Genomic DNA, 1,049,741 nt, shown 5'->3' with positions numbered 1-1,049,741 from the left:
ACACTACCTGAACCAGTTTTAGCCGCACATTAGATACATTCTGTGTTGCTTTTGATCTTATTCCCAGTGCCAAACAACTTCAGTTTCATTACTCTTTTCTGTCCATCCTTTACAGCTCCTAAAGAAGAGGTCTTTGGTTCTGGAAGCTCAATATTCAAGATGATCACTTTTAATTTTATAAACTGTTGTATTGTTTTGGTATATGAATTTTTCCTAATTAACTACCTGTTGGCTTGTTTTAGATTGTATTATTTCTACTTCCTTGTAGCTACTTTACATTTCACAGAACTGCTATTATAATACTTGCTGATTTTTCCAGCAGGGAGATCTAATTCAGTGATAAAGTTCCCCTTTTATGCAAGCCATGAGTATTCAATGAAATTAAAGTCAGTGTTTTGCAAAACATAATTATTGTGGACAGTGACTGGTAACAGAAAATTTCAGCAAACTATTGAAATATTAAATACAGAGTATTGCCATTGAATTCAATCTCCAAAGAACAGTGACAGTGTGAAATACCCTCTGATATTGTCAGTCTGTTTCTTTTAATACGAGCATGGGAACCACTTTTTATCAGCAAATTTAAATTTTTAGATGTACTTTTAATGTTTGAGCAGTTATTAATGCATGATTGTTCTCATAACTCTTGTTTCCACTTCACGGTTGGTTTAATACTGTATAAGCACCACCAGAAATGTAAGAAATGTACAGAACTATGCATTTCATCATTGCTAGTAATGTACATACAAATGCTGTCTTTGATCATATTTTCTTCTTTTATGTCAGATATGATGATGTTGAATATTGTGATAGTTCAATAAATAAATAACATTAATTGCAATAAAATATTCCCTTGCTGTCTTAGACTAACCACATTTCTTGTGGCAGCAGTATTAACAGTATGACCTAACACATCTGAAGTCAATACGAGAGGGCGCACATAATCTGCATAAGAAACTACAGTCCCTGTAGATAAACTCTCCAGCACTTCCCAACAATTGAAAATATATTTGTGACAGACTTAAAACAAAGAATGGAGGCAGTATTTGTAAGTACATTATCGGAATGTATTAGGCTGATGCTCTTAAGACTTCGTGAGTAACATTAAGTTTTTGCATTATTTGACAGTGCTCAAAATTCATTAATTTTAATACAATACTGAAACAGTGTCATTAATTTGAACATATATACAGTCAGTTATTAACTGTCTCTTTGGATGTTATTGAAATAGTACGGAGAAAGAAAGCTAAAACTGTTCTTTGTCCACATTGTTGACAGTGGCCCCACTGTTTTCTCTTCTGTTTCATTTGAGATTTTTGTTGCTCAAGAGTTGAATTTTCTCCTAAACGAGACTGGTATGTGCAATAGTTATTCTATACTCACAGTAAATTTGTGTAGAAAGGGGTAACTTAATTGTAGCGTGTAGTTGGCCCATTTACTGATGCTATGCAATGAATGACATAATTTTTTTGTGCCATACGACTGATTGCAGGATTCCATTTGTATTTTATCTAGCATTAAGCTTGTAAATACTCTTTACTCCTTTTTATCAGTTTTTATTACTTTTTTAAAGTTATAAACTCATTTACTCATCCTTGTAAGTCCTATCAATGTGGGAATACAGCAAGAAAGGGATACAACAACAAAAATTTAATTTATTGTTCTCCAGTTAAGAAATACCACAGAGAATTGACCAAATTTGTTACACTTTATACTTTACTTTTATTTTGATTATTGCTATCTTTAAAAGTAGTAAGATGTTTTTGTTGCTGTTTATATTGTCATTCTGTTGTTAATGGTGTTGCTATATTATAAAAATAATAATATTCAAATCTTCAGTTATTTAGTTCACAGGGAGAATGTTTGTCAATCACTAAGTGCCATCATAAGAGTTAAAGTGACTTATCTGCTTTTATTATACAAGTAACATTTTTGTTTTTAACTATGTTGTCTTTTGGAATTTTTCTACCTTTTTTGCTACTGTTTATTACTGTTAAGAAATTGTTACCACAGAAATAAGAAAATGAAAGTGTATCAACTTGTGGCTGTTATTTTTTTATTTTTGTTTATATTATTATTGAGAGAGTAAGAGAATGTCATATTGTGTTGAATACTATCATTGCAGCATACACGAATATCTCTGTCCTGAGGAAATGTTTTGACTGCAATTCAGTGGTGACATGTGACGTGAATGACTGCCTCACATGTGGAATTTTTCTGCAATATTGTCTAATGTGAAGTAAGTGAAATATGTTGAATTTAAAAGCCAAGGTTACAGAATTCCATTATGTATGGTCTAGTCAGTAATGAGAATGAAGAAAGAACTGTTTGTGTACTCAATATTATTGTGATAAGATCTATTATAGTACTAAAATTATGTATAAATACACAAGTACACATGTCTATAATTATATAAAGGCTGTAATAATCTATAATATTGCATATTCACTGTGTAATAAACTGCGATATAGTTTCACTCTTTACAGTTACAGATGTGGCATCTCCAGGCACAATAAAATGCTAACATAATGGTTTATAAAATTGTAGCACTATAAAGTAACAATGCATTTATTGTAGTTGTGGTCATATTTAATACCCGAGAATGTGCAATGTAATTTATATATTATGTAATTGTATACATATGTAACACAGTTTACAGGATTTCAGTATTTACCAGTAACACCAACAGTAGAATCTGTAAATGTGAATGTCAAGTTTCTCGTGCAAACATCTGATTACTCTAAAAATGTATTTAATGCTTCTGCCTGTAAAGTGCAATTTTGTTGTGGAACAAGTGTTTTGTAATGTGATATTTCATACTGTGCAATATGTGATGTTATGCAGCACAAGGAAGTTTGCTTCCCCATTGTTGTGAATTAGTCTGAAGTTCGTGCTATAGATGTTTGTATGTATTTTATTCATCTGACACCCCATGCAATTACAAACTCCATATAACTTGTGAAATTTTGTAGCAGCCTTTTGTTTGATGACTGTGAGAATCTAAGTTGGCCGTGATGCAATCTTTAAATGAAACGAATTTTTGCCCCTTTATCGGTGCGTGTAATGTTTTGAACATCACAAGACAGATTTTGATTTGAACCTGGGATCTTACCTTTATGACTGGGTTAGCATTTGCAGTGTTTCCAGTAATATGCTTGTAAACCTTTACCACCTTCTTCTGTGCGTTTCAGATTGTTATTTTGTAAGCAACGAAAAAAAGGGTGAGACGACCACTCACCTGATAGCTGAAGAGATAAGTGGACAATAGACGCATAAATAGTAAAGATGACCGCTTTCTTACAGTTTTCACGTGTTTCTTTCCTTTGTGAATTTGAAGTGTAGAGAGAAATGTGAGTAGGTTTAAGATTGTGGAGAAGTGATGGGGGGAGGAATGAGATAGGGAAGGGGAATTAGGGGCATTCCACACACAAGAATGAGATCTGGGCTTCAGGAAAGGATGTTGGGCCACATGTTGTTGTTGTTGGTGGTGGTGGTGGTGGTGGTGGTGGTGGTGATTTACAGTCCAGTGACTGGTTTGTTCACGGCACTTGTCTATCGGTGCAAGCCTCTCCGTCTCTCCGTAACTATTTCAGCCTACATCCATTTGAACCTGCCTACTGTAATGAATCATTGGTCACCCTCTACAATTTATAATCCCCACACTTCGCTTCATTACCATATGAACTATTGCTCAGTGCTCCTAACAACCCACCCCATAACTCTCTCTTCTCCACAGTTTGAGTCAGCACCTCTTCATTAGTCACACAGTCTGACCACCAAATCTTCAGTACCCTTCTGTAACATAACATTTCAGAAGCTTCTACACTCTCTCATCTGAACTGCTTAGTGTAAAAAAAAAAAAAAATTACTTCCAGAAAAGACTCACTCACACTTCAATTTATGTTTGCTATAAAAATTCTTCTTCTCCCTCAAGCATTAAACTAGTTGGTCCATTGCAGTTTCTTGATCCATCCTCCTCCTCTTGGGTCTGCCAGTATTTCTTCTTTTTTAAAAGATGTACTATAGCAGTTGTTTTAGAATTTATTCATTGCCCACTAAATCTTCATTTTTTCCATTCTTTCCTGTATTACTTAACCTTTTCATTTAAGTTGTAAAATCTCATTCTTCCTGATGGACTTTTTCTTCCTTTCTTTAAAAAAATAAAGAAAAAAGTCTACACATGTTCTAAAAGTGTGTCGGTCATTCTCACTACCGTATAGTCCACAGTGAACTCCATAATTTTATAAAATCTTAGCGTGATGTTTTTCCTAATTTTCGCCTGGGCACTCTTTTGATGGTACCACTCACCATGCTGAATCTCCCAGTCTTTCTTCCAATATTCACTTTGCTAAGATATGATGTGTCACAGCCTGAGAAACTGAATGCGTTAACTCGTTCAGTAGTTTTGTTTCTAAAGCGAATTAACATCTTAAGGTTTACAAGCCACTGACTCGTTTTATTTGTTGGTGTACCTAAATTGTGTCACTTTGCTATTTTATATAGCTCATATAATGCTTTCTGTAACTCACCTTCATTCTCTGCAACTAGAATCTGGTTGTCAGCAAACAAAAATGTTTCGATAAATTTTTTTCCCTTGAAACTGCCCTATATAGTAATTCCATATTCCATTCCCTCACAGCATCATATAAAAATAAATTAAAAAGTATCCGTGAAATACAGCACTCGTGTGATATTTCCAGATTCTAGCTTTACAACTGTATGTTCCTCTATACATACATCAGATAAAGTCAACCACATGTAGTGTTAGTTTTCTTTTTCAGGAAAGTTTTTCTTGCTATTGACCGTTTGCATTTTATATTTGCTGTATTTTTGGTGTCATCAGTAAATTTTGCTGTTGAAATAGTGAAGCTTGTCTGCTACTGTTAGTGTCTGCCTTCCTAATCTACTTCAATCAATCAGCATCACGTAATTTAATTTGCCTGCAGTCCATCACTGTCATTTTACCTCTGTTGGTTTTCATCTTATATCCTCCAATTCAAGACAACACACATTCCATTTATGTGGCCTTTCAAGTCAGTTTCCATCTCTGACAAAATTTCAGTGTCATCACCAAACTTTAAAGTATTTCACCCAATAGTGCTGAGACACTTTTTATGTTTAAGTTTCCTCCTCTGGAGAAGAAAAAGAATTAAAGAGTGAAAACTTCAGCTAGTAGTTGTGTGTGTGTGTGTGTGTGTGTGTGTGTGTGTTTTCTACTTTGCATCATACTTTACCCGCAATTTGACTAGTTGTCTGTTTGACAAATAATTTTTATATTCATTTCATAGTTTTGTGTTTTACATTGAGGTGAGGATATAAACTGAGTGATTAATTCCTTCTATTTGTGTGTTATACAGTAGACCATAGCAAGGGGCCATGTGAGCATAGCAGACAATTATCTCCGTGTCATTTATGTTTAATGTACAAGCATGTGTGAGTGATGTGTCTAGTCTTGTTAGTACAGCAGTGCAGAAAGAGACAGGAAATGTGCAATTTCATTTTCTCTACATCAGAAATTTGAAACTGAGAGTTCCTCACTAGAGTAAAAGCCGACTTTGCACAAGCTGTATATGAGAAGGTAAATATGATATTTTGATGTAAGCACGTCATGTGGAGCAGTCTGGCAGATGTAATTTTTTGCCCAGGTGCTTCTAGTGCTGCGGTTGTGATAAGAGATGCCTTTGCGTGGTTCCACTGTCGAGTAGTTGGATCATTTGCTGTTACACTTTTGTTTGCTTCTTAACTACTGTGATTTTGTGGCAGCATTCACAAATGATATTATATAAGGTTGTTGTGCAGTAGGTTGCAGCATTGTTTTAGCATATTCGTCACCGAACTGATATAGACAGACATGACGTGTTTTTTTTTTTTTTCTTATAAAAAGGTGTAAATAAAATATGAATAGTGTGTTAAATGAAGGAAAAAGTACATGTGATAGTAAATTTATTTGTACATGGGATGGACAGGAGGTTTGTCATTCTGTGATAAGTGTTAATTCTCAGTACTCTCTAATATATTAATTTGCAGCTAACAGAATGAATAACTGCCAGTGACAGGAAGAAGGTATCAGGCTGATTTTGTGAGCTAAAAGTTGTGAAAACAATTGATGCTTGCACATCTACAATTTTCTCATCAAACTGATCAATTGTTTTTTAAATATGCTGTTATGTTTTGCTGTGGCAGTTCATTTATATCTATAGTTAATAACAGATGACATTTCATGCAGTCCTTGAGGTGTAAATATGTCACTGACCTGTATGCATTCATTCAGGATTTTAAAATGGACCGTGGCTTCGAAAATGTTAAGTCACTATGCACAGTGTCATATCGAGCGTGCCACTGTGTACGAATCGCACTGTACTTTTTGGAATGCAATAGTCTTATGTCCATTAAACATCCAGTTTTGAAACTCTTCATTTACTTAACTGCAGATGAATAACAAAAAATTGCAAAGTTTAATAAATTAAGACAATTTATAGCTATTACCTGGAACAAATCTGCTCCTTTTTTCCTTCTTCCAGTTGCCTGCCTCTCTACAAAGTTGCAAGTAATGTCAGGCTAAAAATGACTAGGGCTGTTTTTAATGTGAATAAGGAATTGTTGATTTGGGAGGAGGGACTTTACTACTGCTCCTCCTCTCATTCTCTTCTCATGAAATCTTTTTCATTCTTCTGTAACCATTCTTACATCCCCGAGTCGTAGCTCTGTCCACAGTCCGTAGATCAATTTCTCCATTTTATTACATTACCTTCCATAGGTCATTTTCATCAATAGCATTGGTGCACTCGATGCATTAGATATCGAGCCATTTAAGTGGTGAATCTATGCTAACTGCTGCTCCAGCCACACCTTTTTCTGTTAAGTAAAATGGTACAGTTATTTTAATACCAAGTGTGGCTACCTTTAAAAAGCAATGTAAAGGATTATAAATTCCAATGTAATGATGATTTGTCTGAGCAATTATCAAAGGCATAATACATAATAATAATAATAATAATAATAATAATAATCTAGTGGCTTAATAATTTAGACTGCATTTCATAAATAGTTCCCTTCACTTACTAGGTAATCCATTATGTTAAGACCAGAGGGCCAGTCAGAAAGTAACAATTATTTTTTCTGTCTCTCGAAGTAAATAATAAAAGTATATGCAGGTTTAAAATTTGTCCCAATTCGTTCAACCTTTTTGTGTACCTAACGGTGAGTGACTACTGTATCAGTTCACAAGTACTGCCACAGTGGTGTTTACAAAATGGCTGACCACGGTGTGCAGTTAAAACACCTTCATGTAATTAAAAATTTTACTGTGTTCAAGAAAAAAAATCAAGATTTCCTTACCTGTGTGATTGTTGAATAAATTCTGCCTTGTAATATACAATATATCTATTTTGAATCTCCCCTCAAAATTGCAGCCATTCATCATGCATAAACATTCGTATTACTCTAGATACCACTTATTGACATCTTATCTCCTGTATTATCAGAAAAAGTGAGCACAATTCAACTGTTTTTACCTGACAATTGTCACGCATACTGTTAGCAGTCACTTAGCTGTACGAATGACTGTCCTGTTTTGCTGTGACAAATAACAGTTCCCCTCGTAAAAGTCCATAACGGTACATGCATCCTGTGTTAAGCCTCCATAAACACTCTGCAAGTCTTTACAGGTGTAACTGGCCATTGTTTTTTGCAGTAGTGAATCCTATCACAATATGCCTTTTCAACATTCGGTCTGTGTCGGGCATTTTGAACAACACTGCAGTGGTGGCATTTGCGAGCTGATCGAGTAGTTGTTAACCCGGAGGTGTAAAAGGATGTTTAAGGGGAATACAGTTATAAATATTCTTTCATTGTGCAGGAGAGAGAGAGAAAATGCGAGGTATTATATTACGACTGCCCCCCCAATACAAACCAAAGTTTGTCACAGTTAATTTCTTACAGCACATTCCACCACAATATTACAGTTCGTGGCAAGATTTTACTGAGCACTATACCTTCTCTGTTACCTCATTTTTGAGCCACTCAAAATACTCTTAAATTCTGTTTCTTGTTGACAAGAGTAAAGAAGTGAATGTGAGAATTTTTTAACTCGGCCTGGCTTTGAGGCTAGTAGCCTTCTTCCTGCCACTGCAATGGTAAACTGTGATTACAATTACATTGTGTGCTACATTACTGTTTTTTATTGTGTACTAAGCTTCTGAGATTAGCATTCCATGACCAGTGTGGTGACATTAGTGGTGGAGAGCTCTCTCCACACATGTACATAAACTACACTTGTATTGTGATATGGTGTGATAGATTTGTATACTTGTAGGTTATATATCTGCTTAACTTTTTGTACGTAAGAAAAATGTGCTGCCAGTTTTGTTTTTATAACACCAGTTTACCTGTTTTCTGCAATATTTATTAGTAATGTTACAAAATATGTAAAATTGTGTAACAATGTGCAATACCTGTAACTGCTTTGTATAAGTGACTGTAAATAAAACAAGCTTTAGTGCTTTAAATAAGCCTTTCTCTGTTAAGTAGTTGAAACACATACACTGTGTGATCAAAAGTATCCGTACATCCTCAAAAACATATGTTTTTCATATTAGGTGCATTGTGCTGCCACCTACTGCCAGGTACTCCATATCAGTGACCTCAGTAGTCATTAGAGATCATGAGAGAGCAGAATGGGGCATCCTCAGAACACACGGACACTTCGAATGTGGTCAAGTGATTGAGTGCGACTTGTGTCATACGTCTGTATGCGGGATTTCCACACTCCTAAACATCCCTAGCTCCACTGTTTCCGATGTGATAGTAAAGTGGAAACGTGAAGGGACACGTACAGCACAAAAGCACACAGGCTGACCTCGTCTGTTGACTGACAGACCACCGACAGTTGGAGATGTCGTAATGGGTAATGGACAGACATCTACCCAGACCATCACACAGGAATTCCAAACTGCATCAGGATCCACTGCAATTACTATGACAGTTAGGTGGGAGGTGAGAAAACCTGGACTTCACAGTTGAGCAGCTGCTCATGAACCACACATCATGCTGGTAAATGCCAAATCACACCTGTTTGGTTCAAGGAGCACAAACATTGGACAATTGAACAGTGGAAAAATGTTGTGGAGTGACGAATCACGGTACACAATGTGGTGATGCAATGGCAGGGTGTGGGTATGCCGGATCCCTGGTAAACGTCATCTGCCAGTGTGTGAGGTGCCAAAAGTAAAATTCGGAGGCAGTGGTGTTATAGTGTGGTCGTGTTTTTTTGGTGGAGGGGGCTTGCACCCCTTGTTGTTTTGCATGGCAGTATCACAGCACAGACCTACATTGATGTTTTAAGCACCTTCTCGCTTCCCACTGTCAAAGAGCAGTTCAGGGATGGCGATTGCATCTTTCAACACAATCGAGTACCTGTTCGTAATGCACGGCCTGTGGCGGAGTGGTTACATGACAATAACAGCCCTGTAATGAACTGGCCTGCACAGAGTCCTGACCTGAATCCTACAGAACACCTTTCGGATATTTTGGAACACTGACTTCGTGCCAGGCCTCACCGACCGACTTCGATACCTCTCCTCAGTGCAGCACTACGTGAAGAATGGGCTGTCATTCCGCAAGAAACCTTCCAGCACCTGATTGAATGTATGCCTGCGAGAGTGGGAGCTGTCAACAAGGCTAAGGGTGGGCCAACACCATATTGAATTCCAGCATTACCGATGGAGGGCGCCACGAACTTTTAAGTCATTTTCAGCCAGGTGTCCTGATACTTTTGATCACATAGTGTATGCGCAGTTTACAACAGCCAAATTACACTATCATTTCAGTATGCCTCTTGTTATCGTAACACAGCTTCCAATTAAAACTGTTGCACTTGAAATCCATCAACTTATTCCATTTCATACCCCTACAGTTTGTTAGACCCAGGTATTTGCATGATGACATAGCCTCAGTTGTAGGTAAAGCATGTAGTAGTGTTCAGCTTATTGACAGAAAGCTGGGAAAATACATCTGTCTTCAGATGAGAGTCACTTACAAAATATTTGTATGGCCCATCATAGAATATTGGTCAAGTGTGTTGGACTGACTGATATCAGTTAGTACTATCAGGGTATATTGAACATATACAGAGAGAGGCAGCATGAATGGTTGCAGATATGTTTGGTTCATGGGAAAGCATTGCAGTATAACATTATTTTTTAATTTTTTTAGTAAAACCCCAAATATAATAACACGAGATAGTCTCATTTTGTTGTCGTGCCATGGTGAAAAGTACAGGGTGTCAATAATTAAAGTTCTAGTTTCGAAATGCTGTAGAGGAGGAACTGCTATTTGGAATGACATTAAATTTGAACAGCATACTATTGAAGCTGTGAGAAACATCATGGAACAAAAAAAATGAATGAAAATTTTACCAGATGGTGGTGCTGTAAGCATCTTGACATAAATGGAGTGGGCTACAAATGACAGATGAATTGCAATGTGATGGCTACGGTTTAAGTTGCATGTTACACCATCCGTGCTGTTCAGTGTGCACGGCTCCAAAAGTTTGGCAGTCAACAGTTGTGGCAACGTTAGTTAGGTAAGCCAATCCACTGTGGCAAGGTTATACCACATTGGATGGGAAAATTTTTTTTTTTTTTTTTTTTTTTTTTTTTTTTTTTTTTTTTTTTTTTTTTTTTTACTGGAGCCATAAAACAGAAAAAAACAAAAACAATGGTTTCACACTGTTATGAGACTGGCACAAGACATGTTCAGTATGATGTTCACTGTTTTCTGCCACAAGTTGAAATCAAGAAACAGCACGTGCCACAACAGATCGGAGTGTCTCAGGGGTCAAGTTCAGAATGTGTTGCACAATGTATGCTTTCAGTTCAGCTACATTTGTAATTGGAGCAATGGAGACATCATCTTCCAGATAACCCTTTGCTTAAAAATGATCCTACCCTCATATCCAGCCAGTGAAGGGTCGGAATGACGTTGATGTGCAAAAGACACTCTTAGCACTCCCAATGACGTTACAAATAATGGGACTCGCAGGACTCGTCTCCTCAAAAAAATACGTCAACGTGTACTACAGTCACCTTTCAAGAATGAAGTGGTACCAGTTGATGTGTGTGAATTTCCTGTTAGCCATATTCTGCAATTCTGTGTACTGATCTGTTCTCGGAAACGGAAATGGGCTTCGTTTGTTCACTGAATGTTCGATCCTCATTCATTGTCCATTTCTGTGCGATCAAGAAATTCCAGAGCAAATGTTTGTCTTGCTGGTTGGTCAACAGGAAGCAACTTCTGAATGGGTGATTTTGTACGGATAGCAATGCAGGATGTTGCGTAGGATTTCGTGCACTGTGCTTGTGAGCACGTCTGGTGTTCGGACGATTTTCCGTGCACTGCACATCTGCACACCACACTCGACCCCCTCCTGCTATGCCGTGGTCACATCTACAAGAGACTTCAGACAACTGATTTCCTCCTCCTGCCACATTGCTCTTCGAAAGAGCCTGTCAACCGAATTTTAGAATCATTTTCTTCAGACATCAGACCAATGGCTTTTTTCACACCCTTGAGTGTCCAGAACTGCAGGGCTACTGCCACGCAGTCACCATTGTTGTAAAAGAGCTTTACCAGCAGCATGTGATACTTCAAGGGCTGCACGGCTGTTGGTGTGCATATTGTAATGCTTTCAGTGCCATATAGGTCAAATTTTCATTACATTTTTTGTTCCATTGCCTTTCCCCCTGTGCCAATAGCATGCTGTTCAAATTTTCTGTCATTCTCAGCCGTAGATCCCTTTTTACAGCATTTTGAAACGGGAACTGTAATTATCAACACCCTGTACGTAAGCAGAGACAAAAGACCCAGAGAAGTAGAATAATAATTTTATAAGTAGCAAAAAAGAAATAATATCTTTGTTTTTTTTGGGTAGATAAACGGAATAATGTCTATTTGAGCTTATCTTATTGTTTTGTTGAATGTCGCCCACATTAAACACGAGTTATATCTACTGTTATCTGAAATGAATAATAAACCATTTTGAGATTAATTGTGTTGGAAAATTTATTCAAAATTACCTTTCATAAAATTTAATGGGAGAAATAACAAAGTAATGTTAAATGTGGCTGTCTTTAAAATGGAACAGTATTGCGAAGCAAATGCCGAGGGTCTGGGACAGTGTAACTAAGGAGTATATCAAAATAAAGATGCCAGAAAGACTAATACACAGGGATGTGGGTTTAAATTCAAATAACGCTCAGTTATTAAAAGCTCGCCAACTGCCACATCTCTCAGAGACAGAAAACACTGAGGGGATATGCATTTCATGGAGTATCGATGGGTGCTCTGTAAAATGAGAGAGCATAAAAGGTTGCAACAGACGTCAGGAATCAGAAATCGGCTATAAACAGTGGTGAGGCTGAAAGTGACTCACAGACTGGCCAGAGTGGAGGCAGCGAGTACAGACCTCACAGCACCTGAAGAAGATGGCTGAATCGGTTGTCAAAACTTTGAGCAGGAAATGGAAACAACAACTTGGCTGAACACCCGGAAGCTAAGGTCACTATTAATCAGTCTCACCTAGGATATCTGAGAGTTATATTTAAATGCATAATGCAATATGAGATGTGATCACAAATGTTTACTAAATGTTTTGAATGTCAGGTATCTTCCATTCTCTGCACTGTATTACAACAGCATTACTTTAATTTCATACAACAACCCCCCCCCCCCCCCCCTCCACACACACACACACACACACACACACACACACACACACACACACTCTCCTCTCTCTCTCTCTCTCTCTCTCCCTCCCTCCCTCCCTCTCTCTCCCCCCCCCCTCTCTCTTCCCCCGTCCCTCTCTCTCTCTCTCTCTCTCTCTCTCTCTCTCTCTGTGTGTGTGTGTAACACATCCTGTAACACCGCACTGTCAGTCCTACTTACTTCTCTACCTCTGAGGTAAGCAGACAGCTTTGCTCACAAGGCAAGGTCATGATGTGTTGTCACATAAATTATGTTTGTTCATACCACAATTAATAGACAAACAAAACATACACACACCATAAAAGTTGTAGCTGCTATGGACTGTTAGAACAGGAGATATCAGTTGTCAAAGGTGTGATGAGAATACTGTATGAATGATTCATTACACAAATAGATTATTTGAGACAAATAGTCAATAATATAACATGAAACACACTATAACAGAGTTTACGTACTTGAGTACACTATCGGAGACAAAAAATATGCAAGGCAGTAGTAACAGCACAGTCAACACATAGACAGTTCGCAGTTTGCACACTTGATGAAAGCATTGGAAATACACAAACAATTGAAAGGATATGAAATGGTCTCTATGTCGTATGTTAATGTCATTGACAGAAGATACCATAATTGTATCTGTGATAAATTCCACAAAAGTTTTGCACATACTGAAGAAGAAAACGTCTTCCAGTTGCACAGTACCTTCAGGAACTCTAGAGTTTGTGGCGTTCGCTGTGTTATTCAGTGGTTTGGTATTTAACTAATTTGTAAATGAAAATGATAATCTTATTGTGTTACAGTGAGTAATTACTAAATAATTTTTTCTCCTGTCTAAAGATTTGGTCAAGTCGCTAAAGAACTCCAAGTTAACGTTGTGTTAAAGTGTTGTCTGTAAGTTGTGTAAGTGCCACTAAATCACAGTTCATACAACAGATTCTATACAACTATTGATTATGATGGAAACACTTATCTTCAGCAAAATGATCATTAAAACCACCGAATATCAGCCACGCACAACACTGACGTATGTTACGCAAAACAATATTCTTAGCAACTCGTGCGTAATTAATTTTGGCTCCATACATCAGCAAGAAAAGTTTGTTATATGGATCGTGCTATGAGCACCGTTTTTTAAAGAACCAATCTGATTCGAATTATTTTCATTAAAATGAGTACGGGACCACCGGTGCACATTTATTTTTACACATTTTTATTGCCTTCGGCATTTATGTCTACAGAGTTGCATAATTTGAATTTGCCGCTAAGATAATTGTTAAGATGGCGGCAGACAATTGATAGAGACTTTCTATTGTTAGAGTAACTTTCCTTTTAACAGGATAAGTATTTGAAATGCTTATTAAACTTTACTTTCATATTGTGCACTATTTAGACTAATTTTCATCAAGCAAACGTTTGATTTTTTCCTAAGAAACACGAGATAAAAATGCGATACAAATCGCTATCATCAATGGCTGCGCTCCTTGCAGCGGAAAGAAATAATTAACACAGATAATGCTTATTGAGAGAGGAATTAAAGTTACACATAATTATTCACTCATATTTATAATAATAATGAACTCTATTCTCAAGTAATAATTAACAAATAATTACAATTTCTTAACAGACCTCAGTTTGATATGCGTCTCGCGTCCACAACCTACAAAAGCCAACCAACAAAAGGTAAAAACAAAGGAAGACAAACCCAGATCATAAAAGGAATTTACAATTATCATTGTCTTTGTATGATACACTTCGATATGTCCAATTACATCATAAAATATTATATAAATAATTAATATTTATCACCATTTTCACTGTTTCTTCATGTCGGATAGATAATGTTTATAACTGTTAGAGGCATAATTTCCTCTCGTCGCAATGTAGCTAAAATTTATCTTGTGGATGTTACAAGTTGTATAGTTAGACATCTCTATTGGCTTCCAAATCCCTCCTCATCCTATTAGCAGATTTTCTAGCAAATGCCTTGATGTTCGGTACATTTATATTCACATTTGCAGGAAAATGGCTTGTGGGCTGTGGTACAAGGTCATACAAATGGGGTAGGAGTGTACCATCCATCACAATCCCAGGCAATTAACATATAATAGTGTGCGGTTGCGGCCACGGATCCATCCGCACCAGACATATGCACGCTTCCCTTCAACAAGAATCTGTCCAGATTGTAACTTTTTATCAAATCTCAATTTGCGGGCGTTAATTACTTGATCTGGTGACACATGTTTTTCCTCAATGAGAGACCTGATTTTTCTCATAAACTGATAAACTTTTTGTTGAATATCTGTATCCCATTCAAACAACTGCTTGCTAACTTTGAGGGTTATTTTGTGACCGACAGTCTTATTCTTACGTTTAAATTTCTTTACCCGAGTGTTGGAAGCTTTGAACTGCAGGTAAATGAGAGAGTCAGTTCTTTATTTCCAGTGCCCAAAGTCTCAATGTGCAGTCATGTATTATTGCATTTTCCTGTCACTCTGCTGTAAAATGATCACATAATTCACAATTTAACGTATCCTTTACAATTTTTGGGTAATTCACAAATGATGATGTTTTACCCTGTTTTCAAAGTTTTGTAACACAGTCTTGCTCTTTATTTTCCTTTTCTTTGCCAAACTGTGGCAATTTTCAGGTGCATTGTCACACCGATTGCTAATACGGGATGACAAAGACAAGGAGGATCAACATTTTCAACTTTTTCCCTCAGTTATTTTGTCCATATCTTGTACCCATTGGCCAGATATCCTTCTGCAAACTTTGTTTGTCTTCTTTCAGATGAAGGCTGATAAGATGAACTGCTGCTTTCCTGGAAATCTGTCACTGGTAAAATTGCTTCATCCCTCACTCCTGTGCCAATATCATTTTTTTGATCTGATGCCTCTTCATCTATTAAAAGCATAGTAACCTATGCTATTACAGTAGCCTCTTCTGTCAACTGTTGCTTTATTTGCTTATAAATAATACACTCTTCTCCTGTGGGTTACGACGGTGCTGGGCACTAAGCTCTGTAGCTTGAATAATTATCTCGAACCCCCACGTGCTATGGTACGAAAATATGTATATATTTGTTACACTCAGCTTAATTGAGCGGCCCAGAGATGTGGCTGGTCTCAATGTTTGACTACGTTTTCCGTCACAGGGTGGCAGCTCAACCCTGTCGCAAACTCAATTTTTAAGCTAAAATGAAATATAAAAAAACAATGCAGGCAGGTATTGTGGTGAAATTTAAAATATTGAGTCACTCTCGTTGATTTATAATTTGAACAAGTAGTTTATTTCTATTTTTCCATGAACAGCCTTCAATATACTGACTAAACACTTAAAATACAGCCTGAGGGGCTTTTACACAAAGGCAGCCCTTAATAACTGGTACTATAACACTTCACTATAAAACTCCTATGTCACAATCACGGCACTCGAAAGTCTGTTCACTATTCACAAGATACACTCTTGTCTGCTCTCCTAAACCACTATATTGTACTCAACTGCCAATCTTACATCTGTCTGTGAGCTGTTTTCGAGACCATTTGCCGTTTCAGTTGAAAGCGCCCGTGTGCAAGTGCAGATGTAGCTCAGTGTTCTAAACACAAATCCCTTTAATGTTAAAACTGACCAGGATGTTGTAATGGGACACTTTTTTCTAACATAATCTTTCTTTTATAGAAGTAGCCAATACGAGGATTAATCCCGAATCTGGTACAGGTGAACATTCTCAGCTGCTTCACTGAAAGCATTTCATTTGATTTTGTATACGATTTATAATATTTCAGGCTAAACTGTATAAAAAGAAATTAATTTGTTAGCACTGTCTACGTACAGTTAAAATTACTCTTCTCTTAAAAATATTTGAAATTATAAAGTATCCGGTATATTTAAAATTCATATTATTAATTGCACAATCTAATGCTAATTATTAAATTATTTCTGGATTCATTTGTAAAATAATGTTATATCTTGCTGATGATCCTTTTTTGTCACAAAAGTTTGTAAACTCTTTGGAATATTGTGAGTACTGCAGAATGAGAGTAGTAGTGGGTATGCCTGTGATGGAGACAGACTTTTTTTTATGATCAACACTAACAATGTAATTTGGAATATTAAGTGGAAATTGTAAAGATGGTGTGATATTGAAAAATGTAACAAAAAATAAAATTCAAGAAATATACAGGCAAATCTTCACGAGTTATTTAGTCATCAGGAACCCACAATGTTAAATCAACATTTCAGCCACGAGAATGTACCCCTAGACACAAAAACTGCAGCCATTAACAAGAACAGAAAATGAAGGAAAGGAAAAAGTTTTTCTTTTGTAAATCTTACGCCTCTCAAAGCTTTTGAAACTAATGAAGACACTAAGAAAAATTTAATAGTGATATGTGGGAGGGTAAGATTACAATGTCCACATTTGTTTCCTCAGGTAGTTTTTCCATGTTTAGATAACAGGTTGCATAAGTGCTACAATATTCCAAGTAACATATGTTTTTTCAATTATGAAACTAAATAAATCATGCTGAGGTGGCAACTTGAGGGTGAAAATCTGTGAAATTGTCTGCATCTGTCTGTATAGTAACACTGAAATTTTGTTTTGTTTGTGATCTATGTCGTTAAGAAACATGAAATATAAAACTGAATCTTATGAGGTGTGACTACATCAGCATTTAAATGTGGCACGCTCGCAGTTTCTCCCTCGTCAAGCCCGGCCGACGTGTCATAGTGGTGGGAGAAGTGTGCGCCCGGGTCGAGTGCTACGGCGCTCGTGCCGGGGCACGGCCCGTGGGCTGAATTCTTGGCCACACCTGCTATAGAGAAATGAGGAACTGAGATGATAGCGTGATGGGAAGTGGAGAGGTGACATCACAATACATGCTGGAGTGACAAGCATACAGCTGGAGACTGGAATGCACTGGGAAGTCTGCAGGAGGTCTCTATGCGGTAATGGGTGTCAAACTGCTGATGACAATGAACATATTTTCAGAACTTTTTTGTGAACAGTCAGTCAGCATCCACTTCCAAATTGGAGAACCAGAAACGATTTCCTTCCCATTGCCAGTCTACATTTTATATCCTCTCTACTTCGACCATCATCAGTTATTTTGCTCCCTAAATAGCAAAACTCCTTTACTACTTTAAGTGCCTCATTTCCTAGTCTAATTCCCTCTGCATCACCCGACTTAATTAGACTACATTCCATTATCCTTGTTTTGCTTTTGTTGATGTTCATCTTATATCCTCCTTTCAAGACACTGTCCATTCCATTCAACTGCTCTTCCAAGTCCTTTGCTGTCTCTGACAGAATTACAATGTCATCGGCGAACCTCAAAGTTTTTACTTCTTCTCCATGAATTTTAATACCTACTCTGAATTTTTCTTTCGTTTCCTTTACTTCTTGCTCAATATACAGATTGAATAACATCGGGGAGAGGCTACAACCCTGTCTCCCTCCTTTCCCAACCACTGCTTCCCTTTCATGCCCCTCGACTCTTAGAACTGCCATCTGGTTTCTGTACAAATTGTAAATAGCCTTTCACTCCCTGTATTTTACCCCTGCCGCCTTCAGAATTTGAAAGAGAGTATTCCAGTTAACATTGTCAAAAGCTTTCTCTAAGCCTACAAATGCTATAAACGTAGGTTTGGCTTTTCTTAATCTTTCTTCCAAGATAAGTCGTAAGGTCAGTATTGCCTCACGTGTTCCAACATTTCTATGGAATCCAAACTGATCTTCCCCGAGGTCTGCCTCTACCAGTCTCTCCATTCGTCCGTAAAGATCTCGCGTTAGTATTTTGCAGCCGTAACTTATTAAACTGATAGTTCGGTAATTTTCACATCTGTCAACACCTGCTTTCTTTGGGATTGGAATTATTATATTCTTATTGAAGTCTGAGGGTATTTCGCCTGTCTCATACATCGTGCTCACCAGATGGTAGAGTTTTGTCATGACTGGCTCTCCCGAGGCCATCAGTAGTTCTAATGGAATGTTGTCTACTCCGGGGGCCTTGTTTCGACTCAGGTCTTTCAGTGCTCTGTCAAACTCTTCACGCAGTATCTTATCTCCCATTTCGTCTTCATCTACATCCTCTTCCATTTCCATAATATTGTCCTCAAGTACATCGCCCTTGTATAGACCCTCTATATACTCCTTCCACCTTTCTGCCTTCACTTCTTTGCTTAGAACTGGGTTGCCATCTGAGCTCTTGATATTCATACAAGTGGTTCTCTTCTCTCCAAAGGTCTCTTTAATTTTCCTGTAGGCAGTATCTACCTTACCCCTAGTGAGACAAGCCTCTACATCTTTACATTTGTCCTCTAGCCATCCCTGCTTAGCCATTTTGCACTTCCTGTCGATTTCATTTTTGAGACGTTTGTATTCCTTTTTGCCTGCCTCATTTAATGCATTTTTATATTTTCTCCTTTCATCAAATAAATTCAATATTTCTTCTGTTACCCAAGGATTTCTATTAGCCCTCGTCTTTTTACCTACTTGATCCTCTGCTGCCTTCACTACTTCATCCCTCAGAGCTGCCCATTCTTCTTCTATTGTATTTCTTTCCCCCATTCCTGTCAATTGTTCCCTTATGCTCTCCCTGAATCTCTGTACAACCTCTGGTTTAGTCAGTTTATCCAGGTCCCATCTCCTTAAATTCCCACCTTTTTGCAGTTTCTTCAGTTTCAATCTGCAGTTCATAACCAATAGATTGTGGTTAGAATCCACATCTGCCCCTGGAAATGTCTTACAATTTAAAACCTGGTTCCTAAATCTCTGTCTTACCATTATATAATCTATCTGATACCTTTTAGTATCTCCAGGATTCTTCCAGGTATACAACCTTCTTTTATGATTCTTGAATCAAGTGTTAGCTATGATTAATTTATGCTCTGTGCAAAATTCTACAAGGCGGCTTCCTCTTTCATTTCTTCCCCCCAATCCATATTCACCTACTATGTTTCCTTCTCTCCCTTTTCCTACTGACGAATTCCAGTCACCCATGACTATTAAATTTTCGTCTCCCTTCACTACCTGAATAATTTCTTTTATCTCATCATACATTTCATCTATTTCTTCATCATCTGCAGAGCTAGTTGGCATATACACTTGTACTACTGTAGTAGGCATGGGCTTTGTGTCTATCTTGGCCACAATAATGCGTTCACTCTGCTGTTTGTAGTAGCTAACCCGCACTCCTATTTTTTTTATTCATTATTAACCCTACTCCTGCATTACCCCTATTTGATTTTGTATTTATAACCCTGTAATCACCTAACCAAAAGTCTTGTTCCTCCTGCCACCGAACTTCACTAATTCCCACTATATCTAACTTTAACCTATCCATTTCCATTTTAAATTTTCTAACCTACCTGCCCGATTAAGGGATCTGACATTCCACGCTCCAATCCGTAGAATGCCAGTTTTCTTTCTCCTGATAACGACGTCCTCTTGAGGAGTCCCCGCCTGGAGATCCGAATGGGGGACTATTTTACCTCCGGAATATTTTACCCAAGAGGACGCCATCATCATTTAACCATACAGTAAAGCTGCATGCCCTCGGGAAAAATTACGGCTGTAGTTTCCCCTTGCTTTCAGCCGTTCGCAGTACCAGAACAGCAAGGCCGTTTTCGTTATTTTTACAAGGCCAGATCAGTCAATCATCCAGACTGTTGCCCCTGCAACTACTGAAAAGGCTGCTGCCCCTCTTCAGGAACCACATGTTTGTCTGGCCTCTCAACAGATACCCCTCCGTTGTGGTTGCACCTACGGTATGGCCATCTGTATCACTGAGGCACACAAGCCTCCCCACCAACGGCAAGGTCCATGGTTCATGGGGGGGTCATAACACATCTGAAATGTAACGTCCACTGTTCAAAGTGCTGTCAATGCGAACAAGAGGTGACCGAGATGGGTAACCAATGGCACCCCATACCATCATGCCAGGTGATACGACAGTATGGCGATGATGAATACACGTTTCCAATGTGCGTTCACCGTGATGTCACCATACATGGATGCGACCATCGTGACACTGTATACAGAACCTGTATTCATCCAAAAAAATTACGTTTTGCCATTCGTGCACCCAGGATCGTCGTCGAGTACACCATCGCAGGTGCTCCTGTCTGTGATGGAGCGTCAAGGGTAACCACAGCCACAGTCTCTGAGCTGATAGTCCGTGCTGCTGCAAACGTTGTTGAACTGTTTGTGCAGATTGTTGTTGTCTTGGAAACGTCCCCATCTGTTGACTCGGGGATCGAGACGTGGCTGCACGATCTGTTACAGCCGTTCGGATAAGATGCCTGTCATCTCGACTGCTAGTGATATGAGGCCAGTGGGATCCAGCACTGTGTTCCGTAATACCTCCCTGAACCCACAGATTCCATATTCTGCTAACAGTCATTGGATCTCGACCAATGCAAGCAGCAATGTCGCGATATGATAAACCGCAATCGCGATAGGCTACAACCCGACCTTTATCAAAGTGGGAAACATGATGGTACGCATTTCTCCTGCTTACATGAGACAGCACAACATTTCACCAAGCAACGCCGGTCAACTGCTGTTTGTGTATGAGAAATCGGTTGGAAACTTTCCTCATGTCAACACGTTGTAGGTGTCGCCACTGGCGCCAACCTTGTGTGAATGCTCTGAAAAGCTAATCATTTGCATATCACAGCATCTTCTTCCTGTCAATTAAATTTCGCATCTGTGGCATGTCATCTTCATGGTATAGCAATTTTAATGCCCAGTAGTGTATTTGACATAAATTTCAACTCGATACATCTCCCTGTTTGTGAGAAAATGGGTTGTTGACAGACAGAAAAAATAGATACTATAATGGCTTCATTTTTACTGCCTGTGGTATGGTACCCTAAAAAGTAAGTAAACTTGTTTATTATTTCAAAAGTAATCATCACAACTTTTAATATGTTTACCCTACTTTGAGATAACACACTCAGTGCCTTCTCGGATTGCGATTGCATCCAGGCACGCACCACTTCATCTCAAACAAATCAACAGCTGTAAAAGTCTTTCTTCGAGGCCCCAAAAATATGGAAATTGCGTGGGGAGAAATTGGGACTGTGTGGTGGAGGGTTTCCCAATGAAACTTCTGCAAAGTAGTCAAAACAACAGTTATATCACCTCTGCGAAAGTCATGATGACCTTTTTTCTTTGCGTTCAGGAGTCTACTACTCATTGACTACCTGGAACATGGCAGCACAATTTACACACTTTGCAAAACTGGGAGCATGCCAACAAGTTCAAACGTCCAGGAATGTTGACGGACGGCATAATTCTGTTCTGTCTGCAGCTCGTGGTCTAGGGGCTTAATGTTGCTGCCTCAGGATCACGGGGTCCTGGGTTCAATTCCTGATCGGGTTGAGGATTTTCTCTGCCTTTGTGTTGTCCTCATCATTTCATCATCAGCATCATTTGTAAGAGTGGCTAGAATGGATTGTGAAAAGAAAATGGACTGTGTAAAAATTGGGACTTCCTACGGGTGCTGATGACGGTGCAGTTGAGTGCCCCACAAACTAAATATCATCATCATCATCATCATCATCATCATCATCCTGTTGCAGGATGATGCCCACCCATGTTGTTGACTTTGTTTTGACTGTGCTGCAGACATTTCACTAGGAAGCCTTTACACATCCTCCATACAGTCCCAGTTTCTTCGTGCGCAACTTCCAGAGTTTCAGAGCCCTGAAGAAAGACGAGTATGGCTGCCAACTTGTTTTGGAGGAAGAGGTGTGTGGCCAGGTACAATCATGGTGCTGCAGGCAGCTACAAACATTTAACCGTGGAAGCACTCACTATCTTGTCTTCCAATGGAATAAATGTAGTAACAATAATGGTGATTGCTTTTGAAATAATAAACAGTTTACTTACTTTTTCTCCATCCATCTCATTTTCATTTTGCTGCGCTTTGTTTGTACAAGGGTCATTCAACAAGTAAGTTTCCCAACCATCTTGGCGAGAGGAGGTCCTTTTGGCCAGGTTGCAGATTGGGCATTGCCGGTTTAGCCACTGCTACCTGCTATCCGGTGCCCCCGCCCCGCAGTGCCCTTGTGGTCATGCATTGACAGTGCGCCATGTTTTATTGTCGTGTCCCCATTTTAATCAATCCAGAGTTGTCCTGTCTCTGCCATCTACCTTACAGGAAATTTTAGCTATTGACGCTCGAGCAGCTGCTTGTGTTCTGTGTTTTATTACTTTGACGAACTTATCCAAAGACATCTAACTCTTTTAATTATTTTATCTGTGTCTTTGTGAGAACTTTCTGGTGTTCCCCCCCCCCCCCCCCCCCTCCCAAGTTTTACCAGATTATATGTGCACTTACATTTGTGACTGGGCGCTAATGACCTCAGTAGTTGAGTGCCCAAAAAAAAGTAAGTTTGTCAATTTTATAAAAAGACATTACGTGCAATCTATCATGCTGAAATAATTTTATTGACATTGTACAATGTTACTGTTACTTTTCTATGTAGTCACCATATTTTTCCAAGCATTTTCAGTTATGTGACACAAGTTTTTCCAAACCTGTGTTTGTAACCAGCCGACTTGATAAAGTCACACCAACAATGAACAGCTGGTTTAAGTGCTTACCTCGGAGACAATATTTGAGTTACGGGAATACATAAAAATCACTCAGGGGCAATATATGGTGAATACGGACAGCGCAGTATACTGATACCTCTTCTATAGTCTTCTTCTTGTTTCTTGTTTATACCGACTTCTTGAGATCTCTTGTGAAGAGACGTGATACAACACATTCAGTAGTGTCATGGGAAAATCAATGAAGTTACACAACAGTTAGTAATTTAACTTTTGAAACCGCCGGTTTATTCGTATTTCTGGAAATAAAATCACTCTCATACTCTCATGCGGTCGGCAAATTTCGTGCAACAGTTCGTATGTGTAATGGAACTTATTACGTCACAAATCGTTCTAATCAATCAATTAATCTGCATTACAGTGTTGTTAAGCAATGTGATCGACAAGGTGATATGTGTCTCAATGAAAACGGAACCTTGATATTTTGAATAAACTTTCGTTTCATTTTTGTCAAAATCAGCACTCGACTCAAAATTAATTTACAACCTTGTGCATTAAGTCCAAGCGCATTTGCAACTATTGTACGCGATTCACTGGACAGCTCAATTGTGCACTAGCGTGTAACGTATTTCAAATCGAGTGCGCAAGTTTCAGTTTTCCCTAATGGGCTAAACGACTCTTTTGTAATAACGTGATTAGTCTATCTCACATAAAGTCTAAATGAAACTGGATTTGTCTCCATTCAAGTCAAAATCACAAAAAATAAAATTTGTCATTCAGGTCAGTGAAGTGTACACGAGCACTTTTTGCACTCTAAGTGATAACTCGTCTCAGTGTAAAAGCTGCACATAAATTCAAACTTTTTCATGCACACAAAATTCAACACACCTTTATATTAAACAGATAAATTATGACCTGCAATTACTAATTAACATTTCCCATTCTGAATAAACTTCAATAACTTGTATTTCATAATCAATAAAATTTTATTGCCTGAAAGAAACTATTAGTTTGCTAATACGGATTCAGATTACAGTCAACTCTTGTCTAGACGATGACATCACGAATTGCTACTTGCTTGGAATGAATGAAATACCTGCACTGAAAAATACTGTCCGTTGAGTAATTAACTGACTTTTATAGCAAATTTGGTACCCCTTGCATCACTACAGTGGGAAAACTTTCCGGCCGAATCTTTGCACCACGATGGAAGAGAATTTTGTGAGACAAAAGTCTGGGACATTTTCTCTTAACGGCAGCTTGCAGATACCTCAACATGTTACACTACCTCTCTGCATTCACTGCGGTGTTTTGAGGCACGTAGTGGATGGGAACACCCCCTGACAGTCCCACAAGATGGTTGGCATAACTGTCCCCACTGAATGTGTGACCTTTGTCTTTTTTTGCAGCCCTTTCACCAATCTTCTTCCATATTGTGCTCTGACATTTTGTCTCAGCAATTAAATGATGGACCTCCATCTTCTCCCCATTTTAACCCTTAACTCACGAGGTGCAGTCTCTCCAACCGCGTGAAAATTTTTTAACTCACTCTCCGAGGCCAGTTGTGGTGGAATGCTTCTATACTCTCCCCAAGCTTATGATGTTTTGTTGTTGGTTGCATTATTGCCTTTGTGTTTATTGTTGACGTGTCTTATTGATATGTGTTGGAGACCACACCTTGTGAACTATGTATCTGTTTTCTTCAGTATGGTTCCATATAGCTCAAAACATGTTGGCACAAATATGTCATTTTTAACTTTCCCAAGTTTGATGAAATTGTTATTCAGTCTATGGCAGAAAGTGTCAGTGACGTAGAGCAAGAAATAGACGAAAAAGATGACTATTTTACATTAGCCAGTGATCACAGTTCTGCTATCGAACTAGAGTATCATTCAGAAGAAGAACTTCAGGAAAGTTCTGATGGAGATCTGTCTGTCTCTTCAATGAAATACTTAAACTGTCTGTTGAAATTGAATGTGTTCTGAGTGGTGATAAGAAAAATGTAGCTACCAGCAATGAATGTCAATTTGACAGACTTTCTTTTTGTACCTACCGGGTGGAATTTTTATGTACAAATTTAAACCCTGGAATTTAGTTTTATTTGGAAATTTATGTGCTGCAGAGATTGTATAATTTTCCAGAATGTAAAATTCAGTACTCTGACAGTCTATTTATGTGTACTATTTAACAGAACCACACAAAATTATATACTTTTGTGTATAAATAGCAAAATGCTGCAGGATTTGTTTAGTGCAACAAAATAAACTAGAAGCATTTAAACAACACTTAAATAATTGTAAAAATAAATGTTATACTGCATAAATTAAAAATTTCAAACAATTTTTTCCTTGAATCTTGGTTTAAACACAGGGGTCCAAGAGGCCCCATCTCATGGTATACATTACAGCAAAGTCACCTCACGAGTTAAGGGTTAATTCTCACACAGCCTTCACCACAGACGGAGACTAACTCTCGGCGGATATTGACAGAAGATAGTTAATTTCCAGTAAAAAAAATTAATCACAGAGCATGGCTCACAAGCAGGCACACTTTTTAGTGGTAACTCTGTCCTAACTGGAAGCAAACAGGCAAGATGCTGGGTACCCATCGTAAGCTGCTGTGAGCATCATCGACGCTTACCAGTTAAATTCTCCAACCTTCAGCCCCAGAGAGTAGGCTGACAGTGTTAAATTTCTTAGATTACAACTTGATAATAAATTCAGTTGGGGAGGGAATAGCATAGAATTGTTGAAGTGCCTAAAGAAGTCTGTATTTGCAATGTTACTGATGTCAAATTTAGGAGATATAAATTTAAAAAAGTTGCACACTGTACTTACTTTCATTCTATTATGTCATATGGGATCATACTTTGGGGTAACTTGCCAAACCAAGCAAAAGGTTTTAGAGTGCAAAAATGTATAATAAGACTCATTTGCAGTGTAAATTCAACAGTATCATGTAGAAACTGGTTCAAGGAATTGGGCATTCTAACCACTCCTCCACAGTATGTTTTTTCCTTAAGGAAATTTGTTGCAATTAATATGTCTCTGTTTCCAACCAATAGCTCAATAGATAGTATCAATACTAGCAATACGAACGATCTATATAAAGACCTAAGATCACTGAGGTTGGTCCAAAAAAGGTACACATATTTTCAATAAATTTCCAGCAACCATGAAAAACTTGGTTTCAGATAACGCACAGTTTAAAAACGAGTTTGTAAGACTTTCTGTAGGCAATTCCTTCTACTCTATAGATGAATATCTTACTAGGAACTGTTAGACCAGCTTACGTAAAAATGTCTGTTAGACTCCAGTTTGACAGCACTTGGTCACAAGAATCAAGATTAGCTATTTTGTCTATGATAAATGTATTAAAAGTGCATAACTATGTTTCATACTGACATTTTATTAACTCCCTAAATATTAGCAGTTCCAGTTTACTGTAACGTATTCACAGACAGTGTGTTTGAAAAAGAGCTCTCTAGTTTTAATGTGTCCTAGAATCTGTACAAAGTGACATACATTATTCTAGTTTGTGGTGTTTGATTCATCAACTCTCCAAGATTGGCTCCCCCACAGTTGGAAGGTCTGCTTGACCTTGAGATGGCACCAGTGCTGTTTATTGGCTCCGTTCCCTCAGTTCAGTCCAGGTGTGTGTGCAGTGCAGTGCTGAGGAACTCAGCAACAATGTGTACTCCGCAACAGAAAGTGCAGTGTGTTATTTGGATTGTGAAAACTGAGAGGCGGGAAAGGGGCTTGTGTTTTTTCAACAAGATGGCACCCCACCTCATTACAGTAACCATGTGTGTGCCGCTCTTGACACTCACTTTCCAGGAAGGTGAAAAGGCAGGGCTGGCCCAATACCTTGGCCACCACGAAGCCCAGACTTAACCCTACTGGACTGTTTCTTTTGGGGCCACATAAAAAATGTTGTGTACAGTGAAAAGATCAGAGACATCAATCAATCATTTACGGGGAGAATTGTCGCAGCGGTTGGGACAGTTACGCCTGAAATGTTGGTGAATATGTGGTGAGAAGTGGAGTATTGTCTCAATGTGTGCAGGGTAACAAATGGATGCCACGTTGAAATTTACTAACATTAAATAAAACTTGAAGGAATTCTCATTCATGATATGTACTCATTGATGTAATTTTTCATTAATTTCCTCATTAAATTTATACTTCAAACTGTTGTTGTTGTTGTTGTTGTTGTGGTCTTCAGTCCTGAGACTGGTTTGATGCAGCTCTCCATGCCACTCTATCCTGTGCAAACTTCTTCATTTCCAAGTAACTATTGCACCCTACATCCTTCTGAATCTGCTTGGTGTATTCATCTCTTGGTCTCCCTCTAAGATTTTTACCCTCCACGCTGCCCTCCAATACTAAATTGGTGATCCCTCGATGTCTCAGAACATGTCCCATCAGCCGGTCCCTTCTTCTAGTCAAGTTGTGCCACAAACTCCTCTTCTCCCCAATTCTATTCAGTACCTCCTCATTAATTATGTGATCTACCCATCCAATCTTCAGCATTCTTCTGTAGCACCACATTTCAAAAGCTTCTATTCTCTTCTTGTCCAAGCTATTTATCGTCCATGTTTCACTTCCATACATGGCTACACTCCACACAAATACTTTCAGAAACGACTTCCTGACACTTAAATCTATACTCGATGTTAACAAATTTCTCTTCTTCGGAACACTTTCCTTGCCACTGCCTCTCTACTTCGACCATCATCAGTTATTTTGCTCCCCAAATAGCAAAACACCTTTACTACTTTAAGTGCCTCATTTCCTAATCTAATTCCCTCAGCATCACCCGACTTAATTAGACTACATTCCATTATCCTTGTTTTGCTTTTGTTGATGTTCATCTTATATCCTCCCTTCAAGACACTGTCCATTCAATTCAACTGCTCTTCCAAGTCCTTTGCTGTCTCTAACAGAATTACAATGTCAATGGCAAACCTCAAACTTTTTATTTCTTCTCCATGGATTTTAATACCTACACCAAATCTTTCTTTTGTTTCCTTTACTGCTTGCTCAATATACAGATTGAATAACATCGGGGATAGGCTACAACCCTGTCTCACTCCCTTCCCAACCGCTGCATCCCTTTCATGCCCCTTGACTCTTTATAATTGCCATCTGGTTTCTGTACAAATTGTAAATAGCCTCTCGCTCCCTGTATTTTACCCCTGCCAACTTTAGAATTTGAAAGAGAGTGATCCAGTCAACATTGTCAAAAGCTTACTTAAAACTAGAGAGTTCTTTTTCAAACACCCTGTATTTTGACAGTCTCCTGAGAAATGATCAGGGAAGTGAATATTATATTCAAATGTTCTATGTTTTTATGTTATACTTTCTGACATGTTTCACACCCACGAAAATCATCTCATCTTTGAGTCTACAGAAGGAAAACTGAGACTAATCTAATAATGAGCACAGTTTATTTTCCAGGACATAAAATAGGGAAACTTATTTATTGGATGATCCTGGTATCATTGAGTTGTCACATATGCTGATGATCTCTCACAAGTATTTCTGCAATACTTGTCAGTGGAAATAAACCACATCACAGATGACAATGCTGGGTATGTCAGAACATTTGTAGAGATGGATCTAGATATAGAATGAGTTATTTTGTGAAGTATTTAATACCGCAAATACAGTGGAAAATCCAGGATGGAATGTAACAATATTATGAGAAGGAAAGTTGCTACTCACCATATAGCGGAGATGCTGAGTTGCAGGTAGGCACAACAAAAAGATTTTCACACTTAAGGCTTTCAGCCAACGGCCTTCATCAACAATAGACACACACACACACACACACACACACACACACACACACACACACTCACGCAAATGCGTTTGCGTGTCTAATACGAAAAAGGACATCAAAATTCAATGCAGGGTAAATAATGACAGAATAATTAAACAAATCTTTGACTTACTAAACAATTACAAATCCAGAAATCCAAAGACTGAGAGAAGTAGCAAGAAATATAAAAAATGTGGGAGCTGACTTTGACACTATAAGAACCAAAATTCTTTTTTAAAGAAGTGACAGAAAAAAACCAAACCTGGAAGAAAATAGACACAAAATAAAGAAAAACATTCTTGAAGAATGAAAGAAGTGTGGGCCCAATGGAAACTGCAGTTGAGAACAAAAAAGTAGAATAGATATTGATTTATCGTACCCTCCAGAAAGATTATTCAAAATTAAAACAAAAAAGTTGAGATACAGCTAATGTGTTGATTGGTGTGATGATTATAGGGACCAAACTACTAGGTCATCAGTCCCTTTTTCCTACACGGGTCTACTCGACTATAGATCAGAGATACCCTACCACACAAAACCCAGGGGAAGGAGGTCTGCGAAAGGTCAAAAATGGTGAGACATGGACAAAAAGAAGAAGGGGAGACAAAAGAAGAAAGGCACGAAAGGTGCCCAATCTAGAAAGCAGCGGGAGGCAGACTGCACTGAGGGGACTTATTCTCCAGCCCCCAACACTTACCAAAGGCACACCACTCACAAATTTCCTAGAAAAGACTAGCAACATGAACATGGCAAGAGAAGCACACAGAGCCAAACGTGAACAGAGGGTGGAAGAGTGAAATAGCAGGTGGAGTGAGGATCGGGCTGGACCACCGACCCCGGGCAGTTGCAGCACACTCTGGTCATAGGAGGCAACAGAGTGTTCTCCCAACCCCTCAAAGGAGGGATAAGGTTAAGCGGTCCTCCCTTAAAGAGAGTGGTGGAAGCCCCCTTCACAAATAAAGCATAAAAATAAGTCAGCCACTGAGGCATCGTCTCCCAACATCGGCAATAGTGAATCAGGGAGATTATGAGTCTCCTGCAGAGCGGCTAGGATGGGACAGTCCTGCTAAAAATGGACCACTGTCAAACGGGAGTCGCAACAGTGGTGGGGTGGGTCCTTGCGACAGAGGAGATGACCACGAGACAGCCAGGTACGGCCATTGTGGAGCTGGAAAAGGACAGCCCCAGTCCTTGTGAGAGTCCTGTATGGAGGACCTTCACAGATTCACAGTCTTCTTCATCACCCCTAGTTTGTTTGGTGCAGTCAGAATGAGCCAATCGGTGTTCCCGATTCCCAAAACTTGACGGCATAATATCGATCGGACATCTGTTCCCAGAATAGCTATCTCGAGAGTCTGTTTGGCCAGGCTATTAGCGAGTCCATTCCTCGGCATATCGACATGGCCCAGAGTCCAGACAAAGGTCACCGAGCGTCCACACTGTTCGAGAGCATACAGGAAATCCCGGACGGTGGCGATCGAAGAATGACGAGGGTAGTACTGGTCGACGGCTCGCAAAGTGCTCGAGGAGTCACTGCACGTAAAAAAGGACCTGTCCACCAGTGCAGGAACAGATATGCTGAAGAGCACGACAGATGGCTACCAATGCCGCAGTGAAGACACTACAGCCATCCGGCAAGAGATCCAGTTCAATATGTCTCGTGTGAATATAAGCAAAGCCCACACGACGAGAAGCCGTCGAGCCATCGGTGTAGACTACTACTGAATCCTGGGATATGCCAAGACTGCAAAAAAATTGGTGGAAGAGGGCCTCGGGAGGGGCCGAGTCTTTCGGAGTTTGTGACACGTCGAGACAAAGCTGTGGCCGACGGTCGCACTACGGAGGTGTACGTGAGTGAGGCTGAAGGAGAGGTGGAAGAGGAAACGACTGGAGTTCAGAGAGGAAGGACCAGATGCGGATTGGGATGGTGATCCCTGATGTGGGCCACCATAGCACAAAACAGATTTCTGTGTTTGGAAAGAGGAGACAGTAGATCCAATACTTAGGGGAGCTGCGAATGTGGGTAGCATCATTGACAAGCTGTTGCTGAGGATGCACCCTGGAGGTGTACGCGAGCTGATCGACAATGGTAGGACCCCATCCTCCACAAGAAAGCTGTTTACAGCGTTAGTTCGAAAGGCTCCTGTCTCAAGTTGAAACCTGTAGTGACGTCTCAGATTCAGTATTTGAAATGCTGAGGGTGGTGCTGAACCGTATACCAGACTCCAATAATCAAGACGGGATTGTATCGGGGCTTTGTAACACTGCAGAAAGGTAGTGCGGTCTGCTCTCCAGATGGTGTTAACTCAGGCAGCCAAGTGTATTAAGGTGCAGCCAGCACTGTTGCTATGCTGGTGAAGGTGAGGAACCCACATCAACTGAGAATCGACGATTAGTCCTAACGAGCAATAAATCTCCACCACATTGAATAGTTACCGAGGTAAAGCTCTGGTTGTGGGCGAACGGTATGATGTCGACAGAAGTGCACGACACGAGTCTCGGCAGCTGAAAACTGAAAGTCACTGGCGAGGACCCGAGCCTGTGCCTTTTGTACGCTGACTTGCAGTCGACGTTCAGTGACACCCACACTAGAGGAGCAGTAGTAGAGGCAAAAGTCGTCGGTATACAAGGAGGGTGCTACTGAGGACCTCACAGCTGCTGCTACACCACAAATAGTTACTAGAAAGAAAGACACTCACTACAGAGCTTGCAGGACTCCATTCTCTTGGATATGGGGGGTACTGTGGGAGTAGCACCAACTCAGACCTGAAAAGTACTGTGTGACAGGAAGTTCTGGATAAAAATCGATACCCCATTCGTGTAAGGTAGCGAGAATGTGGTGTCACCGTGTGGTGTCGTAAGTCTTTTGCAGGTCGAAGAAGACAGTTAGAAGGTGTTGACATCAGGCAAAAGCTGTTTGGATGGCAGACTCCGGGTAAACCAGGTTATCTACATCTACATCTACATTGATACTCCGCAAGCCACCCAACGGTGTGTGGCGGAGGGCACTTTACGTGCCACTGTCATTACCTCCCTTTCCTGTTCCAGTCGCGTATGGTTCGCGGGAAGAACGACTGTCTGAAAGCCTCCGTGCGCGCTCTAATCTCTCTAATTTTACATTCGTGATCTCCTCGGGAAGTATAAGTAGGGGGAAGCAATATATTCGATACCTCATCCAGAAACGCACCCTCTCGAAACCTGGCGAGCAAGCTACACCGCGATGCAGAGCGCCTCTCTTACAGAGTCTGCCACTTGAGTTTATTAAACATCTCCGTAACGCTATCACGGTTACCAAACAACCCAGTGACGAAACGCGCCGCTCTTCTTTGGATCTTCTCTATCTCCTCTGTCAACCCGACCTGGTACGGATCCCACACTGATGAGCAATACTCAAGTATAGGTCGAACGAGTGTTTTGTAAGCCACCTCCTTTGTTGATGGACTACATTTTCTAAGCACTCTCCCAATGAATCTCAACCTGGTACCCGCCTTACCAACAATTAATTTTATATGATCATTCCACTTCAAATCGTTCCGTACGCATACTCCCAGATATTTTACAGAAGTAACTGCTACCAGTGTTTGTTCCGCTATCATATAATCATACAATAAAGGATCCTTCTTTCTATGTATTCGCAATACATTACATTTGTCTATGTTAAGGGTCAGTTGCCACTCCCTGCACCAAGTGCCTATCCGCTGCAGATCTTCCTGCATTTCGCTACAATTTTCTAATGCAGCAACTTCTCTGTATACTACAGCATCATCCGCGAAAAGCCGCATGGAACTTCCGACACTAGTAGTGGAATGGCCTTGTTGGAAACCACCCTAGGTTGGAGCCAGAAGAGCCCGAGACTAAAGGAGCCAACACAGTCACTGGTTCACAGTGCGTTCAAGCGACGTACAGAGGACACTGATGAGACCGATAAGGTGATAACTGTCGATCTCGGTTTCAGTGCTGGGACAACGATGTTTTCTTGCCATTTCAATGGGAACTCGCCCTCACTCCAGATGTGGCTGAAGGTGGCAAGAATATGACGTTGACAATAGGCGCTTGAGCATTTGGGTGTGGGTCTAGTCCACCCCTGGGGCTGTATCGGGGCAATGGGCTACAACACTGATGACCACTGACTGAATGGAACATTATATGGCTCCAGTTGACATATAGTAAATGACAATTGCTTTTGCCCCACAAGTTGTTTTAGGAGACGATAATTCTCAGTCACAGAGGCTCGAGCATAATGCAGAGCAAAATGTTCAGCAAATGGATCTGGGTCAGTGTACCATTCAGGGTAATATCAGGTACACCTGCAGGAGTCTGGTGTCTGTAGAGACGACTGATCTTTACCCGAGCCTGCATAGAGGAGGTTTGTAGCTCAACAGTTGAAACATACCGTTCCCAGCATCCTTGTTCCCATTGTTTTATTAGATGGGAGGCCTGGGAACAAAGCTGTTTAAAGGCAAGGAGGTGCTCCACGGATGGATGCTGCTTATGTTGATGGAGAGCCCACCTACAATCTCTAATGGCCTCTGTGACTTTTGATGACAAACCAGCTATTGTATTCTGTCAAGGTGGACCGGAGTAACAGGGGATTGCCAAATCAGCTGCTGAAAGAATGGCTGTAGTTGTATTCTGGACTGCCTCACCAATATCTCCACGCAGCAGGGAGCAAATGGCGACAGCAGAGGTGAAAGCACCCCTGTCAACACTGCCGAGAGCCCATCTGGGGTGGCATCCAGTGGAGTGACGCCGAGGAGGGACAGGAAGGTCAGGAAAAGGTCACTGCCACGCAAGTCATTGCGGGCTCTCCAATGGATCAATGGGAGAAGGCAAGGGCTGCAAATGGAAAGGTCAATGGGTGAGAAAGTTCCTTGCGCCACACTGAAGTATATAGCGGTACTATTATTCGAGAGGCAAAGGTCAAGTTGTGCCAGTAAGTTTTCGTGACCTGTGACTGTGGTTGCACCCCATGAAGTGTTATGGGTGTTGAAATCACCCAAGATTAGGAAAGGGGGGGGGGGGGGGGGGAGCTGAGAAACCAATCCAAGCAGTATGTTCTGAGAAACTCCACAATCAGCAGGGAGGTAAAAATTCCTTAGGGTAATATCCTGAAATGCCCTTACCCAAACAGCCACAGTCTCCAAAGGTGTATTAAGAAGCACAAATTCACCCTATAGAGTACCCAAGACATATGTACAAACTCTGCCTGACACCCTGTCATATGTAGCACAGTTCTTAGAATATCCTGGATATCCACGAAGGCCAAGGGCCCGTTTTGCTGGAAACCAAGTCTCCAGACAGGCAATACAGAAAGCAGGGGAACTGCTTAAAAGATCTCGTAGCTTAGCCAGGTGGTGGAAAAAACCGCTGCAGTTCCACTGGAGAATAATGTTGTCGACATATTGTAAGGCTACGAAGGGACCGAGGAGGCAGGTTATGCTTTAGGGTCACCTGCTGCCACTGGTCGAGGGATTACGGCATCAATACACGTAGGTCCGGGTTCTGTTGTACGATGCAAACTGGGGCCTCAGGGGCTGATGGAATCTCTGCCTCAGCCAAAGAAGTGGAACAGGCAGGATCTGGAGGTGTGGGGGCCACTGGAATGTCCTCCTTCTTGGAGGACTTTTTCTTATCTTTCCTCTCCTTAGAGGATTCTCTGAATCAGTTTCAGGTAAAGATGATCACAAGGCCCTACAACCAGCAGCCTCTGGCTCCTTCATCCACTGGCTGGTGCCCAGTTGTAGACTGGCAGAAACCTTGGAAGGAAATGTCCTGAGGGACTCCTTCCTGTTGAGAGAATCCAGAGGAAGGTGATTTGTCTCCAGCTAGGGGATAGGGACCAAAGTAGGTGTGGGGGAAGCAGCAAGAGGGGGGCCTCCAACCATCAGGAGGGCAGGCACGGTTGAGTGGCCCTGATGGCCCACATTGTAGCTGAACACATGACACTATTTTAGATGCTGGGTGCAAACACTTGTTGTTCTTCTTTTTCTCTTGATAAGTTATTTTGTTCAGTGTCTTCTATTGTTGTATTTTTTTTTCTCTCTCTCTCCGGAAAACAGGACAATCTGGTGAGTGAGGATAACAGTGCTTTCCACAGTTGGCACAGATGGGGGAGGGCCACAAGGAGCATTCACATACGTCCACAATCTTTGCAGATGGGGCTAGTGGTGCAATGAGAAGACATGTGAAATTTCCTGGCAGATTAAAACTGTGTGCCGGACCGAGACTCAAACTCGGGACCTTTGCCTTTCGCGGGCACCTTCCTCTGGATTCTCTCACCAGGAAGGAGTCCCTCAGGACATTTCCTTCCAAGGTTTCTGCCAGTCTACAACTGGGCACCAGCCAGTGGATGAAGGAGCCAGAGGCTGCTGGTCGTAGGGCCTTGTGACCATCTTTACCTGAAACTGATTCAGAGAATCCTCTACCATCTGAGCTACCGAAGCACGACTCACGCCCAGCCCTCACAGCTTTACTTCTGCCAATATCTCAGTAACTCAGTTGGTAGAGAACTTGCCCGCGAAAGGCAAAGGTCCCGAGTTCGAGTCTCGGTCGGGCACACAGTTTTAATCTGCCAGGAAGTTTCGTATCAGCGCACACTCCGCTGCAGAGTGAAAATCTCATTCTGAGAAGACACGTGCCCGAATTTCAAACACTCAAATCAACTCAGAGGGGGGAAAACATATGGTTCCACATTGCATCTGTATACCATCACCTCGACCTTTCAGGCAACGAATCGCCCTCAAAGGCCAAGATGAAGGCAGGCCAAGATGAAGGCACCTGTGGTGACCCTATTATTGTTTGGCCCCTATGTACGTGATGAAAAAAGTGTACACCCCCATCACTCTAAGTTGACACATAGCTCGTCATAAGACTGCAAGAGCAGGTCTCAGTCAAAAATGATGCCCTGAACCATGTTTAAACTATCATGAGGAGTGACAGTCACCAGTATGTCACTCAGCTTATTACAAGTGAGTACCACCCACGAATGGGCCGGGGGTGCTGTTTGGATCAAAACTGACCCACTTTCCATTTTAGAGATAGCTGCCATTTCCCCAAACTTGCTTCTAAGTTCTCCACAAAGAATAAGGACTTCGTGGCCAAGAAGGAATACCCGTCAGTCCGTGTGCAAACTAAGTATTGGGGGGACTATTTCTCTGCTTGCCACTTGGCATTGCATTCTTCCCACAGCGTAGCTAGAGAAGGAAACATTTTTGGATCGTATCTCTGTGCATTAAAAGAGTGTTGTCCTTTCAGAGAGACTGCTGGGCCCATATGACCACCAACAGGCAATAACTTCATTTGCGGCTCGTCTGCAACCACTTTGAACAGGGGCTCTCCCCGTGGGCACCACACAGCCTCAGCAATGGCTGCCAGACAAGCAACCTGTTGCTCAGAGTCCCCGTGATCCAGTCACGATGGACACGTACTCCTTGTCATACAAGTGGAGCTTTTAGCTCAGGCACCAACAGAGCGATCCCTACGTTGTCAGGGGCTACCATCGTGCACGTACTTGACGCCCCCCCCCCCCCCCTCTGCAATGAGATGGCTACCGTGCCGGATTCTGGGTGTATTACCGTATTAAAGGGAAGGGTGCATAGACGGAAAGGCAGAAAAGTGGAGCATACACTACACTGAGTGACCTTTGCTGCACATCTGCACTTCCAGAAAATTTTGAAATTTGGTGGCAGGTCAAACCCAACAATGTGTTTTTTTTTAATAAAAAGTTGTAAAAAACACCAAAAGTGGAAACTCGAGTCCCAATCGTAAACCTGGTCCGAACAGGGTCTGCACCGAGAAAATCATCCAATGGAGAGGCAGAAGAGGAAAAGGAGAGTGGAAGTATAAGCTTGCAGCAGAGAAAGGAAGTAATGATGCAAAGGCTGGGGATCGGTGGTAACCGAGCACATACTCACACGAGAGTTAGAAGCCCCCTGGGGGGAGCTAGTGTGTCAAACCAAGATTTGCTGGAAATATTTACAACCTGTAAATCATTGTCTTCTTAAAATAATGTGAATATTACATTAACTTTATTTAACAAAGATGCGTACATGTTACTGCATATACTGAAAAATAAATAAAGTCATTTTCCATATTATGTGATGGGTGTTTGTTTAAATCATTATTTTTCTGTGTTACTACAGGTATTCAGTTTTCTTTGTTTTGCCCATTTAAAGAGAGTGTTTCAACTTGTTAGCTCACTACAATCACTTTCTTTCTTCTTCTCTTCCCAAAATCTCTTCACGAATTCACCATGTTGTTTCTTGCATTCCTCCACTGTTTTCCAATGGCCGTTTCAGCTCTGTCTGCAAACGTGGGATCTACAACTTTGAGTCTATAGTTTTTGTGTTCTCTTGTGGTACTTGGTGAGATGCTCATTTTTTCTGCTAATTTTCTTGTAATCTTTTACTTTTTTTGAATTTATTATACTAAGCAGTTTTTTAGTTAACCTAGCATTGTCCATTCTACAGATGTGATCACAGAGCTTCAAGCATCTTCAGCAAGGGTGATCCCGTAAGTATCCGGCCTGACCGACAGATGGCAATCGTTGTTGAAAAATATCTCTGGATTAGAAAGTATATGATCTATGAAGCATATGTTTCAAGTTAGAAGATGCCATATTGTTTAGTATTTGTTTGGCAGCCATCAGTAGTGAACACTGTGAGTGAACTTGTGAAAATCGAGAAAATTGGTCATCATTGTGTGATACAAGTTTTTTTAAGGCTTCAGGGCAACCAATATTAAAGCTGAGCTAGATTCTACTTTGGGAGAGTCTGCCCCTTTGTTGACAACAGTAAAATATTGGGTAGCTGAGTACAAACAAGGCCGTACGAACTGCCAAGACAAGCATTGCAGTGGTTGACCAAATGAGGTGGGGCTCCAGAATTAGTGAAGAAAATCCACAAAGTGGTACTGGATGATCATCGACTGAAGGTGCCTGAGCTAGCAGACATAGTAGGCATTTCAAAACGTGCAGTACATCACATATTATCTGAAAATTTGGACATGAGAAAACTGTGTGCAAGGTTTGTGTCGCAATTGCTCATACTCGAGCAAAAACTGTATCATCTAGATGTTTCAACTGAGTGTTCAGCAAAATTTCGCAGCAACAAAGCTGATTTTTTTGTGTCATTTCATAACCCTGGATGAAACGTAGGTCCACCACTTCACTCCCAAGACAAAAGAACAATCAAAACAATGGACACAAGTTGGAGAACAGACTCCAAAAAAAGCGAAGACCATTTCATCTACAGGCAAGGTTATGGCATCGGTTTTTTGGGATGCGAGTGGGATAACTTTCATTGACTACCTTGAAAAAGGTAAAACTATCACCAGCGAGTGTTATATGAACTTATTGCAACATCTGGGTGAAGAAATCAAGCATAAAAGGCCACATTCGGACTAGAAGAAAGTGTTGTTTCTTCAGGACAATGCACCTGCTCACAAGTCCATTATTGCAATGGCCAAAATTAATGAATTAAATTTTCAATTGCTGCCTCATGTACTATCGGATTATTTTTTGTTCCCAAACTTGAAAAAATGGCCCGGTGGTTGAAGATTTTCAAGGAATGAAGACGTGATGTCTGCAGTTAATGGCTATTTTGAGGAGTCGGACAATTCTCATTATAAAAAGGTTGGGTTGGTTTGTGGGATTAAAGGGACCAGACTTATAAAAAGGGCTCTGAACTTATTGAACATCGCTGGGAAAAGTGTATACAGCTGACAGGATATTATGTTGAGAAATAAATAATACTTTTTTCCACAATTTTTGTACTTTCTTTGTTGGTCGCGTACTTACGTGTAGTGCATCAGTGAACTTGTCTGTTGCTGTGTATAGGTCTATGTAGCATATAACTTTTGTATTAAGTGGTTATAAATTTTACTGAATATCTTTCATCCCTCCTTTTCAACTTCATGAATTCTGAGTGATCTTTTAGAGATGTAGTTCCTGAGGTGTAATGCTTTCATGATGAAGTTGTTGTATTATGGGATATTACTTGCTTATTGTGGTGATTCTGTGATATGCTATATGCTTTATTGAGTTAGGTAGTTCTTTCTAAATTGAGTCCATAAGATACTATAATTTTTCTGAGATAAGAAACTGTTCCACATTTTGTTTGTTGTGTAGATATTCTGATATATTTTTTTGTAAATTTTCCATCAAATTAGTCTTTTTCATGGGGTATTTGGAGGACTGTATTTGATGCTATCTCGTGTAACTTCTCTACAGCATACTCGTTTTTTTTTTCATCAGCCTTAGTGAAGATAGATAGATCATCAGTAAAAACTAGGCACTTCACTTTGATTCTCTTTACCAATGTTTATTCTCTCGATTTATCTCCCCTACGCTCCGACTTTGTCCGACACTATGTTGAACAGAAATCGGGAGAAGCCATCTTCTTACTGAAATCCTGAAGATACTACAAAATGCTCAGATATTTAACCAAGAAACTTCATTTCAGGTCTTGTGTCTATGAGAGTCTGGCAGATTACTTCTCTAGTCTTCCTGTCTACTCTGAGCTCTTCTGCAGCGTCCAAAATGTTCTGTCTGTCAACAGAGTCACACACATTCCCAGAAGTCTCCAAAGGTGGTGGTACTTCTAGGTATCCTTTTATAAAGTGTGCTCAAAACACAATATACCTTTCCTGAAGCCTGTTTAACACTTGTCAGTCAAATGATCCGTTTGCTGTTCCGCTCTGTTTAAGTGTGTGTTTAATACCACCTTGTACATAACTGTCTCTATAATCATTTTCATTCAATGTATCATATATTTCTCGCATGCCTTTGAAATTGTTTCAGCTTTCCATATTTCTGATAAGAGTGCATAAATTCATGTTATGAGGTGACCTCCCATTTTGACATTTCTGCAGTAATGCCATTCTCCCTTGAACTATTCCAGCAATAATTTCACTAATTTCATCAATGGACAGTCTAGAAACAGAAGAAAAATTAACAGCAGTAGAATCGGAATTATCATTACAATAAATGTATGTTTACATATTACTACACTCAGAAAACTTTGTCAGAAAATGGAGAAATAAAAATAAGAAGTTATAACTCTGCACAGATAACACTCAGAACCTTAAAATTTTTTTGTGTGGTATATTTTGAAGCAGATCTCAAAGCACAAGCGCACATCGTATATTTTGCAGACACAACTAATTCGAGCACTCCTCCTCAGACACACGAGGTTATTTTGGCGTCCTAAACACCTGGAGACCTACACTACACTATGCGATCAAACGTATCTGGATACCTGGCTGAAAATTACTTACAAGTTCTTGGCACCCTCGATCGGTAATGCTGGAATTCAATACGATGTTGGCCCACCCTTAGCCTTGGTAACAGCCCACTCTCGCAGGACATTGAATTGGGAGCTGGAAGGTTTCTTGGAGAACGGTAGCCTATTCTTCTGGAGTGCTGCACTAATGAGAGGTATCGATGTCGGTCGGTGAAGCCTAGCATGAAGTCGCCGTTCCATAGGATTCAGTTCAGGACTCTGTGCAGGCCAGTCCATTACAAGGACGTTATTGTTGTGTAACCACTCTGCCGTAGGCCGTGCATTGTGAACAGGTGCTCGATCGTGTTGACAGATGCAATCGCCATCCCCGAATTGCAGTTCAACGGTGGGAAGCGAGAAGGTGTTTAATACATCAGTCATAGTGCCATGCAAAACAACAAGGTTGCAAGCGCCCTCCATGAAAAACACAGCCACACCATAACACCACCGCCTCCGAATTTTACTGGCGGCACTACACACGCTGGCAGATGACGTTCACCAGGCATACGCCATACCCACGCCCTGCCATTGGATCGCCACGAAGTGTACTGTGATTCGTTACTTCACACAACATTTTTCCACTATTCAATTGTCCAATTTTTACACTCCTTATACCGAGCAAGGTGTCGTTTGGCATTTACCAGCATTACGTGTGGCTTATGAGCAGCCACTTGACCACCTCCTCCCTAACTGTCATAGTACTTGCAGTGGATTCTGAAGCAATTTGGAATTCCTGTGCGATGGTCTGAATAGATGTCTGCCTATTACACATTACGACCCTCTTTGATTGTCGGCGGTCTCTCTGTCAGTCAACAGACGAGGTTGGCCTGTACGTGTCCCTTCACATTTCCACTTCACATCACATCAGAAACAGTGGATCTGGGGATGTTTAGGAGTGTGAAAATCTCGTGTACAGACGTATGACACAAGTGACACCCAATTATCTGACGACACTTGAAGTCCGCGAGTTCTGCGGATTTCACGATGTCTAATGACTACTGAGGTCGCTGATATGGAGTACCTGGCAACAGGTGCCAGCACAATGCAGCTAATATGAAACACGTTTGTTTTTGGGGGTGTCCGGATACTTTTGATCACATAGTGTAAGCGGACACCCGTATGTAATGTGGAATCGGCCACTAAATGACACAAGAGGCACATCTGCCAAAGTATTGTGTTATCAGTAAAGAAGCAGAAACAACAGAATGGGTCAATCAGGAGAGCTCACTGCCTTTTAATGTGTGCTATTCATTGAGTAATAAATTCATAAGGGATATTTCAGCCCTGTGAAAAAAGACCAGACAGACCTCACATACTGACAGGCGGGGAATGCCGAGCATTGTGGAGGACAGTTGTAAAAATGCCATATGAAATCGGCATAAGGCGTCGCTCACGAGTTCCAAAGTGCTGCCAGCAGTCCAGCTCACACAGCCACTGAGAGTTAAACATATGGGGTATGACAGTCGCTCTTGTAAGCCACCCATTTCTGTAGTCAGTGCTAAGAAAATCTCGAGGTAGTGTAAAGTAAAGAGAAAGCTTTTGACAATGTTAACTGGAATACTCTCTTTCAAATTCTGAAGGTGGCAGGGGTAAAATACAGGGAGCGAAAGGCTATTTACAATTTGTACAGAAACCAGATGGCAGTTAATTTTGTGCGACATGAGCGAACACCGCTGGCAAAAGATGCTGAGCGTTCAGTGAACTATTTGTCTTCATATCTGTGTATTACCTTCATTCTCACTCTAAATATCGAGAGAGTCTCAGGATGCTCAAGGAAAATTCTGAATGAGTAAAATTTTGCAACATATATACACTGCAAATAATTTGTCTCTTTATTGGTTGCTGCCACTGTCAATTATGCAAAGCCTTACAATTTTTTTCTTTTACTTTTTTTTAACATTCAGGGAGGCGCACATCTACAGTCCATGCTTCCAAGTCTTCTCTTTCCTACTAACCTAGCCTTTTTTGTCTTGCCAACTGCACGGGAATTATTCTCTTAAACAACAAAGCAATGGCAAACTTAATCTGCACCTAGCCATATGAATGTTATATATTTTGTGTGGTAATGAGATATTTAGGAAATAAATCATACACAAATGTGATTAAGATTTGCACAATGTTTTATTTTTTTAACAAACAAAATTAAAATTACAACAGTGCGCATACTCAAGTCAGTCACACTTTGCAGTGCTGTAAATATTTGGTTCAGCTATGTGAGCTACTGCATACTGAGAAACAATATAATTAAAATCACAAATGGGGAAAGAAAATTCATCTTCAGATAAAAATATAATTCTGTATAATCTTTTTTGATGTACAATTTGGTTACGTAATACACACATTTTGGTTCACACTATAATTTCTACTGTCCTTAGAATAATTTGCATAACAGTAGATTACTTTAAGTCACTTAACTGTGCCAAAATGAACGTAACAATTATCTCCGAGGAATCCATAGTTACATTTATTAAAAACAATAACAATTCATTCAATGTCAAATATGACAATGCAAACACAGTTCAAAAGTGTTTTTCAGAAATACATTATTTGTTTAACAGAGTTCTTAAGATTAATCAACAATTAATACAAAAATTTTGTTTCACTATTTTCTTTTACATATTTTACATTTTGGGCTATTTTATATTGAGGATCCTTCTATGAGAAATATTATTAGTTTGCATGTAACTGTAATAACCGGATAGCAAGGAAAAATGTCCAGGTTCACTGCCAAGAGCTGCTGACAAAATGTAGAATGCCTATGTTTGTGATGTTAACGCTGGCTGTTTATATAATATTACTGAGAGTACTGTTTGGCACATTTTTACGATTGATGATGCAGTCTTTTACTATTTGAGGACAGTGACAAACTCACAGATTTTATTATTTGGCAACATTGATTATATGGTCTACTGTGATGATGTAAATTTTGTTACGAATCTGATGATTGTCTGTGGACTGAAACTGGTCGGTCGATAAAGAAATTTTAAGAGCAGCTCTCATTGGTAAATTGTGGCATTTTTCAAATGTTTACAAGCTGTGGGACACAACCTTCTCATAATATATTTGGGTAGCACGGGTTACTGACATGTAAGTTTCTGAGATCAACATTTTTAACTTTAATGTGGGAAGAGTTAAAACAATTGGGTGTGTGGTTTTACTAATTCAGTTCCACACATTGCTATTCTGTGTCAAAATAATATGATACTTCTCAATGATATGAATATAACAGAAGGAAACGCTCCACGTGGGAAAAATATATATAAAAACAAATATGCTGTAACACACCAAACGAGAAAGCATTGGTTTAAATGATGACTAACTGAAAACCTCAGCTGCTGACAGGTGTTGTTGATATACCTCGATGTGGACAGCTGAAAATGTGTGCCCCGACCAGGACACGAACCCAGGATCTCCTGCTTACATGGCAGATGCTCTATCCATCTGAGCCACCGAGGACACAGATGAATAGCGCGACTGCAGGGACTTATCCCTTGCACACTTCCTGTCAGCAGCTGAGGTTTTCAGTTAGTCATCATTTATTCCAGGGAAAAGCTGCACGGTCATCAACAGTAACTGTTCTTTCGAGAACAAGTTAGTGTCTTCGTATATAAGCGTTGGTTTGTTGATAGAGACAATAAAAAACACACAAACACACACACAGAAGTTCAAGCTTTCGCAACAGCTCATATGTAAATCATGTCTGCCTGTGACAGTATACGTGCAGATGGATATGTATGTGTGTGTGTGTGTGTGTGTGTGCGCGCGCGCGCGCGCGCTGCGCGCGCGCGCTCACACACACACACACACACACACACACACACACACACACACACACCTGTCCTTTTTTTCCCCCTAAAGCAAGTCTTTCTGCTCCCGGGATTGGAATGACTCCTTACCCTCTCCCTTAAAACCCACATCCTTTCGTCTTTCCCTCTCCATCCCTCTTTCCTGATGAAGCAACCTTGGGTTGTGAAAGCTTGAAATTTTGTTTGTGTGTGTACTTCTATTTTCAAGTACAATACCAGAGCAGATTAAAGCTTACAGTTTGCAACAACACACAGTCCAAAATAATTAATATATATGTATTAATACCAGTTACAGGTACAATATGACTTTTACAAAGAGAGACACTGGCAAGGCTGTTTTACATTAGAATTCGAACAGCTCTTTTCTGCCCACTTTAGTTGGGATCACCAGCTATTATATGCACAGAAAAATATAAGTAACACAAATGTGTTATTTTGCTGACATTAGCAAGCGGAGATGAAAGAGGCTATTAACATGTTTACAGCCATCTCTCACAGACATACTTTAAGTTGGCACAGGAGAGGACGATAAAACAAAGGAAAATACCAAGAGATGAAACGTTACAAAATTTCAGTACCTGTTATTGTATCCCCCCCTTCCCTCATAAAAAAACCGACAATGGCATGTTGGAATCACTACAGTCAATTTGTGTCCATGATGTTCTTGGAATCATGTTCTCTTCTATGCTATGGAGCAATCATGATACACATCCAACAACAAACAGGAGAAATTTGTCACCACATGATCTTTCATATAACAAGGAAATTTGACGACGACAGTGAAGGACACTGGAACTTGATGTATGAAACTTGAAGAATATAAAACTTTGATCACAAATATTTTCTTCTTTTTGGCCACTTTTGGTCTACACAATCATCACCAGATATGTCTGTGATCCTAAACATTTAAAAAGTCAACCAGACAAAATTATTAATGAAGAAATTGGTCTATAAAACAGAAACTTACTTGACGCCTTCTGCTAAATTCTGCTAATGCCCAATCATAATTTGTTTACGTAATAAATGCCCCTTCTCACCTTATATTTTACAATTTTTAATTTTACTTTAAACGTCCACATAATTTTTATTTCTTCCTATTTATGAACTTTGTTCTACTACACACACATAGTCACAGTTATTTGAAATTATTAGCTTTACTCTTTGGCCAAAGTAATATCTAAGTAAATTTTGCACCTTATGAAAATGTTAAGCTGTCAAATTAACAAGAAAGCATATGTGTGAACCAAAACAAACAGAACACATATATTTAAAGACCATGTCGTATTAATGCATATGGCACATTTTTATACGGTAGGTAATTATATTTTTAATAAGTTACATTCGTATCATCATGTTTCTATTTGTGGAGGTAATGTAGTGTGCTCTCTTTTATACAGAAAGTCATTTGAAAATGTCCTAGAAAGCAGAGACTCATTATGTAACAATAAAATAAATACAGTAGAAGTGGAAAAACATCACCTTCTTATAATCTATAAAACACGAACAAACTTGTAACCAAGATAGGCATTGTCAAAAGGCAAAATTTTTTTGAAAACATTATCAGTGATCTTATATTAATATGATAATTAAAAACCAGTCCTGATCGCAAATTTATTTTAATCGAAGTGACCGGTTTCAATCTTTAAGGATCATCTCCAGAATTGCAGGTGGACTTCCACGGAGCACTGATCCACGTTGTGGACTGTTTTTTAATTATCATTAACAAAAGGTGTAAAAACATAACATGTAAAACTAAGGCAAACACAATTCACTCTTCTTGTAAGTTACAATCTGCTGAATTCGTGATCAAAGGCTGTTTTACACCGTACAAGTTCTTTCGCACAATACAATAACAACAAATGAGAAATAATGTTGATAAAGTGCATCTAAAGGAAAATTCACTTGAGAAAACTATCTGGTTACGAGACAGATTTCCTTGGCAGTAGCTACATCTGGAACGTGAAATTTTTAGTACTGCCAATTACAAACTACCCTAGCTTTTGGGAACCATTAGTTCCCTCCCATGGGAGGAAAAAGGGATATGTTGGGGAAGTTCCAAAAAAGACTGGGAGGCTCGAAAGTCCGGGATAAAACAGCTCCTCTCATCTTTACTATGGGAGGGTCCCTCTAATAGTAGTAGTCATAGATAAATACATAATTATTTCTTATATCTATGCCACTGATGGACAAAGATCGACTGACGGCGAAGACCATTAACACTGAAGGTTCAGATGCTCTACCTCAAACAGTGGAAACTGCGCCAGAAGCTCACATCGGCAGATTCTATCTTGAGGATGAATGGGGGGTGGGGACACACATTGAGTGCCATAGGGGCCGTACTATTCCCTCTTGTTTATAACGTACATAAATGATCTTCCAATGACCGACACCTTAATCTAAATAAAGGAAAATGTTAATGGTAATGTACAGGCTTTCTGTTAAAACTGACAACAAGAAACAAAATGCTGTGTTGCCCCGTTTTCTTTCACACACTCGGTTTCCACTATGATAGCAGGGCAAGTAAATCAGTACACAGATTGCTTCCCCTAATACATATTCTTTCTCCTTACATAGAATTTCTAACAAAAGTTGCATATACAGCAATGTGTTGCTTTGCTTTCTTCCTCACAGTTGATTTTAAGAAAACAGAAAATTTGTGATTATGGCTTATTGGCTTATGATTAGAATACCTTCCCATCAAAAGATCATAGCTATGCAAAACAGCCTCACTAAAGCTACTGTCCTCACACATCAGCAGGAGATGTCTCTTTCATACCCTGTAAGATGATGATACCATTCCTTTTAAGCGACTTCAATTACCAATCAAGGTTCCACATGCAACAACAATAAACAAGGCTTAAAGTGAGGGCGAGAGAGCATGGGTGTCGGGGAGGGGTGGAGAGCGGCTGGAGAGCGGCTGGAGAGAGGGTGGAGAGAGGGTGGAGAGAGGGTGGGAGTCTAGGGCACGCAGTCAGATAGCAGCCAACACATGAGATCAGTACATTCCGTGAAAATCTGCGGGGGTCACTCTTCTACTGCCACACAGTGAGGATTTGGGCATCGGCAGGGGGCGGCTGCACCAGTGCGGAGGGTCCTGTGAGAGGGCATATAAGGTAGAGGCACGTCATACGCAAGAGTTCAGTTAGTCTCAAGACAGTCGGACTCTGCGTACATCGAGCCTGGTACTGGGACTTACAATACACTGTGGCCCCGCTGCTCGCTACCTAGTCCTACGTAAATCCCGTATGGCGACTTCGTAATCTGCTGAGACAAATTTTTACCTTTGAGCGTTCACTCTGACGAACATTAAAGGTCGTTAATTGAGCACTGCACTGTTTTTCATATTTCCTCGACAGAGTTCCATAGTCCCAAAAACATTCAATTAACCGACAGTTAATCGGACGGACCTTTTCCTACATACTGTTGAGCAACATCTAGGTCACTTGACGAATGTGACACACATATTTTTACAGTGTCAGGTGTGGAGTCTAAAGTGGATTAGTAGCTGTCAATTTGCAGTTTTACCATGCAGTACCTGCAAGCTACAAATTACTGGAATAGGTGAGCATTCCTTTTGAAATATCCGATCAACTCGGCCCGATATTGAGGAAAAAGACGGAATGTTTTTACAATCCTTTATGCTCAAACAATACAGTTCACGGGCTGGCAGCCGGTGTAGAGTGAAAGACAGAGTTAGTAGAAGAAGCTGGAATGAGCACTGCAGACAGACAGCATCTGTGGCCTACGCAATCATCCCAGAAAGCAGCAACAACACCTGACACGGCGAGTGAAACGGTAGCAGTCACATCCACCACAGAGATAGTCGTTCATGTGATGACACTGACATCCAAGAGTGTTGTGAATGTAGTAAATGTTTTTACTTTGTGTCGCCTCACCAGTCTACAGGTGGAAAGCAGCCACAGGAAGACGCAGTCCCCGCGCGGACGGCGCAGCGAGCAGAAGTGCCGAGGACGGTGACGCGCCGAAACGAGACCTCCGACCACCGAAGAGTCTCCCGCACAGCCCGACGGGTGACTACGCAATCTTGTCGTGTTATCCCCACCTACCATTCAAAAGTTGTGGGTAAAGCAAAAGTGTCGTGCCCACAACGTAGTGTCTCTCCCCTAAGTGTAGGGCAGACGCATACCGGGGCCTGTGGCACTGCCCAGTAACCCGCGTATGGCAGATTAGGCCGACTCGGGGCGTGGAAACTTATAACGGTGGCAACAGAGCGCTCCCGAGATGGACTCCCACACGCGACCACACAGAGACCAGACCTGACTCTACAAACGACCACCGTGTACTCCGACAAGGCTAGACTGCCCACCCCCTCCAACCGTCATCGACCCCCTACCCCTCCTCCTCTGCCAGGTCCCCGCAACCGGGCCCGTCGATCGAGAGCAGGGGCCGGCGGCTCCGACTCGAAGACCTGAGAACCGTTACGTATGAAGTATGAAGTATGAATCCTGACGAAACATCGACAGAGAGGAAGCTAACTGTCTTCATAAACCAGTACTTCAAACAGGAAATGAAAGATGCCATCGAGGACCTAAAGGTTAGACGAGGAGGTGTCACCCTCATCAAAATTGCAAAGCCAGGAGAAGAAACGCATCTGCAGAAACTATTTAGGCTCCATCTACACTCTGACAACTCTGTCCACGAGAGCCAAGAGACAGACAATCAAGTGCTAGGAATACCCACACCAAAATGATCCGAGTAATAACGAGGGACCGAGAGACCCTCTACAGAATACTGACTGAAAGGGTCGTCATCGACTACTCGAGAAAAGAAACCGAACCATCAAATTTCCCCCCACCACAACCCGCCCAGTGTGGTCTACGCTTATCCTTCGAGCATCACACCAAAAACTGTGAGAACAAGCCAAGATGCCCCCAGTGCAGTGGAGACCACCCCGTCACCCAGTGCAACAGCCTTGGCGCAGAAAAATGTGCCAACTGCGAAGGTCCCCACTCAGGTCTCTCCTACCACTGCCCACTGCAATCCGAGGAGGCTCCGAAGCCAGAGCTTCGAGCCCCCATCGAGCCGATCGACGAGCCGGCGCAGATCGCAGTGGAGGACATCAGGCAGGAGGTGGTGCTGAAAGCAGACTTCCTGAGGGTCCTACCTAGCCAGCACCCTTATCAACATGTTTCAGGATAGAAAAGAAGAAATCATAAAAACTATTAACCAGGTCGCCTTTCAAGCCCTGGAAAAACCAATAAAAGCTACACAGACAGGGTGCAGGTTACACATCACAGTTAAAGACCAGTGGCACCTGCAAACAAGATTACTCAACACACACAATGACACACTCAACAGACCACTAGGAGAAACACAAAATAGGACTCCCGACGACACCCATCACACACTCCACCCACCGACCAGAAGTTAAAACAGCAGAACAGCAACACTTCAAAGACTAAAACATGGACAACATCGTTCAAACTCACACAAACTTGCTCTTCGTAAATGTGAGGGGAGTTGTAAACAGACAAACAGTGTTCACGCACACATTCATAAATGAATGGCTGAAAGAGGGGCGGGACTGCAATATCCCGAAATAGAACTGTTTTCGTAGAGATAGGGCTGACGGTTGGGGAGGTGTAGCTCTCTACATCCTAAACACGATACCCGCCACCGAAATCCCCCTTCCCCCAGCATTCCAAAACCTAGAGGCGATAATGGTTAAAATCAGGGGATCTAACAGACGAACGATCACAGTGGCATGCTTACACAAACCCCCCCGACAGTCCCCTCCCACACCAATCCCTACAAACCTTGGACAAATTCATCCTCCTAGCCGACCTCAACGCCAGACAGGATAGAGACCCAAAACTGACGCACACCCTTTGACATCCTAGCGACGCAACCACTAGACCGTGTAATGGATCTGGGAGATGTGTTATTTTCTACCGGATCTGTCGATACCAAATCTTATGAGGGAGGTTGTAAATGTTTTCTTATATTTTTGTCAGATTTTTTTTTTTTTTTTTTTTTTTTTTTTTTGGTGAATTGTAATTTGCCTTATTTTATGCTAATTTGCTTATATGTTTGAGAGTGACAGCATATTGATTAATATTAGTAGATGTGAAGAAGAACATCAAAGAGACTGGTTACAAGTGGAAGCTTGTGTGTTGTGTAAAATGTCTTTGACGCTGGAGTCGTCTTTGACCGTAGTCAGTCAGCAGTGAACGCTCGGTGTGTGTTGACGGTGGAACAATGTGCAGGTCGCCATCATAATAATTTGCTAGTGAACAGGAAAAATGAATTATGTTACTACTTTTTTTATATAAACTTCAAGAAGAAACCACATTCGAAGAAATGGTATTTGAAGCACCAAAAATGAGGCAAACACATTGAACCATGTCATTTCTGCAGCCGACGAAACTGCAATGTGGAATCATACTTTCACTAGATGACTGAAGCCAACACAAAAAGACAAATATCGTCTTGTAAACATTTCACGCAATAGGTACTGTCACGAAATATACTAAATACAGTATATAAAAAATAGTGAGCATATTTTAACTGCCTGGCCATCTATGGATACACCTTCATAGGGCACAACGGACAGTCAGCCCCTGACCGCATCCTGTTTAGCCCCACACTGACGGACACCATGACCTCCGCAAAGATTGATAATCCAATTACGAGCAACCACCTACCACTCACCTTCTCCACAGAGGCACTCAACCCCCCAGACCCTCCTCCCACTAAACGCACCATCCGTAACTACTCAAATGCTAACTGGGAAAGGTACGGTGAAGTCCTCACAGGCCACCTAAACTTCCCAGTAAGCATCACTGACGATAACGACCTACTGTTAGTGACCAGACTCCTTGAAGACGCAATCAAACGAGCCACCGACGAGGCAATCCCGACTAAAACCATAAATAACTGGAGACCAACCATTGCCCGTGAAGCCCTATAGTTAATCCAACAAAAGAAAGAGAGATAAGACATACCGACAACCCAGATCTAAGACGACTATGGAACAGACTAAACAACAGAGTCTAAAACATAATACCCACATACAAACACAGTGGTACGACACCTGCAAACAACTAGACTACAGGAGTGGAGGCAAATTCTGGGAAAAATTCACGACTGTAACAGGACGACGACGAACAACTGAACTCATTCTAATAACAAACAACGACCTGACAACAGACAAACGTGAAAATGCCACCATCTTCAAACAGGTACTGCAGGAGGTCTATTCCTTTCCCAACGACAATCTCTTTGACGAAGTCCACAGACGAACGGTCGAATTACAACTGAATCGACTACTTACTACTGCAACAGTGGACACAGAGGACGAACAAACCCTGACCAAAGAAATAATTTGCCACCGAAACAGTCGAAGCCATCCACACAGGACATAACTCTGCTCCCGGACAAGACGAAATCCGACGACTACACCTACAGAAAGCCAGCCCCAGTGGACAGAGAGCATCCGACGTGCCGCACATTCCAAAACATCTACCGCCAACAGTATGCAACAGGTATGGTCGTAGCACGCAAACGGGTCCGTAACAGCCCCGTCACAGGAGAAGCGGGTGCAGTCGGTGTGTTAGCTGCTGTTGCCATGAACCCACGAGAGCCGGTGGACTGAGTCAAAGTAGTGTCATGCGCATACTGCATCGTCACCACTTTCACCCGTTTCGTGTGTCGCTACATCAACAATTACATGGTGATGACTTTAATCATCGAGTGCAATTCTGTCGATGGGCATTAACAGAGAATGCATTTCAGTTCTACCTGTTTACCGATGAAGCGGGTTTCACAAACGACGGGGCAGTGAATCTACGGAACGTGCATTACTGGTCCGTGGACAATCCTCGCTGGCTCAGACAGGTAGAGCGACAGCGACCGTGGACTGTAAATGTATGGTGCGGAATCATTGGCGACCACCTCATTGGTCCTCACTTCGTTGCAGGGGCACAAACAGCTGCAACATACATCGTGTTTCTACAGAATGATCTGCCAACGTTGCTCGAAAATGTCCCACTGGAAATGCGTCGACGTATGTGGTATCAGCATGATGGTGCACCTGCACATTCCGCAATTAACGCTAGGCTGACCCTAGACAGGATGTTCAACGGGCGTTTCATAGGATGTGGAGGACGCATAAATTGGCCAGCCCGTTCTCCTGATCTTACACCTCTGGACTTCTTTCTGTGGGGTACGTTAAAGGAGAATGTGTACTGTGATGTGCCTACAACCCCAGAGGATATGAAACAATGTATTGTGGCAGCCTGCGGCGACATTACACCAGATGTACTGCGGCGTGTACGACGTTCATTACGCCAGAGATTGCAATTGTGTGCAGCAAATGATGGCCACCACATTTAACATCTATTGGCCTGACATGTCGGGACACACTATTCCACTCTGTAATTGAAAACGGAAACCACGTGTGTACATGTACCTCACCCCTCATGGTAATGTGCGTCAGTGAAAAAGACGAATAAAAAGGTGTTAGCATGTGGACGTAATGTGCTGTGCCAGTCTCTTCTGTACCTAAGGTCCATCACCGTTCCCTTTGGATCCCTACGTAATTCGGTGCTCTCCGATACACACGATCAAACAGCGGAGGAGTGGTACTCAAGCGTCAACTTTAGGTTACAATATCTCCAGATGTAATTAACATTTTTACAATGCAACAAGCGGCACTGATTACGTATTTGTTTATATGTTCAGACGTGCTAACAAAACTAACGGGGTTCCATTTAAAAAAAAAAGTAGGTTTGTGGTAAAAAACATACTTCCGTGCATTTTTTTATGGCTTGTATTAACCAATTACACTAGCCCCTCTCCTCACGTTCGGTCTGTTGAATCGATTCATCAGTATTTGATGTGGTTTACGAAATATATCCAGCGGTAATGTTAGGTGGCTCACCCTGTATATATATAGTGCCCAGATATGTCTGAAAGTTATTGACCGATTTACTTCAAATTTTTATATGATACTGTAATGAACATTCACATGGACATAGGCTATATATTACAGTAACATATATGAAGAAGAGGGAGAGAGAGGGAGGGAGGGAGGGAGAGAGGAGGGGGGGGGGGGGAGAGAGAGAGAGAGAGAGAGAGAGAGAGAGAGAGAGAGAGAGAGAGAGAGAGAGAGAGAGACTTTTATAAATGTCTATTGAATGTTAACAAAAAAATAGTATGAATCTCATATTTTACCAAAATGATAATGCTTATCCTATATTTCACCAAAATGATAATGCTTAGCACAAGTGCAAGCAAATGAAATTAAAAAAGCAAAAATTGTATTGTACACCATCGGCCAAAAAAGAGCAGTCACCAAGCTCTAGAAAGGGCCACTCTCCACTTATGGGAGGGAATGAAATGTGCTACAAAAAAAATAAAAAATTTTAAAAAATTTAAAAAAACTGCAATGCCATGCAAGACGGACGTACGTGCCGAGTGCTACGCCACGCCGCTAGCTGAAGCGACAGTGCCGACTCCTGTGGACAGGGCTGCATCCCTGCACGCACAAAGGGTAGAGTCGAGTACGTCGGTGGCACACCCGCGTGCCACTGATAGTACGCCTCCCCTAAGGAATGACACTAGTATGTGTGAAAACCCCAGTGCTTCCGCGTCATACAGAGAGAGTGCCGTTACCGCAGTGTCGTGTGCTACCTCTACCGTGATGCAAACATCTGCAGATAAGCCGCATCCAGGCGACGCATCCACGTCAAGTGAAGCCGACACAGCCCTTCAGCTGCTTTTGGGAATGCTACCTCAAGCCCTGGCCACACCACTTCCGGATAGTGACGAGGAGGAGGCCGTGGAGCACGACGCGCTGCAGCAAAAGCCATCCACCTCAAGGAAACACGTCACGACCAGTGTTCAGTCGACAAATACAGGAGGGAAAGCAACACTCCGCCGCTTCCTTCCGAGCAAAACTGCAGGTGCTCCCGCACCAACACAACCGACAAAGACGGCTTTATCGCCGCAAGGAAAACTGCGAAGGCTGTGCTCACGAAGGACACGGACATCGAACGGCCCGAGGCGCAACAGCATCGCAAACCGCCGCCAATTGTGATTAAATTTGGCGAACATTTTAGAGAACCACAAAATGCCATCAGCCTTTGGCAAAGACAATTATACAGTGCGCGTGTCTGGTGATGAACTGTTCCAAGTGTGCACAAAAACAACAGAGGACAATCAAAAAGTGTCTCAATTGGTGCAGGACAAAAAGTGGTCACACTACACGTTTAGCTCCTTAAGGACGAAGCTGTAGTGTTTCGGCATTTACCGCGTACCATCCAGCCTTCAGAAGCAAAGGAGGATCTAGAGAATACGGGCTCCATTGTTGACGAGGTCGTCAAAATGCGTCCTTTTCGAACATGCGGTGGTGGCCCGCTTATGCTGGTAATAGCTAGCAACACGACCCATAACAGGCAGCTCTTCAGCTTGGCAAAAACAGGCAATGTGGAAGTGAAAGCTGAAGAACTGCGCAAAAAGGCAGCCTACGAACAATGCTACCGCAACCTGGAACCTGGTCACGTCAGGAAGTACTACTGCGTGAAGCGTGGCGAGCAACACTCGACAGTCCTGTACGCTTAAAGGGGTGCCACACAAAGACTTCACACCGAAATGCAAACCCTGCCAAGGCAAACACGTGGCAAGTTACTGTGGCTGCCCAGTACACCTCGACTTCGCTGATCACGCGCGCAGGAACACAAAGGCAGAATTCCTGCCAGCGCACCACCCAGCCCCGGAAGAAGAGGAACGAGAGGAGAGGTGGCCGCCGGGGCAGGGCAATGACTGCAAAAGCGCGCCAAGTCGCAGACAACGCGGCACCCCACCCTGCAGCGACTCAGAGCGAAGTGGACCAATCAGCGTGAGCCGTGCCAACTCCGTGCAGAGGACCGACCACCGGCAGCCACTCCAAATCTGGCAAGCCCCGAGGACTTCCCGGAGCGAAGATGGCGGCATCCCGCAGCGCCCCGCCATACTGTCGGCGCCCGTCAAGACGGCGCCCGAGCAGAGGCCAGCACGATCGACGCGCGCCACGTTGTCGGCGGCAACGCTGGCAATGATGACCGCGTGGAACGGATGCTCAGCTGCATGGGGAAGATGACGCAGCAGATGTCAGAGCTCCTGGCCGTGGTGCGGAAAGTTGCATCCGCCATCCAACCGTGCAATCTCCACCGTGCCCGAAGCTCTGAGGGGTATAAAAGCCTGTGTTTTCAACGCCGAGGGGCTCCAGGCGAATTCTGACAACTCATAAGGGACAAAACATAGACGTATGTCTCGTCACCGAAACGTGTCTTAAGCCTGGCATCCGAGTAGGCGTAGGAAACTACGAATGCTACAGGGATGACAGGCCAACACATGGAGGCAGCACAGCTGTATATGTACGGAGGACACTACGGCACCACCGCGTCCAAATACCTGAATTGGCAACAACAGAAGCAACTGCCGTATCAGTAGAGACGGCACACGGCACCGTAACGTTAGTCGCTGTCTACAGACCACTTAGAGGAGCACTCTGACTGGGCGACTGCAACAAGTTGCTCTCTCTCCCTGACAAAGTCATACTGAGGGGAGACTTCAACGCAAACAGCAAACAGCAGGACGACCAACACAAGCGGACGTCGTCTGCTCCGTGTCGCAGAATGCCACGAAGCAGTCGTCATCAGCCCTCGTGATCCGACAATCTATTCCACAAAACCGGTGCCTCCTGGATATCATGATCATAAAGAGTGCCCGCCTGCACGTCACAGCCGGTACGTGGCCGAAGATATCCTCCGACCACGTACCGGTCATATTTGACCTCGACGCCGATGCTCTCCCAAGACAGCGGAGAGGTCTCGACCTACGTAACATCAGCTGGGACGAGTTCTGCAATGCCGTCACCGAATCCCTTGAAGCCACACCGGACGCGGTGGAACACGGAGCAGACGCAGCACTACAGCACGTCAGACAGTCGATAGTTGACACTGCGACTGCGGCTACGCCGGTCAGAGACGCCGACAACATCGACTGCCGGCCACACCCTCTGCCACGACATACCCGAGAGGCTATCACGCAGAAGAACCGCTTACAGCGCGAGTGGCAAAGGACGAGGAACCCAGCCGCAAAACGAGAGCTCAACATAACGGGCGGCCACATCAAGGCCGACGTAGACGAACACCGCAACCAGGAGTGGGCGCGCAAAACAGAACAGCTAAACATCGAAGACGGCTCGGCCTTAAGAGCTGTAAAAGGCTACCTACGTCACATGCAAAAACTTCCGCCGCTTCAAGTGGGAGCTGAATTCGTGAACGAGCCGAACACAAAGGCAGAAGCCCTAGTGGACGCGTTCGCCACAAATTTCACACCGGTCAATGACCCAGTAGACACTGCCCACATCCAGCTGGTAGACGAGCGCCTCCCCGTCTTCCTCGACGCAGGAAATGACAAACCAGAAGACGCCATCGCGCCGATCTTCTCTGACGAAGTCAAGCTACAACTTCACCGCCTAAATGGGAAAAAAGCAGGCAGACCTGATGACATCACGAACCTAATGCTCAAGCAGCTACCGGACACGGCAGACGACGTCCTCGTGTCCATCTTCAATCAGGTGCTGCTCAGCAAGCAGTTCCCATCGTGCTGGAAGCATGCTGAAGTGGTAGCCCTCCCCAAGCTAGGGAAGGACGTCAGAAGGGCAAAGAACTATAGGCCAATCAGCCTGCTTCCGGCACTGTCGAAGGTTTTTGAACGCCTGTATCTGGTCCGCCTGTGGGCGCACATCGAGGTGGAAGAGCTCCTGCCAAAAGAGCAGTTTGGATTCAGGAGTAAACACGCCATGACGCATCAGGTGCTGTGCTTAACAGAGGATGCATTCGGTGCCATCTAACAACGTGAGTATTTCAGTGCTCTTTCACTCGACGTGTCGCGTGCTTTTAACTCCGTGTGGCATCGGGGCCTCCTGTTCAAACTACTTGACCTGGGCGTCCCGGTGTCGCACGTGAAGTTCTTACAGAGCTACGTCGAGGGCAGAATGTTCCACGTCAGAGCCGACAGTGGAATTTCCACGGAGCGTCGTATACTCGCTGGTGTACCTCAAGGCTCGGTCGTTGGGCCGACGCTCTACTCTCTGTACACAGCCGACCCACCTCGCACGGCCCACAGCCATCTACAGCCGCAGGAGATGCGTCGAGGTGCTGCAGCGTGAACTCCAGACGGCCACTGACGCCCTCACAGGCTGGGCAGAAAATGGCGTCTTGCTTACAATGGCGAGAAGTACCAAGCAATTATCATAGTGACGAAGCATTACAAGGACGACACACCTAGTCTCAGTCCGAGGTGTCCCGGTCCCGTGGAACGGAACCGCAAAATACCTGGGCGTCACATTGGACCGCCACCTCACCCGGTGGCCACACGTCGAGAACATCAGGGGCAAAGCATTGTGCAGACTAAGACTGCTCTATCCACTGCTAAACCCCACAATGACGCTGCCTACCCACGTCGGCCTCACACTAAAGTCCGTTATTTGACCTCTCCTCGAATAAGCGGCAGTAGTGTGGGGCAACACGGCACACACAGATCTGGAGCAGCTACAAATCCGGCAAAACAGGACGCTCTGGTTGGCTCTCCACCTCCCTCGGGATTTCCCCCACGGAGGACACGCACGTGGTCGCTGACATCGCTCCGCTACGCAGGAGGTTCGAGGAAGCAGCCACAAATTTCTACAACAAAGCGGGGGCGTCAAGTAACCTGCTTTTCAGGAGCCTAGGACAACGTCCACAATGGTGATGCACACTTTGCTGGCCTGACCTGCACCAAGCACCTGCACGTAGCACCAAGACACACCTGCTGCAGGGGGGAAAAAAACGCAGCAAGCATCGTCATCTATTACGTCCACGAAGCAGGGCAACCTAGAAAACCAGAAGCTTAACACTAACAAGAATCGAAAAGGACAGTCAAGTCCTACATTCTGAAGACAAGGTAGAGAAAGTCTAGCAGTACTTCAGCCACACTACAGTAGTGTCCACTTGGGAAGTACACTACACCATCACGCGAAGTGAACCTGTAATACTCAGTCTCGTGCTGGCGGCCGAAGCGTACGCATCACCTGCCCGCACCGAGACGCTCCCGACTGTGACGGTGTCTCTCTAGAGACGCAGTGCAGAATTGTCGTGTTCACTCCAGTAGGGTATAGGTGGAGCTAGGGCGAACGTAGGGAAAAGCGAATTATTCAGGAATAGCCTGAATTGGTTAGTGTTAGGGATTCTCACAGCCAGGGCCCCTGCTGTGGCGGGACGGGGAAAAATGGATCCTGGGTGCAAAGGTCACGGTGGAGAACTACGAACCGCGTGATGGACCCCCACAGTGAAAAAATTGTCAGAGGCTGCACCATACAGTGAAATACTGTAAGCTACTACCAAGGTGTGTCAAATGCGCCGGCCCTCATCCGTCGGCGTCGTGCTCAGTGCCACTAACTGAAGCCTGTACACGTGTACTCTGCGGCCAGAAGGGCCATCCGGCAAACTTTCGAGGGTGCCCTGAATTCTAGCGAGCTCTGAGACTGCACAGGACGTCAGTCAACCTCCGAGGAATGCGACAAAATCGACCGACACTGGTAGCAGACCCTCCACCACCGACCGACATGTGGGAGAACTACCCACCGCTCCGCCAAAGACCAGCCACGCGAGCCGCACAGTGGCGCCGCCAAACGAACCGGCCCCCACCACCGACACAAGAAGAAACTGCCACAGGCAGCATCGGCGACGCCGTCAAACAAATAACGTCACTAGAGCCTGAAACTCTGTTAAAAATCAAAACTACAGCGACAAAAATCCAAAGCGTGACAGACCCTTTCAGCAAGATAATCGCTCTCGCACAAGAAATAATGTCTCTGTTCGAGTGAAGCGTGGCCCACTGCAATACAACACGAGATATCGAGGCAGCCATTTGGAATGCAAATGGACTGACGGAAAAGAAAATAGAAATCGAGCAATTCATCACAGAGCACAATGTGGACATCCTGCTGGTCAATGAAACCCACTTGCGCCGAGATGAAACATTTAAACACTGAAACGTGCACGGATACCGCACCGACCGTCAACTGAGGAGAGGAAGCGGGACGGCGGTCTAAGTGGGTCGATCCCTAATACTCACAAAGAGGAACTCCGACTCCGAAACAGCCCGGAAGCAACGGCAACAACCGTTAGAACGAACACCGGGAACATTACGTTCATTGCAGCATACCTTCCACCACACGCCAAACTCCATAGACACGACACGGAAACAACATTAAGACTCGCACCGACAGTGCTCATCGGCGGAGACTTAAACTCAAAGGACGTGACACGGAACTCCCGATCGACTAACAGAAATGGGAACACACTGCTCGCCCTCGCAGAAGATCTCCACTTTGATGTCCATGGACCTGAGGACCCAACACACATCCAATTCTTTAGTCGTAACAATCCAGATGTGTTGGACATCGTACTTACCAAAGACGTTCCAACGGAAATAGAGCTCACCACCATCAACGACCTATCGTCCGACCACCTGCCAGTCCTCATCGCACTAAGAAGAATCCAACTCTCGGACCAGCAATGGACCACCAAAAAGATAGACTGGGAAGCCTACAGGTGGATACTCACTAACAGTGTCAGACCAATTCTGTCATTAAACACGAAAGAGGAGGTGTCCACAGCGGTAGACTATGTAACGGATAAAATCCAAACAGCCATACGGAAGGCGACTACCACACAACACGGAGCTGCCGCCCCTTCTCCAAGAACCCAAACACCAGAAGAATAGATACAGCCGCCGGTGGCAACAGTTCCGTAACCCAGAAGACAGGAGAGAGGCTAACAGATTACAGCGGGAACTATGAGCCCGGCTACAAGATTGGAGAAGGGAGCGGTGGGAAGACAAAATGGACCAGTTCCACCTTCAGCAAAAACAGGAGTGGGACCTGGTCAAAGCGATCCACCGCCCAAAGGACCCGAAAAGAGCAATCAGGACAAACCGAGGCCTCACATATGAACCTCTCGAAACAGCGGAGAAATTTGCGGAAGCATTCGAACATCAGAACACGCTCCCACAATACAACCTCACTGAGGCAGAGACGCAGGAAGTAGCGGAAACAACCCGTATTGTGGAGGAGTTCCTACCCTGACCACCCGAATCTCACCCACTGCTCACCACACCCACAGAGGTGAAAAATATAATCGAGAGAAGAAAAGGAACATCAGCACCCGGAATGGACCACATCACTAACCGACATCTGAAGGAAATGCCTAGAAAACCGCTCGTGCTACTCACAAGAATCTTCAATATTTTTCGTAAGGATTCTTTTTCTGACCAAATTGTGCCAGCCTGTTCCACACACCCAAGATCTCACAAAAAAGCATTTTTTCACTCTGCTGTTCATAGAGCAATCTCTACCCCTTTGTCCTCTGAAAACTTAAAAGCCGAATTGAATCTAATTAAAACCATTGCAGTTAATAATGGTTACAAACCAAATATAGTAGATGATGTCTTCAGACAGAAAACCAATAACAGAATTACCACCCTTGGGACCACTATTGACGAGCCTAGCGATTTGAAGAAATACTTCTCTTTACCGTATGTAGGGCCAATAACCTACAGATTGCAACGTCTCCTTAAAAATAAATATGGCTGCAACATAGTTTTCTCTACCAACAACTCTCTCAAAAATAATCTTATCCATAATTTAAAACCAAGATGGTTGCCTCTGCAAAACTCAGGCGCTTATAAAATCACCTGTGACACTTGCTCAGCTTATTATACACGACAGACTGGACGAGCTTTTTCGATTAGATACAAAGAGCATCTATTAGGGAAAAAAGGTATGAACGTACATAATTCGTTATTCGCTGACCACCTTCTTATCACAGGACACAAACCTAAAGATGTTCATGATATTAGTATCTTACATACGGAAAAGAAAGGCTTCAGACTTGATATTCTTGAACAGTTGGAAATTTTCAAACATTTTTCCCGTAATAACCATCTAATCCTCAATGAGCAATTACAATTACGTGATAAAAATTTCTTTGATGGTGTAAAGCCCTTGCTTAAAATCACTTAACGCGGAATATTGCTATTATGCTTCCGTACTGTAGCCTTAAATATTGTTCTCTCTCTCCCTGTTTTACAGTATAATATTTTGTTCAACTTTCGATCCGTTACATACTATCTGACAAAATGTAGTAAGCACATTACGTGTACTCCTGTTCCAATGCTTCTGATAGCTGTTGTCACTGTAAATTACAAGCATTCAATACTAGATGGCGCGATACAAGGTGCCGACTTGCTAACATCGACGGCGCGCGCGCCTGTCAGTCTGATGCTGCTTACAGTGGCGGCTGCACACGCGACCCTTAGCGGCGTGTGTTAATCAAGTTGTCCATTCCTAGGAAAATTTTATAATGTACAAATATATTTTTATCTTTAACATGAGCACTGTTGCTCTAAACCATTTCATAACTATTTACTCTATGTAAGTATGCTTTCTTTGTCTACTGTACCGTAGCAGTTAGCTATGATGCGATTTTATTACATATGTTTAATTTAATAATTTTTATATTATTCCAAAACTCTGTTATAGTTAATGTAAATTTTTTTTACTTCTGATGAAGGCTGCCTTAGAGCAGTTGAAACCTAGGTAAAGTTGAAAATTTTTTACCTGTGCAACCGAAGAGCTGTATTTTCAAGTAATATTATAAACTTCAACAGTTGTCCGCTACTAAAGTTTGTCCCGAGACAGTGGAAAACCTCCCGGATAATCCCCATACAAAAACCAGGGAAGGACCCCCAGGAGGCAACCAGCCACAGACCAATAAGTCTGCTGAGCACCCCCAGCAAAATACCCGAAAGAGTAGCACTCAAACGTATTGAACAAGCCCCCATAACAGACGGAACAATTCGCGCAGAACAATTCGCATTCGAAAGGAAACTATCTGAAGAAATGCAGGTAGTCAGAGTGGTGGAGCACGTCGCAAGCAATTTCAACACGTCACGCCACACGGCCGCTGCGTTCTTAGATTGGGACAAGGCATACGATCGAGTGTGGCACGAGAAACTAAGCCACAAACTGGCCACACAAACATCAATTCCTGACTGCTACGTCCATCTCGTAAAGGATTATCTGACGGACCGGCAAATAACGGTAGTGGTGGAAGGAAAACTGTCGAGCACCAAGAGACTCGCAGCCAGTATCCCCCAAGGATCGGTGTTGTCCCCCACCCTATTCAACGTATTCATCAACGATCTCCCGCTCGAAAACAATGTCCACCTGGCACAGTATGCGGACGACACGGCCCCGTTTACTAGCGGCCGACAACACTTCACCAATGTAAACCGCCTGCAACGACAGATGAACAAGATCGTAGCCGGGTGCCGAGAGAACGAAGTAGTGCCCAACGCAGAAAAGACCACTGTGGTCTATTTCTGCAAAAAGAGACCACGACTAGAAGAAATAGAAGTTCTGGGCCACAGAATCCCACGGGCTCCGGCAGTTAAGTACTTGGGGGTAGAACTGGACCATGGCCTTTTCTTCCACCATCACATTCGACATAAAAAACAGAAATGCACACAAATGGTGAAAGCACTAATACCTTTCTTCATCGGCGAAGAGTTAAATCGAGAAACAAAAATCCGTTTATACAAAGCTACAGTCCTGCCAGCCCTTCTTTATGGTAGCACTGGATGGGGGATAGCCTCCAAGACTCAATTAAAATCCCCGCAAGCAGTTCAGAACAAAATCCTATGATGGACCCTTGGCCCCGCCCCCCCTCCCCCCTCACCAGGGAAAGCATTCGAGTGCTTCTCGCAGCCACCAACATGGACACACTAAAAACTGCCATTAAGAATAAGGCCAAGAAACTATTCAACAAAATAGACAGCCTAAGAGACACCCTCCCGCAACTGCAAGATTTGGGAGTCGCCCAACCCCGACCTGGACATCGCTTCAAGGTCCCAATGTGCCTGAGAAACGAAATAGATTAGGCACCCATTAAGAGATGTCCATCACCTAATATAGAAAAAGAAATTTAGTATTGTATAATGATTGGACACCAAATAAGGTCGGCTAAGGGCCCCTGAGGCCCAAGAACACCAGTCCCTTCACATGTAAATAATTATTGTAAAACCCTTACCTTACAAATGTACACGGCGAGTCGCACAAGCGACGGGCCAGCAGACACACACACACATGGAAAAAAAAAAAAAAAACTATAACACTATACATCACATCGGAGCAGTAACTGCTGCGCACAAGCAAACCCATTTGTGACGTTCTGCGCATTGACATCACGGAGGAACAGCTCTTGGGGCGCGCGAGGTGTATGTTTGAGCTTTGTGTTGTCGTGGTTTGCGCGTGTTGTGTTTCGTGTGTGTTGTCGTTTCCGTTTGGTTATCTTTGTGCAGCGAGTGTTTTTCCAAAGTATTTGAGTGTGTGGAAGCAATGTCAGGTTGTGTTGTTGTTGGCTGTGATTCTCACAATCGCAATACAAAAGGGACTGAAATAGTGTTGCATTGCTTCCCCAAGTGAAGAAAGTCTGCAAAAGGTTTGGCTTTCAAAATGCTTTAGGAAAGATCCTGTGAACGTAGGAAACGCAAGAATATGCTGTCGCCATTTCAAGGAAACGGGCTATATCCGGGACTTACGTTCAGAACTGTTAAATTTACCGCAGAAACTAATCCTTAAGAGTGAAGCGTATCCGTCTTGCAATTTGCCTTGTGGTAGTAGCGCCAGTGATAACACACCGATTGCAATAGAAGAAAGGAAAGAACGTTTTAACAAACGTGAAATTCGTAGAAGAAGCCTAGAGACTTTAAAGAAGCTCTCACCACTGAATAGGAATGTTGACAAGTGTACATTTACAGATGAAGTTCTTTGTAGTGATCCACATAAAGTCACTTTACAGAATTCTGTAGCATCACTACAGAGGAGAAATGCTCACCTAAGGAACATGTGCATGAAATTGCAAGCATGTAATAAAGATTTTAGAGGTCAGCTGTCCTCAATGAAACGGCATCTACATGAAGAAGAATTTAATAAAAAGGAACTTGTGCCTCGTGAAACTAATCGAATACCGGGCAAAATATTTTCACCCAATCAAGTTAGAAGTTTGTTGGACGGGTCAAATCGGGTTCGATGGGGCAAAGAGGACATTTGTAAGTTTATTACTTTACGTGCTATTTCGCAGAAGAGTTACAATTTCCTCAGAGAACAACTCGGGTATCCTCTACCTGCAGTGTCAATCTTGCGTTCTCGAATAAACCGCAGTTTCAGTTGCCAACCAGGAATTTTGAAGGATGTTTTAGTGATGATGAAAATGCAGGCAGCAACACTGACTGACAGGGAACGTATTTGTGTTTTGTCATTTGATGAAATGAACATTGACAGTATAATTTGTTACGATCAGCAAGATGACAGGATTCTTGGACCTCACAGCAATGTCCTCGTTGTCATGGTCCGAGACTTGTTTGCAACGTGGAAGCAGCCTATCTATTTCAATTTTGATGTTCAGATGACATCAGCACTTTTGAACGAAGTAATTGTTTCCCTGGCCAGCATTTGCTACAATGTGTGGCTGCAGTAGCAGATACGGATGCAAAGAATAGTTCTGTCTGGAAGGAGCCGGCGTTACTCATGAAAACACTTGTTTTCCACACCCGTGTGATTCTCTGAGACGTGTGTGGGTGTTTGCTGACGTTCTTCATTTGCTCAAACTCTTAAGGAACCACTTGCTGGATCAAGGAATAATGTTGGAAAACAACGCTGCGACAAAAACTGTATTCGAGAAACTGTTAGTTTTGGACAGTGGCAAGATGAAAATATGTCCTAAGTTATCTCAGCAACACATTACAGTGAAGGGCAGAGAGCGACAGTGAGTACGCTCAGCAGCTATCAAATACAACTGCACAGGCGATTCAGTATTTGATGCCTGAAGGAGGACACGCCAGTGATTTCATACAAACGGTGGATGAGACTTTCGATGTACTTAATTCAAGGACAAAAGGAAGTAATAAATCACTAGCCTGTGGATTTGGTGTCAATTTTCAAGCCCAAGCCTACGTAAATTTTATAAGTGTTGTGAGAAGATGCGTGTTGGCACCTCAAAGCATCTCTTACCATTTCAGAAAGGATTTTTGAAAACTGTTCGGTCAGCATCTCATCAACAAAAATGAGGCAAAGTTTGCTATGCAGTCTTTCAGGGAGACTTTGGGAAAGTTTATGGACATTAAAGTGTTCGTAATAAGCATTAATACCAATGAGACATGATCTCATCAAAACATCATGTGCAAACGTAGAAACAGAAGCAACTAACCGAAAGTTTGGGAAAATATGGAAGCTTTTCAGCAGTGTAACATACATTAATACGAGGGGAGTTCAATAAGTAATGCAACACATTTTTTTTCTCGGCCAATTTTGGTTGAAAAATCGGAAATTTCTTGTGGAATATTTTCAAACATTCCCGCTTCGTCTCGTACAGTTTCATTGACTTCCGACAGGTGGCAGCACTGTACGGAGCTGTTAAAATGGCGTCTGTAACGGATGTGCGTTGCAAACAACGGGCAGTGATCGAGTTTCTTTTGGCGGAAAACCAGGGCATCTCAGATATTCATAGGCGCTTGCAGAATGTCTACAGTGATCTGGCAGTGGACAAAAGCACGGTGAGTCGTTGGGCAAAGCGTGTGTCATCATCGCCGCAAGGTCGAGCAAGACTGACTGATCTCCCGCGTGCGGGCCGGCCGTGCACAGCTGTGACTCCTGCAATGGCGGAGCGTGCGAACACACTCGTTCGAGATGATCGACGGCTCACCATCAAACAACTCAGTGCTCAACTTGACATCTCTATTGGTAGCGCTGTCACAATTGTTCACCAGTCAGGATATTCAAAGGTTTGTTCCCGCTGGGTCCCTCGTTGTCTAACCGAACACCATAAAGAGCAAAGGAGAACCATCTGTGTGGAATTGCTTGCTCGTCATGTGGCTGACGGTGACAATTTCTTGTCAAAGATTGTTACAGGCGATGAAACATGGGTTCATCACTTCGAACCTGAAACAAAACGGCAATCAATGGGGTGGCGCCACACCCACTCCCCCACCAAGAAAAAGTTTAAAGCCATACCCTCAGCCGGTAAAGTCACGGTTACAGTCTTCTGGGACGCTGAAGGGGTTATTCTGTTCGATGTCCTTCCCCATGGTCAAACGATCAACTCTGAAGTGTGTTGTGCTACTCTTCAGAAATTGGAGAAACGATTTCAGCGTGTTCGTAGGCACAAAAATCAGAACGAACTTCTCCTTCTTCATGACAACGCAAGACCTCACACAAGTCTTCGCACCCGAGAGGAGCTCACAAAACTTCAGTGGACTGTTCTTCCTCATGCACCCTACAGCCCCGATCTCGCACCGTCGGATTTCCACATGTTTGGCCCAATGAAGGACGCAATCCGTGGGAGGCACTACGCGGATGATGAAGAAGTTACTGATGCAGTACGACGTTGGCTCCGACATCGACCAGTGGAATGGTACCGTGCAGGCATACAGGCCCTCATTTCAAGGTGGCGTAAGGCCGTAGCATTGAATGGAGATTACGTTGAAAAATAGTGTTGTGTAGCTAAAAGATTGGGGAATAACCTGGTGTATTTCAATGCTGATTAAAACAACCCCTGTTTCAGAAAAAAATGTGTTGCATTACTTATTGAACTGCCCTCGTAAGTTTCAATGTGAATATTAATGTTTATGTAAAATGTCAAGTAATATTGTAATAGAATTGAAATATAACAAATGTTGAAACTGTTGTAAGATGTTTAAAATTGTAACTGTGCGGCTGGTCCATATGTAGGCAATGTGTTAGGATATGTCGAATGCAAAACCTCGGGTGAATACCCGGTCTGTCAGGAAGCGGTAAAAGGTGGATGGCAGGCGAGCGCGGGAAAACGCGCGTGAGCACTGCACGGCACAACGGGCTCAGTAGTAGTTGCAGTTTGGCACTGGTTTGAGCAACATCCTCTGGAGCGAGGAGGCTCTCCTGGAAGACACAGTTTCACTGAGCCTCGGGTATGCCGTTCCAACGCCCACACAGCAGCATGGCAAAATTCCATAGGCACTAAATGCAAAAGTATTGCGACGCTAAGAAGAATTAAAGTGCCGATACGTCAAGAGCCATAGCTGTGGTTGCATGTGTGCTCTGTGCCTCGCCATTTTGCCGCCCGCCAACCGCCGCATCGATACTAGCAGGTTGAAACTTTCAGTACTGTATTTGTATGGATCAGAGAGTGAATTGTGTTTGTTTGGTGCAATAATAACCTAAATTTTACCAGAACTTTTCCATCATTTAACTATCCTCACAATCAATGTAGACATGGTCCTTTCCAAACATTGTGCAATCCGAGTGTCCCGAAATGATAATTAAAAATTGTGTTAATAATAATTATTTGCAGAACTAGCTATATTAGAATGGTGTTTAAAGAAATGTTTTGTTAATGAAGCAGTAAATGAATAGCGAAGGTCTAACGAAGTCGAAATACAACTTTAGTATTGATATAGTAATGAAGTTTATAATTTCGAGACAGATTTAAAGGCATTTAAATGAGCAGTAAATAAAATGAAAAGAGTAGTACCTTATATACTGGAAATCTTGAATGAATAATAAATTCAGTAATCATTTTTTTAAATACAGCGATCATAACAGTTTCAGGGTCCCCCCTTCATTCATTTGAATTCTGAAGTGTTCTAAATTAGTTTGACCAGTAGAAGTTAAAGTCAATATAAAAGTCAAAATTTATCAGTGTTCTATCTTTATCGAAACTGACACTTTGTGTGTGGTATGAAAGTACAATTTCTAGGGTAACCTATGCCCAATTTTAATCAGATTAATAGACAGTATAAAGTTTTGTAGTAAACATTATAGTGTAGTGTTATGTATTAATGATTTTTCCATATCAGTACAGAACGTGAAACTATCAGTTCAACAGATTTTCTGGTTCTAAAATTCTACTATATTACGCAGTGTTATGTGCTGTTTTGCATGAATATATAACAACTTGTACAGGGAAGAAACTCAGTTAATGCTAGTTAGGCTGGCGACCATATTATTGTCACATTGGTAGCATCTTCTGGTTTGCTTTAGATCCATCCTGATGTGTGATTGCATTTCGAACTTAATTGACGGATCATTGTTATTACAGAGTGGATGTAAGTCTGATTTGCCACCATTCAGGTACATGCGGTCGATATCTATGCGAAAATCCTTTCTCAGAAGTTGAATCCTGCTCATTTACCACAGCACAGGCTTTAACGAGTACTGTGTCAGGGATTACAGTATATGTTCGAGAAGACATCAAAAACTGTTGCTTAAAGATCATTAATTAACTAGGGAAAGAATGCTTTCCCCTCGTATCAACATGTGATAAATACAATTCTGGTAATCTCGAGGTTTTCCTGGAAGCACTGGATAGTGTATTGGGGAAGCTAAGCAAGGGTGACAATACAGTAAATATTATAATGTTAGGAGACTACACACTAAGCGACAGCCAAGAATGCAAAGGTTTACAAGACTGCATACGATCCTATGATATTAAAGATGTACTTGGTCATGTGCCCACTACAATAACTGAGGCAAGCAGCAGTTCCATAGATCATGTAATGACCAATTATGAAAACATTGTGTCGGCACAGACTGTAAACGGGCACATAGCTGATCATCTAGGACAATTATTAGTGATTGGTTGTCTTAATAAACTTAAACAAAACAAAAAATATGAGAATAGAAGATTATTTTCTGAATACATCACCACCTTGCCAAAGAAAACTTTGGGTCAAGAATCTTGGGAATGAGTTTATAGAGAAAGGGGAGTTGACAGCAAATGGGAAGTATTTGTAAAAATTTTAACTAGACATATAGATATTACTATCCCGGCAAAGATGATCAATGTAAACAAAAATAAACCACCAGTAGTCAAACTTGTGAAACTGGATAAAAAAACGAAAAGACTCAAAGAAGGAATGGAGTATATGTATAAGCTACACAGAGAAACCAGTCTCGATTTATACAGGGTGTTACAAAAAGGTACGGGCAAACTTTCAGGAAACATTCCTCACACACAAATAAAGAAAAGAAGTTATGTGGACATGTGTCCGGAAACGCTTAATTTCCATGTTAGAGCTCATTTTAGTTTCATCAGTATGTACTGTACTTCCTCGATTCACCGCCAGTTGGCCCAATTGAAGGAAGGAATGTTGACTTCGGTGCTTGTGTTGACATGCGACTCATTGCTCTACAGTACTAGCATCAATCACATCAGTACGTAGCATCGACAGGTTAGTGTTCATCACGAACGTGGTTTTGCAGTCAGTGCAATGTTTACAAATGCGGAGTTGGCAGATGCCCATTTGATATACGGATTAGCACGGGGCAATAGCCGTGGCACGGTACGTTTGTATCCAGATTTCCAGAACGAAGGTGTTCCGACATGAAGACGTTCGAAGCAATTGATCGGCGTCTTAGGGAGCACGGAACATTCCAGCCTACGACTCGCAACTGGGGAAGACCTAGAACGACGAGGACACCTGCAATGGACGACGCAATTCTTCGTGCAGTTGACGATAACCCTAATGTCAGCGTCAGAGAAGTTGCTGCTGTACAAGGTAACGTTGACCACGGAGAGTGCTACGGGAGAACCAGTTGTTTCCGTACCGTGTACAGCGTGTGCAGGCACTATCAGAAGCCGATTGGACTCCACGGGTACACTTCTGCGAATGGTTCGTCCAACAATTTGTCAATCCTCATTTCAGTGCAAATGTTCTCTTTACGGATGAGGCTTCATTCCGACGTGTTCAAATTGTAAATTTTCACAATCAACACGTGTGGGCTGACGAGAATCCGAACGCAATTGTGCAATCATGTCATCAACACAGATTTTCTGTGAACATTTGGCCGGGCATTGTTGGTGATGTCTCGATTGGGCCCCACGTTCTTCCACCTATGCTCAATGGAGCAAGTTATTGTGATTTCACACAGGATACTCTACCTGTGCTACTAGAACATGTGCCTTTACAAGTACGCACAGCATGTGGTTCATGCACGATGGAGCTCCTGCACATTTCAGTCGAAGTGTTCGTAAGCTTCTCAACAACAGATTCGGTGACCGATGGATTGGTAGAGGCGGACCAATTCCGTGGCCTCGACGATCTCCTGACCTCAACCCTCTTGACTTTCATTTATGGGGGCATTTGAAAGCTCTCGTCTACGCAACCCCGGTACCAAATGTAGAGATTCTTCATGCTCGTATTGTGGACGGCTGTGATACAATACGCCATTCTCCAGGGCTGCATCAGCGCATCAGGGATTCCATGCGAAGGAGGGTGGATGCACGTATCCTCGCTAACGGAGGACAATTTGAACATTTCCTCTAACAAAGTGTTTGAAGTCATGCTGGTACGTTCTGTTGCTGTGTGTTGCCATTCCACGATTAATGTGATCTGAAGAGAAGTAATAAAATGAGTTCTAACATGGAAAGTAAGCGTTTCCGGACACATGTCCACATAACATATTTTCTTTCCTTGTGTGTGAGGAATGTTTCCTGAAAGTTTGGCCGTACCTTTTTGTAACACCCTGTATAAAGAGGCTTACAAAAAATATAAATGAGTATCGCAAGGAAGTAAGGAGAAGGAAAGGAGAACATATTAGCAAACAGACCAGAAATTCTGATTGTGTCTCAAAGTCGTGCGGGCATTAGTTAACGATATGAGGAACACTGATTCAAAAACTAAAATTAATAATATACAGTTAAGTATATATAATGATAATTTTTCTGATCCTTATATAGTTAGCAATATATTTAATGATTATTTTATAAATGCTATTGAAATGATACTTGCATGAAACAGGAGAGGCAGTTTAAATATGATAAGGAAAAGGAACGGGACTCTTGTAAGCTACCTACAGTAACCATCAAGGACGTAACACAGCTAATTGACAGTCTAAAAAATAAAAGATTAGCTGGATGGGATGAATTTTCTCCTTTTCTATTGAAAAAATGCAAGGGTGAGTTAGCCCCAGACCATTAGTCCATCTAATAAATTGTGTACTGGAAGGAGGTGTGTTTCCGAAGAAACTGAAAGTTGCTATAGTTAAACCTTTACATAAAAAATGGGAAAGAAAGCAACCACAGAATTACAGACCAGTTGCCTTAACCTCAGTGTTTGGTAAATTAATTGAAGAAATAATGCTAGAAATCTTAATCGAGCACTATAATAGGAATAACTCAATAGGAGATTTCCAACATGGCTTTAAAAGTGGTCGGAGCACCATATCTGCAGCAGTACAGTTTGTACACTGTCTGATGGAGAAAATAAATGAGGGTCACAAAACGGCAGGAGTGTTTTTAGATCCTTCCAAAGCGCTTGACAGAGTCCATCATGGCGCTCTTTTAAGTAAACTTGCTTATAATGGTGTCAGTGGGAAACTGTTGCTTTTAATAGCATCTTACCTTAAAGATAGACAACAATGCACAGAAGTTGGAGAGGTAATCGAAAAAAGAAAACCAAAGATAAGAAATATAATTTTGGTGTGCCACAAGGCTCTAGCTTGGACCCCTTCTTGTTTATTTGCTACGTGCTACGTGAATGATTTCCCAAAAGTATTAGACACCAGCCATCGTATTACTATGTATGCTGATGACACCTCTGGGGTTTGCTGGGCACGAAGTAATGATGGCCTAAATTCAGTGGTACAGAATTTTGTTGAAAAAGCCCAAACACATTTTGAAAAAAAAAACCTGAGGGTCAATATTAACAAAACTAATTTAGTTTATTTTAAGACAAGTGGCTCAAATAAAAATACTGTTGTCAATGAGGACATTCAGGAAAATACCTGTTCAGAATGTAAATTTCTGGGGATATATGAGGCACTGAGAGCACAAGCGGACTAACCCACACGTTTTGTGAATTTGAGGTATTGACATGTTGTGATAACAGTATACGAGTATTATGCAATGCATGTTGATCTGTTTGTTTATCTGAAGGTTTGTCTAATGTAGCAACGTAAACATTGCTGTTGCACTCAACCGCCGATAGATACCGTTGAGAGCAGGAGTGGACTATGCGTCATAGTCCATTTGTGCTCTATGCTCTCCGTCCACTGCCATTGCGCGTGACGCCGGCGAACGAAAGACTTGTGTATTTAGTGTGGAACAACGTATTGGACCAGTGACCACGTGGACGTGTATTTCAGTTGATCAGCATGGCAGCCCCTGCGAAAAGCGTGGAGGAGCAATTGGAAGGTTAGTTTGTATTGTGTTCCATTCCTTTTTTGCGGATAACATTGTCGATTGTACACTAACGCGTTCATATGCAAACACGTCTAGATGTACCGTATCTCGAATGGTGACTTTGTTCAGAAAATGCAGGTTGTTTTCCATACGAAAACAGAATGACATACAAACAATACTTTATGTATTGCTATTTTGTGTAATCAAGTAACGATCACTTGTAATGTTATGTGTACAACAATGTTTTACCGCCCGCCGAGTTGTGTTGAGCAATTGCTTCGCCTGTGGATACCAATGCACACGTTGACCATTACTGTAGTGTAGTTAATATTACATTGAGGGATGGATATTGTTATTACAGAGATGTTTGCGTCCGATGGGGAAGTGCCGGGAGACGCGAGAGCGAGCACGGCTGCAGCAACAACTGTTCCAGAGGACGTGCCAGAGACGAACGACGATGCCGTGGTACGGAGCCGAGGAAAGAAGCGCCTTAGAAACGAAGATAAATGGCTTCGTAACGTTAGGAAAGAACGGAGAGCTCTAGGTCAAGAGTATGTAAACCGTAAGGGTAACCTTGTACCTCGAAAGGAATTGCGGAAAATCAGCGAGTGTACGTGCCGGTATGAGTGCCACAAACACATCAACGAAGAACAGCAGGAACAAGTGTTCAATGAGTTTTATAATTTAGGCAGCCACGATCTGCAGTCGGCTTTCCTGTTTACCATGATTAAAGTCGTTGATAAAGCACGGTCTTACGTAGGTCAGCAACATTCACGTAGGGAGAAGACGAGATTGTATTACTTGCTCAATTCAAATGGGTCTGAAACGAGGGTGTGCAAAAGATTCTTTCAGAATACTTTAGCCGTATCTGCTGGAAGAATCGATAGGGTACTCAAGAATAAAGGGGAAAAAGCCACCCCTCCTCGTGATGGTAGAGGTAAAGGTGAACCTGGTAATAAAACACCTCGCCACAAAGTTGATGTAGTAAAACGTTTCATAGAAAAATTCCCGGCGTATGAAAGCCATTATGCGTATCATAAAAATAACGGTAGAAAGTATTTAGGACCAGATTTAAATTTATCAGTCATGTATTCACTGTACTGTGCAGAGGAGCAAATGCCCGTTTCTCATTTTATTTTCCGCAAAATTTTTTACGAAAACTTCAATTTGTCATTTCATCCACCAGTGTCCGACTCTTGTCGAACATGTGATGCTTTGCAGGTAAAAATAACAGCTGCCGATAATGATAAGGAGAGGACGGAGTTAATTGCAGAACGTGAATTCCATCAGCAAAAAGCTGAGTATGCACGGGCAGGTTTACATAGTGATACATTGCTTAGCAAATCAGATGGTAACGTTACAGTGATAACATTTGATTTGATGAAAACTTTGCCTACACCGATCATCTCAACTGGAGTTTGCTATTACAAACATCAGTTGTGGACATATTGCTTTGGCATCCACAATATGCACAATGATGATGTATACATGTTTCTGTGGCATGAATCCATTGCGTCGAGAGGGCCACAAGAAATTGGTTCTTGTTTGCTGTACTTCATACGCAATTTTGTCAGGACTGAAAAACTAATTATGTACTCTGATCAGTGCGGAGGCCAGAATAGAAACATAAAGGTTGCTGTACTGTGCCAATACATTGTCAACAGCTCAGAGTTCTCTGTGAAGGAAATAGACCATAAATTTTTAGTTAGCGGACACTCGTACCTGCCCTGTGATCAGGATTTTGGCTTAGTTCAGAAACGAAAAAAGTATTTTCCTAATATTTACCGTCCTAAACACTGGAATGATGTGGTAGTGAGTGCCAGAAAAAGGAATCCATTCAAGGTAATTAATATGAATGCGGAATGTTTCTTTTCAACAAAACAACTCGAAAGAAACATCACGAATCGAAAAATGTCTTCTGGCAATTGTAAAGTACAATGGTTGAACATACAGTGGCTGCGGTATGAAGCAACCAACAGATTCAAAATATTGTATAAATACTCGAACCAAAACCAAGAGCCATTGCAGGAAATTGATGTGGCCAAACGAACATCCATATGCATCAGCAATCTCGAACTGCTTTATCCTAATGGAAATGTAATTACAGAGGCAAAAAAGAAGGATCTGCTAAGTTTGCTTCCGTATGTACCTCCACTTCATCATGATTTCTACAAAACTTTACAAACGTCATCAAATGCTGTAGAAACATTGCCTGTGGATGATTTTGAAATGTAACACAATGCGTAACATTACAGAAACCAATGTAAAATGGTACATGTAATGTGTACAATGTATACTAGTAATGAATACTATTGTCACATGCATCAGCGTACTAACGGACCTGTCATTGAGAATGTTCAACTACTTGGAGCGAAAATGGACTAAGCCACAACAAAACTGCTAATATTCTACTATATAGTACTTTTGTAATTTATCTATGTCAAAATATTGTTCAATAAAACCACAGTTACATCATATGCATGTTACAAGGCTGCAATGTATCACAAACATACATTATTTGTGGGCCCGTATTATGAGACCTGTTTCCTCCATATTGACTTCTCCGGGGTTAGTCCGCTTGTGCTCTCAGTGCCTCATATATAGATGACAGACTTTCGTGGAATCAGCAAATAGATCATGTCTGTGGTAAAATAACATCTAGTCTGTATTTACTAAGGAGATTAGTTCAATATCTAGATATTGAAGCAATAAAAATAGTGTATCTATCTTATGAAATTGTATTGTGGGGTGGGAGTAGCCAATACAATATAAGAAGGTTATTTGTATTGCAGAAAAGAGTAATAAGCACTATGGCAAAAGTAAGACCCAGAACTTCATGCAAAAACCTGTTTATTAATTTTAATATTATGACTATCTATGAAGTATATATGTTTCAATCAATATTATCAGTGAAAAAAGACAAAAAAGTGACAAACAGGAATATGGAAATCCATGATTACGATACAAGACACAAATCAGACTTTCATATGGTGAGCAGTAGATTTGAAAGGGGCAATATTTTATAATTCTCTGCCAAACAACCTGAAACAGCTTTCTGGTAGAATTTTTGAAAATGAGTTAAAAAATTGGCTTATATTGAAGTGCCCACACAGTGTGGTGCTGACATGATTTGACCTCAGGAATGCTATGTTAAATATACTTAAATGATCTTTTACTTAACAGCATGTAATCTACGTACACTCCTGGAAATTGAAATAAGAACACCGTGAATTCATTGTCCCAGGAAGGGGAAACTTTATTGACACATTCCTGGGGTCAGATAGATCACATAATCACACTGACAGAACCACAGGCACATAGACACAGGCAACAGAGCATGCACAATGTCGGCACTAGTACAGTGTATATCCACCTTTCGCAGCAATGCAGGCTGCTATTCTCCCATGGAGACGATCGTAGAGATGCTGGATGTAGTCCTGTGGAACGGCTGGCCATGCCATTTCCACCTGGCGCCTCAGTTGAACCAGCGTTCGTGCTGGACGTGCAGACCGCGTGAGACGACGCTTCATCCAGTCCCAAACATGCTCAATGGGGGACAGATCCGGAGATCTTGCTGGCCAGGGTAGTTGACTTACACCTTCTAGAGCACGTTGGGTGGCACGGGATACATGCGGACGTGCATTGTCCTGTTGGAACAGCAAGTTCCCTTGCCGGTCTAGGAATGGTAGAACGATGGGTTCGATGACGGTTTGGATGTACCGTGCACTATTCAGTGTCCCCTCGACGATCACCAGTGGTATACGGCCAGTGTAGGAGATCGCTCTCCACACCATGATGCCGGGTGTTGGCCCTGTGTGCCTCGGTCGTATGCAGTCCTGATTGTGGCACTCACCTGCACGGCGCCAAACACGCATACGACCATCATTGGCACCAAGGCAGAAGCGACTCTCATCGCTGAAGACGACACGTCTCCATTCGTCCCTCCATTCACGCCTGTCGCGACACCACTGGAGGCGGGCTGCACGATGTTGGGGCGTGAGCGGAAGACGGCCTAACGGTGTGCGGGACCGTAGCCCAGCTTCATGGAGACGGTTGCGAATGGTCCTCGCCGATACCCCAGGAGCAACAGTGTCCCTAATTTGCTGGGAAGTGGCGGTGCGGTCCCCTACAGCACTGCGTAGGATCCTACGGTCTTGGTGTGCATCCGTGCGTCGCTGCGGTCCGGTCCCAGGTCGACGGGCACGTGCACCTTCCGCCGACCACTGGCGACAACATCGATGTATTGTGGAGACCTCACGCCCCACGTGTTGTGCAATTCGGCGGTACGTCCACCCGGCCTCCCGCATGCCCACTATACGCCCTCGCTCAAAGTCCGTCAACTGCACATACGGTTCACGTCCACGCTGTCGCGGCATGCTACCAGTGTTAAAGACTGCGATGGAGCTCCGTATGCCACGGCAAACTGGCTGACACTGACGGCGGCGGTGCACAAATGCTGCGCAGCTAGCGCCATTCGACGGCCAACACCGCGGTTCCTGGTGTGTCCGCTGCGCCGTGCGTGTGATCATTGCTTGTACAGCCCTCTCGCAGTGTCCGGAGCAAGTATGGTGGGTCTGACACACCGGTGTCAATGTATTCTTTTTTCCATTTCCAGGAGTGTATATTGTGTATCAATAATCTAAATGTAATTACTGTAACATTGCCCAAGCATGTTAAATACATGTTTCAAGCTGTAAGATAAATAAATAAATAAAAGACATGGATACGGAAGGTATCAGGATCTCTAGTACTAGAAAGAGGGAAATGCATAAGGAAGCGAAAACCAACCATGATACTGAATTTATCAGGTACAAAATCAAATACAAAAAAATATTTGATCGGGCAGTTAAACAAGCAAAACAAATGGCGAACAGTAAATATACAGCTAATGCCTCAAATAAATCAAAAGCAGTATGGCAGGTTGTCAAGAAAGAAACAGGTACTGAAGAAACAAAACATTTTAATTACAAACTAGAAATTGGTGGGAATACTGTTACTAACACTCGGCACATCCGTGAAGAATTTAATAAGTACTTCATAACCACAAACAAAATTCATAACTTCTTGCTTCCACAAATAAGACCTGATGCAGTACTGCAGGAATCAAGAGAGTTTAAATTTACCGCAGTATCAATGTCAGGAAGTAGCTAACATCATACAATCCCTAAAAAATCTTAAATCTGTGGGCTGGGATGAAATTCCAACAAATATCATAAAGGCAGGAAGTGGCAGCATTGCACCTCAACTCTGTAAAACAATAAACCAATCATTTGATGAGGGCTGCTTTCCACACAGACAAAAATATGCTGAAGTTTGTCCAATCTACCAAAAGGGAAAACAAGATGATTTAGTAAATTTCCGCCCAGTGTCTATACTGCCAGTTTTCTCTAAAATAGTTAACGAATAGTGTGTAATCAATTAGAGAAGTACCAAGAAGGTAATATTATTCTCAATAACCAATATGCTACAGGAAAGACAAAACACTTTACAAGCCGTAAATGAACTAATCTCTAAAGTAAGTAAATGCCTCGACAACAAACAAAGTGTATCTGGTATTTTTCTCAAAAGCATTTGACAGAGTAAATCATATGCTACTGCTCCAAAAATTGGTATCTATATCTTCAATGGAATATATATAAGATGGTTTTCATCTTATCTCAAAAACAGACACCAAAGGGTGGTGATACATCAAAAGGGAGAGAAAACTTGCTCTAGCTGGAAAGAAATACAAGCAGGAGTGCCCCAGGGCTCGATATTAGGACCACTTCTGTTCTTATATTACATAAATGACATGACTAGCAAAGTAAATACAGATACAATACTTTACGCAGATGACTCATCTGCTGTAGTCTGCTGCAAAAACACTGAAGAATTAGTATGGACCACGAAACAAAACTCTAGAAGAACTTTAACAATGGATAAAAAATAGTGCTATGAAATTAAATCTTGAAAAAACATAAATCATACACTTCAGGACCAAACAAACTGATGTGTGTATCGCACATAGAATATTCGGGTAAAGAATTGACCACAGTTGATCCTGTAAAATTTCTTGGGATAACTTTAAATAAAAACTTGCAATGGACCAATCATGTGGACAGTTTACTGAAGAGATTAAATAGTTTAGTTTATGCAATGAGGGTACTACACAAAGTAACGGATTCAACAGCGAAGAAAATTGTATACTACGCTTATTTCATAACATTTATAAGATATGGAATAGTTTTTGGGGTGCTGAAAAGACAAACCTCCTTCGAATCTTCAAACTACAAAAAATAAAAATAAAAATTTAAAGAATCAGAGCAATGACAGGAACTAATAGTAGACATTCATGCAAACCACTATTCAAAAGCCTGGACTTCATGACAATCCCTTCCATCTTCATATATGAAATACTTCTCTTTGAACAGAAAAACTCTGCATCTGTTTCAAGGAAACACATTCACACATGCCTATGAAACTAGATATAAATTGAAAGACATGCTACCTTGTCACAGGCTCACATTATATGAAAATACTCCATATTACATGGCTCTGAAGATCAGAAATAAGATATGGTCAATATTTGGGGAAGCCACATTGGAAACCACTGGCACATACCTAAAAAGCAAATGTTGTTATAGTCTAGGAAAATTTCTAAATGAATAAAAAGCAAATGTTATAGTTTAGAAGAATTTATAAATAGGAATAGGGAGTAAGGATTCAAGTACAAATGGTATACTTTCGAAGCCGTACAGATACAAAGTATATACCTTCACTGTATATTCATGTTTATATATAGAATCATAGTTTGAATGGCGGTTTGTATTCCGCTCAGTACATCCATACTTAATATCGGTGTATGAAGTCTATGGTAATGATTCGATGAGTTACGAAAAGATTTAAAATATAATGTTGTAGTTTTATTATAATAAGCAATGTATGTATTATGTATTTCCTGTAGTATATGAAATACGTACCAACTTAGGTTAAAGACTGACGAGTCGCCAACGTTCTCATTCGAATGATTGTGCAAAACCTGTTATGTGACAATAAAGTATCTTATCTTATCTTAAAGAGCACAATTGTGACATTTCTGCTACAGAATCGACTAAGTTAAGTATAACAGTTATTTGTATATACAGAAGCCCAAATGGGGACATAACTACTTTCCTTAAAATTCTTGAGAGGACATTTAACAGTGTGGTGACTTTAACACAGATTTCAACAAGCACTCAAAACACAGATAAAATCTTGAGGCCCTATTAAAGTTTTACACACACAACCATTAAACCCCCTACCAGTCACCAAATCATCTAGCAATACAACTGATCAGATACTAATAATACAGGTAAATATTTTTACAAAACTGGAAATATGAATACAGGTTTCAGTGATCATTATGCACAAGTTACTGAATTCGCAATAGAGACAACTGGCAATAGTGAACCACAAACAACAAGAAAGGGTAGAGATTTTAGCAATCAAACATAGAACATTTCAGACACCTATTGGGATAAAACATGGAATGACATATACAACTGTGATGGCACATGTAAAAAAATTGACTTGTCTGTGGGAATATTTTCACATTATTTCAATATTTCTTTTCCAATTAAAAACCAAAAGTTCAAAACTAGCAAAATAAATTTTTCTTGGCTGATAACAGGCATTAAAATCTCTTGTGCTGAAAAGAAGAGACTTTATCAGATTCCAAAAACACGAAATGTTACCGAAGAATTTCTGGTGTATTTCAAGAATTGTAAGACAGTGCTTCACAAAGTCATAAAAGAAGCTACGAATATGGCAAATGTTCACCACATAATAATGGCCAGGAACAAAATGAAAGCCATGTGGAAAATAATAAAACAGCAAGTAGGAAATGAGTCCCCAAAATGTAAACCTTGAGATAGACCGAGAAGGCAAACAAATTAGAAGTGCAGAAGTACCCAGTGCCTTTAATACATATTTTTCAAATATTAGTGAAAAATTACTCTGTGGTACAAAATCTAACAGAAATACTACCCAATCAACAGACAAATCTAAATAGAAACCCTAACTCTCTATTGCTGCCCCTAACTAACCCCAAAGAAATTGTACTATCAGTAAGTTATGAGCAAAATTTTCTACAGGCATGGATGAGATTTCGGATTATGTCTTTAAAAATGCAAGTGACTTCACTGCAGTACTATCAGCCCATCTTTTCAACAGTTCATTCACAACAGGAATCTTTCCTTCCTGCTTACAGATTGTGAAACTCAAGCCACTGTTCAAAATGGATAGGAAAGAAGACATAGCCAATTATTACAGAGCTAATGCTTCACCATCTGTATTTTCGAAAATACTAGAAAAAGTTTTTCATAAGCGGTTGTTAGATTTTCTAGAAAAGTACGTGTTATCGACAGTCCAACATGGTTTCTGGAACAGCCAATCAACAGACAGTCAACTTGACAGTAAGGACCATTTACTATGCTGATATACATTCTGTTCTGAAGTACGGGATCACTTTGTGGGATAACTTGCCATCCTGCCTAAAACGCTTCGGGATGCAAAAAAGGATAGTGAGAATCATGGCTCTAATAAAAAAGAACAAACCCTCCAGATCAATATTTGAAAGGATGGGGATTCTTCTCTTCTACATATTTGCACTTTTGAAATTGCAATATTTAGTAAGAAATATCCAATAACACTTCCAAGTGTCCTCTTCAAAAATTAAAATCTTAACACATAACACAAGACAGAAAACTGACTTTTACATGTTGCAAATAAAAACCAGTTTGTGCCAAAAAGAACATTACACTTTGAGTGCCTAAGAAAGTTAATGTTATGTGTAGAAGCCACATTATTCATCACTTACAAAAATATTATGTAAATGTGACTACTTGTAGCACACAAGGCCTGTAATCATTAATATTTGTTTATCCACATTTTCAATTGTAATTTTCTAGCCAAAGCTGTTTAATTATAAGTCAAAGATGGAAAAATGTATTCAATATTGCAAACATGTAGATATATCTCCCTTGACCTGTCCAATATCTGACGTCCTGTACTGTACATTTAAGATTTATTGGATAAAATAAATACAATACATCATCTGCATATGATCATCAGTAAAATGACTTAGTAAGAAAACTGTTACTGGCTCCAATCCAGCACTAAACTGTTGCAGGAGCTTACGGGCAAACGGAAATGAGAACGGTACTATTACGGCGATTACAAGACTGGGAATGTGCAGTGGATATAATATTTCTTCGTACCACGAATGAAGAATTTCCGTGGTGTCAAAGGTATGTCTCCTGTTACTGCAAACATACTTCATAGTTTCTACTGTTCCTGCAGAATGGCAACTGCAGCATCAATGGGGAACTTTGTTACCAAAATTTTTGTTGTCGTTGCTTGCTTTGTAGGTTTTAACGCTCTGATTTCTGTTTTTATATGTTTTTGTGTTGATTTTGTGTTCAAGATGTGCAGAGAAGAAACACTTTGAGTGAATGATTTACTAAGCCTTCAAAGAATCTGTAGATAACGCAAAGAAAGTACCTGATAATGATTCTCATTATATAATGTCTGAAAACAGTGGTAATATTATATTTGACTGCAGTTAAGTGGCTGCACATGCTTACTGTATTATTTTTGTGGATTGTGATGTTACGAATGATTCTCCTGTACGTCGGGAAATGAATCTGAGCATGCTTCATCTTCTACACTTATTCAAAGTAAAAAATGTGTAAAGGTAGACGCAGACAAAATTCCTGACATAGATGTGTACCCAGGCTTCTGGGGCCTGAAACAGAATGTAGTGTTTGATAAATCAAGTGATCTGCTAGATTTATTCTTTCATTTCTGTGACAGTGCCTTAATAACAGCCACAAAGGAACACAAAGAATGCTACAAAAGGCAAGAAATTGCAGAGCTGCCTAATTTTAGGTTCAATCAATGGTAGACAGTAACAACAGCAGAACTAACAGAACACTACAGCTAACAAACTTTTATTTGTCTCACCGCAGACTTCTAGTACTCAGCCACACACAATTGATATCATCAAAGTGTACGGGCCTGAAAATGACGTTGACTCAAGTCCAAACTAGTAGCCAAATAAATATGATATCTTAAGTACAGCTGGAGAAGTTTCATTTTCAATAAAAAGAAAATTATACCAGTTGATGCCCCACGATCATCCAATTTAAAAACGGATGTACGAAGAACAAACTTGTAAGACAACTGCTAACACTGATAAATATAGCCATAACAATGAAGGTCTTTCTCATCTAATAGAATGGAATGGACTGCCACAACACTGCACAATTATTTCGAATGGTGGCATTTACATACGCCATCACCGTCAATGGAATGAAACAGGACAGGACACCAAAGTCGGTGCTTCTTGGGAACGAACCTGGCAGAGAGAGGTGGAGGAAGTGGGGAGGTGGGGTGGGGTGCAGATTCATCATCTGCTATCATCTGAAATTACCCTATTTTCACTGCTGTCACATATGTAATAGTAGTGCATTTCGTGCTTTTGTGTCATTTTAGCCTTTACGTTACAATTTGTTTATGTGATAACCCAAATATTTCATGATAACTTGGTTATTTGTTTCTGCTGAGTGTTCTTTGCCAAGAAAGGCCAGTTATCTGAAAGTGAAAAATGATTTAGGTTTCAAAATACTTTGAGAGAGAAAAAAAAAAGCCTACAATGTATGTAAATAAGAACAAACTGATAACACCATTTCTGTTACACAGTCTTTCTTAGCAGTGAACATGTCAGCTTTATTGAATCAAAAAGAGAGAATTTTTTGTGCTGTCTGGCATAAAAAATAAAAATACCCACAACAAATAAGGTAAACAGGCTCTAGTCTTGCTTTATAAATATTGTCTGATGTGTTTGTATGTATATATTTTCAATAGCAAATAAATGTCAATGTCTTTAATGACTGGCCAATAGTTTTCCTGTTGTTCCACTTATCAGCAATTTACCAAACAATCTTTATCAAGGGCATCCATTATGAAGTGTGTTTCATTCATTAATAAACTTCATCATTGTATTTCCTTAATTCTGATACCTTGTCCTGATGTTTGGCATCACATACAGTATCTCGTAATCTCACTTTCACCATCAGGTATCGGGTGAACGAAAGTGCTGTTCAACTGATGTTCCACTTACTGTAACCACACTGACATTTGACGGTGACTGCCTGCCACTCCGTTCTGTTTACGCCTTCTGTGAATCTTACTTTAATCTGGAATTTCTGTCGAACTGTAAATGTGGGCCAGAAGTGTAGGAACTCAGGAATTAGACATACAGGCCATCTACCATTTATTTGAAGTGAATATTTGATAAACAGTATGACAATGCATGCTAAAAAGCACAGCTTACATTCTCTATAAAGGCACGAAAAAACAGAATCGACAAAATGTGTGGAGCAAAATATCAACTATACTGCGAAAGTTAGACAGTCACATAAACATCAATATGTGCTACTAACAATATAAATGAAATTACTGATGATGGCAAAACGTTGACATATTTTTGAGTGAGCTAAATGAGGTGAATTTGTGTTTGTCCAAAACAGGACCATATTTCAATAAAACATGGGACAAAAAGGAAGCTTCAATTACAAGATGAATATTTGAGACAATTAAAAAGTAACAGCACCCACTCAACTTTTGCAGACCGTTTATCTCACAGAATTACCAGCCAAGGAAAGAATCAGGTCTAGATGGAGTGTTCCCAGAATTTATCATCCACTTTGGCAAAAATGGAAGGGCATGCCTACAAAGATTCTTTACAGACTGCACGTGCTTTTCCTTGTGTAACCATACAATTGCCCCCACACTGTACGGCAACATGCAATGGGGGTGCACAGTGTTTTGTATACACTCTTACAGCTTAAATTTAAATTTTGGCGAAAGGTGGACAATGACCTTTATTTGTCGGCCTATTTTTCTTTGTATATTGGGTTGGAGATGTCAGCTTGTCTTGCTTACACTGTATCTTACAGGAAATACATAACTTACATACAGAATGATAATTCATTAAGTATTTACACGAGAGCGCTGCAAGAGCAGCCACTTGTCCTTTTGGCAACATTGCCAGTCTCTACGCATACGCACAAAATGTATTTCTTGGCTGTGCAAGAGCTGTTAATGCTCCACGTATTATTGTGTACAGTCGTTCGCGCTTCCACTCACGCTTTTAGTGTCATTTTCACACTGAGTGCCGTACTATCCGTCGAATAATTTGCTGTGGCATTGTTTTCCATTGTGAGTGTGGTGCATGTGCGTTAACTCTTCAAGAACTGATGTTGTGGCAGATAATTCACCTTCGATACTGCCTGGGAAGAAATCATCTTCATTGTATCCATATTTTCAGTGGAGCGAATACTGCACATCAATACCCGACATCGAGGTAAGTGATGCTTGCACAATTGTAGTTTATCAGACGTTGTGTAGTATAACATTGATCTAACACAGACAGATTCAAACTGTAATGAAGCACTGACAGTTTTCGATTATGATTTCAATTATTTTCCTATTGTGAAGCTCAATTCTTTGTTTTAGTTTGAGAAATATTTTTGAGTGTCTCTTCAAGTGTTTATTTCTTTTGTAGTGTTAATTAATGACCCTAGGGGGAGCCTGTAACCCCTTAGAGGGTACGTCCCCAGGTGGGGGATAGGGGAATGCCTCCCAGATATGGGTGGTAGGAGGGAAATCAAACACCTCCCACGTACCAACAGGAAAACTGCCATCCTGCAGTCAGGTGTTGGCTCATCGAGGACTAGGCCCACAGCTTAAAACTGTGGATCGGGTCAGACCCTCGTGACAGACCGGCCGATACACTTCCGTCATATCATCACCGCTCACTGTCGAAAAAGGAATGGAAAAGGCTAGGGTGTCCCCTGCAGACGACGTGCGTCATCCGCGCCCGAATGGCATGCGAAATGAGTGAGGGTTACAGACTTTTTCAGACTGAGGTTAGCTAAGCAAGTGAGCTCTAGTAACAAAATTTGCCACTCTATGACAGGAAGAGCATGCAAAGTAGTGGAAGCATTAAAAAATGTGCAAAATTGACATCTGCACAGTGCAGGAGACCAGGTAGAGTGGAGCAAAATCACGATATATTGGTGATGGATATAAAATCATTTATAATGGCAGCCCAAAATCAGTCAAAGGAGCTGGGATAATTGTTAGCTTGAAATTTTGGGACTATGTAGCAAAAGTAGAGCAATTCGACGACTGTTCGATGAAGTTGTTTTGCCTACGGACAAGAGGAACATCCATATATTCTCATGTTACACTCCAGAAATAGGCTGCACGCAAGAGACAAAAGATGACTTCCGGATGTTGCTTGATGATAAGATCTTAGAAGTGCCATCTGAAGATACTTTCAACATATCTGGTGATTTCAATAGTCACGTTGGTTCAAATTCAGATGGATACAGATGCCACGGTAGTAATGCGGCTGGACATAGAAATGTATATGGGGAGAGAATACTGTACTTTGCAGAAACACACAAACTAGTCAGCACAAACACTTACTTCAAGAAGAGGATGTTCCACCTTTGGACTTACTACAGTGGTAACAACAGGAGCCACGTAGGTTTCATTCTTGTACAGTGACGAGACCTAACTACATTTTGGATGCAAAAGCAATTCCATACCAAACAGTTGCTACACAACACCGTCTGCTAGTTGTTAAATTACACATCAAACCTCCAAATCAAAGGAAGAGAGAATGCAAAGACCCAGTACATACTAAATGGTGGCGACTCAAAGAAGCAGAAAGAGACATTATTTCACCCATCACTCTTCCCCCTACTACTGACGTACGGAAACACGGGCTGTCAAGAAAAACCGCGTCATAACAGCAGCCCAGGAAAAATTCGGCACCACAAAACTAGGCAGACGTAAAATTGATCGCCAAACATCGCTCTGGACTGAGGAGGTGAATAAAGCTAGCTGTGCATTTTAACACTTTGAAGGGCAGGCAAAACTGTAACTAACTACATACGTAGACTGTTTCAATGGGCAGTGGTCACTGAGGCTAACCACATAATATTTTCCCCTTTACTGCTCAGGGGCCAGTAGTGTCTCTGCCAACCATCTAATTGTTGCCTAAAATGCCGCTAGATGGCAGTGCAGGTCTTCTGCGCGAATTTTTGCCGCGTCTTCAGAACAATAGTTCATGCTTCTTCATTGTTAGCACTGTTCTTGGAAGCGGCGTGCAGTATTCTCTGTAGCTCTTCTTTATACGACTATTTTTTGTAAGTAATTGCTTATATTTATGTGTTGAACACATATAAATCTATGTGTAATGTAACCTTAAATTGAAATAGAATTTTCCGTGTTTTACAGACAAATTTCTGTGTGGTTAGCACTGCTAACCACTGCCCTTTTGCTCCATCCACTATATTTTCTTCGTCTCCATCGAATATGTCTAGCCAAAAAGGAATAACTGAGGACAAATGTTATCGAATTTTATTTGAAGAAATATCTTCTAGTGACAGCAGTGTTGACAGTAATGGCAGTGATGGAAATGACCCCAAATTCACGACAAGCTGTGCAAGTTCTAGTCTTGTGTGCAGTCATGTGGTTCTAAATTTAACCAGTTGTCTTCATGGAAAGAATCATATTTTCATGGACAATTATTTTACATCATACGATCTGTTCAAGGACCTAAAATACAATGGTGCGTACGCTTGTGGAACAACAAATCCAAGAAGGAAAAACATGCCAAAACTCAAGGAGGAAAAGGAACTGGAAAAAGGGGAATTCTATTACAAAATAAGCAATGATGGCATAATAATCTATAGATGGAAAGATAACAGGGCAGTCAACTTGATTTCAAATGTCATTCACCATCAGATGTGTCCACAATAACTCGAATAATGAAAGATGGAACAATAACCAATATCACTTGTCCAATTGTATTGTAAGACTACAATTCCAGTACGAACTATATGGATAATTTTAATCGACTAAAATCAGACTATGCTATTGACAAAAAAAAGCAAGAAATGGTGGATGAGATTGTTTCTTCACTTTTTAGACTGCAGTGTGACAAACACATTCATTATACACAAAGAAATCGAAATGGATCAGTTATCCAATAAAGACTTCCGTCAAGAGTTGTACAAAATCTTGTTGGCTCCAAAAATAGTTTCAGTGGCAGCTAATTTTGCTTCTGTATCCCAAAGTAGTTTAGCAACCCAGATCAAATAACACAAACCCTACGTAGATGAAAGTACTCGCCACGAAAGCAGTAAACAACAAGCAATTCACTTATCATGTAGAAGATGCGCAGTTTGCAGTTCAAAGAAAAATCCAGTGCGAACAGTGTGGATGTATTCAGTGTGCAAAGTACCTTTGTATCTGAGAACAGGCAAGAACTGTTTCAAGAGATACCAAGAAAATTAAAATTAGTTATTTCAAAGTTCAACCACCAAATATTGAATTTGTATACTGTAATGGGGTGGTGGTTACCTGTAGTGACCACATTTAATGTTAATATTTTGTTGTTGTTTAAGTGAATTTTTACAAACTCAATATATAAAATATGTCAAGACAATAAAACAAACGTGTTACAAGTAAAGAAATTTGAAATTTGCAAATAATTTTTCTTGGCCCACTAGGGTAAATTTTAGTGGTGTTTAGCTGCCCCTCAAAGAGTTAAAAAGCAGCTATACCAACAGTTCCTTGCCTCTAAGACAGATGAAAACTGGAAGGATTACCATGAAGCTAGGAATGCAGCAAAGAGGGCAGTTGCAGCAGCCAAATCAGCCCACTTCAGCGAAGTCTGCAATAAACCAGGAACGCCTACTGGAGAATGAGAAATTTATCAACTGGCGAAGCAGTGCAATAAACAAACTGCAGACATTGAAAAATGTCAATGATGAATAAGACAAACTTATCGCTGACAGAAAGAAAGTAGCAGAGTGATGGAGCAAATACTTTGAGGAAGTTTGCAATGAGGAGTTCCCACAAGCTCCGATTCCAGTGTTAACTCCATTACAGGGTCCCATTGCACCAGTCACCAAGCATGAGGTTGTCGGAGTATTACACAAAATGAAAAATGGAAAGGTGGAGATCAAAACACTGGGGTTCAGCTGAATGGTTGACAGATTACCTTAATAAGATCATCGAGGAGGGAAAGATTCCAGCTGACTGGACATGTAGTGCAACAGTTCCAATTTGGAAGCAGAAGAGAAGTCCAGCCAAATGTAACAACTAGCATCCAATACGCATTCTGCTACACACCGCGAAAGTATTCGAGCACGTCATCGATAAAAGGATCCGACAAATTATCAGTCACTCCATCAAACAATGTGGATTCGTGAAGGGCTGTGGGGTGACAGATGCTACCCGTACAGCTCGCCTGCTTATCGAAAAGGACCTCGAGAAGTCGAAACGTCTACACTTTGCCTTTCTCGACCTCGAAAAGGCCTTTGACCGAGTGGCACACGAGTTAATTTGGCTCGCCCTGCGAGAGTGTGGAGTACCTGAAGATCTCGTTAGGTGGGTCAGACTGCTCTACCAGAACCCGACGATCCGGATAGTCAGTTGCCGGACTGTCTGAGACTTCCCTATTTGCTTGAGAGCTGATCGTGGATGTGCTCTCTCACCGCTCCTATTATCACTGTCACAGATACCGTCACAAGAAACCTGCAGAAAACCTCACCCTGGACGTTACTGTATGCTGATGTGTTACTGGCCAGTGAAGATAAGAATGATTTACAACTTCAATTACAAGCCTGGAACGACCGCCTCGCTCATGTAGGACTACAGCTCAATGTGTTGAACACATATTACCTTTCCTCAGATTTAAATGGCTCTGTAACCATCAGAATCAATGTTTTGAAAAATCGGAGAAAGTGCAGTGTCAAACGACCGTAGGTCATGAAATCAGCCTGAGAAAGCACCACAATATCAAAACTGTAAGTTACCACACAGAAAATGTGATATATACTCATTTCCGTTTGTAATTGCATAATAAACATAAAAATAAAAATTACATTAGAAATTGTAGATTGTGCAGCAGAACAGCTAATAAAATAAATGTCCAATAGCATCATGTAAGGTATGTAAGTCATTGCATACATCCACTCTTTTTACTAATTAACCTACAAATAGAACTTTGACATAATGTTACAAACAACACACAGTGCATCAAGTCATTACTACATATCTCAACTGTGAACTATGAACAAATAATGTATAATATTTTACAACAATTACACAGCTCTACAAAATAAAATTTTTTTTTCGTTGCCAGGGAAGTTTGAACGAAAATGGGATATTGTTATGATACTCATTCCGAGTATATTTGTACTTTTTCCAAATTGGCTCTGGTTTTTGAGATATAGGTTATTTGTGGAAATGAGAGTTTCATGTGGATAATATCGACTGCAGGGTCCATATATGGTGTAATGTATTTGCTACCTGTTTTTTAATTAGTGATATTGTACTATCTTTATTAAACAATTGTGCTCAGGGAGTGCATCTGTGTGGTTGAGGATTACATCATGCAAACATCACACTGTCAGCATGTGTTCAGTCCTGTTGTGCGGTGTGTGTGTTGAAGATATTGAGGGCTGTGCAGATTTGAATTCGGCGGTACTCGACATTCATTTGTTGGCCGAGGTAATCCCCGCAACAGCCGCTAGGTAGCGTTCAGTGTAAACAAGAAAAATGGCGATGGTCGAACGTCACACACATGTGCAGTGCAGCTTCAAGGAGATAGAACCTTTTCATCGTGACGTAGCAAATAAGAGGTGAGTATTCATTTCACACAAAACAATTAATGATGTTTGTTGGATGTGATTGACATGCAAATACAAGAAAGTATTTGTGCAATTTTGTTTTAGGAAAACACGAGCTCTTCACGCCGTCTTTGCGTGAACCATCCAGATGAGTTCTGCTACATTTGTGGTGAATACGTTATTCAAAAGAACAGGAAGAATATCACTCCTTTTGTGAAGGAAGCGTATCTGGCATATTTCGGAATTAAACTTGGAGATCAAGACAAGGCGTGGGCACCCCATAAAGTTTGTAAATGCTGTGTGGAGTGCTTACGGCAGTGGACAAAACGAAAAAGGAAAAGCTTAAACTTCGGAGTGCCTATGGTATGGCGAGAGCAGAAGAACCATACAGATGATTGCTATTTTTGCATTGTTAATGTGAAAGGTTTTAATAGGTTCAAAAAACGAAAGTGGGAATATCCCGATTTGGAGTCGGCAAGAAGACCAGTGGTGCACAGCAACGATGTTCCTGTACCAACCTTCACAACATTACCCATGCTAACATCATCAGATGATGTGCACGGCGAGGAATGTACAAGTAGTGGTTCGGAATACGAAGGACGTGAGACACAACCCCAGCAGTTCGACCAGAAGGAGCTCAGTGACTTGATACGAGAACTCAATCTTTCAAAGCAAGCATCAGAACTCTTAGCATCCAGGCTTAAGGAAAAGAACTGTCTTCATCCAAGTGTTAAAATAACAGCTTGCCGGACGAGAGAAGAAAACCTTCTTCCATACTTCAACCAAGAAGAGGTTATAGGGTATTGCAGCAATATACCTGGACTTTTACTTGAATTGGGGCTGCCGGAATATAGACCAGAGGACTGGCGTCTCTTCATAGACAGTTCCACTAGAAGTTTAAAATGTGTTCTCCTACACAATGGCAATCGTTACGCATCTATTCCAATTGCCCACTCAACAAAACTTTGTGAAGCATATGCTAACATCAAGATGGTTCTGCAGAAAATTCAGTATATGCAGCACCAGTGGTTGATTTGTGTTGATTTGAAAATGGTGAACTTCTTGCTTGGACAACAAAGTGGATACACAAAGCACCCATGTTTTATCTGCATGTGGGATAGTAGGGCAAAGCACGAACATTGGAAGCAGAAAACATGGCCTCCAAGGGAACATATGGCTGTTGGTGAAGCAAACATCATTAATGAACCTCTGGTTAGTAGGGACAAGATTGTTCTTCCACCATTACATATTAAGTTAGGACTAATGAAGCAATTCACCAAAGCTTTAGACAGAAATGGTAATTGCTTCACATACATCTGCAATACGTTCCCTGGACTCAGTAGCGAAAAACTTAAGGCAGGAATATTTGATGGTCCTCAAATTCGCAGGCTCATCAACGATACCAATTTTACAAGCGTCATGACTGTGACTGAAGCATCGGCCTGGAACAGTTTTGTCGCTGTTGTAAAATGTTTTTTGGGCAATCATAAAGCTCCCAATTACGAGGAACTGGTCAAAAACATGCTCACTAACTTTCAAAACTTAGGAGCTAACATGAGCATAAAATTGCACTTCCTTCACAGCCACTTGGATCGATTTCCTCGTAATCTAGGTGATTTCAGTGAGGAACAAGGAGAGCGGTTCCATCAAGATATGAAAGGAATAGAGGAAAGATATAAAGGAAGATGGGACAGGCATATGATGGCAGATTATTGCTGGAATCTGCAACATGACTGTTCTGAAGAGACCTATAAAAGGAAAGCGTGCAGGAAGCAGTTCGTCATGGACGGAAAATGATATACTTATAGAGAAACTTTTCAATTATGTTTTATACGTGGACAAATGCCTATCAGGTTTTCATAGAAGCTATTTATAAAGATTATTTTCTTTTTTCATTGTAGTTTGTAGTGCTCGAGTTCAGTATTAGCAATTTTTTCTAATTTTTTGAATAAATCATGCATTATCTCAAAAACTAGAGCCAAACTGCATAAATGGTTGCTATATTCGTCCTCAGCACCACTAACCCATCCTAAAGCCACTCAAATATCCTTGGCAAGAAAATGAGTGTTGACCAGTGTTATTTATTCCCAATTGTAAATATCATGTACCAAAAGTTTCACTAAATGTTAATATGTAACAACAATTTTACAGTTAGAAAATAAAAAATAATCCACTGAGGATCTATACAAGAAGTGCTGAAACTTGTCCGAGTCAAACAGAACAGAAAGAAAGGTGTCTCGCATAAGACAAAATTCCTCGTCCGTTTTTCGTCGCAAGCAAGGACGTAACAAGAAGAACTGCAACACCAGAAGACTATTATTTCTATGCCGAGCCAGGTATTTCCTTCGCAGCTGTTCAACATATTCCAACACAACCGTCAAACTTCAAAAACCCATACTCCACATACAAAGTATGTTTGGCTTATAAAACAGTACCTAACTACACTGCTGGCCACCGTAAATGCAACACCCTGAAGGAAGCATCCGAATCAAGTGAAATTTACACCATGAGTTTGCAGCGATGAGATATGCAACTGATTAGAATTTCAGCGCAGACGCACATCACGCGCGCCTGTGGCTCCACCTCATAGCGCCATTTAAGGCCTGGCGATTTCGACGAGTGTACGTTCGGCACGTGTGTTTACCTTGTGGTTGTTTCACAAGACGATCAGTTGGATCGCTCAGTGACATCCCGAACCATAGCACAGCACATTGCGTCTGTAACGCATCATCCAGTGTCTGCGCGTACCATTCGACGCCGTTTACAGCAGAGTGGTCTGTCCACAAGACGCAGAACCACAGACATCTCCGTCGCCAATGGTGTGACGACAGACAGATGTGGACGGCAGAATGGAATGACGTTGTCTTTACTGACGAGGCACGCTTCTGTCTGCAGAACCACGATGGTCGGATTCGAGTGTGGAGACACCGTGGAGAGAGGATGCTGGACAGCTGCATTATGCACCGCCACACTGGTCTTTCACCGGGTATTATGGTATGGGGCGGTATTGGATATTGCTCTCGCACGCCTCTAGTACGCATTGCCAGTACTTTAAATAGCCGGCGCTACATATCCGATGTGCTGGAGCCAGTTGTCCTTCCTTACCTTCAGGGCTCGGCCACAGCCATATTTCAACAGGATAATGCGCGACCACATGTGGCACGCATTGTCCAAAGGTTCTTCGTCAATAACCAGATTGAATTGCTTCCCTGGCCAGCTCGCTCTCAGGATCTTTCGCCGATAGAAAACATGTGGTCCATGGTTGCTCAACGAGTGACCCAGATTACATCCCCAGCTGCCACACCAGGTGATCTATGGCAACGTGTGGAAGCTGCTTGGGCTGCTGTACCCCAGGAACACATCCAACGTCTCTTTGTCTCAATGCCGAGACGTGTGGCAGCGGCGATCTCCAACAATGGCGGCTACTCTGGCTAGTGATTCTGGCAGGAACCACATGTCACAGACGTCTGTAAACGTAATCATTTGATACTTGGTCAACATGTTATCTACAAAATAAATTTTGTTGTGCTACCTGTTGTCTTTCTTGGTGTTGCATTTACGGTGGCCAGCAGTGTATGTAACCATAACTGTAAACAACATGTCATCAGCAGCACAGCAGACAAAATGTAAGGCTCAAATCAGGTGGATAAAGCAAGAAATCTGACTCTGTATTCCAAAAAACAGGCTCTGAATATTGAACTATACAGACTGCATATAGAACTAGCAAATCACATAAAGTAGCCTACATTTTTTGATGAATTAAAGTACAGGACTAGGACATACGCAGATACCATAATAGGCAGAAAACAGACAATCCAACAAAAGAAACTCACCAAAATGACAAACCACACAAACACCTAGCAATCCCACCACCAATACAACAAACACACCTTTCACAAAAGACTGATTAATCTAACAGACTGATTTGCTCCATTATAAATGGACACAAAATGGATTTACTTGAACTGGAGATATATTCACATTACAGAAAATGTGAAGATAAAATATTAAATGAAAAACATGAAAGTTAATCAGTGAATTTCTTCAGATGTTTCGATAATATACTTAAATAAAAATAGTAAAACATAGAAATAAGCACAATTGTAAAATAAATATAAGTAATTTATGAGCCAAATTGTTAAGATAAATAACCTCTGTACAAAAACATATAATCTCTGGGAGACCTATGTTATCTCTGTGGACTACCTGTAAGAAGATCTTTGTAACTGTTTTGTTTACATACGATATTTTCTGTGTGTAAAGTGTACAACAAGTTGCGTGTGATGTTTAATGTGTGTGAGACTCTGCGCAAATGGACCATTAGAAAACTGTAAGTACAAATTCTTCCAAATTTCGCCACTAACTTCACAAAAAGAATTGATACCCAACTAAAAATTCACGTGTTTCTTATATATTTCAGTAAAAGTCAACGAAATGAAGCAGATTCACACACACTGACAACATCAAAAGAAATGGCTTAATACACACAAAAAACGCACTCGAAAATGGGAATTACTTCTCGAAACGCGCCGTGCGAAAAGTAAAATAAAGAAAAATCGTGAGTAGTAGCAGAAGATTTATTTATTAATAATTATCTGAACAAGAAAGCAGCCTACTTGAAAAAGGTCCCAAACATAATATAAACACAATGGTATCGCATAGGACAGCAGAAAAAAATCATAACAGAAACCGATCACATCAAAGCAACAAGAAAAACTAAACACACCTGAATTCAATGCAAATCTAACAAGAGAACTACTTGCTGAGGAAATAAGAAAGATAATCAAAGAGAACAAAATCACCATAAAAGAAAATGAAAGCACTGCTGAAGAAAAAACCTACGGAAAACTACAGAACAAATTAACACAAGAAAATGCCACCATCACAAAGACCGACAAGGGAAATTCAATAGCAGTTACAAACAAACAGGAATACATTGACAAAACATCAGAATTTATCCAAAGCAACGACATCACAGAATTAAGAAATGGTCCAAATCTGATACCACAGTAAATTACAAAAAATCCTGAAAAACACAGAAAATTTTCACAGAAACCCAAATTAAAAGAATGATACAGAAAAATCCCAAGGCCCCCACCCTAAAATCATTGCCTAAAGTTCACAAACCCGGAATACCTATATATCCATTGATAAACTTTACCAAAGCACGAACATACTACTTAGCCATATAAACACGCGCGCGCACTGCTACAGACAATATAAAAATACATTGAAAACAGAAGTCTAAAGAACACAAGTGACTTAACAGAAAAAATAAGAAATGAAAACATACCAAACACAGCAACATTGGTTTCATCTGATATAATTTCAATGTACACACAGATCCCAACAGAAGAAACCATCAACATAATAGAAAGAAACCTCCAACTGCAAGGAAACATACCCACAAGTAACATACAAAAAATATTAGCCCTACTCAGGCTCATCACAGAACAAAACTACTTCACATTCAACAACAGATTTCACTCTCAACAAGATGGACTACCCATGGGATCCCCAAACAGTGGCCTCCTAGCTGACCTTTTTTTCAGTCAGATAGAAAAACAAATCTTTGACAAAATAGTAATACCAAAACAGTACAAAATAATATATTGGTACAGATACATAGATGACATAATTTGATTAATCAATGAACCACAGCTTCACATAAAAGAAATTCATGACAACACAAACTCCATCCACCCACAAATACAATTCACCACTGAAACAAAAACAAATGAAAAACTTAAGTTTCTTAGATCTCACAATACACAAGAGGAACAACAAACATGAATTCACAATCCACAGAAAACCATTGCAGTCTACCTGAGAGCCCATGGCCCACCGAACGTTGACTGGGGTGAGGAAGCACGCTTCTGACGTTTGAGCTAAGTACAGCTATTGACATGGTGCACACGTACCATTTATTTTACATTTTATGCGAGTCTTTCACACTTTTGGGCGTTCCGTATTAATGTTGGACCACGCCTCTTTAGGCAGTTTGTAGTTTCAGAGCGTTCCAAAGAAGGCGTGGTTATCCGTGCCAAAACCTAGGTCAACATCTAGTTTCTATTTGCAATCAAGGCGGATTCTTTGTAATCATTAAATTGTTCACGATTGCTGATGCGCTGCAATGTTAAAAGTTCTCATGCTAAAAAAGCATTTTATTGGTATTGTGACAGATGGTGCATTGGCAATGCTCGCACCTTAGGAAGGCATAGCCTCCCTACTGTGTAGTCACTTATGTAAGGATTTAACTGTCAAGCAATGTATGAACCTCAAAACGGAAAACTTTGAGTTATTGTGATCGTTTCGTAGCTTCTGTTACTGCTAATAACTAGACACCAGTGCCTACGAGCTTTAATTTGTATGCTAAAGCACTGAAGATGATCATTATGTAAACGAAAATCGATTTTGCTGTTAATAAATCATCAAAATTATGGCCAATGCTGACCTTCCTTCTAATTTTATTTTTCATATGGTCATTGTGCACACGGCCCTCTAAGGAGTCGCCAGTCAATAAAATGGAACTAGCTGTCCACGATGTTACAAATGATGTAGCAGATGTATACCATATACAGGAGTTTTTAAGATTCAGTGTATACTGTGTTTTCTCTCAGCCCCAAAAATGAGACACTCCTTCAGGGCATTTCACAAGAATTACCCTCACAGATATTAAAACTGGGCCATATTTTTCACGTACATTGTGTTGCTTTCTCATTTCACGCTGTTTCTCATTTGATGCTGTTCTCGGAAGTCACAGTTATTTTGTCAGTCTTTTCGAGACTGTGTCAGTACAGTCTAGTGGTTCAAGTGTTGAGGAATGGCGCAAACGATTACTCGAGGGGCACGAGTCACTGGAAGATTATGCTCATCCCGGACAGGTTCATCGTATCATCGCACCAGAAACGGTTGCAGAAGTGAATGCTTTAGTCTCGGACAACCGCCGAAACACCGTAGACGAGATCCGTCTGTTACTGGGTATTAGTCTGGGCACCTTCCACACCGTAATGCATCGACACTTTAACTTTCAAAAAACCTGTGCGCAGTGGATTCCCCACCAACTGACCACTGAACAGCGCAATACTCTAACGGCGCTGTCTCCGAGTCATCTGCAACGTTATCACAAGGAAGAATACGGCTTTCCGTTGCGTATTGTGACAGGTGACGAAACATGGTGTCACCATTTTGAAGCAAGAGTCAGAGCAAGCAGTGAAAGACGTGACTTCATCACCTCCCTTGAAATCAAAGGTCACACACAACAGTTCTAGTAAGGTTGCGATGTCCTTTTTTGACCACAAGGGCCCACTGCTTGTCAAGTTCCTGGAACAGGGAACCACCATCAATGTACAGCATTATCAAGCCACTTTACATAACCTCAGATGAGCCATCGAGTTGAAACACTGAGGCACGTTGTCCAACGGTATTATCCTCCTGCACGATAATGCCCGCCCACACGAGGCCAATGCGGTGAAAATGACATTGCAGCAGTTTCGATGGGAAACTGCTGAAACTTCCACCGTACAGTCCTGACCTTTCACCGTGTGATTTTCATGTGTCTGGACATCTGAAACAAGCTACTCGTGGACATCGATTCGCAATAGACGAGGAAATGTGTGACTGGGTCCAGGCCTGCATCCGACAGCAGCCTACTAGCTTATTCGAGGATAGAATCGACCGGCCAGTGTCGCAATGGGATAAATGTGCCAACAGTTCTGGCGCCTATTTTTGTGTATGTATACTGTGTATTAGAACTACTGACAGCCTTGGGAGAGCCAGTCCTGACAAAACTCTACCATCTGGTGAGCAAGATGTATGAGACAGGCGAAATACCCTCAGACTTCAAGAAGAATATAATAATTCCAATCCCAAAGAAAGTAGGTGTTGACAGATGTGAAAATTACCGAACTATCAGTTTAATAAGTCACAGCTGCAAAATACTAACGCCAATTCTTTACAGACGAATGGAAAAACTGATAGAAGCCGACCTCGGGGAAGATCAGGTTGGATTCTGTAGAAATGTTGGAACACGTGAGGCAATACTGACCCTACGACTTATCTTAGAAGAAAGATTAAGGAAAGACAAACCTACGTTTCTAGCATTTGTAGACTTAGAGAAAGCATTTGACAATGTTGATTTGAATACTCTCTTTCAAATTCTGAAGGTGGCCAGTTCTGTACACCGAACAGAGTCATACCGACAACTGATGTAGCATATGAACACGGCTCAGTTAACAGGGTAGATTTCTCCAAATTTTTGGGTGTTCACACTGATGACAACTTGAATTCGAAGAAGCATATTACTGAGCTTCTCAAACAACTAAGTTCAGTTTCTTTTGTTCTTCTTCGTATAATCGCTAGTCTCGGTAATAAACAGATCATTCTCCTTACGTACTTTGCATATTTCCACTCAATAATGTCTTATGGAATAGTTTTCTGGGGTAAACCACCACTTAGACAAAGTATTGGCTGCACAAAAGAGAGCAGCGAGAATAATTAGTGGTGTTCACTTAAGGACGCCATGCAGGCAACTTTTCAAGGAGTTAGGTATTTGAACTGCGCCATCGGAGTACATAATATAGTCGCTAATGAAATTTGTTACAAATAATCCATCTCAATTCGCGAAGAACAGTGATGTTCATATGTACAACACTAGAGGAAAAAATGACCTTTCCTATCCATTATTGAAGCTGTCAGCTGCTCAAAATGGAGTACATTATTCAGCAACAAAAATCTTCTATCATTTGCCCAAAAAAAAAAAAAAAAAAAAAAAAGTGCCTGGCAGGTAGCAGATCAAGTTTTAAATCTAGCTTAAAATCATTTCTTTTGGACAATTCCTTCAACTCCATGCACGAGTTACTGTTTCAAAAAAAGATTGTACAGTAAAAACCCAATTAACCGTCACTCTTTAAACCGTCAGTTTCTGTTAACCGTCACTGCTGTAACAACATAATAATACTGTAATAACAGAATGCTCTAAGGTGCAGTGACGCATTCGCTTTGTTTATTTACTCTATTTTAGTGGGAAGTGAATGTACCCGCCCGCCGTAGAATGGTACATAAAATATGACCTTCAGTTGACGTGCTAACGCATCTCCCCCTTTTCTTGTCTTCTCACTTGTGAGTCAACAATTACCACTGGATCGGTTTCCAGTTGTGGCGAGAAGACTGTAATTGTCGCAGTATATCTAGTGGGCTGTGCCGTGTTACGTGTTTTCCACTTGAATAAGCTTTATTTGACTAATATTTTACACTACCGTATTTAGTGCAGGTGCGTGTGATACAGTGACTTGATAAAATGTCTGAAAAACGAAAATGTGTTGTTTTAGGACTTCATAAAAAACTTGAAATTATAAAACACTTAATAAAGGGCGAAACTGCGACAAGTGTAGTGCTGAGTTATGGTACTGGAAGAACAACAGTTAACAATATAAAACGTGATGCTGATAAAATAGAACTACATGTGTCAACAATGCAAAGCATGGATGGAGGTGTGTGAACAAGAAAGACAATGAAACCTGCAAAATATGATGAATTGGACACTGCAATGTACCGATGGTTTATACAATCGAGAAGTCAGGGGATTCCACTTTCAGGGCCTATAATAATAGCTAAGGCTGTTAAAATGAACAACAAACTTGACGGTGACTCGTCTTTTAAAACAAGTATCCGATGGCTCGACAAGTTTAAATTTCGTCATGGCATTCGCCAAGTTGATATCAGTGGAGAAAAACTCAGCACGAATAGCTATGTAATTTCTGAGTTCCGGGAACAATTAAAAAAAAAAAAAAAAAAAAAAATGACTGAATTGAATCTTGTTAGGGAGCAAGTTTACAATTGTGAGGAAACTGGACTTCATTGGATGGCTTTACCACAAAAGACATTAGCATCACTCTCTGAAAAAGCTGCTCCAGGTTTCAAAGTACAAAAAGATCGCATCACTGCTATGGTTTGTGCAACAGCGACCGGCTATCATACGCTACCCCTACTTGTGATTGGGAAATCAAGAAAACCTCGTGCATTCAAGAATTTGAATTTGAATGCTCTCCCTGCACAATACTACGCCCACAAAAGTGCTTGGATGGATCAATCAATTTTTTTCTGACTGGTTTCACAAACAATTTGTACCTCAAGTTAGAGCACATTTGGCTGAAAAAAAGTTGCCACAGAAAGCGTTATTGCTATTAGACAATGCCCCAACGCACCCTACTTGTGAAATGAAAAGTGATGACGGCAAAATAACATGTCCCTTCCTTCCAGCAAACACAACTTCACTTATACAGCCCACGGATCAGGGAATCATCGAAAACATGAAACGTCATTATAGACAATTATTTATCGAAAGTTTGCTCTCATCTGATGAATCGACACCTGTAAAACAGTTTTCGAGGTCTTACAGTATTAAAGATGCCATTTTCAATGTTGCCAGTGCATGGAGTGATTTGTCAGTGTAAAATCTCAAGCACGGCTGGAATAAACTTTGGCCTCAACCTAGAGGTGAAGAATCGGAGGAAACTGAGTGTGTGACAGTTGACGAGATGGTCAATTTGTGCAATAATTTACAAATCAGCACAAATTTGACATCAGAAGAAGTATCAGAGTGGTTAGAGTGTGACAAAGTGGACGGGGGTTTTCAAATTTTGAGTGATGACAAAACTGTTGCCAGCATAAGTGCCACCAAAGAAGAAGAAGAAGAAGAAGAAGAAGAAGAAGAAGAAGAAGAAGAAGGGGCTGATGAAGACGAGTGTTCAAACCATGAAGAAAAACAAACTGATAGCCATTCAGAGGCCAAAACAATGCTGTCCAAGTGTATAGAATGGTTTGAAAGTCAAGAAGAGGCTGATGCAACGCAGGCACTACTGCTCCGAAAAATATGAAATATTGCCGCGGTGAAAGCTCGAACATCAAAAAGGCAGAAGCAATTGACTGAGTATTTCCAAGCTAGATAAACTATTTCACCTGTAAGTTTATAGTACAGTACAGTACAGTACTGTACATTAGGTATTTTGCAACTTTTGTAGCTACTGTACGGATGTTTTTATCAAGTAATAAATAGTTTTATTTGCTATTACAATAGTGTTTAATTTGTTTTCGCTCCGAAATATTATTATATTACTGTGAGAGTGATGTGTGTCTATACATAAAATAATTGATTGACGTTATGTTTTGGAGGAATACAGTGTTTCTGTTATCCGTCTATTCGCTCAACTGTCACGACCACGGTCCCGAAGATGACGGTTAATCGAGTTTCCACTGTACCTCTAAATGTAGTTGCATGTGTAGAACTAAAAATTTCAGTAATATTAATATTAGCACTATTCATGTGTGTACATGTATCTTGTAACCTGACCTGTTCCACAACATAACGATAAAATAATCGGGAAAATGATCTACAGAACATGACATAACTAAAACTAAAACCAAACTGAATACTTAATGCCACATACCTCCAATAAACCTACCAACAAACTGTCAGATCCCTGACATGCAGAACCAGTGATGTATTTCATTCCAAAGATGGACAAACAAGTTATTAAGGAGGTGGTCATGTTTTGTCCCATCAGTGTATACTAGTGTGATTAAGCAGGTAAGTGAACCAGCCATCATTATACAAAGTAATTTTTTTAACACAACATAAATTATACAAACAGAGCTGGCATTATAACTTCTCTTGTTCTGTTAAAAAAGTTACTTTGTTTTCTAGTTATTTCAACCAATCCTGTCTGTAAGACATTCACTAATTACTCAAATGTGTTGACAGTAATTCCAGTGTATCCAAATAATTTTGTGAGTTATCTCAGTTGAGAATGTAAATTCTCAGTGAAGGGCTCTCTCCTATATATTTGACTCAAATGTTTCTCTCAAAATTATGTTTTGTATAGTATGTTACACGGAGTAAGTTATGTGTAGAAATAGAAAGAACACTATAATAGGAACCAACCAAATAAAGCAGTGCAGTTGTTAAGAGATTGATCTCATATTTGGGACGACGGAGTTTGCTCCGTCCAAGCATCCAGCGGAGAGGTGGGGTTACGTGTCTAACTCACTATACCTATGCCGCAGGACAAAGCAACTTTCTCCATCATACAATTTAATATTATCAGGTAACAATGATCATAAGTAGCATACTCATTCCAAAACAGAGTAACTGCCATCCACCCTACTCCACCCAATACTGAGAAAAACAGGACTATCCACAAGTGGCAAGAAACTAGGAACCCAGCCACAAAGTGTGTCAAAACATATCTTCTGGTAAACCTTGCGGGATGTAAGGTCATGGTCCATGAAACTCTTCAGCTCCTAACGTTTCGTCCAGTGCTTCGCTGGACATCTTCAGAGGGGTGTTTCTCCTCCGGTGAGTCTTGCCGACTGACGGGTCGGACGTCTGAGAGCGACTTATGTATCGTAGAAAGTGGGCGTGACCAGAGTTACACGTGATATGCAGAGATAACCTTTGTCAGAGATAAAACTTAACTATCGATCGTAACTATCGTGTCAAAACAGCCCGCAGTGTTATATCGAGGCAGCACCACACTACCGATCGACGTGAAAAACGACAGATATCCTGACGCAGTGTGAGAAGCGCATGCGTCCCTTCCCTCCCACTCTGAGTGAGAAACGGCTTCGCCAGTGATACAGATGCCTGGGCAAATGCCCCACCAACAGTGTCACCACCAGAGACAATCCCTCCGTTTCCGCCCACATACGGACGGCAACAGACCGCCTGCCGAGATCCTCACGACGGGGGCAGACGACACTGTCGAACTCGTGTCGGCAGAAGATGTATCGCTCGTGCCGTACCCGGTGATCGCGACGGGGTATTTACGACAGCAGAATAGCCCCGAATGCGGCGTCTGACACCGGCATCGGGGTGCTGCAAGGGCACCACAGCTTTCGTCAGTAACTCGCCACTAGCAACCGGCCGTCTGCATCTGCACTGCAACAGTCGTCAAAACCCAGTTCACAATTGCCAGCTTTCAGACTTTGATCCCGGATGTTGCCACTGTGTTTTTAGCGACTTCTGCTTCAGACTGCAATTTGTACATTTTTGGCAACTGTTAATATCCTTGTTCATTTCTCTGTCTGTGACCCAACAATGTAATTCTGTTCTCTCTCATAGTGGAACTAATTTAGTGCATTCTTATTGTGCATTTACGAGTTCCATAAATTCAGCCTACACTGATACATGGAGCAGCAGAATAAACAGACATTTATTAACCCTTTCCACTCCAATGTCGAGTGCCACTCGACACTGCGAAATTTGTTTTCCGCTCCGATGTCGATCCTCATTCGACACGACTTTTCGAAGCTCTCAGACGTATTTTGAGTCTACTAGGCATTATTGCTCCAGTGTGCTGCCATCTAGGAGAACTAGTGTTAACTCTGTGTCTAATAGTAGCAGCTGTGTTACGTCAAAGTTTGTAATTATTACGTTCCAAGTCCACGTGCTCAAAATGGCTAGTTCTTCACGTACAGTCCTTTCTGAGGAAGAGATTTTTAGATCTTTTAGAGCAATCTCTAAGTGAAAAAGAGAGTGAAAATGATTTTGATTATGATAGTGATTCATTACAAAACAATTCGAGTGACAATGACGAAGAAAACAGTGACAGTGTGCGTGTTTCTAGTGATTCAGCAGAGGATTCGTGACGACACTGACACTGACTTCACAGATTTTCCTTTTGACAAATCAAAGTGTGGTTTTATAACAGAAAGTTGTTCTGTTCCATCATCGCCTGTCGGATTCTTTCAATTAATTTTTACGGGTAACCTATTTCAACAAATAGCAGACGAAACGAATAGGTATGCTACATCAAAAATACATAAAGTGACACCACTTCCACAACATTCTGCACGGTGGGACTGGAGAAATGTTACCACGGAAGAAATGAAACGCTTCCATGGTGTGCTATTGAAAATGGCATTACAAAAGTGTAAGAACTTGTAGGACTTTTTTTCAAGTGAATGGTTACAATCATCCAACTTCTTTCCAGACTGTTTTGGTCGCCGACGATTTATGCAAATTTTCTGGGCACTTCACGTTTCTAATCCGGCGAGTGCTACACGTGTCAACAGTCAGGTTCAGTCACGTCTGAGTAAAGTGACAAATGTACTGAATTACTTGTCTGGCACGTTTGTCGAAATTTATCGACCTTATCAGTACTTAGCTGCTGACGAATCTACGGTATCGTTCAAGGGTTGTGTATTATTCAAAATGTACAATCCTCAAAAACTAACAAAATGGAGACTCAGAGTTTATGTAATTTCGGATTCATCAAATGATTATATCTGCAGTTTGATACCCTATTTTGGCGCTGTAACAACTGAGTCATTGATTTGTCCATACTTGAATTTTTCTGAGAGAATAGTTCTTCAGCTGCTGGCTAATATCAGAAATGCTACAGGGCAATCAGGGTATCATTTGTGCACAGACCGTTTTTTGCAAGTGATGCATTAGCTGATGAGCTGTCTAAACAGAACACGCATCTCACAGGAACGATTCAGGCCAATCTCAAAAACCTTTCAGCTGCAATCGAGAAAGAAGCTCTCTGTCTAAGGAAGCATGAAATAAAATGCCTCCGCAACAACAAAGTGGTGGGTCTGGCACGGCAAGATAAATGAACAGTTCTCATGCTTTCTAAAAAAGCCAATAACTCAGTGTCACTTATAGAAAGGAGAAACAGAAAAGAAAGGGAAGAAATAAAGAAACCAAATGTGATTATTGATTATACTTCAAAGACGGGTGGAGTTGATCGACCTGACCATTTTATTTCCAGTTACGGTTTTCTAATGAAAAGTCTCAAGCGGTGGCGAAAACTATACTACTGGCTGTCGGAGGTAGGACTTGTAAACAGCTATTTACTATACAAGAACCACTGTGAGAAAAACAACTTGACAATACCATCTCACAAAGCATTCCGTAAAAGTGTTATAAGAGGATTAGTTGCCGAAGAAAGAACTCGAGGACAGACACGAGGACGTCGTTCAACTTCTGACGACGAGGAACGCTTGAATGGAAAGTTGCACATTATCAACAAGCATAAGGATTGTGCAGTGTGCTCAGACAGAAAAAAGAGAGGTGGCAGGCGTGAAACTGTGTATTACTGCGAAACATGCTCACGAAACCCAGCTCTCCACCCTGAAGAGTGTTCAAAAAATACCACAGAATGGAAAGTTTTGTACTGTAAAAGCTTACGTAAATATATGAATGAAAGCACACATTTATTTCGGAAAAACGGGTACAGTGGAACACAGATTGGCAGGGCCTTCAAGAGGAGACAGGCTGACAAATTTCAGGAAGAGGAAGAGGAAGTTAACAAGAGACTCGCCTTTCTTCCATATTTGGGGCCCACATCAGCCAAAATCGGGAGGCTATTAAGAAAATTGAACATAAATACCGTCTTCCGACCACCGCCGAAGACGAAAGAGCTGCTGGGCTCAGCTAAAGACCCACTCAAACTAAACACACCTGGTATATACAGCATTGCCTGCAAATGTGGTGTGCAGTACGTTGGTCAAACGCAGCGCTGCATCTCTAAAAGGTGCGAGGAACACATCAGGCATGTTCGACTTGGACAGATAGAGAAATCTGCTATAGCTGAACATAGCATCAAAGAAAACCACACCTTTGATTTCGAAAACACCAGGGTGCTGTGCCGAGCCGGGAGCTATTGGGATAGCATCATTAAAGAATCGATAGAAATACGGGTCCACGAGAATCTTGTGAACAGGGACGAAGGCTATCAACTGAGTGCGGCCTGGAATCCAGCATTAGCCGCAATACGCCAGGAACGCAACAAGAACCGTCCAGCTCACGAGACGCGATCAGAATGCTCTGACGGAGACACGAACGGCGCACCCGCTTCCCCCTCCACCCTGCCCGCCGGCTCCGCTGGACCCAGTCTCCCGCGGCCAGGTGGTGGGGGGCACACCGCAGGTATAAAGGGACCAGCATCCGCAAAGTCTCGGCACTTCGCCAGAAGGTGATGAGTATGTCACTCGTCGAAACGTCGCAGTTTGAAGACATCGCCACCCGGCTGGAAGCCCGAGAACTCTTCGCCAGCACACATTTTGTTTTAATGTATACTCCAATTGTTGGCCAGCGGCCACATTGTTTCCACAAAGAGATCCGCACAAATGTCTGTGGTGCACAGCCGCCCAGGCGGCAGCGATTTAAATAAGAGCACGCGGAGCCGCCCTGTGTCTGCCTTACGGAGTGCAAAGTGTTAAACCACTAGTACTCAGCAACGAGTGGGGGTAATAACCTCGAGTGCTCGTTGGCAGATAACTTGGACAATGCAGTCTGAGTCACTACAGAGTGTTTGAGTGTAGAGCATCACGTGTTTGCAGTTCGACATCTTTTCCGTCAAAAATTTAATGTCGGACATCGAGATGCAATCCCAGATCATTGGAAAGGGTATGCAGTTCTATCAAGACATCGTAGTTATGACTGCAGAGAAATTCTCATCTGCAACTTTGTACTGCTTCAAAATTAAGGTTTAATTATCACACTGAACATGAAAATGTAGAACAAAATTCAATTTAATATATAATTCTATTTCTACTTGCTGGGTGAAATGCATGACAACTACGATAACAGAGGGCAGCAATAGCAAATTACACACTAAATTTATTGACTTCCAAACAAAAAATGAACACGATGGATTCCTTCAAAGCGTCATGGAAGTTGGGTGGATGAAACCAAAAGGATAGTCATATGTTTACTGGTAATCATGGTCTAAAGGTAAGATTCAGGATTGTAAAATTGCCTTTCAAAGTATTTTGGTGTCAGCAGTGACTGAATGAGATGTCTGTGCAATTTACTGAAAGAAGGTAAACCTCCACGAGAAAAGAAGGGAAAATGTCCTCGTTAAAATGCAAAACCAGTGGATTTAACAGTGCAAATAAAAATTTCAGCTATTTCCAATCAAGAAAGCACACCATACCAATGAAGAATGGAATTATCTTCAACCTAAATTTAACACGAAGATTATGTGGCCGATTTTCTTAAACATTAAACCATATATCCATATTATCTACCAATTTTTATTTGAAACATTTCCACGGACTTTAAATCAAAATTTGGGAAACCACAAATGGACATGTGATGCCTATAAGAAGAGGTCACTGTAAAAATTGAAAACACGTTTCTCAATGATATTGCTAAAAGGGCAGTAATAGCTGAGTTAATAGTGCACAAGAGTCACGCTGATAAATTCTTCAAAAAATTACGCAGAGTTAAAGAGAAAACTGAAACAGATTCTACCATTGCAGGCCTCTTGTTTGATTTTATGCAGAAGCTGCAACTGCCTTAGATATCAAGACAGACATGTTTTACTTGTGTTTTCTTACAGTAAGTGTCTTTAATGTACGTTATTTCCAGAATGAAAAGCCAAGTCTTACCTCTTTTATGAAGAAATAGTACAAATAAACCCCAATGAAGTCTTAATTTCTTTTTAATTTTGGTTATACAAATGAAAATGTTGGACATATGAAACTCTGACTCGCGTGTAGGCCAATGGCGAGGTTTTGCTTAATGCTTGTAGTACTTGGAATATTTCAGTTCATCACCCATTACTTTCCAATAAGAGGCCATTTTTGCCTTTAGTGTGATAAAGATTTTAGCACGGTAAAAAGGAAAATTAGGAAGATGGATAGGATATATTTGCTGAATGAATATGCAGAATTAATGACAGAGTCCAGCACACAGATGATTTTGAAATGAAAATACCATAAACAGAAGAGATGTTAAATTTTAAGGAATGGTGGCCAAAGTTCTACCAAAAGATTGCCATTCCATTGAAACTCAAGGTAGGGCTACACAAAGTCATAAACAGCACTTTCGTGTAACAATTCGTGCGTTTCTGCTATTCACACAAAACTTGACCGAGCCCTGTGTGTTAGGTATATGAAAATTGTGAGCCTGTAAATGAGAAGAAATTGCACAACCTAAGGTAATTTCTACCATTTCTTCCAGAAGAAGAGATCATCCAAAACTTCTACTCTGGCACATGCAACTGGCCAACATGTGTCAAAGAATGAAGCACGTGTGGAGCACAATGACAAAGAGAATGGAAAACAGGAGTGATTTGTTTGATTTTAGTCCATATCAGCAATAAAGAAAATGAGAAGAGTTGGGAAATATTCGCCTGGAAACTAGAGCAGGATAGCAAAAGGGAACCAAAAACTGCTATATGGGTTTGCTTTTGTTCTACAATATTACTTTTATTGTAAACCGGTTATCGGCTTACAAGGCCATCTTCAGCGTAGCGCGCGTACCTCCGCATATGTCGCGATTGCGGTTGCTGCTGCTGTCTTAGCAAGCTATCGGTAGTTTTTTCCAGTGTAATGTATACTTAAGTGAGGTGTGCCGGAGCTAATTTACAGTCACTTGACGGACTCCACGCTGCACGAGACCACATTGTTTGCTGTTCCAGTCGACGTCATCGTCATCTACACTACATTACAAGGTACGAGTGACAGTGATTCGGAAACTTTTAGTGACGGTAACATTTCAACTTTAAGTGAGTCAAATGATGACAATTATATATTAGCTAACGTAACTCGTTACCTAATTCCAGCAGACAACTCCAAATCCGAATTGGTTACGTAGCAGAAACTTAAACGACAAACACTTACCTCTTGAAGAGCTGTTTAGTGACTTACCAATTCCACTGCATGCAGATGACAAGCAAGGCATCATCAAAGACTTGTCTTTCATAAACAAACCTAGAGTATTGTGTAGCAAACCAACATATCGACAGTGGGTAGAAAAACAACTTAATACTTGTGTTCACAAAATAGATACATACGAAAGTGAAACGATCAGAAATTACACAAATTCCTCACAGACACCACTTCACTATCCAGGTGTAACACAAAATATGATGAATCTTCCTCACGTAACAGCTACTAAAATGGACACAATGGAATTAGAATCTAATTTTGAATGGGATTTAGCAAAGTATAGAAATTTTGATATAAACTTGTACACTGATTCCATCATAAAATCATGTATAGGACATAGTGGACGTTGGTTACGACCGCGTCAAATAACAGCTGTGTGTCAAAATTGTTATCTAAATGAAATATCCTCAAATGATTGTACAAGTATTGAAATAGCATCTCATGCTCATATAAATCAGTTTACATATGCAGCAAACAAATTTTTAGCACCACCTTTGCGACAAAAATATGATCATTTCTTTCAAGAATTAACAAAAAAAAAAAAAAAAAACCTTTTTTCAGAACTCTATATTATTCCAAAGACTATATGTGGTGTAATATACGTCTAAAAGCAATGTTCTCATGGAGAGTAGAAAATATATTAACTAAAGATATAACTCTAGCTACCACACAAGGTTCTAAAATTTGTATGTAATATTTGCAGATGACTGGGTGTTCTCCAATCGATCCTGATTCGCAAGATCTCTTCTCTGACAATGAGGAAGAAATCAACAAACCCGGACCTTGTACTGCGATCACAAATGCTCCTAAAAAACGGAAGCCCGTCACAGAAGAAATTGATTTGGAGAATATTCCATCTGCACAACAACCTAAAAAGGTAAAATTTAATGAAAAATGGACAACCGAATTCAAAAATTTTATAATAAGCCTACTCATGGAAATATGTATAGGTCTTGATAAAACTGCACTTCAAGAAAAGTTCCAAACATTTGTTCTAACTTTACCAAAAAACTTCAAGTCAACATTCTGGTTCATTTATCATGTTTTGATGACAGATTCAGACAAACAATTAATGAATGCTGTAATGCGAAATCAAGCCTTTCTTTTACGCAGCATGTATTCGATGGAGATTCCTTCCAAAGAAATCAAACAAGCTTTATTAGCTTTGCAAAATCACTTTTCAACAGCATTCCATGACGAGACAGATTACGGTACATCTGCTTTGAAGACGCCGCCAGGCCGCATGTCCACAAATGTAACAGAGCCTACGGAACATGTCGATGCCTCTACGGGCGACAATTCGTGGCTCAATTGGGAAGACCCAAGTTTGTCACGGTTGCAAAAGGAAGTGACACCGAAAAAAGAACAAATCTCTTCCTCTATCTCAGTAATAAACACAAAGCAGAACACGCAATATACTTGGAGAGAGGAATTAACGAAACCGTTTCACTTCACATTACAGCTGCACAATGCGACGAAAATGGCGAAATGAACCAAACAGAGACAACGGACAGCAAAAATACGGGACATTCGGACGTATTGCAATCCGAACGACCCGACGGACACACTCGGCCGAGCAATCAAACAAATAGTCTCGCACTCCCAAACGACATTACAGCATTTATTAACCACAAACAACGAGAACGTGGAAGTCGTAGAAAAAGTTTTCAAGAATTGGTACAGTTAATTTGTGAAAACTTGTGTTGTCCATTGAATAAAATCCAATTTACCAATATATGGTTGAATGAACCTACCTTATGTACTCTTAGTGAGATTCGGTTAATATGCTATACAGGTTTTTGAAAAGTAAAAGATCTGACAGAGAAGACATAAAAGCAATTGAAACAGAGGATGGGGATATTATCAGGAACATGGAAGGTATCAGAGAAGAGATGAAGAATTACTTTGAAATCTTACTGAATGGGGGAGGTGCACTAGAAAGCGACACCGAAGTCACTGAATTAGAGGAGGAGCAATCTCTTGGTTAGAAACTGAGAATTCACTGAAACAGATGAAAAGTGGGAAGGCGGCTGGAGTAGATGAGCTGACAGCTGCCGTAACTTTCCTACATTCAGAATGCATCCAGCAGTGGTAGTGTGTCATCTGTGAAGTGTTAAACCTTGTGCTGCAATACAAAATCCCACCACTTCTGAGGTGTGTTCTGTGATTAGGTTTTTGTTGGCATAAAACTAAAAACAAATTGAAATCTATTGCGAACTTGGAGATGTGTACAGCAAAGGAATAATGAGCAAAAGGTGAGCGAGGCAATGGTGCACCAATTTTTAAAATGGCAGTACCAATGCTCACGACGAGGACTGCAGTGGCAGGCCTAGACTTGTGACTCGCCAACTGACAATTACAATCGACAACAAAATTCGTGAAAATCGTCTATTGACGGTTACAGAACTTTTGTAACATTTTCCTCAAGTTTCACGGAGTTTGGTGCACAAAACTGTAACAGAAAAGCTCGGTTATCACAAATTTGCGCTAGGGGTGTTCCCAAAATCCTAATGGAAGACCACAAAAAGCAAAGACTGGGTTCAGCACCAACCTTCCTCAAAGATTACGAGAAGAATAATAACAAAGTTATGAATCTCATCGTAATTGGGGAAGAGACTCGGGTGAAGCATCTCAATTGCAAATAAAAAATACGGTCGAAGGAATGGGGAGACAAAAATCCTCCCAAGAAACTGAGAAAGTGTTTGCAAAAACTGTCATCAAGAAAGCTCACGGCCCTACGGGAGCGATTGTTGTCAATTTTCTCAAACGTGGCACAACAATCAACTCTGAGAGGTATTCTCAAATACTGATGAAGTTAAGGCGGATGATTTAAAACAACCTTCACGCAAAAATTTTCTTTTCACACATCAACGCATATCCACATACGGCCAATCGTACCCGAGAGCTCCGACCTGCTTTTGGATAGGACGTGTTTGACAGTCCACCATACAACCCAGATTTGGCAAACTGCGACTACCACCTCTTCCAGCAACAAAGACACGGTTCACTACAGAGTGCTTCGATACTGATGCCGAACTGCACGTTGTTATAAACCAGTTGTTGCAGTCGCAAGCAGCAGATTTCTACACAAACAGAATTGAAAAACTTGAGTCACGGTATGATAAGTGCCTCAGTTTGAATGGTGATTATGTAGAAAAAAATAGCTTAACAGTATAACAATAAAATGTGTATAATACGATTTGGCTTTTCCATATTATTAATTTTTTATTTCAAGACATCCTTAAGGATAGACCATGTACCTGCGCAACATGTACATCGAATACACGACACAGGCGAGAAAGCACAAGGTAATAGTGTAGTAGAATCAATTAGTTAACAGACTCGTAAACATATGTCACAAACTGACACACAGCGGCATGTCATTCTGAAAACACGGTAATTGCAATTTGAGATCAGACGATTCAACTTCAATAAATTTACAATGTACTGACACGACACATTCAGACATCGATTAGATGCGTCAGAAGTGACGGTGTCGAGAAAAGGGGAGTGTGCGCATGTAGGTGCCTAGCGGGGGCAGTCAGCTCGGTGACAGGTTGCAAGGATACAAATACGTTGCTTAATATTTCATGGGTTTTGTGGAACATCAGAAGCTTTAGCAGATACAACTGAGTAATCATTCATAACTAAGTTAACACTCTCAATGCCAATCGGACAGATTCTATGGGCCGCACACCGTTCTGAAAGAGCCCAGCCCGTACATTCTACGAGAGAGTATTTTATTGATTAAAAAGTGCACTGCACGGTGTTTTCACACTGCTGACTGCTGATATATGGTGTTTACACTGTTAGTTAATAGTTGCACAAATAGATGATATGAATGTGCATCTCGTTATCACCATATTTCATTTGTTACAATTCATCGTTTTTGTCTGCGAATAGAGCAAATTATTGGTATTCTGCATAAAAGAAATGGTGTGCCACGAAGAAACTGCTGATTTAATGAATTCTGGAGACATGTCGATGATCTGGATAGTGAAGACAATGATCTGGATGACACAAATGCACTTGAAGATACATTTTTCAGTGAAATTCTACAATAATGCATATTTACAGTGTTTAGCAAATCGGAAAAACCAACCTTACACGTTTACAAAATTCATAGTTTTTATGCCTTTTCCCTTTTTTAGTCGAAGAATCAGTTGAAAGTAGTTCATCAGAAAGCAACAGTGGTGATAATAACATTGTATGTAGTGCTCCTATTCTTTCTGTGGCAGAAATTGGTGAATAGAGTGAATGTGACATTCCTCCTCCTTTGTATTAGTTTCAAGCAGACTCTGAACTAAATGTCAAACTACCCTAGCTTGGATCTCAAGTTAAGGTTCACAAAGATGGAAATCCAGTTTGTCAGATTGTGAACAATATGTCATCACCACACTATAAATTAAATAAGTTTCTTAACAATAAACGTAAATCATTTTACACATTCGATAATTATTTTGGGGGTCAGAAACAGTTCAGAGCAAGCAAATACAATCAAGGATATACATATACCAAATATGCCACATTAGCATCCTTGGATGTAAAAAACCTTTACAGTAATATCCCAGTAAAAGAGACTATTGACATTATTAGATGTACTCTCCTATCCCATAACAAGATTAGTACTGTGGAGTGTACAGAACTAACTGAATTTCTAGAATTTGTCTTAGCTTACAACTTTTTTTTTTTTACCTTCAATGACAAAACTTATTATCAAAAAGGTAGGCTTGGAATGGGAAAGAGTCTGGCTGGTACTTTAGCAGATATTTTCGTGAACAATTGACAACGTAAATTTTTTGCCAAGATCCACAGCTAAAAGATAAAATGATTTATTGTAAATGGCATGTTGATCACATTTTATTACTGACAGAAGGCGACACCAGTGAGGTCAATGCATTTGCTCAAGCAATAGGTAGCATGCACCCAAAAATAACTTTTACTACTGAAGTTGAAGAAGAGGGCTCCATTAACCACCTTGACCTTACTATTAGGAAAGTCTACAACAAACATAAGTTTTCCATTTTTAGAAAACCTACTTGTACAGATATTATCATCAATGCCAGTTCATGCCATCCTCCCTGACACACAAAGGCGTTTTTCATCTCCATGGTTCACTGGTTCCTTTGTCTACCTTTGGATGAAAGAGAAATACTTACAGAACCAAGAATTTTAAATCAGATTGTGGTGGCTAACGGCTTTTCTGTAAATGACATCACACGCCCCTACAGAAGGCTCAAGAAACGTATAAAAAACAGCGTGCGCGTACACACACACACACACACACACACACACACACAGAACCAGTAAAGACAGAATGAAAACCATTCCTATGAAATTTAACAGCAAAATGTCCCTGTAAATACAAAAATGTTTTAGGAAATCTGATATCACATGTGGCTTTCAGGTTACCAACACCCTAAAACTGCAAATAAAACATAACTGAAAAGAATGTATGACGAATTTGATGGCTCTGGAGTATACAGGATTGCTTGCAGTAACTGTGACAAACATCACATCGGTCAAACGGACCGCTCTTTTAACTTAACGTTTAAAGAACATTCACAGTAACGGAACAAAACTGCTTTGGGACACATTTATCTGAAACTGGTCATTCTACAGGGGGCATTAAGAACAGTATGCGTATTCCCCACAGAGTGGAAAAAGGCCGTGCTCTTAATTTGTTAGAGGAGCTTGAAATTTATAAAGCAAAAAAGAACGAACCAATAAAACTGATTAACTGGCAGAGTGATTTCAGGTCCAATGCCTACTCTGTTTTGTTTGACAGTGATATACTTTAATCACTGAACGCCTCTGTCATATATCGTTTGTTGATAGTTTCAGCTAGTACAGAGTGGCTTACATATTTAATTCATTTTCGTTCATTGTACACATAACTCTAGTATTTTCTTGTTCCTTTTCTGTTTATATAATATACTTCATTAACTAGATAACCTCAGTCACACAATGGTATGTGGTTTTATCAATCTCCTCTTGCAACAGCACGCTGCAGGGTACGAGGGGCCCACATTCCTCTAACCACTTCTCGCCTATGCGTAATTCTGACGTTAGCGCTAACAGAGGGCGCTGATATGTGCGGCAGTTTTTTTTTTTTTCATTGTGGCTTCTTTAGCTATTGTTTTATAGTTTTATATTATTCTGTGCACTATGAGAGCTGTTTATTATTTATGTCATTATCTATAATATTTGCACTCAAGCATATGTCAATTACTGTCTCTTAACCAACTCTCTCTTTTTAACAATCTAGCTTTTGTCATGTTCCATTTCATCGCTTTTTATTACTGTAATGCCTCTTATACCTAATAAGCCCATTACAGACTTTACCGATTGCATCCCCCTTTATTTTACATTGTTCAATTAATCATTGAAGACTATATGTACGACTACATTAGCAACATCTGGTGAACTTGCAACACAAACATCTAGTGACTAATGTACGGCAGTTTGTTTTGAACAGTAGTGCTGCTGACAAGATGACTCTTGCATATGCTGTTATTTATATATATTTGACGATGCCACTAAGACTGCAGTACATTAGGACATGTTTTTATAAGACAGGTATGCCTCTTCATGCTTAAAGCGCACAAATGTATATGTATGTCAGTAGTACTTTTCATTATCGTCTATTTTATTGTTTTAAGCTGTAGACAATCTGCTACTGTATTTATGTTTTCCCGTATTTTGCTGCAGATCTGAAGATCATCATTATAGACCGAAACCGGTAGGCCGAGACAAAAATTTGTGACCGTAAACTTAAAGGCAATTTATTCTAAATGTAGGCATCCAAGAGCTTACTGTATCAATGGTTTCAGTAGTCTATTACTTATTGCTTCTGTATATATTTTTTAGGACCACAGCATTGTGCTGTATGCACTTTATAACTGACACATGCCAATAATGCGATAGGCATAACCTTCTGAAGGAGGGCACTAAGTGCCCAAAACTAGTAAAGAAATTAAATTTCTTCTATGCAACTGGTTGCTTATTATTTCATTATAATACCAGCAAACACAACTCCAAGATATTTTCATGAACACTGATCCCTCAAGTTCGATGCTCGAGTGTTTTGTTATATTCATAACTGATGATGACAAAATGGCTGAAGTCACAAAAAGCATCACGAACAATTCAAAGAAAGCAGAGCAAAAGTGAACTGAAACCTCATTCCGTACTCAGTTCCCAGAAGACAGTTCCTCTTGCCGAGATTAGACGCTTCTCGGCATCATGTTTCATACGAGCATGTCACATATACCAAAATTATCATATCACTGCAGCACTAATAACGTGGTTAGTTGTAATTTTTATCTGCAAATAACGAGTCATTTAAGTTTCATGCAGATATTGTCATGTCTTCATATTGCTGATAACTATGACCAAAAGGAGCCAGGAGAAGACGACTCGCACCCACTTTTCAAAGCACTTCCTTATTGCAATAACTGGAGACAGTTGACATGTTCAAACTTATCGCTCTTCTGAAAAACTGACTACTAATGAAGGTATTTGCCCATTTTCTGACCGTGTCAGTTTTTGTTATTTATGTGCAGAATAAACCACAAATATGAAGTGAAGCTATATACACTTGCTGAAGCTCTCAGTGCGTATGTTGTAAACTTCGAAGTTCATGCTGGAAAATGCAACAACGAAAATTCGTCATAAGATGTTTATACGAGGGTGCTGTTTAGTAGCAATTGTTTGAACAAAGGACATACTGTTTATTTAGATAGATTCTATTCTAGTCCAGAACTCTTTTGAGTAGTTATCTTGCTAAGGTCCTGGTGCCATAGGGGCTGTAAATGAAAAAGGAAAGTAAAACACCTACAGATTTGATTGGAGCTAAACTGAAGAAAGTTGAAATGACAAACGAAAAGGAAATGTCTTGGCAATGAAGTGGAAGGACAAAAGAGATGTATGTTCACAGTCCACAAAGCATGTAGCCACTTTTGGATCATACACAAAAAGGAATGGAGTTTAAGTAATGAAGCCACTTCAAATCCTTAGATTATAATTTGAAAAAGGCTGGAGTGGATCTTTGAGACCAGCAACTGCAGTATAGTGTGTTCTGGAACAGAAATGTAAAATGGTGGTGGAAGCTGTCTTTTCATTTTCTCTAAATGCATTTTGCTTTCATTTCAGACCAAGAAAATGACAGTAACTGATTTCATTACCAATCTTGCTACACAGATGGCTCAAGATCATGTGCCAACAGCTCCGAATAATCAAAACAGGCCTGCAGGCAGACTGACAGACATTTCCTGCAACATTTACCATCCACAAGAAAAAAAAAATTCCTGTGGTTTATGTAATACCTCTTCATGGTCCGCACGGAAGAGGCTTTCCTGAAGACCCAACAGCTGCTTCCCCTGGCCTGGTATAGGTTTATAGATGACATCTTTGTGGTCTGGACTCATGGTGAAGAAACACTCCTTAATTTCCTGCATAACCCCAACTCCTTTTCGAATCTGAATTTCACCTGGTCCTTCTCCAAAACCCAAGCCACCTTCCTGGATGTTGACCTTCATCTTGTTGAAGCTCACATCCACACCCCTGTCGACATCAAATCCACAAACAACCCACAGTACCTTCACTTTCATAGCTGCCATCCATTCCAGATCAAACGCTCCCTTCCCTACAGCATAGGCATTCGTGGCAAACGTATCTGCTCCAGTGACGAATCCCTAAACAATTACACCAATAACCTGACCAGTGCTTTCCTCTCCCGCAACTATCCTGCAGACCTTGTCCACAAACAGATCTCCCGAGCAATACATTCCTCCCCGTCCAACAACAATCTTCCTACCCCCAGACCACACAGAAGCATCCCCCTCGTCACCCAATATTATCCTGGCCTTGAATACATCAACAAATTACTCCGCCAGGGATATGACTTTCTCAGGTCAAGCCCTGAAATGAGATCATCCCTTGACAATATTCTCCCCACACCACCCAGAGTTGCCTTTCGTCGCCCCCTAACCTCCGTAACATCCTTGTCAAACCCTACAATATTCGCAGACCACCTTCTCTACCCAACGGTTCCCACCCCTGTAAGCGACCCCACAGCCCCACTACTGGCAAAACATACACAATTCAAGACAGGGCCACATGTGAAACAACATATGTCATTTATCAGCTCACATGCCTGCACTGCACAGCCTTGTACATCGGTATGACGACAACTAAACTGGCTGAGCACATGAACGGACACAGACGAACTGTCCGCCTAGGAGATGTCCGATACCCAGTAGCAGAGCATGCCCTCCAGCATAATTCTAGGGACCTAGGAACCTGCTACACCGTATGTGCCATTTGGCTTCTCCCACCCGACACCAGTCCCTCAGAACTGCGAAGATGGGAACGTGCACTCCAACACATCCTTTCATCCTGCCATCCCCCTGGACTGAACCTACATTAACCAACCTCACTCCCATTTACTCTTCAATCTTCTCTTCTTTCCCTTTCCTCTTTAGCCATTCACTCATCTTTTCATTCTACATAGTTCTGTTTATCTTTATACTACATACCTCTTTACTTCTGTATGCATACTCTTTGGTTTGAAGCTGGTACAGTACTTACAGTAGATTACCTTTGGCTTCCCTCTGACACCCATGCCTCCATCTTTGCTACCCTCCCTGTTTATCTTTCCCCTGTTGCTTCATAACCTGGGCTGTGAGTAACTGAATCCACTTTCCCTTCTTCCCCTTTCTTCCCCTCTCCCCTCCCTGACGAAGGAACAAAGTTCCGAAAATAGGATACGTAAATTTTCTGTTCTGTTTTGTGTATCTATCGGCTGTACTGAGCTGAGGTAAGTACTGGCCAGCCCCTCTATCTCTTTGTTAGTATTTGTAGCTATATACGTGTTTGTTTGTGTACATAGCTTAATAATGCATGTTATAAGAAGCAATCTGATGTGAAAACCACAAGGCAGTGCACTCACAAGCACTGCATCTAGCTACACTTGGTCCACAACATAATGTTTCTGTAACACCTCCATCTGAAGACGAGCCTGCAGTGGCTCGAAAACATGTTCGTGGCTGAATAAATTGTAAAAAAGCGACCGGTTGCATATTTATTACCAAATAATTGGCAGTTTGTGTCATACTCGTTCTTAAAAATCAAAGAAAGGAAGTGGGAAAGCAACTCGCAAGTAGACACATTATCAGTGTGTGGGGTTGTGTGTCGAACCCCGTTTTTACCCCTCAAGCCGGGCCCGAGCATGTACTCGCGTCCTGCGAATGTCCGCACCGGCAGCATCCCGACCACGTACTCGCCAGTTGCAGTCTCGGAGGTAAAACTAGAGAGCCTGTATACAGAGAGAGTGGCCACAGGTGAAGTTGCCCGGATTGGTTGATTAGCCTTGGCACTATTTTTGTGCCAAACGTCTCTCGCGCTTCCTACGTTCGCCGTGCTTTTGAGTTGAATTGAAGTTCAGAGGACTTTTGGAAACGGTTAAAAGGTATTTGAATTATTGTGCATGCATGTTCAATTTAGTTTTATATCGTTTTTAGTACGTAATTAGCGTTTGCGATCTTAAATACGAGTTGAAACAATGAAGCGTTTTGTGATGAAGTCGGTAGGCCTACATGTTTGAAGTAAACATGTTAGTAATTGTACAGTATTGTTTTTGACATCTGTAATTCATTCTGCAGATGTTCGTAAACGATGCCACGTTGTAGTGCATTGGGTTGTTCCATTAGAGGCGAAGGTGGGTTTCGCATGTCAGCATTTCCACGCAATGAAGAAAAATGAAAGCAGTGGGCAGTCACAGTCAACAGGGCTGACATAAATCAAACAGGAGCCTTGTGGAAACCAACCAAGTACTCTTATCTATGCTAAGTAAGTCGTTTTTGCTTTTTACTACATATAAAACAACTTGCAATATACATAGTTAAATTTGAAAACAGACCTGTCAATTGTCTGTGTGAAAATTATTATAACACAATATTCTTATAAACATAGAATTAAAATGGGATTGTGTAACTCGTGTCTAAGAATTTTGTTAAGCTGCAGACATCATAATTACATCCTTCAGTGTCGTAAGGTGTTTTTTTTTTTTAACAGTACTGTATCGACGATTTCCACGAATGTCATTTGATTTCTCGGCCACTGTTAGTAATTCCATGTAATCTGATTGTAGTTTTATAATTATTTCATTAATGCTGTTAGGCCAGGAAATTTCCCAGATTTCGGATTTCTGTCTTCATTTATTTATTTCTTTCTTTCTTTCTTTCTTTCTTTCTTTCTTTCTTTCTTTCTTTCTTTCTTTCTTTCTGTAGTGGCCTTATCACGTAAACACGTTATTCAAATAGTGTATCAAGTAATGACAATTATGTTCTTTTCCTTACAGAAACATTTCACTGATGACCAGTGGGAGAAAGTCAGGGTGAATGGCAAAAGAAAACTTAGGTCAACTGCCACACCAACCATTTTTCCCCACACAGCACCAAAGACAAAAAGAAGAAAACTGACACTACATCATCAACAGCAGTCTACTTCCGAAAATGAGTGCAGTAGCCCTTCAGTGGAATTAGTTGCAAAATTCCAGCAGCAGTGTGAAGAAGAGCCCATGTGTAGTGTGGACGAGCTTAGGGTTAAATTAAAGGAGCTAGAAGAATATATTCAGGCACAGCAAAGACAAATATCAGCTCTTAAGCAGGTCAGTGACCTTACTTTAAAGAATATCCATCTAAAAAAGAAACTTGGCAATATGTGTACCACTGTTCCACAAAAATCAGAAACATTATTTAATGTCAATCAAATGAACTCTTTACACCAGAAAAAAAGTTAAGTGGACAGCTTGTAGTGTGAAAAAGGCCCTTGAGGTGAAATTTGCATGTGGTGGCAAAGTATTTGACTTTTTAATCACTTCTGGTTTTCCATTTCCATCTCCATCTCAGCGCACACTACGAAGAAGGCTTCAAGATTTAAACTTCAGTTCAGGTATTCTTGACCAAGCATTTTCCCTTTTAAAGGAAAAGGTTCAGACTATGAGGGAGAAAGAATGTGACTGTGTCTTACTGCTTGATGAAATGTCAATTACTCCAAGCATGGAATTTGATGTGGGGACAGGTGAATTTACAGGTAATGTTACACTTCACTTCAGTGTCATGAAGGTGTGGCCACACATGCTTGAGTTTTTCTTTTGGGTGGTATCACTTCCAAATGGAAACAGGTAGTGGCTCATCACTTTACTGGAAGTAGTATAAATGAAAACGTTGTGTGTGACATTATTTTACAAATCATTAAGTGTAGTGAAAATATAGGACTACGTGTACATTGTGTGACATCAGATATGGGTGCTGCAAATCAAAGTATGTGGAGACAATTTGGAATTGGGTCTGGAAAAAACTGTAATTCAGAATTATGTTGTAAACCCTGAAGATCCATCAAGAAAAATATATTTCATTGCATATGTGCCACACCATTACCATGTGTAAAGGAATCATTAATATCAATGCTAAAATTAAGTCTACATCCGATTATTCCTTTACACATGGTAATGGTTGGCTTACAGTAGGTATTGTACGAGGTGGTACAGGAGTTCCTAAAGTTCCTGGCCTTGAAAGTTTTGTAGACAGAGACATTATTGCCTACCATACCTATCATATAGGAGAACTTGCAAATAAAGACTTTGGTAAATCTGTGTATATGTCACCTTCTGCACTGACTTTCTACACTCGTAATAAGAGAAAAATATCTGTAAACGAGTCTGTATTTATTTGGATTAAAGGTAAAGGAGTATGTCTCTGTCTACAAACCTTTCAAGGCCAGGAACGTTAGGAACTCCTGTACCACCTCGTACAATAGCTACTGTAAGCCAACCATTACCATGTTTAAAGGAATCATTAATATCAATGCTAAAATTAAGTCTACATCCGACAAATACACAGGGGCCGTCGACAAGTGCAGTAGCAGCAGTGTTCTTCACAGTATTCTTCTTCTTGTCTGCGGCGGATGTGGAGAATTCTATGTTTTCAATTGTTTTATAGACTGTTTGACTGTTAGCGCACAGCGGACGGGAGCACCTAGTACGGCTAGTGCTCCCGTCCGGGATAACGCGCCCGCTGGAACTGTGAAATATTCTAAGTCCGAATCAAGGTAACTCGCTATCGCGCTTCTATAAAAGCGAGCGAGCTCCGCGTAGCGGATTACTCGCGCTGCTGCTGCTGCACAGGCAACTGCATTGAACGCTGCCAAGATGCCATACAGAAGATACCGACGTCGTTCCAGGCAAACAGTCTATAAAACAATTGAAAACATAGAATTCTCCACATCCGCCGCAGACAAGAAGAAGAATACTGTGAAGAACACTGCTGCTACTGCACTTGTCGACGGCCCCTGTGTATTTGTCAGATGTAGACTTAATTTTAGCATTGATATTAATGATTCCTTTACACATGGTAATGGTTGGCTTACAGTAGGTATTGTACGAGGTGGTACAGGAGTTCCTAACGTTCCTGGCCTTGAAAGTTTTGTAGACAGAGACATTATTGCCTACCATACCTATCATATAGGAGAACTTGCAAATAAAGACTTTGGTAAATCTGTGTATGTGTCACCTTCTGCATTGACTTTGTACACTCGTAATAAGAGAAAAATATCTGTAAACGAGTCTGTATTTATTTGGATTAAAGGTAAAGGAGTATGTGAATATGTAAAATTTGTTGGAGACTGTACTTTGTATTTTCATAAATAAAGTGATCTGTAGCGTAGCTGAGAACCGGACAAGGGTACATCTAGAATCTGTCGGCATAGAGTATGTAACAGCATGTCACGTCAGCACACTGAGCATACGACCTTTGACCCCGCGCCGATAAGGCCGAGCGACGTAATCTTGGCAGCGCGCCAGCGGGGGACTTAGCGCACATCAGTGTCTTTAATTACTGAATATATATGCAGTTGTGATGTAAATGTACGATTTCTGGGTAATATCATAGTCAGTGGGCGGCCGATCAGGCATCCTCTACCCAATTACCATCTTTTCTTTGACATAGTGTAAATGATGTGGTGCAGTAGCTTGAAGATCAGCTTATGTGTAAAGGTGTGCTAAAAAAAAAAAAAAAAAAACACACACACACACACACACACACATATAAATATTTTCAATTTTTTCATTTGTTTAAGTCCTGTATACCATTGACCTTTTTGACATAGTGTATTTGATGTGGTGCACTAGTTCGAAGATCAACTTTTGTGTATAGGTGTGCTAACACACACACTCTTGTAAATATATTTTACTTTTCTTGGTTAGTTTAAGTCATGTGTATAGTGCACCGATTGACATAGTGTATGGTATCAGATGTGGTGCACTTGCTTGTAGACCTGCTTTTGTGTGGAGCTGTGCTGATATACCCTCCTCTAAATACTGCGTGTTACAAATAGGTATGGCCAAACTTTCAGGAAACATTCCTCTTACACAAATAAAGAAAAGATGTTATGTGGACATGTGTCCGGAAACGCTTAATTTCCATGTTAGAGCTCATTTTAGTTTCATCAGTATGTACTGTACTTCCTCGATTCACCACCAGTTGGCCCAATTGAAGGAAGGTAATGTTGACTTCGGTGCTTGTGTTGACATGTGACTCATTGCTCTACAGTACTAGCATCGAGCACATCAGTACATAGCATCAACAGGTTAGTGTTCATCACGAACGTGGTTTTGCAGTCAGTGCAATGTTTACAAATGCGGAGTTCGCAGGCGCCCATTTGATGTTTGGATTAGCACGGGGCAATAGCTGTGGCGCGGTACGTCCGTATCGAGACAGATTTCCAGAACGAAGGTGTCCCCACAGGAAGACATTCGAAGCAATCGATCGGCATCTTAGGGAGCACGGAACATTCCAGCCTACGACTCGCGACTGGGGAAGACCTAGAACGACGAGGACACCTGCAATGGACGAGGCAATTCTTAGTGCAGTTGACAATAACCCTAATGTCAGCGTCAGAGAAGTTGCTGCTGTACGAGGTAACGTTGACCACGTCACTGTACGGAGAGTGCTTCGTTCGAACCAGTTGTTTCTGTACCGTGTACAGCGTGTGCAGGCACTATCAGCAGCCAATTGGCCTCCACGGGTACACTTCTGCGAACGGTTCATCCGACAGTGTGTCAATCCTCATTTCAGTGCAAATGTTCTCTTTACGGATGAGGCTTCAGTCCAACGTGATCAAATTGTAAATTTTCACAATCGACACGTGTGGGCTGATGAGAATCCGCACGCAATTGTGCGGTCACATCATCAACACAGATTTTCTGTGAACCTTTGGGCAGGCATTGTCGGTGATGTCTCGACTGGGCCCCATGTTCTTCCACCTACGCTCAATGGAGCACGTTATCGTGATTTCGTACGGGATACTCTACCTGTGCTCCTAGAACACGTGCCTTTACAAGTACGACACAACATGTGGTTTGTGCACGATGGAGCTCATGCACATTTCAGTCGAAGTGTTCATACGCTTCTCAACAACAGATATGGTGACCGCCAGATTGGTAGAGGCGGACCAATTCTGTGGCCTCCACGCTCTCCTGACCTCAACCCTCTTGACTTTCATTTATGGGGCATTTGAAAGCTCTCGTCTACTCAACCCCGGTACCAAATGTAGAGACTCTTCATGCTCGTATTGTGGACGGCTGTGATACAATACGCCATTCTCCAGGACTGCATCAGCGCATCAGGGGTTCCATGCGACGGAGGGTGGATGCACGTATCCTCGCTAACGGAGAACATTTTGAACATTTCCTGTAACAAAGTGTTTGAAGTCACGCTGGTACGTTCTGTTGCTGTGTGTTTCCATTCCACGATTAATGTGATTTGAAGAGAAGTAATAAAATGAGCTCTAACATGGAAAGTAAGCGTTTCCAGACACATGTCCACATAACATATTTTCTTTCTTTGTGTGTGAGGAATGTTTCCTAAAAGTTTCGCTGTACCTTTTTGTAACACCCTGTATATCATGTGCCTTATTGACACATACTGGTGTGTGGCACTGTATCTTGTAAACCACCTGTTGTACAAACATTTTTTAATAGTATACACACATGTAAACAGTACCCCTCTGGTTTTTGGTAATATTATGTGTAGTTTAAGCCCTTTATATCATTCATCTTTTTGACATACTGTTACTGGTATGGTGCACAAACTTGACATGAGCTTTTGTGTATATGCGTTAACATATATTCACATTTTTTATTTTTTGTTGTGTAGGTCATGATATGTACTCTTATGTGGTGCACTAGCTTGTAAATTATCTTTTGTACAAAAGTGTGGTAATAACATACTTGATTACTGTAGCACTTTGTTTTGTGGTAATGTGTTGAATTTTGGAAATTTTTAATGACCATATTGCACAGAAATTTCTGACACTCATTTGTGTTTGGGGCAGTAGCATATGAATCACATTTTGTTGATAGACTACAGTTGTTTAATCCTGATTTTTATAGAATTTTATAGACATTATTTCATACGGGTACTGTTAATTATGTGTTAATTGAAAATAAATTTAAGTTGTATCCAATAAATCTATTTTCTCTTATTTCCTGCATTGTTACTGATGTGTGTCATGCTATATATAATTTTGTTACAACAAAGTGACAAATTTGAGCCATTCTGTGTTCTTAATACTTCTAAGATTCATGTAATGTTTACAGGATTTTTTGTTGCCTCGGGAAACACTATTGCTGGACAGCACAATTAAGTATTTCAGGAAGTGCTCCATCACACACTATTTATTGGTGGAAGGACTTTTCTTTCTGGTGACAGGGAACTTTCCTCATCTGCTTTTTCTCCATGATGTGGGCCTATGGCCCAATGAAACTAATATATTTCAGTGCTTATGGAAAATGCCATGTGGCTAGCATATTATTTAAAAGACAAGGAGAGAGAGACGACTAAAATTCCAGGCCATCCTTAAGGTATTCAGTGCATTGATTGGTTGCTGGCTGCAACTCATTACTGATATATTAACTTGAAACTTGACATTTCATATTTGTGAGAAACAGAGGTTCCAAATATCTACTGTATTAGAAACAAGAATATTTTGAATTTGGTAATCTTCGGCAAAATTTGTAACTTCTTGTTGCAGTCTGAAATGCCTAGTCAGGAAGGAATGTGTAACTCTTGTACAGGTACAACTTTCTTAATGGTATATATTACCCAAAATATTTATTTAGTTACACCTATAAAAAATGTTTGGTTCTTCACTTTTCTCAGAGAACTATGATTTTAAGGTGTCCATTTTTTAAATATTTTTAGTCACGCAAAACAGGTAGGCCTACTACAATTTACTGCATTTTTAAGCTCTTATTTCTTTAACAGTTCGTGCATACTGGTAGCATCACAAGCTTTTCTGAAGCCAATATCTGACAGTCCTTGCTGGAAATGGAAAGTTCCTGTAATCGTCGTGCCAAGCTCATTCGACTTTATATTATTTATGCAAGAAGTTCCACAGAAATAGAAAAGAAATTTCTTTCTGCAGATACCCTGAAAACCAGTCAGATTGTAGGGAAGCTTGTTGAGCCTCTTTTCAACTGAGGCCATACATTCTGGATGGACAATTATTATAACCGCATACTTTTGTGCCACTTTTTGAAGGAAAGGGGTACGAATGTAGCTGGCACACTTCGACTGAATACGAAGAATGTACCTGATGTCTCGAGACGTGCAAAACTGATGAAAGGTGAACTCGTAGCATATCATTCACACAACGTAATGGTACTGAAATGGATGAATAAAATTCAGGTTGCCTTTATTTCTACATTTCATAATGATGCAGTTGTTACGGCAACCAAAAGGGGCAACGAGGTAAGAGAGCCTCATGCATAAAAGAGTACAACAGTTTTATGGGCGGTGTAGATTTGCAGGATCAGAAACTACAACCTTTTCTCACGAAAAGGAAGAAAGGTGTAAAGTGGTATATGAAAATGTTTAGAAGGCTGATGAATGTTGCGGTGCACAACGCTTTTATTGTTTACAATGCTAGTGAAAAAACAACAGAAGAGATGCGTATAAATTTCAGACTTCTGCTCACAACACAATAGCTGGAAAATCACGGGAAGAATGTAACTTCACTTCGATGTGGGCGACCTTCAAAAACTTCTGTGCCCGAAAGGCTCACAGCAAGGCATTTTATTGAGAAGCCTACAAAGAGATGTGCAGTTTGCTGCAAGAAGACGGGGAAACAGAAGGAAACATCATTCTGATGCGAGGACTGTGGTGTAGGACTTTGTTTTGAAGATTGTTTCAAAATATACCACACTCAAAATTCATTTTAAGTGACAATGTATGTTTTAATCATAATAAATATGTATTGATACTAATTCCTGAAATGTTCATAACACCTGAACAAGTAATTCCCATCCTAGAGCAATTTCACTGAAACGCAGCATTCTGGGGCCAGCCGGCCATATAAACTACTGCCACTAGGCTAGGCAAGCGCCTGGAAACTACCGGCTTGAAGGGTTAAAACAGTCCGTACCAAAAAGCAGGCCGATTCCATGTCGAAAGTGCTATTGTATTTAAATTTGATATTCAACACTGATCATTATGTATTTATATATTTAATATTTTTTTTTTTTTTTTTTTTTTTTTGTCAACATAGATCTAAGAATGTAGAAGTAAGAAAAGAGATGAGTGATGACAAAAATCTGCCGGACGAGACGTTATAGTGAAACGACCGAGTTGTTATCCGAGTTGCACACTTAGTTTGAGTTGTAGCCTGGCCAATAAAATAGATTGTGCCCAGAGTACATAGCCTGTTGTTCTACATAGTAAAAGTAGCTGCACAGGAAGACAATTGGAGGTTCCATCTCTGTCCGGTATAAGGTAAAAAGCATAATTTGAGACGGGAGAAACCGTCACAGGACCGCATAGCGGCTGGCACGGGTAGAACGGTTGCTCGAGTGTCTGATCGGCTGCATTAAGGAATCGTTTACAAAGTTGCAGAGATGTTTAAAGTCAGTGATGTTGCGAGTTACACTAAAGTGTGTACTGGATACAGCCAATGAACTAGACAATGTAAATGTTGGGAAATTACTAGTATTTTGTTGACTAATCTACATCCGTGTTGCGATGCACCTCTTCGGGTTCAACTCTTGCTCTTTTGCCTCGGAGGAATGTGCATTTAGGCTAATTTAAAATTTGACCGACAAACTAATAAAGAATATAAATGATCTTGCATGTCATCTATGTCTTTTTACGAACAGGTCTACTTCAAATGAAATTTTTGAGACTTTCAGCAAGACATTACTGACCTACACTTTGTAATGGAACGGACTACCGAAACTTCCGATACCACCGGCTGACGAGGTGTGCGGTGCCGTCAATCAACTTGAAGGAGCAAGTGAACTTTAAGTACGTTAACATACACTGAAATATTATTATTCTGTTACAAAACTGTTAATATGAGGACAATCATGAGGTATATTGCCACAGAACTATATTATAGACACTTTTCATTTTTCATACTATGTTTTTCATATATGTACACGTGCGATGTGTAAAATATCTATAAACAACCAAGGTTGGCGGTACTGCATAGTTCGTAAGCTCTGTAAACAGGAGCCGGTTGCTGGCGGGTGTAGAGACAATGGGCAGTTGGTGTTGAGACGTCTCGTAATACGGTTGCTTTGAGAAGGTCAAGGATAGAGGGAACGAAATGATGCATTGGAAAAGCTGTTACATTGAAAATTACTGAATATCGTGACGATCAGCATTTATAAAATAAAAGTTGGAAGTTTAAATATGTGACAGTTCTTACACAGCAGAATACACACCTTGGACCTCAAATTGATTTAACAAACAGCGGATGGCAAGATTCATCACCGGACTACGAGTGTGCAACAACGACCAATAAAGGTAAGAAAGTTATATTACTCTAAATTCAGACTGTCACGATACCTTTCTTTCTCCACGTCTTTAACCCTGTACGTACTCTGTTGTCAGAGTGAACAGCGGGACGGGGACTTGTGGTCCACTTGGCACACCAGGGAGACCACACAGGTTTAAAATGATAATTTGTAGCTTAATATACTACTACTGATAATAATTAATATTTGTCCCCCAGAGAAAGAGGTGCATTACAACTTACAGAGTACAGGTGACTACAGCAGTGCACAACACTTCTAAAGAGCCAGAGAATTCAGTGCTCTTACCTGTCTCATCACCGATAGCAAGTTTAGTAACTTTGCTGTTCAATCCAGTGTATCACAACGCATTATCATCCTTAAACCTTCCCCAACATACCAGTCTTTCCTTCTTGGCAGTGCTAAATATTTCACCTTCTGAAGGGAAGTTTTGGTCAGCATTTCTGCCTATACTGACACAGTGAATTTTCCTTTTTAAACTAACACTAATAAAATAACAACAGTCTCTAAAGAACAAAACAAAAGTATTACACGCACAAGGAACTACTGACAGCAGTAATACAAACAAATTATATACACAGTACTCCGATTCACAAATCTCGCTACGAGATCGAAGGACACGGAATACAGAAAAGTTAAATAGCTGCGTTCACGAGAAATACCCTCGATCCCGGCACACGTCCGTTAGGACCTCTCAAACCTGATTCCGAGGCACACCTTGCCCGTGGTCGACAGCTCCGACCGGTACAGGTAAGAGACGGGCGCGACGGCGCGGATGCGGCGCAAGTGCTCGTCGCCCACCCACCAGCGACCGAGCAGGCACAGCTCGCGCAGCTGCGGCAGCACCCGCACCGCCGCGTCCAGCCGGTCCCCGACCGCCTGCACGTCGTCGCACTTCAGCGTCAGAGAGCGCAGCCGCGGCAGCGCGCATGCGAACTCGTCGCACGGCGACAGGTGCAGCGAGACGAGCCCGCGGCACTGCGGCAGGAAAGACAGGTCGTGCGCCTTGCAGCCGCAGTGCACCGCCGCATCCGGTCGGCGCAGTCGCTCGTTCAGACACGCCGCCATCTCGCTGAAGTCTTCGAAGGACAGCTTGCGGTCCAGCCGCAGGGTCCGCAACCTCGGCAGCCGGCAGAGTTGGGCCAGGCCTGCAACGCACACCACAATACTTAACGTACCTAAGACAGAAGCATTACTGCTTTGCTATGACACTGAACATGTTTATTATTATTATTATTATTCTTTCTTTTCTCAGACGTTATGTCTGGTCAAAAATGGACAGTGACACGGACCTTGATCAAGTGTGACTTCCTTTTAACTGTACGGTATATGTTATATTGCATTTAGGAACTTTCGGGTAATTGAACATGTATCAATAATTACAGACTTCTGTAGTTGTATATATAAGTTTGGATGTAGCTGTATTGCGTTGATGTACTGGTGGATATTGTGTGGTATGACTCCTGTTGTTGATAGTATAATTGGTATAATGTCAACTTTATCCTGATGCCACATGTCCTTGACTTCCTCAGCCAGTTGGATGTATTTTTCAATTTTTTGTTTTCAATTGTTTGTTTTCTTCTGTATATTTGTTGTATTGGGTATGGATATTTTGATTAGTTGTGTTAATTTCTTCTTTTTATTGGTGAGTATGATGTCAGGTTTGTTATGAGGTGATGTTTTATCTGTTATAATGGTTCTGTTCCAGTATAATTTGTATTCATCATTCTCCAGTACATTTTGTTGTGCATACTTGTATGTTGGAACGTGTTGTTTTATTACTTTATGTCGTATGGCAAGTTGCTGATGTATTATTTTTGCTACATTGTCATGTCTTCTGGGGTATTCTGTATTTGCTAGTATTGTACATCCACTTGTGATGTGATCTACTGTTTCTATTTGTTGTTTGCAAAGTCTGCATTTATCTGTTGTGGTATTGGGATCTTTAATAATATGCTTGCTGTAGTATCTGGTGTTTATTGTTTGATCCTGTATTGCAATCACGAATCCTTCCGTCTCACTGTATAAATTGCCTTTTCTTAGCCGTGTGTTGGATGCGTCTTGATCGATGTGTGGCTGTGTTAGATGATACGCGTGCTTGCCATGTAGTGTTTTCTTTTTCCAATTTACTTTCTTCGTATCTGTTGATGTTATGTGATCTAAATGGTTGTAGAAGTAGTTATGAAATTGCAGTGGTGTAGCCGATTTATATGAGTGATTGCTTTGTGTATTTTGCTAGTTTCTGCTTGTTCTAGAAAGAATTTTCTTAAATTGTCTACCTGTCCATAACGTAGGTTTTTTATGTCGATAGATCTCCTTCCTCCTTCCTTCCTGCGTAATGTGAATCTTTCTGTTGCTGAATGTATGTGATGTATTCTATATTTGTGGCAGTGTGATCGCGTAGGTGTATTGAGTGCTTCTAGGTCTGTGTTACTCCATTTCACTACTCCAAATGAGTAGGTCAATATTGGTATAGCATAAGTATTTATAGCTTTTGTCTTGTTTCTTGCTGTCAATTCTGTTTTCAGTATTTTTGTTAGTCTTTGTCTATATTTTTCTTTTAGTTGTTCTTTAATATTTGTATTATCTATTCCTATTTTTTGTCTGTGTCCTAGATATTTATAGGCATCTGTTTTTTCCACCGCTTCTATGCAGTCGCTGTGGTTATCCAATATGTAGTCATCTTGTTTAGTGTGTTTTCCCTTGACTATGCTCTTTTTCTTACATTTGTCTGTTCCAGAAGCCATATTGATATCATTGCTGCATCTTTCTGTTATCTTTAGTAATTGGCTGAGTTGTTGATTTGTTGCTGCCAGTAGTTTTAGATCATCCATGTATAGCAAATGTGTGATTTTGTGTTGGTATGTTCCAGTAATATTGTATCCATAATTTGTATTATTTAGCATGTTGGATAGTGGGCTCCGAGCAAGGCAGAACCAGAAAGGACTTAATGAGTCTCCTTGGTATATTCCACACTTAATCTGTATTGGCTGTGATGTGATAGTATTTGAATTTGTTTGAATATTAAGTGTGGTTTTCCAATTTTTCATTACTATGTTTAGGAACTGTATCAATTTAGGATCTACTTTGTATATTTCCAATATTTGTAGTAACCATGAGTGGGGTACAGTATCAAAAGCTTTTTGGTAATCAACGTATGTGTAGTGTAGCGATCTTTGTTTAGTTTTAGCTTGATATGTCACCTCTGCATCTATTATCAGTTGCTCTTTACATCCTCGTGCTCCTTTGCAACAGCCTTTTTGTTCTTCATTTATAATTTTGTTCTGTGTTGTATGTGTCATTAATGGCTGAAGTTAATATTTTGTATATTGTTGGTAGGCATGTTATGGGGCGATATTTATCTGGGTTTGTTGTGTCTGCTTGATCTTTAGGTTTCAGATAAGTTATTCCATGTGTAAGTGTATCAGGGAATGTGTATGGGTCTGCAATGTAACTGTTGAATAATTTAGTTAAATGTGAATGTGTTGAGGTGAACTTCTTTAGCCAGAAATTTGCTATTTTATCTTTTCCAGGGGCTTTCCAATTGTGAGTAGTATTAATTGCTTGGGTGACTTCATGTTGCAAAATTATCACTTCAGGCATTTGTGGTATCATCTTGTATGCGTCTGTTCCTGCTTGTATCCACCATGCATGCCTTTTATGCTGTACCGGGTTTGACCATATGTTGCTCCAGAAGTGTTCCATGTCTGTTATGTTTGGTGGATTGTCTATTTTAATGTGTGTGTTATCTATTGTCTGGTAAAATTCCTTTTGGTTTGTGTTGAATGTTTGGTTTTGTTTCCTTCTATTTTCACTTTTTTTGTATCTTCTAAGTCGTTTGGCCAATGCTTGTAATTTCTGCTTCTTTTCGTCTAATTGCTCTATCGCTTCTTGTTGCGAGATTTTACCTAACCTTTTTCGTTCTTTGTCTGACATTTCATTTCTTATAAATTGCGTTATCTGTCCGATGTCTTTTCTCAGTTTTTCTATTCTGATCTGTAGCCTGTGTTGCCATGCTGGTTTTGTGGGTTTCTTCTGTGTGTGTGTTGGTTCTGATCTCTGCCTAGTGTGTATATTTAGTGTAGTGAGTGCTCCTATATAAACCAGTAGTTGTAACTCTTCCATAGTTGTATTTTCATTTATTTTGTTGTGTATGATTGTGTTGATAGTTGTTGTTGTTGTTGTTGTTGTTGTTTCGACTTGTGGGTTATTTGGTGGTCTATGCAAGAATGGTCTAATGTCTGTATTGGTGTCTTTGTATTCTATATATGTCAGCTGAAATTTTACTTCTATATATAAAATGTGTGTCACTTCGTGTTCTATTTGTGCTTGTTCTGGTGGCTGTCTTAAAATTTCGTTTCCCTCTGACTGTTTAATTGATGCGTGTTGTTCTTTGTTTGTTTGCTCTGGGATGTTCGAGTCCATTACTGTATTTTCTTCTTCTTCTGATTGCACATTATTTTGTTCCAGTATTTGTTGTACTTGTTGTTTGATGTTTTCTAATTCTGACTGGGGTATCCTGTTATTTTTTATTATTACACGGATCTGATCAGCTAGTCATTGTTCTGTTAAAAATTTTAATTCTGGGTATCTGGTTGTGTATACTTGTGACCTGTATCCAGTTGTGTTGGTTCCTAAGTTTGTTGCTTGGTAATAACAGAACATGAGGTGTCGATTAACTTCATCTGACCATCTCATCCTCTGTCTTTGTTTTCCTTCTAGGGTGGTTGCAGGAAGCATATCCTGTAAAACACCTCTATTTGGATTTAAATCATTTTCCATGTGGCTAGCAGTGTCGTTACCATTGTGGACGGGCATAGGGTTCAAGCGTCGTCCCCGACCATGACAGCACTTGTCCGAGGCTTCATTAGTTCTGTCCTGAACCAACTAATCACACTAAAAGGGGGGTTAGCCCTATTAGTGGCTTGTTCTTTTCGTCGCCTTTTACGACTGGCAGAACATACCAGAGGTCTGTTCTTTTCCCAGGCCTCCACGGGTTTTATTATTATTATTATTATTATTATTATTATTATTATTATTATTATTATTATTTCGAGGATACAATCATAGCCGGGTAAATTTAATCAAAAAGTTAATTTTGGTAATTGTTAATTCGTTACTGGAAAAGTCAACTTCGTCAAGCATCAGAGTGTTACTTTACATGAGATATATCGGAAATAAAAATGTTTCCGAAATTTCCTGGCAGATTAAAACTGTGTGCCAGACCGAGACTCGAACTCGGGACCTTTGCCTTTCGCGGGCAAGTGCTCTACCATCTGAGCTACCGAAGCACGACTCACGCCCGGTACTCACAGCTTTATTTCTGCCAGTACCTCGTCTCCTACCTTCCAAACTTTACAGAAGCTCTCCTGTGAACCTTGCAGAACTAGCACTCCTGAAAGAAAGGATATTGCAGAGACATGGCTTAGCCACAGCCTGGGGGGTGTTTCCAGAATGAGATTTTCACTCTGCAGCGGAGTGTGCGCTGATATGAAACTTCCTGGCAGATTAAAACTGTGTGCCCGACCGAGACTCGAACTCGGGACCTAGCTCAGTTGGTAGGGCACTTGCCCGCGAAAGGCAAAGGTCCCGAGTTCTAGTCTCATTCCAGCACACAGTTTTAATCTGCCAGGAAGTTTCGTATCAGCGCACACTCCACTGCAGAGTGAAAATGTCATTCTAAAAATGTTTTCATAAAAAAAAAAAAAAAAAAAAAAAATAAAATAAAAAAAAAGTTTAATCATTTAGTTTCATAATTATTTTGTTATCAACATTAAATCACACGAGAATCAAAATACAGGATAATCGGAGAATATCTCTCACAATGTGCATATTTCCACTCAAGAACATCAACACATATGAGAGCGAGGCTTGTTTAGAAGACAAAAACAAAAATGTTCGCCTGGAGCACTTCTGGGCAAAGGGGTTTAAAGTTTTCATCAGCTTCTCTAACAATTTCGATTCGACCACATGTATGGAATTTATGTTTGCAATGAACAGTTTACTATGGACCACTCCACACTAGCTGAGACACACCACAGACAACTGATGCAGTTTACAATCCTAAAGTATTTGTTCTCCTGAACCGGATACAAAATTCTTGTACTCACTTAAATGTGTCCACGGATTTTCATCTCTTGTGAAGATAGAACAAGTGCCACAATTTACCTTCCACAGTCAAACCGCTAACAAAAAGTAGTACTTAATGTGAAGGAACAACATTCAACATCTGATCACATTAATCACACACACTCCAGCTTAGCCAGTTGCTTACATATCCTGAACTTGTGAGGAAACAAATTCCGCGGGCGGTGCAACGTCATTTTTGTCGTAGACAGTAGGTACCTAATTAATCTTAACGGACATGAAGAAAGTTAATGAAAGTTAAAGAGTATGTTTATGTTTGTTAAAATCAACTTAATCCTTAATATGTTACTGGAAATGAATTTGTGAGAATGGCCTGTGTTCTACTGAGAATGATCGCACTGGCAAACGACAGCAGTCTCTCCCACGAACATTTTATGTAGTGGGAACACCACAATACACGATCTGTGCAGACGGTGCATACGCAGTCACATAACACAGCAGGGGCAAGATGCGGCAAGGTGAGCGGTAAAACTTGCTAGATGTGGACGTTTACCGGTATGCCTCGGTGGCGCCCCCCGGACACGTTATTACACGTGCAAAAAAAGTTGACAGTCGGTGCGGTGGCTGATGGGAGAGACTGTAAAAGCATTTCTCATTTACAGTTGCTCCCATCAGCCACCACACCGAGTGTCAACTTTGTTTGCGCAACTATTACAAACACCTCAGAGAAAACAGACATAATACTGTGTAAATGCTCAAGACAAGCCTTAGATCTTAAATCGTGTTCAATGTGGCCAGACATATTAACTAATGTGTGTGAGTTTACGAGTTGCTAATATTTGGGTCCGTCTTCACAACTTATGTTAGATAGTTGGAACAATACAGAAGATTACCACTGAAGACGTGTTTGTCATTCAGTATCTGGAAGCTGTCAGAGGCACTTTTACAGCATCACTCTGCCTGGACACAGAGTCGAGAGGAACAAGTTAGCACACAGCCGCAGTACAGAGTAGCTGTGCCAAGACAACAAAACTAAAAGGCAACTGTATTCGAAACAGAACAACAGAGGGTAGCCCAGACCACACCACACGGAGATCCACCGTACAGTGTTCCCTGCTCATGGTGTTACTGCTAAAGACACCACACACACACACACACACACACACACACACACACACACACAATTTTTCCCTGTATAATTTACATCATCAAAAACACTCTGGAACCGCAACTTTGAGAATACCAAGGAAGAATTTTCACACGAAGCTGCCCAATACAAGTCCTCAGCCTGAAACTAATAATGGAATAATACATGTACAGAAATAAACAGCTTTTTACTTCATTCATAGATTTCAAAACAGCATATCATAGAATCTATACTTTAAAAAAATTTAAAAGGCGTAAGATATATGGTCTTCATCCCAAATTGATACAAATCATCTAACTAAATTTAACAGACACAAATTCCAAGGTAAAGTTCATGAAAGAAATTTAAAAGCTTTTACAATAAAAACCTGTCTTACATAAGGTGATGGATTATCCCCACTGCTTTTCATCTCTCATCTCCCCCCCCCCCCCCTCCCCCCAAATGCGCACATACTCGTGCCCCACCTGTGAACACGCACACCAAAAATCAAAATTGGAGCGAAACCATCAATAAGAACAAAGTTCTGGGGGTTAGTGGATGATAAACTCTCTTAGCTCTTGACATGTTAGAAGTTCCTGCCCACATCACCAATATCAAAAAAATTGCATTAAAAAACAAGATTCAAGTATCAACGGTCCTTCGCGAAAACTGAGGACGTGCTCACGAAACCCCTTGTGTATAAGTAAAGTCTTCATAATCAATCGAAAGATGTACACAGGTCTTTAATTCGAAAAATCTTGGCGAAATCAAAGCATAACATAAGTGAGAAAGAAACGTGGATAAACAAAACCAATGAAATGAAAAAAGCTCAAGTCACACACGGTCAATGTATAATATGAAATGCTGTCGACAGAGACTAAGCTCCAACACTGTAAAGCCATAACTCTCCTGAAAGCCACTTGTGACTACAAAACACTGCTCCAAATTACAAATTAAGGAAGAACTGATCAGCTCCTCAAAACTGAAAGAAGAATCATTGTGACTTGCATAAATAATAAACACCAGGTCAAAGGAGTCTGGAGAATCTTACCCAATGAAATTTTCTATCAAGAAATTGACCCAATCGCCAGCACAATGAAGAAGAAAAGAATCTCTCATTTCTTTCTCAACCTGTGACTGCACTGAAACAGTATTTTACAACTCGTGACGAGAGATCTTAGAAAGACGACAGAGGACAATGGATCTGAGAAATTCAGCAAGACCTTAAAGTAGCTGGAATCCATATAACAGATGAAGAGAACAAAGATAAAATTAATACTCTTCTTACAAATCATAAATGACACATAGGAGGGCTACAGAGGCTTCATAGGAAATGAGAAAATTACAGTCTGAAAGAATGAAAAGGTACGGGTGGGCAACAACCGAACACTATAAAACCTACATCACAATCACTACTCTGCAACTCACAATTTAGTGCTGGGAAGAGGTACGTCAAACCACCTCCACCCTATTGCTCTATCATTTCACACACTAACAGCGTGTGTGAAAAATGAAACTCTGATTTTTATTACAATGATAATTTCTCCCTATGTAGATGGGTGCCAAGAAATATTTTCACATTCAGAAAAAGAAAGAACTGAAATTTCATGAAAAGATCTCACCACAATGATCAAACCACTGTTTTTATGATTGCTACACTACTTGCGTATCATATCCACGACACACTCTCCCATATCTCACGATAATACAAAATGAGCTGCCCTTTGAAAAAGTTCAATGTCCTGCTTAAATCCTATATGATATAGATCCCACACTGCACAGCAATTCTCCAAAAGAGAACAGACACGAGTAGTGAAGGCAGTAGAGACTTGTGGCATCTTTTAAGTGTTCTGCCAATGAAACACCTGTTTTCGTATCACTTTCCCCACGGCGCTATCTATAGTTCCAATTTAAGTTACTTGCAATTGTAGTAGCAAAGTATTTAGTTGAATCTACAGCCTTCAGATCTGTGTGATTTATTGAGTAGCCAAATTTTAGCAGATTCCTTTTAGCACTGGTGGATGACGTCATGCGTTTGTTATTTATGTTCAATTGCCACTTTTTGGACAGTAAAGATATCTCATCTAAATCATTTTGAAATTGGTTTTGATCATCTGATGACTTCATGAGATGGTAACTGATAGTATCATTGGCAAAAAAAATCTAAGAGCACTGCTCAGGTCGTCTCCTAAATCATTTATACACAGTAGAAACAGACAGGGCCTATGACATAAACTAGGGGAATGCCGGTTATCACTTCTGTTTTACCTGACGACTTTCCGCTGACAGCATTCATTACTTTAAGTAAATAAAGACCTAGTCGTGTCTGACCGTGATGTTAGTTTCTCAATTTGTGTGACTATCTGTCAATAAATCATTTTCTTCGAGGCAATTCATAAAGTTCGAACACAGTATGTGTTCCAAAATTCTACTGCAAATTGATGGCTGTGACACGGGTCTGTAATTCAGTGGATTACTTCTATTTCATTTGTTGAACACCATTATGACCTGTGCAACTTTCCAGTCTTTAGGTAAGGATCTTCCATTGAGGGAGCATTGTATATGACTGCTAAGTACGGAGCTATTGGATTAGCGTACTCTGAAAGGAATCTGACTGGTATACAGTACAGATCAGAGGCCTTGCCTTTAGTAAATGATTTAAGCTGCTTCACTACACCAAGGATATCTATTTCTATGTTACTCATGTTGCCAGCTGTTCTGGATTGGAATTCTGGAGTACTTACTTCATTTTCTCTGGAGAAGGAATTTTGGAAAACTGTGTTTACTAACTCCAGTTTAGTGCACTGTCAACAGTAACATTATCACTGCTATCGGACAGTGAAGGTATTGACCGTGTCTTACTGCTGATTACACTACTGGCCATTAAAATTGCTACACCACAAAGATGACATGCTACAGACACGAAATTTAACCGACAGGATGAAGATGCTGTGATATGCAAAGATTACTTTTCAGAGCATTCACACAAGGTTGGCGCCGGTGGCGACACCTACAGCGTGCTGACACGAGGAAAGTTTCCAACCAATTTCTCACACACAAACACCAGTTGACCGGTGTTGCCTGGTGAAACATTGTTGTGATGCCTCGTGTAAGGAGGAGAAATGTGTACCATCATGTTTACAACTTTGATAAAGGTCGTGATTGCGGTTTACCATAATGCGACATTGCTGCTGGCATCGGTCGAGATCCAATGACTGTAAGCAGAATGTGGAAACGGTGGGTTCAGGAGGGTAATACGGAACCCCGTGCTGGATCCCAACGGCCTTGTATTACTAGCAGTCGAGATGACAGGCATCTCATCTGCACGGCAGTAATGGATCATGCAGCCACGTCTCGATCCCCGAGTCTACAGATGGGGACGTTTGCAAGACAGCAACCATCTGCATGAACAGTTCGACGACGTTTGCAGCAGCACGGACTATCAGCTCAGAGACCGTGGCTGCAGTTACCCTTGACACTGCATCACAGACAGGAGCACCTGCAATGGTATACTCAACGAGAAAGCTGGGTGCATGAACGGCAAAACGTCATTTTTTCGGATGAATCCAGGATCTCTTTACAGCATCATGATGGTCGCATCCGTGTTTGGTGACATCATGGTGAACACACATTGGAAGCGTGTATTCATCACCGCCATACTGGCGTATCACCCGGCTTGATGGTATGGGGTGCCATTGGTTACACATCTCTGTCACCTCTAGTTCGCATTGACGGCACTTTGAACAGTTGACGTTACATTTCAGGTGTGTTACGACCTGTGGCTCTACCCTTCATTTGATCCCTGCGAAACTCTACATTTCAGCAGGATAATGCACGACTGAGTGCTGTAGGTCCTGTGCAGGCTTTTCTGGATACAGAAAATGTTTGACTGCTGCCCTGGCCAGCACACTCTCCAGATCTCTCACCAATTGAAAACGTCTGGTAAATGGTGGCCGAGCAACTGGCTCGTCACAATACGCCAGTCACTACTCTCGATGAACTGTGGTATCGTGTTGAAGCTGCATGGGCAGCTGTACCTGTGCACACCATCCGAGCTCTGTTTGACCCAATGCCCAGGCATATCGAGGCCGTTATTACGGCCAGAGGTGGTGGTCCTGGGTACTGATTTGTCAGGATCTATGCACCCAAATTGCGTGAAAATGTAATCACATGTCAGTTCTAGTATAATATATCTGTCCAATGAAAACCCGTTTATCATCTGCATTTCTCCTTGGTGTAGCAATTTTACTGGCCAGTAGTGTAGTTTGCACGTGACCAAAGTCACATGAAATTTTCTGCTGATTTTGAGATAGAATTTATATTAAAAAAAAAATATTTTTTTTAATTAATGAAAACATCCTATAATGAAAGACATTACACACACACACACACACACACACACACACACACACAGATCACTTTTAAAGCTGAAAATAATGATAATGAGTTACAAAAATTTTAAAGATCACCAATAATAAAATCCTGAGTATACTCATACACTGACATTGGCTAAAATATCTTGAGCCCTGAAGCCCTAAAAATGTATTTCACAACTGTTTACTGTGAGCATAAATCTTGGAGGAGCTGACTGGAGGACAGTGAATGTATTTGTCTCGTACCACTGGCAAGCACTTGTCACATGACTGACTTTCAGTTGCTAATGAAGTAACATCAAATTCTTTTTCATTTTCTGAGCCACTAAATTCAATGTCAAGGTCAGGATAACTAGTCATATTTTTTTGAAAGCACTGCTTAAACAACAATACAGGGGACACTCGGAAAGTGTGCGTTTTGTTGTCTAATATCCAAAGCTGCACACAGTAAAGACAATATCTAGTGAAAATCACCTCAATCAAAACATGACAGCCAGGCTAAAATGTAGGACCCGATGCCCTCTAGCAGCCGAACACTTAACTATCAGTGCTAAACTGATATAAGCAGGTGTTTTTTTTTTGTTTTTTTTTTTTTTTTTTAAAAAAAAGTTCTGCTCTTAAGTTGCCCGAGTATAATTGTGATTTTAAGTTTCTGTGAAAATAATAAAAACGAGATAACTCAAGGTTTTATGTTATGGGGTTAAAGTTGACAATAAAGGTTTATACTTATCGTGAAGGGTAGACAGAGTGAAACTGAATTCCAGTGACAAAAGTTTGGAAGGTGTTCATGGATATTTTTGGAGAATTTTGGTACACTGGACTTGCTGGCTTTGTAGAGTAAATTTACAATTTGTTTCATTTTTTAGCAAAAAAATATTTGTCTTTGTACTGCACGAAAACATCTGTACAACAGCGCAAGTGCTTACAGTGTGTGCCTCGTTTGGAAACAGATCTGTTCTATTCACTTACCGTACTCGCTGTTGACAATACTAATGTTAAATTCACCCTCTGCCCTGAGGCTCGCAAGGTTTGGAACAGTAATATAATGTGTGTGTCAGATGTTCTATATTGATATATAGAAATATTTTTTCTATTTTTTATTGAGCCTCCTAATTTTGTAAATGATTAATTTGTTTTAATTTTAGGCAATTCTTTGCAAGTTTCATGTGAATTTTTAACCATTAATGTATAATTACTGGTCGATGCATATGATTTACCAATAAATCCCCAACCCTGATTCTTTCAGGAGTTGAATTTCCTTGTATAAAACAACTCCAGACATCTGATTACTTCACAAATGAGTGTGTGTGCTCAGATATTTTAAGTTACGCACAAAAACCTTTATGGTTAGAGACGCAAAGCCTTAAATATGTTGGTATTATTTGTTTTCACTCCAGGAGTCTAGTTTGGGTAATTTAGGCTCCATTTTACGCAAAGTTAAGTTTTTCATGCATCTCAATGTTTATGACATATCTCCAGAAGTGTGTGTGGTACAATGATATAATTTTGCAGATACATTCAATGGTATATGAGGATACTGTCCACAAAATGTCTTGCAAATAGAGTTTGTTTTAACTGAGTGATAAAAGTTGTGCTTGATGCTGAAGCTTTAGAGCGTGAACAGTGAAAAAGTAGTAAGTGAGAAACATTTTTTATTTTGTAAGGGTGTCAGCGAGAAAAGTTCCAAAAATGTTTTGAATTGCATGTAAGGTCTGTTTTGCAAGTCACTAGTGCCCTAATTCTCAAATACCTGACAAATATAGTCCAGGTAGCTTGCGCGCCTTGAGCTACTCTGCCTCCACATATACTGGTTTCTAATCTAAATACCTGACCTAGTGTGTGAAATCTTTAACACAAGATTATACTCTTCAATAGCACAAGTAATGAAACACTGAAGAAGGGAAACCAGAGAACTCGTCTGCTTTCAGTAGGTGCAAAGGTGTCAAAGGAAAAGGTGGACAGCACAGCGTGTACCGAGCCAGTACAATTAGTAGAGTCGCAGCAAGATGACGACACACTGAGCTCTGAGGTTCGTTGTAAGATGTTATGCTAAACAGGAGGAACTAATACTTAGTGCAATAAAAGTGGTACTGGGAGCTAACAAAGCAAAGAAGCTAAATGAAACAGGTCAACTGCCCCAATTTAATCCTCACAACACTGAAAAGGTGAATGAAATAAGTATTTGTGTCACTGGTGTTGAGAAACGGCTGATATCAATTAAATTGAACAACTCTCCAGGCCCTGATGAAATTCCTGTCAAATTCTATACCGAATTTGTGGCCGAGTTAGCCCCTCTTCTAACTGTAATCTGTCGTAGATCCCTCTTCTTGGAAAAATGCACAGGTCGCACCCGTCTACAACAAGGGTGGTAGAAGTGATCCACAAAACTACCATCCAACATCCTTGACATCGATTTGCTATAGAATCTTAGAACATAGTCTGAGGTCAAACATAATGAGGTATTTTGAACAGGATGACCTCCTCAAAGACTACCAGCATAGTTTTCAAAAACATTTATCGTTTGAAACCCATCTCTCACTTTTCTCATATAACATACTGGAAGTGTGGTGTTCAGTTGTGCACAGGTGGCATTCACAAGTGTTCGCTGATGATCCGCAGGGTGTCAGTTTTAGAGTCAACTGTCAAATGTTTCAGCGTTACCTTCGCTGAGAGAGAGAGTGCACTCGCTTTGCCACAATGTGTAAACTCTTGTCGTAGTCATTTACTGTGGTTTGTTTTTTTGCAATAATGGAGTGCCTGGGTAGAAGTGTACCGGGTGATCAAAAAGTCAGTGTACAAATTGACACACACGCTTGGAATGACATGGGGTTTTATTAGAACCAAAAAAATACAAAAGTTCAAAAAATGTCCGACAGATGGTGCTTCATCTGATCAGAATAGCAATAATTAGCAGAACAAAGTAAGAGAAAGCAAAGATGATGTTCTTTACAGGAAATGCTCAATATGTCCACCATCATTCCTCAACAATAGCTGTAGTCGAGGAATAATGTTGCGAACAGCACTGTAAAGCATGTCTGGAGTTATGGTGAGGCATTGGCGTCAGATGTTGTCTTTCGGCATCCTAGAGATGTCGGTCGATCATGATACACTTGCGACTTCAGGTAACCCCAAAGCCAATAATCGCTCGGTATGAGGTCTGGGGACCTGAGAGGCCAAGTGTGACGAAAGTGTCAGCTGAGTGCACAATCGTCACCAAACGATGTGCGCAAGAGATCTTTCACGCATCTAGCAATATGGGGTGGAGCGCCATCCTGCATAAACATCGTACGTTTCAGCAGGTGTTTATCAGCCAGGCTGGGGATGATGTGATTCTGTAACATATTGGCGTACCTCTCACCTGTCACGGTAACAGTTACAAAACCAGAATCACGCATTTCCTCAAAGAAAAAAGGCCCGATAACGGTAGATGTAGTAAATCCAACCCATACCGTGACTTTCTTGTCATGCAATGGAGTTTCCACGACAGTTCTAGGATTTTCAGTAGCCCAAATTCTGAGTTGTGGGCGTTGACAGACCCTCGGAGCGCGAAATGAGCTTTGTCGGTCCACAACATGTTACTCAACCAATCGTCATCTTCCGCCATCTTTTGAAACGCCCACACCGCAAATGCCGTCCGCTTCACTAAATCACCAGGTAAAAGTTCACGATGCCGATGGATTTTGTACGGATAGCATTGGAGGGTACGCCTAAGTGCCAACCAAACAGTAGTGTACGGAAAGCCGGTGCGACGTGCGACTGCACGAGCGCAGACTTCCCCGTGCACAGACGAACCCGCTACAGTCTCCATTTCTTCCTGAACCGACTCAGCAGCATTACGCCTCGTGCTCGGTCGGCCACTACGAGGTCTGTCGTCTAAACAACCCGTGGCTTCGAAGTTCGAAATCATTCTCACCACAGCTGCATTTGTCAACAGACCTTTACCCATTCAAATCCCCTTCCTATGGCAATAGGATCGTAACGCTGAACTAGCGCATTCCCCATTCTGATAATACAGCTTCACTAAAAGCGCCTTTTCAGGTAACATCAACATGTTGCGACTGCTGGCGCATCTGATTCTCTCTCTCATTTCAGCTCCTTTTATACACGATTGTCATGCGCAGTCACTGACGTTTTGCTGTCCAGTGCCATCTGTCGGACATTTTGTGAACTTTTTTCCTTTTCTGTTTCTAATAAAACCCTATGTCATTCCAAGCACGTGTGTCAATTTTTACCTCTCTATCTACATTATTCCGTGGTTTATTAAGTTTTCAAATTTATACTGGCTTTTTGATCACCCAGTACTTCTGTTGATAGAAGTATGCAGATCCCACAGGTGCTTGTCGGATCCTAAAGATCCAAATTGCCAATATGCTGACGGTGCCAATACAGCTAGTTAAGTTGTTCCGTGTAATTTCTATAAGCGAAATAAATGTCATCAAAATAAACACATAATGCAGATTAATGTAAAATAAAAATACACTAAAGACCTGGCCATTCTCATAGCCTACATCGACAGTATCTGTCTTAATGTCACAGTTTAGCTACTACTTTATGAAATATTAATGCAGGAACAGAATACGAAGTCTGTTCAAAAAATTGCCCACTAAATTTTTCTATGCTTACGATTTACTTATTGTGCACAGTCTCCTTCAAAATACACCACTCCCAATGCTATCTCCACATTCAGAAGCAGTCTCGGTACGCCTAAGTCCGCAAGGGCCGGGTTTGGAGAGTACAGAGGATGAGGCAGCACAACGTTTTCATTTTTTCTGCAATAGTCACGCACCAACAGGGATGAAGGACGGATGCACGAGTGCGTTATTGTGATGCAAGAGCTGTGAATCGTCTTGCCACATTTCAGGCTGTTTCCTTCTCACATTTTCTTGCAGAATGTTACATTCTTCTGCAATCTCTCAGGCAGGCAGTCTTCAATTGGGGCACACAATTTCGATGACGTTCCCGATACGAACACTGTCGGTAGATGTCGAAGTGTGTCCTGAACGAGGGTCATCTCTAACTTCTGTCTGGTATTTTTAAACTGTGTGAAGCATTCACAACACCGATTACAGCTTAAGCACTCATCACTGTATGCTTCCGGCATCATTTAGTGTGTCTCTGTAAAGATTTTAATGATTTTCATGCAAAATTTAATACAGATACGTTTCTCCTCTAACTCTGCCATCTCACAAGCCACAAAAGGTGCAACAACATTCTACCAAATACGGCACTGAACAATAACTAACAGACATTCAGCAATGAAACTTCTCTCAGTTACACATTAAACACAGGCACGTGCAAGGATACCAACCTCATTTCGCTCAAACACACCATTGGCGTGAAATTACAAATGTTCCAGAATTTTTTGAACACCCCACGTAAGTGAAAATTGTTTTCCCCGACAAAGATGTGCCTGATCGTTTGTATATTTTTATATTACATTTCTCATTTTTAGTATCTGTATCTCCCTCGCATTTACCTTTGTACAATCCTTGAGTGTTTTGCATATCATATTACATACGTACAGAATTATTTGGGAAACACATGCAGTTGACACACGAAACAGATACTCAAGTCTAGTGTGTCACTTGTTGCTACAAGTTGCAGTGTTAGTACTTCCCTGACTTGCCAAAAGGCATCATCGACAATTTTCGTCTCCCTTTGAAATCTTTGCCTCAGTCACATCTAAGAGAGGGTGAAAATCATCCCTCAACATGCAGGTGAAGTTTCAGAATAAAGCAAGCAATGTTGCAGTTGCAAATCACTGATCAGAGCCAAAATAAGCACATCTTTCACGCCTGTGCATAAATTCAGACATTCGCATTTATGTGTGTCAGCACTGTTGTACTTTCATGACCAAAAGTGTGTTCGCTACACAAAATAAACTGGTTGTATGTGTCTTTCCTCCGTCACACTGTATTGAATATAGATTAAGCAACTTTTCTGCAACAATGTTTTAGAAACAAAAAACAAAACACACTGTATGATTTATCTTCTGTTTCCTTATTTGCAGGCACGAGTCTATGATGGCATGCACAACCAAATCCCGTGTGCAATGCTTGCAAATGCGCATTCGCCTGTGATCACTCATTTTAGCTTCTGTGTGAAGAGGGCTTAAAACAGTACCGTATTTACTCGAATTTAAGCCACACTCTAATCTAATCCGCACCTGAAAAATGAGACTCGAAATCGAGGAAAAAAAATTTTCCCGAATCTAAGCCGCACCTGAAATCTGAGACTCGAAATTCAAGGGGAGAGAAAAGTTTTAGGCCGCACTTCCAAATCGAAACAAACTTGGTACAATGTAATATGAGACACAATTTAGGTTGAATGAATGACGATACAGCTGTAGTAGTTTGGTTCGAGTCGTAAGCTTAGCAGTTAAGCTTTACCAGGTAGCCGTTGTTATGCGTCAGGCGCTCCATCCGTATTTATACGGGTACCCTTCCTTTTTCATGTGCTTCGTCTGGTTTGAATTGATTGCTTATTTTTCTTTGATCTGACAAGTGCAGTTCTTTTTGTTATAGGTGTTTCCGTCACTCAAAGCTGAAAATGCATTACTGTACTGTGCCATGCATCGTTTGTCGCATTCTGAAAATGAGGGTTTACGGCCTGTCGCCGCTCACGGCATGGCTTGCTTTTGTGCACGCTACCGCCACTTACAATTAAAAAAAAAACAAAGAGAGGAATCGTCTCATTAGCGAAACAATGGCATGATACTGCTATTCGTTGCTACTTACACTGCTGCTTTCTTTGATAATGATCAACAAGAATCAAATAATGAAGTGCGTATGATAGAAGATGTTCTGAACGAGAATTTAGCGAAATTTTTTTCCGTTTGAAAATCTTTGCAGACGCCTCTTTAGTACATTACATTGTGCACAGAAATTAGAGTCATCTTAGATTTAAAAATCTAGTCAATTGCCGTGCTTCATTTCTGACTTATCACTATTAGGCATAAGAATAATACGAATATAAACATGACATGGTATGTATATTCTTCCGCTTCTGCTGTTGTCTCACTCTAGTTTCGTAGTTTATTAGGCGGACAGGATTTAAATGAGATAGCAGCAAACACGAAAGAATAAATGGCAAAATGTTTATATTCGTATTATTCTTATGGTGAAGAGAATACTGCATGTGATTCACAATTCATAAAAGTTCCTATTAGCAACCATTTCTTCTTCAGAAAGCAGAGTTGGCCATATTGACAAATATCCCAAACAGTCTTGCCAGTCGGATTTTCGTAGTACATTGAAATGCTGCTACGTTCGAAGAGGAACAATACGGAATTTGTATTTACTTCATTAGATAATGTATGAAAATGCAGTGGTCGAAACTCGGGACGGAGAAGAAAAAGCTCGTCTTCCACCTTTTTATTATTTATTTACTGACGCAGAGGTTTTGGTGCCAGTATTTGTCTTTGTGCCTGTGAAGCATGCCTGCGTAGCGCTACGTATATTCGACGACAGAAGTTAGTTGTGGCGGCACCTACCAACATTTTTCAGAACTTCCGCTTACTTTGCACTCGATTCTAAGCCGCAGGCAATTTTTTGGATTACAAAAACAGGAAAAAAGTGCGGCTTAGATTCGAGTAAATACGGTATTCTGTGATTGCATTCCTTATCACAAAAGGTGAGGCACCAAAAATCACATTCACAGAAGGCTGAAGGAAGTGTGCAGAGATGTTACAGTGGATGTAAGCACCGTCAGACGACGGTTTCGCCGTGGTAGAGAACCTGAAGGGCAAACACCAAGGCCGATATAACACGGAGGGGCTTGCGGACGATGAAGTGACTTCACACGACATCTAGAGGACGTGCTTCCTCATTTTTTGCAAACTAGGTGAACAGACTCTATCCACTAACAACCCCCTCAAGAAATCTAAAGCACATCTTCAGCGAATTTGACCGGCAAAAGTTAAGGTGGATGATGTTCTTTTGCAAGACAATGCAGAACCACACGAATTGCTAATAACAGCTTGATAAGCTTCAGGCACCAATATCAAACTGTCGATGTTCTAAATAAAGGAAAGAAATAAAATTAATAAGCATTCAATTAGCAAAGTTTTCAACATGGCTGCATGGTCAGTGGCCATTTACAAAGTAAAATTCAAGCAATAACAGTCCTCGGTCGCAAAAATTAAGTCTTTTGACCTGGTTTCAGCACTACTATGAGTGCCTTCATCAGAAGTAAAACATTCAAGCTGACCTATAACCTAAGTACAAAAATTATGGTTTTTTTTTTTTTGGGGGGGTATAAATGTAAGTACTGACTGACAGTACAAGAAAGAAACAGTACTTAAATGTCAGGTATAAAATAAATATCAAGCAATACACCTTTAGTCACAAAATTTTTGAAGTAGAACAGATGGAAGGCAAGACGCTACAGTCTCCTCACACATGTCAAGTTACAAGTAGCATCAGATTGAAGCGCCCACGTTAGCAATTGCGGGCAGGTGAACATTACACCAAGAGTGCCATCTAGTAACCGCAAATACAAACTGCTTACTGAACATTCAAAATATAGACAGACAAATACTATGATGAACATTATTTAGTACATGAAGAAAAGGCAATATTTTATCTGATGTCAGCAGACATGGTAACATTTTGTCTACATAAGAGCTTAGAAGTACAGTTTAAAGGCTGAAAATGCCATTATAGAATTACAGAGGGGGCTGAATGACTCAGCGTGTAGAAAAACGATACAACACGAAATGATTTTGTGTTCCCTCGTGCAGTTACCGAAATGTTTTTTCTACCTAAGTCGACTCATAATTGGTGTTCTTTTGCAAGACAATGCAGAACCACACACCAGGTAGTTCAACACCGGCAAAACTGAAAAAATTCACGGGGAAACCTTGACGTCACCTCGCAGCCGCCAAAGAAGTGCAGACTTCAATAAATTCTGTGCACTAAAGTGCGTGTCAATTATGACAGCGGCCGAGTTTAGGTTCGTTCTGCGCATCTGATGTCACAAAACACAGTCAGCCAATGAACAGAGAACAACATTGCCAGAGCTCAACTGCAGTGCAGAGAACGGACGAATGTCTTCAGTTTTAGAAATGTTCAGTCATAAATAAAGTAACTGAATGAAAGCAATGTCTTGATAGCAGAATTTCTTTTATAGAAAGTTTTGAAAAAGCATTCTTTATACCAGTTGCTTCATAGTCTATTATTTAATTAAACCAAACTAGCAATAAGCCTCCTAATTCAGGCGATACCAAGGAAAGTTGTTTGTATCATTCTCACTAACCGCTTTTTCGCAATAAAGAACAGCGGAAATTGTTTATTTCCTATTGTACTTTGACGAAACGTGAGTAATTCATAGTCATACCAACAGTGTTTGTCAGTATTTTGCATCCTAGTCTAAAGTCCTCCATGAACAAAATTTAGTGAAGAGCTGCATTAGCGTAATGGTTAAAGTGTTTGGCTGCAAGGCGAAACGTTCTGAGTTCAAATCTTGGTAAATGCTTAATATTTTCTTTATTTAAAAACAATATCTAAGTGTCTTACATCATGAATTTTATTCGTTTGAATGTAATTTTTTGAAATTTCTAGTGGCGACTGAAATCAACCATACAGAAAGTATACGCTATGGACTTTTACTTCTGCAAACTCTTCAAAATTTCATGCAGTGGTTTACTACATTTAATGCTGCACAACAACTGCGTTGAACATCGAAACAAAATTCAGTCGTTTATGGGGGGAAGGTAACAGTCAAGAAGATGTGTAAAAATAAAATTTTTGGGCCAAATAGTTTTTGTGAAATTGAATGATAAGTGTGTCAAAGCAGTCTGAACACCATGTGTCTGCACAGGCGAGCAGTGCAGTGGTGACAAAATCGTGCACAGTGCGGAATGCGGGGAGCACGTCTCTGTAGCAGCGAAAGGCTTAATGCGGCCGTGGTGGCTTTACTTCATTAACTGCGCGCTCCTCCCTAAACGTAAATTTCCTTGGCGCGTGCAACTGGCAACGCAGCAATCTCCCACGTCTGGGCGGGAATGCACGAACCGCCAAGATAAAAGAATTGAACTATAGTGGCTGAGAAAGCAAGACCACAATTTCTACTGCACACGTATATGTGCTCTCATTTCAAGGTGGAAAAAAACTGTCGACAAAATGAAACTGTGAATGTTATAGCTGGTATCCCTTGTATATGGCATTTACTTTTGTTGTAAAGAAAAAAAAATATTTGGTACTGCTTTCTGACTGACTCTCATACAACACAGCATACAATAGCTATACTTCATACTGTACTGGCAACTAGGTAATGCTGGAACAGCCAAAAATACACGACTACCGAACCGAGCCTTTCAACACCTAACTTTTACCGATTCGGCGCTAAAGAGCTGTCGCAGACACGCCATATACGAGACAGAAGGAAGGGAGGTTACCTACCGCCCGTGGCCGTCAGCCGATCCGCGGGGCAGCCTTCGAGGACGAGAGTTTCGAGCAGAGGGCAGTGATCGCAGAGCACCCCCAGAGTCGCGTCGTCCACCACAGTACCGCACTGCGAGAGCGCGCGGAACGACGTGAGGCGGCGGAAGGGCGCGACGAGCAGCAGCCGGTGCACCAGGCGCAGGTGGTGCTCCAGGTGGCCGGGACCCGCCACCGTCAGCTCTGTGAGGTCCGGCGACAGCCGCTCCACCACCTCCGCCAGTGTCGGCCGGAACGCCACCCACGCCAGTGGGGAGAGCGACACGAGGATCTCGCCCCGCGACATCGTCACGCCCGTGCCGTGGCACAGCTCCAGCGACAGGCTGTGGAAGCCGTGCGCCAGCTTCGTGATCTCGAACGCCTCCTTCAGCCTGTTCTCGCCTTTGCCCCGGTACCGTAAGTTCCTCCACAGGCGGCTACTGTGCGTCACGCTCTGCCACCGCCTACTCACTCGGGAGCAAGTGACGATGTCAGAAAATGGTAAGTAAGTGAACACCTCCAGCAAAAGCTCCTCGGGAAGCTCTTCTATGCTAGTAGGTGCCATCAGGTTACCTGAAATTACGGATCGTTTTAAAAGACGAAAATACTCTGATATACTTCAAACCAAAATTTATCGTTTGAACTTAAATCCCTACATATTATGAAAATAGACATATATACGGACGTGTGTGTGTTCGACAGTTCCCCCTAAAGCGTGGACAGATTTCAATCTAACTCTGTACATGTACCACTTACTGTTTGGAAAGAATCACTGTGGGACTGACAACCGTCAGCCTATAAAAGGGGTGGGGGTGAAAAAATGAGTGCAGCCCACGACAAACGAATATCCAGACTTAAGTCGTGCAGTATTTAACAATGTGAGCACTTCGTAACTTGCAATAAACTTCCTTTACCGAATTTTTTCTAGCTGACAACTGCCAAAAAATGATAAAAAGAAAAAAGTCTCTCAGTTACTACATTTTTGCTGTTCACGAGGCATTACGGCTTTTACTTATTTACTCCTACCTGTGTTTGTGACTGTGACACATTTTGCAGATAGTATTCACATACACAACTGAATGTACCTGCAAAATTCTACCATTACACGACACACAGTACAGGATATACAGCATCATAAACAATAACATACACAAAAAACTGCAGCATCATGCATGAAAATGAAACTGCAGGGTGAAATTCGTTAGATTAGATTAGCACTTGTTCCATAGATCATGAATACGACACTTCGTAATTATGTGGAATGTGTCAAGTTAATAAAAGGTGTCTATACAAGACATTACATTACACAAAATATTACATGACACTTAATATTTTTATTTTTATTTATGTTCATTATTTATTTATTTATTTATTTAGTGGGGTTGGGGAAATTACCCATTTACTATATCCAAAAATTCATCTAATGAGTAGAAGGAGTTGCCATAAGAAATTCTTTTAATTTCCTTTTAAATGCTATATGGCTATCTGTCAGACTTTTGATGCTATTAGGTAAGTTATCAAAGACTTTTGTGGCAGCATAATTTACCCCCTTCTGAGCCAAAGTTAGATTTAACCCTGAGTAGTGAAGATCATCCTTTCTCCTAGTGTTGTAGCCATGTACACTGCTATTACTTTTGAATTCGTTCAGATTGTTAATAACAAATTTCATAAGTGAATATATATATTGTGGGCTACAGTGAAGATCGCTGGCTCTTTAAATAAGAGTGTGCAAGATGATCTTGGATGAGCTCCAGCAATTATTCTGATTACACGCTTTTGTGCAATGAACACTCTTTTACTCAATGATGAGTTACCCCAGAATATGATGCCATACGAAAGCAGAGAATGAAAATAGGCGTAGTAAGCTAATTTACTGAGATGTATATCGCCAAAATTTGCAATGACTTTAATAGCATAAGTAGCTGAACTCAAACATTTCAGCAGATCCTCAGTGTGTTTTTTTCCAGTTCAACCCCTCATCAATGCATACACCTAGAAATTTTGAATATTCTACCTTAGCTACCGATTTCTGATCGAAGTCTATATTTATTAATGGTGTCATTCCATTTACTGTGTGGAACTGTATATACTGTGTTTTGTCAAAGTTTAATGAGAGCCCATTTACAGAGAACCACTTAATGAGTTTCTGAAAACCATCGTTTACAATTTCACCAGTTAATTCTCGTCTGGCGGGTGTGATAGCTATACTTGTATCATTGGCAAAAATTACCAGCTTTGCATCTTCGTGAATATAGAATGGCAAGTCATTAATATACCAGGTGATCAAAAAGTCAGACTGATAGGGGGCGGGGGTGGGGGCGGGAGCACAGACAGACAGCAGGGAGATGAACTAATAGATGTCAAGAATAAATATCCAGGAAAGCTGGTTACTTAACTAGTTAGTATACAAATAACCTAGGAGTAAAAGATACCATTCACGAAATATAAGACAGTATTGGGTCTTCGAGACAGGTGGTGGCGCGAGAAAGGGTTGGGGTGGGGTAGCTGGTAGCTCAGACACCGTGTTATATGCCCTCCAGGAAAATGATCACACTTTAAGTTATTCTCGGGATTGAGAGCTGGCTGAAGCCTGCAGTAGAAAGCTCCGAGATAATTAGCGATTCGTGGAAAGTATATCAAAAAGACAGATTAACATCATAGTAGGGGTAGTGTTCACTGCATCTGACAAAACTATTGTGTATTGTTTGCATGTCCAGGTGGACTGCAGTTAATTGTTTTATTTATTTTCTTGTATCAGCAAACTGATTCCACTGTGAAAAAAGAAGTAAAGAAATATCCAGAGCATGCAATATTGGTTGTGATTTTTATCTTCCAGGTATACAATGGGACTTCTAAAGATTCACTGCACAGGTTACAGACTGACAGGCTTGTGAAATGCTATTGAATGTGTTTTCCGAAAACTGTTGAGCAACTAGTTCAATAGCACATAACCAATGGCATTTTATACCCTGTAACTACAAACACACCTGATCTTTCAACAGCATCAGTATAGGGACAGGGATTAGCGACCATGATATCATAATGACTACCGTATTTACTCGAATCTAAGCCGCACTTTTTTTCCGATTTTTGCAATAAAAAAAACCGCCTGTGGCTTAGAATCGAGTGCAAAGTTCTGAAATATGTTGGTAGGTGCCGCCGTAACTAACTTCTGCCGTCGAATATATGCACCGCTACACATGCATGCTTTGGAGCCACAGATAAATACTGGCGCCGAAACCGTCTGCATCAGTAAATAAATTAAAAGAAAAGGTAGAAGAATGTAAACATTATGCCATGTATTCTTTTGTGTTTGCTACTATCTCATTTAAATCCTGTCTGCCTCACAAATTATGAAACTAGGGTGAGACAACAGCAAACGCGGAAGAATATACGTATCATGTCATGTTTATATTCATATTATTCTTACGCTCAACAGTGATACGGTCAGAAATGAAGCACAGCAACTGACTAGATTTTTAAATCTAAGATGACTAATTTCTGTGCGGAATGTAAAGTACTAAAGAGGCATCTGCAAAGATTTTCAAATGGAGAAAAATTTTCGCTAAACTCTCGTTCAGAACATCATCTATCATACACACTATTATTTGGTTCTTGTTGATTATCATCAAAGAAAGCAGCAGTGTGAGTAACAACAAATAGCAGTCTATTGCCATTGTTTTGCTAACAAGACAATTCCTCTCCTTTTTAATTCTAAGTGGCAGTAGTGCGCACAAAAGCAAGCCATGCTGCAAGCGGCGACAGGTCGTAAACACTCATTACCAAAATGCGACAAAAAATGCATGACACAATACAATAATGCATTTTCAGCTTAGAGTAACGCAAACACCTATAACAAAGAGAACGGCACTTATCATATCAAAGCAAAATAAGCAATTGATCCAAACCACACGAAGCACCTGAAAAAGGAAGGGTACCCATATCAATACGGACGGAGCGCCTGGCACATATCAATAGCTACTTGGTAAAGCTTAACTGTTAAGATTACAACTCGAACCAAACTACTGTAGCTTTATCTTCATCCATTCGACCTAAATTATGTCTCATGTTACAATGGACCAACTTTGTTTCGACTTGGAGGCGTGGCCTAAAACTTTTCTCTTCCCTTGAATTTCGAGTCAAATTTCAGGTGCGGCTTAGATTCGGGAAATTTTTTTTCCCTTGACTTCGAGTCTCATTTTTCAGGTGCGGTTTAGATTCGAGTGCGGCTTAGATTTGAGTAAATACGGTATGTTTAATAAACCAATCAAGAAGGCAAGCAGAGTATTTCTGCTAGAAAGGCTAGATACACAACTGTCCCACTTAGGTGATGAATTGATATCAGGCTCATTTCATATCAAGTGTCCTAGGGCTCCCAGTGCGACAACCTCCAATTTTGATGAAATTTATACAGTATGTACCTGAGAGACCTGCATTAACTTCTGCAAAATTTCAGGTTCACCTGTAATTTGATTGAGGCACTAGAGCCATTTTCAGGTTCACCTGTAATTTGATTGAGGCACTAGATCCATTTTCCTGAAGACCACTTTTTCAGAGACTGGAAAGTCGTGAAGAAATCTTCAATTTTGGCATGGCACTGTTCTTAATTTAAAAGAGTTAGCCCCTTGCTTCTGGGCACAGTGGTACAACTTTTTGTGCTCAACACACAAATTATGCAAGTAAAGTTCAGAAAGCAATGCTTTTGGCATAATGTCAGTTCAAAGTGGGTAACAAATCATGTCATGACAAATTTACCCCACTGTTTAATAAGTATTGTCTGTATGGCTGCTAGACATTTCACAAATTAGGGCCTAGCTTGTGGGTTTAATTACTGTGCTACAATCCTGTAAATCTGCTAAAAATGTGAATGTAACAAATTATACCTGTGTTCTAACTCAGGTATCTCAAAATGGACACCTACCACATTACATTCATAAACACCAACCAACAGAGCATGTTTCATTCTATTAGAAATACTTATTTCCATTTTGGGATTTCTGTGGGATAAGGTGCAAAAATTTTGCCTAAACTCTCCTGCGGGAGAGCTCCTGTAAAGTTTGGAAGGTAGAAGACAAGATACTAGCAGAAGTGAAGCTGTGAGGACAGGGCATCAGTCGTGCTTCGGTAGCTCAGATGGCAGAGCACTTGCCCACGAAACGCAAAGGTCCCGAGTTCGAGTCTCAGGCGGGCACACAGTTTTAATCTGCCACGAAGTTTTAAAAACACACGCACTGCAACTGTACCGTTGGAGGCAATCACTGATTATGCAGTAGCCTTTTAGTTCTTCATTATCACTGTAGTGAATGAGAAATGGATGCAACATAGCTTGGCTATTTTTCAAACGAAATCCTTGAACTGGATCTTTGACGATATAGTAATAATTTTCAGCAAAATACATTAATGTAATCAAATCTCCTGCTTTGAGACATTCTTTAGTCAACTGCAAATTCAATCTCTGATACTTTGCAATGCAGTGGTGAGTGGAAAGGGCCAAAAGCTTTGAAACTTAATTCCTCAGTGTATGTTTCAAGCAAAATTTTTCTGGTTTCAAGTGCATCTCTGTCAGTGTGAATCCACTATTTAAACGGAATTGGATCCTCAGGATTAATATCTGCAAAAACACTTTTCAAAATTCCTTTAGAGCTTCTGTTCCTGGACATCCATCACAGTGATGAAGTATGCTATCCTCCCCCCTCCTCCGAATTACAGAAAATTTTGCTCAGTAAAATTTTATAATCTTCTTTTACTGGACTGTGTGCCAACATTAGTTTCACATTCTGTTGTATTGTGCAGATACAAACTGAATGTGAACTAGCTGCACCTACAGTTGCACAACTATGGCCTTAATTCACAAAACTTGGAAAATCCAATTCCGGTCTATTTTTATTGTGGTAAGCAATGAACATTTCTTTTAAGATGCTCAGCAAAAAGGACTTTCAGTTTTGAACCTTTTCTCCACCTATCCAAACAGTAATACAGTCCTTTCTATCTGGACAAATCCGGCTAAATTCTTCATCACAAAAATATCCTGTGACACTTGCCTTCACCGCCTCAGAAAGCTCTTTCCCACATTTACCTTTGCCTGTGCCAGTATTCCCCATTCAGCTTTTAACTTTCAAGCCTTTCTTAGCATTCTTTCTGGAATACAAAGTACCTCCATAGTCTTTTTGATATACCAGCTTTGGGGAGCTAAGGTCAAAATTTGAATTTTCTTATATGATTTGATACATGTATTTTCTCTTTCAATTCTTGGATCAGCTGGCTGCATGGTTGCTCCAGTTCAATGCTACAATTTTCTTAATAATAGCAACTTCCATTTTTTGTATTTTTTGCTTTGCATAGCCTTTTGTATCCCTTCCATCAACTCACTGGAATTTTAATGGTGATATTCCAACACTGTTAAGCCTGCAATCAAATTGTGAGGAACATTAGTCTCATCATCTTCATCTGATTGAGGTGTAACTTCCATTTGAGCATATTCGTTGTATCAAACTCTTTTCTATGGTTGGGCACATTTTTTGGCCTGGTTTAATATCAGATGCAGTTATCCTTTTTAAATGGTCTGCTGTTTCCACTTTTTCGTCCAGTATGGTTTTTCTTACCAAAAGAGCTGCAGCATGATCTTTGCAAAAATTCAAACCTTTGTTGAAGTAAAGCTTCACAATGGAAGCATAGCTACACATTTTGAATAGTGCCTAAACCACTCCATCAAGTAAGCAATTTTTGTAGTTCTAATGATAGTTCCTTTACAGTTTTCAGTCCTTTTAAAGCACTGTAAGTCATTAGATGGTACGGGGAATCATCATTTCTATATTTGCATGCATTTACTTTATCTCGTTTCTCCAATTTAATAACAGCTTGATGAGCTTTAGATGCTAACATCAAACTGTCAAGTCCTAAATAAAGGAAAGAAATAAAATTAATAAGCATTCAATCAGTAGAGTTTAAAACATGGCTGTGTGGTCAAGGACTGTTTACAAAGTAAAATTGAAGCAATAACAGCCCTCGGCCGCTAAAATTAAGTCTTTTGACCTGGTTTCGGGACTACTATGAGTGCCTTCATCAGAAGTAAAACATTCAAACTGGCCTATAACTTAAGTTCAAAAATTATGGGATTTTTTTATATAAGTGTAAGTACTGACTAACAGTACAAGAAAGAAACAGTACTTACATGTCACATATAAAATAAATATCAAGCAATACACCTTTAGTCACAAAATTTTTGAAGTAGAACAGATGCAAGGCAAGCCGCTACAGTCTCCTCACACATGTCAAGTTACAGGTAGCATTAGACAGACGCCCACGTTAGCAATTGGGGGCAGGTGAAAATTACACCGAGAGTGCCATCAAGTAACTGCAAATACGAACTGGCTACTGAACATTCAAAATATAGACAGATAAATACTATGATGAACATTATTTAGTACATGAAGTAAAAGGCAACACTTTATCTGACAGCAGCAGACATGGTAACATTTTGTCTACATAAGAGCTTAGAAGTACAGTTTAAAGGCTGAAAATGCCATTATAGACTCACAAAGGGGGCTGAATGACTCAGCATGTAGAAAAACGATATAACATGAAATGATTTTGTGTTCCCTCATGCAGTTACCGAAATGTTTTTTCTTTCTACGTCGACTCGTAATTTTTTGTTTATTAAATGGGTTCTATTGGCTGCATTTCATGTTTTATCATGTTTCTACACGCTGAGTCATTCAGCCTCCTTTGTAATTCTATAATGACGTGAAAACTGTACTTCTAAGCTCTTATCTATACAAAACGTTACCGTGTCTGCTGCTATCAGATAAAATATTGCCTTTTACTTCTTGTACTAAATAATGTTCATCATAATATTCATCTGTCTATATTTTGAATGTAAAGTAGCCAGTTTATATTTACGGCTACTAGATGGCACTCTTGGTGTAATGTTCATCTGTCCGCAATTGCCAACATAGGTGTCTCAGTCTGTTGCTACCTGTGGCTTGACACGTGTGAGCAGCCCATAGTGGCTTGCCTTACGTGTATTCTTTTTCAAAATTTTGTGACTAAAGATTTATCGCTTGATATTTATTTTACACATGACTTGTAAGTAATGTTTCTTTGTTGTACTGTTAGTCAGTAACATCGTGTTCTGCCTTACGGCAGGTCTTGTCATGGGGGAAGCCTCGTCACAGAAGTCCACCGCACGAATGTCTAGGGAAGGGGTTCCAGTGGTGGTTTCCCATTGCCTTCCACTGACGACGATGAAATGATAATGAGGACAACACAACACCAAATCCCTGAGTGGAGAAAATACCCGACCCAGCTGGGAATAAAACCCGGGCCCCTTGGCGTGACAGACTGCTGCACTGACCACTCACCTATTGAGGCGGACACTGTTAGTCAGTATTTACACTTACATAAAAAAAAAATTTCCCATAATTATTGTACTTATGTTATAGACCAGTTTGAATGATTTACTTCTGGTGAAGGCACTCACAATAGTGCTGAAACCAGGCCAAAAGACTTAATTTTTGCGAATGAGGGCTGTTAATGCTTTAATTTTCATTCAATTAGTATTCACAAAAAGAGTTGTGGATCAGTTTTTAGTACAATTAAATGTAGCAATGAACCTATCATAAACAGGTTTAAATTTTTATTAATCACCACATAAACAGCAGAATGAATATTTAAACAATGAATACTTAATCAACAAAATTTCATTTTCTAGGACAAATTTTCGCACCTTACCTAAAGAAACAGAAAAAGGAAATACGGATACCTAATAGAATGAAATGCATTCAACTGACTGTTATTAATGAATGTAATAGAGTGGGGTACCCATTCTGAGGCACGCGACTTTGAACACTGGTATAATGTGGTATATTCACAGGATGGTAGCACAGTAATTAAACATGCAAACTAGGCCCTAATTTGTGAAATACCTAACAGCCAGACAGACAATAGTTTGGTGACAGACCAGGTCCATAGTGCCCTTTCCTCATTATTTATGCTCTTGTTAAAATGTTGTTGTTGTTGTGGTCTTCAGTCCTGAGACTGGTTTGATGCAGCTCTCCATGCTACTCTATCCTGTGCAAGCTTTTTCATCTCCCAGTACCTACTGCAACCTACATCCTTCTGAATCTGCTTAGTGTATTCATCTCTTGGTCTCCCTCTACGATTTTTACCCTCCACGCTGCCCTCCAATACTAAATTGGTGATCCCTTGATGCCTCAGAACATGTCCTACCAACCGATCCCTTCTTCTGGTCAAGTTGTGCCACAAACTTCTCTTCTCCCCAATCCTATTCAACACTTCCTCATTAGTTATGTGATCTACCCATCTAATCTTCAGCATTCTTCTGTAGCACCACATTTCGAAAGCTTCTATTCTCTTCTTGTCCAAACTATTTATCGTCCATGTTTCACTTCCATACATGGCTACACTCCATACAAATACTTTCAGAAATGACTTCCTGACACTTAAATCAATACTGGATGTTAACAAATTTCTCTTCTTCAGAAACGCTTTCCTTGCCATTGCCAGCCTACATTTTATATCCTCTCTACTTCGACCATCATCAGTTATTTTGCTCCCCAAATAGCAAAACTCCTTTACTACTTTAAGTGCCTCATTTCCTAATCTGATTCCCTCAGCATCACCCGACTTAATTAGGCTACATTCCATTATCCTTGTTTTGCTTTTGTTGATGTTCATCTTATATCCTCCTTTCAAGACACTGTCCATTCCATTCAACTGCTCTTCCAAGTCCTTTGCTGTCTCTGACAGAATTACAATGTCATCGGCGAACCTCAAAGTTTTTATTTCTTCTCCATGAATTTTAATACCTACTCCGAATTTTTCTTTTGTTTCCTTTACTGCTTGCTCAATATACAGATTGAACAACATCGGGGAGAGGCTACAACCCTGTCTTACTCCCTTCCCAACCACTGCTTCCCTTTCATGTCCCTCGATTCTTATAACTGCCATCTGGTTTCTGTGCAAATTGTAAATAGCCTTTCGCTCCCTGTATCTTACCCCTGCCACCTTTAGAATTTGAAAGAGAGTATTCCAGTCAACATTGTCAAAAGCTTTCTCTAAGTCTACAAATGCTAGAAACGTAGGTTTGCCTTTCCTTAATCTTTCTTCTAAGACAAGTCGTGAGGTCAGTATTGCCTCACGTGTTCCAGTGTTTCTACGGAATCCAAACTGATCTTCCCCGAGGTTGGCTTCTACTAGTTTTTCCATTCGTCTGTAAAGAATTCGTGTTAGTATTTTGCAGCTGTGACTTATTAAGCTGATAGTTCGGTAATTTTCACATCTGTCAACACCTGCTTTCTTTGGGATTGGAATTATTATATTCTTTTTGAAGTCTGAGGGTATTTCGCCTGTCTCATACATCTTCCTCACCAGATGGTAGAGTTTTGTCATGACTGGCTCTCCCACGGCCGTCAGTAGTTCCAATGGAATATTGTCTACTCCGGGGGCTTTGTTTCGACTCAGGTCTTTCAGTGCTCTGTCAAACTCTTCACGCAGTATCATATCTCCCATTTCATCTTCATCTACATCCTCTTCCATTTCCATAATATTGTCCTCAAGTACATCGCCCTTGTATAGACCCTCTATATACTCCTTCCACCTTTCTGCTTTCCCTTCTTTGCTTAGAACTGGGTTTCCATCTGAGCTCTTGATATTCATACAAGTCGTTCTCTTATCTCCAAAGGTCTCTTTAATTTTCCTGTAGGCGGTATCTATCTTACCCCTAGTGAGATAGGCCTCTACATCCTTACATTTGTCCTCTAGCCATCCCTGCTTAGCCATTTTGCACTTCCTGTCGATCTCATTTTTGAGAAGTTTGTATTCCTTTTTGCCTGTTTCACTTACTGCATTTTTATATTTTCTCCTTTCATCAATTAAATTCAATATTTCTTCTGTTACCCAAGGATTTCTACTAGCCCTCGTCTTTTTACCTACTTGATCCTCTGCTGCCTTCACTACTTCATCCCTCAAAGCTACCCATTCTTCTTCTACTGTATTTATTTCCCCCATTCCTGTCAATTGCTCCCTTATGCTCTCCCTGAATCTCTGTACAACCTCTGGTTCTTTCAGTTTATCCAGGTCCCATCTCCTTAAATTCCCACCTTTTTGCAGTTTCTTCAGTTTTAATCTACAGGTCATAGCCAATAGATTGTGGTCAGAGTCCACATCTGCCCCTGGAAATGTCTTACAATTTAAAACCTGGTTCCTAAATCTCTGTCTTACCATTATATAATCTATCTGATACCTTTTAGTATCTCCAGGGTTCTTCCATGTATACAACCTTCTTTCATGATTCTTAAACCAAGTGTTAGTTATGATTATGTTGTGCTCTGTGCAAAATTCTACCAGGCGGCTTCCTCTTTCATTTCTGTCCCCCAATCCATATTCACCTACTATGTTTCCTTCTCTCCCTTTTCCTACACTCGAATTCCAGTCACCCATGACTATTAAATTTTCGTCTCCCTTCACAATCTGAATAATTTCTTTTATTTCATCATACATTTCTTCAATTTCTTCGTCATCTGCAGAGCTAGTTGGCATATAAACTTGTACTACTGTAGTAGGTGTGGGCTTCGTATCTATCTTGGCCACAATAATGCGTTCACTATGCTGTTTGTAGTAGCTTACCCGCATTCCTATTTTCCTATTCATTATTAAACCTACTCCTGCATTACCCCTATTTGATTTTGTGTTTATAACCCTGTAGTCACCTGACCAGAAGTCTTGTTCCTCCTGCCACCGAACTTCACTAATTCCCACAATATCTAACTTCAACCTATCCATTTCCATTTTCAAATTTCCTAACCTACCTGCCCGATTAAGGGATCTGACATTCCACGCTCCGATCCGTAGAACGCCAGTTTTCTTTCTCCTGGTAACGACATCCTCTTGAGTAGTCCCCGCCCGGAGATCCGAATGGGGGATTATTTTACCTCCGGAATATTTTACCCAAGAGGACGCCATCATCATGTAATCATACAGTAAAGCTGCATGCCCTCGGGAAAAAATATGGGACAAATTTGTCACGACACGATTTGTTGCCACTGTGAACTGAGATTATGTCAAAAGCATTCCTTTCTGAACTTTACTTGCATCATTTAGGTGTCGAGCACAAAATAATGTACCACTATGCCGAGAAGCAAGATTAGAAACAGTGACACGTCGAACTTGAAGTTTTCTTCGTGACCTTTCGGTCTGCAAAAAAGTGGTCTTCACAAAAATGGCTCCAGTACCTCAACCAAGTTACATGTGAACCTGAAACATTGCAGAAGTTCATGCACGTCTCCGAGGTACATACTGTATAAATTTCATCAAAATTGAAGATGGCTGAACTGGGCGCACATTCTAAACTAGGGCACTTGACACGGAATGACTCGTCATTTAGTTTTAGTATTATGGACACAGAGGAATTATGGGCAAAGTTTAAATGGAATGTTAATCGTGCACTGGTTAAGTATCTGCCAAGCAAGTGGGTTACAGATGGTAAACACCTGTAGTAGTTTAGTTACGAAATTCGGAAAAGAAAATATGCAAATGACAGGCTCACGATATTAAAGTTCGTGCATTCATAAAAAGTTCAATGCGCAAAGCTTACAACTATCACCTTTGTACCTGGGCAAAAGATCTTGCTGGGAACCTGAGAAAATTCTGGTCCTCTGCGAAATAGCTAAGTGGCTGCAAGGCGTGTACCCTGTCACTTGGGCAGTCTCGTCTGGCAGTAGAAGAAAGCAAAAGGAAAGATAAGGTTTTAAATTTCACGTTTAAGAAATCGTTTACGCAAGAGAATCATACAACCATACTGTCATCTGACAATCACACAGACACCCGTGTTGACAACACAGTAATAGGTATCCTTAGTGTAGAGAAGCAACTGAAAGAGTTGAAAAAGTAAGTTACCACCTCTGGATGGAATTCCAACCTGGTTTTACAAAGAGTACTCTACACCACTGGCCCCTTTCTGAGATTACAGACTCTCTCACCCAGTACAAAGTCCCACGAGACTGGAAAAAAAAAGTGACAGGTGACTCCTGTATATAAAAAGGGTAAAAGAATGTACCCATAAAATTACAGACCACTACCCCCTACATTGGTTTGCTGCAGAATTCTTAAACATATTCTCAGTTTGAATATAATAAATTTCCTGGAGACAGAAAAGCTCCTGTCTACGAATCGGCATAGCTTTAAAAAGCATCACTCGAGTGAAACTCAGTTTGCCCTTTTCTCACATGATAACCTGTAAACTACGGATAAAATTCAGCAGGCAGATTTCATATTCATATACTTCTGAAAAGTGTTAGACACAGTACCCCACTGCAGACTGTAATGAGGGTACGATCATACAGAATAGGTTCCCAGATATGCGAGTGGTTTGAAGGCTTCTTAAGTACTAAAACCCAGTACGTCATCCTCAATGGCGAGTGTTAATCTGAGACTAAGATACTGTCAGAGAAGCGTGATGGTACTACTATTATTTTCTATACACAAAAATGATGTGGTAGACAGGGTGAGCAGCAATCTGTGGTTGTTTGCAGACGTTGCCGTAGATACGGAAGCTGTCGTCACTGATCGACTGTAGGACAACACGGGATGACTTGACAAAATTTCTAGTTGATGCGATGAAAGACTGCTAGCTCCAAATGTAGAAAAAGTTAATGGAAATGAGTACGAAAAACAAACACCTAATGTTCTAATACAGCATTAGCAGTATGCTGCTCGACAGTCTCGTCAATTAAATATCTGTGTGTAATGTTGCAAAATGATAGGATACGGAATGACGACATACGGATTGTAGTAGCAAAGGCAATTGGTAGGCCTCTGTTTATTTGGAGAATTTTAGGAAAATGTGGTTCACCTGTAAAGGACAGCGCATATAGTACACTAGTACAACCCATTCTCCAGTACTACTCACGTGTTTGGAATCGACGCCTGGTCGGATTAAAGGAAGACATCAAAGCAAGTCCGACGCAGGCTGCTAGATTTGTTGCAGGTAAGTTCAAACGTACGGAGATGTTTCGGGAACTCAAATGGGAATCCTCGGAGGGAAAGTGACACGCAACATTATTTTTGAGGAACACTATTTAGAAAATTTAGAGGACTGTCATCTGAAGTTGATTCTGCTGCTGGCACCATACATTCTGCGTAAGGATCACAAAAGATAAGATACAAGAAATTATGGCTCGTGCAGAGGCTAGTAGTGGTACAGGGCACTCTCTGCCATGCACTGTATGGTGGAGCTTGTGGAGTATATAAGTGGATGTAGATACACCAGCTCTGTTTGCAACTCCTAAACAGCATTTTATGTGGCTACGACCAGTGATAAGGTATCCACAGGAACAAATGGCTGTCGCCAAATTGCAACTGTCGATTACGACGGTACGGTTTTGAGGGCACACGAAGACAAGGTCTTTGGCACCCGTAAACTATAGCCGAGAACAGAAAGTACCACTCAGGGGCACAAAATGGAGCCGAGCACACACGCAAGTTCAGTGCCTGGTTCACATCCCGTGACATCTGGACCCCCACCCCTCCATTCCAGCACTAACTTTTCTGGACTACACAGATGGTACATATAATTGTAACAGATCTTTTGCTCCCGTAATCCACTCTGCCTCAATCTCTGCCAGTCCACGGCGCCCACACCCTCCAACCAACATCTCTCTCTCTCTCTCTCTCTCTCTCTCTCTCTCTCTCTCTCTCTCTCTCTCTCTCCCCTGTCATCCCTACCCCTTTACAGTACCGTCGGCACGAGCTGCACAAACTCACCTCCTCTGGTGCCCGTGTGTCGCAGTGCCTATCCCGTGTACCCACTGCCTCCCTCAGAGTCCTGACCCCTCCTCCTGCTTCCCGCCTCTCGCTCCCTCTGTACACCCTGGCTGACACAACACCTCACCGTGGTCTACCTGCTGAACTGCATTACTGGGACTGCATGTACAGCCAGCACAGTCAACTCGTTAACAAATTCAGCCAAAAGCAGGGAGAGGCGATTTTTAAAAATGTCCACATATACTCTCTTGATATTTATAAAAGGTTTCGGTATAACTGAGGCAAAAATATTGATATTTTGATATATCTGTCGATAAATATTTACAGGAATTTTAAAATACTGATTGAAGTCACAGAAATGATCAACAAACATTTAAAAATTGATAAATATTTTACTACATCCAACATTAACCACAAAAAGACACACATTGTACAAAAAAACATCACTTATTTACAAAAAAATTAATAAAAACAATAATCATCACAGAGAGACATTAAAAGAACTCGTTCCCCCGTACCAGCTTTCTTCTGCGATTTGGTAAAAGCAAGATTGCTAAGGATGCCACTATTTTAGATAAAACAGAAGAGGCTTGGCATACTATGTATTTTTGAACACTTTCTGACAAAACAGAAGTGAAATGACGACTGAACATTTCAGACAACAAAGTCCATTTTTCATTACACACCAGTGCATGTGTGATCTTTGTGCCAAGTGTAGTTTACTTTTACAGCGCATCTATCTTTTCTTTATGCAGGCACTCAGGGGGTAAGACAAGTGCACATTCTGTCCTGTATTTGTGAGCAGGGTACGGTAATTTCCACGATTCTCACACAGTGCTGTCACCAAATGCGTGCATTTTGTGCCTTCTACCTATCGTATGCAATGGTAGAAATGACACGTGGAAGTAACAAGCTATCACGGATATGGAGTACAGATACATTCATGTTCATATTCAGAACTGGTACTCATTTGTACGAGGGTGGTTTGTAAAGTTCTCGGAATTGTCACAAGAAGTCAGTGCTAACTCAACGAGTTGTTCACATGATATTCACTGGACTGTTGCCTGTAAACGCATGCCACATCAGTGCTCTTGGAAGAGAGCTGTGGTGGTGACTTAACTCTGCTGTTGTTCCCGTGTAGTGATTTGCGAAGATGAAAAAAATTGAGATTCGAGTAATGATTAAGTGCTTCGTAAAGAAAGGCATGAAAGCAAAGGACATTCGTGCTGATTTCCAAAACACACTGCTCCTTCATATTCAGCTGTTGGCAAGTGCCCAAATGAATTTAAATTTGGTCAGGAGAGCTCAGATGATGATCCGCATAGCGGTCATCCAAAGTGTGTCACTACTCCAGAAATCATTGCAAAAGTTCACAAAACAATCACGGAGGATTGCCGGATTGAAAGTGCGTGAAATTGCTCATGCCTGTCAGCATTTTAACTGAAGAATTAGAAATGAAAACATTACCTGTGAGACAGGTGTCTCGACTCGTGATGCTGGATCAAACCTGTACGAGAATGGACATATTGGAACAATGTTTGGCACATTTTAGGAGAAACAAACACGATTTTTTGCACCAGTTGTGACCACAGATGAAACTTGGGTGCACTACTATACCACAGACACACAACAACAGTCAAAGCAGTGGAAAAATGCTGATTCTCTCCCACCAAAGAAAGCAAAGACAATTCCATTGGCGGGAAAGGTCGTGGCATCAGTGTTCTGGAATGTGAAGGGGATTCTGTTTGTAGATTATCTCCCCACTGGACAGACAATTACTGGAGAATGCCATGCTAACATCCTGGACAAATTGCAAAAAAAGATATGCGAAAAAAGGCCAGATTTAGCAAACAAGAAAGTCATCTTCCATCAAGACAATGTGCACCCGCACAAATGTGCCTTCACCATGGCAAAATTACATGAACTAAGGTAAGAATTGTTGCCACACACGCTTTATTTACCTCATATGGGTCTGTCAGACTTCCATCTCTTCCCAAAACTGAAAATTTGTCTTGGTAGACAAAGGTTCAATTCAAACAAAGAATTGATAGCCGGAGTTGACAACTATTTTGCAGGCCTGGAGGTAACTCATTGTCGAAATGGGATCATGGCACTGAAACATTGATGGGCCAAGTGCATTAATCTACAAGGAGACTACACTGAAAAATAAAAAAGTTTCAGTGATGTAAGTACTTCTTTTCTATTACGATCCAAGAATTTTTCAAACCACCCTCGTAGTACTGAATATGAAATCAAATTAAGCCCATAGTAAGACATTTACTGTCAGACTGCAAAGATTGGTAATTGCTGGGTGGACTTTAAAACTGCCGACGAGAACTATAGTGCCAACCAATCGAGAAAAGATCGACAATAAAATTATTGCTTCTGATATTCAGTATTAAATATTGATCAATCGATATGTCAATAATTTACATATTGACGATATATATCAATACTATTCTGCAGAGATATTGATATTCTGATACAATGATATTTTTTGCCCATCCCCAGCCAAACGCCAACCAGTTTTCATTCTTTCTCCTGTGCCTAAAGTTAAATTGATGTCATCCCAATGACTGTTTAAACAAAAAGAACTGTTACATCTTCATCTGTGATCTGAAAACCACTGGGAAGGGACTGGCAGAACATCATCATCATTGTACCCCTTATTATGGTTTCTTCCTATTTCACCTGTGTAAGATGAGCAGGAAGAATGACTGCTAAAGTGACTTCGGGCATCCTGCAATTATCAAATCTTGACTTTACAATCCCTAGGAGACTGGGGGTTGGAGTAGGTTTCTGGGTTGTTGTACATATCTGGGTCCCCTACTTAATACTTTTACTTGTTTTTTATTAAATTATGTAATTAGAAAACAAATTGTCTTGGGGAAAATAGTGACTTATGTTGATAAATTAAAAAGATGTGGAATTAACTCTTGACACATTGCATCTCTGCTTCCATCTTGGGATCTACAAACAATGTATGTTCAATGATTTTTCTGCTGTTTCACTAGTACAATTGGCTGACATTCTCAGGCAAACAAGAGGCTACAAAAGCCTATACAAGTTTGTACTTAAGTCTTTGTGTAACATGACATCACCACCTCTTTCACCTAAATGAGCTGTGCTGGACTGTATTTTAGATCTGAATATTGTTCATTAATTGAAAATCAGATTCAGAAGGATGTAGGATGCAGTAGGTACTGGGAGATGAAGAAACTTGCACAGGATAGAGTAGCATGGAGAGCTGCATCAAACCAGTCTCTGGACTGAAGACCACAACAATAACAACAATTCAAAATCTGTAATAAACATAATAAAGTGATTCAGATGAAGGACTTTCTAAGCCACAATGACTTTTCAGACACTGTATGACATCTTCAGCTTTAAAAGGGTCTAGACAAGTTCTTAGATCTGCTCTCTTAAACCCCACGTTAAAAACAGCAATGTTTTGGGTACAGCCTTTGTCAGAAAACGAGAGCGCACACACGTTCACACAATCACTCGTGCACAACTCACGTACACGTGACTGCCGTCTCCGGCTGCAGCATCAACAGTCTCTTGAGAATCAGAGCCAAACAAACCACTTCCCACTGCCTCTCGTTGGCAGCCGCTAGGCTAGTGGCAAGAAATGGTGGCAGCACTGGCTGCCAGCTGAGGGGAGTGGTGGGAAGGGGAGAAGCAGTAAGAATGAGAGAGTAGGGAAGCGGCACATAGACTGAGGTGCACCCAGCCAGCGACGATGAGAGGCATTCAGCAAACAAACCATTTCATCTACCGAGACTAAAATGAAGTATTTCCCGTTTTTTTCTTTTCGAAGTTCCAATACATTTAAAAGTCCCTCATTTCCAGGACTTATGGCAAGCCTGGTGAACACCAGTAACCAAGGTAACAAATCACAATAACTAGGTCAATAAAAGTATTCTAGTGCTTTCAATATTAAAAACAAATGTAATCAACCCATATCTTCTGCCAAAGTAAGTCATTAGATCCAGCTATTCTCACTGGGTACAGCATACTGTCCTTCAACTGACAACAACCTATGTCAACAAAGTGCCAAAATCAGTTCACGACACAGGTGCCACCGACAACCTAAGTGCATTTTACCCAAAAGAATTTTCATTTTTACGTATATTAATTTCCCAGGTTCTTGGATAATTTATAGAATATAACATAGCACAAACTCAGTCTAAAACAGGCACGAATTGCAGTAAATTACAAGCTATGTTCAACACAGGACACTTTTCAGTTGCTCACTTAAAGGCTATCCACACAGATGGGATTGCAGTCTGAAGAGCTGGTGAGGGTATTCCAGCATTGTAAAGGCACTCCTTCACAGGTTGGCTATGCTTTCTGTCAACAACAACTTGATCGCAATTCTCAAGTCCATAGACAGAACCAACAAGCAACAGGAAGTTGAGTAATGAAAGCGGGGGGGGGGGGGGGGGGGGGGGCCAACAACAACTTTATTTTCCTGACAACAGGCAGAAACAACTGAAAGAGGCAGCATTCCTCACATTTACATGACCTCATAGCCATAATCTGTAGAGCCTGAGTTTATAACTGTAATGCTACGTCAAACACTGGTAGTGGTCGTTGCACACTTTCTATTCTTTAAGTTATGCTAAAGCAACACATTAAGCATTAAGACGATATCTTCATGATCTGGATGCAGGGCCAAGACATCCAGTCTCCATTTCTTCACTATCTCAACACCTTCTCCCCCATCCGCTTCACCTGTTCTCAATCCATCATGCCACTTTCTTACATATTGACCACCACCTCTCTGATGGCTCTGTACACACAACATTAAACTCACCAAACACAAAAAGTACCTGCATTTCAACAGCTGTCGTCCCTTTCACATTAAAAATTTCTCCCACCTTGGCCACCTGGGTATGGGGTACCTGCAGTGACAAGAACTCTCTTGCTAAGTACGCTAAGGGTTTCACCGATGCCTTCACAGACAAGTTCTACTCAGAGACCTAGTCCGCAAACAGGTCTCTCGTGTTATTTCCCTTCACACCCCGAATCCTCCCACCTCCCCCAATGACCAGCCATAAAATAGTGCCCCCAGTCAATCGAAACCACCCCAGACTGGAACAACTATAATATCACATCGTTTGCCAGGACTTTCATTACCCATCACTGAGCACTGAAATGAGGTACATCCTACCAGAGATCCTTTCCACACCTCCTAAAGTGGTGTTTCATCACTCACCCAATCTACACAACATCCTAGTTCATCTCTATGCCACTCCCAATCCCAACCCCAACCCCTTGTCACAAGTATCATATTCCTGTGGAAGGCCTGCCATGGTTGCCACAAGTTTCCCCAAGTGAAATTCCCTAATATTTCCCTGCCTTCCAGTCAAGTTTTAGCATTTTTCCCTGACAAATTTTGAGATCTCAAGGGTAAGTTCAGGCATAAGTTGAGAAACTGTCTTTGCAGCTGCGGTACAAGAAACATTAGGACAAATGAGGAAAAATCTAAAAAACTTGCAAGCAGATGGTGTTTCCTGATGTGAGAAAAATTCTTACGTACTAACATCAACATCTTTTGTAATGAACCGTTTTTAGAGGGAGACAGTAAGAAAAAAGGTATGAGTCTCATCAAGACCACTGATGTTATTTAATTTCAATAAAATGAAACACATTTGGTGACAAAAATACGCATTTCATTGGAGTCGCACAGCAGATTTAAAATCCCTTCACCGATTTCAAAAATAACCTCAGAAAAGAGTGTTTAAAAGGGGGAAGAATTGTGTAAACAAACACTGTAGGTGGCTGCAAATAAAATGTTGATTCTACTATGTTTATTATTGTCGGTTATTACCCACTGTGTTATATCTATTACTATTTTATCGGTATTTTGTGATTTCTCTTTTGAGAAATATATGAGCACACAGCGTACAAACCGCCAACTACTGACACAATTTTCTTCTTTTTGTCCATACTTTGTGACATATAAACTATTTTTGAAGAGCCATAATGTACAAGAGCAAATAAAATGTCTATAAAACACCACACTGCACAATGAACTTGCGGTGAAACAATCCCAATTGCTGAAATCCATTGCCCATGGCCTCTGGCCTGCTGAGGAGTACTGCACTCCTGGGTCCATGGATAAACCACGAAAATCCGCTGCATTACGCCATACACAAACAGATCCAGCCTGCGGGCTGAATGGTGAGACTAGGCACATGGGCAGGGCCTGCACATTAGTGAGAACCGAATGACTTCAGATTGGCATGCCCAAACCATTACAGATAACCACAGAAGCAGCCAGCGGTTTTAGCCCGTTGCGGAAATCCAATCGAGTGGTCAGCTACTCACAAGCCACAGACAGCATGTCGATGAAATGACACCACAGTGATCAATCCACACAATAGGTAAGTTGTTCAAATTCTCTGAGAATCAATAATAATGAGGACAGGTAGCAACTCACCATAAAGGTGAATGCTGAGCTGCAGATAGGCATGTAGAAAAGACAATCACACTCTCACAACTAAATTTTTGGCCATAGCTTTAGTAAGAAAACAAGAGTGCACTCACACATTCACACAATCACTCAGACACAACTCGTGCACACATGACCGCCGTCTGCGGCTGCTGCATCTACAGTCTCTGAGAATCAGGTCCAGAGAAACCACTCCTCATGCCTTCCTGCCTCTCACTGGCAGCTACTAGGCTAGAGGCAAGAAATGGTGGCAGCACTGACTGCAAGTTAAGGGTGATGTTAGGAAGGGGAAAAGCAGTATTACTGAAGTAGTAGGGAAGCAGCGAACGTACTCAGCTGCACCCAGCTAGTGACGATGCTGACACCTCAGTAAAAAACCATATCATCTACAGAGAGAAAAACAAGATCTTTCCAGTTTTTTTCCAAATTTCCCTGGTATTTCCCCAATTTCCTTGACAAATTTGAAATTTCCTGATTTCCACAACCTGTCGCAATCATGCCCACCTGCAAGACCTGGCCAAAACACCCACCAAGCACTTCCTTTTCCAGTCCTGTTACAGGCTTACCCTATCCCATCAGGGGTAGGGCCACCTGTGAAAACAGCTGCGTCATTTACCAGTTCTGCTGCAACCATTGCACAGCTTTGTATATTGATATGACAATCAGCTATCCACTAGGATTAACGACCACCATCAAACTGCGGTCAAGGGCTCAGTAGACCACCCTGTGGCACAACACGCAGCTGGACACAATGCGTCCGATTTCAATGGCTGCTTACTACCCGAGCCATCTGCTCCTGTAATTATCCCAGCCTCAATCTACAGTAACATACTGTTTCCATACCCTCCACCTAACAGTTTCCTCCGTCTCTGTTCTATCACCTCCATTCTCGTCTCCCACCCTCTACTGTAGCCATCTGCCTACACACCCACCCATCTTTTCACACTCCTCTCCTTTTTCACACTGTTTTCCCCACCTCCCTGCCCCACAAATTCATGGCCCTGCATCTGTTGGCATTCTAGTCCCTGCACCCTCTGTCAGACAGCGCTCCTCTCTCTCCTTATCCAGATGCTGCTATCACTTCCACTTCCCCTCCAGATTGCTGCTTTCAATCCACACGATAGTGGCATTCTGGCCCCAGCTGCCGGAGTTGGCAGTAATGTTTGCCTTTCTCCTTTCTGATGAAGGCTGTGGCTAAAATTTCATGGTAAGTGTCTTTTTTACTAGAAATCTATCTTTTCCTACGTTGTTAAGCATTAAAGTAAGAAAGTTCTTATTAGTACTATATTAAAACAATTTATGTATGTTATTCTTATTAAAACCTAGGTAACTGTAGTAAATTAAAAGTGGGAGTGGCAGCAAATTATGTTTGATGAAGGGAACAGACAAGGAGAAAGTAAGAAACTGTTCTGATCTTCCCAAGCTGATCTCTTCTCCCCCCATCCGCCACCTGCATGCCTGAGAATCTGTCCGTGAATCCCTGTATGCTACAGTTAAAGAGTAACATTTCAGTGATCAGTTAATTTTATTTCTAAATACTCATATAAGGACAATATTATTGAAAGGATAGATTGCTGCTCGCCAATAGCGAAGATGTTGAGTCACAGATAGACACAACAAAAAGACTGCCAAACAAGTAAGCTTTGGGCCAAAAATGCCTTCATCACAATTAAACAAAACAAACACACCCGCCCACACATATGACTACAGTCCCTGGCAACCGGAGACTGCGGCTATGTGTGTGAGAGTTGTGTTCACGTGAGCAAGTGAGTGGTGTCCAATTCCGACGAAGACCTTTTTGTCTGAAAACTTACTCGTTTGACAGTTTGTTGTGCCTACACATGACTTAACATCTCCACTACATGGCGAGTAGCAATCTATCATTTTTAGAATATTGCCATTATTCCAGTGTGTATTTTCCAATACTCATATGAAGTAATGAGATACTAGAAGTAGCAGGTGAATTTTGCTATTTGGGCCATAAAAAAGCTGTTGATGGCTGAAAGAGACAGGATATAAAATGCAGACTGGCAATAGCAAGAAAAACATTTTTGAAAAAGAGGTTTATGTTAACTTTTAATACAATTTTGTGTGTTAGGAAGCTTGTCTGGAGTGTAGCCGCAATGTAAGTGAAAAGTGGATGGCAATATGGAAATTTCCAATTATGCCTGCATGGTTTGACTAATGATATGATAGCAGACACCCCTCAAATGAAACAGAAAAATAACACACAGGGAATCCTCGAGAATGTTGTTGTTGTGGTCTTCAGTCCTGAGACTGGTTTGACGCAGCTCTCCATGCTACTCTATCCTGTGCAAGCTTCTTCATCTCCCAGTACCTACTGCAACCTATATCCTCCTGAATCTGTTTAGTGCATTCATCGCTTGGTCTCCCTCTACGATTTTTATCCTCCACGCTGCCCTCCAATACTAAATTGGTAATCCCTTTATGGCTCAGAACATGTCCTACCAACTGATTCCTTCTTCTAGTCAAGTTGTGCCACAAGCTCCTCTTCTCCCCAATTCTATTCAATACATCCTCATTAGTTATGTGATCTACCCATCTAATCTTCGGCATTCTTCTGTAGCACCACATTTTGAAAGCTTCTATTCTCTTCTTGTGCAAACTATTTATCGTTCATGTTTCACTTCCATACATGGCTACACTCCATGCAAATACTTTCAGAAACGACTTCCTGACACTTAAATCCATACTCGATGTTAACAAATTTCTCTTCTTCAGAAACGCTTTCCTTGCCATTGCAAATCTACATTTTATATCCTCTCTACTTCGACCACATCAGTTATTTTGCTCCGCAAATAGCAAAACTCATTTACTACTGTAAGTGTCTTTATTTCCTAACATAATTCCCGTAGCATCACCCAATTTAATTCGACTACATTCCATTATCCTCGTTTTGCTTTTGCTGATGTTCATCCTATACCCTCCTTTCAAGACACTGTCCACTCCATTCAGCTGCTCTTCCAGGTCCTTTGCTGTCTCTGAACGAATTATAATGTCGTCGGCGAACCTCAAAGTTTCTATTTCTTCTCCATGGATTTTAATTCCTACTCAGAATTTTTCTTTTGTTTCCTTTACTGCTTGCTCAATATACAGATTGAATAACATCGGGGACAGGCTACAACCCTGTCTCACTCCCTTCTCAACCAGTGCTTCCCTTTCATGGCCCCTCGACTCTTATAACTGCCATCCTTGAGAATATACCAAACAAAACATATTTTTAAAAAACATATAATTTGAATATAATATTTAAGTTGATATATACAGCTCAAATAATGTTACAATCCCCCTCACAAACACAAGCATGAAAACCAATACCCCAAGGTTCATTTGACCTATATTCCTCAAATGAAGCCCACAATACCAAGTACCAATAACTAGCAGAACCACAAGTTACGTACTATTAACTCTCGAGTCGATGTGTCCACGTATAAAGTGCACCAACCACAAATAATATTATCTTGTACTGTTCCACTGTTGTTTTACAACTGGAAGCCCATACCTACTCCTTCGTTACTGCTCCAGCTGACAGTGAGAAGTTGTGTTGTCATACATCTACGTGAGTAGCAGTAATACAAAGTAAACAGTGAGCTGACTGAGAAAAAAATTTAGAATCCATGCAAGAAAATAACCCAGATTCCAAGCTAGCAGCACAATCCCACAATGAGGCAACTGTCTGAGAGATAATCAGTAATCGATTAAGCGTTTGGCAGATGCAAGCATGCTGTTTAATGCCTGGGGGAGGGGGGGCTATTACACTCTCAGGCAACACTTGTACGTGGCAACAGAGTGATACACTGAAGGTTTATTTCATTACTGTTTCATAAACAGTTATTTAGCTCTTATAAGTTTATTTTACTGTTGTTTAATTAAACTAAGATGAAACTGTCATTTTGCTCATAAATGTTTACCTTAGTAACAAAGACAGCTATTCTTTGCACACATATAAATTACGCCACCTGCCTGCTTGCGTTACAAAAATCGGCATGCCCGTTCAAGGGTGAATAATGTTCTGTCATCTGTGACAAATCTGTATTTTTTAATTGCTGTCCAATGCATTTCAGAGCTACAACTGCATTGTCATGGATTGTACGGCTATAATGGGTATTACATCTGCCTTGGTTTCTCTCCAAACAGCAGTAGAATGACAAAAGTGTTAGATTTTTAGCAGACACTGTACTCAGGGGGGATTCCTAACAAAATGCGGGTCACTGGGAGCATCCGATTCCACCTGTCTGCTTTGACTTACGATTTAATGGCGTTGCGGTGTGTGACTTAACTATGGTGCCATGTTTTTGAGTTGATTTGTGTTTGTAGATGTTGCATTGTTTTATCTGATGGCATGTTCTGTTAGTGGAAGTTGATGTATCGAGTTTAATGTGGGGTACTGGTTACCAATGGGGTAACGTGGGTTTATATAAGTCAGGGCAGACAGTGCTGTAACATAGATCTGAAAGTGTCTGCTTTGTTTACCATGAGTTGTTGCTTTTTTCCCTTTTTTGTGTGTTTGACGTTTTTGTTAGGTCTGACTACTCTGATGTTCATGTGTGTGTGTGTGTGTGTGTGTGTGTGTGTGTGTGTGGTGTGATGGCTTTATTCTATAGTAGTCGTGATGGTTTGTCTGTTCTATATTTATGGTATTCTGGTTGTTTTAATCGATCTTGTAAATATGGAGGCGGTGTTTTGTGAGTTATGCAACTGTGTGAAGTTTGTGATTGTGATTTTTTTATTAATGCTTCACCAGTAGGTATCTAGAGCTGCATATCAGCTATACAGGTCAAGGGAAATGTCCGATGCCACTTTTCAAAGTGGTAGGTGTTGGCTTGGAGGGCTTCCTTTGAGCTATGTAGGTCAACGAAAATGTCTGATTCTGCTTTTTAGAATAGCAGATGTTGCTTTTTGGTACCTTGGGCTTTGTATGAGCTGTGTAGGACAAGTGAAGTGTGCAATTACTGTTGGTTTTGTGACTAGCGTTATGTTGTAAGTTGACCTTTTTGTTGATAACATTTGTTTTGGGATGTCGCAGTGTTTCGTTTTGTTATATACTTAGCTTGTTTCCGCCCTAAACCCCCTATTTCCCGCAGTTTTCCCATTAGTTTTATTTAATTGCTTGAGTGAGGCCTTTTTTGTCTTTTTTTATTTTTGTTCACAATAGTTGGCACGCATATGTAGTGACAGCTGTTGCCATTTTGTAGAAACTGGAAGTAGGCATTTCCACCATGGTGACATCATGAGGCAAAGCAGATGGGTGGAATCAGACACTTCCCTTATGCCAAAAATGCTAGGTTGCCTTTACTATTACTCCCCATTTACATAATAGTAAATATAGTATTCCATCATATCACTGTAACATGGGTTATACAAACAGAATTTGTGTCATGTAATACAATCATAAATATGTTAAATAGTTTGAAAATGTAAGGGCAAATGTGGAAGTTTTTCGCCAATGCAAAGCCAAACATTATGTGATGAAATACACTTACTGGTAACATGTTACTACAATTTCTCACATTCCTTTACCATTTACTCATTGATTCCACCTAGGATATAGTTTATCTCAGTCAATTTAACAACATGGTAATTAACAGGTCAAAGCAGAAGGGTGGAATCTGACACTTCCGTTGACAAGAAAATCAAGCAAAGAAAAAGATAGAAGCTTTCGAAATGTGGAGCTACAGAAAAATGCTTAAGCTTACATAGGTACATCAAATAACAACAAGACGAGATCTACAAACACAACCGACGCTAACACCCTTATGCCATGGGTCAAAGCAGACGGGTGGAATCGGATGCTTCCGTTGAACCTCAGTGGGTTGAAAACTGATTTAGGTTGAAGTAGTTATGCAGAGATGTGGCTTGCACAATATAGGCTCGCATGGAGGGCAGCATCAAAGCAGTCTTCAGACTGAAGACAACAACAAACCATTGTTAGTTTTTTGTTGGTCATGTACATCAATTCCTCATATTTTGAAAATCGGTCACACATCATTACTACAATGCAAACTGATCTTCCATAATCTCAAATGGAAGCAGTGCTTTTGGTAAGTCGTCATTCTGTAACTTTTAACATCAAAAGTATTTCTGGTACACTGTGCCTTTTCTAAAGGACATCAATTTCTGAGACATACAGAACTGAAGCAAGATTAAGCGACTTTTCTTAGCTCTTGCAATTTAAACCTCTTGGCGCATTTCGCGCTTAGTGATTTCGTGACAAAACGCCTAAAATGTCAAACAACAAGTCACGTCAGAAAATAAATTTCAATATAATCGTTTCTGAATACTATTGCAATATTGATATAAATCATCACATTATCCTTTTTGCCAAGATTATGGCAGCAGCACCTTGTTGTCAATGCTCTAAAAACGGCCTCCCAATATCAAGGCGGAAACTCATCATCGAAACTGACCAATAAATTATAGACAGACTACATCCCCTGCGAGGTGCTGGATTTTATCTCAAATGTCTCAGTAATGCTAAAATTTATTTAACTGTATCTGTAATAACTGTACGGCATGGATACATGTCGTTTCGTTGTAACCGCAGTAATGTTTCAAACGTGTTTATTTTGGTATGTTTCTTTGCACTAAAATTTTAAACGGAACATCAACATTTGAATCACAGATCAAGTCTACGTTTGATCCACACAAACATTTTGAGTTACAAATAAGAAACTGCGTAGTAAATGCAGGAAACAAGTATTGCATAACGCACAACTAACCGGCGAGTATATAAATACATCCTACATCAACTACAATATATGCGAGGCGGTCATTAATACGTAATACCTTGTGCCTACAATAATAACATAATATAAGGATACGGTGTCCTAAATTCAGTAACAGAGGTTGTACTTTGGGAATAGTGGTTCGAAATGAACTACTACTACTACTACTACTACTACTACATGTAATATCTCAAAAACTGCCAGCCCGTGGTATAAGGGATTTATTTATTCTGAGCCACTTCTCAATTATAACGCATTAAAGCAAAGCATAATATAAAAAACTCCGCTTCCTTACTTGTGGACCTCCTCAACCGCTAACTCAAACTACACATGTGACTAGGACACCAACAAAATTTCGTGAAAGAAAAAAAATCCTTTTTTAAGTCCTAGAAAAATACTTCAAATGGAAAACTCAAGAATTTCAGTGATGACAACCTTTTTTTTTACCAACGTAACTGATTATACCACTGGCATACAAAAAGGAAAACAAATGAAATATAGAACTTACCACTACGTTTAATTACAACCTGACTGGAATTCCTTCAATATTCCCGTGTCTATATTTTGGACAAGTGAGAAATTAAATAGAAACAGGGCATTCACATTCCAACAACACGGTGTACCAATGTTCTTGTCCAGTGCCTAATATTCAGTATTCACTATTCACATTCACAAACAACTCATAAACAAACGTATTCAGAGATCACGCCACACATCACACTAGCAAATGTATTCTGTGGCAAAGCAAAGCTCCTTCATCGAAATATATTAATTTTAAAGCTAATTATGATATCTTTAGATAAATGTAAGATTATTCTGTAAAATTCCAAAACACTGTACAGGTTTCATACCAAAAGTCACACCAAATAAAAAAACCAAAAAGATAGACAACTTAAACAGCTGTTTTCCAGGCGCCATATTTAAATGGGCTAACAAATCCGCCGTGGGCCCAGACGTAAACATGACAGCGAAAAGCGGTATCGTCTTCCGGAAGATGTGTCTAGGCGCAAATTGAGAAATGTATAGCACGTGTGACGTGACTCGATACTACAGCGCGACACGCACATGCCACACGAATCGCGCGGATCCGGCGCATATTGCGACGCGTAAACCATTCTTCGGACGCGCCGACTGGCGACGCTCTGCGCTGACACAACCGAAGCGCGCGCAACCAGTTATCTTTCTCAAACGATTTTACAGAAACTATTCTCTGAAAATATATGATTTTTGCCTTACTTGTAGCGCTATATGTCAGCTTCGTGGCGAAGTGCCCATCACCTCGCTAATGACCATTATTATTGTGATGACTTTAGTAAGACACTACTCAAAACTCAAAAAGTCTGTAACGAAAATTAGGGGACGCTATCAGTTTGCGTTTGGTGCGTATTACACCATATGTTGCTGCGTATGAAATTTAGCTAACATGCTGAATTTTTGTTTAGACTTGGTAGGAGGTATCTATCTGCCTCCGATCTCGAGCAAATGGATCCTATGTAGCGCGCTCACTTTCGATCTCACGCCCGCGAGAATGAAATACTCGCAACATCTCTCATATCTCCTAAACCGCTCGAGACATCGAAACGAAAGTTTGGCGAATTATGGCACACAAGGAGGAGACTGTTTTGCCAATTCTTAAACACAGGGAATTTTCTTACCTATGGCGAAATATCAGTACTTATACTTCCCTTTTTATTTATTTCACTCCAGTGACTGTAATTTTTTAAGAGTTATCTACAGCTAGCGAAACAAGAGCTTCCTAGTATGAAAATAAATATGAAATTTCTTCTTTTATGTTACTGCAAACCGACACTATGAGGTTTTTCGTAAGCTATTGAGCTCTGTGATTGCCAATTACTTGTTTAATGAGGCACTCCGTTTCGGAATTCTGTCTCAGTAGCTGCTGTGAGATGAGTTTAGCAAATTACACTGCGACAAAGGAAGAACAATTAAACCAGTCACCAAGAGAAATGTGGCTGTTACTCATAAACGGTGATGCTTCTTCGAATGAGGAAAGGTTAACAACTCACACAAAAATAGATTGCCAATTCTGTTGGAATTTTGGTGGAATCCCTGTAACCCATCGTATTTTTAACACTGAGCGGCTGGAATGGAAACTTACCAAAGGATTTTATTCCTTCTCTTGATCAGAGCAGTATTAAAACAATGACGAGCGTTCCTTCAATTGGAATGATAGGCACATGCCAGATACTGGTTACTCACCTATGGCTTGCCAAACTGACAATGTGTGATCGCGAATAAAATAGTTGTTATTGAGAAAAATAAACACTTGATCTGTCGCACAACACAATGGTCAGTGTATTGTCAGCAGCGGAGGATAATGTGTGCGACAGGAATGCACAAGCTAGCCATGTGTGCCTTGTGAGTTGGAGTTCGAAAAACATTGTCATGAAAGTAGATCTGTCTCTGTCAGCAGAACATTTCAAAAAAATAAATATATCGAATCATAACACTCTTTTAGGATATTCCTACTTTCGTAATAATACCGACCATTTTCTTCATTTGTGTAGCCTGTCGTATAATTATTTTATTAATCCTGATAATGTGCATGGAACAATTGAACTGCTCTTTCTCATCACGGCGAACCGATTAAAACATTGTTATTTGTGACTGCTTTACGACTGTTTCTAGCTGGCAGTGGAAATGTGATGATCACATGCTTGTAGTACAGTGTGTCGTATTACATTATTACGTCCATATCAGAATAATCACAGTGAGACTTCCATACTTCAGATCTTGGACGCTTTTTACCACAAGCACAAAGGGCTCACATCTGTGGAGATTATTCCTTTCTAAATTTTTGTACCAGATCATACAGATGCGCCAGCATACTAGGCAGCGAGAAGATAAACTTGTTTTACTTTCCTGCCTCGATTCTTAATCACATGATTTTGTAGTATTCCTTGCTTCCTTATTAACTACCCCCTGTCCCTTCTTGCGATCTGAAAACGTCGCGGAGGCATATGGTGTAATTCCAGCGGCCAATGGCTCATCAGTTACTGAAGTATACATTTTTCTTGACAGAAGAAAAACAAAACTATGCAGGTATAAATAACAGAAAAGTATAACGTGGTAACGAAGAAAGCTGGAGCGTTTAAATGGCGAAAAACGAAACACTACCCAATGGCAATAAAATTCAGTACACAGTAAGGCAAAATTTAGCGTATGGGAAATACTACCACTGCTGATATGCGCCGTTCCGATGTGAGCACATGGCCGGGCTATTTTTCCGCTCCCCGCCTCAAATTTCCCACGGTGCTAGCGAGGCAAGCGCGACGCGCGGCGCGAGAAACTGTGCCTCAACCACAACGCCGCGCGACATGGCGCAGACGCGTGTCGCGTCCCAGTCGCGTCGCGTCGCAATTTGCGCCGCGGTCCCATTTGAACCTGTTAGGCTAGGCGCAAATAGAGACGCGTATAGCGCGTGTGGCGCGACGCAGCGCAGCGCCCGTTTTGGTAGCTTCACAGGTCAAATGGGACCGCGGAAACTGCGACGCGACGCGACTGGGACGCGACACGCGCCTGCGCCAGGTCGCGCGGCGTTGTGGTTGAGGCACAGTTTCTCGCGCCACGCGTCGCGCTTGCCTCGCTAGCACCGTGGGAAATTTGAGGCGGGGAGCGGAAAAGTAGCCCGGCCATGTGCTCACATCGGAACGGCGCATATCAGCAGTGGTAGTATTTCCCATACGCTAAATTTTGCCTTACTGTGTACTGAATTTTATTGCCATTGTGTAGTGCTTCGTTTTTCGCCATTTAAACGCTCCAGCTTTCTTCGTTACAACGTTATACTTTTCTGTTATTTATACCTGCATAGTTTTGTTTTTCTTCTGTCAAGAAAAATGTATACTTCAGTAACTGATGAGCCATTGGCCGCTGGAATTACACCATATGCCTCCGCGATGTTTTCAGATCGCAAGAAGGGACAGGGGGTAGTTAATAAGGAAGCAAGGAATATTATAAAATCATGTCATTAAGAATCAAGGCAGGAAAGTATAGCAAGTTTATCTTCTCGCTGCCTAGTAAGCTAGCGTATCTGTACGATCTGTTACAAAAATTGAGAAAGGGATAATCTCCATAGGTGTGATCCTTTTGTGCTTCTGGTAAAAAGCGTCCAAGAGCTGAAGTATAGAAGTTTCACTGTTATTACTCTGATATGGACGTAATAATGTAATACGACACACTGTACTACATGCATGTGAACAATATATTTCCACTACAAGCTAGAAACAGTCGAAAAGCAGTCACAAATAACAATGTTTTAATCGGTTTGCCGTGATGAGAAAAAGCATTTCAATTGTTGCATGGACATTATCAGCATTAATAAACTAATTATACAACAAGAGGCTACACAAATAAACAAAATGGTCGGTATTATTACGAAAGTAGGAATATCCTAAACGAGTGTTAGGATTAGATATATTCAATTTGTTGAAATGTGCTGCTGACAAAGGCAGATCTACTTTCATGACAATGTTTTTGAACTCCATCTCACAAGGCACACATGGCTAACTTGTGCATTCCTGTTGGGCGCATTATCCTTCGCTGCTGACAATACACTGACCATTGTGTTGTGCGACCAATTGTTTATTTTTCTCAATAACAACTATTTTATTCGCAATCACACATTGTCAGCTTGGCAAGCCCTAGGTAAATAAACAGTATCTGGCATGTGCCTATCATTCCGCCTGAAGGAACGCTCGTCATTATTTTAATACTGCTCAGATCAAGAGAAGGAATAAAATCCTTTGGTAAGTTTCCATTCCAGTCGTTCAGTGTTAAAAATACGATGAGTTACAAGGATTCCGCCAAAATTCCAACGCAATTGGCAATCTATTTTTGTGTGAGTTGTTAATCTTTTCTCATGCGAAGAAGCATCACCGTTTGTGAGTAACGGCCATATTTCTCTTGGTGACTGGTTTAATTGTACTTTCTTTCTCACAGTGTAATTTGCCAAACTCATCTCTTACAGCAGCTATTGCGACAGAATTCCGAAACGGAGTGCCTCATTAAACAAGTAACTGGCAATTACAGAGCTGAATAGCTCACGAAAAACCTTGTAGTATCGGTTTGCAGTAACATAAAAGAAGAAATTTCATGTTTATTTTCATACTAGGAAGCTCTTGTTTCGCTAGCTGTCGATAACTCTTATAAACTTACAGTCACTGGAGTGAAATAAATAAAAAGGGAAGTATAAGTAGTGATATATCGCCATAGATAAGAAAGTTCCGTGTGTTTAATAATTGGGAAAACACTCTCCTCCTTGTGTGCTATCATTAGCCAATCTTTCGTTTCGGTATCTCGAGCGGTTTAGGAGATACAAGAGATGTTGCGAGTATTTCATTCTCGCGGGCATGAGATCGGAAGTGAGCGCACTACACGGGATCCATTTTCTCGAGATCGGAGGCAGATAGAGACCTCCTCCCAAATCTAAACAAAAGTTCAGCATGTTAGCTAAATTTCATACGCAGCAACATACGGTGTAACACGCACCAAACGCAAAATCATAGCGACCCCTAATTTTCGTCGCAAACTTTTTGAGTTTTGGGTAGTGTCTTACTAAAATGTGTACATCACATTAAGAATGGCCATAAGCGAGATGAAGGGCACTTCGCCACGAAGCTGACATATAACGCTACAAGTAAGGCAAAAAGCAAATATTTTCAGAGAATAGTTTCTGTAAAATCGTTTGAAGAAGATAACAGTTTGCGCGCGCTTCGGTTCTGTCAGCGCAGAACGTCGCCAGCCGGCGCGTGCGAGGTGTGGTGTACGCGTCGCAATATGCGCTGCACCCGTGCAGCACGTGCGTGTCGCGCTGTAGTCTAGTGTCACGTCACGCGTGCTGTAAGTGTCTCAATTTGTGACGTGACACGACACTACAGGCCGGTTCCCACTAGAGCGCGGCAGCGCGTCGTGCGGCAACGGGAGCGGCAAGCGTTTTCCGCTTTGACGCGGCGGCTCGCGGAATTGGCGTTCCCATCTGGAAGCGGCAGCCGCTACCGGTAGCCAATGGACAGCCACTGAGGTGCGGGGTGGGAACCACTGAAACGCCCGGTGCGTTTGATTAACTGTATCTTACACCTACATGAAGGAAGGACGAAGTTGGGTGAAGACATACCAATTTTTCATTTTCTGTGCAATGTACTCTTTCACATATTTCATTATTCATGTTTTCTCATTTCACCATAAACAGATTTCATAACTACCGTTCATGATTGTTCACTATCTCCTAACACATTGAAACAATGTACGACCAAAGAGATTATTCAAATAGTTAAGCGAGACAAAAATTTAAAATGTGATACTTTAGCAGGTACAAAAAACAGTAAGAACACAAAGGCTTTGGGGAATGGATGAAAGTGGAAGCCACCTGATAGAATTTCGCACAGAACATACTGTAATCATCGCCAGCATCTTGCTTAAGAATCATGAAAGAATAATACATATTTGGAACAAAGTTTTCGAAACCAGATTTTAAATTATAAGACATTTCCCGGTGCAGACGCTAACCTACAATAATTTATTGTTTACGAGCTACAGTTTACAACTAAAGAGACAGTAAACGGTAGCAAATTAAGGAAATGGAACTTGAATAAGTCAAGACCCACAGTTTTTCGGTAATCTTAAAGTTACCGTAATGCAACTACTGACTGAAACAAAGGAAGCAATCCGCTAGAATACGAATGGATATTTTTGAGAGAAGAAGTGGTGAATGCAGCAGAGTATGTGAACGGGAAGAAGGTACAGTAAAAATCATTAGATAAAACGTGATATATTAAATTTGACAAGAGGGAACAATATAAAAATGCAGCAAACAAAGTAGGCCATGGGAAATAGAAATGTCTAAACATGACGTTGACAGAAAGTCCAAAATTGCAACGCGATTTTGCACTTGGAAAACATAGGGGAATGAAAATGAGAAAGAACAAAGAAAACTTTGCTCAAAGGAGAAGCAACTGTCAAGAACTCATTTGGCAAAGCCAGAACTAAGAAAATGAGAGAAGGCTAGAAAGTGGAAGGAATATGTAGAGAGGAGAGGGGGAGGGGTTGTACAAACTAACATAAGCACAATGTTAGATTCCTGTGAGATGTCTGAACACGCAAGGCAATACTGATCCTACCACTTAGCTAAGTACACACACTGAAGAACTGCGAAACTGTGTTTATAGCATTTGCATGTTTAGAGAAAGGTTTTGACAATCTTAATTAAAACATTCTTTGAAGCTCTGGAGATGTCATCGATAAAACACAGGGCCACAAGATTATCTACAACTTGTACAGAAACCAAACTGCATTTCTAAGACGTCAGTGACTTGAAAGGGAAGCAGTAACTGAGAAGGCAGAAGTAGAGAGGATATAAAATGAAGACTGTGAATAGCAAGAAAAGCGTTCTGGAAAAGAAAATTTGTTAATATCGAATATAAATTCTAATGATTGGGTACTATTTTACAGAGGTATTTGTGTGGAGTGCACTATTTGTGTGGAGTGCAGCTTTGTATGTAAGTGAAACATGGGCGATGAACACTTCTGTCAAAAAGACAATGGACGCTTTCAAAACGTGGTGATCAATAAGAATGCTGAAGATTAGATATGAGGATCGTGTAACTAAAGAAGAGGTACGGAATTAAATAGAGGAGGAAGAGGAAATTCCGGCACAGCTTTGACTACAAGAGGGGTAAGTTGACAGGACATATTATGATGCGTCAAAGAGTGAGGACAAAGGGCTTGCGTGATAGTAATCTGACAATAATCATCTGTTGAAATGCTATTCTACTATTTTATCTATTAATGTAAGCAGTGAATTTACTCTTCCATGCACTCCTCCACAAAACATTTAAACCAAAACTGAAATCAGCTGAACACCAAATCTTTCAACCACTGTCTGACAACTACTGCATTCACTTTCAACTTTCTGTAACTATCACTGGCTAGCCACACACACATACAGATATAAGGAGAACGGAAATAAACAAACATTAGTTTTCAGCATATAATTCTTTAGGTTGGCAACATGTACATAAACAAACCAAACAGGAAGGGACATGAGGTGAACACACTGTAGTTCCGACTTCAAACCAGTGTTTTTGGTAAAATGTCTACAGCTGTTGACAGAAGAAAAAAGAGCGGACACGAAAATGTGGCTCAAATGGCTCTGAGTATTATGCGACAACCTCTGAGGTCATCAGTCGCCTAGAACTTCGAACTAATTAAACCTAAGGACATCACACACATCCATGCCCGAGGCAGGATTCGAACATGCGATCATAGCGGTCACTCGGTTCCAGACTGTAGCGCCTAGAACCGCACGGCCACTCCGACCGGCACAAAAATGTGCTTACGTTCCATAATATATGTTTCAGTTCAACCTCCAGCATGTGACCAGGTGAGGGAAAACGCAGACGTCCACCAAAAACTCGATTCACTGTAAGTAATCAGTTATTCACGTAAAAAAAGATGTGAACAGTTTTATAATCTTCATGTATCACATATCAAAACAAAACTGAATCATTCTAGATTCCACCGAAGATGCCTTAAAGTAAAAGGCGAAAAGCATCTTGAACCAATAGAGTACACTGGATAAAGAAAAAAACGTTTGTTACTTACCAAAGGAAATAATCAATAGCTGTAGATACTTAGCAAATTACATCTTATGACATACCAGCAAAATTAGTTTCGGTTTAACATCTCATTCCACATTCTATTAAATGCTGTTTAAATAAATTCATCTATCCCTTCTGAAAAACTGTGGTTACTTTCATATCTTGGTAGATAAACAGATTTTGGATATTTATCATGCGACGAAATACATGACTTTTTACAAGTTATCGTTTGCAAAAAAACGCTTTTCGATTTCTTGAACCGTTTACGAAATTTGCGGTTGATACAACCACATGGTTTACGACGAGCAGGACGAAGCATCGGTCGCGTCGCGAGCAACCCCCACGCGGTCGCCGCACAGCCCGTCCGCCGACATATCATTCAATATCTCGAGAACAGTGATAGCTATCGTTCTGCTCTCAGCTTTAAAAACAATTTCGATATGTTGACTAAATTTCATACGCAATAATGTATTACCTAAAATGAACTGTTCGCAAAGTCCACGCAATGCGTTTTTACCTCTGCACCCTCATTAAAATTTCGTGTAAAGGTTTACGTAAATGCGATACAGCAAGTTACCACGACGAATATCGAAAATAAATTCGGTCCTTTATCGAGAGAAGACATGCCCAAGAATCAAATTTTTGTACCGAATAGTTTCCTTGGAATCGGATGATAAGTATTTCGTAACTGCCGCCGCGTGCGCGCCAGCGCTTCGGCGAAAGTTCGTGTGGCCCGGGGTGCCGTACCTGACGTCACGCTCAGCGCGTTCTGTGATTGGCGGCGCGCACCTGGAGCGCGGCACGCGGCAGCGGAAGCGGTTCGACATGGTCAAACCGCGACGCAGAGCCCGCCGCGCCTTGCCGCTGACGCCGTTTCCATGGCAACCACTCCGCTGACGCGCGGTTTTGACGCGCGGCAGCCCTAGTGGGAACCGGCCTGTACAGCGCGACACGCACGTGCCGCACGGGTCGCGCGGGTGCAGCGCATATTGCGACGCGTACACCATACTTTCGCACGCGCCGACTGGCGACGCTCTGCGCTGACTGAACCGAAGCGCGCGCAACCTCTAATCTTTCTCAAACGATTTTACAGAAACTATTCTCTGAAAATATATGATTTTTGCCTTACTAGTAGCGTTATATGTCAGCTTCGTGACGAAGTGCCCACCACCTCGCTAATGACCATTCTTACTGTGATGTACACATTTTAGTAAGACACTACGCAAAACTGAAAAAGTTTGCAACGAAAATTAGGGGTCGCTATGATTTTGCGTTTGGTGCATGTTACACCATATGTTGCTGCGTATGAAATTTAGCTAACATGAATTTTTCTTTAGACTTGTGAGGAGGTCTCTATCTGCCTCCGATCTCGAGAAAATGAATCCCATGTAGCGCGCTCACTTCCGATCTCACGCCCGTGAGAATGAAATACTCGCAACATCTCTCGTATCTCCTAAACCGCTCGAGACATCGAAACGAAAGTTTGGCGAATGACAGCACACAAGGAGGAGAGTGTTTTGCCAATTATTAAACACACGGAACTTTCTTATCTATGGCGATATATCACTACTTGTTTTTTTTATTTATTTCACTCCAGTGACTGTAATTTTTTAAAAAGTTATCGACAGTTAGCGAAACAAGAGCTTCCTAGTATGAAATTAAACATGAAATTTCTTCTTTTATGTTACTGCAAACCGATACTATGAGGTTTTTCGTAAGCTATTGACCTCTGTAATTGCCAATTACTTGTTTAATGAGGTACTCCGTTTCGGAATTCTGTCTCAATAGCTGCTGTGAGATGAGTTGGCAAATTAGATTGTGACAAAGGAAGTACAATTAAACCAGTCACCAAGAGAAATGTGGCCGTTACTCACAAATGGTTCAAAATGGCTCTGAGCACTATGGGACTTAACATCTGAGGTCATCAGTCCCATGGAACTCAGAACTAATTAAACCTAACTAACCTAAGGACATCACACACATTAGCCCGAGGCAGGATTCGAACCTGCGACCGTAGCGGTCGCGCGGTTCCGGACTGAAGCGCCTAGAACTCACAAATGGTGATGCTTCTTCGAATGAGAAAAGGTTAACAAATCACACATAAACAGATTGGCAATTCTGTTGGAATTTTGGTGGAATCCCCGTAACCCATCGTATTTTTAACACTGAACGACTGGAATGGAAACTTACCAAAGGATTTTATTCCTTCTCTTGATCTGAGCAGTATTAAAATAATGACGAGCATTCCTTCAGGCAGAATAACAGGCACATGCCAGATACTGTTTACTCACCTAGGGCTTGCCAAACTGACAATGCGTGATCGCGAGTAAAATAGTTGTTATTGAGAAAAATAAACAATTGATCTGTCGCACAACACAATGGTGAGTGTATTTTCAGCAGCGAAGGGTAACACGCGCGACAGGAATGCACAAGCTAGCCATGTGTGCCTTGTGAGATGGAGTTCGAAAAACATTGTCATGAAAGTAGATCTGCTTTTGTCAGCAGTACATTTCAACAAATTAAATATATCTAATCATAACACTCTTTTAGGATATTCCTACTTCCGTAATGATACCGACCATTTTCTTCATTTGTGTAGCCTGTTGTTATATAATTAGTCTATTAACGCTGATAATGTCCATGCAACAATTGAACTGCTCTTTCTCATCACGGCGAACGAATTAAAACATTGTTATTTGTGACTGCTTTTCGACTGTTTCTAGCTTGCAGTGGAAATATGTTGTTCACATGCATGTAGTACAGTGTGTCGTATTACATTGTTACATCCATATCAGAGTAACCACAGTGAAACTTCTATACTTCAGATCTTGGACGCTTTTTACCACAAGCACAAAGGGATCACACCTGTGGAAATTGTCCCTTTCTTAATTTTTGTAACAGTTCGTACAGATACACTAGCTCACTAGGCAGCGAGAATATAACCTTGCTTTCCTGCCTTGATTCTTAATCACATGATTTTGTAATATTCCTTGCTTCCTTATTAACTACCCCCTGTCCCTTCTTGCGATCTGAAAACATCGCGGAGGCATATGGTGTAATTCCAGCGGCCAATGGCTCATCAGTTACTGAAGTATACATTTTTCTTGACAGAAGAAAAACAAAACTATGCAGGTATAAATAACAGAAAAGTATAACGTGGTAACGAAGAAAGCTGGAGCGTTTAAATGGCGAAAAACGAAACACTATCCAAAGACAATAAAATTCAGTACACAGTAAGGCAAAATTTATCGTATTGGCAATACTACCACAGCTGACATGCGCCGTTCCTATGTGAACATATGGCCGGGCTACTTTTCGACTCCCCGCCTCAAATTTCCCACGGTGCTAGCGACGCAAGCGCGACACGCGGCGCGAGAAACTGTGCCGCAACCACAACGCCGCGCGACCTGGCGCAGACGCGTGTCGCGTCCCAGTCGCGTCGCGTCGCAGTTTGCGCGGTCCCATTTGACCTGTGATGTTACAAAAACGCGCGCTGCGCTGCGTCGCGCCACACGCGCTATACGCGTCCCAATTTGCGCCTAGCCTTACACGTACGTAGCGTTTCGAAAACTCGCGGGTTTTGTTCGGCTCTTCGACATGTGAACTAGTGACTTACGTTGGTACCGTCGCAATGACCAATCTTAGCGTTTTTAAAGCACTATGGAGTTTAACAATAAAAGTAACTGCAAAACATGCACTTAAGTATCTTCTAGGGTGCAGTCAAGCGTAACAACAGGAAGTGATAAACAAATAAAAGATCGCAATCATGATTCTGTGTAATTTTCGAGCTCTCGATCGTCCGTCGATTTGGTGAGGTCTGATGACACTATTGCCAAGACAGGTCTTGCCGCTGCAAGTCGTTCTGGCAATAAAAATTACAGTCGCTTTATTACGATATGTTTCGTTTGCTCAGCATTTAATTATTGATGAATCATCTTGATTGTCTCATTTGAATGCTGCCGTCATGTTTCCAGACTGATCAAAATTTGGTACTGGTAATATTATTCTAATATGTGACAAAACGAATTTAAATAAAATGTTATATGGTGTTCAGTGAAGTATTACTTTTTGGAGGACAACATTTTGTCTTTGTTAGCTTTACTTAAAAATCAGCACAAAAATGTTTATTTGGGACGTCACTCGATAGTCCGAACAAGCTCGATACTGTATCGAACACTGCAGCATATCGAGAAATCTCGAGCCTGCTCGAAAGCGAGTAGCATTTATCCAGCCCTAATTACCAACTCAGGTGAGCGCGTCACATCGTGGAGTATTTGCTCCGAAATCCTGGCCAAAAAGGCAAGCAAAAATTTAAGTTTGCCCAAAAATGCTAGAAAACGCACTTGGTAATAACTGATTAATTGGTGGTTCGATGAATAAATTTTCAGGAGCTTGGCACATATCTAGGAACTCCTAACCTCGTTTGAAGATCGGCTTTTTCTGACTGACGACGCGTTTCTAGATTAAGTTGTCAGTTTGAATCTCAATTTTTTGTGACTTTACTAAATGAGGATTCGAATTTGAAACAGGTTCGCGTATTACAGGAAGGTAACAGCTTCTTTTTCAACTTATGTATTAATTTAAATACCTTTATCATAACCTTACAACAACATTTCAAAGTTCAGTTAAGCAAGATTTTGGATCGTCTGCCATTTTCATAAGCGTATTTAAAGGTGTGTCGCGTCTTGTCACGCCATTTCTAAATTACAGTCGCAATTGGTGTAGCATTGCGAACCCGTTTCAGAAATAAGAAACTGCGCAAACTTGCACCATTTTTATTTATAATTTTTTAAATGACACGAAACTTTCTTATTTTCCCAGTACTTCCACGTGTGTTGACGTAAAAAATCTAATCTGCATAACTGGTGACAGCATAGAAAGCATTAAATATAACTACGTTTATAGCTGCAGAAGAGATACGGTTTTAATTTTACTGCCATACGTTACTGTTGTGTGTGCTGTGACGGCTGCCATTGAGAAATTGATTTAATAAGAGCGTTTCTGGTTTTCATTTCTTTTTATTTTTGAGTGCAATCTTTGGTAAGTTAACACATTCTTAATATTTTGAAAATTATCTTTGTGTCGTGTGCATATTATAACAGAACCCTATTAAAGTTCATTTTTGTCAGTAATCAATGTGGATTGTATTTTGATAATATCATATCTGAGGTGACCTTAGCAATATTTAAACGTTTTATTTTTTAGCCACCCTTCGTGCAAAATATGTTACAATTTTTCCTACGTTTTGCAGGTCAACATTGTTTCGTTTTTCAACCTTTGATACTGGAAGAAGAATTTTGGAGACTCGCTTTATTCCATCTCGTTAAGGCATCTCCAGGCAGATCAATTGTTGAGAAACTTCAGCTTGTGGAAAACAGAGTCGCTGATATAACGAAGTACCCAGAAGTTGAGAGAACTTCACTCAGTCGTTCATTCCGGTATTTCAAAACGAATTTTAAAAAGAAATGGCTGTATGCAAACAGAAAAGAGGAAAAGTTCCTGCAGAAGAATCGTGATTGGTTGGGAATAAACGAAAGAGTACCTGTGCTTTCTTTCACTGCTGTAGGCCCAGGCCGCCCTCAGAAAGATTTCAGTGAGTCAAGTGAAAGGAGAAAACGCAGGAAAACTGAAGTCCTGTGACAATATTCATCTCATGATGAGCTGGCGTTTGCTGCAACTACACCACTGGCCATTAAAACTGCTACACCACGAAGATGTGCTACAGACGCGACAGGAAGAAGATGCTGTGATATGCAAATGATTAGCTTTTCAGAGCATTCACACAAGGTTGTCGCCGGTGGCGACACCTACAACGTGTTGACATGAGGAAAGCTTCCAACCGATTTCTCATACACAAACAGCAGTTGACCGGCGTTCCCTGGTGAAACGTTGTTGTGATGCCTCGTGTAAGGAGGAGAAATGCGTAACATCACGTTTCTGACTTTGATAAAGGTCGGATTGTAGCCTATCGCGATTGCGGTTGCGATTTATCGTATCGCGACATTGCTGCTCGCGTTCGTCGAGATCCAATGATTGTTAGCAGAATATGGAATCGGTGGGTTCAGGAGGGTAATAGGGAACGCCGTGCTGGATCCCAACGGCCTCGTATCATTAGCAGTCGAGATGACAGGCATCTTACCCACATGGCTGTAACGGATCGTGCAGCCACGTCTCGATTCCTGAGTCAACAGATGGGGACGTTTGCAAGACAACAAACGTCTGTACGGGCAGTTCGACGACGTTTGCAGCAGCACGGACTAACAGCTCGGAGACCGTGGCTGCGGTTACCCTTGACGCGGCATCACAGACAGGAGCGCCTGCGATGGTGTACTCGACGACGAACCTGGGTGCATGAGTGGCAAAACGTCATTTTTTCGGATGAATCCAGGTTCTGTTTACAGCATCATGCTGGTCGCATCCGCGTTTGGCGTCATCGCGGTGAACGCACATTGGAAGCGTTCATTCATCATCGCTATACTGGCGTATCACCTGGCGTGACGGTATGGGGTGCCATTGGTTACACGTTTCGGTCACCTCTTGTTCGCATTGACGGCACTTTGAACAATGGACGTTACATTTCAGATGTGTTACGACCCATGGCTCTACCCTTCATTCGATCTCTGCGAACCCTACATTTCAGCAGGATAATGCACGACCGCATGTTGCCGGTACTGTAAATGGCCTTTCTGGATACAGAAAATGTTCGACTGCTGCCCTGGCCACATATTCTCCAGACCCCTCACCAACTGAAAACGTCTGGTCAATGGTGGCCGAGCAACTGTCTCGTGACAATACGCCAGTCACTACTCTTGATGAACTGTGGTATCGTGCTGAAGCTGCATGGGCAGCTGTACCTGTACACGCCATCCAAACTCTGTTTGATTCAGTGCCCTGGTGTATCAAGATCGTTATTACGGCCAGAGGCGGTTGTTCTGATTTCTCAGGATCTATGCACCCAAATTGCGTGAAAATGTAATCACATGTCAGTTCTAGTATAATATATTTGTCCAATGAATACCCATTTATCATCTGCATTTCTTCTGGTGTAGCAATTTTGATGGCCAGTAGTGTATAAGTCACAGAACTGCTGGAAACCCTGATGTGGCTGATATGATGAAAAAAATAACAGAAACTCCAACAAGGGCAACAAAAATAAAGCAAAAGCTTTCAATGTCTGAAAAGAAGAAGATAATAAAACATACTCCTGAGGATGCATTGGCAATTTTTAGTAATGCAGAGCTGGCAAGGAAGCAATATGAAGTCATCCATAGTGGAAACAAGGCTGCATACTTGTGCTATTCATTACTAAGAAAAGCGAAAACGCAATGCTATCCTAAAGAAGACTCAATTACTATAAATGAAACATCAGCAGATGTCAAGTTGCAAGGATTTTTAGATCACACCACATTAAGATTGTGTAAGAATTTAGAAGTCTTGCAGGTCATAGATTTAGAAGAAAAGCACAGCTTAGAGTTAATGTCAAAATGGGGTTGTGATGGCTTTCAGCAATCTCAATTTAAACAAAAATTTCATAATATAAGTGACAGTGATGTTAATATATTTCTGAGTTCCTTTGTAATCATTAAATTATTTACCAATGTTAATGAAAAAAAGAGAACATTGTGGCAAAATCCAAACCCTTTCTCTACAAGATTCTGTAGGCCAATCCGCATCTGCTTTGCGCATGAAACATCAGATGTTACAAACGAAGAAATAAAATACATACAGGGACAAATAAACATGTTGAACAAAACGATGTAGCAATTACTTAAGGACTGCTAAAGATTAAACACACTTTGTTACTGACAATGGCTGACAGAAAAATCTGCAATGCTGCAACAGGCAATACATCAACAATGAGATGCTATATCTGTGGGCTCACTTCAAAAGATTTAAGTAATCTAGATAAAAGCTTACTGGAAAAACGGGATACTTTGAAATTTGGTTTGTCTAATTTGCACAAACGGATACTTGAGTTATCATATAGACTTCCAGTTCGAAAGTGGCAAGCAAGAAGGGAAGAAGACAAAATAATTGTATTAACCACAAAGAAAAACTTTCAAAGAAAATCCAAAGAAGAATTAGGACTACATGTTGATGTTCCAAATCCAAGCTTTGGGAATACGAATGACGGAAACACCGCTAGACGCTCCTTTTCAGATCCAGAAACTTCCACGAAAATTACTGGAGTAGATTTACAACTGCCTAATTAAAAAGTTGAAAGTAATATTGGAAGCAGTGACCAGTGGGTTTCACACTGATGAGAGCAAATTCCAAGCATATGCATATGAAACAGCAAAACTGTATGTCGAAATTTACAGTTGGCACCCAGTGACGCCAATAATGCGTAAACTTTTAATTCATGGGGTCACTGTAATAAAAGAGACGATAGTACCAATTGTTCAGCTCTCAGAAGAAGCTGCTGAAACTAGAAATAAACGCTTTCAACAATACCACACAAATTACTCTAGAAAGTGCAGTAGTGTTTTAAAACAGGATACTTCTTAGTAGCGGACCTTATATCAGCGGCTCTAGAAAATGGTCAATAAAAAGAAGCAAGCGTTATTGTAACATCTTCTTTTTCTAGACAAGTCTGATGGCTGCCCTCATGATGAACAAGAAGAAAGAGATGAACAAGAAAGATCTGGAGAAGATGACAGAGATTTTAGTTTAGAAGAATCAGACTAAAATTGTTGATATATATGTATATTTGACCAAACGAATAAAGTTGTACATATTTCTATCTGAACTGCATTTTATTTGAAAGTATATATAAATTCATCATCATATCCTCATCAAAAAAATGTTAACGCAAATTTAAATGTTACATTTAGTTTTTAAATAAATGTAAATGAGTAAATACATATATTTAGGTATGTTTAAAGTAAAACAGGTCGATTTACTATTAAAATTATGATAACAGTCAATAGCAGATGATGTACTGAAAGAATTTTGGCCTGGATTTCGATACAAATACTCCACTGTGCGTTGTGTGAATGACAAACAAACTGAATAACTGAAATTTGATTTACGAGTTAGATATATTTAAAGAACATAACAGTGTGCACCTATATGTCCAACAATTTGCAAATTTGATTTGAAACAAACGTTCATGTTGTCCAGACAACACAGTTAATGACAACAGTAATGCCGGTAGTTTGATCTATTAGATAATGTGCATAATTAATTTGTATTATTGGAACGAGTCAAACTGATTGATTGAAGTCCTCAGCCTTTACATATACATACATATCCTGCAAATCAAGTGCATGGCATGTTATACTTCCTGTTCCATCTGTGTATGCAATGTGGAAAGAATCACTCATTAAATATCCATCTTCGCAATGTATTAGTCTATTTTTTTTCTTTGGGGTCAATAAGAGAGCGATACCTAGGTGCTGTAGCATATCTGCCGAGTCTTCACATAATGCTTTCCCAAAATAAATGAAGTGTATATTCAAGTGTGTGGCATTCTGAGACTCTCCACATCTGATCAAACCGACCCATGACCATTCGTACTGTCCATTTCATGTATATTCAGAATTGCTGTTACCTTATTTTGTATGAGACCTACACTCTTGATAAATATTCTAAGATGGGGCCCACAGGCGTACAAATGAACCTGTGGCTGAGTGCATATGATCATTCCATTTTACGTTGCTACAAATTGTAAAACTCAGTTATTTGTATGATCTGACTTATTCCGTTTTGACTCATTGATATTCTAGTCACAGGATATTACCTAACTGCATTCTGTGAATCTTAACACTACTTTGAAATATAGCTGAGGTCTGACTGCATTTTTCCGCAGCATTTTCTAGAAAAGTGTCTGGTAGGTCACTTGAAATGCACATCAACAGGAAGGCTTCTTGGCACACTTCTGTGGTGCACACCTGAAGTTACTTCAGTATGTGTCGAAGTTTAATCCAGGATAACATGCAGTGTCCTTCCTGCCAAAAATCCTCTATCCAGTTACACTTTTTACTTGATATCCTATATGCTTGTACATTTATTCTGCACCTGCATACATACTCTGCAAGCCACTGCATTGTGCGTGGCAGAAAATATCTCTTACTACTGACAGTCATTTACTTTCCTGAACTAAAAGCAAATAAACATGTGGTACAAAGTCAAATGCTTTTCTTGAAAGACGAGAAAGTGCCTAGATTCAGAGCTTCCAAGATGTCATGTAAAAGGTATGGGCTAATGTGGTAGTCCGCCACGTCACCGAAATGTCAGTCGTTGTATCAGATTTGTAGCGCAGCCTAATATTTAGATAAGTTTCAAATGTAGTAAAACCAACAAATGTGATTGGGACATATACTTTGTGTCAAAAGTATCCGGACACCTGGCTGAAAATGACTTACAAGTTCGTGGTGCCCTCCAACAGTAATGTTGGTATTCAATGTGTTGTTGGCCCACTCTTAGCCTTGATGACAGCTTCCACACTCGCAGGCATACGTTCAATCAGGTGCTGGAAAGCTATTTGGGGAATGGCAGCCAAATTCTTCAAGGAGTGCTGCACTGAGGAGAGTTATCGATGTCGGTCGGTGAGGCCTGGCACGAAGTCGGCGTTCCAAAACATCCCAAAGGTGTTCTATAGGATCCAGGTCAGGACTGTGTCCAGGCCAGTCCATTACAGGGATGTTACAGTCGTGTAACCACTCCGCCACAGGCCGTGCAATATGAACATGTGATCGATTGTGTTGAAAGATGTAATCGCCACCCCCGAATTGCTATTCAACAATGGGAAGCAAGAAGGTGCTTAAAACATCAATGTAGGCCTGTGCTGTGAAAGTGCCACGCAAAACAGCAAGAGGTGCAAGCCCCCTCAACGAAAAACACGACCACACCGTAACACCACCGCCTCTAAATTTTACTGCTGGCACTACACATGCTGGCAGATGTTCACCGGGCATTCGCCATACTCACACTCTGCCATCGGACCACCACATTGTGCACCGGGATTTGTCACTCCAAACAACATTTTCCCACAGTTCAATTGTCCAATGTTTACGCTCCTTACACCGAGCGAGGCGTCGTCTGGCATTTACTGTCGTGATGTGTGGCTTATGAGCAGCCATTCGACCGTGAAATCCAAGTTTTCTCACCTCCTACCTAACTGTCACAGTACTTGCAGTGGATCCCGACGCAGTTTGGAATTCCTATGTGATGTTCTGGATAGGTGTCTGCCTAGTACACATTACCACCCTCTTCAACAGTCTGCAGTCGCTGTCAGTCAACAGACGATCTCGGCCTGTGTGCTTTTGTGCTGTATGTGTCCCTTCACGTTTACACTTCACTATGGCGTCGGAAACTGTGGCCCTCGGGATGTTTATAGTCTGGGAGACGAGTCTTTGGTATTGACAGCTTGGTAGCGTCTTTCCGTTGCCTAGCGACCGCAGGCAGGCAGCTAATGACGGCCTGACTTTGAGCGGGTAGCAAGGGCCACGTTGCCGCTCTGAAACCCGGTCGCGCGCGCTTATGAAACTTAACTTACCAGTGTCTCGCGTGCAGGCGGTGCGGTCGTTCGTCGTTTGTCTGAAGTTGAATTCGCAGTTTATTTCGTTTTTGTTGCTTTTAGTGTTTCTTTGTTTATGTTTCGTGGTAAACAATGTCTAGTGCGGCGGGTAGTACCAGCCCAACACAAGAAGTGAAACGGAGGAAGAAAAGTGTGCTACACACCCAGGCCCGTGAATTCGTGTGCTCTGTGAGGGATTACTTTGAGAAAGAAAAGGACAAAGGTGGGCCCTTAATTCCTGTTGTTCAGGTTGTGAAGAGAACTGCAGCAGCATTGAAAATAAGTAAGAACACTGTTGTAAAGATAGGGAAAGAACAGTATAGTGTAGATTGTGACGGGAGTGGCACAACAAAGCTGCACACACCAGGAAAGAAGCGACCGAGAAGTAAGCAGGTGACAGCTTTGGACGATTTTCAGAAAGACGCTATTCGTCGTCATATATACAGCTATTATAAGAGAAGGGAACATCCCACTCTATCTAAATTACTGGTGTCGTTTCAGAAAGACGATCTTTTTAAAGACAGCAAATTTTCATTGCATACAGTGTTGAAAGACATAGGCTTCAGCTATTCACTGTTTAACGGACGCAAAATATTAATGGAAAGGACAGATGTAGTTGCATGGCGGTGCAGATTTCTGCGCAGGATCGTGGGTGTGGAATTCGAAAGTATAGTGTGGTTAGATGAAACTTGGGTCAATGCCAGCCATTCTTTACGTAGAGGCTGGAATGATGGAACGCCCGAGGGGACAATGGCAGTCCCTGTTGGCAAAGGAGGCCGTATTATTGTCTTGCATGCAGGAACATCGAAAGGTTTTGTGCCGAACTGCTTTAAAATGTTTCGGTCAAAAAAGACGGGAGATTACCATGAAGAAATGAACAGTGTAGTATTTGAAGAATGGTTCGAGACATCGCTTATGACGAATCTGACAAGTCCATCAGTGATTGTTATGGACAATGCGCCTTATCATTCCGTTGTTCACGATAAGGCACCAACCTTGGCAACAAAAAAAGAGGATATCATTCAGTGGTTGAAACGGCGAAAAGTAGATTTCAGAGAAGATTTAAGGAAGGCGGAACTGCTCGAAATTGTGGCACAAAAGAAACCCCAATTTCCAACATATGTAATTGACGAGATTGCTAAAAGGCACGGGCATGAAATCGTTCGGCTTCCTCCATACCACTGCCACTTCAATGCAATTGAAGGAGTGTGGGCGCAGATAAAAAATTACATTGCTGCAAACAATAAAAAATTCACGATCTCTGAAGTGGAAACTCTCCTTCCAGCAGCTATCAATAAAGTGACAAGCGAGACGTGGGCTAAAATTGTAAACAGCACTGCAAGTGCCATCAGAGAGGCGGCCAAAACCGAAGGGGCTGTGGAAGAATGCATCGAAAATTTAATTATACATCTGGGAGAGAGCAGTGATGTTCGAGTAGTGCTGAGGAAGACAATGTCAAATCAGATTCTGACAGTGATGTGAGTGGTGTTTTTCCATTACAGTAACTACAACATATTCAGGAATGTAAGGAGGGAGTTTGCTATCGATCTACAACCAGATCATCATATTGTGAGTACTTTCTTCAGATTATAACTCTTGATACACTGACCAATTATTCTGTAGCTTGTAGTAGAACAAATTAATAATGCTAATACTTAACAATGGAAACCAAAACTGCTAATGTTCAACAACTTGCGAAAATAGTTTTCATTTCAGTTGTGAAGTTTAACAAATAACTTTATTATGTTTCAGCATCTTAGATACTTGTGCTAAATAGCTCCTATCAGTTTTCGAGTTAATATATTTCAAGCATCAACTTTAAATAAATTCACGCGTACCAATACGACTTGTGTTTTGTCTCGCTTTTATTTCCGCTGCTAGAGAATGTGTGTAGCAGACAGGGCGCCGCGTGCTGTGAGCCACGTTCGGCAACAGCGCCGTCTGCCCGCCGGAACTGTCACTACCAATCACTCGTCTCACGGACTTATGGAGATGTGGAAATCTGGCGTACAGATGTATGACACAAGTGACACCCAGTCACCTGACCACGTTCAAAGTCCGTGAGTTCCTCAGAGCGCCCCATTCTGCTCTCTCACGATGTCTAACGACTATTGAGGTCGCTGATACGGAGTACCTGGCGGTAGGTGGCAGCACCATGTACCTAATATGAAAAGCGTATGGTTTTGGGGGTGTCCGAATACTTCTGATCACATAGTGTAAATGTTTTAAGAGATGGACCCAAAATGTAGTCTGATCATGGCTGCATCATATTTAACGCACTTTTCGTTATAAAACTTAAAAAAGATAAATTCAGAAACCTGTATCAGAAAGGGGACAAGTACCTGATGAGTATTTTGATGCATACTATGTATACATATTGTACATAGACTACAAAAAATGCAAGAGGGATCCACTAACCTTCTCTTCACATGGCATACAAAAGCGCTGCATGACTGATAGCAGACACATGTTTTAAAAAGAAAACAGCTGCCATTCTTAGGTTGTTGTTGTTGTTGTGGTCTTCAGTCCTGAGACTGGTTTGATGCAGCTCTCCATGCTACTCTATCCTGTGCAAGCTTTTTCATCTCCCAGTACCTACTGCAACCTACATCCTTCTGAATCTGCTTAGTGTATTCATCTCTTGGTCTCCCTCTACGATTTTTACCCTCCATGCTGCCCTCCAATACTAAATTGGTGATCCCTTGATGCCTCAGAACATGTCCTACCAACCGATCCCTTCTTCTGGTCAAGTTGTGCCACAAACTTCTCTTCTCCCCAATCCTATTCAATACTTCCTCATTAGTTATGTGATCTACCCATCTAATCTTCAGCATTCTTCTGTAGCACCACATTTCGAAAGCTTCTATTCTCTTCTTGTCTAAACTATTTATCGTCCACGTTTCACTTCCATACATGGCTACACTCATACAAGTACTTTCAGAAATGACTTCCTGACACTTAAATCTATACTCGATGTTAACAAATTTCTCTTCTTCAGAAACGATTTCCTTGCCATTGCCAGTCTACATTTTATATCCTCTCTACTTCGACCATCATCAGTTATTTTACTCCCTAAACAGCAAAACTCCTTTACTACTTTAAGTGTCTCATTTCCTAATCTAATCCCCTCAGCATCACCCGATTTAATTTGACTACATTCCATTATCCTCGTTTTGCTTTTGTTGATGTTCATCTTATATCCTCCTTTCAAGACACTGTCCATTCCGTTCAACTGCTCTTCCAAGTCCTTTGCTGTCTCTGACAGAATTACAATGTCATCGGCGAACCTCAAAGTTTTTACTTCTTCTCCGAATTTTTCTTTTGTTTCCTTTACTGCTTGCTCAATATACAGATTGAATAACATCGGGGAGAGGCTACAATCCTGTCTCACTCCTTTCCCAACCACTGCTTCCCTTTCACGCCCCTCGACTCTTATAACTGCCATCTGGTTTCTGTACAAATTGCAAATAGCCTTTCGCTCCCTGTGTTTTACCCCTGCCACCTTCAGAATTTGAAAGAGAGTATTCCAGTTAACGTTGTCAAAAGCTTTCTCTAAGTCTACAAATGCTAGAAATGTAGGTTTGCCTTTTCTTAATCTTTCTTCTAAGATAAGTCGTAAGGTTAGTATTGCATCGCGTGTTCCAACATTTTTACGGAATCCAAACTGATCTTCCCCGAGGTCCGCTTCCCCCAGTTTTTCCATTCTTCTGTATTGAATTCGCGTTAGTATTTAGTAGCCGTGACTTATTAAACTGATAGTTCGGTAATTTTCACATCTGTCAACACCTGCTTTCTTTGGGATTGGAATTATTATATTCTTCTTGAAGGCTGAGGGTATTTCGCCTGTCTCATACATCTTGCTCACCAGATGGTAGAGTTTTGTCATGACTGGCTCTCCCAAGGCCATTAGTAGTTCTAATGGGATGTTGTCTACTCCCGGGGCCTTGTTTCGACTCAGGTCTTTCAGTGCTCTGTCAAACTCTACACGCAGTATCTTATCTCCCATTTCATCTTCGTCTACATCCTCTTCCATTTCCATAATATTGTCCTCAAGTACATCGCCTTTGTATAAACCCTCTATATACTCCTTCCACCTTTCTGCCTTCCCTTCTTTGCTTAGAACTGGGTTGCCATCTGAGCTCTTGATATTCATACAAGTGGTTCTCTTCTCTCCAAAGGTCTCTTTAATTTTCCTGTAGGCAATATATATCTTACCCCTAGTGAGACAAGCCTCTACATCCTTACATTTGTCCTCTAGCCATCCCTGCTTAGCCATTATGCACTTCCTGTTGATCTCATTTTTGAGACGTTTGTATTCCTTTTTGCCTGCTTTATTTACTGCATTTTTATATTTTCTCCTTTCATCAATTAAATTCAATAATACTTCTGTTACCCAAGGATTTCTATTAGCCCTCGTCTTTTTACCTACTTGATCCTCTGCTGCCTTCACTACTTCATCCCTCAAAGCTACCCATTCTTCTTCTACTGTATTTCTTTCCCCCATTCATGTCAATTGTTCCCTTATGCTCTCCCTGAAACTCTCTACAACCTCTGGTTCTTTCAATTTATCCAGGTCCCATCTCCTTAAATTCCCGCCTTTTTGCAGTTTCTTCAGTTTCAATCTGCAGTTCATAACCAATAGATTGTGGTCAGAATCCACATCTGCCCCTGGAAATGTCTTACAATTTAAAACCTGGTTCCTAAATCTCTGTCTTACCATTATGTATTCTATCTGATACCTTTTAGTATCTCCAGGATTATTCCAGGTATACAACCTTCTTTCATGATTCTTGAACCAAGTGTTAGCTATGATTAAGTTATGCTCTGTGCAAAATTCTACAAGGCGGCTTCCTCTTTCATTTCTTCCCCCCAATCCATATTCACCTACTATGTTTCCTTCTCTCCCTTTTCCTACTGACGAATTCCAGTCACCCATGACTATTAAATTTTCGTCTCCCTTCACTACCTGAATAATTTCTTTTATCTCGTCATACATTTCATCAATTTCTTCATCATCTGCAGAGCTAGTTGGCATATAAACTTGTACTACTGTAGTAGGCATGGGCTTTGTGTCTATCTTGGCCACAATAATGCGTTCACTATGCTGTTTGTAGTAGCTAACCTGCACTCCTATTTTTGTATTCATTATTAAACCTACTCCTGCATTACCCCTATTTGATTTTGTATTTATAACCCTGTAATCACCTGACCAAAAGTCTTGTTCCTCCTGCCACCGAACTTCACTAATTCGCACTATATCTAACTTTAACCTATCCATTTCCCTTTTTAAATTTTCTAACCTACCTGCCCGATTAAGGGATCTGACATTCCATGCTCCGATCCGTAGAATGCCAGTTTTCTTTCTCCTGATAACGACGTCCTCTTGAGTAGTCCCCACCCGGAGATCCGAATGGGGGGCTATTTTACCTCCGGAATATTTTACCCAAGAGGACGCCGTCATCATTTAATCATACAGTAAAGCTGCATGTCCTCGGGAAAAATTACGGCTGTAGTTTCCCCTTGCTTTCAGCCGTTCGCAGTACCAGCACAGCAAGGCCGTTTTGGTTAATGTTACAAGGCCAGATCAGTCACTCATCCAGACTGTTGCCCCTGCAACTACTGAAAAGGCTGGTGCCCCTCTTCAGGAACCACATGTTTGTCTGGCCTCTCAACAGATACCCCTCCGTTGTGGTTGCACCTACGGTATGGCCATCTGTATCGCTGAGGCACGCAAGCCTCCCCACCAACGGCAAGGTCCATGGTTCATGGGGTAAGAGCTATGTCATATGTTAAAATATTTGTTGTACTTAGACCATATATATGCAGTATCAATACTGAAATTCTGATAATAAAAACATCTGGCAAAATGTACAGCAAGTGGGTAACGTTATGCATTAAACTATAAGGTTTCGCCATATAAAAAAAATGATAAGGAATATCTTTTATTAAAAGTTGTATATAATTGTTAAACATTAATAGTCACATTAGCTGTTGGCAAACGCTGTACCTGAAGACCGATGGCATCGTGCTTTGGTCTTCAAAGTCGTTTACTTGTGAAACTGCCAGAATTTCACACTGCATTGCTGTTCTATACAGCTAAAGCAATCGGTCCTAGCGTCAGGCGGCGAGTCAACTCACAAAAATAAGTTTCTGAATATATACCACAGTAAATTATCATTAAAGTTTGTTGCGTGCATTAAGTGTATGTGGCTGTGTATTTCTGCGCTTACATATTCCTCTAGTAGCTCCAACAAACAGCCTTTCAGTGCTGTGTGAAGTATTTCTATACTCCATTCACCGAAACAAGAGACGTACTGTAAACACGGCAAGGCACGTGACCACTGCGCTGCCGTCGAGGGGTGTACAAGGCAGGGGTGTCAGGAATTTAAAAAATGAATGTCGTGTTTTTTATAATTTGGCACCTGAACATGATAAAATGATCCGAGAACTACCTTCCGACACATTTTTTTTACATTACATTAAAATTTATTGTCACTGAAGAAGAGAAATATTTAAGCTTTCAGGAAAAGTTGTTTTTTCGCGTTACTCTATATTCATCACGCCATATGTCCTAAACTGTGTGTCACACAGCAAAATATTTTTATAATTGCCTTCAGTACTATATGTTGATGACGTCCGCAAATTTGCTGCGCAATAGAGTCAGTAATAGTGAAGTAATAAATTAAAATCTCACGTCTGATGCAGAACGTTTACGAAATCATCATCCAAAATACAGGGTGATTCAAAAAGAATACCACAACTTTAGGAATTTAAAACTCTGCAACGACAGAAGGCAGAGCTAAGCACTATCTGTCGGCGAATTAAGGGAGCTATAAAGTTTCATTTAGTTGTACATTTGTTCGCTTGAGGCGCTGTTGACTAGGCGTCAGCGTCAGTTGATGCTAAGATGGCGACCACTCAACAGAAAGCTTTTTGTGTTATTGAGTACGGCAGAAGTGAATCGACGACAGTTGTTCAGCGTGCATTTCGAACGAAGTATGGTGTTAAACCTACATCTACATCTACATTTATACTCCGCAAGCCACCCAACGGTGTGTGGCGGAGGGCACTTTATGTGCCACTGTCATTATCTCCCTTTCCTGTTCCAGTCGCGTATGGTTCGCGGGAAGAACGACTTTCTGAAAGCCTCCGTGCGCGCTCTAATCTCTCTAATTTTACATTCGTGATCTCCTCGGGAGGTATAAGTAGGGGGAAGCAATATATTCGATACCTCATCCAGAAACGCACCCTCTCGAAACCTGGCGAGCAAGCTACACCGCGATGCAGAGCGCCTCTCTTGCAGAGTCTGCCACTTGAGTTTATTAAACATCTCCGTAACGCTGTCACGGTTACCAAATAACCCTGTGGCGAAACGCGCCGCTCTTCCTTGGATCTTCTCTATCTCCTCTGTCAACCCGACCTGGTACGGATCCCACACTGATGAGCAATACTCAAGTATAGGTCGAACGAGTGTTTTGTAAGCCACCTCTTTTGTTGATGGACTTCATTTTCTGAGGACTCCCCCAATGAATCTCAACCTGGCACCCGCCTTACCAACAATGAATTTTATATGATCATTCCACTTCAAATCATTCCGCACGCATACTCCCAGATATTTTACAGAAGTAACTGCTACCAGTGTTTGTTCCGCTATCATATAATCATACAATAAAGGATCCTTCTTTCTATGTATTCGCAATACATTACATTTGTCTATGTTAAGGGTCAGTTGCCACTCCCTGCACCAAGTGCCTATCCGCTGCAGATCTTCCTGCATTTCGCTACAATTTTCTAATGCTGCAACTTCTCTGTATACTACAGCATCATCCGCGAAAAACCGCATGGAACTTCCGACACTATCTACTAGGTCATTTATATATATTGCGAAAAGCAATGGTCCCATAACACTCCCCTGTGGCACGCCAGAGGTTACTTTAACGTCTGTAGACGTCTCTTCATTGATAACAACATGGTGTGTTCTGTTTGCTAAAAACTCTTCAATCCAGCCACACAGCTGGTCTGATATTCCGTAGGCTCTTACTTTGTTTATCAGGCGACAGTGCGGAACTGTATCGAACGCCTTCCGGAAGTCAAGAAAAATAGCATCTACCTGGGAGCCTGTATCTAATATTTTCTGGGTCTCATGAACAAATAAAGCGAGTTGGGTCTCACACGATCGCTGTTTCCGGGATCCATGTTGATTCCTACATAGTAGATTCTGGGTTTCAAAAACGACATGATACTCGAGCAAAAAACATGTTCTAAAATTCTACAACAGATCGACGTCAGAGATATAGGTCTATAGTTTTGCGCATCTGCTCGACGACCCCTCTTGAAGACTGGGACTATCTGTGCTCTTTTCCAATCGTTTGGAACCCTCCGTTCCTCTAGAGACTTGCGGTACACGGCTGTTAGAAGGGGGGCAAGTTCTTTCGCGTACTCTGTGTAGAATCGAATTGGTATCCCGTCAGGTCCAGTGGACTTTCCTCTATTGAGTGATTCCAGTTGCTTTTCTATTCCTTGGACACTTATTTCGATGTCAGCCATTTTTTGTTTGTGCAAGGATTTAGAGAAGGAACTGCAGTGCGGTCTTCCTCTGTGAAACAGCTTTGGAACAAGGTGTTTAGTATTTCAGCTTTACGCGTGTCATCCTCTGTTTCAATGCCATCATCATCCCGTAGTGTCTGGATATGCTGTTTCGAGCCACTTACTGATTTAACGTAAGACCAGAACTTCCTAGCATTTCCTGTCAAGTCGGTACATAGAATTTTACTTTCGAATTCACTGAACGCTTCACGCATAGCCCTCCTTACGCTAACTTTGACATCTTTTAGCTTCTGTTTGTCTGAGAGGTTTTAGCTGCGTTTAAACTTGGAGTGGAGCTCTCTTTGCTTTCGCAGTAGTTTCCTAACTTTGTTGTTGTACCACGGTGGGTTTTTCCCGTCCCTCACAGTTTTACTCGGCACGTACCTGTCTAAAACGCATTTTACGATTGCCTTGAACTTTTTCCATAAACACTCAACATTGTCAGTGTCGGAACAGAAATTTTCGTTTTGATCTGTTAGGTAGTCTGAAATCTGCCTTCTATTACTCTTGCTAAACAGATAAACATTCCTCCCTTTTTTTATATTCCTATTAACTTCCATATTCAGGGATGCTGCAACGGCCTTATGATCACTGATTCCCTGTTCTGTACATACAGAGTCGAAAAGTTCGGGTCTGTTTGTTATCAGTAGGTCCAAGATGTTATCTCCACGTGTCGGTTCTCTGTTTAATTGCTTGAGGTAATTTTCGGATAGTGCATTCAGTATAATGTCACTCGATGCTCTGTCCCTACCACCCTTCCTAAACATCTGAGTGTCCAGTTACCTCCTGATAGGTGGTGTATTAAACGTTGGTATAAACAGTTTACAGAGAATGGGTGTTTGTGCAAAGGGAAAAGTTCTGGACGGCCGAGAACGAAGGTGCTACTGTAACTGGACTACAGTATCTGGAGATGTTAGAGAATTGGCTGTTCCCTCAGCTCGAACAAGAAGCACAACAATTCATATTTCAGCAGGATGGAGCGCCACCACATTGGCACTTATCTGTCCGTAACTACCTGAGCGTCAACTACCCGAGGCGATGGATCGGCCGCCAGGCAGCCCGTGACAGAGCACTTCATCACTGGCCTCCAAGAAGCCCTGACCTTAACCCCTGCGATTTTTTCTTATGGGGGTATGTTAAGGATATGGTGTTTCGGCCACGTCTCGCAGCCACCATTGATGATTTGAAACGAGAAATAACAGCAGCTATCCAAACTGTTACGCCTGATATGCTACAGAGAGTGTGGAACGAGTTGGAGCATCGGGTTGATATTGCTTGAGTGTCTGGAGGGGGCCATATTGAACATCTCTGAACTTGTTTTTGAGTGAAAAAAAAAGCTTTTTAAATACTCTTTGTAATGAAGTGTAACAGAAGATTATATTATGTTTCTTTCATTAAATACACATTTTTAAAGTTGTGGTATTCTTTTTGAATCACCCTGTATAGTACGCGACAAACTTTTCCCCTTTAAATTTTTTTGTGTGGGTGTAAGCGAGAAAAGTTTCAGAAAGATTTGAATTTAATTTTGTAGTTCGTCCAAATGCGATGGGTGCAACAGTTTGTCCTTTATGAGTGGAAACTCAAATGTGGAAATTAGACTGCATTATAGAGGAGAGAGAGGAGCGGTTTGTTATAAACCTCAATGAAAACAGTTGAATTTCGACAGAATGAACCTTGTTTCGTCCTTTATCATTGTTATTATTACTGGTATTTTTATTAAAATTAACAATTAATTGTGTTTGAATGGAGCGTTTTGTTAACAACCTGAATGAAAATAAATCTGCTTCGACAGAATGAACTCAGTTTAACATTATTTTAACGTTATTGTTAAATTTATTTCGTACATTGTTGCCCAAGTTTCTCACGGTCCACTGTGAAGCCCGGCAGCCAGCCGCAAAGCGTGCGCCAAGGATTTTCCACACCGCTACGTATCACGTGAACACCGAATGCTTTCTCTGGAACCGAGCATAGTCGCTCACGTGACACTGTTTATGTCTCATCCCAGCTCTCGGTGAATAGGACTGTAGGTTGTTTTGGATGTCATTCTCTGTACATGCCTCAGCCTCCAAGTGCAAACTCTTGTTATATTTATAGGTACGTTTCTGAAAGGGAAGTGCAAAATTCCTTCCTGCCTGGCCAGCATGTTGCTTGTCACAGTCTTCACAGATGAGTCGTTCGCAGCTCATGGTCGTGCGGTAGCGTTCTCGCTTCCCACGCCCGGGTTCGATTCCCGGTGGGGTCAGGGATTTTCTCTGCCTCGTGATGACTGGGTGTTGTGTGATGTCCTTAGGTTAGTTAGGTTTAAGTTGTTCTAAGCTCTAGGGGACTGATGACCATAGATGTTAAGTCCCATAGTTCTCAGAGCCACAGCTGAGTCTGTGCAATGTACACCCCAGTGGTGTTCCTAATCTGAAAATGTAACTTCACCTTACATTTTTAGTTCTATTTTGCGTATGGATTTCAGCTTACTTTCCCCTCACTTTTATACAGTAACATTTAATCCCTTTGTGTATAATTCTGTCTGCTTGCTGTACTTTGTGAAATGTTTTTACACAGGGTCCAAGTAGATTATTTTAACACAAAGGTTGCCATCATGTCACTTCATGGTGGGCATTTGCATTTCTTTGCAGTACAATTTGTCTTATTTTCATTGGCTTCTAGAGAAATTATAATCTGAATTACTGCTGTGTATGAGAAACAAAATAGTGTCTCTTCTGTTTAGGAGAGGGTAATAACATTTAAATAATTTGAGTCCTGTTCTTCTTTGCAATACATTTTTTTCAGTTCTTTAATTCACATTGTTTATCATGGTCACCACTACACCTGTAGTGCTTTTCTACTTTAATGCTTGGTTCATTTTCTTTCCAGTAAATAGTTAAATTTCTTTTTGTTATAACTGCTTCAATTTACTCAAGATACATATATGAGTAATCACATTCTGGTGTCAGAGTCTCCACTTGAGGTATGTAGCTGAATTTACTGATTTATATTCCTCTATGACAGACTCTTTTTTTAAAATTTGTACTGTCTATTAAGGTCTTCACTTGAGCAGTAGAGCTCTTGCACAACTTTTGATTTTTCTTTTCTATGTATGTATATCTTTTCTTCTTGTCAAAATCTTTTCATTTCCTTTTGAAAAGAATGTGTATTCGAACCGTGTATTGCAGTTTTCCCTTGTGGGTGTTTTTTTTTTCCTAAGATCTGTTTACGGTACATTATTTTTTAATTCATAATGTAACTTTTAATGCTACCTGTAGCTGATTCATTTTATTTCCAAGAAATGTTCACTGTATGTGAGTGATCATACCTCTGCATGTACGCATGCACTCCTAAAGCCATCTTACACCCCCCCCCCCCCCCCCGCCCATTTAGAGCGCAAATGCTTCATGAAATGAATGACGATTGCGAAGCCTTCATATGAGGTCGAATCTCACCCAATTTTCCTTTATGGCCCTATAACAAGATACAGGCAGGAGGACGCAATATATTGGTTCGCTCTTCTCAGAATGTACACTCTCAGAATTTTAACAGTAAACCACACCTGATGCAGTCAGGCAGAACGTTTCTTGCAGCATCTGCCACTGTAGTTGGCTGAGCACTCCATGACGCTCTTGTGTTTGCTAAACGGTAACGAAACCCTAAGAGCAACAATGAAATATACTCATAACTTCATTGGAAAATAGACATAGCTCTGGGTATCTTCTCTCTCCAACAAATGGTTTTACCTACCACCTAGAAACAATCAAGATAGTAGTTGGAAGAAAACACAGGTAAAACCCATCTACAAGAAGGATAGTGGAAATGATGCACAAAACAACAGTCCAATATCTTTGACATCTCTGTGTCATAGACTTCTAGAACATAATTAACAGTATGACCTCCATGCCCACCAGCATGGATTCCAAAAACATTGAGCATATGGAAACCAACTCTCACGTTTCACACATCACATACTGAAAACATTGGATCAAGGCAGCTTAAGTTGTAAGATGTTGCGGTCTCCTGACCTTCATTGCTTACATATTCCGCCCTCACAATCATATTCCGCACATCAAGACGCTTCATTCGAACCCAAACTCGATAACATAAAGTCAACGTTGTATGAATTGATGTAAACGATATGCAAATGACTAATAAATCGCAAGTGCGCACCGTGGTTGAAATACTCGAGGCTGGCATACACACATACATTCCACACACGACGGTCAAAGGATCTTTTAGTTCGAGAGAGGCAACCGCACGTCAGGAGGCTCTTTTTTACTCCGAGGATACGGGCAATTTTTTTTATAACATTCATCTTCTTAGGGTCGGGCATAATTCCGTTCGGCGTAATAATGTGTCCGAGAAACTTTATTTGATTCTTGGCGAATTTTGACTTCGTCAGATTCAGTGTCACTCCATACTCTGAGAATTTAATTAACACTTCCTCTAACAAATCGAGATGCTCCACCCTCGTCGTAGTCGCGATCAAAAGGTCGTCTACATACAAAGTAATTTTGCCGAGGAGATCTCGTCCTAGTACGGTATCTAATGCGGAAATAAACAGTCCTCCGCTGATGTTTAAGCCGAATGGTATAACCGTGAATTGATAGCTTCTCTCAAGAATGATAAAAGCAGTTTACTTCCGTGATTCAGGTGATATTCTCGTCTGCCAGTAGGAACTCCCCATATCCAGATATGTCAAAAAGTGGGCACCATTAAACTTGTGAATAAGTTCTTCCACATTCTCGGGTCTCGTTTGTACTGGAATAAAATTTTGTTAATTTCCCTAGCGTCAAAAACTAGTCTTACATCACCATTCGATTTTGACAACCAAGAGAGGGCTTGAATATTGAGAATTAGAGGGTTCTATTATCTATTGTACCCCACTCTAACATCTTAGTGTTTTCTTTTTTCATTGCCTCTCTCTTAGACCACGGAATAGAGTACGAAGTGCGACAAAAGGCTTCATGAGGATGGGTTTGAAAATCAAACTCGAACTTTTTGATGATTCCTGGACGTCTACTAAATACTGTTGCATAATTAGTTAGCAAACATAGTAAGTCTTCCCTCTGATCTGACGTCAGATATTCGGAGTCAAAGATTTTGTCTCGTATTGTGTCTTGATCTCTCTCTTCTTCAGAAGATTCGATAAAATAAATTTCATTTGCTGAATCGCACTTAACACCAATATAGCTAACCATGAGCTTTATACAACATCGCTCTGGGACTAGTTGCCCCTTCATCATAGGAATTGTCATAATCTCGCTTCCAGGGTTCAAAGTACACGTCCCTTCTAACAAATTAATTACCGCTCCGGCTCTACACAAAAAATCAAGACCCCCCAAACACAGGGTACGGCCATTTTCGAAACAATCAGGAAGGTTCAAAATGGTTCAAATGGCACTGAGCAGTATGGGACTTAAAACAATCTTGCGACATTACGCTAATCTTTGCGGCTGTGTCGATCAAGATCTCAATATCGATACCATTTACTACTGCTTGCACGGCCTTTATTAGAAATATTCGGCACATCTTCACTCAACTCTTCCCTTAAGTCGAAATCATCATTATATCTCAATACATCTACCGAAAAATGATGACTGCCCTCCTTTTCATCCCTGGTCATCCTAGGAAGGCTTTTGGACACCATTTTTAGTTTTAACATTTCGCTGGATGTCTTCATCGGTGGTTCATGAATCTCCACTATACGAATATTGTGTTCAGAGTTCGTTATTGGTTTGTCATTCAGTGGTATCCAAGGTTACTAAATAATAAGGTTGGGCAGTAAGCGCTCTGCTCTGCCATTGGTTGGCCCAGTGGCAGCGTGGAAGCAAGCGCTCACAAGCAGACGACACGGCATGCGCGTTTACGTCAAGTTTTTGGCGGAAGTTTTTGTTTGTACCAGAAATGAGATGTCTAAACTGCTTTTCTGCTGCTAAAATATTACAGTTAAAACTGATGAGTTATATTCTTTCGCAGCTTATGCCTCACACATCGGTAAAATGTCAGATCACAACCACACTGACACACACTTGAAATTCGAAACCTCGACTCAAATAAATCAGAAACTATTGATTTAATCGCATTGAAATGAATTTACTTACGAGCTCGAAGTTGCACACACTTGTTTGTAAGAACAGCATTCCTTCTTTCTAAAGCCGCTATAGTATTCATCAAAGTAACTTTATCTGTGTCTGAAAAAAAACTGTCATCTGTACATGTGCTCTTATTATGATGTTTCTTATTTGGTGACAGCTTTTCCAGAGTTTCCAGAGATTTCTTATGTATTTCTCGTTTCTTATACCGTTTGGTTCTGTCTTCTGTTGCGGGTGACACATTGACAGTCGCACTACTGCACGGCAAATTGCACGAAGGAACTGCATCTGGCTGGAGCATTCTTTTTCGGGGCAAATTAAGCAAATCAGACCGTAAATCCCTTAAGTAATCTGTTTCTGCGAAATGGCGAGAACATATTCTTGCATGCGCAACATTTACACTGTCTTTCCTACAACATTTCGACAACCATAGTTTTTGTAATGTTTCATTACGCGGGAAACTGTGATACATTACGTCAGTTCCCTTTGTGATCCAGTTGTAGGAAAAACAGGCCTTTACAGCACAGCCTGGCATTGTAAAAATTAATTTTCTCACTCACTTGTAGATTCTCCAATAAGAATTTCACAGGACGAACCATAAACTATAGAGCTGGCGAACACAATGTTGATTCCGCTGTCCACTATCGCTAACTATTTCAGTTCCGAATCAAATATCAATTACAGCAAAAACCGTGAACACTCCCGAATTCCGAATGTTTCCGCTGTTGACTGAGTACCTCAGAAGAAAGAACTCAATCAAAATACTCCTTCAAACACAAAACAACACAAGAAAAACAATCACACACAATTCGAACTGTGTACTGTTTGTCACAGCTGCTTCCACCGTGACGTCATGCGCACAACTGAGAAAACACGTTGCTTTCTGCGCCCCCCTGAGTGGTATCGGTCCTTGTGGTGCTGGGGCATTACCTTGCGGATAATCTACCCACCGTTGTGTCCTATCAGGGTCTTTTTCCAGATATCTATCATGTCTGCATTTACGATTAGGCTTTCCCGTGCTGACGTAATTTACGCGATTACCATTATCCCAACAAGTTTTCTTAGTATAATAAGCATCGCGTTTATATTGATCTCTGATTGAACAATCGCAAACCGAATCAACCACGTAAACAAGCAGCAGTTGGCATTCTCCGGTTCGGTTTTATTCCGCTCAGCTCGTAAGGCCCCGTCCCGGTTTGTCTGCAGGAAAGTTTGTTTCTAGATGTGACGACGATTCCCCTGGCAGAGGCATCACGTACAATATGCACGCATTCAAAAATCAACTTATAATTCATTCATAAATCAGCTTAGAATGTGTTCAAAAACCAGCAGGGGTGCGTTTTAAAATCATATGAACAATCGATAGACCAACGTGCGCTGGATGCTAGGTGCTTTGTGAAAAAGGAATTTTTTCCTCAAGAATATGAATTTGTCCCCCCCCCCCCCCGAAATTGCCACCCGGTTCAGATACCCCGGTTTGCCCTCACCCCCCACTAGATCCGGGCCAGATGCTCACGTGTGAATCTGAGCTTGGGCGCGCCAGTAAAATTTTTCCGGGTACCCCTTGTGGCTGGTTGCTGCTACTGCTGCTTACACCGCCAACAGCCACATTTCTGTAGCCAGAGGCGGGAAAAGGTGCTAAAAAGCCTTTGACACATTCTGCTGTTGGCAGACGCTTGTACGAGCACTTTGTTATTTTATATGGCGCATTTCCTTTGCAACTTCAGTTTTATTTTCGTTTTTTTTTTCTCTCGTTCATGTTTTAACGCTGCAGTATTATTCTGCAGCAGTGGTATACAGTAATATCCTTTACTTAGAGTATCGGTTCTTACCAGTCAAAATTACAAAAAATTAACTGAAAACTTAATCAACGAAAAATTCTCGTAATTCTAAAAAATTCCCGTAATTCTAAAAAATTCCCGTAATTCTAAAAAATTCCCGTAATCCTAAAAAATTCCCGAAATTCTAAAAAATTTCCGGAATTCTAAAAAATTGCCGGAATTCTAAAAAATTGCCAGAATTATAAAAAATTCCCGAAATTCTAAAAAATTCCCGAAATTCTAAAAAATTCCCGAAATTCTAAAAAATTCCCGGAATTCTAAAAAATTGCCGGAATTCTAAAAAATTGCCAGAATTATAAAAAATTCCCGGAATTCTAAAAAATTCCCGGAATTCTAAAAAATTCCGGGGTTTTCCCGGTTTTCTCCCAGATGAAACATTTCCCGGGTTATTCCTAGATCTCCCGGTTGTCCTGGGTCGTAGACATCCTTTATAAGGAAAAGAACAATAATAGACAAAATGCTTGGAATAATTGTGGGAACTGTTCTAATGGGAGAAAAAACAATGGTAAACCTATGAACGGAAATTATTCATTTAACGGTCATCTGAATGATGACAAAGGTAATAACAATAGACAGGCTCGGGGAAACGGTTCACCTCAATACAGGAGAAAATGAAGATATGAGGAAATCGACAGTCAATGCCAGACGCCCGGCCACAGAGGAAGAATATGTTTGCAATGTCCTGGTATCCGAGACAGCATAATCAGAATAATACAGGAATATAATCTAACAATAGCAATAGCAATAATAGGAACAAACATGGTCAAGCAGGTACTTCAAACAACCCGGCTTGGCAGACTCAGAATCAAAGTGTGAGAATAGTTGATGTGACAAATGACAATTGTCCTACATCAACCGATTCGACAAACTACAGACGGCTGCAATTAGCTCTCCGTAGTCGGCCATGGGACCGAGGGCGAGCTCAAAAGAGTAAGGAGAAACACGATGTAGTAAATGTGTTAAGATCTAACGATGGTGTCGGAATGAAGAAGGAACCTTTATCTGAGAATAAGAGATATAAATAAGGAGATAATGAGTTGATACAGGCTGTGGTTCAGGCTAAAGTTCTTAGTATACCTGTCAATATGTCCGCCCCTGGTAGCCGAGTGGTCAGCATGACGGAATGTCATACCCAACGGCCCAGGTTCGATTCTCGACTGGGTCGGCGATTTTCTCGGCTCAGGGACTGGATATTGTATTGTCCTTATCACTGTCATTTCATCCCCATCGACACGCAAGTTGCTGAAGTGGCATCAACTCGAAAGACTCGCACCAGGCGAATGGTCAACCCGACAGGAGGCCCTAGCCACACGGCATTTCCATTACCTGTCAATATCGTGACTGATACAGGAGCTACACAGTTAATGGTTCAAATGGCTCTGAGCACTATGGGACTTGACTTCTGAGGTCATCAGTCTTAGTACTACTTAAACCTGACTAACCTAAGGACATCACAAACATCCACACCTGAGGCAGGATTCAAACCTGCAACCGTAGAAGTCGTGCGGTTCCAGACTGAAGCTCCTAGAACCACTCTGCCAAACACGGCCGGCTTACAGTTAATGTGATGAGTTATGATTTCTATAGGAAATTGTGCCAACTGCATAAAGTGCCAGTGTTCCCAGTTCGGAATTGCAAAGTGTCAAGTGCCATTGGTGCCTGAGGACAGGTAGTGCAGAGCCAGGTACAGATGGACGTATTTATGGGAAATGGAGCATCCAATTGCACGTTCCTAGTCGTAAAGGGGTAGATAGTCGCCTGTATTCTGAGTTGGGAGTTTCTGAGAGAAATGAATGCCTATATGGACCTCCCTAAGGGATCTGTAGTTTAGAGAATGGAGGAGTAAGAGCGAAACTGGAATTACTGCGCACTAAAGCTATACATGGCAAGTATCGTCAGAATGTTAAAGTGAAGTGTAACCTGCCAAAAATACTACAGATACAGCAGTGTTTCGGGGGGCTAGGTTATAGTCATCATGGTGGAGAATTGAACTTCCTGGCAGAGTAACACTGTGCCGGACCGAGACTCGAACTCGGGACCTTTGCCTTTCGCGGACAAGTGCTCTACCAACTGAGCTACCCGAGCACGACTCACGCCCCGTCCTCACAGCTTTACTTCTGCCAGTACCTCGTCTCCTACCTTCCAAACTTAACGGAAGCTCTCCTGCGAACCTTGCAGAACTAGCACTCCTGAAAGAAAGGAGTCGTGCTCGGGTAGCTCAGTCGGTAGAGCACGTGCCCGCGAAAGGCAAAGGTCCCGAGTTCGAGTCTCGGTCCGGCACACAGTCTTAATCTGCCAGGAAGTTTCGTGTCAGCGCACACTCCGCTGCAGAGTGAAAATCTCATTCTGGATGGTGGAGAATGTTAGCACCTCAGAGTCCTGTCAGTCAATAACAGATAAAGTAGAGGAATCCACATATCTGACACGAGAGCAACCATTACAATTATCTCAGCTATTGAAGCAACACATAGAGGTATTCTCAGCGAGACCAGGGGTCATCAGAGGTTATACGTGTAACATTGATGCGATACCACACAAAACATTTTGTAATGCTAATTACTCTGTTCTGTGGTCGGAGGAACAGGCAGTGAAACTAGAGGTACGTAAGATGCTAGACTGGAGAATAATTGAACCATCAGTGTCACCTTACAGCAGTTCGATACTTGCAGCTACAAAAGATAGCGAAAAACTACCGTAGTTATTTTCTAATTAATCCTGAGAATAAGAAACCAGTGGGTTAATACCCATATAAGGACATTAATAATTTTTATAAATAATGTGTGTGTGTGTGTGTGTGTGTGTGTGTGTGTTGACATCAGGAAAGTTTCCAACCGATTTCTCATACACAAACAGCAGTTGACTGGCGTTGCCTGGTGAAACGTTGTTGTGATGCCTCGTGGAAGGAGGAGAAATGCGTACCATCACGTTTCCTACATTTATAAAGGTCTGATTGTAGCCTATCGCAATTGCAGTTTATTGTATCGTGACATTGCTGCTCGCGTTGGTCGAGATCCAATGACTGTTAGCAGAATATGGAATCGGTAGGTTCAGGAGGGTAATACCGAATGTCGTGCTGGATCCCAAGGGCCTCATATCACTAGAAGTCAAGATGATAGGCATCTTATCCAAATGGCTTTAACGGATCGTAAGCCAAGTCTAGATTGCTGAGTCAACAGATGGAACGTTTTCAAGACAACAACCATCTGCACGAAAAGTTTGACGACGTTTGCGGCAGCAGCAGCAGGGACTATCAGCTCGGAGACCGTGGCTGCAGTTACCCCTGACGCTGAATCAGAGACAGGAGTAGCTATGATGGTGTACTCGACGACAAACCTGGGAGCACAAATGGCAAAACGTCATTTTTTCGGATGAATCCAGGTTTTGTTTACACCTTCATGATGGTCGCATCCGTGTTTGGGGACACCGTAGTTGAACACACATTGGAAGCATGTATTTGTCATCGCCATACTGGCGTATCACCCAGCGTGATGGTATGGGGTGCCACTGGTTACACGTCCGTCTCACCTCTTGTTTGCATTGACGGCACTTTGAACAGTGGACGTTACATTTCAGATGTGTTACGACCCGTGGCTCTACCCTTTATTTGATCCCTGCGAAACCCTACATTTCAGCAGGATAATGCACGACCGCTTGATGCGAGTCCTATAACGGCCTTTCTGGATACAGAAAATGTTCTACTGCTACCCTGGCCAGCACATTCTCTACATCTCTCAGCAATTGAAAACATCTGGTCAATGGTGGCCGAGCAACTGGCTCGTCACAACACGCCAGTCACTAGTCTTGATGAACCGTGGTATCATGTTGAAGCTGCATGGGCAGCTGTACCTGTACATGCCATCCAATCTCTGTTTGAGTCAATGCCCAGGCGTATCAAGGCCATTATTACGGCCAGAGGTGGTTGTTTGGGGTACTGATTTCTCAGAATCTATGCGCCCAAATTGCGTGAAAATGTAATCACCTGTCAGTTCTAGTATAATATATTTGTCCAATGAATACCCGTTTATCATCTGCATTTCTTCTTGGTGTAGCAATTTTTAAAAAAAAAAAAAAAAAAAAAAAAAAAAAAAAAAAAAAAAAAAAAAAAAAGGTATGTGGGAGGGGGGGGGGGAGGGGGGGCGTGTCTAATTGGCTAAGCATATGGAGCAGCAAGGTACTAATGCTACCAATACCTAGTGTAGATTGTAATGAGGTATAATGTGCACTTGAGTACATTGTGTATTTTGTCATGTAAATAAAGTGTTAAAGTATTAATGAACGATTTAATGTGCCACAAGAGACTGTAAAGAACAGTGACTGTGTGTGCATAGACCTGAATGAACATTGTGTCAATACACTGGATTCAGTGTGACCAAAAATAAAGTAATTCACAGGAACTATAGTGTAATAAGGAGTGTTCATAAAACAATATAAACGGTACGATGCCAGAGACGTTGGTTTTCCTACAGTGTATAAAAGTTAAATGTAGTGAATAGTTTACAGACCGTGGCAAACTAATAAGTGGATTTCAGACAAGGACGTTATTTAACACAGTCTAAGCACAGCTGATCAAAACGGAAGTCAGAAAATCTATAATCCGAGGGGATGAAGTCAACAATGGGAATCCGCCTGCGCAAGCAAACAGAACAGCCGATCTGCGCAAGCGTGTCCGAAGGTACCTGTTTGTGACTTTATAGACATTGTGGTGTGTAACAGAACTCTGGGGCACAGCAACTGTATGAAGCTAATGTTAACGTGTGACAAACTGTGAATTTTAACCGAGTCTTACAGCAATACAAAACTGAAATATAAACTTCAACAAGAGTGTGATAAACTGTACTGGAACAGCAGTGTCATGCAGTGGACTTCGAGTATATTAATGAGTGAAAGATTAATTCATACGCAAAATGACAGGAACTGGTGCCGATTGAAGACAATAAAACAGGACGAATAATCACGCGTTTTTCTCATCCGCAGGAATAAACATCTATTTATTTATAATGAACTTATGCTGCTGTCCTTGCATATCATGAAATTTTGCTGTGGAGCGGTGACAGAGAACAACTGTGAGGACGGTAGAAGACGACACACGTCCAGTACACAGTGTGTGCGGGTCGTCGCTGTCGCACGTCAGCTGATCGCTCACCTCGGTGACGTTACAATCTGCAGTACGCGCTGTCGGGGGCACAATCCGGCATCCACTCCCTTACCAATTCACCAGCTTACCACAGAAGAAAATTAACGACGAACACTTTAATTTTTGTAAAAAATATTGACGACAGACCGAATTGAAATTATTTGTATCTATAATTATGTATTTAAATGTTGAATAAAAGTACAATCTTTATAGCTCTGCCCCAATTTTCCCTACATTTCCCAGTGACTTTTACCCAAATGGGAGAGCATAAAACAAATTATTAAAAGGAAATATAGTAAAAAAGACTGCACTCAACTTTAGAGTAAAATTCATCCATGTGCAAGAACTACAAGGAAGTAACTGTATTATTCTAATTATTGAAATCACATGTGTCTGCGGTCACCTGTTCAGATGCAGGCATACTTCAAACTTATTAATATAATTATCTGTTGTCACCTGTTTGGATGCAGACAAATTCAATCAATAATAACAATAATAATAATAAAACAAATCACATAAATCTGTCGTCACCTGTTTGGATGCAGACAAACTTAAAATATATTAATACCATGATTAGATCAAATATGTCTATCATCACCTGTTTGGACACAGACATTATCAACGGAAATATGCTATCGTGGAATGCCATTTGCGACACTGTATGTAACTACGCAAATGGCATTCCAGGGGGCTTTTATAGCATAGCCTCCGGTAAAAGATGAGTATAAATACGTCAATATGCAACAATAAAGAAGCTTGATCTGCGCTTTCAGAATCGAAATAATCATGATATTTGTCCATTTTGTATAAAAAGAATGAGCGTTTTTTGTTTCACTGTCTTCTCGATTCTGACGTTCTAGCTGACAGACGCTTAATGTTCACTGTCTGTAATTCATACAATTATATGTAGCAATATTAATTTGTTTTATATATACATATATGAAACTACTGGTTATAAAATGTGTTTTTGTCAGTAGTGAGTACCTTTCCTGAATAAGATTTAGTTATATAATAATTAAATGTTGCCCTGGACATTTTTGTGTAGGCTCATTATTGTAGTGACGCTATTAATGATAAAAATGATATAAGCTCTTTTAATAGTCATTTCATGCTAAAAGTGTTAAAAAGAATAATCTCAATAAATGGAAAATGGTGTCTTTTAATATTTTCCATTTCATATCAGGCCAAAGGTACAGTTTTTTATTAACTGGAATTTATAGAAATGCTTACACTGCCATTGCACATAGACAGCTATCCTGGAGCATCAAGCCTCACAGAAAAAAAAAATCAAGCATTGTGTTTAATGGATTATCGCGCAATATTAAAGAAAGATTTTTAATCCATTGTGAGTAAGACAGATGTCTTCATGATGGGATACGTATGATATTTCTGGTGATAGCGCCCTGAGAAAATTTAGCCATGGCTTTTAACAAACATAAAAGAGTATTTTCAAAACCATTTCATACAGTAGGAATAACATTGAATGAATTAACAGCATTTTCAAAAAGTTACGCGATACAGTGCACATCAACAGTTTTCAGCACGCCCAGCTAAAACTGCATACACACATGTACATTTGTTGTATTAAGCAAGGGTGAGAAGTGTGTTCCTTACAAGGAACATAGCCTTACCACAGAAATCACGACGTTATAGCCAAGTTGTCGTTTTAACTGATTTCATTGTATGAAAATTCACCAAAATCCGTAAAGTCATTTGAAACATACAGATAATATGGCATCTCTCAACGTTCTTATACGTACACAACTGAAACATTAACATTTCCTGAAATATTAGAACCACTTGAAAATTAATGTGATAAAAATTGTGCTTCTTATTACCAAATGTGATCTGTATCTTATATGTAATTATTATGCTAACTGAAATTTAAAAAAGAATAATTTTGTAAAAACTGGTAAGTGTATAGCTGTTACTCTTAATTTCATCTACATCTGAAGCAGTGATAACCTTTTAGTGTAGAGATCTGTGGAAGAAATTTAATAAAAAATAGTCTGATAGTACATTTGAATTGCACTACATAGTGGTAACAAGTAATCCCTCATGTACCAATAGGAAAAAGTGTCTTCTGTGGAAACCATTTGTCGTACTGCACTTATGTTCTTGTCTTCGAATTTAACCAGGCATAGAGCATCAAATAACTCAAAATTCACTCTAGCAGATTAACAGTATCATCTGCTGATCTCTTCAATTGTCTGAAATATGAAACCATTGAAGTTCAAATATTTTCATAAATTACTCATAATGGTGGTTTGTATGCTACAGAATTCAATGCTGTACAAATTTAATGATATTTATATTAAAATTCTCTGTGTGCAAAACAAATTATTTACATGGGGAAAACTAATGTGGTAATTACAAATGAAAGAAAGGTAAGAAAATGAGTGAGAAGCATTGTCAATCACTGAACTACTCGAATGTCAGTTGTGAGTCCTGATCATTGTCCATTCTGGACTCTATGCAAGGTAGAGGTATTTCTGTGTATAACGTAAAACTGTGCAAAAGTGGTAACATTTCCATGGCAGAATTTTTGTTGAATCACAAGAGGAAAACAAATTTTAAGCATAAAAAAAAGGCTGACATGTTTCACTTGTAAGAGCAATGTTAAAAGAATGCAGAACCAAAAGACCACTCACACCAAGGAAATATTTCCTATGCATATGAACCATTGAGAACAATGACTGATGATGGAAAAAAAGACAAATTCCAATAAGCAGAAAATAATTAACTTCTCTTAGTGAGAAAATATTGAACTATTGTAACTGCTCCTCTTAGCCAAGTTCCGTTTTTAAATACGGGAGTTGACAGTAAGACCACGAGACAATTGCAGACTGGTTTAATCCACCAGCAAGAAACAAAGAGGGTAAGGGAGGTTATAGCAGCCAGTTACAAAGGTTTCATATAAACAAGTCTCTATTATTAATATAATTTTCTATTTATTTTACCACAACAAAAACATTTGACACTTCAGTGATGATACATACATAATGAATTAATTACAATAATGATACATAATTATAATCATAGAAACAGTCTGATAATTTGTAATGTATATGCATGTTATTTACAACAAAGAATGAAAACAAAAAAGTTCAACATGTTACACAGGGCTGTGACGAGATGACACAGCTTACAGAATCAGCAAAGGAACAAGAAGATGAGTGACTTAAGAACGATCTAGCAAGGTACAGACAGTTTCAGAGCATCTCAACAAAACTTTAGCCACATCACAACATCCCCATTGGGTAATCACAGCTCAAGTGAGCTAACATATGTGTATATAAAAAAAATCTAGTTCCACACACATGTGGGTGGGAGATGGTGAAACAGAAGGTCACTGGAGAAGTGGAATAGACAACGAGAAGAAAGAATAAGCTAAAAAACATTAACTCTTTCAGAACTATGTGCCAGAACATTCAGCTATAAACTGACACACCAGTTTACCAATAAATATAGGAAGTTAAATATACATGACAAAGTGTAGATATTCCTTTGAATTTTTTTTTTTTTTGTACAGCGTTGACAGAAACGTGAAGAGGAAATGCCCCACATGACACCAAGAGGAAAATTGCATGACCGTAACATGTGCATCTCGTCACAAGAGAAAATTATATATGACTAGCACAAGACTTGCGCCGACTGGCTCTGGAGCAAAAGGGGGAAAAAAATGGCCATCATAAGAGGCCACGGACTGAACAGTAAACTGAAGGCACCGACCATTTTTGATCAGGTGAGTGCTTCCGGGAAACACACCATCCTATTGTTTACAGAGTACATTTAGTTCCAAATGTAAAACAATTTGTTTCAATAAAGAGCTAAAAGTGCTCTTCAACATTGTTTTCTATGAAGATCCGAAATCGTTTAAAACTTGAGAGAATTAGCACGTCTGCACAGCTTCAATGCTGCACCTGTACCACTTCAGTGCTCTCCCTTCTTTTCCATTAAAGACAAAGAACATACAATTAATTTTAGACATAAATAACAAAAGCCACTTCCACAGTCATAAAATGCCCCTGATTAATAACAAACATTAATACGTAATGTGGATAATAATATCATAAACAAACCCCATGGAATAAATATGTAATTTTCTCCATTAGCATTGATTACACACTTTAACAACAAAAAACCCAAACATGATAGCATACATGAATACAGAAATCATCAGAATACAATGAAAAGTAATCCCATTGTTACATAAATGACCCTTTCTTTCCAATACAACATATTTTGATTTGATTATATATTTACGTTTTTCTTTAAAAAGTAATGACTGTTTAGAGCATGAAACATCCATATAACAAGTGACAGGTATCTCCTTCAAAAGAACAATAAGGGAATTTTCTAGTCCTCCCTGCTTTAAGTAGAAAAACGTTTAGCATCTCCAAGTTGGTTTTTTTAAATCCCAGCATTTTCAATACAAATGTCCTTTACATAACATATCAAAAATATAAGTCACACACACGAGGCAAAAATAATATCTGCTTTCTCGTCCTAAAACTGCAACAAATTATTTTACGCCCACTGCTTCACCCGAGAAGAAAAAACTGATGGGTTCCCCTCTCTTTTCTGTTAACTGTGTGTGTATTATCTTGAAATTATTTCACCTTCTACAACTCCAATAAAACACACACAAACACGAAAGAATACTTTTGTGTCTATGAACACAGTGATGCCATTTTGTGAAATGCAGTCTTCATTTTTAGATATCACTGCCATTTACAACACTCACTGTTATCATTCCTAAAACAAAAATATGAAAAGTAATTGGTCCCACATTACTAAAACAAAGCAGATTAAGTGGAATGGGTGACTGTACCAGAAATTAAATAAGCTGTTCGAAGACGAGGCTTCCCCTTTTGCTAGCAACCAAACACTTTAGTACGGTGCACCCCTAACGATCAACTGACGAGCGGAACGAATGCAATAAAGGCACATTTCCGACACGAGGGAAACTACGGAGTGCCTTATGCACCCTTATTCCTTTCACGGTATTCACTTCATCCGTTCCACGTAAAAATGCCCTCGAGTTTTCGTTTACTGAGCACACAAAGCACTCCACAGCACAGTACAGCCTACGAAGTTGTCCTTCCTCGACAAACGTACTAATAATTCTGAACGGTCGAGGAAAGGTGGGCACACTGTCGTCACCGTAATTCCCGATTTCTCCAAACAACAAATGTGTCCCACTACTGAAAATCTCTTTCAGAACAACAGAAAATGCTCTATCAAAATCCCTTCACGTGTCCTGAACATTTTGTCACTTGAGAAAAATGACAGAAACTTTTACACTGCTCCAGCTTCTTTTACAAAGAATGAGGGCAAAATTCGTCACATTTGAAAGCTGCCAGATTTCTTAACACATTCAGTCTCTCTTCCAGCCTTGAAAACTAAAGAGTTCCACAAAAAAAGGAAAAAAAAATACATACATACATACACACAACAAAGATACTGCACGTATATCACACAGCAGCCTAAACACACTCACAAACGTATCACCACCGTGCAGTTCGATACACCCAACACCGAACACTCTTCCGATTGTCGGAACTGACAGACTAATGTTGTGCAGTGCATTTTCTGCTCTCAGTGGCACAACCTCCGGGTCTCTGTGTTTGTCCCAGCACAGGAGGCACCAGGCTCGACTGACACCTAGGCTTTCGGGCGCGGCACTGTCATCTCTGTCTACTGCATTCGGTATTTCAGCATCTGACGTCTCTCACTTGCACTATCGTCCTCTTAACACAGAGGGAGGCCTCTGCAATGCAGTAAGTTCCCACGCTGTTCTGTCACATATCTCCGAGGAAGCTGCAGCGGCGGACTGCTCAACTCTCGCACTCGGCAACATTCTAAAAAATGAAGATCACAAAAAATGAAATAAACTATCCATTTCTAATGACAACAAAAGGAATTAAAATCATAAAATATGTATAGGTGCTGTAGGAATGCACAGTCTCACAGCAAAATAAACTACTGAAACTTTTTCGAGCCTCCAGCCGTGTCAATTTATTCGAAGCTCTTTTTTGTGACAGTTCCAGTATGGCAGTTTTTATTAATGTTTGATGTGAACTCTCAGAATGCCTCCGAGAGATTAAATCTGTGCTTCTGAAAGATTGTCGTTTCCATTCTACACGCAATATTCTGACAACCGTGTCACCTTTCTTCTGGCGTTTTAAGTTTTGTCGTTAGGTGTCCTCGCTGCCTGGAATAACAGATCGGCCAAGTCGGTTGTCAAAGTATTGCATACAAAATGGAAACGACAACTCAGAAAAACATCGGGAAGTCAAAATATTGCGTATAAAATGGTAACGACAACTCGGCAAAACATCTGGAAGCACCCTATTAATGTGTATTATGTTGATATGATGAAAACAGAATAGAAATTTTAAAAAATGTAACTAAAATATTGTCACAAGAAATTACATTACTTATGAATGTATTTGTACCAAAAATAAACCACAGAATTCTCCCTGACCAGAAATCGTCAACTAGACTACTGCACTATTTGCGATATTGACTGACGACAGAAAAACTGAAATTTAAAAAAAATGTAACTAAAATATTGTCACAAGAAATTACTTTACTTATGAATGTATTTGCACCAAAAATAAACCACAGAATTCTCCCTGACCAGAAATCGTCAACTAGACTACTGCACTATTTGCAATATTGATTGATGACAGAAAAACTGATGACAGCAGGTTAAGTACAAACAATACTCAGTCAAAGGCTTCACAGACCACAGAGTACAAGGCTTCAACAACAAGGACGATCAGTGTGATACTGACACACTTTAAATTAATATCTGACCGGGATGAAGAGCCTGCAATATTGGCGAATGACAGTACCTTTTGCAAACTTCCCATTAGCCCATCAGCTGCATTTAACACCACGTATTTGGCCCCACGAGACGTATTACCTAAATCATTGTCTTCTTTTAAATTTTCTATTTGTGGGGATCCACAACCTCCAGATGTTTAATAAAAAAATAAAAATGCGATTTTTACATTACAGCCTGCTACGGACTACGTTTACATTTATATTGTCTTCTTTGACTCACTCTTACTACCTCCACGCACAATGCTAGCCGCTGTTGTCAGCATAGCAGCCATCGAGTAAACACCTGTGGACTCGCTCAGCTCTTCACCTTCCACACAAGCCCAGGTTCCTCTCGCGCTACGTACGGCACGACGATTTAGTCGGCGCTAGCCAACCCGGCTCTGCCTACATATGTGGAACTCCTCCGAGGAGGAAAGGGGTTTATCTACAGAACAGGCAGGCTCCGAAGGAGGAAGATCGGAAGTCGTCGAGAGAGACGACAGGTGCACGCAGACAGAAGGAACCCCGGGGTGGGTCGGTCGGTCGATTTGGGGAAGAGTGGATCAAACAGTGAGGTCATCGCTTCCATCAGATTAGGGAAGGGTGGGGAAGGGAGTCGGCCGTGCACTTTCGAAGGAACCATTCCGACAGTTGCCCGAAGCAATTTTGGGAAATCACGGCTAACCTAAATCGGGATGGCCAGATGTGGATTCGAACAGTCGAGTCAGTGTGCTAACCACTGCACCATCTCACTCCGTGAACCCGCGCTCGTCTGGGAAGTGGGGAGTCGAACGACTGTGCAGGTGTTTACTCGATGCGAGCTATACTGACAAGAGTAGTTAACTTCGTGTACGCAGAAAGTAAGAGGCACGGTGACTCGAAGGAAACAGCAGTGCACGTAATGTGTCTCAAATGGCCAGATATGTGCAGTGTTAAATGCAGCTGCAGAGCTAATGGGAAGTTTGCAAAAGGTACTGACATTTGCCAATAGAGTAGGCTCATCACCTCTGTCAAACATTAACGTACGGTGTGTCGGTATCGTACTGCTCGTCCTCGTGGTTAAAGCCTAGTCTTCTGCAGTTTGTGAAGCCTCCGACTTAAGAGACTAAATGGTGGCTCAGATGAGTTGTGTTAAAGAAATTCACGAGGAGAGGGTCATCACAGTGTCAGTCGTCTCCTCGTTCACTAATTACATCGATAGAAGCCACACGAGGACTGTGTAGCCGAGACGTACTGTTGAAGCTATTTGTCTTCTAAACACTTATTGCTAGTCTCTGATACTAAACTGTGTCAGGTGTAAGAGCTGAAACTGTCTCATGTTTACGTGAAGTGAGACAGATGGAAAATGTATATTGTCGGACAAGATGTGTGACAGACCGATCGTCAAGACCGTCTGTAATTGTATCAAAACTAATGCTAGTACGGACATTGAAATCATCTGCTTACTGTTGAGTCTTGTACAGTCTTAAACCAAATTTGTATATTCAGTTGCAGATTCTATCACGTATTCTCGTACGCTTAAAAATTTAGTAATCGATTTGGTTATGTTCATTCTGCCGTGTGATTAAGTCAAGAAAGGAGGCAGTTGATGGGAGGATGGACAGATGGATAGATTGACTGATGGAGTTACAGGGACCACACTAAGAGGTCATCAATCCCTCAATCCATTGTGTGTCAAACTGTAAATAGTTCCCAGAGAAGAAGGACACAAAAGACAAATCCCAATGGCCTCGATTGTATTTGAGAACTGAAAAAGCCTCGAGACTGAAGTGAGCAGAAGTGAGAGAAGGGTAAAATGGTGAAGGTGGGAGAGTTTACACGCCTACAAAGCAAGCTGGAGTCCCTCGGGACACGTCACAGAACTGGAGAGGCGCCTTCTGCTTCTGACCAGTGCTTTGACATCCTCCATTGCCACAAGAAAACTACAAATATAATGTCAGGAAAGAGAACAATGTCTAAATGTCTGTTGACCAACAACAGGTGTAAAAGAATAAGAAAAACTAAAAACTCGGGAAGGGCAGGAGTCAGGCCAGACCGCTGAGCAAGGGTAGCCCCAAGCCCTTCGGGTAGGGCGACGGGGCACCAGTCCGATCCCTCGAGCGGCTGCCAGATAAGAGAGAAAAAAAAAAAAAAAACACTTTCACAGAAAAAATGCAAAACCAAATTGGCCACTACAGTGTCGCCTGCTAGCACCAGATGTAACATGTAAGCAAGTTTAAGGTTTTGCTATGAGGTGGTCAAATCAGAGCAATCCAGTAGGATGTGGGCCACTGCGAGACTGGCACCTCACCGGCAGTGGGACAGATCCTCACGTCTGAGGACGCAATCACTGACTCGGCCGAGTGTGGCCAGTGTGAAGCCAAAAGAGACAGTAGATTCCCTGCGAGAAGCACGGTGGGAAGGCTGCCACACAGTTGTGGTGTCCTTCAGCATTCGGAGGAACAGAGGCACACCGATCCACATTCTGAGCCTCTGAAAGCTGTCGGCGTACAGTTGGCCAGAAGTCCGGTTGTGGCCTCCGTCTCCAAAGTTGACATCTAGGCAGCCAACTCGGCCTACCGGTCGGCACGTTTGTTCCCCAAGATCCCAATGTGACCGGGACTCCACACACAGCCCGCGTGACGGAGGTCGTACGTGAGATCCCAGACAGTTGTAAGCAACGGTCACAGGCTATCGCTGCTCGACAGCCCGAAGACTACTCGAGGAGTCACTGCCGATTAAGTGCGAGAATGGACACGGTCGAGGGCTAGTCCACTGTATATGTTCGACAGGGAGTGTATCTCGCAAATTTGTAGGCCAAGCCAGTTCGTCTGTCAACAGTAGAGCCGTCAGTGTCTACCGTTCCGAGCCTGGAAATGCGCCTGTGACATCCAGGCACAGGTGCTGAAGGACCGTAGGACCTGTCGAGTCATTCAGTCCGAAAGAGACATCGAGGTAGATCCGAGTACGGAGTATACTCCTTAGGTACACACACAACTTCTCACTGACAAGTGGTGACACTTGAGAAAGATGGAGTTCGGAATACATACTATTCGAACAGAGATCGCGATTCCAGACCTGCCGTGTGAGGTGGATCCCCCTAAATGGGGAAAAGTACGTGGTACTTCAGATGCTCAGGGGAGCAACTAATGTGGATTGCACAAATGAGCAGCAGTTGTCAATGCGCTATATGTAGGGCAGGGATGCCTGCCTCTACGAGTAGGCCCTTCAGAAGGCCGATCCAAAAGGCACCTGTCACAAGTTGGACCCCACAACGGTGTATCTGATACAGCATCCGCAAAAGGCGGTGCCGAGACTTACATCAGGCACCGTATTCGAGGCACGACACGATCCAACCTAGGTAGGGTTGCAAAAGTGTAGAGCGGTCTGTATCCCAGCTGATGTTACTGACACACGAGACGGCAAAGAGTACGAAGGTGCGACCCGCACATCTGTTTAAGTTGACAAACGTGAGAAAGCCACGTAAACCAGGTACCAAAAACACCCATCCCAGGAAACAATACGACTCCATCACATCGACCATTCGGTCCTCTAGGTAGAGTTCTGGCCGGGGAAGGACAGAACGACGGTGACAGAAGTGCACGACACGTGTCTCGGTGGCCGAATGCAGGAAGGTGTGCGTGAGAGCCCAGGACTGTGCATTTTGTACAGCACCCTGCGGTCGGCATTATGCGACATCCACAGTTCAGGAGCAACAGTAGGTGCAAAAGTCATCAGCATGCGAGGAAGGTGACACTGCAGCCTCACAGCTGCAGATAAGAGCATCGGTAGCCACTCGGAAAAGGGGAACACTCGATGCAGAGCCTCGTGAGACCCCATTCACTAGTACACAGGGAATACTGTGGGAAGTACCAACTCGAACCCAGAAAGTACCGCGAGAGAAGAAGGTTCGGACAAAAATTGGAAGATGGCACCGAAGGCCCCACTCGTGGAGGGTGGCGAGGATGTGGTGGTGTCAAACGGTGTCTTAAGCCGTACACGAATCAAAAAAGACAGCTCTAAGATGTCGATGCCGGGCAAAAGCTGACCGAATAGCAGACTCCTGGCAGACCAAACTGTCAGCATTACAACCGCACTGAGACGGAGCCGAGATAGCCCGAAACTCGAGACACAGCTGTCGGCTCACTGCACATTCGAGCAACTTGCGGGGAACATTAGTGAGACTAACTGGGCAATAGATGTTCATCCTGAGGGTCTCTTTACCCGCTTTCAGTAGTGGGACACACACAAAAGGTGTCACAGCTCAGCCAAGTGACAGAAAAAACCACTACAATTCCACCGGAGGATCACAATATCAGTACCCAGTAGGGACGTGAAGAGACCAAGGAGGCACGTCGTGCCTCAGTGCTGCCTGCTACCACTGGTTGTGAAGATACACCGTCGATACAAGTGTGTTTCAAAACAGTACGCTTGGGGGAGGATCCGAGCCCACAGGGGCCACCAAGAATGCTGCCTCAGATACTGAGGTGGAACACGTGTGGCCTGGCGGCACAGGGGCAGTCGAATCTGCCTGTTTTTGGAGGACTAAGTCTTTTCATTCTTGTCCCTGGATGAATCACAGATCTGTGAAGGCTCATCTGCCACCGATTCTGGGACAGAGGAGGAACGTGAACCTGCAGCCTGTGGCTACTTCAGTCACTGAGTGGCATCCAATTGCAGGTCAACAGATTCCCCGGAAAGGAGTATACAGAGGGACGATACCTTCTCGGTACGGGATGCCGCAGTTGGGTATAGCTTCTCCAGCCGGGGGTCAGACACCGAGATACCCAGCAGACGGGATATCGATGCCGCCAGAAGAGGGTGTGCGGGAAGCAGTTTGGGGAGGGCACCGACCACCAGGGCAGCGGGTGCAGTCTGGCGGTCCCAGGGGCTCCACGTAGCAGACACGGAGGGCCACGGTACAGTAACTAAAGAGTACGATGTCGTCACAGTAGTAGCGTACGTCACTGCCGTACGTGTAGAAAGTAGGCGACCGTACGTCTTCTCGGCCTCTAGATACGTGAGGGCAGGTGAGTCTCGTATTCTCAGATTTTCTTTTCTCGTCTGAAAATGGTCATTCTGGTAAAGAAGGGCATGGTGCTCTCCACAGCTGATACAGGTGGAAGGATGGGCACAAGGAACATTCCTGTGCAACTAGCAGCCACAACTTTCACAGACAGTGTCCAAATCTCAACGTATTTGTAGCACTGCACAACAGGAGGAACATACGGCTCGACATCACGACGAAACACCGTCGCCTCGACCGTCTCTGGTAACGAGTCACCTTCACAGGCTGAGATGAAGACTCTGGCATCCACTACACACTGTTGTCTTTCGGTCCCCACTGGACACGCCTGTAAAAGGATACCTCAGTGGAATATGACTTTTACGGGGCGTTATACTGGCGAGCAGTACCTGTGACTGAGCATGAAAGGCCATTTTATGTTGAACAGAGCCATTTTAATTTTTGAAATTGCTGCCACTTCCCCAAACTTGCCCTCAAGATGTTCAATTGAGAACAAAGGCTCTCTAGTCGAAAAGGAAGTTCCGTGCAGCTTATCGCGAATGATGCTATAGTATACAGAGAAGTTGCAGCATTAGGAAATTGCAGCGAAATGCAGGAAGATCTGCAGCGGATCGGCACTTGGTGCAGGGACTGGCAACTGACCCTTATCATACACAAATGTAATGTATTGGGAATACATAGAAAGAAGGATCCTTTATTGTATGATTATATGACGGTGGAACAAACGCTGGTAGCAGTTACATCTGTAAATATCTGGAAGTATGCATATGGAACGATTTGAAGAGGAATGATCATATAAAATTAATTGTTGGTAAGGCGGGTGCCAGGTTGAGATTCATTGGGTGATTCCTAAGAAAATTTAGTCCATCAACAAAGGAGGTGGCTTACAAAACACTCGTTCGACCTCTACTTGAGTATTGCTCATCAGTGTGGCATCCGTACCAGGTCAGGTTGACAGACTAGATAGAGAAGATCCAAAGAAGAGCGGCGCGTTTCGTCACAGAGTTATTTGATAAGAGTGATAGCGTTACGGAGATGTTTAGCAAACTCGAGTCGCAGACTCTGCAACAGAGGCGCTCTGCATCGCGGTGTAGCTCGCTGTCCAGGTTTCGAGAGGGTGCGTTTCTGGATGAGGTATCGAATATGTTGCTTCCCCCTACTTATACCTCCCGAGGAGATCACGAATGTAAAATTAGAGATTCGAACGCGCAAGGAGGCTTTCCGGCAGTCGTTCTTCCCACGAACAGTACACAACTGGAACAGGAAAGGGAGGTAATGACAGTGGCACATGAAGTGCCCTCCGCCACACACCGTCGGGTGGCTTGCGGAGTATAAATGTAGATGTAGAAGTAGAAGTAGATGAATCCTCGTCTATCTGAGAACAACCCAAGTATTGGGGGGAATATTTCTCGCCTTCTCTATGAGCCCTACACTCCTCCATTTGCACAGCCAGGAAAAAGAGCATTTGGGGGTCATACCTCTCTACATTTTAATATGTCTTAGCTCCAGAAAAAGACTGCTGGGGTTGCTCAGCCACCAGCAAAAGAAAACTTAACTGACTTCACCAGCATATCTTCTGTCACAGTACCACCCACTCCAAAGGGCCCCACAGATGCTACCCAGCTATGGCAACGCTTACCTGGCCAGTAAATCGCTGCCCAGAGGCCCCGTACCCCAGCCACGACGGGCACATACTGCTCGGCTCGAATGGGGAGTTTCCAGCTTTGGTACCCCTGCGTCGTCAGGAGGCTACCAATTACTTGACGACACTCCTCAGACCCCCCCCCCCCCCCCCCACCCACCAATGGTCACCACACTGGATTTTGCTGTAGTACCGTTGCAAGAAAGAAGGGTGCAAAGAGATAAAGGAACAAACGTGGAAAATAGGCCAGGCTGTGTGACACTCCCTACACTATCTACATTTCTGTAGAAATTTAGAAAAGTAGCAAGTCAAACACAAGACTACCATACAGTTAATATCGAAAAGTTGTACAAGGCTGGAAAGTAAGAAAATGAGTGTACAAAACACAAACCAGATCCGAGCACCATCGGCACCGGGAAGACTATCCACTGGAAAGTTAGAGAGAGAAAAAAGAACAGCAGAAAGATCAACTTGCAGCACACAAAGGGAAGAAACACTGCAAGGCTCGGGGCTCCGTGTTGGCCAGGCCCGTACTAACAGAAGATATGCGAGACCCACGGGTGGAGGGTGTCGATTACAGGTTCACATCAGATTAAGGTAATTGAAATTTCTAAGAACGAACAATATGTGAAAGCCTTGCACCAAACATTCAAATTTTAAGATGCAAGATCTTTTATTTTTACTATCAGTAATACGGTTTTTTAAATACTGCTGTCCTTAGGGAAACAATTTCACCAGAAGTGGTTATGCTGTATCGGATAATTGTACCGAGTATTGGTGTTAGGTTATCAGTGACGAAGTATGGTGTGACTTAGTAATTTTAAAGTAAATGTTTGAAGTGTTAACATCATCCCTTCTCAATTGGTCCTGCCATCCTTTTCCACTGCAACCCGGTTACCTGTAACACTGTCACCTCCGATTTCATCCTGAAGTGAAAGAACAGACTAATAATGCAGTTGATACAGATATTTGTGAGGCCTCCAAAGCAAAATGTCAATCCTTACACTCACTCACAGCACGAGAGGGAGGTTACAAATTGTACAGATAACTGATGTGCCGTGTACCTGGGTCTGCTTCCCGAGGTTTCCAGTGCCGCCAAAACCCCTGATGGCGGCCATCAGCTGCTCATGCGGGTTCTGCGCCGGCGCGGGTGCGGACGCAGAAGGGGCCACCCCCGCGCCCACCTTGGGCTTAGCGACGAGCGTGATGCCCTTTCTGGGTTCCGGCGCTCCGGCCCCGGGCACCCGGAAGCCCTTGACGACAGGCAGAGGGAAGCCCTTGGGTGCGGCGGACACTGTCACCGGTGCCTGCTTCGCCGTAGGACTCACGAGGCCATTTTGTGACACCAGACCTGTAACGAGCCGAGTGACCGATCTGCTGAAAAACTAAATGTGAGACAGCTGAAAATAAACATAGCAGTTACAAATGGCTGTAACTTTAGTGCAAAGTAATATACCTACAGGAATTATAGAGAATGTAGGACAAAGTTCAAAATTTCTGTCACTGTGCAGGTACAGTGAATCTGAAGCTGGGACGTGCACTGTTATGCACGTGTGTAAAGTTCTACGTCACGGAGAGCGTTCTGGGTGCTAGAATTTAGCAATTTTCATTATATCCACACACTGCAGATGAAATTTCACCGACGATAAAATCAAATGCCGTCAATATTCCCATATACTATAGGTTGTTTGAAGGAACAGGGTGTTTGTGCAATATATACCACGTTGGGAAAATATATCTAAAAACAAAGATAATGTAACTTACCAAACAAAAGCATTGGTATGTTGATAGAGACACTAACAAACACAAACACACACACAAAATTCAAGCTTTCGCAACCAACGGTTGCTTCATCAGGAAAGAGGGAACGAGAGGGAAAGACGAAAGGATGTGGGTTTTAAGGGAGAGTGTAAGGAGTCATTCCAATCCCAGGAGCGGATAGACATACCTTAGGGGGAAAAAGGGACAGGTATAGAGGCGGCACAATGCAGATCTGTCCGCACTGTCTTCCGGCATTGGTATTTGTGTTTATATTTTCATTTTTTTTATTTACTTTTTCCTACCTTCCTTCAAAACTATTATTACACTGAAACAAGTTATTCAGAAAGGAACAATGACAATAATGGTCAACATAGCAGTACATTCAAGATGATGTACAATCAAAACGTAGAAAGAAAATGTGATTAATTTAAACAATGGAAAACACAGGATGGAGTAATGGCAACATCATGAAAAGGATAGATTGCTACACATCATATAGTGGAAATGTTGAGCCACAGGGAGGCACAAAAAAAGACTGCTAAACAAGTAAACTTCAGCAAAGCAGCCTTCTGAATTGCAACCTCCTCCCCCCCCCCCTCCCTCCCCCCCCCCCCCCCCCTCTCTCTCTCTCTCTCTCTCTCTCTCTCTCTCTCTCTCTCTCTCTCTCTCTCTCTCACACACTCGTGCGTGTGCGTTCGCGACTCGCACACATTTGACCACTGTCTGTGTGTGTGTGTGTGTGTGTGTGTGTGTGTGTGTGTGTGTGTGTGTGTGTAGGTGGGAGGGGGGGTCTAATTCCGAAGGCTGTTTGGTTGAAGTTTACTTGTTTAGCAGTCTTTTTTTGTGCCTCCCTGTGGCTCAACATTTCCACTATATGGTGTGTAGCATCTATCATTTTCGTATTATTTCTGTCATTAAAGTAACTCTTATTTTTACGTTGGAGAGGATGAGGACTATAATGAGTCAAGTCAGTCATAATGTCCGGTGTGTTACGGATCTGGGAGATGGGTTATTTTCTACTGGATTTGTCGATACCAAATCTAATGAGGGAGGTTGTAAATGTTTTCTTATATTTTTATCAGAATATTTTTTGTGAATTGTAATTTGCCTTATTTTATGCTAATTTGCTTATATGTTCGAGAGTGACAGCATATAGATTAGTAGATGTGACGAATAATATTAAAGAGACTGGTTACAAGTGGAAGCTTGTGTGTTGTGTGAAATGTCTTTAACACTGGAATCGTCCTCGACCGTAGTCAGTCGGCAGTGAATACTCTGTGTACGACTGTGGAACAATGTACAGGTCCCCGTTATAATAATTTGCAAGTGACCAGAAAAATTAGTTATTCTACTACTGTTTTATATAAACATCAAGAAGAAAGAATATTCGGAAAAATGGTATTTGAAGCACCAAAAATGAGGCAAACGCATCGAACCGGGACATTTCTGCAGCCGACGAAACGGCATTATGGAATCGTACTTCCACTAGACGACTGAAGCCAACACAAAAAAGTCAAATATCATCTTATAAACATCAACGGGAAAGTGAGTACTGTCACGAAATATGCTGAATTCAAGAATATAAAAATAGTGAGCATATTTGAGGTGCAAGCGGCAGCCACCTCCCCAGAGGAGTGCTCACCTGCCGAGGAGCCGATCCTGGTGTCGTCCGAGCTGTCCGAGCGCCCCAGCTGGCTGGCCCTGCTGGCGGAGACGAGGCTGGCAAAGCTGCCCGTCCGGTGAACTGGGCCGACGGGGTCCGCCGATACGGACGCGGACGCTGCATCCGAGGCCGTCACCAGCTCCGAGACGGGTCGCCGTGCCACTCTGCTCACCCCCGAGTTCCGCCTCTGTGAAGCGAATGCGGCACTTAGTGACTCGGGCCCTCTACTCGACACGGGCGTGTGTTCGTTTGCCTTTTGATGACAGTGGGTGAATTGTTACCATTACACCTTACCCGGTGTACCGGTATGAAATGAGCGTTAAGATACAAATGTGTCGATAGGGAACATTTGTTGTGAACGAGCCTTAATTTGTTTTTTGTTTTGTCGGTATGACATCTGTCAAAGATATTTAGTATACATCAAGTCATGGAACAAACAACATCATACGTTTTCATAGTGTAAACAATGTCGAATTTTGTACCAGAAAGTAATGACCTGCGGAACGCATTAATTTTTTGTTTTAATTTGAAGAAAAGTGCTAGAGAGTTGCATCGAATGCTTGTCGAGGCATACGGTGACCGTGCTCTATCAGAAGCAACGTGCAAAAGACGGTTTCAACGGATCAGAAATAATGATTTTGATGTAAAAAATGAAGAATGTGGAAGTCCACCAAAAAAGTTCGAAGATGCCGAATTGCAAGCAATATTGGATTAAGATGATACTTTGAGTCAGAAGCAAATGGCAGCAATGCTAAATGTTGCACAACAAACAATTTCTGACCGTTTGAAAGCTATGGGAAAGATCCAAAAGTGTGGAAAATGGGTACCACACAAATTGAATGAAAGACAGATGGAAAACTGAAAAACCATTTGTCAAATTTTGCTTCAAAGACACGAAAGAAAATAAATTTTGCATCGAATTGTTACTGACGATGAAAAATGGATTTATTTCAACAATCCTAAACGGGAAATATCGTGAGTTAATCCGGGACAACCGCCAACATCGACTGCAAAACCAGATCGATTCGGCACGAAGACAGTGCTCTGTGTTTGGTGGGATCAGAAACGTGTGGTGTATCTTGAGCTTCTAAAACCCAGTGAAACTGTGAATACTAATTGCTACAGACAACAAATGATCAATCTGAACTGTGCATTGATCGAAAAAAGACCAGAATGGGCCAGAAGACACGGCAAGGTAATTTTTTTTACACGAGAATGCACCTGCACGTACAGCAAAACTGGTTCAGGATACAATCAAAACACTTGGCTGGGAGCTACTACCCCACCCCCCATTTGTTTTCATCAATGGGAAACACATCGGCTGAGGAACACTTCGATTCTTACGAAGAAGTTGAAAATTGGGTGTCTGATTGTTTTGCTTCAAAAGACGAACATTTCTATTGGCGTGGTGCCCACAAATTGCCAGAAAGGTGGTCAAAATGTATATAAAGCAATGGTCAGTACTTTGAATAAAATGTTTTTACTTTTCAATTCAAAATTAGTGTTTCATTTTCACAAAAAAAAACAAAAAAAACGCTAATTTCATACAGGTACACCTGGTAAATGAACATAAAATGTGGCTGTGATAACAGTAGTTCGACACTACGAGTATCTAGAACCCACCTGCACGACGGTGTTGTCGCCGAGGACGGAGAACCTCTTGGCGAGCGAGCTGACGCCGACAAACCTCTCCTCCTCTTCCGCACTGCCGACCTGTCCGTTCCTGTCCACCTGCTGCAACGCCGACTTCTTGAGCTCGACAGCTCGCACCACGGGCACCACTCGCTCGTCCCCGTTCACCGTCACGCTCGTCGTGCCCTGCCTCACGAAGGGAGCCGCCGTCGTGTGCGAGATGATGCGCATCGTCAGGGCGGCACCGTCCCGTCGTGCGGCCGCGGGGTCCGACCTGTCGGCCGGATGGGGATTGGTCAGTGATTTGACAGCAACCGGTAAAGGCAACGAGTTCTGAGGGTAATCCCAAAAGTAAGGTCTCCTATTTTTTTTTTTATAAGTACATAGACCTGTTTATTTCTACAATGGTTTACATTTAGCTATTTTTCGACATAATCACCATTTCTGTCAATATATTTTTGTAGCCGCTGTGGCAGATTTTGTATGCTTATGTCATACCAGCTCGCCGCCATGCCGTTCGGAAAGTTATGAACCTCTTCTTTCACCTTGTAGTTTGAGCTGAATCGCTGGGACCACAACTAACGCTGACAGGTTCTGTGAGACTCTGAAAAAACTCAAACGGGCAATTCAGAACAGGACAAGAGGAACGTTGAAGGACGTACCCATTCTCCATGACAATGCTAGCCCACACATAGCTTGGCAAACCGTTGCTCTCCTGAAACACTTTCAGTGGAACATAATCACCCACCCACACTATAGTCCTGACTTGGCGCCCAGTGACTATCGCCTCTTCCCTAGGTTAAAAGAACATTTGGCCGGAAAGCTATTCAGCTCCGACAACGAGGTGAAAGAAGAGGTTCGTAACTTTCCGAACAGCATGGCGGCAAGCTGGTATGATATGGGCGTACAAAAACTGCCACAGGATCTCCAAAAATGCATTGACAGAAAGTGAGATTGTGTCAAAAATAGTTAAATGTTCAAGCCGTAAACTGATGTTAACCATTGTAGAAATAAATAGGTCTATGTACTTATAAAAAAATAGGAGACCTTACTTTTGGGATTACCCTCGTATTTACAGTCGGATTATCTGGTCCTGTTGTATGGAACACATGCCCAATAATTTTTTACAGTAGCTATGAGTAAACACAGGGAGTCAAAAGTTACCTACAACTTGCACTGAAACCACAACACTGCAGTCGTAGGGGTTTTAAAAGGGATACAGCAGTTCAGATGAGATTGAGATAGGATTGCAGCCTATCCCCAACATTATTCCATCTCTGCACTGAGCATGCAGTAAAGGAAAAAAATGGAGAAAGCGATTTTAAGTTCATGGGGAAGAAATCAGAACTTTGAGGTCTGCTCATAGTAATACATGCAGTTAACGTGGAAGATATGTACTTTCACCCTGGGCATACTGTATTTTTGCCTGGGGAAAAAGTGTATGTGTGTGTGTTCTGTAATACTCAAATGTGCAGTATACTTGATGTTGCATCAAAGATATTTCCAAAACACATTGCTTTTATGCTGGATTATGTTTCGTAAAGTGCCAGGAAGTTCTTTGCCAGTGTATAAAACCTTTACTACTTAAAGGACTGATAAATTTTACAGCTCCTATGAAAATTGTATTGTCAGTTAACGGAGAAGATATTTACTTTCACCCTGGGCATACTGTATTTTTGCCTGGGGAAAAAGAGTGTGTGTGTGTGTGTGTGTGTGTGTGTGTGTGTGTGTGCTGTAGAATTTATCAGTTCTTTAAATAGTAAAGGTTTTATACACTGGCAAATAACTTCCTGGCACTTTACGAAACAAAATCCAGCAAAAAAAGCAATGTGTTTTGGAAATATCTTTGATGCAACATCAAGTATACTGCACATTTGAGTATTACAGAACACAAATTTCACCAAACAAAGCACAGCAGCTTTTGCAGCACTGAAATAGAGACTGCATTGTGTGATGTGCTGTTTGCCAGCCAATCACAGCTCACATCAGATGATCTCACAGTCAATGACAGCAGATATTCACAGCATGTGACATGTAATGCAGTCATTGTTTAAGAAGTGGGAACAGACAAATATGAAAAGTTAATGCTTTAAATTAATATAGATACAGCATAGCTTTGATAAAAAACTAAGATTTCGCATATAATATTGGTGGTCAAAAATTTTTTGACATTCCTCCCTCCCCCTCCCCCTCCCCCCTGAATTTTTGTCACTCACAATGGATGTATTTCATTCAAAAGGTGGACCAGCACACTACTAAGTGAGTGGTTCTAATATTTCAGTGTATCAAAATAATTTTATTTGGCAAAGAGACTGCACGGCACACGCACATAAAATACAACACATCCAAAAGATCCTCCAGTCAGTCACTTTGGTAAAGAATTCTATGATGAATAGTATAACACTCAGATTTCCATAGACGACAAACACACAAGTGCAGTGAGAATTAGAATACGACAAATCTTCAGGATTAGATCCAGTAACTCTTATTACCGTCAATGTTGCCTCCATGTGATTCCGTATCAATTTGACCGGGAAAAATGCGTTTTCTCATCCGCAATCTCACGTTCTGTTGAAACTTAAGTAACCGTGGCAGTTTTGGCTTTTCATCTCTCCCTGTTTCCATTTTACAGCACTTCAAAGTTTAAATGTTTTGGCATTTTTAACAGTGTGATGACACAAAATGACAGTACTTAACATTTTATTTCTGAAGCGTCTGTAAATCAGACACACTGTGACCTAATTGAACATTTTGGGAACTTCAGACACTTCATGCAAGTGTAAGTTTCCAGAACTTTAAGCCACTAGATTGTTTAGTGAACTTGGAAGCAAAGAGTGCCAGTAACAATGTGGAGTCCACTTCAAAATAATATTCATTGGCTTCTTGTGTAGGCGAGGACAATTTGATACCATCTAGATACATAGCTTGTAAGCATTTCATTCTGTGGTACTGGTGTAATCAGTCACTTACATACAACAGCAGATGATGATACCGTCGGATCTGTGCAATCTTCAGGACTTTCGCTGTAATTCCACAGCCGCAAGTGATAGGATACTTGTTCAATAGCAGTTTGCAATGCACTTGCTGTTGCTAAACCTTCTAAAGCATCAGCTTTTAGGGGAGTCATGAGTGCTTTACAGAAAATATGTTACTGTTATAGATTATGCGTAAGCAGAAATGTTCAACAAAATTAATTATGAAGGTTGCCCAGAAGGTGCATTTTTTTCTTCTTCAGCAGTTCTTTATTGAACATAATGAGAATTACACACACACACACACACACACACACACACACACACACACACACACACACACGAAGGAATCGTGTTTTATCTACACACCCTATTTTTCCATATAATCTCCATTCCATTCTCTGGCCTTCCTCCAGTGGGAAACAACGGTGTGTATGCCCTGTTGGTACAAATCCTTGTTCTGATAGCGGAGCCAGTGCTTCACTGTGTGAATCACCTCCTCATGGTCCTCAAAATGTCTTCCACGAATGGCATCCATGAATAGCATCCTTTAATGGCCCAAACAAGTGGAAGTCCGAGGGGGCTACGTCAGGTGTGACAGCCGTGGACAGGTCTTTCCGCCACTGCAAACTGTGGAGTTTTGCCGAACTGCTTTACGATGACCTCACCCTCTGTGCCCAGCGACTAACTGTACTTCTGTCAAAAGCCGATGTTCCATAGACTTTGCACAAACATTTGTGAATATTCCCCACAGTTTCTTCCTCTGCAATGAGAAATTCAATGACGGTATGTTGCTCGTAACGTACATCACGTACAGATGCCATTTTGAAATTGTCCTGCAGCTACGCTCTCTGTCGCAAGTGACGGAAACTTGGCCCGGTCATTCAGCAGACTTCATGTAATACGTATGTAACACTTCACATTCGTAGCATTGTTGTTGGCTCAGAAAAAAAAAAATGCAGTGCATTATTTTCTGAGCAACCCCCGTATTTTGACATTTTTTGCATACATTTGGTTGATTTTGTTTATTTTATGAGTTTAAGCACTTTCAGTTTTGTCAAAATTATATTCTTGAGGTCCTTTGAAAATTTCAGTAGTTTACTTTACGCTCTAAAGGCAAAATTAAAAACTACTATGTGTTACAAAAACAAGAAGAAACAAAGGAGCAAAAACCTTTTTAATTTCATTTTCTGAAGTAACTGTGCCCTTCCCCTTTATATTTGATGTAACGAAGCACCATTTCTTTTTTTACAAAACAAAATACGAAAATTTAAGTATGCATTTCTTCACGTCTTGATTGTTTTACTAGCATGTATTAGGGGGATTTTCTTCCAGTCCATTTACCACAGAGTACAGAACCACCATATTTCACACAGTTTATTTATCATACAAATGGTAGTTTACTTTTAAAACATTAGCAAATGTCTTTTAAATCACCACAATGTTAAAAATTGCAGGACCTCCTAAGCGGAAGTGCCGTAAAATGGTAAGAGAGAGGTTAAAAGCTGAAATTTGGTACAGTTAATTTTCCTTGTAAGAACTACTGGTTTCTTTGGTAATCTGATACAGTGAATCACACACCTCAGTCACCACCGCTTTCTTGAATTTTCGAGGCATTGTGCACCTTTTCCTGATGGTGGCATTATCTCACTACTGATGTCAACAATGCCCAAGCCTTACCAGTCACATGCATGTATGTTAGTGGGAAGTTGTCACGTGAGATTTTTATTAGGCAGTCGCACGCAACTGCATCACATGTAAACTGTCTGAAGAACACGCTAAAGAGTCGACTGCAAATTTCGAGGTATTCGTCAGTCAGTAGGGTAAAAGTAATGTACGATTCAATTTATTTGCTGAAATATGCACGGGCTTAGTTGAGAAACTAGAGGAAAGAAACAGCGTCGTGGTTGTCGTTAAGAAAATTCAGTTAGGGGAACATATTGAAATTTGAACAAATATTATACAGCTTCTGTGAACATTGAGAAACTGGTAAATTAATGTAGAAATGAGTACGAAATGAGACTAACAGTTAATACCGGAGGGGATAAACCTAAGCATTGTTATGGAATGTGTAACATGTCAAACAGATATTAAAACAGAGAAATGTAGCAGAGAGTAATGTAGAAATAGACAGTTTGCCACTCACCGTAAAGATGATACGTCAAGTTGCAGACAGGCACAAACAGCATACATTCACAGAAGCAAGCACACACTACTGCCAACTCCAGCAGACCAGCTTGGACCAGAATGCAACTGTCATTTGAAATGGAAGCAAAAATCTGGAGGGGTGGTGAAGGGGGAGAAATAGCAGAGTCCGGGTGGGGCACAGAGTTGGGGGAGGGCGGAGGAATGCTTTCAGAGTGCACAGGGATTAGACTGCAAACAGGCACAGCGTCAGGCAGCTGTGAGGCAGAGAGTTGGGGGAAAAAGGGGGCGAGAAAGGAGAAAAATGGGGAAAGATGGACAGGTGCACTGGCAGAGAGTGGACCACAAAGAGAGTGGGAGGTGAGGGTGAGGAAGAGGTGATAGGACATAGGGAGTGGAAACTATTGGGTGCAAAGTATTGGGACAGTATGTTATCCTCTGCCAATGCATCCCCCCCTCTTTCCCTGCTCCTTCTTTCCTTGCTCTGTTTTCCCCAACACCCTGCCCGACAACCTCCTGACATTGCACCTGTTTGTGGCAAAAACTTGTGTGTAAGTGTCTTTCAATTGTGCCTGTCTGCAGCTTAACATGTCATCTTTATGGTAAGTATCTTTTCCTAGCTTGTTGACATTCCAACCTGGAGTTTACATTGCTTAAAATGAGTAATATTGGTTTGTACTGTTATTATTTCAAAATGACATTTTTCCAATTCATGACTGAGGAACTTTAGTATTTGAAAATTATAAGAGGGCAACACGGTCAAGTTTACTTAGTAACGAAATGTTCTCACCGTAGAGCTCCCGTACTCGAGTCTGATAGCCACAAAATTAATTGGGTAAGTATGTGGAGGAGCTTTAAAACTCCATAGGAAGAACAAATATGCCAAGTTTCTATATTAAAAAACTAAAAACCCACCTCGATTGCGAAAAAAGCACCTAGTGTTAAGTGTTAACCCAGGTTTCGGCATAGATAACTAAACCTTCTTCAGAACAACAATAAAACCCACAAGTGCTTAAGAACATCTTTGTCAATGGTTAAAAGAACACTGAAACTATACATTTATAAACGAAAAAGAAAAGGAAAACACTAACAGTTCATAGTAGAAAGTCAAAACCACTACTTTACTTAATGATGTACGCTTCACCTCACACCGGCCTATGTTCGATGGCCCGCGACCCGCAATAAACTGCAGCTACAAATGGTCAAAACACTTAACACTAGGTGCTTTTTTCACAATCGAGGCGAGTTTTTAGTATTTTAATATATTAACCAACGACTGCTGATGCACTGCGATGTTGAAGGTTCTTATGTCAAGTTTCACCTAAATCCCAGGCGGTCCAGAAGACTCGATACGGAATGAATATCACATTCAGAGGACAAAGGCACGATACAAACATCCGAGACGGCAACACGCCCGAGACAGATTACGCGTCCCAGTCTAGAGGTACTCGCCTATCCTCTGTACGAAATGACACCCTCACCTCTGCACCCCAGAGGGAGCGGGCTGCGACTTCAGCTGCACGGCGCGTATCCTGGGCTCCGCAGTCGATATCCTGATCACCGTGGGCTCCACCTTGGCGGCAGCTGGCGGCGCAGGTGCAGGTGCCGGCTCGACACTCCTGATGTGCACGTTCTGTCCGGAAGGCACTGCCGTCACCGGTTCCGGCTTTTTCTCCGGTACCGCGCCGTCGAGCGTGGGAGCTTTGGCGATGTCGGCAGTAGCATCTGCACTCGCAGTCTGAGGTTCTTGTGAGGTTTGTTGTGCCTGCAACAATCCACTACGATGCAGTAGCTGCCAACACACACACACACACACACACACACACACACACACACAAAACATTTGTGAAAGCTTTTTGAACTGAAGCGGCCAAATTTGCTACAATTAATTTTTTACACATCACACTACAGAACAAAACTGAATCTGTACGGGAATCAAAGTGTCCTCGCTAACACCCGATTCTACAAAGGATATGCTCCGTATAGGGAAGAAAATTATTCTCAACAACTACCCTGACTTTACATGTAAGCCAAACTTGTTGTTTTCTCTTGTCAGCATAAGCGTGGTGAGACTGTGGGAAAACTTCTGCGCAGGTTGGATAAAATGGAGAAGAGCCAGTGACAAGCCAACAGAGTGAGTACACCCCAGTAATGATACGAACAAATGAAAACAATCAGTTCAGTCGGTTATAGCTTCACACGATGGCTGGATCATTCATTCATTCATTCATTCTTTTGACTGAAACCAGTCAGTGTGAGCTACTCAATGAAAAAATTCAATTCATTTGTTTTTAGTTTCACATATCCATAGGATTATTATCCATTCATTTCTTTCGAGTGGACTCACTCTGGGAACAACTGAATGAAAACAGTCAAAGGAGTCTAGCCCATTCCGTTCTGAACAGAAATATTTGACTGTTTTGCCACTGTTAAATTACTTCTGTCAAGCGTGCTCTGTTACCACCTGTCGTCACTGTTATTGCCATTTAGTAATTTGCTTTATATTGAGTCCTAATAAGTAGCTTTTAATACAGGTTTTCATCCACACTCACAAACAGGTGTTTTCTCGACACATCCGTCACCCGGCGCGATTCGGTCGAGTTTCACGCAGGGCCCACATCAGAGTGTCGAGACCGCCGAGACGTACAGCAGCAATACACGGGAATAGCAATGATGCAATACTAGCAGATTCGTGTGTTGCCGGTGGTCTAATGCTACAGAGCCTTCGATTCATTACAAACAATGAAGTGTTTAGTTCAAAAATGGGGAAAGCGAGAAGTACTTCGGTTTGGAGGACTGCCTCTCATCTCCCTGCAGTTATCCGAGATATGTCACCAAGTCGAGAAGTGCTGCGTCACACGACAATACTCACCACGCGAGTGGTACCGCAACTTCTTTCCGAGCGAGTTCTAGTTTCGCGTAATGCACCTCGCTCGAGCAACGCGTCTACGTGGAGAGGTTCCGAGGAGAACGAATGTCGACACACCGCATTTGACACCGTCATACAAGCCCGGTTTGGCTAAAGTCTAGATCGGGGCCAGAAGCAGTCACGGCAGTGCTTATCCAGCTCAGAGGTTAGCAACGTATCACCTTTGTGCAGCTGATGGGACAATTCTTTGGCATCACCAATGAGAGTTGAGAAGAGAGACAATATATATCTAGCATCAAAATTAAAACCATTAACTTATCTGCTGTTTTTCAGTGTGTTAGCGAGTTTCATGAGAAATATTTTTTGATTGTGGCACTGAGTGCTATAAAGTGAGACCGATGTTGGTGCATGTCTCACAGATTAATTGCAGAGACACAAAAGTATAAAATATTGTAGTGAAATAAATACACAACTGATTTATGTGAGCACACTGCGTAAGTGGATCAATGTTTTTTACTTAAATCGTGGGAGAGAGCAGGCAGATCAATTTTCGTTCATAACAGAGGTGCACATTAGATATATTAATATAACATTGGCCCACCTACCTCCTCCCACGATTTAATTAATAAACAGTGCTCCACCTACCCCCTCCCACGATATAATTAAAATACACAGATCCACTTACTTAATGTGCTTCACAGATTGACTGTGTAGCAACACAGTGCAGAGAAATACATCACTGCTTTCTCAAATATACCACAGGTTCAGATGATGTCCTCGGTTTGCAGATATGGGCGGAGTTTAAACAGATGTCACTCAAACAAGGAAAAATTAAATTTCTAATCCTCATTTACAGCAATTTTGCACCATTTCTTCCAAATGTATTACTTCAAAATACATCATGTGCCTGCAGCTCTCTCACTGGCTGCACAACACAAACAGTTGACACGTCACCTTTCGTTCACATCACACCTCGCGGCAAGTGCTGACAACATTTCTGCACAAAACCTAAGTACACCACTGGCCCTATACTAAACTTTTACTCCTCGGTCAGCTCGTGACGGTACCGGATACCTACAGGTACACAATAGTCACCTCCAGTTTGTGCAGGGGGTAATCTGGACACGTGTCAAATTCGGCAGCTCTGTGCTGTGTCACAGGTGTTTCAGAGGCACCTTTCAACAAGGTATCACAAGATCGCACCTCACCCGTGCCACCCCGACCGTCACTTCGACTGGCACGTCCTCCATCCTCCAGGACCCTCACCGTACGGATACGTCCGTTCACGGGTTGCCGACAGTCTGGCACGCCACACTCACCAACCGCCACAGCTGACGTACTCTGGAACGGGTTCGAAGCGGCACACGACGAAGGACCTGCGTGTGCCACCCGAGCTAAGTACGATTCGGTGCTCGGCCAGGTCAGAAAACTCGTCGCTGCCAGAGGTGACAGCTCCGTGCGTTAAGGTTTACACCCAGCATACCCCTGCACCGCCAACAAATTCCATCGCTTATTCTTCTTACTGCGCTTAAAATATTGTTACTCGTCTCTCTCGCCAGTGTCGCAGCTTCGACAGTTCCCCGCGTACCTGTGAAAATACGGTACCCCCGGAATGTGCCGGGTCAGAACGGCAAAGAGATCGGACGACCGCCAGCTGCCGCCTCACCTGGGTGTGAGCGCCGCCCACGCGGTAGTCGCTGTCCACCTTGAGCGAGACGGCCCGGTCGCGCGGCCGCTCGCCCCAAGAGGCGAAGCTGATTGCCGGCGGCCGGTATGGCTGCGGCTGCGGCTTAGTGCCGACTTCCGTGACCCGAGCCTCTCCCGCCGTCTTCCGCGAGTCCTCCGGCGGCCGCTCCGACCGCGGTACTGCTGCCGAGGCGTCTGCCGTCGCACCTGATCCTTCACTGCTGCTACTGAAACCAAAAATCATTTTCCGTTATTTTTTTAATGCCGTAGCTTTGAAGCTATCCTGAGTGAAAGTGAAGAAGAATTAAATGATCTGCTGAACGGAATGAACAGTGTAATGAGTACACAGTACGGTTTGAGAGTAAATCGGAGAAAGACGAAGGTAATGAGAAGTAGTAGAAATGAGAACAGCGAGAAACTTAACATCAGGATTGGTGGTCACGAAGTCAATGAAGTTAAGGAATTCTGCTACCTAGGCAGTAAAATAACCAATGACGGTCGGAGCAAGGAGGACTTCAAAAGCAGACTCGCTATGGCAAAAAAGGCATTTCTGGCCAAGAGAAGTCTACTAATATCAAATACCGGCCTTAATTTGAGGAAGAAATTTCTGAGGATGTACATCTGGAGTACAGCATTGTATGGTAGTGAAACACGGACTGTGGGAAAACCGGAACAGAAGAGAATCGAAGCATTTGAGATATGGTGCTATAGACGAATGTTGAAAATTAGGTGGACTGATAAGGTAAGGAATGAGGAGGTTCTACGCAGAATCGGAGAGGAGGAATATGTGGAAAACACTGATAAGGAGAAGGGACAGGATGGTAGGACATCTGCTAAGACATGAGGGAATGACTTCCATGGTACTATAGGGAGCTGTAGAGGGCAAAAACTGTGGAGGAAGACAGAGATTGGAATACGTCAAGCAAATAATTGAGGACGTAGGTTGCAAGTGCTACTCTGAGATGAAGAGGTTAGCACAGGAAAGGAATTTGTGGCGGGCCGCATCAAACCAGTCAGTAGAGTGATGGGGGGTGGGGGGGGGGGGGGGGGAAGCAAGCTTTGAAGCTGCAGCTACAAATTATCAAGAAACTACAGTCTTTGTTACAGTGCTGTTTTAAAAAAGACATGCAGCCCCAATATAGTGGGTGATCAATAAGTCTGTACAAATTTGAAGACTAAATAAATCACGGAATAATGTAGATAGAGAGGTACAAATTGACACACGTGCTTGGAATGACGTGGGGTTTTATGGGAACCAAGAAAATACAAAAGTTCAAAAATGTCTGACAGATGGCACTTCATCTGATCAGAATAGCAGTAATTAGCATAATACAGTAAGACAAAGCAAAGATGATGTTCTTTACAGGAATTGCTCAATATCCAGAATGAGATTTTCACTCTGCAGCGGAGTGTGCACTGATATGAAACTTCCTGGCAGATTAAAATTGTGTGCCCGACCGAGACTCGAACTCGGGACCTTTGCCTTTTGCGGGCAAGTGCTCTACCAACTGAGCTACCGAAGCATGACTCATGCCCGGTGCTCACAGCTTTACTTCTGCCAGCAGGAGAGCTTCTGTAAAGTTTGGAACGTAGGAGACGAGGTACTGGCAGAAGTAAAGCTGTGAGTACCGGGCGTGAGTCGTGCTTCGGTAGCTCAGTTGGTAGAGCACTTGCCCGCGAAAGGCAAAGGTCCCGAGTTCGAGTCTCGGTCGGGCACACAGTTTCAATGCTCAAAATGTCCACTGTCATTCCTCAACAATAGCTGTAGTTGAGGAATAATGTTGTGAACAGCACTGTAAAGCATGTCCGGAGTTACAGTGAGGCATTGGAATCTGATGTTGTCTTTCGGCATCCCTAGAGATGTCGGTCAATCACGATACACTTGCGGCTTCAGGTAACCCCAAAGCCAATAATCGCACAGACTGAGGCCTGGGGACCTGGGAGGCCGAGCGTGACGAAAGTGGCGGCTGAGCACACAATCATTACCAAACGACGCGCGCAACAGATCTTTCACGCGTCTAGCAGTATGGAGTGGAGCGCCACCTTGCATAAACATCGTACATTCCAGCAGGTGTTTATCAGCGAGGCTGGGGATGGTGCGATTCTGTAACATATCGGCGTACCTCTCACCAGTCACAGTAGCAGCTACTGATGTTTTGCTGTCCAGCGCCATCTGTCGGAAATTTTGTGACTCTGTATGTGTGTCAATATATAATATTTTTTTTTAATAAAACCCCATGTCATTCCAAGCATGTGTGTCAATTTTTACCTCTCTATCTACATTATTCCGTGGTTTATTAAGTTTTCAAATTTATACTGACTTTTTGATCACTCGGTACTTCTACTAATCTTTATACACCGTATTAATGTATAATAACAGAGAATTTCTGGCCAATACTTACAGTCACGGAGTTGAAATGTTTAGTGCTGCAGACACACACACACACACACACACACACACACACACACACACACACACGTAGAAGTATTTGACACAATCACAGCTTTCAGAACTAATAGCTCCCTCCTCAAGGAGGAAACAGGAATAAATTTGGGACAGTTACAAATTAAGAGCACGTTACTCACACCCCACCTATCACACGGACAAGTGTAGACTACGAATTGATCTTCCTGATAATTCAAATAGTAAGTAAATTAGAACGATACATTTTATCAGCTGACAGAAACAAAGATTTTTTAAATATATAAATTAGGGCAACACAACAGAAAATTAACTAAGTCCATGAGCAGTATGCACACTGAAAAAAATTGTGTGCGAGCGTGTGGGAGAGGGGGGGGGGGCAACCCCACACACAGTAATTTTTCCATCCACCCCCACCCCCCCCCCCCAGCCTCTCCTCTTCACGTGCACGTGCACACACACGCACACGCACGCGCGAGCGATGGTCAATAGTCCTCTCAACATCCCCAAATACAAAGGCAATTCAGGAATATTTTCTGAGTATTTTGGTACAAGGGATTCCTGAAGGGATTCATGCAGCTAAATATCTGTACTGCACTGAAAATACCTGCACAGCAGTGCAAATGTCAATGGTATGTGCTGTGTGTGTCCTACATCACAGTCCTTTTGATTGTGTCTAAGTTCTGTTTCACTACTGTGTGTTTCATGTTGTACATTTTGGTGACTGCACATTACAGCCTTTTACATGCTCCGAAGGTGCAGAGAGCTCCAAGTTACCTGTGTTGAAGCATGATGCGGACATGAGACTTCACAGATAATGGAAGCATGCAGACATCTAAATCATACTTCCTTTCTCCTGGAAACTCCTACTTGCTGTACTTACAATGTCTCGGTATACGTCATATTCGAAACTCCACTTAGGCATATACTAACAGCCCCTCACACAGTTGCACATGCCATGATGTATGCTGAGAAAAACGGCAACAGAAGAAGCACAGAAAATATGCTGCTAAGAGTGATAACAGTTCTTAAAAACATGCACCAACGTACAATAATTAAGGTAGTATGAAAGTATCCACAGAAACTGTATTTCAAAAAATGAGAAGTAAAAATGTAATAATGTGTTACAGTGACTCAACAATTCCCATATTACTGTTTCTCTCTGCAAACACGGACCAAATCAAAGAGTTCCACGAGAAAGTTACTATAACGTACTCCTGTCAGTCACGTACCACAGTGGTAGATCCTTTGTCCACTGGGAGAATGATGGAGTCGTCAGCTTTTAAGGAACGCTTAGTCTGTAGTTCTGGAGAGGATAGATTAGGGTTACGTTGTAGGGACCTGAGGAAGAATTTAAAGCAATGCTGGATGTGAGGAATTCTTGGAAGGCTTGCAAGGAGTGATATTCAGATACGGTAAAATTGGGATCACGGTCAGAACTTTGTCTCAGTAATGAAAAAGGTTTTGGTACTTATTTCAACAACTGTACGATTGGGTGGTGGATGGAGTTGTCCCATTGCCACCATAAATTGGTGATAGAAAAGCAAGGAGTATCAGTTATTTATTGCATCATTGTCATTATCAAACCCAGAGCGAGAATCAGCACAATAAAAAAACCAGTCAAAGTTGCAAATTTCACTATTTTTTTATTGAATCAATAACTAGTTTCGGGCCGGGACCCATTTTCAATACAGATAATCAGTATTCTCAGTAACTGTTTGTGTGCACATTTGTGACACAGTTTTGGCATTTTCAGAAATACCAATTTGACTATTTGTTACAATGATCTGAAAATGGGTACCAGCCAAAAACTAGTCATCAAGTAAATTAAAAAAAAAGTTAAACTTGCAATTTTGGCCAGTTTTTTTGTTGTACTGATTAACAGAAGTAGCTGACCTACAATTATTCCACCACGCTGGAAATTCGTATCGAGCAAGAAGTTAAAAATCTCAGTTACTTGTTTTTTAGACTATGAACCACATTGTCTGATCTAATCCTTATTTTCTGTAGTTCTTTGCTCCTTCAATGAATGCGTGTGCTTTGCTACGCTTATATCTATCTTATTATACTGTTAATATAATAGAAGGAAACATTCCACGTGGGAAAAATTATATATAAAAACAAAGATGAGGTGACTTACCGAACGAAAGTGCTGGCAGGTCGATAGACACACATCATTATACTGTTATTTATTTGCTATCACTGTGCTAGCAACTTAAAAACTAATTCTTATATACCCTGTTATTGCTGGATAACTTTCATTTACGAGAGAATGGAAAACTATCGGTTGTTATGTAGAGGGAGGCTGCTGTTGTAACAATGCTGTTTTAGTATATCCGACCTAACTCGACATGACGTGAACTGTCAAGTGCAACATTTCACCGGCACAAGTACAGTAGCTCGCTCCATTTCCACAGAAATAAACCAAATAAATAATACTTGTAAATAATAGATTTCAGCTATCAGTCATCCTTTGGAATTTTTATTGGCAGATCTAGATTTCAGCTAGAAACTAGCAGCTGTAATGTCTGGCTTTACATGCATTGATAAAAAATGATAGTGGTATGGCTGTGACGGATCGTGCAGCCACGTCTCGATCCTCGAGTCAACAGATGGGGACGTCTGTAAGACGACAACCATCTGCACGAACAGTTCGACGACATTTGCCTGGCATTACATGCATTGATCAAAAATGATAGTGGAATGTAATATGTAAACCATATGAGATAAGCCATTAATTGCAACTTTTTTATGACATCATCTAACTATGTACCTGTTGTATTCTCAGCATTGAGAATGGCTAGTTTCTAGCTGAAATCTAGATCTGCCAATAAAAATTTCAAAGGACGACTGATAGCTGAAATCTATTGTTTACAAGTAAAAATAACAGTCGCTGAGTGCAACAGCCTCTGAATGGAGGGTAACCTAATAAACAAAATAATAATTATACGACTACTCTAAAACAAGCCACTAGTCACTTAACCAAAAACTTTTGGTGGTGTAGTTCGGGTCTGTCCCGTATACATTTAGCAATGCAAGATTTAGTCTGGGAGAAGCGACGTACGAATCGGCTCTTATCAGAATGCAGATTTCGTAGTCCCACAAACAGGGCTCTCTGCAAATCTCGTCTCTCTCGTAACGTCTCATGACGCAGTGGATACTTTCCTCACACTCTCGAGCTGAGTAAACGAACTTGTTACGAGGAGGAGTCCGATTATCGCTCTAATCTGCCTGCAGCGAGCAACTGGCAGGTTGTGGTCTACGCTACTCACCTGGACAGCTCCCGCTCTGGTGCCGTCTTCAGCTGGGGTAGTATGCTGCGCAGCACCTGCAACAACAAACGTGAACTGTGAGGATTGCCAGGAAAAAACGCTAGAGCTCTTCTGTCTAATGTGAAGCAGTCAGGAAACTCTTCACGCAAACCTACCCCTCCCTCTCTCTGCCACCTTTTATTGACACTTAAAAGACAGAAGTAAATTTTTCAAACTTAATAAATATTCCTCTACTTCCCACACTGATAAATAATATGAAACTGCAGCCTATACCAAATAGGAATCGTCTGGGCTTCCAGAAGCGAGTGAACTTCAGTACGGCAACTCCGAGTAAGAGCATTCTGTCCGAACCGAGTAAAGCCGAATGTTGCCGACCACCGAGTAGGAAGTTCTCCGAATTATCACGAGAATGGTTGAACTGACATCATTAACTGAGGAGTCTTCCACCACAAATCCTACAAAGGAGGGGACACACGGCACTCACAAACAGCGCACAACAGTGACAGGATCGCATCTGAATTGTCCGATAAGAGGAACAATTCCTAAACCATCTATCTACACCTAACCTGTAATTGAAAAGATGTTTCCAAAACACTGGGGATTTTAACTACTCCGTGTGAACACATTTACCAGTCAGTTGTACATATCAAAAATAATAATAGTAATTACTGCACAAACAGCTCTGTCCATGACAGAGCTAGTAGACTAAACTTGCACTTACAAAGAAAAAATGAACATAAAACTCAAAACAGGATTTTCTATGAAGAAGTAAAGTGTACAATGAATTACCAAAAGAGATTAAAGAAATTGCAAAAACACACTTATTTAAAAAGGCAGCTAAAAAGTGCCTGTTATGCAATACATTTTGCACACTGAAGGATTACTAAGATAAAACATAGTAGGGGTTTGGTTAAAAAAAGTTACACAAATAAATAATAATAATAAAAATTATAAAACATCCAACATTCCACATAACACCTTCACGCTAAGTATTGTACACGAGGAGTAAATCTAATGATTGTGCCTAACTAGAAGTCTGTAACTGTACGTGTATTCGAATTAGCTTATTTTAAATTGGTCTAACTTTTAAATACTTTGACATGTCCTATATTCTTGTAATAAGATATCTACGGATGAAGAAAGCTACTGCTACTGTTACTACTCTGCAAACCACTGTGCACAGCAGAGGGTACGTCCCACTGTACCAGTTATTGGGGTTTCTTCCCATTACATTCACATATGGAGCACAGGAAGAATGACTGTCTAAACGTCCCTGTGCACGCTGAATTATTCTGATCATATTTTCACGGTTCCTATCTGAGTGATATGTAGGAGATTATAGTATATTCCTAATGTCACCATTTAAAGCCGGCCACTCACAACATCCAGTCCATATTCTAGCTCTACCCATACTTGGAGCAACATGGATATGTTGGATTTTGTGAGAAATTCCAAAGGTGCCCACCCAGTTGGCCGTGTGGTCTAACGGACGGCTTTCAAGGCGGGAAGGAGCGCCTGGTCCCCGGCACGAATCCGCCCGGTGGATTTGTGTCGAGGTCCGGTGAGCCGGCCAGTCCGTGGATGGTCTTTAGGCGGTTTTCCATCTGCCTCGGCAAATGCAGACTGATTCCCCTTATTCCGCCTCAGTTACACTATGTCGGCGATTGCTGCGCAAACAAGTTCTCCACGTACGCGTACACCACCATTACTCTACCAAGCAAACATAGGGGTTACAATCGTCCGGTGTGAGACGTTCCCTGGAGGTCGACCGGGGGCCGAACTGCACAATAACCCTGGGTTCGGTGTGGGGCGGCGGAGGGGTGAAGTGGACTGCGGTAGTCGTCGTGGGGTTGTGGACCACTGCGGCTGCGGCGGGGACTGAGCCTCTCCATCGTTTCTAGGTCCCCAGTTAACATAACATAACATAACATACCTCCAAAGGTACAAAAACTCCGAGTGATAGTGTCACATAAGCCAAACATTGTGTATACCTTAACTAGTTTGGATGCTATAATACATTTAAGCTGTATTTGTACCTTTTGGGACACACTGTATACAGGGAGATTCACAAAAATATACAAATATTTTAATATGTTATTCTACAAGTAAAACTAAAGAAAAGAGTTCATATAAACATAGCTCCACAAATGTTTAGTTACGGAGTTACGGCTGATAAAAGTTTTTGCCTTAAATTTAACAACTTCACTAATATGAAGCCATTGCAAAACTGTACGAGGTTAAAGTAAAGCATGACTTCCATTTATTCTGTTGTTATTGACCTGGTGAATCTAACAAAACATGTCCCAGACATCCAGAGAAGCAAATTTGAAAGGCCTCCCTATTTTATAAATAATCTACAAACTACAACAGTTACTATATAGTTTCACTTAAATACACTAATGTTATTATGTTCTTTCACTGAACAATACAGAAAAATAACTCGTTTCAAGATTAGGAAACAACTGAAACAACTCACTAAGGGTTGTCAACAATGACATAAATGTTTCTACATTCTTAATGAAAAGTAAACAAATTTACTTGTATAATAATCTTTGCTTCTCTGGATGTTCTGGAAAACTACTACACATACAGGTCTGGGACACGTTTTATTAGATTCAACAGACCAACAACAACAAAATAAGCGGAAATTTTGCTTTACTTTAACCTCGTTCAGTTTTGCAATGGCTTCATATTAGCGAAGTTGCTAAATTTGAGGAAAAATCTTTTATTTGCTGTAACTCCGTAACTAAACATTTGCAGACCTATGTTTATATGTTTTTCTTTATTTTTACTTGAAGAACAACATATTAAAATATTTGCATATCTTCATGAATCACCCTGTATACTGTTATCATGAGAGGAAGAGGGGGGGGGGGGGGGTCAATAAAAATTACAACTGAAAATTGGTTCGCAAGTACTGGAAGGTTGAGAAATGCAAGCCTAAATCATAGCTAAAGCAGGTGACAGACTTTGGTTCATTGGTAGAATACCCGGGAAATGCAAACAGTCCACAAACAAGACTGCTTACAAATCACTCGTGCGGTCCATCCTAGAATGTGGCTCACGAGTGTTTGACCCGTACCAAATACGACTAACAGAGGGTACTGAATGTATAGAAAGAAAGGTGGCACAAATGGTCACAGGTCTGTTTGACATGCACAAGGCAGTGACTGAGGTACTGAGGAAACTGAACACGCAGACACAAATTCTACTGATTAAGCCTGCTTATAAAGTTGCAAAAATCGGTTTTAAATGACGAATCTAGGAATATAATAGAGCCCTCGTGTGCAACTACCACAGGATTTGTGAGAACAAGCTTAGGCCGATTACAGCATTCACAATGGACATTTAAACTGCTTTTCTCCCTTAAGTCAATATGTGAATGGAATTATAAGAAGCTCTACCGTACTTACTCGACTCTAAGCCGCACTTTTTTTCCGGTTTTTTTAATCCAAAAATCCGCCTGCGGCTTAGAATCGAGTGCAAAGTAAGCGGAAGTTCTGAAAAATGTTGGTAGGTGCCGCCACAAATGACTTCTGCCATCGAATATATGTAGCGCTGCATAGGCATGCTTTGCAGCACAAAGATAAATACTGGCGCAAAAATCTCCGCGTCAGTAAATAAATTAAAAAAAAAAAGGGTGGAAGACAAGCCTTCTTCTCCGCCCCGAGTTTCGACCACTGCATTTTATACATTATCCAACGAAGTAAATACAAATTCCGTATCGTTCATCTTCGAATGTAGCAGCATTTCAATGTAGTACGAAAATCCGACTGACAAGACTGTTTGGGATGTTTGTCAATATGGCCAACACTACGTTCTGAATTTATTCCTACCTGTGAGAAGAGATGGTTGCTAATAGGAACTTTTATGAATTGTGAATCACATACAGTATTCTCTTCGCCATAAGAATAATACGAATATAAACATTTTGCCGTGTATTCTTTCGTGTTTGCTGCTATCTCATTTAAATCCTATCTGCCGAATAAACTACGAAACTAGGGTGAGACAACAGCAAACGCGGAAGAATATACATATCATGTCATGTTTATATTCGTATTATTCTTATACCTAATAGTGATACAGGCAGAAATGAAGCACGACAATTGACTAGATTTTTAAATCTAAGATGACTAATTTATGTGCAGAATGTAATGTACTAAAGAGGCGTCTGCAAAGATTTTCAAACGGAGAAAAATTTTCGCTAAACTCTCGTTCAGGACGTCTTCTATCAAAAGCAATATATTATTTGGTTCTTGTTGATCATTATCAAAGTAAGCAGCAGTGTAAGTAACAACAAATAGCAGTCTCTTGCCATTGTTTTGCTAATGAAACAATTCCTCTCTTTTTTAATTGTAAGCGGTGGTAGCGCGCACGAAAACAAGCCATGCCGCGAGCAGGGACAGGCTAACAACACTCATTATCAGAATGCGACAAACAATTCATGACACAGTACAGTAATGCATTTTCAGCTTAGAGTGACGCAAACACCTATAACAAACAGAATGGCACTTACCAGATCAAAGCAAAATAAGCAATTAATTCAAACCAGACAAAGCACGTGAAAAAGGAAAGGTACCTGTATATGTATGGACGGAGCGCGTGACGCATAGCAATGGCTACCTAGTAAAGCTGAACTGCTAAGCTTACGACTCGAGCCTACTGTAGCTGTATCGTCATTCATTCGACCTAAATTGTGTCTCATATTATAATGGACCAACTTTGTTTCGATTTGGAGGTGCGGCCTAAAACTTTTCTCTCCCCTTGAATTTCGAGTCTCAAATTTCAGGTGCGGCTTAGATTCGGGAAAATTTTTTTTTCTTGATTTCGAGTCTAATTTTTCAGGTGCGGCTTAGATTCGAGTGCGGCTTAGATTCGAGTAAATACGGTAATTACTGGTAGCATGGCAAGTACCCACTGCCATGCTCTTCACAGTGGTTTGCAAACTATCAATGAAGATGTATGTGTGCATGGGGGGGGAGGAGGAGGGTGGGCGTGCGCCTGTGTTGTTTTGGTAACTACATACTGAGAGGCTTGGAGTGAGTGAGTGCTGCCACTGAAACACATGCTGCCCCCCACCCCTCCCCCCCCCGCCCCCCCCGCCCAGTGACTAACAAGGGGATTTGTTGCTTTAATGTTACCATCTGGATGGACAGATCTCAGCTGAGTACCACACGCTCTCTTTTGAGGTGGCCCGGTGGAGAGGTTTGGAGTAAGTCCAGAATGCGGTCACACAGTCTGGTAATTAGGATTTGTTCCACTCCAACCGTCCTCTTTGAGCCACCAAATGAAAATTGTTACACAAGCGAGAATTTAAAAAAACATACAGACTAAACGAGGAACAAATATTTTCCGCACCTGCACCGATTGCAGCTGAGACGAGCCACTGTCCTCCTCATTGGTAGACTCCGCAGCACCTGCAAACGGAAGACACAGAACGTTCACAAATGAAGTTAGCAGCAAAAATTTCATTCCTGAAAGGAAAGAAGGCTAACAGGTACAAGAGATATTGTTCTATAGTAGGTGTGTCCTACCCACAGCCCGCATGTGGCCCGAAGCAAGTATCAACGCACCCCAAGAAGTCAGTATCTGTCATCACACAACTGGTAAAAATAATAATAATATAATTCCATCAAATTCCATTTGTGTAGTTATGATAAATTGAATATTTTCAATCTGAAATTCCCACCACACAATGCCATTCTCTCATTGGTCCATCCCATATATATATCTCTCTCTCTCTCTCTCTCTCTCTCTCTCTCTCTCTCTCTCTCTCCCCCCCCCTCCCCCCCCCCCTTCCCAAGTGCTTATTGCTAACATTAAGTATATTATGTGCAGCTCAAAAACACTTTTCTTCTTACAGTGTGGTCCAGGTAAGCTCAGAGGTTGGTCACTCCCATTCTAGATAGTCATCCAGTTCCAGCAACTGTTGCTGTGTCTGCATTACCAACAGTGTTACAAGTGACGGGTTAAATGTACACAGTCGGAAGAAAGTTTAATGGCAACAGAATCTTAGGCTAGTCCTATGTGACCAGTTCTTCGGTCAGCTGATGTTACTCGGCTACCAAAATCTGTATGCATCGAACCATTGTAAATTTGGGGAGAAATGCACACTGGCGTGACCAATTTACGAATCGGTTGGGTGTGGAATATGGATGATGGGGGAAGGCAGAAGTGAAATGCTTGGAAGCATTTGACATGCAGCATTGTAGGATAATGTTGAAGATCAGATGAACTGATTGAGTAAGAAATAAGGGCACCTTATAGACTGACCCTCTTAAATTTCTCCACGGTTTTGATGTGGTCTTTAGTTCGAACACGGTTTGATGGACCTCTCCCCACTATCCTATGCAAGCCTCTTCATCTCCGAATAACAACTGCAGCCTACATCCAATTGAAACTGATTACTGACTTCTCTCATTCTCCCTCTGCTACTTTTAACCCCCACGCTTCCCTCCAACCGACAATTCCTCAATGTCTCAGAATGTCTCCTACCGACCGACCCTTTCTTTTAATCAAGTTATGTCCCAAATTTCCTTTATCCCCATTTCTACTGGGTACCATCTCATTATTTACATGATCTACCCGTCTAATCTTCGGCATTCTTCTGTGGCAGCACATTTCAAAAGCTTCTATTCTCATCCGAACTGCTTATTGCCATTCCACTTCCATACAAGGCTATTCTCCAGACAAATGCCTTCAGGACAGGCTTCCTAAAGCTTCAACTATGGCATACCAGGGGGCAAGGGGGCCGTGCCCCCTCCCTTCCTCCAGCTCTCAGGGAAAGCGAAAAAACATTATGTAATCAAGTGTTTTTCCTTCAAGAAAATCATTGAAAAGTCATTATTACGTAGGTTTTTAACAGGTTTGGAACTGGAACTTTTTCATGACAGTTTACAAGTCACCATTTGTATATCAAAATATTAAAAATAATTCACCCCCCCCCCCCCCCTCCCTGGTTTGTTGCCCCCAACTTCTACAAACTATCATATGGGCACTCTTGCATTTCAACTTACATTTCACATTAACAAATTCCTCTTGTTCAGAATGCTTGTTTTCCATCCCACGATTTAATCTGACTACTTTCGATTACCCTTGTTTCACTTTCTTTAGTGCTCCTACTATATCCTCCTAGATACTGGCAATTGCATTCAACTGTTCTTCCAAGTTATTTGCTGTCTCTGACAGAATTACATCATCACTAGCAAATCTCAAAGTTCTTATTCCTCCTCCCTGAACTTTTAACTCCTTCTCCAAAGTTTTCATTGGTTTCCTTTACAGCCTGCCTCAACGTACAGATTAAACAACATAGGAAACAGGCTAAAGTGCCCTTCAATTCTTATAAGTGCTGTCTGCTTTTTGTACAATTGGTATCTAACGTTTCATTCCCTGTATTTTACCCCTGCTACCTTCAGAATTTATTCCAGTCAAACTTCTCAAAAGCTTTCTCTAAGTCTATAATAGCTATAAACATAAGTATGCCGTTCTTTACCATATCTTCTAAGATTATTCGTAGGGTCAGTATAGTCTTGTATGTTTCAAAATTGCTCCGCAACCCAAACCAAACTTCCCCAAGGTCTGCTTCCACCAGATTTTTTTTTTTTGTTCTGTAAATAATTAATGCCAGTATTTTGAAAGCATGACAAAGTGATAGCTCAATAATATTCACACCCGTTAGCACGTGCTTCTTTTCAAACTGGAATTATTGTATTCTTCTCCAAGTCTGAGGGTACTTCCCCCATTTCACATTGGACACCAGGTAGAAAAGTTCTGTCATAGCTGACTCTCTTACAGATATCAGTAATTCTGAGGAAATGTCGTCTACTCGAGGGGCATTGTTTCAGCTAACTTGTTTACCTGTCTTTTCATCATGCCTAACTGCGACTCAACATCTCCGCTATGTCGTAAGTAGCAATCTATTGTCAATACTCCTAAAGAAACAGATGTCCTTCACTGATCTTCAAATGCTGCATCTATAAAGAAAATTGGAGATGGCCAATCTCTAGAGATACAGAATAGTCGGGCACAGATTACAAAATGAGTCATCGTCAAAAATCAGTCCGAGGGATGGTAAAGAGAATGCGTTGTAAACACAATCCTAGATACTAGTGTAGAAGATGTGTCATAATTATGTGGGGCACAGTACTGGTGCTGGGTAGGAGTGCAGAATCTGGAAACCCAGGCGAAGGCAAGGAGAATCTGGGAAACTGGGTAGATATGGAGAATTTGGGAACCCGTACAGATGTGCGGCAGCTCTACATCTTCCTAGGAACGGAGAACACCGGCATCCCGGCAGGTGCGGAAAATCTGGGATCCTCTGGTACGTATCGAGGATCTCGGGAACCCGGGTAGGTGCGAGAGTGCCGTACCTCTGGCGCGTGCTTCTTCCCGCGCAGCTACGTCCTGCAGCGCGGCGTACACATTCGAGACAGACCGCTTCACCCCCGGAGCAAGAGACCCGCCGCGCTGCTGCTCTGCGTGGCTGCCTCGCCGAGAAGATCCGGCAGAGGAGCTGCAGGCGGAGCCGGAGCCGCCGACAGAGTTCGACCTCGACACCTGCGAGGGCCGCCTCTCGCCACCGGCGCCCGCGACCGACGACAGCGCCGTTACCGCGGACACGCGGCTGTCTGCCGCATCCTCCGCTTCTGCGAATATCTTGTCCGGGTCGATCTCTCTGAAAATGGAAATGCCCGACATGAATATCGGTCGGTTTCTACAGCTTTTAACCTACCTCAAACAGTCACTCAAAAAATCCTACCTTTCCTTGCAAGTGGCTGGATGTTAAAAAAGCTCTGGGAATCTCCAGGAACTGAAAATCCACTTATAATAATTTACTGATATTTTATTTGAGTGGTTCAGTTATAAAACTCTCTTCTCCAGTTTTTGTGCGAAACAAGTTAAGATACTGTCAGCTTTGCAGAAATAATTTTGTCTGTATTAATAGCATTTTCCAAAATTGTAGCTACACCACACTGCCTCAGGTCTGAAGCTTCACAGTTGTTGTTAACTTACTTTTTTATTCTAATATTTGGAACAAAATGCACATTATTAGTTTTCACTAGTCAGTAGCTAACGCAAAGTCACACGATTGGTAATTTTTATCTGGGCTGTAGCCCTTGAGTAATACGTCTTCCTGAGTATTAGTCCAATTTTCTTAAGATAGACAATACGTCTCATCTAAATAGCAGCTACAAAGTGAAACATGGAAGTGAATTGTGTACTGAAGAGTGTAGTAAAACCTTTGAGATCAGTGAGCTGCATCCACATATTAGAGGGAAACTGAATTCAGTTAAAGAAGAAAAAGACAATGACCTTTACGTAAGTAACAAAACTCTTTCATTACATATTTATGTCAAGAACTGTACATTATCCCAACAACAACTTTTTTTCTGTACGTCTATTAAAATTACACATCTAGAAAGTTGCCAGAGTATTTACAAGCACAACTACATACAGGACAAGGAAAGCTGGACTGATTGAAATAAAGAGGCAATTTTTCTATACATTTTTCTCATTACTGCACAAATTGCAAGAACTGGCAAACAACAGTTCTACATCCAGCCTCCCATCATGCATAGGGTATCAACATCAGTTTCGATTTATTACTAAGTATCGGAAAATGTAGCATCTACTTTTGGCAAAATTCGTATCTATTTTTGGCAAAATTTGCATATCTCACTCTCTCTCAAGTGATTAGATGCACTAATTTAAAAGTGATTAGATGCACTAATTTAAAATGTTGCCACACTACACGAGTGAAGACAAACATAGCCTTAGCTCTTTGAAACTGACAGTTAGAAAAAGTGCTGAATGGGAACTTTTTGACTGGAATGTCTGCTTTTGCAAAAACTCCAATACCTTTTTCTTCCAAAATGTTGTTTTTTGTCTTCACTTGGCTGTATTTAAGCTTTCAAAAACGAGTTTCTGTGTAGAAGTGACAGCATTTTCCCACTGGTGAACTGAATGCATTCATAGCTGTGGGACCCACACTCGACAATACACAGATAGAACTGACAAGACTGCTGAAGTAGAACCGTATGTATGGTAACTATATTTTGACGTTCTGGGAAGAATTTCAGCAGTCAAAAAACATTACAGATTTTGTTTTCCAACTGCTATACTGCAGAGTGCAAGCTCTTTAGGTTACACTGGCAGATGGTCGCAAGCGTAAACAAACTAGAATTTTGAATGCCGGGGGTACAGGAGTGGTACGGGGAACAGAGTCCCACCTCTCCCCCTCACAGAGCAGCGGCCTACTGCAGAACTGGCACGCCGCCGCAGGGCGATCTCTTCTGGTGCTGTAAGGTAGGTACTCCAAATCTGTGACAGACCAGAATCGGTTGCACTTCTTTCAAATTAGAAAAGAAAACAACAAGCAATGCACAACACAACACATTAAGAGACAGTTACCACGCAATTACCTGCCAAAGTTATCACAGTATTGTTAACGCCGCACAGAATTAGCCGTGTGGTCTAAGGCACTGCAGTCGTGGACTGTGCGGATGGTCGTGGCGGAGGTTCGAGTCCTCCCTCGGGCGTGGGTGTGTGTGTAATGATAATTAGATGGACACCCTAGCTGCAAACAGGCGTCGATATACTTCATTGGAGACATGTTGTAAAGAGTATAATGGGCAAACATCTATTAGGCGCACTACGAATGTAGTGGTGTGGACACGTCGGGAAATGTGGGTCTCACGGGGAGCGTGCAAGGGATAAGTCCCTGCAGGCTCACTATTCTGTGTGCCATCAGTGGCTCAGATGGATAGTGTGTCTGCCACGTAAGCAGGAGATCCCGGGTTCGAATCCCGGTCGGGGCAAACATTTTTGACATGTCATCAATGAAGTATATCAACGCCTGTTTGCAGCTAGGGTGTCCATCTAATCATCATTTCATTCTAGTAAAGCTGCGTAGTCATCGACGGTAACTGTTCTTTCGGAAACAGATACTACCGTCATATATGGGTGTGTGTGTTTGTCCTTAGGATAATTTAGGTTAAGTAGTGTGTACGCTTAGGGACTGATGACAGCAGTTAAGTCCCATAAGATTTCACACACATTTGAACATTTCAGTATTGTTAAGGACGTAGTTCTCACCCAACCTCTAGCGATACTTGTTGCAACCAAAGTTCAAAACTTTCACCACCTAATTTGCTACGTTAAAAATGTGCACATGATATAATCCTTTGAGCTTTAGCTATGAAACGTACCTATTTCTTTGTTATAAAGCGCTAGGTTCCACTGCTGAGTACTAGGTCGCATTATGCAGAGTGTGTCTCGATCAGACCATTCGTTCCATCCACAATCGGCACGACAGCAGATCACTGAGCACATTGATATGTTACCACACACATAAATTTTTATGTTCCAAACAGGTTCTTATGAATATCATCTTCCCAAATTGGTCTTCACCAGATGATGTACATCTCCATCTATACTCTGCAAACCATAATGATGTACACGGCAGAGCGTATGTACCATTGTACCACTTATTAGGGATTCTTCATGTTCTATTCACTTATGGAGAGCGGGGAGAATGATCGATCGAATGCCTCTGTGCCTCCAGTAATTATTCTAATCTTATTCTCACAATCCCTATGTGAGCGATACGTAGGGGATTGCAATATATTCCTCGAGTCAACATTTAAAGCCCGTTCTGGGAAATTCATTAGTATCCTTTCTCTGGTTACTTTATGTCTATCTTCAAGAGACTTTCAGTTCAGTTCCTTCAGTATCTCTGCAATGCTCTCCCGTGGATCAAACAAACCTGTGACCATTCGTGCTGCCCTTCTCTGTATACATTCAATGTCCTATTTGGAACAGGTCTCACACTTGAGCAAAATTCTAGAACCAGTCACACGAGTGACTTGTAAGCAATCTCCTTTGTAGACTGATTGCACTTACCGAATACTCTACCGCCAAACCAAAGTCTATCACCTGCTTTACCCATGACTGAGCCTATGTGATCATTCCATTTCATATACACACAATGTTATAGCCACATATTTGTATGAGTCAACTGATTCCAGCAGTGACTCACTGATGATATAGTCATAGGACACATTCTGAACATTTAAAGCAAGTTGCCAATCTCTGCACCACTTTGAAACCTTATCAAGATCCGACTGAATATTTATACAGCTTATTTCAGACAATACTTCATTAGCAACAACTGCATCATCTGCAAACATTCTGTGAACAACAAGGGTCCCAGCACACTGGGGCACACCCAAAGTTACTACAACATCTCATAATGACTCTCTCTCTCTCTCTCTCTCTCTCTCTCTCTCTCTCTCTCTCTCTCTCTCCCCAAGATAACACGCTGTGTCCTCAATCGAGTTACAAATTTCACTCGATACCCTCTTACGATCAAACTTTTGACAGTAAGCGTATACGGGGTACTGACTCAAATGCTTTTTGGAAATCAAGACGTACTCCATCCACCTGACTGCCTTGATCCAAGGATTTCAGTATGCCATACGTACAATACCAGTAATTGAAAACTGGTTACATTTTAGATATTTATATGCAGGACATAAAGCTTTTTCAAACTATATCCGATAAAATAGTTCATCTGGCTACAGCTCTCGATGAAATATGACCTATTAAGTAATTTCCCGTTTTTGCATTTTGAGGCATAATTCACACCTGTTTCCCCATTTACTTTAAAAGGTGAATTTTTCAGGTCCCTATTTATTATCATGTGAATATCACACGATCTCATGATGCCTTTTCTCGCTGCAACCTAAGTGTGCACTTTAGACAGGTTTTTCTGCTGACCGTTGTCCCACCTATATCTCAGTTCTCGCTCAGAACAAATACCGACGGTGACGAGGTCAGCTCGAGTGCAGTTGCTGGCTAAATGCGTCAGCTGGTAAGGAGGCTGCAGCATAAGCTAAATGTACCATAATAAGCATATGGAACTGTCATTTATGTCTCGGGACAGATATTCCTATGAAGTGGCAGCAAACGTGAAGGTACATACAGCACAACGTTTACTTCTCTGTCGCCAGGATGGCTATTCGAAGTTGGGGGAGGGGAGGGGGAAGAGATCAATAATAATAATAATTTCCTGGGGATTCAAGGTACGAGGATGAAGATGGTGTCAAAAAGCTCTTAAACTAATGGTGAGCGAGGGGCTGGGGGAAGGGTCATATCGTACCACAATAATGGCTTTCCTTCCCTCAGAGCCGAGCTAGACTAATCACAATTTTCTACCATTGATAACATATATGACACAATATTTGTATACAGTGCGGGCAGAAAATAACTAGGTTCTGAAATTGACATATAACCTTTTATCTTTATTTGAAATTAATGCATTATGTACACTGTCATCTGAGTATAACTGCATATGTTTAAACTCCATTAAATTTTCATTTAGCCACCTGTAGTGTTAACCCATCTCCTCAAAAGAACCGGAATGGTATCCACACCTTTCTGGAGGAAGTTGTGTGGGATGTTCATAAGAACTTCCCAAATCTGTGATTCCAATTTGTTCAATGTGTGACGTTTTATTTTGTACACCACCTCTTTTGCATAGCCCCATAAAAGAAAGCCACAGGTCTTCAGATTTTGACTTCTTACAGGTCATTCACAAGGTCCACAATTTCCCAGCCAACATCCTGAAAACTTCTCATCCAACCAATTCCGCACAACATTCCCAAAGTAAGGTGGTGTGCCATCTTGTACGAAGATAATGTAGTTGCTGTTTTCCCATTCAGATACTGTGGGCCAAATGTAATTCTGAAGCATCTGAAGATATCATTGCCTGTTTACTCTGTCATGCAGGAGATATGGGCCAATTATATCTGTAGCCATTATTCTACAGGACACAGTCACTTTTGGACGAGAATGCATCTTCTCCACCGTAACTACACGATCTTGTGCAGTGCCTACGAGGCATGAAAACTCACTATCCTATTTAATGTTCTGTTCCAATATTATTCCACCAATATTAGAAACTTAACACCCATCCGATAATATCTAGTTACTTCCCACCCACCCTGTAATTAACCCACTCTGAAGTACTAAGTATTTTAAAATTTGTGACTTTATAAAAAGTGCATAAAATTAAACACCACTCCTACGCTAAAAGTATGGAATTCTACGAGATTTTATTTTATGAAATTCCCAAAATTCCCCGAGATTTCTGGGATTTTTCCAGGTAAAATCTAATTACCTGAGGATTCCAGGTTTTCAAAATAATTGCCATCCTGATCACACTTACAGAAAACAGAGTATATATTCCAATTACAGTTACCTTAAAATTGGCGTGTCACTGGGCACAGTGGTAGGGCCCGGATGTCAGCTATTTCTCGGGCTCTACGTGCTCACCGCATTCCCCACTCTGCGAACGTGAGCGGCAGAGCCCCGCCAATTGATACCGCCTACACTCTTCGGAATGGGAACAGGCGGGCAGGCCGCGAGACTGGTAGTGGAGGGGAAGGAGCACCAAATGCACACCGATTTTTGCTTCGGAGCACTCTAAAAGGGCCAAAGTATACATGCTGCTGAAGTTAGTCTTTGGTAAATTTTTCTGTTTCTGCACAGAAATATTGAAAATAAAGTGTCCGATTCGCAATACTGATCAAACAATCCTAAGCAAACTATTTTGTTAAAGGCTTCAATTCTTTTGCAACTTACAGCCTCAAGTTGTAGCTCGCCTTTAGTGATCGTAGGTATTGTGAAGTTTTTGTTCCGGGGACTTAATGTCTCACGTTACTGTAAAGGAAATGCAGCCATCTCACCGGTATAGTTTTCCTCTAAGAAAAATACTCTCTCGTCATAATTTGGTCATAAAATTTATAGCTCTTATTTTATTACAGCACTTTTATCAATGTAATAAGCTGCATTGTTATTTTTAATCACACATCTATGTATGTAAAAACCTGAGAATCTACAAATTTAGTTCTTGTAAAAGTAGAAAGACTGATAAACAACACTACAAACGAAGTTCGTCTTCAGATCGGTACTATGTTGTAAGACACACGAAGGTACTAATAACAAAACCACGAAAAAATTACTGTGTAGCAGAAAATAACACAGAACACCTTATTATTTCATTAAATTTTGACAACACTAGTGAAACTGCGTTACTCGTAACTGGCTCGTTTCCATTAGTGGTATAGTGTGTTATCAAAAATTCAGTTTTTTTCACCTCTTACAATTTCCTCTGCCACTCGACACGTGTGCAACCGAATGCTCGTCTTATTGCTATTATTCACCTGTAACATACGACTGTGGCTCATTTGTCCACCGCCGTCACTACGGCAGCACTGGCCCCCACCGCTGCCCTCTCCACAACCTAACAGCACGTTTGCTCAGCCAGTAAGTAGACGACCTGTTTCTTTTTCATTGAGTGCGCAGCTATTGACCGCACGAGCACGCGGCACACTGTGTTTGAGCTGGCAACTCTGCTGCCCACCAATGCCAATTGCAAACTAATTTTAATTGCAGTATAGCGTACCTACACCCAGTCGGACCAGTTCCACTGACAATCCTCAAATGCACGATGTAAACCTTTAAAGCAGCAAACGACACTCCACGGGAGAGTACGAAAAGGTGAAACGCTGGTGGCCGACCGAACACTTTTGAACAGGGAAGGTCATTTTACGTGCCGCGACCCTCACCTCTGGTAGGTGGTGATGGTGAAGTTGACCAGCGGCCCCGCGACCTCCACCGTCCTCCGCCTCTGCGCCCTCTGCTGCCGGTCCGACTCTGCCCGGGTACCCTCGTCCTTCGACGCCTTCCCGTCGCCGACGCCGAGCTCCCCGGAAGGTCTCCTCCGAGAAGGAACTTCTCCCGATTCGACGGACAGGTCGCTCGAACTCTCGGAGCCCTTCTCCGACTCGGTCGACGTCCCGTAGCTGGAAGCGGAGCTCCTCCTCGCTACTTTCACGACTTCCGCACCGACCGGACTCGTTTCCGGAGTGGCGCCGCCTTCGGAACTCTGAAAATGAACGTCAAAATGTTATTTCGCGAGTACGTCGAGACTGGAGTGACACTTTTAGCACGGACACAAAATTTCCAGAAAAATGCCAGTTAATATCTACTCGTGACATCATTCTCCTACCAGAAAGTTTGCACAGTATCCAGGTCCGTATTATGAACACAAAAGAAAGAGAAATGATCACTGCCACGTGTTTGATTGACAGCTCACTTTTCAGCTTCAATCGTGTTTTAATATCAATATCTAACTGGCACTCCAACACATATTCTTACCTTTTACTTGAGACATTCTTACTTGTACTTCGGAAACAAAAAAATTAAACCTACCAGTTGCCTGCCATTATCTTATTTCTGTCTTCTAAGTCCCCATTTATGTCATTCTAGATAGTCTTCTCAATATTCATTTACATCATTCTAGCCAGCAGTTCTTATCGTTAGGTTATTCATTATAAAATTATATATTAGCATACCTTAAGCGTTCTTTTAGTGATCACCTGAACCTCTTATAAGTGTTAGAACGCTGTAGTCAGTATTCTAATATTGATTTTAACACATCATAGCTTACACTTACGGTTAACTACCTCTCTTATTCTTACCCCTTAAGCATGACACTATCAACATTCTACAATAACTTCAAGGCAATACACATCCAAAAGGAATAACTTGTCATTATCAACTCTAAATAAAAATGGGGGATTTTCAACAGTTATGTTTCAAACTTTTGAGGAACATTCCTGTTAGAGGAAGCACAATGCATGCATGCTCATGTGTCCCCACGAGACGGTCTTAAATAAAGCATTGTACAGCCAACTTATACAAAACTATACAAATGTAAATAATTAACAGTTCTATGGAAACAATTCCCTCTAAATCAAATTAGTCATTATAGTATAGCAGCCATTTTCTACACGTTGATTTTAAATTCTCGTATGTCGTACTTTACTTTTGCATTTGTAATCTTAGAGATATTTCACAGATCTCTAAATGAATTAACCTCCTCGGCTAGCAATTCCAATGACATTTTCCCAGTGCCGTCGAAAAGTGTACCTCGAGATACTCCCTCAGGATACGCCCGTAGACTAACGTACCTGCGGCCAGACTCCTCCGATCTGCCACAATGGATCTTCATTTTTGTTTCTTCTTCTTCTTCTTCTTCTTCTTCATTCTCCAAAAATATTTGAATTTTTCTTTGTTCGTAACATACAATTTAAAATTAAATTTCCTTAAAATGAAGAAATCCAAAACAGCTGTTGAACCAATAATATTTTATTGTTTACATCAGGCATGCAACAGCTTTCTTCGCATCACGTGTCACACGTCTTCAGCTGCTTCCGTTTTTCCCCATCAGTGCAGCCTGACAAGCAAGATGGTGGTTCATGTCTGGATCCTAGTGTGTCTCTCATATTGTGAGGTCATTTTCCTCTTTTTAATACTTATTAGTTTTTTTTTTTTTTTTTTGCTAACTTCTTAGGTTTCCTATTTTATAAAGCGGGTCATGGAACGTTTGTTCCACATACAACATACAGAGAAGACAACCTTAGTTTGTTTACACTTTTTGCGAGTAACGCCCAGTCATCAGTCGGCCATTAATTTTTCCATTTTTGAATGACTGCTTATCCGCAACTGAACATACAATGGCTGTTCAGAAAGTAAGCCGGCTTTTCAAATTGTGCAGGCAACATACATTTGATTATTAATCTTTTTTTTTGTTATGTTGGTACACATCCTGAACGTATGTTCACAGGCTCAAACGTATAGCATACTTCATTTGTTATTGACAGATACAAAGGTTAGACATGTTTTAGTGTGCTCGGTGATTTTCGATTATTATAAATAAAAAAAATTTAAAAAATCAAGCAAAGAATTTGCATCAAATTGTGTGTGGAAAATTGAAATCAAGGACTCTAAAACATTTGAAATGTTGACAGTGGCATACGGTGAGTCTGTTCTAAGCAAAAAAAAAAAAAAAAGTAAATGTTTACAAGTGGTACAAGCTCCTCCAAGATGGCTGAAAAGATGCCAATGACGAACCTCAGTCTGGACGCCCCAGCACATCAACAACAGGTAATAACGACAAAGCTGTGAAGAAAATTGTTTTGGCAATTTGTCAAACTACTGTAAGAGAAGTTGCTGGTAATGTTGGCATATCGGTCGGCTCGTGTCACGCAATTTTATCAGATGTTTTGGGCACGAGGCACGGGTCAGCAAAGTTTGTTCCGAAACGTCTCAATTTTGATCAGAAGAACCGTCATACGAGCATCAGTCAGGAGCTCTCGAATGACGTCAATGACAAACCCGATTTGCTCGAAAGGGTCATAACTGGCTACGAAACATGGGTTTACAGTTATGATGTCAAACCCAGTCGTCCCAATGGAAGCATTCCGGACAGCCAAAACCGAGAAAAGCACGATAAGTTCAGTCAAATGTCAAAGTTTTGCTCACTGTATGCTTCAATTACCGTGGCATAGTGCACCATGAATTTTTGCCTCAAGGTCGTACGGTCAATAAGGAGTATTACCTTGACATTATGCACTGTTTGTGAGAAGCAATATGAAAAAAACAGGGAATAACAATTCGTGGCTTTTGCATCACGACAGTGCATCTGCTCGTTCATCGTTGCTTGCAAGAGATTTTTTTGCCAGAAACAACATGACAATCATGCCTCAGCCACCATATTCACCGAATGTGGCCCGCTGCGACTTTTTCCTGGTCCCAAAACTGAAGAGACCTATGAAAGAACGAAGATTTTCAATGACTGAGGATATAAAAGCCGCATCACTGGAAGTAATCAAGGCTGCACCAGAAAGTGCTTATGAGAAGTGCTTCGAGGATTGAAAGAAGCATTGGTGCAAGTGTATTGTATCTGAGGGGGATTACTTTGAAGGGGACAACATGAGTATTGATAAATAAATAATTTTTTTTTATAAAAATAAAAAGTCAACTTACTTTTTGAACACACCTCAACTGTTTACATAGCTAAATGTCTGCCAGAAGTTGGGATTATATTATTCTGAAACTGGCTGTAAACAATAAAACATTACTAGCTCAAGAAAGGTTGCGGTTTTCTTCATTTTGTGAAAATGGAAATGTTCAGTCGTGGTTGCCCTACGTATAGAACCTTTTGTTAAACTTAAACGTGCAACAGAACCTCACTCTTCTCCTTTTATCACTAATTCTCTCTGTTACTGTAAAGTTATGACTACATAATTTTAAACCAAGATAAACATTCCACATAAATCTACATCAAATTCTAAACAGCAGCAGAATTCCTCCCCATAACCCTTAAATTGTTTATAAAATATTTCCACCAGTCAAGTTGTAATTTTGAATACTTCCACATAGGTTGTTTATATGCACACTAGAGCAGTGGGGGTCTGGGGAGGGGGGGGGGGGGATGCCAATGTAAAAATCTGTTGTTCTCCCTCTTGCAACATACTTAGTTTCTTTGGAAGAGCAGAGATGCAAATCATCTGCTAAGTAAATTAGTTATTAACAGATGACAATATGTTTAGCCATTTTAGGACAAGTGTTTTTAGGGAGGGAGGGTGGATGGGTGGGGGAGATTAATATTTAATGTCCCACCCACAACAATGTCATTAGAGAAAGAGCACAAGGTAGAAAATAGGCTGTGCCCTTTCAAAGCAAACATCCCAGCATTTGCCTGAATCAATTTAGGGAAATCGTGGAGAAAACCCAAATCTGGACGGCTGGATGTGGGTTTGAACCATCATCCTTCCAAATGCAAGTCCAGTGTGCTACCCACTGAGCGACCCTGTTCAGTAAGGTATTTTCAGTCCACATGAACACTATTCTCAGTAAATGACAATTTAATTTACTTTCGTTTTTACCACTTCCTTTTTGAGCCTTCTGCTTAAAATACTGAGTTTTTCTTCCAAAATATAGGGAAATAATAATAATAATAATAATAATTATTATTATTATTATTATTATAATATTACTACTACTACTACTACTACTATTATTTTACATGACGTTCATAATTGTTACATTTGGTTTTAATGGCAACATACATACAAATACTGTGGTTCTGTTCTTAAGTGGCTTAACTACAAACTCCAAAATTCATTATCCATCACATCCTAAGAAGCACATTTTTTTCTCTCCTAAGTCACTTATTAGAATGTAAATATGCAGCCATACGCTAAAGAAACAGGCTTTGGGAGTGAAAATCAAGCAAGCAGATTATTTAAAATTTGTGCTTCCTGATAATGTTCATTTCTGGAGCTGAACTGCTTTGGGTACAGGCTCTTCAATTTTTACCTTCAAGTGTTTTCATTTTTTCAATGCTTTATACACCTGTTTATGTATTCTGTAGTTCATTGAATTCAGAGAAATTTTATTTGGGTAAGTTAGTAACAATGAAAAATGAGGCAAGTAACAAAAGTCTCCACATTTCCTCTACGTAGGATCACCCTCGATATCTGACGATCAACTAATGCACAGACCGATACATTGAGCTATTATGGAGGTTAATTTTCTTCAGTTTCACTCACTCACTCTCTCTCTCACTCTCTCTCTCTCTCTCTCTCTCTCTCTCTCTCTCTCTCTCTCTCCCCGTCTAATTCCTTCTCTGCTATTATAACTGCTGGGTAACTGCCAGCCAGCGGGCCACTGTTTCCTGGTAACATTTATTACCCACTTACCTTGACAACTTCGGCAACAACCACAGGTCGCTCTACACCAGAAGAGTTCCTTCTCACTACCTCCAATTCCGCAGCACCGTTGCTGCCGCCCTCCACATTCTGACGTTCCTCTGGTGGCCTCGAACCAGAGCCGACAGCAATCAGGTCCTCAAACCTGAAAAAGAGCCAAAAACACTCTTTTCAGCAAGAATAATTCGTCAGCTAATGAAGTAAGAGGGGGTCCTGAGAAAATTAATTTTAGAGATACAAACACAGGAATTTAATTTTAATCTAATGGCACAAAAAAAAAAAAAAAGACGATCGAAGTGTAAAATCAATGCGTTTAATTCTAGACCGAAGACTCGTAGGGTGAGCAGACTAGATATCTTATTATGTCTTACAATATCACCCCTAGCAATATTATGAGAAGTAAAGTTGGCCTATCAGCGACTCAGCATCCCCACTATATGGTGAGTAGCAACTTTCCTTCTCACGATATTGTTACATTCCACCTTGGATTTTCCACTGTTTGAATACCATACCTAGACTGTTTTCACAATTTTGTCACCCAGAATCCTGTCACAGTGCTACACGTTTTGCCTCCAACAGGCAATTCTGTCTCACAATTTCACAGTTATCTCGACTGGCTTTTCTTACATTATAAAACCACCTGCCCCGTAATGCCGCCTCGAGAGTTTGCGGGACTCACCCTTCCAGAGTGTCGATGGTCTCCGTGAGGTACGCCGGCATCCCCACATTGGCAGAGTGCGGGTCGTGGTGGTGGTGGTCGTCGTGGTGGAGATGGTGACGGTGGTCGTGGTGGTGCTCGTCGGCAGTGTGCCGGTGCCGGTGCAGGTGCCCCGCGTGGTGGTGGTTCAGCAGGCTGTGGCTGTGGTTCTCCTGCGACACGGACGAGTCTTCCCCGACGTCCGGCACGTCCGACGTGCCGTCCTCCGCAGGTCCGTCGTCAGTGTCCTGCGAATTGAGGTGTCCCGGGAATAACTCCACCCTACGAGTGCAGACTGCATTTTCCACACTTCGTACTTTTCCACGTGAGCTCGTAAACGAGTATGTAAAAAACACACGCGTATTCCAATGCAACACCGTGGCAAAATTTTGACGCATTGAGTCAAAAACTTTCAGAGAACTGCAATTAGGAACAGTTACTGTTTCTATGCAAGTACAAGCATAGGTGTCCCTTTCTACAAAATCACAAATATAAAAACGTTCTTCAGAGATTGCTTCAAAATTCTGACAACACTGCATTCAATTACGTGTTTTTTTATATACCGACTGGAATGCCATCTGGTACATATGTAATATGCACATAATGATAGGGGAAACGTTACAATAATGAAAATGTGGGCACGTTTTCAGGTACTAAATATATCAGGTACATCACTGTTACCAAAAATCTCAAAATGTACCTTTCTAATTTTCTTCAAATTTTTACACGCCACTGTAATAAATGTTTAGACACATACAGACACTATACTTCTTAATATATAATTATGTATATAAAACATAAAGTCTTGAGACACTGTTAGCAAACGGGAAAGTTGTATTTATGGCTTATTCGCTTATGATTAGAATACTACTACAGAATCTGAATTTGCAATAACAATAAACAGGGCACCAGCTCAGAGAGAGGGTGGGAGGGGAGATGGACAGAGAGATGGGACAAAATGGACAAATGAACAGGAAGGAGGAGATGGACATATGAAGATGATGATGATGATGATGATGATGATGATGATGACGATTGGTTTAAGGGTCACTCAACTGCGGGGTCATCAGTGTCCGTATATAGTCTCAATTTTTACACCGTCCAATTTTTTTCACCATTTAATCTAGCCACTGTCATGAAAGATAATGATGAAAACAACACAAACATCCAGTCCCCGAGCAGAGAAAATCCCCAACTCAGACGGGAATTGAACCTGGGACCCCGTGATCCAGGGGCAGCAATGCTAGCCACTAGACCACGAGCTGTGGACGAGATGGACAGAGAGAGGGGAGAGGAGATTAGGACGTATCTCCAATACCAATGCGTATTAGAAACGTATGATTTCTCTTTTCTTTCTTTTCCATTTAAGCAGATTGACTCTCAGAAAAGTGTGGCCAGGTACAGATAGTTCTAAAATGTATTTTCTTTCATTTTCTTGAACAAGGCACCTGAAGGAACAAACATTGTTTGCTTTTACAATGACACACCTTCGATCAAACGGAAGACACAACAGCTCTCTGAAGCAGGGTATTTTCTCAGACAGACTGAAGTATGCCATTGTTAAACCACTGCATAAAAAAGGGGATACGTCTGATGTCAACAACTACCGCCCAATCTCTCTTCTGACTGCCTTATCCAAAATTCTTGAAAAAGTAATGTACTGTAGAGTAGCTTCACACCTTTGTAAAAATTAAGTTTTAGCAAAATGTCAGTTAGGTTTCCAGAAGGGTTTTTCAACAGAAAATGCAATATATACTTTCACTAATGAAATATTAAATGCTCTGAGTAAAGAGTGCAGAAAGTTGAAATAAGCAGTTCACATAATATCCAAAAAACTGGTGATTTCTCAAACTGGGGAACAATCTAGAATGGGGTGCCGCAAGGTTCGGTCTTGGGTCCTCTGCTGTTCTTAATATATATTAATGACTTGCCACTCTATATTCACGAAGATGCAAAGCAGCTACTTTTTGCCGATGATACAAGTATAGCTATCATACCCGACAGACAAGAATTAACTGGTAAAATTGTAAACGATGTTTTTCAGAAAATCATTAAGTGGTTCTCTGCAAATGGGCTCTTATTAAACTTTGACAATACACAGTATATACAGTTCCACACAGTAAATGGAATGACACCATTAATAAATATAGACTTCGATCAGAAATCGGTAGCTAAGGTAGATTATTCAAAATTTCTAGGTGTTGCATTGATGAGGGGTTGAACTGGAAAAAACACACTAGGATGTGCTGAAACGTTTGAGTTCAGCTACTTATGCTATTAGGGTCATTGCAAATTTTGGCGATATACATCTGAGTAAATTAGCTGCTGCTGTTGTGGTCTTCAGTCCTGAGACTGCCCAGTATCTACTGCAACCTACATCCTTCTGAATCTGCTTAGTATATTCATCTCTTGGTCTCCCTCTATGATTTTTACCGTCCACGCTGCCCTCCAATACTAAATTGGTGATCCCTTGATGCCTCAGAACATGTCCTACCAACCGATCCCTTCTTCTCGTCAAGTTGTGCCATAAACTCCTCTTCTCCCCAGTTCTATTCAATACCTCCTCATTAGTTATGTGATCTACCCATCTAATCTTCAGCATTCTATTTTCATTCTCTGCTTTCGTTTGGCATTGTATTCTGGGGCAACTCATCATTGAGTAAAAGAGTGTTCATTGCACAAAAGTGTGTAATCACGATAATTGCTGGAGCTCATCCAAGATCATCCTGCAGACCCTTATTTAAAGAGCCTCACAATATATATATTCACTTATGAAATTTGTTATTAACAAACCGAACGAATTCAAAAGTAATAGCAGTGTACATGGCTACAACACTAGGAGAAAGGATGATCTTCACTACTCAAGGTTAAATCTAACATTGGCTAAGAAGGGGGTAAATTATGCTGCCACAACAGTCTTTGGTCACTTACCTAATAACATCAAAAGTCTGACAGATAACTATATAGCATTTAAAATGAAATTAAAAGAATTTCTTAATGGCAAACCCTTCTACTCATTAGATGAATTTTTTGGACATAGTAAGTGGGTAATTTCCCCAACCCCCATATATATATATAATAGAGGGAAACATTCCACGTGGGAAACATATATCTAAAAACAAAGATGATGTGACTTACCAAACGAAAGTGCTGGCAGGTTGATAGACACACAAACAAACACAAACATACACACATGTTTGTGTGTCTATCGACCTGCCAGCACTTTCGTTTGGTAAGTCTTATCATCATTGCCTTTACAAATGTCTGCTTGTGTCTGTGTATGTGCGGATGGATATGTGTGTGCGTGCGAGTGTATACCTATCCTTTTTTCCCCCCTAAGGTAAGTCTTTCTGCTCCCGGGATTGGAATGACTCCTTACCCTCTCCCTTAAAACCCACATCCTTTCATTTTTCCCTCTCCTTCCCTCTTTCCCGACGAACCAACCATTGGTTGCGAAAGCTTGAATTTTGTGTGTATGTATGTGTTTGTTTGTGTATATATCGACCCTGCCAGCACTTACGTATGGTAAGTCACATCATCTTTGTTTTTAGAAGGAAACATTCCACATGGGAAAAAATATATCTAAAAACAAAGATGATGTGACTTACCAAACGAAAGCGCTGGCACGTCGATAGACACACAAACAAACACAAACATACACACAAAATTCAAGCTTTCGCAACAAACTGTTGCCTCATCAGGAAAGAGTGAAGGAGAGGGAAAGACGAAAGGATGTGGGTTTTAAGGGAGAGGGTAAGGAGTCATTCCAATCCCGGGAGCGGAAAGACTTACCTTAGGGGGAAAAAAGGACGGGTATACACTCGCACACACACACATATCCATCCACACATACACAGACACAAGCAGACATATTCAAAGACAAATATGTCGGCTTGTGTCTGTGTATGTGTGGATGGATATGTGTGTGTGTGTGTGTGTGTGTGTGTGTGTGTGTGTGTGTGTGTGTGTGTGTGTGCGCTCGCGAGTGTATACCCGTCCTTTTTCCCCCCTAAGGTAAGTCTTTCCGCTCCCGGGATTGGAATGACTCCTTACCCTCTCCCTTAAAACCCACATCCTTTTGTCTTTCCCTCTCCTTCCCTCTTTCCTGATGAAGCAACTTTGGGCTGCGAAAGCTTGAATTTTGTGTGTGTGTTTGTGTTTGTTTGTGTGTCTATCAACATACCAACGCTTTCGTTTGGTAAGTTACATCATCTTTGTTTTTAGGTTCATGTAATATTTTGTTTGATGTAATATCTTGTATAGACACCATTTATTAACCTGACACATTCCACACCATTACGAAGTGCCGTATTCATAATCTATGGAACAAGTACTAATCTAATCGGCGACGATAAGTAGTCGGCTCCGTTTGGGTACACTCATCAGACGCTGCCCACCGCAGCGGAGGGGGGCCAACTCACCTTGAGAACCGCGTCCGCATCCGCCGCCGGGCCCTGGATGAGTTGCGGCTGTGGCTGCGGCAGCAGTAGGCGCGCCTTAGCGTCCAGCACGCCCTGCAGCTGCCGCTCCGTGCCCGTCAGTGCCCGCTGCCGGTCAGCCACCTCTTCCTCCGGCTCCTGCGCATTACTGCCGTCCGTCGTCTGGCCGGAATACCTCAGTTCGGTGGCCGCAGTCGGCTCCCCGGAGCTGTCGGACTTCTCTTTCGCCACGGACGAATCCGCCACTGCGAGCAAATGCGAGATCTCGGCACAACTGTGTGACGTAGCGAGTGGATTCTTTCCAGCTGTTATGCTTTTCTTCCCACAAAAATGATTTCTTTCACAAATGTCTTCAACAATGTTACTTTTGCGACATGGGTACAGTACCAAAAGTCTAAATCTACATCTACATAAATTTTCCACAATCCAACTTACCGTGCAAGGTGCAGGGTACTACATGCCACTAATAGTAATTCCCTTTCCGGCTCCATTCGCAAACAGAATGAGGGAAGAACAACTGTATCCGCCTCCGTACGAGTCCAAAGTGCTCGTGCCCTTCCTTCATGGACCTTGCATGCAATTCAAATCGCGGGACACAATCATTCTGCAGTCAGCTTCAGATGTAGGCTCTCTAAATTTTCTCAACAGTGCTCCTCGAAAAGAAAGTCTTCTCACTTCCAGGGATTCCCATTTGAGATCCCGAAGCATCTCCGTAACAGTTGCATACTTTCTGTACCTACCAGTAACAAATATAGCAGCCCAACTCTGAATTGCTTCTATGTCTTCTTTCAATCTGTCCTGGTGCGGATTCCAAACACTCGAGCAGCACTCAAGAATAGGTCGCACAAGCACCCCATATGAGGCCTCCTGTACAGATGAAACACACTTTCCCAAAAGTCTCCTAATAAACTAAAATTGACCATTCGTCTACCCTACCACAATCCTCAAGCGCTCGTCGCATTTCGTATCGCCTCGCAACGTTACCCCCAGATAGTCAAACGACACGACTGTGTCTAACAGGACACTACCAATGCTGTATTTCAACATTAAGAATTTGTTTCTCCTGTTCATCCACATCAACTTACATTTTTCTACATTTAAAAATCACTGTTATTCATAACACCAGCTAGAAATTTTCTCCAAGTCATCTTTCATCTCCCTACAGCCACTCAACTTCAGCACCTACGTACACCACAGCATCGTCAGCAAACAACTGAAGATTGCTGCCCATCCCATCCATCAGTTTCTTTATGTATACAGAGAATAATAGCGATCCTATTACACTTTCTGGGGCACTCCGGATGGTACCCTCATCTCTGACGGACATTCACCGCCGAGGGCAACATACTGGGTTTACAGCTTAGGAAGTCTTCGAGCCACTTCCATAATTGTGAACATACTCCATATGCTCATACTTCCATTAACAGCCCGCCATGGGGCACCGTGTCAAGTGCTTTCCGGGAATCTAGAAATATGTAATAGCTAATAGTAACTCGAGACTTGGCCAACTTAACTTTATTATACATTACATTCACTCAGTTAATCAGAATTCATTAATGTGGAAAATTTATCTAAAAACCATGCTGATTATAACTGTCAGCGATTTCAGATTTTGATGTCTTTTGTTCAAACGTAAACACACATCCCATTATGAGATTTTCACTCTGCAGCGGAGTGTGCGCTGATATGAAACTTCCTGGCAGATTAAAACTGTGTGCCAGACCGAGACTCTAACTCTGAATCTTTTCCTTTCACGAGCAAGTGCTCTACCATCTGAGCTGCAAGGACGGGGTGTGAATCGTGCTCGGGTAGCTCAGATGGTAGAGCACTTGCCTGCGAAAGGCAAAGGTCCCGAGTTCGAGTCTCGGTCTGGCACACAGTTTTAATCTGCCAGGAAGTTACATATCCCATTACTAACTTTCAGATAAAGTAGATAAAAAATATGTATAAATAATTGAAGCATTTATACAGCTAATGCTAGAAATACGTTAGCAACTTTTGCACTCATTTAGTTACTGAAATAAAATATTGGCAAATCAGACAGCGTAAGTCAATAGCAATTATTGTTGTATCTAAAAGTTCACATTTAGAATAACTTTCATTTGCTCAGAAACATAAATCTAAGTGCAATTTGTAAAAAAGACAGCAAGTAACGATAGTTGGATGTGTCGCTAATTATTGTAATCTTGTAAAAGAGAGGCTGCCAGGAGTTATTTAAGCCCGTCTGCAGCAGGTTACAAAACACAAATTACAACTCACTCAGTGTATCGAGTTTTATGTAAATTTCGCATCCAGGAAATGCTTCAGTAATTCGGTGCTTGTCTTTAATGATGTACTGTGAACTTGTACTTAATATAATAAACTGTGTAAACTGTGTTATTTGCAAATTATGCTTACTGTGCACAATGTTTACATTACGGTATGACTGCCTACTTGGAAGGACAGTGTAATTAGCATAAGCGTTACGATTTACTTGCCACACGTTCACTGTTGTAAATCAGTACACCTCTGTTAGGTTACTGCACTCTAACAATCGTCCTCATTACAGGGTGTCAATTGAGGGTAGTATGCGGCTTACATTTTATACGGGCATAAATTATAGTAAATGAGTCTCGATCTGTCCACTAACTGTATATTATTTAATATGAAAGTGCAATTAAAATGTTTTGGACTTTAAACCTGGTGTAGACGTTATCTGAAACAGCACATTTTTGACAATCATTTTTCAGGCCGATTCGACTGTAGCACAGCTACTGGAGGCAGGTAAACAGGGTAATGTTACAACTGGTTTTTTTTTCTTCTGTTGCATAGTGAGCTTCCAATTACCCAGGCCTACAACACTAAAAGAAAGGATGATCATTACTATTCTGGGTTAAATCTCACTTTGGCACAGAAAGGGGTGAGTCATGCTGCCACAAAAATCTTTTGTCACTTGGCAAATAGTACTAAAAATCTGACAGACAGCCAACCAACATTTAAAAGCAAACTAAAAAGAATTTCTGAATGCCAACTCCTTCTACTCAATAGAGGAATTCTTAAATATGAAGTAGTAACTGTAAAAATAAAAAAATAACTGTAAAATTAAAAATATAAAAATTAAAATATTAAAAAAGTAAAAAAAAAGAAAAGAAGAAAAAATTAATTATTTTGTGCAAAGAAAACTGATGTTAAACTGATACGTTCCACATCATTACAAAATGTTGTATTCATGATCTATGGAACAAGGATTAATGTATGTATGTATGTATGTATGTACACTACTGGCCATTAAAATTGCTACCCCACGAAGATGATGTGCTACAGACGCGATATTTAACCAACAGGAAGAAGATGGTATGATATGCAAATGATTAGCTTTTCAGAGCATTCACACAAGGCTGGCGCCAGTGGCGACACCTACAACGGGCTGACATGAGCGAAGTTTCCAACTGATTTCTCATCACTAACAGCAGTTGACCAATGTTGCCTGGTGAAATGTTATGGAGGCTCGTGTAAGGAGGAGAAATGCGTACCATCACGTTTCCGACTTTGATAAAGGTCGGATTGTAGCCTATCGCGATTGCGGTTTATCGTATCGCGACATTGCTGCTTGTTTCGGTCGAGATCCAATGACTGTTAGCAGAATACGGAATCGGTGGGTTCAGGAGGGTAATACGGAATGCCGTGCTGGATCCCAACAGCCTCGTATCACTAGCATTCGAGATGACAGGCATCTTATCCGCACGGCTGTATCGGATCGTGCAGCCACATCTCGATCCCTGAGTCAACAGATGGGGACGTTTGCAAGACGACAACCATCTGCAAGAGCAGATCGATGATGTTTGCAGCAGCACGGACTATCACCTCGGACACCATCGCTGCGGTTACCCTTGACGCTGCATCACAGACAGGAGTGCCTGCGATGGTGTACTCAACAACGAACCTGGGTGCACAAATGGCAAAATGTCATTTTTTTAGACGGATCCAGGTTCTGTTTACAGCATCGTGATGGTCGCATCCGTGTTTGGCGACATCACGGTGAATGCACATTGGAAGCGTGTATTCATCAACACCATACTGGCATATCACCCGGCGTGATGGCATGGTGTGCCATTGGTTACACGTCTCTGTCACCTCTTGTTCGCATTGACAGCACTTTGAAGAGTGGACGTTACATTTCAGATGTGTTACGACCCATGGCTCTACCCTTCATTCGATCCCTGCGAAACCCTACATTTCAGCAGGATAATCCACGACCGCATTTTGCAGGTCCTGTACGGGCATTTCTGGATACGGAAAATGTTCGACTGCTGCCCTGGCCAGCACAATCTCCAGATCTCTCACCAATTGAAAATGTTTGGTCAATGGTGGTAGAGCAACTGGCCGTCACAATACGGCAGTCACTACTCTTGATGAACTGTGGTATCGTGTGGAGGCTACATGGGCAGCTGTACCTGTACACGCCATCCAAGCTCCGTTTGACTCAATACCCAGGCGTATCAAGGCCAGAGGTGGTTGTTCTGGGTACCGATTTCTCAGGATCTATGCGTCCAAATTGCGTGAAAATGTAATCACATGTCAGTTCTAGTATAATATATTTGTCCAATGAATACCCGTTTATCACCTGCACTCCTCCTTGGTGTAGCCATTTTAATGGCCAGTAGCGTATGTGGCACATTTCATTACAGGATTGTTTAGTCAGTGGGATTGTTACAGAGATGCTCAACAAACTCCAGTGACAGACATTAAAAGAGAGGCCTTGTGCATCACAGTGGTTCACTATTGACATTTCAAGACGGTACTTTCTGGGAAAAGTTGAACAACATATTACTTTTTCATGTGTGTAACACGTTGTTATTACGTATTTCACTTCTTCCTGTTAAACCGATGAAAGATCATCGATGAGAAAGTTATTTAGGTAAGTAGTGTAAAGAAAGAATTTCCGCCTGTGCACAATCATTTTTAATCTACGAACAGAAGTGAGGACCAAAATGTGAGTGCAGACGATCGACAAAACGTGACAGTGACTGAGCACTTCCACCTGCTATGGAGGGGTCACTTACAATTTGGCGTCACGACTCTGACGTGTTACAGAAGGCGCAGACCGAGAGGGGCTGACGACGAAAGCTACGGAGTGTTCTGTAATTTGTCACTCACTTCTGTGATAACATTCTGTCATAAGCTCGGATACGTAAAAGTAGTCCGATAGTGATCTGTAACTGTTTTACGGGAAGTAAAATACAGAAAAGTTTATTAAGGGTTGTTACACAATTTTGTAGCTAATCGCTGCACATGTGAACACTCTTACAGCCCTCGACCCTCTGCAGAGGGAGATAAAGTTACACGGTACGACGAATGGCACTGCATAGCAGGTCCACAGCATCAATAAGAGAAGAGAAATGTAAGAAAATAATCAAGGTAAATGTTATCACAAAAAGCATCAGAATGACAGATCATTAGTAAAGGTTTTAGCTCTCTTACAACCCACAACTTGACTTTCAAACACTTCATTCCCACAAATAACTTGGAAAGGGACCACCATGAAAAAGTTCTAGAAATCAGAGACAATACAGTGGTTTACCAACAATCATCCTCCCTTCATGCCATTCGTGGATGGAAAGTGGTGGGGGTGGCGGAATGGAGGCGGGGGTGGCGGAATGGAGGCGGGGGTGGCGGAATGGAGGCGGGGGTGGCGGAATGGAGGCGGGGGTGGCGGAATGGAGGCGGGGGTGGCGGAATGGAGGTGGGGGTGGCGGAATGGGGGCGGGGGTGGCGGAATGGGGGCGGGGGTGGCGGAATGGGGGCGGGGGTGGCGGAATGGGGGCGGGGGTGGAGGTGGGGGTGGTGGAATGGGGGTGGGGGTGGTGGAGTGGGGGTGGTGGAATGGGGGTGGGGGTGGTGGAATGGGGGTGGGGGTGGGGGTGGGGGTGGTGGAATGGGGGTGCGGGTGGTGGTGGGGAGGATTGGTTAGTAGCACCAGAAGCAACCTATACCACAAGCTTGCAGAGTAAGATGCAGATGCACATTTTCCTAACAACTGAATTATTCCTAATGTATCCATACAATATATGGTCAGATCACAGCAAGCATCGATTTTTGAGATCCGTGCAACTTGTGGAGTCACAGTGTGGGCAACAAACCTACGACCACCTGCGAAACAGAATGTCAGAAAAAACGAACTCCTTCTTACCGAACTCACGGCTGTCGTACAGAGGGTTGGCTTTGCTGCGCACCTCCCCTTCCTCGTAAGACCACGGCGTCGGTGGCGGAGTCTTCGCCGAATCCCTGAATGCCGAGGGTGGAGCCGGGATCTCGTAGTGCCAGTCCTCGGCGTCCGCCACCACTGCGGGCGGGTCTGGCGACGGGGGCAGCTGCGGCGGAAGGTTGGCAGCCCTGAGGCTCTTCGGACACTGAGGGAAGACAACCATCATTACTTCACAGTCTGGCACAGTGCAATTAAATTGACAGTGTGATAAATGGTGTGGAGTGAAATGTAACTGCCTCAGCTCTGTTACAAGGTGTACAACTTTGCTTCCACCATTTTTTCCCTGACATTTGAGGCTTTAATGAAATTGGGCGTGCCTCTCGCTGTATTGCGGCCATTTGTCTTAACACTATGCTCAAATGCATTAATTTCGTTCGATAACAAGCACCTGTCATCGTTTGACTCGGTTTTAACACCTATCAGTACACGATGCCGAGCTGATCCCACCAAATGCAGAGCATGAACATTCAGTTTGGCAGCATGGCCGGGATACCCCCCAAGACTTTTTGCGTTTAGGGTTATCGTAACGAACCCATTTTTCGTACCCGGTCACAATGTGATACAGAAATCGCTTCTGTTTTTACCTCTGAAGCAACTGTTGACAAAAACAAACGCCGTTCGACGTCTCTCGGTTTCAACTCACACGGGACCCAAGTACCTTCTTTCTGAATCGTGCCCATAGCCTTGAGACGTTTTGAAATGGCTTACTGTGTCACTCCCACTAATCGTGCCAATTCTTCTCTAGTTTGACGTGAGTCTTCACTCGGCAATTTCTCCAATTCTGCATCTTCCAAAACTTTCTCTCTTCCACCACTATGCCAGTCTACAACATTAAAATCACCGTTCTTGTAGCGCTGAAACCACTCACGACACGTTCTTTCACTAATAGTGTTGCTACCATATGTACTCGAGAGCACTGTATGAGACTCTGCTGTTTCCTTCATATTGAAACATAACAGCAACACCTACCGCTAATGACGAGAATTAGGCTTGTAAACTGACATTTTCAATTGACAACAACTGTATGATGCAGACACAAATCAACTAAGGTTTGAATGAAGTTATGTTGACCGAGGTCCAAGCTAACTGCCAGACGTCTGCGATCTGTTTCTTTTGACTGCTACTTACCGTTGTCGCCACCTATCAGCAAACAGTGGAAGCGAAGTTGTACACTTTTTATAATGTAGTAAGTGATAAAAACAAAAAGGGAATATCCAAAACATAACTGCCAATACCAAGTAGCACTGGAGAACATGTTCTGCAAACTAGTATACAACTCGATAAAAATGTACATTTCACATTTGTTATTTATCCCAACAGTTGTTATTTTATCTGTCTTGCACAAATATTTCTCAGTTTTGATTATTTTTCAGTGTTCACTCTTTTATCTATAACTTCGAACTCGTAACTGGATAAACTAACAATGTCAACCAGTAATAATCATGTATGGAGCAGTGCACTGTGCACGTCACTTAAACCTCAGTTTTACAAAAATATCTACTGTAAAAAAATACAGCAATAGAAGTTTGCGTTCATGTGGCTCAATAAAGCCCTTAGTTAGTAAACAGATTATTAAATTATAAGAAATGAAAGATGACTACAGAAATGTTTGTAATTTCATCAGTTAAAAAGTCATGTAATCTGTAATACAAAGACTGTTGTAAAATTGCTGGTATTACACAAATTTAATTATATTTTAAGTTTTAACAAAGAAGGGACTTAAATTCATAATCAGAATGTTATAAAAGTTATTGCAGCTGGGACCATGTGTTCAGTTAAATTAGGTACTGGTTTGTTTGCAGTTCAGTATGAATTTTTCAAGTCAACACTTGTGTCAAAGTAGCAGGCTGTAAAAAATAGTTGTAACTGTGTTGCACTAACAAGAAAACATAAGAAAGAAACAAAGAGGAAGTTGTAAGGAAAGCATGTTTGGTTATTTTGAGATAGGAACACATGACCAGTTAATGCTGCATCCAGTTTTGTAACAATGTCCACTTGATCACTGGCTCACGCTGAACTATTTCAGGTTATCTTGCTAAGAAAAGCATCCACTGAGTGAATTTGTGAAAATATCAGAAGTATAATATTGCTTTGATGATGTAGGATTACATTAAGATGCTCAGTACACATAATTTTTTTTTCATTTAGTGCTCATCTTTGTGGGTCACTGGCACTGCTATATGCTCTAGAGCAGGTGGTCAACACTTTTTGACTACAGACTGATGATTTTGCAATTAGATTTTGTGATTAAGAAGAGTAAAAATGTCACGTAAAATACACAATGGAATGGTACTTCACTGTTCTAAGCTAAGTATGAAAGACAATTGTGTAATTAATCTTAGATAAAAATATTACATAATTTTTCAGAAGTTTCTTATACAATTGTCCAATTCTGATTAAATTACTTGTAACCTAACATTCAACAAAATAAAATAATATATTAATTGCTGAGACTGATCTACTGCTCAATGTTAAATTCTGAATTCAGGGAAAATCAAACAATGGAAAAGCGAGGTTGAAATATCACCAATATTAGAAACAGAACAACGGAAAATCCAGGATTGAACAATGGCAATATTATGAAAAGGATATACACTCCTGGAAATGGAAAAAAGAACACATTGACACCGGTGTGTCAGACCCACCATACTTGCTCCGGACACTGCGAGAGGGCTGTACAAGCAATGATCACACGCACGGCACAGCGGACACACCAGGAACCGCGGTGTTGGCCGTCGAATGGCGCTAGCTGCGCAGCATTTGTGCATCGCCGCCGTCAGTGTCAGCCAGTTTGCCGTGGCATACGGAGCTCCATCGCAGTCTTTAACACTGGTAGCATGCCGCGACAGCGTGGACGTGAACCGTATGTGCAGTTGACGGACTTTGAGCGAGGGCGTATAGTGGGCATGCGGGAGGCCGGGTGGACGTACCGCCGAATTGCTCAACACGTGGGGCGTGAGCTCTCCACAGTACATCGATGTTGTCGCCAGTGGTCGGCGGAAGGTGCACGTGCCCGTCGACCTGGGACCGGACCGCAGCGACGCACGGATTCACGCCAAGACCGTAGGATCCTACGCAGTGCCGTAGGGGATCGCACCGCCACTTCCCAGCAAATTATGGACACTGTTGCTCCTGGGGTATCGGCGAGGACCATTCGCAACCGTCTCCATGAAGCTGGGCTACGGTCCCGCACACCGTTAGGCCGTCTTCCGCTCACGCCCCAACATCGTGCAGCCCGCCTCCAGTGGTGTCGCGACAGGCGTGAATGGAGGGACGAATGCAGACGTGTCGTCTTCAGCGATGAGAGTCGCTTCTGCCATGGTGCCAATGATGGTCGTATGCGTGTTTGGCGCCGTGCAGGTGAGCGCCACAATCAGGACTGCATACGACCGAGGCACACAGGGCCAACACCCGGCATCATGGTGTGGGGAGCGATCTCCTACACTGGCCGTACACCACTGGTGATCGTCGAGGGGACACTGAATAGTGCACGGTACATCCAAACCGTCATCGAACCCATCGTTCTACCATTCCTAGACCGGCAAGGGAACTTGCTGTTCCAACAGGACAATGCACGTCCGCATGTATCCCGTGCCACCCAACGTGCTCTAGAAGGTGTAAGTCAACTACCCTGGCCAGCAAGATCTCCGGATCTGTCCCCCATTGAGCATGTTTGGGACTGGATGAAGCGTCGTCTCACGCGGTCTGCACGTCCAGCACGAACGCTGGTCCAACTGAGGCGCCAGGTGGAAATGGCATGGCAAGCCGTTCCACAGGACTACATCCAGCATCTCTACGATCGTCTCCATGGGAGAATAGCAGCCTGCATTGCTGCGAAAGGTGGATATACACTGTACTAGTGCCGACATTGTGCATGCTCTGTTGCCTGTGTCTATGTGCCTGTGGTTCTGTCAGTGTGATCATGTGATGTATCTGACCCCAGGAATGTGTCATTAAAGTTTCCCCTTCCTGGGACAATGAATTCACGGTGTTCTTATTTCAATTTCCAGGAGTGTAGATTGCTGCTCGCATATACTAGAGATGTCGAGTGACACATAGGAATAACAAGAAAAGTCTAAGACAAATAAATTTTGGACTGTGATTAACATTTGATGAGAGATCTTGAGCTGATCAGCAGGTCATTGTGGGTGGTGATAAATCAGTCAAACTAAGTGAGAACTCATCACAAAACCACAAGTTAACAATACGGCGGATCTCCGACGGTGAGGTACCGAGTTCGATCGAGAAATCGCAGGTAAGGTACATTCCGAGACGTAAGTCAACAAAATAACAAAGGGCAGGAGCACCACACTTGCCGGAGGGTCGAAGGTGCTGTAGTCCGCAGCAGGATTCTCCTCAGCTTCTGCAGTGGCCGCGGCAAGGTCCTCAGCCAAGATGGCCGCCTCCAACTCAGCGGCGGCACTCGCGAAAGCCCGTGCCACCTCCTCGGCCGCGTCGTCGTTGCCGATGCCTTCGTCCACAGCCGTATCGTCCTCATCCGGTGCGGTCGAGCTGTGCTTCGAGCTCACCGACCCTGTGGAGCCCAGATTACTCGGGTTGATTCCTCAGAAATAACCACGTACAGAAGAAACAGTGTTAATTACTTTCAAAGGAGGGAAAATGGCATAGCTGCCGTCACTATCCACGATCCACACGGTGCAGTACAGCTCGGGTCATTGTCGACCCGTCGGCTACTGAATAGGCAAACGCAAATTAGGCGCACCTCGAAAAAGTGACACCAGCTGTCTGCCGTGACCAGTCGGTGCTGCAATATTTCTATTCTATCTTAGCAATCTCACATCTTTTAAGTTAATTTGCACTTTACTGCTGTATGTCTTTAATTACGCTTCATCATCACATGTCAACCATCTCATTTATAATATGTACCTTCTCCAATACTCTTCCCTTATTTCATGTTTATTCAGTTGTTGAGTCTCCTACCATCTTCAGTTACAAGTTTAATGTCATAATAATAATAATAATAATAATAATAATAATAATAACCTTTCTTTGTTACAATAAATTTAATCAAGTAAGTGTAAGAACTATTGTGCCCCCTAGAAGATTTGATGTTTACTTCTGTCTTAATCAGTGCTCTTTCTACCAACTGTAGACATGAAGATAAGTGCTCCAGCAATCAAAACCAGTCTTCCTTGTCTAAATTTGTAACCATTAAGAAAAGTGTGTGTGTTTGTTCGTAACACACACAAATCTACAGTTTTATTCCAATCTTGATGAAATTTTGCACACTCTACTTGCAAAACAAAAGGAAGATCACTGCCTACACAACATTTCATAATCTGGCTTGAAACATATACGTACATATTATACAAAGGGGAAAGGTTGTTACCAAAAATCTCTAAAAGTTCTTGGCAAATGCATTTCGGATTCCTACAGCCAAGAAAAAAACGAAAAATTAAATGCGTAACATGTGAAATATATTATGGTAAACTGACCACAATTTCTATTTGCAAGAATGAATTACAGCAGCAATACCCATCTTGGAGATAGTGCCATCAGAGGCCACTAGATTGTCGGACAAGCAAAAGCTCGAAAATTTGACAGAAAGACAATTGCACATTCTTGTGTATCGATCAGATGCTGTTGTTACATTTGACATACGCTCTAGAGGATACTGCAGTCCTTGTTTCACAGTCCGAGTACCAACCTGGCACAAATTTTCATAGTCGTCATTCCACATTTCACTGTCCTAAATGTTTGCATAGCATGTTTCTGAGGCAGAACATGGGAATCAGCCCAGCATTCACCCATTGGGATGGGGAAAACCACCTAAAAACCACATCCTGGCTGGCCAGCACGCCGATCCCCCATCATTAATCCACCGGGCAGATCTGATCGGGAGCCGGCGTTCCTCTTTGTCTCCGATGCGGTCTTACTAACATGCACAGTTACCGGGGCGGGTAATGCTTTCAACTACTTGTATTTTGCAAAAAGACCATGATGGTGACATCAGGAATATTTGAGCTCATGTTGAATCTTACCAACAATTTTTCTTCCCGCAGACCATTCAAGACTGAAACCAAAAGGGGGGAAAGTCACTTTAGTATACAAAGTACCCTCCACCGTACAACATATGGTGACTTGAGCAGTACAAATTTAGATGGAGAAGTGTCACTGGTTGCATGTGACAATACACACTGTCTTCTAGATCCTCATATGCAAGTTCCCTTTTCTCCATTCATTTTCTTGTGAACTTTAATTTTCACAGGCAGTATCAGGTGATTTGAGTTCTATTAATGTGATGGCCAGTAAATACTGTAACTGCAGAAGTGTGTATTTACTGCTGTAGGTTACAACACTATAGAATTTTGTCAATCTTGCATATGGCTGTCAAAAATTATTTTACTTTTTATGTACAGTGATTTTTATGTATTTTTAATATTTCTCATCTTAAAGCAGAAATCTCAACAGCAAATATCCACAGAAGTACGCGTACAGTAGCTATTTCAAATTCAGAGTGTGTACAAAGAGTGTCCAAATCACATGCTATGAAAGTACAAATATAAAATTGTGAGAAACATCATGTGGTGTTTACTGAATTTGCTAACACGGACCACAAACTGTTCATAGAACATCAGAAATCGTGATAAATCTACACTTGTCACTGCCGATGGTTTACATCACAATCACATAGAAAGGAAAATTACATCTTCATTATTTTTAAAAGCAACTCTTTTTTTTTACGTACCTTATGTAAGTATAAAAATCTATGCCCTGCCTTTATACTAAACCCACGGAACCATATAATAAGTTTAAAGAACAAATAATGTGGTAACAGCATTTTAGTTACGGTCACAGCTTTTATTAACTTCTTAAGACTCAACTTCCCTGCAATATGAGTGCTGGAAATATAGAGATCCATATGTCAGTAAACAGTAGTAAGTTGCACAACTTGCCATTTATTTTATGACTGTGACTTTCAAAACTGCAAACTTCCAAACTGTTCTCAAAAATACGAAGTGGAGAGCAAAGGGGACAGCCTATATGTCAATTTTGATTTATTAGCCTCTGTCAAGGCTACAAGAAACACTTTGACACCTCCCAAATTAATCAGAATTATCAGCTCCTAGTACAGCTGCTGTTTCAAGTCTCTTACATCCCTATTACCTAGTTTAATTTTCAGAGGATTTTCGGCTTTTGGCATTATACCATTACCGATATCTTTCAGAAAATATCTTTCTTCTCTAGCACACACTATGAATGTTTTTCAATAATAAACCTGGTGATCTCATTCCCGTACGTTTGATAAATCTGAAATACTCACTAGGGCAAAATTTCGTTCAGTTTATTTCCCATCCAATAATATATTGTCACAGTAACTACTTACATGTATAGGCACAAGAGGCAGACAGTATTTTAATCAGTCAACATGGACCCCAGACCTAGGGTGATAAAATCCCGAGAACAATAAATTTAAAAAGAATGAAAGCAGGATAGAAAAAAGAAACACAAGTGCAATACAATAAAATTAAAACAGCGAAAACTGTGCAATGTGATATTTAATGAACACCAGACTGATTCACTCTCCTTCCAACCTAATCAAAACTGAAAATCTGGAATGAATTTTTCAGTCTGCAGTGCTGTGCGCAACGATTTGAAACTTCCTGGCAGATTATAACTGTGTGTCAAACAAGGAATCGAACTTGGGACTTTTGCATTTGCAGCAGCAAGTGTTCTACTGACAGTTTTCCAAAGATGATCCACAATCCACCTTCATACCTTTACTTCCACGAGTACCTCACCTCCTATCTTCACAGAAATTCTCCTGTCCACCCTGCGAAAAAAACAATATTGCAGAGACGTGGCTTAGCCACAGTCTACCAAATTGTTTCTGGATGCTAAGCAATGTCTCTGCAACAACCATTCTTCCAGGAGATGCAGTTCCCCAATGGATGCAGGAGAACATCTGTGGAGTTCGGAAAGTAGGAATTCGAGATACTGAAGAAGTACAGCTGTGAGGGTGGGGTGTGAGTCACGCTCTGATAACTCAGTTAGCACAGCACTTGCTGGCAAATGTCAAAGATTCCAGGTTCGAGTCCCTATCTGGTAGTCCAACAGGTGGTTTTAATCTACCGACAAGTTTCAAAACCTAAAATATCTACCATTAGCCATTTATCACACAAACAGCCCAAAAAAACACAATTAACCATTTCTCAGTCATACTAGCTCTGATTTTGCTCCAGAGCTGAAATACCAGGCAAATACTAATAGACAACAAGAAAATGAATGTAAATTTTCTGCCAATAGTGCACTCATAACAAACTCACAACCAGAAACATTACAATTACTAAAATTTTTGAAGTTATTAAGCAGTGGTCAAATAGATTTTTGCAGGTAAACCTAATGCTTTCTTCCACACAATTGTTTGTTGCAAATTGAACTGAAATTTGGTAGTGCAAAATGCAAACTCGTGACATCACTTGTTTGATGGAATTTGATTAGAAATTAACAGTACATTTAAATGACTTGTTCTGTTTCTGTAGCCGACTCGTCACCACATCTGACACTCGTGTGGAGGATCCGTGTTCTATTCCCAGTACTGTCACGGAATTTTCCTCAGTGGGACTTAAATGGGTTGCACTCTATTTCAAGATGCCAATTTAAGAGCTACTCGAATAAGAAGTTGTGACTACCAGGTCTGAAAAGTTGACAATGGCCTGGAGAGCAATGTGCTCACCACATGCTCCTCTGTACAACATCCACACTGCAGACAATGACATTACTGCTGGCTGACATCACGTGCTCTTTAGGGGCCAATTGCGGAGTTCCGTTTAGATTTTTTATAAACAATCCAATGGATAATGTCTGATACTAAATGAGGCTGTTGGCCACGGTGTTGTTGTGCAAGGTGTGACCTAATAGTAATGGGAATTTTTGTTTTTCTTCAAGAATCTTTATTTTATTCCTCAAAATAACTTTGTCTCATTGAGGTGCTCCCCCGCCCCCCCCCCCCCCCTATCCCCCTTAGATGCAACACATTTATGCCAGTGCTTTTTCCAATTTCAGAAGGACTTCTGGAACTCACTTTTCTTTATACTGTTCAGCTCCTTCAAGATTCTACTTTTGCCTTGTCAATGGTGACATCCTTTCACAGTTCCCTTCCGCCTCAGGAATAGATGTAAGTCACAAGGAGTCCCATCCAGCCAATACGGTAGCTGAGGCAATATAACAGTTTCGTTTTATGCCAAAAAATCACAACCTACTATTCCGGTGTGAGCATGAGCATTATAGTGATGCGAGTTCCACGAATGGTTTTGCAACAATTCTGGTCATTTTCTTTGAATTCCTTCCAGAAAATGGCACTTAACTTCCTGATAGTATTTCTTATTGACTGCAACACAGAGAACCATGGAAAAAAAATCATTTTCCCCACAGTTCTCTTTGTGTTGCCCACATACACTTGCCCTCAACTACACATTATCACGCATACTCCCGACACTTGTAGTGGACGATGAGCATTCTTTACCTTGCTCGTGTGTTTATATGAGGTGTGATCAAAAAGTAACACGGATTTTTTAATTTCGTGGTCTTTATATATCAGATTTTCAATCTTTTGTTAACTTCTTGGTACACATGTTCCTGACATATGTTTCCATTTGTAGCTGTTTTGAGTATGTGGTTTACTGTTGACAGTTGAAAATATTATACGTGTGTATTATGTGAAGGTGACTGTCAAAGAGGAGCAATGGGTAGATCTGCTGCAGAGGATTGTGCTTGGCAGCCGGGAAACCACAAAATTCAACCCGCAACATCCAGGCCCTGGAAATTGTACGCACATTTCACTAGGCTGTACGCAGAGGCTGCAGGGCTCCCCAAGCACGACAATAATTTTATTTAGAAAGGTCAAGTGCAGCGCCTCAATATGAGAATGTAGCAGCAATGAACAACAAAAATCTGACAAATTTCTGTTTCTAAATTCACCTGCGTCGCATCTGTAACTTGCGCACTTTTGAAAAGTGCACACCAGAGTTGCTTTGAAGTTTTGCAGATGGTGAAACAGTACCAGGTAGTTTGTTTGTGTGGTGTGTGGCGGGGGGGGGGGGGGGGGGGGGGGGGGGGGGGGGGGAGGGGGGGGGGTGTTTACATCACATATAAGCTATGTCTCTTCGCAGCAGCGAGCCTCGTGTGTCCTGCCTTGTGGGGGCACTGAAGGTTGGCGGCAATTCATGTCTCGCCTGCACGTTTTCTGTGGACCAGCAGTGACAGGGTGGGGTAGTAGTGATGTGTACATATTGCAGCTGTTAGCTCTGTTATTGTCTAGTTGCTGCGTCAGCCGAGTGTAGTGAAAATGCTTACTATTGCAGAGAATGCGTTTATAGTGGAAGAGGTTTTCCGTGCAGCAGGAAACTTTATGAAGCCCGTGAGGCAGCAATTTAGATTGAATTTTCCTGCTTCGAGGTGTCTGCATTGTCACACTGTAAGTGATTTAATCCGCAAATTCGAGACGACAGGTTCAATTTGCAATACACCACAAACTGTTAGGCTCACCATACTAACAGAACGGAAGCTAGTCAACATTTCAGACATTGCATTGCGAAGTCCGACAAAATCGGTGAGGAGATTATTGCAAGTAAGTAGAGTCTGTCATACGCCAGCACATCAGGCAGTAATCAAAAAATTGGTCACGTAGCCGTATAAAATCCCACGGTGGAAGAGGCGATGCGACACGGAGCGTTGTCACCGTCCAACACTTACTTGTCCAGTTTAATTCGATTCACCCTTTTCCTGGGCCTTTCAAGGGCATCTCTGTAAAACACATGTTCAACACTTTGTCCTGGTGGAACAAATTATTTATACGTAATTCCTTACTGTCAAAAAAGGAAATCTGCATTGTTTTGATCTTTGATTTGCTCATTCGAGCTTCTTTCGGTCGAGAACGTGCCACTTTCTCTCAAGATCGTACTCAAAAATACAGAATTCGTCACCTGTGATGGCACAGCCGAACCATTCGCGGTCACTGGCAATCCTCTCAAGAAGATCAACACACACATTTCTTCAACTGCCCTCCTGCTCGGCAGTGAGGTTTCTCGGCACCATTTTGACACAAATATTTGCTTAAAATTTGATTCGCCGTTAAAGTGCAAGTTTAACAGGTCACCCATCACCCTCGTCGTCAAACATTGACCCGATCTCACAAGAGTACACACACATTCGACATTTTCAAAGGTCTCCTCGATTGAGATTCATCTTCATTGTATCCTCAACCTTCCAAAAACAATTTGTGGCAGTGAAAAACTTTTGCTCTTGCCAAGCGATGTTCTCCATAGGCCCGTTTCAACTTTACAAGGGTACACTCACAAATTTCCCAAGTTTAACACAAAACTTGACTGCATAACAGTTGCTCTAACTTCCGCTGTTCCATTTTCATCCTTATGACAAAAAACACAACTTCACTGGTGACGCTCTTGAGAGTCACGTGACGGCTTCACAGAGTTAAAATTCTGAGCATCTGGAACGGTTGAACAAACCAGTCTATACCAGTGGAACAATACGGCATTACCAGATTGCATGTTGCGATATCGGACTCGTTACTTTTCTCATACATCTCATAATTGTGACACACTGTCAACAATTTTGCGTAATTTGTCGGTATATAGACAAAAAGCCATTACTGTGAGATAGTTGAGAGCAGACAACTGGAGATGCATAGTGTGGTCTGAAGAGACTCAATTTTGCCTCTTTTCAACTGATGCATTTAACCTACGGTGTATGTGTGTGTGTGTGTGTGTGTGTGTGTGTGTGTGTGTGTGTGTGTGTAGGATGTACTTGAGGCCAGAGGTGGTTCTGTGACAATTTGGGGGCATTTTCCATACCTCAACTGGAGCTAATTTGTTCAGGTTGCAGTGAACGCGAAGCAAAATGTTTATTTCAACATTCTCAGTGACTGAGTGCTGCAGTTTCTTCTACACCTTCATGACGATTAGACTGAATACTCCTGTCTTCCTAAATGACAACAGCAATGTTCAACAGGTCTGTACGGGTACATTCCCAGTTCGGCAAACACTTGAGTACATTATCGTACCTTGCCCCCCCACTCTTAAACCCGCTGAAACTGTTAGCAAGCTACTCAGAACAGTTGGTGAAACATAGCATGTGACATGCGTGTGGTTTTGTAGAGCATTATGTTCTAATCATCAGAGTGCTTCTTCAGCAAGACATGGCATATACACTACTGGCCATTAAAATTGTTACACCACAAAGATGACGTGCTACAGGCGAAAATTTAACCGACAGGAAGAAGATGCTGTGATATGCAAATGATTAGCTTTTCAGCGCATTCACAGAAGGTTGGCGCCGGTGGCGACACCTACAACGTGCTGACATGAGGAAAGTTTCCAACCGAGAGAAATGCGTACCATCACGTTTCCGACTTTGATAAAGGTCAGATTGTAGCCTATCACGATTGCGGATTATTGTATCGCAACATTGCTGCTCTCATTGGTTGAGGTCCAATGACTGTTAGCAGAATATAGAATCGGTGGGTTCAGGAGGGTAATACGGAACGCCGTGCTGGATCCCGACGGCCTCTTATCACTAGCATTCGAGATGACAGGCATCTTATCCACATGGCTGTAACAGATCGTGCAGCTACATCTCGATCCCTGAGTCAACAGATGGGGACGTTTGCAAGACAACAATCATCTGCACGAACAGTTCGACGATGTTTGTAGCAGCACGGACTATCAGCTCGGAGACCGTGGCTGCGGTTACCCTTGACGCTGCATCACAGACAGGAGTGCCTGCGATGGTGTACTCGACGACGAACCTGGGTGCACGAATGGCAAAATGTCATTTTTTCGGATGAATCCATGTTCTGTTTACAGAATCATGTTGGTCGCATCCGTGTTTGGTGACATCGCGGTGAACGCACATTGGAAGCGTGAATTCGTCATCTGGCGTATCACCCGTCATGGTGGTATGGGGTGTGATTGATTACAAGTTTCGGTCACCTCTTGTTCGCATTGACGGCACTTTAAACAGTGGACATTACATTTCATTTCAGATGTGTTACGACCCCTGGCTCTACCCTGTGAAACCCTACATTTCAGCAGGATAATGCACGACTGCATGTTGCAGGTCCTGTGCGGGCCTTTCTGGATACAGAAAATGTTTGACTGCTGTCCTGGCCAGCACATTCTCCAGATCTCTCACCAATTGAAAACGTCTGGTCAATGGTGGCCGAGCAACTGGCTCATCACAATACCCCAGTCACTACTCTTGATGAACTGTGGTATCGTGTTGAAGCTGCATGGGCAGCTGTACCTGTACTCGCCCTCCGAGCTCTGTTTGACTTAATGCCCAGGCGTATCGAGGCCATTATTACGGCTAGTGGTGGTTGTTCTGGGTACTGATTTCTCAGGATCTATGCACCCAAATTGCGTGAAAATGTAATCACATGTCAGGTCTAGTTAATATATTTGTCCAATGAATACCCGTTTATCATCTGCATTTCTTCTTGGTGTAGCAATTGTAATGGTCAGTAGCGTACAAAGAAACTTATGGGTATTCTTGCTTCTCCCTCTTGTTCCTTGTGTGACACCACTAGCGAGGTTAAAATTATGGTACACAGTATTAGCATCACGTTTCCAGTGGCGTTTAATTTTTAATAGGTGAGCCTACATTCCCCATTCCTCCATACACCTAATACCTCCTTCTCTGAGAATTTCACAACGAAATCAACTGCGCGCAAGTTAAATTTTGGCAGGCGCCACAGACTGCTTCTGATGGGTGATGTGTGCCATTAATACACTGGGGAGGGGGGGGGGGGGGGCGGGGGGGTGTCAGGGGGCACAGATTGTGTTCATATTTGCACTGGTGATGCCACTGCTCCCATTGGAGTGTCAACAATTCGGAGGAAGTTCCACATTACCTGACTCTTCACCTTACAGTTACAACTGCTGTCCCAGTTGAAGCTCTTCTTACACATTTTAATTTCTACACCCTCTTAAGTGTGTTAACATTCGAATCAATTTCTGTACAAAAGATAAGAACCAAAAATCGTGGCCCTCTGAACGCATCCGAAATACTCGGGAGAATGCAGCACTTGGCAGAATCGTCGGTATCTCCATGCAGAATCAGCACTTACCGGCATAGGCATTCATCAAAAACAGTTAACCTTCCAATTATTACCACGGCATTACTACGATGCGAATTTGCACTCCTTGGCATTAAGGGGTTAACAACAGAAGTGCAGTACGTACACACACAAAACAAAATTTTAGTTTTATCAAACACTATCCTGTGTCTATCTGTTAAGCTGTGTACCGCAACTGCCGATTCCTCGAGTTCACAATCGATAAGGTGGTGTCGACATTCTGCACAACAGGCAGTAACAGTACATAAAGAATTATCGCAAGCCACCTATAGGCTACAGAAGTCCGCCACAGCAGCAGCCTCGACAGCCTGTCACTCCCGAGGAAGACGACGGTGGCAGTTGCCAAAAACTCGACGTTTTACCCAGATCTTATGCGCCGAGAAAACTGACAATGTTTTACGTACGCATATTGTCGGGAGGAAGTCTGTTCTCTGAAGTCAAGTACAGCAAATCAGCTGCTTAGCTTCCCTCTCGGCACAGAACCTGCAATAGAACTGACGGTCGCCACCTGCACTAACTTTTTACCTCATTCTGAAATTTTACTTTGCTTAGCAGTGCAGTGCAGGTCTCGGCCACATTTCCCCCTGAAGGCATACTCCACACACGGGGGTGAAACATGGGCTTCAACAAAAAAATCTGTAGGACACAGCTCAAAACCTCAAAAACTTTTAGCGGTTATACACGCCGCAAGAAGAGCAGAGAGCAAGTTAGTATGTTAGTAAGGAGAGTGAGTTAGTGCTAGGTGCAGACTGTTAGAGTGGGCGAACCTCTTCCCAGGAGCGCATGCAGGTTCTCAGAGTTGGGCCAGCGGCCCAGGCGGCCGCCGACGCGCTCCTCCCCGTCCTCCAAGTCGACGAACTCCTCCTCGGGCACGGCAGCCTCCCGGTCGAAGAGCGACTCCTCCACGCCGAGCAGCCCGTCGTCCGCGTCCGCACCGTCATCGGCGCAGCCGGTTCCGACACTGCTGGTCTCCGACGACATGGCCAGCAGGGACGAGCCGGCACCAAACGTGCGGCCCACGCTGCCGTAGATGCCCAGGCTGCTCCCCGAGCCGGTGCGAGACAGCGGGGGCGGGACCGCGCCGTCGCCGTCGACGTCGTCCGCCGGGTCGGCGAGTGGAGGCGCGTCTGCGCCGTCGACCTTGCCGGGGAGTTTCTTCCGGGGCAGTGGGACGGGAGGCGCCGTGTCCTTACCTTTGGGAGCTACGGGGGAACGGTGAGTGGGAAGGAAAAGCGGAGTCAGTTAGCAAAGCGCGAGCCACCTTTAGCCTAGTCGGTGTTTTTGTGCCGTACGGCATCGGGTCACAGTCGGAAACGGGTTTCTCCGACAAGGAGAAGTCCGCAGTGGTGGGATCGACTTTTTGAAACTGTCTATACGGTGATGTAGATCGAGGTTCCAGGTATCGCACCTTGCAGCCGTTTGCCCTGGCGGACCCACATTTGCGAGTAATCGACAAAAAGAGTTTCTGAATTTCGCACGCTGCTCTACAGCTTTAATGAAGAAGCATTATGTAGATTAGTTGCATAGTGTAATGATTATAACATGAGCGTGGTATGCAAGAGGTTTTGGGTTTTAATCTCATGAAGTCCTTCGAAATTTTTTGTTTTTAAAATTTTCTCAACATAAGTTTGATAATAATTTGATTCAATTAATTGGTTTAAAATTTTTTTATTTCTCTTCCTTCATCACATCATTTTAATCACCATATTAATTTTTCCAATTGCTTTCATTTTTCTGCCCAACAATTCTGTTTCTACATAATCTTTCTGAATGTTCTTGTTTTAATTACCTCCTTGTATCAACACAAATTCAATTTCTTCCATTTCATCATACATTATTTTAACCATGTTATTGCATTCATTATTTATATTCCTCATTTTGCTTGAATTTCATTTTACTTGTAATCCCTTCATTCATTTAGAACTTCATCAGTGTTATTTTATCCCTAGTGTAACATGCATTCATGTTTCAAATGTTTGTATGACGATTAGTATCCAACAAAATGAATTATTTTTTTTACAAAAATAGCATTTCTGAAGCAACTGCACAATCAATATAAATGGATTATTTTGTTGTTTGTTTTTTAACTGATAAATTGGCACTTTTGAAAGTTTAAATATTATGACAGATAAATGAACATAATGAAATTCACAAGCACAAAGCTTCCAGCTGGAAAAAATTATAGGAAGCAAAAAGAATTTAAAAAAGTTAGTACAGTAATTAAAATGATGCAACAAAGGAATAGAAATAAAAAAAACTATATTCAAACTGATTAACTGAATAAAAACAATGATCAAAGTCATTTCAGAAAAGATTTAAAAATAAAAACTTTCAAAGCCCTTGGTGAGAACTCTTAACCTTACACACAAGAGGCCAATACTACATCCATTACGCTATGTGACCAGTCTGTATAATATTTCATTTTTTAATGTTACAGATTATCATGTAAAATTAAGAAATTTTTTTTTGTCTATTACGTGCAAACGAGGACCTGTGAGGGCGAATGGCTGCAGGGTGCAATACCTGGAACCTCAACCTACAATACCACACAGACGATTTCAAAAAATTAATCCCACCTCTGCGGACATCTTGTGAGAATAAAAAGCAGCAGTTCAAATGGCAATTTATTTTCGATCCACTGGAGGTCACCGGTTCCAGTAATATTACCATCACCAGACGTACTGCATATCACACAAGGAGTCAGTGCTGCTGAGAGATATAGGTTACAGCAATGAGCAGTTAGTGACTGGTACCTCTCTGTAGTACACAGACACTCTTTGGGTAGTCTGCAGCCTCGGTCCGGTCATCAGTATTTTAACTGAAACAGGTGGTCTCCAATAGAACAAAAATTAACTGGTATTTGAACTGTTACTTTTTTCCCTCACGTCAAGTTCCAACACATTGCAATTTTTTGTGCCCAACAGATCGTCTCCTAATGCTGCAGACATCATCAGAGGCTGTAACTGTGCATTTAATCAATTTTGAAGCTCGAACGAGCTCAAGAAGCCAAACTGTTAATACGCTAACTGTACAATGGCCAGGTCACGACATCGTCCGACTACTCCCACAACAGATCGCGAACTCGTGCCGATCTGTGTTACGGAGCGCATACTACAGAAGAGTTGGTGCCGGTCGCTTTATTTAGCACGAAGGCCCACGACTTCCCCGATTTCAATCTTCCCTCTTTTCTTTTAAAGATTTTTTTTGTGGTTTTGAATTTGTATGGTCCCTCTGTACATCCTATCACAGTAACGACTGGACTTCAAATCACAGCATCACAGAGATGGATTTGGTGATCCCTGGTCCTAGCAGACAATCTGTTACTGCAAATTTATCCATGTTCGCCAGACATTTGTTCTTGTTTTCTCTAAGGAAGTTCCCAAAGCTTCTTTCTTTTGTAAAATTGGTCACATCAGTCCAACAATCTGTGAGCCCCATCACTTGTAGACAGAGCTCGATTATTTAAGAACTGCTTCCAGAGAAAACGGCTATGCCGCCACAGGAATAAATAGAAGAACTGGAGCTTCTAGTGAGAAAAAAACAAAAGAGAAAGTCATCCACTCACTCCTGAAAGGATCAGCAGACACAGTGGTGACCCATTTTCAATTAACAACAATAAAGTTTTAATTCTTTAATACCCGCTGCTTGCCACAGCAAGAGCACTGTAACTGCCTTGCACACATGGTCAAGAGTACATAGTAACTACTAAAAAAAGCATTAAGATCTGGATTAAAGAAAATAAGAATTGTCGTCTGGGTAACACAGATGAATTGCCAGTAGCGGATCTTTGACTGTGGAAAGAAAATCGCCAAATTCGTTTCTCTGATGCTGTAGTCGCATAAAGGTCCAGTCATTACTATGCTAGGATATTAGAAAGCCTACAGAAATTCAAAAACATAAAAAAATGTTAATAGAAAATAAAGAGGACTGAAATTAGAGAAGTTGTGGGGCTTAGCACCATACCTTCCACATTCACGAGCTCCGTAACACGTGTTGCCGAGACTCCGTGATCTCCAGTGGCGGTCGGACGAAGTTCAAACCTGATCGTTGAACAGCTGCAGATTCGCAGTTCGGCTTGCTAGCTGACAAGACGACCACACGGCTACAGCATTTTTGTGATTTTTTTTTTTTTTTTTTTATTTATGGTACGTGAGATTTACAACTCAAAATCAACATCCTAAAGCAGTTCGATGCAACACTCAAAAATTGTTGAGATATTCATCTTTGCAGTTTTCCAATGAACTTTAAATTTAATTCCCTAAAATAAAGGTGATTTTCATGACAGGAGAGTGGCTCACTCAGTACCGTTGGAGAATGGTAGTCAGGTGAACAATGCACTGGTGTCTCGACTCTCACTACGGTCTTTTTTCCATTCAAACCTAATTCCTAAAACATTTAAATATAAAATTCATCAAATATTGGCTAAATTAACACACATCTATTTAATTTTATGAAAAATGCATGCCTTTTTTTCTAATTTCATATCATGCACAAAATTTCAGTTTTCATTGCAAACATAACTTCTTAATTATCAATATTTTATAAAATATTATTAATATATTTATAATGTTTTTTGTTCAGACAATTTTTATTAATATTCTTTCATATAATATTGATTAAGAGTTTATATTTCCAATGAAAACTGTAATTTTGCGTGTAATATGTAATTAGAAACAAGACAACACACATTTTTCATAATGATGATGATTAGATGTATGTTAATTAGCATATATTTGATGTATTTTATATTGAATGATTTAAGTATTTGAAACGAAAAATAAAATAAAATAAAGAAAAAGAAAGACCATTGTGATATTCTAAACAACTATCCTTTCATTGCACACTTACCATTCTCCAATGCTACTGTGAGAGCTATCATGACAATCACCTTCATTTTAGGGAATTCATGTTCCTCAAAAAACATGTAAGTCAATTTTCTCAAGAATTTTTGAGAGTTCCATTGAAAGGCTTTGGGAGAGTGATATTTTAGTTCAGAAATTCGTGTACGATTAACATAAAAAATTGCAAAAATACAGTAACTAGATGGTCTCCAGGTGAGTCTTTATAACCTCTGATGATGTTGCAGTTTTAGGAGAAGGAATGTTAGACACACAATGCCCATACAACAAAAAAACACCGAGGATGAATTATATTAGCAGTGTTATGAGGTACACCAGGAAGGACTACACAGCTTGGCTAGCTACTGAACAAACAGGACAGCACAGACAAACAGGTTGGAAAGTAAGGTCCTACCAACTATTTTGCCCAGTTTATCCCCACTACAAGGTTGGCTTTACCAATGGTACTATATAATGGGAGCCACTTTAAGGAGAATAATCTATGAAACAAATGAGTACTGGCGATAATACAGTGTAAAATACATTCGGATCTCAACTACTATTTTTGGTGTATCAATTAATGTATAATATACAGCACAGAGCAGGTATTTGACTGGCCAGGTAACAATTTCCGCTGATCTCCACATTTTTCAAACAATACGAAGGCACAATTAGTTTCCTAAGACTGGATGCTACACCCTAAGGAAGCATTTAAGGATGATTTCGTCTTCCAGCCCCAACATTTTATCCTCGAGTAAGTTAGTATGTTTCTTCATCACTTAACTAGTTTTACAACCGAACAGCTTCATGGAATAATAAATTGGTTTAATCTTTGCTAAGGTACAAATTTTATGCAACAGTATCATCAACACTAATCGAAATTACTTTTCTTCATTGGATCATATGAAAAGGCGAATGTTCTCTCAAAATATAAACTAAAAACCACTTTTTAGTGTATTAACTTTTTTTTGAGTGCACACGGTGGAGTAGGGTGTACCTGATACAGGTCAGCACAGGGGAGGAAGATAATATTCTCGTGTCTGACAAGAACAAGTATTCAAAATATGCAAGAGCCTGCCAAATACAGAGTTATGAACCGAAAAATTTCTTGCCACATACATTAAGAATTTATAGTATCTTTCTAGAATATGTTTCGAAACAAAAGTAGACATCTGCTGGCGAAAAAGTTTATTTTGACTGAGACATACCAAGCAGCAAAATATTAAGCATTATTTTGGAAAAGGACTTTTGCTTAAATTCCTTAAAGCTGAACTTTTAGTAATTCCTGAATTACCGTCATAATAATTACTTTACTCTGACTGCATAATGTCACAAATAGTGTTACATTACATTGTACGGAACTTTCTATACATGTCATCTGATATAGCTTCTTTGAGTTACACCAGTGATACCTGATGCACAATGACTTGTACAATTTAACTAACTGAATTATAGAAAATCCATCTACTGATCTTTTCAAGACTGTCGTTGCACAAGCAAAGGATTTAGAATTCATTTCAGATCAATGAAACAGTTATGATGTCTTCTTTATTCGATTTCCTTTCACCTAAGACCACTGAGCACCACGGGTTCACTGGATTGCAATTTCCACTGCTCTGAAAAGTGTTCACCCACAAAAATTGGCTGGCTGAAATTACTGATCAACCAGACAATTTCTGGGTGCCAGGAAAATTGGTGGAATAGCTTGCATTAGCAGGTTATAATTTTTTGCACAAATCTTCAGCATTAATGACGTAACAAACACGATAACCATTTCATCAAACAATTACATTTCCTCAGCTAACAACTACACAAGTTTATCTGCTCAGGTATGGAAAATAATGTGGGATTAGCTTCCAGAGACTAAACAATCTCTCTTGTATCTCTGTGTGTGTGTGTGTGTGTGTGTGTGTGTGTGTGTGTGTGTGTGGGTGGAGGGGGGGAGGGGGCGTACACGTGCATGAACCCCTTAACTTAAAACCCCAAGTTATCTTGTTTCTGTCATTTTGACAAAAACTTAAAACCCCGAGTATACTAGGGCAACTTAAGAAAAGCCCTTTCAAAAATATAGAACCTCACTTATTTCTGATTCAGCACCGACAGTTGGGTGTTTAGCCGCTAGAGGACATCTGGTACTGCATTTGTAGGATGGCCGTCTCATTTTGGCCAAGTTGGTTGCCACTAGCTATCGTCTTTATGTGGGCAGCTTTCGATGCTCAACAACAAAATGCACACTTTCGTACTCTCTCCTGTATTACTGTTCACAATGCTTTGAGTAAATGACAGCTATAGTGATTCTGAGTTTGACACTGAATTTAGCGGCTCAGAAAGTGAAGAACAATATACTGTTACTTGACTAGAGACTGGGAGTTACGACAGTTGGCCTGTTGGGTGATAAGTGCTAGCCAGTGGTACGAAATAAATACATCCTCTGGCTCCAGCCAGCTCCTCCGAGATTTATTTCCACAGCAAACTGTTGTTAAATACATTTGTAGAGTTCATAGCTACACAGAAACTTAAGTCATTTTCTAAGTTTCAATATATTTTAGTCAAAGTTCAGAGCACGAGTATTGTCGGTGATGCTCAAAATTGTGTAACTCATTATTTTGAGCTTTAAAAGCTGTCCTAATATAACTACATGCAATGTCATTCATTATGGGATGTTTATCATTACTTTTTTTTTTTAAAAAAAATTATTATTTTTTGGAACATAATTTTTTTTAAAAAAATCATTAAGTTATGGGGTTAAATTAACTTAACTTAGCTAAGTTTCCACGTAAAAATATGTTGTGTAACAGCTATTGACAAAACAACTCGTGCTCTTTCACTCTTTGCAAAAGCAATGACCTACGTTATATCCCTAGTACGGTCAATAGTTTCCTTTGATATTTCTGGAATGCTACTTGCAACAGATGGCATACTAGTTTCCATTAATGTCTTGTCTACTGCTTATTTAAAAAAAGACACAGCCTGAGCCTAATAAGCTGTTTCTGCAATATCCAACAACCACTGATATGATAAAGAAGTGACTGGACTGCTTTAGGAGTTAAATAGAAAGGTTACTACTTTCCGATTTCATGAGTTCTGAAACTCGTTTTCTGTTGGCGTCATAATACAGGGCTATTACAAATGATTGAAGCGATTTCATAAATTCACTGTAGCTCCATTCATTGACATATGGTCACGACACACTACAGATGCGTAGAAAAACTCAAAAAGGTTTGTTCGGCTGAAGCCGCACTTCAGGTTTCTGCCGTCAGAGCGCTCGAGAGCGCAGTGAGACAAAATGGCGACAGGAGCCGAGAAAGCGTATGTCGTGCTTGAAATGCCCTCACATCAGTCAGTCATAACAGTGCAACGACACTTCAGGACGAAGTTCAACAAAGATCCACCAACTGCTAACTCCATTCGGCGATGGTATGCGCAGTTTAAAGCTTCTGGATGCCTCTGTAAGGGGAAATCGACGGGTCGGCCTGCAGTGAGCGAAGAAACGGTTGAACGCGTGCAGGCAAGTTTCACGCGTGGCCCGCGGAAGTCGACGAATAAAGCAAGCAGGGAGCTAAACGTACCACAGCCGACAGTTTGGAAAATCTTACGGAAAAGGCTAAAGCAGAAGCCTTACCGTTTACAATTGCTACAAGCCCTGACACCCCATGACAAAGTCAAATGCTTTGAATTTTCGGCGCGGTTGCAACAGCTCACGGAAGAGGATGCGTTCAGTGCAAAACTTGTTTTCAGTGATGAAGCAACATTTTTTCTTAATGGTGAAGTGAACAGACACAATGTGCGAATCTGGGCGGTAGAGAATCCTCACGCATTCGTGCAGCAAATTCGCAATTCACCAAAAGTTAACGTGTTTTGTGCAATGTCACGGTTTAAAGTTTACGGCCCCTTTTTCTTCTGCGAAAAAAACGTTACAGGACACGTGTACCTGGACATGCTGGAAAATTGGCTCATGCCACAACTGGAGACCGACAGCGCCAACTTCATCTTTCAACAGGATGGTGGTCCACCGCACTTCCATCATGATGTTCGGCATTTCTTAAACGGGAGATTGGAAAACCGATGGATCGGTCGTGGTGGAGATCACGATCAGCAATTCATGTCACGGCCTCCACGCTCTCCCGACTTAACCCCATGCGATTTCTTTCTGTGGGGTTATGTGAAAGATTCAGTGTTTAAACCTCCTCTACCAAGAAACGTGCCAGAACTGTGAGCTCGCATCAACGATGCTTTCGAACTCATTGACGGGGACATGCTGCGCCTAGTGTGGGAGGAACTCGATTATCGGCTTGATGTCTGCCGAATCACTAAAGGGGCACATATCGAACATTTGTGAATGCCTAAAAATCTTTTTGAGTTTTTGTATGTGTGTGCAAAGCATTGCGAAAATATCTCAAATAACAAAGTTATTGTAGAGCTGTGAAATCGCTTCAATCATTTGTAATAACGCTGTATAACTACATGTAATGTCATTCATTATGGGATGTTTATCATTAATTTTTTTTTTAAATTATTATTTTTTGGAACATAATTTTTTTTTTTAAAAAGTCGTTAAGTTATGGGGTTAAATTAACTTAGCTAAGTTTCCATGTAAAAATATGTTGTGCAACAGCTATTGACAAAACAACTTTTGCTCTTTCACTCTTTGCAAAAGCAATGACCTATGTTATATCCTTAGTACAGTGAATAGTTTCCTTTGATATTTCTGGAATGCTACTTGCAACAGATGGCATACTAGTTTCCATTAATGTCTTGTCTACTGCTTATTTAAAAAAAGACACAGCCTGAGCCTAATAAGCTGTTTCTGCAATATCCAACAACCACCGATATGATAAAGAAGTGACTGAACTGCTTTAGGAGTTAAATAGAAAGGTTACTACGTTTCGATTTCATGAGTTCTGAAACTCATTTTCTGTTGGCGTCATAATGCATTCAGATGCAAAGGTACATTCTCACTGCTAGAATCCGTGGAAAGTACAGCAGTCAACAACTGAAAAATCAGCTGGAAAACAGATGAGCCTTGTTAAGACACTTCTATAACTCACTTCTACATGCAAATTAGTGTATGTGGTCAAATGTGAAGTGGAACTACAATTTATCAACTATAGGTTCACTTTTGAAAATCATAGCAGTACCCAACTGGGATAAAACTACCACATCAATGTTGGATAGTAACACTGTGACGTAACCAGATCTTGGAAGTTTTTGAGATTATAGTTTTCTGGGCATTATACTGTGGTTTGATGCAAGCTTTTGTGCACGACGTGTTGTTTGCTAGCACAGGAGACATCCTCAGAGGCTACGAAGACTAATGAGGGCACGGAGAGTACAGAACAGCAGACCAGCTGTACGACTGGATCGAAGAGTTTCTAGGAAACAGAACTCGGCATGTCACTCTCAGAAAGAGACAAATATTAAACATGAAATCAATTTCAGGTGTAGCCCAAAGGAGTGTTATTGGACCATTGCTTTCCACTATACATATTAATGTAAATTGCACGAGGCTTTTCACGAACAATGCTGCTGTACACAAAAGCTAGCAACTGTAAGCAAATGAAGGAACACCTACAAAGTATTGACACTTCGTGCAAGGCTTTGAAATTGATACTCCATGTAAACAAATGCAACGTAGGAGAGACATCGCATACATAATTCACAAGTTGGTATTACTGCAGATTGTTTGATGCTACAACCTCGAAAATTACATCAGATGTAGTTGGAATTTGGGGGGGAAGCCCATGTTTTTGTTTTTTCACTATGTACTGTAACACAAAATTGTCAAGAGGTAGAAACGGACTGTGACTCTTGAAGACCAGAGGTTGTATTTCAAGATCAAAACTTTACACGGCAAAAACCTGACAGAAATCTACAGTGTATCGAGTAAAGTTTGTGGCAAGTCTACAGTGGACTGTAGTAGAGTTTCATGTTGAGTTAATCATTTTCGTGCTAGTCATATAAGCACAGATGATATTTCAAAACCCGGTAAGCCAAAAACATCGACAGATGAACAAAATGTGAAACTTGAGGCAGATGCTCATGAAGAAGATCTCAGTGTGACTCACGAGGAACTCTCTGAAACCACAGAATGCCCACTGCATCAGTATTCTGTGACCTGACAAACAATTTGAAGAAGAGAAAAATTTCTGCGAGATGGGTCCCACACTGTTTGACTGCTGAAGAGAAGCAGAAACACCGTTGATCAGAGACTCTGAACCAGACTTGAAGTCACAGTCGAACAAGTGGAGAGGTTCAGATTCTCCACATCCAAAAAAATTCTGACATGCCCAAATCTCGAACGAATAACGATTTTTTCTTGTGATTACCAAGGATTTGTCACGACAAGAGTCCCATACAGAGCAAGTGTCACAGCAGTGTATTATCGTAACTTCAGGTGAAACCTGCACAGAAAAATGCACAAAACCCGAATCTGTTGCTCGAGGCTGAGCCAACCATTCTTCACAAAAATGCTCGCCCGTTATTGGGAATGTCTTAGTCCAGAAACTGCGCAAATACGGACGGGAAGTGTTGTCGCATCCTCCCTACAGCGCAGACACGAGTCCACCAGAGATCGACTCATTCCCAGAAGGGGAAAAAACCTAAGCACGGACATTGTCATATTTGTCCGGAAGAGATTTCTACCACCATCACCCCAGCCGTACGACAGATGAACAGAAGTGGTGTCCTGGACGGAATAATAGAGCTTCCGAGATGTTGAGATTCAGTCATAGAGAAGCAGAGAGACTATACTGAAGGACTGTAAAAAGATTTTTGGAAATAAAAGCTTGTAAGTAAAAAAAATTAATGTGCATTATTTATTAAATGTCCCTCGTATTGTGTACGTATAGGCAGAAGGACCCACTGCAGAGCAATTACACAATTGCAGAACAATCACTAGAAGCAGTCAAATCCATAAATTACCTATAACAATGAAAACAATAAATTACTATAAAATTGGATAGATAAAAATCTGAGACTGTCACGATTGGCAAGCTTTCGGAGCCAGTGGCTCCTCCTTCAGGCAGAAGGATTGTAGGGGAAGGAGAAATGGTGAAGGAAAAGGACTAGAGAGGTGTAAAAAAAGACGTAGATCTCGGGAAAGTCACCCTGAACCACAGGTCAGGGGAGAATTACCGTACGGAATGAGCAGCTATACCTAGGCGTATCCATACAGACTGACAAACTGGAATAACCACATAAAAATAAACTCAGGTAAGGCATATGCCAGATGGATTCACTAAAAGAATTCTCAGGAAATTATAATCCGCCCATCGAAGGAAGCAACTTACAAAACACTTGTTCAACCAGTACTTTAACACTGTTCATCAGCCTGGCATGGGTAACAGATAGGACCGATAGCAGAAACAGAAGAGATCCAAAGAAGAGCAGCGTGTTTCATTACAGGTGCAATTGCTAAGTGCAAAAGCTGGGCCTTCTGATTCACAGTATTCTCAACCGTTACAATTCCGTGAGTGTACATTCCTAGGAAAGTCAACCAATATTTTGCTTCCTCCTCCATACATCTTACAAAAAGACCACAGGGGTAAACTTGGAGAGATTCAAACTCACACTGAGGCTCAACAGAAATCTTTCTTCCTCCGAACCATTTACGACTGGAAGAGGAAAAGAGGGAAACAAACAGCTGTACACAAAGTATCCTCCATGACACACTGTAAGGTAGCTTGTGGGTAGACAAGTAGATGTAGACTTTCTTAGTTGTTTTTCAACATCAAACAATCTCAATAAGTGAAACTACCGGCAAATTGTGCACCGGGACGAGGGAACTGCCAAATTCGATTCTGCGATACCGTCGTTTTATCGAGGTCTAACCGTTAGTGTGCTAGGATAGGCAGAGACGCTGTGGTAACTCAAACTCACAAAAATAAGTTTAACAAAAAGGAAGGAGGACTGAAATTAGATAATTTATAGGGCTCAATACTAAAAAAAGCAAACAGTGCCAACTTTGTGACAGAGGACACTGAGGCTCTGCGATTTCCGGCAACGACGATATCACTACTCGACCGCTGGGTGGATATGCGTAAACAGTTTGGCTTGCTGTGTTAGTCTCATTCTGAAAATCAAATAACAGACTCTACTTTGCCGATTTAGAGGCACAGAAACGTGCCTTAAATCTTGGTTCAGTGCCCACAAAAATAAAACTATCAAGAATGTGAAGGCCTGCATTGTAAGACTTCCAAATGATCACTCGGTCTTCCTCCCACATAAAACCAATTTATAAAGACTGGTAACTTGAGAAATGTCACTACACTGCATTTGGATAAACACTCAGTCCAAAAAATTAATGAAAACAAATTGAAAAACTGGTACAATGTGCAAAGTGTAATTCTACAAAAAATTCACTAATAAACTTGATTACCAGCATTTAGAGTTCCAGGAAGTGCCACACCTCCTTAAACTTCTGTGCATAGAGATACTGGGGCTCGTACATACAAGCAATTATTCCTCACCCATACTTGTTTTGCAAGTGGGACATGAAAAAGCTGCATAGGTACTGTACAGAACACAGCAAAGGAAACTTTGACTGTTGACAGTCATTGTCTTTCCTGTCCCACTCCCAAAAGGAGTGTGGGGGAAATTTTGTGTGTGTGTGTGTGTGTGTGTGTATGTGTGTGTGTGTGTGTGTGTGTGTGTGTGTGTGTGTGAGAGACACACACGAGGAGATGCGCCGCATAAAACATACGTAAATACATATGTATATGGATGTGGGATGCAGGTTTACTTGTTATCTGTGTCAAGCTACTTTTCTTTTGAGGACAATGCCTTTAAAGTCAAATAGGAAAGTTATAACACGTTTCTGCATTTCCACAGGGAGGATAAAACAATATTTCTGGTCATATACATCTGTTTGCATTTCTGCACAAGCTATTACCTAAGAATCTCTCAACGTCGGGTTGTCTGTATCTCTGAATAGTTATTTTCATTTGACACAAGTGGGGATTAAGCCCTCAACTGCCTAACAGTTAATTTCAGGACTGTACTGTCAATTTTTTCAAAAAAAGAATGAAGAAACAAAGAGTATTTACCATTCTTCTTCAGCTTCCTCCTCCTAAGCTTAAGCATTTTAAATGAAACTGGCAAACAAAACAAGCAAAAGGCGTCTAGTTTTGTCGCATCCTTTGTTGCGAGGGCTCAACAGATGCTACCAGAAGTCACTTCACAGCACAGGTCAGATTAGTCAACACCGAGAGAGAGTCGTGCAACAGCGTTATCGTGCAGACCGAGCACTTTACCGGCCGGGAGATGTATACACAGAAAAGCTCTTGAGGAGCCGGGCTGTTATCTTATCTCACCGGAGCCTGGAATCTCAGACAATTCATTTGGGTCGCATTAAGAAACACGGCACTTATTCTTATCTCACTATTGCTCTTGTTGTGTATTAAACAGATTGCTGTTCTATCACCACTATAATATCTCTTTCCCCTCCTACCACCCCACCCCCACTCGAACAACATGTCATCCACCTGTATCTACATTTCCTTGAATTAGATTTCAGTGACTGACAAGATTATAATGAACAACATGTAGCCATGTTTTCATAGAGAAAACATATCTTATTTGTCAACCTAATGACATGCTCCACATCATAACAATTTTTTCACAAAAAATCACTGTACCAAACTGAGGAGAAAATGAAAATTCTCGAAACACGTCACAGTTGTTAATAAAATCACGATTGATGCAGGTAGTCGTTTCAATTCATCCTGAGGAAATTATGAATTTTGCTTTGAAAGTCACCATAGCTACGAAGTGCTACATACTCCTAGTAAAACTAAAATATCAAAAAATTATCATAACAGTTCAGCACTAGGGAAGGTCTGAACAATCCTATCAACATTACAAAATTTTCTGAAACGACAATACTTCTGTCATTGGCTGTAATTATTGTTTATTTTCCTTTACTGGCCTACTACGGCCACTGTGGCATTATCAAGCCAAAATTCATCAACAATAGAAAATTAACTATAATTACATTTGATGGCAGACAAGTTGTCGTTTCAGAAGTTTCGTAAAGCTCTGGTACCTCCCTGAAGGAAGGTAATCAATTGGATAGTAATTTGTTTTCCCTAATTTGTATTTCGGGGAAATATTTAGATCCACTTATAAATTACAGTTTGGATATTTCACTAACAAAAGGATACAATTACAGAAAATTACTGATCAAAGGAACAAACAAACATTACACAAACTCGGCATGCCTCTCCAATATCTCGTCCAGTTGTTGCAAAAACATGTTCCACGATTCTGCCGATTCGCCACGGTTGAGACGTACGTCAGGTGGTGGCGGAGTGAATATGCTGACCTTGGTGGCAACCGCAGTCCCGACAGCACCCGAAGGGCACGAGACCGGGGGAGCAGTCGACGGCAGAGGCGGCGGGGGCGGCGACGGGCTAGACTCCTGCGTCGAAGCTCCAGTCCCTTTCTCCTGTACGGATCCACAAGGATCCACACTCCCCGTTACTCTGGCCGACCCCTCTACCCTCACCGCTCTGTGTGGAGATTTGCTCCTAGGTTTCGCAGACCAACCGTCATCCCGCCCGAAACGCAGCGACTCCCCCGTACCGTCCGGCGAGTCGAGACTGGCATCTGACGCACCGTCACCATCAGACGTGTCTCCGGCTGTCGCAATTCCGAATGCCTCACTCTGCATCAGCTTCTGGTTGAACGACTCCCTCTTGGCCAAATGTTGATTAAAGGATTCCCTCAAGCTCTTCTGTGGGTCCTTCCCAATCGCCGATTCGGGAGACTTCAAACCGAGCCCCGCACTCGTAGCCGTGCTCCGGACACCTTCGACACTCGTTACCGGCTTCCCGCTTCCGAGAGCCACAGGACGACAGTACCGACTCAGCACTTCCACTTTGCCGTCCCTCTCCGAAGTTCTACGGATCCGACTCACCTCCGTCGGCTCGTCGAAGCTCGAGTCACTGAACGAGCTGCTTATGAACTTCATTAAGGCACCTGCTCTGCCCGTATTTTTCGCAGCAGCATTCCTCTCAATTTTAATCACGGGAGGGTTCACCGTGGGAGCTACTCGCTTCAAGTTTCGTGCAGCCGTATCGCTCTCGTCTTCGGTACAAGATTCGCTAAGAGACGAACGTGCCATTTTCTCCAGCACATTACCTCTACCTGAACTGTCCACACAGGGAGTTCTCTCGGCTGAACTTTCTATGCCTGACCTCGCAAACTTTCCAACTTCGCCTTCGAGGGATTTCATTTGCTCGAGACGTACATTATTTACCTCAGTTCCCGTGGGAGACACACAGTACGGGATGCCTCCCTCCTCAAAAGAACTACTCTGCTCGTGCTCCAGTGGGGCAATTTTCCCGTTACCGTCTTTATTCCGGTTTCGAGTAAGAGCTCGAGGGGGTAACCCTTCGGCCGTACCGGTCCCCGGATGCAGATCGCGATCTCTGCCCGCACTCGTAGCACTCCTGTCCGACGAGACGCTGTCCAGCGAGCCACCTACTCGCCGGAGCTTACCCTCCGCAGATTGCCGTGACGTCGCAGATTCGAGAGATCCCTTCTGTGTCAAGGACCAATCGAATGTGAACTTCCCGGTAGGTGTCGACACCAGGGAGGAGCCGGTAGATTCACTCGAGATGCTGTCGAAGGAATACTTTCTGCCGTCCTGAAGGACACCGATTCCGACGTCAGGGGCTCGCTCTATCGCCGGAGCTTTTTCTATTGCCGGAGCTTTCTGCGGAGCCTTAGCTCTCCATCCCTCCTTACCCAGTTTGAGACCGAAGAAATTTTTCAACCCTCTCTTTAACGGGCTTTTAGACGGGGACTTCTCCGAACGACTGCTCCCCGCGATTGCCAACGACTGCCCAGAAGAATTTGTACCCGGCCGGTCGGCAAATTCAGTGCCGGAGGTAGCGGTCGGCGACTTCGGACCGGTGACGGGAGAGGAGGGCGAGGCGAGTGCTAAGCTCGGGGTGGACGCAACGCGTACGGAGCTCCTACCGCAGCTCGCGGGAGTCGTGGACGCAAAACTCTTCGACAGCTGTGAAGTTTGACAGGAAGCGACTAGGTCGGCAGGGGGGCTACTTGTGTGGTTTTCTATTTCTGTGGTAAGGTCCGGTCTCCTACAGGAGCTGTTCCCAGTCGTGAAAGGTCTAGGACAGTCAAAGTTTTTGGGTCTCACTGGTTTCCCAGCTACAGCTGCAAAAAGGAAAAAATACTCCTGCTGAAGATTCACTGACTTACCTGTGTAGTCATCACACTGCCTGCCACTACCTTTAACTGACACTCCTAGTTAACACGCAACTGTTTCGCACTCAGCCAGGGACAAAATTTCCACTGTGAAACTGTGACAAAACAAGACATCTAGACATCAAATGTTCTTCGTACGTGCTCGGATCAAAATTTGCCATTTTTTACTTCTTTGTTGTCAATGTAACACAGTTCTGACCTGATGTTTCTACATTATTCCTACAATCCAAAACGAACTGTTTGTACTGAACGTGGGGCTACAGTTTTCCAAAAACAGCATACAAAATAAAATTATTTATTACTCACATGGTAATTTTTTTTCTCCTTACACTATAATAGGGTATGATGTGAATGAAAAACATTACAGCCAAAACATTTTTACTGTTCTTGCTGAAGCACAGTTACACTGTGCCTATTTGAGCCATCCATTCAATAATCTGAAATTGTGTTAAAAATGTTTTGCTTGATGAAAATAAGACATACTATGGTTGAGAACAAGCAACAGCTTGTCTAACTTTTTCACCTTTAGTTAGTACAGCACAGTACGGCACGATAAACTTCCTGGAAGATTAAAGCCACTTATCAGACTGGGACTCTTCAAACTCGACCTGCTATTTTGTGGGTGATGTTCCTGATGACTGAGCCATCTGGGGATGACTGACTACCCACACAGCCTGTAGCTAAAAACTCTCTCTACAACTTCTTTTCTGTAGGAGTGCTAGTCCAGCAAGATGTGCAGGAGAATGCCTGCAATGTTCAGAAAGTAAAAGAGGAGGTTAAGGGCAGCAGTGAAACTGTGAGGGAAGGTCACGAGTTGGGGCCAGAAAGCAGTAGATACCAGGATCCGCGTCAAATTCTGGAAGGTGTTCGGTGCGTTTCCCTGCTGTCGCCTAATGGACAAAATACAAGCATACGGATCCAAACTGTGTCACTGGACTGAAGAGTTTCTACAAACAGAACACAACGTGTCATTTGTAATGACGTGCAAGTAGACGTGCAGAGGATCAATACTTGATGTAGGGATTGGCAAGTGACGCTCAATGTAAACAAATGTAATATACTACACATAAATAGACAAAGACAGCCATTATTGTACAATTACACAGCTGCAAGAGCCATCACGGGAAGCAATCACGCCAATAAAATATCTGAGTGTATGCATAAAGAGTGATTTAAAGTGGGATGATCACATAAAACCAATTGCAGGTAAGGCAGGTGCCAGACAGAATCACTGGAAAAATCACCAGGAAGTGAAGTCTGTCCACAAAGCAAGTAGCCCACACCAGTCCCATTTGTCCTATCTCGAATAGGGGAAGGTGGGATACAGTGCAACATGCAGCTCAGTGTAACATTTCAATTTGCAATTTTGTAACACAGCCGCAAGCCTCGAGCAATTACACGCAACAATTGAGGTTTCTTTTACTACTCCAGATAGTAAAAAACAAACACAAAAGAAAGGGGCCACATATTTACTCAACGATCAGTTAGCTTCACAAGTCAATACTGCCAGTAAAAACTTAGTGTGTCCAACTGTTATATCATTTTATTATGAGAGAGAAATAGAAGTCAGTGATAGGACAAAGTTTTTACCAGAATTGGCCTTCAGAATTTTTTCATGAGTATTAAATGTGTGTACTTGGACTTCAAATAAATGAGTGAGCACTCAGCAGTTGAGGAGAAAGAAAGCATAAAAAGGATTAGTAGTAAAACTGTTTCCAATTTACTGTATTATGTGTGTAACGATCCACTTCTCGTTACGGTGTTTTGGCCCACCCGAGGTGCTCCTTTACATTGTATTTTAAGCCACAATTGTTGCCTGGAAATTGAGGCAGTGGGTGAAGGGGAGGGGGGTCAGTGAGGAGGTCGGGGCAAGAGGAGGCATTTGCATCCTGCTGAAATAAGGAGTAGAGTTTTTATTCATTCATTTAGTGGGTAACCGTCAGTTCTGTAGGATATAATAGTTTCTTCGTCTCACCTATAAAATTTAATTCTGATACGATGACATGCCTCCAAACTTACCAGCTCGTTTCTATAAAACAAATGGTGATTTTAAAGCCTGTCATACAGTGTCGAAAAGAATGCATCAGAGCAGTTGACACACACATTGCCTCCACGTTCATTGATGATAACGGAATGTTTAAAGATTAGCACACGAAAGGAGAATACGATATTCCAGTGCCCGTGTTTTTCTGAAATGTGATGCAACGTTCCTTACGAGACACAAGCATGTTCAAAGAAGCAGGCACTGCAGCAACTACAGGCATTATGAAATATACGAAATGGATTTGCAGTGGCAAATACGGACAACTGTCCACTGTACAATGGCATAACGGTGTCAAAAATTTTTGCCAGACGGTGACTCCAAGCCAGATTTCCCACTTATCGCAAGCTACGTAACGCTATCCGAGCACATTTCACAGTCAGACCCAAACTTCCGTATGTCGTCAACCGCGCATCTACAACCTGTACTCGTACATTCCTTATGTATTTTACAGGGTACAAATTATAAATGAAATTTTACTTTCAATTAAAATGTCTCCCCTGCACAGGAATACACATATTGAAGGACAAGTGCAGGTTGTAGACGCACAGTAGACGGCATACGGTTGCTCGGGTCTGGCCTCGGAGCGTGTTCAGATAGCCAAGTTCGGGGTGAGCACTCGCGATAAGTGGGAGGCCCGGGTTGGCGTAAATTTTCAGAGACTGTTGTCCACAATCACAACTGTGATAACATTTCATGTACAAAAGATGCTTCAGCGAGTTCCTTTCTTCGAAGGTCGACTAAGTGTTCATTTTTACAGAGAGTGAAGAGTGTGTCCTGTTGCTATTTACTTCTGTATATATAAAAATTATTTACTGGAAGAATATTGATATATAGATGATATATATAGATTGATATATAGATGATGTAACTTACCAAACGAAAGTTGACGCGCACGCGTACACACCTCCATCCGCACATATACAGACACAAGCAGACACATATCTACACAGGATATATGTCTGCTTGTGTCTGTATATGTGCGGATGGATATGAGTGCGCACGCACGAGCGAGCGAGTGTATACCTGTCCCTCTTTCCCCCTAAGGTAAGTCTTTCCACTCCCGGGATTGGAATGACTCCTTACCCTCTCCCTTAAAACCCACATCCTTTCATCTTTCCCTGTCCTTCCCTCTTTCCTGATGAAGCAACGGTGGGTTGCGAATGCTTGAATTTTGTGCTTGCGTTTGTGTTTGTTAGTGTCTCTATCAACATACCGACGCTTTCGTTTGGTAAGTTACATCATCTTTTTTTTTTAGATATATTTTTCCCACGTGGGAAGTGGAATGTTTCCCTACTTCTTGAAACTTTGGAGGAAGGAGGGAATAAAAACAAGCAGCATAGGGTAATTTACACCTTGTGCAGAAACCAGACTCCAATTATAAGAGCCAAAGGATGCAAATAAGAAGTTTTAGTAGAGGTGGGAGTGAGACATGGTTGTGGCCTATCCCCAGTGTTATTCAATTCATACACAGAACTTGCAGTAATGGAAACAAAGAAGAAATCTGTAAAGCAAATTTTCTCAGTGATATTAATTCTCTCAAGAGACTGTAAAGGATTTGACAGATCAGTTCATCAGTTGATGAAGAAGAACAACAACAGTGAAATGAGGGTAATGTAAAGTAGTCAAATCCAGCAATGCTTAGGAAAATGATCAGTTCTGCTATTTGGTCGGCGAAGTAACTTACAACTGCTGAAGGAGAGAGAACACAAAATCCAGACAGGCAACATCGAGAAAATTATTTCTAAAAAGCGAAATTTATGAACACTATACATTTGAGTGCTAGGAAGCTTTTTTCTGAAGGAAGCTGTGTGGAATGTAGCCTCGTATGGAAGTGAAACTCGGATGATGATGAGATCAGGCAAAAAAGTAGAAGCTTGCAAAATGTCATGCTATTGATTAAGTGGGTGGATCTGATAACTAATGAGAACCTTGTGACTAGAAGTTGAGAGAGAGAGAGAGAGAGAGAGAGAGAGAGAGAGAGAGAGAGAGAGAGAGAGGGTGGGGGGGGGGGGGGGGGGGAGGGCGGGGGATTAATTTATGGCACAATGTGAGGCATCCAGGAACCATCAATTTTGTAAGGGAGGGAAGGAGAGACAGGGTCGCAGAAATTTTAGACAAGGACCAAAACTTGACTAGAGCATGTAACTTCAAAAAACTGAAGTAGGTTGCAGTAAATATTTACAGATTAAGTGAATTGCACAGGACAACATAGTGCAGAACATTGCGTCGAACTAGTCCTCAGACTAAAAACTATGACGACGATGACTGAACAAATTCTTGGAATATTCGTGAATGTAGCTAATCCAATGAAGAATATATTTCACTTGCTACAAATGTATTTCATTACGCTGCTACAAAATTTACTGGAAGTATAAGCTGTCAAGGAAGCAGTCAGATTCCCACAAAATGAATTTTCTGCTAATTCCGTGAAGCATTTATAGAGTGGAAAAAAGCATTGAAAATCATTTTTCCCTGACTAAATTTTTCATCAGAAAAGTTGAAATGAATTATTGGTAATTGCAACAGCATGCGCAAACGAAAACTGAGTGCAGTCCCAATAAGATTCTTCAGACCCTCAAATTTCCTAATTAAAATCCATAGCATGTCTGTATCTTCATCTTACAAATCGTTATCAGATAATATTTCAGACAATTAAATAAACAGCATGTCACTGAGGATGACAACTGCACCAAAACGTGCTCAGCAGAATAGAAAGTATAAGCCGCCGTGTTTCGAAAAGACTGATATTTTTAAACAACATATTGTGTGTGTGTGTGTGTGTGTGTGTGTGTGTGTGTGTGTGTGTGTGTGTGTGTACGTGTGTGTACGTACACTGTTTTAATTGGTACGAGTTCAGCTACAGAATTCTGCCCTCTGTTTAAATGTCTATCAATGACTCCGCCATATGTTTTCATTCACCACACAATTTTTACAGTTTTTAATCACACAACAACTGTGTTAAATAAAATTGTTACACACACACATTTATCGAGTAATCAGTTTCAAATTATGAAACTTTCAAGGTGTCCAACATTACAGTAACATGGTAATATTAAGGATAACTAACAAAGCAGTTAGCACATTTCTAAAGTATAGAATTTTTGTGTGGTTTGTCTACAAAAACACACAGGTATAGAATGAAAATTAGAATACTCAAATGGACAGTCCTGAAATAAAAATTGTTAAAAGTTTAACATCAAACAACACTAGTAACTTTTAATATCAGACAAAAGATACTCAGAGTCACAATACAATGTTTCAGAAAGCAGTACAAAAACAATATAAAGCAAATTAAGACACTTGATGAAAGAGTGGAGAAAAAATTAATAAAAAGGACAAGTTTCAAAATTAAATGAACTACTACTGAAAATTATTTACAGTGGTCTAAGAAAAACATCTTTCAGCGGTTCTGACCTCTTTCAGGCTATGCGAAACCATTTGAACTGGTGAATACCTTTAAGGCCCTCTTTCCTTACATGCAGAATGCTGAGGGGTTTGTTGTAATGCACAAGTCATTTATATTAAGTGAATGCATGTTTCAATATTAACAGTGTCTGTGAATTGTACCTACACCCAAATTATGTTAATTCAAGAATACTGTGAAGATTTTGTCATTTCTTTACAAAGATTGTCCTTTTGCACTTTTTTTAATCGAAATACATTTGACTATCTTTTGTTTCTTTATAAACATTAGGGTTGAGGATTACTGAAATGTATTTAATGTAACTTATTTGGTGAAAAGAGTTTTTCATCACGACAACCGTCTTTGACTTGTAAGCTGGATCTCTTGTCGTTCTGATATACGGTATACTCTCGATTATCCACACTAGTCGGAGAGGAGATCCACAAATATCTGAAAAACACGAATAATCGAGATACTATCAGACGTGTATTCTTTGTTCAAAAGTTTATCCAACTTCTGTGTAAAAGTACTGTTGGCCTGTTTATTTCTTTAGATAGTCTGTGATGTCGGTCTACTTTCAACAGGAACTGACACTCTGTCTCGCATCAATTCTAATTTTTTGTGCCGCAATTATGTCATCGTACTGAAACCACCTCCGGCTCGTAAAATCTCGACAAGCACCGACACATCGCAATGCAGTACAATGGCTGACAAGGTCACTATCTTCGTGCCCACTTTCACTTCCACTGTCGTCTCCTCCGTTCTGTCGTCGTGCATCGGTCACAATTTCAGTACCGCTCACATACCGGAAGCCGGGTTCACAAGCTTCGCTCTTCAGCCACTTGCTCATATTTTCTTCGTCGACATCTTCAAATACATTTAACCCCATTGCCAGATTCAATATTTCTCCAGTTGTTATTTCTTCATCACTTAAACCTTGAAAAACCCCTTTCTTCTATACCTGGAAGAATTTTCCTCCACGATCGAGCTAGCATATATGGCTAGATTTCCTGCCACGTATCAGAAATCCTGTGTATGGCACCTGGAATTGTCAACTTCTTCCGGAATGTTACCAAATCACTTGATCAAACAGAATTCTCAGTAGACCAGCCCAGTAGCACCAATTCACCAATGCAACTAGATCTTGCTCCATGGGCCATGTAATGGCAGTCACATTAGGAGCCAAAAACTAAGTTACTAAGGTACTAGAAGCCTCTCACTGCGATGCTGATGGGGCATTATTAAGCAATAAAACAGCCTTCTACGGCAGCCTTTCTCTTGCAGATATCACCAAACTCATGGTACAAAATGAGTGTGGAGCCAGTTTTTGAGAATTTCATTATCCATCCATGCTCATTTTTGGTTGTAATAATGCAGCTGCAATATCCTTGGATGCTGCCCCCCCCCCCCCCCTCCCGCCCCTCCACCACACCAATCACAAGTAATTTCACTTTGTGGCTCCTAGATGGTTTAGTAGTGCACAAAATTGTAATGCTTTCTTTAGGCAACTTATATTCAAAGCATGAACTTTGCTCTTAAAAGCAAAGGTTCTGGTTGGTAGACATTTCCAATACAGACCACTTTGATGTGCATCATAAATTTTAGTCTGGTGTGAAATTATCTCTTTCCACCAACTTCTGGAACTCTTCCCAGAAAAAAAATTAGCTGCCACAACATTTGAACTAAGCCACTCTCCATGCACAGTAAGTCTGCAAATCCTGTGACAATGTTTGAATCTGGTTAGCCATCCAGATGAGGCATTAAATTCTCTCTCTAATTCTAGAGCTCCGAGAAAATAATTAGCTTTTTCAGCACACCACGCACGAAACAATGACCGCCTGCTCATTTTCGGATAAAGAATCACAAAAGTGCAGCATCTAATTCATCATATGTAGGTCTTTTCATGCCTTTTTTTTATGCAGATGTTCCAGAAATGAAATCTGGTTTTCCTGACAAAATCCTACATTTTCTGCTTTTCCTTTTTAATGTCCCAAACAGCCTGCATTCCAATACCATAACCAACACTGATTTTTGCAGCAGTTCGTCTCCCCATCCTCCATCTCAAATCTTTCAATTACTTCTAATTTTTGTTTTAATGTCATGTTTCTCCATCATCTCTCTTACAAATTTCTTGTAACTTGCATTACTAACACGTACCAATTAACATCAGACAACATGGAATAAGCTAGCTGAGAACAATGGAAATGGCGCTCTGTTGTGATGTGATGGTCATTCGAACAACAGAAATGGCACTTATTGTCATGCGGCGGGTTGTTTTTTATACACTCCTGGAAATGGAAAAAAGAACACATTGACACCGGTGTGTCAGACCCACCATACTTGCTCCGGACACTGCGAGAGGGCTGTACAAGCAATGATCACACGGACGGCACAGCGGACACACCAGGAACCGCGGTGTTGGCCGTCGAATGGCGCTAGCTGCGCAGCATTTGTGCACCGCCGCCGTCAGTGTCAGCCAGCTTGCCGTGGCATACGGAGCTCCATCGCAGTCTTTAACACTGGTAGCATGCCGCGACAGCGTGGACGTGAACCGTATGTGCAGTTGACGGACTTTGAGCGAGGGCGTATAGTGGGCATGCGGGAGGCCGGGTGGACGTACCGCCGAATTGCTCAACACGTGGGGCGTGAGGTCTCCACAGTACATCGATGTTATCGCCAGTGGTCGGCGGAAGGTGCACGTGCCCGTCGACCTGGGACCGGACCGCAGCGACGCACGGATGCACGCCAAGACCGTAGGATCCTATGCAGTGCCGTAGGGGACCGCACCGCCACTTCCCAGCAAATTAGGGACACTGTTGCTCCTGGGGTATCGGCGAGGACCATTCGCAACCGTCTCCATGAAGCTGGGCTACGGTCCCGCACACCGTTAGGCCGTCTTCCGCTCACGCCCCAACATCGTGCAGCCCGCCTCCAGTGGTGTCGCGACAGGCGTGAATGGAGGGACGAATGGAGACGTGTCATCTTCAGCGATGAGAGTCGCTTCTGCCTTGGTGCCAATGATGGTCGTATGCGTGTTTGGCGCCGTGCAGGTGAGCGCCACAATCAGGACTGCATACGACCGAGGCACACAGGGCCAACACCCGGCATCATGGTGTGGAGAGCGATCTCCTACACTGGCCGTACACCACTGGTGATCGACGAGGGGACGCTGAATAGTGCACGGTACATCCAAACCGTCATCGAACCCATCGTTCTACCATTCCTAGACCGGCAAGGGAACTTGCTGTTCCAACAGGACAATGCACGTCCGCATGTATCCCGTGCCACCCAACGTGCTCTAGAAGGTGTAAGTCAACTACCCTGCCCAGCAAGATCTCCGGATCTGTCCCCCATTGAGCATGTTTGGGACTGGATGAAGCGTCGTCTCACGCGGTCTGCACGTCCAGCACGAACGCTGGTCCAACTGAGGCGCCAGGTGGAAATGGCATGGCAAGCCGTTCCACAGGACTACATCCAGCATCTCTACGATCGTCTCCATGGGAGAATAGCAGCCTGCATTGCTGCGAAAGGTGGATATACACTGTACTAGTGCCGACATTGTGCATGCTCTGTTGCCTGTGTCTATGTGCCTGTGGTTCTGTCAGTGTGATCATGTGATGTATCTGACCCCAGGAATGTGTCAATAAAGTTTCCCCTTCCTGGGACAATGAATTCACAGTGTTCTTATTTCAATTTCCAGGAGTGTATATCCCCGCCAACCCTCCCTCGACTAATTCTTCTTCTTATTTTAATGCACAAATAATCTCCAAAGCAGGTAATCTGTACACGAATAATTGAGAGTACAATGTATTTGAGAAATTCAGTATTAATCTGAAAATACAAAATAAAAAAGTGAAAGTCAGAAACCAACATCTGATTTAATAATTTGCTTGAAATTAACTAGAACCATAAAGTCCTTTTAGGAAACAGGAATCCTACATGCAACTGTGCTGACAAAAAACATTACCGATTGACAATCAACACGAGACAACTAGAAGTTCATTTACTATGACATCGATACATGGACAATTTAACTTTCTCAAGGTGTGAGTAGTGGCCTACAAATGACATCACAACATACCCTTGTAAGGTTTGCTAAGTAAAATAAATGTTTTTTTTATTTTTTATTTTTTTTATCACAATTGGACGTAATAAAGTAAGAGGAGATTGTGAACTTGCACTGAAATGCTATACTCTTTTACATATTCAAGAACACAAGTTTGACTTTTGTGCACACTGCCTTTGAAATGCTTCTATTTTAAACAGCCAGAATATTACGACCACCAACCTACTATCAACATAAACCAGTCCAGGTGATAGCAGTGTCATCACATGGGAAAAATGACTGCTAGTCAGAAACAGGCACAGCGCATGTAGTATCAGTGTGTGTGTGTGTGTGTGTGTGTGTGTGTGTGTGTGTGTGTGTGTGTGTTTTGTCCATGTATAGACTGAGCAAAGCACGTGGTCTATCCAAGTTTGACCGAGGGCAGACTGCGGTGTCCAAGACGCTCTGAAAAAACATTACCGAAACTGCACGACTTGAGTGGTCGAGGAGTGCTGTGGTGAGTGTCTGTAACATGTGGCAAAACAGATGTGAAACCACATCTACCGTATTTACTCGAATCTAAGCCACACTTTTTTTCCGGTTTCTGTAATCCAAAAAACTGCCTGCGGCTTAGAATCGAGTGCAAAGCAAGCGGAAGTTCTGAAAAATGTTGGTAGGTGCCGCCACAACTAACTTCTGCCGTCGAATATATGTAGCGCTACACAAGCATGCTTTGTGGGCACAAAGATAAATACTGGCGCCAAAACCTTTTTTTTTTCTCCGCCCCGAGTTTCGGCCACTGCATTTTCATACATTATCCAACGAAGTAAATACAAATTCTGTATTGTTCATCTTCGAATGTAGCAGACTTTCAATGTACTGCAAAAATCCGACTGGCAAGACTGTTAGGGATGTTTGTCAATATGGCTAAGTCTATGGTCAGTTTTTTCCTACCTGTGAGAAGAGATGGTTGCGAATAGGAACTTTTATGAATTGTGAATCACATGCAGTATTCTCTTCACCATAAGAATAATACGAATATAAACATTTTGCCATTTATTCTTTCGTGTTTGCTGCTATCTCATTTAAATCCTGTCCGCCTAATAAACTACGAAACTAGAGTGAGACAACAGCAGAAGCGGAAGAATATACATATCATGTCATGTTTATATTCGTATTATTCTTATGCCTAATAGTGATAAGTCAGAAATGAAGCACGGCAATTGACTAGATTTTTAAATCTAAGATGACTCTAATTTCTGTGCACAATGTAATGTACTAAAGAGGCATCTGCAAAGATTTTCAAACGGAAAAAAATTTCGCTAAATTCTCGTTCAGAACATCTTCTATCATACGCAGTTTATTATTTGATTCTTGTTGATCATTATCAAAGAAAGCAGCAGTGTAAGTAGCAACGAATAGCAGTCTCATGCCATTGTTTCGCTAATGAGACGATTCCTCTCTCTTTTTAATCGTACGCGGCGGTAGCGTGCACAAAAGCAAGCCATGCCGCGAGCGGCGACAGGCCGTAAACACGCACTGTCAGAATGCCACAAACAATGCATGACACAGTACAGTAATGCATTTTCAGCTTAGAGTGATGTAAACACCTATAACAAAGAAAACGGCACTTATCAGATCAAAGCAAAATAAGCAATCGATTCAAACCAGACAAAGCACGTGAAAAAGGAAGGGTACCCGTATAAATACGGACGGAGCGCCTGACGCATAGCAATGGCTACCCGGTAAAGCTTAACTGCTAAGCTTACGACTCGAACCAAACTACTGTAGCTGTATCGTCTTTCATACGACCTAAATTGTGTCTCATATTACAATGGACCAACTTTGTTTCGATTTGGAGGTGCGGCCTAAAACTTTTTTCTCTCCTCGAATTTCGAGTCTCAAATTTCAGGTGCGGCTTAGATTCGGGAAATACTTTTTTCCTTCACTTCGAGTCTCATTTTTCAGGTGCGGCTTAAGATTCGAGTAAATACGGTAGCCGTCTCGGGGCCAGGTCACCGCCCCCCATTCCTGACGTCAGATGTCATATGTCGATCAGACTGGTGAAACAGGACAGGTGTCAAATGTGGTGGAACTAACATCGGACTTTAATGCCGGTCAGAGTAAAAGTGTGTGTGAACACACCGTGCAACGAAATCTCCTAACGGTGGGTCTCAACTGTCAACACACGTGTTATTGTTAACACCACAACATCGGCAACTACGACCGAAATGGGGACGTGACCGTCGGCAACGGACGTTTGTGCACTGGCCGAGATGTCGCACAGTCTAACAAACCCCAATACCTGCTTCACCGTGCCGACGGGAGAGTGCAAATCTGTCGTCTTCCGAGGGAACAGCTCCTCGACAACTGTGCTGTGGTACGGAGACCAGCTGGCAGTGGCTCCATTACGCTCTGGGGAACAGTCACGTGGGCGTCCGTGGGTGCGGTGGAGTTCGTACGAGGTGCCACGACGGCCGAGGAGTATCTTACACCGGTTCAGACCACGTACAGCCCTTCGTGACGATTACATTTCCCGTCGGCAGCGGCATTTTTCACAACGTAATGTGCCGTGTCCCGAGGCAAGAACCACAACGGTGCGGTTCGAGGAACACAGTGGTGAATTCAAATCGATGTGCCGGCCCTCCCAACTCGCCAGATCTGAACCCGATCGAACACACCCGGGACACGATCGAACACGACGCCGGAGCTCGTCAATCCCCTCCCCACAACTCGCAGGCATTAGGTGATTTGTGTGTGCAGACGTGATGCGAACTCCCTCCAGTGACCTACAGAAGTCTCACTGCTTCCGTGCAACGTGGCACGGAGACTGTTATCCTTGCCAAAGGTAGGTGGTCATAATGTCCTGGCTAATCAGTGGGTATTTTCCAAGCTTTTGATGCCGTGGCAGTTTCACTCGGGAGACAACTCGTACGTACCTGGAGGAGATGCCAGCGGCTGCACCTGTACGGCCACCACGTCCGGCTGCGGTCGCGACTGTCCGTCCGTACGCCGGTCCCTGGCCGCCGCGGACGCCCCGTCGCGGCTCCTCGACGGGCGCACTGCCGGAGCGGGCACGGGCGCGCGCTCGCGCTCCTCGACGGCGGGACCGCGCCCGGCGGTGGCGGCGGCCGTGTCTTCGCTGCCCGAGGACGACGTGGAGGTGACGCTGTCGCCGCGCGACGGCAGGCGGCGCTGCAGTTTCGCGTACAGGTCCGCCTTCTCGGCCGTCAATTCCGCGCTCGACCTCTGCTGCTGCTGGTGGTGCTTCACCTGAGCGACACAAACAGTACCGGGACCTTTTATTAACTTCTTGTAAAAATAATTGAAGACTAAAAATATTTTACGGTACAAACAAATGTTGGAATGCCTGTACAGAACAACAGTAGTACGGGAAGGACCAGTTCCCACTCACCATGTACTCGCCTCCTCTATGTAGTGAGTAGCAATTCCTCCTTTTCATACGGTTTTTGCGGTACCAGTTGTTTTAGTAATTCTCAAACTATATCCCTTTACTATTTACACACTTTTGCACACGTTCAAATGTATGCAGGGGACATATTCTCCACTACGATGTCGGTACCTCAGAAATGTAGTTTCAGATGGGTTCGATAGTTTCTCAGGGTAATAAAGCTCGCTGTTCACACATTTCTTGCCGAGCGTAAGGAAACGAAGAAGTTGTCAGGCAATATATCGAGCGAATATGAGTAACAAGTCATTAATGTTACATACTAGAGTCACTCCAAATTTCTTATTTAAAAAAGCACTGTGTGGCACCTTCAGATGACAAGGCATTCATTATCAAGGAAGATGATAAAAATCAAAGCTATAATAACTTTTTTCTTTACCGGTTTGACTTATTCATTTATCTTCTCCTCCCTAAAACCTTTGTTCTCGTTCCTTTTCGTGTTCCATTTGCCTCTCATTCACATCATTCTCATTTTTCTGTTCTAATTGTCAATTGTACTATTCACCCCCCCCCCCCCCACCCCCACCCCCTCTCTCTCTCTCTCTCTCTCTCTCTCTCTCTCTCTCTCTCTCTCTCTCTGACCACATTTATAAGTCCTTAGAATGTGTGGTATCATGCGATTCCTTATTCCCTTACCACTACAATAACCACAAGTATACCTTAATTGTGCCCACCTAGTAACTTTTCCTCCTTTGGCACACCTCAATTTGTCTCTGGACCAACAACAATTATTTGCCATTGACATTATTAATAAATGTGTAAGAGCAGAAAAAATACGTATAATATTAGAAATTAGAGTTTAGTGCAAAATGTAAGCAGACAGTGTTCTATGAAAGTCATAAGATTCCTGGTTTCACATTAGCATTATATGCAATACATTGTGCTCATGTGATACTCCTATTTTACAAACAACAATCAGTGTTTAAGTGTTTCAGTACAAAACAAAAAGACCTTGACTGCAAATAATAGTAAAGGACAGTCAATGAGAAAAGAGTTATTGCATGAAAAACATGTTAGGTGCTGTGCTTTCATTCACATTACTTAATGGCACAATAAACCAGGAAATGGCAGCTCTACCTTTAACTTCAGATTCTCCCTAACGGCAACTCTATCAGGATGTCTGCATGTGAACAGTAGTAGATGCCAGAAAAATAATTGCCACTAGCAGCTCAGTCAATGAAGACCTGAAAAGGTCAATTAGAGGGGGGATGGGGGAGAAGGTGGGAGGGGGGAATCAGTACAGAGTCAAATTTTTGCACAGTGCTACAGGGAATGTCCTGTCCTAAACAACATTCTAAAAATCCTGATCAGCAGGGTTTGAGCAGGTTTAAAGATCATTTTTTTGTTTCTCTCTAATACCTCAAAAACCACAGGTTCAAGTGTAAATGTTTCACGGTATTCAATTAAACTATATTAAATTTCCGACAAAAAAAAAAAAAGGTTCTATTGCTTTCTCTCTATGACTGATAGTTTCTGAGTTCGGAAGACACAAATATTGCACATTATTAAAAATATTGTTCTAATGGTATAAAATTAATGTTTATCTTTCAATGACGTGGGTTAAAAACAAATATTAAATGTGTGTATCACATGTAACTGCAGTGCAACCATATTAAGGGATAAATTGTGTTCCGGGGTGTAACAGGGTGAAGTGGGGAGATGTGTGGGGTAGAAGTGCAAGGGAAAGTAGGTCATCTGATTGTGTTTGCACACTTCCCTCGTAGATCTGCAAAATGAAGGTCAAGCACATGACTCCACACTGTCTACCGCAAGAAGCAACTACACGGTTTTTTACAAAGTTACAGGCCTTCTGCAGAACACCTTACGAATCACTGGCAATGCAATGTGCAGACTTGACTGGGAGTGTGTGCGCATCAACACTATGTGGAACACCAATGTAAGTTACTAATGACACTAATGCAGGTAATCCAAATGGACAGCACCTATATAAATCTCTGCACACTGTTGTACACTGCCAAAGGAGAACTATTCTGTATAGCAGCTGTGATGTACTTCTGGGAAAGACAACTTCCCCCACCATGAGGGCTGTTCACTTTTCAGTTTACAGACAGACTACACCTCCCCAGATTTCCTGTCCACTTCTCTTCTGTGAGCAGGCAAAACATCTTCACCAAGCTCATGTTTATATAGTGAAGCTATTTACAGTTAATTAAATTATTACTTACTCATAGTTGTTAAGTGGGCTACTAAATAAAATTCATTCCTGCGTGTTTAACTTGTAAGTGTGATATTGTCAGTAGCCTGAATGGTGTCAGTGAGAAAGATACCGGATTGGTAAACGTGGTACCTCATTGCCATCTATCATCCGAATGTGTGCACATTTTCTTTTCTGATGAAGACTTTGACCAAAAACTAAGTGTGTATGGTCTTTTCATTTGGTCTCTTGGCAAATGTTCAAATGTGTGTGAATTCCTAAGAGACCAAACTGCTTAGGTCATCGGTCCTTAAACTTAAAAAAATACTTAAACTAACTTACGCTAAGGACAACACACACACCCATGCCCGAGGGAGGACTCGAACCTCCAGCGGGAGAGTGGCCGCGCAGTCCGTGACGTGACGCCTCAAACCGCACGGCTACTCCGCACGGCCATCTCTCTGCAACTTCACGTTTCATCTTCACGGTCAGTAGCAATCTATCCTTTTCGTAGTATTGTAGTCTTCAATTATTTGTCGGATATATTTCACTCTGTCTTCACTTGCAACTTCTGCCATCCACGTCTCCCTCTACTACCGTGCAAATTATTCTTTTCTCTTTTCACACATGTCCCATCGTCACAACTGCTTTTCTGTTTAGTATTTTCCACATGTCCTTCCTTGCCAATTCTGCGCACAATACCTCCTCTAATCTGTACGTGCACTCAGCAAGTGAATCTGCAATTTATGGTACAGCGTACCTTGTACCACTGAAAGACATTCCCAACCCTGTTCCACACAGAACTGAAGTGTGAGAAATAATTACCTGTAGACATCTGTAACACCGTAATCTCGCTTATTTTGTCCTTTTAGGATCTCACAAGAGACAAACGTCAGAGGTAGTGTAAATCTCCTGCAATATGTCACAAATGCTTGTACTCTAAGTTTCAAAAGTTTTTCAGTAAACATTCTTTGGTCCTTCCAAAACTTCCAACATAAGCCCACAGAACTTTTCTGGAACACTGACACACTGACGAAATGACTAGTGACAAATCTAGCAAAGCATCACTGAACTACTCCAGTGTCTTCCTGTACTCTCCTGGTACGGATCTTTAACATCCAAACAGTATTCAATAACAGTTTTCACAAGCACTTTGTATAGGCTCACCTCTAAAGGTGCACAACACTTCGTTACAACTCCAACCCCCCACCCAATAAACTGTAGTCACCCATTCTCATTTCCTACAACTGTCCGTACGTGCTCGTCTGCACGGTGGTGCACATTTCTGTGAAGGATCACTGGTGTGACATTTGAAAGTCTTACGCCGGACAGGGAAATTCAGGTAAGCAGAAGACAGAATAGGCTATATACCAATCACCACACCCCAAGTACTTTGATTGTCAACACACTGATAAATTATTCTGTTGCTCATTGCGGAACAAGTTAATAACGCAAATACTTAACAATGAAAATAAAAACTGAAAATGTTCAACAATACTGTGAAAATACCCCCTCTCTCCCACCCCTCTCCCTTCTCTTACCTCACCCCTTCTCCCTCTCCCTTCTCTTACCTCTCCCCTTCTCCCTCTCACTTCTCCCTCTCTCCTTCTCCTCTCCCATTCTCCCTCTCACTTCTCTCTCTCCTCTCCACCTTTTGGCTTTCTCTCCTTATTGCCCCTCGGTTTCCCCTCTCCCTCTCTGTGCATCTTTTGGTGTACCTGTGTCGTCTTTTCATCTCCTTGTGTGGCCAAGGTCTGTCTAAAGACCTGCCTCTTTCCTGCTACCCCCTCCTTGTACCCTTCCCTATCTCACTCCTGCTCCATCAGCTCAGGCAACTGTTTCTAGTAATCGACTGTCAAAAATTAGCATTGCCGTGGCTGTGGGAGAGTCCCTATGGGTGCCTGTGGAGTTATGGGTGTGAATGCGTGTACCTTTGCCACAAAAAAAGAGCTACATTCAAAAGCAGGTGTAAGTGATGTTATCAATTACATTCATGTGTGCTCCAGCCATCAATCTCCAGTAAGTGAGTGGTTCCCCTCTCCCTTATTTTACATATTTTAGAAAATAAATTTTGGCTTACAACTATAACCTGCATGCCGCCTCTCCCCCCCCCCTCCCCCTCCCCCTTCCACCACTAACACATGAGTCGTAGCATCTGGAGTGCAGTATGCCGCATCTGGCAACAATGCTGCCAGGTTGTGTGAGCTATTAATACCAATCACCTGTCGCTTGGACTACGAGTCTTTGGTGACAATGTTGTTAACAGATGGTTTATATAACTCAGTAAGGCATGTGTCTCATCTGTGGTGTTCATTTCATGCAAATGATATTCGGTTGGTGCATTAGCAGCTTACACTAGTAATGATATTGCCTCAACTTACATAGTGGACAATATAAAGCAAAATTCACCAGAGAAAAGTATCCAATGTTCAGTAGCATCTTATATTAAAAGGCTCTATTCTCTTCGCATGGGAATTGTTCATCACCTACGTTTCACTCCCATGTAAGGGTACTGTAGCGGGACTTTGAATTTTGCCAGGCTACACTCGTTCCCTCAGATATAAATTATACCGCCACAGCTGTAAGAGCGCTCGACGGCAGAGAAAATATTTATAAAAAAATGAAGGTACAAAAATTGTGACCCTTGTTGTTTTCTACTCGCTCTTGTCTCTTGAGAGCGGAAGCTTAACTTCACTTATTCAATAGCCTCGGTACGATTTAGACGTAAAAACTTATTTGTTTGTCTCGGTCTGATTAAGACGTAAAAACTTATTGATGTGCAGACATATTGTATTGCGGAAGCTTGTATGAAATTTGGAGGATGGAAGCAGCCGTGAAATACATTGCATTCAATATCGAGATGGTATTCATTCATAGACATTAGTAATTCCTGGACGATGAAATTTACTGCAAGATTTTGGAGCAGCTACGACTTTTTCATGCAGAAATGAAGCAAGAGATTGTCGGAGAACAAGACCTGGACGCCGCACGAGAGAAGACATATTAACTCGGTAATGAATTAACTCTTATCTACGCCACTTACCCCTGTTAATCACATTTTGTTATTCTCTGTTCTCTTTCAAATAATTTTTGTAGTAGAACTCGGTTTGACTTCTGCTCAGAAACGCCACAAGGACCACCCCGACAATAGCTTTTCTGAATCACGAAGTCCGATTTGCATTTCATTCTTTCCCTTTTTCAAGGTCATTAACGATTTTAAAACCCCTTTTTATTCACCATTTGTTCCCGCATTTTGAACCTTTTCTTTTCTTCTCTTATTCTTTTTTATTAACCATTACAGTACACTCCACGGAAACACTTTCAGATAAGATTGACTACTAAGTACATTTCTACTCAACATTAATAAATTTCTCTCTCTCAGTAGTCCATTTCTTGCTACTCCAAGTATGCATATTATAGTCTCATTACTTCATATGTCATGTTACTTTGCTGCCAAAAATATCAAGACTCATCTACTATTTTTAGGGTCTCATTTTCTAAGCTAATTGCTTCAAGACTGTCAGATTTTATTTCTTTTCCTTCCATATTCTCATTCCGGTTTTCACATCTACATGACCACGCAATTCCATTAAGTGCCTGCAGAGTGCGCATCACACCACCTACAACCTGTTTCTCTACCGTTCCACTCACGAACGGTTCACAGGAAAAACGAACACTTTCTGTGAAAGTGTCCGACTTCTCTTACTTTATTACGATAATCATTTCTCCCTATGTAGATCAATCTCAACATAATATTTCCACATATGGATAAGAAAGTTGGTGATTGGAACTTCACAATAATGTCTCACCACAACATGAAATGCCTTTGTTTTGATGACTGGCACCCTACCTGGTGAGAATCTCATACCATTCAGCAATACTCCAGAAGAAAACAGACAAACATAGTGTAGGCAGTCCTCTAGAAGACCTGCTGCATCTTTTAAGTGTTCTGCCAACAGAACACAGTCTTTAGCTTGCCTTCCCCACAACAGTTTTTATACAACTGTTTCAATTTATTGTCATTTTATCTGTTTTCCATCTCTTCCTTTAGTTGCTCCAAATTCATTGAGGTATGTGCTGTCTATGCAGTTAGTTTGTTGCCATACGTGTTTCGCTTCATTTATTTGGGAAGCATCATCAGTGGCCTGAAATACATGTTTCTTTTTATATGTACAATAAACGCATTATGTGATAGATATAATATGCTGCTGTATTACATTATGTATTGCTTTTCTCTTGCTTTTTAGGTTAGAAGCAACTTCTGTAGCATAAGTTCCATATTGTGGATGTATTGTTCGGTGTTACTTATGAGTTCCAGTGCTGCTACCACATATGTGTGATCCTGGAGACGCATTCGTTGGTGTACATACTCCAGCTAGCTGAATCTGGCGTTGTTCGTACACATTTGCCGCATCACATGTTTCACTTGTTGTTTGTTTGTTTGTTTATTTATGTGTGTGTGTGTGTGTGTGTGTGTGTGTGTGTGTGTGTAATTTGATGTGTGCAAATGATTTTTTTTCTTCCATTTAGTTGTTCAGTATTATATTTCCTAGGTATGTTGTTGGATCAACAGCCTTTACACATGTGTGATTTTTCATGTAAGCAAAATCTAATGGAATCCTTTTACTTCTTGTGGAGCACCTCACTCTTTTCTTTCTTTAGAGTCAACTGCCACTTATTGCACCATTACAGATATCATGCCTAAATCATTTGAAAACATTGAAAAATGAAACCATGTGACAGCAGTAAGTGTTTGACACCACTGCTCAGGCACAACACATACTGGATGTTTCATTTTTCAATGTTTTGTGTTTGATTAAGCCAGTATAAGGGCATGAAGTACCATTTTCTGGTGTTTGAAAGTCAGTTGTGGAATCTTTTCGGGTTAATTTTTTTGGAAGTACACTTAATTTTTACACCTAATAATTCTCACGAAATTTTCCATATACCCCAGGCACATTAGATAGGGTTCACGTCTGGAGAACATACTGGCCACTCTAGTCAAGCGATGTCGTTATCCTGAAGGAAGCCATTCACAAAATGTGCACGATGGGGTCGCGAATTGTCGTCCACGAAGACGAATGCCTCACCAATATGCTGCCGATATGGTTCCACTACCGGTCGGAGGATGGCATTCACGTATCGTACAGCCGTTACAGCACCTTCCGTGACCAACAGCAGTGTACATTGGCCCCACATAATGCCACACCAAAACAGCAGGGAACCTCCACCTTGCTGCACTTGCTGGACAGCACGTCTAAGGCATTCAGCCTGACCGGGTTGCCTCCAAACACGTCTCCGATGATAGTACGGTTTAAGGCATACGCGACAATCATCGGTGAAGAGAACGTGATGCCAATCCTGAGGGGTCCATTCGGCAAGTTGTCGGGTGCATCTGTACCGTGCTGCACGGTGCTGTGGTTGCGAAGATGGACCTCGCCAAGGACACGGAGAGTGAAGTTGCGCATCATGCGGCCTACTGTGTACAGTTTGAGTCTTAACACAACGTCCTGTGGCTGCACGAAAAGCATTATTCAACACGGTGGCGCCATCACGGTTTCTCCGAGCCATAAACCGTAGGTAGCTGTCATCCACTGCAGTAGTAGTCCTCGGACGGCCTGAGCGAGACATGTCATTGACAGTTCCCGTCTGTCTGTATCTCCTCCATGTCTGAACAACATCCCTTTGGTTCACTACGAGAAGCCTGGACACTTCCACTGTCGAGAGCCCTTCCTGGTATGCAGACGCAGACGCAATCGGTTGCAGTATTGACCGTCTAGGTACCAGCCGTGTACCTCCTTCCTGGTGGAAGAACGACTGGAACTGATCGGCTGTCGGACCCCCTCCGTCTAATTGGTTGTTTACGTCTTTAGTGAGTTTAGTGATTTCTCTGAACAATCAAAGGGACTGTGTGTGTGATACAATATCCACTGTGAACGTGTATCTTCAGGAGTTCTGGGGACTGGGGTGATGCAAAATTTTTCACGATGCGTGTGTTTTAAGACAGCACAGTGTTTACCACGCTGTTGACAGTCATCTGAAATTTTTTTTTATCTATCTGTAGTAAGTGCGACACTAACCCCAGTTTCAGAACTCGGCCGCCTCTCCGGGCTCGGCGCTTCCTTCTCCTCCTCGATTCTGGCCGACCGGCGGGCGTCCGAGTTCTCGGTGGGGGCCGTAGGACGCGGCAATGTCCGGCTCTCGGCAGTCGCGTCCACAGCGGGAGGTTCCGCCGGGGACGGTGTGGGAGTGGCTGCAGACCTGTCCGGCGACACAGCCCGAGGTCCCGCAGGGGTCGCCACTACTGGCGGTGGGGGTGGAGCCGCCTTCTTCTTACGAGGTCCTCGCCCTGCTCGGTGACAGAATTTTTCAGAGTTAAGCACACAACTGACTGTTCCATACAGAGAAGCCTACAAAAGTTATATCCAGCAGAAACAGATGTCAACGAGACTACAAGGAAAAAAAAGAAAATCTTTGTTTAAAATTTCAGTCTACACTTTGTTTCCTAAAACTGGTAAGCAGGAAAGAGAGACAATATTAAAGGAACAATCAAAGTTGCTTCATCTTTCTTCTTCTTACGTCTGACTATTCAGACATAAATTAAAATCCATCAGCCAAGGTTTCTGCCTGCAGGTGACAGGTAATCTCAGAAATTACACGACGGATTTTGATATAGTTCCTACTGATGAATAGACCGATTCACGAGGAAGGCTTGTGCATATAATTTACAATTACACTGAGGTGAAGAATATCAGTGGATACAAAATGCACATAGACAGATGGCAGTAGTACCACTTACCCAAGGTATGAAAGGAGAGTGCATTTTCACAGCTGACAATTTTATGTGCGTGATTCAAGTAAACACGTTTCTGACATCGTTATGGCCACACGACAGGAATTAACAGGCACGGAACATTCCATTTCAGAAATCATTTGGAAATTCAAAATTTCGAGATTCACAGTGTCGAGAATGTGTAGAGGTTAGCAATTTTCAGGCATTACATCTCACCACAAATAAGGCAGTGGCTCACAACCTTCACTTAACAACAAGTTGTGTTTCAATAGATTTGTCAGTGCTAACAGCCAAGTAACAATGTGTGAAATTACCACGGAAATCAATGTGGGATGTACGACGAACATACCCGCTAGGACACTGCAGTGAAATTTGGCGGCAATGGGATGTGGCAGGAGACAACCGATGCCTTAGCTAATGGCATAACATCGCATGCAGTGTGTCTCCTGGGCTCGTGACTGTATCGGTCGGACCCTAGAGGAATGGAAAACTGTGGCCCGATCAGACAAGTTGGTAAAAGCTGACGGTACGTTTCGAGTGTGGCACAGACAACACAATGCCACGGAGCCTAGTTGCCAACAACGCACTGTGGAAGCTGGTGGTGGCTTTATAATGCTGTGGGCTGTGTTTACACGGAACGGAGCGGGTCCTCGGGCCCAACTGAACCGAACATTGACTGGAAATGGTTACGTTTGGCTACCTGGAGACAATTTGCAGCCATTCCCGGACTTCACGTTCCCGAACAATGACGGAACTTTTGCAGATGACAATGCGCCAACTCACCGGGCCGTCGCTTCGAGGAATATTCTCGACAATTCAGGCGAACGATTTGGCCACCCGGATCGCCAGCCACAAGTCCCGTGCGACATTTATTGGGGATAATAACGAGGTAAGTTCGTGCACAAAATCCTGCCCTTGCAACATTTTCACAATTACGGATGACAGTAGAGGCAGCACGGCTCGATATTTCTGCAGGGGACAAGCGACGACTTGTCGAGTCCACGTACCGTCGATTTCCTGCACTACATTTGGCAAAAGGAGGTCCGACACAATATTAGGAGGGATCCCGCGACCTTCGTCACCTCGGCGTACGTCACGAGAATAGGGTGAACTACGACGAATTAAAGCCCCAAACACGGGGGAAACGGTGCCGTCACTATCTAACATACGGTCCACCAGCCCCCACACTTTCGAGGAGTGCACGAATAATATCAGGATTACAAATACGGGTGCAAGAGATTACTCGAAGAATGAACAACGTAAGTACGGCACCTGTGGAAGACAGCGAGGACGTAGACGTGCTGTGCTCGCCGTGCACCGTTCTGCCGGGCACGCCGGTCACCAGGTTGGACACGGACCTGGACAGTGGCACCGAGTTGCCAACAGTCGCGCCGGTCCTCTTCGGTAGGGCTGCCGATGTGCCTGTAGCCGGTGGCAGTTTGCTTCTTCGTGGCAGGGTGCTGGAAGCAGAGAGACAGATAGAGAATTATAAGAGAGTACCTAAGAATACAAGCGGATTATACGGTTCACAGATCATCCGCACACAAGTGTGGGTGTTATGCTTTAATTTGGAACAGGTAGACACTATGAATATAAATTTCTGGTTGCAAAGACGTAGGTGATGAAAGCATTCACAAGTGGTTAAATAGCAATATCTGTGAACCACTATTTCAGCACCCGAATGATGCTGGCGAAGTGAACCTAGTGTTTTTGGTAGAGGAAGAAAGCCTATGTGAGAGTGTACCCAGCATAGTTCCTTAGAAATAAAAGTGTGGAATCAGGGAAAGACTTTACTGCCCAGCCTGAACAGCTAGGACACACTTGAATATGTTAGAAGCTTGTCAAAAGGATGCAGACAGCACTTTGATGGTCGTATAGTTACATGGGTGAAGGGAGCTCTTCTAATGTATTTGTCTGCATTCTGATTGGTGGAACTGAGGCTGTAGTTAGTTGCAGAATACTGTAATATTACTAAAAAGCTTACAACTTAACTCTGAAATGGTGAAAGTATCCACAGTATTAAATTTGTTGTAAGTTATACTCATCTCACAGTAAAAATGGCTCAAGTACTGGTATAGAGGCGAAGAAGACAGCGTAAGTCTACAGACACAATCCAAGATTGCCAAAAAATAAAATTATATAATGGAAGGAAACATTCCACGTGGGAAAAATTATATATAAAAACAAAGATGAGGTGACTTACCGAACAAAAGCGCTGGCAGGTCGATAGACACACAAACATACACACAAAATTCAAGCTTTCGCAACAAACTGTTGCCTCATCAGGAAAGAGGGAAGGAGAGGGGAAGACGAAAGGAAGTGGGTTTTAAGGGAGAGGGTAAGGAGTCATTCCAATCCCGGGAGCGGAAAGACTTACCTTAGGGGGAAAAAAGGACGGGTATACACTCGCACACACACACACACACATATCCATCCACACATATACAGACACAAGCAGACATAGTTGAAGACCATGTCAATGAGTCTGCTTGTGTCTGTATGTGTGGATGGATATGTGTGTGTGTGCGCGCGCGCGCGCGCGAGTGTATACCCGTCCTTTTTTCCCCCTAAGGTAAGTCTTTCCGCTCCCGGGATTGGAATGACTCCTTACCCTCTCCCTTAAAACCCACATCCTTTCGTCTTTCCCTCTCCTTCCCTCTTTCCTGATGAGGCAACAGTTTGTTGCGAAACCTTGAATTTTGTGTGTCTGTCGACCTGCCAGCACTTTCATTTGGTAATTCACATCATCTATATATATATATATATATACAAACACACACACACACACACACACACACACACACACACACACACACACACACACACACACACACACACACACACACACACACACACACAGAGAGAGAGAGAGAGAGAGAGAGAGAGAGAGAGAGAGAGAGAGAGAGAGAGAGAGAGAGAGAGAGAGCGCTTGACATACGTAAAATATGTTCAGACAAGCTGTTACTAAAAAAGTGTACAATGGGGAAAAGAAAAGGCAGATGACACAACCACTACTGATGAATAACATTTTAAATTAGTACACCCAAGTACTACTTTAGGAATAAAATGAAATATTTAGACATCAATATATCCGCCCTACTTTATGTCCCTATTTATTTCGAATGAAACTAATAGGTGTTTTATTACTTCCTCAAAAGCATATTTTAGAATCACCACCCGTCCCATACACATACACCGACCGTCACGTCCTCGACGAAAACAGAGTGCGACAGTAGTGGAGTTGTGGCCCAACTTCCGTGGTGCGCGTTTTGTGCAGCGGCAATGCCGTGGCTGCACAATGGAATTTAGAGTGTTCAGCTGAAATAATTAAAAATTCTTCCCACGTAAGCTTTGCATACTGTATCAGTGTCAGCAGTTCAGTATTGCCAATTTATTTGAGAGTGACAATTCCAAAACTACACGTCATCTCACGAGAACAACTACTGGCCGCATCTTGACGGTTACAAGACAAGCGATGTTTAGAGGACAACTACCTGAGCGAAAATTCAAATTGAGAGACACACACATAATCAGTCTGACCAAATTTCACAAGCAGAGATACTTTTCTGGCTGATATCGTACTGCCAAATTTCGAACAGCCGCAGCACAATCGGTCATATTTATGCTCGTAAAAGTAACTAATAACACCACTAAAATTGATAAACACCCAACTGCAAAAGCTGTGTCGCACATCTTAACTCATTTGGCATATTCCAAGAGTGGATTTCCAGTGTTTGTACTTCCGACATTTTAATTGAGTGACCAACATTTCAACAATAGGTTTTAGTACGTTTCAGCCGATTACATAGCTGGAGTGCCACTAAATGACTCAATGATTATGTCAATTGTTAAGAGTTGTCCATTTGTTACGAAGAGTGCAGCCCAAAGTTACAGTGCTCGACAGACAATATATCTCATTCTGGAAACATCCCCCAGGCTGTGGCTAAGCCATGTCTCCGCAACATCCTTTCTTCCAGGAGTGCTAGTTCTGCAAGGTTCGCCGGAGAGCTTCTGTAAAGTTTGGAAGGTAGGAGATGAGATACTGGCAGAAGTACAGCTGTGAGGACGGGGCGTGAGGCGTGCTCGGGTAGCTCAGTCGGTAGAGCACTTGCCCACGAAAGGCAAAGGTCCCGAGTTCGAGTCTCGGTCCGGCACACAGTTTTAATCTGCCAGGAAGTTTGAGATATATTTGGATTGTACGAGATCAAGTTGGCTCTCCCTGTGTGATTGCGTCCCCAACGGAGTGAAGAATGAACAGTATTTTGTTTTCTACCTGTAACTGGCAGTGAGAGTGACCAGACGACAACTGTCGCACAGAGCTCGAATTCCAAAACCACTCACCGGTGACACAAATGCCCCTAAGAGGAAAACCTGGTGGCAAAGCCATAAAATCTGGACTGGAGTAACGAAAGAGTCATCTGGTCAGGAGTTAGTCTCGTTTCATACTGTTTCTAACTTCTGGCCGAGTATACGTCACGAGCGAAACGTGGCAGGGTTTCGGTGACGATTTGGGCAGCTGTATTGTGGTACACCTCGAGCCCGACAGTCTACAAACTCTAATTACTGCCGAGGATCACGTGATCGTGCAGTCCTAAGATAGCTAGCCCACATTTCTGTGTTTGTGTGGCTTTGTGCAACATTCAAAGTAAGAACGACCATTTATCCCAGGAACTTTTACCCCCGGCACATTACACCACAATAAGTGTTTCCCAGAGCTGATAACAGGACACCTGCCCATTTTGCCTGTAGCAGGACCTCGAACTGGCACCACAAATCACTTCACAGGAAGACTGTCCGTATTTTATTCGTACGGAAAGAGGGAGAATTCCATTCAGACACTTTTCCTCTGTGCATCAAAAAAACTAATTTTTTGAGGTTTGCATTTGTCATCTGTGACAGTTAATCATGAAGTTTTAATTATCACTCAGAAAAAATAAAGTAACGTATTTAGTGTTTCCTTTGCAAGTACATGCCCCTAGCTGTGATATACAATGAAACCCTAGTGGCATGTGGCAGTTTTGCGGCTCGGGACTTTCAATGTGTACTGCTGCTGCGAACTTGTGCAAAAAAAAAAAAAATAAAATAAAATAAAAATAGAATAAAATAAAATAAAAATAAAAAATGCAATTATATTTGTAGTACAACTTTACAGCTACCCGTGTAAAATGCTCATATTCCTCCAATTTCTTGTGCCTAGTAAGTAGTGACCAAATCTGTTGCAGTTTTCATCTGAAGAGATGTCAGAAACAGTGTAACATCTGACTCTAACAGAGGAAAATGGTGTGGGAGAGCAGTCACCTGTTGCTAGTCGGAGGTGGCATCTCCCGGGCGGCAATCGTCTTGTCGCCGGGGTGCGTGTCGGGGCCGTCACTCAGCACGGACGCCTCGTGGTAGCCGGAGCTGTCGGAGGACGTCCGCGAGTGGGTCACCGTGGGGGCAGTCCCGTCGTGGTGTGACACGACCTGCAATGTAATGAGATTGCCCAAATCGAATTCTCTCTGCAAAATCGAGTACATATTTAATTGCAAAACTTTCTCTGTTAGCTGCACACAATTTTATGAAATTCTCCTGAAGTTACACAGAGACAAAAGAGTTGGCCAGTATTTAACTTCAGCAGTAAAAATATATAGCATTGCCAACAAAAACAGCACATAGAACATAGAAATCCTAGCTTTTGAAAATAAATATTCTTTCTAGATGGATGCACTGGCATGGTGATAGGTTTGGGATGGATGGAAAGGATGAGCAGCTCGCTTGGAGTGTAGGGGGGGGGGGGGGGGGGGAAGAAGAGAGAGAGAGAGAGAGAGAGAGAGAGAGAGAGAGAGAGAGAGAGAGAAGAGAGAGAGAGAGGGGGAAGAGAAAGAGAGAGAGAGAGAGAGAGAGAGAGAGAGAGAGAGAGAGAGAGAGAGAGAGTCCTTTCAAAAAAAAAACGTGTCCTTTCAAAAAAAAACGTGTCCTTTCAAAAAAAAAAAAAAAAAAAACGTGTCCTTTCAAAAAAAAAAAAAAAAAAAACGTGTCCTTTCAAAAAAAAAAAAAAAAACGTGTCCTTTCAAAAAAAAAAACGTGTCCTTTCAAAAAAAAAAACAAACGTGTCCTTTCAAAAAAAAAAACAAACGTGTCCTTTCAAATAAAAAAAACGTGTCCTTTCAAAAAAAAAAAACAAACGTGTCCTTTCAAAAAAAAACAAACAAACGTGTCCTTTCAAAAAAAAAAAACAAACGTGTCCTTTCAAAAAAAAAAAAAACAAACGTGTCCTTTCAAAAAAAAAAAAAAACAAACGTGTCCTTTCAAAAAAAAAAAAAAAAAAAAAACGTGTCCTTTCAAAAAAAAAAAAAAACGTGTCCTTTCAAAAAAAAAAAAACGTGTCCTTTCAAAAAAAAAAAAACGTGTCCTTTCAAAAAAAAACAAACGTGTCCTTTCAAAAAAAAAAAAAAAAAAAAACAAACGTGTCCTTTCAAAAAAAAAAAAAAAAAACAAACGTGTCCTTTCAAAAAAAAAAAAAAAAAAACGTGTCCTTTCAAAAAAAAACGTGTCCTTTCAATAAAAAACAAACGTGTCCTTTCAATAAAAAACAAACGTGTCCTTTCAATAAAAAACAAACGTGTCCTTTCAATAAAAAACAAACGTGTCCTTTCAATAAAAAACAAACGTGTCCTTTCAATAAAAAACAAACGTGTCCTTTCAATAAAAAACAAACGTGTCCTTTCAATAAAAAACAAACGTGTCATCAACATACAAACGTGTCATCAACATACAAACGTGTCATCAACATACAAACGTGTCATCAACATACAAACGTGTCATCAACATACAAACGTGTCATCAACATACAAACGTGTCATCAACATACAAACGTGTCATCAACATACAAACGTGTCATCAACATACAAACGTGTCATCAACATACAAACGTGTCATCAACATACGAACGTGTCATCAACAAACGAACGTGTCATTAAAGAAAACATATCATAAAAAAACAAACATATTATAAAAAACTAATTTCATACACAACAAAATGTTATTTGTTACTAAAAGCCCTACATTAGCAGAGTACATTAACTTTACGGAAGTTGCTCTAGCCTACAGAATACGGGAGAGGTTCAGCGCTGCTCACCTGCTTGGAACTGGCTTTACTGATCACCACTGCAGAGTCCCGCTTATCGGCACTGTCGGTGGTGACGGCAGGCGGAGGTGGGGCCGGCCGCCTCTTCCTGGCGGGAGCGCGCGGCGGGGGCGCGGCGGGAGCCGAGTCTGGAGAGCTGGACCTGCCGCCCAGGCTGCCCGACGACACGCTGCCCGTGATGGCACTCACCTCGGTCCCCGTCTGTGAGGAAGGGCGGGGCTAGCTCACTACGGGGGATAAGCAGCAGGAGCGGGCCGTCTAACACACTACGTTACATTGCCACATACAGGGGAACACTTCGTGGCGCTGAACTAAAATGCTTCTGCAAGCCGTACTGTTTAATACCCAGCAACAACTTAAGACTGACTACAGCTTTTTGGTGGAAGTTACATACGTGTCGGTACAGGTGTACTTAACATTAGAAACTAGCTTCAGGTTCCAGGAGAGAATGCCATACGAGGGGCGTTTGAAAAGTCCTTGCAAAAATAAAAACTACTTGCGTGTTTGGGGTAAACCTATTTTATTTTTCAACATAGTCTCCTTTCAGACTTGTGCACTTCATCCAACACTGTTCTAATTTGTTGATCCCTTCCGAATAATAGGAACTGTCCAAGTCTGCAAAATAGCTATTAGTTGCTGCAATCACCTTCTCATTTGAATAAAATCTTTGTCCCTACAGCCATTTCTTCAAATTGGGGAACAAATAGTAGTCCGAGGGATTCAAGTCTGGAGAATAGGCGGGGTGTGGGGGTGTGAAACGAGTTGAAATCCCATTTCCATTAATTTTGCGAGCACAACTGCTGAGGTGTGTGCTGGTGCATTGTCTTGATGAAAAAAAAAAGACTTCTTTGCGGTCCAATCGCAGGCGTTTTTCTTGCAGCTCGGTTTTCAAATGGTCCAATAATGATGAATAATATGCACCTGTAATAGTTTTACCCTTTCCCAGATAGTCGATGAGCATTATCCCTCGCAAATCCAAAAAGACAGTCGTCAAAACCTTTCTGGCCGAAGGAATGGTCTTCGTCTTTTTTGGTGCAGATTCTCCCTCGGTAACCCATTCTTTACATTGTTGTTTGGTCCCAGGACTTTAGTAATGTATCCATGTTTCATCCACAGGGACGAAATGACGTTTAAAGTCCTGCGGATTCTTCCTGAACAACTGCAGACAGTCCTTGCAACACATCACACGATTCCGTTTTTGGTCAAGTGTGAGCAATCGCGGAACCCACCTTGCGGATAGCTTTCTCACGTCCAAATGTTTTTGCAAAATATTATGTACCTGTTCATTAGAGATGCCCACAGCACTAGCAATCTCACGCACCTTAACTCTTCTGTCATCCATCACCATATCAGTCATAACCTCCACAGGGCGTCCAGAACGTTCAGCATGACTTGTGCCCATATGGCCACTACGAAAATTTTGAAACCACTTATGAACTGTTCTAATCGAAGGTGCAGAGTCACCGTAATGTTTATCAAGCTTCTCTTTAGGCTCCTGAGGCATTTTACCTTTCATAAAGTAATGTTTAATCACCACACGAAATTTTTTATCATCCATTTTTTGACAGTCACTCGACTTAATTCAGACGAATGCCGAACACAAAGAAACAGACCAATATGGCTGAAACTTGGTGTGCATCCGCTCGATACGTGCTGGTGGTGCCATCTCTCGTACTTTGCACGGACTTTTAAAACGCACGTCGTACCACAGTCTAACATAACAGTCGCAACACTCACTGCTGTAAGTTGTTGCCGTTTGACAGATGGAGCGACACTAGCGCTCCAAGCGGCAGGTAAGGTGAACGTCAGACGCGTCGTAAGCATAATGTTTGTTTGCATCCATTTCCTACGTAATTTCCCAATTATTCGAGTTATTTTCTTGCCTCCAAGAGTTTGTTTAGCATCAGAAGGCATATATGTTTCTATTAATGATTCTAAAATAAGCGCAAGTATGGACAAAAACCATGAATAGAGTGGCAAGCCACAACACATTCGTGAAGAAACACTTGTGACATTGGACAGAATTGCAGCTTACCACGTTGATATCAAAAGAATATAAACACACAGATTCACATGTAAGAAGCACAGGCATGTACCTCTACATACAAAAGCGATCGACAGCTCGTTTATCGTTCTGTAGGCCTACCGTGTGTGTCATTGTCGCCTGTTGCCACAAGTACGACCTTAATCTTTATATTATTCTAAGTGGGTCAAGCAACTGCCAAATAGTGGCAGAAATATGCTGAAAACATTATAATGAGCTGATTACATTACATTTCACGAAAAACCAAATATTTGAATAATTTTCAAACAATCTGTCTGTAGGCACTTTCCTTGTCCCGCAATAGTTTCGCTCGATCTGCACAATCTGACACTTCACACGCTTTTGTAAGACACGGACAGCTGCACTTAATCTAACCACTTTATCGTCAAAGCACGTCTGTGGTGACGATTCGCACGAATCTGGCACTGATACATGGAGAGCTGAACTGGCTGCTTCTGTGTCATAGGACTGTTTTACAGCTTTAGATTGACTGTCGAATCTTTGTGGCAGTTTCCTCTTCATCGTCAGTAGAAGTGGCTTATTTGGGATGTCAAACAGTGTGGGTACTGCATTCCACACGAGTTTGTTATTGTCTGCGTTCATGAACTGGTTTTCTTCGAAATGTAGCGGGCAAAACCTAATATTATTATACAGTAAACTGGGTCTTTCTTCATAAGGTTTTCTCGTCTGCTATTAACTAGCCATTTTCTGCTCCTAAAACGAAACATTTATCATTTATACACATATAGTTTGCAAGTGAATCCTTACGGTACAGTTTAGTAGCATGATGGTATATACCTCTCAGGATCCTTAGGAAACCTAAAAAGAGACAGCTATGGTGTCTTCTTCCTGTTGTTGCTGCAATTTATTGCGCTACAAACGCTCCCGATGGTAAAAATCGTTGTATAAATCAAAATAAACAATCACTATTTGCTTTCACGAACGCGCCGAACTCAGTTCAACCTACCGGCCGCTTGGGGCGCTGCTGGCGCTGTAGCCAACAAAATCGTGGCGAAGTGTCGCGACTGTTATGTTAGACTGTGCCTCGTACATTGACAGAACTCTTACCATTCAACAAGCGATTGTTTCAAATTCACAATGTACTTCAAAATTTTACTCCCTGGGCTATAAGAAAGTTTCCCGTCTGTTAAACAGGAATCTCACGACCAACAAATTGGCTTCCCAGTGCACACAGAGGCAGGTACGTTCCACGTGCCTGTTACGTTCCAATATGTCACAGTGCTCAGAAACTGTCTTAAGGCAACGAGATCCACTGGGTGGTGCCTGGACCTCATATTTTCTCGTTGTGCATTACTCCACACCCACAGAGCAGTTGGCAATGGCAACATTATTCCAGTTTTCCTCTCAGAGAGGTTTAGAAATACGAGAGGGGAACCCAAAAGAAGCCGGACTCCGAGGGCGGTGCCACTCGTACACATAGTGCAGGGTTCTCACGCTAGATGGTATTAGTCGAGACCTTCATGAAACAGCTGTGCAGACGGCGTCAGTGTAGTAGAGATGTGCAAACTGAAACACGTAACTGTTTCGAAACAAATGAAACGGTACAATGTAATGTTCCGATACGCTGTTTCGAAACAGTGAAACAGTTTGTGTTTTGTAATCTAATAAACCTACACATTTTATCATCTTGAATGTCTACTGTATAAGTATGTCCATATAAACACAAATGAGGTGCGAGAGCGCTAATCATATCGCAGAAAGTATGAAACTATCAGTTAGGCGTCTTGGCAGTTTCGTATATCATGCAGCAAATGCGCTGCTTTCGTGTCGTGTGACTTTCATACATTTCATTTGGCTGAGGACAGCCATAGCTGAAGACAGAAGAACCACCACGAACGGAACTGGAGGTGGGAGCAAACTGCAGAAACTACGGATAAGCTACCGGGATTCCCACATTATGTTAGTATGGGTAATATACCCATCCTGCTAATTTCCATCCACACAAAGGGAATCATTTTGGATAATAGGCACAGTGACTATAGACTCACAAATAACGCCAAATAATTCGAATAAATAACAAAATATAACAGAAAAAAATTTTGTCTTGCAAGGTGTTTCGAACCGTTACTATAAATTCGCCATGCTTCCCAGCACTTCCCGTTCACCATTACACTATCAGTGATATGTCACACAGATTTCTTGCAATTATACAACTATCACTATCAGTGATATGTCAAACAGATTTCTTGCAATTATACCTACATCAAATATATGTGTATGTCTAATAACTGTCACTCTACGCCTTTTTTTTATTCAAAATGTTGTAGGCTTACTTGCGTTTCTTAATATGATTACTGAACATGAACAGAGAAGCGTATGTTATAAAAAAAGTGTAGTTTAACTGAATGATTTTTACATATTTATTATTTTGATTTATGCGTTGTTTTATTGTTTGGTTAGTGTTTATAAAGCAGATGTTACGCCATTTCGGAATAGGACAGTCAGCTAGAAACGGAGCTTTATTTTCGGATATCTTAAGCTTCATGCTATTGCTTGTCAAAAAGATTTCGACACTCTTTAAAGTGTTTCATGAAGTGGTATGTTGTGTTTCAGTACCTGTGCCGAGCCCGAATCTCGTCCGACACAGAGCGGAATGAAACATCGCTGTTTCGATACAATTAGTCCGTTCTAAGCACAGGTGGACTGAAACAACCTTATTTTGAAACAACGATTCAGTTTCTGTGTCTGGCTCGAGATCGAATCTGGTCCGGTTATCCGAGACAGGGGCGGAATGAAACACCACTGTTTCGAAACAGTGAAGCACAGCCGTTCCGAAACACTGAAACAGTTCCACGTATCGATACACTGTATCGAAACATAGAAACAGTGGCCAAGTCTACAGTGTAGAGCTTAACGTGCAAGTGTCGTATTGGGTTTCTCTGACTGTTGGCGGCTACCTCTGCGAAGTCGTTATGGCAACTTTAAAAGAACAAAGAGTGTGTGTGAAATTTTGTTTCCTGCTTAAAAAAACTGCAACGGAGACGGACCAAATGTTTCAGGAAGCTTTCCAGGAGGACGCTATGAGCCGCACACAGGTTTTCGAGTGGTTTGGGCGCTTTAAACGTGCTGAGATGTGTGTTGAAGACCAAACTCGTTCTGGACGCCCTTCGATATCGCGAAACGAGGAGACCATCGAAAAGGTCCGCCAAAAGATCAACTAGGATCGTCCCCAAACGATCGACCAAATTTCTGCAGAGACAGGAATCAGTTGGAGCTCGTGCCAGCGGATTTTGAGTGAGTATTTGCACACGAGACGTGTTGCTGCTAAATTTGTTCCGCTCCTTCTCACACAGGAACAAAAAAGCATCCGCACGAATGTGTGTCAGGACTTTTAAAACAGGGACTGCACGTGATCCGAACTTCTTGAAGAAAGTCATTACAGGGGATGAGAGTTGGTGTTACGGGTATGACCCAGAAACCGAGCAAGCGTCAAGCCAGTGGAGGACTCCCAACTCTCCCAGACCAAAAAAAGCCAGGCAAGTGAGGTCAAATGTGAAGACGATGATCATTGTCTTTTTTTATGTTCGTGGAATTGTGTATCGGGAATTCGTACCCCCTGGCCAGACTGTTAACCGGTACTTTCACTTGTATGTTTTAAGGCGTCTGCGAGAGGATGTGAGGATGAAACGGCCGGAACTTTGGCGATCAGGTGACAGGTTTCTGCATCACGACAACACTCCAGCACACACGGCCTTACGAGTGACCCACTATTTGCCATCTCGGAGGTGGTCTGTCGTGCCCCACGCTCCGTATTCGCCGGACCTAGCCCCGTGCGACTTTTTCCTATTTCCGCGAATGAAAAAAAAAAAAAAACTCGAAAAGGGGAGTGTTATGACGACGTGGAGGCGGTAAAAACAGCTTCGCAAATGGCACTGGACAATATCAAACTTCAAAGAGTTCCAAACATGCTTCTAACAGTGGGAAAAAGCGACTTCACAAGTGCATCGCATGTAATGGAGAGTATTTTGAAGGTGACTGAAGTAATTTTGTAAAAAAGGTTCATCAATAAATTTTTTTATAACAACAATCCGGTTTCTTTTGGGTCCCCCCTCGCAAGACATCACAGGATGTACGGATCAAGCCTCCTCACTGGCTTGTCAGTGTCAACAATTTCTGAATGAGCTCTTTATGCAGTGTGCAAAAACAGACCCAAGAACAGGAAATGTACAGTCGTGGACAAAACGAGCGAGACCCCTCGCCTTTTCGTTATGCTGATCCGCACAGCTTTAAAGTCTGCTACACAGCATAACAGGCAAGGCGACGAAGTGCTACCAACATACTATGCACAGGCGTGAAATTGACAGGCTATCCGAACTTTGTCAGACTGTTTTCAATCTTGTGTATGACTATGCTGATTAGTGTGTTAAACACAACACGTAAATATAAGATGTAAATGAAAGAAGAAACGCTAGTTACTATGAACTGTACTAATAAAAATGAATTTCAGTTTCTCGAGACAACATAACTGTTTTAGTAAGAGGAAGTACCTCAGGTCGTTACCAATTAGCGAAATATTATGCGGCTGCGAAACGGTCTGTGTCAACGTTCAGACCAGGCATACTGCATTACCGTTGCTGACCTATCATGAAAATGTGCAACTTTTGCAATGCATGAAGATTCATAACGAAATTCAGTCAAAAATCATTCAATGCCACACGTAAGTCAATTCAGTTATTGACTGAAGCGGAAAAAGTAATCAGTAAGAAGTATGAAATTCTACAACACCTTCATATTTACATCCACAGGACGCCGGTAAAGAATGAAGATAGCAATAAAACGTATTGGGGGCGCGAGAATTTCTTACAATTGCTTTACTGCCAGTCTATTTGCCTCCATCGAGATTAGAACCGAAAACAAACCAGACCTCCCTTGCAGTAGCAAACACCTTTCACTACTCTAGCAGACAACCCACGCAAACAGCCCTCTATTATTACCCCAGACTTGAATAATCCGGCAATTTCGCAATGAAAATGGCAAAATGATCTTCAGTTTCCGTTGCACAGAGCTTTCTGGACTCAGAAACAAGCATTTTCTACCTTGATGTCACCGCTTATGTGACAATCATTCGGGATGTTTATCGAAATGACAAAATACTGTTGTTAGCGAGTAGGATAATTCTGCTGCCAAACGTATTCTACAGTGTTTCGATCTCTCCATTAGACTCGCCACAGCCAGAAAACGTTCATTAGCCGAAGTGTTTCTTAAGCTACCTGGCAATGGGAATATTCGCACTTCTAAAACGCGGTGGCATTAATAGTGTGATCTGAATTACCACGTGCATAGGCAAATGGATTTTATTTGCATTACTGTAAACGTGATACGGATCGAAAGCATAGCTACGAGTAATATGCTGATGTATCGACTGCGACTAGAACATTTCCAATAAAGAGTAGAGGGGCTTATTTATGCGGCCCTCATCTTCAGTAACTGTCGTAGCTATTATCGTTGTTAGGATTTCGTCACCTAAATCGGTAAAAATGGAACCCTACTAGTCTCACTTTCTTGACCGTCTGTCTGTCTACCCAGCCCTTAAAACCCGTTTTGCTAATTAGTAACGATTTTGGGTACTTTGTCTTAGTAAAACAGTTATGTTATCTCGATAAGCTGAAATTTATATTTTTATTAGTACATTTCATATTGATTAGCGTTTCTTCCTTCATTTGTATCTTATATTTACGTGTTGTGTTTAACTCACTAATCAGCATTAATATAGTCATAATCGTGATTGAAAACAGTCTGAGAAAATTCGGATAGTTTGTCAATTTCACGCCTGTGCATGGTATGTTGGTGGCACTTCGTCGCCTTCCCTGTTATGCTGTGTAGCAGACTTTAAAGCTGTGCGGATCAGCATAACGAAAAGGCGAGGGGTCTCGCTCGTTTTGTCCACGACTGTACAACATGGGAGGTTATAATTGCTTATTTATTGATGTAGCTACATTAGGATGATTGGACCATCTTCAACCAAATCATCATTGGCTCTCCCTTCCCCCCCCCCCCCCCCTCTCCATGTACCACTAAACAAGACTATTTCAAAAAGTTTAAGCCAGTTTTCAAGTTTGTACATGGACCCGACACAGCACCTTTAAGTCGAGATGCCTACTTTGCTGAACAGCAGCAGTAGCCTACATGTTTACAGCCTCCGGGGGCCCACCTGGCGGACTGTGGGGGGCGGCGGCGGCGGCGCGACGTGTCCGCGCTGCTGCTTGGCGCGGCGCCGCCTCCGCTCCTGCTCCTTCTGCAGGGCCAGCGCGTCCGCACCGCTGGCGTCGCGCGCCATCACGCACACCTCCGTCAGCCCGTAGTCGCCCAGAGTCAGCTCCGGTCGCAGTCTCTCCTCCAGGTTTACTGCAACAAATCACGAGTGGGGTTCACTCTTCAGGAGGCTTATGCAAACCATTGAACCCATATGTGTACAGGGGAAATTGAGAAAAAGAGCTGCTTTCTTGCTTGTTTGGTAGTGACACACATAATTACTTCTGCTCTGAAGGGAAGGTATACAAAGAAATCTGTTCTACAACCGCGGCACCCTACTATGGCTACATGTAGGAAACCTTCCTAGCCTCCCGAAACCCCAAACACCTGGTGTGGCTCGGGTTTCATTGTGATATCTTTATGATCTGGACTCTTGCCAAATGCACTCTATTCTCATTCCCTCAGCATCTTCTCCCCCACCCACTTCAGCTCGTACTATTCAACGCAGTGTGCCACCTTCCTGGATATTGACCACCTCCTCTCCGATGGCTCCATCCACACCTTCGTCCACATTACGCTGACCAACCAGCAATAATTGTGCGTTTACACAGTCGCTATTCCTTCCACATCAAAAAATTCCTCCCAGCAGCCTTGCCACCTGGGAAGTGAGTATCTGCAGTGACAATAACTCCCTTTCCCCGTATGCTGAAGGTCTCACTGAGGCCTTCACAGAGTGGTACTAACCATCAGACATAGCCCGCATACAGATTTACCATGCAATTTCCCCTCACATACGCAGTCCTCCCAAGAACCGACCGCAAAGGAGTGCGGCCCCCCTCCCCCTTTCATCACACAATTCCACCCCCGGCTGGAATAACTGAACTACATCCTTCGTCAGACTTTCGATTACCTATCGTCGTGGAAGAGGATGTAAATGAAGATGAAATGGTAGATACAACACCGAGTGAAGAGTTTGACAGAGCACTGACAGACCTGAGTCGAAACAAGGCCCCGGGAGTAGACAACATTCCATTAGAACTACTCACAGCCTTGGGAGGGCCAGTCCTGACAAAACTCCACCATCTGGTGAGCAAGATGTATGAGACAGGCGAAATATCCTCAGACTTCAATAAGAATATAATAATTCCAATCCAAAAGAAAGCAGGTGTTGACAGATGTGGAAATTATCGAACTATCAGTTTAATAAGCCACGGCTGCAAAATACTAACGCGAATTCTTTACAGACGAATGGAAAAACTGGTAGAAGCCGACCTCGGGGAAGATCAGTTCGGATTCCGTAGAAATATTGGAACACGTGAGGCAATACTGACCCTATGACTTATCTTAGAAACTAGGTTAAGGAAAGGCAATCCTACGTTTCTGGCATTTGTAAACTTAGAGAAAGCTTCTGACAATGTTGACTGGAATACTCTCTTTCAAATTCTAAAGGTCGCAGGGGTCAAATACAGGGAGCGAAAGGCTATCTACAATTTGTACAGAAACCAGACGGCAGTTATAAGAGTCGAGGGACATGAAAGGGAAGCAGTGGTTGGGAAGGGAGTAAGACAGGGTTGTAGTCTCTCCCCGATGTAATTCAATCTGTATATTGAGCAAGCAGTGAAGGAAACAAAAGAAAAATTCGGAGTAGGTATTAAAATCCATGGAGAAGAAATACACTGTTATTCTGTCAGACAGCAAAGGACTTGGAAGAGCAGTTGAATGGCATGGACAGTGTCTTGAAAGGAGGATATAAGATGAACATCGACAAAAGCAAACCGAGGATAATGGAATGTAGTCTAGTTAACTCGGGTGATGCTCAGGGAATTAGATTAGGAAATGAGACACTTAAAGTAGTAAAGGAGTTTTGCTATTTGGGGAGCAAAATAACTGATGATGGTCGAAGTATAGAGGATGTAAAATGTAGACTGGCAATGGCAAGGAAAGCGTTTATGAAGAAGAGAAATTTGTTAACATCCAGTATAGATTTAAGTGTCAGGAACTCCTTTCTGAAAGTATTTGTTTGCAGTGTAGCCATGTATGGAAGTGAAACAAGGACGATAAATAGTTTGGACTCGAAGAGAATAGAAGCTTTCGAAATGTGGTGCTACAGAAGAATGCTGAAGATTAGATGGGTAGATCGCATAACTAATGAGGAGGTACTGAATAGAATTGGGGAGGAGTTTGTGGCACAAGTTGACTAGAAGAAGGGATCGGTAGGTAGGACATGTTCTGAGGCATCAAGGGATCACCAATTTAGTATTGGAGGGCAGCGTGGAGGGTAAAAATCGTAGAGGGAGACCAAGAGATGAATACACTAAGCAGATTCAGAAGGATGTAGGTTGCAGTAGGTACTGGGAGATGATGAAGCTTGCACAGGATAGAGTAGCATGGAGAGCTGCATCGAACCAGACTCAGGACTGAAGACCACAACAACAACAACAACAACAACAACAACAACAACATCGTCGTGCCCTCAAATTAAAGATATCCTATTCGACATCCTTCCCACCCCTCCTTAAGTGGTGTTCCGTCACCCGCCTAAACTTGAAAACATCCTTTCCGAGACTGATGTCTGAAGTACTCCTCTGTAATACTGACAAGGGGCAGATTGAGTCAATAATTAAATCACTGAAGACTAAGGACTCTCATGGATGTGATAGAGTGCCTAGCAGAACACTAAAGTACTGTGCTGCACATGTTAGCCCTATATTTAGCCATATTTGTAATTTTACCTTTAGGAATGGTCACTTTCCTGAACGATTAAAGTACTAAATAGTAAAGCCACTTTATAAAAAGGAAGAAGATAATGTAGATAATTTCAGACCTATTTATACGCCATCAGTGTTTGCTAAAGTTATTGAAAAGGCTGTTTATGTAAGAATGACTGATCATTTTATGTCACATTATTTGCTATGAACGCTTTAGAAGTGGTTTAACAAGTGAAAATGCTGTATTCTCTTTTCTCTGTGAGGTACTGGATGGATTAAACAATAGGTTTCGAACACTAGGCATATTTTCTGATACTACGACGTTTGATTGTGTTGATCATAAAATATTGCTCCAGAATTTGGACCATTACAGAATATGGGGAGTAGATCACAACTGGTTCACCTCTTACTTTAACAACAGACAGCAAAAGATCATTATTCACAGTGTTGAGAATGGCTATAATGGGGGTCTTGAGTGGGGTATTGTCAAATGGGTGGGGGGAGGGGGGGGGGGGGAGCGAGTGCCCGAGCTATCAGTGTTGGGGTCACTCCTGGTCCTTAGTTGTATAAATGAAATGCACTCTAGTGTTACAGGTAATCCTAAAATATCTCTGTCTGCTGACAACACTACTTTGGTAGTAAAGGATGTTGTGTGCAATATTGGCTCTCTTCCAAATAGTGCAGTTCATGAGGTAAGTCCATGGCTTGTAGAAAATAAAATGCTAAATCATAACAAGACTCGGTTTTTACAGTTTCTAACACACAACTCAACAAAAGCCGACGTTTTAATTTCACAGAATAGGCATATGATTATTGAAACTGAAGAGTTCTAATTTCTAGGTGTTCAGATTGATAGCAAACTGTTGTGGAAAGCCCACGTTCAGGATCTTGTTCAAAGACTTAATGCTGCCATTTTTACTATTCGATTGGTATCTGAAGTAAGCGACCGTTCGACACAAAAATTTGTCTACATTGCTTATTTTCATTCACTTACGTCATACAGTATTTTATTTTGGGGTAACTCTTCCCATTCTCAAAGGATATCTTTGGCTCAGAAACGGACAGTTCCGGGAATTAGTGGTGTAAGTTCGCGAAGTAAGCTACTTTTCTTGATTTCATTTACGACAACTGTATGAAACCACAAGTCATCCTACGCGCTGTCAATTTCGTAGAAAGAATAAATTTATAATACTTTGTCGCAACTTGCTGGCAGTAACAAAATATTCGCAATTATTACTACAGGTACCATTTTTACCTAACAGTATGTCACTTCCCCGGTCTTTTACTTCTTAAATGACGTCTGTCTGATTTCTTTAAAAGCTTTTGAAATAGTCAATAGAATTGGGAGTATTCATGCAATTCCTTCTTGCGCTGTCATGAAATTTTTATGCCTGTTGCGTTCCATTTTAACATTATTCTGTAATTGTTTGAAAATGCAACTCTTACACAATGCTGGTAATGCATTTTAACTGTATTTGGTAAATCTTTAGATCAGCAACGTAACTGAATGTATAACATCTCGAAATATTCGTTTAATCACGTACCTTGTACCTTACTTCAGTCTGCTTGCCTCTTAAAGTCAAATGTAAGTCTATTATTAAACTGTAATATCATCTGTGCAAGGAATGTACATTTGATGGCCTTAAGAGAATATTAAAAGTGTTTAGTGTACTGTAACGTTAAAACGGGCAATTTCGACGTGGGATTCAAAATGGCGGATTGTTCAGCTTGTAGTATGGGTACATCAGTTACGTATTTGACGCGTAAAACTTCTCTTGCCGTTTTTCTCGAAATTGCGAAAGTAGTGCACCTTACTATTTGCACATTATTTTGATTTAATGGCCTGGTCTCCCATTGCAAGTATTTATTTTTTTATTTACTCGTCTGGAGCCGTACGACCCAATTGAGGAACAAATCACCAAGGTCACGGAACACGTCAGTACATGAAATTACAACATAAAAGTAATAACAGATAAATAAAATACAACTTAAAACATGGCTGACTTTTTCCAGATAAATAAAATGTTTATGAACCCAAGAAAGTCGAGTCATAAGTTTAAAGTTAACGCAATCAACAATATGACATAGGAATCAGCTTCATTCTTCAAGAAACTCCTCGACAGAATAGAAGTAACCCATGAGGGAACTCTTCGGTTTCGATTTGAAAGCGCGTGGATTACTGCTAAGAACGTTACGTCGTGTTATGTAAACATAGTCTGCAACAAGATTAAAATAAACATACTTCTTACATGTATAATTTCATTATCACCGCTCTGTAAGCATATCTATTTCTAAAACAAAACAAAAAAATTTTTTTTATTTACATCACACATACAGTTGCTTGACTTTGGTGTCCAATCTTTGGGCCTTGAATTCACAAGCCACGTTTTACGCCGATCTATATTTGAAGCAAACCGGTAAAATTGTAGCGACCATGTCTGTTATTTGAGCAGTTTGGAGCTGCACACCGAACCACTAGACGAAAAGAACGCTGATTCACTACCATACGCAACGCGAAGCATAGAACACTGTCCTCGGATTGGGATTCAATATGGCGGATTGTTCAGCTCGGTATACCCAGAGCTTTAGATGCACCTGTGCGAAGGTGCTGGCGGGAAGAAGTCGCTGTGGGCGAAATTTAGCTATTTCAGAAAAAAAAGGGGGGGTTAGGGTTTGTTCTTAGCAAGAGGGTTGTGGATGAGGCCTACGGTTCGAGTCCTACAAACACTTATTTTTTAATCTATAGTTTTTCGTCACTGGTTACATTATTTAATTTGTGTGACATTTGAGAGGTAATATAATGAAAAGAACCATGCGCATTTTCATGAGGTTGTAGTAGAACTGGATATAGCGTGTGGTTAGGTCCTCCCATCCGGTAGACCGGTCGCCTGGTGGAATTCTTTAGAGTTGACGCCATTTAGGCGACTTGCGCTTCGATGGGGATGAGATGATGATGAAGAGAAGACAACACCCAGTCCCTGAGCAGAGAAAACATCCGACCCAGCCGGGAATCGAACACGGACCCCTTGGCATGACAGTCTGTCGCACTGGCGACTCAGCTATCGGGGCGGACATGAGGTTGTAGTGAATTTGTCTATTTAGTCCACATCAAACGTCGATAAATAATGATGGGAATGACGTTATTCATTAGTATAGTAAGACACAATGTGCCAGACTCCAAGATTAATGTTGTCGTCGGATGTGCTTTCGGTATCACATGTTGCAGGATGGTATTTGTCATACCGACAAGGAGAACATAAACGGTGACGCCATCTACTACATCGAATGAATGCAGTTTTCCCGCACTTACAGGGAAAGTTGATTGTTTCTAAGGGAAAACACACGTTGACAATTCGAAAAACTTCTCTTCCTTCTGATAGTATAGATTAAAAATTAACATTCAACGGGAGTCGAACCGTCTCCTCTCAATCGATCAAGACACACACAGCTCAATCGCTAATCACTTGACAGCCACCAACTCTAATGTCCAGCGCCTAGTCAGAGATAAATGTTACATACTAGACGCGTAAAACTTTTCTCGCGATTTTCTCGGAATTGCCAGAGTAGTGCTCGTTACTACACTGAAGAGCCAAAGAGACTGGTATCGCCAGACACTTGTCTTATACAGGCGTTGCCGACTGCAGCGCCGTATTCTGCCTGTTAACACATCTGTGTATTTGAATACGCATGCCTTTTGAGTTTCTGTGGCACTTCAGTGTCGATAGTTACATAATAGTCGCGTGAAACTTCTCTTGCGATTTTATAGGAATTACTAGAGTAGTGCACCTTACTACTTGCACATTATGTTGTGTTAATGGCCTATCAAAGGTGTATAAGGTGAGCCGTAGTTGTGTCCGGCTCTTCGAAAAGCGCGCCAGGCGGAGTGTTTTCGCTTCGCGTCCAGTGTTTGCGGTGGCGCTTTCGGTTTGGCGCGCTGTTTGGATCGCTACCGCCCTCTGGCGTTGAAACCACTGGCAGCGGTTGGCTCTGACGAGCATAAGGAAGTGCGACGTGTTCCCGGCGCTGGGGTGGAGTGTGAGAAGTTGAGTAGTTTTTCAAGTTCTAGTGAAGTGAATGAGTTTCTTCACCAGTGGTTTTGTTCGGGTCGTCCCAACACAGCTTCCGTTTGCCGGTCCGCGGGAATGTGGTAATTGCTTCTTGGTCGGGCCGTTTGATTCACACCTCGATTGGGTGATTTAGGGTCGGTGTCGAGGGTCTCTGTGGTTCAGAGTCTGTGCAGGCACCGCCCTTGCTACATCTTCTGGTTTTGGGTATTTCGGGGATGTGGTGGCTTGTAATGCAAGTTTTGCGGCTGATCTGCTGTGGCCCTGTAGACCAACAGTGACTATTGCGACTATTGTGATTTGGGCCCCTTTACACGTGTCACTCTCTCACCGAGCTAAGGAAATTTTTTTTGGAGGAACTGCCTTTAATGTGAAGGTTTGTCTATGGCTTATTCACATTTATCTTGTGCAAATATAAATTATGTAACTGGCGAGAGACAACTATTTTTGCTTAGTAGAAGCTAGCTACTGAAAGTTGTTTCTTTATTTTTCCTTTTTTTTTATTGCTCCCTTATTGATACAACAAGTTTAAAATAATCTTATTGTTAACGTCAAACATTGCAATTTCCTTTACATAGAGCTATTTTAAGATAGTTTTTCCCTGTTGTCATATATATATATATATATATATATATATATATATATATATATATATATATATATATGTGTGTGTGTGTGTGTGTGTGTGTGTGTGTGTGTGTGTGTGTGTGTGTGTGTGAAGTTAAAAACTCATTATTGGCAACTCGTTAATGTTATGCCTCGTAATCTTCTTTTTATAATGAAAATTGTCAAGCTATTTGAAATTGTTTTGAAATTATTTTCTTTAAAGAAATGCCAGACTTAAAAATTTATTACTGAGAAAACCTTTTAAAATAAAAGATAACCTTATCAATGCGCGTTTTTTCACCAGCACCTCCTGGCCCCTACTTCCACGATAGCGTTTTTGGAATAAAATGTGTACTTAAGTTGTTGTTTGTTAATCGCCCTAGTTGACGGTTCACAAGGTTTGAAGCATGTCTGTGACCCCAATGTGGTGGCCTCCCCCTGTTAGTTCGGGCCGCAGTTTGACGACCAGGACTGATGGTTAGTAGAAGAGCTATCCCAGCGGTGGCTACTTACTGGGGTGGCGCAGCTCGTACTTGCTGGGGTCCAGCTTCTTCTCGTCGCAGGCCATCTTGAGCACCGCGGCCAGGCCCATCTGCGGAGTCACCCGGGACACGAGCAGCTGGTTGCGCGGCAGGTGCACCTGCAACACACACGTGTCCCTCATATGCGACACTAGAGCCGAGTCGGCCCACACATCCAAGCTTACGTTCCCGTACACGATCAAACTTAGTTGTCAAATTCGCTCTCATCTATCCACGGAGATCTTAAACGAGCCCGTACACGATCCAATAACTTCGGAAATTTAACTTTCCGAGCAGACGCTGTTCATCTAGGCTCTATTTTGACACTAGTGGGAATGGCTACAAATGCAGCAACGCATTTCTGGCACTGGTACTGTGTTTAAAGAACAAGAACAGGCAGAACAAGAACAGGCAGAAGAAGAAGAAGAAAAGCTGTTGACCCAGGGAATCATTTAAAATGAGAGAGAAATATAGAGGGTGTTTCAAAAAGAACGGCCTGATTTCGAAACTACATAGCTATTGAAAAAAAAAATAGTAAACATGGGATGGATTGCAAAACATTAACAAAATTTTTTAAGTTTTAGCTGTGCTATTACAAATGCTTTACACGTCCAGCGGCACGAACAATATCTAGACGACAGCTAAATACGTGTTAAATTTCACACAATTTACCTGCTTTAAAAAAACTTTTTGCGTCTCTTATTCTGTTCTTCACTTAACCTGTATCACGAGATACACTACATGATCCCAAGTATCCGGATACCTGGCTGAAAATGACTTACAAGTTCGTGGCGACCTCCATCGCTAATGCTGGAATTCAATATGGTGCAGCCCCACATAGTCCTGATGACAGCTTCCGGTCTCGCAGGCATACGTTCAATCAGGTGCTGGAAAGTTTCTTGGGGAATGGCAGCCCATTCTTCACGGAGTGTTGCACTAAGGAGAGATATCGATGTCGGTCGGTGAGGCCTGGCACCAAGTCGGCGTTCCAAAACATCCCAAACGTGTTTTGTAGGATCCAGGTCAGGACTCTGTGCAGGCCAGTCCATTACAGGGATGTTATTGTCGTGTAACCACTCCGCCGCAGGCCGTACATTATGAACAGGCGCTCGATCGTGTTGTTCTTCAATAGTGGGAAGCAAGAAGGTGCTTAAAACATGAATGTAGGCCTGTGCTGTGATAGTGCCACGCAAAACAACAAGGGGTGCAAGCCCCCTCCATGAAAAAACACGACCACACCATAACACCACCACCTCCTAATTTTACTGTTGGCACTACACACTCTGGCAGATGACATTCACCGGGCATTCGCCAAACGCACACCCTGCCATCGGATCGCACATTGTGTACCGTGATTCGTCACTCCACAGAACGTTTTTACACTGTTTGATCGTCCAATGTTTACAGTTCTTACACCGAGCGAGGCGTCGTTTGGCATTTACCGGCGTGATGTGTGGCTTATGAGCAGCCGCTCGACCGTGAAATGCAAGTTCTCTCACCTCCAGCCTGCCACAGTACTTGCAGCGGATCCTGATGCAGTTTGGAATTCCTGTCTGCTATTGCCCACTACGACGCTCTTCAACTGTCGGCGGCCTCTGTCAGCCAACAGACGAGGTCAGCCTGTACGGTTTTGTGCTGTACGTGTTGCTTCACGTTTCCACTTCACTGTCACATCGGAAACAGTGGACCTAGGGACGTTTAGGAGTGTGGAAATGTCGCGTACAGACGTATGACGCAAGTGACACCTGACCACCTCACCACGTTCGCTTCCGTGAGTTCCGCGGAGCGCCCCATTCTGCTCTCTCACGATGCCTAATGGCTACTGAGGTCTCTGATATCGAGTACCTGGCAGCACAATGCACCTAATATGAAAACCGTATCTTTTGGGGGTGTCCAGATACTTGTGATCACATAGTGGATACCGCTGCAAAACAAGCTACACTTTTACCATTCTGGTAATTCCAAGTGCTATATTGTTTTTATATTTGATCGCAGTTGTCACAGATGTATGAATTCACAATACAGTGATGTAAACTGTAATAAAACTTTATTACACATGTGGTGTAAAACGTCAAACGCAAACAACGTTCGCTATCTTGTCCAATTTTCCGTCAGTGAAATTTCCTCTCAAACACATCAAACACTCTAAAATGTTTGGCAAACTTACTGATGTTAGAGAAATTGTTTGGTCGTGTAAAGGGGACTTAAGTACTATGCTGCCGATGAATACGGCAAGTGTGTGTACTTTCATCTACAGCAAGAACGAACAAAACACTAAAAAGGTTTAATATACACCTTTATGTTAGACTGAAGCAGAATTAAAGGACTGTTAGATTAAATATTTCTGTATGCAAACACGTAAGTACTCCATCTAAACCACCTGTGGGCAACCGGCGATTTCAATCCGGTTCGCAAAAGTAGTCAGAGAGAGAGAGAGAGAGAGAGAGAGAGAGAGAGAGAGAGAGACTGACCTGGAGGCGGAAGGTGTGCTGGAAGGGCAGCTGGTTCGGGTGCTCCTGGAGCGCGGGGGCGGCTCCAGCGGCGGCGCCGGCGCCCTTGGGCAGGACGCGCACGCTCCAGGCCTCCAGCAGCCCTATGGGCGTGGAGGGCTTGTAGGGCAGCGCGCCCTTCTCGCCCAGCGGCTGCAGGCTGTGTCCGCCGGGCGACAGCCGGTGCGACGTGCACAGCTGCACCAGCAAGTCCATCATAGGCGTCCTGCACACAGCCGAGGAAGCAGCAAAATGGTCAGTACGGGAAGCACAACCGACTACAACTAAATCAGCAGTACACCTATAGTGTTACTCCTGCGAAAGGATTTTTATTTTGTGACAGTGAATATGTGTAATGGAAAGCTATCGGATAGTACGAGGGTCACTCCATAAGAAATGCACACTACTTATGTAAAAATACAGTTTTCATTCTGTATGTCTGAAAGTCTTACAGTGTGCAGATAAATCCTTCCCGCCTGTTTTCAAACTTAGTTCAACCTGTTCCCGTGAGCGGCGCCGTCACAGCACGTCTTCAAGATGGCTGCTATACTTGACGTTCGTCAGAAGCAACGTGCTGTCACAGAATTCCTGTGCTGTGAAAATGAGACAGTGGGAAACATCCACAAGAGGTTGAAAAAGGTTTACAGAGATGCAACTGTCGATCACAGTACAGTTACGTGATGAAAGCGGGCACGGCAATATTGAGGATTGTCCTCGCAGCGGCAGGCCTCGTACTGCCCACACTCCAGACAATGTGCAGAGAGTTAACGAATTGGTGACTGCTGGCAGACGCGTCACAGTGAAGGAATTGTCACGCTACGTTGGGATAGGGGAGGGAAGTGTTTGCAGAATACTGAAAGTGTTGGCGTTAAAAAAAGGTTTGTGCCAGGTGCGTTCCCAGGATGTTGACAGTGGCTCACAAAGAAACAAGGAAAACGGTATGCAGCGAACTTTTGGAACAGTACGAGAATGGTGGACATGAATTTCTTGGAAGAATTGTGACAGGTGATGAAACATGGCTGCATCATTTTTCACCAGAGACGAAGAGGCAATCAATGGAGTGGCATCGTGCAAATTCATCCAAAAAAACAAAAAAATTGAAAACCACACCTTCTGCTGGAAAAGTTATGGCTACGGTATTTTTCGATTCCGAAGGATTCTTGCTTGTGGACGTCGTGCCAAGTGGAACCAGCATAAATTCTGATGCGTATGTGACGACACTGAAGAAACTTCGAGCTCGACTGAGTCGTGTTCGACCACATCGCCAAAAAGCAGGATGTTTTGCTGTTGCACGACAATGCACGGCCATATGTCAGTCAAAAAACCGAACTCGGATGGACAACACTGAAACACCCCCCTTACAGTCCTGACCTGGCTCCATGTCATCGCTTTGGGAAACTGAAAGACTCTCTTCGTGGAACAAGGTTTGAGGATGACGACTCCCTTGTGCACGCTGCCAAACAGTGGCTCCAACAGGTTGGTCCAGAATTTTACCATGCGGGTGTAGAGGCGCTGCTTCCGAGATGGCGCAAGGCAGTTGAGAGGGATGGAAATTAAGTGGAGAAATGAAAATATTGTTCCTAAAGGATGTATCTACACAGTGTAAAACTTTCAAACATGTAGAACAAAAGATGGCTTTTAAAAGTGACCCTCGTATTAAGTCTCAGGAAAGACTCCGATTGAGAGGAAACAACAGCAAAACAAACAGGAATCGAACCCAGGTTCTATTAGTAATAAAATAAACTGTAATTACGTACACTGAAGAGCCAAAGAAACTTTTAGGCTTGCCTAATACGGCGTAGGGCCCCTGCGAGTACGCTGAAGCGCCGCATCACGATGTGGCATGGACTCGACTAATATCTCAAGTAGTGCTGGAGGGAACTGACACCATGAATCCTGCAGGGCTGTCCATAAATCCGTATGAGCACGAGGGCGTGGAGATCTCTTCTGAGCAGCATATTGTAAGGCGTCCCAGATACGTTCAATGATGTTCATGTCTGGAGTTTCTGGTGGCCAGCGGAAGTGCTTAAACTCAGAAGAGTGTTCCTGGAACCACTCTATACCAGTTATGGAGGTGTGGGGTGTCGCATTGCCCTGCTGGAATTTCCCAAATCCGTCGGAATCCACAATGGACACGAATGGATGCAGATGATCAGACAGGATGCTTACGTACGTGTCGCCTGTCAGAGCTGTAGCTAGACGTATCAGGGATCCCAAATCACTGCAACAGCGCAGGCCCCACACCATTACAAAGCCTCCACCAGCTCAAACAGTCCTCTGCTGACGTGCAGGCTGCATGGTTTCATGAGGTTGTCTCAGTACCCGTACACGTCCATCCGCTCGATACAACTTGAAACGAAACTCGTCCAACCAGGCAACACGTTTCCAGTCATCAACAGTCCAATGTGGGTGTTGATGGGCCCAGGCGAGGAGTAATGCTTTGTGTCGTGCAGTCATTGAGGGTACTTCGAAAGCCCAAATCGGTGATGTTGCGTAGGCTGACACTTGTCGATGGCCCACCATTGAAATCTGCAGCAATTTGCGGAAGGGTTGCACTTCTGTCACGTTGAACGATTCTCTTCAGACATCGTTGCTCCCCTTCCTGCAGTATCTTTTCCCGGCCGCAGCGATTCCGGAGATGTGATGTTTTACCCGATCCCTGATATTCAAGGTAAATTGTTGAAATGGTCGTACGGGAAAAATCCCCGTTTCATCCCTACCACGGAGATGCTGTGTCCCACCGCTCGTTCGGAAGGACGACGGTTCAATCCCGCGTCCGGCCATCCTGATTTAGGTTTTCCGTGATTTCCCTAAATCACTCCAGGCAAATGCCGGGATGGTTCCTCTGAAAGGGCACGGCCGACTTCCTTCCCCATCCTTTCCTATTCCGATGAGACCGATGACCACGCTGTCTGGTCTCCTTCCCCAAACCAACCAACCAACCCACCGCTCGTGCGCCGACTATAACAGCACGTTCAAACTCACTCACATCTTGATAACCTGCCATTGCAGTAGCAGTAACTAATCTAACAGCTGCGCAACACACTTGTTATCTTATATAGGCATTGCCGACCACAGCGCCGCATTCTGGCTGTTTTTATATCTGTATTTGAATACACATGCCTATACCCTCAGCAGTTTCTTTGGCGCTTCAGTGTCGAAGAAAACGGTCACCGAAGTTGTAAGATTTACTAACATGACTTTCTATTTTGCTGACAAGATATAAAGCAGTAGCGCAGTTTAGCGAATATTGTACCAGTTATTTGACGTAAAACACACTGGAGGAGTATTAATATGTTTAGGCAATAACTAGCTGCCAATATCTATCTGTGCGTTGTTGTAAGAAGCTAATGATCGTTACAGGTAACTGACCACCAACGGTGGAACACTACCAATTTGGACAAAGGGTCCTTTGTCACTTTAATTATATGAAATTACTGTTACTGAAATAGTTATGAAGTAATTATATCTTTTGTACTGATGAACTGTATTCTTAAGGAACATTCATTTCCTTATACTATTTAGCTCATATGGGGCATGTGATACCTGAATCTATTATAGTCCGAACAGTCGTAGCTATTTCCTTAGGGTAGTAGACGCTGTAAGAATGAAAGCCGTACTTCCAGAGTAAATTAATTGTAATGTGGAATCTAAATCTTGCTCAAATATCAGCATAGGAACCCAGAAACTAGACTATCAGTTGACTCTGCCTTAAGTTGAACATTTAGTCACAACACAATATTAGAAAACACTGTTAATTACATAACACGTGAAATTATAAACACTGGTATTTCACTAATAAGAATCATTAAAGTGAATATTTTAAAACTTCTCTTAATAATTATACTTTGATGAAATTTATAACTATCCTTTACTGAAAAATACGTGGAGAACTCCAGAACTTATGCTCACTAAATGTTTATGTACTTTACAACTCCACAAAGTTTATTAACTTGTATAAAGGAAGCAAACGCTCAGTTAAATAGCGTACTCGGAAATATCGTAGCACTTGCGGTAGAACGCTGTATAGGCAAATGACTAAGAATACATACGGGTGTTCATTACAGAGTTTAAAGAACGCAAACTTATTAGAGATAAATAAACCACATAACCGGTCCGCGCAGTTACACACTACTCGACTGGTAATTTGAGATCAAGGCGGTGGCGATGTCGGTCTCCTGTGCTATTCAAAAAAGGCGGCGAAAGTAGCCATAACTCTTCCTGTGTAACAAACTCTGCAAATCCTATTCTTCATAGTGTCGGATTTTCGTAGTACAGAGCCAGGCAAAGTATGCCATCAACAATAAGCCAAATTACGTGCAAAAAAAATGGTTCAAATGGCTCTGAGCACTATGGGACTTAACATCTGAGGTCATCAGTCCCCTAGAACTTAGAACTACTTAAACCTAACTAACCTAAGGACAGCACACAACACCCAGCCATCACGAGGCAGAGAAAATCCCCGACCCCGCCGCGAATCGAACCCGGGAACCCGGGCGTGGGAAGCGAGAACGCTACCGCACGACCACGAGATGCGGGCAAATTACGTGCACGTCCGAGGTATGTTATACAGGGTGTTACAAAAAGGTACGGCCAAACTTTCAGGAAACATTCCTCACACACAAAGAAAGAACATATGTTATGTGGACATATGTCCGGAATCGATTAATTTCCATGTTAGAGCTCATTTTAGTTTCGTCAGTATGTACTGTACTTCCTCGATTCAAATGTAAATTTTCACAATCAACATGTGGGCTGACGAGAATCCGCACGCAATTGTGCAATCACGTCATCAACACAGATTTTCTGTGAACGTTTGGGCAGGCATTGTTGGTGATGTCTCGATTGGGCCCCATGTTCTTCCACCTAATGGAGCACGTTATCATGATTTCATACGGGATACTCTACCTGTGCTGCTAGAACATGTGCCTTTACAAGTACGACACAACATGTGGTTCATGCACGATGGAGTTCCTGCACATTTCAGTCGAAGTGTTCGTACGCTTCTCAACAACAGATTCGGTGACCGACGGATTGGTAGAGGCGACCAATTCCGTGGCCTCCACGCTCTCCTGACCTCAACCCTCTCGACTTTCATTTATGGGGGCATTTGAAAGCTCTCGTCTACGCAACCCCGGTACCAAATGTAGAGACTCTTCGTGCTCGTATTGTGGACGGCTGTGATACAATACTCCACTCTCCAGGGCTGCATCAGCGCATCAGGGATTCCATGCGATGGAGGGTGGAAGCATGTATCCTCGCTAACGGAGGACATTTTGAACATTTCCTGTAACAAAGTGTTTGAAGTCGCGCCGGTACGTTCTATTGCTGTGTGTTTCCATTCCATGATTAATGTGACTTGAAGAGAAGCAATAAAATGAGCTCTAACACGGAAAGTAAGCATTTCCGGACACATGTCCACATAACATATTTTCTTTCTTTGAGTGTGAGGAATGTTTCCTGAAAGTTTGGTCTACCTTTTTGTAACACCCTGTATAATCTTGCAATTCTTCTCGCCCCGTTCGGTTCACAAGATGGTCACGCTTTGGTAGCCACAGACCGAATCATGGCCCACAGGAGCTTTGCAGTTCGACCGCCATTTCCACCTTTTCTAGTCCCGCTTAGCCAATTCCGTTGCGGAGGGACTTTCCTCCAAGCTTTACATGATTACAAATTTACTTTCCCTATGCATGGAACAGTATTGCAAGGAAAATTTTAACTTTTCCATTCTCTTACAGTATACTACTTTTGAAATTACATCAATAGATGAATTACGATTACACAAAAAAAAATCAAATGGCTCTGAGCACTATGGGACTTAACATCTGAGGTCATCAGTCCCCTAGAACTTAGAACTACTTAAACCTAACTACCCTAAGGACATCACACACATCCATGCCCGAGGCAGGATTCGAACCTGCGACCGTAGCAGTCGCGCGGTTCCGGACTGAAGCGCCTAGAACCGCTTGGCCACCGCGGCCGGCCCAACGATTACATAAATTATCATAAATAATGAATAAAACATTTACATAGACGATACGTCCAAGAGTGTGATCATACATAAGTCACATTGAGTAAAAACAAGCAAGTTACATGAGACACATGTAAGCATTATCGATAACAGTGCTACAAACTCACTATCGTCTGAAAGGGACACTAATTCTTAGGCAACCAAACTTATAAGCAAGAATACTGTCGGCGTTGTCATTAAAAAAGTACTGATCACTTTTCCCGTTTTTTGTAACAACGCAATAACACAAATCGATGGAAATTTTACACACTACATTTTCTCCTTTTTTATAACAGGTTTACTTAAAAACGAAAACTTCTAGCGCTGCTGCTATGGGTAAGTGATTTTTTCTTTTTCCTCGGGTTTAGAAAAAAAGCACTTTCTATAATCCAAACAAAAAATACCGAAAAATACCGGTTATCCAGAGCTAAAATACCGGTATCGGTTTTAACAGGTCGGTTTCTTCCACCCTGGGACGGACGGGAAGATGTCCACGAAGAACCGCGGATCAAGCCGAACATCAGTGATAGATTTGGTCAGAGCTGTGGACGAAAAACGAAAAAAAGACTCTTGAATATTGGCGGTTCACAATTTCCACTGGGATTTCCGCATGTGGGCAGAACAAGTTCGTGGAGAAAATAGTCTCTGAGAAACCGCAATTTCGAAAATTTTTCGCACGTTGGTGCCCCAAGCTGCTTACTGAGAAATATAAAATGGAAAGAATAGCTTGTGCTCTTGAGTTTTTGGACCGATGTCGTAAGGAAGATAATGTTGAGAGAAAACTGTCATTAGGGACAAGACGTGGATTTCTAACATGACCCCCGAATCTAAACGTTAGTCAATGGTATGGCGTCAGACGTCACCAGTCACATTCAAGACCAAGGTTATGGCAACCATGTTTTCGGAGAGACACGGAGTATCGTTAATCGATTTCATGCAGCATAGGACGACAAAAACACAGCCGCTTACTGCGCTACTGTGGCAGCAATACAAAATAAGCGACGGGGCCTTCTGACGTCTGGAGTTTTTTGTTGTTGGAAGACAATGCCAGACCCCCATTCTGCAGTTCACACCTGAAATCTCATCAGATCTTTTGGACGGGAACAGACTGTCCATGCACCGTAGAGTCCAGACTTGGCGCCGAGCGATTTTCACTTGTTCCGCTACCCAAACGAGTTTCTCGGCGGCAAGCGCTTCGCAACAGATGGCGAGCTGAAAGAAGCAATCTTCAACTGTTCATCCTCACAGTGGCACACTTAGGGACTCTCAAGCGTCTAGAGCGATATGACAAGTGTTTAAACAAATATGGAAACCATGCGGAAAAATAGAGGAACTGCTAAGGAATTATTTTTAAAAAAATCCATAGTGGTTCATCTTGTATAAGGAATCGGACCTTACTTTCCGAATAATTCTCGTGATACGTTCCAAACGCTGATGATTACCACATTTCTCTGTCAAAGTTGATATGTCAAATATTTATGTCAAGGAAATTTGATGGTGTAACAGGAAACTTTGTCAAATCTCGCCTGTCGTCAGGCCTCGCCGTAGATTTGATCGTTAAAGTTGTTCGTCTTCTGTTCACTGCAATGTCAAATATAACCGGTTGGAGCGCTGGCGTCGCTACAGCTACCATATTTAACGTCTCTGTAGTGTGCTTGTAAACATGGCTTTGAATTTGGTGTGTTCCTTCGATCTAAAAGTTGCTTCGACTAGGGGGGGGGGGGGCGCAAGGGGCACAATGCATTCTATTAATTGTGTGTTGATGAGTGGGTGAAATATGCTGCAGGCGATATATGTCCACAATCAGCTACAGCCATCTACCTCTAGATATGCAAACATCCAGGCAGCGTTTCAGTAAGCCGGAGTAGAGGATGTGGTCACACACTAAAATAAGAAATTCTTTCTTAGCTTTCCGTTCTACTTTGTTTTTGAACTCTGGATACCACAAGTAAAAAAGCGCTTCATCTGTTCCGTACTTTTTATTAATTTTGTAGTTCAGGGAACACTAATTCCATTAATTAAATTATTCAAAATTAAAATTAGTTCTTATTGCCTATGTAATGTACTAAATATTTATTTGCCTTTACATATTCCCCCTTCAAAGCTTTATAAATCGCTTCGTACGTGTCTGGAATTATTTTGATAATGTGCAATGTGATAGAGCAGCTCTCTCCAGTATCAAGATATCCCAGTACCACAGTTTGTATGTATTCTGCAGTTCTAGCATTTCTGAAGAGAGTATTATGTTTTGTAATATGAGCCACTTTCCTGAGCAAATACTGAAATACACTCTCATCGATTCTTAAGTAATTTATATATGGCTGACCACTTGCAGCTCTCATAACAAATTTTGCTGAATGCTTTTACTATCTCGACGTAATACCTATGGCTTCATCCAAATGTGTTTCCTTTTTTCCGACGCTTTTCTTCCAAATACTATACACAATACAGTTGTGGTACTAACTGCAGCCCATAACAACAAGCTGTTATGCGCCGTGTTGAAACTTAACAAAATTATGACAAGCACCACGTCAAAGATCTTTGCCAAAGACATTTGACGATATTTCTTCATACCACAATATAACATAACAGTCGCGACACTTCGCCTCGTTTTTGTTGCCTGCCGCGTCAGCAGCGCCCCAAGCGGCCAGTAAGTTAAACTGCGAATTCGGCGCGATCGTGAAAGCGAGTAGTGATTGTTTATTTTGATTTCTACAATGGTTTTTACAAGCGGGAGCGTTTGTAGCGCAATAAATTGCAGCAACAACAGGAAGAAGGCACCACAGCTGTCTTTTATTTAGGTTTCCTAAGGATCCTGAGAGGTATATACCATCATATTACTAAACTGTATCGTCAGGATTCACTTGCAAACTTCATGTGTACTAATGATTAATATTTCGTTTTAGGAGAAGAAAATGGCTAATTAATAGCAGACGAGAAGCCCTTACGAAAAAAGACTCAGTTCACCTATATAATAATATTCGGTTTTGTTCGCTACATTTCGAACAAAACCAGTTCATGAACGCAAACAATAATAAACTCGTGTGGGATGCAGTACCCACACTGTTTGACACCCCAAATAAGCTACCTCGAGTGACGATGAAGAGGAAACTGCCACAAAGATTCGACAATCCATCTGAAGCTGTAAAACAGTCCTATGGCAAGGGAGCAGCCAGTTCAGCTCTCCATGTATCAGTGCCAGATTCGTGTGAATCGTCAACACAGACCTGCTTGGACGATGAAGTGGTTAGATTGAGTGCAGTTATTCGTGTCTTACAAAAGTGTAATGTTTGGTATGTATTTCATTCACTTCTGTTTGTTAGTCAATTTTCCTTGCTTCATTCGTGTGATGACATTATTTTGTTAGCACCTTGTTCACTGACAGATTGATTGAAAATTATTCAAATGTTTGGTTTTGCGTGAAATGTAACGTAATCAGTTCATTATAATGTTTTCAACATATTTCTCCCACTATTTGGCAGTTGCGTGTCCCACTTAGAATAATATAAGATGGTCGTACTTGTGGCAACAGGCGACAATGACAAATATTGTAGGCCTACAGAACGATAAATGAGCTGTCGATCGCTTTAGCATGTAGAGGTACATGTCTGTGCTTCTTACGTGTGAATCTGTGTGTTTATATTCTTTTGATATCAACTTGGTAAGCTGCAATTCTATTCAACGTCACAAGTGACTCTTCACGACTGTGTTGTAGGTTGCCACTCGATTCATGGTTTTTGTCCATACTTGCGCGTATTTTAGAATCATTTTTAGAAACATATATGCTTTCTGATACTACACAAACTCTTGGAGGCAAGAAAATAACTCAATTATTTCGTACATTACGTAGGAAATGAATGTAAAACAAACTATGCTTACGACCCGTCTGATGATCACCTTACTCGCCGCTTGGGGAGCTAGCTAGTTTCGCTCCATTTGTCAAACGGTAACAGCTTTTGCAGCAGTGAGTGTCGCGACTGTTATATTAGACTGTTATCATACTTCTTTGTCAAAGAAATATGATGGTGTAATACGGGCCGAAGTGCTGATGGCTAGGGAGACGGGTGTGAACCAGCGTCGACCTGCTTGTGCCGTGGCATTTGCACAAGCCGAGCCGACAGTCCATGAAATGCAAATGGCTCCGTTCTAGCTGCGGTGATTACACGCAGCCATTTAACCAGCCCGTTTTGACTGCACGCATTAGGCGGGCCCGTGTTCACCGACCCAGATGTCTCGCTAGTAGCGGTTTGTGTGAGGAGAGAAAGACTAGTCTGTACTAGTCCTAGTGCAGTATGTACCAGTCCCGTGAGACCAGTTTTCAGTATGACAATCTCTCACGGTTACCCTACGAGTCTACCGTTTCTGTTTATTAAATTTCACTAGTTTTGAGAAATGTAAGAGTAATGGTATTACAACGGCAGTGCTTTGGAAACCTTCTGGTCGCTTTGGCGCGCCTGGGAGATGCAGTACTTCGGCTGCGCTAGTCAATGTATTTCGGGCGTTCTGAAGGGACGGGCATGTCGTAATCTATGTCGGAAGTTGTCAGAAAGTTACCATACTATTAAGAAAGTGTTATAGAAGACAGTGTAGAAAGTGATATTTTAAAATACAACGAAGCAGGACACATTAATGAAAGGTGTCGCCTACCATCCTTGTCAGTACTACAGGTTTTGCTCTCTGTAGATACAGAGACTAACTTGGGCAAGTGGTATTCCATTAAAAGCACAATCACAGATTCAAGTTCGATAAGACATCATAGCGGCCTCCGCCGAAGAAGATCCCACGACCGACGAGCTGTCTTCTGAGCTGGGGACACAACCTTGGCAGATTGGTGGAAAGAACAATTAGGGACTCTTGTTCCATCTCTACCGATCTCTTGAGCTTCCTGATCTGACCTACAACACGACAACGTATAATTTTATAACTGGCTGGTCCCTCCATCGTAACAACTAGTGGTGAATTGCGGTTTATGTAGGAGTGTCCGAATACATCTACATCCATACCCAGAGTACCTCTATCAGTTCTCCCTTCCATTCCAGTCTCGTATTGTTCGTGAAAAGAAAGATAGTCGATATGCCTCTGTGTGGGCTCTAATCTCTCTGATTTTATCCTCATGGTCTCTTCGCGAGATATACGTAGGAGGGAGCAATATACTGCTTGACTCTACGGTGAAGGTGTGTTCTCGAAACTTCAACAAAAGCCCGTACCGACCTACTGAGCGTCTCTCTTGTAGAGTCTTCCACTGGAGTTTATCTATCATCTCCGTAACGCTTTCGCGATTACTAAATGATCCTGTAACGAAGCGCGCTGCTCTCCGTTGGATCTCTATATCTTCTATCAACCCTATCTGGTACGGATCCCACACTGGTAAGCAGTATTCAAGCAGTGGGCGAACAAGTGTACTGTAACCTACTTACTTTGTTTCGGACTGCATTTTCTTAGGATTCTTTCAATGAATCTGGCATATGCTTCACCGACATTTAATTTTATATGGTCATTCCATTTTAAATCACTCCGAATGCCTACTCCCAGAATTAATTGCTTCCAGTTGCTGACCTGCTATTTTGTAGCTAAATGATAAAGGATCTTTCTTTCTATGTATTCGCAGCACATTACACTTGTCTACATTGAGAGTCAATTGCCATTCCCTGCACCATGCGTCAATTCGTTGCAGATCCCCCTGCATTTCGGTACAATTTTCCATTGTTACAACCTCTCGATATACTACAGCATCATCCGCAAAAAGCCTCAGTGAACTTCGGATGTTATCCACAAGGTCATTTACATGTATTGTGAATAGCAACGGTCGCACGACGCTCCCCTGCGGCACACCTGAAATCATTCTCACTTCGGAAGACTTCTCTCTCCATTGAGAATGACATGCTGCGGTCTGTTATCTAGAAACTCTTCAGTCCAATCACACAATTGGTCTGATAGTCCATATGCTCTTACTTTGTACATTAAACGACTGTGGGGAACTGTATCGAACGCCTTGCGGAAGTCAAGAAACACGGCATCTACCTGGGAACCCGTGTCTATGGCCCTCTGAGTCTCGTGGACGAAGAGCGCGAGCTGAGTTTCACACGATCTTCTTTTTCGATACCCATACAGAGTAGATTTCTAGTCTCCAGGAAAGTCATTATACTCCAACATAATACGTGTTCCAAAATTCTACAACTGATCGACGTTAGAGATATAGGTCTATAGTTCTGCAAGCTTTTGATTATATTGCGTAAATTAACAGTACAACACTGGCGTACATTTTCCTTGTACTTCCATTGCTTATTTTAAACGCTAGCAAGTTGACGAGTTGCGTTAGAGAGGAGACGAAGTCAAGTTTGTGTTACGTTTCTCATAACATCATATTTACTGGAATGGCGTACTGTGCCACGTTTTCGAAAAGGTCTCGAGGAGAGGGAGATTACCAAATAAAATACAGTGAGCTGTTTAAAAAAGATAGACTGCTCTTCATATCTTCGTAAAGGAAAAAGTTCCAATAACGGTATCTAAGCTGATTGATGTCACCTTTGTAGTTAATCCTTTACTTGGTATATTTCTTATGTTACTTCTGGACAAAACTTAATTCGTGATGGCAAGATAAATTGGGCAATGTGTGTACCACTACTAAGAGAAAAGTCGGATGAACAGTGCACGGGTTGTTCATTCGGCAAAACTTTTCGGCAAGCAGCAGCACTCGTGAACGCGAGTAAGAGTGGAGCTGCGGCTGGACACTCAGTGCTGGTTACCCACTCCGATCACACTGCGGTCGTACGTGCAAGAATGGCCAGCGAATCTTGGCAGAGAGTCACGGTAGTGAAGACAGACTTCGTGCCAAGTTGGTCTCCCTCCTCTACACTCACTCCCCGCCCCCCTCCCCCCCCTTCTCTCTCTCTCTCTCTCTCTCTCTCTCTCTCTGCGGGCACGCGTTCGTCCGCAACGATTACGCTCAAAGAATAGCAAGTAACCACCTCGTGTTCGCAATAGAGATTCTGACCTCTGAGCACACTTGGTTGTGCAGGGCTTGGTAAGTCGCTTCAAATCAGAAGGTTGGAGTTGTGTCACATCTCACAAAGCCACTGCTAAAAGCAGCACTGCATTTCACTCACGTACGATTCCTACTTGCCGTAAAACTTGGAACACTTGTAGGTTTACACTGTGCTCGCGGATGCCGACTTTTCCAGACCTACGTTAAGGGGATACGGAATCACCTATCCCCGCAATGTTAATATATGCCTACTATAGGGAACATTTTCTCACAAACTACTGGAGACAGAGAGGTAAAAATTTTACTGTATGTGCATTCATATGTTACAACAATACTGAAACAACAGTTTATTGTCAAAGTATTTTCTTACAGAGATATTGTACATTTATTTTTAAGTAAATTTTTTCCATCGCTTTTTACTAGACTATCACCCCTAAGTCTTTTGTAAATCAAGTAATTAAAAAATCGTTGTTTCAGTATGTAATAGGGACCTATGTCACTACGTCATAAAAATTTCAGACTTCTAGGTTGACCAGTACCTGAGATAATGTTCCTAGATGAAGTAAAAAGTAAACTTACGGGAAACGGAGAAAGAAGATTAAAACATTCCTGATCCGTAGCTAATACCCCCTTCACAGTCTTCATAATCATCTTCAAGTCTTCTTTTGGCACCCCTCTGCACCTGTCTTGCTTTTTTCACTAATGTCTTGATTATATTATCAGCATGCCTTAGTCTGTGCTGATCTAAAAAGAACATAGCACGTACCGTACGGGAACCAACACACATACCCAACTTTTGAAGGACCTGGCATTTAGTTATATTTCCAAGATTGAAGGTTGCCACAGCATCATACACACCAAAATGTAGTGTATTAATTCCGACAAACACTGTTTTTGGGAGACGATGCCATATCACACTATTCAAGCACTCGTTGGGGTTCTGCGTTTTTCCGTGAAGACATTTCATCAGAAGACTTCTGTCAGCCAGATCTCTGAAAATGGGCTTTATTTCTGCCATGATGGCTGATGGTAGACTGTGGTGGTGAATGTATTTCTCTCCTGTTGTTAGTCCCCTATTGTATTTACACCAGCTGTTTTCACCTTTGGGGCACAAACCATGTTGTGGATGCTCATCCGTGGATGCGGTGTGGAAATATAAAGCCCATATAGCTCTCCTCATTTCTTCAAGATTGCCTGTATTTTGCCTGATTGCAAGGCCATAGCAGTTCTGAATGTGGTCTATTATGGAATCAGTCAATCTTCCTCTGCCATCCAAGGTTTTCCCATCATCTAGTTTTTTCCCTTTCATAACTGATTTTAACCTTCTCAGCCTGGCACCCATTCTCTTCTGCACATGTCCTATACATTCAAGTTTGCTTATATTTACACTGTTCCCATATGGTTTGCTTTCCAAAACTTCTTTGAATGCTTTAGAGTCACCATCTCCCAGATATTTGACATAGCGAACATTATACCACTGTGAAGAGCGATGAAAAATTTTCTTCACCCCAGCAACCTCCATGCCACCACTACTACCATAATAATTAGCAATACAGTCATCACTGTGTTCATTTTTCAGCCTGCCTGTGCACCTACAGTATTTAGACATTATTGCAACATCAATAACCTTGCCAGTATCAACACTAGTTGCTGTTACAACACCATTGTTGGAGGTGTGGCCCCTTTTCTGCCACGTGCCATCAAACGCCACTGTGAGGTCACGACTGCCGTCATTTTCTTCCACTGCTTCTTCCACAGCAACCTGCATTGACTTCTGTGCTACATCTTCAACTGCAGATCCTAGTACATAATTGTAAGCTTCAAACTTTGAAGGTGCACTTGGAAGATTTAGAACACCACATAGCATATCACCAGCTGCTTTGCCCTTACCAATTGCTCGCAATCTATAAACTAACCTAATATTTACACTATAAAGTTCAGTTTTCTTGTATCCATTATTTACAGTTACTGAAACCGAACTTGGAAACTTACAGCTGTATTTACAAACACTGCATATTAAATTAAACTGGGCAGCCAGGCCAACATGGGATTCTACTTTCAGAGAAACGTTTCCATGACATTTTTTGCAGCACAAACTGTTTTCAAGAGCTTCACACAATATATTCGTATCAATGAGTTCAAAAACTTCATTCCCTCTATCAAGTAAATTATATTTCTCTTCCAAATCTCTTAGTTTTTTATGAGAAGCACTGTTTTCATTTGGTGTAAGTTCGTTCGGCAAATCAGTAATAAGTGGATTCACATTTTCCAACAGTGATGATGATGAACTGCTTTGCTTTGCTAATGAATCATTATTTCTTTTCTTTTGCCAGTTCACACGCTTTTTAAATACTTTTGCTTTAGCTCTAGGCATTTTCACTGCGAAAAATGAAGCACTAAATACGAAATAACTCAACAACAACTACTTTCTTATATCACACTGTTTACAAAACAGTCCCGCCACAAAGTCAAAGAGTAACTTGAGGAAACCAGAGAGAAACATTTTCGGGCAACTAGTGTATAAATAGTCGCTGGAAACCGGGATATTTGAATTCATGTCACTTTAAAGGTACTGCCAAAAAGTTCATGGTCAGCCACGAGAGACGTGTATAACTAAAGCGCAATACCCGATCTCACAAATATATAAAAATAAAATAGTTATAATTGTAGTAGAGCTATGTATGATACGTCATTTTAAAGAGGAAACATGGCAGAATATAATACGCCAATAAAAAAAAATTCGATTTTTTAACCCAAAATCCGATTCCGTATCCCCTTAAGGACTAGCTTGTTTCCCGCAACCACCACGAGAACCCCAACTCGCGATTTCCACAGATGACGTGCTGAAAGCCATGGATCAGGCAGTTGGGCAGGTACAGTACTTCTCGATTTCCGAAAAGCCTCCGAGTCAGTACCACACCTACGCTTGTTACCTCAAGTACAATCATATGGAGTATCAGACGTAATATGTGACAGGATTGAGGATTTCTCGGTATGGAGGACGCAGTATGTCATCTTGGATGCAGAGCCATCGACAGATGACTTCGTGTGTGCCCCCAGGGAAGTTTATTAGGTCCCCTGCTATTCATCTGTACTACTACACATATAAAGACAGGTCGCAGTTTAATGTTGCTGCCAAAAATCTGTAATAGTTCTTGACCGATTTACTTCCAATTTTTCACAATACCGTAATAAATGTTCGGGCAGCCGCAGGCTACATAATCTTTATTATATGTATGGTTCGTAACTACACACACACACACACACACACACACACACACACACACACACGTAAGGGAGAAACGTTGTTCACAAAAATCTCGCAAAGTTCTTGACCAATTTAATTGAAATTTTCACACGATGATCTAATAACATTTCGGACACACACACACACACACACACACACACACACACACACACACACACACACACACACACACACACACACACAGGAGTCCTACCTGTTCACAGACTAAAACCGAGACGAACTGTCACTAAAGCTACTATCCTCATGGATTCAGCAGCTGGAGATGTCTTTCCTGTCCCCTTGTATTATTGACACCAACCAATTTACCCACTCATTTTCAGTGACTTCATTTCCCAATCCAGGTTTCGTAGGTTTCGTTTGCAACAAGAAACACTGTTCAGGATCAGGGAGAGAGAGAGAGACAGAGACAGAGAGAGAGAGAGAGAGAGAGAGAGAGAGAGAGAGAGTGGTGAAGAGGAGATGAACAAAGAGAGGTGAGGAGGAAATTACAATGTACATACAATTCCCGTACATATTCAAAAATTGTGGGGCTCGACAGTCAACAATGGTAAGGGACAATCTGCGAGAAACAGAGATATTAATTGTAAAATGTTAGAGATGGCATGTTTCATTCATATTAGTAAAAAGTTTCACGAAAAACCGATAGATGGCACCACTTCGTCAACTTTCAGATTTTCGCTGTTGGCAGCTTTTTCGATTCGTGTGCAAATAAACAATGGCAAGTACCTAAAACATGGCGGCAAGTGGGAGTGAAGTGTCCAAGGTTCGTGTGAAAAACAAGCTTTTCAGTTAGTTTTTTTTTTTTTTAACGAGTGTATGTGTGACCTGGATACTTATGACTGATAAAGACCCGGAGTACGTTCCTGAAGATAAAGCACTTCCAGACTTGTTGATGATCGGGTAAATATGAATACTTATTTCTGGAAGTAAACAGTGTTAAGTTGCGTCCCTTAACATTATTAACATGAATTTACGTGATGCCAGTAATGTTAAGGGCTATCCTGAACACTACTTACTTGCCACAGTAAGAAATCCAGATTAGTTTTCTATGAAGTATTATGGTATCTTTAAATGTAGCTGTATGTTAATACATAGCCTTCTAACAGCAATCGGTACTAAGTTACGGATCTGTTGTTATGGAGTTTCTCTATTCCTCATGCTTCTTTTTTCAATTTTTTTTCCCTAGAGAAGGTGTGTGGGAGAACTTCAATGTATATGTTACATAATGAAAACTACAGTGGATGTGTAGCTTCAGGCGTTTTATTATTCAAGTACTGAGAAAACAATGTTTTAAGAAAAGTAATAATATTAAGTAAATGCACAGAGAATAAAATGTTTTCGTGTAAAAAATGTTCAGTAAGTGTGTTGAGACTACCAATGTTTCGAGTAAATAATGTTAAGTACGTGTTCCTGAAAGTTTGAAAAATTTTCTTCGAATTGATATTACATACTAAAAATATGCAACTACTGATGCTGTGTAATAAAGCAATGCTGTAGCATGAAAAGAATGATTTTGTATGTATTTCAGATACCTGATTTATGAAATTTTCATTAAAATATTTGTGGTGCGTTTTCTAAGCACTACTGATTTATCCCTCACCATTTTTACTGCCGTGCCCTTCAATGGCTAAGGTTCGCTAGTGTCTAATATTAACGACCTTGCCGACAATATTAAAGCAGCCTCACGCTTTTCACAAATGATGCATGAATTGCTGCCTGAAAGAAGCTGCACAAATATTCAGTCCGACCTTGAGGAGACTTCAGAAGTGCCGCAACGATTGGTAAATTGCTATTGATGTACACAAATGGAAAATTATGAACTTCAAAAAGCGAGAAGAGATCAGCGAATATTGGAATCGCTCGTCTCGCGGAAATATCAGAGTACAACACTTTTAGGGCCATGAAGTGGGGTGATTACACACATTAATTCGTGGGCAAAGCAGGTGCCAGACTTCGGTTTATTGGTTGAATACTGGGAAAATACAATCAGTGTACAGAGAAAATTGCTTACAAAACACTCGTGTGACCCTTTCTAGATTATTTGTGAAGTGTGTGGGACTGATAACAAATAGGACTGATAGCAAATATTGGATGAATATGCTATACAAGGAAGTACAGCCCAGGGCAGTACACCTGAAGTGCAGTAACTCCCGTTAGTAACTCGAAAACAAATTTCATACATATGTTCATATGAACCTTTTTTTTATCATGGTCTAAGGAACGTGTCGTCAAATACCTTGTATCAGTGTGAGGCAGAAAGATGTTAACATTAAATGGGTGTTACCGTTTTTGCTTTTTCGAAGATTATACCATGGCGTCCCAACATTCCACTGAGGAACGAAGAAAGATTACTGCCCGGATGGCGGTCGTTCAGCCCCAAGCATCGTACAAGAAAAATTGAGGTCTGGACCGTACAGAATGCATCATCACGTCTGAGCACTAGTAGGATCTACAAGAACTCTGTAGGGATGGGGTCCATTCAAGATGACTGCATGGGAAACAGCGGTAGAAAGACATCGTCCGAAATGAACAGAGTATCATCCTCGTCCAGAGACAGGTGGCAGCCCGCCAAAACCAAGTCCTCGTGCAGACTTTCTCTGGAGCATTTCATTTCTCAAAGCTCATGGTTAGAAGTTTGTACCATGATTCAGCCAGCTGACAAACACGTGTGAGTGTTGCACAAATCATCTTGGGAGTGCTGCACATGGAGCCTGACATTCTGTTCTAGTTTTCTGACGAAGCAACATTCCACGTCAGTGGCCGTGGGAACCAGCACAAACGTGTCATCTGGGCGACTGAGTACCCCCTAGAAGTTCCGAAGCACATGCGAGGTTGCCCCCAAAGTGAACTTTCGGTGTGAGGTGAGCAAATCTGGGGCGACTGGACGCTTCTACACTCCTGGAAATTGAAATAAAAACACCGTGAATTCATTGTCCCAGGAAGGGGAAACTTTATTGACACATTCCTGGGGTCAGATACATCACATGATCACACTGACAGAACCACAGGCACATAGACACAGGCAACAGAGCATGCACAATGTCGGCACTAGTACAGTGTATATCCACCTTTCGCAGCAATGCAGGCTGCTATTCTCCCGTGGAGACGATCGTAGAGATGCTGGATGTAGTCCTGTGGAACGGCTTGCCATGCCATTTCCACCTGGCGCCTCAGTTGGACCAGCATTCGTGCTGGACGTGCAGACCGCGTGAGACGACGCTTCATCCAGTCCCAAACATGCTCAATGGGGGACAGATCCGGAGATCTTGCTGGCCAGGGTAGTTGACTTACACCTTCTAGAGCACGTTGGGTGGCACGGGATACATGCGGACGTGCATTGTCCTGTTGGAACAGCAAGTTCCCTTGCCGGTCTAGGAATGGTAGAACGATGGGTTCGATGACGGTTTGGATGTACCGTGCACTATTCAGTGTCCCCTTGACGATCACCAGTGGTGTACGGCCAGTGTAGGAGATCGCTCCCCACACCATGATGCCGGGTGTTGGCCCTGTGTGCCTCGGTCGTATGCAGTCCTGATTGTGGCGCTCACCTGCACGGCGCCAAACACGCATACGACCATCATTGGCACCAAGGCAGAAGCGACTCTCATCGCTTAAGACGACACGTCTCCATTCGTCCCTCCATTCACGCCTGTCGCGACACCACTGGAGGCGGGCTGCACGATGTTGGGGCGTGAGCGGAAGACGGCCTAACGGTGTGCGGGACCGTAGCCCAGCTTCATGGAGACGGTTGCGAATGGTCCTCGCCGATACCCCAGGAGCAACAGTGTCCCTAATTTGCTGGGAAGTGGCGGTGCGGTCCCCTACGGCACTGCGTAGGATCCTACGGTCTTGGCGTGCATCCGTGCGTCGCTGCGGTCCGGTCCCAGGTCGACGGGCACGTGCACCTTCCGCCGACCACTGGCGACAACATCGATGTACTGTGGAGACCTCACGCCCCACGTGTTGAGCAATTCGGCGGTACGTCCACCCGGCCTCCCGCATGCCCACTATACGCCCTCGCTCAAAGTCCGTCAACTGCACATACGGTTCACGTCCACGCTGTCGCGGCATGCTACCAGTGTTAAAGACTGCGATGGAGCTCCGTATGCCACGGCAAACTGGCTGACACTGACGGCGGCGGTGCACAAATGCTGCGCAGCTAGCGCCATTCGACGGCCAACACCGCGGTTCCTGGTGTGTCCGCTGTGCCGTGCGTGTGATCATTGCTTGTACAGCCCTCTCGCAGTGTCCGGAGCAAGTATGGTGGGTCTGACACACCGGTGTCAATGTGTTCTTTTTTCCATTTCCAGGAGTGTATTTTGAAAAACAGACCGCCACGGGAGAGAATTACCCTGCCGTGCTCAAGCACGTTTGTAGAGGGGAACGCACCACTCGCCATTGTCCAGCGAGGCTACTGTCAGCATTACGGCCCTGTCCATTACAGTCCCACAGTTCAGTTCAGTACAGCCTGCGGGACACGTTCGGTAAACGCTGGGCATTGGTAGAGGTGGTCCTCTCCAACGGCCAGCACGTTCACCCGACCTGACATAATGCGACTATTGCCTGTGGGACACGGTCGAGGATCGTGGGCGTTACCGTCAACAGTGGACATACTCAGTAACCACATCTATGCCTCATCATTTCACGTGATAAAACACGCATGTAATATAACATCATCTTGCATGACCCTGCATACAGGGCGATTTTTTCCGCCGTGTACTAACTCTAGGGATCGATCGATGAGAGGATACGGAACAAAAAAGTTTAATGATGTCTGGAAATGTATGGTTTCCATGCTAGAGGCATTTTATTCAACCATATTTTGTTGTAGGAACTGCGGTATAATACGAGCTGTACCACGCAGCCAGAATTACAGTACGCATGGTTTCCTCCTAGAGGATGGTATTGATCCTCATATGTCATACCCTAGCACCCTCTCCTGCAATAGTAATTGGTAATTGTTGTGTCCGATTCTCTTCCCTTGCTCACTTACCTTGTACTGGATGTCTTACGGCATTGGACACAATGGTTACGTACTGCAATCAAGGGCTTGCTGACATTATGTTTACATACGGTAACGCAAATGGCAAAAGGCGGAGGGCATCAAGGTTGTATCAGGACACCTATCCCCACCGACAACAATCACAGCAGTCAATGTTTCAAATAGTGTTTCGCCGTTTGTGTGAGGCAAGGTCGTTTCAGGAAGCAGGAAATCTTGACGTATGGGTACACGAAATGTTCGGACACCAGACCTGGAGTAAAATGGGATGAACACTGTGGAAGATGACCGCCGTGTGTTCAGCCCTTACTAGCGACAGGCTTTGGACATCGGTAGCAGTTTCGTCACTGGTTTCCTCGTCAGGTAACCACGATTTCCTATTCGCAGATGAAACCACCTTTACGCGGAGTGTACCTTCAGCTTTAACAGCAGTCATCTGTGGCAAAGTATGCAGAACCCCGATGGTATGGTGACAACGAATCATAAACATCGGTGCAGCCGGAATGTGTGGGACAGGATAATTGGCGACCGTATTTTGGGACCAGTCTTCCTTCCACGTCACCTAATAGGCCAGAACTATCGGCGTTTCTCGTGGCGTGAATTTGCCTCCCCTGCTGGAAGAACTGCAATTCACGATTCAAAGGCTTATGTGGCTCCTACACTTCGCCAGACTCATCTCAATCGCGTCTTCACCGGTCTACGGATCGGATGAGAGCGCCTCGTTACAATGGCCTGCTCGTGCACCGGGACTCAACCCGTGCTGTTTCCGGTTATGGGGCCTTCTCAAAAGTATCGTGTATGCAGGGCCCATTCCAGGTGTGGAGACACTGGAGCAGAGCACTCGTGCTGACTCTGACACTGTTCGGATGCAGCCTGGCCGATGTGAACGTACGGCGCGTGCACGCATGCGTTGTGGCACAAGGAAACCACTTCCAACGCATACTGTTGGTTGGTTGGTTGGCTGGTGTTTAAGGGACCAGACAGCAAGGTCATCAGTCCCTTGTTTCAAATGAGGTCCATTCTGATAGTGTGACATCTCAGAAATTTCAGAACAATACAAGGGAAAAGGCTAAAAAATGTAAAAGAGCAGTCATGTTGTCAATGGCAAAAACAAAATGAGGTAAGTCAGCAAGAGAGCGAACCCAACGCTATGCTGAAGCAGCAGACGCAAGAGTAAAGGGGGGGGGGGGGGGGGGTCGGGAATCTCCAAACACGGCTTACAGTTGGAGATACCCCAACACTCACCGCCCTGCCCCAACACCAGAGAGAGATTAAAAACCTTAAAACTGAGAATAAAAACCACTTTTCCGGAGGAAACCGAGAACCAGGGAGACCATCCGGGAATCGTCAGCCAACATCAAAGGTAAAGTGCAGGGGAGTCTGCACTTAGCACGCAGACCCAAAAGAAGGGGGCATTCAACAAAAATGTGGGCTACAGACTGGAAGGCTCCACAAACACATACTGTTACCGTGGCTGGACGGTACAGTGCATATAAGACCGCAGTCTCTCTAACCAATGTATGATTGAATAAATGCTATCAAGCATCGAACCCATGCATTTCCCGACCTAAGTTTATTAGACCTCTTAATGTCCCGTATCCATTCCATTAGAACTACTGACAGCCTTGGGAGAGCCAGACCTAACAAAACTCTACCATCTGGTGAGCGAGATGTATGAGACAGGCGAAATACCCTCAGACTTCAATAAGAATATAATAATTCCAATCCAAAAGAAAGCAGGTGTTGACAGATGTGGAAATTATCGAACTATCAGTTTAATAAGCCACGGCTGCAAAATACTAACGCGAATTCTTTACAGACGAATGGAAAAACTGGTAGAAGCCGACCTCGGGGAAGATCAGTTCGGATTCCGTAGAAATATTGGAACACGTGAGGCAATACTGACCCTATGACTTATCTTAGAAACTAGGTTAAGGAAAGGCAATCCTACGTTTCTGGCATTTGTAAACTTAGAGAAAGCTTCTGACAATGTTGACTGGAATACTCTCTTTCGAATTCTGAAGGTGGCAGGGGTTAAATACAGGGAGCGGAAGGCTATTTACAAATTGTACAGAAACCAGATGGCAGTTATAAGAATTGAGGGACATGAAAGGGAAGCAGTGGTTGGGAAGGGAGTGAGTCAGGGTTATAGCCTCTCCCCGATGTTATTCAATCTGTATATTGAGCAAGCAGTAAAGGAAACAAAAGAAAAATTCAGACATGTAATTAAAATCCATGGAGAAGAAATAAAAACTTCGAGGTTCGCCGATGACATTTTAATTCTGTCAGAGACAGCAAAGGACTGGGAAGAGCAGCTGAACGGAATGGACAGTGTCTTGAAAGGAAGATATAAGATGAACGTCAACAAAAGCAAAACGAGGATAATGGAATGTAGTCGAATTAAATCGGGTGATGCTGAGGGAATTAGATTAGGAAATGAGACAAAGTAGTAAAGGAGTTTTGCTATTTGGGGAGCAAAATAACTGATGATGGTCGAAGTAGAGAGGATATAATATGAGACTGGCAATGGCAAGGAAAGCGTTTCTGAACAAGAGAAATTTGTTAACATGGAGTATAGATTTGAATGTCAGGAAGTCGTTTCTGAAAGTATTTGTATAGAGTGTGGCCATATATGGAAGTGAAACGTGGACGATAAATAGTTTAGAGAAGAAGAGAGTAGAAGCTTTCGAAATGTGGTGCTACAGAAGAATGCTGAAGATTAGATGGGTAAATCACACAACTAATGAGGAGGTATTGAATAGGAGTGGGGAGAAGAGAAATTTGTGGCACAACTTGACTAGAAGAAGGGACCGGTTGGTTGGACATGGTGTGAGGCATCAAGGGATCACCAATTTAGTAATGGAGGGCAGCGTGGAGGGTAAAAATCGTAGAGGGAGACCAAGAGATGAATACACTAAGCAGATTCAGAAGGATGTAGGCTGCAGTAGGTACTGGGAGATGAAGAAGCTTGCACAGGGTAGAGTAGCACGGAGAGCTGCAGCAAACCTGTCTCAGTACTGAAGACCACAACAACATGACCTCATCGATCAATCCCTGCAGTTTGTACACGGTCGAAAAAGTCACCCGGCAATTGTGTGCTGGTACAACTAAACCACATGGGGATTGTTGCCAGGAAGAGCTTGCCGTAGACATTTAGAGGGAGACGGACATCTTCTGCAGCGTCCCCTTTAAACCACTGTCGGCTAAGCCGTGTAGCGGCGGCCCCCTTTGACAGTGACAATGGGCGGGTTACGTATGCTAACGCGCGCGCCGCACAATGGCCCATTATAACCGCATCGGCGGCGCACATTACAGGCGGCTGGCCTTGTGGACAGACGACATGTGTAAACACGGGACCTCGGAGAGTAAACACTTTGTACAAGTCTTCGTAATGCATCTGCGGTTTCTCACAATGACAATTACATGTCATGTGGAAGCTTCCCTCGTCACTTCCGACACAATCCTTCTGGGGTAGCGACACGAAGAAAGAGCGATACTTCCTGCTACCTAGTACTATCATCTCGATCCTTAAGCACTTGAATTGGTAAGAACTTTGCTACGCAGACAATCATTCACAGCAAGCACAGAAATATTCGTTTCGTAAACAAAAAACCCCTTTTGTTCCTGCAATGTATTTTATTTCTTCCCGGTGCGATTCGCCTTTGATTTTAAGGCATCTTCAGCGGAATCTTAGGGTGATGCAGTTTTGTTTCGATATGCTATATTTGTAGAATATAAAATAGTTCGCGTCTTGTTTATTTTATGTAAATATGTGATTACTTACAGCTATTCGCGTATTTTGGTTGGCATCTGCTTTCCCTCACGTCTGGTCAGAAACACGCCGTCGCACTGTAACTTCACTTACGAAAGCACGTTTTCATGTTGCGAATATCTTTCTCCTCAATTTTCATATTCCTTGAGCTAATTGTAGAGGAGCACTATTGCTCTCCTTGACTAATTTTAGATATTTTGCCGAAAATTGTGATTTAAAGTCGTAACTAACGTGTGTACACTTTCTCTCTCCCTGTTTTGTTTTGTTTACATAAATGTCACCAACCTAAACGAAGTATATGCTGAAAACTAACGTCTGTTCGTGAGTCTGTATATATATGTATTCGTAACATGGGAAATTTGTTTATGTTTCGTAACTGATCTTATTGAACGACCTTCAGCACGTGACCAGATGACAGGAAACGCAAATACCAAATAACGCGAAGAACTGTAAGTAACCATTTATTTACGTTAAAAGCAAGATGTGAACTGTTTTATAATCTACAAATAGCGTATATCAAAACGAAACAGTATCACACTACATTCCACTGAAAATGCCTTAAGGTAAAAGGTGAAATGGATCTGGAAGAAATAAGATACATTGCGGTTTTGATTTTGAAAACGAATACTTAAATTGCGTACCCTTCCTAACCGATTAACCCTGCTCAAAATTCAATGCCCCTGTTGCAAGTGGTCTCTCAAAACGGCTTCCAGAGGCAATGAAAAGATTGTTTTTCTGTATTTCATACAATTACGGATCAAAATCACAAATTTGAAGTGGTGTCACAAACTACTCATTAAGATAATATTTCCTTCATGTGGAGCCACTGATATATAAAACTTAATGGAAAGATATATGGAAGATAATTACAGGATGTAAATTTCCGCCTCAGGCCAATACAACTTGAATATACACAATAAAAGTACAGATAACAGAAAAGTAGTGCAAAAATGTCATTAACGTATAGATAACATAATTTGTTTTCTTTCTAACATGTCAAAAATCATCTACACATATATATCTTCGGTTAATAAACCTGATGCTTCGTAAATAAAAGTAAGAAAATTTTTGTGATATGTTGATTTCCTGTCGACTTGAAACGATTTCATTTATCCTCTAAATATGCCTCTTTAAAAATCAATACGTTTTGTCATTCGATAAATGTAAATGCCGTGTGGCTAGGGCCGGCCTCCCGGCCGGTAGACCGCCCGCCTGCTGCGAGTCTTTCGAGTTGACGCCACCTCAGCGACTTGCGTATGGATGGGGATGAAATCATAATGATAAGGTTCATCTGGTGACTAGGAATTGACTCTACGCGTTTTATCTTTTATTTTCGGAAAGAAAAATGACAAGGTGCTGTATGGCGGAGGATCCACTGTGCTGATCTTTAGAGCGTCCAGACACTCAGTTGGGTACTTGTGACATATTCGATGATTTGTTGTCCTCATAAAAAATACTTTTTTACGAATTTTTTCAAAAGTTTGCTGTAAATTGATTTTTTTTTGTATCAGTCGGCAGTAATGGTACGTCTATCTTGTAATGCCATAGCAATAATACACTCCTGGAAATTGAAATAAGAACACCGTGAATTCATTGTCCCAGGAAGGGGAAACTTTATTGACACATTCCTGGGGTCAGAGACATCACATTATCACACTGACAGAACCACAGGCACATAGACACAGGCAACAGAGCATGCACAATGTCGGCACTAGTACAGTGTATATCCACCTTTCGCAGCAATGCAGGCTGCTATTCTCCCATGGAGACGATCGTAGAGATGCTGGATGTAGTCCTGTGGAACGGCTTGCCATGCCATTTCCACCTGGCACCTCAGTTGGACCAGCGTTCGTGCTGGACGTGCAGACCGCGTGAGACGACGCTTCATGAAGTCCCAAACATGCTCAATGGGGGACAGATCCGGAGATCTTGCTGGCCAGGGTAGTTGACTTACACCTTCTAGAGCACGTTGGGTGGCACGGGATACATGCGGACGTGCATTGTCCTGTTGGAACAGCAAGTTCCCTTGCCGGTCTAGGAATGGTAGAACGATGGGTTCGATGACGGTTTGGATGTACCGTGCACTATTCAGTGTCCCCTCGACGATCACCAGTGGTGTACGGCCAGTGTAGGAGATCGCTCCCCACACCATGATGCCGGGTGTTGGCCCTGTGTGCCTCGGTCGTATGCAGTCCTGATTGTGACGCTCACCTGCACGGCGCCAAACACGCATACGACCATCATTGGCACCAAGGCAGAAGCGACTCTCATCGCTGAAGACGACACGTCTCCATTCGTCCCTCCATTCACGCCTGTCGCGACACCACTGGAGGCGGGCTGCACAATGTTGGGGCGTGAGCGGAAGACGGCCTAACGGTGTGCGGGACCGTAGCCCAGCTTCATGGAGACGGTTGCGAATGGTCCTCGCCGATACCCCAGGAGCAACAGTGTCCCTAATTTGCTGGGAAGTGGCGGTGCGGTCCCCTACGGCACTGCGTAGGATCCTACGGTCTTGGCGTGCATCCGTGCGTCGCTGCGGTCCGGTCCCAGGTCGACGGGCACGTGCACCTTCCGCCGACCACTGGCGACAACATCGATGTACTGTGGAGACCTCACGCCCCACGTGTTGAGCAATTCGGCGGTACGTCCACCCGGCCTCCCGCATGCCCACTATACGCCCTCGCTCAAAGTCCGTCAACTGCACATACGGTTCACGTCCACGCTGTCGCGGCATGCTACCAGTGTTAAAGACTGCGATGGAGCTCCGTATGCCACGGCAAACTGGCTGACACTGACGGCGGCGGTGCACAAATGCTGCGCAGCTAGCGCCATTCGACGGCCAACACCGCGGTTCCTGGTGTGTCCGCTGTGCCGTGCGTGTGATCATTGCTTGTACAGCCCTCTCGCAGTGTCCGGAGCAAGTATGGTGGGTCTGACACACCGGTGTCAATGTGTTCTTTTTTCCATTTGCAGGAGTGTATGACCAGTTCAGAAAAAAAAAAAAAATTTGAGCAACCATCTTCGTACCGGCTCTGCCATTTCGTCGGACCTTTTAATGCTTGGGTTCACTTCGTGAGACCCTCTGAGCGAACTGAGATCTTTTCAGGATGATAACAAATCCATGATTGACGACAAGCAACATTATTTGAAGTGACGCCTCGAATTTTTTATTTTTCTGAAGTTTTTCATCGGAAGTATATTTGGAATCTACTGACAACAAAGTTGTCTCACGCCGCCGGCCGGATTAGACGAACGGTTCTAGGCGCTACAGTCTGGAGCCGCGCGAGCGCTACGGCCACAGGTTCGAATCCTGCCTCGGGCATGGATGTGTGTGATGTCCTTAGGTTAGTTCGGTTTAAGTAGTTCTAAGTTCTAGGGGACCGATGACCTCAGAAGTTAAGTCCCATAGTGCTCAGAGCCATTTGCACCATTTGCCTCACGTCTGTTGATATAAAATGTTTTGTATTTCATTCATACCAGTGCCCAATATCGCGGGAATAAATTCACAAGTTGTTCGTCGCTCAACTGCAAGCAGTCCTGGAGAAGCAGCAATATTCTGATCAGCAATAACAGTTCCTGGGTGCCCTTCACGAAATTCATCGCTAAGAAGACCACGCTCGTTTTCGAATTTGCTGTAGAAGGTTGCCTTGAATGATTCATCATGGGAAATTGCTTTTCTCAGCCCATCTCCACATCGTTTAGTCGTTAATGAGGATTCAAAATCGTAGGAAGTCATAGCCAGCGAACAGCTTATCTCGTCGCGTTCTTTTTTACTTCACGCAGTCTTTAAATGATGGTAAACTATTAGAGTCAATCCAACAAACTACTCTCCACTCACAACACGCAACGCGTGAAGCAGTAGCTGTGAAATACAATCAAATTTCGTTTGTTTTTATAATCGTGGCATCCTAAGAATTTGCCCAGTCTTCCTAGTACAGCGTCACGGTGAAGCGGCCACGCACACCCAGAGGATCCGTCAGTAAGGCATTCCCTGCAGATCGACATCTGTTGACTGAGGTCGCGAAAAAACAGAGGCACATCTTTATAAAGGTTGTCATTACAGCAGCCTCTCTTTTGACAAAATTACTGAAATGGAGTGTATCCACAGGCGACCGCAACGGGGGTAAAAATGATATAATTTCAGAGTTTTAGATGAAAATGATACACAAATGTGTGTTTAGTTTATACTAAAGTATTAGTATTTCCGTACCTAACTACTGCACCTGAGAAACAATGAATTGATCTCTCTTAATCGCGTAAGATACATTAAGCTTTATGTAATTCTTGTGAAATTTAGTTCTTGGGGCAATACACGTTCTTAAATTAGGTGCATCAGTTATATCGAAAGCAGCTGTTGTAGAATATAGCCGCCATCCCCCAGCTCTCTTGGAAAAATTTCTGCGGACGCCAATGACACATTCCCGCCGTTCCCCATTCGACCCGCGAAACTGAAAGGTGAATATTTAGCGGCGTTAAATGAACAGATATAGCAAAGACGCAGAGGAAGGAAGAGTCGTAGTGACGTAGTATTTTTCGCAGCTCATTAGGGAGTTACCCGCGCGCAGCTAAGGACTGGCAGATGGATGTTAACCGTTAGCGAGAGGAGAGGCGGCGCTTTTGAAGCGGCAGGATGTCACCACGCACCGGCGGCTGCGTGTCCAGCGAGTCGGCTGGAGCGGACTTTCTCCAGTGCGTGTGTGTGGAAAGCGCCGGCTGCGCCCAGAGCAGGTGTCCAAACCCTGGAAGCGCCTGGTCGCGAAGTCAGGCGCGCACCTGCCTCAAACAGGACCACTGTCCTAATCATGGCCGTACACAGTCGGGCGAGGTAATGGGTGGGCAAAAAATGTCGATATATCAAAGTATCGATATTTTCGCAATGTTGTTGTTGTCTTCAGTCCTGAGACTGGTTTGATGCAGCTCTCCATGCTACTCTTTCCTGTGCAAGCTTCTTCATCTCCCAGTACTTACTGCAACCTACATCCTTCTGTATCTGTCTAGTGTATTCATCTCTTGGTCTCCCTCTACGATTTTTACCCTCCACGCTGCCCTCCAATACTAAATTGGTAATCCCTTGATGCCTCAGAATATGCCCTACCAACCGATCCCTTCTTCTAGTCAAGATTCGCCACAAATTTCTCTTCTCTCCAATTCTGTTCAATACCTCCTCATTAGTTATGTGATCTACCCATCTAATCTTCAGCATTCTTCTGTAGCACCACATTTCGCAAGCTGTTATCCTCTTCTTGTCCAAACTATTTATCGTCCACGTTTCACTTCCATACATGGCCACACTCTATACAAATACTTTCAGAAACGACTTCCTGACACTTAAATCTATGCTTGGTGTTAACAAATTTCTCTTCTTCAGAAACACTTTCCTTGCCATTGACAGTCTACATTCTATATCCTCTCTACTTCGACCATCCTCAGTTATTTTGCTACCCAAATAGCAAAATTCCTTTACTACTTTAAGTGCCTTATTTCCTAATCTATTTCCCTCAGCACCATCCGACTTAATTCCACTACATTCTATTATCCTCGTTTTACTTTTGTTGGTGTTCATCTTATATCCTCCTTTCGAGACACTGTCCATTCCGTTCAACTGCTCTTCCAAGTCCTTTGCTGTCTCTGACAGAATAACAAAGATTTTATTTCTTGTCCATGGATCTTAATACCTACTCCGAATGTTTCTTTTGTTTCCTTTACTGCTTGCTCAATATACAGATTGAATAACATCGGGGAGAGGCTACAACTCTGTCTCACTCCCTCCCCAACCACTGCTTCCCTTTCATGTCCCTCGACTCTTATAACTGCCATCCGGTTTCTGTACAAATTGCAAATAACCTTCCGCTCCCTGTACTTGACCCTTGCCACCTTCAGAATTTGAAAGAGAGCATTCCAGTCAACATTGTCAAAAGCTTTCTCTATTTCTACCAATGCTAGAAACGTAGGTTTGCCTTTCCTTAAGCTATACTACTAGCTATCAAAATTGCTACACCACGAAGATGACGTGCTACGCAAATGATTAGCTTTTCAGAGCATTCACTCAAGGTTGGCGACACCTACAACGTGCTGACATGAGGAAAGTTTCCAACCGATTTCTCATACACAAACAGCAGTTGAACGGCGTTGCCTGGTGAAACGTTGTTGTGATGCCTCGTGTAAGGAGGAGAAATGCGTACCATCACGTCTCCGACTTTGATAAAGGTCGCATTGTAGCCTATCGTGATGGCGGTTTATCGTATCGCGACATTGCTGCTCTCGTTGGTCGATATCCAATGACTGTTAGCAGAATATGGAATCGGTGGGTTCAGGGCGGTAATATGGAACGCTGTGCTGGATCCCAACGGCCTCGTATCACTAGCAGTCGAGATGACAGGCATCTTATCCGCACGGCTGTAACGGATCGTGCAGCCACGTCTCGATCCCTGAGTCAACAGATGGGGACGTTTGTAAGACAACAACCATCTGCACGAACAGTTCGACGATGTTTGCAGCAGCACGGACTATCAGCTCGGAGACCGTGGCTGCGGTTACCCTTGACGCTGCATCACAGACAGGAGCGCCTGCGATGGTGTACTCGACGACGAACCCGGGTGCACGAATGGCAAACCTTCATTTTTTTCGGACGAATCCAGGTTCAGTCTACTGTATCCTGATGGTCGCATCCGTGTCTGACGACATCGCGGTGAACGCACATTGGAAGCGTGTACTCGTTTTCGCCATACTGACATATCACCCGGCGTGATGGTATGGCGTGCCATTGGTTAAACGTCTTTACCACCTCTTGTTCGCATTGGCGGTACTTGAACGGTGGACGTTACATTTCAGATGTGTTACGACCCGTGGCTCTACCCTCCATTCGATCCCTGCGAAACCCTACATTTCAGCAGGATAATGCACGATCGCATGTTGCAGGTCCTGTACGGGCCTTTCTGGATACAGAAAATGTTTGACTGCTGCCCTGGCCAGCACATTCTCCAGATCTCTAACCAATCAAAAACGTCTGGCCAATGGTGGCCGAGCAACTGGCTCGTCACAATACGGCAGTCACTACTCTTGATGAACTGTGGTATCGTGTTGAAGCTGCATGGACAGCTGTACCTGTACACACGATCCGAGCTCTGACTCAATGCACAGGCGTATCATGGCGGTTATTACGGCCAGAGGTGGTTGTTCTGGGAACTGATTTCTCAGGATCTATGCACCCAAATTCCGTGAAAATGTAATCACATGTCAGTTCTAGTATAATATATTTGTGCAATGAATAGCTGTTTATCACCTGCATTTCTTCTTGGTGTAGCAATTTTAATGACCAGTAGTGTATTTCCTTTTCGCTAACGTAAATTCTCTTTCTGAGTACGTAACGTACTGCCCCATGTGGTTTAGAATCCAACCGGGCTTGATCGCTTTTTCTTCTCCCCGATACGAGTGAAAGCCCTCCGCGAGATTACAGCCGGAAAAGGAGCAAACAGAGAAATCGCACAGCGGCGCCACTTCCCAGCGAGAGCTCAACGCCGGCCGATTCCATAGCGGCGACAGGCCAGCTTTCATCGCACACACTCCACCCTGCCATTACGCCGACAGCGCGCCGATTACGTCACGGCCGCTGCAGTCAGTCTGCCTCAAAGGCGCATGCGCAGTCCGCCCTATCGTCTCTGCCTTAATTGTAACCTCTCTGACTGGCTGCGCTCCGTCCATTGTTTTCTAACGAGGCGGCACACGTCGATTCCGTCACTCGCAGTGCACCAGAGATTGTGTCACAGAGAGAAAGTGAAGCGCGGCTATTGGGAGCACGTTGCATTACTAACAGGCTATCACAATCCCCGAACACTTCTACCGCACCCATATTCAGGAAACCACTATGAAGCAGGGATGGCAGTTATCGCTGAAACAGCCGGTTTTCAGTTATTTTTCTTTTTTTAACATTAGTTTAACCCGTGTTAAAACCACGCAAAATAACAGGTTTCTGTAACAACCCGTTCTCATGTTTTTATTCCCACTATTTCCTATACTAACGTAAAAAGCTAACATAGATTGAAAGATTTTGACACAGTGTTTTGAGATACGCAGAATCAAAATATTAAATTAGTCTAATAAAAGAAACCTTTGTCTGTCCGCCATTCGCAGCTTTTCTCTAAAGGTGACTAGTGGTAAAAAAAAAGAAAAAAGAAAAAAAAGAAAAAGAAACACCAGTATCCTCCTACTGATTCAAATCTTTTAAAACTTCGCAGATACATCGGGTTGTATTTATTTATTTTATTTTACACATCTAGTTCCGTAGCACCAAACTGAGAAGCAAATCTCCAAGATCATTGAACGTGTAAGTAAACGATATTACAACATAAAGCTAATAACAGATAAAATAAAATGTTTATGAACCTAAAGAAAGACAAGATATAATTTTATGTAAACGCAGTCAACATTGTAACACAAGAATTAGCTTAATTTTTCAAGGAACTCCTCGACAAACCAGAAGGAATGACCCATGAGGAAAGGCTTCAGTTTCTATTTTTAAGCGCGTGGGTTACTGCTAAGATTTCTTATAATAACATGTGTCATAAGCGAATGAAAGTAAGCAAAATAGACTAATTTTCGTGTCGAAGTATTACTTACTTCAGATATCGTTCGAATAGTAGAAATGGCAGCATTATGTCTTTGAACAAGATCCTGAGGATCATACATACCACAATTTGGGCGTCACGAGTAGTCCGTGCTAAAGGGTGAAAACTGAGGGTGAGTAAGTGTTTTTCGTGTTAATTTGCAGTTTTCAAGGGCTACAAGCATATAAAGGGATATTATGCAGACCAGGCGCAACCGATCAGAGAGTGAATTGTTCGTCCAGGGATTGGGTGTTTCTGTTCTCGTCGGCGCGCAACTCGCTTTACCTGTGTTTCAGCCTGTGTGATTGTTGCATTTCATATTCTTACGAACTGTGTCACCATCGGTTTTTATGAGTTGACATATTCCAGTTGTAATTCATTGATACTGTAGCCATAGCATACTACATTATTTTGATTTTGTGATGCGTACGACTGAACATTTCTGCCCATTTCCAGTGCGGTGTAGCCGCCTTTCTGGCGATAATAACTGTCGAAAAAAAAAAAATTAAAGCAAAACTCCTCACGAATATTACTCTTCAAGAAGTTGGCTGAAATAAAATTTCTTGAAGTTGGAAGGTTGTAACTCAAGAGTTTTCTATAAATGTTAGTGTTAACTTCTTTTCGTTGCTCCACTGCAGTGGGTTCTTCCTGTAAACTTTTTGAAGCGAAAATGGGCCACTGACCCCCTGGCGCGATTTCTCGTGGGTCTCATATAGGACAATCTGGTCATTGTTACATTTAGTAATTCTAAATCTACATTTTCATTTATACTCCGCAATCCACCCAACGGTGTCTGGCGGAGGGCACTTTATACGTGCCACTGTCATTACCTTCCTTTCCTATTCCAGTCGCGGGAAGAACGACTGTCGGAAAGCGTCCGTGCGCGCTCGAATCTCTCTAATTTTACATTCGTGATCTCCTCTGGAGGTATAAGTAGGGGGAAGCAATATATTCGATACCTCATCCAGAAACGCACCCTCTCGAAACCTGGACAGCAAGCTACACCGCGATGCAGAGCGCCTCTCTTGCAGAGTCTGCCACTCGAGTTTACTAAACACTCCGTAACGCTATCACGGTTACCAAATAACCCTGTGACGAAACGCGCCGCTCTTCTTTGGATCTTCTCTATCTCCTCCGTCAACCCGACCTGGTACGGATCCCACACTAATGAGCAATACTCGAGCATAGGTCGAACCAGTGTTTTGTAAGCCACGTCCTTTGTTGATGGTCTACATTTTTTAAGGACTCTCCCAATGAATCTCAACCTGGCACCCGCCTTACCAACAGTTAATTTTATATGATCATTCCACTTAAAATCGTTCCGTACGCATACTCCAAGATGTTTTACAGAAGTAACTGCTACCAGTGTTTGTTCCGCTATCATATAATCATACAATAAAGGATCCTTCTTTCTATGTATTCGCAATACATTACATTTGTCTATGTTAAGGGTCAGTTGCCACTCCCTGCACCAAGTGCCTATCCGCTGCAGATCTTCCTGCATTTCGCTGCAATTTTCTAATGCTGTGTATACTACAGTTGTTAGTTACAATCACACAAGTTCTTGAAAATTACAGAAAATGTGATCATTCGCTGAAACTACATTATCCCAAGTATTCCCACCATGTTTCCTGCTTCAAATATGTGTACATTATTTTTAGTGTAGACGGAATTTCAGTAGATAATCCAGCAGCCCGAATAGACAATGTTTACATTCTCAATTTGATTTGCTATTGTGAAGTACAGTAATTAAAAAGTGAATAGATGTCAGTATGTTAAACAATAGTAAAGGAAGTTGACAGTATGACAAAGAGTTGTTAAGGTACACTGTGTGATCAAAGGTATCCGGCCACTTGGCTGAAAGTGACTTACAAGTTCGTGGCGCCCTCCATCAGCAATGCTGGAATTCAGTATGTTGATGGCCCACCCTTAGCCTTGATGACAGCTTCCACTCTCACAGACATACATTCAATCAGGTGCTGGAAGGTTTCTTGGGGAATGGCAGCCCATTCTTCACGGAGTGCTGAACTGAGGAGAGGTATCGATGTCGGTCGGTGAGGCCTGGCACGAAGTCGGCGTTCCAAAACATTCCAGAGGTGTTCTATAGTATTCGGGTCAGGACTTTGTGCAGGCCAGTCCATTACAGGGATGTTATTGTCGTGTTGAAAGATGGAATCGCCGTCCCCGAATTACTCTTCAACAGTGGGAAGCAAGAAGGTGCTTAAAACATTCCGTGATCCATGGCTCGGAGGACGTCATGTGACAAAAGTGCTGGATGAGTTTCACATTACGGATGTTTTCGGACCCATACTGATTGGCATGGAAGAGGTCATTCTGTTGGGTATTTCTGATTACGTCCAAGCTAAGAATATGTTCTTGGAATCTACAAGAAATGAACGTCAATGAGACGGACACACACACACACACACACACACACACACACACACACACACACACAGAGTAGCAGGTAGCAGAGGAGAAGCGAAGCCACGTAACCGCCAGTTTTGCTGGCGCCAGGGAACTGTCTCACCGGCTTGGGCCGGCTTTCACCCGCATTTCGTCAGCTTCACCGACTTACGCCAGTGCTGCTGCGATTCAAATCTCCTCTTTCTTCCCTGTGCCCCGCGGTCGTCTAAAAAACAAATACCGGGTGATCAAAAAGTCAGTATAAATTTGAAAACTTAATAAACCACGGAATAATGCAGATAGAGCAGTAAAAATTGACACACATGCTTGGAATGACGTGGGGTTTTATTAGAACCAGCCCACATTGCTAGACGCTTGAAAGATCTCTTGGGCGCCTCGTTTGGTGATAATCGTGTGCTCAGCCGCCACTTTCGTCATGCTTGGCCTCCCAGGTCCCCAGACCTCAGTCCGTGCGATTATTGGCTTTGGGGTTAACTGAAGTCGCAAAGGTATCTTGATCGACCGACATCTCTAGGGATGCCGAAAGACAACATCCGACGTCAATCCCTCACCATAGCTCCGGACATGCTTTACAGTGCTGTTCACAACATTATTGCTCGACTACAGCTATTGTTGAGGAATGATGGTAGACATATTGAGCATTTCCTGTAAAGAACATCATCTTTGCTTTGTCTTACTTTGTTATGCTAATTATTGCTATTCTGATCAGATGAAGCTCCATCTGTCGGACATTTTTTTGAACTTTTGTATTTTTTTGGTTCTAATAAAACCCCATGTCATTCCAAGCATGTGTGTCAATTTGTACCTATCTATCTACATTATTCTGTGATTCATTCAGTTTTCAAATTTATACTGACTTTTTGGCCACCCGGTGCTATGCCTCCAAGAGTCCCCACAATGCGTTGTTATCAGTTCGGTTTTAGGGAAGGTAAATGCACCGGAGTGGCATTTCTGACCTTACATCCGATAGTGGATGCAAGGCCTTATGCAAAATCATAGGATTTACCCACCTGGAACAGCGTGGAGGCTGCCGTAAGTTTTTATTTCTGCCGAAGTTAGGCATACAGTGTACCAAAAAGAAGAATGAAAGATCAAGAGACGAGATTTCACACTGAAAATGTTTGGAATTGTTCACGTCTACTGTTCAACCCACCTTTCGAATAAGTGATGAATAGAAAAGCTGACGAAAGAAATTTTTAGCTTTTGCTACGATGCGGCATCGAGAGAACGCTAGAATGAAAACTGGTGCCAGACTAGGATTCGAACCCGCTTTCCGCGGGCGGTCGCTTGAACCGCTTCTGCTATCCGAACACCTCTGCCGTCTGTCCCAAATCGCCACATGCCGCACACAGTTTTATTATTCCTCTTCGCTCACAGCCCTGTTGTACTGCCGCGAGAGGTCGGGCGTTATTGTGTATCTGCACTGAAAGACTACATCGGGATGTGGAGACTTCAGGGGCTAGAGGGTTTGTTTTGCTGAGGACCGCGGCACGGGAAGACACAGGTTATAGTACAGCCATGCTCCACTCGCGAACACTGCATGGTCTAACAAGGCCATAGAAGAAGCATGCCCTAACGCAATGTACATCTGAGCTGGAGTCTGGCGGTTTTGTTAACTCTGCCTTTTCAGTTCTTGTGATCCCCCCTCCACAGCAACTTTCGTTCCCTAACACACATTTCTCTATTTCACACCCTTACAGGCTGAATTTTCTAACTGATTTCTAACCGAGAAGCCAGATACATATTTTCATAAATGTAGCAAGCTTTAAAAATGCTTTAGCAGTTCTGTAGTAACGATTTATTATAAAAGAAACTTTCACCGGGAACTTCATCTTAGGAGTTGAATTTCCACAAATGCTGAGCCGGCCGCGGTGGTCTCGCGGTTCTAGGCGCTCAGTCCGGAACCGTGCGACTGCTACGGTCGCAGGTTCGAATCCTGCCTCGGGCATGGATGTGTGTGATGCCCTTAGGTTAGTTAGGTTTAAGTAGTTCTAAGTTCTAGGGGACTGATGACCACAGATGTTAAGTCCCATACTGCTCAGAGCCATTTTTGAACAAATGCTGAAACACGTATTATTTTTATTTCTGCCAGAGAAACCATATGCCAAATTTAGTATGTCTAGCTTCGAAATTCCCTTAATGGCGACAAAACTTTCACCCATATTTCAGTCCCTCAGGGGAGGAATTTCGAAAAATCGCTTCTTAAACGATGCCTACAGTGTAAGATCCACACAGTCTCCAAATTTCAACTTTCTATCATTGGCGGTTTGAGCGGAGAGATGAAGAGTCAATCAGCCAGGACATCAAGATAAAGATTTCTTTGCAGCCGGAACAAAAAAGCTTGTAGACTCTGGAACAAGTGTATAAATGCTCAAGGGGATTATGTTGAGAAGTAGGAAACGTATTGCTTTTTAAAAATAAACGCTTTTTTTCTGCAGGCCAGTTTGCCTCTCTCATTATTGAATGACCCTCGTACAAAGCATCTTTGGAGGTTCGATTATTTTACAGATCAGCTAATGTGTTAAACATCGGTCATCAGGTATGTACACGACAAAAAAATTTGAAAAAAATTAAAATAGTGTTAAAAGTTTGTTGGAAATCGACAAGTCACCTTGCTATCGAACAACGCACGAGTACAGTCAATTAGCGCTCAGTTTCAAGAAAAAGGCAGTTTCTAACGTATCTCAATGTTTGTGACGTAGTCTCTCCTGAAGTGTGTGTCGTACATTGGTATAATTGTACAGGCGCATTCAGTGCTGTATGTGGAAATGTGTTCCCAATAGGATATCTAGTAAAGAAGTAATAAATTAAAACGTCTTGTGTCTTGCTGAAGTTTGCTTAAACAACGAAAACGTACTAAGCGATAAACTTTTTTCATTGCATAATTTTGTGGGGGATGTCAGCGAGGAAAAAATTTTCGAAAACGTTTTCAATTATGTGTAAAGTTTGTCCCAAGTTGCAAAGTGCTGTCATTATCAAATACTACATGGTAAAAGTCCAGGTGTCTGCGCGCCGACAGTTCCACTCGGTTAAGACAAACACAGGCACTGTGACAAACTTCTGACATACGCTTACAGTGGGCGGCGCAGGTAAATGCGGCCCATGTAAGTATAAAGGAAGTGCAGTGAAATTACAAAAACAAAGAGCTGAAATGGACGTACCATATTGCGGATTCAAAAATGGCTCTGAGCACTATGGGACTCAACATCTTAGGTCGTAAGTCCCCTAGAACTTAGAACTACTTAAACCTAACTAACCTAAGGACATCACACACACCCATGCCCGAGGCAGGATTCGAACCTGCGACCGTAGCAGCCTCGCGGTTCCGGACTGCAGCGCCAGAACCGCGAGACCACCGCGGCCGGCATTGCGCCAAACTGGCTCACTGACGCACCCATCCAAATGGAAGTGGGCTACGTCGCTCAGCGAAACGGGAATGCCGATACTAATTACCAAAAAACCCCGCGGGCAATCGTGCAGTCTGAAAGTCCTAACGCTCACAAGTTACAAAGATTTTATTTCACACAGTTAAATAACTGTCACCCTTTGTCTTACGTAAAAGGTTTGCAGTATGAAGATTGAATCGAGAATGAATTTTCCAGACCGTGTCATCGCCCTGGATGACACACATCTGATAATCTGGGACTGAAGTATTTTGTAAGTACGTGTTGCAGTCACTGTTGAAAGACTATGTATTCGCAATAGTTCATTCCTTATAATCACGAGAAACTCGCTTCCGGCTGCAATTGTTAGACATTAACTATCAATTATTTCATAGTTACTCGACTTTATCTACGACTGCCTGGTACCACTACCGTTTGTTCTGACTGCATAAAACATGGAGGAGGTCGTTCAATTTGGAGGATGCTATGTTCACCGGACTTGGATACGATGTGACGTCATTATGACGTAACACGCTACATCGAAAACGATGGAAACTGTATATCGACTATTCGACTTTTGTGAACTTTCGAGAGATTGTGACAGGGTAGCGCTGTGCTCTGCGCCATTCGTTTAAATGTGTTTTGCGTTCCTTGCGTTTAAATCGTGTGTTGTACTGTGTGTCCTGTGCGTTGTTTTTCGTTTGCTCGTCTCTAATTATGTGTTCAGCTTTCGAGAGACTAATGAGAGGAAACCTTACCACCAAGGAATGCTTTGACACTGCATTCAATCATTTCATACGTCAATCAGTACTAGACACTAACCTTTGGGTAAGATTACATTGAGAAATCCAATTCTCCTCGTATTTCATCTCCGGTTGACGATTTTTCTTCAACAATGCCTCATATTTTTCTTTTTACGTTCGAAATTCAATCATTCTACACATCAGTCATTACTGAACACTAAGGTACCTGTCTCTGCGGTCCGAGTGTAAAATTACTTGGAATTATGGTTGATAAAAGACTATCTTGGGGTGGACATATAAATTACTTAGCTAACAAACTTGCACGAGTTCTCTTTCAGCTATATAAATTAAGAAAAAAAATCAGCAAGAGTATGCTACTACAATCTAATATGTACTGACAAGACCAATTGTATGAAACCATACTAAAATGTTGATAATAAATAAATATTATTTTCGGCGTAAGCATTCAATACAACAATCACACAATCTAATCTGGTCGGGACATAAGAAGACTTCACTTTTTTACGTGGTGTTTTCAAGGCCACGGTCAGGAATACTTCTATTAGTATCCAGCTCTTTTATTTTGGCGAAATACATATACGCTGCCACACTGAGCTGTTTTCGGAATCGCACGCGTCAAAACAAACCACTAGCTGATGACAGTTTAGAATCTCGAACGTTCGTAAAAGTCGATAGGTGTGTTAATCGACTAAAGCGTATAAACGTCATAATGACGTCACATCAAATCCAGGTTGGGTGAACTTAGCATCCTCCGTTCAATTTGTGTGGCAGTGCTGCCCCTCCATGTTATTCCATCTCTTTGGCAGAACGGCACAGAACTACTGCGCTTGACTTCGTACTATGCGATGTGAAGGAATTCTGCTATCTCTGAAACAAAACAATACGACCTGAGAAGTTGTTTAGCGGATGCGTGGACAGAGGATAATATCGAGACGACGATGTAACGGTAGGTGCAACACGGATGTGCAATGCTGAAGAGCGTGATGCATGAAGCAGTTCGCGTGTTATGCAGCAGTTAACATCCAATGGCTTGTGAATTACAGTGCATTCACTTTGCAAGTGTACGAACACATGTGACAGCCGAGACGTCTGCTGCGTCATCGGCTTGCAGTAGACAATCTCTACAATCGCTACGTAGTTTAATACCACGACGAACAGCGACGACACGGTGATAATACGAGTTACCTAACTACAAAACAGTCGTAAGAGCCGCGTGTTGTTTTACAAATGGGCAACAATGAACTTGTCTGCTGCAGACATAAATGACAATGAATCGGCCGTTTAAGACGCCAGCGCACCTCATCTCAAGCGATAATGCCTTCTGTAACGTCTGAGCGTGCTGACGAGTACATCTGTCGCTTCCCAACCTCTTTGGCGCGCTGCCATCGCGCTACTGCCAACGGCCGAGGAACTGTTTGAAACATCTGCCGGCGGCTAACGACTTATCAGATTTCTCTCTCTCTCTCTCTCTCTCTCTCTCTCTCTCTCTCTCTCTCTCTCCGGCGCTGTCTCGCGAATTTTGACGACGAGGGCGGACGTTGCGAGATGTAAAACAAAAGACGAGAGGCAGGAAGACGAAATGCTGGGCGCCATTGTTCTCTGGCATCAAGGCCCGGCCGCTCTTAAAAAGAGATTTATGGATGCGCTCGGCGCACACGGCGATGAAGGGGCAGCAGTCCAGCCGGTAATTGCGTAACGCGCACGCAGCAAACCAAGTAACGAACAAACCGCGCATTATGCACGTTCACTTATTCACACTTGCATATACAGTTTGTATCGCAGTTAATAGCGAAAATTGACATTGATGCAGTATCTAAAAACTGAAGGGGGAGACACTTACCTAATGATTGAAAATGTACATTTTTTAAATATCCTGCTGATATTTTCAACTACATGATTTTTCGCAAACTGGTTGTGAAAACTTCATTTTGTGGGGGGTGCCAGCCAGAAAAGGTTTCGGACATGTTATAAATTGTGTCTAAAGTTTCTTGGAAGTCGTTAAGTTGCAGTGGTAGTTATCTGTCCGAAGTACTGTTTCCACATGCAATTTGCGGAAAATCGGGCAGTTTAAAATGTCGGCAGGACAAAAACATAAGTGTCAGGATATATATATAAAAAAAAATTGAGGTATATCTTTCATAATTAGGTAAGTACCTCCCCCTTTTCAATCTTCGGAACGATTTGAGTTCCATAAATTAGACATCTTCAAATGTCCGATTACTTTACAAATGAGTCAAGCATGTAAAACCTTTATCGTTGAACACACCAAACCCTAATTATGTTTGTTTAGTTTCGTATTATCCACTGACATGCTAACGGAAAGGTCTAGTAAAGGTCTGCAAACATGTTTCAGCTTTCCAGAATGAGATTTTCACTCTGCAGCGGAGTGTGCGCGCTGATATGATACTTCCTGGCAGATTAAGTGTGCCGGACCGAGACTCGAACTCGGGACCTTTGCCTTTCGCGGGCAAGTGCTCTACCAACTTCGCTACCCAAGCACGACTCACGCCCCGTCCTCACAGCTTTACTTCTGCCAGTATCTCGTCTCCTACATCTACATCTACATTCATACTCCGCAAGCCACCCAACGGTGTGTGACGGAGGGCACTTTACGTGCCACTGTCATTACCTCCCTTTCCTGTTCCAGTCGCGTATGGTTCGCGGGAAGAACGACTGTCTGAAAGCCTCCGTGCGCGCTCTAATCTCTCTAATTTTACATTCGTGATCTCCTCGGGAGGTATAAGTAGGGGGAAGCAATATATTCGATACCTCATCCAGAAACGCACCCTCTCGAAACCTGGCGAGCAAGCTACACCGCGATGCAGAGCGCCTCTCTTGCAGAGTCTGCCACTTGAGTTTATTAAACATCTCCGTAACGCTATCACGGTTACCAAATAACCCTGTGACGAAACGCGCCGCTCTTCTTTGGATCTTCTCTATCTCCTCCGTCAGACCGATCTGGTACGGATCCCACACTGATGAGCAATACTCAAGTATAGGTCGAACGAGTGTTTTGTAAGCCACCTCCTTTGTTGATGGACCACATTTTCTAAGCACTCTCCCAATGAATCTCAACCTGGTACCCGCCTTACCAACAATTAATTTTATCTGATCATTCCACTTCAAATCGTTCCGCACGCATACTCCCAGATATTTTACAGAAGTAACTGCTACCAGTGTTTGTTCCGCTATCATATAATCATACAATAAAGCATCCTTCTTTCTATGTATTCGCAATACATTACATTTGTCTATGTTAAGGGTCAGTTGCCACTCCCTGCACCAAGTGCCTATCCGCTGCAGATCTTCCTGCATTTCGCTACAATTTTCTAATGCTGCAACTTCTCTGTATACTACAGCATCATCCGCGAAAAGCCGCACGGAACTTCCGACACTATCTACTAGGTCATTTATATATATTGTGAAAAGCAATGGTCCCATAACACTCCCTTGTGGCACGCCAGAGGTTACTTTAACTTCTGTAGACGTCTCTCCATTGATAACAACATGCTGTGTTCTGTTTGCTAAAAACTCTTCAATCCAGCCACACAGCTGGTCTGATATTCCGTAGGCTCTTACTTTGTTTATCAGGCGACAGTGCGGAACTGTATCGAACGCCTTCCGGAAGTCAAGAAAAATAGCATCTACCTGGGAGCCTGTATCTAATATTTTCTGGGTCTCATGAACAAATAAAGCGAGTTGGGTGTCACACGATCGCTGTTTCCGGAATCCATGTTGATTCCTACATAGTAGATTCTGGGTTTCGAGAAATGACATGATACGCGAGCAAAAAACATGTTCTAAAATTCTACAAGAGATCGACGTCAGAGATATAGGTCTATAGTTTTGCGCATCTGCTCGACGACCCTTCTTGAAGACTGGGACTATCTGTGCTCTTTTCCAATCATTTGGAACCTTCCGTTCCTCTAGAGACTTGCGGTACACGGCTGTTAGAAGGGGGGCGAGTTCTTTCGCGTACTCTGTGTAGAATCGAAGACGGGGCGTGAGTCGTGCTTGGGTAGCTCAGTTGGTAGAGCGCTTGCCCGCGAAAGGCAGAGGTCCCGAGCTCGAGTCTCATACACACACGGTAGCCGCGTTAGTCGTTTGAAGAGAAGTCTGCAATATTCAATGACGACGGAATACTTGTGTTGGATCGCCAATGAGGGGCGGCATGGGATACAGTAAGCTGGCTGTGGTGCATCGGAAGTAAGCTTCTTGATTCCCACGAGATGTTCTATACGGTGGCAGTAAACTCTTGAGCCGCTTGGAAAATGGTCGGCATGGACCCTGATATTCAGTCTCATCAACGCGTTCTGTGATACATTGTAAATGTGAGTGCTCGTGGTTTATAGTAAACTGTCAGGGGTGCTAGTCAGAAAATGTTTCCAAAGGTTTTAAATAATGTGTGAAGTTTGTTGGAAATCGCTATGTACTCTCATTCTGGAGTACTGAATGAACAGATCTCTGAATAATGTAATCCGTAACGATTCCTGAAATGTCCAGCTTCAACAACCACTCAGCGTTCAACATCTGTTAATTCCCTGTCGTGCTGTCATAATCACGTCGGAAAGCTGTTTACAGTAAACACTTGACTATAAATGACACCTCCGACAACGCACTACCCTTTTATGCCTTGTGTACACGATACTACGGCTATCTGTATACGTGCATATTGGTGTCCTATGACTTCTCACTTCAGTATATGCTTTCGAAAGTTGAGCCACAGCGATATTTCTGACGTAGAGGTCCGCAAAAATTCAGAAACCGTACTTTAACTATATTAAGCTGAAAATATTGGTTCGCATGGTGTGACACATTAGCAGGATAAGGAAGACCTTTTTTCTATATTGTGAAATCTTCTCTAAAGGAATATTTGGAATAAAAATTTTTCCTTCCAGTATTTTTTTTATTAACCATGAACTAACTTTAGACAGAGGTAAATTAAAATTATTCGATAAGAATTAAATGACTCCTCAAGTTGAAGGATAAATATGATTTGCGACCAAATGCAGATAAGTTTTATCCCGGTCATTATATTTCTCCACCAGGCTTTGTCAGATGCTCTACTATCTAGTATTCTAGTAGAATTTGAGTTAATAACAGTTAGGGCAACCTCTTTTTTGACAGGGTATGAAGTAAAATAGAAATACACCTGTGGTATCGTTACGACTAGCCTCTCTCGTCTACTGAAATGCATTTTGTAATGGTGGATTGCTTTTGAATGTGAGTCTGTAATATAACGTCGACCGTTGTAAGTAGGCTGTTTAGGTTTTTATGTTGGTAACGCCACGTAGCGCTCTGTATGAAAATCACTGACTGTGCTGTGTGCAGTCTGTGGCTGGTTTGCATTGTTCGAATTTTTGCTATTGTAGTGTTGGGCAATTGGATGTGAGCCGCCAGCAGTGGTGGATGTGGGGAGAGAGATGGCGGAGTTTTGAGAACGGACGATCTGGACGTGTGTCCATCAGAAAGAGTAAATTTGTAATACTGTATATCATGAACTAATATATATATATATATATATATATATATATATATATATATATATGATGACTTTTCAGTATTATTAATGTTAATACATTGTTTGTTCTCTATCAAAATCTTTCATTTGCTAACTATGCGTATCAGTAGATAGTGCCTTCAGTAGTTAGAATCTTCTATTTAGCTGGCAGTATTGGCGCTCACTGTATTGCAGTAGTTCGAGTAACGAAGATTTTTGTGAGGTAAGTGATTCATGAGAGGTATAGGTTATTGTTAGTCAGGGCCATTCTTTTGTAGGGATTATTGAATGTCAGATTGCGTTGCGTTAAAAATAGTGTGTGTCAGTTTAGTGTTGATCGGAATAAGTAAAGAGAGAAATGTCTGAGTACTTTCAGTTCTGCTCAGCTGTTTGAAAATCAAATAACGTAAGAGGATTATCAGCACAGTAATTCATTAATTTTTCTAAGGGGATGTTTCACCGTATTCATTCTTTTGTATTCTTAGAAGCTGTCTGGTTATTACAGAAACTCGGGGAAGAATGTATGTAATTCATTACATTGTTCTGGAGACGGGTACAGCTCACTTACGCAAATCCTTCCGTCTTTTTAATAGCAAAAGCCGCAATGGAAGATTTCTAGGCACAGATGTGTAGTGGCATAGATCCTCCATAAAAAACTAAGGAGTTGGGACACAGTTTGACGGAGCTGTCGGCCGACCTCTGCCTATGGCATCTGGCGACCCTTGGCGGTGCGCTTTCGGGCCAACCTAAGGCTGATGCGTAACATCCCTGGTAGTGGGGAAATGCGCAAAAATCGGGCCGTCCGGCAACACTCCTCCAAAGAATGCTTTGATGCAGCTCTCCACGCTACGTTATCCCGTGAAAGCCTTTTCACCTCTACATAGCTAAAGCGGCTACAAACATTTGAACACGCTTACTGCAGTCGAAATATCGATACAGCTACCACACTAGTTTATACAGGGCGAGTCAAAAGTCCTTGGGCACCTTCGGAAGTAGGAAGAGTAAAGAGAAAATTGAAATGTGATGAAGGGAACATAGGTTTGGCGTGGGGCAGCAACTTTTGGAGTAAATGTCATTCATGGCCGCCATCTTGACATGCGCCATTCTGGATTCAAGTAATTTTTTAAAAAAATGCGCTTGAGCGCTGGAATCGAGTGGTGTAATTTGATTTTGTCTATCTTGTACAGTTTAGAAGTTATTAATGTTCAAAGTTACCTTGGTACCGACTCATGTCTCGGGATGGGCAACACGTAGAACATGTGTTGTAGCAGTCGGTATGAAGGTAATTTCCCAGCTTTGAACATTAATTATGTCTAAACTGCACAAGATAGAAAAAAACAAATTACACCACTCAATTCCAGAGCTCAAGCGAGTTTTATTTGACGTGTCATGCACTCCCCTTCCCATTTAAAAAAAATGACTTGAATCCAAAATGGCGGATTTCAAGACGGCGGCAATGATTAACATTCACTCCAAAAGTTGCGGCCCCACATCAAACCTATGTTGCCATGATCACATTTCAATTTTCCCTTTAATCTTCCAGCTTATGAAGGTGTCCGAGGACTTTTGACTCGCCCTGTATTTCCGAAACAGCAGCCTCTACTTCCTCCTTCAGGTAGCATTTCAAAGCACTGATTGCATCTCATTCAAGTCCCCCCACAAAATGAAATGAAACAGTGCGATGAATCGAACCCAGGTCCTTCATATGGCACCTGGAAATGTAATATGTTCAGCTACGCAGTGGACGATGAACATAAATTATAACACACAAATTATTGCTATTGTGTTATGGCTGCATGTTGTGAAGACCTTGTCATACGGCTACTTCGGTATCTTTCCTGTGATATCTGCTGCATTCCAGTGAAAACCCAAACGGAGATATCTCAATTAATTGCTCGTGAAAAATCTCGCGCTTTATCAGCTGATTATCTAGGCATTTTTTCTTCTTTGGCCAAGCGACTACTTCTTTGTGATAAAGATAGGATCGTCTGAAGTGTGCTAATCACGAATTCTCGGGTCACCACAACGCTCCCCTGGCCGCTGCCAGTTTTGGTGATCTGGATCCGCTACTCAAGTATAGTGTGTCTGTAAACTCAAGAGCGAGCAGCGCTTTTGGTGGGGGAAGTGGCCTTCCCTGCCACTAGCCTACAGGGCAACCCAAAATCAGTTGCCCGTTACCTGTCTAGCGGTGTAGTTCGCCGTGCAGTGATATACGTCGTTTCTGTTCGTGGGATCTTAGTTGCCAATCTCAGTCAGTTGACTTTGTGTACTCACTGATATACTTCAGTATCCGGAGGTGATGGATAATCGCCCTGCATTGACGGAACATGCGCAGAATACGAAGGAGATATTTGCGCAGAACGAGCGTTCGATCGTCTCTAACGTTATTACAGCTTGTGTTAAGGAGGCTACACAAAAAGAACTGTTGGCTAATATTACCAGTCCCAATCAAAGGGCTGCAGTTTATGGAAACGTCAGCCTCGCCAAAATAATAAGGAAGGAACGCGAAAACAAGGCGCATGGTTTACTGGAATCGCCGCGAAGCGAAACTAATAATTTAGGGAGGAAACCCGTCGTTATACACACTTTCACAAAATCGGTCATTCGACAAACGATGCAAGACTTTTACATAAACCAAAAAATAATGCCCACATTACGGAAATTACTCGCTGGCGTGAAACAAAAAATACATTTTCGTTGCAGAAAGATGTTTTACACAAGACATTGCGTGAAATGGGATTTACTGGAAATACTTTTCAGACATGTTTACGAAGATAATCACAAAAAAAGCAGTGCGAATCGAACTAATACAACACACGTAATTATAAATTTATGGTTACTTTTTAAACACTCTTCGTGTTGCAAGAATTGTTAAGTTTTAATGCAGCCCTTCAATAACAACTTCTACCTTTTAGTGGAAACACAAAGTAAGAACAAGCCTTAAATTGTACAGACTGATTGCACTATATCTGGTTCGTCTTACGAATAGAGGAACATAGATTCATATGAATAGGCCTTCGGTTCTATGTTTGTAGTAGAATCCTGACTTCCGTTCTTATGTTAATATTATTTACTCTATCATGTTTTGTTTCGAAGAAGCTATCGTCTTTTGTTTTTTTATACTCTTAACGCATTTGTCTAAAAATAAAGGCAGACGGGACGTATCTGTACACGGTGTCGTCACAGATTTAAAGCGCGCGCCGCGGCAGGGTCTGTACTACGTTGTGAAACTGCCTGTAGAAGCGCCCTGTGACGTAGCAGGGTTGGCAGAGTGGGGACTCGCGCGCTCGCTCTTCTATAGCTCATCAGTTTGCATCCGAGCCCGAGCGCTGCGCGTTCCCAGTCCTTGCACCCAGGACAGCGTCCTGGCAGCACCGGGAATCGAAAGCGGGTCTTCCGCACAGCAGTACGACACACTGACCACAGAACTGCAGAACTGATGTCCTCACTTAATAATCCAACGAAGCAGTTCAAGAGTTCTCTAATGTCGGGATGAAGAGTCTCCACCACGCACCTTACACTGTGTTGGGAGCAAACAGGGTGGTCCATTGTTCGTGACCGGGCCAAATATCTCACAAAATAAGCGCCAAACGAAAGAACTACAAAGAACGAAACTTGTCTAGCTTGATGGGGGAAACCAGATGGCGCTATGGTTGGCCCGCTAGATGGCGCTATACGTCAAACGGATATCAACTGCGTTTATTTTAAATAGGAACCCCCCTTCTTTATTACACACTCATGTAGTACGTAAATAAATATGAATGTTTTAGTTGGACCACTTATTTCGCTTTGTGATAAATGGCGCTGTAATGGTCACAAAAGTATAAGTACGTGCTATCACGTAACATTCCGCCAGTGCGTAGGGCATTTGCTTCGTGATACATTACCCGTGTTAAAATGGACCGTTTACCAATTGCGGAAAAGGTCGATATCGTGTTGATGTATGGCTATTGTGATCAAAACGCCCAACTGGCGTGTGCTATGTATGCTGCTCGGTATCCTGGACGACATCATCAAAGTGTCCGGACCGTTCGCCGGAGAGTTACGTTATTTAAGGAAACAGGAAGAGTTCAGCGACATGTGAAACGTTAACCATGACCTGCAACAAATAATATTCCCAAGTAGGTGTTTTAGCTGCTGTCGCGGCTAATCCGCATAGCAGTAGCAGACAAATTGCGCGAGAATAGTGAATCTCAAATACGTCGGTGTTGAGAATGCTACATCGATTGCACCCGTACCATATTTCTATGCACCAGGAACTGCATGGCGACGACTTTGAACGTCGTGTACAGTTCTGCCACTGGGCACAAGAGAAATTGCGGGACGATAGATTTTTTGCACGCGTTCTATTTAGCAACGAAGCCGAAGCTCATTCACCACCAGCGGTAACGTAATCCGGCATAATACGCACGTGCGGTTGAAGCGCTATTGAATAGCGTATTTCATGACAGGTGGATTCTAGATCGAAGCACCATACCATGGCTCGCACGTTCACCGGATCTGACGCCCCCGGATTTCTTCCTGTGGGCAAAGTTGAAGAATATTTGCTATCGTGATCCAGCGACAAGGCCCGACAACATGCGTCAGCGCATTGTCAATGCATGTGCGAACATTACGGAAGGCGAACTACTCGCTGTTGAGAGGAATGTCGTTACACGTATTGCCAAATGCATTGAGGTTGACGGACATCATTTTGAGCATTTATTGCATTAATGTGGTATTTACAGGTAAACACGCTGTAGCATCATGCGTTCTCAGAAATGATAAGTTCACGAAGGAACATGTATCACATTGGAAGAACCGAAATAATATGTTCAAACGTACCTACGTTCTATTTTTTTAATTTAAAAAACCTACCTGTTACCAACTGTTGGTCTAAAATTGTGAGCCATATGTTTGTGACTATTACAGCGCCATCTATCACAAAGCGAAAGAAGTGGTCCAACTAAAACATTCATATTTCTTTACGTACTACACGAATATGTAATCAAAAATGAGGGTTCGTATTTTAAAAAACGCAGTTGATATCCGTTTGACCTATGGCAGCGCCATCTAGCGGGCCAACCATAGCGCCATCTGGTTTCCCCCTTCAAGCTAGACGAGTTTCTTTCTTTGTAGTTTTTTCGTTTGACGCTTATTTCGTGAGATATTTGGCCCGGTCAATTTCAATGGACCACCCTCTTTATGTCCTTGTGCTGTTCCCATGTGAAAAGAATATATGCAATGGAAATGGTGCTGAGCACGTGGTTTAGGATATTGGGACAGACACACGTGACACTCGAGCGGTCCCACACGTTCTATCGGGGACAGATCTGAGGGTTACACAGACAGTTCACACAGAGACGTGCCGTGTGTGGATGTGCATTGTTCTGCCGGAATGGCACCACGATACTGTTGAACGAGACACGCGTAAGGATGCAGCATGTCCGTAAGGCACTGTTGTGCCGTCAAGAGATTCTTCAATCAGTATCAGCCGTCATATTTGACCGTTCCCCATACTACGAGAGTGAGTCCAACGAAAGCCTTAAATTTTTTTTTTCAAATATTATTTATTGTGCAGAAGTGGTACAAAGCTGTATCACTTTTCGACATAACCTCTCCCACACTCAATGCAAGTCCTCCAGCGCTTACAAAGTGCATAAATTCCTTTAGAAAAAATCTTTTGGTAGTCCACGCAACCACTCACGCACCGCGTGGCGTATAGTCTGTCGGTAAACTGAAGAGCGAGCGAGCGAGCCCCCACTCTGCCTACCCTGCTACGTCACAGGGCGCTTCTACAGTATGTTTCACAACGTAGAAACCGGCCCTGCCGCGGCGCGCGCTTTAAATCTGTGGCGACGCCGTGTACATATACGTCTCGGCTGCGTTCATTGGTAGACAAATGCATGAAGACAGTAAGGAATACAAAAAACTATAGCTTCTTCCGAAACACAACATTATAGAGTAAATAATCTTAGGATAAGAATGAAAGTCGGGATTATACTACAATCATAGAACCGAATTCCTGTTTATGTGAATGTATTGTATGTTCCTCTATTGTTATTCATAAAACGAACCCCACATAATGCAATCAGCCTGTAGAATTTAAGGCTTGTTCTTACTTTGTGTTTCTACTAAAAGGTACAAGTTTTCTTTGAAGGACTTGCAACACGAAGAGTTTTAAAAGGTAAGCAGAAATTTATAATTTTGTGTGCTGTATTAGTCCGATTTGCACTACTTTTTTGTCACTGTCTTCGTAAACATGTCTCAAAAGTATGTGTACAATGTTATGCATATTGTCAGCTGTCAAAAAGATTACATGTATTTTGGTAGCATCAATGATTACTTATTCTGTATAAAAACAGATTACAGACAGAGATTTAGTGTTCCATTAGCATCAAAGGTTTTACGTGATTTTGTAACTGTCTATAACGATCGGTTTCCTCCCACGATTATTAGTTTTCCTTCGTGGCGATTACACTAAACCATGCGGTTATTGCCGGCCGCGGTGGTCTAGCGGTTCTAGGCGCTCAGTCCGGAACCGCGCGACTGCTACGGTCGCAGGTTCGAATCCTGCCTCGGGCATGGATGTGTGTGGTGTCCTTAGGTTAGGTAGGTTTAAGTAGTTCTAAGTGACTGATGATCACAGATGTTAAGTCCCATAGTGCTCAGAGCCCATTGAACCATGCGGTTATTTTCGCGTTCGTTCCTTATGCGTCCTACTGGACGAGGCTGACGTTTGCATAAATTGCAGCCCTTTGATTTGGACTGGTAATATTAGCCAACAGTTCTTTTCGGGTCGCCTCTTTAATACACGCTGTAATAACATTAGAGACGATCGAACGCTTGTTACTCCGCAAATACCTCCTCTTCCTCGTATTCTGCACATTTTCTTGCAATGCTAGACGATTGTCCATCGCTTCCGGAATCGAAATATATTAGTAAGTATACAAAGTTAACTGACACGGTCAACTAAGATCCCACGAACAGAAACGACGTATATCACTGCACGCTGACCTGCACCGCTAGACAGGTAACGGGCAACACATTTTGGGTGCCTCTGTAGGCCGGTGGCAGCTTTCTTCCGGGAAAGGCCGCTTCCCCCACCAAAAGCGCTGCTCGCTCTTGAGTTTACAGACGGACTATACCTCTTCATCAGAACGGAACTTCTTTCCTCCCATTGCGTCTTTGAGTGGTCCAAACATACGGAAAGTCACTTGGGGGCAAGGTCTGGTGAGTACGGTGGATGAGAAAGGCGCTCAGAATGCAGGTCTGTGATACTGTACGGGCAGTGTGGGGCCTTGCATTGTCATGTTGGAAAAGGACACCTGCTGACAGCAATGCACGTCGCTTTGATTTGATTGCAGGCCGCAGATGATATTTTTAGCAGATCTGTGTATGATGCACTGGTGACAGTGGTCCCTCTAGGCATGTAATGCTCCAAAATGACGCCTTTTTCGTCCCAAAAGAGAGTCAGCATAACCTTCCATGCTGATGGTTCTGTTCGAAACTTCTTTGCTTTTGGTGATGAGGAATGGCGCCATTCCTTGCTCGCTCTCTTCGTTTCCGGTTGGTGGAAGTGAACCCACGTTTCGTCCCCAGTAACGATTCTTGCAAGGAAGCCATCACCTTCTCGTTCAAAGCGCCGAAGAAGTTCTTCACAAGCATCAACACGTCGTTCTCTCATTTCAGGAGTCAGCTACCGTGGCACCCATCTTGCAGACACTTTGTGAAACTGGAGCACACCGTGCACAATGTGGTGTGCTGATCCATGACTAATCTGTAAACATGCTGAAATGTCATTCTGTGTCACTCGGCGGTTTTCCTTCACTGTGGCTTCAACTGCTGCCATGTTCTGTGGAGTCACAACTCGTTGTGCCTGACCTGGACGAGGAGCATCTTTCACTGAAGTCGCACCATTTGTGAACTTCCTACTCCATTCATAGACTTGCTGCTTTGACAAACATGCACCACCGTACTGAACCTTCATTCGTCGATGAATATCAATAGGTTTCACACCTTCACTACGCAAAAACCGAACAACAGAACGCTGTTCTTCCTTTGTGCAAGTCGCAAGTGGGGGCGGCCATCTTTATGCTGATACTGCGACGGTATGTGTGCATCTGCACTATGCTGCCACCTACAGGCCATTCTGCAAGCTGTTTGTAGCACGCTTACCAACGTACAGGGTAACGGCGCGTGATTTCGATTTATTACAATTTTAAAGTTTTTCATTTGACTCGTATGATCCCACCGAGCGAGGTGGCGCAGTGGCTAGCACACTGGACTCGCATTCGGGAGAACGATGGTTCAATCCCGCGTCCGGCCATCCCGATTTAGGTTTTCCGTGATTTCCCTAAATCGCTCCAGGCAAATGCCGGGATGGTTCCTTTGGAGGGGCACGGCCGACTTCGTTCCCCATCCTTCCCTAATCCGATGAGACCGATGACCTCGATGTCTGGTGTCCTATCCCCAAAACAAGCCAAGCCAACTATGAAACTTCCTGGCAGATTAAAACTGTGTGCCCGACCGAGACTCGAACTCGGGACCTTTGCCTTTCGTGGCTAAGTGCTCAAAGGTTCGCGGAATAGCAAGTTTGGAAGGTAGGAGACGAGGTACTGGCAGAACTGAAGCTGTGAGGACGGGGCGTGAGTCGTGCTTGGGTAGCTCAGATGGCAGAGCACTTTGCGCGCGAAAGGCAAAGGTCCCGCGTTCGAGTCTCGGTCCGGCACACCGTTTTAGTCTGCAGAGTGAAAATCTCACTCTGTGTATGCAGGTACTTGACAATGGTGATAAATGTTGAAAACCCCAGTCATATAACGATTAGTTACTATGAGCAGTTATTCTGGTGCAACTTTCTACTAATCTTGTCATTATTTGACATATATTATGCTAATGGCCCTAAAGAAGCAAAATTGCTCTACAAATATTTCACACACAACTACTGAAAAGGCGTGTTTTGATCAAAATCCACATTTTTCTAGCCATTCAAAACATGTCTAAACTTAGGTTTTGTCGTCTCTTTCTTAAAATGTAGACGTAATGCCCGCGTAACATGTCCACAGCTCGTGGTCTAGTGGCTAGCATTGCTGCCTGTGGATCATGGGGTCCTGGGTTCGATTCCCAGCCGGGTTGGGGATTTTCTCTGCCCAAGGACTGGGTGTTTGTCTTGTCCTTATCATTTCATCATCATTATTCGTGACAATGACTAGATTGGACTGTGCCAGAACTGGGACTTTGTACGCGCGCTGAAGACAGTGCAGTTGAGCGCCCCACAAACCAAACACCATCAAACATCCCACTTAACATTTCGTTTCAACTTCCCTCCTCGTCACTGACACTGTACATAGAAGATCGAGAACTCTGGGAGAACATAATTAGCAAACATCGAAACACAACAACACTAACAATGAAGTCTACTGTTGTGGCAATAGATTTGCAATGGCCATTAATGCAGACCGTTGCCAGCCATTTCCCTGCTCCATGCCCTATACTTGTGAGCTTCCTATCGTAGTTCCAGACCCCACCTACGCTACTACTGGTAAATGTGCTATAATACCTTTTTCAAAAACACACACTGCAGTTACAAATATTTTGATAAACATGAGGCAGCTACTTCATTAGCGAGATGCGGTTGCTACTAGCCATTAGGAAAACATAAGGCGATACTAAGGTAATGTAGAGACTGTGCAGCATACTTACGCCCTCTGGACGCTGGTTTTGGTGGCTCTACCGTCAGGCAGCAGCACGGTCAGGTCCATGCTGCCGGCCAGCAGGTCTGGCGGCGTGTCCTCCGTGACGGGGACCGCCATGCTGGAACACACAAACAAGGGCCGAGGTTAGACGCGTGTCTGCTAGCTGCAGTACTGTCGCAGTCCCTGCCAAGCCGTGACACTAGCACATACATGTGCAAAATATGCAACAGCCGTATCACTAAACACCAGGAGTTATGACAAGGTGTTCATATGCCATCGAAGTTGGTTGGTTGAGCGGTTGCGGTAGTGGTGTGTGGTGGTGGTAGTAGTAGTAGTAGTAGTAGTAGTGATGGTGGTGGTGGTAGTAGTAGTAGTAGTAGTAGTAGTAGTAGTAGTGGTTGTGGTAGTAGTAGGGGTTGTGGTTGTGGTAGTAGTTGATAGTGGTAGTAGTAGTAGTAGTAGTAGTAGTAGTAGTAGTATAGTGGTTGTGGTAGTAGCGGTTGTGGTGGTGGTGGTGGTAGTGGTTGTGGTGGTGGTAATAGCAGTGGTTGTGGTGGTGGTAATAGCAGTGGTTGTGGTGGTGGTAATAGCAGTGGTTGCGGTGGTGGTAATAGCAGTGGTTGCGGTGGTGGTAATAGCAGTGGTTGCGGTGGTGGTAATAGCAGTGGTTGCGGTGGTGGTAATAGCAGTGGTTGCGGTGGTGGTAATAGCAGTGGTTGCGGTGGTGGTAATAGCAGTGGTTGCGGTGGTGGTGGTAATAGCAGTGGTTGCGGTGGTGGTGGTAATAGCAGTGGTTGTGGTGGTGGTGGTAATAGCAGTGGTTGTGGTGGTGGTGGTAATAGCAGTGGTTGTGGTGGTGGTGGTAATAGCAGTGGTTGTGGTGGTGGTGGTAATAGCAGTGGTTGCGGTGGTGGTAATAGCAGTGGTTGCGGTGGTGGTAATAGCAGTGGTTGCGGTGGTGGTAATAGCAGTGGTTGCGGTGGTGGTAATAGCAGTGGTTGCGGTGGTGGTAATAGCAGTGGTTGCGGTGGTGGTAATAGCAGTGGTTGCGGTGGTGGTAATAGTGGTTGCGGTGGTGGTGGTAATAGCAGTGGTTGTGGTGGTGGTGGTAATAGCAGTGGTTGCGGTGGTGGTGGTAATAGCAGTGGTTGCGGTGGTGGTGGTAATAGCAGTGGTTGCGGTGGTGGTAACAGCAGTGGTTGTGGTGGTGGTAACAGCAGTGGTTGTGGTGGTGGTAACAGCAGTGGTTGTGGTGGTGGTAACAGCAGTGGTTGTGGTGGTGGTAACAGCAGTGGTTGTGGTGGTGGTAACAGCAGTGGTTGTGGTGGTGGTGGTGGTGGTGGTGGTAATAGCAGTGGTTGTGGTGGTAATAGCAGTGGTTGTGGTGGTGGTAATAGCAGTGGTTGTGGTGGTGGTAATAGCAGTGGTTGTAATAACAGTAGTAGAATTTTATTCGGCTGTGGGGTCACTTTACAAGGGTACTAGCCAAGTCGTATTACAGTTAAGAAACAGAGATAACACTCATACACGTATACTTTTACTTACAAATCTCTTTTAACGAGATGAGCCATTCATTCATTCTCGTGGCCTGCTGGGCTCAAAGCAGGAGAACCTTCCAGAATATGGAAGGTGTACATCAACATAAGGCAATGACGTCAAAGAAACTTAACTGTTTCATGGTATTTGTGTAAAAGCCAGCTATAAGTTATGTAGGTCAATACATCAACTGATGCCTCCTCAGTTTTACTAAATTTCTCGTGTTTATTACGTGTTAGTAGCTTAATATTTAATAAATTGCCCCGCGGGGCAGCCGCGTGGTCTAGGGCGTCTTGTCACAGTCCGCGCAGCTCCCCCCGTTGGAGGTTCGAGTCCTGGGTGTCTGTGTCGTCTTTAGCCTAAGTTAGTTTAAGTAATGCGTAAGCTTAGGGACCGATGACCTCTGTAGTTTGGTCCCATAAGACCTTACCACAAATTTAAATATATTTTTTTTAAATAAATTACATTGCCATTCTTCAAAGGAAATGATTACCAACATCTGCAGCAGCAGAAGCCTATTTACAATACACAATCAACTGTCTACAGTCAACACCGGTACTTGTCATGTAGCTAACAGAAATTTTCAGTGCTTCATTCTAGACATGGAGATAATTTGTGGGAGCTGTGCCTGCATGGTATATTCTTAGTTTTTTTTTTCTCCTCCAACAAGTGTTTCAGATAGGAGCATCGCACCGAAGTACATTAATCTATGCCAAATCCTAGGAAAGGATGCGAAGTTACATGAAAATCATTTCGTGTCTTGTATAGTAATCGAGTACATTATAGCTCAGGCGTATCGGCTATTTATTATCAGCAATCGAAACCATTAAATAGTAAATTTACCATGAAGCAAAGGCAACAATTCCAAGATTCTTGAAAAATGGTTCAAATGGCTCTGAGCACTATGGGACTTAACTTCTAAGGTCACCAGTCCCCTAGAACTTAGAAATACTTAAACCTAACTAACCTAAGGACATCCATGCCCGCGGCAGGATTCGAATCTGCGACCGTAGCGGTCGCGCGGTTCCAGACTGTAGCGCCTTTAACCGCTTGGCCACCACGGCCGGCCAAGTTCTTGAAAACATCTCTGCTTATTTACATTAACACAATTTTATTTCTGCTGAATATATACTCTATTGTCTTTAGTTGCACTTCCCCATATACTAGCGCTTTCTGAAAAGTAATGCATCTGAATTTATGTGAAAACCCTTCTATATTTTTAAAAAGGAACGTTCTTAACATTGCACATCTTTAATCTTAATGTCTATATGTTTATTTCTTAACGCAGTCACTCTGGAGATTAACGAATATTTCCCAACGACAGACCAGTTTGTTAATACCGTTACTGTAGGAAGTTGACTATATTGACGGAGCCACAACCTCACCTCTGAACGTATCGCGACATCACTATCAAAGTGAAGTCGTCGAAAGTGTTCTTTAAGTTACAGAAACAGATTAAAAAAGGATGGGGCAAGCTGGGACTGTATGGAAGATAGTTTGTGACTGAACCTGAGGCGTCGGATTGTTGCAGATGTCCCAGCGCTTGTGGGTGGTCTCAAATTGTCATGCTGTGGGACAAATTTTCGAATTCGTGCTTACTGTTTTCTGAGGGAGACATGGCACTTGCCGGCGAAAGGCAAACGTCCCGAGTTCGAGTCTCGGTCCAGCATACAGTTGCAATCTGCCAGGAAGTTCCATATCAGAGCACACTCCGCTGCAGAGTGAAAGTTTCATTCTGGAAACATCCTCTAGGCCAGGGCTTCCCAACCTTTTCAGCTGGCGGACCTCTTCTCCAGTCGAAAATCCATGGCGGACCAGTCGTCAGTCAAGAGCACAGTAACTTCAAATTTCAGAGCGAGACCCATGGGAACTGAAAACTTCTTAATGCACGTGCCATGTTCCCAATTCGTCCAGCATGCAAGAAACAATATCATTCACACGGCTTTATGAGATTTTCTGCAGTGGTATGAGCTTTGGCTGTTTTTACCACTCGATAACTAACCAAGAAGGAAGCTTTTAATGAATTTTCATTCATTGTTTTTGCATGAGTTTTCATGCAATGTTGAGAAGCAGCTAGTTTAGCACTCTTCCTTTTGAAAAAATCGATGTCTTTAGTCTGGAAATCCGGGTGAGTACCTTCAGAATGACGGCGCAATTTATCTGGAACCACTGAACTGTTCGGAAGGACTCGCGCACAAATTACACACTGAGCTTTACCATTGTTTGTCTCCATAAACCCCGTTTCTAAACAGCTTTCGTTGTACTTACGCTTCTTGGTAAATTCCACTTCCACAGGATATTGCAACCAATGGAGTACTTGCAGCTTTTTCACATAATAAACACGACAAAGCTCGCTCCGCGCATGCGTAAAAGGTTTCAGCGCACCTAGCGCCGTGAGCCGGCGCACAAACGGCCCCCGTATTGTTGCGAAACAGTCTATCAGAGAAGCCGCATTCTCCTCGTTCTCACTTAGGAACCGAAAAGGCTGCTTGGGAATACGACCTTAAGTAAAACTACACATGTTTTACACACGAAAAAAAAATTGTGATGAATTTGGTTTTCACATTTTTATTCAATAATTTTACTCATTATTTTACACGATCTGGTGAAGGGTGGCCGCGGACCCCCTACATAGAGCCGGCGGACCCCTAAGGGGTCCGCGGACCACACGTTGGGAAGCCCTGGTCTAGGCTGTGGTAAGCCATGTCTCCGCAATATCCTTTAATATAATGCAGCGAGTCAGCAACCGTATATGTATAGAAAATCAACTCTTTCAGCCTTCAGTTGCAAGGTAATTTTTACTCGTTTACCTAGGTTTCGATTCCAGTAATGGAATCTTCTTCAGAACAAAAATGAAATTATTTTGAGAGCCAAACACTGGCTATGTCACAGATTAAATTATTTTTTATTATTTTTTATTTTTATTATTTACATTAATTTTTAATCTGTGACATAGCTAGTGTTTGGCTCTCAAAATAATTTAATTTTTGTTCTGAAGAAGGCTAAAAAATTGTTTATTTTCTCCGCAATATCCTTTCTTTCAGGAGTGCTAGTTATGCTAGGTAATGCAGGAGAGCTTGTGCGAAGTTTGTAAGGTAGGAGACGAGGTACTGGCAGAAGTGAAGTTGTGAGGACGGGGCGTGAGTCGTGCTTGTGTAGCTCAGATGGTAGAGCACTTGCCCGCGAAAGGCAAAGGGCCCGAGTTCGAGTCGCGGCCCAGCACACAGTTTTAATCTGCCAAGAAGTTTCAACAAATTGTTATTATTCGCTGCATTTCCTAGTCTCACAGTTGCACTGTGTGTGTGTGTGTGTGTGTGTGTGTGTGTGTGTGTGTGTGTTTCAAATGGCTCTGAGAACTATGGGACTCAACATCTTAGGTCGTAAGTCCCCTAGGACTTAGAACTACTTAAACCCAACTAACCTAACGACATCACACACACCCATGCCCGAGGCAGGATTCGAACCTGCGACTGTAGCAGTCCCGCGGTTCCGGACTGCAGCGCCAGAACCGCACGGTCACCGCGGCCGGCGTGTGTGTGTGTGTGTGTGTGTGTGTGTGTGTGTGTGTGTGTGTGTGTGTGTGTGTGTGTGTGTGTGTGTGTGTGTGTCTCGAAGAAAGCAGCGGAAAAAAGGAAACACAGATGAACCATAGGTATTACGTCGAGGCAGTAAAAGCATTCAGCAAAATTTGTTACAAACTGTGCAAGTGCAGGAAATCAGGTTTTCATATACAAATTACTTACGAATGGATGGGAATGTATTTCAGTATTTGATCAGAAAATTGCCTTCTTATATTACAAAACAGAATACTCTCTTGAGAAATGCTGTGTGTACATAAGACAGGCAAACTAACGCTGGGATTTTTTGATGCTGGAGACAGCTGCTGTAGTCCACAACACAGCACTCTAATATCACCTTTCAAATTAACCAAAATAATTGCAGAAATGTGGGAAGCGATTTATAAAGCGCTGAAGGGGGAATATCTACAGGTAAATATTTAGTACACTATATGGGCAAGAGGAACAATTTTTGATTTTGAGTAATTAATGCTATTAGTGTTCCAACAACATCTACATCTACATCCATACTCCGCAAGCCACCTTGAGTACCTCTATCTGTTCTCCCTTCTATTCCAGTCTCGTACTGTTCGTGGAAAGGAGGATTGTCGGTATGCTTCTGTGTGGGCTCTAATCTCTCTGATTTTATCCTCACGGTCTCTTCGCGAGATATACGTAGCAGGGAGCAATTTACTGCTTGACTCTTCGGTGAAGGTATGTTCTCGAAACTTCAACAAAAGCCCGTACCTAGCTACTGAGCGTCTCTCCTGCAGAGTCTTCCACTGGAGTTTATCATCTCCGTAACGCTTTCGCGATTACTAAATGATCCTGTAACGAAGCGCGCTGCTCTCCGTTGGATCTTCTCTATCTCTTCTATCAACCCTATCTGGTACGGATCCCACACTGCCGAGCAGTATTCAAGCAGTGAGCGAACACGCGTAGTGTAACCTACTTCCTTTGTTTTCTGATTGCATTTCCTTAGGATTCTTTCAATGAATCTCAATCTGGCATCTGCTTTACCGATGATTAATTTTATATGGCCATTCCATTTTAAATCCCTCCTAATGCGTACTCCCAGATAATTCATGGAATTAACTGCTTCCAGTTGCTGAACTGCTATATTGTAGCTAAATGATAAGGGATCTATCTTTCTATGTATTCGCAGCACATTACATTTGTCTACATTGAGATTCAATTGCCATTCCCTGCACCATGCGCCAATTCGCTGCAGATCCTCCTGCATTTCAGTACAATTTTCCATTGTTACAACCTCTCGATATACCACAGCATCACCCGCAAAAAGCCTGAGTGAACTTCCGATGTCATCCACAAGGTCATTTATGTATATTGTGAATAGCAACAACTACAAAATAAATACAAGTAAGAGACAGATGAAGCGCTTTTTAACTTGTGGCCTCCAGAGTTCAAAAGTAGACAAAGTACAATGGAGACCTAAGAAAGAATTTTTTTATTTTTCCGGCTTGCTGAAAAGCTGCCTGGATGTTTGCAGATGTAGAGGTGGATGGGTGCGTCTGTGATCGTGGACACATGTCGCCTGCAGCACATACCACCTGCCCATGAACACACAATTAATAGCATGCAACTGTGACCCTTAGTCGTCGTCCCCCCCCCCCCCCCCCTGACAAAGCAAGTTTATTAAAGAGTCGACGGAAAACACAAACTTTAAAGCCCTGTTTACAAACACACTTGAGACGTTAAATAGCTGCAGCGACGCGACCGCTCCAAGTGGTTACATTTCACTTTGCACTGAACAGAAGACGAACGATCTTTTAGAATCAAATCTACGGCGAAGCCCAAGATCTGATGATATTTATTTGACGACACGGCATATTTGACAGAGTTCTCTGCTATCCGATCAAATTTCTTTGACGTAAATGTTTGACAGCTTTGACAAGGAATGATGATAGCGTAATACCGGCCTTAGCAGCAGTGTTGGCGGCTGAGGGGGGAGGGGGGGGGGGATGGGACGCCGCGCGCAATGTGTGACGTCACGGGCGAGCGAAGCTGTGTGTCGAGTGGCGGAAGTGGACCCACGGCCGAGACGGCACGCTTTCTAGCGGCCACGGGCTGCCAGCTGCCAGCCCAGCAGCTGCTCTGCTCTGCTCGGACCCATGATACGAGTACACTACGCAACTAACTCACGAGCTGCGTCCAGCAAGCAGCAGTGCGTGCTGGCCTGTAAAGGCCGCAGTGGTGTTGCCGTTCCAGCTGACCGACACAGCCCAGACCGGTCGAGTCAGTCAGCTGCAGCAGACACACAGCCGAAGGTCCCCAGGAGGGTACTTGCCGCCCGCTGTAATACTTCGCTGTGGCTTTCGGTACCATACTGCACGAATGTAAATAATTCAAATCCCAAAGAAAGCAGGTGTTGACAAGATGTGAAAATTACTGAACTATCAGTTTAATAAGTCACAGCTGCAAAATACTAACACGAATTCTTTACAGACGAATGGTAAAACTGGTAGAAACCGACATCGGTGAAGGTCAGTTTGGATTCCGTAGAAATGTTGCAACACGTGAGGCAATACTGACCTTACGACTTATCTCAGAAGCTAGATTAAGAAAAGGCAAACCTACGTTTCTAGCATTTGTAGACTTAGAGAAAGCTTTTGACAATGTTGACTGGAATACTCTCTTTCAAATTCTAAAGGCGGCAGGGGTAAAATACAGGGAGCGAAAGGCTATTTACAATTTGTACAGAAAACAGACAGCAGTTATAAGAGTCGAGGGGCATGAAAGGGAAGCAGTGGTTGGGAAGATAGTGAGACAGGGTTGTAGCCTATCCCCGATGTTATTCAATCTGTATATTGAGCAAGCAATAAACGACACAAAAGAAAAGTTCGGAGTAGGTATTAAAATCCATGGAGAAGAAATAAAAACCTTGAGGTTCGCCGATGAGATTATAATTCTGTCGGAGACAGCAAAGGACCTGGAAGAGCAGTTCAACGGAATGGACAGTGCCTTGAAAGGAGGGTATAAGATGAACATCAGCAAAAGCAAAACGAGGATAATGGAAGGTAGTCGAATCAAGTCGGGTGATGCTGAGGAATTAGATTAGGAAATGAGACACTTAAAGTAGTAAATGAGTTTTGCTATTTGGGGAGCAAAATAACTGATGATGGTCGAAGCAGAGAGAATATAAAATGTAGACTGGCAATGGGAAGGAAAGCGTTTCTAAAGAAGAGATATTTCTTAACATCGAGTATAGATTTAAGTGTCAGGAAGTCGTTTCCGAAAGTATTCGTATGGAGTGTAGCCATGTATGGAAGTGAAACATGGAAGACAAATAGTTTGGACAAGAAGAGAATAGAAGGTTTCGAAATGTGGTGCTACAGAAGATTGCTCAAGATTAGATGGGTAGGTCACATAACTAATGAGGAGGTATTGAATAGGATTGGGGAGAAGTTTGTACCACAACTTGACTAGAAGAAGGGATCGGTTGGTAGGACATGTTCACCAATTTAGTATTGGAGGGCAACGTGGAGGGTAAAATCGTAGAGGGAGACCAAGAGATGAATACACTAAGCAGATTCAGAAGGATGTAGGCTGCAGTAGGTACTGGGAGATGAAGAAGCTTGCACAGGATAGAGCAGCATGGAGAGCTGCATCAAACCAGTCTCTGGACTGAAGACGACAACAACAGCTGTACGAATAGTTACGGTTGCTACCAATCTGGGTGGTTTGAGAATCGGCGTGTCACACAGAAACCGGTACCTGCTACAGCTGAGACGAAGGAAGTAGAAAATTATCGAATTTTCTCACAAACTGAAATGTCTGTCCCTCCATTCTACAGTAATTTTCGCAGCTCTATGAGTTCGCACTGTATAAAAAAGCACTCCTCCTTCAGGCCACGAGTGGCCTACCTGCATCATCCGACCGCCGAGTCAGCTTAGGATGCGGATAGGAGGGGCGTGGGGTCAGCACACCGCTCCCCCGGTCGTTATGATGGTATTCTTGACCGGAGCCGCTACTATTCAGTCGAGTAGCTTCTCAATTGGCATCACGAGGCTGAGTGCACCCCCAAAAAATGGTAACAGCACATGGCGGCCTGGATGGTCACCCATCCAAGTGCCGACCACGCCCGACAGCGCTTAACTTCGGTGATCTCACGGAAACCGGTGTATCCACTGCGGCAAGGCCGTTGCCTTCGCACTGTATATCACGATAGATATTCTGATGGAAATTTCGAACTTCTGTTCTCACTATCCACGAGTTTCACCCACTGCGGTTTCCGTTACTTCTCAAGCAATCCGCCCGCCGCCAACGTTATGAGGTTCATTCAAATGAAACCAGGTCAGTTCGTCTACCTCTGCCTTACACGTAAGGTGGTACTACGTAACTGCGGGTACTGGCAGAGAGATTGAGGCGGCCAGAGTGGCCGAGCGGTTCTAGGCGCTACAGTCTGGCACCGCGCGACCGCTACGGTCGCAGGTTCGAATCCTGCCTCGGGCATGGATGTGTGTGATGTCCTTAGGTTAGTTAGGTTTAAGTAGTTCTAAGTTCTAGGGGACTGATGACCTCAGAAGTTAAGTCCCATAGTGCTCAGAGCCATTTGAACCAGTTTCAAAGACTGACGTGTGGACACCGTTTGATGTTGCACAGCGCAAGTGTGGTTTTACACTGAAGAGAAGGTACACTATCGAACATGCGAGCGAGTAAGCAGGAACAACGAGTAGCGATTCGATTTTTGGCGGCGTACCTGTCAGACATCTTACGTTATTGCGCAATTCATGAACAAAATTGTTTCTGCTTATTGAAGTCTTTTTGTGAGCCATCTATCCATCTACCATATACATCTACATCCATACTCCGCAAGCCATCTGACGGTGTGTGGCGGAGGGTACCTTGAGTATCTCTATCGGTTCTCCTTTCTATTGCAGTCTCGTTTTGTTCGTGGAAAGGAGGATTGTGTGTATGCTTCTGTGTGGGCTCTAATCTCTCTGATTTTATCCTCACGGTATCTTCGCGAGATATACGTAGGAGGGAGCAATATACAGCTTGACTCCTCGGTGAAGGTATGTTCTCGAAACTTCAACAAAAGCCCGTACCGAGCTAACTGACAACTTAAGCAGGAACAACGAGTAGCGATTCGACTTTGGCGGCGGAGGGAACTGCAGGCCGTGAAATGTATCGACGGATGAAGGCTGTGTACGGTGAATGCAGTCTAAGTCGTTCTTGTGGAATGGCGCAAACGATTCCTTGACGGGCGCGACCCACTGTGTAAGTTGGCTGTTTAGGTTTTTATGTTGGTAACGCCACGTAGCGCTCTGTATGAAAATCACTGACAGCGCTATGTGCAGTCCGTGGCTGGTTGGCATTGTTGGAATATTCGCCATCGTAGCGTTGGGCAGTTGGATGTGAACAGCGAGTAGCGTTGTGCAGTTGAAGGTGAGCCGCCAGCAGAGGTGGATGTGGGGAGAGAGAGAGATGGCGGAGTTTTGAGAGCGCACGATGTGGACGTGTGTCCATCAGAAAGAGTAAATTTGTAATACTGGATATCATGAACTGATATATATATATATATATATATATATATATATATATATATATATACTCCTGGAAATGGAAAAAAGAACACATTGACACCGGTGTGTCAGACCCACCATACTTGCTGCGGACACTGCGAGAGGGCTGTACAAGCAATGATCACACGCACGGCACAGCGGACACACCAGGAACCGCGGTGTTGGCCGTCGAATGGCGCTAGCTGCGCAGCATTTGTGCACCGCCGCCGTCAGTGTCAGCCAGTTTGCCGTGGCATACGGAGCTCCATCGCAGTCTTTAACACTGGTAGCATGCCGCGACAGCGTGGACGTGAACCGTGTGTGCAGTTGACGGACTTTGAGCGAGGGTGTATAGTGGGCATGCGGGAGGCCGGGTGGACGTACCGCCGAATTGCTCAACACGTGGGGCGTGAGGTCTCCACAGTACATCGATGTTGTCGCCAGTGGTCGGCGGAAGGTGCACGTGCCCGTCGACCTGGGACCGGACCGCAGCGACGCACGGATGCACGCCAAGACCGTAGGATCCTACGCAGTGCCGTAGGGGACCGCACCGCCACTTCCCAGCAAATTAGGGACACTGTTGCTCCTGGGGTATCGGCGAGGACCATTCGCAACCGTCTCCATGAAGCTGGGCTACGGCCCCGCACACCGTTAGGCCGTCTTCCGCTCACGCCCCAACATCGTGCAGCCCGCCTCCAGTGGTGTCGCGACAGGCGTGAATGGAGGGACGAATGGAGACGTGTCGTCTTCAGCGATGAGAGTCGCTTCTGCCTTGGTGCCAATGATGGTCGTATGCGTGTTTGGCGCCGTGCAGGTGAGCGCCACAATCAGGACTGCATACGACCGAGGCACACAGGGCCAACACCCGGCATCATGGTGTGGGGAGCGATCTCCTACACTGGCCGTACACCACTGGTGATCGTCGAGGGGACACTGAATAGTGCACGGTACATCCAAACCGTCATCGAACCCATCGTTCTACCATTCCTAGACCGGCAAGGGAACTTGCTGTTCCAACAGGACAATGCACGTCCGCATGTATCCCGTGCCACCCAACGTGCTCTAGAAGGTGTAAGTCAACTACCCTGGCCAGCAAGATCTCCGGATCTGTCCCCCATTGAGCATGTTTGGGACTGGATGAAGCGTCGTCTCACGCGGTCTGCACGTCCAGCGCGAACGCTGGTCCAACTGAGGCGCCAGGTGGAAATGGCATGGCAAGCCGTTGCACAGGACTACATCCAGCATCTCTACGATCGTCTCCATGGGAGAATAGCAGCCTGCATTGCTGCGAAAGGTGGATATACAGTGTACTAGTGCCGACATTGTGCATGCTCTGTTGCCTGTGTCTATGTGCCTGTGGTTCTGTCAGTGTGATCATGTGATGTATCTGACCCCAGGAATGTGTCAATAAAGTTTCCCCTTCCTGGGACAATGAATTCACGGTGTTCTTATTTCAATTTCCAGGAGTGTATATATATATAACTTTTGAACATTATTAAGGGAAATACATAGATTTTTCTGAGGTAAGTGACTCGTGAAAGGTATAGGTTATTGTTAGTCAGGGCCATTCTTTTGTAGCGGTTATTGAAAGTTAGATTCCGTAACGCTAAAAATATTGTATGCCAGTTTAGTGTTGATCAGAATAAGTAAAGAGAGAAATGTCTGAGTACGTTCAGTTCTGCTCAGCTGTTCGAAAATCAAATAACGTAAGAGGTTTCCCAGCGCAGTCATTCTCAATTTTTCTAGGGGGATGTTTCATAACTGGAAGACGATGCTCGTCGTGGACAGGATCATCCAACGTACAGTCCCGACCTTGCTACGTGTGACTCTCACGTGTCTGCACCTCTGGAAAAAGCTATTCGCGGACATCGATTGGCAACGGACGACGAAGTGCGTGACTGGATCCATGCCTGGATCCGACAGCAGCCTACTAACCTCTTCAAGGATGGAATCGACCGGCTAGGGTCGCAGTGGGATAAATGTGCGAACAGTTTTGGCGACTATTTTTGAGTATGCATACTGTGTATAACTAAATTTTTTGAGTTACTAAAATCGTTACCGTTATGTTAACACTAGTTTCATTCCGCAGCTCGTGGTCTTGCGGAAGCGTTCTCGCTTCCGGCGCACGGGGTCCCGGGTTCGATTCCCGGCGGTGTCAGGGATTTTCTCTGCCTCGTGATGACTGGGTGTTGTGTGTTCTTCATCATCATTCCGTCATCATTGACTCGTAAGTCGCCGGAGTGGCGTCAACTAAAAAGGACTTGCAATACGGCGGCCGAACTTCCCTGCCAACAATGCCATACGATCATTTCATTTCAATCGAATGCCCCTTATACGTTAGTGGCTGCTGGACTGTTCGGCATCCATTCCCCAACAGCTACGGCAAAAAATTTTACGATCATGTAACAGTTCCAGTGAAGTAGTATGGTCAAAGAAGTTTGAAAAACGGCTTTGACAAAAACCTTTGTCAACACCCTTTTACAGTGCAACAGCCCTCGGTAGCATCGCAACTCTACTAAACTCCGGACAAATGCCACCTGAAGATGACCAGTTAGCAAAAAAAAAAAACTAACTGTACACTAAAGGAAGATATATCCACTGAGGTGACAACAGCCAGGGGATAGAGATATGCACACGTACAGATTGGCTGTAGTATCGCGTACACAAGGTACAAAATGGCAGTGCACTGCAAGATCTGCCTATTGTACTTGGGTGATCCATGTGAAAAGGTTTGCGACGTGATCATGGCAGCGGAAACTGGTGACTGAAATTTCATGAGAACATCCCGTCGCAACGAAAAAGTCTTTGTTTTAATGGTTGCCACTCCAATTCACGTATCATGTCTGTGACACTATCTCCCCTATTTCGCGATCATACAAAACGAGCCGACCTTCTTTGTACTTTTTCGATGTCATCCGTCAGTCCCACTTGATGCGGATCCCACACCGCACAGCAATACTCCAGAATAGGCCGGACATCCCATGACTTTTGTCACCTTCGTGTAAGGGGCGCAGAGAAGCTACTTCATGAACGTTTCGTCATTCCACTTGGTTCAGTGGGTAATTAGGTAAGGAAAATGAAACTTTCGCGCAAGTAATCTTCGCATGCCGGACGTGTTCATTCTGGCAGACTGGGAGGCGGCGCATCAGACAGACCATGTGGTCCGGCCCGGAAGTATCTCGCTTTCACATCCGGGCCCGTCCCATTACACTCGCTAATCTCTCTCTCTCTCTCTCTCTCTCTCTCTCTCTCTCTCTCTCTCTCTGTGTGTGTGTGTGTGTGTGTGTGTGTGTGTGTGTGTGTGTGTGTTTGTTTTGTTTTGGTTTTAGGGCGCAAAACTGCTATGGTCATTAGCGCGCGGTCCGGGACTTAAACTAAAAAACCGAAAATGGAAACCAGCAGCAATGGGAACGAAAGTCATTAAATTGGAGAAACTAAAAGCAGAAGGAATGCTTACAAATCCACTACAGAAAGGGGTTGGCTGTCCCCAAAAAAAAGCTTCAAATGACTGACGTCATTTCACTGGCACTAATAAACTCGAGAACGCGATCGGCTGAGCGCGTGTCATCTGCTAAAATCGACGATATATCAGGCGACAGCTGTAGACGGGAGCGTAACGGATTAAAATAGGGGCACTCAATTAAAAGGTGTCTTACCGTCCACAGCTGAGAGCAGTGGGGACAGAGTGGGGGAGGATCGCCGCTTAAAAGATGTCGATGGCTAAAAAGACACTGCCCTATCCGGAGTCTAGCTAAAATTACCTCCTCCCGACGACGCGGTCGGGAGGAAGAGGTCCAAGCACAGGGAAGAGGTTTCACGTCCCGCAATTTATTATGGGGAAGTGTCGACCAATGCGCGTGCCATAAATGAACAACACGACGACATAAAACGCTCCGTAGATCGGCGAAGGGAATCGATGGAATAGCTGGCCGAGGAAGAGAGACTGCAGCCTTGGCTGCAATATCGGCTGCCTCATTTCCACAGATACCAACGTGTCCCGGGAGCCAGAGGAACGCCACTGAGACGCCCCCCAGGTGGAGCAAGCGCAGACAGTCCTGAATCCGGTGGACCAGAGGGTGCACAGGGTAAAGAGCTTGGAGACTGAGGAGAGAGCTGAGAGAATCTGAGCAGATAACGTACTGTATCCGCTGATGGCGGCTGGATGTAGTGGACAGCCTGGAGAACAGCGTAAAGCTCCGTGTGTGTGTGTGTGTGTGTGTGTGTGTGTGTGTGTGTGTGTGTGTGTGTGTGTGTGAATCAGATGCCAAGCCGCAGCATGCGAAACGAACCCGCTGTTCTCTACTTGAGGTTGAGCCTAGTTGTTATTGAAAGGGCCATTCTGAAGTACTAGCTGGGTACCCTACCGAACAGAAGAAAACCACTGACTGCTCGTTACAGAGTTTAACCATGAGCTTACTTGACATTTCAACCAATACCACGGTCCCTCATTTCAGAAATGGGAGGGCCGCGCGGTAAGCGAAGTAGGTGAGAAAGATCTACAACTTTTCACTATTTTTATTCACGTAGGGGCTGACATTAACATGGGTTTGCTGCAGAATTCTTCAGCATAACCCTAAGTTCGAATGTAATAAATTTTTCGAGACAAAAAAACTTTGTCCATAAATTCAGAAAACATCGCTCATGCGAAACTCAGGTTCCTCTTTTCTCGCACGACATCCTGCGAACGATGAAGGCCAACAGGCAGGCTCTATACTCCAGAATGAAATTTTCACTCTGCAGCGGAGTGTGCGCTGATATGAAACTTGCTGGCAGATTAACACTGTGTGCCGGAGCGAGACTCCAATTCGGGAACTTCGCCTTTCGCGGGCAAGTGCTCTACCATCTGAGCTACCAAAACGAAAGGCAAAGGTCCCGAGTTAGATTCTCGGTCCGCCACACAGTTTTAATCTGTCAGGAAGTTTCACGTTCCATATTCCCACATGTCACTGTGCACCACTTACAGACTGTTAACGATGCTACGAGCAAATAGAATAAGTTCACAGATATGTGACTAGCTCGAAGACTTCTTAAGTAATAGAACCCCGTATGTTGTCCTCGACGGCGGGTGTCCATCAGAGACAAGGGTCTCGCCAGGAGTGCCCCAGGGAAGTGTGGCAGGACGGCTGTTGTCTATATACTCGTACATAAATTATCTGGAGGATAGGGCGAGGCGTTTTCATCTTCCCCGAGGTCGGCTTCTACCAGTTTTTCCATTCGTCTGTAAAGAATTCGCGTTAGTATTTTGCAACTGTGACTTATTAAACTGATACTACGGTAATTTTCACATGTGTCAACACCTGCTTTCTTTGGGATTGGAATTATTATATTCTTCTTGAAGTCTGAGGGTATTTCGCCTGTCTCATACATCTTCCTCAGCAGATGGTAGATTTTTGTCGGGACTGGCTCTCCTAAGGCCGTCAGTAGTTCTAATGGAACGTTGTCTACTTCCGGGGCCTTGTTTCGACTCAGGTCTTTCAGTGCTCTGTCAAACTCTTCACGCAGTATCGTATCTCCCACTTAGGCTTTCGAAAACAATTTAAAAAATGAGCACCTGTTGAAATGTAAGTACCAGCCAGCAAACGAATAAGGCGAAGAAAAAGAAAGAAGGGGGGAGAGGGAGGGAGGGAGAGGGAGAGAGAGAGAGAGAGAGAGAGAGAGAGAGAGAGACAGAGAGAGAGAGAGAGAGAGAGAGAGAGAGGCAGGCGTTGAGGATGTCAGCTGTCCGTTCCGAGCGAAGGATTAATTCGTCCCGCGGCACACAAGAAGGATCAGAAATGTCGGCGTCGCCTTTCTCAACGTTACGCTCCGCTGTGGTCGATCAACGGCAGCGGCGCCGTGGATTCTGGGGAACGAGACGAGTGGCGAGGAACGGAAGAAAGTTACCTCCAGTCCACAGGAAAACGCTAAAGAAAGACACAAACACAGAAGCACAAAACAGTTCGGCAGCCGTGAGAACATCGGTACGTTTCGTGCTTGGCTGGGAAAGAGAACGAGTTTCCACGTGGTATCTTGGCCGATAAATTATACTAGGGTCAAACCGGTCTGCAGAAAAATGTGTTTATTTTTACGAAACAATACTTTTTCTACTTTTCAACACACTCCCCTTGAACATTTGTGCACTTGTTCCAACGGCCTACAACCTTTTTTCTATTCCGGCTCCAAAGAACAGTATCTTTGAACCAATCTCCCACAAGCTTTTTCACGTCCTCGTTGTCCTGGAACCTCTTCCCTCCTTCAGTGCACCGAACAAATGGAGATCACTGGGTGCTAAATCAGGACTGTGAGCCGTGGCGCTCGTTACTGGCGCGCCAGTCTCTTGGATGCCCATTATCGATCGTTCGACGTTTCTTATCTTTGCCTGGCTTGTTGTTTTCCGCATTCGCGGGGCGAGTGGCAGTTGACGTTTTGTTTGCTCGGGCTGCCTGCTGAGGCGCCGCGAGGTACGAGGTGGGAAGCAACCACGTATATCTGTTGTTGATCATTTGAATGGTATACATCAGAACAGAAGATTTACAGTGGAGGTGGAGAAGGATGGAAAGTTACCCTTCTTAGATGTGCTGGTGGAGCGAAAATCAGATGGACGTCTCGGACATTGTGTACAGAAAACCGACGCATACATATATCTAAACGCGCGTAGTTTTCACCACCCAGCACAAAAGAGAGCTATATTGAATACCCTGGTACACAGAGCAAGGAATATTTCGGACAAGGACCATCTCGGCTCCGAGATTAACCATCTGACGACGGTGTTCATAAAAAAATGGATATTCCGATCGTGATATCAGATCTACTCTGACGCAGAAACGGAGGAAGGACGCTGTTCGAACATATCAAGAGGACCGACACATCGCGCGGCTACCATTCTGAGGTGCAACGATCAGCAAGCCGGCAGGGAATCGGACCAGTCTTCCGGCCACCCAGGAAGATTAAAGAAATGCTGCGACCCGTGAAAGATAATCTTGGCCTGAGAGTGCCGGGAATTTACAGCATTCCTTGAGAGTGTGGGAAAAATTATGTCGGCCAGTCTATAAGAACTGTTGCCGAACGCTGTGTGGAACATTAGCGTCACCTGAAATACAGGTACCTAGAAAAATCAGCGGTGGCTGAGCACAGTTTGTTAAGTAAACATAAGATTTTATTCGATGAAACAAGACTACTTGCTCACGCTTCAAGCTATTGGGACTCTGTCATCAGGGAAGCAGTTGAAATTAGACTGTGTGAAAATAATTTCAACAGAGCGGTTATGCACTCAGCAATGCACGGAAGCGCGCTGTTGATAAAGAAAGAGCACATGGGGAGACTTCTTACATTCCTCGCAGTTCTCCGCCTGTTGCGATGGATGGCGCTGCAAGCAACGCCGGATAAAGCGCGCAGACAAAAATCTATGGATGTAGAGACCGCCACCTCAGTACGCGCCGGTTTCACCGTGACGTCATCCAGCCAATGAGAAGCCGTCCACTGCTTATAAAAGCGGAAGCCTCACCGGTCCACGACCCCTAGCCTCCATCTCTACACCCTACATTTCCTTTCCCAAGGTGGCTTCCATCAACTCGCCCTCCCAGTTGATGCCCTCTCTCCCTCCATTTATCCCTCCTATCAACTCTGATCCTCACCCCCCTCCTTTCCTCCGTCCTTTCCCTGGGCTCCATCTTCCTCCCCCCTTCCATCCTGTGCTTTCTCCCCGCGTAACCTCTCCCAATCTCCTTTCTCCCCCCCCTCCCCCCGAGTCCTTTTGTACTGCCCTCCTCTGCCTTCCCCACTCCCTGGCACGTCTGCTCAGCACCCCCCACCCCTCTTATGGATCCTCATCTTCCATTGGCTCCTTCCCCCCCCTCCCCCCTCCCCCTTCACTTTTCCTCTCCTTCCCCTCTTTTTTTCCCCGTGATCTGTCCAGTTTCCCCCACCTGCTCTCGGCTGTGGTATGTCATATTTGTGCCAACTTTTTAGTGCAGTGTTTAAGTGAGTGTTCAGTGTTGTGCGTCTTTCCACAGTGTTGCGAACAGAAACCAGACTGTCGCTGTGTTTTTTTAATTGTCTGTCTATTATTTTTCTGCTTCCTGTGTATTTTATTAGCATCATCAACCCCGTGTTTTATGTTTTAGGTTCCAGAATTTTCTGCCATTTTATCGCCAACTGCTATTTTTTATTATCTTCATCTTTTTAAAACAAATTCTGTAGGCTGAAGAGCGGCGTAATAAGCTGCTGCCAGCCCGCCCCCTTCAGGGGGAATCGAAACGAAAAAAAAAGTCCACAACAGTCAGTTTTACCCCTGACGAAGATGACGGAGGTAGCCATCGAAAGCTTGGGATTTTATCCAAATCTGACGCGGCAAGTAAACCGAGAGCTTTTTATGCAAGGACTCCGTCGCGAAAGACTTCGTAGTCACGTATATGTGGAGTTGGTTGTACGCGGTCTGCCGGTTCAGCATGGAGGATATGTGTTGGCTGCCTGCCTGCCTGCTCTCCTCATTTTGCTCGCCGTGCCTTGCAACCGCCTAGCTTGGGTTGCTGCCTAGTGTATCCTACACGAGCCATGCTGGACGTCCAGCAGAAACCAGCAGAAGTTAAGCAGCCTGGTGTTTCTTTATAAATATAAAAAAAGAGCAAATGTATAATACCCCCTATTGTAACCAATTTTGGCGGCCTTTTAAGTGAGGGCTTAGCGTCTACACAGCCTTCGGGGAGAGCTGATTCTTTTAAATTTAAATAGTTGGGGGTTCCCTGTCTTTTATAATCTTTTGGGGGTTTTATTTGAATTTTCTCTTTGGGGTTCCTTCCTTGTGCTCGGTTAAATGTTTACTTGTATAGCGGGAAGTGACTCCCGGTCAAAACTGGGAGAAGGTGTTTGATGTTAGTGCCGCCTCCGGCATTCGTCTTTTCAATTAAGTGTTGTCATCCCTTCGAGCGACCTGGTGTCACTCCTCGTTCATTAATGCTGGTTTATGTGTACTTAATTTTGAATTGGCCATTTGAATCAATATTTTGGAGCGCAATATAGCACTAAGGCACCCTCATTGTATATCACTTTCTACCCCGGTCTAGTAAGTGTCACGAGTTGGCTCCACTACCGGTTTTACTGATGTGCTCCCTTCAAAATCTTGTCTTGTATAAGTCTGCTCATGTGTGTCTGGGAACTCAGAGATGAGCTTTAGTGTGACTTCAGTGCTACTCAGTTAATGGAATCTTCATTTTGGCTTGGCTTCCACTGAAGAGTTGGAGTGGAGCGTAGTGTGTTTGGTTTGTTATTCATTTAATTACTGTAAGTTTGTTTATTTAATGGGAAGCAAGACATTTAAAGACTGTTGGTATTAACTCCCGTAGTTGCGGGGTGTTGCTAATTCGCTCCAAATGGCCTACTACTTATTCAATGGCAAAGCTGTTGATTAGTTGGTTACTGTGAGTACAAATGCACGCTACTTATTTGTTGCCGAAATTGTTAAAGTGTCTGTGTCGTGATTCAATCACTACCTACGTGTTTGAGCTAAATTGATATAAACCTTACATTGCCTCCTTAAAATTTGTTGCCGACAGAAACCCTTAAGACAATTAAGTTTTGTCACTGCTTATGTTAACCTTTACTGGGAGCAATATTTCATATAGTTAAATTTTGTCTTAAAATGTGTATTTCTCTGATGTAATAAACGAGTGATAAAAGAAAAAGGCGAAGGGGCCTGGTCCTTCCCATTGTGTCCGGTCTGCAACACGTATCTGACTGTAAGGGGGACGAGGCAGCACTTCCCAGCCCATGTCCGCAATGGTTTCACGGGTTAGTTGAGCAACATGAGGACGTGCGTTATCTTGCTGGAGAATCACACCTCTCCTCTGAGATCCACGACGTCTCTCTCTCATGGCTGGCTCCACGTTTTTTAAAAGCAAATCCGAGTAGTGTTGGTTGTTCATTGCACGCTGCTCTTCGAGGTAATCACAAAAAAACTGGACCCTCAGCATCAAAAAAACACAATCAACACGACTTTTCCTTCAAGTTTCACCACAAGGTAAAATTTTGTTCAGGAAGTGCTCACCTTCTCTTTCGCAACGTTCCTTTAGCTCTGTGCACACTCTCAACCTTGTTTCCTTGTGTAGCCACGTCAACTCCTTTGGGACCCATATTGCACGTATTTTGCGGTACTTCAGCTTGCTACACATAATGTTATGAACTGCACCAGTACTAACTGAACCTTCTCAACTATCATTTCCACAGTCACACGGCGGTCGGCTCGAATAATGTCATCAATTCGACTTTCAAGTGACGGAGTTGAAACTGCAACTGGTCGGCCAGAACGGTCTTCGTCACTCTTGACTCACGACCATTTTTGAACTCCTCTACCCACTTCTAAAAATTTGCACGATTCACACGACCTTCACCATAAACTTTACACATTCTACGGTAAACGAGGTGCGACAAAAACTGATGAGACTGATGTGAAAAAAATGTTGCTTAACGTTTTCGTCAAGTTTAGTGTTGTCTCCTTCAAAGTAGTTCCCTTCTGACTGCACACACTTTTTTCCAGCGCTTCTGTGGTTGATGGTAACATTTCTGTAACTCATCTTCTGTAATATCCTCGAAGACCATCGTGTCACAGCTTTTTGGACATGTTGTGTTGTTTGAACATGGTGCCCATTGACCGCCGTTTTGACTCCTGGAAATAGAAAAAAGTCGCACGGAGCGATATCTGGTGAATAAGGTGGCTGTGGTAGTACTGAAATTTGTTTTGCGGTTACGATTTGCTGTACTGACAGAGCACTATGGGATGGCGCATTATCGTGATGCAGACTCCAATTACCAGCAATGTTGGCACGGACACGAGCAACTATTTTACGACGTCTGTCTAAAATTTCTTTGTAGTAATATTGGTTAACTGTTTGTCCAGCAGGCAACCACTCTTAATGAACAATTCCCTTGGAATCAAAGAAGCACACATGCATACATTTAACTTTTGACTTGACACGCGAGGTTTTTTTGGTCTAGGTGGTCCCTTTGAGCACCATTGCGAACTTTGGCGTTTCGTCTCTGGATCGTACTGAAAAAAAAAAACAACTTTCATCACCAGTAATAATAAGGGTCAACAAATCTGGATTGATTTTCGTTTGCTCTAACAGATAGGCTGCCACATTTTTCCGTGTTTCTCACTGCTGTGATGTGAAATTTTTGGGGACCATTTTTGCACAAATCTTCATCATACCAAGATCTTCAGTTATTATTAGACAACCCATTTCTCGAATGATGTTCAGTTCTTCTGGAATCATTTTCACAGATGATCTTCCATCAGATCGTACGAGTTCACGCACCCTGGCCGAGCTGACATCCGTCCGTGAGGTTGATGGTCGTCCACTGTGGTCTTCATCTTCAACATTCGTTCTGCCTTCACTAAACATTTCAAGTCAACGAAAAACTTGAGCTCTTGACATAACCTCCTCTCCAAAAGCCTTCTGAAGCTTACCGTAAGTTGTCATCGCGTTTTCACCCAATTTAACGCAAAAAGAAATGGCATACCGTTGGGTTCCATTTCTGTGACGAGAGACACAAACATCTGTTAACTTGTTAGAGCTCAACTCACCACTGAGCAGTCACATCGGTGTGCCGCTTGGACTAGAAGCAGCTTATAGACCGAGGTCAAAGATATTGTGCCTACGCAAGCCTGCAGGGTTGCCAGATCTTGCAAAGAAAAGCAGTCTCATTACTTTATTGTCGCACCTTGTATGTTCACTGGTTTTTCGCCTTCAGAAAGTAAGAAAGTCCACAATTAATTTGGATGTCCCAAGCGGACTCGCCATCTTGAAATGTATTTTTGACATAAACAAAACAATGCTGATACATGAGCTGATGAGGGCTCATCGCAGTCATGCCAACTGAAAGCCATAACAGTACCAAACTAATTGTTTTTTTTCCCCAAGACCAATTTGTATCTAATTATTGAACGACACTCGTACGAGGCGCAATCAAAAACAAGGCAGATGGGGAAAAATAAATGAACCGTTTACCGTTTTAAAAATAATCACCGTAACTGTTAGAGTTATTCCGCTGTGAGAGAAGACGGTGAGTGCCTTCACGGAAAAAAAGCTCGCGGTTGCCACGACTGTACCCATGCGTGCGGCTCTTCATCCGAAGAAAATCGACGGCTAGTAGTGTCAAATTGTGGGCTGTACGAGGCTCACTCCGAAAGAAATGCACTCTATTTTTGTAAAAATACAGTTTTCATTCTGCATGTGTGAAAGTTTTACAGTGTGTAGATACATCCTTCCCGCTTGTTTTCTAACTTAGTTCAACCTGTTCCCGTGAGTGGGGCCGTCACAGCAAGTCTTCAAGGTGGCTGCTACACTTGACGTTCGTCAGAAGCGACGTGCTGTCATAGAATTCCTGTGCTGTGGAAACGAGACAGTGGGAAACATCCACAAGAGTTTGAAAAATGTGTATGGAGATGCTGCTGTCGATCGCAGTACAGTTAGTCGGTGGGCGAGCAGGTTACGTGACGAAAGCGGGCACGCCAATATTGAGGATTGTCCTCGCAGCGACAGGCCTCGTACTGCACACACTCCAGACAATGTGCACAGAGTTGACGAATTGGTGACTGCTGACAGACGCATCACAGTGAACGAATTGTCACGCTGCGTTGGGATAGGAGAGGGAAGTGTTTGCAGATTACTGGAAGTGTTGGCGTTAAAAAGGTTTGTGCCAGGTGGGTTCCCAGGATGTTGACAGTGGCTCACAAAGAAACAAGGAAAACGGTATGCAGCGAACATTTGGAACAGTACGAGAATGCTGGAAATGAATTTCTTGGAAGAATTGTGACAGGTGATGAAAAGTGGCTGCATCATTTTTCACCAGAGACGAAGAGGCAATCAATGGAGTGGCATCGTGCAAATTCATCCAAGAAAAAAAAATTCAAAACCACGCCTTCTGCTGGAAAAGTTATGGCTACGGTTTTTTTCGATTCCGAAGGACTCTTGCTTGTGGACATCGTGCCAAGTGGAACCACCATAAATTCTGATGCGTATGTGACGACACTGAAGAAACTTCGAGCTCTACTGAGTCGTGTTCGACCACATCGGCAGAAGCAGGATGTTTTGCTGTTGCACGGCCACAAGTCAGTCAAAAAACCGTGGAAGCGATCACAAAACTCGGATAAAACTGAAACACCCGCCTTACAGTCCTGACCTGGCTCCATGTGACTGTCATCTCTTTGGGAAACTGAAAGACTCTCTTCGTGGAACAAGGTTTGAAGATGATCCCTCGTGCACGCTGCCAAACAGTGGTTCCAACAGGTCGGTCCAGAATTTTACCGTGAGGGTATACAGGCGCTGGTTCCAAGATGGCGTAAGGCAGTTGAAAGGGATGGAAATTATGTGGAGAAATGAAAATATTGTTTCTTAAAGGATGTATCTACACACTGTAAAACTTTCAAACATGTAGAATAAAAGATGGATTAAAAAAATAGTGTCCATTTCTTTTGGAGTGACTCTCGTAGAACATGGAAACGGAATGTGGGGAGACTGGTACAGTATGGAGGATATAGGCGGCCCATACTCTGTCAAGACTGCGCAGTAGAAACTTCGCTGGGAAGCCCTTACCCATCCTTCTTGCAGTCTCCGTTTCCCACCATGCTGCTTCCATATTTTTGGAATCCTGAAGAAAGAAACCGTGGCTGTGGATTTGCTTGGACCGAGTGATGCATGTCTGGGTACAGCCATGCTTCCGTAGGCAACCACACACATGTTTCTATGAAGGCACTGACTGTCTTCTTTCGCAATCGGAAACATGCATTAACAGTTAAGGCGATTGCTTTTGAACTAATGAACAGCTGACCTACTTTTTTCCCCATCTGTCTCGTTTACATTTGACTGCCCCTTACACTCCGTGATAAGCCCTCTGTTGTTCCTAATCTACGAGTATGACAACAGTTTAGGAGACAATCTGAGAAGCCCTCTTAGTGTGCAGATGATGCTGTAGTACAGTTCTGAGAAGATCAAACGAAATTGGAGAGCAAGATACCAGCGTAGAACCAGAATACGCAACTGGCAGAAAAAAAGTGTGACGTCCTTCGCATGACTACCTAAACAAAATTCATTTGAATTTCCAGAGCAGTGGTAACACAATTTTTACCGATGATATCCGCATCTGCACGGTCTTATTATTAGCAACGTAGAATATAACAATCCTAATCCCAAAGAAAGCAGTCGCTGACAGATGCGAAAATAACCGAACTATCAGTTTAATAAGCCACAGCTGCAAAATACTAACGCGAATTCTTTACAGACGAATGGAAAAACTAGTAGAAGCCGACCTCGGGGAAGATCAGTTTGGATTCCGTAGAAATATGGGAACACGTGAGGCAATACTGACCCTAGAGTAGGTATTAAAATTCATGGAGAAGAAATAAAAACTTTGAGCCTCGCCGATGACATTGTAATTCTGTCAGACACAGCAAAGGACTTGGAAGAGCAATTGAACGCAAAGGACAGTGTCTTGAAAGGAGGGTATAAGATGAACATCAACAACAGCAAAACGAGGCTAATGGAATGTAGTCGAATTAAGTCGGGTGATGCTGAGGGAATTAGATCAGGAAATGAGACGCTTAAAGTAGTAAAGGAGTTTTGCTATTTGGGGAGCAAAATAACTGATGATGGTCGAAGTAGAGAGGTATAAAATGTAGACTGGCAATGGCAAGGAAAGCGTTTCTGAAGAAGAGAAATTTGTTAACATCGAGTATAGATTTAAGTGTCAGGAAGTCGTTTCTGAAAGTATTTGTATGGAGTGTAGCCATGTATGGAAGTGAAACATGGACGATAAATAGATTGGACAAGAAGAGAACAGAAGCTTTTTAAATGTGGTGCTACAGAAGAATGCTGCAGATTAGATGGGTAGATCACATAACTAATGAGGAGGTATTGAATAGGATTGGGGAGAAGAGAAGTTTGTGGCACAACTTGACTAGAAGAAGGGACCGGTTAGTAGTACATGTTCTGAGGCATTAAGGGATCACAAATTTAGTACTGGAGGGCACCATGGAGGGTAAAAACCGTAGAGGGAGACCAAGAGATGAATACACTAAGCAGATTTGGAAGGATGTAGGTTGCAGTAAGTACTGGGAGATGATGAAGCTCGCACAGGATAGAGTGGCATGGAGAGCTGCAGCAAACCAGTTCAAATGGTTCAAATGGCTCTGAGCACTATGTGACTTAACTTCTGAGGTCATCAGTCGCCTAGAACTTAGAACTAATTAAACCTAACTAACCTAAGGACATCACACACATCCATGCCCGAGGCATGATTCGAACCTGCGACCGTAGCGGTCGCTCGGCTCCAGACTGTAGGGCCTAGAACCACACGGCCACTTCGGCCGGCATCAAACCAGTTTCAGGATTGAAGACCACAACAACAACAACAACAACACCAACACCAAGTGTTGGCGAGGATATTCGTGGGTATCTGCACATCATCTGCTTACACCGATGTCGGTAATACTGTGTTCCCTATGAGAAACCACGGTGCGGTTTAAACTGAAAAACAACAAATGAAGTGTTCTGTTAAAACAATCGTTTAATGACATGTGTTTCAGGTAACATTGCAAGAGCGCACTGCCCTTAACGCGCTACACCTGAGACGTTCATGTGTTACGGCTGTGGTCAGAATTTTTGCCTCATGGTGTGAATTTTAAATGAGCCGCGACATCCTGCAGTCAATGGTTTAAATATCACCAGTGGTTAGTAGCAAGTGGAGGCCGCTGTTGGTGCTATTGTCTGGAGAAGGTCGCTCTATATGCTGGAACCCCTTCTCTCTCTCTCTCTCTCTCTCTCTCTCTCTCTCTCTCTCCCCCCCCCCCCTCACTCCTGCTAGATGCCACACAAGGTCACGCCGCGGTCGTTCAACTCCTACAGAGGCGCTGGCGGCAACAGCTGGACACACACACACACACACACACACACAGGGTTTAAAGGTCTTCTCACGACCTGCGCAATGACGTCACCCACCTATCCAATTACCGTCTTGCCTCGCACTGCTCGGTCACGACTTGGAATTCCGTTCTCCCAGTTTGAAATACGCCATATTCAGGCGAATAACTTCCTTGCTGTACATACTTCAAGTAGGTTTTTTTTTCCATTCTGTTTGCGAAAAATCTAACGTCCTGCTTTCTCTACAGTGCCTCTGCTCACACCTTGCATCCCGGCAAACTATATGAAAATAGGAGGAACGTTAAATATTGCTTTTGTTGAGTCTGCTATCAGGGGAAAATAAGTTAACGAACGGCGTAACGATTTCCGAGAAGGTAGTACAGTCGTCGTAAGAGACGACCGCACTGGACGTCCCGACACATCATCAACTGACGAAATCCTGGATAACGTTATGAAACTCCTTCGCCACTCGCGTGTAGCAAACCGAAAAACGTGCACATTTACCACGGAACAACTCGTGCAAAGCCACCAGACTGCACCTGCTCACACTTCGTAGGCGCACTGTCAATATTTGGCCAAATAAGCCATCTGTAATGACGCCCCAACCTCTTATGTATGCTATACAGGGTGCTCCATTGATTGTGACCGGGCCAAGTATCTCACGAAGTAAGCATCAAACGAAAAAACCACAAAGAACGGAACTCGTCTAGCTTGAATGGGGAAACCAGATGGCGCAATGGTTGGTCCGCTAGATGGCGCTCCTACAGGTCAAACGGATATCAACTGCGTTTTTTTATAAATACGAACCCTCATTTTTTACTACATATTCGTGTAGTACGTAAACATTGGTAGGACATGTAGGAGATGTTCTGAGACATCGAGGGATCACCAATTTAGTATTGGATGGCAGCGTGGAGGGTAAAAATCGTAGAGGGAGACCAAGAGATGAATACACAAAGCAGATTCAGAAGGATGTACGTTGCAGTAGGTACTGGGAGATGAAGAAGCTTGCACAGGATAGAGTAGCATGGAGAGCTGCATCAAACCAGTCTGTGGACGGAAGACCACAACAACAGCAACGTAAAGAAATATGAATGTTTTAGTTGGACCACTTTCTTCGCATTGTAATAGATGGCGCTCTAATAGTCACAAACGTATAAGTACGTGGTATCACCTAATATTCCTCCAGTGCGGACGGTATTTGCTTCAAGATACATTACCCGTCTTAAAATGGACCGTTTATCAATTGCGGAAAAGGTCGATATCGTGTTGATGTATGGCAATTGTCATCAAAATGCCCAACAGACGTGTGCTATGTATGGTGCTCGGTATCCTGGACGACATCATCCAAGTGTCCGGACCGTTCGCCGGATAGTTACGTTATTTAAGGAAACAGGAAGTGTTCAGCCACATGTGAAACGTCAACCACGACCTGCAACAAATGAAGATACCCAAGTAGGTGTTTTAGCTGCTGTCGCGGCTAATCCGCAAATCAGTAGCAGACAAATTGGGCGAGAATCGGGAAACGCGAAAACGTCGGTGTTGAGAATGCTACATCAAAATCGATTGCACCCGTACCATATTTCTATTCACCAGGAATTGCATGGCGACGACTTTGAACGTCGTTTAGAGTTCTGCCACTGGGCACAAGAGAAATTACGGGACGATCAAAGATTTTTTTTTTTGCAAGCGTTCTATTTAGCGATGAGGCGTCATTCACCAACAGCAGTAAAGTAAAAATGGCTCTGAGCACTATGGGACTTAACATCTGAGGTCATCAGTCCCCTAGAACTTACAACTACTTATACCTAACTAACCTAAGGACATCACACACATCCACGCCCGAGGCAGGATTCGAACCTGCGACCGTAGCGGTCGCGCGGTTCAAGACTGAAGCGCCTAGAATCGCTCGGCCACACCGGCCGACAGCAGTAACGTAAACCGGCATAATATGCACTACTGGGCAACGGAAAATGCACGATGGCTGCGACAAGTGGAACATCAGCGACCTTGGCTGGTTAACGTATGGCATTATGGGAGGAAGGATAATTGGCCCCCATTTCACCGATGTTACTACAAGATGTTTCACTGCATGACAGAATGGCGGTCTACTTCTAACATGATGGATGTCCGGCACATAGCTCGCGTGCGGTTGAAGCGGAATTGAATAGCATATTTCGTGACAGGTGGATGGGTCGTCGAAGCACCATACCGTGGCCTGCACGTTCACCGGATCTGACGTCCCCGGATTTCTTTCTGTGGGGAAAGTTGAAGGATATTTGCCATCGTGAGCCACCGGAAACGCCTGACAACATGCGTTAGCGCATTGTCAATGCATGTGCGAACATTACGGATGGCGAACTACTCGCTGTTGAGAGGAATGTCGTTACACGTATTGCAAAATGCATTGAGGTTCACGGACATCATTTTGAGCATCTGTTGTTGTTGTGGTCTTCAGTCCTGAGACTGGTTTGATGCAGCTCTCCATGCTACTCTATCCTGTGCAAGCTTTTTCATCTCCCAGTACCTACTGCAACCTACATCCTTCTGAATCTGCTTTGTGTATTCATCTCTTGGTCTCCCTCTACGATTTTTACCCTCCACGCTGCCCTCCAATACTAAATTGGTGATCCCTTGATGCCTCAGAACATGTCCTACCAGCCGATCCCTTCTTCTGGTCAAGTTGTGCCACAAACTTCTCTTCTCCCCAATCCTATTCAATACTTCCTCATTAGTTATGTGACCTACCCATCTAATCTTCAGCATTCTTCTGTAGCACCACATTTCGAAAGCTTCTATTCTCTTCTTGTCCAAACTATTTATCGTCCATGTTTCACTTCCATACATGGCTACACTCCATACGAATACTTTCAGAAATGACTTCCTGACACTTAAATCAATACTGGATGTTAACAAATTTCTCTTCTTCAGAAACGCTTTCCTTGCCATTGCCAGCCTACATTTTATATCCTCTCTACTTCGACCATCATCAGTTATTTTGCTCCCCAAATAGCAAAACTCCTTTACTACTTTAAGTGCCTCATTTCCTAATCTAATTCCCTCAGCATCACCCGACTTAATTAGACTACATTCCATTATCCTTGTTTTGCTTTTGTTGATGTTCATCTTATATCCTCCTTTCAAGACACTGTCCATTCCGTTCAACTGCTCTTCCAAGCCCTTTGCTGTCTCTGACAGAATTACAATGTCATCGGCGAACCTCAAAGTTTTTATTTCTTCTCCATGAATTTTAATACCTACTCCGAATTTTTCTTTTGTTTCCTTTACTGCTTGCTCAATATACAGATTGAACAACATCGGGGAGAGGCTACAACCCTGTCTTACTCCCTTCCCAACCACTGCTTCCCTTTCATGTCCCTCGACTCTTATAACTGCCATCTGCTTTCTGAACAAACTGTAAATAGCCCTTCACTCCCTGTATTTTACCCCTGCCACCTTTAGAATTTGAAAGAGAGTATTCCAGGCAACATTGTCAAAAGCCTTCTCTAAGTCTACAAATGCTAGAAACGTAGGTTTGCCTTTCCTTAATCTTTCTTCTAAGATAAGTCGTAAGGTCAGTATTGCCTCACGTGTTCCAGTGTTTCTACGGAATCCAAACTGATCTTCCCCGAGGTTGGCTTCTACTAGTTTTTCCATTCGTCTGTAAAGAATTCGTGTTAGTATTTTGCAGCTGTGACTTATTAAGCTGATAGTTCGGTAATTTTCACATCTGTCAACACCTGCTTTCTTTGGGATTGGAATTATTATATTCTTCTTGAAGTCTGAGGGTATTTCGCCTGTTTCATACATCTTGCTCACCAGATGGTAGAGTTTTGTCAGGACTGGTTCTCCCACGGCCGTCAGAAGTTCCAATGGAATATTGTCTACTCCGGGGGCCTTGTTTCGACTCAGGTCTTTCAGTGCTCTGTCAAACTCTTCACGCAGTATCATATCTCCCATTTCATCTTCATCTACATCCTCTTCCATTTCCATAATATTGTCCTCAAGTACATCGCCCTTGTATAGACCCTCTATATACTCCTTCCACCTTTCTGCTTTCCCTTCTTTGCTTAGAACTGGGTTTCCATCTGAGCTCTTGATATTCATACAAGTCGTTCTCTTATCTCCAAATGTCTCTTTAATTTTCCTGTAGGCGGTATCTATCTTACCCCTAGTGAGATAGGCCTCTACATCCTTACATTTGTCCTCTAGCCATCCCTGCTTAGCCATTTTGCACTTCCTGTCGATCTCATTTTTGAGACGTTTGTATTCCTTTTTGCCTGTTTCACTTACTGCATTTTTATATTTTCTCCTTTCATCAATTAAATTCAGTATTTCTTCTGTTACCCAAGGATTTCTACTAGCCCTCGTCTTTTTACCTACTTGATCCTCTGCTGCCTTCGCTACTTCATCCCTCAAAGCTACCCATTCTTCTTCCACTGTATTTATTTCCCCCATTCCTGTCAATTGCTCCCTTATGCTCTCCCTGAATCTCTGTACAACCTCTGATTCTTTTATTTTATCCAGGTCCCATCTCCTTAAATTCCCACCTTTTTGCAGTTTCTTCAGTTTTAATCTACAGGTCATAACCAATAGATTGTGGTCAGAGTCCACATCTGCCCCTGGAAATGTCTTACAATTTAAAACCTGGTTCCTAAATCTCTGTCTTACCATTATATAATCTATCTGATACCTTTTAGTATCTCCAGGGTTCTTCCATGTATACAACCTTCTTTCATGATTCTTAAACCAAGTGTTAGTTATGATTATGTTGTGCTCTGTGCAAAATTCTACAAGGCGGCTTCCTCTTTCATTTCTGTCCCCCAATCCATATTCACCTACTATGTTTCCTTCTCTCCCTTTTCCTACGCTCGAATTCCAGTCACCCATGACTATTAAATTTTCGTCTCCCTTCACAGTCTGAATAATTTCTTTTATTTCATCATACATTTCTTCAATTTCTTCGTCATCTGCAGAGCTAGTTGGCATATAAACTTGTACTACTGTAGTAGGTGTGGGCTTCGTATCTATCTTGGCCACAATAATGCGTTCACTATGCTGTTTGTAGTAGCTTACCCGTATTCCTATTTTCCTATTCATTATTAAACCTACTCCTGCATTACCCCTATTTGATTTTGTGTTTATAACCCTGTAGTCACCTGACCAGAAGTCTTGTTCCTCCTGCCACCGAACTTCACTAATTCCCACTATATCTAACTTCAACCTATCCATTTCCCTTTTTAAATTTTCTAACCTACCTGCCCGATTAAGGGATCTGACATTCCACGCTCCGATCCGTAGAACGCCAGTTTTCTTTCTCCTGATAACGACATTTGAGCATCTACTGTGGTGTTTATAGGTAATCACGCTGTAGCATCATGCGTTCTGAGAAATGATAAGTTCACAAAGGTACTTTTATCACATTGGAACAACCGAAATAAAATGTTCTAACGTACCAACGTTCTGTATTTTAATTTGGAAAACCTACCTATTACCAACTGCTCGTCTAAGATTTTGAGCCATAAGTTTGTATTACAGCGCAATCTACGACAAAGCGAAAAAAGTGGCCCAACTAAAACATTCATATTTCTTTACGTACTACACGAATATGTAATCAAAAATGGGGGGTTCCTATTTAAAAAAACGCAGTTGATATCCGTTTGGCCTATGGCAGCGCCATCTAGCAGGGGAACCATAGCGCCATCTGCCTTCCCCCTTCGAGCTAGACAAGTTTCGATCTTTGTAATTTTTTCGTTTGACGATTGTTTCGTGAGATATTTGGCCCGGCCACGATGAACGGACCACCCTGTATACGAAATAGCTTCATTTAGAGGCACCATGGTAAACAATGACAGTAGATCGAAGCTCACAAAAATATCACGTGGGCTGACGTCAATCTCCCTCAGTTTTTCAACACCGGCCGTGAGAACCTACACTGTGTGAGTTCCACTCCAGTCAATGGGATTCCAGGCCGAAGATGTGTCTGACAGCGGTGGGATACGTACCTCACAGTCGCCAGCCATAGTGCCCGAGAACCAGGTGTAATGGTCTAGGGGGTATCTGTTTATACAGCACGCCCCGCTTGGTTGTCGTCGGCGGCACCCTTATTGGGCAGCGGTACGTAGACGATTTTCGAGTGGTGTGATGACGGGAAAGCATGGACAGCTCATAAGTGGTACCGCACTGTATTCAGCAGTGTATCGCAGGCCGGTGCGCGACCCGAAAGAGGATACTGTGTGCACTAGAGGTGGGTAGTTCGCGAACGAACAGGTCCAAAGGAACGGTTCACCAAGATGAACGAAACGACCGAGGAACGAATTCCAAGGAACGATCGGTTCATAGTTCACTTCGGTCGCGGCGGTCTACTTATAGTTCCCGGGAACGAGGAACGATCGGTTCATAGTTCACTAGTTCACTTCGGTCGCGGCGGTCACTTCGGCAGTTCCCGTTCCAGCCTCGGTCGCGTGCTCGTCCGAGTCTCTCGGTCTCCCTCGGCCGCTCTCGTCGTTCTTCGCATGACCACCTGTCTGTCAGAGAGCCGGTTGGCCTCTGTAATAAAAAACTGAGTGGAGGGATCAACCACCGAACTTGATGTCTTGCAATGTCCGCAACGACCAAACAACGATAAATAACGAACAAAATGGAAAAAAAAACTGTCAGTTCCACTGCCGACTGCTCATAGTTAGTTCAGTATCCAGGTGTTCGTTTCGTTCACTGCGCTCGCCTATTTTACATGTGTTCCAAACTGTTCTTGCACTTGGGTCTGACTATTCAGCGTCCACGACCGGTAATAAAAAAGTATTTTATACTTACGTAAATTACATAAAAATTACAAAATTATGTTGTATGTAATAGGTACGTATTTACAGGTAAAAAAAGGGCATATCAGCTCACTTCATTATATCGATGCACAGCAGAAGACATAAGAAGGCAAGTTTTTTTGTTATTCATATATATTTTGGTTTCATCGACTTGAGTTAGGAACTAACTTTCAATAATTTGCTTAATTTTTAGTGTAAGAAAATTCATATAAAACGATTCTCGTGTATCTTTCATATACAAAACACTACATTTAGTAAGGCTCTAATTATTTTAAAGTTTGTTGTTTCCAATTTGCATTACCTGCAAGTTTGGTTCCTTTGAGGAAAAAAAAAAAGAAGTGGGTTGTGGATCATTTTTGCTCAGTAGGAAAAGCGGTGCCTCTCCATTTGAAAAGACATAGAGTGCCATAAAATCGTATTTACTTATTATCTCAAAAACATGTCTTCAGAAGGAGCTTTCAGATCAAAAACTTTATTTCTGCGAACTTAATTATTATTATTGCTGCATTAACTTTAATGATGCAACACAAAAACCTAATTTTTAATAAGCGTGTGACGCAAGTATGAGAAACTTACATTTTACTTTATGCTTCCATAAAATCTCTACTTCGCCTACGAACTCTGAGACAACGTGAAGTGTATATATGGTGTAAACGATTATTGTTTACAACGTAGCATAGCTTTGTAGTGGAAGTCGAAACGAAGAATTTTATACAAGACACTTGTGGTCTATTAAGTCGGGAAACAGTGAGCAACAGGTTTACAGGACTACATGTGCTATAGCCCATGCGCGTCCCGTGAGATTTTCATGTTCTCTTCTCCAGCTCGCTACACATCGTCATCCATTGTTTCGCCATTGTTGCTTGCATTAGCTTGTTATTTCTTCACTGCCTAATTATTACATGTTTGTCTGTTTGTTGTAACTGCTCGTAACCGGCAACACATCGTCCTTGATTGGCGAGCAGTCTGTACTCGGGGCCGGTTTTCCGTGCGCTACCCTATACGATTTCCCTGCGAACAGCCACACAAGGCTACGGTTGGCTAAACGAAAGGTCCTGTAGAATCACAGAAATTGCTTCTAAAAGTATGTAAGAATTCTGTCATGAATAAAAACTCTGTATTCCATGGGGGAGCCAAGTGCCCCCTCTTGGTGCCCTCCATCCTTCAGTCACCTACACTACTAGTTTTCAGTTTCTCATAGGAACCATATACGAGGTGCATTCAAGTTCTAAGGCCTCCGATTTTTTTTTCTAATTAACTACTCACCCGAAATCGATGAAACTGGCGTTACTTCTCGACGTAATCGCCCTGCAGACGTACACATTTTTCACAGCGCTGACGCCACGATTCCATGGCGGCGGCGAAGGCTTCTTTAGGAGTCTGTTTTGACCACTGGAAAATCGCTGAGGCAATAGCAGCACGGCTGGTGAATGTGCGGCCACGGAGAGTGTCTTTCATTGTTGGAAAAAGCCAAAAGTGACTAGGAGCCGGGTCAGGTGAGTAGGGAGCACGAGGAATCACTTCAAAGTTGTTAGCACGAAGAAACTGTTGCGTAACGTTAGTTCGATGTGCGGATGCATTGTCTCGGTGAAACAGCACACGCGCAGCCCTTCCCGGACGTTTTTGTTGCAGTGCAGGAAGGAATTTGTTCTTCAAAACATTTTCGTAGGATGCACCTGTTACCGTAGTGCCCTTTGGAACGCAATGGGTAAGGATTACGCCCTCGCTGTCCCAGAACATGGACACCATAATTTTTTCAGCACTGGCGGTTACCCGAAACTTTTTTTGGTGGCGTTGAATCTGCGTGCTTCCATTGAGCTGACTGGCGCTTTGTTTCTGGATTGAAAAATGGCATCCACGTCTCATCCACTGTCACAACCGACGAAAAGAAAATCCCATTCGTGCTGTCGTTGCGCGTCAACATTGCTCGGCAACGTGCCACACGGGCAGCCGTGTGGTCGTCCGTCAGCATTCGTGGCACCCACCTGGATGACACTTTTCGCATTTTCACGTCGTCGTGCGGGATTGTGTGCACAGAACCCACAGAAATGCCAACTCTGGAGGCGATCTGTTCAACAGTCATTCGGCAATCCCCCAATCTCCACTTTCTCGATCACGTCGTCTGACCGGCTTGTGCGAGCCCGAGGTTGTTTCGGTTTGTTGTCACACGATGTTCTGCCTTCATTAAACTGTCGCACCCACCAACGCACTTTCGACACATCCGTAACTCCATCACCACATGTCTCCTTCAACTGTCGATGAATTTCAATTGGTTTCACACCACGCAAATTCAGAAAACGAATGACTGCACGCTGTTCAAGTAAGGAAAACGTCGCCATTTTAAGTATTTAAAACAGTTCTCATTCTCGCCACTGGCGGTAAAATTCCGTCTGCCGTACGGTGCTGCCATCTCTGGGACGTATTGACAATGAACGCGGCCTCATTTTAAAACAATGCGCATGTTTCTATCTCTTTCCAGTCCGGAGAAAAAAAATCGGAGGCCTTAGAACTTGAATGCACCTCGTACCAAGCACAAATGAACGGTGAACGAGTAAAAATGAACGGTTCCCAAAAAGAACGATCAGAAATGAACTAGTTGCCAAGGATGAACGAGTTTGCCCATCTCTAGTGTGGACAGTTTGTGTGAGGAGAGGAGAGGAGCAGGGTTGAGACAGACCGTGGCAGGCAGCCAGCGCAGTGCGAGAAGCGATCCAGCGGCAGAGTTCGCACGCCCGGCGCTCGCTCGCGCTCCCACAACACGCGTGCCGTTACTCCGTAACGAGCCGAGGCAGTGTCGGAGGCCCGGCTGCACCGTCATTAGCGGACGAGTCGCGGCCGCTGTTCGGTTGTTCTGGCAACCTACCGTGCGCACGCCGGCTTCACCCGAGCACGAGAAACACGCACTGCAGCGGGTGGGCACACTTCTGCAAGGTGGCACTGCTGGGAAAGCGAGAGGGCAAACCGACGTATACAGCAAACCCAGTTGTAGCGCAAGTTTCTGACAGTTCTCGGGTAAAAGACAAGACACACAAGGTTATCCATGACGATCGCTCAATCAATATCAACCCACAATATATTTTTCTCAACACACTTCTTAACGAGTCACAATTTTGTGAGAACATCGGTCACGACTTGTTTTAGATGTACACTATCTGATCTTAAGTATCCGGACACGTGGCTGAAAATGAGTTACAAGTTCGTGGCGCCCTCCATCGGTAATGCTGGAAATCAATATGGTGTCGGCCCACCATTAAACTTGATGACAGCTTCCACTCTCGCAGGAATGCGTTCAGTAAGGTGCTGGAAGGTTTCTTGGACAATTGCAGCCCATTCTTCACGGTGTGCTGCACTGAGGAGAGGTATCGATGTCGATCGGCCTGGCACAAAGTCGGCGTTCCAAAACAGGGATGTTATTGTCGTGTAACAACTCCGCCAAAGGCCGTGCATTATGAACAAGTGCTCGATCGTGTTGAAAGATGCAATCGCAATCCCCGAATTGCTCTTCAACAGTGGGAAGCAAGAACGCGCTTAAAACATCAATATAGACCTGTGCTGTGATAGTGACACGCAAAACAACAAGGGGTGCAAGCCCTCTCCATGAAAAACACGACCACAGCATAACACCACCGCCTACGAATTTTACTGTTGACACCACACACGCTGCATTCGCCATACCCACACCCTGCCATCGGATCGCCACATTGTGTACCGTGATTCGTCACTCCACACAACTTTTTTCCACTGTTCAATAGTCCAATGTTTAGACTTCTTCCACCGAGCGAGGCGACGTTTGGCATTTAGAGGCAGGACGTGTGGCTTATGAGCAGCCGCTAGACCGTGAAATCCAAGTTTTCTCACCTCGCGCCTGTCACATTACCTGCAGTGTATTCTGATGCAGTTCGGAATTCCTGTGTCATGGTCTGGATAGAGATCTGCGTGTACATATTACTACCCTCTTCAACTATCGGTGGTGTCTGTCAGTCAACAGACAATCTCGGCCTGTACGCTTTTGTGCTGTACGTGTCCCTTCACGTTTCCACATCACTATCACATCGGAAACAGTGGACCTAGGGATGTTTAGGAGTGTGGAAGTCTCGCGTACACACGTATGATACAAGTGACACCCAATCACGCGACCACGTTCGAAGTTCCTGAGTTCCTCGAAGCTCCCCATTCTGCTCTCTCGTGATGTCTAGTCACCACTGAGGTCTCTGATATGGAGACCCTGACAGGACAATGCACCTAGTATCAAAAACGTATGTTTTTCGGAGTGTCCGGATACTTTTGATCACATAATGTACTACACTCCTAGAAATGGAAAAAAGAACACATTGACACCGGTGTGTCAGACCCACCATACTTGCTCCGGACACTGCGAGAGGGCTGTACAAGCAATGATCACACGCACGGCACAGCGGACACACCAGGAACCGCGGTGTTGGCCGTCGAATGGCGCTAGCTGCGCAGCATTTGTGGACCGCCGCCGTCAGTGTCAGCCAGTTTGCCGTGGCATACGGAGCTCCATCGCAGTCTTTAACACTGGTAGCATGCCGCGACAGCGTGGACGTGAACCGTATGTGCATTTGACGGACTTTGAGCGAGGGCGTATAGTGGGCATGCGGGAGGCCGGGTGGACGTACCGCCGAATTGCTCAACACGTGGGGCGTGAGGTCTCCACAGTACATCGATGTTGTCGCCAGTGGTCGGCGGAAGGTGCACGTGCCCGTCGACCTGGGACCGGACCGCAGCGACGCACGGATGCACGCCAAGACCGTAGGATCCTACGCAGTGCCGTAGGGGACCGCACCGCCACTTCCCAGCAAATTAGGGACACTGTTGCTCCTGGGGTATCGGCGAGGACCATTCGCAACCGTCTCCATGAAGCTGGGCTACGGTCCCGCACACCGTTAGGCCGTCTTCCGCTCACGCCCCAACATCGTGCAGCCCGCCTCCAGTGGTGTCGCGACAGGCGTGAATGGAGGGACGAATGGAGACGTGTCGTCTTCAGCGATGAGAGTCGCTTCTGCCTTGGTGCCAATGATGGTCGTATGCGTGTTTGGCGCCGTGCAGGTGAGCGCCACAATCAGGACTGCATACGACCGAGGCACACAGGGCCAACACCCGGCATCATGGTGTGGGGAGCGATCTCCTACACTGGCCGTACACCACTGGTGATCGTCGAGGGGACACTGAATAGTGCACGGTACATCCAAACCGTCATCGAACCCATCGTTCTACCATTCCTAGACCGGCAAGGGAACTTGCTGTTCCAACAGGACAATGCACGTCCGCATGTATCCCGTGCCACCCAACGTGCTCTACAAGGTGTAAGTCAACTGCCCTGGCCAGCAAGATCTCCGGATCTGTCCCCCATTGAGCATGTTTGGGACTGGATGAAGCGTCGTCTCACGCGGTCTGCACGTCCAGCACGAACGCTGGTCCATCTGAGGCGCCAGGTGGAAATGGCATGGCAAGCCGTTCCACAGGACTACATCCAGCATCTCTACGATCGTCTCCATGGGAGAATATCAGCCTGCATTGCTGCGAAAGGTGGATATACACTGTACTAGTGCCGACATTGTGCATGCTCTGTTGCCTGTGTCTATGTGCCTGTGGTTCTGTCAGTGTGATCATGTGATGTATCTGACCCCAGGAATGTGCCAATAAAGTTTCCCCTTCCTGGGACAATGAATTCACGGTGTTCTTATTTCAATTTCCAGAAGTGTATATGTATCAGTCGTTCTCACAGCGTGGATGGTGGCGCACGGGCCTGATGGACCTTTGGCAAGGGTTCGATCCCCAATACAGTCCTACTTCCAATTCTTTGAATCGCTCTGGTGTTTCTTTCAGGAAAGCAAACGAAGACAAGTTTGGCGACCCCGTCTCTGACGAGCCGCTTGGATTTGCGCGCGCAACGGTCGGACTGGCTAACTTCAACTGGAAAACGGCGCAATGTATCGATTTTATTTCCTAACAGTGTTTTCTCAGCACAACTTACCCTGCATGACCCTTACAAGCTTTTCACACTGTTTCTGACCACCCTCTATAGTATGGCTGCAAAAAAGCGTGGGAGGGACATTATTTATAGAATGACTGTCGTCCGCCCCCGATAGCTGAGTCGTCAGCGTGACGGATTGCCGTCCTACGGGCCCGGGTTCGATTCCCGGCTGGCTCGGGGATTTTCCCCTCTCCAGGAGTGCGCGTTGTGTTGTCTTCATCATCATTTCGTCCCCATCCGGCGCGCAGGTCGCCCAGTGTGGCGTCGAATGTAGTAAGACCTGCACCAAGGCGGCCGGACCTGCCCCGTAAGGGATCTCCAGGCCAATGACGCCGAACGCTCATTTCCATTTTTGTCGTACACGTTATCTACAATTTGATCTACATTTTCCCCCATGCGCGTAAAACCGTCGTTTTGCTACGGGCCGCGAAGTTTTGGCGTGGGCATCCTCCCACATATGTTCCATTGTTCTCCTTTATCAGATTGGAATTTAAATTCTTCTCCGATTTGACTCTTTCCGAAACTCAAGCCTGCGTCTTACCCACCAGATATTTCCCTTATCTCAGTAATACGTCGTTAAGCCTTAAAGACTGCGAGCCTTCATCGTAGAAGAAGGTGACAAGAGTTCCCCAGAGAAGCCTAGCAATGGTACTCGTTTTCATGTTTGTAGGCCATTACATTCGCTGTAAGAGCTACATCAACATGGTCAATTTAGAACAAAACAGAACGTTGAATTTAACTGGATTGTTATAATTTCTCTGTAATTGTTGATACGTTTGTGAGTCTCAAACGATCAAATGGAAACTAAATTAAGTATGACCAGGCTTATATAAAGATTGAAGTGTTATGTGGATGAAGTTGGCGACACCTCTAAAATCACCCACCGAAAAACAATAGTTTCTGTGTCTGGTGCTACCCTTGCTCCCGCCGTTGGGTTCTTGTGGTTGTGATTATACGAGTGTTTGAACTAGCCGCCATCACATCGTGGCGGTCACCAGGACATCTGTTTATTTCTAAAGAGAAAAAAACTTCAGATTGTTCTATAATGTTCTCGAATTATTTATAATTAGGACTTTTTTTAAATAGGAACCCCCATTTTTATTACATATTCGTGTAGTACATAAAGAAATATGAATGTTTTAGTTGGACCACTTTTTTCGCTTTGTGATAGATGGCGTTATAATAATCACAAACGTATAAGTACGTGGTATCACCTAATATTCCGCCAGTGCGGACGGTATTTGCTCCGTGATACATTACCCGTGTTAAAATGGACCGTTTACCAATTGTGCAAAAGGCTGATATCGTATTGATGTATGGCTGTTGTGATCAAAATTCCAACAGACGTGTGCTATGTATGCTGCTCGGTATCCTGGACGACATCATCCAAGTGTGCGGACCGTTCGCCGGATAGTTACCTTATTTAAGGAAACAGGATGTGTTCAGCCACGCGTGAAACGTCAACCACGACCTGCAACAAATGATGATGCCCAAGTGGATGTTTTAGCTGCTGTCGCGGCTAATCCACACATCAGTAGCAGACAAACTGCGCGAGAATCGGGAATCTCAAAAACGTCGGTGCTGAGAATGCTACATCAACATCGATTGCACCTGTACCATATTTATATGCACCAGGAACTGCATGGCGACGACTTTGAACGTCGTGTACAGTTCTGCCACTGGGCACAAGAGAAATTACGGGACGATGACAGCTTTTTTGCACGCGTTCCATTTAGCGACGAAGCGTCATTCACCAACAGGGGAAACGTAATCCGGCATAATATGCACTATTGGGGAACGGAAAATCCACTATGGCTGCGACAAGTGCAACATCGGCGAACTTGGCGGGTTAATGTATGGTGCGGCATTATGGGAGGAAGGATAATTGGTCCCCGTTTTATCGATGGCAATCTAAATGGTGTAATGTATGCTGATTTCCTACGTAATGTTCTCCCGATGTTACTACAAGATGTTTCACTTCCAACATGATGGATGTCCGGCACATAGCTTGCGTGCGGTTGAAGCGGTATTGAATAGCATATTTCGTGACAGGTGGATTGGTCGTCGAAGCACCATACCGTGGCCCGCACGTTCACCGGATCTGACGTCCCCGGATTTCTTTGTGTGGGGAAAGTTGAAGGATATTTGCTATCGTGATCCACCGACAACGCCTGACAACATGCGTCAGCGCATTGTCAATGCATGTGCGAACATTACGGAAGGCGAACTACTCGTTACACGTACTGCCAAATGCATTGAGGTCGACGGACATCATTTTGAGCATTTATTGCATTAATGGTGTATTTACAGGTAATCACGCTGTAGCATCATGCGTTCTCAGAAATAATAAGTTCACGAAGGTACATGTATCATATTGGAACAACCGAAATGAAATGTTCAAACGTACCTGCGTTCTGTATTTTAATTTGAAAAACCGACCTATTACCAACTGTTGGTCTAAAATTGTGAGCCATATGTTTGTGACTATTACAGCGCCATCTATCACAAAGCGAAAATAGTGATCCAACGTACTACACGAACATGTAATAAAAAACGGTGGTTCCCATCTTAAAAAACGCCATTGGTACCAGTTTGACGTATGGCAGCGCCATCTAGCGGGCCAAACATAGCGCCATCTGTTTTCCCCCTTCAAGCTAGACAAGTTTCGTTGTTTGTAGTTTTTTCGTTTGACACTTATTTCGTGAGATATTTGGCCCGCACACTATCAATGGACCACCTTGTAAGGGATGTCCTAAGGCAGCACGTCATTCCACGGGACTGAACCACGTTGACAAGGTTGGCGGTCTACGCCACACTTACAAGGGGAAGGCATCGGACACGGCCAACCGATTCGTCTCAAATTTGACAGGTCGCTTGTGTACAACCTAAAACGAAGGAATCTTAGATATTTTGGGACGACAACCCCGCGTTTTTGAGAAAATCACCCATAAAGGTAATGACGTGGAATCGACTCAAACTTGGCCGGATCGATAGATAATTGTAAATAGAGCGTTTTTCATCATCAGGTGTGGGACCCGAAAACGAGGCAAGAAACTTTTACAACTGTCCCTCCTGTGCCCACATGGTAAACGATTTTCGCCGACAGCACCGATAGCCCAACGGCCAAGGTAACTGCCTGAGAATCGGAGAATCCGGGTTCGAATCTCGAAGAAACTGTATTCATTCCCAAAACGTATTTCATTCGGCGCTCTAACGACGGAAAAATCACTACATGTATCCGCGAGGTTCGCGGCAGCCTGATGATAGAAAACAACTTTTTCCGATTGACTTCTACAAGGCTCGTGCTGGACACCTTCACTCTTCCAGTCCGGAACCGCGCGACAGCTACGGTCTCAGGTTCGAATCCTGCCTCGGGCATGGATGTGTGTGATGTCCTTAGGTTACTTAGGTTTAAGTAGTTCTAAGTTCTAGGGGACTAATGACCACAGATGTTAAGTCCCATAGTGCTCAGAGCCATTTGAACCATTTTGAACCTTCACTCTTCCAGGTTCACAACTGCAGGCAACCGGTACAACGTAACTCTCCCCGCGTGCGTTGTGTCCCGTGCGTCGCTGTAAACAACCGCGCGGTTGGCTATCTGTGATCCCTCGTGAAGAATTCGCAACACTCTTACTCGGAGTTATTTTCATGAGACAAGGCTTGAAAGTTCTATACTTTACTAACTCATGGCGTTTGGGAAATTAGTTTGCCTACCTCATTATCATCATTCCTTACTGATTTACTTACCTTATTAAACCTCCTCTCCCTATCAATTGAGATATGGAAAAATACAAACGAAAGGAATGACACCCGCTAGGTTTCTTCGAGATTCGAACCCGGGTTTTCAGATTCCCAGCCACTTACCTAGTCCGTTGCGCTATCGGTGCTGTGGGCGAAAAGCGTTTACCATGTGGGTACAGAAGAGGCAGTTGGAAAAGTTTCTTTCCTCGATTTCTGGAAAAGTTTGCGTTTGCGGACCCCATACCTGATGATGAAAAATGCTCTATTTACAATTATCTATCGATCCCTCCAATTTTGAGTCGATTTCTCGTCATAACCTTTAGGGGTGATTTTCTCAAAAGTGCGGGGTGTTGACCCAAAATATCTTAGATTCCTTCGTTTTAGATTGTATACAAGAGACCTGCCAAATTTGAGCCGAATCGGTTGGCCGTGTCTGAAGCCTTACCCTTGTTAGGCGGCCGGACACGGACCGTGCAACGTTCAGCTTACCGAGCTGAACGTGTTGCTGAACGCTCAAGAACGATGGAACTCGTGCAGACGTCTTAAAATCACCAGACCAGTCCGCCACAACACGTAATAGTCTTGTGAGGCCGATTCGCAGAGGCAATGGCGGACGGGAGCGTAGCCGAGCCGAGGCGAGGCGAGGCGAGGCGAGAATAAAGAGTCGTAAAAAGACTGCCCAGCAATTACGCGCGCCCGCAATTACCCTCTCCTACTCCACACTTCGTCCTTCCTCGCTCTCCCGGTAAGCTACGAAGCAGGCAGGAAGATCGCTGGCGCGAAGAGGATGGGACGAAAGAGGAGCAAGCAGATTACGGCGGGTTCCACAACCCTTCTGACACGCCATGCCGGGCGGGCTCAAGGAAAGACGCGCGGCTGTGTGTGTGTGTGTGTGTGTGTGTGTGTTCGTATAAGAGCGCGCGCGCCGATTCCGTCTACAAGACATTAACGTGTTATTCACCGAGAGCTTGTGACAGTTCTAAGGTGACGATATGAATAGTACAGGGTGTCCCAAAATAACGTATACACTCTTTGAGACAGAATATCCTTTAATTTAAGCAGACAAATACAATTTTTATGGTTAATAAATTAGAAGGAGGTGAAAAACATAATACTTTGTATGAATGCAGAGTCTCGCGGCTATAACATTGAATAAAGTGTTCCCGGGTTTCCAACCGCATCAGTTGCTTGAAACTACGCAAGCTTTCGGCCAAGCACTCCTTGGTCATTGTCAAGTGTTATGACTGCCAGTGGGCTGTTAGTGCGCCCTTATAACAATATTTTGTTTCAGGATTGTCAGCAAACAAGGCGTCATCTTTTGAACAACGCAAGTGGGTGCTAACGTGTTACTGGAAAACGGAATGTGAGTAAATTACGCCGACGTTGGAGAGTTGAATTTGGAACACCACCACCGACAACAGTAACAACTACAAGAATCAAAGACGTTTGAAGTCTGTGCACGATATAAATAAGGGACATAGCGGACGAAAGAGAAGTTCAACAGGCAATGTGAGTGTTCGTGCAGTTAATACAGGCGTACCCACGATCCGAGCAGAAATCTGTGAGGCAATGCTCTCGTGAGATTGGGATCTGCAGAAGCAGTGTTCGTATAGTTTTGCTGTCTCAGAACTTTATTCCCTATTATTCCAATCTCCTATAGCGCGCGGAAAGAATGAACACCTATATCGCTCCGTACGAGCTCAGATTTCCCTTATTTTATCTATGTGACAGAGAATTGTGGTTCGATGAACCCTCTGCCAGGCACTTAAATGTGAATCGCAGAGTATCCATGTAGATGTGGATGTAGGTTCCCTGTCGGATGGATAGCATGAAGAGTGTGTGTGAAGTACCCTGTCCGATCTCCAGATTTAACTCCTCTTCACTTCTCTGTGTGGGGTACTCTGAAGAACACAGGTTACACTGCTAGACCACACACACTGGATGCTCTTAGAGAGCAAATTGAGCAAGCCTGTGGTGCTATTCCGTTGGAGATGTCGCTCATTGCGGTGGACGGACACCAGCTTGAACATTTGCCACCTTACGTCAGACCATGATGCAGCTAACGTCACTACAATTGTATTTCTAACCCCCCTTTCATTAAATAGATGTTCAGTTTCACAGAGTGTATATATTTTTTGGGCCATCCTGTAGAGGCAATAATACAAGGATCATTGATTCAATAGTTAAGATTAGCACATTGAAGTAGAACTGAAAGAGTTTGTAGGACTATACTTACAAGGGAACTTCCCCATCGCACCCCCCTCAGATTTAGTTATAAGTTGGCACAGTGGATAGGCCTTAAAAAATGAACACGGATCACTCGAGAAAACAGGAAGAAGTTGTGTGGAACTATGAAAAAAATAAGCAAAATATACAAACTGAGTAGTCCATGCGCAACATACGCAACATCAAGGAGTGGGTGAGCTCAGGAGCGCCGTGGTCCCGTGGTTAGCGTGAGCAGATGAGGAACCAGAGGTCCTTGGTTCAAGTCTTCCCTTAAGTGAAAGGTCTAACTTTCTACTTTCAGAGAATTATCAAAGTTCAGGCACACACACATACTCAACTTCGCTCTCCGACATTCCAGGACATGTTCAGATTTGCTTGGACATATGGAGGATTTGACGGTCTACACACGGAAACATTTGAAAACGTAAAAAACATGTGTTTTGACAGAGCACAGGGAAAACTGTGCGACTGTGAAACTGTTGCATTCATTTGATGCAGTTTATGTGACAAACTTATTTTTTCGTCACTTTTTTCGGAGTGATCATCACATCCACAAGAAAACCTAAATCGGGCAAGGTAGAAGAATCTTTTTACCCATTCGCCAAGTGTACAAGTTAGGTGGGTCGACAACATATTCCTGTCATGTGACGCACATGCCGTCACCAGTGTCGTATAGAATATGTCAGATGTGTTTTCCTGTGGAGGAATCGGTTGACCTATAACCTTGCGATCAAATGTTTTCGGTTCCCTTCGGAGAGGCACGTCCTTTCGTCTACTAATCGCACGGTTTTGCAGTGCGGTCGCAAAACACAGGCACTAAACTTATTACACTGAACAGAGACGTCAATGAACGAACGGACAGATCATAACTTTGCGAAAATAAAGCAAGTAAACTTTCCACTCGAGGGAGGACTTGAACCAAGGACCTCTCGTTCCGCAGCTGCTCACGCTAACCACGGGACCACGGCGCTCCTGAGCTCACGCTCTCCTTGGTGTTGCCTATCTTACACATGGACTACTCAGTTTGTATATTCTGCCTACTTTTTTTCATAGTTCCACACAACTTCTTCCTGTTTTCTCGATTGATCTGTGCTCAGTTTTTTCAAGGCCTATCCACTGTGCCCACTTATAACTAAATCTGGGGGGGGGTGCGGGGGGTGCGATGGGGAAGTTCCCTTGTTAGTATCAGGTTTATCCTTAATGATGAACGAACAAACACAAACACAATGATTGGTCAGCGCTGTAGCACACGTTCACTAAGTGTTGCTAACCTCTTTGAAGTAGGTCCTACTTACGCATTAGACATCTTGTTACTATGTTACGAAAAATGAAACTTTAAAGGTATTTTAATGTCATAACAGCCATCGACGCTTAATCACGGTTCAGCTACGTAGTTTTTTAAAACATCCTGGCAGATTAAAACTGTGTGCCGGACCGAGACCCGAACTCGGGACCTTTGCCTTTCGCGGGCAAGTGCTCTACCATCTGAGCTACCCAAGCACCACTCACGCCCCGACCTCACAGCTTCACATCTGCCAGTACCCCGTCTCCCACCTTCCAAACTTTAAAGAAGCTCTCCTGCGAACCTCGCAGAACTAGCACTGCTAGAAGAAAGGATACTGCGGAGAGATGGCTTAGCCACAGCCTGGGGGATGTTTACAGAATGAGATTTTCACTCTGCAGCGGAGTGTGCGCTGATGTGAAACGTAGTTTTTATTTCGAAAATCGTGTACAGTCACAGCCTCTGTACTGTTGTGCTCTGAGTGCGCTGTTGATAATATGCAATGTGAAAATACCTCAGACTGCTGCCTGATACGTAGTGAAAAACGGGAGAAACACGTTCTCAATTTTACAAAAGGAAATCGCCTGTGAAGTTTTTAGAGAATTTTAATAAATAAACAAAGTTCAGCTAGCGGGATTCATTGCTGAATTGGTAGCCGTGTACAACCGTAATCTAAAGTTTATGAATCGCTGGTTCTAATCCCACTCTGGTCTTCTTCCTTTTCGTTCAGTTTCAAATTCCTACGTCTTTCAAATATAAAACTCCATCCAATATATGCTAAATAACACATACCTAATGACAATCTGTTATGAAAAATGATCATCATCTTGTTCCTAATTACATATTGCACATAATATTCCCGCTTTCAATGCTAACATCAATTCTTAATCATCGACATTTTATAAAAGATCATTAAGAAAAGTTTGTTAAAACTCAGAAAACATAATTTATTAATTATTTATTTCAAGTTTCTGCAACCAGTGACTTTATTTAATGCTTAATTTAACTTAACGCAACGCGTTTCGAACATGTTCTGTTGAACTTCAGGCGTTTATACATACATACCTACATGCATAGAGAAAAGTTTCTTAAACTAGATTAATCTAGAACACTTTGTCCATTGTTTTCTTTACTGTAGCTGCTGCTGTGGCATTTGAGGGGAAGGATGGGCCAGAAATGGCTAGAAAATGGCTAGAAATCGAAATCAGTGATGTCTTTTTTTCAGTTCATTAATAGTAAACGTGCGGTTCTTCAAAAGAATCCAACACCGTGTACAAAACAGATTAAAAACTCTGATTGCTTTACAGATGATAACTTGTTGAATATCTTCCATTATGCATGTAAGCGAGAAAGTTTACAAAAGACTGAACATTACGAGGAGCGACCAAGAGATGAGTTTCTGTATTTTTATATTAAACATTTCAGCCAATTTATCTCGCTGAAATAACTTCACTGATATTGTAGAACGCTTCTGGACATTCACCACGTTCTTTCCCAAGCACTTTCGGTAACGTGACGAGTTTTTCCACACCAATGCTGTACCAGGTCGCGTCCTGTGGCCCTACCCAGGTGTTCACGGTTGGTGAGCCTTCACCTTCGGGACAAGATTACAGTAATTACACCACACACAGAAACGTTTAAACGATCATTCCTACCGCGCTCCACGCATGAATGCCTAATAACTGGTACAATGAAATGTACCCTCTGCCATGCTCTTCGCAGTGATTTGCGAGTCAAGTGAAGCAATGATTCGCGAGCGATGACTCGGTGGTGCGTTGTTGTTGTTGTGGTCTTCAGTCCTGAGACTGGTTTGATGCAGCTCTCCACGCTACTCTATCCTGTGCACGTTTTTTCATCTCCCAGTACCTACTGCAACCTACATCCTTCGGAATCTGCTTAGTGTATTCATCTCTTGGTCTCCCTCTACGATTTTTACCCTCCACGCTCCCCTCCAATACTAAATTGGTGATCCCTTGATGCCTCAGAACATGTCCTACGAACCGATCCCTTCTTGTAGTCAAGTTGTGCCACAAATTCCTCTTCTCCCCAATTTCATTCAATACCTCCTCATTAGTTATGTGATCTACCCATCTAATCTTCAGCATTCTTTTGTAGCACCACATTTCGAAAGCTTCTATTCTCTTCTTGTCCAAACTATTTATCGTCCATTTTTCAGTTCCATACATGACTACACTCCATACAAATACTTTCAGAAACTACTTCCTGACATTTAAATCTATACTCGATGTTAAATTTCTCTTCTTCAGAAATGCTTTCCTTGCCATTGCCAGTCTACATTTTATATCCTCTCTATTTCGAGCATCATCAGTTATTTTGCTCCGTAAATAGCAAAACTCCTTTACTACTTTAAGCGTCTCATTTCCTAATCTAATTCCTTCACTATCACCTGATTTAATTCGACTACATTCCATTATCCTCGTTTTGCTTTTGTTGATGTTCATCTTATATGCCCCTTTCAAGACACTGTCTATTCTGTTCAACTGCTCGTCCACGTCCTTTGCTGTCTCTGACAGAGTTACAATGTCATCGGCAAACCTCAAAGTTTTTATTTCTTCTCCATGTATTCTAATTCCTACTCCTAATTTTTCTTTTGTTTCCTTTACTGCTTACTTTACTTGAATAACACTGGGAATAGGCTGCAACCCTGTCTCACTCTCTTCTCAGCCACTGCTTCCCATGCCCCTCAACTCTTGTAACTGCCATCTGCTTTCTGTACAAATAGTAAATAGCCTTTCGCTCCTTGTTTTCGATCCCTGCCAACTTCATAACTTCAAAGAGAATATTCCAATGAACATTGTCAAAAGCTTTCTCTAAGTCTACAAATGCTAGAAACGTAGGTCTGTCTTTCCTTTACCTGTCTTCTAAGATAAGTTGTAGAATCAGTATTGCCTCACATGTTCCAAGATTTCGACGGAGTCCAAACTGATCTTCCCAGATTATGAATAAAGAGTGAATAGCAAAAACAAGATCCATTTGTTATTAGGTAATATTGGTAGTGGGGGCAATGGGTAATGGGGCTGCAGTACAGTACAGTACAGCTCAGAACACAGTGCAGTCCACGAGACCTTGGAAGGCATGCGCTACATATGCTGTCTATCGTGTGCCGTCACCGAAGACACGGAAAGTCACGCTTCGTGACTGGTCACTGGACGGGCGCTCTCGGTGGGAGGGGCGGGGAACACCCCGCCTCTCTATCCGGGTCGCGCCGGCCACACGCCAGCGCTGCCAACCTAACGGACCCACGCGTGGGTTCAAAAGCCTTCGCTCGGCCGACCACCTGTAGCTCGCTACCTGTTCGCCCTCCCCCTCACACCGCCCTTCTCCTCTCTCTCTCCCTCTTCCTCTCTCTCACTCTCTCACCCGATACTCCATTATTTCCGCCAGCCATCAGCAGTGCTATCTACTCGCTTCTTTTTCTTCCTTGTTTCGAACTTTTTTCTCCTCTCAGTTGTTTGGTCAGCCTGCCGTGCGCTTCAGACCGCACACTTTACAACCGCTGTAGTGTCTCTTTTTCTGCATTTGCCGTTACCTTCAAGGAAGATAGTTTTTTTGGCAAAACGTAGTAATTAGGTTTCCCAACCCTTTCATTACGGCAGACGACGATTCGGGCAGAAAAAGCAGTCAGACCAGACCATACTTAATGTCTAGAGATGATGACTCTTGTAAAAGAATTATATAAAAATATTTTATGAATATATAGACACTAATTCAACTACTAGAGATTTGCTGAACAAAAGAAACTCTACATCTACATACATACCTCGCAATCCACCATATGGTGAGTGGCGGAGGGTACCTGGTACCACAACTACCATGTTCTCTCCCTGTTCCACTCCCAAACAGAACGAGGGAAAAGTGACTGCCTATATGACTCTGTACGAGCACTAATCTCTCTCATCTTTGTGGTCTTTCCGCGAAATGTAAGTTGGCGGCAGTAAAACAGTACTGCAGTCAGCCTCAAATGCTGGTTCACTAAATTTCCTCAGTAGCGATCCACGAAAAGAACGCCTCCTTTCCTCTAGAAACTCCCACCCGAGTTCCTGAAGCATTTCCGTAACACTCGCGTTATGATCAAACCTACCAATAACAAATCTAGCAGCCCTCCTCTGAATTGCTTCCATGTCCTCCCTCAATCCGACCTAACAGGGATTCTAAACGCTCGAGCAGTACTCGAGAATAGGTCGTATTAGCATTTTATAAGCGGTCTCCTTTACAGATGAACCACATCTTCCCAAAATTCTACCAATGAACCGAAGACGACTATCCGCCTTCCCCACAACTGCCATTACATGCTTGTCCCATCATATCGCTCTGCAACGTTACGACCAAATATTTAATCTACGTGACTGTGTCAAGCGCTACACTACTAATGGAGTATTCAGACATTACGGGATTGTTTTTCCTATTCATCTGCATTAATTTACATTTATCTATATTAAGAGATAGCTGCCATGCTTTATACCCATCACAAATCCTGTCCAAGTCATCTTGTATCCTCCTACAGTCACTCAACGACGACACCTTTCTGCACACCACAGCATCATCAGCAAACAGCCGCACATTGCTATCCACCCTATCCAAAAGATCATTTGTATAGGTAGAAAACAACAGCGGACCTGCCACACTTTCCTGGGGCACTCCACATGATACCCTCACCTCCGATGAACACTCACCATCGAGGACAATGTACTGGGTTCTATTACTTACTTTACGGTCTTCTTTTATTAGTTTTAGAATACGTTACCTTTCACTGTTATCCTGTCTTAGTGTTAAGAAGTGTTGTGCATTTTCTTACTGATAAAATTGGATTAAATAATGGAAGTGATTTTGAAGCAGAGCGATTTCGTCTTTTGTGACTTCAGCGATATCCTGAAATTCTGGAAGATTATTAATATTATTTTAATTTTATGCAGAGAATTTAGATGGAGGCATCGATCTTCACGGCGACGCTGCTCAACAATAGAGGTACGTGAATGTGTTCATCTTTTTCCTTTCGTGGCCGCTACCGTCAATTTCAATATATTTGCCGCGACATTCAGAACCTGCAGTGTATCTTTTCATTTAATTTCGAAGTCCACGCATTTACGTTCTAAGATGAATAAATGCATTTCACTGCAACTGCCGGCCGTCGTGGCCGAGCTGTTCTAGGCGCTACAGTCTGGAACCGCGCGACTGCTACGGTCGCAGGTTCGAATCCTGCCCCGGGCATGGACGTGTGTGATGTCCTTTGGTTAGTTAGGTCTAAGTAGTTCTAAGCTCTAGGCGACTGATGACCACAGTAGTTAAGTCCCATGGTGCTCAGGGAATGCCGGACGTTTGCCACGCCACACTTGCCCCTTCGCCAGGTGGCTTGAGTAGCGAACCCTCAGGTAAGGGACGGCCTTCCTCGTACTACTACTGTCCGCTTTCAAACCGCCGCCTCCACATCTTACTCGATACAACCAGTACGTAAGGGACCTTCGACATCTTGGCCGAATACAGAGCTTCTTTTCCGAAATAGAAATATTTGTACCTTTTGGGAAACGAAAGCAATACCGACGATTATATCAGTATATAATTAGTTCTGCCAAGTATAAATATATACACCTCTGTCTGTACGGTAGCTTCCTTCCACGCTTACTGACTGCGATAGAAACAGTCCATCGCCATGGGAACAACAAGAAAGGAACGATGTAAAGAGAATGCGAATGTTGGCTAACCATTTCTTTTTGATCGTTGCATTTGTGCCTACTTTAATTGCTACAACTGCATGCCGAAAAGACAATAAGGAAATACGAAATGGGAATGTGAATGTTTGAAAAGAATAACGAATACTCCATATTAATTTACTTTAATATCTGATATCCCTTGCGGCGAAACATTAGTTAATAAAGTGTAGCGGGACAATGTTCAAAACATGACAAAGTACGTTCATAAACAGAGATAAGAACATCTATGATTGACATGTCATCTAAAGTCGACGTACAATTTTAAAATGTTAGAAATAAGGAAATGAAGTAATACAGAATGCTGTGTTTGTACCGTACGTTGTTGTTGTACATTGTTTAGCTCTGGTATTTACAGGATCACAGAGAAAGCGTCCTAGGTTTTGGAGGGAAAATCTGTAATTGTAATGATCTCCACTACAACAGAAACAAGGAGCACAACTTAAGGAAAAATAATGTAACGTGTGTTCCGGCTCACAAGCGGCATTGAAGCAGATAGCTCCTGTGACTTAGCATGGGCAGAGGTTATATTCGACAACCGGAATAAATTAATAACTGGCTCCTTTTACCGACCTCCGGTCTCAGATGAAACAGTTGCTGAACATTTCAAAGAAAACTCGAGTCTCATCGCAAATAGGTACCCTACTCATACAATTATAGTTGGCAGTGACTTTAATCTACCTTCCGTATGTCGACAAAAATACATTTTCAGACCGTATTGTAGATAGAAAACAACTTCCATAATTGTTCTAAATGCTTTTTTATAAAATTATTTTGAACAATTAGTCCACGAGGGTATTCAGATTGTAAATGCTTACGAAAACACACTTGACCTCTTAGCCACAAAAATATCCAGAGCATCACGACGGATATAGGGGTCAGTGAACACACAGTCGTAGCGAGGCTCAATTCCGTAACAAACAAATTGACGAAAACTAAACGCGAAATATATATATATTTATAAAAGCAACTAAAACTTCGGTTGACGTCTTTCTAAGAGACAGTCTCCAATCCTTCCAAACTGTGTAAGTGAAGACCATATGTGGCTTAAGTTCAAAGAAATAGTATCAACAGCACTCGAGAGATTCATGCCAAATAAATTAATATCAGGCGGAACTGATCCCACATGGTACACAAAACACGACAGAAAGCTGCTGCAGGAGCACCGGAAAAAGGCACGTATAATTCAGACGAGCGCAAAATCTCCAAGATTGGCGAAGTTTTAGTGTGGCTCGAAATTTGGTGCGGATTTCAATGCGAGATGCATTTAATTGTTTCCACATCGAAAGTCTCTCTAGAAATGTGGCGAAAAATCTATAGAGATTCAGGGTCATTTGAACTGCAATTCTTTTTATCCAGGCCAAGGGGGATGATTGCACTCAAAATGTACGATTCTCTATCCCGTTCGTATGTTGCATACATTTGAGTGCGTACAAGGGTAACTAAATTTAAGACTCATTTCCTAGACAGTATTAACGCTTTTTTTTTTTTTTTTTTTTTTTTTTTTAACCACTCATCCGCGAATGTACGTGCCCTCCTCTTTGATGTAGTCAGCCCTCCGTATTCTTTAATAAACATTATTTCTAATATTCGGTGGCTTAGTTCTCACAACTGATCTTTGCCTGTGTCGCAACAGCGCTTCACACGAAATATGTATTACGCGACATCCACAATAACTTTATTTAAAAATTTCGACGACCGACTGAATAAAGATTTTTCCAACAACAACAATAGCAAAACATTATAATATAAGAGGACGCGTTACACACTGTCGCTGTGTGCGGCAAGGGTGACCATACGTCCCGATTAATCAGGATTCTCCCGTTTTTTGAGGCTCAAAAATTTGTCCCGATTTTCAAGGATTATTTTCAGACATTTACAAAGTGGTTAAAATATTTTCTGAGTGTCGATTTTATAAACTACCAATTGAAACTGACATTCCGTTCATTGGTAACCCCTGATAATGTACAGCTTAAGCACTATACTTGTTGCGTACTCTTATATTCTTTGGTTTTGCTTGCCATTGTTGTCAGCACTCAGTTTCGTGAAGTGCTAGCACGTCGTGGCGATGCCGAAACGAAAATCAAAGTTTTCCGAAGAGCTTCAGAGGAAATTTCCTTGCTTCACTGCTACTGACAATGACTGTTCAGCAAAATGTAACGTATGTAACTGTACTGTATCCGTGTCTCATGGTAGTGGTGCAGACAGCAAGCATCATATGGAATCAGAGAAACACAGGAAGGATCTTCGATCGGCAGGTTCTCCGCAAAAAAATGGCGAGGTATTTTGTAACTTCAAATACACAGGAACAGAAAAACGTAGCTGCAGCAGAGGGAACCCTGTCATTCCATGTTGTTGAACACCACCAAAGCTATCGTCCTAATGACTGCAGTGTTCAACTAAACAAAAAAAAATTTTTCCTTGATTCTAAGATTACAGAAAATGTTTCGTGTAGAAGAACAAAGTGTGCAGCAATTATCAACAATGTTATAGCTCCGCATTCCCAGAAACAGGTAATAGCTTCTGTAGACAGTGCAAAATACTTTTCAATACCTACTCATGCTAGCAACCATGGCATCAGAAAATTTTTCCTGTGATAGTTCAATATTTTTCTGTAAGTGGGGGTGGACTGCAGGCGAAATTGCTTGATGTTGATGAATTGCAGAACGAAAAGTCCGAAACAATTTGCAATTATCTTTTTCATGTTATACAGTCATTCAGTATCATCTCAAAGTGTGTTGCATTTGGTGCAGGCAATACTAACTGTAATTTGGGGGGGGGGGGGGGTGTTAATGAAGAAAGAAAAATTAAAAAAACTAACATTGTTGGTATAGGTTGTCCAGCACATGATGTTGATAACACACTTCAAAGTGCTTGTGATGTTTTACCTGTTCACATTGACTGCATTGTCATGAAGTTGTACAACCATTTTCATATTTTTTCTATTCGTGTTGCAGAACTCACTGAATTCTGTGAATTTGTTGGTGTCACAAAAACTTACTTTCCTTTTCCAAAACAAGGTGGCTTTCATTGTTGCCAGCCATAGAAAGGATCTTGAAAATGTATGAACCTTTGAAATCTTACTTTTTGTCACAGTCTAACTCAAAGTGCCCTGCAATCTTAAAGAGTTTTTTCAGTGATCCTATAAATGAATGTTATTTAGTTTTTGTACATTCACTAATGAGTGTTTTCCAACAATCCATTCTGAGGATTGAGAAACAGCATAATCCCGTGTGTGAAGTATTAGCAGTCTTAAATAAAGCTTTGACAGGTCTAAATTCAAGGAAACATGAACATTTTGTACCACTAAGTGTGAAAAAACTGCTGAATGATCGTGATGACCAGTCTGTTAAGAAATTTGACATAGCAGTGTCAACGTTTTATGATGCTTCAGCAGACTATTTATCCTCATGGTTACAGGGAATAGCTGGGTTTCCTGTATTCTCATGGATGATGCTCACAGAAACACCAGTAGTTTAAAATACTTCAATGTGGCTGAATGAAAAGGGCATTCTAGTAAATGACAGCCTCTTATTTGATGAAATAGTTCATATACAGTCATTTGTAAAACAACAAGTGGAAACAGACAGTGAACAATGGAATCGGTTGATGGCACATGAAAAATGTTGCAGGTTTTTCAGATCTTGCCAGTGCAATGAACAGTTCAGAGAATCGTTTAACATAGCGCAGTACTTCTTTTCACTCCCTGCCCACAATGAAAATGCTGAAAGAGTTTTCAGCTTACTACCGTCACAGTGGACAGGTGAGAGGAATAGATTAACGGTGAGGAGCGTTAAGTGTGTTTTACTGACCTGTTTAAACTTCAGTAAATACAGCTGCGCTGACTTCTATTCATACCTATTAGGCAAAACCTGAGTTGCTGAATGAAATTTCCTCTTCGAAGAAATATGATTGCAGTGTGGAATCCACAAAACCATAAATTCCTTGTGTTCACTAAGAACTTTTTTTTTTAGTGATTGTTACTGTATTAGTCTTTCTACATTCTGTGTTATAAATGTTACCCTTCTTCATAAGTAAATTTCGGAAAACTTGAAATGTACTTCTTTCCAGTCTTTCCATTCTTTGTTTGGTTTTGTGTACACACACACACACACACACACACACACACACACACACACACACACACCAGTGAAGACTATATTTGTAGAGGAAGAAGAAATGTTAGCATTAAAAGTGATATTTAACGAGAAATAAAAATTGTCCCACTTTTTGGCCAAGAAAATGTATGGAAGTCCCACTTTTGTTCGAAGAAAAAATGGTCACCCTATGTGTGCCCATCATCAAAATAAATGGTTGTCTGTCATCCCGCGCTTTTCTAACCTATCGCGAAGTATAACAAATGTGTACAAAATGCACAAGATAAATACATGATTCTCTGTATGTAATAACTAAGAAACTACAACAAAATATAATATGCTATATAAAAACGTTCTTACCCATTTCCTTTTACACATTTTGAAATTTAATGATGTAATATCCCTTGCCCAAGTTAATCGAAATAGTGTACTAATTCTCCCTTGGATGAATGTGTACTGAGCTGGCCGGAGTGGCCGTGCGGTTCTAGGTGCTACAGTCTGGAACCGCGCTGCTGCTACGGTCGTAGGTTCGAATCCTGCCTCGGGCACGGATGTGTGTGATGTCCTTAGGTTAGTTAGGTTTAAGTAGTTCAAAGTTCTAGGCGACTGATGACCTCAGAAGTTGAGTCGCATAGTGCTCAGAGCCATTTGAACCATTTGAATGTGTACTATACTGTGCGACAGTGCAGATAAAAAATGACAAAAACCATATTATGAATGTTTGTGAAGTTAATTGCAGGACATATCCTAACGTATCATTCTTCGAAAATAATAATAATTATTATTATTTATCTCCAGCAATATAGATTCGCTAGAGGAAGAATTCTTCTTCTGAGTCTCGGCGATGTGGACCCCGGGGCTCCGCAACTGCGGCTATCGACGATTTAGTATTGATGGTTCTTCACAATCTCAAAGAGAAACGGGAGGGGAGTGAAAATGGCAGCAGATCCTCAGTGAATTATTCAATATGACAGTCACAATCGCATTATTTATTTTGCCGCCAACCAGTGTGCGATTTGCATGGGGGAATTCCACCCCTCTGCATCAGACCATGCCCTCCTCTGGTTTTAGTTTATGCATCCCAACCTGGGATGTTTAGTTCCCACACACTGGAGTAAAACTTTACATATAATTTAAATTTGTGGATACCAACACTGAACATTTTTAATAAGTCTTACTATTAATATGTTTCAGTTTTCTATTATCAGAATAAGTACAACTTTTCAGCAACGTGCCTCTACTTTTTGAATTCCCCTCGAATATCTGTACCCGTATGTAGATGATTTTCTGAATAAGCTTTACCTATATTGTACTTTTAAAGATATAACAAGGGATGGCTTTTCTGATAGTGCATACGCGTCAATAGTGAGTTTCGGCATTAACATCTATTCATAAATAAATGTTTAACCATGCATAACGTCACGGTCCAAGCTAGTAACATATATAATTCTATTGACCCCGTAAGACATCCTCCCCCCCCCCTCCTGGTATAAGCACAAATCGCATCCTGCCGCCAACCCGCGATGGGGTCATCTTCAGGGCAATGTACACCATTTGGTTGCTCGCTGGAGTCGTCACCCTGCCTGCGCACGGTTACCACGCACATAACCCTGCACCGGCAACACTTTCGCAATTATGGGCGGCTATAGAGGACAGGATGGCTCAGTATTCGTGCAAGGGACCCACGGCTTGTTGAGTCCACACCACGTGACGGCCCGACACAGTATTAGGAGGTATCAAATGGTTCAAATGGTTCTGAGCACTATGGGACTCAACATCTGAGGTCATCAGTCCCCTAGAACTTAGAACTACTCACAAGGGAACCTCCCCATCGCACCCCCCTCAGATTTAGTTATAACTTGGCACAGTGGATAGGCCTTGATAAACTGAACACAGATCAATTGAGAAAACAGGAAGAAGTTGTGTGGAACTGTGAAAAAATAAGCAAAATATACAAACTGAGTAGTCCATGGGCTACATAGGCAACATCAAGGAAAACGTGAGCTCAGAAGTGCCGTGGTCCCGTGGAAGCGTGAGCAGCTGCAGAAGGAGAGGTCCTTGGTTCAAGTCTTCCCACGAGTGAAACCATGAACTACTCAGTTTGTATAATTTGCTTATTTTTTCACAGTTCCACACAACTTCCTGTTTTCTCAATTGATCTGTGTTCAGTTTTTCAAGGCCTATCCACTGTGCCAACTTATAACTAAATCTGAGGGGGGTGCGATGGGGATGTTCCCTTGTTAAACCTAACTAACCGACGGACATCACACACATCCATGCCCGAGGCAGGATTCGAACCGTCGACTGTAGCGCCTAGAACCGGTCGGCCACAGCGGCCCGCTTAGGAGCCATCCCATGGCTTGTCACCTCTGCGTACTTTGCGCTTATAAAGCAAGAAAATACGGAAAATCTCATGTGGCGGGCATGCGCTGTGTCGTAGGCGGTTTTTCTAGGGCTATCTGCGGTAGTTTCCCCACTTGATTGGTCACGGCTGACCTAAACCAAAGTGTAAAGCAGTCGGCACACGGACCGTGCTGTCCAACGTCAACGTTGAGCGGGCCGAGTTCAACGTTCAGCTGAACGCTCAGCAACGATGCGACTCGTGCACACGGTACGTGGGCCCCAACGTGTTATACACAATCGCAACGCACTCCAGCCGCAGCTGAGGGATGTTTCTAGTTCGTAAATCACACTGTTTACTCAGGGGGCGCGCGTAAAACTGCCACGTTAGCTCTGTTAAAACGCACATTTGCTCCATCGTCCACGAAAAGGAAAGTACCATGTCCAATCAGTAAGCACACAGGCTTATAAAAGTTCCATTACAAACAGTGCGGTACAAATCTGGAATACTTCTCCGCATAAGATAAACATTATTTCATCATTCTTAAATTTTGGTAAAACCCCAAGGTCAGTCTTACTCGACCACTATTCCTACCCAGTAGCAGAATCTTTGCAACATGTGAATTACGAAGCGTAAAAGAAAAAGGAACAAAATATCTATATAAAAGTAGCGCAAGCTGTCCTGTAGATTAAGCCAATCGAACAAAGTAGAAAAAAAGGTGAACTCATACTTACATAACATCAAATATTATAGCATATACCTATATTACACAAATAATAAAGTATCAGATCCTAATAAACACGCGAAAGTTAGGAAAAAAAATTGGAAGTGTTAAGACGCGAACCACCGCCCCCAACAAAGATTCATTACTTTTTTTTATCTCATTTTGTTCTATATTGTTCGTTGAACTCGTTCGTGGCGGACGTCCGATGACACCCTTTCAGGTTGTTCGTTGATCCGTTCTCTCAGTTTTTTTTTTTTATTGCAGAGGGTAGCTAAACCCTCTGACCGAACACACTGAGCTACAGCGCCGGCGTTGCTGGACAGGCAAGCTACTCATTACGCTAAGCCAACAATAGCCTCCTCGCACATAATCATATTGTGTTACCCTTTGCTAAAAACGTTAATCGTACATAATTATGTTACTACAGGGTGTATACAGAGACAAGGAAAAAAATTCTCGGATTTTTCCCGGTTGAAAACACACTTTCTCCCGGGTGAACATACACTTTTCCTGTGTTAAGTTATAGTATACTTTTCCTCGGCACTGTAAAACTTATCAGTCCTTTGAATGTTGAATGTTTATGGTTTTATATGGCGACATACAATTTCCCGACACTTTAGAAAACGAAACTAAGGGGGGAAAAACACGTTTTGGAAAGATCTTTTATGTGCAGTAACATGTACGGTGCACATTTTCGTGTTATGAAGGTATAAATTCTAATCCCACCATACACCGCATGTTACTTTCCAAAGCATTGAAATCGAGATTGCGCCGCGCTTTTGTAAGCCAGTCATAGCTGATGTCACGTGATCTCGCCAGCCGAAGACAGCACAGGACACGTGATGTAGTCAGCCAATAGCAAGATCATTCTCAAGTAGCGCGGAAACACAAACAGGAAAAGTTAACGGTTTAAATTAATATACATAGTGTTGCTACAAGAAAAACAAAGCTTTCACATATAATCGTGGTCTCTAAGATTAATAAGCTGCAAGAGACGCTAAGCTTCCACATATAATGTTGATCTTTTCTTCGCGTGTTACAGATATATCACACAAATGTGCCAGTAAAATTTTTAATAACGACGTAAATTTCTGATCTCCTGGGGTCGAAACTCTTCTAGATGGTCGTCCTCAAAGAGTTGATTTTTAACAGAGTCAAACGCTCTGTGATCTAAGAAATTCATCGTACATTCTCGCACATTGTTCATCTTATGTGAAAGTTAATTTACTTTGGAAGTAACGCTTTTCAAACCACCACCCGCAATGTTTTCCCGTGACCTGTTAGACCTGATTCGTTTCAGCAGTTGCCAGAGAGCGCCAGATAACAACAGGCGCCGCTGCTCATGCGCAGCTACGATGACGCAAGAAGCTCGTGTGTTCGTACGTGTAAGATGTTAAAAGATCTTGCACTATGTAACAAAAGAAACAAGACATCAGAGGACACTTCACTTCAAGAATATCGGAATTTCGTGAACCATACTAAAATGCATAATTCCGGTTAAAGTGCACATTCGTATGTAAATTTTCTTGAGTACCAGTACTGTCTGCCACGTCACACTCATCGGAGGCAATTTGTTGTTAGGAAGCATTGCATAGTCTTCCTAAAGCATTTGACACACTTTGCTGTTGCCAGACGGTTGTATGAGCACTATGTTTTGCTGTTGTTTAGGGCGCATTTGCTTTGTGACTTCAGTTTTATTTTCGTTTTTTTTTTCATCTCTCGTTCATGTTTCGTTGCTACAGTATTATTCCGCCGAAGCGGGATGCAGTAATATCCTTTGTTGGAGTATTGATTGTTACCACTCAAAATCACAAAAATTAACTGACAACTAAAATAATAATAGACTCCCGGAACTCTAAAAAATATCCGGGTTTTTCCCGGTTTTCTCCCGGATGAAAAAATTTCCGGGTTTTTCCCCGATCTCCCGGTTGTTCCAGGTCGTAGACACCCTGTACTAATTGAAATTTAATTATAACAAATTGTACCAAGAACAATGCGTTTTGGCTGGATCTTCAGTGTGTCGCTGCCTTCAAATAGCCTACTCTCATAATACGCAAGTTACAATGATTCTTGTGCTACGAGTATGATGTTTCTCATTATTTTATTGGAACGAATCACACAACTAACAACGGGTTTTCCAGTGATTCTCAGTTTGCCGGTGCTCAGAAACGACATATATACATGTAGGCTTGAAATGAATGCCAATATGGCGCCTCACTAGGAAGGGAGACTGCGTGCGTGTGACGTAGGTGGCGTTATGCCACCTCATTGGTCAACGCTCAGACGCACGCTCAGAATATCTGACCTGCCAGATATTGCTCTGCACGTTCGGAAACACTCCCGGCCGTGCTCTTCCATGCCGTGACGTCAGAAACTCGGCACGCTCAACGTTAGGATGCACGGTCCGTGTGCCGACGGCTTTAGGTCTGCGTGACTAAGGCTCCTCGTGAACAGTTATGGTTTACAGCCTTTATTTTCGGAAACCAGTGAGGGTCGAAGCAACACAGAGCGGTCAGCAAGGTCAGGAGCTAAGCAACAGACGGGCCTAGGCCGGCGCCAGAAGAGACGCACGGGGTCAGTGCGTGAGTCAGCGGCATTTCCCGACGGTGCGTGACCGCTACGCACTGGCGCTGCGTGCACGCGTGCCGAGGCCGGCACGCACCCGACCACGCAGTCACGACCGCTTTCCCGTACGCACGCAATACACCAATAGGTTTCACTCCGGCGTGATAGATAAACGAAACGACGACACGTTTCGCGAGAAGGGATTTTCTCGTTCAGGACTGACAGCGGCATCTGCCTAGCTGGACAGTATCTAATCTCTGTGTCGCCGGTATCAGGACCGAAACAAGGCATGGCCAAACATTCCACGGCGCTGTCTCCGAATCTGGCGGAGAACCCGAAGAGGTTCTGGTCATACATAAAGCACACCAGTGGCAAGAGGCAACCAATAGCCACACTGCGCGACAACAACGGTGAAGTCACTTACGACAGTGCCACTATAGCAGAGTTATTGAACACGGTTTTAGCCGGCCGCAGTGGCCGAACGGTTCTAAGCGCTTCAGTCCGGAACCGCGCGACCACTACGGTCGCAGATTCGAATCCTCCCTCGGGCATGGATGTGTGTGATGTCCTTAGGTTAGTTAGGTTTAAGTAGTTCTAAGTCTAGGGGACTGATGACCTCAGGTGTTAAGTCCTATAGTCCTCAGAGCCATTTGAACCTCTTTCTTTTTTTGAACACCGTTTTCCGAAACCACTCCACCAAATAAAACTAACTAAATATTCCGGAATTCCAATCAAGAACAACTGCCTAGACGAGAAACGTAGAAGTAGATATACTCGGTGTAGCAAAGGAGCTTAACTCCCTTAATAAAGGCAAGGCCTCTGGTCCAGATTGTATACCAGTCAGGTTCCTCTCGGAGTATGCTGATACAATAGCTCCATATTTAGCAATTACGAGGTGCAGCTAGAAAAAAAACCCGACTGATGCTGGAAAAAACATTTATTTACAATTTCATGTTATCTCCTTCAATGTACTCTCCTCCTCGGTCTCTACACCGCTCCATACGAATTTTCCACTGTTCATAGCAATGCTGCAGATCATTTTCGGCAAGTCCATACATTACTTCCGTCGCTTTTTCTTTTACTGCTTCAACAGTCTCAAATCTAGTTCCTTTCAAAGCTGACTTGACTTTAGGGAAAAGAAAAAAGTCACAGGGGCCAAATCAGGTGAGTGGGGTGGATGATCTAAGATAAGAATGTTGTGTTTTGCCAAAAACGTCTTCACTGACAACGCACTGTGAGCTGGGGCATTGTCTTGGTGAAGGATCCATGACTTTTTTCTCCACAAATCGTTCCGTTTTCTCCGTACTCACGTAGGGTAGCCAGGACGCTAATGTAGTAATGCTGATTCACTGTTTGCCCCTCTGGTACCCAATCAATGTGCAGAATCCCTTTGATGTATAAAAAAAAAAATCATCATTGCCTTGAATTTCGATTCTGACATTCGTGCTTTTCTTTGTCGTGGAGAACCAGGAGTTTTCCAATGCATCGATTGGCGTTTAGTTTCGGGATCGTCAGTAAAAAACCACGATTCATCGCAACTAATAACATTTTGTAAGAAGGTGGGATCACTTTCAATGTTTTCCAGGATGTCAGAACAAATCATTCTTCGGCGTTCCTTCTGTTCAATTGTGAGACACTTTGGAACCATTTTTGAACACACTTTGTTCATGTTGAAACTTTCATGAAGAATCTGCCTAACACTTTCCTTGTCAACTCCTGTTAACTCAGACACTGCTCTGATTGTTAAACGGCGTTCTTGTCGAACAAGTTTACCGATTTTTTCAATGTTTGCATCAGTTTTTGCTGACAACGGTCTGCCAGTGCGAGTGTCATCACTGGTGTCTTCGCGGCCATCTTTAAATCGTTTAAACCACTCAAACACTTGTGTTCGCGATAAACAATCATCGGCGTACACTTGTTGTAACATTACAAACGTTTCACTTGCAGATTTTCCTAGTTTGAAACAAAATGTGATGTTAACACGCTGTTCTTTCTGTACACTCAACATTTTCCGACGCACAGACAAAACGTCAACTACTTAAAACAGACGCCACGGGCAGACTGAGTGCAGGAGGCAGATGAAACTCGAGCAGTAGGCGGAGCGAGAGTCACGTGACAGGCCACGCGACTTTCAGCCTTATTGTATTCGTTTTATTGTTTCACCAGTACTAGTCCGGTTTTTTTCTAGCCACACCTCGTATACACAACCGCTCGCTCACAGACTGATCCGTACCTAAAGACTGGAAAATTGCTCAAGTCATACCAAAACCAAAAAAAGGGAAATGGGAGTAATCCGTTGAATTACTGGCCCATATCACTAACTTCCGTTTGCAGTAGGGTTTTGGAACATATACATTATTCGAACGTTATGAAGTGCCTCGAAGAAAACAATTCATTGACACAATCAGCACGGAGTCAGAAAAAACGTTCTTGTGAAACACAGCTAGCTCTTTATACTCATGAGATAATAAGTGCTATCGACAGGGCATGTCAAATTGATTTCCAGAAGGCTTTCGACACCGTTCCTTACAAGCGTCTTCTAACCAAACTGCGTGCGTATGGAATACTGCCTAAGTTGTGCGACTGGATTCGTGATTTCCTGTCAGAAAGGTCACAGTTCGTAGTAATAGACGGAAAGTAAATCAGAAGTAATATCTGGCGTTCCCCAAGGAAGTGTTATAGGCCCTCTATTGCTCCTGATCTATATTGACGGCATAGGAGACAATCTGAGGAGCCGTCATGGATTGTATGCAGATGATGCTGTCATTTACCGTCTTAAAAGTCATCAGATGACCAAAACGAATTGCAAAATGATTTATATAAGATATCTGTATGATGCGAAAAGTGGCAATTGACCCTGAATATAGAAAAGTGCGAAGTTGTCCACATGAGTAGTAAAAGAAATCAGCTAAATTTGTATTACGCGATCTGAAAGCAGTAAATTCAACTGAATACTTAGGGATTACAATTAGAAATAATCTAAACTGGAACGATCACATAGATAATACTGTGGTTAGAGCAAACCAAAGACCGCGTTTCATCGGCAGAACACTTAGAAGGTGCAACAGGTCTACCAAAGAGACTGCTTACACCACGCTTGTCCGCCCTATTCTGGAGGACTGCTGTGCGGTGTGGGATCCTCATCAGGTGGGACTGACAGATGACATCGAAAAATTACAAAGAAGGGCAGCTCGTTTTGTACTATCGCGAAATAGGGGAGATAGTGTCACAGACATGATACGAGAATTGGAGTGGCAATCATTAAAACAAAGGCGTTTTTCGTTGCGACGGGATGTGCTCATGAAATTTCAATCACCAGTTTTCTCGTCCGATTGCGAAAACATTGTGGCACCCACCTACATAGGGACAAATGATCATCACGATAAAATAGGAGAAATCAGGGCTCGCACAGAAAAATTTAAGTGCTCGTTTGCCGTGCGGGATTAGTTGAGCAGTCAGAGGCGCTGCAGTCATGTACTGTGCGGCTGGTCCCGGCGGAGGTTCGAGTCCTCCCTCGTGTGTGTGTGTGTGTGTGTGTGTGTGTGTGTGTGTGTGTGTGTGTGTGTGTGTGTGTGTGTGGGCGGGCGCGTGTGTGTGTGTTTTTTGTCCTTAGGATAATTTAGGTTAAGTAGTGTGTAAGATTAGGGACTGATAACCTTAGCAGTTAAGTCCCATAAGATTTTCACACACATTTGAACATTTTGAAGTGCTCGTTTTTCCCGCGCGCCGTTCGGGAGTAGAACGGTAGAGAGACAGCTTGAAGGTGGTTCACTGAACCCTCTACCAGGCACTTAATTGTGAATAGCAGAGTAATCGCGTAGATGTAGGCAGCGCGCTGCGGCGACGCATGTCTTCTCTGAAGGCATCAATGATTCTGATTTCTAGCCATACACTGCCCCCCTTCCCCCCAAATGCCGCACCAGCAGCTACAGTAAAAAACAATAGATTAATCTAGTTTGACTTTTCATTTTTAAGTAACATTTCTCTATGTATGTATGTATAAACGCCTGAAGATGAACAAAACATGTTCGAAACGCGTTGCATTATATAAGATTAAGCATAAAATAAAAGTGACTGGTAGCAGAAATTTGAAATAAATAATTATCCCACACAATCACGGTTCACAAACATAGCCATTATGGCTGAAAATAATCATGATACTCTTGTTGACCCTCTGATTTAAGCCAATCACAACTGACAGCTGACGTCATTGTGTGTTAATCATCACAAATTTTAAGATTATCACGGAACATCTGACCACTCCGCTCTTCCCTGTCAAGGTGTGTTGTTGTCTTCAGTCCAGAGACTGGTTTGATGCAGCTCTCCACGCTACTCTATCCTGTGCAAGCCTCTTCATCTCCCAGTACCTACTGCAGTCTACATCCTTCTGAGTCTGCTTAGTGTATTCATGTCTTGATCTCCCTCTACTATTTTTACCTCTCCCCCTTCCCTCAACTTCTAAATTGATGATCCCTTTATGCCTCAAAGTGTGTCCTACCAACTGATCCTTTTTTTCTGGTCACCTTGTAGCACAAATTTCTCTTCTCCCCAATTCTGTTCAGTACCTCCTCATTAGTTAGGTGATCTGCGCATCTAATCTTCAGAATTCTTCTGTGCTATGTCGAGATGTTGTTGTTTGTTGTGGTCTTCAGTCCTGAGACTGGTTTGATGCAGCTCTCCATGCTACTCTATCCTGTGCAAGCTTCTTCATCTCCGGAGTTTTCCATGTAATATCGAATCGATGGCGCGCAAAAAATGGCCATCCTTATTTCAAAAATCTTTCCACTTTTGCGACAGCAATGTGTTATTTACTTGCAAGGAACCTCTATGAAATTGAGGGAGTAATGTATAGTGAGTCACGGCCGCCGGGTGGAGCTGTTAAGAAGACTCGCCCTACGTGATGGCGCGTGCTCTTGAGGATGTGCTGCTGTTGCCGAAACGCGCACCCGGTGATTAGCGGCCTGTTCCCAGGGCCACGGCGCGGCGGCCGGTAAACACGGCACACGGCTCGCTTCATTACGACGCCCTCCGCTTCCCGGAGACGCGTCTCATGACGTCGTGCCATTCACTGTAGGGGGCGTGTTTAAAAAAAAAAAGTACCGCCTTTCTTGCTGTTTGTCCTTGTGAGACGAAATCTGACTCCGTGCTTTATAGCGATGCCAAGTTTCGGTACACCTGTATCGGCTTTACGACGTATTGCCTGATTGAGATCGATACTGACTGTACAGTAGGGGAAATTACCGGTGTTTTCGATATAATATCGAATCTTCGGTGCGCAGAAATTGGCGATTCTTATTTTAGAAATCTTTCAACTTTTGCGACAGCAATGTGTCACTTACTTGCAAGAAACGCGTATAAAATTGAGCAAGTAATGTAAATCACAGACCGATATCGTTGTCATCGGACCGCTGCATAATCCTTGAACATACTCTCACTCTGAATACAATAAATTTCCGTGACAGGGATAAGTTTGTGTCTGCAAATGAGCACCGCTCGTTCGAAACTCAGCTTCCACTTTTCTCACACAATATGCTCCGAACTACGGTTGAACGCCAACAAGCAGATACCATAGCATCTGACACAGTGCCCCATTGCAGGCTGCAAGCGAAAGTAGGAGCAGACGGAATGGGTTCCCAGGTATGCGAGTTCAGTAACTGTACCCTGTACGTTGTCCTCGACGGCGAGAGCTCGTCAGAGGCAAGGGTGTCGTCAGGAGTGCCCCCCCAGGGAAGTGTGGCAGGACCGCTGTTGTTAGTATTGGTTAAAGCATCTTCAGGTTACCTTAATTTGGTATGTCTCAGTGTAGCCAAAGGGCATCGTCTAATGTACAGGGTGTTACAAAAACGTACGGCCAAACTTTCAGGAAACATTCCTCACACACAAATAAAGAAAATACGTTATGTGGACATGTGTCCGGAAACGCTTAATTTCCATGTTAGAGCTCATTTTAGTTTCGTCAGTATGTACTGTACTTCCTCGATCCACCGCCATGATTTCATACGGGATACTCTGCCTGTGCTGCTAGAACATGTGCCTTTACAAGTACGACATAATATGTGGTTCATGCAGGATGGAGCTCCTGCACATTTCAGTCGAAGTGTTCGTACGCTTCTCAACAACAGATTCGGTGACCGACGGATTGGTAGAGGCGGACCAATTCCGTGGCCTCCACGCTCTCCTGACCTCAACCCTCTCGACTTTCATTTATGGGGGCATTTGAAAGCTCTCGTCTACGCAAATCCGGTACCAAATGTAGAGACACTTCGTGCTCGTATTGTGGACGGCTGTGACACAATACGCCATTCTCCAGGGCTGCGTCAGCGCATCAGGGATTCCGTGCGACGGAGGGTGGATGCACGTATCCTCGCTAACAGAGGACATTTTGAACATTTCCTGTAACACAGTGTTTGAAGTCACGCCGGTACGTTCTGTTGCTGTGTGTTTCCATTCCATGATTGATGTGATTTGAAGAGAAGTGATAAAATGAGCTCTAACATGGAAAGTAAGCGTTTCCGGACACATGTCCACATAACATATTTTCTTTCTTTGCGTGTGAGGAATGTTTCCTGAAAGTTTGGCCGTACCTTTTTGTAACACCCTGTATAAGGCCAACACTGCTTTCGTTAAACTCAGTAAAAACTTTTCAGGAACGTTTCACTGAGTTTAACGAAGGCGAAAATTACTTCTCTCTACAAACACTTCTGACTTTTTCATTTATTTACATCCTTATTTACGTGTAGTGGAGGTTTTTCCCCTGTAAAACGTAAATGCCTTTATGCTTTCAGATATTTGGTCGATCTTACAAGACAACACTACTATAAAAAAATATCAGCACCTCGTGTAACTCTTTATCGCGTCACGAAAAAAATCAGACAAATAAGAAAAACTAAGGAGACAGGAAATCAACAAATACACTTCTATACTACGGTTGACCTCGGCCGGAACAGGTTAACTTTTAGCATACGCCGCCAAAATCCCTTGTTTCTACGCATAAGCAGTGTTCACACACACACACACACACACACACACACACACACACACACAAACACACACGCTCGCTCGCGATGTGGTTGGCTGCCGATTTACACGTAAACGGAGCACGCACTTTTAGTCGATTTTGACCAGTAAGATGGGAAAATTCCGGGACGAGGATCATATGGAACATGGGGATATGACGCCACAGCATATGCTAGAGAGATAGAGAGAGATAGAGAGAGATAGAGAGAGATAGAGAGATAGAGAGAGATAGAGAGAGAGACGTGTAGCTGGAGACCGCAGTGCCTGGAGAAGTCCGGAGCAGTGGGCGTCTAATGACTGACTATGACGGCCAGTTGGGATTAACAGAATCCGCGAGGTTCGCGATGAAACCCTCAGACTACTGGCTTGGAGAGAGAGAGAGAGAGAGAGAGAGAGAGAGAGAGAGAGAGAGTTGACTGTCTTATACGCTTGCAGGTAACCCATCTTTCCTCCTGGGCTAATGGCAGTCGCGTGTAATCTCTGCCCTGCTCTGTCCCGCTGCTAAACACTCTCTCCATCTTCTCTCTGCCACGTCCAGACGATTCACTGCTTTCACCTCGGAAACTGAACGGTAGTTTTCGGCAATCTCGATGGGTGCGTCTGATCACACATGCAGTTAGTTCCGTGGCCCCATTCTAAGACTTCCTAAAGTAATCTCTTCATCGGGAAGGCGTGCCCGTCCCCGGAACGAATCCGCCCGGCGGATTAGTGTCGAGTTCCGGTGAATCGGCCAGTCTGTGGATGGTTTTTAGGCAGTTTTCTATCTGCCTCGGCGAATGCGGACTGGTTCCCCTTATTCCGCCTCAGTTACACTACGTCGGCGCAAACACTTCCCCCACGTACGCGTACACCATAATTACTCTACCGCGTAAACATTGGGGTTACACTCGTCTACTGTGAGACGTTCCCGGCGGGGTCCACTGAGTGCCGAACCGCACAATAACCCTGGGTTCGGTGTGGGGCGCCGGTGGGGTGGGTGGACTGCTGTGGGCTGTTGTGGGGTTGTGAACCACTGAGGGCTACGGCGGGGACGAAGCCTCTCCGTCGTTTCTAGATCCCCAGTTCAATACAATACAATACAATACAATACAATCTCCTCATCAGCTGTTCATAAACGCCTTTGACACACTGTACTCACTGGTCCCGGTTTCGCTGCTACATACCGTATCACTTTTTTTTGTTTTTATGAATTTATTTATTTATTTTCCATAAAGATCACTCTGTTAAAAGGAACATGTAGATCATTTCATGGTATAGTATGTGCATTATATATGGAGCGGTGAGAGAAGCGTGAGGTTCATTATCAGCTGTCAAATGTGCACACCGACTGCACCCGGCACATCCCAACTGCGTGGGGGGTCGACGAAGACTGCCTGAATATAGTTGGCAAAGGTTTTCCGATAGTGTGACCATCTATGAACCTCATTGTGGGCTTGCTGCAAGAAATACCAAAAGTCGAGTCGCGACTTGGCAGCATCCCCATAGAGGTACGCGATCGTCCAACCTTTGACCCAGATGATCGAGTGTGATTTAGTCGCCGGGAAGTAGTCACTCTCCGGATGTAAGAAGGAAGCAGGTGTAATATGTTGCGGGGTCACACGGAGGTAGCAAGCCACCATCTGTCTTCCTAGGAGCCATACCCCCTCCACCGCGATACAAGTTAAGCGGTGATGGTCGTCATCCACTTGGCGACATTTCGGGCATAGTGGAGTGTCCACTAGTCCAATTGTATGGAGTCGTTGGTTGGTGTTGAACTTGCCACAGGCGACAGAGAACCACAGTGCCCGAACGAAGGTAGGAAGGAATTTTTGGTGCACATGTCTCCAAATCTTCGGCCAATGCAACTTGGGGTGTTTGAGTTCAATGACATTACGACTTATCCGTCGTAGCAGCCAAACATAAAAATCTTTCGCGCATGGTGGTCTCGTGCGAGGAAGCTCGTCTCTGATATAACTAAGTTCCACGATAAATGTCGATACATGCGCAAAATGTGGCGTAATCTTGCCCACCGCTACCGGAGGTGTGAGGGACGCTGGAACCAGGAGATCCAGCAGGCGGGATGTAAGGGAATCACGCCCGCTACGCCATTGCTTGTACATCGTGGCTAGAAGGAGCGCCGTCGCTCGGCAGTGAACATTCGTAAGTCCGAGTCCCCCCTTGTCCGTAGGGAGAGTGAGCGTTTCGTATCGCACCTTGAGGGGCGATCCAATCATCAGAAAATAGCCTAGTGCTGATTGAAGTCGACGTCCGAGCGTGAATGGTAGGGGCAGGATCTGCGAAATATGCACCATTCGAGAAACCACATAAGTGTTCAGGTACTCGACTCGCTGCAAAGGATCAAGGCGCCGTAGGAGATGTTGTCGGACCATGGTACGTGTTGTCTGTAAAATACGTCGGTAGTTAACTGCTGCAGTATGTTTTACAGATGAGGTAAAGTCTATGCCGAGCGGAATCGTTGCACATAAGGAAACAGACTGATTTCTTCCGGCGTAAGGCCCCTTCCAACCGGCATTGCTGCCGATTTGTTCATGTTCACTCCACTACCCGCCGTCACACTGTGGTCCAACAACAGTTCAAGGACCGTCTTCACCTCTTCTTGAGAACGAACGAGCAGCAGGAGGTCGTCCGCATAGGCACGACATTTGAAGGTGTAGCCCCGCAGTTCCATCCCAGAAAGAGAATTTGTTAGCCTCCCAATTAATGGTTCCAACGCTATCGCGAACAGCAGCATCGAAAGAGGGCAGCCCTGGCGAATGGATCGTCGAATTTGAATGGGCCCTGCTATACGCCCATTAACCTGTACCAAGGATTGTGCGCCCACATAAATCCTTCTAATGAGACCAGTAAAACGGTCTGGAAATCCGATTTGTTCCAGTACAGCATACAGATAGTTGTGGCGCACCTTATCAAAAGCACTGTCAAAATCAACCGCAACCATCCCCGCTTTAAGCCGGCACTCCTCCGCTAGCGCTATCACATCACGGCATTCGGCAGTAGCTGTTTGCACATTCACCCATCCACCCGGTGTCTTCTGTTCTGCAGAGAGAACGCTACGAATTAAGATACGACATCGGGACGCTAGCAACCGTGCAAAGATCTTATAGTCAACATTAAGCAGGGTGATGGGGCGATAATGTGTGACCGTAATTCCTGGCTTCGGTTTATGTACTGGCACCAAGAGGCCTTCCATAAAAGCCGGTGGAATAGGCGCATCGGAATTTAACATCTCGTTGTACATTTCCGTCCATCGCGGTGCCATTTCGTTGCGAAATTCTCGATAAAATTCAGCAGGAAGTCCATCAATGCCTGGGGACCGATTCAACGCGCCCTTTGCGATCGCCTCATGTACTTCCTCACAGCTAATGGCTTCCAGTAAGGTCCCCGCGGCTTCCACCGTCAGTGTGCGGGAGACGTACGTGGCTATACATTCGAGGTCATCGACAGGGGCTGCTTCTTCCCGATAGATGTGTTGGTAATGGTCGACGAATGCAGAGACAATGTCCGCTTGACGCGTCACTCTTCGGTCTTCGCGGGTGATTAACTCCCGTACCAAAACGCGTCGTCGGTGTTTTCGTTCATTCACGACGTGGTGCATGGAAGGAATCTCGTGCATTATCTTATCGTGACATCTGGCGCGCACCATGGTTCCCTGAAGATGTTTCCGAGCTAAAGCCACTAGTTTAGCTTTTATCCTTTTGCGTTCGATCCAGACGTCCTGTCCCGGCGGACCATCGTCCAGGTCGCGCAGTGCTGCAAAATAAAAGTCGGTCGTACGTCGGCGCCATTCTGCCATCTCCCTGCTATATGCGATGAACGTACGGCGAAGCGCCGGTTTAGCACAAGTCAGCCACCAATCAAGCTTCGTCGCATACCTTCCAACCCTTCGCTCGCACATCGTCCATGTCTCAAGGATCCGGTGACGACATTCAGGATCATGTAGATGTTGAATGTTCAATTTCCACGGGGCCTTACTGTTCCACACCTCTCTACGGGGAAGAAGCACCGTACAGATGTAAGCGCTGTGATCGGAAAATGCCAATGGCCAGCGTTCCGCGTCCTGGATATCATTTGCATGAGCCCGTGAGATATAAATGCGATCTAACCTGCTCGCCGAATGACTTGTCACATAGGTGTATCCCGGTGCAATATCACTTCGTCAAGCCTGCAATAATACTATATATGACGGTAGTATCTGTTCCCGAAAGAACAGTTACCGTGGATGACCATGCAGCTTTGCTAGAAATGAAATGATAATTAAATGGACGCCCTAGCTGCAAACAGGCGTTGATGCACTTCATTGGGGACATGTTGAAAATTTGTGCCCCGACCGGGACTCGAACCCGGGATCTCCTGCTTACATGGCAGACGCTCTAACCATCTGAGCCACCGCGGGCACAGAGGATAGTGCGTCTGCAGGAACTTATCCCTTGCACGCTCCCCGTGAGATCCACATTCCCAACATGTCCACACCACTACAGTCGCAGTGCGCCTAATAGATGTTTGCCCATCATACTCATTATTCGTGTATGTAAGCAGGAGATCCCGGGTTCGAGTCCCGGTCGGGGCACACATTTTCAACATGTCCCCAATGAAGTACATCATCACCTGTTTGCAGCTAGGGTGTCCATTTAATTATCATTGCAATAATACTGTTAACTACCCTCCGCCATGCACTCTGCTGCGCGAACCACTTAAACTTGTTTCCCGTCTGATCCGTGAAAAACACCAAAGCGCGGTTTCACCAATTGTGTTTGAAGTGAACTGTATCATCAGTTAAATTTCTTACGTCACTGGGCAGTCGGTGATACATGCGTAGATGGTAGTGTTTATTCACTTTTCCTAGTATTACAAATGGTTCAAATGGCTCTAAGCACTATGGGACTTAACATGTGAGGTCATCAGTCCCCTAAACTTAGAACTACTTAAACCTAACTAACCTAAGGACATCACACAAATCCATGCCCGAGGCAGGATTCGAACCTGCGACCGTAGCAGCAGCGCAGTTCCAGACTCTAGCGCCTAGAACCGCTCGGCCACAACGGCCGGCGGGGGTGTCGCAAGTCAGTCGGAATGCACAATGGACATGAATGGATGCTACGTACATATCACCTGTCACAGTCATAAGTAGACGTAGCAGGGGTCCCATATCACTCAAACCGCACACATACTCTCTAACAGCTTGAACAGTACCCTGATGACATGCAGGGTCCGTGGATTCATGAGGTTGTCTCCATACCCACACACGTCCATCCGCTCGATACAATTTGAAACGAGACTCGTCCGACCAGGCAACATGTTTCCATTCATCAACAGTCCAATGTCGGTGTTGTGAGGCCCAGGCGAAGTGTAAAGCTTTGCTTCGTGCACCCATCGAGGATACATGAGTGGGCCTTCAGTTCCGAAAGACAATAGCGGTGTTCCGTTGAATGGTTCACACGCTGACACTTGTTGATGACCCAGAATTCAGATCTGCAGCAATTTGCGGGAGGGCTGCACTTCCGTCGGGTTGAACGATTCTCTTCAGTCGCCGTCGGTCACGTTCTTGCACTTTGTCGAGTCGCAGCGATGTTTGAGATGTGATGTTTTACCAGAGCCCTGGCATTCAAGGTACCCCAGTGAAATGGTGGTACGGGAAAACCCCACTTCATCGCTACCTCCTACATGCTGTGTCCCATCACTCGTGCGCCGACTGTAACACCGCGTTCAAACTCAATTAAATCTTGATAACCTGCCGTTGAAGCAGCCGTAACCCATCTAACAAAATTGTTGTCTTATATAGGCGTTGCCGACCGCAACGCCGTATTCTGCCTGTTTACATGTCTGTGTGTTTCAACACGCATACCTATACCAATTTCTTTGGCGCTTCAGTGTATTTTCATTACTGACCGAGGACGCCGTATTCCTGATTGAGAGTCCGACATCGACATTTATGTTGGATGTCTGACCCGTGTCAAGCATGAACATTTATGTCTGTTACCCTGCTTTCCCGTGGGCTGAAATCTGTACTATTTATCGTTACCAACGCACCACGCCACCTCTGTTACGTACGTACTGTGTTTCATATCGTCCGTCAGCGCCTGTTATTATTGCTATCCAACTAGATCTCTGTTCCTTAGCAACTGTCACACAGGGTATAATAAACACTGAAAATCAAATCTCTGTTGCCCCTGAAGGCTTCATCTACATTCACATCGATACTCTGCAAATCACATTTTAGTGTCTGGCAGAGGGTTCATCGAACCACCTTCACAATTTTCTATTATTCCAATCTCGTATATCGCGCGGAAAGAACGAACACCTATATCTTTCCGTACGAGGTCTAATTTCCCTTATTTTATCGTGGTGATCGCTCCTCCCTACGTAGGTCAGTGTCAACAAAATATTTTCGCATTCGGAGGACAAAGTTGGTGTTTGGAATTTCGTGAGAAGATTCCGTCACAACGAAAAACGCCTGTCTTTTAATGATGTCCAGCCCAAATCCTGTATCATTTCTGTGACACTCTCTCCCATATTTCGCGATAATACAAAACGTGCTGCCTTTCTTTGAACTTTTTCGATGTACTCCGTCAGTCCTACCTGGTAAGGATCCCACACCGCGCAACAGTATTCTAAAAGAGGACGGACAAGCGTAGTGTAGGCAGTCTCCTTAGTAGGTCTGTTACATTTTCTAAGCGTCCCGCCAATGAAACGCAGTCTTTGGTTAGCCTTCCCCACAACATTTTCCATGTGTTCCTTCCAATTTGAATTGTTCGTAATTGTAATTCCTAGGTATTTTTGTTGAATTTACGGCTTTTAGATTAAAAAATGGCTCTGAGCACTATGCGACTTAACTTCTGAAGTCATCAGTCGCCTAGAACTTGGAACTAATTCAACCTAACTAACCTAAGGACATCACACACATCCATGCCCGAGGCAGGATTCGAACCTGCGATGGTAGCAGTCGCTCGGTTCCAGACTGTAGCGCCTAGAGCCGCACAGCCACTCCGGCCGGCTTTTAGATTAGACTGATTTATCGTGTAACCGAAGTTTAACCCGTTCTTTTTAGCACTCATGTGGATGACTTCACACTTTTCGTTATCTAAGGTCAACTTACACTTTTCGCAACATTGAGATATTTTTTGTGTAAATCGTTTTGCAGTTTGTTCTGATCTTCTGACGACTTTATTAGTCAGACAGCGTCATCTGCAAACAACCGAAGACGGCTACTCAGATTGTCACCCACATCGTTTATATAGATAAGGAACAGCAAAGGGCCTAGAACACTACCTTGGGGAACGCCACAAATCACTTCTGTTTTACTCGATGACTTTCCGTCAGTTGCTACGAACTGTAACCTCTCTGACAGGAAATCACAGATCCAGTCACATAACTGAGACGATATTCCATAAGCACGCAATTCCACTACGAGCCGCTTGTGTGGCACAGCAATCCAGAAATACGAAATCGATCTGATATCCGTTGTCAATAGCACTCAACACTTCATGCGAATAAAGAGCTAGTTGTGTTCCACAGCAACGACGTTTTCTAAATCTATGTTGACTGTGTGTCAATAGACCGTTTCCTTCGAGGTAACTGACAGCCTGCAATTGGAACTGTGCTCAACGAACCGAGTTAGCCGTCTAGTGATATGAAACACAGAACTCGGTAACAATGATTAAACCCAGCGAATTAAACCACTGTTGGTTCCGGGCACACACTGGCAGCTTGCAGGGTGGAGAGATATAGACAGTAATAGTTAGTTGTGTCTGAAAAGTGGAAACAAGTAGTTTGTAAGCAAGACACACTTACCTCTGCCGTCTAGCTGAGACGCAGGTGTGTGTGTGTGTGTGTGTGTGTGTGTGTGTGTGTGTGTGTGTGTGTGTGTGTGTGTGTGTGTGTGTGTGTGTGTGGGGAGGGGGGGGGGGGGACTTGGGACTTGTGGTAATCTTGCAGTACCCGCATTCCTGAACAGCAGATAAGCCTGCTCTCGTCACGTCTTTTTTCCTCTTTTAACGTGTGGGACGAACACTTGAGAGTGACTGACACACTCAGGTATTGCAAGTGATTCCTTGGGATACGTGATCGCGCACGAACGTAACAAAGACTCCTGTACATTCCACTGATTCGCTGTATTCGTACCGTGACACACAGGGTTATTCGTAAATACCTGCTGGGCAGTAGATGGCTGTGCAGGCACAACAAAGCAGACAGGAAAACCAGGTACGTTAGAGGATATATTCACGTTTCGATTTGTACCTGCTCCTCTTCGACAATTCATGTTATACACTTGGTTTAGGGGAGGCTTAGTACATCAAGTTTTACATAGCAACTCTTATCGGGAAACGTCGTCGAACAAGTCTACAGAGTTGCACGCTCAAAATAGTTCAAATCTCTAAGCACTATTGGACTTAACATCCGAGGTCATCAGTACCCTTGAACGTAGAACTACTTAAACGTAACTAACCTAAGAACATCACACACATCCATGCCCGAGGCAGGATTCGAACCTCAGACAGTAACAGCAGCGCGGTTCCGGACTGACGCGTCTAGAACCGCTCGGTCACAGCGGCCGGCGTAAAGTTATAGGCGCCGGCGCCTGTAAATACACTGAAGCGCCAAGAAAACTGGTATAGGTATGCGTATTCAGGGTCGGCAACGCCTGTGTAAGACAACAAGTGTCTGGCACAGTTGTTAAATCGGTTACTGCTGCTACAATAGCAGGTTATCAAGATGTAATCGATCGAGTATGAACGTAGCGTTACAGTCGGCGCACGAGCGATGGGACACAGCATGTCTGAGGTAGCGATGAAGTTAGCATTTTCCTATACGACCATTTCACAAGTGTAACGTGACTGTCTAGGACAGAGGTTCCCAAACTGTGGGTCGCGCCCCCCTGGGGGGGGGGGGGGGGGGGCGTGATGATGCTGTAAGGGGGGCGCGGGTGGAGTTAGTGGTATAAACCTAATATTTCTTTTTAATATCGATATTTTAATAAAAATGAATGTGCAGGTATTAATGATAGATTATGGTGCTAAATGCAATCGTTTGGCGTCCCACTTCCCGCAATCCTATCTCAATAACCTATCCTAGAACATACAGCTTTTGAAGATCACGTTTAGAATGTCACACACAGAAACTCTCAACATTACGAAGGCGATATGCGTTAAATCTAATATATCAGATTTGTAAACAACTTACTTCTGATAATTGGAAAACAGAAAAGTCAGGTATTAACTATTCCGTACATTTGTACACATGAACTGAACGTAATCATGTTATAACTTTTAGGCGTAGTAGGCTATGTTCATCAGAGTAATAATCACTTATATCGAGTAACTGCAAAAATGCCGTTTTATTACCCTGTCAACCCGCGGATCCCCATGTGATAAGCAAGCTCATCCTTCACATTGATTTATTTGTTTCTTTCTTGCCATATGTGTGTGGAAATAATATTTTTACAATAAATAAGTCACATTATAAAAGAACTTGTCATTTTCCTCTTAACTATCCTTAAATGTAGGTAATACTGTAAAATTATAGAAACTATTTCGAAGAAACAATATAAAATAAAGATAGTGAATCTGATTTAAATATAAATATTGCGTGTGCTCCTTATGGATTCTGATGTTTCGTGTGGTATGTTGTTTCAACTAATAATGGTATTTCTTCTGGATGAAGACACAGCGAAAGTTTATCCTAGATATGGCACGCGAAGAGTAGTCCTAAAATCGTATACTGGTGAAGAAATGGTGTGCAGCAAGGGAATGTAATCAAGGTAAGGAAGTTGTTTTATTCATATTTTTTAAAGTTCTGTGTAGTCTGCACGATTATTGCGTAAAACTAATTTTTTATTTTTTGTCTGGTTCTGGGAACTGGGCCTTTGTCGCCGTTCGGTAGCTGTCGTCGTTGACATAAATGCCAACCTATGCGCAATGACAATGGGGAGCGCTATAGGCGTACAGATCAGTGGTGTTCGTTAACACCGTCACTGAGGGATTATTTTTGATAATGAGTGAAAGTAATAAGCTACACTCAACTTAAAATAATAGCCCGCATCCACTAATCTGCAAAGGTCGCAAATATTTTTCCTTGTTTACCAAGGATTTTCTTTACTTTCGGAGTGGCTTATAATCACAAGACTAGACTGATGACGTAATAACTGCGACTCGATACATTAACAACCCATCGTGTTACATGACGTCACCATCCCAAATTTTTCAATAGTTTCTTGATAATTAATAAAAATCTCTATAATTGTAGGGGGGAGGGACAAGGAAGTTTTCTTTTCGGCAGAAGGGGGGGCGTGACAAACAAAATTTGGGGTCTAGGAGTCCGGTAAAACATCAAATCTCGGACCTCGTTGCGGCCGAAAAAGATCCTACAAGAACGGGACCAACAACGACTGAAGAGAATCGTTGAACACGACAAAAGTGCAAGCCTTCAGCAAATTGCTGCAGATTTCAATGCTGGGCCATCAACAAGTGTCAGCGTGCAAACCATTCAACGAAACATCATCGACATGGGGTTTCGGTGCCGAAGGAACACTCGTGTACGCTTGAAGACTGCACTACACTAAGCTTTGGGCCTCGCCTGGGCCCGTCAACACCGACATTGGACAGTTGATGACTGGAAACGTGTTGCCTGGTCGGACGAGTCTCGCTTCAAATTGTATCGAGCAGATGGGCGAGTACAGGTATGGAGACAACATCAATCCGTGGACCCTGCATGGGGACCAAGCTGGTGGAGGCTCTGCAATGGTGTGGGGCGTGTGCAGTTGGAGTGATATGGGACCCCTGATACGTCTAGATACCACTCTGACACGTGACACGGGCGTAAGCATCCTGTCCGATGACCTGCATCCATTGACGTCCATTGTGCGTTCCGACGGACGTGGGCAGTTCCAGCAGGACAATTCGACATCCCACACATCCACAATCGCAACAGAGTTACTCCAGGAACACTTCCGCTGGCCCCAATTCTCCAGACATGAACATTATTGAGCATAAAACTTCCTGGCAGATTAAAACTGTGTGCCCGACCGAGACTCGAACTCGGGACCTTTGCCTGTCGCGGGCAAGTGCTCTACCATCTGAGCTACCCCAGGCTGTGGCTAAGCCATGTCTCCGCAATATCCTTTCTTTCAGGAGTGCTAGTTCTGCATGGTTCGCAGAAGAGCTTCTGTAAAGTTTGGAAGGTAGGAGACAGGATACTGGCAGAAGTAAAGCTGCGAGTACCGGGCGTGAGTCGTGCTTCGGTAGCTCAGATGGTAGAGCACTTGCCCGCGAAAGGTAAAGGTCCCGAGTTCGAGTCTCGGTCGGGCACACAGTTTTAATCTGCCAGGAAGTTTCATATCAGCGCACACTCCGCTGCAGAGTGAAAATCTCATTCTGGATTATTGAGCATATGTTGGATGCCTTGCAACGTGCCAATCGCTCGCACTCTTACGGATCCATGGATAGCCCTGCAGGATTCGTGGTGTCAGTTCCCTCCAGAACTACTCCAGACATTACTCGAGTCCCTGCCACATCGTGTTGCGGCACTAGTGAGTGCTCGCGGGGGCCGTACACGATGTTAGGTAGATGTACCAGTTTCTTTGGCTCTTCATTGTATTTGCACATTACGTTGCTTTAATGCCCTACTAAAGGCACAGTTTGAAGTAAATCATTAATCCTGAAGTCGTGACCTTGACTAGTAAGTAGTGGAAAGAGAGAGCCTGCATGTGACGTAGGATGGCGTCGTTCCATCTCATTGTCCTACGTTCAAATGGCCGTTCCGAGCATGTCTTGCTTGATACTGATCAGCACGTTGGGAAAGATTCGCAAACGTCGTTCTTCCATGTTACAATGTCGGAAACTCGGCACGCTCGAAGTTCGAATGCAGTGCGCGTGTGATGACAGATTGACACCGTGACGGAGGATATCGTGCGTTAAGAACGCGAGCTGAGGATTCGATATAGAGTCACAGGGGGAAGGCGACAGATGGCTGCGTAGCGCCGAGTTGACAGGCGGCGCAGGACACAGCCCGAACTGTAACTGTACCCCCCCCCCCCCCTCCCGGAGGAGAAAGTAGGCCACCACGGTCAGGGGGTGGGTGGCAGGGTGCAGTTCTGCCGCCCCCGCGAAGCGTCGCCGCCAACAATCGGCCGCGCCTGCTCCGAATCTCCCGTGACGTTTCGGCCCGTGACGCCATCTTCAGCTGTTTCCGCCCGTGATCTCAATTCCGCTGCTGCGCTGTTGCTCTCTGTCTCCGTAGCCCACACGAGGCTGCATTTCTTTTCTATTACGACCAATCTACATTACTGAATGGCTGCACCGGTTGATGATGCATAGTTGCCGTTACAGGCTGCCTATATAACGGTTTTCAGGGACAACAAAAACCAGTATTTCATTTAGTTATCGACCGAATTTAAAAATTTGGAAAGCTATGGTAATCTACTTATTAAGAGGTACAGTCCTCATGTTTAAGATCTAACACAGGAAACCGAGTATTAAAGTCGGAAAATGTGGACCATGTACCGAGAGAGTCTTACATGTCGCTCAAATAACGCAGACAATAACGAGTTTCTTTGCGTGACCATCGTCCGCTTCAAGTACAGAAATATTTGTTTTGTAAATAAGAACTGCCTTTTGTCGCTGCACCGTCTTTTATTTCTCCCGGACGCTTTCCGGTTTTTTCAGTTTCAGGCATTATCCGTGGCATAGTTCTTCGCGTTTTTGATTGTTATCTGAGTTTCCTCTCATCTGGTCACATGCTGGAGGTGCAAAGTGAAACATGAGTACGTTTGTATATTCAGAACTTTTTTCTTTGTACTTTTCATCTTGTTTGACCTTATTCTTGTAATGTACTATCTGTCTTCTGCCAGTAATTGATCGAAAACTGTGATTTCAAGTAGTAACTCACAGTAGTTACGTCTTAAATCAGTTTTCAATCGATTATCTACTACTGCAGTTACTTCTTGAAATCACAGTTTCGACCAATTACTGACAGAATACTGATAGTGCATCACAACAATACGGGCAAACAAAATTTAAAGAGGGAAAAAAAATGTTCGAAACATAAAATCAAGGAACATAAGACAGGTTTAAGTTCCGTAATACGGCTGTAGTGCGACCTACGGCATGTAACCAGATACGAGAAAACAAAGATGCCATCCTACAACGCAACTACCGAACTGACTACACATTAAAGTGAAAAAGGCGAAACGCGTCAGAGAGAAATAAAATATAGTTCAGCAAGAAGAGTCTTCTCTTATCTGGAAAACAAGTAACGCAGACAATATTCATCCAATATTAGAAGATAATTACAGCAGTAATCGAGTTTCCAACAGACTATGAACGTAAATTTCAAACATTTTCGAAACGTTTTTCCTCGTCGACGTCCTCCCCGCGAAAGAATAAAAGAAATATTTTATCCACTGCTTGGAGAAATGCATTGAAAACACTGTACCGCCTTAACAATAAGTTTCAATCATTGGTTATCTTCACAGTGCTGCCACAAAAATGGGAAAGAAGTGAAAATTGTTAATATCACCACAGATTACATTTTAATGAGAATTATTAGTCGGAAGTATTCAGTGTACTTACGAAAAGTATTGTGACAATTTCCCTTGTAAAGGAAACAAAAGAAAAATTTGGAGTAGGTATTAAAATCCAGGGAGAAGAAATAAAAACTTTGAGGTTCGCCGATGACATTGTAATTCTGTCGGAGACAGCAAAGGACTTGGAAGAGCAGTTGAATGGAATGGACAGTGTCTTGAAAGGAGGATATAAGATGAACATCAACAAAAGCAAAACAAGGATAATGGAATGTAGTCGAATTAAGTCGGGTGATGCTGAGGGAATTAGATTAGGAAATGAGACAAACTAGTAAAGGAGTTTTGCTATTTGGGGAGCAAAGTAACTGATAATGGTCGAAGTAGAGAGGATATAAAATGTAGACTGGCAATGGCAAGGAAAGGGTTTCTGAAGAAGAGAAATTTGTTAACATCCAGTATTGATTTAAGTGTCAGGAAGTCGTTTCTGAAAGTATTTGTATGGAGTGTAGGCATGTATGGAAGTGAAACATGGACGATAAATAGTTTAGACAAGAAGAGAATAGAAGCTTTCGAAATGTGGTGCTACAGAAGAATGTTGAAGATTAGGTGGGTAGATCACGTAACTAATAAGGAGGTATTGAATAGGATTGGGGAGAAGAGAAGTTTGTGGTACAACTTGACTAAAAGAAGGGATCGATTGATAGGACATGTTCTGAGGCATCAAGGGATCACCAATTTAGTACTGGAGCGAAGTGTGGAGGGTAAAAATCGTAGAGGGAGACCAAGAGATGAATACACTAGGCAGATTCAGAAGGATGTAGGTTGCAGTAGGTACTGGGAGATGAAGAAGCTTGCACAGGATAGAGTAGCACGGAGAGCTGCATCAAACCAGTCTCAGGACTGAAGACCACAACAACAGAACAACAACAACGTGCTATTTAGCCGCGAGGGATTAGCCAAGCGGTCTAAGGCGCTGCAGTCGTGGACTGTGCGGCTGGTCCCGGCGGAGGTTCGAGTCCTCCCTCGCGCATGTTGTGTGTGTGTGTGTGTGTGTGTGTGTGTGTGTGTGTGTGTGTGTGTGTGTGTGTGTGTGTCCTTAGGATAATTTAGGTTAAGTAGTGTGTAACCTCAGGGACTGATGACCTTAACAGTTAAGTCCCATAAGATTTCATACACACACACACACACACACACACACGCACACGCTATTTAACTAGAAAAGATGTCGTAGCTGACTTTCAAATATCAAAAAAATGTTACTTCATGCCGTCATACGGGCTTAAGCAAACAGAATACATTGAAAAATGAAACAGTTTGGCAGCAGTAAGTCCACAACACCATTGCTCAGGAGAAAGAAGATGAAGGTGTCAGTCGGAAACAGCAGCATGTAATGTATTCAGAGTGTGAATCACCTCGATCTGTGCAAAGGAACGACGACAGTGAAAATTTGTGGCAGACCTGGATTCTAACCCGAGTTTCCCCACAGCATGCACGTGGTCGCGTTATACGCTGAGCACAACTCCCGTGTCTCGTCGTCCGTGTGTCGCACCTGTACTCCTACATCTCGTTAATGTTATGAACAGGGCAGACACTTTACTGCTAAGTCACAGGACCGGTATGGGCCGATAAATGTCCTTCGGGCACGCACGCACGTCTGAAGGAACATTGCGTGCTACTACTTCACACAATACAGGCACCGCAATTTCGTAATTTCAAGACGTCGTCCAACAGGGGTGCCAAATCTCAGCTGATCCACAGTTTCGCTGCTGCACTGTTTCTCATCTGGTGAACTTTCCTGCCCACAGTGGTAGAAACCGACCCACATCGAAGCAGTGGGGTCACGAGTGAAACTGCAAAGCTAATTACTGGATGCCTGGAACCAGCTCCTGCCGATAAATCTTACTGCGCGGCACGCACTGCTCTTGGTATTACATTATGTGATCAAAAGTATCCGGACACCTGGCTGAAAATGAGTTACAAGTTCGTGGCACCCTCCGTCGGTAATGCTGGAATTCAGTATGGGGTTGGCCCACCCTTAGCCTTCATGACAGCTTGCAGTCTCGCAGGCATACGCTCAGTCAGGTGCTGGAAGGTTTCTTGCGGATTGGCAGGCCACTCTTCACGCAGTGCTGCACTGAGGAGAGGTATCGATGTCGGCCTGTGAGGCCTGGCACGAAGTCGGCGTTCCAAAACATCCCAGACGTGTTCTGTAGGATTGAGTTCAGAACTCTGTGCAGGCCAGTCCATTACAGGGATGTTATTGTCGAGTAACCACTCCGTCCCAGGCCGTGCATTATGACCAGCTGCTCGATCGTCTTGAAAGATGCAATCGCCATCCCCGAATTGCTCTTCAACAGTGGGAAACACGAAAATGCTTATAACATCAATGTAGGCCTGTGCTGTGATAGTGCCACGCGAAACAACGTGGGATGCAAGCCCCCTCCTCAAAAAGACGAGCCGGCCGGTGTGACCGAGCTGTTCTAGGCGCTTCAGTCTGGAACTGCGCGACCGCTATGGTCGCAGGTTCGAATCCTGCCTCGGGCATGGATGTGTGTTTAAGTTAGTTAGGTTTAAGTAGTTCTAACTTCTAGGAGACTAATGACCTCAGCAGTTGAGTCCCATGGTGCTCAGAGCCATTTGAACCAAAAAGACGACCACACCATAACACCAGCATCTCCGCAATTTTTCTGTTGGCACTACACTCGCTGGCAGATTACGTTCACCGGCCATTCGCTATACCCACACCCTGCCATCGGATCGCCACATTGTGTACCAAATGGCTCTGAGCACTATCGGACTTAACATCTGTGGTCATCAGTCCCATAGAACTTAGAACTACTTAAACCTAACTAACCTAAGGACATCACACACATCCATGCCCGAGGCAGGATTCGAACCTGCGACCGTAGCCGTCACACGGTTCCAGACTGAAGCGCCTAGAACCGGCCGGCCATTTTGTACCCCCCCCCGCCCCCCCCCCCCCCCCCCACACACACACACCTGGCGTATTGACCACGAGTAGAAAATTCGAAACATTAAAGCCAATACACAGGGTTATCGCCAATCATTCTTCCCCCGCACTGTTGCACTATCCGTGAGTCAAACAGGGTTGGAGGGATCAGATAGTGGTACTGAAAGTACCCTGCGCCACACACCTTTAGGTGGCTTGCGGAGTATGATTTAGATGCAGATATACGGCGAGCGCAATGGCTCTTCGCGCACAACACGCGGTTTAACAGTAACCCAAATTAGGCAGTTGTGTGCATTCAGTGCACCCTGTAGAGTAAAATGTGACTCGTCACTCCAGAGAATATTGCCCGGCCGCATGTCATCAACTTCGAACCGTGCCAGAAACGGAAAAGGAAATTTAGAACATTGGTGCAAATCGTGAGGTTCGAGTTGCTGCAGCGCCTGGATTTTGGGCAGCTACCAGTGTAGAACAGGCTGCAAAACTTTCCGTACTGTTGACCACGGAGTGGACAATTCTGGTGACGGTGCACGACCACAACCAGTATACAGGGCACAAGCTGCACGGTCAGTCACTGCAACACCGGTACGTCGTCAGTAACTTCCACCGTTATAGGTCACTTTGCACTTACAGGGCCGCAAAAAGCTCACCCGTGTTTTAAAATTTCAATGCCATCTTTTTTAAACCGTTTAATGACAGCGGGACTCGACTCAAAGCTTTCGGTCGCCGATACTCTCTCACTGCACAACTATGATTGATGCCGTTCAGACAAAATAGTTTCACTAACAGCGTGCGGCCTCGTTCTCGACAGCAATTCTGTTCTCTCACGTTATGGCTTGTCAAATGGCAGCTTGCATGTCATACCGTCACTGTGTACAGCGCCACATTTGCACCTGGTGGCCAAAATCGGAACTAATATTTTTTCCAGTGTAAATGGCCCCATATTAATACGTAACGTTAGCGACAGCCCCGGACGGTGCACAAGTCCCGCCCAATCACCCCCCTCCACACCGCATGTTCCAACATCAAAGTTGTTCGTATCACAGATATGCCAGTGATAACAAGAGAGAAAATCAGTGGTTAGTACGAAATACAGTTTTTCCGGTACCATTGTGAAAAGAATTAGAAATATGTTCATTGAATATGCGAATTGAAAAATCATAAATAAGAATGAAAAATAAAAATGGCATCCACACTGTCTTTTTTATTTCATGAGCTTTCATCTGCACTATATCAAAAAATCTGATATTTGTTAACTGCAGTGAACGCATTTCCGTCACCTCGCGTAGTGTAAGAAATTCTGTTGGGAAATATTAATTGGTAGTACCGCCAAAGATGCTGTCCATTATCTCGATTGTCTAAAGTCAATGTTGTGCATAAACAAGGCAAAGTCGATGTCTTGGATTTGTTTCTGATTACCTCATTAAGACTAAAGAATATAAAAGAGGGATAATGTAGAAATGCGTAATGCAAGCAGTCAGATATTTATACAGTAACATTCTTCATTAATATTTGCCTGTGTAATGGGTGAATTTTTACTTATGAACTCTTATGACTGCTTACTTATAGCAGACACGAGATTACTTTGAGTTCTTCTTCAGTATTTCAGAGCTTTAGAGCTGCCTATTGTTAAACGTATGTACATAATTTCGTCAGTGTCATTCCAACACATCTTATCGTACTTTAATGTCTGTTAGATATCAGTTTTGACAGCAGTTGGCCACAACAGTCAAGATTAGGTACCTTGTGTATGATAACTTTATTGAGAGTGCATATCTGTTTCATTTTGACAGTATTACACAAAATACTAAGAAGTACTAACAGCACAACACTGCTAGTATGAACAACCGCGGTAAAACAAAAAACGACGAACAAAAACACGACAGCGACGACAACTACCAAAGATCATATTGATGCGCTCTTGGTGGGTGTGGAGGAGGTAAATGGGCGGGGCTTGTGCAAATGTCCGGGGCTGTCGCTAACGTTTCCTCATATTAATGCAATAGCTACCAAGTTTAGCTACCACACAATAATTACGCCGCCACTGCATTTCCGCGAGTGGCTCCGTTTTAATTGTAACCAGCCAGTACCTCGGATAACGCACGAAGAACTTGTCAGATCCATACCATGCAGAACCGCGCCTGCATTTAATTTAAAATAGGTTGGTGCATAAGTCCCTGGCGTTTGTCGGTAAGTTTAATGAACACAACAGATACACGTAACAGAGTCTTTGGTTATCGATAATGTTATATTCTTCATTACTTAGAACAGTGTGACCATGCTTCTCGATTCCGCGAATGTAGGTTTAGAGGCGAACAACTCGCCGAGCCATGTTCGAAGCCACTTCCATCCGGAAAGAAAGCTCCTTGAATGTGTTTCGATACAGAGCAGAAGGGATGAAAATCTGAAGGCGCAAGATCGGGTGAATAAGGTGGACGCGGAATGACTTCCCAACCCAACTCCTGCATACGGTTCTTTGTCAGTCTAGCGGAATACGGGCGGGCTATCGAGGGACAGCATCTCTCCACGCCGTATTCCTGGTCTTTGTTCGCCGACTGCGCCTGCAAGACGCCTCAGGTGTTGACAATAAATGTCGGCAGCGATGACAGCACCTCGGGGAAGCGATTCGCTGTACATGACACCGTAGCTGTTCCACCTTTTGTGGATGCACGCACGTCTTTCTACGGCGACTAGCCGTTTTCTGTGGCTCAACATTTCCTTTCTTTTCCTTACGTTAGCACGAAGACACCATTTCTCGTCATCAGTAACGACACGGGATAGGAGTGGTCGGTGTTGCCCACGAGACAATTGATGACGAGCAAGGAGAGATGCACGTACGGCCAACCGCCGACTTTTGTGATTTTTAGGTACAGCGCGCGGTACTCGTACACCCGACTGTTGAACCTCCCCCTCCCCTCCCCCCCCCCCCCTACCCCGTGCTTGCAGAAGTCGCACGATGGTGCTACGATCACAACTCACCACACCTGCTAAATAGTTCTCGAGTATGCTGGCATGGATCACTGTAAATTAATGAGTTTCTAATGAACTGCTTTACAGGCGAATGGAAAAAACTGATAGAACCGACCTCGGGGAAGATCAGTTTGGATTCCGTAGAAATGTCGGAACACATGAGGCAAACTGCTTTTTTATTCCGGTCTCTAATCACTAACGATTTCTTTGGACGATGACTGGTTTCAGTCTGTAATGACCATCTTCAGATTTTTTTTATACTGACCCTACGACTTATCTTATAAAATAGATTAAGGAAAGGCAAACCTACGTTTCTAGCATTTCTAGACTTAGAGAAAGCTTTTGACAATGTTGACTGGAATACTCTCTTTCAAATTCTAAAGGTGGCAGGGGTAAAATACAGGGAGCGAAAGGCTATTTACAATTTGTACAGAAAGCAGATGGCAGTTATAAGAGTCGAGGGGTATGAAAGGGAAGCAGTGGTTGGGAAGGGAGTGAGACAGGGTTGTAGCCTCTCCCCGATGTTATTCAATCTGTATATTGAGCAAGCAGTGAAGGAAACAAAAGAAAAATTCGGAGTAGGTATTAAAACTCATGGAGAAGAAGTAAAAACTTTGAGGCTCGCCGATGACATTCTAATTCTATCAGAGACAGCAAAGGACTTGGAAGAGCAGTTGAACGGAATGGACAGTGTCTTGAAGGGAGGATATAAGATGAACATGAACAAAAGCAAAACGAGGCTAATGAAATGTAGTCGAATTAAGTCGGGTGATGCTGAGGGAATTAGATTAGGAAATGAGACACTTAAAGTAGTAAATGATTTCTGCTATTTGGGGAGCAAAATAACTGATGATGGTCGAAGTAGAGAGGATATAAAATGTAGACTGGCAATGGCAAGGAAAGCGTTTCTTAAGAAGAGGAATTTGTTAACATCGAGTATAGATTTAAATGTCAGGAAGTCGTTTCTGGAAGTATTTGTATGGAGTGTAGCCATGTATGCAAGTGAAACATGGACGATAAATAGTTTAGACAAGAAGAGAATAGAAGTTTTCGAAGTGTGGTGCTACCGAAGTATGGGTACATCACGTAACTCATGAGGAGGTATTGAATAGAATTGGGGAGAAGAGGAGTTTGTGGCACAACTTGTCAAGAAGAAGGGACCGGTTGGTAGGAGATGATCTGACAGTATCAAGGGATCACAAATTTAGCATTGGAGGACAGCGTGGAGGGTAAACATCGTAGAGGGAGACCAAGAGATGAATACACTGAGCAGATTCATAAGGCTGGAGGTCGCAGTAGGTACTGGGAGATGAAGCTTGCACAGGATAGAGTAGCATGGAGAGCTACATCAAACCAGTCTCAGGACTGAAGACAACAACAACAACAACAACAATAAGAAATGAACTGCTACGTCGTAAAGAAAAACTAATTAACTTGACCTTTGGCTTTGACACAGATAAGACAGGTACTGCGTGTAAACTCCCTTTTGATTTTATGCCTAGATGCATAGATTTTAAAATTTTTTATCTGTCTAATACGAATACCTGAGAAAAGATTTGGCTATAGAAAAAATATGTTTTCTTCGTAGCTGCTGTAAGGAGAGAACGGGTTAGGTAGAGGGTGAGTTGGCGGTCGGAAGTTTCCGGTTCTCAGAGAACGCCAGGCAAAGTCGGAGAAAACTGCTACAACTCGCAAAGGAGACTCCGTCTGTCTCGACACCTGAAGTACGCACGGTCGCCGCAAAGTTTTCTGGTAACACTTTCAGAATGAGAAGGTTGAACAAATGTGGCAGTGTGATGTCTTCTAACAAACTGGTCGCTTAGGGAACGTCTTGAAGACACAAGCTGACGGCGAATTATTTCGCGTCGTTGGCACCGTGATAGTAGCAGATTCGCCCAGTATTGTTAATTTGCGAAGAAATCACACTTCAGTGGATTGCTAAACACACTAATAGTTTTTATGAAGGTCCGAGGATCCAACATCGAATAAAAGTTCGTAGACGATATTTACCTTCTTTTTTACAAATTAATTTTTTTATTCTTGATAACTGCGAATGCAAGTTGTGTCTCCGCTGCACAAAAAATTACTTCTATATGCAAACTTCTGACCCCCTCCAAAAAAAAGCAATGTCAAATCGGCATTCCATATCTCCAACAATTACAAAAAGCATAGATGCTCTTTTATCACAGAAAAGAGCGTTGTCGTGTCAATTGTGCCGTAGCGTAGCATCACTGGTTCTCGCAGCCGGAATATTACAATAATATTACATCACGTAGCGACATCACAAGATTAACGATATTCATGTATTCCTAAACTGCTTCAGGATGATGTCAGAACTATCCACCTTAAAACGAGAAAACCATTTTCTTGTCGCGGTCTGTCCAATAGAATAATCCCCATACACGTCGGAAATGTTTGTCATTATCTTCCAAATTAGACAATGACAATATGTAAACTAAAGTAGCAACACTGAATTACGAATAAAATAATGCCCATCGATAAATAAAGCCATGGCACCAACAGCCAAAAGAAAATCGCTACGAACTTGTGCACTACCCTAAAATATAACGAAGCGCTATTGAACCAGAAGGTGATTATTTCAATTGCAAGACTTTATTTTCTACTTCGTCTTGAGTTTCTACTTCATACGTCCCACTATAGCGTTGTCTTCCACACCATCAAATAAATTTTTGCGGTCTTACTGTATCCGCATTTCCAACCGTCCACGTTTGTCTTCATATAATGGTAGGGTCCAGGTGTGGGGCTACACGCATTCACCCCACAGCTTTTCCTACCTGCCCTTTTCTGCGGATTCTCAACACTCCCCCCACCCCCGCCGCGGAAACGGCTCACGCAGACTCTTTTACAGCACCGGGGAGGAAAGTATTCCGCAGCGCCGGATCGACGGCTATAGTTCAATTCATGTATCTTGGCGGTTCGCGCATGCCCGCCCAGACGCGGGAGATTGCTGCGTTGCCAGTTGTACGCGCCAAGAGAAGCAGCGCCATAGTATAGTATAGTATAGTTCGCAAACTTACGTTTATGGGGGAGCGCGCAGTTTATGAAGTAAAGCCACCACGGCCGCATTAAGCCTTTCGCTGCTACAGACACGTGCTCCCCGCATTCCGCGCTGTGCGCGATTTTGTCATCACTGCACTGCTCGCCTGTGCAGACACATGGTGTTCCCACTGATTTGACACGCTTACCATTCGATTTCACAAAAACTATTTGGCCCAAAAATTTGATTTTACACACCTTCTTGACTGATACCTTCCCTCCATAAATGACTTAATTTTGTTTCAATGTTCAACGCAGTTATTGTGCAGCATCAAAATACAGTAAACCAATGCACGAAATTTTGAAGAGTTTGCTGAGTTAAAAGTTCGTAGCGTATACTTTCTGTATGATCGATTTTAGTTGCCACAATGTTGGGAATGAAATGTGGACAAGGTACCTAAATTTCATATAAAATTTACTGTATAACAATATCTCATTTAATTCAAGTACCAGATAGGTGTCGTATGTAATACTGAGAAATATTCCGTCTTTCGCGACTGTAATAAAAGTTTTATTTATACCAGAGTTATTTCGCTTTTTTCTAAAAAGTTCTGATTAAAACAAAGTTGGCGAAGTACACAAAACTGAATTGTGGACATAATAAAACATAGAAACTAAAATATATTGCCAGTGAGGCGCAATGCGCAAACAAATTGTGTTTGTCACAATGGACAGCAAATACTTGCCAAAACATAGATCAGTCGAAGAAAACATTGAATATGATGTTGCCAAAGCAGCGAAGCAAACAATTGCGTCAGACAATCAAGTAGCTCGGCAACGTACGAGCCGTAATTCTGCTCTAACTAATACTTCTAATAATGTCGCAAAATAATATATCTCAATATGAATAGTAAAACAGCGACTGTAGAAGATATGCAAACAAAACAGATAACATGAATATTGTATGTGCGCCTTTTCATTGTTTTTAATTGCTGTGAAAAGAAATATTGGAGGAGAAAATTAGAAATACCGAAAACTTATGATTATAATGAAGAGACAAAGCACTAGAAATTTCAAAAAATTGCATTCAAACGAATAAAATTCATGAAGTAAGACACCTCGATATTGTTTTTAAATAAAGAAAATATTAAATACCGAACATGGTTTGACCTCAACCTTCCGCATACCAGCCAAACACCTTAACCATTACACTAACGTAGCTCGTCATTCTATAGTACTCCTGGAGGACTCTAAATAATCACGCAAAATACCGACAAACACTGTTGGTATGACTATGAATTAATCACGTTTCGTCGAAGTAGGCCTACTATAGGAAATAAACAATTACCGCTGTTCTTTATTGCGAAAAAGCGGTTCATGAGATTGATACAAACACCTTTCCTTGCTATTGCCTGAATTAGGAGGCTTATTGCCTGTTTGGTTTAATTAATTAATAGAATATGAAGCAATTGGTATGAAGAACGCTTTTTCTAAACTTTGTTTTATAGAAAGTCTGCTATCAAGACCTTGCTTTTGTTCAATTACTTTATTTGTGACTGAACGTTTCTAAAACTGAAGACACTCGTCCGTGCTCTGCACTGCAGTCGAGCTCTGGCAACGTCGTTCTCTGTTCATTGGCTGACTGTGTTTTGTGACGTCAGATGCGCAGGACGAACCTAAACTCGGCCGCCGCCATAAATGACGCGCAGTTGGCCAGCCTGGCGCGACGCTGCTGCCGCCTATTGGGCGCAGAGAGGACTATTATTAGCGATTTTGCACGCGGGGCGCGCGGCGATTGTGTAGCGGCCGGCGGGCATCGCGAATCGGACACAGCACGACGGCACCTGTTTACTGGAGGGGGAGCAGAGGGGTGCAGTATTACGGTCGATGACTCGCGCTACGGCGCGATGCATTCTGGGTCGCTGCCACACTTCCGGCAACAACGCGCCTACAGCGCGAGAGTCCGGCTCCGTTCCACCGCATACCGCCCTGCTGCCAAACAAATGGTTCAAATGGTTCTGAGCACTATGGGACTCAACTTCTGAGGTCATTAGTCCCCTACAACTTAGAACTAGTTAAACCTAACTAACCTAAGGGCATCACACACATCCGTGACCGAGGCAGGATTCGAACCTGCGACCGTAGCGGTCTCGCGGTTCCAGACTGCAGCGCCTAGAACCACACGACCACTTCGGCCGGCTCCCCTGCTGCCACTCTCTGGTTCCAGTCTAATCCTGCAGATTCTCTAATGTAACCTACGTATGTATGGAGAGGGCTCTGATGTACACTGAGGTAAACCGCGTCCTATTGTAGACAGCAGTCTGTGTGTGAACTGAAATACATACATGCGTAGTCCGATAGAAGCCACTGGTATAGGCCAGCAACGATGGTGGATTATGATTATTTTGCTTGGATCTTACCTGTATGTTATCACCTGAGACGTGGCACCATTGAGGTGGCAGACTTCTGTCTGGTGCCACTGGCTGAAAGGTAGTATCGATTATCCCTGTTGTACATCTACATTTATACTCCGCAAGCCACCCAACGGTGTGTGGCGGAGGGCACTTTACGTGCCACTGTCATTGCCTCTCTCTCTCCTGTTCCAGTCGCGTACGGTTCGCGGGAAGAACGACTGCCGTAAAGCCTCCGTGCGCGCTCGAATCTCTCTAATTTTACGTTCGTCATCTCCTCTGGAGGTATAAGTAGGGGGAAGCAATATATTCGATACCTCATCCAGAAACGCACCCTCTCGAAAACTGGACAGCAAGATGCATCGCGATGCAGAGCGCCTCTCTTGCAGAGTCTACCACTCGAGTTTGCTAAACATCTCCGTAACGCTATCACGGTTACCAAATAACCCTGTGACGAAACGCGCCGCTCTTCTTTGGATCTTCTCTATCTCCCCTGTCAACCCGATCTGGTATGGATCCCACACTGATGAGCAATACTCATCTAACGAGTGTTTTGTAAGCCACCTCCTTTGTTGATGGACTACATTTTCTAAGGGCTCTCCCAATGAATCTCCACCTGGCACCCGCCTTACCAACAACTAATTTTATATGATCATTCCACTTCAAATCGTTCTGCACGCATACTCCCAGATATTTTACAGAAGTAACTGCTACCAGTGTTTGTTCCGCTATCATATAATCGTACAATAAACGATCCTTCTTTCTATGTATTCGCAATACAATACATTTGTCTATGTTAGGGTCAGTTGCCACTCCCTGCACCAACTGCCTATCTGCTGCAGATCTTCCTGCATTTCCCTGCAATTTTCTAATGCTGCAAGTTCTCTGTATACTACAGTATGATCCGCGAAAAGCCGCATCGAACTTCTGACACTATCTACTAGGTCATTTAAATATATTGTGAAAAGCAATGGTCCCGTAACACTCCCCTGTGGCACGCCAGCGGTTACTTTAACGTCTGTAGACGCCTCTCCATTGAGAACAACATGCTGTGTTCTGTTTGATAAAAACTCTTCAATCCAGCCACACAGCTGGTCTGATATCCCGTAGGCTCTTACTTTGTTTATCAGGCGACACTGCGGAACTGTATCGAACGCCTTCCGGAAGTCAAGGAAAATAGCATCTACCTGGGAGCCTGTATCTAAAATTTTCTGGGTCTCACACGATCGCTGTTTCCGGAATCCATGTTGATTTCTACAGAGTAGATACTGGGTTTCCAGAAATGACATAATATGCGAGCAAAAAACATGTTCTAAAATAGTACAACAGATCGATGTCGTAGATATAGGTCTATAGTTTTGCACATCTGCTCGACGACCCTTTTTCAAAACTGGGACTACCTGTGCTCTTTTCCAATAATTTGGAACCCTCCGTTCCTCTAGAGACTTGCGGTACACGGCTGTTAGAACGGGGGGCAAGTTCTTTCGCGTACTCTGTGTAGAATCGACCCCATTGCCGATATCTATGAGGAGCATGTGAGCAGGGGACTGTTCAAGCTCGTGGAGGCTGTGTAATGGTGCGAGGCGTTTGCAGATGGAGTGATATGGGACCCCTGATACGTCTAGATACGACTCCGACAGTTGACACGTACGTAAGCATCCTGTCTGATCACCAGCATCCATTATTGTCCGTTGTGCATTCCGGCGGACTTTGGCAATTTCAGCAGGACAATGTGACACCCCACACATCCAGAATTGCTACAGAGTGGCTCCAAGAACTCCCTTCTGAGGTTAAAATCTTCCGCTGGCTCACCATACTCCCCAGACATAAACATTATTCACCATACCTGGGAAGTCTTGCAACGTGCTGCTGACGAGAGATCTCCATCCCCCGTACTCTTAGGTATTTATGGACAGCTTTGGAGGATTCATGGTGTGAGTTTCCTGCAGCACTACTTCAGACATTAGCCGAGTCCCTGCCACGGCGTGTTCGGGCACTTGTGCGTTATCGCTGGGACCCTACAGGATATTAGGCAGACGTACCAGTTTCTTTGGCTCTTCACTGTATATATCCTAGGAATCAAAAACCTGAACGATTTTCCCTGTCACCTATACTATCAGCCAACTAGGGACTTTTGGTATGTTGTTTACTTCCCCTCATGGGCGTTGCAACTACCATTGCTGTCCATTGTTTGTATACCTGTGTGACAATATGGGGACTAGAATGAGATTTTCACTCTACAGCGGAGTGTCAGCTGATATGAAACTTCCTGACAGATTAAAACTGTGTGCCGGACAGAGACTCGAACTCGGGATCTTTGGCTTTCGCGATCAAGTGCTCTATCAACTGAGCTACCCAAGCACGACTCACGCCCCGTCTTCACAGCACAGGAGGGCTTCTGTAAAGTTTGGAAGGTAGGAGACGAGGTGCTGGCAGAAGTAAAGCTGTGAGGACGGGGCGTGATCCGTGCTTGGGTAGCTCAGTTGGTAGGGCACTTGCCCGCGAAAGGCAAAGGTCCCGAGTTCGAGTCTCGGTCCGGCACACAGTTTTAATCCGCCAGGACGTTTAATATGGGGACTATCGCGACATTTGCACAGTGATTAAAGCTGTAAATTTACACAACCCACAACGATTTTTCATGTTAGGATGTCTTAACTCTAAGAAATTGTCGATGTGTAATGGGTGTCATAAACTGAGGAACATGTCAGATTCCTACGAGGAAGGCACGTCAATCAATTTACGATTTTCACATGGGATCCTTGTCCACACACATGTTAAACAAACAGATCGCGTATCTATACACTGACGATGTCTAAGAATTACAGTAATGATAGTACGAGGGTGAGTCAAATCAAAACCTTAAATATATTTTTTAAGTATTATTTATTGAGCAGAAGTGGTACAAAGCTGTATCACTTTTCGACATAATCTCCCCCACGCTCAATGCAAGTCCTCCAGCGCTTACAAAAGTGCGTATATTCCTCTGAAAAAAATTCTTTTGGTAGTCGGCGTGGCGCACCTCTTCATCACAACGGAACTTCTTTCCTCCCATTGCGTCTTTGAGTGGTCCAAACATAGGGAAGTCACTTGGGGCAAGGTCTGGTGAGTATGGTGGATGAGGAAGACACTCAAAATGCAGGTCTGTGATTGTTGCGACTGTTGTACGGGCAGTGTGGGTCCTTGCATTGTCAGCAGATTGCAAAAGGACACCTGCTGACAGCAATCCACGTCGCTTTGATTTGATTGCAGGCCGCAGATGATTTTTTAGGAGATCTGTGTATGATGCACTGGTGACAGTGGTCTCTCTCTAGGCATGTAATGCTCCAAAATGACGCCTTTTTCATCCCAAAAGAGAGTCAGCATAACCTTCCCTGCTGATGGCTCTGTTCGAAACATTTAGTTTTGGTGATGAGGAATGGCGCCATAGCTTCCTCGCTCTCTTCCTTTCCGGTTAGTGGAAGTGAACGCAGGTTTAGTCCCCAGTAACGATTCTTGCAAGGAAGCCATCACCTTCTCGTTCCGAGCGCCGAAGAAGTTCTTCACAAGCATCAACACGTCGTTCTCTCATTTCAGGAGTCAGCTGCCGTGGCACCCATCTTGCAGACACTTTGTGAAACTGGAGCACACCATGCACAATGTGGCGTGCTGACCCGTGACTAATCTGCAAACATGCTGAAATGTCATTCAGTGTCACTCGGCGGTTTTCGTTCACTACGGCTTCGACTGCTGCCATGTTCTGTGGAGTCACAACTCGTTGTGTCTGACCTGGACGAGGAGCATCTTCCACTGAAGGCACACCATTTGCCAACTTCCTGCTCCATTCGTAGACTTGCTGCTGTGACAAACGTGCATCACCGTAGTGAACCATCATTCGTCGATGAATTTCAACAGGTTTCACACCTTCACTCCGCAAAAACCGAATAACAGAACGCTGTTCTTCCCTGGTGCAAGCCGCAAGTGGGGGCGGCCATCTTTATAGTGATACAGCGAAGGTACGTGTGCATCTGCACTATGCTGCCACTTACAGGCCATACTGGATACTCTTTGTAGCACGCTCACCAACTTACAGGATAACGGCGCGAAATTTCGATTTGTTATTGCAAATTTAAGGCTTCCATTTGACTCACCCTCGTAACTTGAGAATTACTGTAAAGATACAGGCATGAGAGTCCAACGTTTAATCGCCGCTTTGCAGAGGTTCGAACAGGCACATCATCGCTACGATTACCAGCGCACACCCCACACCCGCCTGCTCATTGTATGCGCGCGTCGGCCAGGGGGCAAGTGGAGCGGGGCAGGAGGTGGCAAGCACCCGCGGCCACGCGCCTGCTGCCCGCCCCCGCGCAGGTCCCGTTGGTTCCGGCAGTTTCCGGAAGAGCGCCTTAGTGTGCCGGGGTATGTCCCGTGCGCTCGCGTCGCGACCTGAAACCGAAGCTAGCGGGAACCAGATACCGGCCGGCTACTCGCGCCCGCGCCCGCGACAGCCGATACCGCACCCGGCCTCGCAACGCGCAAAGCGACGGCTTCCGCCATCACCCGCTTCTCCGTGTGCAGCGCGAAGTGTCGGGGGAGACGAGGAACGCACGCTCCGCATCTACAGTTAGTTCCACGAGAAACTGTACGCCGTCATCCCCACGAAATGCAAGGACATTATTATAGACATACAGCACTGCTAATTACAATTGCTACACCAAGAAGAAATGCACCTCATAAACGGGTATTCATAGGACAAATACATTATACTAGAACTGACATTTCATTACATTTTCACGCAATTCGTGTGCATGGAGCTTGAGAAATCAGTACCCAGAACAACCACCTCTGGCCGTAATATCGCCTGCGCATTGAGCTGGCCATGCAGCTTCAACACGATGCCACAGTTCATCAAGAGTAGTGACTGGCGTATTGTGACGAGCCAGTTGCTCGGCCACCATTGACCAGACGTTTCCAATTGGTGAGACATCTGGAGAATGTGCTGGCCAGGGCAGCAGTCGGACGTTTTCTGCATCCAGAAAGGCCCGTACAGGACCGCAACATGCGGTCGTGTATTATCCTGCGGAAATGTAGGGTTTCACAGGGATCGAATGAAGGGTAGAGCCACGGGTCGTAACACATCTGAAATGTAACGTCCACTGTTCAAAGTGCCGTCAGTGCGAACAAGAGGTGAGTGAGACGTGTAACTGATGGCACCCCATACCATCACTCGTGGTGATACGCCAGTATGGCGATGACCAATACACGCCTTCAATGTGCGTTCACCTCGAAGTCGCCAAACACGGATGCGACCATCATGGTGCTGTAAACAGAACCTGGATTCATCCGAAAAAATGACGTTTTGCCATTCGTGCACCCAGGTTCGTCGTCGAGTACACAATTGCAGGCGCTCCTGTCAAGAGTAACCGCAGCCATGGTCTCCGAGCTGATAGTCCGTGCTGCAGCAAACGTCGTCGAACTGTTCGTGCAGATGGTTGCTGTCTTTCAAACGTCCCCATCTGTTGACTCAGGGATCGAGACGTGGCTGCACGGTCCGTTACAGCCGTGCGGATGAGATGCCTGTCATCTCGACTGCTAGTGATACGAGGCCGTTGGGATCCAGCACGGCGTTCCGTATTACCCTTCTGAAGCCACCGATTCCATATTCTGCTAACAGTCATTGGATCTCGACCAAAGTGAGCAGCAATGTCGCGATACGATAAACCGCAATCGCGATAGACTACACAATCCGACCTTTATCAAAGTCGGAAACGTGATGGTACGCATTTCTCCTCCTTACACGAGGCATCACAACAACGTTTCACCAGGCAACGCCGGTCAACTGCTGTTTGTGTATGAGAAATCGGTTGGAAACTTTCCTCGTGTCATAACATTGTAGGTGTCGCCACCGGTGCCAACCTTGTGTCAATGCTCTGAAAAGCTAATCATTTGCATATCACAGCATCTTCTTCCTGTCTGTTAAATTTCTCGTCTGTAGCACGTCACCTTCGTCGTGTAGCAATTTCAATGGCCAGTAGTGTATGTTTGCACGAAAATACATCTACGTCATACTCCGCAAGCCACCTGATGGTGTTTGACGGAGGGTACTTTCGGTACCACTATCTCATCCCTCCAACCCTGTTCCACTCTCGAATAGTGCGTGGGAAGAATGATTGTTGGTAAGCCTATGTCGGTTGCAGCGGAACGCATGGACAACGGCAATCCGACGGCCGTGGGATGGGCTCTGTATGCGAGAATGTTTTGTTCACTTCATTTTTAACTTTGATGTTACCTACACTCCAAAATAATCTTGAATGATGTTCAATATATAGCTTTGAACATAGCTGCTAAGGTTCAGTGACCGTGTTAGAAGTATATTAGAAACAAATAAGCCCTCGGTCACAAATATTGAGTCAAAATTGACCAGGTTTCGACGCTACTATGAGCGTCGTCTTCAGAAATAAACTAACTGTTCTAAAACATATTGGGTATATAATAGATTAATAAAATTAAAGTTTGTACTGACTGGAAAGAGATGCCGTATTCTGGCTGTTTACATACCTCGCTAGTTGAATACGCACGCCTATACCAGTTTCTTTGACGCACTTAAAATGTCGCTTAACATGGCTGATGTTTTAACGCCCCCCCCCCCCCCCTCTGTACATCTACATCTACATCCATGCTCCGCAAGCTACCTGACGGTGTGTGGCGGAGGGTACCTTGAGTACCTCTATCGGTTCTCCCTTCTATTCCAGTCTTGTATTGTTCGTGGAAAGAAGGATTGTCTGTATGCTTCTGTGTGGGCTCTAATCTCTCTGATTTTATCCTCACGGTCTCTTCGCGAGACATACGTAGGAGGGAGCAATATACTGCTCGACTCTTCGGTGAAGGTATGTTCTCGAAACTTCAACAAAAGCCCGTACCGAGGTACTGAACGTCTGTCCTGCAGAGTCTTCCACTGGAGTTTATCTATCATCTCCGTAACTGCTTTCATGATTACTAAATGATCCTGTAACGAAGCGCGCTGCTCTCCGTTGAATCTTCTCTATCAACCCTATCTGGTACGGATACCACACTGCCGAGCAGTATTCGAGCAGTGGGCGAACAAGCGTACTGTAACCTACTTCCCATGTTTTCGGATTGCATTTCCTTAGGATTCTTCCAATGAATCTCCGTCTGGCATTTGCTTTACCGACAATTTTATATGGTCATTCCATTTTAAATCACTCCTAATGCGTACGCCCAGATAATTTATGGAATTAACTGCTTCCAGTTGCTGACCTGCTGTATTGTAGCTAAATGATAATGGATCTTTCTTTCTTTCTATGTATTCGCAGCACATTACACTTGTCTACATTGAGATTCAATTGCCATTCCCTGCACCATGCGTCAATTCGTAGCAGATCCCCCTGCATTTCGGTACAATTTTCCATTGCTACAACCTCTCGATACACCACAGCATCATCCGCAAAAAGCCTCAGCGAACTTCCTATGTTATCCACAAGGTCATTTATGTGTATTGTGAATAGCAGCGGTCCTACGACACTCCCCTGCGGCACACCTGAAATCACTCGTACTTAGGAAGACTTCTCTCCATGGAGAATGACATGCTGCGTTCTGTTATCTAGGAACTCCTCAATCCAATCACACAATTGTCCCCGCCCCACCCCCCCCCTCTCTCTCTCTCTCTCTCTCTCTCTCTCTCTCTGTCTGTGCGTGTGTCCTTGCCTTGCCTTCCACGCCACGCACTGCTGGCAGTCCCTCCACACAGCGTGGCGGCCGCGCCTTGTCGACGCCGCCTGCCCGCTAGCCTAAAGGCTGCGTTCACACTGCCGGCCGGGCCGAGCCGAGCCTAGCCGGGCCGCCGCCCGCTTCGATATCAAACACATGGTTTTGAATTGTGGTGTTCACACTGGCGGCTGGGCCGCGCCGACACGGCGTGAGCCTCCCGGAGCCGAGTCGGCGACATCCCGAGTGTTTAATATTGCCGGCGCGAGCCGACCGCAGGCGCGAGCCTGTGGCGCAGCACTACAGCTTCTGCAGTACACGCATCACACGTCTCCCTTCTGCTTTCTTCACAAGTGTGACTGCACACGTCTTTTATTTTAAGGTGTTACCTCACATTTCACAATCAGTGAGGAAAAATTACGTTTATTATGATGATACATGCGAAATTACTTTTATTTCATTTATTTAATCTACCGTATTTACATGCATTTACAACAATAGCTTGCCAGCGATCGCGACATTGCCGCCACTGAATATTTCGCATTTACTTGTAAACGGAGACAGATACAAGTGTCACTGAGGGACGGAAATGTGTCCCTGCCAGATGATAATGCATTGTAAAGTCATGCTGTGGCAGTTCCTTATCAGTGGAAATAGAACCACTGAGTCAAAGAGCATTATCTCAAAACTCTTCGCCTATCAATCTGTCTATCTTACAAGGTAATGAAAAGAATTCTGTGAGGTCATCAGTGGCTCCACATAATGAACCATCACCACTGCCAAGCGCTGCATCATGAAGAAAAAAGTTGGAAAATTCTGAAGGAGTATTTCTGCGATTCTTCGTTGAAGGCACAGCAAGACATTACCCAAAATGACGAAGCTAATTACTTCCTAATGATTCTCAGGAGTCCCATAAACTCTCTTCCCCTCAGAGGTTAGCGTTTGTGAAATTTGAAATACAAAAGCATGACTACAATTAACTGGAGGTAGCGAATGCTGTACGAAGTTCTACTGCAAACCAAAAAGTGTGTACTAACGAATCTTACCTTATCGTTATACACAATTTTTCTTCTCGTGTTATACTTCTGCGAAAATTTGTGTTCTGTTTAGAAATTTTGTCTTGAATGTTCTGCAGCACATACTGAAATGTATTATGATTCATTCTGTAATATGAATAAAATTTTTCAGGATAGTTTTTAAGTTCTTCATATAAAGAAAAAAACTCTCCTAAACGTCTGTCGCTATTTATGGGATGAATCCATAACGTCCTAGTTCTTCTGCACTTCAAAACTCGACGAGTTACTGCAGAGTCAAAACAATACCAATAAAAGAGTGAAGACATTGTTCTACACGACAGCACAGACTAGCTAAAGGCGAGCAACTGTTGACTGCAGCTGCGTTTTCTACTGACTTGCTTGTCAGCTGTCGAAGGGTGGAGATCTTTTTAAATTTATTTATTTGGCCTCCCGCCAGCCATTTAGCCAAAGAGTGGGGATTACCTTGACAGTGCAGCGCAGCCCGCCAAGGAAGGAAAAAAAAAAAAAAACAATGAAGAACAATGAAACGCACATCTGTGCCGACCTACAGTAGTTTCATTAACTCTCCATTATTTTTTCTGTCAAAGTAGACAACGAGACTACAGAATTGCGCTTCAGTTATCTTTTAGTTCGAAATACGAAATGTACATCATACTAATTGTAGGATGTTGATGACAAATAATTGTTTGTCTTTTGTGATGCAACGTGTGGCCAATTATAAAAGCATAGCAGATGAATTGTCCAGTAGCCAAGGGAAAAATTCTTATACATTTGGATTTATCTAGAGAATGAGACCATTAAAATAATAAGAGGGACCGGCACTAGGTCTGCGCTGATCACTAGCAATTAGTTTTTTTTTCTGTGCTGCATTATATGACTACACTAAACCAAGCTGTAGCCGCGCGAACTCCGTGGCTTGCGGACGCGGCACTGACTCCACTGAATAGCTCGCATTACTTGAGACCAGAGACAGATATCAGTATCATTATCATTTCAAAAACTTTTTGGTACTTTTAGCTACATTTCATTCCCAACAATGCATGGTCTAAAAAGGATCTAACAGTAAGCTAACCGCTACATAACTTTTTCACTACAAGATTTGTAAATCAAGTGCACAACGTTGACAAATAGCATCATTTCACAATGACTGTTAAGAAATATGGAAAGATAAATGATTCAATACGAAGCTAAGATGTTGCACTACCACGTGTACAAAAATCAGATTCTTTAGCCGCATACTTTCTTCAAAATCGGTTGGGAAGCGTTACGAAACTAAGAAATCACGCGAAACGAAAAGTAGACTTTTTCTTTTTTCACGACGTAAGTAACGCTTTTAAGGAAAAAATAAGTTCATAAAACGATGTGGCAAAGTCTTATATACCGGTAAGAATTTTTAAAACATGAAAATCGGAGAAGTGGTTTTTCCCCCATTTCGCCGTCCCGGCTCGGCGCGGCGCGCAATGTGAATGCACTACACGTCGGCCTGAGCTGGCTAGGCACGAGCCGAGCCAGTGCGCGTCAGCCCGGCTCGGCCCGGCCGGCAGTGTGAACGCAGCCTAAGAGCCTACGGGTTCCGCGAACGCCCCGTGGCCGCCCTGGCCGGCGGAGTTCCAGTAAAAACGCGGCCGCCGCTACTGCTGCTGCGGGCTTCTTCCTCAGCTCATTACTGCGGCCTCTTCCAGCCCACCCCGCCGTACCGTACCTCCGGCCACTGCATTCCACGCGTCACTCGTTCCCGGAACACTTTCCCGGCCCGCCGCTCTCGTTGCCAACACAACACTTCTGCCGCCGTCCCACTTGTCGCAACGCCTCACCACCTCCTGCGTTGCGTCACGTCCTGCTCAGAGTCCGACATCCCGAAACACGTCCCACTCGCTGCCTGTAACACAGCTTATCAACCAAATTACCATAATGTCAAGTTTGTCTGTGTGGCCATCCTCCGCAGCAAGCATGTAAATAATTGTTTTGCAAATCAAACTGCCTTTTCCTGCTGCTAGATATTTTATTTATCCCATACGCAGCCGGCCACGGTGGCCGTGCGGTTCTAGGCGCTGCAGTCTGGAACCACGTGACCGCTACGGTCGCAGATTCGAATCCTGCCTCGGGCACGGATGTGTGTGATATCCTTAGGAATAGTTAGGTTTAAGTAGTTCTCAGTTCTAGGGGACTGATGACCTCAGATGTCAAGTCCCACAGTGCTCAGAGCCATTTGAACCATTTATCCCACACGCGTTCCGCCTTCTCCTATTCTAAGGCATCATCAGTCGGATCTATAGCGATGCAGTTTTGTTAGTTATAGATTATCAAACAGTTCACTTTGCGATTTTTTGTAAGAAAGTAATTACTTAACGATTTCTTGATATGTGTTTCCTCACATCTAGTCTGGAGGTCGCACTACCACTTTTATCACTGCCACATAATCACATTTTTGTCTTCTCGCCATCCACACACTGTTCATGTTTCTCACTCTTTTTTGTGGTCGATTATCGTTCTTTTGTCACTCAATATCCCTATTTCGTCGTACACTTCTTTTCACAGCGTAAATATTGCGACTCCATTACGTGTTTCATCTTGTTTGGTATGTTTCCTATTTGTTGCCAACCTAACGAAGTACATGTTCGTTACTAACTTCTATTTACGATGTTTATACCGTGTGTGTGTGTTCATAAGTGGGGGGGGGGGGGACAGAGCCGAATTCAATTTTTTTTTTTATTTTTTTTGGCGGGGGGGGGGGGGGGGGACGAGGGGTTGTACTAGCTGTTAGCGAGTGGCTGAAAACTTTGGTGATAGCTGTTTTGACTTTTCGTAAACATACCAAACAAGATGCAACACGTAATCGAGTCGCAATATTTAGGCTATGAAAAGAAGTGTACGACGAAATAGGTGTATCGAGTGACAAAAGAACGATAGTCCACTACAAAAAGAGTGAGAAACATGGTGAACAGTGAGTGGATGCCGAGAACACAAAAGATCTGAATATATGGCAGTGATAAAAGTGGTAGTGCGACCTCCAGACCAGATCTGAGGAAACGCAGATCAGCAAATCGTAAGTAATTACTTTTTTTTTTTTACAAAAAATCGCGAAGTGAACTGTTTGATAATCTATAAGTAAAAAAACTGCGTGCAGGACGAAGCAAGTTATCTTGAATGGAGAGTCCTCGGCCGAAGTACAAGGCTTGTGCAGAAAGTAACGCACTGCCAATTTTTTCTTCAACAATTATTCATTGAACACGACGACAATTTCAAGCACAAAAGAATGGTATTTTAACTACGCACCCTGTTTTTCCACGTAGTCTCTCAGCCCGTTCTACGGCCTTCCTATGGCGCGAAACAAGGGCGTGTACGCCCTGTCGGTACCAATCCTCCTCCTGGTGGCGGAGAAAGTGCTTCACTGTGTGAATCACCTCCTCATCGTCCTCAAAATGTCTTCCACAAATCGCATCCTTTAACGGCCCAATCAAGTGGAAGGTCACAACTGTAGGGTGGATGGATGCTGGCCGGTGTGGTCGAGAGGTTCTAGGCGCTTCAGTGTGGAACCGCGAGACCGCAACGATCGCAGGTTCGAATCCGGCCTCGGGCATGGACGTGTGTGATCTCCTTAAGTTAGTTAGATGTACGTAGTTCCAAGTTCTAGGGGGCTGATGACCACCTCAGATGTGAAGTCCGATAGTGTTCAGAGCCATTTGAACAATTCTTTTTTTCAAACTGTTCGCGCCATTTCACTGCGCCTGGATGCGACATTGCCTTTGGTCCATATAAACCAGACTCTGCCCGAACAGCCCATGAAGACACAACGGTACCGACCGGCCGCCGCGTCATCCTCAGTCTAACGCTGTCAGCGGATACGGATATGGAGGGACATGTGGTCAGCACACCTCTTTCCCGACCGTCTGTCGGGTTACGAGACCGGAGCCGCTACTCAGTCAAGTAGCTCCTCAGTTTGGCCCACAAGGGCTGAGTGCACCCCGCTTGCCAACAGCGCTCGGCAGACCGGATGGTCACCCATCCAAGTGGCAGCCCAGCCCGACAGCGCTTAACTTCGGTGATCTGAAGGAAACCGGTGTTACCACTACGGCAGGGCCGCTGGCTCTTTGGTCCTTATAGCGACGGTAAGGCTGCGTGCAGTTCAGACATTTTGCCCTGAAGAATCGTCATGTCCCGCGTATTCCGACTTCGGAGTACGTTTTCAGTAGCACGCCATTCGGCTCCCACATTGCAAGGCACCTGTTATCCGCAAAACAACTATTTGGGGTACAGCGTACGCTCCGCAACGCACCCTGCGGCGTATGTAGATGTAGTGGTAGATCGGTACCACACAGGACTCTGTCTGAAGAAAACGCGGAACATCCACTCTCTTCTCACCATCCTACACACTTGTTGCGTAATGGTCTAAATTTGGGACGTGTGTAATTTAAAGAAAGGCCACCAAAGTCACGGGGTAGCGACATACACACATGAGAGTAGTATCGCGTAAACAACGTACGAAAGGGCAGTGCAATAACGGAGCTGACTTTCCTACTCAGCTGATTCGTGTTGAAATATTTCGTACTTCATCATAGCCGCATGACTAGAATTAACAAATGGTTCAAATGGCTCTAACCACTACGGGACTTAGTAGCTGTGGTCATCAGTCCCCTAGAACTTGGAACTTCTTAAACCTAACTAACCTAAGTACAACAGAGACATCCATGCCCGAGGCTGGATTCGAACCTGCGACCGTAGCGGTCGCGCCGTTCATGGTATGGACTCGGTCCTCCGGTAAAACTGACTAGAATTAACAAATGGTTCAAACGGCTCTAACCACTACGGGACTTAGTAGCTGTGGTCATCAGTCCCCTAGAACTTGGAACTTCTTAAACCTAACTAACCTAAGTACAACAGAGACATCCATGCCCGAGGCTGGATTCGAACCTGCGACCGTAGCGGTCGCGCCGTTCATGGTATGGACTCGGTCCTCCGGTAAAACTGAACCCATCGTTGTCCGGAATTTATTATATTCAGCTCCTTAGAGACCATTTGCAGCCATTGATGGATTTCATGTTCCCAAACAACGGCGGAATTTTCACGAATGACATTGCACCATGTCACCGGGTCACAATCGTTCACGACTGGTTTGACGAACATTCCGTACAATACGAACGAATAATTTCGCTACCGGATCGCTAGACACGAATGCCACCCGACATTTAGCGCACATAATCGAGATGTCACTTGGCGCACAGAATCCTGCACCATTACGGACGGCTGCAGAGGCAGCATGGCTGAATATTTCTGCAGGCGGCTTCCAACGACTTGCTGAGCCCGAGCTGCACCACGACGGGCAGGAGGAGGTGCGACACGATACTAGGAGGCTTTTGTCACCTCAGTGTAGTCCGCACACTGAGTTGCGTCGACAGGTTTGGGCAGAACAAGTTCCGTGTAGACGCCGCTGCTGAAGTTTCGGCCTCTGGCGTCATCTTCAGGAGCGGGTGAGTCAGGGTCCTGTTAGCCGCTGCGCGCTCCCCGGCTTTCCAAACGGAGCCGCGGCCCCAAAGCGGCCGGCCTTCTGGGAAGCGCAGTGCGTGTCCATCGGCGGCACGCAGAGGAAAACTGCCCGGCCGTGCCGCGTGCTGGGAAACTTCTCCGTCCGCCCAGCAGATCAGGGAACGATGACGCTCCGCTCTTACTCGCAAGCGACGGTAGAGTTCAGAGGATGAATTCCTACTCTGCAGCGGGGCGTACGTTCACTTGGAAGTTCCAAGTACACTGAAAATGACTGTCGGACCGGGTACTTGCCATTCGCAGGCAACACTGCTACCTAAACACGATTTACAACCCGCACTCGCACCTGTACTTCCACAAGAGTCTGCTAAATACAGATGACCAAGGTATGATGTACACTATACGATCAAATGTATCCGGAAACTTGGCTAAAAATGACCTATGAGATCGTGGTGCTCACCATCGGTAATGCTGGAATTCAACATGGTGCTGGCTCACCCTTACTCTCGATGACAGCTTCCACTCTCGCAGGCACCTACATCTGCATCTACGTGATTACTCTACTATTCACAATAAAGTGCCTGGCAGAGGGTTCAATGAACCACCTTCAAGCTGTCTCTCTGCCGTTCCACTCTCGAACGGCACGCGGGAAAAACGAGCACTTAAATTTTTCTGTGCGAGCCCCGATTTCTCTTATTTTATCGTGATGATGATTTCTGCCTATGTAGGTGGGTGCCACAATAATGTTTTAGCAATCGGATAAAACTGGAGATTGAATTTTCATAAGATCCCGTCACAACGAAAAACGCCTTTCTTTTAATGATTGCCCACTCCAATTCTCCTATCATGTCTGTGACACTATCTCCCCTATTTCGCGATAATACAAAACGAGCTGCCCTTCTTTGTACTTTTTCGATGTCACCCGTCAGTCCCACTTGATGCGGATGCCACACTGTACAGCAATACTCCAGAATAGGGCGGACAAGCGTGGTGTAAGCAGTCTCTTTAGTAGACCTGTTGCACCTTCTAAGTGTTCTGCCAATGAATCGCAGTCTTTGGTTTGCTCTATCCAGTTTACGTTATCTGTAATTGTGGTCACTAAGTATTTCGCATACGTTCAATCAGGTGCTGGAACGTTTCTTGGGGAATAACAGCCCATCGTTCACGGAGTGCTGCAGTGAGGAGAGGTATAGATGTTGGTCCGTGAAGCCTGGCACGAAGTCGGCGTTCCAAAACATCCCAAAGGTGTTCTATAGGAATCTATGCAGGCCAGTCCATTACAGGGATGTTATCATGTCCATTATAATTATCCGGGCTGTTATGCCGTGGTCGGTTGATGAATTCTGTGTCGATTCCCAGCGTTTCGTCTCCGACTGCGGGAGACGTCTTCCAGGGGGTCCGTAGCTTGATGGTCCAACACACCCACTGGCTCGCTACTGACTGTACTGGGTGTGTTGGACCTTCCATCAAGCTACGGACCCCCTTGAAGATGTCTCCCGCAGTCGGAGACGAAACGCTGGGAATCTACACAGAATTCATCAATCGACCACGGCATAACAGCCCGGATAATTATAATGGACATGATATTTCCGGCCGTGAAAGTCTACATTTTAGGGATGTTATTGTCGTGTAACCACTCCGCCACAGGCCGTGAATTATGAAAAGGTGCTCGATCGTGTTGAAAGATGCAATCGCCATCACCGAATTGCTCTTCAACAGTGACAAGCAAGAAGGTGTGTAATACATAAATGTAGGCCTGTGCTGTGATAGTGCGACGCGAAACAACAAGGGGTGCAAACCCCCTCCATGAAAAACACGACCACACGATAACACCACCGCCTCCAGATTTTACTGTCGGCACTACACACGCTGGCAGATGACGTTCACCGGGCATTCGCCATACCCACACCCTACCATGGGGATCGCCACTATGTTTACGGTAAGTATACCGAGCGAGGCGTCGTTTGGCATTTACCGGCGTGATGTGTGGCTTACGTGCAGCCGCTCGACCGGGAAATCCAAGTTTTCTCACCACCCGCCTAACTGTCACAGTACTTGCAGTGGATCCTGATGCAGTTTGGAATTCCTGTGTGATGGTCTGGATAGATGTCTACCTATTACAAATGATGTTTTGGTTTGTGGGGCGCTCAACTGCGTGGTTATCAGCGCCCGTACAAGTATCCAATCTTTGCTCAGTCCAATTTCGCCACTTTCCTGGATGATGATGAAATGATGAGGACAACACAAACACCCAGTCATCTCGAGGCAAGTGAAAATCCCTGACCCCGCCGGGAATCGAACCCGGGACCCCGCGCTCGGGAAGCGAGAACGCTACCGCGAGACCACTAGCGGCGGACTGCCTATTACACATTACGACCCTCTTCAACTGTCGGCGGTCTCTGTCAGTCAACAGACGAGATCGGCCTGTACGCTTTTGTGTTGTATATGTCCCTTCACGTTTCCACTTCACTATCACATCGGAAACAGTGGACCTAGGGATGTTTGGTAGTGTGGAAATCTCGCGTACAGACGTATGACACACGTTGGAAGTCCGTGAGTTCCACGGTGCGCCCCATTCTGCTCTCTCGCGATGTCTAATGATTACTGAGGTCGTTGATATTAAATACCTGGCAGTAGGTGGCGGCACAATGCTAATATGAAAAACTTATGTTTTTGGGGGGTTATCCGGATACTTTTGATCACATAGTGTAGGTTTGCCCCCCTGCTTTCCGAGTAGTACTACCTTGCACAACTGTGCCCACCCATTGCTGTGCGTGTTTTCGTAGTAATATAATAATAATAATAATAGTAACAACAACAACAATAATAATAATAATAACAATCTCAAAAAAATAATTTAGTTTCCTAACCGTAACAGAATGGAATTCTTTTGTTTTTACCCCTCAGGCGATAATAACCCCCAGGATGGGTACCACTGTAGTACGAGCTGTACAGGTGAAGGCTTCGAGAGCAATATTCTAATACATGATGATGAGTTCCCATACTGCGAGGAGCGTAGGGGACGATGCGGCAGACCCGCACCGCTGCACTGGGCAAGGTCCTAGCGGAGGTCGTTTGCCATTGGCTTGCTCCGACTGTAATGGGGATGAATGATGAACACGGCACAGCAACACCGAATGATGAAGACAGCACAACAACATCCCGTCGTCTCGAGGCAGAGAAAATCCCTGACGCCGCCGGAAATCTAACTCGGGACACCGTGCGCGGGAAGCAAGAACGCTACCGCAAGACCACGAGCTGCGGGCATTCTTCTAATACGTAAGTGAAATAACTGAGCCAGCGTTACTCTGAGATGAAGCGTCAGGTGCAGTGGGTGAAGTCGTGGCGGGCCGCATCAAACCAGCGGGGAGACTCGCGAAGTGGAAGAAAAAATGGAGTCTGTATGGCAGAAGTGTGGTGCGGTACGCACACGCGCCGGGCGGTCTTCGGGAGCGGGTGGTAACGACCTGGGCGACAGCGGTGCAGCTATCGACTCGCTGCGGTCGACCCATCGAATTAGTGTGCCAAGGTCGACGCGGCACGGGCGACCCCGGGCCGCCCGCGGCGACGACGCAAGGCCGTCACGACAGCCCAGCTGAGCGGCCTCTGCTGTACCGTACCGTACCGCGCCCAGGACACGGGCCTAAGCCACCCGCACGAATGAATGAATTCCCACTGAGCACGGTCAGAGGCGATGACTCTTTGACGACCCTTCCCTGTGGGCCTCACAGGGCATCACATCTCGGACTGATGACGTTTCTCCATCAGTCACCAGACGTGACCCACTTCCCTGTAGTCGCGCTGAACTGTGACGTCGTCCCCGAACTTGCCGCCCCTATGCGCTCCGAGGTTCAACCCCGGCAGTGTCCGACGCCGCCAGTTTAACTGGTCGCCTGTGGCTGTTAGCGACAACGGGAACGACACAGAGTTTTGCACTATCCCCACCAGTTCAGCTCCAGCCAAACCACCAACGAAAACTCAGAACTAGTAGGCCAATCGGAAAGCGCTATACTGGTTTACTTGGGGTGTATAAAAAAGAATTATCCGATTTGGCACGTCGACATTTCTGAATCTAATAAACATATACTAGTACAATGGTTGGTCGGTTTTGGGTTTTGATGGGGGCTAAACATCGAGGTCATCAGTCCCCAGTTCCAAACAGACATATTTGTAAAAGGCCTACACAGTAAAAGCGTAATCTCTGCGGCCAGAGGGAGGGAACACCTAGGGTCAGCCATTCAACTGCAAACGAAGAACCTCCAGCTGGAAAGCGTTGATAGAGGTACCAACACAAATTGTTACCATAAAGGACACTAATGTGGTATCCACGTCACAATTAAAAGTCGCTGGAGTGGGTGTAGCCTGGGAAATCGTGCGAGAGCGCCCACACTAGAGCGAGTGATAAAACCCAGCTGCACGGATAAAACGTAAAACTGAGTCAGCTATAGAGGCATCGTCACCTAGACTTGAAGGAAGTGCAGCTGGTAAATTAAAGGACTGCCGCAAGGGGGCTGAAAGGGGGCAGTCCACCAGAAGATGGACCACTGTCAGCCCTGCATCACAGCGACACTTGGGCGGGTTCTCACGGCGAAGGAGATAGCTGTGGGTCAGCCGCGTATGTCGAATTCGGAGACGGCAGAGAACCACTGAGTCCCTACGGCCGTGGACGACTTGACCATGCAGAGCCAGTACAGTGAATTTAGTTTTTTGATTAACGGCAAACTCAAAATTTTTTTCATATCTTTTCATAGGTGTTGAATACGCCCCTCTTGAGGTGCATGACGCGTGTCAACGCGGTACTCAAATTGTTCCCATACTGCAGCGGGCATGTCTTGAGTTACAGCTTCCACAGCTGCTGTTACGCGATGTCACATTTCAGTCCTTCTTGTTGGTAACGGAGGCAGATAAACAGGGTTCAAATGGCTCTGAGCACTATGGGACTGAACATCAGAGGTCATCAGTCCCCTAGACTTAGAACTACTTAAACCTAACTAACCTAAGGACATCACATACTCCATGTCCGAGGCAGGATTCGAACCGGCGACCGTAGCGGTCGCACGGCTCCAGACTGAAGCGCCTAGAACCGCTCGGCCACACAGGCCGGCATAAAGTCTTATCAACCCCCAAAAGGAAGAATCACATACAGTCAGGTCCGGTGACCTTGGAGGCCAGTAATTTAAGGCTGAATCATTTGGTCCAATGCGACCGCTCCGTCGTTCAGAAATTCTTTGGTTCAAAAATTCCCGCATCTCCAGATGACAGTGTCCTGTTGGTAAAAGAAATCGCTCGAATCAGTCTCCAACTGTGGGAAAAGAAAGTTCTCCAGCATATCGAGATATGAGCTTCCTGTAACAGTGTTACAGCAAAGAAAAATTAACCGTACACCTTTCAATTAATCAAAATGACAGTCACAATCGCATTATTTATTTTGCCGTCAACCGGTTTCAACCCGCGATGGGGTCATCTTCAGGGCAATTTACACCATTTGGTCGCTCGCTGGAGTCGTCACCCTGCCTGTGCACGGTTGGTAACTACTGTAGTTTCATGATAGTTACCAAAACTGCCCTGATGATGACCCCATCGCTAGTGGGAACCGGTTGGGGGCAGAATAAATAATGCGATTGTCACTGCCATTTTGAATAATTGATTATAAATAAACCAATCGCTGTTATCTCCACACAACTATGTTGTCTAAAAATTCGTACACCTTTCCGAGTGAAACTGCACAAAACAACTTAAATTTTCGAGAGTCCTGGTGTTGTACAACTTCATGTTGTTTCGTACCCCAGATTCTCACATTAAGACGTTTCTTCCCATTTAAATGGAATGTTGTTTCGTCACTAAACACTAAGCGTGGAAGAAAACTCGTCCTCCATCTTGTCCAATGCTCTGTGCTGTACGAGGATCCATATCATATCTAGTACGAAAGTCACGCTGAACAAATATTATTGACTCGCACTGCGCAAAATATAGAACAGAAAACGCTGTCTGTTGTTCAGACACCATTTCTACTAAAACTGTAGTGGGCGCGCACTGTTGTTATCTAACGGGAAGCGTGTAAAACTCGAGAGTTTGCTCTTTCTAACAATACGTTGTTCACGCACGTATATCAATATAACAGTTTAGATTTTTTTTTAAATCGGATGATTGTTTTTCATACACCCTGTATTCGTTTTCTTAGTTGTGGAGTTGTTTTTGGCCCACTGAAGATTTATCACAAACATATCATCCCTGGTAGGATTTCTTATAATTTACACGTCAGTTGACGACGCATGCACAGAAAAAGTCATCAGGAGATTGTAACCTCAACAATAACTTTGTTTCTAATGCTCAACGTTCAGTGTGGCCATGTGAATAAAGACATCCTATTAGCGTGTGAATAGTCACAGATTCGTCGCTCGTTGTATGCAATTCTTTTTTTTCCATTTCTGTGTTTGTAACGGATTCTGAGAGCAGGAGTGATATTTGTATTTTTGCTTGTCAAAAATACTTGACGGCCTTTCTGGACTGTGTCGCGATTTTCATGAGTGTGGTTCGTCAAGAACTGAAGACTACAGCTTCAATTGCTGTGACTGAACGAACAAGAAAGACAGAGAGAAAAAAAGCCTAAAAGCGGACCCCATTTCGTATTTATTTAACAATTAGAAAAGCGTAAAAATGTTTTAAAAGAATGTAAAATTTACTTTATAATGTTATACACGTTAGTTATACAAAGTAAACGAAAACGTTATTAAAAATATTTTTAAAAATTTTGCAAGTACTGTAGCTTGTTACAAAAATAGCTGCCAAAATCGGATCCCAAGTACAAATAATCAGAATAGCACTAAAAAGAGAATCAAAAGATATAGGTGCTGGTGAACACTTCGGGATGTGAGGTCGTGGTCCAAGGAAGTCTTCTCTTCCTGACGTTTCGTCCAGGACTGCGTTGACATCATCAGAGGCGCTCCTCCGCCGAGTCTTGCCGACTGACCGGTCGGACGTCCGAGAGCGACATAAATACTGTACGAAAGGGAGCGTGGTGAAGGTAACACGTCATGTCGGAGAAAAAAATTCAACAATCGATTGTCGTCTTGCCAAAGATGAAACTGCCCAGCGATTCTGCAGAGCTACTGTCCATATGTCGCGAAGCTTCATTGCCTCCCCTTTGCTGTTAAAATTATCATGATGCTTCTAAATTTCAATGGCTTCTCTACATACTCGTGGATAGTAATTTTGACGCTGTAGATAAAATTTCTGGTTTCATGACAGCTACAGCTGATCTGTACTTATCCTAGTAGGCGAAGAGTTTTCTGCTCTTTTAGCCGTGTATTTATGCTCCTTTTGGCAGTTCCAATATAAACTTTACCACCCGAACACGGAATTTTGAATACAACGCATGTCGACAGAGGAGGGCGTTTATCCTTGACAAATCGTAGTACTTATTTTGTTTGTTGGTCTGAAGTAACGGATCCGATCGGTACGTTTTTACAGAAACATGGCATGAGACAGACATTTAGACCAACAACGAAAGTAAGTACTCCGATCTGCGAAGGATAAAGGCCTCTGTCGACATGTGGTGTATTGAAAATTCCGCGTACGGGTGGCAAATGGCTCAAATGGCTCTGAGCACTATGGGACTTAACTTCTGAGGTCACTAGTCCCCTAGAACTTAGAACTACTTAAACCTAACTAACCTAAGGACATCACACACATCCATGTCCGAAGCAGGATTCGAACCTGCGACCGGAGCGGTCGCACGGTTCCAGACTGAAGTGCCTAGAGCCGCTCGGCCACACCTGCCGGCACCGGTGGTAAAGTTTATATTGGAACTGTCAAGAGGAGCATAAATGCACGGCTAAAATAACACAAAAGTCTTTGCGGACTAGGATAAGTAGAAAAATCACCTGTAGCACAGCATGCTCTTCAGTCAGGACACAACGAATTGAAGTTTTCTGAAACCGAAATTTTATCTACAGCGTCAAAGTATTTTGCACGACTATGTAGAGAAGCCACTGAAATTTGTAGGCATAGGATAATTTTAATAGGGAAGAGGAGCCACTGATATATACAGGTCGCTGGTTCGAATCTAACCTGCAACGATATTTTAACCTCATTTCACAAATCGACAGTCCTTTCATATCTCAATTACAAAACTTTACCGCAGAAACAGAGTAGTAAATTGTGTTTTCCTCGGCATTTACATACGCTTACATTTGCAATAGCTGTTCACAAACGTCACATTCAAAAAGATATCTTCTAATAAATGCGACCCCACACTTTTTACTTTATTAGAAACAATTCTTTTTTATCTTCGTACTGCCCAGATAGTATCCTTAACGTTTAAACTTTTGCAGTGTCATCAATCACCTTACATACGATGAAGCTAAGTCTGCTTCAGTACCTGACGTTAGTTTACACTCACATAACAGCACAGCCCTTACGTTTGCGTTACTCGCATGTTGTGCATGCTTGATACCTCTCCACAAGCAAAACCTACATCTCGTTTCTGTGGCAGTATGGTGGTATCTTCACTACTAACAATGCTTTCCTAAAAAGGTAACTGACTGTAACCAAGCAGATGCCTTTATGAAACTTCCTGGCAGATTAAAACTGTGTGCCCGACCGAGACTCGAACTCGGGACCTTTGCCTTTCGCGGGCAAGTGCTCTACCATCTGAGCTACCCCAGGCTGTGGCTAAGCCATGTCTCCGCAATATCCTTTCTTTTAAGAGTGCTAGTTCTGCATGGTTCGCAGAAGAGCTTCTGTAAAGTTTGGAAGGTAGGAGACAGGATACTGGCAGAAGTAAAGCTGTGAGTACCGGGCGTGAGTCGTGCTTCGGTAGCTCAGATGGTAGAGCACTTGCCCGAGAAACGCAAAGGTTCCGAGTTCGAGTCTCGGTCGGGCACACAGTTTTAATCTGCCAGGAAGTTTCATATCAGCGCACACTCCGCTGCAGAGTGAAAATCTCATTCCAGATGCCTTTATCTTCAGTCGTTCAATTGTGAGACTAAGCTGTGGTAAGCTATACCCGTGCAATACATCCCACGATCGGTACACCTGCTACAATGAAAACTTGCTAACGCTATTTTAATATTTCGCGTAAAACTTTTAAAAAATGACATCTCCCAGGATTCGAACCTGCGTCTCCTATGCCAAACCGACACGTGCTCCACAGAGCGCGCGTTTCTCGCAGTATCTCTGCTGAGAATCTTGTATAACGGAAATCAGTATTTCAGATTTGCCCATAATGATTCTATTGTCCTTTGGGTCGTATTTCATGACTGACAGTCGACAATCTAGATTAAGATAGGAGGGACCAATTTGGAAGGGTTCCGCAATTCCTTAGTTTTGAGCGGGTTTCAGGGAGAAGGGAACAGAATATCCGTCGTTGCATTTATCGCCGTTCTAAATGGGTGGACAAATAAACGCATCAGTTTTCGTAAGGTTTCCGCTATCCGCGTTCACAAAATTCATATCTGTTGCTTGAAAGTAGCAAATGCATTTGCAGAAAAAGTGCGTAAAAACCTAGTAACTTCGGTTAACAGTGCTGTAACATACATGTAACTTCGTCTTACTCCTAGCCTAAGGCTACTGTAACTACGAGCTGGCGCATCCGCCATTTTGTCTTCCAGAGCTCTGAAGTGTAAACGTTCTGCGGTGCTATATGAATTGCGTCACGCCACTTTAGCACGAAATTATGGCTGGTTGTGCTGCCATAAACTGATCCACCAATTCTGGAAGTGCACTTAGAATGGTTCTTTTCCCAGAAGATTCGGAGAGAGGAAGAAAAAAAAAATGGACTTAACTTTCGTCGCGCAAACTGGGAACCCGGACGCTGCGCACAGTTATGTATTGTAAGTAAATAATATTTACTATGACCTGAAGCAATATTTAATAGCAAAGACCGTATATGATATTCGAACGTCGGTTTTTGTTTAGCTGTTTTCAAGTACAAAGCTCGTTAACAGAGATTCTGCCTGTAGGGAGTTAGCAGTTGTTAAATCATTGCAGAAAAAGGGGGATCTCACTTCTGAAAACTTTATCCAAAATTCCTGAAAAAGTAATGTATTCAATAGTATCTTCATTTACTTGAAATAAATGAAGTACTAATGAAATGCTAATTTGGTTTCCAAAAAGGCTTCTGAACAGAGAACATGATTTAATGAACATCATTATCGGATATTTAATTTGAAGTCTGCGAAGAAAATAAAACAAACATAGTACGCGATTCTATCACAGAAATATACATGTTTCTTGCATCTTTATTCTTCATTCGGATAGCAAAGAAAAGCAGCAATATGCAAATAAAACGGGAGATATTTGTGTTTAATCCACAAATCGATGTAAACATGACAGGAATGAAAGCTCAAAAAACACGATCTAAGGCTCTGCGCAGGACACTTTCAAAATATTTCAGAAAGCTTGAACAAAATAATAAATAATCAAAATTACAACCAACGCCGACCTTCCTTCTAATTTTGAACAAAACAATTCAGTTCGCATGAGCTACGTGCTGTGTTTAGCATTCCTTGGGCAACAAAATGGCGGATACACCAGCCCGTGTTTTTCGGAGCTCTATCCTAGTCTGTGACGTCACCAGAGCTTCGGCCAATCACGTAGCATTTTCGATTACGTAACCAAAACTTGGTATTTAACGATTTTTAAGCTTTAATTACATAACAGTAAGAGATACTTTGCGAGAATATTGGCCGTAAATGCGATTTGAATGATATAATCACTGGGAATATCAACAATTCGAATCGTATTTGTAACACAGCCTACTGCGTCTCAGTGAAATGTACAAGGCTAGCTGGTGGAACAGGTCCGACTCGGGGCGGCCGTAGGAGGGAGTTTTTCCACGTCGGCCGTGCTCTGGACTGGACAGGACTGGACTGGACAGGGAAATGGCGGCGTGGGCAGAGCCCACTCGTGGGACACTTCACGGCTGCGGAATGCCGGTGGTCGTGGTCGTGGTCTCGCGCAGTGAGCGCAGCTGCGTTCCGTCCCCAGTCTCCACTCTGCACGCGCACGAGCAAATCAAATTTCCCACATGTACTGCCTGACGACAAAATGTGAGGATGCTACTAGATATCCAAGGTGCAGCTTCAAGCACTTCAGAAAGGTAAGGCTTTCGGCTGAGATCATACACTAGTGAGGTTCCTTCCAGACTGATTTTTTCACTACACTTGCCGGCCGGTGTGGCCGAGCGGTTCTAGGCGCTTCAGTCTGGAACCACGCAACCGCTACGGTCGCAGGTTTTAATCCTGCCTCGGGCGTGGATGTGAGTGATATCCTTAGGAATAGTTAGGTTTAAGTAGTTCTAAGTTGTAGGGAACTGATGACCTCAGATGTTAAGTCCCATAGTGCTCAGAGCCATTTGAACCTTTTTTTTTTCACTACACTTAGCAGGTGTATCATCAATTCTTGGTGCAGTAAACTTTATTACAACAGCAATTAATATATAATCAGAAAATATAACTTTAGAGCAAACACCTTTATTTGTTTGGTCTGTAGCTATTACAGCCCTTCTTCTTCTTCTTCTTCTTCTTCTTCTTCTTCTTCCACTTCCAGAATATCCTGATACAATAGCTCCACACGTGGTAATCACATACAAAGCTCGCTCGTACAAACTCCCGTACGTGAACACTGAAAAGTTGCACGAGTTACTCAATACACACGAAAGGAAATAGGAGTTACCAGCCGAATTACAGGCCCATATCGCTAACGTGGATTAGCAGTAGTATTTTGGAATATACTATGAAGATAACATTCCATCAGAATTTCTAAAATCATTGGGGGAAGTGGCAACAAAACGACCATTCACCTTGGTGCGTAGAATATATGAGTCTGGCGACATACCATCTGACTTTCGGAAAAGCATCATCCATACCATTCGGAAGACGACAAGAGCTGACAAGTGCGAGAATTATCGCACAATCAGCTCAACAGCTCATGCATCGAAGCTGCTTACAAGAATAATATACAGAAGAATGGAAAAGAAAATTGCGAATGCGCTAGGTGACGATCAGTTTGGCTTTAGGAAAAGTAAAGGGACGAGAGAGGCAATTCTGACGTTACGGCTAATAATGGAAGCTAAGCTAATGAAAAATCGAGACACTTTCATAAGATTCGTCGACCTGGAAAAAGCGTTCGACAATATAAAATGGTGCAAGCTGTTCGAGATTCTGAAAAAAGTAGGGGGTAAGCTATAGGGAGAGACGGGTCACATACAATATGTACAACAACCAAGAGGGAATAATAAGAGTGGACGATCAAGAACAAAGTGCTCGAATTAAGAAGGGTGTAAGACAAGGCTGTAGCCTTTCGCCCCTATTCAGTCTGTACATCGAGGAAGCATTGATGGAAATAAAAGAAAGGTTCAGGAGTGGAATTAAAATACAAGGTGAAAGGATATCAATGATACGATTCGCTGATGACATTGCTATCCTGAGTGAAAGTGAAGAAGAATTAAATGATCTGCTGAACGGAATGAACAGTCTAATGAGTACACAGTATGGTTTGAGAGTAAATCGGAGAAAGACGAAGGTAATGAAAAGCAGTAGAAATGAGAACAGCGAGAAACTTAACATCAGGATTGATGGTCACGAAGTCAATGAAGTTAAGGAATTCTGCTACCTAGGCAGTAAAATAACCAATGACGGACGGAGCAAGGAGGACATCAAAAGCAGACTCGCTATGGCAAAAAAGGCATTTCTGGCCAAGAGAAGTCTACTAATATCAAATATCGGCCTTAATTTGAGGAAGAAATTTCTGAGGATGTACGTCTGGAGTACAGCATTGTATGGTAGTGAAACATGGACTGTGGGAAAACCGGAACAGAAGAGAATCGAAGCATTTGAGATGTGGTGCTATAGACGAATGTTGAAAATTAGGTGGACCGATAAGGTAAGGAATGAGGAGGTTCTACGCAGAATCGGAGAGGAATGGAATATCTGGAAAACACTGATAAGGAGAAGGGACAGGATGATAGGACATTGCTAAGGCATGAGGGAATGACTTCCATGATACTAGAGGGAGCTGTAGAGGGCAAAAACTGTAGAGGAATACAGAGATTGGAATACGTCAAGCAAATAATTGAGGACGTAGGTTGCAAGTGCTGCTCTGAGATGAAGAGGTTAGCACAGGAAACGAATTTGTGGCGGGCCGCATCAAACCAGTCAGTAGACTGATGACAAAAAATGAAGCGCCAAAGAAACGGGTATAGACATGCGTATTCAAATACAGAGTTATGTAAATGTGGAATGTCAGATCCCTTAATCGGGCAGGTAGGTTAGAAAATTTAAAAAGGGAAATGGATAGGTTAAAGTTAGATATAGTGGGAATTAGTGAAGTTCGGTGGCAGGAGGAACAAGACTTTTGGTCAGGTGATTACAGGGTTATAAATACAAAATCAAATAGGGGTAATGCAGGAGTAGGTTTAATAATGAATAGGAAAATAGGAATGCGGGTAAGCTACTACAAACAGCATAGTGAACGCATTATTGTGGCCAAGATAGACACAAAGCCCATGCCTACTACAGTAGTACAAGTTTATATGCCAACTAGCTCTGCAGATGATGAAGAAATTGATGAAATGTATGACGAGATAAAAGAAATTATTCAGGTAGTGAAGGGAGACGAAAATTTAATAGTCATGGGTGACTGGAATTCGTCAGTAGGAAAAGGGAGAGAAGGAAACATAGTAGGTGAATACGGATTGGGGGGAAGAAATGAAAGAGGAAGCCGCCTTGTAGAATTTTGCACAGAGCATAATTTAATCATAGCTAACACTTGGTTCAAGAATCATAAAAGAAGGTTGTATACCTGGAAGAATCCTGGAGATACTAAAAGGTATCAGATAGATTATATAATGGTAAGACAGAGATTTAGGAACCAGGTTTTAAATTGTAAGACATTTCCAGGGGCAGATGTGGATTCTGACCACAATCTATTGGTTATGAACTGCAGATTGAAACTGAAGAAACTGCAAAAAGGTGGGAATTTAAGGAGATGGGACCAGGATAAACTGAAAGAACCAGAGGTTGTAGAGAGTTTCAGGGAGAGCATAAGGGAACAATTGACAGGAATGGGCGAAAGAAATACAGTAGAAGAAGAATGGGTAGCTCTGAGGGATGAAGTAGTGAAGGCTGCAGAGGATCAAGTAGGTAAAAAGACGAGGGCTAATAGAAACCCTTGGGTAACAGAAGAAATATTGAATTTAATTGATGAGAGGAGAAAATATAAAAATGCAGTAAATGAAGCAGGCAAAAAGGAATACAAACGTCTCAAAAATGAGATCGACAGGAAGTGCAAAATGGCTAAGCAGGGATGGCTAGAGGACAAATGTAAGGATGTAGAGGCTTGTCTCACTAGGGGTAAGATAGATACTGCCTACAGGAAAATTAAAGAGACCTTTGGAGAGAAGAGAACCACTTGTATGAATATCAAGAGCTCAGATGGCAACCCAGTTCTAAGCAAAGAAGGGAAGGCAGAAAGGTGGAAGGAGTATATAGAGGGTTTATACAAGGGCGATGTACTCGAGGACAATATTATGGAAATGGAAGAGGATGTAGATGAAGATGAAATGGGAGATAAGATACTGCGTGAAGAGTTTGACAGAGCACTGAAAGACCTGAGTCGAAACAAGGCTCCGGGAGTAGACAACATTCCATTAGAACTACTGATGGCCTTGGGAGAGCCAGTCCTGACAAAACTCTACCATCTGGTGAGCAAGATGTATGAGACAGGCGAAATACCCTCAGACTTCAAGAAGAATATAATAATTCCAATCCCAAAGAAAGCAGGTGTTGACAGATGTGAAAATTACCGAATTATCAGTTTAATAAGTCACAGCTGCAAAATACTAACGCGAATTCTTTACAGGCGAATGGAAAAACTGGTAGAAGCGGACCTCGGGGAAGATCAGTTTGGATTCCGTAGAAATGTTGGAACACGTGAGGCAATACTAACCTTACGACTTATCTTAGAAGAAAGATTAAGAAAAGGCAAACCTACGTTTCTAGCATTTGTAGACTTAGAGAAAGCTTTTGACAACGTTAACTGGAATACTCTCTTTCAAATTCTGAAGGTGGCAGGGGTAAAATACAAGGAGCGAAAGGCTATTAACAATTTGTACAGAAACCAGATGGCAGTTATAAGAGTCGAGGGCCATGAAAGGGAAGCAGTGGTTGGGAAAGGAGTGAGACAGGGTTGTAGCCTCTCCCCGATGTTATTCAATCTGTATATTGAGCAAGCAGTAAAGGAAACAAAAGAAAAATTCGGAGTAGGTATTAAAATTCATGGAGAAGAAATAAAAACTTTGAGGTTCGCCGATGACATTGTAATTCTGTCAGAGACAGCAAATGACTTGGAAGAGCAGTTGAACGGAATGGACAGTGTCTTGAAAGGAGGATATAAGATGAACATCAACAAAAGCAAAACGAGGATAATGGAATGTAGTCAAATTAAATCGGGTGATGCTGAGGGGATTAGATTAGGAAATGAGACACTTAAAGTAGTAAAGGAGTTTTGCTATTTAGGGAGTAAAATAACTGATGATGGTCGAAGTAGAGAGGATATAAAATGTAGACTGGCAATGGCAAGGAAATCGTTTCTGAAGAAGAGAAATTTGTTAACATCGAGTATAGATTTAAGTGTCAGGAAGTCGTTTCTGAAAGTATTTGTATGGAGTGTAGCCATGTATGGAAGTGAAACATGGACGATTACCAGTTTGGACAAGAAGAGAATAGAAGCTTTCGAAATGTGGTGCTACAGAAGAATGCTGAAGATAAGGTGGGTAGATCACGTAACTAATGAGGAGGTATTGAATAGGATTGGGGAGAAGAGAAGTTTGTGGCACAACTTGACTAGAAGAAGGGATCGGTTGATAGGACATGTTTTGAGGCATCAAGGGATCACAAATTTAGCATTGGAGGGCAGTGTGGAGGGTAAAAATCGTAGAGGGAGACCAAGAGATCAATACACTAAGCAGATTCAGAAGGATGTAGGTTGCGGTAGGTACTGGGAGATGAAGAAGCTTGCGCAGGATAGAGTAGCATGGAGAGCTGCATCAAACCAGTCTCAGGACTGAAGACCACAACAACAACAGTTATGTAAATACACAGAATACTGCGCTGCGGTCGGCAACGCCTGTATAAGACTAGTGTCTGCCCCCTTCCCCACCACACCCATTGCCTGTTGCCTGTGCCTACTCAACGCTCGCCTATCTTCACCCCCCGCGACTGGGAGCACGTGTAACAAGTCGCGGAGAAGTGGGTGGAGGAAGAGTGGCATTCCGGCAGGAGGAAGCCTGCCCCACAGGACCAAGCAGCCGTAGTCTACTTCGGAAAATCTCAGCAAGCAGCACGATTCCGAGTCGACAGAGAGGCCATCAAACCACCAGAGAGGCCAACGAAGGAACACCAGCCACGCTGCTTACCCTCCTCCAACACTGGACTCGATATCAGTCCGTGAATTATTGCCGTGCAGCGCCGCTGCCACATCCGCTACTGCTGCTACACTGGCAGGTTGTCAAGATCTGAGTGACTCTGAACGTGGTGTTGTAGTCGGCTCGCGAGCGATGGGACACACCATCACCGAGATTGCGGTGAAGTGGACATTTTCCCGTACGAACATTTCACGGAGGTACCGTGAATACCAGGAATCCGGTGAAACACTGCTGCGGCCGGAAAAAAAAAGATCCTGTGTGAACGGGACCGACGACGATTGCAGAGAATGGTTCAAGGTGACGGAAGTGCAACATCTTCCGCAAACTGCTGAGGATTTCAATGCTGGGCCGTCGACAAGTGTCAGCGTGCGAACCATTCAACATCAGCGATATGGGCTTTCGGAGCCGATAGCCCACTCGTGTTCCCTTGGGCCCTGCACGAGAAAAAGCTTTACGTCTCGCCTCGGCCCGTGAAAACCGACATTGGACTGTTGATGACTCTAAACATGTTACCTGTTCGGACGAGTGTCGTTTCACACTGTATCGATCGGATGGGCGTGTACGGGTATGGAGACAATCTCATGAATGCATCGACTCTGGATGTCAGCAGGGGAGTCTTCAAGCTGGTGGAGGCTCTGTAATGGTGTGGGGCGTGTGCAATTCGACCCCTGATACGTCTAGATACGGCTCATGACATGCGACACTGTCTACGCATCTGTATCCATTCACGTCCATTGTGCGTTCCGACAGACTTCAGCAATTCCAGCAGGATGAGAACTACTTAAACCTAACTAACCTAAGGACATGACACACATCCATGCCCGAGGCAGGATTCAAACCGGCGACCGTGGCAGTCGCGCGGTTCCAGACTGTAGCGCCTAGAACCACACTTCTAGCTTCGCAGGAGGCTTTTCGACACCGCTCTTCACAAGCGACTTTTAATTAAATTGCATGCCTCTGGAGATTCGTCTCAGTTGTGTGATTGGATTCCTGATGTGTCAGAGAGGTCACAGTTCGTAATAATAGAAAGTCGTTGAGTGAGGTATAAGTGATCTCTGGCGTTCTACAACGATGTGTTATAGCCCTCTGCCGTTCCTAATCTACATAAACGATTTAGGACACAATATGAGCACCCGTCCTACGTGGTCTGCCTTTAACGTCTTGAGCGAATCCACTGTAAATGGCGTATAAGACACAACTGACAGGACATCACACACATCCATGCCCGAGGCAGGATTCGAACGTGCGACCGTAGCGGTCGCGCGGTTCCAGACTGAAGCGCCTAGAACCGCTCGGCCACACCGGTCGGCTTAAAGATAAGATTTGAATGGTGTGTGGCAGCCCCTAGATGGCTCTTACATCGGAACCGTGCAATAAATCGTAAATAATTCTCTTTTAATATTTAAAATTAACTACTTCAGTGAGTGACCTTTAATAGTAGTGAAGATTACAGAACTGTACTTTACTAACAACTGACTATTGCAAATTATTGTTTAGAATATGTCCAGCATGCGTGCACAGATGTGCTATTGTGTACCGTGTTTGTACGGTGTCACAACGACCTGTGAGGAATATCTATATTGGCATGGCCTTTTGCCAAGGTGCTTTATTGTTTTAAATGTTTCAGCGTTAACAAACCTTACATATGCGCTGATTTTTATGCACCTAACTTCTTGCCGTGAGGTTCAGCGTGAAATGTTGCCTATAGGTATGTAAATGTACAAGTCCACTTCAGGTTTTTATAATACTGAACTAAAACTTTCATATAAAATATTACATCTTAACTTACGAGACGTATTCCATGTACTTGCACTGAAGATGAAGCAAAGTGTGTTCAGGCTTAAGAAAGATGCGACTCCTTTCTGGTCGCAGTGATGTCGGAGATCTGATGTTTTACCGGATTCCTCATATTCACGGTACACTCGTGAAAATCCGCACTTCATCGCTACCTCGGAAATGCTGTGTCCCATCGGTCGAGCGCAGACTGTAACACCACGATCAAACCCACCTAAATCTTGATAACATGGTATTGTAGCAGCAGCATCCGATCAACTGCGCCAGACACTTCGTAGTTTTACAGGCGTTGCCGACCGCAGCGCCGTATTCTGCCTGTTTACATATCCCTGTATTTGAATACGGACGCCTGTACCAGTTTCTTTGGCGCTTCAGTGTGTGATTATACAGGGTGATTCAAAAAGAATACCACAACTTTAGGAATTTAAAACTCTGCAACGACAAAAGGCAGAGCTAAGCACTATCTGTCGGCGAATTAAGGGAGCTATAAAGTTTCATTTAGTTGTACATTTGTTCGCTTGGGGCGCTGTTGACTAGGCGTCAGTTGATGCTAAGATGGCGACCGCTCAACAGAAAGCTTTTTGTGTTATTGAGTACGGCAGACGTGAATCGACGACAGTTGTTCAGCGTGCATTTCTAACGAAGTATGGTTTAAACCTCCTGATAGGTGGTGTATTAAACGTTGGTATAAACAGTTTACAGAGAATGGGTGTTTGTGCAAAGGGAAAAGTTCTGGACGGCCGAGAACGAGTGATGAAAATGTAGCACGCATCCAGCAAGCATTTGTTCGCAGCCCAGGAAAATCGACTCGCAGAGCTAGCAGAGAGCTGCAAATTCCACAATCAACTTTATGGAGAGTCCTACGAAAAAGGTTAGTTATGAAACCTGAACGTCAACTACCCGAGGCGATGGATCGGCCGCCAGGCAGCCCGTGACAGAGCACTTCATCACTGGCCTCCAAGAAGCCCTGATCTTACCCCCTGCGATTTTTTCTTATGGGGGTATGTTAAGGATATGGCGTTTCGGCCACCTCTCCCAGCCACCATTGATGATTTGAGACGAGAAATAACAGCAGCTATCCAAACTGTTACGCCTGATATGCTACAGAGAGTGTGGGACGAGTTGGAGTATCGGGTTGATATTGCTCGTATGTCTGGAGGGGGCCATATTGAACATCTCTGAACTTTTTTTTGAGTGAAAAAAAACCTTTTTAAATACTCTTTGTAATGATGTATAACAGAAGGTTATATTATGTTTCTTTCATTAAATACACATTTTTAAAGTTGTGGTATTCTTTTCGAATCACCCTGTATAATTCCAATCTGCTCCGCTCTCCTGAGTGCCCCCCTGTGGCAACCGCGACGTTAGAAGCAGCAAATGCGTACTACACGCAGCAGCACCTTACCTTATGGGACACTGCCGAGTTGAAGAGGACCTCGCGCTGGAGTAGAACTCCAGAGGTCTGGCCGGACGCGTAGTTCCCCCCCTGGCTGCTTCTACCGTGGGAGGTGTGGCTGTGGTAATCGGTTTCCGACTCAGCTGGCGTCGCGAACCCTGCCAGCGGGCGACATTCCTCCGCGAGAGCTCCCGGCTGCCAACACACACACACACACACACACACACACACACAGTCCACTGTCGATTTCACACGTCCGCTGGCCACGCCCAAACCTACACTAGCTGCACTCAACGCCTATCCGCAGCGGACAAAAAACAATTTTCAACAACGCTCTTCCCATATGGGCTTACACAGAACCTGCCTCTCCTGCTGTGCGCATCTCGAATATGGGGGAAATATGTCCTCCTTACGAAGCGAAATGTGTATTTGCGCTACATACGCATATGGAAATGGAAGAGGGCGTAGAGGAAGATGGAATGGGAGATACGATACTGCGCGAAGCATTTGATAAACCACTGAAAGACTTACGTCGAAACAAAGCCCCAGCAGTAGACAACATTGCAACTACAAAGTGAAGTGTTAATACACAGTTGAAGGAACATGAAAGTCTTTGCCGACTAGGGAAAACAGACAAGTCATCCGTGCCGGAACATGTTCTTCAGTCGGGTGATCACGTAATGAAAATTCCGCAAACTAAACTTTTATGTACTATGAGGAACTGTTATGCATGGCTATATAGAGAAGCCATCGAGCCCGCATCTCGTGGTCGTGCGGTAGCGTTCTCGCTTCCCACGCCCGGGTTCCCGGGTTCGATTCCCGGCGGGCTCAGGGATTTTCTCTGCCTCGTGATGGCTGGGTGTTGTGTGCTGTCCTTAGGTTAGTTAAGTTTAACTAGTTCTAAGTTCTAGGGGACTGATGACCATAGTTGTTAAGTCCCATAGTGCTCAGAGCCATTTTTTTTGAAGCCATCGAAATATACAAACATGGTGATAATTTCAACAGAAAAGAAGAAGCTATGAAATGCGATTTATGGGCAGTTACGCTACACAATCGATGAGAAGTTTTTATCTTTGACGTACTATCACCGATAGTTATACTTTATCCTTGACAAGGTCCATCTCTGCTATCACGTGAAATCCAGACCACGCCCACTTTCCACGGTATTTAGACCGTTCTTCGACGTCCGACTCATCAGTCGGCAAGACTCAGCACAACTAGGAGCACCTCCGAAGATATCCAACGTAGCTTTGCACGAAACGCCAGGAGTGTTCCATGGAGCACGGCCACACAACCCGGATGAATTCTCGGCAGCTGAAATATCCGGTCGTGAAACCCTTCTTTGTCTCAGTAGACAACATTCCTTCAGAGCTACTGATAGCCTTGCGAGAGCCAACCATGAAGAAACTCTTCCATCTGGTAACCAAGATGTGTCAAACAGGCGAAATATCCTCAGATTTCAAGAGGAATATAATTATTCCAATTCCAAAGAAAGCAGGTGCTGATACGTGTGAAAATTGCCATACGATCAGTATACTAAGTCACAGCTGCAAATTTCTAACACGAATCCTTTACAGAAGAACAGAAAACTGGTATAATCCGATCTCGCGTACGATACGTTACGAAAGGGAAACCTACGTTTAAGCATTTGTAGACTTAGGGAAGGCTTTTGACAATGTTGACAGGAACACACACTTTCAAATTCCGACGGTGGCACGGGTAAAATACAGGAAGAGGAAGGCTATCAGCAATTTCTACAGAAACCAAACGGCACTTACAAGAGTCGAGGGGGAAGAAAGGGAAGCAGTGGTTGGGAAGCGAGTTAGACACGGTTGTAGCCTATCCCTGAGGTTATTCATCTGTATATTGAGCAAGCAGTAAAGGAAACAAAAGAAAAATTTGGAGGAGGAATTAAACTCCAGGAAGAAGAAATAAAAACTTTAAGGTCTGCCGATGAGACAGATGTTAATTCTGTCAGAGACAGCAAAGGACTTGGGAGAACAGTTAAACGCAATGGAAAGTATCTTGACAGGATGATAAGAGATCAACTTCAAGAAAAGAAAAATGAGGATAATGGAATGAAGTCGCATAAAATCAGGTGATCCTGAGAGTCTTAGTTTAGGAAATGAGACACTTGAAATGGTAGATGAGTTTTGCTATCTGGGAAACAAAATAACTGATGATGATGAAGTACGGAGGACATAAAATGTCGACTTGGCAGTGGCAAGACATCGTGTATATAGCTAAGTGTCAGGAAGTCGTTTCTGAAAGTATTTGTATGGAGTGTAGCCGTGTATGGAAGTGAAACACTGACGAACGCTGTAGACAAGAAGTGAATAGAAGCTTTCGAAATGTGGTGTTACAGAAGAATGGTGAAGATTAGGTGGGTAGATCACATAACTAATGAGGAGGTATTGAATAGGATTGGGGAGAAGAGGAGTTTGTGGCACAACTTGACTAGAAGAAGGGATCGGTTCGTAGGACATGTCCTGAGGCATCAAGGGATCACCAATTTAGTATTGGAGGGCAGCGTGGAGGGTAAAAATCGTAGAGGGAGACCAAGAGATGAATACACTAAGCAGATTCAGAAGGATGTAGGCTGCACTAGGTACTGGGAGATGAAGAAACTTGCACAGGATAGAGTACCATGGAGAGCTGCATCAAACCATACTTTGGACTGAAGATCACAACAACGACATATTCATAGGAAAACGGGAAGTCTTACACTACCAAGCGACAGTCGGACACCTGTCCAACTTCATGGACGTGGCCAACACACTACGAGACTTTAGTTTTTAACTGAATTTTCTTATTTTGAGAATGATGATACATAAGTAAGCATCCTGTCTCATCACCTGGCTCCATTCATGTCCATTGTGCAATGCGACGGACATGGGCAATTCCATCCAATGCGACACCCCCGCCTCCACATCCGTAACTGCTGCAGAGTGACTCCAGGAGCCCTCTTCTCTCGCTGGCCACCGAACACCTCAAACATGAAAATTATTGAGTATATCTGGGATGGCTTGCAACCAGCTGTTCTGATGACATCTCTGGCCCCTTCGTACTCTTACGGATTTACGGATAGCCCTGCAGGATCCATGATGCCAGTTCCCTCCAGCACTACTCCAGACATTAGTCGAGTCCCTGCGTCGTGTTGCGGCACTCCTGCGGGCTCGCGGGAGCCCTACACGGTATTAGCCAGGTGTACCAATTAGCAAATAGTGCCAAACATGGCGTCAAAGCCGTGGTTCCACACGGCTAAATAGAACAAGAAGACAGTAAATTCCCCAGTTGTCATCACATTGATATGAGCCGCCGAGGGCTACAGCGGTATACCTGATGTTCTTGTCACTTGTTGTTGTTGTTGTTGTTGTTGTTGTTGTGGTCTTCAGTCCTGAGACTGGTTTGATGCAGCTCTCCATGCTAATCTATCCTGTGCAAGCTCCTTCATCTCCCAGTACTTACTGCAACCTACGTCCTTCTGAATCTGCTTAGTGTATTCATCTCTTGGTCTCCCTCTACGACTTTTACCCTCCACGCTGCCCTCCAATACTAAATTGGTGATCCCTTGATGCCTCAGGACATGTCCTACCAACCGATCCCTTCTTCTTGTCAAGGTGTGCCACAAACTTCTCTTCTCCCCAATCCTATTCAATACCTCCTCATTAGTTACGTGATCTACCCACCTTATCTTCAGCATTCTTCTGTAGCACCACATTTCGAAAGCTTCTATTCTCTTCTTGTCCAAACAGGTTATCGTCCATGTTTCACTTCCATACATGGCTACACTCCATACAAATACTTTCAGAAACGACTTCCTGACACTTAAATCTATACTGGATGTTAACAAATTTCTCTTCTTCAGAAACGCTTTCCTTGCCATTGCCAGTCTACATTCTATATCCTTCTACTTCGACCATCATCAGTTATTTTGCTCCCCAAATAGCGAAACTCCTTTACTACTTTAAGTGTCATTTCCTAATCTGATTCCCTCAGCATCACCCGACTTAATTTGACTACATTCCATTATCCTAGTTTTGCTTTTGTTGATGTTCATCTTATATCCTCCTTTCAAGACACTGTCCATTCCATTCAACTGCTCTTCCAAGTCCTTTGCTGTCTCTGACAGAATTACAATGTCATCGGCGAACCTCAAAGTTTTTATTTCTTCTCCATGGATTCTAATACCTACCTATAATTTTAATACCTAATTTTCACTTCTTAGAAGTGAAAATTCTTGCGTTTCGTGTAATGTAAACTCGTGTATCACAACAGTTCGTGATTCATTTTGTGAAATTTGCAATTGACATACTATAATTCCGTTTACTACAGTCATTCAATTACTTGTGCCTTAAATTCGTTTTTCTCTTCTCTCGGAAGTTGGAAGACCACTTTTCCTCTCAGAAATTTACTCAACTTCAAAAATGGCTCTGAGCACTATAGGACTTAACATCTGTGGTCATCAGTCCCCTAGAACTTAGAACTACTTAAACCTAACTAATCTAAGGACATCACACACATCCATGCCCGAGGCAGGATTCGAACCTGTGACTGTAGCGGTCGCGCGGTTCCAGACTGAAGCGCCTAGAACCGCACGGCCAAACCCGGCCGGCTTTACTCATAGTGAAACGGAAAGTGGTGTAATTGAAGAGGGTTACCAGCCTTCTTACAAAAATTTTGGTGAAGTTGGATGCCGCAGAAGGAATAAGCCGTCTTTTAATCTCCAGAACTGCAATTTCTTTATAAAACATACACGTAATGTGATACAGTGATTGTTAGTCTGCGCTGATTGCTCACATTATGGACTTTTCTCTCACAAATTGTTAAAATATTTGCATTATTGTTGTTAATTACTAGAATGTTACCTACTCAGCAGTTCTGTAGATTATGAATAAATTGTTGTTTCTAAATGTCGAAATTTAGTAACGTTATATTCTTGACATGCTGATTTTTAAAGAGGCTTTATTACGGAGCACGCGTCTGTCCACTCGATTTCGCCGTCCTCGTCGTCTCCCTCTGCCAAAGGGTCAAAATTTGCTGGTGCACATTTCTCAGCCCGACTTGCAGGTGTCAACTGGGTGAAGAAAGCGTGGTGCACCGAAGGGATGTACGGGGCGAGTGCCAGCCTGTCTTTCCTTTTTGCCTAGGCGGCAGGCCGCACCGCTTTGTTGAGTGGAGTGAGTTTTCTAGTTTATGTATTTATCGCCAGGCATCACTACTTTATTCCTGTAGGCTTTCACCTGGACTCGAACGCGAACTGCAAAATTCCCTTATACGGACAATTTCTGCTTTAGTAACACCTGGATATTACAAATCTAAAGAATGGAAACAATGGTAACACTTACTAGCACTTACTTAGAGTGTCCATAAACAAGCAAAACAACACAGAACAACAAAACCACGCGGCCTTGCCGCTTCACTTACACACCATGTGATCAAAAGTATCCGCACACCTGACTGAAAATTACCTACAAGTTCGTGGCGCCCTCCATCGGCAATGATGGATTTCAATATGGTGTTGGCCCACCATTAGCCTAGATGACAGCTTCCACTCTCGCAGGGATTCGTACAATCAGGTGCTGGAAGGTTTCTTGGGGGATGGGATCTCATTCTTCAGGGAGTGCTGCACTGAGGAGAGGTACCGATGTCGGTCGGTAAGGACTGGCACGAAGCCGGCGTTCCAAAACATCCCAAAGGTGTTCTGAAGCATTCAGGTCAGGACTCTGTGCAGGCCAGTCCATTACAGGGATGGTACACAAATTAGTTAAGGAAGGACGAGCATACATTCCTGTATGTTCTCAGTCAAGTGTATACTCACATCTCAAAGCACAATATTCACTTAAGAACTGCTACATCTGCAGACGACAGAACACTGTAACACTCCGATTCCTTGCTACAGGAGAAAGTTAGGTTAGGTCAGGTCAGGTCTCCAATCTTCTTAATCTATTTTTGTATTCAGGGTGCCTCACATTGTAAAGCGCCTCATCAGCTTCATACATCTCTATTAATTTTGTAGTTGTTGGTACATGCCAATTGTATTAACCGGCCATGTTTATAAACACACTACAGATGACAGAAGGCTGCAAGTCACATTGCAGTGAACAGAAGACAAGCGACTTCTTTGATCAAATCTACAGCGAGGCTCTAGATTTCATCAAATATTTGACGACATTTGACACAATTCCCTGTTACACCACCAAATTTCTTTGACAAATATATTGGACAAAGAAATTTGATAGTGTAATACCGGCCTAAGACATACTTAGCGCCACTCTTAAAAACATGTGTATACGCCAAGTGTGTTTTTACGCTGGAGGCAGATTTCCTTCCTTTCCGTTCTGATACGAACACTTTGACACATAAATAACCTGTGTACACTCGAAGTCGAATTTAAGGTTTAGCCCCCCCCCACCCCCCAACACACACAATCAATTAATCGAATTTAAGGAGAGAAATTGTTTCAAAATTACCTCTCACATATTAAACGACAGCTGAGCGCCTTTTATTTATTATCATAGATGGATCATGCTTAAAATAAAATCGTAACTTACGTTATCCATACAAATGTCAAGTGTTGTAGCTTTGATGAAGTACACATCTCCGCTCTCTCTCTCTCTCTCTCTCTCTCTCTCTCTCTCTCTTTCTTTCTTTACCCTACCTTGCGCAGCGACCACTTGCGAAGTCAAGGCCAGATGACAACACACGACGACTCACCTGCAACAGAGAAAAAAGCAGCGGGTCAGAACTTGTTGCGCAGGCTGTATACAGATGCGCCAGCACAGCAGAGGTGGAGTGACTCGCGAGTCCCCCTGTAGCGGCTCATTAGCGGCACACACACAGGCAGTGGGCGAAGCGCGTCACAAAAACATGTCAGCCTGCAGCGACGACACATCACCGTTCCTAATCGCCAGCGCTACTCGCGGGCGAGCCAGTCGCCGAGAAAAAGACGACGGACGGCAAATGCGCTGCTGTCGGCGACACAGGGTGTGTCGAAAGGTGCCTCTCTGCTGGTACGAGGATCACAAGGGTTCTACATCTATAAACCAAATTTGAGACACGTGTACTGAACGTAATAAACCAGCCAGAGAATTTTGTTAACTCTAAGATGGTCTGAGATTAGGTCTGGAGTTTATTTTTTATAATTTTATGTCAAGTTCATTTTTGTTATTACTGTTTTTAGGATTCAACATGTTCAAATGTGTGTGAAATCCTATGGGACTTGACTGCTAAGCTCATCAGTCCCTAAGCTTACACGCTACTTAACCTAAATTATCCTAAGGACAAACACACACACACACACACACACACACACACACACACACACACACGCCCGAGGGAGGACTCGAACCTCCGCCGGGACCAGCCGCATAGTTCATGACTGTAGCATCTGAGACCGCTCGGCTCATCCCGCGCGGCTAGGATTCCATACGTCGATCGGTGAAATCAGAAACCTTATGGGATCGCTTCTTTATTGTATGTGTGTCCGCCCAACTGTTAAATCCCCTATTCTTAGCAAACGGGTGGGTAGATATATCAAAAGTTGAAATTTGCGTCGTACATCGTAAACCGGGTAATCTCTCGCCGATTATCAGAGTCAAATGTCACCATCATGACCGGTTTTTAAGTACTGTGATATTTATGTTACTAAAGATAGGGGCTTGTTCGAAAGGATTACATACGTTTTATAAAACGCAGGGGAAATAGTGCAAAAAAAATTGTAGGTGCTCAAAGTTAGCACGGACTTGAGGATTGATTGACCGGTCCACAGTTCCACGGCAACTGTAAACTATCAATCTATTTGCTGTCAGTATTCCAAAAAAACAATGAAGCTCTGACCACGGAGGAATAAATACGAGGGTGAGTCGAATAAAAACCTTAAATTTGTAATAACAAATCGAAATTTCGCGCCGTTATCGTGTAAGTTGGTGAGCGTGCTACAAACAGCGTGCAGAATGGCCTGTAGGTGGCAGCATAGTGCAGACGCACACAAACCATCAGTATAAAGATGGCCGCCCCACTTGCGACTTGCACCAGGGAAGAACAGCGTTCTGTTATGCGGTTTTTGCGTAGTGAAGGTGTGAAACCTATTGAAATTCATCGACGAGTGAAGATTCAGTACGGTGATGCACGTTTGTCACAGCAGCAAGTCTACGAATGGAGTAGGAAGTTGGCAAATGGTGTGACTTCGGTGGAAGATGCTCCTCGTCCAGGTCAGGCACAACGAGTTGTGACTCCACAGAACATGGCAGCAGTTGAAGCCATAGTGAAGGAAAACCGCCGAGTGACACTGAATGACACTGCAGCATGTTTACAGATTAGTCATGGGTCAGCAGACCACACTGTGCACGATGTGCTCCAGTTTCACAAAGTGTCTGCAAGATGGCTGCCACGGCAGTTGACGCTTTGAACGAGAAGGTGATGGCTTCCTTGCAAGAATCGTCACTGGGGACGAAACCTGGGTTCGCTTCCACCTACCGGAAACGAAGAAGTTTCGAACGGAACCATCAGCAGGGAAGGTTATGCTGACACTCTTTTGGGAAGAAAAAGGCGTCATTTTGGAGCATTACGTGCCTAGAGGGACCACTGTCACCAGTGCATCATACACAGATCTCCTAAAAAATCATCTGCGGCCTGCAATCAAATCAAAGCGACGTGGATTGCTGTCAGCAGGTGTCCTTTTCCAACATGACACTGCAAGGCCCCACACTGCCCGTACAACAGTTGCAACAATCACAAACCTGCATTTTGAGTATCTTCCTCATACACCATACTCACCAGACTTTGCGCCAAGCGATTTCCATATGTTTGGACCACTCAAAGACGCAATGGGAGGAAAGAAGTTCCGTTCTGATCAAGAGGTACACCACGCGGTGCATGAGTGGTTGCGCGGACTACCGAAAGAATTTTTTTCAAAGGAATATACGCACTTTGTAAGCGCTGGAGGACTTGCATTGAGCGTGGGGGAGATTATGTCGAAAAGTGATACAGCTTTGTACCACTTCTGCATAGTAAATAATATTTAAAAAAAAAACATTTAAGGTTTTCATTTGACTTGCCCTCGTACATAGTGATTAAAGTTAAACTTTCAAAACGCAGTAGAAATAAGACGACTGGGCAGAAAGACGTCAAAATGGCAACGGAATATTAACGGAGAGGGGCGAAACGTATGGCAGAAGAAAGAAACATTGGGAAAATTGATCAGTAGATGGCGCTGTATGTGTCAGAATACGTAATTTAAAACAGCAGTCACGCACACGACCCACTGAAGTTGGTATAAACACGTCGACTACACGGCTTTTCCTCCTCTTTCGCGTCTGCGGCGTTCGCCACGACTGTCTTAATGCAGGATCTCGCTCTGCTCGTAAAGTCGTATTACAAAAATGATGGCTGTGCACACGTCGCTCTGCAGACGTTCCGGACACTGAACGGTTTGAAGAAAGGCGTTGGTCCGATGGCTGCCGTGGGTCTGGAGAAAATGATTCAGAAATTTGAGAAGACTGATTCTTTTGATTTGCAACCTGCTAGATGGAGGAAACGAGTTGATTCGAAGTCAGTGGAAGCAGTGGCCACAGCAAGGCAGGAGGAGACGAGTGGTGGAGTGCAAACATGTACAGCACGGAGAACTGCCAGAACGTTGGACATACCCGTGAGCACTGTGCGTAAAATCCTACGAAACATCCTTGTTTGCTATGTGCACCAGTTGCTTCCTGTTGACCTGCCGGCAAGAGAGACTTATGCTTTAGAATTTCTTGTTCGCATGAAGGTGGACACTGATTGGTCGTGCAAGATTTTGTGGACAGACGAAGCCCACTTCCATCTGACGGGATATGTCAATACACAGAATTGTCGAATATGGGCAACGGAAAATCCAAACGCAAATCAACCAGTACCACTTCATCCTGTGTGGTGCGTGTGGTGCGGGTTTCCGGCAGCATTTATCATAGGACAATATGTTTTCAAGGAGAGAGGTGCTTTCGGTCGTGTTATCTGTACCGTTACTGGTTAAGCGCTATGACTGTCTTTTGTGCACCCACGTCATTCCAGCCCTCCGACAGTGTGGATGGGATCAATTTTATGCAAGATGGCGCACATTGCAAATCCAACTGCTGATTGATCGATGAAAGGAGGAAGTACAAACATGTTCCGGGAAAATCGGGAATACAGAAATACAAGTCGCTGAGGAATGAAAAAAAAAGGAAGTGCAGGGAAGCTAAGACGAAATGGCTGCAGGAAAAATGTGAAGACATCGAAAAAGATATGATTGTCCGAAGGACAGACTCAGCATACAGAAAAGTCAAAACAACCTTTGGTGACATTAAAAGCAACGGTGGTAACATTAAGAGTGCAACGGGAATTCCACTGTTAAATGCAGAGGAGAGAGCAGATACGTGGAAAGAATACATTGAAAGCCTATGAGGGTGAAGATTTGTCTGATGTGATAGAAGAAGAAACAGGAGTCGATTTAGAAGAGATAGGGGATCCAATATTAGAATCGGAATTTAAAAGAGCTTTGGAGGACTTACTGTCAAATAAGGCAGAAGGGATAGATAACATTCCATCAGAATTTCTAAAATCATTGGGGGAAGTGGCAACAAAACGACTATTCACGTTGGTGTGTAGAATATATGAGTCTGGCGACATATCATCTGACTTTCGGAAAAGCATCATCCACACAATTCCGAAGACGGCAAGAGTTGACAGGTGCGAGAATTATCGCACAATCAGCTTAACAGCTCATGCATCGAAGCTGCTTACAAGAATAATATACAGAAGAATGGAAAAGGAAATTGAGAATGGGCTAGGTGACGATCAGTTTGGCTTTAGGAAAAGTAAAGGGACGAGAGAGGCAATTCTGACGTTACGGCTAATAATGGATGTAAGGGTAAAGAAAAATCAAGACACTTTCATTCGATTTGTCGACCTGGAAAAAGCGTTCGACATTATAAAATGGTCCAAGCTGTTCGAGATTCTGAAAAAAGTAGGGGGTAAGCTATAGGGAGAGACGGGTCATATACAATATGTACAACAACCAAGAGGGAATAATAAGAGTGGACGATCAAGAACGAAGTGCTCGAATTAAGAAGGGTGTAAGACAAGGCTGTAGCCTTTCGCCCCTACTCTTCAATCTGTACATCGAGGAAGCAATGGTGGAAATAAGAGAAAGGTTCAGGAGCGCAATTAAAATACAAGGTGAAAGGATATCAATGATACGATTCGCTGATGACATTGCTATCCTGAGTGAAAGTGAAGAAGAATTAAATGATCTGCTGGACGGAATGAACAGTCAATGAAGTTAAGGAATTCTGCTACCTAGGCAGTAAAATAACCAATGAAGGACGGAGCAAGGAGGACATCAAAAGCAGACTCGCTAGGGCAAAAAAGGCATTTTTGGCCAAGAGAAGTCTACTAATATCAAATACCGGCCTTAATTTGAGGAAGAAATTTCTGAGGATGTACGTCTGGAGTACAGCATTGTATGGTAGTGAAACAAGGACTGTGGGAAAACCGGAACAGAAGAGAATCGAAGCATTTAAAATGTGGTGCTATAGACGAATGTTGAAAATTAGGTGGACTGATAAGGTAAGGAATGAGGAGGTTCTACGCAGAATCGGAGAGGAAAGGAATATGTGGAAAACACTGATAAGGAGAAGGGACAGGATGATAGGACATCTGCTAAGACATGAGGGAATGACTTCCATGGTACTAGAGGAACCGTAAAGGGCAAAAACTGTAGAGGAAGAGAGAGACTGGAATACGTTAAGCAAATAATTGAGGACGTAGGTTGCAAGTGCTACTCTGAGATGAAGAGGTTAGCACAGGAAAGGAATTCGTGGCGGGCCGCATCAAACCAGTCAGTAGACTGATGACAACAAAAAAAAAAATAAAATCTCAATCTCTATCTCTTTCTCTCTCTCTCTCTCTCTCTCTCTTTCTCTTTCTCCCCGTGCCCCCCCCCCCCCCCCCCCCCCCCCCCCTCCTCGACGCATGCAATATGTCAAGACGTGGCGCTTAGTCCTACAAATGGACGGCGGTTACCGCCGACGTAACAGGTTTCCCGTTATTTCGGTTTATCACCACACCAACCTGACTGTTAAAACCGCTCAAAATAAACTGTTTCTGAAATAACCGATTTTCGTTTTCTTATTCCTATTATTCCGTGTAATAAACGCAGAAATCAAGAAAGTTTGACAAATTTTCACTCTGTTTCAAGATACGTGGGACCGAAATATTAAATTAACTATGGAAGTAAATGGAACTTAGTCCGTCCACCACCCACTGCTCTTTTTTTCCGACAGCTGATAGGTGGTTGAATTCTACAAGAAACCACCAGTACTCTACCACTGATTCTAACATTTTTTTTCCCAACTCTGCTCAAACATCGCGTTATAATCCGGGATCGTAGCACTACTTGAGCACCACGAGTAGTCAGTGCTCAAGGGAGGAAACTGAGGTCGAACAACTCTGTTATTCGTGGTAATGTGTCAGTTTTCAAGGGCTAAAGGGGCATTACGTAGACATAGGCTAGTTTTTATTTGTATTGTATACTGTGAATGAATTGTTCCGGTAAACATTTCCATAACTTCCTTCTTTTATTATTTCATAGATATGGCAGACAAATGTTTAATCTTGTAAAGGAAATGCAACGCTGTACTTCACTGCTACGTCACATATCGTAAAACTGTTTCTAAACTAAGGTTAACGTCATTCTGATAAACCGATGTTCGGCGGGGACAGTGAGAAGTAGCACATACGTCACAAGGGTAAGTTTCGCACGCTACATGTACACGCGTACCGTCTCGTAGGGATCGGCGCATGGTAACAGGTACTGTACTGCCTCACCAATAAATACTCTACCAGTTCTTATGCTATGTGTTTGTTGCTCGTTCCTTTCGGCATTGCTATTAAAATAGGACTGATCGGATTCCCCGTTTCCTGTTGTAATGGAAAATCCCATACCAATGAAAATGTTACGAATAAAAATTACCCTTTCTTTAAAAAAAAATTATATTTAAAACCAAACAATTTTGGTTCTACTACAATGGCTAAGTCATACTTCGGTTTTTTTACCGGGTTACCGGCAAAAAATAAGAACACCTGTTATAGCCTGGACCGAAGAAATACCAAAAGATACCGGTTATTCATGAGTAAAATACCGGTATCCGTTTTAACCGATCGGTTTTCCCCATCTCTAGTCTGGATAGGTTTGAGCGACTTTGTTGCGATGATGTCCCGCCCAACGACTCCACGTGCTTTTGTTCTCCGTCGACAGTGTGCAAGCGCTTGCGAACAACTGCTGTGGTCTGGTTGCCCTCCACAAGAAACTAAATGAGCATGGAACGAACCTCCGCTACCTACTTCCATTTTGAAGGCTATGTAGAACACCGCTACCTATCTGAACTTCATGAAACCCTAGGCGCTACACCGCGAACTAACTCCGCGCTTTTCAATAACATTGGCCGATAAAAGAAGGTGTTGCCTTACATGCTAAACGCGCCTCGTATACAAGGGGAAAACAAGGGCTGTTGAGAGAATACCGGTATATTCAAAAAATACATACACTACTGGCCATTAAAATTGCTACACCACGAAGATGACATGCTACAGACGCGAAATTTAACCGACGGGAAGAAGATGCTGGGATATGCAAATAATTAGCTTCTCAGCCTATCGCGATTGCAGATTATCGTATCGCGAGACTGCTGCTCGCGTCGGTAGAGATCCAATGACTTATCAGAATATGGATTCAGTGAGTTCAGGAGGGTAATACGGAACGCCGTGCTGGATCCCAACGGCATATCACTAGCAGTCGAGGTGACAGGCATCTTATCCGCATGGCTGTAACGGATCGTGCAGCCACGTCTCGATCCCTGAGTCAACAGATGTGGACGTTGGCAAGACAACAACCATCTGCACGAACAGTTCGACGACGTTTGCAGCAGCACGTACTATCAGCTCGGAGGCCGTGGCTACGGTTACCCTTGGCGCTGCATCACAGTCAGGAGCGCCTGCCATCGTGTACTCGACGACGAACCTGGGTGCACGAATGGCAAAACGTCATTTTTTCGGATGAATCCAGGTTCTGTTTACAGCATCATGATGGTCGCATCCGTGTTTGGCGACATCGCGGTGAACGCACATTGGAAGCGTGTATTCGTCATCGTCGTACTGGCGCATCACCCGGTTTGATGGTATGGGGTATCTTTCGTTACACGTCTCGGTCATCTCTTATCCGCATTGACGGCATTTTGAACAGTGGACGTTGCATTTCAGATTTGTTACGACCCGTGGCTCCACCCTCCATTCGATCCCCGCGAAACCGTACATTTCAGCAGGATAATGCACGACCGCATGTTGCAGGTCCTGTATGGGCCCTTCTGGATACAGAAAATGTTCGACTGCTGCCCTGGCCAACACATTCTCCAGATCTCTCACCAATTGAAAACGTCTGGTCAATGGCGGCCGAGCAACTGGCTCGTCACAATACGCTAGTCACTACTCTTGGTGAAGTGTGGTATCGTGTTGAAGCTGCATGGACAGCTGTACCTGTACACGCCATCCAAGCTCTGTTTGACTCAATGCCCTGGCGTATCAAGGCCGTTATTACGGCGAGAGGTGGTTGTTCTGGGTACTGACTTCTCAGGACCTGTGCACTCAAACTGCGTGAAAATGTAATGACATGTCAGTTCTAGTATAGTATATCTGTCGAATGAATACCCGTTTAACATCTGCATTTCTTGTTGGTGGTGCAATTTTAATGGCCAGTATACCGGCGATACTGTTCCTACTGATATGAAAATGGTTATATGAAGTGTCCATACTTTGTTGTTTTTTTACCATTTTGGTAAATATTTAAAGTCTTAGTAGAACATAATTTCACTCTTCTTTGTGAAGAATATATGGCACAGAAGAATTAGTCGGATCGCACTGGGGGTGGGGAGTGGGGAATGGAATAACAAGATTTCCTATGTGACGAAATAGCACACCAGCTGTGTTGAACAACAGTTTTCAACGCCACTAGTGCGATACTTCTTCACACGACATTCTTCAAAATTGAGACTGATAACCAAAAATCCAAATGACAAGATTGGTCTTTGCGGTGGCCGGAGACGTGTGAGGGGGAGTGCTGATGTAACTGGCGCTCGGCGCTGCCAACACAAACGGCAACGTTTAGCTTCAGTACGCAATTTTGACACTACACTGCTACGTCGCTGGTGTTGGCACAAGTGAAAAAACAGGGAAGTTGACATGAAGTGTTCCGGACAAATCCGATACGTGACGAAACCTAACGACAGGCCGGTGCGACACCTATAATTGTGTCACTTGCATGCAGTAACCATGGTTACGAAAGTGGTTATCGCCAAGCCTGAACGTCCATCGTTTTCCAGTCTATTCTTGCTTCAAGGGGAATGGAACGAAGCGAAGAGGCGTTAAGCATCTAATTCGGCAAACTACGAGGAAAGGTTGGTGTGTGTGTGTGTGTGTGTGTGTGTGTGTGTGTGACCCGCACAACCCACTGTATAATAATAATAATAATAATAATAATAATAATAAGGTACTCTGCCGTCCCAACTGTGTAGTATAGACATTTGAAACAAAAAACTTGGAACTAGAAGTGTATCGGGTGATTAAAAAGTCAGTATAAATTTGAAAACTGAATAAATCACGGAATAATGTAGATAGAGGGGTACAAATTGACTCACATGCTTGGAATGACATGGGGTTTTATTAGAACCAAAAAAATACAAAAGTTCAAAAAATGTCCGACAGATGGCGTTTCATCTGATCAGAATAGCAATAATTAGCATAACAAAGTAAGACAAAGCAAAGGTGATGCTCTTTACAGGAAATGCTCAATACGTCCACCATCATTCCTCAACAACAGCTGTAGTCGAGGAGTAATGTTGTGAACAGCACTGTAAAGCATGTCCGGAGTTATGGTGAGGCATTGGCATCGGATGTTGTCTTTCGGCATCCCTAGAGATGTCGGTCGATCATGATACACTTTCCACTTCAGGTAACCCCAAAGCCAATAATCGCACGGACTGAGGTCTGGGGACCTGGGAGGCCAAGCATGACGAAAGTGGCGGCTGAGCACACGATCATCACCAAACGACCCGCGCAAGAGATCTTTCACGCGTCTAGCAATGTGAGGTTTTTTTTTGTTCTAATAAAACCCCAGGTCATTCCAAGCATATGTGTCAATATTTATCTCTCTATCTACATTATTCCGTGTTTTATTAAGTTTTCAAATTTATACTGACTTTCTGATCACCCAGTATCTCGCGACGCAATAAATGTACACGAACCTTACAAGTTTCAACGACCGCATCGGCGGTGTAAAATTTTCCCGTTTTATAGAAAAAATTAAATTTAATCTTAGTATGAAGGAGTAAACTAACCGCCAGGGTAGCCGAGAGCGCTAATGCGCTGCTTCCTGGGCTCGCGTAGGCGCGTCGGCCCCGGATCGACTCCGCCCGGCGGATTAACGACGAGGGCCGGTGTGCCGGCCATCCTGGATGTGGTTTTTAGGCGGTTTTCCACATCCCGCTAGGTGAATACCGGGCTGGTCCCCACGTTCCGCCTCAGTTACACGACCCACAGACATTTGAAGACGTTCGCGCTATTTCACGACTTACACTAGAAGCAGGAAGCTGGGGTACACTACTTCTGTCCCCGGGGGGGGGGGGGGGGGGGGGTAGGCGGTAGGAAGGGCATCCGGCCACTCACTGCCATTAACACTGCCAAATCCGTCATAGCCGGCCATTGTGACCGAGCGGTTCTAGGCGCTACAGTCTGGAACCGCGCGACTGCTACGGTCGCAGGTTCGAATCCTGCCTCGGGCATGGATGTGTGTGCTGTCCTTATGTTAGTTACGTTCAAGCAGTTCTAAGTTCTAGGGGACTGATGACCTCAGAAGTCCCACAGTGCTCAGAGCCATTTGAACCCAAATCCGTCATAGCAAACCCGACCCCACGTTGGAGCAGGACTCAGGCTCGAGAAAGAAATAAAGAAAGAAATCAACGAGTAGACTCCTTAAATGTAATAACTTCTACGCAATTAGTAAGAGAGAAGAACGCTTCCAGATTATTGTTCTCTCGCTCTCTCATCGTTTGTTTCTGGTTGATCTCATCTCAAAAATAAGTTTCCTCCAGACCTGCAAAATAGTTAACTCTGGCTATCAATTTTTCGTTCGAGGTGAATCTTCGTCCACCAAGAAAAATTTTCAGTTTTGGGAAGAGAGAGAAGTGAATAAGGCGGGTGTGGCAACAATTCATACCTTAGTTCGCGTAGTTTTGCCATGGCGACGGCACATGTGTGTGGGCGCGCATTGTCTTGATGGAAGATGACTTTCGTCCTTGCTAAACCTGGCCTTGTTTCGCGTTTTGCAATTTGTCCAGGAGGTTAGCATAGTATTCTCCAGTAATTGTTTGCACAGTGGGGAGATAATCTACAAACAGAATCCCCTTCGCATTTCCATAACACTGATGCCCCGACCTTTACCGCCGAAGGAATTATGATTGCTTTCTTTGGTGGCGGACAATCAGCATGTTCCCACTGCTTTGACTCTTGTTTTGTCCCTGGGGTATAGTAGTGCACCCAAGTTTCATGTGTGCTCACAAACCGGCGCAAAAAAATCTGGTTCGTTTCTCCCAAAACGGGCCTAACATTGTTCCTGTATGTCCGTTCTCGTGCATGTTTGATCCAGCGCCAAGAGTCGCGGCACCCACCTTGCAGATAATATTTTCATTTCTAATTCTTCAGTTAAAATGCGATATACCCTTTCAGATGGCGTCTGGCAAGCGTGGGCAATTTGACGCACTTTCGATAGGCGATCCTCCGAGACCATTTTGAGCACTTCTGCAATGATTTCTGGAATAGTGGCCACATCTTGGCGGATCACTGCGCGGATCTAAAAAATGGTTCAAATGGCTCTGAGCACTATGGGACTTAACATCTGTGGTCATCAGTCCCCTAGAACTTAGAACTACTTAAACCTAACTAACCTAAGGACATCACACACATCCATGCCCGAGGTAGGATTCGAACCTGCGACCGTAGCGGTCGCGCGGTTCAGCGCCTAGAACCGCTAGACCACCGCAGCCGGCCTAGACCACCGCAGCCGGCTGCGCGGATCTACATCTACATTTATACTCCGCCAGCCACCCAACGGTGTGTAGCAGAGGGCACTTTACGTGCCACTGTCATTACCTCCCTTTCCTGTTCCAGTCGCGTATGGTTCGCGGGAAGAACGACTGTCTGAAAGCCTCCGTGCGCGCTCGAATCTCTCTAATTTTACATTCGTGATCTCCTCGGGAGGTATAAGTAGGGGGAAGCAATATATTCGATACCTCATCCAGAAACGCACCCTCTCGAAACCTGGCGAGCAAGCTACACCGCGATGCAGAGCGCCTCTCTTGCAGAGTCTGCCACTCGAGTTTGCTAAACATCTCCGTAACGCTATCACGGTTACCAAATAACCCTGTGACGAAACGCGCCGCTCTTCTTTCGATCTTCTCCGTCAACCCGACCTGGTACGGATCCCATACTGATGAGCAATACTCAAGTAGAGGTCGAACGAGTGTTTTGTAAGCCACCTTCTTTGTTGGTGGACTAAATTTTCTAAGAACTCTCCCAATGAATCTCAACCTGGTACCCGCCTTACGAAGAATTAATTTTATATAATCATTCCACTTCAAATCGTTCCGTACGGATACTCCCAGATATTTTACAGAAGTAACTGCTACCAGTGTTTGTTCCGCTATCATATAATCACACAATAAACGATCCTTCTTCCTATGTATTCGCAATACAATATATTTGTCTATGTTAAGGGTCAGTTGCCACTCCTTGCACCAAGTGCCTATCCGCTGCACATCTTCCTGCATTTCGCTGCAATTTTCTAATGCTGCAACTTCTCTGTATACTACAGCATCATCCGTGGAAAGTAGCAGGGAACTTCCGACACTATCTACTAGGTCATTTATATAAATTGTGGAAAGCAATGGTCCCATAACACTTCCCTGTGGCACGCCAGAGGTTACTTTAAAGTCTGTAGACGTCTCTCCATTGATAACAACATGCTGTGTTCTGTTTGCTAAAAACTCTTCAATCCAACCACACAGCTACTCCGATATTCCGTAGGCTCTTACTTTGTTTATCAGGCGACAGTGCGGAACTGTATCGAACACGTTCCGGAAGTAAAGGAAAATGGCATCTACCTGGGAGCCTGGATCTAATATTTTCTGAGTCTCACACGATCGCTGTTTCCGGAATCCATGTTGATTTCTACAGAGTAGATACTGGGTTTCCAGAAATGACATGATGCGCGAGCAAAAAAACATGTTCTAAAATTCTGCAACAGATCTATGTCAGAGATCTACCATCTAAGCTCTCCTGACTAAATTTTAATTCATTTGTCCACCTGGCAACAGTTGAATATGAAGGAGCCGAGTCCCCTAATGTATTCTGGAAATCTGCACGAATGTCCTTTGCTTTCATACCTGTCTTTACGAAGTACTTAATTACTGCTCGAATCTCTATTTCTTCCGTCTTCGCAAATCACTGCGCGGGAACAACAACAACAACAACAACAACAACAACAGAGCCACGCGCCGCCACAGCTGTCTCCCAAGAGGGCTGACGTGGCACGTGTTTAATAGGCAACAAACAGGCCAATGACTGACCTCTAGTGGTGGTTACGAGAACATTTCTAAACACGCTCTGAATAGCGGCTGCAGCGCCGGACACTGGTGACAAGACACTGCAGTAGAACCGCCGACGAGGACTGACGCAGCCGGAGATAGGGGCTTGCCCGGACTCCTGGTGTGACGGCTGTGCGGGTTGGACAGGGGCCGCATCGGGCGGGCGTGGAGCCCACAAGGAGGTCGCAAGTGCACGGCGCAGGTAGCCTGGAGGAGGCTGGAGGCTGGGAGCGGCGGCCGGCGCACGCAGATGAGGTCGGCGCACCGTTAGCTGGAGACCCTGGACCGGCCCCGGCTCCAGCACCTGTCCGCGGGACTGGCCGCCCGTCCGCCTCGCACAACTGGCGCCACCAAAACGTGCCACACAGTCACTGTACTCCGTTCGTCACGAGAATACACCCCAACTAAACACTATCTACTCCTCCACGTTTGCTGGTACTTCACTGCACTTACTTTCACCTGGAGCAGAAGCCAAGCTGTCTGCAGTACAGTCAAGTACGATAATGAGGATACCTCCTACATTGTGCGTTACGCCCACATCGACTGCGCGATGATACGGGGCAACAGCTTTAGCGGCGCGTTTAACGTGCAGAGCACTGGCCAGCCAGGTGGTCTAACTAACCTGCAGTAGTGTGAACAGTTGCAGTTCAGACGTAAACAATATAACTTTCAATGTCTCTTAATTTTTAAACAGAAGTGCATGCCAAAAGAGAAGTGCATGCCAAAAGAGAAGTGCATGCCAAAAGAGAAGTGCATTCCAAAAGAGAAGTGCATGCCAAAAGAGAAGTGCATGCCAAAAGAGAAGTGCATGCCAAAAGAGAAGTGCATGCCAAAAGAGAAGTGCATGCCCAAACAGAAGTGCATGCCAAAAGAGAAGTGCATGCCCAAACAGAAGTGCATGCCCAAACAGAAGTGCATGCCCAAACAGAAGTGCATGCCCAAACAGAAGTGCATGCCCAAACAGAAGTGCATGCCAAAAGAGAAGTGCATGCCAAAAGAGAAGTGCATGCCAAAAGAGAAGTGCATGCCAAAAGATAAGTGCATGCCAAAACAGAAGTGCATGCCAAAACAGAAGTGCATGCCAAAACAGAAGTGCATGCCAAAACAGAAGTGCATGCCAAAACAGAAGTGCATGCCAAAACAGAAGTGCATGCCAAAAGAGAAGTGCATGCCAAAACAGAAGTGGATGCCAAAACAGAAGTGCATGCCAAAACAGAAGTGCATGCCAAAACAGAAGTGCATGCCAAAACAGAAGTGCATGCCAAAACAGAAGTGCATGCCAAAACAGAAGTGCATGCCAAAAGAGAAGTGCATGCCAAAAGAGAAGTGCATGCCAAAAGAGAAGTGCATGCCAAAACAGAAGTGCATGCCAAAACAGAAGTGCATGCCAAAACAGAAGTGCATGCCAAAACAGAAGTGCATGCCAAAACAGAAGTGCATGCCAAAACAGAAGTGCATGCCAAAAGATAAGTGCATGCCAAAAGATAAGTGCATGCCAAAAGATAAGTGCATGCCAAAACAGAAGTGCATGCCAAAACAGAAGTGCATGCCAAAACAGAAGTGCATGCCAAAACAGAAGTGCATGCCAAAAGAGAAGTGCATGCCAAAAGAGAAGTGCATGCCAAAAGAGAAGTGCATGCCAAAAGAGAAGTGCATGCCAAAAGAGAAGTGCATGCCAAAAGAGAAGTGCATGCCAAAAGAGAAGTGCATGCCAAAAGAGAAGTGCATGCCAAAAGAGAAGTGCATGCCAAAAGAGAAGTGCATGCCAAAAGAGAAGTGCATGCCAAAACAGAAGTGCATGCCAAAACAGAAGTGCATGCCAAAACAGAAGTGCATGCCAAAACAGAAGTGCATGCCAAAACAGAAGTGCATGCCAAAACAGAAGTGCATGCCAAAACAGAAGTGCATGCCAAAACTCAGGCGATCGCTTCTTAAGTGACCTGACGGAAAACATGAAATTTTCTCTACCTTAGCACTGGTATAGCCAGGCGTATTCAAATACGAAGACATGTAAATAGGCAGAACACGGTGCTGCTGTTGGCAACGCCTGTATGAGACAACAAGTGTCTGGCGCGGTTGTCAGATCGCTTACTGCTGCTGCAATGGCAGGTTATCAAGATTTAAGTGAGTGTATAGTCGGCGCATGGGTGAAAGGACACACCATTCTCCGAGGTAGCGATGAAGCGGGGATTTTCCCGTACGACCATTTCACGAGTGTCTCGTGAATATCAGGAATCTGGTGAAACATCAAATTTCCGACATCGGTGCGGCCGGAAAAAGATGCTGCAAGAACGGGGCCAACGTCGACTGAACAGAATCGCTCATCGTGACGGAAGTGCAGCGCTTCCGCAAATTGCTGCAGGTTTCAATGCTGGGCCATCAGGAAGTGTCGGCGTGCGAACCATTCAACCAAAAATGATCGATATGCACTTTCGGAGTGGAAGGCCCACTCGTGTACCCTTGATGACTGAGTGCACGACACAAAGCTTTACGCCTCCCCTGGGCCCCTCAGAACCGACGTTGGACTGTTGGTGACTGGAAACACGTTTGAAGGTCGGACGAATCTCGTTTCAAATTGTATCGAGCGGACGGACGTGTACGAGTATGAATACAACTTCACGAATCCATGGACCCACTATGTCGGCAGGCCACTGTTCGACCCAGCATGATAGCAGGGGAATGTAGAAGCTGGTGGAGGCTCTGTAATGGTGTGGGACGTGTGGAGTTGGAGTGGTATGTGACCCCTCACACGTCTATATACGAGTCTGGCAGGTGACACGTACGTAAGCATCCCGTCTGATCACCTGCATGCATTCATGTCCATTGTGCATTCCGACGGACTTTGGCAATTCCAGCAAGACAATGCGACACCCCACACGTCCAGAATTGCTACAGAGTGGTTCCAGGAACACTCTTCTGAGTTTAAACACTTCCTCTGGTCACCAAACTCCCCAGACGTGAACATTATTGAGCATATCTGGGATGCCTTGCAACGTGCTGTTCAGAAGAGATCTCCACCCTCTTGCACTCTTACGGATTTACGGACAGCCCTGCAGGATTCACGGTGTCAGTTCCCTCCAACACTACTTCAGACATTAGTCGAGTCCATGCCACGTCGTTCTGCGGCACTTTTGCGTGCTCGCGTGGGCCAAACACGATATTTGTCAGCTGTACCACTTTTCTTGGCTCTTCAGTGTAGCAAGCGTTTCGTCTGGAGGCGGGCGAACCCTTTCACCTCTGCAGACTCTTCCTCCGGACAGGCACATATCTGCGAGCCGTTCATTTTCACTGGTTGACTGTTCCTTTTTTTACCTAATTACGTAATAACGTGTGCCGTTACAGAATTTGATTTTCATACGACCAGTAACCACCTAATCTATACAAATTAAAACGAAAATTCATATACGCACACTGAAGCGACGAATGAAAATGTATACTAAGGCCTGGATTCGAACCCGAGTCCCCCGCTCACTACGCAGGTCCGCCAACCACCACTACACCAGCCAGGCGCAACGGCTTTGCTCTGGTCCACGGACCGCCCTACCACGTTTCTCTCCTCAGTCCGAGTTGCCATTCACGCCTCAGCCCACTAATACAACTTCCATAGTAAAACCTTTTAGGTGAAAAATCATAAACTTCCGAAATTAAAATAGTCGTGACCCCAGGGGCTATGCTGCCTTGATTACTATTCAATTCTGTTTTGAAAGAAGTTGTAAGAGAATGGAGAAAAAGAACAGAGGAAGAGGGAATAAATGAAGTGAATCTTGCATGAAAGAGAGAGAACTTTGAAACAGCATGCTTAGCTGGTGCTGGAATCTTAGCAGAGCACCTACAAAATATAACGAAACAGATAAACGTCCTCCGGAGGGTATCAGAAAAAAAAGCTGGATCTCGTATTTCATTTGAAAGAACCGTGTACACAACCAACGTTGAAGATGCAGCGAAATCTACGAAAAAAAGGCAAAATAAAATTTCAAAATTTAAATGCTTGGCAGGAGTAATCCAGCCAAATATTCCGTACAAAGAAGCTAACAGCGGCAGAAACACGGAAAGGACATTCCACTTAAAGAATATATACAACAAAGGCTCCTGATCTTCTAATATAAAACCAAACCGTTAGAATATAGTCACTAAAACCGCAGACTTTACGCCTTACAATGCCTCGCCATAAACACAGTCGAACAGCTGAATATTTAAGAGACGAAAGCAAGAAAGAAAGAAAGAAAAATAATTCCAATTAAAAAAAAAAATTGGGATCATAATAGATACAACCAGAAAGCGGAAGATTACATGTAATGGGCAGTCAAAATTGTACGATATGGCAAAAGAGATACTCAATTTATTTGACGAAGATCCAAAAATCTAAAGTTCATGCTTTACAGGATTTAAGAAAGATCTGCAGGGTTGGGAATAATACACCGCCGCGCGGGATTAGCCGAGCGGTCTGGGGCGCTGCAGTCATGGGACTGTGCGGCTGGTTCCGGCGGAGGTTCGAGTCCTCCCTCGGGCATGGGTGTGCGTGTTTGTCCTTAGGATACTTTAGGTTAAGTAGTGTGTAAGCTTAGCGACTGATGACCTTAGCAGTTAAGTCCCATAAGATTTCACACCCAATAATACACCAGGACACTGAAAACAGATATGAATTCGGGGAAGGAGCAAGAGAGTCCAAGAGTATCAGAAGGAAACAGTAAAGAAGACAGGAGGGACATGGACAGAACAAGGAAGAAACCACTGAGAACATAAATGAATGAGTACTGGGAAGGATAAAGAGAGAAGACTATGGCGTCATGAAGCGGCTCTTTCACACGATCCTTCTGAAGTGCGCCACCTCTCCGAATAACAAAAATCACTGAAAAATTAAAAATGTCTTTCCAAACCTCACTTTACACGTTGTGGTTGAGGTGAAATTACTCACCAGCGTCTTGAACAACTAAAGACTAAAGGCGACACGAACTGAAAACAATTTTACTTGTTTTTTTCATCATTGCAGACACAGTGGCCTAGAGAGGCACTTCAGGTTCCTGACGGCTGCAGGAAAACACTGACTTGTTTATCTGCAGAAATTCTTTATAGCAATGATAAAGTCGCAGGTGTTTATGTTCACAATTACTAAATTTATCTCACACCTTTAAGCGACAATCCTTGCGATGAAATAGTAACAGATGCAACTCGCAAAGTGCTCGTTACAAAATCAGCTTTCCGGCCAACCGCGTACAACACCCATCTGACACAACTAGGCAACAAGAACATATACATATGAGAGTGATTTCTTTTACATACCAAATTAATTTGTTGATTATCTTTTATTTGAAACTGATTTGAATGTTTATCATTGTAACCTCGTAAGTTCAAATGGAGTTAATATTGAACAATTAAACTTATAAATAAATAAAATCAACTTCTTCGAAGAATTAAAAGTCGAAGATTCACGATCGAACACATTTTGGATGGAAGTGCACAAACTATCTGATTAACATCGTTGAAACTATGGAGAATGAACAACTGCAATTTTATATCTATTGGATCGTGTCGTGAATTTATAGCGTATATCAAATACTCCAGTACGTGATGGTAACAATAATACTAATAATAATAACAATAATAATGAACTTAAAGGATTTGTAGTGTTCGTTGCCTAAATTGTGTTCTTTAGTGCCTGGGGGGGTCTCCTTCCCCTTGTGGTTTTATCTGCTCTGCGACTTTGTCTCACATGTTTTTGGAATGGGGGACTGATGACCTTAGCTGTTTAGTCCCCCTTAAACATCCCAACAACCACCACCACTTAAAGGATCAGGTTTAACGCAAAACCTTTACGACAAAAAACCGATGTCGAGATGGGCAAAAATTCGGCACTACAATACTGTCATAAAACCAGCAATCCTCTACGCAAGTGAAACACTAACCCTAACAGAAAACAACTTGATGACATCAAAAAAGACGATGAAAAGATCAGTAAAATTCTAGGAGGAAGACGTACCCACGACGGCTATAGGCTACAATCAATTAAAACAACAAAAACGTTTATAAACATCGAAACTGATATCAGGAGAACAGGAATGAAACTATTTGGTCATCTCAGCCGACTACCAGAAAATCGATTGACGAACAGAATAATAGATTATGTAACTACACTTAAGAATTCCTCACTCTGGCTATATGAAATTCGGACGGACCTAAATAATGTAAATATAAGACCAGCCGACATTCTAAGAAGAGAGAGCTTCAGACACAAAGTAGACAAATTGGATGTTATATCGGAGCAACCAAAAGGAAAACAGTACATACCAAACTGGTCGGACGAGCGTAAACAAGCCTTTTCGGGAAGAATGAAAGCCTACTAGAAAAACTACTTAAAGAAACACTCATCGAGTTATTTGCTCAACGTCTTCCATTTCTGGGGAGAATTCGCCAATAATAATAATAATAATAATAATAATAATAATAATGTTTACTATCGTCGATTACATTGGAAGAACAGAGGACAAATTGTTGGACTGACGCGATCCATCAACTTTTAGCTACGAAGTAATCCGATATTGCACTGTCTGTGTTGCTAACAAGGGAACCTCCCCATCGCACCCCCCTCAGATGTAAGTTGGCACAGTGGATACGCCTTGAAAAACTGAACACAGATCAATCGAGAAAACAAGTAGTTGTATGGAACCATGAAAAAAAAAAATTAGCAAAATATACAAACTGAGTAGTCCATGCGCAAGATAGGCAACATCAAGGAGAGCGTGAGCTCAGGAGCGCCGTGGTCCCGTGGTTAGCGTGAGAAGCTGCGGAACGAGAGGTTCTTGGTTCAAGTCATCCCTCGAGTGAAAAGTTTAATTTTTTTTTTAATTTTCAGACAATTATCAAAGTTCAGGCACTCACACATAATCAACTTCGCTCTCCAAAATTCCAGGACATGTTCAGATTTGCTTGGACATATGCAGGATTTGACGGTCTACATACGGAAAAATTTGAAAACGTTAAAAACATACGTTTTGACAGAGCACAGGGAAAACTGTGCGACTGTGCGACTCTGAAACGCATTCATTTGTTGCAGTTTATGTGACAAACTATTAAGGTTTCATCACTTTTTTCGGAGTGATTATCACATCCACAAAGAAAACCTACATCGGGCAAGGTAGAAGAAACTTTTTACCCATTCGCCAAGTGTACAAGTTAGGTGGGTCGACAACATATTCCTATCTTGTGACGCACATGCCGTCACCAGTGTCGTATAGAATATATCAGACGTGTTTTCCTGTGGAGGAATCGGTTGACCTATGACCTTGTGGTCAAATGTTTTCGGTTCCCATTGGAGAGGCACGTCCTTTCGTCCACTAATCGCACGGTTTTGCGGTTCGGTCGCAAAACACAGACACTAAACTTATTACAGCGAACAGAGACGTCAATGAACGAACGGACAGATCATAACTTTGCGTAAATAAAGGAAGTAAACTTTTCACTCGTGGGAAGAGTTGAACCAAGGACCTCTCGTTCCGCAGCTGCTCACGCTAACCACGGGACCACGGCGCTCCTGAGCTCACGCTATCATTGATGTTGCCTACCTTGCGCATGGCCTTCTCAGTTTGTATATTTTGCTAATTTTTTTCATAGTTCCATACAACTACTTCTTGTTTTCTCGATTGATCTGTGTTCAGTTTTTCAAGGCGTATCCACTGTGCCAACTTACATCTGAGGGGGGTGCGATGGGGAGGTTCCCTTGTAAGAAGAACGAGGCAATATTCCTTAAGGGCTGAGCAGACTAAATCCGTCACGAAATGCATGAAACTTACTCGCAGCTGCGAATACGCACAACCATCAGACGTGTCCACATGTCGTCCTGCCTGTGTACTCGTACAGACATTATGAAATTCCCGTACAGGGGAGGACATTTTAACTCTAAATCGCTCTCTGGTATCTGTGCATAAATACGGTACTGCAGTGCCTGTATTTCATGCATGTTTGAAGGAACATTGCATCGTCGTCTTAACAAGACAGGCAATGCAATAGCGTATTCATCCGCCGATACCCGGGTGCCTATTCTGTATCTGTCCGCCATTGTGCCGATCGTTTCCGTACTCAAGAGCACCGAACGGTCTAGTACTCGAATTAGTTATACAGTATGCATTTCGGTAGCGATACCGCTCGGGTCTAGACAACCGAATTGCTGTTGTCGGTTCGCGTCGCACAAGCCAATCAAAAGCAAGCGGCAGCAGATACGCGCATGCCCACTGCAGCACGAAGACAAAGCGCCTAGCAGACGACATAGTACCGAAAATCGCGTCTACGTTGCCACAACGCATGACGCCGCATTCCATCGAGCTGACGAGCCGCCTTCATCGCCCTTGACTCCTCCTTAACAGTATCAGGCGCACTATATCCATTTCCGTGATTCTCAGCTGAAATGCATAAAAAAATTTTACAGTTCCTCTGAGCGCATATTTCCATGCATGCATAATAACGATAGCGTATTTGACTGTATTCTGCAGATCGTCGTAAATGCCGCATTATGTCATGTTGATCTCATTGACACTGACATCGTCTTTTCGATTTTACGTTTCCGAAAATGAGTTAGGAATAGTGTGTAGTACCACATTGTACTAATACACCTATAAAAGCACCCGAAAAATTGATTCTGACAGTTTCAAACAATAACAAGATAAACAGAATGTGGTTATAACACGCTCCTAGAGATCCAAATGATTAAGTAACCCACTTCCCTAAATCCTGGGTCAACGATTTGGGTCTTAAAAACAAAACTGAAAAAAAAAACGCATTTTCGAGACCTCCTGCAGTTCATCGAAGTCAGTAACATGCATCTCGTGAATGAAAATGTTTCAAATGGTTCAAATGGCTCTGAGCACTATGGGACTCAACTGCTGAGGTCATTAGTCCCCTAGAACTTAGAACTAGTTAAACCTAACTAACCTAAGGACATCACAAACATCCATGCCCGAGGCAGGATTCGAACCTGCGACCGTAGCGGTCTTGCGGTTCCAGACTGCAGCGCCTTTAACCGCACGGCCACTTCGGCCGGCGAAAATGTTTCGTATATGGAGCTACAGTCTAAAAGTATTACGGCAGAGACCTTTCATCTCTGTCTACTGCTGTTGAGGATTCCATTGCAGATTGAATACTTGTGACAAGCAAGATTATGAAGGTGACTTCTGCTAGATACATTCCCAGTAATTAATGTTGTGCTCTTAGATTCCTGTCTAGCCGCATACTAGGGAATTGCTACATATTGAGAAAAAAACGGTGAATTATTTCAGACGAGAAAAAATATAAAGGTCACTATGGGTTGTTTCACTCACAGCAATTTCATCTCCAACAATTTCATATTTCGTATTTTAAACACACAGAAATCACGAAATCATTACTCAGGAAGTCCGCTCTTACATGTAAGTAATAACGAATATTGCAGAAAACTCTTAACTTGCAGGAATAACAGTGTCTCAGCACATGTTGCATATATCAAGAGGAAAAAAAAAAAAACGTTGCATCCACCAATGCGCGAACCCATGTCTTTCCGTTTCTCATTGCCGCGCGCTAACCACTTGGCGACGCCAAACAATGGACATAGATTGTTCAAACTTTTAGTATTGTGTATAGGAATGTAGGCCGACTTCGTTGCCAAACGGTGCTCGGTAAGTCATAAATGCGTGATAGTTTGGAAGGTTTCCAATATCAGGCTTCACATAGTTGCTTTCAATTGTCACCTGAAAGTAGTAAACACGTCTCGATAGTTACTAAGTAACCCATTTGTGGGGAAAAGTACACAAAGTCACTAGTAACGCCAGTTCACACTCATGTAATATACGTAAGCAGAGCTGATGTCTTGATATTTAATAATCTTAAAACTCATATTTGCATAAAAATAACACGTATTTTGAGGGAATATTGACCGAAAACTTTTTTTGGATGTAATCATTCACAGTAATAACCTAATCTAACCATATTTATAACGAAGGAAAATAGTCTATTACGAACTCACTACAGAATCACCAGAGGACGCATCCGTACAGAAAGTAACTCAGTCACTAAATCCAAAGCTAAAACCGCTAAATATGTTTAAAATAAATTATACGTGTACATAAACCACAGCTCACCGATCGACAGAGCCGCACCGAAATCCAAATAGTCTCGGTAAAGTTGTCGAAAAATCGGTGGGAGGACCGTCCGTTCGGTAACAGGTCTCCGTAGCTTACTGAACAGGATATTTCGATAAAGAACCGAAAATGACGTCACTACCGAGACTAACCTACTACACCGATCGGAATGAACGATACAGAATAGGGCCACAGGCACTGACTTTCAATTAAAAATGTGCTTCACTGTTCAGGAATTACGTAACGGCGGTACGGGCGCGCGTTGTACACATGTGGTTGACGGTATATGGAAGTTTGTTTGCGGCCGTGAGGAATGCGTGGATAGTCAAAGCAGAAGATCCGGGTTCGAGTTCCGGTACGTTAAAAATTTACATTGTCGTCATTCCTTTATACAGCTGATGGTTCTCCGTATCCGCAACTGCGAACGCATTTAATGCAATACAGAGTACTTCAATAATTGCGGCGGAGATCCGCACCGCCCCTGGCCTTTATCCGCCAGGTCAAGATCGCTACGGATAGTCGTAGAGCTCTAGACATCCCCACGCCACGTGTTTGCTTGGGAGTCGTAGCAAGCGTAGGCGAAACTTGGCACCGTGCAGACATTTGCCTCGTCCGGTGTCTGCACACGCCTGGGGTGTTAGCGGCAGTACCGGAGACGCGACACAGATGAGGCGGATGGGTTACGGAGATGGCGGATGCGTGAGGGGGGTGACGTCACGCGGGCGCGGGCGAGGCAGGTGTAATGGGGGGAGGCTGTGGAACAGTTAGGAATGCGGCGCTGACCCGCGGGCCGGGCCGCGTGTGGGATGGCAGCTGCCGGCGACCCAGACAGACACCACAACAAATCCCCGTCGCTACCTACATGCTACACCTTAACGCCTTCGGGGACCTTTCCGACAGTCAGCCCATCATCAGCAACATACACTGCTAAAAATAAGAGTTTTCTCGTCCTTGCAAGAACAGAGTAGCACACTACTGGCCGTTAAAATTGCTACACCACGGAGATGACGTGCTACAGACGCGAAATTTCACCGACACCAAGAAGATACTGTGATACGCAAATGATTAGGTTTTCAGAGCATTCACACAAAGTTGGCAGCGGTGGCGACACCTACAACCTGCTGACATGAGAAAAGTTTCCAACCGATTTCTCATACACAAACAGCAGTTGACCGGCGTTGCCTGGTGAATCGTTGTTGTGTTGCCTCGTGTAAGGAGGAGAAATGCGTACCATCACCTTTCCGACTTTGATAAAGGTCGGATTGTAGCCTTTCGCGATTGCAGTTTATCGTATCGCGACATTGCTGCTCGCATTCGCCGAGATCCAATGACTGTTAGCAGAATATGGAATCGGTGGGTCCAGGAGGGTAATACACCGTGCTGGATCCCAACGGCCTCTTATCACTAGCAGTCGAGATGACAGGCATCTTATCCGCACTGCTGTAACGGCTCGTGCAGCCACCTCTCGATCCCCGACTCAACAGACGGGGACGTTTGTAAGAAAACAACCATCTGCACTAACAGTTCGACGACGTTTGCAGCAGCACGGACTATGAGCTCGGAGACCGTGGCTGCGGTTACCCTTGTCGCTGCATCACAGACAGGAGCGTCTGCGATGGTGTACTCGACGACGAACCTGCGTGCACGAATGGCGAAACGTCATTTTTTCGGATGAATCCAGGTTCTGTTTACAGCATCATGATGGTCGCATCCGTGTTTGGCGACATCGCGGTGAACGCACATTGGAAGCGTGTATTCGTCATCGCCATCGGTTACACGTCTCGGTCACCTCTTGTTCGCATTGACGGCACTTTCAACAATGGACGTTACGTTTCAGAAGTGTTACGACCTGTGGCTCTACCCTCCATTCGATGCCTGCGAAACCCTACATTTCAGCAGGATAATGCACGACCGCATGTTGCACGTCCTGTACGGGCATTTCTGGATACAGAAAATGTTCGACTGCTGCCCTGGCCAGCACATTCTCCTGATCTCTCACCAATTGAAAACGTCTGGTCAATGGTGGCCCTGCAACTGGCTCGTCACAATACGCCAGTCACTACTCTTGATGAACTGTGGTATCGTGTTGAAGCTGCATGGGCAGCTGTACCTGTACACACCATCCAAGCTCTGTTTGACTCAATGCCCAGGCGTATCAAGGCCGTTATTACGGCAAGAGGCGGTTGTTCTGGGTACTGTTTTCTCGGCATTTATGCACCCAAATTGCGTGAAAATGTAATCACATGTCAGTTCCAGTATAATATATTTGTCCAATGAACATCCGTTTATCATCTGCATTTCTTCTTGGTGTAGCAATTTTAATGGCCAGTATTTTTTTCTTTTTCTTCACTGGTGTCGTGGGATCTTTACAGTAGGGCCCGGTGAAGTTTCAACCCTGTCATAAAAAAAATTCGTAGAGGGCTGAAATTTTGTTCTGTAACCTATCTTGGCTTATGAATGGTGGGCTCCATGTTGTTCCCAAGACGTGCAGCAACTGTAAACCATAAAATTACGAAATATACAGCAACCAGTCGCAAAATCATGTTTCATTCATTGAGTTTTGCACATCGATTTCAGCTGATTAACAGCCATCATCGGTGCTTTGAACCAATATGTGGCCTGAGTGGTAATACTGTCTTAAGCAGAGGTCAAGACAGTATTACTAGTCAGGGCAGTAGGTGGCAGCACAATGCACCTAATAGGAAGGACGTGTGGTTTTCGGGGCGTCCAGATACTTTTGATCACGTATGTAGGCCACAGGCGCCTCTGAAGTTGGAGGGTCCTTCTGCGGGAGCAAGAAGTCATGCGTCATAGGGGTTTGGCGAGTGAGGAGGATGTGGAAACGCTGTTGTGGTCGGTGTGCATGTTTTTGTAAGCGCAGATATTGGATATCAACGTGCTAATGTCAGACTCTGTTTACTGTTGCAGGAATGAGCAGCAGAAACTGCCGCATGGTCCGGACGGCTCATGGGGAGGAAGCACTGACCCAGCCAGAAGAGGTTTCTGACTGGAATGTCCAGCAGTTCATGGCAACGAATTTCGAGTGAAGATCGAAGACGTTTCTGAAAGTATTTGTATGGAGTGTAGCCATGTATGGAAGTGAAACGTGGACGATAAATAGTTTGGACAAGAAGAGAAAAGAAGCTTTCGAAATGTGGTGCTACAGAAGAATGCTGAAGATTAGATGGGTAGATCACGTAACTAATGAGGAGGTATTGAATAGGATTGGGGAGAAGAGAAGTTTGTGGCACAACTTGACTAGAAGAAGGGATCGGTTGGCAGGAATTGTTCTGAGGCATCAAGGGATCACAAATTTAGTATTGGAGGGCAGCGTGGAGGGTAAAAATCGTAGAGGGAGACCAAGAGATGAATACACCAAGCAGATTCAGAAGGATGTAGGTTGCAGTAGGTACTGGGAGATGAAGAAGCTGGCACAGGATAGAGTAGCATGGAGAGCTGCATCAAACCAGTCTCAGGACCGAAGACCACAACAACATATAACTGAAATTTAATTGTAACAAATTATAGCAACAGCTATGCGTTGCTAATGGATCCCTAAAATGCTGTTGATTTCAAATCGTATACTTTCATAATACTCAAGTTAGAATAATTGTTTTGCCGCCACAAGTATGATGTTTCTCATTATTTGTTGCAAAGAATCGTCACACAATTGTCGGAGGATTTTCGAGACCTTTCCAGTTTCATAGTACTCTGCAACTGGCATATAGACGTATAGGCTTGAACTGAATGGCACTATGTGGCCTCACAACTCTGTGCTGAAGGGAGACGGCGAGCGTGTGACGTAGGCGGCGTTCTGCCATCTCATTGGTGAACGCTCAGAGTATCTCACGTGTTAGATAATGCTCTGCTAGTTCGGGAAGAGTTCCAAGCGTGCTGACCGCCCAAGGCCTACGAAAAAGACAGGCCGTGGCGCGTACGTCACGAAGGTAGTCCTAGCTCAAATCAGCAGATAAACTACGTTTCTACACCTGTTAACTCGCAACTAGGCGTGTCCGTACAATCGAAAACGGAATCGTCTACTGGAATCCGCTATTATGGAATCTTACTGTTATTAGTCCTATAATGATGGGAAGTCCATGGGCCTACTTATAATTTGTTACGGCTGTACTGGCGTATAATAAAATAAAATCGTGTTGAAATGATTATCAGTTGCATAAGGCACCACTTCCAGCATGTAACGAGTATTGTTAAGCAGAAGAGATTAAATGCTATAAACAAGCCATTACACCATTTATATCGAGTATTGGTCTAAAATTAAATTTTCCTGTGGTATTGTTAATCAGCAAGACTTCATAATACCAGATACCACTGGAAGATGCCGTTCTCGTTAGTACTTACACGCCCCGCTGCGAGTTAACAGGTTTAGAAACGCATTATGTCTGCTGAGCTGAGCGAGCGAGCGAGTTCAGGACTACCTTCGTGACGTACGCGCCGCGGCCTGTCTTTCTCGTGGGCCTCGTGACCGCCGCTATGACGTCACAAGCTGGCCACGCTCAACGCTCGGATGCACGGACCTCGGCGCTCTAGCTGCTGCTGCTGCTGCTGCTCCTGCTGCTGCTGCTCGCTCGGCGAGTTTTCGCAACTCCTGCAGAGTCCGAGCTGTCCCGGCGTCTCGTGTAAGGCGACACCGCAGGCCGTCGGCAATTCCCGGCCGTGTGGAACTGGGATCTGGCCGCCGTGTCGCCTTACACACACACACACACACACACACACACACACACACACAGCCTGCCCCGTTATAAGAGCCAGGCCCCTCCCAGGCCGTTTCTTTCGCCCTTTTTTTTGCGCCCCCCCCCCCCCCCCCGCTCCACCTCTTACGGGGTCCCCCCCCCCCCCTCATTTCGTAAGATGCCCTGCAATCTGTCCGGCTGCCTTATAAGGAGCCGCCCCTAGCCTAACCGGAGCAAGTGGTCCACTGCCGGAGAATAACGAAAATAAAAAGTCGGGCGCCCTGCCATAATGGCGGCGCAGAGTCTTCATCACTCTCCCACAGCACGACGTGAGCCCACAAAGCAACTGATTCACATGGAGAGCGGGATTACAGATTTACTTCAGACTTTGTACACCTATGGTAGGCCATTAAAACAACCTAGCAGATAGTGTCGGAAGTTCCATGTGGCTTTTCGCGGATGGTTCAAATGGCTCTGAGCACTATGGGACTTAACTTCTGAGGTCATCAGTCCCCTAGAACTTAGAACTACTTAAACCTAACTAACATAAGGACATCACACACATCCAAGCCCGAGACAGGATTCGAACCTGCGACCGTAGCGGTCGCGCGGATCCAGACTGTAGTGCCTAGAACCGCTCGGCCACGCTGGCCGGCCTTTCGCGGATGATGCTGTAGTATACAGAGAAGTTGCAGCATTACAAAACTGCAGCGAAATGCAGGAAGATCTGCAGCGGATAGGCACTTGGTGCAGGGAGTGGCAACTGACCCTTAACACAGACAAATGTAATGTGTTGCGAATACATAGAAAGAAGGATCCTTTATTGTATGATTATATGATAGCGGAAAAAACACTGCTAGCAGTTACTTCTGTAAAATATCTGGGAGTATGCGAGCGGAACGATTTGAAGTGGAATGATCATATAAAATTAATTGTTGGTAAGGCGGGCACCAGGTTGAGATTCATTCAGAAAGTCCTTAGAAAATGTAGTCCATCAACAAAGGAGGTGGCTTACAAAACACTCGTTCGACCTATACTTGAGTATTGCTCATCAGTGTGGGATATGGGGTGCAAATTGCTCGACCTCCGCTATCGGGTGGAGGAATGTAGGGTCCCCCTGAATAGGTCAGGCGTGCACTACACGCCGGAAGCGGCTACAAGGGTAGCGAGTACGTCTGAGCGCACATGGGGGTTTTTTAGTTTAGAGAGTTCCCTCCCTCGGCCCGACAAGACCCCTCTTGAGACGTGGCAAAGTAGGAGTAGGCAAAATGCAACAGGGAATAACAATATTAATGTGCTAATAGTAAACTGCAGGAGCGTCTATAGAAAGGTCCCAGAACTGCTCTCATTAATAAACGGTCACAACGCCCATATAGTACTAGGGACAGAAAGTTGGCTGAAACCAGACGTAAACAGTAATGAAATCCTAAACTCAGATTGGAATGTGTACCGCAGAGACAGGCTGGACAGTGAAGGGGGAAGCGTGTTTATAGCGATAAGAAGTGCAATAGTATGGAAGGAAATTGACGGAGATCCGAAATGTGAAATAATTTGGGTGAAGGTCACGGTTAAAGCAGGCTCAGACATGGTAATTGGATGTCTCTATAGGCCCCCTGGCTCAGCAGCTGTTGTGGCAGAGCACCTGAAGGATAATTTGGAAAATATTTCGAGTAGATTTCCCCACCATGTTATAGTTCTGGGTGGAGATTTTAATTTGCCAGATATAGACTGGGAGACTCAAAAGATCATAACGGGTGGCAGGGACAAAGAATCCAGTGAAATTTTTTTAAGTGCGTTATCTGAAAACTACCTTGAGCAGTTAAACAGAGAACCGACTCGTGGCGATAACATGTTAGACCTTCTGGTGACAAACAGACCCGAACTACACTCCTGGAAATTGAAATAAGAACACCGTGAATTCATTGTCCCAGGAAGGGGAAACTTTATTGACACATTCCTGGGGTCAGATACATCACATGATCACACTGACAGAACCACAGGCACATAGACACAGGCAACAGAGCATGCACAATGTCGGCACTAGTACAGTGTATATCCACCTTTCGCAGCAATGCAGGCTGCTATTCTCCCATGGAGACGATCGTAGAGATGCTGGATGTAGTCCTGTGGAACGGCTTGCCATGCCATTTCCACCTGGCGCCTCAGTTGGACCAGCGTTCGTGCTGGACGTGCAGACCGCGTGAGACGACGCTTCATCCAGTCCCAAACATGCTCAATGGGGGACAGATCCGGAGATCTTGCTGGCCAGGGTAGTTGACGTACACCTTCTAGAGCACGTTGGGTGGCACGGGATACATGCGGACGTGCATTGTCCTGTTGGAACAGCAAGTTCCCCTGCCGGTCTAGGAATGGTAGAACGATGGGTTCGATGACGGTTTGGATGTACCGTGCACTATTCAGTGTCCCCTCGACGATCACCAGTGGTGTACGGCCAGGGTAGGAGATCGCTCCCCACACCATGATGCCGGGTGTTGGCCCTGTGTGCCTCGGTCGTATGCAGTCCTGATTGTGGCGCTCACCTGCACGGCGCCAAACACGCATACGACCATCATTGGCACCAAGGCAGAAGCGACTCTCATCGCTGAAGACGACACGTCTCCATTCGTCCCTCCATTCACGCCTGTCGCGACACCACTGGAGGCGGGCTGCACGATGTTGGGGCGTGAGCGGAAGACGGCCTAACGGTGTGCGGGACCGTAGCCCAGCTTCATGGAGACGGTTGCGAATGGTCCTCGCCGATACCCCAGGAGCAACAGTGTCCCTAATTTGCTGGGAAGTGGCGGTGCGGTCCCCTACGGCACTGCGTAGGATCCTACGGTCTTGGCGTGCATCCGTGCGTCGCTGCGGTCCGGTCCCAGGTCGACGGGCACGTGCACCTTCCGCCGACCACTGGCGACAATATCGATGTACTGTGGAGACCTCACGCCCCACGTGTTGAGTAATTCGGCGGTACGTCCACCCGGCCTCCAGCATGCCCACTATACGCCCTCGCTCAAAGTCCGTCAACTGCACATACGGTTCACGTCCACGCTGTCGCGGCATGCTACCAGTGTTAAAGACTGCGATGGAGCTCCGTATGCCACGGCAAACTGGCTGACACTGACGGCGGCGGTGCACAAATGCTGCGCAGCTAGCGCCATTCGACGGCCAACACCGCGGTTCCTGGCGTGTCCGCTGTGCCGTGCGTGTGATCATTGCTTGTACAGCCCTCTCGCAGTGTCCGGAGCAAGTATGGTGGATCTGACACACCGGTGTCAATGTGTTCTTTTTTCCATTTCCAGGAGTGTATTTGAAACAGTTAACGCAGAACACGGAATCAGCGATCATAAAGCGGTTACTGCATCGATGATTTCAGCCGTAAATAGAAATATTAAAAAAGGTAGGAAGATTTTTCTGTTTAGCAAAAGTGACAAAAAGCAGAATACAGAGTACCTCACGGCTCAACACAAAAGTTTTGTCTCAAGTACAGATAGTGTTGAGGATCAGTGGACACAGTTCAAAACCATCGTACAATATGCGTTAGATGAGTATGTGCCGAGCAAGATCGCAAGAGATGGAAAAGAACCACCGTGGTACAACAACCGAGTTAGAAAACTGCTGCGGAAACAAAGGGAACTTCACAGCAAACATAAACAGAGCCAAAGCCTTGCAGACAAACAAAAATTACGCGAAGCGAAATGTAGTGCGAGAGGCGTTCAATGAATTCGAAAGTAAAGTTCTATGTACTGACTGGGCAGAAAATTCTAAGAAATTCTGGTCTCATGTCAAAGCGGTAGATGACGCTTTTCCGAAAGTCAGATGGTATGTCGCCAGACTCATATATTCTACACACCAACGTGAATAGTCATTTTGTTGCCACTTCCCCCAATGATTTTAGAAATTCTGATGGAATGTTATCTATCCCTTCTGCCTTATTTGACCGTAAGTCCTCCAAAGCTCTTTTATATTCCGAGTCTAATACTGGATCCCCTATCTCCTCTAAAGCGACTCCTGTTTCTTCTTCTATCACATCAGACAAATCTTCACCCTCATAGAGGCTTTCAATGTATTCTTTCCACCTATCTGCTCTCTCCTCTGCATTTAACAGTGGAATTCCCGTTGCACTCTTAATGTTACCACCGTTGCTTTTAATGTCACCAAAGGTTGTATTGACTTTCCTGTATGCTGAGTCTGTCCTTCCGACAATCATATCTTTTTCGATGTCTTCGCATTTTTCCTGCAGCCATTTCGTCTTAGCTTCCCTGCACTTCCTATTTATTTCATTCCTCAGCGACTTGTATTTCTGTATTCCTGATTTTCCCGGAACATGTTTGTACTTCCTCCTTTTATCCATCAACTGAAGTATTTGTTCTGTTACCCATGGTTTCTTCGCAGCTACCTTCTTTGTACCTATGTGTTCCTTCCCAACGTCTGTGATTGCCCTTTTTAGAGATGTCCATTCCTCTTCAACTGTACTGCCTACTGCGCTATTCCTTATTGCTGTATCTATAGCGTTAGAGAACTTCAAACGTATATCGTCTTTCCTTAGTACTCCCGTATCCCACTTCTTTGCGTATTGATTCTTCCTAACTAATGTCTTGAACTACAGCCTACTCTTCATCACTACTATATTGTGATCTGAGTTTATATCTGCTCCTGGGTACGCCTTACAACCCAGTATCTGATTTCGGAATCTCTGTCTGACCATGATGTAATCTAATTGAAATCTTCCCGTATCTTCCGGCCTTTTCCAAGTATACCACCTCCTCTTGTGATTCTTGAACAGGGTATTCGCTATTACTAGCTGAAACTTGTTACAGAACTCAATTAGTCTTTCTCCTCTTTCATTCCTTGTCCCAAGCCCACATTCTCCTGTAACCTTTTCTTCTACTCCTTCCCCTACAACTGCATTCCAGTCGCCCATGACTATTAGATTTTCGTCCCCCTTCACATACTGCATTACCCTTTCAATATCCTCATACACTTTCTCTATCTGTTCATCTTCAGCTTGCGACGTCGGCATGTATACCTGAACTATCGTTGTCGGTGTTGGTCTGCTGTCGATTCTGATTAGAACAACCCTGTCACTGAACTGTTCACAGTAACACACCCTCTGCCCTACCTTCCTATTCATAACGAATCCTACACCTGTTATACCATTTTCTGCTGCTGTTGATATTACCCGATACTCATCTGACCAGAAATCCTTGTCTTCCTTCCACTTCACTTCACTGACCCCTACTATATCTAGATGGAGCCTCTGCATTTCCCTTTTCAGATTTTCTAGTTTCCCTACCACGTTCAAGCTTCTGACATTCCACGCCCAGACTCGTAAAACGTTATCCTTTCGTTGATTATTCAATGTTTTTCTCATGGTAACCTCCCCCTTGGCAGTCCCCTCCCGGAGATCCGAATGGGGGACTATTCCGGAATATTTTGCCAATGGAGACATCATCAAGACACTTCTTCAATTACAGGCCACATGTCCTGTGGATACACGTTACGTGTCTCTAATGCAGTGGTTTCCATTGCCTTCTGCATCCTCATGTCGTTGATCATTGCTGATTCTTCGCCTTTAGGGGCAATTTCCCACCCCTAGGACAAGAGAGTGCCCTGAACCTCTATCCGCTCCTCCGCCGCCTTTGACAAGGCCGTTGGCAGAATGAGGCTGACTTCTTATGCCGGAAGTCTTCGGCCGCCAATGCTGATTATTTATCAAAATTTGGGCAGTGGCGGGGACCGAACCCGGGACCGAGGACGTTTTGATTATGAATCAAAGACGCTACCCCTAGACCACGGCTCCATAATAACAATGGTCGCAATACGAAACAGAAAAGCAGTCAATCAAAAGCCGGGGGCTCGCACCGTAGTTGCGGTGTGGAGTGACGCAGCAAACGTGATGTAGTTGAACCACGAAAAACTTAAAACCGAACCCGCACGATCTTACGGGGTGAAAACGGGCATAGTGTAACTACATGCATCCTCTGAAGGGTTGCGTAGTGACTCAATTTTCCGAACCTAAGCGGGTACTGTAGCCAGTGCTATTACAACAGCATCCCGTGCTTGCATTCTCTGCTTTCTGCATACTTTTTCTAGGTGTCTTGACGCGCCAGGATTTGACAGAGCACAAAGTCGCTGCAGCAGACCCTTTTCATTACGACTCAACGTTAACTGACGTTTTTGGATTCTGATGTTTGTTCCTAAAATGAATATTACTATGTATGTTCACAAAGTAAGTTCCGTTTGGTTATATAAGAAACATACGTGTACAGATACAGAAAAAATATTTATTGTACAAAAGCCTACAACTGTTAAACTACTTTTCTACATAGCTACCGAAATTTTGTAGGCACTTGTCATAGCGTGGCACACGTTTTTGTACGCCTTCTTCATAGAAGGTTACCGACTGTGTATTCAACCGTGCGGTAACATACTCTTTCAGCTCGTCATCATCGCTGAAGTGTTGAACACCAAGGACAGATTTGTAGGTGCAAGAAGAGATGAAAGTCGCTACGAGCGAGGTCCGGGCTGTGCGGAGGATTATCAAACGCGTCCCAGTGAAGTTACCGTAAGAGTTGTTTGGTTACATTTGCCGTGTGAGATCGAGCACTACCGTGGAAGAAAACAACAGCTTCTGACAGTAATCCTCGGAGCAATTTCTTAATGGTCTCGCAGAAACTATGTGCATTGATTGTTTGCCCTGGTGGTACGAAATCGATCAGCAAAATGCCTTTTCTGTCCTTAAAAAAGGGTGCACGTATGTTTTCGAGGTGTCAATATTTGCTTAGCCTTAACCTTCGTTGGGGATGAAGTGTGCCTCCATTCCACTGATTGTCATACGATACCCAAGTTTCATCCCTTGTGACTATCCGAGAAAGAAAACCATCGCCTTCTTCATTGCAGCGTGTAAAAAACTGAAGTGCACTGCCCATGCGTTGTTTTTTGTGTTGTTCAGTAAGATTTTTGGGTACCGAAGATGAGCAAACTTTTAGACGCTTCAGTTTTTCAGTAACAATTTCATGAATTAGTGATCGCGAGATATGCGGAACTTCCATAACAAGGGCACTTACAAGGGAACCTCCCCATCGCACCCTCCTCAGATTTAGTTATGAGTTGGCACAGTGGATAGGCCTTCAAAAACTGAACATAGATCAATCGAGAAAACAGGAAGAAGTTGTGTGGAACTATGAAAAAAGTAAGCAAAATATACAAGCTGAGTAGTCCACAGGCAAGATAGGCAACATCAAGGGTAATGTGAGCTCAGGAGCGCCGTGGTCCCGTGGTTAGCGTGAGCAGCTGCGGAACGAGAGGTCCTAGGTTCAAGTCTTTCCTCGAGTGAAAAGTCTAATTTTTTATTTTCAAACAATTATTACCTGTCCGTCCGTCCGTCCGTCCGTCCTATGCGAGGTAACTGCGCCGTAGCATGGGGACGCTACACCTAAACGGAAAAATTTGAAAACGTTAAAAACATACGTTTTGACAGAGCGCAGGGAAAACTGCGCGACTGCGAAACTGTTGCATTCATTTGTTGCAGTTTATGTGACAAACTCTTACGTTTTCATCACTTTTTTGGGAATGATTATCACATCCACAAGAAAACTTCAATCGGACAAGGTAGAAGAATCTTTTTAGCCATTCGCCAAGTGTACAAGTTAGGTGGGTCGACAACATATTCCTGTCATGTGACGCAGAAGCCGTCACCAGTGTCGTATAGAATATATCAGACGTGTTTTCCTGTGGAGGAATCGGTTGACCTATGACCTTGCGGTCTAATGTTTTCGGTTCCCATTGGAGAGGAACGTCCTTTCGTGTACTAATCGCACGGTTTTGCGGTGCGGTCGCAAAACACAGACACTAAACTTATTACAGTGAACAGAGACGCCAATGAACGAATGCACAGATCATAACTTTGCGAAAATAAAAAAAGTAAACTTTTCACTTGAGGGAAGACTTGAACCAAGGACCTCTCATTCCGCAGCTGCTCACGCTAACCACGGGACCACGGCGCTCCTGAGCTCACATTACCCTTGATGTTGCCTATCTTGCCTGTGGACTACTCAGCTTGTATATTTTGCTTACTTTTTTCATAGTTCCACACAACTTCTGTTTCCTCGATTGATCTGTGTTCAGTTTTCAAGGCCTATCCACTGTGCCAACTTATAACTAAATCTGAACGGGGTGCGATGGGGAGGTTCCCTTGTAAGTGCAAACTTATGTTTCTGCTTAATCTTCAATTGTGTGAACCAGTTCATCACTAACCACAGGCGGGCGTCCATTTGATCAAGTCCTTCACTGAACAGTCTGAACCATCTTCTAACCATTGAATCACTCATACCATTTTGTCTGTAAACCTCGCAGATTTGCCGATGAATTTCTTCTCGTTTAACTTTCTTTGCATTTAGAAAAGCAATCACAGATCTGATTTCACACGAGGCGGCATTTTCAATTACGGCTGACATAGAAGCACTACAAAGCACACGTCGGCAGCAAGGATCTGAAAATGGCGCACACATTCGGTAGGACGACGGTTCAACGCCGCGTCTGGCCATCCCGATTTAGGTTTGCCGTGATTTTCCTAAATCGCTCCAGGTAAATGGCGGGATGGTTCCTTTCAAAGGGCACGGCCGACTTCCTTCCCTGTCCTTCCCTAATCCGATGAGACCGATGACCTCGCTGTCTCGTCTCCTTCCCCAAAAAACAACCCAACAACAACAAAATGGCGTACATGTCTTCTCCTTGAGTCAGTTACAAATACACTCCTGGAAATGAAAAAAAGAACACATTGACACCGGTGTGTCAGACCCACCATACTTGCTCCGGACACTGCGAGAGGGCTGTACAAGCAATGATCACACGCACGGCACAGCGGACACACCAGGAACCGCGGTGTTGGCCGTCGAATGGCGCTAGCTGCGCAGCATTTGTGCACCGCCGCCGTCAGTGTCAGCCAGTTTGCCGTGGCATACGGAGCTCCATCGCACTCTTTAACACTGGTAGCATGCCGCGACAGCGTGGACGTGAACCGTATGTGCAGTTGACGGACTTTGAGCGAGGGCGTATAGTGAGTATGCGGGACGCCGGGTGGACGTACCGCCGAATTGCTCAACACGTGGGGCGTGAGGTCTCCACAGTACATCGATGTTGTCGCCAGTGGTCGGCGGAAGGTGCACGTGCCCGTCGACCTGGGACCGGACCGCAGCGACGCACGGATGCACGCCAAGACCGTAGGATCCTACGCAGTGCCGTAGGGGACCGCACCGCCACTTCCCAGCAAATTAGGAACACTGTTGCTCCTGGGGTATCGGCGAGGACCATTCGCAACCGTCTCCATGAAGCTGGGCTACGGTCCCGCATACCGTTAGGCCGTCTTCCGCTCACGCCCCAACATCGTGCAGCCCGCCTCCAGTGGTGTCGCGACAGGCGTGAATGGAGGGACGAATGGAGACGTGTCGTCTTCAGCGATGAGAGTCGCTTCTGCCTTGGTGCCAATGATGGTCGTATGCGTGTTTGGCGCCGTGCAGGTGAGCGCCACAATCAGGACTGCATACGACCGAGGCACACAGGGCCAACACCCGGCATCATGGTGTGGGGAGCGATCTACTACACTGGCCGTACACCACTGGTGATCGTCGAGGGGACACTGAATAGTGCACGGTACATCCAAACCGTCATCGAACCCATCGTTCTACCATTCCTAGACCGGCAAGGGAACTTGCTGTTCCAACAGGACAATGCATGTCCGCATGTATCCCGTGCCACCCAACGTGCTCTAGAAGGTGTAAGTCAACTACCCTGGCCAGCAAGATCTCCGGATCTGTCCCCCATTGAGCATGTTTGGGACTGGATGAAGCGTCGTCTCACGCGGTCTGCACGTCCTGCACGAACGCTGGTCCAACTGAGGCGCCAGGTGGAAATGGCATGGCAAGCCGTTCCACAGGACTACATCCAGCATCTCTACGATCGTCTCCATGGGAGAATAGCAGCCTGCATTGCTGCGAAAGGTGTATATATACACTGTACTAGTGCCGACATTGTGCATGCTCTGTTGCCTGTGTCTATGTGCCTGTGGTTCTGTCAGTGTGATCATGTGATGTATCTGACCCCAGGAATGTGTCAATCAAGTTTCCCCTTCTTGGGACAATGAATTCACGGTGTTCTTATGTCAATTTCCAGGAGTGTAGAAACGGAACTTACTTTGTGGACGACCCTTGTACTATAAAATACGGCTGGGAACCGCGGACCGCGCGAACCCATGATTGGGGATGCAGTTTGGAAACCACTGCATTCCAGAATTTAGACGTATTTTATTTGATCTACCAGCTACAAAAAAAGTTAAGTAATGGCCTTAAATGCGGCAAGTTCAAATACACCTCAAAATGGGTCTGTATGAACGGTCAGTGGAATAGGTGTCACTTTCAGCTGTTAGCCTACAGTATTAGTTACGAAGGCGAGAACGGCGCCTCTTTACGTCGCTTGGGCCATAAACCAGGTTGAGATGAAACAGTGGCGCCGTAGGGGCTGCAATAAACCAGACAAAACTCTCGGTCCACAAGCAATAATAATTATAAAATATCTATAGGGAAAGGCAGTCGGAGGAGGAGAGGCACAAGTTGAGTAGCAGAGAAGCGTCGTGGCGCTGGCATGGCTAAGACCCCACAGCGTTAAGCGGCCGCTGACGTCACAGGCGCGCTTCCGGTCCGCGCATGCGCGATACGGGATAACAGTTAATCTCTTTACGAGCCGCGCAAGCCGAGGGAGATATGCGGCCACGGCTAATTCCACGCGTGGCGTCCAAAACGTGGGAATTCCGCTGTTCTGAAATATCTTCCTCAAAGCCGCGACGCAGAACACCGCAAAATAGAGCAGAGTGTTCGCACAGGCATGGTCCCAATCTGCGCGCGCCTGTAGAAATGGAGCACGAGACTCTGAAACCTGGAAGTGTAGCTTTCATAGTCGTTTATCTCAGCTGAAAGGGGAGAGAGAGAGGGTGGAGGAGGTACTGAAAAGTCGCGAGTTATACAGCGTATTTACGTAATGGTACTCATCGCTATGATTTAAATGATAAGATTGTAGTACTTTCAACATTACAGCCCAGTCAGCAATCGTGATACTCTCGTATATAAGAAACTATTAGCCTCGATTGCGGTAATGAAACTAGCCCTTACCTAGGCTTCAGCCCAAATAATTGAGCCTTCTTCAGAAGAAATACCTGAATCTATAATTTGTCCAAGAGGGCATGGTCTGGAAATAAAACAGCCTGAATAGGCGTAGTCACATTTTAAAAATTAGTTACATAAGTACTAAGTCAACACCAAAATTTGACTTAAGCTCACGTGATCTACCGAGGCTCACCGCACGGCGTCAATGAAGACGAGGCGCACGCCAGAGCTTGACTTAGTACTTATATACCGAATTTTTAAAATGTGACTACACCTAGTCAGGCTGTTTTAGTTTTATTTCTAGACCACGCCCTCTTGGACAAATTATAGATCCAGATATTTCTTCTTAAGAAGGCTCAATTATTTGGGCTGAAACCTAGATAAAGGTTGGTTTCATTACCGCAATCGAAGCTGATGGTTTCTTATATATTCAATGATAAGATTTGACGCTGTCATTGGTACCCTCAGTGAAAGTTATGAAGTGTTAGCGGACATACTGAATGGAATAGAGGGTCTAATTAGTACTGACTGTGGACAGGGAGGGAACAATGAAGATGTAAGGTTCGCTGATGGCACTGCCATGGTGAGTAAAAGCAAAGAACCAGCGCACACGACCCACAGCATTGCGGAGCCTTGTCAACAGTCTCCCTGCTCACGTGAATGGAGCATGGATTCATAAGGTTGTGTCATCCGCTCGATACAATTTGAACCCAGACTCGTCCGACCAGGCAACACGTTTCCAGTCGTAAACGGTCCAGCATCGGTGTTGACGGCCCCAGGGGGGGCGTAAGGCTAAGTCATCGAAGGCACGCGAGTGTGCCTTCGGCTCCGAAAGCCCATATCTGTGATGGTTCTTTGAAGCGTTCGCACTTTTTGACGGCCAGGCTTTGGAATTTGCAGCAATTTGCGGAACGGTTGGAATTCTGTCACGTCGGAAGATTCTCTTCAGTCGTCATTGGTACCGTTCTTGTAGGATCTTTTTTCGGCCGCAGCCATATCGGAGACTATGTTTTACCGAATTCCTGATACAGGGTGTTTCAAAAATGAACGGTATATTTGAAACGGCAATAAAAACTAAACGAGCAGCGATAGAAATACACCGTTTGTTGCAATATGCTTGGGACAACAGTACATTTTCAGGCAGACAAACTTTCGAAATTACAGTAGTTACAATTTTCAACAACAGATGGCGCTGCTAGTGATGTGAAAGATATAGAAGACAACGCAGTCTGTGGGTGCGCCATTCTGTACGTCGTCTTTCTGCTGTAAGCGTGTGCTGTTCACAACGTGCAAGTGTGCTGTAGACAACATGGTTTATTCCTTAGAACAGAGGATTTTTCTGGTGTTGGAATTCCACCGCCTAGAACACAGTGTTGTTGCAACAAGACGAAGTTTTCAACGGAGGCTTAATGTAACCAAAGGACCGAAAAGCGATACAATAAAGGATCTGTTTGAAAAATTTCAACGGACTGGGAACGTGACGGATGAACGTGCTGGAAAGGTAGGGCGACCGCGTACGGCAACCACAGAGGGCAACGCGCAGCTAGTGCAGCAGGTGATCCGACAGCGGCCTCGGGTTTCCGTTTGCCGTGTTGCAGCCGCGGTCCAAATGACGACAACGTCCACGTATCGTCTCATGCGCCAGAGTTTACTCCTCTATCCGTACAAAATTCAAACGCGGCAACCCCTCAGCGCCGCTACCATTGCTGCACGAGAGACATTCGCTAACGATATAGTGCACAGGATTGATGACGGCGATATGCATGTGGGCAGCATTTGGTTTACTGACGAAGCTTATTTTTACCTGGACGGCTTCGTCAATAAACAGAACTGGCGCATATGGGGAACCGAAAAGCCCCATGTTGCAGTCCCATCGTCCCTGCATCCTCAAAAAGTACTAGTCTGGGCCGCCATTTCTTCGAAAGGAATCATTGGCCAATTTTTCAGATCCGAAACGATTACTGCATCACGCTATCTGGACATTCCTCGTGAATTTGTGGCGGTACAAACTGCCTTAGACGACACTGCGAACACCTCGTGGTTTATGCAAGATGGTGCCCTGCCACATCGCACGGCCGACGTCTTTAATTTCCTGAATGAATATTTCGATGATCGTGTGATTGCTTTGGGCTATCCGAAACATACAGGAGGCGGCGTGGATTGGCCTCCCTATTCGCCAGACGTGAACCCCTGTGACTTCTTTCTGTGGGGACACTTGAAAGACCAGGTGTACCGCCAGAATCCAGAAACAATTGAACAGCTGAAGCAGTACATCTCATCTGCATGTGAAGCCATTCCGCCAGACACGTTGTCAAAGGTTTCGGGTAATTTCATTCAGAGACTACGCCATATTATTGCTACGCATGGTGGATATGTGGAAAATATCGTACTATAGAGTTTCCCAGACCGCAGCGCCATCTGTTGTTGAAAATTGTAACTACTGTAATTTCGAAAGTTTGTCTGCCTGAAAATGTACTGTTGTCCCAAGCATATTGCAACAAACGGTGTATTTCTATCGCTACTCGTTTAGTTTGTATTGCCGTTTCAAATATACCGGTCATTTTTGAAACACCCTGTATTTACGGTACACTCGTGAAATGGTCGTACGGGAAAATTCCCACTTAATCGCTATCTCGCAGGTGCTGTGTCGTATCGCTCGTGCGCCGACTGTAACACGAAATTACTCGAATACTGTTAACCTGCCATAGTGGCAGCAGTGCCGGATGTAAAAACTGCGCCACATACTTGTTGTCTTATATACGCGCTGCGACCGCAGCGCCATATTGTGCCTCTTCACATACCTCTGTACTTCAATACGCATGCCCATGGCAGTTTCTTTCGCGCTTCAGTGTATAACTCTATGAATGTCTAGTGCAGGGCTTAACAGCTGGCCGGTTTTGAGCGCGAGTACTCGCGTCTGCTCAGGCCCGTGCTCGCGAGCAGGTGCAAGGTCGCGGAGTGGGGTGGGAGGGGAGGGAGGGGAAATGCGCGCGCACGGTTGAATAGGGCCGCAGCGTTCCTATTGAATTCGCGCCGACTGTGTAACGTTTAAAGTACTACGATCACCTCTTAACAGTCACTTCGCTGGTTAAGAATCATGTGAAGTCGCCGTTGTGTAACCCCAACCATGCTTTCGCAGTTCAACCCCAATTGGGGGGAATTGTATCTGTTTACAGAAAAAGATGGTGTTGCAAGATGTTTAGTATGTCACAAAAAGCTGAATTCTTTTACGAAATTTAATTTGCAGCGACATTATATGTCGTACCACGCGAAAGACTACGGACGTGGAAAATGTGATGGACCAGATCGTGCACAGGAAGTTATTAAACTTAAAAGGAAGCTATCCGAAGAAAATCTGGACGACGAAGAAAAATCAACTGAGGCAGCTCTCAGAGTGGGTTACAAAATTGCTTTGCTTCTAGCAAAATCCCTGCGCCCCTTAACTGATGGCGATTTAATAAAAGAATGTTTGGTAGTTGCAGCGGAACATTTGTGTCCATCTCAAGTTGAACAGTTTCAAATTGTGCCATTATCTAACATGACCATTATGCGTCTTGTACAGGACATGGCAGACGACGTCCAGAGCCAGCTTGCAAATATCTGTAAAGATTTTATGGCGTATTCTCTAGCTCTGGACGAAAGTGTTGATATCACTGGAACAGCGCAGCTTGGCATATTTATTAGAGGTGTTAACAGAGATCTTCAGGTGAGGGAGGAGCTCCTCGAAGTAGTAGCCATGAAGAACACTACAACCGGAGGTGATATTTTAAGTAGTGTTGAAGAAAGTGTTGAAAATATAGGATTGTCGTGGAATCCTTTAGTTTCAGTGTCTACAGATGGTAGAGGTATACACTAAGCTAATAAAATTATGTGGCACGTGTACACTCTCCTTTATTTGTTTCATTTGCCGCAGTAATAACTCGTGAGTGATATCCCTGCAGGTGGCCGCGGATTTACATCGACTGGCGGCAGCTGTTGTGTGCCCCACGTGACTCTCCCCACTCCCCGCTCTGGTCCAGTAGTGGGGGTAGCGTGCTCGCGCTGCTCCGTGCTCGCGCCTTGCTGCTCACACCTTGCTCCGCGAGCACGTATGTTGTGAAGCCCTGGTCTAGTGACTGTCTCCAATACAGTGTGGCGGTAACTGCTTTGAACTCCACTGTCAGCGGAAGCGATGCTATAGCAAAGCTGATGTGCTTTTAGCAGCACACGCGAATAGCGTCACCCCATGCCACTACAGAGCAGCTAGTATCTCCGCCTTCACAGGGCGTATGGTCGCCACGAAGAGACCTTAGCCTGCCACGAACACGGCCGAAAGTCATTATCGAATTAGCATCGCCATGATTAGATTAGATTAGTTTTTAGTCGTTCGATAGTTCCGTACTGAGGAGATCCTCGTGGATATGGAACATGTCACTTTTTTTAAGCTCAAATAACAAAATAGTATGAGTATATTCAACACATCATTTGTTTCTATTAAAAAATTCGTCAATGGAGTAGAAGGAGTTGGCCAGTAGTGAGTCTTTCGGGCTTCTTTTAAACTGCTCTTTATTTCTAACTAAATTTTTTATGTTTGCTGGCAAATTATTGAAGATGAGTGTTCCTGAGTAGTGGACCCCTTTTTGAACTAAAGTGCTTTCAAGTCCTTGTGCAGATCATTTTTGTTCCTGGTATTGTATGTATGAACTGAGCTGTTTGTTGGAAAAAGAGATATATTATTTAGGACAAATTTCATTAAGGAGTAAATATACGGAGAGGCAGTAGTTTGTATATCCAGTTCTTTGAAGAGGTTTCTACAGGACGTCCGTGAATTTACTCCACAACTAAAACTTATTAGACGCTTTTGGACTCGGAAAACTTTTGTTTGACTTGAAGAGTTACCCCAAAATATTGTACCATATCACATTATGGAATGAAAGTAGGCAAAGTATGCAAGCTTTTTCATTTATATGTCGCCTATGTCAGCTAACACTCGAATTGCAAATACAGATTTGTTAATGTGTTTCTGCAGTTCTGTGGTGTGCTCCTCCCAATTGAATTTATTATCAAGTTGTAATCCCAGGAATTTTAGACTGTCGACCACTTCTATCTACTCTTCTTCGTATTTTATGCATATGCTGGGTGGAAACCTCTTATACGTTCTGAATTGCATATAGTGACTCTTTTGGAAGTTTAATGTCAGTCAGTCGGCTTTAAACAATTTATTAATATCCATGAACGTATCATTAGCAGATCTTTCTAGAACTACACTCGACATACTATTTATTGCAATACGTGTGTCATCTGCAAACAACCGATGAGAGATCATTAATCTACACAAGAAAAAGCAATGGCCCTAAGATGGATTCTTGTGGGACACCACATGTAATTTCTTCCCATTCTGAAGATGACTGATGACTTAATACACAACTCCCTTGCACTGACACCCTTTGTTTCCTGTTCACCAGCGAGGTATCACTTGAGCTATTTTGCAGCGCTGCCCGTGACACCATAGAATGCCAATTTACACTCCTGGAAATTGAAATAAGAACACCGTGAATTCATTGTCCCAGGAAGGGGAAACTTTATTGACACATTCCTGGGGTCAGATACATCACATGATCACACTGACAGAACCACAGGCACATAGACACAGGGAACAGACCATGCACAATGTCGGCACTAGTACAGTGTATATCCACCTTTCGCAGCAATGCAGGCTGCTATTCTCCCATGGAGACGATCGTAGAGATGCTGGATGTAGTCCTGTGGAACGGCTTGCCATGCCATTTCCACCTGGCGTCTCAGTTGGACCAGCGTTCGTGCTGGACGTGCAGACCGCGTGAGACGACACTTCATCCAGTCCCAAACATGCTCAATGGGGGACAGATCCGGAGATCTTGCTGGCCAGGGTAGTTGACTTACACCTTCTAGAGCACGTTGGGTGGCACGGGATACATGCGGACGTGCATTGTCCTGTTGGAACAGCAAGTTCCCTTGCCGGTCTAGGAATGGTAGAACGATGGGTTCGATGACGGTTTGGATGTACCGTGCACTATTCAGTGTCCCCTCGACGATCACCAGTGGTGTACGGCCAGTGTAGGAGATCGCTCCCCACACCATGATGCCGGGTGTTGGCCCTGTGTGCCTCGGTCGAATGCAGTCCTGATTGTGGCGCTCACTTGCACGGCGCCAAACACGCATACGACCATCATTGGCACCAAGGGAGAAGCGACTCTCATCGCTGAAGACGACACGTCTCCATTCGTCCCTCCATTCACGCCTGTCGCGACACCACTGGAGGCGGGCTGCACGATGTTGGGGCGTGAGCGGAAGACGGCCTAACGGTGTACGGGACCGTAGCCCAGCTTCATGGAGACGGTTGCGAATGGTCCTCGCCGATACCCCAGGAGCAACAGTGTCCCTAATTTGCTGGGAAGTGGCGGTGCGGTCCCCTACGGCACTGCGTAGGATCCTACGGTCTTGGCGTGCATCCGTGCGTCGCTGCGGTCCGGTCCCAGGTCGACGGGCACGTGCACCTTCCGCCGACCACTGGCGACAACATCGATGTACTGTGGAGACCTCACGCCCCACGTGTTGAGCAATTCGGCGGTACGTCCACCCGGCCTCCCGCATGCCCACTATACGCCCTCGCTCAAAGTCCGTCAACTGCACATACGGTTCACGTCCACGCTGTCGCGGCATGCTACCAGTGTTAAAGACTGCGATGGAGCTCCGTATGCCACGGCAAACTGGCTGACACTGAAGGCGGCGGTGCACAAATGCTGCGCAGCTAGCGCCATTCGACGGCCAACACCGCGGTTCCTGGTGTGTCGGAGTGTATTTAAAAGGATGTTGTGGTTCACAGAATCAAATGCCTTTCACAAATCAGAGAAAACACCTGCTGCTTGTGATTTGTTATTTAATGAATTACGTACATTCTCACTGTAGGTGTAAATAGCCTTCTCGATGTCAGAACCCTGCGGTTTGCGCGAGCTGCTGACATTCCTGCTGCAGATGCACTGCTATCCCCCGGACTTCGGTAGTGCGAGGCGCGCATCCGGAGGCCAGCCTCCCCGTGACCGCAGACTGTCCTAACCACCGCTGCACAGCAATTTTCCACAGTGGCTACATTCGTACCAAGTCTCTCTGCACTATTGCAGAAGCAACATCCAGCTTATCGTAGCCCTACGAAACGGCCTCGTTCCAACTCCGTGAATTGTTGATGATGGAGTCTTCCTTGTTTTAAATGCATTCTCGTCTAACGCGAACTCACCACGCCCAGTCTCAAAGGAAATTTAACGTTCGTGACCTTTACACCGTGTATCTGCGCGACTGGCTCGAAATCTGAACACACATCTTTCCGATGTAGAAACACGCTTACCAACTTTCGCGTACGTCGCCCAGCTGCTCGGTGCAGCGATTGTCTTACCGTCCGTGTATTCTGATTTGGCGGACATTAAAAGCAGAGTGAAATTTGTGCTCGACTGCGGGCTCGCAGACGACAGGGACGTACAGGGACGCCGTACAGACTGCGGCGGCGCGGTTCTTTCCGTCCGCTTGCGACGAACCTGCACCCACCTGTGAACACTGTCTCAGCAGATCATCAGTAGCGAAGCCGAGCGAAACCTACTGTACTTCGACGTGAACCAGGCTGCAATTAAAGTCGCTAATCTACGTTTCGGGAGAAACATGAAATGAAAGTTTGGAAATTTTGTCCTCAATTAATATACAGGGTGATTCAAAAAGAATACCACAACTTTAAAAATGTGTATTTAATGAAAGAAACATAATATAACCTTCTGTTATACATCATTACAAAGAGTATTTAAAAAGGTTTTTTTTTTCACTCAAAAACAAGTTCAGATATGTTCAATATGGCCCCCTCCAGACACTCGAGCAATATCAACCCGATACTCCAACTCGTTCCACACTCTCTGTAGCATATCAGGCGTAACAGTTTGGATAGCTGCTGTTATTTCTCGTTTCAAATCATCAATGGTGGCTGGGAGAGGTGGCCGAAACACCATATCCTTAACATACCCCCATAAGAAAAAATCGCAGGGGGTAAGATCAGGGCTTCTTGGAGGCCAGTGATGAAGTGCTCTGTCACGGGCTGCCTGGCGGCCGATCCATCGCCTCGGGTAGTTGACGTTCAGGTAGTTACGGACAGATAAGTGCCAATGTGGAGGCGCTCCATCCTGCTGAAATATGAATTGTTGTGCTTCTTGTTCGAGCTGAGGGAACAGCCAATTCTCTAACATCTCCAGAGAGTGTGGAACGAGTTGGAGTATCGGGTTGATATTGCTCGAGTGTCTGGAGGGGGCCATATTGAACTTCTCTGAACTTGTTTTTGAGTGAAAAAAAAACCTTTTTAAATACTCTTTGTAATGATGTATAACAGAAGGTCATATTATGTTTCTTTCATTAAATAGACATTTTTAAAGTTGTGGTATTCTTTTTGAATCACCCTGTATTCTGAAACTTATCTGAGCAAGTATCACTGCCAAGGCCGTGCTAGTCTTAACACAGTCACTCACAATCCCTTTCACTCACGTTAGCAAGTTTATGGTGTTGCAGTTCCCGAAAACGTAATAGCTACAAAAATACTGATTGTTTTTGATTGATAATGCTCGCCAAATATTAAGTCTGTCGGTACCAAATGCAGTCACAGTTTTTAGCCACCGACCTGCTCAATACGCCACGCGGAATACATGTCTTTTCTCGGCACAAAATCCACTTAAGAATTCCGAAATTTGTACACGCCCATCGGAATAATTATGCCGTCACTTTACCACACTTCTGATGTATGTAACATTGCTAGATCCGGCAACGTATCGTTTCCATCGCGACTACTACTACACACGTCCGATCTGTTTCACGGCTAGGCCTCGACCCCTCTAGAATACTCTCTACGAGCAGAGAAAGGCACGCGAAGAATATTGCTTTACCATTGGTCAGTTTACTCAACAGCCAAGAGCAAAACAACATTCTCCCTCGTCAATACGCGCTTTTCATCAATAACCAATCGCAAAATAGTAAACCTAACGACTGCACTTTTTCCCGACTCAATTATCTAATATGCTGAAGTTTTGCTTATGCATAAAGTTATTTACTATTGTTATTTATACCTGAATTAATTTTCGCTTTACCATAAACTTACTTCACAAATCTATTCTACAAAAATCCCCTTTGTCCATCCCCACACTATATCCTACTACATAACTCGTTAAACACTTCTCCATATTAACCTTAAACCACACTCACGCATCATTCATACTGCAAAAACACACTTGCAACATTTTACATACATAAAAAGACATGTAACACTTTATGAAAATACTAGAACAGTTTATGAAAAACATTGATTTACTTGAGTGCAGTCTAGTGGGCACAATCTAAACTAACATCACAGTCCCCTGTCCTCTATCGGCTGATACATAAACTACGTGCGCGTCCAGTCTCGCGTCACCATCTGTCACTCTCCAGCTCTGAGACACATCTCCCACTTAGCCGCCTCCAAGGCACGATCGTTATACGGCGCTACGCCTCAAGACGAGAGGCCAGCGGTCGTTGGCGGGTCTGCTGGTCGTGCGACGACCTCGGACGGAGTGCTCGGTGTTTGGACGCTGCGACCTGCCGCCAAGGCAGCTGACTCCGCCGAAAGCTGACCGAGGACACACACGCTCGTCCCAGGAGGAGTCCGACCCGAGGCCGCAGACGTTCTCAAACACTCCACTCGCCTGCCGGCCACGCCGAACCCACATACGTCTCTACTGACCTTCAACTCTCTGGAGACACGCACCAAACAGAACCGCCTAGCACTCCTTCCTCATTGTACAAAACGAGGAAATTAATTATTTGTCACAACTGCATTTGTGGTGCGTCCGTAGTTGTACAAAACGAGGAAATTAATTATTTGTCACAACTGCATTTGTGGTGCGTCCGTAGTTCTACAAAACGAGGAAATTACACTACTGGCCATTAAAATTGCTACACCACGAAGATGACGGGCTACAGACGCGGAATTTAACCGACAGGAAGAAGATGTTGCCACATGCAAATGATTAACTTTTCAGAGCATTCACACAAGGTTGGCGCCGGTGGCGACACCTACAACGTGCTGACATGAGGAAAGTTTCCAACCGATTTCACATACACAAACAGCAGTTGACCGGCGTTGCCTGCTGAAACGTTGTTGTCATGCCTCGTTTAAGGAGGAGAAATGCGTACTATCACGTTTCCGACTTTGATAAAGGTCGGATTGTAGCCTATCAGGATTGCGGTTCATCGTATCCTGACATTGCTGCTCGCGTCGGTCGAGATCCAATGACTGTCAGCAGAATTTGGAATCGATGGGTTCATGAGGGTAATACGGAACGCCATGCTGGATCCCAACGACCTCGTATCACTAGCAGTCGAGATGACAGGCATCTTATCCGCACGGCTGTAACGGATCGTGCAGCCACGTCTCGATCCCTGAGTCAACAGATGTGGACGTTGGCAAGACAACAACCATCTGCATGAATAGTTCGACAACGTTTGCAGCTGCACGGACTATCAGCTCAGAGACCGTGGCTGCGGTTACCCTTGACGCTGCATCACAGGCAGGAGCGCCTGCGATGGTGTACTCGACGACGAACCTCGGTGCACGAATGGCAAAACGTCATTTTTTCGGGTGAATCCAGGTTCTGTTTACAGCATCATGATGGTCGCATCCGTTTTTGGAGACGCACATTGGAAGCGTGTATTTGTCATCGCCATATTGGCTTATCACCCGAGGTGACGGTATGGGGTGCCATCGATTACACATCTCGGTCACCCCTTGTTCGCATTGAGGGCACTTTGAACAGTTGACGTTACATTTCAGATGTGTTGCAACCCGTAGCTCTATCCCTCATTCGATCCCTGCGAAACCCTACATTTCAGCAGGATAATGCACGACCGCATGTTGCAGGTCCTGTACGGGCCTTTCTGGATACAGAAAATGTTCGACTGCTGCCCTGGCCAGCACATTCTCCAGATCTCTCACCAATTGAAAATGTCTGGTCAGTGGTGGCCGAGCAACTGGCTCGTCACAATACGCCACTCACTACTCTTGATGAACTGTGGTATCCTGTTGAAGCTGCATGGGCAGCTGTACCTGTATACGCCATCCATGCTCTTGTTTGAATAGATGCACAGGCGTACTATGGCCATTATTACGGCCAGAGTTGGTTGTTCTGGGTACTGACTTCTCAGGATCTATGCACCCAAATTGCGTGAAAATGTAATCACATGTCAGTTCCCATATAATATATTTGTCCACTCAATACCCGTTTATCATCTGCATTGCTCCTTGGTGTAGCAATTTTAATGGCCAGTAGTGTAACTACTTTTCACAATTTTATTTGTCTTGGCTTTGTAGTTGGCATGGCGAATTCATTGCAATTAATCCATTAATCGTAATTAAACATGCATGTTGGACTACAGAACGTGACGAAGTTCATGACGAAAGACATCAAGCGTGAACAAAGTTGAAACTCACAAACCGGAAGAAAATGCAACCAACCTCAAAAACGGAACTAAATTCTCTCAAATTATTAGAAAAACAAAGCGGCAATATCAAAAGGATTTACTGAGTTCCACTGGTAAACACTTTGACACCAATTCCAGAGAGTACTTCAAAGCCATTGATAAGCAATTACGTAATTAGAGCCCTCCTACACTTTTTTTTTCTTTTGCTTGTGCCGTTTTCCCGCGGATACGCAGGGTCGGGATGGTTAATCAGATGTGGCAATGTTAGTGTAAGGGGTGGCTGGAAGCCCTTCTAGCCACCACCCCTTACCTCCCCAGGAAGGAATTAGTGGACCCCCAACTGTCTGCGACTAGTGTAATCCATTGAATAGTGCGAAAGTGTTCACATGTCTGCGAGCCGTGGAACTGAGGCGGGACGTGGGGACCACCCCGGTATTCACCTAGTGGGATGTGGAAAACCGCCTAAAAATCACATCCGGGCTGCCCGGCACACCGGCCCTCGTCGTTAATCCACCGGACGGATTCGATCCGGGGCCGGCGCGCCTACCCGAGTCCAGGAAAGCAGCGCATTAGTGCTCTCGGCTAACGTGGCGGGTACAGCAATCCTACACTATTTCTGAAAAATAAAGATGTAAGAACAGCCCATAATAACAAGCAAAACGAAGAAATCACGGCCGAAGCACTGAACAACCTCTTTAACTACTATGAACCTGAAAAGCTTTTAACAATAGACACAAGAATGAGATATTCACTCTGCAGCGGAGTGTGCGCTGATATGAAAGTTAAAACTGTGTGCCGGACCGAGACTAGAACTCTGGGACCTTTGCCTTCGCCATCTCGTAGAGAACTTGTCCGCCAAGTCAAAGGCCCGGAGTTCGAGTCTCGGTCCGGCACACAGTTTTAATCTGCCAGTAAGTTTCAATTGACACAAGCACCTCTGCATAAATCAAACCAGAATATATAAACCGACCTACGGTACAACAAATGGAAATTGCACTTAAAGAAATGACAATCTACGAAGTATGTGGGGAAAATCAAGTGTTTCCGGAAATGTGGAAGAATGCTGATAAAACAACTCTGACATCTTTAGGTGTTATTTTACAAACAATTCTGGCAACAGAAAAATTCTCAGAAGGATCCGCCATAGCTATAATTAACCGACTTTGTAAATAAGGAGACAAAAGCAATCCAGACAAGTATTGAGGAATCTGGCACTTTGACGGTACCTACAAGATTTTTCCCAGATTTTACACAACAGCATGAAAGAACTACTGGAAAGGGAACTGGAGGAATACCGAGGAGCCTTCAGACCTCGGAGAAGCTATGTCGAACAAGTAATTGCTCTGAAATTAATGACTTCTGGTTGTGGTCCTCAGTACAGAGACTTGTTTGATTCAGATCTCCATGCTGCTCTATCCTGTGCAAGCTTCTTCATCTCTCAGTACCTACTGAATCTGCATAGTGTATTCATCTCTTGGTGTCCCTCTACGATTTTTACCCTCCACGCTACCCTCTAATACTAAACTGGTGATCCCTTGATGCCTCAGAACATGTCCTACCAACCGATCCCTTCTGCTAGTCAAGTTGTGCCACAAATTTCTCTTCTCCCCAGTTCTATTCAATACTTCCTCATTAGTTATGTGATCTACCCATCTAATCTTCAGCATTCTTCTGTAGCACCACATTTCAAAAGCTTCTATTCTCTTCTTGTCAAAACTATTTATCGTCCATGTTTCATTTCCATACATGGCTACACTCCATACAAATACTTTCAGAGACGACTTCCTGACACTTAAATCTATATTCGATGTTAACAAATTTCTTTTCTCCAGAAACGCTTTACTTGTCATTACCAGTCTGCATTTTATATCCTCTCTACTTCCACCATCACGTTACTTTGCCCCCCAAATAGCAAATCTCCTTTACTACTTTAAGTGTCTCATTTTCTAATCTAATTCCCTCAGCATCACCCGAGTTAACTCCAGGACATTCCATTATCCTCGTTTTGCTTTTGTTGATGTTCTACTTATTTCCTCCTTTCAAGACACTGTCCATTCAACTGCTCTTCCAGGTCCTTTGCTGTCTAAGACAGAATTACAATGTCATCGACAAACCTCAAAGATTTTATTTCTTCCCCATGGATCTTAATTCCTACTCCAAATTTGTCTTTCGTTTCCTTTACTGCTTGCTCAATATACAGATTGAATAACACTCCCTTCTCAACCACTGCTTCCCTTTCATGCCCTTCGACTTGTTACCGCAAACGAAAGAAGCCTCTCTCAAATTACACACATAGATTTTAAGAAAGCTTATGATTCTGTTCTTAGACCAATACTTTTAAAAATTGAGGCTTTTGCACTCCACCCAAAATTAGCAAAACCGATAGAGCTTACCTTAGAAGTACAAATTCGAAGACTAAGTTCAGGGGGAACTTCCTGAATCATTGTTGGTGAAAACTGGTTTAAGGCAGGAAGACTGCCTTTTTTTGTTAAAAACAATTTTTCTTATTTCCACGCACAATAACGGGGCACAAGGTGCACCGATTTGGAAAGAAAAAAAAAAGTTGTCAGCCATTTCTAAGCACGACCACAAAAAATGTTTTTGAACAGTGGAAGCATCGGTGGGAAAAATGTTTTAGCTTTAATGGTGAGTAATATGAAGGGAATAAAGTTGTTTTGTAAAGAATTTGAAAATGTATACGTCTCAAAAAATATTCCGGTTTTTCTTTTTGGGGGGGTGGAGGGAGGGGGTAGCCCCTCGAGCCCTCCCCATAGCTAGTGCTTAGTGCTGCCACCTAACGTTACACGGTGACGTCTAATATACGGTGACGTCACGTCACTGTGACTCGACCGCGTATGTGGTGCTCTCCCTGCCAGGTCGGCGTGTCATCCGTGCCGCCTCTGTGGTGTCGGGATTTCAACGGCCGGCAGTGTACGTGACGAAGGACGTGTGTCGTTAGTGACGTAGGTGGCCACAGCTTTTGCACTTCCTGCGCGATGTGTTAGACCCGCCCAGAGCGCTAACAGCCATTTCCCGTCACGGGCGAGTTTTCAATCGCTGAGTATGCGCTTGCCCGCGGCTGTTGCGGAGGAAATGCGTGCGTCACGCACACTCCTTACGACCGTCCTATCCTTTGCGTGTGCCAAATACTCGACACGCGAAGCCGAAGCGGGAAAATTGTAAGTTTCTAAAGTGAGACACAGTTTCACCTCGCGTCTAGTCAGTGCTGACGGGTCAAAACTAAGGTTGGAGAACTGTTCGTGTTAATTAATCCGTTTTCAGCGCCTACAAGCAGATAAACGTGTGTTACGTAGCCACAGGCAGCAGATACACTGTGTGACCGAAAGTATTCGGACACCTGGCTCAAAATGACAAGTAAAGGAGACCGCTTCTAAAACACTAATACGACCTATTCTCGAGTACTGCTCGAGCGTTTGGGATCCCTTTCAGGTCGGATTGAGGGAGGAGACAGAAGCAATTCAGAGGCGGGCTGCTAGATTTGTTACTGGTAGGTTTGATCATCACGCGAGTTTTACCGAAATGTTTCAGGAACTCGGGTGGGAGTCTCTGGAGGAAAGGAGGCGTTCTTTTCGTGAATCGCTACTGAGGAAATTTAGAGAACCAGCTTTTGAGGCTGACTGCTGTACAACTTTACTGCCGCCAACATGTTTCGCGGAAAGATCACAAAGATAACAGAGATTAGGGCTCGTACAGAGGCATATAGGCAGTCATTTTTCCCTCGTTCTGTTTGGGAGTGGAACAGGGAGAGAAGATGCTAGTTGTGGTACCAGGTACCCTCCGCCACGCACCGTATGGTGGATTGGGGAGTATGTATGTAGATGTAGACAAGTTCGTGGCGCCCTCCATCGGTAATCCTGGAATTCGATATGGTGTTTGCCCACCCTTAGCCTTGATGACAGCTTCCACTCGCGTAGGCATACGTTGTGTCAGGTGCTGGAAGGTTTCTTGGGGAATGGCAGCCCATTACTCACGGAGTGCTGCACTGAGGAGAGGTATCGATGTCGGTCTCTGAAGCCTGTCACGGCGTTCCAAAACACCCCAAAGGTTTTCTAAAGGATTTAGGTCAGGACTCTGCGCTAGTCAGTCCATTACAGGGATGTTGTCGTGTGACCACTCCGCCACATGCCGTGCATTAGAACAAGTGCTGCATCCTGTTTAAAGATCCAAAGGCCATCCCCGAATTTCTCTTCAACAGTAGGAAGCAAGAAGGTACTTAAAACATCAACGTAGGCCTGTCCTGTGATAGTGCCACGCAAAACAACAAGGGGTGCAGGAACCTCCATGAAGAACACCACCACACCATAACACCACCTCCTGCGAATTTTACTGTTGGCAGTACACACGCTGGCAGATGGCGTTCACCGGGCATTCGCCATACCCACACCCTGCCATCGGATCGCCACGTTGTGTACCGTGATTCGTCACTCCACACAGCATTTTTCCACTGTTCAGTCGTCCAATGTTTACGCTCCTTACGCCAAGTGAGGCGTCGTTTGACATTTACCGGCGTGATGTGTGGATTATGAGCAGCCGCTCGACCGTGAAATCCAAATTTTGTGTCGTCCCGCGTAACTGTCACAGTACTTGCAGTGGATCCTGATGCAGTTTGGAGTTCCTGTGTGATAGTTCCTGACTATTATAGATTACAACGCTCTTCAACAGTCGGCGCTCTCTGTCAGTCAACAGACGAGGTCGGCCTGTACGCTTTTGTGCTGTACGTGTCCCTTCACGTTTCCACTTCACTATCACATCGGAAACAGTGGACCTAGGGATGTTTTGGTGTGTGGAAATCTCGCGTACAGACGCTGGACCCAAGTCATATCCGATCAGCTGATCACTTTCGAAGTCCGTGACTTTCGTTGGATTTTGTCTTAGTACATTTTATAGAGTTGATTTTAAAAATCATAGTATGTCTAAGGACTACTGAGGTCACTGGTATGCAGCACCTGGCAGTAGGTGGCGGCACAAAGCATCTAATAACATAAACTTATGTTTTTGGGGGTGTCCGGACACTTTTGATGACATGGTGTTCCTCTTTCGCCGTATCAACGGATCACAAATAAAAAAACAGAATAGAATAAAAAATACAGCTTGGAAGTCGTGCTTGCCCTTGTAGGCGCTACACGCAGCAGGTGCGCACAGCCTTGTGACGTCAGCGCGCCTTATCCTTATGCAAGTAGTGGAGACGCGCTCCGCGGGACAACAGGGCGTTGCGCAAGTCTTCACTCGCATCACGAGAACTACCTGGCGCCCGAATGCCGTAACAGGAAGCTTCTAGATGCCTTCTGCGCGTGGTTCCTCTTAATCGCCCCAGGCGAATGCCGGGATCGTTGCTTCCCTGCCCTTGACACAGTCCGAGTTTGTGCTCCGTCTCTAATGACCTCGATATCAACGTGATGTTAGTTTTCGTTCCTTCCTTTCATCCTTCGGCTTCTGCGCCGCTAGATGACGCTACGTCGAAATCAGTCACCACCGTTACAGACAGCTTCACTAGGAACAGCGCCTCCCGAAGTGCTAATCCCACTTCTTCACAGGGTTCTTCCAAACCTTCAGTCCCCAGCACCAATGACAGTGCTCCAAAAATTGGTAACCCAACCAGAGCACTGGGTTTTCAAATAACTGACAACCCGCCAACACACAATATGCTCCGCAAGTGGTAACGATACCACCGCAAATGGTGCTCTACGACTGCACAACCTAGTAACGCAGAGTGTGGTCCAAAAGTGTGGGTACTATCAATGCCAGGATGCTCGAAAAGCGTGGATACTACCGATGTACAGGGTGTTCGAAAAGCTTGGACAGAACCAATGCACAGGGTGCTCCGAAAGCAAGGACGCAACCAATGCACAGGGTGCTGGAAAAGCGAGGACGCAACCAATGCACAGGGTGCTCGAAAAAGCGAGGACGCAACCAACGCACAGGGTGCTCGAAAAAGCGAGGACGCAACCAACGCACAGGGTGCTCGAAAAAGCGAGGACGCAACCAACGCACAGGGTGCTCGAAAAAGCGAGGACGCAACCAACGCACAGGGTGCTCGAAAAAGCGAGGACGCAACCAACGCACAGGGTGCTCGAAAAAGCGAGGACGCAACCAACGCACAGGGTGCTCGAAAAAGAGAGGACGCAACCAACGCACAGGGTGCTCGAAAAGCGAGGACGCAACCAATGCACAGGGTGCTCCAAAAGTGAGGACGCAACCAATGCACAGGGTGCTCGAAAAGCGAGGACGCAAGCAACGCACAGGGTGCTGGAAAAGCGAGGACGCAACCAATGCACAGGGTGCTGGAAAAGTGAGGACGCAACCAATGCACAGGGTGCTGGAAAAGCGAGGACGCAACCAATGCACAGGGTGCTCGAAAAGCGAGGACGCAACCAACACACAGGGTGCTGGAGAAGTGAGGACGCAACCAACGCACAGGGTGCTGGAAAAGCGAGGACGCAACCAACGCACAGGGTGCTCGAAAAGCGAGGACGCAACCAACGCACAGGGTGCTCGACAAGCGAGGACGCAACCAACGCACAGGGTGCTCGAAAAGCGAGGACGCAACCAACGCACAGGGTGCTCGAAAAGCGAGGACGCAACCAACGCACAGGGTGCTGGAAAAGCGAGGACGCAACCAACGCACAGGGTGCTGGAAAAGCGAGGACGCAACCAATGCACAGGGTGATCGAAAAGCGAGGACGCAACCAATGTACAGGGTGCTCGAAAAGCGAGGACGCAACCAATGCACAGGGTGCTCGAAAAGCGAGGACGCAACCTACACACAGGGTGCTCGAAAAGCGAGGACGCAACCAACGCACAGGGTGCTCGAAAAGCGAGGACGCAACCAACGCACAGGGTGCTCGAAAAGCGAGGACGCAACCAATGCACAGGGTGCTCGAAAAGCGAGGACGCAACCAACGCACAGGGTGCTGGAAAAGCGAGGACGCAACCAACGCACAGGGTGCTGGAAAAGCGAGGACGCAACCAACGCACAGGGTGCTGGAAAAGCGAGGACGCAACCAACGCACAGGGTGCTGGAAAAGCGAGGACGCAACCAACGCACAGGGTGCTCGAAAAGCGAGGACGCAACCAACGCACAGGGTGCTGGAAAAGCGAGGACGCAACCAACGCACAGGGTGCTCGAAAAGCGAGGATGCAATGAATGCACAGGGTGCTCGAAAAGTGTGGCCCCTAATGTTGCGAAGTATGGTTATAAAGTGTGGACCCTATAAATGGACAGGACCCTAGTTCTGCAGAGGGTGCTTCAGAAGTGTGGATGCTAGCATTGCACGCAATGCACACAGCGCTGATGAAGACCATACCTGCCTAATGATGAGGGTCCTTTAGAGGTGCCGACCTCAATGTAGCTTTCAACCTTCCGCAGGTTAACCATAGAAGAGCAATATTAAAATGGAAAGCTATCTGTACACTCTCGTGAAACTGGTAAAACATGGAATCTGCTAGTAGGGAATGAGATCATGCACGATTTTTATATGATGTGACAGACTGACTCCGATTATTTGAGCAACGTTTTATTGGCAGGACACTTAGAAAATGTGAGAGACCTACTAAGGAGACTGCGTACACTACGCTTGTGTGTCCTCTTTTAGAATACTGCTGTGCGGCGTGGGATCCTTACCAGGTAGGACTGACGGAGTACATCGAAAAAGTTCAAAGAAAGGCAGCAAGTTTTGTCTTGTCGTTAAATATGGGAGAGGGTGTCACAGAAATGATACAGGATTTGGGCTGGAAATCATTCATTGCGACGGAATCTTCTCACGATATTCGAATCACGAACTTTCTCCTGCGAATGCGAAAATATTTTGTTGAGACTGACATACACAGGGCGGAACGATCACGACGATAAAATACGGGAAATCAGAGCTTGTACGGAAAGATATAGGTGTTTGTTGGGTTGTTTGCGGGAAAAGAGCAAACAGCGAGGTCATCGGTCTCATCGGATTAGGGAAGGAATTCGCCCGTGCCCTTTCGAAGGAACCATCCCGGCATTTTGCCTGGAGCGATTTAGGGAAATCAGGGAAAACGTACATCAGGGTGGGCGGACGCTGGATTGAACAGTCGTCTTCCGGAATGCGAGCCCAGTGTGCTGATATAGGTGTTCATTCTTTCCGTGCGCTATACCAGATTGGAGTAATAGAAAATTGTGAAGGTAAGAACCTTCAACATCGCAGCGCGTCGGCAATCGTTGGTTAATATATTGAAAAACTAGAAAGCCGCCTCGACTGCGAGGAAAACACCTAGTGTTAACCTAGGTTTCGGCGTAGATAACTACACCCTCTTCAGAACAATAAAACCCACTAGTGCCTAAGAAGACCTTTGTCAATGATCAAAAGAACACCATAGCTATACATTTATAAACGAAAAAAAGGAAAACGCAAACAGTACATATGTAGAAAGTCTAAACCGTTACTTAACTTGTAACCTCCACCTCACACCGGCCTATGTTCGATGGGTCATGACCCGCCATAAACTCGGGTCTTTTTTTTTTTCTTCGTTTATAAATGTATAGCTATGGTGTTCTTTTAATCATTGACAAAGGTCTTCTTAGGCACTTGTGGGTTTTATTGTTCTGAAGAGGGTGTAGTTATCTACGCGGAAACCTAGGTTAACACTAGGTGCTTTCTTCGCAATCGATGCGGGTTTCTAGTTTTTTAATAAATTGTGAAGGTGGTTGGATGAATCCTCTACGAGGCACTTAAACGTGATTCGGAGAGTATGTATGTAGATGTAGAGATGAGTGCCTGGAGAGATTCGATTCTGCCGTATTCCACACATTTCTGGTGTATGCTCCCGTTTACTGACACTACACTAGCCTATAAAAATGTGTGGCAAGTCACCGTAAAAAGAAAAAAGATCTGCGGCCAAGAGAGCAATGCCAGATGCTTCGTAACAGCTGCCGTCAGCACTTAGTCCGGAGAGTGACGGCGCGGAATTCCGAAAGAACTGTGGAAGGCGCAAATGCAGGAGACGAGACGTGACGTAAGCGTCTTGTTGTTGTCGTCGACGTCTTGTGGGTGTCACAGGACGTGGCGGCGCATTTGTTGTGGTTGTGTGTGTGTGTGTGTGTGTGTGTGTGTGTGTGTGAGAGAGAGAGAGAGAGAGAGAGAGAGAGAGAGAGAGAGAGATAGATATTGGAGGGGGGGAACTAATACAGGGCGTTACGCAAGTGTTTCGTAACAGGGGGTGGCGTCGGGGACGCGTCACACGGGAATGCGGTTACGCGGCGTACGGAGCGACCTGCGCCGAATATTGGCAGACGTGCGCACTCTGTCGCCGAGAGGTTGACACGAAGAGAGCGACGGAGCCAGCCACCTCCCCCCAGTGCGACTGCCCCGCCTAGCCCAGCACAGAGCGGTCGTCCGTGGAGTCGCAACAGCCGACACATCCAAAAGTGTGTGCACTATCAACGCCAGGATGCTCCGAAAGCGAAGGCACGACAAATTCACAGGGTGCTCCGAAAGAGAGGACACACACACACACACACACACACACACACACACACACACACACACACGGGCTGGCGGCCAGAGATTTCCACCTCTGTCAGAACAGTCTTCACTAATAATCAAAAAGCCCACCGTCCGATATCTTACGCCTCGAACTTCTCATTACTTTACAACCGAGTCAATGCATTAAGTATTTGGGGATAGATTAAAAAAAACCGCAAGACTTTTTCGTATCTTCCAGCAATAGTTTAACGAAACTTACATATAATATAAAGAAAAAGTGAATAAACAAGCAAGAATAAAACTTTTGGAAACAAAATACTAACAAAAAACCATAATACAAATGCGAATGAAGTATTTCTTTCACAATTCACGAAGACATAAATTTTAATTTCCCGACCAAATCTGCACTGGTCCCATATTTTCATTGGTTTATCTTTTTTAAAGCTGTACCGATCAAGTGACGCATCAATGAACATATTAATGTCAAAGGTATTGTATTGTATCGTATGTTAACCGGGGACCTAGAAACGACGGAGAGGCTCCGTCCCCGCCGCAGCCACAGTGGTCCACAACCCCACGACGACTGCCGCAGTCCACTTCACCCCTCCGCCGCCCCACACCGAACCCAGGGTTACTGTGCGGTTCGGCCCCCGGTGGACCCCCCAGGGAACGTCTCACACCAGACGAGTGTAACCCCTATGTTTGTGTGGTAGAGTAATGGTGGTGTACGCGTACGTGGAGAACTTGTTTGCGCAGCAACTGCCGACATAGTGCAGCTGAGGTACAATAAGGGGAACCAGCCCGAATTCGCCGAGGCAGATGGAAAACCGCCTAAAAACCATCCACAGACTGGCCGGCTCACCGGACCTCGACACAAGTCCGCCGGGCGGATTCGTGCCGGGGACCAGGTGCTCCTTCCCACCCGGAAAGCCGTCCAGTCGACGCATCTGGCCTGCGATTACTCCGACAGACAGGGTTGCTCCGTGGCGCGCGGACGGCTACAGTAAAAATTTTGCGATCGGAAAAACTGTCGGACTGATGCGTGTAACTGTTTACTGTTGAGCACCATACAGCAAAAAAAAAAGGGTACAGAGTTGAGATTTTATCATTGTAAACCTATGCGAGAATTTATGGGAATTCTAAAGAAACTAATTCAATCGATCACATTTGCTGAATTTTGAGGAAGTAAACCGAGCTAAGCTTCTACAGGAACGTCAGACGTTTGGTTGATTATGATGATTGCTGATCGATCTGCAACTACCATGAAGCGAATTAAGAAGTGTTTCCTATTATTGATAGCTAGAAGATTGCAATGGGCTGGACATCTGACGAGAATGAAAGACGACCAGATTTTGTTAAGAATATTCAGGGATAAGCCGTATGGCAAAAGACAAACGGGGAGATCCATGAGTACTTGACGCAATGAAATTGACTGCACATGTGAAAGAGTGGGAATTAATAACTGGCAAGAGGCAGAAGAAGACAGGAGCATCTGGAGGAATCATGGGAGATCGGCCCGGGGGCTTCGAGTCCCTTAGAATACTACTACTATTAATAATAATAATAATAATAATAATAATAATAATAATACAACCCGGCAAACCGCTACACATCACACAACCAAATGTGGGACTAGTCGCACAGAGTAAGTGTCCAATGATCCTACCCAAGTTCCTCTTTCTGAACGGTAAAATTTTGTCAGGGGACCTGAGGATATCGGCAGTTGCTTCTGCTCTACGAGATCAACGAGATTTGTAATATTCTTTGTAGGTGAAATATTGTCGCCGGAAATTTTTTGACGAAGTCAGAATGACATACGCTCATGCTCTGTACTGCTGTGGAGGTATGATAAGGACAGTAATTCGTCGTCTAGTAGTTGAGAGTCTCAAGCATTAGCAAGAAACTTTCTCAGCGTAGAGCAGCAGACACACATTGAGACAGTGGTGCATCTCTATCATCTTCAACTTATAATTATATCCCGTTGAATTACTTTCAGTAAAGTTAATTTACCCCAAACTGTTCATAACTACCCACATGGAGGTAGAAAAAGAAGGGGGACAGTGCTATAGTACGTTGTTTTGAAGCCAGGGTGGGCGGGGCCTACCGCCATCTTACATAGCCCAAAACATAAGCAGACTACTGTAGTAGCTGTTCTAAATACTAGAAATTCCTGTGCCCACATGTATAACGCAGGATCAGAAACACAATTTCGAACGTTTTTTTTCTGTTCAATGGCATTTGCTGTTGCAATACAACATATTTAGCCTAGTTATTGTAGCTTGTTTTTTTATATATTTCAAAAAATGGCTCTGAGCACTATGGGATTTAATTTCCGAGGTCATCAGTTCCCTAGAAGTTAGAAGTACTTGGACGTAAGTGACTTGAAGACATCACACACACCCATGCCCGAGGCAGGATTCGAACCTGCGACTGTGGCGGTCGCGCGGTTTGTAGCGACCGGAACCGCTCGGCCACACTGACCGGCTTTCCGACTTCCATCTGTTTGATCCAACGAATGATGCACTCAGCTGGTGGACGTTGGGGGAGGCTGTGGATTTCGCAAGGTGTTGGCTCTGACGTCGACCAGTAGAGTGTAACGACGCGGGCATACAGGCCCTCACAGTAAAGTGGCGTAAGGCCGTCGCAATGAAAGGAGATCACGCTGGAAAACACGGTTTTTGTAGCCAAAAGAGAGGAGAGTAATATCCCGTATTGGACTCCTGAAGAAACCCAACCCGTTCACCGCTGAACGGTCCTCGTATTTATGCATTTCTTTCACATGGACAGATTACGACCTTGAAATCAGACAGCCGGCCGCGGTGGTCTAGCGGTTCAGGCGCTCAGTCCGGAACTGCGGGACTGCTACGGTCGCAGGTTCGAATCCTGCCTCGGGCATGGATGTGTGTGATGTCCTTAGGTTAGTTAGGTTTAAGTAGTTCTAAGTTCTAGGGGACTGATGACCACAGATCTTAAGTCCCATAGTGCTCAGAGCCATTTGAACCATTTTTTTTTCTTTCAAATGAGACAATTTTCTACGACGCTGCTGTCTTTGCTGCTTGATCGAAGTAAGGTAACCATTTATTCATGGGAAGTACAGGGTCACTCACGAGCAAGTCTCGGGATCCCGATGATCCACATACAGGAAATATATATATATTACACACACACACACACACACACACACACACACACACACACACACACACACACACACACTATGTGATCAAAAGTATCCGGACACCCCAAAAAACAGACCTTTTTCACATTAAATGCCTTGTGCTGCCACCTACTGTCAGGCACTCCATATCAGCGACCTCAGCAGTCATCAGACATCGTGAGAGAGCAGAATGGGGCGCTCCGCCGAACTCACGGACTTCGAACGTGGTTTGGTGATTGGGTGTCACTTGTGTCATACGTCTGTACGCGAGATTTCCACACCCCTAAACACCCCTAGGTCCACTGTTTCCGACGTGATAGTGAAGTGGAAACGTGAAGGGACACGTACAGCACAAAAGCGTACAGGCCGACCTCGTCTGTTGACTGACAGAGACCGCCGAAAGTTGAAGAGGGTCGTAGTGTGTTGTAGCCACACATCTATACAGACCAAAACACAGGAATTCCAAACTGCATCAGGATCGACTGCAAGTACTTTGACAGTTTGGCGGAAGCGGAGGTGAGAAAACTTTGATTTCATGGTCCAGCGGCCGCTCATAAGCCACAAATCACGCCGGTAAACGCCAAACGACGCCTTGCTCGGTGTAAGGAGGGTAAACATTGGACGATTAAATAGTGGAAAAAAGTTTTGTGGAGTGACGAATCACGGTACACAATGTGGCGATCCGATGGCAGGGTGTGGGTATGGCGAATGCCTGGTGAACGTCATCTACCAGCGTGTGTAGAGTCAACAGTAAAATTCGGAGGCGGTGGTGTTATGGTGTGGTCGTGTTTTTAATGGAGGGGGCTTGCACCCCTTGTTGTTTTGCTTGTCACTGTCACAGCACAGACCTACAATGATGTATTAAGCACCTTGTTGTTTCCCACTGTTGAAGAGCAACTTGGGGATGGCGATTGCATCTTTCAACACGATCGAGCACCTGTTCATAATGCACGGCCTGTGGCGGAGTGGTTACACGGCAATAACATCCCTTTAATGGACTGGCCTGCACAGAGTCCTGACCTGAACACCTTTGGGATGTTTTGGAACGCCGACTTGGTGCCAGGCCTCACCGACTGCCATCGATACCTCTCCTCAGTGCAGCCCTCCGTGAAGAATGGGCTGCCATTCCCCGAGAAACATTCCAGCACCTGATTCAACATATTCCTGCCAGATTGGAAGCTGTCATCAAGGCAAAGGGTGGGCCAACACTATATTGTATTCCAGCATTACCGATGGAGGATGCAACGAACTTGTAAATCATTTTCAGCCAGGTGTCCGAATACTTTTGATCACACAATGTGTCAGTGAGCAGAACACCACTGAAGGAGGCTGAAACGGGCGTGGTTTGCGTCCCAGGCAGGTGGAATTCCTAATTAAAACATAATTACTGACGACACGATCACACGACCCAAAAAACACGAACACGACCTCTCGCCTACGGTTTCAAGATTTTTAACTTCCATCACAACTCCGTAACGGACGCGCATGCGCTGTGAGCAGGACTTTTTAAATGACCCACGCCTTATTCGTCTTTTCCTCTTCAAACAAATCATGTGCCGACAGCTTCAGCTTGGTAATAAGTCGAAAAACTGGAATGATAGCACTTAAAATTACAAGACAAGTCTCGGTGTTATTTAGAATGAAATTTTCACTCTACAGCGGAGTGTGCGCTGATATGAAACTTCCTGGCAGATTAAAACTGTGTGCCGGACCGAGACTCGAACTCGGGACCTTTGCCTTTCGCGGGCAAGTGCTCTACCAACTGAGTTACCCAAGCACGACTCACGCCCCGTCCTCACAGCTTTAATTCCGCCAGTGCCTCGTCTCCTACCTTCCAAACGTTACAGAAGCTCTCCTGCAAAGGCCCCGAGTTCGACTCTCGGTCCGGCACACAGTTTTAATGTGCCAGGAAGTTTCAAGTCTCGGTGTTGCCCAGTGGCAGTATCCCCGGTCTATATAATAAAATGAAGATTAAAAATACACCGAAGCACAAAAGACGTCACTGTACTTTAAGTAAGTGCAATGAGAACTGGTTATAAATCTTCTATAATCATTGCTGCACGGCTTCGATATATTTGAGGAACGTCGTTTAAGAAGCGATTTTTCGAAATTCCTGCCCTATGGGAAAAAACAGGGGAGAAAACTTTTTTAGGAGCATGTTGATATTGAGGTAATTTTGAAGGTAGATAAAGAAATTGGTAACTGGTTCCTTAGACAGAAATAAATACGAGATTCACTAGTTTTGGAAATATAATTCTTACGGAGGTTGAAGTTTATTTTGAAGCACATCTATGAACATCGGTATTTGACTTACCGATTAAAAAATAAAGAAGTGTATCTTTGAAAATTGAACTCCTAAAGGGGTGAAAAGGGGGATGAAAATTTTCATGTAAAAATTTTCTTGTATCGGAACACTTAAACAAATGAAAACTGGTATTTGAACTATAAAGACAAATGTGTTAGCGGATGAAAGTTTTTATGGAAATATCGTAAGAACTTCAAAAGCCGGATTAACGAAGACGCCCGACTCTAGCTGCCAGAATCGTTCTTCTGTCAGAAGTACACTCTGAAATGACCACGGGTATATGGAATTAACTAGCTTAAAAATTTTTGATGACGACGCGAATTAACTGACTTCGACCGTGGAATTGTAGTTGAAGGTAGATGCATGGAGCATACCATTTGACAAATCGTTAGGGAATTCAATATTCCTAGAATCGAAGTGTCAAGGGTGTGCTGACGAAGACGAGGACTGTTTGTCGCCGGCCGCTGTGACCGAGCGGTTCTAGGCGCTTCAGTCAGGAACCGCGCTTCTGCTACCGTCGGAGTTTGGAATCCGGCCTCGGGCATGGATGTGTGTGATTTCCTTAGGTTTAAGTAATTCTACGTTCTAGACTGGTAGAAGCCGTCCTCGGGGAAGATCAGTTTGGATTCCGTAGAAATGTTGGAACACGTCAGGCAATACTGACCTTACGACTTATCTCAGAAGAAAGATTCAGAAAAGGCAAACCTACGTTTCTAGCATTTGTAGACTTGGAGAAAGCTTTTGACAATGTTAACTGGAATACTCTCTTTCAAATTCTGAAGGTGGCAGGGGTAAAATACAGGGAGCGAAAGGCTATTTACAATTTGTACAGAAACCAGATGGCAGTTAGAGTCGAGGGGCATGAAAGGGAAGCAGTGGTTGGGAAAGGAGTGAGACAGGGTTGTAGCCTATCCTCGATGTTATTCAATCTGTATATTGAGCAAGCAGTAAAGGAAACGAAAGAAAAATTCGGAGTAGGTATTAAAATTCATGGAGAAGAAATAAAAACTTTGAGGTTCGCAGATGACATTGTAATTCTGTCAGAGACAGCAAAGGACTTGGAAGAGCAGTTGAACGGAATGGACAGTGTCTTGAAAGGAGGATATAAGATGAACATCAACAAAAGCAAAAGGAGGATAATGGAATGTAGTCAAATTAAGTCGGGTGATGCTGAGGGAATTAGATTAGGAAATGAGACACTTAAATTAGTAAAGGAGTTTTGCTATTTGGGGAGTAAAATAACTGATGATGGTCGAAGTAGAGAGGATATAAAATGTAGACTGGCAATGGCAAGGAAAGCGTTTCTCAAGAAGAGAAATTTGTTAACATCGAGTATAGATTTAAGTGTCAGGAAGTCATTTCTGAAAGTATTTGTATGGAGTGTAGCCATGTATGGAAGTGAAACATGGACGATAACTAGTTTGGACAAGAAGAGAATAGAAGCTTTCGAAATGTGGTGCTACAGAAGAATGCTGAAGATAAGGTGGGTAGATCACGTAACTAATGAGGAGGTATTGAATAGGATTGGGGAGAAGAGAAGTTTGTGGCACAACTTGACTAGAAGAAGGGATCGGTTGGTAGGACATGTTTTGAGGCATCAAAGGATCACAAATTTAGCATTGGAGGGCAGCGTGGAGGGTAAAAATCGTAGAGGGAGACCAAGAGATGAATACACTAAGCAGATTCAGAAGGATGTAGGTTGCAGTAGGTACTGGGAGATGAAGAAGCTTGCACAGGATGGAGTAGCATGCATCAAACCAGTCTCAGGACTGAAGACCACAACAACAACAACAACGGGGGACTGATGACCTCAGATGGTAAGTCCCATACTGCTCAGAGCTATTCGAACCATTTGTTTACCGTCCCGTCGACACCGAGGTCGTTAGAGACGCAGCAGAAGCTCGGATTAGGGAAGGGTGGAGGAGGAAAGCGGCCGTACCCTTTCGAAGGAACCATCCCCGCATTTACCATTTTGGAAAATCATGGAAAACCTGATCAGGATAGCCGGACGCGGGTTTGAACCTTCGTCCTCCCGAATGCGAAGTGCGCTGAGGATACAAAATTCAAGGCGCTGTCTCTCGCCACGGACAACGCAGTGGCAGACAGCCTCCACTTAACGATCGAGAGCAGCGGCGTTTGAGTAGCGTTGTCAGTGCTGACAGACAAGCAACACTGCACCAAATAACCCAAAAAATCAACGTGGGACGTGCGACGAGCGTATCCGATGTTTGGGCGTTAATGGGGCATGGCAGCAGACGACCGACTCGAGTACCTCTGGTGAATGGAAATGCAGTGTGGCCAGGGCATCCCGTCGGGTAGGGTCGTTCGCCTGGTGCAGGTCTTTCGAATTGACGCCACGTCGGCGACTTGAGCGTCGATGGGAATGAAATGATAAGGACAAAACAACACCCAGTCCGTGAGCGGAGAATATCTCCGACCCAGCCGGGAATCGAACCCGGGCCGCTAGGCATGACATTCCGTCGCGCTGAGCACTCAGCTACCAGGGGGCGGACAAGTACCTCTGGTAACAGGACGACATCGACTGCAGCTCATCTCCTGAGCTCGTAACGATATTGGTAGAATCCTGGATGAGTGGAAAACCGCGGCCCGGTCAGATCGGTACCGATTTCAAATGCTGAGCACCTAATGCATGACCTGCTATATAACAACACACAGCAGGTTGCTTGAGAAATAAATAAATGGTAAGAGCAATGGTGGGATTAGAGTTTGGCGCAGTTTTCTATGCCATCAGTTTTTGCTAAAGTTATGGAAAAGGCTGTGTATGTAAGGATAGCCGGCCAGTGTGACCACGCGGTTAGGTTAGGTTAGGTTAGTGGTGTTTAACGTCCCGTCGACAACGAGGTCATTAGAGACGGAGCGCAAGCTCGGGTTAGGGGAGGATGGGGAAGGAAATCGGCCGTGCCCTTGTAAAGGAACCATCCCGGCATTTGCCTGAAACGATTTAGGGAAATCACGGAAAACCTAAATCAGGATGGCTGGAGACGGGATTGAACCGTCGTCCTCCCGAATGCGAGTCCAGTGTCCACGCGGTTCTAGGCGCTTCAGTCTGGAACCGCGCGACCACTACGGTCGCAGGTTCGAATCCTGCCTCGGGCATGGATGTGTGTGATGTCCTTAGGTTAGTTAGGTTTAACTAGTTCTAAGTTCTAGGGGACTGATAACCTCCGATGTTAAGTCCCATAGGGCTCAGAGCCATTTGAACATTTTTTGTAAGGATAAATGATCATTTTACATCACACACTTTGCTTTAGAAGTCGTTCAACAACTGAAAATGCTGTATTCTCTTTTCTGTGTGAGATACTGGATGGGTTAAACAAAACGTTTCGAACGCTAGGCATATTTTTTTGATTGAACTAAGACATTTGACTGTGTTGATCACAAAATATTGCTCCAGAAGTTGGACCATTACGGAATGCGGGGAGCAGCTCACAATTGGTTCACCTCTTACTTTAGCAACAGACAGCAAAAGGTCAGCATTCACGAAGTTGAGAATGGCTGTGATATGGGGTCTGAGTGGGGTACGATAAAGTGGGTGGGTGCCCCAGTGATCAGAGTTGAGGCCACTCCTCTTCCTTATTCATATACGGGGTGTTACAAAAAGGTACGGCCAAACTTTCAGGAAACATTCCTCACACACAAAGAAAGAAAAGATGTTATGTCGACATGTCACCAGAAACGCTTAATTTCCATGTTAGAGCTCTATCATGACTTCATACGGGATACTCTACCTGTGCTGCTAGAACATGTGCCTTTACAAGTACGACACAACATGTGGTTCATGCACGATGGAGCTCCTGCACATTTCAGTCCAAGTGTTCGTACGCTTCTCAACAACAGATTCGGTGACCGACGGATTGGTAGAGGCGGACCAATTCCGTGGCCTCCACGCTCTCCTGACCTCAACCCTCTTGACTTTCATTTATGGGGGCATTTGAAAGCTCTCGTCTACGCAACCCCGGTACCAAATGTAGAGACTCTTCGTGCTCGTATTGTGGACGGCTGTGATACAATACGCCATTCTCCAGGGCTGCATCAGCGCATCAGGGATTCCGTGCCACGGAGGGTGGATGCACGTATCCTCGCTAACGGAGGACATTTTGAACATTTCCTGTAACAAAGTGTTTGAAGTCACGCTGGTACGTTCTGTTGCTGTGTATGATTTGAAGAGAAGTAATAAAATGAGCTCTAACATGGAAAGTAAGCGTTTCCGGACACATGTCCACGTAACATTTTCTTTCTTTGTGTGTAAGGAATGTTTCCTGAAAGTTTTGCCGTACCTTTTTGTAACACCCTGTAAATGGTATGCCCTTTTGTATTACTGGTAACTCTACAATATTTCTGTTTGCTGATGACACTAGCTTGGGTAGTAAAGGTTGTTGTGTCCAACATTGGCTCGGTTTCAAATAGTGCAGTTCATGACCGAAGTACATGGCTCATAGACAATAAACTAACGCTAAATCACAGTAAGGCTCAATTTTTACAGTTTCTAACACACACCTCAACAAATCTGACGTTTTAATGGGCTTATGATTAGTGAAACCGAGCAGTTCAAATTTTTAGGCGTTCAGATTGAAAACTGTCGTGGAAAGCCCACGTTCAGGACCTTGTTCAAAGACTTAATGCTGCCATTTTTACTATTCCAACGGTATCTGAAATGAGTGATCTTTCGACACGAAAACTAGTCTCCTTTGCTTATTTTCATTCGCTTATGTCGTACGGTATTATATTATGGGATAACTCTTCCCATTCTAAAACGATAAGTGGTCTAAGTTCACGAACTTCTTGTCGACCCCTGTTCATGAGTTTGGGTATTTTGACATTGGCCTCTCAATATATTCCTTACCGTCATTCCTTGTTAACAATATTAGTTTATTCCCAAGAATAAGCAGCTTCCGCTCCGTTAATACTCGGCAGAAATCCAACCTTCCGTAACTCTTGTGCAGAAAGGCGTGCTACCACTCTAATACAAAAAATCTTAGCAGTAATGCACGCGCTTTCAAATGTAAACTGAAGACTTTCGTCATGGGTCACTTCTGTCGAGGGGTTCCTTGAAAAATTAAGCTGGTTCTTGTTGTACTGTTGATTGCGTTTACTTAAACTTATGGACTGACTTTTTTCGGGGTTCATAAACATTTTATTTTTATCTGTTATTACTTTTACGTTGTAATTTCATGTACTGGTACGTTCCATGACCTTGGAGATTTGCTCCTCAATTTGGTCCTACGGAACTTGACGTGTAAATAAATAAGCGCACGAAGCCTTCAACCCAAGTGGTCAACTAGGCAGTGTCCAAGTTGGGTGCTGGTTCGACAATGGTGTGGGGGTTGTCTTTACATCGAGTGGACTGCGTCCTCCGGTCCACCTCAACCGAGCATTAACCGGAAAGTTATACTCGACTGCTTGGGGACCATTTACAGCGACTGATGCAGTTGTTCTTCCCGAACAACGATGGAATTTTTGTCGGTAACACTCATCATCGTGTGATATTGATACGGAAATGAGTGCCGGCAATTTTTCCCACGGGGTGGAAGGCAGCTGGGGCGACGGGTAAGCCAACCCAGCTGCTAGTACCGCGCCTAGGACCTAGTTAGGCAACTAGCCCCCCCCCCCCCCCCACGGAGTCGTCTCACCGACTGTATCTCTTTTTACCTTCCCCTGGGACCAGTACTGCGACCTATCTTTTAAGCGTTAGACAATTACTCGCGACTGGCTTGAAGAACACTTTGGACAATTAGGGGGAATAGCTTATCAGGATGTGAGGTCGGGGGCCAAGAAACTCTTATCTTCCTGACGTTTCGTCCAGGACTGCGGTCGACATCCTCAGAGGTGGTCGTCCGCTCAGTCTTGCCGACTGACCGGTCGGACGTCCGAGAGCGACATAAATACTGTACGAAAGGGGGGGGGGGCATGGTCAAAGTAACATGTGATGAGCACAGACAATCCTTATCAGAGATAGAAATTAATTATCGGTTATCGTCTTCTCAAAGATGAAACTGCCTAGCGATTCTGCAGAGCTACCATCCATATCTCGCCAAGTTCCATTGCCTCCGCTTTCCTATTAAAATTATACTGACGCTTATAAATGTCAATGGTTTCTCTACACTGTCGTGCATAATAATTTGACGTTGCAAATAAAATCTCTGGTTTCCTGGCAGCTACAGCTGATTTCTCTCCTTATCCTAGTCGGCAAAGATTTTTGTGCTCTTTTAGCCGTGTATTTACGCGTCCTCTTGGTAGTTCCAGTAAAAATTTACCGCACGTACACGGAATTTTATATACTAGACATGTCGACAGAGGAGGGTGTTTATCCTTCACAGATCGTAATACTTATTTCCTTTGTTGGTCTACAGGATAAAAGCCGAAACATCAGGAAGAGAAGAGTTTCTTAGACCACGACCTCACATCCCGAAAGGATGCAGCTATGTAATCCCGTCGTGAAAGCCTTCACTCTATGAATTAGAGAGCCGGCCGGTGTGGCCGAGCGTTTCTAGGCGCTTCAGCCTGAAACCGCGCGACCGCTAAGGTCGCAGGTTCGAATCCTGCATCGGGCATGGATGTGTGTGATGTCCTTAGGTTAGTTAGGTATATATGGCCCGTATATGTAATAAGTTTCCTTTAATTAACGTTTATGGTCACAATGTTTGCTGTTTAACAGATTACCGGTTTCGGTCTCTAATGACCATCATCAGATCTGTCTCATAAAACATTAGTGCATTAGGACTTTGTTTTATGAGACAGATCTGATGATGGTCATTATAGACCGAAACTGGTAATCTGTTAAACAGCAAAGATAGTGACCATAGACGTAAATTAAATGAAAGGTTTAATCGTTCTAAATTCTAGGGGACTGATGACCTCAGATAAGTCCCATAGTACTCAGAGCCATATGAATTAGAGGGAATGGTTTGTCCATCCAGACGGCCCGACTTTAATGTCATCGAACATTTATGGGACATAATACGGAGGTCACTTCGGGCACAAAATCCTGCACTAGCAACACTTGCCGCAATTATGAACCGCTGTAGAGGCAGCATTGATGAGTATTTAAAGCAGGGGACTTCCAAAGGACTCGTTGAATCCATGCCTTGTCGAATTGCTTCATTTCTCCGTGCAGGAGGTGGTCGAATACCGTTGTACATATAAAATGAATGCATGTAGGATTCTGCTGGAAGTGGTAATCATCTACTTGAGACCAGGGAAGCCTCATTCAATATGATATTCGTGATACTGAAGATGGTCGCTTGACTGAAACACCTTACAGCAGCTGTCTGTGGCGGATGCCAGTCCGCCGGCCGGGGTGGCCGTGCGGTTCTAGGCGCTACAGTCGAACCGAGTGACCGCTACGGTCGCAGGTTCGAATCCTGCCTCGGGCATGGATGTGGGTGATGTCCTTAGGTTAGTTAGTTCTAAGTTCTAGGGGACTGTGACCTTAGCAGTTAAGTCCCATAGTGCTTACAAGGGAACCTCCCCATCGCACCCCCCTCAGATTTAGTTATAAATTGAGACAGGGATAGGCCTTGAAAAACTGAACACAGATCAATCGAGAAAACAGGAAGAAGTTGTGTGGAACTATGAAAAAATAAGCAAAATATACAAACTGAGTAGTCCATGTGTAAGATATGCAACATAAATGGACAATGATAGCTTATGAGCGCCGCGGTCTCGTGGTTAGAGTGAGCAACTGTGGAACGAAAGGCCCTTGGTTCGAGTCCTCCCTCGAGTGAAAATTTTACTTTATTTTCGCAAAGTTACCATCAGTCCGTTCATTCATTCATTGACGTCTCTGTTCACTATAATAAGTTTAGTGTCTGTGTTTTGCGACCGCACCGCAAAACCGTCCGATTAGTAGACGAAAGGACGTGCCTCTCCAATAGGAACCGAAAACATTTGATCGCAAGGTCATAGTCAACCGATTCCTCCACAGGAAAACACGTCTGATATATTCTTTACGACACTGGCGACGGCATGTGCGTCACATGACAGGAATATGTTGTCGACCCACCTAACTTGCACACTTGGCGAATGGGTAAAAAGATTCTTGTACCTTGCCCGATTTAGGTTTTCTTGTGGATGTGATAATCACTCCAAAGAAGTGATGAAAACATAAGAGTTTGTCACATAAACTGCATCAAATGAATGCAACAGTATCAGAGTCGCACAGTTTTCCCTGTGCTCTGTCAAAACATATGTTTTTTACGTTTTCAAATGTTTCCGTGCGTAGACCGTCAAATTCTGTACATATCCAAGCAAATCTGAACATGTCCCGGATTTTGGAGAGCCAAGTTGATTATGTGTGAGTGCCTGAACTTTGATAATTATCTGAAACAAAAAATTAAAATCATCACCCGGGAGAAGATTTGAACCAAGGACCTGTCGTTCAACAGCTGCTCACGCTAACCACGGGACCACGGCGCTCGTAAGCTAACAGTTTCCTTGATGTTGCTTACCTTGCGCATGGACTACTCAGTTTGTATATTTTGCTTATTTTTTCATAGTTCCATACAACTTCTTCCTGTTTTCTCGATTGATTTGTGTTCAGTTTTTCAAGGCCTATCCCTGTGCCAACTTATAACTAAATCTGAGGGGGGTGCGATGGGGAGGTTCCCTTGTTAGAGCCATTTGATGCCAGTCCCCCGTTTCTGCGCATGCGCGGACTGAAAGTTACACAATATCTTACGACTCGATACTCGGCCCAGACAACTGGTCATTGACGTCACCGACCCCCACTGGACGTGAATGGCGGCCCCGTACGTAGCAGAAATCTGTCTCTGGCGTCCTGGCTACACAGTGTACTGTACCGTACCGTACCTTGAAGGGCGGGCGGCGTGGCTGCGGCGGCCGTTGGCTGTGTGTGCAGCTGCGCGCCGCTCTCCTGTTCGCCCGGCACTCCGGCAGTGCGCGTGCGCGCGCGCCTGCGCTCTGCCCGCGTCCTTGCGCGACCTTGGCGCGTGACGTATCGCAGGTGTGCTGTGCGGCCGCGAACAACATCCCAGCCTCGGCAGCCGGGCGCCACATACACAATACACACCTCTCAGACAGCCAAGTCGTCACGCGGTTCCAGATGTCAGTGCAATACAACGAGAGCAAGGTGCGCGACATCCCTTATGTAACGCGTAATACAACACGGGTCCCAGCACTGGTCCTTGAGGAAGGAGGCCAAAATCTGTGGCCAGGCTGGCCGCGGCAACCTTCTGTCTTCAGAAATCCCCGATATTCATTTCAGTAGGCTGGGTGCACCTGCGGCCGTGCTTGAGCGCCTTTTCAGAGATGATTGTGGGACTCGGCTTTTCGATGATGATGATTGGTTTGTGGGGAGCGCTCAACTCCTCGGTTATCAGCGCCCGTACAAATTCCCAATCTTTGCTCAGTCAAATCTCGCCACTTTCAAGAAATGATGAGGACAACACAAACACCCAGTCATCTCGAGGCAGGTGAAAAATCTCTGACCCCGCCGGGAATCGAACCCGTGATCTCCGTGCTCGGGAAGCGAGAACGCGACCGTGAAACCACGAGCTGAGGACTCGGCTATTCGAGACAGGATGTCAAATTGAACACCTTTCCGCCGTCTAGTTTTCATATTTACTGTATTTGACTACCTGTTTCAGACTTTTACTATGCCATCTTCAGGCCCCTAACCGCCGTGCAGCAAGATTCCACCGGATCAAAACAGGGGCCGCAATACTGGTATTAGTAGATTTCTGCTTGCTCTAGCGATCACTTCAAGCATCATCTGCCATCTAACCGTCGGCAGATGATGGTTCAAGTGTTTGCTACCTTTCTGTGGCTGGGCAGTGTAGACGCGCTGTCTGGGGCGCCTTGCCGGCACGGATCGCATAATTTATGTTGTTGTTGTTGTTGTTGTTGTTGTCTTCAGTCCTGAGACTGGTTTGATGCAGCTCTCCATGCTACTCTATCCTGTGCAAGCTTCTTCATCTCCCAGTACTTACTGCAACCTACATCCTTCTGAATCTGCTTAGTGTATTCATCTCTTGGTCTCCCTCTACCATTTTTACCCTCCACGCTGCCCTTCAATGCTAAATTTGTGATCCCTTGATGCCTCAGGACGTGTCCTACCAACCGATCCCTTCTTCTAGTGAAGTTGTGCCACAAACTTCTCTTCTCCCCAATTCTATTCAACACTTCATTATTAGTTATGTGCTCTACCCATCTAATCGTCAGCATTCTTCTGTAGCACCACATTTCGAAAGCCATTGCCAGTCTATATTTTGTATCTTCTCTACTTTGACCATCATCAGTTATTTTGCTCCCCAGATAGCAAAACTCCTTTACTAGTTTAAGTGTCTCATTTCCTAATCTAATTCCCTTAGCATCACCCGACTTAATTCGACTACGTTCAATTATCCTCGTTTTGCTTTTGTTGATGTTCATCTTATATCCTCCTTTCAAGACACTGTCCATTCCGTTCAACTGCTCTTCCAAATCCTTTGCTGTCTCTGACAGAATTAGAATGTCATCGGCGAACCTCAAAGTTTTTATTTCTTCTCCGTGGATTTTAACGCCTACTCCGAATTTTTCTTTTGTTTCCTTTACTGCTTGCTTCATATACAGATTGAATAACATCGGGGAGAGGCTACAACCCTGTCTCACTCCCTTCCCGACCGCTGCTTCCCCTTCATGACCCTCGACTCTTATAACTGCCATCTGGTTTCTGTAGAAATTGTAAATAGCCTTTCGCTGCGTCTATTTTACCCCTGCCACCTTTAGAATTTGAAAGACAGTATTCCAGTCAACATCGTCGAAAGCTTTCTCTAAGTCTACAAATGCTAGAAACGTAGGTTTGCCTTTCCTTAATCTATTTTCTAAGATAAGCCGTAGGGTCAGTATTGCCTCATGTGTTCCAATGTTTATATAAAATTCATAACTATGTTTTCCATGTTTTTACGGAAAATACCATCCCGCAACTTATACTCTTAACGTCGAAAGCGACGATTAATTGTACATCTTTCGAAAGCCGTCTGTGCCGTTCAAAACTTGCAGGTAACAAGTAGTTTCGGGCTCCTCCCAGGTATAAGGGATTTCTCAAATCACAGACAAGCATACATTTTCAGTATCACTTTACGCGTTTGGTCGTTTACTAGTCGATAGTAATGAATATTATATTATTTGTGATACTAAAAATTTGTGGAAAGGCAAATAACATTGTAAATTTAATAAAAGTTCATCCGATTACACGTATTTTCCCATTCTATCAATTGCAATGTAAGTAGTATAGAAAATGACTGTGTTGAAAGTAAAAAAAAGAAACTGCCGAACGGGACTCTATCCATGGATCCAGCGATTACTGGGCTTGAACGCTAACCACTTTTTTTCGTTAACTCTCATTTTGTTCGCATTTGTTCGTTGCATCTGCTCGGGGCGGACGTCGTAAGACATCCGGTTAAGTTCGTTGTTGATCGATTAGCTCAGATTTTTTTTTTAATTATGAGGGCAGCTAACCCTCTGTCCGAACACGCTTTTTTATCCCTTTTTTTCATCTCATTTTGTTCTATATTGTTCGTTGAATTTGTTCGTGGCGGACGTCCGATGACACTCGTTTAGGTTGTTCGTTGATCCGTTCACTCAGTTTTTTTATTACAGAGAGCAGCTAACGCTCTGACCGAACACGCTGAGCTACGGTGCCGGGTGGCAACCACTCGGTTGCCGCCGCTTCGTGATAAAAATGGCCACGCGCAGTTACATCTTTGACGACCGAAATTACCTTGCGATTTTCTCAGTAACGCTTGAGAAGTACGCGCCACTGCTCACACATTTTGTTGTCCTCGTGGAGTAGTACGAGTGCACGAGGTTTGCACTAAATCCGCGCTCCAATCTTCGTGGCCTGCACTTGTAAGTTCAAGCTACAGCGTAAGATTATACCCCTTAAGGAATACATTGTGTCAACATTTTAAATTTTTAAATTCCGTCAGAAATTATAAGAAATGCTGCAAATCAGATTTTGCTTGACCCTGATAGGTATGTCTGCGGTTGTGCACCACGAACCATGAACCGGGCTAGTCATACAGTAGCATAGATGTCGCGTCTTTTTTCTTTTTCTCTCCTCTACGTGAAGACTCCCACCCGTAACTACCATAGCGGTATCCGTACGGCTTTCACTAGTACACAGATTCTCGACACAGCTTTGTACGCGCGGTTTATTACCGCTAGGCCAGACGTGTCCGTACAAGTTGTTATCAACGTCAAGCAGAAGCGAGTCGCTAGTTCGAAAATGTAAAGAAAAAATACAAGTAGAAAAGCTAGGAAATTAAAAGGATTATTGCAAGCAGCGACTGAACCCTGTAGGAACGACGCACGGCAAAACAATGGCGGCGTTTAGTTACAATGGCCGACGCGTTGCGTCACCCGAGGTGACTTCTTCAGGAGCGGAGTGACTCACATGCTGTTTCCCCAGCCGCCGGAAGGCCGATGTTTCGGTATTCACGCCGCGAATCCACGCGTGAGGACTGCGGGCTTTTGCAACCCTGCCACACACACACACACACACACACACACACACACACACACACACACACACACACACACACACACACACACTGAAACTACTACAGAGAAATACACTATGATCTACATATAGCTAAGTCTGCTGCGAGTGGAGTTAAGGCCGGTATTACACTATCAAATTTCTTTGTCCAATTTCTTTGTCCAATATCTTTGTCAAAGATATTTGATAGTGTAATAGGGACTTTGTCAAATGTCGTCCAATATTTGATCAAATCTAGGGCCTCGCTGTATATTTGATCAAAGAAACCGCTTGTCTTCTGTTCACTGCAATGTGACATGTTACCACATGGAGCGCTAGCATCGCTGCAGCGTTCTGTCGTCTGGGATGCCTGTCACGTGGGACTGACAGAGGAGAGAGAGAGAGAAGATCCAACGAAGAGCGCCGCGTTTCGTCACGGGAGCGTTATGGAGATTGTAAGCAAACTCCACTGGCAGGCGTTACAAGAGACCCGTTGTGCATCACGGACAGATTTACTGTTGAAATTTCGGGACAGCACTCTTCAGGAGGAGTCGGACAATATATTACTTTGTAATGCTTATGTGCGGTCCCTTCACGTGTTTAAGCCCAAGTACTACGCATATTTATGCGTTCAGGAATGCTCACAAGGGAACCTCCCCATCGCACCCCCCTCAGATTTAGTTATAAGTTGGCACAGTGGATAGGCCTTGAAAAACTGTACACAGATCAATTGACAAAACAGGAAGAAGTTGTGTGGAACTATGAAAAAATAAGCAAAATATACAAACTGCGTAGTTCATGGGGAGATAGGCAACATTAAGGACGATAGGACCGCAGCGGCGCCGTGGTCTCGTGGTAACGTGAGCAGCTGCGGAACGGAAGGTCCTTGGCTCAAATCTTCCATCGACTGAAAACGTTAATTTTTTATTTTCAGTTTATGTGACACTCTTATGTTTTCATCACTTTTTTGGGAGTGATTATCACATCCACAAGAAAACCTAAATCGGGCAAGGTAAATGAATCTTTTTACCCATTCGCCAAGTGTACAAGTTAGGTGGGTCGACAACATATTCCTGTCATGTGACGCACATGCCGTCACCAGTGTCGTATAGAATATATCAGATGTGTTTTCCTGTGCAGGAATCGGTTGACCTATGACCTTGCGATCAAATGTTTTCCGTTCCCATTGGAGAGGCACGTCCTTTCGTCTACTAATCGCACGGTTTTGCGGTGCGGTCGCAAAACACAGACACTAAACTTATTACAGTGAACAAAGACGTCAATGAACGAACGGACAGATCATAACTGCGAAAATCAAGAAATAAAAATTTTCACTCGAGGGAGGATTTGAACCAAGGATCTCGCGTTCCACAGCTGCTCACGCTGACCACGGGACCACGGCGCCCCTGATTCCTAACTCTCCTTGATGTTGCATATGTTACACATAGGCTACTCAGTTTGTATATTTTGCTTATTTTTTTCACAGTTCCACACAACTTCTTCCTGTTTTCTCAACTGATCTGTCTTCAGTGTATCAAGGCGTATCCACTGTGCCAAGTCTGATAGGACTGAGGGGGGTGCGATGGAGAGGTTCCCTTGTCAGTAGCAGCCAGGCTATATGTACATTTAACAATTAAACATCAGCACGGAGCATTTGAGATGAAATCATAGGAGGCAATGTTGTGGAACCTTAGTAGGGACAAGATCCGACTATCCGGGAGTAGGATCTTACAATCCGAGACAGTGTTCCGAGACAAACTTCCGTCACATTGTCCGCAAACGTGCCGTCACATCCGCCTAGCAACAGAGATCTGAACGCCCATTGGCTGAAGGTTTGGATATATGTATGTGTAGGAAACGAGAGAAGTGTCCTTGTTGGCTTAGGGGGAAAGGGCTGGTCTCTGTTGTCCTTCGGGGAGACAGGGCGAGTCAATCGCGTGGAGCCACTCAAAACGCACGGTCCAGCAACCGGGGCGGCTCTAAAAGAACGGTCGCGAGTGCACATTTCAGATGTTAAACAAGATATTAAGTGAAGTGACTAGTTACAAGAACGCCACGTGTCGTGGGCAGTGTCTACCATGATGTAAAGTCAGAAAACGGTGTTAATGTGTGTAAAGGGTCGAATATAACGGCGTAGTCCAGAACCGCCATATTGCAAATGCTGATTCTGTGACGTGTGTGACAAAGCAATTTGTGTATTAAAACGAGTATGATACAAAACGTCGTTGACAATTAACAACTGGCATCCCTAAACAATCCACTTCAGCAGGATCACCACCTACGTGGAACCTGGCGACTGAGCGCTACTACCGTGCGACGAGGGACTTGCCGAAGCAGCGAGACACCAGGTTAGTGATACAGAAACCGGAGAAGTACTTCCTTCTCGCTACAGTGACACTGAAAGTGTTGTAACTTCCCCCCCAGATAACGTCGCGTATTGACCACGAGGGGAAAATTCGACAAATTAGAGCCAATGCAGAGCATTATCGACAATCATTCTTCCCAGGCACTATTCGCGACTGGAACAGGGTTGGAGGGATCAGATAGTGGTACCGAAGTACCCTCCGCCACACACCATTAGATAGCTTACGGAGTGTGATGTGGATCTAGATGGGGCGGTGGGCTCGCATTCGAGAAAACCACAGCTGAAAACCCCGTCCACCCATTTTCTCTATCTGATAACCAGTTTCGCAGGACTCAAATTGGTTGAAATGGCTCTGAGCAGTATGCGACTTCCGTGGTCGTCAGTGCCCTAGAACTTAGAACTACTTAAACCTAACTAACCTAAGGACATCACACACATCCATGCCCGAAGCAGGATTCGAACCTGCGACCGTAGCAGTCACGCGGTTCCAGACTGAAGCGATTAGAACCGCACGGCCACAAAAACCAGCCTTCGCAGGACTACACGGATTGTCAGAAACTATATCTTTCGAACCGTGTATCTGAGGAAAAGGGCAAGACGTGTAAAAGGTCTGATTGTTGGAAACTTCTGAGCATGATGTTGTTTGGTATCAGCTTATACTGGTTGTAATCAGTAGGTCGAAAGGAACACATGACAGCACATGTGACACTTGTATGGAAGAGGCCAGATGCTGATACCCAATTCCCCTTCTAAGGATCTGCACATCAAACTTAATCTTGTGACAGGTAGGGCACAAGAGAGCCAGTGAGGAATCAAACCACTCTATCCAAGTGCTAGGGAGGATATTACTACCAGCATCCCAAAACATTAGTTGATTTGGGGGAGGGAGAAAAACAGCGAGGTCATCTGCCCCATATCGGCCGGAAAACGATCTACCGAAAACAACACTGGTGACTAGAATTAATGAGGGGTCTCACCCAGCCCTGTAACGGTGAGTGTGGAGTAGGTACGGGCAGAGGATAGTAAAAAAGTAAGTTAGTTAGTTAGTTAGCTGATTTGGGGAAGGGGGGGGGGGGGACAGCGAGGTCATCCGTCCCATCGGATTAGGGAAGGATGGGCAACGGCCGAGATCTTTCGACGGAATCATCGCGGCATTCGCCTGAAGCGATTTGGGGAAATCACGAAAAACCTAAATCAGGATGGCCGGACACGGGTTTGAACCGTCGTCCTCCGGAATTCGTGTCCAGTGTCCTAACCACTGCGCCACCTCGCTGAGTGGCAGAGGAAAAAGGGGCGAAGACAGACCGGGGGGGGGGGGGGGAAGGGAAAGGGGGGGAGGGAAGGGGGAGAGAGAGAGAGAGAGAGAGAGAGAGAGAGAGAGAGAGAGAGAGAGAGAAGGGACGCGGGCGACGTAAGTAGGGTTTTTTGTCATCAGTCTACTGACTGGTTTGATGCGGCCCGCCACGAATTCCTTTCCTGTGCTAACCTCTTCATCTCAGAGTAGCACTTGCAACCTACGTCCTCAATTATTTGCTTGACGTATTCCAATCTCTGTCTTCCTCTACAGTTTTTGCCCTCTACAGCTCCCTCTAGTACCGTGGAAGTCATTCCCTCATGTCTTAGCAGATGTCCCATCATCCTGTATCAGTGTTTTCCACATATTCCTTTCCTCTCCGATTCTGCGTAGAACCTCCTCATTCCTTACCTTATCAGTCCACCTAATTTTCAACATTCGTCTATAGCACCACATCTCAAATGCTTCGATTCTCTTCTGTTCCGGTTTTTCCCACAGTCCATGTTTCACTATCATACAATGCTGTACTCCAGACGTACATCCTCAGAAATTTCTTCCTCAAATTAAGGCCTGTATTTGATATTAGTAGACTTCTCTTGGCCAGAAGTACCTTTTTTGCCATAGCGAGTCTGATTTTGATGTCCTCCTTGCTCCGTCCGTCATTCGTTATTTTACTGCCTAGGTAGCAGAATTCCTTAACTTCATTGACGTCGTGACTATCAATCCTGATGTTCTCATTTCTACTACTTCTCATTACCTTCGTCTTTCTCCGATTTACTCTCAAACCATACTGTGTACTCATTAGACTGTTCATTCCGTTCAGCAGATAATTTAATTCTTCTTCACTTTCTCTCAGGATAGCAATGTCATCAGCGAATCTTATAATTGATATCCTTTCACCTTGTATTTTAATTCCACTCCTGAACCTTTCTTTTATTTCCATCATTGCTTCCTCGATGTACAGATTGAAGAGTAGGGGCGAAAGGCTACAACCTTGTCTTACACCCTTCTTAATACGAGCACTTCGTTCTTGATCGTCCACTCTTACTATTCCCTCTTGGTTGTTGTACATATTGTATATGGCCCGTCTCTCCCTATAGCTTACCCCTACTTTTTTCAGAACCTCGAACAGCTTGCACCATTTTATTTTGTCGAACGCTTTTTCCAGGTCGACAAATCCAATGAAAGTGTCTTGATTTTTCTTTAGCCTTGCTTCCATTATTAGCCGTAACTTCAGAATTACCTCTCTCGTCCCTTCACTTTTCCTAAAGTCAAACTGATCGTCACCTAGCGCATTCTCAATTTTCTTTTCCATTCTTCTGTATATTATTCTTGTAAGCAGCTTCGATGCATGAGCTGTTAAGCTGATTGTGCGATAATTCTCGCACTTGTCAGCTCTTGCCGTCTTCGGAATTGTGTGGATGATGCTTTTCCGAAAGTCAGATGGTATGTCGCCAGACTCATATTCTACACACCAACGTGAATAGTCGTTTTGTTGCCACTTCCCCCAATGATTTTAGAAATTCTGATGGAATGTTATCTATCCCTTCTGCCTTATTTGACCGTAAGTCCTCCAAAGCTCTTTTATATTCCGAGTCTAATACTGGATCCCCTATCTCTTCTAAATCGACTCCTGTTTCTTCTTCTATCACATTAGACTAATCTTCACCCTCATAGAGGCTTTCAATGTATTCTTTCCACCTATCTGCTCTCTCCTCTGCATTTAACAGTGGAATTCCCGTTGCACTCTTAATGTTACCACCGTTGCTTTTTTTTAGTGTCACCAAAGGTTGTTTTGACTTTCCTGTATGCTGAGTCTGTCCTTCGGACAATCATATCTTTTTCGATGTCTTCACATTTTTCCTGCAGCCATTTCGTCTTAGCTTCCCTGCACTTCCTATTTATTTCATTCCTCAGCGACTTGTATTTCTGTATTCCTGATTTTCCCGGGACATGTTTGTACTTCCTCCTTTCATCCATCAACTGAAGTATTTCTTCTGTTACCCATGGTTTCTTCGCAGCTACCTTCTTTGTACCTATATTTTCCTTCCCAACTTCTGTGATGGCCCTTTTTAGAGATGTCCATTCCTCTTCAACTGTACTGCCTACTGCGCTATTCCTTATTGATGTATCTATAGCGTTAGAGAACTTCAAACGTATCTCGTCATTCCTTAGTACTTCCGTATCCCACTTCTTTGCGTATTGATTCTTCCTGACTAATGTCTTGAACTACAGCCTACTCTTCATCACTACTATATTGTGATCTGAGTTTATATCTGCTCCTGGGTACGCCTTACAATCCAGTATCTGATTTCGGAATCTCTGTCTGACCATGATGTAATCTAATTGAAATCTTCCCGTAACTCCCGGCCTTTTCCAAGTATACCTCCTCCTCTTGTGATTCTTGAACAGGGTATTCGCTATTACTAGCTGAAACTTGTTACAGAACTCAATTAGTCTTCCTCCTCTTTCATTCCTTGTCCCAAGCCCATATTCTCCTGTAACCTTTTCTTCTACTCCTTCCCCTACAACTGCATTCCAGTCGCCCATGACTATTAGATTTTCGTCCCCCTTTACATACTGCATTACCCTTTCAATATCCTCATACACTTTCTCTATCTGTTCATCTTCAGCCTGCGACGTCGGCATGTATACCTGAACTATCGTTGTCGGTGTTGGTCTGCTGTCGATTCTGATTAGAACAACCCGGTCACTGAACTGTTCGCAGTAACACACCCTCTGCCCTACCTTCCTACTCATAACGAATCCTACACCTGTTATACCATTTTCTTCTGCTGTTGATATTACCCGATACTCATCCGACCAGAAATCCTTGTCTTCCTTCCACTTCACTTCACTGACCCCTACTATATCTAGATTGATCCTTTGAATTTCCCTTTTCAGATTTTCTAGTTTCCCTACCACGTTCAAGCTTCTGACATTCCACGCCCCGACTCGTAGAACGTTATCCTTTCGTTGATTATTCAATCTTTTTCTCATGATAACCTCCCCCTTGGCAGTCCCCCCCCCCCCCCCCCCCGGAGATCCGAATGGGGGACTATTCCGGAATCTTTTGCCAATGGAGAGTAAGTAGTACTGCGTCTAATTCGCAGTGCAAAATAGTTTCCACAGTGGCAAACATAAGTTCTTGCGAGTCAAACTAAAAGTAGAAGTTTTCGCTGTAAAACATAGAAGTGCCGTTACGCTGAATGCTTCTGTATACTGCGACACTTCGCTCTGTTCCATTCCACCCACACGTTTCCTCGTTTTTAGTAACCTTTTTGTATGGCATAGGTGCCAGACATGTCGAAGGTTTTGTTACTAAAGGGGGGTTCTCTGACGCATTGCCATACCTTTAGACGAATGAACCTGCACCTCACTTCTCAGAATCATGTGTCTCTCACAGAAAGATAGGCAAGGAAAATCCTAAATCTTCATTGTAGAGACTTACCGCAGGCAGACACGCGACTGCGTAATACCGCTTACCTGGAACAAAGAGAGGAACCACGTCACGAGACAAAACACACAGTACTGCCATCACCACGACCATCAAGGTCAGCAGAAAAAATTACACGATATTAAAATTATTGCGCTTATCATTATTACACAGGATTAATTAATACAAGCATCAACTATTTTGCTGTATCCTGGATAATCATCTTGTGTATAGCGTAAGACATATATACAGACGACTATGTACGTGTTATGCTCTACAGAAGACGGTAACTCATTGAGCCGCCACAGCGCCACCTGTTGGTCGTCTGCTTTGCGCCACCTCTCCGTCAGTTGCCACCTGGTGGTGCCCAACATTGGTAATCGGCGCAATACAGTCACGCCTATGTTTGTAAACAGTACTTTGATATTTCAGATGCAGATGTCTAGAGATCTTCAAGGTAGTGGGAACTGCATATGCTATGCGAAGTTACTTGCAACACTGATGGGAGAATATGTAGCAAAAAAGTTTGAAGCGTAAGATGATGATGTTGTTCTTGTTTTTGTTGTCTTCAGTCCTGAGCCTCGTTTGACGCAGCTCTCCATGCTACTCTATCCTGTGCAAGCTGCTTCATCTCCAAGTACATAATGCACCCTACATCCTTCCGAATCTGCTTACTGTATTCATCTCTTGGTCTCCGTCTACAATTTTTACCCTCCACGCTGCCCTCCAATACTAAATTGGTGATCCCTTGATGCCTCAGAACATGTCCTACCAATCGATCCCTTCTTCTAGTCAACTTGTGCCACAAACTCCTCCCCAATTCTATTCAGTACCTCCTCATTAGTTATGCGATCTACCCATCTAATCTTCAGCATTCTTCTGTAGCACCACATTTCGAAAGCTTCTAATCTCTTCTTTACAACTACTTATCGTCCATGTTTCACTTCCATACATGGCTACACTCCATGCCAATATTTTCAGAAACGACTTCCTGACACTTAAATCTATACTCGATGTTAAACTTTTCTTCTTCAGAAACGCTTTCCTTGCCATTGCCAGTCTACATTTTATATCCTCTCTACTTCGACCATCATCAGTTATTTTGCTCCCCAAATAGCAAAACTTGTTTACTACTTTAAGAGTCTCATTTCCCAACCCGATTCCCTCAGCATCACCTGACTTAATTCGACTACATTCCATTATCCTTGTTTTGCTTTTGTTGATGTTCATCTTATATCCTCCCTTCAAGACACTGTCCATTCCGTTCAACTGCTCTTCCAAGTCCTTTGCTGTCTCTGACAGAATTAAAATGTCATCGGCGAACCTCAAAGTTTTTATTTCTTCTCCATGGATTTTAATACCTACTCCGAATTTTTCTTTTGTTTCCTTTACTGCTTGCTCAATATACAGATTAAATAACATCGGGGAGAGGCTACAACCCTGTCTCACTCCCTTCCCAACCACTGCTTCCCTTTCATGTCCCTCGACTCTTATAACTGCCATCTGGTTTCTGTACAAATTGTAAATAGCCTTTCGCTCCCTATATTTTACCCCTGCCACCTTCACAATTTGAAGGAGGGTATTCCTGTCAACATTGTCAGAAGCTTTCTCCAAGTCTAGAAATACTAGAAACGTAATGTTACAAAATATTTTCCTACTAGCTTCTGTTCTCCCCCTCGCAGATCCGATGACAGCACGGCGCTGTCGAAACCGGTACATTTTAAGCGTTCTCGGCTTGTGAAGTTTTCTCCAGTTGTGATCTACTACTCAATTCCTTGAAGGTGATACCTTTTCCCTGCAGTGTATAGTAATCTTTATATACAAGGTGACAATTATTGTAATATATTAAATAAAATCGTCATAACTTTTGAACGGTCTGCGTTAGGACGTTCAAAGTGCGCGTTTGGCTGAGGAGCATGATGGGAAATACTACGCGGATAGTTGTTTGGTTTACCAACGAAGCCCACTTTCATTTCGATAGCTTCGTCAACAAACAAAATTGGCGCATTTGGGGGACTGAGAATACACATTTCGCGATCGAGAAGTGTCTTCACCCTCAGTGAGTTATTGTGTGGTGTGCAGTGTCCAGTCACGGAATAATCGCTGCGACATTCCTCGATGGCACGGTGACTACCGAACGGTACGCGAAGGTTTCGGAAGGTGGTCTCATCCTCGTTATCCGAAGTGACCCTGATTTCGACACGATGTGGTTCACGCAAGACGGAGCTCGACCCCATCGAAGCAGGAGTGTGGTCGATGTCCTGGAGGACCAGTTTGGGGATCACATTCTGGGTCTGGGGTACCCGGAGGCCACTGGCATGGGCCTCGACTGGCCGCCATATTCTCCCGATCTCGAAACGTGTGACTCCTTTTTGCGAGGCTACATTAAAGACGAGGTTTGCAGCAATAGCCCCAAAACCATTGCCGAGCTGAAAACAGCCATCCAGGAGGTCATACACAGTACCGGTGTTCCGACACTTCAGAGGGTCATGCAGAATTTCGGTATTTGCCTGCGCCACATCATCGCCAATGATGGCAGGCATATGGAACATGTCATAAGCTAAATCCGAATATCTGTACTGACGTTTACATGCCAAACAAAGCGTCTGCACGCCGTAGTATGTAACTAATTTACATCTTTTTCATGTAGTTCAATATTTGTCACCCTGTACATACCACTGAGGTTAAAGCCTGAGAAGTGTAACCTATATGTTTTACCGTGTAAAACCTGTGAAAACTTAAACCATGACGCCACCATTGATGCTGCCAGACAAGTAATATACGGGGTGATTCTTACTTATGCCTAAAAGCACCGGATGCGTAGTGCATGACGCTGACACGAGTGATTCCATATTAGACACGTGTGGTGGCAAATGTAGCGTCACACATTCAACACTTGTCCTCCAATTTTGGCGTATTTCCCGTCATTGAGAGACCCATGGAGAATATATTAAATTACTTGTTTCTGCGTAACATACGTCGCTTCAGGGGATTTTGAACGTTAATATAAGAATCACTTTGTATACAGGCATTATCAAAAAGGATCTTCCGGTTTAAAGAAAATCGTAACTATTATATATTAATTCTGTCAGAGACAGCAAAGGCCTTCGAAGAGCAGTTGAACGGAACGGACCGTGTCTTGAAAGGAGAATATAAGATGAACATTAGCTAAAGGAAAACGAGGATAGTGGAATGTAGTCGAATTAAATCGGGTGATGCTGAGGGAATTAGATTAGGAAATGAGACACTTAAAGTAGTAAAGGAGTTTTGCTATTTGGGGAGCAAAATAACTGATGATGGTCGAAGTAGAGAGGATGTAAAATGTAGACTGACAATGGCAAGAAAAGCGTTTCTCAAGAAGAGAAATTTGTTAACATCGAGTATAGATTTAAGTGTCAGGAAGTCGTTTCTGAAAGTATTTGTATGGAGCGTAGCCATGTATGGAAGTGAAACATGGACGATAACTAGTTTCGACAAGAAGAGAATAGAAGCTTTCGAAATGTGGTGCTACAGAAGAATGCTGAAGATAAGGCGGGTAGATCACGTAACTAATGAGGAGGAATTGAATAGAATTGGGGAGGAGTTTGTGGCACATCTTGACTAGAAGAAGGGATCAAGGGATCACCAATTTAGTACTGGAGGGGAGGGTGGAGGGTAAAAATCGTAGACGGAGATCAAGAGATGAATTCACTAAACAGATTCAGAAGGATGTAGGTTGCAGTAGGTACTGGGAGATGAAGAACCTTGCATAGGTTAGAGTAGCATGGAGAGCTGCATCAAACCAGTCTCTGGACTGAAGACGACCACAACTGTATATATACACTCCTGGAAATGGAAAAAAGAACACATTGACACCGGTGTGTCAGACCTACCATACTTGCTGCGGACACTGCGAGAGGGCTGTACAAGCAATGATCACACGCACGGCACAGCGGACACACCAGGAACCGCGGTGTTGGCCGTCGAATGGCGCTAGCTGCGCAGCATTTGTGCACCGCCGCCGTCAGTGTCAGCCAGTTTGCCGTGGCATACGGAGCTCCATCGCAGTCTTTAACATTGGTAGCATACCGCGACAGCGTGGACGTGAACCGTATGTGCAGTTGACGGACTTTGAGCGAGGGCGTACAGTGGGCATGCGGGAGGCCGGGTGGACGTACCGCCGAATTGCTCAACACGTGGGGCGTGAGGTCTCCACAGTACATCGATGTTGTCGCCAGTGGTCGGCGGAAGGTGCACGTGCCCGTCGACCTGGGACCGGACCGCAGCGACGCACGGATGCACGCCAAGACCGTAGGATCCTACGCAGTGCCGTAGGGGACCGCACCGCCACTTCCCAGCAAATTAGGGACACTGTTGCTCCTGGGGTATCGGCGAGGACCATTCGCAACCGTCTCCATGAAGCTGGGCTACGGTCCCGCACACCGTTAGGCCGTCTTCCGCTCGCGCCCCAACATCGTGCAGCCCGCCTCCAGTGGTGTCGCGACAGGCGTGAATGGAGGGACGAATGGAGACGTGTCGTCTTCAGCGATGAGAGTCGCTTCTGCCTTGGTGCCAATGATGGTCTTATGCGTGTTTGGCGCCGTGCAGGTGAGCGCCACAATCAGGACTGCATACGACCGAGGCACACAGGGCCAACACCCGGCATCATGGTGTGGGGAGCGATCTCCTACACTGGCCGTACACCACTGGTGATCGTCGAGGGGACACTGAATAGTGCACGGTACATCCAAACCGTCATCGAACCCATCGTTCTACCATTCCTAGACCGGCAAGGGAACTTGCTGTTCCAACAGGACAATGCACGTCCGCTTGTATCCCGTGCCACCCAACGTGCTCTAGAAGGTGTGAGTCAACTACCCTGGCCAGCAAGATCTCTGGATCTGTCCCCCATTGAGCATGTTTGGGACTGGATGAAGCGTCGTCTCACGCGGTCTGCACGTCCAGCACGAACGCTGGTCCAACTGAGGCGCCAGGTGGAAATGGCATGGCAAGCCGGTCCACAGGACTACATCCAGCATCTCTACGATCGTCTCCATGGGAGAATAGCAGCCTGCATTGCTGCGAAAGGTGGATATACACTGTACTAGTGCCGACATTGTACATGCTCTGTTGCCTGTGTCTATGTGCCTGTGGTTCTGTCAGTGTGATCATGTGATGTATCTGACCCCAGGAATGTGTCAATAAAGTTTCCCCTTCCTGGGACAATGAATTCACTGTGTTCTTATTTCAATTTCCAGGAGTGTATGAACAACGTACTGTTCGAGAAGAGCAAACTCTCGAGCCTTACATCGTCCCCGCTAGGTAGCAGAAGTGTGCACCCACTTCAGTTCTAGTAAAAATGGTGTCTGGAGAACAGGCAGCGTTTTGTGTTCTACGTTTTGCGCAGTACAGGTCCGTAATTAGCTGTTGAGCGTGAGCTTCGTACTAGGTACGGTGTGGATCCTGCTACGAAGAATTCCGAGAAACAGGTAGTTTGTGTAAAGGCAAATCGCCGGGCCGTCCCCGAGTGTGACACAGACGTCACAAGGAGCCCGCAGAAATCCGTTCGCCATGCAGCAGCTCGACATTTCAACTTGTCCCAAAAGTCCGTCTGGCGTGTGGTGCGAGGCCATACAAAGTTCAGCTGCTGCAAGCTCTTCGTGGAGGTGACAGACAACAACGTGTGAAGTTCCGTAATTTCGATCTTGGAAAGATGGAGGATGATTCTTCCACGCTTAGTATTTAGTGACGAGCCAACATCCCGTTTAAATGGAAAGGTGAACCGTCATAATGTGAGACTATGGGGTAGGGAAGAACCACATGAAGTTGTACAACATGAGAGGGACTCTCCATAATGTACTGTTTCGCGCAGTTTCACTGGAAAAGGTGGATGGTCCATTTCTCTTTCCCGAGAACACATATCTTGATATGCTTGAGAACTTTCTTTTCCCACAGTTGGAGACTGATTCGAACGACTTGGTTTACCAACAGGGTGGGACACCGCCACACACACATCTGGAAGTGTGGGAATTTTTAAATCAGAGGATTACTGAACGATGGACCGGCCGCACTGGACCAAATGATTCAGCCTTACATTATTGGTCTCCAGTTGTCACCGGACCTGACTGTACGTGATTATTTCTTGTGGGGGTTTATAAAATAGTCTCTGTGCCTCCTTTACCGACAACAAGCAATGAACTGAACCGCATAACGGCAGCTGTGGAAGCTGTAACTCGAGACATTCCCGCTGCAGTGTGGGAACAATCTGAATACCGCACTGACATACGCTGTGCATCTCAAGGAAGGGATATTGAACACCGATGGAAAGATATGAAAAAAAACTTTGTTTTTCGTTCATAAAAAAATCAACATTCACTGTATATGTTTATTAGTTTCACAAATACAGAGGGGTCCAAAAAATGTATTCACTGTTTATAAGTCCATAACTTGCAAACTAACTCACGGATTTACCTCATTTTCGGTTAAAGTGTAGCTTAAGGTCCAACTTAAAGATATCACTGTAGGTGTTCGAAATGGTCGCCATTAACATGCACACACAGACGATGCCGCCGAACTGCAGCACGAACTAATGACTGCAACGTGTTCTGTGGGATATTTGCACACGAATGTACGGCGGATTCAATGTGCGTGGCTTTTCTCGATAAACGACGTCCTTTAGTGTTCCCCACAGGTAAAAGTCCAGAGGAGTTAGGTGTGGGGAAGGCGGTGGATACTCCACAGCACCTCTACGACCTATCCATCCTCCTGGCAGATTTTCGTCGAGATACGCCCTAACACGATTTTGGTAGTGGGCTAGGGCACCATCTTGTTGCAAGTAAACACTTCCGTAGGCAGGCAGGTAATATGGATGCCTAAAGTTTCTGAAGGTACACCTCGCCGGTAACTGTGCGCAATCAATTACCATTAAGACAACCCACACCACACATTTACTCCCAGCAAATTCACGGCTCTGTCTACACGGGCGTTCGGATTTTCGGCGGCCCAGTAGATGCAATTGTTGCGATTTACTGTACCACTGAGTTTGAACTGTGCCTCATGAGACCACACAATCATCTCCGCAAACTCTTCATCGCTGCGCGCCATGTCAGTAAACCACTCGCAGTACTCCATTCTACGATCTGGGTCGCCCTCGTTCATTGCGTGTAGCATTCGTGGGATGTAGCACTTGCACTTTGCTGTTGCCTCGAATGCGAAGAATCCTTAAACGTGTCAGTGGCTCTGTTTGATACTCATTTCGCCATTGCCGTTCAACCTCAATGTTTTCGTACTTAAAATACCACTTCAAAACTGACTTCCTTTCATCGAATGTAAGCCTTGCGCCAGCCATGTTTGCTCGAGTAACTAGGTGCAACTGAGAACCAGACACTGACCATCTGGCGACTGTCATCTGACAAAACAAAACAACCCAATACAACGATTGTGTGGCGACTGCCGAAAGTACAAACTGTTACACTACCGACGATGAGACAACTCCGTCAATTAATTTGCGAGTTACGGACTTTTCAACATTGGATACATTTTTTTGGACCCCTCTGTATACTCTTGTCAAGTCGGGTGGTTGTTTTTGATACACCCAGTACGATTGCGTGGTGTAACGAACCATATCGGTAAAACTTTTTACTAGTCGTGTAGTTTCGCCGTGGATTGTGCAAGCATCCTCAGCAGCGTTCCTGCGAAGTTGCCGGTAGCTACAATCGAGGCTGACCGCACTACACAGCCAGCAAGTCGTTGTATTATGAAACCGAATGTCGTGACACACCGGGTGCGAACTGTGCCAAACACATTCGCCTGGATACACTGTCTTATTGCCTCTGAAGATGACGTCTGCCTTGAGCGCCGAAACGTTGCGGGTCAAAGTGCGCTACCCGCATATTCCTGGCGCGGACTGCAGGCGCCCTACCTTCCCCGGCGCTGCCTCAGACACCAGACGTGACCAGCCAGCCACAGGGGTCTGCGAGGACCAGTCGCAATTTCCACTCACCCCGGACTGCCGACAAAAACTTGTAGCGCCGCGCTGTGGTCGCCGCCACCACACAATTACGCGGCACGGCCAGTTCCACGACTTGTGCAAATTACCAGTTTCGCTCTCGGGACGAGCGTAAGGAATAAAATCCGGGCATTCTGGAACTCGGACATAATGCCGAGCGCCTTGCGCAATACACAACCCACACGCATTTCATTCCACTGCCTACTGTGTCGCCACGGTATTTGTGTGCTCTGTTATAACAATTTTTACTGGTGAAGGAGTGAAAGAACAAATACCAATTAGCCATAGCAATGGCACAAAACTTTTTTCGTTTTTAAATAAACATTTTTTTAAAAACCGGAGTAATTTCTATTCGTAAGATTTTTACTGGTTTGAAATACTGCATTATTATGGAAATGGAACAGGAGGTAGAACAAGATGAAATGGGAGATATGGTATTGCGTGAAGAATTTGACAGAGCACTGAAAGACCTAAGTCGATACAAGCCCCGGCAGTAGACAACATTCGATTAGAACTAGTGATAGCCTTGAGAGAGCCAGTCCTGAAAAAACTCTACCATCTGGTGAGCAAGATATATGAGACAGGCGAAATACCCTCAGACATCAAGAAGAATATAATAATTCCATCTCAAAGAAAGCAGGTGTTGACAGATGTGAAAATTACTGAACTATCAGTTTAATAAGTCACGGCTGCAAAATACTAACGCGAATTCTTTACAGACGAATGGAAAAACTAGTAGAAGCCGACCTAGGGGAAGATCAGTTTGGATTCCATAGAAATATTGGAACACGTGAGGCAATACTGACGCTACAACTTATCTTAGAAGCTACATGAAGGAAAGGCAAACCTACGTGTCTATCATTTGTAGACTTAGAGAAAGCTTTTGACAATGTTGACTGGAATACTCTCTTTCAAATTCTAAAGGTGGCATGGGTAAAATACAGGAAACGAAAGGTTATTTTGCAATTTGTACAGAAAACAGATGGCAGTTATAAGAGTCGAGGGACATGAAAGGGAAGCAGTGGTTGGGAAGGGAGTGAGACAGGGTTGCAGCCTAACCCCGATGTTGATCAATCTGTATATTGAGCAAGGGGTAAAGGAAACAACAATTTGGAGTAGGTATTAAAATACATGGAGAAGAAATACAAAAAAACAGAAAATCATATAACTAATGAGGAGGTATAGGATAGGATTGGGGAGACGTTTGTGGCACAACTTGACCAGAAGGAGGGATCGGTTGGTTGGACATGTTCTGAGGCATCAAGGGATCACAAATCTGGTATTGGGACGTCAGCGTGGAGGGTAAAAATCGTAGAGGGAGACCAAGAGATGAATACACCAAACAGATTCAGAAGGATGTAGGTTGCGGTAGATACTGGGAGATGAAGAAGCTTGCACAGGATAGAGTAGCATGGAGAGCTGCATCAAACCAGTCTCAGGACTGAAGACCCAACAACAACGATCGTTGTGCCACAAACTTCTCTTCTCCCCAATCCTATTCAATACCTCCTCATTAGTTACGTGGTCTACCCATCTAATCTCTAGCACTCTTCTGTAACACCACATTTCGAAAGCTTCTATTCTCTTCTTGTCCAAACTATTTATCGTTTACGTTTCAGTTCCATACAAATACTTTCAGAGACGACTTCCTGACACTTAAATCTATACTCGATGATAACAAATTTCTCTTCTTCAGAAACGCTCTCCTTGCCATTGCCGGTCTACATTTTATATCCTCTCTACTTCGACCGTCATCAGTTATTTTGCTCCCCAAATAGCAAAACTCCTTTACTACTTGAAGTGTCTCATTTCCTAATCTAATTCCCGCAGCATCACCCGACTTAATTCGACTACATTCCATTTTCCTCGTTTTGCTTTTGTTGATGTTCATCTTACACCCTCCTTTCAAGACACTGTCCATTCCATTCAACTGCTCTTCCAGGTCCTTTGCTGTCTCTGACAGAATTACAATGTCATCGGCAAACCTCAAAGTTTGTATTTCTTCTCCATGGATTTTAATACCTACTCCGAATTTTTGTTTCCTTTACCCCTTGGTCAATATACAGATTGATCAACATCGGGGTTAGGCTACAACCCTGTCTCACTCCCTTCCCAACCACTGCTTCCCTTTCATGTCCCTCGACTCTTATAACTGCCATCAGTTTTCTGTACAAATTGCAAAATAACCTTTCGCTCCCTGTATTTTACCCCTGCCACCTTCAGAATTTGAAAGAGAGTATTCCAGGCAACATTGTCAAAAGCTTTCTCCAAGTCTACAAATGCTAGACACGTAGGTTTGCCTTTCGTTAATCTAGCTTCTAAGATAAGTCGTAAGGTCAGTATTGTCTCACGTGTTCCAACTTTTCTATGGAATGCAAACTGATCTTCCTCGCGATTGGCTGCGCCCCGGTTTTCCATTCGTCTGTAAAGAATTCGTGTTAGTATTTTGCAGCAGTGGCTTATTAAACTGATTAAAAAACGATTAAAAAGAAAAAGACGGCTACAGATAGGAATGGCTGGGCTAGCGGTAGACACGGCGGAGTCTGCAGCAGGATATGTATAGAGGCGGGCTGAGGGGCAGTAAGTTCGCAGTGGCGGCAGAGAGAGAGAGAGAGAGAGAGAGAGAGAGGGGGGGGGGGGGCGGCCACGCCCAGAAATCTGAGAAACTGGGTCCGCCGACGAGGGTCCTTGCCTCGCTGCCCGCTCGCTGGTCACTCCATATACAGCAGGAGCCTGCTGTGGCGAGGTAGGTGGCCGCTAGCCACTGGTGGTTCGCTCAGCCACGCAGAGGACCGCGCCTACCCCTCATCGCCGGTTTTCTCCACACATACGGTATACGCAGGGCTTGGCCAGAAACGGTAGTGGCGGGACTGGGGAGCTGCAGATGCCCAAGCGTGTAAATTCTCTATCACCTAGAGAGAGTACCGAACATAGCTATAGATTTACACAACGCTGCAGTTACAAGAGCTCAGCGACGTGCAAGGGAGCAAGTGAAGGGGAGAGGCAAAATAATGTCGCGGTGATAACATTGAATAAAATGTTCTCGGGTTTCCAACCGCGCCAATTGCTTAGAACTACACGAGCTCTCGGCCAAGCACTCCTTGGCCATTGTCAAGTGTCATGACTGCCAGTGGGCTGTTGGTGCGCCCTTGTACACGCTAGCTGCCGGCTGTGACGTCACTGGTGCCCGTGACATTGCCATTGCCATGTACGGGCATGTTTTGAGTCTGCGTTCGACGTGCCCTTTTGAACCGCGCGATCGCTGGATCCCACGCAGCAAGCCACAGCTGCTTGCCGTAATGGGTAGCCCGTTCGCTCCAGCTGTTGCAAACCTCTTCATGGAGAATTTTGACGATATTGCCATAAATATTGCGCCATTCACGCCGAAGTGTTTCTTTCGATACGTTCACGACACGTTCGTCATTTGGCCACACGGACGCGAGAAACTAGACGAGCTTTTGCAACACCTCAATGCCATCAACAGTAATGGTTCAAATGGCTCTGAGCACTATGGCACTTAACATGTGAGGTCATCACTTAGAACTACTTAAACCTAACTAAGCTGGGGACATCACACACGTCCATGCCTGAGGCCGGATTCGAACCTGCGGCCGTAGCAGCAGCGCGGTTCCAGACTGAAGCGCCTAGAACCGCTCGGGCACAGCGGCCGGCCAACTTCTTTAACATAAATATTTGACATATCAACTTTGAGAAAGAAATTTCATAGTGTAATACCTGCCTAAGATATGCTTGCATTTTACAGCTTTTTTTTTTTGGTGTAAGGATGATTCGGTTGGTTTGTAGGGTGCTCAATTGCGCGGTAATCAGCGCCTGTACAAAGTCCCAACGTCTTCCCAGTCCAATCTAGCCATTGTCACGAATGATGATGATGATGATGATGAAATGCTGAGGACAGCATAAACACCCAGTCCCCGGGCAGAGGAAATCCCCAACCTGGCCGGGAATCGAACCCAGGACCCGGTGATCCAGTGGCAGCGACGCTAGCCACTACACGACGAGTCGCGGACTTAAGCATAAGGAGCCTGTCCCCAAATTCTTAAAACGTCATTCTAAACACCATGAATTTTATGCTACATGAGGACAGAACAATTCGTCGGCCGTGACCTCGATGGAGGAAACACGCCAGCATTTGCCTAAAATGACTCGGCAAAGCCCGGAAAACCCGAAATCAGCGTGTAGCCAGAGGGAGCGAACTCCATCCTCCCGACTACGAGGTCGGCGTCTTAGCACCTGCACTGCCTCGCTATGCAGCCCTGTAGCTCCCTTTGACGGCGAAAGATCCGGCAGCAAAGTGGAGCTGCAGCGATGACTAGGAGCCGTCCTCCGGCGCGCTGTCCGCCTCTTCTAACTCTGGAGAGCCGACTGCAGCGCGCGCTCGCGCCAGACGAGGCGACGCGGCGCGGCCTTGCACGAGCGCGAACCCCACGACTGCAGCGCACGTGCAAAAAACGGCGCTGTTGGCCAACCGGGCCCGGCTGGCCGCTCCACACTGGACGCTGGAGCTGGAGAAAAACTCGGCCAGCCGCCAGTAATGCGGGCCACACGTTTCGTCAGCAGCCGGCACCGCTCCAGGGCCGAAGACATCGGCCAATTGAATCCCTACCAAGTGCAAAGTCAGTTACATGGCGCGTGGGCCACCTGCAACCTCCCGAAATCATGTCGGCAACTGAAGGGGACACCATATCGCTCGCGACACGGGACGATTTTTTTTTCCAACATGTAAGAAATCTAAGAGGATTGTTCGGTGAGGAATACGGAACAAGAAGGTCTAATGGACTCAAGTCCGGAAGTGCATCATTTCCACGCTGGAGACCATTTAATCCGTCATACTTTGCTAGCGAGACTGCGGTCTAATACGCGCTGTACTATCTACATAAATGATGTTCTGGATAGGGTGGATAGCAATGTGCGGCTGTTTGCTGATGATGCTGTGGTGTACCGGAAGGTGTCGTCGTTGAGTGACTGTAGGAGGATACAAGATGACTTGGACAGGATTTGTGATTGGTGTAAAGAATGGCAGCTAACTCTAAATATAGATAAATGTAAATTAATAAATGTTTGAATACTCCATTAGCAATGTAGCGCTTGACACAGTCACGGCGATTAAATATTTGGGCATAACATTGAAGAGCGATATGAAGTGCGACAAGCATGTAATGGCAGTTGTGGGGAAGGCGTATAGCCGTCTTCGGTTCATTGGTAGGGTTTTGGGAAGATGTGGTTCATTTGTAAAGGAGACCGCTTATAAAACACTTATACGACCTACTCTTGAGTACTGCTCGAGCGTTTGGGATCCCTGTCAGGTCGGATTGAGGGAGGACATGGAAGCAATTCAGAGGCGGGCTGCTAGATTTGTTATTGGTAGGTTTGATCATCACGCGAGTGTTACGGAAGTGCTTCAGGAACTCAGGTTTCGTGAATCGCTACTGAGGAAATTTAGAGAACCAGCATTTGAGGCTGAGTGCAGTACAATTTTACTGCCGCCAACTTACATTTCGCGGAAAGACTACAAAGATAAGAGAGATTAGGGCTCGTACAGAGGCATATAGGCAGTCATTTTTCCCTCGTTCTGTTTGGAACAGGGAGAGAAGATGCTAGTTGTGGTACGAGGTACACTCCGCCACGCACCGTATGGTGGATTCCGGAGTATGTATGTAGATGTAGATGTAGATCCAACGACAGCTACAGTATCTGCTGAAAATGGTTTAAACTTGGCTCAACGCATGCGTGTACGCGCTGTATTATGTTCTGTCTCACATGTTGGAATCGGCCAGGCTGCATACGAACAGCATCAAAGGCAGCACGAATACGCTTTCCAGTGTCTCCATATCTGGAACGGGCTCTGCACACATGATACTTCTGAAACGGCCCCATAACCAGAAATCGCACGGGTTGAGATATGGTGAACGGGCAGGCCACGCAACTGGACCCCCTCGACCGATCCATCGCCCAGGGAAGACACGACTTAGCTGCGTCCCGCGAAGTGGTCTGAAGCTCCACCGTGTAGCAGCCACATAAGCCTTCGAATCATCAGTGGCGCTTCTTTCAGCAGGGGAGGCAAAGTCAACCGCAAGAAACGCCGATAGTTCCGCCCTGTTAGGCGACGTGGAAGGAAGACTGGTCCCAAAATACGGTCGCCAATTTTCCCGGCCCACACATCCTGGTTGCACCGATGCTGATGATTCGCTGTCACCATACCATCAGGGTTCTGCATAATATCCCATACATGGCTTATGAAAGATGATGATACCATTCCGCGTGAATGTGGCCTCCATCTGTAAATAGGATGGATGAGACAAATCCCGGAATCGTGGTTGCCTGATGAAGAAACCAGTGACAGGACTGCTCTGGACGTGGCAAGTCCGTCAGCAGTACGCCCTGCACACAGTGGAAGTGGTAAGGGTAGTAACAATTGTCATTGAGAATGTCGCACCTGGTAGTCTGGCTTACCCTGTACTGGTGGGCCAATTGCCTGGTACTGACACGGCGGTCACCTTAATCACATTTTCCGCCAAGTCTGCTGATAACATCTGAGGTGCGTCCATCATTTCCTGCTTCCTGTCAACACATTGGTTCAGACAAACGCCGAAACACTGTTGGAAATGGTTTATACATGTTAAGCTTGAAACGCGTACGTACTCAGTACCAGCGATGGCGAGGCATGACAGAATCTCTGACCAGAGAATTATTTATCGTTGCTAGTCTGCGCTTGACCGCGCGAGAGTTCAGTTGCTAGTAGCACTCAGTCAGTGCTATAATCGTGGCGCGCGTGAGGCAGTAGTCGTGTGTGAGGAGTCGGCGGGGGTCGACATGGGTCTCTGGTCAAGGTTCGGGACGAGGTATATTGTTAAATAAGGTAATGAAGCAGCATTGCGCACATCTGATAATGCAATATATGTTAATTGTAATTAATTTGTTCAAGAAATGCCCCAATAATAATTTGTTTTCAAAGCAATCGTTTTTAAGAAAAGAATCATTCGAATTGAAACAATATTTCCTATGCTTTTCCTCCCAGAATCTATTTATCAGATTAATTATTGCACAGGGCCTAAGGTCAGCGCAGCTGCCCTTATAAAATTTATCAGGTTCACCTTAACGTTAATTTTGTGGGGACTTAACATTTTTGCACATTTTATTATCATTGAGTTTTGTTACTGTGGGAAGCTAACATTTGGCACTATTTGCAATTCTATTCAATTCTTTTCACTTTAATATTTTTGCGGGGAGGTTACAAGCTACATTCAGATCCGATGATGGCACCTTTAGTGTGTTGAAACCGGTTATCCAGTAAACAGTATTTAAGCGGTCTTTTGAATTATTTCTACTGTTGGAAACACTAAATGCTGTCATGGATAGTTCTCTTCATACAACATTGCTGCCCGCCGCCCGTTCCCATTTGCCTTTCTGCACGTAAACACTATGACATCAAGCCCTCGATTCGAATACCGAACTGTGCCGCCACAGTAGCTCAGCGTGTTCGGTCAGAGCGCTGCTCGGCCCCTGTAATAAAAAATCTGAATAAAGGACTCAACCATCAACTTGAACGCATGTCTTGTGACGTCCGCCCTGACCAAACGCAACGAACAATACCGAACAAAATGAAAAAAAAGGCATTGTTTACAACGCTGTATCACATCCACTACGAGGTGAGTCAACAAGAGAGGTGCATCTGACACATTACCAGTTGTTATGGCAGGATAAGGCGCTAGGACATGAGGTATGAGGAACACCCTCTAGGAGGACGTCATGCTTACTGTGTCTGCGTAGTACAGCGTGTGTTAGACCACAGCCTCTGTAACGAAGTATGACTTAATAGTTAGTCTCTAGCATGAAAACCATTCATTTCCAGATATAAATTCATTAGACCTTTTTTTGTTCCGTATCCCCTCATCGATCAGTCCCTTGAGTTTGTACAGGGTGGAAAAAATCATCCCGTTTAGTTCCAAGGTTCATGTAACACCTGCCACCTCTAGAACCTGACAACCATCGATGCAACGTTCCTTCCAGACTGAAGCAAGGCTCTTCATCTCTACTGCAACCTACATCCCATTTGAGCCTGTTCGCTGTATTCATCTCTTGGTCTCCCTCTACGATTTTCACCCCCCACACTTTCCTCCATTAGCAAATTCACAATTTCTCGATGGCTCACTACGTGTCGTAGCAACCGATCCCCTATTTTAGTCAAGCAGTGCCATAAATTTCTTCGCTCCCAGTTTGATTCGGTAACTCTTCATTAGCCGCTGGAGCTACGCACCCAACCTCCAGCATTTCTCTGCAGCACTTCACTTTAACATCGGCTGTTCTCTTTTTGCCTGAACTGCCTGTATTCCACGGTTCATTCCATACATTCTTACACTTCATAAAGGTATCTTCAGAAGGAACTTCCGAAAACTGAGATTTATATTCGACGTTTCTTGCTATTTCCAGTCTCAATTTTATATCTCCTCTACCTCGGCCATTATCTTATTTTGTGCGTTAATAAGGAAACTCACCTACTTTTAGTGTGATTTCCTAATTTCATACCGAGCGAGGTAGCGCAGTGGCTAGCACACTGGACTCGCATTCGGGAGGACGACGGTTCAGTCCCGCGTCCCACCATCCTGATTTAGGTTTTCCGTGATTTCCCTAAATTACTCCCGGCAAATGCCGGGATGGTTCCTTTGAAAGGGCACGGCCGACTTCCTTCCCCTTTCTTCCCCAATCCGATGAGACCGATGACCTCGCTGTCTGGTCTGCCCCCCCAAAAACCACCACCACCTACTTTAATTACGTAAGTATTGCCTGATTCAATGCTTTTGTTCGTGTTCATTTTTATCCTCCTTTCAATCACCACCATCACCATCCAGTGTTCTGCCCTAGGGCAGGTCTTTGCAATAGCTCTCCAAGCAATCCTGTCATTTCCTACCACCTTTGTTTTCTCAATACTGTTTCCTATCCTTATGTCTTCTTCTTCTTCTTCTTCCATTCACCATTCATTCCATAGCATCTATAAGTAAACAATCTCTTCTCATCCAGTGTTCAAGTCAATTGTCTTTAGTCTTCCTGACCTCCTCTAAAATTTCTGTTTTCTCCTCAACACCTCATTTCTCACTTTATCTATCCCTTTTATCACTTCCATCCTTCTCCGAATCCACGTCTCAAATGCGTCTATTCTTCTTTCTTCCTCTTTAGCCAGTATTCATGTCTCAGCTCTATATAATGCACACACCATAAAAAGCACTTCGCCAGTCTCTTTTTCAGGTGCACCCATATAGAAGTCTCCTCGTATTATTAAATGTATCCTTGCCAATTGCTATACCTGTTTTCAGCACCTCATTATATCACGTCGTCTATAATTATGCTTTCCAGATATCTCAAAGCACTACCTTGACCTATATTTTCCTGAGTAACTTAATAGTTTTTCTTACATTTCCTGCACTTCTCACCGTACATCATCTCTTTTTCTTATTAATGCTCATTCGGAATTCCTCACAGATCTTATATACGTCTTTTAACATTGCAGTCATATTTCTATTGCTCTGTGCCATTAACACCGTATCATCCGCAAATCAAACACACTATCAGCCCACCACTAACCTGCACTACTGCGTTTTATTTCAAGCATTTCTGAATGATCTGCTCGAAATATATGTTGAACAGTACTGGCGTGAGACAGCAGTCTTGTCTCACTCCCAACTGTGCTTTCCTTGAAAGGACTGGCCATTCCCTTCAACCGCTCTTCCAAGCCTTTCTGCTGGCTCTGACAGAATTACATTGTCAGCGGCAAACCTCGAAGTTTTCATTTGTTCTCCTTGAACTTCAATTCCTTCTATAAAGTCTTTAATAGTTTCCTTTACTGGCTGCTCAATATACAGACTGAATAACATAGGGGATAGGCTACAACCCGGATTTACTCCCTTTCCTGCAACTGCTTCGCTTTCGTGTCTCCAGACATGCAAAATTTCACAGCGTATTGCAGCCGACATTGTAACGATCTTTTTTTATTCTACCCTCATTTTCGTAACAATGCCGTTTTTACTATGCGACTATGTTCTGTGCAGCGAATTTCAGCATTTCGCCCATTTGATTTTCAAGTCAGACGTGACGTCCTCAAACTTCAATTTTGACAAGTAATACCTGGAACTGTAGCATGTGATCGTGCAGTGACTGATTCGCACACGCTGTAGGAAGTTTGTGACAGGTAAATAAGTGTGGGCTGGTGCTCGCTGGACGTACAGTGTCCGTCTGGTGTTGGTAGGCGGCGGGGCGCTGTCTGGAGCCAGTAGCCTGGAGTCCGGTGCTCCAGATCCACGGGGCCAAGGACACCTGCCTCCGCTTCCAGCCTCTCTGCGTGTCTGCGCGAGGCCGCCTCCAATCAGTGTCACCGCCCCCCCCCCCCCCCACCACCCAACTCTCAACCCGTTTACCATACCATACGGAGTCAACTACAGTTACGAATCCCTCAGCTCCTGGCGCTCTTGTGTTACTTTGGCCAGAAAACGCCCCATTTGGATCACTGTATTGCCGACACTTTCATGGCTTCCTTTTTTTCTAGCTATACTTCTTTTAATTACAATCAGCTGTGACATTGCCGTTGTCTACAAAATAACCAGTTTTCGGGTTACGTCACGTTTACTTTATTCCAACACTTATTGTCCCGCCTCGATCCGGCACCATGCCGCCATCATCAGGTCCTTAAAGGTCCTTATAGTTCAGCTGTCAATTACGGATTGCTATGAAATGAGAAAGGCTACTTTTTCCTTCTGTACCGCTGTGGTTATTCTCCGAAGCATTCTCGTTGTAATATTCATCTGGCACTAGCCCCTAAGAATCAACACAATACCGACTATGCACACTTTCTCAAACAAATGCTTACTACATTATGCGATCAAAAGTATCTGGACACGTGGCTGAAAATGACTTACAAGTTCGTGGCGCCCTCCATTGGTAATGCTGGAATTCAATATCTTGTTGGCCCACATTTAGCCTTGTTGACAGCTTCCACTCTCGCAGGCATACGTTCAGACAGGTGCTGGGAGGTTTCTTGGGGAATGGCAGCCCATTCTTCACGGAGTGCTGCACTGAGGAGAGGTATCGATGTCGGTCGGTGGGGTCTGGCACGAAGTCGGCGTTCCAAAACATCCCACAGGTGTTCTGTAGGATTCAGGTCAGAACTCTGTGGAGGGGACGTTATTGTGTAACCAATCCGCCACAGGCCGTGCATTATGAAGAGGTGCTTGATCACGTCGAAAGATTCAGTCGCTATCCCCGAGTTGTTCTTGAACAGTGGCATGACAGAAGGTGCTTAAAACATAAATGTAGGCCTGTGCTGTGATAGTGCCACGCAAAACAACAAGGGGTGCAAGCCCCATCCATGAAAAACACGACCACACCATAACACCACCGCCTCCGAATTTTACAGTTGCCACTATAGACGCTGGCAAATGGTTCAGATGGCTCTGAGCACTATGGGACTTAACTTCTGAGGTCATCAGTCCCCTAGAACTTAGAACTACTTAAACCTAACCAACCTAACGAGATCACACACATCCATGCCCGAGGCAGGATTCGAACCTGCGACCGTAGCAGCAGCAGCAGCGCGGTTCCGGACTGAAGCGCCTAGAAAAAAATGTTCAAATGTGTGTGAAATCTTACGGGACTTAACTGCTAAGGTCATCAGTCCCTAAGCTTACACACTACTTAACCTAAATTATCCTAAAGACAAACAGACATACCCATGCCCGAGGGAGGACTCGAACCTCCGCCGGGACCAGCCGCACTGTCCATGACTGCAGCGCCCTAGACCGCTCGGCTAAACGCGCGCGGGAAGCGCCTAGAACCGCTCGGCCACAGCGGCCGGCGCGTGAGTTGACATGTATTTTACAGGCCTGGAGAAAACTAATTTTCGAGGTGGGATCAAGGCACTGGAACATCGTTGGACAAAGCGCATTAATCTACAAGGAGACTACAATGAAAAATAAAAAGTTTTTGTGTATTCCGTTCTGAGAACTTTTCAAACCACCCTCGCACAAGGACGCTCCAACTATGTGCAGGCGGCGGAGGTACGGGCACGCTTAGACAAACGCATCGCCGGCCGGAATGGCCGAGCGGTTCTCGGCGCTACAGTATGGAACGGCGCGACCGCAACGGTCGCAGGTTCGAATCCTGCCTCGGGCATGGATGTGTGTCACGCCGTTAGGCTAGTTAGGTTTAAGTAGTTCTAAGTTCTAGGGGGCTGATGACCTCAGAAGTTACGTGCCATAGTGCTCAGGACGTCAGAAGTTAAGTGCCATAGTGCTCAGAGCCATTTGAACAAATGCATCCTTGTACGTACTTGTGAAGCTGGCAATAACGTGCGTGCCAGCGTTAATGGACGGCGACTGAGCGGTTAAGCAGCAGGCGAGCTCCGTCGACGAGGCTGCCACGCCAAGAGGCGTCACCGTCTCAGCGGTAGTGGCGCCTGCGAGCTATGCCATGTAGGAATGTGTGTGTGTTAATCCAACTGCCTGCAACTGCATACGCAGATCGAAACGACAGTCGCGGATTTCGTGGCCTCGGGGTAAAGTGTGCCGCAACAACTATGGAGCTGTAATGAGATTCTAGAGAGTACCGCCGCGTGTGGTGAAAAGACGGCCTGGCAGACGTTGCTGGCACGTCGGCCACAGTGCTGGAGAGCTGAGCTACTGGCCTGGACGGCCTGCCTGGAAGAAGCTATACCTGCCGGTTGCCAAACCTCATTCGACAGGCAGGAGGACCAGGCGTTGGGACACTGGTGAAACTCTTGATCCGCGTGCGCGTGTGTGTGTGTGTGTGTGTGTGTGTGTGTGTGTGTGTGTGTGTGTGTGTGTGGTCAACTGGGGCCGGGCGCGAAAGTCTGTCGTGGCCGCCGTGTTGCCCCGTTTGACCACTGTCACCGCCCCAGCCTCCCGGCTGTTCGCTGACCTCACGTGGACTCAGCTCCTGACACGGTCGCCAACCGACGTTAGGCTCCCGTAAACGACCAAACAATCTGTCAAACTCAACTACACTTGGCAAATATTTCCACTTTGTACCGTGTAATGACTACAGAATACGAACTAACCAGGGAACTCCCCCATCGCACCCCCCTCAGATTTAGTTAGAAGGGGGCACAGTGGATAGGCCTTGAAAAACTGAACACAGATCAATCGAGAAAACAGGAAGAAGTTGTGTGGAACTATGAAAAAAAATAAGCAAAATATACAAACTGAGAAGGCCATGCGCAAGATAGGCAACATCAAGGATATTATGAGCTAAGGAGTGCTGTGGTCCCGTGGTTAGCGTGAGCAGCTGCGGAACGAGAGGTCCTTGGTTCGAGTCCTCCCTCGAGTGAAAATTTTACTTTCTTTTTTTTCGCAAAGTTACGATCTGTCCGATCATTCATTGACGTCTCTATTCACTGTAATAAGTTTACTGTCCGTGTTTTGCGACCGCACCGCAAAACGTGCGATTAGTAGACGAAAGGACGTGCCTCTCAAATGGGAACAGAAAACATTTGATCGCAAGGTCATAGGTCAACCGATTCCTCCACAGGAAAACACGTCTGATATATTCTATACGACACTGGTGACGGCATGTGCGTCACATGACAGGAATATGTTGTCGACCCACCTACCTTGTACACTTGGCGAATGGGTAAAAACATTCTTCTACCTTGCCCGATTTAGCTTTTCTTGTGGATGTGATAATCACTCCCAAAAAAGTGATGAAAACATAAGAGTTTGTCGCATAAACTGCAACAAATGAATGCAACAGTTTCACAGTAGCACAGTTTTCCCTGTGCTCTGTCAAAACATATGTTTTTAACGTTTTCAAATTTTTCCGCGTGTAGACCGTCAAAACCTGCATATGTCCAAGCAAATCTGAACATGTCCGGGAATGTCGGAGAGCGAAGTTGAGTATGTGTGAGTGCCTGAACTTTGATAATTCTCTGAAAATAGAAAGTTAGACCTTTCACTTAAGGGAACACTTGAACTAAGGACCTCTCGTTCCTCATTTGCTCAAGCTAACCACTGGACCACCCCCTCCTTGATGTTGCATATGTTGCGCATAGACTACTCAGTTTGTATATTTTGCTTATTTTTTTCATAGTTCCACACAACTTCCGCCTCTTTTCTCGATTGATCCGTGTTCAGTTTTCAAGGCCTATCCACTGTGCCAACTTATAACTAAATCTGAGGGGGGTGCGATGGGGAGGTGGAGGTTCCCTTGTAAGAATCAGTCGAAAAAAGGCGAAAGTAGTGAGAAGCATCAGAAATGAGAACAGCGAGAAACTTAAGGATCATGATTGATGATCACGATGTTAAGGATTTCTTTTACCTGGGCAGCTGAATAACCAACACCCAAAGCAGACTAACAGTGGCACAAAGGGCATTTCTGGCCAAGAGAAGACTACTATAGTTCAATTCTTTTATCTTGGCGGCTCGCGCATGCCCGCCGAGACGCGGGAGATTGCTGCGTTGCCAGTTGCAAACGACGCACGCGCCAAGAGAAGCAGCTCCATAGTACAGTATAGTTCGCAAGCTTACGTTTAGGGGGGAGCGCGCAGTTTATGAAGTAAAGCCACCACGGCCGCATTAACCCTTTCGCTGCTACAGAGACGTGCTACCCGCATTCCGCGCTGTGCGCGATTTTGCCATCACTGCACTGCACTGCTCTCCTGTGCTCACACATGGTGTTTCCGACTGCTTTGACACACTTATCATTCGATTCCACAAAAACTATTTGGCGCAAAAAATTTGATTTTTACACATCTTCTTGACTGATTCCTTCCCTCCATAAATGACTTAATTATGTTTCAATGTTCAACGCAGTTATTGTGCAGCATCAAAATGTAGTAAACCATTGCACGAAATTTTGAAGAGTTTGCAGAGTTAAAAGTCCATACTTTCCGTATGGTCGATTTTAGTTGCCACAATGTTGAGAATGAAATGTGGGCAAGATACCTAAATTTCGTATAAAATTTACTGTGTAACAATATCTCATTTAATTTAAGTACCAGATAGGTGTCGTATGTAATATTGAGAAATATTCCGTCTTTCGCGACTGTAATAGAAGTTTTATTTATACCAGAGACATTTCGCTTTTTTCTAAAAATTTTTGATTAAAACAAAGTTGGCGAAGTACACAAAACTGAATTGTGGACGTAATAAAACTAGAAACTAAAATATATTGCCAGTGAGGCGCAGTGCGCAAACAAATTGTGTTTGTCACAATGGACAGCAAATACTTGCCAAAACATAGATCAGTCGAAGAAAACATTGAATATGATGTTGCCAAAGCAGCGAAGCAAACAATTGCGTCAGACAATCAAGTAGCTCGGCAACGTACGAGCCGAAATTCTGCTCTAAATAATACTTTTAATACTGTCGCAAAATAACATATCTCAATATGAATAGTAGAACAGCGTCTCTAGAAGAGAAGACATACAAACAAAACAGATAACATGAATACTGTATGTGTGCCTTTTCATTGTTTTTAATTGCTGCGAAACGAAATATTGGAGGAGAAAATTAGAAAAACCGAAAACTTATGATTATAATGGAGAGACAAAGCACCAGAAATTTCAAAAAATTACATTCAAACGAATAAAATTCATGAAGTAAGACACCTGGACATTGTTTTTAAATAAAGAAAATATTAAATACCGAAGTAGGTTTGACCTCGGAACCTTTCGCATACCAGCCAAACACCTTAACCATTACACTAACGTAGCTCGTCATTCTATATTACTCCTGGAGGACTCTAAATAATCACGCAAAATACCGACAAACACTGTTGGTATGACTATGAATTACTCACGTTTCGTCGAAGTACAATAGGAAATAAACAATTACTGCTGTTCTTTATTGTGAAAAAGTGGTTCGTGAGAATGACACAAACACCTTTCCTTGCTATTGCCTGAATTAGGAGGCTTATTGCTTGTTTGGTTTAATTAATTAATAGAATATGAAGCAATTGGTGTGAAGAACGCTTTTTCTAAACTTTCTTTAATAGGAAGTCTGCTATCAAGACCTTGCTTTTGTTCTATTACTTTATTTGTGACTGAACGTTTCTGAAACTGAAGACACTCGTCCGTGGTCTGCACTGCAGTCGAGCTCTGGCAGCGTCGTTCTCTGTTCATTGGCTGACTGTTTTGTGACGTCAGATGCGCAGAACGAACCTAAACTCGGCCGCCGTCGTAAATGACGCGCACTATAGTATCAAACATATGCCGTAACTTGAGGAAGAAATTTCTGAGAATGTACGTTTGGAGCACAGCATTGTATGGTAGTGAAACATGGACTGTGGGAAAACCTGAATAAAAGAGAATCGGAGCATTTTAGATACGGTGCTTGAGACCAATGTTGAAAATTAGGTGGAGTGACTAGGTAATGAATGAGATGGTTCTGCGCAGAATTCGGAGAGGAAAGGAAAATGTGGAAAACACTGAGAAGGGAGAGGATGATAGGACATCTCTTAAGACATCCGAGAGTGACTTCCATAGTAGTAGAGGGAGCTGCAGAGGGCAAAAACTGTAGAGGAAGACAGAGATTGGAATATATCCGCCAAATGCTACTCTGAAATGAAGAGGTTGGCACAAGACAGGAATTCGTGGCGGGCAGCATCAAACCAGAGAAGAAACGAAAAGAAAAAGAAAAGAAAAAGGAAAAACCGAAAAAAAGAAAAGGCTTCTTAACGTATCTTAGCCTGGTATCTGGGTTTCACCAAATTTGGCTTCTTTAGAAAATAGGTACCTATGAGCACGAGCAATTTGTAGGCTCCAACAAAAAAGTTTTAGTTCAAGAGACCAGCACTTTTAAGAAGAGGTGTAGATTTACAGTCTCAAAAGCAGGTACGCGCCGTAATTCCCGTCTGAGGAAGCGGGTCTTAAACGAAACACGGTTGCTGTTCAGAGGTAACGGGGCAGTCCCTTTACCTCGAAGGTGCCAAAACCGTCCGGTGTTATCCAGGCAATCGATCTACTGCTCCGTGGTGCTGTCGGCTTGGCAATTACAGGTTCCAGCGCACTACAGGCGGAAAGGAAACGGCGATTAAAAAAAAGTCGGGAGAAATGCGTTGCGTCCGCATTATCGCCTGCCAAGGCTGAGGTAATAACAATCTTCGAACCGGATTTGCGGTGTTTGGTGGCAATCACATCGCCGCGGATACAAACAGCACTTTGCACCTGGTGTTTAATAGCCATCTAGGCTATGTGTACACGCACACGCACACACACACACACACACACACACACACACACACACACACACGCACACACAGCGATACCGCTTAATAGTCTCTCGAGTGTGTAAAAGGAAAGATGTCGGGAACTTGATTCAGCACGAGCCGACTTTGGGCAAGTCGTTTCCTCGTCTCTACTGGTGTCAGAGATGGTCACACTCCACACTGAACACATTAAGCACTTGTCGGAATGTGTGTGGAAATATGTTAAATTGGAAAAAAAAACGAAGAACATTGTTTCTACCGTTATGCATGTTGCAGTTGTTTACGTTCTGTATTCTTCACATCGTTTCTCCTTTTTCTATCACCGGTTTTGTGGCAAAATAAACGCAACCCTGCAAAATTTCCGTTTGCTGCTTTCATTTTGGACACAATTGTGTTTGTCAGTCTACATTGTCAATCACCGCACGTTTCATAGTTTCCCTGAAATGCTTTCGACAATGCCGGTGTCTGTTTTCCCCGTAGCGTCTATAACACTGATATCTGCACAGATCTTATCGGCACCACAAGATAAAGCCACTTTCTGAAGATTATCAAATGATTTGCTGCTTCATCAGCATTCCACAAGGCCTACGCGAAGAATTTCTATCGTGGACGATAACTGTTCCAGGTAGAAAGGATCTGTGACCATTTACTACTACATACCGTGACGTTGTCGGATAATACAACACCTGTTTTATGCAGCATACCCGATACTACATTGTTTTGAACGTTCAAACGTCTGCAGATAAAATCCGGTGATTAAGACACACACATCAGACTACTATGTTTGATATTCATGATTAAAGAAGTCTATAATTTTCGTCTTACACTCTGACGTACTGAGAGAGGAAACAAAGGTTTCTGATGTATAGTAATTACAACTGTGTGTGTGACCATCTAGATGTCTAACGGTAGTATCTTGAGAACAATTTAATTGCCACTAAATCTGATACCATCGACAAAGGCTACATCTCGTGTAAAAAAAACTCTGAAGTCAGCGAAAGCATTAGGGAATACAAATTGATACATAATACGAAGAAACAATTTCCTTTTGAAAATAGTGAAAAGTTTAAGAGGACACAGTAAACAGATAGCATTCTATATTTGTCGAGCTGGGACAAAATTCACGTAACAGTGAAACAATATATAAAACTCGGAATGTCATGTTCAGCAAAGAGACGACTTCAAATTGTAATACTGATTTCACGCGTATTCACTACAATCATCGTGACATTGCTCCTTGCGCTGTTGACGGTAGGAACGCTGAACTACACTACTGCCCATTAACATTCCTACACCAAGAAAAATGCAGATGATAACCTCCTCCTTGCGCTGTTGACGGTAGGAACGCTGAACTACACTACTGCCCATTAACATTCCTACACCAAGAAAAATGCAGATGATAACCGGGTATTCATTGGACAAATATATTATACTAGAACTGACATGTGATTACATTTTCACGCAATTTGGGTGCATAGATCCTGAGAAATCAGTACCCAGAACAACCACCTCTGGTCGTAATAACGGCCTTGATACGTCTGTGCATTGAGTCGAACAGAGCTCAGATGGCGTGTACAGGTACAGCTGCCCATGCAGCTTCAACACGATACCACAGTTCATCAAGAGTAGTGACTGGCGTATTGTGACGAGCCAGTTGCTCGGCCACCACTGACCAGACGTTTTCAGATGGTGAGAGATCTGGAGAATGTGCTGGCCAGGGCTGCAGTCGGACATTTTCCGTATCCAGAAAGGCCCGTACAGGACCTGCAACATGCGGTCGTGCATTATCCTGCTGAAATGTGGGGTTTCGCAGGGACCGAATGAAGGGTAGAGTCACGGGTCGTAACACATCTGAAATGTAACGTCCACTGTTCAAAGTGCCGTCAATGCGAACAAGAGGTGACCGAGACGTGTAACCAATGGGGCCCCATACCATCACGCCGGGTGATACGACAGTATGGCGATGACGAATACACGCTTCCAATGTGCGTCGCCAAACACGGATGCGACCATCATGATGCTGTAAACAGAACCTGGATTCATCCGAAAAAATGACGTTGTGCCATTCGTGCACCCAGGTTCGTCGTCGAGTACACCATCGCAGGCACTCCTGTCTGTGATGCAGCGTCAAGAGAAACCGCAGCCACGGTCTCCGATCTGATACTCCGTGCTGCTGCAAACGTCGTCGAACTGTTCGTGCAGATGGTTCTCGTCTTGCAAACGTCCCCATGTGTTGACTCAAGGATCGAGACGTGGCTGCACGATCCGTTATAGTTACGGAGAAAGTTACCAGCAGTTATTTAGCCTGCGTTTGAACACTTCATAAGGTCCCAGACTTTTACATGCAATTTACCTAAAGTAATGTAACTATGACGGACACCTCTCGATAATATATCGATAATTATACAAAGATCATAATGTGTAATTACTATAAATAGTAGTGAAACAAGGGCACCGCTCATTTTTCTTTTTGTTTTGCTCTGCTATTTTGGTGTTTTCTTTTCGCCATTCTGTTGGTCTCTCGGTTAGCTTGATTCATGTTACGCAGTTAATTCTGCGGATTCGATGAAATTGTCATAGGGCTTCTGTCTTCGACTGTTACTTAATTATTTCCAACTGGAATTGTTGTTAGTATTAGATATCAGAATATCAAGTGCGTGTGTTTTGATAATCGCGCGTTTCATGTAGGCTCTGTGGAATAGTTGAAATTGACTTATTTCTCTTTAAAATATACTGTTAAAATTTTATCTTATTTCATTTATAAAGCCGTCCTTCCTTTACAGATTCATGATTTTCTGTGTTTCCTTAAATACGGAGAAATTTCTTTTGGTTATTATAGTTTGCGTGCGCTATTTCATGCGCCGCAATCTTTTGTTTCTGAAATACGATACAACCTGCAATCATTTCAATATTACGAAGTCCGGTAATCAGTTTAATACTAATTTCCGAAAGTAAATAAATTTAAATTCGCGGTCAGTGACAAATTCTACCAAGAGATTTGCTCTCCCAAGCCAAAACTGTGGATCGTTGCTACTTTCAGAAGAAACTGCATTAATTTTCGTAAAAGTTCCGAATTAAGTCAGTCATTTAATGAAGGGGGCCCCAGTTTATTTAAACGTTGCCGCCATTGCTTTTCATTTTAATATGAATGCAGTTCACAGTCCGAAATTGCGTTTCATATTAATCGGAAGTAAAATTATTAAATCACAATTAACGGGCGGTGACGTAAAAAATTGTCAGTGAGCCGCATAAAGAAGTTTATATGTAAAACACGTGCCGAGTCTGCTGATGTGAGTCAGGTTTGGTAAAGAAAGGTTTAATTTTTTTTTAATTTTCTGCAATTATGATCACGAAATCCATTATGTAGTAAATTTCTGCACATGTGCGTCTACGAACTTTGAGATACGAACTGCGCAGTCTCGACTTCGAGATCATCAAGAACAAAGCCAAGTACATCGCGCTCCCGGATTTTATCGGCGAAGACGTTTCTAGTACGGGACCCACCCCGGAGCTGAAGGTACGCGAAAATTCCACCGCCGAGATTCGAGAAGTCACAACACTTATTCCACGAACCACCTTCACGATGTGTGAGGGATTTTCGTGTCCCACTGCCCACTCCTGGTGCATTAGCAAATGTCGCGCAGTGGGAGCGCTACACACCGCAAAGGTCCGAACGGGCTCTGCTTTCTCTTTGCTTTTCCCCAGCGTGGCCATTTCCCGAGACGTTTGCGTGATGAAAGAAAGTGGATGGTCAACAGTAAACGCCTCTCTTGTGACATCTGCCACGCATTGCCGTGACGTTTTCGCTTTTACTAAACAAACGTTTAACAATATCTGGCTCGTGTTCCTTGGGTCTTCTCTATCTCTCCTATTAATCTTATACTGACTTAACTGGTACGTGTATTACTGCCCATGTTTAAAATCTCTTGTAGTTGTCTCATCAAATATTGTTTATATTTTAATGCAAACTGTTACGTAGCCACTGTTTTGAATATAATGTTGATGTTTTTCCTGTTTACTCCTCTTCTACTTGTGTACTATTTAGCCTTTTTACCTTTTAAAATGCAGTACCAACACACTCTCAAAGACTGCATTTAGTGTATATTCCCTCAAACTCCATTTTTGTGCATTTACTTATTTCTGTTTGTCTCACTGGTATTGCTTAAGTTCCTTATGTGTTCTGTATTTACACTGATGACCGTTTCTTCTTTTAATTCGTTTGTATATGACTCTCCGTCTTTTATACCTCCTGAAGCAGCCTTGTCAAGCACTAATTTTATTTTATTAGTTTTGTTCATTAATAGAAGCTAAGTCTTTTCCCACGTCATATGGGGTCGGAGTTGCACTGCTGGGTCCTTCTCCTCCATAAATGCCTATCCAGTGCCTCTTCTCTGGGCCATCTTTTGTCCTTTGTCCCGTAGGTCTCCTGCTACTTTGTCTTTCCAGCACAGTTTCCGTCTTCCTCTTCTCCTTGATCCTTCGATTTCTAGGTCTTCTCCTCATGTAGTACTTCCCTCTTCTCTGCACGTGTAAATACCATCTTAGTCTACTTTCTTGGATCTTCTTCCCTATGGGCTCCACTTTCACTGTTCCCCCTGATGTACTCATTCCTTAGTCTATCCTTTCACGTCACCCCACTCATCCACTTAACATTCTCATTTCTGCCGGTTCCATCTTTCTCTCCTGGGCTTTTGTAATAGGCCGAGTTTCTGCGATATACAGCATCGCAGGCCTCACCACGGACTTGTAAAACTTTCCTTTCATTTGCAGCTAACCCTCTTATCACACAGTACTCAGCTCAGTTTCCTCCAGTTCATCCGTCCACTGTTTATCCTGTGCTCCATCTCTCTGCATGTAAGAGCTTAGGTATTTAAATTTCTTGACCAGCGTCTTTTCTTCTCCTTGCAGCCTAATATATAGATTTTTGGCATCCTTTGTACTCATACACTCTGTTTTCACCCTGCTAATTCTCATTCCCGTTTCGTCTAGAGCTTTTCTCCACTGTACAAGCCAGTCTTTAAGTGTCTCCTGGGTGGGTTCACAGATTACATCATCGTCGGCAGTCATGCTCCAAGCTGCCTCTTTCTCCCATCTTTGACCAGTACATCGATGACAGGGTTAATGAGATATGGGCTGAGAGCAGATCCTACTCTCACTGGAATTGCCCTTCTAGCACCTGCACTGCTCCTCACTTGTGTCATTGCACCTTCTTTCATGTCTTCTACCACCCTGATACCACGCATTTACTTCTCATACATCTCCGTAACTCTTGCCTCGGCACTCTATCGTCTGCCTTCTCAAGATCGATAAACGCCATATGCAGTTCGACTTGTACTTCTCTGTGCCTCTCCATCAGTTGCCTTATTGGAAATACTGCGTCGGTTGTTCCTCTTCCCGTCATAAATCCGAACTGATCTTCATACTTCACTTTCTAGACGCAGCCTCTTCTCAAGTATCCTTTTCCAGATCTTCACTGTGTGAGTCATCAGTTTTATCCCTCTGTAACGACTGTGCAGGCGCATGTGTTTAGCAGCTCTCCGTTGAGTGCACAGTGTGGAACACGGGCTCCCTACGTTTCCCGACGTCGATTCGATAACAATATCGGTCAAGACTGCTGTGAACACGAGATGATCGAGACTGGACAGCGCATCACCGTAAACTTGAGGCCTGGCCAGATGAAACACGTCTCTTCTGCCAGGTCGCAAGTAGTGTCCGTCTACACCGTGATGACGATGATGATGATGATTATGATTATTGATTTGTGGGCAGCTAAAACGCGCGGTCATCAACGCCCGTACTAAGTTCCAATTCTTAAACAGTCGAGTTTTTTTTTTTTACAGTCCAATGTAGCCACTGTCAAGAATGATGATGATTAAATAATGACGGCAACATAAACACCCTGCTCCCGGGCAAAGAAAATCCCCAAACCGGCAGGGAATCGAGCCCCATGATACAGGGGCATACACCGTCATCCAAGACAAACGGCTGCTGGAAACATCCAGCATGGTGGCTGCAGACTTGCCATGGGGGACGTTCGTCTGGGCTTTTAGCGTACCTGCCTTAGTAACCGAAGGTGCCACAACTGTGTACGACGTAAACGTTACGAAGGAACACCCGCAGGGCTACCATGGGACTGTGATATTAATCCAACACGCCACGATAGCTGTGGGCAACGTAAACATTACCAAGGAACACCTGCAGAGCTACCATGGGACCTGTGATATTAACCCAAGGCGCCACGACACCTGTGGATAACGTAAACATTACCAAGGAACACCCGCACAGCTACCATGGGACCTGTGATATTAACCCAAGGCGCCACGACAGCTGTGGGCAACGTAAACATTACCAAGGAACACCTGCAGAGCTACCATGGGACCTGTCATATTAACCCAAGGCGCCACGACAGCTGTGGGCAACGTAAACATTACCAAGGAACACCTGCAGAGCTACCATGGGACCTGTGATATTAACCCAAGGCGCCACGACACCTGTGGATAACGTAAACATTACCAAGGAACACCTGCACAGCTACCATGGGACCTGTGATATTAACCCAAGGCGCCACGACAGCTGTGGGCAACGTAAACATTACCAAGGAACACCTGCACAGCTACCATGGGACCTGTGATATTAACCCAAGGCGCCACAACACCTGTGGACAACGTAAACATTACCAAGGAACACCTGCAGAGCTACCATGTGACCTGTGATATTAACCCAAGGCAGCACGACAGCTGTGGGCAACGTAAACATTACCAAGGAACACCTGCACAGCTACCATGGGACCTGTGATATTAACCCAAGGCGCCACGACAGCTGTGGGCAACGTAAACATTACCAAGGAACACCTGCACAGCTACCATGGGACCTGTGATATTAACCCAAGGCGCCACGACAGCTGTGGGCAACGTAAACATTACCAAGGAACACCTGCAGAGCTACCATGGGACCTGTGATATTAACCCAAGGCGCCACGACACCTGTGGATAACGTAAACATTACCAAGGAACACCTGCACAGCTACCATGGGACCTGTGATATTAACCCAAGGCGCCACGACAGCTGTGGGCAACGTAAACATTACCAAGGAACACCTGCACAGCTACCATGGGACCTGTGATATTAACCCAAGGCGCCACGACAGCTGTGGGCAACGTAAACATTACCAAGGAACACCTGCACAGCTACCATGGGACCTGTGATATTAACCCAAGGCGCCACGACAGCTGTGGGCAACGTAAACATTACCAAGGAACACCTGCACAGCTACCATGGGACCTGTGATATTAACCCAAGGCGCCACGACAGCTGTGGGCAACGTAAACATTACCAAGGAACACCTGCACAGCTACCATGGGACCTGTGATATTAACCCAAGGCGCCACGACAGCTGTGGGCAACGTAAACATTACCAAGGAACACCTGCACAGCTACCATGGGACCTGTGATATTAACCCAAGGCGCCACGACACCTGTGGACAACGTAAACATTACCAAGGAACACCTGCAGAGCTACCATGTGACCTGTGATATTAACCCAAGGCAGCACGACAGCTGTGGGCAACGTAAACATTACTAAGGAACGCCCCGCATCCCGTCACGCTGAATTTGTTCTTACACAGCGAGACATGATCTACCAGCAGGGAGGCGAGAATCGTTTTAAAGCGGCTTCAGAAGCGTAACAGTGAAGCCACGAGGATTTGGCCATCATATTCGCGTGATCTAAACCCAATGGAACACGTCTGGGACGCTTTAATAAACCAACTGCACAGCTGTTAGCATACACGCTCGGGGTGTGTGTTTTTCGCTAAACACGTCGTTCGTACAGAACTTAGTGACTAATGTGACTAACGCAAGAAACAAAAAGTGTCTACTGAAACGTCACTGCACGCTGTACTGCCCTAGTTGTTGTTGTGCCTGTACTGCAGTGGTAGCGTTCTCCCGCGATAGGACACCCATCACCACCACACCGCACGCGCTGCTTACCCTTCACTTTGCACACAGATTACGCAAGCGCACAGTGTTATTACCCCGTCACGTTGTCCGAGATTCGGCCGCTGTTCGCTGAACACGCATCTTCAGAACAGCGCGCGTGCGGCAGCTACAGGCAGTACGCAAGCGCCCTGCTTACGTCAAAGCCTCGACCGTTTGTGTGGGAGTGACCGCAGCCTGTCACACACACCCGCTCCGCTTCACACGTCGCCGTCAGCAGACTGCTACCACCACCACCACCTCTCTCTCTCTCTCTCTCTCTCTCTCTCTCTCTCTCTCTCTCTCACACACACACACACACACACACACACACACACACACACACACACAACCTTTCTCTCCCTCCCACCCTCTTCTGCATGCGATAGTACGAAATAACCTCCTGACTGCCTGTCTGTCTGTCTGTCTGTGAAAAACTCGTCATTCCAGTAAGTCCATTATCAAAGTGCATCGATTCCTCTCATCCACAAATGGGCTTCTACTACACTGAAGAGCGAAAGAAACTGGTACATCTGCCTAATATCGTGTAGGGGCCCCGAGAGTTCGCGGAAGTGCCTCAACGCGACGTCCCATGGACTCGACTAATGTCTGAAGCAATGCTTGAGGAATTTGACATCATGAATCTTGCAGGGCTGTCCATAAATCTGTGAGAGTACGTGGGAGTGGACATCCCATCAGAACAGAACGCTGCAAGGCATCCCAGATATGCGCAATAATGTTCATGTTTGCGGAGTTTGGTGACCAGTGGAAGTGTTTAAACTCATAACAGTGTTCCTGGAGCCACTCGAGCAATTCTGGACGTGTGGGGTGTCGCATTGTTCTGCTGCAAATGCTGAAGTCCCTCCGAATGTACGATGCACATGAATGGATGCAGGTGATGAGACAGGTTGCTTACGTACGTGTCACCTGTCAGTCGTATCTAGACGTATCAGGGGTCCCACATCTCTCCAACAGCACACGCCCCACACCATTACAGAGGCTCCACCAGCTTCAACAGTCCCCTGGTGACATGCAGGCTGCATAGATTCATGAGGTTGTCTTGATACCGATACATGTCCATCCGCTCGATACAACTTGAAGTGAGACTCGTCCGACTACGGAACATGTTTCCAGTCATCAACAATCCGATGTAGGTGTTGACAGGCCCAGACGAGGAGTAAAGCTTCGTGTCGTGCAGTCATTGAGGGAACACTATTGACCCTTCGGCTCCTAAAGCCCATATCGAATGGTACGCACGCTGACACTTGTTGATGGCCCAGCATTGAAATCTGCCGCATTTTGCGGAAGGGTTGTACTCCCGTCACGTTGAACGATTCTCTTCATTCGTCGTTTCTCCCGTTCTAGCCGGATCTTTTTCCGCCCGCAGCAGTGTCTGATATTTGATGTTTTACCGGACTCCTAATATTCACGGTACACTCGTGAAATGGTCGTACGGGAAAATCCCCACTTCATTGCTGCCTCAGATTCTGTGTCCCATCGCTCGTGCGCCGACTATAACACCACGTTCAAACTCACTTAAATCTTGATAACCTGCCATTTGTAATGACACATTCCGACGCAGAGACATGCAATACCTTAAAAGCTGCGCAAACGATTAAATTGAGAGGGATGTACAATATAATCTTTGTAATGTTCACATTGGATTCTCTTTTGTTTCATACTCCAAGAAGCAGCTAAGATACACTTTCGATTGTTGCCTTGTGGAGGATGGACGTGATTTTTGGACTGTGCGGAAAGGCAGCCATATAGTTAGTAATTATGGTGTGTGCGACGAGCACAGCAAGTCTTATTGTGAATAAAAAATAGTGAGAAGTATCGAAGTGTTATGAAAATTATTTAAAGCAACGTAGCATTGTATTCCTTGGTTTCCACCGTCTTCGTGAAGTGAACCGATGCCGACTTAGGAAGATACACACGGGCAACAAAGAGAAGAACACCGATGGCGACTAATGAATTAATATTGTGGCAGAAGGTGAGAACTCTGATTAAATCAACAATGACGTAGAATTCAAAATGCAATTAATCGAAATGGTAAATTATATTACAGGCATATTTCACGCAGCACCGAATTTGTCCGCATTCAAGCCGGTCAATACAGTCCGTAAAAAAGCCCTTCAAAAATTCTAAAGTTACAGTTCCACGTCCGTAATTTTTCCTCTTTTCAAAAAACCAATAAATTTAATTTTTTTTATTTATTTCGCCACACTGGCGACCGCTGACAGGACAGATTGTCTGGTTTTTTTTATTTATTTCGCCACACATTGTAGCAGCAGCAACCGATCTACCAACTGCGCCAGACACTTGTTGTCCTATATAGGCGTTGCCGACCGCAGCGCTGTATTCTGCCTATTTAGATGAGTCTGTATTTGGATACCCACGCCTTTATCAGTTTCTTTGGCGCTCAGTGTGTATAGTTACACACGTAGCGATATTACCTGTACCATTTCATAGGTTTCAGAAATCATTTTTGTTTTTTTCTGTAACATAAAGACGAGTACAGTTAACGGGGATTTTGTTATCTATTACTAACTAATGTAATACCTTTTTTTTTTTTCTACGAGGAGGTTCGTTTTATGCAGGATTACAATACAGCAAATTATTCCCAACACCTCTAGCTATAAAACCCTACTTTCCGACAATCCAGCCGGCCGCTGTGACCGAGCGGTCCGAGGCACTTCAGTCCGGAACCGCGCTGCTTCTACGGTCGCAGGTTCGAATCCTGCCTCGGGCATGGTTGTGTGTGATGTCCTTCGGTTAGGTTGGTTTCAGTAGTTCTAGTAAGTCTGATGACCTCAGATGTTTAAGTTCCACAGCGCTTAGAGCCATTTGAACCAACAAAATCTACGTTCAGTGCGATGGTCTTATGCCACTTTACTGGGAGCGCCTGTCTGCCGGCATGGTAACACACTACTGGTCGACGCTGGAGCCAACCCTTGCTGCATCAACAGCTTCCCCAGCATCCCAGCACTGCTTTCTGCGGTGTCGGTCCTCCACTAGGCGATGCAGATGGAATTCGCGAGGTGCGAGATCCGGGCTGTTTGGCAGGTGAGGAAGACCAGTCCAGTGACGTTATGTGAGCTGCTCTCCAGTGAGGCCTTGCCTTGTCGCGGACAGCCGGCCGAGGTGGCCGAGCGGTTCTAGGCGCTACAGTCTGGAACCGCGCGACCACTACGGTCGCAGGTTCGAATCCTGCCTCGGGCATGGATGTGTTTTATATCCTTAGGTTTAAGTACTTCTAACAAGGGAACCTCCCCATCGCACCCCCCTCAGATTTAGTTATAAGTTGGCACAGTGGATAGGCCTTGAAAAACCGAACACAGATCAATCGAGAAAACAGGAAGAAGTTGAACTATGAAAAAAATTAGCAAAATATACAAACTGAGTAGTCCATGCGGAAGATACACAACACGAAGGCTAATGTTAGCACAGAAGCGCCGTGGTCCCGTGGTTAGCGTGAGCAGCTGCGGAACGAGAAGTCCTTGGTTCAAATCCCACCTCGAATGAAAAGATTACATTCTTTATTTTCGCAAAGTTATGATCTGTCAGTTCGAGCAGTGACGTCTCTGTTCACTGAAATAAGTTCAGTGTCTGTATTTTGCGACCGCACCGCAAAACCGTGCGATTAGTAGACGAAAGGACGTGCCTCTCGAATGGGAACCGAAAACATTTGACCGCAAGGTCATAGGTCAACCGATTCCTCCACAGGAAAACACGTCTGATATATTGTATACGACACTGGTGACGGCTTGTGCGTCACATGACAGGAATATGTTGTCGACCCACCTAACTTGTACACTTGGCGAATGGGTAAAAAGATTCTTCTACTTTGCCCGATTTAGGTTTTCTTGTGGATGTGATAATCACTCCCAAAAAAGTGATGAAAACATAAGACTTTGTCACAAACTGAAAATAAAAAAATTAAAATTTTCACGCGATGGGAGACTTGAACCAAGGACCCCTTGTGCCGCAGCTGCTCACGCTAACCACGGGACCACGGCGCTCCGGAGCAGACCTTGTCCTTGATGTTGCCTATCTTGCGCATGGACTACTCAGTTTGTATATTTTGCTTATTTTTTCATAGTTCCACACAACTTCTTCCTGTTTTCTCGATTGATCTTCGTTCAGTTTTTCAAGACCTATCCACTATGCCGACTTATAACTAAATCTGAGGGGGGTGCAATGGGGAGGTTCCCTTGTAAGTTCTAGGGTACTGATGACCTCAAAAGTTAAGTGCCATAGTGCTCAGAGCCATTTGAACCATTTTGGCAACTATGCCCCAGTGACTCCAAAGACAAACCACCACCTCAAAACATTTCTTTTTATTTTTTGGCAATTTCTTCTTGTATCCGTTGCTTGCTATGGTGGTAAAGGTCAATTTCACGAAAAATTTTGAAATTTATCTACTTGGGACTGAAAGGATTAAACCTTGGAAGTATGTCCACACGATGCCTGTTTCCTCGTGCCACTCCCCGACGCACGGTAACAAAAAGAAGCACAAACACTAGTGGAAATGGCTCTGAGCACTATGGGACTTAACATCTGAGGTCATCAGTCCCCTAGAACTTAGTACTACTTTAAACCTAACTAACCTAAGAACATCACACACATCCATGCCCGAGGCAGGATTCGAACCTGCTACCGTAGCGGTCGCGCGGTTCCGGACTGAAGCGCCTTGAACCGCTCGGCCACTCCGGCCGTCCATACATGAGCCTTCTTGTGTCCACACGTTGCCTCACTGTTCAAGTAGTCAGCTACGCATCCATTTCTTTCCTCAACAATTTGCGCTGCGTTTGTTGTGATGAAAGTCGACAGAAAAACAGAACAAAGCGACTATGGGTAGAGAAGTATCTAAATAATACAAGTACGGGAAATACAAAGTTACGGCGACGCCTTGTTTGCAGATATCAGGAGGTCACAAGTGAGGTTCTAGATTTTGTGATCGGCAAGTTGCAGCGATAAAGCTGGCAAAACATTCCGGTAAGTGCCAGCCTGCAACTTACATACCACACTCAGCTATTTACTTCTCATTTCAAAGCAGATCGTTTCAGTAATTATTTCATGGGGGGTTCTTAGTCCTTATCTGAATATTAACTGACTCTGAATATGTTCAAATGTGTGCGAAATCTTACGGGACTTAACTGCTAAGGTCATCAGTCCCTAAGCTTACACACTACTTAACTTAAAAAAACACACACACACACCTATGCCCGAAGGAGGACTCGAACCTCCGCCGGGACCAGCCCCACAGTCCATGACTGCGGCGACTTTGAATACGTCATCCCTCTTTATTTTACAAATGTTTCAATCAAATAGCTAAACATCTTCAGACCAGACAGATTCGGGCAGGTCATAGACGCCAGAATCCAACATAACGGGGGTTGTGTTTTCCCATTTTGATTTTTTGCATCATCCATGTGCTTCAGTCTTTATTTGTAGTAGTTTGTTGAGGAGCTCCATCTACCGCATCTTTTATTTTGTTCAGATGCCCATAACTGCTGTGCTGTTAAGTCGTCATAACATGAATACACGTCTACAGTCTTCATATGCACGTTTCATACATTTGTAGGGTTCTTGTTCTCGGTTTTCCTGCTTCGAGACTTATCTTATTTTTTTAGAGAGATACGATCGAAGACTTTATCTAGTACTTGACGCTCAGGCCATCACATTTCAATTTTTTATTCAAATAATCTTTAGAAGCCGCATTCCGTATCACTTCTCTTTCCCTGTAATCATCTACAAATTCCAAAGTGCTTTCTTTCAACATGCCTCGTTGCCTTAACGCCCAGCCCCAATGCATTTCACATGAGGTCCAGTTGGCTATCGCAAGCGTAAGGGATTCTCACCTAGCCAATAAACCACACTTATCCATTGGGCTGACAATTTAATTGAGGATGTGTTAGACGACGATCAGTTTTATTTGCGGAAAGATGAAAGCACGACACAGCGATTCTTGGCGCCTTGACCACCATTCTTCAGGGAGATCAAGACGTGCTCATAGTGTTTGTCGACCAGAAAAAAGCGTTTGACAGCATAAAATGGTGCAAGATGTTCGAAATTCTCAGTGAAATTGGGCAACGGAAAAATCGAGGATGGATTAATGACAATGTATGAAAAGGATAGATAGCCACTCACCATACAGCGGAGACGTTGCATCGCAGACCGAAAAAAAAAAAAAAAAAAAAAACACCACGAGAGAGAGAGACTACTGAACATGTAAGATTTCGGTGAGAACGTTTTCTTCCAAAATAAACACAAACACAGGTTCATGCAGACGAAGGTCAGACATACATGACCACTGTCTCTAGCTCACACACACACACACACACACACACACACACACACACACACACTCTCTCTCTCTCTCTCTCTCTCTCTCACTCTCACTCACTCACTCACTGTGTGTGTGTGTGTGTGTGTGTGTGTGTGTGTGTGTGTGTGTGTGTGTGTGTGTGTGTGTGTGTGTGTGTACGTACGATGGTAATCCCAAAAGTAAGGTCCCCTATTTTTTTTATAAGTACATAGACCTGTTTATTTCTGCAATGGTTTACATCAGTTTACAGTTTGAACATTTAGCTATTTTTCGACATACCAGCTCGCCGCCAAATGTTCTTTTAACCTAGGGATCAGGTGATAGTCACTGGGCGCCAAGTCAGGACTAGGGTGATCATGTTCCACTGAAACTGTTGCAGGAGAGCAACGGTTTGCCGAGCGATGTGTGGGCGAGCGTTGTCATGGAGAATGTGTACGCCCTTGCTCAACATTCCTCTTCTCCGGTTCTAAATTGCCCGTTTGAGTTTTTTCAGACTCTCACAGTACCTGTCAGCGTTAATTGTGGTCGCAGCGATTCAGCTCCGACGACGAGGTGAAAGAAGAGGTTCATAACTTTCTGAAGAGCATGGCGGCGAGCTGGCATGACATGGGCATACAAAAACTGCCACAGTGCCTACAAAAATGCATCGACAGAAATGATGATTATTTCGAAAAATAGCTAAATGTTCAAGCTGTAAACTGATGTAAGCCACTGTAGAAATAAACAGGTCTATGCACCTATAAAAAAAATAGGAGATCTTACTTTTGGGATTATCCTAGTAACAGTTACGGTAGTTATAAATTCCGTCACGGGTAAATCTAGACTCATCCGTGAACAAAATGCTGCTTACAAACAGGGGATTCAGGGTACACTGTTCTTGCGCCCGTTGGCAGAAATAATCTCTTGGAGGGGAATCTGCGCTCGCTGGACGTAATACGCATAGACTACTTTTCGATGCAAAATCCGCCACACACTGCCACGGCTAGGGACACGCTCTTGGGTATGCAGTCCTCGTTGTTTAAGTACTCGGACGTTCGTGTACAATGCGTAACACCCTTTTCTGGACATCGGTTGTAGTGGATCTGGGTCGACCTTCTCGTACGTGATGTGCGAAACTGTCGGTTTCTCTACGGCGCTGATGTAACCGGCTAAATGTACAGGTGTCGGGCCGCCTGCGAACAGGAATAGCTTCTTCATGCAGTCGCGCACCCTCGAGGGCGCCGCCATTCGCTTCGCCATACGTGAACCGCACGTCAGCCTACTCTTCATTGGTGTAAACTCTGTCCACGGTGCCATCACGTCTGTAACTCACTGAGAGGTCAGTACGGCACTGTGCACGGAGGGGGGGGGGGGGGGGGGGAGGGGGTAACTAGTTGCGCATGCGTAAACAGAGTGTCGATCACAGACCTTGGGGTACCAGCGTAAATACCGCGGCATATGGGGCGTTTGCTGATGGTTCCCAACTTGAATTAACGCGATACCACTTCAGCGGTTGATTTATGGACCCATGTTTGTTGGAGATTCTTAGCTACATTTGGCCTGTACTTTCCATGTGTGAATTATTGACTAGCCCTTCAGTTTTTTTACAAATTTACAGTTTTATACCTAGTGAAACGTCCCCTTTCAAAAAATTATGAATGACGGTGCTGGTAAACTTCTGCGTTATTTTATTTTGAAACAGCCGAGCAAAAGTGAACGTACTCAGACAATTCTCTCTCTACTTATTCTGATCATCACTAAACCGACACACAATAATTTTTGCGCAATGCAATCTGACTTTCAATAATTCCTAGGAAAGAATGGCCGTGACTAACAATAACCTATTACTTTCATGAATCACTTACCTCACAAAAATCTTCGTTACTCAAACTACTGCAATACAGCGAGCGCCAATACTGCCAGCTAAATAAAAGATTCTAATACTGAAGGCGCTAACTACTGATAGGCATAGTTAGCAAATGAAAGATTTTGATAGAGAACAAACAATGTATTTACCTTCAAAAGTCATGACATATATAATATCTATCAATTCATGACATCCATCTTTACAAATTTCTTTTTCTGACGGACACACGTCCAGATCGTGCGCTCTCAAAACTCCGCCATCTCTCTCCCCACATCCACTGGCGGCTCACCTCCAACTGCGCAACGCTACAATAGCGAATAGTCCAACAATGAGTCCAACCAGCTAAAGACTGCACACAGCGCTGTCAGCGATTTTCATACAGAGCGCTACGTGGCGTTACCAACATAAAAACCTCAACAGCCTACTTAAACTAGGTACATAGTACTTTATGAACTCGATAATCGAAAGAGGAGAAAATGGAAGGTCCCTGTATACGTAATATGTGTGTGTGTGTGTGTGTGTGTGTGTGTGTGTGTGTGTGTGTGTGTGTGTGTGTGTGTGTGTCAAGTCCAGGTGGAGATACTTTTATATGTGATGCATTAGTATCTACACAGACCTTAACCATGTTATTTCTCTTTGCCAGGCAATCTTTCCACAAACGCGTCACCTATTTAACTATCCGATGTTTACCGCTTGGCCGTAAGTGCACTGCTCCTGTCATTACAGAAGAACCGTCGTGCGTCGACGCATCCACAATTCAACAACTGACCTTTCGCACAGCGGAAAATAAGAATGGCTTGCTCTTGCCGCATGTACTAAGAGGTAGTAACCAACCTAAAAGCATAATACATCTGATAGCTGTAATTATTATTCTCCAAATGGCGTAAATCCTGACGTAATGTTTTCCAGTACACTGCCCTCAGTCGCTCAAAGAAATATCTGCCCTTACAGCTATTACACTCTATATACACTATAGCTGGCTGAAAATGACTTAAAAGTTCCTGGCGCCCTCCATCGGTAATGCTGGAATTAAATCGGTGTTGGCCCACCTTTAGCCTTGATAACAGCTTCCACTCTCGCAGGCTTACGTTCTATCAGGTGCTGGAAGGTTTCTTGGGGAATGGCAGCCCATTCTTCACGGAGTGCTGCACTGAGGAGAGGTATCGACGTCGGTCGGTGGGGCCTGGTACGAAGTCGGCGTTAAAAAATATCTCAAGAGGTGTTCTATAGGATTCAGGTCATGGATCTGTGCAGGCCAGTCCATTACAGGGATGTTATTGTCGTGTAAGCACTCCGTCACATTATGGACAGGTGCTCGATCGTGTTGAAATATGCAGTCGCCATCTCTGAATTGCTCTTCAACAGTGGGAAGCAAGAAGGTGTGTAATACATCAATGTAGACCTGTGCTGTGGTAGTGCCACGCAAAACAACAAGGGGTGCAAGGACCCTCCATGAAAAACACGAGCACACCATAACACCACCGCCTCCGAATTTTAGTGTTGGCACTATACACGCTGGCAGATGACGTTCACCGGGCATTCGTCACACCCACACCCTGCCATCGGATCACCACATGGTGTACAGTGATTGGTCACTCCACACACCGTTTTTCCACTGTTCAGTCGTCCAATGTTTACGCTCCTTGCACCGAGCGAAGTGTTGTCTGGCATTTACTGTTGTGATGTGTGGCTTATGAGCAGCCGCTCGACCATGAAATCCACGTCTTCTCACCTCCCGCCTAACCGTCTTAGTACTTTCAATGAATCCTGGTGCAGTTTGTAATTCCTGTGTTTTGGTCTGGATACATGGCTGCCTATTACACATTACGACCCTCTTCAAGTGTTGGCGGTCTGTCAGTCAACAGACGAGGTCGGCCCGTACGCTTTTGTGCTGTACGTGTCCCTTAACGTCTCCACTGTAACATCGGAAACAGTGGACCTAGGGATGTTTAGGAGTGTGGAAATCTCGCGTACAGACGTAAGACACAAGTGACACCCAATCACCTGATCAATTTCTAAGTCTGTGAGTTCCGCGGAGCGCCCGATTCTGCTCTCTCACGATGTCTAATGACTACTGCAGTCGGTGGAGTACTTAGCAGTAGGTGGTACTACAATGCACCTACTATGAAAAACGTATGTTTTTGGGGATGTCCGGATACTTTTGATCAGATAGTGTATGTAAGGCACTCTACAGTAGGTGAAACTATCACCAAGATGTGTGGAACAGAGGTGTTAGGTGATTTTAGTACATCATGGCAAAAAAAAAAAAAAGAAGCGAAGTAGTTATTGGGGACGAAGTCGGACTTTGATCTTCCTACTAATCCTAGTTAATTTAAATTTTTGCAGTTCTAGAGCTGGGTGCCACTTATCACAGCAACTTGAAATTTTGTCTACGTCGTATCTTCCTACAGTCATCGAATTCTGACACCCTACCGTACACCGCGGCACTATCGACAAATGATTCTTCCGCTGGTACATGTTCCGTACAATTAACTGGCGCAGAGCTTGGAACGCTGTCCCAGTATGGTGTGTGGTGTAGTGGAGTGAAATATGGGTGCTCAGATGAGGCGAACTGGGCGAAGGCAGAAAAAGGCAGCCTAGAAACCTGTGCCCGGCAAACACGTCCCCCTGCGGTCGTGGTTACACGGCCGTCCGTCTGTCGCTGCGGTCGTGTCGTCACCCGCCCCCCCACGACGTGCCACGTGAGCAGCTGCTCGCACCAAAACACGCGACACGCACCGTCGAACGCCAGCTTCTGTGCCTATAAGGTTAGCACCGAGTGTGCCAAACACGGCGCTTGCACCTGCCGTACAAAGGGTAGTATGCATAAAGTATCAATTTCTTTTATTTTTGAAGTCGTCATTCTTCTAACTGGTTCGAAGCGGTTCGCCACTGATTCCTCCGTTCTGACAACCTATCCATCTTAGTACTCAGTCGGCGCGAGAGCGTTACGGAGTTGCTCGGCGAACTCCCAGTGGCAGGCGCTACAACAGAAGCCTCGTGCATCACGGACAGGTTTACTATTCAGATTTCGAGAGAGGGGAGAGTCACACAATGTACTACAACGGCCTGCAAACATTTATAAAGCATGTGTTGCAACTTCGATGTTGATTATCGAGATCAGGCACTGTCAGTGCAGGCCCAGGTAGACAGCGTCGAAAATGAAGCTTTAACACTCGAAACTAGCCGCGTAATATAAATACAGAATCCTTACAAGGGAACCTCCACCTCCCCATCGCACCCCTCTCAGACTTAGTTGTAAGTTGGCACAGTGGATAGGCCTTGAAAAACTGAACACAGATCAATCGAGAAAATAGGAAGAAGTTGTGTGGGACTATGAAAAAAATAAGCAAAATATAAAAACTGAGTAGTCCATGCTCAACATGTATACTATTAAGGTTAGTACTACCGTAGTAGCGCTATGGTCCTCTGGTTAGCGTGAGCAGCTGTGGAACCAGAGGTCCTTGGTTCGAATCTTCCCCCCGAGTGAAAATTTTAATTTTTTATTTTCAGACAATTATCAAAGTTCAGGCACACACACACACACAATCAACTTCGCTCTCCAAAATTCCAAGACATGTTCAGATTTGCTTGGACATATGCAGGATTTGACGGTCTACACACGGAAAAATTTGAAAATGTTAAAATCATATGTTTTGTCAGAGCACAGGGAAAACTGTGCGACTGTTGGAGTCATTTGTTGCAGTTTATGTGACAAACTCTTATGGCTTCATCACTTCTTTGGGAGTGATTATCACATCCACAAGAAAACCTAAACCGGGCAAGGTAGAAGAATCTTTTTACCCATTCGCCAAGTGTACAAGTTAGGTAGGTCGACAACACATTCCTGTCATATGACGCACATGCCGTCACCTGTGTCGTATAGAATATATCAGACGTGTTTTCCTGTGGAGGAATCGGATGACCTATGACCTTGCGAACAAATGTTTTCGGTTCCCATTGGAGAGGCACGTCCTTTCGTCTACTAATCGCACGGTTTTGCGGTGCGGTCGCAAAACACAGAGACGTCAATGAACGAACGGACAGATCATAACTGCGAAAATAAAGAAATAAAAATTTTCACTCGAGGGAGGGGTGAACCAAGGATCTCGCGTTCCACTGCTGCTTACGCTAACCACGGGACCACGGTGCCTCTGATTTCTAACTCTCCTTGATGTTGCATATGTCACACATAGGCTACTCAGTTTGTATATTTTGCTTATTGTTTTCATAGTTCCACACAAATTCTTCCTGTTTTCTTGATTGATCTGTGTTCAGTTTTTCAAGGCCTATCCACTGTGACAACTTATAACTAAATCTGAAAGGGGGTGCGATGAAGAGGTTCCCTTGTTAGTAAACGCTCTCAGGAGAAACATTCTTTTATTTTGCAGTCACTACTACAGACCGTGGTCTAGGGGTAGCGTCATTGATTCATAATCAAAAAACGTCTTCGGTCCCGGGTTCGATCCCCGCCACTGCCTCAATTTTGATAAATAATCAGCATTGGCGGCCGAAGACTTCCGGCATAAGAAGTCAGCCTCATTCTGCCAACGGCCTTGCCAAAGAGGGCGGAGGAGCGGATAGAGGTTCAGGGCACTCTCTTGTCCTAGGGATGGGAAATTGCCCCTAAAGGCGGAAGAATCAGCAATGATCAACGACATGAGGATGCAGAAGGCAATGGAAACCACTGCATTAAAGACACGTAACGTGTATCCACAGGACATGTGGCCTGTAATTGAAGAAGTGTCTCTCCATTGGCAAAAGATTCCGGAATAGTCCCCCATTTGGATCTCTGAGAGGGGACTGCCAAGGGGGAGGTTACCATGAGAAAAAGATTGAATAATCAAAAAAAGGATAACGTTCTACGAGTCGGGGCGTGGAATGTCAGAAGCTTGAACGTGGTAGGGAAACTAGAAAATCTGAAAAGGGAAATGCAGAGGCTCAATCTAGATATAGTAGGGGTCAGTGAAGTGAAGTGGAAGGAAGACAAGGATTTCTGGTCAGATGAGTATCGGGTAATATCAACAGCAGCAGAAAATGGTATAACAGGTGTAGGATTCGTTAGGAATAGGAAGGTAGGGCAGAGGGTGTGTTACTGTGAACAGTTCAGTGACCGGGTTGTTCTAATCAGAATCGACAGCAGACCAACACCGACAACGATAGTTCAGGTATACATGCCGACGCCGCAAGCTGAAGATGAACAGATAGAGAAAGTGTATGAGGATATTGAAAGGGTAATGCAGTATGCAAAGGGGGACGAAAATCTAATAGTCATGGGCGACTGGAATGCAGTTGTAGGGGAAGGAGTAGAAGAAAAGGTTACAGGAGAATATGGGCTTGGGATGAGGAATGAAAGAGGAGAAAGACTAATTGAGTTCTGTAACAAGTTTCAGCTAGTAATAGCGAATACCCTGTTCAAGAATCACAAGAGGAGGTGGTATACTTGGAAAAGGCCGGGAGATACGGGAAGATTTCAATTAGATTACATCATGGTCAGACAGAGATTCCGAAATCAGATACTGGATTGTAAGGCGTACCCAGGACCAGATATAGACTCAGATCACAATATAGTAGTGATGAAGAGTAGGCTGAAGCTCAAGACATTAGTCAGGAAGAAACAATACGCAAAGAAGTGGGATACGGAAGTACTAAGGAATGACGAGATACGTTTGAAGTTCTCTAACGCTATAGATACAGCAATAAGGAATAGCGCAGTAGGCAGTACAGTTGAAGAGGAATGGACATCTCTAAAAAGGGCCATCACAGAAGTTGGGAAGGAAGACATAGGTTCAAAGAAAGTAGCTGCGAAGAAACCATGGGTAACAGAAGAAATACTTCAGTTGATTGATGAAAGGAGGAAGTACAAACATGTCCCGGGAAAATCAGGAATACAGAAATACAAGTCGATGAGGAATGAAATAAATGGGAAGTGCAGGGAAGCTAAGACGAAATGGCTGCAGGAAAAATGTGATGACATCGAAAAAGATATGATTGTCGGAAGGACAGACTCAGCATACAGGAAAGTCAAAATAATCTTTGGTGACATTAAAAGCAACGATGGAAACAAGAGTGCAACGGGAATTCCACTGTTAAATGCAGAGGAGAGAGCAGATAGGTGGAAAGAATACATTGAAAGCCTCTATGAGGGTGAAGATTTGTCTGATGTGATAGAAGAAGAAACAGGAGTCGATTTAGAAGAGATAGGGGATCCAGTATTAGAATCGGAATTTAAAAGAGCTTTGGAGGACTTACGGTCAAATAAGGCAGAAGGGATAGATAACATTCCATCAGAATTTCTAAAATCATTGGGGGAAGTGGCAACAAAACGACTATTCACGTTGGTGTGTAAAATATATGAGTCTGGCGACATACCATCTGACTTTCGGAAAAGCATCATCCACACAATTCCGAAGACGGCAAGAGCTGACAAGTGCGAGAATTATCGCACAATCAGCTTAACAGCTCATGCATCAAAGCTGCTTACAAGAATAATATACAGAGGAATGGAAAAGAAAATAGAGAATGCGCTAGGTGACGATCAGTTTGGCATTAGGAAAAGTAAGGGCACGAGAGAGGCAATTCTGACGTTACGGCTAATAATGGAAGCAAGGCTAAAGAAAAATCGAGACCCTTTCATAGGATTTGTCGACCTGGAAAAAGCGTTCGACAATATAAAATGGTGCAAGCTGTTCGAGATTCTGAAAAAAAGTAGGGGTAAGCTATAGGGAGAGACGGATCATATACAATATGTACAACAACCAAGAGGGAATAATAAGAGTGGACGATCAAGAACGAAGTGCTCTTATTAAGAAGGGTGTAAGACAAGGCTGTAGCCTTTCGCCCCTACTCTTCAATCTGTACATCGAGGAAGCAATGATGGAAATAAAAGAAAGGTTCAGGAGTGGAATTAAAATACAAGGTGAAAGGATATCAATGATACGATTCGCTGATGACATTGCTATCCTGAGTGAAAGTGAAGAAGAATTAAATGATCTGCTGAACGGAATGAACAGTCTAATAAGTACAAAGTATGGTTTGAGAGTAAATCGGAGAAAGACGAAGGTAATGAGAAGTAGTAGAAATGAGAACATCAGGATTGATGGCCACAAAGTCAATGAAGTTAAGGAATTCTGCTACCTAGGCAGTAAAATAACCAATGACGGACGGAGCAAGGAGGACATCAAAAGCAGACTCGCTATGGCAAAAAAGGCATTTCTGGCCAAGAGAAGTCTACTAATTTCAAATACCGGCCTTAATTTGAGGAAGAAATTTCTGAGGATGTACGTCTGGAGTACAGCATTGTATGATAGTGAAACATGGACTGTGGGAAAACCGGAACAGAAGAGAATCGAAGCATTTGAGATGTGGTGCTATAGACGAATGTTGAAAATTAGGTGGACTGATAAGGTAAGGAATGAGGAGGTTCTACGCGGAATCGGAGAGGAAAGGAATATGTGGAAAACACTGATAAGGAGAAGGGACAGGATGATAGGACATCTGCTAAGACATGAGGGAATGACTTCCACGGTACTAGAGGGAGCTGTAGAGGGCAAAAACTGTAGAGGAAGACAGAGATTGGAATACGTTAAGCAAATAATTGAGGACGTGGGGTGCAAGTGCTACTCTGAGATGAAGAGGTTAGCACAGGAAAGGAATTCGTGGCGGGCCGCATCAAACCAGTCAGTAGACAGAAAAAAACTACAGACCACTTGTGCATGCCTACTCATTTTCAAGTTGTTGCACTGAAACTAAGCAAACAGCCAAACTTGGGTTACAGCCTAAACTTATGTGTCTCATGCTTCGTTAAACTGCTCGAAAAGTGCTACCACAGCATATTGGTTAGGACTCTACAGGCTGAATCATCAGTTGCGTTAGTTTATGAGGACAGCATTTGCGGTTGTCATTACCTGCAGACTTCCTGTTTTCAAACTGGACTTGGAGTAGTGCCTTACCTGAAACAAAGATAATAGCAAACTTTAGTTAAAAATTTGTATAATCTTACACGAATGATAAGAATTTACATTACTCTGGTTGAACATCACGAATTGTCACTTTAAGAGACGTCTGGCCTAACACGTATTACATACCATTCTTGACTGTACGTGTAACTTTCCTCTCACTGCGCAAGAAATGAATAACCTGCCACGGCAAGTGGAACATTTGTTAGGTAACTTTCTGCTACTACACACATGCAACATTCATACACCAAGTAATGTCGAACGTAAACAAACATCAATCGTAACTTAAGCATACAGAAACGCCAAGATTAACTTGTATCGATAATCTCTGTCAATTACCTTATCAGATGAACAACTATTTGATCCTATCTTCAGTTGCAGGATTTTGTTTTGAATCACACCGTACGTAAACTTCCATTAATAACTCAAAAATAAATCAAGTTTATGACTTATACTGACTTCTTGGTTTGGAGGAAGCAATCCGCCCACCAGGAAAATTCTGACCGACTGACGAACTCTGCAAACCATTGGAAACGACGTGGGAGATGTTATAATGCATCAGCAATAGTTACTCAATACACAATTTCACTATTGGTGTAATAAACACACAACAGAAGGCCCCCCTACGATAATGACACGTACCACTACTGAATAAAAGAAATATCGCTGAAGTTAGCTTTTCAACCACGAGTTGAAAATTTGCGTTCTCATATTTTTCACCACTACTGGAAGCCAACTGAAAATGAAAGGATGCTGCACAAATTTCAATGGAATAGCAACGTCATTAAGCAATATTCTCATTGGCGTTCTTTCCCTCCGAATTTTAATCCCGTAGTATTCTCTGAATCAATACTGCTGTTCCCCTTGAAAGAATCCAGATTACTACCCACAAATGCCATGAAGAACATTGTATAGGCCTACCGCCACCTGGATACGGCGTTAAAATCACGGAACGCTCGAGCAAAGCCGCTCTTACTTCTGATGGCGCTTTTCTGCGCTCGCAATATCATCTGTGGATGCGCATTTTTCCCCGGAACCCATGTTGTAGCATATAATGAGAGAGTATGGGCAAAGTAACGGAGGTTTGGCGTTCCCCTGCTAGTGACATAAAGAGATTATGCTCATGTACTTCATCATAAGAATAAACCTGATGTAAACAAACACAGCCGGCCGCGGTGACCGAGCGGTTCTAGGCGCTTCAGTCTGGAACCGCGCGAGCGCTACGGTCGCAGGTTCGAATCCTGCCTCGGACATGGATGAGTGTGATGTCCTTAGGTTATTTAGGTTTAAGTGGTTCTAAGGTTCAAATGGCTCTGAGCACTATGGGACTTAACTTCTAAGGTCATCAGTCCCCTCGAACTTCAAACTAATTAAACTTAACTAACCTAAGGACATCACACACATCCAGGCCCGAGGCAGGATTCGAACCTGCGACCGTACCGCCTAGAACCGCTGGGCCACCCCGTTCTAGGGGACTGATGACGTCAGATGTCTAGTCTCAGTGCTCGGAGCCATTTGAACCATTAAACAAATACCAGCGCGATGATTGGTCAAGCAGACCTAATTCTCGTACATTGGTGGTGTTCCGCTCTTGGAAGTAGGTCGAACTTACGTGTATCTTATTATTATCACTGTAAATGAAACTTTAAGACATTCCGATGTACCGGGTGATCAAAAAGTCAGTATAAATTTCAAAACTGAATAAATCACGGAATAATGTAGATAGAGGGGTACAAGTTGACACACATGCTTGGAATGACGGAGTTTCATTAGAACCAAAAAAGTACAAAAGTTCAAAAAATGTCCGACAGATGGCGCTTCATCTGATCAAAATAGCAATAATTACCATAACAAAGTAAAACAAAATAAAGATGTTCTTTACAGGAAATGCTCAATATGTCCACCATCATCCCTCAACAATAGCTGTAGTCGAGGAATAATGTTGTGAACAGCACTGTAAAGCATGTCCGGAGTTACGGTGAGGCATTGGCGTCGGATGTTGTCTTTCAGCATCCCTAGAGATGTCGGTTGATCAGGATACACTTGCGACTTCAGGTAACCCCAAAGCCAATAATCGCACGGACTGAGGTCTGGGGACCTGGGAGGCCAAGCTTGACGAAAGTGGCGGCTGAGCACACGATCAGAATCAAACGACGCGCGCAATGATACAGCTTCACTAAAAGCGCCTTTTCAGGTGACGTCAACATGCTGCGACTGCTGGCGCATCTGATTCTCTCTCTCATTACAGCTCCTTTTATACACGATTGTCATGGGCAGTCCCTGACGTTTTGCTGTCCAGCGCCATCTGTCGGATAGTTTGTGAACTTTTTTTGTTCCAATAAAACCCCATATCATTCCAAGCATGTGTGTCAATTTTTACCTCTCTATCTACATTATTCCGTGGTTTATTAAGTTTTCTAATTTATACTGACTTTTTGATCACCCTGTATTAACAGCCACCAAAGTTTTTCATAATCATGCTTTAGCTGCGTATTTTTCCTTTAGCCGCGTATTTTTTTGTTTCAAAAATTGTGTACAGTCACAGTCTCTGTAAACGACAGTTGTGCTCTGATTGTCTCGCAGTTCATACGTACCCTGAAAATGGATAACGCTGCGTTCTGCTTCGTAGTGAAACACGCGCGCGGAACACCGTTAATGGCGAGCAACAAGTTGTTCTTAATGTTTTTTCAGAAGACTGCAGAGAAAAATCAGCTATGACGTTTTTCGAGAAAAAGTATGTACTAAACATAAAAAACGGTATTCAAATTAAATGTGTGGCGTAATCGGTAACGACATTAATTGTAAGATGGCGGCCGGTGGTTGGAATCCAATTGTGATACACAATTTTTTTATTCGATTTAAATACCTAAATCAGTGAAGTATGAAACTCGCCAAATATATGGCAATAAAGCGATGCTTAACCGTCATTTTTGCCAAGAGAAATGCATGTCTTCTAGTTTCTAATTACATAGCGCAGACAAAATTACGCATTGCAAATACACACTCTTAATTATCCAAATTTTATGAAAAATTGTAGAAGATTTGTGAAGTTAAGAAAACATTACACAAATTTTTTTGGATGAAAAAGAAAAATCAGATGGTCTTCGTTTTAATATGCCCAATGTTTTGTAGAACAGGTGTGGCCTCACACAAACCACAGTGTTAGCACTGTACAAATGATTTTTACAGTTGTCACCGTAGGACTGCCATCTGAACCAATCAGAATTGATCTGCAGCCACGTTAGGGGATTTGTCGTGAGAAATAACACACTTAAGCAGCCAAACGTACTGTAACTAACACACGAAGCTTCGTGACACGTCACTGCCGAACGATGGCGAAATGCAGAACAGCACGTCATAAAAGAGGAGGAGGAGGAAACGCCAATTTTTTGGTGGCTTGGGATTCCGTTGCCTGATCGCCTCGTTATCAACGTAGCACGGATGAAATGGAGAAAGGAAAGAGTTCAGAGGTTACCAGACGTCTCACTGCAATGCCTTCAGCGGCTTCAGTATTCAACTGCATGCGAAATCGGCAGTGCGCTTTTATGCCATGCAGAAAAATCACCCTTGCTTAAGTCAGAAATTTGCATCACTTTTTGCTTTTAATTGAAATACACTCCTGGAAATTGAAATAAGAACACCGTGAATTCATTGTCCCAGGAAGGGAAAAATTTATTGACACATTCCTGGGGTCAGATACATCACATGATCACACTGACAGAACCACAGGCACATAGACACAGGCAACAGACCATGCACAATGTCGGCACTAGTACAGTGTATATCCACCTTTCGCAGCAATGCAGGCTGCTATTCTCCCATGGAGACGATCGTACAGATGCTGGATGTAGTCCTGTGGAACGGCTTGCCATGCCATTTCCACCTGGCGCCTCAGTTGGACCAGCGTTCGTGCTGGACGTGCAGACCGCGTGAGACGACGCTTCATCCAGTCCCAAACATGCTCAATGGGGGACAGATCCGGAGATCTTGCTGGCCAAGGTAGTTGACTTACACCTTCTAGAGCACGTTGGGTGGCACGGGATACATGCGGACGTGCATTGTCCTGTTGGAACAGCAAGTTCCCTTGCCGGTCTAGGAATGGTAGAACGATGGGTTCGATGACGGTTTGGATGTACCGTGCACTATTCAGTGTCCCCTCGACGATCACCAGTGGTGTACGGCCAGTGTAGGAGATCGCTCCCCACACCATGATGCCGGGTGTTGGCCCTGTGTGCCTCGGTCGTATGCAGTCCTGATTGTGGCGCTCACCTGCACGGCGCCAAACACGCATACGACCATCATTGGCACCAAGGCAGAAGCGACTCTCATCGCTGAAGACGACACGTCTCCATTCGTCCCTCCATTCACGCCTGTCGCGACACCACTGGAGGCGGGCTGCACGATGTTGGGGCGTGAGCGGAAGACGGCCTAACGGTGTGCGGGACCGTAGCCCAGCTTCATGGAGACGGTTGCGAATGGTCCTCGCCGATACCCCAGGAGCAACAGTGTCCCTGATTTGCTGGGAAGTGGCGGTGCGGTCCCCTACGGCACTGCGTAGGATCCTACGGTCTTGGCGTGCATCCGTGCGTCGCTGCGGTCCGGTCCCAGGTCGACGGGCACGTGCACCTTCCGCCGACCACTGGCGACAACATCGATGTACTGTGGAGACCTCTCGCCCCACGTGTTGAGCAATTCGGCGGTACGTCCACCCGGCCTCCCGCATGCCCACTATACGCCCTCGCTCAAAGTCCGTCAACTGCACATACGGTTCACGTCCACGCTGTCGCGGCATGCTACCAGTGTTAAAGACTGCGATGGAGCTCCGTATGCCACGGCAAACTGGCTGACACTGACGGCGGCGGTGCACAAATGCTGCGCAGCTAGCGCCATTCGACGGCCAACACCGCGGTTCCTGGTGTGTCCGCTGTGCCGTGCGTGTGATCATTGCTTGTACAGCCCTCTCGCAGTGTCCGGAGCAAGTATGGTGGGTCTGACACACCGGTGTCAATGTGTTTTTTTTTCCATTTCCAGGAGTGTACTATGTAAGCGAAGATGAGTTTTGCGATATATTCTTTCCCTCTGGTTAAAAATTGAATGAAACTCAAACATGCGGCTCTCTGCTCATCTCTTGTCGCGTCTTTACTGCAACTGCTCAACATCGCTGCAGTTTAGTTGGACCAGGTTGCTGGTCAGTGCTGCCCAAGTTAACTGCGCCGGTAAAGCTGTTGCCCCTTATCATCATGGAACCCACGCATGCGCAAAGCACAGCACAAAAAGATTAACCTACTTGACTGCTGTCGAGACAGCCTTGCTTTCGCTGCACGTGAAACGAAATCCAGTGTGGTTCCAGCAAACGCGGAAGAATACGTAGTAAAATGTTTACATGAGGTTTATTTTCATGATGTACGGAGCATTGTAAAGACAACGCCGAGTTTACTAACAAGGGAACCTCCCCATCGCACCCCCCTCAGATTTAGTTATAAGTTGGCACAGTGGATAGGCCTTGAAAAACTGAACACAGATCAATTGAGAAAACAGGAAGTAATTTGGAACTGTGAAAAAATAACCAAAAATACAAACTAAGTAGTTCATGGGAAGATATGGAACATCAAGGACATCGGAAACGCAGGAGCGCCGTGGTCTCGTGGTAACGTGAGCAGTGCGGAACGGAAGGTCCTTGGTTCAAATCTTCCATCGAGTGAAAAGTAATTTTTTATTTTCAGTTTATGTGACAAACTCTTATGTTTACATCACTTTTTTGGGAGTGATTATCACATTCACAAGAAAACCTAAATCGGGCAAGGTAGAAGAATCTTTTTACCCATTCGCCAAGTGTACAAGTTAGGTGGGTGGACAACATATTCCTGTCATGTGACGCACATGCCGTCACCAGTGTCGTATAGAATGTATAAGACGTGGTTTCCTGTGGAGGAATCGGTTGACCTATGACCTTGCGATCGAATGTTTTCGGTTCCCATTGGAGAGGCACGTCCTTTCGTCTACTAGTTGCACGGTTTTGCGATGCGTCGCAAAACACAGACACTAATTACAGTGAACAGAGACGTCAATGAACGAACGGACAGATAATAACTATGCAAAAATAAAGAAAGTAAAATTTTCACTCGATGGGAAGACTTGAACCAAGGACCTCTCCTTCCGCAGTTGCTCACGCTACCACGAGACCACAGCGCTCGTGAGCTAACTGTCTCCATGATATTGCCTATGTCGCCCATGGGCTACTCAGTTTGTATATTTTGCTTATTTTTTCACAGTTCCACAGAACTTCTTCCTGTTTTCTCAACTGATCTCTGTTCAGTTTATCAAGGCCTATCCACTGTGCCAACTTATAACTAAATCTGAGGGGGGTGCGATGGGGAGGTTCCCTTGTAAGAAGATCCTGCGTGTAAAATGATACAGCAGAGCCTTACCTCTCACGCAGACCTAGCCATCATTCTGTGGTAACATTTCGCTACTACAGCAGGTGTTTCGCAACTTCTATTTCGCAAATATGAATTATTATTAATTTATTAGCGTTCAGTGCCTCAGCGTGTAAACACGCAACCCATATAGGATCATTCTGTTTCCCACCGCCCGACTGTTGTTTTCTGGCGCACGGGTTCACGTATCGAGTTCAAATTTATGTCACACTGAAGTGTTGTTGATGTTTCGTTTACGGGGCGCTCAACTACGCTCTCATCGGCGCCCGTACAAAGTCCCAGTATGCACGCAGTCCAGTCTAACCACTTTCACGAATGACGGAATGATGAGGACAACACAAACACCCAGTCCCCGGGCAGAGCCGGGAATCAAACCCGGGAAGCCCTGCTCCAGAGGTAGTAGCAACGCTCTTTTAGTGACTAGACCACGAGATGCGGACGTCATACTAAGATGTATGCCCCTTTGGCGGTGTAAAAGTTCTAAGTCGATACTGTCAAGAGATACAGACGTTTATGTCGTATATTTTGATACTCGAAAACTCACACATCAAAACTTGCCGTTGGTGCAAAATAGTGAAATTTGGTAAGCAGCGAGGTTTCACAGTTAAAGAACAAAAAGCCTAAAATTATTAATTCGCAATTACATCAGCTAAAATGTATTATTTTCTCATTAGAACATAGTAGTACACTGCATTCGTCATTCCCCAAAAGAAGCATAATAGACGAACATTACTGCAGGCAAACATTCTCATGTTTTACTAAGTAAATACGAAATGTTTTATTAAATATATCTATCTCTCTCTCTCTCTCTCTCTCTCTCTGTCTGTCTGTCTTTATCCAAGAGAATCACCCGATTTCTTTACAAAAAATCGTAACTATTATGTTATTTGAGATATGCGCGTGAACACGTACTGTTGCAAAGAGCGAACTCTCGAGATTTACATGGTTCCCGCTAGGTAGCAGCAGTGTGCGCCCACTTCAGTTCCAGTAAAAATGGTGTCGGGATAACAGGGAGCGTTTTGCGTTCTACGTTTCGCGCAGTGCGGGCCAGTAATAACTATTCAGCGTGACTTTTGTACTAAAGTCTATTCACCGAGAGCTGGGACGAAACATAAACAGTGTCACGTGAGCGACTACGCTCGTTTCCAGAGAAAGCATTCGGTGTTGACGTGATACGTAGGGGTGTGGAAAATCCTTGGCGCACGCTTTGCAGCTGGCGGCGTTCGGCTGGCTGCCGAGCTATCACAGCGGACCGTGAGAAACCTGGGCAACAATGTACGAAATAAATTTAACAATAATGTTAAAATAACGTTAAACTGAGTTCATTCTGTCGAAGCAGATTTATTTTCATTCAGGTCGCTAACAAAACGCTCCTTTTAAACAATTAATTGTTAATTTTAATAACAATACCAGTAATAATAATGATAAAGGACGAAACAAGGTTCACTCTGTCGAACTTGAACTGTTTTCATTGAGGTTTAAAGCAAACCGCTCCTCTCTCTCCTCTATAATGCAGTCTAATTTCCACATTTGAGATTTCACTTTTTCTATGACATGGAAGACGCACTTATTCCAATCCTCTGCAGTCACTGTTCTTACTGCTTCTTCTAGCAGTACTTTTAACTTCCGCCATTTTGTCTGTTTTGTTTTCGCTGCAACATAGCCTTTGATTCTGGCCCACACTAACTCGATGGCGTTTAATTCACAGTGGTACGGAGGAATTCTGCGGACAGTTTTCCCTGCATTCTTCGCCATTTCATCTATTGTGTACTGTTGCAACCCTTGCCCACAGTACGAGCAGCCCTTATCGGCTCGCCATCTGACAAGTGCTCATGACGTCACCTTTCCTTCTTAGATCTTTTTTAATATGTGACTTGTAAGTACTGCATCTTTTCCAGTCAGTACAAACTTTAATTTTATTAATGTACTATATACCTAATGTTTTAGTACAGTTAGCCTAATTCTGAAGACGAATCTCATAGTAGCGCCGAAACCAGGTCAATTTTGACTTCATATTTGTGACCGAGGGCTTATTTGTTACAATATAACCTTGACAAGGTCACTGAACCTTAGCTATGTCCAAAGTTGTTTTTTTTTTTTTTAATATCCAAAAGTTCTTTCTTCAACATACCGTCTGCGAAATTGATGTTTTTAGATTTTAACCACTCTGAGATTTCTTGCTTATTGGAATTCGCTTTGGGAACATTTTCTTTTCTCCGAAAGTGGTACGGCGAGTTATCAAGAACAATAACTGCATTTTCCTGAAGCCGAGGAAGGACATCTTGAAACCACTTCTCGAAGGTTTCGGCGCACATCTCATGATAATCTCCACTTTTCTTGGATTCGAAAGTCCACAAACATCCTTCAACGAACGCTACTTTGCTGCCAATGTGTGTGATAATCGAACATTTCCCTTTACCTGATGGGCCCTTGCTTCTGGCAGATAACCAGAACAGAAACGCTTGTTTTGAGGAATTTATAGTGTCATCTACCCAGACGTAACTTCGGGTTACGTCCTGCGCTCACCCACGTCTCTTCCAAATAGTAAATGGGTCTGCCTTCATCTCTCAACCGTTTAATGGTTCGAAGATAACGCCGCCTCCATAAAATGATGTCATCCCTATCTATTAGCATGCTATCGCGCCCACGCCGGACATATTTGAAATTCATCTCTCTCAATAACTTATAAAATGTAGTTCTCCGAAAATTGCCCAGATCTGCATCTTCGTTCACGACCGTAAGCACTTTGTCAATTGTTGGCATTTCGTTACGAAAAAAAAAAAAAAATTCCTCTCCTTCGTATCGGATTTCTATCGAAGTCATGAACGCTTTCAGAAAGTTTCTGTCGTAATTTTCCTTTCTTGGGGGACTTCAAAGAGTGTGTTGCCTTGTACTCACTTATCACACGATACACTGAAGAATGTCCAACACCTGTAGCTGCAGCTGTTTTCGAAACAATGTTACTCATCGACTGCTCTGGATGTAACAGTTCCGTTTTATACACATTAAGCAGCATGTGCTTCTCAGAAGAACTTAATGATTTCTTCTTTGCTCGCTTCTTTGGTGGGCTCAGAACTGATACGTCGACCTCGCTCGCTGAATCCGTGGATGACATAATGAGAACAGCCGTATGTGATGCTAATGAAATAAGTGAATATATAAAATAAGAAACCATGCGATGCTATTGGATGCGCACATAAACAGTTAATGATCAGCATGACTACAAACACATATACTTATTCTAATAATCAAGAACTAGTCTTTCAGGCGTCTTTACAGATGAACTTAAGATATCCTGAAATCGCCGCTGCACAAAACCCACTAACGAGCTCACACCTGCAACTGAGACGGCCACACTGACTGAGCGCCGCTCATAAAGGACAAACGGTTGCACCCATCGCATTCGAACAAACTACAAAATTAAATTCAAACCTTCCTAAAACTTTTCTCGCGAACACCTCCACAAGAAAATTTAAAGGGGAAAAGTTCGTCGCTTACTATATTTCGGATGATGATTTGGTAAAAGTTCTGCATCAGACGTGAGATTTTAATTTATTACTTCACTATTACTGACTATTGGGCAGAAAATTTGCAGACGTCATCAACATATAGTACTGAAGGCAAATATAAAATAATTTTGCTGTGCGTCACACAGTTTAGGAGATATGGCGTGATAAATATAGAGTAACGCGAAAAAACTTTTCCTGAAAGCTTAAATATTTCTCTTTTTCAGTGACAAATTTAATTTTAATGTAATGTAAAAAAAAATGTGTCGGAAGGTAGTTCTCGGATCATTTTATCATGTTCAGGTGCCAAATTATAAAAAACACATTCATTTTTTTAATTTCTGACGCCCCTGCCTTGTACACACCCATCGACAGCAGTGCAGTGGTCACGCGCCTCGCCGTGTTTACAGTACGTCTCTTGTTCCGGTGAATGGAGTATAGTTACTGTGTGGATCCTGCTGTAACACGGAGCATTAGACAGGATGGAGGTTGGCAGTTTTCTTCCACGCTTAGTGTTTAGTGACGAGGCAACATTCCATTTAAATGAGAAGGTGAACCGTCATAATTTGAGACTATGCGGTAGGGAACAACTACATGAAGTTCTACAATGTGAGAGGGACTCTCCAAAATTTAATGGGTTTTGTGCAATTTCGCGGGAAAAAGTGGATGGTCCACTTTTCTTTGCCGAGAACACTGTTAGGCAGGAAGCACATATCTCGATATGCTTGAGAACTTTCCTATCCCACAGTTGGAGACTGATTCGAACGACTTCGCTTACCAACAGGATGGAGCACCGCCACACTGGCATCTGGAAGTGCGGGAATTTTGAAATCAAAGGATTGCTGACCGATGGACCTGTCGCACTGGACCAAATGATTCAGCCTTACATTACTGGCCTCCAAGGTTACCAGACCTGGCTGTATGTGATCATTTCTTGTCCAGGTTTATAAAGGACACTGTTTATGTGCCTCCGTTAACAACAACCGAATGAACAGCTGCTGTGTGAGAACCATTTGATACCACATTGACATATACCGTGCATCGCAACGGGGGTATATTTAAGACCTATGGAAAGCTATGAAAAACAGATTCTTCAGTTTCCTGTTCATCAAAACACAAAATTCATTGTATAAGTTCATTATTTTGAGAAACATAGATGTGCTAAATCGGATGATTTTTTTTTTAAATACCCTGAGTATTAGTCGCCTGTTCGCTTCTTTTAGTATGTCCGGGCTATTCTGAGGAACTCTACATCTACATGATTACTCTGCAATTCACATTTAAGTGCTTGGCAGAGGGTTCATCGAACCACAATCATAGTATCTCCCTACCATTCCACTCCCGAACAGCGCGCGGGAAAAACGAACACCTAAACCTTTCTGTTCGAGCTCTGATTTCTCTTATTTTATTTTGTTGATCATTCCTACCTATGTAGGTTGGGCTCAACAAAATATTTTCGCATTCGGAAGAGAAAGTTGGTGACTGAAATTTCGTAAATAGATATCGCCGCGACGAAAAACGTCTTTGCTCTAATGACTTCCATCCCAACTCGCGTATCGTATCTGCCACACTCTCTCCCCTATTACGTGATAATACAAAACGAGCTGCCCTTTTTTGCACTCTTTCGGTGTCCTCCGTCAATCCCACCTGGTAAGCAATATTCTAACAGAGGACGAACGAGTGTAGTGCAAGCTGTCTCTTTAGTGGATTTGTTGCATCTTCTGTCCTGCCAATGAAACGCAACCTTTGGCTCGCCTTCCCCACAATATTATCTATGTGGTCTTTCCAACTGAAGTTGTTCGTAATTTTAACACCCAGGTACTTAGTTGAATTGACAGCCTTGAGAATTGTACTGTTTATCGAGTAATCGAATTCCAACGGATTTCTTTTGGAACTCGTGTGGATCACCTCGCACTTTTCGTTATTTAGCGTCAACTGCCACCTGCTACAGCATACAGCAATCTTTTCTACATCGCTTTGCAACTGATACTGGTCTTCGGATGACCTTCCCAGACGGCAAATTACAGCATCATCTGCGAACAACCTAGGAGAACTGCTCAGATTGTCACCCAGGTCATTTATATAGATCAGGAACAGCAGAGGTCCCAGGACGCTTCCCTGGGGAACACCTGATATCACTTCAGATTTACTCGATGATTTGCCGTCTATTACTACGAACTGCGACCTTCCTGACAGGAAATCACGAATCCAGTCACACAACTGAGACGATACCCCATAGGCCCGCCAGCTTGATTAGAAGAACTGCAGCAGAGATTTTGGTACTGTCTTGGAATTCCCGGGATATACAATACGCAGGTCCTGCTCGCTGTTGGAAACAATGCAGCCTTTAACAACAGCTTTGCAAGATTGGTGACGACAATACGGCTGTTACGTATATAACACGTTTGCTGTTATGGCACGATCGACTTAAGCGTTCATGAAGCTATTTAGCAATTAAGCTTGAATTTGTTCACACTTTTCGACCAAGATAAGATCTATCGTAATCGGTTAATGCAGCTCCCTTGAATTTCATCGAGAGCACTACGCAGTCAGAATGTATTTGCTCTCGCCAGCTGTGTAACTGCGCTCTAAATTCTGCGGGATTACATCGTCAGCTCACTATAGTGTAGCGGCGAGAGAAAAACGTAGTGTTATCAAGATTTCCAGATAAGGAGGCGAAACGGTAACACCGCGTCCAAGGCTACTGAATGGCTGGTCAGAGAACAACGCAGGCGCGTAACGAGATATCCTTCAGAAATAATCTGTAACGCCTTTTCTGGCACGCGATAGCACTGCACAGAATCGTGAGAGACTTTACACATTATCTGTCAAACGAAACAACGCAGTTATCAAAAAAAAAATAATAATAATAATAAATAAATAAAAATAAAATCTGCGTTGGTCGGTCTCATAGTTTTACAGCATTTAGGTGAAACCGGTCAGGACTCTGGCCAACAAAAAGATCGAATACGAAATAAAGATCACAGGAGATAAAAATAGGCAACTCCATTTTTTTTGTCTAAGTCATTTTATGCTTCATTCATGCAGGTCCAGTTCTGTACCCGACTCTGGCAGTGGGACGCTATTCATATATGCAATTATTACGGCTTTTATATTTGTTACTGTTAAAAAGAATGACGGCTAAAAAACGGGTCAAGCATTAATTGAAGTAGTAAAGCAAGCAGTCACTTATGTACATTTAAAAGAAACCTTGACTGTTTTTTTCTTCTTCATGTATACCGACACAGTGTAGTTTGGTAATATGCCGACAGTCGGCGCTAGTTGCAAAGATGGCGGGTTCAGGTGCGGAGCGAGCTGTTTCATGATGAAATGGCCTCCCCGGTCACCAGAGCTCACTCCGTGTGACTTTTTTTCTGTGGGGACACATTACAGATCTGGTGTATGTAGCGCCTGTACCACGTGATGTAGCAGAGCTCCGGGAGAGAATACGGGAATCGAGCGACTGCTTACAGTCGACGATGCCATCCATGTTGGGACGGGTATGGCTAGACTTCGACTGCCGTATTGTCGTCAGCCGGGTCACTCATGGTTCGCATATCGAATGTTTGTAAAAAGAACTTTTAGAGTTTTTTCAAAACGCCATATGCATGGCACCTGTACAATGTTTAGTTCTTGTGCAAGAAATAATTGAAACTGTTCCCCGACTTTTTGTACACACTATATATAAAATAAAAATGTGCCCAATACCGACGCACGTTTTGGGCATTCGCTCTCTTCAATTATCACAATATATATTTGAACGTACATTACGCACATCGTTAAAAACGTCAACTACGATTTGCATGCTGCAGCTGTCCTGTTCAAAATAGTTTTGTTTATCTGCTACTCTTTGCGAGTTGTATATTGACAGTAGATTATTCGTTAGACGTACAGTACTTCTATTCTGCTTCGTCCACGCACTATTTTCCAGTTTTAAAAGCTTTGGCATAAGCACTTTTCCTTTGTATGTTGCACAAAAACAGTCAAGTATCCGCCATATTGCCGAGTGACTTTTTTTTTCATCGGAAAATTTGTCTGCAAGTCAAAGAACGCGCACAGTTTTCTTGAAACTTCGCTGCTGCAGCGCCGCCAAGCGGACGGCATGTATAACTACACTGCGTAATTCAACAGCTGTGTTCACAGTTCACAGACAACTACCGTATTAATTTTGTTTGTAGGTCAGGCATGAAAATGAACCAGCTGGTTCAAAACTAGTCGCCAACCACGTGATCTGCAACTGTGACAGATTTGCTAATAAGTGCTTCATGAAAAATATTTTATTTCATCCCACATAAAACGCCCTTCCACATTTATACAGTCACGATAAGCTCCGAAGTACGACCTTACCTACATATTGAAGAGAGAGAGAGAGCGAGAGAGAGAGAGAGAGAGAGAGAGAGAGAGAGAGGGTGTGTGTGTGTGTGTGTGTGTGTGTGTGTGTGTGTGGTGGAAAAACACATTCAAAATGTAGGTAAGGTCGTACTTCGGAGCTTATCGTGCGGTATAAATATGGAAGGGCGTTTTATGAGGGATGAAATAAAATATTTTTCATGAAGCACTTATTAGCAAATCTGTCACAGTTGCAGATCACGTGATTGGCGACTAGTTTTGAACCACCTGGTTCATCCCCATGCCTGAGAGAGGAGGTTCATACGGTAGTTGTCTGTGAACAGCGAACACATCTTTAATTACAATACGAACAGTTCAAATGCAACAGAAATTAGATGAATTCAGACGGACCTCCAGTGAAAGTGCCTGATCTTAATAACTAACATCAAAATGGCAATGCACGCTTTCCAAAGTCATCGCCCAATCAACATATGACCACTTGGCAAGTCACAGTCAAATTGGAGGCCAAAACAGGCAACACTACCAGGAAATGTTCGATGGCTCATAAGGACATGTCCACGGGCAATGGACGCATCCCGTTTTAAATGAGGATGCGTGGAAGAACAACATAGGACACCCGTTTCATGTACTGCATTGTTGTAAACATTACTAAAGGTTCTTCGACACATCCTCATTTAAAACGCGACATCTCAATTGGCTGTGGTTGTGCGCTTACCCATGAGCCGCGCACTATGGTCATTTCCTTGTACTGCCTGCCTCCACCCTGAATCTGATTTGTTAAGTTGTCATACGTCGATTGAGAGAGTCATCTGGAAATACTTTGGAAAGCACGTATTACCACTGTGATGTTCGTTAAACAGGCACCTTTACTGCAGTTAAGTCTGATTTTACGTAATTAATTTGTTATACATTTGATCTGCTCGTATTGTTATTCCACATCTGTGTTCACTATTCACTGACAACTACCGTATGTGCAATTTTCTGTAGCGTGAGCAGGTCAGAACACATGAACTGCAAGTGTAACAGATTTGTTAATAAACCCCTCATGACATACCGAAAAAGGCTAATGGTCCTCTATCAACAAAAATGTTGAAACTGTAGAATATTTTTCCTCTTTTTAGGCTGCGTCGTATCGATAACGGTGAGAGAGAGAGAGAGAAACAGTCTCCTCCTTCAGAGGGAATTAGAAAAGTACCGACAGATTTGTATAGCAAGTCAAACCCAGGCAAAGTGGAACCCAAGTTCACTGTCACCCCTGATGTTTGTTTACCGAAAAAGGAAATAACGGAATTCAAGAAAGCACTGTTATTGGACAGGGACAAAAAACTGATTATGCAGTAGTGGTATCTGGAAGTGAACACAAACTGCGTTTTGCGCTAAATGTAATACAACATTTTCTACCAGTACGTTAAGATACGCACATTAGTAATAAGAATGTATGACAGGTGTACACGCCGCAGGATTACGTGTTACAACCTGGAAAGAGAATCTAGGAGGGAAGTAGTAGTAGTTGTTGTTGTTGTTGTCTTCAGTCCTGAGACTGGTTTGATGCAGCTCTCCATGCTACTCTATCCTGTGCAAGCTGCTTCATCTCCCAGTAACTACTGCAACCTAAATCCTTCTGAATCTGCTTAGTGTATTCATCTCTTGGTCTCCCTCTACGATTTTTACCCTCCACGCTGCCCTCCAGTACTAAATTGGTGAGCCCTCGATGTCTCGGAATATCTTCTACCAACCGATCCCTTCTACTAGTCAAGTTGTGCCACAAATTTCTCCCCAATCCTATTCAATACCTCCTCATTAGTTATGTGATCTACCCATCTAATATCTTCAGCATTCTTCTGTAGCACCACATTTCAAAAGCTTCTATTCTCTTATTGTCCTAACTATTTATCGTCCATGTTTCACTTCCGTACATGGCTACACTCCATACAAATACTTTCAGAAACGACTTCCTGACATCTAAATCTATACTCTATGTTAACAAATTTCTCTTCTTCAGAAACGCTTTCCTTCCCATTGCCAGTCTACATTTTATATCCTCTCTACTTCGACCATCAGTTATTTTGCTCCCCAAATAGCAAAACATCTTTACTACTTTAAGTGTCTCATTTCCTAATCTAATTCCCTCAGCATCACCTGAATTAATTCGACTACATTCCATTATCCTCGTTTTGCTTTTGTTGATGTTCATCTTATATCCTCCTTTCAAGACACTATCCATTCCGTTCAACTGCTCTTCCAAGTCTTTTGCTGTCTCTGACAGAATTACAATGTCATCGGCAAACCTCAAAGTTTTTATTTCTTCTCCATGGATTTTAATACCTACTCCAAATTTTTCTTTTGTTTCCCTTACTGCTTGCTCAATATAGAGATTGAATATCATCGGGGAGAGGCTACAACCCTGTCTTACTCCCTTCCCAACCACTGCTTCCCTTTCATGTCCCTCGACTCTTATAACTGCCATCTGGTTTCTGTACAAATTGTAAATAGCCTTTCGCTCCCTGTATTTTACCCCTGCGACCTTTAGAATTTGAAAGAGAGTATTCCAGTCAACATTGTCAAAAGCTTTCTCTAAGTCCACTAATGCTAGAAACGTAGGCTTGCCTGTCGTTAATCTAGCTTCTAAGATAAGTCGTAGGGTCAATATTGCCTCACGTGTTCCCATATTTCTACGGAATCCAAACTGATCTTCCCCGAGGTCGGCTTCTACTAGTTTTTCCATTCGTCTGTAAAGAATTCGTGTTAGTATTTTGTAGCCGTGACTTATTAAACTGATAATTCGGTAATTTTCACATCTGTCAACACCTGCTTTCTTTGGGATTGGAATTATTATATTCTTCTTGAAGTCTGAGGGTATTTCGCCTGTCTCTTACATCTTGCTCACCAGATGGTAGAGTTTTGTCAGGACTGGCTCTGCCAAGGCTGTCAGTAGTTCTAATGAATTGTTGTCCACTCCCGGGGCCTTGTTTCGACTCAGGTCTCTCAGTGCTCTATTCTGATATCCACGAAGCTCAATCGATAGGTAGGCTTACGCGCAATGGATGGTAGCAAGGACATGGCCAACAGAACGTTTGTAACAGAAGCAGCTACTCTCCATTTATGTAAACATTATGCTTAGTTTTGAATGTATTAAAATGAGTCTGAATTCCGTAAAGAAACTCGCGGAATGTACTGTAATCGGCGGAAATCGACAAAACAGTACGTGGCAAACAGGTGCATGGATGCGCTCACAATCAGCTCCTTTTGAACGTAATAGCACATCATGTCACAACTGATTTCTGGTGTTAAACGATTTCACATGATACAATTACGACTCCGCTACTGCGAACCGAATGTATAACATTGCACTAATTTTATAGTTAAGTTTTAAGATTAGCTAGAGTGGGATATTAGTTTCATTGCATTCCGCTAGCATCGCTCCGTAAGGTTTTTCTTTTTTTCTATTTTACTCAGACTGTTTGTCGGAGCATCTGTTAAACTTTCGTTACAGGGTCTGAAAGTACTCCCCACGCGAACTGAAGGTGTATATATTAAAAAATTTAAGCTTCTCAATAACTGAAACTTTAAATTGTTTAGCATGCGATGGCCACACAGGTTGTTTACGACGGTCGTTTAAAGGAAAGGGAAAAAATAAAGACGGCACTAAAGCTTTTGTTCGGTATTTTTTACTTTTTCATAAACACGAACTGAAGCCAACGAAAAAGTTGTGCATTCTCTGAAGCACTTCCAACACAATGATGCGTCGTTCCTTTGTTTCCACATCACATGTTACGGCGTAGCTCTTGACTTAGCGGATTGAAGAACAGTTAATTCCAAAGTGTAAAAATGTTTTAGCCAGCATAGCAGTGAAATTTACGTCAATATGCAGGGGAGGCCGGAGCACATTTACGCAGATTTCTTTGACGAATTTTTAAAAATATTTTCGGTTCGATTTATCGTGTTTAAGACTGTTTAGTCTTTTAACTTGGTTATTACAGTGTAACTTGGCATATATATTTCCAACATGCATGAGGGTAAAATCGTTTTATAGTGTCCCAAGCGGTGCATAAATGTGCCCCGGGTCTGCAGCAAGTTTAGCCACCTCCAGGGGCACATGCTGCGTTATCATAGAACACAATAAGTAAAGAAAACGCATTATTTTTGTAAAAAAAATTATAACGTTTTCTTGGCAGTAAAAGTTACGGGCTTACCTACAACAATTAACATGGTAAAACGCAACAATTTTACTGCTAATAACCAAATGTTTCGCCTATTAGCATAAGGTGGCCTACACGGAAGGCAATGTCAGTTACAGGTCTATTCGTCATCGTTGTTCGGAATTGGTATTTCTACACAGAAGAATGGAAAAAAAAGACATTGTGTTTCCTGTGGTGGGATCGTCTGAGCCAATCTTTTACTTTTAAGGCACTGGACCCAGTCTCGATTTCTTTTGGATTGATTGTATCGTTTCAATCAGTAAACAGGAGGGCAATTTCCATCCTCTTCCTTATACTGCTGGAGGTTATAAGAAACAGGAAGAATAATTGGATGGGACATCAGTTAAGTTGGGAGTGCTTGCCAACATACGCTTTGGAAGAACTCGTTTTGTGAGCATACTGAGAGAGAGAGAGAGAGAGAGAGAGAGAGAGAGAGAGAGAGAGAGAGAGAGAGAGAGAGACGGGGGGGGGGGGGGGGGAGGGTGAGGAGAAGATACAAGATGACAGACGTGATAAAGGGAAGCAGAAATTACGTGTACCTGAAAGGGACGGCATAAGACAGTAGAGTTACCATTGAAAACATGCCTTTGGCCAGAACACTAATGATATCACAAGTAGGCCTAACCTCATTTTCCTTGTTCTTGCTTTTACAAATTTCTTGCCCTTATTAATCCTTCCTCACACAGAATTATTTCTTTCTGCTCTAGATTCGTTAAGTACCAAAAGCTTAATTATTAGCAATTTGTAGCTTTTATTCTCCTGTGCGTTCATTTTTTAAATTGTTTTTCCAACAGCTGTTGTCTTTAAGTTTCCTTGATGGGTTGGATGGCAACGCAAAATTGTGCGGAAATGTGCCCCATACAGAACTGCGTAACCGTGCCCCATCGCCATGTTCGAATTAAGTTCTAAACTACAGTAGTAGTAACTAATATTTACTCAGACATGAATATAAAATGCGGACTAAAATTTTACGAGGTGGAATAATTGCAGAGTTCGGCCAAACTGGCTTGGAAACTAAAACTGAGACAATTAAATGGATCGCAGTAGTAACAGAAGACTTGAAAGAGTGAGAGGGAGAGGAGGGTAGGAGAGAGGGGGTGGGTGGGAAGGTGGAGAGAGAAAGAGAGAGAGAGAGAGAGAGAGAAAAAGAGAGAGAGAGAGAGAGAAAAAGAGAGAGAGAGAGAGAGAGAGAGACCGCAACACGAAACGCAACGAATCTATTGGATTCAGAAACATTCACAACTGAAAATAACTTCAGAATGAGTAATGTACCTCACAAGGGAAGCTCCCCTTCGCACCCCCCCCCCCCCCCCCCCCCTCAGATTTAGTTAGAGGTTGGCACAGTGGTTAGGCCTTGAAAAACTGAACACAGATCAATCGAGAAAACAGGAAGAAGTTCTGTGGAACTTTGGAAAAAAATAAGCAAAATATACAAACTGAGAAGGCCATGCGCAAGATAGGCAACATCAAGGATAATGTGACCTCAGGAGCGCCGTGGTCCCGTGGTTAGCGTGAGCAGCTGTGGAACGAGAGGTCCTTGGTTCACGTATTCCCTCGAATAAAAATTTTACTTTCTTTATTTTCGCAAAGTTATGATGTCCGTTCATTCATTGACGTCTCTGTTGACTGTAATAAGTTTAGTGTCTGTGTTTTGCGACCGCACCGCAAAACCGTGCGATTGGTAGACGAAAGGACGTGCCTCTCCAATGGGAACCGAAAACATTTGATCGCAAGATCTTAAGTCAACCGATTCCTCCACAGGAAAACACGTCTGATATATTCTATACGCCACTGGTGACGGCATGTGCGTCACATGACAGGAATATGTTGTCGACCCACCTAACTTGTACACTTGGCGAATGGGTAAAAAGATTCTTCTACCTTGCCCGATTGAGGTTTTCTTGTGATAATCACTCCTAAAAAGTGAGGAAACCATAAGAGTTTGTCACATAAACTGCAACAAATGAATGCAACAATTTCACAGTCGCATCGGACGGACGGACGGACAGATGATAATTGCCTGAAAATAAAAAAAATTAACTTTTCACTCGAGGGAAGACTTGAACCAAGGACCTCTCGTTCCGCAGCAGCTCACGGGACCATGGCGCTCCTGAGCTCTGACTATCCTTGATGTTGCCTGGACTACTCAGTTTGTATATTTTGCTAATTTTTTTTCCACAGTTCCACACAACTTCTTCCTGTTTTCTCGACTGACCTGTGTTCAGCTTTTCAAGGTCTATCCACTGTGCCAATTTCTATCTGAGGGGGGTGAGATGGGGAGGTTCCCTTGTCAGTATGAATCCTTAACTGAATTACTGAACGCGCCAACTGAGGACATGAGGAGGAAAAAAAAAAATCATAACGCACTTAAAATGTGTGTGTTGGACTGGCTCACCTTCGATTTGCAACTGGCTGCGTGTCAGAGATGAATGGCGGCGCCAGTCAGTTGTTAGGTCGGAGAGGTTCATTCAGAGTTACGTAACGGGCCGTGAACAATGGCAGAGCTCAGGTGTTGACCCCGTCAAGGTCACGCGCCAGCCAGCCAGCCCGCCTAAACCACCCACACACACACACACACACACACACACACACACACACACACACAGCGAAGGCGCATTTGACCAGCCACCTTGCTTACTAGTTTGCTCCTCAACTCTCCAGTAACCCGCAGTTCCAGGACCGGAGCTTTTAATCGCAGCTGCAGCAGCAAAGACGATGACGCAAGCGAGGAACGATTCCAAGCGCCGCTTGTCGCGTTCCAAAGACGGTTGGCAGTAACTCCAGCAGGCGCGCCGTAATTTGTAAGCCACGGGCGTGTGTCGTCCTCAGCGCCGCATTACCTATCCAAGACTGCACGTGACAAGAATGTGTCTGAGTAATTGCTAACAATTTAGTTTACATTATTGTATAGAGTGGTGGAAATCTAACGACACCGCTAGATTTGGTGGAATATGCTTCGGCTCCAACCTCCGCAGTTACCTTTCGGTCTGGACTCGTGAACTGGAAAGCTATAATGAAATCGTATCCTAGCAATACGTCAAAAGCAGGTACAGTACAATGGTAACGTGTAAATCGGACTTCCTGAAACGAGCGAAGCCCAACTTTCAGCAAAATATATGAAAAATTTAGTTGTCTAATGGTCAACAGACCCGTATCCGAAAAGGCACGGTTTTGTTGTTAGAAAGCAAACGATCAGTGAAGCCAGCACGTTTCACGATCAGTGTTCCATGAGAAGTATCCTGTTTTGTTTTGTAATATTGATGCGGCAGCTTCAGCTTCATGGAGGAACAATGGGTAGTGCACAGATTGCATTGCAGCAAAAGTTTATCAATTTCGAAAATTTTATCGCATCTCCTGCGCCACAAGCTAGCAATCGAGGACTGCCACACACATTCGGAATAGCGTGCAGATGTCTTCCAGGAAAGCATCCAGTATATGGTGATCGGGTTCGAAATTAATTACTTAGTATCACAGCAAACTTAAGACACTTAAAACTATAGCAAAAAGTTTTAGAAATAGCAAATAGGCACCAATGTGGGTAGTAAAAAAAGAGGATAATATTCTTCAGCCGGCCGCTGTGACCGAGCGGTTCTAGGCGCTTCAATCCGGAACTGCGCTGCTCCAACGGTCGCAGGTTCGAATCCTGCCTCGGGCATTGATGTGATGTCCTTAGGTCACTCAGATTTAATTAGTTCCAAGTCTAGGGGACTGATGACCTCAGATGTTTAGTCCCATAGTGCTTGGAACCATCTGAACAATCTGATAATGTTCTTCAAATACATACACTGTATTACGGTAATCAACGAAATACAATATCTGTCTCTATTTACAACCTTTAAGAATCGTTTCTCAATCTTATCTCCTTTCACAGTCCCTGAAAGTCGCAGAAATTATAGCAATGACATGATTTCACATCCAAATCAAAGACCACTGTATTTTTCGTAAGTAGACAGATACTGCATAACGATGGTAGGCAATGAAAACCTCTAAACTCCATTTGTCTGCATAAACCTCGTAATTTCAGTAACTCCATTATCAAAGACGTATTTGAAAGAGCATCTATTTTTCTACTACGTGAATAACTAGGCTTCTACCGAACAGTTGCCCATCAAGCAGCATTATCTGTACCACTTTAAGAAATTGTTTTTGCTGCTTCTGTCAAGTGTAACAAAGCGGAGTAACGACGTTTCCATTGGCTGCCACTGACAAGCGGAATTGTCGCCGATCCAATTCCCGGTCACGCAAACAGTTGGCACTCGGCTAGTCTATCGCTGTGGCGTCTTTCTCTAGAGTGTACAACGCAAGGTTCGAGGCAAAAACAGTAACTGCTATCCGCTTTATTTTTAATTCGCTTATAAAACATTTAACTTTAATTACGATTTCGTTGTGGTGCTGAGCAAGTATCTGGCTATGTTATTCGCTAAATACACGTATGTTGCGAACGAAACACGCTACGTTACCAGAGGAAAACTTATACGTGAAAGTGTTACCTTAAAATATCGCCATGCCTCATTCCTGAGACGAAGCACGGAAAGGTGAAAGGGACTCGATTTCGTGTACCCCTTGACGGAAGGCACAACAGCAAACTGTTCTGACGACGTGCTAATACCCAACTTTGCACCTCGTCTTTAAGGGGTTCTTTATTTCAGTAACAAATGCTGGAGTGGGGTTGTTATACCACTAATAGCGCACATTCCCATTTTCTCGAGAATAAAAAAAAATCAGCTTAAAAGCATGAGAAGCGCGCGCACAAACGGGGAGGGGGGAGGGGGGGGGGAGAGGCAAAGAGCAGAGTGATTGGTGAGCGCGGACGATCTGGGATCGATTGCCAGTAATGTAAAGAATTTTTCCTTTTTGAGGAACGGGTGCATTCAGCCCTTGCGATGCTGGTTGAGCAGCGACCTGGCTTATCCCAGGACGTGAAAACTGACAATGGCTGACATAGCAGGGTGCTGACACCGCGGTCCTTTATGCCGCGGCCCATGACGCCAATGGCGAAGGATGACTCGGCGGTCGGTCGGTTCCCAAGCGCCCCCCACGGCCTGTGGACAGACTTTATGTTTACGACACGCAGTAGCGTAGTTGCACTCTGACGCAGTGAAATGACGACGCCGGTGGTGGTGGTGGTCGAAGTAAAGATCACTATGATGATGCTTGGTATGGATGGTGGTGGTGGTGGTGGTGGTGGTGGTGGTGGTGGAAGCGTTCGTGATCGAGGCGACGATACAGGAGATTATGGATGATATTGCTGAACTCTTCTCCACAGCTAGTGGCTTGCAGAATGGAGATACTGCAGAAATAACCAAGTCCAGTCACACACTTATTCCACCCGAGCAAACAAATTTACGTATCGCATTTGCAAACGAAATGTCACAAACAAAATACGAGAGTACTGAAAGGCGATAAATAATTGACCTTAGGAAAAAACTGTGTAGACTGTAAACGTGCATTAAAAAAAATTCCTGAGAAAAGTAGTGTCAAACGTATGTGACACAGAAACATACGGCTATTGCATCATCGGTAGGCACTCCACATACGCTAATCTCTTGGCTCGGCAACTGTTTCACTCCGAATGCGGCACTAAGCAATTTACTACCACGGACACGCCTAGGTGTCGCAATGTGAAAGCCGGTCTGCATCATCGTCCTCGATTAAGCAGTTCCAGCAGCACTAATAGCAAACAACTAATTGCCGCGGAGTGTCCTACCTGTTCATTGCGATCGTGGGCGATACGGCGAGGCGGCAGCTGGGTGCGTTATCTGTGGCGCCGCCAGCGATGCGCGCTGCGTGCGGCGATGGCCGGCCGACTGCGCGATCGCTATCTCTGGAAATCCACAGGTGTGCGCTGCGTCACTATCGCTGGCGCGTCGCGGCGCGGCGCGGCGAGGTGAGGTGGTGGGGGATGGTGTGGCGTGGGCTGCGACGCGACCGTGAAAACGCACCCGCGTCAACGCGTTGGCACACTCGCAGTCCACACAGGGGCAGTCATCGAGTCGGCCGCTGTGTGCTCATCCTACTGTTTACTGACGGCGGCGCGGGGCAAAGGCGTTAGTCACACAGCTCACTAGCCGACTATCAAACGCCGCCGTACTGGAAACTGCCGCCGTGAGGTTTCGAAAAAATAAACGGGCGCGTCAGGTCCGACTGGGGACGCATTTCTCCGCCAACGAAGTGCACTACCGGCCATTAAAATTGCTGCACCACGAAGATGTGCTGCAGACGCGATATTTATCCGACAGGAAGAAGATGCTGTGATACGCAAATGATTAGCTTTTCAGAGCATTCACACAAGGTTGGCGCCGGTGGCGACACCTACAACGTACTGATATGAGGAAAGTTTCCGACGGATTTCTCATACACAAACAGCGGTTGACCGGCGTTGCCTGGTGAAACGTTGTTGTGATGCCTCGTGTAAGGAGGAGAAACGCGTACCATCACGTTCCGACTTTGATAAAGGTCAGATTGTAGCCTATCGCGATTGCGGTTTACCGTATCGCCACATTGCTGCTAGCGCTGGTCGAGATCCAATGACTGTTAGCAGAATATGGAATCGGTGGGTTCAGGAGGGTAATACGGAACGCCGTGCTGGATCCCAAGGGCCTCGTATCACTAGCAGCCGAGATGACAGGCATCTTATCCGCACGGCTGTAACGGATCGTGCAGCCACGTCTCGATCCCTGAGTCGACAGATGGGGACGTTTGCAAGACAATAACCATGTGCACTAACAGTTCGACGACGTTTGCAGCAGCACGGACTATCAGCTCGGAGACCGTGGCTGCGGTTACCCTTGACGCTGCGTCACAGACAGGAGCGCCCGCGATTGTGTACTCCACGACCAACCTGGGTGCACGAATGGCAAAACATTTTTTCAGATGAAACCAGGTTCTGTTTACAGCATCATGATGGTCGCATCCGTGTTTGGCGACATCGCTGTCAACGCACATTCCAAGCGTGTATTCGTCATCGCCATACTGCGTACCACCCGGCGTGATGTTTTGGGGTGCCACTGGTTACACGTCTAGGTCACCTCTTGATCGCATTGACGGCACTTTGAACAATGGACGTTACATTTCAGATGTGTTACGACCCGTGGCTCTACCCTTCATTCGATCCCTGCGAAACCGTACATTTTAGAAGGATAATGGACGACCGCATGTTGCAGGTCCTGTACGGGCCTTTCTGGATACAGAAAATGTTCGACTGCTGCCCTGGCCAGCACGTTCTCCAGATCTCTCACCAACTGGCCGAGCAACTGGCTCGTCACAATACGCCAGTCACTACTCTTGATGAACTGTGGTATCGTGTTGAAGCTGCATGGGCAGCTGTACCTGTACACGCCATCCATGCTCTGTTTGACTCAATGTCCGGGCGTATCAAGGCCGTTATTACGGCCAGAGGTGGTTGTTCTGGGTACTGATTTCTCTGGATCTATGCACCCAAATTGCGTGAAACTGTAATCACATGTCAGTTCTATTATAATATATTTGTCCAATGATCATCCGTGTATCATCTGCATTTCTTCTTGGTGTAGCAATTTAATGGCCAGTAGTGTAATATCTTTAAAGCGGTTCCTAGACGGTCAGTGATATTATGCAATATTACTTTCCTCCTTAGACTGGTCAATAACATTGTCAGTTACATTGTGCAATAACATTGCGGTTCGGAATGTTGGACTATTAAGACTCCCGCTGCCGTGGTAACTGCTCTACTATGTAGCAAGCAGAAAAGAAGTGGATGAAAAACTCGTTAAAGAAGCATCAGAAACTACTCAGGAATGTTTACAGAGAGAACTGAGATTTAAAAAACCTTTAGCGTGTTGAAGGTCCAACATCGGAGTCCCAAAACTTGATGGGTTCAAACGGCTCTGATCATGATGTCATCAGTACTCTTAGATTTAGAACTACTTAAACCTAACTAACCTAAGGACATCACACACATCCATGCCCGAGACAGAATTCGAACCTGCGACCGTAGCAGTCGCGCGGTTCCAGATTGAAGCGCCTACAACCGCTCGGCCACATCGGCCGGATCAGAACTAGATTTCGTTAATCTATTTCCCAATACCACTTTTGTGTGGTCATGTAAATACTTTACAACCGAGCTAGTAAATCCGCTTCTGGTTGCCGGTTTTCCAGTTCCACAATCGATTTTCGTTCCCGTGTAAACGTAATCCGTTTCGAAACGTACTTGGGCTGTCAGATTTCGTCCTGTTTTTAAATACGAGGGTAATCCCAAAAGTAAGGTTTTTTTAATAAGTACATAGAGCTGTTTATTTCTACAATGGTTTACAGCTTGAACATTAAGCTATTTTTCGACATAATCACCATTTCTGTTGATTCATGTTTGTAGACTCTGTGGCAGTTTTTGTATGCCCATGTCATACCAGCTCGCCGCCATGCTGTTCAGTAAGTTATGAACCTCTTCTTTCACCTCGTCGTCGGAGCTGAATCGCTGCGACCACAATTAACGCTGACAGGTACTGTGAAAGAACTCAAACGGGCAATTCAGAACCGGAGAAGAGGAATGTTGAGCAAAGGCGTACACATTCTCCATGACAAGGCTCGCCCATACATCGTTCGGCAAACCATTGCCTTCCTGCAACACTTTCAGTGGAACGTAATCCTCCCTATAGTCCTGACTAGCTTAAGAGAACTTCTGGCCGGAAAACGATTCAGCTCCGACGACGAGGTGAAACAAGAGGTTTATCTCTTTCTGAACAGCACGGCAGGGAACTGGTATGTCATGGGCATACAGAACCAACTGCCACAGCATCTACAAAAATGAATCGACAGAAATGGTGATGATTTCGAAAAATAGCTAAATGTTCAAGCTGTAAACTGATGTAAACCACTGTAGAAATAAACAGCTCTATGTACTAATAAAAAAATAATAGACCTTCCTTTTGGGATTACTCTCGTATTTTCGACTAATATGGATGGTGTGGCTTTTTGTACGGTGAAGGATATGTAGAACTATTAGACTGAAGCTGTTTATAACTCGACTAATTGAAGACAAACAAAGATTGTTCAGACTAAATCGTAAAGTTAATCAGCTGTTTCCCGGGCGCCATATGTAACTGGGCTATCAAGTCCGCTTCAGACTTAATATGTAAACACTACAGCAGACAACGATTTCCGAAATTCGGTTTTCGTCTTTCGGAAGGTGTGTTGCACGTAAACGTAATGATAAGCACTTCATAACCCCCCCCCCCCCCCCGCTCCCACCCTCCCGCCTTCCCTGGATAATATTCTGTGAACGCCCATATCCCCATATCCCCTATCATCAAAAAACAAAATAATACAAAGAGACATTTCCACCAAGAACTCATGTATTACGTTACAAAACTTGCTACTGATTGTTCTAACTTCTTAACAATTTTAGTTTCGCCTTACAGTATTTAAGACAGTTATGGAAACGTGTCATGGAATACTATGTGCATTAAGGGGAGTAGGACGTCAATCGAGCCTTCTTGGAGCAGGAGAGACACCACAGGACATTTTACTTTCCCCGCCTATACGTTTACGAATAAATTCATAAAACTTTGTCAGCCTGACCAGGAAGGATTAAGGTATCACAATCACTGAGTGGAAGCTAAAAAAAAACAATTTTTTTTACATGTGAAAGTATCATTTTTTCACGTCTATTGGCTGCGTTTGTTGCTATAGGTGCACGTTTCTTCATAAGTAAGAGTGATTCTTCGATGAATTTTGTACAGCATACAAACCATACTTACAGGTGTATGAAACACTAGAAATTATTTAATTTATGAAAAAACGAATGTTCTGTTAAATTTTAAACTTCGTGTTTAGAAAAACTCAAATTTTATAGTTAATTATCTCAATTTTACCACAGTTTTTAATAGATTTGGAAAATTCTAGTGTACGTATGGTTTGTATGCTGTGCAAAATTTATCGAAGAATCTACCTTACTTATGAACAAAATTGTACCTATAGCAACAAATACAGCCAATGATAAGTGAAAAAAGATGAAATACAAACGTAAAAAAATTAATTATGTTCTTATATTTTTGAACTTCGATCACTGTTAGTGTAAATCCTGAATCCTTTCTGGTCATTCGGACAAAGTTTTATGAATTTATATGTAAAAATTCCTGTGGTATCTCTCCTGCTCCAAGTCGTCCCGTTTGACGTCCTACCGCCCTTAAAGGATTACATTCGGGTAAGTAGTGTAAACACAGTGATAAATTTCTATATGTACGGTACTTTTATTCCTAACTTAGCACTTTTTTCTTTTTTTGAAACACTACCCTCTGTGGCCATTCCCTGCATTTTCTCTGCAACAAATCATACGAGTCCTCATTCTTACGACTTCTGTTTCCGCAATCATCTGCAACAACATCCTACAATGGTGGCAAACATTTAGACATTTCGATGCTCTCTCTTGTTTGTAACTCATTTTCTACACAAAACCAAACCTAACATTACATAATCTCACTGACATGCGTAGAGCGTCTAAGACTGAAGAATATCTGTTGATCCATTGTGGATAACAGACAGCAGTCGATCAGATATTTACCAAAGAAAACTCACAAAACACCCTTATGTTTTCGGAAGTTATTTTGTTTACACGACAGTTTCGACAACTTATTAATGTTATCTTCAGGCCACTATGCAGTCCCATGTATAGAGAATCTGATACATGGAAGCACGCATAACCGGAGCCAATTTTTTTTCTTTCTTTTTTTGTGGAGTGTACCTAGAATACTTGACAACAACCTCTTCGCTGTGTGCATTTGATACCATCTGTACATCGGCCACCCCAATTAGCGAAACACTATTAATTTTAAGTCTCACTTCGTAACCTAATTCCCTCAGCTTCGCCCGATATACCACGACTGCAGTGCATTACATTTATTTTCAAGTTAATATGTGACACTGTTTTCAATGCACTGTCGATTCCGTTCAACTGCTCTTCAAAGTCCTTTGCTGTATTGGACAGAATTAAGTCATCGGCAAAAATCAAGTTTTTATTTTTTCACCACGAGTTTTAATTCCCTTCTCAGATTCTCCTACTTCCTTTACATAAAAAAATACTGCTGCTGTACACTCTCAAAAAGAGAAGGAGGCCATTGTTGAGTGAGGAGTGGCAATTCGGTCTCTCGATGCGAGGTGATAATGGACGGATGGAAGGAGAGTAGCGAATAATTAATTACGGCAATGCAACGGCGTATTGTACGAGAAGCGAAAGTCTCCAGACATTTGGGATGTGGCACAGCACAATGGAGAAAGGATGGCGAGATGAGCGAAGCTGTCTCACCTGTAGCTACTGGAGATCTGCTGCCCCGCATCTGGAGAAGGCGTTTCTGATCCTGCGCGGAGGCGGCGGCATTGTATGGAAACGAGGCTCAAATGTGGCGCGTCTGCACGGACAGAACACGCTAAAGACCCGCGGGCGGGCGTAAATAGATGCCAAGTACGAATGAGAGTAAGCAAATACCTGCTTTTAATATTACTACATACAAGGTGATTTTTTCCATCGCGCACAAACTATACGGATTGGTCGATGAGAGGATACGGGACAAAAAAGGTGTGATGAATGTATGTGAGGAAGTGCACGGTTTCCGTGCTAGAGGCCATTTACTCAATCATACTTTGCTACAGAGATTCTTGTCTAATAAGCGCTGTACCACGAAGCTACAGTTGCAGTATGCATGGCTCTGAGCACTATGGGACTTAACATGTGAGGTCATCAGTCCCCTAGAAGTTAGAAGTACTTAAACCTAACTAACCTAAGGACATCACACACATCCATGCCCGAGGCAGGATTCGGACCTGCGACCGTAGCGGACTGGCGGTTCCAGACTGTAGCGGCTACAACAGCTCGGCCACCCCGGCCGGCCAGTATGCATGGTTTCCTCCTAGAGGGTCGTACTGTTCCTCATACGTCATGCCCTAGCGCCCTCTCCTGCCATAGTACAGGGTGATTCAAAAAGAATACCACAACTGCAACGAAAAAGGGCAGAGCTAAGCACTATCTGTCGGCGAATTAAGGGAGCTATAAAGTTTCATTTAGTTGTACATTTGTTCGCCATTTCAGCCAATAAAGTTTTTGGTCCCTTTTTCTTCGAAGGTGCTACTGTAACTGGACTACAGTATCTGGAGATGTTTGAGAATTGGCTGTTCCCTCAGCTCGAACAAGAAGCACAACCATTCATATTTCAGCAGGATGGAGCGCCACCACATTGGCACTTATCTGTCCGTAACTACCTGAACGTCAACTACCCGAGGCGATGGATCGGCCGCCAGCCAGCCCGTGACAAAGCACTTCATCACTGGCCTCCAAGAAGCCCTGATCTTACCCCCTGCGATTTTTTCTTATGGGGGTATGTTAAGGATATGGTGTTTCGGCCACCTCTCCCAGCCACCATTGATGATTTGAAACGAGAAATAACAGCAGCTATCCAAACTGTTACGCCTGATATGCTACAGAGAGTGTGGAACGAGTTGGAGTATCGGGTTGATATTGCTCGTGTATCTGGAGGGGGCCATATTGAACATCTCTGAACTTGTTTTTGAGTGAAAAAAAAACCTTTTTAAATACTCTTTGTAATGATGTATAACAGAAGGTTATATTATGTTTCTTTCATTAAATACACATTTTTAAAGTTGTGGTATTCTTTTTGAATCACCCTGTACTTGGTAACGTTGTGTCCTATTCACTTCTCTTGCTGACTCACCTTGTAGTGGACATGAATGCGTGTCTGGAATACGACTTCATCACACATGACTGAATTTGCTATTAACGATGGTATACGTTTCGCTGTTCGTCAAATGTCGAAATGAGAAACAAAATATTGGGCGGGGGTGGGGGAAACGGGAGGGGGATTGCGAGAAAAGCATTTCGGAAAAAAAAGATAAAGTGGCTTTTTCGACAAATCTTTGTGCACGCTTGTGCAGAACATTAAAACCGATACAAGTTATTTGAAGTGTCTTTTTGTCTCTGTTATCGTTTCGACGGTGTTCATTCAGAAGTATTGAATATTTTTTCCAAAGGATGGTTCACCATCCTAATGCACGAATAAACAAATACTTGCCTTTTACTGTGCTCTACAGTGCAACATATTCAAAGATTTAAGGGCATGCCTTGGGTAGGTTCATTTGTAGCACGTGAACGTGCATCCACCCCCTCCCGCCTTCCCCGACACACACACACACACACACACACACACACACACACACACACACACACACAGAGTCGTAGTCGCTCGCCTGGGTCGTTAACGCCACAGCCGTCTGCCGCCATACAGACACTGGCTTGCCGGCTGTGTAGCTAACCAGGCGGAACTTTATCTGCCGTGCGCCGCCGCATTCCTGTCAGGCCTGAGCCTGCCGCAGATAACCGTGGAGCGACCCGACCTGCACAGCGGCCCCCGTGCGTGGGAGGGCAGGAGCACAGCACTCATTCCGGGTCGGTCCGCCAGGAGGCGGGCGCGTCGCTTTTCGGGCAGCGGTCGGAGAGAATTAACGACGCTCCTCTACAAGGCTGGATCCGCAGCTCTGGAAGTGAAGTCCAGCGCAGTACGCTCACGGGACAAAATACTGGTGGTCCCCTAAAACAGCAAGGTGGCCGCTTTCAAGCGCCGTGGACGGTGCAGAGCAATGCTACAGGGCGGCGAAGGTCTTTCTGTTGCCTACTAAAGCGCCGATATTAACCGCGGAAACTGTTACACCTGCCTAACATTGTGTAGGGCCCCCGCGACCACGTAGAAATGAGGCCAGCCCGCATCTCGTGGTCGTGCGGTAGCGTTCTCGCTTCCCACGCCCGGGTTCCCGGGTTCGATTCCCGGCGGGGTCAGGGATTTTCTCTGCCTCGTGATGGCTGGGTGTTGTGTGATGTCCTTAGGTTAGTTAGGTTTAAGTAGTTCTAAGTTCTACGGGACTGATGACCATAGATGTTAAGTCCCATAGTGCTCAGAGCCATTTCAACCACTTTTTTTAGAAGTGAGGCAACACGCGACGTCGCATGATGTCTGAAGTAGTGCTGGAGGGAACTGACACCATGAATACTGCAGGGCTGTCCGTAAACCCGTAAGAGAACGAGGGGATGGACATCTCTACTGAACAACACGTTACAAGGCGTCCAAGATATGCTCAATAATGATCACGTCTGGCGAGTTCGGTAGCCAGCGGAAGTGTTTAAACTGAGAAGAGTGTTCGTGGAGCCACTCTGTAGCAATTCTGGAGGTGTGGGGTGTCGCATTGCCCTGCTAGAAATGGCCAAGTCCATAGGAATGCACAATGGACGTCAGTGACTGCATGTGATCAGACAGGATCCTTACGTACGTGTCACCTGTCAGAGTTTTATCTAGACGTGTAAGGGCTCCCGTATCACTCCAACTCCATATGCCCCACACCATTACATATCCTCCACCAGCTTGAACAGTCCGCTGCTGACATACAGCGTCCATGGATTTATGAGGCTGTCTCCATACCCGTACACTTCCACCTGCTCGGTGCAATTTGAAACGAGACTCGTCCGAGCAGACAACACGTTTCCAAGTCATCAACAGCCCAATGTCGATGTTAACGGCCCCAGGCGAGGCGCAAAGCTTTGTGTCTTCCAATCAAGGGTACACAAGATGGCCTCCGGCTCCGGAAGCCCAAGTCGATGATCTTTCGTTGAATGGTTCGCACGCTCACACTTGTTGATTTGCAGCAATTTGTGGAAGGTTTGCACTTCTTTCACGATCAACGGTTCTGTTCAGTCGTCGTTGGTCCCGTTCTTGCGGGATCTTTTCCCGGCCGCAGCGATGTCGCAGATTTGATCTCTTACCGGATTTCTGATACTAAATCAGTTTTTCCAAACCTGTTTCACAGAACAAGACCGTACTGTGGTTCCTTCTCTAGATTGTCGCACACATAAAAAAAATGGTAGATATCGAAATAGACGACAGAGGGATAAAGAAACAAAACCGCTCAAAAGAGGAAAGGCCGCTGGACCTGATGGGATAGCAGTTCCATTTTAGACAGAGTACCCGAAGGAACTTGCCCCCATCTAGGAGGCAGCAAGCAAGCAGGGCCAAGCTAGATTTTTATTTTAAAATAAAATTTTCCAACAGTATTGAAACGGTTGCGTACCACTGTGCTAACGCGTAATAAATGTAGGGTAGACAACTATCAGAAGTGGTAGTATGAACCAAGACAAGAAAAATGTCCAGTAAACATGGGCTCCTGAGTACTTGACGAGGTATGTACACCTGTTTATCGTCGCTACCGTGAAAAACTTCTCTATTCAACATGTGCTCACAGCTCCTAACGTACGCATTTTCGAGCCTGTATTTATCCCACTTTTGCCTCGTTTTGGTCCGTACTACAATCTCTGAAACTTGCCTACCCTCAGTCTTAGCAACAACAGTAGCGGTACATGTAATACGCCGTTAGAGATTTCAGAGTGATTTTTGCCTGCTCCACTCGTTCGTCTCCGTACGAGGGATCCATACCTCGTCCTAGGAAGTTGCGATCATGATTACTGAATCAGCCGTAAATACACACGTACGTATATATACAGGGTGTTTCAAAAATGACCGGTATATTTGAAATGGCAATAAAAACTAAACGAGCAGCGATAGAAATACACCGTTTGTTGCAATATGCTTGGGACAACAGTACATTTTCAGGCGGACAAACTTTCGAAATTACAGTAGTTACAATTTTCAACAACAGATGGCGCTGCGGTCTGGGAAACTCTATAGTACGATATTTTCCACATATCCATCATGCGTAGCAATAATATGGCGTAGTCTCTGAATGAAATTACCCGAAACCTTTGACAACGTGTCTGGCGGAATAGCTTCACATGCAGATGAAATGTACTGCTTCAGCTGTTCAATTGTTTCTGGATTCTGGCGGTACACCTGGTCTTTCAAGTGTCCCCACAGAAAGAAGTCACAGGGGTTCATGTCTGGCGAATAGGGAGGCCAATCCACGCCGCCTCCTGTATGTTTCGGATAGTCCAAAGCAATCACACGATCGTCGAAATATTCATTCAGGAAATTAAAGACGTCGGCCGTGCGATGTGGCCGGGCACCATCTTGCATAAACCACGAGGTGTTCGCAGTGTCGTCTAAGGCAGTTTGTACCGCCACAAATTCACGAAGAATGTCCAGATAGCGTGATGCAGTAATCGTTTCGGATCTGAAAAATGGGCCAATGATTCCTTTGGAAGAAATGGCGGCCCAAGACCAGTACTTTTTGAGGATGCAGGGACGATGGGACTGCAACATGGGGCTTTTCGGTTCCCCATATGCGCCAGTTCTGTTTATTGACGAAGCCGTCCAGGTAAAAATAAGCTTCGTCAGTAAACCAAATGCTGCCCACATGCATATCGCCGTCATCAATCCTGTGCACTAAATCGTTAGCGAATGTCTCTCGTGCAGCAATGGTAGCGGCGCTGAGGGGTTGCCGCGTTTGAATTTTGTACGGATAGAGGTGTAAACTCTGGCGCACGAGACGATACGTGGACGTTGGCGTCATTTGGACCGCAGATGCAACACGGCGAACGGAAACCCGAGGCCGCTGTTGGATCACCTGCTGCACTAGCTGCGCGTTGCCCTCTGTGGTTGCCGTACGCGGTCGCCCTACCTTTCCAGCACGTTCATCCGTCACATTCCCAGTCCGTTGAAATTTTTCAAACAGATCCTTTATTGTATCGCTTTTCGGTCCTTTGGTTATATTAAACCTCCGTTGAAAACTTCGTCTTGTTGCAACAACACTGTGTTCTAGGCGGTGGAATTCCAACACCAGAAAAATCCTCTGTTCTAAGGAATAAACCATGTTGTCTACAGCACACTTGCACGTTGTGAACAGCACACGCTTACAGCAGAAAGACGATGTACAGAATGGCGCACCCACAGACTGCGTTGTCTTCTATATCCTTCACATCACTTGCAGCGCCATCTGTTGTTGAAAATTGTAACTACTGTAATTTCGAAAGTTTGTCCGCCTGAAAATGTACTGTTGTCCCAAGCATATTGCAACAAACGGTGTATTTCTATCGCTGCTCGTTTAGTTTTTATTGCCGTTTCAAATATACCGGTCATTTTTGAAACATCCTGTACATATATACATTTACAGGGGCCTGTAACTTGGACGTTCTGTAGCGTCGTTGGATGACATTTCCGGACACGGGCTCCTATTCAAGTCCTACAAGTCTGTAACGCGAATCTCCGGACACGCTGTATACAGATGCGGGTATTATCGCGTACACAGGGTATAAAATGGGAGTGCATTAGGGGAGCTGTCATTTGTACTTAGGTCGTTCATGTGAACCTATTTCCGACGTGATATGGCCACGTCTTTGAAACCTGCAATGGTAGTTGGAGCTAGACGCATGGGAGATTCCATTTCGGAAGTCGTTGGAGAATTCAATGTTCCGCGATCTACAGTGTCAAGAGTGTGCCGAGAATACAACATTTCAGGCATGACCTCTCACCATGGACCACGCAGTGGCCGACGGCCTTCACTTAACACCGAAGGCAGCGCCGTTTGCGTTGTCAGTGCTAACAGACAAGCAACGCCGCATAAATCAATGTGGGACGTACGACGGACGTATGCGTTCGGACAGTGTCGCGAAATGCGCGAATGCCTTCGCCACCACCACGACACAGCCAGCAGCGCCTCTCCCGGGCTCGTCACCATATCGGACGGATCCTAGACGAGTGGGAAACTGCGGCCTGGTCAGCTGAGTGCAGATTTCAGTTGTTACGGGCTTATGGTAGGATTCGAGTGTAACGAAGACCTTACGAAGCCATGGACCCAGGTTGTCAACAAGACGTCCAAGTTGGTGATGGCTCCATAATGGTGTGGGCTGTGTTTAAACGCAATGGACGGAGTCCTGCTTACAGTTATGGCGGTAGAACTTTCTACGAGGGTCACTCCAAAACAAATGCACACTATTTTTTTAAATCCATCCTTTATTCTATATGTTTGAAAGTTTTACAGTGTGTAGATACATCCTTTAGGAACAATATTTTCATTTCTCCACATAATTTCCGTCCCTCTCAACTGCCTTACGCCATGTTGGAACCAGCACCTGTATACCCGCACGGTAAAAATTCTGGACCGACCTGTTGGAGCCACTGTTTGGCAGCGTGCACAAGGGAGTCGTCATCTTCAAACCTTGTTCCACAAAGAGAGTCTTTCAGTTTCCCAAAGAGATGATAGTCGCACGGAGCCAGGTCAGGAGTGTAAGATGGGTGTTTCAGTGTTGTCCATCCAAGTTTTGTCATCGCTTCCACGGTTTTTTGACTGACATGTGGCCGTGCATTGTCTTGCAATCGTCACATATGCATCAGAATGTATGGTGGTTCCACTTGGCACGATGTCCACAAGCAAGAGACCTTCGGAATCGAAAAACACCGTTGCCTTAACTTTTCCAGCACAAGGTGTGGAATTGAATTTTTTTTTTTTCTTGGATGAATTTGCACGATGCCCCTCCATTGATTGCCTCTTCGTCTCTGGTGAAACATGATGCAGCCATGTTTCATCACCTGTCACAATTCTTCCAAGAAATTCATCTCCACCATTCTCGTACTGTTGCAAAAGTTCGCTGCATACCGTTTTCCTTGTTCCTGTGTGAGCCACTGTCAACATCCTGGGAACCCACCTGGCACAAACCTTTTCAACGCCAACACTTCCAGTAATCTGCAAACACTTCCTTCCCCTATCCGAACGTAGCGTGACAATTCCTTCACTGTGATGCGTCTGTCAGCAGTCACCAATTCGTTAACTCTCTGCACATTGTCTGGAGTGTGTGCAGTACGAGGCCTGCCGCTGCGAGGACAATCCTCAATATTGCCGTGCCCGCTTTCATCACGTAACCTGCTCGCCCACCGACTAACTGTACTGCCGTCGACAGCAGCATCTCTGTACACCTTTTTCGACCTCTTTTGGATGTTTCCCACTGTCTCGTTTTCACAGCACAGGAATTCTATGACAGCACGTCGCTTCTGACGAACGTCAAGTGTAGCAGCCACCTTGAAGACATGCTGTGACGGCGCCACTCACGGGAACAGGTTGAACTGAGTTTGAAAACGAGCGGGAAGGATGCATCTACACACTGTAAAACTTTCACGCTTGCAGAATGAAAAGTGTGGTTTTACAAAAAAAGTGTGCATTTCTATTGGAGTGACCCTCGTATATGATAATGCAATTTCGGCATTTAATTCACTGCCGAGCAAGCGCGCGCGCACACACACACACACACACACACACACACACACACACACACACACACACACACACACACACACACACACAGAGAGAGAGAGAGAGAGAGAGAGAGAGAGAGAGAGAGAGAGAGAGAAGAACAGTATTTATAGCAAACTTGAGAATCTGCCAATATGCACTTGCAAATAATTGGTGCCATTTAATGGAACATGAAGTTATCACAACAGTTCCCATACAACAACCTGATCTGTTTTCTTCGTGCCTTTGAAATTACCTTTCCTGTTTACATGTTTGAGTTTTTTGCATTATATGTAACACATGTACCTAAGATTTGTTAACAGGCTTTAACGTAGGATCCAGCGGTGTAAGGGTATCGTTACTGGTAGATTATGTGTATCTCGTGGCAGAGGACAAGTTATATTTAAATGCATGTGTGTTATACTGTACAGTTTGTTGTTGACACTATTCTGGTTTTCCGACTGTTTTCCTCCCTCATGAGGGCACATTGCCACTAACTAGCTCTGCAAAAATACCACTATCTAACATTGCCACCTAATTTTAGAAAATATTTTTAGTTTTCGTTTTTTCGTAGTGTAGTGATAACAAAAAAGACGACTGCAGGGGATAAAATGGCTGCAAACATCTTAGATAAAATTTCTATAAACTAATACAGCACTTGAAAATACTAACGCGTCGTGTTTCTCATGCAAACGCTGAACTGGCGCAACAACTTTACTATTTAAATCATTAAATGTTACCGCCCACTGTCTAAGAAACAATTACATTTATTCGGGAACGTTTCCTCTGCCACCGACCAGAGACGCCGATAGCAACCGCCGTGCTACTGCAGTAGTGACTGTAGTAGAATCATCCCGTGTGGATTGGCCTGTGTTTTCACTAAAGCTGCAATTTGTTTTACATTAATGGCAATTATTAGTTTGACAATCCGCCAAAATATGTAAGTAAGCAACAGGAGATAAGGCGAAGCCGCCGCCGGTGACTTCAACGCACGGTAGGGACGGTAACTACTTCCACAGCGTGTGTGTATTACTAAACGACTAAAATGCTCAAACGGACCCAGTTGCAAGTGGCCTATCTAAAAGCTTCCAGGAGTAACAAAAATGGTTTTCCATATTTCGCAAAATTATTGACCGCAATTAAAAATTTAAATTGCTACCAGTAATCTGCTTATTACAGGAATAAACTTACGTAAGAAGCCAAGAATTGAAGTTAGAAACTGGGCGTATGTCTCCAGGCAGTGAGATGTACACACAATTTCATACAATTTTCAAACTTATTTTAGCTGTATCTCCCACAAAATAATGAAAAACATTTAACAGTTACTACAATTTCGCTGTTCATGCAATACAACTTTACGCTTGAAATTTTAATTCTTTATTTCTTTACTACTAACTGTATTCACAACACGTTTTACGCCCATCCACACATACCACTGAATGTATCTGCAAAATTATATAATTTTACGACACACAGTTCAGTAGATATCACGTGCTGAACATTGAGACGCATGAAGAACTGGCTTTCCGTCAAGTCGAAGCGCAGATTACCCGGACTATATTTGACCACTATGTTCTTTTTTAATCATTGCTACACAGCTAGCTTACATTAAAAGCAAAATTGAATGCATTTGTTCTCTGTAAGATAACGATCATGTAAATTACAGAACTGATGTAATTTGATTAACTTCTCATGGTTGGGATTCACAGACGGAATATTTCTTAGAAGACATCATAGTCGCCGTTCACTGTATTAAATATTATATTTATTATTACGATTGAAATTTCGGCCTTTGGGCCCTTAATTTACACTGCAAAAGTTACCTAAACACAAAAAAAAAAATCACAAAAGTGAAGCACAGGGTGTATATACATAATTAAACAAAACTTTCATGAAGATAGTAGCGTAATTATAAAAATTGGTGAGAAATGTACATAAGTTACCTTCTGTCTGAATATAAGACTATCTGACATGAGTACATGTCGTCGTGAAAATGCAGCCTTTTGACTGCTAGAGTCTTACAGATTCGATGAGTACGACACTTATTACATCGTAAAGTGTTCTTAAATATGTGCTGAATTGTCAATGTTACCATCGTTCTAATGATCTATCACAAATAAAAGCTCAGGTGCACTGACGACATGTGGAGCTAAGTCTGTTGACGCGAAAATACATTTACTAAAAATATACTGCCTGTGCACGTAGCAAAGACGGTGCACACCAAGGATACAACTTATAAGCTTTATATCGTAAAGTCTTTTCATCTGTCGACATTAATTTGTATGACATTCGCAGAGCCCTCACAGTACAACGGTACGCTGGCGATACTCAGCGACCCGTTGTATTTCCTTTCCTAGCAAGCCATCCTGGGCTCACTTTCCAGCAAGATAACAGCCACCCGCACACTGTGAGAGTTTCTCCTGCTCGTCTTCGTGCTTGCTGAACCCTGCCTAGGCCAGCAAGGTCTCAGGATCTCACCCCAGTTGAGAAAGTAAGGAGCGTTATGGGCAGGGCCGTCCAACCACCTTCCCCGGGATTTTGACGCTCAAACACGCCAACTGGACTTTTTTTTTCCTCTTAAGGACGTCCAAGAGCTCTGTTCATCAATTCCAAGAGGAATAACAACTTGCACAAGGACCAGAGCTGGATAAACGCGTTATTGGCTTGCACAGTTTGTGAAGTGAAGAGGTGAAATAATGAGTGTGGGAAAAATGTGGGTTTTAGTGAAGTTGTAGTGAATTTCCTATCGTCATGCTACATTAGCAACGTCTCACCGCGACGCAGGTTAACTGCAAAACGTGGCCTGCCTCCGTGTCTGCATCTCGAGACGTCGAGGTGCAAAGTAGTTCCGGGTGCCTTACCAGGCCGCGTTGTAATATTTCTGGCTTATTCAGCCATCATATTGGGCTCCAGGAAGCTGTTCCCAGGCCAGTGGAGATGCAAGAAGCATAGAGATGACGCAGTGTGGGATGAGGTACCGGTGACAGATGTTAGATTCGGTACCATTCCCGTGAGAAACACCGCCTGCATGATGCTGCTGCTCTGTGATTGGCTGCTGTGTTCGGCGGGAGGGCGCCAAAACGTTAACTTTAGTTGCTATTATTAAACCTGTCATCCAAAGTACTTCATTTTTTTTAAATAAACATCTCTCAACAGCCAGCTATCAATCAGTTATTTCAAAATCATTAAATTGAAAGTATAACTAAAACAAAAGACTGACGATATTACTGCCGATGCGCTTCGTTGGCGTTCGGGTCACGACTTGCTGGCTTGGCGCGCGAAGTGTCTCGGGCAGTCCGGCTCTCCAGTTCTGACTGTTCCAGTAGACAGACATGTTGTCTGTTATAGCAGTATTTGTTTCATGCAATTTTATTTACTACAGTTCCGACCGTCGCTAGGTACAGACATGTTGTCTGTGGCAGGATGTATTTCATGTTATTTTAGCGATATATAATGACTGTGGAAAGATATGTTCAATACGTTGTGACCAAGAATAGTTTCTCGTGTCTATATCAATAAAAACGCGAGTGGCATCCCAAACGAGTTATAGTTCATTCGTAGCAGCAGTTCCTTGCGAAGTTAATTTCAGCCTCAAGAAGAAGAATCCACGACCTGCGTGCTGTTTTCTGCGCCGGGGACATCATCATCATCGTGAAGACAGCAGATTAGTGAAGTGTGCAAGAGCTTACGTATTCCACACAGGACAGTGGAAACAACTGGGTGCCTGCATGCACAGTACAAATGTGCTCAGTGACGTCATCTGCAGTAATGCAGAGGAGGTAAAGAAGGATGAAAGTATAAACACTATCTCACAATTATTCCTTTTTCTTGCCGTAGCGTCTACAAGCGATTTCGTAAATCACCACAGGCATGTATTTTCAGGCAAAACTGTATGCGTTTCTTCATTTACTTTGCGATAGTTATAAATATGATTGCTCCAATAATAATAGTAATAATAATAATAATAATAATAATAATAATAAAAACACTCTGTCTTCAGGCCACGAGTGGCCTACCGGGACCATCCGACCACCGTGTCATCCTCCGAGGAGGGACGTGTGGCCAGCACACCGCTCTCCCTGTCGTTATGATGGTTTCCTCTGACCGAAGCCGCTACTATTCGGTCGAGTAGCTCCTCAATTCGCATCACGAGGCGGACTGCATGGAAAGTAGTAAAAAAAAAAAAACTACATCCAAAAATCGTAATGGCCATTCAGATGAGACCCGGTAACAAGCGTCAAGTAACGGTTTTATTAACTCAAAAATGTAGTTATACACAGTACACATATTCAAAAATAATCGCCAAGACTGTTGACACATTTGTCCCACTGCGACACCAGCCGGTCGATTCCATCCTTGAAGAGGCCAGTAGGCTGGTGTCGGATCTAGGCCTGGACCCAGTCACACACTTCGTCGTCCGTTGCGAATCGATGTCCGCGAATAGCTTCATCCAGAGGTCCAGACACGTGAGAGTGACACGGTGAAAGGTCGGGACTGCACGGCGGATATTCCAGCGTTTCCCACCGAGGCTGCTGCAGTGTCATCACCGCATCGGCCGTGTGTGGGCGAACATTATCATGCAGGAAGATAACGCCATTGCAGAACATGCCACGGCGTTTCGACTCGATGGCTCGTCTAAGGTTCTGTAAATTGGCTTCATAACGCTGGGCGCTGATGGGGGTTCCCCGTTCCATGAACTAGACAAGCAATGGGCCCTTGTGGTAAAGAAAGGACGTCATGACCTTACCAGAACTGGTGTGCACAGCCTTTGATTTCTTTGGAGGTTGTGAAGTCGCATGTTTCGACTGTTCGCTCTGACGCTTACTTTTCGGTTCAAAATGGTGACATGTTTCGTCACCTGTGACAATGCCCGACAGAAAGCCCGTATTCCTCCTCACGATAACATTGCAGGTGACTCAGAGAGAGCGCCATTGGAGTATTGCGCTGTTCGGCGGGGAACCCACTGCGCACAGGTTTTTCGACACTTTGTGCTGTTGCGGTGACGACGCTAATGCCCAGTAACCGACGGATCTCGACCACGGCGATTCTCCGCTTCTGCAAGACTAAAGCATTCGCTTCCGCAACCACATCCAATGTGATGACGGGATGAGGCTGACCAGGACGAGCACCGTCTTCCAGTGAGTCGCGGACCTCAAGGTATCGTTTGCGCCATTCCACAACAGTTTAACGACCCAGACTGTGTTCACCGTACACAGCCTCCATCTGTCGATACATTTCACGGCCTCCGACTCCCTCCGTCGCCAAAAAATGAATCGCTCCTCGTCGTTCCTGCTTACTCGCCTGCATGTTCGGTAGTGGACGATAACCTGTGTGACCACCTTCTCTTCAGCGTGAACCACACTGGCGCTATGCAGCATCAAACGGTGCGCACGCGTCACTCTCCCTACCAACAGATGGCGCCACGATCTCCGCAGTTACGCGGTGGCATCTTACGTCTAAGGCTAAGGTAGACGCACTGACCACGTTTCATTTGAATGAACGTCATACACTATGTCATCAAAAGTATCCGGACACCTGGCTCAAAGCGTGGCGCCCTCTATCGGTAATGCTGGAATTGAGTACTGTGTTGACCCACCTTCAGCCTTGATGGCAGCTTCCACACTCCAATGCATACCTTCAGTCAGGTAGTGGAAGGTTTCTTGGGGAATGGCAGCCCATTCTTCACGGAGTGCTGCACTAAGGAGAGGTATCGATGTCGGTCGGTGAGGCCTGGCACGAAGTCGGCGTTCCAAAACATCACAAAGGTCTTCTATAGGATTCAGGTCAGGACTCCTTGCAGGCCAGTCCATTACAGGCTGCTACTGTCGTGTAACCACTCCCCCACACGCCGTGCATTATGAACAGGTGATTGATGCTGTTGAAAGATGCAATCGACATCCCCGCATTGCTGTTAAACAGTGGGAAGCAAGAAAGTGCATAAAAACATCAATGTATGCCTGTGCTGTGATAGCGCCACAGAAAATAAGAGGGCAAGCCCCCTCCTTGAAAAACACGACCAGACCATAACACCACCGCATCCGAATTTTAGTGTTGGCACTACACGCGCTGGCAGAGGACGTTTACCGGGCATTCGCCATACGCACATCCTGCCATCGGATCTGCACATTGTGTACCGTGATTCGTCATTCCACACAAAGTTTTTCGACTGCTCAATCGTTCAATGTTTACGATTTTTACACCAAGTGATGCGGCTTTTGCTATTTACTGGCGTGATGTGTGTCTTATGAGCAGCCGCTCGACCATGAAATCCAAGTTTTTTCACCTCCCGCCTAACTGTCATAGTACTTGCAGTGAATCCTCATGCAGTTTGGAATTCCTGTGTGATGGTCTGGACAGATGTCTGCCTACTACAGATTACGATTCTCTTTAACTGTCTGCTTGTACGCTTTTGGTCTGTACGTGTTCCTTCACGTTTCCACTAACCACTTTGGAAACCGTCGACGTATGGATGTTTAGGCGTGTGAAAATCTCGCGTACAGGCGTATGACACAAGTGACATACCATCACCTGACCACGTTCGAAGTCCACGAGTTCTGCGGTGCGCCCCATTCTGGTAATGACTATTCAGATCGCTGATATGGAGTACCTGGCAGTAGGAGGCTGCGCAACGCAGATAATATGAAAAAGGTGTGTTTTTGGGGGCGTCCGGATACTTTTGATCACATAGTGTACACGCGGTTTTTAAAAATTTTATGTTAACCCTCAAGTGTGATATAAAATGAAGAATATGGGGACTGATGAAAAAATTAATAATTAGATTTGAACGGGAGTCGAACCGTCGCCTCATACACGTTCGTCTTACGCAGCTCGAGTGCCAACCACTTGAGCACCATGAACTCCGTACTGTCCGGCCGCTATACATCAGATACGTAACACACGCGTAAAACATCTTTTAACACTTTTTTAAATGTTCGGATAATAAGTTGCCGTCTCTTTATCAAAGAATAGATGATGAATGCAGCTAGCCGCTATCTCTGTGTAATGTCTTCTCTGTATAGACGTGTATCTGTTGCCTTTAAGATACCTTCACCTTCACCTTCACACATAAATCTATACAGTAAAGTAAGGCCTCTTGGCTGATCCGTGATAATACAGGTGAAAAATTACACTAATGGAGGATTATTAGTATTATCTCTATTTTCATTCGCTCTCTCTCTCTCTCTCTCTCCCCTTTATCTATGTACAGTTTTTAATACAATATTTCATTACGTGAAATCAGCCAAATAGGATCTTTGGTGGAGTCCTTCGTCTTGGTAATCAGCGGCTGGCTTGCTGTAAGATATCTTTACATTTATTATTACTGTTAAACACTGCATTCAGTCGGGAGAATCAATCGTTTGGACAATTTGTTCCTTTTACGGAAGATTGCGAATTCCAGATGTGTACGATGCCTTTTTGGACGATTTAACACAGACTCAGTGATTGCAGGCTCTCTTCGACACAGCTGAAACTTCCCCACTAATTACAGGGCCAACGTGATCATCAAATGGTTCAGAAAAAACTCATTCGTTCATTCACTCCAGAACAAAAAAGTCACAAACCTTATTTGTGGAAGAAATTGTGTATTAAATCCATCTCCATTACATATCCAGATCTCCGGCGATTCCACGCCTTAATTATTTTCCTTTTACAATTTCTTTCTCCTCAAACAAACCGCTAGCGGCACAAATGTTGATTGTCTCGCTTTAGCGAGAAGAAAAGCAGAATATGTACCTCTCAGAAACACGTCAATCCCTCACCAGATACTCCAGAAGCTGTCCTCGTTACCACTCTAACAACCATGGAAAATGCGTATATGCATCTCTGTTATTTCAAAGAATAAACGCACTAGAAAATACTTTGGCGTCGTCGAGCTGTCGCCGCATATATTACGAGAAAATCAGATCAGATAACTTTTACGAAGTGAATGAATGTGGATGGTTTGATTGAAAATAATTGGTGCGTGGTAGAGGGTATTTTCTGTGCGGACATTACAATCTCTTGTGATTTTCTCGGAATAGCCAGACTAGTGCACCTTACTACTTGTTTTACTGGCCTATTAAAGGTGTGCAAACGGCTCTGAGCAGTATGGGAGGTCGTCAGAAACTGAAGACATCACACACATCCATGCCCGAGGCAGGATTCGAACCTGCGACGGTAGCGGTCGCGCGGTTCCGCACTGAAGCGCCTAGAACCCCTCGGCCACTGCGGCCGCCAAAGCTGTACGAAGTTCGAGGTAAACCCGCGAGCCCAACTTGCGCGGCGCCGCCTCGTGAGTAGCGCGCCAGACAGTGTGGTCTGGCGCTGATCGATGATGGCGCCGCCGACTCGTGCGGCTTCCCTCCGCCCCCGCAAGGCCGGCCTGTGCGCCGTGACACCGCGGGGGATTACACGGCGCGGCGCGGGCTTCGCAGGCCTGCGGCGGGGTCGCTACGGGGTCGCCTGCGACTCACCGGCAGACACAGCCCGCACTTCCGCATCCGCGCTATCCCCACAACTACTCACAGCCCCCGACAATGGCAGCTTTTGAACGTCTTCGAGGGAGACGGCAACCACAAACGAACACTTTTCAAAAACTTATTTCATCTCGTGGACTCCGCTGCAGTCACTGAGTGCCGGTGAATGTAGAGAGCCTGTACAGGGAGAGAGTGACCAACTGTACGAAAGCACATTGTTGTTGTGGTCTTCATTCCTGAGACTGGTTTGATGCAGCTCTCCATGCTACTCTATCCTGTGCAAGCTTCTTCATCTCCCAGTACCTACTGCAGCCTACATCCTTCTGAATCTGCTTAATGTATTCGTCTCTTGGTCTCCCTCTACGATTTTTACCCTCCACGCTGCCCTCCATTGCTAAATATGTGATCCCTTGATGCCTCAGAACATGTCCTACCAACCGATCCCTTCTTCTAGTCAAGTTGTGCCACAAACTTCTCTTCTCCCCAATCCTATTCAATACCTCCTCATTAGTTATGTGATCTACCCACCTAATCTTCAACATTCGTCTGTAGCACCACATTTCGAAAGCTTCTACTCTCTTCTTGTCCAAAGTATTTATTGTCTATGTTTCACTTCCATACATGGCTACACTCCATACAAATACTTTCAGAAACGACTTCCTGACAATCTATACTCGATGTTCATAAATTTCTTTCTTCAGAAACGCTTTCCTTGCCACTGCCAGTCTACATTTTATATCCTCTCTACTTCGACCATAATCAGTTATTTTGCTCCCCAAATAGCAAAACTCCTTTACTACTTTAAGCGTCTCATTTCCTAATCTAATTCCTCAGCATCACCAGACTTGATTCGACCACATTCCATCATCCTCGTTTTGCTTTTGTTGATGTTCATCTTATATCCTCCTTTCAAGACACTGTCCATTCCGTTGAACTGCTCTTCCAAGTCCTTTGCTGTCTCTGACAGAATTACAATGTCATCGGCGAACCTCAAAGCTTTTATTTCTTCTCCATGGATTTTAATACGTACTCCGAATTTTTCTTTCGTTTCCTTCATTGCTTGCTCAATATACAGATTGAATAACATCGGGGAGAGGCTACAACCCTGTCTCACTCCCTTCCCAACCACTGCTTCCCTTTCATACCCCTCGACTCTTATAACTGCCATCTGGTTTCTGTACAAATTATAAATAGCCTTTCGCTCCCTGTATTTTACCCCTGCGACCTTTGGAATTTGAAAGAGAGTATTCCAATCAACATTGTCAAAAGCTTTCTCTCAGTCTACAAATGCTAGAAACGTAGGTTCGCCTTTCCTTAATCTTTCTTCTAAGATAAGTCGTAAGGTCAGTATTGCCTAAAGTGTTCCAATATTTCTACGGAATCCAAACTGATCTTCCCCGAGGTCCGCTTCTACCAGTTTTTCCATTCGTCTGTAAAGAATTCGTGTTAGTATTTTGCAGCTGTGGCTTATTAAACTGACAGTTCGGTAATTTTCGCATCTGTCAACACATGCTGTCTTTGGGATTGGGGTTATTAAATTCTTCTTGAAGTCTCAACTGTACGATACGGCGGCCATTTTTCTGCCAAACTGCGGGCGGGACTTTTGAATGGCCAGTAGTGGAGCAGTGGAGTACACACTCACCGAATCAAAAGCAAAAGGCAATATGGCGAAAGCATTCGTTAAATACCTTTCTTTACAGCTGTAATATACTCACAGTAGCTTACTACGTACAGCAGAGGAGAACTTGATACAGTGGCTGTAAAAATTATTCGTTACTTGCATTTCTCTCCTTTACTAGACATATTGCAATGAAAGTAACGTAAATAAAACAAAATATAGTGTATAGCATTTGTTTTGTATCGGGAGTGCATAACGCTAAAGATTTGACGTACCTGTATTACGTCAGATGAGTGAAAGTCGTAAGCAGTTGTTTACTTGTGACGTGCAAAAAGTGTGAGACGTGTTACTACTTCTTGTCACGTCCTCAAACTTGTTTTATATGTAGTAAAAAGCAAATATGACTTACTTCGCATAGATAAGACTACTCGGTTGGTTTCCACAAGGCTCCTGTTTGATTTATGTCAGCCCTGTTAGTCAAGACTGCGCACTGCTTTCGTCTTTCTTCATTGCGTCGAAATGCTGAGATGCGAAATCCACCTTCGCCTCTATTGGAACAACCAAATGCAGCAAAACCTGGCATCGTTTACGAACGTCTGCAGAACGAATTGCAGATGTCAAAAAAAAAAAAAAAATACTGTACAATTACTAACGTGTTTACTTCAAACGTGTAGGCCTACCGACTTCATCACAAAACGCTTCATTATTTCAACTCTTATTTAAGATCGCAAACGCTAGTTACGTACTAAAAACGACATACAACTAAATCGAGCACGCATGCACAACGCATAACAAGTCTCTGAATAATTCAAATACCTTTTAATCGTTTCCAAAAGTCCTCTGAATTCAAACTCAAAAGCACGGCGAACATAGGAAGAGCGAGAGACGTCTGGCGCCATTTTTGTGCCAAAGCTAATCAACCAATCACGGGCAACTTCACCTATGGCAACTCTCTCTGTATACAGGCTCTCTAGGTGAATGTTGTACGTAAAGCCCTCCAGTGGTTAAGTCCTTATGATTGGTGCGCGCCTATACAACATCCTGGCGGCCGACCCAACAGAGGGCGCTGATCACTCAACTGTCTTTTCAGCTGTCATAGCCGGCAACTGTAAAGATATATTTAATTTCAGTCTGCAGATGCGTAAGTAAATAAACTAGCTAGGTTTCGGCTATAATAGCGTAGCCTCCTTTAGATTGTCACAATATAAAATTGAAACATTCTGGATACTGGCCTTGTCACATTTACAATGTTGGTGCTACAGTACGTAGTCGTAAGACTGCGTCACTTCACTGATGTTTTGCCGGCAGGCCGGACGTGTGAGCACTGAGTGCTAACTCACGACTCGGCGCCCGCGGCCGACTCGTCCAGCCTGTCGGCAAAACATCAGTGAAGTGAAGTGACGCAGTCTTACGACTACGTACTGTAGCACCAACATTGTAAATGTGACAAGGCCAGTTTTAATTTTATATTGTGACATTCTGAAGGAGGCTACGTTATTATAGCCGAAACCTAGCTAAAGTTTCTTTGCTTACGCAACTGTAGGCGGGCGCTGAGTCTTCAGTCTGGCATGTTTTACTTTTATATTGTGACATCCTGAAGAAGGCTACATTATTATAGCCGAAACGTACGGTAAGTTTATTTGCTTATGCAGCTGCAGGCTGAAATTTAATACAGGGTGATTCAAAAAGAATACCACAACTTTAAAAATGTGTATTTAATGAAAGAAACATAATATAGCCTTCTGTTATACATCATTACAAAGAGTATTTAAAAAGGTTTTTTTTTCACTCAAAAACAAGTTCAGAGATGTTCAATATGGCCCCCTCCAGACACACGAGCAATATCAACCCGATACTCCAACTCGTTCCACACTCTCTGTAGCATATCAGGCAGGCGTAACAGTTTGGATAGCTGCTGTTATTTCTCGTTTCAAATCATCAATGGTGGCTGGGAGAGGTGGCCGAAACACCATATCCTTAACATACCCCCATAATAAAAAATCGCAGGGGGTAAGATCAGGGCTTCTTGGGGGCCAGTGATGAAGTGCTCTGCCACGGGCTGCCTGGCGGCCGATCCATCGCCTCGGGTAGTTGACGTTCAGGTAGTTACGGACAGATAAGTGCCAATGTGGTGGCGCTCCATCCTGCTGAAATATGAATTGTTGTGCTTCTTGTTCGAGCTGAGGGAACAGCCAATTCTCTAACAATGCTTGCTGGATGCGTGCTACATTTTCATCACTCGTTCTCGGCCGTCCAGAACTTTTCCCTTTGCACAAACACCCATTCTCTGTAAACTGTTTATACCAACGTTTAATACACCACCTATCAGGAGGTGTAACACCATACTTCGTTCGAAATGCACGCTGAACAACTGTCGTCGATTCACTTCTCCCGTACTCAATAACACAAAAAGCTTTCTGTTGAGCGGTCGCCATCTTAGCATCAACTGACGCTGACGCCTAGTCAACAGCGCCTCAAGCGAACAAATGTACAACTAAATGAAACTTTATAGCTCCCTTAATTCCCCGACAGATAGTGCTTAGCTCTGCCTTTTGTCGTTGCAGAGTTTTAAATTCCTAAAGTTGTGGTATTCTTTTTGAATCACCCTGTATAATTGCATTCAGTTTCGGTGAGTCTCTTCCATGTTCGACGACGATGCGAGGAATTTGTGACCCCCAAGTTCTTACATTACGTCGGTTCACTTTGCCGCCGGCTGGAGTGGCCGTGCGGTTCTAGGCACTACAGTCTGGAACCGCGTGACCGCTACGGTCGCAGCTTCGTATCCTGCCTCGGGCATGGATGTGTGTCATGTCCTTAGGTTAGTTAGGTTTAAGTAGTTCTGAGTTCTAGCGGACTGATGACCTCAGAATTTAAGTCCCATAGTGCTCAGAGCCATTTTTTTACTTCGCTCGTTAGATGAAACTTCGACTCGTCCGAAATGACGAGGTGCTCGGAGAAAGTGTCGTCTGTCATATGCTGGAGAATTCAAAAGGAAAATTCGTACCTCCCGTTACTGTAGCTGGGACGTAATTTGCTGCAGCTTAAACTGCAACTTGTAAGGCTTCACACGCGGGCGTCGTTTCAGAACACGCCACACCGTTGTCTGACGAAGATGAAGTTTCCGACCAGCCCGTCTTGTGGACTTCCCAGCGCTCCGTGTTGGCGTATCCCGTGTACGCTAAAGATTTTCCTCAGACGTGTGCAACGAACTTCCTAGAATTGTGTGTGCGACTCATGAATATGACTGTGCAGAGGTGGCTTGTCGCTGAATCGACGGCGGAATGCATGTTGCGCCTGTACAGTGGATCGAGTTCGCACAAATTCCAACACAAAAAAAAATAAAAAAATTTTTGGTTTTTCTTGTGGTGTAGTCTCTACGTTGTAACAAACAAACAACCGCGCAGCTGTGTCGAAACTTTCAACCTTCCTTTATCCAGTGACTTGCGCAATGTGTTTCCACCTTTTATAGTTTGTAATAAACATTCGACATCGGTTCTTTTAAATTTTCTTATCACCCAGTACAAGCTGTCACATGGGATTGTCAACATTCGGGGCTGACAAACTATTATTCGAAGCAATAAAAATGGTTCAAATGGCTCTGAGCACTATCGGACTTAACTTCTGAGGTCATCAGTCCCCTAGAACATAGAACTACTTTAACCTAACTAACCTAAGGACATCACACACATCCATGCCCGAGGCAGAATTCGAGCCTGCGACCGTAGCGGTCGCGCGGTTAAAGACTGTAGCGCCACTAGAACCGCTCGGCCACCCCGGCCGGCTATTCGAAGCAAAGCAATCGTTCCCGCCACATCCCTGAATATCGACCATTCCTCCTGGGACATCCTGTGTATTGTCCCGGATAACCTTAAGAGAGAGAGAGAGCACGACAACGCACCCTCGGCTTCAACATGTGATGCTGATGGCGAAAATAATTTAATAGCAAATATTAGCCATTTGGAGACGGTAACTCGAAACCGGTAGGGACACGGAAATAAGCCATTTCAACAATTATTTGCGACTCGCTATAGTCTTCTCCACCTTTTTCAGAAAATATTCATTTTATAAACAAACTTGTCTTTTTTGTTGCAATCTACATTTATATTCTAGACCCGTATCGTCTTTCGCATTAAGATTAAGCCATCTTCATTGAAATTAATCTCCAGTAATGCAGTCCTCTCTTTTCACGCGAGTCCTTTAGATTAGCAAACAGTTCACGTCCGAATTGTTACACTAAGGGCGGCAAACCACATTAGGAGGTTAAAAATAATCCAATTTTTGTGTTGCATAAATCGTTAGTTTAACTACCCATGAATACGCTGTCAAAATTTAAAATCCAAATTTGGATTCGTTTGGCTTTTATGAGCATAGAACCGAGTGCACATCGGGTGCAGGCTTTTATGGCGACATACCATCATATGATTTCCACGGATGAAAATCCACAACACCCCAGAGGGAGAAGACAGCTGGTGTTAAGTGGCACAAACGAACAGCCGTTGGAATGGAACATGAACCTCACCCTACTCCATTGCAACCCGACGTGCAGAAGGAAATTCTTGCAATATATGAAGATTTACGAAGGGATCAATTACTGGAGAGATGTTTAGGCGGCCACACACAAAATGCGAATCAAAGTTTTAATTCCACTATTTGGCGATTCGCTCCTAAACACTTGCACTCCGGAGTAGAAGTCGTTGAATTGTACTTGTACATAGTACTTAGCAGCGGGCTTATTCGACGAAGGAAATTCATATCTTCTGATGGTCATGAGCGAGGCAGGAATTTTAGTAGGCACGCAAAGCTTCTGTTACGACGAACAATTGGATAACCAGCGTGTGAGCAGGCACAATCGACGTAGTCCATTGGGATCGAAGGAAGGTCGGAAAGCACTGCTGGAAGCTCAAAACGAAGCCAATGAGGAAGAAGGATTACTATATGGTGCTGGGATCGCAGATTAATCGGGAGGCATTTTACGTTAATGTTAACTTGCTTGAATCTCTAGTTTTCGAGAATTTATTTTTGAAACGCGTTCATCTTTTTTTGTGTGTGTGTGGGGGGGGGGGGGGGGGGAGGGGGGTATAGGGCCCAAAAGATGTACGGTCGTAAGCGCCCGGTATAGAACCATAGGCGTTCATCTCGAAATAACTTTTTCACATTTGCGTGCAGTCTAACTCAAAAAGTATAGAAGCGATCATTATGAAAAGTGATTGTATGATTCTATATAAAATCACAAATTATATGAACCAACTTTTGAGATGATATAATGATTTTAAGGGTATTTTTCTTTGCATGATTAGAGAAAAAAATCGCGAAAATGAAAGTAAATTGCTCCAACACCTGCAAAATTTTTAATTTTCATTATTTTCACTTGCACTGAGGTTCACATTCTTAGAAAATAGGTTGTTAATGTAAAATTGAAACCTTTTCGATTGCAGATGAAAATCGGAATGGCTACACTGCACGCAGTTGGAGAGGTATACTGACAACCTTCAGCGGACATCACAGCGTAACTTCCTTACTTTTGCCTGAAATTATTCAAAAAAATTCACAAAAACTGTTCGAAATATGAATGAAATATCAAAATTTGATTCAATTCTAATAAATTCATCCAAAAAAAAGTGTCAAACAGCCTCCTAATGTGGTTTCCCCCTGTAATAATTGATTGCTCACAGTTATCCGTTTTTCCAGCCGAAATATCTCTCTCTCTCTCTCTCTCTCTCTCTCTTTTTGCGACGTGGTGCCTTACCTAAGTAATAATTCACCCCAAGTTTCTATCTTGTTTACTACAGAAGATACACACACTCGAAGTTAATAATACTACCTCGTGAAACTACAGTTGCGTAATTAATTGTTGCTTGTTTAATTACGTTACTTTACTTTGGGAGGCGACAGTGTGAAACTTGTGGATTCTCAAGGATGTTTGGGAGACACCGTCTGTTTTAAACTAAATGCGTGGTGTGTTGAGGAGTATGCGAGTTTCGGAAATTAGTTTTTAACGTCCCGCACGACTTTCGAACGTTATCCGAGTACAATGGCTGTAATATTTAATGAAGATGCCAACTAACCGGTTGTCTAATAGCACTAGACCCGTTACGACTAGCAGCGTATTAGACTCTCAGCGTCTAGCAGAGCCTGCCTACCTCGACGGCAAGCAGCTGCGGCCATTACCACGACGACCACCTCGTCCTGTACTGAACGCTAATTGGAAAAGCGAAGGGTATACGAAGCACAGCGGCAGTAATTATATTCCTCAAGATGAAGCGATTAAGTCCGAGACGTCGCGGCCGACCTATCCGGGATTGCGTGCAAACGCTTCTCGTAATTATTGCAATCTCCATCGCGTAATTCGTCAAATGCCGTGACGCTCGGCCCAATTGCTCATGATGAAACAATGACGATTACTGGCGCGTAGGGAATGCATAACAGCTCCGCACTTTGCTGTCTGAAATGCGAGAACAGAGAGAGAGAGAGAGAGAGAGAGAGAGAGAGAGAGAGAGAAAATCAGTGACAGTGCTGAACAGAGAAGCATCCGCAACATACCGTAAAACAGAACTTAGAGAGACTGAGGCAACTAGATTGTCACGGGATAGTGATATTCTGTGCTTTTTTTTCTAAAAAACAAGTTTGAGGGTACTCCGACATGGGATATAGTGCAGCGAAAATTAGTTGTAACTGAAGGAAGGGGTACCACCCATCTGCTGCTTTTAGCCATGAAGTCATCAACATGTCGAAAAAAAAAAAAAATATTTGACTCTTCAGTTGACTACTACAGCTCAAATGAAGCAGGCGATATCGAGAAAGACACAAACATACAAGAGAATGTGGTATCGAACACTTCAGTTTACATCACCTCAAATGAAGCACACTATTTGAGCGTGTGCATATCCCGTTTAGCATTACCATCGCCCACTATCAGCGGGCGAGGGCACTACATGCTTGTCGCACTGGCATCGAGAACGGTTGCTGCAGCTCCGAAATGCTTGAAACGGACAATGACATCGCTTTTCCCACCAAAAACTGCACTGCTATCGTTCGTATTGCAATTACCAACACAAAAAATGAAATAAAAAACTTACGTCCGTGAAATAAATCTTTGGGTTCAACGTCGTAAAAAAAATTACTTTGTCCACGAAAAAGTTTAGGGGTACGCATCCCCCAGCCTTCCCCCCCAAAAACAGCGCTGGTGATACGCATACATACAGATGGCGCTAGTATCGCGAACGCAAGGTACAAAAGCACACTGCATTGGGAGAGCTGTTGTTTGTACTCGGGTGATCGGGCGATTCAAGTGATTATGGCCACACGACGGGAATCAACATGCTTAGAGCGCGGAATAGCAGTTGGAGCTAGACGCATGGGATATTTCATTTCGGAAATCGTTAAGGAATTCGATATTCTGCGAACTACACTGTGTACAGTGTCGACAGTGTGCCGGAAATACCAAATTTCAGTCTTTATACAGAACAATGGAAAAGAAAATTGAGAATGCGCTAGGTGACGATCAGTTTGGCTTTAGGAAAAGTAAAGGCACGAGAGAGGCAATTCTGACGTTACGGCTAATAATGGAAGCAAGGCTAAAGAAAAAGCAAGACACTTTCATAGGATTTGTCGACCTGGAAAAAGCGTTCGACAATATAAAATGGTGCAAGCTGTTCGAGATTCTGAAAAAAGTAGGGGTAAGCTATAGGGAGAGACGGGTCATATACAATATGTACAACAACCAAGAGGGAATAATAAGAGTGGACTTACGAAGTGCTCGTATTAAGAAGGGTGTAAGGCAAGGCTGTAGCCTATCGCCCCTACTATTCAATCTGTACATCGAGGAAGCAATGATGGAAATAAAAGAAAGGTTCAGGAGTGGAATTAAAATACAAGGTGAAAGGATATCAATGATACGATTCGCTGATGACATTGCTATCCTGAGTGAAAGTGAAGAAGAATTAAATGATCTGCTGAACGGAATGAACAGTCTAATGAGTACACAGTATGGTTTGAGAGTAAATCGGAGAAAGACGAAGGTAATGAGAAGTAGTAGAAATGAGAACAGCGAGAAACTTAACATCAGCATTGATGGTCACGAAGTCAATGAAGTTAAGGAATTCTGCTACCTAGGCAATAAAACATCCAATGACGGACGGAGCAAGGAGGACATCAAAAGCAGACTCGCTATGGCAAAAAAGGCATTTCTGGCCAAGAGAAGTCTACTAATATCAAATACCGGCCTTAATTTGAGGAAGAAATTTCTGAGGATGTACGTCTGGAGTACAGCATTGTGTGGTAGTGAAACATGGACTGTGGGAAAACCGGAACAGAAGAGAATCGAAGCATTTGAGATGTGGAGCTATAGACGAATGTTGAAAATTAGGTGGACTGATAAGGTAAGGAATGAGGAGGTTCTACGCAGAATCGGTGAGGAAAGGAATATGTGGAAAACACTGATAAGGAGAAGGGACAGGATGATAGGACATCTGCTAAGACATGAGGGAATGACTTCCACGGTACTAGAGGGAGCTGTAGAGGGCAAAAACTGTGGAGGAAGACAGAGATTGGAATACGTCAAGCAAATAATTGAGGATGTAGGTTGCAAGTGCTACTCTGAGATGAAGAGGTTAGCACAGGAAAGGAATTCGTGGCGGGCCGCATCAAACCAGTCAGTAGACTGATGACAAAAAAAAAAAAAAAAAAAAAAAAAAAAATCATCTCACTATGGACCACGCAGTGCCCGACGGATTTCACTTAACGACCGAGAGCAGCGGCGTCGAATGTCAGTGGTGAGAGACAAGCAACACTGCGGGAAATAGCCGCAGAAATCTATGTGGGACGTGCGACGAACGTCTCCGTTAGGGCAGTGCGGAGAAATTTGGCGTTGATGGTCTGTGGCAGCGGACGACCGACGCGAGTGGCTTTGCTAACAGCTCGACACCGCCTTCAGCGCCTCTGCTGGGCTCGTGACCGTATCAGTTGGACCCTACATGACTGGAAAACTGTGACCTGGTCAGGTGAGTCTCGATTTCAGTTCGTGAGAGCTGATGGTAGGGTTCGTGTGTGGAACAAACCCCACGAAGCCAGGGACCCAACTTATCAACAAGGTATTGTGCAAGCTGGCGGTGGCTCCATAATGGTACGGGTAGTGTTGACTTGCAACGGACTGGGTCCTCTGGTCCAACTGAACCGATTGTTGAGTGGAAATGGTTATGAACGGCTGCTTTGAGACCATTTGCAGCCATCGTGGACTTCATGTTCCCAAACAACGATGGACTTCTTTGCTCGCAATTGGTTTGAGGAACATTCTAGATAACTCGAGAGAATGATTTGGCGAAGCAGTTGGCCCAACATGAATCCCGTCGAACATTTACGGCACATAACCGAGAGCTCAGTCCGTGCACAAAATCCGGCAATTATGTACGACTATGGGGGCAGCATGGTCCAAATATTTCTGCAGGGGACTCGCAACTACACTACTGGCCGTTAAAATTGCTACACCACGAAGATGACGCGAAATTTACCCGACAGGAAGAAGATCCTGTCATATGCAAATGATTAGCTTTTCAAGCATTCACACAAGGTTGGCGCCGGTGGCGACACCTACAACGTGCGGTCATGAGGAAAGTTTCCAACCGGTTTGTCATACACAAACACCAGTTGACCGGCGTTGCCTGGTGAAACGTTGTTGTGATGCCTCGTGTAAGGAGGAGAAATGCGTACCATCACGTTTCCGACTTTGATAGAGGTCGGCTGTAGATATATCATCAATCTGGTGTGACTGTACCTGATAGCTATTCTTGTATTTTCCGTGAAATTGTAAAATACCTATTTCACGTCGATTTTGTGCTGCTTCATACCGTGTAATACTTTGGTATAATATTGTTGATATTACCTGTAGTAATTCCTGTAAATATAAAACATCTATGGTGTGACGTGTCAAAAACATTACAGGGAATATCTACAATACTACGAGGGCAGTTCAATAAGTAACGCAACACTTTTTTTTTTCTGAAACAGGGGTTATTTTATTCAGCATTGAAATACACCAGGTTAGTCCCCAATCTTTTAGCTACGCAACACTATTTTTCAACGTAATCTCCATTCAATGCTACGGCCTTACGCCACCTTGAAACGAGGGCCTGTATGCCTGCACGGTACCATTCCACTGGTCGATGTCGGAGCCAACGTCGTACTGCATCAATAACTTCTTCATCATCCGCGTAGTGCCTCCCACGGATTGCGTCCTTCATTGGGCCAAACATATGGAAATCCGACGGTGCGAGATCGGGGCTGTAGGGTGCATGAGGAAGAACAGTCCACTGAAGTTTTGTGAGCTGCTCTCGGGTGCGACGACTTGTGTGAGGTCTTGCGTTGTCATGAAGAAGGAGAAGTTCGTTCAGATTTTTGTGCCTACGAACACGCTGAAGTCGTTTCTTCAATTTCTGAAGAGTAGCACAATACACTTCACAGTTGATCGTTTGACCATGGGGAAGGACATCGAACAGAATAACCCCTTCAGCGTCCCAGAAGACTGTAACCGTGACTTTACCGGCTGAGGGTATGGCTTTAAACTTTTTCTTGGTAGGGGAGTGGGTGTGGCGCCACTCCAATGATTGCCGTTTTCTTTCAGGTTCGAAGTGATGAACCCATGTTTCATCGCCTGTAACAATCTTTGACAAGAAATTGTCACCCTCAGCCACATGACGAGCAAGCAATTCCGCACAGATGGTTCTCCTTTGCTCTTTATGGTGTTCGGTTAGACAACGAGGGACCCAGCGGGAATATCCCAACTGGTGAACAATTGTGACAGCACTACCAACAGAGATGTCAAGTTGAGCACTGAGTTGTTTGATGGTGATCCGCCGATCATCTCGAACGAGTGTGTTCGCACGCTCCGCCATTGCAGGAGTCACAGCTGTGCACGGCCGGCCCGCACGCGGGAGATCAGACAGTCTTGCTTGACCTTGCGGCGATGATGACACACGCTTTGCCCAACGACTCACCGTGCTTTTGTCGACTGCCAGATCACCGTAGACATTCTGCAAGCGCCTATGAATATCTGAGATGCCCTGGTTTTCCGCCAAAAGAAACTCGATCACTGCCCGTTGTTTGCAACGCACATCCGTTACAGACGCCATTTTAACAGCTCCGTACAGCGCTGCCACCTGTCGGAAGTCAATGAAACTATACGAGACGAAGCGGGAATGTTTGAAAATATTCCACAAGAAATTTCCGGTTTTTTCAACCAAAATTGGCCGAGAAAAAAAAAAGTGTTGCATTACTTATTGAACTGCCCTCGTATATAAAAATATTACGCACACGGTACAAAAGAGCACAAAATCGATTTGAAGTCGATATTATAGAATTTCACGAGAAATACGACAAGAGTTACCAGATACAATCACACCAGCTGTTATAGACTGAAGCGCCAAAACAACTGGTATAGGTATCCATATTCAAATACAGAGGTATGTGAAGAGGCACAATACGGCGCTCCGGTCGGCAACGCCTATATATGACAATAAGTTTGTGGCACAGTTCCTACATCGGTTACTGCTGCTAGAGTGGCAGGTTATCAAGATTTAAGTCAATTTGGACGTGGAGTTATAGTCGGCGCACGAGCGATGGGACACACCTTCTCAGAGGTAGGGATGAAGGGATTTTCCCGTACGGCCATTTCACGAGTGTACCGTGAATATCAGGAATCCGGTAAAACATCAAATCTCCGACATCGGCGTGACGGGAAAAAGATCGTGCAAGAACGGGACCAACGACGACTGAAGAGAATTGTTCAACGTGACAGAAGTGAAACCGTTTCGCAAACTGCTTCAGATTTCAGTACTGGTCCATCAACAAGTGTCAGCGTGCGAACCGTTCAACGAAACGTCACCGATGGCTTTCGGAGCCGAAGGCCTGCCGTGTATCCTCGGTGACTGCACGACACAAAACTTTAGACCTCGCCTCCGCCCGTCAACACCGACATTGGACTGTTGACAGCAATCATGTTGCCTGGTCGGAGGAGTCTCGTTTCAAATTCTATGGAGCGAATAAACGTGTGCGTCTATGGAGAAAACCTCGTGAATTCACGAACCCTGCACATCGGCAGGGGACTGTTCAAGCTGGTGGATGCTCTGTAATGTTGTGTGGCGTGTGCAGTTGGAGTGATATGGGACCCCTGATACGTCTAGATACGACTCTGACAGGTGACACGTACGTAAGCATCCCGTCGGATAACTTCCATCGATTCATGTCCATTGTGCATTCCGACGGACTTGGGCAATTACAGCAGGAAAATGCGACACTCCACATGTCCAGGATTGCTACTGAGTGGCTCCAGAAACACTCTTCTCACTTTAAGCTCTCCCGCTGGTCAGCAAAGTCCTCAGACGTGAACGTTATTGAACATATCTGGAATGCATCCATTGCGAAAGTGTGACCGGTGCAAGATTTTCTGGAAACATCCCCCAGGCTGTGGCTAAGCCACGTCTCCGCTATATCCTTTCTTTCGGGAGTGCTAGTTCTGCAACGTTCGCAGGAGAGCTTCTGTAAAGTTTGGAAGGTAGGAGACGAGGTACTGGCAGAAGTGAAGCTGTGAGGACGGAGCGTGAATCGTGCTTCGGTAGTTTAGATGGTAGAGCATTTGCCCGTGAAAGGCAAAGGTCCCCAGTTCGAGTCTCGGTCGGCGCGCACAGTTTTAATCTGCCAGGAAGTTTCATATGAGCGCACACTCCGCTGCAGAGTGAAAATCTCGTTCTGGATATCTGGAATGCCTGGCAACGTGGAGTTTAGAAGAAATCTCCACTCCCGTCGCACTCTTACGGATTTATGGACAGCCTTGAAGGGTTCATGGTGTCAATGCACTCCACACAGCTTCTGACTTCAGTCAAGTCCAGGCCACGTCGTCTTGCGGCACGTGTATCAGTTTCTTTGGCTCTTCAGTGTATATTCGTCAGGACAACGTAGACTTACTTCAAAATGGAAATATCCCGAAACAGCTGTCATAATGATAATATTTTAAACAATGATACTGGAAACTTACACTGTGTAAATATTTTCACTAATCTTCGGATGTATAGAGGTGTGGTTTGTCCCAATCTCTGTGAAGAAAGTGGTGGAACTTACGTGGCCTACTAGCTACCTTTGATATGCTCGGCCAGAAGATGGAAGGTTCTTATCACTAATATTCCTATACAGAGGGCCTACGACCTGGCGCTCCGTGTGATGGTAGTATCTCGGCAGCGTTTTACCGTGATTTGTAACGCCGCTCTTTGTGCCTGCCTTCAATTTCCGTCTTTGCTGCTGCTTTGGACAGACTGCACAGTAGGGCAGAGAAGCTGCATCTTTGCCTTAGAAAGATTTTTAATCGTAGCACCTCTGTCTCGTGATGTGACAGGCTGCAGTTAGCTACGGCCTACGTTCACCTGCTGCCAGAATTTACGCGCTGTGCTGTGATCCGCACCGGTGGTGTTTCTGTTCCGTTTCCTACCGTGCGGCTGGCCAGGAGCCTAGGAAGTAGAGATGGGCAAAGTCGTTCATCCTTGAGAAGTAGTTCACTTTTTTGGGAACCGTTCATTTTTACTCGTTCACCGTTCATTGCGCTTGGTATATGGTTCTTATGAAAAATTCAAAATTAGTAGCATAGGTGACTGAAGATGGAAGGCGCCGAGAGGGGCACTTGCCTCCCCTCTGGAGTACAGAGTTTTTATTCACAACAGAATTCTCACACACTTAGTGATTTTCGTCATTCTGCAAAAACACCTCGTTTAGCCAACTGTAGCGTTATGTGGCTGATCGCAGTGAAATAATATAACGTGGCGCACGAATAACCGGCCCCGAGTACAGACTGCTCGCCAATTGCGCACGATTTGTTCACCGCTACGAGGAGAATAGATAAACATGTGATAATTAGGCAGTGAAGAAATAACAAATAAGCTAATGCAAACAACAACTTCGAAACCATAGATGACGATTGGTGCGCGACAAGAGCAGTCTAGTACTCCTCGGGGCCGATTTTTCGTGCGCCGCCCTGTACCTCTGAAATAATATTGTAGGAGTTATCGTATTGACCGTTCATTGTCCTTGGTATATGGTTCTTATCAAAAATTGAAAATTAGCAGCATACGTAACTGAGGATGGAAGGCTTATGTAATATCCGCCAAACGCAAAAACCGTGTCTTGAAAGGAGGATATAAGGTGAACAACAAAAGCAAAACGAGGATAATGAAATGTAGTGGAATTAAGTCGGATGATGCTGAGGGAATTAGATTAGCAAATGAGACACTTGAAGGAGTAAAGAAGATTTGCTATTTGGGGAGCAAAATAATTGATGATGGTCGAAGTAGAGAGGATATAAAATGTAGACTGGCAGTGGCAAGGAAAGCGTTTCTGAAGAGAAATTTGTTAACATCTAGCACAAATTTAAGTGTCAGGAAGCCGTTTCTGAAAGTATTTGTATGGAGTGTAGCCATGTATGGAAGTGAAACATGGACGATAAATAGTTTAGACAAGAAGAGAATAGAAACTTTGGAAATGTGTTGCTACGGAAGAATGCTGAAGATTAGATGGGTAGATCACATAACTAATGAGCAGGTACTGAATAGAATTGGGGAGGAGTTTGTGGCACAACTTGACAAGAAGAAGGGACCAGTTGGTAGCGCATATTCTGAGGCATCAAGGGATCACAAACTTAGCATTGGAGGGCAGCGTGGGGGGTAAAAATTGGAGACCAAGAGATGAATACACTAAGCAGATTCAGAAGGATGTAGGCTGCAGTAGGTACTGGGAGATGAAGAAGCTTACACAGGATAGAGTAGCATGGAGAGCTGCATCAAACCAGTCTCAGGACTGAAGACAACAACAACAACATCGTATTCTCTTCACAAAATGCGACACCAGACACACTATTACGGAGCGCGGGCTTCATTCGGTTGTAAGTCGGTCTGCCTTCCATAACAATGAACATGCTCTTTTACTTTGGATAAAAAAAAGGACGGAAAATGGCCACTCATGCGCCATGCCGACGACCTTTACATTTGTAATAACAAAGAATATCGCCTTTTTACAAAAATTTCCTTCTGCTGGCTATCGTAATAGTGAAGTAAGCTGATACGCCGTTTCGTTGCCTGAAAAAAATGTACGTATTACATACCAAATAATTTTTATGTAATTTACTAAATATAAAATACATTTCAACTACTGGTCCTGGACGCTGAATAGAATAAGAGTTAAAAAAATGTTTGAAACGGATCTGGAATGGGCGTGCGAAGCGAACGAAACGAACAACAACTCGGTACTGAACTATGAGCAGTCGGCAGTGGAACTTCGACGAGCGGCCACGCGAAGAATGAGTCCGGCAGAGCGAGACCGAGACAGACGGGAACGGGACCGAGGCTGGGGCCCTATTCTGTATCGTTCATACCGATCGGTGTAGCAGGTTAGGCTCGGTAGTGACGTCATTTTCGGTTCTTTATCGAAATATCCTATTCAGTAAGCTTCTGAGACCTTTTTCCGAACGGTCCTCCCACCGATTTTACGACAATTGTACAGAGAGGTTTTCGATTTCGGTCTGGCCCTGTCGATCGGCGAGGTATGGTTTATGTACACCTATAATTTGTTATTTTAAACATATTTAGCGGTTGTAGCTTTGGATTTACTAAACTAAATCTGACGGGGGTGCGATGGGGAGGTTCCCTTGTTAGAATTCGTTCCCCGTTCATCTTGGTGACCCGCCCCTTTCGGCCCGTTACTTCTCGAACGACCCATCCCTACTGGGAAGCGGCGTACAACGGCCGCGCGGGTCACGTACACTGCAGCTGTGGCCCGCCTCAGCGTGGTCCGTGCTCGCTGTGGCCCTTGACAGTGCGTAGCCAGCGCGAGACTGCGTCGTGGTGCGTGTCTGCTGCCGCGGCCGGCACCTACGCAGTGACTCGGCGTACCACAGCCCAGGGCGTGAACGTCGGAAGTGACTTCCTGTCGCAAAGGCCACAGTCCGGAGTCATCTAGTGGTGCAGAAGTGTACCTGGCGTCCCCCCAACGAGCGATACACGGCCCTCTGCTTTTCTTAACCAGGCTGTGCTTCGCTACTGCGTAACACGTGTGGGAGTCGGATAGAACAGCATACGAGTACGCAAAGCTTCCTGCAGTATTTTGTGTTAGCTCAGTGACAAGGAGACGCTGTGCTTACAGGCATGAGAGCCGAGTTTGGCGGAAGTCGGAACGTTTCGCAGGCGCTGTACGGGCGCTGCCGAACCTCACACGTGGAGATCCGTCACGTGCGGAAGGACTGCCACACACGTAGCAACAGCTGCCGGAACGAACCTTGACCGCTGCGTCGGCCGCCTTATCTCGCACGGCGCTTATCGCCCGATCAGATTACCGCCGATACGTATGCACTCGCGGTGAAGAATGGGGGAGCCCGCTAACTCACAGGAGAAGAGCACAGCGAAGGCAACTGCTCCTATATTAGTATTCCGTTGGTAGCAGGTACTGTGGGGAAGAGATAACATTTGCTCCTTCGCTTCAACATTCTAATCGCGGTCGGATCATGCAAAGAGTAGATAAGCTTGTGCGAGAAATTTTGTTTTACCGTCGTGCTTATTGCTGTGAGATGTGCGCAAGAAAATGTACTTACTGGACGTGCGTCAGAGTGTAGACTGAATAACTTTCATAAGCTGAGAGTTGCACAGCATGAAAGGAACACATCAGATTCTAGGAGAGAGAGAAATAAATCTTTCACGAAACAGACTAAGTTGGGAGACAATTACAATCGTCGCGGGAATGAAAGCTAGGTGACCAGTAATTGTTGCCAGGGTTGAAAATGGTTCAAATGGCTCTGACCACTATGGGACTTAACAGGTGAGGTCATCAGTCCCCTATGCTTAGAACTACTTAAACCTAGCTAACCTAAGGACATCACACACATCCATGCCCGAGGTAGGATTCGAACCTGCGACTGTAGCAGTCACACGGTTCCGCACTGATGCGCCAAGAACCGCTTCGCCAGACCGGCCGGCTGTTGCCAGGGGCAACGATGTGATTGGACATGGGGCAGTAACATCGCAACATATATACGAGACAAGGCTGTGTGTAGCTAGAGATCAGAATCTCTGTCTGGATCCAACTGTGCATATCGAACAGACGAAAAAGACCAAGAACATGAGCAAGTAGAAGAAGAATAAAAGGCAAGATCACGAAAAAGGGGGAGGGGGGGGGGGCGAAAGAGCAGAGACGAAAAAGTGGTGGTGGGGGGGGGGGGGCGAAAGGGCAGAGACGAAAAAGTGGTGGGGGGGCCAAAGGGCAGAGACGAAAAAGTGAGGGGGGGGGGGGGTCGAAAGGGCAGAGACGAAAAAGTGGCAGGCAGAGACGAAAAAGTGGCAGGCAGAGACGAAAAAGTGGCAGGCAGAGACGAAAAAGTGGCAGGCAGAGACGAAAAAGTGGCAGGCAGAGACGAAAAAGTGGCAGGCAGAGACGAAAAAGTGGCAGGCAGAGACGAAAAAGTGGCAGGCAGAGACGAAAAAGTGGCAGGCAGAGACGAAAAAGTGGCAGGCAGAGACGAAAAAGTGGCAGGCAGAGACGAAAAAGTGGCAGGCAGAGACGAAAAAGTGGCAGGCAGAGACGAAAAAGTGGCAGGCAGAGACGAAAACGTGGCAGGCAGAGACGAAAACGTGGCAGGCAGAGACGAAAACGTGGCAGGCAGAGACGAAAACGTGGCAGGCAAAGGGCAGAGACGAAAACGTGGCAGGCAAAGGGCAGAGACGAAAACGTGGCAGGCAAAGGGCAGAGACGAAAACGTGGCAGGCAAAGGGCAGAGACGAAAACGTGGCAGGCAAAGGGCAGAGACGAAAACGTGGCAGGCAAAGGGCAGAGACGAAAACGTGGCAGGCAAAGGGCAGAGACGAAAACGTGGCAGGCAAAGGGCAGAGACGAAAACGTGGCAGGCAAAGGGCAGAGACGAAAACGTGGCAGGCAAAGGGCAGAGACGAAAACGTGGCAGGCAAAGGGCAGAGACGAAAACGTGGCAGGCAAAGGGCAGAGACGAAAACGTGGCAGGCAAAGGGCAGAGACGAAAACGTGGCAGGCAAAGGGCAGAGACGAAAAAGTGGCAGGGAAAGGGCAGAGACGAAAAAGTGGCAGGGAAAGGGCAGAGACGAAAAAGTGGCAGGGAAAGGGCAGAGACGAAAAAGTGGCAGGGAAAGGGCAGAGACGAAAAAGTGGCAGGGAAAGGGCAGAGACGAAAAAGTGGCAGGGAAAGGGCTGAGACGAAAAAGTGGCAGGGAAAGGGCTGAGACGAAAAAGTGGCAGGGAAAGGGCTGAGACGAAAAAGTGGCAGGGAAAGGGCTGAGACGAAAAAGTGGCAGGGAAAGGGCTGAGACGAAAAAGGGGGGAGGGGGAAGGGCAGAAACGAAAAAGGGGAGGAAAGGGCAGAGAGATTGGTCGTACCTATGAGGTATGTGCTAGATTTATACGAGTCCTGTAATCTAGGCAAACGGGTTTCTACCGTACCTAGCTAGCGAGCATCCCATTTCGCGCTGATGGCGTTCTCGGAACCGCTGCCATTATCGCGTTAGGACGGCGCGGCAACTCAGCAGAATACGAAGACGCCAGCGCTCGTGTTCTGCCGAGCTGAGGAGTTCTGCATCGCTACCGCGTCTGCAGCCAGACCGCATCACAGGCCGTGTTTCGGCGGCTCTCTTGCCTCGTGTAGCGTCATTCTGGCCCCCAACAACACAGCACTGATAATGGAAATGTCTCTCAAACCGATTTGCAACTACAGTCCAAACGCAAGATATTGTAGCTCTTTGGCGAATCTCCCTGCCCACAAACTGAACTGCGTAAAGAATTAGGACGTGAAATTAATAATACTGTATAAATGGTAACAAACTGACAAAGTGAGGTACAGAGAGGCCTAATATAGCAGATGCGAGAGTCTCAGGGTCGGCACCTAGAGGCAGTTTGCATCTACAGTGTGTCACGTCATCACAGACGTACGACGGGGCAAGCCCTGAACCCTGGGGGACTCCTGAGAGGAGGCGTCTCTCGTGTGGGGGAGTAAGAGCGTCAGTGAGCTGTGTCACAAATTCAGCTGCCTCATTGTCAGCAGCAAGAAACCGAAAACAACGACTTCAAATGCCTAGCTCAAAGCTAGCAACGTTACAAATGACTACTTCTGGTCACTCTACGGCTGTCTCAAGCCGGCGGTCGCTTTAATTACTGCTGTTACTGCTGCCCTGTCGTGTCTGCTGATTCATTTATTTGTTCATTCCTACACTCGTTCATTCATGTCTTTTCTTGGTTAAAAAATGGCGCCCTACAAATCGAATTACATTTATGTAAGTAATTTTGATGATCACTTTTTGAGTGCTAAATAATCCGTGTAGCAGTATATCAGTACAGCAAAAAAAGCGCAGATAAAAATATAAATGTTAGTTTGTTAAAAATCGTAAATGTCCCGAAGTTTTTCACGATTCCTTTGAAATTCTGAAACACTATTAAATTCGAATTGCTAGCGCGTTTTTATACATCTGTTGAGTGCATAAAAGGGGGAAACGTTGTTACCAAGAATACCGGAAAGCTTTTGGTCGACTTCAAATTTCAATAAACCACTCAAACATTTGGACGGACATATGTTATAAATAATAACGTATACAGGGTCTTTCACAATTTATGTTACTTCTACAGGTTGTTTAGGGCACTTAGTAGATGAAGGTTTATGTATTAACCATGTCCGCAAACGACCTCAAAGTTACATGCGCCCGTGCTAATACAATGTGATTCTGTGATGTTCATTGTGATACCTCTGCCAGTGGAGTGCATCCACAGGTACTGTTGTTGCTAAAAACGTAGGATATGCAACTTCCAGAGGTGTTGGAATGGAGGAAGACAAGAAAAAATATCCAGTATACATCGGATCTAAAATGCACACCTGAAGACCTATCAGAACTTGCTCATCTTCGATACTATGGACACCCCCCCCCCCCCCCCCCCGCCCCTATTGAACAAGTGCTCATAGCTATTAAGGTATGCAATTTGGTGCTCACATTTAGTAGAAATATTTTCTTGTTTTCAAACTTATTACCATCTCTGAAAGTTGTCTTCCCTAAAATCTTAGCAACAACAGTAGCGGTGCATGTATTCCAATGTCCGAGCTATCAGAACGATATTCGCTTCGGATTCTCGTTACCGGTACAGGAACCCTTACCTCATATTGATACATTTATCTCTCTCCATCATCCTAGAAAGTTTGTATTATCATCACGGGATCACGCTGTATATACATACACTATGTCATCAAAACTATCCGGACACCCCCTAAAACATAAGTTTTTCATATTAGGTGCATTGTGCTGCCGCCTACTGCCAGGTACTCCACATCAGCGACCTCAGTAGTCATCAGACATCGTGAGAGAGCAGAATGGGGCGCTCCAAAAAACTCACGGACTTCGAACGTGGTCAGGTGATTGGATGTCACTTGTGTCATATGTCTGTTCGCGAGATTTCCACACTCCTAAACATCCCTAGGTCCACTGTTTCCGATGTGATAGTGAAGTGGAAACATGAAGGGACTCTTACAGCATAAAAGCGTACGGGCCGACCTCGTCTGTTGACTGACAGAAACCGCCGACACTTTAAGAGGGTAGTAATGCGTAGTAGGCAGACTTCTATCCAGACCATCACACAGGAGTTCAAACTGCATCAGGATCCACTGCAACTATTATGATAGCCGGGAGAAAATTTTGATTTCACGGTCGAGCGGCTGCTTATAAGCCACACATCACGCCGGTAAATGCCGAACGACACCTAGCTTGGTGTGAGCAGCGTAAACATTGGACGATTGAACAGTGGGAAAACGTTGTGTAGAGTGAGGAATCACGGTACACAATGTGAACATCCTATGGCAGGGTGTGGGTATGGCGAATGCCCGGTGAACGTCATCCGCCAGACTTTATAGTGCCAACAGTAAAATTCGGCGATGGTGTTATGCTGTGGTCGTGTTTTTCCTGGACGGGGGTTGCAGCCGTTATTCTTATGCGTGGCACTATCACAGCACAGGCCTACACTGATGTCAAACACCTTCATGCTTCCCACTGTTGAAGAGCAATTCGGGGTTGGCGATTGCATCTTTCAACAGGATCCAGCACCTTTTCATAATGCAAGGCCTGTGGTGGAGTGCTTACACGACAATAACATCCCTGTAACGGACTGCCCTGCACAGAGTCCTGACCTGAATCCTATAGAACACCTTTGAGATGTTTTGGAACGCCGACTTGGTGCCAGGCCTTACCGATCGAAATCGATCTCTCTCCTGAGTGGAGCATTCCGTGAAAAATGGGCTGCCATTCTCCAAGAAAGGTTCCAGCACCTGATTGAACGTATGCCTACGAGAGTGGAAGCTGTCATCAAGGCTAAGGGTGGTCAAACACCATATTGAATTCTAGCATTACCAATGGAGGGCGCCACGTATTTTTAAGTCATTTTCAGCCAGGCGTCCGGATACTTTTGATCACACAGTGTACATTTACAAGCGCCGGCACCTGCAACTTTGACGCTCTGTGGCTTCGTTCGATGACGTTTCCGGACACAGTTTGCTATGTAAAACCTTATCTAGCAAGTCCTTCCTACAACCTATAGAAGTGCGAACATGATTTGTTAAACGCTCTGTGTAATACATTTCTACACAGACACACGCAATGACTAGTTTGTAATGGATTCATAGCTCTACGTCCAGGCTTGAAATGATGTCAGAAGCTTCTGCAGACACACTGCGAACAGCTCCGATTGTTGCTTTGAATGCTTTGAGGCACTTGAGCGATGTATGTTTTTTGGTAATGTCGTAACTATTGCTCGATCATTCAGATGGCTAACTGTGTCTACTCAACACGCAGTTTTCGTAAGGCAAGCTTACCCACCATGTCGGGTGTTTCTTCCCGGTCACAGAAAGTGTGTCACAGGTTTTCTTAGTGTTCAGCCAGATGCAAATGATTTCACCATTATCTCTGCCACCTACTACTACTGCCAAATATTAACAGGTCGTATTGTTACGCTGTCGTGAGCTGCCCTCATTGGTCCAGTCGACGTTTTTGTCGTGGGCGTCACAACGCGAGACGATACGACTACGCTAATCAAATACCTGTTTCCGCTGACAGCATCGATTGCACTGCAAACTGAATCCTCTCCCAACACCGCCACTGACGGAGCTTTGGACATGGTCTGCATTCCTTACCTGGAACAAAACGAAACACAAATACAGTCCTCTTCCTCTCAATACAATTCTTACCTCTGAAGCCTAGATTACGAAATTATCTCGGCATGCAATTGGAAATACACACTTTCTGAAGAGGAGTGGAACGGAAAGGACGGTGTCTTGAACGACGAATACAGATTTAAGAGTATCAAATCTTTTCTGGAGATATTTCTCTGGAGTTTAGCCTTGAACAGAAGTTAAGTGGGACAATAAGCATTTCGTCCCAGACTCTGAAGTCCCGCACTACAGAATACTGAAGGTCAGATGCGTAAATCAGACAGTTACAGACAACAACAACAACCACCACATCTCCAACAACAAAGATCAAAATCAAGTTCGACATAAGCACTGTTGTTAAAGCGCGACGGTTCGTGACATTCGGGGTGGTGATTATTAAACAATATGGAAACAAAACGTAAATTAGTTACAAACTACGGCGTGCATACACTTTATTCGACATACAAACGGCACTACTTACGAGGTGTGGCTAGAAAAAAACCGGACTAGTACTGGTGAAACAATAAAACGAATGCAATAAGGCTGAAAGTCGCGTGGCCTGTCACGTGACTCTCGCTCCGCCTACTGCTCGAGTTTCATCTGCCTCCTGCACTCAGTCTGCCCGTGGCGTCTGTTTTAAGTAGTTGACGTTTTGTCTGTGCGTTGGAAAATGTTGAGTGTACAGAAAGAACAGCGTGTTAACATCAAATTTTGTTTCAAACTAGGAAAATCTGCAAGTGAAACGTTTGTAATGTTACAACAAGTGTACGGCGATGATTGTTTAATCGCGAACACAAGTGTTTGAGTAGTTTAAACGATTTAAAGATGGCCGCGAAGACACCAGTGATGACACTCGCACTGGCAGACCATTGTCAGCAAAAACTGATGCAAACATTGAAAAAATCGGTAAACTTGTTCGACAAGATCGCCGTTTAACAATCAGAGCAGTGTCTGAGTTAACAGGAGTTGACAAGGAAAGGTTAGGCAGATTCTTCATGAAAGTTTCAACATGAACAAAGTGTGTTCAAAAATGGTTCCAAAGTGTTTCACAATTGAACAGAAGGAACGCCGAAGAATGATTTGTTCTGACATCCTGGAAAACATTGAAAGTGATCCCACCTTCTTACAAAATGTTATTACTTGCGATGAATCGTGGTTTTTTACTTACGATCCCGAAACTAAACGCCAATCGATGCATTGGAAAACTCCTGGTTCTCCACGACAAAAAAAAGCACGAATGTCAAAATCGAAATTCAAGGCAATGATGATTGTTTTTTTTTTGACATCAAAGGGATTGTGCACATTGATTGAGTACCAGACGGACAAACAGTGAATCAGCATTACTCCATTAGCGTCCTGGCTACCCTACGTGAGCGAGTACGGAGAAAACGGAACGATTTGTGGAGAAAAGAGTCATGGATCCTTCACCAAGACAATGCCCCAGCTCACAGTGCGTTGTTAGTGAAGACGTTTTTGGCAAAACACAACATTCCCATCTTAGATCATCCACCCTACTCACCTGATTTGGCCCCCTGTGACTTTTTTCTTTTCCCTAAAGTCAAGTCAGCTTTGAAAGGAACTAGATTTGAGACAGTTTGAAGCAGTAAAAGAAAAAGCGACGGAAGTAATGTATGGACTTACCGAAAATGATCTGCAGCATTGCTATGAACAGTGGAAAATTCGTATGGAGCGGTGTAGAGACCGAGGAGGAGAGTACATTGAAGGAGATAACATGAAATTGTAAATAATTGTAAATAAATGTTTTTTCCAGCATCAGTCCGGTTTTTTTCTAGCCGCACCTCGTATATTCGGATTTTGGTTACGGCATGTCCGATATGCCTGCCATCATTGGCGATTATGTGGCGCAGACGAACAGCAGAATTCTGCATCATCCGCTGCTTTGTGCCCAGCAGTGGTTCTGGGGTTATTGCTCTACACCTCGTCTTTAATGCACCCCCAAAAAATATAAGCCTCATGTGTTCAGATCGGGAGAATATGGCGGCCACTCGACTCCCGTGCCAGTGGCCTCTGGGTACTGTGGTCCCCAAAGTGCTGCTCCAGGACATCAAACAGTCTCCTGCTTCGATGGGGTCGAGGTCCGTCTTGCATGAACCACATCTTGTCGAAATGAGGGTCGCTTTGGATAATGGGGATGAGATGATCTTCCAAAACCTTCACGTACCTTTCGTTAGCCACCGTGCCATCGAGGAATATCGCACCGATTATTCCGTGACTGGACACTGCACACCACACCGTTGAGGGTGAGTAGACTTCTCGATCGCGAAATGCGGATTCTCACTCCCCCATATGCGCCAGTTTTGCTTTTTGACGAACCCATCCACAAGAAAGTGGGCTTCCTCGCTACACAAAACCATGCGTCCGCATACTCCCATTATGCAGCCAACCGTGCACTCTGAACGTCCTAAGGCAAACCGTTCGGAAGTTACGACGATTTTATTACATGCAGTTCAGTAACTGTCAACCTCCAGCTACATCGGCAGGTAACCGTTCCACAGTGCTGTTAACAGAACTCACCGTTACGCCAGCAGTTGCTGAACACCTGACACTCTGCTTTTTCTCTTTTATTGGGCTCTGCACTTTACAACTGAGCCATTAAAAAGTGACGCACGCAACAGCTCACCCACTGCTGGAGGAAGGCCAGCTCCAGTCTTTTCCATGCGTTACGTTCTCTCCAGCATTACGCACGCTTATTTTCCACACTCGTTTTGCATACATTCTAAGGCGTTTGGTGGTTACAGCGGGTCATCATACGTAGAGCCCACTATGTTTCGACAGGCCACCAGCCAGTCATCCTCAGGTGTACCATCCAAAACTGACCAATAGTTCCCGCGTCCCTCACCTTACTGGCACGCTCCGTCTATTCCGGGCATGCCTGCAGACAAACGAGTTTAAATTTCACAGATTCGCTATACCTCAGTCATCTCTGAAGTAAACTTCGACCATCATCAGTTATTTTGCTCCCCAAATACCAAAACTCCTTTACTACTTTAAGAGTGTCATTCCCTAATCTAATTCCGTCAGCATCATCTGATTTAATTTCACTACATTCCATTATCCTCATTTCGCTTCTGTTGGCGTCCATCTTATATCCTCCTTTCAAGACATTGTCCACTACGTTCAACTACTCTTCCAGGTCCTTTGCTGTCTGTCAGAATTACAATGTCATCGGCAAACCTCAAAGTTTTTATTTCTTCTCCATGGATTTTAATAGCTACTCCGAATTTTTCTTTTGTTTCCTTTACTGCTTGCTCAATATACAGATTGAATAACATCGGGGACAAGCTACAACCCTGTCTCACTCCCTTCCCAACCACTGCTTTCCTTTCATGCCCCTCGACTCTTACAACTGCCATCTGGTTTCGGCACTGCAGTTTATTACAGTTGTAAGTGCACATATTTTTATATTTGGTACTAGCATAGTATGTTCCCACATAATGTTGTCCAGTGCACTATCCGGAGTCGCCAATAAGAATATCTGCATTTATACCTGTTACACCCTCTCTAGCAGAATTTATCAAGTAGCCTCTGACAAGTCACATGTATATTGCATTTTCCACTAATCGTATTTTACACACATTATGTTCCTCACCTGTCGTTCAACATAATACTTTAATCTGTTTGTGTATTTAACTAGAGACATCGCACTATCTGACAGATAGCAGCTACCTGAGTAATGTCAAACCATCGCTAATGTAAATGTCTCTAGTTGCTAATGGCCAGAGTGTAAATGCCAGCCTTTCTTCGGGTTACGTTGGTCGTCAGTAATTAGCTTTCTGCTTTTATATTCCCTCCTCAAATGAGAAACCACGCACTGCCTCCAGGCATTACCGTCTTACGTACAAAACGAGACATCTAAATTCTTCCTTCGGTGCGCCATTTTTCTCACTTCTAGAACAGTCCGTTCGTTACGCAAAATAAACCTCTTCGAACATCGGAGTTTTCCACTGCGTCTGTAAAAGTATACAGAGTGGTCCATTGATCGTCACCGGGCCAAATATCTCACGAAATAAGCGTCAAACGAAAAAACTAAGGAGAACCGAAAGTCGTCTACCTTGAAGGGAGAAACCAGATGGCGCTATGGTTGGCCTGCTATATGGCGCTGCTATAGGTCAAACGGATATCAACTGCGTTTTTTTAAATAGGAACCCTTATTTTTTATTACATATTCGTGTAGTACGTAAAGAAATATGAATGTTTTAGTTGGACCACTTTTTTCGCTTTGTGATAGATGGCGCTGTAATAGTCACAAACATATGGCTCACAATTTTAGACGAACAGTTGGTGACAGATTTTTTAAATTAAAATACAGAACGTAGGTACTTTTGAACATTTTACTTCGATTGTTCCAATGTGAAAAATGTACCTTTCTGAACTTATTTCTAAGAACACATGCTGTTACAGCGTGATTACTTGTAAATACCACATTAATGCAATAAATGCTCAAAATGATGTCCATCAACCTCAATGCATTTTGCAATACGTGTAACGACATTCCTCTCAACAGCGAGTAGTTCGCCTTCCGCAATGTTCGCACATGCATTGACGATGCGCTGACGCATGTTGTCAGGCGTTCTCGGTGGATCACGAGAGCAAATATCGTTCAACTTTCCCCACAGAAAGAAATCCGGGGACGTCAGATCTGGTGAAGGTGCGGGCCACGGTATGGTGCTTCGACGACCAATCCACCTGTCACGAAATATGCTATTCAATACCGCTTCAACCGCACGCGAGCTATGTGCTGGACATCCATCATGTTGGAAGTACATCGCCATTCTGTCGTGCAGTCAAACATCTTGTAGTAACATCTGTAGAACATTACGTAGGAAATCAGCATACATTACACCATTTAGATTGCCATCGATAAAACGGGGACCAATTATCCTTCCTCCCATAATGCCGCACCATACATTAACCCGCCAAGGTCGCTGATGTTCCACTTGTCACAGCCATCGTGGATTTTCCGTTGCCCATTAGTGCATATCATGCCGGTTTACGTTGCCGCTGTTGGTGAATGAAGCTTCGTCGCTAAATGGAACGCGTGCAAAAAATGTGTCATCGTCCCGCAATTTCTCTTGTGCCCAGTGGCAGAACTGTACACGACCTTCAAAGTCGTCGCCATGCAGTTCCTGGTGCATACAAATATGGTACGGGTGCAATCGATGTTGATGTAGCATTCTCAACACCGACGTTTTTGAGACTCCCGATTCTCGCGAAATTTGTCTGCTACTGATGCGCGGATTAGCAGCGACAGCAGCTAAAACACCTACTTGGGCATCATCATTTGTTGCAGGTCGTGGTTGACGTTTCACATGTGGCTGAACACTTCCTGTTTCCTTAAATAACGTAACTATCCGGCGAACGGTCCGGACACTTGGATGATGTCGTCCAAGATACCGAGCAGCATACATAGCACACGCTCGTTGGACATTTTGATCACAATAGCCATACATCAACACGATATCGATCTTTTACGCAATTGGTAAACGGTCCATTTTAACACAGGTAACGTATCACGAAGTAAATACCATCCGCACTGGCGGAATGTTACGTGATACCACGTACGTATACGTTTGTGACTATTACAGCGCCATCTGTCACAAAGCGAAAAAAGTGGTCCAACTAAAACCTTCATATTTCTTTACGTACTACACGAATATGTAGTAAGTGGGGGGGTTCCTATTTAAAAAAAAAAATCAGCTGATATCCGTTTGTCCTATGGCAGCGCCCTCCAGTAGGCCAACCATACTCCCATCTGGTTTCCCCCTTCAAGTTAGACGAGTTTCGTCTTTCGTAATTTTTTCGTATTTGGGCCGGTCACTATCAATGGACCACCCTGCAGTGTTGTATTCCACCTGCCGATTATTGGCGCCAAAAACCAACAAGGCGCAGTTCGTAGGGTATGCTGGTTATCTGGTTGTGGTATCGTCTTGCGTTGCCTCCACTGTACCGCTTGCTCACCGATACAGGCGAATGGTAGAGAACACTGGCGAACCGGCTACGAATGTGAATTCGCTTGTGTTCGCTTACATTCGCTGCGGTGTAAAGTGGACTTAATGCAGAAGTTAAGGTGCGTGTGTGTGTGTGTGTGTGTGTGAGTGTGTGAGAGAGAGAGAGAGAGAGAGAGAGAGAGAGAAAACACACACACACACACACACACAGACACACACACACACACACACACACACACACACACACACACACACACACACCTGACTGCTATTGTCACTGTAATGGTTCTGCAACAAGAGTTGGCGCACACAGCCCGTAAGAAAGGGTGCCGTGAAGAAATAAGGCAAATATGGGCCAGCTGCAGCCTTTTGTGTGGCGAGCGCACAATGGAGCAGTTCCGGCTGCTGAGCACGTCCCGTCTTCAGGCAATGCATCCGCTTCCCCCGTCACGCTAGCCCGCGGCCAATCCGGTTCCCGCCAACTCCAACGAATTATGCTCACGCCGACGCTGGGAAGCCGTCGCAGTCCGAACGAGTTATAATCCGCTAGGCGCCACGCTCCACGTACTTCGCGAATTCATTAAGTTTCCCGTGCACGTTTGGTAATCACGTGACGAAATCAACAACTAACGCACAAGTAATTTTTTTGTTTGTTTGTTTGTTTGTTTGTTTATTTGTTTCGGCCTATGACAAAATTGTCTGCCTTTGATTATCAAGTCAGAAACAGAACTAGCGATTGGAATCCATGGAAATTTTCACAGAAACTCTTTATCCAGCAGTTATGTCTACGTGGTGGTGATCGTCTAGACACCGCCACCTTGATTCTGATGATGATGACTGGTTTGTGGGGGCTCAACTGCATGGTCATCAGCACTTTCTTCACACAGTCCACTTTCTTCACACAGTCCACTTTCTTCACACAGTCCACTTTCTTCACACAGTCCACTTTCTTCACACAGTCCACTTTCTTCACACAGTCCACTTTCTTCACACAGTCCAATCCAGCCACTGCCACAAATGATGATGATGAAATGATGAGCACAAAGAGACCTTGCCCGTGTCACAGAAAATCACCAACCCGGCCGGGAATCAAACCAGGTGCCCCGTGATTGAGACGCAGCAGCACTAGCCACTAGAGCGAACGAAGTGATGGGCTGCTAGATTTGTTACCGGAAGGTTTGAACAACGCAAGTGTTAACAGAGATGCCACAGGAATTGAAATGGGAATCCATGGAGGGAAGGTCACGTTCTTTCCAAGAAACACTCTTGAGAAGATATAGAGAAGTGGTGTTTGAGGCTGACTGCCAGCAACGTAGATTTCACGTAAGGACCACGAAGATAAGATCAGAGAAGTTGAAAGTTTTATTTTTCAAAAAATTTTAATTATTATTAGCCTGGTGAAAGACATACGGAAAAATGTGAAGTTCTATCCTCGACAATATTATCGTTACCGATACTACTACATACTACTACTATAAGACTGGCGAGGCAATCTATTTTATCATAAAATCTTATTCGGACATGTCAGTATTTAAAAATTTTCTTGAAACTCTTACTATCGGACATGTCACGAGTCTCGCAAAGAACAAAAATAGAAATTAATTACTCTTCCTATACATCACGAAAAATCAGTTCTCTAGCACCTTTCTACGATTTTCTAGAAGTTCCCTAACATCTCCCAACAATTAGTACCGGAATGCTCCAGCACGCAGACAGAAAACTTACCTCGCCTTGCCGCTGCAACAGCGTGAAACAACTGTGCCCAAGAACGTGCTAAAATAATTCAACACAAATATGGCGATCTAAGGAGAGTGCAGTGTATGGTCGCAACTAGTGATGGAACTATTTCTTTGCCTAATTCTTTTTGTAGTAACTGAATGATCAGGCGCGGTTTAGTCGAAAAGCCTTAAGCAGTTTAAAGAATGAAAAGCAGGAATAAAAAATTTTAATTTACTATATTCTGAATAGTGAAGATTCATCCACTGATGAAGTTTACTGAAAGCTTCCTTTTCCTTGGACAGTCTCATTAGCGAAACTATAATTATTCCGCAATGTCTGTAATCAGTAATTACGTATGTGGTCACAACAAAGACACGAATATTACTTGCAATGTATGCATGCACAAATGCGACAAAATCTACCCAGTGCGGAAGCAAGCAAGTACTACGTGCAGTAAAAAGCCGAACTACCAGAAATCCTCGATTAGTACCAAAGTGTCCTGTGCCATTTCTCTGGCGCGTTGCGTATCCGGCACTGTCGAGAGCGGCTTGTACAGGGCTATTACAAATGATTGAAGCGATTTCATAAATTCACTGTAACTCCATTCATTGACATATGGTCACGACACACTATAGATACGTAGAAAAACTCATACAGTTTTGTTCGGCTGAAGCCGCACTTCAGGTTTCCGCAGCCAGAGCGCTCGAGAGCGCAGTGAGACAAAATGGCGACAGGAGCCGAGAAAGCGTATGTCGTGCTTGAAATGCACTCACATCAGTCAGTCATAACAGTGCAACGACACTTCAGGACGAAGTTCAACAAAGATCCACCAACTGCTAACTCCATTCGGCGATGGTATGCGCAGTTTAAAGCTTCTGGATGCCTCTGTAACGGGAAATCAACGTGTCGGCCTGCAGTGAGCGAAGAAACGGTTGAACGCGTGCGGGCAAGTTCCACGCGTAGCCCGCGGAAGTCGACGAATAAAGCAAGCAGGGAGCTAAACGTACCACAGCCGACGGTTTGGAAAATCTTATGGAAAAGGCTAAAGCAGAAGCCTTACCGTTAACAATTGCTACAAGCCCTGACGCCCGATGACAAAGTCAAACGCTTTGAATTTTCGGCGCGGTTGCAACAGCTCATGGAAGAGGATGCGTTCAGTGCGAAACTTGTTTTCAGTGATGAAGCAACATTTTTTCTTAATGGTGAAGTGAACAGACACAATGTGCGAACCCGGGCGGTAGAGAATCCTCACGCATTCGTGCAGCAAATTCGCAATTCACCAAAAGTTAATGTGTTTTGTGCAATCTCACGGTTTAAGGTTTACGGTCCCTTTTTCTTCTGCGAAAAAAACGTTACAGGACACGTGTATCTGGACATGCTGGAAAATTGGCTCATGCCACAACTGGAGACCGACAGCGCCGACTTCATCTTTCAACAGGATGGTGCTCCACCGCACTTCCATCACGATGTTCGGCATTTCTTAAACAGGAGATTGGAAAACCGCTGGATCGGTCGTGGTGGAGAACACGATCAGCAATTCGTGTCATGGCCTCCACGCTCTCCCGACTTAACCCCATGCGATTTCTTTCTGTGGGGTTATGTGAAAGATTCAGTGTTTAAACCTCCTCTACCAAGAAACGTGCCAGAACTGCGAGTTCGCATCAACGATGCTTTCGAACTCATTGATGGGGACATGCTGCGCCGAGTATGGGAGGAACTTTATTATCGGCTTGATGTCTGCCGAATCACTAAAGGGGCTCATATCGAACATTTGTGAATGCGTAAAAAAACGTTTTGAGTTTTTGTATGTGTGCGCAAAGCATTGTGAAAATATCTCAAATAATAAAGTTATTGTAGAGCTGTGAAATCGCTTCAATCATTTGTAATAACCCTGTATTTGTGTTTCCGTGTGGTTCGGCGTGCGCAGGCGCTGAGGCGGCTGCTGCCCTCTGGAGGGTTTTTCGCGGGGGGCCGCGCGCGCTCCGCTCGGCAGTTGGGTTCGCACCCAGCTGGCGGTACTTCGCCTTCCGCCCCGGCACGGACGTGTGGTCTCGTTGTTGGCGGGCCTCGTTGGTTTGGCCGTTGGGCGGTGTGCCGTGTTGGTGACTGGCTGTAGCGGACAACTGATGGTTCCCCGCTGCAGGTTCTCCGCCTCTGGAAAGGGTGCCACGACATCGCTTGGGCTTCCGCACCCAGGAGTTGTAAGGACTGCAGGGCAGGCTTTCTGTGTGTTTGCCCTGTCCGGTCTGCGTGGCGGGGTTCGTTTCACCTTACTTCAGCTGTTGTTTGTATTTTCAGCGTGATTCCGTTTTGGCCGGAGCCTGGGTGTCGAGTTTTCTGCTGGTGTGTACCTGGTCGTCGCCCCTGTTTTCCCGCCCGGGGGGGCAGCTGTGTCTGTTGGTGGGAATTATTTGGCAGTGTGTGTTTTGCGTGGACCCGGTGTGCTCACGCTCCCCGATTCTGGGTTGAAATTACTGGGGTCACGCTGGCTCGGTTGCTGGAGTGTGTGTTGTTGGTTTTCTGGCTCGCTGGGGACTGCGCGCGCGCCTGTTTCGTTTCGTGATGTGGCAGCAGTCTGATATTTCTGTGTGTGTTTGCTGAGTTGCTACCAATTGCTTTTAGCCCTGTGCTTACCTACTTTATTTAAATTGCTGGGCATTGTCATTTGTCTGTTCTTTTACCTTTACTTGTTTGTAATGCCAATTAAGCCTAAGACGATGTCCAACGTGCTAACAATCGATTTTAGCCTCGTGTGAACTTACTCCTATTTAAATTCTTGAGCATTGGCATTTGCTTGTTCTTTTAGTCTTATTTAATTGTTGTGCCAGTTAGCCCTAAGATGATGTCAGACCTTGGTATCTGTCAACCTTATTTTGGCTACTAGCGCTCAGGCGCAATATTGGCGGGCCTTTGTAGTTTGAATGTGTTTTCCGCTGCTGATGTTGGGCTATGCCGTACATATATTTAGTCATGTACGTGTTGTTGTGTTAAGGATTTTAGGGCATTTTTAATTGAGATACCTGTTGAAAATTTTATCACTCTTTTAAAGAAGGTATAGGAAGGAGTAACTTCAACTGAAAATTTAATTGTAAATTATACACTTGTGCTTCACATTTAAAATTTTAACTGTATTAGTTGAAAGTATGTAGTTAAATGCACAATGATTTTTTGTTGATGTATCAAATTCTAAACGGTTTCGAAGTTTCTCTGTTTACCTGTGGTATATAACATTTTTATTACCTCATATTGTAAGCAGCTTAATATGTCTGTGTAAGTGTAATTTGTAAGCTACAGTGTAATTTATTACAATTAATAACTTGTTTTGGGGAAATAAACCTTGAATCGTATGTCCCCTCTTCATTAACCGAATCCCATCCAAATCGTCCGCTGATGTCCTCCGGCGCCACTAGCGAGGTCAGGGCAGGCTGTGACCTCTCAAGGTCGCGCGGATCCTCAGCACGGCAGGCTGCAGACGACAACTGCCAACAACTGTTCGCTCGCTAGCATTCGCGGTAACAGTACCTCACAGTCGGAGTTTGTGTATGCGCGCAACAGCAGAATCGGTAGCCAACTTAAAAAATAAGTGGAAGTCCACCGTTGTGAATTAAGATTCTTACGCAGGCATATGGACAGTCGTTTCTCCCTTGCTCTATTTGCTTGGGGGAACAGTAAAGGAAAAAAACGAATAGAGGTACAAGGCCTTACACACACACACACACACACACACACACACACACACACACACACACAAAGAGTTAAGGGAACGTTTCTGCTCATACGTGTACAGACATGTCGATGTGACTCGTTGTTGTTGTGGTGTTCAGTCCTGAGACTGGTTTGATGCAGCTCTCCATGCTACCCTCTCCTGTGCAAGCTTCTTCATGTGCCAGTACCTACTGCAGCCTACATCCTTCTGAATCTGCTTAGTGTGACTCATACCACACCTTACTGTAGGTGGCGAGTATGTAGTTGGGTCATCTGCGGTATTGAAGCGTCACCTTTATTTGGATGTGCGCGGCCTAGGCACAGTATGACGTGAGGCCGCAGCGGCAGGTAGGTAGGTAGGTAGGTACCTGCTACCTTGGCAGGTAGGCGGACGCCAGAGAAACTGCAGCAGCGGCCCCAGGCACCGCGCGACCTTGACGGAGCCACGCCTGCCCCCTGAGCCACTCAGCTGTGGAAATTAAACTGCCGCACGTTACGGGAACACCGACACGGACACGCCTCACAATTGGCTCCTTTGTTTGCCGTGTCGCCCCGACTCTGCCGCAAGGCAGCCATTACCGTGCGTGTGGGACCGATACCACCTCAAAAATACTATCTACACCTACATCTGTACTCTCCAAAACACCGTGACGTTCACGGCACAGGGTACGTCCCACTGTCCCACTCATTATACTCTGTTCATCATGAGAATAAACCTGATGCAAGCACTACGCCGTGTATTCTTCCGTGTTTGCTTGAACCCCACTGGATTTCAAAAATGGTTCAAATGGCTCTGAGCACTATGCGACTTAACTGCTGAGGTCATCAGTCCCCTACAAGTTAGAACTACTTAAACCTAACTAACCTAAGGACAGCACACACATCGATGCCCGAGGCAGAATTCGAACCTGCGACCGTAGCGGTCCCGCGGTTTCAGACTGTAGCGCCTAGAACCACTCGGCCACACCGGCCGGCAGCAGCAGCTCTTACACCGTGGCTGCGGTTACCCTCGACGCTGCATCACAGACAAGACCGCCTGTGATGGTGTACTCAACGACGAAACTGGGTGCACAAATGGCAAAACGTCATTTTTTCGGATGAATCCAGGTTCTATTTTTCTGTTTACGGCATCGTCATGGTCGCATCCGTGTTCGGCGACATCGCGGTGAACGCACATTGAAAGGGTGTATTCGTCATCGCCATACTCGTGTATCACGCCATCGGTCACCTCTTGTTCGCATTGACGGCACTTTGAACAGTGGACGTTACATTTCAGATGTGTTACGACCCGTGGCTCCACCCTTCATTCGATCCCTGCGAAAACCTACATTTCAGCAGGATAATGCACGACCCCATGTTGCAGGTCCTTTCCGGATACAGAAAATGTTCGACGGCTGCCCTGCCTGGCAAGCTCATTCTCCAGATCTCTCACCAACTGAAAACGTCTGGTCAATGGCGGCCGAGCAACTGGCTCGTCACAATACGCCAGTCACTACTCTTGATGAACTCTGATCTCGTGTTGAAGCTGTACACGCCATCCGAGCTCCGTTTGACTCAATGCGCAGGCGCATGAAGGCCGTTATTACGGCCAGAGGTGGTTGTTCTGGGTACTGATTTCTCAGGATCTATGCACCCAAACTGCGTGAAAATGTAATCAGATGTCAGTTCTAGCGTAATATATTTGTCGAATGAATACCCGTTTATCATCTGCATTTCTTCTTGGTGTAGTAATTTTAACGGCCACGATAAAATTCCTACATTCGATGTTATTTCGAGAACATTACGCACTACGCGAGATCTGTCCGTCTGTAATCGCACCAGCGGGGTTGCGCTGTTTGTCAGCAACCTGTTGGGCACCGCCGCAGTGGTGCCAACCTATCGCCGGGAGGCGGCAGAAAGTGTAACGCGCGGACTGGGTGCGTCCGCAGCAAGGCCGCGCATGTTACCTCACCCGCCGCTACTGTTGAGGCGGGCCGACCTCTCCTCGCCGTTACCCTTATTACTAACGTTCGTAGTGAAACGAGTTTTCTGCTGGAACCTGCCGCCAGACCCTTCCCTGGCAGTTGGCGTCACCTCCTTATACAGTCGCCAGTGTGAGGGGAGCGACGGCACGGTGTGTGTTCAGTTACGGACAGCATCACAGCTGTCACCCAATACAACACGTACCACAAAAAGTACGCGCTCTGCGCCCTCACCAAAATTCTCAGCCAATCCCACTCCCCGCTATATACACAAAATAAATCTGTTTAATGCTATTTTACTGAAAACTGTCATTTTGCGACTGTGACGAAGTATAAAATATTGGATTATTCTTACGGAGAAGAAAACAACAACCAAATGTTGTTGCCCTAAACATCACCGAACCCGGTTTCGAACCGATACACTATGCGATCGAAAGTATCCGGACACCTAGCTGAAAATGACTCGCAAGTTCGTGGCGACCTCCATCGGTAATGCTGGAATATGGTGTTGGCCCACCCTTAGCCTTGATGACAGCTTCGACTCTCGCAGGCATACGTTCAGTCAGGTGCTGGAAGGTTTCTTGGGGAACGGGAGCCCATTCTTCACGGAGTGCTGCACTGAGGAGAGGTATCGATGTCGGTCTCTGAGGCCTGTCACGGCGTTCCAAAACACCCCAAAGGTTTTCTAAAGGATTTAGGTCAGGACTCTGCGCTAGTCAGTCCATTACAGGGATGTTGTTGTCGTGTAACCACTCCGCCACAGGCCGTGCATTATCAACAGGTGCTCGATCGTGCTGAAATATGCAATCGCCATCCCCAGAATTGTTATTCAACAGTGGGAAGGAAGAGGGTGCTTAAAACGTCAGTGTAGGCCTGTGCTGTGATAGTGCCACGCAAAACAAGGGGTGCAAACCTCCTCCATGAAAAACACGACCAGATCGTAACACTACCGCCTCCAAACTTTACTGTCGTCACTAGACACGCTGGCAGATGATGTTCACTGGGTATTCGCCATACCCACACCCTGCTATCGTGTCGCCAAGTTGTGTACCGTGATTCGTCACTCCACGTTTTTCCACTGTTCAGTCGTCGAATGTTTACGCTCCTTACACCGAGCGAGGCGTCGTTTGGCGCTTACTGGTGTGATGTGTGGCTTATGAGCAGCCGCTCGACCGCGAAATCAAAGTTTCCGCACCACCTGCCAAACTTTCAGAGTACTTGCAGTGAATCCTGATGCTGTTTGGAATTCCTGTCTGACGGTCTGGATAGGTTTCTGCCTATTACACATTACGACCCTCTTCAACTGTGGGCGGTCTCTGTCAGTCAACAGACGAGGTCGGCCTGTACGCTTTTGTGCTGTACGTGTCCCTTAAAGTCTCCACTGTCACATCGGAAACAGTGCACCTAGGGATGTTTAGGAGTGTGGAAATCTCGAATGCAGACGTATGACACAAGTGACACCCAGTCACCTGATCACGTTCAAAGTCCGTGAGTTCGGCGTAGCGCCCATTCTGCTCTCTCACGATGTGTAATGACTACTGAGGTCGCTGATATGGAGTACCTGGCAGTAGGTGGCAGCACAAGGCATTTAATGTGAAAAAGGTCTGTTCTTTCTGGGTGTCCGGATACTTTTGATCGCACAGTCTACTATCTTGAGACGGCTGATCATGTCAAGGTGCACATTTGTTGAAGTTTGCTTGACGATTCCGCTGCTTATTTGCCTTTGTGGCGAAAGATTCTTGGACTGGTGGTTCCCTATAGTAAGGAACGATGTTCGAAACGACCTATTTAAACGCAGGTATTCTTTTTAACGATCGACCACTGTGTAAAGAAATCTTTAAGGTTGACTTCTTGTCATTTTATTTTACTTACGTGCAAAATCCTAAGCAACTGTTTTGGAAAGTTGTTACCGTCCATTCATGAAATACTGTGGAGTATATATGGCACATAAAATATTTGTGCTGACGCGGACACACACACACACACACACACACACACACACACACACACACACACACAAAGCGGTTTTGGCACGCGTCAAATGTACACAAAGATGGGGATATCGTAGATACAACACTGCCAAATATACAGTTAACGTGTAAAAAACGAAATATTTTTGGAAAAAATTATGATAAATGTAATGGAATGATGTGGACACATCAGTGTTTCTGTTAAGTACTATAATAGTTTAGAGAAAAAAATGTGTGTGAAATTTTGTGGGACTTAGCTGCTAAGGTCATCAGTCCCTAAGCTTACACACTACTTAACCTAAATTATCCTAAAGACAAACACACACACCCATGCCCGAGGGAGGACTCGAACCTCCGCCGGGACCAGCCGCAGCCACCTCGGCTAATAGTTTACAACAGATATCGCTTAGCCGCTCTCTCAGAGATATTACAATATCTACAGGGTGGGGCAAATGAAAGTATCCCGGACGAGTGGATACCACTGGACGTGAATTTCTGGCAGCACTGACGGAGAAGGAAACAGTTAGGTCCAACAGGATGGAGCAATTGCCCATACAGCCGGCCGGACCTTGGAGCACGTTTACACGACCTTCACGCCTGACAAAGAGTTGTTAGCAGAGACTTCAACATTATGAACACAGCTGCACTACAGCAATGCTTACAGAACAGCAGGAGTAAAGGACAGGCAACCAACTGCAAAAAAAAAAAAAAAAATGTTGGCTTTCAAATAACCTTGACCAGTTTCGAGGGATCGAAACCAGTCTTCTTCAGAATGACAGACAACTTCACATTAACAATTCACTCGTTAAAAGCTGTCTCCACGTGTCCGTATGTGGAAATTAAGGGATCTTAATTTTTACATACGGACATACAGACTGTTGTCGATAAATGTCACGTGCAGACAGCTTTTACTGAGTGAATTGCTTATGTGAAGTCGTCTGTCCTCCTGAAGAAGACGGGTTTAGATCCGTCGATGGCGTGCTGAAGGTTATTTGTAAAGCACCATTTTTTGCAATTGTTTGTCTGACCCTTATACCTGTTAGCACAGGTCAATCTGGTCACGTACCCAGCTGGTTATCTAGGTGAGCTGATCCGTCGGTCTGCGATTACTTTCTGCGCGGTGTACCGCAACAACCCTCATAGTCTTCAAGAAGTGCATCAGAACATTTGGGATGAGACTGCATCAGTTCCAGCAGTCCAGCTTCGATCCGTCTTTAGCAACCTGCTGACCAGGGCCCAAAAGTGCCAAGTCGTGAATGGTCGTCACTTCTGCTAAACACCATTTCATCCCCATCGACGCCCAAGTCGCGTCAGCCGGCATGACTGACCGAGCGGATCCAGGCGCTACAGTCTGGAACCGCGCGACCGCTGCGGTCGCAGGTTCGAATCCTGCCTCGGGCATGGATGTGTGTGACGTCCTTAGGTTAGCTAGGTTTAAGTAGTTTTTAAGTTCTAGGGGACTGATGACTTCAGAAGTTAAGTCCCATAGTGCTCAGAGCCATTTCAACGATTTTGAACCAAGTCGCGTCAAATCGAAAGACCTGCACCCGGCGAACGGTCTACCCGACGGGAGGCCCCAGTCACGCGACGTTCACATTCACTTCTAACATCTGATGTACTCAGGTTAGTACTGTATTTTCTTTACACCGTCGTGTTTCTTGTACCCTGGAACTCTGTTCTCTGGGTCCATTTGCCCCACCTAGTACACGGATTAGGAAGTAGAATATTTACAAAGGAAGGACATAGCCTACAATATAAGCATTTTATATTCAATGAGCATTTATTGCAAATAAATTTCGTAACAAACAAGTTGTGAGTTTTTTTGCTTCATTCATAATTATCACTGAATGTTAAATACATGGTGACAATTATTGAACTATATGAAAAAAACCGTAAATTAGTTACAAACTACGGCGTGCACACAATTTATTCAGCATGTAAATGTCATTAAAGATATTCGGATTTAGGTTATGACATGTTCGATATGCCTCCCATCATTGACGATAACGTGGGGCAGACGACTTGCGAAATTCTGCATGACCTGGTGAGGTGTCGGAATATCGATTCTGTCGATCACCTCCTGGACGGCTGTTTCCAGCCTAGCAATGGTTTTGGGGTTATTACTGTACGCCTTGTCTTTAATATAGCCCCACAGTAACAGATTCCGAGAATATGGCGGTGAATCGAGGCCCATGCCACTGGCCTCTTAGTATCCCACAGCCAGAACTGTCCCCAAAGTGCTTCTCCAAGACATCAAACACTCTCCTGCTTCTCTGGGATCAAGCTCCGTCTTGCATGAACCACATCTTGTCGAAATCAGGGTCAATTTGGATAATGGTGATGAAATCATCTTCCAAAATCCTCACGGTACCATTCCGTAGTCACCGTACTATCAAGGAATATCGTACCGGTTATTCCGTCACCGGACACTGCGCACCACAGAGTCACCCATTGACGCTGAGTAGACTTGTGTATCGCGAAACGCGCCAATTTTGCTTATTGACGAACTCGTCGAAATGAAAGTGGGCATCGTCGCTGAGCCAAACCATAGATTCGCGTACTAATTCCCGTCATGCCCCGAGGCGAACCGTCCAGTTTGAACGTCCTAACGCAAACCGTTCAGAAGCTGAACCTATTCATAGGATGTGACGTTTATACTATGTAAATTTTCTACTGTGTAATCAATTTATATACTGTAGTATCTCAGAGAATTCTGTATGCCACTGTTATATTTGTGATACCGCCACCTTCGTCTACATTTGCCATATGGCAAGAGCATTTCTGTGCGCGTTGATGCGTGCGTGAGCCGTTGAGGATGCAAAGTTTCCGGCGAATCGACTTACCTGGATTCACGTTCGGAACGCATTCCGTGCTCATTTTCCAGTTCACTGCATTCGACACGCACTGAATTTCTTGCTCAGTCTGGCTGCAGACAGCAAAAAAATGGTTCAAATGGCTCCCAGCGCTATGGGACTTAACTTCTGAGGTCATCAGTCCCCTAGATCTTAGAACTGCTTAAACCTAACTAAGCTAAGGACATCACACAGATCCATGACCGAGGCAGGATTCGAACCTGCGACCGTAGCAGTCGCGCGGTTCCAGACTGTAGCGGCTAGAACCGCTCGGCCACAGCGGCCGGCGCTGCAGACAGCAGCGCATCTCATCTTGGGCCGGTATTACGCTGTCGTATTTCTTTGTCAAAGCTGATGTGTCAAAGATTTATGTCAAAGAAACTTGATGGTGTAATAGGGAAATCTGTCAAATGTGAAATGTCGCCTGTCGTCAAATGTGATCAAATCTAGGGCCTCGCTGTAGATCTGATCATGAAAGTCGCTTTCACTGCAATGTCAAATGTTACCACCACTTGGGGCGCTGGCATCGCTGCAGCGTTCTGTCACGAGTAGAGAGAGAGAGAGAGAGTGTGAGTGAGTGAGTGAGTGAGTGTGTGTGTGTGTGTGTGTGTGTGTGTGTGTGTGTGTGTGTGTAAAAACACGGCTGCGAAGTTTAATTCGTGTGTGCCGTCAACTACAAAATTAATTGAAATATATGAACCTGATGAGTCGCTTTACAACGTGAGGCACCCTGAGTACAAAAATAGTTTAAGAAGTCCGGAGAGGTACAAAAGAATTGCGGAGGTCATTAGCCGTGAGATACGGCCCGGGTGCTCGGTAGACGACATAAAAAAAAAAAAACTGTTAATAGTCTCCGCTCAAGGTACTCTGATAACAAAGCAAAGGTAGGTACCGACATACTTATTTCGTTGTTATATTCTGAGCTCTCCAGTCTGCTTAAGCTCTTTTTGTAAAAGGCCTCATCAGCTTCATACATTTCTATTAATTTTGTAGTTGTGGGACACAAAATGTAATTATTACTTTGATCTACAATGAAAATAGTTCTTAATTTACATAAAGTGTGTTGAACATTTTGGATATTGGACCTTTAGTGCTGTATAAATTGCTTCACATGTTTCAGGCATTGTTTTAGTTAATGTGCACTGTGGTATTCGAATGCTGTACTATCTCCTCTAGCAAGGGAGTGTTACTGTGAGCCTGTCTTAAGTGAGTATTGTGCTTTGTAATACGAGAGACACTTCGCTGAGTAAATACTGAAATGTATGCTCATCCATTCTTAAGTAATTTATGTACGACTTGACGTCCTCCTCTACAAGCTCACTTAACAAATTTTGTTGAATGCTTTTATCGTCTCGTCGTAAAACCCACGGCTTCACCAGCTACGTATTTCCCCCCCCCCCCCCCTCTACCCCCACTTCCAAATGAGCACACAGTGCAGTTGTGGTACATGCAATTGCTGCATATATCAAGTAGTTATTGTCAACGATCTTTAACTTCGACGAAAAATAGACGACAGTGTAATGTCCCTTTTTAGCTCCACGACTAATATCTTTGTCAAACAAATTTGACGAATATTTGATCATATCTTTGTCAAAGAAATATGATAGTTTATTGATTGGTAACTCCATAGTGTCCTGTGCACTACGACCAGATAATGGGTATACTTGGAAGGAGAGACAGCATTGGTCGTATATTTTTGTTTATTATCGCAAAATCGATTTTCGGTCACTTAGTGGCCATCTTCAGTGCTGTAATATATAACTTAAATTAGTAAGCACTGGTGTCAATAAGTTTACGGCGACATCGTCGTCGTTCTAGACACACTACTTACAAAACCATTGAGAATATCGAATTCACCACATCTGCTGCAGACAAGAAGAAGAATACACTGAAGAATACCGCTGCTACTGCACTTGTTGATGGACCATGTATTTTCTGTGGATGTAGACTTAATTTTAGCATTGATATTAACGATTCCTTTACTCATGGTAATGGTTGGCTTACTGTAGCTATTGTACGAGGTGGTACTGGAGTACCTACTGTTCCAGGACTTGAAAGTTTTGTTGATAGACACATCATCGCCTACATAGATCGCCGTAAGCTTATTGACACCAGTGCTTACTAATTTAAGTTATATATTACAGCGCTGAAGATGGTCACTAAGTGACCGAAAATCGATTTTGCGATGATAAACAAAAATATACGACCAATGCTGTCTCTCCTTCCAAATATGATAGTGTAATACCGTCGTTAACGGGGATTACAGCACTGAGAAGCGGCGTCCGCCGTGAGCAGAACGACTGTCGGTCAGACACACACACACACACACACACACACACACACACACACACACACACACACACGTCAGCCGTGGAGAGAGAAATGCGACGTCACTTTCTCCGGCGGCGGATTTCGCTGCCGCTGTCGCCGTCGCCGTCGCCAAGAGGAGTGGCGGAAACCGGCCGAGCGACACAGCAGAGCTCACCACAGTACCGTACAGTAGAGGCGGGCTTTCCCTGAGCAGGGAGCGTCCAGAGGCTAGCAGACTGACCGCAACGGGGGGAGCTGGGGGAGCTGCGAGAACTGGGGGCAGTCTGACCGGTCAGCGGGCGCGAAATGCTGGTGTGTGGCGCACACACAGGGGAGACAGAGAGAACCTTCTGACCTCTGTGTTCGGTCCTACTCCAAAAGAGCAAGAAGACGAAGAAAGATATACAAAGAGAAAAGAGAACGAGAAAGAAAATGATCGGAAGATAATGAGAATAAAAAACACCGAAAGGGAACTGGAAAGGAAACGCGCGAGATAATGAAGGATGAAGAAAAAGAGCAAACGAGAAGGATGAAGAACAAGAGCAAACGAGAAGGATGAAGAACAAGAGCAAACGAGAAGGACGAAGAACAAGAGCAAACGAGAAGGACGAAGAACAAGAGCAAACGAGAAGGACGAAGAACAAGAGCAAACGAGAAGGACGAAGAACAAGAGCAAACGAGAAGGACGAAGAACAAGAGCAAACGAGAAGGACGAAGAACAAGAGCAAACGAGAAGGACGAAGAACAAGAGCAAACGAGAAGGACGAAGAACAAGAGCAAACGAGAAGGACGAAGAACAAGAGCAAACGAGAAGGACGAAGAACAAGAGCAAACGAGAAGGACGAAGAACAAGAGCAAACGAGAAGGACGAAGAACAAGAGCAAACGAGAAGGACGAAGAACAAGAGCAAACGAGAAGGATGAAGAACAAGAGCAAACGAGAAGGATGAAGAACAAGAACAAACGAGAAGGATGAAGAACAAGAACAAACGAGAAGGATGAAGAACAAGAACAAACGAGAGGGAGGAACAATAAGATCTAAAGGGTTGGAGGAAGTGATGGATCGAAAGAGGGAGAGAGGAAGTGATAGTTCGAAAGAGGGAGAGAGGAAGTGATAGTTCGAAAGAGGGAGAGAGGAAGTGATAGTTCGAAAGAGGGAGAGAGCAAGAAAAAGATCGAAAGGGAAAGAGGAAGAAAAAGATCGAAAGGGAGAGAGGAAGAAAAAGATCGAAAGGAACAGTTTGGCAAAACAGACGAAAGAGAGAGGACCAAGAAAAAGTGTTGAAAGATGATAAAGAATGATGGAGAGAAAGAAAAAAAACGATGGAAGAAAGTTAGTCATGCTTGACAGGTATCGGCAGAAACGAGTGTGTCACACCAGGGGGAGGCGGATCCGTGTGCGCGGCAGGCAGATATCTGCCCACGCGTGTGACTAATATAAACAAAGTGGGAGCGAGGGAAAGACGCAAATCGAGAAAGGGCGCCATCTGCCTGCTACAAGGACCGGCAACTAGCTTCTCAGAGCTGCAGCGTCGTGCCGTTCACGATATATAGCGTCTTAGTATCTTTTGCCTGTAGGAGTCTTAAGTCACAGCTAGAGTCAAAGATGTCAAAATTTCGAGTAACGATGTTTGGGGCACCAAAACTTTTATACTGAAGCCTAAAACGTACGCCCTGCCACGGACTTCAAGGGGATTCACGGAGTACAGACGTCGGGTACGTGCCGCCAGAAGAATGTTTTTTAAGGGCATTTCCCGTGCAGCCCGGGCAGCTACAGGTGTGCGCGGCGCGGTTACGGCCCTGCACTGGCTGTGATAACTGCCGGCTCGCGTGATTTACTGCGGGCTGTTCCCTCCCCCACAGCCTGAGAACACTGCGACACGCGCCTGCCCCCCGTATCTCAGCGACTCACCTGTCCGCCTGAACTGCTATTTGTCTGACGCACTACACTCTCTTGCGACAGCGTTTTACTGCAATGCACCAGACTAAAAACTTTTCATAGTACAAAACTTGAAGCAACCAATTTACGGGAGAGCTTTCTTGTCGTCAGTCCTCTGACTTTTGACGAGGCCCAATACGACTTCCTTTCGTGTCAACCCCTGACAATGGCACGGTGCCGACCCGTCGTGATCTACCTCCTCCAAATGTATGGTACACACTGAGGCGATGCGTCCTAATACCATGCCGGACCACCTTTTGGCCGACAGAGAGAAGCAACTGGACATGGAAAGCACGGTCGGGCTGTACGCTTTAGTGCTGTACGTGTCCCTTCACGTTTCCACTTCACTATCACACCGGGAACAGTGGACCTATGGATGTTCAGGAGTGTGGAAATCTCGCGTACAGACGTATGACGCAAGTGACACCCAGTCACCTGACTACTTTCGAAGTCCGCGGAGCGCCACATTCTGCTCTCCCACGATGCCTAATGACTACTGACAAGGCAACCTGCCCATCGCACCCCCCTCAGATTTAGTTATAAGTTGGCACAGTGGATAGGCCTTGAAGAACTGAACACAGATCAATCGAAAAAACTGGAAGTAGTTGTGTGCAACTATGAAAAAGTAAGCAAAATATACAAACTGAGTAGTCCATGCAAAGATAGGCAACATCAAGGATAATGCGAGTTGAGGAGCGCTGTGGTCCCGTGGTTAGCGTGAGCAGCTGCGGAACGAGAGGTCCTAGGTTCAAGACTTCCATCGAGTGAATAGTTTTCTATCTTTATTTTCGCAAAGTTATGATCTGTCCGTTCGTTTATTGACGTCTCTGATCACTGTAATAAGTTTAGTGCCTCTGTTTTGCGACCGCACCGCAAAACCGTGCGATTAGTAGACGAAAGGACGTGCCTCTCCAATGGGAACCGAAAACATTTGACTGCAAGGTCACAGGTCAACCGATTCCTCCACAGGAAAACACGTCTGATATTTTGTATACGACACTGGTGACAGCATGTGCGTCACATGACAGGAATATGTTGTCGACCCACCAAGCTTGTACACTTGGCGAATGGGTAAAAACATTCTTCTACCTCGCCCGATTTAGGTTTTCTTGTGGATGTGATAATCACTCCCAAGAAAGTGATGAAAACATAAGAGTTTGTCACAAACTGCAACAAATGAATGCAACAGTTTCACAGTAGCACGGTTTTCCCTGTGCTCTGTCAAAACATATGTTTTTAACGTTTTCAAATTTTTCCGCGTGTAGGCCGTCAAATCCTCCATATGTCCAAGAAAATCTGAACATGTCCTGGAATGTCGGAGATCGAAGCTGAGTATGTGTGAGTGCCTGAACTTTGATAATTCTCTGAAAATAGAAAGTTAGACCTTTCACTTAAGGGAAGACTTGAACCAAGGACCTCCGGTTCCTATCTGCTCACGCTAACCACGGAACCGCGGCGCTCCTGAGCTCACATTATACTTGATGTTGCCTATCTTGCTTTGGACTACTCAGTTTGTGCAGTTTGCTTATTTTTTTCATAGTTCCATACAACTTCTTCCTGTTTTATCGATTGATCTGTGTTCAGCTTTTCAAGGCCTATCCACTCTGCCAACTTATAACTAAATCTGAGGGGGGTGCGATGGGGAGGTTCCCTTGTGATGTAGCTGATTGTAGAACCTAGCAGTAGGTGGCAGCACAAACCAACCTAATATGAAAAACCTATATTTCTGGGGGTGTCCGGATACTTTTGATCACATGGTGTAGGTCAGGCGAGTGAGGTGCGTGGCGGAGAGGAACCGTGCCGTGTTTAGCCTAAAACTATGTAACAGGTGTGGCTGCCTGGGCCCGTCTACGCCTACATTGAACTGTTGATGCCGGCCGAGGTGGCCAAGCGGTTCTAGACGCTACAGCCTGGAACCGCGCGACCGCTACGGTCGCAGGTTCGAATCCTGCCTCGGGCATGGATGTGTGTGATGTCCTTAGGTTAGTTAGGTTTAAGTAGTTCTAGGTTCTAGGGGACTGATGACCTCAGATGTTAAGTCCGATAGTGCTCAGAGCCAGTAGAGTTGAACAGGAATGGACATTTCTAAAAAGGGCAATCACAGAAGATGGAAAGAAAATCGCCGGCCGCTGGTGGCCGAGCGGTTCTGGCGCTACAGTCTGGAACCGCGCGACCGCTGCAGTCGCAGGTTCGAATCCTGCCTCGGGCATGGATGTGTGTGATGTCCTTAGGTTAGTTAGGTTTAACTAGTTCTAAGTTCTAGAGGACTGATTACCTCAGCAGTGAAGTCCCATAGTGCTCAGAACCATTTGAACTGTTGATGACTCGAAACTTGTCACCTGGTGGGACGAATCTCATTACGTGTACGGCTTTGGAGATGACGTAATGTAACCATGGACCCTGCATGCCAGCAAGGGACTGTTCAAGCTGGTGGAGGCTCTGTAATGGTGTGCGGCGGGTGCAGTTTGGTTGGTATGGGACCCCTGATACATGTTGATACGACAGGTGACACGTATGTAATGATCCTGTCTGATCACATGCATCTATTCTAGTCCATGCTGCATTCCGACGTACTAAGAGAATTCCAGCAGGGCAAAGTGACACACCACACGTCCAGAATGGCTCCAGGAGCACTCTTCTGAGTGTAAACACTTGCGCTGGCCCCTGACATGGATATTATTGAGCGTATCTGAGATGCTTCGCAACGTGCTGTTCAGAAGACATCTCCACCCCCTTCATCTACATCTACATGATTACTCTGCAATGCACATTTAAGTGCTTGGCAGAGGGTTCATCGAACCACAATCATAGTATCTCCCTACCATTCCACTCCCGAACAGCGCGCGGGAAAAACAAAAACTAAACCTTTCTGTTCGAGCTCTGATTTATTTTATTTTGATGATCATTCCCACCTATGTAGGTTGGGCTCAACAAAATATTTTCGCACTCGGAAGAGAAAGTTGGTGACAAATTTCCTAAATAGATCTCGCCGCGACGAAAAACGTCTTTGCTTCAATGACTTCCATCCCAACTCGCGTATCATATCTGGCACACTCTCTCCCCTATTACGTGATAATACAAAACGAGCTGCCCTTTTTTGCACTCTTTCGATGTCCTCCGTCAATCCCACCTGGTAAGCAATATTCTAACAGAGGACGAACGAGTGTAGTGCAAGCTGTCTCTTTAGTGGACTTGTTGCATCTTCTAAGTGTCCTGCCAATGAAATGCAACCTTTGGCTCGCCTTCCCCACAATATTATCTGTGTGGTCTTTCCAACTGAAGTTATTCATAATTTTTACACCCAGGTATTTAGTTGAATTGACAGCCTTGAGAATTGTACTGTTTATCGAGTAATCGAATTCCAACGGATTTCGTTTGGAACTCATGTGGATCACCTCACACTTTTCGTCATTTAGCGTCAACTGCCACCTGCCACACCATACAGCAATCTTTTGTACATCGCTTTGCAACTGATACTGGTCTTCGGATGACCTTACTAGTCATACTCCTACGGGTTTATGGACAGCCCTGTAGGATTCATAATGTCCAGACATTACTGGAGTCCACGCCAAGTCGTGTTGCGGCACTTCTGCGTGCTCGCGGGGGCGCTATACCGTACTAGGGACGTGTACCAGTTTCTTTGGCTCTTCAGTGTTGAAGTGGCGGTTTGGTTGTTGGGGTGGGGGGTGGGGGGGGGGAAGGTGGTGTGTGTGGGCGGGAGAGGAGGGTTACACACACACACACACACACACACACACACACACACACACACTTGGTCACGTTTGCTCACTTGCTCTTGAGACCGCCGCCTTCCAGTAAACTCGGCTGCCTCGCCCGCACGCACGAGGAATCGGCTGGCGCGCTGGCCGGCGCATTAGCGTGGAGAAAGCTCGCCGTCGCGTCCTTGCTAACTTTGCGTTGCGTTACGTTATGTTATCGTAACTGGGCGTTCCAGAAACTTCTTTTCCGTTCGCCATGACACAGTGCCGCGTCGCTATCTGGCCTTGGCGAACTCCAGCCGTGCCGGCCCGTGTGTGTCTCCGCCGATGTACGTGACGGGTTTGCAATCGCGACTGCACGTGTAATGGCAGCCCAACTACGTCTTACGTTCGCTTCGGACTGATTAGTAAGCACTGCCTGAAGGCAGTCGTCAGAAAGGCGTAGGGCTCGCACTCGGGAAGGCGCCTCTTCAAATCCTCGTCTGGATATCAATATTTGAACTGTCCGTGACTCCCTTAAATCGTTTACCCTGCCCAGTTCTGAGCTTAGGGTATATGAACGAAGAAATTAATTTTGGTGGCTAATGCACTGTTCTGGAAAAAATATCAAAGCAGTTACTGAATTTAAAAATAAACACGTGACTCACCGAAGCTGCACAAGGTTCGAAGGGAGTACTACTTATATTACAAAATCAGTGAAATACAGGGTGATCAAAAAGTCAGTGTCAATTTGAAAACTCAATAAATCACGGAATAATGTAGATAGAGGGGTGCAAATCGACACACATGCTTGGAATGACATGGGAATTTATTAGAACCAAAAAAATACAGAAGTTCAAAAAAAGTTTCCAACAGATGGCGCTTCACCTGATCAGAATAGCAATAATTAGCGAAATAAAGTAAGACAAAGCAAAGATGATGTTCTTTACAGGAAATGCTCAATACGTCCACAGTCATTCCTCAACAATAGCTGTAGTCGAGGAATAATGTTGTGAACAGCAATGTAAGGCATGTCCGGAGTTATGGTGAGTCACTGGTGTCGGATGTTGTCTTTCGGCATCCCTAGAGATGTCGGTCGATCACGATACACTTGCGACTTCAGGTAACCCCAAAGCCAATAATCGCACGGACTGAGGTCTGGGGACCTGGGAGGCCAAGCATGACGAAAGTGGCGGCTGACCACACGATCGTCACCAAACGACGCGCACAAGAGATCTTTCACGCGTCTAGCAATATGGGGTGGAGCGCCATCCCGCATAAACATCGTACGTTCCAGCAGGTGTTTATCAGCCAGGCTGGGGATGATGCGATTCTGTAACATATCGGCGTACCTCTCACCCGTCACCGTAGCAGTTTTGCTGTCCAGCGCGATCTGTCTGATATTTTGTGAACTTCGTTTTTTTTTTTTGTTCTAATAAAACCCCATGTCATTCCAAGCATGTGTGTCAATTTTTACCTCTATATCTACATTATTCCGTGGTTTATTAAGTTTTCAAATTTATACCGACTTCTTGATCACCCAATGTATCTGATACTCAAGAAACAGTATTAAACGAGAAAAAAACTTGTGAAAACAATGCCACCCGAATGTGAAGTAATAGGTCGCTGCAGAATGAAGTCTAGTTCTACATCGAAAAATATACACTGAAGAATCAAAGAAACTGGTACACCTGCCTAATATCTGGTGCGGCCCCCGCGGGCACGCAGAAGTTTCGCAAGACGACGTGACACGGACTCTACTAATGTCTGCGGTAGTGCTGGAGGGAACTGACACCATGAATCCTGCAGAGCTGTCCATAAATCCGTACGACAACGAAGGGGTCGAGATTCTTCCGAACAGCACTTTGCAAGCCATCCCCGATATGCTCAATAATGTTCATATCTGGAAAATTTTGTAGGGAGCACATTGTCCTCAAGTGGGAGCGATCTAGATGCTTGTAAAACAATAAACTGGTAGCCAAGATCGCAGGAATTCTTTTTATTCCATAATTACCGGTTTCGGGGGAAGTAAAGCCGCCCTCGTCGGATCTAAGGACACATACAGGTTACATCAAGGCAAACAATGGTGATCTTAACAGTTGCCTATAACACGCAGCCCTTACCAGATTGTCGTAAGTAGCACATAGGCGTCCAAGAGAGACGACATTATCAATGTTGAGTGTCTCCATCACATACAATTCCTGCGAAATTTGGTGGGCAGTGGAAGCGTTTAAAGTCAGAAGAATGTTCCTGGAGCCACTCAGTAGTAATTCTGGAGGTGCGGGGTGCCGCATTGTCCTGCTGGAAATGCCTCAAGTCCGTCGCAATGCATAATGGACGCGAATGGATGCAGGTGATGAGACAGAATGCCTACGTTCGTGTCACCTGTCACAGTGGTATCTAGACGTATCAAGGGTCCCGTATCACTCCAACAGCACACGCCCCACACCATTACAGAGCCTCCACCAGCTTGAACAGTCCCCTGGTGCCACGCAGGGTCCATGGATGCTTGAGGTTTTCTCGATACCCCTACACGTCCATCCGCTCGATACAACTTGAAGCGAGACTCGTCCGAGCAAGCAACATGTTTCCAATCATCGACAGTCCAATGTCGGTGTTGGAGGTCCAGGCAAGGCAAAAAGCTTTGTAACGTGCAGTCATAAAGGGTACACGAGTGGGCCTTCGGCTGCGAAGGGCCATGTCGTATTGTTTCGTTCAATGGATCGCACGCTAACACTTGTTGATGGCCCAGCACTGGAATCTGCAGCAGTTTGCGGAAGGGTTTCACTTCTATCACGCTGAACGATTCTCTTCAGTCGCCGTCGGTCCCGTTCTAGCAGGATCTTTTTCCGGCCGCAGCGACGTCGGAGATTTGATGTTTTACCTGATTCGTCGTATTCACGGTACACTTGTGAAATGGTCGTACGGAAAAATCCCACTTGATCGCGACCTCTGAGATGCTGTGTCCCATCGCTCGAGCGCTGATTATAAAATCAGTTAAAACCCACTTAAATCTGTATAACCTGGCGTTGCAGCAGCAGTAACCTATCTGACAACTGCGCCAGACACTTGTTGTCTTATACAGGCGTTGCCGACCGCAGCGCCGTATTCTGCCTGGTTACATATCAATGCATTTAAATGCGCATGCTTATACCAGTTTCTTTATAGATCTACTCAAGTGCTGTAACTAGAAGCCCAGAACCTAAATATCGTCGTCACTGGGGAAGAGACTTGCCTTGGTGCGGTCGCGGTGTGCCGTGCTGTGTGTGTAGTGGGTGGATGAGACGGCAGGCCGGAGTGTTTGTTTGCCTTCCAGTGGCGTTGTGTAACGCCGGCGGCCTTACCGGCACCTTGTTTGCACGAGACGGGCCTCACCTCACCTTCCTGCCTGACTGAGCGCATTTACCATCGGCACTGACGGCACACCTCGTCAAAAAATACGTTGCCGTCTGAAATGGTGGTGCTCCAGTAGCCGACACTATCAAGGGAGGTGTTTGTTAAGGACTGGTTCTTAACGGGAAATGGACTGAGTAGAAAACGTTCCAACTCAGTCCATACCATCTTGAGGTCAAACCTTACATTTTGTGTCCAGGTCTGATTCACCAGTGGCTGACAACCCATCGGAGGTCCCGGGCAGCCAAAGAAAATGGTGTCCCCGGTCTGTTTACAAACTGGTTTTGTTTGTATTGAAGGGTCTCTGCATGAGCCTCTTCATGATTCCGTCACACCACACAGCTTCATTTGTTTGCCTCTGGCACCTCAGTAGTTAATTACTGGTTCAAATGGCTCTGAGCACTGTGCGACTTAACATCTGAGGTCATCAGTCCCCTAGAACTTACAACTACTTAAGCCTAACTAACCTAAGGATATCACACACATCCATGCCCGAGGCAGGATTCGAACGTGCGACCGTAGCGGTCGCTCGGCTCCAGACTGTAGCGCCTAGAACCGCACGGCCACTCCGGCCGGCACTTTTCGTATCATGGTCAGACAGAATTTTCTCTCTCTCTCTCTCTCTCTCTCTCTCTCTCTCTCTCTCTGTGTGTGTGTGTGTGTGTGTGTGTGTGTGTGTGTGTGTGTGTGTGTGTGTGTGTGTCGGAGCCGTAATGAATAGGTCTTTGATCCATATAGATAACTCGCGCAGTTACGCACAAACATTTGTGCTAGAAGAGAAAAGGTGACAAGAAAAGGACGACACTACAGTGGGATGCAGACTTCCCCCAAGTCTACGTATTTCGGATGATACGGACAACAGCTCCGTCTGCTGAGCATGCAACAACGAGCCGGCGGCAGTTATCAATCACTCTGAAGCGCCAAACAAGCTGATACAAGCATGCGTATTCAAATACAGATGCATTTACACTTAAACAGGCAGAATACGGCGCTGCGGTCGGCAACGCCTATGTAAGATAAGTCTCTTGAGCAGTTGTTAGCTCGGTTACTGCTACTACAATCGCAGGTTATCAAGATTTAAACGAATTTTAACGTGCAGTTAAACTCGGCACACAAGAGACGGGACACAGCATCTCCGAGGTAGCGATGAAGTGGGAATTTTCCCGTACGACCATTTCACGAGTGTAACGTCGATATGGAGAATCCGGTAAAACATCAAATCTGCGACATCGCTGCGACCCGAAAAAGATCCTGCTAGAACGTCGCCAAGGACAACTGAAGAGAATCGTCAACGTGACAGAGGTGCAACCCTTCCGCATATTGCTGCACATTTCATTTCTGGGCATCAACAAGTGTCAACGTGTGAACCATTCAGCGGAACACAATCGATATGAGCTTTCGGAGCGACACAAAGCTTTACGCCTCGCCTGGGCTCGTCAACACAGACAATGGACTTTTGATGACTGGAAACACATTGCCTGCTCGGATGAGTCTCGTTTCGAACTGTATAGCGCGGATGGACGTGTACGAGTATGGAGAGAACCTCATCAATCCATGGACGCTGCAAGTCGGTAGGGGACCGTTGAAGCTGGTGAAGGCTCTGTGATGGTGAGGGGCGTGTCCAGATGGAGTCATACGGGACTCTTGATACGTCTAGATACGACTCTGACAGGTGACATATCAGATCACCTGCATCCATTCATGTCGACTGTGCATTCCGACGGACTTGGGCATTTCCAGCAGGACAATGCGACACCCCACACGTCCAGAAGTGCTACAGAATGGCTCCAGCAACACTCTTATGAGGTTAAACACTTCCCCTGGCCATCACATTCCCCATACATGAACATTATTGAGCATATCTGGGATGCCTTGCAACGTGCTGTTCAGAAGAGATCTCCACCCTCTCGTACTCTTAGGGATTTATGGACAGCCCTGCAAGTTTCATGGTGTCAGTTCCCTCCAGCACTACTTCAGACATTAGTCGAGTCCATGTTACGTCGTGTTGCGGCACTTCTACCTGCTTGGGGGGGGTGGGGGGGGGGGGAGGGCGCACACCGTACGAGGCAGTGTACCAGTGGGATTCATTGGGAGAGTCCTTAAGTGTACAAGCACTATTTCTTTATTATGCAGAATATATTGAAAACAAACGTCGTCCTTACGACGCATGTTCCTGCTTTATGACCGCTGGGGGAGCTAGTGTCGCTCCAGCTGTCAAACGGTAACAACTCTGTCACCTGAAGTCTTCGTGACTGGATGTACTGGACTGTGACGAACAAGTTCAAGGTCGGAGAGTGGGAGGGGAGGGGGGGGGAGGGGGGGGAGGGAGCGGAGAGGGGGAGATGGACAGAGGAGGGGCGTAAGATTGGGCAATTAACCGCGCACAGGTAGTTCCAGTCTTCAAGAAGGGTCGTCGAGCAGATGCGCAAAACTATAGACCTATATCTCTGACATCAATCTGCTGTAGAATTTTAGAACATGTTTTTTGCTCGCGTATCATGTCATTTCTGGAAACCCAGAATCTACTCTGCAGGAATCAACACGGATTCCGGAAACAGCGATCGAGTGAGACCCAACTCGCCTAATCTGTTCATGAGACCCAGAAAATATTAGATCCAGGCTCCCAGGTAGATGCTATTTTTCTTGACTTCCGGAAGGCGTTCCATACAGTTCCGCACTGTCGCCTGATAAAGTAAGAGCCTACATACGGAATATTAGACCAGCTGTGTGGCTGGATTGAAGAGTTTTTAGCAAACAGAACACAGCATGTTGTTCTCAATGGAGAGGCGTCTACAGACGTTAAAGTAACCTCTGGCGTGCCACAGGGGAGTGTTACGGGACCATTGCTTTTCACAATATATATAAATGACCTAGTAGATAGTGTCGGAAGTTCCATGCGGCTTTTCGCGGATGATGCTGTAGTATACAGAGAAGTTGCAGCATTAGAAAATTGCAGCGAAATGCAGGAAGATCTGCAGCGGATAGGCACTTGGTGCAGGGAGTGGCAACTGACCCTTAACATAGACAAATGTAATATATTGCGAATACATAGAAAGAAGGATCCCTTATTGTATGATTATATGATAGCGGAACAAACACTGGTAGCAGTTACTTCTGTAAAACATCTTGGAGTATGCGTACGGAACGATTTTAAGTGGAATGATCATATAAAATTAACTGTTGGTAAGGCGGGTGCCAGGTTGAGATTCATTGGGAGAGTCCTTAGAAAATGTAGTCCATCAACAAAGGAGGTGGCTTACAAAACACTCGTTCGACCTATACTTGAGTATTGCTCATCAGTGTGGGATCGGTACCAGGTCGGGTTGACAGAGGAGATAGAGAAAGTCGAAAGAAGAGCGGCACGTTTCGTCACAGGGTTATTTGGTAACCGTGATAGCGTTACGGAGATGTTTAGCAAACTCGAGTGGCAGACTCTGCAAGAGAGGCGCTCTGCATCGCGGTGTAGCTTGCTCGCCAGGTTTCGAGAGGGTGCGTTTCAGGATAAGGTATCGAATATATTGCTTCCCCCTACTTATAACTCCCGAGGAGATCACGAATGTAAAATTAGAGCGATTCGAGCGCGCACGGAGGCTTTCCGGCAGTCGTTCTTCCCGCGAACCGTACGCGACTGGAACAGGAAAGGGAGGTAATGAGAGTGGCACGTAAAGTGCACTCCGCCACACACCGTCGCGTGGCTTGCGGAGTATAAATGTAGATGTAGATGTCAAGACATGATGGAATTGTGTTCTTGAAACCGTGCTGCCCTCTGGACACGGGTATTGTCATTTTGGAAGAGTCCAGTGTGCTCAGGAACACACACACACACACACACACACACACACACACACACACACACACACTCCTCGCTCTTTAGATTATGCATTATTTGCTCTCTTCAGGTTGTGTGGCGTATTTGGCATCTCGCAGCACCGGGAGGGACCTTGGCGGACGTATGTTACGCGACTGCTGGCTCGTTTGCCTATGGTGGGAGGGTATTATTATTACCGTTAGGGTGGTGGGGAGAAGCGGCGGTCTGCACCTGTACACTGTATCTACCCAGCCAGCGCTCAGCGTTGCGTAAGCCTCAGTAATGTCTGCCTCTCCGGGAAACTGGTTACTGCTTAGAGACGGGGCGTGTGCTGTGCTTACCACAGGGGGTGGGGAGGGGGAGGGGGGAGGTGAGTAGGAGTGAAATGGTCGCCAAGGACGCCGGCCGCGGGGACATTGCCAAGGCCGACGCAGTAAATGCAGCGCCGTCCTTTTTACCTTTTTTTTGCAATAACAAGTTGCCGACGATGATAGAGGTGGCATGGCCAAGGGCAGCCAGCATGCGTCGCCGACACAATGAATCTCTGGCTGCCTCCACACTGGTGCTGTAGTGCGTGCCTGGAGCCATGCCTGCTACGGCAAGATAAGCCATTAAATAGCTCCCTCTAATTCCTTGGAGAAGTCGCCTGAACTGTGGCGCCATTTAGCTAGTAGGCTGTTCTGACTGGCGCCACTAGCTCAAGCGTATGAAACTTTCTGGCAGATTAAAACTGTGTGACGCACCGAGACTCTAACTCGGGACGTTTCCCTTTCGTGGGCAAGTGCTCTACCATCTGAGCTACCCAAGCACGACTCACGCCCCGTCTTCACAGCTTTACTTCTACCAGTACCTCGTCTCCATCCTTGGAAACAACACAGAAGCTGTCTTGGGTAGCTCAGATGGCAGAGGACTTGCCCGCGAAAGCCAAAGGTCCCGAGTTAGATTCTCTGTCCATCACACAGTTTTAATCTGCCAGGAAGTTTCGTATCAGCGCACACTCCGCTGCAGAGTGAAAATGTCATTCTCAGCGCAAGGGTACTATCGGCTATCCCTCTTACGGCCCCGTTGCCAATATCTATGATTGGTTCGTTGGTTTAAAAGGGGGGGGGGGGGAGAGGGGAGAGAGAAGCACCAAACTACGAGGTGGTCAGTCCCTTGTTCCGACGGAAACAATGCCGCAAGGGTGAGGATAAAACAGAATGAAGCGAACAACCAGAAGAGCGGCTGAAGGGCAACAAACAAATGGACAAAAGGGGATAAGAAAACCAAAGACGCAAGACAGAAGTTAAAACAAGAAAGCAGGTTACCATGGCTAGCTGACAATGAGGATAAAAAGGAAAAGCCAGCCACTCTGCAACACATTAAAACCTCCACCCTGAGAGCACTAGCGTGGAGGACCCAAAGGGACAAAGGACATTTGCTAAAGCAAATGATAAAACTCACCCTCGCGAATAAAACGTAAAACTAAAGCAGCTGTTGAGGTATCGTCGCCCAACACAGAAGGTAGGGTGCTGGGAAAGTTAAAAGTCCGCCGCAGAGTGCCTGAAAGTGGGCAGTCCAGCAGGACATGGACGACTGTCATTCGTGAGACACAGCGACACCAAGGTGGTAAGTGAGCAGTGGTAAAAATTTGCTGTTTTGAAGAGCGCGCCGCAGCGCGTAGTGTGAAGCAGTCGCCCTCCGTTTCTGGCGGTGGCGCCGCTGTGGCAATGGCAGCTTTGGTGTCTGCCTCTGATGGGAAAGCGGAAAGGTTGCCTGATCACGTGCATTTAAGGTGCGCTATGAGATCGGCAGGTAATGCACTCCGCCTCGCCTTCCGTATCCACCTCCAGTCCCCCACGCGGATCCTCTATGATCTCATTCCTTTCCCCCATCTGTTCCTATTCCTCGAACATATCTGCATCCTCTACACCTCCCGCCGCCTTGAACCCCCTCGCCCCCTGGTTGCTCCTCTCCTCTCCCATCCCCGCCCCCTGCCACACCTTCACTGTTGTGTCCCCCCTACCCTCCATCTCTACACCCTACATCTCCTTTCCCAAGGTGGCTTCCATCAGCTCCCGCTCCCGGATGATGCCCTCTCTCCCTCCATTTATCCCTCCTATCAACTCTGATCCTCACTCCCCCTCCTTTCCTCTGTCCTTTTCCCAGGCTCCTTCTCCCCCCCTTCCATCCTCTTTCTTCCACACCTCCACTCTCTTTGCCCCCTTCTCTCCCCCCCCCGAGTCCTTTTACATTTCCCTCCTCTGCCTCCTCTCATTCCGTCTCGCGTCTGCCCTTCTCCCCCTTTATTAGTCGTCTCCCTCCTTGGTTCCCCCCTCCTTTTAGTTTTTTCCTCTCCTCCCTCCTTGTTTTTCCCCGTACTCCAGGTCACCCCCCCCCCCCCCATCTGCCTTGGATCGGGAGTGCCATCTTTGTGCCGCCTTTTTCGTGCAGTGTTTTACAGTGTGTTTATCCAATGCGTGCTCCGTGTTGTGTCTTTTGGGACGTGTAGCGAACTGGCATCATACTGTCGCTGGGTGTGCTTTTTATCACTTGCGAACAGAAACCAAACTGTCGCCATGTTTTTTAATTGTGTGTCTACTATGTTACTTGTCTGATTCCTGTGTATTTTATCAACATTGCCGTCCCCTTTTGCTTTCTGTTTTAACTTTCCGCATTTTTACGCCATTTTCCACTTCGAATCACCATTTTATCGCCTGTTTTTTCTTGTTTCTTTCTTCTTCCTTTTTTTAAAAAAAAGTCTGTAGGCTGTAGAGCAGCGTAGTAAGCTGCTGCCAGCCCGCCCCCTTCGGGGGGGGGGGGGGGGGGGAATTCAAAATCAATAAAGAAAAAAAAAAAAACTCGGCAGGTAGTCAGCCAGAGGCAGTTGGTCAGTCTGTCAGTCTCGGCGAGTCTAGTCAGTTGGTCAGCTGGGTCAGTGTGGGGCAGTCAGTGTCTGCCTGTCGTGTGGAAAGCTAGTATGTGTTAGGCCGCCAGTCTGCTAAGGCAATGGTCATTGGCGGTTGGATCGATCGGTCGGTCGGTCGGTCGGTCGATCGCGCACTGAAACACAAGATGAGCGTCGGCGCATGTGAGGTCGCCACGTGAGTCCAGTGGGCCTCGCCGTATAGCGAGGGGTAGTGGCTTCGCGGCCGACACGAGAGAAACAGGAGTCAACCCACGACATCGGTCTGGCCGGCGCGAGCTGCGACGCCGTGAGGCGGGAGATCGGCGCGCCTTCCTGCGTCCGTCGAAGCGGCTGGCAACGGACGGTTCGGCAGAGCGATTTGGGGGTGCTGCGCCAGGTCTTCGCCAGACATCGCAGTTTATTAGAAGTTAAGTGATTCGTGATATGTTGTTTCAGTTTCTTGTTAAATTCTACTTTTTTCTCGGTCAGTCTCTCGGCCCCAGCTTGCTCGTCTGTCTCTCGTCCGCATTTGTTGGGCAGTTAGTGTCTGTCTGTCTGCCGTACGTTAATAGCTGCCTCTGTCATGTTTGTCGGATTCGGTGTTGACGAATTTATTGCTTGAAGTGTAACGGCCGAATTCCTCAAATATGTTTTTATCTTGCCTATCATCTTGCGAGGCAGTATATGTGTAATATAGAGCATGTTGTACATTTTATGTAAGCCTGCATTTCATTTCATGGGTTTTATTTAAATAGTAATTTTTCTAAAGTTGCCACCCTTCCACCGTAAGAGTCCTTTTAAAAACAAATTGCACTTTCGGTGGCAAATAATTTCTTAGTGTGAGTGTTTGTAGCATTTCCATCCCTCTTACGGGGTGCACAGTTCCCGACAGCACTACTGCAGACTTTGGTCGAGTCCCTGCCCCGTCGTGTTGCGGCTCTTCTGCGTGCTGGCGGGGGCCCTACACGGTATTAGGCAGGTGTACCAGTTTCTTCGCCTCTTCAGAGAGTATTAATGCAGGAAGACGAAGGCGTTTAATTCTTGAAACTACCTAAATTTGTTTCTGTTGCCTCTGAAAGTATCCAGTTTTCTCTTTGGTTTCCTTTAATCCTCCTCCGGTGTACGGATTCCATAAGAAGGGCGATAGGTTACAAAGCCTTCCGAAGTGTTTATCCCCTTCCATGTCCCGCGGAGGAAGCAAGGAAGTCTCTTCTGTGCAGGACACATTTTACGGTTGCGAAAGAGGCGCACTCACACCGAACGTCGGATAGTTTCCTGGTAACGGCATCACAATCTCCTCCTTAATGTCGGATATGGTGGGCAGAAAACTGGCATCGGGCCGAGTAGACAATCAACTTCAGTGGCTATTAAAACAAAGAACCTTTTGCTGCCCTCCTGTGTGCAAATGAACACGTGTGTGAGAGACGTATTTGCCTGCAGCGCCGTACCGTGAGAAAGCTGTCTCGCCTGTAGCCTCGGGACCCTCTGAAGTTCTGACGAGAGACAACGCAGACTGGTCTATAAAAGGCGACACACACACACACACACACACACACACACACACACACACACACACACCACTCAACGCCTTAGGACCGCCACTGAGATAGGCGGTATCGCACACGCCGCTTACCATTCACCGCCGCCGACTGCATTAAACCCCAGCCGCCAGAGTGCCTTCCAAGAGGCTCATTCTGCACACAGCCCGCTAGCGACACAATGGCCACCGGCAACCTTTGTTTACTCACTGCACGATCAGTCCGCGATCGGAAAGTAGTGTCAAACGCGGTAAGCCACTTCTACATCTACATCCATACTCAGCAAGCCACCTGACGGTGTGTAGCGGAGGGTACCTTGAGTACATCGGTTCTCCCTTCTATTCCACTCTCGTATTGTTCGTGCAAAGGATTCTCGGTATGCCTCTGTCTGGGCTCTAATCTCTCTGATTTTATTCTCGCGGTCTCTTCGCGAGATATACGTAGGAGGAAACAATATACTACTCGCCTCCTCGGTGAAGGTATGTTCTCGAAACTTCAACAAAAGCTCGTACCGAGCTACTGAGCGTCTCTCTTGCAGTCTTCCACTGGAGTTTATCTTCCACCTCCGTAACGCTTTGGCGATTACTAAATGATCCTGCAACGAAGCACGCTGCTCTCCGTTGGATCTCTCTCTCTCTCTCTCTCTCTCTCTCTCTCTCTCTCTCTCTCTCTATCTCTCTCTTCTATCAACCCTATCTGGTACGGATCCCATACTGCTGAGTAGTATTCAAGCAGTGGGTGAACAAGCGTACTGTAACCTACTTCCTTTGTTTTCTGATTGCATTTCCTTAGGTTTCTTCCAATGAATCTCAGTCTGGCATCTGCTTTACCGACGATCAACTTTATGTGATCATTCCATTTTAAATCGCTCCTAATGCGTACTCCCAGATAATTTATGGAATTAACTGCTTCCAGTTGCTGACCTGCTATATTGTAGCTAAATGATATGGGATCTTTCTATGTATTCGCAGCACATAACATTTGTCTACATTGAGATTCAATTGCCATTCCCTGCACCTTGCGTCAATTCGTTGGAGATCCTGCTGCGTTTCAGTACAATTTTCCATTGTTACAACCTCTCGATATACCACAGCATCATCCGCAAAAAGCCTCAGTGAACTTCCGATGTCAACCACAAGGTCATTTACTTATACTGTGAATAGCAACGGTCCTACGACACTCCCCTGCGGCACACCTGAAATCACTCGTACTTAGGAAGACTTCTGTCCATTCTCAAGTGGAATGGAATCTAATGGGGGATTTTTTCCACCGTATACAAACGGTAGGGTTTCATCGATGACAGGATACGGAACGAAAAAGGTCTAATGAACATACGTCCGGAAATACATCGTTTCCAGGCTAGACACTGTTTATTCAGTCATACTTCGTTACAGAGGCTGTGGTCTAATACGCGCTGTACCATGCAGCCACAGTCACAGTATGTGCTAAAACTGGTTTCCTTGCGCCTCAACGCATGCGTATATGCGCCGTTGCATGATCCGCCTCACACGTTCACATCGGACACACTGCATCCGAACAGTGACAAAGGCAGCACGAATACGCAGGTCCATTGTCTCCACATATGGAATGAGATGACCCCATAACTAGAGGTCGCACGGGCTTCAGGTCCCGTGTAGGAGCAGGACATGCAACTGTACTCTCTCGTCTGATCAGTCGACCACGGAACATACTACCGGGACGAGTCCGGACGTTAACGGGCAAGTAGGCTGGAGTATTATCGTGTACAAGCCACATAACCCCTTCATGCCATCAGTCGCACTTCTTCCAGCAGAGAAGGCACTCGCAAAAAATTGCCGATACTTCCGGCCTGTTGGACTACGTTGAAGGGCCGCCGGAGTGGCCCAGCGGTTCTAGGCGCTACAGTCTGGAACCGCGCTACCGCTACGGTCGCAGGTTCGAATCCTGCCTCGGGCATGGATGTGTGCGATATCCTCACGTTAGCTAGGTGTAACTAGTTCTAAGTTCTAGGGGACTGATGACCTCAGAAGTTGAGTCCCATAGTGCTCAGAGGCATTTGAACCATTTCTTACGTTGAAGGAAGACTGTCGCCAACTATCCCGGACCACGCATTCCGGCTGCACGGAAGCTGTTGATTGGCTGTCACCACAACATGGGGGCTCTGCATACAATCCCACAGACGACTGCTATCAAAGTTAAAGATACCACTCCGTGTTAAAGTGGCGTCACCTGTAAAATGGTGTGGATGAAACAAATCCCAGAATCCAGGTTGTCTGGTGAAGAAACCAGTGACAAAATTGCTCCCGATGTGCGAAGTCTGCCGCTACTAAGCCCTGCACACTCTCTACGTGAAAATGGTAGTAACAGTTGTCAACGGAGAATGTTCCACCCGGCCGTCTGGCTTACCCTGTTCTGTCAGTACTGCCTGGTACTGACACGGCGGTCGCATTCCGCACTGTCAATCACATTTTCCTCCAAATCTGGCGTCCAACATTTCGGGTGCGTCCTCCATGGTTTCGTGCTTCCTGAAACGACCCTGTCTCAGACAGACGGCGGAAGACTGTTACTAACATTGAATCCTGTGCTTGTCGTCGGCGAGCACACGACTCCTCATAGAACCTTGCTGGATGCCGCCCGTTGCCGTTTGCCTTTCCCTAAGTAAAAACTATGTCGGCAAGCTATCCATTCCCCGTCAATCTGCCGCAACAACTAATTATCCTCGGAGTAGTGAAGCAACTTAAATCACTTAACAAAAACAAGTCTTCTGGTCCAGACTATAGACCAATTAGGTTCCTTTCGAAGTATGCTGATGCATTAGCTCCATACTCAACGATATACAACCGTTGGCTCGACGAAAGATCCGTACCCAAAGACTGGGAAGTTACACAGGTTACATCAGTATTCCAGAAAGGTAGTAGGAGTAATCTACTACATTACAGGCCCATATCGTTAACGTCGATATGCAGCAGCAATTTGGAACATATATCGTCTTCGAACATCAAGAATTACCTCGAAGAAAACGGTCTATTCACACACAGCCAACATAGATTTAGAAAACATCGTTCTTCTGTAGCAGAACCAGTTCTTTATTCGCATCAAGTATTGAGTGAAATTCACAAGGGATATTACATTGGTTCCGTATTTATGGATTTCCGGAAGGCTTTTGACACTGTACCACAGAAGCGGCTCATATTGAAATTGCGTGCTTATGGAATATCGTCTCAGTTATGGGACTCGATTTCTCATTTCCTGTCAGAGAGGTTACAGTAATTGACGGAAAGTCATCGAGTAAAACAGAAGTGATTTCGGGCGTTCCCCATGGTAGTGTTCTAGGCCCTTTGCTGTTCCTTATCTACATAAACGATTTGCGAGACAATCTGAGCAGCCGTCTTCGGTTGTTTACAGATGATGCTGTCGTTTATCGACTAATAATGTCATCAGAAGATCAAAACAATCTGCCAAACGATTTAGAAAAAATATCGGAATGGTGCGAAAAGTGGGAGTTGACCCTACATAACGAAAAGTGTGAGGTCATCCACATGAGTGCTAAAAGTAAAGCGTTAAACTTCGGTTACACGGTAAATCAGTCTAATCTAAAAGCCGTAAATTCAACTAAATACCTAGTTATTACAATTACGAACAACTTAAATTGGAAGGAACACACAGAAAATGTTGTGGGGAAGGCTAACCAAAGACTGCGTTTTATTGGCAGGACACTTAGAAAATGTTACAGACCTACTAAGGAGACTGCCTCACTACGCTTGTCTGTCCTCTTTTAGAATACTGCTGCGCGCTGTGGGATCCTTACCAGATAGGACTGACGGAGTACATAGAAAAAGTTCAAAGAAGGGCAGCACAAATTCTATTATGGCAAAACATGGGAGAGATTGCCACTGAATGATACGGGATTCGGGGTGGACATCATTAAGAGGAAGGCCTTTTTAGTTGACATAAAAGTTCTGGGTTTGGTACCGAGTCATAATGTAAAAACTACTGCTGCTATAGAAAAACCAACGTTTCGGCCACGATTGCAGCGGCCTTCTTCTGGGTCTATTTTTAGTTGTCACGGAATCTTCTCACGAAATTCCAATCACCAACTTTCTCCTCCGAATGCGAAAATATTTTGTTCACACCGCCCTTCATAGGGAGGAACGATCACGATAAAATAAGGGAAATCAGAGCTTGTACGGAAAGATATAGGTGTTCAATCTTTACGAGCGCTGTACGAGATTGGAATAATAGAGAATTGTGAAGCTGGTTCGATGAACCCTCTGTCAGGCACTTAAATGTGATTTGCGGAGTATCCATACAGATGTAGTAATTTCCTTTCCAGTTCGACTCGCAGATCCAGCGAGGGAAAACGACTGTCTGTGTGAGCCCTAAGTTCTAGTATCTTCCTGGTTTTTACGCGCAATGTATGTTCACTGCATCAGATCGTTCCGCAGTGAGCTCCAAATGGTGGTTCTCTAAATTTTATCAATAGTGTTTCTCAGAGAGTACGTCGCCTTTCCTCCAGAGATTCCCATTTCAGTTCCCGAGGCATCTCCGTAACACTTACGTGTTGCTCGAACCGACCGGTAACAAACCTAACAGCCCACTTCAGAATTGGTTCGATATCTTCCTTCAATCCCACCTTGTACGAATCCCAAACTCTCTAAGAGTACTGAAGAATAGGTCGCACCAGCGTCCTATATGCAGTCTCCTTTACAGGTGAACCACTGTTTCCTAATATTCTCCCAATAAACCCAAGTCGACCATTCACCCCATCCCTACCACGGTTTTCCCATGCTAGTTCCAAATCATATCGCTTTGCCCAGATACTTAAACTTGACTGTGTGAAACAGGACACTAGTAATACTGTACCCCAGCATTAACTTACAATTTTTCCACACTTAGGGCTAGCTACCATTCATTACACCAACTGGAAATTTGTTCAACTCGGCTCGTATCTGCCTACAGTCACTCAACTTCGACACCTTACCGCACACCACGTCACCATCAGCAAACAACCGCAGATATATACCCATCCTGGTAGGCAAATCATTTACGTATTCAGGGAACAACAGCGGTGCTATCACACCTCCGTGGGGAAATAATTGTGATACTTAACTTCCTGTGTTAATCTCTGAACAGAACATTATACTTCTTAATGTGTAATGTCATCACAGAATTCTAAGATTTCCTACGTGGTCAAATATTGTGCGAAACACTGGTAGTCAGATTACTGTTGCCCCTGTAAGTCGTTAGATAGGCAACCAGCAACTCCAAATGGGTGACCGTTCTAGCCTTTTGGTGACACGTTGTAAGGTTTGTACGTGCTGTTGTGGTCTTCAGTCCTGAGACTGGTTTGATGCAGCTCTCCATGCTACTCTATCCTGTGCAAGCTTCATCTCCCAGTACTTACTGCAACCTACATCCTTCTGAATCTGCTTATTCATCTGTCTCCCTCTACGATTTTTTTTCCCCACGCTGCGCTCCATTGCTAAATTTGTGATCCCTTGATGCCTCAGAACATGTCCTACCAACCGGTCCCTTCTTCTAGGGAAGTTGTGCCACAAACTACTCTTCTCCCCAATTCTATTCAGTACCTCCTCATTAGTTATCTAGTTATCTAATCTTCAGCATTCTTCCGTAGCACCACATTTCGAAAGCTTCTATCCTCTTATTGTCCAAATTATTTATCTTCCATGTTTCACTTCCATACATGGCTACACTCCACACACATACTTTCAGAACCGACTTCCTGACACTCAAATCTATAGTCGATGTTGACAAATTTCTCTTCTTCAGAAACGCTTTCCTTGCCATTGCCAGTCTACATTTTATATCCTCTCTACTTCGACCATCGACCATCAATTATTTTGCTCCCCAAATAGCGAAACTCCTTTACTACTTTAAGCATCTCATTTCCTAAACTAATTCCCTTAGCATCACCCGACTTAATTCGACTACATTCCATTATCCTCGTTTTGCTTTTGTTGATGTTCATCTTATATCCTCCTTTCAAGACGCTATCCATTCCGTTCAACTGCTCTTCCGAGTCCTTTGCTGTCTCTGACATAATTACAATGTCATCGGCAAACCTCAAAGTTTTTATTTCTTCTCCATGGATTTTAATACCTATTCCAAATTGTTCTTTTGTTTCCTTTACTGCCTGCTCAACATACGGATTGAGTAACATCGGCGAGAGGCTACAACCCTGTCTCACTCCCTTCCGAACCAACTTTGTACGTACTAGAGTAAAAGATGCTGAATGCTACGGGTTCCATAGTGATTATTAGCCGAGTGCAGGTGTATGAAATCGGGCAGTGTCAGGTTCTCACACTGTCCGGAGCGACACGCGCGGTAGAGACACGAGTGCAGGAGGTGTGTGGCGGTGAATGCTTCACTCTCGCTTTTCCACGGCGGTTTCCGCAAACAGTACATCACCTCGCGAGCGTTACTCCCCGCCCACGCGCTCACTTTCCCACGGCAGTCTCTGACAGCCGGGCACGCGGTAAGACACTAGCGAGCGAGTGGCGGCGGTCTGCTGTTACCTGAAGACGTACGGCGCGCGGCCGGCCGAAACGCCGCTCGCTGGCCGGCAATCACAGCCGTCAATGTTCGCCCGTACAGCACGTGTAGATCGTCACACCGCACGTCCGACACTTCCCCTTCACGTTCACGATCACGTGTCCAGAAGGTAAAGCAGCCGCTCTCTCGGTGAAACGAGGCGAGAACTGCAGGAGCCGTTCCACTGCTGGTGGTCGGTCTCTCTCTCTCTCTCTCTCTCTCTCTCTCTCTCTCTCTCTCCCCCCCCCCCCCCCCCGCCCCCTCACCAGTCAACACAGTAGGCGACGAAATATCCCGTGCAGCCGAGTAGGCCGAGTTTAGGTTCGTTCTGCGCATCTGATGTCACAAAAAACAGTCAGCCAATGAACAGAGAACGACTGCAGTGCAGAGCACGGACGAGTGTCTTCAGTTTTAGAAACGTTCAGCCATAAATAAAGTAATTGAGCAAAAGCATTGATAGCAGTCTTTCTTTTATAGAAAGTTTGGAAAAAGCTTTCTTTATACTAGCTGCTTCATATTCTATTAATTAAACCAAACAAGCAATAAACCACCTAATTCAGGCGATAGCAAGGAAATTCATTCCCACTAACCGCTTTTTCACAATGAAGAACAGTGGTAATTGTTTATTTCCTATTGTACTTCGACGAAACTTGAGTAATTCATAGTCATACCAACACTGTTTGTGGTATTTTGCGTGATTTTTAAAGTACTCCAGGATTTCTATTGAACAACGAGCTGCGTTAGCGTAACGGTTAAGGTGATTGGCTGTTAAGCTAAAGATTACGAGTTCAAATTTTGTTTGGTGCTTAATATTTTCTTTATTTGAAAACAATATCGAAGTGTCTTACTTCATTAATTTTATTCGTTTGAATGTAATTTTTTGAAATTTGTTGTGGCAACTAAAATCGACCATACGGAAAGTATACGCTGTGGACTTTTACCTCTGCAAACTCTTAAAAATTTCGTGCAATGGTTTACTACATTTGATGCTGCACAACTACTCCGGTGAGCATTGAAATAAAATTAAGTCATTTATGGGGGGAAGGTATCAGTCAAGAAGATATGTAAAAATCAAATTTTTGGGCCAAATAGTTTTTGTGAAATCGAATGGTAAGTGTGTCAAAGCAGTCGGGACACCATGTATCTGCACAGGCGAGCAGTGCAGTGATGACAAAATGTGGGGAGCACGTCTCTGTAGCAGCGAAAGGCTTAATGCGGCCGTGGCGGATTTACTTCATAAACTGCGCGCTCCCCCCTAAACGTAAGTCTGCGAACTATACTATACTATGGCGCTGCTTCTCTTGGAGCGTGCGTCGTGTGCAACTGGCAACGCAGCAATCTCCTGCGTCTGGTCGGGCATGCGCGAGCCGCCAAGATAAAAGAATTGAACTATAACAGTGATATCTACTTCCTTGAAACACTCTTAGATGATTCATTATGTCATCTTATGCTCCTAACATGCTTGTTTTCCTCTGGACTTTCATTGTCCTTTCATAAAAACGGAAATGAAATTCCAATAATTCCAAAGTCCGGGTAAAGCACTCCATTCGAGTAAAGCGACGCCTGTGACGTCAGAGGCTAGTTCGCTGCTCCTACTGCCACAATGCTTACGCGCACAGACGTCTTGCTTAGGAATTCACGTTTCGGAAACTTGGTTACAAGCGGTGTGCAGTAGCACACTGCACGGATACATCCACAAAAGCTACTGAGAAGTTGTTTTCGAGTGTTCCGAGGAATGAGAAGACGCGTACAATGTGGCTGCACTTTCCCGGCAACGCACGTCCACGTCCAGGCTCACTAAATTAATTAAAAATGGGTTGCACTACGAAGTTAAGATGAATTTACCACCGACCTATGCTCTCCCACTGTTACAAGGAAGCAGAGCGCCGTTCAACTCTTACGTAGTGAAAATTGTCGTTCTCCCCAACTTCACATAAACTGTTCCTTAGCTCAGTTGTTGGGGAGTGGTAGACCGTCAAATTTTATAATATGATGTCCACAGACCGCTCACTAGAAATGGTGGTGTTCGGCTACTTCGAGACCATCCGCAGCCGTTCCTAAACAAGGGCGGAATTTTCCTGGACGACAATGCGCCAGGTCAACGGAGCATAGCTGTTCGCAATTGGCTTGAACATTCTGGAGAATTAGACGAATGACTTGGCCATGCCGATCGCCTGACACGAATCGCACCGACCATTTACGGGACGTAATTGTGCGCAAAATCTTGCGCCGAGTGCACTTTGGCTATTATGGACGGCTGTAGAGGCTGCGTGGCTCAATATTTAAACCAGGGAACTTCCATCGACTTCCTTAGTCCATGGCCACGTGAAGCTGCTGCTGCTGCTGCTGCACTATACCCAGCAGGTAGCGGTCCCAAACGATATTAGTGCAGGGTGACAGTTATTGAACTATACAGGGTGAGTCACCTAACGTTACCGCTGGATATATTTCGTAAACCACATCAAATACTGACGAACCGATTCCACAGATCGAACGTGAGGAGAGGGGCTAGTGTAATTGTTTAATGCAAACCATACAAAAATGCACGGAAGTATGCTTTTTAACACAAACCTACGTTTTTTTTAAAATGGAACCCCGTTAGTTTTGTTAGCACATCTGAACATTTAAACAAATACGTAGTCAGTGCCGTTTGTTGCATTGTAAAATGTTAATTACCTCCGGAGATATTGTAACCTGAAGTTGACGCTTGAGTACCACTCCTCCGCTGTTCGATCGTGCGTATCGGAGAGCACCGAATTACGTAGGGATCCAAAGGGAATGGTGATGGACCTTAGGTACAGAAGAGACTGGAACAGCACATTACGTCCACATGCTAACACCTTTTTATTGGTCTTTTTCACTGACGCACATGTACATTACCATGAGGGGTGAGGTACACGTACACACGTGGTTTCCGTTTTCAATTACGGAGTGGAATAGAGTGTGTCCCGACATGTCAGGCCAATAGATGTTCAATGTGGTGGCCATCATTTGCTGCACACAATTGCAATCTCTGGCGTAATGAATGTCGTACACGCCGCAGTACGTCTGGTGTAATGTCGCCGCAGGCTGCCACAATACGTTGTTTCATATCCTCTGGGGTTGTAGGCACATCACGGTACACATTCTCCTTTAACGTACCCCACAGAAAGAAGTCCAGAGGTGTAAGATCAGTAGAACGGGCTGGCCAATTTATGCGTCCTCCACGTCCTACGAAACGCCCGTCGAACATCCTGTCAAGGGTCAGCCTAGCGTTAATTGCGGAATGTGCAGGTGAACCATCATGCTGATACCACATACGTCGACGCGTTTCCAGTGGGACATTTTCGAGCAACGTTGCCAGTTCATTCTGTAGAAACGCGATGTATGTTGTAGTGCTCTCCGATACACACGATCGGACAGCGGAGGAGTGGTACTCAAGCGTCAACTTTAGGTTACAATATCTCCGGATGTAATTAACAGTTTACAATGCAACAAACGGCACTGATTACGTATTTGTTTATATGTTCAGATGTGCTAACAAAACTAACGGGGTTCCATTTAAAAAAACGTAGGTTTGTGTTAAAAAGCACACTTCCGTGCATTTTTTTATGGTTTGCATTAAACAATTACACTAGCCCCCCTCCTCACGTTCGGTCTGTGGAATCGGTTCGTCAGTATTTGATGTGGTTTACGAAATATATCCAGCGGTAACGTTAGGTGACTCACCCTGTGTATGAAAAACAACGTACATTAGTTACAAATCACTGCATGCACACAATTTATTCAAGGAGTGAACGTCACTACAGATATTCGGATTTAGATTATGGCATCTTCGCTATGCCTGCTATAATTGGCCGTGATGTGGCGCAGATGAATAGAGAATTTCTGCGTGACCCGCTGAAAGTATCTGAATATAGATGCTGTCGATGACCTCCTGAGTTATTCCTTTCAGCTCAGCACTGGTTTTGGGGTTAATGTTGTACACCTCGTATTTAATAGAGCCCCACAAAAACGCGTAGCATCTGTTCATATCTGGTGAATATGGTGGCCAATCAAGGCCCATGCCAGAGGCCTCCGGGTACCACGGAGCCACAATGTGGTCCTCCTCCGACACACCAGAAACTATTTTGGTAACAACAGCTCATCGCTGAGGTAACTCGTGTGGATAACAACGCATGTTGACTAGACAGTAGACGTCGTTCCAATCAGTCTCCAACAGTGGGACAATAAAGTTCTCAAGCATATCGAGGTATGCACTTCCAGTAACATTGTACTCGGCAAAGAAAAATGAACCGTAAACTCTCCGTGAAACTGCACAAAACACATCAAATTTTGGAGGGTCCTTCTAATGTTGTACAACTTCATGTGGTTGTTTTGTACCCCGTATTCTCACATTATGACGATTCACCTTCCCATTTAAATGGAATGTTGCCTCGTCACTAACCACTAAGCGTGGAAGAAAACTTTCGTCCTCCATCTTGCCAAGAACGAAATTGCCGAACTCCATAGGGTGTTTGTCACGTAAGACAGCAGACGAAAGCTTCCTGTGCTGATAGCACCGAAGCGAACAGGATGCGAACCGTTCGCTAAACGAACTTCAACGTGCAAAAGGTGAGCCAACACATTCTAACACAAGCGATTGGGAATTGATTACCACCGAATGTCATTCGCTGGGGCTCTGTTCTGTATCGTTCACACCGATAGGTAGGTACAGCAGTTTAGTGACATCAATTTTGGTTTTTTTACCCGAAGTTCCTATCCAGTAACCTCCTGGGACCTGATACAGATCGGTCCTCCTGTCGATTTTTAGACAACGGTACCGAGAGGATTTCAGTTTCGGTATGGCCCTCTCTTTCGATTCGGTGTGGTTTATATACACGTAGAATCACTTATTTTAAACGTATTGAGCGGTTTTAGCCTTTGATTTAGTGATTGTGTTACGGTACTGAAGAATTACCAGGACGCATCCGGGTCGAAGGTGAGTTCATAATAGACTATTTTCCTTTCTTAGAAATATGGTTTGTATTGTTACAATGTGAATGATTGTTGTTGCTGTGGTCTTCAGTCCAGAGACTGGTTTGATGCAGCTCTCCATGCTACTCTATTGTGTGCAAGCTTCTTGGATCTGACATTCCACGGTCCAATCGATAGAACGCCAGTTTTCTTTATCTGTGATAACCACGTCCTCTTGAGTAATCCCCGCCCGGAGATCCGAATGGGCGACTATTTTACCTCCGGAATATTTTACCCAAGAGAACGCCATCATCATTTAACCGTACAGTAAAGCTGCATGCCCTCGGGAAAAATTACGACTGTAGTTTCCCCTTGCTTTCAGCCGTTCGCAGTACCAGCACAGCAAGGCCGTTTTGGTTATTGTTACAAGGCCGGGTCAGTCAATCATCCAGACTGTTGCCCCTGCAACTACTGAAAAGGCTGCTGCCCCTGTTCAGGAACCACACGCTTATTGATTGGCGACTCCATGGAGTGCTGTGTGCACAACGACCATATATGTTAAATTAAAAGGCAAGGTCAGCGTTGGGCGTAATATTGCTGCTTTATTGATAGCAGAATCGATTTTCGATCACGTAGTGATCATCTTCGGTGCTGTACAAATTAAACTCTGACACTGGTATCAAGTTATCTATAACCAAAACTGAAGTTTGTGATCGCTTCTCAGTTTTGGTTATAGATAACTAGAAACCAGTGTCCGAGTTTAATTTGTACAGCACCGAAGATGATCACTACGTGATCGAAAATCGATTCTGCTATCAATAAAACACCAATATTACGGCCAAAGCTGACCTTCCTTTTAATTTAAAAACACGTTTGTTTGGCCTCTCAACAGATACCCCTCCGTTGTGGTTGCACCTACGGTACGTCTATCTGTATCTCTGAGGCACGCAAGACTACCCACCAACGGCAAGGTCCATGGTTCATTGGGGAGGGGGGGGAGAGGAGGAGGGGGGCGGATGTGAATGATTATAACATAAACAGTATCGGTCAATATTCTCACAAAATACCAGGTATTTTTACGTAATTAAAGAGTTTAAAAGATCATTAAATTTCAAAAGTTCGGCTCTGCTTACGTGATCTCTTGAGTGACAGCTGAAATTCTTAGTGACTAGGCGTTCTCTTTTCCGCAAATGGTACCGAACCGACCGGCGAAATGGCAGAAAGATACAGAATAGGGCCCCTGGCGCCCCCCTCGTGTTTACATCAGACGAAATTGTCGTCCGCTGTTGCACATTAGCTTGTGTTGACCTGGGTGTGGCGGGGCCTTCAGTGACGTCCGAGCTGCGCGGCCCGTTAGCGCAGCGTGAGTCTCACCTGAGCGTGTGGTCCACGTCGATCATGGCGACGACTCGATGCCGGCACAGGCTGCAGCTGCAGCTATCACAGAGAACGGGGCGCGGCAACGGCGGGCGGTGGCGGCGAGCTGGCGCTACGGTGCTTCCCGGCCTACTAGCAGGGCCGCGATAGCGGATCGCATGCGGCGCGGGACGTGCAGCCTTTATCGCGATACTATCGATAAACCGCTCGGATAGGTGTTATCGCCGCTGCGCCTCTCGGTGCACTTCCAGCACTGGCTGTTAGCTGGCAGCACTGCAGCCGAAGTTAACAGTTCGCCACTGTCTCCTTTTCCCAGTACACTTGGTACGTGGCGCAGCATTTCACCAAACGGGGGGTGATTACGCACTGAACTGTAAAAAATGGGCAACTCGCGAGAAATGGGCAACTCGCGAGAAATGGGCAACTCGCGAGAAATGGGCAACTCGCGAGAAATGGGCAACTCGCGAGAAATGGGCAACTCGCGAGAAATGGGCAACTCGCGAGAAATGGGCAACTCGCGAGAAATGGGCAACTCGCGAGAAATGGGCAACTCGAGAGAAATGGGCAACTCGAGAGAAATGGGCAACTCGAGAGAAATGGGCAACTCGAGAGAAATGGGCAACTCGAGAGAAATGGGCAACTCGAGAGAAATGGGCAACTCGAGAGAAATGGGCAACTCGAGAGAAATGGGCAACTCGAGAGAAATGGGCAACTCGAGAGAAATGGGCAACTCGAGAGAAATGGGCAACTCGAGAGAAATGGGCAACTCGAGAGAAATGGGCAACTCGAGAGAAATGGGCAACTCGAGAGAAATGGGCAACTCGAGAGAAATGGGCAACTCGAGAGAAATGGGCAACTCGAGAGAAATGGGCAACTCGAGAGAAATGGGCAACTCGAGAGAAATGGGCAACTCGAGAGAAATGGGCAACTCGAGAGAAATGGGCAACTCGAGAGAAATGGGCAACTCGAGAGAAATGGGCAACTCGAGAGAAATGGGCAACTCGAGAGAAATGGGCAACTCGAGAGAAATGGGCAACTCGAGAGAAATGGGCAACTCGAGAGAAATGGGCAACTCGAGAGAAATGGGCAACTCGAGAGAAATGGGCAACTCGAGAGAAATGGGCAACTCGAGAGAAATGGGCAACTCGAGAGAAATGGGCAACTCGAGAGAAATGGGCAACTCGAGAGAAATGGGCAACTCGAGAGAAATGGGCAACTCGAGAGAAATGGGCAACTCGAGAGAAATGGGCAACTCGAGAGAAATGGGCAACTCGAGAGAAATGGGCAACTCGAGAGAAATGGGCAACTCGAGAGAAATGGGCAACTCGAGAGAAATGGGCAACTCGAGAGAAATGGGCAACTCGAGAGAAATGGGCAACTCGAGAGAAATGGGCAACTCGAGAGAAATGGGCAACTCGAGAGAAATGGGCAACTCGAGAGAAATGGGCAACTCGAGAGAAATGGGCAACTCGAGAGAAATGGGCAACTCGAGAGAAATGGGCAACTCGAGAGAAATGGGCAACTCGAGAGAAATGGGCAACTCGAGAGAAATGGGCAACTCGAGAGAAATGGGCAACTCGAGAGAAATGGGCAACTCGAGAGAAATGGGCAACTCGAGAGAAATGGGCAACTCGAGAGAAATGGGCAACTCGAGAGAAATGGGCAACTCGAGAGAAATGGGCAACTGGAAAAATAATAAACAAACTGAATTCCTCCCGAACAAGCCATGGAGGCCCAACGGTACCGACCGGCCGCCGTGTCATCGTCAGTCCACAGACATCACTGGATGCGCATACCGAGGGGCATGTGGTCAGCACACCGCTCTCCCGGCCGTGTGTCAGTTTACGAGTCCGGAGTCGCTATTTCTCAGTCAAGTAGCTCCCTAGTTTGCCTCACAAGGGCTGAGTGCACCCCGCTTGCCAACAGCGCTCGGCAGACCAGATGGTCACCCATGCAAGTGCTAGCCCAGCCCGACAGCGCCTAACTTCGGTGATCTGACGGGAACCGGTGTTACCACTGCGGCAAGGCCGTTGGCTGCAAAATGATACTTTATGTGACGAAGGGCAAACCTTTCTTTCTAGCATTTGTAAGCTTAGAAATAGCTTTTGACAATGTTGATAGGAATATTCTCTTTGAAATTCTCAAGGTGGCAGGGGCCAAATAGAGGGAACGAATTTGTGCAGAAACCAAATGGCAGTTTTAAGAGTCGAGGGGCATGAAAGGGAAGCAGTGGTTGGGAAGGGAGTGAGACAGGGTTGTAGGCTATCCCCGATGTTATTCAATCTGTAAATTGAGGAAGCAGTAAAGGAAACAAAAGAAAAATTTGGACTAGAAATTGAAATCCGTGGAGAGGAGAGAAAAACTCTGAGGTTTGCCGACGACATTGTAACTATGTCAGAGACAGCAAAGGACCTGTAAGAGCAGTTGAACGCCATGGACAGTGTCTTGAAATGAGGATATAAGCTCAACATCAACAAAAGCAAAACGAGGATAATGGGATGTGGTCTAATTAAGTCGGGTGATGCTGAGGAATTAGATCAGGAAATGAGACGCTTAAAGTAGTAAAGGAGTTTTGCTATTTGGGGAGCAAAGTAACTGATGATGGTCGAAGTAGAGAGGATATAAAATGTAGACTGGCAACGGCAAGGAAAGCGTTTCTGAAGAAGAGAAATTTGTAAACATCGGTATAGATTTAAATGTCAGGAAGCCGTCTGTGATAGCATTTGCATGGAGTGTAGCAATGCCTGGAATTGAAATATTGACGATAAACACTTTAGGCAAGAAGAGAATAGAAACTTTTGAAATGTGGTGCTAGAGAAGAGTGCTGAAGATTAGATGGGTAGATCACGTAAGGGTGGTGGGGAGGGAGGGTGGGAAATAACACCACCACCACACAAAGAACCTGCGGAATTCTGGCGGTATGTTGGAGGTGTACTCGGGAAGTCCAGATCTTCCGCCATAAGATTTCCCCCCCGTCTCGCAAGATGAACTAACATCTGGGAAGGGGGGGGGGGGGGGGCCAGAGATTTTCCAGCGATGCTGGAGTTCACACAGCTGTCGAGTGGCTCCCTGACGATGGAATGAGTTTATATCAGCGAGGAACTCCTACGAATAACAGAACTCTCCCATCGATGTTTATATATAGAGTTGGCGACTAGGTTGAAAATATGGTGTCATTAATGCGTGCCACTTTGACGTGTAGGGCAGGATTCAACACAAGCTACTTGGCCCGCCGTAACATAGCGTAAATTGCGTTTTGCAGCCCACTCTACCTGCTGAGTACTGAAGCCCCGTTTGTATTCACGTAATCCTTTAAGAGGGACAGGATTACTGTCTGCGATAAGGCAGTTACGTAACACGTCCACAGGGTACCCTAATCTCGCAGGGCTTCCGGTCGTCATGCGCAAGGACTCAATTGAACATCTGTACCGCTTTATAAGCATATTAACAAGCGATCAATAACGTCGTACTGTCAATCGAACTTTGAATGGATTAATGCGAAATGATTAATTATACCACCAGACAAGCTCATGTGTCGCGTATTATAGAGGAACCGAGATATGACTTCTGAAGACAGAGCGATTGCTACACAGGACATTTAATTACAATGCGATACGAACAGAAAATTGAGTCATAAACAACTCTATCGTGGAAGACAACAGGCTGTCTTTCTCTTTTTGGGCAAGATATTTGAACAGAGTGAAAAACCAGACAGGTCGTAAAGGAACGTTACGGCAGTAATTCTCTACCGCTCCACACTTGAATAGACAGTGAAGACACTCCAATAGCTGATAAGAAAGTGCCCTCTGCCGGACGCTTCAGTAGTGCGAACATGATAGCTGTAGAAGTAGCAAATAAAATATAAACTACTCTCAAGCCACTGAGAGGCTGGAAATTCACGATGACCAATGCAACGCGAGGAATGCTTTTATTTTCACTAAATAAACATCAAATTTTCATACGAGTTTGGGTTTGGAATTCCATTGTTCAGGTACTTTACAGATCTTGCAATAATGATAATGGTGAAAAATACATCTGACAATGCTGTCTAATAAAATTATGTATTTGCGGGCGGCTTCTCCCGGTAAAAAAAGGTGACAGCTTTCGATAAGACAAATTTCTTCACATACAGGACAATTTTTTCCACTTCTTACAAACTAGGGATTGATCGATGAGAGGATAGTGAACAAAGAAACTCTAATGAACTAATGTCCGCCGGCCGGAGTGGCCGAGCGGTTCTAGGCGGTACAGTCTGGAACCGCGTGACCGCTACGGTCGCAGGTTCGAATGCTGCCTCGGGCATGGATGTGTGTGATGTCCTTAGGTTGGTTAGGTTTACGTGGTTCTAAGTGACTGATGACCTCAGAATTTAAGTCCCATAGTGCTCAGAGCCATTTGAACTAATGTCCAGAAATGCATAGTTTCCATGCTAGAAACCATTTATCCGATCATACATTGCCACACAGACTGCCGTCTAATACGCGCTGTACCATGCAGCAACACTTACCGTATGTGTTGAAAATCGTTTAAATTTGCTTCAACCCACGCTTGTACGCGCCGTAGCATGTTCTGTCTCACACTTTGAGATCGGCCAGGCTGAATGCGAACAGGGTCTCAAAGACAGCATGATAACGCTGCTCCAATTTCTCCGCATCTGCAATGGGCTCTGCATACTCGATACCTGATAACCAGACAGCGCACGAATTGAGATCCGGTGAATGAGCAGGACATGCAAAAATGGTTCAAATCGCTCTAAGCACTATGGGACTAACATTTGAGGTTATCAGTCCCCTAGACTTAAAACTACTTAAACCTAAGGACATCACACACATCCATGCCCGAGGCAGCATTCGAACCTGCGACCGTAGCAGCCGCGTGGTTCCGGACTGAAGCGCCCAGAACATTTCGGCCACCACGGCCGGCCAGGCCATGCAACTGGACCCCTTCGTCTGATCAATCGACGAAGGAAGACACGACTGAGATGCGTCCAGACGTTAACGGCGAAGTAGACTGGAGCACCATCGTTTTCTTTTTTGTTTTTTTTGTTTTGGTTTTAGGGCGCAAAACTGCTATGGTCATTAGCGCCCGGTCCGTGACTTAGGAAACAGTAAAAAACCGAAAATGGAAACCAGCAGCAATGGGAACGAAAGTCATTAAAATGGAGAAACTAAAAGCAGAAGAAATGCTTAAAAATCCACTACAGAAAGAGGTTGGTTGTCCCCAAAAAAAGCTTCAAATGACTGACGTCATTTCACTGGCACTAATAAACTCGAGAACGCGGTCGGCTGAGCGCGAGTCATCTGCTAAAATCGACGATATATCAGGCGACAGCTGTAGACGGGCGCGTAACGGATTAAAATAGGGGCACTCAATTAAAAGGTGTCTTACCGTCCACAGCTGAGAGCAGTGGGGACAGAGTGGGGGAGGATCGCCGCTTAAAAGATGTCGATGGCTAAAAAGACACTGCCCTATCCGGAGTCGAGTTAAAATTACCTCCTCCCGACGTCGCGGTCGGGAGGAAGAGAGGTCCAAGCACAAGGAAGAGCTTTCACGTCCCGCAATTTATTATGGGGAAGTGTCGACCAATGCGCGTGCCATAAATGAACAACACGACGACATAAAACGCTCCGTAGATCGGCGAAGGGAATCGATTGAATAGCTGGCCGAAGAAGAGAGACTGCAGCCTTGGCTGCAATATCGGCCGCCTCATTCCCATAGATACCAACGTGTCCCGGGAGCCAGAGGAACGCCACCGAGACGCCCCCCAGGTGGAGCACGCGCAGACAGTCCTGAATCCGGTGGACCAGAGGGTGCACAGGGTAGAGAGCTTGGAGACTTAGGAGAGAGCTGAGAGAATCTGAGCAGATAACATACTGTATCCGCTGATGGCGGCGGATGTAGTGGACAGCCTGGAGAACAGCGTAAAGCTCCGCAGTATAAACCGAACACTGGTCGGGAAGCCGAAGTTGATTTGGGGTGTCGCCAACAATATAGGCACTCCCTACACCTAACGATGTTTTCGAGCCGTCGGTGTAAATAAATGTGGCGTCCGTCATTTGTGCACATAGAGCAGCAAATGCCCGACGATACACAAGTGAAGGGGTACCATCCTTGGGAAACTGACTAAGGTCACGGAGCAGGCAGATCCGGGGACGGAGCCAAGGCGGTGCTGTACCCCAAGTTGTCAAGAAGGTTTTAGGAAAGCGGAGGGAAAGAGAATGGAGCAGTTGACGGAAGCGGACTCCCGGTGGTAGTAGGGAGGAGGGGCGGCCTGCATACCCTACATCAAAGGAGGCGTCGAAAAAAATGTCATGGGCTGGATTAGCAGGCATGGAAGACAGATGGCTAGCATAACGACTCAGAAGGACTGCTCGCCGATTGGACAGCGGAGGTTCAGCAGTCTCAGCATAAAGGCTTTCCACAGGGCTGGTGTAAAAAAGCTCCAGACACTAAACGTAATCCACGGTGGTGGATAGAGTCGAGACGCCGAAGAATAGACGGCCGAGCAGAGGAGTAGACTATGCTTCCATAGTCCAATTTCGAGCGCACTAAGGCGCGATAGAGGCGGAGGAGGACCACTCGGAGCACCATCGTGTAGGAGCCACATAACGCTTCCTGCCATCACTGGCACTTCTTCCAGCAGGGTAGGCAGAGTCACCCGCAAGAAACGCCGGTACTTCCGGCCTGTTAGGCGACGTGAAGGAAGACTGGTCCCAAAATACGGCCTCCAATTATCCCGGCCCACGCATTCCGGCTGCACCGATGCTGATCATTCGCTGTCACCATGCCGTGGGGATTCTGCATACTATTCAATAGAGGACTTACGAAACTTGAAGTTACCACTCCGTGTAAATGTGACCTCGTCTGTCAATAGGATGGACGACAATCGTGGTTGCCTGATGAAGAAATTAATGACAAAACTGGTCCCAATGTGCACAGTCTGTCGCTGGTGAGCCCTGCAAACGCTGTAAGTGAAAAAGGTACTGGCGGGCCAACTGCCTCGTACTGACACGGCGGTCGCCTTCCACAGTGTTAATCACATTTTCCGCCAAGTCTGGTGTCTGAACATTTCGGGTACGCCCTTCACGGTTTCCTGCTTCCTGAAACGACCCTGCCTCAGACAAAGGGCGAAACATGGTAGCAAAGATTCAATACTGTGGTGGTTGTCGGCGGGGATGGGTCTCCTTATACAACCTTGCTGCCCACCCCCCGTTGCCATTTGTCTTTCCCTAAGAAAACACAATGTGGTGAAGCTCTCGACTGGAATACGTAACGATTGTATACAACGCTGTATCAATTCAACACAAGGTGAGTCAGCAAGAAAAGTGAATCGGACACAACGTTACCAGTTACTATGGCAGCAGAGGGCCGCTATGAAATGACGTATAAGGAATAGTGCCAGCCTCTAGGAGGAAACCGTGCATACAGTAATTGCGGCTGCATGGTACAGGGCGTACTAGACCGCAGTATCTGTAATAAAGTGTGATTGAATAAATGTTCAAATGTGTGTGAAATCTTATGGAACTTAACTGCTAAGGTCACCAGTCCCTAAGCTTACACTCTACTTAACCTATATTATCCTAAGGACACACACACACACACACACACACACACACACACACACACACACACACACACACACACACACACACACACACACACGCGCGCGCGCGCGCGCGCCCACACCCCCGAGGGAGGACCAGCCGCACTACCATGACTGCAGCGCCCAAGACCGCTCGGCTAATCCCGCGCGGCGATTGAATAAATCGTCTCTAGCATTTCCGGACATAACCTCATCAGACCTTTTTGCTCTGTATCGTCTCATCGTTCAATCCCTAGAGTTTGCACATGGCGGAAAAAAAAATCTCCCTGTATGAGGAATAACACTGACATAGTCAAAATATGAGAACACGTGTTCCCATATTTTGGCTATGGGCATGTTATGCTTCATATATGAAGGGTTGTACTCTCTCCCCGATGTTATTCAATCTGTATATTGAGCAAGCAGTGAAGGAAACAAAAGAAAAATTCGGAGTAGGTATTAAAATCCATGGAGAAGAAATAAAAACTTTGAGGTTCGCCGACGACATTGTAATTCTGTCAGAGACAGCAAAGGACTTGGAAGAGCAGTTGAACGGAATGGATAGTGTCTCGAAAGGATATAAGATGAACATCAACAAAAGCAGAACGAGGATAATGGAATGTACTCGAGTTAAGTCGGGTGATGCTGAGGGAATTAGATTAGGATATAAGACACTTAAAAGTAGTAAAGGAGATTTGCTATTTGGGGAGCAAAATAACTGATGATGGTCGAAGTAGAGAGGATATAAAATGTAGACTGGTAATGGCAAGGAAAGCGTTTCTGAAGAAGAGAAATTTGTTAACATCGAGTATAGATTTAAGTGCCAGGAAATCATTTCTGAAAGTATTTGTATGGAAGTGAAACATGGACGATAACTAGTTTGGACAAGAAGAGAATAGAAGCTTTAGAAATGTGGTGCTACAGAAGAATGCTGACGATTAGATGGGTAGATCACATAACTAATGAGGAAGTATTGAATAGGATTGGGGAGAAGAGAAGTTTGTGGCATAGCTTGACTAGAAGAAGGGATCGGTTGGTAGGACATGTTCTGAGGCATCAAGGGATCACCAATTTAGTACTGGAGGGCAGCGTGGGGGGCAAAACTCGCACAGGGAGACGAAGAGATGAATACACTAAGCAGATTCAGAAGGATGTAGGTTGCAGTAGGTACTGGGAGATGAAGCTTGCACAGGATAGAGTAGCATGGAGAGCTGCATCAAACCAGTCTCAGGACTGAAGACCGCAACAACAACAATGAAGACATCTGTGTGATCTCATTTTCTCACTGTCTATTTATGTATTTATTTACCGCGAGAATGGTCAATGATAGAAACAGGTCGTAGGTATAAAATTTTATGCCAGCATTCGGTCGCATATTTTTAGAAGTATATACATATATGTTGTTAACAGTCACCTGGAAAAAGAAGAGCCTGTCAAATTTCGGATGGTTCTGCGCTGACGCTCTCGATGTGCTGTGACAACACCAGTTGCTGTAGTGCTGTTGTCCTGCACAAACCAGAGTGAGATATCTGAGTCGCATGAGTCTGTACAGGTGTTTCCTGCGACAAAATGGCTCTGAGCGTTTCCACTAGCGGAGCTTAGGCAATGCAGGATCTCCAGTTATTACAACTGGAGGGGAAGACTCACTGAACAAGGGGCCCCGAGTGACAACCACACGTGAGCACAATTCTGGGGAGAAGGGAAGTTATTTATTGGTCACAACGACCGTTCCGACGCGGGCTGCGTGAGGCTGAATGCCAACAGCTGTCTGTTCCCACAGGAACAATGGGGGTCTCAAGTTAGTTTGGAGGGTTGGGGGGCGCGGAATAGGGGTTGTCCCCCATCTGATGCGACTTAGAACGTCGAGGCCAGATTCACACCACTCCCGGCTGGCAGACAAAAACTGACCACCAAATTTAGGGCTATAGCATCGCTGCTCAACATACAACCACATCTCTCACGTTTCAAGACGTAGGCCTACGTCGCAGCGTCTGCTTCTCGATACATAGCCAACAGGACGGAACCATATTCGCCACCGACTGCACTATTACAATCTCCACGACCGCAATTTTGACTTTACGTCATTTGCAGATGGTTCACGCTGCAGTCCATATACAGACCAAAGTTGTACTTCGATTAAAATTATTTTATTTTATTTACGCGTCAAGTTCCATAGGACCAAATTGAGGAGCAAATGTCCAAGTTCATGGAATGTGTCTGTACATGAAATAACAACATAAGAATAATAGCAGATAGAAATAAAATGTTTATGAACCCAAAAACAGTCATGCCACGAGTTTCAATAAACGCAGGCAACAATATAACAAGAACCATGTTAATTTTTCAAGGAACTCTTCAACAGTCATACGGAACACGCGGCGAATGTCCGAAGTATGCAGGTGAGACAAATTTCGACCATCGCTCACTGACGTATCTTTAAGGTATGTCCATATGATGGCCGTAAGAAAAACACAGATCGCCACTGTGCGAAGGTTAAGAGACGTTTTGAGTTTTTGCGATTCTTACCTACAGCTGGGCGTGCAGCAAGCAGCTCTGCGTAGCCCCTCGTGTACTGACCTGCAACAGAAACACACATGTTCTATGTTAGCCAATTTCTATGAAAAGACTAGCAGGTAAACAAAAATATTGGTGACTCTTAAGTCTACTTTAAATTAACAGAGTTGAAAAATAATCTGTTTTTAAACAAATTTTATACAACATTGAAATATGTAACTTTTACAACTATTGTTTCATTTGTGTCTGGAATGGGCAGTCGTGTCCCAAATAGTACAGGACATAATTTTCTTCGTCTGTTTCTTCGTTCATAATTTTTTTTTTAGATATATGCAAATCGTTATACTGTTCAAATGTTTTAATTCTTGTTTCAATATTTAGCTTGCACTACAGTTTTTATTGGCTGTGGGAACAACACGCGCAATGGTTCGTCGAGCCGACTGAAGACATGCAAGAAACAGACCTTGGTTCCTTCCATGCACGCATCGCAACACCTTTGTCACACAGTCATCCACTTCTACTTTTACTCTATGATAATCTTTATTGCAATTCTGAAGAATTTTTGCTCCAGATGTGGGGAGGAAAATGTACAGGGTGATTCAAAAAGAATACCACAACTTTAAAAATGTGTATGTAATGAAAGAAACATAATATAACCTTCTGTTATACATCATTACAAAGAGTATTTAAAAAGGTTTTTTTCACTCAAAAACAAGTTCAGAGATGTTCAATATGGCCCCCTCCAGACACTCGAGCAATATCAACCCGATACTCCAACTCGTCCCACACTCTCTGTAGCATATCAGGCGAAACAGTTTGGATAGCTGCTGTTATTTCTCGTTTCAAATCATCAATGGTGGCTGGTAGAGGTGGCCGAAACACCATATCCTTAACATACCCCCCATAAGAAAAAATCGCAGGGGGTAAGATCAGGGCTTCTTGGAGGCCAGTGATGAAGTGCTCTGTCACGGGCTGCCTGGAGGCCGATCCATCGCCTCGGGTAGTTGACGTAAACTGTTTATACCAACGTTTAATACACCACCTATCACGAGGTTTAACACCATACTTCGTTCGAAATGCACGCTGAACAACTGTCGTCGATTCACTTCTGCCGTCCTCAATAACACAAAAAGCTTTCTGTTGAGCGGTCGCCATCTTAGCATCAACTGACGCTGACGCCTAGTCAACAGCGCCTCAAGCGAACAAATGTACAACTAAATGAAACTTTATAGCTCCCTTAATTCGCCGACAGATAGTGCTTAGCTCTGCCTTTTGTCGTTGCAGAGTTTTAAATTCCTAAATTTGTGGTATTCTTTTTGAATCACCCTGTATGTTTCTCGAATCTCGTTTTGTAGAAAATATATGTGAAGTGAAGTTGTGAGCGAAATTCTATAAATAACAATGTGGAAAGAGTGTACTTTAGCAGCTGTAGAAAGGGATATCCACCAGAGATACGCGAAAGGTAGGAGAATAAGTGCAGAAACATAAATGATAAATAAACAGTGACTGGTGACTGTAAACATGTTGTTTCAATTTAAGGTTACCTTACCGTGAACTTTCTGAAAAGTTCCTCGCAGAGGTACAACGTTAACATCGATTCCCGTTTGGTGGTCGGTGGCAACTTTACAAGTGGGAAATGAAATTTGTAGATAATGCCAAGCGGCCACGTCAGAAAGTTACCCGGTTTCACCACACGTATTAGCACGACTGGTAGACTCTTCCCCCCATTGCTGTGCCGAGCTCTCAGCTGCCGTGGATAACCTAAGAGTGAATGCGCGGCCTGTGTCCTTTGCCGGTGTCGGAGCGGCAGTTGACACACTTCGTGGAGGAGACAGCCGACACACACACACACACACACACACACACACACACACACACACACACACACACTCGAGGCTAATGCGTCACAAGCCTTCCTAAGCCCTTGAAGCCGTGCGAGGTGGCTCGTCACAGTTCCAGTCCTCCCGTGTCCTGTGTAGTCCCCGCCTTACCACGACACGCCTTCCGCCTTCGCACTTCTGCATCTTTTCATCACCAGGGCTCGCGTCCCCAGCTTTAGCCCTAGCCCGCACGCACCACAGGTACTACTGTCCCATCTTTCAACCATCGCTCAAACGCCGGTATCATGCACACGCGATAACAGAATAATTAAATTTACTAAAAATCGCTGAACTGAGGGAAAGTGACTGCACGTTACGAAATGTCTGTAGTAAAAGGTTATGCACAAGACGAAGACAGCATTTTAAACTGCTTCAGTAATGTACAACAGGAAATTACATTTACACCGGAGCGCGAACGAAGCATCAATTCCCTGCGTCTAAATAACATAGAACACAGCACATGGGTCTTCAAAGTTTACACGAAAGATACCTGGACAAACACCACAATTATGTCACGTTAACACCCGTAAACACGCAGCATATAGATCAATGCCGCAAAACGTAGAGCAAAATATCGAAGTACTACATCGACTGTTTTAAGGTCACAAAATGCCCCTCTTGGAAGAACTGGAGATGTATTCACACGACATAAAATATGAAGACAAATTATTAAATGAGAAACAGGAAAGTAAATCAGTGAATTCCGTCAGGTGCTTCGATAATATCCTTAAATAGGAAAAAAGGAGTGGTACATAGAAACAAGTAGCTTTGTAAGTGTATACAAGGAAACAAAGATCCATATATTAGGAAAAACACCCTCCGTACGAAAGAATAGTATATACTGCACCATACACACTGTACTATCTGCAGTTTTACTCTATTTGACTGTATGTAACAAATAACAATAACTTCCACTGCTTTGTTTTTAAACCTTTGCTATTTGCGACATGCAGTGTGCACAGAAAATAGGAGAGCGCAGGTGGGCAACAGAGAAACAAAAACGTAAGTTTTTTTTGCCAACCTCGCCATGTTGTGGATATTAATATAGTTAATTACAAAATTGTGCATGTTTATATCAATGCAACTATATGTAGGTCTATTAAGTTTCGAATAAATCAGTCAAGTACATTGAGATTTTAGTAACAAAACTAATCATCATGTTGAACATATATAACGTGAGAGAGATATATCATGTTTAACGTCTTTCTAAAATCTCAGATTATCTGAAACTTTTACACGATACTCTAATAAACATGTTGGCGGACAAATGCTACATATGTTTTTAAAACGACAGTTCAGAGATTTCCTGTGAAAACCAACTGAGATGGAAAATGCTGCACTTCCCGGCGCTGTGAAATTTCTTACACTCTGTCCTAACTACGATATCAGAGCATTTAAAAGTAAGGTGGTTCTCACATATTCCTCCTTGTGTACAAACAAAAATCGTGTACGGTGTTGTGTAATGTTTTGTTTTGTTTCCTTCCTCGCAGTATGGTTTACAGAGGACAAGACAGTTATATTTATGCCTTATCGTCTTATGACTGGGCTACTACATCGGAGTCTGAATCGTGTGGAACTCTATAATCCTACCCATTCGCCGATTGAAACTATACTCAAAGACTCAGCACCTGTGGTGGCACTGCGTGCCAATCATGCTAAGCGATTAGGCATTCATTTTAAGCGACCTTAATTCGCAATCAATGTTTCGTTTGCAAGAACGACAAGAGGGGCTCATGGTGTGTGTGTGTGTGTGTGTGAGATATATATATATTGAGGGGGCGGCTAGAAAATCGACAAAAGGATGCGGAAGGAGGAGTTAAACAGAGAAAGGGCGGAGTAGGGAGGGAGGGAGGGAGGGAGAAAGAGGGAGAGAGAGAGAGAGAGAGAGATTGTGATTACAGCGGCGGGCCCGCAGTAATGGAGCGGCCGTGTCCCGGATGGAGCTGTCCCTACCCCAGCCCGTCCTATCTTGGCCGCATACCTGCGCGGGTCGTTCTCTCCGCCGGCCTTGGTCCCGTAACGGCCCCCAGTGGGGCCACAACACGGCTATAACATCTCTACTGTGTAAACATTCTTCCTGTCGGCCACGTGTAACGGAAATTATACAGGGTGTGATTCATGAAGATAAGCAAATATTTTAATGTGTTACTATATAAGTAAAACCAAAGAAAAAAGTTCAAGTAAAAACAAAGAAAAAGGTTAAAGTAAAAACAAAGAAAAAGGTTAAAGTAAAAACAAAGAAAAAGGTTAAAGTAAAAACAAAGAAAAAGGTTAAAGTAAAAACAAAGAAAAAGGTTAAAGTAAAAACAAAGAAAAAGGTTAAAGTAAAAACAAAGAAAAAAGTCCAAGTAAAAACAAAGAAAAAAGTCCAAGTAAAACCAAAGAAAAAAGTCAAAGTAAAAGTAAAGAAAAAAGTTCATATAAACACAGGTCCCCAAATGTTCAGTTACCGAGTTACGGCTAATAAAAGGTCTTGCCTGAAATTTAGCAACTTCGCTAACATAAAGCCACCGCAAAACTGCACGTGGTTGAAATAAGGCAGGATTTCCATTTATTCTGTTGCAGTGGTCTGGTGAATGTAATAAAACGAGTCCCACTCGTATCTGCAGACGTTTCCAGAACATCCAGAGAAACAAAAACGTAATTTCGTAGAATTTTTAATTTATTAACTATTTGGACCAATTTGTGTTTTTTAAATTCCACACAATCGCACGAAATTTTCAACAGAAGAGGAATTTAATTATTCAAAAATGATGGTAGGCCTAATAACATTAACTGAAACTGTATAAATGTGTCAGATAATCCGCTCTTATTAATACGATAGCACACGTGAATTCGTGCTAAACCGCCATACCTTAGATTGTGAAGTGCCTAATCGTTAAGACATACTTCGTTTACTGGTACTGGCCGTTGTGGCCGAGCGGTTCTAGGTGCTACAGTCTGGAACCGCGCGACCGCTACGGTCGCAGGTTCGAATCCTGACTCGGGCGTGAATGTGTGTGATGTCCTTAGGTTAGGTTTAAGTAGTTCTAAGTTCTAGGGGACTGATGACCTTCGTGCTCAGACCCATTTGAACCATTTTTCGTGTACTGGTACCCGGGTTACGCAGGATATCAAAAAAAGGTTCAACTGGCTCTGAGCACTATGGGACTCAACATCTGAGGTCATCAGTCCCCTAGAACAGAACTACTTAAACCCAACTAACCTAAGGACACCACACACATCCATGCCCGAGGCAGGATTCGAACCTGCGACCGTAGCAGTAGCGCGGTTCCAGAGTGAAGCGCCTAGAACCGCTCGACCACTCCGGCCGGCTCCATAATATCCTCGTCATTGTCTTCACATACTGAGCACTCGTACTGGCTATGAACGCAAGGTAGAGGAACCTGTCTCTCGTAACATTCTAAGTACTCCGCTAATGGTTCGTGCAATCGGAATCCTCCAAGTACGCGACATTCGTTAACTGCAGCCGTAGAATTATCATCACATTTGGCATATAAACAAACGCCATATCGGCGTATTCCTCTGTCGTAAATTTGAAAGCCATCCGTATTTCATAAATAGTCTACGAACTATAACACTTACTATGTGGTTTCAGTTAAATACACACTTATTATGATCTTTCACTGAAGAATACAGAAAGCTAATCCGTTTCAAGGTTAGCAAACGACTGAAACAACTCACTAACGGTTGCCAACAATGGCATAAACGTTTCTACATACTTAATGGAAAGTAAGCGAATTTACTTGTATAATAATCTTTGCTTCTCTGGATAGTTTGGAAAACTACTGCAGATGCACGTGTGGGATATGTTGTATTAGATTCACGAGCAATGACGACAAAAACTGGAAATCTTGCTTTACTTTAACCTCAGACAGTTTTGCGATGGCATCATATAAAGGAAGTTGCGGAATTTCAGGCAAGAATTTTTGCTAGCCCTAACTACGTAACTTACCATCTGTGGACCTATGTTTATATGAAGTTTTTTGGTTTCGCTTGTGGAATAACGTATTAAAATGTTTGCATATCTTCGTGAATCACCCTGTTCACACACCTATACCTGTACACGAGAAAATGTACCGCGCGATCCCCATCTGCTGAGGACGGGTCTAAATACTGGAAACACTTTCAAACGGGTGCGCCAGCACATTTCCCTGCTCGTAGAAGGCGTTCGAGGCTGTTCCACGTCGACGCAGAGTAGACAAATGCATACGCGTATCGCAGTGGTGTGGATGTGCGACTGGAGCGAAAGGTTATCTTGCAAACAGAAATAACTACCGTATGTCGGCCGAAATAGACCGGCGACGTACGAGGGGGAGGGGGAGGGGTAGGCAGTAACCTCAAAAAATAATCTACATTTATACTCCGCAAGCCACCCAACGGTGTGTGGCGGAGGGCACTTTACGTGCCACTGTCATTACCTCCCTTTCCTGTTCCAGTCGCGTACGGTTCGCGGGAAGAACGACTGTCTGAAAGCATCCGTGCGCGTTCGAATCTCTCTAACTTTACATTCCTGATCTCTTCGGAAGCAATATATTCGATACCTCATTCAGAAACGCACCCTCTCGAAACCTGGCCAGCAAGCTACACCGCGATGCAGAGCGCCTCTCTTGCAGAGTCTGCCACTCGAGTTTATTAAACATTTCCGTAACGATATCACGCTCACCAAATAACCTTATGACGAAACGCGCCGCTCTTCTTTGGATCTTCTGTATCTCCTCCGTCAACCCGACCTGGTACGGTTCCCACACTGATGAGCAATACTCAGGTATAGGTAAGCCACCTCCTTTGATGATGGACTACATTTTCTAAGGACTCTCCCAATGAATCTCAACCTGGTACCCGCCTTACCAACAATTAATTTTATATGATCATTCCACTTCAAATCGTTCCGCACGCATACTGCCAGATATTTTACAGAAGTAACTGCTACCAGTGTTTGTTCCGCTATCATATAATCATACAATAAAGGATCCTTCTTTCTATGTATTCGCAATACATTAAATTTATCTATGTTAAGGGTCAGTTGCCACTGCCTGCACCAAGTGCCTATCCGCTGCAGATCTCCCTGCATTTCGCTGCAATTTTCTAATGCTGCAACTTCTCTGTATACTACAGCATCATCCGCGAAAAGCCGCATGGAACTTCCGACACTATCTGCTAGGTCATTGACATATATTGTGAAAAGCAATGGTCCCATAACACTCCCCTGTGGCACGCCAGAGGTTACTTTAACGTCTGTAGATGTCTCTCCATTGAGAACAACATGCTGTTTTTTGTTTGCTAAAAACTCTTCAATCCAGCCACACAGCTGGTCTGATATTCCGTAGGCTTTTACTTTATCAGACTTTTTTTCTCTTTTCTTCAGGTATATGTTTCTAGTGCTGGTACACATGGAAATGAGATTCTCGTGGCTGGAGAGGGTCACATTCGTTAACACCCCCCCCATATATATCTCTCTCTCTCTCTCTCTCTCTCTCTCTCTCTCTCTCTCTCTCTCTCGTGTGCGTGTGCGTGTGCGTGTGCGTGTGTTCCCCCACCCCCATCCGACAATGTTATTTCTCGTCAGACCCACTTTCAACCTGCAGTACATGTGTAGAACGTCAGTGAGCACAAATAAAATGTTTTAATCTTATGTCAATAAATTTAAAATTCGAAAGTAATAGTAACGGTGAATACAAATCAAGATCAGACACAGAGCTCGATCTGAAAACAAAGAATCTGACGTAATGAGGGAAAGAATAGTGTTTTATGGATACGTATACCGAATGGATAACACCAGAACAACCAACCCTATCTTCAACTTAGTCAACAGGTACAAAACCTGATCTCCATTGCTATCTCCTCGGGTTGCCAGCCGAGTGGCAACGTTTCAACCGATATCCCATGCATGATCTTCACGTGAAGGTGATAGATCAAAAAGAATGATTCCATTTGGTGCGTTTATATTTCTGAAACTAATAAACATATACAATAAATTTTGTTTTATGATAAACGACAGCGTCGTCCGCAAACAACCTGAGACGGCTGCTCAGATTGTCTCCCAAATCGTTTGTACGTCTAAGGGCCTAGAAGACTACCTTGGTCCTTGGGGAACGCCAGAAATCACTTCTGTTTTACTCGATGAGTTTTCGTCAATTACTACAAACTGTGACCCCTCTGACAGCAAATCAGAAATCCAGTCACATAACTGAGACGATATTCCATAAGCACGCAATTCCACTACGAGCCGCTTGTGTGGTACAGCGTCAAAAGCCCTGCGGAAATCCATAAATAGGGAACCAATCTGAAATCCTTGTGAATAGCACTCAGCACTTCATGCGAATAAAGAGCTGGTTCTGCTGCACAAGTAGGATGTTTTCTAAACCCATGTTGCCTGTGTGTTAATAGACAATTTTCTTCGAGGTAGTTCATGATGTTCGAACACAATATATGTTCTAGAATCCTGCTGCATATCGACGTTAACGATATGGGCCTCTAATTTAGTGGATTACTCCTACTAGCTTTCGTGAATATTGGTGTGACTTGTGCAACTTTCCAGTCTTCGGGTACGGATCTTTCGTCGAGCGAACGGTTGTATATGATAAGTGCAGTGCTATGGACAAGGGATTTCAGGTCGATTCCTTATTTCTGGACTTCCGCAAGGCTTTTGACACTGTACCACACAAGCGGCTCGTAGTAGAATTGCGTGCTTATGGAATATCGTCTCAGTTGTGTGACTGGATATGCGACTTCCTGTGAGAGGTGACAGTGCCTTGTAATTGACGGAAAGTCATCGAGTAAAACAGAAGTGATTTCGGGCGTTCCCCAAGGTAGTGTTATAGGCCCTTTGCTGTTCTTTATCTATATAAACGATTTGGGAGACAATCTGAGCAGCCGTCTTCTGTTGTTTGCAGATGACGCTGTCGCTGTCGTTTATCGACTAATAAAATCATCAGAAGATCAAAACAAACTGCAAAACGATTTAGAAGAAATATCGAAATCGTGCGTGAAGTGGCAGTTGCCCCCAAATAACGGAAAGTGTGAAGTCATCCACGTGAGTGCTAAAAGGAACGCGTTAAACTCCGGTTATACGATGAATGAGTCTAATGTAAAACCGGAAAATTGAACTAAATACCCAGGTATTACAATTACGAACAACTTAAATTGGAAGGAACACACAGAAATCTTGTGGGGAAGGCTAACCAAAGACTGCGTTTTATTGGCAGGACACTTAGAAAATGTAACAGACGTACTAAGGAGACTGCCTACACTACGCTTGTCCGTCCTCTTTTAGACTATTGCTGGGGGGTGTGGGATCCTTACCGGATAGGAGTAACGGGGTACATCGAAAAAGTTCAAAGAAGGGCAGCACAATTTGTATTATGGCACAATATGGGAGAGTTTGCCACTGAAATGATACAGGATTTGTGCTGGACATCATTAAAAGAAAGGCGTTTCTCGTTGCGACGGAATCTTCTCTCGAAATTCCAATCACCATTTTTCTCCTCTGAATATGAAAATATTTTGTTGACACCGACCTACATAGGGCGGAACGATCACCACGATAAAATAAGGGAAATCAGAGCTCGTACGGAAAGATGTAGTTGTTCGTTCTTTCCGCGCGCTGTACGAGATTTGAATAATAGAGAATTGAGAAGGTGGTTCGATGAACCCTCTGCCAAGCACTTAAACGTGATTTGCGGAGTATCCATCTAGATGTAGAATGGATCAGCATAACGCGAAAGGAACCGAATTGGTACACAGTCTCGACCAGAGGACTTGCTTTTATTAAGTGATTTAAGTTGGTTCACTACTCCGAGCATATTTACTTCTACGTTACTCTTGTTTTTTTTTTTCTTTTTTACCACACTTGACTAATCAGCTCGTTCTGTTCGTGTTGCCGGGTGCGTTGATGTGACTGCACCGTGAGACGTTGGCAACTTTCCGCAGCGGTGAGTGGGTGCGGGAGCGAGGGGTTGGCTCCACCTATCCACTTTCTGTACAGCTCTTGGCGTCGCAAGAAAACCAGTCCGGCGGGCATCCGGCGAGCCTATCGCAACAGCTGAGACTCGCGCAGCAGTTATGAAGGCTGGCGGTGCGGCGCGGATATGAAAGCGCGCATCCCTCCGCCGGACGGGACGATGGTACGCAACCGCGTCCGCGCAGCGGACACACCACCCCCACCACCACCCTCGCCCATCCGTCCGTCCGCCCCCGCACTCAGCCGTTCCGCTCCGGGGAACCCCCGCAGTGTGTTTCACAAGGCGGCGGGCACAGACAGACTTGCGGAACACGGTGCGCCGGCCGGCTGAGTCAGCCGCCGACATTGTAGCTGTCTGCCTGTTCGATTGTGTTACGGCACAGAGAATTCTCTCCTGTTGTTGTTTTCAGTCCTGAGACTGGCTTGATGCAGCTGTCCATGCTACTCAATGCTGAGAAAGCTTCTTCATCTCCCAGTACCTACTGCAACCTACATCCTTCTGAATCTGCTTAGTGTATTGATCTCTTGGTCCCCCTCTACGATTTTTACCCTCCACGCTGCCCTCCAGTACTACGAGGGCAGTTCAATAAGTAATGCAACACATTTTTTTTCTCGGCCAATTTCGGTTGAAAAAACCGGAAATTTATTGTGGAATATTTTCAAACATTCCCGCTTCGGCTCGTATAGTTTCATTGACTTCCGACAGGTGGCAGCGCTGTACGGAGCTGTTAAAATGGCGTCTGTAACGGATGTGCGTTGCAAACAACGGGCAGTGATCGAGTTTCTTTTGGCGGAAAACCAGGGCATCTCAGATATTCATAGGCGCTTGCAGAATGTCTACGGTGATCTGGCAGTGGACAAAAGCACGGTGAGTCGTTGGGCAAAGCGTGTGTCATGATCGCCGCAAGGTCAAGCAAGACTGTCTGATCTCCCGCGTGCGGGCCGGCCGTGCACAGCTGTGACTCCTGCAATGGCGGAGCGTGCGAACACACTCGTTCGAGATGATCGGCGGATCACCATCAAACAACTCAGTGCTCAACTTGACATCTCTGTTGGTAGTGCTGTCACAATTGTTCACCAGTTAGGATATTCAAAGGTTTGTTCCCGCTGGGTCCCTCGTTGTCTAACCGAACACCATAAAGAGCAAAGGAGAACCATCTGTGCGGAATTGCTTGCTCATCATGTGGCTGAGGGTGACAGTTTCTTGTCAAAGGTTGTTACAGGCGATGAAACATGGGTTCATCACTTCGAACCTGAAACAAAACGGCAATCAATGGAGTGGCGCCACACCCACTCCCCTACCAAGAAAAAGTTTAAAGCCATACCCTCAGCCGGTAAAGTCACGGTTACAGTCTTCTGGGACGCTGAAGGGGTTATTCTGTTCGATGTCCTTCCCCGTGGTCAAACGATCAACTCTGAAGTGTATTGTGCTACTCTTCAGAACTTGAAGAAACGGCTTCAGCGTGTTCGTAGGCACAAAAATCTGAACGAACTTCTCCTTCTTCATGACAACGCAAGACCTCACACAAGTCTTCGCACCCGAGAGGAGCTCACAAAACTTCAGTGGACTGTTCTTCCTCGTGCACCCTACAGCCCCGATCTCGCACCGTCGGATTTCCATATGTTTGGCCCAATGAAGGACGCAATCCGTGGGAGGCACTACGCGGATGATGAAGAAGTTATTGATGCAGTACGACGTTGGCTCCGACATCGACCAGTGGAATGGTACCGTGCAGGCATACAGGCCCTCATTTCAAGGTGGCGTAAGGCCGTAGCATTGAATGGAGATTACGTTGAAAAATAGTGTTGTGTAGCTAAAAGATTGGGGAATAACCTGGTGTATTTCAATGCTGAATAAACCAACCGCTGTTTCAGAAAAAAAATGTGTTGCATTACTTATTGAACTGCCCTCGTAGTTCCGACGAACTCTGTTCACAGCACATTTCGCAGACAGTATCCACAAATGCCGCTGAACATACCTACACGATTGTACCGTCGTGCGATTCATAGTCGCGGGAGATGAGAAACCATGAACCTCGATGTGCCTCAGAACGAATCTCTGGGGCGACATTCGGGAGAGATACAGGTGAGCTACGTATGTACAGCAGCGCTAGAAAGTATATTGACAACATAAAACTCCCTTAAAATAAAACACTGTCGGACACTGTCTTGAGTATAGTGCAAAGTTTCATAACTGCGATTATTTGAAGCTGTCAACTTGCGACTTGTTTGTTCACACTTTACGCTGCCAGACGAATGCGACTTTCAGTGAGTTCAGAAGTATTTTGACATGCACTTTGCTCCATGAATTCGTGGAGCTTCTTAGTTCTCATTTCTATTAGTATTTACTTACAAGTGATTATTTCGATGTGCCGAAACGGAAGGAATATTCCAGTGACTTTAGAAACGACGTGATAAATGCACTAATGCAAGGACTGAAACAAACCTAAGCTGCTCGTATTTTGAAAGTGTCTCGTCAGGTCATTAGTATATGTAAAAAATTGTATAATGAACTAAAACCTGTCAAAAATAATCCTCGCAGTGGACGTCCAAAAAAAAGTCTTCTAATGCTGATGGTATCACAAAAAAGTTGCCGGCCGAGGTGGCCGAGCGGTTCTAGGTGCTACAGTCTGGAACTGCGCGACCGTTACGGTCGCAGGTTCGAATCCTGCCTCGGGCATGGTTGCGTGTGGTGTCCTTAGGTTGGCTAGCTTTAAGTAGTTCAAAGTTCTAGGGGACTGATGACCTCAGATGTTAAGTTCCATAGTGCTCAGAGCCATTTGAACCATTTGTCAATTTTGTTTACAAACATTGTTAACTTATTCCGTGACCGTACCTGCTAAATGTATGAAGATGGCCCTGTAAGCTGAAATTCGGTTAACACAATAAAAGTTATACTACAGAACAAACGCGAACAAGAGGATTTCATTTATTGCAAATCCCAAATCATCAGCGAACCCAGTACCGTCGTGGACAAATTAAGTGCTGACACCAGCCACTGTATGTAATCCTGCCATCTAACATCGCGCACAGAGTTTAGAGACTGATCCGTACTTCCAAATCCTTCAAACGTGAATTATCACGTAGTTAGGTTACTCCTCTAATTCAATGGTAACCTATGCAGAGCGGTTTCTTCAACGTAAGTGTAGCTTTGAAACCTTTTTTCCAAGGTGCGTTGAAAGTAACTGGCTAAACCACAGTAGATGATCACACTCAAGGGCGGGAAACAATCTGGCGAAAACTTAATTCCAAAACCTGATTTGTAACCAGAATTAATGGCATCCTTATCGCTGTTGGTCCACTGTGACTGTGTAATAGTTGAGGTCAGAGGTGGTCAGGTGTGTGTGTGTGTGTGTGTGTGTGTGTGTGTGTGTGTGTGTGTGTGTGTGTGTGTGTCGGGATGGGGAGGGAGAGTTGCACAGAAAGAATGACAGACTGGAACAAACGGTGGTCTAACTGTCCACTTACCTACATTTATTTATTCCCAAAATTCGAAAATTTCTGGGGCCAAAATATGAAAATGAGATTTGGAAATTGAGAAGCAATACCAGAAATATAATAGATACAGTGCGACAATGGATGATCATATTTTATGACACTTAAAAAGAATGGATAACAAGAAGCTGGCAAAATAATGTTCACTAACACAAAATCAAAACCCAAATTTTATGGCATACACAAAATACGAAACAGATACAGCAGTTGAGAATAGCAGAGATGAGTTCGGGGAACAGCTGCAAAAAGGCAAGGCATTCGAGAAACACACAGAATAAGAGAGGACAGCCACGTACAGGAGGAGGAAGAGAAAAACAGAGAAGACTGAAGCACTGGGAAGGGAAAAAAAGGAAAAGAATAGCATGTCAATCATTTGTTTCACTTAGTCCTGAGAGGCCAAATTCGAATAATAATAATAAAAGCAACGTATCAAGTGTATGACGAAACAATGGAACAGAGTGAAAAGGAAAAATTGAAGGAAGAGAAATAGCAACAGAGAAAACAAGAGACATGCACAGCGAGTTAACAAGAAAAAGACAGGAAAGAAGGAAGACCAAGCGAGAGAAGTGAGAGAGAAAGAGGGGAGATCGTCAGCATACGCATGCAAGATTGAAAGCGGGCCAGGAAATTAAATTAAACGGGAACGCAGCGTAACTTGTTAGCCACGCTTACAAGCCAGAAGTGCCGGTGCTTGCCTCTACAAATATGTCTGGGGGTATTAATTAGTATACAAGCCGTTCGCAGATCTCTAATGTGGGAGGGAAATGGGGGATACATACATATATACATGGATACATACATACAAACGAACATACACGCAGCTGACACAATCATGACGTGCTGGAGAATGAGAGAATACAGTAACCCTCTTCTCTCCCCAATCAACCAAACTGCCCAGTCCACAGTAATGCATACAGAGTCCTCCTTTGAGCCTTCCGGGGGGTTTAACACAAAATCCTCGGGCGCAAACAAGGGTTTCTCAAAGTACTTTTTTATTGAGTCGCCAGGCTTCTGATTGGTTTGATTCGCCCCGCCATGAATTCGTCTCCTGTGCGAACCTCTTCATCTCAGAGTAGCACTTGCAACCTACGTACTGAGTTATTTGCTGCATGTGTGCCAGTCTGTCTTCCTCGACAGTTTTTGCCCTCTACAGCTCCCTCTACCACCATGGAAGTCACTCCCTCATGTCTTAACATATGTCCTATCATCCCGTCCCTATTTCTTTTGAGTGTTTTCCACATATTCCATTCCTTTCCTCATTCCTTACCACTCCACCTAATTTTCAACATTCGTCTGTAGCATGTGATGTTACAAAATAGAAGTGATGTTGCTATCCAATGGAAAGTTGGAAATTGAGATTTAACTAACTGTTTTATCAATCACAATTGGCGTAAGAATCATGGATTGACCATTGTCATAAAATATTGCATTATGAGATGTGAATAGTTTTTACTTGCGGTTTCGCGTGGCTTGAGGCAGTCACAACTAGCGTGCTATTGATTAAGAAGTTGCGTTATCGTCTTTCTAATTACTTCATGATCGTAGATACGATCATACCCGGTTGTGAAGTTATTGTTATGACAAAAAAAATTTCCTAAGGGACCAGAAAGTTCTTAAGGGCGCAAAAACAACTGTAACATCACACTTGGCGCCCGAACAGGGACTTGACCAAAAATTAGTTCAAATTCTTGGAAAATTTTCTATGTGCTTGTGTTAATAAATGTTCTGTCGTTTCATGTACACATCGTCTCTCTGTGAGAATAACGGTCAATAATGCAGTTTAATTACCGAGAGAAAAGAAAAGAAAAGAGACGTGAATTTGCTGAGACAACATAGCGGTATTCAAGCCATCAAAAAGTAAGTCAGAATTTTGCATACGCAGTGTAGTGCTTCAGTAGCAACGTTGCTTTTCCAAGTCGATCCACATCCTTTCTATCTCCTTCCCGCTATAGAAAATCTGCTTTATTTTATCTTTCAAAGTAAAATTCTTCGTAGTCTGATAATAGAAATTATTTCTCCCCATTGTTAGTATACCTGTATTGCATTTTCAACATGGTGGATAGTGTGCGCAATTTGCAGTGAAGAGCATCTTCATTCATTTGTCTGAAACGGTTAGGTTCCATCTTGTCTTCTTGCCAGATAGAATTTCATTTGTTGCTCACGCGAGGGCGGTGCTCTTAGCGGACTCACCACGTCACTGACAAGAGACAAACGACGAAAGCCTTGCGTAGCACCTGATTTACTGACGAAAATGGCAGATAGTAAACAGAGACAGGTGACAACAGGAGACGGGAGTGAAGACGTTAATAGTATTCCATACCCTTTACGATCGCGAACGGTAGGTTCCCGTGTGGAAACTGAACTAACCATGTCTGAAAGTGACCCTGAAGTCCAAACTCGTCCCGCTGCAGCTACAAATGACCCCGGTGCGTTAATGGAAATGCTGAAACAACAGTTTGACGCAGTAAATGAGAATATAAAAACACAAAATGAGACTATAAAAACACAAAATGAGACTGTTAACGCCCGACTAGATGCTGTAAGCGAATCATTAAAAACAGAGCTAGGCACAATCAAAACAGATCTGCATAAAGAAATTACGGCTGAATTAAATACCCATTTGGGTGAGGTGCAAACTAAGATCAGTGATCAAATTCAGAAAATGCAGAAACAGGTGAAAAGTGAAATAGCTGAAGTATCTGGAACATTAAACACAAAAATTCAGGCAGCTACCAAAGAAATAAACTCAGTTAGAAATGCAGTATCGGACATTGAAGGTGTAGTAGAGGATCTGTCGAGGCAGATAGACTCAATCAATATCGAAGAACAGGTTAAGAGCACCGTGAAAGCACACGCGGAGGCATTGTCGGAACACTACAGTGAGTGGATAAAGGGTAAAGATATTTTCATCGAAAAGAAGGTCAGGGAGGAGCTTAGGGAGACTGTCAAGGATGTAACTTATGAATCCAACTTTCCATTGAATAGCAACATCACTTCTATTTTGTAACATCACAAGCACCACATCTCAAATGCTTCGATTCTCTTCTGTTCCGGTTTCCCACAGTCCATATTTCACTACCGAACAATGCTGTGCTCCAAATGTACATTCTCAGAAATTTCTTGCTCAAAGTGAACCCTATGCTTGATACTAAGACTTCTCTTGGCCAGGAATGCCCTTTATGCCACTGCTACTTTGCTTTTCACATCCTACTTGCTCCCTCCGTCATTACTCAGCTGCCTGTTGTTGTGGTCTTCAGTCCAGAGACTGGTTTGAAGCAGCTCTCCGTGCTACTCTATCCTGTGCAAGCTCCTTCACCTCCCAGTACCTACTGCAACCTACATCCTACTGAATCTGTTTAGTGTATTCATCTCTTGGTCTCCCTGTACGAGTTTTACGCTCCACACTGCCCTTCAGAACTTTGTGATCCCCTGATGCCTCAGAACATGCCCTACCAACCGATCCCTTCATCTAGTCAAGTTGTGCCACAAACTCCTCTTCTCCCCAATTCTATTCAGTACCTCCTCATTAGTTATGTGGTCTACCCAGCTAATCTTCAGCACCACATTTCGAAAGCTTCTATTCTCCACTTGTCCAAACTATTTATTTTCCATGTTTCACTTCCATGCAAGGCTACACTCCATACAAATACTTTCAAAAACGACTTCCTGATACTTAAATCTATAGTCGATGTTAACAAATTTCTCATCTTCAGAAGCGGTTTCCGCTGCCTAGGCAGCAGAATTCCTTAACTTCGTCTATTTCGTGTTCATCAACCTGACGTTAAGTTTCTCGCTGTCCTCACTTCTGCTACTTCTCCTTACTTTTGTCTTTCCTCGATTTACTCTCACTCCATATTCTGTACTCATCAGACTGTTCAATCCATATAACAGATAACGTACTTCTTCACTTTCACTCACGACAGCAATGTCATCAGCGAATCGTATCATTGATATCCTTTAATTTTAATACCATTCCTGAACATTTTCTTTATTTGCATCATTGCTTCTTCGATGTACAGACTGAACAGAATGTGCGAAAGATTACATCCATGTCTTACACCCTTTTTAATCCGAGCACTTCGTTTTTGGTTGTCCACTCTTATTACCTCTTGGCTGTTGTACCTATTGTATATTACCCGTCTCTCTTAGCTTTTTTTCAGAATTTCTAACGTCTTGCACCACTTTACATTGTCGAACGCTTTTTACACGATAAATCCTATGAACGTGTCTTGATTTTTCTTTAATCTTGCTTCCATTATCAACCGCAACGTCAGAATTACCTCTCTCGTGCTTTTACCTTTCCTAAAGACAAACTGATCGTCATCTTAACACATGCTCAATTTTCTTTTCCATTCATCTGTATATCGTTCTTGTCAGCAACTTTGATGCATGTGCTGTTAATCTGATTGTGCTATACTTCTCGCATTTGTCAGCTCTTGCAGTCTTCTGAATTGTGTGAATGTCATTTTTTCGAAAGTCAAATTGGTGTGTCGCCCGACTCATACAGTCTACACACTAACGTGTACAGTCGTTTTGTTGCCACTTCCCCAATGACTTTAGAAATTCTGATGGAATGTTATCGATCACTTCCGCCTTAGTTGATCTTAAGTCCGCCAAAGTTCTCTGAAATTCTGATTCTGTTTCTAATACTGGATCTGCTATCTCTTCTAAATCGACTCTTCTTTCTTCTTCTATCACATCAGACACATCTTCCTCATCATAGAGGTCTTTAGTGTACTCTTTCCACATATCCGCTTCTCCTCTACATTTAACAGTGGAATTCCGGTTGCACTCTCTAATGTTACCACCGTTGCTTCTAATTTCACCGAAGATTGTTTTGACTTAACCTATACACTGAGTCAGTCCTGGCAACAATCCTTTCTTTTCGATATCTTCACTTATTCACAGAGGATCTGTAACCTCTCAGCCCGCATCTCGTGGTCGTGCGGTAGCGTTCTCGCTTCCCACGCCCGGGTTCCCGGGTTCGATTCCCGGCGGGGTCAGGGATTTTCTCTGCCTCGTGATGGCAGGTTGTTGTGTGCTGTCCTTAGGTTAGTTAGGTTTAAGTAGTTCTAAGTTCTAGGGGACTGATGACCATCGATGTTAAGTCCCATAGTGCTCAGAGCCATTTGAACCATTTTTTTGTAACCTCTCAAACACCGGTGGTACTGCTAGGTTTATCAGTCTTCATTACTCTCTTTCGAACACCTGCTCGCTTTGGAATCAGCTGGTATTTCTGTGCTGAGCAACTGTCAGGCCACAACTAGAGGAGTAAAAAGTAACGGAAACATTTGTCCTACGGAATTTGTTTCTTCCCTTGTTCAATGCTTTACTCGTCATGGAAATGAAGAGCATTTTGAAGCCATCACGCAATCGGTGCCAATACAGATACAGAAGTTTGGACGTCTATATTAATAAGTGGCTGAAACGGTCCTATCTTTCACCAGCAGCAACAAGATTTTGATCTTCAGGATTTCATACAGCGGTTTACCCAGTTGTAAAAGGTTAAATGCTGTCATAATAATCTAGCCTTAAAACTTTAACCCTTTGAGTCCGAATAATATGAAAATATAAACTCCTCCAGAACAGGCCATGAAGGCCCAACGGTACCGACCGGCCGCCGTGTCATCCTCAACCACAGGCGTCACCGGATGCGCATATGGAGGGGCGTTTGATCAGCACACCGCTCTCCCAGCCGTGTGTCAGTTTACGACAACGGAGCCGCTACATCTCAATCAAGTAGCTCCTCAGTTTGCCGCACGAGGGCTGAGAGCACCCCGCTTGCCAACAGCGCTCGGCAGACCGGATGGTCACCCATCCAAGTGCTAGCCCAGCCCGACAGCGCTTAACTTCGGTGATCCGACGGGAACCGGTGTTACCACTGCGGCAAGGCTGTTGGCAGTTTTACTTTGTAATACAATTATAATTTTTTCAGAAAATTAATGTTTCTTATCATCACAGTAAACAACAAATACAATACGAAATTGCCAAGAGGTAAACTCTCAATTGATTTAAGCAGGTGGTTTCACTTTGGAACCAGGACACACGCTTCAACCAGCCATCATTTCACGCGATGTATTTGAAAGTAAATTTGCATTTTTCCTAGTCACACTGCTATATCTCTAAACTTCCATGACCTCTTAAATCTAAATAACACACGAATTAATTGTGTGAAATTTAATTATTATTTCATAAATACTCTTGATATCTCTCTCTTCTCTGTTGGCGTTTATGCTAGTAGGACGTTAGTTGCGCATCAGTAACTGATCTTTCTTTTGTGTAGACAAATACGAAGTGAGTGTCCTATATAGCTTTAGAACCATTGTCAGTTAAATTAATGTAAATTAGTGAGTTCTCATTTTAACAGTTCTATTAATAGATACATTGTACTTTAACTGTTTTAATGCTTTATTGTTACACCCAAGGGCCAATACGTGGTTAACGGATCGTGACGTAGAGACCCAACGGCCGAATATTGTTAGTATTCGGCCGTTTATTCATTTGCAACATGCTGCAGGGTCCCTGAGAATAATTGCCGATCACCACGAAGGGTTTTCCTAACTTGAATGAAAGCACAGAACCTTAAATGATCTTATCAGTCTCCAAGCTACGATACCGTTTCGCCACTGAATAACAGCCACCGGCTCCGCAAAATTGATGGTGGCATTAAAATCTAATCTTTCCTAAATTTTACAGCATTTTTTCTAGAATTCAATTTCGTCACTAACAAAATTGTAGCCAGCATCAAGAATGAGTGTCTGCTCCAATTTTGACAGTTTTCTTTGCAGTGATTGATTTCAATTTCTGATAAAAGTCAAATAGTAATCTCGCGTGAGCAGATGCATCAGTCACATACACGTTTTTTCTTCGATGATGACGTGCTACAGACAGGCAAAACACGATTTAACATTTCCACACACACTACAAACCCGAAATCATGACTGCGTGAAATACAAGGTGTATCGAAAAGAATCGATTTGGCATACCTATATTTCTGAAAGTAATAAACATATGTAATGAATTTTTTATGAACTGGTAACTCGAGAAGTATTTTTAAACCATTTCATAGGTTTGTAAATAATAGATTTCAGCTATCAGCCGTCCTCTTTAAATTTTATCGGCAAATCTAGATTTCAGCTAGAAACTAGCCATTCTCAATGCACTATCATTTTTGATCAATGCATGTAATGCCTGTTGGTCGAGCTTCGTCCACAGTTAGTTTCGTTTCATAGATGTTCAATACGCCCCCTTGAGATGGAATACGTCAGTGCGGTATTCAGATTGTTACCACACTGCAGCGAGCACGTCTTGAGTTACAGCTTCGCCGGCCGGAGTGGCCGTGCGGTTCTCGGCGCTGGTCTGGAACCGCGTGACCACTACGGTTGCAGGTTCGAATCCTGCCTCGGGCATGGACGTGTGTGATGTCCTTAGGTTAGTTAGATTTAAGTAGTTTTAAGTTCTAGGCGACTGATGACCTCAGAAGTTAAGTCGCATAGTGCTCAGAGCCATTTGAACCATTTAGTTACAGCTTCCATTGCTGCTGTTATGCCATGTATCAGTTCACTCATTGTTGTTGCTAATGGAGGCACATAAACAGAGTCTCTTATAAAGACGCCCAAGAAATAATCACATACGGTCAGGTCCGGTAACCTTGGAGGCCAATAATGTAATGCTGGATCATTTGGTCCATTGCGACCGATGCCTCGTTCAGTAAGACCTTGGTTTAAAAATTCCCGCATTCCCAGATACCAGTGTGGCAGTGACACATCCTGTTCGTAAATGAAGTCATTCGAATCAGTCTCCAGCTGTGGGGAAAGTTCTGAAGCATATCGACGTATGTGGTTCCTGCAACAGCGTTCCCGGCAAGGAAAAGTGGACCGTAAAACTTTTCCCGTGAAACTGCACAAAAGACATTAAATTTTGGAGAGTCCCTCTAATGTTGTACGACTTCATGTGGTCGTTCCGCACCCCGTATTCTCACATTATGACGGTTCACCTTCCCATTTAAATGGACTGTTGCCTCGTCACTAACCACTAAGCGTGGAAGAAAACTTTCGTCCTCCATCTTGCCAAGAACGAAACTGCGGAACTCCATAGGGTGTTGTTTGTCGCCCTCACAAAGAGCTAGCAGTACCTGGATTTTGTGTAGTTTCACGTGTATTTTCTGCGGACTCCTTGTTGAAGTATGGCGTACGCGATCGACGTCTGTGTCAGACGCTCGGGGACGGCCCGGCGATTCGCCTTTACGCAAACAACCTGTTTCTAGGAATTGTTCGTACCATCGTCTAATGCTCTGTGCTGTAGGAGCATCCACACCATAGTCAGTAAGAAAATCAAGCTGAACAGTTATTACTGATCCCAGTGGGCAAAACGTAGAACACCAAACAGTAGGCGGCCGGCGTGGCCGAGCGGTTCTAGGCGCTTCAGTCTGGAGCCGCGCGACCGCTACGGTCGCAGGTTCGAATCCCATCACGCGAACTACGCCGGCGCACGTCTCAGTTGATAGTGTTATTGTACCCGATTTTAAATATTTCCCGCGTGCAAAACACAATACTGCTGTGTGGCTGTTGGGCCACACTGTTTACGCCCTCATTGACCGGCAAATTCACGATGGACTCACCTTTTTGACTCATATTTGGGACCAATATTCTAAGATCAAAAATAGTAATAAACACAAAGAATATTTTGCTAATTTCTTATCATCTGCATTGCATCATGCGTATGCGAAACAACTGTAAGATAATTCGGAGCCCCTCTTATTTGTATCAATTGTGTTTCAGTCTCGCAATCGAGTTTTGATGATAGGTACACTGATCTCTTTCTTGCGTCTTACATGCAGTTCTATCAAAAATAAGTTTAGATATGTAGTTAATGTCAGCTGGTGAAATATAACCAGTCTCCATTCATTTGTCTATCTTTGTTATGTGCCGACCTGTAAACTAGTATGCAGAAGACCATTTTCGAAAAAAAAAGAAATAAGATGAAGAAAGTTACAGAAAGAGAGTAACTGAGTAATAGGATGCGGTTCCAGTTTTGATTAATAAAAAAAAGAAAAAACAAAAGAAATAAAAGAAAGAAAAAACAAAAAGAAACAAAAAAAGACACTGGTTCTCGTCCGATCACCAAAAAAAAAAAAATCACCGGTTCTCGTCCGATCACCGAAGTTCAGCAACATCGGGCCCGGTTAGTACTTGGATGGGTGACCGCCTGGGAACACCGGGTGCTGTTGTCTCTATCTCGTTTTTTAATTTTTGCGTCGCTACACCTGCCAGCCCTCTTTTTCATACTAACTTTCAGGTGTGACAAAGATGTTTCCACAAGCATTTTAAAGTACTGTGTTAAACGTAAGATACGAAATTACAGTAATGAACTCAGTTTGAGCAAGAATGCGCGGAGGAAGAGTGCTAGGAACTCGTTGGAAATAACGAAACACTACGAATCGACAGATGTGTCCTTGAAATGTGTCAGAGCCTACTGTTTTGTAGCAGCGCTAAATTCCAAAAACTAAATAAATAAATAAATTTAAAAAAAAAAATCAACCGTTCTCGTCCGATCACCGAAGATAAGCAACAACGACAGCGACCGCCTGGGAACTCTGGCTGTCTCCATTTTTTGCTTTTTTGTCGCTACCCCTGCCAGCCCTCTTTTCATGCTACCTTTCTCGTGTGACAAAGATGCTTCCATACTGATTTTAAACTATCGTAAGATGCGATATTTAAAAAATAAAAAGAAAACAGAAAAAAAAAATCCTGCCTCGGGCATGGATGTGTGTGATGTCCTTAGGTTAGTTAGGTTTAAGTAGTTCTACGTTCTAGGGGACTGATGACCTCAGATGTTAAAAGTCCCATAGTGCTCAGAACCATTTGAACCAATTTTTTTAAACAAAACGCTTTCTGTTGCCCCGACACCATTTTTACTAACTGAAGTGGGCGCACTCGGCCGCTACCTAGCGGCAACCGTGTAAAACTTGAGGATTTCCCATTTATAACAGTACGTTCTTCACGCACACATTTTTTTTTTCAGATCTACCCTGTTTATGAACAGTCAATAGGCGGAACCTTCTTTCAAAAAATTACGTGTTACCGTGGTCCCCCTCGAAGGAAAGAACATTAGTTTCGCGTCTTCGGCCGTAAAGGTTATAAACACAATATTTAACCCATAACTTCCCAGCGTGTCCATATGGACGCAATTGTTGACTAGTTTTGTTTTTACTTCATTGTTGGCTTACAACTATTTTTAGCGTTGGCGGTCACATTGTTTTCAGGGAGGGTTTGAATTTTACGTACACTGTGTTAACACTTCATTGTTACCATTTACACTGTGATTGTAACAGCCTGTATTTCAGGGAGTGCTTTGACGTCCGCAATGGAGCATGTTGATGTAAAGTAAGTAATGTTTCGTAAAGAAAGTCTTCATTCTGGCATGTGAAACTGTTTGCAGTATATCTAAATATGTTTATAGAGCTTTTCATTTGAGAAAAGTTGTTATCCATCGATTCACTTTCTGTTTATGAAGTGATTAATTCAGCCGTGTCCATATGGACACGCTGGGCAGGTTGCAGAGTCAAAAATGATTTCGTTTCTTTTTCTCTTTTCATATCGTAACAGAGGTCTGGCAGAATATTTAGAGCCTGGTTTGACTGTGCAGGATGGTTTAGACATCCTGTTTGAGGATTCAAACGCCCCCTGACCCAGCAGTCCTCACGGATGAGGAGGATGAATAGCAGATAATCTCAATCCTAGACAACTCCGGGCTGAAGCTGAAATAAGATTAACACACACACACACACACACACACACACACACACACACACACACACACACACACACACACACATACACATACACACAGAACAGATTTCATACAGGAACAGAAATATGAAAAAAACCTGGGTTCATGGTGCACTAATTTCAAATTTGAAGTCTTTTCCTGATCCATGCTTTGACACGTATGTTGATAAGTCTGCAGCGGAAATTTTCGAATTATTCTTTGATGACCACCTGATACAATTCCAAGTTGATGAGTCAAACAACTACGCACTTTTCAAGAACTTTCCAAATCCTAATATAACTTGTGAAGAAAGGTGTTTTCTGGGGATCCTCATTCTAAGTAGTTATAATTCTCTCCCTAATAAGAAGTTATACTGGGATTCCAATTTAGACGTACGAAACGATTTTGTATGCAATGCCATGAGGAGAAATCGCTTTGAACAAATTCTTAGATTTCTGCACTGTGACGACAATAACAAATTTGATGACAAGGACAAGATGTGGAAAAATAGACCCTTTATTGAAATAGTAAGAGACAAATGTAATAATCTGTTTGTTCCTCAGCAACATCTGTCTTACGATGACTCAATGATAAAATATTTTGGGAGACACTCTTACAAGCAAATTATCACGGGGATACCGATACGATTTGGATATAAAGCATGGTGTTTATGCACTACTTCTGGATATCTGGTAAATTTTTCTTTTATCAAGGAAAATCACCCAATCCAAATACAGTATATGAAGCACAGTTTGGTAAGGCTACTGCCCCACTCGTTCAGATGATAGATGATTTGACACTGGATGTAAAGCTACTGCCATTCCACTTTTTCTTTGACAACTTATTTACAGGTTTTTCTGTTCTGTTCTGTCATACCTGAGAGAAAAGGACTATGGAGCAACAGGCACTATCAGAGAAAACAGAGTTCCCAAATCGCGCCCAATTTCCTCAAAGAAAGCACTAGTTAAGAAGGAAAAGGGGTATTTGGAATCCTCACTTTGCAAGGATGATTGTGCTATAGTCACAAAACGGGTGGACAATTCAGTGGTTACTGTAGCTTCTACCTGTGAAGGAGTTGAACCTGTATCATTTGTAAAAAGATATTCCGCAAAGGAGAAGAAGACAGTTCAAGTACAACGTCCTCAAATCACCACAGCCTATAATAAACACCTGGAAGGAGTGGATAGGATGGATGAAAACATTGCCATGTGCAGAATAAACATTGGAAACGAGAAGTGGTACTGGGCTTTACTTTCTTTGCTTATTGACGTATCTGTACATAATGCGTGGCAGCTGAAGAAAGGTACGGGAGCTAGGGCTACTCAACCTGAATTCAGAACAGAAATTGTACAAGTTTACCTAAAAAGATATACGAATCCCGTAAAAGGAGCAGGCAGGCCGTCTATCAGTCCTATGTGTGGATACAAATCGCGTGTTCCAAGTCATATCAAATATGATGGTGTAAAGCACTATATCAAGAAAACTGAGAAGAAGAGAGGATGTGTAAGTTTGTACTGCAAACAGAAATCATCAGCTGTTCGCTCAAAATGTGGGAAATGTGATGTAGCACTGGGTCTAGAATGCTTTGAAATGTACCATGAAAGTCAGTAAAACAAATGATTGTGAATTATTTTGTGTATGGTGTTATAAAGTCGTTTGCAACAATTATTTTGTTCAAATTTTGCCTTCATCATCATCTAAGACTGATTATGCCTTTCAGCGTTCAGTATGGAGCATAGTCCCCCTTATAAAATTCCTCCATGATCCCCTATTCAGTGCCTCATCTGATGTTAAGCCTATTACTTCAAAATCATTCTTAACCGAATCCAGGTACCTTCTCCTTGGTCTGCCCCGACTCCTCCTACCCTCTACTGCTGAACCCACGAGTTTCTTGGGTAACCTCGCTTCTCCCATGCGTGTAACATGACCCCACCATCTAAGCCTGTTCGCGCTGACTGCTACATCTATAGAGTTCATTCCCAGTTTTTCTTTGATTTCCTCATTGTGGACACCCTCCTGCCATTGTTCCCATCTACTAGTACCTGCAATCATCCTAGCTACTTTCTTATCCGTAACCTCAACCTTGTTGATAAGGTAACCTGAATCCACCCAGCTTTCGCTCCCATACAACAAAGTTGGTCGGAAGATTGAACGGTGCTTTGCGTTACTTGTATTAAAAATCTGATTAATAAAACATATCTTCAAATGTATTTCAATATCACAGAAAATATTTCAAATATGCATCTGAGTGCCCAGCGTGTACATATGGACACGTTATGTTACAGACAATCTAACAAAGAGAAGAGTCAAATAATAGCTTATATGCACTACTTAGATGCACAGGAAGTCAAAAAATTGAAAATAAAGTTAAATATCCAATTTTGAAAAATTCGGGCAGTTAAGGGTTAACATGTAAACTGACTTGCAAAGCAATAAAACGTTTGAAGCCATTTTATACATGCGATTTTATCTCTCAGAAATTTGAGAGGGGAGCTTGGCGGAGGGGGGGGGGGGGGAGTAAGAAGGGATTTGTAAATATTGTGGTCCGCCTACTGACGGTATGCACTCTTCATTGTCGTCCACAAGTGACGAGCGAGGTGGTTTGAAAGCCACGCGTGCCTTCAAAGCCCCGTACCGAGATGTGGCCACGTGATAACCACGTAATGGGCCCGTTAGCGACCAGCAGATCCCGTTAATGAGGACAATTAATTGGTCAGCCGACCGCAAGCGGCTTTATCTTGTGTATAGCGCGGGGCATTAAACGCGGTCTGGTCCAATGGTGGGTAGTCTGACAGTATAGATTAGATAGCGGGCAAGGGTTCGCCATTGTGGGGCTACCTGCACAGTACAATGGCGCAGGCTGTGTGTCTATACACAATGGCCGATACACCAGCCGGCTGCAAGTTGGTGGGGGTATAAGAGAGTGGTGAAGGTGCAGACGTTAAAAGCAGCGCAGGCAACAGGCGACAAACGTTTGGAACAGTCAACAAGCGGTGACGAGTTCGTCGCACACTATAAAACATTCCCACAAGTAGGTCTTTCACACCGTTAATGAAGCTATTTGCGGGATATGAAATAAATTTAAAACAGAAGGAGAAAACGCCAATTTCAAAACTTACACTGAAAATTCTATTAAGGTGCAAACCACATTAGGAGGTTCAAAAAATCCGATTTTTTAAATTGCATAAATCGTTAGTTTAACTATCCAAGAATGCGCCGTGAAAATTTCAAACCGAAATTCGTATTCGTTTACATTTTATGAGCATAGGACCGACTGCATATTGGGTATAAATATGTTACGTCGGGAAGAGAATGGGGACTAGACTCCGAATAATTCCAAAAAAAAGCTAAAAAGCTTGGTGGAAGAGGCAAACTCAAAAACAGAGTCATTAGAGAAAAAGTTTAGCACTGTTACGGACTAGCGATTCGAAGACATATAGATAGTGTGCAAGACATGAAAAAAGGACATATGAAACTTCCTGGCAGACTAAAACTGTGTGCCGGACCGAGACTCTAACAGGTATCAAAGTTAACGCCTACGTTGGAATTTCTTGGTATTTTCCGTCGATGCGTCATTAATTGATAATTATAAGAGATCGTACCAATGGTGTGTGTGTGTGTGTGTGTGTGTGTGTGTGTGTGTGTGTGTGAGAGAGAGAGAGAGAGAGAGAGAGAGAGAGGGGGGGGTTTCAATGCGGCAAAAGCAACTGTAGTAAGGAAGCGAATATAAAGCTGCACGCAGGTGAAACGTAGCGCCTTCCGATTGGCGTTCCACTTCTGACTTTTCACTGGCCGCTTGGTTAGATCTGGGACTACGCACAGTCGGGCCAAATCTTAAAAAGCTGGCCAGAAGTCGAAAACGTTATAAATTCAGCTGAAAGTTAGTACTCGGGTGTTTTCGGGGTCGCTGACTATGCATCCGAAGTCAAAATCCGAAATAAAAACGAAATGGCGGATTTAACATTAATCACTTTTATAGAGGAAATACAAAATATATCCATATGTTGTATAATACAACATACAATCGGTTGATTCAAAGTTCATAGACCGTCATCCGAAGAATAAATTGATTCAAAATTTACATTGTCCAATAGCGCGTCGCAATTTAGCAGACATGAAATTTTTCGTAACTGGACATACTAGGTCACTTTCTCATTCAAATGGCCTTTCAATATCGAAAAAATTTCCCCCTCTTGTCAGACCGCACGCTTCACCGACAACAGCGACAGATTCTGAAACTGGAAAATATATCTATATATGTGGCTATTTCCATATATAACCTCGTTACTACTATTCATTCCAAAATATTATTTGAAAAGGTGAGTATATTCACAAAAGTGAATTACGTATCACAGAAGTTGAAGTAGAATGAAAACCGCAGATAAATTCGAGAAAAAGAGCAACATCCGCTTCGTTGATGCACGAAATTCAGCAAACTATGTATTACGTTGCAAGAATTCGTACTAGTGACAGTTGCATCTAGATGGAATAAGTTTTAATTTTTTTTCCATTCAGTAGTAGTTCCATCTACAACTTCAGGGAAGTCTTTTGAACAGTGGTCACGACTGCCCGCAACATAACTGAACTGTCTGTCTGTAGCACAAGTATTTCATTAATTTGCTGACTCGTTTCGGCCACTGGCCACATTCATTCACCTTCCCAAGCACTCGAAATGTGATGCTACAAAGGTATCTCATCAGTGCTCTTGCTACAAATTATCCACAGCAGATTGTTGATCTCTGCAGAACTTATTCGTATAAACTTCTCTCTTCGTGTTTAAAGTTTCCCGTTGTAATTTTCCGTTCATTTACGCATAAATGTCTCATTTATTGTAATGGCATGGACTATTATTATTATTATTATTATTATTATTATGTTAGACAGTGATTTTGCACGTACTTGCAGCTGTTGATTCCATTCTTAAGTATTAAAATCGATCGATTTTTAGAGTTTTGGCTCCCAATGGAATGTAGCATTAAAATAATTGCTCACTGCGCAATTTGCTGAGGGCTTTCCCTTCAACTGTTTTACAATAGCAGGTATAGGGAGAGAGGCTAGGGGGGTGGGGGGCTCTGGCGACCGGAATTCGACCTTCCGACCCTTACACAACCTAAACCACGATTAGAAATTACCGGAACTTGAACTTTATTTTTCGGCTTTTGGCCAGCTGTTTGGAATTTGGCCCCAATGTGCGACGTCGTGGAGATAGTGCAGAACTCCTTGCTGTCGACACAGTAATCGCCTATCGTGACAACTACTGGCCCATTCCGCGAAGAAACGGAGTCGTCGGGACACTTAACCATGCAGTGTAATTATACAAACTCTTCTTGTAGTTTAGACCAGTATTACCGCCAGTAGATTATATAATGGTAAGACAGACATTTAGGAACCAGGTTTTAAATTGTAAGACATTTCCAGGGGCAGATGTGGACTCTGACCACAATCTATTGGTTATGAACTGTAGGTTGAAACTGAGGAAACTGCTAATAGGTCGGGATTTAAGGAGATGGGACCTGGATAAACTGACTAAACCAGAGGTTGTACCGAGTTTCAGGGATAGCATTAGGGAACAATTGACAGGAACGGGCGAAAGAAATACAGTAGAAGAAGAATGGGTAGCTCTGACGGATGAAGTAGTGAAAGCAGCAGACGATCAAGTAGGTAAAAAGACGAGGGCTAGTAGAAACCCTTGGGTAATAGAAGAAATATTGAATTTAATTGATGAAAGGAGAAAATATAAAAATGCAGTAAATGAAGCAGGCAAAAAGGAACACAAACGTCTAAAAATGAGATCGACAGGAAGTGCAAAATGGCTAAGCTGCGATGGCTAGAGGACGAATGTAAGGATGTAGAGGTGCATATCACTAGGGGTAAGATAGATACTGCCTACAGGAAAATTAAAGAGGCCTTTGGAGATAAGAGAACCACTTGTATGAATATCAAGAGCTCAGATGGAAACCCAGTTCTAAGCAAAGAAGGGAAAGCAGAAAGGTGGAAGGAGTATATAGAGGGTCTATACAAGGGCGATGCACTTGAGGACAATATTCTGGAAATGGAAGAGAATGTAGATGAAGACGAAATGGGAGATACGATACTGCGTGAAGAGTCTGACAGAGCACTGAAAGACCTGAGTCGAAACAAGGACCCAGGAGTAGACAACATTCCATTAGAACTACTGACGGCCTTAGGAGAGCCAGTCCCGACAAAAATCTACCATCTGCTGAGGAAGATGTATGAGACAGGCGAAATACCCTCAGACTTCAAGAAGAATATAATAATTCCAATCCCAAAGAAAGCAGATGTTGACAGATGTGAAAATTACCTAACTATCAGTTTAATAAGTCACAGCTGCAAAATACTAACACGAATTCTTTACAGACGAATGGAAAAACTGGTAGAAGCCGACATCGGGGAAGATCAGTTTGGATTCCGTAGAAATATTGGAACACGTGAGGCAATACTGACCTTACGACTTATCTTAGAAGAAAGATTAAGGAAAGGCAAACCTACGTTTCTAGCATTTGTAGACTTAGAGAAAGCTTTTGACAATGTTGACTGGAATACTCTCTTTCAAATTCTAAAGGTGGCAGGGGTAAAATACAGGGAGCGAAAGGCTATTTACAATTTGTACAGAAACCAGATGGCAGTTATAAGAGTCGAGGCACATGAAAGGGAAGCAGTGGTTGGAAAGGAAGTGAGACAGGACTGTAGCCTCTCCCCAATGTTATTCAATCTGTATATTGAGGAAGCAGTAAAGGAAACAAAAGAAAAATTCGGAGCGGGTATTAAAGTCCAGGGAGAAGAAATAAAAACTTTGAGGTTCACCGATGACATTGTAATTCTGTCAGAGACAGCAAAGGACTTGGAAGAGCAGTTGAATGGAATGGACAGTGTCTTGAATGGAGGATATTAGATGAACATCAACAAAAGCAAAACAAGGATAATGGAATGTAGTCAAATTAAGTCGGGTGATGCTGAGGGAATTAGATTAGGAAATGAGACACTTAAAGTAGTAAAGGAGGTTTGCTATTTGGGGAGCAAAATAACTGATGATGGTCGAAGTAGAGAGGATATAAAATGTAGACTGGCAATGGCAAGGAAAGCGTTTCTGAAGAAGAGAAATTTGTTAACATCGAGTATAGGTTTAAGTGTCAGGAAGTCGTTTCTGAAGGTATTTGTATGAAGTGTAGCCATTTATGGAAGTGAAATATGGACGATAAATAGTTTGGACAAGAAGAGAACAGAAGCCTTCGAAATGTGGTGCTACAGAAGAATGCTGAAGATTAGATGAGTAGATCACATAACTAATGAGGAAGTATTGAATAGAATTGGGGAGAAGAGAAATTTGTGGCACAATTTGACAAGAAGAAGGGACCGGTTGGTAGGACGTGTTCTGAGGCATCAAGGGATCACCAAATTAGTATTGGAGGGCAGCGTGGAGGGTAAAAATCATAGAGGGAGACCAAGAGATGAATACACTAAACAGATTCAGAAGGATGTAGGTTACAGCAGGTACTGGGAGATGAAGAAGCTTGCACAGGATAGAGTAGCGTGGAGAGCTGCATCAAACCAGTCTCAGGACTGAAGACCACAACAACAACATGAATATAACACTTTTCTTGACAGACATTGTATTTTCGACGGACGCTGTGATTCCAAACACCCTCACACGATCCTTCACATGACACTAGCATTATTTTCCCACACTAGGCTTTTTGCCCCCTCCGTGAAGTAATCTAGCGGCAGCGTCGCCTGCTCACCTCAGCCGGCTTCCGTGCAGACCGAATTTCCGTCTGTTTGCTTGCCGGGCGCTAGAAAGCCGGAAAGAGGCGGCGGTGCTGTGGCCACAGTGTGAGCCCGCGGTTTCGCCCGCCGCGTCGCGCTCCAGCAACTGGAAATCTGGAGGCGCTGGAGCGGCAATGCCCGCTGGCCGTCTAGCAGAGCGCCTGCCGCTGGGACTACGGAGTCACCTGACGGACGGTTGGATGTAACAGCCGGTAAGCCGTGAGTCTGCGCTTGTGAGTGGTACTAGGACTTTATATTTTTAAAAATACCGGGAATACGATATATCGATATTTAAAAAATTGATAATCGGCCCTCACAATATCACAAAAATTATCTATAATTCGATGAAAACAATATCGACGTATAATTTTTGTACAGGTTCCGGAACTCTCGGAACCGAGGCGATGCAAAACTTTTTTTTGATGTCTGTAAAAGAAAGATTCCATAGTGGGAATTCAATTCAGAGCTGAAGATTTTCTATAATTAAATTCACTGGAGACATTGCTATCGACAGTGAAAGCACGACGACGTGCTGAAAGGTAATGTCTCCAAATTTATGTCAAAAAGAATTTTTTAAATAAAAGTCTTTGCTACCATTTTACATCTTTATTCTTTATGTCTGCATATTTATTTCCCAGCACTCACGTTGGCGAGAAATATATTTCTCATAAAGAGAGACCAGTTTGTTGATACTGTCACTGTAGGATGTCTGACTTTGTTGACGAAGCCACGACGTCACCTGTGCTTCCACCGCTTCATCGCTATCAGACTGAAGTCGTCGAAGGCGTTTCTTTAAGTTTTGGAAACAGATGAAAATCGGATGGCGCCATGTCTGGACTGTGTATGGAGGATGATCGATGGCAGTCAACCGAACGCGCCGGACTATTGCAGGTGTCCCGGGCGCTTGTGTGGTCTGGCATTGTCATGCTGAAGGACAGGTGCTCCATGTGTGGACAAATTCTTCTAATTCGCATGCTGATTATAGCACACTGTTTCTCACGCACACACAGTTACATGCTACAATCCGGAGCCTCCTAGCGGCAGAGAGCAGCAAATGCGTAGAGATAAAGAATAAAGACGTAGACTGTTAGTCACGTTAGTTTTATTTAAAAAGCTTTACGAGTTTTTCAAGATTTTAAACATGGCTGCAACAGCAACTGTTGAAATTCTTCGCGATAAAGGATGACAGCCAAAGCGTATTTCTGATGTTTGCTGTTTGTGATTTTCGATGTGTGTGTGTGCGGTTAATTGACTAGTATGTTTTTGTTCACAACGACAGATGATTTCGTTTTAATGTAACAATTTTGTTGTTTTCGCTAGTATGTGTTTCACCGCCTACGTTACGCGAGATTCTCGTGCATTACACTAGTGCCCTCTGTCTTAGATGTGTTCCATAGCACAAGCTTCATCTGTTTGGCACTAGGACACAGGTAAATTGGCTCTATATTTTCTATTTTACATAGATGTTTTTAAATGGTCTGATATGTTTTATTTATTAAGACAGAAGGTTTGAATTAGCACAACTTTTAATAATTTTTGATGCGCTTATGTAGGTATCCATGAATTTTAATATGCGCGAGTGTCTGGCACATACCACAAGTGCCCTATCTCGGCGAAACCATCTGCCCTAGTGCTTTCACACTCTCGTCTCGATAGTTCGTAGGCGAAGTACTGGTGCTAAACTGTTCGCATTGACCCTGTGCCCATAGTCATGTTGTACAAATGGAGAAGATGTCTTAATTATTGACGACGCCTTTGGCACAACTGTTTTATTAGTCTCCATTGCATGATGTAATTTTAGTAAGTAACTAAAAGATTTTGTGCCTGTATTACTCTGGTAATTTCACTGTTACTTAAGCTTTAGTGTTTCTCACTTCCGATGCTGAGGTTTTTCTAATGAAAGTGTCTTCCTGTTCATGGTTTTTTTACTTCTGATGAAGGTACATTTATATATACCGAAACCTTGGTCAAGAATTTTAATAAATTTTTATCCTGCAACTGTTTTGGCTGTCATCCTTTATCGTTTACGAGTTTTCACACAGAAAATCCTGAGGCATTACTTTTCAGCACACCCAGACAGTAAAGGACGTACAGAGAGGAATGAACAGTCTAATGAGTACTGAAAATATGGCCTGAGTGTAAACCGGATAGCAGTGAAATTAATGAGGCTGACATCAGCGATAAACTCATCAAAAACTTGGGCAACACGAAACAACGGTAAAGAATTCTCCTACATTCTATGCATAACAGCACAGGGTGGACCAACAGAGAACGACATCCGAAACAATCACGGACAGGCGAACTGCGAAGTCCTGTCGAGGTCTCCTAGTATCAAAATCAGCGACTTACTTTTTTCCTAGTTATAGTATAACATTGATAGCGACGTAAGACAGCCTTTCATCTTTCATTTTTGAAGTATAAAACGAGTTTCGACTACGAAAGGGTTGGCTCAACAGGTGGCAGAAAAAAATTGAATGACAATGTTCAATGTTTTTATATTAAAACAGTGTGTACAGGCATTAAAATTTCGCTATGTTCATGTCCTATATAAAAGGTAACCACAAGCTTGCCTCGTGTTTCTGAAAAATATACCTGCTTGAATGCACCATTGACCAGAACAAGTACTTCAAATGAAACAATAACCCACAACAATAACCTGGAAATAAATTTTAAAAATATGCATGATCTGTAGTTTCCAGACCGAACACTGGTTTGATGCAGCTCTCCGTGCTACTCTACCCTGTGCAAGCCGCTTCTGTACCCATCTCGTTGACTATCTCTACAGTGCTCACCGCCACACCTTCCTTCCATTAACGAATTGGCAGTTCCTTGATATCTGAGAAACTGACCTTATCGACGGCCCCCTCTTTTAGTCAAACCGCAACATAATTTTGTTTTATCTCACTTCGATTCAGTGCGCCCTGATTGGTTCCTCTATCCAAACACCTAACCTTCAGCACTCTTTTGTAACATCGCATTCCAAATTCTATTTTCTTCTTGTCCGGACTGTTTATCACCTACATTTCACGTCCGTTCTGTGCTACATTCCGTACAAATAAGCTCAGGAAATCATTTGTCACTTCAGTTTACATTTCAAATTAACAGATTCCTCTTTCTTCCGAAACGCTTCTCCCACTATTGCCCATTTCTGTTTTATATCCCCTTTGTTTCGGCCATTGTCATTTTTATGACTAAACAGCGAAAATCGTCTACTTCCAGTGTCTCATATTTCATAATCCAACTGCATCAGCAAGGCCTGATCTTATTCAACTATACCCCACTATCCCAGTTTTGAGGTTCATCGTTCGACTGTAAATACTGTAGTCTGATTTCTCTTCGAGTTGTACGTTATCTGTCCTTCCTAGTAACTTTAAAATTTCACATAGTGTATTGCATTCAACACTATGAAAAGCTGTCTTGTAAGTAGAAATGCTGTAAGGTAAGTCATATGTCAATACTGACTCACGTGGCCATAATCATTGCAGCTTGTACAGAGAGGGGAATGTGGATCATACACTGCTTGGAGAATTTCAGTTGCTTTAAACACCGCTTCTTTCACAGGTTCCCTACACCTTTTTCTGGGCGTCACCTGCCTTTACTAAATTAGGATATTTCATCATTAGATCTTTCCCATACCCCCCTGCAAGTTTTACAGGTCATGTATTAGAAAAGGTCCAACTGTGAGCATACCCAACTTGCAAGAACTCGTTCGTTTAGGAATGTTACTGGCCTCAGACAACTGTGGTGTCACCATTATTGTTGACAATGGCGATTGACGAGATTGCGAAAGACACAAAAGAAGCTTATAGAGAAAGAGAGATTAAGTTGTTGCTATTTCCAGACAATGTTCTGTGAGAAATTAACAGCAAACACATCAAATTAAAAACTGAGATGTATGCCATGGCGTGCAGTGTGGAGTAAAGCAAATCTGTGGTGGTAATTAGAGGAAAGGAGAAATTTAATATTGAAGGGCAACAAATTGAATGGTGGATAAGTTCTATTACGGTGATGGTGACTAAGGGTTTGTGGTGAGCTCAACAGCGCGGTCATGGGCGGCTGTACGAAGACCCAATTTTTACATAGTCCATTTTCTTTGCACAATCCAATCTAGTCAATCTCACAAATGATGATGAAATGATAAGGGCAACACAAACACCTAGTCACCAGACAAAGAAAATCCGCAACCTGGCCGGGAATCGAACCCGGAACCCAGTGAACTAGGAAGTGAGACTGCAGAATGCAAGGACGGATGTAGACATTAGTACAGGAGTACAACAAAGCAATGCATTTTACTAGTGTGTAAGGGAAAGGAGGTGTGCCAGTGAAGTGTAAGGAAGTGATGTACAAAACGTACGTACGTACTTTACACCCATGCTGACATATGCATTGGCAATCCTGGACAGTGACAAGAAGAGGGACAGTAGAATCCAAGCCAGTGAAGTGAAATCCCTACTACGTATTTTAGGGAAAACGGGGGGGGGGGGGGGGGGTGTGTGAGAGAGAGAGAGAGAGAGAGAGAGAAATATGAAGATGTTAGCTAGGAAATTGGAGCAGAAAAGGTGAATTACTAAACTGAGAAAAGTAGGTTAGAAGGTTTGAACTTGAACAAGAGAATGGAAGGCGGAGTACTACCAAAAGGAAGAATAGCGGACAACGGTGAAACCCAGAGCAAAATTGAGTAAGTCGATAAAGACCAGTGTAAAAAGGAATCTGGACTGATTTCTAGATTTCCGGAAAGCTTTTGACACCGTTCCTCACAAGCGACTTCTAATCAAAGCTGCGGGCCTATGGGGTATCGTCTCAGTTGTGCGACTGGATTCGTGATTTCCTGTCAGGAAGATTGCAGTTCGTAGTAATAGACGGCAAATCATCGAGTAAAACTGAAGTGATATCAGGTGTTCCCCAGGGAAGCGTCCTGGGACCTCTGCTGTTCCTAATCTATATAAATGACCTGGGTGACAATCTGAGCAGTTCTCTTAGGTTGTTCGCAGATGATGCTGTAATTTACCGTCTAGTAAGATCATCCGAAGACCAGTATCAGATCCAAAGCGATTTAGAAAAGATTGCTGTAAGGTGTGGCAGGTGGCAGTTGACGCTAAATAACGAAAAGTGTGAGGTGGTCCACATGAGTTCCAAAAGAAATTCGTTCGAATTCGATTACTCGATAAATAGTACAATTCTCAAGGCTGTCAGTTTGACTAAGTACCTGGGTGTTAAAATTACGAACAACTTCAGTCGGAAAGACCACATAGATAATATTGTGGGGGATGCGAGCCAAAGGTTGCGTTTCATTGGCAGAACACTTAGAAGATGCAACAAGTCCACTAAAGAGACAGCTTACACTACACTCGTTCGTCCTGTGTTAGAATATTGCTGCGCGGTGTGGGATCCTTACCAGGTGGGATTGACGGAGGACATCGAAAGGGTACAAAAAAGGGCAGCTCGTTTTATATTATCACGTAATAGGGGAGAGAGTGTGGCAGATATGATACGCGAGTTGGGACGGAAGTCACTAAAGCAAAGACTTTTTCGTCGCGGCGAGATCTATTTACGAAATTTCAGTCACCAACTTTCTCTTCCGAATGCGAAAATATTTTCTTGAACCCAACATAGGTAGGAATGATCATCAAAATAAAATAAGAGAAATCAGAGCTCGAACAGAAAGGTTTAGGTGTTCGTTTTTCCCGCGTGCTGGGAGTGGAATGGTAGAGAGATAGTATGATTGTGGTTCGATGAACCCTCTGCCAAGCACTTAAATGTGAATTGCAGAGTAATATGTAGATGTAGAAGAAAATAGTTACAGAACAAGACTGGTAAAAAGTCGGGGGAAAGTGGAGAAGCGCAATAAATGTCCCAACCCAGTTGAATGTAAGTAAAGGGGAATGAAGACTGCGGGGAGGGGGTGTGGCGTGTGGGTGGGGGGCGATAGCAAACAGCCGCATCGGTTACGGACTGTTAGCGCCCTCTGCTGTTTTAGGAACGGCAGTTTCAAGCTGGCCTATAGACAGTGCGGAGGTAATCTCCCGGAAGGCGCGCTGACGCCTCATAAAAAGCGTTTTACGCCACCTTGACGGCCAGGTGTCGTTAAATAGCGAGGAGGAGGATTGCGAAGCCGGCAGTATCCATTGTGCCCGAGCGCTGCTGCCGACGATGACGGCACGACTTACTGCCGAAACGTCACCCCCCAGTGGCAGTCTTATTTGTGGCAGGGCGCTCGCAGCACAGGATGCGCAGCAAGTAGCGGCAACGCCCCACTCTCAACCGCAACCACCACCACCAATCTTAACATCTCACGTGTTTGCAAAATCTTTCATTCGGCAGCGAAGTGCGCGCTGGACTCAAACTTCGTGGCAGATTAAACTTTAGCGCCCGACCGGGACTAGAACCCGGATCCTCTGCCTGTCGACAGCAAAGCTCTTCCCTACTGAGCTACCCGGCACGACTCATCACCCGCCCTCACAGCATTCTGGCCGTACGTCCTCTCCTAATTTCCATACTTCACAGAAGTTTTCCATCCGCCTTGCAGGACTAGCACTTATGGAAAAATGTTTCTGAGGCACAGCTTCGCCACTATCTAGACTCTGGAGCACATTATGGAGAATCAGTTCTTTCCTGTGTTGCGCTGGAAGTTTGGAAGGTACAAGAGACGTAAGGGAACAAGTACAGCTGCGAGGAGCGTGAGTCGTGACGAGGTAACTTCCAGTGTTATCGGAAGTACTGTAATAGCAAGAGAAACTGGGAGACCTGCCTAACATCGTGTAGATCCCCCGCGAGCACACAGAAGTGCCGCAACACGACGTGGCATGGACTCGGCTGATGTCTCGAGTAGTGCTGGAGGGAAACGACACCGTGGATCCTGCAGGGCTGTACATAAATCCGTAAGAGTACGAGGGGGTGACCAGCACGTTGCACGGCATCCCACGTATTTTGCAAAAACCGACAATGCCTGATGGGATACCGCAATCATTCGTTATACGAGGGCAGTTCAATAAGTAATGCAACACATTTTTTTTCTGAAACAGGGGTTGTTTTATTCAGCATTGAAATACACCAGGTTATTCCCCAATCTTTTAGCTACACAACACTATTTTTCAACGTAATCTCCATTCAATGCTACGGCCTTACGCCACCTTGAAATGAGGGCCTGTATGCCTGCACGGTACCATTCCACTGGTCGATGTCGGAGCCAACGTCGTACTGCATCAATAACTTCTTCATCATCCGCGTAGTGCCTCCCACGGATTGCGTCCTTCATTGGGCCAAACATATGGAAATCCGACGGTGCAAGGTCGGGGCTGTAGGGTGCACGAGGAAGAACAGTCCACTGAAGTTTTGTGAGCTCCTCTCGGGTGCGAAGACTTGTGTGAGGTCTTGCGTTGTCATGAAGAAGCAGAAGTTCGTTCAGATTTTTGTGCCTACGAACACGCTGAAGTGGTTTCTTCAATCTCTGAAGAGTAGCACAATACACTTCAGAGTTGATCGTTTGACCATGGTGAAGGACATCGAACAGAATAACCCCTTCAGCGTCCCAGAAGAATGTAACCGTGACTTTACCGGCTGAGGGTATGGCTTTAAACTTTTTCTTGGTAGGGGAGTGGGTGTGGCACCACTCCATTGATTGCCGTTTTGTTTCAGGTTCGAAGTGATGAACCCATGTTTCATCGCCTGTAACAATCTTTGACAAGAAATTGTCACCCTCAGCCACATGACGAGCAAGCAATTCCGCACAGATGGTTCTCCTTTGCTCTTTATGGTGTTCGGTTAGACAACGAGGGACCCAGCGGGAACAAACCTTTGAATATCCCAACTGGTGAACAATTGTGACAGCACTACCAACAGAGATGTCAAGTTGAGCACTGGGTTGTTTGATGGTGATCCGCCGATCATCTCGAACGAGTGTGTTCGCACGCTCCGCCATTGCAGGAGTCACAGCTGTGCACGGCCGGCCCGCACGCGGGAGATCAGACAGTCTTGCTTGACCTTGCGGCGATCATGACACACGCTTTGCCCAACGACTCACCGTGCTTTTGTCCACTGCCAGATCACCGTAGACATTCTGCAAGCGCCTATGAATATCTGAGATGCCCTGGTTTTCCGCCAAAAGAAACTCGATCACTGCCCGTTGTTTGCAACGCACATCCGTTACAGACGCCATTTTAACAGCTCCGTACAGCGCTGCCACCTGTCGGAAGTCAATGAAACTATACGAGACGAAGCGGGAATGTTTGAAAATATTCCACAAGAAATTTCCGGTTTTTCCAACCAGAATTGGCCGAGAAAAAAAATGTGTTGCATTACTTATTGAACTGCCCTCGTACAATGTTACTTATAATCCGACTTGAAAGCAAAAATGTTTATTCACATGAGCTGTTTCGGTTCCTCTAGATGTGACGCAGCATGTTAAGGTTGCTGTGTGTGGTCGGGTTACTCCTGTACCCGAATCTGAAGATGGTTCTAGATGACCGAAACCGGTCATGTGGATAAACATTTTTGCAATCAAGACGGATTATAAGTAGCATCCCAGATATGCTGAATAATGTTCATGTCTGGGGAGTTTGGTGGCCAGCGGAAGTGTTTTAACTCAGAAGTGTGTTTCTGGAGCTACTCTAGTAATTCTGGACGTGGGATGTCCCATTGTCCTGTTGGAATTGCCGAAGTCAGTATGAGTGCACAATGGACATGAATCGATGGAAGTTATCCGACGGGATGCTTACGTACGTGTCACCTGTCAGAGTCGTCTGTAGACGTATCAGGGGTCCCGTATCACTCCAACTGCACACACCCCACAGCGTTACAGAGCCTCCAACAGCTTGAACAGTTCCCTGCTGACATGCAGGGTCCATGGATTCATCAGGTTGTCTGCACACCCGTACACGTACGTCTGCTCGATACAATTTGAAACGAGACTCGTCCGACCAGGCAACGTGTTCCCAGTAATCAAGAGTCCTATGACGGAGCTGACCGGCCCAGGCGAGGTGTAAAGCTTCGTGCCATCGAGCCTTCAAGGGTACACGAGTGGGCCTTTGGCTCCAGAAGCCCATATCGATCATGTTTCTTTGAATGGTTTGCAGAGATCATGTTTCTTTGAATAGTTTGCAGGCTTGATGGTGGTGATGTGGTGGTGATGTGGTGGTGATGTGGTGGTGGTGGCGGCAGCGGCAGCAAGCCATTTCTGATATCCGTGTTTCCAAACAGCGTCACTATTTTTTCTGAAATGACCCCAGCATATAATAGGTTCAAATGGCTCTGAGCACTATGGGACTTAACATCTGAGGTCATCTCCCCTAGACTTAAAACTACTTAAACCTAGGTAACCTAAGGTCATCACACACAGACATGCCCGAGGCAGGATTCGAACCTGCGAGCGTAGCAGCACCACGGTTCCGGACTGAAGCACCGAGAACCGCTCGGCCGCAACGGCCGGCCATCATATAATAGGGAGTAGTAGCAGTAGTAGTAGCTTCATTCATCTGTAGATCTCTTTTTACAGGGATATACGGCATGTGTAAGTACTTACAAGTTTAGACCAATGTAAAATATGCTAATTCCTATACACATACATTTCGTTTATACAACGGAAGATGCGTGTTTTGACGATGACATTCATTCTACTGAATACTTGTAGCAATTGATATTGGCCCAAGGCCGAAAGCTAAATTGTTAAATAAAACCTGGTGTACAGTCGAATGGAGGCTGTATTTTTCAAAAAGCTGAGGATTTTATAGTCCACCGCGGCAAAATTACTGCTAACAACGTAGTGTCACAGGTGGAGATGGTTCGCACACTGATCACGGTTTGTAAACTGTGAGCGTGAACACGATAGGCAGTTAACAAACGTTACCACCTCATATGGAAATTAAAATTGTTTCTTTTTCAGTAGGTTATTCGTTAATACTGCTCCGTACGTACTTACAAACGTTTCCACAAAGTTTGATTGTACTACGAACAGTCTCGATCCCTGAGTCAACAGATGGGGACGTTTGCAAGACGACAACCATCTGCACGAACAGTTCGACGACGTTTGCAGCAGCACGGACTGTCAGCTCGGAGACCGTAGCTGCGGTTACCCTTGACGCTGCATCACAGACAGGAGCGCCTGCTATGGTGTACTCGAACCTGGGTGCACGAATGGCAAAACGTCATTTTTTCGGATGAATCGAGGTGCTGTTTACAGCATCATGATGGTCGCATCCGTGTTTGGCGACATCGCGGTGATCGCACATTGGAAGCGTGTATTCGTCATCGCCATACTGGCGTATCACCCGGCGTGATGGTATGGGGTGCCATCGGTTACACGTCTCCGTCACCTCTTGTTCGCATTGACGGCACTTTTAACAGTGGCTCTACCCTTCATTCGATTCGTGCGAAACCCTACATTTGAGCAGGGTAATGTACGAGCGCATGTTGCAGATCCTGTACGGGCCTTTCTGGATACAGAAAATGTTCGACTGCTGCCCTAGCCAGCACATTCTCCAGATCTCTCACCAATTGAAAACGTATCGTCAATGGTGGCCGAGCAACTGGCTGGTCACAATACGCCAGTCACTAATCTTGAAATGTGGTATCGTGTTGAAGCTACATGGGCAGCTGTACCTGTACACGCCATCCCAGCTCTGTTTGACTCAATGCGCAGGCGTATCAATGTCGTTATTACGGCGAGAGGTGGTTGTTCTGGATACTGATTTCTCAGGATCTATGCACCCAAATTGCGTGAAAATGTCAGCTCTAGTATAATATATTTGTCCAGTGAATACTCGTTTATCATCTGCGTTTCTTCTTGGTGTAGCAATTTTAATGGCCAGTAGTGTACCTGATGTCATGTAAAGTGGCTGATAACCACTGGAACAGACGTGTGAGAATGCTGTAATTAATAAGCGGCGCGGTGCGCTGTGTGGGATATACAGCGTCTGCGACCGCCGGATATAGGAGGCAGTCAGCTAATTGCCCGCGCGCTCTCGTAACGTTACCCACAGGCGGTGGAACGAACGCGGCGCGGAAGTCAAGCCAGAGCATGGCCGGCGAGAAATTACAGACAGACAGCTGGCAGCGGGGGGAAGGCCCCATGGGAACGACGACAAGTACGGCTTCTCTATTGTGTGGGCGACCGTAAAATGGCTCCACCATGTCGCAACGTAACGGCAAGGGGAGCCACAGAGAGAGAGAGAGAGAGAGAGAGAGAGAGAGAGAGAAATCATCAGCCAGGTATATCACTTGTAGATGTGCCCCCTGATTCTGCCTGCAACATACACTAAAGCGCCAAAGAAACTGGTATAGGGATGCGTATTCAAACAGAGATATGGAAACACGCAGAAGACGGCGCTGCGGTCAGCAACGCCTTGTAATGACACATTCCGACGCTGAAGCATACAATACCTTAAAGGCTGCGCCAGAGATTAAATTGAGAGGGATGTAGAATATAATCTCTGTCATGTTCATATTGGATTCTCTTTTGTTGCATACTCCAAGAAGGAGTTAAGAGACACTTCCGATTGTTACCTTGTAGGGGACCAGGCCCCCACAACCGCACTAGTGGTCGACTGTGAAGAGCGGACAAATTGAATAGCTGGGCGGCGCCCATTAGAGTGGTAAACTGACGCGCGGAGTTCGAATGTTTATACATCGCTTTTGGTTATAAAATGCCTTCCCTAGAGTTAGGTCACAAACATAATGCCTCATTTAAATTCGTTACTACAATATAGTTTTTAATTTATGAACAAACAGCAACTAGTCACTGTTTATGAATTTATATTAAGTAGTACATGGAATCAGCCGTAGCTAAAAGTTATGCACTGGACCCCTAGCATTTTTCGTAGTTCATTTACGATAGATGTACGCAAAATGCATCAAAATACTCGAAGATTTGCCCACTATGTCAATAGATATTTTCTGACTCTACCTCGCTTTAGATTTTATGACGAAAAGTGCGTTATATATGGCGTAGTGCTTTGGCAACTCACGACCAAATTATCAAGTTTCAACCTAACCTAGACCATGAAAACACTACCGATCAGACAGCTACAACAAACAAGACTTCAGGCAGGCATCCAATATCGCATTAGTCACAATATTTACTTTCGAAGATGTACACTTCAGTTTATATGTGTGGTTTTTTCATATAATAAATAAAACTCAACAACTGTTCCATCAAGAGAAGTTGTGAAATCAGATTACAATTACGCACATTCAGTTGCATTTTATAACGATAAAAAACCTGCTAACTCAAATTTCGTGTTGCTTGCAACTCAACTTTTATAGTTAAAATAAAATGTGGTTCACAAAGAAAAATTTATCTTCTGCTGTATATGGTCTGGAAAACGAAAGATGGATGGAACAGCATCATCTTTCAGTTTTCTGCGATTTACGTAATTTTCAAGGAAACAACTTTCTTCAAAATGATCGGAACATATAAAATGGTATTCTGTCGGTCGGAAATCTTGCCTCCTGACAGCGTGTAACCATTTTTGTAACAGCTGTGGTTTTGAGAAAGGAAACCTGCAAATATATGCCGTGTTACAAAAACATTTACTAAGCAAGTGCACTGACATACAAAACAACTTAAAATATCCACATACCTGTGAAATGTAATATTCGTTCCTTTCTCGATTTGCACAATTAATCGCTGCACAACTCTTCACCATTGTACTTCTTTTGATTGGAACGTACAGACAGCAGAATTACGAGTAACAAATACTGTATGTACGCCCCAACAAATATACAACGTTGAATCAGGGTCTTCATAAACAACAGTACTACCACCACTATAATGGCGTCCAGCCGAAGGTTCAAATTATCCCGCGACTGCAGCGCCATCAGTGAGTCTATTTTTTACAAGGTCTTTGTAGGGGACGGACGTAATTTTTTGTGTGTGCGGAAAGGCAGCCATCTTGTTAGTATTTATGGTTTGTGAGACGAGCAGAGCAAGTCTTATTCTGTTGTGAATAAGAAATAGTGAGAAGTATCGAAGTTTTACAAGAATTATTTAAAGCGACGCAGCATTGTATTCCTTGGTTTCCACAGTCTTCGTTAAGTGAACCGATGCTGACTCAGGAAGATACACACGGTCAACAAAGAGAAGAACATCGATGGCGACGAATGAATTAATATTCTGGCAGAAGGACTAATTCTACGTCTAAGGTGAGAACTCTGATTAAATCAACAATGACGTAGAATTCAAAAATGTAATTAATCGGAATTGTAAATTATATTACAGGCAAATTTCACGCAGCACTGTATTTCTTCGCATTCAAGCCGGTCAATACAGTCCGTAAAAAATAATTTCAAAAATTCTAAAGTTGCAATTCCATATCCATAATTTTTCCTCTTTTCAAAAAATCAATAAATTAATTTTTTTATTTATTTCGCCACAGCCTGTACATAAGTGTATGGCGCAGTTGTTATATCACTTACTGCTGCTACAATGGCAGGTTATCAAGATGTAAGTGAGTTTGAACGTGGTGTTACAGTCGGCGCACGAGCGATGGGGCACAGCATCTCCTAGGTGGCGATGGTGTGGGGATTTCTCCGTACGACCATTTCATTTCACGAGTGTACCGTACAGGTCAGCGATCCGGTAAAACAGCGAAGCTCCGACATCGCTGCGGCCAGAAAAAGATCCTACAAGGACGGGACCGACGACGACTGAAGAGAATCGTTCTACGTGACAGAAGCGCAACGCTTCCGAAAATTGCTGCACATTTCAATGGCGGGCCATCAACAACTGTCATTGTGCGGACCACTCAACTAAACATTTTTTCCGAGCCGAAGGCCCACTCGTGTACCCTTGATGGCTTGACAACACGAAACTTCAAATCTAGCCTGGGCTCGTCAGCACCGACATTCCACTGTTGGACTGGAAACATGTTGGCTGGTCGGACGTGCCTCGTTTGAAATTGTGAACGGGTATGGAGACAACCTCATGAATCCAGGGACCCTGCATGTCTGTACGGGAATATCCAAGCTGGAGGCGGCTCTGTAATGGTGTGGGGCAGGTGCGTTTGGAGTGGTACGGGACCTCTGATACGTCTAGATACGACTCTGACAGTTGACACGTATGCAAGGACCCTGTCTGATCACCTGCATCCATTCATGTCCATTGTGGATCCGGCGGACTTGGGCAATTCCAGCAGGACAACGCGATACCCCACATGTCCCGAGTTGCTGCACAGGAACACTCTTCTGAGATTAAACACTTCCGATGGCCACCAAACTCCCCAGACATGAACATTATTGAGCACATCTGGAATTGTGTTCAGAACACATCCCGACCCCTCCTCATACTCTCACGGATTTATGAACAGCCCTGCGGGATTCGTGGTGTCAGTTCCCCCCCGCACTACTCCAGACATTAGTCGAGGCCCTGCTACGTCGTGTTGCGGCATTTGTGCATCCCCACGGCGGCCCTACACGATATTAGGCAGGTGTACCAGTGTCTTTGGCTCTTCAGTGTATGAAGTGACAAACTACTTGAATGCTACTTTGCATTCTATTCACTAATGGAAGATTATGGTTATTTGGGTAGAAATTTCCCCTTACCAAAGAAAAACAATGTTAGTTTTTCTGCATCGCGCATGACATGTTACAGAGTTTTCTGTGCTACTTTCAGTACACTAATGTTTACTACTCTGTCAGAAGATGGTAAACTTATTTTGTTGTGGTAGTTAAACAACTCACTAACTACAATTGCAAAGCACGCCGGTGCTGACTGGTGTGAATATTATCCAACTATCAGGCTGATAAGTCATGATTGCAAAATACTGACTCAACTTTTTTCAGAAGAACATAAAAACTGGTGCAAGTCGACCCATACGAATATCAGTTTGGGTTCCAGAGGAATACAAAAACGCTACAGGCAAACCTGGCCGTGCGACTTATCCTAGGAGATCGGTTGAAGATAGGCAAATCCACAATAATTGCACTGTAGATTCAGACAACAATCTTGACGTTGTTGACTGGAATAGGCTCTTTGAGAGTCTGAAGACAGCACGGCTAAAGCAGATGGAGGCGAAAGGTTAATCACAAATTGTACAGATAACGAAAGTTCGGTTTTAACAGAGGGACAGCCGGCCGCTGTGGCCGAGCGGTTCTAGGCGCTTCAGTCCGCAACCGCGCTGCTGTTACGGTCGCAGGTTCGAATCCTGCCTCGGGCATGGATGTGTGTGATGTTAGGTTGGTTAGGTTTAAGTAGTTTTATGTTTAGGGGAGTGATTACCTCAGATGTTAAGTCCTATAGTGCTTAGAACCATTTGAACAGAGGGAGAACGTGAAAGCGAAACAAGTAATAGAAAAGGGGCTCAGATAAGGTTGTAACCAATATGTTAAAAGACGGTCAAAAACTAAACAAAACAAGGCCAATGGAGAGTCGTCTAATAAAATCAGGCGATGCTGCGGGAATTAGAATATGAGATGCTAAAAGCGCTGAGAGAATTATGCTGTTTTGGCGAGAAAATAACTGACAATGGATATCCCGCGTATCCCCCCCCCTCTCTCTCTCTCCCCCCCCCCCCACCACCACCACCACCACCACCACCACCCTTTCCCCAAAGACAACAATGCAAATCTCCTGTTATACTTTTAATCGTCGAACTAAGGTGGCCAGATGTCTTCATTTTTTGCGAACAGTCCTCAGTTTTCATTCTTTGTACTCCATTGCCATTAAAACTGAGTGTAGGCAATAAATGTCCCCAGGTTCTGCATTTTTTTGTCCCCAGTTTTTGAAATTTACCAAAATAACTGAAACAGGAACAGTTGTTGAATATTTTAAACTAGAACTCAGCTGAATATACCAGTGCAACCAAGTTTGGTATCTATTACTTTATTTAATTACAAGAAAATGGACTAATGAAAGTTTGGCATGGAACAACTGGTGCAAATCAATTTCTCCTTGAATTAATAACTATGCTACACTGGCGGGCAAACACGCCGAAGCGCCAAAGTAGGTGAGCTGCACAACCGTATTGTTATTCCGTTTCTGTTTTCACTGAAATATTTTTAGAACGTTCGCAATCCAACACACGTGTCCCGTTGCAGTGCTCCACATAGACGAATCAGGGTCATCTTTGTTTGCGTTTCGTACTCATCATCTGCTGCTTTGGTTCTCGGGTAGGTAGGAGCAATTTGTTTACTTTCTACATCCACATCGGCATCGATACTCTGCAAATCGCAATTCAGTGCCTGGCAGAGGGTTCATCAAATACCTTGACAATTATTGTCTATTTTTCCAGTCTCGTACAGCGCGTGGAAAGAACAAACACCTGTATCTTTACACACGAGCTCTGATTTATTTTATTATGGTGATGGTTCCTCCCTATGTAGGTCGGCGTCAACAAAATATTTTCGCGTTCGGATGACAAACTTGGTGACTGAAATTTCGTAAGAAAGTTCCGCCGCGACGAAAAACGCCTGTCTTTTAATGATGTCCAGCCCAAATCCTGAATCATGTGTGACACACTCTCCCTATTTCGCAATAATACAAATCGTGCTGCCCTCCTTTGAACTACCTCGATGTACTCTGTCAGTGATCCCACACTGCCCAGCAGTATTCTAAAAGAGGACGGACAAGCGTATTGTAGGCAGTCTTCTTAGTAGGTCTGTTACATTTTCTAAGTGTCCTGCCAATAAAACGCAGTGTTTGGTTAGTCTTCGCCACAACATTTTTTGTGTGTTCCTGCCGATTGAAGTTGTTCGCGATTGTAATTTCTAGGTATAAAGTTGAATTTTACGCCCTTTAAATTTGACTGATTTAACGTGTACCATAAGTTTAACGCATTCCTTTTAGCACTCATGTGGATGACCTCTCACTTTTCGCTGCTTACAGTCAATTGCCAATTTTCGCACCATACAGATATCTTTTCTAAATCGTTTTGCAGTCTTTTTTATCTTCTGATGACTTTACTGGGCGTTAAACGACACTACCATCTGCAAATGACCTAAGACGGCTGCACAGATTGTCTCCCAAATCGTTTATATAGATAAGGAACAGCAAAGGGCCTAGAACACTACCTTGGGGAACGCCAGGGATCACTTCTGTTTTACTCGACGTCTTTCCGTCAGTTACTACGAACTGTGTCCACTGACAGGAAGTCACAAATGCAGTCACATAACTGAGACGATATTCCGTAAGCACGCAGCTTCACTACGAGCCGCTCGTGTGGTACAGTGTCTAAAGTCTTCCGGAAATCCAGAAACACGGAATCAGAAAAAGTGAAGACTTATTAAGGAACTGTGCGGTACGCTTTTGGAAACAATTCAATGTTTTAATTTTTCATCTTTTTTATTTTTTTCTCTCTTCATTTGCTCATTTTTTTCGCAGTTTGTTCTGAAATTAACTCTCTCCCTCCCTCTGGTTCCTTCCTAAAATTTTCTCGCCCTACGTGGCCGTTTAGTCTCCCTTAATGGCCTTAAACAGACTTGGGTGAAGGGATTGAAATTATAGAGGGAGACAAAAGGGTGAAAATAGTAAGCACGCGGTAAAGTATGCAGATCGCAATAGTCATTCGGAGATGATGAGACTACAACAGGATGCAGTGGTGTGGAGAGGTGCTTCAACCCAGTCTTCGGACTGAAGACAAGAAGTTTAAGAACGAAAGGCAGCTGCAACATTCATAACGCAGTCTGCAAAAGAAGTCGTAATGGCGAAGGTATGAATGTATTACGCCAGTTGACAGGTGAAAGTCCGCAACGCGCCTCGGCATAAATAAAGCTGTATAAAAACTGCGTAGCAGCTGTATCTCAAGTAATTGCACCCACACGCAAGGAGCTGAGCCACCATTAACAAGGGTAAATTAATGTGCAAGGGTGATGCGGCTTAATAACTTAGAAGTATCACTATCCACCAAGTGCCACTCGCCGATTCCGCTACACTTAGAATATGTTGTAGTCGATGATGAAGATGATGATGATGATGATGATGATGATGGATTTGTGGGGCGCTCAACTGCGCGGTACTCAATGCCCGTAGGAAGTCTCATCTCGACACTTTCATCAATGATGAAATGATGAGGACAACACAAACATGCAGTGACCGGGCAGAGAAAATCCCCAACACGGCCAGGAATCGAACCTGAGACCCCGTGATCCAGAGGCAGCAACGCTAGCCACTAGACAACGAGGTGCGAACTGTTTTAGTCTAGGTCAAAACATGACTTTTTTTTTTTTTTTTACATGTGCCCATACGGCCGCTGAAGTGAAAACCCCGCCGAAGAAAACGCGGTTCTTATCTTTCTTTTCAACCTTCTTTGGTCATTGTCCTGCAGGAAACAGCTAGCCTGTTTGGAGCCATTGTTCAACGAACTATGTACAAAGCCGATAATATTGTTGCATCTGCTTGAACATCCGGTAAAGTAGCACCAGGTCTGGGTATTAAATGGTTTACGGAAGTTAACTTACCTACTGTTGCTGAACAATCTGTTTTGTGTTTCGATTCCTGGACAGGACAAACTGGTAAGAATTTTACCGATATAGAAAAAGTTGATAAGATCGTAAATATTATGACAATTCCTGCTGGAATAACCGGCATAATGCAATCACATGATGTTTACACATTCAGACCGTGGAAGAATTTTTTAATGCATTTCTCTGACGTAATCCTAGTAAATGGCTATGATGTACATTTGCACCTGGGGAATACTATCCTGAAAATTCAATCTTTCATTCATGATCAGTTTCCATGCTCTCGATTTGTGAACACGTTTAGGTATGCATGGTTCAGAGGCGGATACATCATCACAAAAAAATCTGATAAATGTGAACCTCCTGTTAATCACTGTTTTAAAAATTGTGATACATGCTTTAATTTGTGTAATAATACTGCAATAATGAAATGTGCATGGTGCGCTATGTGTAATGCGTATGTAGCACTTCTTTGCAGTGGATAATACCACGTCCCCTCAGTACTGTAGAAAGAAAGATCCTTTATTGTATGATTACATGATAGCGGAACAAACACTGGTAGCAGTTACTTCTGTAAAATATCTGGGAGTATGCGTACGGAACGATTTGAAGTGGAATGATCATATAAAATTAATTGTTGGTAAGGCAGGTGCCAGGTTGGGAGAGTCCTTAGAAAATGTAGTCCATCAACAAAGGAGGTGGCCTAAAAAACACTCGTTCGGCCTATACTCTAGTATTGCGCATCAGTGTGGGATCCGTACCAGGTCGGGTTGATAGAGAAGATCCAAAGAAGAGCGGCGCGTTTCGTCACAGGGTTATCTGGTAAGCGTGATAGCGTTACGGAGATGTTTAGCAAACTCGAGTGGCAGACTCTGCAAGAGAGGCGCTCTGCATCGCGGTGTAGCTTGCTGTCCAGGTTTCGAGAGGGTCCGTTTCTGAATGAGGTATCGAATATATTGCTTCCCCCTAGTTATACCTCCCGAGGAGATCACGATGTAAAATTAGAGAGATTCGAGCGCGCACGGAGGTTTTCCGGCAGTCGTTCTTCCCGTGAACCATACGCGACTGGAACAGGAAAGGGAGGTAATGACAGTGGCACGGAAAGTGCCCTCCGCCACATACCGTTGGGTGGGTTGCGGAGTATGAATGTAGATGTAGATGTACTGCTCTGCCTATCGAAGTTAATACAACACAAGTTAAGTACTGTGAAATGAAGTACCGGGTGGCTATAATTAAACTTTACGTATTTAATACGTCATAAAACAGAAACTAATTACCGTACGAGGACCTAACTTGGTAGCATTAACGTCAAGAAAAAAGGGGAAGAGAAATAATGCAGAATAAATTCAATCTGAACATTTTTAATGTGGTGCTTCGGTACATCATACCATTACGACGGGGGCGTGAGTCGTGCTTGGGTAGCTCAGTTGGTAGATCACTATCCCGCGAAAGGCTAAGGTCCCGATTTCGAGTCTCGCTCCGGCACACAGTTTTAATCTGCCAGGAAGTTTCACATCAGCGCATACTCCGCTGCAGAGTGAAAATCTCATTCTGTATGAAGGAGAGTTACATTAGACAAAATGACAAGGGACTTGCGTATAAAAATATAATAGATTTGCCCTGAACATTTTTAATTCAAATGTCGTCTTAACATTAAGTAGGTACGTATCCGTACCGTTACTGCTACAAAAGGGGCTCAATCCCCCATCAGTGTCCAGACGAGTGTGAAAGGCAGGCTTGCATTCTGCACAGCAGAACGAAGCACGTCCTAGGAATGCTGGCTACCTCTCTCGCTATGATGCGCTTCAGATCAGCACGTGTGTGAATGTTCCCCTGGTAAACCCGGTCCTTCAGGTAGCCCCGCAACCAGAAATCACAGGGAGTGAGATCAGGTGATCGTGCCGGCCACGCATTTGGAAACGATCGGCTTATAATTGGATCGTTTTCAAATGCGTTTCGGAGAAGGAGGTGAACTTGATGAGCGATGTGCAGTAGCGCCCAATGTTGCATGGAAACTGTCGAGTTTAGTGCATATATCTTCTGTAGGGCGGGTATGACATACTGCAAAATACAGGGTGTACATAAAGCCCGGGAGCACTTTCGATTATTTACTGCACAAGAACTAAACACTGTGCAGGTGTCATACATATTTGGATTATGAAGAGAAAGTCTGGAAGTTTTTTTTTTTACAAACATTCGATATACGAACGATGAGTAATCCGGCAGACGTCAATACGGTAATCGAATTCTTGCCATAGCCGTCCCAGCACGGCATTGCCGACCGTGGCAGTCACTCCCCGTATTCTCTCCCGGAGCTCCGCTACATCACGTGGTAGAGGCGGTACACACACACCAGATCTTTAACGTGTCCCCACAGAAAAGAGTCACACGGAGTGAGCTCTGGTGGTCGGGGAGGCCATTTCACGAACTCCAACACACAGAAAGCTTGCTCTGCACCTGAACACGCCATGTTTGCGACCAGCGGAATCGGCAAATTACCAAACTAAGATGTGACAGTACACATGGAAAAAACTCTTCAAAATGATATATGTTTCGTTCTTGTGAAATAAATAATTGGGAGTATTCCCGGGCTTTATGTACACCCTGTACGAACACTAATACCTTAAAGAGGAATGGAAAAACTGGAAGAAGCCGAGCTCCGGGAAGATCAGTTTGGATTCCGCAGAAATGCTGGAACACGTGAGGCAATACTAGCCTACGACTTCTCATAGAAGCTAGTTTAAGGAACGCCAAACCTACGTTTATAGCATTTGTAGACTAAGAGGAAGCTTTTGACAATGTTGACTGAAATACTCATTCAAATTCTACTGGTGGCAGGAGTAACATACAGGGAGCGAAAGGCTATTTACACTTTGTACAGAAACAAGATGGCAGTTATAAGAGTCGAGGGACATGGAAGCAGTAGTTGGGAAGGGAGTGAGAGGGTTGTAGCCTCTCCCCGATGTTATCGAATCAGTATATTGAGCATGCAGCAAAGGAAACAAAAGAAACATTCGGAGTAGGTATTAAAGTCCAAGAAGAAGAAATAACTTTGAGGTTCGCCGATGACACTGTAATTCTGTCAGAGACAGCAAAGTACTTGGAAGAGAAGTTGAACGGAATGGACAGTGTCTTGAAAGGAGAATGTAAGATGAACATCATCAACAAAAGCAAAACGAGGATAATGGAATGTAGTCGAATGGAGTCGGGTGATGCTGAGGGAATTAGATTAGGAAATGTGACACTTAAAATAGGAAAGGAGTTTTGCTATTTGGGGAGGGAAATAACTGATGACGGTCGAAGTAGAGAGGATATAAAATGTAGGCTGGCAGTGGCAAGGAGAGCATATCTGAAGAAGAGAAATTTGTTAACATCGAGTATAGATGTGTCAGAAAGTCATTTCAGAAAGTATTTGTATGGAGTGTAGCCATGTATGGAAGTGAAATGTGGAAGACAAATAGTTTGGGCAAGAAGAGAATAGAAGCTTTCGAAATGTGGTGCTACAGAAGAATGCTGAAGATTAGATGGGTAGATCACATAACTAATGAGGAGGTATTGAATAGAATTGGGGAGAAGAGGAATTTCTGGCACAACTTGACAAGAGAAGGGACCGGTTGGTAGGACACGTTCTGAGGCATCAAGGGATCACCAATTTAGTATTGGAGGGCGGAGTAGAGGGTAAAAATCGTAGAGAGAAACCAAGAGATAGATACACTAAGCAGATTCAGAAGGATGTAGGTTGCAGTAGGTACTGGGAGGTGAAGAAGCTTGCACGGGATAGAGTAGCATGGAGAGCTGCATCAAACCAGTCTCAGGACTGAAGATCACAACACCAGACTTTTTAGCGTTTCAAAAAATATGAAGTGAGGAGGAGGATTTTGAAATATATCAAAAACGTCTAAAGATGATATTGCACAGTTGTAAAGTACAATAGCAAGCATGGAAATTATGTTCTAGTATTTTTGTTGTGCCTCTTAGTGTTTCGAGGATGTGTGATCAGAAAGGTAACAACCTCGTTTTCCTCGGGAGGGTTTTCACCACTTCAGCAGCCGCGTGGGCACTTACAAAATAGAACTTAGACCTACTTAAGCCTAACTAACCTGAGGACATCACACACATCCATGCCCGCGGCAGGATTCGAACCTGCGACCGTAGCCGTCGCGCGGTTCCACACTGAAGCGGCTAGAACCAATCGGCCACAACGGTTCCATTTGCCTATTGCAATCTCAATGGCTCGCCCTTCGTACGCCCCATGCAGTGTCAACAGTGCGAGTTCTGACGGCGGGTAGTACGGTTTGAAGTTAAGACCTCACACTAGAGGGTCGCGAGCCGATGTGATGCTGTCGCCAGACGGAGTTGTCTTCACGCCACCCACAGCTCACCGAAAGGCCAGCCGTCCTGAGAAAGGAATACGCCCGCGCGGGGTTTACTGGCGGCTATAAAACCTGACACCTGCCTTTACGTTATGGTGTCAGAGGCGGCAGTAAACATGTCGCATGAATCCTCGCGGCTGTGTGAGTTCGGCTTTCTCCGCACACTAAGGCTGAGTACCCGTCGCTTTGCATACACTCTCACCGTGGTAGAAAAAGATTGTGTGCGATGCCAACTGAGCAGCTGACTGGAGAAGGAAAGTGGTTTTACAGTAAGTGTATACTGAAGGGCCAAAAAAACTGGTACAGCTGCCGAATACCGTGTAGGGCCGCCGTGAAGATGAAAAATTGACGTGGCATGGACTCGACTAATGTCTGAAGTAGTGCTGGAGGGAACTGACACAATGAATCCTGCAGGGCTGTCCACAGATCGGTAAGAGTACAACTAGGTGGAGATGTCTTCTGAACAGCACGTTGCAGGACATTTCAGATATCCTCAATAATGTCCATGTCTGGGGAGTTTAGTGGCGAGCGGAAGAGTGTTCCTGGAGCGACTCAAGCAATTCTGGACGTGTGGGGTGTCGCATTGTCCTGCTGGAATTGCTGAAGTCCATCGGAATGCACAATGATCACGAATGGCTGGAGATGATCAGATAGGATGTTTACGTACGTCTTACCCGTCAGAGGCGTATCTAGACGTACCATGGGTCCCATATGACTCCAACTCAACACCCCCACACTATTACAGAGCCTCCACCAGCTTGAACAGTCTCCTGGTGACATGCATTCACGAGGTTGTCACCATACCCGTACACGTCCATCCGCTCGATACAAAATGAAACGACGCTCGTCCAACCAGACAACACGTTTCCACTCAACAATCCAATGTCCCGTATTGACGGGCCCAGGCGACGTGTAAAGCTGTGTGTCGTGCAGTGATCAAGGATACACGAGTGGGCCGTAGATTTCGTAAGTCCACATCGACGATATTTCGTTGAATGGCTCCCACGCTGACACTTCTCTATGGCCCAGCACTGAAATCTGCAGCAATTTGGGGAACGGTTGCACATCTGTCACGCTGAACGATTCTCTTCAGCCGTCCCGTTGTTGCAGGATCTTTTTTCAGCCGCAGCGATGTCGGAGGTTTGATGTTTTACCGGATTCCTGATATTCACAATACATTCGTGAAATGCTCGTACGGGAAATGGCCATTTTATCGCTACCTCGGAGATGCTGTGTCGCATCGCTCGTGCGCCGACTACAACACCACGTTCAAACTCACTTCAATCTTGATAAGCCACCATTGTAGCAGCAGTAACCGATCTAACAACTGCGCCAGACACTTGTTGACTGATACAGGGGTTGCCGACCGCAGCGCCGTATTCTGGCTGTTTGCATATCTCTGTATTTGAATATCCATGGCTATACCAGTTTCTTTCGCGCTTCAGTGCAGTTCCAAACAAGCTACATCCCAGAAGCCATTACAGATATTCGGACTTTGATGTCGTTCGATACGCCTGCCATCATCGGCGGTGATGTGACGCTGGCGAATGACGAAGTTCTGCATGACCCGCTGAAGTTGTAAGGTGTCAGACAAATCCAACACCTTCCATGAAAACCCTGACATGATAAGCAAATCCAGTAGAATGTCACATAGCTCCGAATAAATCGTGACGTTAAATTAACCAAAGTAATACGAGTAACGAGTGAGCAAATGGAATACCACAGACTAACACAAGAATGCCTAAATGCATGTGATACCTTCCCACCGTGGGACAGACGCAGTTCCGAGGGGAGAAACGAGAACAGGAGCCGAGAGCAGAACCGTGTTAAGCTGGAAGGCCCTACGATAAGGGACAGACACCCACGTCGCCAGCTAACCGCTAGGACCACCCCAGACGCAAGTTTTTAGCGTGAGACTTTTTCGCGTCTGTTACACTAGGACCACCCCCCAGCCCATGTTAAAAGATAGAGCCCTCCAGAATAACAGTATAGATCTTACGATAACGCTAAAAGGACCACACCAGCTGCAAGTTTTAGCGTGAGACTTTTTCGCTTCTCTGTTACGTTGCAAACTTTAAAAACATTGCCCCACCACGAAACGTATAACGTTTCTCATTGGATAGACAGAATTTTTGTAGACGGAGCTTAAGGTTAACATTGAGACCCTGATTGGTCAGATGAAAACACAGCCGGATAGTTTTTTAAACCAACTTCGCTAAATTGTAGTAAGGAGAAGTTAGGAGAGAGTTGCTTCCGAGACGGCGAGGTGAGCGGAGCTGCGCCGGCCGCGGCCCCCTGACGAACACCGACAAGGTAATGAACGCACGCGATGCCGCATAACAGCACATAAAGCCTCACTCAGAACTGCAGAAGTCTCATCTGTTGCACCCCCTTTTTGCGTAATGCTAGTGTCGATCGTCAATTAAAGCTCATGGTGTTCACATTTGCCACTTGAAGTAAAAAATCTGAAACGCGATGATTTTTTTGTTATACAGTTATTGAGAAGCCACATCAGCCACTGTAATTTACGACAAGTTAGATAAGTAATTAAATATAATTGAGGGTCACCGTAGACGATTTTGATGGTTTTCTCTTTTGTGAAACTTAATTTAAACCTAGATTATAGATGTGATATGACATAGGTCATCCTTCGATCCATTGTAGAACTTGGAAACCCATTCAGGGAATATTTGTTCACATTTTTGTTGAACGCAGTTGGTTTTTACCATCCTGTATTGAAACATTTCCTTTTATCAATAGTGCAATTTATAAACGATGTTTTGTGAGTGGAATAAAATTTCCAATGGTAAACTTAAGTGCTTTTTCGACGTTATTTTACTAGCTAACTAAAAATAGGAAAGCCTTGAACCCCTTCCACTAAATTTAATTAGTATTAAGATTCTTTTACAGGGAGTGCAGTGGAGCTGACGCTGAAACCATTAAGTATTTGGTTATATCATCGCTAGTCTCACTGAACTCTTCTGAACTCTTCATGTCATGTGTGGTCTGACGTCTCCTTACCAGCAACAGGTCCCAGGTTCAAACTAGTCAATTCCCTAAAAGAGACGCTCAGAGCGTCGTTGCGCGAAAGTGGTAGGGAGACACGATATAGAACAAACAGACACCACGCAGAATGTTTAGAAAGTGTCGGAACATGAGCTGTTTTCAGCTCCGCAATGGTTTTGTGGCTATTGCTGTACACCTTGTCTAATATAGCTCCAGAAAAAGGAGCCGGCAGCTGTTCCGATCCGGAGAATGTGGCGACCAATCGATGGCCATGCTTCTGGGTAGCCCATACGCAGAATGCGGTTCCCAAAGTGCTCCTCCAGGAGATGAGACACTCCTGCTTCGATGGGGCCGTGCTTCGTCTTGCATGAATCACATCTGGCGGAAATCAGGGTCGCTTTGGTTAGTGGGAATAAAATCACCATCCAAACCTTCACGTACCGTTCGCTAGCGAACGTGCCATCAAGGAATGTCGCAACGATTATTCCGTGACTGGACACTGCACACCATACTGTCATGCGTTGAGGGTGAAGAGACTTCTCGACCGCGAAACGCGGATTCTCACTCCCTCAAATGCGCTCATTTTTATTACTGAGGAACCCATTGAAACGGAAATGAGCTTCGTCGCTGAGCCAAACGAGAATGCCAGTACTAATTCGCATCATGCCACGCGGCAATTGGTGCAGTTTGAATGTCCTAACGCAAACCCTTCAACAGTTATGACGATTTCATTTTAATAATTGACACCCTGTAGTTTCCGCAATGGACCACAATTTGCTTCATTACTTATTTGGCAACAGATAACCTATCTAACTGACGACACGAGGCAACAATTACTACATAACGGTTTCTAAATTTCTGTAGGGCCCTCGCAGTGTTGTAGTTACTAATATGGTACTGGTTATTAGTAGCTCCGGCAGCAGTCCAGCGATCGAGTCATTTACAATCAGCAAGTGTAGCGCACGCATGTTGATGCGGTTGTTTTCCAATGGGGGGTGTAGAGAGTGGGTGAAGCAAGAGTCGCTAGGGAGGAGAGTGGTGCAGAGGAATAACGTTTTTTTTGTTTTGTTTTGGTTTTAGGGCGCAAAACTGCTATGGCCGTTAGCGCCCGGTCCGTGACTTAGGAAACAGTAAAAAACCGAAAATGGAAACCAGCAGCAATGGGAACGAAAGTCATAAAATTGGAGAAACTAAAAGCAGAACGAAGGCTTAAAAATCCACTACAGAAAGGGGTTGGTTGTCCCCAGAAAGAGCTTCAAATGACTGACGTCATCTCACTGGCGCTAATAAACTCGAGAACCCGATCGGCCGAGCGCGTGTCATCTGCTAAAATCTACGATATATCAGGCGACAGCTGTAGACGGGCGCGAATAACGTTTTGCAACAAGCGTGTAGCCGCAGCGTGGAGTCAGCATTCTTTTCTCAACAGGAGCTAGACGAAGCAGTAGCGATGTGCTGTGAAGTGCTTCTTCATTCCATAAAAAACAAAGGTTGTCCGAAATAAGCATAACCTTTGGTTCATTATGTAGTAAAACACATACAGAAACTAACTTTCGTTATTCTAAAAACAGAACGGTTCGTTTTTCTCGTTCTAGAATTTAGTTACGCACTGATGTTGATGACGTTAGTGGGCGGTGGGCGGAGGGAGGGATAGGGAGGGGGGAGGAAGCGTTACTAGGCAACATCTGATTGCAGTCAGGGATAATGGCCTCAGAAAGTTTCGGAAACACTGCTTTAGGGCAAGTTGAGACAACATACAGCTCGGGATGTTGGAAGCTAGGTGACTGTCTTGTTGAAGACAGCATCTTTAGGTATTGTAAATGCTTCACAATTATTTAGTATAAGGGTGTGTCATTGTCGATTGGGTACCAGGAACGCAGTACTGAAAGGTAAAATAATTAACTGCAGTTGCATTTGACAGGACAATTTCCGTGATTTCCTCACTTGAAGCACGGAGACACTGTGGAGCTGATCTTAGTTACGCTCTCAGCTGTGAACTAACGCAGGGAAACCACATAGTTGCGACTGGATGGGATTACGAGTGTCGACAGCATTCCTATCAGTAACACTACACAGGGTGAGTCACGGCGTTTTCGCCCGGTTGCTGGAGGCTATTCCTTCGGTTATTCGGAATCTATCTATATCCGAATCCTGCTCCAGCTACTGCCGGGTCTGGGTGCTGACGAGTCCTCTCCATTTAGCTCGGTCCTCCCACTACTTTTCTTCCTCCACTTGCTGCCAGGTCACACCTCTCCTTTCCACAGATATTCTCACTCCCATTTTCCACGTGTTCTTGGGCGCCCTCTAGGTCTTTTCCCATCCGCCTTTAGTTCTTCCATAATTTTGGGGAGTCTCTGCCCACGCATGCTCTTAACATGCCCATACCATCTTAATCTCTTTCTTTCAATTTCTTCTCTCATACTTTTTTGTTTGAGGTCCTTTCTAATCTCTACATTCCTTACTCTGTCCATTCTTGTTTATCCCTTAACTGCTCTGAGAAATTTCATTTCCCCTGCCTGCAGTCTGCTCCAGTCCCTTTCTGTCATTGTCCATGTTTCTCCACCATAGGTGACAATAGGGATGTAATAATTCTTATACATAAGGAGTTTTGCTCTTTCTGAAACTTCATTGTTCCAAATCAGATGTTTTATTGTTTGGTAGAAATTGCCTCCCTTCTGTAACCTCCTATTAATTTCGTTAGTTATTCTTCCATCCCTAGATATTTCACTCCCTAAATAAGTGAAACTTTCTACCACTTTGAGGGGTTCTCCATTCAAGGTAATATTTCCGTTGATTCCTTTCTCCCTTCCAAATACCATTACTTCACTCTTATCTTTATTTATTTTTAATCCATACCTTTTCATTATTTCCTTCCACGCATCAAGCTGTAACTCTACATCTACCTCTTTATCATCCCATATTACCGTATCATCTGCAAAAATGTGGAATAAAAAATGTAAATACAGTAAAGTGATCACATCCATAATTAAGGAGCGACAACAGAGTTCCGAAACATGCCACAGTGTGTGGATCGCCGCACTTGTGTTCACTGGACGCACGATAAGTCTTAGGTAGCCAAGTGCAGCGAGTGGTACGTTGCTGGTACTGCAGCCACTGTTTACTGTTGTTGTCTCCTGTGTGCAGCACACTTTGCGATGCCGCACAAGTTTTCATAGAAGGAGTATGGATAGGTGGTGTACATTTGGGCTTCTCGGATGGTAAGTCGAAAGCTGCTGTTAGCCGAATATCACCGTCGGTATCCTAATCTAAGGTATGTAGGCTTCTTCATGAGAATGGACTGTGTCCTTTTCATGTGCAGGAAGTTCACCTTTTAGAACCACACTATTGCGGCAACCGTTTGCACTGTTATAACTGGTTAAATGGAAATGGTGAGGCAACCTTTGTAACAGATGCCATGAACAAGATTGACAACTGAAAATGCTATATTCTCTTTTCTCTGTGAGGTACTGGATGGACTAAACAAAAAGTTTCGAACGCTTGGCGTATTCTTTGACTTAGCAAACGCATTTGACTGTGTTGATCTCTCAATATTGCTCCAGAAGTTGGACCGTTACGGAATAAGGGGTGTAGCTCACAATTGGTTCACCTCTTACTTTAGCAGCAGGCAGCAAAAGGTCATTATTCACAATGTTGATAACGGCTGTGATGTGGGATCTGAGTGGAGTACTGTCAAGTGGGGGGTGCCCCAGGGATCAGTGTTGGGGCCACTTATGTATATAAATGATATGCCCTCTAGTATTGTGGATAACTCTAAAATATTTCTGTTTGCTGATGGCACTAGCTTGGTAGTAAAGGATGATGTGTGCAACATTGACTCGGTTTCAAGTAGTGCAGTACATGACCTCAGTTCATGGCTTGTAGAAATTAACTAACGTTAAATCACAGTAAGACTCAGATTTTACAGTTACTAACACACAATTCAACAAAACCCGACGTTTTAATCTCACAGAACGGGCATGTGATTAGTGAAACTGAACAGTTCAAATTTCTAGGTGTTCAGCTAGATAGTAATCTGTCGTGGAAAGCCCACGTTCAGGATCTTGTTCAAAGACTTAATACTGCCATTTTCACTATTCGAACGGTATCGAAAGTGAGTGATACTTCGACACGTAAATTAGTCTACTTTGCTTATTTTCATTCACTTATGTAGTATGGTATTATATTTTGGGGTAACTCTTCCCATTCTCGAAGGATATTTTTGGCTCATAATAAGTGATGTGAGTTCACGAACCTCTTGTCGACCTCTGTTCACGAGTCTGGGTATTTTGACATTGGCCTCTCAATACGTATATTCCTTATTGTCGTTTCTTGTTACCAATATTAGTTTATTTCCAACAATAAGCAGTTTTCACTCTGTTAATACTCGGCAGAAATGAAACCTCCATTTGGATCGGACTTCCTTAACTGTTGTGCAAAAATGTGTTCAATATACTGCTGCATCCATTTTCAATAAGCTTCGACTCGAATTCAAAAATCTTAGCAGTAATCCACGCCCTTTCAAATCAAAACTGAAGAGTTTCCTCGTGGGTCACTCCTCCTATTCTGTCGAGGAGTTCCTTGAAAAATTAAGCTGATTCTCATTGTATTGCTGATAGCGTTTTCTTAAACTTATGGACTTATTTTCTTTCAGGTTCATGAAGATTTATTTCTATCTGTTATTACTTTTATGTTGCAAGTTCATGTACTGACACGTTCCATGACCTTGGAGATTTGCTCCTCAATTTGGTCCTACGGAACTTGACATGTAAACAAATAAATAAAAAAAAGATGCATGTGTGGGCAGATGAAAATCCCGATGCCACAGTAGTATCTCCATTTCAGCGCAGACTTAAAGTCAATGTCTGGTGTGTTGTGTGAGACCAGTTACTGGGGCCGTTTATTCTCCCGCGAAATTTAAATGGTGAGATGTACGGTAACTTTTTACGAGAAGGCTTGCCGCAGCTTCTTGAAGATGATCCTCTGGAAACAAGACGTCACATGTAAGTCCCACATGACGGGGCACATGCACACTTCCACCATGTGGTAACAGCCTATCTTAATCAGCGATTCCCACATGGATGGTCGAGGGGCCTGCCACATCCCCACCTCCTAGATCACTGCATCTGGGGGTGGATGACACACATCGTGTGCGAAGTTAAGGTGGAAACACAAGAAGAATTGATACAACGTATTTTCGATGCCCCAACAAGGTACGAGCATGTGAAATTACGAAATGCTACTCGCGCTGTTGACTCCCGTGCGAATCATTGCCTTCAAATGCAGGAAGGAAAGTTTGAACACGTCCTTCAAATCCACTCTGAATGCTAGAGACTGCTACAAAATTGTTTAAATTAATTATTACATACATTTTTGATAATGTTATCCCACAATAAAAGTTTTTCTACCATTTTCCTGACTTTTTCAATTACTGTAGCTCCTTAATTACGGATCAGATCCCATTACTCTATCTATATTTTTTGATCCAAATAACTTTAGGAATACCCTCCAGAAACCGGGAAAAAACCTCGTGACTCACTCTGTATATTTATTTATTGTTCAGCTAATTCAGTCTATAAGAGATGTAGGCTCTTTAATTTATTAAATGCATTTTTAAGACGTTTTTCCATGCATCTCTGTCCGCTGCTGTCTTCTGCCAGATGAAGCCCGCAACTTTCCTGAGTTCCTTATCCCAGCGATCAAGTGGTCTCCGTTTTTCTCTGGGACTCCACTCAAACTAGGCAACGGCCTTGTCGCAGTGGATACGCCGGTTCCCGTGAGATCTCCGAAGTTAAGCGCTGTTGGGCGTGGCTGGCACTTGGATGGGTGACCATCCAGCCGCCATTCGCTGTTGCCATTTTTCGGGTTGCACTCAGCCTCGTGATGCCCATTGAGGAGCTACTCGACCGAATAGTAGCGGCTCCGGTCAAGAATACCATCATAACGACCAGGAGAGCGGTGTGCTGACCCCACGCCCCTCCTATCCGCATCCTCCTTGAGGATGACACGGCGGTCGGATGGTCCCGGTAGGCCACTCGTGGCCTGAAGACGGAGTGCTTAGTGCCACTCTAAAACTGATTTTGTCCATCTTCCACCCTTCGTTTGTGCAATATGTCCTGCCACCGCCATTTCAGAGTGTTACCCCGTTCTATAATATCTTTTACTCCTGTTATTGCTCGAACGTCTTTACTCTTCTGTCGATCTTTCATAGTCAGACGTATCACTTTCCAAAGCTCTCTGACCAGTTTCCTTTTGAAAAATTCATTTAAAATCCAAGTTTCTCACCCGTACGTTAAAACCGGTAGGAGACACTGATCAAAAACTGTCTTCTTTAAGTAGACTGGCATGTCAGATTTGAAAACTGTTACATTCCTCCCGTAAGCCCTCCGACCCAATTTAATCCGACGAAAAATTTCAGGTTTCAATTCTACTTTTGTGTCAATTTATTACCCCAGATAAACGTATTTTGTAACATTATGTAGGAAGTTGCTGTTCAGTGTTACTTGTCCTGGATTTCCCCACTTCTTATGCTTAACCTAGGTTTTGGAGTGATTTATTTTAATAAGTCCAACTTCCTGACAACGATCTGTTAAGTCTATTATAGAGGACTGCATTTCCATCTTACTGTTAGCTAGGACCACTACATCGTCAGCAAATCTCAGGTTGGGGGGCCTTTTACCATTTATCCTTATTCCTCTGTCGTTCCAAATTCTCAGACGAGGCAGCACCGCAACACACGGAAAATAGTCACAATATCATCTGCACGTTAGAGAAAGCGAACGGAATGGAGGTGAGAAACGCTTCTGTCTCCAACGTAAAAAGCGTCGCCGACTGATTGCCGACAGACGGTAATGACGCGGATATTAGCATCAACGCGTCCAAGTGTGAAGTGGAACAACGATATAGGCTGAAGTTGTTGCAGGGAAGGCAAATTGTCTTTCACTGATTAGCGGGATGGCGCGGAATTGCAGTCTGAGCAAAAAAGGATGTTGCTTAGAATATGCTTTGCGAAGACGTACTGGTTCAGTGGTCGAAAGTACAGTATAACAAACATGGAACCAATACGAGGAAGGGAAACCGCAGTTTTCAACTGAGAGGTGCTAGGTACTAACTGCAAACAGTGACTGTAACTGATCTTCGCAATACCCGCTTTGCAGGATTGGACTTCTCTCATCTGGACTTCATTTAGGACGTTGACGATTTCGCGGCCAGATCAGTGTTTCGTGCAGTTGTTAGTGGATTATGTCGGAGCTCATTGGAGGGGGGGGGGGGACACGTTGCTGGAACTCATATGGCAGGTCCAGCGCGTCCATACATGGGGGTGGGGGGGGGGGGGTGTACATCTGTAACAGTGGCGTGTTTTTTTTTTTATATTTCAGAAGACGAATGGCGACTCATCAGTTAAGTCCCATAGATTTCACACATATATGAACATCTGAATAAACCTGATGTAAAACAAACACACACACACACACACACACACACACACACACACACACAAACACACACACAAACACACACACAAACACACACACAAACACACACACAAACACACACACACACACAAAAACACACACACAAAAACACACACACAAAAACACACACACAAAAACACACACACAAAAACACACACACAAAAACACACACAAAAACACACACACAAAAACACACACACACACAAAAACACACACACACACACACACACACAAAAACACACACACACACACACAAAAACACACACACACACAAAAACACACACACACACAAAAACACACACACACACAAAAACACACACACACACAAAAACACACAAAAACACACACACACACAAAAACACACACACACACAAAAACACACACACACACACACACACAAAAACACACACACACACAAAAACACACACACACACACACACAAAAACACACACACACACAAAAACACACACACACACAAAAAAACACACACACAAAAAAACACACACACAAAAAAACACACACAAAAAAACACACACACAAAAAAAACACACACACAAAAAAAACACACACACAAAAAAACACACACACACAAAAAAACACACACACACAAAAAAAACACACACACACAAAAAAAAAACACACACACACACACACACACACACACACACACACACACACACACACACACACACACCATGATTGGTCAGCATCAGTGGCACACGTGCACTGATCTTGCTACGGTTTTGGAAGTATGTTTTTTACGCACTAGATATCTTATTAGTGTACTACAATATGTCACTGTAAATTAAAGTTAAAGACGTACTGATGTATTAAGAGCCGTCAACGTCTTTCTTAATCATGCTTTAAATGCGTAATTTTTATTTCAAAAATAGTGTACAGTCACAGTCTCTGTAAACGCCGCTTGTGCTCTATCTCGCTGTTCTCACGGACCGTGAAAATGGACGACACTGCTTGCTGCTTCGTAGTGGAACACGAGCGCGGCAGAGCGTTAATGGCGAGAAACGAGTTGTTCTTAATGGATTTCACATGATTACAGAGAAATATCAGCTTTGACGTTTTTCGAGAAGCACTACGTAATAAATATCACTGAGAGTTTGCTAATACACGAAGATATGCAAATATTTTAATGTGTTACTCTACAAGTAAAAGTAAAGAAAAAAGTTCATATAAACATAGGTCTGCAAATTTTTAGTTGCGCAGGTAAGACTAATAACAGATTTTGCCTGAAATTCAGCAACTTCGCTAGTATAAAGCACAATTCCCATTTTTCTGTTGTTATTGGTCTGATGAATCTAGCAAAACATGTCCCAGACGTGTATCTGCAGTAGTTTTCCAGAACATCCAGAGAAGCCAAGAAGTAATTTCGCAAAATTTTTAAGTTATTAACTGCTTGGCCCAATTTGTTTTTTAAATTGCAGACAATTGCACAAAGATTTCAACAGAAGTTGCAGAGAGTTTAATTTTGGAAAAATGGTGGTAATGACGTTAACTGAAACTGTATGAATGTGTCAGATAATGTGTTTTTTAATACCACAGCACACGTGAATTCATTTTAAAGCTGAAAAAACAAGTTACTATGTGGTTTCACTTAAATACACATTTGTCATTATGTTCTTTCACTGGACAATACAGAAAACTCTTTTCAAGGTTAGGAGACGACTGAATCAACTCACTGACGGTTGCCAACAATAACATCAACGTTCCTACATTCTTAATGGAATTTACTCGCATAGTAATCTTTGCTTCTTTGGATGTTCTGGGATACTACTGCAAACACACCTGTGGGGCATGTTTTATTAGATTCACCAGACCAGTGAAAACAAAACAAGTGGAAATCGTGCTTTACCTTAACCTCTTACAGTTTTGCGATGGCTCCATATTAGCAAAGCTGCTAAATTTCGGGCAATATCTTATTAGCCGTAACTCCGTAACTAAACATTTGCGGAAATATGTTTATACGAACTTTTTCTGTAGTTTTACTTGTAGGAAAACATATTAAAATATTTGCATATCTACGTCAATGACCCTGTATACATGGGGTAATCGGTAGAGTCATCGATTGGTAATCGTCTGTTCTCGCTGGCGGTGATTCGAAACCTCTAACTCTTTTGCTCGGCTTGAATACCTGAATCATTTGAATACGAAATTCGCCAAATATGTGGTAATTAACACATACTATACCATTTTTTTAAATGCACATCTAGTTTCTAATTCCATATCGCACGTGAACTTCGGATTTGACTGCAAATATAATTTCTTGTTGTTGTTGTGGTCTTCAGTCCTGAGACTGGTTTGATGCAGCTCTCCATGCTACTCTGTCCTGCGCAAGCTGCTTCATCTCCCAGTACCTACTGCAACCTACATCCTTCTGAATCTGCTTAGTGTATTCATCTCTTGGTCTCCCTCTACGATTTTTACCCTCCACGCTGCCCTCCAATACTAAATTGGTGATCCCTTGATGCCTCAGAACATGTCCTACCAACCGATCCCTTCTTCTGGTCAAGTTGTGCCACAAACTTCTCTTCTCCCCAATCCTATTCAATACTTCCTCATTAGTTATGTGATCTACCCATCTAATCTTCAGCATTCTTCTCTAGCACCACATTTCGAAAGCTTCTATTCTCTTCTTGTCCAAACTATTTATCGTCCATGTTTCACTTCCATACATGGCTACACTCCATACAAATACTTTCAGAAACGACTTCCTGACAAATCTATACTCGATGTTAAAAAAATTTCTCTTCTTCAGAAACGATTTCCTTGCCATTGCCAGTCTACATTTTATATCCTCTCTACTTCGACCATCATCAGTTATTTTACTCCCTAAATAGCAAAACTCCTTTACTACTTTAAGTGTCTCATTTCCTAATCTAATCCCCTCAGCATCACCCGACTTAATTAGACTACATTCCATTATCCTCGTTTTGCTTTTGTTGATGTTCATCTTATATCCTCCTTTCAAGACACTGTCCATTCCGTTCAACTGCTTTTCGAAGTCCTTTGCTGTCTCTGACAGAATTACAATATCGTCATCGGCGAACATCAAAGTTTTTACTTCTTCTCCATGAATTTTAATACCTACTCCGAATTTTTCTTTTGTTTCCTTTACTGCTTGCTCAATATACAGATTGAATAACATCGGGGACAGGCTACAACCCTGTCTCACTCCTTTCCCAACCACTGCTTCCCTTTCATGCCCGTCGACTCGTATAACTGCCATCTGGTTTCTGTACAAATTGTAGATAGCCTTTCGCTCCTTGTATTTTACCCCTGCCACCATCAGAATTTGAAAGAGAGTATTCCAGTTAACGTTGTCAAAACTTTCTCTAAGTCTACAAATGCTAGAAACGTAGGTTTGCCTTTCCTTAATCTTTCCTCTAAGATAAGTCGTAAGGTTAGTATTGCCTCACGTGTTCCAACATTTCTACGGAATCCAAACTGATCTACCCCGAGGTCCGCTTCTACCAGTTTTTCCATTCGTCCGTAAAGAATTCGTGTTAGTATTTTGCAGCTGTGACTTATTAAACTGATAGTTCGGTAATTTTCACATTGTCAACACCTGCTTTCTTTGGGATTGGAATTATTATATTCTTCTTGAAGTCTGAGGGTATTTCGCCTGTCTCATACATCTTGCTCACCAGATGGTAGAGTTTTGTCATGACTGGCTCTCCCAAGGCCATCAGTAGTTCTAATGGAATGTTGTCTACTCCCGGGGCCTTGTTTTGACTTAGGTCTTTCAGTGCTCTATCAAACTCTTCATGCATTATCGTATCTCCCATTTCATCTTCATCTACATCCTCTTCCATTTCCATAATATTGTCCTCAAGTACATCGCCCTTGTATAAACCCTCTATATACTCCTTCCACCTTTCTGCCTTCCCTTCTTTGCTTAGAACTGGGTTGCCATCTGAGCTCTTGATATTCATACAAGTGGTTCTCTTCTCTCCAAAGGTCTCTTTAATTTTCCTGTAGGCAGTATCTATCTTACCCCTAGTGATATGCACCTCTACATCCTTACATTCGTCCTCTAGCCATCCCTGCGTAGCCATTTTGTACTTCCTGTCGATATCATTTTTGAGACGTTCGTATTCCTTTTTGCCTGCTTCATTTACTACATTTTTATATTTTCTCCTTGCATCAATTAAATTCAATATTTCTTCTGTTACCCAAGGATTTCTATTAGCCCTCGTCTTTTTACCTACCTGATCCTCTGCTGCCTTCACTACTTCATCCCTCAGAGCTACCCATTCTTCTTCTACTGTATTTTTTCCCCCATTCCTGTCAATTGTTCCCTTATGCTCTCCCTGAAACTCTCTACAACCTCTGGTTCTTTTAGTTTATCCAGGTCCCATCTCCTTAAATTCCCACCTTTTTGCAGTTTCTTCAGTTTCAATCTGCAGTTCATAACCAATAGATTGTGGTCAGAATCCACATCTGCCCCTGGAAATGTCTTACAATTTAAAATAAATTCTGAAGTATCGATATTTACTGGAAGATTGTTAACGATTCGTGAAGTTAAGAAAACTTTACACAAATTTCGGGAATAAAAATGAAAAAATCAGATCTCAGACTGAATATGGCCATTGTTTTGTAGCACAGAAGTGGCCTCACACAAACCACAGTGACAAGCGCCGTAGAAACATGGAAACAATTTTCACGGTGTCGAGCACCCAGGACAGACGCTCAATTTTTACAGTTGTCACCGTAGCACTGCAATCTGAACCCGTTAGAATTGATTTGGAGGCACGTTAAAGGATTTTTCGTGAGAAATAACAAGACATTTTAAGCTGCCAGAAGTACTGGAACTAACGCATAAAGTTTCGTGACACATTACTGTCGAACAATGGCGAAATGCAGAACAGCACGCCACAGCAAGGGAGGAGGAAATGCGTATTTTTTGTAGGCTTGGGATTCAGTTGCTGGTCGCTTCGTTATCAACGTAGCAGGACTGAAATGCATACCTCAGAGTCCGATAAGGAAGGAGTTCAGAAATTACCGGACTACTAACTGTAATACCTTCAGTGGCTTCTGTATTTAACTACATGGTGAAATCCCGACAGTGGGCTTTTACGTCACACAAAGCTCAAGCATAATTACCCTTGTTAAAGTCAGGAATTTTCATCACTGTTTTTAATTACAGTAATATGTCTGCTAAGATCAAGAGCAAGATACTTTTTTCCGTCCGGTCACCTCTGAAGCGTAGTGCCTGACTTTCGCCTTCTGTTTGAAAATTAAATAACTTACTAAGCTATACTGTTTCTCCGCTAGTCTCTTTTTCCATCTGAACTGCAACTGCCTCCCATCGCTGAAGGTTAGTTGGACCAGCTGTCCCAACTTAAATGCGCGGGTAAAGCCGTCGTCCCGCATTATCGGTGAGTCGATAGGCGCTTAACGCACAGCATCAAACATATCCTCATTATCGTACTTTACTGCACTCGAGACAGCTTCGCTTTCGCTGCGCGTGAAAACAAATCCAGTGACGTTCCAGCAAATCCTGAAGAATACACAGTATGATGTTCACATGAGGTTTAAGTTACAACGTTCCAGTTCAGACAGTTAAAAACGCGTGTAATACTGACCTCTAAATCGTTTTCTTGAAAGAACAACACTGCCTACAACAACAGAAAGAAGGACGTTTTGGGCTCAGATAAATTAGAAATTCATTAACAACAACAACAGAGCCGTTCAGAACGTAACAGCTTACAGCGTTTCGTGATTCAAATGCCCTTGACTAAACTGCGACGGACTATTAATACGATGGTAAATGTAAAATACCTGCGCGAGAGATAAATACTCTGCCGAATTTAAGCATCTCCGTGCGAACTCGATAACAAAGATATACAGACTGTATTAACCTACGGCAAAGAAGTAATTCCTCCATGTTGGACATTGGAAGAGAGATATTCTATATCGGATTGAGAGGAGATTGTTGGAAGCAGCCATTAAGGCAGTAATCTATGCTTTATGGTACTGAAGAAAATACATATAAAAGCACAAAAGGAGTATCAAGCGTGTAGAGTTCATAACCCCTAATCATTTCAAAAGAAATATCGGTGATTATATTGAGCAAGCAGTAAAGTAAACAAAAGAAAAATTTGGAGTAGGAATTAAAATCCATGGAGAAGAAATAAAAACTGAGGTTCGCCGATGACATTGTAATTCTGTCAGAGACAGCAAAGGACATGGAACAGCAGCTGAAGGGAATGGACAGTGTCTCGAAAGGAGGGTACATCAACAAAAGCAAGACGAGGATAATGGAATGTAGTCGAATTAAATTGGGTGATGCTCCGAGAATTAGATTAGGAAATGAGACACTTAAAGTAGTAAGGGAGTTTTGCTATTTGGGGAGCAAAATAACTGATGATGGTCGAAGTGGAGAAGACGTAAAATGTAGACTGGCAATGGCAAGGAAAGCGAAGTGTCAGGAAGTCGTTTCTGAAAGTATTTGTATCGAGTTTAGCCATGTATGGAGGGAAACGTCGACGATAAATAGTTTAGACCAGAAGAGAATAGAAGCTTTCCAAATGTGGTGCTACAGAAGAATGCTGAAGATCAGATGAGTAGATCACATAACTAATGAGGAGGTATTGAATAGAATTGGAGAGAAGAGCAATTTGTGGCACAACTTGACTAGAAGAAGGGATCAGTTGGTAGGGCATATACTGAGGCATCAAGGGATTAGCAATTTAGTATTGGAGGGCAGTGTGGAGTATAAAAATCGTAGAGGGAGACCAAGAGATGAATACACTAAGCAGATTCAGAAGGATGTAGGCTGCAGTAGGTACTGGGAGATGAAGAAGCTTGCACAGGATAGAGTAGCACGGAGAGCTGCATCAAACCAGCCTCTCGACTGAAGACCACAACAAAACACCATAAGACCACGCTATCCCAATCTCCAGTTGATCTATAAGGCTCAACTCTAGACCAAGATACCAATGACTCTCCCCCCGCCTGTATCGCAATCTCCGGTTCTCCTCTTTGGCTTAACCCTAGGGTTAAACGGCACTTACGGTGCCTGCGACTTTTGTGTTGCATGTTGCACGTTGTGTGTGTATGAATGGTGCACGATGGGAAGTGAACATGACGCATAATGACTGATAGGACAAGACGGCGGAACACATGAGAAAGTAGTTTTTTATAACCGTTGCAAGTGAAAAAGTCTTGTTAATTAAATCGTGGGAGGAGGGAGATGAATGAACGTTTAATGAACTCATGGGAGAAGAAACGTGGATCAATGTTTTTAAGTGAATCATGGGATAAATGTATGTTAATAAGACAGTCGCACGTTCAATATATCCACTAGGCGGTTACACAGGCGGCTAAGAGTACAGGTTAAACTTCACGACATTCTGTTTTACATAACATTCTGCACAATATACTCCATTGTGCAATCTCAAAATTTCGTGCAGTCCGTATGTTGACGACTGTAGCACACTAAACGACACAACAACATACCTCAGAAACACATCGCTGCCCCATAATCAAACCGCTAGAGCGCGCTAGCTCTTCATACACCACACCAAACCAAACACATCGCGGCTCGGTGACGCCACACAACACATCAGAACTACGTCATGGGTCAAAGCAGACGGGTGGTACATTACAAGCAAGTATACCCACCACTTGTAAGGAGCCGTAAGTTCGATCGTGTCAAGAACCACTTAATACCGACTTCTAAAACATTTTATCGAAAGAAAATCACTTGACTACACTAAATTGTTTTCCGTTCCTTGAGACCTAGAAGTGAGGGCGTTGTTAGTGTCTCAGACAAATCCTTGAATGTTGCTGAAGTGTGTGGGAGCCGCTCCGAACAGGACCACATTGATCGTATACAGAGAAGGGCAGCACGAATTGTCACAGCTTTGTTTGACCTCGGGGAGAGAGGGTCACGGAAATGCTGCAGAAACTGAACTGGCAGATGCCCTTTGCAAACGTACTTGCGAAGTTTCATGAAAAAGCATCAAGCTACGAATATACAGATATCCTTCAGTCCTGTACGTATAGACCCATAAAAACAGCTAAGATGAGCGTAGTGACAAAATGTCGAAACGCTTTCAGAAACTTTGAAACTTTAGTAACAAGGGAACCTCCCCATCGCACCCCCCTCAGATTTAGTTATAAGTTGGCACAGTGGATAGGCCTTGAAAAACTGAACACAGATCAATCTAGAAAACAGGAAGAAGTTGTGTGGAACTATGAAAAAAATTAATAAAATATACAAACTGAGTAGTCCAAGCGCCAATAGGCAACATCAAGGAAGAAGTGAACTCAGGAGCGCCGTGGTCCCGTGGGTAGCGTGAGAAGCTGCGGAACCAGAGGTCCTTGGTTCAAGTCTTCCATCGAGTGAAAATTTTACTTTTTTTTTCGCAAAGTTATGATCTGTCCGTTTGCTCATTGACGTCTCTGTTCACTGTAATAAGTTTAGTGTCTGTGTTTTGCGACCGCACCGCAAAACCGTGCGATTAGTAGACGAAAGGACGTGCCTCTCCAATGGGAACCGAAAACGTTCGATCGCAAGGTCATAGGTCAACCGATTCCTCCACAGGAAAACACGTCTGATATATTCTATACGACACTGGTGACGGCATGTGCGTCACATGACAGGAATATGTTGTCGGCCCACCTAACTTGTACACTAGGCGAATGGGTAAAAAGATTCTTCTACCCTGCCCGATTTAGGTTTTCTTGTGGATGTGATAATCACTCCCAAAAAAGTGATGAAAACATAAGAGTTTGTCACATAAAATGAAAACAAAAAAATTAAACTTTTCACTCGACGGAAGACTTGAACCTACAACCTCTGGTTCCGCAGCTGCTCTCGCTAACCACGGAACCAAGGCGCTCCTTGACTCTCATTGTCCTTGATGTTGCCTATCTTCGAATGGACAACTCAGTTTGTATATTTAACTAATTTTTTTCCTGTTTTCTCGATTGATCTGTGTTGAGTTTTTCAAGGCCTATCCACTGTGCCAACTTATAACTAAATGTGAGGGGGGTGCGATGGGGAGGTTCCCTTGTAAGTTTTCCTTGCGATTCCAGGTGGCAGCGCATCAATTGAACGTGTTTTCCTTCATATTGCTCAGAGGAAAAAAAATCCGTTTGTTGATGGACACTCAAATTTTACTGTTAAACTAAATTTTGAAGGATACGTCTTGTGACGAATTGTATAACTGTATCCTTCAGGATAAAAATTCAGCTGTTCTCTCAACTGTATAACTGAAAAATATGCTCTGAAAGGAAACACCTCTGGAAAGTGCTGCAAATTGCATCAGAGTAATTGCACCGGATCTGTAACAAATACCACTGTTCAGAATTCCAGCTGATTTTCGGTGCATTTGGGGAGCAAAATAACTGATGATGGTCGAAGTAGAGAGGATATAAAATGTAGACTGGCAGTGGCAAGGAAAGCGTTTCTGAAGAGAAATTTGTTAACATCGAGTATAGATTTAAGTGTCACGAAGTCGTTTCTGAAAGCATTTGTATGGAGTGTAGCCATGTATGGAAGTGAAACATGGTCGATAAATAGTCTGGACAAGAATAGAAGCTTTCGAAATGTGGTGATACAGAAGAATGCTGAAGATTAGATGGGTAGATCACGTAACTAATGAGGAGGTATTGAATATAATTGGGGAGAAGAGGTGTTTGTGGCACAACTTGACCAGAAGAAGGGATCGGTTGGTAGGACATGTTCTGAGGCATCAAGGGATTACCAATTTAGTATTGGAGGGCAGCGTGGAGGGTAAAAATCGTAGAGGGAGACCAAGAGATGAATACACTAAGCAGATTCAGAAGGATGTAGGCTGCAGTAGGTACTGGGAGATGAAGAAGCTTGCACAGGATAGAGTAGCATGGAGAGCTGCATCAAACCAGTCTCACGACTGAAGACAACAACAACAACATTACGCCTACCCGCTAATACTAAGACCATGTTTATTAGTCCATTGTATAAAATATAAACTATTGATTCTAAAGTAAATTGTCAGGCTTTTTTTAAATGTCGTGTTTTTGGTAATTATGAGTTGGTAACCCTAAATATGAGAGACCAGTCGTCAGCACATTGGACTCGCATTCGGGAGGATGTCGGTTCACATCCATCGCTTAAGCCGAATGCTGGGCTGGTTCCTCCACTGAAACGGCACGGCCGTTATGACTGCTAATCGATCCTTATTCCCAGCTTGCGTTCCGTCTCTAATGACCTCCATGTCGACGGGACGTGACGCTATTAATCTCGCTTGCTTAATACGAGACACGATCACAAATGTTTACTGAAGGTTTCGAATGTCATTTTTCTGCTGGTCACCGCGTTGAATTAACACAGCCTTACATTAATTTGATATTCCTTGCTCCAAATACGAACCAGCTGACTGTAATACGCACTCTCGAATGCCTGTTGCACCCGTGCCAAAACTACCTCTTGACAGCTGATTTGTCGGTTCTGTACGATAAGCAATAAAACATTCCCTCTGTCTCGTGCTCCCCCTACATACCCCTCCAACCTTTAGGCAAGATGCTATCTTTACTCAGCTCGCGTTCGAATTACGAACATCAAGATTATTTACATCTGAAAGTATTACTGTCTGTTAGTATTTTTGTGTTTCTCACTGGGCAGGAGAACTACACTCTTAAGGGGCTCTGGACGTCCATTAACCCTTCTCAGATGCGTACTAAAGGGCCCCACAGGCGAGCGACGGGTCTGCAGCCATCCGTCGCTTCGTGGACCACACGTGGGCGCGCAAATCGCAGCCATCGCTCGCTCATCGCGTACAAGTCCCAGGCAGTGTGTTGGAACGCACGCGATTCGTGCACGCAATACGGCTGCCTCGCTGGTTACCAGCGATGTGTGGCAATGTGGCTCCTCCTGTGTTCACTATTTATGACGCGTGGTTGTACAGCTCTCTCTACAACTTCATGGATTCACTGCAAATCACACTTAAGTGCCTGGCAGAGGGTTCATCGAAACACCTTCACAACAACACTATTCCGATCTCTAGCAGCGCGCGCAAAAAACTAACACCAACAGGTCCTGTATCTTTCCGTACGAGCTCACATTTCCCTTATTTTGTCATGATGATCGTATCTCCCTACGATCGTCGGCGTCAGCAAAATATTTTGCTCATTCCGAGGAGAAAGTTGGCGACTGAACTTTCGTGAGAAGATTGCGCCGCAAAGAAAAACCTATTGTTTTAATCATCTCCACACCAAATCGTGTGTCATGTCAGTGACAACCTCTTCCCTATTTCGCGGTAGTACAAAACGTGCTCCCCTTCTTTGAACTATTTCTAAGTAGCCTGCCAATGCTATCTGGTAAGGATCCCACACGGCGCGGCAGTATCCTGAAAGATAATGACAAGCGTCTGTTACATTTTCTAACTGTCCTGCCAATGAAACGCCCTCTTTGATTCGCTTTCCCCACGTTCTACATCTACATCCATACTCTGCAATCCACCTGACGATGTGTGGCGGAGGGTACCTTCAGTACCTCTATCGGTTCTCCCTTCTATTCCAGTCTCGTATTGTTCGTGGAAAGAAGGATTGTCGGTATGCTTCTGTGTGGGCTCTAATCTCTCTCATTTTATCCTCACTGTCTCTTCGCGAGATATACGTAGGAGGGAGCAATATACTGCTTGACTCTTCGGTGAAGGTATGTTCTCGAAACTTCAACAAAAGCCCGTACCGAGCTACTGAGCGTCTCTCTTGCAGAGTCTTCCACTGGAGTTTATCTATCATCTCCGTAACGCTTTCGCGATTACTAAATGATCCTGTAACGAAGCGCGCTGCTCTCCGTCGGACCTTCTCTATCTCTTCTATCGACCCTATCTGGTACGGATCCCACACTGCTGAGCAGTATTCGAGCAGTGGGCGAACAAGTGTACTGTAACCTGCTTCCTTTGTTTTCGGACTGCATTGCACGTTGAGTGAGAAATATGCGTTAAAATTTCTAGTTATCCACACAACTAGGGTAGTGCCATTTATACTAAGAAAAAATGTACCCTCCGGTTTTGCAGTGATAAACATTCTGAAGCTCGCGCTAATAGTCGTGACAAAATGGTCTCTCTCTTATGATTTTGAGTTAGTTAAGAAATAATTATATGCGTACAAGCTGTGCGGGAAGACTTTCAATTATTTATTGCACAAGGACTAAACACTGTAGATGTATTTTGAAGAGAGACACTGAAAGTTTTTCTTCGTGTATACGGCGACAGTGTAGTTCGGTAATATGCCGACAGTCGGCGCTAGTCGCAAACATGAGTTTAGGTACGGAGCGAGCCGTTTCATGAAACAACCTCCCCGATCACCAGATCTCACTCAGTGTGACTTTTTTTTCTGTGGGGACACATTAAAGATCTGGTGTGTGTAGCGCCTCTACCACGTGATGTAGCAGAGCTCCGGGAGAGAATACGGGGAGCGACTGCCACAGTCGACGATGCCGTGCTGGGACGGGTGTGGCGAGAATTCCATTACCGTATTGTCGTCTGCCGGGTCACTCGTGGTTCGCATATAGAATGTTTGGAAAAAGAACTTTTAGAGTTTCTCTTCAAAACGCAACAATGACATCTGTACAATGTTTACTTCCTGCGCAATAAATAACTGGAAGTGTTCCCAGACTTTATGTACACCCTGTACTTAAAGTTTTTGATTTCCAAACAGAATGAGACACGTACCTGCTTAATGTTAAGACGACATTCAAGATAAAAATGTTCAGGGCAAATCTATTATACATTTATACGCAAGTCCCTTGTCATTTTGTCTAATGTAACTCTCCTTCATACAGTTTATAACAGGAGTTACAGCAATGATTCGCGCTGCCACTGACGTCCCTATAGCAACACTCTCAGTAGACTGTGTAAATACTCGCAGTTAAGTTATACGACTTACGAAAAAAAAAATTGACCAACAATGGTGAAACGAACTATATTAGTACACGTGAAGTATGTATAGAACCCATCTGTCGTCAGCAAAAACTAATACATTCTGTAACGTAACCTATACTTCTGAAGAAAAGTTTCAAAACAAGATTAATAAATTATAATTCTCGTTTTTTTTCGCATTTATGTTTTGCAAGTATTCGTGCCGATACGGCTGCTAAAAATAGCGCTGCATTTTCTGCAGCAGAACTTGACACAGCATAGTGACTTTCACACGACTGACAGATTGCTTGGCATGTCGCAAGTGTCTGTAGCGACTCATTGCAGGCGACATATGCGGGCCCACTGCGCCATGGGAACTGCAACAAACCGTACCATACACCCTCTACCACGAACCTCGTCGTTTTCAGACCTACGTATAGACGTGAAGTGGTCTACACCACACGCCCCTCGTTTCAAAATAATTTGAAGATAATGGATGTGAGGCGCACACACCATTTATAATTCTCAGGTCTGTCAAATGTAATTGTTGAAACGAGTTCCAACACAATGATGACTAGCAGCTTTCCCGTAGCCTTTTCTGTAAGCTGTTCGGAGCACAATTCAAGCAGGAAAACTACCGTCTGGAACAAACGGCTGCACAAATAGCCTCATTTTGCTGATTAAAACAATACCTGTAAGCAAGAATATATCACGATTCTTCGAAAGAGTACTATATAGAAGGCCGACCGCTACCCTATGACCAAAAAAAACAAACAATCCAGACAGGCCTCGGAAGGCCCAACGGAACCGACCGGCCGCCGTGTCATCCTGAACCCTTCGGCGTCACCGGGTGTGGATACGGAGGGCCACACGGACGCCAGCACACCGCTCTCCCGGTCGTATTTTAGTTTCCGAGACCGGAGCCGCTACTTCTCAGTCAAGTAGGTCCTCAGTTTGCCTCACAAGGGCCGAGTGCACCCCGCTTGCCGACAACGCTCGGCAGATCGGACGGTCACCCATCCAAGTGGTGGCCCAGCCCGACAGCGCTTAACTGCGGTGATCTGACGGGAACCGGCGTGGCCACTGCGGCAAGGCCGGCTCTCACCTTACAGGACTGCTACTCCCACAAATTTCACAGAAAAGCTTCTGTAGAGTTTGAAAGGTGGGAGGTGAAGTAGCCGTCCAAGTGATACCCGAGCTCGACTGCGCTTAAACTTCAGTGATCTGACGGGGAAACGGCGTTACCACTGAGGCAAGGCCGTTGACCTACCCTTTGAGCAAGCCAGTGGAATCTCAGATATTGTCACCACATCCCTATTAATAAGAAACATTTATTCAAGGAAAATTTATATTGTGAACTAATTTCCATCTTTATGTTGTTGTGGCCTTCAGTCCGAAGACTGATTTGATGCAGCTCTCCATGCTACTCTATCCTGTGCAAGCTTCTTCATCTCCCAGTACCTACTGCAACCTACATCCTTCTGAATCTGTTTAGTGTATTCATCCTTTGGTCTCCCTCTACGGATTTTATCCCGCACACTGCCCTCCAATACCAAACTGACGATATTTCGACACCTCAGAATGTCCTATCCACTGATTGGATTAGAACTTGTTCCACAGATCATGAATACGAGACTTCCTAATGATGTGCAACGTGTCAGGTTAATAAAAGGTGTCTATATACAAGGTAATATTTTTAATTTTTTTGTGGGGGTTGGGGAAATTACCCACTTACTATATCCAAAAATTCATCTAATGAGTAGAATGAGCTGCCATTAAGAAATTCTTTTAATTTCCTTTTAAGTGCTATATGGCTATCTGTCAGACTTTTGATGCTATTAGGTAAGTGACCAAAGACTTGTGGCAGCATAATTTACCACCTTCTTAGCCAATGTTAGATTTAACCTTGAGTAGTGAAGATCATCTTTTCTCCTAGTGTTGTAGCCATGTACACTGATATTACTTTTGAATTCGTTCGGATCGTTAATAACAAATTTCATACATACATATATACAGGGTGAGTCACCTAACGTTACCGCTGGATGTATTTGGTAAAGCACATCAAATACTGACGAACCGATTCCACAGACCGAACGTGAGAAGAGGGGCTAGTGTAATTGTTTAATACAAACCATACAAAAATGCACGGAAGTATGTTTTTCAACACAAACCTACGTTTTTTAGATGGAACCACGTTAGTTTTGTTAGCACATCTGAACATATAACCAAATACGTAATCAGTGCCGTTTGGTGCATTGTAAAATGTTAATGACATCAGGAGATATTGTAACCTAAAGTTGACGCTTGAAACCTCCCACGTTCAGTTGCGTGTTGTAACAAACACGGGCCACGGTTGGCCAGCCCGTTCTACTGATCTTACACCTCTGGACTTATTTCTGTAGGGTACGTTAAAGATGAATGTGTACCGTGATGTGCCTACAACCCCAGAGGATATGAAACAACGTATTGCGGCAGCCTGCGGCGACATTACACCAGATGTACTGCGGCGTGTACGACATTCATTACGCCAGAGATTGCAATTGTGTGCAGCAAATGATGGCCACCACATTGAACATCTATTGGCCTGACATGTCGGGACACACTCTATTCCACTCCGTAATTGAAAACGGAAACCACGTGTGTACGTGTACCTCACCCCTCATGGTAAAGTACATGTCCGTCAGTGAAAAAGACCAATAAAAAGGTGTTAGCATGTGGACGTAATGTGCTGTTCCAGTCTCTTCTGTACCTAAGGTCCATCACCGTTCCCTTTGGATCCCTGCGTAATTCGGTGCTCTCCGATACACACAATCGAACAGCGGAGGAGTGGTACTCAAGCGTCAACTTTAGGTTACAATATCTCCGGATGTAATTAACATTTTACAATGCAACAAACGGCAGATTACATATTTGTTTATATGTTCAGATGTGCTAACAAAACTAACGTGGTTCCATCTAAAAAACGTAGGTTTGTGTTGAAAAACATACTTCCGTGCATTTTTGTATGGTTTGTATTAAACAATTACACTAGCCCCTCTTCTCACGTTCGATCTGTGGAATCGGTTCGTCAGTATTTGATGTGCTTTACCAAATACATCCAGCGGTGACTCACCACACACACACACACACACACACACACACACACACACACACACACACACATATATATATATATATATATATATATATATATATATATATATATATATATATATATATATATATAATATTGTATGGGAGCGAAAGCTGGGTGGATTCAGGTTACCTTATCAATAAGGTTGAGGTTACGGATATGAAAGTAGCTAGGATGATTGCAGGTACTAGTACAATGGCAGGAGGGTGTCCACAATGAGGAAATCAAAGAAAAACTGGGAATGAACTCTATAGATGTAGCAGTCAGGGCGAACAGGCTTAGATGGTGGGGTCATGTTACACGCATGGGAGAAGCGTGGTTACCCAAGAGACTCTTGTGTTCAGCAGTAGAAGGTAGGAGGAGTCGGGGTAGACCAAGGAGAAGGTACCTGGATTCGGTTAAGAATGATTTTGAAGTAATGGGTTTAACATCAGAAGAGGCACTGAATAGGTAATCATGGAGGAATTTTATAAGGGGGACTATGCTCCAGACTGAACGCTGAAAGGCATAATCAGTCTTAAATGATTATATATGTGAGCCTACAGTGAAGACCCCTAGCTCTTTAAATAAGTGTCTGGAGGGTGAGCTCCAGCAATTATTCTGATTACACGCTTTTGTGCAATGAGCACTCTTTTACTCAATGATGAGTTACCCCAGAATATGATGCCAAACTAGAGCAAATAACGAAAATAGGCGTGGTAAGCTCATTTACTCAGATGTATATCGCCAAAATGTGCTGATTTCTTCTAGTCAGGCTGTGCCACAAATTTCTCGTCTCCCCAATTCTACGTAGTAACTTCCTCATTGGATGCGCGATCTTCCCAACTTTTATCCTCTTGTCTCAATTGCTTATCTTTCATGTTTCACTTCCGTATATGTCTACACTCCAAATATCTTCTGAGAAAGAGTTCCTAACACTTTACATTTACATTCGACGTTAGCATATTTATCTCTATCGCATACCATTTGACATTTTTAATTTGCATTTTATCTCCCCTTTACCTCTCCCATCGTCAGTTATTTTGCAGCCCAAATAGCAAAACTCACTACTTCTCGCGACATATACAAATGGGTCTGAGCACTATGGGACTTAACTTCTGAGGTCATCAGTCCCCCAGAACTTACAAGGGAACCTCCCCATCGCACCCCCCTCAGATTTAGTTATGAGTTGGCACAGTGGATAGGCGTTGAAAAACTAAACACAAATCAATCGAGAAAGCAGGAAGAAGTTGTGTGGAACTATGAAAAAATAAGCAAAATATACAAACTGAGTAGTCCATGTGCAAGATAGGCAACATCAAGTAGGGTGTGAGCTCAGTAGCGCCGTGGTCCCGTGGTTAGTGTGAGCAGCTGCGGAATGTGAGGTCCTTGGTTCAAGTCTTCCCTAGGGTGAAAAGTTTACATTCTCTATTTTTGCAAAGTTATGGTCTGTCCGTTCGTTCATTGACGTCCCTGTTCACTGTAATAAGTTTAGTGTCTGTGTTTTGCGACCTCACCGCAAAACCGTGCGATTAGCAGACGAAAGGATGTGCCTCTCCAATGGGAACCGAAAACATTTGACCGCAAGGTCATAGGTCAACCGATTCCTCCACAGGAAAACACGTCTGATATATTCTATACGACACTGGTGGCGGCTTGTGCACCACATGACAGGAATATGTTGTCGACCCACCTAACTTGTACACTTGGCGAATGGGTAAAAAGTTTCTTCTACCTTGCCCGATTTAGGTTTTCTTGTGGATGTGATAATCACTCCCAAAAAAGTGATAAAAACATAAGCGTTTGTCACATAAAGTGAAAAAAAGTTTGAACTTTTCACCCGAGGGAAGGCTTGAACTAGGGACCTCTCGTTCCGCAGCTGTTCACGCTAACCACAGGACCACGGCACTCCTGGCCTTGCTTTTTCCTTGTTATTGCATATCTTGCACATGGACTACTCAGTTTTTATATTTTGCTTATTTTTTCGTAGTTCCACACAAGTTCTTCCTCTTTTCTCAATTGATCTGTGTTCAGTTTATAAAGGCCTATCCACTGTGCCAACTTATAACTAAATCTGAGGGGGGTGCGATGGGGAGGTTCCCTTGTAAGAACTACTTAAACCTAACTAACCTAAGGACATGACACACATCCATGCCCGAGGCAGGATTTGAACCTGCGACCGTAGCGGTTCCAGACTGAAGCGCCTAGAACCGCACGGCCTCTCGCGGTATATCTCCGTATTGTTTCCCACCAGTATACAATCGAGTACACTCCATAACTCTTTGACTAATTTTCTTTATACGCCCGCTCACGTTCTTAACTATAAATAGCACAGTCTTTGGTTGTGTACAAGTTGTACACAACCTTTTGGTGTCTCCATTTTATCTCTGCTGCCTGCACATCAAACAGTGCATTCCAGCCAGTATTTATCTCTGCTGCCTGCACATCAAACAGTGCATTCCAGCCAGTACTGTCAAAAGACTTCCTCCATATCTACGAGTGCTATGGACTTAGATTTGATTTCCTTTTCTTTAACCTGTCTACTACGTCGGTGGGTCATCACTGCCTCATATGTTGCTACACTCCTCTAGATTCCAAACCGATCATCCTAGATGGCCACTTTTTCCGTTTAACTGAAAATAATTGTCAATATTTTGAATCTATAAACATCACAGGTAGAGAAACCATTTCCGCACAAAAGAAATCGACAGGAGATTCCTGTAATATCTAAGGATGAACACGGGCATAAATATTATATAATAAAGGAGGAGTCCTAGAACGCTTTAGAACGTGTAATCTGGAATAGTTTATTGTGCCTTGGTTCGGATCCACCCTCATACTTTTTGAATAAAATGATTGCCACTATTTGATGGAGTTTATATTATTTATTTCACTTCCGCGATTTCGGCTGTAGAGCCACTTTCAAGCGCAATGAAAAAAAAAAAAAAAAAAAAAAAAAAAAAAAAAAAATCTGCACATGTCCAACACGTTTAAATGACATGTCGTCATCGAAATATTACAAAATATTTCCGCAAAAAAACTGACTTAGGTCGAAAAACGACATCCTTAGCTAATGCCACTGGAGAATAGTGCTTAGTGCCCCAACTTACACGAAAAATATAATGGAATTTACTGCCAACAACGCGTACTTCCAATTTAAAGCAGGCTTACAGCATTTCAATAGAAGTTTCTTCGAATTCTTTAATTCGCGTTTTCTCAATTACTGCTCTTCTGACCTGTATAACCGTACTTGCCGGGATGCGACATGTCCACATTCTGTATTTTAATGTACTGTAATATTTCGACAATGACATTCATACAAGATTGATATGTCCAGGCTTTTCCACCACTGCACTACCAAAAGGCTGTACACCTCTAGATATAGTCAAATAAATGAGAAAAACCTTTTCAAATGGCGGCAATGATTTCGTTAAAAAATTTGGAGTACTCGATTTACAGTACTTGGTACTAACGCCATTCCTTATTTTGTTGGAGACTTCCAACGACGCATGAGCAAACAGGCGCTGCACGGATCTGAGTTTTGAAAAGATGGAGATAAACACACACAGATATACACTGCATGAGGCAGAAAGCTTGGCAGTATTCACCTTTGCACGAGCGAGCTCATCGCCCCGGGAAGTGGGATCAGCAAACTTCACGTCGCACTCTGTGCACACCGGGGTACGGTCAGCAGGTGCAAAAAAATAAACAAAACACGCAACACAGTGTCCAACGGAGCAGCGGCAGCGTCTTCTCCTCTCTTTTCGCCGCAGTTCATCGACAAGTGTACCAGGTCGACGAAACGCGTGACGTCACGGGACGCGTACCACAAAACCCGGTGCACATTTCACGCGCGCGACGCACGGCCACGACTGCGGCAGCCGTTTGCCGCTCCTAACGGTCAACTCGACAGGTGCGCGCGGGGCTACTGGCCGGCCACCGCCGGCTTCCGGAGGCCGCCGCCAGGGCGCTCTCGCTCCGCCACCCTGCCGCTGTCAAGCAGTTCCGCAGAGGGCCGCATTGCGGCGCTGCGCAACCGCCACCGTCTCTTCTCGTCCGTGCACATAGTTCGCGCGGCTTGCCGCCAGATGGCAGGCACTACTGGGATGTATTAGAGAGCCTGTATACAGGCTCTATAAGATGTATGTTCACGCGTAGTGACTGGTCTGCAGAATGTTGGCAGTACAGAGCAGCTGCCAGTCTCTAACCCTTAATCCGCGAGGTGTCTTTTTCTGTAACGTACACAACGAGGTTGGGTCCCTGGGAGATTTAAGGCAAAAATCATGTGAAATTATTAATTTATGTTATGTAACATTTATAAAAGAAATTATTCAGGTAGTGAAGGGAGACGAAAATTTAATAGTCATGGGTGACTGGAATTCGAGGATAGGAAAAGGGAGAGAAGGAAACGTAGTAGGTGAATATGGATTGGGGGGGGGAAAGAAATGAAAGAATTTTGCACAGAGCATAACATGGCTAACACTTGGTTCAAGAATCATAAAAGAAGGTAGTATGTATGGAAGAATCCTGGAGATTCTAAAAGGTTTCAGATACATTATATAATGGTAAGACAGAGATTTAGGAACCAGGTTTTAAATTGTAAGACATTTCCAGGGGCAGATGTGGACTCTGACCACAATCTATTGGTTATGAACTGTAGATTAAAACTGAAGAAACTTCAAAAAGGTGGGAATTCAAGGAGATTGCACCTCGATAAACTGACTAAACCAGAAGGTTGTACAGAGTTTCAGGGAGAGCATAAGGGAACAATTGTCACGAATGGGAGAAAGAAATACAGTAGAAGAAGAATGGGTAGCTCTGAGGGATGAAGTAGTGAAGGCAGCAGAGGATCAAGTAGGTAAAAAGACGAGGGCTAGTAGACATCCTTGGGTAACAGAAGAAATATTGAATTTAATTGATGAAAGGAGAATATAGAAAAATGCAGTAAATGAAGCAGGCAAAAAGGAATACAAACTTCTCAAAAATGAGATCGGCAGGAAGTGCAAAGTGGCTAAGCAGGGATGGCTAGAGGACAAATGTATGGATGTAGAGCCGTATATCACTAGGGGTAAGATAATTACTGCCTACAGTAAAATTAAAGAGACCTTTGGAGAAAAGAGAACCACTTGTATAAATATCAAGAGCACGAATGGAAACCCAGTTCTAAGCAAAGAAGGGAAAGCAGAAAGGTGGAAGGAGTATATAGAGGGTCTATACAAGGGCGATGTACTTGGGGACAATATTATGGAAATGGAGCAGGATGTAGATGAAGATGAAATGGGAGATACGATACTGCGTGAAGAGTTTGACAGAGCACTGAAAGACCTGAGTCGAAACAAGGCCCCCGGAGTAGACAATATTCCATTGGAACTACTGACGGCCTTGGGAGAGCCAGTCCTGACAAAACTCTACCATCTGGTGAGCAAGATGTATGAGACAGGCGAAATACCCTCGGACTTCAATAAGAATATAATAATTCCAATCCCAAAGAAAGCAGGTATTGACAGATGCCAAAATTACCGAACTATCAGTTTAATAAGTCACAGCTGCAAAATACTAAGAAGCCGACCTCGGGGAAGATCAGTTTGGATTCCGTAGAAGTGTTGGAGCACGTGAGGCAATACTGACTCTACGACTTATCTTAGAAGAAAGATTAAAGAAACTGAAACATACATTTCTAGCATTTGCAGACTTAGAGAAAGCTTGTGACAATGTTAACTGGAATACTCTCTTTCAAATTCTGAAGATGGCACGGGTAAAATACAGGGAGCGAAAGGCTATTTACAATTTGTACAGAAACCAGTTGGCAGTTATAAGAGTCGAGGGTCATGAATGGGAAGCAGTGGTTGGGAAGGGAGTGAGACAGGGTTGTAGCCTCTCCCCGATGTTATTCAATCTGTATATTGAGCAAGCAGTAAAGGAAACAAAAGAAAAATTCGGAGTAGGCATTAAAATGCGTGGAGAAGCAACAAAAACTTAGAGACTGGCAGAAGTAAAGCTGTGAGTACCGGGCGTGAGTCGTCCTTCGGTAGCTCAGTTGGTAGAGCACTTGCCCGCGAAAGGCAAAGGTCCCGAGTTCGAGTCTCGGTTGGGCACACAGTTTTAATCTGCCAGGAAGTTTCATATCAGCGCACACTTCGCTGCAGAGTGAAAATCTCATTCTGGAAAAACTTAGAGGTTCAAAAAAATGGCTCTGAGCACTATGGGACTCAACTGCTGAGGTAATTAGTCCCCTAGAACTTAGAACTAGTTAAACCTAACTAACCTAAGGACATCACAAACATCCATGCCCGAGGCAGGATTCGAACCTGCGACCGTAGCGGTCTTGCGGTTCCAGACTGCAGCGCCTTTAACCGCACGGCCACTTCGGCCGGCCTTAGAGGTTCGCCGGTGACATTGCAATTCTGTCAGAGACAGCAAAGGACTTGGAAGAGCAGTTGAACGGAATGGACAGTGTCTTGAAAGGAGGATGTAAGATGAACATGAACAAAAGGATAATGGAATGTAGTCGAATTAAGTCGGGTGATGCTGCGGGAATTAGATTAGGAAATGAGACACTTAAAGTAGTAAAAGAGTTTTGCTATTTGGGGAGCAAAATAACTGATGATGGTAGAAGTAGCGAGGATATAAAATGTAGACTGGCAATGGCAAGGAAAGCGTTTCTGAAGAAGAGAAATTTGTTAACATTGAGTATAGATTTAAGTGTCAGGAAGTCGTTTCTGAAAGTATTTGTATGGAGTGTAGCCATGTATGGAAGTGAAACATGGACTATAAATAGTTTGGACAAGAAGAGAATAGAAGCCTTCGAAATGTGGTGCTAGAAAAGAATGCTGAAGATTAGATGGGTAGATCAAATAACTAATAAGGAGGTATTGAATATAATTGGGGAGGAGTTTGTGGCACAACTTGACTAGAAGTTGGTAGGACATGTTCTGAGGCATCAAGGGATCTCGAATTTAGTATTGGAGGGCAGCGTGGAGGGTAAAAATCGTAGAGGGAGACCAAGAGATGAATACACTAAGCAGATTCAGAAGGATGTAGGTTGCAGTAGGTACTGGGAGATGAAGAAGCTAGCACAGGATAGAGTAGCATGGAGAGCTACATCAAACCAGTCTCAGGACTGAAGACCACAACAACAACAGTTATGTGATCTACCCATCTAATCTTCAGAATTCTTCTGTAGCACGACATTTCGAAAGCTTCTATTCTTCTCTTGTCGAAACTATTTATCGTCCACATTTCACTTCCATACATGGCTACACTCCATACAAATACTTTCAGAAACGACTTCCTGACACTTAATTCTACACTCGATGTTAACAAATTTCTCTTCTTCAGAAACGCTTTCCTAGCCATTGCCTCTCTACTTCGACCATCATCAGTTATTTTCCTACCCAAATAGTAAAACTCATTTACTACTTTAAGTGTCTCATTTCCTAATCTAATTCCCTCAGCATCACCCGACTTAATTTGGGTACATTCCATTATCCTCGTTTTGCTTTTGTTGATGTTCATCTTATATCCTCCTTTCAAGACACTGTCCATTCCGTTCAACTGCTCTTCCAAGTCCTTTGCTGTCTCTGACAGAATTACAATGTCATCGGCGAACCTCAAAGGCTTTACTTCTTCTCCATGAATTTTAATACCTACTCCGAATTTTTCTTTTGTTTCCTTTACTGCTTGCTCAATATACAGATTGAATAACATACGCGGTTACGGGTGCAAACGGACATATAAATGACACGTAAGTACTGCCACTCTTTCACGATGATTCTGTACTTGTACTCTGTATCATACGTTTTTAGTAACATTTCTGTGACCATTCTTTGATTTAAATTCTGAGGATGACACTCTTAGCGCTGTTGAAACCCGGTTAATTCGTTCAAAATAGTACCAGAGGTCTGTTTTCTTTGAATTGTAACTATTCACGGTCTCTGAACGTGCAGCCATGTACACAATTTTGCAATTATTTAAGTGTTGTTTAAGTACTTCTAGTTTATTTCACTAAACAAAGCCTGCAGCATTTTACTATTTATCACACAAAAGCACATAATTTTGTGTGGTTCTTTTAAACAATAGACATAGAGTACTGAATTTTACATTCTGAAAAATTATACAATGTCTGTAGCACATAAATTTACAAATAAAACTAAATTCCAGGATTTAAATTTGCGCATAAAAATTCCACCGGACAGACGCAAAAAGAAAGTCTGTCAAATTGACATTCATTTCTGTGAACTATATTTTTCTTATCACCACTCAGAGCAAATTCGATTTTAACAGACTTTAACAGATTTTATAGAAGAAACAGAAAGACAGACCCCCCCCATCATAACTTCCCTGAAGTTCTTCCTCTGAATATCTTTAACATCTCGCGGCCCTGTCGACAACTGTGTAAATATTAACTTAATTTTAATAATTAACAGCCTCAGTTGCACCGTTTACCTAGAATTTACCTAGGTGTCAGTCGGGATAACCCAATCTTCTCAGCCGGCCGGAGTGGCCGAGCGGTTCTAGGCGCTACAGTCTGGAACCGCGCGGTCGCTACGGTCGCAGGTTCGAATCCTGCGTCGGGCATGGATGTGTGTGATGTCCTTAAGTTAGCTAGGTTTAAGTAGTTCTAAGTTCTAGTGGACTGATGACCTCAGAAGTTAAGTCCCATAGTGCACAGAGCCATTTTTGAACCAATCTTCTCCAGAGTTCCAGTACAGCATTTGTGGCTGCCGCATCGCGGTCGCGACGCGGGGCCGAGGCAGTTCCAGATAATTTATGGATTTGTAGTTTTAGCTTGACGATGTCCACTATAGACAAACGGTAGTTACTGTTTTTCTGAAAAAGGTTGAGTTATCCTGACAGAAACCTAGGTAAATTCTAGGTAAACGGTGCAACTGAGACTGTTAATTATTAAAATTGAAATTAACTTCCTCTGAATGACACTCTTTTTCGATAGGAGTACTGTGATCACTGGCTAATGTAAAATCGTTGTCTTTTTCGTTTATTTCTTGATCTATATCACTGACACCTCCGTCCATAGACCGACCCACAATTTCTCCAAACTCGGGAAAGTTAAAAATGACACCGTACTGGAAAAAAAAACAGGTTCGTGGTTCAGACTCCAAGACCTATCAGTAAGACGTGTCAACAATAAACACGTAGAAGGCGATAACACAACCGACAACAAAACATCGTAGGCTTGGCAATTTAAGGACGGTAGGTGGAGTGTAGAAGAATTCCACCACAACTGGCCTAGGGGGGAGAGCTCGTGTGTTAAGGGTTAAATTCGACCGAATGGAAGCGGGAGAGCAACTACCGGCTACATCTACATTCCTTGTTCGTTTGCTCTTCTTTCCGAAGAATTGCTCTGACGTAGCTCTGCGCTACGGCCTATTCTGTTCTACACGTAAATCGTATTCGTGATACAAGTGGAACATGTCAATAGAACACACACAATACGTATACAGGGTGGTCCATTGGTAGTGACCAGACCAAATATCTCACGAAATAAGCGTCAAACGAAAAAACTACAAAGAACGAAACTCGTCTAGCTTGAAGGGGGAAACCAGATGGTGCTATGGTTGGCCCGCTAGATGGATATCAACTGCGTTTTTTTAAACAGGAACCCACAATTTTTATTGCATATTTGTGTAGTACGTAAAGAAATTGAATGTTTTAGTTGGACCACATTTTTCGCTTTGTGATAGATGGAGCTGTAATAGTCACAAACGTATAAGTACGTGGTATCACGTAACATTCCGCCAGTGCAGACGGTATTTGCTTCTTGATACATTACCCGTGTTAAAATGGACCGTTTACCAATTTCGGAAAAGGTCGATATCGTGTTGATGTATGGCTATTGTGATGAAAATGCCCAACGGGCGTGTGCTACGTATGCTGCTCGGTATCCTGGACGACATCATCAAAGTGTGCGGACCGTTCGCCGGATAGTTACGTTACTTAACGAAACAGCAAGTGTTCAGCCACATGTGAAACGTCAACCACGACCTGCAACAAATGATGATGCCCAAGTAGGTGTTTTAGCTGCTGTCGCGGCTAATCCCCACATCAGCAGCAGACAAAATGCGCGAGAATCGGGAATCTCAAAAACGTCGTTGTTGAGAATGCTACATCGACATCGATTGCACCCATACTATATTTCTATGCTCCAGGAATTGCATGGCGACGAATTTGAAGGTCGTGTACAGTTCTGCCACTGGGCACAAGAGAAATTACGGGACGATGACAGATTTTTTGCACGCGTTCTATTTAGCGACGAAGCGTCATTCACCAACAGCGGTAACGTAAGCCGGCATAATATGCACTATTGGGCAACGGAAAATCCACGATGGCTGCGACAAGTGGAACATCAGCGACCTTGGGGGGGTTATATATGGTGCGGCATTATGGGAGGAAGAATATTTGGCCCCCATTTTATCGATGGCAATCTAAATGTTGCAATGTATGCTGATTTCCTATGTAATGTTCTACCGATGTTACTACAAGATGTTTCACTGCATGACAGAATGGCGATGCACTTCCAACATGATGGATGTCCGGCACATAGCTCGCGTGCGGTTGAAGCGGTATTGAATAGCATATTTCGTGACAGGTGGATTGGTCGTCGAAGCACCATACCGTGGCCCGCACGTTCACCGGATCTGACGTCCCCGGATTTCTTTCTGTGGGGAAAGTTGAAGGATATTTGCTATCGTGGTCCACCGACAACGCCTGACAACATGCGTCAGCGCATTGTCAATGCGTGTGCGAATATTACGGAAGGCGAACTACTCGCTGTTGAGAGGAATGTCGTTACACGTATTGCCAAATGCATTGAGGTTGACGGACATCATTTTGAGCATTTTTTTGCATTAATGTGGTATTTACAAAAATGGCTCTGAGCACTATGGGACTTAACATCTGAGATCATCAGTCCCCTAGAAGTTAGAACTATTTAAACCTAACTAACCTAAGGACATTACACACATCCATGCCCGAGGCAGGATTCGAACCTGCGACCGTAGCGGTCACGCGGTTCCAGACTGTAGCGCCTAGAACCGCACGGCGTGGTATTTACAGGTAATCACGCTGTAACAGCATGCGTTCTCAGAAATGATAAGTTCACAAAGGTACATGTATCACATTGGAACAACCGAAATAGAATGATAAAACGTAGCTATGTTATGTATTTTAATTAAAAAAAGCCTACCTTTTACTAACTGGTCGTCTAAAGTTGTGAGCCATATGTTTGTGACTATTACAGCGCCATCGATCACAAAACTGAAAAAGTGGTCCAACTAAAACATTCATATTTCTTCACGTACTACACGAATATGTAATAAAAATGGGGGTTCGTATTATAAGAAAAACGCAGTTGATATCCGTTTGACTTATGGCAGCGCCATCTCTCGGGCCAACCGTAGCGCCATCTGGTTTCGCCCTTCAAGCTAGACAAGTTTCGTTCTTTATAGTTTTTTAGTTTGATGCTTATTTCGTGAGATGTTTGGCCCGGTCACGATCAGTGGACCACCCTGTACAGGGAGACTGCAGCCCCTGCCGCTGTCGTTTTACACAACCCGCTATGTTAGAGCTGGATTTCATAAACCATGCGGGAGAGTCTCATGCTCTCTCGCTCGCTACGTGGAAACTGTTATTCCTACACGAAAAATGAGCAGTACACTCTTGTAGGAAATTTAACATCGTTAAATTTTGAAGTGCGATAAGTTTTCGCTGAAGGTGACGGTTTGCGAGTTATTCAGGAAACACGTACCAAAGTGACCTTGGGACACAGCTCAGCCCCCACACGCGTCCGTGACGCGTCGCGATCTCCAATAAGTTGTTCGTGGCACTCGCTCCTACCACAGAACAAGCATTTGCGTCTGTCCGGATTGCTCCCCACCACCATAGTCGGCTACTTCGTTAACATTATTAATTTAAACGTGCCCGCGGGGGTAACGAACGAAAAACGACTTTTGTGCAGGTTACTCTAAATCTGTTTGCGTTGGCGATTCGATCCGAACGTAACCCCTCCGCGCACAGCGGATTCATGGTCAGGTCTGACAAATACAATTGTTTGATGTACGCTCGACTAACTAACTAACCTAAGGACATCACACACATCCGCGCCCGAGGCAGGATTCGAACCTGCGACCGTAGCGGTCGCGCGGTTCCAAACTGTAGCGCCTAGAACCGCTCGGCCACTCCAGCCGGCTTAACGTAAGTACTACGCTCTTTGTTCACATCGGCATTCTTCAAAAGCAGTTGAAGAAAATGAGGAGCAAAATTGAAAATGACAAGACTGGTCTTTGTGGTGCGAGGACACGAGTGAGGGGGAATTCTGACGTAATCGGCGCGCGGCGCTACCATCAGAAACAGCAACGTCTAGCTTCACACGCAATTTTGACACTACAGCTGCTAGGCTGCTGCCGTTGACATAAATGAAAAAGAAAACAAAAACAGAGGAGTCGACACGTAGTGTTCCGGGCAAATCCGATATGTGGCCAAACCGAACGACGCACCCATCGGACACCTTTCATTGTGCCGCTTACGTGCAGCTGCCACTGTTAGCAAAGTGGTTACCGCCAAGCGTGAAAGTGCGTCGTCTTCCTTTCAATTCTTGCTGTTAGAGAGATAGGCAGGCTGCTAGCTTCTTGATGCACAGTGTTGTGGCGTAACAAGACAGCTACGCCACCTCAAGTAGCCGAAAGGCACGGGTAATCTCAAGTAAGCTAGATCGAGGTCTGAAACAGGATACTTATTAATGTTATAAAGAAAAGTATGTAGCTGCTGGAATACTTAACTTTTAATCCTTGTTGTATACATCGTTCTTGATGAGACATTTCATACGATAACTATCAAACTATGTAAGGCTAATGGCGCCTTGCTAGGTCGTAGCCATGGACTTAGCTGAAGGCTATTCTAACTGTCTCTCGGCAAATGAGAGAAAGGCTTCGTCAGTGTAGTCGCTAGCAAAGTCGTCGTACAACTGGGGCGAGTGCTATTCCGTATCTCGAGACCTGCCTTCTGGTGGCGCTCGGTCTGCGATCACACAGTGGCGACACGCGGGTCTGACATGTACTAAATGGACCGCGGCCGATTTAAGCTACCACCTAGCAAGTGTGGTGTCTGGCGGTGACACCACACACAGAATACCTAATAATAAATCAGTACTTAAATACAGGGTGTTACAAAAAGGTACGGCCAAACTTTCACGAAACATTGCTCACACACAAAGAAAAAAAATATGTTACGTGGACATGTGTCCGGAAACGCTTAATTTCCATGTTAGAGCTCATTTTAGTTTCGCCAGTATGTACTGTACTTCCTCGATTCACCGCCAGTTGGCCCAATTGAAGGAACGTAATGTTGACTTCGGTGCTTGTGTTGACATGCGACTCATTGCTATACAGTACTGGCATCAAGCACATCAGTACGTAGCATCAACAGGTTAGTGTTCATCACGAACGTAGTTCTGCAGTCAGTGCAATGTTTACAAATGCAGAGTTGGCAGACGCCCACTTGATGTATGGATTAGCACGGGGCAATAGCCGTGACACGGTACGTTTGTATCGAGACAGATTTCCAGAACGAAGGTGTCCCGACAGGAAGACGTTCGAAGCAATTGATCGGCGGCTTAGGGAGCACGGAAGATTCCAGCCTACGACTCGCGACTGGGGAAGACCTAGAACGACGAGGACACCTGCAATGGACAAGGCAATTCTTCGTGCAGTTGACGATAACCCTAATGTCAGCGTCAGAGAAGTTGCTGCTGTACAAGGTAACGTTGACCACGTCAGTGTATGGAGAGTGCTACGGGAGAACCAGTTGTTTCGGTACCATGTACAGCGTGTGCAGGCACTATGAGCAGATGACTGGCCTCCACGGGTACACTTCTGCGAATGGTTCATCCGACAATGTGTCAATCCTCGTTTCAGTGCAAAATGTTCTCTTTACGGACGAGGCTTCATTCCGACGTGATCAAATTGTAAATTTTCACAATCAACATGTGTGGGCTGACGAGAATCCGCACGCAATTGTGCAATCACGTCATCGACACAGATTTTCTGTGAACGTTTCGGCAGGCATTGTTGGTGATGTCTCGATTGAGCCCCATGTTCTCCCACCTACGCTCAATGGAGCACGTTATCACGATTTCATACGGGATACTCTACCTGTGCTGCTAGAACATGTGCCTTTACAAGTACGACACAACATGTGGTTCATGCACGATGGAGCTCCTGCACATTTCAGTCGATGTGTTCGTACGCTTCTCAACAACAGATTCGGTGACCGACGGATTGGTAGAGGCGGACCAATTCCGTGGCCTCCACGCTCTCCTGACCTCAACCCTCTCGACTTTCATTTATGGGGGCATTTGAAAGCTCTCGTCTACGCAACCCCGGTACCAAATGTAGAGACTCTTCGTGCTCGTATTGTGGACGGCTGCGATACAATACGCCATTCTCCAGGGCCGCATCAGCGCATCAGGGATTCCGTGCGACGGAGGGTGGATGCACGTATCCTCGCTAACGGAGGACATTTTGAACATTTCCTGTAACAGAGTGTTTGAAGTCACGCTGGTACGTTCTGTTGCTGTGTGTTTCCATTCCATGATTAATGTGATTTGAAGAGAAGTAATAAAATGAGCTGTAACACGGAAAGTAAGCGTTTCCGGACGCATGTCCACATAACATCTTTTCTTCATTTGTGTGTGAGGAATGTTTCCTGAAAGTTCGGCCGTACCTTTTTGTAACACCCTGTATACTGCTCTAAAACCGAGAGTATAGACATACAATGAGCAACCGATATTTTTATAGGCAGGTGCGTCGATATTTTGTTAGTCGATGGTCGTTATATCGAGTACCGTTTCGATAAGTCTAGAAACGGTAATGATTTTTTTAAATATCGACATAACGGATTCCCGATATTTTTTAAAATATCAACAGTGCTAATCGGGTGAGACTGCATAATTATACCCTCCCACACATTATCACTATTAATTGTCTCTGTCTCTAAAAGTTTCGAAAGCTTCGAGAGGCGTACGATATAGAAAAGGAAAACTTTTTACTTATCTTCATTTTCTCTTTTTGTCGGCTGCAGTTCTCGCGTCTAGGGGTACATTCTTGAGGCTGAAATTTTGATTTTTAAGTTCCTGTTGAACCGAATAATCGATGAAATTCTTTCTCTTGCTATGATTTTCTTTTACTGTATACCATTTTTCTATATCACACCGACTTTACTAATTCCACTTCAGAACACGAATTCACATTGTCAAAATTATAAATACGTCCATTTCCATTAGAGGCATGCCCACCACTACTTACGTTCTGCGGTATTCACAATGTTCCGAGTTTACAAAGCAAAAAGAGTTTCACAAACTTTCTTGAAAAAAGAAGGATCACCACCAAGATATAACATTATTTTATAAATGAATCCAGAAATAAATTTAATAAGTAGCGTTCGATTGTGCAGTTAATTACATGGTGTTTAAGTGTGAGACTTCCTGGCAGATTAATACTGTGTACCGGACCGAGACTCGAACTTGGCACCTGTGCCTTTCGCGGGCAAGTGCTCTACCATCTGAGCTACCCAAGCACGACTCACGCCCGATACTCACAGCTTTACTTCTGCCAGTACCTCGTCTCCTACCTTCCAAACTTTACAGAAGCTCTCCTGCGAACCTTGCAGAACTAGCACTCCTGAAAGAACGGATACTGCGGAGACATGGCTTAGCCACAGCTTGGGTAATGTCCCGAGTTCAAGTCTCGGTTGGGCACACAGTTTTAATCAGCCAGGAAGTTTCATATTAGGGCACACTCCGCTGCAGAGTGTTAATCTCATTCTGGAAGTTTAAGTATGACAGACATTTCGTAATTTCATATATTCCTAAAAGAAGAGTAATTTTAACCGTTAGTACATATCGATTAAAACAAATTAATATCTGTTTCCAGAATGAGATTTTCACTCTGCAGCGGAGTGTGCGCTGCAATGAAACTTCCTGGCGAACTGCAACTGTGGGCCGAAGCGAGACTCGAACTGGGGACCTTTGCGTTTCGTGGGCAAGTGCTCTACCAAGGGTCCCAGGAGAGCTTCTGTGAAACTTGGAAGGTAGGAGACGAGGTACTGGCGGAGGTATAGCTGTGAGGACGAGCTGTGATTAGCTCAGGTGACGCCGGCACGGTAGCTCAGCGTGTTCGGTCAGAGGGCTAGCTGCCTCCTGTAACAAAAATAGTGAGTGACTGGATCAATAATGAACTTCAACGGGCGTCAGGGGACGTCCTCCACCAACAGTTGCAACGAACTATAACGAACGAAATGAGATTTAAAAAAAAGGCGTGTAATAAAAAACTGAGCGGGAGGACCAACAAGACGAATTTGAACAGATGTCATGTGACGTCCGCAACGACCAAACACAAAGATCAACAAGGAACAAATTGAGAAAAAAAAGAAAAAAACTGGCTGTGCACTTACCCGCGAATGGCAAAGGTCCCGAGTTCGAGTCTCGGTCCGGCACACGCTTTTAATCTGCCAGGAAGTTTCAATACTTTTTAATATACAGGGTGATTCAAAAAGAATACCGCAACTTTAAAAATGTGTATTTAGTGAAAGAAACATAATATAACCTTCTGTTATACATCATTACAAAGAGTATTTAAAAAGGTTTTTTTTTTCACTCAAAAACAAGTTCAGAGATGTTCAATATGGCCCCCTCCAGACACTCGAGCAATATCAACCCGATACTCCAACTCGTTCCACACTCTCTGTAGCATATCAGGCGTAACAGTTTGGATAGCTGCTGTTATTTCTCGTTTCAAATCATCAATGGTGGCTGGGAGAGGTGGCAGAAACACCATATCCTTAACATACCCCCATAAGAAAAAATCTCAGGGGGTAAGATCAGGGCTTCTTGGAGGCCAGTGATGAAGTGCTGCGTCACGGACTGCCTGGCGGCCGATCCATCGGCTCGGGTAGTTGACGTTCAGGTAGTTACGGACAGATCAGTGCCAATGTGGTGGCGCTCCATCCTGCTTAAATATGAGTTGTTATGCTTCTTGTTCGAGCTGAGGGAACAGCCAATTCTCTAACATCTCCAGATACTGTAGTCCAGTAAGGGCTCATGGGAGAACATACTTCGATTACAGTCAAACTGGCAGCAAGTGCTACGCCACAGTTAAACACCCAAATTGCTAATAGCACAGCTTAATGCTATGCGGAGTATACTTGTAAATTCGGAGCTCCCACGGGTCCTACGTGAACTAAAAAGTGACATTCTGTGCATACAGGAGCCCTACACTAGACAAGGGCATATCCCCAACTTTCCTCCAAGTGCGGTGACAGTTGCGGAGGGGACAGGCTGCATGGCATCTGTCATAATCCTAAACAAAGAAATACATCCAGTCAAAATTACAGAACTCTGTTCCGAGCACCTAGTTACAGTTGAAGTCACACACAAGGGGGATACTTGGATCATCGCGTCGCTGTACGCCCAATTCTGTCATTGCATCAAACCATACGCAGACCTCATCAGAGATGTTGCGCAATACGCTGGCAACAAAAAACTTCTCATCTGTGCAGACATAAATGCCAGATCAACCCTGTGGCATTCAGACAGAACTGACGACAGAGGTAGAATAATAAATGACATCATCCAAGAAAACAGACTACACGTACTCAACAAGGAAGGACATCACCCGACTCACATCGGACACAACGGTCATTCATCAAACATAGACATCACCCTCGTTAATAATGCCGCCATCAACCACGTACGAGACTGGACCGTACATGACCAGATCACTGCTAGCGACCACAACATCATCACACTAACCTTAAGTGGCACACCAAACGTCAACACAGAAACACTACCAAAAAGACTATTATTTGACAAAACAGACTGGGACAGGGTCAGACAAAAAATACATGAGCACATACCGCAAGACATCACCGGCAGTGTTGATTACAGAGCACACATGCTGACAGATATCATTATACACACACAGAACACCTGCATACCCACGCAAAGAATGACAAAACACCAAAATATTCCCTGGACTACACAATTAACACGACTCAAACAAGACTCAAAACGTAAACGTAAGCTTTACCAACGAGCAATTTCAGATAGAGAAAGACAATTACGACTACACGACTACCGGCTTGCCAAGGATAAATATAAACTTGAGCTGAATAAGACCAGGAAAGACCATTGGAACAGCCATGTAGCAGCACAAACACAACTAAACATTTGGGGGGAACCATACAAAATCGTGACAGAGAAAATTAAGAGCCCACTGGTTCTGGGAACGCTGCGACAGGAGGATGGTGAGATGACTAAGGGCTGGAGACGCACAGCGGAGTTCCTGCTGAGCAAACTCCTGCCCGACGACATCGCAGACACAGACACACCACAACACGCAGCACTGAGACGCGAAGTAGACACAGTATACACCACACCAACCGTCACCTGTCCATTTGCGCAGGAAGAAGTGGCGACAGCGATCTCAGAACTCAAAAACAAAAAGGCGCCTGGACCGGATGGTATCCACTCTGAGGTACTGAAACAAATTGCACCGCAGATCACCCCGTTTCTCACAACGTTGTTAAACGATGCATTAAGGCTGGGCCGTGTGCCTGCAGTGTGGAAGACCTCGAAGGCGGTTATCATCAAAAAGGCTCCAGACAAAGACCCATCAGACCCCAAGTCATACAGACCAATTTGCCTTATCAATACACTCGGTAAAGTACAAGAAAAACTACTCTGCAAAAGACTACAAGCACACCGAACACTACGGGGACTGACACCACACCAATACGGCTTCAGGGAAGGGAAATCTATAGACGACGCAATTAACAGAGCACTCCAAATAGTACACGACACACCCTCCAAATACACACTTGCAATTATGATAGACATCTCAGGTGCCTTCGACAACCTCTGGTGGCCGGCCTTGTTCAAGAGGCTCAGACACCTGCAGGTACCGGAGTCTCTGTATAATAGTTTCATGGACTACTGCAGAGACAGAACGGTCGTTTGGCAAATGGACAACCAGAAAGTGATTAAACGAATTACAAAAGGCTGTCCACAAGGGTCGATCTGCGGCCCCATCTTCTGGGACATAGTTATAGAACCGCTCCTACAGTTACTAGAGGAGCACATCTTGACAGATGGAGCTGTCGCTTATGCTGATGATCTACTCGTCGTAGTTTCAGCAAATAACCGTGCCCAGCTAGAAGAAAGAGCCAATGGAACACTTAGGACAATAACCCAATGGTGCACAGATAATAAATTAAAGATAGCAGGAAACAAAACAACTTATACATTGCTAAAGGGTATCCTGCGCAGGAACCCAATAGTCAAAATTGGGGACACAAACATAAAAAGACTAGCAGTCACACGCTATCTAGGAGTATACATTGATGAACGATTGAACTTCCACGAACACATGCGAATATGCACAAACAAAGCAGAAAAGATACTACACAAACTGGCTAGGCTAAATTCGGAGCAATTCAGACTACCCCTGTCAGTGACACGAACATACCATTGCGCTCTCTTCGAGTCAGTACTATGCTTTGCTGCCAGTACGTGGGCCCACAGGTTAAATCTCTCAATCAACAGAACCATTGTACGTCGAGGCCAAAGAAGTGTTCTACTTCGACTAACAGGGGCATTCAATACAACATCAAATGACGCACTATGTGTCGTCATGGGAATTTTCCCCATAGATATCACCATCAGGTACCGCGCAGCAATGTACTGGCTTAGGATGGGGAGAATAGACCAGGTTCGGCAGATCACTGGTGTACCGATTGAGACAACACGCCAACTCAGAGCATGGCGAGTGGATACCTGGCAGAGCGAGTGGGCCAACAGCGATAAGGGCCGCCGTGTCTACAACTTCTTCCCTGACATCCGGGAAAGACTAAAACTAAAACATATTGATCCCAGCCGCGGTATGGTACATTTCATCACAGGACATGGCCCTTATCCCACGCACCTGTACCGCGTGAGTCTGCAGCAGACTAATAGATGCACATGCGGGGAAGAAGGTTCCCCTGAACATACTGTCTTCTTCTGCGGACAACGCACGAACACAAGACACACAGTACACATAAATCGCCTGAACACACAGAACGAACTACATGCCATAATACGCGACCCGGAAAGGTGGACTGAACTCAACAAACTAACGGACGAAATCTCGAAGATCCAACAAATAGAATACTTGCGCAACAGACCCTACCGAAGGCAAGTCGGTCCAAACAGACGTCACGATGCCCAGGGGGATACAGATATGATTAGCACCACGAGTGATGAAGAAGAAACAGATACAGACCAGGGCACCAACACAGATATTGAAGCGTCCAGCGCGGATGATCCATAGTGTCAACCAAGTCAAATTCAAAGAACAGAGTGGAACAACCGACAAGAGGTGCACAAGTCACACACAATCCTAAAAACAGATTGCACCGTATATATAAATAGTTTACAGCATCTCCATGTCCAATAAGAGCTTAAAGCTAGGTACCTCTTCAAGGGACCTACACCTTCCGTTAAGAGGCAGCGCACAGTCTGTATGGAAGGATCTTAATTGTGGTCCCTCTCTTTTGAGCCCAACCCGACGGATACCTATGGTAGATCGGGGAAAACCACCGCTCAGGCTGTGTTGCTGGCGGGGCCGGAAGGTGCTAACTGCCACACCACGTATCATTGTAAGTCTCATTGGCTCAGTGTGAACTGTTTGTACAACCAACCTACACAGCCTATACCTCAACCTCCACTATACTAAGAACCTCTCATCTGAAGCTTAAAGTTGGGCACCTCTTCAAGGGACCTACGCCCCCCTGGTAAGAGGCGGCGCACGTCCTGGATGGAAGGATCTTAATTGTGGTTCCTCTCTTTTGAGCCCAACCCGACGGATACCTATGGTAGATCGGGGAAAACCACCGTTCAGGTCGTGTTGTCGACGGGGCCGGGAGGTGCTTGCGCCTGATGTACTCTACTAGGAGCCTTGCAGGCTCAACACAAACCGTTAGCGTCATTACCTTATTACTTTTACCACGAGTACCCTTTCATTAGCAACTTTGAGCCAAGCACAATATCAGTTACCTCTCTATTGTATATCGTAAATAGTTTAGCAGGCTGGACATGGAGGTCTTAGTCTTAGTTTCTAGCTTTAACGTACCCTAATCTCTTCTAGTTAAGGTAGTTTTTAGGATGGTAGATGTTAAAGGCATGGTGAGCAACGGCCAGCGTCTTGATGGTCATTCCAAGACCCGGGCCGCAGCCCACAACCAGGTGACGGGCCATATTATACATATAACTTCTCTATTCAGTTCTCTTCCTTCCTTCTTTCTAAATATTTAATTTCGTTTTGTTTATTAATATCTTACTTGATTTTGTATTAGTTATAAGTTTTTCTAATGCTGCACAAAAAAAAGATAACAAATGGATCTAAACAGAGCCCGCCTCCACGTGGCGGGACACGGGCAACGGTGTGAGTGGGGACGGGTGCCGGTGTGGTGTTACTTTAAGTCACTGCGGACCCCGGACCCAGTCACAGCGGCTAAGTGGCAATATACGACCCACCATAAGAAATTAGACGGTGGGTCATAAAATATAAGCAGCTAGTGAAAAAAAAAAAAAAAAAAAAAAAAAAAAAAAAAAAAAAAAAAAAAAAAAGTCCAGTTACAGTTGCACCTTCGAAGAAAAAGGGACCAAAAACTTTATTGGCTGAAATGGCACAGAAAACGTTCACCTTAGGCGAGTCACGTTCATACTGAGTTGTTTCCCGCGGATTCTCAGTGCCCCATATACAGACATTGTGACGGTTGACTTTCCCGTTAGTGTGGAAAGTTGCTTCATCACTAAACACAATCTTTGAAACGAAAGATTCATCTGTTTCCATTTGAGCAAGGATAAAATCACAGAAATCGATTCTTTCAATCTTATCAGCTGCAGACAGTGCTTGAACCAATTTCAGACGATAAGGTTTCATATCTAACCTTTTTCTTAGGACTCTCCATACAGTTGATTGTGGAATTTGCAGCTCTCTGCTAGCTCTGCGAGTCGATTTTCCTGGGCTGCGAACAAATGCTTGCTGGATGCGTGCTACATTTTGATCACTCGTTCTCGGCCGTCCAGAACTTTTCCCTTTGCACAAACACCCATTCTCTGTAAACTGTTTATACCAACGTTTAATACACCACCTATCAGGAGGTTTAACACCATACTTCATTCGAAATGCACGCTGAACAACTGTCGTCGATTCACTTCTGCCGTACTCAATAACACAAAAAGCTTTCTGTTGAGCGGTCGCCATCTTAGCATCAACTGACGCTGACGCCTAGTCAACAGCGCCTCAAGCGAACAAATGTACAACTAAATGAAACTTTATAGCTCCCTTAATTCGCCGACAGATAGTGCTTAGCTCTGCCTTTTGTCGTTGCAGAGTTTTAAATTCCTAAAGTTGTGGTATTCTTTTTGAATCACCCTGTATTTTCGCCTGAAACATAACATATTGTTCCTTTCTTCGCCGATTCTACGGAGGACTTCCTTATTTCGTATCAGTCGGTCAGTTTGTAGCATGCTTCCACAGCACCACATCTCAAACAGCCCGATTCCCTTCTCTTGTATTCTACATCTACATACATACTCCGCAATCCAACATACGGTGCGTGGCGGAGGGTACCTCGTACCACAACTAGCATCTTCTCTCCCTGTTCCAAACAGAACGAGGGAAAAATGGCTGCCTATACGCCTCTGTACGAGCCCTGATCCCTCTTATATGAAGTTCATTCAGTTAAACAGTTAATATGAAATTTTCACCTACACAAGAATCGATAGTATACATGGTACCTGTTATTTCTATAAAAAAAGGTTATGTTAGAAATAGTTGTCCCAATACAGCTGGTAACTGTCGGGTACCCTGCATACAGGAAGGGCCGCGCGGAATACCTTCCCGCCGGAAGCGATCCGCTCGCTACGGCGAGTTGCGAATCGGCCAGGAATGCGGGCCCAGAGGCACAACACGGCGCCGCAACCACAGCCACCGCCTGCGCGGACCTCTCGCCGCCGTGGACGGGCAGTGGCGATGTTAATTAAGATTCCTCGCCGCTCGCTTTCCCTGCAGGCGGCGTCCGCTCTGCTGTAACGTCACGTAACAGCCGGGCCGCCTCTGGCACACACGTGGCCGCCCCATACCGTCCTGCAACACCGACGCCCCACCTCCATCCGCAAGGCTGACGCTCATATAGTGGGCCGTCTCCAGTTAATTCCAGCCTCAAAACCCGACCAAACCCTCCCCGTCATTTATTTATTACGTTCCGGAGGACCAAGCGAACCTACAAGCTCATGAAACGAGTCACTCTACATACACTACTGGCCATTAAAATTGCTACACCATGAAGATGACTTGCTACAGACGCGAAATTTAACCGACAGGAAGAAGATGCTGTGATATGCGAATGATTAGCTTTTTAGAGCATTCACACAAGGTTGGCGCCGGTGGCGACACCTACAACGTGCTGACATGAGGAAAGTTTCCAACCGATTTCTCATACACAAACAGCAGTTAACCGGCGTTGCCTGGTGAAACCTTGTTGTGATGCCTCGTGTAAGGAGGAGAAATGCGTACCATTACCTTTCCGACTTTGTTAAAGGTCGCATTGTAGCCTATCGCCATTGCGGTTTATCGTATCGCGACATTGCTGTTCGCGTTGGTCGAGATCCGATGACTGTTAGCAGAATATGGAATCGGTGGGTTCAGGAGGGAAATACGGAACGCCGTGCTGGATCCCAACGGCCCCGTATCACTAGCAGTCGAGATGACAGGCATCTTATCAGCATGACTGTAACGGATCGTGCAGCCACGTCTCGATTCCTGAGTCAACAGATGGGGACGTTTGCAAGACAACAATCATTTGCACAAACAGTTCTAAAACGTTTGCAGCAGCACGGACTATCGGCTCGGAGACCGTGGCTGCGGTTACCCTTGGCGCTGCATCACAGACAGGAGCGCCTGCGATGGTGCACTCGACGACGAACCTGGGTGCACGAATGGCAAAACGTCATTCTTTCCGATGAATCCAGGTTCTTTTTTACAGCATCACGATGGTCGCATCCGTGTTTGGCGACACCGCGGTGAACGCACATTGGCAACCTGTATTGGTCATCGCCATACTGGCGTATCACCCGGCGTCATGGTACGGGGTGCCATTCGTTACACGCCTCGGTCACCTCTTGTTCGCACTGACGCCACTTTCAGCAGTGGACGTTACATTCCAGATGTGTTACGACCCGTGGCTCTACCCTTCATTCAATCCCTCCGAAACACTACAGTTCAGCAGGATAGAGCACGACCACATGTTGCAGGTCCCGTACGGGCCTTTCTGGATACAGAAAATGTTCGACTGCTGCCCTGGCCAGCACATTCTCCAGATCTCTCACCAATTGAGAACGTCTGGTCAATGGCGGCCGAGCAACTGGCTCGTCACAATACGCCAGACACTTCTCTTGATGTACTGTGGTATCGTGTTGAAGCTGCATGGGCAGCTGTACCTGTACTCGCCATCCAAGCTCTGTTTGACTCAATGCCGAGGCGTATCAAGGCCGTTATATATTTCCAGATGTGGTTGTTCCGGGTACTGATTTCTCAGGATCTATGCACCGAAATTGCGTGAAAATGTAATCACATGTGAGTTCTAGTATAATATATTTATCCAATGAATACCCGTTCATAATCTGCATTTCTTCTTGGTATAGCAAATTTAATGGCCAGTAGTGTAGTTTATATACTGAAGCGCCAAAGAATCTGGTATAGACATCACTATTGAAAGACAGAGATATGTAAAGAGGCACAGTACGGCGCTGCGGTCGGCGACGTCTACTCGTATATAGGACAAGAAGTCTCTGCCGCAGTTTTTACACGGCTTACTGCTGCTACAATGGCAGGTTATCAAGATTTAAGGAAGTCTGAACGTGGCTTTATAGTCGGCGCACGAGCGATGGGACACAGCATCTCCGAGGTGGCAATGAAATGGGGTTTTTCCCGTACGACCACTTCACGAGTGTATCGTGAACATCAGGAATCTAGTAAAACATTTGTGCAGGCAGAAAAAGATCCCGCCAGAACAGAGCCAACGACGACCGAAGATAATCGTTCACCGACACAGAAGTGGAACCCTTCCGCAAATTGTTGCAGATTTCAATGCTGGAGCATCAACAAGTGTCAGCGAGCGAATCCTTCAACAAAACATCATCGATATAGTGTGGCCGAGCGGTTCTCGGCGCTTCAGTCTGGAACCGCGCGACCGCTACGGTCGCAGGTTCGAATCCTGCCTCAACCATGGATGTGTGTGATGTCCTTAGGTTAGTTAGGTTTAAGCAGTTCTAAGTTCTTGTCCCATAGTGCTCAGAGCCATTTGAACCATAATCGACATGGCTTTTGGAGCCAAAGGCCGACTCGTGTCCCCTTGATGGCTGCACGACACAAAGCTTTACGCCTCGTCTGGGGCCGTCAACTCAGATATTGGACTGTTGATGACTCGGAACATGTTGCCTGGTCGGGCGAGTCTCGTTTCAAATTGTATCTACCGGATGGACGCGTTTGGCTACGGAGACACCCCCATGAATCCATGGACCCTGCGTGACAGCAGGGGACTGTTCAAGCTGTTGGAGGCTCTGCAATGGTCTGAGGCGTGTGCAGGTGGAGTCATACGGGACCGCTAACACGTGTAGATACGACTGACACGTACGTAAGCATCCTGTCTGATCACCTGCATCCACTCATGTCCATTGTGGATTCAGACGGACTTGGGCAATTCCAGCAGGACAATGCGACATTCCACACGTCCAGAATTGCTACAGAGTGGCTCTAGGAACACTCTTCTGGGTTTAAACACTTCCGCTGGCCACCAACGTCCCCCCGATATAAACTTTTTGAGCATATCTGAGATGCCTTGCAACGTTCTGTTCACAAAATATCTCTAACCCTTCGAAATCTTACGGATTTATGGACAGCGCTGCAGGGTTCATGGTGTCAATTCCCTCCAGGACCACTTCAGACATTAGTAGAGTCCATGCCATATCGTACTGCGTGGTCGCGGGGGTTCGACACGATATTAGGCAGGTGTAACAGTCTCTTCGGCTCTTCAGTGTAGAATCTCGATTAGAAAATTTATATATAATGTTAATAAACAAAAGATAATTTGTAAATGGGGAAAGTATCTTAACAAGGGCAAGAAAACTGCAAGGGGCTTTTAAATTAATAAAAAACGTAGTACAACTAGATATCTTTAGCAACAAATAGGAAACTGTGGCAATAGAATCCTGTCACTAGAACACAATACCTTTATGTTTCAGAATAAAAAAAACGAAAAAACAAACTCCGGCCGGACAGGTGAAGGCCCAACAGGCATTACTCGAAGCGGATATGGATGGGCATGTTCTCAGCACACCGCTCTCCCGGTCGTATGTCACTTTACGAGACCGAAGCCGCTACTTCTCAGTCAAGTAGGTCCTCAGTTTGCCTCACAAGGGCTGAGAGCACCCCGCTTGCCAACAGCGCTCGGCTGACCGGATGGTCACCCATCCAAGTGCTACCCAAACCCGACAGCGCTTAACTTCGGTGATCTGACGGGATCCGGTGTTATGAATGCGGCCAGGCCGTCGGCCACGTGCTTCGGAATGCCTTTCGTTAGAAACAGCGAAACCATTAGGTGAAGTACAAGAGAAGGAAAGGAAAATATTCCGGGTAATCCTGGATGCAAAGGCGACAGTAGGAAATGGAAAGCAAGAAGTAATATACAAGTTTATTAGGAAGACAGGAGTTGTATTCTATGTACACCTAGAGAGATTGGATGAGAAAAGAATAACATAGACAATTGCTAATTTCTCTGACAGAAAATCCAATACGCCGAAGTCGTGGATCAAAGACATTAAAACAGGTCAGAGGGAAATAGAAATAACGGAGGAAGAAGTGGGGAAAAGTTCAGAGTAAAAGCGAAAAGTTTCAAGGGTTTCCAGGAAGAAACAACGAAAAACACCGGTGAAATCTGGACAGAAGGGAGAAGAGAAGAGCTTGTGGAAGGAGTATTTCATATTGGCCTTTGTAGGCAAAAAATAGTAATAATAAAATAATGTTAGAATCGCAATCAATAACACATTACACACGAAAGTTCTAAATTACTGCAAGGAACCTCTGTATGAAGTGGAAGACGTTTGCCACGAGGAAATCTTCCAACTTGGACCTGAATACTCACATAACTCTTTTTTATTTATTCACTCTCTCTCTCTCTCTCTCTCCCTCTCCCTCTCTCCCTGCCCCTCTCTCTCCCCCCCTCCGTCTGTCTGTCTGTCTCTCTCTCTCTCTCTCTCTCTCTCTCTCTCTCTCTCTCTCTCTTTTCTGGAAGACAATTGGTTTTGAAACCCGTTGAACACCGCAGACTTTTCTCTCATTTCTCTACAATAGTTCACGGAGCGTTATCGCTAGTGTTCACTGAATCAGTGTTGCAGTTTCTTCTGAATGAGTCACCACTGTGAACAACAAATCGCGTGGTGGGACGAGTGTACAGCGTGGCGAAGTTAAAAGTCTTCTGAATATCGAGCGGCCTACATTGACTTCTCGAACTGACACCGCCGATCAGTCTGGCCGCCCGTTTCACGGGTGAGAATATTCTCGGCGAATGCACAGAATTACCCACAGTACGAGGTAATAGAGCGAAACTACACAAGGCTTCACGTTTCAGCGTCAGACACAATGGAGATCATCGTTATAGTGTCTGCAGAAGATCTTGGACATTGACGGAGCGCATCGAAAAAGTCCAGAGAAGGGCAGCTCGTTTTGCACTATCGCGAAATGCTGGAGAGAACTTCACAGATATGGTACGTGAGTACCTTTCAAACTCCACAAAAGCTTTTCTGCGAAGTTTGTAGGAGTAGCACTCTTGGAAGGTGCCGGGCGGCCTTGCCGCAGTAGAAACACCTGTCCCCATCAGATCACCGCAGTTAAGCGCTGTCGGGCTGGGCTAGCACTTGGATGGGTGACCATCCGGCCTGCCTAGCGCTGCTGGGAAGCAGGCTGCACTCAGCCCTTGTGAGGCAAACTGAGGAGCTACTTGACTGAGAAGTAGCGGCTCCGGTTTCGTAAACTGACACACGGCTGGGAGAGCGGTGTGCTGACAACATGCCCCTCCGTATCCATGTCAGGTGACGGCTGTGGGCTGAGGACGACACGGCGGCCGGTCGGTAGCGTTGGGCCTTTATGGCCTGTCTAGGCGGAGTTTAGTTTTTTAGCGGTCCTGGGAGAAAGTACATTGTGGAGGCATGACCCAAATGGCTCTGAGCACTATGGGACTCAACATCTGAGGCCATGAGACCGCTACACTTATAATGTTACTTAAAATCCGTCTTGATTGCAAATTTTTTATTATTCATATGACCGGTTTCGGTTCATTCAGAACCATCTTCAGATCTGATATTTCAGTTACAGGAGTAACCCGTCCAAATCCAGCAACTTTCACATGCTACGTCACATCACTTACTTAAACCTAAGTAACCTAAGGACATCACACGCATCCATGCCCGGGGCAGGATTCGAACCTGCGACCGTAGCGGTCGCGCGGTTCCAGACTGAAGCGCCTAGAAAGGCTCGGCCACACCGGCTGGCTGTGGAGACATGGATTTGCCATAGCCTGGCGGATGTTTCCAGAATGAAACTGGCGGAATTAAAGCTGTCTGGATGTGTCGTGAGTCGTGCGTGGGTAACGCTTTCTGTGGACCATTCAGCCGCGAAAGACGAAGGTCCCGAGTTCGAGTCTCGGTCCGGCACACGACTTCAGCCTGCCAGGAAGTTTCATATCACTGTACACTCCGCTGCTGAGTGAAAATTTCATTCTAAAGCCCTTTTTCGTTGCGGCGACATCGTGTCACGAAATTTCAATCACCACCTTCCTCTTCCGATTGTCAAAATATTTTACTGACTGCCATCCACATACGGAAAAATGGTCGTAGTAACGAGAGAAATCAGAGCTCGCAAGGAAACATTTAAGCGTTCTGTTCTGCCACGTGTCATTCGAATGTGGAAGGGTCGTGGAATAGTATGAAGCTGCTAGTAAGGCCCTCCTATTAAACACATGTGGAATGCACTCTAGTGGTGCTATTTAGGATGTAACCGACTGCAATGATGTCTCTTAGACAGTCTATAGTGTAAATAATGCTCATGCAAAATTAAATATTGCGCAAGCAAATTTCTAATTTGTGCCGTTTCTGAATGTTTCAAACCTATACAATACCACATGTGCTAGACCCAGTTCCCGTTTATGTGAGAACTTCCTTGCGAATTTCCTGACCAGCCTTTCATCCAATATGTTGCAGTGTACAGGAGCGTGGAAAAATTTAAGGGTACCTAGAGGATGGTCTACTGAACAATTTGGGATACGGAACCTAGGGTCGGAAAAGCTAGCTTAAGGAGGTAATAGGAGTAAAACCACACTACTATGTACTTTTTATTTATATTAGTAACAATTAACTGCAAATACCATCACTGACACAAAGAACGCACAATTTGTATTGTGCCTTACAAAGTGTGCTGAAACGGCGCGGGATTAGCCGAGCGGTCTCAGGCGCTGCAGTCATGGACTGTGCGGCTGGTCCCGGCGGAGGTTCGAGTCCTCCCTCGGGCATGGCTGTGTGTGTGTGTTTGTCCTTAGGATAATTTACGCTAAAGAGTGTGTAAGCTTAGGGACTGATGACCTTAGCAGTTACGTCCCATAAGATTTCACACACATTTGAACATTTTTTTTTAAACTGACGGCCATCAACCTCAATGCAAGCATGGCATCGGCGAAGAAGATTCTCACGCCCTCTGACAAATATCCTTGGTGCCTTTCGAATCACATCAGAGACAGTTTCAATTCTGACAATTCCTTGTTTCCTTGCAGGAAATAAAGAATGTACAAGTATAAAAACAGCACAGTACGTGTAAACTTAGTTAGTTGTACGCTGCGGTCGCAGGTTCGAATCCTGCCTCGGGCATGGATGTGTGTGACGTCCTTAGGTTAGTTAGGCTTAAGTAGTTCTAAGTTCTAGGGGACCGATGACCTCAGCAGTTGTCCCATAGTGCTCAGAGCCATTAGAACCATTAGTTAGTTGTAAACAATCTGGAAAACAGTAATTCTACACAAAGCGGTAGACAAGTTTACTTCCATATCTCCTTAAGCTGGCTTCTCCGACCCCACGTTCCCTACTTCAAATTATTCAGTGGGGCATTCTCTATGTCCTGTTACATCCTTGCACGCTCTTACGAAAACATCCTGTATACGTGGACATGTCAGATAGTGGAAAAGGGAAAGTTAATCAACGTGTGTGATTAGTGCCACAACACACACACGCATATAAAATACTCTGTTTTTCGCGTACCACGAAATAATTATCCAGAAGACAGAGAATGAGCTCCAGTTTGCAATACATCGCCCAAATCAAATATGCAGAAAGTGCCCTCTAAAAAAAATAGTAAAAAGAAACTAATGCACTGGCCCACACAGGGAAATTTCCAATTCGTTCCAAAACAGTGCTAGATAAACGTTCGATAGAGGAGGTGCCACATCTCTCGCTGTTACTCTGCGACATTAGTTACGAATGTTAAATAACTCTGAATTGTCAAATGCTTTTGTTCTGTTTTCTTATTCAACAACGTTTCAACTCGTACCAGCCATATTCAGTGCCGCCTTTCTTTCATTCTGTAGGAAAGTATGTTACAGACATCATACTTTTTCCAGAATGAGATTTTCACTCTGCAGTGGAGTGTGCGCTGATATGAAACTTCCTGGCAGATTAAAACTGTGTGCCCGACCGAGACTCGAACTCGGGACCTTTGCCTTTCGCGGGCAAGTGCTCTACCAACTGAGCTACCGAAGCACGACTCACGCCCGGTACTCACAGCTTTACTTCTGCCAGTACCTCGTCTCCTACCTTCCAAACTTTACAGAAGGTCCCGAGTTCGAGTCTCGGTCGGGCACACAGTTTTAATCTGCCAGGAAGTTTCATCATACTTTTTAATTATTTCTTTATAATGCGAGGCCAAACTCATAATATATTGCTTTAAAGTCAGTACCGCTATTAGACTGTTGTTTATCTGAAATGTTCAGAAATGGCTCTGAGCACTATGGGACTTAACTGCTGAGGTCATCAGTCCCCTAGAACTTAGAACTACTTAAACCTAACTAACCTAAGGACATCACACACATCCATGCCCGAGGCAGGATTCGAACCTGCGGCCGTAGCGGTCGCGCGACTCCGGACTAAAGCGCCTATTATTAAGTGATTTAAGTGTTGTACAGTGCCTACGATACGAGAGTATGCTATCTTAGGCACTGTATAACAGTTAAAACACTTGATAATGGCACTTTGAAGCCGAAATCGTGATCGTGTAAGTTTTAATGTAACACTGCAGATAAATAACAATCTAATGGCGATACTGACTTTAAAGGAATCATAGTTTTTTTTAGCTTATTACTTTAGATCTTAAAACTAATATGTCCATTTAGTTTTGATGTGACTGCAGTCGCCCTTTTTTCCCCCACAAACCGTTTGATGATCTGACATGTATGTTGAAATATACGGTAAGTAAAAAACAACTTGTCTCAGAAGAACGCCTTCAAGAACTATCACATGCAAAAAAGGTGTAGTAAGAGCTCCTTGAATATCGAAACGCAACGACTGTGCGAACGCCAAGCAACAATACTGTCATATTTATCTTCCCTTTGAGTTCTCTGTCAGGAAACTGATCTTCGGCGAGTAGCTATTCAATCTTCCCTTCTCTTCTTCTGTATATTTTTGCAGTTATAAATTTACAAGCGTGAGAGGTCAGACCGATGGACGGATAGATAACCAGGTGCCGAAGCCGGAATAGGAGCAGCGCCTGCGGAATCACCCGACGCAACCTGCACAGCACTCGTGTCTTGCGGGCAGTCTGCTTGGCAGGCGGAGGGTCTCCTGAGAGGCGCCTGGTTTAGACTGCACCGTGGACGCTAAGTGGACCTTATAAAAGTGCGGAGACTTTTAAGTGAGATTCCGTGGCGCCCTAAAAGGCGGGTGCTGGCTCCGCTCTGGCGAGCCACCGCGCTGGTCCGCCAGTTCTGTAAGCACGCTCACACCTGCCAAGGACATGGCATACATTATCAAGTATGTAATGACACGTGTTATTGCACAAGACGTACTCTCTCAATATAACACCGTAGCTTATAACGCTATTTACAGGCGGCGGAGGTTTTTGAGTTCGCCTCTTACTGAGATTAACGAGAGAGTTTTTGGACTCTGCCTACCACGGGAAGGCCGACAGGCTCATAACAATTAATTGTCACTTTCAGGCGCCAAATATGTCAAAATTTGCACATTTAGACGAGAAAGTGTGCTACGGCATGGAGCACCATCTTAGTTTCAATATGAAAATGTGCAGCAGGAAAGGTCTGAGAAATAGCTCAAGCCAAATATTTTAAAAGATAATGTGTTTGTTTGCATGACCACCTTGCTGGACAGCTGTTAGTATCAGCTTGTATTGCTTTCTCCATCTTGAACTTCAAGAGTACTTTTTATCGGATGTGTTGCGCTTTTATTTCCTCCCAGCTGATTACTCTATAATCAACGTTCGCCTCCTCTATCGCAATCACATCTCTGCTGGACATCTAACACAATATAGGCTCACTCACAACTATCCACGCACGCAGACACACAAGCTGTCAACACTCCCAATCCACTCAGAAAACAAAGGAATAAAGACTGTGGGGTACTGGCAGAAGTGAAGCTTGGGTAGCTCAGATGGTAGAGCACTTGCCCGCAAAAGGCAAAGGTCCCGAGTTCGAGTCTCGGTCCGGCACACAGTTTTAATCTGCCAGGAAGTTTCATATCAGCACAGACTCCGCTGCAGAGTGAAAATCTCATTCTGGGAATAAAGACTGTGCTGCGTACGGGAGACGCGAAACTACAGTACTATTTCCCCTTGTGAAGTTTCACAACAATGAGGTGAAGTGGAAGAAGCAGCAATGCATCGTAAGCAAAAATGGGTTCAAAACAGGTGAAAAATTGCCAGAATCGCCAGACGTTTATGTGCGAGCAAGTGTCTTACGAATTCGAGCGCCGCTAACAGCGAAGAAAATAACAGTAGTTTGCAGAATATGTAAACAAGAGGCAGCCTATTTTGTGAGGAAATGCAGTTTTTCATCTGTAAATACTGAAACGTAGAGACATATTACGTATCCATAGCTCCAGTAAGACCTCTGAAGATACTAAAAATATAGCGCGGCTGGTGAAAAACACTCTTTAATTATTTGCAGTTAGTTTAAGGCATGAAAGATAATAATAATTGACAACATAGTTGTATGGAGATAGCAGCGACTGGTTTACTTATAATCAATTAATCAAAATGACAGTCACAATCGCAGTATTTATTTTGTCGCCAATCGGTTTCAACCCGCGATGGGGTCATCTTCAGGGCAATTTACACCGTTGGTCACTCGCTGGAGTCGTCACCCTACCAACCGTGCACAGGCAGCGTGACGACTCCAGCGAGTGACCAACGGTGTAAATTGCCCTGAAGATGACCCCATCGCGGGTTGAAACCGGTTGGCGACAAAATAAATACTGCGATTGTGACTGTCATTTTGATTAATTGATAAAAATAATCGATTTTTAAAGGTACAAATGTTGACGAATATCTTATTGCAAAACATTACACTGTAGGCGTCTAAGGTCACTGCTCGTGCAGCACACGGTCCGGAAGGTAAATCTTACAGGACGGAACAGTCTCATGCCGTATGCGACCCATCGACTTTGTTGGCACAATCTGGCGATGTAATGAGGCAGAACGTCAAGCTTTCTGGCAGATTAAAACTGTGTGCCTGGCCGGTACTCGATCCCCGGACACTTGCGTTTGGCGGGCAATTCTCTCGGCGACTGAGACGTCCAGGTAGCGAGTCATGGCACCTCCTCAAAGTTCCGTGTTCGAGGCTCAGTCTCGACCCTCAGCTTCAATCTGTGGCATATGACGCCATGGGACGTTACTGGATGCTACTTTGTAGAGCCACAGAAACTGGTACACCTGCCTAATATCGTGTAGGGCCCCCGCGAGCACGCAGAAGTGCCGCAACACGACGTGGCATGGACTCTACTAATGTCTGAAGTATTGCTGGAGGGAAATGAGTCCTGCAGAGCTAGAATGAAATTTTCACTCTACAGCGGAGAGTGCGCTGATATGAAACTTCCTGGCAGATTAAAACTGTGTGCCGGACCAAGACTCGGGACCTTTGCCTTTCGCGGTCAAGTGCTCTACCAACTGAGCTACCCAAGCACGACTCACGCCCCGTCTTCACAGCACAGGAGGGCTTCTGTAAAGTTTGGAAGGTAGGAGCCGAGGTACTGGCAGAAGTAAAACTGTGAGGACGGGTCGTGAGTCGTGCTTGGGTAGCTCAGTCGGTAGAGCACTTGCCCGCGAAAGGCAAAGGTCCCGAGATCGAGTCTCGCTCCGGCACACAGTTTAAATCTGCCAGGAAGTTTCCTGCAGGGCTGTCCATAAATTTGTAAGAGTACGATGGGGTGGAGATCTCTTCTGAACAGCACGTGACAAGGCATCCCAGATGTGCTCAAAAATGTTCACGTCTGGGGAGTTTGCTGGCCAGCGGACGAGTTTAAACTCAGAAGAATATTCCTGGAGACACTCTGTAGCAATTCTGGGCGTGTGGAGTGTAGCATTGTCCTGCTGGAATTGCCCGTCAGAATGCACAATGGACAGGAATGGATGCAGGTGATCAGACAGGATGCTTACGTACGTGTCACCTGTCAGAGTCGTCTGTAGACGTATCAGGGGTCCCATATCACTCCAACTGCACACACCCCACAGCGCTACAGAGCCTCCACCAGCTTGAACAGTTCCCTGCTGACATGCAGGGTCCATGGATTCACCAGGTTGTCTGCACACCCGTTCACGTCCATCTGCTCGATACAATTCCAAGCGAGGCTCGTCCGACCTGGCAACAAGTTTCCAGTCATCAACAGTCCAGTGTCGGTGTTGACGGGGCCCAGGCGAGGCGTAAAGCTTCGTGTCGTGTAGTCATCGAGGGTACACGAGTGGGCCTTCGGCTCCGAAAGCCTATGTCAATGATGTTTCGTTGAATGGCTCGCATGCTGGCACTTATTGATGGCCCAGCGTTGAAATCTGCAGCAATATTTCGAAGAGTTGCACTTTTTTGCAGGATCTTTTCCGGCTACAGCGATGTCGGAGATTTGATGTTTTGCCAGATTCATGATATTCACGGTACAGTCGTGAAATAGTCGTACGGGAAAATCCCCACTTCATCGCTACCTTTTATTGCGATCTCGACTGTCGTTTTAATCAAATGTAGCACCAGATCGCTGAGCTCTTCTTTTTCTTCTTCTTCCGTCATGCATTAGGCTTTCCCTCAGTCTGTTGCAGCTACATCTGGTCTTTCCATCGTTTTGCAGGTCTTCCAATGCATCTTTTACGTTGCGGAATATATCGCCAAAAACGTAGTGGTAATCTTGATTTGTCCATTCGTAACAGACGGAATATCCATTTTTCTCGGTATTCGTCAATATACAAAATATTTAATTACTTCATCTGTATTTCTTTTGTAGTCCAGCTTAGTATATCCTGCTATGTACCTCAGGCATTTCATTTCAATGGATTGTAATCTTATTTCATCTTTCTTTTTCATTACCCCAGATTCACTTCGATGTAGTAATGTTGGTACTGACATAACTTTATAAAATTTTAGATATGTTTCTGTTCTTACTTTACGTTGAAGGGCTCTGCTGATAGTGCCACATAAGTAGCTACATTTCCAAATTTTGTCTTTTTGATCTAGGTCTCCCCTGTACGACAGCATGGTTCCTAGAAATTTGAATCTGTCTACTTGCTCTATGATCTTGTTGTCTATAATTATTTTCGTTCTTACTGTTTTTTTTACAGAAAGCCGTGGCTTTTGTTTTTTTGGATTGATATTGACATTTATATGTCGCATGTTGGGTGTAATTCGTAGGCAGCTTTTTGCAGACCATCTTCATCATTCGAAATTAACACTTGGTCATCTGCGAATAACAAAGTCACAATGTAATCTTTTTGGTTCTAGTTACACGTATAGCTCTTCAGTTTCATTTTCCATTGCCGTATAATGTCGTCGAAGTATATATAAAAAAGCTGTGGAGAGAGGCTGCAACCTTGTCGAACTCCTCGATTAATAACCTATGTTGTCTCTTCATTATCCCCAATTATTGGGATTCTTGTATTAGCATAGATCTTTTGAATTACCTGTACAATGTGTATTGGTATACTTCTTCTTACTAAAATTTCCCACAATAACTGTCTATTTACTTTATCAAAAGCCTTTATATAATCGACGAAAGGGACAATGTTGTCTAAATCTATGAGGAAAATGATGCGTTTGGTTACCAATGAATTCGCTCCGAACCACCGGACGTAAGAATTTTCTGCATTTTCTGCGATGATTGGTCAGAAGCCGTAGCACAAGTACACTGGTGTTGTTGCGCTCTTGGAAGTAGCTCCTACTTATGTATTACATATATTATTACTAAGTTACGTCAAATGAAACTTTAAGATATTCAAATGTGTTGGCAGTCATCATCATTTTTGTCAACCAGGCTGTAGCTACGCAGTTATTATTTCAAAGATCGTGTATAGTCTCAGTATCTGTACTGTTGTGCTCCGATTGTTGCTCTGTTAATACGCAGTGTGAGAATGGCTGAGGCTGCTTCCTGCTACGTACTGAAACACGCGTGTGGAACACGGCTCGAAAGTGCCGATAAATGCGTTATTCTAAACGTTATTCATAAATTTATAGAAAAAAAATCGGCTTTCAAGTTTTCCGAGGAAATGTACAGGGTGTACATCAAATCCGGCAACACTTTCAATTATTAACTGCACGAGAACGAAACATTGTACAGGTATCATACATATGTCATTCTGAAGAGAAACCCTGAAAGTTTTTTTTTTTTTCATGTATACCGCCACAGCGTAGTTTGCCAATTCGCCGATAGTCAGCGCTAGTCGCTAACATGGCGATTTCAGGTGTGGAGCGAGTTTTCTGTGTGTTGGAGTTCGACAGAAACAAGTGTGCTACAGGCAGAACGAATTTTTTGTGCCAGTGGTAAATGGCTTTCCTTGTTGGTTGCTTCTTACCGTACTTGATTCTGAACATCCGTCGAACAGCTGTAGCACACTTGTGTTTGTCGAACTCCAACACACAGAAAACTCGCTCCACACCTGAAATCGCCATGTTCGCGACTAGCGCTGACTATCGGCAAATTACCTAACTACGCTGTGGCGGTATATATGAAAAAAGAAACTTACAGGGTTTCTCTTCAAAATGACATATGTATGATATCTGTAATGTTATGTTATGATAAGCGGGGACGTAGAAACGACGGAGAGATTCCGTCCCCGCAGCAGCCACAGTGGTCCACAACCCCACGACGACTACCGCAGTCCACTTCACCCCTCCGCCGCCCCACACCGAACCCAGGGTTACTGTGCGGTTCGGCCCCCGGTGGACCCCCCAGGGAACGTCTCACACCAGACGAGTCTAGCCCCTATGTTTGCGTGGTAGAGTAATGGTGGTGTACGCGTACGTGGAGAACTTGTTTGCGCAGCAATCGCCGACATAGTGTAACTGAGGCGGAATAAGGGAAACCGGCCCGTATTCGCCGAGGCAGATGGAAAACCGCCTAAAAACCATCCACAGACTGGACGGCTCACCGGACCTCGACACAAATGCGCCGGGCGGATTCGTGCCGGGGACCAGGCGCTCCGCCGGCCGGTGTGGCCGTGCGGTTCTCGGTGCTTCAGTCTGGGACCGCGTGACCGCTACGGTCGCAGGTTCGAATCCTGCCTCGGGCGTGGATGTGTGTGATGTCCTTAGGTTAGTTAGGTTTAAGTAGTTCTAAGTTCTACGGGACTGATGACCTTAGATGTTAAGTCCCATAGTGCTCAGAACCATTTGAACCATTTTTGAACCAGGCGCTCCTTCCCGTCCGGATGATATCTGTACAATGTCTGCTTCTTGTGCAATAAATAATTGAAAGTGTTCCCGGACTTTACGTACACCGTGTATTTAATAAATCTGAGAAGCAAATACAAACTGAAACGGTAGCGGAAAAGGTAGCGTAGCAGACTGATAATCCTCGTCCAGTTCATGGTTGACGCGTCGCCTTAGCCATCCTTTTTTTATTTTTTATTTTTCTTGAATTTGATATACCTGCATCTCGTAATTGTAAAATTGATCATCATTTTTTATGAATATTCGCGTCTTCTTGTTTCTAATTACATATTGCACTCGAAATTCCGTCTTTCATCTCACATATACATTCTTAGTTATCCATATTTAATCAAAGAATGTTAGTGAAGGTCGCTTAAATTAAGAAAACATAAGAATTTAATTTTTAGGGCAAAAATGAGAAACCGAATACTCATGATTTCGACTACGTCCATTGTTTTATACGACAGATGTTGACTCACGCGACCCAGAATGTTAAGTGCCGTAGAGACACGGAGAACAATCATTTTCACAACATCGAGCACACAACACAAATGCTGTATTTTTACATTTGCCACTGTTCCATTACAGTATGAACCCAACAGCAGTGATCTGGAGCCAAGCTGCGGGATTTGGACCGAGAAGTAACAAGACTGTTAAGCTGCCAGACAGACTTACTGGAACTAACGCACGCAGCTTTTTCGCATGTCACTGCGGAACGCTGGCGGCATATACAATGGCTCGTCGTAGGAGAAGAGGAGAAAATGCGGCGCCTGGTTGGCTTCGTGGATTCTGTTGCTGCTAGGCTCGTTATCAACGTAGCAGGTGACACTTCCAGAGCTGAATTGTATTTCTCGGATTCGGGTAAGGAAGGAGGTAAGAGATTACCAGACGACTGACTGTTATTAACACCTTCAGTGGCTTCAGTACTCAGCAGTACGGTGAAATCCCAGCAGTAAGCTTTTGCATCGCATATAGCTCGCTCAGTAAAATTACCCTGTGTATAAGTTTGGAGTTTTCATTAGAATACTATGTCAGGCGAGAACGGGTGCTTTCCGTCTTGTCACCTAAGAAGCGTGCGGTAGTGCCGGAGTTTCTCCGAGTATTAATTAACTCTCTTAAGAAATTAAATAACATTCGAAGGTATATTGTCTCTTTGCTCGTCTCTTGCAACTGCTCACATGATTGCAGGGTAGTTGGACCGCTGGCTGGCAAGTGCTGCCCAGGTCAAATGCGCCGGTGAAGCTGTTGTCCCGCATTATCACTCAGTCTACGTGCGAGTAACAGCATAAAACGTATCCTTATGATCGTACTTGACTGTACTGGTCACAGTTTGTCTTCCGCTACACGTGAAACGAAATCCAATGAGAGTCAAGCAAACGCCGAAGAATACCTGGTGTAATGTTTACATCAGCTTTATCCATGTGACGAACAGAGTATGCGTGCTCCAGCCTGCACCTCTCATATCCCTGCAGACCTTACGCCGCTATTAGACTGTCATATTTCATTGTCAAAGTTGATATGTCAAACATTTATGTCAAACAAATTTGATGGTGCAATAGGGAAATTTGTCCAGTCTCGCCTGTCGTCAAATAAATATGTTCAAATCTTGGGCCTGACCGTAGATTTCATCAGAAAAGTCGTATCTCTTCTGTTCACTGCAATTTCAAATGTAACCGCTTGGAGCGCGGGCGTCGCTACAGCTATTTGACGTCTCTGTAGTGTGTTTGGAAACATTGCTTCAGAGTTGGTGTGTTCCGTTCAGCCGGCCCGTGTGGCCGAGCCGTTCTAGGCGCTTCAGTCCAGAACCGCGCGACCGCTACGGTCGCAGGTTCGAATCCTGCCTCGGGCATGGATGTGTGTGACGTCCTTAGGCTAGTTAGGTTTAAGTAATTGTAAGTTCTAGGGGACTGATGACCTCAGAAGTTAAGTCCCATACTGCTCAGAGCCATTTGAACCATTTTTGAACGGAACAAAAAAAATGGCAGGATTCGAAACTGCATCCGTAGCAGCAGTGCAGTTCCGGACTGAAGCGCCCAGAACCGCTTGGCCACAGCGGCCGGCAAGTCTGTTCCGCCCACTAGCGTGGAGTGTGAGCAAGGGGCACAGTGCTCGCTATTAACTGTGTGTTGATGTGCTGGTGGAAAATATCCTGCTGTCCAGAATCACAGCTACAGCCGTCCACCTCTACGTGTGGAGACGTCCAGTCTGCTTTTCCGCAAGCCCGAATACAGGATATGGTCACACTCTAAAATAAAAAAAATTCTTTCTTAGCTTTCGATTCCACTTTGTCTATTTTTGAGATCTGGAAGCGACAACTTAAAAACCACTTGATCTGTTCCGTACTTTTTATTAATTTTGTAGTTGTTGGCACACTAATTTCGTTTATTAAATTACTGAAAAATAAAATAGTTCTTATTGCCCATATAGTGTACTGAACATTTATTTACCTGTACATATTCGCGCTTCAGTGCTATCCACACCGCTTCGCACGTTTCTGGAATTATTTTGGTTAATATGCAATGTGGTATTCGAGTGCTGTGTTGTAAATTAGAGTAGCTCTCTCACGTATCAAGAAATCGGAGTCTTACAGTTTGCCTGTCTTCTGCACATACAGTATTCCTCAAGAGAGTATCCTGTTTTGTAATACGAGAAGCGGCGCGCGAGGGAGCCGCGCGGTCAGGGACACCTTGTCACGGTTCGCGCGACTCCCCCGGTCGCAGGTTCAAGTACTCCCTTGGGCATGGATGTGTGTGTTGTTCTTCAAAATGGTTCAAATGGCTCTGAGCACTATGGGACTTAACATCTGTATGTTGTCCTTTTGTTAGGTTAAATTAGATTACGTAGTGTGTAAGCTTAGGGACCAATGACCTCAGCAGTTAGATCCTATAGGACCTTACAACAAATTTTAAAAAAAAAGAAAAAAAAGGACGAGAAGCCACTTCACTGAGCAAATACTGAAATACACTGTCATCCATTCGTAGGTAATTTATATACGGCTTGACATCCTCCAATTGCAGCTCTCGTAACAAATTTTGGTGGATGCTTTTACAATCTCGACGTAATACTTTTGTCTTCACCCAAATGTTCCCTTTTTTCCGCCACTTTTCTTCCAAATACATACACAATGCAATTGTGGTACTAGCAACAGCACCGCGTAATAAATTGTTATCCGCCATCTATAAACTTGACGAAAAAATATGAAGACAGTGTAGTATCCCTTTTTTTGGCGCGACGTCAAAGATCTTTGTCAAGGAGATTCGATGAATATTTGATCATATTTGTTTTTCAAAGAGATATGGTAGAGTAATACCTGCCTTGACGAGTACCGGTGGCTGGACGAGGCACTTTAAACGGTTCTCGGCTGCCGCCGACGTGCGATGACGCAACAGGTGCGCTTCGAGTCGCCGCCTGCCCCCCGTAGCTGTAGTGGGTACAGAACCGGTTCCCTAGGCGGGTACAGCACTACGGAGGGGCCTCGCCGCCCCTTACCGTCAGCCGGAAAGCTGGCGCCATACCAGGAATCGACGCGGCGGCCTTCGGCACACGTAACCCGAGGTCGTCACACCACACACACACACACACACACACACATACACGTTGCGTAAGCGGGGACCGCAAGCACGTCTGTAGTGGACCCACGTCTACACTCCGTTCGTTATAAGAATAAACCTCATGTGAACATTTGTTCATGAGACCCAGAAAATATTAGATACAGGCTCCCAGGTAGATGCCGTTTTCCTTGACTTCCGGAAGGCGTTCGATACAGTTCCGCACTGTCGCCTGATAAACAAAGTAAGAGCCTACGGAATATCGACCAGCTGTGGGGTTGGATTGAAGAGTTATTAGGAAACAGAACACAGCATGTTGTTCTCAATGGAGAGGCGTCTACAGACGTTAAAGTAACCTCTAGCGTGCCACAGGGGAGTGTTATGGGGCCATTGCTTTTGTAAGTAGGCTGTTTATGTTTTCTTATTGGTAACGTTACGTAGCGCCCTGTATGAAAATCACTGGCTATGCTGCGTGCAGTCTCTGGCTAGTTTGCATTGTTGTCTGCCATTGTAGTGTTGGGCAGTTGGATGTGAACAGCGCGTAGCGTTGCGCAGTTGGAGGTGAGCCGCCAGCAGTGGTGGATGTGGGGAGAGAGATGGCGGAGTTTTGATATTTGTAAGAATGGATGTTATGAACTCCTATATATATTATGACTTTTGATGATAGTAAGGTAAATACATTGTTTGTTCTCTATTAATATCTTTCATTTGCTAACTATCCCTATCAGTAGTTAGTACAGTTTGAATCTTTTATTTAGCTGGCAGTAGTGGTGCTCTCTGTATTGCAGTAGTTCGAGTAACCAAGATTTTTGTGAGGTAAGTGATTTGTGAAACGTATAGGTTTATGTTAGTCAGGGCCATTCTTTTGTAGGGATTTTTTAAAGTCAGATTGCGTTGCGCTAAAAATATTGTATGTCAGTTTAAGCACAGTCATGTATAAATTGTTCAAAGGGGACGTTTCACTTTTCACAATATATATATAAATGACCTAGTAGATAGTGTCGGAAGTTCGGTGCGGCTTTTCGCGGATGATGCTGTAGTATACAGAGAAGTTGCAGCATTAGAAAATTGTAGCGAAATGCAGGAAGATCGGCAGCGGATAGCCACTTGGTGCAGGGAGTGGCAACTGATCCTTAACATAGACAAATGTAATGTATTGCGCATACATAAAAAGAAGGATCCTTTACTGTACGATTGTATGATAGCGGAACAAACACTGGTAGCAGTGACTTGTGTAAAATATCTGGGAGTATACGTACGGAACGATTTGAAGTGGAATGATCATATAAAATTAATTGTTGGTAAGGCGGGTGTCAGGTTGAGATTCATTGGGAGAGTCCTTAGAAAATGTAGTCTATCAACAAAGGAGGTGGCTTACAAAACACTCGTTCGACCTATACTCAAGTCTTGCTCATCAGTGTGGGATCCGTACCAGGTCGGGTTGACAGAGCAGATAGAGAAGATCCAAAGAAGAGCGGCGCGTTTCGTCACAGGGTTATTTGGTAAGGGTGATAGCGTTACGGAGATGTTTAGCAAACTCGAGTGGCAGACTCTGCAAGAGAGGCGCTCTGCATCGCGGTGTAGCTTGCTGTCCAGGTTTCGAGAGGGTGCGTTTCTGGATGAGGTATCGAATATATTGCTTCCCCCTACTTATACCTCCCGAGGATATCACGAATGTAAAATTAGAGATTCGAGCGCGCACGGAGGCTTTCCGGCAGTCGTTCTTCCCGCGAACCGTACGCGACTGGAACAGGAAAGGGAGGTAACGACAGTGGCACGTAAAGTGCCCTGCGCCACACACCGTTTGGTGGTTTGCGGGGTATAAATGTAGATGTAGTAGTTATAGATGTAGAACATTACGTATTCTTCCGCATTTGCCGGAATCTCATTGCATTTGATTTCACGTGCAGCGAAAGCAAAGGTGTCTCGTGTACAGTCAAGTAAGATAACGAGGATATGTTTTACGCTGTGCGTTACGCGTACATCGGCTCAGCGATAATGCGGGAGACAGCTTTACCGGTGCATTTAACTTGGACAGCACTGGCCAGCAGCTAACCTGTAGTGATGACAGCATTTAAGGTCATCCGAAGACCAGTATCAGTTGCAAAGCGATTTAGAAAAGATTGCTGTATGGTGTGGCAGGTGGCTGTTGACGCTAAATAATGAAAAGTGTGAGGTGATCCACACGAGTTCCAAAAGAAATCCGTTGGAATTCGATTACTCCACAAACAGTACAATTCTCGAGGCTGTCAATTCAACTAAGTACCTGGGTGTAAAAATTACGAACAACTTCAGTTGGAAAGACCACATAGATAATATTGTGGGGAAGGCGAGCGAAAGGTTGCGTTTCATTGGCAGGACACTTAGAAGATGCAACAAGTCCACTAAAGAGACAGCTTGCACTACACTCGTTCGTCCTCTGTTAGAATATTGCTGCGCGATGTGGGATCCTTACCAGGTGGGATTGACGGAGGACCTCGAAAGGGTGCAAAAAAGGGCAGCTCGTTTTGTAATACCACGTAATAGGGGAGAGAGTGTGGCAGATATGATACGCGAGTTGGGATGGAAGTCATTAAAGCGTAGACGTTTCTCGTCGCGGCGAGATCTATTTACGAAATTTCAGTCACCAACTTTCTCTTCCGAATGCGAAAATATTTTGTTGAGCCCAACCTACATAGGTAGGAATGATCATCAAAATAAAATAAGAGAAATCAGAGCTGGAACAGAAAGGTTTAGGTGTTTGTTTTTACCGCGCGCTGTTCGGGAGTGGAATGGTAGGGAGATAGTATGATTGTGGTTCGATGAACCCTCTGCCAAGCACTTAAATGTGAATTGCAGAGTAATCATGTAGATGTAGATATAAGGGGAGGTTTACTATCTTCTGGTTCAAAAACTGGATTATTTTTAAATTGCTTTTTTCGATCCATAAAAGTGTTTAGAATCCACCCCTGAAGCGGTTTTTCCGAATACGGAACGGAAATGTTTGTTATTCGCGGTTGAAGAAAAAAATGCACCTGCCTGAAATCGGCCTTTTTCACGCACCAGTTTTTTTTTCTTTCGGAGGACGAGTTATTGTACCGATGTTAGGGAGGAAACACACCAAATTCAAATGAAAGTTTGAACGCGTGTGTCTGGAAGTTAGCCCCCATCATTTGCATTCTGGTGCGAAGACTGTGGAGATTGCGATTTTCCCGGCAGTGAGCAGCTTCAACGAAGGGTGTTCAGCAATTCTGAAGACCATGAAACCGATGGACGCCACCCTGGGACTCTATTCGACACAGTTCGCCGAGCATTCTGACGACCACCGGATTCGAGCGGCCGAAAACCGCTTGTCACCGGCCGTACGAGCGGCTCTGGAGCAGCGCAGGATGGCCCATATCGAGCAGAACGCCCTCTATGAGGGAGAGGAAGGACTAGTTTATGGACCCGGAATAGCAGATTGAACGTACGTTGCACAATGTTGCATTTATATGCAGTCATAACTTCAAACGCGTTTTTCTCGAAGTGACTTTTTTTTATCACGCGGTATGGTAACTTCAAATCTACTGAACCGATTGGGATGATTCTTTATATCCGACGAAGCTAACTAAATTGTCTAGGAGTTTTTAACTTTTATTCCGATCCATCAACTCTAAATATTTTTACTTGACCGACGAAGACGAAAAATCGATGAAAAAAAAAAAAAACAATTTCGTTTCAAATGACCGCCATTTTGTTTCCTATCGTCCAAATAAGCGAGGTGCAACTCCTAAAGAATCTTATATACTTCGCTAACGTCGACTCAGTTTTGATTTCAGACGAGCCGGCTGACCTGTGACGTACCGCGCGTGCAGGTCTACATCGAAATTTTGTTTCGTTCCGACGGCACTTCCGCCTTTGCTCTTCGACATTTCCGGTGGAAAAATTCCAGTTCGTTGAGGATACATCAATAAGAATTTTGACCAAATATGACAATGTTATCTTTAACACATCCGGAGAAAAAATTCTCAAAAACATTTTTCGGGCCAAAGATAGTAAACCTCCCCTTAAGATGTAAAAAGACACGAGCAGAGAACAGCATAGCTTTCAATATCATTTAATTTTTAAACAGAAGGAAATAATGGTAAAAATCAGGCGACACGCTTCTGATAGGTGGTCGGACAGAAAACATTACATGCTCTAGATCATACCTAACGTAGTACTGCAATTAAAACAAGAGTGATGAGAATTCCAGACTTTTAACAATGGTAATTTCTCTGCATGAGCTACGTGCGACGCGAAAGTGCACTTATGGGATTTTAACACACAGTTAAGTACTGAAGCCACTGAAGGTATTACAGCCAGTCGTCTGGGGCTCTACTCGATATCCTTCATACCGATCAGTGCAGTAGGTTGGTATCGGTGCTGACATCATTTTCGGTTCTTTACCCGACTTTACTATTCAGTAAGCTTCTGAGACCTCTTACCGAACGGTTTTCGACAACTATGGATTTCGTTATGGCCCTGTCGTTCGGTTAGCTGTGGTTTATTTACACCTATAATTTATTTTAAACATATTTAGCGACTTTAGCTTTGGACTTAGTGACTGTGTTACTACAGAATCACCACAGGATGCGTCCAGTTGGAAAGCGAGTTCATAACAGACTACGTTCCTTTGTTGGAAATATGGTTAGGTTAGGTTGTTACTGTGAATGATAAAAAAAAAACGCTTTCGGTCAATGTTCTCTCAAAATACCTGATATTTTTATGCAATTAAGAGTTTAAATATCATTAAATATCAAGACATCGGCTCTGCTTACGTATATTACATGAGTGTTAGCTGAAATTACTAGTGACTTTGGAGCATATACTGTATTCAAACATTATGAATCACCTCGAAGGGAACGATCTATTGATACGTAATCAGCATGGTTTCAGAAAACATCGTTCTTGTGCAACGCAGCTAGCTCTTTATTCGCACGAAGTTATGGCCGCTATCGACAGGGGATCTCAAGTTGATTCCGTATTTCTAGATTTCCGGAAAGCTTTTGACACCGTTCCTCACAAGCGACTTCTAATCAAGCTGCGGGCCTATGGGGTATCGTCTCAGTTGTGCGACTGGATTCGTGATTTCCTGTCAGGAAGGTCGCAGTTCGTAGTAATAGACGGCAAATCATAGAGTAAAAATGAAGTGATATCAGGTGTTCCCCAGGGAAGTGTCCTGGGATCTCTGCTGTTCCTGATCTATATAAATGACCTGGGTGACAATCTGAGCAGTTCTCTTACGTTGTTCGCAGGTGATGCTGTAATTTGCCGTCTAGGAGGTCATCCGAAGACCAGTATCAGTTGCAAAGCGATTTAGAAAAGATGGCTGTATGGTGTGGCAGGTGGCAGTTGACGCTAAATAATGAAATGTGTGAGGTGATCCACACGAGTTCTAAAAGAAATCCGTTGGAATTCAATTACTCGATAAATAGTACACTTCTCAATTCAACTAAGTACCTGGGTGTTAAAATTACAAACAACTTCAGTTGGAAAGACCACGTAGATAATATTGTGGGGAAGGCGAGCCAAAGGTTGCGTTTCATTGGCAGGACACTTAGAAGATGCAACAAGTCCACTAAAGAGACAGCTTACACTACACTCGTTCGTCCTCTGTTAGAATATTGCTGCGCGGTGTGGGATCCTTACCAGGTGGGATTGACGGAGGACATCGAAAAGGTGCAAAAAAGGGCAGCTCGTTTTGTATTATCACGTAATAGGGGAGAGAGTGTGGCAGATATGATACGCGAGTTGGGATGGAAGTCATTAAAGCAAAGACGTTTTTCGTCGCGGCGAGATCTATTTACGAAATTTTAGTCACCAACTTTCTCTTCCGAATGCGAAAATATTTTGTTGAGCCGAACCTGTAGAGGTAGGAATGATCATCAAAATAAAATAAGAGAAATCAGAGCTGGAACAGAAAGGTTTAGGTGTTCGTTTTTCCCGCGCGCTGTTCGGGAGTGGAGTGGTAGGGAGATAGTATGATTATGGTTCGACGAACCCTCTGCCAAGCACTTAAATGTGAATTGCAGAGTAATCATGTAGATGTAGATGTAGCTGTACTCTTTTCCGCAAATGGTTTACCCATTTAAGGCGCTGCAGGCATGGACTGTGCAGCTGATCCTGGCGGAGGTTCGAGTCCTCCCTCGGGCATGGGTGTGTGTGTGTGTGTTTGTCCTTAGGATAATTTAGGTGAAGTAGTGTGTAAGCTTAGGGGCTGATGACCTTAGCAGTTAAGTCCCATAAGATGTCGCACACATTTGAACATTTGACAAAGGTACAGTTAGTCGCTGGGCGCGGAGGGTGACGTCATCAGAAGGCGGTTCGGCGGAGCTGCACGGTTTGCAGCGGTCGGGGAGACCATCGACGGCTGTCACACCTGACACGATGCAGAGAGCTGATGTCGTCATTCGCGAGTGCAGTTTTCGCTGCATCTGTCAACCAGCAAAAGGAAGTGTGCGTGCAATTACCCGCAGTATCGGGTATTCAAAAGCGTGTGCAACATGGGTGCCGGGGTGCCTAACGGTGGAACACAAATCGCACAGAAAAAAACATTTGTCTCGATTTGTTGCAACGTGTTGAAGCTGAGGGGAAGGTCTCCGGAGTTTGACAGGTGATGAAACCTAGGTTCAACATTTTGAGCGAGAAACAACAGTGGATAGAATGGCGCCGTTCCCATTCCCCACAGAAGAAAAAATTTGAAGCAACTCCTTCCGCCGGTAAGGTCATGATCATCGTGTTCTCGGACTGTGAAGGTGTCTTTCTCATTCGTGTGATGCCAAGAAGCAGTAGCGGTAATTGAGAAGCATATGCCGACACATTAACAAAACTCGAGACGCGCTTCCGCCGACTTCGGCGCCACAGCAACCCAGGAGATGTTTTGCTCCAACACGATGACGCTCGACCCCAAACAAGTCTGGGGACGGCTGAACTCTTCGCAAAACAGGGTCGGACAGCGTTACACCATTCACCCCACAGCCCTGACCTACCCCCCTCCGACTTCCACTTGTTTGGCCCACTCAGCCATTAAAGGTTGCCTTTCGTGGCAGACCTTTTGAGGACGATGAGGAGGTGATTCGCAGAGTGAAACACTGGCTCCGCCACCAGGACAAGGATTGGTACCGACAGGGCATTCACGCCCTGGTTTCGCGCTGGAGGGAGGCCATAGAACGAGATGGAGATTACGTGGAAAAATAGGGTGTATAGATAAAACATTATTCTCTTGTGTGTGTAATTCTCATTAAATTCAATATACACTATTGGCCATTAAAATTGCTACACCACGAAGATGACGTGCTACAGACGCGAAATTTAACCGACAGGAAGAAGATGCTGTGATATGCAAATGATTATCTTTTCAGAGCATTCACACAAGGTTGGCGCCGGTGGCCACACCTACAACGTACTGACATGAGGAAAGTTTCCAACCGATTTCTCATACACAAACAGCAGTTGACCGGCGTTGCCTGGTGAAACGTTGTTTTGATGCCTCGTGTAAGGAGGAGGAATGCGTATCATCACGTTTCCGACTTTGATAAAGGCCGGATTGTAGCCTATCGCGATTGCGGTTTATCGTATCGCGAAACTGCTGCTCGAGTTGGTCGAGATCCAATGACTGTTAGCAGAATATGGAGTCGGTGGGTTCAGGAGGGTAATACGGAACGCCGTGCTGGATCCCAACGGCCTCGTATCACTAGCAGTCGAGATGACAGGCATCTTATCCGCACGGCTGTAACGGATCATGCAGCCACGTCTCGATCCCTGAGTCAACAGATGGGGACGTTTGCAAGACGACAACCATCTGCACGAACAGTTCGCCGACGTTTGCAGCAGCACGGACTATCAGCTCGGAGACCGTGGCTGCGGTTACCCTTGACGCTGCATCACAGACAGGAGCGCCTGTGATGGTGTACTCGACGACGGACCTGGGTGCACGAATGACAAAACATCATTTTTTCGGATGAATCCAGGTTCTCTTTACAGCATCACGATGGTGACAGATTGGAAGCGTGTATTCGTCATCGGCATACTGGCGCAGCACGCGGCGTGATGGTATGGGGTGCCATTGGTTACACGTCTCGGTCACCTCTTGTTCGCATTGACGGCACTTTGGACGTTACGTTTCAGATGTGTTACGACCCGTGGCTCTACCCCTCATTCAATCCCTGCGAAACCCTACATTTCAGCAGGATAATGCACGACCGCATGTTGCAGGTCCTGTACGGGCCTTTCTGGATACAGAAAATGTTCGACTGCTGGCCTGGCCAGCACATTCTCAAGATCTCTCAACAGGATCTATACACCTAAATTGCGTGAAAATGTAATCACATGTCAGTTCTAGTACAATATATTTGTCCAATGAGTACCCGTTTATCTACTGCATTTCTACTTGGTGCAACAATTTTAATGGCCAGTAGTGTAAAATTTTTGAAGGACAAAAATGCGGTGCATTACTTTCTGGGCAACGCTCGTATTTTATTGTCGATACCAGTTTCGGCAATTCATTATGCCATCTTCCGGCTCCGTATGCACCTCTCAAAAATAATCGGTACTGGCATACTGCGGCCCTACGTTTGTGGCTCTCGTGAATTCTCAAGTGCTCCCTTTGAAGACCTGACTGGCCAACGTCAACTCTTTGAAGGAATCTGGAATGCGCTGTTGGTGTGTGGAGACACGTGGAGGAGGAGTCGCCTCAGAAAGGTAAACAGGTTGGCGAGCTCCTGTCAGCCTCCAGATAAAGCAGTCGCGCTCGTGTCCTATCTCGCCTGCCCCGAGGCAGCCTTACAAACAGACCACCCCGTGTCGCAAACCCACCGCTCTCACGGATTAGCGCGTGCGTGACACACACGCTGACGCCAAGTACCACACGTGAACACTGTAACACAGGGGGGCGGGGGGGCGCTTACAAGGGTCACTCCAAAACAAATGCACACTATTTTTTTTAAATCCATTTTTCATCCTAAGTGTTTGAAAGTTTTACAGTGTGTAGATACATCCTTTAGGAACAATATTTTCATTTCTCCACATAATTTCCATCCCTCTCAACTGCCTTACGCCATCTTGGAACCAGCGCCTGTATACCCTTACTGTAAAATTCTGGACCGACCTGTTAGAGCCACTGTTTGGCAGCGTGCACAAGGGAGTCATCATCTTCAAACCTTGCTTCCCAAAGAGATGATAGTCACATGGAGCCAGGTGAGAACTGTAAGGCGGGTGTTTCAGTGTTGTCCAGCCGAGTTTTGTGATCGCTTCCACGCTTTTTTGACTGACATGTGGCCGTGCATTGTCGTGCAACAGCAACACATCCTGCTTTTGCCGATGTGGTCGAATATGACGCACTAGAGCTCGAAGTTTCTTCAGTGTTGTCACATACGCATCAGAATGTATGGTGGTTCCACTTGGCACGATGTCCACAAGCGAGTGTCCTTCGGAATCGAAAAACACCGTAGCCATAACTTTTCCAGCAGAAGTTGTGGATTTTAATTTTTTTTTTTTTTTTGGTGAATTTGCACGATGAAACTCCACTGATTGCCTCTTCGTCTCTGGTGAAAAATGATGGAGCCATGTTTCATCACCTGTCACAAAATTCATCTCCACCATTCTCGTACTGTTGCAAAAGTTCGCTGCATACCGTTTTTCTTGTTTCTTTGTGAGCCACTGTCAACATCCTGGGAACCCACCTGGCACAAACCTTTTTAACGCCAACACTTCCAGTAATCTGCAAACACTTCCTTCCCCTATCCCAACGCAGCGTGGCAATTCGTTCACTGTGATGCGTCTGCCAGCGGTCACCAATTCGTTAACTCTCTGCACATTGTCTGAGTGTGTGCAGTACGAGGCCTGCCGCTGCGAGGACAATCCTCAATATTGCCGTGCCCGCTTTCATCACGTAACCTGCTCGCCCACCGACTAACTGTACTGCGATCGACAGCAGCATCTCCATTCACCTTTTTCAACCTCCTGTGGATGTTTCCCACTGTCTCGTATTCACAGCACAGGAATTCTATGACAGCACGTCGCTTCTGACGAACAACAAGTGTAGCAGCCATTTTGAAGGCATGATGTGACGGCGCCACTCACGGGAAGAGGTTGAACTAAGTTTGAAACCAAGCGGGAAGGATGTATCCACACGCTGTAAAACTTTCACACATGCAGAATGAAAACTATATTTTTACAAAAATAGTGTGCATTTCTTTTGGAGTGACCCTCGTACTTTCAGATCTGCACCACACACATCTAAATCTGTGTACGCCGCGCGCCACCGTACGGTGTGTGGCGGAGGGTACTTTGTCGACGACTGCCACCCCCCACCCCCCCCCCCCCCCTTTCCCGTACCAGTCTCGAATGGTTCGTCGGAACAACCTGATAAGCCTCTGTGTGAACTGCAGTCTGCCTCATTTCACCTTCACGGTCTTTTCGCTGCAGTAAGCAAAATGTATTTGTCGACGTCTGGATACGCCCGCTCTCGGAATTAACGACAGTGTAGCACACTGTGATGCGGAACGCCTCTCTTGCAGCGTCTGCCGCTGGAGTTGGCAGTGCACTTCCCTGCGGCGCTTCCGCGCCCACTGAATCAACCTGTGGCGAAGCGCGCAGCTCTTCTCTGGATGTTCTGTGCTTCCTCTGTCAGTCCTACCTGATACTGATCCCATGTCGAATGAGCATTTTGTAAGGCGCGTCGTGTGTGCGGGAGACTACCTTTCCTGTGGGTTCTACGAATGACTCTCACAAGGGAACAGTCCCAAGTGACAACGAACGATCTTGATGGAACTTGGTGAGTATGTAGAGGCCCCGAAATAATGCAATACGTACTTTTCGTTTTTGCCCAATTTCACTTTTAAAGGGTAAAACACACCACGAAAGGAAAGCTAATGTGTTGCATTTAAAACCTGAAATGTAATTAAGGTTCTTCTACACTGCATAATAAACTTTCCTAACAATCTGAAATTTTGCAAAATACCTCACCACTATAAATAAATTTTGAAAAATAAAGAACTCCCCATATCCACACCGTCGTTTGTTCAAAATACACTACTGCCCATTAGAATTGCTACACCAAGAAGAAATGCAGGTAATAAACAGGTATTCATGGGACAAATATATGTGATTACATTTCCACGCAATGTGGGTGCATAGATCCTGAGAAATCAGTACCCAGAACAACCACCTCTGGCCGTAATAACGGCCTTGATACGCCTGGGCATTGAGTCAAACAGAGCTTGGATGGCGTGTACAGGTACAGCTGCCCATGCAGCTTCAACACGATACCACAGTTCATCGAGAGTAGTGACTGGCGTATTGTGACGAGACAGTTGCTCGGCCACCATTGACCAGACGTTTTCAGTTGGTGAGAGATCTGGAGAATGTGCTGGCCAGGACAGCAGTCAAACATTTTCTGTATCCAGAAAGGCCCGTACAGGACCTGCAACATGCGGTCGTGTATTATCCTGCGGAAATGTAGGGTTTCACAGGCATCGAATGAAGGGTAGAGCCACGGGTCGTAACACATCTGAAAAGTAACGTCCACTGTTCAGAGTGCCGTCAATGCGAACAAGAGGTGACCGAGACGTGTAACCAATGGCAACCCATACCGTCACGCCGGGTGATACGCCAGTATGGCGATGACGAATACACGCTTCCAATGTGCGTTCACCGCGATGTCGCCAAACACGGATGCGACCACCGTGATGCTGTAAACAGAACCTGGATTCATCCGAAAAAATGACGTTTTGCCATTCGTGCACCCAGGTTCGTCGTCGAGTACACCATCGCAGGCACTCCTGTCTGTGATGCAGCGTCAAGGGTAACCGCAGCCACGGTCTCCGAGCTGATAGTCCGTGCTGCTGCAAACGTCGTCGAACTGTTTGTGCAGACGGTTGTCGTCTTGCAAACGTCCCCATCTGTTGACTCAGGAATCGAGACGTGGCTGCACGATCCGTTACAGCCGTGCGGATAAGATGCCTGTCATCTCGACTGCTAGTGATACGAGGCCGTTGGGATCCAGCACGGCGTTCCGTATTACCCTGCTGAACCCACCGATCCATATTCTGCTAACAGTCATTGGATATCGACCAACGCGAGCAGCAATGTCGCGATACGATAAACCGCAATCGCGATAGGCTACAATGCGACCTTTAACAAAGTCGGAAACGTGATGGTACGCATTTCTCCTCCTCACACGAGGCATCACAACAACGTTTCACCAGGCAACGCCGGTCAACTGCTGTTTGTGTATGAGAAATCGGTTGGAAACTTTCCTCATGTCAGCACGTTGTAGGTGTCGCCACCGGCGCCAACCTTGTGTGAATTCTCTGAAAAGCTAATCATCTGCATATCACTGCGTCTTCCTCCTGTCGGTTAAATTTCGCGTCTGTAGCACGTCGTGGTGTAGCAATTTTAATGGCCAGTAGTGTATTTAAAACATTAATTCTTCTCGCATCGTGAAAAATCGTTAATGCTACCATTCTGCAATCTCATTTTTAAATACAAAATCATGTCATTTAATTTATGCAAAATAATAAAATTAATACAGTAAAGGATTAGTCTCGAGGTCCGGTGTGCGGCCCACTCTGTGGATGGTTTTTAAGGCGGTTTTCCATCTGCCTCGGCGAATGCGGGCTGGTTGCCTTAATATGCCTCAGTTACACTGTGTCGGCGATTGCTGCGCAAACACTGTTTCCACATATGCGTACACCATAATTATTCTACCATGCAAACATTTGGGGCTACACTCGTCTGGTATGAGACGTTCCCGGGGGTTCCACTAGGGGCCGAGCCGCCCAATAACCCTGGGTACGGCGTGGGGCGGCGGAGGGGTGGGTGGACTGCTGTGGCCTATTGTGGGGTTGTGAACCACTGGGGGCTAAGGAGGGACGAAGCCTCTCTGTCGTTCAATACACCACACACACACACACACACAACGTGACCAAAAGCTTTCTGTCCACAGCCTGTAAACAATCTTACTTTAATTGATCTTTGAAAATTAATATTGTTGTATGTGTTTGCTATTTGATTATTATTTGACTACTGTGACATGTGTGGTGTGGAGTACTTGAGAAGTGTGCATTAGCTACTGTTACTACGTTATGATGCCAATAACTATTCTTACACAAAATTGCCGCTAGCATGAGTTTCTTAGAAGTAGATACCTTAGGGGTTGCGAAGCAACTCAAATCGCTTGATACGGGCAAGTCTTCAGGTCCAGATTGTATACCGATTGGGTTGGTTTCAGATTACGCTGATACAATAGCTCCCTACTTAGCAATCATATACAACCGCTCGCTCACCAATAGATCTGTACCTGCAGATTGGAAAATTGCGCAGGTCGCACCAGTGTTTAAGAAGGGTAGTAGGAGTAATCCACCTAACTACAGACCTATATCATTGACGTCGGTTTGCAGTAGGGTTTTGGAGCATATACTGTATTCAAACATTACGAATCACCTCGAAGGGAACTATCTATTGATACGCAATCAGCACGGTTTCAGAAAACATCGTTCTTGTTAACCGCATTCGCACGAAGTAATGGCCGCTATCGACAGGGGATCTCAAGTTGATTCCGTATTTCTAGATTTCCGGAAAGTTTTTGACACCGTTCCTCACAAGCGACTTCTAATCAAGCTGCGGGCTTATGGGGTATCGTCTCAGTTGTGCGACTGGATTCGTGATTTCCTGTCAGGAAGGTCGCAGTTCGTAGTAATAGACGGCAAATCATCCAGTAAAACTGAAGTGATATCAGGTGTTCCCCAGGGAAGCGTCCTGGGACCTCTGCTGTTCCTGATCTATATAAATGACCTGGGTGACAATCTGAGCAGTTCTCTTAGGTTGTTCGCAGATGATGCTGTAATTTACAGTCTAGTAAGGTCATCCGAAGACCAGTATCAGTTGCAAAGCGGTTTAGAAAAGATTGCTGTACGATGTGGCAGGAGGCAGTTGACGCTAAATAACGAAAAGTGTGAGGTGATCCACACGAGTTCCAAAATAAATCCGTTGGAATTCGATTACTCGATAAATAGTACAATTCTCAAGGCTGTCAATTCAACTAAGTACCTGGGTGTAAAAATTACGAACAACTTCAGTTGGAAAGACCACATAGATAATATTGTTGGGAAGGCGAGCCGAAGGTTGCGTTTCATTGGCAGGACACTTAGAAGATGCAACAAGTCCACTAAAGAGACAGCTTACACTACACTCGTTCGTCCTCTGTTAGAATATTCCTGCGCGGTGTGGGATCCTTACCAGGTGGGATTGACGGAGGACATCGAAAAGGTGCAAAAAAGGGCAGCTCGTTTTGTATTATCACGTAATAGGGGAGAGAGTGTGGCAGATATGATACGCGAGTTGGGATGGAAGTCATTAAAGCAAAGACGTTTTTCGTCGCGGCGAGATCTATTTACGAAATTTTAGTCACCAACTTTCTCTTCCGAATGCGAAAATATTTGGTTGAGCCGAACCTATAGAGGTAGGAATGATCATCAAAATAAAATAAGAGAAATCCGAGCTGGAACAGAAAGGTTTAGGTGTTCGTTTTTCCCGCGCGCTGTTCGGGAGTGGAATGGTATGGAGTTAGTATGATTGTGGTTCGATGAACCCTCTGCCAAGCACTTAAATCTGAATTGCATAGTAATCATGTAGATGTAGATGTAGAGTATAAAGTTCAGTCTCAATGTAATTATTCTTATTGGCATGAGGACCTGGCGACCGTTGGTTATTTTCATTAACGACATACTTTGAAAACCTTTTTTTCCAAATTTTCCACTAACTACTGTTAATTAAAAACTAGTTTACGTAATAAAAATATATAAAGTTAACCGAACTTTGTTTCCAATCGTCATTGCTAAAATACTGAGCGGTGGTGATTGGGTTATAACTTCATATACTTCTCTCGGTTTTGCATTATTTTTCGGAGTAGATTCCTTTTCTCAACAGATTAGGGACTTAGGTATACTGTCATAAAGAAAAGCCTAATTAGTAGGAGAGGAAGGAGGGTTATAATACCACCAACAAGTATCTTCAACCCAAGAACGAAAATTTTCGCAGAAGACACTTACTTAACAGAGAATCTCAATGAAGGTAATGTTTTTCTTTTTTTTAAAAAAAAAGAAAAGTATTGCGTTCACACTCATGACACAGGAATACCAGTTCCAAGGTCAAAATTGTCCAGGAGGTTGCTTTTGTTTGGCGGGCGTTAGGAGGCGCCGTAGGTGTGGAAAGAGGCCCCCAGATAAAAAAAAGGGAGAAGAAACAGTAGACCGCTGGTGACAAACCGCAGGTACAGCTACGAGTCTGGGACAAATTTTGAACGATACGAACTCGTCACAAGTGTTTGTGTCTACTCTCAGCGGCTTACCGTCGAGTCTCCGCCCGTTCCCACTCGCTCTGAAGTACTGACCTGGAAATAAAGGAGAAAAATACAGCTATTACTGCGTGTAAACAGAAATTGCACCACTCAAAAATTAACAAAGAACAAGAAATTATACAAGGTGTATCAAAAAGAATCGTCCGATTTGGAACGTCTATGTTTCTGAAACTAATAAACATATACAATGAATTTTATTTTTTCATGAACGAGAAACACAAAAAAAAAAATTTTTAATATGTTTTCATAGGTGTTCAGTGAGATGTACGGCATATGTCAGTGCGGTATTCAGCCAGCATGTCTCGAGTTACAGCTGCTATTACGCAATGTCTCTGTTCATTCATTGCTGTTGGTAACGGAGGAACATAAACAGATTATTTTATAAACCCCCACAAGACATTCTCACATACAGTCAGGTCCGGTGATATTGGAGACTTAATCGTTTGGTGCAGTGCGACCGATCCACCATTCAGCAATGCTTTGATTTAAAAATTCCCGCACTCCCAGATGCCAGTGTGGCGGTGCCCCATCCTGTTGGTAAATGAAGTCTTTCCAATCTGTCTCCAACACTAGGAAAACAAAGTTCTCAACCGTATCGAGATATGTGCTTCCTCCAACAGTCTACCTGGCAAACAAAACTGGACCATACATATTTTCTCGTGAAACTACACAAAACACATTAGATTTTGGACAGTCCCTCTCATGTTGTACAATTTGATGTGGTTGTTTCGTACACCAAATTCTCACATTATGACGCTTCACCTTCCCATTTAAACGGAATGTTACCTCGTCACTAAATACTAAACAACCGATATTCTCCATCTTGCCAAGAACGAAATTAAGTAACTCCACATGTTGTTTGTCACCTTCACGAAGAGCTTGCAGTAGCTGAGTTTTGTGCGGTTTCACGTGTAAACGTCGACGCAACACACGCCAGACGGACTTTTGGCACATGTTGGACTTCAAAAAATGGCTCTGAGCACTATGGGACTTGACTTCTGAGGTCATCAGTCCCCTAGAACTTAGAACTACTTAAACCTAACTAACCTGAGGACATCACACACATCCTTGCCCGAGGCAGGATTCGAACCTGCGACCGTAGCGGTCGCGCGGTTCCAGACTGTAGCGCCTAGAACCGCTCGGCCACTTCGGCCGGCCATGTTGAGCTGTCGAGCTGCACGGCGAACAGATTTCTGCGGACTCCTTGTGAAACTGTGGCGGAAGCGTTCGACGTCTGTGTCACACACTCGGGGACGGCCCGGCGGTTTGCCTTTACACAGACAACCTGTTTCTCGGAATTGTTCATGCCATCGTCTAATGCTCTGTGCTGCAGGAGGATCCACACCATTTTTTTTTGGTCATCAGTCTACTGACTGGTTTGATGCGGCCCGCCACGAATTCCTTTCCTGTGCTAACCTCTTCATTTCAGAGTAGCACTTGCAACCTACGTCCTCAATTATTTGCTTGACATATTCCAGTCTCTGTCTTCCTCTACAGTTTTTGCCATCTACAGCTCCCTCTAGTACCATGGAAGTCATTCCCTCATGTCTTAGCAGATGTCCTATCATCCTGTCCATTCTCCTTATCAGTGTTTTCCACATATTCCTTTCCTCTCCGATTCTGCGTACAACTTCCTCATTCCTTACCTTATCAGTCCACCTAATTTTCAACATTCGTCTATAGCACCACATCTCAAATGCTTCGATTCTCTTCTGTTCCGGTTTTCCCACAGTCCATGTTTCACTACCATACAATGCTGTACTCCAGACGTACATCCTCAGAAATTTCTTCCTCAAATTAAGGCCGGTATTTGATATTAGTAGACTCCTCTTGGCCAGAAATGCCTTAGCGAGTCTGCTTTTAATGTCCTCCTTGCTCCGTCCGTCATTGGTTATTTTACTGCCTAGGTAGCAGAATTCCTTAACTTCATTGACTTCGTGACCATCAATCCTGATGTTAAGTTTCTCGCTGTTCTCATTTCTACTACTTCTCATTACCTTCGTCTTTCTCCGGTTTACTCTCAAACCATACTGTGTACTCATTAGACTCTTCATTCCGTTCAGCAGATCATTTAATTCTTCTTCACTTTCACTCAGGATAGCAATGTCATCAGCGAATCGTATCATTGATATCCTTTCACCTTGTATTTTTATTCCACTCCTGAACCTTTTATTTCCATCATTGCTTCCTCGATGTACAGATTGAAGAGTAGGGGCGAAAGGCTACGGCCTTGTCTTACACCCTTCTTAATACGAGCACTTCGTTCTTGATCGTCCACTCTTATTATTCCCTCTTGGTTGTTGTACATATTGTATATGACCCGTCTCTCCCTATAGCTTACCCCTACTTTTTTCAGAATCTCGAACACCTTGCACCATTTTATATTGTCGAACGCTTTTTCCAGGTCGACAAATCCTATGAAAGTGTCTTGATTTTCCTTTAGCCTTGCTTCCATTACTAGCCGTAACGTCAGAATTGCCTCTCTCGTCCCTTTACTTTTCCTAAAGCCAAACTGATCGTCACCTAGCGCATTCGCAATTTTCTTTTCCATTCTTCTGTATATTATTCTTGTAAGCAGCTTCGATGCATGAGCTGTTAAGCTGATTGTGCGACAATTCTCGCACTTGTCAGCTCTTGCCGTCTTCCGAATGGTATGGATGATGCTTTTCCGAAAGTCAGATGGTATGTCGCCAGACTCATATATTCTACACACCAACGTGAATAGTCGTTTTGTTGCCACTTCCCCCAATGATTTTAGAAATTCTGATGGAATGTTATCTATCCCTTCTGCCTTATTTGACAGTAAGTCCTCCAAAGCTCTTTTAAATTCCGATTCTAATACTGGATCCCCTATCTCTTCTAAATCGACTCCTGTTTCTTCTTCTATCACATCAGACAAATGTTCACCCTCATAGAGGCTTTCAATGTATTCTTTCCACCTATCTGCTCTCTCCTCTGCATTTAACAGTGGAATTCCCGTTGCACTCTTAATGTTACCACCGTTGCTTTTAATGTCACCAAAGGTTGTTTTGACTTTCCTGTATGCTGAGTCTGTCCTTCCGACAATCATATCTTTTTCGATGTCTTCACATTTTTCCTGCAGCCATTTCGTCTTAGCTTCCCTGCACTTCCTATTTATTCCACTCCTCAGCGACTTGTATTTCTGTACTCCTGATTTTCCCGGAACATGTTTGTACTTCCTCCTTTCATCAATCAACTGAAGTATTTCTTCTGTTACCCATGGTTTCTTCGCAGCTACCTTCTTTGTACCTATGTTTTCCTTCCCAACGTCTGTGATTGCCCTTTTTAGAGATGTCCATTCCTCTTCAACTGTACTGCCTACTGCGTTATTCCTTATTGCTGTATCTATAGCGTTAGAGAACTTCAAACGTATCTCGTCATTCCTTAGTACTTCCGTATCCCACTTCTTTGCGTATTGATTCTTCCTGACTAATGTCTTGAACTTCAGCCTACTCTTCATCACTACTATATTGTGATCTGAGTCTATATCTGCTCCTGGGTACGCCTTACAGTCCAGTATCTGATTTCGGAATCTCTGTCTGACCATTAGTCTTTCTCCTCTTTCATTCCTCGTCCCAAGCCCATATTCTCCTGTAACCTTTTCTTCTACTCCTTCCCCTACAACTGCATTCCAGTCGCCCATGACTATTAGATTTTCGTCCCCCTTTACATACTGCATTACCCATTCAATATCCTCATACACTTTCTCTATCTGTTCATCTTCAGCTTGCGACGTCGGCATGTATACCTGAACTATCGTTGTCGGTGTTGGTCTGCTGTCGATTCCGATTAGAACAACCCGGTCACTGAACTGTTCACAGTAACACACCCTCTGCCCTACCTTCCTATTCATAACGAATCCTACACCTGTTATACCATTTTCTGCTGCTGTTGATATTACCCGATACTCATCTGACCAGAAATCCTTGTCTTCCCTCCACTTCACACCATACCTAGTACGAAAGTCACGCTGAAGAGTTATTACTGACACGCACTGAGCAAAATGTACAACACAAAACGCTTACTGTTTTCCTGACACCATTTTCATTAGAACTGGAGTGTGCGCACACTGCTGTTACCTAGCGGGAGCCATATAAAACTCGAGAGTTTGCTCTTTCCAACAGTATGTTGTTCATGCACACAACTCAAATACGATACAAGCTATGATTTTTTAAAATCGCATCATTCTTTCCGATACACTCTGTATACAGCCGTTTCCAATGTAGCGCAGTTAAATGCTAAAATGCAAGGCGTATGTACTGTCTTTCCTCCCTCATGCTTATTTCATGTAGCTGTGAAGTACAGGATCTCTCAAAAGGTAGTTTCCAACTTTTGAGCTCATGAATGCGAAGTTCGACATGCCGATGAACGCGGTTCGTCCCTTCAAATCCACCTTTCCCGTGCACTATGACGCAGATTAAACTAAACTAAAAAATGGTTCAAATAGCTCTTAGTACTATGGGACTTATGAAGTCTTCAGTCCCTAGAACGTAGAACTGCTTAGACCTAACTAACCTAAGGACATCACATACATACATCCCAGAAGCAGGATTCGAACCTGCCACCGTAGCAGCAGTTCGGTTCCGGACTGAAGCGCCTAGAACCGCTCGGCCACAGCAGCCGGCTGCAATACGTCCATGTCAAGTTTTTTGTTCAGAATCACGCATAGTATCACGCCTCAAAGCATATACGTTTCCTCCTGACTCACCCTGTATAAGGGATTTCACAAATCACGTCAGGCATACATTTTCAGGAAGACTCTATGGCCGGCCGGTTCTAGGCGCTTGAGTCCGGAACCGCGCGACTGCTACGGTCGCAGGTTCGAATCCTGCCTCGGGCATGGATGTGTGTGACGTTCTTAGGTTGGTTAGATTTAAGTAGTTCTGCGTTCTAGGGAAATGATGACCTCAGATGTTAAGTCTCATAGTGCTCAGAGCCATTTGAACCATTTTAAAACTCTATTCATTTCTTCATTTACTTGCTGATAATTATAAATACGTTAGTTCAAATGGTTCGGGACTTAACATCTGTCGTCATCAGTCCCATAGACTTAGAACTACTTAAACCTAACTAACCTAAGGACATCACACACATCCGTGCCCGAGGCAGGATGCGAACCTGCGACCGTAGCAGTCGCGCGGTTCCGGACTGAGCGCCTAGAACAGCGAGACCACCGCGGCCGGCGTTAGTTCTAAGAACTAAATTTAATTAAAATGGCAAGTGCTCAAATACAAGGGTGAGTCAAATGAAAACCTCAAATATTTTTTAAAAATATTATTTCTTGTGGAGAAGTGGAACAAAGGTGTATCACTTTCAACATACTCTCCCCCACGCTCAATGCAAGTCCTCCAGTGGTTACAAAGTGCGTAATTTCCTTTAGAAACAAATTCTTTTGGTAGTCCGCGCAACCACTCATGCACCGCGTGGCGTACCTCTTCATCAGAACGGAAATTATTTCCTCCCATTGCGTCTTTGAGTGTTCCAAACATAAGGAAATCGCTTGGCGCAAAGTCTGGTGAATATGGTGGGCGAGGCGGGATTCGAACCTGAGACCGTAGCAGTCGCGCGGTTCCGGACTCAAGCTCCTACAATCGCTCGGCCACCGCGGCCGGCAAACTAACCTGAACTCCGCCCGAACAAGCCATGGACGCCCAAAGGACCGACTGGCCGCCGTGTCGTCCTCAGACCACAGGCGTCACCGTTTGGGGATACGGAGAGGCACGTGGTGAGCACACCACTCTCTCGGCCGTGTGTCAGTTTACGAGACCGGAGCCGCTACTTCTCAGTCGAGTAGCTCCCCAGTTTGCCCCACAAGGGCTGAGTGCACCCCGCTTGGCAAACAGCGCTCGGCAGACCGGATGGTCACCCATCCGAGTGCTAGCCCAGCCCGACAGCGCTTAACTCCAGTGATCCGACGGGAACCGGTGTTACGACTGCGGCAAGGCCGTTGGCATATGGCAGACTCAGGGAAAAAAATGTCTCGAGTTCGTGAATCATGTTAATGTTACTATTTAATTAAATCCCATACGGAATGAACAGAAATTTCCGTCCGCAGCGAAGTGTGTAGTCATTTGACACTTGTCAGCACATTAAAACTGTTTCTCAGAGCGGGACTGGGCAGGTGCAGGTGGTCCAGCGGCTTTTTAATTACATACGTTTTTTATTGGGCCCTCCTTCCTCCCCTCGAGTCCTTGCCTCTGCTCGCCACTAATCTGCCTTCTCAACCTGCTCCAGTGCCGTTACAGTTCTTCTCTGGAACACCTAATCAATAGGGGAACCTCTTGAAATATGAATTAAAATAAAACATTTCTTTTCTTAGTAATGGATGTAAGACCCCCCCCCCCCCCCCCCCAGCACGCACTATATGTTTCTGTACGAAATTTAGCCAAAATTGATTCTGATGAACACTTGCCGTATTCTCGTTAACAACCTGCAATGGGGCACCGTGTCAGGCGCTTTCCGGAAATCTAGAAATATGGAATATGCCTGTTGCTCTTCATCTGTAGTTCGCAGTGTACCATGTAAGAAGAGATCAAGCTGAGTTTCACACCAGCAATGTTTGCTAAACCCGTGCTGATTCGTGGACATAAACTTCTCAGTCTTTTCTGAAAGTTTCATATATTCTAACTGAGAATATATTCAGGAATACCGCAGCGAACAGAAGTTAGGTAGGCTATATCGGACTGTAATTTTGCGGGCCGTTCTTTTACCCATCTTATAAACTGGAATGACCTGCGCATTTTTCCAGTCACCAACACAGCATGTTGTTCTCAATGGAGAGGCGTCTACAGACGTTAAAGTAACCTCTGGCGTGCCACAAAGGAGTGTTACGGGACCATTGCTTTTCACAATACATATAAATGACCTAGTAGATAGTGTCGGAAGTTCCGTGAGGCTTTTCGTGGATGATGCTGTAGTATACAGAGAGGTTGCAGCATTAGAAAATTGTAGCGAAATGCAGGAAGATCTGCAGCGGATAGGCACTTGGTGCAGGGAGTGGCAACTGTCCCTTAACATAGACAAATGTAATGTATTGCGAATACATAGAAAGAAGGATCCTTTACTGTATGATTATATGATAGCGGAACAAACACTGGTAGCAGTTACTTCTGTAAAATATCTGGGAGTATGCGTGCGGAACGATTTGAAGTGGAATGATCATGTAAAATTAATTGTTGGTAAGGCGGGTGCCAGGTTGACATTCATTGGGAGAGTCCTCAGAAAATGAAGTCCATCAACAAAGGAGGTAGCTTACAAAACACTCGTTCGACCTATACTTGAGTATTGCTCATCAGTGTGGGATACGTACCAGATCGGTTTGACGGAGGAGATACAGAAGATCCAAAGAAGAGCGGCGCGTTTCGTCACAGGGTTATCTGGTAAGAGCAATAGCGTTACGGAGATGTTTAGCAAACTCGAGTGGCAGACTCTGCTAGAGAGGCGCTCTGCATCGCGCTGTAGTTTGCTGTCCAGGTTTCGAGAGGGTGCGTTTCTGGATGAGGTATCGAATATATTGCTTCCCCCTACATTTACCTCCCGAGGAGCTCACGAACGTAAAATCAGAGATTCGAGCGCGCACGGAGGCTTTCAGACAGTCGTTCTTCCCGCGAACCATACGCGACTGGAACAGGAAAGGGAGGTAATGACAGTGGCACGTAAAGTGCTCTCCGCCACACGCCGTTGGGTGGCTTGCGGAGTATAAATGTAGATGTAGATGTAGGCTTAGTGCTGTGCGAGAGATTCACGGCGACGAACCCAGCGCGCACACCCCTTTGATTACCCCAACTGGTCGACAAGTGTGACAGCACTACCAAGAGATGTCGTGTTGAATAGGAAGGTGTTTGAGTGTGGTCCGTGGATCACCTCCAGTGAGAGTGTCCACACGTTTCAGCACTGCACGAGTCACAGCTGCGTGCGGCCGGCCGGCACGCGGGTGATTGGACAGGTCTGCGCGATTTCGTTGCGATGGCGACAGTTGCCTCGCCCAACGACTCAATGAGCTTTTGTTCAGTGCCAGATCTCCGTAGACATACCGCAAGCGCCTATCAATACATATGATGCTCTGGTCTTCCGAAAAAAAAACCCTCAATGACAACTGCTGCTAGGGACACATGTCCGGTACACACGCCATTTTGAAAGCTACGACACGACATATCGGAACTCCATGAAACTATAGGGACTACAGCGGGAACATTCCACGATCTCCAAAAAGAAATTCCGCAATTTTGAGCCGAAACTGATCGAGAAAAAAAATGTATTGCATTACTTACTGATCGGCCTTCGTACAAAATTCTCTTTCCATATATATTCACAATCCTGTTCTTCGATGATAGGGTTTATGTTTAGTCATAAAATAAGAAATTCACGTGTGCTACAAGAAAGTAAACATGTGATATTTTGTTAATGATATGATGATCTCTTCAAATTTTTTCTACATTAAACTGCTCTGGTCCGTGTTTGTAAACTGCATGTTGTTGTTGTTGTGGTCTTCAGTCCTGAGACTGGTTTGATGCAGCTCTCCATGCTACTCTATCCTGTGCAAGCTTCTTCATCTCCCAGTACGTACTGCAGCCTACATCCTTCTGAATCTGTTTAGTGTATTCATCTCTTCGTCTCCATCTACGATTTTTACCCTCCACGCTGGCCTCCAATACTAAATTGGTGATCCCTTGATGCCTCAGAACATGTCCTACCAACCGATCCCTTCTTCTGGTCAAGTTGTGCCACAAACTTCTCTTCACCCCAATCCTATTCAATACCTCATTAGTTATGTGATCTACCCATCTAATCGTCAGCATTCTTCTGTAGCATCACATTTCAAAGGCTTCTATTCTCTTCTTGTCCAAACTATTTATCGTCCATGTTTCACTTCCATACATGGCTACACTCCATACAAATACACTCCTGGAAATGGAAAAAAGAACACATTGACACCGGTGTGTCAGACCCACCATACTTGCTCCGGACACTGCGAGAGGGCTGTACAAGCAATGATCACACGCACGGCACAACGGACACACCAGGAACCGAGGTGTTGGCCGTCGAATGGCGCTAGCTGCGCAGCATTTGTGCAACGCCGCCGTCAGTGTCAGCCAGTTTGCCGTGGCATACGGAGCTCCATCGCAGTCTTTAACACTGGTAGCATGCCGCGACAGCGTGGACGTGAACCGTATGTGCAGTTGACGGACTTTGAGCGAGGGCGTATAGTGGGCATGCGGGAGGTCGGGTGGACGTACCGCCGAATTGCTCAACACGTGGGGCGTGAGGTCTCCACAGTACATCGATGTTGTCGCCAGTGGTCGGCGGAAGGTGCACGTGCCCGTCGACCTGGGACCGAACCGCAGCGACGCACGGATGCACGCCAAGACCGTAGGATCCTAAGCAGTGCCGTAGGGGACCGCACCGCCACTTCCCAGCAAATTAGGGACACTGTTGCTCCTGGGGTATCGGCGAGGACCATTCGCAACCGTTTCCATGAAGCTGGGCTACGGTCCCGCACACCGTTAGGCCGTCTTCCGCTCACGCCCCAACATCGTGCAGCCCGCCTCCAGTGGTGTCGCGACAGGCGTGAATGGAGGGACGAATGGAGACGTGTCGTCTTCAGCGATGAGAGTCGCTTCTGCCTTGGTGCCAATGATGGTCGTATGCGTGTTTGACGCCGTGCAGGTGAGCGCCACAATCAGGACTGCATACGACCGAGGCACACAGGGCCAACACCCGGCATCATGGTGTGGGGAGCGATCTCCTACACTGGCCGTACACCACTGGTGATCGTCGAGGGGACACTGAATAGTGCACGGTACATCCAAACCGTCATCGAACCCATCGTTCTACCATTCCTAGACCGGCAAGGGAACTTGCCGTTCCAACAGGACAATGCACGTCCGCATGTATCCCGTGCCACCCAACGTGCTCTAGAAGGTGTAAGTCAACTACCCTGGCCAGCAAGATCTCCGGATCTGTCCCCCATTGAGCATGTTTGGGACTGGATGAAGCGTCGTCTTACGCGGTCTGCACGTCCAGCACGAACGCTGGTCCAACTGAGGCGCCAGGTGGAAATGGCATGGCAAGCCGTTGCACAGGACTACATCCAGCATCTCTACGATCGTCTCCATGGGAGAATAGCAGCCTGCATTGCTGCGAAAAGTGGATATACACTGTACTAGTGCCGACATTGTGCATGCTCTGTTGCCTGTGTCTATGTGCCTGTGGTTCTGTCAGTGTGATCATGTGATGTATCTTACCCCAGGAATGTGTCAATAAAGTTTCCCTTTCCTGGGACAATGAATTCACGGTGTTCTTATTTCAATTTCCAGGAGTGTACTTTCAGAAATGACTTCCTGACACTTAAATCTATACTCAATGTTAACAAATTTCTCTTCTTCAGAAACGCTTTCCTTGCCATTGCCAGCCTACATTTTATATCCTCTCTACTTCGACCATCATCAGTTATTTTGCTCCCCAAGCAGCAAAACTCCTTTACTACTTTAAGTGCCTCATTTCCTAATCTAATTCCCTCAGCATCACCCGACTTAATTCGACTACATTCCATTATCCTCGTTTTGCTTTTGTTGATGTTCATCTTATATCCTCCTTTCAAGACCCTATCCATTCCGTTCAACTGCTCTTCCAAGTCCTTTGCTGTCTCTGACAGAATTAGAATGTCATCGGCGAACCTCAGTTTTTATTTCTTCTCCATGAATTTTAATACCTACTCCGAATTTTTCTTTTGTTTCCTTTACTGCTTGCTCAATATACAGATTGAATAACATCGGGGAGAGGCTACAACCCTGTCTCACTCCCTTCCCAACCACTGCTTCCCTTTCATGTCCCTCGACTCTTATAACTGCCATCTGGTTTCTGTACAAATTGTAAATAGCCTTTCGTTCCCTGTATTTTACCCCGGCCACCTTTAGAATTTGAAAGAGAGTATTCCAGTCAACATTGTCAAAAGATTTCTCTAAGTCTACAAATGCTAGAAACGTAGGTTTCCCTTTCCTTAATCTTTCTTCTAAGATAAGTCGTAAGGTCAGTATTGCCTCACGTGTTCCAGTGTTTCTACGGAATCCAAACTGATCTTCCCTGAGGTTGGCTTCTACTAGTTTTTCCATTCGTCTGTAAAGAATTCGTGTTAGTATTTTGCAGCTGTGACTTATTAAACTGATAGTTCGGTAATTTTCACATCTGTCAACACCTGCTTTCTTTGCGATTGGAATTATTATATTCTTCTTGAAGTCTGAGGGTATTTCGCCTGTCTCATACATCTTGCTCACCAGATGGTAGAGTTTTGTCAGGACTGGCTCTCCCAAGGCCGTCAGTAGCTCCAATGGAATGTTGTCTACTCCGGGGGCCTTGTTTCGACTCAGGTCTTTCAGTGCTCTGTCAAACTCTTCACGCAGTATCGTATCTCCCATTTCGCCTTCATCTACATCCTCTTCCATTTCCATAATATTGTCCTCAAGTACATCGCCCTTGTATAGACCCTCTATATACTCTTTCCACCTTTCTGCTTTCCCTTCTTTGCTTAGAACTGGGTTTCCATCTGAGCTCTTGATATTCATACAAGTCGTTCTCTTATCTCCAAAGGTCTCTTTAATTTTCCTGTAGGCAGTATCTATCTTACCCCTAGTGAGATAGGCCTCTACATGCTTACATCTGTCCTCTAGCCATCCCTGCTTAGCCATTTTGCACTTCCTGTCGATCTCATTTTTGAGACGTTTGTATTCCTTTTTGCCTGCTACATTTACTCCATTTTTATATTTTCTCCTTTCATCAATTAAATTCAATATTTCTTCTGTTACCCAAGGATTTCTATTAGCCCTCGTCTTTTTACCTACTTGATCGTCTGCTGCCTTCACTACTTCATCCCTCAGAGCTACCCATTCATCTTCTACTGTATTTCTTTCCCCCATTCCTGTCAATTGTTCCCTTATGCTCTCCCTGAAACTCTGTACAACCTCTGGTTCTTTCAGTTTATCCAGGTCCCATCTCCTTAAATTCCCACCTTTTTGCAGTTTCTTCAGTTTTAATCTACAGGTCATAACCAATAGATTGTGGTCAGAGTCCACATCTGCCCCTGGAAATGTCTTACAATTTAAAACCTGGTTCCTAAATCTCAGTCTTACCATTAATCTATCTGATACCTTTTAGTATCTCCAAGGTTCTTCCATGTATAGAACCTTCTTTCATGATTCTTAAACCAAGTGTTAGCTATGATTATGTTGTGCTCTGTGCAAAATTCTACCAGGTGGCTTCCTCTTTCATTTCTTAGCCCCAATCCATATTCACCTACTATGTTTCCTTCTCTCCCTTTTCGTACACTCGAATTCCAGTCACCCATGACTATTAAATTTTCGTCTCCTTTCACAATCTGAATAATTTCTTTTATTTCATCATACATTTCTTCGTCATCTGCAGAGCCAGTTGGCCTATAAACTTGTACTACTGTAGTAGGTGTGGGCTTCGTATCTATCTTGGCCACAATAATGCGTTCACTATGCTGTTTGTAGTAGCTTACCCGCATTCCTATTTTCCTATTCATTATTAAACCTAGTCCTGCATTACCCCTATTTGATTTTGTGTTTATAACCCTGTAGTCACCTGACCAGAAGTCTTGTTCCTCCTGCCACCGAACTTCACTAATTCCCACTATATCTAACTTCAACCTATCCATTTCCCTTTTTAAATTTTCTAACCTACCTGCCCGATTAAGGGATCTGACATTCCATGCTCCGATCCGTAGAACGCCAGTTTTCTTTCTCCTGATAACGACGTCCTCTTGAGTAGTCCCCGCCCGGAGATCCGAATGGGGGACTATTTTACCTCCGGAATATTTTACCCAAGAGGACGCCATCATCATTTAATCATACAGTAAAGCTGCATGCCCTCGGGAAAAATTACGGCTGTAGTTTCCCCTTGCTTTCAGCCGTTCGCAGAACCAGCACAGCAAGGCCGTTTTGGTTATTGTTACAAGGCCAGATCAGTCAATCATCCAGACTGTTGCCCCTGCAACTACTGAAAAGGCTGCTGCCCCTGTTCAGGAACCACACGTTTGTCTGGCCTCTCAACAGATACCCCTCCGTTGTGGTTGCACCTACGATATGGCTATCTGTATCGCTGAGGCACGCATGCCTCCCCACCAACGGCAAGGTCCATGGTTAAACTGCATACATACTAAAATTAAACGTGGTGGAGAATATAGTATTTACTTTTCGTACAGTTAAACAAATAGCAATAGCAAAATTAAAAGAGAAAGTTACACCAAACAATGCTTTGTATCAGTTGTCCTCATATCTGTCTGGAAACAGTGCGTGTAACTTTACACGAAGCTCCATGTTGTTTCGTGCCGTCAGCTGATTGTGTTACTGATTTGAATGCGTACCCTTCATCGTCGTTTTCGCGCTTAGCGTGTCTCAAGAATTAGACGCAGGTGATTGTGCACGCTGCCTGGCTCCTAGATGAGACTCGAAGAGTCCAGTGTTGCAGTGACAAACTGTCGATGAATTCCTGTATGTCAGTAGCCATGAGTTAGACAAAGATGAAAAAATTCAATAAGAGCACGATGCGCCCTTGCAGCTTTGCTTCCACTGCACTCTCAGGTAACTGTAAGTGCGGCTACAGTTGCCTCAGACTGCGTCATGTGTGTGTGAGTTGCGTTTCCGTGTGTCCGCGTGTCTGACGAAGGCCTTACTGGCCGAAAGTTTTCTGTGTGACGGTCTTTCTGTTGTGCAAATCTGCGACTCGGCATTTCCTGTACAGAGGGATCTTTTGCTGGTTCTGCCGCCCCAAGCGGGAGCTCGTGACGTTCGGGACGTAAGCCGGCCGTGGTGATTCCGCGAGAGAATGGTAATTAAACCTCTCTGCCGCCCCCACTAAACGCGGCAGCTAAACTGCCCGCGATACCGTGCGCTTTCTCCGCGGCGCAGTGCGCATGCGCCGCTGCTGCTCTGTTTGACCTTCACGAGAGCGCCAGTTGACTGTTGACGGGGGCAGCGGAGGTGGAGGTGGGGGTAAAACAAGTGCCGGCCGGCGCAGCTGACTGCGCGCTTTTGAACGCAGACTTTCTCCTGTTACTAGAGAGGGAGAGAGAAGGCGCGCCTGTGAAAGGCCATTCCGCACCCTGACGGCAAAAGCTAATCCCCAGTCACCGACTTTCGGTTTCACACACAGCTACCAGCGTTATGACGGATTATCCGTTTCACTGCCTCGCGGCGTTTTCATTTTAAGAATCGGATGTGGCGGCTCCTCCACCGACATTACTCGCGGAGCATCTCTTAAGACGCAGTCGCTGTTTCTGCTCAAATTAACCCTTAATCACAGTCGTGAGTACTTCTCACGCGACTACTATCATGCGGTCCCGCGGACCGCGTTCAGAAGGCGGGAAAAAATACGTAAAAATCACCAATCTAGCGCTACTTTTTGAATTTAGTACTACATATTTATTCTTCAGTTATATATAAATGGTAACATATGCACAAAATATTGTTTCGGTGCTGTGAAAAAGACCTATTCATATTGTACTCTAAATTCTCATTGAAATGTATGTTGTTGTTGTTGTGGTCTTCAGTCCTGAGACTGGTTTGATGCAGCTCTCCATGCTACCCTATCCTGTGCAAGCTTCTTCATCTCCCAGTACCTACTGCAACCTACATCCTTCTGAATCTGCTTAGTGTATTCATCTCTTGGTCCCCCTCTACGATTTTTACCCTCCACGCTGCCCTCCAGTGCTAAATTTGTGATCCCTTGATGCTTCAGAACATGTCCTACTAACCGGTCCCTTCTTTTTGTCAAGTTGCGCCACAAACTCCTCTTCTCCCCAGTTCTATTCAATACTTCATCATTAGTTATGTGAAAAACGTCTAACTTCAGCATTCTTCTGTAGCACCACATTGAAATTTATAGTGATGGACAAATATCGAAATATCTAAGTGTACTTCGTTACTTGAAACTTGGTTGTTGCGGATTGCTGTTGATCAAGTACCATCAGTGTTAAATTTAACGAATATTCATCACAGCGAATTAAACAGAAAAAATCTGCACTACTGAAAGTGGCCACATTTCGCGCCACCTTACACGTACTGCGGACACACCTTACAAGAGCATTCCAAACAAATTGGGACCTTGCACTTGCGACACAAATAACTTGTCTTTCTCTTCTTTCTTGGTGGACAAATGCGACACGTCTTCCTTCAATCCCTAGGTAGTTTGTCCTCCTTTTCCAGCTCTTCATGGAGATGTACTTCAGTTCATAGAACTCGACCGATAGAAAATCTCAATTCTCGTGGGAGGCGTTTATTCATTATCCTTTCGCGCAGTGAAGGTTCAATCAGTTCTTTCGCTTGGCCTTTCATGAAGTTCATCCTGGTAAGCACAGTTATTTCCTTGAATGACTGATGAACAATATATGCACTGACAACACTCACGTCAAGAATACGGAAAAACAAGGCCATGATCCAGCGTTGTGTGCGGCGACTTGAACAATATTTGGCACACTTTTCGCCTACAGTATCAACACCGCCCTTTGTGTTATTAAAGAGGGCTATTATTACAGGAGTTTTACTTTCCACGTCACCTTCTATGGAGTGATGTATTGTTGATATAAGAATTACTGCTCTTCCTTTCTTAGGCACATGCGAAATGAGTGTGATGTGTTTGGTAAATCCATACAACGTTGGTCCAACTTCACGTCTACGGGAAGGCAAGAAAGATGCCGGAATTTCCTTTCGGTTCTTCCGTATTGTTCCCACTGTGGTCAAACCATTTCTCCGTAGCACGTCTGCAAGTTTGATTGACACACACCCGCTATCAGCAGCAATGTTTCGGTTAGTATGTGCTATTGGCTTGCACAATCTGAGGACAGCCTGACTGGGAACGGCGTATTTGTTCTCGTCCGGGGGAAGTCCTGCTCCATCAGTACCTTCTCCACAGTAGAGATGGGTGTTGAAGATGTAGTTAGTCCTGGAGTCGGCGAGCCGTTGAAGCTTGAGGCCATACTTCGCCGGTTCAGATGGAATATGCATTTTGAATGTACAGCGTCCTCTGAAACCGATTAACATTTCATCGCCGGCCGGTGTAGCCGAGCGGTTCTAGGCGCTTCAGTGTGGAACCGCACGGCCGCTAAGGTCGCAGGTTCGAATCCTGCCTCGGGCATGGATGTGTGTGTTGTCCTTAGGTTAATTAGGTTTAAGTAGTTCTCAGTTCTAGGGGACTGATGACCTCAGATGTTATGTTCCATAGTGCTCAGAGTCATCTGAACCATTTTGAACATTTCATCAACTGTAGCATTACCCCAAGAATATAGGATCGCTGCGAATTTTCGTTGAATTTATGTATAATGTTTGTTATAGCAGCTGCTGGATCAGAAATCTTACGGAACTCCCTGTCATCAGCGTTGTCAAATCTCAGGCAGTTGGGAATTACAGGAATCTTGCTGATGACATAGTGATACGGAAAATATCACGGCCAGTCCCAGCAGTACGAAAGAGAGAACACATATTCGATTTCAATACTGTAGTGTATATAATAAGGCCGATGAAACTCTCCATTTCAGACATTGTACAAGCTATGACTTCTGTTGTATTCGTGTATTTTCCACGAATTTTTTCAAGTTTCTCATTTGTCCAGGTGAGTATTTCGTTCAGCATATCACCACTTAAAATATAGCTCCAGGCAGTCAGCGGGTCGATCTGTAATTGTCCTCTGAGTTCGTGTCGAAGTGCTGGTGTCTTCAATATACAGGGTGATTCAAAAAGAATACCACAACTTTAGGAATTTAAAACTCTGCAACGACAAAAGGCAGAGCTAATCACTATCTGTCGGCGAATTAAGGGAGCTATAAAGTTTCATTTAGTTGTACATTTGTTCGCCATTTCAGCCAATAAAGTTTTTTGTCCCTTTTTCTTCGAAGGTGCTACCGTAACTGGACTACAGTATCTGGAGATGTTAGAGAATTGGCTGTTCCCTCAGCTCGAACAAGAAGCACAACAATTCATATTTCAGCAGGATGGAGCGCCACCACATTGGCACTTATCTGTCCGTAACTACCTGAACGTCAACTACCCGAGGCGATGGATCGGCCGCCAGGCAGCCCGTGACAGAGCACTTCATCACTGGCCTCCAAGAAGCCCTGATCTTACCCCCTGCGATTTTTTCTTATGGGGGTATGTTAAGGATATGGTGTTTCGGCCACCTCTCCCAGCCACCATTGATGATTTGAAACGAGAAATAACAGCAGCTATCCAAACTGTTACGCCTGCCTGATATGCTACAGAGAGTGTGGAACGAGTTGGAGTATCGGGTTGATATTGCTCGAGTGTCTGGAGGGGGCCATATTGAACATCTCTGAACTTGTTTTTGAGTGAAAAAAAAACCTTTTTAAATACTCTTTGTAATGATGTATAACAGAAGGTTATATTATGTTTCTTTCATTAAATACACATTTTTAAAGTTGTGGTATTCTTTTTGAATCACCCTGTACATTTCTTTTCTTAGTAATGGATGTAAGGACCCCCCCCCCCCAGCACTATATGTTTCTGTACGAAATTCAGCCAAAAATTGATTCTGATGAACACTTGCCGTATTCTCGTTAATAACCTGCAATGGGGCACCGTGTCAGACGCTTTCCGGAAATACGCCTGTTGCCCTTCATCTGTAGTTCGCAGTATACCATGTAAGAAGAGATCAAGCTGAGTTTCACACCAGCAATGTTTGCTAACCCGTCTGTTCTCACAAACGAGGGACCAGGATTACCTGACATAGTTCCAAAGTTATTGTCACCGACAGATGCAAAGAACAAAACAACCACAAAGAGAAGGAATAATGTTCAGTCAGTCACTGACTTACACTAACACAGTCGCGCGGTCCCGTGGACGTCGTTTCAACGAAACAGAAGCAAACACAGCGATTGCAGCAATGACTGCCGTGGCAACAAGCAGCAGACCGAGAATAAGGAAGCTACTGGGCCGCCCAGCTCTTCAAGGTTCCTAGAAGCAGGGGTGTGGAAAGTAGCGCGGTCCCGGGGACCGCACGACTGTAGTTGACGGTTAAATCGAATCGGAATTGAAGGTAGCCTTGCGAGGTATGAAACTATACAAGTGCAGTAACTATATCTACCTTCATTAAACAAGTCTTTCGGTTGACGCCACACTGTGTGTCGATAATGACGAGATGGGTGATGACAACACCGAAATAAATGAAAGTAAGTGGCACGAGGGGGTTTCGAACACGGCTCGTCCACATGGCAGTCCAACTTCGTAACCACTTAAATAACTGTTGGAGAAAGTTACGATAGCTACACTTGCACAATCTTAACGTTCTTTCACTTTGCATAAAAGAGTCGTTACAAACAAAAGCAACAAAAGAAAATGTTGCTACCGGGCTATAAGAGTTCCCTTCCGGAACATATTTTAGAACGTTGAAGACCAGGTATGTAGACTTCCGGACCCGATGCTTATTTGGCACCAGTGAATGCGGGTAATTTTTTTTATTGTATATTTTGTTTCTTATACAGGGTGTATCATAATGGATGGCGCAAACTTACACGGCTGAAAGTACATGATAATAGAAGCACAGCTCTAAAACGCATACCTTAACAGCTATGAGATATTCTCGATTGTCGATATTGTGAAACAAATCTCTTCTACTCCAAGCTGTTTGCTTTCCATATTTTGGGAACTGGTAGTATGGACCAAACCAAGAAAAAAATGTGCAATAAACATGTGCTCTAAAATGCATACCCTTAGTTATGAGCACTTGTTCATTAGAAGAGTTGTGTTCCAAAGTACCGAAGATGAACAGGTGCTCATAGCTGTTATGGTATGCATTTTAGAGCACGTGTTTATTGCACATTTTTTTCTTGTTTTGGTCCATACTACCACTTCCCGAAATATAGAAAGCAAACAGCTTGCAGTAGAAGAGATTTGTTTCGCAATATCGACAATCGAGAATGTCTCACAGCTCTTAAAGGTATGTGTTTTAGAACCGATGTTAACTTGACATTTGTGCTTCTGTTATCGTGTACTTTCAGCCGTGCAAGTTTTCGCCATCCATTATGATACACCCTGTACACATACGGAGCACCAGAAAGTCTTCAAACACCTTCAGTAGAAAATTAACGTAATTTTTGTGGTTCAAAATGGTTCAAATGGCTCTAAGCACTATGGGACTTAACAGCTGACGTCATCAGTCCCCTAGACTTAGAACTACTTAAACTAACCTAAGGTCATCACACACAGACATGCCCGAGGCAGGATTCGAACCTGCGACCGTAGCAGCAACGCGGTTCTGGACTGAAGCGCCTAGAACCGCTCGGTCACAGTGGCGAGCAATTTTTGTGGTAGGTTGGAGTTGGCATGAGTACCGAATGTTGGTCCTCCAGAAATGTTCTGTAATCACCAATGGCGTGCTGTGCGGTTCTTAATATGTAGTACACAGTAGCCAGTGTTATGAACCTCTTCTTTCACCTCGTCGTCGGAGCTGAATCGCTGCGACCACAATTAAAGCTGACAGGTACTGTGCGACTCTGAAAAAACTCCAACGGGCAATTCAGAACCGGAGAAGATGAATGTTGAGCAAGGGCGTACACATTCTCCATGACAAGGCTCGCCCACACATCGCTCGGCAAACCGTTGCTCTGCTGCAACAGTTTCAGTGGAACATAATCACCCACCCACCCCATAGTCTTGACTTGGCACCCTGTGACTATCACCTGTTCCCTAGGTTAGAGGAACATTTGGCCGGAAAGCGGTTCAGCTCCGACGACGAGGTGAAAGAAGAGGTTCATAACTTTCTGAACAGCATGGCGGCGAGCTGGTATGACGTGGACATACAGAAACTGCCACAGCGTCTACAAAAATGCACCGACAGAAATGGTGATTATGTCGAAAAATAGTTAAATGTTCAAGCTGTAAAATGATGTAAACCACTGTAGAGATAAACAGGTCTACGTACCTTACTTTTGGGATTACCTTCGTAGTTTAGACAAGACGAGAATAGAAGCTTTCGAAACGTTGTGCTACAGAAGAATGCTGAAGGTTGTATGGTTACATCACGTCACTGATGAGGAGGTATTGAATAGAATTGGGGAGAAGAGGAGCTTGTGGCACAACTTGACAAGAAGAAGGGACCGGTTGGTAGGACATGTTCTGAGGCATCAAGGAGGCATTGGAGGGCAGCGTGGAGGGTAAAAATCGTAGAGGGAGACCAAGAGATGAATACACTAAGCAGATTCAGAAGGATGTAGGTTGCAGTAGGTACTGGGAGATGAAGCAGCTTGCACAGGATAGAGTAGCATGGACAGCTGCATCAAACCTGTCTCAGGACTGAAGACCACAACAACAACACAATTAAAAAAGATTACACATAAAACTTGTTCAAAACGGAACGTGTATAATTCGGAAACCTAGCCAAACTGTACAAATATTTCAGTCCCGCCGCATTTCATACACCTGAATATTTTGCATAAAGCGAAACGTGCCTGACGCGAATACGTAATGCAAATTTAATGATTTACTTAATAATTTATGGTATAATGCGGAACAAAGCATATACAGTACTAAAAAAACGTATTGTAGAGTGCCTTAGTAATTCACGTCTATACTACGAAGCTACTTTCTAACACCAAGACCTGACAATGTAGTTATGTGAAAGAGGTGACTTTTGTTGTTTCGCTGAACAATGATTTTACGCGGTAAGGCTAAGCATTCGAAAGAAATGCATTCCCGCATTATTTTCTGCCAGTTTAACATGGCTTGGGTGCCAACATGACGTCCAATAAAAAGTGTGTATCTAACAACGAAAAGATTAAGGTAGTCGAGGCGGTGAGAAAAATAAGCTCTCCATGTGTGAATAATGTTGCGTTCCAAATGACGTGAAACACGATTTACAAAACTTTAAGTAACAAGGCGAAGATACAGGATGAATAGGTGAAAGGGAACGGGCAAATGAAAAGAAAGGCGAAGAACAGGGCACTTGAAATTAACGAGATACTGTGGGGATGATTCGTAAGTGCGTACACAAAAAACTTGTCTTGTTTTGTTCTGGACCCACGTTGTTGATTGGGAGTGAGGCTGTGAAAGTCGCTAAAAGAGACTGGGATTAAGAGATTAAGGCACCAGGCAGAATGGCTGGACAGTTTCAAAACGAGACAGAATATCGTGTAGAATGAAGTGTGTGGGGAAAGTGTAGCATAAAATGGAAGACAATACTGCAGTACCTAATTGCGAATTATGGTCCGAAATATCTACGTGATTACTCTGCTATTCACAATAAAGTGCCTGGCAGAGGGTTCAATGAACCACCTTCAAGCTCTCTACCGTTCCACTCTCGAACGGCACGCGGTTTAAAACGAGCACTTAAATATTTCTGTGCGAGCCCTGATTTCTCTTATTTTATCGTGATGATCATTTCTCCCAATGTAGGTGGGTGCCAACAGAATGTTTTCGCAATCGGAGGAGAAAACTGGTGATTGAAATTTGATGAGAAGATCCCGTCGCAACGAAAAACGCCTTTGTTTTAATGATTGCCACTCCAATTCACGTATCATGTCTGTGACACTATCTCCCCTATTTTGCGATAATACAAAACGAGCTGCTCTTCTTTGTACTTTTTCGATGTCATCCATCAGTCTCACCTGACGCGGATCCCACACCACACAGCAATACTCCAGAATAGGGCGGACGAGCGTGGTGTAAGCAGTCTCTTTAGTGGACCTCTTGCACCTTCTAAGCGTTCTGCCGATGAATTGCGGTCTTTGGTTTGCTCTACCCACAATAATATCTATGTGATCGTTCCAACTTAGGTTATTTGTAATTGTAATTCCTAAGTATTCAGTTGAATTTAAAGCCTTAAGATTTGTGTGACTTATCGCGTAATCGAAATTTAGCGAATTTGTTTTACTACTCACATGAATAACTTCACAATTTTCTTTATTCAGGGTCAATTGACACTTTTCGCACTATACAGATATCTAATCTAAATCATTTTGCAAGTAGTTTTGGTCATCTGATGACTTCACGAGACAGTACATGACAGCATCATCTGCAGACAATCTAAGACGGCTACTCAGATTGTCTCCTATGTCGTTAATATTGATCAGGAGCAATAGAGGGCCTATAACACTTCCTTGGGAAACGTCGGATATTATTTCCGTTTTACTCGATGACTTTCCATCTATTACTACGAATTGTGACCTCTCTGACACGAAATCACGAATCCCAGTCCCGCAACTGAGGCGATACTCCGTAGGCACGCAGTTTGGTTAGAAGACGCTTGTGAGGAACGGTGTCGAAAGCCTTCTGGAAATCTAAAACTATGGAAGCAATTTGACATCCCCTGTCGATAGCACTCATTACTTCATGAGTATAAAGAGCTAGTTGTGTTTTACTAGAACGGTACTGTCTGAATCCGTGCTGACTACGTGTCAATAAATCGGTTTCTTCGAGGTACTTCATAATGGCCGGCCGGAGTGGCCGAGCGGTTCTAGGCGCTACAGTCTGGAGCCGCGCGACCGCTACGGCTGCAGGTTCGAATCCTGCCTCGGGCATGGATCTGTGTGATGTCCTTAGGTTAGTTAGGTTTAAGTAGTTCTAAGTTCTAGGGGACTGATGACCTCAGAAGTTAAGTCCCATAGTGCTCAGAGCCATTTGAACCATTTTGAACTTCATAACTTTCGAACGCAGTATATGTTCCAAAACCCTACTGCAAATCGACGTTAGTGATATAGGCCTGTAATTCAGCGGATTACTCCTACTTCCCTTTTTGGGTATTGGTGTGACTTGAGCAATTTCCAGTCTTTAGGTACGGATCTTTCTATCAGCGAGCGGTTTTATATAATTGCTAAATATGGAGCTATTTTATCAGCATACTCTGAGAGGAACCTGACTGGTATACAATCTGGACCGGAGGCCTTCCCTTTATTAAGTGATTTAAGCTGCTTTGCTACACGGAGGATATCGACTTCTATGTTTCTCATCTTGGCGGTTGTGCTTTATTGGAATCCATGAACATTTACTTCGTCTTCTTTGGTGAAGGGATTTTGGAAAACCGTGTTTAACAACTCTGCTTTGGTGGCACTGTCATCAGTGACTTCACCGTAGTTATCGCGCGGTGAAGGTACTGATTGTGTCTTGCCACTGGTGTGCTTTATGTAAGACCAGAATCTCTTTGGGTTTTCTGCCAGATTCAGAGACGGAGTTTCGTTGTGGATATTACTAAAAGCATTTCGCATTGAAGCACGTGCTATATTTCGAACATCTGCAAAACTTTGCCAGTCTTGGGGATTTTGCGTCTTTTTAAATGTGGCATGCTGTTTTCGTTGCTTCTGCAACAGCTTTCAGACCCATTTTGTGCACAATGCGGGATCTGTACCATGACTTATTAATTTATCTGGTATATAGGCTATATCTCTTAATTGCCGTCGATACTATCTCTTTGAAATCATTCCACATCTTTTCTACGGTTAGATGATCAGATGGGAAGGAGACTTGTCTCTTAATAAGGCGTTAAGAGCATATTTATCTGCTTTTTTGAATAGATGTACTTTGTGTTTCTTTTTGATGGTTATGGGTGTTACTGTATTCAGCCTATCAGCAACTGCCTTGTGGTAGGTAATCCCTGTAACCTTCATGATAATTCCTATTTGTTCAGGATTATTTGTTGGTAAGAGGTCAAGCATGCTTTCGCGCTGCGGTGGCCGAGCGGTTCTAGGCGCTTCAGTCCGGAACCGCGCTGCTGCTACGGTCGTAGGTTCGAATCCTGCCTCGGGCATGGATATGTGTGTTGTCCTTAGGTTAGTTAGGTTTAAGTAGTTCTAAGTTCTAGCCCCCCCCCCCCCCCCGGCTTTAAAGGTATAATTTTTGCAGCATATCGAGGGTAGATTAAAGTCGCCACCGACTATAATGAGTGTGGTATGATATGAAAAAGTTACAGTTGTGCTCGTCTTCCTTAAATGGTGAATTCTGTGGGCTTATTCTTCCTGGCAAATGGATAATTACATCGTCAATAGGACAATCAATGTCAGGGTGAGTGTTGAACAGAGCTATGCCATTAAGTCGGTCTTCCTTCACTGTTGACCTCAGCCATGTCTTTGTACGCCGCAATGTTGAAAAACTTCTTTCTACTGTAGCAGCAGATGCAGGTATGTTTTAGCTATACAGGGTGAAACGTATTTAAACCGACAAACTCTGGGGGGTTGTAGGGGACATCAAAACAAATATTTTTCCCTAATGTCATTTTTTCCTATGAGGAGTATTTAAACTGGTAGAGGAAGATTTCTCTGTCGGCAAATTAATTAAACCAACAAATACTTTTCCATTTTTTTATGACCAAGAGACAACACATTAACACAACCCAATTTCAATTACAGTAGATTTTCAAACGTCCCTCCATTGACACGTGAACGAAGGTTACACCGTCGGATCATGTTCTGTCTGACACGGGCAAAAACCGCAGGAGTATCCTGACTTGTTCCTGCTGCTGCTGCTATCCGGGCAACCAGATCCTCTTCTGATGCAACAGGAGTTGCGTAAACAAGGTTGCGCACCTCCCCCCACACAAAAAAGTCCAGAGGGGATATATCTGGGGATCGAGCAGGCCATGGTACAGGACCACCTCTGGCAATCCACGTTTCTGGGAACCGTCGGTCCAAGAATCGACGCACACGACGACTGAAATGTGCCGGCGCCCCGCCATGTTGGAAGCACATGTGTTGTCTTGTAGGGGGCGGGACATCTTCCAGCAGTTCTGGCAATGCTCTGACGAGAAAATTGTAATAGTGCCTGCCATTCAGTGGCCTAGTTAGCCGATACGGCCCAATTAAACAGTCCCCAACAACACCGACCCACACATTAACGAAGAACCGCACTTGATGAGCGCTAGTAACTGTGGCATGTGTGTTATCCTCACTCCAAACATGCGAATTGTGCGTGTTGAAGACTCCTTCACGCCCGAACGTTGCTTCAACGGTAAACAGCACAGAGGATGGAAATGTAGGATGCATTTCACACTGTTCCAGGTACCACTGCGAAAACTGTGCTCTGGGTGGATAATCAACTGGTTCCAGGTTGTGGACACGCTGTAAGTAAAATGGACGCAACAATTGCTCTCGAAGGACTGTTCTTACATTCGTCTGATTCGTCTCCATGTGACGTGCAGTTGCACGAGTGGTGATTGAAGGATCCCACTCCACGTGCTGCAAGACAGGTTCCTCAAATTGCAGCGTTCTTACCGTGCGACGGCGTCCCTGTGCAGGTAATCTGCTAAATGACCCGGTCTCACGCAGGCGTTGGTACACAGCAGCAGAGGTCGTATGATGCGGGGTACGGCGATTAGGGCATTGCTGTTGATAAACCCGCTGTGCAGCTCGTCCGTTGTGGTGCGCTACGTAGTACGCACGAACCGTATCAGTGTACTCACTCCAGGTGTATCGCTCCGTTAGTAAACAGAGACAGTGCACTACTACACTGGTGGACAGCAGTTGCCTACAACTGAAGAGCGTAATACGGCCTGCCCTCTAACAACTGAAGAGTGTAATAGGGCCTCCACCGGTTTAAATACTCCTCATAGGAAAAAAATGACATTAGGAAAAAATATTTGATTTGATGTCCCCTAGAACCTCCCAGAGTTTGTCGGTTTAATCACTTTTCACCCTGTATAAGCACTGACATGTAGGCAAGGGATTAGTATTGCAATTGTGTGTTTCTGACATGTATGCAGTAAATGCAAAAATGTGAACTGTGGCGACGTTATTACCAAATGTGTTTAAACAACAACAATGCACTATTATTCTTTTGTTGCTTGTTGAAGCACAAACAGGCAGATGTACGCTGGAGAATGGAAAATGTGTATGGGGCAGCATGTTTGTTGAAAACCACCACTGTGGAATGGCGCGCCACGTTCTGTGCTCGTCGCAGTTCGACAGAGGATGCTGGTCGATCTTGGAGAGATTAGGGGTTACGCCAACTCAAGTGCGAGGCACTCGGTCACCTGCTCTATAGCCTTGATCTCTCCCTATGTTATTTACATGCCTTCAGTTCCTTTAAAAATGTCTTGAAGGATCAGTGATTCCTGGTAAACGATGATGTGCAGCAGGCAGTCTCATTCTGGAAACATCCCCCAGGCTGTGGCTAAGCCATGTCTCCGCAATATCCTTTCTGCCAGGAGTGCTAGTTCTGCAAGGTTCGCAGGAGAGCTTCTGTAAAGTTTGGAAGCTAGGAGACGAGGTACTGGCAGAAGTAAAGCTGTGAGGACCGGGCGTGAGTCGTGCTTGGGTTGCTCAGTTGGCAGGGCACTTGCTTGCGAAAGGTAAAGGTCCCGAGTTCGAGTCTCGGTCCGGCACAGTTTTAATCTGCCAGGAAGTTTCACATCAGCGCACACTCCGCTGCAGAGTGGAAATCTCATTCTGGTCACTACTACACTGTTGGACAGCAGTTGCCTACAACTGAAGAGCGAAATAAGCCCTCCAACCGGTTTAAATAATCCTCATAGGAAGAAATGACATTAGGGGAAAATATTTGTTTTGATGTCTCCTACAACCTACCAGAGTTTGTCGGTTTCAATACTTTCCACCATATATATATATATATATATATATATATATATATATATATATATATATATATATATATTCCAGACAGAAAAATACGATGCCGCGGAAGCACGTGCTACATAGGAAAGTATAACTACTCGATAAGTCGATTGAGATCTATATCTATACGTCTTTTTAGCGTTGACAGAGCCACGTTTTGCACCTCGTGGCCAAAATTGGAACTTTTTCCCAGCGCAAATCCATTACGCGGTAACGCATTTAGAATACCTACCATAGTTTGCTGCCATACGATAATTACAGTCCACATTTGACCTCTGTAGCCTAGACGGGCGAAAAGACGATGATAAATCTAAACGTTGAACACGTCTGTCTCACTAACCCCGTTGTGTGAACGCAAGTAATGTTCTCAGCAATAGGGGTGCGGACAGCGTGGCGTATAGAGGTTTGGATTCAAATTGAAATGGCTCAGAGCACTATAGGACTTAACATCTGAGGTCATCAGTCCCCTAGACTTAGAACTACTTAAACCTAATTAACCTAAGGACATCACAGACACCCATGCCAGAGGGAGGATTCGAACCAGCGACCGTAGCAGCAGCGCGGTTCCGGACTGAAGCGCCTAGAACATCTCGGCCACAGCGGCCGGCGAGGTTCGGATTGGTTAGCGAAGCGTGCACGGATAGCCGAAATGTTTAAGTCGACCGCTCGCGATAAATGGGAACTCCGTTTTCGAGACCGAGGCTGGCACAAATTTTCATGTCACCCATAGGTAATATTTCCGTAGCTGTGTACGACGTGTGTATTTCTATTGTCTATTGTCAAACCACAATTTATGTAAGACGTTTATATTTTATTAATAGGATTAAGTAGGAATAATTAATATTTGTCATGTTGGAAATAATTGTGGTAGCAGGGAATGTCTGCACCAAAGTATTGTTGGCGGGAGAGACCGCACACTGATATAATTTTAAAAAGGGCGGGAGGGACAGCGTATGGATACATTTTAAGAAGAGAGCGGGAAAGACCGCGCATTGATACATTTTGTAATGGTAGCAGGGATTGTCTGTACCAGAAAACATTGTTGGCGTGAGAGACCGCACTTTAGCGTTCGTAGGAAGTCAGTAGTTAAGCGAGAAGTGAAGCGAGTCGGTAGCAGGTCTGAAGCGAGAGGTTGAGAGGAGCGGTGTGCCTGCCAGCCACCAGCTGTGACTTACAAGAGATTATAAACGGATGTACAGAGACATCAGCTAGCTATTATCATAAGAGCAACTAATATTATTCAATTATTTTTTTGAGAAACTCAAGACTACTGAAGGTATGTTTGCGCAATGCTAGTTGTAAGATTATTGTAAAAAGTAAGTTCCACTTGAACGTTTGTAAAACCATTTCATCCAGAATATAATTAATTTTTGCCAGCAATATTGCATTACTGATTATAATGCATCCCAAAAACCATCAACGTAAAACTTTCCAGAATTTTACTGTGGTCAAGAAAAAGTTTAACTATGAATTAACGCAACGTCGGCTTTGCTATTAAAGAATAACGTCAGCTTTGATAATAAATACAGGCACTTATTATGACAGCCCACCAGCAGCTAATAGTGTACAGTAAACCAGAGTAAGTATATTCGTGTCGCAGTTCGATGTAGCAGTAAGATGGCGATCCAGTACCAGTAAGAAAGGTGAGGAACAGTTTTGGGTTATTGCAGGTAACGACTGAGGGCCACGACGACGACACATTCTATGTTTCTGCGAAACAATCAGAAAATCACTTTTAATAAGCAGCATTTAAATTTGTATGCGAAGACTGAGAAAGAGAATTATTTTCAAAGGGAAGATTTCATTTGATATTATTAAGCAAGAGATAGAAATCCTAAGGGCAGGTTTCACAGGTTATTGTAGAAGGGAAGGGTTGCGTAACAAAAGAGATATAGAGGAGGCGGGAAGGTTTCAGCTAATACATCTAATATCAGAAATAATTCGCAGCTGGCGAATAAATTTCGTAAACGGGAAACTGCGTTGGTTCTCACACAACCCAGGGGCCAGGGAGTTGAAGTGCTACCACTGATGCAGTCTCTTATTCTCAGTGTTGAAATGAAATGCCGAGTGGCTAGGGCCTCCCGTCGGGTAGACCAGAAGCCTGGTGCAACTCTTTTGAGTTGACTTGCGCGTCGACGGGGATGAGATGATGATGATGATGAAGACAACACATCACCCAGTCCGTGAGCGAAGGAGAACGCAGTATGTCATTCTCAATAGAGAGAAGTCTTCCGAAGTTAAGAGTGATTTCAGGTGTGCCGCAGGGCAGTGTTGTAGCACCGTTGCTATTCACAGTATACGTAAATGACCTTGTGGATGACATCGGAAGTTCACTGAGGCTTTTTGCGGATGATGCTGTGGTATATCGAGAGGTTGGAACGATGGAAAATTGTACTGAATTGCAGGAGGATCTGCAGCGAATTGACGCATGGTGCAGGGAATTGCAATTGAATCTCAATGTAGACAAGTGTAATGTGCTGCGAATACATAGAAAGATAGATCCCATATCATTTAGCTACAAAATAGCAGGTCAGCAACTGGAAGCGGTTAATTCCATAAATTATCTGGGAGTACACATTAGGAGTGATTTAAAATGGAATGATCATATAAAGTTGATCGTTGATAAAGCAGATGCCAGAATGAGATTCATTGGAAGAATCCTAAGGAAATGCAGTCAGAAAACAAAGAAAGTAGGATACAGTACACTTGTTCGCTCGCTGCTTGAATACTGCTCAGCAGTGTGGGATCCGTACCAGATAGGGTTGATAGAAGAGATAGAGAAGATCCAACGGAGAGCAGTGGGCTTCGATGCAGGATCATTAAGTAATCGCGAAAGCGTTACGGAGATGACAGATAAACTCCAGTGGAAGACTCTGCAGAAGAGACGCTCAGTAGCTCGGTACGGGCTTTTGTTGAAGTTTCGAGAACATACCTTCACCGAAGAGTCAAGCAGTATATTGCTCCCTCCTACGTATATCTCGCGAAGAGACCATGAGGATAAAACCAGAGAGATTAGAGCCCACACAGAAGCATACAGACAATCCTTCTTTCCACGAACAATATGACACTGGAATAGAAGGGAGAACCGATAGAGGTACTCAAGATACCCTCCGCCACACACCGTCGGGTGGCTTGCGGAGTGTGGATGTAGATGTAGATGTAGATGTAGATGTAGAAATCTCAGCCGGGATGGGACTCGGGCGGCTTTGCATGGCATTCCGTTCTTTGCCCGGTGTGGTTCGTTGCGTTTGCTCTGGACGGACATCACATGACATCCGTTCAACTTGCCCGTTGATTCCTTAACACAGCTTTTTTTTAATTACAGAAGACAACCAACCCTCTGACCGAACACGCTGAGCCATCGTGCCGGCCCCCACTCAGCTATCGAGGCGGTCATTCTGAGTGTTGCTGAAGCCGAAAATGCACTTGCTCTTGCACATATTTTGCCCTAGATACAGCAAATTGGGCTGGCTTGACAGTCAGGGAAATACAAGTCCGAAACAGTCGCCATTAAGTTTCAGCAAAGTGCGGTGCGGAAGTGATGAACAAGACCCTTCCGTAGCAGCGCGGGATTAGCCGAGCGGTCTTAGGCGCTGCAGTCATAGACTGTGCGGCTGATCCCGGCGGAGGTTCGACTCCTCCCCCGGCCATGGGTGTGTGTGTGTGTGTGTGTTTGTCCTCAGGATAATTTAGGTTAAGCAGTGCGTAAGCTTAGGAACTGATGACCTTAGCAGTTAAGTCCCATAAGATTCCACACCCTTTTGAACATTTTTGAACCCTTCCGTACCCATGGAAACTCAAGAAAATGTAGAAGCAATTGCGGGACTATTTCACATGTGAAACATACCGTACTGTCCAGGTGACTACATTTGAAGTAAGGGCTTTCTATAAACTCACTCCACTTTTACTTCGGCAACAGGTGTAATAGTAATCCGCAATGCACATGTTGATGACGAGAAAGCAAAAGAAGAAGCAGAGAAGCAATATTATGCCCCTATAAAAATTAATGTCTGAAGAACCTATTGCATCTGTAAGCGATGTTATGAAATTTGCAGTACACACAAATTCTCCGAAACTGTTGGAACTCTTGTTCAGTGCAAGAAAATTAGGTAGAAAACCCAGTTTCGGAAAGAAATTTCAAACAGGTTTCCCTCCATGATATGTAGCGAAATAGTGACATGTGTAGCAAGTAAACGCAGGAATAATATGTATGCACAACAATATACGAATTTAAAGTTTCTCTAAAATACGGGTATTCGATATCATGTATCAGTTAGTGGAATGGTCTACTGTTCCGTCGCACTGTATACATAAGTGAATACCTACTGTACACTTAAATACGTACATACTTTTGTTGCATATCCTACTTCAAAGATTTCATACAGCGCAGCTTGTTTTGTATCCGGAAACTTGCCCATTTTGGGAAATTATTTTAGTCCCATCCGATCTCACTTTGAGCGAATTCTACTACACATAGATTAACATCCACGAGCTCGACAAATTCCGGAATGCCATAGACCTTGGAATCCACTAAAACGGCCGGCAGGTGTGGCCGTGCGGTTCTAGGCGCTTCAGTCTGGAACCGCGTGACTGCTACGGCCGCAGGTTCGAATCCTGCCTCGGGCATGGATGTGTGTGATGTCCTTAGGTTAGTTAGGTTTAAGTAGTTCTAAGTTCTAGGGGACTGTTGACCACAGATGTTAAGTCCCATAGTGCTCAGAGCCATTTGAACCATTTTTTTCCAATAAGACGGCGGCTATGTTTTCCAATTTTCTGTTCTTTGCGGTCTGTATCCTTTACTTCAATTTCTAGTAGTCTGTTGAGGAGATTTTCTTTTGTTCAGATGTCAAATCGACAGGTTCATCAGACGGCCTTTCACGTTAGGATGAACATTCGTTGCTTACATTAGATTTTACTTTTTACTTCCTTTTGTGGCGAAAATTCCAGCGGGTGCTGCTACAACCAAAATACGATGTGACAGACGGGCCTATTTAACTGTAACTGTACCAAATAACGATTGAAAACAATGGAAAGAAGAAATTACACTTAAACTGATTTAATTTTCGATTACTTACGCCCGAAATCCCGCGTTATTACGTTGCAATGCCGACTGTTTGTGTTAATGGAGTAGTGAAGAACATTTACGATATGTTCTTTACAGTATGTGCGTACATACATATAGAAAAAGTGCTCCATATACTCTTCGCTGCTGCATGAGCACAAGCGGTTAGCATTTCAACGTAATAACGCTGGATTTTCGACCTAGGTAACTTAAAACTGAAACAGTTCTACTTTAGTGATTCGTATACATTATTAGGTCCAAATAAAATTAAATAGGACGTTTCTCACATCGTGTTTTGTTTGAAAGGCAAGGAATTTTCGCCACATAAAGGAATAAAAAGTGAAAGCTAATGTAAACAACAACAGAACGTTATTCCAACGTGAACAGCTAGCTGATGAAACTCAGTTCGAAACCGGTAGCGGTGATATTTATATAAATAAATGGCGTTATTAAAATTGGCTGCTTGCCGTTTTCTTCTCTGCCAGAATCAACCTGCATTTTGCACACAACCACAGTATCGGAATTTCAGTTTCCAACAAAATAGCACTTACCTTTTTATTTACAGTATTATGACCGGACACTAAAAACTTAACGCTCAGGACACCAAATCTCAAATGTTTCTTCAAATAATTTTTAGAAGCACCATTCTATATCACTTTTCTCTGTAATCGGCTGTAAATTTCAGCGTTGCTTTCTGTCGAGTTAAAGGAGTTGACTGCACATAAACCGCACAGAAATGTAGCCTCAACACATCACGAAGGGAAAACACTCATGGGCACTAGTTGGTTGTCGTCTGCTAAACAGCGACAAGAGATTCCCCCTGATCGGAGAAGCAACGGTTGCGTTAAGAAGCATGATCTCCACTTCGAAGAAATTGAGTACGCATGAATGCGGATGTGTGTTGTTTTGAAAATGTAAGCGCTAGCGCTAAGTTGGACAGAAAATGGCTGTGTGTTTACGCCTTTCCGAAGCTTCCAACAACAGTGCCTTTCGTGAAGGAACAAGGCAGCTCTGGTTAGCAGCGCATCGACGCGCGCGCCATCTGTCCGCCGAAAATGTAAACTCGGCAAGCTCCAACCGTCGCCTGTTGCTCCCGCCGTATTATATAGCTGGTAATAACGGAAATAGCTAAATGGAACAGAAAGACGGTTACATACTGGCAGAAACATGCTTTGTACTTTCTGCGGAGTGGTAGATTACAACATGAATATATTGTCCGATTGATCAGACGTTGACAGCCCTAGTTTTGTACACCTTACAATTTTTTTTTTTTTAATTTTGCTTTACATTTTGGTAACTTCAAAACAATGCGATTTTTACCTGGTGGCAGGGACTTGTTGAGTGGATCGGGTGCGGTTGAAAATGGTTAAAATGACTTCCGCGTCATGAAAAATATCGAGGAAGAGAGGGATGCAGGTCACTTTGAGAAGCGGCAACGTCACATCATCCCCTCAGAAGCGCACGAATCTCGGCTGGGAGTGTTGGCGCGCTCCTGTAATCCAAGCTACTGGGAGGCCGTTGTGTGGGAGAGAACTGTAGTTCAACTACAGTTTCGGCCGCTTCATGAGCTCGGAAGCGTCCGCGGTGCTTTCGTCGAGCTGTGGCCTCAACGAAGATGCCGAGTGCAGAGAGAATTTCGTCGGATCGTCGCGCCAGAGTTGGAGAAGAAACAATTAACGCTCGGGAAACTGCAGCGCCTACATGACACTTCCTTCGGGAGAAAAACCAAGCACATTGACGGAAAATCCGTGACAATGGTCAAGCAATTGATCGGTAACACTGCGCAAGCAGAACTTCGTGAAGACGAACTCTACCGAGACGATGAGGCGAAATAATCCGCGCCCATTGAAGAAGAGTGAACGGGGAAGCGAGAGTATCGCTCAACCACACAACATTTTTTTCTTTAATTTTTTATTTTCATTAATATTCTTAGTTTTGCGGCGTTTCTTTTACCAATGAAAATATGGTTGTGTAATCACAACTTAATTCTCGCACCGCTGCAAAGATGAGTGGCAAGAGTCAGTGCTTTTTCAGAAACACGTGACATCACTAGCAATGGCAGGCAGCGACGTTGCTATCACGGACTTACTTCAAACTTTGTTCACCTTTAGTGGGCCATTAAAACATTATAATGTGCAAACAGTAAGGTGCAATACTCCGGATATTCCGAGAAAATCCCAAGAGAAGTTTTATGCATCTGTTATGTAACTTGACGTGGTCCAGTGGTTAGCGCCCGTGCAATGGAAGACAAACGTGTATGGGCCGACCATTCGACACCCGCTCCAACATAATTTTAATCTACTTTTGTTTCATCAACGGTCATTAATTTAGATGACGTCTGAGAAGTAATGTAATTAAAAACAGACGTGTTTCTGTGTGAAGTTTTAGTGAACTTCATTGTATGTGACCACTTGTCATTTTAATTAAATTTCGTTATTAGAACAAACATATTTATAACTATCGGCAAGTAAATGAAGAAACGCATAGAATTTTCCTGAAAACGTATCCCTGTCGTGATTTGTGAAATCCCTTGTACATTGTGAAATCCCTTGTACAGGTTGAGTCAGGAGGAAACGTATATGGTTTGAGGGGTAAGAGTATTAGTGATTCTGAACAAAACTTCATATGGACGTATGGCAGCCGGCTGTTGTGGCCGAGCGGTTCTAGGCGCTTCATTCCGGAACCGCGCTGCTGCTATGGTCGCAGGTTCGAATCCTACCTCGGGCATGGATGTGGGCGATGTCCGTAGGTTAGTTAGGTGTTCTACTTCTAGGGGATTGATGACCTCAGATGTTGTGTCCCTTATTGCTTAGAGCCCTTTGACGCTTGCCCTATTCCGAATGGCTTCCGAGATAGGACACATTTAATATCACTTATGTACGATTTTCTTGAATAACTCGAAAACTGCGCCATCCAGCGAAAATGTGTCGCAGTACAAAATTATATTAAATTTCCTACCAAAGAGGTGCTATTCACTTTTTCTCTAGAACTAATGGTTTGTGCGAAGAGTGCGCGAGAATGTTGAAAAATTCGATAGACGCACATGCGCTGTAACATGTGTAGTTCAACTATCTACAGTGAAGTATTGTTCGAAACAACATGCAGCCGGCCGGAGTGGCCGTGCGGTTCCAGGCGCTACAGTCTCTAGCCGAGCGACCGCTACGGCCGCAGGTTCAAATCCTGCCTCGGGCATGGATGTGTGTGATGTCCTTAGGTTAGTTAGGTTTAATTAGTTCTAAGTTCTAGGCGACTGATGACCTCAGAAGTTAAGTCGCATGGTGCTCAGAGCCATTTTTGAACAACATGCACAAACACCTAGTCAGATCCTGATATGATTTTAAAGTGTTGCAACGGCTGACTCCTTACTTCAATTGCTTAGAATTTTAAAACTGTGCAGTCCACAAAAGGGAAAAGCGCAGTATGATATGAGTAAAATACTAACGAGTCACATATCGAGTCGCGCGGTTAGAGGCGTCAGTCACGGACTGCGTGGCCCCTCCCGCCGGAGGTTCGAGTCCTCCCTCGGGCATGGGTGTGCGTGTGTGTTGTTCCTAGCGTAAGTTAGTTTAAGTAGTGTGTAGGTCTAAAGACCGATGACTTCAGCAGGTTGCGCCCTTAGGAATTCACACACGAATTGACGCAGTCGCTCAAGTGCTATAAATACATGGGGGTGACACTTTGTAGGGATTATGAATGGAAGGATCGTATAGGCTCAGACGTGGGTGAAGCCAGTGGCACACCTCGATTTATTGGTAAAATACTGAGGAAGTGCAATCAGTCTATAAAGGAGATTGCTTACAGATCACTTATATGTCACATTCTACAATACTACTCGACTGTGTGGGACTCATACCAAACAGGACTAACAGGTGTAAGACGTGTATATTTCTATTGAAGCGAGAGGTTGAGAGGAGCGGTGTGCCTGCCAGCCGCCAGCTATGATTGACAAGAGATTATAAACGGATGTACAGAGCCATCAGCTAACTATAGCCATAAGAGGAGCTAATATTATTATTATTATTTAAGAAGCTCAAGGCTATTGAAGGTATGTTTGCGCAATGCTAGTTGCTACATTGTTGTAAAAAGTAAGACCCATTTCAGCGTTTGTAAAATCATTTCATTACCAACAGTAAATATTTGAATAATCGTTTTCAGAATATAATTAATTTTTGCCAGCAATATTGCATTACTGATTACACTGTTTGACATGAGTTCTATTTCTGATATTAAAGTATGTGCTTCTAGACCATTTTACCATGGGAAATTCAAATATGTAAACAAAATATCGTTGTCAGGGATACTTTTTATGTAATATGTATATATATATGAATATTCAGAATTCATGGCAAACACAGACGTTATAGAGAAATACGGGTATGTTGCCGCATCCAATACTACAAAACGTGATAATTTCTTGTGCAACAGCAGGTGGGAAGAATCAGACATCATTAGGTTATCCCCCGCCACACCTATGTCATTAAGACCACCTGAAACATGTCATTAACTCGAACGGCGACAGCCGGTCGCTGCCTCGGCAGTAAAGCTCCACGTCTCCTAGGGGCAGTGCATCGAGTTTACAACAGTGGTATTAGCCGCAATTTGTGTCAGTCTTAACGAGTGGGTGTTTTGGGTGACAAGTAACTGTCTGTCATATTTTCGAGCACGGTTGAATTTTTTAGTTCCTGTGTGCAAACTGATTGAGCCTGGTGCTGAAGGTAAAACGACTGCTTGTTTTTACACATCAGCGTTCCTCTAGTTCCCTACTATTAATTTAATACAGATGTATTAGCAAAGTGGTATTTTTAAATTTGCAGAAATGCCACGTCGTCGTGGATGTCGATAGAAGCCGGACAACTTCTGCTACATCTGTGGGAAGTTCACTTTTGCCAGAAACAGGAAGAAAATTTCTTCAGTCATAAAGAAAGCATACAAACATTACTTTGGAGCAGAGGTAGGAGACAAAGATAAAGAATGGGCACCACATTTCTGTTGTGCTACTAGTTACTGCGAACTAATTCAGTGGTGGAAAGGTAAAGAGAATGTGGCGTTGTTTGCTGTTCCCATGGTGTGGAGGGAGCCTAAGGACCATGTTACTGGTTGTTATTTCTGTCTAACAAAAATTCAGGGTTTTACAGACAAAAAGTCGAAGAGGCACATTGTTTACCCAGATCTGCCTTCAGCGAGAATGCCAGTGCAGCATTCCGACAACCTTCCAGTACCTTCAAGAGCTCGAGGTCAAATTCCGAGTGACAGTGAAATAAGTAGTACTGAAGAAATCACAGATGATGATTCTTTATATCACTGCACAAGTGAGTCATCGCCACATTTGTTAACACAGGCAGATTTAAATGATTTAGTACGTGATCTAGAACTAAGTAAACAAAAGGCGCAGCTGCTTGGTTCAAGATTACAAGAGTATAATGTACTGCACCAAAGTACTAAAATCAGTTTGTTCAGGCACAGAGAATATGCCTTTATTTCTTATTTTTCAACTTACGAAGCACTGACATTTTGCAATGACGTTGCTGGCCTGATGAAAGTGTTGAACTTCACTTATATTTCACGGAAGTGGAGACTTTTCATAGATGCATCGAAAAAAAGTCTGAAGGCTGTTTTGCTCCATAAAGGAAATAAAGTACCCTCTGTTCCAGTAGCTTACGCTAGTTTGACAAAAGAGAATTACGAATTCGTACAAAGGATGCTAAATTCATTAAAATACAATGAACACAAATGGAAAATATGTGCAGTTTTCAAGGTAATTGCTATGGTACCGAGAATGCAACAAGGCTACACCAAGTATGCCTGTTTTCTTTGCGAGTGGGATAGTCAAGACCGAAATTCTCACTACGTGAAAAAGAAATGGCGTAGGCGAAGACGGAAAGTTGGCAAAAAGAATGTACAACGTGACAGTCTGGTAGCTCCTGAATATATACTACTTCCACCGCTTCACATCAAACTTGGCCTGATGAAACAATTCGTGGAGGCCATGGATCCAACAGGCTGTGCGTTTGCATATCTAGCTAACAAAGTCCCCTGCCTTTCAGCTGCAAAAATAAAGGAAGGTGTATTTGTGGGCCCATAAATCAGGGAGCTGCAGAAAGATGCAAATTATGAAGCATGTTTAACTGATAAAGAAAAAACCGCATGGGACTGTTTCAAGATGGTGTCAGAAAACTTCCTCGGAAGAAGAAGAGCTACTAACTACAAAGCAATGGTGCAGCATATGAGGATTTGGGGTGCAATATGTCTTTGAAGGTACATATGATGGACTCTCACCTGGACTACTTCACAGAGAGTTGCACTGACCTAGCGGATGAACATGGGGAAAGATTCCATAAAGACATTTCTATCACAGAAAGGCGCTATGAAGGGAAGTGGGTACCTTCTGTGTTAGCAGATTATTGCTGGAATATCATTCGAGAGAAGAAAGATTCACAATACAAGAGAAAAAAGTGATGTCCATTACAAGGCACTGGCTCATTGTTTGTCAGTTTTCTGTAATTCCTCATGTCAAATAAATGCTTCAAAGTGTATACACAAAGGTTACTGTGTTATATGTTAGATCCCACCCTCCATTAATGTGATGAACTTATAACATCATAAAGATGTGCATTTGTATGTCAAATTTCACCTCACGTTTGCTGCACTAGATCAGAAACTGAAAAGAGAAATAAAATTGCGATTACTCATAAACTATCCCTGACAGAAGAAAACCAAAAACAGTTTTCAATTCAGCACTCAAAATACAACTAGGATCACAATATTTTTTATCAGAAATAGAAAAAAAGGTTTTTTTTGTAGAACAGTGTTATAATGCATCCCAAAAACCATCAACGTAAAAATTTGCAAAATTTTACTGTTGTCAAGAAAAAGTTTAACTATGAATTACGCAACGTCAGCTTTGCTATTAAAGAATAACGTCAGCTTTGGTAATAAATACAGCCACTTATTATGACAGCCCACCAGCAGCTAATATTGTACAGTAAACCAGAGTAAGTATATTCGTGTCGCAGTTCGATGTAGCAGTAAGATGGCGATCCAGTACCAGTAAGAAAGGTGAGGAACAGTTTTGGGTTATTGCAGATAACGACTGAGGGCCACGACGACGACACATTCTATGTTTCTGCGAAACAATCAGAAAATCACTTTTAATAAGCAGCATTTAAATTTGTATGCGAAGACTGAGAAAGAGAATTATTTTCAAAGGGAAGATTTCATTTGATATTATTAAGCAAGAGATAGAAATCCTAAGGGAAGGTTTCACAGGTTATTGTAGAAGGGAAGGTTGCGTAACAAAAGAGATATAGAGGAGGCGGGAAGGTTTCAGAGGGAATACTGAACGTATCCAGACAAGGGCAGCGCGGGTGGTCACAGGTTTGTCTCAACGGTGGGGCAGTGTCAGACATGATGAAAGAGGCAAGCTATCCCGAGGAAGCCTACTTAAATTGTTTCCATCTGTCTCGTTTTCATTTGAATGCCCCTATACCACATTTTATTACGGAAATAAGTGTGTAAGCTATTGTGCTGTGTGTTGCAACCAAAGACGTTGCTCCTTGCATAAGAAAAGCGAACATTATCATTGCATCATTTCTGATTTTTATTATCTCTGTTGTTGAATTTAATGTTAATGATCCGATTTTGTTCTTCCGCTGATAAAGACGAAGGAAATTATTAATTGTGAATATTACGTATTGCAACTCTATAGTAAACGTTGTATTAATGGAGGAAATAAACGAGTGCTCATCTCTGATAGATGATTATGTGACACTCTGTGATGTTACAAGATAAAAGTGACGTTGTTATTCAATGGAAAGTTGGAAATTGAGATTTAGCTTACTGTTTTATCAATCGCAATTGGTGTAAGAATCATGGATTGACCATTGTCATAAAATATTGCATTATGAGATGTGAATAGTTTCTACTTGCAGTTTCGCGTGGCTTGAGGCAGTCACAACTAGCGTGCCATGGATTAAGAAATCGCATTATCGTCTTTCTAATTACTTCATGATCGTAGATACGATCATACCCGGTTGTGAAGTTATTGTTATGACAAAACAATTTCGTAAGGGACCAGAAAGTTCTTAAGGGCGCAAAAACAACTGTAACATCACACAAAAGGGAAATTCAATATTAAAGCTGATGCAAAAAGACGATAAAACAGTTTTCTTTTTATCAATGTAACACGCACATTGGACTGCTGATCTCCGTGTCTGTAATCTTATCAAAATGCATAATTAAAATGAAAATAATACTGAGGAGATGATAGGAATGAGCACTGCTAAATGATTCAGTATTACCAGAACAAATATTTATTATAAACTAAAACATATATCGTACCTTAAGCTTAGTACTACAATGACGGTAGATTTTTATGTCCGTCAAAAGGAGTGACCATTAATTGTAAATATTAGCTCGTAAGTCATCTTTTGTAAATAGTAGAATTAAGTCTTTCTGTACCAATGGAGGAATGGGAGGCAATGTGATATTCGCTATTTTTGACTACATTAAAACAGCAAATACGAGTAGTTAATACTTTCAGCCAGAAGGCAAATACTTGTTTGTAAATAATGATTAATGTATAATGAGGCGTCGCATAGCGACGGTGGAATTTTCTAGTGATGTAATTTGTCGTCTTTGGGCGGCAATAAAAACAGAAAAATACGGATAGATATACGATCTTTCACTATTTTGTTCGCTGGAGAACAAATGAAGCCTTGAGCGCTAAGAAGACTTGTACTGTTTTTCTGAAGTAAGACGGACGCAGATTTGTGGCAGTCTGATCTAATTTTTACTAAATGTATAAAAACGTGTTATGTTTAAGTTTGAGTGAAGTGTAAAGGACTGTTATAACTTACCGTGACGACGCACGAGCGCTCAGTGGACATGATACGGACATAAAAATCTACCGTCATTGTAGTACTAAGCTTAAGGTACGATGTATGTTTTAGTTTATAATAAATATTTGTTCTGGGAATACTGAATCATTTAGCAGTGCTCATTCCTATCATCTCCTCAGTATTATTTTCATTTTAATTATGCATTTTGATAAGATTACAGACACGGAGATCAGCAGTCCAATCTGCGTGTTACATTGATAAGAAGAAAACTGTTTTATCGTCTTTTTGCATCAGCTTTAATATTGAATTTCCCTTTTGTGTGATGCTACAGTTGTTTTTGCGCCCTTAAGAACTTTCTGGTCCCTTACGAAATTGTTTTGTCATAACAATAACTTCACAACCGGGTATGATCGTATCTACGATCATGAAGTAATTGGAAAGACGATAATGCGATTTCTTAATCCATGGCACGCTAGTTGTGACTGCCTCAAGCCACGCGAAACTGCAAGTAAAAACTAATCACATCTCATAATGCAATATTTTATGACAATGGTCAATCCATGATTCTTACGCCAATTGCGATTGATAAAACAGTAAGCTAAATCTCAATTTCCAACTTTCCATTGAATAACAACATCACTTTTATTTCGTAACATCACAACTCGAACGTAAATATTACTCTCTCTGGTCATTTTAAACTGAAGAGCCAAAGAAACTGGTACACCTGCCTAATATCGTGTAGGGTCCCCGTGAGCACGCAGAAGTGCCGCAGCACGACGTGGCACGGACTCTTACGACGCGGTGGAGATTTCTTCTGAACAGCACGTTGCAAAGCATCCCAGACAATAATGTTCGTATCTGGAGAGTTTTGTGGTCAGCGGAAGTGTTTAAATTCAGAAGAGTGCTCCTAGAGCCACTCTGTAGCAATTGTGGACATGTGGGGTGTCGCATTGTCCTGCTGGAATTGCCCATGTCCGTCAGAATGCACACTGGACACGAACGGATGCAGGTGACCAGACAGGACGCTTACCTACCTGTCACCCGTCAGAGTCGTATCTAGGCGTGTCAGGGGTCCCACGTCACTCCAACTGCACACGCCCCACCCGATTACAGAGCCTGCACCAGCTTGAACAGTCCCCTTGCTGTCACGCAGGGTCCATGGAATCATGAGGGTGTCTCCATATCCATACGCGTCCATCCGCTCGACACAATTTGAGACTCGTCAGACGAGGCAACATGTTTCCAGTCACCAACAGTCCAATGTCAGCGTTGACGAGGCCAGGCGAGGCGTAAAGCTTTGTGTCGTGCCGTCAACAAGGGTACAAGGGCTCCGAAAGCCCATTCGATGATGTTTCGTCGAATGGTTCATAAGCTGACAGTTGTTGACTGCCCAGTATTGAAATCTGCAGCAATTTGCGGAAGGACTGCACTTGTATCACGTAGCACGATTCTTTTCAGTTATCGTTGCTCCCGTTTTTGCAGCATTTTTTTCCGGCCGCAGCGATGTCGGAGACTTCATGTTTCACCGCATTCGTGATATTCACCATGTACGAGGTGCGATGTGGAAAAAAATTGTTGCTTAACGTTTTAATCAAGTTCAGTGTTGTCTCCTTCAAAGTAGTTCCCTTCTGACTGCACACACTTTTTCTAGCGCTTCTGCCATTGATGGTAACATTTCTGGAACTCATCTTCTATAATATCCTCCAAGACCCTCGTGTCACAGCTTTTTGGACATCTTGTGTTATTTGAAAATGGCGTACCTAGACCGCCGTTTTGACTCTTGGAAATACAAAGAAGTCGCACGGAGCGATATCTGGTGGGTAAGGTGGCTCTGGTAGTGCTGAAATTTGTTTTGCGGTTAAAAATTGCTGTACTGACAGAGCAGTATGGGATGGCGCATTATCTTGATGAAGAATCCAATTATCAGCAATGTTGGCACGGACACGAACAACTCTTTTACGAAGTCTTTGTAAAACTTCTTTGTAGTAATATTGGTTAAGTGTTTGTCCAGGAGGCACCCACTCTTTATGAACAATTCCCTTGGAATCAAAGAAGCACCCAAGCATACATTTGACTTTGACATGCGAGATTTTTTTTTGGTCTGGCTGATCCCTTTGAGCACCATTGTAAACTTTGGCGTTTTGTCTGTGGATCGTGCTGAAAAAACCAACTTTCACCACCACTGATAATAAGGATCAACAAATCTCGGTTGATTTCCGTTTGTTTTAACAGATTGGCTGCCAGATTTTTCCGTGTTTCTCACTGCTCCGATGTGAGATTTTTGGGGACAACTTTTGCACAAATCTTTCTCATTCTAAGATCTTCAGTTATTACTAGACGAACCGTTTCTCGGTCGATGTTCAGTTCTTCTGCAATCATTTTCACCGATAATCTACGACCAGACCGTACGAGTTCAGGCACCCTGGCCAAGTTGAGATCCCTCCGTGAGGTTGATGGTCGTCCACTGCGGTCTTCATCTTCAACATTCGGTCTGCCTTCACTAAACATTTTATGCCAATGAAAAACTTGAGCTCTTGACATAACCTCCTCTACAAAAGCCTTCTCAAGCTTACCTTAAGTTGTCGTCGCATTTTCACCCAATTTGACGCAAAAAGGAATGGCATAGCTTTGCGCAATGTTATGCGGTACCATTTCCGTGACGAGAGACACACAAACACGTGTTAACTCATTACAGCACAACTCACGACTGAGCAGTTGCATCGATGTGCCGCTTGGACTAGAAGCAGCTTATAGACCGAGGTCAAAGATATTGTGCCTATGCAAGCCGGGTTGCCACATCTTGCAAAGAAAATCAGTCTTATTATTTTATTGTCACACCTCGTGCTCGTGAAATGGGCGTACGGTAAAATCCGCATTTCATCGCTACGTCGGCTTGCAGTAGGGTTTTGGAGCATATACTGTATTCAAACATTATGAATCAACTCGAAGGGAACGATCTATTGATACGTAATCAGCACGGTTTCAGAAAACATCGTTCTTGTGCAACGCAGCTAGCTCTTTATTCGCACGAAGTAATGGCCGCTATCGACAGGGGATCTCAAGTTGATTCCGTATTTCTAGATTTCCGGAAAGCTTTTGACACCGTTCCTCACAAGCGACTTCTAATCAAGCTGCGGGCCTATGGGGTATCGTCTCAGCTGTGCGACTGGATTCGTGATTTCCTGTCAGGAAGGTCGCAGTTCGTAGTAATAGACGGCAAATCATCGAGTAAAACTGAAGTGATATCAGGTGTTCCCCAGGGAAGCGTCCTGGGACCTCTGCTCTTCCTGATCTATATAAATGACCTGGGTGACAATCTGGGCAGTTCTCTTAGGTTGTTCGCAGATGATGCTGTAATTTAGCGTCTAATAAGGTCATCCGAAGACCAGTATCAGTTGCAAAGCGATTTAGAAAAGATTGCTGTACGGTGTGGCAGGTGGCAGTTGACGCTAAATAACGAAAAGTGTGAGGTGATACACACGAGTTCCAAAAGAAATCCGTTGGAATTCGATTACTCGATAAATAGTACACTTCTCGAGGCTGCCAATTCAACTAAGAACCTGGGCGTAAAAATTACGAACAACTTGAGTTGGAAAGACCACATAGATAATGTTGTGGGGAAGGCGGGCCGAAGGTTGCGTTTCATTGGCAGGACACTTAGAAGATGCAACAAGTCCACTAAAGAGACAGCTTACACTACACTCGTTGGTCCTCTGTTAGAATATTGCTTACCAGGTGGGATTGACGGAGGACATCGAAAGGGTGCAAAAAAGGGCAGCTCGTTTTGTATTATCACGAATAGGGGAGAGAGTGTGGCAGATATGAAACGCGAGTTGGGATGGAAGTCATTAAAGCAAAGACGTTTTTCGTCGCGGCGAGATCTATTTACGAAATTTCAGTCACCAACTTTCTTTTCCGAATGCGAAAATATTTTGTTGAGCCCAACCTACATAGAGGAATAATCATCACAATAAAATAAGAGAAATCAGAGCTCGAACAGAAACGTTTAGGTGTTCGTTTTTCCCGCGCGCTGCTCGGGAGTGGAATGGTAGGGAGATAGTATGATTGTGGTTCGATGAACCCTCTGCCAAGCACTTAAATGTGAATTGCAGAGTAGTCATGTAGATGTAGGTGTAGATGTTGTGTCAGTATTTTAGGTGAATATCGTAGGACGACTTACCGTTTATTTGCGATGTCATGTCTTGAATAAATATTATTCAACATAATTGTCAGTCGTCTACATCGAATACAGACGTTACAATAGAACCGTTGTCACTAAATTATTCATTTAACTTTCATTTTGTACTTGTGTGTGTTTTAGTAATTCGCAGTTGTAGCCAGTGCAGGGAGCGCTGGGCTGCTGGTTCACAGCTACAGGTTGTTACTTGCTGCCAGTCAGCTGTGGGACACGAAAGCTGACGTGCGCGGCTGGACCCTACGACTACATGGAGTTATCGTTTTTAAACAGGGCGGTGCGTAGCCCCAGTGCATGAAGTAGGAGTAAAGACGTAGCTGGTTTGCTCCTAAGGGTCGCTGGTTAGAAGAGCAGCTGCATGAGCAGTAACCGTTAGGTACGGTCCGACCGCCTGCCAAGACACGTTGTAGATAGAGTTAGGTAACACGCAGTTTCTATTCTGCGTCGCGTGGCCGCCCCAAGTGGACCAGAGGCCGGAGCAGAAAGCGGCCGGTGGCTAACCACAGCTCCACTTATTTCTTCCCTGTCACTGTTTAGTCGCTGGCGTCACAGCCCACTTCCTTTCGCGGTTCTCGGACCCCTCCGGCTTTTCTGTAAAGATACGTCTACTCGGGACAAATATATACCATACTGCCGAGAACATCGCCCGGCAATATTGCCGGGCAACATTGCGGACACCAGCACTAAAGTCACATGAACTTGCACACCACTGCAGCTCAGCGATGTTCACGGTCCGGCACCGCCTTGGGACTATTTTTTTTTATCTCGCTGGAACAAATCGCCACAGGAGATTCAAAATAGTACACTTGTATTGAATGGTAACGTACACCACGTGACGAAAAGTATCCCGAAACCTGGCTAAAAATGACTTAGAAGTTCGTGGCGTCCTCATCGGTAATGCTGGAATTCAGTATGGTGTTGGCCCACCCTTAGCCTTGTTGACAGATTCCACTCTCGCAGGCATACTTTCAAACCGGTGCTGGAAGGTTTATTGGGGAATGGCAGGCCATTCTTCAGGGAGTGCTGCACTGAGGAGAGGTATCAATGTCGGTTGCTTGGCACGAAGTCGGCGTTTCGAAACATCCCAAAGGTGTTCTGTAGGATTCAGGTCAGGACTCTGTGCAGGCCAGTCCATTACAGGGATGTTACTGCCGTGTATTATGAAGATGTGCTCGATCATGTTGAAAGATGCAATTGCCAACCGCGAATCCGTCTTCAACAATGGCAAGCTAGAGAGCGCTTAAATCACGAATGTAGGCCTGTGCTGTGATAGTGCCACGCAAAACAACAAGGGGTGCAAGCCCCCTCCATGGAAAACAGGACCACACCGTAACACCACCGCATCCAAATTCTACTGTTGGCACTACACACGCTGGCAGATGACGTTCACCGAGCATTCGCCACACACACAGCCTACCGTGTACCGTGATTCGTCGCTCCACACAACGTTTTTCCACTGATCAATCGTCCAATGTTTATGCTCGTCGTTCAGCATTTATCAGCGTAATGTCTGGCTTATGACCAGCCGCTCGACCACGAAATTCAAGTTTTCTCGCCTCCCACCTAACTGTCACACTACTTCTAGTGGATCCTGATGCACTTTGGAATTCCTGTGCGACGGTCTGGACAGATGTCTGCCTATTACACATTACGACCCTGTTCAACTGTCACCGGTCTCTGTCAGCCAACAGACGAGGTCGGCCTGTACGCTTTTGTGCTGTACGTGTCCCTTCACGTTTCCACTTCACTATCACATCGGAAACAGTGGACCTAGGGATGTTTAGGAGTGTGGAAATCTCGCGTACAGACGTATGCCACAAGTGACACCCAATCACCTGACCACGTTCGAAGTCCGTGAGTTCCGCGGAGCGCCCCATTCTGCTCTCTCACGATGTGTAATGACGACTGAGTTCGCTAATATCGAGCACCTGGCAGTAGATCGCAGCAGAATCGACCTAATATGAAAAACATATGTTTTTGGGGGTGTCCGGGTACTTTTGATGACACAGTGTAGGCTGGAGTGGTGCAAGTACTGATGCTTGTGGCAGGCCATTGTCGAATTCTCTTGGTGAGCCTACGTTGGTCCCTATGGTAATTTACAATGTTCTGTCATTTCGCATGTCATTTAGCAAGCCGGCCGGGGTGGCCGAGCGGTTCTAGGCGCTACAGTCTGGAACCGCGCGACCGCTACGGTCGCACGTTCGAATCCTGCCTCGGGCATGAATGTGTGTGATGCCCTTAGGTTGGTTAGGTTCAAGTAGTTGTATGTTCTAGGGGACTGATGATCTCAGCAGTTAAGTCCCATAGTGCTCAGAGCCATTTGAACCATTTCTTCGTTTAGCAAACTAACCGTCTGTTTGCATCGGATTACACTAAGTAGTTTATAGATCATGCCTTCTACACAGACAATGCATCAGAGTTTTCTCGTAAAAATACAGTACAGGCCATGTAAGTTGCTACACCGCGGTGATGACATGCTACAGACGGGAAAATTAACCGACAGGAAGAAGATGCTGTGGTATGCAAATGATTAGCTTTTCAGAGCATTCACACAAGTTTGGCGCCGGTGGCGACACCTACAACGTGCTGACATGAGGAAAGTTTCCAACCGATTTCTCATACACAAACAGCAGTTGACCGGTGATTCCTGGTGAAACGATGTTGTGATGCCTTGTGTGAGGAGGAGAAATGCGTACCATCAAGTTTCCGACTTTGATAAAAAACGGATTGTAGCCTATCGCGATTGCGGTTTATCGTATCGCGACATTGCTGCTCGCGTTCGTCTAGATCCAATGATTGTTAGCAGAATATGGAATCAGTGGGTTTAGGAGGGTAATACGGAACGTCATGCTGGATCCCAACGACCTCGTATCACTAGCAGTCGAGATGACAGGCATCTTATCCGCACCGCTGTAACGGATCGTGCAGCCACGTCTCGATCCCTGAGTCAACAGATGGGGACGTTTGCAAGACAACAACCATCTGCACGAGCAGTTCGACGACGTTTGCACCAGCACGGACTATCAGCTCGGAGACCGTGGCTGCGGTTACCCTTGACGCTGCATCACAGACAGGAGCGCCTGCGATGGTGTACTCGACGACGAACCTGGGCGCACGAATGGCAAAACATAATTTTTTCGGTTGAATCCAGGTTCTGTTTAGAGCATCACGATGGTCGCACCCGTATTTGGCGACATCGTAGTGAACGCACATTGGAAGCGTCTATTTGTCATCGCCATACTGAAGTATCACCCGGCGTGACGGTATGGGGAGCCATAGGTTGCACGTCTCGGTCACCTCTTGTTCGCACTGACGCCACTTTCAGCAGTGGACGTTACATTTCAGATGTGTTACGACCCGTCGATGTACCCTTCATTCGATCCCTGCGAAACCCTACATTTCAGCAGGATAATGCACGACCGCATGTTGCAGGTCTTGTACGGGTCTTTCTGGATACAGAAAATGTTCGACTGCTACTCTGGCCAGCACATTCTCCAGATCTCTCACCAACTGAAAACGTGTGGTCAGTGGTGGCCGAGCAACTGGCTCGTCACAATACGCCAGTCACTACTCTCGATGAACTGTGGTATCGTGTTGAAGCTGCACGGGCAGCTGTACCTGTACACGCCATCCAAGCTCTGCTTGACTCAATGCCGAGGCGTATCAAGGCCGTTATTACGGCCAGAGGTGGTTGTTCTGGGTACTGATTTCTCAGGATGTATGCACCCAAATTGCGTGAAAATGTAATCACATGTCAGTTGTAGTATAATATATTTGTCCTATGAATACCCGTTTATCATCTGCATTTCTTCTTGGTGTAGCAATTTTAATGGCCAGTAGTGTGAATGTGTTGAAAAAATTTCTGTTTCATTGTGAAGTAGAGTTATGTGGTAATGATGTTGGTGGAGGGGCGGGGGTGGAGAGAGGTGGGTGGTGTGCACCGGCTGACACCTTACTGCAGGCAGGGGTGGTGGGCGGTCTCGCAGGGGTGCGGCGGCGCCAGAGCTCCACACACGGCGATGCGTCGCGCAGCGCGGCGGTACGGTACGCTAGACAAGCAGAGGTGCACTGGCCCTCGTTACGCAAGGGGCTTTCTCCACTGGGATGCAACAGCGCCCGCATAGCGGCGACTGCTTCCGCAACACCGGCAGCTGCCGCGCGCGGGTGTGTAGTGGGCGGTAAGCAGTCCCCTAGCACTGCCTAGCGCACGGCTTCCCAACCTTCTCAGCTGGCGGACCCCTTCTTCAGCCGAAAATCGATGGCGGACCCCTAGTCTGTCAAGAGCACAGTAACTTTAAATTTCAGAGCGAAAGCCATGGAAACTGAAAGCTTCTTAATGCAAGTGCCATGTTCCCAATGACCCCCCCCCTCCCCCTCCCTCCCCCCCCCCCCCACCAACTATCAATAGTTTTTGGTTTAGAGACGAATGAAAACAACGTGAAGGTCAAAAATCGACTTATGAAACAGGTAGTGCACTGACAAGTTTGACATTTAATGATGCCTGGGGCCGCTGTGATTGGTCGACAAAGCTCGCTCCGCGCATGCGTAAAAGGTCTCAGCGCATCTGCCGCCGTGAGTCGGCACAAACGAATCCCGTATTGTTGCGAAACAGTCGATCAGAGAAGCAGCATTCTCCGGCACTAAACTGTGTATGCGTTACGAATCGCAAAGGCTGCTTGGGAATACGACCTGAAGTAAAAGTACACATGTTTTTCACACGAAAAAAGTGATGAATTTCATTTTGACATTATTACTCAGTAACTTTATTATTTTACACGATTTGGTGAAAGGTGGCCGTGGACGCCCTAGAAAGAGCCGGCGGACCCCCTAAGGGGTGCGCGGACAACACGTTGGGAAGTCCTGGTCTAGCGTATACTGTTCACACGCGGTCGCTAGGTGCTGAGTCGGCTGGGGAAGTGTGGGGAGAGCGTGAGTAGGGGGGGGGGGGGGGCGTCGCTCGGTCCGCCGTATGGAAAACGTCGAGCGGTGGACGGGAGTGCAACTATAAGCTGAAGCCTATGTTCACATCTTTTGTAAATACACTGAAGAGCCAAAGAAACTGGTACGCCTGGCTAATATCCCCCACGAGCACGCAGAAGTACAGCAATAGGGCGTGGCATTGACACGACTAATGTCTGAAGTAGTGCTGGAGAGAGAACTCACACCGTGAATCCTGCAGGGTTGTCCATAAATCCGTAAGAGGGGTATAGATCTCTTCTGAACAACCCGTTGCACGGCATTGCAGATACATTCAAAAATGTTCGTGTCTGGGCCAGGTGAGGCGTAAGGCTTTGTGTCGTGCAGTCATGAAGGGTACAGGAGTGGGCCTTTGGCTCCGAAAGACCATGCGGCTTTTCGCGGATGACGCTGTAATGTACAGAGAAGTTGCAGCATTGGAAAACTGCAGCGAAACGCAGGAAGATCTGCAGCGGATAGGCACTTGGTGCAGGGAGTGGCAACTGACCCTTAACATAGACAAATGTAATGTATTGCGAATACATAGAAAGAAGGATCCTTTATTGTACGATTATATGATAGCGGAACAAACACTGGTAGCAGTTACTTCTGTAAAATATCTGGGAGTATGCGTGCGGAACGATTTGAAGTGGAATGATCATATAAAATTAATAGTTGGTAAGGCGGGTGCCAGGTTGACATTCATTGGGACAGTCCTTGGAAAATGTAGCCCGTCAACAAAGGAGGTGGATTACAAAACACTCGTTCGACCTATACTTGAGTATTGCTCATCAGTGTGGGATCCGTACCAGGTCGGGTTGACACAGGAGATAGAGAAGATCCAAAGAAGAGCGGCGCGTTTCGTCACAGGGTTATTTGGTAAGCGTGATAGCGTTACGGAGATGTTTAGCAAACTCAAGTGGCAGACTCTGCTAGAGAGGCGCTCTGCATCGCGGTGTAGCTTGCTCGCCAGGTTTCGAGAGGGTGCGTTTCTGGATGAGGTATCGAATATATTGCTTCCCCCTACTTATACCTCCCCAGGAGATCACGAATGTAAAATTAGAGAGATTAGAGCACGCACGGAGGCTTTCAGACAGTCGTTCTACCCGCGAACCATACGCGACTGGAACAGGAAAGGGAGGTAATGACAGTGGCACGTATTTTTAAGTGCCCTCCGCCACACACCGTTGGGTGGCTTGCGGAGTATAAATGTAGATGTAGATGTAGATGGCAGGCGGAAGTGTTTAAACCCAGAAGAGTGTTCCTGGAGCCACTCTGTAGCAATTCTGGACGTGTGACGTGTCCCATTGTCCTGTTGGAATTGCCGAAGTCAGTCTGGCTGCGCGATGGACGTGAATGGATGCAGGTTATCAGACGGGATGCTTACGTACCTGTCACCCGTCAGAGTCGTATGTAGAATGTATCAGCGGTCCCACATCACCCCAGCTGCACAGGCCCCACACTATTACAGAGCCTGCACCAGCTTGAACAGTCCCCTGCTAACATGCAGGGACCATGGATTCATGAGGTTGTCTCCGTAGCCAAACCCGTCCACCCGCTCGATACAATTTGAAACGAGACTCGTCCGACCACGTAACACGTTTCCAGTCATCAACAGTCCAATGTCGGCGTTGACGGGCCCAGGTGAGGCGTAAGGCTTCGTGTCGTGCACTCATCAAGGGTACAGGAGTGGGCCTTTGGCTCCAAAAGACCATATCGATCATGTTTCGTCGAAGAACTCGCACGTCGACAGTTGCTGACGTCCGAGCACTTAACTCTACAGCAATCTGTAGAAGGGTTACACTTCTGTGACGTTGAACGATTTTTTTCACTCGTCGTTGGTCCCGTTCTAGATGTATCTTTTTCCGGCCGCAGCGACGTCGGAGATTTGATGTTTTACCGCATTCCTGATATCCACGGCACACTCACGAAATGGTCGTACGGGAAAATCCACAGTTGATCGCTACCTCGGAGATTCTGTGTCCCGTGGCTTGTGCGCCGACTATAACACCAGATTGAAACCCTCTTAAATCTTCATAACCTGCCATTGTAGCAGCAGTAACCGATCCAACAACTGGCCCAGACTCTAGTCAAAAAATGGTTCAAATGGCTCTGAGAATTATGCGACTTAACTTCTGAGATCGTCAGTCCCATAGACTTACAACTACTTAAACCTAACTAACCTGAGGACATCACACACATCCATGCCCGAGGCAGGATTCGAACCTGCGACCGTAGCGGTCGCTCGGCTCCACACTGTAGCGCCTAGAACCGCCCGGCCACACCGGCCAGCACTTGTTGTCTTTTATAGGAGCTGCCGACAGCAGCGCCGTACTCTCGCGTCTTCACGCATATCCGTAACTGAATAAGCATGCGTACACCAGTGAATACGGCTTGCTTTACTTAAACAGCTTTACGAGTTTTCACATAAAAAATTCCGAGGTATTACTTTTCAGCATGCTCTGGTCTATTGAATCCAAGGCTTGCTTGTCAAAAGGGAAATTTTCCACCGGAGGCCCCCCCGTTTCGTTGAATGGCTCGCACGCTGACACTTGTCGATTGACCAGCACTGAAATCTGCAGCAATTTGCGAAACTGTGGCACTCCTGTCACGCTGAACGGTTCTCTTCAGTCGTCACGTTCTCGCAGGATCTTTTTCCGGCCGCAGCGATGTCGGAGGTTTGATGTTTTGCCGGATTCCTGATATTCACGGTACACTTGTGAAATGGTCGTAGGGCAAAAATGCCCACTTCATCGCTACCTCGGAGACGCTGCGTCCCATCGCTCGTGCGACGGCTATAACAGCACATTCAAGTCTCAGTTAAATCTTGATAACCTGCCATTGTAGCAGCAGTAAGCGATCTAACAACTACACCAAACACTTGTTGTCTTGTATAGGCGCTGCCCACGGCAGTCACGTGCTCTTCCTGTTTACACCTGGATTTGAATACGCAGGCCTATACCAGTTTCTCTGCCGCTTCAGTTTATTATTAGAAGTGCAGTCGATATTCTTATAGGCCGGTACGTAGAGAGATCTTCTCCGTCGTTATAGGAACGAATCGATATTTTTTCCGACGTATCGAGAGCCGTTATCGGTAGGTTTCCGGATATTCATATATCATAGATTCGATACTTTTAAAAATCCAGAATGAAATTTTCACATTGCAGCGGAGTGTGCGCTGATATGAAACTTCCTGGCAGATGACAACTGTGTGCCGGACCGAGACTCGAACCTTTGCCTTTCGCAGGCAAGTACTCTACCACGTGAGCTACCCAAGCACGACTCACGCCCCGTCCTCACAGTTTCACTTCTGTCAGTACCTCGTCTCCTACCTTCCAAACTTTACAGAAGCTCTCCTGCATACCTTGCGGAACTAGCACTCCTGAAAGAAAGGATATTGCGGAGACACGGCTTGGCCACAGCCTGGGGGATGTTTCCAGAAAGAAATTTTCACTCTCCAGCGGAGTGTGCGCTGATATGAAACTTCCCGTCAGATTAAAACTGTCTGCCGGACCGAGACTCGAACTCGGGACCTTTGCCTTTTGCGGGGAAGTGCTCTACCACGTGAGCTACAAAAGCACGAGTCACGGCTCCAGAGTTCCAGTCTCGGAACGGCACACAGTTTTAATCTGCCAGGAAGTTTCATTTTTAAAAATACCAACAGTCCTTGCCCCGATACTAACACACATACTTGCAACATTAAAATAGAATTGTACCTCTTGTTGAGTAGATTATGGCACCATTTTAAATTATCAAGTTTAGTCAATAATTATATGAAAAATCCGAAAATCAAATGTTTCTTCCCCTGGAAGCCGTTACGAATGCGATCTGCGATTCGTGTTGAGTTCCGAGACGGCGGTTTTATAATACACAACTGCCCATTAAAATTGCTACACCACGAAGATGACGTGCTACAGACGCGAAATTTAACCGACAGGGAGAAGATGCTGTGAGATGTGAATGATTAGCTTTTTAGACCATTAACACAAGGTTGGCGCCGAAGGCGACACCTACAATGTGCTGACAAGGAAAGTTTTCAACCGATTTCTCATATATAAACAGCAGTTGACCGGCGTTGCCTGGCGAAACGTTGTTGTGATGCCTTGTGTGAGGAGGAGAAATGCGTACCGTGACGTTTCCAACTTTGATAAAGGTCGGATTGTAGCCTATCGCGATTGCGGTTTATCGTATCGCGACATTGCTGCTCGCGTCGGTCGAGATCCAATGGCTGTTAGCAGAATATGGAATCGTTAGGTTCAGGAGGGTAATACGGAACGCCGTACTGGATCCCAATGGCCTCGTATCACTAGCAGTCGACATGACAGGCATCTTATCCGCACAGCTGTAATGGATCGTGCAGCCACGTCTCGATCCCTGAGTCAACAGATGGGGACGTTTGCAAGACAACAACCGTCTGCACGAACAGTTCGACGACGTTTGCAGCAGCACGGACTATCAGCTCGGAGACCGTGGCTGCGGTTACCCTTGTCACTCCATCACAGACAGGAGTGCCTGCGATGGTGTACGAACGTGGGTGCAGGAATGGCAAAACGTCATTTTTTCGGATCAATCTAGGTTCCGTTTACAGCATTACGATGGTCGCATCCGTGTTGAGCGATCCACTTTGAACAGTGGACGTTACATTTCACATGTGTTACGACCCGTGGCCCTAACCTTCATTCGATCCCTGCGAAACTCTACATTTCACCAGGATAATGGCTGGTTCAAATGGCTCTGAGCACTATGGGACTCAACTGCTGTGCTCATCAGTCCCCTAGAACTTAGAACTAGTTAAACCTAACTAACCTAAGGACATCACACACATCCATGCCCGAGGCAGGATTCGAACCTGCGACCGTACCAGGATAATGCACGACCGCATGTTGCTGGTCCTGTACGGGCGTTTCTGGACACAGAAAATGTTCGACTGCTGCCCTGGCCAGCACATTCTCCTGATCTCTCACCAATTGAAAACGTCTGGTCAATGGTGGCCAAGCAACTGGCACAAAACGCCAGTCACTACTCTTGATGAACTGTGGTATCGTGTTGAAGCTGCATCGGCAGCTGTACCTGTACACGCCATCGGAGCTCTGTTTGACTCAATGCCGAGGCGTATCAAGGCAGAGGTGGTTGTTGTGGGTACTGATTTCTCAGGACCTATGCACCCAAACTGCGTGAAAATGTAATCACATGTCAGTTCTAGTATAATATATTTGTCCAATGAATTCCCGTTTATGGTCTGCATTTCTTCTTGGTGTACGGATTTTAATGGCCAGTAGTGTAGATAGGCAGTCTGCTTCCACGACCAAGTAGCTTCGGCTCGCGTGGTGTCACAGTACCCGGAAAATACGTAAAATGTCCTCTGAGTCAAGTTTACAGCGGCTGGGCTCAACACGTGCCTGTAGACCAGGGCTCGGTGTCGGTCGCGGCCTGCAGCTGTGGCACCGTTGCGGTCTCCCGGGGAACGCCTCCCCTCTGCTCGTGTTCCGCCCACGCCTTCTTTCCGTCGCCTGTCCCAGCCTGTGGTTCGTCACAAAAACTGCGCCCTTTTTGCAGCACTGCCGCTCTTACACTGGCGTGCCTGAATCGCGGCTGGCTGTCCACTACGAACCAATGAGTTGGCCATTCCATCGCTGACCTCCTTCCTTTATCCATTCAGCTCACTCAAAGATATTAGAATTCTTGCACATCACTCAATTCAAAATGTTCGGACCGCTCCACCATCTTGTCGATGTGAAAATCAATGGCCACCCAACTACAAACGCGTAGCTTCACCACTGGCCATTACAATTGCTACACCAAGAACAAATGCAGATGATAAACGGGTATTCACTCGACAAATATACAGGATGGTTCATTCATACTGATCGGGCCAAATATCTCACGTTATAAGTATCAAACGAAAAAACTACAAAGAACGAAACTCGTCTAGCTTGAAGGGCGAAACCAGATGGCGCTATGGTTGGCCCGCTAGATGGCGCTGCCATACGTCAAACGCACACCAACTGTGTTTTTTTAAATAGGAACCCTCACTTTTATTACATATTCGTGTAGTACGTAAAGAAATATGAATTTTTAGTTGGACCACTTATTTCGCTTTGTGATAGATGGCTCTGTAATAGTCACAAACTTATAAGTACGTGGTATCACGTAACATTCCGCCAGTGCGGACGATATTTACTTCGTGATACATTACCCGTGTAAAAATGGACCGTTTAGCCAATGCGGAAAAGGTCGATATCGTGTTGATGTATGGCTGTTGTGATCAAAATGCCCAACGGGCGTGTGCTATGTATGCTGCTCGGTATCCTGGACGACATCATCCAAGTGTCCGGACCGTTCGCCGGATAGTTACGTTATTCAAGGAAACAGGAAGTGTTCAGTCAGATGTGAAACGTCAACCACGACCTGCAACAAACTATGATGCCCAAGTAGGTGTTTAGCTTCTGTCGCGGCTAATCCCCACATCAGTAGGAGGCAAATTGCGCGAGAATCGGGAATCTCAAAAACGTCGGTGTTGAGAATGCTACATCAACATCGATTGCACCCGTACCATATTTCTATGCACCAGGAATCGCATGGCGACGACTTTGAACGTCGTGTACAGTTTTGCCACTGGGCACAAGAGAAATTACGGGACGATGACAGATTTTTTGCACGCGTTCTACGAGGGTTGTTTTTTAAGTAAGGGCCGTTCGCGCGTATAGTCCCGTGGTTCGCGCGGACGCCGCAACAAGCCACCGCGCCACTTGCCGGCATCCTTCCCGTTCACACTGACGCAAGTTGCAGCTCTGTAGCTGACGTGTACGCATCGCTGTGCTACTTTATAATGTTTACGATTATTGAATGGCCCGCCGCGTGTGAGATACTGTCAGTGATACGTTTTTTGACCGCGAGAAGCCTATCAGCTGCAGAAATTCATCGTCAGTTAACAGAAGTTTATGGCTTGAATGCAATGAGTGAAGGTAAAGTGCGTCAATGGGTTAGAGAGTTTAAAAACGGCCGTCAAAGCGTCCATGACGAAGAACGCTCAGGCCGGCCCTCTGTGATCACTGATGATTTGGTGGCTGCAGTCGAAACAAAGATTCGTGAGGACAGAAGATCCACAATTTCCACTCTTTCTTTGGAATTTCCACAAGTTTCAAGATCGGTTTTGTACAGAATTGTGTCTTAAAACCTAAACTTTAAGAAACTGTGTTCTCGGTGGGTACCCAGACTCCTCACAGAGGACCACAAAGGGGATAGATTTGCCACTTCATTGGACTTTTTGATTCGTTACGAGGAAGAAGGGTATGACATGTTGAGTCAAATTGTCACTGGAGATGAAACATGGGTATCCCATATCACTCCCGAAAGCAGGCGACAATCGATGGAATGGCGACACACAACCTCACCCGTCAAGGTCAAAGCCAAACAGACGCTGTCAAAGCGCAAGATTATGGCAACTGTGTTCTGGGACCGGCGCGGTGTTTTGCTAGTGGACTTTATGCCAAGAGGAATGACAATCAGCTGAGATGCCTACTGTGCAAACTCTAAAGAAGCTCCGCAGAGCAATTCAAAACAAACGGCGCGGCATGCTGACAAAAGGAGTTTTGCTCCTGCACGATAACGCTAGGCCTCACACCTCTCAAAAGACTCGGGATTTGATTGATTCTTTTGGCTGGGAAGTTTCGGACCGTGCACTCATACAGCCCCGACCTTGCTCCTAGCGATTTTCACCCTTTCCGGCACCTGAAACACCATCTTGGCGGGCAGAGCTTCAATGACGACGATGAAGTGAAAGCGGCCGTGAACTCTTGGCTGTCGGAGCAGGCCGCCGAATTCTTTGAAGAGGGAATTAAAAACTTACTTGTACGGTATGACAAGTGCTTAAATAAACAAGGCAACTATGTGGAAAAATAGGTGAAAGTGTGTGGAATCAGAAAATAAAAGTTTTTTTTACAAAAGTATTTGTATCTTTTTTTATAATAAAAACGGCCCTTACTTAAAAAACAACCCTCGTATTTAGCGACGGAGCGTCATTCACCAACAGCGGTAACGTAAACCGGCATAATATGCACTACTGGGCAACAGAAAATGCACGATGGCTACGACAAGTGGAACATCGGTCAATGTATGGTGCGGCATCATCAGAGGAAGGATAATTGGCCGAGCGGTTCTAGGCGCTTCAGTCTGGAACCGCGCTGCTGCTACGGTCGCAGGTTCCAATCCTGCGTCGGGCATGGATGTGTGTGGTGTCCTTAGGTTAGTTAGGTTTAAGATAGATCCCTTATCATTTAGCTACAAAATAGCAGGTCAGCAACTGGAAGCAGTTAATTCCATAAATTATCTGGGGGCACGCAGGAGTGATTTAAAATGGAATGATCATATAAAGTTAATCGTTGCTAAAGCAGATGCCAGACTGACATTCATTGGAAGAATCCTAAGGAAACGCAATCCGAAAACAAAGGAAGTGGGTTACAGTACGCTTCTTCGCCAACTGCTCGAATACTGCTCACCAGTGTGGGATCCGTACCAGATAGGGTTGATAGAAGAGATAGAGAAGATCCAACGGTGAGCAATGCGCTTCGTTGCAGGATCATTTAGTAATCGCGAAAGCGTTACGGAGACGATAGATAAACTCCAGTGGAAGACTCTGCACGAGAGACGCTCAGTAGCTCGGTACGGGCTTTTGTTAAAGTTTCGAGAACATACCTTCACCAAAGAGTCAAGCAGTATGTTACTCCCTCCTACGTATATCTCGCGAAGAGATCGTGAGGATAAAATCAGAGAGATCAGAGCCCACACAGAGGCATACCGACAATCCTCCTTTCCACGAACAATACGGACTGGAATAGAAGGGAGAACCGACAGAGGTACTCAAGGTACCCTTCGCCACACACCTTCAGGTGGCTTGCGCAATATGGATGTAGATGTAGATGTAGAAGTAGTTGTAAGTTCTAGGGGACTGATCACCTCAGAAGTTAAGTCCCATAGTGCTCAGAGGCATTTGAACCAGTTTTGAGAGATGATAGTGTAATACGGGCCTCAGTGTTTAGTGACGAAACGACATTCCATTTAAATGAGGAATCTCCTAAGTTTAATGTATTTTGTGCAGTTCCATTTTTCTCTGCCGGGGACACTGTTACAGGAAGCGAATATCTCGATAGGCTTGAGTACTTTCTTCTCCCACAGCTGGAGGCTTATTCGAACGACTTCATTTACCAACAGGATGGAGCACTACCACACTGGCATCGGGAAGTTCGAGAAATTTTAAATCAAAGGGTTACTGAACTTGGATCGGTCGCACTGGACCAAACGATTCAGCCTTACATTACTGGCGAACAAAGTCACCGGACCTGACTGTATGTGATTACTTCTTGTGGGGCGTTTATGAAAGGCTCTGTTTATGTGCCTCCGTTACCGACAACAATGAACGAACTCAGACATCGAATAACAGCAGCTGTGGAAGCTGTAACTCGAGACACGCTCGCTGCAGTGTGGGAACAATCTGAATACCGCACTGACGTATGCCGTGCTTCTCAAGGGGGGCGTATTGAGCAGCTGTGAAAAGGTACGAAAAACATATTTGTGTGATTCCCGTTCATGAAAAAAACAAACATCATTATAAGTTTATAAGTTTCAGAAATACAGACGTGGCAAATCGGATGACTCTTTTTGATACACCCTGTATTGCACAGTGCTGAGTTTTACTATAGTTTAAACCGTAATAAATAAGTCCTGATAGTTAATATATGAAATTACCAAATAAGCAGCAACCAGTCGCAAAATCATGTTTTATTTTTTTACTTTTGCAAATCGATTTCAACTGATTAACAGCCTTCATCGGTGCTACAAATATAAGAATAAAAATAATTAATAACAGTGTCCAAATGCATAAATGTACATAAAGCAATGTTAAACCAATTAAAAGTATATAGACGCATTTAACCGTTTAAAATACACATACAAATTTACCTTTGAACGAGTATGTGCCCTGAGTAGTAACACTGTCTTAAGCAGAGATCAAACATAAAGTGATACATCGAAAATTGACTATGACAACGAGAAACCGTAAGGGGGCGCTGCAAAGCAAACCCGCCCTCTATGCGAAAAGGTACAGCGAAAATAAAAATGAGAACAAGAAATGACATACAAAGTGAGGTAAAATATAATGACAAAATACTATAATATTTACAAAAAGTGGATATATTGAGAAAGATTTTGTCAACCACATAGTACAGTTATACAGGGTGTTACAAAAAGGTACGGCCAAACTTTCAGGAAACATTCCTCACACACAAATAAAGAAAAGATGTTATGTGGACATGTGTCCGGAAACGCTTAATTTCCATGTTAGAACTCATTTTAGTTTCGTCAGTCACCTACGCTCAATGGAGCACGTTATCACGATTTCATACGGGATACTCTACCTGTGCTGCTACAACATGTGCCTTTACAAGTACGACACAGCATGTGGTTCGTGCACGATGGAGCTCCTGCACATTTCAGTCGAAGTGTTCGTACGCTTCTCAACAACAGATTCGGTGACCGATGGATTGGTAGAGGAGGACCAATTCCGTGGCCTCCACGCTCTCCTGACCTCAACCCTCTTGACTTTCATTTATGGGGGCATTTGAAAGCTCTCGTCTACGCAACCCCGGTACCAAATGTAGAGACTCTTCGTGCTCGTATTGTGGACGGCTGTGATACAATACGCCATTCTCCAGGGCTGCATCAGCGCATCAGGGATTCCGTGCGACGGAGGGTGGAATCATGTATCCTCGCTAACGGAGGACATTTTGAACATTTCCTGTAACAAAGTGTTTGAACTCACGCCGGTACGTTCTGTTGCTGTGTGTTTCCATTCCATGATTAATGGGATTTGAAGAGAAGTAATAAAATGAGCTCTAACATGGAAAGCAAGCGTTTCCGGACACATCTCCACATAACATATTTTCTTTCTTTGTGTGTGAGGAATGTTTCCTGAAAGTTTGGCCGTACCTTTTTGTAACACCCTGTATACACGAAAAAGCGATTGTACAAGTTAGTAAAAGGAACAAACATAGATGAGAAGCACACCATAGAAAAAATTTTAAAAAACTTTTTAAAATTTTTTAAAAATTATTTATCATATTATCGAAGAGCAAAAGTTAATCATAATGCTAAAACGTAAAACGGTGTTGGCATCCATCTGGCGTACAGTTAATAATATTCAGGAAGATCGGATTTTTTTGGCAGATAGCGCCACATTGCTGAATGCACACGTAAAGTAAACTAAGTTGAAATAAGAAAATTACGGACCGAACGAAACATACGTACTAAAGAAACGAGACCAAATGCAGAAATAAAGTGCTAGCACACTTCATACATGGGAAAATTAACACAGGCTCCATAGGATGAATTGTGAACTCGTAGGGGCTCTTACGGTGCGCTCGTGTATCATTAGACATAAATCTACACCCTCCTCCAGGTCCTCCCCCCCCTCCCCCTTCTATGTGCCTTTGGCTCGGGAGTGCCATATTTGTGTCGGCATTTTCGTGCAGTGTTTTACAGTGTGTGTTTTTTGGGAAGTGTAGCGAACAGCCATCATACTGTAGCTGGGTGTGATTTTTTATCTCTTGCGAAGAGAAACCAGACTGTCGCCCTGTTTTTTAATTGTGTGTCTACTATGTTACTTGTCTGATTCCTGTGTATTTTATCAACATTGCCGTCCCCTTTTGCTTTCTGTTTTAACTTTCCGCATTTTTATGCCATTTTACACTTTAAGTCACCATTTTATCGCCTGTTTTTCCTTGTTTCTTTCTTCTTCCTTTTTTTTTAAAAAAAAGTCTGTAGGGTGTAGAGCAGCGTAGTAAGCTGCTGCCAGCCCGCCCCCTTCGGGGGGAATTGAAAATCAATAAAGAAAAAAAAAACACCATGTGTCTGTTGGTGCGGCCGACAAGACGGCAAAAGCCCCATTAAAGGGCGTCAATGCAAACTTAGTCACAATAACATCATTCATATCACCAATCTAATATATGTTGTTCGCGGTTTGTCTACCTTCTGCCGAAATAATTTTGAACTGCCAGCAATGGGAACAATTGTGAGTGTTACCTGGCTTTCTAGTTAGCTACCCTACGATACCCCCCCACTTCCCCCACACATTTTTTTTTCTTTTGGCCACCCTGAACGGCGCCTTGGAACTAGCCGGGTGTCGATGACCCCCCGGCCTGCAGGAGGCGCTTCTGGGAATGCGTGTTGAGCAACGCCCCCGCCCCACAGTCGCGCGTGTCCAAGCAGCGGCGCGCCGCATTGCGTGCTCGCCAGCCTGCCCTGCGCGTGTGAGGTGTTATGTTACGAGTGAGGGCGGCGCAGTAGCGGACGCAGCAGTGTTCCCTGTCGCGCCCGACTGAGACGCTTAAATGCTCAACCGCCATATTTTTGTTATTTTTGTTTTTTAAAATGCGGCCCGCCACGAATTCATCTCCTGTGCCAACCCGTCCCTCTCCGAGTACCACTTGCAACCTACGTCATCAATTATCTACACCATACTCTGTAAGCCACCTGATGGTGTGTGACGGAGGGTACTTTCGGTACAACTATCTGATGCCTCCAACGCTCTTCCACTCGCGAATAGTGCGAGGGAAGAATTATTGCCGGTAAGCCTCTGTATTGGCTCCAATTTCTCGAATTTTCTCCTCGCGGTTAATATGCAAGATGTATGTGGAGGGAATTAATATGTTGTTCAAATGTGTGCGGATTCTTAAGGGACCAAACTACTGAGGTCATCGGTCCCTAGACTTACACACTACTTAAACTAAGTTACGCTAAGGACAACACACACACACACACACACACACACACACACACACACACGCGCCCGGGGGAGAACTCGAAACACCGGCGAGAGGGGCCGCCCAATCCGAGACATGGCGCCTCAAACCACGCGGTCACTCCGTGCGGTTAATACGTTATACGACTCCTCCTGAAGAGTGCTGTCCCGAAATTTCAGTAGTAAATCTCTCCGTGGTGCACACCGCCTCTCTTGTAACGTCTACCAGTGGAGTTTGTTCAGCATGTCCGTAACGCTCTCGCGTCACCTAAACGGTCCCGTGACGAAACGCCCCTCTCTTCGTTGGATCTTTCCCTATCCCCTCTATCACTCCTATCTGACAGGGATCCCAGGTAGACGAACAACACTCAAGAATCGGGCCAACAAGCGCCTTATAAGCCACTTCTTTCGTGGATGAGCTACATTTCCTTAAGATTCTTCCGATGAATCTCAGTCTCGTGTCTGCTTTTGCCACTATCTGTTGTATATGCGCATTCCATTTAAGGTCGCTCTGGATAGTTTCGCCTGGATATTTTACGGCAGACGCTGTCTCCAGCTGTTTGTCATCAATGGTGTAGCTGTACAAAAAACGGCTCTGATTTTCTTGCTTGTGGATATTTACAAAGGCTGTGTATTGCAGCCCTTTGATATTGTCGATGAACTCTGGAAACGAACTTGGATGGTTGTCAACATATTCGTAACAAACCTGAGATGTTTCAACGTGGACGGATACCGATGGTGAGACGTGTTGAAATCCTGTCTTCACATTGTCGATGGCCATGAACGCCTGTTTTAAGGTGTTTGTACTCCAGAGCTTATCTGCAATCTGGATCCTCGCGGACTCTGCTGTAAGGTGTTCGTGTACTCAGACCTGGTTTCGCCAGTACGACATGTTACGACTGATAAAAATATTCCAGAACTCTGTCCACAAAATTTTCCTATGCTTACCTTTCACTTATTGTGCATGATCTCGTTCGAAATACTCTCCTCCACTGATACGCCGCTTCCAACACCGTCTCCACTTCAGGAAGCAGTCGTGGTACGCTACAAACTGGATCGCGCGAAGCGCCGTCTGCGAATATTCTTTTATCTCGTCTATCGTCGCAAATCTTCGTCTTCAACGGGATTTTCAGCTTCGGGCATAAACAGAAGTCCTCGGAAATAAACAGAAGTCCGCAGGGACCAGGTCTGGAGAGAACGAAGGACGACGCATCACAGTGATTTCGATTTTTTTGTGCAATAGTCACGCACGAACAGGGATGAATGTGCGGGTGCGTTATCGTGATGCAAGGGTCATGGATTGTCCCGCCACATTTCAGGCCGTTTCCTTCTGACATTTTCTTGCAGGCGTCGCAACACGTCCCGATAGTATCGTCGATTAACAGGTTGTCCCAGTAGAACGAATTTATGATGAACTAATCTTTCAAAGTCATAGAAAACTATTAGCATGGGTTTGACACTTGACCCGACCTGGTGGGCTTCTTTTGGTCTTGGAGGACCTTCCCTGATCCATTGTGAAGATTGAACCTTGGTCTCAGCATCGTAACTGTAGACCCACATCTCATCACCAACTATGATTCTCTTAAGGAGCATCTCGTTCTCATTTACGCGATTCGAAACCTCTTTACAGATGACAAGGCGAGGGTCTTTCTGGTCTCTCACTCATGAACCGTGTGACGAATCTGGCCGTAAGAGAACGCATTCGAAGATGTTGTGTCAGGGTTTGATGTTATGATCCAACTGATATGTTACATTTTTCTGCAATCTCTCTTTGATTGGCATGCACGATGCCGTTGGCTTTCCTGCATTAGCGTCGTCGGTAGGCGTCAATGTGCGTCCTGAAGGAGGGTCATCTTTAACTTCTGCCCCACCATTTTTAAACCGTGTGAACTTCTAAGCTCCCCACTCCCCTAGAACTTAGAACTACTTAAACCTAACTAAGGACATCACACACACCCATGCCTGAGGCAGGATTCGAACCTGCGACCGTAGCGGTCGCGCGGTTCCAAATTGTAGCGCCTAGAACCGTTCGGCCACCACGGCCGGCGTAGCTGTACAGTAGTGGATTTCTTTTCCTATGTATGCCCAATATGTTACATTTATTTACGTTCAGACTCAACGGCCAGAGCCTGCACCATTCATCAATTCTCTGCAGGTCGTTCTGCAAATTGTTACTATCTTCTGGCGTTGCTACTTTGCTATAGACAAGTACATTATCTCCGAATAGCCTTAAAGAGCATCCGACGCTTTCTACTAGATCTTTTATATATATTGTGAACAGCAACACTCCTATCACACTTCCCTGTGGTACTTCACATATTGCCTTTACATTTGTCGATTTACACTACTGGCCATTAAAATTGCTACACCTATAAGAAATGCATTGGACAAATATATTATGCTAGAACTGACATATGATTACATTTTGGCGGCCGGTATGGCCATGCGGTTCTAAGCGCTTCAGTCCGGAACCGCGCGACCGCTACGGTCGCAGGTTCGAATCCTGCCTCGGGCATGAGTGTCTGTGATGTCCTTAGGTTAGTTAGGTTTAAGTAGTTCTAAGTTCTAGGGGACTGATGACCTCAGATGTTAAGTTCCATAGTGCTCAGAGCCATTTGAACCATGTTTGATTACATTTTCACGCAATTTTGGTGCATAGATCCTGAGAAATCAGTACGCAGAACAACCGCCTCTGGCCGTAATAACGGCCTTGATACGCCTGGGCATTGAGTCAAACAGAGCTTGGATGGCGTGTACAGGTACAGCTGTCCATGCAGCTTCAACACGATACCACAGTTCATCAAGAGTAGTGAGTGGCGTATTGTGACGAGCCAGTTGCTTGGCCACCATTGACCAGGCGTTTTCAGTTGGTAAGGGATCTGGAGAATGTGTTGGCCAGGGCAGCAGCCAAGCATTTTCTGTATCCAGAAAGGCCCGTACAGGACCTGCAACATGCGATCGTGCATTATCCTGCTGAAATGTAGGGTTTCGCAGGGATCGAATGAAGGCTGGAACCACGGGTCGTAACACGTCTGAAATGTAACGTCCACTGTTCAAAGCGCCGTCAATGCGAACAAGAGGTGACCGAGACGTGTAACCAATGGCACCCCATACCATCACGCCGGGTGATACGCCAGTATGGCGATGACGAATACACGATTCCAATGTGCGTTCACCGCGATGTCGCCAAACACGGATGCGACCATCGTGATGCTGTAAACAGAACCTGGATTCATCCGAAAAAACGACATTTTGCCATTCGTGCACCCAGGTTCGAGTACACCATCGCAGACGCTCTTGTTTGTGATGCAGAGTCAAGGGTAACCGCAGCCATGGTCTATGAGCTGATAGTCCGTGCTGCTGCAAACGTCGTCGAACTGTTCGTGCAGATGGTTGTTGTCTTGCAAACGTCCCCATCTGTTGACTCAGGAATCGAGACGTGGCTGCACGATCCGTTACAGCCGTGCGGATAAGATGCCTGTCATCTCGACTGCTAGTGATACGAGGCCGTCGGGATCCAGCACGGCGATCCGTATTACCCTCCTGAACCCACCGATTCCATATTCTGCTAACAGTCATTGGATCTCGACCGATGCGAGCAGCAATGTCGCGATACGATAAACCGCAATGGCGATAGGCTACAATCCGAGCTTTATCAAAGTCGGAAACGTGATGTTAGGCATTTCTCCTCCTTACACGAGGCATCATAACAACGTTTCACCAGGCAACGCCGGCCAACTGCTGTTTGTGTATGAGAAATCGGTTGGAAACTTTCCTCATGTCAGCACGTTGTAGGTGCCGCCACCGGCGCCAGCCTTGTGTGAATGCTCTGAAAAGCTAATCATTTGCAAATCACAGCATCTTCTTCCTGTCTGTTAAATTTCGCGTCCGTAGCACGTCATCTTCTTGGTGTAGCAATTATAATGGCCCATCCATCTTCCACCGGTACAGTTACCGGTGAGGTGTACCTTCAGAAGCTTCAGACATCCATTTTACCTGCTATCCGAGACTTGTATGGACACGGAAGAGTTTAATTTCAACAAGATGGTGCCCCAGTCCCCTACCAAAATCGTGTTAGGGCGTATCTCGACGAAAATCTACCAGGAAGATGGATAGGCCGTAGAGGTGCTGTGGAGTATCCACCACGTTCCCCAGACCTAACTCCTCTGGACTTTCACCTGTGGGGAACACTAAAGGACGTCGTTTATCGACAATAGCCACGCACATTGGATGAACTTCGAGAATCCATCGCACATTCATGTGCAAATATCCAACTGAACACGTTGCAGTCAGTAGTTCGTGCTGCAGTTCGGCGACACCTTTTGTGTGTGGATATTAATGGTGACCATTTCGAACACCTACAGTGATATGTTTAAATTGGTCTTTAAGCTACAGTTTCACCAAAAATGAGACAAATCCGTCAATTAGTTTGCAAGTTATGGACTTTTAAACAGTGGATACATTATTTTGGACCCCTTTGTAATGTTGTATGGTCCAAAACCCCCAAGTCTGTGTTTGTTGGAATAGAAACACTTCATTTCGGTGTGTATGGTGCTGTTGCTGCTTTCACTGACGGGAACGTTGAGAGGTACAAAGTATTTCGAACTATGGAAATGAAGGTAGGTTTCAACATGGTACGAACGATGCTGGCTTTAGACAAGAAGCGAGCTGCTGACGGGGCTGTAAACAGCCTAGAAATACAAGACAGATTAAAGAGGAGGAGGACAAAGAGAAAGGTGGAGGAAGAGTTTGCAGAGGATCAAGATATTCCATCGTATGGACCTGCAATGCACTATAAAGGTATCCAAACTTTGTCGCTCGATTCCCAAAAGTTTTATTTTTTCTTACTAATTACATGTTTGCCTCAAATTTTCAGGAAATGTTACACAGTCCCTTCTGCGTAACTTAACACAGCCTTATTTCAAAAACCTGTATATTGTTGAATTTATAAACAAAGAAACGGCACAAAAAGTAATGAATTTTCATTATAATAAAAAAGATTTTTCTCTAACAACTGAACTCAAATTTTAAAAAATCCCTGTTGTACCCAACACTCTAATAAATAATCTGTAACAATTTAAACTTCCTAGCTCGAATACTTTTTGAGAAACATGTAATTCGTAAGCCCTATTTTAACGCTGGAAAGATAGGCCTTTCGGGAGCCCCTTAATCCAAAGAAATTGGTGGCGGTTTGGTTCAAATGGTTCAAATGGCTCTGAGCACCATGGGACTTAACTGCTGTGGTCATCTGTCCCGTAGAACTTAGAACTACTTAAACCTAACTAAGGGCATCATACACATCCATGCCCGAGGCAGGATTCGAACCTGCGACCGTAGCGGTCGCGCGGTTCCACACTGTAGCGCCTAGAACCGCTCGGCCACTTCGGCCGGCATGGCTTTCTGGGGCGATCGTGCTATTTTAAAAGTAGAGTGAGTGACCCTTTAGTAAAGAAATGCGGAAAGGTCTGGCTTGAACCAGCTGAATCAGATCACACTTTTTGTAACACCCTGTAGTTTCTACGTGTACACGATCATCTGTGTTATCAAATTTTTCACTCTTTTTCTTCACGCTTCGATTATTAGAAAGCGATTGCGTCTGTGATGCAGTGAAAGCAGGTGCGCCGTATTTTCGACTGTAGACTTGTGTTGACACGAGAGTCGCCGACTGAATGCAGAACAGGGTTCACCCTTCCCACGCCCTGCCCTCTACAGAAAAGGACTCACCCTTCTTTCCAACGCGCTCCCCTCCTCTCTCCTCCCCTCCCCACCCCAGACGCGGCGTCGAGGTCAGTGGCGCCTGGGCTGCCCGCCGGAAGACACGCTCCGTCCGCGTGACGTCACTTCCGCTGGCCATAAGCAGATCCGTGGCGCTAGCTAGGTTTCCGGTGTTCGCAGCCGACGGACGAGGGATTCGTTGACCTTGAGTGTCGGCCGTTGTGGCGTCTGGGCAACGGACAGGTACTGCGCCATCACCCTGCTCGAGAGCCACGAGAAGAGGGGAGTACGGTTCGAAAAGGCCTGAGGGAGACACGGGAAGGTTCCAAGACTTCATCCACACCTGACGACGTTTCGACGTCACACGCTGTATCGAAGACGGAAAGAGCTGTCTTGTTGACTTTTGTAATCGTATGGTTCTCACGTCATGTAAGGCGAACATGACGTTCAAAATATTCGCCTGAAGTAGACAGAACTGGCTGTTACATAATTCTGTACTGCAAGATACATTAACCTCAGGTTATTTATACACTGAAGAGCCAAAGAAACTGTTGTGGATTGGCAAGACAGCCAACCCACTATGAGAGGAAGCCGAAAGGCACGCGTTTTAGCTCACGCAGGCTGGCGTGAGGTCTGGAACAGGTCAAGGAAATGAGACTAGCAAAAAACGTACGTAGCTGCTGGAATACTTAACTTTAATCCATAATTGGTGAACATCGCTCTTGACGGTACATGTTTTACAGCATCAGTAGTAACTGGTAATGGCGCCTTGCTAGGTCGTAGCAAATGACGTAGCTGAAGGCTATGCTAACTATCGTCTCGGCAAATGAGAGCGTAATTTGTCAGTGAACCATCGCTAGCAAAGTCGGCTGTACAACTGGGGCGAGTGCTAGGAAGTCTCTCTAGACCTGCCGTGTGGTGGCGCTCGGTCTGCAATCACTGACAGTGGCGACACGCGGGTCCGACGTATACTAACGGACCGCGGCCGATTTAAAGGCTACCACCTAGCAAGTGTGGTGTCTGGCGGTGACACCACAGAAACTACCTAAAATTGTGTAGGGCCCACGTGAGCGCGCAGAAGTGCCGCACCACGACATGGCATGGACTCGACTAATGTCTGAAGCACTCCTGAAGGGAATCGACATCATGAATCCTGCAGAGCCCTCCATAAATCCGTGCAAATCTCTTCTGAACAGCACGTTGCCAGACATCCCAGATATGCTCAATAATCATATCTGGAGAGTTTGGTGGCCAGCGGAAGTGTTTAAACGCAGAGGTGTGTTCCTGGAGCCACTCTGTAGCAATTCTGGACGTTTGGGGTGTCGCATTGTCCTGCTGGAATTGCCGAAGTCCATCGGAATCCGCAATGGACACCAATCGATCCAGGAGATCAGGCAGAATGCTTAGACACGTGTCACCTGTCAGAGTCGTACCTGGACATATCAGGGGTCCCGCATCACTCCCAACTGCTCACGCCGAACACAATTACAGAGCCTCGATCAGCTTGAACAGTCGCCTGCTCAATTGCAGGGTCCTTGGATTCATCAGGTATATTCCGGAGACATGGTTTAGCCACAGCTTGGGGGATGTTTCCAGAATGAGATTTTCACTCTGCAGCGCAGTGTGCGCTGATATGAAACTTCCTGGCAGACTAAAACTGTGTGCCGGACCGAGACTCGAACCCGGGACCTTTGCTATTCGCTTCATATCAGCGCACACTTCGCTGCAGAGAGAAAATCTCGTTCTGGAAACATCCCCCAGGCTGTGGCTAAGCCATGTCTCCCCAATATCCTTTCGTTCAGGAGTCCTAGTCCTGCAAGGTTCGCAGGAGAGCTTCTGTAAAGTTTGGAAGGTAGGAGACGAGGTGCTGGCAGAAGTAAAGCTGTGAGGACGGCGCGTGAGTCGTGCTTGGGTAGCTCAGATGGTAGAGCACTTGCCCACGAATGGCAAAGGTCCCCGGTTCGAGTCTCGGTCCGGCACACAGTTTTAGTCTGCCAGGAAAGTTTCAAAATGAACATCGACAAAAGCAAAGTTTGCATATTTGCAGAGTCCGTTATCGCCTGCGTAAAACAGTTTTTGTTTCATAGAAATGCGACCATTTTTTCGTGAGTTATGATGGTTTTCCAGACGCTCTGTGTCTTCTGGCATTTAAATACCACGCCTTCTTTTTGCACCATGCAGAGATAATGCACAGGCTTATTTTATTCCTTGTACGTTGTTTCCCGCTTCTAATGTCACAATTTCTAAATTAGAATGCACTGGGCATGTCCAGAAGTGAATGGCGTCCAGGCTGAGAAGATGATTAAACGAAAAGTCAAAAATAGTACTGGAAGGTGCACAGAATTATTATGCTTTAGCCCTAAGAATAAATGTTGGGAACTTAGATTACATGAAAGAAGCAGTATGGCCTATCGTTTTCCACAAGCTTTTCACACATGAAAATCCTCAGCACTATCTATCGGCGAATGGTCCTCACACCTGGTGCAAGTACAGCAGAAGTGCAACACACGGCCACAAACGTTCTTTACCTGAAGCAGTAGCGAATGAAAGTAAACCTATATTCACGATCTTCGTAAAGAAACGTTACTAAAGAAATGTCTTTACGGAAAATCGCAAAGGTTAAATGAATGTGTCAATTCTATCAGCCGGCCGGGGTGGCTGAGTGCTTCTAGGCGCTACAGTCTGGAAGCGCGCGACCGCTACGGTCGCAAGTTCGTATCCTGCCTCGGACATGGATGTGTGTGATGTCCTTAGGTTAGTTAGGTTTAAGTAGTTCTAAGTTCTAGGGGACTGATGACCTGAGAAGTTAAGTCCCACAGCGCTCAGAGCCATTTGTACCATTCAATTCTATCATTTGGACCCGGTTATCGAAAACTCTATTTATTGAGATTACAACCCTCAAGTTTGGTGTTTATGATACTGTTTTGTGCTGCAGTGATGGTGTAACAAGAAAGCTGGGTGTTTCAGAAGTATTGCGAAATACTTGGTGCAGATAGATAAAGAGAGAATCCGCAAAACACAAACTGCTAATTTAAAATGGAGGAAGGAAGCTACTGACGAAATAAGAGGGACCAAGAGAAGAAAAAAAGATGAGTATGATTGAGATGATGCTCTGTACGGTGCAGAAAAATATAAATGACTAGTAATTCTCATCAATAACTGTACTAAATTGCTATACTAAAATTTAAATTCATTTTTCTCAAAACTATATTTATTTGACTTTCAGGTACCATTGGTTTCTGAATTAATTTGGTTAGAGATGTGAAATTTGGTCAGTTTGCACTGAGGACGGTAGTAAGTAAATTGAGAACCACCAAACCAACAGAAACTTTTTTTCAATAATTAATGTATTACAGGAAGTGAAATTTTATTCGTGAAAGAATAAAAAATCTTCTTCAAATCAGTAAGTGGTGTTTTGTTCATTTTACTTGTAAATGCAGGCATATACTAATGTTATGCACATTCAGTAAAAATTTCGCTGTTTTAATACTTCTAGTTCTAGAACGATATTTTCATTCCGCAGCGGAGTGTACGCTGATATGAAACTTCCTCGCAGATTAAAACTGTGTGCCGTGCCGAGACTCATATCAGCGCACACTCCGCTGCAGAGTGAAAAATCTCATTCTGGAGACATTGCCCAGGCTGTCGCTAAGCCATGTCTCCGCAGTATCCTTTCTTTCAGGAGTGCTATTTCTGCAAGGTTCGCAGGACAGCTTCTGTGAAGTTTGGAAAGTAGGAGACGAGGTACTGGCAGAAGTAAAGCTGTGAGGACGGGGCGTGAGTCGTGCTTGGGTAGCTCAGTTGGTAGAGCACTTGCCTGCGAAAGGCAAAGGTCCAGAGTTTGAGTCTCCACCCGGCACACAGTTTTAATCTGCCAGGAAGTTTCGCTTCAAGTTCTGTTCAAAAGTGAACCTATTGAAACGGTGAAGTAGCATGCGCGGAATAAGGAAAAAATTGCCTTCCGTCTCCTCCATTAAATGCGGAAGGATGTGAGGTACGCATATTAGAGGAACTTTTCGTACACGATGATCCTTAAGTGGGTTGACCTGTTCAGAGTCCCTAGCTGACGGGTTAAGACGTCGACTTCCCTACTGAACCCACCGTCCGCCAACGCTACGCCCGTCGCTCTCATTAGTGATTATTCTATTTTGATTGTTTTAAAGTAGCTTCAATTTAGATGAGGTAATGGGCTGCAGATCCTCCACAGATAGTCAGACGCCTGTCCCTAGCAGCAGAGTTCAAGTCCTCAGAGAGACGAAGCCCGGCCACACCCCACATCAGTAATCCAGTAACTGGTGTGGGGGCAGTTCTCATTACGCTGTAGAAGCAGGCATCTTAATAATGCAGGGTGTATAAACAAGGATCATCCAATTTAAAAACATCATAACTTTTATGTTATTTGACATATGTGCGTGAACAACGTAGTGTTGGAAGGAGCAAACTGTCGATTTTTACACGGTTGCCGCCGGCCTGTGTGGCCGAGCGGTTCTAGGTGCTACAGTCTGGAACTGCGAGACTGCTACTGGTCGCAGGTTCGAATCCTGCCTCGGGCATGGATGTGTGTGACGTCCTTAGGTTAGTTAGGTTTAAGTAGTTCTAAGTTCTAAGAAACTGATGACCTCAGATGCTAAGTCCCATAGTGCTCAGAGCCATTTGAACCATACACGGTTGCCGCTAGGTAACAGCAGTGTGCGCACATTCCAGTTCTAGTAAAAATGGTGTCGGGACAACAGAGAGCGTTTTGTGTTCTACGTTTCGCGCAGTACGGGTCAGTAATAACTTTCGTACTAGGTATGGTGTGGATCCTCCTACAGCACAGAGCATTAGACGATGGCATGAACAGTTCCGAGAAACAGGTTGTTTGCGTAGAGGCGAATCGCCGGGCCGTCCCCGAGTGTGTGACACAGACGTCGAACGCTTCCGCCACAGTTTCACAAGGAGTCCGCAGAAATCTGTTCGCCGTGCAGCTCGACAGCTCAACATGCCCCGATGTCCGTCTGGCGTGTTGCGTACACGTTTACGTACGAAAGCGTACGAAATTCATCCTCTGCAAGCTCTTCGTGAAGGTGACAAACAGTAACGGGTGGAATTGTGTAATTTAGTTCTTGGCAAGATGGAGAATAACGGTTGTTTAGTGTTTAGTGACGAGGCAACATTCCGTTTAAATGGAAAGGTGAACCGTCATAATGTGAGAATTTGGTGTACGGAACAACCACATCGAATTGTACAACATGAGAGGGACTCTCCAAAATTTAATGTGTTCTGTGCAGTTTCACGACAAAAGATGCATGGTCCACCTTTGTTTGCCGAAGACACTGTTACAGGAAGGAGATATCTCGATATGCTTGACAACTTTCTTTTCCCACAGCTGGAGACTGATTGGAACGATTTCATTTACCAACAGGATGGGGCACCGCCACACTGGCATCTGGAAGTGTGGGAGTTTTTAAATCAGAGCATTACCGAACGATGGATCGGTCGCACTGGACCAAATGATTCAGCCTTACATTATTGGTCTCCAGGGTCACCGGACCTGACTGTACGTGATTATTTCTTATGGGGGTTTATAAAATAATCTGTTTACGTTCCTCCGTTACCGACAACAATGACTGAAATGAGACATCGCAGAACAGCAGCTGTAACTCCAGACATACTCGCTGTAGTGTGGGAACAACCTGAAAACCGTGTTCGCACATGTCGTGCATCTCGGGGGGGAGCATATTGAACATCTATGAAATAGTATGAAAAAAAAAGATTTTTGAGTTTCTCGTTCATAAAAAACATGACCCGCCAGGTTAGCCGAGAGCGCTAACGCGCTGCTTCCTGGACTCGCTTAGGCGCGCCAGCCCTGGGTCGAATCCGCCCGCCGGATTAACGACGAGCGCTGGTGTGCCGGCCAGCCTGCATGTGGTTTTTAGGCGGTTTTTCACATACTTCCAGGTGAATACCGGGCTGGTGCCCACCTCCCGCCTCAGTTACACGGCTCACAGACATTTGACACACATCCGCACTTTTCCACGATTTACACTAAACGCAGACAGCTGGGGTACACTGGTTCCGTCCCAGGGGTACGGGGTGGCGGCAGGAGGGGCATCCGGCCACCCCTTCAACTTGTTGTTGTTGTTGTTGTTGTTGTTGTGGTCTTCAGTGCTGAGACTGGTTTGATGCAGCTCTCCATGCTACTCTATCCTGTCCAAGCTTCTTCATCTCCCAGTACCTACTGCAGCCTACATCCTACTGAATCCGTTTGGTGTATTCATCTCTTGGTCTCCCTCTGTGATTTTTACCCTCCACCCGGTCGGAGTGGCCGAGCGGTTCTAGGCGCTACAGTCTGGAGCCGAACGACCACTATGGTCGCAGGTTTGAATCCTGCCTCGGGCATGGATGTCTGTGATGTCCTTAGGTTAGTTAGGTTTAATTAGTTCTAAGTTATAGGCGACTGATGACCTGAGAAGTTAAGTCGCATAGTGCTCAGAGCCATTTACCCTCCACGCTGCCCTGCAGTTCCAAATTGGTGATCCCTTGATGCCTCAGAACATGTGCTACCAACCGGTCCCCTCTTCTAGTCAAGTTGTGCCACAAGCTTCTCTTCTCCCCAAGCCTATTCAGTACCTCCTCATTAGTTATGTGATCTACCCATCTAATCTTCAGCATTCTTCTGTAGCACCACATTTCGAAATCTTCTTGTCCAAACTAGTTATCGTCCATGTTTCACTTCCATACATGGCTACGCTCCATACAAATACTTTCAGAAACGACTTGCTGATACTTAAATTTATACTCGATGTTAACAAATTCTATTCTTCAGAAACGCTTTCCTTGCCATTGCCAGTCTACATTTTATATCCTCTGTACTTCGACCATTATCAGTTATTTTGCTCCCCAAATAGCAAAACTCCTTTACTGCTTGAAGTCTCTCATTTCCTAATCTAACTCCCTCAGCATCACCCGGTTTAATTCGACTACATTCCATTTCCTCGTTTTGCCCTTCAACTCAACATACCAAATCCGATTTAGCCACGCCTACCCCTCGCACAATGCGGGACCAAGGCGCAAGCGATACATAGATAGTTCATAAAAAACATAATTCATTGTACATATTTATTAGCTTCAGAAATATAGACGTTCCAAATCGGATGGTTCTTTCCGATACACCCGGTACTTTCGTTTTCCATCGTCAGAGTAAACGCTTTTCGCAAAAGGCAGCATCCAGTCTTCAGGTTATTTCGTTTTCGGTTTTTTATTTAAACACTCTCGGCAAGCACGTCTGCAGATCTGGGATCGATTGGCGGTTACCTCCCAGTTTCAACGTTCCGGTTATACTGGTGCCGAGGCGGGCATTATTTTAGCCGGACGTTCGCAGACTCCTCCCTGCACACGTCTTAACCCGCCCATCTCGCGAACACTTCACGGTCGCTTCCTTCGCATCCGCCGAATTCCAATTGTCTGCCCGTGCCGCGATAGAATCGGAGCACGCTTCAGTTCCCCTCGTTGGGTTCGTTTTTTTTTTTTTTTGTGCTTCTCTCCTCCCCTCCCCTCCCCTGCTACCTTTCTTTTGCCTCTCTCCTCCCCCCTCCCCCATTCACTGCTAACCGCCGCGGAGCATCGTTTTCGCAGATATGATCTCCGGCCGGACCGGTTGCACTCTCATTTGTTTTTCCCTTCCTTCCTTCTCTGCCGGCCACGCTACGCTCTGCTGTTTTCGTGGCGCAGCTGTTGGCCACGTGTGGGTGGGTACACCCGGGCAGCGCAGCTACACCACACGAGTACGCCTGCACAGTAAGACAGTGAACACCGGTGTGCAAATTTTGGTGTATAGCTCTCGCACGATGTGCAACTGGCACCGACCATACTTCGATGAAACTTGGATCGTACGTTGGTAGATCTCCAGTAACCTACGGTGTGCCGGTCGGGGTGGCTGAGCGGTTCTAGGCGCTACAGTCAGGAACCGCGCGACCGCTACGGTCGCAGGTCCGAATCGTGCCTCGGGCATGGATGTGTGTGATGTTCTTAGGTTAGTTAGGTTTAAATAGTTCTGAGTTCTAGGGGACTGATGGCCTCAGTAGTTAAGTCCCATAGTGCTCAGAGCCATTTGAACCAATCTACGATATGCCTGAAGATGATGACACTGCGACCGATCTGGTAATGAGTTTCTTCATCCCTTCCCAGACCCTCAATTCGAACTACATCTCCGTACAGCCATCACGTGATTTCTGGAAGCGCCGTCTGTGAAGTTTTGTTTCTGTTGTGTCTTATGAAAATAGAAAAGCTTAATTTGGAGCAATGTTATGCCAGCAATTTTGTGTATTGAACTGGGGGAATCCGCAAGTGTGACATTTCAGAAGTTGAAACAGACCTATGGAGAATAGTTGTTATCAAAAGCACAAGTTTCTCGCTGGTACAAATCATTTTTGGGAGGCCGAGAAAACGTCGAAGATGAACCTCACTCAGGGCAACCTTCAAACTTCTTGTGAGATGTAAATTTGTGGGAAGGTGTTACGGGACTAACCTGCTGAAGTCATCGGCAACAACGACTTAATCTAACTTAAGCTAACAAACACACATATTTCATGGAGAAGAAGTAAAAACTTTGAGGTTCGCCGATGACATTGTAATTCTGTCAGAGACAGCAAAGGACTTGGAGGAGCAGTTGAACGGAAAGGACAGTGTCTTGAAAGGAGGATATAAGATGAACATCAACAAAAGCGAAACGAGGATAATGGAATGTAGTCAAATTAAATCGGGTGATGCTAAGGGAATTAGATTAGGAGATGAGACACTTAAATTAGTAAGGGAGTTTTGCTATTTAGGGAGTAAAATAACTGACGATGGTCGAAGTAGAGAGGATATAAAATGTAGACTGGCAATGGCAAGGAAATCATTTCTGAAGAAGAGAAATTTGTTAACGTCGAGTATAGATTTAAGTGTCAGGAAGTCGTTTCTGAAAGTATTTGTATGGAGTGTAGCTATGTATGGAAGTGAAACATGGACGATAATTAGTTTGGACAAGAAGAGAATAGAAGCTTTCGAAATGTGGTGCTACAGAACAATGCTGAAGATAAGGTGGGTAGATCACGTAACTAATGAGGAGGTATTGAATAGGATTGAGGAGAAGAGAAGTTTGTGGCACAACTTGACTAGAAGAAGGGATCGGTTGGTAGGACATGTTTTGAGGCATCAAGGGATAACAAATTTAGCATTGGAGGGCAGCGTGGAGGGTAAAAATCGTAGAGGGAGACCAAGAGATGAATACACTAAGCAGATTCAGAAGGATGTAGGTTGCAGTAGGTACTGGGAGATGAAGAAGCTTGCACAGGATAGAGTAGCATGGAGAGCTACATCAAACCAGTCTCTGGACTGAAGACCACAACAAAAACAACCAGAAAATAAAGAAAGCGGTATTATTTTGGCTCCTGCTACCTAATTTTCTCCACTGACTTCTTCGGTTACTTGTTATAAGGCTGGCAAAACTTAGGACCTACAGGTTGCTTCGGCAAACCAGTGCACACAAAAGGCCGCCCGGTGTGGCCGAGCGGTTCTAGGCGCTTCAGTCTGGAATTGCGCGACCGCTACGGTCGCAGCTTCGACTCCTGCTTCGGGCATGGATGTGTGTGATGTCCTTAGGTTAGTTAGGTGTAGCTAGTTCTAAGTTCTAGTCCCATAGTGCTCAGAGCCATTTGAACCATTGTACACAAAATCTGACAAGGAAATGTTTTCGGGAACTGCGAATTCGGTACTACCACAGCTGTACAATCTACATGGACAAAAATGATAATTTGTGCCGGACTGGGGAGTCCAACTCGGATTTCCCGTTTTACACGAGCAGTCGCGTTAACTGTATAGGCTATCCGAACGTACTTCACGGACAGACCGAAGGGGACGCTGGGACAAATGGAACTTTGGGTCGGTCCGCGAAGTGCGCTCGGATAATCGGACGATTAAGGCGACTGCTAGTGTAAAGCGGGAAATCCGGGTTCGAGCAACTCCATCTAGATGGAAAGGCCGAACAGCTGTGAGAACTCGAAGCTGTGACGTCAGCGGGAAGCGGCCAAAGTGAGCAGGTGTTTTGTCAGGTATATAAAAAAAAAAAAAAAAACTCGTTGTGCTATGTGATCGTTACGAGATTTATTTGGGCACACAGAAATTTCGTTACTTAGCTGCATTTGTGCGAGGATGGCGCAACACAAAACACTGCTGTCCAAACTTGAAGCAACAAACTGCTATTTCTCCGGCCTGTGTATAATTCACTGTAAAATCATACAAATTGTCAATACATGTTTTCTGCACGGAAGATGGCATTCCGATCAACGGACAACCGCGCCAGCAATGATGTCAGGGCAACTACCATGCGGGGTAGCGCTTGCCGGGTAGTCCCACATCCACAATCACTGTGTACACTTCGTACACATTCGCAGACGGTGCAGTATGGCAGAGAGAAGGCGCCTACAGGCCGTCTGCCGTGGAGGGCCATAGGCAGAATGGAAGCAGGGGACTGGCAAACTGAGGTGACCCGATGGCTTAATGTCAGTCGTTCTGTTGTTTTTGGATGAGGTGACAGTTTAGAGAGACAGAAACTGAGTCCCGGAGACCAGGAGAGGGCCGACCACATGTGACATCAGAAAGAGAGAGGGCGTTTATTTGCCTTTAAGGGCACGACCTTAGTACTGCACTGCAACTGGCATCTGACCTCGCAGCATCCACTGCACGTGTTGAACAGAGGCAAACGCTGTACAGAATGCTTCGGCAGATTGGTCTTGCCGGCAGAGTGGCCGAGCGGTTCTAGGCGCTACAGTCTGGAATCGTGAACCGCTACTGTCGCAGGTTCGAATCCTCCCTCGGGCATGGATGTGTGTGATGTCCCTAGGTTAGTTAGGTTTAAGTAGTTCTAAGTTCTAGGGGACTGATGACAGAAGTTAAGCCTCATAGTGCTCAGAGCCATTTGAACCATTTGAAGAGTGGTCTTTATTGCTGGAGGCCCCCTTTCCGCTTACCACTGGCGTGTCTTCACAGAAGAGTCGCCAACATGCCACCTGGACAGCCGAACAGTGGGCCAATGTCCATTTTACAGATCAGTCCCAATTTGGTCCGGAAAGTCATTCTCGACGGATTCGCAAGTGAAGGGAACGTGGAACACCATTTCGAGACCCGGACATTGTGGAAATGAAGAAGATCTCTAATGATATTGTAAGTAGGCTGTTTACGTTTATATGTTGGTAACCCCACGTACCGCTCTGTATGAAAATCACTGAGTGTGCTGTGTGCAGTCTGTGGCTCGTTGTCACTGTTGGAATATTCGCTATTGTAGTGTTGGGCAGTTGGATGTGAACAGCGAGTAGCGTTGCGCAGTTGGAGGTGAGCCGCCAGCAGTGGTGGATGTGGGGAGAGATGGCGGAGTTTTGAGAGCGCACGATATGGACGTGTGTGCGCCAGAAACAGGAAATTGGTAAGACCGTATATATATATATTTTCCGCAGCTCGTGGTCTCGCGGAAGCGTTCTCGCTTCCCGAATACAGGGTCCCGGGTTCGATTCCCGGCGGGGGTCAGGGAGTTTCACCTGCCTCGAGATGACTGGGTGTCGTTGTGTCGCCTTCATCATCATCATTCATCTCGCTTACAGTCGGAGGAAGGCAATGGCAAAGCACCTCCACTAACACCCTGCCTAGTTCGGCTGTGCGGGCCTTCCTCATCGTTTCCCTACGCTCTGTCTAGCTGTATGGCACTTCATCATCATATAAATATTATGACTTTTGAGCACTATTAAGGCAAATACATTGTTTGTTCTCAATCAAATTGTTTCATTTGATAACTATGCTTATCAGTTCAAATGGCTCTGAGCACTATGGGACTTAACTTATGAGGTCATCAGTCGCCTAGAACTTAGAACTAATTAAACGTAACTAACCTAAGGACATCACACACATCCATGCCCGAGGCAGGATTCGAACCTGCGACCGTAGCGGTTCCAGACTGCAGCGCCTAGAACCGCTCGGCAACGCAGACCGGCCCTATCAGTAGTTAGTGCCTTCAGTAGTTAGAATCTTTTATTTAGCTGGCAGTATTGGCGCTCGCTGTATTGCAGTAGTTCGAGTAACGAAGATTTTTGTGAGGTAAGTGATTCGTGAAAGGTATAGGTTATTGTTAGTCAGGGCCTTTCTTTCGTGGGGATTATTGAAAGTTGTGTTAAAAATATTGTGTGTCAGTTTATTGACGATCAGAATAAGTAAAGAGAGAAATAAAGGTTTGAGTGCGTTCAGTTTCACTCAGCTGTCTCTGTATCAAATAGCGTAGAAGTTTACCAGCACAGTAATTTATAATTTTCCAAAGGGGACGTTACAGTATGGCCAGGGATTATGTTGACCACTCGAAAAGCTCTTCATGAAATTTGCGGGTGAATCAGCAAGATTTGGTCCACAGCTAGTGGTCTAGCAGCTATCGTTGTTGTCTCCGGATCACGGGGTCCCGGGTTCGATTCGCGGCCGGGTTGGGGATTTTCTCTGCTTGGGGACTGGGTGTTTGTATTGTCCCTGTGTTGTCCTCATCATTTTTTCATCATCATTCGCGAAACGGGTTGGCGACAGGAAGGGCAACCGGCCACACCTTAAAATTAATCCTGCGAAATCTGACCCTAACCGTGCCCACCCTGCGAAACTGTTGGACAAAGGTACAAGGAGAGCAAGAAGAATCGGCAAGATTTAAATGGTGTCAGGTAGCGTGAGCAGATCTTGGGATCTCAAGCGCGGTTGTTGCGAAATTCTGTGGGCCCAGACTTCGTACTGGTGGGCGATAATGCTCGACCTCATAGAGCACGGGTGGTTGAATTTTTTTTTTTTTTTTTTTTTTTTGGAAAACGGAAGATACTGCACTCATGGCGTGGCCTGTTCTCTCTCCCGATTTGAATCCCGTAGAGCCGGCCGCTGTGGCCGAGGGGTTCTAGGCGCTTCAGTCCGGAACCGAGCGACTGCTACGGTCGCAGGTTCGAATCCTGCCTCGGGCATGGATGTGTGTGATGTCCTTAGGTTTAAGTAGTTCTAAGTCTAGGCCACTGATGGCCTCTGATGTTAAGTCCCACAGTGCTCAGAGCCATTTGACCCATTTGAATCCCGTAGAGCATGTCTGGGATGGATTAGGGATACGAGTTGGGACACGCCAGCATCCACCAATCACTCTCCAAGACTTGCGATCAGCTCTGCAGGCAGAATGGGACTGATGACGTCATTCACAGCATGAGCCGCCGCTATCAGGCCATTACTGGCGCCAGACCTTGTACCCCATACTGAGCACATTAACCAGTTGTCCGAATGTGTGTGCAAATCTGTTAAGTTGAAAAAAAAACGAAGAATGTTTTTTCCTACCGTTACGGATGTTGCAGTTGATTACCTTCTGTATTATTTACATTGCTTCTACTTTATTATCGTCTGTTTATACTGTTTTGTGGCAAAATAAACGCAACCTTGCAAAATTTCCGTTTGTTGCTTTAATTTTCGACACCAGTAGGCTATATACGAAGGTCTCTCCGAAAGAAATGCACACAAAATTTTTTAAAATCCATCTTTTATTCTACATGCTTGAAAGTTTTGCAGTGTGTGGATAGGTCCTCTAGGAACAATATTTTCGTTTCTCCACATAATTTCCATCCCTCTCAACTGCCTTACGCCATGTTGGAACCAGCGCCTGTATACCCGCACCGTAAAATTCTGGCCCAACCTGTTAGACCCACTGTTTGGCAGCGTGCACAAGGGAGTCGTCATCCTCAAACCTTGTTCCACGAAGAGACTCTCAGTTTCCCAAAGAGATGACATGGAGCCAGGTCAGGACTGTAAGGCGGGTGTTACAGTTTTGTCCGAGTTTTGTGATCGCTTCCACGCTTTTTTGACTGACATATGGCCGTGCATTGTCGTGCAACAGCAAAACATCCTGCTTTTGCCGATGTTGTCGAACACGACTCAGTCGATCTCGGTCACATACGCATCAGAATGTATGGTGGTTCCACTTGACACGATGTCCACAAGCAAGAGTCCTTCGGAATCGAAAAACACCGTAGCCACAACTTTTCGAGCAGAAGGTGTGGTTTTGAATTTTTTTTTCTTGGCTGAATTTGCACGATGCCCCTCCATTGATTGCCTCTTCGTCTCTGGTGAAAAATGATGGAGCCATGTTTCATCACCTGTCACAAAATTCATCTCCACCATTCTCGTACTGTTCCAAATATTCGCTGCATACCGTTTTCCTTGTTTCTATCTGAGCCACTGTCAACATCCTGGGAACCCACCTGGCACAAACCTTTTTAACGCCAACACTTCCAGTAATCTGCAAAAACTTCCCTCCCCTATCCCAACGTAGCGTGACAATTCGTTCACTGTGATGCGTCTGCCAGCAGTCACCAATTCGTTAACTCTCTGCACATTGTCTGGAGTGTGTGCAGTACGAGGCCTGCCGCTGCGAGGACAATCCTCAATATTGCCGTGCCCGCTTTCCTCACGTAACCTGCTCGCCCACCGACTAACTGTACTGCGATCCACAGCAGCATCTCCGTACACCTTTTTCAACCTCTTGTGGATGTTTCCCACTGTCTCGTTTTCACAGCACAGGAATTCTATGACAGCACGTTGCTTCTGACGAACGTCAAGTATAGCAGCCATGTTGAAGACGTGCTGTGACGGCGCCACTCACGGGAACAGGTTGAACTAAGTTTGAAAACAAGCGAGAAGGGTGTATCTAGAAACTGTAAAACTTTCACACATGCAGAATGAAAACTGTATTTTTACAAAATTAGTGTGCATTTCTTTTAGAGTGACCCTCGTATGTTTACGCAGTTATAATTAAAGTGCCGGAAATTATACAGCAGTCACTATGGTTTCTGTATTCAGGTTTACTAGAAGCGCTGTGGTAAGTCATAAATGGCTCCATTCAGTTCCAAGACAGGATTTCGCGGTTACAAATTATTCATTGTAAGTTTTGTGTTGAATGTAATTCAGATTACGATGTGTTATAGTTTGCGGGAACACTCGGCTTCAATATATTACGATTAATGTATTTCACTGCTCTGTTCTCAGGCGTATGACGAAGCATTTCAAAGCAACGGACGTTATCGGGAAAGTTTTTACCATAGACGAAAAAACCATAGCTGCTCCACTTTCAAAACCGCGACTTGATTTTAATGGCGTGCCAGTCTTTTTTCCGATCTCTCCAGTCCAACCACCTACACCCGCAGGAATCCCATAGAGCCGCGCGGGATTTGCCGAGCGGTCTAAGACGCTGCAGTCATGGACTATGCGACTGGCCCTGGCGGAGGTTCGAGTCCTCCCTCGGGCATGGGTGTGTGTGTGTTTGTTCTTAGGATAATTCAGGTTAAGTAGTGTGTAAGCTTAGGGAGGAAAATCACATTGGGAGGCAGCAATATTGCAGAAAAGCATCAAAATCAGTGTAGCCAGCCCAAATGAGTATTTAAAAAGAATTTCATACGATAACCCTCAAGAATTGAGAGATTTATACCAAATAAAATATCGAACGACGGAGCTGATCCTCCTTGGTACACAAAACGGGTTAGAACACTGTTGCAAAAACAACGAAACAAACATGCCAAATTTAAACAGACGCAAAATTTCTCTCGAAACTTGACAGAAAATCCAAAGAGATTCTGGTCGTATGTGAAGTATGTTAGCGGCAAGAAATAACCAATGCCTTGTCTGCGCGATGGCAATGGAGATACTACCGAAGACAGTGCTGCCAAAGCAGAGTTACTAAACACAGCCTTCCGAAATGGCTTCACGAAAGAAGACGAAGTAAATACTCCAGAATTCGAATCGAGAACAGCTGCCAACATGAGTAACGTGGAAGTAAATATCCTCGGAGTAGTCAAGTAACTTAAATCACTTAATAAAAGCAAGTCTTCTGGTCCAGACTATATACCAATTAAGTTCTTTTCGGAGTATGCTGATGCATTAGCTCCATACTGAACAATCATATACAACCGTTAGCTCGACGAAAGATCCGTCCCCAAAGACTGGAAAGTTGCACAGGTCACAGCAATATTCAAGGAAGGTAGTAGGAGTAATCCACTAAATTACATTCCCATATCGTTAACGTCGATATGCAGCAGGATTTTGGAACATATATTGTGTTCGAACATTATGACTTACCTCGAAGAAAACGGTCTATTGACACACAGTCAACGTGGGTTTAGAAAACATCGTTCCTGTGAAACACAACTAGCTCTTTATTCACATGAAGTGTTGAGTGCTATTGACAAGGGATTTCAGATCGATTCCGTATTTCTGGATTTCGGGAAGGCTTTTGACACTGTACCACACAAGCGGCTCGCAGTGAAATTGCGTGCTTATGGAATATCGTCTCAGCTATGTGACTGGATTTGTGATTTCCTGTCAGAGAGGTCACAGTTCGTTGTAATTGACAGGATGTCATCGAGTAAATCAGAAGTGATTTCAAGCGCTCCCCAAGGTAGTGTTACAGGCTCTTTGCTGCTCCTTATAATTATAAACGATTTGGGAGACAATCTGAGCAGCCGTCTTCGGTTGTTTGCAGATGACGCTGTCGTTTATCGACTAATAAAGTTATCAGAAGATCAAAACAAACTACAAAACGAATTAGAAAAAATATTTGAATGGTGCGAAAGTGGCAGTTGACCCTGAATAACGAAAAGTATGAGGTCATCCACTTGAGTGCTAAAATGAACTCGTTAAACTTCGGTTATACGATAAATCAGTCTAATCTAAAAGCCGTAAGTTCAACTAAATACCTTGGTATTACAATTACGAACAGCTTAAATTGGAAGGAACACATAGAAAATGTTGTGGGGAAGGCTAATCAAAGACTGTGTTTTATTCAAAAAATGGTTCAAATGGCTCTGAGCACTATGGGACTTAACATCTGAGGTCATCAGTCCCCTAGAACTTAGAACTACTTAAACCTAACTAACCTAAGGACATCACACACACCCATGCCCGAGGCAGGATTCGAACCTGCGACCGTAGCAGCAACGCGGTTCCGGATTGAAGCGCCTAGAAGCGCTCGGCCACAGCGGCCGGCAGCGAAAGAAGAGTGTATTCTTTTGTGCGTGTCGATTTACCTGTGCAGTCCCGTTACATAGTGTATATTGTGATGGATGATTATTTGAAAGTGTGTGTCTATTCGAAAGAAGCCGCGTTAAACAAAATTCTACTCACTGAATTTCTTCTTGAAGTTGTACTGGTAACAGAAAAATTGTGCGAATACAACTGACCGTGATGTGGATGTCTCCGTGTTATTGCATACAAATATTGTTTTGAAGTCTGTGAATATTTTATGAAACAGCTGCTGTTCATGTAACAATGTCCCAGATGTTCCTAACAGTCTATACGCCCAAAAATAAAGATTTTTTTCAAAGGGTGTCAGTTTGGAAATGTACGTGTCGTGATGCTATGCGTAACATCCCTGTAATGGAGTGGCTTGCACAGAGTCCCGACCTGAATGCTATAGAACACCTCTGAGATGTTTTGGAACGCCGACTTCTCGCTGATCGACGTCGATACCTCTCCTCAGTGCAGCATTCCGTGAAGAATGGGCTGCCATTTCCCAAGAAACCTTCCAGCACCTGATTGAACGTATGCCTGCGAGAGTGGAAGCTATCATCAAGGCTATGGTTGGGCCAACACCATATTGAATTCCAGCATTACCGACGGAGGGCGCCACGAACTTGTAAGTCATTTTCAGCCAGGTGTCCGGATACTTTTGATCACATACTGCATGCCGTGCATCTAAAGGGGGGCATATTGAACACCTAACGAAAAGGTAAGAAGAAAAACTTTCTTAGTTTCCCGTTCATCAAAAACCAAAATTCATTGCATATGATTATTAGTGTCAGAAATCTACACGTGCCAAATCGGGTGATTCTATTTGATACAACCTGTATTTACAATACAATACTGTTCAACATTAAAATAGGACAATCTACCATTAGCCAAATAAATGAATTTAAATACCTTGGAGGCACACTAACTGAAGCCGTGAGATGTCACCAGGAGGTGAAAACTCGATTTGCCATAGCGAAGGAGGCATTCAACAGAAATAGGACACTCTTTATGTGGCAAATTAGAGAAAGGACTAAGGAAAAGGCTTGGCAAATGTTTTGTCTGGAGTGTGGCACTATATGGGACAGAAACATGGACGCTGAGACGAGAGGATGAAAAAAGGTTAGAAGCATTTGAGATGTGGATGTGAAGGAGAATGGAGAGAATAAGCTGGATGGAAAGAGTGAGTAATGAAAGAGTATTGGAAAGGGTTGTTGAGAGAAGATGTCTGCTGAAGGTTATAAGAGAAAGGAAAAAGAACTGGTTGGGACATTCACTGAGAAGGGAGTGCTTGCTGGCAGATGCTTTGGAAGGACTGGTTTGTGGAAGAAGACTGAGAGGAAGAAGGAAATACAAGATAATATACGACATAAAGCGAAGAGGAAATTATGCAGACCTGAAGAGGACGGTAGAAGAGCAGACAGCCTGGACAACTACCCTGTGAAAACCTGCCTTTTGGCAGAACACTGATGATGATGTACTGGGTGATAAAAAAGTCAGTATAAATTTGAAAACTTAATAAACCACGAAATAATGTAGACAGAGAGGTAAAAATTGACACCCATACTTGGAATGACACGGGGTTTTATTAGGAAAAAAAAACAAAGTTCACAAAATGTAAGATAAACAAAGTCCACAAAATGTCCGACATGTGGCACTGGACAGCAAAACGTCAGTGACTGCGCATGACAATCGTGTATAAAAGGAGCTGCAATGAGAGAGAGAATCAGATGCGCCAGCAGTCGCAGCATGTTGACGTTACCTGAAAAGGCGCTTTTAGTGAAGCTGTATTATCAGAATGGGGAATGTGCTGCTAGTTCAGCGTTACGATCCTATCGCCATAGGAAGGGGATTCGAACGGGTAAAGCTCCGTTGACAAATGCAGCTGTGGCGAGAATGATTTCCAAGTTGTTTAGACGATAGAGCCCGTAGTGGCCGACCGAACACAAGGCGTAACGCTGCTGAGACAGTTCAGGAAGAAATGGAGACTGTAGCGGGTTCGTCTATGCACGGGGAAGTCAGCGCTCGTGCAGTCGCACGTCGCACCGGCATTCCATACACTACTGTTTGGTTGGCACTTAGGCGTACCCTCCGATGCTATCCGTACAAAATCCATCGGCATCATGAACTGTTACCTGGCGACTTAGTGAAGCGGAGGGCATTTGCGGTGTGGGCGTTTCAAAAGATGGCGGAAGATGACGATTGGTTGAGTAACGTGTTGTGGACCGACGAAGCTCATTTCACGCTCCGAGGGTCTGTCAACGCCCACAACTGCAGAATTTGGGCTGCCGAAAATCGTAGCACTGTCGTGGTAACTCCATTGCTCGACGAGAAAGTCACGGTATGGGTTGGATTTACAACACGTGCCGTAATCGGGCCTTTTTTTCTTCGAGGAAATGCGTGATTCTGGTTTTGTAACTGCTTCCGTGACGGGTGAGAGGTACGCCAATATGTTACAGAATCGCATCATCCCCAGCCTGGCTGATAAACGCCTGCTGGAACGTACGATGTTTATACAGGGTGACGCTCCACCCCATATTGCTAGACGCATGAAAGATCTCTTGTGCGCGTCGTTCGGTGATGATCGTGTGCTCAGCCACCACTTTCGTCGCGCTTGGCCTCCCAGGTCCCGAGACCTCAGTCCGTGCGATTATTGGCTTTGGGGTTACCTGAAGTCGCAAGTGAATCGTGATCGACCGACATCTCTAGGGATGCCGAAAGACAACATCCGACGCCAATGCCTCACCATAACTCCGGACATGCTTTACAGTGCTGTTCACAACGTTATTCCCCGACTACTGCTATTGTTGAGGAATGATGGTGGACATATTGAGCATTTCCTGTAAAGAACAGCATCTTTGCTTTGTCTTAATTTGTTATGCTAATTATTGCTATTCTGATCAGATGAAGCGCCATCTGTCGGAAATTTTTTGAACTTTTGTATTTTTTTGGTTCTAATAAAACCCTGTGTTATTCCAAGCATGTGTGTCAATCTGTACCTCTCTATCTACATTATTCCGTGATTTATTCAGTTTTCAAATTTATACTGACTTTTTGGTCACCCGGTATTTTCATTGTTACTCTGTCTGTCGTCTTGTATTTTTTGTCGCCCATCGGAATGGAACGATTGTTTCCGCAGAGCGTCGGCAGTACCCGTAACAAAATAAGTCGGGATGTGGTTATGCTAAAAAAGGACGAATGCGACTCGGGACGGGCGAGAGAAGTCTTTCGCATAAGGCCATCTCGACGAGACGACAATGAAACGAGGGCCATAATTTCGCAATCCGGCATTGTTGTCGTGGGAAGCTATTTAGAGAGGGATTCACCACTGTGAGACAACCTCCAGGGGAATAAAAGTGAGAGCACCCGTGGGGCAGTAAACGAACAGGGAGGGAGCGGAGGCCATTCAGCCTGTTTCACTTTCTTGTACTTTTCTCTCCGCCCCGCCGAGTCGTAAACCTGTGCAGACGAGAGAGAAGCGGCCACTCGCCGAACGAAAGAATCGCAGAAATTATTGTTGCCGGGGCGGAACGCAAGGAACGGCGGGTGTAAAAAAGGAAAGACAGTCGCAGAGCGTCGAGCGCAGGGAGAAACAAATGCGCAGAGAATCAGCAAAACCAGCGCTGTAAGAACGAACACCGAAGCGCCCTAGCTCAAATAATATAATAGTTACCGATTTTTTAAAAATCGGGTAATTCTTTTCGATGCACCCCGTATTTAATTGTCTCGGCTGGGCACTGCGACAAATAATTAAAACTGTCATAAACGATTACTACTTTCGATCAGCTAGGCCGTATTACACTTTACGATTTTCTTTTACAAAGATTCTTTGTCAAATGAAATTCCGTCGTGTATCAAGCAGCTTTGTCAAAGTTAGGCCCGTGTCAAAGTTTCTTTGACAAATTTAGCGCCTCGCCTTAGATTTGATCAAAGAAAGCGTTCGTCTTCTGTCTGCCGCAGTGAGAAACGTAAGCGCTTGGTGCGCTAGCATCGCCACAGCTGACATTTAATACAGGAATAAGATTTTCACTTTTCAGTGGAGTGTGCGCTGATATGAAACTGCCTGTGTGCCGGACCGAGATTCGAACTCGAACTCTTGGTCTCGGTCCGGCACACAGCTTTAATCTGCCAGGAAGCTTCGACATTTAATACTGATCAACACGGCTTGATTTGCATGGTGCGTCGCATCTACGACGAAACTGATAAAAATTTACGAGTCACATGAAGCACTGTGCAACTTGCGGCATTCCGAATAAAAAAATACACTGAAGAGCCAAAGAAACTGGTACACCCGCCTAATATCGTGTAGGACCCCCGCGAACACGCAGAAGTGCCGCAACATGATGTGGCATGGACTCGGCTAATGTTTGAAGTACTGCCGGAGGGAACTGACAGCATGAATCCTACAGACCTGTCCACAAATCCCTAAGAGTACGAGGAGATGGAGATCTCTTCTGAACAGCACGTTACAAGGCATCCCAGATAAGCTAAACAATCTTCACGTCTGGGGAGTTTGGTGACCAGCGCAAGTGTTTAAACTTAGATGAGTGTTCCTGGAGCCACTCTATAGCATTCTGGATGTGTGGGCTGTCGCATTGTCCTGCTGGAAATGCCCAAGTCCGTAGGAATGCATAATGGACATGAATGGATGCATGTAATCAGACAGGATGATTGTGTACGTGTCACCTGTCTAGTCGTATCAGGGGTCCCGTATCACTCCAACTGCACACACCCAACACCATTACAGAGTCTCCCCCAGCTTGAACAGTCTCCAGTTGACGTGCAGGGTCCATATTTTCAGGAGGTTGTCTCCATACTAATACACATCCACCCGCTCGACACTATTTGAAATGTGACTCTTCCGACCAGGCAACATGTTTCCACTCGCCTAGCAGTCCGATGTCGGTGTTGACAGGCCGAGGCGAGGCGTAAAGATTTGTGTCGTGCTGTCATCAAGGGTACACGTCCGCCCCGATAGCTGAATGGTCAGCGTGACGCGCTAAGGGGCCCGGGTTCGGTTCCCGGCTGGGTCGGGCAGTTTCTCCGCTCACGGGGTGGGTGTTGTGTTGTCTTCATCATCATTTCGTCCCCATCCGGCGTGCAGGTCTCCCAGTGTGGCGTCGAATGTAGTAAGACCTGCACCAAGGCGGCCGGACCTGCCCCGTAAGGGGCCTCCAGGCCAATGACGCCAAACGCTCATTTCCATCAAAGGTATGGGAGTCGGCCTTCGGCTCCGACAGTCCATATCGATGTTGTTCCTTGAATGGTTCGCACACTGATAATTGTTGATGGCCCAGCACTGAAATCTGCAGGAACTTCCGGAAGGGCTGCACTTCTGCCACGTTGAGCGATTCTTTTCAGTCGTCGTTGGTCCCGTTCTTGCAGGATCTTTTTCCGGCCGCAGCGTTGTCGGAGATGTGATGTTTTACCGGATTCCTGACATTCACGATAAACTCGTGGAATGGTCGTACGGGAAAATCGCCACTTCATCGCTACCTCGGAGATGCTGTGTCCCATCGCTCGTGCGCCGACTATAACACAAACATCACGATCAGACTCACTTAAATCTTGACAACTTACCATTATAGCAGCAGTATTAGATCTAACAATTGCGCCAGACACATGTCTTATATAGGCATTGCCGACCGCAGTACTGTATTCTGTCTGTTTACATAGAACCGCTAGACCGCCGCGGCCGGCGCTGCCAGGGTTTCTCCGAGCCATAATCCGTAGGTAGCAGTCATCCACTGCAGTACATGCCTGTAGCAGTTTCTTTGGCGCTTCAGTACAGAGTAAGCAGAAGCGCGACATGTACAAAAAATTATCAGTGAAGTTCGGCCTTGATGTACCCCACAGGATATAAAGGAAAAATCTACAAAGATAGTTCTAATGGCTCTGAGCACTTTGGGACTTCACATGTGAGGTCATCAGTTCCCTAGAACTTAGAACTACTTTCTCTAGCTCGTCCATAACTTCTGCAGTGCAGCGTACAAACTTGAAGAGCAAAGTCATCCATCGTTGCGAAAAACTGTGTCACAATGAAGACTAAATACACACACGAACAAAAATTTTGCATCAACTCGGTTCCGAGAGTTCCAGAATCTGTACAGAAAATTGGAGTAGAGATCAACATAAACATCATTTCCCCCTTTTTATCGCTCATGAAAACCACACATTGCATGTTACACCACCATAATATGAGACCTACATACGAGGTGCTACAGATTGCTGTACACACAGGTACCTCTAATACCCAGTAGCACGTCCTCTAGCATTGATGCATGCCTGTATTCGTCGTGGCATA

General features: G+C 44.0%; 4 protein-coding genes, 2 non-coding genes and 3 pseudogenes across 6 annotated transcripts; all 9 read right to left on the bottom strand.

Annotated features, from left to right (window-relative positions):
* Positions 1–129,475: 129,475 nt before the first annotated feature.
* LOC126426493 (F-box/LRR-repeat protein 7-like) lies at positions 129,476–179,446 on the bottom strand. The gene is made up of 3 exons (XM_050088402.1): positions 179,291–179,446; positions 150,778–151,368; positions 129,476–129,939 (listed from the first exon to the last, which is right to left on the bottom strand). The coding sequence occupies exons 2-3, from the start codon at positions 151,358–151,360 to the stop codon at positions 129,476–129,478; spliced, it is 1,047 nt and encodes a 348-aa protein (XP_049944359.1). The 5' UTR covers positions 151,361–151,368; positions 179,291–179,446.
* A 44,041-nt stretch (positions 179,447–223,487) lies between these two features.
* On the bottom strand, positions 223,488–305,470 carry LOC126426492 (TSC22 domain family protein 1-like). The gene is made up of 17 exons (XM_050088401.1): positions 305,425–305,470; positions 301,344–301,778; positions 290,777–290,994; positions 286,386–286,605; positions 280,199–280,461; positions 275,760–276,025; positions 275,072–275,225; positions 270,089–270,408; positions 262,829–263,133; positions 259,818–259,876; positions 254,460–254,515; positions 248,746–248,992; positions 245,692–245,975; positions 239,085–239,367; positions 237,441–237,648; positions 235,102–235,388; positions 223,488–226,420 (listed from the first exon to the last, which is right to left on the bottom strand). The coding sequence occupies exons 1-17, from the start codon at positions 305,468–305,470 to the stop codon at positions 226,397–226,399; spliced, it is 3,675 nt and encodes a 1,224-aa protein (XP_049944358.1). The 3' UTR covers positions 223,488–226,396.
* Positions 250,215–250,289, bottom strand: Trnal-caa (transfer RNA leucine (anticodon CAA)). The gene has a single exon. It is a non-coding gene; the product is annotated as a tRNA-Leu (tRNA).
* Positions 305,471–315,612: 10,142 nt separating the features above from the next.
* LOC126426491 (uncharacterized) lies at positions 315,613–323,981 on the bottom strand. The gene is made up of 2 exons (XM_050088400.1): positions 323,795–323,981; positions 315,613–317,594 (listed from the first exon to the last, which is right to left on the bottom strand). The coding sequence occupies exons 1-2, from the start codon at positions 323,979–323,981 to the stop codon at positions 315,613–315,615; spliced, it is 2,169 nt and encodes a 722-aa protein (XP_049944357.1).
* Positions 323,982–330,050: 6,069 nt separating this feature from the next.
* On the bottom strand, positions 330,051–713,740 carry LOC126426490 (serine/arginine repetitive matrix protein 1-like). Its single transcript, XM_050088399.1, has 10 exons — positions 713,653–713,740; positions 420,718–420,828; positions 365,308–365,551; positions 362,829–362,955; positions 354,897–355,090; positions 346,672–346,881; positions 344,853–345,016; positions 340,827–341,014; positions 338,842–339,110; positions 330,051–330,410 (listed from the first exon to the last, which is right to left on the bottom strand). The coding sequence occupies exons 1-10, from the start codon at positions 713,658–713,660 to the stop codon at positions 330,051–330,053; spliced, it is 1,875 nt and encodes a 624-aa protein (XP_049944356.1). The 5' UTR covers positions 713,661–713,740.
* LOC126427506 (5S ribosomal RNA) lies at positions 429,853–429,970 on the bottom strand (annotated as a pseudogene).
* Positions 494,076–494,150, bottom strand: Trnat-ugu (transfer RNA threonine (anticodon UGU)). The gene has a single exon. It is a non-coding gene; the product is annotated as a tRNA-Thr (tRNA).
* A 98,215-nt stretch (positions 713,741–811,955) lies between the features above and the next one.
* Positions 811,956–812,073, bottom strand: LOC126427475 (5S ribosomal RNA; annotated as a pseudogene).
* A 27,181-nt stretch (positions 812,074–839,254) lies between these two features.
* Positions 839,255–839,372, bottom strand: LOC126427445 (5S ribosomal RNA; annotated as a pseudogene).
* Between the last annotated feature and the right edge of the window lie 210,369 nt (positions 839,373–1,049,741).

Source organism: Schistocerca serialis, chromosome 11, assembly GCF_023864345.2.
Source record: "Schistocerca serialis cubense isolate TAMUIC-IGC-003099 chromosome 11, iqSchSeri2.2, whole genome shotgun sequence".
NCBI lineage: Eukaryota > Metazoa > Arthropoda > Insecta > Orthoptera > Acrididae > Schistocerca > Schistocerca serialis.
This window is presented reverse-complemented; position numbering and strand designations above follow the sequence as displayed.

What these genes read in the sequence shown, in the direction of transcription:
- LOC126426492 (XM_050088401.1), bottom strand. Translation starts at nt 305,470, where the DNA reads ATGAAGGTGATTGTCATGATAGCTCTCACAGTAGCATTGGAGAATG. An exon ending in CACAGTAGCATTGGAGAATG is followed by an intron (nt 301,779 to 305,424) that starts GTAAGTGTGCAA and finishes GTTCCCCCGTAG; the next exon opens with CTCCCAAAGGTAAGGACACG. An exon ending in ACAGCACCTTCGACCCTCCG is followed by an intron (nt 286,606 to 290,776) that starts GCAAGTGTGGTG and finishes GTCTTCCCTCAG; the next exon opens with TGTCCGAAGAGCCTCAGGGC.
- LOC126426493 (XM_050088402.1), bottom strand. Translation starts at nt 151,360, where the DNA reads ATGGCACCTACTAGCATAGAAGAGCTTCCCGAGGAGCTTTTGCTGGAG. An exon ending in TCGGCTGACGGCCACGGGCG is followed by an intron (nt 129,940 to 150,777) that starts GTAGGTAACCTC and finishes TGTGCGTTGCAG; the next exon opens with GCCTGGCCCAACTCTGCCGG.
- LOC126426491 (XM_050088400.1), bottom strand. Translation starts at nt 323,981, where the DNA reads ATGGGGTTAAATGTATTTGAAGATGTCGACGAAGAAAATATGAGCAAG. An exon ending in TAGTGACCTTGTCAGCCATT is followed by an intron (nt 317,595 to 323,794) that starts GTACTGCATTGC and finishes TCCTTTTTGCAG; the next exon opens with CTGTAGCTGGGAAACCAGTG.
- LOC126426490 (XM_050088399.1), bottom strand. An exon ending in AGCACACCTTCCGCCTCCAG is followed by an intron (nt 362,956 to 365,307) that starts GTCAGTCTCTCT and finishes TGTGTGTTGCAG; the next exon opens with GTGCACCTGCCGCGCAACCA. An exon ending in GTACGAGCTGCGCCACCCCA is followed by an intron (nt 355,091 to 362,828) that starts GTAAGTAGCCAC and finishes GATTTGTTGCAG; the next exon opens with TAAACCTGGAGGAGAGACTG.